This window comes from Ambystoma mexicanum, chromosome 7q, assembly GCF_040938575.1.
Source record: "Ambystoma mexicanum isolate Mex_15411 chromosome 7q, UKY_AmexF1_1, whole genome shotgun sequence".
Classification (NCBI taxonomy): domain Eukaryota; kingdom Metazoa; phylum Chordata; class Amphibia; order Caudata; family Ambystomatidae; genus Ambystoma; species Ambystoma mexicanum.
Window position 1 is genome coordinate 1,006,135,575 of NC_090941.1, and position 1,153,433 is coordinate 1,007,289,007.

General features: G+C 45.3%; 1 protein-coding gene and 1 long non-coding RNA gene across 2 annotated transcripts; one reads left to right on the forward strand and one right to left on the reverse strand.

Moving 5' to 3' along the window:
- The first annotated feature begins 25,155 nt into the window (after positions 1–25,155).
- SLCO2B1 (solute carrier organic anion transporter family member 2B1) lies at positions 25,156–795,687 on the forward strand. Its single transcript, XM_069640200.1, has 16 exons — positions 25,156–25,454; positions 90,850–90,932; positions 242,700–242,803; positions 317,839–317,976; positions 400,098–400,260; positions 464,940–465,161; positions 495,003–495,101; positions 503,729–503,859; positions 565,327–565,432; positions 609,812–609,976; positions 611,909–612,107; positions 685,536–685,695; positions 717,593–717,762; positions 727,310–727,374; positions 752,498–752,618; positions 792,662–795,687. The coding sequence occupies exons 3-16, from the start codon at positions 242,726–242,728 to the stop codon at positions 792,822–792,824; spliced, it is 1,980 nt and encodes a 659-aa protein (XP_069496301.1). The 5' UTR covers positions 25,156–25,454; positions 90,850–90,932; positions 242,700–242,725; the 3' UTR covers positions 792,825–795,687.
- LOC138528505 (uncharacterized) lies at positions 650,529–757,698 on the reverse strand. The gene is made up of 3 exons (XR_011284160.1): positions 757,588–757,698; positions 749,332–749,442; positions 650,529–650,617 (listed from the first exon to the last, which is right to left on the reverse strand). It is a non-coding gene; the product is annotated as an uncharacterized lncRNA (long non-coding RNA).
- Positions 795,688–1,153,433: the final 357,746 nt, after the last annotated feature.

A 1,153,433-nucleotide genomic window follows, 5' to 3' on the forward strand; every position in this document is an offset into this window, starting at 1 on the left:
AAATTACCCCCAGGCCACTTATAAGGACATTACACCCCCAGGAGACAAATACCTAATGCCTCCAGGTGCAGTGCTGACAGAGGAATGGATGGCTGGTGTGACAACATCTGCAATGTAATAACTGATGTTCACATCGGTATATATATGCTGCTCACCTTTGTGCATTGGCACGCATAGTAGGAATCACATTCACATAAGAAGGGATGTACAAGCATAGCCCTAAGCCAACTATAATTTATTGCTCAAGTGTAAAACATCCCCAACGTGATACCCTTCTCCACCATCACCCGCAACATGATACCCTTCCCTACCCTCATCCCCAAAATGATACCCTTGCAGTCTGTGTGACACGTGTCAATGACCGCCTCCTCTTGACATCCTTTTCTTTGCGGGACTACCATCATGTGAGGTGCGGTGCTCAGACCGTTTTGCTGGTGTGTTCACCACAGATCCCTCTGTAGGGGTATTTGAAATTGAACTGCCTGGTTCACTGCCTCAGACATGCTGCAGGGTGAGGGTTAGGGTGATGGCCCTGGAGATGTTACCATTGGTGGCTGACATTTGTGCATATATCTCACGTATCCTTCGGCTCTTGAGGGTGGTGCTTGCAGTTCCTGCAGAAGCACAATGACACAGTCAGTCCAGGACACTGGGCATCCTCCTGGAGGCATTGAGCACCACGCCATGCAGTACCCGTGCGTCAGACTGTTGCTGCAACACCATTCGCTCAATTACATTCTGACGCAGCTCCATCTGGTTGAGACCCTCCATGGTCTGTTGGTGCACTGGCTTTGGTGATGCATGGTGGTGCCTTGCCTGGCGGCCAGATGCCTGCTCACCAGGCATGTCTTTGTCCTCTGCCTGTGGATCTGTGTCCTCAGTGTTGGGCCTATGGAGGGCATGGCAAGAAGACAAGGGGTAAAGGACTTCATGGGCGAAAGACGGGACGGGTGTGATCTCTGGGACATCTCTCTCATTGGGGCGGCTGGGGAGGAGGAGCCAGTGTCAGGTGCCGCTGTGACCGCTGGTGTGGTGCCGGTGTCAATAGAGGATTATTGCTGTTCCACTGCCACAACTGTGGCTTGTGTGCCTGTGTCCCCAGAGGTGCCAGCAGCATTACCATTGGACTGGTGCATCCTGGAGGTCTCCTTCTGGGGAATGTCCTCGATGGGTGTGGTATGCCTTGCTATATTTCCTGCACTTGATTGTCCACGTGTGCCGGTCCCACTAGTGTCCTCCATGTCATCCTGGGTGTCTTGCGTGCCTGTTGGAAGACAGTAAACAGTGCGACAATTTAACACGTTAGTTGGTTGTAGGGTGTGCGCACAGGCTGTGTACAAATTTTGCATTGGGGTCACAGTGACACACCACCCCAGGGTAGCCTGCTCCATGTGCCAGACAGTTTGATGCAATCAGTGACATCATGTTTCTTTTGGGTATGTGTGCCTTGCATGTGCTTGGTGACTGTGCAAGGGAATGTGTGCCAATGTAGGGCTGGTACATTGTTTCATCCTTATCCTGTTCTTCTGTCACATAAGGGGTGCCCTGCTAGCCATGTTAGTGTTTGTGTAACTTTCATTGGGAGGCACTCTTAACTGAGGCCTTCTCGCTAGTGCTTTGTAGTGTTTCGTGGGTGTTTCAGGTCTTTGATGGATGTTATGTTACAAGGGTTTTGGCCATGTTTCCACAAGATGACTGCTGTGTACCTTGTACATTTGTGAATGGCCATGGTGCTTACAGTGCCATGGTTATGATATGATGTGACATTTGTAATGCGCCTATACACAAGTGTTTCAAGGCGTGATGAGGCAAGAAAGGAGGAACAGAGGGAGGACAGAGACAAAGATCTTTCTAGGTCAAGTGACATTGAGATCGTGCAAGTGCAGGGTAGCGGGGAGGTGAAAATGCCAGGGGAAAGGGGAGGGGGCAGTGCTGTACATGGGATCAAAACAATAACATGAAGTGCAGCCAGCAGGTGGTAGGTGCATGGGTAAGTGCAGACAGCAGGTGTCCAAAAGTGCAGGTAGGGGGAAGGTAGGGTTATAGATACAGACCCAAGTTCAATGTTTGCCTGGAGGCAGTGCAGGTGTGCAACTGGGCAGGTAGGGACCTGGGCAGGAAATCAGAGGGTAGCCAGGTGACCAGTGCAGTATCAGGCAGGAAATTAGCAGGGGAGAGGAAGAGAGAAGGCAGAAGCATAGAGGAAAGTCTTGAGGTGTTTTCCGGAACCTGCTCAAGTTACAGAGAGGCAGGGAGGCTGTTCCAGAGGGAGGCCCCAGCCGAAGAAAGAGATCTACCACCAACTCGGTGCTTGGAGAAGCGACTGACCCTGAGGGAGTTGGAGGTGGAGGAGCAAAGAGCTTGAGTAGGAAGGTATTTACGAAGAGAAAGTTGGAGGTATTGAGGACTCCCAGAAGGCCTTGTGGACAATGCACATGGTATTGAGCTTAATCCATGCAGCCACTGGGAGCCAATGGAGAGATTTCAGTGCTGGAGAGATATGATCCTTGTGCTTGAGGCCAAGGACAAGTCTCGCAGTCCTGTTCTGGATGAGTGGTAGAGGGCGGAGAGTAGAAGCAGGCAGATTTAGAAAGAGGCTGTTGCAGTAGTCCAGCCTAGCGAGAACCAGAGCTCTAGAGACAGTGAACCCCTGTGGTAAGGAGAGGAAAGGAAGAATACCTCAGAGGAGGTGCAGTTGGTAGTTTGACTTCTTAGAGATGTCAGAGATGTGAGGAGAAAGGAAGAGTGTGGAGTCGAAGATGACCCAGAGGTTTGTAGCCTGACAGGTGAGAGCAGGAAGAGGGCCAAGGGAGGCTGGTCAGAGAGTGACAGGAAAGGAGGGTGAAGGTGTGCCGATGAGGAGAATCTCCGTCTTACTGGCATTAAGGCAGAGATCGTTGGTGCACACTAATCATGGATAGCAGAGTCAGAAAGTCAGAGATGAGAGAAGGAGAAAAGGTGGCAGAGGGGAGCCTGAAAATGAGCTGAGTGTCATCTGCATATCACTGAAAGTTGGAGCAGAGAGTGGCAATGCGGGTGGCGAGAGGTGCCAGGAATTGGTTGAACAGCTAGGGAGAGAGGTTAGACCCCTTGGAACACCACGTGTAGAGAGTGAGATAGAGGAAAGGAAGGACCCAAGTTGGACCTGGGAGGTTTGATCAGGGGGGGAACGAGGTCAGCCAGGCCAGGGCCTGATTGGTGATATCAAGGTTATCACATAGACGATTGAGCAGGATGCCATGGTTGACCGTGTGAAAGGCAAAAGAGAGGTTGAGTAAGATGAGGACAGAGGGGAGATTAGAAGCAAGGTTAGAGAGCAGGTCTACACAGATTTTTAGGAGATCAGTTTCCTTGCTTCTGGCTGCTTTGAAGCCAAACTGTTGGTCATGGAGACAGCCAACAGATTCAGTGTGAAGATTAACCTGGGAGATGGCCATCTTTTCCAGGGGTTTGCCCAGGAAAGGAGTGATGGAGATCAGGAGATAGTTAAGGGGTCGGCTGAGAATTTCTTGAGAAGCGGGTGCACAAGAGAGTGCTTCAGGGGGGAAGGAAAGGCTCCAGTGGCAAAGGAGTTGTTGCAGAAGTTAGCCAGGGCCGGAGCAGGGGTGTCAGTGTGGTCCTTGATGGTTTTAGAAGAACAAGGAAGAACCTGTTTTGACAAGACTTTCTTAGATCTGACTTGTCTAGAAACCTTGTCAGGGGAGAACAGAGGAAAGGAAGAGAAAGAGGGAGGAGGGATGGCCACAGGGGGGGCGGAGGTAGAGGAGAGAGTAGAGGGAAGGAGGAGGAGAGGACGAGAGGGTGGACAGGATGTCCTGGATTTTAGAGATGAAATGAAAAGCCCTCTGGGACAGGAAAGGTAAAGACTGCAGCAGATTCTAAAGAGTTCAGCTGAGTTGTTCTATGTCTCAGAGACATGGGCTTGGATGTGGGCTCTCTTCTTAGTGCGGACAAAGAGCCGGTATTGCCTTTGGAGCAATCAGTAGCCCAGTTTGTCAGAGGATGTGCAAGAAGCTAGCCATTTCCTCTCAGCCACCCTGCCTTTGCGTTTAAGGGTGACGAGGTCAGAGTCGTACCAGGAGTTGCACTTGGCTTTGGGCTTAAAGCAGATCCTCATAGTAGGGGAAAGAACATCAAGAGTATCAGAGAAAGAAGAGTGGAACCTGGAAAGGGCTTTGTCAGGATGTGAGTCAGCCAGAGGGGGAGGGGGGGGAGAAAGTGGCGGCGAAAGCCTCAACTGACACCCGATTCATGGGTCGGATGACCAAGAAGGTAGCTGGCAGTGCTGGAGTTTGCTTGGCCTGAGGGGTAGAGAAGGGGGGGATATGGGAGGAAAGGAGAAAGTGATCACTCCAGGAGAGAGGAGTGGTGAGGGGAATAGAGAAGGGAGGTCTGAGGAGATCAGAACATCCAGAGTGTGCCCTGCAGAGTGAGTCGGGCCAGAGGGGAGAATAGAAAGAGAGGGAGAGTCGCAGAGGTCACAAAAGAGTCCAAAGGAGGGACAGGAAGCATTCAGGTGGATTTTAAAGTCTCCAAGAAGGAGGAGTTGAGTGGTTGAGGCCAAGAGTGAGGAAGAGAGGTTGGCCCACTCAAAGAGGAAGGAGGTGCTCTGACTAGGTGGCCGATAGATAATAGCCACGGTAAGAGAGTGGCCAGGAGAGAGAGAGATCCTGCAGAAAAGGCATTCGAAAGAGGAGAAGGCCTGAATAGGAATGACAGAGGCAGAAATCCACTCCGGGAAGTTCAAGTCTGCACCCCCTCTGGAACGGTTGTATCTGAGCATGGAGAGGATCTTGTAGCCATCAGGGAGGAGAGTGTCAAAGCTCATGACAAAGCTGACCATGAACCATGTCTCGATGAGATAAAGTTCTTCCAGGATGTGGCATATGTCGGAGGAGTGTTTGAGAGCTGTGCGAGAGTTGAGAGTGGCAGAGTGGCAATATGGAAAAGGTTGCCAACCTTGAAAGATTTCCGGTGAGGGGTACAAATCAGAGGTATGCCACGTGGAGGTGTAGAAGGAGCCTGAGGGGGTGCAGAAGAGGAAGGAGGAGGGGGCAAGGTAGCCAAGGAGGAGGCAGAGGGGGGAGGCAAGGAAGCCAAAGAAGGGAGAGAAGGAACATCAGGAGAAGAAAGGAAATTGATGAAGCACAGGAAGAGTCTATTAAAGAGGAGAAGGTTGGTCTGAGGGCATTGAACTAAGATGGTGCCATTCAGGTAAACATTAATGATGACCTTAGAGGAGTGGAAGGGGCCAGAAGGGCTTCCCGTCGGGTGCCAGCATTAATGGTAGAAGAAGAGAAAGGAGAAAGCACAAAGACCATATGAAGAGTCCATAGGACTGGCGAGGAAACAAAAATGAGGATGTCAGTAAGGGTCTGTCTGGAGGAAGCACTGGTATAGGTGTCAGCAGGAGGGAGGCCTGGTTGGAGACCAGGATATCCTTTTTGAACTTCATCCTACCAGACTTAGTAAAATGATCAGGATAGTCGATAGAGAAGCAGTTTGAAAAGATAGGAGAAACAGAGAGCACCATAGAGCAGATGGGGGAAGAGGAGAGAGGAAGAGCGGTGGAGGGGAAAGGTGGGGGGAGACACTAGGGGAGGATAAACGTAGGGGTGCAAGCAGACGAGACAGAAAGGGACAAGACAATAGTGGAAGATTGACTAAGTAGACAAGAGCTCAGATAGAAGAGCAGGCAGAAAACAAGGCAAATCAGGTTACCAGGGCATCAGGAACAGAGCACTCATTAAAAAGAGAACCTAGAGGAGGTTGGAGCACAGCGGAACACAGAACAATATACAAAAGAACAAAGCAGTCAACAAATGTAAACCTAGAAGAAGGAAGAATGCAGCAGAACACAAGGAAATACAATGCAAAACAGGGCAGCAGTGAGGAAAAAACACAAAACAATATACAAAGAGCAGAGCAGTCAACAAATGATAACCCAGAGGAGGGAAGAATACAACAGAACACAGAGAAATACAATTCAAAGCAAGGCAGTCAATGAGGAAGAGCAAAGGGGTGCATGGGTGCAAGAGGCTGGAGAAGGGGGGTGCAAGGCACACGTGATAGGGAGTTGCGAGGAACATGCGGTCAGGGAGTTGCGATGGACCACGCCGTCAGGGAGGCACTGATACGAGCGAACACAGGGTGCAAGGGCGAGGAAACACGAGATCAGGGATTGCGAGGGACCACACAGGTCGGGGGACGAGCAGCACACGTGGAGGCAACGCAATAGAAGATTGCGAGGGGCCAAGTAGTTAAGGGAGGGTGAAGCACGAGCGATGCGAGGAGGGATTTGGCAAGGGTGCGCTTGTAGCAAGAAGTGATAGAGGGGCGCAGATGAGCATGTGATCAAAGAATGCGAGGGTCAATGCAGGGAAGGGCAAAGCCTCTGGTCCTTGACCAAGGGGCTGTCACAGCTGGATGTGACTTGGTTGGCAATTTAAAGGGCCTGCCAACCAATGGGAGCGTGGTGGGATGGAGGGAGGGTGGAGAGGGCACGTACACGCTGGAGCGCGAGAATAAAACTTTAACACATGCACAACTTACTGTGCCACGGATAACCTGTCCTCAACCCAGCACCAGAGAAGTTGATGTTGGCGTTGTCTGATGATCGGTGGGGATGGCCTGTGGGGACAGAGGGAGTAAACTCATGTTGGTGCATGCTTACCTGCTGTCTGAGCAGGGGTTAGGGCCCCAGGTCCTTCTGGTCCAAATAGGAGTTGCCCTTTTCTTCGTCTGCCATTTGCTTTAGACGCCCAGACAAGAGACGGCCTTGAAGTAAGAGTTATGAGCAGAAAGGAAGAGGCAGGGCTAAGAAGGTGGGCGGGGCTTAGGCAAGGTGACCTAGAGCCACTTGCACCTGCTTCCCATCTGCAAAGGAAAAGAGGCCGGAGCGCTCCTTAAGTAGGGAAAAAGAGCAGCAACCAGGAAGGCACCAGGTCGGCGGGGCTTAGGCCAGGTGGCCTAGATCCACTTGCACCTGCTCCCTGTCCGCAAAAAAAAAAAAGAGACTGGAAGGCTCCTTAAGTAGGGAAAAAGAACGGTAGCCAGGAAGTCACCAGGTGGGCGGGTCTTAGGCCAGGTGGCCCAGATCCACTTGCACCTGCTCCCCATCTACCCCCCATCGGTTGTTGTGTATGTCCTACATGTGGGAAATGTCCTTGCTAATGGTGTGTCTTAGATGCGGTTCACACCTGACATGCCCATTATTGTACGGTAACAAGGTGTTTCATTTATTGTTCTTGCATTGGTTGGGTGACTGCAAGTGTGTCTATTGCCATTTCATTGAAGCTGTTGTGTATGTGGGACATGATCCACTTACTCATGTACTCACCAGGATCTTCGTGGCAGTTGGCTTCCTGATCTGCTGTACCCACACCCTCATGGCCCTCCACGTGATGGATGCTTTTAACCCTCTCCTCCCATCGTGTGAGCTGTAGTGGGGTCACCTTGCCCCTGACTGTGGCCGCTGGGTCCCTGCAGTGGGTGTTGACAAGCATCCGCACGCTGCTTCTCAGGTCGTTTTACTGCTTCCTTATTTCCTCCATGTCCTGTGGGTGGTTTCACAGGGCGGCCATCTTGTCCCTTATTCTGGACCATAAGATAGTCTGCTTGGGGGGACATCTTTCTGTGGCGTGGCCCAGATCGCACATCTGCATTAGCCACCACCTCCTCGGCCAGCACAAAGAGCACACGCTCACTGAATTTTGGATTTCTTTGCTGCATTTCTGTCACCTTCCCTTTGCCTTTGCCTGAGGACATGTTTGGGGTGTGTTGTAGGCTTAATGGCAATACCTTAATGGTTATTTTCAGTGGATTACATTTTTCAAAATGGCCGCCGCTGTGCTTTCTTTTCCTGCATGAACTGATTTCCGGCAGCAGTACTTCCATCAGCAGTAATTCCACTGGCAGAATTTCCACTACATGACTGGGCAGTAACAGTAATTCTGCTGATTATTGGTGGATTTCCCCATTTTCAGTGGTAATTCCACCAGGCGGGATTACCGCTACCGCTAGTGGGGTGTGTGCGTGCCCTCCAGGTTGGAATATGACGGTAATTCCGCTGTTCCACACAACAGTAATGATAATTCCGCTGCAGCAGATTTACTGCCGATTTTGCCCTGGATTAAAACCACGCACCCACATATCATGAAGCCTGAAACCCCTCAAATCACTACCCATTAGTCATCAAAGTCAAATCAGATCCCTCATCATCACACACTCCCTACTGCTTATCAATGAATCAGACTGTCTAAAAAACCTCATTCATAAAACTGCCACTCTCGCACTCTCCGCTCCTCCTTCCAGCACAAACTACGAACCCACTAATTCCACAGAAAACGTCACTTTCTGTTGTATTTGTGGTTCATACTTTGAGTTTGAAGGAGGACCGAACAGTGCGAGAGTGGTAGTTTTGTGAATTTATTTCGGCAGTGTGACTCATTGATATGCAGTAGGGAGCTATGTTCCCTGTAAGGTGTCGTTTCCAGAGCTATTAGACAAAGTACACATTAAATGATTCGGAGGTTGCACAGCACTTCGTAGTGACATTCATGTACAATGACAAGACTCAGCTGGGCCCAGGCTTGACCAGAGGACTGGGGGTTGTGTATTTACGTATGTCGGTTTATCTAAGGCAGCAATACACATGAACTGCAAAGCTGACTCCCTTCACACCCGTTTCATTGCATGAGTAACGTGTGCTGATGGACAGACACTTCTACCTTTTGACAGCCATAGCGTCACTTCTCTATTATTTCCCATGTCTTAGTCAATCTTGGACCGGCATTCGGCATTGGGAGGCACAGAACAGGTACAGAACGTGTGGCTTGAGCTTTCCGTGTGCAATGTTCCCGGATTACAAAGGGTTTGGCATTAGTGAAATGCCTCCTGCATTTCTTTTATGCACACACCTTTTTTCAAATCAAATTCTTTAATGTGATATAGTATGAAAATAAATTCAAACTTTACACATATATTAAACAAGAAAATCATACATATATATAAAATCATACACATAAAAATCACATCTAAAAATCACTATTAATAACATCTGAGGCAAAATGCAAAGGAAATAAGAGAAAATGTGCGTCTTTGCCGGGTTTGCAGACACCCTCAAGTTACTACGTAGAGATCAATGTTAGAGTTCACTCAATTGTCCACTTCATGTTCTATCTGTTGCCAGACGTTGTATAGGGCTATGAATAAATGCATGTTCGATGTGTTGGTGCAGTACTGCCAGAATCTGAATTTGGGTATATAAAGCAGATCATGCACAAATTCACCCAAAAATCGAACAATAGTCTTCTTGAGTGCTCTGCATTGTGTTAGTACATGTCTAGCGGTCTCTATGCACACAGGAGATTTATATATTCGGCAAGTTCGCTCTGCTGCAGGTATATTTTCCCTTGCTCCTATTTTAGTCAAAGTAGGCAGTTGTTCCAGTCTAAATAGAATAATGAAACGGCAGAGTCTTCTAGTTGGGCAGAGAAAAAGATAGTCCTGTGGTTTCATGAACTTATATACTCTGTAGTTCACAAAATGATAAGATTTAAGGGAGTCTAGATGGGCAAAGTTCTCTAGCCAGTCCCAATGGTCCACCTTTTTCCCCAGTGCATTTAGCATTTCTTTAGTCACACTTGTCCTTCTCTGCGTCCAGCCAATTTCGTTTAGGAATTTTCCCATATCTTTATACGGGGATGAGGTGGTGAGTTTTTTGCTTAGTTCCTGGTGTAGGGCCGTTAGTAGGGGATTTGGGAAGCCACTTGTCATTTTCAGGTAGAACCCAGTTCTTTTTTTCAACACCATAGCCTTAAGTGATGGAAGGCCCAGCTCCAATTTTATCAGGGCCATTGGCACTCCTGGGGGAAGCCCCAACATACGCCGCCAGAACTTTCCCTCTAGCACTTGTAGCCACGTCAGATTTACCGTCAGCAGTGATTCCAGACCATAAATAACCATGGGGGCAAAAACTTGCATGTAGAGGTGGCGAGTTCCCCATAGAGTAAAGCCCCCTTGTTTATTGGTGAAAGATGCAATGAGTGCAATCACTTGAAGGGCCCTGATGTTACGGCCCTGTTTACAGAGCACATAATCTCCTAGGGGCTCTATTTCTACTCCCAGATAGCGATAGGAAGGGGCGTACAGGATTATCTGTTTATGTATTATTAGATTCACACGGGTAACTCTTTTCTTAGTGAATCTTAATACGTTGGTCTTCTGCAGATTGATGGTCAGGCCATTGGTCTTAGCATATTCCCAAAGGACATGTGCAGAACGCCTGAGGCCACCAATGGTGTTATCAAGGACCACCAAATCATCTGCATACGCCAAGACTGCACACGTCACCTCGCCTAGTTTTGGTGGACAATTATTAGCCTTCGCAAGTGTTGCCGGGATGTCGTGTACATACAGGTTATAGACGAGAGGGGCTGTGACACAACCCTGTTTCACCCCTCTATTTTGGATCACATTTTGGGTTGCCTGCCCCTCCTGATTGAGTCGGAGGCTTACCGATGTGTCTCGGTGAAGCAGTCTAAGATAATATAACAGACCTGTGGGACAGCCCAGTGCTTCCAGTTTATTCCAAAGCCTCTCTCTAGGGATTGAATCAAAAGCGGCCTTGAAGTCTATGAACAAGGCGTACATTGGGGGCTGATTCTTACTAAGTGCTCTCGTACGCAGTACGTCCATTACAAAAAGGTTATGTGAAGTCGAAAATTCCTTCCTGAAGCCGCATTGAAATCTGCTGAGTATTTGTTTATCTTCCACCCACTTTTGCATTTCGCTAAGTAGGAGGGAGGCAAACAATTTCCCAGACACATCCAGCATGGATAGTAGTCTATAATTACTAGGATCTGTACGGTTGCCTTTTTTATACACCGGGATCAAAATAGCCTTTTGCCAAGATCGTGGAATTTCCCCCTGTGCAAATACCTTATTAAAAAGTACAGAGAATAACTCTGCCCAAAAAGACGAGTTACTTTTTACTACCACATTCGCTAGCCCGTTGGGTCCGGGGGCTCTGGAAGATTTAAGGGTAACAATTTTGTTAAGTATTACCCCAGGTGAGACATCAAAGGGTTGAATGATCGGCGGTTTCCCCATAGGCCGGCTAACCGACCCCTCTACTTCCATATTACGGTTTTAAAGAAATTGCTCCCATACTTTCTTACTTATTGGGTTAGCAACTGAGCCTTTGGCCTTAGTTCTATTTTCATTTAAGAGTGCCCAGATGCTTTGGGAGTTTCTAGAGCAGATTGTTTCAATGAGTCGCCGATAGCAGCCGTTCCTCTCCGCTGATTTGATGCTCTTCACCTCCGACCTGTATCGATTTTTAATTGATCTTAGTTTCTGTTGGTATAGGGTTTCAGAGAGATTCTGACCTATCGTTCTTCTCAGTCCTCTCTTGGCATCTCTAATTTTCCCGTTATATGGGAGAGGATCATTTCCTTCTTTCATAACATATCTCTTTTTGGTTGCTGCATGATGGCCTGAAAAACCTGATATCCACTCTTCTATTTCATTAGCAGACATATCCAGGAAATCCCATCCGCTCTCTTCTGTATCCCACTTTAGCGCTTCTGATGCCTCTTTAACATTCTTCTCAGACCAAATAATTCTGTTTCCTGCACCATTGGTTGCGATACTTCCGATGTTGAGCTTGGGAGTGTCGGTATCGAAGTCCTAAATGAGCATAATATTGCCGCATGGTCACTCCAGCTGTTGGGCTTTACCCACATGTCAGCCACTCTAGTTTGCATCCGGGGGCACATAAATATATAGTCCAATGTACTCCATGATGATCCATTGGACCAAGTGTGCTTCCCCGGCCTATCTCCCATGGTGCGACCGTTGATCATAGCCAGGTCCCAAGCATCAAATAATTGCAACCACCCTAGGCCTTCCTTTTCTCTCTTTCCATGGGTCATCCTACATCTAGCGCTGAGATCTGGATTAGTGGAAATAGTAGTTACATCTTCCATGTGACAATTAAAATCCCCCGCTATCATGACTGCAGCATTATTTGGTCCCATTGCCCAGGTGGACAGTAAGTCCGCTATAGCCTCTTGAAGATCGTCTCTTACACCTGCGCCGGGGGGATTGTAGAGGTTGATAAGCAGAAGCTTACCACTTCCCTTGTCTTGAGGGTAAGCTACCTCTACAGCCAACAATTGGTCCTCAGCTCGGCATTGCATTTTACGTGACAGCATGTAGTTTGCAATCCCCGTAAGTAAGCCGCCAAACCGCCGTCCTTTGCTTCCCCGGTGTGCCGGTGGTTGGTGTATAACATAACCATCAAAGAAGAGGGGTTCCCGGGCCCAGGTCTCTTGTAGGCATATAAAGCTATGCTGGAATAGAAGATCTGCCGATCCCTCTGCCCTGAGTAGATGGGAGAAGCCTCTACAATTCCAAGATATTAATGATAGGCTTCAATGCTTGTGCACCAGCTGCGGCAGTGTCTCCAATAGGGACTTGATTGCTTGTTGTACTTCAGCCAGGAGAGGGTTTTCCCCTACCAACCGGCAGGAGTCTTTTTCCAGGTTCGGAGTTATATCTGGGACTTCAGGCATTGCTGTGCGATCTTTCTCCTGCAGGTCCACATCAATAGCGATGTCCACAGCTTTCAGCTCTTCCTCATGTTCTCTGAGTAGTTGAGCGGTGTTCAGGAACACGCAGTGTAGAGCAGAGACATTAGGATTAGGGCCCGATAGTGGCTCAACAAATAGGAAATCCTCTGATTTTAATACTCGGAATTGAGGGATATGATATATCCTGGTCAGTAGCTCCGATCGTGCCAGCCAGGAGTGATTATCCCTTGGGTATAGGTTCTTTATAAGGCAGATGCGATTCGTGTGGTTAATCTGAGTATCCTTCGTTTTCTCTGGCAATATAGGTTCCGATGATTCTCTTAATGACCGTCTCTCGTATGAGGTATCATGTTGAGTTATTATACTTGCTTCACACTCTATTTCAGAGATCTCCCCGGTAGTGAGATCGAGGTTCTCCTCATTTTGCTTCACTTTGGGTTTCAACCAATCCGCGAGAGGGCCTTTTTTCTCTGCCATTCGAACCGCCGCTCTCCTCATCCTTTTCCGGGCTTTTTTAGAGCGAGTATCCCTCGCCGGGCCACTTCTCCCCGAAAGCGGCAGAGAACCTGTTGTAGGGGGGCAATTTTTATGAGCCTTTTTTGCCAGTCTCCGTTGTTTCCGTGTGAGGGGGCCCCGAGGACTATGGTTCTGCTCCCGCTCTGCTTCCTCGATGAGTACCTCTTCGATCGAGATATTAGTCTCCAGTTCCTCCAGTGCCACACTTTCCTCTCTCTCATCTGCCTTGTCTTCCATCTCCTTGGCAATTTGAAGGGCTTCTGCTAACTTTTCTTCCGTATCCTCTTTTGGTAAGTTCTTCAATTCCAATGCTAATGAGATGGCGTTGGAATTCTCCAGGATGCGACCCGTCATCTGAAGCAGGATTTTTAGAGCAAATTGGAGGGCACCCACGGACGTTTGCAGCTCAGCTAATTGAACAGAGCCAGATATGGCTCCCATATCCCCCATCGTCTCATTATCTGGCTCATCTTCCATTGAAGCCATTGCAAGATTCGGGGAGATGGATAGACGCTCGCGGTGACCTGTCGCGTTATATTCCCCCACTGCAGGATTCCCGCTATTATCTTTCAGGGTCGGTGAGCCACTTGGAATAGTCTGTGTGGTATAAGATTGCATTTCTCTTTGTATTGTCAAACACAAGTCCAAGAGGGAGTTATTGTCAATATCGTCAATCTTAGAAGAATTGATAGAATGACTGACCCTAGGCACTTGCGCCAGCCCCTCACTCTGCACAGGCTCTTCATCAATTGTAGTGGAGTTTATCTCAGGTGGTGGATTCACCGGAAAAAACTTAGTGATGGCACCTTGTGCTACCGGGAGTTCATATTTGGCGTTCTTCCTTCGTTTGCCCCCTTTTTTATTGAGCTCCTTGGACTCTTTCTGAGTTTGTGTCTTATTATTCCTCAGATTATATATAGAGTGTGGCGCTCTTTTCCCCCGCTGCATCATGATTATTCTGGTGCCTTAATGTGCTTGGGGAATTCGTGGGGTCTGCCAGTTACAGATAGCTGCACAATTTATTGCAAATAGACAACTCACTCGTGGCCTTTCCCCTTGCAGAATATAGGCTCACATCAATGCCCAGCAAGCCAAATAGCATTAGTGAGGTCTCCACAATCTTGAGGCTGCTCCGTTTTTATCCCACAGGCAGCTCAGTCAATGGGCTGCCCTAGCAAAAAGGCACTTAGATCTATGCCCAGCAAGCCATGTTCAAAGACCCCTTCTTACACCAGGCCCAGTGACCCCTTCACTTACGTGTACCCTCGTAAGCCGCTGGACTTGATGTTGTCCAACGCTGTCCTTCTATTACACTGCCTCCGCAAATGGGGGCTGCCTCCACACACTCGGGATTCCGCTCCCAATGCAGAGTGCCGTGTGCTGTGTGCTTGAGTCTTCCTTCCGCTTTATTCCCGCGGGCCCCTCGTCAAGATACAGCGGGTGCCGCGGGTACCGCAGGGAAAAGTCCCCACAGTCCACACAGTCCGCACAGTCCGCACAGTTACCAAAGGTAACCTGCCGTACTCACGGACCACTCCCGTCTCTCTCTTCGTGCTCACGCTCGCGCTCGCCTCGCCTCGTTAGTTTGAGGAAAGGACCCGCACGTTCTGCTCACGCTCGTGTCAAGCCGCACCTCCTCCTCTGCGTCTACGTCTCTGAGGCCGCTTCCGACACACACCTTTTCATTTGATTAAAAGTGAGGCAACACCTTTCACACCTGCTACTAATGCAACCCTTAACTTCATCTTGGGGGAGGAATAATGCACAGAGAGAAGGAGACTAATATTGATCCCACATTGTACAATTGGAAGTGGTGTATTATTAATTAGTAATAGCATCTTTTATTACAGTGCTTATAAATATTGATCCCACATTGTACAATTGGAACTGGTGTATTATTAATTAGTACTAGCATCTTTCATTACAGTGCTTATAAGATTTATAGTGAGGTGTTTATTAGAGGACCTGTGGCATGAGTAATGTGCTGGTAAAATAGCGCAGCGGGTTGAGCGCTCGCTGCTGCAATCTGAGCGTGATCTGCAGGTCGCAGGTTCGAAACCTGGCAAGGCCAACTCATCCTTCCGTGGTCGATAAACACGCACCAATTTTGGTTGGGTGATATTGTATGTAAATATGTGCTCTGTAAAGCGCTTTGGATTAATGCACTATATAAATAGCACACCATTATGAGTAATATGCTGTGGCTTTCCCTAACATGTACTTTGTAGCAGGGGCGATGAATCCAGGTATTTGATTTTTAGTTCTGCCTGAAATGTGATCTTCATGGCTACTTTTTACAGGGATACTGTAGATGGGAGGGTGATTCTTTCAGCTTTACTCTGTGCATGGATGTTGATTGATATCAACTCTTTTGTATGGATGGAGGTCATGCAGCCCCCAAGGACAGATCGCCGACTGTGTGGCTGGTTCTTCATCTGTTATCTAAAGTGCCCCTGCAGGGCTGGGCAGGGCAATTGATTGTGCACATGTTTACATCATATAGTTGCATTTCCCATGATGCATTTGTTTTTTTTACCCGCCTTGGGTATTTTCTAATTCATAGTTCCATAAAAGCGAGGCGAGCGTCATAATGTAGCCGCAAAATGTGTGATAAAGCATCTGTTTTTTTTTTCCATTATTAATTTTTATTGAAGTTTACAGAAAACATACAAACATCAAACTTATCAGCATGGTAATTGTGCAAAGAATCCATACCCCCATAACCATCCCCAACCCTCACAGAATACAAAATGCAAAACAGACCAACTTATTATCACATGCCTTCCAAAAACCCACCCCACATTTCATCAAACAATTTCATTTTTATATTTCTCCGAAGGATAACCTTCTCAATCCTGGCAACCTGCCTCAAGTCCTCCACCCATTCTGAACAGGTTGGCCTCTCTTCACATTTCCATTTTCTCAAAACGATTTTTTTTGCTGAATTGGCAGCCCTAAAAAAATAGCATTTCTGTGGATAAGTGAGTTCTTCCACTTTATCATCCTCACCCAAGATGATAGTGTTATAATCAAAATCCTCTTGCAGCAATAGAACCTCATTAATCTTCTCAGTGACACTCCTCCAAAATGTCCTCAGTTCATAACAGTCCCAGATCAAGTGTTCAAAGGAGCCGACATCATGCTTACATCTCCAACAAGCCTCTGAGTCAATCATCCCTCTCGCATAAAGTCTTTGGGGAGTCCAAAACACTCTATTAAGAATTTTGATTTGGCGGCATTGTTCTCCAAGATTAATGGAAGTCAGAGTCACGTTTTTACAAAGAAACCTCCACCTCTCCACAGTCATATCAGAGCCAAGGATCTCAGACCACTTAGTTAACAATCCCTCTGCTGGCGTGTACTGTTGGCCCAGATTTCTATATACCTTGGACACCAAACCACCTAATGCCTTATATTCAGGTAGCCATAACTGCCAACCACCACCACTAACAGTTCCTTGGTTCCGCAGCAAACCTCTCAATTTTCTGTATTCACCCATTGTACAGTCTCCGAGATCTTTAATTTGTGCAAGTCTTCTATAGCTAATCCATTTGCCATCTTCAATCAGATCACTCAACCATAGTACACCACTCAGGAGCCAGTTCAACACAATAGCGGCCTCCCATTCAGCAAAATACCTGGATTCAGCCAGATAGGGATGTAATCATTATCACATACCTTGCGCTTACTTTTCTTCCATAGTTCCCTCCAACAAGTTCTCAGGAATTTTGTCGGCGGAAATGAGCGATAACCAGATCCATCCACCGTGGACAGTATGGCGCTAGGCGGCAACGGAGAAGAACTACTTGATTCCGCCAGCGTCCAAACATCCTCCGAATCTTCAATAAATGGAACCAGATGCCTGGCTCCAAAGGCCAAATGATAATTCTCAAAGTCAGGAACCCCCAGACCCTGACAGTCTTGGGGCAGCTGCAATTTCCACAAACTGAGGTGTGGCTGTTTGTTCTCCCAGAGAAAAGACTGGATTAAACTCTCAATTTTCCTCCAATGGCCCTTTTTAACGTCCAGGGGAAGCACACTGAGCACATAGTTGATTCGCGGTGTTGATGTCATTTTGATGGCATTCACTCTCCCCCAGAGACTGAAGTTAAGTGCATTCCATCTCTTCAGGTCCAGCTCCAAAGATTGAATCACATGTGTAATATTGACATCCATTATTTTCAAGACATCATTCGTTAGCCAAATCCCAAGGTATCTCATTTTATTCGGACACCACTTAAAGGGAAAACCCTGCATCTTCAAAACAGTGCAAGTGGTTGATGCCGGCAGCGCTTCCGACTTGGTCCAATTGATCTTGTATCCAGAAACCTTGTTGAACACATCAATCAGCTCCATCAGCGCAGGAATCGAGCTCTCCACATTCTGAACCACCACCAACATGTCATCCGCATACAACCAAACTTTCTGGGAGGCTGCACCAAAGCGTACGCCCTCAATTCTGTCCTCTTCTCTTATCCTCACAGCCAGCAATTCTATGGCGATCACAAACAAAATTGGCGACAGTGGACAGCCTTGCCTTGTGCCTCTCTCAAGTTCAAAAACGTCCGAGTTCATGCCATTAGTCCAAAACCCTAGCCTTTCAATGAACTTAAAAGATATGTCCATTCAATACGGTCGAAAGCTTTCTCAGCATCCAAGGATAACGTCACCACATCATTATGGTGTTCTTTGCTTTCAAATAGTGTCAGCATCAATTGTCTCGTATTTTCTGAAACATGTCTGCTTTTCACAAATCCAGATGATGACTTACATCTATGATAGCCATCAGAGTATTCTCAATCCACAAAGCTAACGCCTTGGCGAAAATCTTGTTGTCCGTGTTCAATAACCTGATCAGCCTATAAGTGTCAGTTTTCACCGGTGTTCGTCCCTCCTTCAGAAAAACAGATATTGAAGCATGCCTTGTTGAACATGGAAAGCACCCATTCCACAAAGAGGCACGCAGCATCTCTAGCATCAATGCAAAAACCTCTTCTGGGAAAGTTTTTAAAAGTTCAGCTGGTAGTCCATCCGGACCTGGACACTTCCCAGAATTCAACGCATAAGCAGCCAACCTGAGATCCTCCACGCTCAAATCTCTTTCCATACACTCCAAGGATTCCGAATTCACTTTCTTCAGATGGCAGTCCTCAATGAATCGACAAATTGTATGCTCAGATAAGTTGGTTTCTGAAGAGTACAGGGTTTTGTAATATGACAGAAATGCCTTTAATCTCCGCAGGATCAAAAGTCACCACCCCATCCGGTCTTTCCACTGCATTGACGGATCTGCCATTCTCCATAACCCTTAATCGATGTGCCAGAAGCCGATCACATTTTTCACCTTTTTCATAGTAGTTGCTTTTGGTTCTAAAAAGCAACCACTCAACCTTTGAAGAATATAAATCTTCCAATCTTCTCCTTTTCTGCTTCAATGCTCTTAAAGTCTCACCTGAAAAGTTTTACATATTATTTCTCTCAAGATCCTGAATGTCATCAGTAAGCTTTTTCACTTCTGCATCTCTCATTTTTTTCTTCTTGCTTGACAAACCAATCAACAATCCTTGTATATATGATTTAAAGGCTTCCCACACAAACTCCACCCTCATTTCACCAGTCCAATTCACAGATATAAAGAACCTCGCCTCTTGAACAATTTTGTCCACAATTTCATCATCGTCCAAGGGGGAGACATTCATCCGCCAGGTGTTAGACTTAGGAATCGGGAAGGTCAATTGCAAGTCTATGGAGATTGGAGCATGATCCGAAATAAGTAATGATCCGACGTCTCCCCTTTGGAATGATTGTGTACAGAGGCCAGAGGTCAGAAGGAGGTCAATTCTCGAGTGAGCATTATGCCTTGCAGAGAAGAAAGTATATTGTCTCATAGAAGGGTTTTGCAATCTCCAAACATCTGTAAGGTTCCATTCAGCAATTAGTCTCTTTAATGCTGTTCTTTTCAGATCGTTGGCACTGCCTGCACCCCCCACACTTTTATCAAGTTCAGGTTCCAAAACAACAGAAGTCCCCTCCCAAAATTACATTAATCGCATTTGCATTCTGCAACATTTGTGCTAAAGTTACAAAAAAACTACCATCACCCCCATTCGGAGCATATATATTGCAGAAACAATACTGAGTATCCTGAATATGTGCAGTGACACACACTATCCTTCCATCCCCATCCTTCACACACTTCACCCCAGTGATCTGGAGATTCTTCCTAAAAAGAATACACACACCCCTAGAACCAGTAGTGAAAGACGAACCATAAACATCACCAACCCACTCCTTTATCCACTTATCTATATCCGCATCTAACAAATGAGTCTCCTGAAGCATCGCGACATCCACTCCCATCTCCCCTAGTTTACTCAAAATCACCTTTCTCTTGACAGCACAATGTGCACCATTCACATTCCAAGATACCACCTTGAAATTCCTCTGATAAGTGTAAGACATGGGTAGATCTCGTGTCCCAATCCTTGCAATGAATTCACAAGACACAATACTACTTAAAGCTATAGTCAATGTAAGAAAAATAAAAAATAAAAATAAAACAACACATAAAAAAACACTCCTGGGCTTGAACCACCCAACCATCCAGAACATCCCTTCCAGCTATACGCAGAAAGGGACTACCCTCCACCCCCCTCCCTTAGGTCAACCTATAGAAAGCCCAAAAAGGGGCCACAGACCACATATGGTCAAAACCAAAATGAAGTTAAAAATATTATTTGGTCTAAATGAATTCCCACAAGTCTCCAGCAAACGAAAGCACGAATAAAAGCATTCCTGAATAGATGCAACATTCCATACTCAAAAATGCTAAATACCATACCACAAATGAGCCCGGGTCGGTATTAAAAGAACCAGCTGTTCTGCACATTAATGTCGTTGTCCAAGCACAGCATATCTGGAAGAAAACACAACAGCTGTAGGCCCATCAATCCTGTCCTTCTTTTGTGAGATTGTATAAGCCCACGTGAAAGAGGAATTATTAAGTACCAGGATAGGAATAGAAAGAACAAAATGCCATCATGGAAGTGAGGCAGCTCAAATTTCGTTATTAAAAAAGCCTCAGTCAGGGTTTCATTGCTGGCAGTTTACGGCTTAGCAACTATTTCCATTCCCAAAGGCCGTGTTCTCCTGTTGTGACGTCATAGCAGAGGATTAAGAAAGTCTCACTCGACGGCTATGACGTCAAAGCAGGAAGATGCACCATTTTCTCTGCCATTTATTTCCCCTTTTTGGCATGGCTCGGGGAAGGGGGCTAAGGGCGGACGGCGCTTGGTGCCTCTCTATAAGTGTGATGGTATTACCTGTGGAAATATTGCCTAACCTGTTTGCAGTTTCCACCACTCGCAATCACAGTAAATCTCCTGTTTACAGTTTCCACCACTCGCAATCACAGTAAATCCCCCTGATTACAGTTTCCACCACCCACTCGCAATCACAGTAAATCCCCCTGATTACAGTTTCCACTGCACGCAATCACAGTAAATCCCTTGTTTACAGTTTCCACCACTCCCAATAACAGTAAATCCCCTGTTTACAGTTTCCACCACTCGCAATCACATTAAATCCCCCTGATTACAGTTTCCACCACTCACAATCACAGTAAATCCCCTGTTTACAGTGTCCACCACTCGCAATTGTAAACCCCTGTTTACAGTTTGCACCACTCGCAATCACAGTAAACCCCTGTTTACAGTTTCCACCACTCGCAATCACAGTAAATCCCTGTTTACATTTTCCACCACTAGCAATCACAGTAAAACCCCTGTTTGCAGTTTCCACCACTTGCAATCACAGTAAATCCCCCTGATTACAGTTTCCACCACTCACAATCACAGTAAATCCCCTGTTTACAGTTTCCACCACTCACAATCACAGTAAATACCCTGTTTACAGTTTCTACCACTCGCAATCACAGTAAATCCCCCTGATTACAGTTTCCACCACTTGCGATCACAGTAAATCCTCCTGATTACAATGGGCAGAATGGCAGTGTTGAGGACCATTCCTGGAGTGCATTGGACTCCATTGTGGATTTGGAGCATTCACCTCCCAGGGTAATGTCGCTGGTGGTAAATTCCTCTCCAATTTTGGAGGCAAAGTGAAGAAAATATCTCCAGCAACTGCTGGAGGGAAATTCCTTTAATTTACTACCCAAATCAGAATTTGGCAGTGTGGGAAATTAGTGGTGAAGTGGCAGTAATGGAATTACTGCAGTGGCAGCATTGGAATCACGGCCACTTTACCTCCATATTTTCCCATACCATCACAATGGTAAGGAGGTCTTCATATCATTTATCTTGAATATTGTACTGCATGCTTCCACTGTACATGCCCTGCAAAACTTGTCCGTGAGGGTCAGCATAGGGGTTGGACAACAGACGCAAGTGGGCTCCACACCATATACAATTAACGATGCCTAACCCTCAAGTACGGGTGCATTTCACTGTGGGGTTCAGAGCGATACTGTAGACAACTTATGCTTCGCTCTCAATATCTATCAGATGCCACTCAGTATAATAGAACCCTGTAGTAAAAAGCTACCCATCTATAATTCATTATATAGTGTGTAAAAACAAAGAAATATCGAGGCTGAGTACCATGAAAGGAAATACACCAAACACAGGCTATAAAGATTCACAGCTCTTTATTCTACTGTACAGTTTACAAAAAAACATGGAAACAGATAGCTATCTGGCTCTCACCACGCCGCAATGAGTACCAGCCCATCAGAGAGAGGAGAGAGAGTGCTGGACATCTAGACATTCCTGTTTTTATACACTTTTGGCAATATTGTCCAGCCCCTCTACATGTTAATAATCTGCGGTCTAGAGTTTGTGCCGAGTTCACATACAACTTATTCAATAATATGCAAAAGGATTACATGAGTTTGCATTTCCATCAAGTTACAATGGCAATGTATATTCTCGGATCCCACAGTAAGCCTTAGTCTATATCCCTTCACAATGTAGTTCAGCCTGTGTCCACGCTTGGCGTGTGCACATCATTGTCGCCGATGTGTATTTGTGGATGAGGCTTGTTAGCGTAGACAATACTCGGACAACAGTTCATACACAGTACAAGGTCTCTTTACCTAGTCTAAACAGTCGGCCCTCGGACAGTCTAACCATTAACAGAACTCAAAGGTCAGGAGGCTTGGTTGCAAGTTAGAAACATGGCGGTGAAGTCTATCCAAAATCTGAGCTTTGAAACACGGTTTTCTTCGCAGAGCGACTAGGCTTAGGCCAATATAAATCAAAAGGAGGCACAATATGATTTCCTGTTTAACAAGTGTTGCACCGTATTCACTAATAGGCAACTTCTTGTTATGTAAACTAATCTCTATGATGCCTTGAGCAACAAAGGCTGGCAATGTCCCTGTGGCTTTGTTATCGGTCTTTGCAACCCTTCATTTAAAATAATCTTGCAGATTCGTATGACTGCTAACTATACGTAAGTGATGGTGCTCCTGTTTTTGTGTTTGATAATGAATATGGTTATTTTATTTACAAGTACTTTTACTTATGGTTGGTATCCTATTGTATAGAACATAAAAGACAACTATCTAAAACCTTTGCTTCTTGCTGAACCCCTGTTTTAGTTGTAAACGCAGTGTCACATAATACGATCCCGAAGTGTTCTTATTTAGCACCCTTCTGTGTGCTATGTTTGGTGGCCATGCTGCAAATGGCTTTGTGAGAAATGGAGGAGTGAGGTTGTTAGCAGGAGAGGCTGGGGTGTGAAACCTATAACACTGAGGCTTGCAAGTTGCAACTAGCTGCAAGATGAGTGCCATTCTGATTCCATAGGTTTGGGGGAGATATTTGGGAGGATGTTTTCCAAAAGGCAGAGACCAGGATCTGATAGACTACAGCACTTTGGTTACATCATCTGTATTAAACAGGCTATTTTATTTGGTCTTCAAACCCAAACATGAACACATATTTGTTCAAACATGAGAGAAGTAGATATCTGGTCAAGTACCTACAGTTCAGACTAGCCTCCAATTCCGGTTTCACTACTTGACCAAAGTGTCAAAATGTGTGATCCTTGGCAAATCATTAAATCTCAGTGTGCCTTACCTGCAAAAATAGGTACACCTAGAAGTGTTTCAGTTTGCAGTGTACACTTTTCCAAAATAAAGCCTCACTCGAGTTTTTTCTCCATATATAATAAGAGTAAATCCTCATAATAACCATAGAAAGTAGCAGATTTTGTTTCCAAAGGTATATGTCAACCTGAGGATATTGGTTACATTTCCAATTGCTTTTGCATCCTTGCTTTCTCATGCATAGTAGCACTCCTTCACACCCTCAAATCAATTCATAAATGTGCTGCAAAAATACTATGTTGTGCTGCAAAATGACTTTTATTAAGCCACAAGATTCCCCATTCCAGGCTACAAACCTGAAGGCCTTCTTCTGCGGCCTGCTTGGAGTACCAACAGTGTCCAGGAGCACATTATAGAAATCCACAGAAGCAGAGATAGAATAAGGGCTCCCCAGCTAGGCCGTGGTGGGAATGTGTTGGGGTGGTGGTAAATGGGAATGGTGGTAAGGTCGGAGTGAATTGAAGGGTGTGAAATTTGAAGGCGTTTGGATAAAATAAAAAGGAGAGAGCAAATGGGGAAATTGGTAGACTAGTTTCCAGACTACTTGTATTGCTCCTCTTTTGCTCTGGGTCTGTGTAGTTTCTTTCCAGCTTAGTTAATGCATCTATGTTGAATAAAAGGTACACAACTTTTATTCTCAGGGGATGATTAATTGGAATTCACCTCTCAGGCACTTGTTGGGGGTCTACAGTGACTAGTGTTTATTTTTCATGCTGAAGGCAAGTTTTCCTTGTGGTGAAGGCGAGAGCGGATTGAAGGTGAGAAGGATGGAGGACAGATAGAAGATGTAGAGGATGGAAGGTTAAAGGAGTAGGTGGTCTTATGGAAGGAGATGAGGAAGCGGATGGAAGAGGCGACCAAAATATTTTGGAAGGGGTAAAGGAGCGCTTGTGATTTAGGAAGGGATGAGCAGATGGAACGGGAGAGCAGATTTTCCACTTGAACACATTGAATGATCCCGGGCAGCAAGACCCGGTGATGTAACCAGGAAAACCTGAATAGTAGAAAAGGCAACTTACAATACATGAAACATGTGTCCATAAAGTTCATCAGTGTCGCACTTGTGAAGGCTGTTAACTCCTCCCGACTTACATTTCGCCTACACAGGGCCCAGAGGCATTGCTAGGGGGGCTGAAGGGCCTATAGCCCCAGGTCTTTTGGTTGGAACCCTGGTTAGAAGTGCAGGGGCTAAAGCCAAAACATACATGCCAACCCTCCTGATTTAGGCAGGAGACGCCCGGTTTTTTTTCGTGTAAAATATTGGTCTTTTTCACGTTCTCCAGTCTTAAATAAATTTTTGCCCAATACTTTCCTATGGGACAATATTTGTTGCCCGATTTTTCGGACGTTATCTCCCGCACAGATGGGTTGAAATGTTGGCATGTATGCCAAAAGGCTAGCTAGCCCCGAGTCCCGAGAGTCCCGACATTAGCGTAACCCCTGATCTTTTCCAGACCTATAGCAACACCCTCGCCAGGGCCGTCGGCCAATTTCGGGCTATGGGTCCCTTTTCCTTAAATCTATCACTGCCCTCACATTAGCCTAGAAAACTGTGTGCTCGTCTCTGAAAACATGGCAAGCCCTTCTCCTTCCAATCAGGGGAGGCGCACAGAAAGCCTTTGCCTCTGGAGTTTTGGAATGCAAAAGTGCCCCCCCCCCCCCAAGTGTGATGGAGTAAAATATTTGGAGCCTGTAGCCGCTGGCTCCTGAAATATGACGGAATCCGCCCAGTCACAATGTAGGGGAGGGTGGGTGAACTCGCTTTCAAAGCGGGCTGCGTTTAAGATCCAGCCAAGGTAGCTGTAATGTAGCGTTGCCATAGGCTGGGTCCCCGCCAGCGGTGGAAGCACTCTCCGGCCATCTGGATTGCATAGAACAGGAAGCCCCGCCCCTTCCCCCCTGGCTTGAAAGGCTTTTTTTGCTTTGAATAGTGTCAGTTTCTCGTGTCCGATGCGCTCCTCAATTCTGGGCTTTAAAACGCCACAGGACGTTGGAAGTTCAGCACTCTTAAAGCACTCGTGGAGACGGAAAGTTGTAACTACCCTTAAAGCGCCCACTGAGACTGGAAGCTGCGCGTGACTACCCTAAAGCACCCGGGGAGAATGGAAGTTGCCCGTCACTACCCTTGAGCCACTGACTCGCGGAGTTTGACTGATGCAAGTGGGTCCCTCGAAGCACCGGCTGGTCTGGAAACTGAGTGCACTGGAGCCATTGTGAGTACACTTAACACCACTAACTGAGAGCGGAGCCCTGGTTACCGGGCACCCCGTCATTGCAGCCCGACCCCTCTGTGCTGCCTTCTCTTGTTTGTTCGTTTAGCATGCACGCAAACTTTCTGCACGTCCCCGTGTATGTGCGCGGGTCTTGCAGCGTCGCGTTGCAGCACTCTGAAATGTGAGCCCCTTTATTCTGAAGGAAACAGGAGAGGCTCCCCTGTTGCCGTGCGGTGGGTGTTCCTGCCAGAGTCGCGTGAGCTGGTTCCCATCGTGTTCTTGCAGGGACGGGGGGAGAGAACAAGGCGCGCCATGGACTGTAGCAGCTCAGCAGGGGTTAATGTATCAGCTTACGCTACCATTAATTTCTGCAAGGCCAGCACTTTTTACTTTTTACTCAGATGGCCACATACATACACAGGGTCGTGCATTCCTTGTACTGCTAAATTATTCAAAGGAGTTTACACTTTTTAAAATGACATTTCTAGTTTAAAATTTAACATTAATGTTTTTGCTGTGCCGCATTTCTAAATTTCATTTGGAAAGTTTAGCATCTGCTCCTGATTGGCAGGAACGCCTTGCTCATTAGCACATCCATGCGTCTGTCCGTCTGGCCATGTACCAGCGATACATGCAAAGATGCACAGTACCAATCGATCCATCCAACTGTCTATTCAATGTGACTTTCCGTCCGTCCGTCCAGCTGTCTGGCCATCCATCTGCCCATAACCTTGTTCCTCTTCATATATGTATGTGTGGGATTTATAAAGGGCAAAGCGGTGTGCCCATGTAACACACCCATTGGGTTACAAGCTAGGGGCACGGTGTGGGGTTTTCAGAGGGGGGGAAATAGTGTTAAGTGTATGCTCAGTGATCGAAGAGTTGTTCTTTGAAGAGTAGGCTCTTCAGTGCTGGTCATTGGGCCGGCTCTCGGCGGATCCGAGATCCGGCACCAGATATGGAGCCGGATCTCGGGATCCGGCCAAAGTCAACTGCCCAAGACCATGAACCGTGCTGGGATAGTTAAAAAAAAAAAAAGAGATGCGCAGCATTGCCTTTTACCGCCGGCTTTGGCACTGGTGTGTAATGCACAATGCTCGCTGCATGTAACTGCCAGTTGTACAGGTAGCGAGCATTACACACCAGTGCCAAAGCTGGCGGAAAAGGCAATGCTGCGCTTCTCTTTTTTTTTTAACTATCCCAGCACGGTTCATGGTCTTGGGCAGCTGACTTTGGCCGGATCCCGCGGAAAAGGCAATGCTGTCGTCACTGGCGTTTTAATTATTTTTTTTTTACCGTATTCCAGCATTGCTGGATGTCCACTACAAGCCCCGCCCCCTCTAGACCATGCCCCCTCGGGCACCGCCCCTAACACCTCCCCGACCCACCCCTTGTGTTGTGGGATCCCACACCATAGTTTTTCAATTTCCCCCACTGAGGCTCTTCAAGTTCTTCCTGAAGTGATGGATAGGGGGTACGGCTAATTTATGTTGGCACTTGGCTCTGGAGCCAGGGTGCATAGCCCAAAAAGGCCTGTTTCCTGTTTTTTTCCCCTCTTGTAGTTCTTTGTTTCCAGTCAGGCAATGGTATAGCTTCTGATGATGTACTTTCCTCTGGAGATGAGTTTCTCAACCAAGCAGAGTGGTGTTTTGGTTGGGTCTGCTTTATAGGTGATGCAGGCAGTTTTTAACATGATGAGTGCTTGAATGGGGTATCCAGTGGAGGAAACAGTGGAGGAACCAGTGGTGATCAGATCACCCAGACTTAGATATGGTGGGGAGTGTATGGTGTATAGACCTCGGTGTTAGGGAGGAGCCATTCGTTGAAGAGGGTCATTCGCTCCTTTCTGTAGAAGTGACAGGGCGAGTGGGAAATTAATGGGGAGGAGATTCCAGAGTCTTGGGGTGTAGACAGAGAATGCATGTCTTCTGTTTTGTTTCCTACCTGCACGGGTGGTGTTCAGGCCTATACATATCCTTACTTCTGTTGGATCGTAGGCCTCCGAAGTTGCTGAATTTTTCAGTGAGGAAGCTAGGGGACTTCAGGGTGACAGCCTTGTAGATGATGCAGCAAGATTTGAAGATGATACAGGCTTCCAGCGGGACCCACTGCAGTTCCATGAGGAAAGGGGTGATGTGGTCCTATTTGTAGAGTCCTCTGATGAACCGTGCTGCAGCATGCAGGACACATCTCAGGGATGCCAGGGTAGTCGCCGGAAGCCCTTCCAAGAGGGCATTGCCACCATGGGTGGGAGACGACCAAGGCTTGGACAGCAGATCCGCAGTTGTTTTCTGAGCTCAAGGGCTTGATTTTCTGCAGGAGAGAAAGTTGGTACCATGACGTTTTATGTCTTCCTTGCAATGTGCTGTTTGAAGGAGAGGTGCCTGTCGATGTCAAACCAAAGGGGCTTTGTGCAGGGGGCCAGCTGGAGTGTGAAGCCCTCCAAGCACATAGCAGAGAGCCATGTCTAGAGTCTGGGTGTTCAGTGTTGTTGATCAGAAGTAGGACTTTAGTCTTGGAGGGATTGAGCTTCAGGTAATCACTGGACAGCAACAACTGGATTGATGAGAGGCAGGCCTTGATCCTGTGGATGTCTTCAATGGAGGATATCTTGAGGTAGAGCTGTGTGTCATCTGCGTATTGCTGGATGTGGAGGTACTGTGGGGCGAGGAAGGTTCCAAGTGGTTCCATGTAAAGCTTGAAGCTAACTGGGGAGAGGATGGATCCTTGCAGGAGACCACAAGAGATAGGCAGAGCTGGTGGTCCAGAGGAATCCATGAGAACCAACTGGTGTCGATAAGCAAGTTCCGAATTGAACCACCTGAGGACGATCTTGCTGATCCCCATGCAGCAATGTAGATTGTCGTTGAGTGTTTGGTGGTCTACTGTGTAAAATGCTGCTAAGGGGTCAAGGAGAACCAATAGGCTAGGATGGCCTTCATCAATGATTTTAAGGGTATGGTCGATCACATTGATGATAGCCGTTTCTGTGCTGCATCTAGGTCAGGAGCCAGATTTGTAGGACTCAATGAGGTTGTTGGTTTTGATATGTTTTGACAGAGTTACGTTGCTTCAGCTTTCTCAAAGATATTATTTAGGAAGGGAAGATGGTTGATGGGTTGGTAGTTGTTGAGATTGTTAGAGTTTTGTGTTGGTGTCTTGAGAAACTTGAGGGTCGAGCGGGAGGTGCCTAGAGTTAGGGAGCTGTTGATGATTGTCAGGTAAGGGAGGCATACTTCAGCCAGAAGTGTCTTGAGTACGGAGGCAGCGAGCATATGGTCTGCATGGAATGTGACCTTGAGGGATGTTAGAAAAACCGTCTGTAGTGAGTGTCTTAAAAATTGTCCAAGTAGTTGTGGTTTTGCGAGATGGGATGTGTAGTGTGCTATCACTTATAGTGTTGATGTCAATGTGTTGGCGGATCATGCTGATCTCATTGATGAAGAAAGAGTTGATGATGGCGGATTTCTCAATGGAGTGCAGCGTGTTGATGCAGTGATTGATGGCTTTAAAGAGGGCTATGCTTTCATTGTTTGCCATGGTTGCAATTGATCTTCAGGTGAAACTGTATGTTATCTGCACATTGGTGTATCTTGATGTCAATATTGGCAAGTAGCTTCCCGAGAGGTTCCATGCAGAGGTTGAAGATGACAGGGGACAGGATGGAGCCTCGTGGAACTCTGCAGGTTACTATATGATGCTGGGATCTGGTGGGGCCATTTGGATGAGTTGGTCTCTATTGGAGAGTATTAGGTGACCCAGTGCAGAACTGTTCCATTGATGTTTATGCATGTGTCAAGGATGTTGAGGAGGGCTTCATGGTCAGACGTATCAAAGTCAGCAGAGAGGCTGAGAAGAGTGAATAGGCAGGGGTCCCGTTGGTCCTGAATACCTGGATGGTGGATGTCTCTGTGCTGCAACCTGGGAGGACATAGGATTGGTATTCCCCTAGGAGATTTTGCTGTGTGATCCTTTTGTGCATCTTGATGGTGACAGTCTTGTCAATCATTTTGTCTGATGAAGTGTAGATGCTTGATTGGGTGTTATTTGGCCAGGTCATCTGGGATGAGTCTGTGTTTCTTCAGTAAGGAGAGGATCGGTCTTGGTTTCAATACCCTGCATACAAATGTGTGTGTCTGCCATCCCTCCAGCCATTCACCCATCCATCCAATCAATAATTAATTCTCCATTCACAGAGGAATGTGTTTGGAACCATAAGAACAATATCTTTGTCCCTCAACAACTGTAGAATTGTTTACATTTCATTATTTGAATGTTTTGGTTGTACAACACAAGCCATTACTGCAATCTCATCGTTACTTTGGTCAAGTTCCATGATTGTCCCCTGCTTAAAACATCTTGTTTCGAGAAAACCTTTTTTCTGTGTTATCCAATTCTACACAAGACTCAAAAAACAGTGTGAATGCTTCTTCAATTTCACAGATCTATGAAATATACATGAACAATATATATAAAAGCACATTGCACTTTTTTGATAAAACATTGCACCTTACGTGGAAATGAAAAAGAAACCTGCACTTTGTAAGGCTACACAGATAGGGGGCTTAAATAACACCCCTATAAGCACCTTATTGACACCTTACCACCACCTTACACCATCAAGCACCTTACAAGTACATGGCACTTTATTGCGAGAAGAACAGTATGCACTTTATTCAAGTGCTGTAGAAGACAAAGTGCAATATTAAACAACCACTACACACTTTAAGTGGCAACTGGTAAGATAAGAGGCAATATGGTACAAACATCTCAAGTAGATGCAAATTAGGTGAAAGCACTAGGCACTTGTATAGTACTGCAGAGAGGAAGATGCAATATAAAGCCTGCTCTATGCACTTTAGGCATGGCCGCAAATGGGGATGCGACAACAAAGTCTACATACTACATGGCCAAATAGAAACAGAGCCAAGGGTATAAAACCCGGAATATCCGCAAAAAGCCATTGATACTATACTGCTAACTATGAAGCACCTTATCAAGCACGTTTTTTTATTTATTTTTTTGGAGCACACACAACCCGTAAGTATCCAGGCTCTAGTTTCATTGTGGAAGGGAAGGTTATTTACAACACACTCGTTTTTTTTTTCCTTTTTTTTTCTTCTTCATGCGTGGGTCTGGGATTCAAACCTGTGTTTACTCAGCATAGTCTTGCTTAAAATACCCGCGCTTTGCCACAGAGCTATCCTGCCGTCCATTGCACTTTAATGTAATAATGCACAATAATGAAGTATTGAAAAGGCAATATTGCAATATAAATCAATTACCATGTAAGGAAAGTGATACTTGTTAAATAAATAACATGGCAAAACACATTACATGTAAATAACACAGGCCACTTAAAGGAAATACATGTCCTCAAATGTGCATGTGATTAAAGCAATAGGAACTCCATACCAACATTGCAAAAATAAAAATGCATTATGAAATTAGCATTATGAATTTTAAAGCATGAACTCCAATTGGCAGAACTAATATGATACTATGCACTGCAGGCAAAATATATATTATGTACATTAAAAACATGACAGAAAATAGAGCACTGTTCGCATATAAACGTGTAAGTGGTAACCTTTAGCATAATTGTGCATTAAGTACTCGTGGAGGAATGTTTCAATGTACTAAACCTGAATCCAAAATGAATATCAAAATACATAGGGGCCGATTCATAGAATTCAGCGCACAAGTGGCGCACGCGGCTGGCGCACAGTGTGCGCGTGCGAATCCCTGCGCCAGCCGCGTGCGCTAAAATCCATTTCCGCGCACAGCGTATTCATGGATTCCAGCCACCAAAACCAGCCGTGGCGCACAGTTGCGCAGCGACCCTGCAGCAGCGCCAGTTACGCCTCCAAGAACGCCTCTCGCGCAGGGAAAAGCCATCAAAATCCCCAACCCAGCGCAAAGGGCAGCAGCAAACGCAGAGCTGGGAGCGTGTATTCCAGGGGTGTGCGGGTGTTTCCATACGCGGCTGGGCTGGGTACGTGTATTTCAGGGGTGCGCAAGAAAGACTACACGCGATTGGCCTGGGTACGTGGATTTCAGGGGTGCGCGAGAAAGTCTACACACGATTGGCCTGGGTACGTGGATTTCAGGGGTGCGCGAGAAAGTCTACACGCGATTGGCCTGGGTACGTGGATTTCAGGGGTGCGCGAGAAAGTCTACACGCGATTGGCCTGGGTACGTGGATTTCAGGGGTGCGCGGGTGGTGGGTGTGCGGGAAGTTCAAGACGTGAATTGGCAGTGTGGGTCCTCCCAGGTCTCCCCTCTACCCCCTCCACGGCCTCTGCAGGCATCCCACACCACAGGGGACTACCCTGCACCCCATGTCATGTCCCACAGGCAGCCCATCCACCATGGCCATGCCCCCCAGCCAAGCCACATGTCCCCTTGCACCCCCACCCCCCAGCACTGTGGGGCACCTGCCAGCAGGCCCCCACCCATGTCTCCCAGCGCCCCCACCCCCCAGCCACCAGGGGCACCCTCCACCAGGCCCCCACCCATGTCTCCCAGCACCCCCACCCACCAGCCACCAGGGGCAGCCTCCACCAGGCCCCCACCCATGTCTCCCAGCACCCCCACCCCCCAGCCACCAGGGGCAGCCTCCACCAGGCCCCCACCCATGTCCGACTCATGTCTCCCAGCACCCCCACCCCCCCAGCCACCAGGGGCAGCCTCCACCAGGCCCCCACCCATGTCTCCCAGCACCCCCACCCCCCAGCCACCAGGGGCACCCTCCACCAGGCCCCCACCCATGTCTCCCAGCACCCCCACCCCCCAGCCACCAGGGGCACCCTCCACCAGGCCCCCACCCATGTCTCCCAGCACCCCCACCCACCAGCCACCAGGGGCAGCCTCCACCAGGCCCCCACCCATGTCTCCCAGCACCCCCACCCCCCAGCCACCAGGGGCACCCTCCACCAGGCCCCCACCCATGTCTCCCAGCACCCCCACCCACCAGCCACCAGGGGCAGCCTCCACCAGGCCCCCACCCATGTCTCCCAGCACCCCCACCCCCCAGCCACCAGGGGCAGCCTCCACCAGGCCCCCACCCATGTCTCCCACCACCCCCACCCCCAGCCACCAGGGGCAGCCTCCACCAGGCCCCCACCCATGTCTCCCAGCACCCCCACCCCCCAGCCACCAGGGGCAGCCTCCACCAGGCCCCCACCCATGTCCGACTCATGTCTCCCAGCACCCCCACCCCCCCAGCCACCAGGGGCAGCCTCCACCAGGCCCCCACCCATGTCTCCCAGCACCCCCACCCCCCAGCCACCAGGGGCACCCTCCACCAGGCCCCCACCCATGTCTCCCAGCACCCCCACCCCCCAGCCACCAGGGGCACCCTCCACCAGGCCCCCACCCATGTCTCCCAGCACCCCCACCCACCAGCCACCAGGGGCAGCCTCCACCAGGCCCCCACCCATGTCTCCCAGCACCCCCACCCCCCAGCCACCAGGGGCAGCCTCCACCAGGCCCCCACCCATGTCTCCCACCACCCCCACCCCCCAGCCACCAGGGGCACCCTCCACCAGGCCCCCACCCATGTCTCCCACCACCCCCACCCCCCAGCCACCAGGGGCACCCTCCACCAGGCCCCCACCCATGTCCGACTCATGTCTCCCAGCACCCCCACCCCCCCAGCCACCAGGGGCAGCCTCCACCAGGCCCCCACCCATGTCTCCCAGCACCCCCACCCCCCCAGCCACCAGGGGCACCCTCCACCAGGCCCCCACCCATGTCCGACTCATGTCTCCCAGCACCCCCACCCCCCCCAGCCACCAGGGGCAGCCTCCACCAGGCCCCCACCCATGTCTCCCACCACCCCCACCCCCCAGCCACCAGGGGCAGCCTCCACCAGGCCCCCACCCATGTCTCCCACCACCCCACCCCCCAGCAGTGCAGGGGCAGTCTCCACCAGGCCCCCACCCATGTCTCCCAGCACCCCCACCCCCCAGCCACCAGGGGCAGCCTCCACCAGGCCCCCACCCATGTCTCCCAGCACCCCCACCCCCCAGCCACCAGGGGCACCCTCCACCAGGCCCCCACCCATGTCTCCCAGCACCCCCACCCCCCAGCCACCAGGGGCAGCCTCCACCAGGCCCCCACCCATGTCCGACTCATGTCTCCCAGCACCCCCACCCCCCCAGCCACCAGGGGCAGCCTCCACCAGGCCCCCACCCATGTCTCCCAGCACCCCCACCCCCCCAGCCACCAGGGGCACCCTCCACCAGGCCCCCACCCATGTCCGACTCATGTCTCCCAGCACTCCCACCCCCCCAGCCACCAGGGGCAGCCTCCACCAGGCCCCCACCCATGTCCGACTCATGTCTCCCAGCACCCCCACCCCCCCAGCCACCAGGGGCTGCCTCCACCAGGCCCCCACCCATGTCTCCCAGCACCCCCACCCCCCAGCCACCAGGGGCACCCTCCACCAGGCCCCCACCCATGTCTCCCAGCACCCCCACCCACCAGCCACCAGGGGCAGCCTCCACCAGGCCCCCACCCATGTCTCCCAGCACCCCCACCCCCCAGCCACCAGGGGCAGCCTCCACCAGGCCCCCACCCATGTCCGACTCATGTCTCCCAGCACCCCCACCCCCCCAGCCACCAGGGGCAGCCTCCACCAGGCCCCCACCCATGTCTCCCAGCACCCCCACCCCCCAGCCACCAGGGGCACCCTCCACCAGGCCCCCACCCATGTCTCCCAGCACCCCCACCCCCCAGCCACCAATGGCACCCTCCACCAGGCCCCCACCGATGTCTCCCAGCACCCCCACCCACCAGCCACCAGGGGCAGCCTCCACCAGGCCCCCACCCATGTCTCCCAGCACCCCCACCCCCCAGCCACCAGGGGCAGCCTCCACCAGGCCCCCACCCATGTCTCCCAGCACCCCCACCCACCAGCCACCAGGGGCAGCCTCCACCAGGCCCCCACCCATGTCTCCCAGCACCCCCACCCCCCAGCAGTGCAGGGGCAGCCTCCACCAGGCCCCCACCCATGTCTCCCAGCACCCCCACCCCCCAGCCACCAGGGGCACCCTCCACCAGGCCCCCACCCATGTCCGACTCATGTCTCCCAGCACCCCCACCCCCCCAGCCACCAGGGGCAGCCTCCACCAGGCCCCCACCCATGTCTCCCAGCACCCCCACCCCCAGCCACCAGGGGCACCCTCCACCAGGCCCCCACCCATGTCCAGGAACAGAGACTTCCATGCTGTCATGTGTGCAATCTGCACAGGGCTCCCCATGTCACATTCAAACACATGCAACAACCATGCGGTACACACATTACAGGTCGCACATGCATTACCATGATGTCCCTGCACACATACATGCGTACATGGCCTATGTCACACATGCAGGCAAGTATCAGACAACCAGCACACTGCAACATGCCCTGTCTCACACAGCAATGCTTGGCCACTTACCGCTCAACTCCAGACGGGTCTCCCTCTCAAGGACCTGGCTGTGGAGCGCTGGGTGTGCGCGTTCCAGGACCCTCAACTGGATGGAACTCATGCGGCCCCGGCCCCCCTCCACAAGGCGCCGGGCCTTCATGAGGGTCCTGGACCTCAAGTCCTCCCAGCGCTTCTTGACCTTCTGGATGGTGCGGGTTGCCACCCCCTCCGCGTCCTCTCCCGTCCTTCCCTGTTGGCGCGGGACGATCCGAAGAAGGCATCATACTGCCCCAGGACATGCTCCACCAGGACACCAACTTCGGTGGCAGTGAAGCTGGTGCCCCTCTGCCCCTCTGGCCGGGGGTTGCCACTGGTGTCAGATGTGGATGTGCTCGACATGGCAACCCCAGGGGCAGGAGTGGGTGACCAACTGGGTCCTGGGGCTGGGCTGTGGAGCGATGTCATTTGAGTCGGGACTCTTCTGTACCAGCAGGGGTGGACACAGCAACTGGACCCCTGCAGATGGCTGATGTGCAGGCACCAAATGGCAGGGCACGGTGGCAGCAGGCAGGCAGGCAGGCAGGCAGGCAGGCAGCAGCAGATGGCATGTGGGAGGCTGCTTGGGGCACTGGGGGCCAGTGAATTGGCCTTCTGGGCAGGAGCGTGGTCTTCCGTGTGTTTTCGCGTGGCCAGCTTCATACGGAGTGATTAGGCACGTGAAAAATCTGCACGCTGCGTGTAATGCGCGTAAGCGCGCGTGAAAAACTGCACGTCCGCGTGTAATAGGAGGAAAGGGCCCATGCATAAGCGTGCGCGCGTGAAAAACTGCACGTCCGCGTGTAATGCGCGTAATCAAACGTGAAAAAGTGCACGTCCGCATGTGACGTGACGCGCGCGTGCGTTTCCCTCAGCACGGGTTAAAGGTGAGCGGGCCCAGCAGTTCGCTGTACGTGCCTTTCGTGGAGACCGACGTGTGTTGCTGCTTCCAGTTGTTTCGCGCGCCATCTACTTCACAGCTCTCAAGGACGTATCTCTTCTTTTGGCGGGGGTATTGGCTACGCGTGTTTTTCTGCATCGCGCTAGTCAGACGGTGAGTCGCAAACGCTCCTTTTCCCACTGCGGGTGCCCCTGTGTATCGCACCCATTTTCGATGTCATCGTAGCCTGCGTGTCCCACGCGTACGCGTTATACGTGTTACTGGGTGCCACCGCGTACTGCGGGAGGTTTAATCCACGCACGTAGGCTGCAGGGTTGCGTGCACGGTTTTACTGCAGTTTTGGGGTGCCTGAGCGTTGCGTGACCCGTCAACACATCACCGGGGTCACATACAGCCTTGCAGGTGCAGGGGGGCTGTTAACATCTTGCTTCCCACCCCCTTCACCCCAATTGCCCAGGTCAATTGTGCTGTACACCTCCCATTGGCACCACTCCATCTGTGCCAGCACAAATACATCTGTGCCATGGTAGGGAGGCTACCAAAGGTGAGGGGCGCCTCAGCTGGGCGTCCTCCTCGTGGCGGGCGTGTTCGGGGACGTGGCCGTGGTGACCAGGGAGTAGGGGGACTCCAGGGTGTCCAGGGCAGCCACAGAGGGGGAAGAGGCAGGGGTGCGCCACTTGAGCACAATGTTGTGCCATGTGTTGGTGCAGCCATGCCACCACCCCCTGTGGTTCAGGGGGATGCAGCTCCTGCATCTGGCACTGGCACCCGTATGACCCGGCAGTCCGTTTCATCGACTGCCACGGGCCCAAGGGTAGCGGTAGCTGCAGGTGCAGCTGTGGACACCGCCACCCAGGCTCAGGGTCTGCCAGCGCAGGCTGCGTTGGCACTTGAAGAGCCCTTGGTAGATCTCCAACAGGCCAGGGGGGAAACCATTGGGGCAGGCCGGGCTGCTCAGACCAAGACACGTGTCCCTGGGGCAGTCATGTCATCTGCTGCCCCGAACAGCCGGGTGTTGGCAAGTGCAGGGGCAGATGCACCCAACAGCACCCCGGTTGTGAGTCTGCCAACCAGGACCGTTGCGGTCAATGACCCTGCCACAGCTGATGTTGCTGCGCAGGGTCCATTAGTGGGCACCCAGCTGCCACTGACACAAGTCAGGCCTTTGGTCATCCCTCCACCTGCCACTCCCTCGGCTCAATCCACCCAACCCACTGGCCATACTGGTCAGGGCGGCATTAGCCAGCCAGGGTCTGCGCCACAGTCCAAGAGGAGGAAGGTTGCATCTGCAGCACAGGCTGGGACCCCACACACAGCCACGACCTCCTGCACGTCGAGGAAGAAGCCTTTCTGTAAGCAGGAAGTGGACTTCCTCGTGGACTACGTGCGGGGACACAGCCGTGACATGCTAGTGGGTGCCAATAGTCAGACTACGGCTGCCCAACGTGACACCCACTGGAAGCATGTGGCGGAACATGTCAGTTCATTCGGCCATGAGGTGCGCACGGCGCAGGAGTGCAAAAAGCGCTGGAATGACATCAAGCGCAGCACTAAGGCCAAGCGTGCCTCAAATTACAACTTGACTCTGGTGACTGGCGGTGGGCCTGCACCAGAGGAGGAAGAACTCACTCCGCATGAGGCTCTCGTTGCGGAGTTCATACCACCAGAATTGGTCGAAGGTGTGGGAGAGATGCTGGACTTTGATGCCCAGTCCAGTGAGTGTTGATGCGTAGTTGTTGAGGACGTGTGTGTTTCACTTGTGGGATGTGTTGTGCATGATTGCTGCTACATGTGACGTGTACATGGTTCTGATGTGTAAGTAATGCAATCCCACCGTCATGCATGTCTCCTCTGCCTGCATGCGGGACTCCATGTGGCCATGCTCCCTTGCCCCTCCTCCGCCACTCTGCACCCCAGTTCCACCTATGCACTGGTCTGCTACATTCTTGCCAATGTGTAGTTTCATGTTCATTTGTCCTGTGTAGATGCTAACTTCCAGCTTAGAAAGTGCCAGACATATGCCGTGTGGTACAGCCTTAGTACTCGATGCAGGGCATCCCACTTGTACTGTGCATGGGTCAGATGTCCCGCAGGGACATGAGTGCCCATTCATGCTCCATGTGCATTGCACGCATGCCCCTATGTGTCCTTGACTGGATGATCACTGTAATATGAGTCCTTGGTTACATACATTGCCTGCCATATTATCGGCCTCCCCATGTCAACTGTGGCTCAGTCCTGCGTTGCACACATGTTTAGGCTCTGACAATCTGTGTGGCTCACAGGCCTCAGCCTGTTCAATGGCCAATGACTCTGTCCAACTCTTGTTGTGTCTTCTTCACACGTGGCCGGCCTCCGGATCTTCCATCATGTGTCCTGCCCACTGTCCCAGCATCATTTGCAGTGTTGTAATTTCAATCACATTAAGCTGTTGATGCCAGTCAACACTGCTTGTCAATACACAGGTGTATGGTCAGCCTTTTGATACCATGCTAGGCATCCCTGCTTTGGTACTGGGGTGGAGGGGTGCTTGCCTTCTAGACATGGTACACATTGAATACACAATGCACGTGATGTCTGATTTTGACATTGCACTGCCTTCACATTTCCTGGCACACACCATGGAGTGCTTGTACATGTAGGTAGTGAGTGGCGTACACATTTTCTGCACTGCATAGACCCACTTCCATGCAAACTGCCACCTTTCGACAGGTCTGATCACAGAAGCTATTCTAAGTAGACCCAGCATGCATGCAAGGTCATATGTTGTGTGTCACATGTCTGCCGGATGCCTTTGCTGTCGGTGTGTGTGTGTGTGTGTTGTGTGCTTCTGACATGTGTACTGACCTTTTCCTCTCTATTTTTCAGGTGATGACGCAATGGATGCAGAGGATGGTGTTGTCATGCCAGACACAGGGTTGGTAAGACCACATCAACCCGGCACTAGTGGGGGTCGTGGGGTGGTAGGCCACGAAAACCCCCAAGTGCTGCAGTCCATCCTGTCTCTGGCTGCCTATGAGTCCAGCCTTGATGACGACTCTGACGTCCATGTTGAGTTGGATGAGCATCAAGTCCATGTGTCAGGGGTGAGTGATTCTGATGTGGACACTCCTCTGTCTGCGACCCCTGCACTGAGGGATCAGACAGTCTTGGTTCCTCCGCCCGTGGTGGATCGGGACGCAGGGTCACCCTCCACACCAGTCACTGATGTGCCTGGGACATCACGTCGACGGGGGCATGTAGTCGTGCAGCCGCAGGCGGTGCCAACACAGCGAGGACCCCCAGTCCTTGGGTCCCGCAGGGGTCAAGCCCGGCAACGCGGTCGCTGCGCGCAACCGCTGTATACTGAGTGGGAGCAAGACATGACTGCCAATTCAGAACGGTAGGGGGCAGCAATGGAGAACATCGCTGACAGCATGGAGCGTGTGGCCCGATCTGTGCTCCCCCCTGCTAGGCAGGTGCTTCTCCAGCAGCAGGCGGCACGGTCCACGGCCCGCTCACTCAGGCTGGGCATGGCGGCCTCAGACAGGGCACGCCAGGCTGAAATGTCGTCTCTGCGTCAAGCAATTGCTGCTCACGCAGAGGCGCACATGGATGCCCTGAGGGAGGAGTATGCCTCAATCAGATCCACTCTGGGTGTCCTTATGATGTCCCAGAGGCAGCGGGCAGAGGAGAGGTTTGCACAGCTTGAGCGCACCATCTCGGCTGAGCTACAGGCTTGCCGGGAGGTGCAGCGGTTGTCCAGCCAGGCCTTGCAGGAGGAACTCCGTGTTACACGTGCTACCTTGCAAGAGGAAGCACGTGTATCACGTGAGGTCCTGCATGCAGACCTATGTAACATCGCCACACAGAACCAGTCTCACCTGTCCGGCAGACTTGCTGCCGACGAGGGGCAAGCTGCGGCTAGGCGTGGCCAGGCTACTGTGCCACGTCCTCCTTACCAGGATGAGCCAGACTCGGACGACCATCTATCTCCCACATAGGTCGTGCTGTTAAGGCGTTGAGCCCATGGAGGTATTTTTTTTTGGCTCAGCATCATCGCATGTGGATGTTGAGCAGCACCCTGTACCTCCCCCCTCCTGGGTGCCTCCCCTCCCCCCCGGGTCGTATGTGGCCATTTTTGATTTTTCTTTTAGTTTAGTTAGTTAAGTTTCTGTTTGATAGTTAGTTTAAATAGGTAATGTAGGTTTTCCATAGTTAGTGTAATTAGTTAATAGTTGAGTTAGTTTAAAATTTGTAGTCTATTGTGCTTACATGTGACAGTGCGGTGCCTTGTGGTTTTTGAAGGCATCCACTGTCTGTTCCAGCTGGGCCCTTCATGGTTGTCTTGTGTATGTGTTTGCTGCTTGGGTTCCTTGACTCACATATGCCACTCCTGCCTCCCTTATCCATGGGCTCGCAAGGATGGTTCGGTGTAACAGAATTTTACACAAGGGCTTTGGACTGTCATATCTGTGGCATGTCTGGTGCTTTTTGACTTGTGTTGACACCCCTAGTGGGGATGATTTAGGTGTAATTGTCCACTGTTCAGCTTTTGCTAGATGGGGCGTGTCATGATTAATGTGGACATTGATTGCTATGCATTGTGTATTATGTTTCATATCTTTCCTGTACACGTGCTTGTTGCAAATCATGCTGTAGATAGTGTTCCACACTTTGGAGGTGAAAGACGGACTGATGGTGTGATTTGTGATGTGACTCTCTGACATGGTCAAGTAATGAGATGCCTGATGAGACACACACAGATCACTTTGATGCATTAATCATGTGTTTCATGCACTTTCTGCAGGGGGATGAGGCACCAGAGCACCTTTGCCAGCAGACATGGCCCATTGGACGACGTAATTCCTGACCCGTTTGTTGGTGCCCACATGCACATGTGTGCACAAGCAGAGCCACAGTGATTGCAGACCCACATCCTAGAACTGCTGACATGTTCCAAGGAACTCCAGGCAAGGTGAGCATCACAGGGGGGCCACGAGACAGCAAAGCTTGCACCAGGCGAGTTGCACGTGCGGGCTTAGTCACAGCACTGAGGGTGAGCTTAGACAAATATTGGTGTTGAAGCACACAATGCAGCTCAGATGTGTTTGTGGACTGATGGCTGTTGATAGTAGGGTTGTCTGGGACACATGCGGGGGCAGTGGCACATACCCTGCGGTACACCAAGGTTCATTGAGGCACTTGTATCAACCATGTAGCCTTCCAAGACATGGAAAGGGGCAGCTCACAGGGACATACAGCAAGGGACATACTCGGGTGCAGTGCATGTCTATTCCACGTACTTCATGATAAATGCACTGGCAACTTTGTTTTGGTCATGGTGGTACGCAACTTGCTCTGTAGTCATGGCTTGCCATATGGGTCTGTCTGCTTACCCAGGGAACATTGCATGTTGTGTGAATTGTGACACATTGGTGTTCCATTTGCCACGCACCCACCAGCGGCTGACTTACTGCATTGACTGTGAATGACCCGTCACAGGGGTGATGTTATATATGGGTACGAAGCATGGAGCACAGATTGTCTGTTTGTAGAGTTGTATGTTGTTATGGGGCATGTTTTGTGTTGTGTTTTTGTGTAATTGGCACGTACAGGTTGCTGACTGTGTCTCTCTTTGCAGCATTGCAGTGCTCCTGTAACCGGACCTGAGAGTGCGCAGGCAGGAGGCCAGCACTCAAAACCAGAGCTAAGTGTCTTGTTGTATTTTCTTACAAACTGCCCTGCATAGGCTATTTGGTATGTTTTTTACCCTAATCACCCGTGATCCTATGCAATTTTGAAACCTGTACCCTCTACCCGGTGTTCCTGCTTCCCATGCCTATCCAAGCAATGTTCCCTGACCCTCTTTCCCCACTGGGGTTGCGGATGCCTGTGTAAGCCCCGAACTTGCAGGCGCCAAAACCCTAGAGGGGGTGGTTGGTTCGTACCACTCCTGAGCCTGGACTTCAGAAGGCCATGACAATGATGTCCAAGTTTGTTTGGATTGTGCATGTGTTCATGCAGGTTGTACATTTTCGTGCATTCCCTGGTTTCATGTTTCATTCCTACTCCCCTCACCTGCCACGCATTCCAGTCATCCAGTGTGTCTACACCTGTCCCGACTGCATATCCCTGAACCTCATTCCCCACCAGGATCTCAGGGGCCTGTGTGAGTTTGACCTTGCAGGCCCCCGGGACATGGTGTGGGTGGTTGTTTCATGAGACTCCGGCGCCTGTACAGGGGACCCGTGACAGTACACATCCATTCATGGTGCATCATCCTATGTCATGTACCACACATGTCTCACATCCTGTCGTGACATTGTTTTGCTGTGCTACCTTGGTTGTTGCATCATTGTGGTAGTACTTGGCCTTTGAGACGTACTGCTACGTCAAGTCATCTACTGGAGGGTGTTTGGGTTCCTTTTCATGCCTTGGATTATGTGATTTAGGAAATGAGTGTGGATTCTGAGGGTTCAGGCATCTCTTTACACACATGGTGGGAGATGGACACGAAGGGTAAAGGTGATCCTGTGGCCAGGTGGGAATGAGGGTTGGAGGCTCCATGACCCAGGTGCAGTTGTTCAGTGGGCATGGTCATTTGCGAGGGGGGGGGGTTGTTTTTGATAGTTGCGTTGCCCTGCAGTGTGATGGGAACTCTGACATTGTAATGTTGTTGTCCTATGTACATGTTGTGTTCTGCTGATCAATGCCTGTTCATGTGTTGTGTTTTCCTTTCAGGTGCGAGGGGATAGTAGTGGTTTGACATGCTGGGGTGTGCACATGGTGGATGTTCACATGTGATGTGTAGGGAACACTGATGGTTACTTGAGTGCACATGCATATGTGGAGTGCATGTCCTTGCAGAACCACACACTTGCACTCGGATGCACTCCATGTACTCCCCCCCCTTGCATATCCACGTGTACACTGTTTGCCTTCTGGTGCCCACTGTGTCCCGGCAGCACATGTTCTGTGACCGGTTATGGTTCCAGTACATGCCTAATTTGATGTTTGATGTAGTCTGTCACTTAGATGTGATGCTCAGGGTGTGCATCACACGCAATGGCTGTTCACTGTGCTGTGCGCTGAGCAGTGTGATGCAGGAGTAGGACACTGCACACATGAGCTGCAGTGTTGATTTTGCAATGCATAATGTGCATATTGACAGGCATTCATTGTGATGTTACGTCTACGACTGTTGTAATGCATTTGGAATCGACGTATTTTGGGTGGGACTTTTTGTTGGTCTGTCATTTCATCGGATTCCGGGTCAGGCATCATTGTCCGATGCCACTGTACATTTAGGACATGGCAATGTGTACCTTATCGTTACTGGGTCGGTGTATGGGTATTGCTTGCCATGTCATGTTGATGTTTGGGAGGGTTTGACTGACATGACAGTGATGGCCATGGCCTGTTTTGCAGGTGTGTGTGATGCACACCTTGCATGTCCAGGTCATCCGCTTCTCAGAGCAACTAGCTGGGGGTAGGTTTCTCTCCGCAGCAGGGCCCTCCCCCTCGAACAGACTTCCTGCCTGACTTGAACTTGAGGGGAACCATCTCCAGTTCTGGAAGCACCTCAAGACCTTCCTCTTTGCTTCTGCTTACTCTCTGCCTCTCCCTTGCAGAATTCTTCACTGGAACTGCACAGGAGCTGCAACTGGGACACTCTCCCCAACCTCGGTCCCTGGGCCAGCCACTGTCCACTTGCACTGCCACCCTGGCAACCCCTGCACTGCGGGACTGTCTCTCTATCCCTACAGCCCTCCCTTCACAGCACTTGTCTGCACTTACCTTTGCAGTTGCCACCAGGCGACCTATGTATTATTTTTTTGGCCTACTTCCCCTGTACTGGACTCCCCCCCACCCTTCCCCTTGCACTTTTCCCTTCCCCCTACCCCTGCACTTGCACAATCTCAATGACACCTGGCCTAGTAGTACCGTTCTCTGTGTTCCCTTGTTCCCCCCCCACTGCCTCATTGTGCCTTTGAATACTTGTGTATGGCTCATGTCATGTCACATGTCATATGTGTGCATTTTGGTTGCACAGGATAGCTTGTGTTTAAGTAGCTAGGGATGCAGACGATGTGGCACTTCCATGGCAACTATCTCAGGGTGGTAGGGTTGTGACAGTTGACTGTCACTTTGTCATCATCGATTGTCACCTGGTATGTGCCAGCCCTGTGTGCACTCCGCAGGGGTGGGAGTTTAGGTGAAAAATGTGGCCACAAGCTGGGTCCGGGCTACCTCGCCACGTGCCCTGTCCCCTCCCATGGGCAGCGCCTGTGCCTGTGGTTGGGGATGTGGGGGCACCACCATGTCCACCGGGACACCCTGCCGTGTTGCAACATTGTGCAGGACACATGCTGCCACAATAATCCTGCACACAACTGGTGGTGCATAGAGTAGTTGCCCACCAGAGCGGTCAAGGGAGCGGAAACGTGACTTGAGCACTCCGAATGTGCGCTCCACTATGGCCCTGGTTGCAATATGGGCAGCGTTGTATCTTACCTGGGGTGGTGTGGTGGGGTTCCGGATTGGCGTCATCATGTGGTTGCTCAGAGGGTAGGCACTGTCCCCTGGGGAGGTGATAATTGTTGAGATTATTAGGGTTGGTATATTTGTCTGTGTGTGACTTGCATGCATGTGCAAGGGCATTTGTACTCACCTAGGAGCCATGTGTCGCCATGCTGCCCAGCTTCCAGGGCCCGGCTCAGGGCGGACATTCTGTATATGAAACTGTCATGGGTGGAGCCAGGGTAGTTTGCATAGACAGAGGTGATGATTCCCTTTGCATCGCATACCACCTGTACATTGATGGAATGCCAGTGCTTGCGGTTTCGGTAGATGTGCTCAGTGGCCCTAGGTGGACGTAGGGCCACATGGGTGCAATCTATGGCACCGAGCACTTTGGGGAAGTGTGCCACCCTGGAAAAATCCAGGACAACGGCCTGCCTTTCTGCGGGTGTTCTGGGCATGTATATGTGCCTGCGGACTGAGGGGCGCGCTCTCATGATTGCCAGTACCTGGTGTAGGCAGCGTGACTGCGTGGCCTGTGAGACCCCCCCCACTATGGCAGTGGTCCGCTGAAACGACCCAGTGGCCAAAAAATGCAAGACATTGAGCAGCTTCTCCAAGGGGCTCAATGCTTGGGAGCAAAGGGTGGGGGATGTGAGGTCATCTTCCCACTCCCTGACCAGGTCTAGGATGATATGGGGTGGAAACCTATACCTGCCGTAGACCTGGTCGTCAGGCATCCCAAAAAGGCTTGTCCGTGGTGCAAAAATGCGTGCCCTGGCTATTCTCCTCCTCCTGCGGTGTCCCACAATCAGTGCAGCAACAAATGGGGCATTCATCGTCGCTGTATATACGCGTTTGTTGTTTGCGCGCACTTTTATGCTGTGCGCGGGCGCGGGACGCCTCCGTGTGGGCGGACTCGTTGGTTTCCCGTATTCGGGTGTCATCGCGTGTGATCGGAGGGGCCTGGCCTGGGTACGTGTGTTTCGAGGTGCGCGGGTAGTTCCACACGCCATTGGCCTGGGTACGTGTGTTTCGGGGTGCGCGGGTAGTTCCACACGCGATTGGCCTGGGTACATGTGTTTCGGGGTGCGCGGGTAGTTCCACACGCCATTGGCCTGGGTACGTGTGTTTCGGGGTGCGCGGGTACTTCCACAAGCCATTGGCCTGGGTACGTGTGTTCCGGGGTCCCGTGAACTTTCACACGCGATTGGTTGGAATCCACGTGTGTACTGTCATCACGTGCAATGAGGGATACTCCCTCGCACGTCACGTCACAGACGCGCTCACGCGCTGAGGGCCTTTGGTCCAATGAAAATGCGTATGCGTGCAGACGCGCTTACGCGCTAAGGGCCTTTCCTCGAATTACACGCTGACGTGCAGAATTTTCACGTGCCAAATCACTCCGTATCAAGCTGGCCACGCGTAAGCACACGGAAGACCACGCTCCTGCCCAGAAGGCCGAACTACTGCCCCCCAGACCCCCGAGCACGCTCCCACCTGCCATCTGCTGCTGCCTGACTGCCTGCTGCCCACGTGCCCTGCCATTTGCTGCCTGCACATCAGCCAGGGGTGCTGTTGGTGTGACCACCCCTGCTGGAACCAAAGACTCCCGACTGGGATTCCATCGCTCCACAGCCCAGCCCCAGGACCCAGTTGCCCACCCACTCCTGCCTCTGGGGTTGTCATGTCGGGGCAAACTCCATCTGTGACCACTGACAACCCCCGGCCAGAGAGGCAGAGGGGCACCAGCTTCAGTGCCACCGAAGTTGGTGTCCTGGTGGAGCAAGTCCTGGGGCAGTATGATGCCCTCTTCGGAAGTTCCCGCGCCGACAAGGAAGGACAGACTCGGATCTGGACTGACATCGTGACTGCCATCAACGCGGAGGGGGTGGCAGTCCGCGACTTCCAACATGTCAAGAAGCGCTGGGAGGACTTCAGGTCCAGGACCCTGAACAAGGCCCGGCGCCTCTTGAAGGCAGCGGATGCCAAGGGGCGCCGGGGCCACTTGTCGGAAGAACAGATGAGGGTCCTGGAACGCATATCCCCAGCGCTCCACGTCCAGGTCCTTGAGAGGCAGACCCGTCTGGAGTCGAGCGGTGAGTGTACATGCATCCTGATTGTGAGCAGTGCGTGTGGTGATTGTTCAGTAGTGTGCAGGTTGCACATCTGTTTGTATGGGGTCGAGTATGGGTGCAGGTGTACAGGGCCGTGGGGCTGACACATGCGAGGGCTGTAATGTGTGAGACATGGATGGTGCCTGTGTGTGTGGGCTTGCATGCCATATTCAGTTGTGTGGGCACACAAGTTTGTATGAATGTGTATGTGAGTAGACATGTCCGTGATGTCACGCATGTATGTTGTTTTCAGCTGCATGTATCAGCGCTGTGTACATGTGCATGTGTGTGTATTTGACAAGGGTGCAACAGTGATGCAACATGGATGCATGTGACAGCTTTAAGTGGAAGCCTGATGGGCAGATGTGACATGGATGCCCGTCTGAACACTGCGACACTTGGCAGATGTGTACACATGCATGCAAGTGTGGTGGTGTGTGTACATGTGTGGTGCACTTCATGTGTTGCATGTGATGTCTGGCTCACCTTTGTCTGCTCATGCTGTTGTATGTGTATGGATGGTGTTGGCAGTTGCGAAATGGCTGTGGTATGGCTCGTGTGTGCGAGTTGTAATGACATGTGTGTTGGTGATCGTGATGACATGTCTGAGGTTTGCCAATGCCACTCATGTGCAACTGTCATGTGTGTATGTGTCCATTGTACAGTGCCCTGATGCGTGTGTTTTGTTTCTCCCTGTCTGCAGCGTCAACTGATGAAGAGGGCGGGGAAGGTGCTGTGGAGCACAGCGGCGGGGATCCCACCGCCAGCCGGAGACGCAAGGCCCGGCTCCCCTCCCATGTTGTCATCTCGTCGGGGAGTGAGGAGTCCGGTGCCGCGTCCCAGGCCGCAGCTGCCGGGGGGAGGTCCAAGAGGCGGAGGTTGCAGTTGGACTCCTCGGCAGCAGAAGGGGCAGCTGGGACCCCACAGGGCCCAACGGGGGAAGATGGCACAGAGTCATCCAGGTTGGTGGGGGGTTTGGTGGAGGAGGAGGCCGTGCAAGCACCGGAGACGGGGTCTGGGGGTGGGGATCCCACTGGTGCTAGTGGTGCAGTGCAGGACCAGGGACAGGAGGCAGCAGAGGCCGCCGCGGAGGTGCCTGTGTGTAATCCTGTCCCTGATCCTGTCCCTGCATCATCTTGCACCAGCAGGGATGCCTATGTCCAGACCAGTTTTCAGGCAGGGGATGAGCTGACGTCAACTGGCCTTCCTCTGCCTGCGGACGTGGCTATCCAGGCCCGGGTTGAGCCTGTCCTGGCTGGTGTGGCGTTGCGTCAACGGGCCATGCGAGGTGACCTGCAGTCTTTTCATGAAGAGACTGCACGTCATCTCGAATGGCTCGTTGACCACGTCAGCCTGCTGGGACAGGTCACCCAGGCCGGATTCCTCCGTCTGATGGGGCTTGCCACGACCCCCTCCTCAGTCGTACTCTGTGCCATCTTCCCACCCATCAGTCACCTGGGTGCCCTGTGGAGCTGCCTCTGACGGTGCGGCCAGGCTGGTGGAGGAGGCATCCCTGCCACAGTCGGGAGTCGGACGTCCAGCAGGGGTGGCCACGTCAACGACTGCACCCCAGCCGGCGGAGGATGTGCAGGCAGCAGGAGGCAGTGCAGGGGCAGAGGCACAGCAGCAGCAGCACCATGGTGGGAGCCATGAAGGCTCGGGGCCTTCGACATCGGAGGGGCAGGCATCGGCCGGAGGGCAGGAGGACCCAGGACTAAAAGTGTCTTCCGTGTGGCAGCGGTTGGGCCACGCCATAGATGCGGAGCGGCAGCGGGCGGAAGAGGCACGGCTCTCTATGGTCAGGGCGGAGAACTCCATGCAGAGGGCCCTGAGGCGGGTCGAGTGCCTCGAGGCAATCCGCAGGGCTTTGGAGGTGGACACGTCGACGGCCCTGCGGACCCTCGGGGCCATGGAGGAGGACCGCCTCCGGGACATTGAGGAGGAGTTCGATGATGCCCTGGCCCGGCACATCCAGAAGTGAGCCGTGGAACTAGCCCGCTGCCCTTGTACATAGTTATGTAGATAGTGTTAAGTTTCATTTTTGTTTTTATTTCATTTGGACCTTTTGGACATTGGCCACATTTTTGTATATAGTTTTTTTTATTAGTTAGTGTAGTTAGTTAGGTTTCCTTTATTTTGTTGGGATAATGGACCCTGGCTTCTTGCATTGTACATAGTTGTGGACTTGTACATACTTTCTTTTTTAACATTCTCCATGGATCAATGGCTTATTATTTTTATTTCACATTGGATTTTGTTTGGTGGACATTGACTTTATACGACATTACTTTGGATTTCTATATTCTTTATTTTTTTAAGTTTTGAACGGACATGCTTCTTTTGATTTTTTTCCATTCACATTTCTGTTTCTTCATTTTTGTTTCTATTCATCTTTCCTTTAATACATTATTTTTTTGTTGAACTTCAATGTGTGGTATCTCATTGTTTTCAGTCATTTCATGTTATGTGTTTTGAGAATCACTGACACCCATTGGTTGTATGTGAGGGACATGTGTTTGTTTTGGAACTTACAATTGGTGTTCTGTGATGTAATTGCAAAATATGAGTGGGTGGATGCAAAACTCGGGTGGGTGTTTTGCATTTGGGGGCTGACCATAGAGACCAGGGATCTGGACTGTGATGACATGTTGGGTGGGGAAAATGAGTTGGACATGGGTGGGGGCCTGCTGGCAGGTGCCCCACAGTGCTGGGGGGTGGGAGACATGAGTTGGACATGGGTGGGGGCCTGCTGGCAGGTGCCCCACAGTGCTGGGGGGTGGGAGACATGAGTTGGACATGGGTGGGGGCCTGCTGGCAGGTGCCCCATAGTGCTGGGGGGTGGGGGTGGTGGGAGACATGAGTTGGACATGGGTGGGGGCCTGCTGGCAGGTGTCCCACAGTGCTGGGGGGTGGGAGACATGAGTTGGACATGGGTGGGGGCCTGCTGGCAGGTGCCCCACAGTGCTGGGGGGTGGGGGTGGTGGGGAACATGAGTTGGACATGGGTGGGGGCCTGCTGGCAGGTGCCCCACAGTGCTGGGGGGTGGGGGTGGTGGGAGACATGAGTTGGACATGGGTGGGGGCCTGCTGGCAGGTGCCCCACAGTGCTGGGGGGTGGGAGACATGAGTTGGACATGGGTGGGGGCCTGCTGGCAGGTGCCCCACAGTGCTGGGGGGTGGGGGTGGTGGGGAACATGAGTTGGACATGGGTGGGGGCCTGGTGGAGGGTGCCCCTGGTGGCTGGTGGGTGGGGGTGGTGGGAGACATGAGTCGGACATGGGTGGGGGCCTGGTGGAGGCTGCCCCTGGTGGCTGGTGGGTGGGGGTGGTGGGAGACATGGGTGGGGGCCTGGTGGAGGCTGCCCCTGCACTGCTGGGGGGTGGGGGTGCTGGGAGACATGGGTGGGGGCCTGCTGGAGGCTGCCCCTGCACTGCTGGCGTGTGGGGGTGGTGGGAGACATGAGTCGGACATGGTTGGGGGCCTGGTGGAGGCTGCCCCTGGTGGCTGGTGGGTGGGGGTGGTGGGAGACATGGGTGGGGGCCTGGTGGAGGCTGCCCCTGGTGGCTGGGGGGTGGGGGTGCTGGGAGACATGGGTGGGGGCCTGGTGGAGGGTGCCCCTGGTGGCTGGTGGGTGGGGGTGGTGGGAGACATGGGTGGGGGCCTGGTGGAGGCTGCCCCTGGTGGCTGGTGGGTGGGGGTGGTGGGAGACATGGGTGGGGGCCTGGTGGAGGCTGCCCCTGGTGGCTGGTGGGTGGGGGTGGTGGGAGACATGGGTGGGGGCCTGGTGGAGGCTGCCCCTGGTGGCTGGGGGGTGGGGGTGGTGGGAGACATGGGTGGGGGCCTGGTGGAGGCTGCCCCTGGTGGCTGGGGGGTGGGGGTGCTGGGAGACATGGGTGGGGGCCTGGTGGAGGGTGCCCCTGGTGGCTGGTGGGTGGGGGTGCTGGGAGACATGGGTGGGGGCCTGGTGGAGGCTGCCCCTGGTGGCTGGGGGGTGGGGGTGCTGGGAGACATGGGTGGGGGCCTGGTGGAGGCTGCCCCTGGTGGCTGGTGGGTGGGGGTGGTGGGAGACATGGGTGGGGGCCTGGTGGAGGCTGCCCCTGGTGGCTGGGGGGTGGGGGTGGTGGGAGACATGGGTGGGGGCCTGGTGGAGGCTGCCCCTGGTGGCTGGGGGGTGGGGGTGCTGGGAGACATGGGTGGGGGCCTGGTGGAGGCTGCCCCTGGTGGCTGGGGGGTGGGGGTGGTGGGAGACATGGGTGGGGGCCTGGTGGAGGCTGCCCCTGGTGGCTGGGGGGTGGGGGTGGTGGGAGACATGGGTGGGGGCCTGGTGGAGGCTGCCCCTGGTGGCTGGGGGGTGGGGGTGCTGGGAGACATGGGTGGGGGCCTGGTGGAGGCTGCCCCTGCACTGCTGGGGGGTGGGGGTGCTGGGAGACATGGGTGGGGGCCTGCTGGAGGCTGCCCCTGCACTGCTGGCGTGTGGGGGTGGTGGGAGACATGAGTCGGACATGGGTGGGGGCCTGGTGGAGGCTGCCCCTGGTGGCTGGTGGGTGGGGGTGGTGGGAGACATGGGTGGGGGCCTGGTGGAGGCTGCCCCTGGTGGCTGGGGGGTGGGGGTGCTGGGAGACATGGGTGGGGGCCTGGTGGAGGGTGCCCCTGGTGGCTGGTGGGTGGGGGTGGTGGGAGACATGGGTGGGGGCCTGGTGGAGGCTGCCCCTGGTGGCTGGTGGGTGGGGGTGGTGGGAGACATGGGTGGGGGCCTGGTGGAGGCTGCCCCTGGTGGCTGGGGGGTGGGGGTGGTGGGAGACATGGGTGGGGGCCTGGTGGAGGCTGCCCCTGGTGGCTGGGGGGTGGGGGTGCTGGGAGACATGGGTGGGGGCCTGGTGGAGGGTGCCCCTGGTGGCTGGTGGGTGGGGGTGCTGGGAGACATGGGTGGGGGCCTGGTGGAGGCTGCCCCTGGTGGCTGGAGGGTGGGGGTGCTGGGAGACATGGGTGGGGGCCTGGTGGAGGGTGCCCCTGGTGGCTGGTGGGTGGGGGTGCTGGGAGACATGGGTGGGGGCCTGGTGGAGGCTGCCCCTGGTGGCTGGGGGGTGGGGGTGGTGGGAGACATGGGTGGGGGCCTGGTGGAGGCTGCCCCTGGTGGCTGGGGGGTGGGGGTGGTGGGAGACATGGGTGGGGGCCTGGTGGAGGCTGCCCCTGGTGGCTGGGGGGTGGGGGTGCTGGGAGACATGGGTGGGGGCCTGGTGGAGGCTGCCCCTGGTGGCTGGGGGGTGGGGGTGCTGGGAGACATGGGTGGGGGCCTGGTGGAGGCTGCCCCTGGTGGCTGGGGGGTGGGGGTGGTGGGAGACATGGGTGGGGGCCTGGTGGAGGCTGCCCCTGGTGGCTGGGGGGTGGGGGTGGTGGGAGACATGAGTCGGACATGGGTGGGGGCCTGGTGGAGGCTGCCCCTGGTGGCTGGTGGGTGGGGGTGGTGGGAGACATGGGTGGGGGCCTGGTGGAGGGTGCCCCTGGTGGCTGGGGGTGCAGGGGGACATGCGTTGGTGGGCAGTAGTGCTAGTTGATATGTGGGTTGGCTGGTGGGCATGGGCATGGTGGATGGGGTGCCTGCAGGACATGTGCTGGGTAGGCCCCTGTGGTGTGAGCCACCTGCAGGGGCCGTGGAGGGTGTAGAGGGTACACCTGGGAGGACCCACACGTGCAATTCACGTGTGCTGCTCCCCGCGCACCCCTGTAATACACATACCCCGCTCAAGCGCGTGTGGAACTTCCCGCGCACCCCCGGAATACACGTACCCCACTCAATCGCGTGTGGAACTTCCCGCGCACCCCTGAAATCCACGTACCCGGCCATATCGCGTGTGGAACTTCCCGCGCACCCCTGAAATCCACGTACCGGCCAAATCGCGTGTGGAACTTCCCGCGCACCCCTGAAATCCACGTACCCGTGTGGAACTTCCTGCGCACCCCCGAAATACACGTACCCCGCTCATTCGCGTGTGTAACTTCCCGCGCACCCCCGGAATACACGTACCTCGCTCAATCGCATATTTGACTTCCCGCGCACCCCCGAAATACACGTACCCCGCTCAATCCCGTGTGTAACTTCCCGCGCACCCCTGGAATACACGTACCTCGCTCAATCGCGTGTGGAACTTCCCGCGCACCCCTGAAATCCACGTACCCGGCCAAATCGCGTGTGGAACTTCCCGCGCACCCCTGAAATCCACGTACCCGGCCGAATCGCGTGTGGAACTTCCCGCGCACCCCCGTAATACATGTACCCGCTCATTCGCGTGTGTAACTTCCCGCGCACCCCCGGAATACACGTACCTCGCTCAATCGCATATTTGACTTCCCGCGCACCCCCGAAATACATGTACCCCGCTCAATCCCGTGTGTAACTTCCCGCGCACCCCCGGAATACACGTACCTCGCTCAATCGCGTGTGGAACTTCCCGCGCACCCCTGAAATCCACGTACCCGGCCAAATCGCGTGTGGAACTTCCCGCGCACCCCTGAAATCCACGTACCCGGCCGAATCGCGTGTGTAACTTCCCGCGCACCCCCGGAATACACGTACCTCACTCAATCGCATATTTGACTTCCCGCACACCCCCGAAATACACGTACCCCGCTCAATCCCGTGTGTAACTTCCCGCGCACCCCCGGAATACACGTACCTCGCTCAATCGCGTGTGGAACTTCCCGCGCATCCCTGAAATCCACGTACCCGGCCAAATCGCGTGTGGAACTTCCCGCGCACCCCTGAAATCCACGTACCCGGCCGAATCGCGTGTGTAACTTCCCGCGCACCCCCGGAATACACGTACCTCGCTCAATCGCATATTTGACTTCCCGCGCACCCCCGAAATACACGTACCCCGCTCAATCCTGTGTGTAACTTCCCGCGCACCCCCGGAATACACGTACCTCGCTCAATCGCGTGTGGAACTTCCCGCGCACCCCTGAAATCCACGTACCCGGCCAAATCGCGTGTGGAACTTCCCGCGCACCCCTGAAATCCACGTACCCGGCCGAATCGCGTGTGGAACTTCCCGCGCACCCCCGGAATACACGTACCCCGCTCAATCGCGTATTTTACTTCCCGCGGCGCAACTTTTTTGATGCGCTGGGACTCTACCGCCTGCTTTCTTGTGGCGGCCGTGTTTCAGCTTGTGCGTGGCTTTGGCTGTGCGTGGATTTGCCCTATTCCATTCCATGAATACGTGTGGTTCGAGTGCGTGTGGGCATTCCCTCTGCTTCCGTGCAGTACATCCCCAGTTACGACCTTATTTTCACGTGTTGTTCCCCATTCCGCGCGTTACGCCCCATGTCCCGCCCACTTTCTGGTGTGTGCGCTGAGGTTGTGCGCTTTCACTGTGCGCGTCGCGCACGCCTTTCGCGATGTTGCAGTGACTTGTGCGCCATGCACGGGTTTGGCGCACATCCCGCGGTGAACACGCGCAGGGACTTCCATGAATCGCACGCGTGCGTGTGCGCCTGTTTTTTTCCGCTTGCGCATGCTTGCGCCTAGATTTTCGGCGCACGTTTGTTCCATGAATCGGCCCCATAGACTCATATGTACCTGATAGGAGTGTCCACTGCAAAATGGCGACCAGGTGTTAATAAGCGGCACAAAGTTTTGAGTGAAGGTAAACACTGAGGTGGGACTTGATGTACAGACATGTATTTATTGTGCGAACACACACAGCTCTGATAATTCTGAAGAAGCCCGTGTGGGTGAAACGTGTAAATTAATTCTGCCATAAATCCTTTTTAAATTAAGTAAATAAAGATTTGGTTACATGGCTACACACAATGTGAAGTCCTTAATTACCTAAGTTGTGGATACTTTCTTCCCTACAGTGCGAGTGCGGTAAAAAGTAGGGAGTCCTTCCCTACATCCGTGTGAAAAATATATATATATATATCTCAATGAAAAGACTTTGTTAAAGGGACGTTATTGTTACAAGTAAAACCGAAAAACCTCAGAAATGTACCAGTTATGGTAAGCTAAGCAACTATAACTCACACCACCACTTCTCACTGCTAAGACTGACACCCAGGACATCAAAGATGACATCACAAATGTCCTTGATGACATCACATATCTGGGCCTCTTGTTTTTGTTCACTGACATATCTAGGCCGGGTGGTTTTGTTCACTGACAGGTAGAATTTTAAATTTCAAAAGGTTCTATATATCTAGACGTTAATCTTGTCATATGTTCTTGAAGTACTTTCTTTAGGGTTTGGTCTCAGCTCATGGTGCACATACATGGGACAATAAGCAGGCCTCAAACACACAATTCATTTGTATACATGAAGATAAACTTTAATGTTATTAACATTTTCTGATGATGCTGTTTCTTTCTTCTTTACTTTAGTTTCCCTGTATGTGCCTCTGATTTGTATGCATTGTGGGTCTTCCTATGTATTGTTTGTACTAGCACAAGTGTGTAGTAAGTCTTGAATTGTTAGCTTGTTATTACTTGTTTAACATTACTCAAAACTCTGATGAAGTAGCATTCATTATTTTACTATCCAAAATTACAAGATTATAAATATTGTTCTTCCATGGTGCATGCTGCAGCCACTGCCTATGCTTAGGTATGATTAGGTTCCTGTATTAACAACAACACTCCAATACAATGTTGTTTAGATGAGTACATTCTTTAATAGATTAAGTAGTTCATGATAAGTCTCCCGATCACCCCTGACATCTTGTTACCAACATTATAAACGCAACCCCTTTTAGGGACTTTTCATCAAAATTCATTTCACATGTGATGTCATCAGTGATGTCATCAATGACATGTGTGATGTCATCTTTGATGTCCTGGGTGTTAGTCTTAGCAGTGCACGGCGGTGGCGCGAGTTATGGTTCCTTAGCTTATGATAACTGGCAAATTTCTGAGGTCTTTCGCTTTTACTTGTAACAATAACACCCCATTAACAAAGATTTTCATTGAATTTCATAGGTTTTTATTAGTGCAACTTAACCATAACGTCCCTTTAACAAAGTAAAGTAAAAGTAAGTTAGCAAGGATTAAGTATAAAATAAGCAGGGGTGGTTCAAAGAGGAAAGGAAAGCAATTTATGAATGTGAAGGTAACATGATGAATGATATGACTACTTAGAAATGCTGTATATGAAAATGTTAACTACGCAAATATGTGCACAACTCATATGGTAATGGGAATTGGGGGAGTATGGTTAACGCACTATAAAATTGTAATAAGAGAGACCATGCTTTTTGAGAAATTTAAGCAAGACGGGCTTGGGGCTCTGGAGGATATGGTTTGGAATACATTATACACTAGTGAGATGGGTGCTCAGTTGGGATCTGGAAATCTGTTCCAGACTATGCGATTGTGGAAGAAATTGTTGGACTTTGTGTTCTTGTTTTTTGTCTGTTCATTGTTTTGTTTGCATGTGCTGTCTATTGTCGGGAAATCCAAATAATTGCTACTATTGTAGAACTTTCTGTTGCCTGTGTTATGATGTCCAGCTCCATTACCTGCTCAAGTTGAAGTCATCCGGTGAGTAGTATTAATAACATGGATATAATAACAGAATACGATGGCTGAAAGGAATTGTGTTATGGATTGTGTGAAAAATGGGTGCGCTAACAATAGCAACATGGAACGTTAAAGGCCTGAATTGCTCTTGAAAGCAGAGAAAGGTGATGGCAAGGTTACGGAGGGCAGAGGCACACATAGGGCCCCATTATGGGTCTGGCGATAACCGTGCTGGTAAAACCCGCAGGTTGCCGACGGACCCGTAATGAATTACTGGCACCTGACTTCCCGGTAACACCAGGGTATTTTGACCCCGGCAGCCAGGAAGTCAGGTGCCGGTAATTTTGTAATGCCCCATTCCCATGGAGTCCTATTGGAATCCATGGGAATGGGGACCACGGAAGAACCGGCACTGTTAACAACGGTGCCAGTGCTTCTGTGAAACTCTGCAGGCAGGTGCCGTTCTGCCCACCAGGTCTGACTCTGGCAGGTGGAATAGCACCCGCCCGCAGAGTCGTAGTGTGTCGGTCCAGAAACAATGGTACCGGTAGGCCTACCGGGCCCGTTGTTGCGCCTGTGTTACTTCTAATGTAGGGGAAGTGTTTCTCATGCCCCTTGATTACAGCTTCAAAAGCACTTCGAAATTGCTTCCACCTGCAGAATGGTGTGTTGCAGTATATACACAGAGCACTGTTGTCTTCAAAAGATATGAATCAACAGCCTCCTTTATTGTTTGTAAGGTATATAGTGGGATTTTGTGTCCCACATAAGTAGGCTGTGTGGTTACAGCATTGGTTGAGGAAGATCTCCCAGCTTAATCTCCATGCTGAATGTGCTGGTAGTCTTCATGACCATCAGTCTGGCTTCAGAGCTGCCAGAAGCACGGAAACTGCTCTCCTGAACATCCGTTAGGACCTGCTCTCAAACCTTGACTCTAACATTCCATGTGTTCTCATTTTGCTTGATCTCTCTTCTGCCTTTGATACTGTCAACCATACCATCCTGCTCAACCGTCTCCGTGATAACCTCGGTATCACTGGTCAGGCTCTGATGTGGCTGACCTCTTTCCTCTCAAATCGACCCTCCCAGGTCCAACTGGGGTCTTTCCTCTCTGACATCTTCTTCTCTACCTGTGGTGTCCCCCAGGGATCTAACCTCTCTCCCTGGCTGTTCAACCAGTATCTGGCACTTCTCGCCCACCACATCGCCGCTCTCTGCCCCTACTTTCAGTGCTATGCGGATGATACCCAACTCATTTTCAGGCTACCCTCGGCCTCCTCTTCTCCTTCCCTCATCTCTGACTGTCTTTCTGCTATCCAGGAATGGTGTGCCGCCAACGACCTCTGCCTTAATGCCAGTAAGACTGAGATTCTACTCATCGGCACTCCCACTCCCTCCTTCCCTGGTGCTCTCTGGCCGGCCTCTCTGGGCCCTCTTCCTGCTCCTACATGCAAGGCAAAAAACCTTGGGGTTATCTCCGACTCCACACTCTCCTTCTCTCCTCAGATATCCGAAGTATCTAAGAAGTCACACTACCAGCTACACCTCCTCAGAGGTATCCTTCCTTTCCTCTCCTTCCCCCAGAATCTCACTGTCTCTAGAGCCCTGGTTCTCTCTAAGCTGGACTACTGTAACAGCCTCTATCTTAATCTGCCCGCCTCTACTCTCCGCCCTTTGCAACTCATCCAGAACAGGACTGCAAGACTTGTCCTTGGCCTCAAGCCCAGGGACCGTATCTCTCCAGGACTGAAATCACTACACTGGCTCCCAGTGACTGCGAGGATCAAGTTCAAAACCCTCTGCATTGTCCACAACGCCGTCTGGGGCCTTGGGCCAAAATACCTTCAACTCTCTCTTCCTAAATATCTTCCTTCTCGAGCTCTTCGCTCATCCGCCTCCAACTCCCTCAGGGTCAGCCGCTTCTCCAAACAACGAGTTGGGGGCAGATCTCTTTCCACTGCAGGGGCCTCCCTCTGGAACAGCCTTCCTACCTCCCTGAAACTTGAGGAGAACCACCTCCGGTTCCGGAAGCACCTCAAAACCTTCCTCTTTGCCTCCGCTTTCTCTCCCCCTCTCCCCTGCTAATATTACTGAAACTGCACTGAATCTGCAAATGGGCCATTCACCGTTCTCGGCCCAGCCACTCTCTCCTGCACTGCCTCCAAGGCAACCCCTGCACTACGGGACTGTGTCTCTATCCATACAGCCCCCCTTCCCAGCACTTGTCTGCACTTACCTCGCACTTGCCACCAGCTGGCCCTTGTTATTTATCCTGTATGCTGTATGCTAATAACCCTGTACTGCACTTTCCCCTCTCCCTTTCCCCCATGCACTTTTCCCTTCCCCTCTACCCTTGCACTTGCGTGATCTGAATGACACCTGGCCTAGTAAGATCGTTGTCTGTCTTCCCTTGTTCCCCCCCCTGCCTCGTCGCGCCTTGAAAAACTTGTGTATAGGTGCGTTACAAATGCCTTATCATATCATATCATATCATATCAAGATGAGGTGGAGGAAGACAGATTTACGTGTCACCAGATTGTCTAGATTCTACATTCATTTGCATTTAGATCAGTGGTGCAGACATTTGAAATGTCAAATCTGCTTACAAGCACTTTGTGTCCCAACAGCTGTCGTGGATGCACAGGTGACCTTTGAACCTGCTCTGTGCCACTGAAGAACTGGCACGATAGATGTTGGCAAATGTGTTACAGCAAGATACCTGTGCGCAGTATACATTTGGAATGGAGCATTTTGAAAGGGGGTCTGATTAGCAGACCTCCATTATACAAAGTTAATTACTTGCATCATTTTATGTGAATGAAAATCATAAATGCTCAGGCTGTTCTATTCTCACCATTCTGGCTGACTTCTGCAACCATTCCTTTGCCACAGGAGCCATCCCTTACCCTCTGAAGCACTCTCTTGCGTACCCTCTTCTCTAGAAACACACTGCCGTCCACTCCTGTCCGGCTAATTATCACCCGATCTCTATCATTGATTTCCGGGACAAACTCCTGGAAAAGCTGGCCACCTCCCAGTTTAATCTTCACACTGATTCTGTTGGTTGTCTCCATGACTTTAGAGCAGCCAGAAGCATGGAAACTGCTCTCCTGAACATCTGTGAAGACCTGCTCTCCAACCTTGATTCTAATCTCCCCTCTGTCCTCATCCTACTCAATCTCTCTTCTGCCTTTGACACAGTCAACCATGCCATCCTGCTCAACCGCATCTGTGATAACCTGGGTGTCACTGATCAGGGCATGGCCTGGCTGACCTCATTCCTCTCCAACTGACCCTCCCAGGTCCAAATTGGGTCCTTCCTGTCCTCTATCTCACTCTCCACTTGTGGTGTTCCCCAGGGGTCTAACCTCTCTCCTTGGCTTTTCAACCAATATGTGGCACCCCTCGCCCACCACATCGCTGCTCTCTGCTCCAACTCTCAGTGCTATGCCGATGACACTCAGCTCGTTTTCAGGCTCCCCTCTGCCTCCTCTTCTCGCTCTCTCATCTCTGACTGTCTGTCTGCAATCCAGGAGTGGTGTGCCGCCAACAACCTCTGCCTTAATGCCAGTGAGACAGAGATCCTCCTCATAAGCACTCCTGCACCTTCCTTTCCTGTCACTCTGGCTGGCCTCCCTTGGCCCTCTCTCTGCTCCCCCCTGTGAGGCTAAAAACCTTGGGGTCATTTTGAACTCCACGCTTTCCTTTTCTCCACACATCTCTGACATATATAAGAAGTCAAACTACCAACTGCACCTCCTCAGAGGTATTCTTCCTTTCCTCACCTTCCCCCAGAAGCTCTCTGTCTCTAGAGCTCTGGTTCTCTCTAGGCCAGACTACTGCAACAGCCTCTTCCTAAATCTGCCTGCTACTTCTCTCCGCCCTTTGCAACTCATCCAGAACAGGACTGCGAGACTTGTCTTTGGCCTCAAACCCTTGGATCGTATCTCTCCAGCCCTAAAATCTCTTAATTGGCTCCAATTGGCTGCAAGGAACAAGCTCAAGACACTTTGCATTGTCCACAATGCCTTCTGGGGCCTGGGTCCGCAATACCTTCAACCCTCCCTTTGGAAATTCTTTCCTACTCAAGCACTTCACCCCTCAACCTCCAACTCCCACAGGGTCAGTCGCTTTTCCAAGGTAGATATCTTTCTTCGGCTGGAGCCTCCCTCTGGAACAGCCTCCTCGCCTCCCTGAAACTTGAGGAAAACCACCTCAAGACCTTCCTCTTTGCTTCTGCCTTCTCTCTTCTTTTACCCTGCTGATCTCTGTCTGTTTCTGCACTGAGCACCTGGCTACCCTCTGATTTCGGGCCCAGATCCCTGCCCACCCAGCATAGCCGCACTGCCTCCTGGCAACCCTTGCACTAGGGTCTGTATCTGCAACGCTACAGCCCCCCTACCTGCACTTATTGACACCCATTGTCTGCACTTAATTCGTTCACTTGCCACCTGCTGGTCACACTATCTGTTGTCTTTGATCACGTGTTCAGCACTTTTCACTCCTCCTATGCCCCCTGCACACCCCCCCCCCAAACCCCTTGCATTTGCACGTTCTTAACGTCACTGGGACTAGTAAGATCATTGTTTTGTCCTCTTATATATCCCTCTCTTGCCTCGTCGCACCTTGAAACACTTGTGTATGGGCGCGATATTAATAAAAAATCATATATCAGATGGCATTCTGTCATAACAGGGTGTAGAACCTGGTGTATCACTCTCAATCACTAACACAGCTGCACTATTGACAGGGGTAATTGTGTGAAATGTTGGAGGGATGCTGCATGTCTGATGGTAGGGGGAGGGGTGCACCTCAGATTTTTGACTTCTTCCCTTGTCTACGAATGGCGCTACCACATATGGAATCACATAGATGTTGTACCCAAGTTGGTCCCAGCCTTCCCCCTGCACACCGCTTTCCGACAGAGTGTACCCAATACAGTTTCAGTTTATTTTGCATGAAGTACTGTCACATTTTTGATTTTTGTTGTGATCTAGCACAAAGCCTGGACTCATGTGGGCACGATGATGCTGTAGGTGGCGGTTCTGAAGGATTTTTCGAAGCTACATATTATATGATGTGTTTTCTGATTTGTGACAGAACCTTTTCTTTTTTTCTCAAAGATTCTCTACACAGGTTGGGATGAGCTTTTAATACTACTTCAGCCATAACCTCTGCCATTTCATAATCGTCCTCCTCCAAGCCTGATTTGCATATAGTCTTTCCCCTTTCTGTAATGGCTTGACTGGGGAAGAACGATGAACTTGAAGGTGGGTTGGCGTTAGAGGTTAAGATTGTTACTAAACCTTCCAGACATCACCTCTTTTGTCTTGCCAGAGGCACTCGAGTGGGACAGGGATGTGCAGACGTGGGTCCCGTGCCTGCTGGGCCTAGATTCTCAATCTGCTCCTCACTGATGAGCCCCAACAAGCCAGATACATGTCTGAGGATGCTTGTGGTTTTTTGCAGAAGGGGTGGGTCTAAGTAGTTTGGGCTGGACTGCCCCTTTTGGAGTGGGATTGAGCCTGACTTGCATATGATTTTTTCCCCTTCTGTAATGGCTTTGCAGGCAAGGAATGACAGTCTTGAGGGTTGCCCAGAATGATGCCAGAGGTTAGGAAGAATTCTAAACCTTGCCACCATCACCTCTTTGTTTTGCTATAATCCTCTTTCTTTTCATTATTGCTGCTTTACTACAGCAAAGCTTGTTCCTGCTATGACTGAATGGATCATAATGTTTGTCTTAATCACCATCCATCTTTTCATCATCATTAGTATCTGATTAATAGATGGATGGTGCGGCAGAAATAGAGACCCAAGGTTTTTAAACTCCTCCCACTGTTCAATTACTCATTTTGATGTCCTTTCCTGATCTTCGGTAGATAGGATCTGCACACCTCCCAATTCTTCCCCTGAGATTGTGGGCAGAATTGAATATACAACCTCTTCTGAGGGTCTCAGTGGACGTTCATCATTGGGGGGCAGCACCCGTGCATTTACTTGAACTGGTAAATGCACCCCAGAATTACTTGTGATGGGGGTATGGAACATTAGTTGGATGGTGCCTTTAATTGATCATTTGCAGTTCTGGTCTCTCCAGTGTGCACAGTGAGTGATGCTGCAGGAGCATAAAGAACACAAAGAGCATATCTACCTCTGCCTCTGGCCCATTTGTGTGATGACATGTTGTTCCAAGTGTATCATGCACTGACCGGTGTGTCAACCACCTCCTGAATCTTTACTTCTCCCTCCAACAAAATCAGGTGAGCATGCCCCTCCCACAAGCTGCCCTCAGGGATCACCAACTCTTCTTGCTCCTCCTCCAAAGTTCCCCCAATGGTGCATGTCTCTTACACTTTCTTCATAAGACGGATATCTCTGCTGCTCTGTCCCAACAAAATTCTGTATGTCCCTCTCACAAGCTGTCCTCAAAATGTTCTCCCATTCCTGCTCCCAGGTGTCACCCAATGGCAGGTGACTCATACATCTTAAGGGACAGGCACTGACTGGTATTTTACTCACCTCCCCGAATATCAGGTGATAGCACTTGTGTTGTTCACCCACTTCTAATCACTGAATATGTCACGCAGCACTTCATATGCAAAACTAACCCTGCATATGGTCCAAGGCCTGGGTCCCAACCATTCACAAGTTCTCCCTACCCTTCTTCCCGCTCAACTGCGTTTACTAAATTTCAGTTTATTAACACTTCCCTAATTATCTTAAGCCTATTTCCAGCAACAATGTCTTGCCTCTCTGAAAGCTGCCTGGGACTAATAGGGAGCTCCAGCCACCTGTCCAATTTTCGGTATGTGGTTGAACTTCCCCCCAAAAATTCAAAAAGTTAATACATTTTTCGATCAGGTTGAATCAGCTAAAATTTGGCGGATTAGAGGATCTTGCGGGAAAGTTTATTTTGGCTTAGTAAAGATACACAACAGTGTCAAAAACAAAACTGCGTTGAGAGGTTGTTTGCTTCTTGTCCTTTTTTGACAAAGGCATGATGTGTACTGTAATGCATAATGTGAAGAAAATGTGACGTTGCACAAAAAAGCAAGGCCTTTTTTGTGCCTGTGAAACCAGCAGGCATCATGGAAATAAACTTGACATTTTAAAACTAGGATGTTCTTTTTTTACACAGTTCATCTACACGTATGTGGTCGTTTACAGGACATTTGGCAGTCTTCAGGTACAAATGCACCCATTCATTTCTTACCTGTCAACTTCTCATTTGGAGGACTCTTCACAGACAATTATCCGCCCCGCCTCATTGCTATATCTGTCTTGTACCTGAAGAGATAAGTCGAGGGTCACCGCTTCGGCCCACTTAGGCCACAGCTGACGACATCAGAGGTGGGCAAAGGCTGGGAAGAATGACAGTCTCCCATGAACACGGTTCTGATTCTGTGTGATAATTCTACATTTCACATAGACACAGCCATCCGTTGTGTGAGTACTCTACTTTTTTCAACAAGGTTATGCATCAACACTGTCGAAATAAGTATTTCTCGTTCATCAAAGGAAGCAACTGACTCGTCAAAGCAGAACAGAGCAAAGCCACATGCGGTAACGGTGAGTTACTGGAACAGACTGACACACTTCAAGAATGCCTAGAAACCCAAACCACATCAAAGCCTTCTTAGGTCTAGATGTGAGTCAACTCATTTTTTAAAACTGTATTCAGAAACATATGAAAAATGCAGACGCATCCTATCCTGACACTGTTAAATAGAAGTGTGTTGGGGTAGATGGTGAAGGGGACGTTTTTGGGACTATTGTTCCGAGTCCTTTAGTGCTGTGACAAAGAAATATTTACCTGCAGTTTCAATTTTGCAATTTGAAAATAACACACGGCCTGCGGTAGCAGCCATGTAGTTATGGTTAAGTTGCTAAACCCATAGGAAGAGCATTTATTGGGTGGATTATAAATTCACCCCCTGCCCCCGGAAGAATCCTCACAGAGAGTTGCAAGGAGGGAAGTACCTGTGACCTCTAAAGACTATTTTCATGAGCCTTGGAAAGTAAGAAACCGAAGACCAGGAACTAAGGCTGATCAGACCTAACTTTGCAAAACAAGTATATGGCCCAGTCAGATTGATTCTGCTACGTTTGGAGAGGTTTCGTCCAGGGGGGCAAAGTTATAGGGGCGTCCCAAAATGTGTGTTTTTCCCATAAATGCAATGGAAGATTTTCTTTTCTTTTAAACGGCCAAAAAGTAGGTAAAAACAATTAGTGATATCTGGGTCTGGTCTGCGGATTCACTTCCCTGTTCGGTCCGTGGACGGGCCTCCGAATGGCCCAGAGGGCAGCATGAGAACTGTGAACATCCGACACGCCCGCTGATTGGATGTTGAAAAGCGTGAGATGTATCATTTTTTAGAAACAACCGCCATGTTGGATTCGCGGACAGCGCCCGTTGTCCGCGAACATCGCAGTAAAAACATATAAAAAACACAACATTGCACTTGTCAAACTAATGAAACAATCTCTGGGGAGATGAGGGGTGATGAGGTTGGGATGGGATATGGCCATAAGAAGCCAGAAAACAGGGTTCTTTCATCTCCAAAGTCCTCCAACAGTCCGGATGTTCGGGTACAGTGCTGTGATGTTTGCGAACATCTGAGATGTTTGGGGACATCCATGCCTATTTCTGAATTACAGGGTTGGTGAAAATCAGTTTTTGGATGGCTTATAACTTTGGAGTCACTCAATGAAACAGCATGACACTTTGCAATACCATTCTAGACGTGGCCCTGAATGGTTCTGCAAGGTCCGGTGCTGTTTAGCCAAGAAAGAGCAAAATTAGCGTGGGGGTCCCAAAAGATTTGAAAGGCTTATACATTTGGTGCCATTTGACGAATCTGCACAAAAGTTTCCAAAAAGATTTTAGACCCAGAATTGAAGGGATTTGCGAAGATTGGTGAGATTTTGTCAAGCAGGATAAAAATTAGAGGGGGATTTCAAACTTTTTAGATGGCTTATAACTTTGTTGCCATTTGACGAATGTGCACACAAGTTTACAGAAGAATTATAGACCGAACCTTAAATGTATGTGCAACGTCTGAATGGATTTTGTCAAGTGAGAGAAATGACTATTTTATGTACATATATTTTGACACTTTTCAAAAAATAAAACACGGATGGATTTGCAGCAAACTTGTGCAGTGAGTATTGGCAACGACCTGAAAGCATGGTTTTACAAATGTGTCCGTGTTTTATTTTTTGAAAAGTGTCATAATGTAACAATGTACGTATAAAAAATAGCGATATACCTTTGGTGACTGAGGTAGTCTGTGGCCACGGGCAGTGGCCAGATTGTCTGGGTCATGGCCAAAGGCCCTTTTAACCGGACAATCTGGCTACTGGCTAAGGCCACAAGGGACCGGCAATGGGGATAAAGTGGAAATGGTCACCAGGGACTGGCTATGTGGTAACGTTTTTCTAAATCGGTATAGGTTTGAATCGGAAAAATAATTCTGCTCATGGCTACAGCCCAAAGTGCTGAACAGGATTGCAGCAAACATTCACGAGGAGCATCAGCAAGGACCTCAAAGCATGGTTTTGCAAATCTGTCCTGTGTTTTATTTTTTCTAAAGGGTCAAAATGTTAGTACAAATAATTGTGATATAACCTTGGTGCCTACGCAATGGGCATGGCCGTGAGCAAGGAGAAATATGTACCCTGAGTTGTTTATGGGGGAATGCGGCATGGCTGAAGCCAATGCCCCATGGATTGTAGAAACTGGCCATAGCTGCAAGCCATGAGCAATGACCATTGGTCACATTATTAGGGTATAGTGAACAATGAACTAGGATGCAGGGTAGGTGGAACGGATAACAGGGGTGGTTTAATGGGGCTGGAGTCATGGTTGAGCCTTGTGCGCAAGACAATGCAAGCATGACTTGCAGCCCCAGCATGGACTGCTAATAATGACACACATCAGTATGCGTTGCAAAAAATATGTTTGTTAAAGGAGGTTTATGGTTCTTTAATATATGTTAAAAGAGGAATTACTAATGACCTATATACAGTGATGTAACAACATGAAAATGTTTACTCATAAAAACCTATGAAATTCTGTTAAAAAAACTTTGTAAAAGGAATGCTATGGTTAAGTTGCACTAATTAAAACCTATTAAATTCACTGAGTAAACGTTGTTAAAAGGGTTGTTTTGGTTGAGTTGCACTAACAAAAACTTGCAGCCCCAGCATGCACTGCTAATAATGACACACATCAGTATGCGTTGCAAAAAATATGTTTGTTAAAGGAGGTTTATGGTTCTTTAATATATGTTAAAAGAGGAATTACTAATGACCTATATACAGTGATGTAACAACATGAAAATGTTTACTCATAAAAACCTATGAAATTCTGTTAAAAAAACTTTGTAAAAGGAATGCTATGGTTAAGTTGCACTAATTAAAACCTATTAAATTCACTGAGTAAACGTTGTTAAAAGGGTTGTTTTGGTTGAGTTGCACTAACAAAAACCCATGAGATTCAATCAAAAAGCTTTGTTAAAGAAACGTTATGGTTACAAGTAAAACCGAAAAAGCCCTTGAAATTAGCAAGTTGTGGTAAGCTCTCTCAACCATGTGTTTATTTATTTATTTATTTATTTATTTAATTTGTAAAGTGCCCAGAGGCATTGAGGTGTTGTTGCAGGTACAAGTCAAGGAGACATGCTTATTCATACAGTTAAGTATTTGTCAAGTAGACACAAAGGAGCAAAGGTAATATTACAGTTACATTGAGACATAGCATTCTCATACATGTTGGTCATACTGTGTGGTGGTATGGTATGGTTCATTTGCTGACATGATGGGGGGGTGCAGGGGGTGGGTTAGGAGAAGAGCTGAGTTTTGAGAGCTTTATGAAATATCCGGTAGGATTTTTTTGCCCTCAGGGAAGGGTCAGAGGCCATTCCAGGGTTTGGCAGCACGATAGGGGAAGCGGGAGCCTCCAACTTTACATCTCCTCACTTTGGGCACAAGAAGTCTGTCCGTGCATGGGGTCATGGTGTGCCTTTTTGAATGGGCTTTGGTGATTCTTTGTGTGAGGTAAGGGGGTGCTGTATTGGAAAGGCACTCGTGGGCAATGGGAAGTGTTTTAAAGGTGACCTGCTCCTGGATGGGGAGCCAATGAGCTTCTCTTCTAGCTTTGGAGATGTGTTCTCGTTTCGGGATATTGTGGGCTGCTCTCAAGGCGTTATATATTGCATAACTTGCAGTTTTTTAATATTTCCAGCTGATGTGCCTGTAAAGTGGATGTTGCAATAGACAAATTTGGAGCCAATGAAAGCCTGGGTAATGGTAAGGCAGTTATATTTAGTGAGGAAGGGTCTGGCTGCCTCGAGGACCTTGGTGGCGAATGCTGCAGAAGAGGCAATGGCACTTACTTGTCTGGACATGGTGAGTGTGGCGTCAAGGTAGACTCCTAGTGTCTTTACTGTAGTTGAGGCATGAATCACACACTGGTCGATCTGGAAGGACTAGTATTGATTGTGAAGAGACTTACAGGCATTGGGTGTGCTGACATCACATCACATATGAAAATAATTTTGATAAAAAGGCTCTAAAAGAGGTTGTGTTTATAATGTTAGTAACAAGATGTCATGGGTGATCGGGAGACCTATCATAAACTACTTAATGTATTAAAAAATCTACTTATCTGAACAAAATATGATATTGGAGTATTGTTGTCAATACAGAAACCTAATTATACATCCACATCGGTAATGGCTCCAGCATGCACCATAGAAGTATAATATTTTTATTCTGGCATTTTGGATAATAAAATAATGAATGGTACCTTATGAGAGCTTTGAGTAATGATGAACATGGAATAAATAGCTAATAGCTTATAATTCTAGACTTATTAAATACTTGCGATAGTATAAACAATACATATGAAGACCCACAATGCATACACATCTTTTGCACATACAGAGTAACTTCAGTAAGGAGGAAAGAAACAACACTACCCAAAAAGTACTGTGATGTTAGACTTTATAATGAAGTACACAAATTGTGTGTTTGAGGCTTGGTTATTTTCTCATGTATGTGCACCATGAACTGAGGCCAAATGCTAAGGAAAGTGCCTTAATGACATACAACATGATGTCTACATATGTAACACCTTTTGATTTTTAAAATTGTCTCTATCATTGAACAACAACCATGTGGCCTAGATATGTCAGTGAACAAAAAGAAGTTACCCTGATATGTGATTTTATCAATGATATTTGTGATGTAATCTTTGATGTCCTGGGTGTTAGTCTGAGCAGTGCATGGAGGTGACTTGAGTTATAGTTGCTTAGCTTACCATAACTGAGTTTGTCGGCTTTACTTGTAACCTTAACGTCCCTTTAACAATGTTTTTTCAGTGAATATATATATAGATATATACACATATATACAACACCAAGAAAGTTATGGTGGGTTTAAAAAGGTTTGAAAACAAACCTTTCACCTGAAATGTGAAAATAGGAAAGTCCATTGGAGCCAAGTCACACATTCTACAATGCCACCTAGTAGCTATTGCTGGAGGTTCACCTCCAGTTCTGAGCCACAACAAGAAGGCATTGTGGGTATGCAAATTAGCTCAAATGCAAAACTTTTTCTCCAGGAAATTGTCTTTATCTAAGAGTGCAGTGCTACTTTATACATAGCTTAATCAACCTGAGACAGACATTTGCAAGGCTGCCAGGACAACTACATACCTGGTTTCACCCTAATTAGGGATCTACAGTACAGTACAGTCCTGACACCTTTGGGGTTGGAGCATTTGGACATGTTGCCACAATGCCAAGAAAGATATGGTGGTTTTAAAAAGGTTTGAAAAAAACCTGTTCACCTGAAATGTGAAAATAGGAAAGTCAATTTGAGCCAAGTCACACATTACACAATGCCACCTAGGAGCCATTGCTGGAGGTTCACCTTCAGTTCTGAGCCCCAACAGCAAGGCAATGTGGGTATGCAGATTAGCTGAAATGCACACCGTCTCCAGGAAATTGTCTTTATCTGAGAGGGCAGTGCTACTTTATACATAGCTTAATCAAACAAAGAAAGACATTTGCAAGGCTGTCAGGACAGCTGCATACCTGGTTTCACCCTCATTAGGGATCATCAGTGCAGTACTGTCTTGACAGCCTTGTGGTTGGAACATTTGGCCATGTTTTCAAAACACCAAGAAATTTATGGTGGATGTAAGATTCAGAATTGCACATTAACGGCTTCGTAGTTTAGAAAATATTTACTTTGATTGAGTTTTGAACAGGTTTTAACATGGGGTTTCCCACAGATATCTCAAAATTGGCCACTTTGATGTTTGCGTTTTTTGCAATGGGCCTAGATTTAATCAGGAATTGGTGAAATAAAAAAATTTGAAAATAGACTTGGCTAATATTCAGTTATTAATGTTGTAAATGTATCTATATATTGTGCATGCTCAGTTGCCTCTTTGTACAGTTTGTGCACATTATTTCAAGTACGAACTGTGCAATTTATATATGCCTCTTGGATGGATTGAAAATGCACATCAAAGATAGATTTTAATGTAATGTGAGCTTTCATACATGTAAGAGGCATCAAATTCATGAGCAGAATAATTTTCCATTTTATAATTAAAGCCTAGGTAGGCGTGTGAGATAAACATTTAGCATATCTACACAAATAACACACTTTTACTATGCCCGCTCCTACAACGTGCACTCTTGTCAATCGTACTCCTACATGTCATGTGCTGCCCCACATGCCATATATCAGCATGTAGGCTGTATCCCTGTTGATTGTGGTCGGCAGGGTGGACATAGAGGACTGTGTGAGTGGAGCACAGCAGTCCATGAGCAGGGAGGTTCCCATCAGGCAGCCCCTGAGGTGAGTGGCCTCCAGGATTTTGGGTCCCATGGCGCAGGCAACTGCAGTGGGCACAGCCATCTTGTCAGTTCCGCGCATGTGCAGAAGGAAACATTTCCCTGTAAATGACATGGGAAGCTCCAGCCTTGTTCTGATGCCTGTGGGGTATTTAAAACCCTGGCACAAAAGCTCAGAGCGTCTTATCACTCCTAGGGATAAGTTTGCTTTCCCTGGCTTGTTCCTATGCCCATACTGTGCCTTGTCCTTTCCTTGTTCCTATGCCCATACTTGTGCCTCGCCAGTTCTGACCTGCCTGCCTCCTGGTTCTTACCTTGTTCATCTTCTACCTTGCCAGTCCTGACCTGCTTGCCTCCTCCCTGTTTTTTTCCTTTGTCTATCCTGTGCCTCACTAGCCATGACCTGCCTGCCTCCTGGTTTTCCCCATGTCCATCGTATGTCTCTCTAGCCCTGACCGGCCTGCCTCCTGATTCCTGGTTTTTCCCTTGTCCATCTAGTGTCCCGCAAGCCCGCAGCTGCATGCCGGTTCGCTGACTGTCCCTGCCCACCTGTGTATTGCTTATGCCTACATGCCCTTGTCTGTCTGCTTCCTGTCTGCCTGCCTTGTCTGAACTGAATTCCTAAGTACCTACCTGTGTTCTTGGATACCAGCATTACCATCTCTGATCTTCCTGGAAACTCCCAGCTTCCCTGTCAGTGTCTCACACCACGTAAATCAGGGAAGTCCCAGTCGTGGTGTAGAGAGACGAGTACCTCGTGGTTTTTGCAATTACTGTGAGGATGCTTGGGGGTTATATTCTTGCATTCCCCTTTTTCTATGGGAACCTTCCAGCTCGCAGTAGCTTTGTTGGACATCAACCCCAAACCAGCTCATCCATTATCAGGTATGAAACAAAGACAAAACATTGGATTTGACACTATGCCACAAACTCCCATGAAACATGTTACTATGACACATGCTCCTACAACACACACTTCTGCCACACACGCTCCTACAATGTGCTCCTACAGCACATGCTCATATGACACCCACTTACCACACACTTCTACAGCATGTGCTCCTATGACACGTGGTCCTACAACAAGCGCTGCTACGACACACACTTCTATGTTCCTATGACAAGTGCGCCTATGACAAGTGCTTCTGCGATAAGTGCTCCTACAATAAGCACACCACAACACACCCTTTTTTTTTAAATTTTATTTTACATTTATAAAGCGCTCACACAGCCCACAGGCATCGAGGCGCTGTTACAGGAATTGTTTGTTTTTCTTAGTTGGGTAATTGTGTTTTTTTTTTTGTTGTCTTAGTTACGTATTTATAACGCGCTTAAACACCCAGAGGTTTCTAATCACGGACCCGGGGATCAAACCTGTTGTTGCTTCGTGTCGTCTTGCTTCCAAGACGCGCACGCTGCCGCTGAGCTATCCACCCTCTTACGACAAGCACTTAGTACACAAGGTCCTATGACCCACGCTCCTACAACATATGCTACAACATGTGCTCTTATGGCACGATCACCTACAGCACTCTCTTATCATACACTTCTACCACATGTCCTCCTATGACACATCATCCTACAAAACACTGTTACAACACACAGTCTTACAGCGCATGCTCGTATAATACACACTCTTAGGAGACATCCTCTATATATATATACTTGGTACATGCCCATAATGAATGCACATCTTTTATACAAAAAGTGCCCAGCATGTAGCCCAGCATGTATACAACATTTGTGCCTACGAAATACACTCTTACCAGACACTCCTCAGACACGTGTTACTATAACACACACTCTTATGACAAGCTCTTAGTACACAAGCTCCTGCGACCCAGACCCCTATGACATATGCGATGACATGTGCTCCTACAACACGTGCTCCTACGACACACTATTACCACACACTCCTACGACATGCACTCCTACGACACATGGTCCTACAACACACTGTTACAACACACACACATCTAAACAAGTGCCCCTCAGAAATGTGCTGCTATGACATGTGATTTTACGAAAGACACTCCTATGACACACGCTCTTAGGAGACATACTCTATCTATATTTGGTGCATGCCCAGAATGAATGCTCATTTTTCAAACCAACTGTTCTAAAAATGTATGAGATTCACAATTCATACATTAAGCTATTACATCTTCTGAAAACTCACATGAAAGTGAGGGCTGGCTTTGATGTCAGTTTTTAGACTGAAATTGCAAAATGTACAGACTGCAAAACTCATAATCCTCTTTTTACAGTTTGTGTCCATTAATTCAAGTATGAACTGTACAAATTATATACACTTCTTGTATGTATTGAAAATACACATCAACATTAGAATGAATGTACAAATTATATCTAGAATGTACACAGATCTCTATGTACATTACGCATCCTCAGAATAAATGTACAGCCTGTATACAAAGTGTATGGAGACATGTAGCATATGTACATTATGCATGCTCACAATGAATGCAAACATTTTATTTAAAATGCACGTTGATATATAGAGCATGTATGTTACGCACGCACAGAATGAATGGACTGCTTCTATACACAATGTACACGGATATGTCGAGTATGCATACTGCACATGTTCAGAATTAATTTACAGTTTCTATATAAAATGTACATGGACGTGCAGAGGATGTTCATTACATGTGCTCAGAATAAATGTACAGCTTCTATACAAAATGTACACTGACATGCAATGTATGTACTTTGCACATGCTCAAACTAAATCTACAGCTTTTATAAATATGTACATGAACATGTAACGTATGTGCATTACACACACTCAAAGTGAATGTACAGTGTTAATACAATAACATGTATATGGATAAGGGGAGTATGTACATTACAAATCAAAAACAAACATGTAACCTAAAGGAAATGTTGTCTTTGAACATTTTAATTTTACAAAATAGTTAAGGCTAAATCAGAAAAAACTTAAAGTCTACAAACATTAAAAATGATAACGTTAAGTTAAAGACATAATAACCATAATCAATTAATTAAAACATATATTATTTAAAAATCAAATATCATGGTAACTTTTACTTACCCTGTTGTTGGTTTGCAATGTTTGCTTTTGCTATGAAATGTTTATAGTGAAAACAATGTAAGTCTAGAAACAAAAAAAATCATAACATTAAGGTAACAACATAAAATATATTAACAATATATTTAAAAAAATACTTTTAAATCAAATACCATGGCAACCTTAAATCCCTTGTTTTTGTTTTGTTATATTTAGCTTGGCTTGTCACATTTTTTTACATTGAAGGTGATGTAGTTTGTTTTATAAGTAGTTGTATGTGTTTCCTAAAAATGTGGAATGATTTGTATTGATTTATGTTTTAAATGTAAATTATATTTGGGCCATTCCTTGCCACCAATGCTTTGAAAAAGTAAAATTTTTAAATGTGAAAGATTCCAATTAGATTTTATATATGTATAATTATTAAATATGTATTGTGCATATGGTTTAAATTAAACCTTACACGCACATCATAATAATGACACAAACGTTATTGATCATGTTAATAATAAACTAGCAACAGTAAAATACATTGCATATCATACTTCAGATCATAATCATCTTTTTAGTTACTGCTACGACTTAAAGTGCATACATTCATGCATTATTTGTGCGTAAATTAAAACAACGACTGCAGCTTTCATGGTAACCTTGATTTTTTCGTTTAAAAGTATGGTCATTTTTTTGGGGGGGGTTAATGTTAAGGGAACAATGAATCCTTTCCTTTCTAGTTTTTATATTTCCTTTTTAAACATTTTTAAAAAAAATCTCTTCTTTGCATCTAATAGCAGCCAATGTTAGTGATATGTGAGCCCCTGCAAGGATTTCACTCCAGAAGTGGGCTTGTGCGTGCAGCCTTATTTCCTGAAGAAAGCCCCCAAAGTGCTTAGATTTTATAGACAATGTTTTAGTACATCCTGCAAGGATCACCTCCTCCATCAGGCAATACCTACATATCCGTTTCTCTCTAGCGATTCCCGATCTAGCCCCCACCACCTCTAGAGTAGGGAAAAGGTTCAATCGTAGTCTTAAAAAAGACATCCTCCATTTAGGGCAGGGACATTTTTTAATATACGGCTCAACCTTGTAATATAGTTTCTCTTGTAGAGACATGTTATGATATAGAGAATGTTATGATCAGGATGTGAGCCCCACTCCACCTTTACTAGCTTTAGGTCTCCAAGCTATAACCACAGGGACCCTACCAGGTCCAGTACTGAGACCAGAATGTGTCTCTCTTGAAAAAATGAGACTTGAGTTAGAGTTCAAAAGAATTCAAATGCAAACTGACAGTAAACATCAAGAACTCAGGCTCAGAGAAATGGAATTGAATCATAAACTTGAAATCAAGAAATTGCCTCTTGAAAATGGTTCTCTCCCAGAGTCTCCTAGGTCTTCCAGTCCTAAGAGGCCTTGCATGCCCAAAGAAGCTGTGAGTATGTATGAGGTGAGACTTGATATTTTAGATTGGCTGGCTGCTTTTGAATATAACTCTGGGATTCAGGGTTTCACAGGGAATCAGTTGATTCCTTGGCTTTTGTCCAGGCTCCCCCAGGTTGAAACTGATGCTGTAATGGAGGTGGGGGAACCTGAAAGATTGGAGTTTGAAAATGTGAAGCTAGCTTTGATAGCTAGATTTGGGAAAACTCCGTCCCAGTAACTTTAGAGGTTTAGGATATCAAAAAGCATGATGGTACCCCTTGGGCTACCTGGGTGTGTGAATGTTTGAAAAACATAGAAGTTTGGGTAAAGGGTTACAGAGTTAACACTTTTGAAGGAATGAGAAATCTATTTTTGTTAGAATCTATTTTTGATGCCTGCTCTCCTAAGCTGAGACAACACTTGGCTGACTCTAAGGAAATTGATCCAAAGAAGTTAGCAAACGCTGCTGGCTTGTGGGTTGCCAGCAGGGCCACTCACAAGTATTCTGGGGCAACTCAGAAAAAGGATGATGGGAAGCAGCAAAAGAAAGATGGCAAAGAGAATTCTAATACCTCCAATCCAAAAGAAGGCCCCAAACATAAGAAGGGTAAACCACATGGGAAACCGAATCAGGCTAGTGAAACCTCTGGTGCCAAAAGAGAGGGAGCTCAGCAGAGACCCCCATTTGTCAAAACATTTGGAAAAGCTTATGCTTGTGGGTCTACTGACCATGTGAAAGGGGATCTCAGATGCAAGGGTAAACCTTCAGGGGTTCACACTGTCTCCTTAGCCTTCGCCCCAGAGGAAGTAGTACATGTGCCAAGTGGTAACTTTCAAGTACTGGCTGAAGACCCCATTGGAGTCTCTGCCAGTGTTTCTTTAGTGTTCCTGGGTCTGTGGGAACAGCAGAATTTAGATCTCTATAATTTCGATTCCAGATAACACCAAAGAATATTACAAGGACAGTGTAATAGTAAATGGTCAGGAGACCCCTGCCATTAGAGACACTGGGGCCAGCATTACTGTAGTGGATGAATCTTTTTTCAAGGCTGAGGATGTTGCTAAGGCACCCAAAAGCCTCACTAAGCTTGCTGCACGCCCTGTCCAAATGCTTCCTAGACTATGAGCTCTCATCCAGTGCAACAACATGACTGTCAAAAAAAATACCTGTTAGTGTGCAAAGTGAGGTGCCTGGGAGAGTCCTGTCGGGGAATGACTTAAACACTCTGGGAATTGTATCAAGCACCCCCAGGCCTCCCAGCAAAAGGAAATAGGAGCAAACAAGGAGGACCAGGGAGAGTACCTTATATGGCTCTCCAGAGAATGTTACAGAAGAATCTGTAACACCTAGCCCACAGGAATTACTAACTGCTATTTCCAGGAAGAATGAGACAAAGGGGAAACCCAAAGCCTCAAGGAAGCACTCCTCTGCTACCAAGAAGGACATCCCTGAGAGGACTGTCCAAAGTCACACCTGTGACTGCTCCACCAGCTGAGGCTGAGTGTGACGAACAACCAGGAAAGGTTGAATCAGCTGCTGAAGATTCAGAGCTGGAAGAAGACCTTACCCCTGTTGGAGATCTGGATCCTAAAGACCATCCTGAGCTGCAGTCTTTAGTGGCAGAAGGTGGCCCCTATAGGGCAGACTTCAGCAGAGGCCAGAGAGAAAGTCCTATTTTTGAAGGTCTTCGCCAACAGGCAGCTTCCCAGCTGGCAAGTCAAGAGCCAGGGAAGCATAGGTTGTACTGGTAAAATGGCCTCTTCTACAGTAACCAACTGAGTCTATCCCAGGGGACTACAGAAGACGTGTAGTGCATCTGGAGACAAGACACCAGTTCCCTACAGTTTGCCCATGAGATTCCTTTGGCTGGTCACTTGAGCTTCAAGAAGACCAAGGAACGGCGTTCTCTATATTTCTACTGGCCTAAGTTGGGGTCTGATGTAGATACATTCTGTAGGAGCTGTCACACTTGTGAGACATCTGGCAAGAGTGGAGCCAAGAATGTGACACCTTTGGTGCCCCTCCCAGTGGTGGGAGTCCCTTTTGAGAGGGTAGGAATCGACATTGTTGGTCCCTTAGACCCTCCAACCTCTTCAGGCAATTGATTTATATTGGTTGTAGTAGACCATGCTATCCTGAAGCCATACATATGAGGACTCTTACAGCTCAGGCTGTTGCTAAGGCCTTACTTGGTATTTTTACCATTGTAGGTTTTCCTAAGGATGTCATCTCTGACAGGGGATCACATTTTATGTCCCACTACATGCAGGCCATGTGGAACAACTGTGGAGTAACTTTCAAGTTCTGAACTGCCTACCATCCACAGACAAATGGATTGGTATAGAGGTTTAACCGTACAATGAAGAGCATGATAGGTGATTTAGAGGAACCCTTATAAGAAAGTGGGTCCTTCTACTGCCATGCCTTCTATTTGCTTATAGAGAAGTCCCTCAGGAGGGAGTTGGAATTAGTCCCTTTGAGCTTCTCTATGGTCATCCAGTTAGAGGTACATTGGCCCTAATTAAGGAGGGGTTGGAGAGTGCTCCTTCTCCCAAGCCAGTGAGAGTCACTGACTATGTGATAGGTCTCTGGAGGAGAATGACACACATGATGACAGAAGCATCTGATAACTTAAAAGCAGGTCAGGCTCTGGTGAAGCATTGGCATAACCAGCAGGCCAACATGGTTGAGTTTACTCAAGACCAGCAAGCTTTAGTTATGGTACCTACAAGTCAGAGGGCCTTACTGGACAAATGGATAGGAGCCTTCAAGGTTGTGGGAAAACTTGGAGAGGTAAACTGTCTGCTGGACTTAGGCAATCCTAAAGTGGCCCCCAGGGTCTTTCACACCAACCGTCTAAAAGCTTATGTCACCAGCCAGAAGTGGGAGCTTTGATTCTAGCTTCCGCTCAAGAGGAGGAAGAGAGTGAACCTCTACCTGATCTCCTCAGGGGACAACTTTAGATGAGAAAATAGAAGGAATTAATCTCTCTTCTAATCTGACACTGCAACAACAGAAGGAGTGCAAGTTTCTGTTAAATCAGTTTGCCTCCCTGTTTTCACTATCACCAGGCTTGACGCACTGGCGTAACAGGGGCCCCCGCAGTGCGGGGGGCCCCGCTAGCACATGCCTGGGAGGGTGCCCCACTTGAAGAAAAAAAATGGGAAAAAATTATTTTTTCAAAATATTTTTTTTTAAATTTCTTTTTTTAAAATGTCTTTTTTAAATCACTTTGCCTTCATAAATAAATTATTTCTGTAGCAGAAATAATGTGTTTATGAAGACAGAGTGACTACAAAAAGAAACCTTCTTTTTGAAGTCTGAGGGCTCCCCCTGCCCCATGACATGGAAGACCCCAGCCTTGTGTACGGCACCATGCCTCATACACAAGCACTGGGATGAGGTAGAGGTACATGGAGGTAATGCCTGACTTAGCTACCTGTATATTCATTACTCCTAATCTCACTCTTCCTCATGCCAGTAATTACCTATGAGGCAAGGATCCTCAAACATAAGCTCTGGGACAAGGAAGAGGGACGTGAAGGTAATTCTGGGCCAAGGAGCTGATTTTGGAGATTGGGGTAGGGCATGGGAGGGAGAGGGTATGTGTGGGCGGTGGGATTGTGCAATGAATCATAATGGTTGTCCATGTCCAGGCTAAGCAGGCATGATATGTGGTATTAGTGGCTAGAGAGGTATTTTGGTGCACCCATTCTAGTTATTCCTCAGTTTATTATGACCTTTTTTTAACTGCACATTTCTGATAAAGCAGTCCTGCTGTCATGATGTCTACCCCCGGAGCATCAGGCCAGGCCCAGCACCCCCGGAAGCAGGCATCATGCCCTCGGGTAAAAGCCCAGCGGCCCCTTATAGGGACTCTTTGGACTCAGGCCTGGCGCCTTTGGCGCCAGGCTCATGTTGGACATCAGTCCTGGCGCCATAGGCGCCAGGCTCATAAAGGGAGGTGTTTTGTGCACTTACCTGATGCAGACCATGCTGCACGCTTCAGGCCTCCCTGAGACCTGAAAGGGACTATTTTTTCATAGGGACTATTTTTTCACTCGGGCGTGGCCAAGGAAGGATACATACCTAGTTGGGGAAGGATACATACCTGGGACTTCTTTGGAGGCTATTTAAGCCATGCACAGACAGCAGCTCATGCTTCGCGTTGTTCTGCTTCCTGCAGCTTAACGCTCACCGTGCCTGCTCCTGCTCCTGGACTACAGCCACGCCAGTCTTGAACCTGGAAGACCTGCAAGGAAGGAAGAGAAGAGAAAGGTGAAAACCAAGGATTATTTCAAGCTTCTTACCTGCATCCGTAATCTTCTCACCAGCATCCCTGAAGGAAGACTTCAATTTAAAAGCATCGTGTTGCTCGCTGCAGCGCCACGCTTCACTCACCTGTCCTGTCCTCGAGACATCTCCCGGCTCCATCGCGGCTGTCAGCATCTGACGCCACATCTCTGCACCTAGGGGAGAGAGGAAGAAACAAAAGGTGAGCAGAAGGACACACAGAAGGAAAGCCTGATTAACAGCCATAATACTTACCGGCTTTTCTTCCACATTTCGGGTCGGCGCCGCCCCGTTGGCAGGTACCGTACCCCGGCCCCTATGGGGAAAGGACTAGAGACATTTCAGAGGAATGATAAGGACATCTAGAGGGATCGCCCTCATTACTACTCACCTCGGCAGGTTAACCCCTCGACGCATCGCCTTCATTCTGCACCTGAAATAAAGGACAGATCACAGGTGTGAAAGACAGCATAAAGGGGGCCTCACTTGAACTTTGAACTTTCATACTTACGGCGCATCGCTCAGGAAAGTCAAGTGGATTTTGCCAGCGCCATTCTGAAAACCAGTGAAGTAACTGGACGAACGCACGCCCCTGCACCAGAAGCAGGATGGAGAGTTCAACCTTCCAAACCATAAGGTGAGCTTAAACCGGGTTTGGAGGAATAGAGAGGAACGGAGGGGGGAAGGGGTGAGCTAGCACACCATACTGCAGACTGTTAATCCCCTTTCTCATCTGCAGAAGGATATTCCTACGGGCCAAGGAAGCACGATTTGGAGGTCCTGTCCAATCGGTGTTCCGGGTCCTGCGCATAACGCTAGAAGAGGCCGCAGTAATCCAGACTAGATCAGCGCCCCCGTGGGAACCAGGTGAGCGTTACACCTGCTAAGTGTAATTACCTGGCTAGATTGTCATTTGGGTGCTGCCAGTCTAGCCATTTCTTACTGCAGCATTGTATATTTTTTTGAGCATCTGTGATAAAATGATATGATATAAGTCTATTATAACATGCCTATACACAAGTGTTTCTTGGTGCGACAAGCAATGGTGTGAAGATAGAGGGTGGACAAGACAAATGATCTTACTAGGCCTTGTGTCATTCAAATCGTGCAAGTGCGAGAATGAGAAATGCAAGGGGAAAGGGAGAGGGAAGTGCAAGGAAGAAGGGAGGGAAAAACAGGGCTGTAATGCTCTGAGTAAGTGCAGCCAGGACAGTGAGGCTCTAGGTAGTGCAAGGAGGACAACGGACTGTAGGGTTACAGTTACAGTCCCTAAGTGTGTGGTAGGCCGGAGGCAGTGCAAGGGTGACTGATCAAGAAAGAGCCTGGACTGATTGAGACTCTGAGGGTAGCCAAGCAACCAGTCGGTACAGCAGACAGGTAGGTCAGGTAGGTCAGCAGGGGAGGTCAGGTAGGTCAGCAGGGGAGGGAGAGAGCGAAAGCAGAGGAGAAGAGGAATGTTTTGAGCTGCTTCCGGAACATCAGGTGGTCCGCTAAAGTTTGGGAGGTGCAGGTATGCATCTGCAGAGGAAAGAGATCTATCCCCCACTCTCTGCCTGAAGAAGTGTCTAGCCCTTAGGGAGTTGGAGGTAGCCGGGGGAAGGGCTCGAGAAAAAAGGTATTTTGGAAGAGAGCATTGGATGTAGTGCGAGCCCGACCCCAGAAAGCCTTGTGGACAATGCAAAGGGTCTTGAACTTGATTATTGCAACCACCGGAAGCCAGTGGAGAGATTTCAGGGCTGTAGAGATATGATCCCTGGGCTTGTGGCCAAGGATAAATCTTGCTGTCCTGTTCTGGATTAGTTGCAGAGGGCGGAGAGAGAAAGGCAACTTGAGAAAGAGGCTGTTGCAGTAGTCCAGCCTAGAGAGAAACAGGGCTCTGGAGACAGTGAGCTTCTGGGGGAAAGTGAGAAAGGGAAGAGTCCCTTTGAGGAGGAGCAGCTGGTAGGTAGTGGGACTTCTTGGCAACGTCCGAGATGTGAGGAGAGAAAGAGAGAGTGGAGTCAAAGATGACACAAAAGGTTTTTTGCCTCGCAGGAAGGTGAAGGAAGAGGGCCCTAGGTGGGCGGCCAGGGTGATAGAGGGAAAGCAGGGGCAGGGGTCCCAATGAGAAGGATCTACATCTTAATGGCACTAAGGTAGATATCATTGGCGGTGCACCAATCCTGAATCACAGATAGACAGTCAGGAATGAGTAAGAGATGAGAGGAGCCTGAAGGAAAGCTGAGAGCCATCCCCATAACACTGAAAGTTAGAGGAGAAGGTAGGCCAAAGAGGCCAAGTAGAGGTTGAAAAACAAGGGTGAGAGGATAGAGCCCTGGGGAATGCCACAGGTAGAGAGGCGGCAGAGATAAAGGGACCAAGTTGGACCTGGGAGGGGCAGTCCAAAAGGAAGGAGGTCAGCCACTCCAGGGCCTGATCCGTGATGCCCAGGTTCTCACGTAGTCGATTTATCAGGATGGCATGGTTGACTGTCGAAAGTAGAGGAAAGATCAAGGAGGATTAGGACAGAAGGAATGCTGGAATCAAGATTAGAGAGCAGATCTTCACAGGTGTTCAGGAGAGAGGTGTTGGTGCCTCTGGCAGCTCTGAAGCCAGACTGATGGTCATGGAGACAACCAACAGATTCAATGTGGAGATTAAGCTGGGAGATGGCCAGCTTTTTTCCAAGAGTTTGCCCAGGAATGGGGTAATGGGGTGATGGAGATTGGGTGATAGTTTTCCTGACAGGTAGGATCGACAGACGGTGTGTTGAGGAGTGGGTGCACAAGGGAGTGCTTAAGGGGAGAGGGAACGTTCCAGTGGTGAAAGAGTGATTACAGAAATCGGCCAAGGTGAGCGAGGGTGTCAATATGGTCCTTGATGGTTCTGGAGGAGCATGGGAGGACCATTTGGATAGCACTTTCATGGATCAGACTTGTCTAGAAACCTTGTCAGGTGTTGTCAGAGAGAAAGAGGAGAAAGGATGAGGAGAGGTAGAGATGGCCACAGGGGGGCCAAGAGAGGGAGAGGAAGAGGAGATAGTGGACAGGATGTCCTGAGTTTTAGCAGAGAAGTGAGAGGCTAGAGCCATACAGAGGGTCTGGGAGGGAACAGGAGAGGTGGAGACTGCAACAGGATTGACCAGTTTCATGCAGATTTTAAAAAGAGTTTGGCCGTGTTGTTAGAGGCAGCAGAGACTTAGGCTTCAATGTGTGCTCTCTTCTTGATGAATGTTATTGCTTTGATGGGCATTTTTGCGCAACCAGTCTAGGTATGTCTAAATGTGGCCTGGCATGCTTTACTGTAATGTTATAATGTGTCTACACTGGTCTACATTGTGCAGCCAGTGGGCCATGTTTTCAATGTGGCATGGCATTTTTAATAGCAACGCGTGATTTGCATGTATTGGATTGGTTTTACCCTACAAAACAATGGCAAACACTCTGGCTTTTTAGCCAATTTTTCTCAGAAAGTGTGCTGTATATTGCATTAAAATACATATTTATATCTTTCTCCTAGTACAGTGTGCGGTATACCTCTTCAGCAGCACGTTCATGCGTAATGTGCAAGCGTGATAATCTAGGCCGGCCCAAAGTGTGGCACGACCCATGATTTTTTGCCGAGCTGGGGGGGCCCCCTCAGCATGGCTCGCAGAGGGGCCCCCACATTTTGTGTTACGCCACTGGCTTGACCCCTTGGAGCCAGCATGATATTCTCACTGGTGACTGTTTACCTGTTAAAATCAAAGGTTACAGGATCTAAGATAATGTCAGAACCCACATAAAGGAAGAGGTCAACAAGAGGCTTGATCTCAGGGTAATAGAACCCTCTACCAATCCATGGTCTAGTCCAGTTGTACTAGTGCCAAAGGCAGGATCCAAGTAGTTGAGATTCTGTGTGGACTATAGAGCTCTAAATGCAGTCACTAAGACTGATGCCCATCCTTTACCTAGGACAGATGATCTGGTGGACAGACTTGGTTCAGCCAAGTACCTCAGTACATTTGACCTAACGTCAGGCTATTGGCAAATAGCCCTGACAGACCATGCCAAGGAGAAAACTGCATTTTCAACCCCAGCAGGCCTCTACCAGTTTAAGGTAATGCCTTTTGGACTACATAATGCACCTGCAACATTCCAAAGGATGGTTAATCAAGTTCTGAATGGGATGGAGGACTTCTGCATGGCATACTTGGATGACATAGCAGTGTTCAGCCCTCCTTGGAAAGAACATGTTGACCACTTAGGATATGTTTTGCAAGCTCTTGAGCAGGCCCATCTGACCATAAAGGCAAGTAAATGTCAAATTGGTCAGAGCAAAGTGGTCTACCTTGGACATGTGGTGGGAGGAGGTGAAATAAGGCCATTGTCTAGCAAAGTACAAGCTGTACAAGACTGGGCCACCCCTACTACTCAAACCCAAGTGAGAGCCTTCTTAGGTCTCACTGGTTACTATAGTAACTTCATTGAGAACTATGGGTCCATAGCTTCTCCCTTGAACGTGGTCCCCTCACCCACATTTCCTAAAAAGGTCAGATGGAATGAGGAGTGTAACAAGGCATTTGAAGGACTCAAGAAAGCCCTTTGTCAGGCTCCAGTCTTAAGCGCTCCTGGCTACAGACAAACCTTCATTGTGCAAACAGTTGCTTCCAAAACAGGTATAGGTGCAGTTTTTGAGTCAGCTGGATGAGAAAGGTAGGGAGCACCCCATCTGCTTCATCAGCAGAAATCCGAAGGAACCAGAAACAAGGTGGGCAACCATTGAAAGAGAATGTTTTGCTATTGTGTGGTCACTGAAGAAGTTTATACCATACTTGTATGGATCTACTTTTGTGATTCAGACTGACCACCAACCCTTGAGATAGTTAATGCAGATGAAGGTGGAGAATCCTAAATTGTTAAGATGGTCAATTAGTCTACAGGGGTTTGATTTTACCATTGAACACAGGTCAGGGTGTAATCACCAAAATGCTGATGGTCTCTCCAGAATGTTTGACTGACTGGAGTAAGGAGATTCATCCAGGGGTGGATTAAATCCTCCTGTCCTTTAGTCTGGGGGGGACGAGTGTTAGGGAGAATTTTCAAAAATGTGCTAATTCCCTACACCTTATAGACTCCAAGCAACTTTGCTGGATTTTGAGGACTTGATTTTGTACCTGGAAAGAGTGTGAGCCTTTTTTTCCAACTACCTCATGTATTTTGATGTGTTTTTTTCACTTGTGTTCTTTGATTATGGAGTTTTAGATAACTCCATAGGCATCATCTTTTCATGTCTGTTACACAGCACCCTCAGTGCAGTGACACAGGGATGTCTTTAAGATTTCCCAAAGGTTTAGATACCTTCTCTGGGATAAACTACTGTTTCTCAGAGAATGTAAAGTGAAATTGACTTTACTAGTCTTTCCAAATTCTAGACCCAGCACACACTATCTTACAATGGCATGCTGGATGCATTACATAGTATTCCCTGTGTCTAAATACTCATGTAGCAGTCACATGCTACCCTTTCCTATTGAAAAGGCTCATGGCTGTGGTTTTACAACAAACTACCATGATTTTTGCCGACCGCGAACACCAGTAGCTAAAAATCACGGGAGCCATGTTTTCTTCTTTTTTCGCTGTTTTTTTTGGAAAGGTCCTTATAGTGTTGGTCTCTGCGCGCCAAACCAGGTTTGGTCCCTTTGTTCATATGCCTTTGGTGGGCTTCAGCACTGAAGACCGCCTTTGGCGCCTGAGTGTCTGGGGTGGGCAGGAAGTGAGGGAGGTGCCCAAAACTCCCTATGCTTAATCTCCTAGGAGACCCAAATGCACACTAGTGTGATTGGCTGGCTGACTGTCTGGCAAGGACAGCCACCCTGCTGGGTGAGTGACAGCTAGGCTGGAATGAAAGAGAGAGAACTGTTGAAAAAAAGGCGAGTCTCTTGGACTGAAAAGCAGAGTCGACCACTGGAACGAAAGAACCGAAGCCGAGCTGGAAGAGGACGGCTGCTGCAACTCCTGGACCGTTGGTTTGTCCGGTAAAGCCCTGCTACAGGTTTGAATTGCTAAACTCCATTCGACAGAGAAGCTCCTTCAAGGACGGCTTCTTCCTTTGAGTTGGTGGGACCAATCAACTCATAAGGCACCTGGATACCATTCTCAAGGCTAATTAGGATTAACCAGGGAGAGGGACACCAGTTTGTGTTCTTGAATCTACAGCTACTGGAACTGAAGTGACTCCATTTGTTTGCTTTGTTCGACAATCCCGTGCAGTGCAGCAGTCCCCCGATGTCCTCCCTCTTGTCCCCACGACTGAGGCTCAGGAACAGCGAGATCTTCAGGAACTGCCAGGAACCAACGACTTCAGCAGCATTTGTTTCTTCATACAAAGGTACTGTGCCAACCCGATTGAGAGAACGCCACTCTCGCAGTGAAAGTTTGTGAAACTTTCCCAACTTGCAGGCCTAATCAGCTTGTGACCCCACAAATTATTCATTTTCGCCTAACTACTTCTGAGAACTTTTGCAAAGACTTTACCGTTTGATACCAGAACTGCTCTTTCCTACCCAGAACACTAGCCTATTGACTTGAATTGAACTCTTCTGGTGAACTGAAACTATGTTCACTGCCTAGAAAGTATATGTGATCTATTCTACTCACTTTTGTACTTTTTGCTCACTGCTAAGTAACTGAATTGGCATTTCAGGGGAGCTCAAACTGTCTCAAAAGCTTAGAGTTTTGTATTAAAGTGTATTGGTATATAATAATAAGTTGTCTTCTTCTAGTGAAATGTTTTATAAATGATTGTGTAATAAATTAATACGTGTTTTTACCAATAAACCTTGAGTATAAGTGTCTACTTGAACCACTGTGATTGAAAGTCCTCAGTATAACCACTTGTACTGCTCACATTCACTCTTGAGATAAGCCTGGCTGCTCAGCTCGCTACCAAAAACTGTGTGGTACAGACTTATACCAAAGGTTGGTTTGGCTAACACCTGTCGTCCTAATTGTGTGTAGTGGTCCCAGAGGGTACTGCATGCAATTCTGCCTAACAGCAAGCAGCCTGAGGGCATTGAGGTGCTGTTACAGTTACAGGTTAAGTAAACATGCTTTCGTTTTATAATACCATGGGTCATGCATATGAAAATAATTCAAGTGACATTGATATACAGTATAGAGATGAGGTGGGGTTAGTTCTCAGACAGGAAGGAGTGTGGGCCAGGGGGAGTGTTGGAGAAGAGTTGAGTTTTGAGTCCTTTGCGGTAGACCCAGTAGGATTTTTCAGCTCTCTGGGAGGGTGGAAGGTCATTCCAGAATTTAGCAGAGAGGTAAGGGAAGCTTGAGCAGCCGGCTATGCATCTCTTTACTTTGGGCAGTTAGTCGATCAGTGTAAGGGGTCCTGGTGGGTCTTGAGGAGAAGGCTTTGGAGATTCCTTGGGTGAGGTATGGGTGCTGTATTTGAAAGGCACCTATGGGTAATGGCAAGAGATTTGAAGGTGATACGCTCCTGGATGGGGAGCCAGTGTTCTTCTCTTCTAGCTCTGGTAATATGTTCTCTTTTTGGGATGTTAAGGCCTGTTCTGAGGGCGTTGTTTTGAATGACTTGTAGTTTGTGGATGTTAGCCGAAGATGTGCCAGTGAATAAAACATTGCAGTAGTCGTTCCTGGAACCAATAATTGCAAAGGCAATGGTTAGGCAGTTGCGTTTAGATGCATTCAGGACATTGGTGGCGTAGGATGCTGAAGAGGCAATGGCGCCTACTTGCCTGGAAATGTTAAGAGAGGCGTTGAGGTAAACTCCTAGGGTCATAACTGTGGTTGAGACAGGAATTGAGCAGCCGTTAATCAGGAAGGCACTGTATTGGTTGTTGAGCTTTTTTAAGACATTAGGTTGACTGACAATTAAGATTTCAGTTTTGTCGCTGTTGAGGTTGAAGTGATTGGCTACCATCCAACCCTGTATTGTAGAATAGATGTTGTTGAGGGTGACTGAGTCGTTAGTGTAGTTGCCTGAGAGTGGGACCAAGATTAGAGACCCAACCTTGAATGTTTGTGCAACGTCTGAATGGATTTTGTGAAGTGGGGGCTAAGTTATATGACTATTGTATGTACATACATTTTGACATTTTAAAAAAAATAAAACATTGGCGGACTTCCAGCAAACTCATGTAAGGCACATTGACAAGGACCCAAAAGCATGGTTTTGCAAATGTGGCTGTTTTATTTTTTGACAAGTGAAATAATGTAGGTACAACAAATAGTGATATACCTTTGGTGACTGAGGTACAGTCTGTGGCCATGGGCAGTGGCCAGATTGTCTGGGTCATGGTATAAGGTCATGTCCCAGACAATATGGCTATTGACCATGACCACAAGGGATGACCAATGGGGATAAAGTGGCCATGTCCACCAGGGACCGGCTTTGTGGCAATTTTTTCAAAACTGGCATAAGTTTGAAAGGGAAAAAGAATTTTGCTTGGGTAGTACGGTCATAGGGTTCTCTCTTTGCCTTCTGCAGGCCGCCATGGAAAGGGAAGAGGGGCTCTGTACGGATCCCCACCTTCCCTTTCCATGGTGGCAAGCTTGGTAAAGGATTTTTCTTCCTACAGCGGGACGCTGTGCGCTTTGGCAACCCTCTGTGAAGTATCCTCGAAAGACTGACGGTCTCCTAAGAGAACCACCTGAAGAAGTGTGAAGATGTGAAAAGGAGAAGCTGGTGACGTCACAAAAAGATAAGGGTGACGCATTGGGAAGGATGACCAGAAAAGAGAATGTATAGGTGACATAGAATCCGATGGCGAAGTAAAGAATTGAGAAGACTTTCATGTGCGGAATGAAGATTGCATGTGTGAAGAACACTGCAGAAAACAGAAGTCGTTTTACAATTGTAGACGCTGAAACGCAAGTAGACTAAGTATCCATAAGTATGTCTATACGTAGTATATAGATTGCATGCGGTGCCACCAACATACATGTATGTAAACGTTCTGGACATTCGATGATACATTTTAGTAAGCGAGTCTACTTGAAGGAAGACACATCGGAAGCTTTGTGTGTTACAGCAAAGAATAGGCTTAAATTCGAAGCAAGACCAAAAAGGCTGTCTGGCTTGATGTCAAAGACTGGAAGCAGCCAAGACCAGTTATCAGCTGTGAAGAACAGTAAAACGTGAGAAGCCAGAGCATCCCTTGATAAATTGCAAACAGAGAACACCATGAGTGCCAAGTTTTTTCATTAAAGACTATTTAATGCTATAATATGATCAAATTCACGGTCTCTGATCATGTGAACTGAGGATGAAAATAGATGAGGACATTGCGCACCAGATTGAAGATAGCGTGTGCTCACACTCCCTTATATTCCCAAAGGCAAGAAGCTACTACAAGGCTCAGTTCAAAGACAATGGGCCTCATTACGAGTTTGGAGGTAGCCATGCCATTTTAAGCGGCATGGCTACCCCCAAACTCGGGTCCGGGTCCCGCAAAATGGGAATTACCAGGCCATTCCTACCTTTGCCGGCCCGGTAATTCCCATTCACGGGACCCGGACCTGGTACGTCCCCTTTCCCATTTGAGCCCCATAGGGCTCAATTGGAATGGGGAGGATGTTAAAAACAGACCCATTAATGATGGGTCTGTTTTTAGCATCCTGTTCTGCTAGCAGGTGCCGCTCTGCACGTCTGGTCTGACCAGGCGTACAGAGTGGGACCCGCTGCAGAACTCTAATTTGGCGGCCTGGTATGAACGGTGCCAGTCCCTTACCGGCACCGTTTATAACGTGGCCGCCACAGTTGTAATGAGGCCCAATGTGAATGGCAGACGGCATGAGTGATGAGAGATGTCAGGCTAATTGGGTGAGGAGATACGATCAAGTTCACCCACCAGCACCTGGGGTACTAGCTTACGTACTGCTAGAGCATTGCATGTTCCAGAAGGGTACAAGCGTGCCAACCAATTGTAGAAGGCCATATAACGAAGAGCCTTATAGTTTAAGAGCCAATGAAGTGTTGTGTTTCTAATTACTGTTGAGAATGACTTGCACTATGACTTGCACTAAGGGAGTGCATGAGTGCCCACCTGACTGTATGGAGTGCATGAGTGCTCACCTGACTGTATAGACCCAATGACGATCCTATCCCATGTAGAAAGTATACTTAGATGTTACCCTTGAGCCAACCACAATCTACCGTAGGTTTTCTTAGTTTGCCACCTAGTATAACATCACGTATGATGAACTTTTAGTATAAATGTGTTGTTTTTCATGAAATGCTTCGAGATCATGCTGTGCGACATCCGTTGATGTCCGAATTATTTGCCAACTTCCTGAGTCAGTCTTATTGTTTAGTTTGAGAAGTTATTCTCCGTCCCATCCATTGTACGACATGTTACCTTGAGTAAAAGGGCCTGTAGGGTTCAGTTTAGTTCACTGGCAGTCAGAATATAAAAATTCAAAAGGTGCTATATATCTAGACGTTAACCTTGTCATATTTGACAAGTGCATTGAGAAATCTGTTAAACATTGCACAGCATCACATACAGGCAAGCAGGTATGTTTCTATACGTACTGATTGAACTTACCAAGTAGAGGTACTATAATCCTCACTAATTAAAACATTTACAATAGACGCAAGGTTAAGAAAGGGCCGATTCACAGCATTTCTTAATTTTGTATACATAATTTGTGAAAATTAAAAAATGCCATCACAAAGGTCACCTGTGAGTGTTTATTTTGTCCATGAACACAGGCGATTTCACCTTGTTCAGTTAATGTGCCTCTCTGTTTATTTGAGTGGGCCCTTGGGTCTGACCATAAACAGTGGCCATTTCGGGTTGCTGATTTTAGATCTGTCTAGGGAAGGTGATAGCTCTCTGCCAGGGCTCTTTCTGTAGAATGTAAATGGGCCCTGGTATCAATCCAGTGCTTCATGATTCTGGCAGGATTGTGCATGAAATACAAGAAATATGCTCCATTCACAGATGAGTGAAATATAAAGCCTTTATTCAGCATCTTATTAGTTGTGTAACCCAGTAATACACCCTTTCACAATGAGTGCTCTTATGAAGTTATTCCTAGAATCATTCACTTAACATTGCACATGACCATGCATGGCTGCATTAGCAATATTTCACCCTCGCACTCAACCATTTGGACACAGATCCCCACAGCGTGGGTCACGGTAGCCGCGCTGTCATTTTCTAGGCGCAGATGCACCTGTTTAAGTTGGGGAGATAGTTGTTGAATGGTGCTTTTACGAGATGCTTATATTTCCTTGCTAAGGTCTCACACACTATAACGTTCAGCTTCACTGTGGTGCAGAGTGCCTTTTACTGGGCTGCTGAATCTTAACGAAGCAGAGTTTTCCTGGTCGCCATCTTGAAAAGCTATGACATTCCTAGCAATGTCATTGTTTATATGTGTGTGCGCGTGCCAGAATATTAATGCCACTCAGTGTGCACTTTACTTGTGTGTGTCCGTTTTGAGGAAGGGGATTGAAAGGTGTTGTACATATACTGAGTATTCTCAGAGGCGCACAGCAACCACTTGCAAGGGGCCCTGGAAAGCCTTACCTGACTCGTACCCGTGCTTCCAAGGGGCGAGTGAAGTGAGGTCTCCTGGTCAGGTTTTGCTGACCTTTCTGATACCATGTCCCTTGAAAGTCTACCACCAGAACTCTACAGAATAGAATGTGGTATTATGTCTTTCAATGGATGGGGGTTAGGGGTGCCTTTTTCCATGGTGTGAAACTTGAATGTTGCCTCCGTTTTGTAGGAATTGATTTTCCCCCTGAAATAAAACTGCATCATGTTTGAGAGTCTCAGGTCCAACTCTAGCCACACCCCCCAACACCCCATTGCTTCCCTCAAGTAGCTGTGTATTCACAATTCCCTTCTCAGAATTCTGCAAGTCCTACACTGTGGCTTGTCGACAGTGGAACACAGGTGCCAAATTATTTCCTTTGCAATGGCTTTAGGCCTTTTTCTAAATAAGGAGCCAGCTGCAGGCGATGGGAAGATTTAGAGGTCTTCCTTCAGCGCAGTTGTCCAACTTGCCCGTGTGTGCCTTAATGAATTAGTAGTCTTTCATTGGTTGTGAGTGTCGGTTCACTCGCTAGATCCAATACTGATGTAAACTTAATTCAGCAAGCATCTTCCAAATATTGAAAGTATAGATGCAATCAAGTTCCTGGCTCAGATAATATTCATGTACCCAATAATGTTGTGTAGAACATTAAGCCTCTTATGGTGCTTCCCCCTCTATCTTCAGAGCTGTCCCACAAAGCATTCTTACTTGCTTGTCTTTTGTACTTGCAGATCACCAGAGTTTGCCTAGGAGGATCCCAAGCAGTGGAGGACCTGAGTGGGGGGAAGCAAAGGATTCGAGGAGCTTTCTCCAGGTAAGAGATTCTCCTGCCACTGAATTGGAGCTGCAATCACTGGCATTTGCAGGCGAGGCCTCTTATAGGCTTCACCCGTCAAGATGGCCACCAAGATTCATTTGTTTTTCTTGAGACTTCGTAATCTCACTGGATTTCATTAATTGAATTGCTTATTTTGTTTTTCCATGAACTCACGCAATTGCACGATGTTGAGGTAATGTGTCTCTCTTTGTATTTGGGTATACCCTTGGGTCTGACCAGGTACAAAGGAAAACAACATTTAAACAGTTTCTGATTGCTGATTTTAGATCAGTCCAGGAAAGGTGTTAGCTCTCTGCCAGGGCTCTTGTTGTATAATGTGCTACTGGTGCGTTACAAGTAAATAAATAAAACATGTATCAATTTGGTATCAATTTGGTGCTTCATGATTCTGAACGTGTTGTGAATGAAATACAAGAAATATACTCCATTCACAGGTGAGTGAAATATAAAGGGGAAACAAAAGTTGGCCATGGAAGCCTGCTTTCTTTCCCCAATTCTGCATTAACATTGAACACTGTTGTTCCAATGCCTTGAATTCCTTGTGCGAGTAGTTTTCCCCTATGCCCCTCTTGAGACATGACTTGTGTTGTCCTTGAGCTAGGCTTGTCATCACCACAACAACCCAGGAGTCCTCAAAGATTTGCTGTCAGGGCCCAAAGACTGCCAAAGCAGCAGATCCAGAGCCAATCCTCTTCCCCGTCACCCACCTTTTACTACTAAATAATTGTCTGCTTTAGGGCTGACAGGAACTTAAGTGCTGATCTTTGGGTGTACTAGTGTATATGTTAAATTCTTCTTCTAACATTTTGTAGCAAAATATTGTTGATTATATCATCATTGTTTAATTTTACACAGGTCTTCGTTATTATTCAATTCGCTCTGCTTTGCACTCTGCTGTTAAGATTCTACTTTTGGCACAATTGTCTTGGCTCTTGATTGATGCCACAAATGAGTATTACTTTCTTTGTTTTGTGCTTACAGGGTCAACTCATCGGACCCTGGTCCTGAGTTGATTTCATTTTACCCTCCACCCAGGGCTCTTCATTCTGCTTCTCACTTCTTTTTTTCCGGTACTTCAAACCTCTTTTTATGCATCCTCCATCATTCGCTTATTCCAACCTTCGGCCCCTAAATTATGGAATGCTATTCCCTTTGATATCTCTTTTTATTCAAGTGTATATCATTTTAAGAAATGTCTTCGAGCTCATTTTTTGCAGATTTCTCCAATGCATATGTATTCTGAAGTTGCTTCCTAGACATGTTAGGGAGATTGTAAATGTCTGTGCTAATTATGATCAACCTTAGAGACCCCCAGCTCTTTTGTTGGTCCTATGGCTTGTGATGTTTACTCCTGAGTAAGTGGCACCCTTTTGTCACTCCCTCATGTTTTATTCCTGACTAGGATTTTTGTGTTTTCCTGTTTGATAGAGTCTGACAAACTCCATAGGCATCTGCTTTGTGTATAGTGACACACAGCACCAGAGGTGCAATTCCACTCAGAGTCCTTTGGACTTCTTTTAATATTTAAGTACATTTTCTTGGGTGAACTACTGTTCCCAATAGTAAGATGATCCCTGGTGTAAAGGGGGACCCTCTGCACTTCATCAGCTTTTGACATCTGTAGACTCTGGCACTGGGACAAGAATGAAGGAATGGATGCCCTGATGCAAGTTCACAGCCATCTTTAATAAAAGTTCTCAAAGATCCACTGTAAGGCATACTGAGCTGCTACAATCAGCATGCTTTTATAGGCTTATTTCAATGACGCAATGTTTTCATGCAAATTAAGGCTACATTTCTAATTGATTCTCTTAACTAGAATATAAGCCCTCCTTGTCCTTGATTGGTTGGCTTATATATCACTCACAAAGCCCACATTAGCTCATCTTGGCAAGCATTGGTTGACTGACACATAGACTGATGAACTGACTTCAAACCCAGCTGAACACAATTACACATCCTTTTAACAGCTGCCAAGAACCAGCTCTTATCTGCTTCTCGAGGCCCTGCCACATTTACTTGGCAGCTTATACTGTGAAAAACTTCATGAGCTCATCTTATTTGTTGCTAAATTAGCAGATGTGCTGTCTAATTGATAGCTTTCCCACACACTTATCTGATTTGCTATCAATCATGTCTGCTTTTCTTGCCACATTTTCTAAATATATCATCCCAGACATACTTCTCTACAGTGAACTGCTGCCAAATAATTATTTACCATCAGCATGATACAAGCCCTTTGCCACCCGCTCCCAAGATTCCATTTTGTATTTTGGCATCCATATTAGAGTCTATCTCAGTCTGTTCAGCCTAGATGTTCAGCTTCCAACAGTGAGTTGTTATTTACTTTTGAGCACAACTTCTTTTCTTTTCAGTTTTCAGATGATGTTTTTACATAATCATGGTATGTGAGTAATACTGGAGGCACACTTTACTTCCTGAGTCATTCGGACCCCAAATATATATGTCACCCTATATGCACTCTTTATTTTCAAAAAGCATATACTTCTGATTTTCGCAATACTGGAACTATTGATCAGCCTATTATGTTATCTGTATTCAGTTTGAGACAGGGAGGGGTATAGTACCTCTTATACACTATTGTACTTACCTTTCTCTTGTGGGACCAGCACACACCACCCTATGTGAAGTGCTGGGGAGTTACTTAGTAAATCCCTATCCCACTTCAAATTTTTGTCACACTTACATACATTTAAATTGCTGGTGGCAGTGGTTTACTTTTACTACTAGTGTGCATTTTTACCACAGGCAGAACCCTCAACTGCAGTACAGCACACATGGGTGACCATTTTCCCAAAATGGCCCCTGTGTTCTTTTTTTGCCATTTTCTGTTTGTTAGTTCCTTCTTGTATTTTACTCTGCTAGTTGAAACAGCTTCAAGCCCTTTGTGTGTTTGCCTTTGGTGTGCTTCAGCCATGAAGCCCACCCAGGCTCTGGTTTGTCTGGAAAGGCAGGAAGTAAGGGAGGGTCCTGAAACATCCCTGTACTTTGTCCCTAGGTATGCCTGAGTGAAACCAGTCCTAATTGGCCGGCTGGCTGTCCTGGAGAGACAGCCACCCTGCTGTGTGATTGAGAGCCTAGGCTGTGAATGAATGGGAAATCGCATAATAAGCAAGTTTATTTGGGACTAGAGGCAGAGTCGATCACTGGAGAGGAACACCCAAAGAAGAAGATATGACGAGCTGCCAGCAGTACCCTCCTGGATCAAGAAGTGCCCAATGAAGCCTTGCAGCTGCACTGACCCCGTATTCATAATGACTGGGAAGACCCATATGGAATGACTTCCTCCCTTGGGCTAGTGGGACCAACTAGCCTCAACACAAGCTTCCATTTGGCGCAACCCCCAACTTGCTGTGCCTCACCAGAGCTGCATAAGCCCCATGCCAGGGGTCTTGTGACCATTGACGAGCGTATCATGTGGTGTAGTCCGAATCCAGTAACATCTTTGTGCACTTCCAGAGGACCCTACAGAGACAGGAAATCTTGATTCAGAGTTCCCTCACCAGAGACCAGGACCGAAGGAGCAAGCTTCTTCCAACCGGAGATATTCGTTCTTCATTACCACTGAAGAAAAGGCGTCAAAACACTGAGTGCCGCTGAAACAAAGGAAATCTGTTGCTGAGGAGTCCCTCTTCCAAGTACTGCCAGAGAAGCCCATCAGACATCCTCCCTTTTGTCACCACAACCAAGGTCCAGGAACAAGGGCCTGCCAAGCTGTAGCAAGGAGGAAACCAGCTTCAAAAGTTTTCTTCAAATTACAGATACTGTGGGGCTTGGGTTGTTCACATTTTAGCCAAAGTTGTGCTTCCTGTATTGCAAAGTATGTTTTGGAGTTGATCTCAACTCACCTGCACTGGCCTACCAGTTTGTCCTCTCTACAAAGTAGCTCACTGGAGTTACTGTGATTTCTTCAGAACTTACTAACTTTGTCAGGAATTTATCTAAGAAGAAGTGCATCAGAACTATTGACTTTGTCCATTGACTTTGGCTGTTCTAGCTCCCTAAAGGCACTCCTCTGAACTTACTTGCTTAGGCAATATGTGTTCCCTCATAGGTTATAATTGTGGTTACTATTATTGCTGGGATAAAGGTTTACTTGCCTCCCTTAAGGAGATTGTAATTGTTTCACAAACTGTTGAAAGTATGCTCTCTTTCTTATTCCAACATTTCCTTCCTTAAACAACTCAATAACTGAATTGGTAACTGGAAATAAGTGCAATACTGACCTTTACTGAAGTCACTCCGTGTGCTGGAATATATGTTAGCATAAGAAAAGTATTTACCAACTTTTATTGTCTTTTAACAACTGAATCCAAACTTTGATTGAATGTTACTAGCAGATAACGTTTTTTAAAGAATGCTTATTTACAACTTGTGTATATTATAAATCAATATTTATATATGATGTTAAATGTGTAATTGTCACTTGGCTACTTGTGCTTACTGGTTTCAATTGTACAGCTCTACATCTCACATTAACCATCTTACGAAAAGCCTGGCTGCTAATGTCACACTACCAACTTGTGTAGTTCAGGCCTATATCAAAAGGTGGGTTACCTAATATCAAGAAGATAAGTCGGATGTAGTCCTCACCAGTTGGACTGCACCAATTCTTACCTAAAATGTTATTACAGTTACCTTGCGGCTCATGCTGCTGTCATTTTTATCTGAGTTTGTCCCACTTTATTGTTATAGTATCTTAGTATAAGTAGTACTCATAGTACTAGAATAAGTAATAATCACTGGCTTGCATCCTGCAAAGAAACCCTTCACCCTTCTCAGTGCATATGGTATAAGGTGGTGGTGCCTGGGTGGGTGGAGTTTTTTTTTAAAGGCTTCAAATAGCGCTTTGTGGTTTTGGTAAACTATATTTTGTGAGCACTTGAATTCCTGAGGTACAAAGCAAACAGCATGGGTACATGGAGGGATTTACTGCACTGTGCAGGCTTGTGAACGTGGGCAAACAACATATTCAACCTTTGTGTTCCGGACAACCAATCAAAAAAGCTTTGGGAGGTGGAGGGATTCATTGCAGTGTGGCCTTGTGATTTTGGGTAAGCAATATAATCCAAAGACGTGTGTTCCATGGTGAAGCAAGTAAAGCTCTCACAGTACTGGGTGGTGGAAGAATACATTGCATTGTGTCTTTATGACGCTGTGGACATGTTATAGATTCAGAGCTCTTAGATGCAAACACATTGCTTGGGCATATTAAACACATCATTAATCAATAGTTATTAATTCTGTAAAATCTGTTATCTTGTCTTAGAATTAACTAATTACAAACAGATGTATGCTTTACCTACTTCAAATGCCTTTCTATATCTCACTGTTATATAGTACGTAGTGAACCTGGCGCACTAACAGAATCAATGTATAAGCTGAATGTAACACGAACGACACACGGCTATTTAATTTATTTGTTTATTTGCATTTTTAAAGCGCTCACACAGCCCAGGGGCATTGAGGCGCTCTTACAGGAATATGTCTTAGTTGCGTATTTATAACGCGCTTAATACCCAGAGGTTTCTATGTGCTGACCTGGGGATCGAACCTGTGTTGCTTCATGTCATCTTGTTTCCAAGGCGAGCATGTTGCCTATCCTCCCGGGACGAGTATAGTTCACTAACATAGAAATCAGAGTGTCATGAGGCAGCCATCTTCTTTAAAATGGATGCTGCAGCATGCTTTTAAATATCGAAGGCATTAACACTTTCAGAGAACTCAAAAAATCTGAATCCACATATATACAGACCTGAGCAGAGCTCAGACGTAGCTGGCACTAGTTAGTGCCACAGTTAGAATGATAAAGGGAGGATGGAAACAGTAGAACAAAGGCACCAGATAGAAATTCCCAGGTCGCAAGCATGACAGTCCAGAATTAATTAAAAGGTTATAAGAATACAACCAGTGTTTGTTTACCAGGTGCAATAGAAAAGCAAGCCAATAAGCTCCATAGTATATAACTCTAGAGTGTCCCTGGTGGAAACAGAAAACACGACACACACGTTGCACCTTATATTTGCCCCTATCACCGAGACATTTATTTATTTTATTTAGTGGTCATTTATAACATGCTTAATATCAGCAATAGTTTCTAAGCACAGGATCATGAATCGAACCTTTGTTGCACCACATTGTCTTGCTTTCAAGACAAACGCGATGCCCCTGAGATATCGCCCTCAGTGTATCCTGCCTTCCCTGTAACTTTGTCTGACCATTTCATCATCACATTCCCCTGGGAGCTTGCATCTGTCCAGCCTCCACCTCAAGCTCAGCCGGCCTCCGTTTGCCGCTGGTGGGCGGTGTCTAAAGATGAGATTATAACACAGATCACGGCATGCCATGTTGATCTGGCGGCCCTTGAACTTGAAGCTCTATCCTCCAGCTTTGTGTCCATGCCGACAGGTTAGCGCCCCTTAAAAACTCGAGGCCACAAGCTCACCCCGCGCAATCTTGGTACTCAGACCATCTTCGCGGCTTGTGCCTTTCGCGCAGAAAAAGTGATTGCAAATGGCATTGCAATTATGATCTGGCTGATAAATTGGTGTATCAGCATGCTTCTGCTGTCTACCACAAAGCCATCTTTGCTGCTAAACAGACCTACTTCTCTTCACACATTGAGGCTTCTATCAACCATTCCAAAGAACTGTTCAAGGTGGTGAGTTCTCTCTCCTCTGCCCCACCAAACCTATTCCCTCCTCTCAGGACCTCTCTGACTCTCTGTCTCACTTTTGTGTTAAAGAAATGGAAAATATTCACGCTGGCATCCTCTACTTGGGTCTCAGGTGGCATCTTTATCAACCTTAGCTTCAATTCCACCTGCTACCTGGTCCTGGTCAGTGTTTCCTGTCTTTGCTGTTGAAGACATCACAATAGCTGTCTCTAAGTTGAGTTCAGCTTCTCTTAAAGACCCCATCCGCTGGGGCATTTTTAAAGACATTCTACAACACATCGCCCCTCTGCTACTCGCATCTATTAAGACCTCCCTTCTAGCAGGACGGATTCCTGCCCCCCTCAAACATACAATAGTCATACCACTATTGGAAAAGCCTACTTTGGACCCTCTTTCTCCCGCTAACCTCTGGCCTATATCTCTTCTACCATTTCTTATAAAGCTTCTGGAATCTTTGGTCTGTCCACTGCTCAGTTCTTTTCTTGATTAATCTCTCTTTTGTTCACCCCTCACAATCTGGGTTTCATCCGGGTCGGGGTAATGAGAGTGGGCTGGTCTCCATGATGGATGATCTGGCACAGATGCATGATCAAGGCAGAGTTGATGCTTTGCTGGTGCTTGATCTCTCTGCTGCGTTTGACACCATAGGTCATGCTATCCTGATGGAACACCTATCCGGGGCCGGCCTCTCTGGGATTGTCCTACCCTGCTTCTCTTCTTTCCTCTGTGATAGTTATCAAACTCTCTTCCTCCTTTCTGCTCTCAGGCCATGGCTATCACCTGTGGTGTTCCACAAGGATTCGACATCTCACCTGTATTGTTCAACGTATACGTTCAACTTCTGACCAAACTCATTTCCTCCCATGACTTCCTTTGTTATTTCTATGCTGATGACACCCAGATCCTGGTTTGACTTGATCTTACTCAGCCTGAGTTGGCAGCCAGGTTAAGGACGTGACTGGAGGCCATTGGTGAATGGATGTGTAACTACTGGCTCAAGTTGAACAGTGATAAAACTAAGGTTCTGGTGGTGTGCTCTCCCTCTACTTCTTTTCTCTGGACTTCTGACTTCAGGCCACTCTCATTAAGTCCCCTTCCTGTTCCCACCCCTGTAGTGAAAGAGCTAGGTGTCAAAATATCCTGAAGTTAGCACAGTTTGCCAACATGGTTATTTTCAGCTTACATTGCTCAGGAAGGTCCTTCCTTTTATACCGGCTTAGCTCAGGGCTCTGGTTTTGTCACCCGTGGTGACATCTTCCATAGTCTACTGTAATTCCCTATTCCTGGCGCAGAAGGTTCACCTTTTGCGGCACCTCCAGTTTCTTCAGAACTCGACAGTGTGCCTAGCCAGTTCCATGCCACGCTGTGCCACATTTTACCTGTGTTACGCCAACTCCATTGGCTTCCTGTCAAGCAACGTACTCAATTTAAAGCTGCCTGCTTAGTTCACCGTGCCTTTTATGGTCACGGGGTGGATTACATGCAGGCTAAATTACACCCGAAAGTGCCAGGGTGAGCACTCCGATCTGCAGACGCCTGCCTCCTCTCTGTACCTAGGGTCAAGCTCAGACAGATTGGGAGCCACGCTTTTTCTGTCACAGCTGCCTCCTTTTTGAATTCCCTCCACCGTTCTCTCCATTCTATGCCCATCCACTTCGTCTTCCTCTGGGCCTTGAAGACTTATTTGTTCTAAATTGGGTTCTTTCCCCCCCTGTTCTGTTAAGCAGCGCCGAGGTGCCCTTGCAGTGAACGTTGCGCTATACAAATAAACTTAACATAACATAACAAAATTAGCTTTAACCCTATTAAATAAGAGCTAATTCCATTTTATTCACAGTACTCTAACATGTGACCATAATTGAAAAAACACTAGCCATTCATTAGCGGCCAGCAGAAGATAGGACACCTACAAGACTCCCTAAAAGAACACACAAACGTAAGCCGCACTGCAAGGTTAAGTACAAAGTAATTGCAGGGTCTCATGGCCTGAGGATGAGGGATGGTATCTTCTTTAATGAACAAAGAACAATCCATGGGCTTCTCTCTCTCCCTACAAACCATCTAGCTCATATATTGACGACCTGTCAAATGTCCAAAGTTGGTTAGCAAGAAGCCAACCAATCAAATCACATAGGGTCATGCCGCCCACCACTTAGTATGCCAGCCAATTGCTTTTCTTAGAGATTATATATTTCTGTCTTTATCAATATTGGGATGGTTTCAGGAGGAGCCATCAGGTGTAGTTACCCCAATCAAATGTCTAACCTATATGTGATCTATATGTAGTCAACCCCAGTAACCTATCCCCATCCCCCATAGGTTTTTGTAGCTGTGATTACATTAGTAGGAGTAGTATAAAAGCTCTATTCAGATAGCAAAATCCATGAAAGTAAAACATTTAGCAACCTCCTTATGGTTGAAGAAGAACATAAAAGCACTGAAACTCTTCCCACCTAATTCGAAGGTGGGTGTACTTTAGTTTGTTAATTAAAAGTCCTCTTTATCTTGTATAAACTTCTGGTGCATTTACAAAGCCCTATTTAAAAAGATTGACAGTACCTAGGCTGTCAACGGTGCTTCTGCTTTCAACAGGAAAAGGAGCACATGGCTATGCTGAGTAAAACATTTCCCTTTAAAAAGCAGGGACCATCAACCACCTTCTTAGCTCGGCATATTTGGGGCAGAAAAACAGGAAGTGTGCCAAATCCTCCAAACCCGCTCCACAGACAGGGCAAACATTAAGACGGTACGACGTCCTTTCATCGGCTGCTTTTTCATCCCCAGGCTTTTAAACGTGCACATTCCATCGGATGTGCTCATCAGTGGTCGGAATGGGAGCGGCTGGGAGAGGTGCTCCTTTACTTCTTTTAATTATGTTTTACCATTCCTATACTAATATTTTAAAAAGAAACCGTTCCGGAACGGTTTCATTTTAAAATAAAAGTGTAGGAAGAGGTTGGATCTTGCAATTTCAGTGCACTGCACAGGACGTTTCCTTGTAGAGCATGCACGTGTGTTTTGGGGGTTTTATTGTGCATGGGAGGGGGCGCGGCGATGGGGTCTGTGGGGAGAGGTGCAGGCCAGTAGGGAACATAGTTCCACTACTTCTTTTCGTACACTTCAACCACTGGTGCTCATCGAATTTCTTAATAAGTGTGGGTGGGGTTTTTAGGGGGTCCCCCCACCCCAAAAAAAAAACAAACACATGAGCACATTCTATGGAATGTGTACGTTTAAAAGCCTGGGGATGAAAAAGCAGGCGATGAAATGACCTGGAACCATTAAGACATCATTGATGACGCGTTTCAAGTATTTAACCAATTGTGTTGTATTCAAAGAGCTGAGAGCTCCAAGATTTGTTTGCTTGCATGCTATCCCTGCTTTATTTGGGTGATAATAAAGTTGAGTTTTGCCTTGCACTTTGCCTAATCCATCACTGAGTCCTGTTTGGATTGACTGCAGTTCCTCTGGAATATGTAAGGCTTTTTTGACTGAGTCTTAACAAGAACTTCGAGCTGCCGCAAATCATAAGCTTTGGAGAAGGGCAATATGGGCCTATTGATGGTGTGCAGGGATTTGAATGCACACCCTCTCTATTATTTCTTGGAAGTGCATTGTACTGAATAAGCTTTTCAAAAGTTGACCATATTAGTATATAGAGCACTATGTCTGAAAACCTACAAATTTAGGATGACTGTGTTCATTTTCACACCATTGCCCACTCAAACCTGTTCACACAACACTTGGTAAGCAATACAGCATATGGCCATAGTATGAATTAGGAGCAGAATCAGCCATGGAAAAATCCAAAATCATGTCTTCCTGGGTAGGCAAATGAGAGCAAGCTGATTTCTGGGCAAGATGGGTGCTGGTCAGACAAATTAAGACATTCATAAGGCCGCTGAGCACAAGTACAAAGTCAGGCCTAATTCTTCTTTTACTTTGTTTTTGCTCTCTGCTCTGAGGCACATGAATGAACATTGGTGTACATATTTTCATATCTATCTCTGTTTAGCTCACCTGCCTTACTTGACATTTTTGCAGGACATTTAGGTTATCAGTACCCAACCCTTCAGCCAGGTGGCTCAAGAGTATTTGTGCTTTTTCAAGAATCCCGTGCCACCCAGTACTATACCTTAAAATGCAGGGAACGCCTAACAACACAGCCAAATTGGTCGTTAATGCACATGTTATTTTTCTGAATATGCGAAAGCCACCATTTTTTTAAATTTTTTAATTTTTTTATTGTTACAGTTGATAAATCAACTTTTCAATATAAATGCAATGACAAATACAAGGTTAAAACATTACAGATCAATGCAATTCAATTCCGCCTTGACAACAAGACAACATATATTAAAACTATAAAACTAAAAAGAAGAAAAACCTTAATCAAAAAACTCTAACCATTGCCCCAACTGATAACTAAAAATGACCCCTGAATCCTGAAGAATCACAAACAATTACTTAATACAACTGACTGACAAAAATTTAGCTCTCTAAATCCATAAAATACATAAAATGCACTAAAGGAAAACGAGAAATATAAAAGAAAAAAGCAAGAAGGAAATAAAGAACTCGATTAATAATTCAATCCCCCTTTCCTTTCCCTTATAGTACAATTTATTCTTCATTACTTCATCAGTCGACATCCTTATCTGGCAGCCAGGTTAAATACATTTAATGAGGTCAAGGCATTGATTTACCACAATATTACTTGCCAACTCTAATCAGCTATCAACATCATACATTACATCAATTGTTGTCATTAGTTAAATTCAAGGCCAATAAATAGTTAACTATAGCAATTCTGACTTTGGTCAATCTGGTATTATATAGATACCACCACAATGATTCCTTCGGCAATAATGTATAATCTTCGAAGTGGGGTTAAAGAACACTGTTCTTTTCTCAATTAGTGAGGGGCAGATGACTATTAAATGATATAATGTTTCCCTCATTCCAGTGATTTTACAAAATCTACAAAAACTCAGTTTTTCAGGGATTAGTTTCCATTTGGCTAGTACATCCCTTGTGTGCCAGATATTAAGTCTATATCTCAGAAACATATCTCTATGTTTTGCACCAGGGAATTTCATTACATATGATTCAGCTGTTCTTAGCTTTTTTATCTCCACCTTATACACACTTCCATGTTTGCTATTTATGCATTGATCATAGGTGTTACACCAATCCCATAGCAGAATTTTTGTCTTTGTCTTCACTGGATTACTAATCAACATATACTCAGACACTTCGGTTTTGATCATAAATTCACGGACCATTCGCCTCCACAATACCATCGCATGATGTTCTGTCGTTAAAACATATGTTGACAAGATGTACATGATTGAATTCTCGGTGAGTGAGATAAGGCACTTGCGATATATGCAACAAAGTTTCCAGATATACCTTGTGTAAAGTGAGGTCAACCCAAGCTCATATCGAATTAAATATATTGACACCGATTTTGGAAGCTTCAACAACGATTTCCAATAGATCCCCTCTATCGCTGACCAAAACCTATCGTCTCTCCAAGATCTAGTTTCGGCACCACAGATCCCTCTGGGTACCGCTTTCTGGCAGTAGAATGTAATTATAGGATTCCATGAAAACATTCCATATTTAAAATTCAGCAAAGTAGCCTGGGCAACAGCTGTTTTAATTTTCATTCTGATTTCTTTATAATAAGGTGTGTCAGCCTCAGTTGTATTCACATTAAGGCCCAGGTATGTATATTCCTTGACATCGTCTAACCACTGGGCCTGCAAAAGCCAGGAAAAATGAGAGATCTTTCTCTTGTACCTATTTTCGATCCTCATAGTCTTAGACTTTGCTAGATTTATACTCAATTCATTTTGCTTGACAAATGTTCCTACTACATCCAACAGCCTCTGTAACCCCCTGGCTGTTTTTGACAGCAGAACCAAATCATCCGCATAAAACAGCCAAGGGATCACACTTGCCGCCAGCCGTGGGGAGTCTGACACCACGGTTCTCAATTCATCCGCCATATCTGCTATCTAGAAATTAAACCGGGAGGAGGCCATTCGGCACCCCTGCTTCAAACCTCTAAAGGTAAGAATGCAGCGAGTTAAAGTGCCATCAAGTGAAATTCTCACTTGAATTGAGGTATTCGTGTGAAACTCTTGAATCCAATGTTTCACATGTTCTGGACACCTCGTAAATTCTAACTTCTTAAATAACAGAGGCCTAGACAAAGGCGGTTTCAAAATCTATGAATGCCATGTATAAGTTTTGATTCATCTGCAATTCATGTTTTTTGATGGCATGAATGACTTGTAGATTTACTGCCACAATATTTTCCAAAAAGTGCTTTTCGTTTTTGAAAAATCCTCCATCAGTTTTTTTCTACCTAAGTGTGTGGGAATCGACCAGTGCTTTTTTTTTATTCTCACTGTCATGGTATGCTGCACTGTTTGTTTCTTGGTTTTGTCGCATATGTTGTCACTATTCACGATCGTATAGACAAAAGCAATCCTACCAACGAGAGAGAGAAGAGAACGGTTGGTGGGGTTCAGATTATCTGGTTGCTTTGAGAAGGTTGCTTCTGGCATGAATCGGCTTAAGTACAGTTTGTTATGTTGCGTTTTCCGCTAAATTAAACAATGAGAAGTTGTTATAATAGTCAGCAGCCAGTTCGAAGTTAGGCTAAATGAAGTTGGCTGTGCAGTTGCTGGATGGGCCTCTCAGGGATGTGGCCCGCAAACTGCACTTCTTGCACTGAGGCTCCTAGTGGGGGCCAAATAGGGTTGTTTGTTCCGGTGTAATTAAATAGATAGTGCCGTTTCATAACCTTGAATGGCCGGCCTGTTGTATTTCAAGAGCTTCGCTCTGCATTCTTTCTGTTTCCCAATATGGGGGGTAGGCTGGAATTGCTAAAGAGGCAGGTCAGTACTTCTCAAAGGCCAGTATGGCTGGGGAAGCGTTAATCACAGGTTGCAGAGACTAGTGCTGTCTAAAGTATTTTTCCCATATAATATTTTTGCAGATAAGGACTGATCTGTGAGCAACACATCAAGGTGCACATGCCACAGGCAGAGAGTGGCCAGATACAAATGTGCTTCCCTGAAAGTAGGGACAATGTGCCTTTTAATAACGTTGAGTGGCAGGCAAGCCTCATTCCAATGGCCTAGCTCAGCATCTTCTCTGCCCTTTGGGTGGGTGAGTCTTGTAGGGCTTGAGAGCTTGCTCTGTGCCTCTCAAATACCAGTAGGGCTGGTGAAAAGTGGGTCATAATCCAGAGTAGCTTGGACATTCTGCCTCACTCAACCACCCTAGCCCAACAATGACTACCCCTTCCAACCTCTGTCTGCCATAGTTACCCTTCAACCATTTCTACCCTCACCTCCCTTCCCTGCCTCCCTGCTCATGACACCCGTCCTACCTCACACATGTTTACCCCACCATCCTAACTTCACACCTGTTTAACCCCCTTCCTACCTTACCTCTCTACTGTTTAACACTGCCCACCATTCATCCCATCTTTCGCCCACCAACAGTACCACAGCTGTATCTACAACTACCAAGCATACCTAAGCCATGTCTAAACCCACCACTCTACCTATATCCACTCAACTTAATCTGTCTCCTGGCAACAACACTCCTTTCCTCACTCCTTTATACACCTCCCTGCCTAGCTCACCCTAGACTAATGCTACCCACCACCCTATCGACCCCTGTCTTCTGCCTCCCGCTGACCCTATCCCTATTATGTTTAGTGCCACACTCACCCACTGTACCTCAAACCCGGTCTCCACCCATTCTTCTACACTCTGGTCTTCCCCCACTGACCACCCTTACCAGACATGTGTCTACCCTACCCACATGACCTCACGCCTGCATACCTCTACTGATCCCACTGCTAACACCCACTTTTCGATACTGAGCAACACAGGTTCAATCCTGGGGTCCGTGCTTTGAAACCTCTGGGTATTAAGCATGTTATAAAACAAAAATGTAACCTTCAGGCCTCCACACTGCATTAAATAGTCAACAATGCAAATTAATTCTAAAAAAATATATGACTGCTTGCCAAATTTAAATTGAAGTAAAATAAACCTTTCTCAGGAAGGCAGCCTATAACCTGAACTTCTTTTTAGCTGTGGAGTCCACACATTACGTGTCTGGGGCCATCATAGGATACGAGGAAGAGCACCTACGTGAATTATTTTAAATCTTTAGTACATGAGGAAAAAAAGGCAACCTTTAAAAGAAGATAGTGGGTGGTATTTGGCTTTGGAATTCAAGTGCACAAAAACACAGCACATATAACATCTTTATTAAATCAATAGCAGTGGTCAGCAATAAAGGAGAGGGCCAGTGAGGGATGTTGTGTCCCAAACCCTCAGTCCTACTCACTCTGAATTCGCCCACAAACCAAGAGAGCACATCAGGCAACCAAGTGCCAGAACTGCATATGTTTTCCTTGCCAACAGCATTCCAAGGAAATTCACACATATGTGCAAAATATGACTCAACTTGCTAGTCCTGCTAAAACCATAACATTCTGTTTATCATGGAACCTAACCAGTAATAAAGTCACCCAGGAGGCTGTTCCCAGAGTGGAACAGCTTGCTGCAGGTGGCGGTGGAAACTAAATCAGCTGATTTGGGCCACTATTTGGTGGGTCATTTTTCCACAGCTTCTTTGCTCCCCTTTATACCTGCCTTCAGCAGGGGGTTGCATGTCGCTCCTCCCGCCTATTGCACGGGGCATATCCTCGTGACACATGTTTCTATTTTTTTTTTTTTATTGGGATGTAAAATCCCAGACCGTGCAATGATTTCTGCTGTGAAGTGACCCAGTCCCCATATACAAGTTTTTCTAGACGCGACAAGACAAGGAGGGGAAAACAGAGGGAGGACAAAACAACGATCTTACTAGGCCTTGTATCATTCAGATCGTGCAAGTGCACGGAAGTGGAAGGGGAGAAGTGCCAATGGTGGTGGAGGAGGAAGAAGTGCAAGTAGTCAGAAAGTGCAGCCAGCGGGCTTATAGGTGCATAGAAAAGGGACTCTAGGGTTACAGATAAAGAGCACAAGTTCTGGGAGAGCCAAGAGGCAGAGTGAGGTGCAACTGGACCTGGGCCCAAGTTCAGAGGGTGGCCAGGTGACCAGTGAGTGGAGTAAACAGGTCATCAGCAGGGGAGAGGAAGAGAGAAACCGGAAGCATAGAGGAAGGTCTTGAGTTGCTACCGGAACTGGAGGTGGTTCTGCTCAAGTTTCAGAGAGGCAGGGAGGCTGTTCCAGAGGGAGGCCCCAGCCGAAGGTAGAGATTATCCCCCAACTCTCTACTTGGAAAAGTGACTGAACCTCAGTGAGTTGCAGTTGTATGAGCGGAGAGCTCGAGAAGGGAGTTGTTTAGGATGAGAGTGTTGGAGGTAGTGCAGTCCCGGGCCCCAGAAATCCTTGTGGATGATGCAGAGAATCTAGAACTTGATCCTTGCTTCCACTGGGAGCCAATAAAGAGATTTCAGAGCTCTAGAGATACGATTCCTGGGGTTGAGGCCAAGGACAAGTCTTGCAGTCCTGTTCTGGATAAATTGTAGAGAATGGAGAGGAGAGGCAGGAAGATTTAGAAAGAGTCTGTTGCAACAGTCCAGCCTAGAGAGGACCAGAGCTCTGGAGACAGTGAGCTTCTGGGGGAAAATGAGGAAAGGAAGAATGCCTCTGGGGAGGTGCAGTTGGTAGTCTGACTTCTTAGAGATGTCGGAAATGTGAGAAGAGAAAGAGAGGGTGGAGTCAAAGAGGACCCCAAGGTTCTTAGCCTCACAGGTAGGAGCAGGAAGAGGGCCAGAGTCGGCGGCCGTAGAGAGAGAGGAAATGAGAGAGCTGGTGTTCCAATGAGGAGGATCTCTGTCTTACTGTCATTAGAGCAGAGATCATTGGCGGCACACCACTCCTGAATTGCGGACAGGCAGTCTGGAATGAGAGAGGAGTAGAGGCGGCTGAGGGGAGCCTGAAAGAGAGCTGGGTGTCATCCACACAACACTGAAAGGTGGAGCAGAGAGCAGCGATGCAGTGGGCAAGTGGTGCCAGGTGTAAGTGATTTCAGTCCGGCACACACCCAAGTCAACACCTAGCATGTAGTGCACAACTGAAATCCTTATTTATTTTGGTCTAAAAGTTCTTTTTCTGAACAATATACCACTCATATCACGCCCTTCTCCTGGAACTCCCCCCCACCCCCTGGTCACACTGAACCAGGAATCAGGCTGGTTTGCAAAGGTAAATAATTATTTAGGTTTTCAAAACCTAATCACAATATGTTTTAATAGGTACACAACAATCACCAATGGGGTGAGGTAACACTGAATAATCTCTTAAATACACAAGGAGTAAGTAGTGCAACAATTCAGCACATAAAATAATACTTTTGTGTACGTTCAGGTCTGATAGCACTGTGGTTAGAGGTTCCCCCTGCACACCCCTCAACCCCCAATGGGCAATGTAAAGAGATAGGAGGAGAGAGCAGGTATTCAGGAATGGCAAAATTCAAACAAAATATCAATCCCACTTTTCCCCAGCAAACACAAGAGAACAATGGAATTGACTGTCAAGATGTCAGAATGGCTTTTAAAGTTATCCTTTAGAATGGACTGGGCAAAAACACCAAATATGGTCAGAATTGCAGAAATTTGTATACTTTCTTATGGGAGCCACTTTAGATAGATGCACACAAACACAAGCAATGATTTAAGGTGAACAAAGAAGTGGAAATCTCAAAATTCAAGTCGGAAGCAATTAAAAGCTGTTTTACACGTGTGGAAATTTCCTAAAACGAAAATGTGTGGCAAACTTTTCACTGCGCGATATTCACTATAACGGGAGAATCGCATTGATTTGGAATGCGATTTTAGGTGCGATTGATAGATATGGATGTTGGCTACACGCAGAAGTTGAAATTTCGAGATAGGTGCGAGAAAGGAAAACCGGATTGCGTTTTTAAAAATGACAAATGGGTTTTCTTAAGCTAGAGGATGACTATGAACGAAACAAATACCACACAGGAACGCAGTCACTTGATCAGGGTGACTGCCTGCTAAGGAAACTCACCTTCTTCAGATGAGAAAAGATCAGCGCAAAGGTAATTTAACAATACTGGTTTTGGAGGAAAGAGAGGATGGTTTGGAAAAGAGGGTTCAGACAATACAAAGATACTCCTAACAACACAGGTTTGAAATGCAAAATAGGATGGGTCTAACATAGGGCTAAGACTATGCAAAGTACATATGATAGGGATACAATTCTTCTTATTGATACTCACTGGATACATTTTAAAATGGGACCGTCAGTTCTGGTCAGGGGATGGGATCCGGTTTAGGAAAGGCAGCTTGGCACATCAGACTGGTCAGGATCTGCAAGGCGCTCTGGTCACAGCACGGCACAGGACTGGACAGGGTCAGCAAAGCGCTCTAGTCACAGCACGGCACAGGACTGGACTGGATCTACCCTTCTTGGTTCTGAAGTTATTTCTTTTCAGCAGGCAAGCAGTAACAGCACAGCCCGGCTGTATTATGTTGCTTCCCCTTAGACTTGTGGGGTTCTGCTCTAGAATTTGAGGCCTAGCTGAGAATGGTTCAGCTATGCAGTGGGTACTTTTTCTTTGCCAAGTTTCTGGAGTCTGGAGCAAGGAAGATGTAAAGTTCAGCAGAAGGGTGCTCCGCCAGCATCAGGATAGTGAATGAATCTGTCCGTCTTAATGTGTGGTGAGCTGTCACTATTTATGCTATGGAATAACATCATAAAAGCGGTGTGTGGGCCGGTTTAGCCTAAGCTTGCCCCTTTGACAGGTGATTGGGTCAGAGTCTACTCTCTGCCTTGATAGGAGGAGAGAATCAGAGAGTCATCTTTATGGTGTGATTTTATGAGACTGAGAATCCACCCCTAGCCCGTGGAACACAAAATCAACTTTTGGCAAAATACTTATTTCCACATGTGCAACCTCTCTAAGAATCACATATACAGATTACATATTTTACATAGCAACCATTACTCAAAATCTCGTAGCTGTGGGATCTTGTCTCCACTTTTCACAGAATTGTTGTTACGCTCACCTGGCTCCCACAGAGGCGTCGATCTGAACTGGACAGCTGTGTTCTCCACCAATGCGACGCGTAGGGCCGAGATGATGGACTGGACTGGCCCACCTAGCTTCGTTTGCTTGGCCCGTAGGAATATTCTTCTGTAAATGGAGAAAGGGAATTAACCACCCGTGGGGTTGAGCGTAAATCCCCCCGCCCCCGCTGTTAACTCCACCGATCACCTTTGATGTCCCCTCTTATAGTCTCATCTGATGGTCCATCCTGAATTGAGTGCAGGGGCGCGTTGATAACCAGTTGCTTCACTGGCTCGAAGGAATTGGTGAGTTCCAGAACAATATTGACTCCGAAAAGTATGTAGTTCATAAGAGTTCACATGTCTGACTTTCACTCTTGTCCGATTCCTTGCAGTTTGCAGCTTGACCCCAGCGAAGAGTTCCTCGTGGTAGCTGACGAAGTTCAGGTAAGGAGCTGGCTTATCCTACACAGTTCAATAAAATAAGGCCAGAATTTAACCTGTGGCTTGCTCCCTTATTCAGGTGTGGAGAGAAAAAAAGTTCGGGGAATAATGCCTCCGGCGGTAAAATTAGGTAAGTCTATTGTGGTGAAAAGAGTTCCCCTTGTTTGTTCCTTCGTCTCACCTTGTTGTCCTTTTGTTCCCCTTAGGGGCCGGGGAATGGCGAGGATGCAATGGAGACTGCGCCGACCCGTGAAGAGGAATAGTACCCCCGGCGGTAATCAGGTAAGTCTATGGGGGTAGTTACTATTGCCTCTGTTTATTCCCTTGGCTCACCTTTGCTGTTCTTGTGTTCCCCTTAGGTGCCAGAGTGCAGCGGGAACGTGTAGAAGGATGCGGTGGATCGTGAGGATGCTGCGAAGGCCAGTGAGTTCAGCGCGGCGCTGCAGCAGTTGAGGTGGCGTGCGTAAAATGCTTCTTTCTTCGAGCTTGAAGGCGCGGTGTATCCAGAACTCAGGTAAGGATCGAAGGTTTTGCTCTTATTCTAACCTCTTCTCCTTCTGTTCCTCCCTTTTTCTAGGAGCTGCAGACTCGAGGCGGGCGTGGCAGAAGACTGGATGCAGGCTTGCAGACACGGTGAGCATTACGCTGCTGGATGCAGAATAACGCGAAGCGTGTGCTGCTCTTGGGGCGTGGTTTAAATAGCCTCCAAAGTAGTCCCAGGTAAGTATTCCTCCCCAGCCCCACCCGAGTACAAAATAGACCCTAGGTAAAATAGTCCCTTCCAAGCCTCATTTGGCTTGGAGCTCTGCAGCATGGTCTGCATCAGGTAAGCTTGCAGCATGGTCTGCATCAGGTTAGTTCTACTCTATGAACCTGGCACCTACGGTGCCAGGACTGACTCTCCATATGAGCCTGGCGCCATAGGCGCCAGGATTGCACCCAAACAGCCCCTAGCAGGGGTTTTTGGGCTTGCTCAAAATAACTTGATGACTGCTTCTGGGGTTGCTGGACCTGGTCTGGTTCCCCGGGGGTAGGCATCATGACAATTTTGCCCTTTTCACTAGGAACACAATGTCCAATTTTTAAGCAAATATCTACAAGTGTGTGTGCTTAACATGGGAATAAGTGTATAAAGTTTCCCACTTCTAGTGGAAATATATTTTGTGTAAAATCACATTTCTTGCCATTTCTGTCCAGAACCTGTCACACAGTTCTGGCGCCTCTTCACCTGTGCAGCCGGAAAATTCATTAACAGTTCTGTTATTTTTATATTTTTCACAATTTTACATAGTAAGTCATCAGTCTTTTAAAAATGTGTTCTTTGTCCTTCTTAAGCAAAAAATGGTTGTTTGGCTCCACCCCTTGGTCTCTCCCTGGAAGCCCAGGAGCCATCCCCCATGTTTGTTCCTTGCAGATGCCATTTACGACTGTCTTCGCACTTCGAATTTCCTGCTCTGCAGCTGGTCATTGTTCCTTTTGCCTCTGTAGACCAGGTTCTTTCCTACCCTGTAATTAACACTTCCCTGTGATTTCCTGCTGGGAGGAAAGACCTTCCTCCTGTGAGAAAAACCTGTTATTCAAGTTCTGCAGCTTCAGCCAGGTTTAAATTAATTGTTAAATTCTGTGGCCTTTTCCTTGGCACAAAACAAACGTGTTGTATCAAATCACAGCTAGAATTCTCATTCAAGATTTTAACCATGGGAACAAAACAATTACAATATGGGTTACTAGCAGTAACAGGCCTCTTAGATTACAAACATTTGATTTTCAGTTTATCCATGTTAAAGTTTAATCAGGCCGGCCCCTGACAGCTGTCATTACAGCAGCCCTCTGCTGCACAGAGATTTTTGACAGATCCAGAGACAAGCCGCTTTTTGCTGTGGAAATCTCTTTATGCTTTCAGCCTTTCACGACCTTGTAGGTTCACAATGATTTCTTAAACTAAGTGAATTGTAGCACCCAGCAAGAATGTTGAATATTTGAAAGGTGTTCTGTACCAGCATTCTGAAGTTTCAGCAGCACAGAAAAAGTGATTTAAAGCCATATATGGAGTTTCATGTAGCAGAGCACTGCTTTTTCCTTCTGCCCCCCATTTTCAATTGTTGTGGGGCACAGTGACACATTTCAGGAGTGATAGCTTTGTTCCACCACTGACAACATGCGTGGCAGACTGGGCAGCCATCTTTTTGTGCATTGAGAAGCGCAATTTTCAGGGGTTTTGGTGTGCACAAGGGTTTTGCAGCCATTTTGCTGTTTCTGATCCCATCATAACAAAGTGATGCAGCATAGCAGAGCAAAAGTGGGTCAATGCATCCCACACAGGTATTGGTTGAACAGCCAGGGAGAAAGGTCATACCCCTGGGGAACACCACAGATAGAGAGAGAGATAGAAGAGAGGAAGGACCCCAGCTGGACCTGAGAGGGTCAATCTGCGAGAAAGGAGGTCAGCCAGGCCAGGGCCTGATCAGTTATACCCAGGCTATCATAGAGGCGATTGAGCAGGATGGCATGGTTGACCATATAAAAAGCAGAAAGATTTAGGATAATGAGGACAGAAAAGGTTAGAGTCAAGGTTAGAGAGCAGGTCTTCACAGATGTTCAGAAGTGCAGTTTCCGTGCTTCTGGCCACTCTGAAGCCAGACCGATGGTCATGGGGACAACCAATAGATTCAGTGTGAAGATTAAGCTGGGTGATGGCCAGCTTTGCCAAGAGTTTGCCCAGGAAATGAGTGATGGAGATCGGGTTAGAGTTAGCCAGAGAGGAAGGATCTGCAAAAGGCTGGATCAAGTGTATCGATGTGGTCGTTAATGTTTCTGGATGAACAAGGAAGAACCTGTTTTGATTAGGATCCAGCATACATATGGGCATCAGACACTCAACCAACCGCTGGAGTCAGTGTCCAGGGTATGGAAGGGGGAAGAGAGGCCAAGTGATAGCACTAGGTCTGTAGAATAAGTGGGCCATTGGGGATGATGAGAAGCTGTGCAGCATCTGGAAGGGACAGAAGACACTCCACAGAAAGTATCCAAAGGAACAAGTCCATGAGGGTGCAAAAGCCTGGGCTCGGCTCTGGAGCATGCAGCAGTGTGGAATGATCTTGTACTGGCCCACCCACTCGCTCTGAAGAGGAAGCAAGTAGGCACATGCATGCCTTGCTAGCACTGGCACTAGTGGCACATGAGCAGTAACATTCCAACCCCACTGAAAACAGGAGGATGACGTTAAATGCATGAAGGCCATATGCTCAAGCAGGAAAATGGTGACACCAGGTGACAACCCGCTTCCAACACACATCCAACCGGCTTACACAGCTCCCACCAACATGCCTTACAAGCAACCCCTGAATACCCTTTAACAGCAACCATTTGCATAATCAGACAAATCACACCAGCAGAGTGGTGGCACTGGGAAAGCAGCAAGTGCTTGGAAATAAAAGGAAGCAGACAACCCCTCCCCCTCACACACAATCGGATAGTGTTAACATTGAGTAAAGTCACTTCCTCATCCCCCAGAAGACAGACTTAGAATAAAAAATAGATGGGAAGGATGCAGGGGTTTAGACAATGACCAATTCCGCTAGAAGAGAAAAGAATTAAGTGAACAAAGAGAGGAAACTAACCATCAGGAGAGTCTGGGGGAGGTGCATAGCCAGGACCAGATGAGAGTGCAAGGGGTGACAAGGAACCGTGCAGAGTGGGATTGAGAAGAAACTCGAGGAGGGCCCCAGAGGAGAATGAAAGGGAATGGTTAGGATAAGAGTGAGCAGAGAGGAAAACAGGAGGTGAGAGAAATGAGGGAAGCCAAGAGCTTGAAATGAAGCTGGGGGAGGGAAGACAGGAGTTGAGAGAAATGAGGGAAGCCAAGAGATCGAAATGAAGCTGGGGTAGGAGAGCTATGTTTGTAGGGAGAAGCCAATCAATTGGAAGAGAAGACAATGATAGTATATACAACCGAATTCAGTTAATGAGTGGGGGCATGAGATAGGAGTACAGCCATGAGAATGCATAGTTGCATATCCTAATGGGGGCAGAAGAGGCTGCTCTTACATAGAGCACCACTTGAGGTGCCCTGTGCAGCCTGCCCAACGGTGTTTCCTTCTGGGCTGCAGTACACTGACTGGTAGGAGGCAGGGGGTTGGTTGGAGTACAGGAGCCTGAGCCCCAGGGATCAGTCGAGCATGGCAGCATGGAGTGTGCTTGTCAGGGCGAAGCAGGCCACGCCAGAGCGCTTTCAGAATCTTTTTGACGGTGCAGAGTAGCACACGCTGCAGAAATGCTGAGAGGAGGGGAGGGTGCCAGTCCACACGCTGAGGAAAATCCAAAAACAGGGCATACAAACGGATAGGCCTAAGTGCCAAGCATAGGTCTCGGGAGGATAGTTCAGGGGCAACGCACTCTCCTTGGAAGCAAGACAATGTAGAGCAGCACAGGTTCGATCCCCGGGTCCGCGCTTAGAAACCTACGGGTATTAATCACGTTATAAATAACCAATCATAATCATAGGAAGGATCTGTGTGTGCAGGCTCTGGTCATGAGAGCACATGTTTTCCAATGGCACATCTAATTGGCACATTCATTTTAAAACATGCACCCATTTGCTACATGTTCGTACCTACTGGAAAGCCAACGAATGTTCCAAAAGTGGAACAATCGACTATGTGACAGAGGGTAATCAGGGGCGTGGATGCATGGCAAGAAAAACAGAGACTGTCCTCGAACAGCTGGAACTTTAGGCCACTCTGGAATCTTTCATACACATGTTTGAATAAGTCCATTCATTGGAAAAGAAGGAATTCACACAAGCCTCGACCCCATTCATAAGCTATTTAGGGCTATGTAAATCATGACTATTCTCGTGGCACAGGGTGGCCGGAGGGATTCACGTCTCTTCAAAGCATGATTAAGCAATCACAAGTTGCAAGGGGGCAGGACATGTCTACACTCTTAGCTGGGCGCATGGCAAACTATTGAGCAATTAAAAGAAGAAATGCAGTGATTGCACTTTAATCAGCTTTGCTCACATATTTTAGCATGACATGCAGAAAAGATAACACACATTACCTTGGTAGGAACACTTGTTTTATTTGATGGCAACAATAGTACAAACTGCAGAACTGTCACAATTCTAATGAAATTGCCCTTGGACATTATTGGTAGATTGAAAACAGTCTATGATTAATTGGATAGGTATTTGTTGTTGAATAGAAATGTAGCAACAAATTACTTAATTTCTGATGTATTACCGTGTCTAATGAAATGGAACATTTTATTGCAATTGCTTTTGTTTAGATTAAACAGATGTTCATGTATTCACATGCAGCACTTTGAACATGTACACCATTTTTTCATCAAATCACACGTGCAGATTTCATTTGTTGCCAGATGTTTCTCTCAATTTTCGTATTTTATTCATTAAATATGCACTTCCAAACGTATGTCCAAATCTATGGCTTGCAGGGCTAAAAGATGTTTTTTATGTCCAATTTGTTTTCTAAAGCACCTTTAAGTTTACCAGTTAAAATTATATTTGGCTAGTATTTGATTCTACTTGAGCTCTAAATCGGCTTCAGTTTCTGATAATCATGGGCCCGCTCGTGATCCCAAAGAGACTCCACCACAACCAAGTCCCCTGCATTCAGAGTCCTGCAAGTCCTTCTTGACCCTATGCAGGGTTACTGCTGCCTCGGAGTCTATGCAGTGTCCTGGCTCCATAGCCGCATTGTGAAGACATGGCTACTGGAGTACCTGGATGATTAGTGGTAATTGCCTACACAGCCCCACACTACTACTAAACCATCAGTGATCCTAATCATTAAGTTATAACACACACAGCCTGATGACTATACCTTCTCTGCCTTCTGTGGTAATGTTGACTGACGGTAGGCTATACTCTGTATAAATATATATAAATTAAACAATCAAAAAAGCAAATAAATAACTAGAAAAGACAAGAAAAAAACACCAAAAAAGAAGAACTGGTTTAGAGTAGCACGTACGCTGGGTATTTGAACAGGGGTGATCAGGCAAGAAATTGCAGCAATGTCAATGTTCAATAAGTATATGTCTTTCAAGAAGAGGATTGAAAAGAGGACGTATATATCACTAAGGTCCCAAAGGTGGACCAGGGGGACAGCCTCTTGGCAGTAACTTATTCTTGGTCTTAGATGGCTTGACAGTGTCAAACTCAGCTTCTCAGTGCTTTCCTGGTGGTTGAACTGGGTCACATTGATAAAAGTGCTGAGTTGGCATTGGGAAGGGGCTCTGTGCAGTTCATTATGGTGTGGTTCAAGGTTCCATAAGGTTCAGATTGGAGGCCGAGTTGGTTTGAGACAAGGTTACAGCTGGGTCATGTCAATGACTGACACAATGGCTTCCAGCAGTTTGAGTCGATGTTTGAGCCAGGTCGAGGCAAGGTCCTGTTGGTTCGGGGAGGCCTGAAGTTGCGTCACACCAAAGCCGTCCACAGATGTGAGCCAGTGTTTGAGCCAAGGTGGTGAAGAGTTCTACTGGTGTGAAGCAGCGTCATGTCAGTTTGAAGATGCAGGCAAGCAGTTCAAAGGTGCAAGAATGCCAAAAGTATAATACTGGGTCCTGTTGGGTGCTGTCAGCTCAGAGATGTCAAGCATAGTTTGAAGGCAGTTAAAAGCTGTGTGAACAGGATTCCAGCTGCTCTTGGGGTTCTGGGATGTTGTTTGTTTCTGCACTCGCACTCCACGGAGCTTGGCTGAGACCTAAAGTGGATCCTTCACCTCCAGTGAGGAGCCTGGTTCCAGTTCAGCTGTCTGAGGGGCAGGTATTGGTCCAAACAGCAGTCACCTCAACAGTTCCTTGAGATGGTTAGGGGACAGACCTCTCCTCTGCCTTGCATGCCTTCATTCTTCACCTCACTACTGGAGGACCTTGGAATTGACTACACTCCCAGTAGAGGCCCAATTAATTATTTCTGCCTTTTTGAAGTCCAAAGCGAATCAAGGAAGGAGTTGAATAATCTTTTCTTATAATGGCAAATTGTTGCGGGTGATTGGCTTTCTGTTGTTCTAAAAAGACAACATAGACTTTTTTCATCACACCCAGAGTGCCATGACCTGCAGGAAATGGAGGGGACAGGAATTCAAAGAGCTCCAAAGGAAAAGCAAGATGGTGGACCTCTTTTTCAGGTCCACCATTCCCTCTCTGGCTACTCCATCTCCACCCTTTTCCCTTGCATGCTAATTTCAAAGGCTCTTTGAAGTGCACATGCTGCTGTGAGTGTAGTGTTGTTATCGGAGTGCCCTATTTGAATCAGGGTTCCCAAGAGATGTCCTGTCAAGAGCTCCTGTGTTTGTGGGGAGGTGCTACCCTTCCTCCCGGGGAATCAAAGTAAAATCGCATCTGCCTACCTGTTGTCTCACTTGCTGAAATGTAAACCCGCAGGCTGCAATAAATACACATAGCCCTCACATAGCTGGTCTGGGCTCAGAAAGCTGACACTTGTATATTATCATATATATATATATATATTTCATTGAGCATTGTAGCTTGAAAATCGAACCTTTAACTGCTATTAACAGAAACAAAGAAGAAAAAAAAAAAGAAACAAAAACAGAAAACGTAGATACATCACATAACATTTAAGAATAGCTAATCACATTTGTAAAATAGTGGAATATATATAAACACCATAAGAAAGTTGGCAATGAATCAGAGTTTGAAAAAATATCTATTAAAAATCTACTCACTGCGGCTACAGTTAAAGATACTTGGACAACAAGCCACATTCCCATTCCAGAGGCCAGATGCACTAATAAAACATATTTTGTAAAAGAACTTAAGGAAGTGTGATTGTACCATAGGTGCCAAAGGTTTACACTTTACAATCAAATGTCTCAATATCTCAAACTACATCTGCATCTTTACAATTTCTCCAAAGTCCCTGGAATCTAGCAATGTTGTGAAGTGCCCCCAAAATGTCATTTGTGGAAACAGGTTGAACTTTAGGCATTAGAGCCATCCTCTATATTTTGCATCGGAACCTTTTAAATTATGTGGCTATAAACAAATGTGGTTTCAAAATTTCTGTTATATCCAAGTATAATTTATGTGTTTTTGCACCGTCCTTCGTAGAGATCCAGCCATTTATCCAAAGTTTTTTCTTTACTTCCATGGGGAGAAGAATAAGTGCTTCTGCAGTTATGCTTAGAGATTCCAACAGGGATCATCATATTTAATCCATTCGATCAATCTCTGTTGGTTAAGTTATGCATAACCACATTAAGTACATTAATACTATAGGGCCAAGTATTTTCCGGTTCAGTGAAAGATATTTCTAGATTACAAGGACCTTAAGTGATTACAAACTCATATCTCATACTAACAGTTGGGACACATTTGGGTAGATTAAGTTCATGCCTCCAGAAATGGCCCTCAGGTCTATCCCAAAACACACCATCTGTTGGTCCAACCACTTCTGCTCCATATGTGAGGATAGGTACAACTTTTAGTTTAAAAACGTTATATTAGGGATTAATGGGAAGCTGCCATAGCACATCTTGATTCTATTTGCTTGACTGGCAAGTGCTAGACATTTATTACAAAGCCTCATATAATGAGTGGTGCGTTTATTCCTAGCATAGATTGGAAATCCAAGATAGAAGAATGAGTGTGCTTCTTCAAGTTAGATGTGATTAAGCCTCCACGTGGACTTGTTCTTTTTACTTCCATGAGTGTTTCAGAAAGTTAGTATCGTTGTCTTAGATGGATTGATACTTAAGCCGTTGTTATTCACATATTCATTAAGTGCCATTCATTTGCATTGGAGCCCTACTGGGGTGTAATCTAAAAGGACCATATTGTCAGCATAACTGGCAAATTCCCAAATTTAGGAGGGAAATATCTTACTCATCCCAATGCCTCACCAATGTATGCTATAAACTTCGTAAATACGAATGGGCAAGGACACCCCCTTTGGCGTAGGCCCTTATTTGTGCAGATTGTTTTTGATAAGCTGCCCTGTGCAGTAAGCCTAATTTGGATCTTAGTGACATTGTGTCGCAAGAAGTTTGATAGGTTTCTGGAGTTTCGTTCCAAGCAGCGATCAGTTAGACAATCAAATGCCTTGGTTACGTCCACAAAGTTCATATACATTGGTTGTTATTTTAGAATTGGTCAAAATTAACCCATTGAGCAAAGTTCCCAGGTGTTTATTCATCCCTGATTGATACGGATCATGGGCTTTCCTATCAGCTGCCCAGTTTTTCAAGATGTCATAATAATATCAGTGATTATTTTTTACTGGAGGCATCCAGCAAGGCTATACGGTGATCAATCTTCTGTGAAGCCTTATCACCCTGTTAGAAAATTGGAAGAATGTAGGAAAGCTTCCACAAACCTGGAGTAATTTGGGAGCGTATTGTGTGGTCAAAAAGGGATTTCAGAATCCTAGACCACAATTCAGGATGACTGTTCAGTGTAACATTAGAAAGTGCATTGAGATGGTTTTTAATTGTTGTACGTATATCGTCAGCATCAAAATCCAAGGTCCACTCTGAATCGTTCTGCCATGGCTTGCCATATATTTTATTTTACTATTTTATCCATCATCCTCTGAGATATGATTTATTAAGGTAAAAGCTTGAAACGAGTTAAATTTGACAATCAGTTTCCAAAAAGTTGAGGAATTATTGTTAGGCAAACAATGTAACATGAACTCTGAGTCCCTCTGTGGTAAATGGTTTTATAGCTTTGCACACAATTTCTGTATCTTAATTTTAGTTTGGAATTTAACTCCTTAGATCTAACAAAAGAAGTATTTTTGCTGATTTTAATTTCAAAGGTATGTCTGTATTTGGGAAAATCTTGCAAATTAGACTTAAATGAGGTTCTAACGCTAATAAAAAAAGCCTTCAAAGTTCCCCAGAGAAACTACTTTGTATAACTCTTCTGAGTACCAGTCACTGACTGTGGAGTGCAGATACGTGTTGAGCGTACTTGCAGAACAGGGATTCCACCTTAATCAATTAGTAGCTGCATTGGGTGCAATCAAATGAGCCCTAGGGATATAGATGGTTGAATCAGGGTCAACGTTTACATTCCATTCGGCCCTGGTAGACCTTGAGGACTTTAAACGTCTTACATTTATCAATAATGCTTTCAGTGGCAAACATATAATCTTTGATCGGATAGGCCTCGACTCCATGTACAATGATGGGGACTAAAATGATTGGGAACATCTCCTTGAACATGGCCATTAAGCTTTTGTAGTTCCCAGATATTCATCAATTCAAGCCCTGCAGCTCCACGACATAGAGATTATTTTAGCTAGACCAGGAAGATTGACGTAAATACCCTTTTATATCATTGCAAAAGCAGTTCAGATCACCTGCAATATGTATATTGTTAGCGCCACTATTCGATAACGACCTATATAAAAGTAAAGATACATTCAAAGGGTTTGACTAGACATTGAACGTGAGTATATGAATATTCCTATGCAACGCGGAGTCCAGTTTAATTTCTGCCACTTATAAATAAGGAGTGTCATCTGGCGACTAACATTTTCAGGATATACCGGTGCCATTCTTGGAAGCAATTAATAGACCTCCATACGGCTGCCCCCTGGGTACCTTCAGGGTAGGCTTTAGCATAGCGGTATAGCTGCATAATATGGGATTTTCCTTCAACCATGTCTCCTGCAACAAAACAATGTCATATTTATTAAGTCTTAATGACTTTTTCTTAAACCAATGAGCATGTCCGCAAGTGTTCTAAGACAGGGTGTAGATTGTTTTTGTCCTTAAGATGCTGCACTGCAATGTGTTTAGTTTTTTAGTGAAATCAGCCAGGCCCAATCATTTCTGTCTGCAGCCCTAGCAGTAGTGGTAGCATTCAAACAAAATTCCTGTCTTTCTCTTGAATGAGCAGGATCACAGCAAATCTTTAAAGGCAATTTGTTGTTTTTATCTAACACAGAATTACTGCGTAGGGTAAACTTGTTAACAGGCCTCTCAGCAGAGCTTTGACCTTGCATTACTCATAAATCATAGCCCAAACTCAGAAGGAATGGTACTGCTGCTTTCAGCGTTTCCATAACTATCCTGGATCGAATATGCAGCAACCAAAATCACAGACATGATCTTCTAAAAATTCAATGTGTACTACATCACTAGAAGTTAACGATCCAAGACTAGGAACCACCTCAAACAGGGAGAGTACATTGGATGGATTGAGTAACACCTCTTCATCTGGGGCAACTACCCTTTCAAGCATAAAACAGAAATGTGTAGGGCCCATTGACGAGTAACATGTGTGTGGGTCAAAAGGTAGTGTATTCTTTGTGGACTGCCCTCCAGGTATAGAGTTGCATAACCTTGCATGCTTATCTTCCAGTCTACTGATGACTGTCCTTGAAGCCAGTTAGGAATGACTGTTGTCTGTGACATCTACTTTAGTTGTTTACTCAGCGCCCAAGTTATCCAAGTTGGGCTGAAAATCATTAGTATATGTCTACATCTTCAAGTGGCACAGCGAGTAGAGCGCTCTCTTTGACATCTGTGCAGAGCCTGCTAACACAGGTTCGAATCCTGGGGGCGAGGTCGATAAATGAGCACCACACACTGTGGGTAATAATAAGCAGCACTCAGATACCTGAGGGTTCGTAGCACTATATAAATGCCAAATTATTATTATTAAGGCCATTTCTTCTGTGGATTTCAAATTGTTATTATCGATCAAGCTGGTTGCTTTAATTATCTCTGTGCCTGACCCATGCTCTTTTAACATTAAATTATCCTGGATCCTTCCAGGTGATTTTGTTATTGTATTTTGTTTTTTCTTGGATTTCTTTACGACCTTCCTCCCTTGTGCATCGACCTCATCAGCAGGATGAATTACAGAGTCTGTTTCAAAGGAATTTACAAGACCCACAAGAATTGGTGTTGTTGTTACCTTTTTGATTCTTAGATTTTTTTTCTTGAGGGTTTGACTTAACTTTAAAGGGGGGCTTGCCTCATTTTCCTTTGATAAAATGTAGAGTAGTTTTCAGAATCAGCGTTCATGCACGGTGAACTCAGGCACTAATTGGGGCTGCTTCATTGCGGGCTGACATCATCCATGGTTACTGGAGCTGAGAGTCCTTGCTGTTCATCGTCTATAACAATAGGTTCAGAGATAGGGCCCACTGATTGCCACTGACTGGCAACAACTTGTCTGGGATCTTGCATGCGTATTTGAGAAAAGCATGGTTGATGCTCCTCTGGAATCATAGTTATTTCCAAGGAAGGTCTCATGTGGTCAGCTTGAATATGGGAGTTGGTGAACTTATTGGGTCTTAACCCTGTGTTCTCGCTCAAAATAAAGCCTTTCATGAATGAAAGCTTAGTATCCATTGACTAACAGAACATTTTGTTTCAGTCTAACAGTCCTTTATATTCGCATACAGCTTCACTAGAGAGTTAAGGACAACATTTAGGGCCACCAATGAAGACGGGATCGGTCAGGCTTCATGGGATGAGACAGCAATTAGGTGAGGCGTGTATAGGAGAGTTGATAGTGGTTGAGAAAAAGTTCCCTCGTGGTGTGGATCAAGTGAGTCTGTGCTCATCCCTAACTAAGTTTTTGGAGTTCGATAATTAGTGGTTGTGCAGGTTAAATCCTTGGATAGTTAATTCTGGGTACTATGAAGTACTTCAATTTTGGCATTGTGGAATGGCATATGGAATTTCTGCAGCAATCGTCTCCTCAGTATTAGTTGGCAAAAGAAGTGCCATACTGGTTGGATTATCCCCTCTGAATAACTCATTATTTCCACCCATTCTTTTGAGCACAGGTTGATCTAAGGGACCTTCAGCCACCCGAGGGCTCAAAGAAAGAAATGGTTCATGTTATTTCGGCAGTAAATCCTCAGAAATACCACCAAACGGAATTACTGTTGCTGCCACTTGATCCAGCGGAATTACCACCAGATTACAATTGGCAGTTAGGTCACGGAATTAACGCCAGCATTTTTCTTACCTACCCCAACTCCACAACCAAAGTTGGGTGGTTCGTTAATGCGGCGCTAAGTCTGTTACCACTGCATTACAACCAATGTTACCCACGGCACCCAACTTGGAATGAGGCCCTATGTTTTTTTTTTGGAAAACAATGTAGTAATTCTTGTTTCACCTCTGGGCATTATCAATCCCTTACAAGCAAACTCACGGGAGACAGGGCTGGAGCACTCGAAGCCAGGGCCCTACAGGTGGTTGGTGAACTGGAGGTTCACGTCAAAAGGATTTCTATAGCTTAGACTTTAGGTCGAACGCAGGAGTCAGGGGCATCAACTCCACCAATAGCATCTGAGGCCCTGCAAGTTGAGGAGGGATTCAATCTCTGACTTCTCAATTCATTCATTCTGCAAGCCAAATTAGTAAGGTAAGACACCTGGCCAAAAGGCAACCCGATGATGGGGGTCAACGAGGGTAAATCAATTGATATGCGACAAAGGGTCCTTATCAGCTCAAGAACCGCATTGTCCGTCAGCGTCGCTGTAGACAGTGGAAGGGGGAGTTGATGCCCACTACATCTTATGGGGAGTAGTCTCACCTTAGAAGGAGAGGGTCAGCAACATATCATCATCCTCCGAGACGCAGAGACTCCCCGCGGACTGCGATACACTGCACTTTCACATCCGCGGCGGCGCTCCAAACTGGTTGGAAGTTTTTGAAGGAACAGTCCTCCGCCCCCTCTCACTTTTATGTTATCAAATTGTTGTGCCTTTAATAATTGTGTCCTCTTATCAGTCACTACATGTGACCTTTGAACCTGCCCTGTGCCACAGAAGAGCAGGCGTGACATGTGGATACTGGTGGACATGGAGACACTATGACTTTGCCATGTAGCATTAAGAAAGTGGTGTCTGAACAGCAAACTCACATTTCAGAAACAGAATTACCTGCTTAATGTGTATTAGTAAAAATAAAACAAATCAAGGCTTTTGCACCCTTGCAGATGGCATCCCAATACATTCATTTGGACGTTTGATATGATAAGGGCTGAATCACTACCTGTATAGCCAACACTAAATATAGGGGCATTCCATACCTCAGATTGCCAGTGTTAAAAGCCAGCACACTGTAAACGGACTCATGAAAACTACATCGAATTTAGTACCAGGTGTGTGCCAGGGTTCCTGCACTCCCCAGCCTCACCCTACTCTGTGGTTCTGCTGTGAAAGTTAGCAGCACTAGGGATTCGGGAGGCGAGTTCTGCATTCGTGCTCCCTCCCCAAACCCTACACTGAGGAAGCAGCAAGGGTTTCATTGTAAAAGGCTCGTGTGTTGGCTTTCCCAATGGTTATTAGGAAGTGAACTACGGAATATAGCTCCTGTTACAAACAGTTTCAATTTTGTTTAACTCACTACAGATATGAAGAGCACTTTCCGGTTGTAAAGCCAGAAACTGTGCTTCTATGGCTGCACCCCTACTCTGCAAGGGAACGTGTTCTTGTGCTGCTGCACGTGTGTGTGTGCGCACGCGTGTGTGTGCATACTAACATTCTACAACGGGTGGAGACATCTACATGACTATAAATGCTTTGAGTTCAGTTACAGGAAATGCAAATTATGTTTGGCTTTAAACCCAATGTTTTTTGTAAGGGAGCAAAGCACAGCATGTTATATTCAAGACAGATGTTTTACCGCTGAGTAATACAAACAAAACGGTGCAAAAATGGTTGGCATGAGAAAAAGCACAGCTCGCCCTGTTCCACTCCTGAATTCAGTCTATATAAATATGAACAGCAACACAAACTGCTAACGGAGTGGCCCCAATCCTAATGGGGAAAAACATACATTAAAAACACATTGCCACCAGTGTTTTCTGCATTTGCTCCGACATAGCGCGGATTGAGTGCTCTAAGTACTCTGTGCACAGTACCTTAGTGAATGGAGCACGTCATGCGTGCCAGTACTCCCAAAAACATGCCCTGGAGGTCGCCTGAGCATCTCAGATTTGCTTCTGCTTCCTTGCAGCCTATGCACACAGCCTTCAGATGCTGAGGGGATTCACATAGATTTGGCAATGGGCATCTCAGGGATGCCTCTGACAGCGCCAGATGTGCGCTAGTGTTAGTCTTAGTAAATAAGGTACAAGGCATCTGGAGTGAATATGAGATGCTCAAGGCGGTATCCGTCATATTTTCGAAAACCTATTTTCAAAACGCAATTTCGTCGAAAACATTTTGGCGACATTTTTTTTCGAATGTTTTTTTTTTTTATTTATATACTTTTTTTTGGAGTTTCGTTAGTAAAATAAAGTGTTAAAAAAACGGGGGTTTAGGGGGGACCCCCGCATTTAAAAAAAAAACAAAAACATTTTACATTTTTTTTCTTCGCCAAAATGTTTTCGAGAAAATGGCATTCGAAAATAAGCCATTCGACATAGTCACTATAAACCGCTCAGGGCATCTCCTGATTTGCTCCAGCGCAATTCTTTGTGAATCAGGCCTAGAGTGGCTCGGATGGAGAGTGGTTAGTACTCCAATATCGTGTCCAGGCTATAAAAAGACAGGATATGAGAATAAAATGAAAACAATTGTGCATAATTGTTACATTGACAGAGCCTAGTAAATGTTATATCAACCGAGCAGCTAAATGTTTGTTTGTAAATGCTCAATTAGGAGAGCAAAATGCAGGGTATTAATCAATTTTTTGGGCGGGGTTTCAATCGTTTATTTATTTATTTTTGTATCTTATTTGTGTTTATGGTATACATTATACCTTACACAAATACAGAAAAATCAATATAAATAGGTTAAAATCCTAATGCAAAACATAGAACAATTTATGTTTAATTTCAAAAGAATTAGTAAAACCACATAAATATACATTAAATATATGAAATCATATCTAACATTTAATTAGCTTGTCTTTCTCTAAGCTGTAATTCCTTAAAAATAATAATCAAAAATCTAGGAAGGGCAATTGATAATGACACTTGCGATCCAGCCATCAATCTATTTCAAAGATTTACTGTAATCAAAGCCAAGACTGAATGGATGAATGGACACAATAATTTTACCCTAACATTCATCAACGACGGACATTCCATAATTAAATGAAATAACGTCTCAGTTACAAGTTCTAAATTCTTTTGGAATTTTCAATCTGAGGCCAATAACCTCTAATGTCGGTAGACAATTTAATCGAAATCGCATATACCACGACCTTCAGACTTGTGAAGGACATTTGTTCAGATATGATTTAATTTCTGAGGAGTTTGTATACCAAACAGACCTACCTTCAAGGTCATCATTATCATTCACTTTATCCAACCTTATAATCTTCTTTTTGCTGACCCAAGCTGACTGAAAATCATTGAGATCTACTTTCTTCATAAATTCTTCACAGCACTTCTTAAGCTTTCGCAAGTAAGTATTAGAGTTCATACTCATTGTGTCTCCCATAATACAACATACACTTAAACTTTCTCTAGTCATGATGTTATCATACAGCCCTAGACATTTCATGACATACATTGACCACCAAGATTGAATTCCCAATTACAATCGTGTGACAATGATTGATAAAGTTCTATATAAGCCCATGACCTGTCTCCAGATACAACCTTTGAGCGTGTCCAGAAACTTTCTATTTGAAAAACATACTAATTCAATGCCATACAATTACTGACTCTCTAACTCGATAGAATTCTTTTAAAGGGAATAAAGAGGATGTTATCTTCTTATGAGGTGGGTCTGAGAAAGCTGTGGATGGTTTTTGGTAGTAATGATTGTGCACTTGATCAGTTTCTATTTGTTGTGGGGTGGGATGAGAGGAATGTCGATTGGTTTGGATGATGCTATTGATGTCTTCAGAAACCTTGTTGAACTTGTTGGTGAAAAACATGCTGATGGCAATGCATTTTTCTGTAGAATGAGATATGGTTGGTCTAGGTGTTGATGGTTGCAATTACTGATGCCTTTGAAGAGTATTTTTCATTCTGTTCAGTACTTTAGTTATGCTAGCATGTGGATTTAGTGGTGGTTTTGGGAAGGAAATGGTCCTACCCCACTCCCTTAATGCTCTCCCCACAGTCACTAGATGATGTATAGGCTAAGGGGGGTGAGAACTCCATGGCACAAGTGTCTTATGACATAACATAGAAATCCATGTTAATAATGTTGTTCTCTGTCTCATCATAGACTCCATTTTGTACTACCATGAACGCCATCTTGTCCATAGGCCCAAAAATCATCCCTTTGCAAAATCAGCTCTCCCTTTTCCCCAGTGCCTCGCACAGACAGCCCAAAGCCCCGCCACCCTCTGTCAGCTCTGCGCAAGCCTTGTTCACATGGAAGTCCAGCCGCTCAATTGTTGCAATTGTTTAGTATCATTCGCAATGACTATGCCGTTCCGCCGACCGTGAGACCAGGCCAGCCCTGGCTTCCCATCCATCTCCACTAACCTGCCCATGCCCCCATGATCCCCACCCTGTCAGGCCATGGTACACTAGACCCAGCTCTCAATCCTCTTTCATGCAGATAACCATCTAACATCTGACCCCCTTCCAGTGACCATTCCAAAAACCCCACGGTAGAGCTAATCCTATGCTGCGGTATATGCTCCCTAAGACTAACACATGTCCGCGTAAATCATGAGCTATCAGGTAGATCAAAACCCACTGGGGGAGTCACCGGGAGTGGGACCACAGGATCAATAGAACCTTAGATGCAGAGGTTGGAATGCCAGTATATTAATCTGTTTTCTTTGAAGTACCCCCATTCTTGTAATGATTTCTATGTTTGCCATTACTCTTCCATTATCAGTTCCTGTTGTTTAGCTTAGATAGCATTGCAGCGCCTCTCTGCCCTGACCTTCTCTGCGACGATGAGCCCAGCTGACCACGTACACCATGACTGACGAAGAAACAACAACCAATGGAACTCAGGCATCCCATATGGAGCTGGGTTCAGTATACCTATCCAGCCAATCCATTATGCTGATGTGTTACCTATGTATGATGTCACGCATGACGCTTGGTACATTTTTAATGGTCTGCCCATGTACATTTTGGCAGATCACTCTCGGAGCAGCAATGTTCTTTGGTTGCATACTTTATTTTATATAAAGTGTGTTGATTCTTGCAACTCATCTCCTAGCCTTATTCCCTTTAGGGTTGTCTATTTTATTTCCTTATTGCATGAGGACACATGTGTATGGGGGAGTGTGCCTGCAGTGGTAAGTCAGTACTTGCTGTTTGGATCTGCACTCGAGTTCTACTTGGTGGTGGATGGCATGCTTGCTGGCAGTTAATTCTTCATCTGGCTAGGTCTGACATACCACACTTCAAGGAGAGCATTCTGTTGGGATGCAGGTCCAAAGACCCAGCCAGGCACAAAGATTTAGATTGTGGAAAAATATATCAGAAGGCATCCTCGTGCTAGCAGTTCTTGTTGGGCACGGTAAAATGCGTATGCATCCATTTGTAGGTAGCTTTGACACATATTAGAAACACCATATAGCCATACAGAAAGAGCAACAATGTATTTAAGTTGCGGCTGCAGAAGTTAAAGATAGGGCAATGTAGTTTGTATTTAGCAGTAGTGTACAGTGTTACGTTTTAAGGGATGTGCAAGTAGGTTGCTGACATGGTTAGGAGTATGAGATGGAGCCAGGAAAGTGTTGTTGTAAAGGCGAGGTACCGGGCTGAGGTAGCAGGAGATCCACCATGTTAGATTTTAGGACACGTTACAGGAGGCATTTGTGAAACAAGGAGAAACAGGTCTAACAGTTTTAGTTGATCCTAACACAAGTCCCCCTTCCTTCCCCAAGATAGAAGTTAGCTGGCGAAGGTCACAGGCAGCCATGCTGTGTCGATAACAGTTAACTGAGTCCAGCTGCAGAGCTCGGAGGAGCGGGGAAGGGAATGCTGGGTCCAGGGAGGAAGGGTAGGAGCGTGCCCTTTGAAGGTTGCCTTCCAGAGGTCTGGCAAAGATTTAGATCACTACTACCCTCACCCGAAGAGCAGTTATTTGATTTGAACTGCACCCTGTCGATCAATAAATAAGCAAAATTCAAACATAAGAGTGGGGCCCGATCATGTCTTCCATGGGCACATTGGTTCCCAGAGAGATAAGGGGGGAGATGTGCTAGGGCTCTACCATGATTTTGAATGGGAGGAACACAGGTTATGCCAATACATGTATCAACAAGGGCAGGAATCTAGTTGTGCGTGCCACATTGTCTGGTATAAAGAGGAGGCCCATTGTATTATCAAAGCAGAGTTGACCTCGCTATTCACCCTCTGATCAGGATCTGACGGAAGGGTGCACATCACATGGTGGTCAAGAATATTTACTTGTTGAAGAAATGTATTATGGTAAGAACAAGCAGTAGCAGAGGATCTAAGATAATTGCACCTCAAATCATCTAAACCCGCCAATATACACTACAATCTAACAACTAAGGAAAGAGAATCCCTTATTGAAATACAAAAGGACGGAACAGTGGTCATAAAACAAGCAGATAAAGGAGGAAAAATTGTATTGCAAAACACAACGGATTATATCAAGATGGCTGCCAAACATTTAAGTGACAAACAAACTTATGAGAAACTCACCAATAATCCTCTTCCTAGCCTTATCATGGAATGGCATCAACTCAATAGACATGATTTGGAAATTTGGAAGAACAACTCCTAACGGAAGAAGAATATAACTACATGAACAATCAACATCCGATACTAGCAAGCATCTACTTCTTACCTAAAATTCATAAAGAATATCATCAACTCCCATCTAGCAGGCCAATAATTAACAGCATTGGCTCTCTAACGGAACCGATCTCATCATATATTGACAAACACTTACAATCTTTGGCAGCAAACCTCGCCTCCTTTATCAAAGACACAACAGACGTCATTAACCAATTGGAATTAATAGAATGTGAAGAAAATTTCAGAGTAGTAACTTTTGACGTGACCAGCTTGTACACCAGCATTCTCCACCAAAAAGGAATGGAAACAACAAAAGAGTTTCTAGATACAAGATCTATCTCATATAAAAACCAAAATGAAATGATTCTAGAAATGTTAAATTTTACGCTTACCAACAACATCTTTTTATTCAATGGAGATATTTACAAGCAAAAAAGAGGAACAGCAATGGGGGCAAAATTAGCACCACCCTAAGCAAACTTATATATGGGTGCGTTTGAATTACACCATGCATGGCAGCATCAATCTTTCTGCAAACTTAATCAGATTGTCTATTGGAGCAGATTCATAGACGGTATTTTAGTTATATGGAAAGGAGACAAACAATCATTGTGTGAATACCACCATTTCTTAAACAACAACCAGTATAATTTACAACTAGCGATGGAAGAAAGTGTCACCAAAATCCACTTCCTGGATTTAGAACTATACATCTGCAACAACAAGATCAAAAACAACATCTCCTATGGGGAGTTCCTAAGAATTAAACGAAACTGTACAGAAAACCAAGAAATGCTAAAACATCTGAAAGCAGCCAAAGACAAATTCCTGGCAAGAGGCTACAAAAGGGATCTTTTAACCAAGGCCACAAATAAAAGTCAAGAATGCAATAGAATGGATCTTTTGAGCTACAAATCTCGCAAACAAAATAAGATAGGCAAATGTGAGCACACAAACCTTAAGATTTATCACAACCTACACTACAGAGGCAACTTCTCTGAGGAAAATTCTTAACAAACATTGGAACATATTGACCACGGATCAGGACTTGAGACCATATTTACCCATATCTCCATGCCTCACCTACAGAAAGGTACCGAATCTGAAAAATATTTTGTGTCCATCTCATTTTGTAGAGCATAAGAAAACTAAAGGGCAACACCAACTATGGGCAATAGAAAACCTGCAAGGCTTCTACAAATGCGGAACATGTAATATGTGTAATTATGCCACAAATGGACTCAAAGAATGTTTAAAAGCAGATGGCTCAACTTACAAAATAAAAGATTTCCTCAATTGTAACTCCAAATTCACAGTGTATGCCATCAAGTGCACATGTGTAAAAACTTACATTGGAAGCACCATCAGACCTCTCAAGACAAGAATCTATGAACACATTCGGACTAAAAAATTACGTGATGTACGGTATCCTTTGAGCAAACATTTCCTTGAGAAACATAGATCTGGAGATATCTCTATGATAAGATTTTTCTGTATTGAACAAGTAACCCTCTCCAATAGAGGGGGGAATAGAGAAAAACAATTAGCAAAATGGAAGCATACTGGATTTTCTGTATGGATAGCACCAATACTGGTCTGAACGCAGACCATGAACTTTGCCATTTTTTATAATAATGCATTTTCTCTTTCAGATATCTATTAACATCTAATTATGTATGTTCTGTTTGTACAGTGAATGTTTAACCAGAATGTATGACACTTCATAATGTGTTCTGTTATTTCAGTATCTGCAAGTCACTAATGTATGACACCCCTCAAATAATTCGCAGCAGTTAGCATTTACCTTCTGTATGTTACTCATAATAGTAGGCTGATTTAAATAGGTTAATACAACCTAGACACTTAAAAGGATATCCACTCATTTTATGTTCACTAAGAATAGTCTCATGCCACTCTTGATTTTGAAATTATACTGGTATACTTCACAAAACCAACTAATATTCAGAGTAAGGTACTAACTTTCAATTCGGACATAGTGGCCGTCACAAGATCTAGTGAATCACATGTTCAGGCAGACAGTGCAGTGAAGTGGTATGCTGCATAAATATGTCGCCAGCTGACTATAATATCGGCGAATTACAAAAACAAATAACAAAACTTGCTTCGTTTTTTCGTTTACCTGTGTCACTATAATTTGACATTCTTATTATTCGAAGATTTCACATAAAAGGATTTGCGCTCGTATGAAATATCAATTAGGGCTCCTAAAACCATTTCAATATGGAGTCCAAAACGTGATCACGTATACCACGTGATCACGTGATCTTACGGATGACGTCACAACGTCATTTACCGCATTTAAATAGCGGCCATCTTTGATTAGCAAAACGAGCAGTTCCCGTTTTTGATCAGAATCCACTGAAAGCATATCCAAGGAGAAATCCAGGTAGGACAGTTAAGGCACGGATTGTTTTTAGAAGCGTTAACTTAAATCTCAATAGGAATATTTTTAGTACGTATTGGCGGTTAATCCCCAATCATCCACAAACATAGTCTTTTTTCTTTCAAACACCAAAGGGACTGCCCATGACCATTCAAGAAGCAACACTTCTGCCTAATAAAGACCTACTTACCAAGCCACACAGGAAACCAATCACCTAAGTTGTAATTAAGGTTCATTCATCATTAAGGTACTTAAATCATTGCTGAAAAAGTAAGAACTTTTCTTTTGACACTTCACTGTTTAAATATTCAGAGTCTGCATTTTTGAACGAATTATTGGTTGTTGAGTAATTATGAACAGAACCTTAAGAATAGTATACAGCTTTGATAAACATGATACATGGAATTTTAAGGCACTTTGCCATTCAAACAGTTTAAATGCCCATTTGGTTATCTTACTCATGGAACCAGTATCCTAAAGTGCTTTTCTTCCTGTAATGGCATCAATTGAAAACATTTAGAACTTTTTCTTTTTCCAAAAATATTGAATCCTCTCTATTTTTTATTTCTTTTCTTTTTCTTGTTCACAACAGCCAGACATTTATACTTACCTCCTGAAGAACCACTGAATGAAAGTGGGGAAACAAGTGTAGAGGGCAACAACTTTTGTTTTTTTCTCTTTGAATAAGCACAAGAGCAAAGTCTATTCTCAAAAATACAACAAATAAAAGACTTATTGTGGAGCGCCTGTCAAACAGTGTTTGCAGTTTTTCTTTGTGGTTATGTTTTAAGCTTTCTACAGCCTTGGGAGCTACCAAACACACGTGTAGGCAGCACCAACAGGATAAAGAATCTTACTAATTTCAAGAATTTCCTATTATTCTCCTGGTCCAATCCATATCAAGGCTGGTTTCGCATTGTTACGGTTATGGTAAGAATGTACCAGGCAGTTAATCAAACTCCTAGTGCCGATGTAGTAGGTCACGTGCCTTAGCAGAATGTGTTTAGATAAAGTGTGACCAATGAGGTAATGAACTGTGGGGATAACTAGAATTGTATGTAGGTGTGAGCCAATGGGGAGGTCGGGGGTCATGTTGTAATCTTTATTATGCATAGTTTTGTTAATTTGCAGTTTTCCTCTAAAAAAGATGTTACTCCTTAGGGTAGGATGAGCTATGTGTCAGTTCGGGTCTACTGCACCGTCTGATACATTTGCATGTAATAAAACATTGTTTTCCTTGCAAACGGTCCATGGATTATTTGGCCTATTTGGGATTGTTTTTATCGTTCAGGTTTTGGGTCATTCACCCTACAAGGCATATTAAAGGAAAACAACTTCCGGAATAAAGGACATCATTTTGGAATGGGGATTCCAGCCATAACTTTGTACAGCGCATGGCAAATTATTTATTGAAATCTTTCATTCATTTTACGACAATATGTACATGTATTACAGTGTTGACACTATGTTTAAGTAGTGTTGGAATTTCTTTTTTGTAAATGCAAATTCCATTATATAAACATTTTTAGAAAAGTGCTAAGGTAAAAATCTTGTTAGTTAATGTGACTGCACTCTCTTCTCCTTCGCAAACTTCTTTCCATTTGTGAATGACCAAAGAAATGCTGGATTGTGATTCAGAAATAATGGGAGCCATTTTTGTTTTGTATTATTTAATGTTTGGATTTGAAACAATGCCATCTTAAGGAGAGATATTGCATTTCTGCGTTTGAATGTACTGTGGGGGATGTAATTATTCCCATGAGTTTATCTCGCTGGCTTTGTTTCCTAGACAAAGATTGTCATCAAGAAAAAGGGACGGTATGCACAAATGTTGCTCTCAAGTACAGTGAATGGAGCAAAGCTCCTCTTGTGACATAAGGTCCTGTTGAGGTATCTGTATTGAGGGATGCCATCTGGTTAATGGACCCCACTCTTATGGAGGCATTTTTACTAAGCAAGTAATGTGAGTGGCGACAACATTAAGGAGTGAGACAGCAAAAGATAGTCCTGTTCCGAAATCACTACTGTGTGACAGTGAGTGCATTCTTGCAAATTAAATCCTCCAAGCCTATGCATCGTGTTTGTCAGGAATGAGTTCCTGTTGGGCATTTGTACAGAATGAGGCAGAGTGCCTCGTAAAACGTAATTGAACTTTTGCACTGAATTAGCAAAGGACAGTGAGAGAAGTAGTAGGATAGTGAGAGAAGTGGTGTGCTGTTGGCAGCTTCAGTTCGGTATAAACTGTGCGCTGACCTTTGGTGTCAGTATTGGAACAGATCGAGACCTCCTGTGCTGTTGGTGCTGTTTATGTGTTTGCTTGGTGTTGATGATGCAGTGTGGTAAAGTGCGTGTGGTTGCTGGGCGAGAGATGGTTGTGTGAATTTTCGGGTGAGTTAGGTAAGCAGATATTTGAAAGTTGGGTTAGTTGGGTGTGAATCCTGGTTATAGCACATCTTGTTCGATTTAATTTGTATTCCTATGGGTGGGGTTAGTTGCTGCTTTTCTTTCTTGACCGTCTAACTGTAGGTGGGTGATGTCGCGGCGCGCGCATGTGATAGCAGTCCACGTGCATGGAGGCTTTCAATGGATGTATGACGGTACCTGGCCATATGAGACTGCAAGTGGCATTAAATAAAGCTGGGCTATGTGCTTAGTCAATGGTTGCCCCATGTTGCCATTCATAACCCTTCATAGCAAAGTAGAGATTTAACCATTTACAATTTTCTGCGCATGCCACTGTGTACGTGTCTCACCGAATGAACACAGGTTTAGCTTCACCATGTAATGTTCACCTGCCATGCCTTATGTGCTGCCAATATACTGCCCTCTGACATACGTGGGCCTAGATCACAATTGAAAGAACTGTAATATATTAAAAGACACATTAAAAGCAACATTCGATCATTGAATGTATTAGTACACAAAGAGCTATGATATGTTAAAAATATTTTATTAAATGCAGACTTATGTACCACACTGTTTATATACACCAGGTTTACTTTTATGAAATGCACTTTTTGATGATTTTTCATGTCCGACGTTTGTATTTATTTCAAGTTTTTGACTGACTGTTTGTAGTTCAGAGCAATTTAGGAGCAAGAGACGCCTAAAGTAACGGCAAGCAGAACGAGAAAAGAAAGTCCAATTGTAAAACGTGTGCAGCCTGCCCAGCTTGTTTCTTGAGATGAAGATTTATATTTTGCCAGCGTCTCCACCTACTTGACAGGAGTTCACAGAGTCATTATAATGAGGGTTTCGGGTGTGTGCAGCATTGCCTATGATTGTTTAAGTAAATTGGTTGGCAATGTGGTTGGTAATACCTATATGTTAATGCTAATGTTAATGTTAATGTTAAAGGTATTTGCACCGCGCACTGTCAGGCGGATCTGAAAACAAGAAGGTGGGGTGAGTTAGTCGGGTGAAGAGGGAGAGGAGAGTGAGAGTCGTGGTGTGCTGTTGGCACCTTCAGTTCTGTTTTCACTGCGCACTGAGCTTTGGTGTGAATATCAGACCGATGTGAGAGCTTGTGTGCTGTTGATGCAGTTTATGTGTTGTTTGTTAGTTGTTGCTGTGTGGTGAAGTATGTGCGGTCTGCTGAGCGAAAAGATGGCTGTGTGGATTTTCGTGTGAGTTAGGTATGCAGAGATTTGAGCATATGGTTAGTGGGTTATATATCTTAGCCCTTATTAATCTTGTTCTATGTATCCAGTTGTACTATAGGTCGGCATATTTCCCCTTTTCTTTACTGTTCGTCTAGTTGTTATGAGTGATGACGTGGCAAGTTACCAGTGGTATTGTTTGAACTTAGTGTGATAGGGAGGAGTGTGTCTTGTCCCCCTCTCTGGTATTGGTATTGTAAATTAGCAGTTAACCACTCCCTTGCTATCGATTTCTTCGCAGTGGTCCATTGTTGCCTGTGTGTAGTTTGTAGGCCAAGGTGTTATTGATATATCGTCCTTGCTCATCCATCCCGGTCTGTGTTAATTCTTTGGTATCATCCTATCATATCTATCTCTGAGTTGGTAAGTTGATATGCTGTAGATTGTTCTTCCTTAACTTCTGTTTATGGATGATAGTTTATGGGGATTAAGAGGAACAGTTTCTTCACCCGACATTGTTTCAGCTGTGTATATGTCAGCCTTGGCGTTCTTCTAGTCATGAGGTGAAGAGCCAGGATTTGAGGAGTTTTCAGAATAGTAGGCGATTTCTTGTGTTATGTTTGTTCTTTGGTAGCTCGTTCCAAATTTTCTTTTATTGTAGGGTTTTGGATCCAAACAGATGTTGCTCGATCTGAGCGTTACTGTTGAGAGATGTAGGCTTAATTTGTCTCTTAGGAAGTCTGTGCCTTGGCCGTGGATTGCTCTGTGCGTCATACACATTGTTTTGAACTTGATTCGCTGTTTTATTGGTAGCCAGTGTAATGTGTACATACTACTCAATGCTTCCCCCATACAATTATAAAAGACACATGTGAGAATACAGACAACAAAAATATAGTTTGGAACATATATACGACTTATTTATTTTTAAAACATTACAACAGTGAATGTTTAATTGGTTGTTCAAATAATGAAGGTACAGAACCTTGCATCTTTTTTCAATGACGCATTACTCCCAATGCTTAGCTCAAAGACCTACAAGCAATTAGAATGTATATGGACCCAAACACATTTTGGCCACTCTTTCAACTCCCCAATCAAGCATCAACCTCCAATCAAAAGTTCAACACACTTTTTATTTTCAGTCTTCAGTTTTGTAGGTCAGCACATTTATCTATCTATACAATATGTGTGCACTTTATTTCAGCAGTCAATATTTTATTTACATTTACAGAAGGTTATTTGTTAGGTCTGGCTAAAGAGAGCCATAGGTTTCTCTCAATGCTTTTAAAGGAGCATGTGGAAGAGCTCTGATTTCCATCAGTTACTATATGTGATGCAGAAAGTGGTTGTGATTGGTCCATTTCATCACAGATACAGTATGGACCCTGCACTGTCATCGCATCCTCCATATTGTGTACATCATGGCTACATGAATAGGAGGGAGTACTGTAGTTGCTTCTAGGTACTCCATCTCGCTGCCCTGCCCCAAAAACATGAACTTCTCCTCTTTGATGTTGTATTCATTATTATGCTTAGCTCTTCACCGTATATTTGTGCACTGCTTGGAGAGCCCATGCCATCATGGCTGCCACAGTTATTGCAATTAGGTGGGCCCCTAATTACAGCAAAAGAACATGAAGAGCAACTTGCATGTATTCTGGCAAAGGTTTTAGTAATCCTCTTTTATAATTATTATTATTATTATTATTATTATTATTATTATTATTATTATTATTATTATTATTATTATTATTAGGGTATTTATTGAGCATGGACCTAGCTTTGTGAAGCAACAGAGTGCTTTACAATCATAGGGGGAGGAAAACAGTGAGGGAGGCAGAGAAAAAAGGAGCAGGGAGCAAACAGGGGAGGGTGGGCAATTTGCAGCGTGGGCGGAAGATAGTGCAGAGCAGATCACCAAGTCTCAGGTAGGGTGGGGAATGCAGGGTGTCTAGACCTAGGTGGTAACGAGGAGCCATTCATTGAAGAGGAAGGTCTTGAGCTCTTTCCTGAACTGTAGATGTGATGGGGCAAATCTGATATTGACGGAGAGGAGGTCCAGAGTCTTGGTGTGTAGACAGAGAAGGCGTATCTTCTGGTTCTGTTTTTCCTGTCCTGTCGAAATTCAAGTCTGCATATTTACTTACTTCTGTCGGATCGCGGGCTTCCGGGAAGATGCTGAGTTTCTCAGTGAGGTAGCTTGGGGACATCAGAATGACAGCCTTGTATATGATGCAACATGATTTGCAGATGGTACAGACTTGCACCGTAGAGCATATGACTACAGAATGTTGAGCAGCAGAGTACAGAAGGATAATGCTATCAGCATAAGAAAGTAAATCCACCGGGGCCCAGCTTGGGTGGGAAATATTACTGTGAAATCCAATGCTCTCTTCCAAAATACCTTCCTTCTAGAGCCCTTCGCTCAGCTACCTCCAACTCTGTAAGGGTTAGATGCTTCTCCAGGCAGAAAGTGGGGAGTAGATCTCTCTCCTGTGCAGGTGCCTCTTTCTGGAATGGCCTCCCTACCCCTCTCAAACTTGAGCCGGACCACATGAAGTTCTGGAAGCAGCTCAAAACTTTCCTCTTCTCCTCTGCTTTCTCTCTCTCCCTTCCCTGCTGACCTACCTGACCTACCTGTCTGCTGTACTGATTGGTTGCTTGGCTACCCTTAGACTATCACTGGGTACCAGGCTCTTTCTTGATCAGTCACTCGTGCACTGCCTCCGGGCCTACCACACACTTACGGGCTGTAACCCTACAGTCCCTTGTTCTCCTTGCACTACCCAGAGCCGCACTGCCCTGGCTGCACTTACTCAGAGCATTGCTGCCCTGTTTTACTGCAGTCAGTCCAAATGCACAATGGGGCATGTGTAAGACATGGAGAGAGGGGTAAGTGTACCCCCTTCTTTGATGTAACTCTGGTAGTGCACCAAAGCTGTGTCCTGGCCCAGTCCTGTTTACTCTATACATTAATGCCCTCAAGAAGGAGCTTGTAGATACTGAAACAGATTATCCAAGATTGGGCCCTCAGGGCTTTTACTGTTTTGACTAACGCAGACAACACTGTGCTAACTGCCCATAAAACTAAAGCCTTGCAAAAGCAGATGTCAATTTACACTCAGTTCATGCCCGACCTGGACCTAAAAGTCAACATACAAAAATCTGCAGTTATGTTATCTGCCAGTGGTAATAGAAACACAAGGGTGTGTAAGATGTTACGTAAAGGAGAAGTCATCCCAACAGTGCAGGCCTTTGATTATTTAGGAATACGATTTTCATCTTTAATGACTTGGAAGGCCCATGTGGAGAAATTATGTGTGTGAATGCCAGTCCTTAGGGGGGTGTTTCTCGATTTATGTCTATGTGTTAAGGTCCTCGTTTGAAGATGATCTTCCAAATTTACTTGGCACAAACAAAGGCGGCTGTTACTTACAGCGCTACACTTTGGGGTTATGTAAACATCCCAGAACTCCAAGTGGCAGAGAACATGTTTCTTATGAAAACACTGGGTCCAACTTTTCAGTTCATGTAGTACTGGGGATTTTGTTTTCTGGAAGATGACTGGCATTTGGTCCCTTTATCTCACTGAGTACGAATCTGGGCTAACCCAAAAACATTGATTACACCCTTCATGATAAGAGAAATAGCAAAGAAAGAAAATCACATGAGGATTCCTTGTCTGAGCTATGTTACATCTAATTTGATTAAGTGGAACCCATCTGCTCATATTGCACCTTGCTGACCATAGCAAAACTTTCAGAATTAGATATTTAAATCCTATGTGTGGGAACACAATGTGAGCAAGTAACTAACTATCAATGCAAACAGGAAACATGTCATTTATCCTCAGGTTGATTCTTTGCAATCTTATTTAACCTTGAGTCATAGATCCTCAGATCGTTGGTTAATTACCAGAGCCCGTTTTGATTGTTTGGGTTTGAGGGTGAACATAGCTAAATGGCAAGCCCCTGTGGGGGCTACTTGGTGCCCTATATGTAATGTTGGACCTGACAATCTTCTGCAGTTTCTTCGTTTTTGTCCAGCGTATTTGAATATGAGGTCCAGGCCGATTTTACCGGGTTCGAGGCAGTTCGCTTTTGTTCAAAGTCGTCCAGCTATGTATGTTTATTGTGGCTTGTGCATTATTGCTGTACCTTAAGGGTGCCTCATGATTGAGGAAAGGGATCTTAAACTCCTAATAGCATGCATTTTAATCATGATTTTATTGTATTGATGCACTGTACGCGTTTCGTCTGCAAACAGATTTTATTGATGATTTGTAATATGTTTTGTATTGTATTATATTATACTTTGTGTATAATGATTGAATACCTTCTTATTCTTTCTCATTCATTTTGCTTCATTTTACTTTATGTTGTTGTGCATATTTACTCTTTTATTATTCTATGTGTTTCCTTTTTCCTGTATTTGCATTTTTATTGTATGTATAACTTGGTTTTAACTGTAGTCTCTTGTTTATCATGTTTATATATTTGAAAACATGTTAATGCATTCATTTTATCTATACATTTTGAAAGGTTGATTTAATTCAGCTAATTCAAATAATTTTTTAAAAATATTATATGTATGTTAATGGATTTCTTAATCTGTATAAAAAATGATGACAGTGATGATGATGTTGATTATGATGATGTCCAATGAAGCCGACCCATGTCTTGGGGGGATGCTTGAGGTCTCGTGCAGAATCAGAATCCAGCCATCACCTCTTTGTTTTGCTTTGTCACCACAAGTGCGACGGGTATGCTCAGACGTGGGTCCCGTGCGTGCCTGCTGGGCCTAGAGAAGCTACTCCTCACTGATGACGGCCAATTATAATTATAATTGGTTATTTATTATGTATACACAGAGGTTTCCAAGCACGTATCTGGGAATCAAACCTGTGTTGCTCTGCGTTGTCTTGCTTCCAAGGCGAGCGCGTTGCCCCTGAGCTATGAGACAATGAGGCAAATAAAATGTCTTGGTATGCTTGCAGTCTTGTGCAGAAGGGATGTAACCTAACAGTTCCGCCTGGACTGCCACTTTGGGGGTGGGGGTGGGACCAAGCCTGATTTGCATATGGCCTTCCCCTTTCTTTAATGGCCTGGCAGGCGGAGAACCATGGTCTGGAGGGTTGCCCAGAGAGTTTGCCAGAGGTGTAAGATTGATTCTAAACCTTCCAGCCATCATCTCTTTGTTTTACAGGTATTTCTGACTCAGGTCAAAGAGCAGCCCAATTTCATTACTGATCCAACTTGAAGACTTTTGCTTTTTTTCCATGTGTTTGATCAGTCAAAATGCAATGCTGTGAGCAGGCTTTTGAGGCTTTTGAGGCCTCATTGATCAACCTAATATAGAAACTCCATGCTTGACATGAACATTTTGGAAATGTAAAAACTAGCTTATCACTGGAAAAGTATTCACTAATCTCCAATGGGTGAATATCTGACCCTATTCATCAACTCACATGCAGTCAGTGAATTAATATGTAAAGAATGATCATTATTTCACACCTCCCCAGTCTTTGTGCCTCCAAGTCAAAAATATTGTTGTTAATGCTGCCACATAGGCCCTTTAAAGTCGGCTTTTCCCGCCTGATTCCGTTATCTCACCAACATTATGTTCTGCAGTCTGCATTCCATCAATATAGGTCCCTCTGTAATCTATTTTAGACCGCCACCAAAACGCCACCTGAAACGCCCCCAAACACCAAATTTGGCCAAAGCACATTCAGAGTGCATCTCTAATGCCCCAGTGTTCAGCCACTACCCAGGCCCTGTCCCCGCCGCACATTTGCACCATACTCCCGTTGTATCCCTGCCGTCATTATGGAAAGTGCCACAATGCACCGACCACCTCAACCGTGGCAACCCTCGTCTTTCCGTCTCCGCCCTCCCTACTCACTCACACTACGCCCTTCCCATCCCGGACTGCTCTCATTCCACACACCACTTATCACAGTCCCCACTTGCCCCTATTATGCAATCTTCCGCATTACCTGCTGCAAATGTAGTGGCACCCACGCCTGACCTCGCACTTTTGCAACCTCTTCACCTCTCTGTAATCCCACAGTGCCAAAAGGCGGGCAATCCTGTCACTCTTGCCCTGCCCAACATGCACCCTGCTACGCCGAACCGCAAGGCCCACACTTCAATCAGAAACCCATGGGCCTCAACACCCAATACCTCTCCCCACGTGTCTACCTTGCCTGCTTGTACTGTACCTTCAAAAGTAATTCTGCCATGTATTACCATGTCTGCTCCCCCTCACAATGCTTATTCACACTTGACTGCCTTGCCTGCTTGCACAGCTTTGCCGTAGTGCTGCTGGAGCAGCTTGACAACGCTGATGCCCCTCGCTGCCTTGATGCCACGCAGCTGCTTCAGTGGTCTCACTACAATAGCACCACTTCTAGAGCCCCTCATGCCACAATAACCACGGCACCCATCGATCCTGCCTAAGACGACTTTCGCCACAAGTAGAAAGTGAAGCCACAACCCAGCTGATCTTAAAATGGCCGCCGCTGCACATAAGCGCTATTTGTTTATATTGGTTGCCTAGCAACCATCTCACGCGAGCCGCCATAGGACCTGAGGAAAGCCGGAGGCGGAAGCCGGCCCACCTCGCATAAGGCCCACACATGAGAAGGCCCCTTCCTGCCTGCCCCTTTCTGCACCGGCAGCACGGCGCGGGACACTGCTCCACAGGAACTCTGACATAAACACTTCACCCCGTGCGGAGCCCGAATCCTCTAGCCCAGCAGAATTATTAATGCAGTCGACACCAACAGCCATACACTACATCGTACTGCACCTGCCGAACACTTTGCAAATCTCCAGACTCCTGGTAAGAGACTGACTGTGTTTTGATTACCCTGCTGCAACCCTGCACACCTCGACCCCGAACCACTGAGCCCATACTGTGCATTTACGCCCTGCAGCATCACAGGCCTGCGCTGCACCAATCCTTGACTCTCTGCTAGCCAATAATATTAGCTATCGCCTGTAGCTTGTCTACCGTATGAGGCAGCTCGCATAGTGCTACTGTCTTGCTATGCACGTTTATTGTTATACGCCTCGTATCGCATTGCTCGTGTTTATCCTACTACTACGCGGCATCTAGCGTGTGTGCTCTATAACTAAATACTAATTGCTGTTCAGATGCTGCATTGCCGTGACATATTCTTGCTATTGGAACCGCTGTTTTCTACTTCATTAGCCCACAATAGTGCTTGCTTTTATGCTTTACAACCACAGCCATCTCACCTCCATCTCGCGCTTACTTATAATTATGCTTGCATTTGATAGCATGTATTCTGACCTGTATCTCATTACTGTGCATAACTGCTAATAGGGTCAGCGATACAGACCATGCACCACTGCCACACTGTCTTCAATCTGCCTATATCTAGCTAGCCCACAGCGCCTCTGTCTCTCACTATGTTGCTGCACCTCCTCGCCTGCCTCCTCTCTGCACACCTAGGCTCGGCTACCCCTCCAGCTTGTACACGCAGAGCATTGTGTATCACTACATCCAAGACCCATCATCCTATTACACTGTACTCGACCATGAACCTTGTCCTCAAACCCTTGGTTCACCATACTGCCATGACCACCTACAGCAACACCAAAAACTCAAACCTTGCCCACATAACCAACCCTTATCTCAACTCGCCTGCCCTGTGATTACAACACTTTGCAACCAAACCCACCCCTAATCAGCCTTGCTCACTTCACTTATGAAATCATAGATTGAGATCCAGATTCCTTCATATACCTTGCGCCCATCATAATACTCACCGACATCGTACCACCAGCCTGCCTCCAAATGTGCAGGCACAGCCCGACCACCCTATGACCCTTCCTATAACAGAGGTAAAGGGAGCTCTTATCAATGCTAATCCCTCCCAGTCCATGCTCTTGACATCGCTGATCGTATTACTTCACAAAACCTTGACTTCGTCGCCATCACAGAAACTTGGCTACATGTAGCCTCAGGTCCTCTATTGGCTTTAGCTATCCCAGACGGATACTCCATCATCAGAAGCAACCACCACTCTAAGCTCTCTAAAGGAGGCGGCATTGCCTTTATACACAAAGACGACATCAACATGAGACTAATCCCTAACACACAACATAGCTCTGCCGAGTCCCTGTCAGTCAAACTCTCTCTATCCCATACCAGCACAGCTTCACTACACCTCATCTACAGACCTCCAGGCTCTCTCACCTCATTCTCGGACGACATCATGCCCATCCTTACCGATAACTCCAAACCCAATTTACTACTTGGCGACCTGAATCTTGGGATATCGGACCCTAAGGACCACCATGCGGACGAGATTTCCAGTAATATCTCCAACCTAGGATTCTCTCATCGCATTCTCGAACCTACACATAACAAGGGAAGAACGCTCGATTGGATTGCCGATCTAAACTGTAACACGTCTATAAGCTCCAATTCCACGTGTGCATGGTGGGACCACCACATCATTATCTTTAACATACCTGCCAATGACCCACATCCCAAACTGAATACTGCACCCTCCATACCCACAAGAAACAAAAAGGACATCACCAGGGACAAACTGCTCCCTCTCATCTTGCCGATACTTAATAATTGTGCCTCGCTTCATGATGACCCAACAGTCTTAGTGGACACCTTTAACCAAACACTACTCAAAGCTATCAATACCATAGCCCCTCTCAAATTAAGGAGATCCAAACAGCGTGCCCAACTGAACACATGGTTCACCCCACAGCTGAGAGTATTACGCAAAGAAAAACGTAACGTAGAAGGTCTCTGGAAAAGTCTCCCATGCGAAACCAATAAATACAACCTCTTCATAGCATCTCTTAATTACAAGGAAGCGATAGTACAAGCAAAAAACGAGATGTACAACCAACGTATCTCTCAAGCAGAATCCAACACGAAGGAATTATTCAAAATTCTCAAAGAACTAGAATCTCCCTCGTCCATCCCCAATACTTGCAGCAATGACAGCACATGGTGCAATAATATTCAAAAAGCCCTCCTCACTAAAATAACTACCCTACAGTCTAAAATAAATGCAAAGCAAAGTTGCTTACAAACTAACTCCCAATCGAAACTCTCGTCCATTAAGACTACTACCCCCACATTCACTCATACACCATTCAGCTTTGCTCCTCTTACCATTCTAGAGGTCGAAAGCATCATTAGCGAACTGAAACCTTCCAACTGCCAGGGCAACTCCTGTCCTGCTCCTATCATCAAGGAATCCGCATTCAGGCATTGTCCTGGACAATCTCAAGGACGCTTGGGTCATCCCCTTGCTGAAAAAACCTACCCTTTACCCTTGCATACCAACTAATTACAGACTCATCACGACGGTCCTGTTCCTTCTAAAAATATTGGACAGAGCAGCATATCTTCAGATCCAGAAGTACTTAGAAACTAATAATCTACTCGGCACCAGACAATACGGATTTAGACCTAAGCACGGGACAGAAACAGCCCTATTAGATCTCAAAACTCAAATTGAGGACCTAAAAGATAATGGCAAATTGGCCCTACTATTACTCCTTGACCTGTCGGCAGCCTTTGACTTGGTCCATTACCAAATCCTCTGTCGCCACCTGAAATCAGGTGCCCACTTCTCTGAAAAAGCCACCAAATGGATCAGTTACTTCCTTGACAACAGACATATGAGAGTATTCTCACCCACTTCATCTGCGGATCCGACACCAGTGCTGTGTGGGGTACCGCAAGGCTCCTGTGTCTCACCAATGCTCTACAACGTATTCACCAAACCTTTGTTTGATGTCCTTGATTATCTGGGTGTCACCTACACCAACTACGCCGACGACACCTAGATACTCATTCCCATCACTGGTGATTACGAGGTTGACTCTAAAGCATTGAACAATATCTACCAAGTCATTCAAGCCTGGATGGCCCAACATGAGCTCTGTCTTAATGATGAAAAGATGGAGCTTCTCATCCTGGGATCCCAACAGCGACTGAATAGGCTTAACCCATCGTTCAAAACCTTCAATATTGATGGCAATTCCATCAAAGTGTCCTCTTACACCAAAACATTAGGAATCTATCTTGATTCTATGTTATCACTCAATAGACAAACTAATGCTGTTGTCTCTGCCTCTGCGTACACATGTAAGCTCATCACAGCATGCTGCCCCTCCCTTTCCACACAGAATTGCATTACTCTGGCTAGGACACTGGGTATGTCTAAACTTGATTATTGCAACACATTATATCAACGGACTAACCAACGTAACCTACACAAACTCCAGGTTACTCAAAATAATGCCATTAGAGCAGCCCTCAACATCCCCAGATCCGCATACATCTCTGAAACTAGGAGGAGTCTACACTGGCTTTCAGTAACACAAAGAATCTCTCTGAAATCTCTAGCCCTTACTCACAAATGCGTGAACAACCAGGCCCCTATCTACCTAGCCTCTGGCTTCTCTCAGTATGCGCCCACCCGACCACTTAGATCTGCTCAAGCACATTGCTTGACCATCCCCAGATACAAACTTCAGAAAGCTGGTGGTGTTAGCTTCCCAGTTCTTGCCTCCAAACTCTGGAACTCGCTCCCACTAACCATCAGATCTGAACCCTCTCCAACCCTATTCAAACAAAAAGCTAAACATTGGCTATCCTCCACACAAGACTAACCCTTACTTGCTCCTGCATCAAATATCCATCTCTCAACTCTAAGACACTGTTGTATCGTTATACATTGACCTTGATGTAATAGTTTATTGGTGCTCACCCTCACTAACACCAATACTACCTGTATATTGTGCTTACTATTTACTGTATTTATTTTGGCGATTCTGCTCTCACACATCTTGATCGTCTCTGTAACCCATGTTTTATTTATGAATAATCTTTTGAAACCCTCTGTAACTGTAAATGTCTAACCTGCACCTATGTTGTACAAGATATGCACCCGGATGCCTTTGGGCCTGGTGCGCTATACAAATAAAACAAATACAAATACAAAATACAAATACTGTACCATCAGAAGTATTTTTGCTGTGTGACAATGCCCCCTTGGATCCTGACATCACTCCACGATCTACCCCCCAAGCCAGCAATGGCCAAACCTCCTCCCCAAGGTACTCCCTCCAACCACGGGTCCCACTAAATTGCGCTCTCATCAATGCCCGCTCCCTCCACGCCCTTGAAATCAACAACCTGATTACTGTTCACAAGCTGGACTTGCTAGCAATATAAGCAACCTGGCTTCACACAGCCTCCGGCCCAGCCATTTCACTAGCCCTCCCCCCAGGGTATATCATCTACCGTAAAGACCGACAACACGGAAAAGTAGCCATCATAGACAAAGAATCACTGGCCCTGAGACAATCCAATACCACCATTGAAGGTAATTATGACTCCCTATCCCTCAAACTCGTCACAATCCACATGTTCTACCTTCCACCAGGCCCCATGGCGGACTTCCATGACAACCTCCTCCACCTTATCTCTGACAACATTAATCTCTCAATTAAGTCCATTCTGCTGGGGGACCTGAACCTATGGTTCAACGACCCAGAAGATCTTCAAGCCAAATCCCTCGCCCATGCTCTTGACACCTTAGGCTTTAGAAAGTCTATCACTAGTGCCACACACGCTAAAGGCTGCATCCTGGACTGTATAGCGGACCACAACTGCTCGCCTTCCAACAGGTCTAACTCCCCCAGCCCCTAGACAGATCACCATGTCATTCACTTCTACATCTCTCCTTACTCCAAGCAGGAACCTCCCCCAGCCACTCCCCTACCACCCGCCATAGTAGGAAGCACCCGCAAGATAACCAAAGAGAGCCTAACACCATATCTAGAAACACCTGCATTCAGACCTCCATTCTCCAAAGACCCCAGAGTTCTTGCCAACACCTACACCTCTATGCTCAAACAAGCAATTGGCGCCATAGTGCCACTAGTGGGTCGAAAAGAAACGTACTGTCCTTTCCACTTTGCAATCGAATCCTTCAGTGTCTGCAAAATCCAAATTCAATAAGATCTCTGTGGAATACAAACAAGCAATTGTCCTAGCCAAAGCCGCCGCCTTTAGCACCAGGATTGCCAATGTGAAATCAGGATCTAAAGAGATATTCACCATTTTCAGGGAACTTGAATCCCCAGCCCCTACCACCCAGCCCCTACCACTAAACCCATCCTCAAGGATGAGGCATGGTGCTCAAATATCCAAAATGCCATGTTGAACAAATTAGACCTAGTGCACACCAAAATCAGAAACAACCAAAAGGCCCAAATCACACAACAACACGCCACCCCATCCGTAGCCTCAGCTAACCTCTCCGACCAGTTCTCCCCTCACTTCTCCTTCAAGGAGGTCATTGAACTAGAAGTCCTTTCCATCCTAAAACCTCAAAACCATCAATCTGTAAAGGCGATATCTGCCCTGCCACCATCATAAAAGACTGTGCCGCCTTACTGGCGCCATTCCTCACTGCCTTTATAACGCCTCCTTCACCTTAGCTTCGGTCCCCTCATGCCACAAGGAAGCATGGGTTCACCCGTTACTAGAAAACCTTCACTCGACCCTACACTTCCCAACAACTACCGCGCCATAACAACAGTCCCCTTCCTTCTAAAGATCTTCGATAAGGCAACCTACCTACAAGTCCAACACTTCTTAGAGACCCATCACATCCTCGGCCTACAACATTCCGGCTTTTGGCCTGGCCATGGTACTGAATCAGCCCCGCTTGACCTAAAGAAACAGCTGGATGAGATCAAGGACGCAGGCAAATCAGCGCTACTCTTCCTCCGCGACCTATCGGCCACCTTTGACCTAGTAGATCACAAAACTCTTTGTCATCACCTCGCCACATCAGCTGATTTCTCAGCCAACGCCATAGTATGGATCACTTACTTCATTGAAAGAAGATCCATGACAGTAGCCTCAGATCAGTCCCACAGGGCTCCTGCATCTCCCCTACTCTTTATAACATCTTCACCAGGCCCCTCTTTGACATCCTGGATTCCATCGGCATAGCCTACACTAACTATGCCGGTGACACTCAAATTCTCCTCCCCCTCTGAGGGAACTATGAAACAGACGCCAATGCTCTTAACAGTCTACGCCACCATACAAGCTAGGATGGCAATTAACTGGCTCTGCCTCAATGGAGACAGAAACCAGATCCTTTTGGTAGGGTCCCAGGAAACCTTGAATAAACTCAATATCCAATACAAAAACTCCCTTATTGACAACATACAGATCCCAGTATCAGAGTTGGTAAAAACTCTGGTAGCCTACCTAGACGCTACTCTCTCTATGTCAAGACAAGTCAGCGCCATCTCTTCTTCTGCAGCTTACCCCACCAAGCTACTCAACGCAGCAAAATCTTTTCTATCCACTGAGAACTGCCTCTCCATTGCAAGAGCGCTAGTTGGAGCTAGACTAGATTACTGCAACACCATCTTCACCTTCACCTCGGCAAAAAACGTACGTAAGCTTCAAATAAATCAGAACAACGCCCTCCGAGCTGAGATTAGCATACCCAAGAGAGAACACATTTCTACAGCAAGACGGGAAGCCCACTGGCTCCCCATCAAGGAACGGATCCTGTTCAAAACCTTCACTATCACCCACAAGTGTCTCAGCCACACAGCCCCCCATCTCTCACACATAATCATCAAGGCAGACTCCTCAAGACCTACCAGAATACCATACTCAAGCAGACTTGTAGACCCCAGAATCAAGCGCAAAAAGCAGGTGGCTCCAGCTTCCCATTCATTGCCTGTAGGCAATGGAGCTCCTTGCCACACACGCTAAGGGCTGAACCCTTCCACCTCACCTTCGGCAAAGCTCTAAAATCTTGGCTATATGTCTAACATTTTCTGTTTTTCCATACCACTGTCTTCTGTCACTATACTGTACTCATCTGAAACCAGGCAAACTGTATATCTTCTGTAACAGCACCGCAATGCCTAAGGGCTGTTTTGCACTTTATAAATAAAAAAGTAATAAAATAAAAAAATATCTCTGCAGTTGCTCTTCTGTGACTGATCTTCAGTTATAGATCACTATTTTCCACTCTTGAAATTACAAAAGGGACTTTGCATATAATGTAACTCACCCGCTCTATTTCCCAAAGATTTGGACCTCAGCAAATGTTGAAATGGCCATGAACATCCCAGATTAGAACCTCCTACCTTTTACCTGACCAAAGCCAGACACTTTGACAAATCTGGAGAGTATGGATCTCTTTGACTGCCCAACGACACCTGACAGATGTACCAACCACAATGCCACTCAGCTTTAAAAGGTGTAGTGACGTATTGAGGCCAGACACATGACTTGAGCTAGCTACTGACATAGGTCAATCTGTATAGTTCATTCGAGGTTTGCACACATTTCTGATTTTTGATTCTACATTTTTGATGCTCCTCCACCCCGTGCATTTAAAGGTGACATCCCCACTTACAACCTCCTGGACACCCCTGCCCGCACCTTCCTGACCACTGTGTTTTTTTGACACTTTCGAAGTTGGATGTTGTTATCCATTTTCCATGCAAGGGAATTTTTGCTCTTTTTAAAATTGTAATCACTTTTTTTTGAGTGAAAAGACAAAGGGCCTCATTACGAGGCTGGCGGCAGCCACCAGTATTTTTTTTTTCCCGCGCCCAGGAATGGGCAATTACTGGGTCATTACGGCCTTGCTGATACGGTAATTGCCCATTCCTGGGCGCCGGAAAATATTCTTCACCATTCCCATTTGAGCCGCATATCACCGTTATCAATGGTGCCAGTGCATCACAATGGTACCCACAAGCAGAACTCGTAGTTTGCCGGTCTTGGAACTACGGTACCGGCATGCTTACTGGTACCGTAGTTCCCAGACCAGAAAACTTATAATGCGGCCCATATACAGGCAACCACGGGTAACCACACACTACACTGTATAGCTGAGGCGGGGGCTCTCTAGCAGTCACCCTACTTATCAATAGAGAACACCTGGGCCCATCAAAGACTCCCCGCCACAAGAAAGTTACTGTCTTCTATTAGCAAAAGAAAATGACTGGGATCACACCAGATGTAAAGGTATCTTCCGGAGCTCTCGTCTACCAAGCGCGTGTCACCCGGTTTTATCCTGGTATGACATCACAAATTTAGGTTCTATCCCAGAAACCTATCAGACATTTGCATTGGTCATTTTGAGTGAACTACATATAGAATATATAGGGGTTATTTCTACTATTGGATAGCCATATCTAGTGGCTCCTCCTAGGGCCACCTCTACTAGTATCAATCTACAATGTTGCAGAGTTGCAGAGAGACATTAGCCCTCACTACAAATTATATCCCCATGTGAAAGGTGAATCTGGACAGGGTAGAATGTGTGCTCCCATCCCTGGGATGGCTTCCAGACTGATTGTACCTTTTCAAGGCAATGGGAATGAACATGAGGTGCAAAGTGTTCCCTAATGTTGCCATCGCTGATCACCTAAGCCTGTGAGAGTGCATTCAGTTAGCTGTTTGTGGGCAACACTTGTAACTTTTCTCCTCTGATTCGATGAAAACAGCCCTCCCTGCCTACCTTGGTTGAATGGGCATTGTCTCATTCGGCTGGGTCACGTGTATCAAGACCACAAAATGCAGATGTCCTGCTTGTAATTATGAGGATTTTAGGCTGATTTTCTGCAGGTGGCTCATCGCCTTGGTAACTGGGATTCCCCCGTCTCCACTCGTCCTTGGCTGGGTGCATTTGTTCTGCTTGCCACTGGTTGCAGCAATCACGACAGCCTTCCCATGTATCCTAAGCCCATCTCTCCATCTTCTTTCACGTTGGAGGCCTATAACTTTCATATTATTCTTATGACTTCCCCCTGTTAGTGGCAGTCAAGCATGTGCAAGGTAAATATATGAACACTTTGCATCTTGCGGTTTCAGCTTTGGCGAAGGATATAAACATAGAGATATGAATGTGTGTCCTTACTCTACCTATATGAGTCATAACATGTACTTCGTGTCTATGTGATATGATATGATATGGCATTTATAACGCGCCTGCACACACGTGTTTCTAGGCGTGACAAGACAAGGAGGGGGAAACAGAGGGAGGACAAAAATAAAATCTTACTAGGCCTTGTGTAATTCAGATCGCACAAGTGCAGTGAAGGGGGAGCGTAGAACTGCAGAGGGGAGGGGGAAGGGTGGAAAAGTGCGGGTTTAAGAGTGTAGCCAACGGGTGGAACAGTGGGGGCACTCAGAAGTGCAGCCAAAGGGTGGCTCATGAGTGCAAGAAAGGGGACTGTAGGGTTACAGATAAAAACTACAAGTGCTGGGGTAGCCAAGAGGCAGTGTGGGTTGCAACTGGACAGACAGGTACCTGGGCCCAAATTCAGAGGGTGGCCAGGGAACCAGTGCGTGGACCAGACAGGTAATCAGCAGCGGAGAGGAAGAGAGAAGGGATAGGCAAAGAGGAAGGTCTTGAGTTGCTTCCGGAAAGCCTTGCTCAGAATGCCTTGTGGACAGTGCAGAGGGTATTGCACTTGATCCTTGCTGCCTTTGTGGCCAATGAAGAGATTACAGAGCTGGAGAGATACGATCCCTGGGCTTGAGGCCAAGGACAAGTCTCACAGTCCTGTTCTGGATAGGTTGCCGAGGACGGAGAGTAGAGCAGGAAGATTTAGAAAAAGGCTGTTTCAGTAGTCCAGCCTAGAAAGGACCAGAGCTCTGCAGACACTAAGCTTCTCGGGGAAACTGCGCATAGGAAGAAAACCTCTCAGGAGGTGCAGTTGGTAGTTTGACTTCTTAGAGATGTAAGAGATTTGAGGAGAGAAGGAGAGGGTGGAGTTGAAGATGACCCTGAGTTTCCTAGCCTCACAGGTAAGAGCAGGAAGAGGGCCCAGGGCGGGTGGCCAGAGAGAGAGAGAGAGAGAGGAAAGGAGGGAGCTGGTGTTCCGTTGAGGAGGATCTCAGTCTTACTGGCATTAAGGAAGAGATTATTGGTGGCATACCATTCCTGAATTGCAGACAGACAGTCAGGAAGGAGAGAAGGAGTAGAGGTGGCTGAGGGGAGTCTGAAAGAGTGCTGAGTGTCATCTGCATAACACTGAAAGTCGGAGCAGAGAGCAGCTATGCGGTGGGCAAGAGGTGCCAGGCATTGGTTGAACAGCCAGGACGAAAGATTAGACCCCTGGGGAACACCACAGGTAGAGAGAGAGAGATAGAAGAGAGGAAGGACCCAAGTTGGACCTGGGAGGGTTGATCAGTGAGGAAGGAGGTCAGCCAGGCCAGGGCCTGATCAGTGGTTCCCAGGATATCACCTAGGAGGTTGAGCAGGATGCAAAAAACAAGTGCATGTCCGTGTATCTTCATGAAATGGTGAATATGTACTTCATGTATAAGTGCAGCTATGTCGTGATGTCAGCAATGAGGTCAATGATTTCTGGCTTTGCAGTCAGTCGACTTGCTCGATCGATGTCATTTCAATATTGTCCAAATCATCGATTGGGTATGGTCTGAATGGTTGTCTGAGAGAATAGCGCTTCTCACGCCTGCGATACATCAATGACTGTGGTGATGGGCCATAAGTGAGGCACATCTGTCTTTCCTCTGCCCAGGGGAGTTGCTAGGTCTGGAAAAGACCCGGGGCTAAGCTGATGTCGGAACTGTTGGGACTGAGGGCTAGCTAGTCTTTTGGCTGTAGCTCCTGAGATTCTATCCGGGGCTACAACCAAAAGATCAGGGGCTATAGCCCCCTTTTCCCCCCCCTAGCAACGCCCCTGCCTCTGCCTTCATGTTGAGAGTTGTTTGTGGTCCATGCGGGTCATATTTGGCCCCCATCTACAACACTGCAGCAGATGCATTACTATCCTTGCAGGTGCCAGTAAGGCTGAGCCTAGCATATCACATTTGTTATGGTTGTGACACTACTATTAAGGTCACATTATACTTTCCATAGGAAAATGGAAACAAATGTTTCCTTTTTTACTTTTGTTCTCATCCATGAAAGTTCACCAAACTCAGCGTGCAAAGGATTTGGCTAAATCCAATCCTCAATGTGTGCACTTATGTGCTGCCAGCAGCCAAAACTATAAAGGAGCGGTACAAGAGAGGATTCTCTTTCTACTGTCCCACTTTTATTTCTAGGAAACAAGCCGCAGGAGGTAACGGTCATGTGGACACCTGGTTTGTTCCTTGACATGGCTGGTTGCATGGGGTGGGGAATGTTGCATTGTTAGCTGGCCACTTCCAAATCCAGTACAGCAGAAACAGGCAGGCAGGCCTCAAGTAGAAAATACATATCCTTATTCATACACATTGTTTAAGGTTCAGTCACATTTTAAGCTACTTGTAGACAGGAGCACACAACCTGCCCATCCTCAGACACACCATCTCAAGCCACAAATAGCATGCTCTGAACACCAAGGCATCCTCGCCCAGCCAACATGAACTGAGCTGTCATTCACTCACAGTCATCAAAGTTCTAACATCATGCAGGGATGACCAGCAGGCAGACTTCTAATGTATATTTTAAAACTCTGTGATAGCAGGACACCTCCACAAGAAGACAGGAAGCATACAGCTCACTCACAGAAACAACACAACAGGGCGCTAACAGCAATGAGGCTAGTTGGTATGGGAACCAGGTCCACACAATTATTAGTGAGGCAAAGGTACAGTTGGTATAGCACTGAAACAGAGCAAATGGCAGGGAGCAGACAGGAAAGAGATATTCACAACCCAGTTTTGTTTTCTCGTTGAAAACATTGAGTTGACTTAATGAGAGAAACGTGTACACCGTAGTGAAAGCCCTCCATGTGCCAATGCCACATAAAACACTGCTCAACTGCACAACTCTGTAAAACAAAACAGCTGCAGATGTAAAGACTATCAATGTTCCTAATGATATGATGGCTGAACATGACACTCTCCCTCTAGGGCAACAAGGGGGCGGAGAGAGAGAAAGAGGAGGAGGGAGAGAGGAGACTGCAAGGAAAAACATTCACAGGCTTCCCGCAGATCATGTCTAAGCCTCCCTCCTTTCCCTTTAAGAGTTCCAAAAAAAAGCCTCTGCAAAAAAAACGAAAAAACAGAATAAAGCCTCTGGTGAGATGAAGCCCTCCCGTCCACACTACTCTTTGTTTTTCATTTTATGGTTAATCAAATAACCTTGAACAAACAAGGGAAGTAAAATTAAGACATTCAATTTCATAAGTTACATAAAATGCATTAAAAGAGACTTTCATTACATTTCATCATAACATTTCATAATTCATAAAAATAACAATCATCAACAAAATGGAATGCAAAGTGGTCATATATTTATTTATTTTAATTCTTAGAAACACTACACACCCATACGCCTCAGAGGCCACAAGAGGGCAGGATGAGCAGTAGGGGCAGGAAAGGTTTGAAAGAGGAAGGCTGACGTCTGCAATTCGTCAGCAAGGTTAAACAACAAAGCAGACAAAATGAAAAAGAGATGCAAGTGACCCATGCAAACAGACACGTGAGATTCAGCTACAACAGTGAATACCCATGTGCAAGATGTGTCTTTCCCAATGCAGTACTCTATTCACACTGACCAATTGATGGGCCAGTTTCCAGATTTAAGCTTTTAACAAATCCGACAATTGCAATCACGAAAGAAGTGGTTTCCAGAACGTATCCATCATACCTATGTATTCATTGTTTACATATTTACAAAAATAACAATGGCCCTCATTACGAGTCTGGCGGTAACTGTGCCGGTAAAACCAGCATGTTGCCCGACCCGTAGGGATTTACCGGCTCCAGACTTGCCGGAATTACCTGGGCATTACAGCCCCGGTGATCCAGTAATTCCGGAGCCGGCATTCTGTAAATCCCCATTCCCGTGGAGTCCAGTAGGACTCCACGGGAATGGGGAAGTGGAAACACGGCACCATGTGTTAATGGTGCCGGTGTTTCCGCATCCGTCTGCGGCCAGTGGTGTTAAGCCCGCCAGGTCAGACCTGGTGGATGTAACACCACACGGCCACAGAACTCGTAGTTAGCCGGTTCCGAAAACGGTGCTGGTACGGTTTTACCGGCACCATTGAATACAGACCAGCTAACCTTTTTCGCCTAGCACAGGGCAGGCCATCAATAAATGATTCAGAGTTTCTGCAGAGTCTCCCAGATTACAGAATCTACATTTTAGGTGCTCAATTTGAAAAAGGCCATATCTCAGTCTAATCTCATTGGTCTGCAAAAGATTCCAGCAAAATCTCAAAAACTACCTTCTCACTACTGCTGGGTCAGATTGTGAGAAAGGGGGCAACTATACCTCGTTTTTTATGTTCATCTCTGAGATGACTCAAATATTAATAACCATGGAATTGTTCTAGGATCTCGATAAAGTCGTGTTCGTACGACTTTTGTTTAATTCCCATTGGGTTAGAAATGATATCCTCCTCCCATTCCCCTGAGGAATAAAGTATGGTACTGCAAAAATTAGAAAGGTCCCTCAGTAGTTCCACCTTTGAAGTGTCTTTTCGATACACAAGTTCTTATATAAAGAGTTTTCCAAGGAAAAATAATGTTAAGAAACAAAGAAAGGATTTTCCATCTTTCTCTTGCCGCCAAAAAGTTAAGGCCCAGTTCGTATTGTACGGCCACCAAAGGAAGAGAAGTTTGAATACCCAGTACCTTACACCAGATCTGGCCTTCCATTGAAGGAAGCAAATCCAAAGCCCAAGTAGTTCGAAGCATAAAGCAACGTTGAAACCAATTTCCCCTCAAAGAACTTGATAGTATGTAGAAATGAAAATTGTCCATAGTGAGCATCCATCCTATACAGCTGGGCTGAGAGGGAAGCGACCCTACCTTTCGACCATTCCCGCAACTGCAACTTATGTGGCTTGGCCGAATAGGAAAGCCAAGATATACAACATGCTCTACTCTCCCAAAGGTTCAGACAGGACATGCCATCTATAACTAGACTATTTCCTTTGCTTAGTACATTGCAATACCTTCGATTTGTTCGGATTTATTTCCAACGAATTAACAGTAACAAATTTCACAAAAGCCGTAATAAGAAGCTGCAGGCCGGTTTCAGGGCAGCCGGTAAAATAGCTCAGAGTGTTGAGCGCTCACTGCTGCGATCTGTGCGTATCCACCAAGGTTGCAGGTTCGAATCCCAGTAAGGCCGACTCACCCTTCCAGCCTTCAAGGTCAATAAATGAGTAAAAATTTCGATTGGATGATATTGTATGTAAATATGTGTTCTGTAAAGCGCTTTTGATTAATATATAAATAAATACATCAGTCAAAAAGGAGAAAATCATCGGCATAACTTAACCATGTGACAGCAAGTTTATCAAATTTAGGGGATACAAATGCAAAAGGATCTAAATATTATCCTAGGTCCGACATGTATAAGTTGAATAGACAAGGGGCCAAAATGCACCCCTGTCTAACTCCTGTACATGTGGGGATACATTTAGAAGAGGCTTTCTTTTGATTCAACCGCACTCGGACCATTGACTGGTCAAGCAACCCAATAATTAGTTTTAAGAGACCATATGGAATTCCACAGCATTGCACTTTCACCCACAAAAGCGTTCTATGTGCTGCATCCAAGGCAGCGCTGAGGTCTATGGTTGCAAAAATACTGATAATTTTTTTAGACCCTACTAATGATTGAACACTTTTCAAGACCAAGTCATTTAGAGATGATGACATGTGCCTCCTGAATCCCGTCAGACACTTCTTTTAAATAACCCATTCAATCGCCCATGTTTCTAGGTGCTGAAGCAGAAATTATGCAAACACTTTGCTATCAGCATCTACAATAGCAATAGGCCTATAGTTTTGTGGCATAGATCTTACACATGATTCAGCAGAACAGTTAATACGTGTGACCAAGTCCCCGGATCACTATTAAAGAGGGCGTTTGATAATCTATTAGGTCCTGGGGCCCTGGACATATTAAGGCACTTTAGAATGTCCTCAATCAGCTCTTGATTGATACACAGGCTATGATTAGAGGCAGCCATGCCTTATTTCAGACACCAATCTAACCCCTCGTTTGCTCTTTCCGCAAATATCTCTTCATAGTAGATCACCCTTTCCCCCGAGAAACAGCATTAATCTGCTCATCACACAGCAGATTAACTTTATTTTGACCAGTTGCCAACAACAATAGGAGCACTTACTTTTAAATGCTCCCAACCTGGCTTCTGCGTCCCTTTGATGCATTTCTAGTTTATTGCTCCTCACCCAGTTTTTATAGTGTGTTTTATCTTTCTGATGTCATGGAATCATGCATCCCAAGAAAGACCAGCCTTAAATTTTAGTTCTCTAATCTGGGCTCTCATCAATTGCTTTTTTCTGCCAGATTCTGATCGTATTCATGCGTATGCTTTTTATGCGGTCTGGGGCAAATTAATCCTCAAACGGTTCAAAGAAGTTCACAGAAAAAGTATCCCTTTGGCATTTGTCATTGTTTTTTTCCAGGCAGTTGGTTAAGGTCTTATTGGCAGATGTAATGTTGCAGGCATTCCAGATAACTATGTTCCCTGCCTGAATTACCTGCATGTCCTTTGGCCCATCTAGGTTGCCCAAACTACTTTTCAATTTAAAGGTGGCGATCAACATGCTATGGGCGTTGAGGTCAGTATAATTTACCTACATAGATTTACATAGATTAAAAAGGGCCATCCCCGCTCCGCACCTCCACACGGATGGATGGAGGCTTCCCTCGTCCCCCGCCGGGGAAGCAGGTACTTTTATTTATTAATTTTTTTCCCGTCCCACTCCCGCCCTCCCAACCCCACTTACCTTCTTTTTATCCTTTTTCGGGAGCGGTGCGCTGGGAACACCTGTGCACACCTGTGGCCATTTTCTTTTTTTTTTTTTTTCAAACGCCGCAGCGCCAAAACGCAGCAGCGTTTCGGGACAAAAAAAAAAGCTTTTAGTGCCCCGGTCATGCACTTTTTGCAGGCCGGGGTACTAATAGCAATAGAACCCTCGCGTCGGGGGCATTACCGTCCCAGGTAATGCCCCGGGGCCTTCAGTAAGGCCCTCGCTTCGCTCAGGTCCTTACCTATGGGCCCCGGGGCATTACCTAGAACGGTAATGCCCCTGACGCTCGGGTTCTATTGCTTAATTAGTAGACTCTCCAACAGGACCTTATACGATGTATTTTGACTGGACAGCAAATCTTGTTTCATGTTTTTACATTCATTCCATGGACCGGTTAAGTCATTTCTCACTTCCACCGAGCCTTTACTAACGAGTTCAAAGCCTTTAGAGATCTTCAGTAGACCTTATGTTGATTGATGTGGGCACAAGGATCATGTAACCGTTGACCTCTTGGGTCACCTGACGTTGAGCCATTCTAATTCACAGGAAGCTCCCAGGGCCCAGTAATTCCAGTGAACAGGAACAACCCTTCTTCTTGGCCACATAGACTCTCAGGTTCGATAGTCCTAAAGAGTACACTGTGAGGGCCGGCTCCATCAGCCGTCACAGCACTCCTGCTTGCATTCTTTATCTCTGGGTCATATGTGATATTCACACTCACTTCTGGATGAGCTTGAAGGGGGTCAGTTCTTTTGTCCAGTGATTGACTAGGCGGGATACCCTCTGATGCCCCGATGCTGGTTACTTCATTTAAACTATCTCTCACTGCCTTCCTTTGAATGTTCACTTTTGTAATGGGGCAATCTTTAAGATTGAAACTATGGGGGATTGCTTCATTAAGGTCCTTAGGAACTTGTAAGAGGAGTTAAGAGGCTGCTTACTTCTTGACTTATTTTTCTCTTCCTTCTCTATGCACCACCTCGTCCTTGCTTTTGCCTTTCCCAGCGGTTTCTCCTTGATCTCTTCAGTTTGGTGCGATGTTGCCTCTTCGTCAGATGGTGCATTAGAGATAGCCGTGTCCCGGTGGGCTTGCCCCTCTATCAGGTATTGCATCAATGTGTCCATACTCTCTCCAGAAGCTGACTTCCCCAATAATGAGATCGCAAAGTCCAGGCTCCTTTGTCTGATGCCCACCTCAGAGGACTTAGTGATGTTGTTATGTTGAGCCTGGCTTTCCTCATGGATCATTATTTTCTCCTTGTTGGATTTGGCGTTCTCGATGTTTCATGTGTTGCGAGACATACTGTCACTGAGGAAGACTTTTACTCTGTTGTGGACTCTTACATGATTAAACTGGAACATTATTGATTCTAATATCCCTGTATGGTTCTTGGTTTCAAGCTTCAGTCCTTCATACAAGTTTACAAGTCCACTTAGAACCAAGTTAATTTCCTTCAGTGACACTTCCTATGCAATTTCAAGTCCTTCGGTCAGCCTGTTGTCCACTTGCTTCAGCATTGTCGATAACCTTCGAGACGGCATTGGCTCCTGGGTGGACGTATATGATGACAGCGCGGTCTCAGAATCATGGACCGAAACGCGCGTTAGATCTGATGATACTCCACACGATTGTCTCTCATGATCTAACTGTACTTCTGCATGATCCACAACGCTCATTAAGGCGTCATCCAATTCAGCTGTATCATTCTGTCTATTCAACTGTTGTTCCGTGGGAATTATTAAGCTTGCTTCGTAGGACCCGCCCTTGATGGGGACAAAAGGGGAGATAGATTTCATAGGTTCAAAAAAGGAAGAGATTTTATTACTCTGTTTGCGTCCTTTTCCTTTAGCTTGTCCTTTCTTGTTCTGTTAAGCACACAGGTAGACATGCAAAATCGCCCCTTCACCTGCTATATCCTCTGTGTGTATGAACAGGCCACTCGTTGTGAGTCTAGGGAGGGGAAGGTTAATGGCCAGTTGGATAGTTGAGCGGGTTATTTGTGAGCCACACCCGGGTTCCGCAATCTTTTGAAATCTCAGTGAGCTTCTCAAATCATACAGAAAGGTGTGCCTTATGCCGGCACTCAGAGTCTCTCTACCTCATTCCCCTCCTCTCTCTACAGCCACCAGATGACTTCTAATTCCCCAACAACTGTATATTGTTAGTGCTATCAAGGAGCAAGCCTTACCGCTGTCACCGTCGCTGCATTGGCTGAACTGCAAAACTGTCAGGCACTCTCCGCTCTCTGCGTGCTCCACATGTGCTGGGCATTTTATGGTGAAACACCTCCTCAGTTCTTGCCGGTGACACAGAAAACAGACTTTTCCAAGTAACAAGGCAACAAGGCAGAGTCCCCAGAATCACCTGCCAAACTGACAGGCACTCGCCGCACCCTGCACGTGACCACGTGTGTTATGGGCGTTTTATGGTGAAACACCTCCTCAGTTCTTGCCAGTGACAGAGAAAACAGACTTTCACAAGTAACACAGTAGCAAGGCAGCATCTCCAGAATCCTCTGCCAAACTGTCAGGCACTCTCCTCGCACACTATTCATCAACACTTAAAAGATCAACGTACTGCCATAGATAGAAACACACTCATTCTACATCCAATCCAGGACATTTTAAAATAAGTCAAAATACTTTGCAATATCATTATAGGCCAGGTAATTGCATATTATAGAAGAACGCAAAACCCAGAGTTGATTTTCCAGTTTGTGGTGTTTGCACAAGATCACAAGGCTGCACTGCACCACCCTGTGATGGGTGAGTTCCTTCTCAATGGCAGCCTCTTCGATATTCTGTGCCAAACTCTGGAAAGCAACACAAAGGGGGATCATAGTAAGCACTGCCCACATGCGTTCCATCACACTGACAGCACCCACCTTAATCCCGGCTCATCGCAGGTCATTGGTTACCACAGATGGAAATAGCAATGGATTCAAGGCCCATAGAATGTGTATCTAGTAAGATTTTAACACTTCTCAGGACTAGTAATACCGACATGTACTTGCCACACATTCCCAATTACTGGCGGTAGCAAAAGGAGAGACTGTAGTTCTGATGCTTAAAGGGAAGTGCATTGTTTTAAGAAGTTTAAGCAGCATTAGAAATGCATTCGGCCGAGTGACAAGCAGCAAAGAGACATTGCTTGTGAGCCCTGCCTGAATTTTTCTTTCCAGCCAGATATTGATATTCTTGAAGAGAAGCCAGGAGGGTGAAGTCGACCGCTGCAATCCCTGTGGTGCTGGGGTGGAACCGCCAGTCTAACTATGCCACCGCTCCACCCATGGCCTTTGCATGTTTCAGGTGGTGGCAATCTCAGGGGCCCATAGGCACATTTTTCAAAAGACCCTGTCATTTTGTGTTAAGCCACAGAGCCCAGCCCTTCGGTGGTTTTAGTAAATACTACCTTTCACCCCGCCCGTTTTTTCTGCAGTACACCTAAATTAGAAACAATTTAAACACAATATTGTGACACGAAATGATGTTGTATTCAACTTTCTAAAAAAGTGAAGTGAAGAAAATCACTCAATGCCTTGTCCGAATTTGGAAACTGGTACACCACAAAACTGTTCTAAGTCATTCCATCATGCTGGGCTGATTCTGTGCGCTCATCGGGGCTGTTTGACTATCACTGTATGTGTGCCTGCGAGTTTAATACGCTTAGCTGAAGTCTGCGGTGAATGTACACAGTGGCGACGTGCCCACTTTCATTTTTTCCCCCTCCGTGACACGTTTTCTGCTGACTTCCAGGGAAAGGATGATTTCACAAGCTTGTTATTTTTGCCAGCAGGCGGTGGGGCACACGCTCTCCTTCATGTGCTGCGTCTGCAGGAGGGAGGCCATGATGGTGGCACGAGCTGATCGCCACGACTTCCTTCCTCAGTGCTCGCAGCTGCCAGGCGCAGGAACAGGAAGGGCGCTCTTAACTCGAGCGAAGTACATGCGCCCCTCTTCCTGTCACCGACGGGCGCGAGCCGTTGTTTTTAGAACGAATTGATAGCACTAGTTTGGAAATATTCTTAGCGTGTTATTTAGGAACCTAAATGGTTTGGAACATATCAGCTTGAGGCCATTCCACAGTAGTCTCTTGGGACGGGCCAAAGGTTATAGCTCCCTGGAATAAGAACTTGCTGGGCCTTGTGATCAGTAGTTGGGGCGCAGAGCAGTCAGAATGGCAGAATGAGAGTTAAAGCTCGCCATGAAAATCTTGGTGCTCATGGATTTCTTGTATGGCAATCGTTTTGTAAAGGCTCTCAATCGAAAAGGTACAAGGTATTTAAAAGTTTGGGGACCTTTTCCACAATACGTTTCCACCATGATTCTTGTGTTTCAGGTTGGCACTCGGTAATAACATTGTTATGGCTGTGGATCCTATATTTAAATCTATGGTTGTGGATCCTACATGTGTGAGTGTCACTCTAGATGAGTGGCAACTATCCAGAACCGGCTAAAGATGTGTGGGGTCCCATTTCAGCATGATGGCTGGAGCCTCCCCCTTCCTTAGAACGTAAAGCAGTCTGAGGGACCCATGGGGGCCATACATTGAAATGGAGATAAATATAAGGTTAATAGCCGCCAATTATCAAGAGGCGGCTAGCCAGCAGGGAGCTGAAACACTGAATTCCGCTGAATAACAATGACTCCTTCTTTCTCAGCAAGTGGCTCACATGGTGGAACAAAGGTAATGAGGTGATAACACTTCTTTTTTCCCTAATGGAAGTGACGGCCAGTCGGGCTCCAGCAAATGCAGCTTGTAAGGCAAGCACTGCAAAGCGCACTCTGTAAGCCCCAACACATAAGTAATATATAAATAAATATATTGCTGTGTTATTAGACATTTGCTGCGCCCCCCCCGATGCTCGAGGCCCCATTAATTTAAAAAAGTTGAAAGGCCCCGACACCGTCCCTGCAACTATCGAAAGACTTGTAATTAATGATTGAGATGAGGTTGAGGATTCTGACAGCATCTGTCGATGTGTAACAGTAACTTAGGCGGCTTCCCACACAAGAACCTTCTCCCAGTCTGCTCAAGGTTTTGCCACACAAGTACACAGCTTCCATACAGGGAAACCTTAGGAGAATGAGCATTCCTTAGTCTCACACATTAGTAGCATTATGGAAGGTTCTTTCAAGCTTTGGTGTTTGTCATGTTCAGTTTGCATCCTCCTTTTCTGGACTTTGTGAGATGTTAGTACAGCTTTTGGAACCAATTTGAGAAGACAAAAAACAATGAGCTTTGTGTAACCAGGAATTTTTTTTTCAAAGGGACTTCATATCACGACATGCAAGCAAGCCCAATTCCTCAAAGTGGGGCTTGAAAGCTTCTCCCACAAGAACATTTGGAAAAAAGGCACAACTAGCGAATTTTTAAGCACAGTGGTCCTTCTGTAAAGATTGTCCGATATCGGGTCCAGACCCCTGCACACCCAGCCGCATACCCGCACTGATACTTCCAAATGCTTTACTGCAAAGTGATGTGGGGGATGGGGAAAGAATATAATTAAGGGGTACAGCACATGGGTGGGAAGGTAAGAGGAGCAGGAAAACAGGGTACCCCCACAAAAGAAGCACATTAGGCAGAGTCTCACAGGGACTCCAGAGTTCTCTGTAGGCCAGTATACCACTAGAGAAGCATATGGGGCTGAGTCTCACAGGGACTGCAGTGTTCTCTGTAGGCCAGTACACCACTAGAGAAGCATATGGGGTAGAGTCTCACAGGGAGTCCAGAGTTCTCTGTAGGCCAGTCCACCACTAGAGAAGCATATGGGGCATAGTCTCACAGGCACTGCAGAGTTCTCTGTAGGCCAGTACACCACTAGAGAAGCATATGGGGGCAGAGTCTCACAGGGACACCAGAGTTCTCTGTAGGCCAGTCCACCAGGAGAGAAGCACATGGTGTATTAGGTATGGCAGGGAGGGCCGAGGTTCACACCATGCATTCACCGTTCAGAGCGGCCAGGGCTCAACAAACCCTCACCCGGCATACAAACGGAGGACTCAGCCAAGGGCAAGTTAGAACTGTCCTTTATTTTACATAACAGATAGGGATCATGCAGGAAAAACAGAATTCTCCTGCAATCACAGCTCCTACGCCTGTGTCCAGACCTTTTGTTGAGGTCTGACGTCACACATCTGGGCTCTTCCCCAAAAACCTAAGAGCATGCAAGATTGGGTGGTTGGGGTGGTATTACCTATAGACGGCTCATATAGAGGTTACCTGACTGGCACTTGCATGTCAGGTGGGTTAGCATTAACCTTCCCCAGAACCTATCTATTACGTTGTTGCAGGGTCACAGGATTACCATTGGCCCTTGCCCTTTGCCATCCAACCCTGGATTTGTGTTACTTGATTGGCTGCAGCTGATCTGCCCAGGCTTGGGACCCAGCTCTGTTCTCAGCGCTCCGTGCACCTTCTGAAGGCGATGAGAAAGACTATGTTTCCCCATTGTTGCCATCAGTATTACCACTTTGCCTTAGAGAATGCCTGCAGGGTTGCAGCATTGTAAAACAACACATGTATCACTTCGTGTCTGCTTCGCTGGGAACTGCTCCTCTTCCCACCACAAGTAAATGGCCATTGTTCGGCTCGGCTGCACCACATGGTTGAAGGACGCAAAATTTAGCTTTCTGGTCTGCAATTAGTGAGGATTTATTCTGCAATTCTGCAGGTGGCTCCTTGTCTCTGAGGTTTAGGAATGTACTGCTCGTCTCTGACCTTGGCTGCATGCCCTGGTCTTGTGTTTCATGCAGCCTAATTCTGCTTTGCTTCATCTCTCATTCTCATTCCTGTGGCCACATGCCATTCTACTATAATTATGCTATAATTGCTATAGGTTTATACTGTGTTATTTCTCTTATAGGTTAGTAATATCTTGGCCCATCTAGGTCCCTTGTACGATTCTGTAGTTCCATATGGTTAGTTGCAATAGGCGTCTGCAAGCTTGCTCTGCATCTCTTGTTTCCTTGCCTTACTGCGTTTTGCTTATGAGATAAAATAATAAAGGCTTACGACAGTATGTATATGTTTCTTTCTTCTATCTGCAGAACTGTGTAAGCATGTTCTTCGCGTGTGCATGTGTGTGTCCATGTTACTTTGTGCAGGGATGCGAGTTTCCTTAATGGCTAACGTTCCTATGTCATGGTGTCTCTAATGATGTCAGCACCGGTAGATATTTGTCATTAGTTGATTGGTCCAGTGAGGCACCTCCATCCATAATCAATGAGGCGCCTGTATCCAGGAAGACATCAGTTGGATAAGGTTTGAATGGTTGTTTGAGAGAATATCTGTTCGCATATGTGGATGTCAATGGCCCTCCGGGGGGTTGGCCAAATGGTGACTGGTATCTTGCATTTCTGGCTCTTCGGGCTGTCATGCTTATGGGGGTCAAGAGGGGCATTCCAGGGACCCTCTCTGCAGTGGGGCAGGGTCTCACCGAGACTCCAGAGTTCTCTGTAGGCCAGTATACCACTAGAAAAGCACATGGGGCGGAGTTTCACCGGGACTTCAGAGTTCTCTGTACGCCAGTCCACCACCAGAAAAGCATATGGAAAGGCACAGTTTCACTGGGACTGTAGGCAAGTCCACCACTTGGGAGGCACATGGGGCAGAGTCTCACCGGGACTCCAGAGTTCTCTATAGGCCAGTGCAACACTAGAAAAGCCCATGGAAATGCAGGGACATCATTTGAGGGTCGCCAACGTCTCCCTTGCTACCCCTGTGGTCGCCCTTGCTACCACACAAAAAAACAAATATATATTCTCTTTTTTTTAAATGGAAGCTCCTGGGCTGTGGCAGCACCACGTGGCTCTTTGTTTCTGGAGTGGCTGGCTTTCTTGTTCAGGCCTCTGAGCAGTGACCCTAAATAAGAAAGAAAAGGAACAACAAATAATTTGTCTTTCTGGAATTCTATACAATAATTGCTAGACTCATTAAAGGTTTATTTCAGGCACACTTTAGGGGGTGAGTCACTGATTTAGTCTGTTCTTAAACACCTCAAATTCACAATGCAGACAGAAACTTCCAAAAAGCATTTATAGAATAAGCATCCATTTCGGACCATGTATTTTGCTTTTCGCAAGTTGCAGTTATAGCATGTTCTTTTCTGCCTTTGTGACATTCCATCTTGGTGCCCGTGGTCACTTGATAAAATCCTTGTGCCTAACAGCCTATGTACAGTGTAGAAATGTTTGACCATAGTACACAAAGTGGCCCTTGATTTCATTGTGCCACAATTAATGCTTTGTTGTAATGTGTCTATCTTTCCTATCTCCCTGGCATGGTGTTCAGGATGTTTGTTTGTATGTATGAGGTAACAAGTGCCCAGAGTATGGGATGACGTGTGAGTGTGCTGCTTTCCCTTCGCTATTCTAAATGCTTTAATACACAGTTATGAACCCGCCCAATGGTATGTATTTTACCAATCTCTGAAGCCTGAAAAGTAGAGCCACGCAGGCTTCGCATGTGACCAAATTTGCACCAGACCTGCCTATAAACTAGCCTGCTGTTAAATCTCAGTTACCAGTTTAATGGTATCCACTACAGAATGCAATTTGCTTTCTGACTTTGAGAACATTCAGACATGTAATTGCTCATTTTACTATAGCCAGTGAGATAGCTCAGTGGGTTGAGCGCTCACTGCTGCAATTTGTGTGTGATAAATGTGTACCAACACAGGTTGGGTGATATTGAATGTATATTTGTTCTATATAAAGTTCTTCAGTGCAAGTGCTATATAATAACTTATCATTTGGCCTTGGACGTATGCATGCATACACAGTAATTTGGTAATATGGGCCGATACACACTGATATTAACGATACATATGATGATCCATTCTTGTATGAAATGTATGTAACATTACAGTGATATCTGGAACAATGTTAAGTGATGCCACTTCCTGTTTTGTCAAGGGGTTGAAAGGTTGGGTTCCATCTCTTCCTGTGATGTCATTGTTATGCACGAATTGATGTAGTAACCCTGTCAGAGACTACTCCAGCCTTGTTCTCTTGGTATTAGCTAACCCACCTATTTGTATAGGTTTGTACTACATAACATAACAGGTGTATTTGTAAAGCGCAGGTTCACTACAAAGCGGAATCTTGGCACTAATAACAAATGTTTATTGTTACCCAATTTAATGGTACTCATTTTATCAACCTCAGTAGGATGAAGGGCTGAGTGGACCTGCTGGGATTCGAACCTGTGACCATGAGGTCAAACACTGGTCCCTGTAGAGGATGCATTAATCCACTGAGCCACAAACCCAAGCATACACAAGTTGGTAGTGTGACTGAGCAGCCAGAGCTATCTCAAGAGGGGTAAATGTGAGCTGTAGAGCCATAGAAATGAAATCCACCAATACAAGTAACCGAATAACACTTACACTCAAGTTTTTCCAGTAAAATATTTATTTATTTAACGGTCAGTTTTAAATAAGCATTCATTAAAAAGGGCAATGTGCAACAATCAACATACACTTCAAATTACTTTTCCAGAATCAATACCAAGCAAGTAGATACTCTTTAGAGATGCTTCATACACACACTTGTCCCGGGAGGATAGCTCAGCAGCAACGTGCTCGCCTTGGAAACAAGGCGACATGAAGCAACACAGGTTCGATCCCCGGGTCCGCACTTAGAATCCTCTGAGTGCGTTATAAATACGCAACTAAGAGACATATTGCTGTAAAAGCACCTGGATGCCACCGGGCCGTGTGAGCGCTTTAAAAATGCAAATAAATAAATAAACACTTCCTACACCCTGAGGTGACTTAACTTACTATACTTTATTAGAAGATTCTGAGGTTGGCAGAAAAGAAAGGTTAAAGGAAGGAAAAACGTTAAACAGGTTCTCAGAGCAAGTGAGCACTTTAAATCTTCCAGTGAAGTCTAGATAAAAACCTTTCCCAGCAATATTAGTTTAAAACCAATTTATCACCTATGAGGGACAGTAAGAATCAAAGTCAATGGAATAGAAATTGAATAGAAGTGTCTGCAGGGAGCAAGGACAGGCAAAGTCTATGGAGCTGAGGCACTTCTTAGCGAGTAAAGGTCTTGCACAAAGTTAGAGAGTTTGTTGAAGAAAAATCACTGTAAGGTCACAAGCTGTTACACTTGTGAAAGTTAGAGCTGAGATCAACTCTAGGAAAGCAGCTACTGCAAGTCTCAACTGAGAAGAGCAAGCTACAGACAATGAGGTAAGTACCCCAAAGTCAGAACAGTACCTTTGGTTAGAAGAAGAGGGTCCAGCTGGCTTCTGTCTGGTTCCAGCAATGCAGATCCTGTGTTCCTGGGCCTCCATCATCGGGACAAGAGGGAGGACTTCTGGGGACTCCTGTGGCAGCAATTCGATGGTTGATAGCAGCTAAGGGCTCTTTTCAGATCAGCAACACTTTGCGGTTTCATCGCTAGGTAAATAGCACCACTGTGAATCTTGGACACCGGTTGTGCTTCCTTCACTCCTTGAGTCCAGCACTCTGGTGAGATGACTTGAGCTCTGGTCATCCTGCTTCTGGAGGTTCCTCCAGAGCTTCCTGGAGCGTTTGGCCGGTTCCAGTAATCTATGGATTTCTCGACCCCTGACACTCGGTTCCTGCAGCAGCAAAGAAGTACAGCCAGTTTGGAAAGGTTTTCCAGCAAAGTTCATCTCAGAGTTAGTTGGTCCCACTAACCCAAGGGAAGAAGTTGTCCCTTCCTGGAGCTTCTCTTGTCAATTAGACAAAGGAGTTTCAGCACAGCAGCAGTTCAACGGTCCAGGAAGCTGCAACAGGCTTCCTTCACAGTTTCTTCGTTGGGTTGTTCTTCCCAGTGGTCGACTCTGTCTTCAATCCCAAAACCCTCGCCTTTTAAGCAGGCTTCTCCCATTCATGCACAGCCTAGCTGTCACTCAAATAGCAGGGTGGCTGTCCTGCCAGCCAATCAGGACTGGGTGCATTCAGGTTTCCCTGGAGACTAAGGACAGTGGAGATTCGGGCACCTCCCTCACTTCCTGCTCTTGCAGACACACTGGAGCCAGAGGCGGGTTTCAGTACTGAAGCCCGCCAAAGGCAAAATGAACAAAGGGCTCAACCCTGGTTTGGTGCACAGAGTAAAACCCAAGAAAGACCTCACAAAAAAGAAATGGCAAAAAAAGAAGACGGGCCATTTTGACACAATGGTCACCCATGGGTGCTATACTGCAGCTGAGGATTCAGCCTGTGGTAGAAAAGCACAATGGTAGGAAAATTAAACCACTGCCACCAACCATTTAAACAGTGAGGGTAACATAACACATTTTACATGAGTAAGTAGGAAAAGAGGCTACTAAGTAAACCCCCAGCATTCCACATAAAATGGTGTGTGCGGGACCTACAAAGAGGAAAGGTAAGTAAAGTCCATTTTACTATTCTTGGGAACAGAAGTTCTCACAAGAAAAGGTATTTAAACCTTATGAGAAATCTAAAGGATTTCTCTGTGACACTGCACTGAAGGTGCTGTGTGTCACCATACAAAAAGTAGATGCCTATGGAGTTTGTCAGACTCCAAAAACAAAGGAAACATATGATCCAAATCAGATCAAAATACATGAGAGACTGAGAAAAAGAGCTCACTCTCTCCAGGGTGGAAATTACAAAGTCCTAAAGTCCAGCAAAAGAGCTGGGGATCTCTGTTGGGAATTAGCACATAAATGAGAATTCTCCCTAACTGTCATCAGAGGTTAAGGCTTGTGTGATGTCACTTCGGCTACCGCTTGCATTTTGGTGAAATGACGTCCCTGTGGAAAGGCACAGTTTCACCTGGACTATAGGCCAGTCCACTACTAGAGATCCATCGGTGGCAGAGTCTCACCCAGACTCCAGAGTTCTCTGTAGTTCAGTCCACCACTGGAGAGGCCTATGGAAAGGGGGCACAGTTTCAATCAAGTCTGTTTCTAGTTCTGTGGAGATTTTAGCCCTGTGACTTTTGGATTCTTGCATAGAACCCCAAGCAGTGAAAACCCTTTTTTTCTTTTTTTTCTATTTCCAATGCAGGCGTACAGCAATGAAAGACCAAAATGGTATGCTCCATTGCACTGCACACTGGTACATGTCCACAGTAGGGCTGTTGGGGAATGCTACAGAAGGCTGTGGCGGATCACAGCAGAATGCCTTCCCTCAGAGTCCCCTAAATGATGATCCCTGGATGAATCTTTGGAAAATTTCAAGGGACTAGGGGTGTACATACTGTGTGGAATTTGGATGGTTCGAGTTATTCCAGAACTTGTTCACCCAGCACTACTACCATAATTTCCTGAAACCTGATAAAGCTGAATACTGAGCTTCTATGGCCCATCCCAGGGGTCATAATAATATCAACTCCTACTGCAACGCTTAGATACCTGAAGTTTTGTAGCGCTATATAAAACTAGATATTATTATTATTATTATTATCTTAAGATGCATGTCACTTCACTGTGGTGCCCTAAGTCTGGTCCCGTGCATTAAGCATTCTGGTTCTGGAAGTGCCAAACTGAACATGGTGGTACAAATCAATGAACTAAAGAAATACATGGTCGAAATGACTAGTGCAGTGATGATAGCTATCTGCTAATACTGCTATATGGACATGTACCCTTATGGCGATGTTCAGGCTAGAGACTATATTTTACAAGGCTGACTGATCTGTTAACTCAACCAAGCATTATAATGATGTGGATACACTGATTACCATTAATCTGCTAAATGTACTGTTTAATATCTTAGAAGCTTGTTCTATTCGACTTATACTGCTATAACCTATATCCAACTCATTACGATAGAAACATGTAATTACTTAGTATAGGGTGCATGTGACGTCACTGTGCCTCTAGCAACCACATCTAAAGAGTTGACATAACACTTTAATGCATCTGCCCAATAACAATAACTTCTGCTACGTAAACACATTTAACGTCCTACAAGTCTTTCCGAATAAGAATTCTCGGTTCACCATTAGTCGCTGACAAGGACACTTCGAATGATCTATTTGCTATGCGCTTTTTAGCATTTTGGACAGAAATGCATTTCCCCCTCCCCTAAACATTTTCCTAATGAAAAAAAACATCTTTTAGATGGGCTTTACATTAAACGTGCGACCTACTAATCGTACACACTGAACTGCTTCTAGACTCTGAATTAATGTGTGCTATACTTAGTCAGGAGAGCCATTAAGGCCAGAATGGTGCACGCTGGTTGGTTGCTGCTCAGTATTGACCAGGAAGGGTGTGGCTTCCTGTATATGACCGAATCAGATGTCTATGATGCAGTGGGTAGGCTCCTCCTCTTTCCTGCATATCAATGTGCCCATTGGTCAAAGTGCACGAAAAGAAGTAGCAAAACTATGTTCCCTGCTGGCCTGCCCTACAAACCCCATTGCCACGCCCCCTCCCATGTGCAATCCAAACCCCGAAACAAACGCACCTGCTGTTTAAGGGACCATTCAGTGCAGTGGAGTGAAGTGCACGTTTCAACTTCTTCCTACTCTTTTATTTTGAAATGAAACCATTCTGATACAATTTCTTTTTAAGATAAAAGTGTAGGAACAGTGAAATGTATTTTAAAAAAGTAGAGGAACAGCAGCGCTCCCAACTGCTCCCGCCCACTTCAACCACTGGGTATGCCCACAGAAGCTCCATGGAAGTAACCTGCTGCCTGAGGGCTCCTTTTTGTCAATGACTGGCTGCATATTGTGCCAATTCTAGAGCAGAGTGGGGGGATTAAAGGTTGTGCCGGCATCAGATGGGGAGCAGGTGAAAGTGGGTTTAGGTCACCTGGCCTAAGCCCTGCCCACCTGGTACCTTCTTGGTTGCGCTCTTTTTCCCTAATTAAGGAGCCCTCCAGCCTCTTTTCCTTTGCAGATGGGGAGCAGGTGCAAGTGGGTCTAGGTCACCTGGCCTAAGCCCCGCCCACCTGGTGCCTTCCTGGTTGCTGCTCTTTTTCCCCACTTAGCAAGCCCCACCCACATGGTGCCTTCCTAGTTGCTGCTCTTTTTCCCCACTTAACATGCCCCGCCCACCTGGTGCCTTCCTGGTTGCCGCTGTTTTACCCCACTAAGCAAGCCCCACCCACCTTGTGCCTTCCTGGTTGCTGCTCTTTTTTCCCACTTAGCAAGCCCCACCTACCTTGTGCCTTCCTGGTTGCAAGTGGGTCTAGGTCACATGGTCTAAGCCCCGCCCACCCAGATGGGAAGCAGGTGCAAGTGGGTCTAGGTTACCTGCCTAAGCCCCGCCCACCGTGTGCCTTCCTGGTTGCCGCTCTTTTTACCCACTTAGCAAGCCCTGCCCACATGGTGCCTTCCTAGTTGCTGCTCTTTTTCCCCACTTAGCAAGCCCTGCCAACCTGGTGCCTTCCTGGTTGCTGCTCTTTTTCCCTACTTAAGGAGCTATCCAGCCTCTTTTCCTTTGCAGATGGGGAGAAGGTGCAAGTGGGTCTAGGTCACATGGTCTAAGCCCCACCCACCTGGTGCCTTACTGGTTGCCACTCTTTTACCCCACTTAGCAAGCTCCTGCGCCTTCCTGGTTGCTGCTCTTTTCTCCCCACTTAACAAGCCCCGCCCACCTGGTGCCTTCCTGGTTGCTGCTCTTTTTCCCTACTTAAGGAGCCCTCCAGCCTCTTTTCCATTGCAGATGGGGAGCAGGTGCAAGTGGGTCTAAGCCACCTGGTGCCTTCCTGGTTGCTGCTCTTTTTCCCTACTTAAGGAGCCCTCCACCCTATTTTCTTTTGAAGATTGGGAGCAGGTGCAAGTGGGTCTAGGTCACCTGGCCTAAGCCCCGTCCACCTTCTTAGCCCTGCGCCTTCCTTTCTGCTCTTAACTCTTAGATCAAGGGTGTCTCTCGCCCGGGCATCCAAAGCGAAGGGCAGATGAAGAAAAGGGCAATTCCTGTTTGGACCTGTTCGGACCAGGAGGACGCAGGGCCTGAACCCCTGCTCAGACAGCAGGTAAGCATGCACCAACATATGTTTACTCTCTCTGTCCCCGCAGGCCATCCCCACCCCACCTGCTACCTCCATGATTTTCCCTTGTGCCCCCCGTTCTCGCACACAGGTGTTGCCTGTTTTGCTGCTCCCCCTCCCCCACCTCCAGCCTACTTCTGCAGGAGTCTGTCCTGATACATTCTGGTTTCACCATCACCGTCTTGTGGCCAATGCTGGATTTGACTTTTATGGACTTCATTGATTCATGGTGCGTCACCTTTCTCAACTCTCATGCTGGACTTCCTTTGCACCTTGTACTCGTGGTGGTCCTGAATCATGCTGTTCCCATCTTCATCTTGTATCCTGGCTTGCAACATTATGTGTTACTACTGACTTCTGCAATTGTATTCACTCTCCCCTCTTGCTTCTCCACTCTTTTTTACTTCTTACCCTCTGTTCTCTCCTCTTCTCCCTTTCTCCCTTTTCCTATTCCTCTCCCCTCCTCCCATTACTTTCTTCTATGCACTTACTTTATCGGAATTGTCCCAGGACCTAGTATGATAGCAACCTCGCCTGTCTCCTCACCCTCCCCTTACTTGTCCCCCACCCTCCAGCACTATCTGAAATGTCGTCAGGCCTAGTACGATAGTCACTTGTTTTGTTCCTCCCCTCCCTTTCTGCACCCCTCTTCCTCACCTTTTGTTTTTCTCTGGCTCTACCCAAAATGTCATCAGGCCTAGTATGGTAGTCGCCGATCTGTTTCCATTTCCCCTTGCCTTGAAGCGCTTTGAAACACATTGTGTATAAGCGCTATATAAATAAACTATCACATCATATCATATCAATGGAGGAGCACCTCTTCCCACCCCATAAAATCTTCCCCTTTATTAAGAATTCATGGTGCCCAACGACACACCTCTTCCCTTCTCCTACCCGGAATCATCACTGCCACCTATGGCTTTCCTTACTCTGTGGTACCATTTCCAGTCATTATTAGGCAGCATTTCTTTCTGTAATGGGGATTAGTCACAGTAACGAATGTCTACCTGCGGTAATGACCACTTTAAGTCATTTTCCCACAAGCGGTAAAATTACCTCTGGAGGTAATGGGTTATTTACTTCTGCAGTATTTTTCCTCTGGCTGATGCTGTCTGATGGGGCACCCCGTAACAAATCTTTATATTGCACACATTTCACCCCAGTGAAATGCAGGGGCGTTTGGATGAGCCAATATGGAATGGGCAGAGGGTGGGTGTGAGGTTGAGGGCATTTTGCGTTAAAGCAATAATATAAACAATGCAGTAACAAATACTGAATTGATGTTTCTGCAGTAATAACACATGAAGCCAACACAATCATTTTTTAAGACAATTTAAATTCTGTTGTGTAGTTTGTCAATGAAAGCTTGAGCCAAATCAACAATAAAAAAGGTGAGTGCACAGCATGCTTCCAGGGCTGGTAAGTGGTGCAGCATGCTTCCAGGGCTGGTAAGTGGTGCAGCATGCTTCCAGGGCTGGGAAGTGGTGCAGCATGCTTCCAGGGCTGGGAAGTGGTGCAGCATGCTTCCAGGGCTGGTAAGTGGTGCAGCATGCTTCCAGGGCTGGGAAGTGGTGCAGCATGCTTCCAGGGCTCGGATGTGGTGCAGCATGCTTCCAGGGCTAGGAAGTGGTGCAGCATGCTTCCAGGGCAGCATGCCTCCAGGGTTGGGATGTGGTGCAGTATGCTTCCAGGGCTCCGAAGTGGTGCAGCATGCTTCCACGGCTAGGGCGTGGTGCAGCATGCTTCCAGGACTGGGAAGTGGTGCAGCATTCTTACAGGGCTAGGACGTGGTGCAGCATGCTTCCAGGGCAGCATGCTTTCAGGGCTTGGAAGTGGTGCAGCAATCTTCCAGGGCTAAGAAGTGGTGCAGCATGATTCCAGGGCAGCATGCTACCAGCAGTAGGAAGTGATGCAGCATGCATCCAGGGCAGCATGCTTCCAGGGCTAGGAAGTGGTGCAGCATGATTCTAGTGCTGTCGATATGTTGACCTCTGAAGCTGTCAGCGCAGCTCCTGCAAAATTAGTGCCGCACACACAGTAATTACAGAGGAGGCCTTTTGGCCAATATATGCCCCCTGTCGGGAATGCAACACAATAGTCCTCATTACAAGTGTGGTGATACAGAAAAAACGTGCCGGTAATTCCGATTACTAGCACACTTTCTGGCCCGTCGCACTACGAGACAGGATGCTGGTAACACCATTGCCGGCAACACTGTACACTGTACGACCGTTAGCGGCTGCACCGGTAACTGAAACTGCACGAACCATGTGCCACGGAAACAAGCATGAATTCCAAATGCGGACCACATGGAAACACTGGGACCAAAATGCCGGTGCAACCATGAAAATCACGCCAGAACCATTTGCAGCAAGGAGCAGGCGGTAACCAGGCCCAGGTGTGCAGAAACAGCCCACAGGTACAGTCAATTGACCCAGCAGCACACAATGAGCACAGGAACTGCAGAACAGGACCACACCCACACACCACACACCTTCCAACACAATCATGCTGCCACTCGTAGCAGCAGTAATGTACCTTGAGGCGCTCCATGCAAGAATGCAGCTTCATGAGAAGGAGGGGCAACAGTGGCAACAGTGGCAACAGGGCGACAGGCAGAGGAGGGGGAGAAGGAGGAGGAGCAGGAGGAGGATGACTATGGTGCAGATGAACAATGAACAGCAAGTATCATCCCGGAGGCGAGCCCCCATTCCCCACAAGTGCCACACCCTGGTCCCTGACTGACAGGCAGATACACACACTGTACAAGGTGACCATCCTTGCAATAGGTGACCTCATTCAGGACGACATCCAGGGTGTCATTGGCATCCGGACTGCCATATCCGCCCTGCTGAAAGTAGTGTCTGTGCTGCATTTCCCCACCACTGACACCTTCCAGCACACAGTCAGGGAGCTGCATGGCATCTCCCAGCCAATATTCTCCAAATTCCTCGTGCAGCTCCTGGATGCCCTATGCATCATGTGTGCCAGCACATTACCCTACCAACGACACAGGCCCGGGTAAACGCCACCAAAGTACGCTTTCATGTCCTTGCTGGCATGCCAAATGTAGTTGGACTATTGGACTCCATACACATTGAGCTGGTGCCGCCCATGCCACAGAGGAGATTTATTGTAACAGAAAGTTGTACCACTCAATGAATATGCAGTTTGTCTGTGATGCAGACCTGCTGATCACGCACTGCTGCGCATGTTACCCAGGATCAACACATGACTCCATTGTCCTGCGCAATAGCATGCTGCTTAGGTACATGGAGCATTAATATGGGCAGCGAACATGGCTATTGGGCGAGTCAAGGGATCAACACACACCCCACATTGCATGTGTACTGCGGCATGGGGGGGTTGTTCACTGTCACCGGTGAATGGCCCACATGTAAATGGAGGGACACAATCTACATGCCAGAATGGTTTTCCACGGGTTGCATGCACCACATAAGTGAACGGAAGGACACAACAGCACAATCTGGGCACAGATGGACTGGCACATGTAATGGACCACAGGAACCAGAATGCATCACTCCCATGTTGCAAAGTACAGAATATTCTCACCATCACCCACCCACAACCACCTAGACATCCTTGTGAGTCTGATCCCAAGACCAGCAGCGCACTGCACAGTGACCTCAATGACAGTGCCCTCCTTGTGTCTATTCCCATGCAGGGGATTCCAGATACTTCTCACTACCATGGCTCATGACCCCTGTGAGACATCCACAGAGCCACTGCAAACTGTGTACAACCATGCACACATCAGCACCAGGGTCACAATTGAGTAGACCGTTGTCTTGTTGAAGGCACGTTTCCGTTGCCTCCACCGCTTGGGGGGCCCTGATGTACAGGTCTGTGAAAGTGGGCAACCTGTGCCAAGTTGCACAACATGTGCATCAGACTGAACATTTCCCTGTCCCTGGACATGGACATGCTTCTGGCAGACGATGACGACGACAGTGAAGAGGATACAGATGCAGACATGCAAATCCACCGTCACAGGGATGACAGGGATTGGCGTGCTGCCCGGCAGGAACTAATCCAGAATTACTTCTGAGCACACAACACAGCACCAGCACATCATCTGGACATCAAATTGAATGCAGAACCATGTGTATTAATGGGTAACATGCAATTATAACTAATTCAATAATAACTAACAAAAAATAGTATAGTATTAGTTGTTTTTTAATTTGTTATTTTTTCATTAGTTGTTTTGTATTCAATATAATCACTGCATACCGTATTAATGTATGTACAAAGATCAAGGAATGTGTGGCCCACCACCCCCTCCCCAAATATCCCTCCCCACCATCCCTTCCCCAACTATCGCCCCCACCACCTCCTTCCCAACTACCCTCCCTGCCACCCCTTTCCCAACTATCCCTCCCCAACACACCAAACCACTCAACACTCGATAGTTAGCTACAGTGTCACTGCACGTGTGTGCCTGGATCACTTTTTAGGCCTCTTAGCACATGAGCTGACTTTCCGTGGCGAGGGTGACAGGTGCAGGGATCTGCACCTCAAGCTGCTGTTTTGAAAGCCGGGAGGTGTGGTGCTTTTGGATGGTGTGTTGGATCCGGCCAACGCCCTGCCCTCCAGTGCTGCATGCAGGAAAAGGTCAAGGCTCTCGACCATTGCCGAGACAGCCTCATTTCCCTCCCGGACACTTTGTGCCAGCAGGACAACAGCGCAGGTTGACTGGCCGAGGGCATGTGCACATCGTCGTCCAGTGGCCTGCACGCTTTTGCGTATCAACTGAGTCTCCTCCCGCATCAGATGGGCCTCCTCAATGTGCTGGTGCACGAGTCCTGCCATTTGCTCGTGCCTCTCCTCCATGCGCCTTAGGCGGGCTTCCATGTCCCTGATGCTGGGCATGGGTTGTGATGGTGGGCTGTGAAGGCCATGGGGGCTGAATGTTTGTTGGTGGTAGGGGGTGTGCTCTGGGGTGCCGTCAGTTGTGTCCCCAGCGTATGGACCAGCATCATCGTCTGTGAATGCACCCATGTACTTGGGTGAATGGTGGGGAGGGGTGGATAGGCGTCCTGTTGCCGCACCTCTTCGGTCATCTGGAGTGGTGGCAAGGGCTGCTGATGGTGCCTCTGTGGGAGCAGCTGGAGTAGTGGCAGGGGCTGCTGACGATGGTACTGTGGGAGCATCTGAAGTTATGGCAGGGGCTGCTGACAGTGCCCCTGTGGGAGCAGCTGGAGTGGTGGCAGGGGCTGCTGACGGTGGCTCTACAGCAGTGTGGCATGGCGTTACTCTCCTCCTCCGTGGTGCTGCCCTTGAAGTGCTAGGGCCATCTTGTTCACTGGCAGCATCAGGGGCAGATGCAAGGGGTGAAATGGGGGAGGGCAGTAGAGTGAGAAGGGTGGGGTGGTCCACATACAGGCTATTACAGGGAAGGGTGTCCATGGGCAGGTGCCTGTGAGGGGTTCTTGTGGTGACTGGCCGTGGATGTGTTTGTACCAGTGTGCCTCATGGGGGACCAGCCCACAGGCATCCTGGTGTATGAGTCCCAGAATTCCCAGAATTGGACTGTGCCATCATAGAGAGCCAGTGCAGGGATCCCAGACCAGATCACAAGCGGTCCTGGTGCTTAGGGGTTCGGTTGAGTCATGCAGTGCTATTCAGGATGGTTATTGAGGGCGCAAAGTGAGGTGAGAGGTACAATGGGGGGGGGGTGTGTTGCTGTCATCAAGGCCAGTGGAAAACAGTGCCCAGGGCACATTGGGCTTCTGGGGGTCGGTGGGGTAGGGGAGGGTGCCACTGAGGTTATGGTGTTCTTTGTCAGTACTCTTGCCATGGTTTCTCATGTTTGGATGTGGGACATAGGATGAGTCAGGTGTGGCAGCAGGGTCTGTGTGTGTGAGTTGGGATCACCTAGAATTTGGCCAGGGAGTGGGTGGGTGACAGGGCACAGTCGTCATAATGAGTGCCTTCTCTGTCTAGCAGGGATTGAGGCAGGGATCGTTTGCATGTGCAGTCAGGCACAAATAAAATTCTATGCCCCACAAGATCCTTTGGGACATGACCCTGGTCACTCTACTCGAGATTAAACTCTTCGTATTTTTAATGCTAAGTAAACAGTGTTTATCTTTTCAATCAAAAGATTAATTCTTCCAAAAACATACACAATATATTTTTTTGGTGAAAATAAATTAATTGTATTAATAATTCATACAATTCACTTCATGAAGACATTTTTTATCTCTTTCTTCATGTAGAATTTGAAGTACAACATTCATTTAAAGAGACACATATGTCGTATTTGACAGACACATCGGTCCCAGTACACATATAATAATTCATACAAATGTATAATTATTGCATACAAATTTCTGTCATTTATAAAACACAATCACATATTCTTAACTCACTACGCGTTTTGGGGTTATCCTGACCCCTTCTTCAGGTGATGATCTGAATTGTGTTCTTATTTTAATTTCCTACAACAAAGAATTCAAACAATGTATTAACTAAAAATCAATTCTGTTTGTCTCTACGTAAAGGTGAACACTAATGTGTCAAAATCAAAAAATAGAAAAATATCTCTAATATAAATTAACTGACCTTGGAAATATCCAGGGTCATTGGAGTCTCCAAAACCCTCTTTTGCAGGTCCTAGTCATTGCCCATGGTTAAAGTCCTCTTGTGTTGGTGTTTCAAATGTTAACTGATGTCATCAGTAGGACCACTAGAGCTATACCAGTGGCTAAGCAGATTGCTATAGCCTCTCTGCAAAAAACAAGCAGAGAAACAAATTCAAAAAATAAGTCAATTCAATATTATTTATCCCGTGCCTCACCAAAATATTTCACCCTAATGAATTAAACAAATCCCATTGAACCACACTCTTACCTCTAGTTAAACTTCTCCTTAACGCGATGCGGGAACGGAAACAAGGCTGCATACACAGCCTCCCGTCCCTCAGCGCGTTTAAATTCATAATCTCCTTAGTCACGTGATCGCGATCGGATCACGTGACTCTGTTATTATAATGTGAAAATGATTCATATTTTCACACTGTCAGCTAACGCCTCACGGGCTCATACCTAAAGTGATGCGGACACAGCGGAACGGTTATAAAAACAGCCCCCCGTTCCGCGATCTATTCATTTGATATGCAGCACGTATCACGTGATCACGATCCGATCACATGACACACTAAGAGTATTCTCCGGGACTTCGTGCTCCTTACAATTACAGAGACACACGTTCGTGCATTCTATTCAATTCACTCTGCCGTGTTTATCCGAACTGTATCGCTCCTATTATTCTCCCACCGCCTCCAATCCCAACGTGATTGTGTACTTGGGCTTCACTTCGGGCACCTCTCCAAGTAATATCGTGCGTCTCCATATACCCTCACGAGGCCACACCTCCCCCTCAATATAACTGTAAGTATACCTTCTGCCATCATGCTACGTGGATCCACTTATCAATAAAGATTTCGATGTGCTAAATCAACACATCTAGATCCTGCTTATTTAACCAATTTCTAAACTATACTCAGTTACATAAAGCACTCTAGGTGATATATCTCTATAATTGATTTGTGTGTTATTGTGATTATGAACCAATATAGGTAATATATCTCTGTGTTTACTTCCAATGTTATTGTAATAACGATACTTATACTAATAAAAGTAAAATACAAGATCCTAATGTACCCTCTTTGTCAAAAAAACTCAAATGATACTGAAAAAAATATAAAATAAGTAAATAAAGAAACTTCAATCCTGTGCCATACTAATAAATATACAAAATACCTACTCCCAATGGTCACTACGCCTCCTTCCAACTCAAAACTCAGCCTACTCGTAATCCTAATGTCATGAGACAACTTGAGTGTTCACCCCAACGTAAGAGACAATATCAAAATTATAGTCATCATTGTATTTGGTAACATCATAAAAAAAAAATAGCCAAACAATCCTCTATTTCCAATGTCCTCGTCTGAACAAGAAAATAGTTCTCAGTCATTCCAGTTCTCTCCATCATGCAGGTAAATCAAAGCAACCTTCTTTTAAACAGATATTTCACTAAAACAATCTAATTTAAATAAAACAAGACAAATCAAAATCATTATTCATCCCTTTTGGTTCTAGGGCATCCAGACGTTCAATCCACTCTACTTCTTTCTGCCTTAATAATTTCTGCATATCTCCCCCTCTTCTTGGACATTTCACCTGCTCAAGTATAGCAAATTTCATTTGAGCCACAGTGTGATTCATTGTTTTGAAATGTTGTGCCACTGGTGAGTGGACTGAGCACAATCGGATGTTAGATTTGTGCTCAGTCCGCCTCAATTTAAAGGGATGGTCTAGTAAAACATTTTATTTAAAAAATAGATAGGCAACATAAAAAAAAATACTAGCATTCTCTGTTTTAAAACTTCCTATGTAAAATTTTGAGCTATTCAAGCTCAAAATTCGCAAAAGCAAGCGCATGGGCGCATCCATTTTTTGAAATGGAGGCCCTCCTGTGCTGGCTTTTGCTTTTGCGGCACTAATGAAGGAAAAGCCAGCCAGCTGTAGTAAACAAAAGCTACCGCTGGGTGGCTTTCCCTTCATTAGTGCTGTAGGCGGAGGACGGGGCTAGTGCTTATTTAAAAAAAAAAAAAAAATAGCACTTACTGAGATTCAGCTGCAGCTTTCCTGCTCTGGTCTCCGGTCCCCGTCCTCCGCCTACAGCACTAATGAAGGGAAAGCCACCCAGCGGTAGCTTTTGTTTACTACAGCTGGCTGGCTTTTCCTTCATTAGTGCCGCAAAAGCAAAAGCCAGCACAGGAGGGCATCCATTTCACAAAATGGATGCGCCCATGTGCTTGCTTTTGCGAATTTTGAGCTTGAATAGCTCAAAATTTTACATAGGAAGTTTTAAAACAGAGAATGCTAGTATTTTTCTTTTTATGTTGCCTATCTATTTTTTAAATAAAATTTTTTACTAGACCATCCCTTTAACCTTTCTTGTAGTCAAGCCTACATAGAATAACCCACATGGTCACTTTATTCCATAAATCACATTACTGGTGTCACATGTACTCGTATGTTTCAAATAGATTTTTTTACCCGTATAAGGGTGACTGATGTAGGGATCTTTCATGATGTTATGGCAATGCTGACAATTGTTGCAGGGCAAAGTGCCCCTATAGGTACTTACTTTAACACCAGGTATTTGATAGTCAGCTCTGACTACAAAATCTCTAATGGATTTACTTTTCCTGTAAGCAAACAAAGGTTCCCTTTCAAATAAATGTGTCAATAAAGGATCCATTTTTAACATTTGCCAATTTCTTTTGATAATTTTCTTTATTTTGTAGCTCTGCTGAGAGTATGTTGTGACATATACCATAGCATCTGATTCAGTTTTGGGTAATCTCTCCAGTGTGTTAGCTCTCGTAACCGTTGAGGCCTTGGTTAGGGCAGTCTCTAATATGTCGGCCGAATAGCCTGTTTTAGTAAACTTGTGTTTCAATTTATTGGATTGAATCTCAAATTCTGGTGGTTCCGAAATAGTTCTGTGATACTTTAAAAATTGGCTGTAAGGTATGCTTTGTGCAGTCAAGCACTCATGTTTGGGAGGGGAGTAGTGGAAGAACAGGATGTGGGTCGGAGGGTGGACAGTGTGTCATCAGCAGGACACTGCTAGTGGGGTGCTACGGGGGTGATCATGTTGGCCAGAGGGGCAGAGGTAGGGTTGTGAGGCCATGGGGATTGGGAACACCACAGGTGGGTACTTAGGTGCAGGGGTGTGAAGGGCACTATGACACTTGTTCTTGGCGGTCTGACAAGTAGATAATGAACCATGCCAGTGCCAGGTGCGTTAATGGTTAGTGGGCCACTGTGTGGGTTGCATGTGGTCTGTTGTTGTGTAGTTGGAAATATCTCTGTGTGGTATTTGCTACATTGGCATGCCTGCAGTCATTTCTTTGTGTTGCATTTTGTGCTCACCGTCCTCTGCATGTGTCCCTGCACCAGCCTCCGCTGCACCAACACCCTCAATGCCTTCCATGTGCAGCACAGTGCTGCATCTCTCCTCCTAGGACATCAGCTTGATTGGGGAGTTAGTTTCACCTCTGGTCGTCATACGCTCCCTCCTGTGTGCCAAGAGGAGGTTGCAGTCTCTCATTCAGAAGTCGTCCCACCACTTGTGGCAATCCTTGCGGGTGGCTTCTGTGCCACCTCCTCTCATATTGCTGTCTTCCGTATTTGATGGGTGCTGTGCCTGTGGTCGGTTGCAAACAGCTTTCCAGCATTGTCCACTATAGTGTCTATCAGCACTGTTAATTATGGTTCAGTGAAACGTGGTTTCCTCTGGTGGACTTCAGAACGTGAGACTTAGGTAGTGTTGACATGATGCTGGTGTTACTGAGGCTGGATGGCAACAGGAAGTGGCTGATTTTATGATGTTGTTTTTCCAAGATGGCTGCTGGCGAGCTTCCAGTTCATCCAGTGTTTCCGGTCACAGTGTTGACGTGTGATGGATGCTGTAAACTGTGTCACCGGCTTTTGGGATGGCGGAAATAGCATGTGTCGTAGTTACTCACTCTGTTTCCGGGATGCCGGTGGCACCAATTCTGGCATGCTGGGATGCTAGTGCCTATGGTGTTGTGATGCACCAGTGAATCCGTGGCTGGGGCTCCCGGAAATGGTGCCACTGGATCCACAGAATCACCGGGACATTAATGCAAAACTTGGAATGAGGACAAATGTGTAGTTAGGAGATACTGGATATTGACCCATGTTATTCAGGAGTGGGCTTGAAGCAGGGGTAAACTGGGATTACATAACTCATGCAGGCATACATTATTAGCCCGCTTTATGTGACCGCCCCAGGATACCTTTACCATTGTCCCCCAATAGCTGAATCTTTTATTGCCAGGTCATTAGATGCAGGGAACCATCACAGCAGGTTGAAGAAAAGGCATGTACTTAAAATAGTAGCCATTTAAATCCACTTCTCACAGCCTGAATCATCACACTATCATGTCTGGACCCTTGAAGATTATCCAGGATTATCAACAAAACAGTCCCAAAGTTGTATCTCTGGAATATGCTCCAAGAGTCAATAATATACATTAGCAATTGGACATGAATACAGGGTATGGCACTGTCAAGTGGTAAAGCTATCCTGATGCCACATCTTTCAGTCTTGGCTATATCAAGCTTGATGATTTGGGAACCGTTTACTTAGGTAAGTATAACACATGTCATTATAGTGCTTAGAAACCCGAGAAAGCCCCTATCAAGTGTTTAATAGAAACACAAACCCATCGTCATGTCTTGAGAAGTCATGTTATAAGGCTGCCTTATGTTTTAATGTTTTCGTTATTTACATAGTTTCTCACAGTGGTTAGTGGTTCTACTTGGAAGGCAACTTGTCTACCAACTCTTTCCTTCCTATGTGCCCATATCGTTTTCTCCAACTTCTTGATTATAACTGACTCTTGGAGTTGGGGTCCAGTATTTGTGGGGGGGGGGAGTTTATTTCTGATGCACCACAAACCAATTTCTGGTCTTTCCGGGGGGATGTTTCTGTTGGGACTCAAGGAATGGGCATCTGATGTCTGCAGTATGGAGTCTCCTTTTGGACTCGCTTCACTGTGGCTTCTAGCTATCGCCTCAGGGGCATTACCCTACCGGTAATGGCACCCTCCTCAGATTATTTTGCTTCAGTAGAACCATCTCCTTGCTTCTGTAATCTGGTTTAAAAAGGATCCAACACAGCATGTGTTTTTCTATGGGCTGCCCCTCATCATTCAGAGGCCATTCCTAAAATACAATATGCTCTGATATGCTTTTTGCTGCTTATTGTACCTTTATTTGGGGAAAGTCAACTACTAAAATCAAAAGAAGTGATAGGCGGGTACTGACTAAGAAATAAGACAAAAGACTGTGCAAGAAATATATGGTCGGATGAAATTCCCCTAAAAGTCACCCATGCTTATATACACAGGTTACTGAGCCAAAAGTTCAGAGATCCACAAATATTTGCAGTTCAATTTTCCCCAAAACATACCTTGTACCTCCCTGTCCTCCTCACTCTTCTGAATAGTTCTCCCAGCCGCCCCTGAACCCCCCGAAAATAAATATTAAATATTGTTTTTATTTCCAGTCCTAATAGCATGTCCCAGTACTCTGCAGAGGGGGCTGCCAAACTCCAGTAGGGTAGGGGGGTTAGTGAAGTGGGTCCTTTGGGGGATGGCTGTAGAGTGACCTTCCTTGCAGGGTCCTTTTACCAGTGGGTGACCTCAAACTTTCCCAGACGAATTGCCAGAAAAATGTTTTCATTACCTAAAACCACAATTCGGGCGGTTCAGCAAATTCCCAAACTTGTGCCCCGTAATTCATAATGAAACCACCAGAGAAATGGTCTGCAGGCATCCCCGTTCTCCAGCAGGGGTAACACTAGGAGGATGGTCACCTAAGAAGGGACCCCTTAGCAGCAGTCCCTCCTCGCCTTCCATCACACCCCCAAAGCCCTTCCCTTTCTGGTCAGGTCACAGGAAGAGGCGTGCAAAGGAGGCCCCCTTTTAGGGGTGTGGGAAAGTGCAACCAGCCTCTTTAGCAGGCCAGAGACAGCCACTGCATCAAAATAAGACAGGTTTCACCAACATACCTTGGCGCGGAGCCGTGACGGCTGTCCTCAGGATGAATGCGACTGCACCCGATCACCAGAAGCGAGGGTAGTCTAAGCACTGACTGAAAATGCAGAAGACCAGGTCAAAGGAAATGTAATTACCCCGGAAGTAATCTATTCGGAAGTGACCTGTTCTCCCAGAACTAATTTGCCCGGAAGTGAACCTTTCACCCGTAAGTGTCAATGCTAATATTCAGCAATAATTTAATCCGAATCAATATTGTTGATTGTGTATTGATCGCCTGCAAACTAACTTTGAGTAATGTAATAAAACCTGCAGCCTTTTTGTCCCATCACCTGGTGTCATGTCTCTCTGTTATTGCCATGATGCGGTTGGGGATGAATACTCTGGGTTGTCAGTGCTATGTCAGTTTCAGAAAGCATACATTACAAGTTATTCTTCTGGATGCCTGCCTTACCTCCCCTATTTCCTTCATTTGGCTTGGCTAGGTTTTGAGTACAGCTTATAAGAACGCCATTTATCTGTGGCCTGTGTAGGCCATTATGAGGTAAGTTCTGGAAGTCCCCTGCATATTGCAGTTTAGTGTTTTATAGGAGTTCATTTCAACTTTACTACGATTGGCAATTAACTGTAACACTGAATTTCCTGCAATTCCAGTTGTAGACTTACGAGCAAGAGGATTGTGAACTGCACCTGTGTTTGTCAGGCCATGTCTTTTGAAGGTATTTCCGAATTCAAATTTATTTGAACAGTGACTTGTGATTTAACAAGCCACATATCATGCTGGGTCTCCTGTAAGGCAGGATTATATACAGAGAGAATTATAGCCTTGACATTGGAACTGCTCAGTATGCCGAGCAGGCAAGACACTCAACTATTAAGTATGGGGTTATGTTTGTAAGTGAGAATGCCAAGGGCGTTCAAAAGCGCGTGCAGCGAGTATAGCTGGGCAGACCTGCATTGATGAAAGGGACTCTGCATATGCTTCTGTCTTCCAGGTACGACCTACAATACATTTTTTGGTTTAGTGTTTTTTGTGGTGCTTGCCAAAACCCTTGTTACAGTAGAGAGAAAGAGATCGAGGGAATGGAGTTTCTGAACTGAGAATATCCGGTTGGCATAGCAACATGAAACTGCCAAATCACTAAAATCTCTTTTTCCAAACTCTTTTGCCATTCTACCCAATAGAAAGTGCCTTAACAAAATTAGCCACAATCAGCTGCTTTGTAAGAAGCAGGTTGGGTGCTGGACTTCCCATTTCCCAGCTACACAGTGATTTCACATGGGGCTATTTTGGGCTTTTTTTGCAGACATGTGGGCTATTTTAGGGCTACTTTTGACAGCAGATGTTTTTGTCCTCCTGAGGCTGCCTTACTACAACCACCCACCCCACGACCACTCTCTCTAACAAACCCTCACTCTCTCTAGCCCCACCCACCCCACCTCCAATCACTCTACTCTCATTGAAGCTCCACCACTCTCTCTATCCCCACCCACCCACTGCTCCATACCCCCACCATCTCTTCCCCAACCCACCCAACTGTCTCAACAAAGCCCACACTCTCTACCCCCTCTCATCCTCCCTCTCACACTGTTCCTTTATTTCTTACCCTCTCACTTTCAACCTTTCTCGCTCATATTTCCTCTTGCTCATCTTTGATGTCACCCTCTCGCAATCGTTTCCTCCCTTGCTCTATTCTCCTTCCTTCTCATTCTCTTTCACTCCCACGTCCCTATTTGTGTCGTCCTTTGAAACGTTGCACTCTCCTCCTTGCACCCTGGTGCCTAAAAATGCAAAATGCAAAGAACTGGAGTAAAAGCCAAAACTATTATGAAAAATAAACAGACCAGTGAGTTTGGAGGAAAAACATACCATAGCGTGACTGTATGCAGGCAAAGAATTGCACCCACTACTACAATTTGCTACTGTTATGAGCAAGTTAAACGTGGGCAGGTGCAGAGTTGCAAAATGTGTCGAATAAGATAATCTCACACAATCTAAAGGGATGTAAACTGTGATACAATATTGCTAAATATCAAGGGAATGCAAGGGGAAGACTGCATCCATAGGCAATCAATGACAGGAACAAACAAGCATTGACAAAGTCCATAGTTCTTGCCGTCCTGTAGACACACACACACCTACACACACACACACACACACAAACACACACATACACAGAGGTAGGTTGAGGATATTTCTAGTGAAAATAGAGAGAGTGGAGACAATGTGTAGAAGAGTTGAAGGAATATTAATGAGCAAGCTGCTGGAGGAATTAATGAATTAGGAGATGAATGCATGAAAGTTAAAGAATATTTGAAGGGTTGATGAATGCATACGTGTGATATGGATACATTGATTCTTATTTATGTCTGTAGGGATGGATACATGAGTGGGAGGATGGGTGAATGAGTGTCTTTGAAGGTCAATGGTGGATGGCGGTTTTAGTGTAAAGTACATTTTCATGATGCCGGTTTCTACAATATATGCCAACATTGTCTCTGAAAACATTGTTTATGCTCAATGTGCCCATGTATATGTGCCAGTTTGCAACTGTAAAACACTTCCATGGTGATGCATACAATATTAGCTAGTATTCTCCTTTCAAACACATGCCCATGAGATTTCTAGTCACAATATATGACTTCATGACCCTATAAAAACACTGTTATGATGACTCCCAGAATAGATGGCAGCATAACACTGTAAAGGACGTGCTCATGAGGCCTCTGTCCACAATATATGCTAGTATGTCCCTTTAAAACAAATGTTCATGCTGGCCATGCCAACTATATGCCGGTTTGTCACTGTACACCGATTTTATCATGGTGCCACTATATGTGCCAGTGTTTCACTCTAAAAAAACACACACAGGCTCATTAGACCTAGATCTACATTAAATGTCAGCACGCCAATGAAAATATACCTTCATACTTCAATGTCCTTCCTGCAAGGTGGTATTGCATCTTTCTTCTCTCTCCAAACCAGGGTTCCAAGCTGCATTCAGGAAAGAACAAGAAGTGCAGTAAACCAGAGAGCTATGTTGTAGCTATTGGCCACTTCAGGCCACTCACATCAAAACCTCAAATGCAGCATCAGCTTCACCCGCCGGGCACCACAAGCCGAGGGTTCATGCAGGTGCCAGCTCCCCAACTTCCCTATGTGGAGCAGCTACTGCAAAGAGCATGCTTCAGTGATTGCAAAGTTACACTTAATTGACCTCAGGAGGAGGGACCAAACAAGCAGCCCCATTCCATGGAATTTGAAAGGGACCATGTAGCCTCCTGGCCCATGACTCAAGCATTCATTAAGAAAAAAAACGGTCAATTTTCTGTTCACCTTTACCCACTTCATAAATGCACTGCGGCATTGGCACATCCCTTTGTTGTGGCGTCTTTTCATGTCAGGGAAGGCATACAAGACTCACACTGCCTCATCATGATTTGGGCGGTAGCCCTTAAATGCAGCGGTAACGCTATTACTGCCGCATTTAAGGGTCCGCCCAATCTTGGGTTGGCAGCATTTACCTCCAGCTCTAAGATGGAGGTAAATGCGCCGGGAAAATTCCCATTTTCAGGTGCAATTTGCTCCGCGCTGTTAGCACATGCTAATTGCGCCAACAATTCCGCATTAGGTCCATCGGGGAATTACCGTTACCGTCCAACCCGTGAACCAGCGGTAATATCGCCAGAGGGTTGGGCGGTAACGCTAATACAGTCGGGATTCCGCCCTAACTCGTGATGAGGCCCACAGACTGCACCTCACAGTCCTCTGCAGAGGGTGACTTTGATAATGTCTGACCATAGATGTCAACTAAATTGCTGATTGTGTGCCCTAAGTGGAGTAAATATAAAAAGTAGCATAACAGAAAGAAAATCCAAAATAATGCACATTGTACATGCAGCTGAGAGGGGTAGGAGGGACCAGAGCTAGTGTTATGAATACAATGACAGGATTTTTCCTCCAATCAGGGTGTGCCTTATTGACTTGATGAATTTTCTTTTAATGATGGGCATTGTAGGGGGATGAGGGATTAGAGGAAGTATTATGAATGGAGCGACAAGAGTTTGCATCCAGTTGGGATGTGCCTGATTCTGTCATGCAGCGGTGAGGCAAAAACAGGTTGGATGAATTATCTACAAAAAAGGAAACATCAAGCTCCTCCTTACCCAAATCTGAAAACTCACAAAGACTCCAGGAATATTTTGGCCAAGATGGCTTTGCCAACTTCCAGCTAAAACTGAAAAAGGAAAAAATCACTAACATAAATACATAATTAGTACATTTGATGATTTCTGTAGTTCACAAATAGTTCCATACCTCATAAAGTGTCCAGATAGGACAACAGAGAAGTCCAGATTTCATCATAAATATCACCATCACATTTCTTGGCACAGATCAGATTTTAATTACCACTAGAACATCAGAGATCTTGAATCCAGTCATCTAGCCTGAGCTTGCCTCACATTTTCCAGACTTTGAGGATCAGCTTGTTTGCAACGAAGGCCTTTATAAGCTTTACGTCTCATTTCATAGATCAAGGCAAAAGATTTGGGATAACATACAATAGCCGCTTTTCTCTCTGCTGCAACCCCCGAAACCAAGTCCATTCACTTACTTAATCCCAAAAGGAGGCCCCCATTGAGTGCTTCCAAAACATATGATAATAGGGTCCCATGTGATGATGGCAACCTCGCACTTAATGTCCTGAAAAAATAGACATAGTGCAACATATTTTGAAAAATTCATAACTTGTAATTTATCAATTTCAATACCTAAAAGGTAGACCCTTACACAATACACAGTGGCTATGTCTAGTGCATAAAACTCAATTCATTGTTCATAAAAAAAACAACATTAAATCAGTGGAAGACACTGATGACAAAACATAACAACATTGCACATTCTAAACGTGTCATAAAAACATATTCCCAACATGTTTCTGTTTTTCATGCCCTAGATTGGCTGAACATTTTTCCGGGGAGATTCTAAAACCAAAGATTTCATCAACACCGTGTAGTAGGGGTCGTAATGCATCACCAATGAGATGCCTTAAAACCTATAAAGGTACAAGAAAAAAGTCCTTATAGTCTGTCATATGGAATACCTAATTTACAACAAGGATCCAGTATATTGTGCACACAATGCTTTACTGGGTGTAGTGTGTACTGAGATCCATTTTACTGTAAAAGAAACTATGCTGAACTTCAGCCAATCACTCACTTCTAAGGCAGCAGGAATGCAAATCTTAGGAAAACTGTGCCACCCTCTTTGCATTTGCAGAAACCTTGTATTTGGGGCAGCTCATGGCTCAACATATACAGTGTACCTACTAGCAATATTTCAGCTTTGCATTCCCAGGCACTATTGTTTCAAATTTTATTTCATTTTTAAAAAAAAGAGCTTATCATACCACCAACCCGCAAATCTGATTTATGTAAGATGTGGGCTGAAATCCAGGCTATCTACAACATGTTATTATATCAGTTGTCACAGCTAAACTAGTTATTAATAGTTTAGCAGTGGCCTAGTTGGCCTAGTTGTCAATTGTCGAAGATGTATTAATCCTCAGAGAGGCTCTCAACAATGGGACATGGTGTACACCTCTTGGCCCTAAATAGTACCTTGAGTTTTCTTAATATTAGTAACAGAGGCAGTATCATTTATTATTTCCCCCTTTGATGTTAATTGAGTCACAGGGAATAGGATCCACTCCTCCATTGTTTAAACTACAAACCCTTGGCAAAACCTAATTTTTACATAATTTACCTTAACCCCTAAAGTATCCACCTCTCTTCTTCCAGAACATTGCCTGAACCATGACAGGGCTTCACTTCAATGCCTGAAGGCATGGTAACGCTGAAGAGTGATAGATGGAACAGTTTGACTCACTTATAAAATAATCAGGGTGGCTTGTGGTCCATCTCAGTGATGATGCACAATGAGGCAGGACAATGTCTGGGGTTGCTTGTGGTCTCGTGCAGAAGGGATGTTACCTTGTAGGTTGGATTGGACTGACCCTTTTTGCAGAGAGACCAAGCCTGATTTGCATATTCAAATGGTTATGCATGATTCTAAATGTCCCAGCCCTAACCTTTCAGTGTTCAGTTTTCCCCCTAAGTGACATGGGATTTGACAACTCATGGGTCCCGCACTTCCAGCCATCACTCCCAAGCTATGCCTCACTGATGGGGCCCAATGAGCCCGAAACATGTCTGGGGATGCTTGTAGTCTCGTGCAGAAGGGATCCGATTGAGCAGGTCAAGCTGGACTGCCCCTTTAGAGATGGGACCAAACCTGATTTGTATATGGTATGTTCCCTTTCTGTAATGGCTTGGCAGGTGAAGACCAATGGTCTGGAGGGTTGCCCAGAGCAATTGCTAGAGGTGTTAGAGTAATTCTAAACCTTCCAGACATCACCTCTTTGTTTTGCTTTATCACTCTTCTATGTGCCATTGCAACATAAAAGACGCCAATTCAGAACATTAACCCTAACTGATCACCTCACAAAAGTGCTACTAAGTCCTGCCTCCACCATTCTGATTGAAGACATTTTTTAAATGTTTTACTTTTATGAGTAGTTTATTTCAGAACATATCCTCATCATGCAATGTTCATTTTGGATTAAACTGCAAGACAAAAAACACCATAGTGTAAACAATATATAAGATATAAAAACCAGTAGAAAAGCTCATTGTTATCATTACATACAAATCGTGCAGTGCAATACGTATTTCCATAATAAAGTGTGCATGAGTGTATCCTTTAAGATCAGTCCTAACTTCATGAATGCATGTGCAATTGCATAGTCAGTCACAGAAATATACTGTTCGTCTGAGGTTGATTTCGACAAAACAAATGCATCAAGTAGATATCTGAAGTTACATTTCAACAAGACAGGTGTTAGGTAGCGTCTCCTGTAATAATCGTAGTAAGGACATATAAAAAGGAAATGTACAACATGCTCATTCTCTGCGGTGCAGGCTGGGAAATGCTCCGATTGTGACATGTACCAATTATGTAAAAATGAGTGAAGGTAATATACCTAATCCGTGTCTTATACAAAGAGAGCGTGCAAATGGAGGATTGATATTGTTATGGCCCGAGTACAGGTTTACAACATTGGTACTATCGAGCTAACGCCGATGATCTAAAATAACTTTCAACTTTGGTCTTCATTCTTATCAAGGATCCTTCCTGGACTAATTTCTTGGTGTGTGTATTCATGGAAGTAGTATCATTGCATAGATGTATCAAACCCATGGAATTAATTTCTGCGTGATATCTTTCCATCCATTCTGTGACGTAAGCTTCTCTATATTTTGACAATTCTGGTGAAGCCCAAATTTGTACCCAGTACATATTTGGCCGCACCATAATAAGCTTTCTGCTATTGCATCCACTATATTGTTTTGAGCTAGCTCTATGTGTAGGCCCACATTGGGGGCACTGCTAGGTAGGAGAGTAACCTTTTTTAAAAAGGTATTCTCCACTATCCACAATTTGTTAGATTTAGTGTAGTCCCATAAATCATAAATCATCTCCATAGATAGCGGCAGCCCTTTCCTGCATGTTGCTCAAATCTTGAGTGATGGAGATAAGGCACAATTTCCATGCATGCAGTCCAGTTTCAAAATAGCATTGCTTGTTCTATCCAAACTCAATGTTGCTTTTTCTATTTGAGCATTCCATGTGCTGTTACTTGAGAATCCTGTCCGCGGGTAATCAAACATGTCGACTTGCTCAATTGGTTGCCCTTCTATGGCCAGGTGTCATTTGGGTTGTTTTTGTAATGTGGGTGAAAAACCATCATGTTGGTTTTATTGATATTAATCGTAAGTCCGCTTTCTCTGCATCACTCTCGAAAAGTTGCTACTTGTTTCACTAGACCCGCTGCGGTTTTAGAAATCAGAATTGCATCATCTGTTTGAGTTTTATAATCAGCTTGTTTATGTGGGTTGAAAACAGGTTAGGGGCCAAAACACAGCCTTGTCTTACAGCAAGGTTATTGATAATTGGTATCGCCTGCTAAGTTCCAACAGATGTGTCCTGTGTTGTTGGAATAGAGACCAATGACAGATCAAACGCAGCCTTGAGATTGATGAAAGCGGTGCGAAGATTCATCTTTCTCAAGGCTATGTATTTTTGTAATATTAAAAAAACCTAAAGGACTAATCAATTGTACTTAATCCTGGCTCAAAGCCGGCCTGTAGATGACTCACCACTCCCATATCCGGCCCCAACTTGCTAGATGTGTTAAAAGGACGCACCATCTCTTCTACCTTTCTTATAAAGAGGGGCTATGACTACCTCTGTCCATGAGCTTGGAACTCTACCCTGTTTAACAGCTGCACTAAAATTGACGACGAGAACCAGGGCTCAAAGATCTATCTCATTCTTGAAGAGATCTACGAGTACCATATCGGGTTCCGGTGACTTCCCCCATTTTTCCAACTTTATGGTGTCCTTGACCTCCTTCAGAGTGAATTCTAACTCTTAGGTCCCCCTCTCGATGTTATCATCTATGGCCAAGGTTACCTGTGGAGGAAAATCATGTCCAGTAGAGGCATTGAGTTGATTAAAGTTTGATTTCCAAGCTTCCTCCCAGATATTCCTGAGGATTGTAGTCCTTTCTCCAGCCGATACTCCCTCTAACTCACTCCAAAACAGAGCAATCTTTGTTGTTGACTGGTGTTAAAAGTTCCTGCCATTCCATTTCCACATGAGCATTTTATTTTGTTTCCATTAGATTTCTACAGGATGCTCCCAAGGCTCTCAAAGTTGAGTTACCAGAGCTAGAGGGATCTTTTATCTCCATTATAATTACAGTTTTAGCTTTCTGGGATTCTTTATCATACCACTTGTTGTACTGTATGGCTTTATTGTGTACACTTTTTTTGATTTCGTAACATGAGGCGTTATATGGGAAATCATGGTGTTATATATTTTTACAGTCTTGTTACCACATAGACTATTTGTCATTAGTAGTTTGAGTGATGGTAATACAGAATGGTAAATCTGGGGTTTAAATATAACATCATCCCATTGTATTCCTTTAGTACCATTGCCTTGTATCTTGATGTTAGTGCTACTTACCATGTTTGATGCCCGGTTCTTATTCTTCAACACAGCGACCGATGAACACTATCTGCTCAATCATCCATGTGCATCTCCTCTAGAAAAGGCTAGTCTCTAGCGTTAATGAGAATGTAATCAATATGGGAACATATTTAACCATGTACATATGTTGGACTACATATGTTGGACTGGCTGGTCGGTTGCCAAGAAACCGACCATGCATGCTCTTAGCAAAAGATTAGCCGGAATACATGCAATCTCCAGAGAAGATTTATGAGCTATTGCTGGATATTTTGCTTTTAGATCAGGTATATCAAAGGCTATATCCTCCTCCTCAAAAGCACTGATTCACCTGTTCAGTTGCTCAAATTGTGTGTTGAAATCGACAACCAACAAAATGGCTGATTCCCTACGCAAGTTATCTGGGAGTGACTTCAATCTTGTCTGAACTACCCTCAATCCATTCTCTGAGTTCAATAATGTTTTTAGATCTCCCTCTCCCAATATGGCCTTCTGGAACCTCATTGGTATTTACAAAGCTTCCAACAAATGCTCACTCAGAGCCCAGGGAAATGCAAAATGTGTGACTCAGGAGACTTCACCAAATTGTAGGATACTGATTATTGAGTTCAAAGCTGCTTACTACTCCACCACCATTGTGGCAGCCTCTAAAAGGAGCAAAGCCCTCTTTAAAGAATTAAAGCATTGAATCAAATCCTCACCTGAACTCGAGGTACCAGCAACTCAGGAAAAATGTAACGGAATCAACAAATTTTTTACTGAAAAAATCAGCAAAATCCAAGAGATCATCAAATCAAGCTCTCACAGCATTAGCATGCCATGCACCCCGGCACACACACTGCCCCTTTGGACCTTATTCTCTCCTCTCTTTCCCCTGGAACTCCTAAAAATGATTGCCTCCCTCAAACCTACTTCTTACTCTGATGATATAATTCCTGCCTCCATCATTAAACAATTGACTGGCCCAGCGCTCTATGCGCTCCTCCTCATCATCAATGGCTCCCTCATAGAAGGATCATTCCTGGACACACTCAAGACCAGTCTCATACTACCTCTTTTGAAAAAAAACAACCCTAGATCCAGACAAGCTTGCCAACTACTGCCCCATTACGAAACTCCTGTTTATTGGCAAAATCTTGGAAAATGTAGTTGCTACACAACTACTTTCCAGAATCGAACAACTCTACCTCCTAAATGACTATCAGTCAGGGTTCCGCCCCAAGTGTCTCATCTAGACAGCCACCATCCAGGTGGTGGATGATGCCCTCCAAATCATGCATATGATTGAACCCTGCCTCCTGGTGGTCTTTCAGCTTTCAGCTGCATTTGACACTGTCAACGGCTGCACCCTTCTCTCCCTCCTTGCTGACAGGATGGGATTCTTAGGCCCTGTCCCAAATTGGTTTACCTAAAACCTCTCAGGCAGACACCAGGCTGCCCAGATGAAGTTGTTGCATTCTAAATGACTCCAGGACCCTACGCAGTCCTCCAAGGCTCCTTCCTCCCACCATTCATTTTCAACCTTTACATGGAGCCTCTGGGCACTCTCCTCAAAGATTGCAATATAGCCTTCCACCAATACGCGGACGATACTCAGTTATACATGAGAGTAAATAGCGCACAGGATATCATTTATCTCTGTGATTACCTAGCCATCATCCAGTCCTGGATGTCAACTGCCTACCCATCCAAGACTGAATTCATCCTTATTGGTCTGCCCGCTACAATACTACTTGTCCAAAAATGGATGAATGATATGCGCCTAGAAGGATTTGATCCACAAAACTCAGACTCAGCAAAATCCTAAGGTTTCACCATTAACAGCAGCCTGTCCTTCCAGAAACACGTAGCCAAGAAGGCCAAAATTGCCTGGCTCAGAATCAGGAGCATGGAAATTTGACCGAATGACCCCCATCCTACGCGAACTACATTGGCTTCCACTCCAAGTCAGGATACTGTTCAAGAATACACGTATCATCTATAAAGCAATCATGAGTACGTGGTGGGTAATCTCCACATATCTGGTGCACACGCTCCTCATGCAACAAATTGACCAACCGGCTTGAATCACAATGTGTCTGCAAAGAGAGAACCCACAAACAATTCTTCTCTTGTTATGCACCCACCCTTTGGAACTCGATCCCAGTGTCAGCTCGGAATGCCCCCAGATTTCTCTAATTTTGCAAATCTCTCAAAACATGGCTCTTTCAACAACACCTGACCAAGGACTACTTGCAATTGATGCACATACCAACACACAGACCTCATAGTGCTACGCTACTGTCAAAAGATGCCAGCCCAAATGCTGGCTACCAATACTCTCTACAGTGCTCTGCTGCTCTCAATCTAGGTCGGTGCTTCAAATAATAAAAATAAAAATAATAATAAAGGATGATCTCACCTCACTATTAAGCACTGGATCAATTCAGGTAATTAGACCACCCAATGGTCTTCCTTTGGGGCCCTTTTGAGCTTGGCTGCTATATATAGTAAACCCTTGCAAGTGCTTACCGGTACATGCCCGGGTTTTTCAGAGATGCACGATATGGTGAGAGCTAATATAGTCACACCAGTCCCAATTCACCAGATTTTTCTCAACTCCTGCAATATTCCACAAGATTACTCCTTATTACTAGGGATGTCCTAGGCCTCTACTTCTAGACAATAGTTTGTGTCTAAGCTGAGGACAAAGACTGAAGCTTCAATTAGGCTCAATACAAGTTCAGTTTGGATGTGTGCCCCTGCTCTAATGCCCTGTTCTACTAGCTGTGGACCATCCTGCTGTGAAACCAGGACTTGGCTAGGGTCTAGTTCCTCAGTGGTTGTGCTTGAGTTCTGAGCTCCAGGGACAGTAGTCCTTTGGTTAGTAAGGGATCTGCCAATTTAATTACAATATAATCTGTGACAGTGCACTGATTATCTAGGGTTCTGGCACAAAGTAACAGGTCATCTGTAATCACAGAGATGCACACCCTTATGTGAAGTATCCAATGGATGCAATTATTCCTAAAGTCCTGTGGAGTGTCATGCTGTCTAGTCTGCAGCTTGGCCACCTTATGCATGTATTTTGTTCAAGTCTGTTTCATTGCAGTAGGAGGTAACTTAGTTGGGGGCCTAGATTGTGGGATGTTTTTACCCATGCATACAAGCCCTGCCATAAAACTGTGCAGTACTGGCATGGAAAACATCATGATGGCCAGAACTCCCCAGAGAGTGCACAGGGAAAACATGAAGAATAGGCTGCCACCCATTTTTGCCTATGTTGTGAGCAAAGGAGGGCACTGCCTAAAACCACCATTGGGCTACACACACAGTAACCTGAAACCATTGGGAATGGCAATGCTGATTGCCAAAAAAGCAACTCAGAACTGTGGGGAATTCATTTTCTTAATCCCAAAAATGGTTGCATTACCAGTACTCACCACTAACAGAAAGCCAGCGTTTTAAAACCACCAGACTTTTGTGTAAAACTGAACAAATGAAACAAAACCAGACCAAGGAAAGACTTGCTAAGAGGTGGATACAATGTAAAACTATATTCTGAAATGACTTGAAGGAAGTAATTATTTAATGTATATGTAAAAACTGTAAGTGATTTAAACTGGGAACAAAAAGTGACATTTAGCTGAAACCTGGCTTAAGTAAACTGGATTCTGCCTGACAACTACCCCCGACAGGAGTTGAAACCTGCTCAGCCACTCTTCCCCTTGCCAAAAGGAGTTGTCACCTCTCTGATTAGATTAGGGGTGGAGCAGCTGGGGACTACAGGGAGTTGAACAAAGGCCTGTAGTGACTCAGGCAAATGTTATATTGGGGGCGTCGAAAAATAGCCTCCTCTTGGGAGAAACTGGGGGGCAGCTGTGCCTCTGTGAACAAGCTGGCTTGGGGGAAGTGGATAAACCAGTTATTCCACCCTGTGATGGGGGAAGCCACACCCCTTTTTGACCAGGGCATAATTTTAAAAAGATAGATAACTCATAGTGCGTACTTGTCAGAATGATATAAGTAATATCATTATTTTTGTGATTTTTCTGTGAACATTTTAAGAGGCGTTAGGACCCTGTGGTGTATTCTGGGGGGTTGCTAGCGGAAAATAGGGTCTCACTCCAAATGTATGCATGTTAAAAATCTGACACTTTATCATCTGTAACCCATATCCCTGGTGCACATTTGTGTAAAATCTGGAAAGGTTTAGAGGTCGTCATCTGATTGAAAAGGGGAGAATTCTGTCATCAGTGGACACAACATCGTACAAAGACAGGGATCGGATGGTTTGGTGCTACAGAAAATATGTTAACTGGACCTATAATATTATAAAAAATGGTACATAGATAAATATGTATTTGGGTCAGAAATAGATTTGTGTGTAATCTGACAAGGGGAGGTTCCTCTGACCATAAAACCTACAGCATCACTCTGACTCACATTTCCTTCCCCCAATCATGGGAGAGGGGAGAATTGGGCCAATGACAAGTAGAGAGGGGCAGGCTTAGCTAGGCCCAGGCACACACCCATTTTCAAAACACATAAAAAGAGACTGCTGGGACAGGTAGAGACATTCAATTCCATTTGCTGCGGAGCATGCTGACCGACGACTTCACATCCAGAGGTCCAGACTTCAAATCCATCAATCTCCAGAACCTGTAGCAGAAATGAACTCCAGAATTTGTAGCAGAGGCCTGAATCCACCAGCTGAATCCTCTTCAGCAGGCCTCAAAACTAACCAAACTATTCAACAGCCGGGCGAGCTGTTTGAAGTTTTGCCGAGAATCTTTGCAAGAACCTGTAGCAGTACCCGGAAAGCAGTGTTACATCCAGAATCCAGAGAGGCTAGACCAGCAGAGCAGAGCTGACCCAGATCGCTGTGAGCAGAACCGGTGCCTGATTAACCCACCGAGCAGACAAAACCGCAGCCGGACGTGTTGACCAGATCCGTGACAAGGCCTAGTTCAAATTTATATTGTGAGTACCTAGCAGAACTGTGCAGAACCAATCTCTTAGTTAAAATAATCTAATCCAAACTATTTTAACCTAAGTAGAACTGCCTCCTAGAAATCGTGTCATCTGTCATTTTTAAAGCTGCACAACTGTCACCTGTCAATTCTGCAGCTGCAAGCTGTCACCTGTCATTTTGAGTTTACTTTAAATCCGAAAAACAACCTTTATTTAATCGTCCGTATCTCTGGAACCATTTGGGCTAGGAACGAGATGTAACTTTCCTCTGAAAGCTTAGAATCTAAGCTTTCCAACAAGCCTAGACTTCCTACTCCTTATACTTTTTCCGCAAATATCAAAATAGCAGCTCCATTCTTTCTTTTGTTAAAATCCATTTGCAACCTGGGAATAACTCGGAGCATTGCTAAAGTGAGCCTGAACTAATACCAACACGCACCTCCCACTCACCCTGAATCTCTAGAGGGAATTAAAATCAGTTGGCACATTTTCCCATCCATTGCCATCACATTTAAAAAGCATTTTGGGCCTGTGTTTCAAACTCCTACCTGTTTCCTCTAAGCTTGCTGGGGGGGAACTGAATTTCGAATTGTATTTGATTGCATTCCTGAGAACTGTGTGCTCCTCTTTCCATCTCCTTCCATTTCTTACATTGCATAGGCGAGGGGGGTGAATTGCCAGAGAAAAAGTTATTATCTTATCTTTTGCTAAAATCATATCAAGTATTTCTGTACTGCATTTTATTCCTCATTGCTTTTCCCTTGAAATCATAAAAGTATTTTTGCTACTTTATCCATCCTATACTAATTCCTCATTGATTGTAAAGAAGTGTGCTAGTGCCAGATTACCCATTGTTGATCAACATCATATGTCTAAGTGTACTATCAGATATTAATTTATTATAAAGTGTGATATATATATATATATTGTTTAAATTCTCAAATAAACCTTTTAATTTGCAAAACAAACCTACTTCTTGACTCAGTGGTGTCAGGGGGATTCTAAGACGGGGGTGTTATGCAAGGGTGGTCATCCAGAGTACTGAACTAGACATAAAAATACATTAATAAGGGTTTTCCTCAGCATCTAGGCATTGACTTGGCTGTAGTGTTGATTGACTATCGCTTACAGAAGTGGGGGCTCGGAGCCGGGATATTCTGGGTTAGATTTACCACTTGTGCAGATTAATACAGTGTGCCAACTGACCAGATACACATATCCGGTTAGATCACCATGCTGTGTTACACTGTGAAAGCATCCCTCAAAGGAACGCTCTAAGGAAACGGTCTGTTTTGCAAAATAAAATACAAACTTCTGTAAGTCAGGAAGGAACTCAAATTCCAGAATGACGACCTTGGTAGATATGAAAATAGCCAGAGAGCACTTCTTACATAAGCTATTTGTGAGAGCTGAGTGGACTCATCAGGACCAAACGGTCTGGTTGCAGGCAATCGCGCAACAGGTCACTGAAACAGGGTCAGACACATGGAGGGATCAGGGTCCATTACACGTGGCCCTGAGTGAATTATACATGGCTCCTAAAGTTAAAGATGAACACGACAAGATGTTTAGGATAGCGGCATATGTGTATCTATATATGGGAGACATGCAGGACAAATGTGCTGAAGGCCAAGATCTGGCAAATAGGCAACAGATGGCGTTAGAGAAGGCCCGAATCTGATGCTCAGGAGCCAGGAGTCAGAAAAGGACAGCAGACAGTACATCACTAAAATAAAGGAGGATATGGATGTGCTGCAACAGGAAAAGGCTGACCAGGATACCAGATTTCTTGCCTTCCAGAAGGAGTACCAAGAAGGTTTGGACTCCCTACTGCAGAGCCAGAAAAAGCTGGAGCAACAGTTAGACTTCAATAGGGCATGTGCTGAGCAGGTAGTCACCCTGCAAAGCCACCTAGATAGGGAGAAGGCAGAGAGCAATAAACTGATTTTGAAAGACCTGGATACTCAGCCAGAGTTTGATGAAGAACGCCGGAAAGCTGGTGCCTTTCAAAGGCAGAGGGGCGACCTGGCGTCACAAATGCAGGCTCTTGGTCAGGAAAGGGATACCTTAGGCCAGGAAGTCTGCCACTTGAAAAGAAAAATTGAAGAAAATCACTTGGCCCTCCAGGGGCTGGGTGACCTCCAAAAAGAGCATCAGGGCTTGCTAGATCACACCAGGAGGGTGGAGGAGGCTCTGGCAAGAAAGGAGCAGGCCAGTAGGGATGGGTCAGAGGAGGTAACCCTCCTGCAGCAGAGACTGGCCCAGTATTCCAGGACCAATCAGGAGGCACAGAGAGAATATGAGGCTCTGTGTCAGCACAATGATAGGCTCCAGCAACAGGTAGCGATGCAGGAGAGACTGATAGAGTCTAGTAAGGCCTTAACTGAGGAACTGAAAGCGCAGGCTCTTGCATTGCAACAGGGAACAGGGGCGGATAGAGATGAGGTTCACTGGGAAAGAGAAACTCCTGAGCATAACCTCAGGAGCCCTAGTGCCAGAGGCCTTCACCTCTACCAGTCCCTGGACTCTGCCACCCCCATGTCCCCTCGCGCACATGAGCTCAGGGCCACAGAGATGGCAGATGACTATCCAGCTAGAAGTATGGGGCTCATAGGCCAGTACCTCCCAAGAATGGATGGGCGGGCATCCGGGTATGGGCACCCAAGCACAGTGCAATTTAGTGGGGAACCCCAGGAGAGTAGGCCCATTAAGGGCATCCTGAAAACCTCTGCCCAGTTAGGTCAGTGGGGGGGTACCCATCAAATCCTGGCAGCAAGGAGGGGTCTGAAGACTCCTCTGAGCATTACAGGACACAGGAGACCAGGTCCCCACATTCTGCCAGCCATTCCCAGGCTCGCAGAATCCGGGAAAACCTGGAAGATCAGACGGGCACCTCTGGCAGCAGCGCTTCTGAGTCGGAGGATGAATGGACCAGGGTTACCCGAACCAAAAAGGCCAATAAGGCAAAAAGGGCCTTGCTTAAGGACCCATTGAAACAAATAAAGGCAATAAGGAGTGTCATCACGCCTTATCATAAGAACGCCAAGTATTCTGTTTGGGAACACTTGGAGTTCTATGAGCAAATGATGGAGACTTTCCAGTTGAAGGACAGCCAAAGCTGTATTCAATATGTAAAGTGGACCTTCTCACCAGAATACTCCAGTTTCTTTGCGGGGCTGGAGGATCAAAACCATTCAAGGTGGTCCACATACAGGGCGGCCATCTTGAAACATTTTTCTGTGCACAGAAATCCTCAAGAGGCTCACAAGGTAGCCTACAATTTGCAATGTGGGGAGGATCAGGCCCCACAAGAGTTTGTGCAAGAATTAAAGCGTGCTTTTGCGCAGACCACCAGAAGGGTGCGCACGGATAGCAGAGAATTTATCAATACGTTTTTCCATGCCTTACCCAAATACATAATGACCCAGCTCGTGAGAGATTTTCATGAGAAAAGATCTTTAGACTGGGTCATTGAACAGGCTACCCGGATCTATGAGGTGCAGAAGCCTATCGAAAATAAAAATAACGCGCTGAAAAACGCCAAAACCAACAGCACCCCTGCTGCTGCCAAGGTGGCAGAGGTAAAGGTTGCCCCTGTTTTAGATTTGGAGATGCGGGGGCCTAAAAACCTGCCTGCACCAAATAATTCACAGCCCAGAAGGCCCTCGGGCCAGTCACAGACAGGGAGTCGAGGAGGTAGTCCCACAAATGGGGTCCCCCGCCCCCCTGACTATGTAAGTCCCCGCTACAAGGGAAAACGACCAATCCTGGGTTATGTGTGGACTCCTCCAGCCCAAGGGGGGGGATCCAGCCAAGCACCTGACCCGGGGAACTTCCCTCCTAACGTCCCCCAGGAGGGCAGAAATTCACCAAATCCTGGGCAGAACTTTTTCCCCAGGTATCCACCCAATTTCCAGCCCCAAAATCATCCATCCTTCTTTCCCCAATTCCCTGAGCCCAGACAACCTAATCCGGGAGAGGGGAGGCCAAGGGTGGAGGGGTACCAAAATCTTCCCAACCAGGGGTACTACCAGAGAAGGGATAGCTACCCTTCCCGGGATCAGCCCAGGGGAGAAAATAGAGCCCCGTATCAGCCTGAGCGGGTTTCACAACTTGAGCGCCAGGTCCAAAATATGGCACGGGATCTGGGTCACATACTGAGGGCTCAACAGAACCCTCAGATGAGCATGCCACCACAGAATGCCCCAAACTCTGGACCTGGTGCTCCAGAACAATGACGGGGGCAGCACCCCGATAACCCACCGGTTCCCAGGGAGGAGGCACAAGGGGAAGGGGGGTGTAAAGCCTTGGAGGAAGCTTCCTTCCCAACTTGTAAACAGCCCCTGGAAAACCAGGAACTGGAAACAAAATCTCCTACCCCTGAAAGTCTGCCACCCAAGGAGCAGAGAGGAGGTAGGAGAAACAAAGGACCCAAACAGACCCACTTAGTGGAGGAGGTACAGGTCTTCCAATTTGAGGGAGAGAGATCCTCAGAAGATTCTGGGAAAAGGATCTTCTCCTTCAGAGATGGGGAAGTCCTCCCAAGGAAAAATGGGTCCCAAGGGATGCCAATTCAGACTGGGGAGATGTGGAGACTGAGCTACCGCCGCCCATCATCTCATCCCAGAACCGACAATACCAAACTCCCGTGGGTCAAACCCACCCTGAGGACTGCATCCAAAAAGGGGGGGGCCCAGAACCCGAAACCATTTCCAGTTGCCAACTTTTTCTTTCAGATTCCCAAGGCTCTCCACAGAATTCTGCCCAAATCTCTTCGCTAGCAATGTCCAAAACCAGAAAGTTAGCCCACCAGTGGTCCAAAAATGTGCATTATCTGTGCCCCCTTGAGGAGAAGGAGGGAAGATACTATGCCCCGGTACAAGTACAGGGGCAGGGTACAATTTTGGCACTGGTGGACACTGGATCCCAAGCTACCCTTCTGTCCAAAAGGGCCTTTGATGAACTAAATGCAGGAAGGGGGGAGAATTACCGTATTCCTCTCACCTCTCTTCCTGGACAACTGCAGAACTTTGACGGGAAGGAAATTCCTGTTGAGGGGACTGCAGACTTGGACATTAAAATTGGACGACACAAGGTGAAACACCCGGTCATAGTAGTGACTCCAGAGGGCACCCCTTGTTTACTAGGGAATGACCTCCTGAGAAGGTTGTCACCCCTAATAGATTGTGTAAACAAGGTCCTCTGGACCCAGACTAGCCGACCAATAAAATTAAAACAGAGTGTCAACCATGTTAGTTTAAACGGCACCTGCCACATGGGTGAACAACAATCTGGCCAAGTAGAATTTCACTTCCAGAACAACCAAACTCCAGACATGACAGTAATAGCAGTAGGACAACAGACTGGTGATGGGGGGTCCTCTCTATTTCTGAAAATCAACCTTCCTTCCAGTTTAAGGTGGTATTCCACACTGGAAGGAAACACCCTGAAATTCTTTACTAATCCACAATCAGAAACTCCCACTCCTATAGTCCAGAAAGATGTGAAATCAGCTCAGAGCCTGGCTGATATTCAGCAAATTGGAGAGCAGTTGTTCATCACTGTTCAGTTAAAGGATGGGAAGGACTCTGTTCTCGCTCGAGTCTGTGTGAACAACGGTAAGAGCTTCATCAGCGAAGCCATGTTCCGCCAACTCCCAAAAGATCCAGCCATTCCCACATTCAAACTGATAGACAAATGGGAAATGGACCTGGAAGCACCTAACTCCAAACATCTCCTGCCAAGCAGGTGTATGCTCAAAATCTCCATTGGCAACAAGAGCATAGTCCATAATTGTTGGGTTATGCGAGACGTCACTGCCGCCTTTTACTTAGGCAGTGACATTCTCAATCGCTTTGCCATTAGTTTGGACCTAATAAACTTCAAAGCTTGGTCCCGATTAGCGGATAATCCCATGGGCTTTGATGATCCAGAAAAAGCATTTAGGTCAGCTCAATTGCTACCTTATGCAGTTGAAATTCAGATCAAATAGGAAGTCACCATCCCAGAAAGGACCCGACAATTCTCCCTGGAAGTGAAAGTCAAAAGAGGACAAAACTTGAAAAACCCTGATGCTTATATCCATCTAAATGCTTCTCTCCAACAGCAAGGGTTAGGGGTAAACCCAACACCATTAGTCAACATAGAACATGACACCATTCCAATAGAGGTGGATAACAGCGACTTAAAGAGTATTACTCTAGCCGCAGGCACCATTATTGGAATGGCGATTTATGACCGACATTTCTCCATTGATTTAGGAAATGAACTGTTAGGACCAATCCCCAAGGACTGTTTTGACAGTGACAGTGAGGACAATACAACACCAGACAGGATTTTCACCCGGCATGGGAGGAACTTCCTGGTGTACACTTCTTGCCCTTATGGTAAGGAAGATGTGACTTGTGACTTCAGGAGGGATGAGGTGATTTTCCAGGTCCATGAGGGCTGCCTTTCCCACCTGAAGCCTCCAGTCCAAATCAGCACTCTGACCAGGGACTTCTCCACCCAGCTGGAGGAGGCCACTGAGATAGCCAAACCAGAAGTCTTTCCAGGCTTCAGGCAGATGGTGGAAGAAAGGGTCAACCTAGCTGATGCCTGCATGACTCTGGAACAGAAGCAAGAGTTGAAACAAGTTTTCTTGAATTTCCAAGATCTCTTTGCGGTAGACTCATATGACTGTGGCCACACCGACATCCACACAACAACAATTCCCACGGACCGTGGCATGACTCCCGTGTTTGTGAAGCAATATCGCTTGCCTCTCGCATCCATGGAGTCCCTTACTGAAATAATTAAGAACCTTGAGCCCTGGGGAATAATCCGTCCAGTCCACAGCACTTTCAATAATCCGGTGCTGGGAATATTGAAGCCAAACGGCCAGTGGAGACTCTGCGCCGACCTTAGGGAGCTCAACAAATGGGTCCATACTTCCCGATGGCCTCTGCCCTACATTGACCAAGGGCTGGCCCAGATTCAGGGGTCACAGGTATTCACAGCAATAGACCTGACCAATGGATACTGGACCGTGCCTGTCAGTAGGGAGGACCAATACAAACTGGCTTTTACCTTTGGGGGCCAGCAGTACACATGGACCCGGACTCCCTTCGGATACCTCAACTCCGGCAATGAATTCAACATTTTCCTACATAAGGCCATGCCCGACCTGGGTGCGAGGGGTCACCTGGCTTATGTAGATGATGTCTTCATCAAAAGTTCATCTGTGGAAGAACACATAGCGGAGATCCGGTATGTTCTGACGCAGTTGAGGGCCGCCAGAGCAAAACTTTCCTTTCAGAAAGCACAGTGGTGTAGAACACGTGTTAATTTCTTGGGGCATGAGATTACTCCTCAGGGTCTCTGTCCCCAAGAAAAGAAAGTGGAAGCACTTCAGAAACTGAAGGATCCCACAACTCTGCGGGAACTAAGGAGCCTCCTTGGACTGACTAATTACAGCAGAAAGTTCATTGAAGGCTACGCAGAGATCACTAGACCCCTGAATCATCTCTTGAAGGGGGGGGGTCAAGTTTGAATGGGGTCCAGAACAATCCGAGGCGGTAAGACAACTCAAAAGAAGCCTCTCACAAGCGCCTTGCCTAGCTTACCCTGTCAGAAACAAGGAGTTCTTCCTGGAGACGGGGTTCTCTAATACGTGCTTGACGGCAGTATTATACCAAAAGCATGACAAGGTCAATAAATTAATCTCCTATGCAAGCAAAACTTTATCCTCTGTGGAGGAAAAATTCAACGATTGTGAGAAGGCACTCCTGGCAACGGTGTGGGCATTGAAGAATTACCACCCGTTTATCCAGGGGGAACACATCATAGTGGAGACTCCACACCAGCCTCTGCAATATCTCCAAAGTGACAGAATCCGGGCCGGAAATGTGAGTAATTCCTTAATTACTTCCTGGATTCTGTCAATGCAAGGCTTTCCTGTGGAGGTCAGATATGGCCAAAACAAGAAGAGTCCCCTAGCGCAAGGTCTGGCTGACTTGCATGATTGTGCCAGAGAAAACTGTCTCGAGGACGAAAGTCTAAAAATCAAGGACAACATGGAGGCATACCTTAATTCCCCACACAAAGTCTTTGAAGAAGACAAGTGTGAGGGAATGCCCACTGTCTATGTGGATGGATGCTCGTACCATTTTGATGACAACGGGGAGAAAGAACTGGTGGCCGGCGTAGGGAATGCATGGGTGAATTAGTCACCAGAACCCTCTGCTGGATACAAAATTGGTCCCCGAAGTAGTCAGGTGGCAGAATTGATGGCTGTGCATCAGGCCATCCTCACTGCTGTCCAACATCAACTCCACGAACTGGTCATAATCACAGACTCGGATTATGTACGGAGCGGGTTCGTGGAGCACCTGGATAATTGGAAAACCAGAGGCATGTTATGTGCTAATAACAAACCCTTGAAACATGGGAAGTTAATCCAAAACATTGATGATCTGGTCACATCGAATGGGATGACCATCTACTGGAAAAAGATCAAGGGTCATTCCGAAGTAGAGGGACCAGACAAAACTGGAAATGACTTAGCTGATCAGCTGGCCAAAACCGGGGCCATCCAAGGGGATCTAATAGAAATGGAGTCCCTGTTGGGGGAAATCCAGATCACTGCTATCACTAGGTCCCAGGCAAATGCTCACAATGATCTTTCAACTACACAATGGAGTAAGGAGACCCCTGATGCTGATTTAATTACAGCCCAGAAGGGGGATCTAATTATTGGTAAGTTTTACCAACACCTCGAGGACCCTGAGAACTTTCCCCTCACGGATACCGAGTACATTGGGAAAGAGGACCTAAGAGTGTTGATGAAATGTCCAAAAATGTTCCGAATCCAAGACGGTTTGCTGGTAAGGAAATCCAAAGCTGGCCATGATCAGTGGGTGGTTCCTACCTCATTCCGAAGCCTCATGTTAAGTCACGCCCATGATGCGGCCACCGCCGGTCATAGGGGGTTTCACACAACACTGGAAATCTTAAGAGAGGTTGCATACTGGCCACACATGGGGCAGGACCTCGACCAATACTTGAAGGGGTGTCTTGTGTGTGCACAATTTCACCCATCATCCCTCACACACCGTGCGCCTCTCCAAAAGAGGGGGATGACACTGCCATGGTCAGATTTGCAAATCGACTTTGTAGGCCCTGTGATTCGCTCGTCTAGAGGAAACAAGTACATGTTGACTGTTACATGCTTGTTTACCAAGTGGGTGGAATGTCTCCTGGCCCCAAATTGCAAGGCAGAAACAGCAGCTGCCCTGATGATTAACCACATCTTTTCCCGTTTTGGTCTACCTCAAAGTATTGAATCAGACAGAGGTAGTCACTTCACCAGTGAAGTAATGACAAAGATGTGGGAGATACTGGGGGTTAAAAGGAAGCTACACATTGCTTACAGGCCAGCTTCTTCTGGAGCAGTGGAGAGATATAACCGAACCATTGTGAGCATCTTAAAAAAGTTTGTGGCAGATTCTGGGCCAAGTTGGGATATCCGATTACCTCTGGTCCTAATGGCCATCAGATCTACCCCTTCATCTGCAACCAAAATGTCACCATTTGAGTTGATGACTGGACGCAAGATGGTGCTTCCCCAGCATTTGCTCTACAGAACCCAAGAGCAAACGTTGATAAATGCCTCCACAACTCATGAGTATGTGGAGAATTTAAGGAAACACCTTCAGCATGCTTTTGCCTATGCTCAGCGGAATCCAGAAAGATCAGCCGAGAGCATGAAGACCCACTATGATTTAAAAACTACCCGAAAGGAATATAAGGTGGGTGATCGGGTCTATCTATACAATTTCCAAAGGAACCAGGCCAAACAGCGAAAATTCTTGCCTACATGGAAGGGACCGTTTGAAATTATAGACAAGATCTCCCCTGTTGCCTATAAGATATGCATCCCCAAAGGCAGTCTGGCGGAAGGGGAAGACAAGTGGGTACATATAAATCAGCTAAAGTGTTGCCATCCCAGGCACAACTGGAGGAATCCACTGGAATCCCAGAGGGGGCCGCTCCAGAGTAATTCAGTTCCAACCCTAAAATATTCCACATATAGCATATAAAATTCTGTGATCCTTGTTTTATATATGTTCTTGTCTCCTAATTTAAAAAAGAAAATGTATATGTTCATATCTTCTGATTCATAAAATGTATATGTTCGCCACACCATTAATAGTGGTGAAGAAATGTCTACGAATAGGTATTGCCGCTTTGCTTTATCATCCTAGGAGAGATGAAACCATGGAGACTGACCAAGGAGGATGACCGGGGACCGGGAGCAGAGACCCGAGGCGCCCGGGGTACCGCCCAATCCTCCCATCAGGACCAGCAAGGAGAACTGATTGATCGACTGGAGGGAGGAAAAGATGCTCAATTGTGCCATCCATGGAATTGGAAGAAGAGGAGGTGAACATCCCACATCTTGCGAGTTCCATCAGCAAAAGGACAGAATGGCCATCGCACGAGGGGGGGCTTGTGGGATGTTTTTACCCATGCATACAAGCCCTACCATAAAACTGTGCAGTACTGGCATGGAAAACATCATGATGGCCAGAACTCCCCAGAGAGTGCACAGGGAAAACATGAAGAATAGGCTGCCACCCATTTTTGCCTATGTTGTGAGCACAGGAGGGCACTGCCTAAAACCACCATTGGGCTACACACACAGTAGCCTGAAACCATTGGGAATGGCAATTCTGATAGCCAAAAAAGCAACTCAGAACTGTGGGGAATTCATTTTCTTAATCCCAAAAATGGTTGCATTACCAGTACTCACCACTATCAGAAAGCCAGCGTTTTAAAACCACCAGACTTTTGTGTAAAACTGAACAAATGAAACAAAACCAGACCAAGGAAAGACTTGCTAAGAGGTGGATACAATGTAAAACTATATTCTGAAATGACTTGAAGGAAGTAATTATTTAATGTATATGTAAAAATTGTAAGTGATTTAAACTGGGAACAAAAAGTGACATTTAGCTGAAACCTGGCTTAATGAAACTGGATTCTGCCTGACAACTACCCCCGACAGGAGTTGAAACCTGGTCGGCCACTCTTCCCCTTGCCAAAAGGAGTTGTCACCTCGCTGATTAGATTAGGGGTGGAGCAGTTGGGGACTACAGGGAGTTGAACAAAGGCCTGTTCTGGACTCAGGCAAATGTTATATTGGGGGCGTTGTAAAATAGCTTCCTCTTGGGAGAAACTGGGGGGCAGCTGTGCCTCTGTGAACAAGCTGGCTTGGGGGAAGTGGATAAACCAGTTATTCCACCCTGTGATGGGGGAAGCCACACCCCTTTTTGACCAGGGCATAATTTTAAAAAGATAGATAACTCATAGTGCGGACTTGTCAGAATTATATAAGTAATATCATTATTTTTGTGATTTTTCTGTGAACATTTTAAGAGGCGTTAGGACCCTGTGGTATATTCTGGGGGGTTGCTAACGGAAAATAGGGTCTCACTCCAAATGTATGCATGTTAAAAATCTGACACTTTATCATCTGTAACCCATATCCCTGGTGCACATTTGTGTAAAATCTGGAAAGGTTTAGAGGTCGTTATCTGGACGAAAAGGGGAGAATTCTGTCATCAGTGGACACAACATTGTACAAAGACAGGGATCGGATGGTTTGGTGCTACAGAAAATATGTTAACTGGACCTATAATATTATAAAAATGGTACATAGATAAATATGTATTTGGGTCAGAAATAGCTTTGTGTGCAATCTGACAAGGGGAGGTTCCTCTGACCATAAAACCTACAGCATCACTCTGACTCACATTTCCTTCGCCCAATCATGGGAGAGGAGAGAATTGGCCCAATGACAAGTAGAGAGGGGCAGGCTTAGCTAGGCCCAGGCACACACCCATTTTCAAAACACATAAAAAGAGACTGCTGGAACAGGTAGAGACATTCAATTCCATTTGCTGCAGAGCAGGCTGACCGACGACTTCACATCCAGAGATCCAGACTTCAAATCCATCAATCTCCAGAACCTGTAGCAGAAATTAACTCCAGAATTTGTAGCAGAGGCCTGAATCCACCAGCTGAATCCTCTTCAGCAGGCCTCAAAACTAACCAAAATATTCAACAGCCGGGCGAGCTGTTTAAAGTTTTGCCGAGAATCTTTGCAAGAACCTGTAGCAGTACCCAGAAAGCAGTGTTACATCCAGAATCCAGAGAGGCTAGACCAGCAGAGCAGAGCTGACCCAGATCGCTGTGAGCAGAACCGGTGCCTGATTTCCCCGCCGAGCAGACAGAACCGCAGCCAGACGTGTTGACCAGATCCGTGACGAGGCCTAGTTCAAATTTATATTGTGAGTACCCAGCAGAACTGTGCAGAACCAATCTCTTAGTTAAAATAATCTAATCCAAACTATTTTAACCTAAGTAGAACTGCCTCTTAGAAATCGTGTCATCTGTCATTTTTAAAGCTGCACAACTGTCACCTGTCAATTCTGCAGCTGCAAACTGTCACCTGTCATTTTGAGTTTACTTTAAATCCGAAAAACTACCTTTATTTAATCGTCCGTATCTCTGGAACCGTTCGGGCTAGGAACGAGATTTAACTTTCCTCTGAAAGCTTAGAATCTAAGCCTAGAACCGACTTCCTACTCCTTATACTTTTTCCGCAATCACGATTTACGCACTCGCGAAATTTACCGCGATTTGCGATTTTGGCTCAATTTCTCCACTTGTCAAAATAGCAGCTCCATTCTTTCTTTTGTTAAAATCCGTTTGCAACCTGGTAATAACTCAGAGCATTGCTAAAGTGAGCCTGAATTAATACCAACACGCATCTCCCACTCACCCTGAATCTCTAGAGGGAATTAAAATCAGTTGGCTCATTTTCCCATCCATTGCCATCACATTTAAAAAGCATTTTGGGCCTGTGTTTCAAACTCCTACCTGTTTCCTCTAAGCTTGCTGGGGGGGAACTGAATTTCGTATTGTATTTGATTGCATTCCTGAGAACTGTGTGCTCCTCTTTCCATCTCCTTCCATTTCTTACATTGCATAGGGGAGGGGGGTGAATTGCCAGAGAAAAAGTGATTATCTTATCTTTTGCTAAAATCATATCAAGTATTTCTGTACTGCATTTTATTCCTCATTGCTTTTCCCTTGAAATCATAAAAGTATTTTTGCTACTTTATCCATCCTATACGAATTCGTCATTGATTGTAAAGAAGTGTGCTAGTGCCAGATTACCCATTGTTGATCAACATCATATGTCTAAGTGTACTATCAGATATTAATTTATTATAAAGTGTGATATATATATATTGTTTAAATTCTCAAATAAACCTTTTAATTTGCAAAACAAACCTACTTCTTGGCTCAGTGGGGTCAGGGGGATTCTAAGAGGGGGGTGTTATACAAGGGTGGTCATCCAGAGTACTGAACTAGACATAAACATACATTAATGAGGGTTTTCCTCAGCATCCCAGACTAGGCATTGACTTGGCTGTAGTGTTGATTGAATATCGCTTACAAGATCTTAATGTGTGTGGGCGACATTCAAATTATCGATAGCTCCAGTCCAACTCATTTCTTTTCCATGCATATGGGGTGGAAGAGTGGGTGCCCTTTTGTGCATTGTTTGGCCAGTAGGGGTAATGGATCTGTTTTGCAAGTTCAGATCCATTGATCTTGGTAGATGTTGATGTTTTATTATTTCTAAAGTTTTCTTGCTTTCCTGGCCTTGGGATGGATGCAGGCTATCTCGGACCATTGTGGTGACCTCATTACATATCATAGTATGCTCTGGTAAGCTAGTGATACAACTGGACATACTACAGTTAATTTGGTTGTGAGAATGATTGGCAGAAACAGGCAACTTGGGTTTGCCAGATAGTAGATAGTCATTGTTGTTTTTAGATTACTTGGCTCCTTCTTTGGATGTAACATCGGTTCTTTTAAGATATCACATTGGGACTGCAATTCTGCATGGTTGCACCCATGGCCACTTTTCTTACATGGGGGATTTGATACTCTATTACATGGCATGTTACTTATGCTAATACTAAAGGCTATTTGACCTGGGCTACTACTAACCCCACCATCATCAATCAATTTTGTCTTGGTTGCAGCCATTTTAGGTGGAGAGGAAACATCTGTAGAATCTTCGGTCCCAAGGCTCTTAGTGGTGGACATTTTCCCCAGAAAGGGTCAATCAATTACTTGTGGACACATCCTAGTCAGTTATTATATCAGGCTCGCCTTCTTCTCTTCTTGAATTGCCCTCAGCTTCATGTTCAATTAATGGGAGTCTATCATTTAATACTTTCACATCATGGATTCACAGCTACAGTGATTATATCATTCCTGCTCCCTTCCTGGGTACTTCAAATTTCGCAAGCTGGTCTTTCCTTTCTAAATATTTTTTGGACAGCAGGGGGTACATTTGTTATGGGTTGGGTTTGATTACGTGGGGCATCCACAATCTTTGGTTCAACAGGAGAGTCAATACAAATGCTTGTGGCGGTTGCACTAATGCAACTATTTTTCAGAGAGGGTCTAGAAGACTTATTGATAACAGGTACCGGTTCCCCTGGTAAAGGGTGGTCTTGGAGATCGGCCAGCAGGTCTTTAATTTCGCCAATGAGCTTATTAGCCTCATTGACAGGTTTAGAATGATTGATTTGTAATGAGGTGAGAGGCCATCATTAAAATATAAATAAAATATCAGCTAACACTTGTCTAGAGCCTGGCAAGGAAATGTAACAAGATAAAATGACAGAGATGCTAGGTATTAATTGAAAATAAGACTATACTACTGTGGGACTAAATACACATCACTTTAAGAGCTCACACATGTAACAATAATACATAAATATTCTAAGATACTTTAAAAAAAGGTTTCCACTTTTCTGGAACAGAGAGACGTAAAGAGTCCAAATTGTTGTTTTAAAACATTTCTGCTTTTCTGGGGCAGAGAGGAGACATCTCGACAGCTTAAGGGACTGCCAGAACCTGACACCCCCCTCCTTCACTAGTTAACCAATGTGTAATTGCTACAAAAACGTGTAGAGGGAGTCTGTAGGAGAAGGTCAATACAGGCCCAACATAAGCCCAAGGATGAGTGGTGAGGGAATGTCCCGAAAACGTATGGGGCTGTCTCCCCCACCCACCTTTTTATGATTCCTACAGTTAGCACTCTACACTCTATATATTACACTGCCAAGTGCTTGTTGTAGTCAATGAGACATCCAGAAATTACAAAAGTGACCCTCAAAACTATCTGGGTCTCCAAATGACAACTATATCGTAGCTGCTTCTCCCGCAGTGCAAAGTGAGCCAGGGGGTCAAATAGCATTGAAGAAACCCGTAGCTAACTTTAATGATCTGTACTTCAGATGGAATCTCTTTGCCTTTAATCCTTGATTCCCCCTCAGTTCGAAAATCCTCACAGTTCATGAAACACCGTAACCAAAGGACGACCTTATGCACAGGTGGTGAACTCAATAGTCTCAATAAAGCATTAACGCAAGAGAGATGTTAAATCGGTACCTTGTGACCTCCAAGTATAACTGCTTGTTGCCCATTTAATGTAAAGAGGATCGCAGTACTCCTTGGGGCACCACATATCGCCTGGGTAAATTGCAGCTTGGAAGTCCCAAGGTGATGCTGGATGAAGCAGGTCCCCCACCTGCCCCATCTATCCCAACGAATGGCGCCTTTAACTGCAAAGTTTAGGTCTACTTGGTCGAAAATATTTGACCTTTTCCAATTTGACCTATTTTGTTTGGTCGTTTGCTTGGAGACCCCCCGCAACCCATCACTTCCCCTCACCTTAACCTATTCCCTTACTACACCCCATATATTTATTTAACTCAATTCAGTCAAATCGAAAAGGTCAAATGTGTTTCGATCAAGTATGCTAATACCTTGCTGCAAGGACACCAACGGGGGAAGGTAGTGGCGGTGGGGGCATGGCCCAGTACTGTGCACGGCCGCGCTCCTTCCTTGTTCCGCAAGCCCCAACTACCAGCGCCCTTAGCCGGACGGGCCTCGCCACAGGGTCACCAGTGGGGGACGGTGGTGGCAGTGGGTGCGTGGCCCAGTTGCATGCACGCTCCTTCCTTGTTCTCCAAGCCCCAATATTCTTTTTCTTATTTTGGCGTATCGTACAGGGTTTAGAACCTGACTATTTTAAATTGATTTGTTTTTTTTGTTTGATCATTTAAATTTTCATACACTTTCTTGACTGTTGATTAATTATATTAAATTGAAAATGTCTTTTTTATAGATTATTGTCCATTTCATGGGAGATATATTTTATAATAGATCAAGAACTGAACCACATCTGCTATACTGCCCCTATGGTTGAAAAGGCTACACCTCATTAAAAGTTCCTTAGTTTGTTATGAGTCTAGAACACACATCTCTGGGACTGGCCATGAATATTGTTTCTAGCCTAATCTTTCTATAGTATCCTAAAACATTTTATAACTTTGGTTTCATCTCTTACGTTTTCAAACTTTGAACTTTGCAAGGTGCTTCAATACCCTCTGGGTAGGGCCAGAGACGAACAAAACGTATAATACATAAATAAACAAATATATGACTCATTGAGGCCCTCCCTTGATTTGTTGACCCACTGAGGCCACAGTGCTCACAATAAACATGGGCCCATCGGTTTATGGTTATTCCATCGAATTTTTACCTTCGAGGAACCATTCCACCGAAAAGAAAAGGAATAATTACCATTGAATGCATGTTTTTTCCTTTTTTTAAATGGGATGTTCCCCCAAACCCCTGTTGTTTATCCTTTAAACCCATTATAAATAAAACTAAACCCTTTACCTTGAAAAAACATGCATTCTATGCATATTTTTTCGATGCCATTTTATCGATGGAATGGCATTCAATGGTAATGCTTTAGATGAAATGACCAGATACCGGGCCCATCAAAATCTGCAGTTAGCTGATGTATCTTACCTACCATGCTTGCAGCTTCCCTGCACATCTTGGGAGGCCCCATTGATGCCTCTAGTGGTGAAGCTTTTGAATCTTTTGAATGGCTTGTCTTTGGTCCCTTATAATCTCAATGTGATACTAACTTCCCCTCTGCTAATTTAAACAAGTATGATAGTACCTGACACCAGTGTGTTCCGCAGGGGGTGAAGTATAAGATTGCATTATCTGCTGCATAGTGTAGGGAGAGGAGAGATGCCATGAACCATTGAATTTTTTTCTGGTAACCCATTTCCGGAACTGGTGCCTCCCATAAATGTCTGATATTGAAGGAGTAAAGCAGCACAAGGAATAATGTGTATCCTTGTTTTTTTGATATTGAAGGGTCCTTGTACTAAGGTCTCCCCCCTGTTCAGTGCAAGGCAGTCCATGACTGGCTTAGAACCAGCCCTCTACACTGGATTAGAATCAACTTCCCCTCCATTTAGCACTGAACCGACCCTCTCTCGTTGGCACAACCTGTCCTGTCTGCAAGTCCGTCAATGATAAGGGATGGGCCAAAAACTCAGGTAAAGCCATAGGGCCCGATTCATGGAATTATTTGCGCATAGAATACTGGATTTGCGTGACAAAATGCAAGCGGAATCCTGTCTGTTGATTCATGGAATCGAATGGGCGACTTGCCGACTTGTGTGGATTACCAGCATGCTCCTTGCGCGAGAGACCATGCAGAGCGTGGGCTAGGCCTAGGCAGAGGGCAGATGTGTGGGTGGAACATGGAAAATGGGGAACAACTTGCCAAAAAGTGGGCGTTACGAGGCACAGTATGCAGGCAGTCTATGGTACGCCAAAAACAAGTATGCCCAACAAACCATATTCATGGATGTGACTGTGCAACCTCTCGCCTGCACCCACAAAGACAATAAGTAGAATTCAGAAAAACCTCTACGTTTTTATCTAGTGACTCCTGGAACTTGTCTTTGATGTTATTTTTATGTCATATGCTGTTCACCACACAGTAACTCCCACGAGGGAAATCTGTTTTTGGTTACTCAGGTCCTTTCACATTGTAAGTTGCTTTGCAGTTGCCAAAGAATGGCAACCATTTCTAACCATGACTGAACGACCTAAACAATGGCTGATCAATGCCAGCCAAAGTGTACCATGGCCGACCATTGCTAAGCAAGCCATCACTCTGGTTTCTCTAGCTGGGAACTCAGTAGGTCTATATGACTGAACCACCTGTTTGCTTTACCAAAAGGCAAAACTATTGCCTTTGCCAGTGCTTGTCTTGGCATTGGCAGCAGCAGATATGGAAAAACCTAGCGACTTAGAGCAGCTCAAATGAGGCCAGTTTTGTGGTTGTGATGTGAAAAGAATCAGAACATGTTATCTTCCTTTTCCACAATCAGAAAGTGAGGCATCCAGGCTCTAATCACAGTAGAAGCCTGCTTTCTGTGCTTCAGCTTTGTTCTTCAAACAGCTTCCAGCTCTACAGCCAATCAACAATATGAGTTATTTGTATGACACCACACACCAGGCTATAGGGTTGGTATTCACCTCCCGGTAGGTATGAAAGCCATACACTGTGTCTATCACAAGTTGTGGTGTACTTGTAACTGGAGAGAACCTGGCTCACACCCTTCATTTTATCGCTTTCACACGCCATTAAAACTTATGTGATCTCTAAAAATGATGCACTGATCAGCATGCTTCTCTTTTGTACCACAACATTTGCATACCTATTCACCCCGTCAAAGTTAAAGCTGTTTGGAGTTTCCTTCTTTCTCCCCACATTGAACCAACATGTTTGGTTCACACTCGAGTTCTGGGCAATGCCGCCAGGCCGCCCAAGGCAGGGCCAGGTAACTGTTGTTACATGGCAGCAGGGTTAGGAAAGGGGCAGCAGCCCTCCTACAGGGTCAGCGCCCCTCTCCTCCCCACAGATAAGGGAGACAGCAGTGTTCTGGCGCATCAAAGTGCAGGAAGAGTGAGGTAATAAAAATACCTTATCACAAACTGTTTGTGGACCCTGCACGGGGATCCAAACAGGATAGGGAAGTTCGCTGTGCTACTCAGCGTCTTCCTGCTTTTTTTCTTTGTGTGCTGTGCACTCAGCATCTGTGGTATTCTGCAAGGGGTGTTCGCTGTGTACGCGGCGTCACGGCTAACAACTTTAATTGAAGAACCAGACTTTCCCGAGACCTTCACTCTGCAGGGGAATAAAGAATTGACTTGACAATTTTCCCCTCCTGCTTTGCCTGAGGAGACATGGCACATCCCTGGAGGGAAGGCGAACATTTTGGCAGGTCTGGGAAGGTGTGAAGTGTACATGGAACCCCCGGGGAGTAAAGTTACTTTGCTACAATTCCAAGTAAGTTTCAGCTGCAGTGCTGGGCATGCGAGCTCAAGGCTCAGACCCAGGGAAGGGACCGCGTTTGTTAGATAAACAAGTTAATTAAGCAGGGCGACTGCTCACGCTTCAGTGAACAACAGATGCCAAGGCCAGTCTCTGTGGCACAGTGAGCAAGCGTTCAGACTTGAGCTTCAAAGGTTGGGGGTTCGCGCCAATCCTCCAGTTTCAACATTCGAGCTCAAGGCTCAGAACAAGTGGGAAGCATGCAGACTCATCCCCTTAAAGTCATTGTAAGCGAACTTTATAAAAGAACTGGAAAGCAAACATATATCCCTCAGGTGGTAAGGCTGCATAGAAAGCACTGTGGATAGAGCCATGCATTTTGACATCTGTGCAGAGCCTGCTGACGCAGGTTTGGATCCCTTGCCAAGAGAAAACTCGGGATTTGATATTCACGTTGCGGGCATGTTGGCCAAATAAAAGTTGACAAGCCATGGAATGGCAGGACTGGTAGCACAGAAGCAGAGTACTCGCGTTTGACAGATGTGCGGAGACTGCCAATCCAGTTTTGAATCCCAGCAGGGCCAAACCAAGCTTTTCATCCTTAAACAGATTGCATTTAGAAATATGTTTAGCCCAATTTTGGCATATCAGGCAGAGTTAGAATGCCCCCCCTTTTGTAAATGAACAAAAACAGTTGTTAAAGCACGTATTTTGCAGGTTTTACAAACACAGGGTTTTTTTTCTGTTGAAACACACCATTGTGCTAACCGTTTTTAAACATGTTTGTCCTTTTATGACAAAAATAGAAGAAGACACAAAGCCAACAACCGAAGGCTGGTGCCTGAAAACTACAAGTAGCACTGAATCCAAAAACGGGTTCTACAAAAATAAGAAGCAGTGAACAAAACACAGAACAACACAACAGGCCGACGCCCGAGGGCGGAGGCCAGAGTGCTGCAAATAGCACGGAACATGAAAACGGGTGCAACGAAAAGAGCTGCAGTGGGGAACGAACACCACACAGCACAACAGGCCGACACCAGAAGGCCGGGGCCAGGATGCTTTACATAAGCACCAAACCTAAAAAACGGTTCCAACATAGGTAAAAAGCAGTGCGGAATAAAACACCACACAGCGCAACAGGCCAACGCAGAAGGCCGGGGTGCTTTAAATATGCCCTGAACCGGAAAAACGGTCCCAACATAAGTAAAAAGCAGTGCAGATAAACACCACACAGCACAACAGGTCAACACCTGAGAGCGGGGGTCAGAGTGCTACAAGTAGCACGGAACCGGGAAACCGGTTCAACAAAATTGGTAAGCAGTGTGGGGAAAAGCTCCACACAGCACAATGCAACAGGCCAACAAACGGCCGAGGGCCAGGGCCAGGGAGCTACAACATAGCTTGGAACCAAAAAGGCAGGTACAATACAATAATTGGTTAACAAAAAGGAGCTAACAGGGGTGGACCGTCCCTTAGAAGATCCGGTACATTCCGCAAGGGTCACCGATTCTCAGGGTACAGGGGGGAGTTACCCACCCATATAAGATAAAGGTGCCCGGGTCGTTGGATTCATTTTCCAGGGTCCGATTTGAGCAACTATACATGAGGCTACCCCACCCCTGTTCGCAAATTCACTCCAGGTGAGTTAAACAACACACAGCACAGACAAACAGAAACAAGGATAGATAATCAGGCCAATCCCACAGAGGACTGGAGCCACGCTTCTAGAAGCCTCAAACCTATACAAAATTTTAAATAGATAAACAGGCCAATGCCACAAAGGCCGGGGCCAGAAAGCAGTGGGCAAATCTATGGCCAGCACAAGGTGCCGGCTCACACATAAGTACACACCAAACCCCTACAGGGGCTAACGCCGGGCACGATCAAGGGAATAGCCAAACTAAGGGGAACAGACTATGCAGCTAGGAAAGAACAAGCAACCACTTTTGGGGGAGACCTGGACAGCCGGTAACCCATCCAGGTCGTGGCGGCACGGGCCAGAGGGGGTAACCTCTGGACCTGGTGCCCAAAAGTATGATATTGTTATGATATGCGATTATTGTTTATGTTCCCATAACCATATCTGTAACAATAAAATACTACGGCCTTTTATTGCCAACACTTGACCATATTGTTGTGGTGTAATATTTCATGGGGAGGGCAAGGGCCGTAAGACATGACGCACACACCCCACAACAACTGATGTAAGTCTGCTGCATATGGGTTCAACAGTTATCTATTGACAGCGCTTTCTCCTTCCGACACCATACAGTCAAAAAGGGCTAAACCATCTGGCATCAGCTAGCTAATCCTCCTCAGGAAGATAAACCATTCCTTCCACCCAAGGTCACCAGAACCACCAGCCAAAACATGGTAATCTCCTGATGGGGGACACACCCTCATCACTGCTGTTCCAGCAATGCCCCTTGCCCCCCTTGGTGCCACCCAATATGTCAAAGTGGGACTCGCAACAAGTGGTATAGGCGCAGCTTTGTAAGGCAGGGCAGTGGGATTTGTGCGGATGTGGGCAGGGCTCATGGATGACTCATGGGCATGTCCAGGTAAGAGGAGGCTAGCAGGCAGGCTTGTCTCTTAATGGGCAGATGCTAATAGCTCCTCAGAGGTAGAGAGGGATGGAAGTTTGTTACGGTGGGGGATTGGCAGAATTTCTACGTTGTCAGAACTCGTGTGTGTGTGGTGGGAGGTAAGGACGGTTGCGTGCGCAGACTTGGATGTGCCTGGTGTTATGAGTGGGCAATCGTTGGTGAAACTATGTGAATTATGGTGATAGATTTTGGAAGAATCAGGAGTAACAGCGGGATGGAGAAAAGGGGTTGGGCATGGCAGGGGAGTATGGCGTGAAAATGCGGCAGGCTGGAAAACATAGTGAGACAATAGGTCTGTGCCGGTGGTACTTGGGAGTGTAAGAGGATTCAATTCAACACTACAGCTAAGTCAACGCCTAGTCTATAATACTGAATGAAAACCCTTATTGATATAACTTTATGTCCAGTTCATGCGTTCTGGATGACTACCCCTATATAACACCCCTCTCTCGGAATCCCCCTGACCCCACTGAGCCAAGAAGTAGTTCTGTTTTGAAAATTAAAAGGTTTATTTGAGAAGTAAAGCAATATATATCTATCACACTTTATAATAAATTAATAATTGAATATCACACTTAATCTGATATGATAAAGATTAACAACGGAGAATCTGGCACTAGCACACTTCTTGATAATCACTAAGGAGTTGACATGAAATGGATAAGATAGCAACAATACTTTTATGGTTTCCAATGGATGCAATGTGGAATGAAATGCAGTACAAAAAATAACTTGATAGGATTTCAGCAAAAACAATGTAATCACTTTCTTGTACAATTCACCCCCCCCTTTTATGCAATGCAAGGAAATGGAAGGAAGGCACACAGTTCTCAGAAATGCAATTAAATATGATTCAGTTCACCCAGCAACTTAGACTACAGACGTTGAAAACACAGGCAAAATGCCTTTAAATGTGCTGGCAATGTAAAAAAAAAATATGGTAAAATGCTTTTAATTCCCTCTAGGAGGTTCAGGGTGAGTGAAATCAAGTTATTATTAGTCCAGGCTCACTTTAGCAAGTATCTAGGAGTAGCTAGCAGGTTAAACGAATTTCTAGCAAATGGAAGGCAAGCAGCAGCAGATTTTTACACGTGAAGAAATTTGCAAATCGCGGCAAAATTCGCGAATGTGTGTTCCGCGATTGAGGTAAAACTATAAGGGGTAGGGAGGTGGTTCTTGGTGCGATTAAAAGCTAAGATTCTAAGCTTTCAGATGAAAGTTACTGCAAGTCTCTAAGACAAACGGTCGCGGAGATATGAGCGATTTAGTGAAGGTCGTTTTTGGTTTTGCAAATTTTAAACGCAACACTTTTTCAGCTTTAAAAATGATGGCAGAATAACACAATTGCTAAGCTGCAGTTCTACTTACATTAAAAATGGATTGAATTATATGATTTTAACTAAGAGATGTGTTCTGAGTTTTGCTGAGTACTCACAAGAGATTTTGAACCGGAAAGCGACTTGGTCACGGACTTCAGTCTGGTCAGGTCTTCCCGAGTTCCGCTCACAGCGCCTGGCCTCTGGAACTGCTCACAGCATCGGGGTCAGCACTCTGGATACAATGGCCTGGTCTCTGCTAGGCACCGGTTCTCTGGGTCGGGTCCTGCCTTCTCTTTGGATATTTCTGTCACCGGGTTCTTGCAAAAGTTCTTGGCAAAATTCAGACGGCGTCAGCCGGCTGTCTGAAGAGTTCAGTTGCAAAAATATTTTCAGGCCTGTTGACAAATACTCTTGCTGGCAGTGGCCTTTTTGGTTAAGGTTCTGTAGTCTCTGTTTATCTTGGAGTCTAAGTGTTGGCTCCTTGAAGGTTGATGGAGGTAAGTATGGATTTTTCCGGCAGAGCGTCCCGCTGCAGATGGAAATGAATGTCTCTACCTAAGTTTCAGTGGTCCATTTATATCTTCTGCAAGTGGGTGTGTGTGTTGGTCATAACTAAACTTGCCCCTCTCACTTGTCATTGGTCCAGCTTTCATTTCTCCCCTGATTGGGGGAGCTAAGTTGTGTCAGAGTGATGTCAGCCATTTATGATCTCTTGAAAAAACTCCCCTGTCATCTGTGCACCCAAATCTATATATGATCAAAATACATATTTCACATTTACACAGTTGTTTGAAATTACATACCCATGTCACATATCACATGAGGTATACTCTGTCCCAAATCTGCTGTTTCTAAGAGCTTGCATTAAAAAATGGCAACTTTTAGCACTTTTTAATGTGCTAAACAACATTGGATCTTCATTAAATTTTATACAACTGTTCCTCACATATCTACCCACATACCAATGCATTTTCGTTTGTCTAGCTGAAACAGGGAGTCTGTAATATTAATAAACAGCAGGGTTTTGTCCCAGAATATCCCACAATTTGGAGTTTGGGCTTGAATTAAAGGTACATTTTTTAAATTAAGTCTCTCAAAGTTATACATTTCTGTCATTTGATTACAAAGAGTTATCAGTGTTTTTGTAAAATATATATTTTACTTTCAATTCAGTCCTCAGAGTGTTGGAGTCCGCCTCCAAGACTTGGGTGGGTCAGTCACGTGTCCTCTGGCAGGCAGGCCTTTGTTGACATTAAACAGTCAAAATCAACATATTCCTTTCAGAGGAAAGGGGCCATTGTGTGGTCTCTGGGAAGCTGAGATCAGGAGGCCAGGGAGCCACTTTGCATTTAATTAACAGAACCCTGTGATTTCCTGGTTCTTGTGTTGAGTTCTGAAGTGTCAAGAGTTCTCAGGACAGGCAACCCCTTTGAACTTTTGATGAAATGAGACCCCTTTCTTTGCACTAGACAGTTTTGCAAGACAGCTCTCCTGTCAAAGTTTAGACCGCCAGCGCCACCCTCAGGATTTTGTGGTTACTGCATCCATCCTTGGGATTTTTTTAGATTGATTCATTTCAGCAAGTGATATTGCATGGAGTATATTGTCCATGTTCAGGACATGGCATTGGTGTGTTTCTGAAGTAAAGTAATTCTGTGCCCATGATTTTGCCATATTTGACATTCAAGAAAAATGAATTCCCAACAGTTATGGGTTTGCTTTTGGCAACCAGCATTGCCCCTCTGAACAATATAGGCAAAATGGGATTTTCCTGTGCATTTTCTGGGGAGCTCTGGCCATTATGATGTTTTCAATGCCAGTACTGCACCGTTTTGAGGTAGGGCTCGGATGCATGGGTAAATACATCCCACAAGCCCCCCTTCTTGCGGTGGCCATCTGATCCTTCACTGGTGGGACCTGCAAGATCTGGGATGTTTCCTCATCTTCTTCCAATAGATGGCACAGTTCAGCATCTTTTTCTCCATCCGGTCGGATCGATCGGTTCTCCTCGCCGGTCCTGATGGGAATATTGGGCGGTACCCCGGGCCCGTTGCGTCTCTGCTCCCGGTCTCCGGATCGTCGTCCTTGGCCCGTCTCCCGGTTTTCTTTCTCCTAGGACGACAAAGGAAGAGCGGCAATACCTACTCATAGACGTTTTTCCACCACTGTTGAGATAGTGGGGCAGCATATGCATTTCATCATAACGAAACATTACATTCTTATTTTAATAAAAAACAGTATAACTAAGAGACAGTTTAATGCAAATCACAATATTTTAGAGACTAGATGTGGTATGTTTTATGGTTGGACTGAATTAGTCTGAGACAGTACTCGCTAGGATTCCAGAGGATTCCTCCAGTTGTTGCAGAGCGTGCCTGGGATGGCAACACTTCAACTGGTTTATGTGGACCCACTTGTCTTCCCCCGCTGCCAAAGGACCTTTGGGGATGTGGATTTTGTAGGCCACAGGGGAGATCTTGTCGATGATCTCAAAGGGTCCCTTCCATGTAGGCAAAAATTTGCGCTGCTTGGCCTGGTTCCTTTGGAAGTTGTATATATAGACCCGGTCTAACACCTGATATTCCTTCCTGGAAGTTTTCAGGTCATAATGGGCCTTCATGCTATCAGCTGATCTTTCTAGATTCCGCTGAGCATAAGCAAAAGCATGTTGAAGGTGTTTCCTTAAATTCTCCACATACTCATGAGTTGTGGAGGCATTTATCAGTGTCTGCTCTTGATCCTGTAGAGCAAATGCTGCGGAAGCACCATCTTGCGCCCAGTCATCAACTCAAATGGTGACATTTTGGTGGCAGATGAAGGGGTAGATCTGATGGCCATTAGGAAAAGAGGTAATCGGATATTCCAACTTGGCCCAGAATCTGCCACAAACTTCTTTAATATGCTCACAATTGTCCGGTTATATCTCTCTACTGCCCCAGAAGAAGCTGGCCGGTAAGCAATATGCAACTCCCTTTTGACCCCCAGTATCTCCCACATCTTTGTCATTACTTCACTGGTGAAGTGGCTACCCCTGTCTGACTCAATCCTTTGAGGTAGACCAAAACGAGAAAAGATGTGGTTAATCATCAAGGCAGCTGCGGTTTCTGCCTTGCAATTTGGGGCTGGGAGACATTCCACCCACTTGGTAAACAAGCATGTCACAGTCAACATGTACTTATTCCCCCTAGCAGAGCGAATCACGGGGCCTACAAAGTCAATTTGTAAATCTGACCATGGCAGTGTCATCCCCCGCTTTTGGAGAGGCGCACGGTGCGTGAGGGATGATGGCTGAAATTGTGCACACACAAGACACCCCTTCAAGTATTGGTCGAGGTCCTGCCCCATATGTGGCCAGTATGCAACCTCTCTTAAGATTTCCAATGTGGTGTGAAACCCCCTATGACCGGCGGTGGCCGCATCATGGGCGTGACTTAACATCAGGCTTCGGAATGAGGTAGGAACCACCCACTGATCGTGGCCAGCTTTGGATTTCCTTACCAGCAAACCGTCTTGGATTCGAAACATTTTTGGACATTTCATCAACACTCTTAGGTCCTCTTTCCCAGTGTAATCGGTATCCGTCAGGGGAAAGTTCTCAGGGTCCTCAAGGTGTTGGTAAAACTTACCAATAATTGGATCCCCCTTCTGAGCTGTAATCAAATCAGCATCAGGGGTCTCCTTACTCCATTGTGCAATTGAAAGGTCGTTGTGAGCATTTGTCTGGGACCTAGTGATAGCAGTGACCTGGATTTCCCCCAACAGGGACTCAATCTCAATTAGATCCCCTTGGATGGCCCCGGTTTTGGCCAGCTGATCAGCTAAGTTGTTTCCAGTTTTGTCTGGTCCCTCTACTTTGGAATGACCCTTGATCCTTTTCCAATAGATGGTCATCTCATTCGAGGTGACCAGATCATCAATGTTTTGGATCAACTTCCCATGTTTCAAGGGTTTGTTGTTAGCACATAACATGCCTCTGGTTTTCCAATTAACCAGGTGCTCCACAAACCCATTCCGTACATAATCCGAATCTGTGATTATGACCAGTTCGTGGAGTTGATGCTGGACAGCAGTGAGGATGGCTTGATGCACAGCCATCAATTCTGCCACCTGACTACTTCGGGGACCAATTTTGTATCCAGCAGAGGGTTCTGGGGACTCATTCACCCATGCATTCCCTACACCGGCCACCAGTTCTTTCTCCCCGTTGTTGTCAACATGGTAAGAGCATCCATCCACATAGACAGTGGGCATTCCCTCACACTTGTCCTCTTCAAAGACTTTGTGTGGGGAATTAAGGTATGCCTCCATGTTGTCCTTGATTTTTAGACTTTCGTCCTCGAGACAGTTTTCCCTGGCACAATCATGCAAGTCAGCCAGACCTTGCGCGAGGGGACTCTTCTTGTTTTGGCCATATCTGACCTCCACAGGAAAGCCTTGCATTGACAGAATCCAGGAAGTAATTCGGGAATTACTCACATTTCCGGCCCGGATTCTATCACTTTGGAGATATTGCAGAGGCTGGTGTGGAGTCTCCACTATGATGTGTTCCCCCTGGATAAACGGGCGGTGATTCTTCAATGCCCACACCGTTGCCAGGAGTGCCTTCTCACAATCGTTGAATTTTTCCTCCACAGAGGATAAAGTTTTGCTCGCATAGGAGATTACTTTATTGACCTTGTCATGCTTTTGGTATAATACTGCCGTCAAGCACGTATTAGAGAACCCCGTCTCCAGGAAGAACTCCTTGTTTCTGACAGGGTAAGCTAGGCAAGGCGCTTGTGAGAGGCTTCTTTTGAGTTGTTTTACTGCCTCTGATTGTTCTGGACCCCATTCCCACTTGACCCCCCCCTTCAAGAGATGAATCAGGGGTCTGGTGATCTCTGCGTAGCCCTCAATGAACTTTCTGCTGTAATTAGTCAGTCCAAGGAGGCTTCTTAATTCCCGCAGAGTTGTGGGGTCTTTCAGTTTCTGAAGTGCTTCCACTTTCTTTTCCTGGGGACAGAGACCCTGAGGAGTAATCTCATGCCCCAAGAAATTAACACGGGTTCTACACCACTGTGCTTTCTGAAAGGAAAGTTTTGCTCCGGCGGCCCTCAACTGTGTCAGAACATAACCGATCTCCGCTATGTGTTCCTCCACAGATGAACTTTTGATGAGGACATCATCTACATAAGCCAGGTTACCCCTCGCACCCAGGTCGGGCATGGCCTTATGTAGGAAAATGTTGAATTCATTGCCGGAGTTGAGGTATCCGAAGGGAGTCCGGGTCCATGTGTACTGCTGGCCCCCAAAGGTAAAAGCCAGTTTGTATTGGTCCTCCCTGCTGACAGGCACGGTCCAGTATCCATTGGTCAGGTCTATTGCAGTGAATACCTGTGACCCCTGAATCTGGGCCAGCCCTTGGTCAATGTAGGGAAGAGGCCATCGGGAAGTATGGACCCGTTTGTTGAGCTCCCTGAGGTCGGCGCAGAGTCTCCACTGGCCGTTTGGCTTCAATATTCCCAGCACCGGGTTATTGAAGGTGCTGTGGACTGGACGGATTATTCCCCTGGACTCAAGGTTCTTAATTATTTCAGTAAGGGACTCCATTGATGCGAGAGGCAAGCGATATTGCTTCACAAACACAGGAGTCATGCCAGGGTCCGTGGGGATTGTGGTTGTGTGGATGTCGGTGCGACCACAGTCATATGAGTCTACCGCAAAGAGATCTTGGAAATCCAAGAAAACTTGTTTCAACTTTTGCTTTTGTTCCAGAGTCACACAGGCATCAGCTAGGTTGACTCTCTCTTCCACCATCTGCCTGAAGCCTGGAAAGACTTCTGGTTTGGCTATTTCAGCGGCCTCCTCCAGCTGGGTGGAGAAGTCCCTGGTCAGAGTGCTGATTTGGACTGGAGGCTTCAGGTGGGAACGGCAGCCCTCATGGACCTGGAAAATCACCTCATCCCTCCTGAAGTCACAAGTCACATCTTCCTTACCATAGGGGCAGGAAGTGTACACCAGGAAGTTCCCCCCATGCCGTGTAAAAATCCTGTTTGGTGTTGTATTGTCATCACTGTCACTGTCAACGCAGTCCTTGGGGATTGGCCCTAACAGTTCATTTCCAAGATCAATGGAGAAATGTCGGTCATCAACCACCATTCCAATAATGGTGCCTGCGGCTAGAGTAATACTCTTTAAGTCGCTGTTATCCACCTCTATTGGAATGGTGTCATGTTCTATGTTGACTAATGGAGTTGGGTTTACCCCTAACCCTTGCTGTTGGAGAGAAGCATTTAGATGTATGTAAGCATCAGGGTTTTTCAAATGTTGTCCTCTTTTAGCTTTCAATTCCAGGGAGAATTGTCGGGTCCTTTCTGGGATGGTGACTTCCTCTTTGATCTGAATTTCAACTGCATAAGGTAGCAATTGAGCTGACCTAAATGCTTTTTCTGGATCATCAAAGCCCATGGGATTATCCGCTAATCGGGACCAAGCTTTGAAGTTTATTAGGTCCAAACTAATGGCAAAGCGATTGAGAATGTCACTGCCTAAGTAAAAGGCGGCAGTAACGTCTCGCACGACCCAACAATTATGGACTATGCTCTTGTTGCCAATGGAGATTTTGAGCATACACCTGCTTGGCAGGAGATGTTTGGAATTAGGTGCTTCCAGGTCCATTTCCCATGTGTCTATCAGTTTGAATGTGGGAATGGCTGGATCTTTTGGGAGTTGGCGGAACATGGCTTCGCTGATGAAGCTCTTACCGTTGTTCACACACACTCGAGCGAGAACAGAGTCCTTCCCATCATTTAATTGGACAGGGATGAACAACTGCTCTCCAATTTGCTGAATATCAGCCAGGCTCTGAGCTGATTTCACATCTTTTTGGACTATAGGAGTGGGAGTTTCTGATTGTGGATTAGTATAGAATCTCAGAGTGTTTCCTTCCAGCGTGGAGTACCACTTTAGACTGGAAGGAAGGTTGATTTTCAGAAATAGAGAGGACCCCCCATCACCAGTCTCTTGTCCTACTGCTATTACTGTCACGTTTGGAATCTGGTTATTCTGGAAGTGGAATTCTACTTGGTCAGATTTTTGTTCAACCATGTGGCAGGTGCCGTTTAAACTAACATGGTTGACACTCTGTTTTAATTTTATTGGTCGGCTAGTCTGGGTCCAGAGGACCTTGTTTACGCAATCTATTAGGGGTGACAACCTTCTCAGGAGGTCATTCCCTAGTAAACAAGGGGTGCCCTCTGGGGTCACAACTATGACCGGGTGTTTCAACTTATGTCGCCCAATTTTTATGTCCAAATCTGCCGTCCCCTCAACGGGAATTTCCTTCCCGTCGAAGTTCTGGAGTTGTCCAGGAAGAGAGGTGAAAGGAATTTGGTAATTCTCTCCCCTTCCTGCATTCAGTTCGTCAAAGGCCCTTCTGGACAGAAGGGTAGCTTGAGATCCAGTGTCCACCAGTGCCAAAATTGTACCCTGCCCCTGTACTTGTACCGGGGCATAGTATCTTCCCTCCTTCTCCTCAAGGGGGCACAGATAATGCACATTTTTGGACAACTGGTGGGCTAACTTTCTGGTTTTGGACGTCGCTAGCGAAGAGATTTGGGCAGAATTCTGTGGAGAGCCTTGGGAATCTGAAAGAAAAATTTGGCAACTGGAGATCAGAGCCATTGTAGGTTCCCCTGGTTCCGGTTCTGGGCCGCCCCCCCCTTTTTGGAGGCAGTCACCAGGATGGGTTTGAACCAGGGGATTTTCTTGCGGTTGGTTCTGGGATGAGATGGTGGGCGGCGGTAGCTCAGTCTCCACATCTCCCCAGTCTGGATTTGCATCCCTAGGGACCCATTTTTCTTTGGGAGGAGTTCCCCCCTCTCTGAAGGAGAAGATTTTTTTCCCAGGATGCTCTGAGGATCCCTCTCCCTCAAATTGGAAGATCTGTACCTCCTCCTCAAACTGAGTCTGTTTGGGTCTTTTGTTTCTGCTACCACCCCTCTGCTCCTTAGGAGGCAGACTTTCAGGGGCAAGAGACTTTGTTTCCGGTTCCTGGGTTTCCAGGGGCTGTTTACAAGTGAGGAAGGAAGCTTCCTCCAAGGCTTTACACCCCCCTTCCCCTTGTGCCTCCTCCCTGGGAACCAGTGAGTTATCGGGGTGCTGCCCCCGTCATTGTTCTGGAGCACCAGGTCCAGAGTTGGGTGCGTTCTGCGCCGGCATGCCGTTCTGAGGGTTCTGCTGTGCCCTCAGTATTTGACCCAGATCCCGTGCCATATTTTGGACCTGGCGCTCTAATTGGGAAACCCGCTCAGGCTGATACGGGGCCCTGTTTTCTCCCCTGGGCTGATCCCGGAAAGGGTAGCTATCCCTTCTTTGGTAGTACCCCTGGTAAGGAAGATTTGGGTACCCCTCCACCCTTGGCCTCCCCTCTCCCGGATTAGGTTGTCTGGGCTCAGGGAATTGGGGAAAGAAGGATGGATGATTTTGGGGTTGGAAATTGGGTGGATACCTGGGGAAAAAGTTCTGCCCAGGATTTGGGGAATTTCTGCCCTCCTGTGGGAAGTTGGGAGGGAAGTTCCCTGGGTTAGGTGCTTGGCTGGATCCCCCCCCTTGGGCTGGAGGAGTCCACACATAACCCAGGATGGGTCGATTTCCCTTGTAACGGGGACTTACATAATCAGGAGAGCGAGGGACCCCATTTGTGGGGCTGCCTCCCTGGCTCCCGTTCTGTGACTGGCCCGAGGACCTTCTGGGCCTAGCATTATTAGGTGCAGGTAGGTTTTTAGGCCCCCCCATCTCCAACTCTAAAACGGGGGTGACCTTTACCTCTGCCACCTTGGCAGCAGCAGGGGTGCTGTTGGCTTTGGGGTTTTTCTGAGCATTATTTTTGCTATCTACCGGTTTCTGCACCTCATAGATCCGGGTAGCCTGTTCAAGGACCCAGTCTAAAGATCTTTTCTCGTGAAAATCCCTCACGAGCTGGGTCATTATGTATTTGGGCAAGGTATGAAAAAATGTATTTATGAATTCTCTACTGTCTGTGCGCACCCTTCTGGTAGTCTGCGCAAAAGCATGTTTCAGTTCTTGCACAAATTCTTGTGGGGCCTGATCCTCCCCACATTGCAAATTGTAGGCTGCCTTGCGAGCCTCTTGAGGATTTCTGTGAACAGAAAAGTGTTTCAAGATGGCCGCCTTATAGGTGGGCCATCTTAAATGATTTTGGTCCTCCAGCCCCGCAAAGAAACTGGAGTATTCCGGGGAGAAGGTCCACTTTACATATTGAATACAGCTTTGGCTGTCCTTCGAATGGAAAGTCTCCATCATTTGCTCAAACAACTCTAAGTGCTCCCAAACAGAATACTTAGCGTTCTTATGGTAAGGCGTGATGACGCTCCTGATCGCCTTAATCTGCTTTAAGGGGTCCTTAAGCAAGGCCCTTTTTGCCTTATTGGCCTTTTTGGTTCGGGTAACCCTTGTCCATTCATCCTCTGACTCAGAGGCACTGCTCCCAGAGGTTCCTGTCTGTTCTTCCAGGTTTTCCCGGATTCTGCGAGCCTGGGAATGGCTGGCAGAATGTGGGGACCTGGTCTCCTGTGTCCTGTACCGCTCAGAGGAGTCTTCAGATCCCTCCTTGCTGCCAGGATTTGCTGGGTACCCCCCCCACTGACCTAACTGGGCAGAGGTTTTCAGGATGCCCTTAAGGGGCCTACTCTCCTGGGGTTCCCCACTGAACTGTACTGTACTTGGGTGCCCATACCCGGATGCCCACCCCTCCATTCCTGAGTGGTACTGGCCTATGAGCCCCATACTTTTAGCTGGATAGTAATCTGCCATCCCTGTGGCCCTGTGCTCATGTGCGCCCGGGGACATGGGGGTGGCAGAGTCCAGGGACTGAGAGAAATAAAGGCCTCTGGTACTAGGGCTCCTGGGGTTATGCTCAGGAGTTTCTCTTTCCCAGCGAACCTCATCTCTATCCGCCCCTGCTCCCTGTTGCAATGCAAGAGCCTGCGCCTTCAGTTCCTCAGTTAAGGCCTTACTAGACTCTATCAGTCTCTCCTGCATCGCTACCTGTTGTTGGAGCCTATCATTGTGCTGGCAGAGAGCCTCATTCTCTCTCTGCGTTTCCTGATTGGTCCTGGAGCACTGGGCCAGTCTTTGCTGCAGGAGGTTTACCTCCTGAGTCCCATCCCTACTGGCCTGCTCCTTTCTTGCCAGAGCATCTTCCACCCTTCTGGTGTGGTCTACCAAGTTCTGGTTTTCTTTTTGGAGGTCACCCAGCCCCTGGAGGGCCAGGTGATTTTCTTCAATTTCCTTTTTTAGGTGGCAGACTTCCTGGCCTAAAGTGTCTCTTTCCTGACTGAGAGCCTGCATCTGTGCTGCCAGGTCATCCCTCTGCCTTTGAAGGGCACCAGCTTTCCGGCGCTCTTCATCAAACTCTGCCTGGGTATCCAGGTCTTTCAGAATCAATTTATTGCTTTCTGCCTTTTCCCTATCTAGGTGGCCTTGCAGGGTGACTACCTGCATAGCACATACCCTGTTGAAGTCCAGTTGTTGCTCCAGTTTTTTCTGGCTTTGCAGTAGGGAGTCCAAACCTTCTTGGTGTTCCTTCTGCAAGGCCAGAAATCTGGTATCCTGTTCTGACTTTTCCTTTTGCAGCACATCCATATCCTCCTTTATTTTAGTGATGTACTGTCAGGTCTTATTTTCTGACTCCTGGCTTCTGTGCAGCCTTTGCTCAGAAGAGTCCAGATCAGATTGGGCCTTCTCTACTGCCATCTGTTGCCTATTTGCCAGATCTTGGCTTTCAGTGCATTTATCCTGCATGTCTCCCATATATAGGTACAGGTATGCTGCTATCCTGGCAATCTTATTGTGTTCATCTTTGGCTTTAGGAGCCATATATAGTTCACTCAGGGCCACATGTAATGGACCCTGATCTCTCCATAGGTCTGACCCTGTTTCAGTGGCCTGTCGCGTGATGGCCTGCAACCAGGCCTCCTGGCCCTGCTCAGCCCATTCACCTCTCACAAATAGTTTATGTAAGAAGTGCTCTCTGGCTATTTTCATATCTACCAAGGTCGTCATTCTAGAGATTGGTCTCTGTCCTGACTTACAGAAGTTAGTATTTTATTTTTGCAGAACAGAACTTTTCTTGGAGTGTCCCTTTTGAGGAATGCTTCACAGCGTAATGCAGCGTGGTGATCCGACTGGATGTATGTATCCCGTCAGTTAGCACACTGTATTAAGCTGCACAAGTGGTATTCTAACCCAGTATCCCGGCTACGAGCCCCCAATTTGTAAGAGGATTCAATTCAACACTACAGCTAAGTCAACGCCTAGTCTATAATACTGAATGAAAACCCTTATTGATATAACTTTATGTCCAGTTCATGCGTTCTGGATGACTACCCCTATATAACACCCCTCTCTCGGAATCCCCCTGACCCCACTGAGCCAAGAAGTAGTTCTGTTTTGCAAATTAAAAGGTTTATTTGAGAAGTAAAGCAATATATATCTATCACACTTTATAATAAATTAATAATTGAATATCACACTTAATCTGATATGATAAAGATTAACAACGGAGAATCTGGCACTAGCACACTTCTTGATAATCACTAAGGAGTTGACATGAAATGGATAAGATAGCAACAATACTTTTATGGTTTCCAATGGATGCAATGTGGAATGAAATGCAGTACAGAAAATAACTTGATAGGATTTCAGCAAAAACAATGTAATCACTTTCTTGTACAATTCACCCCCCCCTTTTATGCAATGCAAGGAAATGGAAGAAAGGCACACAGTTCTCAGAAATGCAATTAAATATGATTCAGTTCACCCAGCAACTTAGACTACAGACGTTGAAAACACAGGCAAAATGCTTTTAAATGTGCTGGCAATGTAAAAAAAAAATATGGTAAAATGCTTTTAATTCCCTGTAGGAGTTTCAGGGTGAGTGAAATCAAGTTATTATTAGTCCAGGCTCACTTTAGCAAGTATCTAGGAGTAACTAGCAGGTTAAACGAATTTCTAGCAAATGGAAGGCAAGCAGCAGCAGATTTTTACACGTGAAGAAATTTGCAAATCGCGGCAAAATTCGCGAATGCGTGTTCCGCGATTGCGGTAAAACTATAAGGGGTAAGAAGGTGGTTCTTGGTGCAATTAAAAGCTAAGATTCTAAGCTTTCAGATGAAAGTTACTGCAAGTCTCTAAGACAAACGGTCGCGGAGATATGAGCGATTTAGTGACGGTCGTTTTTGGTTTTGCAAATTTTAAACGCAACACTTTTTCAGCTTTAAAAATGATGGCAGAATAACACAATTGCTAAGCTGCAGTTCTACTTAGATTAAAAATGGATTGAATTATATGATTCTAACTAAGAGATCTGTTCTGAGTTTTGCTGAGTACTCACAAGAGATTTTGAACCGGAAAGCGACTTGGTCACGGACTTCAGTCTGGTCAGGTCTTCCCGAGTTCCGCTCACAGCGCCTGGCCTCTGGAACTGCTCACAGCATCGGGGTCAGCACTCTGGATACAATGGCCTGGTCTCTGCTAGGCACCGGTTCTCTGGGTCGGGTCCTGCCTTCTCTTTGGATATTTCTGTCACCGGGTTCTTGCAAAAGTTCTTGGCAAAATTCAGACGGCGTCAGCCGGCTGTCTGAAGAGTTCAGTTGCAAAAAGATTTTCAGGCCTGTTGACAAATACTCTTGCTGGCAGTGGCCTTTTTGGTTAAGGTTCTGTAGTCTCTGTTTATCTTGGAGTCTAAGTGTTGGCTCCTTGAAGGTTGATGGAGGTAAGTATGGATTTTTCCGGCAGAGCGTCCCGCTGCAGATGGAAATGAATGTCTCTACCTAAGTTTCAGTGGTCCATTTTTATGTTCTGCAAGTGGGTGTGTGTGTTGGTCATAACTAAACTTGCCCCTCTCACTTGTCATTGGTCCAGCTTTCATTTCTCCCCTGATTGGGGGTGCTAAGTTGTGTCAGAGTGATGTCAGCCATTTATGATCTCTTGAAAAAACTCCCCTGTCATCTGTGCACCCAAATCTATATATGATCAAAATACATATTTCACAGTTACACAGTTGTTTGAAATTACATACCCATGTCACATATCACATGAGGTATACTCTGTCCCAAATCTGCTGTTTCTAAGAGCTTGCATTCAAAAATGGCAACTTTTAGCACTTTTTAATGTGCTAAACAACATTGGATCTTCATTAAAATTTATACAACTGTTCCTCACATATCTACCCACATACCAATGCATTTTCGTTTGTCTAGCTGAAACAGGGAGTCTGTAATATTAATAAACAGCAGGGTTTTGTCCCAGAATATCCCACAATTTGGAGTTTGGGCTTGAATTAAAGGTACATTTTTTAAATTAAGTCTCTCAAAGTTATACATTTCTGTCATTTGATTACAAAGAGTTATCAGTGTTTTTGTAAAATATATATTTTACTTTCAATTCAGTCCTCAGAGTGTTGGAGTCCGCCTCCAAGACTTGGGTGGGTCAGTCATGTGTCCTCTGGCAGGCAGGCCTTTGTTGACATTAAACAGTCAAAATCAACATATTCCTTTCAGAGGAAAGGGGCCATTGTGTGGTCTCTGGGAAGCTGAGATCAGGAGGCCAGGGAGCCACTTTGCATTTAATTAACAGAACCCTGTGATTTCCTGGTTCTTGTGTTGAGTTCTGAAGTGTCAAGAGTTCTCAGGACAGGCAACCCCTTTGAACTTTTGATGAAATGAGACCCCTTTCTTTGCACTAGACAGTTTTGCAAGACAGCTCTCCTATCAAAGTTTAGACCGCCAGCGCCACCCTCAGGATTTTGTGGTTACTGCATCCATCCTTGGGATTTTTTTAGATTGATTCATTTCAGCAAGTGATATTGCATGGAGTATATTGTCCATGTTCAGGACATGGCATTGGTGTGTTTCTGAAGTAAAGTAATTCTGTGCCCATGATTTTGCCATATTTGACATTCAAGAAAAATGAATTCCCAACAGTTATGGGTTTGCTTTTGGCAACCAGCATTGCCCCTCTGAACAATATAGGCAAAATGGGATTTTCCTGTGCATTTTCTGGGGAGCTCTGGCCATTATGATGTTTTCAATGCCAGTACTGCACAGTTTTGAGGTAGGGCTCGGATGCATGGGTAAATACATCCCACAGGAGTACGTTGGGCTTACCTTTGTTTTCTATGATGAGGTATGAGGTGTAGTGTGCGATGGCACGGGGCAATTGCGGCAAGCAGCGGACAGCTCCAGGCAGCTCCTGCTGCCTTAGAAGCATACCTTGGAATGATGCCGGCTCCACCATCCAGCAGACCAAGGGCTGGGGCACAGCAACCAGATTCAACCAATCAGGGCCATCGATGGAGGTGTGTGCCTCCTCCTGGAGGATGTTTCTCGTTGTTTCTGCGGCAGACATCTTGGGAACAGGTGATTCATACCCAAACCTCGGGGGCTGCAAGCTCTCTTGTGCTGCAAGGGGGCACAACGCAGCTAGCTGCAGACAGCTCCTGCTGCCTTAGAAGCATGCCTTGGAATGATGCCGGCTCCACCATCCGGCGGACCAAGGGCTGGGGCACAGGATATATATTGACTTATACATTTCTCCAAATAGAATCCTTTTAGCTCAGCCACAGACACACATCTCAAAAGGAAATGTCTCAGATATTTCCGTTCTGATTGATCATGACAAAATCTACAGAACTATAGACACATTCTTCATATCTCAGATTCAATGGGCCTCATTAGGAGCCAGGTGGTCCCGTAATGAATGGTGCCGGTACGGGACCAGCACCGTTCATTACGGGCTGCCCTATTACGAGGACTGCTGCGGGTCCCGCTAGCAGTCCAGGATGCTAGCAACGGGCCCGTCATTAACGGGCCCATTGTGAGCATCCTCCCCATTCCCATTGAGCCCTATGTGGCTCAAATGCGAATGGGGATTAATTTTTACCAGGTCCCAGAAAAGGGGCACCGTTAATTATGGGCTGGCCTATTACGAGGACTGCTGCGGGTCCCGCTAGCAGTCCAGGATGCTAGCAACGGGCCCGTCATTAACGGGCCCGTTGTGAGCATTCTCCCCATTCCCATTAAGCCCTATGTAGCTCAAATGGGAATGGGGATTAATTTTTACCAGGTCCAAGAAAAGGGCAATTACCGGGTCCGCCAAGGTCGGAATGACCCGGTTATTGCCCTTTTCTGGGCTCCAGAAAAAAATAATTACCGGCAGCAGCCGTGCCCTTAACAAGGGCACGGCTACCGTCTGGGTCGTAATGAGGCCCAATCTCTTTCCCAGAACATGCCCAGAACATGCCGCGTATGAAGCAAATTTAAACGGAATCTTTCAAATGTGCTCCTAAAGTCTGCATTCAAATTTTTTAAATATAATATGTCAGATGATTCAGTGCCTTGATTTCTCCTTTCAAATTTCCAACATCGGGTATGAGGCACACAGTGATAGTGTAGATATCCAATCTGCAGCCCAACACCTTGCTTTCACTTATCCCGCATCACGCATCAACATGTTTACATCAATATCCATCTCCTGCATAATGTCCAGACATTCCCTTCCCCAAGTTGTTAAAAAGTCATCCTTCCTAGAGAACAATGAATCTTTCAATAAAACAAACAGAGACCTATCCTGGCCAACAGTAATCTTCTCTATAACACCAGCTCCTGAAGTGACACTAGGCCCAATTCACACAGCAAAATATGTACAGGGAAGTCTCTCAGTACACCCAACACTTTTTCCCAAAATATCCCCTCAAGTAAAGGCCACAACTTGACCGGAGTGCAAATCATCACCTCCGCACCATATATCAGTATAGGACCCACTTTCACTTTATAATACTTTTTAGCACAGGTATTATTGAAAACCGAACAAATTTGCGTTGTAAAAGCATCGCCTGGGTGCCAATCTACCAGCTTTAAGTTTAAAAGCATTTACATTTAATGAGTCCTTTCCATAGACATTTACCATAAAGCCCAAATAACGATAAATGTCCACTTTCACTAAGGTTATATTTCGTATCTTCCGTGTAAAGGTAACCTTTTTCTTTGGTATTAGGTCAAAAGAACTTTTTTTTACGAAATGAAAAAAATCGATTGCGAAAGACTGATCCGTGCCCGCACACGAGCAGTTTTTCTAAATCTAACTGTCACGCCCCTGCCGCACATGAGAGGGCGCAGGAGCTGACAGTGCCGGGTAAATGTTTGTATGTCGGTGTGTGTTTCTGCGTGTCTGTGTGTGTGTGTATAACTGTGTGCGAATACGTGTGTGTATGCGGGGCGAGGAGGCAGGGGAGGGCGGCGATGAGCAAAGGGGGCATAAGGGGGTGAAACCCCCCAAATTATTTTTCAAAAAGCTCTCAGTCAAGGCCTTTTTTTACTGCTTTTTGGGGGCCAAACACAATCGATCAAAATAAACCAATCTTTTTTATGTTTGACCTTCAGAAAGCATAAAAACTGCATATAACCTTTTCTTTGCTTTTGGGGGATTTAAAAACCATGATATTAAACTTGGATGCGTTTATTAGTAAATGATTTACATCAGTGTACTTGTGGAAAGCATCTAATTGCCTCTGCAAACCTATTGGAGTTCTATCAAGTAATACCAAGTCATCTCCATAAAGAAGCCACTGTATCACCTTCCCATAACTCGAGGGGAAAGGCATGAACTTTTCCCAGTGGTTCAGCCAAGTCTAAAATAAATACATTAAAAAGTGCTGGCGCTAAAAGACATCCCTGTTTAAGTCCTTGCTTGGCATTTATTGTTTTTGAGAGTTTCCGCTGTTGATTGAGTCTAACTCTCAACGTAGTTTGCCTATATAGTGCCAACAATAATGTCCAGCAAATATCCTGGGAATTTCCAAGCATTCAGGTTTTTCCACAGCAATAGACGATCTATACTGTCAAAGGCCCGTGTAAAATTGATGAAGGCGTGTAGATAAGGGTTCCCTTTTCACAAGCTTTTTTATTAAATACATTTAAAAGAAATCAATTTATACAGGTGCCTACTCCTTGCACAAAGCCTGTCTGCTGTATCATATCTGCAGAATTCCTTCATCCACACTTTCAATTTATGCAAATCCAGGGCTGCAAGAGTCCTCCAGGGCACATCCAGCAAAGCAATTGGGCAATAATTACTTACCTTAGTGCGAAACCCCATTTTAAAAAAGAGGTATTATAATGGAGGACTGCCAGGAAGGAGGAATATGTTTCCTTTCGATTACTGAAACAAAAATCCTACACAAAACCCTGCCCATTGTTGCGGATGTCGTTTCAATATCATGTTTGAAAGACCATCTGGGCCCGTGCCCTCGATCTACTTGCCTTGGTTATCAAATACATTATATATTCCATTATATATTCCAGCCTCCATTTTTCATTTGATGTAATATAAGGGCTGTCCTTTCTACATCAGAGAAAACATCCTCAAAATGGAAAACCCAAACCTTTTCCGATACAGGATTTGATTGTAATACCTACTAAGATACTTCCAATTCTTTAAATAATCTCCATATTCCCCCTTTCTGCTTTCTTGTATTTTCTGATACTATTGCCTCTGCATCATGATGGATTAGAGTTGCTTTATAGCCCCTACACCCATTTTTAAACATGAGTTCTGCTCTCTAAACTGACTCAAAATCATGCAAACCTTTCTGCAATTTCAGTTGATTAATAGTTCTTCTCAAAATTCGTTGCTCCCGCTGCACTATCATGTCAAACCTATGTTTGTGTTTAGAAAACATCTTAAAGGGGGGGCTTGACGGGGTCACATAAAAGCTCATCAAGTTAACATACGAATCTGCAACCGGAAGTCCTTCTTTCAGTCTATATTTATACTCAATCTCAAAATCATCATTCATTCCCTCTATCAACTTTCCATTCCATCTCACCTTATTTCTTCCCCCATTCACTTCCAAATTGGCGGGGTAAGTTTGTTCTACTTGTTTTGTTGTACTAAGCAACCATTTAATCTTTAAAATATTATGGCCTCTCTGAGTGGTTTCTATTGCTTCAAGCTCCGAAGTGACAGCGAATATATTGCCAGAGACCAGGATGTAACCAATTATTGACTGCTGTTCATCCCTTTTCCAAGTTGCCGTAGGCAGCATATCACCTTTTACATTTCCATTTAAAAACACACACATCTCTGTCTTCAATAAATTGCAGACATTGATCTCTTGTACTCTCACCTAAACCATAAGCAAAGACTCATAGGTCCTGATGACAAATGTTATAGTATTTCTTCCAGAAATACCATCAAATTCCAATACCAATAGTGCATGCCGTAACCTGAAGGGTCTGCATAATTTAGAGTCACACAGATCTTTCAGTTATTCCCCATTTTCGACTACCAGCAGACTCTGTGGGGATTTCAAATGACCTTATATGGGGCCTCATTCTGACCCTGCTGGTATCCTGGCAGTAGAGCGCTAGAGCCGCCAGGATCCTGGCAAATGTGGATACCGTTTCCAGCACCTGGTCCGGTGGCGTTGTTGGATTATGGGTGCTGACGGAGCGGTGTTGATCCCCATTCATGGAGTCCCATCGGACTCCCTGAAGGGTTTGCCGTCGTAACCCGAGGTAATGAGGGCCCTTTTTGGTGAGTAGGGCATCTGGCTTACCTCCAGCATTTAGCTCGAGGTAACCCAGGTGCCCCACCAGCACTCCCGTAGTCGGGCGATCCGGTAAAGTGCATGTACCAGTACTTTTTTGCCTGACCAGCCGACTCAGAATCAGACAAACAGTAATTACTGAATGTCGTAATCACTGCATGCAATCATGCTTTTGTGTGGAGGTAATAATATGCACTCAAAAGCTGACGAAACTTGCAATCAGGGCCATGGTTAAATGTTGAAATGGAACAAAGAAGAGTCATGTTTTGAATTACAGTAGAGAGACTCCAGCGCATGTTTTAACGTTGCTCCCTTTGGCCTAACTTAAAATACCAGTACGTAAGGCCATGCATGTTTCTGGACTGATAAGGCGCACATTTATTCTGTAATTAGTGTAAGTTATCTGCCTTATGCTTCCTGTAAAACGTGACATCTGTTGTCTAGCCAGTATTTATCCTGGCACATGTCCTCCTATTGGATAGCATTAAAAAATAAGGGCTGTGTATCACATTAGCATCGGAAGAGGACTTTCCGAGGTATTGACAAGTTCTTTTTATTTTCAGAGGTAAAATATTGGACAGCCGGCAGAATGATAGCCACAGCATTGAAGAACTGTAATGAACAAACCGGAAGAGCTTGTTTCAAGAATCCTTTTTTGAGTATAAAGGTAAGAGTTCATCAGTACAATGAACAATGTTGCTATTTTCACTAACATGGTTCAGAGGTCGGGAAGGACAAGGCGGATGCATATGGTCCTTCACTCCCAGCCTCCGTCATCCCATATGCAATGTTTTGCTGCACTCTAGAATGCTGGACTGTATTTGGGGTTTTGTATTCTGTCATGCTGTGTTTGCAACTTTATCCAATGTTTATAAATTGTGGTATTTATTTATTTTATGTATTTATGGTGCATTTGTATGACGATTATACATCAAGTAAATGGTGTTTCAAAGCGCCCACAGGGCAGCGGGGGAGGGAAGATGGGAGGAAAGGCAAATAGAATAACGATGAAGAGAAATGAACTAGACGGTCCTAGTAGGCCTTGTGAGCATTCAGAATGTGCAACTGCAGATTGAGAGAGAAGGGCGAGGGAGGGGGGTAAGTGCTAGGAGTTCCACAGAGGGATGTGCTAGGGGGTAAATTGCAAGCAGCTGTTAAGTGCCTGGCAGAGATCACTCGGTAAGAGCGGTCGACTGCCAATACAACAAGTGCAGGCCTGTGAGACAACACAGGCAAGTGCTGGGATTGGGCGGTGGGGGGCTGAAGGGGATTGTGGCAGGCGGGAAGTCCAGCACACATAAGGGCTCAGGTCTCCAATCTCAGTGACTGTGGGGTTTAGCAAGAGAGGGAGAAGGGGAAGGAGGAGATGAAAAGGAATGTCATGAGGAGCTTCCGAAATGTTGTCTCCGGAGGATAGCTCAGGGGCAACATGTTCGCCTTTGAAGCAAGACGACACAGAGCAACACAGGTTCGAAACCCTATGTCTGCGCTTAGAAAACTCTGGGTATTAAGTGCGTTATAAATAACCTATCATATCATATCCGGTTCAACACGGAGAGGAAGATGGAGGCTGTTCCAGAGGTATGATGCTTGAGACTTTGTGCAACATTTTTGACCTTTTGCTATATTTGCGACTTTATTCTGTGATTAACATATAACTCTCCTTCTATCCTAACTGACACCCATGTGCCCTTACCGAGGAGAAGGTTTGGGAGGAAACTCATTCTGTTTTCAAGTGTTTTAACTCCATTAACTTTCCAAGTGGCGATGTTTATTACTTTGTTGGTGTCCAGGGAGCATACTTTCCCTGCAGTCTATATCTGAAAGGCCTCTGATGACACCTTGATGACATCTTGACTTTGTTACTGGGCCCCCTCTTATTTCCCCTCCGAATCCTCCCCTAAATGGGTGCACCTTCATAAGCCCTCTGCCTCGCTGCCTGCAATATCTCTTAACTGCTCCCTCTTCCATGACGCTGCTCTCATTGGCCTGCTCACCACTATTAGAATTGCTGTTCATCTCATCCTCTACTTATATTTGGTCGCAATTACTATGTTTGCCCTCTTCACGCATTTGCTTCTAAACGCTCTAACTGTATAGTTTACTGAGTTCTTATGTCTCACTCTGCATTTGTATTCAGACTGCTGCCCCTGAATCTGTCCCCCATTTCTGGGATAGTCAAATTGACTTGCTCTTGAAAATACTGCTTCTCTTAAAGTTGGTTGTTCTCCCTCACTCTGTATTAGCCTCCCACTTTCGTACATTTGATGCAGGAACCCATCAATGAGGCCAGCAATCTCTAATCTGTTTGCTTCCTGACAATTACCTGCTCTGCAAAATTGTTAGGCCTTCTTCCTCCTTCTGAAAGTCTAATGTATGTGCTTGAAACCTCTGGCTGTTCTTCAAAGTTAAGCCGTTTTCACCTTTATCTTAAAGGACACATCGATGTACCTTGTGTAATGGCTTCTATGCTTAATAGCTAAACTTGTTTCCCCTCTATTGAAAGTCAATTCATTGTTGTTCTTGTATCTATTAGATGTGCCTTCTCTCTGCCTCCTACCTCTCTTGTAGAATCATATTTGCCTATACCCAATATTGTAGCTGTAGTTTGATGCTTTCTCTCCCGTACTCTTATCTGGCCGCCTTGTGTGATGCTCTCCGCTGTTTGCTGTAATCGATGTCTTTCCCAGCTGAACACGTGATTCATTGTTCTTTTGACTTGACTACATCTGCCTGCTGTTAGACCACCTGGTGACTTCGTCGTGCATTTTGTAGTCCCGCTCCCTATGTCAGTCTCCCCCACCATGGTGCTATCCATCTCCTCATCTGCTCTGACTGCTACTCTATCACCTATATACCCTCTCTCTGTAAGCCTGAAAAGAAACAATTTAGGAAAGCACTGCTGGTCTCCAACCCAGGCCTACCCTTAGCAGACACCTACGTTAATGCTTCCTCCAGGCAGACTATCACTGACATCCACTTTGCCATCCCCTCTTCAGATCTATGCACTGCCTATATATGGTCTCAACCCTCCCTCCTTTCTCCTCTTAACACAATAATGGTGGAACCAGATGTGAAATACTCTTGGCACACTTTTCATCTTCTAGTTGCATCATTAATGTCTATCTGAATGGCACTGTCATGGGCCAGGGCTCCCAGCCTAATCCCCTCCTTCTAGATAGGCGTCTTCCATCTCTCATTAACTTTCTTCCTTCTCCTGCCATTCCTCCCTCTGTCACCCCCCTGACCCCTTTGCCTCCACTGACGGCTGTTCCTCCTCCCTGCACTCATCCTCAAAAAGCTTTCTAAGGGGGTAGCCAGCTTCACCTAGCCACTCTCAGTGCTCATTTTGCCATTAAACACTCCTCTGACATCTGACTGCTTCTCTAAGGCATTGACCTCCTAGACATTCACACCCTCACTGTTCAAAGCCAGCTCTGTCACTGCTCCTAACACTCTTCTTCCCGAGGGCTACAAGATCCTCTCCAAGCCCAGGCCCAACTGCTCTGGAGGAGGAGTGACATTGATCTTTCCTGAATGGGTCCCGTCTTCTATCATACCCACTCAATTCTGATCTTCCTTCGAATGCCTTGTCTGCAGGCTGGGTGTTTCTCCTCCCCTCTCACTCACTCTCGCCACCATGTACAGGCCCCATTGCCCAGTCTCCCTCTTCCTTTCTGAATGGGCCGAACTCACCTCTTCTCTCCTGACCTCTACCTCCAAGCTTATCCTCCTCAGAAACTTTAACTTTCATCTTGACTCCTCTGATGCGACCGCTGATTATCACCTACCTCCTTTGCACTTCTTTTTACTGCACTTGCACAATTCGAATGTCAAAAGGCATATAGGACCGTTATTGTTGTTCATCTTCCCTGCCCCCACCCCCTTTATCTGTCTTGTGGCACCTGGAAACACAATTTTTCTGTATAGTGCACCTTATAAATAATCAATAAATAAATAAGTAGCTCTCTAGTGGGGTACTTGAAAGTCTCTATGTTTGATGACCACGCTGCGCATCGTGCTGCTGCTGAGTTCTGTTACTTGCCTTTCAGTCGAGTCCTCTCCTCTTTTTAACCATTGTAGCCGCTGCCGGTATTGAGGGCTTTTTTGCCGGTAGGGCACCAAGCTTCCCTCCAGCTTTTAGCTGGAGATAACCCAGGTGCTCCACCGGCAAACCCGTAGTGGGCCGGTGCAGTAAAGTGCCGGTATCCACAAATACCAACACTTTTGTACCGCACAGGCCGACTTGGAATGAGGTCCACTGTTCTCTTCATACACAGCTATGCCGAGCTGCTGATATGATATTTTATCTGTATCGCGCTCGTACACAAGTGTTTCAGAGCGCGATATATGGTTTTGTATGTTTCGGGAAAACCCATCACAGATCAAACTCATATACTGACAATTTTCTGAACCAAAGTTACTACAATATTATCAGTAGAAAATAAACCAGTAACCGATAATTGAGCCTGCAAATGTTTGACTAATCATTTCAAAAAGTCACAAAGTGCTAGGTCAATGCTGAGTACCAGTTATGGCAGGGCGGATGACTAAGCATGCTGGAATTGTGTACACTTTAAATGCCTTGTCCGTGTTTATGTACGTTTAAGTGTAATTGTATGTTTTTATTGTTCTCAGTATGATAGAATTCTCTAATTATTTCGTATTTGTGAATATATTTTATGGAAAGTGTGTCCAAAATAAACATTAATCTATCAAAAACATATATAATAGCATGGTCTCACATTAATGGTTATGCTTGAATACGATTAGCATTGACATTTGGACATCTTTTGTTTATTTGTATTGGTTTTGTTAGGCATACACTACTATACCTTTAACATTGGTTACATTTCCTACTAGCAAAGGCTTCAGACGGAGTCAGCAGTCAATTGTGTTGCTCTCATTGCCGACTGAATCCTGCACTCAATCTCTCAGCTCTTAGCAATATGTTGGCTGCACTGCCTCACTCCACCCGCTTCTCGTGCTCTCAGCCTCCCCCTGCCGCCTACGCCCTCTAATTCCCTTCCCCAGTTCCTTGGCAGCCTTCATGGCTGCATTTTGTAAAAGAAAAACATCAGCTCCATCATGAACTGCAGGTCCCCTGTTTAAGGTGGAAGTTGGGCTAATACCACCAAGAAGGGAGTTATTGTCTAATGAGAAGATAGTCAACTTCACAAATCACATACAAATTTAATGACCCCTTTGCTCTTCTACTTGCCAGGCACCCTCACCTTTAACTCTCTGCTTGCCTCGCCTCTCCAAGTAGCTCCATAACTGCCCAGCTAGGTCTGTGCTTCATAAATACCATCCATACATATATGTATACTAATCCATACATAGCACGCAAATGCTGAGCTAAAGTTATGTGCATCGCTTTTCCTGTCGCATTGATGCCCTTATATGATTATGAATGGTTATTTATAACACACTTAATACCCAGTGGTTTCTAAGCACAGATCCAGGGATCGAACTGGTGTTGCTCTGCGTCATCTTCCTTCCAAGGCGAGCGCGTTGCCCATGAGCTATCCTCCCAAGACTATAGAGCAAACACTGGAAAAAGGAAAGGTTATGGGTGGGGAAGAAGGCAGCAGAGGAGGGGACTTTAGGGGAGAAAGGAGAGGAATGGATGACACTGGAATCACGTTATTTGAGTAGCTCAATAAATAGCATAGTCCCTAAATGTATACATTGATGTCCCATGCAGTCCCACGAATGCTATCCATGTACATTCATATTTACCAATCGCACTCGGGGAGGACAGTTTATCCATTGATAAACTGTCTTTTCCGGGTGCAAATTAATAATCTCTGCCCACTCCCGCGGCAACACATTCCATGCTTGAATGTGGGGAGGCAACAGGAAGCCTCTCCCTGTTTCCTCCCCACCCCCCCAAAACAGACCATACCCCTTCCCCACCGTTTCCCTCCCCACTTACCTTCTGTACCGGAGCTTTGTGTTCCTGTCCCAGCACTCCTTATGTCTCCCGGATGCCATAGAAATAGAAAAGGGACTTAGTCCCTTTTCCATGGCGGTGACCATCTTTTTTCTTTTTTTACCCTCCGGAGATTGGCATTGCTTGTGCAGCCAATCTGCCACGGAGAAAAAAAAAACATTTGCACCCCGGATAAACCCCCGCAGTGGGGGGCGGAATGGCCTTTAACAGACCACAGCCCTCGCCATTGAGCGAAGTACTCGGGCTGCTGGGCCGTTAATGGCCATGTCTGCTCCCAACTGCAGGGGTGAAAGCAATAATATTGCCAGCTGCTATTAGCAATGTATATCTTTTACCTTATTGTCCTTAGAAGTCCAAAACTAATTTGCTGGGGACTTTGGGTGAAGTTAAGAAGCTCCTCACGAATGCATCCCTTCAGTGGAAAGAAGACAAAATCTAAAACAACACAACATATACCTGTGAATGCAGACTGTGGCCCAATGAGTGCACAATAATATTTGCAAGAAATAGAAATGGTGCCTGTGCCAGGTGCGTTCATTTTGATAGGAAAAACAGTTCCCGCTTGCAGGGCTAGATGAAGGCTTTTAGGGGAACCTTATCACAAGGGATTTTTATGTTCAATCGGAATACGATTTTGGGGTGTGAATTATGGAGAAATGGGATACATTTTAAACAAATGATGCAACTTGGTGCATTTGACAAAATTAGCGTATTGGGTTTTCCTTTGATGATATTACTAAAATACTCTATTTTGATCAAAGACTAGTGAAAATGCGGAATCGTACCAAAATGTCTCCCTCACAATTACGACGGCCGAAAATGCCGACTTTTTTTTTTACCCCCCTTACACCACATGTGTGGGGGGGTATAGAATATAATATTAATATGGGTGGGTTACGGGGGTCTTCCCCGCATATATATGTGGTGTAAAGTTTTTTTTTTAAAAAGTCGGCATTTTCGGCCATCACAATAATCACATAGATCCGTGAAATGCATGTGCAAGTCACCTTTTTTGTGTCCATGCAAGGTCTTTGTAGTATTATTCTCACATCCTTGTTTAAAGTTTACAGACATAAAAAAGAACTTTGTAAGCCTCATATATTGCTAGGGATCAGAGAGTTGAGAACCTTGGAATACCCGTAAGTGATATTGGATGGCTCCATAACGGTGCCGTTCCCAGGGACATCAGTGCACCTGAGGCTGAAGCCAAACAACATTCTGAATGGTTTTCTGGCAAAGATGTCCGATTATTTGTGTGGTTTTGCATAATTCTTGCATTTTTGTTTTATATTATATTAGAATGCAGCGTTTCACTTTCCAATTGCTTATGCTTTCCATCAAAGTTTACTATGAGATGAAATGCAGCACCTCGCAGTTGCCTGGGATCACTCTAGATGACCCTATGATTATTGAACAAAGCATTACTACTAGGTTTTGTGGCCATGCACCAATAATGAGTTTTCGGCAGCAAGATGTATTATGCTGATTTGGAAAGCTTTATAGAATGTTGAGTGCGTACAATATAAGGAGAGAAGGCACTGATTGCAAATTCATAGCTTCGCCATAAAAAGATGTTTGTAATATCGCCCAATTAGTAATGAAAAAAATAGAAAAATACAGCTTAGACACGTGTATTCATTGATGACCATGCTCAGCTGGTTGGCTTTAGTAACCACTCTCAGCCCTTAATGACACATTTAAAGTCATATGAAACTGTGCTGCTCTTGATTTAGGTAGGGGTCACAAAACCAGGAACATAAGAAGAGGAGCATTGTTAGATCACTAGTATTGATTGTTCAATGGACACAGTGACTTAACCTCTCACAGCCATACATATGCACTGCTGCATGTAACATCAATATGTAACTACGCTTCTGCCCTCTCCCAGGGCCCAATGTAACTGGTTCAGCGCCCTGCTGCCTGAGGGCTTGTGTGAGCTTTACAAATGGAAAAATAAACAAATAAATAAATAAGTTATGACTAAGTCTCATCCCAGTGCATCCCTCCCACCTTTTGAATTTCGACTGCTCTCCTTCTGGTTCACTGCTATCCAACTCATCCCACCCACCCCTCACGCTATCCCCCGGGCCCTCTCAACCTCTTCTTCTCTGATCAAAACCTCCTACATGATTTTTCTTCGACTGAAGCCCTGTTGTTTTCACCTCCCTAGAATCTCTCCCACCCACCACTAAAACCTGACTCCCCCCTTGCTGACAACTGTTTAACCTCACTGCACAATTTCCCCACTCACTTCCAAGGTAGCTCTCCTAACCTTGTCTTCCTCTTCTCTGCCCTCTCCACATATAATCTCAAAACATACCCCTCCACTTCTGACCCCTCTTTCATCCACTTTAGCATGAATGTTCTTCCACCACTCTTTCCCCCTCCTTGTCTCTTCCATCTCAAAATGAAAATCCAATCTCAACTCCTCGGGGCTGTATCAAGCAGCTTTATCCCTTTATCCCTTGTTCCAAACCATGGACCACCCTACACATCCGACTCCTCAAGATCAACATGTAACACCATTCACCCCTCTTCTCATTGCCTACCAGAACACCCTCCCTTCCTTAGCTGGGGCCCTGGACTATGCCCTAGCATCCTACTCCAAAATCTCATCACAATTCTTCGTTCTCACCCTTCAAACTCTATTCCACACTAAAAGCTATGCTGGCTCTTTCACGCCCTCCTAAAATCTGCCTTTTCCTATCCAGTGATGACTTTTCCAGCCCCCCTGTCTCCCTTCCTCCTCTGCTTCTTTCTCCCTCCCACCTACATGCATTTCTTGATACCTCCCACCTATGTCCCTTCCTCCCAATTCCTCACACTGAATCGGTTCCCAGCCCTGAGGACTGTTAACCTTCTGGCTCCAAAGTAGACCTGTTTGCACCACAGGCATTGAAGAAAAATGCACCTCTCAGCTTCTCCCACTTGCCCTCCCTGTCAACCCCTATCTTTCTCTTGGCCATTGGTAGCTTGATTCAAAGTAAGTAATGTCCGACCAACCTTAAAGAGGTCTTCTGCTGACACCATATTTAATCTAACAGCCAGCGTCCACCATATTGGAAAATCCTTGAACTGTGATAGTGTCTCCACTTACCAGGAATGTAATGACCTCTGTGACCCTCACTCTAACCGGCTACCTTTGGCTTCAAGGAAGAAAACTGTCAAGACATTGAAAAGATCTGCAATATTTTATTGGTGCAACCCAGGGAATGGCAATGCTGGCGCAATCGGGTCTGTTCATGGCTCACACTAAATTATGTCCGCCCATTAAACAGTGGCTATAGTAGTAACACATGGCCATGGTTTATGAAACTACCAGAAGTTCGAATTATTTTTTCATTGGTGCATCCATTATTCCACTAGTTTGTCAATAATAACTGATTGACAACAGGGTATATTATGTGGATGTTAAAATGCTCTTTGACCACTGCATCTTACAAAGATGTGCCAACAGGGCCTGGGATATTAGAAGCACCTTTATGCAATGCTGGCTTTTAAACCATGCCACTCTGCCCACGGGAACATGGTGGCCCATGCCTATACCAGTACAATAGACAACCAAGTCCTCTCCAAGACTGAATACAGGTGATCTCATTGATAAGGAGTAGTGACCCAAATCACAGTTAGGAAATCACGTCTATAAAACTTATATTTGGTCCAAAGGGACTAGGTTGGGAATGCGGTATTTGGAGAGTTTCCAGACTGCATGCTTTAATAACCAGTTTAATTGGGTGCTGGGGCAGATTCAGTGAAAAGAAAGGTTATTCACCGCGCTTTCCCATGCCATTGCTCTACTTGGCCTCACTGGCTCAGGTGGCTGAGATGAAGACAAATGGGCAGCAGAAACCTGGCATGGAGTTTTTAACACAACTTCACATATCATGAGTATTTGTAGAGCACAACGTTCACCCCCTCAGGGGTATCATGGTACTGTAGATAGATAACAGATGTTGTTGTCTAACTCAATGATACTTTTAAGTTAGTCCAAAGCATGCGTGAGCAGCCCATTGAGACCTGTTTATATTTTTTGCAATCTCGTCCTTGTACTTTGACTGGCTGGTAGATATAGGACCAATGAAATATGTTTTTTCCCCTGGCACATTTCTTGAAACTGGATTGATTGTGTTCGTGGGCAAATAATTCAGCTGGTATACGTCTCAATGATCTTTGATATATGATTGGCACTTCTCATAGTGTGGCAGCGGCACAGTGTGTGAAATGCTGCTTCATTAGTACATAGCTCTCAACCATTTGTGTTGCAAAGGCGGGTGAAACCACCCGATTTCGTTTTTGGCGGGTGAGACGCCCATTGGAATGCATGAGCGTGCTGGAGGCTTGGCGGGTGAGTCAGCCCTTTAAAAGGCGGGTGACACCCGCCAAAAGCGTGTGAGTTGAGAGCTATGTTAGTATGGCACGCATCTCTATGTGCCTATTGAGCAGCCAGTGAAGAGCACACAATTTTCAGACGGGTGCCTAAATGATTTACTTCCTATAAATGTTCTTGCATACTGTCATACTTGGCATTTGAAGCATTGTAGTTTCTGATATACTACACAGAGCGGCATCTTTTCAACCAATTACTTTGTTAGGTACTTCGATGCCTTCATCGTGCTGTTGGGCTTCGCAAATTCAGGGTTTATTGAAAATAGACGATACTTGTAAGGGAGGAAGCATGGGTTGATGCATGTCAGAAACGCAAGTCGTTAGACTCAATAATAAATGGCGTACAGCGAAGGTCACAATGCGTCGTGTTCTCCTCTCCTATGATGGCGCAAATGACGGAAGAAGGGAGGCAGGACCAGTGTGCCTCCAGGAAAGTATTCCAGATTCTTGTTGTGCTGAATAGAGGGGACGTAGATATTTGCAGACCATGCAATGCTGCAAAAGAATGGGGGACGTATGATCTAAGCGACGAACATTCGACAGCTGATGACCCAAAGCCTTCTGATTGGTCTGCATCTCTCTGAGAAGATACGCTGGGCATCCTTGATAGAGCGGAAGGTCCTAGTCAAGCCGTGAGAGAATAGTCACCATGACCACAGACGTTTGGTCCAATTGTCCCCAACATCTCGAGGAAGTATTGGTAGTGTTCCTGGATATACGGCTAGAGCGCAGTCAAGTTGAAATCCCAGTTTTTTCACCAAGTGAGCAGGTGAGTGCTTATAACTGGCAGGAACAACTATTATAGTCCAAGAGAGCATCACTTCGAGCTATCAGCAACAGCTGTGTTTTCTTTTAAAGGCTTTACCTACTGATGGTCACTCACGCAACAATGGCGGTGAAACAGCCATCTTGGTGTTAATGTTTTGAAAGAACATGGCCAATGACTGATTGGGGAATCAGAGACACTGATTCATATATCGCTGTTTAAGGAATTGTAATTGTCTTCTGAGATAACAAATCATCATGATTGCTAAACAGTATTTTAATGTTGTATTTTGGTTTCCTGCAGAAGGAATAAGAAATGATATCACAGTGTGTATGCAGCCAAGCAGGGCACATGCTGGTGTGGCTCCCCGCGTCTCATAGCTTTACTTTTTTATTTATTTATTTATTTATTTGACTTTTTAGGTAAAACCTGTAATTTTATCAAAAGGTGCATTAAATTCTCTGTTCAGAAAATTCAAGACTTTCATCTCAGGTTTCTCCGGAAAAAAGGCTTCCCACAGATCAAACTGGTTGTCCGCAGTGTAACAGAGAGGCCCAGAAGACACCTGTCTGTTTGGGCTACATAACTCACTGCGTTGAAGTGGCATCCGTGCGTGAGGCCTCGTTGATCTGTTTGAAAGCCAATTCGATTAGGTTAGCCATAGCCACCGTCCACCTTGTGGTTTCTCCAGAGATCAGTCTATTCCACAAGTCTTCTTCGTGGGTCATCCATGGGTTCGTGATCAGTGGCAACAGGTAAATAGTTCTGTTTTTTTCAGTGATGGGACAATTGAGAACCAAATGTCTGAGGGTTTCCACCCTCTCCGTATTTTTGCATAATCAACAGGTCTGATTTTCCACCACACCTCGAATTGTGAGGATTTCTTTAGTCAGAAGCACATTTAATCTCGCTTTCATAAACAAGAATCTTTTTTTTTTCTCTGGAAATTTGCTGACATAATTCATTGGGACTTTTGGTTTGTTAAACGTGGGAGGAAGGTGGCGTAAAAGTTTGTTATCTGCTGCTGTCTGTATTGTTTTAATCCAGTTCATTTCTTCGAGTTTATGTTTGATTTTATCAGGGTTTCTTTTAAATCTGTTTCCGTGCACAGTATATCTGACAACCTTTCTTTTCTGATTTTGGCCCACTTTTTAAATGCAATGCAGTTACAGTTTTCCATTTCTTCTTTGATTAATGAATAGTTGGGAAGGGAATCAGCCAAAATATTTTTTTCTGAATAGTCTCATTGCGCAGTCGAGGCTAGCGAGACTAGTGCAAGTTCCCTTCGGATAGCCGCCATTGAGGTCGATTTTGGGAGCCCCAGGATGGCTTTCCAGACCAGACCTTCTATTTTAACCCATATCGTCTGGCGAATGCAGAGTGAGGCTTCCATTTCAAAAGCCAGCGTCGGCACAAATTTCATTTTGTAGAAGTTAATAGCCGGGCTTAGTGAAAATGTGCCGAACTTCCTATCAAGGGTTCTCATTTGCGCTGGCAATCTTTTCGCTTTTTTCCAGAGTACTGCTTGCATTGCCTGGTCCGTTGATGAGTTGTCTAATTCAAACCCCAAGTATCTGATGTTTATGACTTTTTCAATTTTGATGTCGTCTAAGTGCCACGACTCCATGTTTGCAGATTTTTTCAGGTTTTTCTCAAATGTCATAATTTTCTTTTTTTTTTTGTTTATCTTCAGGTGATTTTTTTCTATGTATTTTGCCAGATTTGTTAACTTACGCTGAAGCCCCACTTTGGTTTGGTTGATCAGGATTACATCCTCCGCATATAAGAGACGAGGAATGATGGATTTTCCTATTTTTGGTGGGAACGTCCTGATCTTTTCTTCCGAGTGCTGAAAGTCTCCCAGGAATGCGATAAAGAGAGCGGGCGCAAGGGGGCAACCCTGTTTAACTCCCCTTTTCACCTGGATCTTGTCCGATAGATTTCCCTGTTGATTTAGCTTCTCTCGTACGGTTGTGTGTGAGTGAAGGGCTCTGAGAGGGTCAAGCACAGGTGGGGGACACTCCCAGGATTCAAGTTTTTTCCATAGCAAATTCCTGTCTATTTTGTCAAACGCTTTTGACAAATCTACAAAAGCCAGATAGATCTTCGGTGCCCCTTCTTTTACTTTTGCTTCAAAGATGTTAATTATCAGGATGTTAATTGCTGTGGTGCCATTTTTTTGAAAGCCAGTTTGTAGGATGTCTTTGCACTTGGCCGTTTTTTCCCATGTTCTCAGATGGTCCAGCATGAGAGAGGAAAACATCTTTCCTATAATGTCCAACAATGCGATTGGACTGTAATTCACAGGGTCTTCCCGACTGCCCTTCTTGTAAATTGGGACAGTGACAGCTTTCTGCCAAGTCTCTGGAATTAAATGAGTTATTTTGCATTCCTCAAAGATTATTCCAATCAATTCTGACCATTCTTTCGGGAATTGATTAAGAATGATGTTAGTTAAGCCGTCCGGTCCCGGGGCTCTAGATGTTTTCAGATTTCTGATTTTTACTTCAATATCTTCAGGGTTCGATATTGTCACCCAAACCGGGTTGGTGGTTCTTTCAGACACACCTACAGATTTCTTAGGTTCTTCAAACTCCCTCGAAAAGTACTCGATCCATTTCGCTTCTGAGACTGCGTTTGTTGGAGCTAAGTTTGATGCGAGATTGCTGTTTTTAATTAGTGACCAAAAGTCACTAGATTTGTTAGTTACCAATCTTCTCATCATTTCTTCCGCGTCCAGTTGGTATTGCCATGCTCTTCTTCGCTTCCGCCAACCAGCGTATCTTTTCGCTTCACATTGCCATGCCAACCAGTCTTGTTCCAAATTAGATTTCTTTGCCCTTCTTTTTAGTTGTCGCCCTAGTTTCCTTTGTTCTACCAGCTCTTTGTTAGATGCATGGATGGGGTGCGGTTGAACAGTCTGTCTGCCTCCTGTTGGTTTCTGGTAGGGCAAAAGAAGCTGGAGGTAGTTTGGTCTCTCGTTAGCCTTACTTAGGTGATTAGCAGTTGTTTTTTCCTCCCAAGATGATTTAATTTTCAGGAGGTTTGCTTCAGTTAGGCGTAACCGAGTTTGTTGGCCATTTGTTTCAACTGTGGCTATGTAGACTGCTTTTCTTGTTCTCCATCCTTGCCAGGTACATGTGAGTAAGTTGTGGTCGCTGTTATCTGTTTTTAGCACTTTAAAACTCACTATCTTTGCTGCAAGGACGGATGAGATGAAAATATAGTCTAAGGTCGCTTTTGAGGCCCCCCGTTCCCAGGTTGGGATATTCAGTTGGTTGGGGAAAAGGGAAGGTATATATTTTGTAGATTTCTTGAACTGGTTACTTTCATCCATGCTCTTCTGCGTTCCAGATTAGAATCCGTCCACGATCCCTGGTTTTCTTTATTACAATTGGCATTAAAGTCTCTGCATACCATGATCTCAATTTCATCAAACTCTTCATAGAGCTGATCAATGGTTGCACTCATTGTTGAACAAAAAGCTTTGGAGGTCGTTTGTTGAGGGTTCCAATAGCAGTTTATAATTGCCAAAAAGTTCCGTTGAGCACCCTTGCTCTTCTGGATTGGTGGGGACCATGTAGTCAGGATCACCAACATTTTGTATGATTCCTTCCATTTCCTCGGAGCTTCGAGTCCCAGGCCATTTTTAATGGCTGTTAACAGTCCCGACGATGGTCTTACTAAGGTTCCCCTGGTTGCTGCTGAGATTTCCAAACAGAATCCATCCAACATGGGTTTCTCCAACAGCCACGTCTCTTGAAGACATAGTATGTCAAAAGCACCTAGGTTCACATCTCCCAGCGTTGTTAAATGGTTATGCCCTCTGGTGTTCCAGGATCCTATGATATAATGATCCTTGTCGGGCCGTTCCTCGGTGGTCGATGCCGTTCCAACATTCTCGAGGCCCAGCCCTGTTCGCTGCTATTTAGTACTTTTCTTCGCCCAGGTGGAGGTGAAAAAGTCCCACGGGCCTCTCAAATGTCTGGCGTCCGCTGTCTTTGCTAAAGTCTTCAAATCGGAAGCTTTTGAGATGGAAATGCTCCCTGATAGTAGCTTGTCATCATCTTTTCCTCATGATCTTATCGATCTAATTTCATGGGGATGATAGTTGTAATCCGAGTCACGTGTTAGACGTAATTTTTTGCTTGCGTGGTTCCTGGCCTCAACCCGGTCGCGTATTCCGTCTCTACAGCAATGCTGGATCACTTCTCGAGCCACTTCTTCATCCTCCGGCCTGTTCCATAAGTTGTGCGAATACAGTTCTTCTGTTTTTGAGTTGTAATGTGATTCGTGGTTTCTAGATTTTGTTGTTTTTGAGTCTTGCTCCTCTGAGTGTGGCTTTTTTATTTCGGTCAGGCAGAATCCCATTGATGCCAATTCCTCAAAAGCTGATTTATCCATGTGGGTAATACCCGCTGCTTTTACGTGTATATACGCTTTGGCTATTTTGTCTTTGTGGTATGGTTCAACCAACTCGAGATCCTCTGTCTTTACACACCTAAGTGCTTTGGATCTTTTCATAATCTGAAGGATGGTCGGCCAGTTTAGAATTATATGTTCTTTTTTGAGGTCCTGTTGCTCGAGCTTAAAGAGGCGGGTACGGCCATTTCTATTCATTTCCGTTTTCCTCTTTCCACTTGAGGGGGACTGGACACCCGGGCTACTTCTGCCTCTTTGGCTCGCTCTTGGGAATGATGGTTTGTTTTCTTTCTGAGGTCCCCTGTTGGTCCCGTCGACATCCCCTTTTTTTAAGGGATTCGCCCTTCGTTTCACGGTTTACCATTTGTCACTATCCTCGCTTGAGAGCCTCGTTTCTCCTGTGTTGTTTTCTACTTCTGTGATTGTTTTGGCGGTGGTAGCGGACATTGGGTCATATTCACTATTGTCCGGTTGGTTTGTGTCCAAGTGTTGTGATAAATTCATAAGTGGCGAGTCTGTCAGGAAATCCTCAAACGTTCTTGGAGATCTTTGGGCGATAATCTTTGGGGAATGTGGTCGTCAAGAATTTGGATCTCATCCATCTCCCCTTTTGATTTCTTTAGCGTTAACACCGGTTGCTCTGTTGTTATTGTGGTGTCCAAATGAAAGTTTGCGAGATGCAGTCGCTGCTGAAACTTTTTTATTATTTTGAGGCGGATTAGCCTGACTCTTCTCCGCAGAGCCCTCTGGGGCTTTGGTCACACTAGTCCGCTTTTGTGATTGCACTTCTAGGGGCTTGACCACTTTCGTGGCATGTGATGGTAAAGTGTTTCTAGTTTGTTGCTCCATACATTCGGTTTTTCTTTCAAGGGCCTCGATTTTGCTTTCCCAGTTTTTTTTGCTGAATACGTTTCTGATCTTCTACAGCCGTTATATAACTTTCTACGTGGGACATTTTTTGCGATCATATTTGAGAGGATTGCTATTGTCATGGATTTCTTCTTTTATTGCTTCATACAATTTACAGAAGGGCGCTAAAGCCGTAGACATTGCTGACATGATTGCTATCATGTCTGACTTCTTGTTAGAGGAGTCTTTATGGATGGCAGTTGCTATGTCACTTAGCCGGTGATTTTTTGGGGAGGATTGGATTTTCTCAGCTCTTTTAGGGGTATCCGAGATTAATTAGGTCGGGCAATCCATTGAGGACCTTAGGTCCTGTTCCATTTGTGGTCGGCCTACCGAAACTCTTCGGGGTGTGCGTTGGAATTCCCCTTTTCTTACGGATGGTAGGGGCATAGATTGCATCCCCGTGATCAAGTGAGGCTTCGTCCATGCGAGCCGCTGTTCTTTGTCGTCTCTTGCTTCGAACAACCTTTGAGTTTCCTCCAACGGCTGACCTGGAGTACGCTGGTCTCTACTAGCCTCTGTCCCACCATCCTTTTTGGTTTCTGGAGTTATTTGCACCCTGCTGTTGGGCACCGGGCTCGCGTCATCTGGTGCTGAAAGGATCAGGGTACAGGAGCATTTTGTTTGTCGGCACGGTGGCTGGTCATCGCCCCTTTCCTTAGTCTGGGTTCCATTTTCACTCCCGTCAGTTTTTTTTGCAATTCCTGGATCATCGGACTCTTTCTCTGCTAGTATGGCTTTTAGGGTTGGGGTTTCGTCCGTTTTCCTTAATTTCAACCCTGGCAGAATTTCTTGTGCAACTTCGAGCATCTCTGCATCTGACACCTCGGAGTCCACTGTTAACTTCCGTTTGTATTGTTGGGTAAAAAAAGCTTTTAAGGGACAGGATAGTAAGGGTGAAGGTAACTGGATGGCCGTGGGTCTTTTTCTTTTAATCACCTTTACTTCCTCTCTGCTCTGTTTCGACTCTTTTATGCACCTTTTGGGTGGTTGAATTGGAGTAGCCTTCCGGGGGTTTTGTCCCTTCTTCGTTTTGACTTTTTTCTTTCTTTGTTGATTTGGTACCGGCTTTAATAACTCACCCTCTGTTTCCTTGTTTGAGTCCTCCTGGTTGCTCACTATGTTCACTTCCCCTACTATTGGACCCTCTGTGAAGACATCATCAGGCTCTCTTACTGAGTCACTAGAGCTAATCTCGACGGACACCATGTTGTCCTTTACCAGGTTTTTATCAGCGATTGTAGTTTTTAACCTGTTGGTCTTGTTTTTCAAATCTGGGACTTGACTTTTATATTAGGAATGTATCATCGCCTTAATGTTCAGGGTTTTCTGGATGAGGTCTGTGTTATTTACTGTTCCCAAAGGCAAAGATGGTGCATTTTCTTTCATTTCTTCAGATCCTGCCCTCGGGGGATCAGTGTCCACAAACAAAGGATCTGGCTGAGGCGTCGAGTTGAGGGGACTATCCTCAGCCCTCTGGTCTTTCCGGCCAACTTCCACAGTGTTCCGACTCCCCCCGCTTACCCCACAGCCAAGGCCGCGCAAAGGTCCCTCCGACAGCCCCAGCATCGCTACGACTCGTCTTCAGGACGGTATGCGGAGCCCCCGCTGCGGCGGTGCAGGACGAGACGGGAACGCAGACGTCCGTGATGATGGGCTCCTTTGGAACGGTCGTGTCCGAAAAACCCTCGGGCCGGCGAGTCCCTGCCTCCTCCTCCTCCTCCGCCACTCTGTGTATTCGCACTCCATTCACCGGAGTCGGAGTTGGGCAACAACGTTCCAGGAACACTCGCCGACGCCGAAGCCCATAATGCCGGTAAGCCAGTTAATGTCGATCTTGGTTGGGTCTTTACTATTGTTTTCTCTCGGGCTCTCGGTTTCTCGATTCGGGTGTCCACACTTCCCGGAGATCTTCAGCCAACATGAGGTCGGCACCCTCTTTATTAAGTGGTGCTTTCAATTTCGGCTTTGACTTCGGCAGTGCCACGCCATGTTCATCTGTCAGTTCAGGCTTCAAGCTAGAACTCCTGGCGTTTCCTGTTAGTGCTAATGGAGGTCGTACTTCTGGCTTCATCGCGCTCTTACTTCGCGTCTGCAGCGGACTGAAGCAGACTGGCTCTCACCTCGGCTCTCAGCTCGGCTCACCGCTCCGTGGTGTTCTCGGGTCAGATAACAAACTTCCTGCCAAAATGATGTGGATAGGCTACAGGACTGCAGCAGACTGGCTCTCACCTCGGCACTCAGCTCCGCTCACCGCTCCGCGGTGTTCTCGGGTCAGATAACGAACTTCCTGCCAAAATGATGTGGATAGGCTACAGGACTGCAGCAGACTGGCTCTCACCTCGGCTCTCAGCTCCGCTTTGCATCTTCGTGCCCGACCCTTTGTGCCTTTAGCATGACTGACACTACCTGGAATAGTGAAGTCGCTAGATCACACAATTCTCTTTACAAAGCTTTAGTACTGTAAACCTCCTTGAAGCACCAGATGAATGGGTATGTAAAATGGGTCCTTTGACATATTTCATTAACTCTTTCATCTGGCCTATCCAAGCATGGGTGGTTTTAGATTGTCACCTGAAAATAAAATGACTGTGATTAACCATGAATTTGTCTATAGGTCTCTCATGATATGGATTCTATCTGTTATACACACCTGCATTATCTGTGCTGCCTTTCTAACAGTCCATTTCCTGTTAAGTGGCCACAGATAGAGTGTTGGAAATGGTGTCACTGTCTCTAACATGCTTGATCTTGTTCTGATTCAAAATTCAAGAGTGCATTTGATGATGGAGGCCTATAATATGGGGAGGTACAGCTTTACAGCTCCTTGAAAGCCTTATTTAGCAATACATCAAATCTCAAGGCATTATGTTCTTTGTTCAAAGGGAATTATGAATGTTGGCACTGGTGGCTTTTGACTTACTGAGACTTGCCATGCGGAGTATGGTACATCTTTAGAAAAAAAGGAAGTGGTGTTTGAAAGGGCAGTGTGTATTGTATGAGGGGGGCCATAAACCTTGCCACATTAAAGAATGATGCACGTACAGAATCGCATTAATCAAAACGACTTCAAAATTGCTCTGGGCAACCCTTCAAAATATAATTTTTCAGCCATGATTTGCAATTACAGTAGGGGGAAATGTGCAAATCAGGCTTAGCCCTGCCTCAATAGGTTCAGTCCAGCCTGAACTGCTAGGACAGATTTCTTCTGCATGAGACCATAAGAAACCTAGAAAATGTTTTGGCCTCAGAGGGTGTCAGCCGCTTGGGACTCTAGCCGCAGCAAGCTCTAGACTCATGCCTGGGCACACCCGTCTCACTTAGTGTCACATTGACAGACTGGATACAGATTGATGGAGAAGATTTAGATTAATCATAACTACCAGCAATTTCTTCCAAACGATCCTCATTTAGCTGTTGCAGAAGTGGACACCTAGTTGATGACGTGATTCCCATTAATAGTCATGCATGATTTTAAATCCCTGCTCGTGTTCTATACCGGTTCGATTGGTGTTATTCTAAACTGTAATTCTTAAAATTTGAAATGGGAAATTGAAGAATATTTTTAAGTGTAGATTGAACCATTGCATGTGCCACTCCTCTTACATGTTTCCCGAAGGCTATGGAAAATACACATTGTGATCATCCTTACTAGCTTGGAACTCCATTCTGGATTTATTTCCCCCAGACTCTATATTTGGTTATAATAATGCAAATATTTGTGAATGAGGGTCTAATGAAATTCTATTGGCATAACTATTGTATGGAGATAACCAGTTATTTAATGCCCAATATGTATTTAATACCAAGACGATATCAGTTAGCATCTAATGTTTATGAGGTGCCTGAGACCCACCTTTAAGAGGTTAGAAAGTTCATGTATTGTTTTCATACTCCTGAATGTGGGGCATTTGAATTATGCAAATCCTGTAGAAGGAACTGTGTGCTTGAGAGTGATCATCTTTCCGGTTGGCTATGTTGGATGGTGTTATGGCCATGCCCAGTGCCCTTAGATCCATGTCATTCCCTTTGTGCTAAATCACAAAAGAAAAGTATTGCATGAAGATGTTAAGCACAGCCTGTCAATGGTGCTTGGCCCTCCACTTTGTTTAATGAAGGGACATTCGCTAACAAATGCATGCAGTCTGAGGTCGTTGTGCATGTTGGTGCACTTCTCTGATTTGCTATTGGAAAAATAAATAAAGAGCCCTGGGTAAATCGCATAACTTAGGATTCTGGTTTGACAGTGAGAGCAAACAACGTAAATACAAAATGACTACACAAATCATTGACATCCAGACTTCAGGTTGGCAATGATAACACCTGTGTTGCTCCACCTAAGGGTGAACCTATAAGAGCATTGGATTGAATGCCAGAGACAAAAGAATCAGAAGGATCCATAGAATTTAGGGCGTTATCATGAAATTGCCTGCCTGTAGTTTGTGTAGAATCCACATACAAAGCAAATCTTTTGGGAGTTGGACACACAAGTATTTCCTGCTTCATACGTGTCATGTGTGTGATGATCAGGTTGTTACAGCTTTGCTGCTTCAATTATGAATGTTGCGAGCTGCACCTGATGAGCTCTGTCTTTTTCTTTTCTGTTAGGTCAGATTACCACTTGCATTCCTCTCTATCTCGCCCTCTCTCTCTCTCTCTCTCTCTCTCTCTCTCTCTTTCACTGACTCTCTCGGTCCAGGCATTGTTTTTTCAAGTGTTTAGCTTTTTAGCTATCCAACTAAGGGTGCTTGAGTCACTGGGTGTTCTGCTAACCCACGCTTGAGGGTGGGATAGATGGGACAGGAGAGGGGGGTGTGGCCCTTGCAAATGATGTGGCACCTTTAGTTTCTTTGGTACTTTTCTATTTTTCATTACTTTGGGAAGTCTGATACTTCTCCCCTTGGTACCGGTGAATTGTGGCTTGAAATTAAATTCTGCTTTGGTCTGCCATGGAATGTCAACCTCATTCCCCCACAGAGCTCACTCAGCCCATTTAGATTCAAGACCCTGCAGTGGTTGTTGTGTTCCAGTTGTCTAACTGTGGTTTCAGTATTCCAGGGAAGGATCTTCAAGTAAGAAGGGCTGCTGTGGAGCTGGAGGTGATGTTGGTGTGTCAAAGAGAACAAAAACGACTCAAGTGGGGGTACATTACAGTATTCGAGTTCAATAAAAGATACACAGGGGATTCTGGTGAGACAATTTCCAATGGAAGCCGCTCAGGCAGGAGATGGACTCATCTCAGTTCCAATGCGACATTTGGTTTTCTTTGAGTTGCAACTTCATTCTTTCTCTTTATCTTGGGGAGTAGCCTCTGACCCTGGGCTCTGTTCTTTTGGTATAGGGCCATCCTGCTTCTCCAGGGTTTGTGTGCACAGGCAGCAAGACTTTCCTGGGAACAGAGGATCCACAAGCGCTTAAGACTCGACTGCGTCTCCCAGGTCCAGAAAGGGGTATCCAGTTCCTCAGTTTCATCTCGCGAGTAGTAGTCAATTGCATGTACATAATACGCAAAACCTCACCATCAGCACAGTTCTAAGAAGATCCCAGGAATCAGCACAGTTTCCGCATGGTTTCCTTTTAGGTTGGATATTTCTTGGCTATTTTGGGGACTCGTCCTCAAGTTCAACATTGTAAGTATGCAGGATGTCAGGTAATATAGGAGAAGCAGGTTCAGGAGGTTTCTCAGCTCCATTTACAGTATTGCATTGACTACAACTGGGAGGGCTCTCCCCATTCAACTTTGGTGGGTTTCTTCCTCGCCTTTCCACCACGAACAGAACATGGATTTGGATCTAGAATGCAGGCATCATTTACAAAGAAGTCATATCAGTAGCCCTCACTCACAAGGGTAGGGAATAGCCATGACCATACATGTCCGCACTTATATTCATTTGGCCCTTTTGCAGGAATAATGTCTCTCCATTGCATTATGTAATGGATTTGCACAGGATTTCCTGATATGGACTTCATTGTCCACCGGGCAACAATCAGGATTCACTTCTCTGATGAGGCTTCAGATGAGGACCAATCAGCGAAATATTGAGCAAACAAGAGCAGGGAATGTCAAAAATACTCAGGGCCTCATGGCAGTAGTGTAGGATGCAAGATTCAGTTTCACACTTTAAATCAGGGATTGGGAAATACCAATAGTACAATCATTAAACAAGTGATATGTGTGATTTTTGGTGTTGGCGCATTCGGTGGTGCTTGCACCTCCATCAGGTGAAAACTATTAATACAGATAAAAAATAATCCCATCTCCCTCAACGACCCGACGTGCGCATTTGACCACTCCAAAATGGCCGCCCCACTCGCCTGAACTGGCTGGAGCTTGCCGCACCTGTAAGCCATTGATTGGCTAAACAGCAATATTTACACTTTTGCCCCTGACCGGAGGCGGAAGCCGGCCGCTCATTCAAAGGGCCGCGGTCAAAAGGGCCTGTCTGTGTCCGATTCTTCACTTCCCTTCGCTGACCCAGGAAGGGCTGGTGCCCTATCCTGCACCGGACCCCGTCCTGTACCGGTCCCACCCCCTTTCTTCGGCGGATTGAACGGCGGATCAACATTATCCAAAAGTAAGCACAAGCTAGCAACTAATGCTGGAGACGGCACTGCTTGTGCATTAAAAATACCTGCCATCCCCATCTCCCTCAATGACCCGATGTGCGCATTCGACCACTCCAAAATGGCCGCCCTACTCGCCTGAACTGGCTGGAGCGTGCCGCACCTGCAAGCCATTGATTGGCTAAACAGCAATATTTACACTTTTGCCCCTGACCGGAGGCGGAAGCCGGCCGATCATTCAAAGGGCCGTGGTCAAAAGGGCCTATCTGGGTCTGTCTATGCCTGACTATGCCTCCTGCCAGGAACTCTGTACACCAAAGTCTTGCTACCTCTAGACAACATCAGCATAAGGTATTGTGTCCTCTGATCCCTGACTGATCGCCGCCTACCTACAAGAAACTTCCACTTTGCCATGTCTGCCACACACCATTTACGTTAGCATTAAGGCACCTCATATCTGCAGCTTACTACGGCCTACATGTGTCCCTTCTGGCTGCCGCGACACTGCCAATGAGATTCTGCCTCGAGCTGCCACTAGCACCTGCTCTATAAACATACTCTGATTACTGTGGGATACTGTCTTCAACTGCGATATTACTTATTCATGACCTGCCTACCAGCACGTGTACTGTTTGCTCCTACCCATGCTGTAACTTCTAAAACCTAGCCCATTGCCATTATTGATTTTAGCTCCCAGCCCACCTGCATCCTGTTTGCTGCTTTCAGCCTTATCTACCATGACAACTGAATACTGCATCTAGCCCTCGCAAGCCCTTGCACACACATGCCTTGCCACTTTAATGCTGCATCAGCCCCTCCCTGCCTTATCACTTGAATGTCGTATCTAGTATATGCTTGCCTGTTACATTGATGCTGGCTAGCCCTGATTTGCCTTATCACTTGAATTTCGTATTTAGTATATGCATGCCTGCTACATTGATGCTGGACTAGCCCTGATTTGCCTTATCACTTGAATGTCGCATCTAGTATATATCTGACTATCCATTTGATGTTACATTAGCCTCTTATCTGCCCATTACTTGAACACTGCATCTAGCCTATACCTGCCTAACAGTTGAGTGATGCACTAGATCATGCCTAACCAGTTATTTTACTATGATACAACTGTAAACGCTATACTTATGACCTCTTAACACTGCACTCGCTCAGCACTATCGCATGCTCAATGTGCCAAATACTAGCCATAATCACACTAGCACTGCACTGTACTATGATGCCCCTGTGGAATTGCTATGTCTCTACTGTCTCTACCAAATGTAACTTGTGACAACCACTCATTAGTCACTTGAAACTGCCTGCCATCCTTGGCCATTGTGAAAACTCACTCTGCTCAGTACCCTGAAACGCCCACTGCCAGCCACCAAGTGGCCTCTCTCGGAATCTATCCTCCACCTTCAGCCCACTTCAAAACTGTACAATGTGCCTCAGCAAGAGTCAGAGGGCCACCCTACTGTACTTCCTCATACCTTTATTATACCTCACCATTTCTATTGCTGCATTAACCATGTACCCAGCAGAAAATGCACCCTGTCCGACCACAGAAAGAAACTTCAAGCTTCGAGCCAGGTTACCCCGTCTCAATGAGCCCATCTGCCACAACAGGATCCCTAATCCTCTCCTGAGATCCACCTCACGACACCCTAAAGTATGCCCCAATCTAACTACACACTGTAATAACTCCACCCAACCTAAACTCATCTCTATAACAATCCAGGACACACCCAACACAACTATTCTATCCGGAGCCTTGATCAACGCTAGATCACTAGTGGCCCACGCCACAGAAATAGCAGATACCCTATCCACCAACAATCTCGACCTTTTAGCAATCACCGAAACATGGCTGCACGAAGCAGCAGGCCCAGCACTTTCAATACTTTCCATCCCCGAAAACTATCAAATAAACAGAATGGACAGACCTAACAACAGAGGAGGCGGTCTGGCCATCATAGCAAAGACCAACCTCGAGCTAAGACCATTCACTCAATCACCTCTCAAATCTTGCGAGCTCCTCACAGCCAAATTGCCTATCTCCAACTGCCGTACCTTAACCATCTACCTAATTTATAGGCCACCTGGCCCCATTGGTTCATTCGAGGCAGACTTATCCAGCCTCCTAGCCAACAATACAAAAGAAACCTCTCAAATACTATTACTAGGCGACCTGAATCTTGGTTTGACCGGCCCTGATGACAAACCAGCACAAGCTATAGCCAACATGCTAGCTGAACACGGCCTAATCCAAAAAGTGCTTACCCCTATCCATAACAAAGGTAGGACCTTCGACTGGATCACCACCCTGAACTGCGATACCACCATCACCAAAACCACTCCTCAAATTGGGACAGACCACTACCTCATTGACTTCACATTATCACTCTATAAAGAAGTCAGTGAAAAAAAAATCATGGCACCACCACTGCCCACTAGAGCAAAACAAAATATAACCCCTGACAAATCCCTACCACTATTGCTGCCAACCCTTAATGCTCTCCCTGGCAACGTACTTCCAGAGTGCCTAGTAGAAAGTTATAACAATGCTATGAAGAAAGGACTAGACACCATTGCCCCCCTAAAATTGCAAAAAAGCAAACAAGCTCACCTGAAAGCCTGGTTCACCCCCCATCTGAAAGAACTAAGAATGCAAAAAAGGAAACTAGAAACTCAATGGCACAATACCCCCACAGAAGAGAAGAAACTACAACTCAAACTCTTCGCAAATAACTACAAAAAAGAAATCCTGCTTACAAAAAAGAACCTATTCAATGAAAGAATTGAAAAATCCAGCTCCAATACCAGGGAACTATTTGCTATCCTGAGGGAACTGGAATCCCCCATACCCCCACCAGATAATATAACCAAAGACAAACAATGGTGCATCAGCGTCCAAAACGCCCTAACTAACAAAATCAAAACTCTCCAAACTAAAATCGCTCTAAAAAAAGACTCCCTAACCACCAACGAATCACCTCCTAGCAATCATGCCAAAATAACTAACCCATCAGGCCTGAATCTCTTCAGATTCCCTAAAATCTCCATTCTAGAAACAGAAAGGGTTATCGCTTCACTCAAACCATCCAATTGCGAAGGCGACAACTGCCCCCCCCAGATAATAAAGGATGCTGCTAGGGACTTAGCTCCCTTTATAACCAAACTGATCAACGCATCCTTCTCCTCCAACACCATACCAAGCAATCTCAAAGAATCCTGGGTTCTGCCTCTCTTCAAGAAGCAAACCCTAGACCCCGCTATTCCCACTAATTACAGGCCCATCACCACGGTGCCGTTCCTGTTAAAGATAATAGACAGAGTAGCATACCTACAAATCCAGCAATATCTTGAAACCCACAAATGCCTAGGTGCCCGCCAATCTGGATTCAGACCACTGCACGGTACTGAGACAGCCTTAATTGATCTTAAAACCCAGATCAATGAGATTAACGACAAAGGAAACACTGCCATGCTACTCCTCCTCAATCTATCGGCGGCCTTCGACCTGGTAGATCACACAGTCCTGTGCGAACACCTGGCCTCGGCTGCCCACTTTTCGAAAGAGGCCATAGCCTGGATCCAATCATTTTTGGACAATCGAACTATGAGAGTCTTCTCCTCACTAGCCTCAACAGACCCCATCAAAATAACCTGCGGTGTACCCCAGGGCTCCTGCGTCTCCCCAACCCTCTACAACATCTTTACCAAGCCCCTATTTGACAAGTTGGACAGACTGGGTGTCACATACACTAATTACGCAGATGACACCCAGATCCTCATACCCCTTTCGTGAAACTACGACTCAGATACGGCCTTGGTAAACAAAATATACCACATCATTCAGGCATGGATGGCTATACACGGCCTATTCCTGAATGATGATAAAACCGAAATCCTGCTCCTCGACTCCAACGCCAACCTAAAAAAACTCAGTCCCAACCACAAGGCATTCAACATTGATGGCAACACCATCACAGTTGCCAAAACAGTGAAAACTCTAGGCTTTCACCTTGATTCAGCCTTGTCACTAAAAAAAACAAGTAAACTCACTAGCATCCTCCACCGCCTACACGTGCAAGCTAATCAGGGCAAGTAGAGCCTTCCTCTCCCCTAGCTGCATCATCATCGCCAATGCCCTAATACTCTCCAGACTTGACTATTGTAATGCCATGTACCTAGGAGCCAACAAATATATAACCGACAAACCTCAAACACTGCAAAACAACGCCCTCAGAACATCCCTTAACTTACCCTCCAACGAACACATCTCTAACAAAAGAAGAGAACACAAATGGCTCAAAATCTGTGACCGCATCTCACTCAAAACAACATCACTCACCTACAAACGCTTAAATAACGCAGCACCCCCTATCTCGCAACCAGAATAGTAAAAAGAACTTCAACCCGCCCCACCAGAATGATTAACTCTTACTGTCTACATGTACCCAAATTCAGACAAAAGAAAACAGGTGGCAGTAGTTTCCCTGTCATGGCAGCCCAACATTTTAATGCTCTCCCACTCAACATCAGAACAGACCAATCTTACTACAGCCTCAGGCGAAACATTCTCACCTGGTTACGATCCAATGATCCCCATGACTGAACTGTGCCCTCTTCACTAACAGACCATAGCCAACCTGACTGTATATATGTACATTCCCCAACTGACCTGCCAAAATGTAATTTACTGTATGTATATATGTAGATATGCCCTCTCACTAGATTCTATGAAATGTAATGCTCTGCTTTATACTCAATTGTGCCTTTCCTTGCAATTAAGCTTTTATGTAATCTTATCTTCCTGTTCTCTGTTGTGCCCTGTTACCTCTGGGTGTTGCACCCCATACTAAATAAACAAACAAACAAACATACGGGTAGGGGGCTCTCAACAGAGAATATGGTTGTCGTTGCAACTGGCAATGCTCTGGAATGAATCTGCCGAAATACTGTGTGTTCATTTCAGTTACCCTGAGCCATATTGACCAATGATGGGTTGGTTCACAGTACGTCTGCCAATTATCAGTGCTGTAACATGTGACGTGTCTGTAATGTTCGCTGGGGCAGTCTAGTGATCTCTATACATGCCGGCCAATGAAAAAATGCTTTTGTAAATTAGCTCCACGGTGTTGCCATGCCAACGTCTTATAAGGGACTTGTTTTTGTTTTAAAGCTTCTAAAATGGATGACAGGTAGGTTGCTTCGAGCACTTGCTCCAAGGTAAGCTAATCCATCTTATTCTAAGTTAGCATTTGACATCCAGCGAAATGCTAATACATATCGGGAAGGTGAAGTAGCAGTGAGTGATATGCTATGATATGTTATGATGAGTCCTTTATAACATGCCTGTACAGAAGTGTTTCTAGGCACGACAAGACAAGGTAGGGTGACATAGGGAGGACGAAACAAATGATCTTACTAGGCCCTGTGTCATTCAGATCGTGCAGGGGGGGAGGGAGAGGAGAAGTGCCAGGGGAGGGAAAGAGGGAAGTCAGATCAGGGCAGCATTTCTCTGAGTAAGTGCAGCCAAGGAATCCGGCTCTGGGTAGTGCAAGGAGGCAGGGGACTGCAGGGTTACAGATACAGCCCCTAAGTGCATGGGGGCCTGGAGGCAATGCAGGTCCTTACAGGTCATGGAGGAGCCTAATGCTCAGTGCAGCAGACAGGTGGGTCAGCAAGGGCGAGGAAGAGGAAAAGCAGAAGTGAAAAGGATGGTCTTGAGCTGCTTCTGGGACCTTAGGTGGTCCTGCTCAAGTTTAAGAGGGGAGGGAGGCCATTCCAGAGGGAGGCCACTGCAGAGGTGAGAGATCTAGCTCCCACTCTCTGCCTGGAGAAGCGTCTGACCCTCAGACAGTTGGAGGCAGCTGAGTGAAGGGCTCAAGAAGGAAGATGTTTAGGAAGAGAGAGTTGGATGTAGTGCGGGCCTTGGCCCCAGAAAGCCTTGTGGACAATGCAGAGGGTCTTGAACTTGTTCCATGCAGTCACTGGGAGCCAGTGGAGCAATTTCGGGGCTGGAGAGGAAGGCAGCTTGAGAAAGAAGCTTTTACAGTAGTCCAGCCTAGAGAGAGCCAGGGCTCTGTAGACAGTGAGCTTCTGGGAGAAAGTGAGAAAAGGAAGAATACCTCGGAGGAGGTGCCGCTGCAAATGGGACTTCTTAGAGAGGTCTGTGATGTGAGGAGAGAAGGAGAGAGTGGAGTCAAAGATGGGACCCAGGTTTTTTGCCTCACAAGGTGGTGCAGGGAGAGGCCCCTAGGAGGGCGGCCAGAGGGAGAGAGGGAAAGCGGGAGCAGAGGTCCCAATGAGCAGGATCTTGGTCTTGCTGGCATGGAGGCAGAGATCGTTGTGGGCGCGCCATTTCTGAATCACAGATAGACAGTCAGGAATGAGCGGGAGAGGAGAGGAGAGGAGACAGAGGGGATCATGAAGGAGAGCTGAGTGTTATCCACATAACACTAAAAGCTAAGGGAGAGGGTACAGATGAGGTCGACCAAAGGGGCCACGTAGACGTTGAACAGCCAGGGTGAGAGGATGGAACCCTGGGGAACACCACATGTGGAAAGAGAGGTGGTGGAGAGAAAGGACCCCAGTTGGACCTGAGAGGGAAGGTCCAGGAGGAAGGAGGTCAACCATGCGAGGGCCTGATCCTTGATGCCCAGGTTCTCACGTGTATATAAATGAGTGTGTATAAATATATATGAAACATGTACAGGGTACCCATTTCACCATGATGGTTGGGACGCCCCCCCTTGTTTAGAGCAGAAAACAGTCTGGGGCACCCGTGGGGTGTATACATGATACAGATTCAAATACAGCAAGGGTTAACATTTGCCAATTATCATGAGACAGCCAACCAGCAGAGTGCTGAAACACTAAAAGCACACTGAATATCACCTTGTTTTTGAACCACCATTTCCTCCATATCAGCCCCTTGCTTACAAAGAAGAATGTATAGCTTTTCAGTGGGCATTTAATGTTTCAGCTCGCTGGCTGTCTCGTGATAATCGGCGGCTATTAATGGCTGGGTGTTTTTCTTTAAATGTGTGCTTAGCAGCGCTTGTGTTTCAAACTTCATTTGCTGGAGCCCTTCGGGTCGTCACTTATAAGCGCACATTTAAATCCCCAGAATGTAAATAAAATAGCAATGAAACTATTGCCGTATTATAGAACTGCTGACTGGCAACATGGGGGCAGTTGCTGGGGGCCCCCCTGAGCCTCCAGGCCCTTTTCATTTTAAATGGTTGAAAGGCCCTGACGCCGTCCCTGAACGTGTGCATATGTTAAGCATGGCTGAATGGTGCAGTGGAAGGCCCGTTTTTGCGACATGCCCATTAGCTTTGCTTGTAGCTTGGTTTAATCAGGTCGCTTTGCCCGCCAGACAGGCTTAATTTTTGTTTCACTATTCACTGTGTGTGCTCTCCTTAGGAGGTTTTGGAATTTCATTAGTGCCTCACTGTGTGTGCTCTCCTTTGGAGGTTTGGAATTGCATTAGTGCCTCACAGTGCATTGCTGTGGACTTGTAGGGCCTGGCTCTTCACTCTCTCGTTACGCTGTCACAGGTGTCATGTGTCTTCAAACTGAGACGCTCATTTGTATGTATAGTTATTGCGATGGATTTCAAGAAACTCTTTCTGATTGCTCATTTGGTGTCATGCTACTCGCCAATCCTTTATTTCATGTTAAAAAACATGGCGTTTTACACTATTGTAATAGAGTGGCAGGGGAACTATTATCAGTCTCCATGTCTACATGCAGGAGGAACTTGGCCCTGGAAATCCCCTGCCCCAAGAACGGAAGACCCAGCCATAGGATAGAGTTCACTGTCTTTATTAGCAATTCAGTGATTGGGGTTGCAGCATGAACAATGCAACATTCTCCACACTTGCTCGCTCTCCGGGAGCCTGTTGTCCAGTTTCCTTAACCCATGATGTCACAAAATGAGGGCACATCCCAAAAATCCTAACAGGGGAAGGGATCGGTTAGTAAGGTGAACTATATACACATTCGATAAGGGATTAGCATGATTATTCAGTAAGCCATATCTGGTGGCTCCTCCTGAGACTACCTCTATGTGTTTGCAAATACAAAGTTACAGGTTCTTTTAAGGTGATTGGTCAGTGCAACAAAGTGTAAGCATAACGTGAAAGGTGGTTAGGGATTGGACAGAAAGGGTCTTCTCAGCCTTGGACCTTTGGACAGTTGCCAGGCGTGCAACTATTCAAGGTAGTGGGAACGACCCCAAAGGTGCTGCATGTTGCCAATAAGTTACAATCTCTGATCTCCCAGTCCCTGAGACAGAACATTCGGCTTTGAAGCTGTATTGCTGTTGTATCCTCCTGCCTTCACGGCAATGGGAATAGCCACTGCAGTCTGGCTGGAATTAATAGGCTTTGTCTTGCAAGTTCAGATCACATGTGAAGGGACGACGAAATGGACCTCTCTTGCTTGCAATTATGAAGATTTTTGGCTTGTTCCCTGCAGGTGTCCTATCTCTTCTGTTAACTTGAAACCTTCCTTCTCTGGGTGTCCTTAGCAGGCTGTGCACGTGACTGCACTGGAAGTCTGGTCTGCATGCTTCAGCTTGATCAGCCTGTCAGCTTCTCTATGTGTTCTCAAGTTCGTTCTGATTCTCCCTTTCACTCCAATGTACCTGTGGTTTCCATCTTTATTTGCATGGCTGCCCATGTTAGTCACGTTTAAGTTCAGGGACAGATGATGCTGGTGGGGGGGATGAGGAGAGTGACTGGGGGACACAAATTTTATAGAAAGGGTTTATTCAGCCATCTTTTCGGGTTTCTTTTAAATGCTAAATGGGGTCAGTTTCAAGCCAGGGTCTTTGTGCGAGTTATTTAAGGTTAAATGGTGGATATGTCACTTTCATACCCATTATTTTTTGCATCTGTAGCCCATTTGCTTTCCCATTGGTAGATCTAAGGGATCTGCCTGTGAGGTAATGTTTCAGGTAGCTAGATCCATCCCTATATCGGTTCCTAGGAACTGTGCACTTAGATTTGAGGGCGATTTTGGATTGCACTGGAATCTATTTCAGTGTTCAAAGGGCAGGGGAGACAATATTGTGGGTTTTGATGCCTAGGATTATTCGTATGTTCTTTTAATGATCTTAAGTCGTCTGATGGTGGTTTTCCTAAGGTTGGAGAGGACAAGGGCTCTGCTCGGCTTGATTCTATAGCCCATCACAAAGAGGGGCCTGATATTTCTATGGACGTTCTGTTGAAAATTGTGTTTTCTGGTCACTTTGTTTATTTGTGATGTGGAGAAGAGTTCTGGGCTTTTCCGTTTAGGTTTTTACCGTCGTGGATGGCATGGGCAATGGAGCACAGGAGGCTGGCCATTTGAAAGTCAAGTTAGTGGAAATTGGCTTAGCGTAGAACATGAGCTATTTGTCCTGTGTGTTAAGGAATAGAGTGTGATCGAACATCCTATCCTGAACTGCTCCAATGCAATTTGTGATTCATTGGTCATCTGAAGGATCAGGCAAAGATTGAAAGTGAAGCCAGAATATGTGTGTGAAGGATTCTATCAGATTGACTGGGGGGTTCATGCAGGCATTGAATAGACAGAGTATGAAGGGGGATACCTGGGGGGCACATCTGTCCAAGGAGCACAGGGGGGATTTGAAGGCTACTTGTCTGGCCTGTTGAGGCTGCCAGTTAAGGGAATATTTGTGCCAACGCAGTGATGTATCCTTAATACCGAGCATTGTGCAACATTGGTTATGAAGTATTCTGTGGTCTAATGTATCATAGGCAGAAAACCAGACAAATCAGCGGTATTGGTTTGTTATTGTCAGGGGACTTGTGAATAGGTTCCTGCATACAAAGAAGGGTGGTTTCTATTCTCCTATGCGTTCTAAGCTCTGCCTGATTGTCATGAACAAAGGAGACGAATCCCACTGTAATCAAGCAGTGGGTTTGTGACAATGTGCCTTCCTTTATTTTGCCACAGAGTGGATATTTGTGATGGGGCGGTGGTGCAGTGTCTGCTGTATCAAGTTCACGATTTCTAAGAGGGAGAATGATGATCACATGTTTTAAAGAGAATGGCAGAGCCCTGAGATGAAGGAGGCATTGCAGAAGATGGTAGTACAGGGGGGAAAGGTACACGTTGCTCTTTTTTAATGAGATTTTCATGGCAAGAGAGGCAGAACTCATGCGAGGCTTTGATTTGTATTTATATTTGCATTTCCATTTGTATTTGAGGTGTATGTAGCACAAGTGTAGCTAGGAATAAACAGAGCACTCTACATGTCATTGAGGGTTACATTGGAATTAAGGGTGTGTGTGTGTGTGCTACAATCACGTGACATGGAATTTTCCAGAAATGGGGTGGGATGTGAGACAGGAATGCTAGAAGTCTAGTTGGTACCTAGTTACTGACCTATGGGTAAAGTCCTGCATTTTTTTCATAAATGGCAACAGCGTTGGTGTGATCCACTTTGCCATTGGGTTGGTGTTCCAGTAGGCATAGATGTAACAAGAGAAGGCCTGTTTTCTCCTTGCACAGCAGTTTAATCTCAAGTCTAGTGATGGCTTGGCTTCTTGAGGAGCATGACCCACCTGAGCTACCCTGTTTTGAAGGTAGGTAGGCCGGTGTGCACAGGGTTGTTGCTGTATTGGTAATGCAGGCAGTCTTAAAGAGTATTCTGACTGGGATGGGACACCAGTGCAGTTCTCTTATGGTGGGAGAAGTTTGACTGAATTTCCTTTTTCCCATTATGAGTCATGCTGCAGTGTATACGGTGGCCCTCAATGGGGCCAGCTGTATCACTGGAATGCTGTTGAGAAAGGTATTTCCCCCATCTATGTGGGGGACTAAAGGGCCTGGACTCTGAAAGCCTTGGGTGGAAGGAAGGGGTTTATCTTCTGGGGGAGGTTTGGCCTGTAACATGCAGTCTGGGATTTTTTGGTAATATGTTGTCAGAAGGAGAGAGTACTGCCCATAATGAACCCGAGTGATATGGCAGTCGGGTTAGGTGAGGTATGATGTGTCAAGGTCCATGTCATTGAGCCACCCTTAAATGGCATCCTGCGTAGATTGGTGATTGAGTAGGACACATTTTATCTTTGTGGTATTGGGCTTCAGCTATGTGCTTGTCATCCAGCTTCAGATGAAGACTATGCAATTTCTGAGGCATGAGATGTCCTTAGCATCACTGTGATTTAGTTATAATTGGGTGTTGTCTGCGTTTTAGTGGAGTGGGAGGTCACAGTCATTGAGAAGTGATTGCCAGGGAGAATATTGAGCCGTGTAGGTCTCTGTAGGTAACTGGGCATCTGTCAGAGGTAAGATGCAAACCAGTTGAGAACTGTGCCAGAGTAGCCCGTTCTGTTTGTGTTCAGGCTAGTCAGTGTGAGGTTGTCATCGAATTGTAATGCAGCTGAGAGTTTGATCACTAGGAGCTATGATTTGTCTTTCATGATTTAAAGAACATAAGCTATCACCTGGATGGTGACTATTTCAGTGGTACATTGCGGTCTAAACCAACATGGATACGCATGGAGCAGTGTTGGTACATCTGATCATGGAGTTGGTTGGTTAATGATCGGTGAGTAGTTTGTGATTTTGTCTGGGCCCAAAGTGGGTGGAGGTGCTTGAGAAGTGTGTCTGCGGTTCAGCAAATCGGTAAGAGGCACCTCAGTGAGCTCCGGGGAGGTATGCCGAAACGCTGCTTGAAACATTTCCTTGCCCTTTCAAGAACCTGTCTGGAGGGGAAAGTGGTGCAGGGCGGTGAATCATTAGACGTTTCATTGTATATTGGCACTGAAAGGAAAATGGTTAACAAAGCCAAAACTAGGAAAATGGTTTATTTTATTTTTTTATTTTTTATGGTTTGTTCAACCCTTTAAAATATTTCCACAATACTTATATATATAAAAATTAAAAAATACATTTCAAAAATACATTTCAAATCAGTTTTCCATTACTCATACGTTTTTATGACCTAATTTAAAGTTTCTAAATGACAATCGATATTTTACTAAACCTTTTAATTACATCTTCCAGGAGGAATATGGTTTATAATCTTCAGGTCAATAAAAAACAGAATAACCAAATGACTTGCAATGCAAGTGTGGAAGTCCAAGTTGAGGGGACATCAGGTACCCAGGGGTCGTCTGATGTGACCACTAATATTAGTGGAGCAGGAGCAGGAAAAATAACTTCATATTTTGCTGCTACCAAAACAAATTTGAATAATTCCATTCGAGAGAAGTCGAGTTCTGCTGAAGGTACAAGCACACCGAACTCCGGCCAGTTATCAGAGATTGCCAATAATTAATTAGTCAAAATGTGCTATTGCTTACAGTTGGAGTTAGTGGTACACATAATACCACCGCCTCTGTTCTGATTAATCTGATCACACCGATTCTCAGTGAAGAATTAAATGGGAGCCAAGCAGTAATGGCTACAGTAGTACCAGTGACTAGGCTGAGTACCACACCAATATTGTATCCGGTCTCAGCGGATGGAGACAAAATCAATCAAAGTAGAGACCCCTCATTGGACATGCTGTCTGCAATCTCTACAATGCAATTTGCTCTCAAAATTCTTCTGCAATTAGGAGGCAGATTGAACAAGGAAATGACCCAACTAGGGGTAGTACTTGTGAAATTTGAAACTATGATAACGCAAGCAGGAGGCGGTACACAGCTGGAGCCCAATTGTGGAGAATGTGAAAGAGACACAACACTGGGGAATACATCAACTGATGACTTACAGGCAGGCATGGGCGAGACGGTAAGTGCTGATGCCCTCCTAACCCATGAACAGTGCTGCCAGATTAGAACTCAACAGAGACAAAAAGAGAAAAGGGAAAGAATAGGGCAAAAAGCTATTGTGGAGGAAATGCCTAACCAGATACATTCACTCACTGGAGCAGGCCATAAAGCAAGGAAACTAATAAACCATAAACGGTAGAGAGAGGAAGGGGGAATAATTGAAATGCTGACAAGATGGCTTCTGCAGGAGCAGAAATGGAAACCAGGCAAACAAAAACCCAAGGGATGACGGTGCAGCAGGTTTCTCTAACTCCGATATTAGTATGAAATCTGTGATTGAAAGATGCTCTAAACCTAACCCTAAACTGAAATCTCAAATAAAGCTGAGCAACAAGTAAACCTACTGTAGTGCTCAATAATGGGGCAGACAAAGCGTTGGTGCCAGTTGAACCTGCTATTTTGGCAATATCCAGCATATACTTGACCAAAAGTGATTAACAGATCAGTGCTCCTGAATTTATTGCAGAACATCCCTCATCTTCGTGTTTGTGAGCTCAGTGGATCTAGAGTTTGTTGAAACAATGGAAGTTGTTCTAACCAATACAACCCGCATCCATTGTGCCTCACAGGAAGTGGCGGACTTGATAAGAGCCCATGAGGCCCAATTCTTGAAATTGGGCTTTAGTTTGAAGGATGTAAAATATAAATTGCTGGGTACAGAGGAATCCAGCAAAAGAGACCATGAACAAACAGACAAGGGCTAAAAGATAAGGGACAGCACACTGTGTGGTGAGCAAATGGACGATATGCAAGGATGGAAATGGTTAGAGAAATTCCTGCCAAAAGCAATATTGAACAATGAGTGAATTGATGTCATGTCCTGAAACAACCGAGGATGCAAACACTGGCTTGACTGGACAGGTTCTTTGGAACTGTTGCACTCATTTAAAATATTAATGTTACAGGATAACTGGGTGACCAGTGATTTAATTATTGAAGGATATGTGGTCTTCCAGAATACAGCAAAAAAAGGCCTTTTGGGTAGACCCTTTGGGGGATTAGAAGTCGTCTCTCTGGTAAGGAAATAATGATTCCTGCGATAGAAAATATATTCTTGCTCTGGATTTAGGTTTAGGTAAACTAACCAGTGTACAAACAATTCGACTGTTAAAATGTTATGCCCCCGGGTGGTAAATGCACCGAATATATTGTTGCCAGTGTAACGGAAGTGATTGTAACATGGTGGAGGTATGACACTTACAGTATTATAATATTGCTGGGGATATGAATGCGTACTGCAAAGATCCAACCGAAGAGGAAGCAAATTAATGGGTTAAGTGCGTGTGATCTATTTATGCTCACTGGTAAAGCTAGGGGAGCTATCCCGGTGGATTACACTTGGCATGTGGGTACTAAGTGGGTGATTATTGATTATTTATATTGTTCTCAGGAATGAATTCCATATGTGAGTGGCAATAACATCATGGCAAATGAGAACAGTGATCAATGCCCAGTAAGGTTACAACTCGATCTGTCCCATAGTAATACTAATGCAAAATTCTAAGCCGGGGCAATGGTCAACAATGGATCTAATCACATCAGTTGAACTGAAGCTAATTTGTCCAGAATTAGTTGATTCATGGATGAAATGGGTGAATTTGAGTTGGGTTTACTCATGAATACATCTCCTGATGAGATTGAATTATGGATAAACAAATTGACCTTTAAGTTTCATAATAAGAATGAATACCCAGCAAAACAAATTGAAAAAGTTATTAAGAATGCCAAACGGACATTGAGATTAAAAATCAGGTGCATACGCCATGATGCAGCAGATCTAAAAGAAGGTCATATCTTTATTAGAGGTGCAAAAAACAACTATTCTAACTGGCTAAGCCGTCATAACTTTTCTCTCAGGAATCTACAATGGCAACATATGTTGAAAACTTTGGTGGAATATCTAACGGATTTGGGAAATACTAGGAACATATAAAGGTCATAATAAAAAAGTGTTATAAACCCGATTCCTGCATCTGAGTGGGTTGTATACATTGGGGAAATATTTAGAGGTAGTGAAGACCAGGTACAGTCCGTGAACACAATGATTCCTTTTGAGCTAATATATGGTAAAGATGACCTGATGATCAATATATTAAAACTAAAATGGTCTACGGCACCCGGGCCTAATGGCCTGGCTAACATTGTCCTAAAAGAAAAAGCTAATCAATGGGCATCTATATTGATGCTCCTGGTTGATACGCTATGCTCATCTGCGTCATTCCTGGTTCTTGGCGAGGATCTCTATTAATCCTGGTGTTTAAGAAGGGGTGCATGGGAATTCCTGCAAACTATCGTCTATTATCTATGCTGGATGCCAATGGGGAAATGTTTGCACTTTTATTGTTGAAAGCTTTGCAGGATTGGGTTGAAGTACTAATTATTCTGGGAATGTTTCACACAGGTTTTAGGACTGGATCATCCACTCTACACAATGTATTGTTATTTGATACTCTTGCTAGGAGAGGCGGTATTGGTGATGCCCCCCACCTCATATGTGTTATTCGTAGACATTCAGGCCGTGTTTGATGGGGTAGATCGAGCTAGACTATGGGCTAAGCTCAGTTTATTGGGTTTTCCCCTATGGCTATTGACTACTATTAAATAGCTGCATGAAGATGGATGGATGGATGGAAGCGGGATGAGTACTTGCCGGATTACCATGGCGTGTGGAGTTAAGCAGGGGTGCGTGCTTGCACCGCCCTTATTCAACCTGTACATTTTGGACCTACCAGGTTCTCTGGTGGGAATTAATCACTGCCCTCCAAAGCTGGGGGGTATTCATGTGCATTCGGAAGTGTGGCTGTTGGGCTGTGACTAATGCTGGGCCTCTTGCTTGGTCCTGTGTTTTGCTCCGTTTTGCTCCGTTTCCTGATACTGCCATCTGCAAGAGGAAGCACGGTGGCTGTGGAAACGTGTGGAGGACTTTCCCCATTGAACTAAAACTCCGCCTTCTGGCCCACCCTCCTGCCCACCCTCCAGCCATAGCCACTTCCTAATAAGCACTGGTGCACGTGCATCTCGCGCGCGCATCCGAAGTACATTCGGAAGTGTGGCTGTTGGGCTGTGACTCATGCTGGTCCTCTTGCTTGGTCCTGTGTTTTGCTCCGTTTTGCTCCGTTTCCTAATACTGCCGTCTGCAAGAGGAAGCACGGTGGCTGTGGAAACGTGTGGAGTACTTTCCCCATTGAACTAAAAGTAACTTTGGCTTTGGGACTTTTGTCGTTCTTGGGACTTTGGTGTTTATTATAAATGAAGACCGCGGGTCTCCCGCCGGTTCTGCTGTTACTGTGAAAGCGCATTTTCCAGCTAGCGCTAAAGTTCTCTCTTTCTATTCTTCTGCAGCTCCGCCTTCTGGCCTGCCCTCCTGCCCACCCTCCAACCACAGCCACTTCCTATTAAGCACTGGTGCACGCGCATCTCGCGCGCGCATCCGAAGTGCCTTCGGAAGTGTGGCTGTTGGGCTGTTTGGCTGGCGGCGGCGGTGTCGGATTTAGAACTGGTGATTATTTACTTTAATTAGCTAATTTCTGTTTGTGCTGTCCTGATATTGACTAAATATGAGAAAAAATAAACTTCCACTGATCCGTAAGGAGGCGGGTGCAGATTTGTTTGCAGCGGTGAGTACACGACGAGCTAGTGTTGCTTGCGCTGCAGCATTACCGCTGCCTGAGGTAAATAAAGAGGAGGCGGCGCTCCTGCAGTGTGCGCAAGAGTGCTCATTGCTGGACAAACCGAGGGATGAATTCATCGACCCCTCACAATTATTTTTTGGGGAAGATGATCTGGCTAATGATATGATGGTGAAACCAAAGGTTTCTGGCTCGAGCAAAGATGCTGAGCCACAACCCCCTGAAAACGAAAATCGTATACCTATTGACTTCAATTATGATAATTTGCTGGATTTCTCTCATAATCTTCCCACTTACGGTATGAATCAGGTTGGGAAATCCTTATCAAGTCAGTCTGATTCACCCGCTTCTGAACTTTCTGTAATGATGAGCCTTTTCAACCGGTTAATGCTTACAGAGTTACGTAAGCAAACCGATGTTATTATGGATCTGGCTTCAGAAATCTCTCTATTACCATGAAAACTATCTGAATCATTGAGTAAAATACTGATGGAACTGGTTGGGGAAAGCCTTAAGACAGAACCGGTTAGTTCCGGCTCCTCAAAATATTCCTCGGCCCTGCTAATTGACGAGATTATCGTTATTTCCGCAACCCAGGAATCCACAGCCGAGATAGGCTTGGATAAAACTAACAACGATTCGGCGGAAATAGTACAACCTCCTCAATTATGAAGGGAAGGGGTATAACTGAACCAAAAATATCTAAAAGACAAGGAAAAAAATTAGCTAAATTGAGGAAAAAAACAATAACAACCATAAAAATGGGGCATTGAAGAAATCCTCAAGAAAGTTCCTGAGGGATTGTAACTCTGAGGAGGACGTAGATGAGCTGATAGTTGTTTCTGAAAACATACATCCACAATGCAAGGATCCCGTAACTTGTAAGGACCCTCTCTTAAAGGCAAATAGAGGTATAGATCAATCTACACAGAATACTTATATCGAGGGGGAACACGCACTTTGTGAAATTATGAAAAAAAAGAGCCAGCGGGATGATATGTACGAGATCTTTAATGCTAATCCGGCACAGGTCATCACTGCTGATTCTTACAAGCCACTAGACGGGGATGATCCTACTCACCCAACTAGACATGGGGTAGTCATGTCAGAAAGAAAGAACAGATCTGTGGGTGAAAGGGGGCTTGGTTCCGACCCAGTGAGGAACATTGTAGGCATTTCTTACAAGCCACTAGATGGGGATAATCCTATTCACCCAACTAGACACCCGGTAGTCATGTCAGAAAGTAAGAACAGATCTGTGGGTGAAAGGGGGCTCGGTTCCGACCCAGTGAGGAACCATGTATGCATTTCAGTTAATACTGGCCTAGGCAGCACTGATTGGAAAATCGTATCTGGAAGGGTATCAAAGGACACCCATCCAGGCACCAATTTTAAGGCTAAGACCATAAATCTAGAAAAACTGGATATAGACTCTATGAGCACGACCAAAGAACATGTCATAAAACAGAATTTGAATGATGATGAGCTATACCAATCTATAATAAGAGTTCTTAAAGATAAGCACTCACAAGAAGATTTACAATTTTTGGCTGGGCAACCTAGGGACAAGAATTTGGTGGGGACATATGAGGAGTACTGTGCCGATTCTGGCATCGATAAGCAGTTAAATAAGCCCCAGAAAGAGTTCTCAAGGGGGGGTCAATGAACAACTCCAAGGCCACCAGTTCCTTGACCTCAGGGATCCTGTTCGCCGTGAGTTACCTGGGCTTATCCTCACTAATTTATTTAACGATGGTCCTAACATATCTTTAAATAGGCCATTCATACGATCCTTATTGGGTCAAATCACAGACCTAAGTCTGATTACTTCTGCAGATATCGAGCTAGTTGATTACATACATAGGCAACAACTAGATTTTGTCCGACTAGTTATTCCTTCGCCATTGGTTAGAAATCTGCTTTTGAAAGAGGCTGAGCAGTTACAGTGTAGAGGCTATGATATTTTCGAATTTGTGAATACTCAACCTCAGGTGAAACATAATGTGCCGAATACTCAACTTCAGCTGAAATATAATGTGTCGACTAATAATAGATATGTGAAAGAAAGCCTTGCTAATAATACGGCTAGAGTAACTGAGGATGCGTTTGATAACTTGGAAAAACAGAACTGGAGGTGGCTTACCTTGTCGCTTTGTGAGTCCATTGACACCCTCAAACAACTGGGGAAGCCTCTTTAGCTCCTCAAAAAAATGTGAAACTACTGAGTTGGAATTCGAGAGGATCGGCAAATTTGCATAATCCGATCCCCATGAGTAAACTGGTACATTTTGACTTTGTCTGTATTCAAGAATCTTGGTCGAGGGTCCATCTATGATGGGAGGGCTTTACTGTTTCTTCCTTATGCGCACGAGGGGGCAGGCTAGGCCGCCCGAAAGGCGGTCTTATTACTGCTGTGAAGAATGATACTAACCCAAGAATTACTGGTGAATGGGTATTCTCACACCAATTTTTAGTGGTGGGTTATATATTGAAGTTCAATGCAGTTGATACTGCTTTCTTGTTTGTGAACACATATTGGAATCCTGCCGAATATCCGGATCACCAACTACGGTTAGAATTGTGTAACTTGGGCTCATTAATGGATACTTGGTTGGCAGTAAATGCAGGGGGGCCTATTGTGATTGCTGGAGATCTTAATGCCGATATTCTTGAGGATCCTTTAATTGGTGACCTATACATCTGTAACCTTGATGCGCTACCAACTTCAGGTGGCAACTCCAAGTTTCGGGGTAGAATTTGGTCACATTTTTCTGAGGTTTGGGGGCTGGAAATACTTACCAACTACCTGCCTACTTGGAAAGCCAGAGGCCTGAAATCTACTATCGATTATATCATCTGTTCTGTGGGCTTGTTTAATTGTATGGGAACATTTGACAGTATTGAGACTAACCTCAGTGATCATTGTATGCTTACCTTAGAAATTAACAGTCTGGCACAACAACCTGCAAAAATGAGTTACAAATATGGTCTGGTAACCAATTGTGCAGGCAATAGAATAAAGTGGACTGAGAAATAAAATACCAGTTTTACTGCCACGATGATAAAAGATCATGAGAGTTTTTCCTATTTCCAGCGGGAGGACCAATACTCGGCCTCTAAGTTCACTGAATATATAAGTAGTTCCCTTACTAAAATGGAGGAATCTTTTAGTTACAGGAAGACTCCCAATAACCCCAAGCCACACATTTTTGATTTGGACGTGAGGGACCGTAAACGTCTGATGAGGAAAGATATTCGAAAGATTACTAAAGCAGGGTATTCCACTATGTGTACTGCAGCTATGCGAAAGAAAATAAAGCAAAGTTATAGAAACTGGTCTATCCAACACTGCATTATTAGAAATCAGACAGATGGGGAAGCTATGTTAAACTCTTTACGAGGAACTAACTCAGCCAACTTCTGGAATTTAATAAATGATTTGGATAAACTGCAAAAAGAGGTACTCCTTAACCCTATTAACGAATCCACCTGGCTGGGGCATTTTGCCAACCTGTATCGTACTAATAAGGGTGAGGTACCGGTAACCTTGAAAAGTAAACTCCAATGGTTTATGAACTATAACACGAGGGACATTGCAGATTTAATTATTAAATCTAAAAATTCAGGGGCGCCTGGGCCTAATAATTTATCTAACAACATTCTCAAGTTGGACCCTGTGATTTGGGCAAAAATATTGTTTGTTCTGTTCAATAACATACTAATGACTAAAGTTATTCCTTGGAGGGTTTTGATTATTATCCCTATTTTTAAGAAGGGTTCACGACAATGTCCTTCCAGTTATAGACCTATAGCCATCGTAGACCCGGAGTCAAAATTGTTCTCATCCTTGGTTCTTAGAGACATACAGATGTGGATGCAAGAGAAACGAATCCTGGACTTGAGACAAGTAGGATTCAGAAAAAATATGGGTACCAACTGTGGTGGGTTGATAATTAACAGCCTAAGAGCTTAAGCCATGAAGAAGGGTGCCAGTTCAACCTTTGTTGCATCCATGGATCTAAGCTCTGCTTTTGACCTTGTGGATAGAACAATTCTGTGGGAGAGATTGAGAGAACTGAACATGCCCCCTATCCTTCTGGATATTGTAATGGCCATCGATTCAGATACAAGATTGAAGGTCAGATTGGATTCTGAGGGCCCTCTTTCGAAAGAACTCAATATCCATAATGGTCTCCGTCAGGGCTGCAGGTCGGCACCCACGATTTTCAATCTGTATGTTAGTGGTTCGGATATCGCCCTGTCCAACAAAGGCTTAGTATCCCCCAGAATACTGAACACTTGCCTTTCCTGGTTAGCCTATGCAGATGATTTCTTGCTTATGGACAACACTAAGGTGGGTCGTCAAAGACTGCTTAAAGCCTTTTAAGAATTCATAAGCTCTCTATCCTTGAAAATTAATACATCAAAAACGGTTATAGTCCGTCTTGGAAGAATAAATAAGAAGGAAAATGCCTACACTTGGATATGTGGTAACAACAGACTAAAAGTACAGCCAGTGTTCAAATATTTGGGTTTTGGTATATCTGGTACGAATTCTAGACCCTTATTTAAGACACAACTTAAACTTAAAGCAGATATTGCCATTCGACAGATGCGTGCTCTGGAATCTAAATTTGGCAAATTTACAATGGTTCCGCTGAGGGAGTTCTATCTGAAAACAATCATTCCACGTCTCATCTATGGGGTGGAATTGCAATCAAGTATCTGTGAGGGGGACTGGTCTTCCACTGAGAGTTTTTTTTTTTGTAGGGTAAGACAGAAAAAGTACATTAGATGCCAAGTCATCAACAATGCACAGGAGCATTTTCAAACACATTTCCATAATGCCTTTGCCCACTATTTGCGAGTACTTTGCAAGTGTAAAAAGCTTTTTCATATTGATTGTGCCCACGCATGATTATTCTGGTGCACCTATATATGACACTATTCCCACATAGAAAAATACTCATGTTTGCTTTGTTCATAATACCAGTAACAATACTAGAACTAAACATGTTGATGCTGGCTCTGCCAATACATGCGTATATCCCCATGTAAAAACATACTCATAATTGGCTTTGCCTCAATGGCAGTAAAAAAAAGTCATGCCACAATAAGAAAACAAATCCTTGCTGGCTGCACAAATCTCCCACTCCCCATATAAGAATTCTCATCCCGTTGTATTTGCTCCCTAACTGTATGCACCCATCCCAATGTAAGAACACTTAAGTTGCCTTTGGCCTTACCACCAGTAATAAACTGCAATGCCACAGTAGTAAGAAAACATGCTCTTGCCGGCTAGACGGTGAGATAGCTCAGCGGGCTGAGCGCTCGATGTTGGAATCTCAGTGAGATTTGCAGGTTCAAATCCCGGCAATGCCAACTTAGTGTTTCATACTTAAAGGCTCGATAAATGAGTTGAACTTCGGTTGGTTGATACATTTTATGTAAATATGCTCTGTACAGTGCTTTGGCGAAAGCGCTATATAAGTAGCATATTATCATTACACAAATCCCCCATATAAGAACGCTTATGTTACACTCATGTTATATTGCCCCCATGTAAGAATATTTATGCTGCCTTTGACCTTAAACCAGTAAAAAAAAAAGTGAAGTCAAAATTAGGCAGCATGCCCTCCACCATGCACACTCCTCATGTTGGCTTTGTCCTTAATGTGAGTACAACATTCCATGCCACAGGAATACCCAGCCACGGCAGCCCTACTGTAGTATCCCTCCTCCCTCCCACCCCCTCACTCCAACCCCACTATCACATAACAACACTCCGGTTGGCTTCGTTTTGCCCAAAAACTGCAGAAAATATGCCATGTTCTTGTCAAAAAATATTCATGCTTCAATGACCCAGCTTTCCTACACACATACATATATACACACACACACACACACACACAGACATGCAAAGATATGGACACATTCATACACATTCACCCACCAGTCCTGCACCCACACAGCTGATCTGTCATTGACAGGAGCCTCAGAACATTTACACTGCGCTCTCATTTACACGCAGTCACACCCATGTACATCATTCACACTGCATTAATTCATATGTGTGCACTTGCAGACACATCCTAGCATACATACACCCACTTACACACTCCCTTGCATGCATGCACGCATACATTCATACATGCATGCATGCATACAATCCCTGCATGCACACAAATGCACTTTTTTCTTTAAGTTGACACTAATTATTGAAGCATGGGCCACGTAAAAGATGAGCCGTCAGATTTAGCTACAACATTAGGGGTTTGTGGGCGGGGTTTGTTGGTGATCTTCCGATATCCTCTGGGCAGGCTTTTGTCCTCTGCCTCTAGGTTCACTTCAATTACTGTTTTCTCACCTTTGAGACCGGTGTAGTTGCTTAAATAAATACACACTGTGGAATCCATCCGATGAGCAGGAGCTCATATCACGAGGCCCCGACACTGCAGGAGCAGCGGGCCTGGCCACGAAGCCATCCGGGATCAGCTGCTGCGACCCGGTAAGCGCTGCCTCATTGCGCTCATCTTTTCTGGCCATCATAGTTCTAATTTGCTAAATTGCTGGTTAAATGCACACAAGTGCTCCGAGTTGCCCCATTAAGGTCCCAGGCAACCTGCACCTGCCCCGCACCCGCAAGAGCACGCTTTGCCCCGTATCCTGCACTGAGGTACACGAGGTACCCCCTTCCAAGATGGCCGCCGCATTTAGGCTTGGTTCTCTCTGTTCCCTACCAGGCACACAAAAGTAGTCTTGCCTTGCCTGATTGGCTACAGCGACCATAACCCCTGCCATTGGGCGCCGGCGGGCAAAGCCGGCCCTCTCCTCCAAGGCCCACGGGAACAAGGCTGGAGCCTGTTCTCTGCCTGTTTACTGCCAACTCTGCCGTCTGCCAGACCCCCTAGACCACCTCATCCACCTGTTAAGGTAACACTGCGCCTGCAATATCAACGCTCCGCTGAGCCCATAACCCATCTGCCCCTCACATATCACATTGGTACATTATCTCCTTCTGACATTTGTCGTGCATCATCATCTTGCCCCTAACCTAACCCATTGGCAGCGTCTACACATGACCTCGGCCCGGCGCCCTGATGCACCCCACTAAATGTATTAACTCAATACATGTCGGACCTGTACTGTAACTTCAGGGGTAATCTCGAACCTAGGCGCCCTAATGCACCCTTTCTCAGTACTTGTGTGCCCCCATTGTGATCTCATACCTAGGTGCTTTGATGTTCTACAGTCAATGTGTGATCTTATCGCATGTGAGGTGGGTTGTGTCCTATGGTCGCCTCCAGACCACATTTGATTTTGTGTTGCGCCCTATGGTCACCTCCAGACCACACTTGCATTGTGTGTGCCCTATGGTCGCCTCCAGACCACATTTGATTTTGTGTTGCGCCCTATGGTCGACTCCAGACCACATTTGATTCTGTGTTGTGCCCTATGGTCGCCTCCAGACCACATTTGCATTGTGCTGTGCCCTATGGTCGCCTCCAGACCACATTTGCATGTGTTGTGCCCTATGGTCGCTTCCAGACCACATTTGCATTGTGTTGTGCCCTATGGTCGCCTCCAGACCACATTTGCATTGTGTTGTGCCCTATGGTTGCCTCCAGACCACATTTGCATTCTGTTATGCCCTATGGTAAACTCCCGACCACACTTGCATTGTGTTGTGCCCTTTGGTAAACTCCCGACCACATTTGCATTGTGCTGTGCCCTATGGTAAACTCCCGGCCACATTTGCACTGTGCTGTGCCCTATGGTCGCTTCCAGACCACATCTGATTTTGTGTTGTGCCCCGTGATCGCTTCCTGTCCACATTTGAACTGTATTGTGCCCACCTTATGTCACCAATGCCCCCTACGTGCCATTGCCCTGCACGTCACCCTAGCCTTAGCATGCTACTCTGCCTTACCGCGATTATGTTCCCCTTCTGTGTCATGCAAAATTACATACCCTGCACTGGCAATAGTTACATAGCCTACAAGAATGGTCTCGTCAGACCTGCCTGCCCAAGACACTACCCTATCACCTGCCCCACACCATTCCTGCCTGCCACACCGGCCTTCCTCCCGGTATCACAATCCGCCTCTCCCACCCTTAGCCATGCACATTCTTCTGATGCCCCAACTATTATGCACTCAGCTACCTCCAAGTGGAACCCCACTGACTCAAGAGTATCATGCCCCACCCTCGACCACAGCACCTCCACAACTGCCAACCCAACTATCTCTCGAACCATTACCCTCATCCCTACCGATCGGAACATTAGACTTGGTGCCAGAACCCACCATAGATCCAGCAATTGCCCAGCTAAAACACCTAATAAGACTAACACTCATACTGTAACACCCATCAACTCCACCCCCTATATTTCTAAAGGAGCTCTTCTAAATGTTAGATCATTAGTCGCCCACTCCATAGAAGTCGCAGACATTATTCTAACCAACAACCTGGACTTCCTTGCTGTAACCGAAACTTGGTTGCATGATGCTGCAGAACCATCTCTCACCCTAGCCATACCTGATAACTACACCATCCTCAGAGCAGATAGACCTAACGCTCGAGGAGGTGGTGTAGCTATTATTTTTAAGTCCTTGCTTGATATCAGACCAGCCTCCTCTCCGCCACTTAAATCATGTGAGTATCTCACAGTCAAACTACAAACATCCCCTAAAAGCACTATCACGCTGCATTTAATTTACAGACCCCCAGGCCCACCGGGCTCGTTTGAGGAAGACATCACCTCACTGATTGCCGAAAGCTCCAAACCATCAGCACAAATGATTATACTTGGAGACTTCAACCTTGGGTTTAATGACCCTCTCGACACCCCAGCCACTGCCCTGGCCATGGCATTAGAGGAGTATGGCCTCCAACAACTGTGCTCCAAACCTACCCACTCGAAAGGTTGAATCCTTGACTGGATCACCGCCCTTAACTGCAACATTACCTTGAAAGATCCCACACAGCTCATCTGGACCGACCACTACTTCCTCCCATTTGACATTAATACCAGCAATTTAGCACATAAAAGACCTATTATTGCACCTGCCTGCGCAACTAGGAAAAAGAGCAACATCATAGCGGAAGCCTTAATACCCTTGGTGATCCCTACTCTGAACGCGTTACCAGCCACAACTGACTTGAACCAATGGGTCAACGTCTACAACGATTCCATGGCATTAAGCCATCGACATCATTGCCCCACTGAAATTGCGCAAAGGGAAACCTAAAGCGCACCTGAATACATGGTACACCCCGGAGCTTAAAACTCTCCGTCAACAAAAAAGTAAACTCGAAGCACTATGGAAATCAGTGCCGTCAGTAAATAACAGAACTAATCTCACAAACATCTCCACTCTCTACAAAAATGAGATCACACAAGCTAAAAAAGAATCTCTCAACTCCAGGATCTCCCAGGCAAGCTCCAGCACTAAGGAGCTCTTTAACATACTAAAGGAACTAGAAAACCCCACTCCTCCCACTGACACTTGCACTAAGGATAAACCCTGGTGCACAGGGATCCAGAATGCCCTTGCTAACAAAATTTCAGGGCTCCAAACTAAAATTGACAACAAACGACAACAACTTACTCCCGGTCCTACCTCCAGTCACACCCCTCTTCCACCTACCGCCACTAGCTCAGGCTTTACCTTCAAAAAGGTATCCATACCGGAGGTACAGAAAATTATAGCATCCCTGAAACCCTCAAACTGCAAGGGGGATAGCTGCCCCGCTCAGATCATAAAAGATGCAGCTAGGGATCTCTCCCCCTTCATCACTAAATTAATAAACATGTCTTTCTCCAATAACTTGGTCCCTAGTAATCTGAAACAATCCTGGGTCCTATCACTACTAAAAAAAAACACTCTCGCCCTGACATACCCACGAACTATAGACCCATTACCACCGTCCCATTCTTACTAAAAATTCTTGATAGAGTGGCCTATTTACAAATCCAGGATTACCTCGAGACAAATCATTTACTAGGAACTCGCCAATCTGGCTTTCGACCACAACACGGTACAGAAACGGCCCTTGTTGACCTCAAATGCCAGATAGACGAACTCAAAGATAAAGGTAAGGCTGCCATCATTCTTCTCCTCGACCTCTCCGCTACCTTTGACACAAAATCCTGTGCAACCATCTGTCATCGGCAGCACACTTCTCCCACTCTGCGGTCACATGGATCCAATCCTTCCTGGACAATAGGACTATGCGGGTCTTCTCACCCCTAGCAGCGGCTGACCCTATCCCTATTACCTGCGGTGTCCCACAAGGATCTTGTGTCTCACCTACTTTGTACAATATATTTACAAAGCCCCTATTCGACAAGCTGGACAATCTGGGTGTCACCTACACGAACTACACAGATGACACCCAGATACTCCTCACTCTATCCGGTAACTACAACGTGGACGCCAAATGGATCAATGAAGTCTTCTCCATCATTCAGGCATGGATGGCCACACATGGCCACACATGGGCTCTGCCTAAATGATGATAAGACCAAACTGCTTCTTGTCGGCTCACCTAACACCATCCGTAAACTCTGTCCCGGTTACACCAGCTTTACCATTGACGGTAACACCATACCCATCGCCAAACGTGTAAAAACCCTCGGTTTCCATTTAGCCATGAATACCAACCCAGCCAAACAAGTTAATATGACTGCCTCAGCCACTGCCTATACTGGTAAATTAATTAGGGCCTGCAGACCATTGATCTCCCCCAACAACTGCCTTACTTTAGCCAGAGCACTCATTCAATCCAAACTGGACTACTGTAATAGCCTCTATGTAGGTGCCAATAAAACAGTAATCAATAAATTGCAAGTTTTACAAAATAACGCACTCCGTGCAGCCCTAAATCTTCCCAGAAGAGAACATATCTCCACCACAAGAATTGCTTGTAAATGGCTCTCCATCCAACAAAAAATAGACTTAAAAACCACATGCCTTACATACAAAGCTCTTAACCACTTAGCCCCGCCCTACCTCACTAACAAAGTCACATTAAGACAGAACACTAGAACCACTAGATCGTCTAACACACTACAACTGATGGTGCCCAAATACTCCCTCAAAAGAGCTGGTGGATCTAGCTTCCCAGCTCTGGCCTCACAACTTTGGAACACCATTCCACTGGATATCAAATCCACACCTACCTTCCAACCCTTCAGAACTAAGGTCATTACCTGGTTACTCAACAAATAACCAACCATGTATGTATGCATACCCAATGCTCAAATGTTTCTTATTGTGTTTGCCTATCACTATCTATGCACTAACTGCCTTCTTGTCAACCTTTATATGCCACATTATTGTTGTACTATTGCTCCCTACTGTTGCCTGTAACCTGATGCTCAAAGCGCACAAATACCCCTGGGTCAAGAGCGCTATACAAATAAACAAACAAACAAACAAACTGCTCTCCGAGGTGAGAAATGTCACAGGTTCTTGCTGTCTGAGTCCAGACTGGGTGTCACAGCTGAGTGATGCCTGCTGCATCAAAGTGGGTGGGTGAGGTTTAGCCCTTCCAAGCCCATGCCTGGCTCCGCCCTTGGTGATGACGTTTCCAGGTTTGTTTAAGCAGACTGGTTGGTTTCATATTGTTTTTGGGTAGACACACACATCTTGTGGGGTGTTGCCAGTGCTTTAATTGGGCCTGGGCCCGGTCCCGGCAGTCTCCAAAAAGTAGGACTGAGCCAGGGCCCTGCCGGAGCCCTCCAGTCCCACCTCAACATTGGCGGGACACATTATCCCGCCGTGGCCACAGCCGCGTTAGGAGATGCGCTAGCCATTAAGTCAGGCAAGCTGACACAAGTGCCAGCCAGCCACAGCATCTCTGGCTGTGGCTGCCTGGCACTTCTGCCAGTCACTGTACATTCCCATACCCACACCAACGGTCTGACAATCAGCGGGCGTTGGTCTCCATCAGAGTCCAAGCTACACATCAACCTATTGGAGCTGAGGCCAACCAGACTAGCGCTGAAGGCCTTCCTGCCCTCTGTATAGGGAAAGAATGTCCTGATAATGACGGACAACACGGTGGCCATGTACTACCTCAACACGAGAGGAGGCGTAGGGTCACTACCACTGTGCAGAGAGGCAATGCAGCTCTGGTTCTGGGCAGTACGAGAAGGAATCTCTCTATCGGCAGTTCACCTAGCCGGAGAGCAGAACACAGCGGCAGACGCTCTGAGCAGGCAGAGCACAGTCTCCCACGAGTGTGAGCTAGCTCAGGAAGTCCTTCTGGAGATCTTCTCTCTTTGGGGAACCCCTCAAGGGGATCTGTTCGCGACCACGGTAAACCGTAAGTGTGAACAGTACTGCTCAAGGGATTTTGCTCCGAGAGGAGCTCTAGGAGACTGGTGCGTGGTGGACTGGAAGTTTCCACTTCTGTACGCGTTTCCTCCAGTCCCTGTGATTCCTCAAGTAATCAGGAGGCTGAGAAAGTTCAGGAAAACCATGATCCTAATTGCCCCGGATTGGGCCAGGAGGACGTGGTACCCGGACCTTCTGGGCATGTCCATCTGCCCTCCAATACGTCTTCCACAAAGAGAGGATCTTCTCTCGTAAGAGGAAGGTCGGGTTCTCCATCCAGAGGTGAAGACACTCAACCTTCACGCATGGTTTCTGAGAGGTTGAGATACAAGGATTGGGATCTTCGGGATGACATAATGGAGATTTTGCTTTCGGCCAGAAGGCCAGCAACAAAATCCGTGTACCGGTGTTGTTGGAACAAATTCAGTAACTGGTGCAAAGATAAGGATGTGGACCCTTTTCAATGTGGCACCCCAATGGTGCTCTCTTTCCTATTGCAGGTAGCCACTCTGGGGCTCCAGATCGGAACAATTAAAGGATATCTAGCTGCGCTGTCCATTTTCAAGCGCTCCTCGGAAGAGGTTTCTTTCCATTGATAATTCAATTCCTGAAAGGGCTTACTAATGTATACCCTCCAGTCCCCTTTCATGTCCCAAATTGGGATTTAAATCTAGTACTTAAGTTTCTAACTTTTTTTTTTAATATATTTTTATTTGATTTTTAAGGTCAAACAAACACACTACAACTATTTCAAAACATAGAAAGCATCATATTTCAACACATTTTCAAACTCCCCAACCCCCCCCCCCCCCTTTAAACGAGAGCCAGTTCTCACATATTATTTACGGGAACATCACTGGGTGGCACACTACCTAGACTGCCATCAACCGGGTCCTCTGTCTCGTTGTCACCCTGGTGAGGGTTTGCCAACGAGGCCACCAATTGCCGCCAGGCCAACAAGGGCCCTACTTCTTCTTCGCCCCCCCTGGTGACCGCTTCAAACCAGACTACGTATTCAGCTTCCGCCCATCTCAAGAGGTCTGTCCACCACAACTCCACCCTGGGTCTATGGGCCGCCTTCCAGCACATGACGATTCTACGTTTGGCCAAGACATAGGTCAGGTCCTTCATCTTGCTTATGTGTTTCAAATGCCGGGGTCTAGGGAATAGTCCAAGCAAGCATGACCAGGCCGATTCCACATCCAGCACTACCCCCCCGCCAGCCAGTTTCGTCTTGACCTCATTCCAAAATCTATGCACCTCCAGGCAAGCCCAAAACATGTGTAGCAGTCCCGCGTTCACCTCCCCACACCTGGGGCATTGCTGTATAGCTGATCCCCCAAACTTTGCAATCTTCCCGGGGGTTAAATAAGCCCTGTGGGTAACATACAACTGAAGCTGTTGGAATCTCGCATTGCGGGACACCTTTTTATGGTACCTCTGGGTCCATTCACACTGCCCATCCGTCATGGGTCCTCCCACCTCCTCCTCCCAATCTTGTCTCAATTGGAGCAACTCCTTCCCTGCCCTTGCCCGCAGGAGCTCATATATCCTCGATATTTCGTGCCCGCCCTCCGATACATCGTACATGGTTTCCAGGGAGGCATCTGGATCCTCCGCGAGCACTGTCTCCGGCCATCTTTCTCTAGTCTTTTTCACCAGCCTAGTGTAGGTTATATATTGGCCACCATGTACTCCCGTCTCTTCCTGCAGCTGCTGAAAGTCCACCGCCTCCCCTTCCTGCCATATGTCCCCGAGGGTGGCTAGGCCTACCTGTTCCCAATATCTGCGGACCGATTCAAGTAGTTGGAAGTCGCTCCCACACAGAGCCGCCAAAGGGGCTTGCTGGGAGTATGTGTCATGATCTCTGCTTCCAAAAGGTCAGGGTTTTCCCAACTCCCTTGGAAGCAGATCCATAACCCAGGTTCCGAGTGCCAACCAGTCCCAATTGGGACCTTTTGGACCCAGTCCTGGCGCCAGTGGCACCAGGCTCATAAATATGCCCAGTCCCAGCGCTGGAAGCGCCGGGCTCATAATGCTTGGGTGGACTTACCTGCAGCAGACCATGCTGCTTACTTGCCTGCCAGTTGAGCCTCTGATCCTCTTCTGTTTGGAACTACTTTTCCTGTTGGGTGGGGCAGGAGCCACTCCCTAGATTCAGAACACTGGAACTCTTCTGGAAAGCAGGAACTCTTTTCTTACCTAGGCGTGGCTGTGGAAGGAGACACCTAAGCACTACAGGAGGCTATTTAAACCACACCCGATGGATGAATCTTGCTTTGCGTTATTCTGCATCCTCTGCAGCAGAACGCTCATCGTGTCTTCTGCATCTGATCCTGGGCCTAAGGAAAAAGGCTTACCATCCTGAATCCAGTCTTCAGCAACACCTATAAAGACAAGAAAGAACAGGTTAGCATTACGGTCTTCAGTGACAGCTCTTCACTTACCTGGTCCATCGGCTGTCACCAACGCCTCGCGCTGCATTCCGGCATCTGAAAGACAAAGGCTTACCTACTCTTCGTGCGCTCCGGAGGTCTTCACACTGCATTCCGGCATCTGAAAGACAAAAGCTTACCAACTCTTCGCACGCTCCGGAGGCCTTCGGCGCTGCATCCCGCATCTGAAAGACAAAACAAGGTGCGTTTAAAGACATTGGGGAACTTTAATACTCACGTGCCATTACTCCTTTCCACATCTAACCCAGTGGGTATTCCGGCACCCTGCAGCCGCTCCGAACTTGTACCTGCAAAATAAAAAGACAGTTAGAGCGCATCGTGAAGCAGGCAACAAGCGCTTACTTACGTGCTTCCAGGCGCTTCTATTCATCACACGGGCTCCATCTTCAACTCACTTCAGCCCGTCATCCGCCATCGCCGGAACCCTGCAAAACAAGAAACATCATTACTAAAGACTTTAAAGACATTAGAATTACTCGAAACTTACCGTTCGTGCAGTAAACGACGGACAGCAGTCCTCTGAAGTCAAGAGGCCTGCTCCCCTTATCCAGTGAAGAAACTGGTTACAGCACCCTGCCCCGAGGCAGATGGAGAGCACGGCGTTCACTTACCTAAGGTGAGAGCGTTAACCTTTGGGGTTCTACAGGAGAAGAGAAAGGGAAGAAGAGAGAGACATTCAATAACCCAGTTCCTTAATCCCATATTTTCTATCAGCAGACATCTTACCCTTCGAGTCAGACATACAGTAGCACAGAGGTCCAGCCCAAAGAGCCAGCCGTGTGTTACACATCACCTTTGAAGATACGGTATACGCCCAGTCAAGACGGGCGCCTCTACGGGAATCAGGTGAGCGTTACAGAACGCAAAGCCTACCACAAAACTCCCGTCCAGGCGCTATGGAAACCTCGGATACCGACCAGCTAGCCCAGTTACTTGGGGAACTAAGGGCAGAAGTGCATGCAGCCCGTCAGGAAACGAACGCTCTAAGAAGGGAACTGATTATTTCCAAGGAGCGAACAGATGATCTCGCTAGACAATTGCTACAGTCACAAGCCGGACAGACCCCGTTACCCGCATCTGGGGGAAATCTTCCTTCTACATCCTCTATGAATCCAGTGCAGATCAACCTACCTGGGAATGTACCTCTGGCTCCGCCCGAACGATATTCTGGTGACCCAAAGAGGTTTGCAGTATTTATCAATCAGTGCCGGTTGCATTTCTTATGCCGGCCAGCAGCCTTTCCAACTGATCAAGCTAAAGTAGCTTTCGTGCTTTCGTACCTTAGTGGCAATGCGGCAGACTGGTCGATCCCTCTAGTAAATCAAGATGATCCGGTCCTCCATGATTTTCAAGCTTTTCAGCTCAGTATGGAAAAACTGTTCGCAAGACATTCACAGGGGCAGGCCTTGGACAATGAGCTTCTTTCGTTGCGACAAGGTAATCAAGACCTTTTGGCTTATATTGCGTCTTTCAACAGACTGATAGTGGAAACTCAATGGCCTGAGGACAAAAGGATTACGCTGTTTTATAGAGGTCTACGTGGAAGGCTCAAAGATGTGTTAGCCCAAGTAGTGAATCCCCCACAAGATTGTTCGGACTATATAGACTTAGTTGTTCAAATAGATCACAGACTGCAGAACAGGAAGGCCGATCGTTCCAAGTTTGATGCTCGAGTATTTTCCAAACCGCCAACTCCTTCCAAAGGAGTAGACTCCGGGGAACCCATGCAAATAGGGGGTCTGAAAGGTCCTCTAACACAAAAGGAGCGGGAAAGGAGAAAACAGTTGCAATTATGCCTCTATTGCGGAAACTCAGGGCACTTTCTTCGAGACTGTCCGGTGAAACCTGCCAAGAAGGCAGTAGGAGCTGCAGTTACCAAAGTTACAAACTCTGAGCAGGGAAACGACCTCGCCCGACAAGAATAGAGGTCCTCTTGCCGAGCGTGAAAACCAGTTCCGTGACCTCGCATTTCGTGATACCTATGGTCCTCATTAGCCCTGATAAACCGGATCGATTACATGCAATTGAAGCTTACGTCGACAGCGGTGCCATCGGCAATTATGTGGATCATGAAATGGTTTTGAGGATGAATCTAACTCTTTGTCCCAAGGCTGTAAAGGACGTCATTACTACGGTGGATGGTACGGAGATAGCCTCCGGGCCAGTAACGCATACCACTCAAGAGGTGACGCTGGTAAGTCAAGATGGACACCATGAGAAGATCGTGTTCGATGTGATCAAGGCCCCTCAGTTTCAGATTATTCTAGGAATACCTTGGTTAGAGAAACACAATCCTCTGATCGATTGGCGAGCAAGAACGGTCCAGTTTCCAGAATGTGTCTCTACTTGTCACCCTCCACCTGGTGTTGCACTGGCAGCAATTTCTTCAGAGACTCCCCAGTTACCTCCCGAATACCTAGAATACCAAGATGTTTTCCGGAAGGATCAGGCTAACTCTCTACCTCCTCATAGGTCTTATGACTGCCAGATAGACCCGATACCTGGATCTACTCCTCCTTGTAGTAGAATTTGTGCCCTCACCGAGCCTGAGAACCTTCACCTTCGACAATACCTGGATCAATACCTGGCAAATGGGTTTATTCGTCCTTCCAAGTCTCCTGCTTCTTCAGCTTTGTTCTTCGTTCCAAAAAAGGAAGGAGACCTTAGAACTTGTATAGATTATCGCTCCCTGAACCAGATCACCGTTAAGAATAGATATCCGTTACCTTTGATCCCTGAACTCCTGGACCAAGTCAGAAAAGCATGCATATATACAAAGCTGGATCTTAGAGGAGCTTACCACTTGGTACGAGTAAAAGAGGGCGATGAATGGAAGACGGCCTTCCGCACCAAGTATGGGCTATTTGAATATCAGGTCATGCCCTTCGGACTTTGCAATGCCCCGGCCGCCTTTCAATATTTTATGAACGATGTCCTCAGAGAGCTCATAGATGTGTGTGTTGTTGTTTACATTGACGACATCCTCGTTTATTCTTCATCGGAATCTGAACATCGGAAACACGTGAAAATGGTCCTCGAAAGATTGCGTCAACACAAACTTTTCGCTAAGTTGGAAAAATGTGTTTTCAACGTGACTGAAGTTGAATTCTTGGGATTCATATTATCACCTGGCGGAGTGCGTATGGATTCAAAGAAGGTCGATGCAGTTCTCAAATGGCCATCACCATCCTCCGTAAAAGGTGTGCAAAGCATGTTAGGCTTCGCTAACTTTTACCGCAGGTTTATCCCCGAATTCTCTTGAATAGTCCAGCCCATTACTGCCTTGTTAAAGAAAAACAAACGTTTTGAATGGTCTACCGAGGCGGAACAAGCTTTCCAGGATTTGAAGACTAAATTTATCTCTGCACCAATCTTAAAACACCCTCGCCCCGAACTCCCCTACATCGTGGAAACTGATGCTTCAAGCCTTGCCATGGGGGAAGTTCTATCACAAAAGGACCCGGTAACCAATCAGTTGCATCCCGTGGCATTTTGGTCCCGCAAATTCTCGCCTCCTGAAATCAATTACACGATTACTGACAAGGAACTTCTGGCTATCAAGTCTGCCTTTAAGGCTTGGCGGCATTATCTGCTGGGGGCCCGACACACCGTTACTGTGATTACGGATCACCGAAACCTGCAATATTTGAAAACCGCAAAAGCCCAATCCTCTAGACAACTCCGTTGGGCATTATTCTTTGCCGAGTTTGACTTCATAATTACCTATCGACCTGGTACAAAGAACGGTAAAGCTGATGCCCTTTCTCGGATGGGAGTGGAAGAACACTTGATCAACCCTAAACCTGTACCAATCATTCCCGAACAAAGAATTCTGGGTGTAATCGCCACAGAATCCATAGAGGAAATTAAGGATGAAGCGAGGCAACTTGTAACTCCAGCAGACATACAGAATTGGCATCTGCAGGGAAAGGACTTTGCAGTAAAGGACAACTTATTGTATTTCCAAGAACGATTATACCTACCCAGCACAGATTTACAGAAAAAAGTAATCTCTTGTTATCACGATTCTTTAATGGAAGGACATCCCGGTATGGCCAAGACCTCAGAAAAGATCAAGCGCTACTTCTGGTGGCCATCTTGGAAAAAAGATATCAGAGACTTTATAATGTCCGGTGGAGTATGCGCCCAAAACAAGAGTCAAAAGGAAAGACCAGCAGGCCTCTTACTCCCTATTGACATCCCACCTCGCCCTTGGCATACGCTTTCTATGGACTTCATCACCGATCTACCTCCATGCTCCGGATACAATACGATTCTAGTAATCGTGGACTTATTCTCCAAGATGGCGCATTTCATTCCGCTCAAAGGCTTGCCAACAGCAGCAACTCTGGCCCGAGAATTTCTCGAAAACATCGTCCGACTGCACGGTTTTCCTTCGGTTCTAATTTCGGATCGAGGTAGTCAATTTATTTCTCATTTTTGGCGAAGTTGCTGTCGGTCGGCTCAAATTGATGTGAGACTATCGACCAGTCACCACCCTCAGACCGACGGACAAACCGAGAGGACCAATCAAACTCTGGAACAGTATTTACGCTGCATGCTGCAACAAACTGAAAAAACTTGGAAAGACATCCTTTGGATAGCCGAATATGCCTACAATAACTCTGTCCATTCGGGAACTGGGAAAACCCTGTTTTTTCTTTTGTACGGCAGTCACCCTCGAACCTCGGAGTTGGATCCCCTCCAAGATCTTGAAACACCAGCAGTAGACTACCTGCATTCTACAATCACCCAAGCCTTTAAGGAAGCTGTTTCTCACCTTCAAAGGGCTAAAGAACAATACAAGAAAGGAGCAGATCAACATCGGAAGGAAGCCCCTCAATATCAAGTAGGGGATCAAGTCTGGTTATCCACCAAATATCTACCTCTAAAAGGGCCACGCACATTCAACCCAAGATACCTTGGTCCCTATCCATCACTACCATAGTAAACCCAGTAGCGGTCAAGTTGGACTTGCCCCCGCACATGAAGATACATCCGGTCTTCCACGTCTCTCTATTAAAACCCGTGCAACCTCAAACCCGACTAACTAAATCTCCAAAACCTATCCTAGTTGATGGAGAACTCGAGTTTGAAGTCAAAAGCATTCTGGACTCCAAGATCTCCAAATCTAAACTATTTTTCCTAATTGACTGGAAAGGCTACGGCCCCCAAGAGAGATCCTGGGAACCTGCTGAATATGTCCACGCTCCTCGCCTAATCAAAAGATTTCACCGAACATTTCCTGACAAGCCAAAACCCCCGGAGAAGCCCGGTTTGGGAGGGGCCTTGAGGGGGGGGTACTGTCATGATCTCTGCTTCCAAAAGGTCAGGGTTTTCCCAACTCCCTTGGAAGCAGATCCATAACCCAGGTTCCGAGTGCCAACCAGTCCCAATTGGGACCTTTTGGACCCAGTCCTGGCGCCAGTGGCACCAGGCTCATAAATATGCCCAGTCCCAGCGCTGGAAGCGCCGGGCTCATAATGCTTGGGTGGACTTACCTGCAGCAGACCATGCTGCTTACTTGCCTGCCAGTTGAGCCTCTGATCCTCTTCTGTTTGGAACTACTTTTCCTGTTGGGTGGGGCAGGAGCCACTCCCTAGATTCAGAACACTGGAACTCTTCTGGAAAGCAGGAACTCTTTTCTTACCTAGGCGTGGCTGTGGAAGGAGGCACCTAAGCACTACAGGAGGCTATTTAAACCACACCCGATGGATGAATCTTGCTTTGCGTTATTCTGCATCCTCTGCAGCAGAACGCTCATCGTGTCTTCTGCATCTGATCCTGGGCCTAAGGAAAAAGGCTTACCATCCTGAATCCAGTCTTCAGCAACACCTATAAAGACAAGAAAGAACAGGTTAGCATTACGGTCTTCAGTGACAGCTCTTCACTTACCTGGTCCATCGGCTGTCACCAACGCCTCGCGCTGCATTCCGGCATCTGAAAGACAAAGGCTTACCTACTCTTCGTGCGCTCCGGAGGTCTTCACACTGCATTCCGGCATCTGAAAGACAAAAGCTTACCAACTCTTCGCACGCTCCGGAGGCCTTCGGCGCTGCATCCCGCATCTGAAAGACAAAACAAGGTGCGTTTAAAGACATTGGGGAACTTTAATACTCACGTGCCATTACTCCTTTCCACATCTAACCCAGTGGGTATTCCGGCACCCTGCAGCCGCTCCGAACTTGTACCTGCAAAATAAAAAGACAGTTAGAGCGCATCGTGAAGCAGGCAACAAGCGCTTACTTACGTGCTTCCAGGCGCTTCTATTCATCACACGGGCTCCATCTTCAACTCACTTCAGCCCGTCATCCGCCATCGCCGGAACCCTGCAAAACAAGAAACATCATTACTAAAGACTTTAAAGACATTAGAATTACTCGAAACTTACCGTTCGTGCAGTAAACGACGGACAGCAGTCCTCTGAAGTCAAGAGGCCTGCTCCCCTTATCCAGTGAAGAAACTGGTTACAGCACCCTGCCCCGAGGCAGATGGAGAGCACGGCGTTCACTTACCTAAGGTGAGAGCGTTAACCTTTGGGGTTCTACAGGAGAAGAGAAAGGGAAGAAGAGAGAGACATTCAATAACCCAGTTCCTTAATCCCATATTTTCTATCTGCAGACATCTTACCCTTCGAGTCAGACATACAGTGCACAGAGGTCCAGCCCAAAGAGCCAGCCGTGTGTTACACATCACCTTTGAAGATACGGTATACGCCCAGTCAAGACTGGCGCCTCTACGGGAATCAGGTGAGCGTTACAGTATGGTTCTGAATCCCCCCCATCTTCCATGTCCTGTGCCAGATCTCCCAGCCCAACCTCAGTAACCGCCCCTTGCCCACCAGTTTATCTCTACTCAACCACACCACTTCCATCAGAAAGTATGGGGCTGTATCTTCACGCAGGGGCCTGGCTTCCGCCGAATCTTCAGTCGAGAGCCACCTGGCCACGTACTGCAGCTGCCCGCCAGGTAATAGAGTTCTAATTTAGGCAGGCCTATCCCCCCCCTGTCGCACGGGTTCTGGAGCTTCCACAGAGCCACCCTATTCCTAGAGCTGCCCCACACAAAACCCCTACACATGCTGTGAAGTTTCGCAAATAGGCTTCCGGGTATCAGAAACGGGACGTTTGTAAAAAAAGAGTCTAGGCAGGACCACCATCTTGAGCAAGGCCGCCCTCCCCATCATGGTCAGGGGCAGTCTGGACCAAAATACCATACTGTTCCTAATCCCCTCTATTGCCTTTTCCGTGTTGTGCTTGTGTTCTGTCTCGATCTTGTGGTAAATGTTTATTCCCAGATACCTAAATGTTACGGGCTGCCATGGTATTGGCAGAATACGCAGCCTCTGCACCGGGACGTTCCTATATCTACCCATAGGGAACAGGCTGGACTTTCCAGGGTTCACCGATATACCGGCGAGGATGGCGTACCGTTCTATCACCTCTAGGACATACTGTAGGTTTTCTTCTGGATAGCGTAAATAAAGGAGCATATCATCCGCATATAATGATATCAAATGCTCTCCACTGGCTGTGTTTATGCCCACCTCCCCATATTGTTGGCACAGGCATATTGCCAGCGGCTCTAACGCCAGTATATATAGCATTGGTGACCAGGGACATCCCTGTCTGGTCCCCCTGCCCAGTTGCCAAGAATCTGAGACCGTGGACCCTGTCTTGACCCTCACCATCGGGGTGCTGTAAAACAACTGTACCCATCTGAGGTATCCGGGTCCCACTCCATACCCCTTCAGGACCGCTTTCAGCCAGGGCCATCCTACCGAGTCGAAGGCCTTGACCGCGTCTAACGACACTATGGCCAGCTCGCCCGTGTCCTCCTCAGTTTGGTCCATGACATGGTGTAGCCTCCGGTGGTTGTCGGTGATGTTCCTGCCCGGAACATATCCCGTCTGATCTGGGTGTATCAGTTTCTTAATCACCCTTTTCAGTCTATTAGCCAGCACCGCCGTGAGTATTTTGCTGTCCTGGTTGAGCATGGATAACGGTCTGTAAGACCCGCACTCCACGGCCGGCTTGCCTGGTTTCAAGAGTGGGATGATTACGGCCTCACAGAGAGACAACGGGAGTTCTCCCTTCTCATAGGCCTCGTTGAAAGTGGCAAGTAGTGGCTGGAGCAACTCTGGTATGTTTTGTAGAACTCGCTGGGCAGCCCATCCGAACCCGGCGCCTTGCAAGTGGGCAAGTTCCGAATCACTACCTCCAGCTCATCCAAGGTGACGGGTGCGTCCAACTCAGAGCGTTCTAGATCATCTAAGGTGGGCAGCTCAATGTCCCCCAATGTGTCTAGTATGTCTTGACCCATATCCTCCCCCGTGTCCTCATACAAGTGTCTGTAGAACTTAAGGAATTCCTCATTTACCTCTTTCTGGGTGTTGCATATGCTACCTCCTTCGCCCTGAATCTCACTAATCACCGAGCGGGGGGTCTCACTCTTGTACAACCAAGCCAGCAATCTGCCCGGCTTATCGCCCCCTGCGTGTATCCGCTCCGTATATTTCCTGTAGCTGAGTCTGCACAGTCTATCCCAAAGTGCACCACAGGACGACTGTAGCTCCTCTACTTTAGTTCTGTTATCATGAGCGGCGCTCACGCAACGCGTGAGCTCCTCTAGCTCTCTTTCTGCCTCCCGGAGCTCCCTTTCAACCCCCCCCTGTAGCCCTTTGACTTGGGAAATAGCTACCCCACGCACCACCACCTTAAACGCTTCCCACAGTGTGCCCATCGAGCTTACGCTTCCCGTGTTTTTATCAAAATATTCTTCAATGGCGTCTCTCAGGCCCTCCCGAAACCCCTCATCCTGCAGAGCCTCGGTCCTAAGTCTCTACGTAGGGATCTGCGGGCGTGGGGGCTGGTGTCTCCAGTCTACCACCAAGGGCGAGTGGTCCGACAGCACTCGGGCCTTGTATTCTGCTCCTTCTATTTCTCTCACTATCCCGGCTGTTACAAACATGTAGTCTAGTCTGTACAAATCATGTGGCGCTGTGTAGTGTGAGTACTGTCTATCCGTGGGATGCAGCCTCCTCCATGCATCCTCCAGGCCTAGGTCTTTCAGTAGGGTATTCAGCGCTTTAGCCGCCGGTGCCATTTTCCCTGCCCTATCCTTGGACCTATCCATACTGGGGTCTACGGTACAGTTAAAGTCCCCCCCACACTACCGTACCCCCCGCCAGGGGGCCAAGTTTACCATAGAGGGTCCTAAAGTAAGCCGCTGTATCGTAATTGGGGGCGTACAAATTTATGATGTGTATTTCTCTGTTTTCCAAGAGACCCGTTACCACCACCATTCTACCCTCTGGGTCCACCGAAGAAGCAAGCACTCGAAACGGCAAGTGGGGCGCCACCCAAGTGATGACCCCTCTGGCATACGCTGAGTACGCCGCCCCCACAACGGTGCCCTTCCATTTCCTCCCGACCACCTCCAGCCTGTCCCTAGTGAGGTGGGTCTCTTGCAGCAGGGCTATGTCTACACGCATCCTCTTTAAATACATCATCACTTTGTTGCGTTTAAGGTAGCTGTTGAGGCTCCGTACATTCCAGGTCACAATTCTGAGATTACCCGATGCCATCTAGTCGGTCTATCTCCGTCCCATCCCTCCCCATAATGTTCCCCATGTAGGGTCGTTTCCTGGCTCCTTCCCTACTATTAACAAACCGTGCCCCCCTCCCCCCTTCTCCAACCTCACACCACTGCACACAACTCCCCCCCCTTCCCCACCAACCCCCAACAATAGCCCAGCTCCATCCCTGGATCTCAGGCCTACCCACGTCTGGACCCGTCTCGTAACCAAGAACAAGGACCCCGCGGGGTGTCACCAATCTAACAGTGACCTAACTAAGTATACTACTATCGGGTACAGAGGTTGCTCCCCAGGAGCTCCCAGTCATCTGTTTAGGAGAAGTGAATTCAACGGGACCCGCCGGCAGATGCCGTGACTTCCACCTCACAAGCACAATATCAAACTATATTCTAGTCCCAATGTCATAGCTATGGCCTCACGGGTGCCTCTGCAACGTGCTACTTATCTCCATCCGCTTCTGTCTGGGCATCCGATTCCTGTGGTCGACCTTGCATATTGAGCCATTCCATCGCGTCGCTCGGCGTCTCAAAGAAGAGGGATCTGTTCTTATGGATCACCTTTAACCTGGCGGGGTAAAGCAACATGTAGTGGTGGCCTGCCTCTCTGAGCCTCCTCTTCACCGTTCCAAAGTTCATTCGACTCCGTTGTACAAGCAGCGTGTAATCCGGGTACGCTGTTATATTCGCTGACCCCCTTTCTATCGTGCCCCCTTTCCGTAAAAATTCGAGAATCTTCTTGCGGTCATGATAGTTCAAGATCTTAGCAATCAACGGCCGCGGGGGGGCTCCTGGGGCCGGTCTCCTGGTCAGGGCCCTGTGCGCCCTTTCGACCGCGAACCCCTGGGTCAGCTCTCCACCTGTGATCTCCTGCAAAAGCATGGTTTCAACGAAATCCGTGGGGTTCGATCCTTCCATTCCCTCTGGTACCCCCACTATGCGAATGTTGTTGCACCTGGCGCGCCCCTCCGCCTGCTCTGCTCTGTCCTCCAAATTGCCCACTCGCTGCACAAGGGCATGAAGTTCCTTGGCGTGTGTATTGCACGCCTCCACAGTTGGGGCCAACTCCTGCTCCAGTTCCCCAGTACGCTCCGCGATCGTTCGCACATCCTGGCGCAACAGGTTCACTTCTTCTTGGACCGCTCCTATCTTGAGGTTTAGGACCTCTTGCAACTCTTTCATGGCCAGGCCCAGCTTCGTCTCCCAGGCCACCTTCAGGTCAGCAATTGCTGCCAGCACCTCCTGCATGGTACCCGGTGGGTCCGTCGCCGCCACTGGGGTTTCTTTTCTCTTGCCCCCTTCCGCGCCCGAGGGCGACCTAGCATAGGTCTCCATCGTAGGCTGCTTGATCTGGGGTTGCACCACCTTGGAAGACATCCTGTTGCGTCGATTGGACCCACACGCCCAGCTGTATCCTAGCGGGTTCAATCTGCTAGTCCGCCACAACCCATGGCCGCTGCAGTAGGGGCTCGCCCCTATGTGCTTGCTTTCGGCCCGAGGCGCATGCGACCCGTCTATCTGGTTGGGCTCGCCCACGTTCCGACCAACCTTGTCTTCCTCAGCTCGTCGGACCTTTTATGGCCCTTTGTCCACAGGCGGCCATCTTGGGTGCTCCCCTTCCTTTGCGCGACCGCCAACTTCTTCGGGGTCTAGTTCCGTGAATATGCAGTCCCGCCATTGGGGAGGGCACGGACCGTATGCCCCCCACTTTCATACGCCTTTAGATGAACTGTGGGCTCGAAAGTCCGCCAAAAACCATCACTTTTTTCCCAGGATCAGGATCTGATCATCGGGAGCTCCTCCAGGGAACGTCCTCTCACGTAGCCATCAAGCCACGCCTCCCCCACTGAGAGTTACATTTGGAAATCAGTTCTGTACTTTTTAAGTACAAATTTGGTTTAAACTCACTTAAGGCTTGGGCAACGTGGAAAAGACTTGTGTTGTGGAGGAATTGTAAGTCAACTGATGATAGGACTCTTTATTTCTGTGTAGGTCAGGATACAGAAAATCCTTTCATTCAAGATTTGAATACTGAGTCACTAAATACCTTGAAACTTTTAGGTATGACGGCAATCACACTATTGAATAAACCATCAAGGGTTAAAGAGAGTGTCATGGGATTTGATTGGTTACACACCAAAAACAAAATTGTGTAATCGAACCTGTACCATCAAGTGTGCTCACTGAATAAATGGTTTCCAGCAACCTTTGAGGCAGGTGGCAGATCAGATGGAATATGGCCGCCTGTTTATGTGATAGCAAGAGGTGGCATGAGAGAAGCTCTATGGACTTCATGGCTGTTCGACTGAGTATCCTACAGGTCCAGTCAGATTTTTGCATACTTGCCATGCTTCTCCGTACCTCCACCATGTGGTCCATATGTTGGATGCTGTATGTTGGTGCGATGTGGACATCAAAGACGTGAGTCGAGGAGTGAGAGACCCCAGTTTCCGTTATCAAAATGGCACTGAGTATGAGTGTAGTGGTGAGGTCTGTGATGTCAGCAGCATTAGGAAAGGCCAGTTGTGCATTATTGAGCATTAGGGTGTGAGCGAGCTGGTGTGGTGTAGGCGGCATGTTAAGATGGGGGATGTGGATGAGACTGAGGGGATTTGCAGTGCAGCGCATTGATGCAGCATGCATTTGTGAGATTGTGTCCTCACGAGTGTGGGAATTGCCTGTGGCTGTAAGAGACACATTGTGATGTCTGCTTGACATTGGAAAGGCATGGGTTCCAGTCCTTCACACTGTGCATGCCCTAACAGGCACTAACAGGTGATGTCCTGGGTATTATCCTTCCATGAGGACTCCTAGAGAAGGCTTTATATAAGCAAGAATATGTGGCACCTAATTGCCTGATGGGCTGGAGAAGGCGGGGCTTGTCAAATGACCAGGGACACTCCATTAAGCATGGTTGAAGAGATCTGCAAGGGGATGGAAAATGAAAAAATAAGCTTTAATAAACGGTTACCGTTTGGTAGGAAAAGCTGCAGGAGGCAGGGCTAGACACATGATCATTGGCACTCCTCTGAGCCTGGTGGAAGAGAACTGCAAGGAAAGGAAAAAAGCAAGCACTTATATAGTCACTGTTTGTGATAAGGTGGATGAGGTAGAACTGGTCACATGACCAGGGCCACTCTTCTGTGTCAGGTGGAAGAGCACTTAAAGGGAGGAGACAAAAAACAACGTTGGGAAAAAAAATCCCTTAAATTTCTCTTAAACATTTTAATTTTATCCTTTGGAAGGATGGGATTTGTTTTGTCCAGAGAGACATTCTAATGGATTTTCTTTCCTAGGTCGATTAGGTTATCTGACCGTATTGTGGATGTTGCATTGGATGTCACTGATTTTAATCTGGAAGGTGGTGGCACTTATGGTGACCATCTTTTGGGTTGCATTGGGTCTATGGTCCATTTACGACGGAATGTTCAACTCTTTAAAGATTTTGAAAGTCTCATGGGCTTGTGTTTTATGAGGCTTATTCCATTTTGGTAATTGGGGATTTTCTGCTGTGCAGTGGTAAAATGCTCTGCTCTTGCAGTGAATTTTAAAGTGAATTTATTCCGCTGGGCTTGCGACAACAGCGCCTTGGTGTAAAGTGCTCTATAAATAAATAAATCAATCAATCAATCAATCAATATTTGCCATGTATGTATTTGATTCCGCACATTTTTTATGATAGTGTTTAATTTTTCATTAAACAGTTTGTCTGGTGTTTTGGTTGAAATTATATATGTTTCTCTTTTTTACAATTATGGGAGCCAGAATATCAAAGTTACTACTGATTCCATGCGTGTGGCTTTGGATGAGGAGGGTGGGTTGCCTTAGGACAGATATTTGGGATTTAAATGTTTACTGAAGTTGTCAGCATTAACAATTTCTATGGACTAAATCCGTCTATTGTTTTTCTGGGTAGTTAAAGTACATACATATGGGTTTGGTGGAGTTTAATCAGGTGTTTGTTGTCTGGGTGTATGCAGGTTTTTTTTTTCCACTCGTGTAATTTTGCAAAGTTCTCGAGCTCACACCTAAGTGAAGTAAAAACGTTACGTTTTTTACAGCTAAATCCACACTTAATGTCTTTATCCGCATCATTCATTCAATTGATACAACTCCCAATGTGAAGGATCACCACCTGGCTTGTTGGTGCAAAATCACAATATTTTGTGATAATATCGAAATATTTCCTTAAAGGACCTTGATATTATCATGAAATAATGTGATTTTGATGTCACTGTCACTAATCTCACAGTCACTCTAACAACTCACACTACTCCTGGACTTACATTCCGTACTGTTGATTGAGGCATCTTGTTGTCTAATAATAGCTGTACCTTATCTCACACACCATCCTAACAGCAAAGTCAATCAACCAACCAATCGATATGTTTAATTCAGATGTTTTCCATAAAACAGCACAATAGACATACACTCTCAGTACAGATTTAGTAAAATACATTACAGAACTAATTCAAATGCCAAATAGCAGCTCTTAACAGAAGGGATCTTCATGAACACATATAGCTTCAACTCGAGTCGTGTTTCCAATTTTCCCTTAAGTGCTTAGTTCTTGAACACATACCTTTAGCCTAAATCTCAATTCCATTTTTTTGCTAAAGTGCACAGTGCCAGAAGCCGACATTTCACTTTCAATCTAGATTTGCATAACATAAATTCACTAGCAAAACATAGTACAAAATAGCAGCTTTTAACAAAGAAGTATCTTCATAAGAACATATAGCTTTAAACTAAGTCTCATTTCCAATTCATTCTGAAGTGCTTACTGCTTGAACATATACCTTTGGCATAAGTTTGATTTCCAGGTTTCCAGCTAAAGTGCATGGTTCAAAAGGCCAGAATGTAACTTCAATCTAGTTTAAAGTGCATTGTGCAAAACAAGCAGGTCTCACAGAAAATAGAACAAAATAAAATACATAGTGATAGTCATTAGTTACTTAATGGCTTTAGCCTTTAATCTAAGAAGCATTCTTTATTTAATCAATCCAACAGGGCCACATTTAAAAAGAACTGCGATGCGCAAAATGTAATAAAAACAGAAATTAAATAAAACACACCCCTTTAAAATAGGAACATATTGCAGCTTTAAAATAAATTCAACATCAATATATAAAAAGAATTCCTACAAAATGATCAACACTTACTTCTTCTACGCTAGACATTTTCAATAGAATAGGAGGCATTATTGCAAAGTACAAATGCTTATTTTACCAATCTTAGTGAAAACATTTTTTAATTCTCTTCAAACACATTTTCCTGATATCTTGATATGTACAGCAAGTAAGCAAAACATGTATGTCAGATTCAATTGTTGAAGGACAGAAAAGGCAGCATTTCCCATTGCCAGGAAACCAGGCTCAAGTCAGTTCTGCTATTGGTAATACATTTAGTCTGAACTACAAATATCTTTTCTGTACTGGAAACATCCTTCCGATATGGTTCCACAGAAATAGAATCTTTGAAGGTCAGGTAGCTGGAGAATCTTGGCTAAGTCGTTAGAGAGAGCGGGCTCAGCGTCAACATACCTTACTTCTAGTCTGGTTTAAATATTGTCCATCATTGGTTTGGTAATGACAGATGTCTCACTTTGCAGATTTTGGAGTCCAGTCTTTTTAGAAGGCATTTCACATGTCTGTACTAACTCCAAGAGTTGCCTCCTGCAGTCTGGATGACATCCCACATTACATATATATAAATCTTCAATTCTTTAGATTTATGAAGGCAAAACCAGTAAAATAAAGGTGTAAAGCACAATAGGTTTTAATTCTGATTCGAGGAAATAAGGAAAAATGTACTCTATGGAAGTCCAAAATTACATTTCACAACTGCCGTTTCAATTCTTTTCAAGGTGTCTATGTTTTAGGTCCCTATCATTTCACTGCCATATGTTGTGGCTGAGACCGGTTCTGCTTTATAAAGGTCAAAGGTAGACATAGGTAATCTTTCCCCCAATTTGCAGCTTAAAGAGCATAACACTACCATTCATTTTTTAAAGTTACTTCATCTGATTGTTTTTCGACAATTTTGCATGTTTGGTCATCAGATAGTCAAAGTAAAAGGCTTCTCTCAGTGACACCTCTTCAAGAGCAGTAGTACCTCTCTTATGGTAATGGCAGCTGCAAATCATTCACACATTTTTATTAACATTTATAGACAGTTCCCTATCCTTGCAAATATCAGTGGCCATTTGCCAACTGTTAGTTGAGGCCTGATGAAGTTTGGAAAATACTTACAACAACATCTGCATGAATCAGGATCCCTAACTTCTTCCCAGCCATTTTTGGGGCATTAGCTTCTAGATTGAATATCCTAATATATCCTAATAGCAAGATTGTGTATGTATAAAAGAAAAAGTATAGGAGACAAAACAGAGTCTTGGCTGAGTACAACAGCAAAGTCACTTCAGCACAGAGACTGCATTGACAATCTTCACCTCTGTTCCAGAACCACATTATTATGATGCACAACCACCCTGTTACTAGTTAAATCCTTAAACACAAGCCATTCCTGATTTTGCAGTTGGTGACTGATAATTCACATATTATTGAAGACACATCATATCTGTATCATTCATATGTCAACCATGTGAGCCCATGCCAGCCTTGCACAGGCTGTGTATATTCTCCCTAGACTCACTATCTCTGTGGCACCGAGCAGGACAATATCCAGTGGAGTTGCCTCATTTTGTTGATCGTTTGTGAGGTTGGGTACCACCTTCCCCTAGCAGGAAAACCCTCAGCAAGAGCTGTCTTGGGAAATAGGATTCGAACTGCACACCATAAACCAATGGACTAGCCTCACACCAGGGTATTGCATATGAAAATACCAAGATGCTCTGGGTCTGAGATGGAGGTTGGCTTAGTGTATCGAGAGGTAGCTCAGCACATTTTGGGAAAGATTCTGTACCTCTCTTTCCTTCCGGCACTCTACACTTCCTTTAGCCCGAAGAAATGTGGGTGATGTAACCATGTTGCAGTGGTTAGGGTGATGGTAGTATTACTGCACTCAGTCTGTGAAGGAGAGTGCATTTCTCCAGTTCTGTTTCTGAAAAGTTGCAAGTTAGATCGCCCTCTTCCCTGTGCTGTATTTCGGTCCATGGTGCACATTTGTATTTTTCTATATAGCTCTTCAAATGAGTAAAAAACAGAAAATGAAAATCTGTAGCATGGGTTTAACATTGTTACACAGATGAGCTCCTTGCAATCAACTGTGTGTTTGCTGACCCTGTCACTCGTATCAATGTGTTGAAGTAGCCATTTGCTAGACCAAAACTTCAAATTCCTCGTCCTCTCTCATTTTCCATCCCATTATCATAACCTGGTCTTTTATCACATGAACGAATATGATAATATCACTGTTGATTCTGATATCTTTGTTTGCATTGTGTATAGTGTATTAACAAGAACCCACTATCTAGGGGTCAAAGACATGGATACTCTGCTTCATCTTTTTGTGGCTTTGCATATTTATTGATAGGCTTGTGCTGTTCAAAGATGTTTTGAAGCATATGTCTGGTTGAATCCCCTTTGGTGGAAGCCTCCTGCATTAGGCCAACCTAAGGAAGGCATTTCAAGTTTTCAATCTTCTCAGCATCTTCAAACTTTAAAGGAATGGGCATAATGGCCTCACATGTTGTGAAATTTCACTGTGATGTTGGCTTCCCCTGCATCCTTTTTTGGAATAGATTTACTATAAGGTTCAAGCAGTTTGAAGAAAAGGGCATACAGTAGTTATTGCCATCTGCCGCTGGAAGCACAATGTTGCTGTAAATGTTGTTCTCAACAAATCCAACAGTTATTTTGGTCTAAGCCATTACAAAAAAGAGATTCGAATAAAGCTAGGTTATCTTCTTGTGTCTGCAGGATCTTCACAAACCAAAGAGATGCTTTCTGGCAATTATTTTAGTATGACAGTTCAGGTAGTAGTAGTGATTGCCCGGCCAGTGTGCAGTTGCTTGTAAGTAGCCCAATGTACAATGAATCATATAAGTGGTGTTGTATAGAGTGTGATAATTGCAATGTTGTCATTGCTCTTTTCAATAGTCTACAAGCGGCCCAGTGATGTGTCTTTTCACAGAGGCAGGTTCTGACAGATTCAGTGGACATAGAAAAACCCTGAGCTTTTGTCAGTTTTAGACAGTAACTGACATTGGGCCTCATTACGAGTCCGGCGGCAACCAGCCGGTTTTTCCGGATCGGTTACCGCCGGACTCGTGTTACCATTCCACCTCCGTGACTCCCGGAATTACCAGGGCAATACGACCCTGGTGTCCCGGGAATTCCGGAGGCGGAATTCGGTAAATCCCCATTCCCATTGAGTCCAATAGGACTCAATGGGAATGGGGAAGTGGAATCACCGGCACCAACTCGTGATGGTGCCGGTGTTTCCACGTCCGCCTGCAGGCGGGCGGTGTTAAACCCGCCAGGTCAACCTGGCGGGAACGGCACCTCCCGCCTGCAGGACTCGGGATCGGGCGGTCTGGAATTAACAGTGGCGGCGGGTTTACCGCCACTGTTATTTCCGGACCGCCAGACCCGTAATGAGGCCCATTGTGTTTTCCAATGTACTTGTATTTCGTGCCCTACATTCATTTCTTTTTCTTTGGCAAGAAATTGCCTTGTTACTCCTCCTGGGACTGTATCTCACCAGATAAGATTGCCTTCAGCAAGACAGCACCAATTAGAATCACCACCTCTCTTCCCCTATGCTTCATATCAGTTGCTGTTGGGACTCAGCAGCAGTTTAACACATTCCCTTCCAGAGGGGGTGAAAGAGGCTACTCCAGTTACAACACATGCCACCTGTTGCCATGGGCTGCTTCTAGAGAATTGTGATAGTTATGGCCCAGTGTGAGCTTCACCTTTTCTATGAGGAGCTTTACACTTGGTGAAGCTAGTGGTTTAGGTGCCATTTTTAGTTAGTCTTCTTGGAAGTTCAATCTTGATTGATTGGTCCACCTGAGTAGAAGAACAAAACAATATAATTGCACATGCACTATGCAAAGTAGAAAAGTTCACCAAAAATAACTAGTTAGGGATACTAAATGCAATGGTGTAATTGTAACAAAATGCACATATCACCCATCATACCAAAGGGTGCATTCAGATTCCTTCAGACACAAGGGTGATGTTAATAATCACACTCAGGAAAAACGCTGTAAAGAGGGAAACTTCCTATTCTGATATGCTCACCCCTATCACCATTTTGTTGCTTTGGAAGTCATTCGTTTATGAAATATAATGCCTCTAGAAGTGTTTTGTGGAAATATGTCTCTGCTCCAATTTCCTTGATTCGATGAGTATGTGTATGTGTTTGCAAAATGTTATTATGTATCATGCTATTATATGACATATATACTGAACTATTCACACACACAATTTGTGGATGTTTAAAGGCTCCTGGAAAAGCTTTGATGTCTGAGTGTGATGGGGCTTCTAGGTTATGTGGGTTGGCCCCCCTGACCAAATTGGGTGGTGTTGAGCTATTTGATGGAGGAAACTGGACTGGAGGGGGGGAGGCCAAAGGGGATGGCAAACTGAGTGTAGATTAAACTGTGCTCCTTCTGTGAAGCCTCAAATTAGGTTATTATGACTGTGCTATGGGTGCAAAAGCTGCTGCAGCCCATACCTGGCTCATACCTGGCAGTATGCTTTGGCCAATCTTGTTTGGTCTTTTAGGTCCCATACTGATGGTCTACTATTGCCTCATTCTTATTCTTTGATCTGACAGGTGTGGTAGACCAGAGCCAGGAGACAGACTAGGTGGCATTGTTTACAAACTTTTCTTTATTGCTAAGTCACCAGGAAGCCTAAGATGTCCCCGTCTCTAAGGTGCTTGGACCTATTCTAAAAAGAAAAACATAAACATGCTTGTCAGATCGTCTGTTACAAATAAGAAAGTCCACCATCAGGAGCCCTATGGTACCTGCGTTCTGTCCCTACCATTTAGATAAGAATGACAAAACTCAACAAAAATACAGTTGGGCTTATGCCCTAAGCAAGTAACTGAGGTCTGACCACCAGCGCTGTGTGTCTTTTTCAATAGAGGCTCCTTTCCCCTGTGCAAAGGCTGAGCCAGAAGTGTGCATAAATGCAGTCCTGCAACTTTACACAGCCCTCGTTATAAGCTAGCAATCTGACTGTGGGACAGAGTATAACACAATGGGGCAATCTAGGGGCCACATAATGCATGGCGTCACAAGTGCCCACCTCTGTGTGTTGGTTCTTTGATCTACTAGGAGTAAACCACAGCGCTTTTGAATTCAGCTCATTCCACCATGAAGGAGTTTTCCAGGCCAGGAGAACATTAGTCTTAGACTCCCACCCACACGACAATTGTATTGGGGTTCAGCTGGAATCTCTAGGTCAGATGTTCAAAAATGGAGATAATGCTTTTGCTGCTGGATTGACCTCTTTCAATGAAGATAGTGTATGGGAACTTGACAATATTGTTATAATAGTCAGATGACTAATGGTCATCTGATGCTTAGCACATTAACTTTTTTTCACAAGGCCTGCCTGCGGTCTTTACTCTTTTTACATTTATATGAAATGAATGAACAACGGATGAACAAAATGTAGTGTCACTCATTTTAAGTAAGATGGTGATCATATTGCATGATCTTGCCATGACAGCATATGTTATGTTATGTTAAGAGAACTTGTAAAGTGCTCAGTCACCCATAGGGATCATGACGCTGGGAAGGCGGAAGCCAGACTGACCAATCCATTCTAGAGCAAGTAGGTCTTCAAAGAGCTTCTGAACTGAAGATGATTAGACTGATGTTTTAGTGGCCGTGGCAGATCATTCCACAATAAAGCTGCTGCCACCGAGAACGCCTGGCCTCCAATCTGCGTGCGATGAAAAGACACTCAGAGCAAGCCGGCGGACACGGACGAAGCATAGGTTTATGAACTGTGAACGATGTGTGTAGCTTGAAATCATTCACATTTATATACGTTTAGTTGTTGTAGTTGTGTGAATTGTTAATAATGTTATGATAGAATAAAAAGGAAAATACAAGCTAGTTAAAGTTACTGAGAGTGACATATGGCTCCTAACTCAGAACTCTATAGCTCAAATGCAATAGGAAAGACATGGCTGGGTGAAAGCTGCATAAAAGCAGACATTAATGAGTTTATGTAGAAATTGTTTTCAGAAATCATGTAGATGTTTAAATAATGTTCAAGTGTCTGAACATGTAAGGATGGGGAGATGGAACTCCAGCTTTAGTGTGAATTTTCAGCGTGCATTGGAAAATCAAAAGAGCAATTCTGAAGAAACTACTCAACTCATCATTTCTTTCTGACCTTTTTGAGGGCGCTCTTTGGTTATATTGTCCATGAATTCTAATTCCTTCCCATAATTTCACATAATTTCACCTGTATGTTATATAAACATTATCAGTAGGTTGCTCTGATGGACTTTTGCCATTTTAATATTACTACTCTATAGTCATTTTGATGAGAATTCTATACCATTCCACGAGTACGCTTAATCTCATTGTAGCCTTTTAACGTGTGTATATGTGCAAGGTCATACATCTAGATATATGCACTCGTACACATGTTTTAATGATAGGAGCATGTCAAAGTGCTACACTCTTTTTGAGCGGGCCACATTTATTTGAGCGCGTTTGCAACTGAAAGCTACATGGGCCCAATGTGTAGGGAAAGGTAAGATGCCCTCTTGCTTAAGGTTGCAGCATGCATTGCACAGCCCTGGGTCCTGGGATCTATGACCTAGAGTTGGTGGCTACTAGGAGTAAACATGACCCTTTCATCAGCCGCTCGCTTCGCCTTGTCAGCTTGCCAATGTGAAGCCATTGTGTAACATTCGCCTTTCTTCTCTTGCAGTTTTTCGTTTGCTGCCATGCACTTCTCCAGCTGTCCCAGCTGCTGGTCTCGGGATATCTCAAAAGCTCCATTTCCACTATCGAGAAGCGGTTTGGCTTGTCAAGTCAGATGTCTGGACTGGTGGCTTCCTTTAATGAGGTGCAGATGCATGTGTGTCGAGAAGTATGCCTTTCTTAAGTAATGTTGCATCACTTAACCAGATGAGCGTAGATCTGCTGACGAGCAGCGTTGTCATAGATAAATGGTGACCAACTCTGCACCAGAGTGGTACTTTTGAAGCATTGTGATCATTAAGCAGAGGGTTTGTTTGTGCCTCACTAAAAGTGCCTTGTGAATGAACAACACTTGCTGCACAACTGACCATAGGCATCCCGTAAATATATCTAAAACATCACAGAGTGGTACATTTCAGAGTGGACCATAGTACCGAAAAACACTGCAAACATTAATTAAATAAATAAAGGGTAGTGGGGTAAAGAGGTTCAAATTATTCGGGATGGGGTTGGGTGACGTTAAAAAGGGTACCAAAACATGGTGCTTGGTGGGGGAACCCCCCCAAATTAAAAATAAAACAAGAAATGTGGTATTATTTCCGCGATTAAATGTATCACTCTGTAATTGTGGTGGGTAAAATCACATATAACCCTGACTATAGACACAAAATGTAAGTTAAAAGTTGGAAAAGTGCTTATAATGTAACAATAGTTTCCCAGTGTGCTGCAGCGCTGACTACATCTTGTTAAGTGTCGACACCTAACAGAATAAGAGGGCAGCTTCTTTATGTTTCAGCCCTTAGTTTGCCTATAGAATGTGCCTTTGTGAGGGCACAACACTGAACATAAACTAATACAGAAATTAAAGGACAACATTTGCCACTAATGCCAAGAATTTGCCACTTTACACTACATTTCATGTGTTATTATCTGCTGTTAGGGCCACAGTTACATAAGCAAAGGGATGACTCCATGTGATTGGTAAAACCAAAAGGTGATGGCTATAAGTTTTAGAATGAATCTTAATATTATTATCAGTGTGAGCATACAGGTACGCGATGTTCTGCGCTAGGTTACAGCTTTCTTTCTTTCTTTCTTTCTTTCTTTCTTTCTTTCTTTCTTTCTTTCTTTCTTTCTTTCTTTCTTTCTTTCTTTCTTTCTTTCTTTCTTTCATTATAGTGACGGCAGCATTCGCACAAGCTATGTGCCTATGCCCAAGGTTGCACTCAAAATTGCATTCGGTTTAAATGTTGTGCATAGGTGGTGCACATGTCCCAACTGGTACTAGAACAGCCTCAGGGCTGTTTGTGGCCTCAAACGCTCAGAGCACATCTCCCAAATCCGACTCGAAGCCCACTGGCTTCCTGTTAAAGCATGCATTGAATTTAAAATACTTTCCACCACTCACCGCTGCCTCTATAACACAGCTCCTCGCTATCTCACATAGCACATCTAAAAAAAAACCAATCTGCGAACCCTATGCTCAACCTCCTCCATCTCACTTACTACACCTAGATACACCAGAAAACGATCACGGGGCTCCTGCTTCACTGTCATCACTGCCACACTATGGAACTCGCTCCCAACCAGAAACGATCACCCCTTAACCACTGTACTATGTATGTAATTTAGTGCTGTGATACCTCTGGGCCCTGGGCACGTATAACATTTTAAATAAATAAATAAATACATTGATTACTTTCACAAAGTAGCAGTCCAATTATATGTTCAAATGAATTTTTATCTTATTCTCAATAACTTTCTGAAGCAAAGGCCAACATGTGTTTCGACATGTGCAGTATTCTTCAAGGCTATGAAACATGTAGTGTTGAGATTCTTGGTTGCCATGGATTCTCAATGCTTTCTTAAACGTTTTGGCAGATGTCTGCAGATATATGCAGTCTTGGGCTTGTTGCACACAGAACGCCACTGCTGAACACAGCAATCAACAAACTTCAGACCTTCATAAGATATATGGAGGAACTTTATACTAATTAGGAAGACTCTGCATGGCACAAGGAAATAAACGTATAAAGCCCAAGATTGGATATATAAGCAGACATCCGCCAAAACATTTAAGAACGCATTAAGAATCCATGCACAACATGGAAACCAAATGCATTAGAATTCATCGTAACCACGTGCACCGTTCTGGGCAAAACTCCAGACCACAATCCTCAGTCTGCCAAACCATTACAGAAGGGGAAAGGCCATAGGCAAATCAGGCTTGGACCCCCACCAAAAGGGGCAAAGAAATGGAGGTGTGGAAAGTTGCCCAGAGCAGTGCCAGTGGTTCAGATTTATTCAACATCTTCCACCCATCACTTTTGTGGTTCTACTCTGTGATTTGTGCCAGATCAAGGTAGACATGCTAAATGTATGCTGATTCTTCTTGAGTTAGATACCTATTTAATGGATAAGCAAACAATGTGTTTTTCATCTAAGTATTATAATTGTTTGCATAAAAACTTGAATGCCACAACACACAATAATATAACGGTACAATTTTAGTAGTGTGTCAAAACCGGATGTAGATGCAGCCCCCCCCCCCCCTGCTACCCCCCTTTATTAATATCCCTTACCCCACGCCCACATATATTTAATTTACAAAGGTTTAATTTTCGGTAAAAGAATTAAAAAACTATTTGGTCACTTCTTCCTCGAAATCATTGGATTCGGTCACTTCTAGCGTATCGGTCAAAACCATCCCTGTTAAATAAAACGTTGAACATATTTCCAGAAATTAAGACCACAATGATTTAAACACCCTCTTCCCCTTTTAGAATTTGATATCATATATGTTCAGGGTACAGGTGATTTTCTCTATCATTGAATCTGCCAAAACTATGATTGTCTGAATGTTTTTGTTCCTATGGAAACCTCCTCGTCTAAGTGCAAAAACTCACCATGTTCGATAAGTCTCTTCAATTTATATGGCAGTAGCTCATTGCCTGTCCTATCAAGTACAGAAGTCTAGAAGTGTCATGAGGAGAGTTAACGGACACCGACTTGAGGCAAGACAGAGGAAGAACCCAGGTCTGTGGTGCTGCAGTCGGGCAATTCTACACAGCTGCACAGGGGGCCACACCATGTCTTGCCCCATTGCCTGGCACCAAAGTGAACCTTTGCTCTGGGAACCATAAACATTTACGGCCACCTCAAAGGTGTGATGTCATGAGTCTGGGAATAATAGTATGGTTTGTTGCGCTAGACCAGCTCCTGCGCAATGTATGACCATGGGAGAAAGGTATAGAAGGGTGGAATTGACATGAACTACTGGGAAATGAGCAAATAACTTCTTTACAAATGGCCCATTTCAGGGCTGAGAGAGTGACTAAGCAGAAGGTGTGAACACATGCGGAAACCATCTCTACGAGACATCAGCAAACCCCAAACCATTAAAACAGAGGAAGTGCGTGTGGTCAACAATTTGTTCTATGCTCGACCACAGCCTAGACGACGTACTTCCGTAATGATAAATTTATGTATAGCACGCACTTGTGCCTTTAATGCATTCAGTTGCAGCATTGTAATTTAGTCTAATTTATTTTTATTTAAAAGCATTGACGCATATGAACGTTTTTTATTAGTCATGATTCAGAAATAAGTGAAATTAAATTATTATATATATTATGCCTTTGCACCAGCACAAGGCATAGTTAAGGTTAAGAAGAACTCTGTATGGATTTTCAGAAAATATCTTTTCTGAATAACTTTTGAATAACATTTGAACCTTTGAACGAAAAGATCTCAAAACATTTGGCAATAATATTTCGAGAGAGCTACCTTTACATGCATAATTGCAGGATTGCACATTACGAGCTTCATAGTTCAGAAAATGTTTACTTTGGTTGTGATTTGCACAGCTTTTAACATGGGGTTTTCTCATAGAAAAAAACAAACAAATTCAGACCAAATATCTTAAAATGTTGACTTTTCTATTTTTGCAAATTTTGCCATGCGTCTAGATTTCATCAGGAATTGGTACATTGAAAAAAAATGAAATTGACTTGGCCAATTTTGAGTTATTAACGCTTTAAATGTATCTATATATTGCTTATGCCCAGAAAGAACTTGCATTTTTCATACAAAGTGTGCCAGGAACGTATGAGTTTCACAATTCATAGATCACGTCATCACGTCATTGTATTTTCACATAAAAGCCAGGGATGACTTTGATTTCAATTTTCAAATGTAATTTATGTGCACAAACTGTACAAAGAGGCCTATGAGTTTTACAGTTGTTACATTAAGCAATTGTAATCTCCTGAAGACTCACATAAAAGTGTGAGCCTACCCAGATGTGAGTTTTCAGGAGATTTAAATTGCTTAATGTACAAACTGTAAAACTCATATGCCTATTTGTACAGTTTGTGCAGATTAATTCAAGTACAAACTGTGAAAGCTATATATGCCTCCTGTACTTATTGAAAACACACATCAAAGTTAGATTTGACTTTAATGTGAGTTTTCATATATTTAGGAGGAATATAATTGAGGGCCAGATTAAAGTTACATTTTATATTAAAAGCCTACGTACATGTGTGAGATAAAGATTTTGTATAATTACACAAACAACATACTCTTACTAGGCACGCGCCTATCACACACGCTACTACCACGCATGCTCTTATGGTTCATGCACCAACCTGCATGCCACTTACCAGCATGGCAATGGTTGGTAAGGCAGATGCAGAGGACTGGGTCGCTGGCTTTTGGCAGCGCAGCAGCATGGTCCATGGACATAGAGGTTCCTGAAAGCCGGACGGGCCGGTCCCTGATAGGAGTGGCACCGGTCTCCAGGAACTTTGGGACCACGATTGACGCAGCCATCTTGTCACCACTGCACATGTGTGGAGGACAGGCTCAGTGCATGCACAGAAGGAAGAGCATTCCCGATAGCCTTGGAAACTGGTACAGATTTGTTCCAGCCTCATTTCGATGACGGAAGCTTGGAGGGTCTTATCGCTCCTAGGGATACGTTTGCTTTCCCTGGCATGTTCCTGTGGCCATACTGTTTCCTGTTCTTTCCTTGTACATCTTGTGCCTCGCCATTCTTGACCTGCCTGCCTTTTGGTTTTTCCCATGTCCATCTTATCTCTCTCTAGCCCTGACCTGTCTGTCTCCTGATTTTCTCTTGTCTGTCTTGTGCCTTGCTAGTCCTGACTTGCCTACCCCCTGCTTCATGGTTTTTCCCTTGACCATCTTTTGTTTCAACAGCCTGGAACGGCATGCCGTTTCCCTTTCTGTCCCTGCCAACCTGTGCCTTTCTCATGCCTGTTTGCTCTTGTCTTTCTACTTCCTGTTTGCCTGCTTCGTCTGAACCAGATTCCGAGATGACAATGTTGATATCCTAGAACAAAGGTAGGCACTTAGCCTTGAATGTCTGCTTTCTGTTTGCCTGCCTCATCTGAACCGGATTTCTAAGTACCTACCTGTATTTTGGATGCCAGCATTGTCAGCTCGGATCTTGCTGAAAACTGTGTTTTCCTGTCACTGTTCCCCATGTCTGTACTCCATGTAAATCTGGAAAGTCGCAGTTATGGTGTATGGGGATGACTCCCTCGTGGTTTTTGTCATTTACTGTGAGAACGCTCGGGTTGTCTTCTTGTATTCACCGTTTTCTACAGGCACCTTCCAGCTCAGAGTAGCTTTGTGGGGCATCAAACTGGAACCGACTTATCCATTATGAGGTACAAAGCAAAGGCCAAATGACAGATTTCACACTATGCCCGAGCTCATACAAAACGCGTTACTCTGACACACGCTCCCGAGTTTTCCGTGAGGTGAGAATATCCTAAGTTGGGCATAGTTGTCTTGTGTATTTCATTGAATTTAGTTCGTGAAGATAACAATCACGGCACGCTGAAAAACACATCCTACAACCTAATAGGGTAGAAGAGCACTTTAGAAGACAGAACACAGTAATTAATTTACATATATAACTGAGTGGCAGGAAGAGTATCCTAATTCATAGAACTCAATTCAATGAAATACACAAGGCAACTACGCCCAACGAAGTATATTCTCACCTAATGGAAAACTAGGGATAGGACAATCATTTGAAATGTAATCAACAGCCTTTAATAGTGAGATAGCCTTGATAAAGACTGATGGGTCGAAACACTTGTTGACTATATTTTTCAAGGACAGAAGAGCAGGATTCGAATAGAATAACTGCTCTGTTACATGATGTTATATATTTGTGAGAAATTGTGAATACATATCTAAGAGAAAAAGTATTTGCACTTGTTACTGGAGATTAATGACAACCAAGCTACATCACATATGATCAAGCCCAATCATTTATGTTAAGGATATTAAGTCTCTTGTTTACATTATAGGGCTGGGGCATCCCCTATCTTAACTAGATTGCTGCTGACCATTTACACTCTAGACTAGGGCATCCTGAGCGCACAAGCACCCTGATTTGTTCCCCAACTGTGATTTTTGGATTCATATTTTAAATGGTTTCTCAAATTATAATATGTTTTTTTCTGACAGTGTTGCATGCAATAGATTTCTTTTACAGGGGTTATTATAACCTAATTCTGTGTCACTTATTTTTGTCAACCTCAACAGAATGAATGGAAGGCTTGGACATCCCTATCAGGTTGCAAACATGTGACTCACTGGTTACTCATGGATCGGGGATATGTTTCTGTGGGTCTTTTTTCTGTGGTATAGGACCCTGTCACTAATCTTCCCAATTCCACCCACTCTGCTTACCTGCTTTTCATGGTGCCCACTGCCAAGGGTGGTTTTTGGCTTTATACTCATCCACCTACCATCCCTGGCCCTTACTACACCCTTATTAATTGTATCAGCCATTCAGTGTCTGCAATACTCTTCCTTTTTTACTGTCCTGGCCTGATCCATTCTCCGGTTGGGGGTGCCTACCATTCTGCACTTTTGTAGGGTGCCGTTATATGAGGGACGCACCATAAAACCTTTTTCTTTATTAATCTTCACATAGGGGACACCTCATGAACCTCATACCTTTTTGCAAGCCATAACCCCTTCCCTGCTTGGTTTGGTCTTCTGCCTCCTCCAGTGCCCTGACAGATTGTGCCACCGATTTCCATTTGATAATAATGATTCTGAATAAGAATTGGCCATATAGGACCGACTGCACAAACATCACCGGCTTCGATCACAATTCTCATTCATAATCGCTGTACTCACTGAGCTAGCTTGCTGTTGCCAACCCAAATGAAGATGAAGAAGGTTTAGTTAGTTTGTTCCAAGGAAGACATCACACCTTCCGGGACCATTGGTAAACTGCAACTAGTCATAGAATGTGACAGCAGAGAGAACACCAGATATCGAACTTTCAAAAGATACAGATAAATGAGATAGCGATATAATATCTCCCCAATTCGAGGTTTACAGCTAAATCATACAGATACAATAGAACTGATGAGGACTAATTGTTCATAGGGTATGTCTGGAGAGAGAGAACTAGATATCCTAAGATCCAAAATCTTTCAACGACTGGTAAATTTGCTCTGTCTGTGCAGCATTTGTTAAACACTTTATAACCCTGCCTAACACCCTATTTGCTGTCATCAGCTTGTGGTCTTTTTTCCTTGTGTTTCAACTTGTACAGTGTTCCAATTGTTTAGTTTTATTGCATCAGGTTTATTTCCTTGCTTACCAGCTTCTGAATTATTGCCCCTTGTGTACACACCCGCCACCTTAAATGGAGACATGCACCCTGGCAAACACTCAGTAAAATATTGGGTCCTTTACTCGCATCACAGCTCCCACACAATATTCTATGAGCTTGGTGCCAAGAAGTTGGCCAAACCTCAGCTTGTACTTACTTTGACTCTCATTTACTTTGACTCTCACTTCCATCATATTGACACTTATGCCCCTGGCTAACTTCGTCCACATATGGTTCAGCCTAATATCTGGATCCCCACTTCTCATTAGGACCTATATATTTTCTCCACTTACTGAGTGCTTCACTCAAGGGCCGATGCCAGTCTAAGTTACTGGAAATCGCCAATTGTATGAAACCTTCATAAAATGGTTGGCTCTTTTCATCAACCCATTGACACATGGGTGATAAAGAGGAGGGTGAGAATGTCTGACACACCAGGCATGTAGTGTATGTTGTATCTCCTCAGTGCAAAGCTGCACCCCATTTTTCGTGACATTCTGCCTATCAACTCAGCCTTGAAATATCGAGCCCAAAACTGATCAGGTAACTCTCAGTCCACTACATAAGGTTTTCAAGAATTGTCTGATCAATGGCAAGTTGTGTAATATTTGTTCTAGCAGAGCAACTGGTTTGAGATGGTGGTTGACATTTTGCCTGGACTTGTCACTAATCCTCCACAGTATGATGCATGGCTGGCCACCAAAAGTATGCCCCAGCCTTCCTTTGCTGAGAGTATGGCGTAAACGACCCTCATGGGTTAAATCAACAATTTTACTTTTTGACAATATTGGTGGAATGATGTGACAGCCCTTATAATTCCCAACTTTGTATCAGCCAGTTTCATCACCACATTCTGAAAACTAGGGTGGTGTTTAATTATCTGCTTCCATCTTTCTTTCAAGCCTTTGTGAATCAAGGTTGTGCCTCTGTCATTCTCCATGGACGCTTTCCATTCACTCGTTTTGATTACAGGGTTGTCCAGTGGTAGACACAACCCTTAGCTCTGGTGTCATTCATGAGAGGAAATGTGCCACCACATTGTATTCTTCTGGTACACCATCCATCCTGATGTTCTACTCCATCAACTTAATCAACCACCATCTTACCCTGGGGGATTTGGTGCTGATGTTTTTGAATTAAGTCATGCAGTACTGATGTGTCTGTATAATTCTAAAGCAATACCAAACATTATCTTGAAAGAATTCACAGCCACATTAACTGACTACCCATTACCTGTGATGATAGTGTAGTACCTCAATTAACTTCTCAAAGCCATGAAACTACATTATATAGAAGCTTGGTCTTTCTCATGAACCTTGATTAAGCTTACCCCCCAGCCCTTGGTCACTCTCCTCCATAGTAATCATATGTTTTACCTTGGCATCAGACATGTTTAAGGTACTCTGATCAGGATGTCTACTAACTCCTTATTGGGCTAAATTCCCTTTTCACACAGCATGTTCAGTAAGTATGGTACACTTTTGGCCTTTATGTGTAATTTATTTGAGGCGTAGAGTCAACATCTTACTCTTGATGTCCTTTATCATACCACGGATCATAGCATCTTGTTCTTCTTCTTTAGTCCATGTGGCAAGGATGTCATCTTTGAAGTGGTAAACGTCTGGGATGCCCCTGGACAGTCCTTGCATAAGTCTCTGAAAAGTTGGGTTTGAAGATGCCCTATCAGATGGGCTCGATACTGCAAGGCTGAGTTTACACTCAGGCGGAATTAAACCAATCAAATGCTATATGATGATACATACATGTTGCGAAACGTGTGACGAGGGAACTTAGGTGCCTAGAAGACACATGCAACGCGAGTTTGAAGTATGCAGAGGACAAGTCCAACACAATCAAATACCTGCACAGCTTCAGAGTAGTTACCGTCTCTGATATGTTTGCGATGGATGTTCATCTATCCACATTCTGGCACTGAAGTCAATGAGAGCAACACATGTGCGCCCCCATGGCCACGGGCTAACGGCACAGTAAAAATAAATAAATAAAATATGCACATTTCACATGTATCCATTGTACGTGGACAATATGGCCAGTGACCAATCTGTCTGAGGGCTCATTAGCTAAACTGTAGACTTGTTGAGTTCCTTGCTCAGCACCCGTTTCACATAGAAAGAGTTTATCCTTGTGCACCTTGGGGTTGCTTCTCAATACTATGCAGTGATTTAATGTTTTCCATTTTCCTATACGTAAAAAAAGGCAGGTGCTGTAAATTTAGACAAGACATTGTAAAGGTTGAATTTGAACAGACTTAAGTCTCTGTAAGCCTTCAACCGTAATGTAGAAAAAATGGGTTATTTCGGGAGGCAAATTATACAGCATGTTTAGAAAGGAGCTAATAGTTACAAAAGAACAGGGGCAGGCATGTCTTTGCAACATCACTTACGTCTGTGCTGTCTGCTGTCAGAATAAGGGGGTGCAAAGTAAGCAGATCATTGTTGGGGGAAGGGTGGTGGGCCTTTTCTCCCAAAGTAATTGAATGTAAGTTTAGAGGGAGCTTTTGGGTCTGTTAAGGGGTTGCAGTACAACTGTAGGCCCGCTGTAGGAGCAGCCCGCGCTGCCCCCGAGATGCAGAGAGGAAGAGGTGAGCTGCAGGCATAATATCAGTTGCCTCAGAGCCCTCGTTATCCTCACAGCACATCTTCGCCTCATCCGCTCTAAAATCACTTTTATTGAAGAGCACCTGTCTGCTATACTCTACAAAGGATGCTCACCTTACTTACCTGCAGCCTCCAAGCACATATTGCCCATGTGTTTGCATTCCACTCAAAATTCGTTTGTCAGGCAATTTAAAGATGGCCGCCGTGCTTTGGTCCCCCCACACCTGAACTTGTCCTGAATGCCTGCCTGACCTGCACCCTGCACCTGCCTACGGATTGGTGCTGACTGGCAACACATCGAGCCTCCAATCACGGGCAGGCGAGAGCCGGCCAATGAGGTAAGGCCCAGAGAAAAGGCCATCCCCCTGACTGAGCTGACCGAGCGCAGCCACGCAGCCAGGCGACGTCCTTATGCCCAAAAACCTCTGCAATTCATCTTGCCTCTAGTGCCCCTCCGGCTAACTCAACCAGCAGTGCTTGACCACCTGCAATGGAAGGTAATCCACGCTACCTGCACCACCTTTAATGTACTTTACTGACTCTGAGATACAGCGCTCTCCTTACCGTCTATAGTGCTCGCCCCAGTTTGCTACCAACGTGCTCACCTGCATCACCCCTGTTTAACACCTGCCATACTGCCTATGCTTTACCTGCTATGCTCCCTTATTGCGCCTGCCTCAGACTAATGTGCGCGATTCTTGAGTTAGTCTGCCTACCTCCTGCATTATCCAAACCTGCAGCGCACACATTCTGATCTGCTCCACATGTATGCTACATCGCTCTTCTGCCTGATAATGCTCGAGGTGCAATGCCTGTTTGACGTGCCACACTTTTGAATGGTGCCTTGTGTACTCTGCACTGCTCCTTACTTGATGTAAGTGTAGTGTACTTGCATAACCTAACCTGCTGTGCCTCACTACTGATTGGTGCCCCATGTATGTTGCATTGCTCTTTGCCTGATATGCCCACATTTGCTGCAAGCCTGGTATCTGCTTTGCCTTTTGTTCCTCTGCTATGAATGTGCCCATTCATTCACCCAGTACTGCCTAGACTGCCGCATTGCTACAACTGTACCCTGCGACCTTTTTGAGACCCTTTTGGTCACCTACCATGGCACCCTGTGACCTATCCAAGACCCTTTTGGTCGCCTACCATTGCACCCTGTGACCTATCCGAGACCCTTTTGGTCGCCTACCATTGCACCCTGTGACCTATCCGAGACCCCTTGGTAGCTTGCCACTGCATCCTGTTACCTATTTAAGACCCTTGGGTTGCATGCCTTGCACGTTGCTAACTACTCTAAGTCATGCATTTTAGTTCATATTGTGATTCTTGAATATCATGATCCATATCACTAGATGAACCCCTGGCTATAACTAGCCACCAGCAATCTATATTGCGACACCCTAGCCAGACATCCTAGCGAAGTAAGGTAAGTAACTTGAACCATTTAACTACTCTAACTACCATGTGTAGAAACCTGACCTCCCTGACCCTCCTAACTACAATCATGGCCTTTGCTACCTACAGCACTAGCCCCCCCACAGACAGAAACCTGAAACTTAGGGCAAGACTACCTTGCATTTATGAACCCAAAAGAAATAGCGCAAACAATACTGTTAGATCCCCAACTATACAGACGCACTAGGCTAAGCAAACTCAAGCCACGAAACGCTCAACTCGGACCCCGAATCCCACTCACTTTCATAAAAGGAAACACCCGAGTCGAAACAAGTACACAGATAAATCTGCAAGCTATCCTATTCCTAAGAATACTTTATCACTTACTGGATCCCTTATCAACGCCAGATCCATGGTAGCCCATGCAACTGAAATTGCTGACATACTAAACAACAGCAGCATCGACCTCCTTGCCGAAACAGAAACCTGGCTCCACGAGGCAGCAGGACCCTCCTTGATGCTAGCCATACCTGACAATTACCAGATCCACAGAGTAGATAGACCCAATGCTAAAGGCGGTGGCCTAGCCATCATCGCTAAAACTACTTTTCCTATCAGACTCACCACCTCACCTCCTTGTGCTTCCTGCGAAGTACTCTCAGCAAAATTGCAACTCTCTAAGAACCGCACGCTAACTATTCACTTGATCTATAGGCCCCCAGGTCCCTTGGGAACCTTTGAAGATGACCTTACCACCCTCATAGCCAACAATACCCAAAATCACTCGCAAACGCTGTTGCTGGGCGACTTTAACATTGGCTTCAATGAGCCAGATAATAAAAATGCCCTCTCTATAACAGCTATCCTAAACGACCACGGCCTTATGCAAAAAGTCCTCACCCCCACACATGTTAAAGGTAGAACCCTTGACTGGGTATCTGAACTTAACTGCAACATAGTCATTACTGACATCATCCCTCAACCATGGACCGACCACTATCTAATAAATTTCACTGCCACACTTGACCTCCTCAGCCCTAAAATGATCAAAATGATACCACCACTCCCCACCAGAAGTAAAAAAAGACATTACTACAGAAAAACTCATCCCCCTCCTCCTGCCTACTATAAATGGCCTGGAGAACAATACTGACCCAGACACCCTAGTAGACACCTTTAATAAAGCTATGTCTCATGCACTAGATACTATTGCACCACCCAAATTACGCAAAGCTAAACAAGAAGCCCACCTTAATGCTTCGTTCACACCCCAACTTAAGGACCTTAGAAAGCAGAAACGAAAACTCCAAACTATCTGGCGCAATTCGCCTACTGACGAAAACAAAGTTAACTTAACCCAATTCACCAAATATTGCAAGACAGAAATTATCAATACAAAAAAAAAATGTATTCAATGACAGAATTACTAATGCCAAATCTAATACCAAGGAACTTTTTGCCATCCTCCTGGAAATGGAATCCCCCATCCAACCAACTGACACGGTCCCCAAGGACAAGATATGGTGCACTAACATACAGAACGCCCTATCGAATACAATTTCCACCCTCCAGCTTAAAATAACTAATAAAAAGGACGCCCTCTCTCCTACTGATCAACAAGCACCTCTAGTGACTGAACCTAATACTATCCCCCCTTTTAGCTTCAAACCTATCTCCATCATCGACACTGAAAAGGTTATCCTCTCACTGAAGCCTTCCAACTGTAAGGGCGACAGTTGCCCAGCTCAAATAATAAAGGACGCAGCCAGAGATTTAGCCCCGTTTATCTCGAAGCTCATTAACTCCTCTTTCAAATCCAACACAGTGCCAGCTAACCTAAAAGAATCCTGGGTCGCCCCCCTTCTTAAGAAACAAACCCTTGATCCATCCATCCCAACTAATTATAGGCCTATCACCACTGTACCTTTCCTACTAAAAATCATCGATAGAGTAGCCTATCTCCAAATTCAAGATTACTTAGAAGCTAACCATCTACTAGGCTCGCGCCAATCGGGCTTCCGCCCTCTCCATGGCACTGAAACAGCCTTGATAGATCTTAAAACTAAAATTGAGGAATTCAAGGATAGTGGGAAAACAGCGCTGCTACTCCTACTGGCCTTGTCAGCAGCTTTTGATTTGGTGGATCATGCAGTTTTATGCAACGACCTCAAGCTCGCTGCCAATTTCACAGGGGAAGCTATAGCATGGGTCCAATCCTTTCTAGCCAACCGGACCATGAGAGTCTTTTCCACCTCTACCTGTGCCGATCCCATCCAAATTACATGTGGAGTCCCACTGGGCTCCTGTGTCTCACCCACTATGTACAACATTTTCACCAAGCCATTGTTCGACAAGTTGGACAGACTGGGTGTCACCTATACAAATTATGCAGATGACACCCAGATCCTCATACCCCTTTCGGGCAACTATGAAGTTGACCTGGCTTTGGTGAATAAAATATACATCCTCTTTCAGGCATGGATGGCCACCCATGGCCTCTGCCTGAACGACGATAAAACTGAAATCCTGCTCCTCGGATCAGACCATAACCTAACTAAATTCACCCCGAACTTTGCCTCATTTAACATCGACAATAATACTATTAAGGTTATGCGAGAGGTTAAAATTCTAGGTTTTTACCTCGACTCAGCTCTCACCCTTAAAAAGCAAGTGAACTCCCACGCCTCTACAACCACTTACATGTGTAAACTCATCCGTGCTGCCAGACCATTCCTGTCCAGTGCCAGCTGCCTCACCTTGGCCAATGCCCTTGTCATGTCCAGACTGGACTATTGCAACGCCCTATACTCAGGTGCTAATAAGTTGGTCATTGACAAACTCCAGAGATTACAAAATAATGCCCTAAGAGCAGCTTTGCATATCCCACGTAGAGAGCATATCTCCAAACACCGGACTGAGGCCCACTGGTTAAAGATAAAGGACAGAATCCTCCTTAAAACTATTTCTCTCACATCCAAATGCCTCAACAATCAAGCACCCCCCTACCTAGCTGAAAGAATCAACTGGAGACCCTGAAACCGACTGACGAGATCTGCCAACACCTTCTTACTTGAAGTCCCGAGATTAAAACTTACCACAGCGGGTGGGTCTAGCTTCCCTCTTAGAGCTGCAAAATCATGGAACATACTCCCACCTGACCTCAGACGCCCATTACCCTACACTAGATTTAGATGTAACGCTCTCAAATGGCTGCACAACAATGATATGTAACAATATTCACCCTTATCTAGCTGATCATGCTATACATATGTTAAGACGGTATTCTTCTACGCTTACACATCTTGATCCTATATGTACTGTATCACTTGTATCATTTGTTGTAAGTTACCTCTGTTTTGTAATAGCCTGTGTCAGGCACTGTAACTAAGTTTCGAGTCTACTTGTATTGTTGCGCCCAGCTGCCCAAGGGCTTGGAGCGCATTATCAAATAAACAAACAAACAAACAAACAAACAAAACAAACAAACATGCTGAGCATTACATTCTCCCAGGTTGTGCATTAAGTTACAAACACAGCATGTGACATCTCATTAAAGTAGACAATTCGGGTATGGGCTTTTATCTAAAAGTACAAGTTTAGAACGTATATGGTGCCCATTTTCAAGAGCGCCTGTTCTAACACTGTGGGTTTTCATGGTGTTTCACTGGCTTGAGAATGTAAAGGAACACATGGGACAGGCATCGATGCCTCCAAGGCTTCCTTAAAAGCAGATTCTTTGGTTTCACAAGTCTCACGGTGCTTTCTATCTTTCCTATCTGTACATTGTTGCTGTTACATCGAGTACATCCTCAGCAACCAAGTTAGTCTCACATGCATTAACATTCATGACATAATCTTGTAATAACTTGATAGCGCTTTCATTGTCCATGGCCTCCTGCATAGTGAGTCCTTTGCTTCCAACACACTTTCCTGCATCTTAGTGTTGGAGCTTTACATCAGAAGTTGGGCCTACAAGTACTCCTCTTAACCCTGTAAATGTGTACACGGCAGTGAGGCCTCACAAAGCAGCAATGTCATTGTCAGCTATCTTTGTGTTGTTCGAGAAAATAATTGGAACCTTTCAAGATAATATAGGTCTTAATCAAAAATGTGCTTGTCATTTTCATAAGGCTTTCCCATAATGGAGCACGTCAAAATCCTCATCATTAGTTCCACTTTTAGTAGTAACATTGGGTAGGTGCCTGTGTATTGTGTCAAAGCCGGGGATCAACAAATGTCTCACAACCTTGTACAAGTTAACATAACATAATAGGTGTATTTGTAGAGTGCATATCCACCCTAAAAGTGATATCTTGGCGCTATTGTAAGAGAACGGATATTTATCAGTACCCAACTCAATGGTAATCATTCTATTGCCTTCTAAAGCATGAAGTGCTAAGTGGCCCTGTTGCGATTTGAACTTGTGACCGTGAGGTCAAACGGTCAAACCCAGGGTCCTGTATGGATATCAGGAAGCCTACGCCCATTCCCTGGCATCTTTACAGGTGCTGGAGTTGGAACTGTTTGTTCCTTGATTCCCATTGTATCCACTGCGGCCCATTGAAAGATGGCCACCACACAAGACGCTCACGTTGCTCTACGTTAGGGACGTGATGACGCTGATAGTTCAGAAGAAAAACAAACACCTAATTTTCCCTGGTGCATCATAATGCTCAGCTTCCGAGCAGACGCTCAGTCGTTCTGGTACCCTTCTCTCCAGCTTCCTCCTGGCTGCAACGTGTTCCTTGATCCTTTTCTCCTCTGCTCCCAATATCTGATTCTTTCCTCTTCTGTCCTGGGTGCCTCTTGCCTTGTCTGCATCTCTTAAACTTTGGCCCCATTTAAGTACCAGGTTGCTCTCCTAATATCAATCCTCATCCGCTCCTGGCATCCTCTGAGTCATCACGTAGAGATTGTTACCTACTCTATGAAAGAGTCCTCGTGGAGGTTTTTTCCCGATCATCTGCTTTTCCTCCATCTTATTTCTGCCCAGAAGATCACCCTGCCTTGAGTGTTCCATTACACTCTCTCTGCGGTGGCTTCTGAGGCAGACAGGCCTTACCTACATCAGCCTCGGTGGGAAAAGACCACAGAGGTGTGATCTTGTGGTGACAATGAATGCATTAGTCCACTGAGCCATAGACTTGGCTATGACTATGAAAGACTATGACTCAATATGCCTTTTATTGTTCACAAACAAAGCAGTGCTCAGGTTTTTGCTGAGTTCATCAGATGGAGTTAGAGTTGTCACAAATATCGGTCTGGCTCTCTTTAGAATAGTGGTCCTCATTCCTTCCCTCTCAACCCTAGATCAGGTCCATCTTCTTGGTGGCAGTAATTGGGCCTCAATACAAGTCCGGCGGTAGCCGTGCCGGAAAAACCATCAGGCTGCTGCCGGACCCAGAATCAATTACCGCCTCTGTGATTTCTGGAATCACCGGGGAATTACAATCCCAGTGACCCGGTAATTCCAGAGGTGTAATTCCATTAATCCCCATTCCCATGGAGTCGGGATGGGAACAATGGAAACACTGGCACAGTAAATAACAGTGCCAGTGTTTCCATTTCCGTCTGCAGGCGGGTGACGTTACTCCCGCCAGGTGAGACCTGGCGGGAGTGACACCACCTGCATGCAGAACTTGTAGTCTGCCGGTCCGGAGACAACGGTGGCGGTGGGTTTACCGCCACCGTTGTTTCCGGACCGGCAGGCTTGTAATGAGGCCCATTGACTGCTTCTGGGATTTATAGTGTCTTGAATTTTGTTGGCCTTTGGTGGATCTTTCTTGGTCATTGCCATAGTCACCAGAGTCACTCTTTGGCCCACTCGGACTCTCCCACCAGGTAGCCTCACCTGGTACCCTTATGTGTTCTGACCAGGGTCTGCATCTGGACATGTTCAGATAGTTTGAGTCCAGGGATTTTTAACATTTCCATCATAGTGACAATGAGCAACTTCACCTTATAGTCTCCAAGATGTTTTTTTAGAATATTCAGACTCTACCACTGTAAGATCTTCCTTAGGGCAGATGTTCTAAAGTTTGTCACTCGTTGTTACCCCTTTCTTCCACCCGCTTCTCATGGACGTCATTTGGGAGTCTCCAAATGCAGCAGATGCTACCTCTTTCGACTTCCATGCGACCTCTGGCACTGCCTGTGTGACCCATGGCCCCTGTTTTCAGAATTGCAGAGGCTGTGCAAAACACTCGCCACAGAGGGGAGCAATGTCTCAGTCCCCAGAGACCTGTGTGCTGAGCAATGCACACAATCAAAGCACCAGGAGAGGGGAGCCATTTCTTTGTCGCCTAAAAGCTACATGAGGCGTCTACTTTGGCCTGGGCTACCTTTAAGACCCAAGGCTGGCAGAGGAGATTTGGATGCATGTGACATTAGCACAAGCCCTGGGAGATACCATGCTCCCAGGAGGGGTGACACACCACAGCCGCATACCAAAGTGCACCCTGTAAGTCAGTATATATTGGTAAAGTGGGAGGAAGCAACTTGCTAAATAGAGGTCTTTGCTTGCTGTATTTCTGGGCAGGGTTTCACATGCCACTTTTCAGGTGCCCATCAGAGCTCCTAAGCACCCAACTTCATTGTGCAACTTTATTCATTACTGTTTTCCACTCTGGCCTACTCCCACTTGCCGTCTTCAAGCCAGTAAAGGCAGTTTGTGTAATTAATAACCCAACCCCTCTGCTTTCCCTGTAGAAACACGTACTGTGTTGGTGCCAGGACTGGATCTCGGATTTCCAGTTCCTGGGCAGCAAAAGACATGTTGGGCTGCCTAATTTGCATGTCGAAGTAACATCACAGAAAGTGACAGCCAAAAGACAACTAACGTTGTGATGTGCATTATTTGAATAGCTCCTGTATTATACCTGGGTCCACACTACAGTCTGTTTATGCCACCACACTTGATTATTTTCAATAGTGCACAATGTGGGGACCCGGTACAGACAAGAGAACTACATCACGCAGTAGCTGGACCGTAGGGACCACCGTGCAGCGTCCGGATCACCGGAACTGAACTCAGGAGTTGGGAGCACCCAGCCAACAGCAGCGTCGCCTCTGGGGGTACCCAGCCGGGCCTGCGACACAGGCCGTGGTCACACGACATTACAAAGACAATAAACACGCGGAGACAGAGTTGCAACTTCCTGGGGCTCTGATGCAGTGCTCGTCACTTGCCAGCGGAGCCCCTTTTATTAAGAAGCACTTCCTTAAAGTGTCAATGCGCCCACGGTTAAATGGGCAATACACAACACACAATGTGAAAATAACTAACTTTTAGGGGCTCCCTATTTAGGCCTCTCAGATAAGGCAACGTGACATTTAATATTTTCCCCAAGATCACATCCTTTAATCAGTGAAGCCATGATGTGAACCCTGACTGCGATTTTGACACGTCTTTGCAGCTCTGTTTGGTACAAATATTGTATTATTGTTTCTCTTTCAGGAACTAAAACCTTACTGTTTTATAGAGATTAATTGTGCCTAAAAAGAAAAGAATAATTTGCATTTATTATACAGCACTACGAACCCTCAGTTACCTGAGCGCTGCTCATTATTCCCCACAGCGTGTGGAGCTCATTTATCGAGCTGGGAATGATGAGTTTGGCCCTGCCGAGATTCGAACCCGCCTTGGCCGGCACTAGCACTGATGTCAGAGCGAGCATTCTAATCGCTGTGCTATCAGACCGGATGGTGTTGCTGCTGATTGGCAGAGAGATGTAGATTGTCCCCATGCACCTTTGAAGTTCTACGGAAAAACACACCTGTGTGCGTGTCAACAAGAATGTGGTGGCTCAAAAAGAGGTGTATATATATATATATATATATATATATATATATATATATATATTGTGACTCGGTTTAGCAGTCTTGACAGAAACACATACTTGAGTAGATAACAGGAGCTGTGTCAAGGTTTACACAGGCCAATTAAACCATTACAATCCTTATCACCAGGCATTTAGACTTGGAAGATCAACTAACTCCCCCTGAAAAGCCCCGCAGAGTGACTCTTCTTTCTTTTTAGAAGTGCATTAAAATGTACCCTGAGAGATTTCAAGGAGGGGGGCACCGTAGGGCAAGTCGACTGGGCCTTGCAGAGAATCAGGGGGGAGGAAGATGAGCATTGTTGTGGTATGTCGTTGAAGCGATGAAGTCTGGAGAAGGGGTGGGTCATAGATGGGTGGTGCAGGCACTTTATTGGGCTAGGTCTGCAGAAATCCTAAAAACGCCACTTGGGAAACCAAAAGTAAAGAAGGATTTGAGAGTCCTCTTTACTTTTCGCAGCTGCATTGGGGCTGTGGGCTGGGCAATGGGCTCAGAACTCACGTTCCGACTGCACCGTGTCCTGATGTACGTGACTGTTTCTTGTACTCGTGTGTGTTTCCCTCACACACCGCTGCTCTCGCCCACTCCCTCCTTCTAACCTGGCACCCCATATTGCCTGCTGTCTCCAGAACTTGTCCTGCGCGTGCGGTGCGTGTCAGCTCTCTTCTTGCTCGCCTCTCTCTTCAACATTCATCTGGGCCACAGACAGTAAGAACGCACACCTGCAGAAAGACTGCCAGTTCCCATTGCTTGGTGGCCATTTTTGAAAGGCCTTTATTTTTGTTTGCTTATTTTTCACAAAATCCTGAGCTGTCACTCTTCCCCGGCAGAGTTCTAAGAGCATTATTGCCTGGATCCCTGTCCAATGCCGCTTGATATGAGTCCTAAGGCCTCCTTATGCGCCCTTGCTTCACTCAGGCATAAGTTTGTATTTCTATTTGCATTTGTTTATTATTTGTATCGTGCACCTAACCCTGAGGTAACTGGGTGCTGGAAAACATGATACAGGCAGAGATCAATGGTACATACATATTTACATAACGGATAGGTACAGTAATGGCGGAAGGATCGACATAGGTTCCTATTTACATATTGGTCAGACCTTCAAAATAAGTATAGATATATACAATAAGAGCGGCAGGTCGACTAGGTTACATAATAGTCTGACCATTTAAGGCAGGTACGGGTGAGGTGGGGAGCCGCGGGATGCTTAGGCCAAGCAAAGGGATGTGATGCAGGATCATAGTGGTGCAGGATTGTTTTGGCTCAGTAGTTGGAGGGCGTATCAGTCAGCCTGAGTTTGACGTTAGTTTTGAAGGCTTTGAAGGATGGTTCTAGTCTGATGAAAGGGGGAAGCGAGTTCCAGAGGTTTGACGCTTGAACAGGGAAGCTTGCTCCTCATGCAGTTTTGGGGTTGAATTTGGGGAATGTGAGGCGGCGAGGGTGGGATGATCTGATAGTGCGGTTGGCGTGATGTAGGGAGAACTTGTCTGAGAGGTATTTAGGAGCGGTGTGTGAGATACATTTGTGGGTGATTGCCAAGGTGCGGAGTGAGATTCTGTCACCCACCGGGAGCCAGTTAGCATTTTGTCTGTGGCTGGAGATGTGGCTGGATCTAGGAATGTTTATAGCAGATCTTAAGGAGTTATTTTGTAAGACCTGGAGTCTATTGAGATTCATTTCACAGGTGCCTGAGAAGAGTGTGCTACAGTAGTCTAGTTTGGATAGAGCTAGAGCTCTAGCTAATGTCAAGCAGCTGGTAGGGGATAGGTAGGACTTACAGGCATTGATTAGCTTGTTAGTAGCATTTGATGAGGCGATGGCACTCACTTGTTTTTTTAGAGATACGGTGGAGTCGAGGTAGACACCAAGCATCTTTATTTCTTTTGCAACTTTGACTGTATTACCATCAATGATGATGGACGAATACTGAGGGTCAAGTTTGTTCAGATGAGCTTGAGTACCTACGATCAGGAGCTTGTTTTTTTCATCATTAATGCACAGGCTATGTGTTGCCACCCAGGCCTGGATTTCCAAATAGAGGTTGTTAATTAATTTGGTGTCGTTGGCGCAGTGTCCTGAAAGAGTGATGAAGACCTGGGTGTCATCCACATAGTTTGTGTAGATGACAGCCAGGTCATCAAGGCGGACGAATAGGAGCTTCGTAAAGATGTTATATAGAGTAGGGGATGTACAGGATCCCTGTAGCACCCCACAGAGGATGGGGATAGGATCTGCAGAGGCAGAGGGAGAGAAGACTCTGGTGGTACGGTTGTAAAGGAAAGATCTGATCCAGGGGGAGGCATTGCTGGAAAAGGCTGCAGCAGAGGTTAAGTGATCAGTGAGGATTTGGTGGTCAACCAGATCAAATGCAGCGAGAGGTCTAGCAAGAGGAGCATGGCAAGCTTGCCTTTGTCTTTCATCTTGTCCATCTGTATTTTCAGATCCAGAAGTGCGGTCTCGGTGCCATGCCTAGGCCGAAAGCCTGATTGGCGTAAACTGAGTAGGTTGTTGTCCTCCAGATGTTTCTGGATTTGTAAGTAGGCATCTCGGTCCAGAATTTTTAAGAGGAAGGGGACGGTGGTGATTGGTCTCTAGTATGTTGGTGTGTTTGGGTCTAGATTGGGCTTTTTTAGGAGACACATTATCCATGCCTCTTTGAGGTTTTTTGGGATGAGATCAGTCTTAAATGAGGCGTTTATCATAGAGGCAATGAAAGGAGATAATTCCTTGGCACAGTCCTTGATAACGGGGGCTGGACAAGTGTCGCCTTGGCATCTTGATGGCTTAAGGCCTTTGATGATGATTTCCACTTTGCTGGGTGTGACCATAGCGAATGAGAATGGTGGGCACTGATGGCGTTGAGGTTTAGTAGGGGCATTGTCTGATGAGCTGCTTGCAAGGCTGTTCTTTTTCGCTTCTGTTTTAGTTTGGGGGAGTCTATTTTGTCTGCTACGGCTTTTTGAATTTTGGAGCACAAGGCGGCATCTTAAGTGCAGTCTGAGGAGGGTGGTGCTGGGGATTCTAGTTGCCTTAGTATATTGAAGAGCTCCTTAGTCTTGATTTGGCATTGAGAATTCTAGTGTTATAGATTTCCTTTTTGGTAGAGATAATGGCTCATTTGTAGGTAGCAGCTGCGTTGGAAAAGAGAGCCTTGTTATGAATGGAGGGATCTTTGCGCCAGTTCGTTTCTGCTGTTCTTTTTAGGTTTCTCCATGATTTAAGTTCTGGGGTGAACCAATTGTTGAGGTGGGCGGCAGCTTTGGCTTTTTTTTAGTTTAACAGGGGCGATAATGTCCAATGCGGAATTCAGTGTTGTATTATAGAGATCAACCAATTCAGTAGGGTCTAAATTCTTGTATTTGGTATCGTCCAGTATATTGTTGATTAGTGGCGTTAGATTGGGTAGTTTTATATTGCAAGTGTTCCTGGGAAATGTGGGGGGGGGCGATAGCAGGGGTGGGAGGTGCTGATCCCTCAATAGTAAAGGATATGAAGTTGGGCCCAGCGGAGCCCTGGGCAATAATGCTTAAAAAGTACTGAAGAAGAAAAGTTGTACTGAAGTTTTCTTCTAAGTCTGAATAATAGGTTATTGTCTAAGCGAAGGGTGCTCATTTCATTACCCTTAGAAGACTGAATGGCTGGAGCAACTCTCCTGGGGCAAGCAAGTTTGACTTGCATGTTACAGACGGCTTTCTAAAGCAACTTCAACACTCAAAGCTAACTTGCCAGCTACCCACAATCAAATAAAAACATCTCTCAAAATAGGCTGGGGTATTTTATTTACATAATAACCTATACCATCCTATCTCAATCAAATGGCTTGATCAAATCCAGTGTTAACCAATTGGAGCTAATGTAACATAGTACAGGAACTGGTTCCAACCACCTATTAGCTGATGTGGGAATTGTAAGACTATGTTAGAATCCCATCCAGGTGAGAGCCTCCCAAGTTAGTGTTGCCCGGTCGAAGGCAAGGGCCTCTAACAAGGATGAAAGTCATAGCCCACCCATGATGCTATTAAGCTAATGTGGGGCCTGCCACGATGGAGGTTGTCTATGTCTCCTTGGCCATGTCCAGTGTTTACACATTAGAAAGGGGCGCTTGGCAAGAAGCTGTTGCATGCAGTTAGAGCCTCCATTCCAAGCTTGCTGATGGGCTAATGAACTGGAAACATTGAGAAGAAAAAAGAGAAGCAATTGAAGGCAGGCATCTGTTGTTGGTTGGAGCCTGTTTTCTACCTTTTCTAATTGTCCAAAGGAAAGAATAATTGCTCTAACTAAGCCTTAAAGACAGAGAGAGGGGGCACCATTGCAGGATAATGATCCCCCTCGACTTAATCCTGGATGTAAAGCAGAGGGCTATACGTTAGTATGGGCCATTATAGTATGGGCCATTATCGCAAAAGATAATGACCCCTTCCAAGTTCTATAAGGCTATTAGCACATGGAGTTGTGAAACTAAAAAGGAAAGTGTTTTCTCTGGGGAACGAGTATACACAGGTAACTTGAAATGCTAATTTAATGAGCATGGTGCTAGTGACAAACATTACATATTATGTTTTTCATTGCGATTTGTTAGTTTGAGGAACTGAACTTCACATGCTCTGTCCCATTACACCGCTGAAGATAATTGGACTGCTTGTCAAGTTACTACTCAATTCAGAAGGTTTGGAATGAAGTCTATGCAGAAATTCTAGACCACATTATGAGCGTCCTGATTGGCTCAGAAGAGGTCTATAATATAATGGAATGATTCAAAAGGAACCAAAACAGTATTGCAATCACTCAAACTCTATCTCAAGAAAGGTAATTTGAGCTTGGCCTGGAAATATGTTGTTTGTCTGTTTATTTTACTTCTAGAGCACCTTCGCCAAGGCGCTTTACAAAATTAATGAGTTGGTACATAAAATGAAATGATAGCAATTAATACCAGACAAGAACAAGAAAATAAGGTATAAGATACCAACAAGAAAGAAATGACAATGATAGTCCGTAATACAGCCAGAGTCAGGGTCCAGCAACGTAATGAAAAAGAAATTGCTGGGCAAACACAAGCCTCCCCGAAACAAATTAACAGGGGGAGGAAGCACATCTTTAAAAAACTAAAAACGAACCATCTAGAGCCAAGGACCTAGGATGGTCAATACCGATGTCAAAACCACGCAGCAGGTAGAGCATGGGTGCAGGAAAAGGGAATGGCCTCTAGCGGTAACGAGCACGCAGGAAACTCCAATGAGACGGATATATGTTGTTTGACCGAAAAAAATTACCTATGGCCGTATTGCCCTATTTTATTTGGGTCAAATCTATTTTGACCTACTGCGGGGGGGACCCACAGCCACCCACCATAATGCGGGGGGAGTCTCCCCACCGACTTCACCGAATTTTAACATATTCCCTTACCCCCTCCCCACATCTTTTTTTTTAATTAAAATGTACCAATTGGCCAACCGAAATTCGGCCCAAAAATATCGGTCTTTTTAGAATAGGTCAATTCGATATTAGGTCAAATTGGGCCATACCAATGAAGGCAGCATGAGCCAGCCAGAGAGGAACCCGGGCCATCGATAGCTGTGGAAGCAAACTGTCAGAAAGTCACAGCCACCCACCCTGCAAAATGTTGTCCTCCTCCACAGCAAGGCAGGTGTCCTATGGACAACAACACCAACAAAATACTGTGGTTGTTGTACTTTCCAAGTCACATAGGAGCCACAGCTCCCGCATGATTGCAACGTTGTGCTTTTTCTTTTAGAAAATAGAATGGCTTCTATGCTCATGTGGGCTTTGCACAATACATTTCTGTCTGACATTTTAAGTTAAGCACACTTCAGTAGTCTGCTGGCGTTTGAAAAACGAATTCTCTTCATTGGCAGAAAGCAGAGCAATTGATGTCCCGTCGGCAGCACTGAATTCTGAACTGAACTGTAAAATGTCATTATAGCCTACTTTTGTGTGAAATCAATCTTTAAAGCTCAAAACTCATTACCACAGAACTTTTCATCAAGTGCACTTGAAAGACAATGATGGTGCAGAAAGGGATTTGTATAATTATGTGGCAGCTGTCAAGCTGTTTTCTATCAAGCCCTATCATTTTACCATCCGTGTTCTATTCTTTTTTTTAGGGAAATAAAACATCATTGTGATGTTGAGAAGGAAACAAGCACAATACTTTGTTAAGTAAACAACTCTTACTAGGGACCTTGCCTAGCTAAATGCACAATACATCTTAGCAAGTATTAATGCATGCAGAGCAAATAATATTTGATTTGATTTTATTTTATTTATAAAGCGCAAAAAACCAGGCCCAGTGGCGACCGGGCGCATACTCTTAAACATGTTACAAAAAGCAGTAGTTACAGAAGTTACAAAATATGCAGCATATATACATGTACATACTCTTAAACATGTTTCAAAAAGCAGTAGTTATAGTGAGTTACAAAAATATACAGCATATATACATGTACCGAAGGGTACCATTAACAGTGTATAGTACAGGGACAGAGCAGAGAGAAAATGTATATTCAGTCCTGAATATCTTGCTTTAGAGCAACAATGTACAACACTGTAGAAAAAAGCTGGCTTAGTTGCTTTTTATTTTAATTGTCACCTTGGATTTGTGGGATAATATAACACCAGGTAAATTGATTGTGCCTTTCAGTATCTTTTATGTTTATTTGAATATTTCTTAACCATTCAATCTGGAATCGTCAATTATCCATTTCCTTTGAAGGTCAAAAATATGTAATGTTTCTTCCGGACCCATGATTCACTCAGAACATTTTGTAAAGCTAGTCTTGGGCAGCTAAATGTGAAAGTGGTTAACATTCTAACTACAACATATATTAAATCACAAGACAAGTCACAGCCTGAAAAGTGGAGAAAGTTATAATGGTGGACTGCATTAGCAACTAGGGAGTGCACACCAGCAAGACATTGGATGGAAGTCGCCCCACAAAATCCTAAGAATGAAAAGAAGAAATGAGGGTATCTGGGAAAGTGTGAGGCTGTGAGTGCAAAGCCTCCCGTGTGAAGCTATTGATCACAAGCTCTTGTTATCATTTCAGGCCACTTTGCCAGCGTTAAATGCCACTGACAACAGCGCAGCCAATGGAATCCACTCTCCCTTTCTTTCCATGGGAGGTGGCTGGGGGTGTAAAGGAGCACAGGGGTGTTGTGTAGAGCTCTGTCCTATGGGGCAGAGCTGTGTAGTGGAATGTTGTCCTGGGATGCTCTTGACTGTTCTGTAGAGGAATGTTTGGTTTGGAATTGAAGCAGTTGAAGGAGGGGGCTGTGACAGGAGGTTAGGGGTCTTTTATCTGTATATCATACATGGAATACATTCACAGTGTCCTACTAAATGGAGTCGTAGTGGCATCCTTTCAAGGTGCAGCCCTTAAAAACCATCCTTAAAAACAGGAAGGCTGGCAGCATCAGCAGCAATTTTACAAAGATCCGTTTTTATGTCGTCTATATTTGCAACAACGTGTTATATTCCAGAGCTCTCCATTGTAATAAGCAGAGGATCAGAACTAGAATCGAGTCACATGCCATATTCCCTGAAGGGAGTGGGCTCTTAAAGTCCATTGTCAATCTGGAGTATAAGAATCAAATAGTATTGGCTCTTAGCACCCAACCAGTTTGCTCAGAACCCGGCAGTATTCTCTAGTACTGCTTAGTCTTCTGAGCCATCCCAAATGCTCAGAGCATCAGCTGTTACAGTTTGTTTCTTTATACATACGTTTTCTCTGCTGGCAGAGCTCCTGCTGTGTCCCTTCCCCCTCCTCATGGCTCCACAGCCTCTCCGTAATTCATGTGATGCACAATAGACATAGAAAGGGGGCTGGTTCATTTCTGTTCAAGCTCCCTTTCTGGTCATGTAGTCTTGGGTTTTTTAATGTGTTAAACATTGCTTAAGCTCAAAACTGCATTGTGTTTGGAGCGCACACAACTTTACCACTTTGAAAAAAAGAATCCAGCAAACAACCTGCGCGCTAACTTCATTAATTGTTTGTTGACTGGACTATACTTGCCATCCATTGCACCTGATGAATTGTTATAGGGGCCTACAATTGCCAGCAAAGCCCACCTGCCAGCCATTAAGGCTACAATAGTGTATATAACATTTGTATATGAAGAACTAAATGTACTTGCAATGGCTTTATGTATTGTGTTTGTATTCATAATTTGGAAACAAACCAAACAAGTTGTATCCCCCCGAAAGTTCAAGCCTTTTATCCCTACTTCGTTTCAGAACAATTGTCCATGGCCTGGTCATCTCCCACCAGAACAGTCATAATTGCTTGCTTGTATGGAAAACCAGATGCCACCCTGACCCCTCTTAAAGCCATCCAGCAGACCTAATCACAGGGCTAAGAAAACCCAACAACATCCCTCCCATCTTCAACGAACTGCAATGGGCGCCCCTTCAAGATCATGTTCAAGAGTGCCTACATCCCGTACAAAGAAGCCACACTCAAATAAACACTCCAGCAGAAGTCCCACACCTCACCATGCTGGAAACAAAGACATGTAAGAGGGAGACAACAGGAAACAAATATCCTGCTATGCATCCTGTCTCTGGAGCATGTTTCCATTGCAGATAACTCTGACCTCCCCATCCCATGCGTTAGCAAGGACCAGAAGTCCCTACTTGTCGAAAGATCATCTTGGCAATCGCTGATCACTCCACTCACGACTATATCTTCCTCTTTTGGATTTCCTTCCTCTCCTGCTTCCTCTACCCATCCCGGCTTCTCTGCTACCCATGCATCTAGCTTGTAACTGCCGAGGCATGTCGTTGGCACAGCTCTCTGTTGCTTGCCAGCTGGTTTTGAGCTCCATAAATCACACACACAAACATTCCTACAAAAAAGATCCACACTTTTTGCCTCAATTAGTCACTGTTTTAAACACTTAAAAATGCTTTTGCAAATTATAAACAAGGCACAGGAAGTAAAAGCAGAGTTCTCTGAACTTGCAAGCTCTAGCATGCACCAGGACACAGCAAGCGAAGCTCCACAGGGAACCACCTTGAGACACCAAAAGCAAACTAACCAAAGGTTCTTCAAAATCCCCTTCCATATGGAGTGGAGATCCTATCAACAAATGGAAAGGTAGCACCTACTTCATAAAGAGCTGGATATTGTAGCATAGCCTGTAGCTCTGGTGGATAAGACATTTAAATCGACAAACCTGGCACGGTTTACAGCCATTCTTACTGCTTTAGGATAGGGCAATGTTTTGGTCAGCACTTGCAGCATATGGTTGACAATTGTGGGAGTGGGAACACTTAAGGTTTCCATGGCAACCTCTATCATTTGATTTCAATAGGGGATTGATAACGTGCAGCTTCATGGAAGACAAACGATATTACCCCTAGGCGCAGGAACACCTAAGCAAACCACCAGCCAGAAGGAATTTGCAAAAAATCAACACGTTTATTTTTTTATTTTTTTTCTGTTTAGCATTTGGATCGGAAGAGTCTCAATCACCAGAGGGTAGGTGTGCCGCAGCCTTGGGACATGCACCAAAACCTCTTGTTGGTCCTAGTTATGAACTTAGGCTGAAATATTACTAATAAATAAAGGTATGGAAAGAGCGCAAAGGTTTCATGAGACATTAGGGTTGCTTTTTTATCTACCGACTAAAGAGGAGTACTCTGTGCTTGCTTTTAAAGGACATGCAACACACCTTAAAGACAATACCACCATGAACCGAGAGCCAGTGAAGCAGTGAGTAAATCGGATCATTCTTCTTAAGTACGAAATCCAGGTGGACCATCACATTCTGGACAGACTGCAGGTGCTAAATCAGGCAGGTAGAGTGTGGGATGTAGGTAGATTTCACATAGCAAAACCCAAGAGGTGATGCTGGAAGGTTAGAACTAATGTTAACCGCTGGCATTGCTCCGGGCAACCATCCAGACCATCGTTCTTCACCTGCTAAGCCATTACAGAAGGGGAAAGACCATTTGCAAAGCAGGCTTGGTCCCACCCCACAAGGGGCAGTCCAGCCTGAGCTGCTTCGTTACATCTCTTCTGCACAAGACCACAAGCAGCCCCAGATATGTTTTGACCTTGTTGGGCCTCATCAGTGAGGAGTAGTTTGAGTCTATAGGCCTAGCAGGCACGGGACCCAAGTCTGGGCTTACCCATCCCACTTTAATTCTATTCCTTGCACTCATGGTTACTATAGCAAAACACAAGAGGTGATGGTTGGAAGGTTTAGAATACATCTCAATCTGGGCAGCTCTCCAGACCATCGCTCTTTGACTGCCATGATTTCACATAGTCAAGCATGGAGTTAATGAAGGATCCCCCCAAAAATTGATGAAGCTCACCCAGAATGAATGTGAAAAGGGCTCTTAACCACCGCAACAGTCGGGCCTCCCTTGATACACTTGATACACTTTTAAATTCCTTTTGCACTTTTGGGATGAGATTTAAAGAAGAGCGAAAATAGTCTACCTTTGCTGACGTTCTTAGCTCTTTCCCTGGCATTTTATATAGCGATCACCCCCAAATCGAGGGGTGTAAATGGCAGGTAACGGCCCGCCAGCCCGAGTCTGCAGGCCATTACCGGCCATGCACGCACCCCCAGTGAGGGGCTGATAGCTATTCGTGCCTGTAGGGAAATGTATCTAGGACACTTTGACCATGTGCAGGAATCTGCGTTTCTATGAAAACACTTGTATAAGCGCATTACTAGGCAATTAGTTCAATTATTTACTGTTATACATTTTACTTGGGATGCTGGGCTAGTGACATGCCAGACTGAAATGACATTGTTTATAGTGATCATCAAATAAACAAATCACACAATAATAAATCACACAGTTTCTACGATTCTGCCCTGAGGGACGTCATAATCCTTCTGCAGACTAGGACAAAAACCCATTGAGATAAACATCAGCATTGCATGTTGTTTGAACACATGTTAAACACAGGAAGAAAAGCATGACCCAGTTTAGCAGAAAATACAGTTTACATAATATGCCAGTGCGTTTATATTTTCAGTTATTTTGGCATCAGCTCCCTTGGCACTTCCCACCCCATACTATGATTTTCCCTTTCACCTTCAGTGAAATTAGCTACCGCCTAGAGAACTTGGCAGAATATGTGCACACTTTTTATACGTAACCTTGGAAGTGCGAATGATAAACTTTAGCGGTGCTGCAAATCAACCCTCCTTCCCAGTGAATCTCCCTTTTCATACGGGCGAACACAGTTTTCTAAGAGCAAATGCGTTTGCTCCATGTTGCCTCCCCACAATCAAGATGGTGCCTCCCAGGGAAGGGCTTTGGGTGGCTTTAAAGAGCGGGCGGTATACAGTGTATTCTCACCTGCTCTTCCAGCCACCTGATTGGCTGAGCGCCCTTCTTCAGTTGTGAGTATATCATTTTGTACAGGGGGGTGGTCCTGTCCTCGAGTATTTGTACTACAATGAATACTTGTAGTAACAGTTTCAACATGTCTTCATCTAAAAGTTTTAAATACATCTATATAAGTCTGTATAGTTGGAGAGAAGTACAAATCCAATGCCTGGAGAAAAAACACAATATCAATGACCTTTATTATTTAGGTCACAGGTTTTCAACATTGGTAACTCAATGTACCTAGGTAGATCAAAAATTTTGAACATAAAAAAGTAAAATCAATCCTGTCACCCGTTTGGTGTGTTAACTGGAACAAAAGTGCATGTATTTCAAATACTAAGTACAATTTTGAATAACAAGCCATATCCAGTGGTGACAGGTGATCACTCCATTGAGCCTGTTTTGTCCATACAATGCAACAAACTGAAGTGATCTAGAGGTGTACCAATAATTCATATAAGCAGTACATTTACAGAAAGGCTACAGTGTGTTATCTGCACACAACTGTATTGGTGCTATGTTATATAATTAAATTGCCAAATATTACATCATATTGGACAACCTATTAAGATATTCTTCTGGTCATATATAACATTCACGCAACAGTGTGCTAAAAAAGAACCTAAAAATAGGGTCTGCTGTGTGAGTATATCATACCAGCAGTGCCTCTCAAATGCATATGACAGGTATGTAATGTATGATCCAAAGCTATGAAAAGGTTTCACTGTATCCACGGTCAATCCAAAACGATATAGATTCATATGACAGAAGATAGGCTCAAAATATGAACTTTTCAAAGCAAATCATATCTTTCTTCATTTTAAGACATAACTCTTTGAACACTGGCACAGAACACAATAACACAGAGTAGACGATTCGGTTGAATACATGAGCACTTGAGATGTGCCTTATTCCATACATAACTTGAACAATATGGGAGAATAAGTGGGAAATGAGGAAAAAGGTTGCCATGTATACCTGTCCTAAAGAGATGAGGAAGGGGACAGGTGTGAATGGATATGGAATGGGAGATTTGGGGGCAAAACCCCCATTTCAAAAACAGTGCAATCTGAATGGAAGGGGATCATTGAATATATATGTGTATTTCTGCGTTTTCAGTTTATCCATGGTTGTATGGGAAAAGGTGTCCAAGAGGGATTTAAGGGGGAATAGAGGAGTGAAACCCCCAATTTTTCATCATGTTGATCTTTGAACCTGACAGTGTTTCACTGTCGAAATGTGATGCATTTTCTTTTTAAAATAGAAATGTGAATCTTTACAGCAAGTCATGTGTGGTATATGGCCTGTATCTGTCTGTATGTTTGTATAAATAGATGTTTGATGCCAAAGAGTGTGATGTTACTGAGTGCATGCGTGATGTCCCTGTTCCTGTTGCTCCACTCGTGACTGTTGAGCAGAAATACCTCAGTGGTTGGCACCGGTGGGTCGTTCAGGTACTATGAAACTGCATGAAGATGTAACAAAATAAAACGACTTACGTACACACTTACCTGTTGCTCCAGGAAGGATCAATTGCTACAAATTGGTGACGAGTGGTCCTGAAGGGGGCCTTGAGACAAATACATAAATGCAGTGGTGGGGTCCCACCACCCAAGGGTACAAGGAGGTAAAGAGCTGTGCGCGGTAGTCCTGAGTCCCGCCAGTGAGGTATGAACTCATATCCTTTTACACCCTCTCTCGCCGTCTTCGGTCTTCCTCTCAGTTCAGACTTCTGGCACCTCGTCTTCCTGGTGCTCAGTCTCGTTTCGATCTTTTGAACTTCTTGCCCCCCTTCATTGGAATGCTCTCCGACTCTTTTAACGTTCTATCACTGTCTACTCTCTCTTTCGTGGTTTGTTAGAATCTCATCTACTTCAACATTCACGAGTTATCGTTTCCTGGACCTGTTTATTCACTGCTATTATGCCGTGTCTCATTTTTATGTTCAGCGCTTTGGCTTAAGGCGCTCAGTGAAAGACAAATAAAATAAAAAATAAAAATACAGAAATATTTGCTGCATAATTTAGTAGTGGAAAGATGTATCAAACCAGAGACAAATGGGTGCAGAGAGATCCAAATGCTTCAGTTTGTTAACTGCTAAGGTAATAAAGGGCCTCATTACGAGTCAGGCGTTAAGGGGTTGACGGCGCCGTAAATGGCGCTGACCCTTTACGCCTGATTCCGAGGTCCCTTTGCCCCATGGTGATTTTAACGCCTGCTTTTTGCAGGCGTTAAAATCCATGGCGCTAAGGGACCATGGTGCTAATTACGCCACTGTAATTTACAGTGGCGTAATTAGCGCCTTCCCCACTCCCATTATGCCCTATGGGGCAAAAATGGGAAAGGGGAAAGGTAAATGGGAAATGGGGATTTACCGCCCCACTCACCTTGGAATGGGGCGGTAAATCCGCCATCCACCATGGTGTAAACATAGTTTACACCATGGTGGTAAGGGTACGACCCAGGTGGTAACTTACTGCCTGGGTCGTAATGAGGCCCAAAGTGAAGAATAGATTGTGCACTGAGCCTGGTGTACGAAAGCCGCTATAGGTCGACGAAAGCCGCTATAGGTCGACAAAAGCCGCTATAGCTCCACGGCGATTACTGACAGCAGGATGGTTTCTAATGTTATTCAATCCGGTTCACTGTGTTAGGGCAGGGAGCACCGGCATTAGTATACTTGGGAAAGTGATGAGATGTGTGAGTATTGCCCCATTGGTAAAAGAGGTTGGAAGAAACTAAGGTGGTTGCTTACAACGCACAGAGCCAAGGCGATTAATGATGATGCAGGAGAAATGGACGGAGAGGAGGCGTTCGCTGTTACACAACAAACAGAAACCATGAAGTTGTCCATTCAATGGTGCGTTAGAGGAACGGACCTAAAGTTATATGCACACAAATGCATATACAATGAGAACGAAGGTCCTTTGAGTCAGGAGGCAATGCGGGGAGAAAAGATTCTACAATCTGATTGAAGAAGGTAAGTGTAAAAGTAAGGGACAATGCGCACTCCTAAAGGTTTTTTTATTAAACTCACACACTTAGAATAGAATCCACTTTAGCTGCAGGGTCTGGTGAATGGGACACTTAACCCAGACTATCCAAGACTGTTATAAAGAGAGACCAGAAACCCAAGCGCTCAGGATTGGTTTGGGATAGGTGTTTATTTAGCCTCTATTGGCAATGAACATAACACATGTTCAATTATCCCTAAAAAAAAGAACATCTGATTTCAGTTTACAGAAAGCAAAACCACATATTCGTAATTTCACTAAGTAAAAACCAGCAAAAACACATATTAGTCAGAACCTACAATAACTATTGGACAGCACGTGCCAATGTTTCGCCCTACTCGGCTTTTACATGGTTATCCAACATTTGCATAGTATTTCCAAGCCTTGTATAGGTACAGCCTTGTACAGGGTCTAAATGTAATGTGGAGAGAGAAACAGATATTGAGAAAGAAAGTTACCTATTTTGTCCCAAAAATTATTATACAATAAACAATTGATGCACATGCACTTAAGAGCCATTTCCATTGGCCCCACACTACATTGAGAACTGGTTACTGAAACTAGCAGTCCCTTGTTATCTGAATAGCACAAATTACAAATTTACTGAACTCCTACATTACTCCCGTCTTGGGAGGATAGCTCAGGGGCAACGTGCTCGCCTTGGAAGCAAGGCGACACGGAGCACCACAGGTTCCATCCCTGGGTCCGTGCTTAGAAACCTCTGGGTATTAAGCGCATTATAAATAACCTATCATATCAATCATATCGTACAAAGTGCTCCCACTACAAATGGACAGGATCCATGGCCAATCATACCCACGTACAAGCAGTTGGTTGGAACCTTATACCATATATAAATGGACATGGATTTAACCATATAAAGCCAATGGCATTCTAATCATAACCTGGATAGCACAATTCTATATGCTACATATAGCAATATCACTACCTCACATTTCAGATTATCCTAATATGTACCTCTAAATTGGGCGTCTCTCCTGGTCCAAGCAAACGCTTCAGATATTGTAGCTTCAGAACGTTATGCCCCCATTGGGTCTAATACTTGCACTCCTGAGAAGAATTATCCCCATATAGTTTGCTTTGTATTCTCCAATCTGGTTTAAGAAAAGCCTGTAAAACTAAAATGAAGAATGCATGTGAGACGCATCTCGTCGCCCCTTGCTAGGCCATTGCGTTACCCCTCGCGCCACTTGACTCGCTAGACGCCACCCACCACTTTCCTCCCCAACCACCCGGTACAACTATACCCCTTCTCTATCCTCCTCTGTATCCTACCCCCTGCTGTATATCTGTTCTGTTGTTACCTCTGAAAAGCGCTCAGTTACGTCTCTGTATTGTTTTATACCTCTGTAAAGCGGTCTGTTGCTTCTCAAAGCTAGGTCTGCGCTCAATAAATCCAATAATAATAATAATAATAATAATAATAATAATCTCAGTAAGGAAATGGGTCATATGGTGAGACGTCCTCGAGTTATGATCTCGATTATAGCAGGGCAGAGCTGTCTTTAGGAAGAGCTGTCCCACAAAACGAGTGGATGGCAGAGGAAGAGATGTGCCACAAAAGGAGTGGATGGCAGAGGAAGAGATGTGCCACAAAATGAGTGGATGGCACAGGAAGAGCTGTGCCACAAAATGAGTGGATGGCACAGGAAGAGCTGTGCCACAAAATGAGCATGTTGCCACGACAGAAGGGGTTTCTATCATCAACACAGGAGAAGAGATTTCTGGAACACAAGTGACGCAAAATGGGAAGCGACTGTGTGCTGGATGCAGCGAATGTGTGTGTTGTTGCGTCCTGAATAATTTGTTATTGGAACTGTGGCCGTATTTCATGGGCTTCGTATTTGAAATTAAATGTTCAGAAGGGCGCCAAAGAGCAATGAAATGCATAAGGGAAGTATTGCAACTATTAATTTCATATGCAAGTTAAGTGTAGGCAAGAGAACATTTCACGCATGTGGAGCTACTAATTTCACAGAGTGAGTGTTTTTCACAGATGGACTTTTCAATCCAGCGATATGTGTGTTCATTGAAATAGGATGCTTTAAGTTAGGCATGTGACAGAAGAAGTTACGAGATGCGGTTATATTAATGTTTCATAGCATGTTTTATTATTATTCCCGCTATATTATGGGTGTTGAGTTGATATATTGCAGCATGGTATTGAATAGTAATGGTGTAAAGCAACAAAGAGCTGCATACTAAGGTGAAACTATAACATGGGGAAAAAAGCAAAAAGATGAGAAAGGGAATTGTCTTCCTGCAAAAATGAGTGTTGCAGGTTATGGTTGCGGATGATTATAAAAGTTAATTCTTACAATAAGGAGTGTTGTGTGTGTTGGTGTAATGAGTGTACATGCAAGTTTGATTTGAATAAGTGAATTTTTACAATAAGGAGCGTGTGTGTGTTGGTGTACTAAGTGTACATGCAAGTATGATTTGAATAAGTGCAACCTTACAATAAGGAGTGTGTGTGTGTGTGTGTGTGTGTTGGTGTACTAAGTGTACATGCAAGTCTGATTTGAATAAGTGAATTATTACAATAAGGAGTGTGTGTGTGTGTTGGTGTACTAAGTGTACATGCAAGTATGATTTGAATAAGTGCATTCTTACAATAAGAAGCGTGTGTGTGTGTGTGTTGGTGTACTAAGTGTACATGCAAGTATGATTTGAATAAGTGCATTCTTACAATAAGGAGCGTGTGTGTGTGTGTGTTGGTGTACTAAGTGTACATGCAAGTCTGATTTGAATAAGTGAATTATTACAATAAGGAGTCTGTGTTTGTTGGTGTACTAAGGGTACATGCAAGTATGATTTGAATAAGTGAATTATTACAATAAGGAGTGTGTGTGTGTGTTGGTGTACTAGGTGTACATGCAAGTATGATTTGAATAAGTGCATTCTTACAATAAGGAGCGTGTGTGTGTTGGTGTACTAAATGTACATGCAAGTATGATTTGAATACGTGAATTCTTACAATAAGGAGTGTTGTGTGTGTTGGTGTACTAAGTGTACATGCAAGTATGATTTGAATAAGTGCATTCTTACAATAAGGAGCGTGTGTGTGTGTGTTGGTGTACTAAGTGTACATGCAAGTATGATTTGAATAAGTGCAACCTTACAATAAGGAGCGTGTGTGTGTTGGTGTACTAAGTGTACATGCAAGTATGATTTGAATAAGTGCATTCTTACAATAAGGAGGGTGTGTGTGTTGGTGTACTAAGTGTACATGCAAGTACGATTTGAATAAGTGCATTCTTACAATACGGAGCGTGTGTGTGTTGGTGTACTAAGTGTACATGCACGTATGATTTGCATAAGTGCATTCTTACAATAAGTTCTGTGTGTGTGTTGGTGTACTAAGTGTACATGCAAGTATGATTTGAATAAGTGCATTCTTACAATAAGGAGCGTGTGTGTGTGTTGGTGTACTAAGTGTACATGCAAGTTTGATTTGAATAAGTGAATTTTTACAATAAGGAGCGTGTGTGTGTTGGTGTACTAAGTGTACATGCAAGTATGATTTGAATAAGTGCAACCTTACAATAAGGAGTGTGTGTGTGTGTGTGTGTGTGTGTTGGTGTACTAAGTGTACATGCAAGTCTGATTTGAATAAGTGAATTATTACAATAAGGAGTGTGTGTGTGTGTTGGTGTACTAAGTGTACATGCAAGTATGATTTGAATAAGTGCATTCTTACAATAAGAAGCGTGTGTGTGTGTGTGTTGGTGTACTAAGTGTACATGCAAGTATGATTTGAATAAGTGCATTCTTACAATAAGGAGCGTGTGTGTGTGTGTGTTGGTGTACTAAGTGTACATGCAAGTCTGATTTGAATAAGTGAATTATTACAATAAGGAGTCTGTATTTGTTGGTGTACTAAGGGTACATGCAAGTATGATTTGAATAAGTGAATTATTACAATAAGGAGTGTGTGTGTGTGTTGGTGTACTAGGTGTACATGCAAGTATGATTTGAATAAGTGCATTCTTACAATAAGGAGCGTGTGTGTGTTGGTGTACTAAATGTACATGCAAGTATGATTTGAATACGTGAATTCTTACAATAAGGAGTGTTGTGTGTGTTGGTGTACTAAGTGTACATGCAAGTATGATTTGAATAAGTGCATTCTTACAATAAGGAGCGTGTGTGTGTGTGTTGGTGTACTAAGTGTACATGCAAGTATGATTTGAATGAGTGCAACCTTACAATAAGGAGCGTGTGTGTGTTGGTGTACTAAGTGTACATGCAAGTATGATTTGAATAAGTGCATTCTTACAATAAGGAGGGTGTGTGTGTTGGTGTACTAAGTGTACATGCAAGTATGATTTGAATAAGTGCATTCTTACAATACGGAGCGTGTGTGTGTTGGTGTACTAAGTGTACATGCACGTATGATTTGCATAATTGCATTCTTACAATAAGTTCTGTGTGTGTGTTGGTGTACTAAGTGTACATGCAAGTATGATTTGAATAAGTGCATTCTTACAATAAGGAGCGTGTGTGTGTTGGTGTACTAAGTGTACATGCAAGTATGAATTGAATAAGTGCATTCTTACAATAAGGAGCGCGTGTGTGTGTGTGTTGGTGTACTAAGTGTACATGCAAGTATGATTTGAATAAGTGAATTATTACAATAAGGAGTGTGTGTGTGTGTTGGTGTACTAAATGTACATGCAAATATGATTTGAATACGTGAATTCTTACAATAAGGAGTGTTGTGTGTGTTGGTGTACTAAGTGTACATGCAAATATGATTTGAATACGTGAATTCTTACAATAAGGAGTGTTGTGTGTGTTGGTGTACTAAGTGTACATGCAAGTATGATTTGAATAAGTGCATTCTTACAATAAGGAGCGTGTGTGTGTGTGTTGGTGTACTAAATGTACATGCAAATATGATTTGAATACGTGAATTCTTACAATAAGGAGTGTTGTGTGTGTTGGTGTACTAAGTGTACATGCAAGTATGATTTGAATAAGTGCATTCTTACAATAAGGAGCGTGTGTGTGTGTGTTGGTGTACTAAGTGTACATGCAAGTATGATTTGAATAAGTGCAACATTACAATAAGGAGCGTGTGTGTGTTGGTGTACTAAGTGTACATGCAAGTATTATTTGAATAAGTGCATTCTTAAAATAAGGAGCGTGTGTGTGTTGGTGTACTAAGTGTACATGCAAGTATGATTTGAATAAGTGCATTCTTACAATAAGGAGCGTGTGTGTTGGTGTACTAAATGTACATGCAAGTATGATTTGAATACGTGAATTCTTACAATAAGGAGTGTTGTGTGTGTTGGTGTACTAAGTGTACATGCAAGTATGATTTGAATAAGTGAATTATTACAATAAGGAGTGTGTGTGTGTGTTGGTGTACTAGGTGTACATGCAAGTATGATTTGAATAAGTGCATTCTTACAATAAGGAGCATGTGTGTGTGTGTTGGTGTACTAAATGTACATGCAAATATGATTTGAATACGTGAATTCTTACAATAAGGAGTGTTGTGTGTGTTGGTGTACTAAGTGTACATGCAAGTATGATTTGAATAAGTGCATTCTTACAATAAGGAGCGTGTGTGTGTGTGTGTTGGTGTACTAAGTGTACATGCACGTATGATTTGAATAAGTGCAACATTACAATAAGGAGCGTGTGTGTGTTGGTGTACTAAGTGTACATGCAAGTATTATTTGAATAAGTGCATTCTTAAAATAAGGAGCGTGTGTGTGTTGGTGTACTAAGTGTACATGCAAGTATGATTTGAATAAGTGCATTCTTACAATAAGGAGCGTGTGTGTGTGTTGGTGTACTAAATGTACATGCAGGTATGATTTGAATACGTGAATTCTTACAATAAGGAGTGTTGTGTGTGTTGGTGTACTAAGTGTACATGCAAGTATGATTTGAATAAGTGCATTCTTACAATAAGGAGCATGTGTGTGTGTGTGTTGGTGTACTAAGTGTACATGCAAGTATGATTTGAATAAGTGCATTCTTACAATAAGGAGCGTGTGTGTGTTGGTGTACTAAGTGTACATGCACGTATGATTTGCATAAGTGCATTCTTGCAATAAGTTGTGTGTGTGTGTGTGTGTGTTGGTGTACTAAGTGTACATGCAAGTATAATTTGAATAAGTGCATTCTTACAATAAGGAGCATGTGTGTGTTGGTGTACTAAGTGTACATGCAAGTATGATTTGAAAAAGTGCATTCTTACAATAAGGAGCGTGTGTGTGTGTTGGTGTACTAAGTGTACACGCTAGTCTGATTTGAATAAGTGCATTCCTATAGTAAGGAGTGCTGTGTGTGTTGGTGTTCTAAGTGTTCATGCTAGTCTACCCCCCTTCCCCGGTCGGTGTCTCCATGTCCCCCCTGCCCCGGCCAGTGTCTCCATGTCCCCCTTACCTCCACCAGTGTATCCATGTCCTCCCTGCCCACCGCCAGTGTCTCCATGTCCACCCTGCCCCGCCAGTGTCTCCATATCCCCCCTGCCCCCGCCAGTGTCTCCATGCCCCCATTGCCCCGCACCAGTGTCTCCATGTCCCCCTTGCCCCTGCCTGTGTCTCCATGTCCCCCCTGTCCCCTGCCAGTGTCTTCATGACCCCCTGCCCCCTACCAGTGTCTCCATGTCCCCTCTGACCCCGCCAGTACCAAATTCCCACTGACCATTCGCTGCCCCCTGTATGTCCCTTTGCCCCTTTGTATGGTCTCTTGCCCCCCACTCTCCCCTCCTTGCCTTTACGCCTTTGCCCCCCTCTTTTTTCTCCTCCTTCTCCCTCACTCTTTCCACCCCTCCTTCCCTTTCTTTCCCTCCCTCTGTCAATTTCCGGTACTACCCCAATTGCCGTCAGGCATAGTAATTCGTAGCTGCCTGTCTTTGCAGCCGTTCTTATCCACCCTCCACCTTTAACTATATCTAAGCACTTACTTTTATCATCAATCCCTTGACCGCTGATAACTGCCTGCCTGTCCCCCCTTTACCCTTCTTGTTTTCTCCTACCACTTCCCTTCCTAGCACTATCTTGAACAGTCATTGACCTTTTATGGATAGTCAGTTGTTTTGTTCCTCTCCCTACCCCTTCCCTCCTCTCGCCCCCCTCCCCTCACACCCATCCTCTTGTCACTCTTGCACTGCAACAATTGTCAGGCATATTAAAGTTACTGCTAGTTTTGTCTCCTGCCTTCCTCCCTCTCCTCTCCCTTAATTGTTCCATGCACTTGTACTATCTGTTATGATTTGATCGTTATTTTTCACATTCTGAACTGTTTCAAGGACTTGTAAGAATGTAACTGTATTTTCCCATGTTCCCTTCCTCCTTGAAGTGCTTTCAACACATTGTGTATATGCGCTATACAAAAAAAAAACAATCAATCAATCAATCAATCATTCAAAAAGTCTGAATTGAATATGTGAATTATTACAATTAGGAGGATTGTATGTGATAGTGTACTAAGTATACATGTCAGTCTGATTTGAAGTTAGGGGCAACAGGAAAGTTGCACTAAATTGAGATGAGTACTAAATGGAGAAAAAAAATGGATTGTGTTAAGGCAACAATGGTGGTTGTGTACACAATATGACATGAGAGAGTAAATTATAAAAAGTAATGACATGTGATACATGAAATGAGAGGTCCTAGCGATCTTTCAGCCGCCGGGATGGTTGCAAGACATTTTATGGTTATGTGTATGAGGGCGTGTAAGTAGGTTGTAGTCTGTTAATTTGTGGTTGGATGTGCAAGATTGTTTTGATATCTTTTGTGGTCTCACCATGCCTGTTGCTGGGTGGACGAGTTTGTGCTTTCAACAACTTTGTATTTGCTTCTAGTCATCTCTGTGGTGGTGGTTTGACTGCTTTGCTCCTATTCGCAGAATGTATTTTCTTTCCACCGAGTAGTGCTCACATTGTAGGCCAAAACATGTCTGGGTATGCTTGTGGTCTTGTGCAGGAGGGATGTGACCTAGCAGTTTGGGCTGGACTGCCCCTTTTTGTGGTGAAACCAAAGCTGATTTCCATATGGTCTTTCCCCTTCTCTAATGGCTTGGAAGGCTGAAAAATGATGGTCTGGAGGGTTGCCCATGATTATGATGTATTCAAAACCTTCCAACCATCAACATTTGGTTTAACATTTTATTGTGTGCATGTTTGTTTTGGTAAACAAAAAGGCAGGTGTTTGGTATCTGACTCCCTCTTTATCTGTCTGTAAGTGTGGATGAATGGATGTGTGATGTCAGAGTGTATACAGAATGTCTCTACCCCTGATGTTCCACCAGTGACCATTATTTCGCCCCACAATACACAGCGACCCACTAAGGGTCACAGGATCTCCCTCAGGGTGCAACTAACACTTAAGGTTCTCAGTTTTCCTTTCAAGGGTTTCAGCCACCCACTAGGAATCTCAGTGTCTCCCGCAGGGTGCATGCACACCTTAAGGTCCTCAGGTCTTTCCATGGGGAACAGCCACTCACTAACTTTCACAGGTCCTCCCACAGGGTAGAGCCACCCATTAAGGTGTTAAGGTTTCTTCACAAGGAGCAGCCACAAATGAAGATGATCTGTTTTGATCACAGGGATCTGTTTTGTTCACAAAGAGCAGCCAGCTACTCAGGCTCTCTGCTTATTTCACAACCTTCCCTTGATGTCATCAATTTGTTTCACAGGATGCAGCCATCCACTACTATTCTCAGGGTCTCAAATAGTGTGCTGGCACCCCATTTAGGTTCTCAGGTTTGTGTACAGTGTGTAGTCACCCACAATGATCCTTAGGCTTTTTCAAAGGGCTCAGGCACCCACTTATGTTCCTTGGTATTTTCACCGGGCTCAGCTATCCACACAGGTTCTCAGGTTCTTTGACAGGACACAGACACCCACTAAAGGTATCCTGTCTTTTCACAGGGTACAGCAATTCACTAAGGCTTTCAGGTTTTTGCACAGGGAACGTCCCAAAGTAATCCATTTCTCCTGCAGTCTGTTGAACTATCACTGATGGGAACTCTTTCTGTGAGGGCAGACTCTCCGCCATGGCTGCCACATGCTGTCCCTGCTGCACAACTCCCTACAGGAGGGAAGACTGTTGAAGCTCCATATGCCTCCTCAGTTTGCCCACAACCATTACATAGTCCACGTCTACAGGTTGGTTTTCACCCTTATTCTCATCATGATGGCACTCTCCAGTATACTTAGCAACACTCTTTCCCTGCTGAACCCTCCGGGGTCCTTGCTGGGACTGCTCCGTCTTTCCACATGAGGGACATTACCTGTTGTTCCTTCACTGGCCCTTCTGTGGGGGGTGCACTAGAGGCCCTGCCTCCATGCGCACATCTACTAGAGGCCCTAGCAGGCTAGTCTCCGTGCCAATACCCAGGGCCTCCTCCAATGGCCTTGCCTTCTCCCTATTTCTTTTCAAAGCTTCAGGGTCCTGCTCCTCATCCATCATGGAGGTATCCTCTTCGTCCTACTCGTAGAAATAGAGATTCTTCATCTCCGCCTCCCCTGCAACCTTCTTCCCCCTTCCCCTCTCAGCATTGCCATGAGAATTGCAAATGGGATTTGGCAAACATGTTCGAAAACGGTGTACCCCATGCTCCCAAATGTCCAAAACACCAAATCAACCCCAGGCACCTAAGTACAACCCAAATGTATTCATAATTAAATCAATCCTAAACTGTACCAATGCGTATAACCACGCAGGACAAACCAGCAACTGCGGAGATGATGCAAAAACAACAACCATGCAAAGGGAAACTGGAAAGATGTAAGTCTTTTAAATGTTTTCTGTGTTTTTTTGCAGAATGGGAATAGGGGCAGGATCATTTTTGGCTATTTGTAAAATTTAAAAGGGGAACACAAAAAGGAAAAGGCGGTACAGAAAAAGGCAAAGTTGTTTTTTTCTTTTTTTGCGGGGGATAAAACAACGCTATCAGTACACTATCAACACACCAAGCAAACAATAAAACAAGGGGGCACAGAAATGTCCTATAAAAACTGACTAAACACCAGTGGTCAAAGTGTCTGGCAACGGTCGAGAGCGGTGGTACACTACAATCATTATTTGCTGTTAACATTTCCACTACTTTCTGCAACCATTTTCACCATTCCTGGACTGTTCTTTTTGAAGTTAAAGCAGAAGTCTCCATTCTACCCCCTGATAGGAGTTACAGCTAAACTGAAATCTCTTTGACTGTACATTCAGGTACAAGGCTGGAGGACATCTCATCCTGGATGGACTGTGGCAGAGGACATCTCATCCTGGATGGACCGTGGTTGGAGCACATCTCATCCTGGATGGGCTGTGGCTGGAGGACATCTCATCCTGGATAGACTGTGGCAGAGGACATCTCATCCTGGATGGACCGTGGCTGGAGCACATCTCATCCTGGATGGGCTGTGGCTGGAGGACATCTCATCCTGGATGGACTGTGGCAGAGGACATCTCATCCTGGATGGACCGTGGCTGGAGCACACCTCATCCTGGATGGACTGTGGCTGGAGGACATCTCATCCTGGATAGACTGTGGCAGAGGACATCTCATCATGGGTGGACCGTTGCTGGATACATCTAACCAGGGGATGATGGAGGAAGTCCTCATAACAATTCTTTCCTCACACCCCAACTGCCTGTGATTTTTGGATAACTTGTCAAATTGTTATCTAAACTTGAAAGCTTAGACAGTGCAGTTGGTTCAGGTCCAGGCTATTCACAAGGGATACTATGTTACTAGCAAGTGGCATTTGTCGCTTCATGCCTCTGGACAAGTGCACAGTTATAATGGGAGCCATAGTGTCTATTCACTTTGATTGTTGCAATGCACTCCTGGGTTTAATTCAACGACACGCATTAGCTGACTCCAGATGTTTAAAAACTGACATAGAAAAAGTGATCATGTCTAAGCTTTTCACGGAAGTTGAAGTGGCTTTCAACATAGTAGTGAACTGAGCCTACCATTGTCTGCATCATCTTCAAATGCATCCATGGGACTGCTCCTACATCCCTCGAGGATGACAGCACACAGTATATTTCAACATGGAACCTTGGTCAATGAAGGATCACAGACCATTTATCCCTAGGACTATTCTCAGACAAGAGGGGATAAAAAGGGAGATCCAGGCTTTAGAATAAATCAGCATATTCTATTTGTTTTTGCACAGGTTTGTCTACTGATAGGCCCCTATTAAAAAATCTGTTCAAGTAGACGCCAAGTTTGGGTTTGAGCGGAGTTAAGATCTGTGCATAAAGGTGGCGACTCATTTCCCAAAGCACAATATATACATTTTCCAAGTGACTGCCAGACTGAGAGAAAGAACAAGAAAAATACAGGGACATTCAACGTAATTGGCTGTCAACTGGCATGGCTCCAACCCCTTGAAACATGTGTTCCACGTTGCTCCCCCCCTGCCTACCCTGTCCGCCTCTGGGGCCACAGTTCCACTACTTTTTTTTAAACACCAAGAAACAAGAGGCAAAGGACCAACACCAAAAAGCTGAAATCCCTCAAAACCTTGCACTAAAGCTACAACAAAGAAAAAAAAAAAGACTTGCCAAGAGTGTGCCTGCCCTGTGCAACACTTTTCTTCAGAACCCAGCAAAACCCAAAACGGAACAGGAAGCGAGCTTAGCCTTGTATGGATGCAATGAGTCGCCTTTAGGTGATGCTACCACTGAGATTGGCTGAACACACTCAAATACCCTCAAAGAATCAGCACAAGAAGTTTCTGGCTAGCTGGATGAACTCAACCGATAAACCTTTGACTCAACATGAGACCAGTAGCTCATGATCAGATGACGAATAATTGCGCAAGACCCAGATACGGCCTCAAATGTATCTTGGCTTAGTAAGCACTTCCCAGCAGTATTCACAATTTCTGTCATTGTGGCCTCCTGTCTTACATGAACTGTTATTTAGTCGTGTGTGTCCTGTTTATGCTCTATTCAAAACTGTACATTGCATCTCATTCAACTTGTTTACTTCAATTTGCTCTGGAACCAGATGCTGGAGTTTGAAATAGTGCCTACCCCGATTACAAGTTTCCCACCATTCTGCCACAATTCTATGGTTTTATCCTAATAAGAGGTTTCATCTCTTTCTTTCACTTAAAGGGATTTTCAAGTCTACGTCTTCTCTCTGCATTAACGTCTTAGCTACTGAAAGTTCAACTGCACTGCCAACATGCAAGAATGGTTTGCGATCAAGGTTATTTAAATGAGTATTCCTTATTGCATGCCCCTTTAAAACCAGACAATTATATATATGTAAATTATATAGCCTAAGGGCGGCAGGGAGTCATAGGTTCCGATGAGTACCTACACACATTACCATTCAATTCTTCCCAGTTATGCTCGTTACTGGCTCTCACCAGGTTGATATCAGTGAAATATGTTTTGCACATTATCGATAAAGAGACTGATCTTATGAGATTACTGGTAATAGCGTTTTTTAGTGGGAAAGTTATAATTGGAAAGGATTAATTCCTAATCGATCTATGAAATGATAATTTTAAAACATGGACATGGAAAGTAAATGGAAAATTAGATGTCGTATACATGATATTGCACTGTATTGTACTGATTAAGGACATCTCCAATGTTGCCATTTTTGTATTAAGTGTTGTGCCCAACCCCCACCACCACCTCATACACCTCTTCCCCACACTTTTGTCTGCTATGTCCAATCACCACTCCATGGAAAATTGAAATTAGAATTAAAAAAGAAAAGAAAACGTGTTTTGGGTGTAAAATAAGTGAGTTCATACCATTGGTCCGGTAACACATATATGTAGATCTCCAGCGATCTGTGTGCAAGTCCAAAGGAAGATCTTGTGGAATAAACTAGTGCAGTGGAAGAATCCCCCGGGTTTGTTACCCATGCCCCTAGCCCTATACTCTGAGACTACAATATAGGTGCGTTTGGATGGAACTGGGAAACTCTCCAGATCATACCCCACACATCAAGGTGTTAAGCAGCGATGCATGATAGCAGTCACTTTCTTCAATCTTCATTTAGCAGATCTCCAAGATGGTATGGCTAACTCACAATCTTGCCCAGTAAAAATTCGAACAATGTCGCTAAATTGGTTAGCATCTGCTGATGACCTTACTTGATCACACTCCGCACGGCCTCCAGAACACCTTAAACGCTCTGAGTACATTTGGAAAAGCAAATAACCTCCAAGTAAATATAGGTAAAAGTAAAATAATGTTTTTTGCTAAAAATAAAGGCTACCGGAAAAAATATTCTTGTACACTTGACAGTGAACGATTAGAGCAAGTTGATTCATACAAACACCTAGGTGTACACATTGTCTCTAGATTGAATAGGAAGTCACATTGGGACGAAGTGAAACGTAAATCTACAACAACTGTAGACATAATAAGCTGTTTTATTGGCAAGAACATGGGCTTTTCAGTAAAGACTATCCTACTGATATGTTCGGCAAAAGTCAAATCCATACTGTTATACGGTGTGGAGATATGGGGCCATAACCTAGTGAAGGAAATGCAAAGATTCGTGACAAAATTGCTACGAAAACTTTTACGATTGCCAAACAGAGGGACAACAGAATATATCCTATTGGAGTTTGATCTAAACAGTACTATTACTGATATTACGGTGAAGAGTATGATGTGTTTCAAAAAACTCTTAATATTGGAGAATTATACTAATGCACTACAGTTCATAACGGCTTTCAAAAAAATTGATAATTGCTTAACAATGGGCTTCTTGGGTAAAATGATGACCAAACACAATAAATGCGGTGGACTTTATGAGGCTTCCATCTCAGCGTTAAGAAATATGAGTTTTAAATCATGGCTGAAAAAGACATGTAATGATAGCAGCATGAAACAAACATGCACTCAGCCAGGCTAAATAACTGTGGAAAATATGTAAAATAACGCACAAGGCGTAAAGGCACTCCAGCATATGTGACGGCATATCCGGCATATCCGGCATATCCAGCATATGTGACGGCATATCCGGCATATCCGGCATATGTGACGGCATATCCGGCATATTCAGCATATGTGACGGCATATCCGGCATATCCGGCATATCCATGTCCCATGATAATATGCCAATAGATGCCTATGAAATTCAACTGCTGCGACACATTAGAGATAAAAGGGGTCATATTAGGCATTCCGCGACCAGATCGTTGGTGCCGCCTATGTGGTGAAAATAAGTTGGAAACGTTAAAACATCTACTTGTTAACTGCACCAGCCTACATACTATTAGAAACAGCTACTTGAAAGCCTGTGATAATCTATTTCAGGAACCACCAATTTTCATAGATGGAAACGACATGAATTCTATGTTTTTTATAACTAAATTTTATTGGAAATGTATGCAAATTTAAAACCATTTGTCTAAATTTGTATTTTAATGCCATGTCTGAGACTCTGAAATGGTAACATGAGTCACTATGAAGTTGTAGGTAACTCTAACTGGAGTAGGCATTAAAGACACTTTTTAAATAGGTGATTTTATTGTAAATTGTTAAATGTTTTACTGTTGACTATTTGTGTAATTTTGAATATGACATTGTTGAATGTGAAAGCATATATACAAAACCATGTGGTTAAATGTATATTAATTAATGAAATATAAAAAAATTAAATGGTTTATCCTGCCCCTCAATGAGAGAGCCAGAGATTCCCACTTCGCTCAGTCCTGTTGAATACAAGTAAGAAACTGAGGATAGTTTAAATCTCGGAGCTCGCCCAGGGAGGCACTAATATTTACCCCAGACACTTTATATGATGTAATTGGAGCCAAAAGGGGGTGACCCCACCCAGGTCCCAAGGGATGTCTACCCTCAAAGCCAAGATCTCAGATTTACCCCAATTGATTCTGTAGCCCGCCATGGGGCCCTAGTCCTTTAGGATGGACAGTATGTGCGTCAGAGTGGTAGTGCAGTTTCTAACATAGAGAAGTAGATCATCAAAATATAGGAAGACACAATGTTCTTTATCCACCTGCCTTATGCCCATCCACCTTTGGTCAGTGTGCAATTTGATCGCCAATTGTTCTATAGATATGGCGTATAAACAAGGGCGGACAACCCTGACGTGTGCCGGTGTGGAGAGGGAACGGAGGAGAGGTATTGCCGCTGGTGACCACTGATGCCACCGAACTGGTATATAGCTGATTTATACATTTTATAAGCAGCGGTGGAAAGCTGAACTCTGCCAAGACCAGGAACATGAAATCCCATTGATCTGATCGAAAGCCTTTTCGGCATCAAGAGTCAGGATTTCAACCTCCAGGTCCAGGTGCCATGCAAGAATATGCATTAGCCTGCGCATGTTGTCACATGAGTGTCTGTTGCGAATAAAGCCTGTCTGAACTTTATGGACCAGAAATGGAAGGATTCCCTCTATTCGTCATCCCTTCTTATAGAACACCACTATGGAGGTAGACTTGTTTAAATACATAGGAGTGAATATTAGATATACACCGGAGCAGATGCACGAACATAACACGGTGAAAGTGGTGCAGGGCTTGAGGAGGTCCATGAAATTTTGGTATAAGCTACCACTGTCACTGTTAGGCAGGGTATTTATTACCAAAATGATTATATTGCCGAGATTCCTTTACTTCTTCAACAATGTTCACTGCTATGTTAAGGAGTCCTTTTTTCGATCACTGGAAGTGTTACTCCGAGAATTCTTATGGGGCGGTACCCGCCATAGATGTTCACTAACAACACTATACTTACCATACGACAAAGGAGGGGTGAAATTGCCAAACCTAGAGAGGTACTACCTGGCGGCCCAACTCAGCCATGTAATTAAATGGCTGGCAGATGAGTCCACCTCTGAAACTGACCTACTTCAACACCTGGTGGCCCCATCAAACTAAAGGAAATACTGTGGGTAACAGGGAGGCCGGAACATAACCCAATGATGTTGACATTGGAGAAGAAGGTATGGAGGAGAACACAAGTCTTACTGAAACTAACAAACCCCTACTCAACAGAAGTACCGATAGCGGCAGACACAGAGATAGCACGGACATGGCGGTGGTGAGAATGTGGGAAGCTAAAGGGGTATACACGTGGGGAGATGTATACGAGGATGGGTCTTTAGGGAGTTTGCCTCATTACAAGAAATAGAGGAGGTGCTGAGCGGGCAATTTCTCTGGTGCCAAAGAGTCCGGGGGGTGGCCAAGGAGAAATGGGAAGGCTGGCCAGAGGAACTGCAGACGGACCCGCTACTGACCCTGATATATAACCTGAACGATGGCTCGTGACCGATCTCTCTGATGTACAACATGCTAATAGACACACCTAACCCTAAGGACACAGTACTGAAAGAACAATGGGAGAAAGACCTGGGCACAGACATAACGGAGAAAGAATGGGAAAGGGCACTAGGCTTCCCCAAAGCAGTATCAAGGAATCACAGCTTCAAACTAATACAATTGAGTGTGCTATATTGCACATACATGACCCCACTCAGGATAGCCTCTTTAACAAGGACGCAAGTCCACAATGACCATGGTGTAGAGGCAAGGGAGCTGACCTTATACACATGTTCTGGGGGTGCGGGCCTGTGAGAGGTTTCTGGGCACACATAGAAAGAGCCTGCATGGAGGCTGGGGTAGCAAGGTATGAGTGGTCTCCAAAAGAATGCTTGCTTGACGCCTACCCCAGAATTGGTAAATACATGTAGTTACGTTTATGGACATGGCCTGCATATTGGCGAAGAGAACTATCGCCATGTCTTGGAAAACGGCTGGGGGGCCACAATACGAAAAATGGCGCAGGGAATTTGAAAGATGGGCAGAAGCGGAGACCAAGGTGTGGATGGAAGGGGCAAATGGATTGGAGCCTGAAGGCAATGATAAGTGGGTAGCATGGAAAGCGCTGGTATGGGACATGTTCCACCCATCTGATGATAAACCTCCCTGAGCGTGCCAGTCAGGGAAAGAGACACGCACTACTTGCCCGGGAAACTGCCCTGTTGTGCCCAATTTACAATGGCCGACCGCAGAACCTGAAGAGCCCAAAGGAGAGCTGAGCCCCAGACACTGAGGCATTAGCCCCGACCGATGTTATGAATGACACATGGCAAATGTAGGAAGTTGTTTGTTGTTGTTATTGGTTGTTATAAAATTAAATTACATGTTAGGCATGGTGAAATGAGATATGTTGAAATACATGACTGTAACCCTATAAATGGCAATAAAAACATGTTCAAATTAAACTTATAGAACACCACTATATTGGTGGTGAGCATTGTGCGTGGTAGATGGGTGCGTTCAACCCATTCCACAAACACTGCCTCTAATTTGGGTACCAATGTATCGGCCCTTGCCTTATAGAATCGATGGGAAGGCCGTGTGATCCAGGAGGCCTACCCAGAAGAGAATGATTGAATTACGCAGACTATCTTGGAAGCCATGATAGGGGCGTCGAGGCTGTCTGCCTGGGGGGCGGTGATCTTGGGTAGAGCGATGGAAGTAAGGAATTTGCGTAACCACCGTCTGTGTTGGGCTCAGCAGCCTCATACAGCTCTTGATAATATTATGCAGTTAATGCAGTCATCTCCCATCAGAATGGACCCATGGGCATCCCGAATTGAGGTGATTATCTTCCCAGTTTGTCATTGTTTCAGGGCAAGCACCATCATATGCAGTGGCCTGCCTCCCTCCAAATAGTATGTTTGGGTCCAGCTTGTGATGGATTTATGAACCCAAGCGGATGACACTTGCTTGATTTCTGCCCACAGCTTGAATAAGTGGGCTTGGGTCAAGGGTTCACGCATATGTTTGTGTTGTCTTTCGGCAGTGAGGATAGCCTTGCTCAGCTGTTCCTCCTGTTTGTCCCAAGCCCTGAGTTTGTGCGACCACCGTGAGAAGCACTGACCACGTGCTAACGCTTTAAAGGTGTCCCAGCAGGCGTGTGCAGTGTATTGTGGAGTTTGGTTGAATTGACAGAATGTGTCTATGTCATCCTCCAGATGTGTAAGAAAGTCTGGGTAACCCAGCGCCCTCCAGTTGAGACATCACATCGTACTGGGGCATGGTCCGACAAGGTTCTGGGGAGTATCACGCTTTCTTCTGTCATATATATGGCGTTGGACGGGAGCATTCAGTAATCTATCTGAGAAGAACTGTGGTGCCTGGTGAGAGAAGAAAGTGTAATCCCATCATCCCCGTGCCTCCTTCTCCACACATCTTTCATACCTAAATCTACACGCAGAGCATTAAGGACAGCCTGATTTCTTGGGCCGTTGGGTGCGCTATTGGCCATTCTCTGTTGATCAAGTGGGGTTTAGGGCCACATTGAAATCTACCCACACAATTGGCAGGCTCCCCATGTGCCGTGCACAGGTCATAAATGTGTGCGCAAAAAATGATATTGTGTCTGCCGTGGGCACGTATACATTCAGCAAGTTGATGGGGTGCTTTTGAATCTGTCCTGCAGAACGACGTATCTGCTTTATGGGAGGCATGGTATCAACTGAAAGACAGGCACAAGTGACCACAGTTCAAGGTTGTTTATTGAACTTCAAAAAGGTTTTGAACAACGCCTATCTAATCCTAAATCTACAGATGGGTGCAAGCTATGACTATCAACTCATAATATCACAGTTCTAATAGTGTCCTGTCAAAATAAAAGGGCCTATACTGATACACCTATTGCATATCCTTACCTCTAAATAAAAATAGTGTTTACAAAAAAGAAAGAAGTGTTCACAAAATGATATGTCAGGATGTTCAGGCCATTGGCCTCCCTTCCCCACGTTTTCAGACGGTACACTCGAATTAGCACAGTCTACGGCTTCTCTGGCATGAGGATACAGTTCAATCATTAGCATCAGGGACTTCCGTGCCTAAGTCTTTTTGCCTTTCAAAGTCTTTTCTTTCAGAGGACCTGATGTGACAAACAAACTATATGTTATTTTCCTCTTTGGATTTCACAAGTACAGAGCTTCTCAGGCGAATCACAATTCACCTCGGATCCCCCTCAGCCGGGCTCAGACCATCTTAACACAATTCTAGTAGGAATTTCATGTATCCAATTTCTCAGGGGATTCACGGTTCACCCCAGATCCCCCTCAGCCAGGTGCAGATCCTTTTTAACACAATGTTCAATTAGTCTCCCTCTGCCGGGCTTGGACCAATTTCAATTTAACTTTAACACAAACTTGCTTTAACCAAAAGCTTTCAGCTGATCTCCCTCCACCGGACTCAGACCAACCTCATAATTTAACTGTCTTTACGCTATTAATATCAAACACTTTCGATTGTGCATGAGATTTTGCTTCACCCTTTTCAGGACCACTTCGATTTACAATTCTTTGTCACTCTTTCGCTTTTGGCACTTTCAGTTGGATACCTTACAGAGACTTTCGAATAAGCATGCACGCATTGCCGGACCACTCTGTCTAAGGTATCGTATCTTTGCTTCAAAGTTCCCATCACACATCTGTTGTTCAATTTTTCTCACGTTGATTATCACATATGCTTCCTACACTGTTTGCTTCATTGTTCACTATACAATGATGCCACTTGCAACCTTGGCTTCAACACAGACCGCTCTGATATCAGTCTCCCCCAACTCACCGGCTGTACTAACTTCACTGACGCTGCTTTGTTGTAGGAGCCAAGGACAGGACAACAATGGCAAGCTTTAGTCGTGAGAAAGTGTTTGTGTTGGTGAAAAGGGGGGGGTTGAGTTCCTAAGTATCCTATTTGATAGGATTGGGATAAAGGTCATACAGGGAAGGGGATATCACATCTCACCATCCAGTATACCACTCCCTGAGGACCCTCACCCAGGTGATCCTGCCACACTGGTCCACCGCCAGGAACTGGATCCAAAAGCGATGGCCAGGTCCAGGCCACCTGGATGACAGATCCCCAGGGACTAGCGGGTGAGACACCTGCTGGTTTCTCACACTGCCCTCTTTTTCCATTACGGTATTCTGAATATGTATGGCGAGCCATTTATGAATTAAAATGGAAACCCCTGCCTGCCTTGACAGGGGGAGTTCACTGCCGCACCCACCAATCTGCGTTCTAACTTTGCTGATTCAGACTCATTTAGATGGGTTTCTTGCAGAAATATGATGCCTCTCTGTAGGTCTGCATATGGTTTAGCACCCGTCTTCTTTTAATAGGTTGTCCCAGCCCCTGGATATTCGGCATTATCCGTGTAAGTGTGGCCATGTCATCCTATCTAGGGAGTCCGTCCCCCGAATTCTCTACTTTGGCGCCAAAGGTATAATTTCCACATGGGCCAGAGCTTTTGCGGATATACATAAAGTTAACCCCAACCAAAACAACATCTGCAACCAAAAACATTGGGATTGAACAGCTATCTCCCAATACAGGGCTTACAAAGCCCATACATGGAGCTGGTTGGGAGAGGTCCACGGACTAACTCCCTTCCCCACGTATTCCACCTTCGCCCTGTAGGGGATCATGGAGAGTTTGCCATAATGGTACATTGCAGAAATTGTGAGGGGGCTATAGTAGGTCGCAGAGGACGAGCTATGCCTCAGTGTTCCTCCCCTCTGAAGCTTACAGATAAGGCCCAGCCTTTTTGAACAGTGTCAAAGCTTAGAATGGGGCTAAGGCCCCTCTCTATGTCGTCAATGTCCACCGCCTACGCTCTGAGGTATAAGTAGGGATATCCCTGCTGCCTGGATGACCATAATGTTGTGCTTGGGAATCGGGGCACAGTGCACTCTCTTGATTATATAATTTTGAGGGTTGTCCATGTGCAGTCTGTCCTCTAAGAAGTTGTAGACATATGTCTCTAAGTCAGCACACTCTGTCTATATGCGGAGGCCCAGCATACAGAGGTTGTTTCGTCGAGACTTGTTCCCTTGATCTTTGATTTTAGCCCCCAGGCGTTGTACCTCTCTGATGACACCATCCAGGTCTGACGCCCCTCCTGTCAGGTTTGTCCTCTAATATGCTGATGCGCTTTTCATTTTTTGTAGTTCTCTCTGCCTCTGCATTTAGCCTGGTTGTGACGGCCTGCAGATCTTGCTTAATCTTCTGGATGGTGGTATTCGTTTCCTGGGTCTGTTGCCTGATGACCTTGATCTCAGCCAAGATGGCTTGGAGTTGCGCCTGTATTTCCATCTTGGGTCGTTGTCTGGTAGACCGGCGCAAGGAGGTGTTTAGAGGTCCTGCGTCTATAGTGTGGTCCAAATCAGGGTCTGGTTCCAACTGTCCATGTGACATGCCACCGAAGCCCCAGTGTCAAGATGGGAGAGACGAGATGTCGTTGCACCGGACAGACGTACTACAGCCTCTATAGTCGGTGGGTCTCGATGGTTCTCGCGCTGCAATGATGGTGCGCTATATCCATTGAGGGTGAGCTAAAAGTCCCTGTGATCTGACTGTCCGCTCTCCTTTCAGCACCCCATCAATGAGAGAGTGCAACTGTGCGGCTCCCAACTCCACCCCCCTTCCTTCTTTTAAGCAGGGCCTCTGTGCATTTTCCAGCAGGCGTCAGGTTCATTTAGGGAAGTTGACATCAGCGCGGCAAGGCATTTCCCGGGCCACTCCCTGTGCCGTGACTCACAAAATATGTAGCCTGCGATATCAGGAACCTAATAGTTTGCTGAGTTATGCATCATTGTAGATCTCCCCGGTTATAGCAGGTTGTGAATGCCCCGTCCCAGCACCAGGAGGCCTAGGGCCATCCTGTGGTAAGCACCCGTGTTGCAGAGCAGTGTATGTCCCTGGGACTGTTTCTCCCGGTCTTATTGCAGGCTTTCGTAGGCAAATATTGTTGGAGTATGCCGCCTCTCCATATTGCTGACTCTCTTCCCTTGAGGCCCCCGTCAGTCCTTTGCACCCCTCATGGGGCAGTTGCTGGGAGCTGTGGGCTTCTGAGGCCCGGGGACTGGTCTTGGGTCTGCAGGGGGCACTGGACATTGCAATTGGGTTCCTGTGTGCCCCTTGCATCGTCCGCGCCTCTCCGTCCCACTGCTGCGGTCTTAGCAGGACATTGGCATCCCCCGGTGGTCTGGGGCTTAGCAAGGAGTGACGGCAAGCAGCTGCATCTGCACGCTGGCTCATACGGCATCCACCAGAGGATTGTCTGAGTAGTGCAGGCTGTTGATCATACCAGCAGCAAGGTGGCTAGGCCAGGCGAGTGACACACGGCCGCACCAGGCCAACAGTGACTCAGGGCATGCATCTCCGGAACTAGAGTGATTCGGCTGGTCATCTGCAAGCTGGTTGTTCTCTGCAGCATTAGACAGCTGTGCGTCATCCAGAGAGGAGCAATTTCGGCACCATAACTTGTAATCTTCAGAGCCTCATCAGCCCACCTACATCTTGCTCGGGCTCTCGTGCGCCCCCCATCAGATCATATGGTTGAACAGAATATCTACAACCATTATATACTGGTCTTACTTCAGCAGTGCCAGCCTGTTGTAATGATTCAATTGCAATGAATACAACAGGGAAGGAAGGCTTGGCATGATATTGTTTAGGAAAACCAAATACTAATGTTTCTATATCTTCAAGTGTGTAGCTGACGTTTGCTTGCCAACATCAAAGCAAAGGAGTGCAAATTACAAATCCAAATGCCAGGCGATGACTAGTTCCTATTGAAATATAAGAGAACATGATGATGCCGACACATGCCACGTGACAAAAACATCATAATAATTAAATGGAAATGAGTCCCCAACTGTGAATCTAAAATGGGAAAAGGAAAGCCATTAAACTAATGACTACCTGCCCAATGCATCTCCTGTCTTGTTACTGACCTAAAAATTGAACACCAACCTCTTTGTTTGCGTGAACATGGAAAGTGATGATGAAGCATTTTATCTCTCAGCCAAGAATAGCATAGCAAATGCTTGCTACAACACTCCATATGATGTGCTATTTATAAAGACTTAATGATAAAAGTTAGCCCTCATTTTATTTGACTTTATAGGTTGGCTGACCACAGAAGCTCAAGACAAAACATTATGTTAAAGAGACAACATTGTGTTTGTATTCACAACTCGTAAAAGCAATAACAAACACAGAGAGAGGTCTAGAGAGCTGTGATGAATAAGGGCATTTGGGGGAGGAGTTCACAGTAATATTAAAGGAGTATACAGTCATTTGCTTTAAAGCCAGGAGCAGTCGAACAGATTTTCCTCTCCAGTGGCTAGATTTGGGACGGCTTGTTGGTTAAAACAAGATAACATTTTTCAAGTGTTCATTGCCTGGCCGAGAAGACTTAAATTCAAGATTTAGTGAGTATATTATGAGAGATCTTCTAATCCACAATTTTGACTACGTGAAACATGGTTTTCAGACACTGAGATTTTAAATTGATGGCTTAAACTAATGACATTGTGGGAACTGTAAATGAATTACACAAGCAAATAGAAGTATTATGATTGTGATTTGACTCAATGAATGAATGAATTAATTAATAAATATGTCATTTATTTTGGAGTCAAGCAAAATCCATATAAAATCAGGTTACGTAAAATATGTTCAAAACGTACAGATAAATAAAACGAAAAATACATTTTTCATGTCTACAATTTCTTAAAATAGAAAAGTATATATTAATATTGCACATGGACTCTCACATTCATTTAACCACTTTAATAACTCATAGTAGCATATATGTTCCCTTTGTAACTTAACATCTTAAAATCATGCCTCTTTTTCGTATAGAAATAAAAAAAGTAGTGAGTGTAAAACAAGTCAAATTATCTTCTAGCCTTAAGAAATGATTTAGCAATAGTCTATAATAAAATACATAAAATGAAATAGCCATTTCTGAACCAGATTGTGTGTTTTATGTCACTGCATGAAGAACAAACATCTACAAAGTGCAATCATGTTTCAGAGACACAGCATCTCTGCTTTTCCATTATTCGTTTTAAGGTCAAACGTTCCTGTTGTGTATAAATGGTTACCAAATCTAAGTATTACAAAGATTAATCAGTGTGATAACTTCAATGCTCGCTATGGATAATCTGCCAGGTTGCTGATTGGTGCCCCATAAAGGTAAGCCTTAATGGGGGATGTATTCTTGAGTGTCTCCTGATGTCTAAGCCTCAACCTTTTGTCACAGATGGGCTAACGACTCCCAATACCCCAGAATAGGGTTCCATAGTTTTTATTTTCCAAATCTGATGTGAGGCCCCTCTCTCGTCTCCCATCGGCCTCCCACCACCCTATCCCAGGCTGCCCTATCCCCTGTGTTGGCAATTAGAGATATTTATTACTACTATTGTCTTAAGTACTGACTCAAGTGATTCCTCCAGGGTGTTTCGAGGTCATCCCTATCCGTATATCCCCTAGGTGTGTCTAGATCACACAATGGGATGTGGAGCATTTTGAACTGTGCAGTTTCACTTACTTGCCCCATTTCATGCCCTTACATTTCTGCTCCTGATGGTCTTTCCTTTTCCTACTTCTACTCCTTTTCTCCCTCTTCCACTCTGTCTCTCTCTATCCCTCTCACTGTTTCCTTCCTCTTTTGTTGAGACAATTGCGCAACTCTAGTCACTCTTCTCTCCTCCCCTCTTCACTTTTCTCTCCTCCTCTCTTCACTCTTCCCTCTCCTCCCCTCTTCACTCTTCCCTCTCCTCCCCTCTTCCCTGTACTCTACAATCAACATGACTCTCCATACCCTGTGTCGTGCATCAAGATCTACCTTAAAGATTTACTCCCCATGCAGGGAGCAATCCCATACCCAAGAGTATTCTCACTCCACTCACCACCAATGAACTCACATAACCCATCAACTACCCTACACACACAGCTGGGAACATTTTGAATCTTTGGAATTCAAGCAATATCATGTCTCTGTGGATAATCGAATCCAGGTGCTGTGGTCAGACCACTTTGCTATCCCCTTCACGCTCACATTACTGCACAAGGTCCCCCCACCTGCCACAAAGCCCTCTCTCCCACCAGCCAGACCAAAACAAAACACATTACAGACACAGCATTACCACAACTCAAACCATTCCCTCGTGCCCACACACATATCCCTCCACTCTTCTCAACAATTCCAACAACATCATCAAATTGGCACTTAAAAGAATTGACCCCCTCTCCCAATTCACGAAAACCCTGTAGCTACCATCATAAACCATAGTTCAACTATCAAGCAGGAAGCCAGACACCTATGGCAAACAAACCTATCGCCCCCCACCAGAACCCTATTCAAATTCTGCCGCAACAAATAAAAAAATGTTGATGCTATGCCAAAGCCACCCATTACCTCGAAGAACTTCAGTCTACCACCAGTCATACACAGACACAATTCAACATTGTCAACTCCTTCTCCAAACCGTCATCCACACCTTCCACAACACATCCACTGCAGTATGCAACTCCTTCATCAGCAAGGCAAGCCCTCCCCTCTGCTCTCCCACTCTCACACCCTGCTCCGAAACAAATCAACACAAGGGACTCCATTCATCCATTGACTCAGACACCCTCAACCTTCTTAATGTCAAAACAAAACCGGCACACTTCATAGATTATGCATGCCCACCTCAAGCCTCATCCTTTTGCATCACCACCCTTGCATCCCACTTGCTCAATAACACCAAGTCCTGTCTCTCACATGGTGCTATCCCCTCTTTTCTCAAAACTGGATAAATCACACTCCTATTTAAAAAAACACCCCCCCACCCCACACTCCCCAAAGATGACCACCCCATCACTATCCTTCAATACACTGCCAGAATCATGAAACACTGTGTCACTACCCAACGGCAACAAAACATCACCACAAAAAACCTACTCAACCCCTTCTAATCAGGCTTTCGTGATGGACACACCACTGAGTCCACTACACTTCAGATCATCAAAGTCCTCCACAACATCTTTGATAAAGGACACACAGCACTATTAATGTCGGGACTGGCGGGACTTTGTAAGAGGATTCAATTCAGCACTACAGCTAAGTTAACGCCTAGTCTAGAATACTGAATGAAAACCCTTATTGATATATCTTTATGTCCAGTTCATGCGTTCTGGATGACTACCCCTATATAACACCCCTCTCTTGGAATCCCCCTGACCCCACTGAGCCAAGAAGTAGTTCTGTTTTGCAAGTTTAAAAGGTTTATTTGATAATTTAAAATATATATATATATCACACTTTATAATAAATTAATAATTGAATAGCACACTTAATCTGATATGATAAAGATCAACAACGGAGAATCTGGCACTAGCACACTTCTTTATAATCAATAATGAGTGGTTATAGGATGGATAAGATAGCAACAATACTTTTATGGTTTCCAATGGATGCAAGGTGGAATGAAATGCAGTACAGAAAATACTCAATATGATTTCAACCAAACAATGTAATCACTTTTCTCTGGCAATCCCCTCCCCCCCTTGATGCAAGGCAAGGAAATGGAAGGAAAACACACAGTTCTCAGAAATGCAATCAATGTAAATCAGTTCACCCCAGCAAGCTTACACTACAGAAAACAGATAGGAGTTTTGAAAACACAGGCAAAATGCTTTGATATGTGCTAGCAATGGATGAGAAATATGCTGGAAATGCTTTTAATTCCCTTTCAGAGGTTCAGGGTGAGTGGTATCTAGTTAATATCAGTCCAGGCTCACACTAGCAATGATGCAGGGATAGTTAGCAGGTTAAACGAATTTCTGGCAAATGGAAGGCAAGCAGCAGCAGTTTTTACATGTGAAGAAATTTGCAAATCGCGGTAAAATTCGCGAATGCGTGTTCCGCGATTGCGGTAAAACTATATTTTTACTATATTTCAGATTTGAAATTTTAAAGTTCAAAAAGACAAGTGCAGCTTGCAACTAGGAAATGACAAGTGACAGCTTTGCAAATGGCAGGTGACAGTTAGGAGACAGTTCTACTTAGATTAAAATAGGATTGAATTATATTATTTTAACTAGGAGATTGGTTCTGCACAGTTTTCTAGGTACTCACACTATATTCTTGAGTGAAATGGGCCTCGCCATGGATCTGGTCAGGTTTTAAACTCGCCTCTGGTCTCTGCACTTCACAGTGATCTGGGTCAGCTCTCTCTGGTTCTCTGGTCTGGGTCTCTAGTTCTGGATAGATTGAAGTCTCTAGTCTGGCTCTCTGGAGGTTTGATGGATGTAAAGTATGGATTTTTCCGGCAGAGCGTCCCGCTGCAGATGGAATTGAAGGTCCCTATCTGTCCTGTCTGTCTGCTTTTATGTGTTTAGAATGTGGGTGTGTTCTAGCATCACTGACCCTACCTCTCTCTCAGCTTCTAATTGGTCAAACTTCCATTTATCATTTGATTGGGGAATGAACTGTGAGTCAGAGGGATGTCATTTTATGGCTTGCAGATAGGACACTCCTCTGTCAGATTGCACACATTCTATATTTGATAATAAAAGACATATTTCACAGTTACACAGTTGCTTGAAATTACATATACATGGTGTTGCTGAATTTAGCCATGTCTCTGTCCAAATCTGCTGTTTCTAAGAGCTTGCATTCAGAAATGGCACATAATTGACTTTTTAACTGATTTTTCAATTTCTGACATTGACCCAACTTTACATACATGTGCGCAGGGAGTATGGACATTAACTGATGAAGTTTCAGATTTTTAACATGCATACATTTAGAGTAATATCCACTTTTCCGCTAAAACCCCCCTGAACATACCACCGGTTCTAAAAACCTCTTAAACTGTGGGCAGAAAAATCACAAGAATTATGGTATCATTTATAAAATTTTCACATGTCTGCTCTATGAATGAGCCATCTTTTTCTAAACAATATTCTGGCTACAAAGGGGTGTGGTTTCCTCTCAGCACAAGGTAGAAATACTGGTTTATCCAGTTCTGCCAAGCCAGCTTGCTCTCACAGGCAGTGCCCCTCCCCTTTCCTCAGGAGGAAGCCACTTTTTACGACCATTTACGACTCCTGCCAATAAAACCTTTGCCTGAGTCAGGAGAGGCTCATTGTTCAAGAGGAAGCCATTTATGATCCTCTCAATAAACCCTCTGCCTGGGTGAAGGGAGTTGCATTGTTCACTCTCCTGCAGAGCACAGGTAATTCAATTATCAGATAGATGGCATATCCTTAGTGTGAGCAGCAAAAGGGCAGCTAGGCCTGGGAACACAGCTGTGACTCAAGTTTCACTCCTGATGGGGGTAGTTGCCAGGCAAATTGGAATCTCTTTAAGCTGTCATTTCTGTTCCCCAGTTTCTGCATTCAAATAAAACTAAACATTTTCACATATGCAGCTAGAAGGCTGATTCTAAGTTTAAAACTATGACATTTAAACAGTTACAAAGGCATGTGACACCAAACATAGGTCACTCATTTAATCTAAACATTTTCGATTTTAGTGTCTTTAAATCCAGTGCAACTTAAACTGCTGACTCCATAGCTCAGCCAGTTTTGTTATAAGCATTGTTCTGGGCTCTTCATTTCCCAGATTTTGTAGGCACACAAAACTCCATTCTACCAAATGTCTGCTGGTGTTCAGTGAATATTTTGCACATATTGCAATGTTTGAAATAGGCACTTTGGCTTGCCTTCAGAGAAACACAGGGTGGTTTTAAACTGCCGGCTTTTGGATAGTGGTGAGTACTGGTACTGCACCCATTTTTGGGATTTAAGAAAATGAATTCCCCACAATTCTAGGTTGCATTTGGCAATCAGCATTGCCATTCCCAATGGTTTCAGACTACTGTGCGGGTAGTCCAATGGTGGTTTTAAAGCGCTTTGAAGCTAACCGGCGCTACTGTTTTTCCTTTGGCAACCCATTTCCCTCATGGCAACCCGGCCTTTCATTCTCGCACTGGTGGGTGGCAAGTGAGGCAACCATTTTGGTGCGCGCACAAACTGCGCAGCTTTCCTGGATTTCGGCGCACATGTGGGTTTTCCGCCATCTTGAATTTTCTAAGCCCACAGCACCAAATGTTGTGGCATGATAGCTTAAACGTGGGTCAGGACACCCAACAAGCCCCCCCACGCGACTGCACTTTGAATTTGAGTCGATGGGGAGTCGCGTGCCCAAGGGTTTTGACCCACGCACCGGTCTGTCCGCATAATCTTCTTCCTACTCTGTAGATGGCACAGTTCAGCATCTTCTTCTCCATCCGGTACTGATCGATCGGTTCTCCTCGCCTGTCCTGATGGGAATATTGGGCGGTACACTGGGCCCATTGGATCTTCGTTCCCGGTCTCTGGATCGTCCTCCTTGGCCAGTCTCAAGGTCTTCTTTCTCCTAGGACGACAAAGGAAGAGCGGCAATACCTACTCATAGACGTTTTTCCACCACTGTAGAGATGGTGGGACAGCATATGCATTTCATCATGACGAAACATTACATTCTTATTTTGATAAAAAAACAGTATAACTAAGAGACAGTTTCATGCAAATCACAATATTTTAGAGACTAGATGTGGTATGTTTTATGATTGGAACTGAATTAGTCTGAGACAGTACCCGCTAGGATTCCAGAGGATTCCTCCCGTTGTTGCAGAGTGTGCCTGGGATGGCAACATTTCAACTGGTTTATCTGGACCCACTTGTCTTCCCCCTCTGCCGAACCGCCTTTGGGGATGTGGATTTTGTAGGCCACAGGGGAGATCTTGTCGATGATCTCAAAGGGTCCCTTCCATGTAGGCAAAAATTTGCGCTGCTTGGCCTGGTTTCTTTGGAAGTTGTATAGATAGACCCGGTCTCCCACCTGATATTCCTTCCTGGAAGTTTTCAGGTCATAATGGGTCTTCATGCTATCAGCTGATCTTTCTAGATTCCGCTGAGCATAAGCAAAAGCATGTTGGAGGTGTTTCCTTAAATTCTCCACATACTCATGAGTAGTGGAGGCATTTATCAGTGTCTGCTCTTGGGTCCTGTAGAGCAAATGCTGAGGAAGCACCATCTTGCGCCCAGTCATCAACTCAAATGGTGACATTTTGGTTGCAGATGAAGGGGTAGATCTGATGGCCATTAGGACCAGAGGTAATCGGATATCCCAACTTGGCCCAGAATCTGCCACAAACTTCTTTAATATGCTCACAATTGTCCGGTTATATCTCTCTACTGCCCCAGAAGAAGCTGGCCGATAAGCAATATGCAACTTCCTTTTGACCCCCAGTATCTCCCACATCTTTGTCATTACTTCACTGGTGAAGTGGCTACCTCTGTCTGACTCAATCCTTTGAGGTAGACCAAAACGGGAAAAGATGTGGTTAATCATCAAGGCAGCTGCAGTTTCTGCCTTGCAATTTGGGGCTGGGAGACATTCCACCCACTTGGTAAACAAGCATGTCACAGTCAATATGTACTTATTCCCCCTAGCCGAGCGAATCACAGGGCCTACAAAGTCGATTTGTAAATCTGACCATGGCAGTGTCATCCCCCGCTTTTGTAAAGGTGCCCGGTGTGTGAGGGATGTCGGCTGAAATTGTGCACACACAAGACAACCCTTCAAATATTGGTTGAGGTCCTGGCCCATGTGTGGCCAGTATGCAACCTCTCTTAAGATTTCCAGTGTTGTGTGAAACCCCCTATGACCGGCGGTGGCCGCATCATGGGCGTGACTTAACATCAGGCTTCGGAATGAGGTAGGAACCACCCACTGATCGTGGCCAGCTTTGGATTTCCTTACCAGCAAACCGTCTTGGATCCGGAACATTTTTGGACATTTCATCAACACTCTTAGGTCCTCTTTCCCAATGTAATCGGTATCCATCAGGGGAAAGTTCTCAGGGTCCTCAAGGTGCTGGTAAAATTTACCAATTATTGGATCCCCCTTCTGAGCAGTAATCAAATCAGCATCAGGGGTCTCCTTACTCCATTGTGCAATTGAAAGGTCGTTGTGAGCATTTGTCTGGGACCTAGTGATGGCAGTGACCTGGATTTCCCCCAACAGGGACTCAATCTCAATTAGATCCCCTTGGATGGCCCCGGTTTTGGCCAGCTGATCAGCTAAGTCATTTCCAGTTTTGTCTGGTCCCTCTACTTTGGAATGACCCTTGATCTTTTTCCAGTAGATGGTCATTCCATTCGATGTGACCAGATCATCAATGTTTTGGATCAACTTCCCATGTTTCAAGGGTTTGTTGTTAGCACATAACATGCCTCTGGTTTTCCAATTAACCAGGTGCTCCACGAACCCGTTCCGTACATAATCCGAATCTGTGATTATGACCAGTTCGTGGAGTTGATGCTGGACAGCAGTGAGGATGGCCTGATGCACAGCCATCAATTCTGCCACCTGACTACTTCGGGGACCAATTTTGTATCCAGCGGAGGGTTCTGGGGACTCATTCACCCATGCATTCCCTACGCCGGCCACCAGTTCTTTCTCCCCGTTGTTGTCAACATGGTAAGAGCATCCATCCACATAGACAGTCGGCATTCCCTCACACTTGTCCTCTTCAAAGACTTTGTGTGGGGAATTAAGGTATGCCTCCGTGTTGTCCTTTATTTTTAGACTTTCGTCCCCGAGACAGTTTTCTCTGGCACAATCATGCAAGTCAGCCAGACCTTGCGCGAGTGGACTCTTCTTGTTTTGGCCATATCTGACCTCCACAGGAAAGCCTTGCATTGACAGAATCCAGGAAGTAATTCGGGAATTACTCACATTTCCGCACCCGGATTCTGTCACTTTGGAGATATTGCAGAGGCTGGTGTGGAGTCTCCACTATGATGTGTTCCCCCTGGATAAACGGGCGGTAATTCTTCAATGCCCACACCGTTGCCAGGAGTGCCTTCTCACAATCGTTGAATTTTTCCTCCACAGAGGATAAAGTTTTACTCGCATAGGAGATTACTTTATTGACCTTGTCATGCTTTTGGTATAATACGGCCGTCAAGCACGTATTAGAGAACCCCGTCTCCAGGAAGAACTCCTTGTTTCTGACAGGGTAAGCTAGGCAAGGCGCTTGTGAGAGGCTTCTTTTGAGTTGTTTTACCGCCTCGGCTTGTTCTGGACCCCATTCCCACTTGACCCCCCCCTTCAGGAGATGAATCAGGGGTCTGGTGATCTCTGCGTAGCCCTCAATGAACTTTCTGCTGTAATTAGTCAGTCCAAGGAGGCTCCTTAGTTCCCGCAGAGTTGTGGGGTCTTTCAGTTTCTGAAGTGCTTCCACTTTCTTTTCCTGGGGACAGAGACCCTGAGGAGTAATCTCATGCCCCAAGAAATTAACACGGGTTCTACACCACTGTGCTTTCTGAAAGGAAAATTTTGCTCCGGCAGCCCTCAACTGTGTCAGAACATAACGGATCTCCGCTATGTGTTCCTCCACAGATGAACTTTTGATGAGGACATCATCTACATAAGCCAGGTTACCCCTTGCACCCAAGTCAGGCATGGCCTTGTGTAGAAAAATGTTGAATTCATTGCCGGAGTTGAGGTATCCGAAGGGAGTCCGGGTCCAGGTGTACTGCTGGCCCCCAAAGGTAAAAGCCAGCTTGTATTGGTCCTCCCTACTGACAGGCACAGTCCAGTATCCATTGGTCAGGTCTATTGCAGTGAATACCTGTGACCCCTGGATCTGGGCCAGCCCTTGGTCAATGTAGGGCAGAGGCCATCGGGAAGTATGGACCCGTTTGTTGAGCTCCCTGAGGTCGGCACAGAGTCTCCACTGGCCGTTTGGCTTCAATATTCCCAGCACCGGATTATTGAAGGTGCTGTGGACTGGACGGATTATTCCCCGGGACTCAAGGTTCTTAATTATTTCTGTAAGGGACTCCATTGATGCGAGAGGCAAGCGATATTGCTTCACAAACACAGGAGTCATGCCAGGGTCCGTGGGGATTGTTGTTGTGTGGATGTCAGTGCGACCACAGTCATATGAGTCTACCGCAAAGAGATCTTGGAAATCCAAGAAAACTTGTTTCAACTTTTGCTTTTGTTCCAGAGTCACACAGGCATCAGCTAGGTTGACTCTCTCTTCCACCATCTGCCTGAAGCCTGGAAAAACATCTGGTTTGGCTATCTCCGCGGCCTCCTCCAGCTGGGTGGAGAAGTCCCTGGTCAGAGTGCTGATTTGGACCGGAGGCTTCAGGTGGGAAAGGCAGCCCTCATGCACCTGGAAAATCACCTCATCCCTCCTGAAGTCACACGTCACATCTTCCTTACCATACGGGCAGGAAGTGTACACCAGGAAGTTCCCCCCATGCCGGGTAAAAATCCTGTCTGGTGTTGCGTTGTCCTCACTGTCACTGTCAAAACAGTCCTTGGGGATTGGTCCTAACAGTTCATTTCTAAGATCAATGGAGAAATGTCGGTCATCAACCGCCATTCCAATAATGGTGCCTGCGGCTAGAGTAATACTCTTTAAGTCGCTGTTATCCACCTCTATTGGAATGGTGTCATGTTCTATGTTGACTAATGGAGTTGGGTTTACCCCCAACCCTTGCTGTTGGAGAGACGCATTTAGATGTATGTAAGCATCAGGGTTTTTCAACTCTTGTCCCCTTTTAACTTTCACTTCCAGGGAGAATTGTCGGGTCCTTTCTGGGATGGTGACTTCCTCTTTAGTCTGAATTTCAACTGCATAAGGTAGCAATTGAGCTGACCTAAATGCTTTTTCTGGATCATCAAAGCCCATGGGATTATCCGCGAATCGGGACCAAGCTTTGAAGTTTATTAGGTCCAAACTAATGGCAAAGCGATTGAGAATGTCACTGCCTAAGTAAAAGGCGGCAGGGACGTCTCGCACGACCCAACAATTATGGACTATGCTCTTGTTGCCAATGGAGATTTTGAGCATACACCTGCTTGGCAGGAGATGTTTGGAATTAGGTGCTTCCAGGTCCATTTCCCATTTGTCTATCAGTTTGAAGGTGGGAATGGCTGGATCTTTTGGGAGTTGGCGGAACATGGCTTCGCTGATGAAGCTCTTACCGTTGTTCACACACACTCGAGCGAGAACAGAGTCCTTCCCATCATTTAACTGAACAGGGATGAACAACTGCTCTCCAATTTGCTGAATATCAGCCAGGCTCTGAGCTGATTTCACATCTTTCTGGACTATAGGAGTGGGAGTTTCTGATTGTGGATTAGTATAGAATCTCAGAGTGTTTCCTTCCAGCGTGGAGTACCACTTTAGACTGGAAGGAAGGTTGATTTTCAGAAATAGAGAGGACCCCCCATCACCAGTCTGTTGTCCTACTGCTATTACTGTCACGTCTGGAATTTGGCTATTCTGGAAGTGAAATTCTACTTGGTCAGATTTTTGTTCAACCATTTGGCAGGTGCCGTTTAAACTAACCTGGTTGACACTCTGTTTTAATTTTATCGGTCGGCTAGTCTGGGTCCAGAGGACCTTGTTTACGCAATCTATTAGGGGTGACAACCTTCTCAGGAGGTCATTCCCTAGTAAACAAGGGGTGCCCTCCGGGGTCACAACTATGACCGGGTGTTTCAACTTATGTCGCCCAATTTTAATGTCCAAGTCTGCAGTCCCCTCAACGGGAATTTCCTTCCCGTCAAAGTTCTGTAGTTGTCCCGGAAGAGAGGTGAGGGGTATTTGGTAATTCTCTCCCCTTCCTGCATTCAGTTCATCAAAGGCCCTTCTAGACAGAAGGGTAGCTTGAGATCCAGTGTCCACCAGTGCCAAAATTGTACCCTGCCCCTGTACTTGTACCGGGGCACAGTATCTTCCCTTCTTCTCCTCAAGGGGGCACAGATAATGTACATTTTTGGACAACTGGTGGGCTAATTTTCTGGTTTTGGACATCGCTAGCGAAGCGATTTGGACAGAATTCTGTGGAGAGTCTTGGGAATCTGAAAGAAAAATTTGGCAACTGGAGATCAGAGCCATTGTGGGTTCCCCTGGTTCCAGTTCTGGGCCGCCCCCCCCTTTTTGGAGGCAGTCACCAGGATGGGTTTGAACCAGGGGATTTTCTTGCTGTTGGTTCTGGGATGAGATGGTGGGCGGCGGTAGCTCAGTCTCCACATCTCCCCAGTCTGGATTTGCATCCCTAGGGACCCATTTTTCTTTGGGAGGAGTTCCCCCCTCTCTGAAGGAGAAGATCCTTTTCCCAGGATCCTCTGAGGATCCCTCTCCCTCAAATTGGAAGATCTGTACCTCCTCCTCAAACTGAGTCTGTTTGGGTCTTTTGTTTCTCCTACCCCCCCTCTGCTCCTTAGGAGGCAGACTTTCAGGGGCAAGAGATTTTGTTTCCGGTTCCTGGGTTTCCAGGGGCTGTTTACAAGTGAGGAAGGAAGCTTCCTCCAAGGCTTTACACCCCCCTTCCCTTTGTGCCTCCTCCCTGGGAACCGGTGAGTTATCGGGGTGCTGCCCCCGTCATTGTTCTGGAGCACCAGGTCCAGAGTTGGGTGCGTTCTGCGCCGGCACGCCCATCTGAGGGTTCTGCTGAGCCCTCAGTATGTGACCCATATCCCGCGCCATGTTTTGAACCTGGCGCTCTAACTGGGAAACCCGCTCAGGCTGATACGGGACCCTGTTTTCTCCCCTGGGCTGATCCCGGGAAGGGTAGCTGTCCCTTCTTTGGTAGTACCCCTGGTTGGGAAGATTTGGGTACCCCTCCACCCTTGGCCTCCCCTCTCCCGGATTCAGTGGTCTGGGCTCAGGGAATTGGGGAAAGAAGGATGGATGATTTTGGGGTTGGAAGTCGGGTGGATATCTGGGGAAAAAGTTCTGCCCAGGGTTTGGTAAATTTCTGCCCTCCTGTGGGAAGTTTGGAGGGAAGTTCCCTGGGTTAGGTGCTTGGCTGGGTCCCCCCCCTTGGGCTGGAGGAGTCCACACATAACCCAGGATGGGTCGATTTCCCTTGTAACGGGGACTTACATAGTCAGGAGAGCGAGGGACCCCATTTGTGGGGCTGCCTCCCTGGCTCCCTGTCTGTGACTGACCCGAGGACCTCCTGGGCCTAGCATTATTAGGTGCAGGTAGGTTTTTAGGCCCCCCCATCTCCAAATCCAAAACGGGGGTGACCTTTACCTCTGCCACCTTGGCAGCAGCAGGGGTGCTGTTGGCTTTGGGGTTTTTCTGGGCATTACTTTTGCTATCTATCGGTTTCTGCACCTCATAGATCCGGGTAGCCTGTTCAATGACCCAATCTAAGGATCTTTTCTCGTGAAAATCCCTCACGAGCTGGGTCATGATGTATTTGGGCAAGGCATGGAAAAACGTATTTATGAACTCTCTACTATCTGTGCGCACCCTTCTTGTGGTCTGTGCAAAAGCACGCTTTAACTCCTGCACAAATTCTTGTGGGGCCTGATCCTCCCCACATTGCAAATTGTAGGCTGCCTTGCGAGCCTCTTGAGGATTTCTGTGAACAGAAAAATGTTTCAGGATGGCCGCCTTATAGGTGGACCATCTTAAATGATTTTGGTCCTCCAGCCCCGCAAAGAAACTGGAGTATTCCGGGGAGAAGGTCCACTTTACATATTGAATACAGCTTTGGCTGTCCTTCAAATGGAAAGTCTCCATCATTTGTTCAAACAACTCTAAGTGCTCCCAAACAGAATACTTAGCGTTCTTATGGTAAGGCGTGATGACGCTCCTGATCGCCTTAATCTGCTTTAAGGGGTCCTTAAGCAAGGCCCTTTTTGCCTTATTGGCCTTTTTGGTTCGGGTAACCCTTGTCCATTCTTCCTCGGACTCATAGGCACTGCTCCCAGAGGTTCCCGTCTGTTCTTCCAGGTTTTCCCGGATTCTGCGAGCCTGGGAATGGCTGGCAGAATGCGGGGACCTGGTCTCCTGTGTCCTGCGCAGTTCAGAGGAGTCTTCAGATTCCTCCTTGCTGCCAGGATTTGATGGGTACCCCCTCCACTGACCTAACTGGGCAGAGGTTTTCAGGATGCCCTTAATAGGCCTACTCTCCTGGGGTTCCCCATCGAACTGTACTGTACTTGGGTGCCCATACCCGGATGCCCACCCCTCCATTCCTGAGTGGTACTGGCCTATGAGCCCCATACTCTTAGCTGGATAGTAATCTGCCATCCCTGCAGCCCTGTGCTCATGTGCGCCAGGGGACATGGGGGTGGCAGAGTCCAGGGACTGAGAGGTATGAGGGCCTCTGGTACTAGGGCTCCTGAGGTTATGCTCCGGAGTTTCCCTTTCCCAGCGAACCTCATCTCTATCCGTCCCTGCTCCCTGTTGCAATGCAAGAGCCTGCATTTGTGCTTTCAGTTCCTCTGTTAAGGCCTTACTCGACTCTATCAGTCTCTCCTGCATCGCTACCTGTTGTTGGAGCCTATCATTGTGTTGACAGAGGGCCTCATTTTCCCTCTGTGCTTCCTGGTTGGTCCTGGAGAACTGGGCCAGTCTTTGCTGCAGGAGGGTTACCTCCTGAGCTGTGTCCCTATTGGCCTGCTCCTTTCTTGCTAGAGCATCCTCCACCCTCCTGGTGTGCTCTAGCAAGTTCTGGTGTTCTTTTTGGAGGTCACCCAGTCCCTGGTGGGTCAGGTGATTTTCTTCCATTTTTCTTTTTAAATGGCAGACTTCCTGGCCTAAGGTATCCCTTTCCTGACTGAGAGCCTGCATCTGTGCTGCCAGGTCGTCCCTTTGCCTTTGGAAGGCACCAGCATTCTGGCGCTCCTGATCAAACTCTGCCTGGGTATCCAGGTCTTTCAGAATTAGTTTGTTGCTCTCTGCCTTCACTCTATCTAGGTGGCCTTGCAGGGTGACTACCTGGCCAGCACATACCCTGTTGAAGTCCAGTTGTTGCTCCAGCTTTTTCTGGCTTTGCAGTAGGGAGTCCAAACCTTCTTGGTGTTCCTTCTGCAAGGCCAGAAATCTGGTATCCTGTTCTGACTTTTCCTTTTGCGGCACATCCATATCCTCCTTTATTTTAGTGATGTACAGTCTGCTGTCATTTTCTGACTCCTGGCTCCTCTGCAGCCTCTGCTCAGAAGAGACCAGGTCAGATTGGACCTTCTCTAACACCATCTGTTGCCTATTTGCCAGATTTTGGCTTTCAGCACATCTATCCTGCATGTCTCCCATATATAGGTACAGGTATGCTGCTATCCTGGCAATCTTATTGTGTTCCTCTTTGGCTTTAGGAGCCATATATAGTTCACTCAGGGCCACATGTAATGGACCCTGATCTCTCCATAAGTTTGACCCTGTTTCAGTGACCTGTCGCGTGATGGCCTGCAACCAGGCATCCTGGCCCTGCTCAGCCCATTCACCTCTCACAAATAGTTTATGTAAGAAGTGCTCTCTGGCTATTTTCATATTTACCAAGGTCGTCATTCTAGAGATTGGTCTCTGTCCTGACTTACAGGAGTTAGTATTTTATTTTTGCAGAACAGAACTTTTCTTGGAGTGTCCCTTTTGAGGAATGCTTCACAGCGTAATGCAGCGTGGTGATCCGACCGGATGTATGTATCCCGTCAGTTAGCACACTGTATTAAGCTGCACAAGTGGTAAATCTAACCCAACGTCTCGGCTCGAGCCCCCAATTTGTAAGAGGATTCAATTCAGCACTACAGCTAAGTTAACGCCTAGTCTTGAATACTGAATGAAAACCCTTATTGATATATCTTTATGTCCAGTTCATGCGTTCTGGATGACTACCCCTATATAACACCCCTCTCTTGGAATCCCCCTGACCCCACTGAGCCAAGAAGTAGTTCTGTTTTGCAAGTTTAAAAGGTTAATTTGATAATTTAAAATATATATATATATATCACACTTTATAATAAATTAATAATTGAATAGCACACTTAATCTGATATGATAAAGATCAACAACGGAGAATCTGGCACTAGCACACTTCTTTATAATCAATAATGAGTGGTTATAGGATGGATAAGATAGCAACAATACTTTTATGGTTTCCAATGGATGCAAGGTGGAATGAAATGCAGTACAGAAAATACTCAATATGATTTCAACCAAACAATGTAATCACTTTTCTCTGGCAATCCCCTCCCCCCCTTGATGCAAGGCAAGGAAATGGAAGGAAAACACACAGTTCTCAGAAATGCAATCAATGTAAATCAGTTCACCCCAGCAAGCTTACACTACAGAAAACAGATAGGAGTTTTGAAAACACAGGCAAAATGCTTTGATATGTGCTAGCAATGGATGAGAAATATGCTGGAAATGCTTTTAATTCCCTTTCAGAGGTTCAGGGTGAGTGGTATCTAGTTAATATCAGTCCAGGCTCACACTAGCAATGATGCAGGGATAGTTAGCAGGTTAAACGAATTTCTGGCAAATGGAAGGCAAGCAGCAGCAGTTTTTACATGTGAAGAAATTTGCAAATCGCGGTAAAATTCGCGAATGCGTGTTCCGCGATTGCGGTAAAACTATAAGGGGATGCGGTTCTAGGTTCATAGGAAAGCCACGATTCTAACCTTTCAGATGAAAGTTATTGCAAGTCTCTAGCACAAACGGTTGCGGAGATATGAGCGATTTTGTGAAGGTCGTTTTTCAGATTTGAAATTTTAAAGTTCAAAAAGACAAGTGCAGCTTGCAACTAGGAAATGACAAGTGACAGCTTTGCAAATGGCAGGTGACAGTTAGGAGACAGTTCTACTTAGATTAAAATAGGATTGAATTATATTATTTTAACTAGGAGATTGGTTCTGCACAGTTTTCTAGGTACTCACACTATATTCTTGAGTGAAATGGGCCTCGCCATGGATCTGGTCAGGTTTTAAACTCGCCTCTGGTCTCTGCACTTCACAGTGATCTGGGTCAGCTCTCTCTGGTTCTCTGGTCTTGGGTCTCTAGTTCTGGATAGATTGAAGTCTCTAGTCTGGCTCTCTGGAGGTTTGATGGATGTAAAGTATGGATTTTTCCGGCAGAGCGTCCCGCTGCAGATGGAATTGAAGGTCCCTATCTGTCCTGTCTGTCTGCTTTTATGTGTTTAGAATGTGGGTGTGTTCTAGCATCACTGACCCTACCTCTCTCTCAGCTTCTAATTGGTCAAACTTCCATTTATCATTTGATTGGGGAATGAACTGTGAGTCAGAGGGATGTCATTTTATGGCTTGCAGATAGGACACTCCTCTGTCAGATTGCACACATTCTATATTTGATAATAAAAGACATATTCCACAGTTACACAGTTGCTTGAAATTACATATACATGGTGTGGCTGAATTTAGCCATGTCTCTGTCCAAATCTGCTGTTTCTAAGAGCTTGCATTCAGAAATGGCACATAATTGACTTTTTAACTGATTTTTCAATTTCTGACATTGACCCAACTTTACATACATGTGCGCAGGGAGTATGGACATTAACTGATGAAGTTTCAGATTTTTAACATGCATACATTTAGAGTAATATCCACTTTTCCACTAAAACCCCCCTGAACATACCACCGGTTCTAAAAACCTCTTAAACTGTGGGCAGAAAAATCACAAGAATTATGGTATCATTTATAAAATTTTCACATGTCCGCTCTATGAATGATCCATCTTTTTCTAAACAATATTCTGGCTACAAAGGGGTGTGGTTTCCTCTCAGCACAAGGTAGAAATACTGGTTTATCCAGTTCTGCCAAGCCAGCTTGCTCTCACAGGCAGTGCCCCTCCCCTTTCCTCAGGAGGAAGCCACTTTTTACGACCATTTACGACTCCTGCCAATAAAACCTTTGCCTGAGTCAGGAGAGGCTCATTGTTCAAGAGGAAGCCATTTATGATCCTCTCAATAAACCCTCTGCCTGGGTGAAGGGAGTTGCATTGTTCACTCTCCTGCAGAGCACAGGTAATTCAATTATCAGATAGATGGCATATCCTTAGTGTGAGCAGCAAAAGGGCAGCTAGGCCTGGGAACACAGCTGTGACTCAAGTTTCACTCCTGATGGGGGTAGTTGCCAGGCAAATTGGAATCTCTTTAAGCTGTCATTTCTGTTCCCCAGTTTCTGCATTCAAATAAAACTAAACATTTTCACATATGCAGCTAGAAGGCTGATTCTAAGTTTAAAACTATGACATTTAAACAGTTACAAAGGCATGTGACACCAAACATAGGTCACTCATTTAATCTAAACATTTTCGATTTTAGTGTCTTTAAATCCAGTGCAACTTAAACTGCTGACTCCATAGCTCAGCCAGTTTTGTTATAAGCATTGTTCTGGGCTCTTCATTTCCCAGATTTTGTAGGCACACAAAACTCCATTCTACCAAATGTCTGCTGGTGTTCAGTGAATATTTTGCACATATTGCAATGTTTGAAATAGGCACTTTGGCTTGCCTTCAGAGAAACACAGGGTGGTTTTAAACTGCCGGCTTTTGGATAGTGGTGAGTACTGGTACTGCACCAATTTTTGGGATTTAAGAAAATGAATTCCCCACAATTCTAGGTTGCATTTGGCAATCAGCATTGCCATTCCCAATGGTTTCAGACTACTGTGCGGGTAGTCCAATGGTGGTTTTAAAGCGCTTTGAAGCTAACCGGCGCTACTGTTTTTCCTTTGGCAACCCATTTCCCTCATGGCAACCCGGCCTTTCATTCTCGCACTGGTGGGTGGCAAGTGAGGCAACCATTTTGGTGCGCGCACAAACTGCGCAGCTTTCCTGGATTTCGGCGCACATGTGGGTTTTCCGCCATCTTGAATTTTCTAAGCCCACAGCACCAAATGTTGTGGCATGATAGCTTAAACGTGGGTCAGGACACCCAACAACTTGGGGCTAGCTAGCATTTTGATTGTAGCACCTGAGCTTTTATCTGGGGCTACTACCAAAAGACCTGGGGCATAGCCCCCTTATCCTCCCCCGTAGCAATGCCACTGGCCTTGGGGCATGATGACAGCACACCGGGCTGCATCTTGAATTACTGAACTCAAACAATTTTAATTATGCTCTTCAATGCAGACAGCAACATAAGGAATTCGTTATTGAGCTAAAAAAGCAGCAAGAATCCTTCGCTTGCTTTGGGGGAATGGGGCAGTGATAAGTACAGAGGTGTTATCCGGGGGTGCAATCTCATTCCAAAGAAACACAGCTGCCCTGTTTAGAAGATGCCTATAAACAAGTAACAAACTCGCTTTTGCATGTGTTGCTAACCTGAGCTTTGCAAGTTCGAATCCCGGGAGGACCAACTCAGCAAGTAATCATTACGAGTGGTCAAGGTCCGGACGGCTTGGCTGCCTGCTAATGAAATTTAGCACCCTCGATCACCACTTTCAGAAAGAGCCTAAAATATACCCACACATAACCCTGCCCTCCACCTCCAAAGCTAACACATGTCTATCCTAATCTTTCTATCCTATCCTGAAAATTATTTGTCACATCTTTTTCACCTCCCACCTTATTTAACTTTGAACCTTGTAAGGCTCTCACAGATACTCTAGGTAGGGCCGGAGCTGAACAAAAATTTGAATAAAATAAAATAAATACTCTCCACTACCCTCTACTCTCCTAACTCCTCTCCACCCACTAACATTTACCACGTTTTCACCCTCCCATCTATGCTTCTCGCCCTCACTCATTTATTCTCCTACACTTTCACTTACCCTCACTTACGCTGCACAGTAATCAGCCAAAAGAATAGGTAATAATAACAGACAAGCATTGTTCAAACCAAAAGTGAGAGAGAGGGAGAAGCTTCAGAAGACAAAATAGTTTGCGCTCTGACTTATACTTCATTGTCATAAAAATTCAAATGACGTATAAGGAGAAATTGGAAGATTTTGAACATAGTCATATGGGATCTATGTGAAATGGTTTAACTAAAACATCTTTAACAAAACAAAAATATTGAAAAAATACAGTTTTTGAAAAAAGTAAGAGGGGGTCCTACCCTAAATCCCCCGTTTTGCTTTGATTATAAGCCGACACAAACCCTTACCCCACCCATATATATTTTTAATACAAAATGTGGTGTTTTTTCTGCATTTTCTGTTCATTATAAATGTTATTTGTTGACATTTATACATTATTATCACTAGATACCGGTCAAATGTTATTAAGCAATTTGTGTTTAAAAAAAAAAAAACACTAACATCTGCGGTAGGGTCCGTAGGAATAAACTAACTACTCCAAATCCAACAGTAGGGCCTATGACAATTACAACAGCAGGGGGCCTCCTAAAATAACGGGACATTATTATCCATGTGGCACTTGTACCATGGGTGGACAATCGCTGAAAATAAATTAGGTAGATTTGGGTTTATGGAAGCTATGCATAATTAATGATTTTTCCAATTGTCTTTCCAAAATGTTGATCTATCTAATAGCCTGCCTTTGTAGGTTGAGGTAGGTAGGTAGGTAGGTACGACTAAAAGACCAGTTAAAATGATAGGGCATAAGAGTTGTATTGACAACAAGAATTCAGACAGACCCGATAGTTAAACATTTTCTAGAAGCAGGAGACAAATCAGAATGTTTTAAACAAGTGAAGGGAACCAGTGCAGGAAAGAGTAAACTCGCACTTGAAACATTAGAATAACACATGATATTTGGATTACAGTGTGACAGGATGGTGTTAAATGAAAAAGTCCAATGGCAAAGACTTAAAACATGAGGCGATACCACAGGTCTTATAGATGATATATTTATAAATGTGAATGTTTGTGATCTGGAAAACGTTGTGTGATGGGCAGCAATAACACATTAACGCCTTTATAGGAAGTCATGAATAATATACAACAATAACATAACATTGTAATGCTGGAGAGGCGGCAGTTCCCTGGTCAGTGAAAAATAAATATGATATCCCACGCTGCCCGGTCAATGCTGGTGCCTGGTGGGGGGCAGCACATTTTTGTTTAACAACCCACTCCCGTGGTGGCGAGGGGAGGTAATCACTGATTGATATGACAGACCACGGGACTATCTCCTCTCTCTCTCTCTCTCTCTCTCTCTCTCTCTCTCTCTCTCTCTCTCTCTCTCTCTCTCTCTCTCTCACACACACACACACACACACACACACACACACACACACACACACACACACACACACACACACACACACACACACACACACACACACACACACACACACACACACACACACACACACACACACACACACACACACACACACACACACACACACACACACACACACACACACACACACACACACACACACACACACACACACACGTGACATCAGTGCCTCCTGTAGACCCTGTTGGCAGAGGTGGCCTGGAGTGGGTACAGGAATCGGTCAATGTGATTCCCTTGATCTCAACTCTGTCCCTTAAAATGCCAAGTGCCCCAGGACCAGAGGTTCCATAGTGCCACTTCATCCAACCCTAGGTTACACGTAACCAATACCTGTTTGTTTGTTTATGGTTAGGCTTGGAACTTGTACTGTGTGCCAATATGGTGAAATCAGTCTGGCAGGTGAAACAGCATTTCCACAACACTGCCTAGCTGCCTTCTATTGTGCGACCCCACAACTTTGTACCACTCCTATTACTGCTGCTCCAGGCAGATGTCTGGGTCTTCCTAGTGACATGGCACGCTTTGGTGATGACCTGTGTGCTCAGTGCATAAAGACAATGGGCCTCATTACGAGCATGGCGGTAGACGTGCCTGTATGGCAGGTACGGCTACCACCATGTTCGCTACTGGCACCACCTCCCGTGATTGGGCAATAACCGGCCCATTACGAGATGAAGTGGCCAGTAATTACCCATTCGTGGGTGGCGGTATAGCCGGGCTCCCGATCCCCATTCTGCCCCATAGGGCACAATAGGGGTCAGGAGCATGGATGCACCGGCACCATTGAGAACGGTGCCGGTGCAATCACGAGTTTCCTTCGCGGGTGCCGCACAGCCCGCCAGGTCAGACCTAGCGGGCTGTCAGCGACCTGCGAGGGAAACTTGGAATAAGGCGCTACGATATGGACGGTGCTGGTGCCATACCGGCACCATCCATACTGTACCGCCAGGCTCGTAATGCGGCCCAATGGGTTTCGTTATTAGTTCAGCAGTGCGGGAGACAAGTGGCAGCAATTGCGGTAAAAGGTTGACAGTAAATTGTCCACTTTCCAATTAATGGAATTTCTTGCCCGGTGCAAAGTGGGTTTTCACTGGTGCAAAGTGACTTTGCACTGCCAACACACATGCTGATTCATGGAACAGTGCAAAGTGTCTTTTTACAGTGCAAAGTGACTTTGAACGGCAAAAACACATTTTGCACGGTTCCAAGTGACTTTGCGCCGCTAAAAACTGACTTTGCATTGCCAACACAAACCCTGATTCATGGAACTGTGCACAGTGTATTTATGCAGTGCAAAGTCAGTGCAAAGTCATTTTTGCAGTACTGCAAAAATGACTTTTGGGCCCGATTCATGGACTTTTTGCACAGCTCAAAGTGACTTTGCACTGCAGAAAAGTGACTTTTCACAGCCGACACAAACCCTGATTCATGGAACTGTGCACAGTGTATTTATGCAGTGCAAAGTCAGTGCATAGTCATTTTTGCAGTACTGCAAAAATGACTTTGGGCCCGATTCGTGGACTTTTTGCATGGCTCAAAGTGACTTTGCACTGCAGAAAAGTGACTTTGCATTGCCAACACAAAGTCTGATTCACGGAACTGTGCAAAGTGTATTTTTGCAGGGCAAAGTCAGTGCAAAGTCAGTGGATGCAGCTTTTCTTCTTAACAGTCCTGAAACGGAGTGAGACGCCAATATATCTTGATAGCATTGTTTCTTCACATATAAAATTTGCATTTTATTTTTCATTTGCAAAAGCACTGGTTATGCATTGACTCAGTGTGAAAACCTGTCTTTCTTGTGCAACGTATTCAAATCTGGATGCACATTAGAAGAATACGGACTACTGAGCGCCCAGCATTGCATTTGTTTCGGACTACGGTCTGAGACTGCTTGAGTTTATTTGAATGAAACGCAAATGTAATGTATATAACTGCAAAACAGAAACTACTGGGCAGTTAAATAGAAGTTCTTAAATCCAAATGTTAATTCATATCTCCCATTAGCTTTTTATAAAGGCTGGTGCCATTCATGATGAGGTTAGACCGATAGAACTCTCTACAAGGAGAAACAACATTACTGCACATTTGCTGACAAATATTTTTATCTACTGAGAAATCACTAATGACATATTGCAATTATTTTATTTTTTTGTAAGCGGAGTGGGCCTGATGTTCATGTAAAGTAACAGATACTGAAGGATTAAAAATGCAACAACATAGTTGCTATGATTTAACCTTCATCCCTCTACTGAAATGAATCAATAATACACTATATGCGTGCCTGTCGCAGAAGTTTAATATAACCTTATGCACTAAATATGATTTCATCCCAACATTGGTTACATTACAGTAAGCTGACTCCTCTGACCCCAGTGTTGTATTTTTCCCAAAAATTGAGTTGGTCTACAAGATACAAACAAAATCCAATAGGTTGCGCAAATCAATCAGTCAGGTTTTTTGTACTGGGATATGATATGATGGGTTATTTATAACGCGCTTCAGAGGTTTCTATGCGCGGACCCGGGGATCGAACCTGTGTTGCTCGTGTCACTGAGCACGTTGCCTCTGACCTATCCTCCCCAGACCCGGATGTCTCTAAATAGTAACGATGAAGTGCACATAATGCACGATCATGACAAGTGTTACTTTAAAACTCCGTCCCAAGTGGGTTTGTCAACATACATTGACATTCGGGTGAGTACTTTTGTCATCTAAAGCAAAATAAAACACTAAGAGTCGCTCCCACACTTCAACATCATCCTCCACCCACGTCATGCATTATACTGTCATGGGGCCCCACCTTACCTGTGGACTCTCTGGTTCCAGGAACTCCTGTTTCCCCCTGCCCCTTCCCCCTTGCCCTCCCAGCATTGCAATACCCACCATGGAAAGGGAGATGGGACTACATGTAGTTCCCTTCTCCCTAGCTCCTTGTCAGACATTTTGTTTAGTCATGTTTGTAAATTGAGGTACGCAAACCTTGCCATTTGTCCACTTAAATGAAGCTATTAGCACCCCAGAAAGCATGCCAGGGTGCTAATAGCTATAAACCCCTCGGTTTTGTGACATTACTGGGCAACTAATGGTGCCGGACTCACATTAAGGCCATCACTTCGCTCGGACCTTGAACTCGTCTCAAGCCATTTCCTGCCCATCCTTGTCCGGGTTTATTGTTTAATAAAAATATAAGTTGTTCAAGTTAAAAGAAATTGAATGCACTAACCACAATGCAAAATTTTGATTTAAATTTCATGAACATTAGTTATATTTTGGAATGTTTTATCAGTTGCAAAAGTGCACAATTTTGGTGCATACATTACCTTATTAGCAGAATAGTTAAGGTTACATCCATTTTCATTGTTGATCTCAAATGTTAATATCTTGCCAACCTTGTCGTGCCTCAACTAATCTTTACTAAATCCAGCCATCTACGCGAAATGAAACTTTGTCTGGACAATTGCTTGAGCCATTCTGATGTCCACTTGTGATCAAGTGATTGTTATTGCCTCCCTTTTATATTTTGATTGCTTCCCAGTAACAGAAAAATGGCTGGACCAATCAACTCCAAACTTGGCAGGCAATGGAATACCTGAGGGGAACTGCGAGCTTTTTGCTGTTTGGTGGAAATCAAAGATGTCCTCGCCAATGAGCTTATGAGTTTTAAATACATCACAAACAGTATCATGTTTTTGTGGTGGTTATTCTCAAGGATATGAGCCTCCAGACATTGTAATAATGGTACTACAGTTTGACTATTGCAGAAGTGCCAAATACCAGTACCCAGTGTCTGCAACCTTTGATTCTCAAGATGTTTTGAACTACAAAGTGCTACCAGTAGCCGCAGCCAGCACAAACTATAGTGAGGGCTCGTAGGTGTCCTAACCCAAAAAGTCTGGGGGAGCCGCAGGCTGCGTACCCAGACTGAAAAATAGGCTGTGCCGGTTTTCAGCTGATTTCCTACGGTTGGGCGAATCAGTGCAATGTGTAAATGCAATAACACAATACATTCCCACCAAAGATCGGTATGACATCTTAAATCTTAAAACGGTGGAATAACCACAAACACTGGCAGTAGTTTAGAGCTCTGCAATTCCATCCCACTGGCAGTAGTACAGGATAAGGGTACCTACACCATTAATACCCAGTTTAGTGGTAATGGGGGTGAACTGATCATTTTCTAGAGGTGGTATTTCTTCCGAAATAAGGGCTTATGTGTGTGCCCCTTCTCAGGAGCATCAAACAAAGTATCACACATTGTGCCTGTGCATCATTTGCACGTGGAATACACGAGAGGGGTGGAGTGGTGGATAAACACCAGGGCACATGTGTCCACCCTGTGAAGGGTTCACTCTAAAGGGCTGCAATATGGGTGCCGACTATTCTCAGCATATGCTTATGCTACGGTTCCAAAACCAGCTCACGGGGAGGTTTGTTAAGGAACATGTCTAGACATTTAGATGCATGCTTATCTGCTTGTATAACCATGTGCAATTTCCCTTACAGATCGGAAATGTGGCGCTCATAGTCTTCGTCAGCTATTTTGGGAGCCGTGTCCATCGGCCTCGCGTGATTGGCTGTGGAGCTCTGCTTGTTTGCATTGCTGGATTTGTCATGTCTCTGCCTCACTTTATGGTGGGACCCTATGAATATGACCAGTCCATCGCCAGTAAGTAGTTTCTCTCCACATTTAGTTGTTGAAATCGTCACAGCTCTGGCTTTTGTCACAAAGTATGTTTGTCCCCGTAAATGTATTTGCAGCCTGGAAAATGCCCCAATAGGTTGGCCTCAAATTGCACCTTATTCAGAAGGAGAAAAAAAATGTGTGACCATTGTCAATGGAAAACCTGTAATTGCTGATTAAAGGTAAAGGAGAGCGTGAACTCTTAGTAACATCCACTTTGCACGTGTGATGTAATGTAAAGTGGTCTTATATAGAGCCCTTCTGCCAATAATGTTGGCCACGGTGCATATGATATGATATGGCATTTATAACGTGCCTATGTTTCGAGGCGCGGCGAGGCAAGGGAGGGGGAACAGAGGGAAGACAGACAGCGATCTTACTAGGCCAGGTGTCATTCCGATTGCGCAAGTGCATGGGCAGGGGACAGAGGAGAAGGGCAAGGGGATAGGGGGAGGGTAAAGTGCAGTGCATGGGAGAAGGGAAAGTGCAGTACATGGGATAGCAGAATAAATAAGATAAATAAACGGCAGGATGGTGGCAAGTGCAGGGTAAGAGCAGACATAAGTGCTGGTTGGGGACTGTAGGGATACAGAATATAGTCCCCATGTGCGGGGTTGCCAGGGAGGCAGTGCAGGTGTGCAAATGGTGGGGCCTGGGCCCAAGGTCACAAAGGGTGGCCATGTAGCCAGTGCAGTTTTAGCCAGGAATTCAGCAGGGGAGAGGGGGGGAGAAAGCAGAAGCAAAGAGGAAGGTTTTGAGGTGCTTACGGAACCAGAGATAGTTCTCCTCAAGTTTCAGGGAGGCAGGAAGGCTGTTCCAGAGGGAGGCCCCAGCCGAGGCGAGAGGGAGTTGGAGGCAGATGAGCGAAGAGCTCGAGAAGGAAGATATTTGGGAAGAGAGAGTTGAAGGTATTGCAGCCCCAGAAGGCCTTGTGGGCAATGCAGAGGGTTTTGAACTTAATCCTTGCAGCCACTGGGAGCCAGGGTGGAGATTTCAGTCCTGGAGAGATACGATCCCTGGGCTTGAGGCCAAGGACAAGTCTTGCAGTCCTGTTCTGGATAAGTTGCAGCGGGCGGAGAGTAGAGGGAGGCAGATTTAGATAGTGGCTCTGTAAGAAAGGAGGGCAGGGTGTGTTGCTCAGATAGCAGGAAGGCAGATGCAGAAACCTATGGTGTTGATTGATGCAGGTCGTAAGTACCAGTTACCTGTGTGTCGATATGAAAATCTGTGTTGTTTGTGATTGGTACCGACCACGCAGGTTAACCCCCCCAAATTGTGTATTGCAAAAATTAACAACACGGTTGTTGATAAAAGAGGGATAGGGTTTGAATCTGTTCAGTGCACAAGATCTAGGAGGTCGTCCAAGAAGTGTGGGTGGTGTAAAGATGCAGGATTTTAGTAGTGAAGAGTTAGTAGGGGGATGCGAAGGATGGAGGAGGGGGGTGAAGGTATTGTCACTTCCTGGCTCTTGGTGCACGGTATGCACAATGGATGTGTCTGGAGTACTGCTAAAGGCAGGCAAAATTCAAAAGAGTAACATGTTCACATACACATGCAATAAACAAAAGCAAAGGCACTTTCCTTATAGCAATGTGTAAAATAAATCCCTGGAGAAAAGAAAAAAAAACAGATTCACATCACTTTTTATTTTTCAGTTTCCTCTGTTAAGTTGAACTTCCAAGGATTTGTTCCTCCTTATTTGCTTTCAGTTTGGAAATCTTATTAATTTTAGTGAACAAAAGGCAGTGGCTGCAAATTCATCAATGTGCATATCAGATTATTTGTGACTGACACACTGATTCATGTGTGGGTGGTCGCAGCTGCAATTTGCTGCTGCTCCAGTTTGCGCAAGCAAATCGTTTTCTTTGTCAATTGGTCCTAAAGTGTCCCAAAGTTTGCAATTTGTTTTCCTTTCAAATGAAAACTGTCGTGTCCTGCAGCCTAATTTAATTATTTTGGGCTTCATAGACATGTTGGGTCTGATTTACAAAGGGTTTTGTTCAATGGGAAAACCCCATTGAAAAACGTCTTGTAAATCAGGCCCGTGGACTTTTAGACACTGCAGAGGTACTCTAGATGCCAGTGGCATAGGAGTAAACGGGCTAAAAACATGATCACCAGAAATTCTCATTCTGTGCATCCAAGTGCCATTATTGTGCTCTATGTGGCTGGTTTGTACTCTGGGCTTCACTGAGGAAATTGCAGAAAAGTGTAGATTTCTAAATCTAGGCCTATTGTTGGCCAAACGTCTCATTTCGAAGGGCTGAACACACCACCGACCCCCGCTGGTAGAAAAATGGCTACAGGATGTAATGTGGGCTAAGCACATCGAGGGGATTTGTGGGACCCTTGTCCACACAAGGAGCAGGCCCAAAGACATTTGGTTGGACCTTCGCCAATCCCTTAAAGATAATGAGGAGGCCACACAAACACCTAGTGGCGACAGTGGGAGTGATCAGTCACTGTTTAGCAGATAACCTGACCTGAAACTTTATTGTTTAGTGTATGCGAAATGTGCCATTTTCCAACACATTTGTTCTTGTGTTGTCACCAAGGAAACTTAAATAACAATTTTAAAATATATTCAGTGAAAAAACTTTGTTAAAGGGACATTAGGGTTAAGGTGAACTAATAAAAACCAATGGAATTCAGTGAAATAACTTTGTTAAAGGGATGTTATGGTTAAGTTGCACTAATAAAAACCTATGAAATTTAATGAAAAAACGTAATGTCACCTTTCATGTCCTGGGTGTTAGTCTTAGCAGTGCACGGTGGTGGCACGAGTTATGGTTGCTTAGCTTACCCTAAGTGGCATATTTCTGTGGTTTTTCGGTTTTACCTATAACCATAACGTGCCTTTAACAACGGTTTTTAATTGAATTCATAGGTTTTTATTAGTGCAACTTAACCATAACATCCCTTTAAAAGGTTTTTCACTGAATTTCCTAGGTTTTTATTTTTGCAACTTAACCATGACGTCCCTCTAACAACATTTTTTTCAGTGAATGTCATGGATTTTTACCAGTGCACCCTAATTTGCTGCAACATCCTAATATCATACTTTTCCGACAGTCTCACGTGACCATGCGGGTGCTTGTAGCATTATGACGTGTTTATGAATGCGTCCACAGTTTGTGAATGGGTCCGTGCTTTGCAAACAGTTCGAAACTGCATTTTATGCTAATCTAGGAAGCTTGAAGATGAACATTTACCCTTGCAAAGCTCCTACACTTTTTCTTACTCATTATCCATTAACAATCTAGGAAACAGAACATACTTGGAACAATATTAGCAAAACTTCTATTTATCTTCAAAATTGGCATCAGTTATTGCCATCCCTCCTACCTAGGAGCCACCACCACCAGTTGGAGGGCAAAGACAACAGAAGAAGCGCAATAATTCAGAAAACAATGAAGAGGAGTGGGAAGATGAGGTTGAGGAAATGCCTACCTCTAGTACCCAGAGAGAATCATGGGTGTAGCAGTTCTTTACCACTGTGTGGCATGTACCAAAGGCTAAGGTTACTAAAGTGAAATGTACTTAGTGGAACTACTCAGTCATGGACGACCTGGGCAGTACTCCAACAGGCCCACCTCCACGCGCCACCACACCAAATCCGACCACCGGGATGCTCTCAGAAAGGCTTGTAAGTGATTTCAATCCGGCACACACCCAAGTCAATGCCTAGCGTGTAATGCACAACGGAAATCCTTATTTATTTTTGTCTAAAAATTATTTTATTCTGAACGATGTACCACACATATCACGCCCCTCTCCTGGAATCCCCCGGCCCCCGATCACACTGAACCAGGAATCAGGCGGGTTTGCAAAGTTAAAATATTTATTTATGTATTCACAATGTAATCATACTATGTTTTCCTGGGTACACAATAATCACCAATGGGGTGATGTAACGATGAATAATCTCTTTAATACACAAGGAGTAATAATGAGCAAAACAATTTAGCACAGAAATAATACTTTTGTGTGTGGGGGTAGATCAAATAGCACTGTGGTTAAAGGTTCTCCCTGCACACCCCTCATCCCCCCAATAGGCAATGTAGAGAGATAGGAGGAGAGAGCAAGGCGTTCAGGAATGGCAGCATTCAAACAAAATCACAATCCCACTTTCCCCCAGCAAACACAAGAGAAAACAGAATGGACTGTGAAGATGTTTGAATGGCTTTTAAAGATATGTTGAGAATGGATTTGGCAAAAACACAAAATATGGTTTAAATCGCTGAAATTGTAAAATTCTTATGGGAGCCGCTTTGGATAGTTGCACACAAACACTAGCAATGTTTTAATACCAAGAAACAATTTGGAATCTTAAAATGAAGGTCGGGAGCAATTATAAACTGTTTTACACGAGTAAAAATTTCCCAAAAATGAAATTCGCGGCAAACTTTTCACTGAACGATAATCCCTATAATGGGATAATTGCAAGGATTTAGGATGCGTTATTAGATGTGATTTAAAGCTGTCAATCGTATCTACAAGCAGAAGTTGACATTTCATTTCTAGCACAAGAACTGAGGAAGATATGGACTTTTTAGTGGAGGTCGTTTTTTCGAGATAGGTGCAAGAATGGGAAAATGGGGATGTGCTTTTAAAAGGACAAAAAGGATTTCTTACACTAGAGGATGACTATGAATAAACAGATACCACACAAGAACACACTCACTTTATCAGGGAGACTGCCTGCAGTGATCTCGCCTTCTTTAGGTGAAAAATATCAGCACAAAGATAGTTCTAGCAATAAAAGCACAGGAGGAAGATAGGAGGGATAGGATAGAGAGTTCAGGCAGTTCAGAAGTACTCCTAACAATGCAGGTTTTGAATACAAGATAGGATGGATTTAAGATAGGGATTGGACTAAGCAAGGGACATATGCTAGTGACAGTTCTATCTATAGATACTCACTAGATATGTTTCAAATGGAACTGTCAGGATTCTAGTCAGGGATTCTGGTCAGGAATTCTGGTCAAGGATTCTGATCAGGACAGACTGCTGGGCGCATTGGATTTTGGCAGTGTCAAGGCACTCTGGACACCACACGGCACAGGACTGGATCTGATCTGCAATGCACTCTGGTCACAGCACTGCCCAGGACTGGGTTGGGTCTGCCCTTTTTGGTTCTGATGATAATTATTCCAGCAGGCAAGCAGTACAATACAGCCCGGCTGTAGTTTAGTTCCTCTTAGGTTTGTAGGGTTGGTTTGGTTCTGGAAATTTAAGGCCTAGCTGAAAATGGTTCAGCTATGTAATAGGCCTTTCTGCGTGCCAAGTTTCTGGAGTCTGGAGCAAGGAATATGGAGAGTTATGCAGCAGGGTGCTCCGCCAGCATTCGGATAGTGGGTGAAACTGTCTGTTTTTCTGAGTGCTGAGCTGTCTCTATTAATGCTTATGATACAGGGGGTGTGTGTGCTGGTTTAGCCTAAGCTCGTTCCTTTGACAGGGATTGGTCAGGATCTCCTCTCAGCCTTGATAGGAGGAGAAAACCATGTGTCATCTTTATGGTGTGGATTTATGAGGCTTGGAGTCCACCCCTAGCATCTTGAACACAAAATCTACTTTTGATACAATACATATTTCCACATGTACAACCTCTATAACAACCACATATACAGATTCCATATTTTGTACGGCAGCTACTCCTCCAAACCCCGTAGCAGTAAGATCTTGTGTCTGCTTTTTCCAGAAGTTAGCCCTTTTCATAAAGAACACAATGTTCCATTTATCAGCAAAGATTTTTGGATTTCCTTTAGCAGAGCACTGCTTTTCCTTCTGCACTCCATCTTCACATGTTGTGGAGCCCAGTGACATATTTCAGGAGTGAGATTTCTAATCCACCACTGACAAAATGCATGGTAGATTGGGCAGCCATCTTTTTGTGCTTTTCAGAGCACGATTTTCAGAGGTTTGGCACGCACAAGGGTGTTGCGGCCATTTTGATGTTTCTAACACCATCAGAACACAGTGATGCCGCATGGCAGAGCAAAAGTGGGTCAAGACATCGCACAGAGCTCCCCCTGCCCACTTGAGTTTGACCGCTCATCAAGGGAAGTCGGGAGTTTGGGATGTTCTTTCTTTCTTTGGTCAAGGTGGAGAAAGTTGTCTGCTTCTCCCATCAGTGCTGGATAGACATGTTCTCCTTGACTGTTCTGGGTGGGAGTATGGAGCAATACTCCGGGCCCCTTGGGTCTTTCCTCCCCGTCCCCGAGTGGTCCTCCCTGGTGCTTAGAATCCTTGGTTTCAGTACTATGAGACAGAACAGATCATGGTTATGGAATTTTCCCTAGTGGGGCAGATGCATACATTTGACATACAATTTACGATATTCCCCGCCTGTATTTCCTAATGATTTTAGCAGGTGGAATGGTTTTAACAGTTGGATCTAGTGATCTGGAATGTTCCGGTTGGCTCCTCTATTTGCCGCAAAGTATGCCTGGTATGGCAAGACTTCAGCTGGTTGATGTGGACCCACTTGTCTTCCCCTTCTGCCAAACTGCCCTTGGGGATGCAGATTTTGTAGGCAACTGGTGAGATTCTGTCTACAAGTTCAAAAGGACCCCGCCAACTAGGGAGAAATTTGCACTGCTTGGCTTGGTTCCTTTGGAAATTGTACAAGTAGACCCAGTCTCCTACTTGGTATTCTTTTTTAGTTGTTTTAAGGTCATAGTAGGTCTTCATACTGTCTGCAGATCTTTCTAGATTCCGCTGAGCATAGGCAAAAGCATTTTGAAGGTATTTTCTCAGATTCTCAACATACTCATGAGTTGTGGAGGCATTTATTAAGGTCTGCTCTTGGGTTCTGTAGAGCAGATGCTTGGGTAGCACCATCCTTCATCCAGTCATCAGCTCAAACGGGGACATTTTTGTTGCAGAAGAAGGGGTAGATCTGATGGCCATCAGGACAAGAGGTAATCAAATGTCCCAACTTGGCCCAGAATCTGCCACAATTGTCTTGTTGTACCTCTCACCTCCACCAGTAGAGGCTTGTGTAGTTTCCTTTTTACCCCAAGTATCTCCCACATCTTTGTCATCACTTTGCTAGTGAAATGGCTACCTCAGTCTGACGCAATCCTTTGAGGTAGTCCAAAATGTGAGAACATGTGGTTGATCATCAGGGCAGCTGCTGTTTCTGCCTTGCAATTTGGGGCCGGGAGACTTTCCACCCATTTAGTGAACAAGCATTTTACGGTCAACATGTACTTGTTCCTCCTAGAGGGGCGAATCACGGGCCTAATGAAATTGACTTGTAAATCTGACCAAAGCAATATCATCCCCCTCTTTTGGAGGGGAGCACGGTGTGTGAGTGATGTTGGCTGAAATTCTGCACACACAAGACACCCCTTCAAGTATTGGTCGAGGTCGTGCCCCATATGTGGCCAGTATGCAACCTCTCGCAAGATTTCTAATGTCGTATGAAACCCCTGATGACCACCTGTGTCCGCCTCATGGGCGTGACTTAGCATCAGGCTTTGGAATAAGGTCGGGACCACCCACTGGGCATGGCCAGCTATGGATCTCCTCACCAACAAACAGTCTTGGATTCGGAACATTTTTGGACATTTCATCAACACTCTGAGGTCCTCTTTCCCTATGTAATCGGTATCCGTCAGGGGAAAGTTCTCAGGGTCCTCAATGTGTTGATAAAACTTACCAATTATTGGATCCCCTTTTTGAGCCGTAATCAAATCAGCATCTGGGGTCTCCTTACTCCATTGTGCAGTTGAGAGTTCATTGTGAGCATTTGTCTGGGACCTAATGATAGCAGAGACCTGGATTTCCTACAACAGGGACTCGATCTCAAGTAGATCCCCTTGGATGGCTCTGGTTTTGGCCAGCTGATCAGCTAGATCATTTCCAGTTTTCTCTGGTCCCTCTACTTTAGAATGACCCTTGATCTTTTTTCCAGTAGATGGCCATCCCATTCAAGGTGACCAGATCATCAATATTTTGTATTCATTTTTACATGTTTCAATGGTTTGTTATTAGCACATAGCATGCCTCTGGTTTTCCAATTAACCCGGTGCTCCACGAACCCGTTCCATACATAATCTGAATCAGTGATTATGACCAGTTTGTGGAGTTGGCCTGCAGTGAGGATGGCTTGATGCACAGCCATCAACTCTGCCACTTGACTACTTCGGGGACCGATCTTGTTCCCAGCGGAGGGTTCTGGGGCATCATTCACCCATGCATTCCCTACGCCGGCAACAAGTTCCTTTTCCCCGTTGTTGTCAACATGGTAGGAGCACCCATCCATATAGGCAGTGGGCATTCCCTAACACTGGTCGTCTTCATAGACTTTGTGTGGGGAATTAAGGTAGGCCTCCATGTTGTCCTTGATTTTAAGACTTTCGTCCTCGAGACAGTTCTCTGGCACAATCATGCAAGTCAGCCAGACCTTGCGCGAGGGGACTCTTCTTGTTTTGGCCATATCTGACCTCCACAGGAAAGCCTTGCAGTGACAGAATCCAGGAAGTAATTCGGGAATTACTCACATTTCCAGGCCGGATTGAAGATATTGCAAAGGTTGATGTGGAGTCTCCACTATGATGTGTTCTCCCCGGAAAAACGGGCGGTAATTCTTCAATGCCCACAACGTTGCCAGAAGTGCCTTCTCACAATCGTTGAATTTTTCCTTCACAGAGGATAAAGGGCCTCATTACATGGTATGCGGTAACCATGGCGCTATTAGTCAGGTCAATTGCAGTGAATACCTGCGACCCCTGGATATGGGCCAGCCCTTGGTCAATGTTGGGAAGAGGCCATCGGGAAGTATGGACCCGTTTGTTGAGCTCCCTTAGGTCAGCACAGAGTCCCCACTGGCCGTTTGGTTTCAAAATCCCCAGCACCGGAATATTGAAGGTGCTGCGGACTGGACCAATTATCCCATGGGACTCAAGGTTCTTAATTATTTCAGTAAGGGACTCCATTGATGCGAGAAGCAAGCGATATTGCCTCACAAACACTGGAGTCATGCCAGGGTCCGTGGGAATTGTTGTTGTGTGGACGTTGGTGCGACCACAGTCATATTAGTCCACTGCAAAGAGATCTTGAAAATCTAAGAACATTTGTTTCAATTTTTGCTTTTGCTCCAGCGTCTCACAGGCATCAGCTAGGTTGACTCTCTCTTCAACCATCTGCCTGAAGCCTGGAAAGACTTCCGGTTTGGCTATCTCAGTGGCCTCCTCCAGCTGGGTGGAGAAATCCCTGGTCAAAGTGCTGGTTTGGACTGATGGGTTCAGGTGGGGAAGGCAGTCCTCGTGGACTTGAAAGATCACCTCATCCCTTGTGAAGTCACAGGTCACATCTTCCTTACCATACGGGCAGGGTGAGTACACCAGGAAATTCTCCCCATGCCGAGTGAAGATCCTGTCTGGTGTTGTGTCACTGTCGCTATCACTGTCAAAACAGTCCTTGGGGATTGGTCCTAACAGTTCATTATCTAAATCTATGGAAAAATGTTGCTCTTCAACCACCCTTCCAATAATGGTACCTGCACCCATGGTGATACTCTTTAGGTCGCTGTTATCCACCTCTATTGGAATGGTGTTGTGTTCTATGTTGACTAGTGGTGTTGGGTTTACCCCCAACCCTTGCTGTTGGAAATGAGCATTGAGATGGACATAGGCGTCAGAGTGTTTCAGTTTCTGTCCTCTTTCAATTTTCACTTTCAGTGAGAATTGTCTGGTCCGTTCTGGGATCGTGACTTCATCTCCAATCTGAATTTCAACTGCATATGGCAGCAGTTGAGCTGACCAAAATGCTTTCTCTGGGTCATCAAAGTCCATGGGATTACCCGCTAATCGGGACCAAGCTTTGAAGTTTATTAGGTCCAAACTAATGGCAAAGCGATTGAGAATGTCACTGCCTAAATAAAAGGCAGCAGAGACATCTCGCACGACCCAACAATTATGGACTATGCTCTTGTTGCCAATGGAGATTTTGAGCATACACCTGCTAGGCAGGAGATGTTTGGAATTGGATGTTTCCAGGCCCATTTCCCATTTGTCTATCAGTTTAAATGTGGGAATAGCTGGATCTTTTGGGAGTTTGCAGAACATGGCCTCGCTGATGAAGCTCTTACCGTTGTTCAAGCACACTCGGGCGAGAACACAGTCCTTCCCCTCATTTAACTAAATAGGGATGAACAACTGCTCTCCAATTTTCTGAATATCAGCCAGGCTTTGAGCTGATTTTTCATCTTTCTGGACTATAGCAGCGGGATTTTCTGATTGTGAATTTGTATAGAATTTCAAAGTGTTTCCTTCAGTGTGGAATGCCACCTTAGAATGGAAGGACGGTTGATTTTCAGAAATAGAGAGGACTCGCCATCACCAGTTTGTTGTCCTACTGCAATTACTGTCACGTCTGGGATTTGATTATTCTGGAAGTGGAACTCAATTTGGTCAGGTTTTTGTTCATCCATTTGGCATGTGCCATTTGAACTAACATGGTTGACACTCTGTTTCAATTTTATTGGTCGGTTAGTCTGGGTCCAGAGGACCTTGTTAACCCAATCTATGAGGGGTGACAATCTACGCAGGATGTCATTCCCTAGTAAACAAGGTGTGCCCTCTGGAGTCACAACTATGACCGTGTGCTTCACCTTGTGTTGCCCAGTTTTAATGTCTAAATCTGCAGTCCCCTCGACAGGAATTTCATTCCCGTCAAAGTTCTGAAGTTATCCAGGAAGAGGGGTGAGAAGAATTTGGTATTTCTCCCCCCTTCCCGAATTCAGTTGATCAAAGGCCCTTTTTGACAGAAGGGTAGCTTGGGATCCAGTGTCCACCAGTGCCAAAATTTTACATTGCCCTTGTATTTGGACTGGGGCATGAAATCTTCCCTCCTTTTCCTCAAGGGGGCAAAGATAATGTACATTTTTGGCCAACTGTTGGGTTAATTTCCTTGCTTTGGATACTGACAGAGAGGTGATTTGGGCAGGATTCTGTTTGGGATCTTGGGAACCTGGAAGAAAAAGGTGACAGCTAGATATGGGGGAAGGTTTGGGTTCCCCTGGTTCTGATTCTGGGATGCCCCACCCACCCCCTTTTTGTAGGCAGTCACCATAATGGGTTTGAACAAGGGGATTTTCGTGCTGGTCCTTCTGGGTACTGATGATGGGCAGTTCTAACTTGGTCCCCACATCTACCGAGTCTGGATTTCGATCCTTTGGGACCCATTTTACTTTGGGAGGAGTTCCCTCATCCCTGAAGGAGAAGATCATTTTACCAGGATCCTCTGAGGACCCCTCTCCTTCAAACTGGAAGATTTCCACCTCCTTCACAAAATGGGACTTTTTAGACTCTTTATTTCTCCTACCCACCCTCTGCTCCTTGGGTTGCAGGCTTTCGGGGGCAGGAGATTTTGTTTCCGGTTCCTGGGTTTCCAGGGGCTTTTCACAAGTGGGGAAGGAAGCATCCTCTAAGGCTTTACACCCCCCTTCCCGTTGTGCCTCCTCCCTGGGAACCGGTGGGTGGTCGGGGTTCTTCCCCAGTCATTGTTCTGGAGCACCAGACCCTGGATTTGAGGAATTCTGAGCCGCCATGCTCATTTGAGGCGCGTTTCAATTCCTGAACAAATTCTTGTGGGGCTTAGTCTTCCCCACATTGTAAGTTGTAGGCTGCCTTGCAAGCCACTTGAGAGTTCCTATGAATGGAAACATTTTTCAAGATGGACGCCCTATAGGTGGACCATCTGGAATGGTTCTGATCCTGCAGCCCCGCAAAGAAGCTGGAGTACTCAGGAGAAAATGTCCACTTTACATACTGAATACAGCTTTGGCTGTCCTTCAGATGGAAAGTTTCCATCATCTGCTCAAATAATTTGAGGTGCTCCCAAACCGAATATTTAGCTTTTATTTGTTTCAGGGGAAACTTTAGTAAAGCCCTCTTTACTTTGTTAGCCTTTTTAGTTCTTGTCACCCTGGTCCACTCATCCTCTGACTCAGAGGCACTGCTACCAGAGGTGGCTGTCTGGTCTTCTAGACTCTCCCGGATTCTGCAAGCTTGTGAATGGCTGGCAGAATGTCGGGGCCTAGTTCCTTGGGTCCTGTGGCGCTGACCCATTAGCCCCATATTTCCCATTGGGTTGAAGTCTACCATCCCCATGGCCCTTGGTTCATGTGAGCCAGTGGACATGGGGGTGGCAGAGTCCATGGAATTGAATAGATTAAAGTATCTGGTGCCAGGGTTCCTGAGGTTATGCTCAGGGATTTCACTCTCCCATCTGACCTCAACTCTCTCAGCCCCTACTCCCTGATGGCATGCAAGAATCTGACCCTTTTGTTCTTCTATTAAGGCCTTACTGGTCTCTATTAGTTGTTCCTGCATGGCTATTTGTCTATGGAGCCTGTCATTTTTTGACAGAGAGCCTGATTGTCTCTCTGTGCTTCCTGCCTGCTTTGGGAGTATTGGGCTAATGGTAATGCTGCAGGAGACTCACCTCCTGAGTTCTGTCCTTAGTGGCCTGGTCATTGTTTTCCAGAGCATCTTCCATCCTCCTCGTGTGCCCTAACAGCTTTTCATAGTCCATTTTGAGTTCATGAAGGGCCAGGTGATTTTCTTCCACCTTGGTTTTTAAATGTCTGACTTCCTGACCTAAGGCGTCCCTTTCCTGAATTAGAGTACCCCTCTATGCAGCCTGGTCGTCCCTTTGTTTTCTAATGGAAAATAATTGGCGCTCTTCATCAAACTCTGTTTGGGATTCAAGGTCTTTGATAATTAATGTATTATTTTCCTTCTTTAATTTGTCTATGCGGTCTTGTAGGATGACTAGCTGTTCTGCACACTCTATTAAAATTCAGTTGCTGCTCCAGCTTTTGTTGGCTCTGTTTTAAAGAGTTCAACCTTTCTTGACCCTCTTTTTGCAGTGTCAGTAATTTGGTGTCTTGCTCTACCCTCTCTTGCTGCAAGAGATCCAGTGTCACGATCCTCGCCCAAAACCCCCTCTGGCAAGCCCATTGGCCAGGTGGGGTCAGGACTCGGGTCTCTAGGGCCTGGCATCCTCTTCAAAAGCCCTCCTGGGGCCAGTCCTGGCGCTTATGGTGCCAAGCCATACACCATGAAAAACATGTGTTCTGGAACTACTTTATTGAGACTGTCAGCCAACATGGAGGCATCCAAATAGTTTGGTTCCTAGGAACCAAGTTATTCGGTCTAGTGTTTTGGGTGTGGTGGCCTAGGGACTACTTTACCTGGACTATTTTGTTGGGGCTATTTAAACCACACCCGAGCAAGACAACACGCTTTGCGTTAATTTGCAGTTTGCAACGTGACGCTCACCATATAGAAGCTGATCCTGCAGGGAGACAAAAGGAAAACCATTAGCAGCAGCATCTTACCTGCAATCTTCATCTTTATCTTCTCGCAGCTCCTGTGAACAGCCTCCTTGAATCCGCAGGCCTCCCGGAACAAACAACCTGAATTGAGGAAGGTAGAGACAACTTTAAGGAAGGCACTAAAGACATTGCAAATTACGAACTGCTCAAAAGGCTTACCTGGCTGGTCGCTTCTCGGCTGGCATCACTCCAGAAATTCCACACACGCTGGAAGAATACCGCAACCTATGATAAAGCAAGACAACAGGTTAGCAAAGGCAAGACATCACAGCGCTGCGCATAGCGCTTACGTACCGCATTTTAGCGCTTATTACGTGCCATCAGATACCAGCGAGGCTCAACCAGGCCAGTTTGCCATGCTGAAACTCAGCATATCTAAGGGAGAAAAAGACATTATTAAATACAGAAAGGCATGCAGGAATAACAACAATACGAAAGAATAGCAATAAGACCTACCTGAAAGACATCACGGGCCGGTGTCAGTGAAGTAACTAGACCGCATATGCCCACGGAAGACAACACGCCTATGCCAAGAAGGCATGACGTAGAGCACGCCTAATTCTACCACAAGGTGAGGGGAGTACCCAGAGGGGCTGAAAATACAGGGTGGAGGGAAGATATTTACCTCGATCAACCAGTCTTGAAAACAGTCCTCCTGTTTTTCCAGGCAGAACCTTCCCCACAGACCACATCTGGGAATCACTGAGGAGTATACCAGCGAGCAGTCCAGATGAGTGGCATCCCCATGGATACCAGGTGAGCGTAACATCCAGATCTTCTTTTACTTTTGTCAGGTACTGTCTGGTTTCACTCTCTGATTCTTGGCTCTTTTGTAGCCTTTGCTCTGCAGAGTCCAGATCAGTTTGGATCTTCTCTAGGGATTGTACTTGCCTTTTTGCCAGGTCTATGTTTTCAGCATATTTTTCCTGTGTTACTCCAATATGGAGGTACAGATACGCCACTATTTTGGCAATTTTACATTGCTCTTCTTTTACCCTTGGGGCCATATACAGTTCAATAAGTACCTGGTGTAATGGACCCTGGTCGTGCCATAAATCTAATTCTATGGCAGTGATTAGTTGTTTGATTTCCTGCAGCCAAACATTTTCATCCTGCTCAACCCATTCACCCCTGACAAACAATGTGTGCAGTGGGTGTTCTTTTGCCATATTAATTTCCACTGGGGTCGCCATTCCGGAACTATACATTTCATTCTGACTTATCTCAGGGTTGTTTTTACCTTTGCAACACAGGCCCAACTCCTTTGAGTATTTCTATTGAAGGGTGTTTTTACAGTGTAGCACAGTATGGTAGCCCAACAAGGTGTATGTACCCAGTCAGTTAGCACACTGTGTTAGAATGTCACAAGTGGTATGTCTAATTCAGGATCCCGGACGAGTCCCAAAGCTGTAAGTGATTTCAATCCGGCATACACCCAAGTCAATGCCTAGCGTGTAATGCACAACTGAAATCCTTATTTATTTTTGTCTAAAAGTTATTTTATTCTGAACGATGTACCACTCATATCACGCCCCTCTCCTGGAACCCCCCCAGTCACACTGAACCAGGAATCAGGCAGGTTTGCAAAGTTAAAATATTTATTTGCGTATTCACAATTTAATCACACTATGTTTTAATGGGTACACAATAATCACCAATGGGGTGATGTAACAATGAATAATCTCTTTAATATACAAGGAGTAATAATGAGCAAAACAATTCAGCACAGAAATAATACTTTTGTGTGTGTGGGTAGATCAAATAGCACTGTGGTTAAAGGTTCCCCCTGCACGCCCCTCACCCCCCCAATAGGCAATGTAGAGAGATAGGAGGAGAGAACAGGTATTCAGGAATGGCAGAATTCAAACAAAATCACAATCCCATTTTCCCCCAGCAAACACAAGAGAAAACAGAATGGACTGTCAAGCTGTTTGAATGGCTTTTAAAGATATCTTGAGAATGGATTGGGCAAAAACACTAAATATGGTTCAAATGGCTGAAATTGTTACAATTCTTATGGGAGCCGCTTTGGATAGTTGCACACAAACACTAGCAATGATTTAATACCAAGAAACAATTTGGAATCTTTAAATGGGTGAATCTGTCTGTTTTTCTGAGTGCTGAGCTGTCTCTATTTATGCTTATGATACAGGGGGTGTGTGTGCTGGTTTAGCCTATGCTCGCCCCTTTGACAGGGATTGGTCAGGATCTCTTCTCAGCCTTGATAGTAGGAGAAAACCGTGTGTCATCTTTATGGTGTGGGTTTATGAGGCTTAGAGTCCACCCCTAGCATCTTGAACACAAAATCTACTTTTGATACTTTTGATACAATACATATTTCCACATGTACAACCTCTATGACAACCACATATACAGATTCCATATTTTGTACGGCAGCTACTCCTCCAAACCCCATAGCTGTAAGATCTTGTGTCTGCTTTTCCCAGAATTTCGCCCTTTTCATCAGGAACACAATGTCCGATTTATCAGCAAATTTCTACAAATGTGCGCGTATAACGTGGGCATAAGTGTATAAAGTTTCATACTTCTAGCAGAAATACATTTTGTGTAATATCACATTTGCCGCCGTTTCTTCCCAGAACATGTCACAGAGTTCTGGCACCGTTTCACCCGTGCATCCAGAACTTACATTAACAATTCTGTTATTTCTATATTTTGCACAATTTTACATAGTAAGTTATCAGTCTTTTTAAAATGTGTCTTTAGTCCTTGTTAAGCAACAAATAGTTGTTTAGCTCCACCCCTTTGGCCTCTCCCTGGGACCCAAGGGCATCTCCTCCCTGTTTCTCCTGGGCAGAGGCCATTCATGACCCTTCACGCCTCGCATTTCCTTTGGCTCGAGGATGTCTATTGAGTTTCAGCTGGGGGGAAGTGTCCTCCTTTGGTGAGGAAAGCTGTTATTCCAGTTTTGGTGGTTTTAGCCAGGCTTAAATTTAAATGTTATTTCTGTTGCATTTTTCCTGAGTTTAAAATAAACTTGTGATTACAAAATATCTGCTAGAATACTTACTCAAGATTTTAAACCATTTGATAAAAACAGTTACAATATAGGTTACTCTCAACAACAGGCCACTTAGATTGCAACATTTACTTTCAGTTTATACATGTTTTAAAGTTTAATCCTGGGCTTCTGACAGCTGTCTTTCTGGCGGCCGAGGGTACTGCGCCCAGATTTTGACAGATTCCACAGGCAGGCAACTTTTGCTGTGGATGTTTCTTTGATACTTTCAGCTTTTCAGGACATTGTGAGTTCACAATGATTTCTTATACTAAGTGAATTGTAGCACCCAGCAAGAATTCTGGATGTTTGATGGTGTTTTGTACCGACATTCTGCAGTTTCAGCAGCCAAGAAAAAAAATTTAAAGCAAGATTTATGGATTTCCTTTAGCAGAGCACTGCTTTTCCTTCTGTACTCCATGTTCACATGTTGTGGAGCCCAGTGACATATTACAGGAGTGAGATCTCTGTACCACCACTGACAACATGCGTGGTAGATCATGCAGTCATCTTTTTGTGCTTTGCAGAGAGTGATTTTCAGAGGTTTGGTGCGCACAAGGGTTTTGCAGCCTTTTTAATGTTTCTGGCACCATCAGAACACAGTGATGCCGCATGGCAGAGCAAAAGTGGGTCAAGACATCCCACAGACCTTTCCTTTCTCAGGAAGTAGTAGGCTGTCTTCCTCTACGTCGTCTTCCTAAACCAATACTGCGACCGCACAGGCTACTCCTGTGGTGCACAAAATGCCACCAGCTACTTTGCAAGCCATAAAAGAGGCTGTTGATCCATATCTTTCGAAAACAGTACTCTGTATATACTGCAACAAACCACTCCGCAGGGGGGAGCAATTTCAAAGTGTTTTCGAGGCTGTAATCAAGGAGAATGAGAAACACTGCCCCTACCTTATATGTAATGCACCCCAACATCTTCCCCTGTTCACCTGCCCCTCCATAGCTGTACTTCCCTCTCCCTTACATCCCTCTCCACCTTACTTCCTGGTCTCTCCTGCAATAAATAAATAAACACTTAATTTAAATAAAAAACACCAAGAAAAGGTTCCTTTATGAACCAACTTGCACAGTTAAAAAAATAGCAGTAAATAAAAATAAGCCCATTGACTCCTTCTACTTTAAATTTTTCTGTAATGTAGTTAGACTCAATAAGATTCTCCAACATTCCCATCAGCATTGTCTACTATGCTTATGGAAATAATTTATTTTATTTTGTTTTAATGTGATACGGTTTTATATAAAACTTTACACACAAGCAAAATACAATCAGTCAGAATGTACTTAATTTAACTTTCCGTATATGATATGCTAGGCATGAACATAAAACCGTATTCAAATTAAAAGAATATCAATGAACAAATGAGCAATAGACAATTCAATGTTAAAATTATAAGAATAGTAGACATAATAAAACCATAAGGCAACATGAAGACAACATGAAGAATCAACAGTACATTAACTTGAGAAATACATTCATAATCAACCTAATAACTGTCATTTCATTTCATGTCATACATACATTGACCTTCACTTAATTACATTGTTTATCATTCGTTCGACCAAGTGTTAATTCCGAGTTCATGATTTTATCAGCGTCATTGCAGACTCTGAAGAGTGCCATTTGTAGCTTAGGGTTGAGCGTGTTAACACACTGATGCCAAAAGTCCTTTTCCATGATACGATTAATATTATGCACATATATCCCATAATTACTTGTGTAACCAGTGTTCATAATAGTGCAGCCCGTGAGTATATGCCTCGCTGTTTCTGGTTCGGTTTGATGTTTACACAACCTGCAATATCTATTCACCTTAGGTATTGATCTTTCAGGTCCTAAGGCCGTCAGAGTAGGTAGGCGATTAATTTGCAATAATAAAGTAAATCGCCTAAGATGTTCTGATGGGCAAAGATTCAGGTACTTTTGTGCTTTTGTATGGGTAAACAAGACATGTGACACAAACTAATAGCTTTTTAAACTTGCTAAATATGAGTAATTCTTCTGCCAATCCCATAGTTTCAATCGTTTATGCATATGATATTTTATATACTCGAAATCCTCACCCCAAGGTGGTGTCCAGCTTATTGACTCAAACAGACTATCCATTTCTGTTGCTAGCCTGGATTGTGTACCATCGCCCAAAGCCTCCTTTAGGGATTTTAGTAATGCAGTATTCGGGCAGGTCTGGATTTTAAGATATCATTCTGCCCTTTTCCCCAGAACAATCGCTTTCAACAAGGAGATTCCCAATTCTAGTCAAAGGATAGCCATGGGGATACATTGTGGGAGACCCAACAGCTTCCTCCAGAATTTCCCTTCTATGATCTGTAGCCACTCAAGGTTCATAGTGATCAGTGATTCCAGGCCATATGTTATCATGGGTACGAGACATTGTACATATAGATGACGTGCTCCCCAAATGGATTAGCCACTCTGATTTTGCGTAAACTTATACATCATAGCAGTTAGTTGTGCGGCTTTCACCTTGCGGTGTTGAATACATTGCTCGTAGCTACCTTTGCTTTCGAATTCCACTCCCAAATATTTGTAAAAGTGCGAGTACCTGATTTCTACTGTTATCAAAAGCATACGTGGACGAGCAACCTTACCAGCGGTGAACAGTATGAGTTCGGTTTTGCTGTGATTTATGACCAATTCATTTACTTCAGCATATTGCCAGAGTTGCGTGGCCGATCTTGATAAGCCGCTAAATGTATGGTCAAAAAGCACAATATTGTCCGCATAAGCCATGATTACACACTTTGAAGTGCCAACTCTAAGTGGGCAGTTGTGAGTACCCAATATAAATTCTGGGATATCTGAAACAAAGAGGTTGTATAGCAGGGGTGCAGTTGTGCATCCCTGCTTTACACCTCTATTTTGTTTAATCAGTTTAGTCCTTTAGTCCTTGGTCCATTATTATCAAGTTGTGAGATGTGGAGTACCGAGTTCTGAAGCCGCTCTGGAAGCGGTCAAGAATCCCAGCACAATCTGCCCATGCTTGAAGTTCTTTTAGTAATAAGGAGGCAAACATTTTGTCAGTACAATCAAGCATGGACAGCAGACGATAGCTTCCCGGGTCTGTTTTATTCCCGTTTTATAAACGAGAACTAATATGGCAGTTTGCCATGTTGCTGGGATCCTACCGTCTCTTAGCACTTCTTGAATTAGGATCTCCATTAAACTTGCCCAGGATTTTGGGTTGCCCTTCATGACCATGTCCGATAGCCCATTAGGTCCCAGCGCTCTAGAGGATTTCAATTTACTGATATTAATTATAAGTTCCTCACTAGAGACTACAAACGGCCGAATGGGCTGGACTCCTCTAATGCTTTCCCCTTTCTGGACGGTTTTCAGACCGTTCCGGTCTTCCAGAAACTTGGTCCACTCTGTTGCCCCAATTGGGTTGATCAGGGGTTTCTTCCGATTTCCCAGACTTCCCCCAAGAGTGCCCATATTTTACGGTATGTACCGTATTCTGCCATTGTTCCAGTTTTTTCTTCCTCTTCCATGTTTAATCCATTGTCTATATGTATTTTTAAGGGCCCTGATGTTACCATGGAATTAAATCATGGGATGACATTTCACTCTCATTTCACAAATTCCCCTTCTCAGTTTGTGCTTAGCATCTCTAATTTCCTTGTGATACATACCATCATTAGTCTGATGCCTCAGAACTAAAGGGCCACGGGTGATAGCATGTTTACCCACAAATGTAATAATCCATCCTTCAATTTCTTCGAGGGTCATAGAGTTAAACATCTCTGCATTTCTCTCATCCCAGGCACTAATTGCATTCAGAGCCTTGCTGATGCTCCTATCAGACCATTGTACCCGATTAACTGCCTGATCCATCAGTAGCTCGCCTGTGTTTATGATCCTAGGAGGTTGATTGATTATACCTAAATTCATAATCAGTGGTTCATGGTCACTGTGGGGGTTATTCGATATTCTCATGTCCCTAACCCTTGAGGCGACCTTACCACTAATGAATATATAATCATGTGTGCTCCAAGGGGATCCCTTATTCCAGGTGCTCTTGCCAAGCCTATCCCCTAAGGTCCGGCCATTAATAATTCCAAGCTCCCAGCAGTCAAAAAAACTCTGCCAACAATCACCCTCCATTTCATCAATGTTATGTTCCATAATGCAATGAGGGTAAAGTAGGGGGCTATTTGCCGTACCTCTTCCCCCTTTAATATGACAATAAAAATCACCCGCCACAATAACAGAATGATTGTTTGTATCCTGCAGCAATTCTCCTAGGAGGTCATGTAGGGCTTCCTGTATCAGTTCTCTGTACTTTTCCCCAGGGGGGTTATAAATATTTACCAATAGCAGGTTACCTCCCTCCTGGTTTACGGGGAGCTTAACCTCCACAGCACTCACAAAATCTTCGGAGGTAGTTATAAGCTTCCTACTGACCAATGAATTAACTACACCAGTTATTAAACCACCAAATGGGCGGCTGCGCAACTCCTTATTTGCAGGCGAGATATGACCATCAATTGCAATGGGTGAAGTTAGCCAAGTCTCCTGAAGTAGAATGAAGATATGATTAACAATGAAAGGCAGTGATCCTTTGCTGGTTAGTAGGTGCTTTAAACCCTAAGTGTTCCACGACACCAACAAACAATCTCAGGGCTTCTGTAATACCAGCAAAAGAGAGTCTGCTAGGCATTTTAGAGTCTCTTAAATGTCACTGATTTGAACCTTCTTGCCTCCAAGTCATATAGGTTTACTGTTGTTTTTAGGTTGAGATTGATTAGTGACTCTCATAGGTAAGCTGGTGTCTTCTTCTTCTTGGTCCGCGTCCACTTCTAATTCTACTTGCAGCAGGCTGTTTTTATAGTCCCGTATCGATTGCGCTGTGGCCAGGACTCTGCAATGTAATGCTGTTACATTAGGATTAGAGGTTCTAAGCGGCTCAACAAATGTAAAATCTTCAGACAGGATCACTCGCAATTGTGGTATAAAATGTAACTTTGCTATGACCTCTGATCTTGTTAGCCATTTGTCCCTTTTCTTTTGGTTCATATTTTTTATAATGCATATTGCACTTTCCTGGACCCTGGTTTTCCTCAATAGTTCAGCCCTATCTATCTCCGATGACAGGGCCACCTGGAACTGTGTTATGTTTCTTCTCTGGGGGTGGAATATTTATCTCCTTCAGTATCTTCATATGTAGTGTTAAGTGTTGAGTCAGTATCATTACTGAGGTCTTGTTCGGCTTTTCAGATAGAATCCATCTAGTCAGGGTCCCGGGACCATTTGCCTGCCGTTTCTTGGTTTTACGGGCTCTTTTCCTTGCTTTTTTAAATTTAATCTGTGGAAGTGCAGCTGTGACCTGGGGAATTATTTCAACATTCCCTGTCTTGATTGCTGCTCTTTTTGCCTTGCGTCTCTGTTTTTATGAGAGGAGTATTACTGAATTCATTTCAGGATCCAGATTGATTTCTTTGTGTGGGATGATCCCCTCTTGCTCTTTTGCAGGTACTGTTTTTGAATGATCTCCAGGAATATAGGTGGTCCTGGGATCCGGAAGTCCTAGCTGTAAAACTGTATTTACATTAATTCTTCCACTTAGTTTCAGTAGTATTTTCAGGGCAAACTGCATGGAAGACATGGAGGACTGTAGCTCAGCGATTTCCCCTGAGCTGGAACATGGTATCTCCTTCGATCTAAATTCATCAATGGGTCCTGAGTCTTTGTTGTCAATGAAGAGATTAGGGGACTCTGGTAGGCACCCAGTTGTTGGTACCAATGGTCTGTTGTTGGTGGAAGTTGAAGGATAAACTCCTGAATGAGTCATGAATGAACTGTTGATGGGATTAGATGGCAGTGCGTCTCTTGGAATAGTCTTTGAATGGTTTACCGCTTTCAATACCTGTGCTTCCACCACGATCAGGTCCTTGTTACCATTTGACTCCTCTCTCACAGTTGCTGCCATTGTTCTTTGGATGGAAAGACATAAGTCCAATAGAGAGTTATTGTCAATGCCATCGTAGGTTGTAGTTTCCAATGGAGTATTGCTATTTTGATTAGGCATTGTAGTGTCAATTGGATGGATGCTCCCTTCAATCACGGGCATGATATTTTGAAAAAGGGCAGGTATTGTCCCTTCTCCACCTGTCATTCTTTTTGATTAGTTACCTCCTTGTTCACTTTTGGTGTTGGGTTGTCCCTTGCTTTTTTGCTCTTCCTTAAGTTGTAGTTTGACTTGTTGGCTTTGCCTTTCGGTGGCATATCCACCCACGTTTTAGGGGTTCTGCAAATATATCAGCTGCCTAATATAGTAACTGTTGATTCGTAACGTTTTACAGTATGGTAATATCCTTGTTCTTCCAGGAACAACCTGTAATGTTGTTTGCTGAGATTGTAGGCAATGCGCTATGGGATCAAAGAGGTCTAGCCTCTGCAGTCTCCCTCGCGATTACCACAGCAGTCCGACCGTTGTCACTGTTTATATACTGGTCGATGCACACCAGCGCAAACGCTCTTTCAAGTAGCTTTCTCTCGCTACCGCCGCGTGTCTTGTTTGTTGTGCAGCTCTTAAATGCTGCCCAAGCTCAGAACGCTTGATGTACACCCCACGGGACCCAGGTACTCGCCACTTTAGCATTTCCCAAGCTCCATACAGTAATGAAAGACAAGTCTAAGCGTATGTCAGGGCAGTGAATTCACTTCTATAGAGTACCTGAAATGTCACTGTGTCCGCGACTAATGTGGAGATGTGTTCCCGGCGCCACAGCAGGTCCCGCTCCCAGTCCCACCAGACCACGGGAACACGGAAACACACTCTCTCGCAGGGTTTACCGGTACCGGTGCCCTTACCGGTACCGGTAAACCCTTACCACCTACTGTGTAATGAGGCCCTAAATCTACAGTTACAAAAGCTTCCACACACCAACTGCCACTTAAAAATGTTCTTCAAATATTTTGCAAATACATTTCACTTGCTTATCCAAAAAATGTTTACACACTGCTGATATAAATGCACATATACATTGTGCAGTAAAACAAGTGCATGAATTGCAAGTGCAGAAGGAATGTGGCAAGACATGCAACACTGGGAGGCCACTAGCTACCTGATGGGGCAGAGGTGTCCCAAGGATGTGGTACACATCAGCCAGACGGTAGACCCACAAGGGCAGTACTGAAGGGGGGGTGTACTGGTGTCGACTAGATATAGGGCCTGGAACCTGTGAGATTCAAGAGGGACCAGGCCACCAGTCTCAGTGAGTGGCATTGATATGAGTAAGCAGGAAGGTATTAGGTAAAACAGGAACACAAAAGTACAATTTTCAGAGATTATTGGAACTTAAGGAAGTCTAGCTCTAGTATAAGAGGAGCAGGAAGCTGTTCCAAAGACAAGCACCGGCTGAAGACAAAGACATGCTTCCCACTCTCTGTTTCAAAAAAGCATTTGACAAGCAGAGTTTTGGAGTTACAGCAGTGGAGGGCTCTAGCAGGGCAGTAGTTAAGGAAACAAAGTTGACATATTGTAGTCCTTGCAATAAACAGGAGCCAATGTACCCATTTTAAGTCTGCAGCGATACAGTCCCTGGGCTTGAGGTCAAGGATAAGTCTTGCAGCTCTATTCTAGATTATCCGAAGGGGGAGGTTAAGGAAGAGGCTGTTGCAGTAGGCCTCCTCCTACGCCCTCCTCCATGCTGCCATAGGAATGCACGACTCAGGCCGCGCACCCGTGCCACCATTCCTATCACTTATTATCCAAGCCCGGCAGACCGCACTGCGAGGGTCGGTCTCAGATGTCCATCACTCTCATGCAGCCGCCACATTATTAGTCACCATCGATCCATGGCTCTGGCCCGGAATCCTGGGAACTCAAATATTCAGCTGCAGCTACAAGATGCCCATAACAATACCCGCTCATGGTCCCCCATGCATGCTCCCCTATAGCATGCACGCCCGCCCATGCAGCTGAAGCAGGCCCCCTGCCTACACTTTCGTCGCTCTATGAGCCACAGCATGCGAAACTAAGAACTGTTTGCCCCTTGCTGTCCATATCAGCTGTGCAACTTATTGCACCCTTACAATCATTGGGCAACCTTGCTGGCATTACTGTGCTCCCCATGCCTGCTTCCCCCAAGGCACCTTTGCCTAATGATGTCAATCCTACTCACTCTGACAATAACACTACCATTGACCCTGTGCTTACACCCTGGGATACCGAGATGCCTAAGATCAATATTGATTCTGCATTGCATTCCATGCCCGTGCCCCCTGAGGCCCCTATGACGAATGTTGATTCTGCATTGCATTCCATGCCCATGCCCCCTAAGGCCCCTATGACGAATGTTGATTCTGCATTGCATTCCATAGCTCTGCCCCCTGAGGCCCCTATGACGAATGTTGATTCTCCATTGCATTCCATGCCCGTGCCTCGTGAGGCCCCTATGACGAATGTTGATTCTGCATTGCATTCCTTACCTGTGCCCCCTGAGGCCCCTATGACGAATGTTGAGTCTGCATTGCCTTCCATGCCTGTGCCCCCTGAGGCCCCTATGATGAAAGTTGATTCTGCATTGCATTCCATGCCTGTGCCCATAACTGCACTGTCCAATTGTAGTAATACCTCCATGCTGGGGCCACCTACCACGCCCACTTTGCTACCTGCCTCTACACCTCTAGTGGTCCACACGCTTAGCTGTGCCCTGGTCAACACCCGTTCAGTACCTGCCCACGCCCTTGACGACTTTATCATTAAGCACAACCTTGACCTCTTAATTCTTACAGAACCCTGGCTTAACGAAAGCTCAGGCCCGGCACTATATCTTGCCATTCCCTCAGGGTACTCTATCTTCAGCAAAGACCGCACCTCCCAGAGAGGTGGCGGTGTGGCCCTCATTGCCAGAGAAACCTTTGCCATCAGAGAAGCGGCAGGGCAACTTGACCACAACAGTGTCTACCTCCCATTAAAAATTAATGTCTCCCATAACTGCACCATAACCATGCATATTGTCTACAGACCTCCTGGGCCCATCACAGACTTCCAGGATACCCTCATCCTCTCATTGTCTGACAACAACAAAAAGACGTCCCAAGTCATACTCATGGGTGATGTAAACCTAGGGATCAATGATCCCAAGGACTCCCATGCCAAATCACTCAAGAAAGCCCTATCAACCCTGGGCTTCTCCCAATCTATATCGGACCCTACCCACCTCAAAGGGCGCACACTCGACTGGATCAGCCACCATAATTGCTCCATCCAAATAACCGTCAACACTCCCATCCCATGGTCTGACCATCACTACATTCAATTCAATCTCAATACTAAAAAAGGGCCCCATAGGCCTATCTCCCCCTGCCCAGCAGCCCTCGCAAGGAGTTCACGCCAATTGACAGCTGAGAACATAGCACCTTATTTTCTCAACCCTGCCCTGCAGGCCCCATTCGCTAACAACCCAGAAACCCTAGCTAACACCTTTAAAGATATCGTCACCCAAGCAGTTGACGCCATTGCGCCACTCACCCTCAAAAAAGCCAAAAAAGCCAAACATTCGAACACATGGTTCTCAAAAGAACTCCTTGACCAACGGTCTCAGAAGAGGATTGCCGTTTCTGCATTGAAAGCTAACCCATCGGAAGCCATCAGAAATGGCTTCAAAGCCATTTACAAATCATACAAAGTAAATATCACCCTAGCCAAAGCTGCTTCCTTCAATTCAAGGATCTATGACACCAAATCTGGGTCCAAAGAAATCTTCACCATCTTTAGGGAATTGGAAAAACCATCCTCTCCTCCTCCCTCTCTCATCAAAGACGAAAACTGGTGCCACAGTATCCAATCTGCCATGCTAGACAAGCTCGACTCTCTTCAAACCAAAATGCACGGCCATCAAAGAGCCCTCTCACACCTCATAGCCAATTTGCACAGTAAATCCCCCACGTCCACTAAGACCAAGTCCTCACCACTGTTTGACTTCAAAGATATGACTAAGTTGGCGGTCATCGCCCTGTTCAAATCCATTAAACCTTCTAACTGCAAGGGATATGCCTGTTCAGCCAAACTCATCAAAGACTCAGCACATATCCTAGCTCCCTCCCTAACCGCATTTATCAACTCATCCTTTCAGGCTGGCCACATCCCAACTGGACTTAAGGAGACGTGGGTACGCCCACTCCTCAAAAAAAACCATCCATGGACCCAACGGTCCCTGGGAACTATAGGCCCATTACCACTGTGCCATTCTTACTTAAAATGTTGGACAAAGCAGCCTACCTGCAAGTCCAAAAGTTCCTGCGGCAATCTGGCTTACGCCCATGACATGGCACCGAAACGGCTCCCCTGGATTTAAAGAACCAAATGGACGATCTGAGAGACACAGGTAAACCTGCTCTCCTTCCGCTCCTGGACCTATCCGCAGCCTTTGACTTGATGGATCACAACACTCTATACCAACATCTAGCAACCCAGGCTAACTTCTCCCCCAAAGCATGTGAATGGATTACCTCCTTTCTCCAAGAGAGGGCCATGAAAGTCTTCTCTGACTCAGCCTGTGCTACCCCTAGCCACATCAAATGTGGTGTTCCACAGGGTTCGTGTATCGTGCCCACGTTCTACCACCTCTTCACAAGGCCCCTGTTCAGCATCCTTGACTCCCTGTGCATATTGTATACCAACTATGCGGATGACACACAGGTTCTCATCCCGCTCACAGAGGACTACCTAGCGGATACAAATACACTCACCATCATCTACTCCACTATCCAATCTTGGATGGCAGATAATTGGCTCTGCCTCAATAGTGAAAAAACTGAACTTCTGCTCATAGGGTCACCCTCTACCCTGGGTAAACTCGGTGAACAGTGCACATCCTGAACTATTGACAATATCCCATCAAGGTCTTCAACAACGTTAAGACACTTGGAGTCTACCTGGACTCCGATCTAGCCATGGATTGACAGGTTAATGCCATGGCATCCTTGTCAGCCTACTACTCTAAAGTTCTCAACGCTGCCAGAACTTTCCTATATGCCAGAACTGCCTCACCATTGCCAGGGCAATAATTGGATCGAGACTGGACTACTGCAATGCCCTACTCATTGGGACCACCAACAAAAACTTGGCCAAATTCCAGTTAGTCCAAAATAATGCACTAAGGGCAGCCACAGGGATCTCAAGAAAAGACCACATTTCCGAAGTGAGAAGACAGGCCCACTGGCTCCCGGTCAAAGAGAGAATTGTCTTCAAAACCCTTGCCCTCACTCACAAATGTCTCCATGAACTTGCTCCCCCATACCTGACCCAAAGAATCACCAAGCACACTGCCACAAGACCCCTAAGGAAGTGCTATTCCAACATGATTGTCATGCCAATTGTGGCCGCCACCCACTGGAACGCACTACCCACTCACTTAAGAATGATCAAGTCCCACCAAGCATTCCGCAAAGCTATTAAAACTGAGCTTTTTGTTTGAAATGTAAATGCTATCAATCTGTAACAGTAAGCTTCCTTTCATGCATCTGTATGTAACTATAGTTGTGTTTGTGTAACCAAGAGACCTTTGGTCACCTGTCTAACCTACGAATCAAAATTCCTACAAATTCCTGTAACAGCGCCTCGATGTCCCCGGGCTGCAAGTACGCTATACAAATGCAAATAAATAAAATAAATAAATAAAATAGTAGACCAGCCTACACAGGATTAGCGCTCTACAGATGTTGAGCTTCTGGAGGAAGGTGAGGAACGGTACTACGTCTCTAAGGAGGTCAAGCTGAAAATGTAAGAAGTAAAGGAGAGAGAGGACTAAAAAGTAACCCCAAGGTTTTTGGCCTCACAGGATGGCTAAAGTAGAGGGCTCAAGGAAAGCAGCCAGAGGGTAGGAGAACAACAAGGCACAGGTATCACAGTAAAAGATTTCTCCATCTTACTGGCATTCAGAGACAGATTGTTAGCCGCACACAATGCCTTGATGGCGCTCAGACAATTAGAGATAAAAAACTAGGACAACAAATTAATTCAGGGAAGTTTAAAGAAACCTGTGAGTCATTAACATAACACTGGAAATGAGAGACGAAGAAGGACATCGGGTGAGCAAGAGGGATGAAATAGATATGGAAGACCCACAACTATAGTGTACAATCCTGGGGTACTCTGCAGTTACACAGTGAGGTGGTGGAGTGCAAACAGCCCAGTTGCAGCTGGTAAGGGCGGTTAGTGAGGAAAACTAATCAGCCAGTCCAGTGCCCACTCCATGATGCTAATGGTATCACGTAACCATTTAATGAGGATACAATTGTTGACCATGTGAAAGGTGGAGGAGACATCAAGAAGCACTTTCCTCAATTGTACTATAATCAGAAATACCATATATACTTTAATTATATCATTCCACCATATTACAAATACTGTATACTCCCACTAAATGACCGATAATTACTATACACATGTTACTATAGTGTGTGTTGCCAGTGGCCACAACCAGCACATTAGAATTAAACCATATAACAAATACGTACAATACACCTTCAAATAACAAAACTCACCCAGAATCCCCTGCCATCCATATGATGTCGGCGGACAGTAAAAGGTGACCGTGGACTTGGCAGCACCTGCAAACCCCTTTTTCACCTATAAAAACATCTCCATGTCAACTTTATTCCACTCCCCACCCTTTCCAGCCCCTCTTTCATCCACTAAGTAACCCCAAATATGTTTTCCATACTTTTTCCCCAGCGCGCTGTCCTCAGACAGCAGCGGCTGTCCGTGGATCCAACATGGCGACCAGTTCCAAAAATCGACGCAACTTACGTTTTTCACCATCCAATCAGTCGGCACGTTCCATGTTTGCGGACATCACACCGGACCCTGATTTGTCCAGGGGGGTATCCATGGACAAAATAGGGATGTGAGTCCGCGGACTGGACCCCGATATCACACATATTTATTTCCTACTTTTTTGCCATTTCTAAAAAAACTACTGGATGGATTTTCACGAAAATAGTGGTAGGAGCAGTGGCTTTGTCCTGAAAGCGTGTTTTTGTAAATTTGGTGTAAATCTGTCTAGTGGTTTGGGCTGTAGGAATGAGCAAAATTATTTTTCCATTGCATCTATGAGGATTTCCACAAATTTGGGGACCACCCCCATAACTTTGCCCCCTAAACTAAAACGCACCAAACGTTACCGAGGGAGGCATATACTATTTCTGCAAATTTTGGTGAGGATTTGTGTGGGGGGGGGGTGAAGTTATAAGCCACCCAAAAAGTGCTCTTTCTATGAGTTGAGCAACTTAACCATAACTACACGGCCGCTACCACAAGCCGTGTAAAAAAAATAAAATAAAAAAAAAAAAATATATATATATATATATATATATATATATATATATATATATACACTAACAAAAAAAATTGTTAAAGGGACGTTATGGTTAAGTTGCACTACTGCAAAACTATCCCCTTTACTGAAAAAACTATGCTAAAGCAAGGGTCTGGTTACAGTGGCCTACTAAAATCCTATCAACTTCAGTGCAAACACATTGGTGAAGGGACGTTATGCTTCAGTTGCCCAAAGAACAACTTAGCAACTTCAGTTCACAAACCTTTGTTACAGGAACGTTACAGCTACTTTGCACTAACAACAACCTATCCATACTATGCTTACAAGTAAAACCAAAAAACCCCACAAATTCGCCAGTTATGGTAAGATAAGCAACCATAACTCGTGCCACCACTGTGCACTGCGAAGACTAACACCCATGACATCAACGATGACATCACAAATGTCATTGATGACATCACTGATAACATCACATATCTGGCTCCCTCTTATTTTGTTTACAGACATATGTAGGGCAGGTGGTTTTCTTCACTGACAGGCAGGAAGTGAACATAGTGTCCCTTCCTTTTCCTAATAGTGTTGGTGTATTTTAGCAATTACAGATGTACATGGTAACTGTTGGTGAGTGTTTGAGCGGTTTCTCTTTTTGTGTTAACATTGCATATTGAATCTGTGCCGCACAGTACTTGCCGAGATGACTGCAGGTGAGTAATATGGATGTTTCCTATGGAGACTGGACCTGGCAGGCGTATGTGCGTGCAATCACAACGCAAGTATCCGTAGGACATCATTAGTGGCTATATGTCCGCATTTTTTAATGCACTTTTTAATAGTTGTGGGAGCGCACATGTATCCATTGCACAGCTATACCCATGCGTAGGGCCTCCTCTGTGTGCTGGTAACACTGCCCCTGTCACCAGCCCTACGGATTCCTAAAGTAGGCTACTGCATTTCAAGTACTTCTGCCGACTACATGGGTGGCTCTGTAAACCTACCAATTTATGGCTACAGCACGCCTGGCTGTATGAGGTCTCCTGGTAAACAAGGAATAGCAATCTGCAGTGTAACGTGGGCGTGTTAAATGTTGGATTAATTTGATTGATGTGCTGCCTGCCTTTCCATGAATTGTGAAACAGACACACCATATCTGCACTGAGCACTGTGACGGAAAGTGTCAAGAGGTCCCCTGGGGGTCGTACAGTTGAAGAAAACATGTAACTGTAGGTGGGACAGTTTGTAGTGAGTCTGCAAAATGGCAAAGCTGGTGCGGCTTGGTCACGCACATACTAGTGCATGTAAAGGCAAGTAAGCAAACAGCAGAATGTTCAGAGCACAAACAATGTCAGTGGTGGTTAGAAAAGTATTGTAGCTGCATGGGTCACAATGAATAATTGTCTTCCGGCTCCACGTAATGAAGCTTTGCTTCGCGTTGTTGTAAACATTCTTGAGTTCCAGAATGTATGCATCTCCGTGAATGCTACTCCTACGGCTAATGGCGTAGCATGAAGTGTTTGAACTGCATGTGACGACAACTGAAATGGAAGCACAAGGGACCAGTGGCCAGTGTACCACCCTTCCAACAATGCAGTAGGGTACTTTCATGTACAGCATTTTACACATCTGCTGTGGCCAAAAACAGGGGCACTCCTGTAGGGCAGCGGAGCTCTAAAACATCCTTGCAGACCATATGCCACGCTATAGACCCTTGCCCGGCAAAATGCATTGTATTGTTGTATTGTGCTTGAACTGCCATGAGCTATTCTACAGAGGGAAGGTACTTGGAAGTGCGTGGGAAGGGAGCATGACAATGACTTGTGCCTATGAAGGTGAGGACCAATCAATAATTCTCTCTCAGCACGTCCCCTATGGTGTCCATGCAGGTGGTACCCCTTCCATACCGGGCCTTTCCTGCCGTTCCTTCTGTGACGTGTGTTCGAAGACCAAAATAAATGGAAATGAACTGGGAAAGGAAAAAAGGGAAATAAAGAAAGTACCTTTCTGGGATGTACAATGGAATTGGCAATGAACGGATGCAGGGCGGGAGGCGTGGCACTGTGCAAAACACTGTACTTGAATCAGTTGGAAGATGGTTCGCAGTAGAAAGAGGTTTCTTTACGTGTTGCAGAGCGTTTTGAAGAGTTTCCGTGCGCAACACTTACTACAAAAATTATTCCACTACTTTCGACAAGGGCACCAAGGCTATTTGGTTGGGGTGTGCAGAAATCGGGAAGGCAGGCATAGTAAGATGAACGTTATGGCTGGGGAAAACTGCTTGTGCTGTGAAAGATCATATTGCTACGTGTGAAGCACGCCATTGGCACATGGCGTAGAAAGGCACAAACACACTTCTTTGCAATGTACTGTGCTTTCTCCATTTGCGGACCAAATGAAAAACAACACAGCCACATCAGTGTCTGCATAATGCGATAGAAAGTTATGCAGGCGATCGGAAACTGACGCATGACCTGGGCAAGTGCCTCCTTCATCGGAAACGGCACAGAAACTCGTGTAACATGCTGTGCAATTTTCCCTCCACAATGTACAACAATAATTTTGGCATCATTGCGCGTCACCAAAGTGTCACACAGACAAACCAAAATCAGGCACTTCATTGTATGTACTCCATAGCACTACACAGCCACTGCACAGTGTTTTCCATTCACTTTTAATCAATGTATTTCGAACTCCCCCAAAGCCTGCACGCTGTGGCTTGTGAAACACACAGCAAAAACAAAGAGGTGATGGCAGGAAGGTTTAGAATGAATCCTAACCACTGGCATTGCTCTGGGCAACCCTCCAGACCACCGTTCTTCGCCTGCCAAGCCATTACAGAAGGGGAAAGACCATATGCAAATCAGGCTTGGCCCCACCCCAAAAGGGGCAGTCCAGTCAGAACTGCTAGGTCACATCCCTTCTGCACGAGACCACAAGCATCCCCAAACATGTTTCACCCTTGTTGGGGCTCATCAGTGAGGAGTAGCTGGGGTCTCTAGGCCCAGCAGGCATGGGACCCACGTCTGGGCATACCCGTCCCACTCGGGGTGACAAAGCAAAAACAAAGAGGTGATGGCAGGAAGGTTTAGAATGAATCCTAACCACTGGCATTGCTCTGGGCAACCCTCCAGACCACCGTTCTTCGCCTGCCAAGCCATTACAGAAGGGGAAAGACCATATGCAAATCAGGCTTGGCCCCACCCCAAAAGGGGCAGTCCAGTCAGAACTGCTAGGTCACATCCCTTCTGCACGAGACCACAAGCATCCCCAAACATGTTTCACCCTTGTTGGGGCTCATCAGTGAGGAGTAGCTGGGGTCTCTAGGCCCAGCAGGCACGGGACCCACGTCTGGGCATACCCGTCCCACTCGGGGTGACAAAGCAAAAACAAAGAGGTGATGGCAGGAAGGTTTAGAATGAATCCTAACCACTGGCATTGCTCTGGGCAACCCTCCAGACCACCGTTCTTCGCCTGCCAAGCCATTACAGAAGGGGAAAGACCATATGCAAATCAGGCTTGGCCCCACCCCAAAAGGGGCAGTCCAGTCAGAACTGCTAGGTCACATCCCTTCTGCACGAGACCACAAGCATCCCCAAACATGTTTCACCCTTGTTGGGGCTCATCAGTGAGGAGTAGCTGGGGTCTCTAGGCCCAGCAGGCACGGGACCCACGTCTGGGCATACCCGTCCCACTCGGGGTGACAAAGCAAAAACAAAGAGGTGATGGCAGGAAGGTTTAGAATGAATCCTAACCACTGGCATTGCTCTGGGCAACCCTCCAGACCACCGTTCTTCGCCTGCCAAGCCATTACAGAAGGGGAAAGACCATATGCAAATCAGGCTTGGCCCCACCCCAAAAGGGGCAGCCCAGTCAGAACTGCTAGGTCACATCCCTTCTGCACGAGACCACAAGCATCCCCAAACATGTTTCACCCTTGTTGGGGCTCATCAGTGAGGAGTAGCTGGGGTCTCTAGGCCCAGCAGGCACGGGACCCACGTCTGGGCATACCCGTCCCACTCGGGGTGACAAAGCAAAAACAAAGAGGTGATGGCAGGAAGGTTTAGAATGAATCCTAACCACTGGCATTGCTCTGGGCAACCCTCCAGACCACCGTTCTTCGCCTGCCAAGCCATTACAGAAGGGGAAAGACCATATGCAAATCAGGCTTGGCCCCACCCCAAAAGGGGCAGTCCAGTCAGAACTGCTAGGTCACATCCCTTCTGCACGAGACCACAAGCATCCCCAAACATGTTTCACCCTTGTTGGGGCTCATCAGTGAGGAGTAGCTGGGGTCTCTAGGCCCAGCAGGCAAGGCTGAAACATGTCTGGGGATGCTTGTGGTCTCGTGCAGAAGGGATGTGACCTAGCAGTTCGGGCTGGACTGCCCCTTTTGGGGTAGGACCAAGCCTGATTTGCATATGGTTTTTCCCCTTCTGTAATGGCTTGGCAGGCTGAAAAACGATGGTCTGGAGGGTTGCCCAGAGCTTTGCCCGTGGTTATGATTTATTCAAAACCTTCCAGCCATCACCTTTCTGTTTTGCTAAAGTCACCCCGAGTGGGACGGGTATACCCAGACGTGGGTCCCGAGTCTGCCGGGCCTAGAGACCCAAGCTACTCCTCACTGATGACGCCCAACAAGGCTGAAACATGTCTGGGGATGCTTGTGGTCTCGTGCAGAAGGGATGTGACCTAGCAGTTCGGGCTGGACTGCCCCTTTTGGGGTAGGACCAAGCCTGATTTGCATATGGTTTTTCCCCTTCTGTAATGGCTTGGCAGGCTGAAAAACGATGGTCTGGAGGGTTGCCCAGAGCTTTGCCCGTGGTTATGATTAATTCAAAACCTTCCAGCCATCACCTTTCTGTTTTGCTAAAGTCACCCCGAGTGGGACGGGTATACCCAGACGTGGGTCCCGAGTCTGCCGGGCCTAGAGACCCAAGCTACTCCTCACTGATGACGCCCAACAAGGCTGAAACATGTCTGGGGATGCTTGTGGTCTCGTGCAGAAGGGATGTGACCTAGCAGTTCGGGCTGGACTGCCCCTTTTGGGGTAGGACCAAGCCTGATTTGCATATGGTTTTTCCCCGTCTGTAATGGCTTGGCAGGCTGAAAAACGATGGTCTGGAGGGTTGCCCAGAGCTTTGCCCGTGGTTATGATTAATTCAAAACCTTCCAGCCATCACCTTTCTGTTTTGCTAAAGTCACCCCGAGTGGGACGGGTATACCCAGACGTGGGTCCCGAGTCTGCCGGGCCTAGAGACCCAAGCTACTCCTCACTGATGACGCCCAACAAGGCTGAAACATGTCTGGGGATGCTTGTGGTCTCGTGCAGAAGGGATGTGACCTAGCAGTTCGGGCTGGACTGCCCCTTTTGGGGTAGGACCAAGCCTGATTTGCATATGGTTTTTCCCCTTCTGTAATGGCTTGGCAGGCTGAAAAACGATGGTCTGGAGGGTTGCCCAGAGCTTTGCCCGTGGTTATGATTAATTCAAAACCTTCCAGCCATCACCTTTCTGTTTTGCTTGTGAAACACACAGCCATAAGCGCACCCTCTGCATTTCTGTCGACAACACACCAAAACCAGAAACCTTATTGCCGAATCACGGAGCCTCTACAGCCCCATTTCTATGGCCGTCTTCTGCAAAAGTGGCATATCTAACACACACCACCCTGCATCTATTGCAATATTAGTGGACTTTTCGCACTGTGCGCGGGCAGGAGTGGAGGAATAACTTTCGACCAGGGTAAGCCCCGTCGTTAATTGGGGCGGCTCTTAAAAGAGCCTTTTTTTTGTTTTAAGGTGCTTTCATAGAAACACCATTTTTTGCTGTTTTTATAATTTTTTGTGTGTTTTGTACGTCAGCTCACATTCTTACAATAGGGTCTTCAGTGCAGCCTGTAGATTGGGAAACAAAATGCCACACAGGTCGACAAAGACAGGCCATGTCCTTCGAAAAGGTGTATATATCGAGAACAAATGTTCTAATTCTCACAGGAGAACAACCCAGCAGCACTCAAGAAGTCACACATGCTTCTGTTGATGAGACCCCTTCCGACCTTTGGCTGGTGAAAGGAATCATTGGAATAGTCCCATACTGTTCTTGGTGGTATACATGAGAAAAGCACCTTGGCAGTGGGAAAAATGCACTGCACTGCTCTCACCATCCTCTTCAGTTGAGGGTACACACAGGAACAAGGCATGGAATCCAAAAAGAAGGCTCCTAAGTGCACAACCACAACATGTACAGTTGCAGAAGTGGCCATGCATCGACATTTTACAAGCACTCTGCCGAAACAGAACACTTCGACACTGCACCACAAAGCCTCCACTCCCTCCAAACCGAAATTGTCACAAAAGCCTTCTTGGAGGGCATAAATGAACATATCTTCCACAAAGGCATCACCCACGACGAAAACTGTGTGTCTTGCCATGTTTGCCAGCCGCACTACACAAAGTAATGGAAAAAATGATTGCTGCCCTGCCCTCCCTTTCCTGTGACGCACACCCTGAGCACCTTATTGGACAATCCCCTCAATCCCCTTTGCATTGGCCAGCAAGGTGAGGAGCGGCGCAGAAGGTGGCACATATTCTTCCCCAAGTACCGCGAGGGCCGCTCCCCAGTGAAGCAGGAGGAGTCCCTCTTCCTATTGGTGCCCTTGCCTGTGACACACACCCTGACACACACCCTGAGCACCTGATTAGACAATGCCCACAGTCCCATTTCCATTGGCCAGCATGGTGAGAAGCACAGAATGTGGCACATACGCTTCCCCAAGTACCACGAGGACCGCACCCCAGTAAAGCAGGAGGACTCCTTTTTTCCCTCTGCACTATTTCTTGTCCATCACTATATTATTGGGGACTGTTAAATAGTCACACACGCATCCACCAATGGCATACAAGATGTTAGCATCGTACACCCTCACTTCTGTACCACACTTCATATGTACCATTGCACATTAAGCCTCTAAGTGGCGCGTCATTGTAAACCACATCCAGTAGAAAGTTCAGTACAATAATGCGCAATTTGTGCATCAAAATTCATCCACATGAGCACCCATCACCACAAATTGTTGGTATGAATATTATTTCGGTGAAATGTGTACAACTCCGTTATAAGTACCTGTGCGCATGGTACTGTTTTTTTCTCCCATCCACTGCCATAAAGTGACACTTCAATTGCATGTGCTTGCAACGTTTCCATTTACTCATACCACTCATTGTTATATCGCAACAGGAACTCTCTTCTTTCCTTCCGACAATAGTACACATTTTTTTCACCAGTAAGCCATTTCTTACAGAAATTGTAAAAATGTGGCTTCAAAACCAGCACTGAATGTATATTAGCAACGTAAAGCAAGGTCAGCAAACATCACTGTCGCCATAGCTGTGGTTCTCTGTGGGCTGCACTATTGCAACAGCCTGGGTCAAAATATGCCTCCTTTCACTCTATACCCTCTGCACCTCATCCAGGAGAGGACTGTGCAGCTTGCCCTTGGCCTCAAGCCCAGGGATGGTATATCTCCGGGACTGAAATGTCTGCACTGGCTCCCAGTACCTGTGAGCAATAAGGTGAAAACCCTCTTCACAATGCAAAAGGCCTTCTGGACCCTGGGGCTTCAATACCTGCAACAGTCACTTAGTAAATATGTGCATGCTCAAGCTCTTCCCTCATCCGCCTCCAAATCCCTCAGGGTCACTCGCTTCTATATGTCTTTCTTTGGCTGGGGCCTTCCTCTGCAATGGGCTCCCTGCCTCCCTGAACCTTGAGGGGAACCATCGCCAGTTCCGGAAGCAACTGGAAATCTTTCTATTTTGCCTCTGCTTTTGCGCCTCCTCTCCCCTGCTGACATACTGCCTGAAACGGATTCTGCACTGGTTACCTAGCCACCCTCTGATGTGGGGCCAGGCCCCCCCCCCACCTCCCTGCTAGTTGCACCCCTGCAGTGCCTTTCTGGCAAAGCCCTCACTTGGGCACTGTTTTCTATATCCCTAACAGTTCCACCACCTCCAGATGTCTGCACATATCCTTCCACTTGCCACCATTGGGCCATATTTTCACTTCTTGTCATTTTTTCTTCTTCCCATTTACTGCACCTTCGCCTTCCCCTCCCCATGCACTTTAGCGATCTGAGTGCCAAATGGCCTAGTAGGTTTGTTGTCTCTGTCTCCCTTCTGTTCCCCCTCCCTTGCCTCATTGCACCTTGCACAGCTAGTGTATAGGTGCACTGTAAACGGCATATCATACAATTTTACATCATATCATATCAAACCCACATTGCATTCATGACAACAGGTTTCCTGCCCCTTACCTTGCACACTTTCACCATAGGCTTCTGCACTTATTTGTACAAAGGGACCTTCTGTCACACTTTTTTTAACAATGCCTTAGTCTCCACAGTCCTATTTCCATGGTTCCCATCCTGCAACTAGCTGGATGTGGCACGTTTAATTCTGAAACCTCTGCAGAATCCGCAGAGATTTTGTGCTGGGGGTGGCGGGGTTTGGGTGTTTAGTACTGTGCCTGAAAAGATGTGTTTATTTTTGTTTTCTTTTTATGTCCTGTTTTTGGTATGTACGTGCTTGCATACAATTTCTTCTTTTTAATCTCTTTGAATGCGTTTCTGCTTGCTTCTCTTCCTGACATTTTTACCCGCTGAAGGTGAACGCTTCTCTTACATTTCTACAGGATTCTCTGCAACGCTTTGTGCATAGTGGCAAACAAAACAGCATTGCCAATGGAGGTAAAAATATGCCATTTACTTGAAACCACTACAAATCTTGCGTGTTAATGCTGTCATAGTTGGTGCAGAACATCCCAGCACTGCACATGAAGTCACACATGCTTCTGTTAATGAAACACCTCCCGACCTCTGGCTGTGGACAAATTACACCGGCATGGTCCCATGCTCCTCTTGGTGGTATGGCTGAGAAAATCACCTTGGCAGTGGGAAAAATCTGCATCACTGCTTTCATCAACTTTTTGAGGTGGCAGAGCAAACGTGAGCATGACATGTACCCCAAATGTACGCCTGCGTAATGCACGACGACTACATTAACAGTAACCACAAAGGCCACACATATACAAAGGAGAACCATGGAACCAAAACCCCACTCAAACACTGGGCCCCAAAAATCCTCCAGTCCTTCCAACTGAAAGTTAGCAGCAAAGCCTCTTTCCACAGCATACCTGTGCAGATCTTGCATAAAGGTATCACTCATGATGAGCACTCTGCGTCTCTCCATCTCTACCAACCTCACTGCATCGACTTTTGGGGAATGATATCACTGCCCCTTCCTGTCAACCACACCCTCGGCACCTGATTGGGTAAATCGCACAGTTCCATTTCCATGCCCACCATCCTTAAAAGGGCAGGATGTGACATGTGCGCGTTTCCACCTACATTGAGTGCCGCGCCCCAGTGAAGCAGGGACACTCCGTTATCCCTTTACACTCCAGCCATGCATGAAAGCGCAAGGCCCTCACCACAGAAAACACACCGTAGTACAAGCTATGGTTAAATGCTCATGTCATGTGCACTGCACGCCCCATCTGCAATTGAGCCTGGCAGATTTCACCCTGGGCACATATTTGCATGCATGGCCACATAGCGTTCTGTTCGGTGTGCTGAATGGTATGTTGGAGGCTGTGTAAGTTAGCCATAGTTTACATGTGTGCTGCTGAGCACGTCCTTTCATGCTGAAATATCTTAAAGCACTCCCTAAAGCAAGGAGCTTATAAGGGGCAAACCATATGAAATGCACATGGTGGCATCTGGCTCCCTATTATGCAACAGGGGCAATGATATACACCAAATGCTAATTTACGCATAGCAGCTCACTTCTGCTGCTCTACAAAGTCTACAATGTCCTCCACAACCATTGTGTAAAAGTCACCAACTTCAAATGCATGCAAAGTGACAACTACATGGCTGCATTATGTTGGGGTGGCTGTGATGAAGGCCTAGGCTGTTGGGTGCAGGTGTGGTGAACGGTATGTAGGAGGCTTTGTACATTGGCCATATTTTACATGTGTGCTGCTGAGCCCGTCCTTTCATGCTGCAATATCTTACAGCACTTCCTAAAGAACGGATCTTAAAGGGCCTAACCATAGCAAACACAAATGGTGACATCTGGCTCCCTATTGTGCAACAGGGCCAATGATGTGCACTGTATGCTAATGTACGCATAGCTGCTCACTTCTGCTGCTCTACCAAGTCTACAATGTCCTCCACAACCATTGCGTAAAAGTCACCAACCTGCCATGCATGCAGACTGACAAGTGCATGGCTGCATTATATTGTGGTGGCTGTGATGAAGGTCTAGGCTGTTGGGTGCATGGCCTATGGCCTACAGCCTTCGGCCATGCACCCAACAGTCTAGGCCTTGCCCACACCTACCACAACATAACAAAGCCATGCAGGCGAACATGTAGCCATTTGCCACAATTCAGAAAGGCAACATAGGCACCAGCACTTCTACCCAACCTCCGCACCCTGAAGCAGGAATGCAAGCACACATGTTCCACTTACTGTAATGCACAAACATACCACAGTGTTTGGCACTGCTACCCACTTCCATTCAGAAACCATTGTAATAATGCCAACCAAACAACACAATCTTCACAACATTGGTCCTGCTCTCCACACTCTACCATGTGTATACAAGCAATACTGCATAGTGCACTGCAACACTTACTAATCTGCTCAATGCACACTACGCAAGCACATATAGGGACCAGTTGCACCGTAACCTCTTCCATGTGTACACTACTCCATAAGTGCACCCAGTGGACACACTACATGACTGGTCATACAACATCTCCACCCATACACTGCCAACTGTAGGATCCTCTACCAATCACCACATGCATGCAACCAACAATGTGTGCAATGCAGCCAAACCACACACACAAACTGACAATGTGGCACCGACTTTCAACCAGTGGGCAAACCTTTTCAACCAATGGACGTATGTTTATGTGCAAGGGCTGCAGCCATGCATTAAAGGGGCTAGGGACTTACTACACACAGCACACCATAGTACACCCTATCTGTACATTTTCATGTCTTGTGGAATGCACTCCCCTTCTGCAAATATGCCTGCCACCACTCATCACAGAAAGACATCACCACTGCAACTGGCATGCCATAACAAAGGCTGCCTGCAATGACCACACAAGATTGTTGGCTGTGGAGGTAACCGCAAAGTGGCATGGTATGCACAGATACTGCAGGAACACCTCTGTCCTATTCTAATGAGGTATATCACTTGAAGCACTTCTCACTCCCCCACCCTTTCCATCCCTTCTTCCCACCATCAGATGCCGTAAACTATGTTTTCGAGGGCTTTTCGCTGCTGCATTTTCCTCCGATACAACATGGCGCCATTATGGAAAACATGTGACACACATCGCACCACCACACACTGCGTTGCAATCAAAATTTTGACCGTGCAGCGAACAGGGAAATGGGTCCGCGCAGCGGACCCTGATATCACTAATTTTTTTAGATGTACATTTCAGTTCATTGCAACAAAAGTACTGGTCCGATTTCCACCAAACACACAAAAGCACACTTTCTGACCCAAGCCCCTGCTCCTGCCACACATTTGGTGAACATCTGTCCAGCCGTTCGGCCTGTAGCCATGTACAGAGTTTTTCCCCATTCAGTCTATGGAAAAAATATATATTTGGGCCCCCACCCTATAACTTTGCCCCTCCCCCACACGAAACCTCACTCAACTTACCATATATTTTTTTGGCAAAGTTTGGTGACGATTCCTCTAGGGAGAGCGAAGTTATAAGCCGCCGAAAAAGTGGTCTTCCTATGGGTTTAACAACTTAACCATAACTACACGGCTGCTACCATGGGCCGCGTAATATATATATATACATATATATATATTCAGTAAAAAAACTTTGTTAAAGGGACGTTATGGTTACGTTGCGCTACTAAAAACCTATGAAATTCAGTAAAAAAACATTGTTAAAGGGACGTTATGGTTCAAAGTCAGGAAGTAAAAATTGAAAAGGTACTATATTTGTAGACTTAGGGTCAAGTCAAATCATATGAAACATATACATAGCGGAAGACACAGGCTTGAAAGAGAACAATCCTTTCTGTGCATGAAGATAATCATTAGGGTTATCAGCACTTTCTCATAGTTTTATTTGTATTACTCTACCTTCCCTGTATATGCTCATATTTGTATACATTATACTCACTCTCCTTTCCTTTGGGTGCAGTCACATCATGTGATACACATACATATGGTAAGTAGCAGCTTTGAAACAGAGCAATAGTTTCTCTGCATAAAGACAATCAGTTAGGTTATGAACTCTTTCTGCTACTACTTCTGCTTTTTTGTTTACTTCACTGTCCCTGTATATACTCATATTTGTATGTGTTGTTGTCTCTTTGTGTTTTGTCTGTAATAATTATGTATTAAGTGGGTTTTATTATCTACTTATTACATGTTTCACAGTACGCAAAACTCTAATAAGAAAGCAGTTATCATTTCACTATTCAACATGGCAAGATTATGAATATGGCACCTTCATCATATATGCTGCACACACTGCCTATGTTTCTGCATGAGTAGCTTAGTATACTGGATAGAACTTCATAATAGAATGCTATTTATATCAATGCATTGCTTAATGCACTAATTAGCTCATGATATTTATCCCAATGATCCTTGACAGTTTTTGGTCAGCATTATAAGAATCCCTTGTACAGAGTTTTTATGAAAAGTAAATGCACATGTGATGTCATCAGTGATGTCATCAATGACATTTGTGATGTCATCTTTGATGTCCTGGGTGTTAGTGTCAGCAGTGCACGGTGGTGCGAGTTATGGTTGCTTATCTTACCATAACTGCCGAATTTCAGGGGTTTTTCGTTTTTACTTTGAACCATAACGTCCCTTTAACAAAGTTTTTTTTCTGAATTTCATAGGTTTTTAGTAGCGCAACTTAACCATAACGTCCCTTTAACAAAGTTTTTTTACTGAATTTCATAGGTTTTTAGTAGCGCAACTTATCCATAACGTCCCTTTAACAAAGTTTTTTTACTGAATTTCATAGGTTTTTGTTAGTGCAACTTAACCATAAAGTCACTTTAACACATTTTTTTTTACTGAATTTCATAGTTTTTTATTAGTGCATCATAACCATAACGTCCTTTTCAATGGAGGAAGACCACTAGCATCCTAGGTTCTCAAAGTGGGAACCCGGGGTGGTAAAAAAAAGATTTTTCTTCCCAAACCGGGACGCCGCAGGCAGGCGTCCCGGTGCAGGAAGGAAAATCTTTTACCAAGATGGACACCAGGGAAAGGGTAGGCAGGGTGTATAAAGAGAACACAACAGACCATTGGCGGGGGGTCGGGAAGACCAGGAGAGAGACACGGGGCATGAGCAGGGGATGGAAAGAAGGGAGACACGGGCCATGAGCGGGGGGAAAAGGAGGGAGACAGACACGGAGCATGAGTGGGGGTGGGGGTGAACAGGAGAGACACGGGGCATGAGCGGGGGTAGGGCAAGGTGGGGCCCCCACCTCCGCTCATGCCCCGTGTCTGCCCTGTTCCAACAGTGCAGACACGGGGCATGAGCGGGGGTGGGGGGAGAAAGAAGGGAGACATGGGGCATAAGCAGGGAGTGGGGGGGGAAGGAAGACACGGGGCATGAGCGGGGGGTGGGGGGAAGAAGGGAGACACGGGGCATGAGCAGGGGGTGGGTGGAAAAAGAGGTCAACAAGTGGCATCTTAGGAGGGGGTACAAGAGGAAGACACAGGGCATGAGCGGGGTGTGGGGGGCAACAAGAGAGAGACACAGGGCATGAGCGGTGGGGGGAACAGGAGACAGACACGGGATATGAGCAGGGGGTGGGGGTGAACAGGGGAGACACAAGCCATGAGCAGGGGGAAAAGGAGGGAGACAGACACGGAGCATGAGCGGGGTGAACAGGAGAGACACGGGGCATGAGCGGGGGTAGGGCAAGGTAGGGCTCCCACCCCCGCTCATGCCCGTGTCTGCCCTGTTCCAACAGTGCAGACACGGGGCATGAGCGGGGGGTGCGGGGGGAAAGAGGGAAAGAAGGGAGACACGGGGCACGAGCGGGGAAGGAAGACACGGGGCATGAGCGGGGGGTGGGGGGGATGAAGGGAGACACGGGGCATGAGCAGGGGGTGGGTGGAACAAGAGGTCAACAAGGGGCATCATAGGAGGGGGGGACAAGAGGAAGACACGGGGCATGAGCAGGGGGTGGGAGGGAACAGGAGGAAGACACAGGGCATCAGCGAGGAGAGGGGGGACGGGAGGAAGACACAGGGCATGAGAGGGGGGTTGGGGGAACAAGAGGTCAACAAGGGGCATCATAGGAGGGGGGGACAAGAGGAAGACACGGGGCATGAGCGGTGGTGGGAGGCAACAGGAGAGAGAGACACGAGGCATGAGCGGGGGGTGGGGGGTACAGGAGACAGACACGGGGCATGAGCGGGGGGTGGGGGGCAACAGGAGAGATACACGGGGCATGAGCGGGGGGCAACAGGAGACAGACACGGGGCATGAGCGGGGGGGTGGGGCCAACAGGAGAGAGACACAGGGCATGAGCGGGGGGTGGGGAGAACAGGAGACAGACACGGGGCATGAGCGGGGGGGTGGGGAGAACAGGAGACAGACACGGGGCATGAGTGGGGGGTGGGGGGAACAGGAGACAGATACGGGGCATGAGCGGGGGTGGGGGGAACAGGAGACAGATACGGGGCATGAGCGGGGGGTGGGGAGAACAGGAGACAGACACGGGGCATGAGCGGGGGGGTGGGGGCAACAGGAGACAGACACGGGGCATGAGCGGGGAGTGGGAGGGAACAGGAGACAGACACAGGGCATGGGTGGGGGCAACAGGAGACAGACATGGGGCATTAGCGGGGGGTGGGGGGTACAGGAGAGAGACACGGGGCATGAGCGGGTGGGGGAACAGGAGAGAGACACTGGGCATGAGCGGGTGGGGGGAACAGGAGAGAGACACGGGGCATGAGCAGAGGGTGGGGGGGTACAGGAGACAGACACGGGGCATGAGCAGGGGGTGGGGGGCAACAGGAGAGAGACACTGGGCATGAGCGGGTGGGGGAACAGGAGACAGACACGGGGCATGAGCGGGGGGGCAACAGGAGAGAGACACGGGGCATGAGCGGGTGGGGGAACAGGAGACAGACACGGGGCATGAGCAGGGGGTGGGGGGTACAGGAGACAGACACGGGGCATGAGCGGGGGGTGGGGGGCAACAGGAGAGAGACGCGGGGGTGGGGGCAACAGGAGACAGCACAGGGCATGAGCTGGGGGTGGGGAGCAACAGGAGACAGACACGGGGCATGAGCGGGGGGCAACAGGAGACAGACAGGGGGCATGAGCGGGGGTGGGGGGCAACAGGAGACAGACATGGGGCATGAGCGGGGGGTGGGGGGAACAGGAGACGGACACAGAGCATGAGCAGGGGGTGGTGAGAACAGGAGACAGACACGGGGCATGAGCGGGGGGTGGGGGGCAACAGGAGACAGACACGGGGCATGAGCGGAGGTGGGGGGCAACAGGAGAGACATGGGGCATGAGCGGGGGGTGGGGGGAACAGGAGACAGACACGGGGCATGAGCGAGGGGTGGGGGAACAGGAGACAGACACGGGGCATGAGCGGGGGTGCGGGGAACAACAGACACGGGGCATGAGCGGGGGGTGTGGAGAACAGACACGGGGCATGAGCGGGGGGTGGGGGGGCAACAGGAGACAGACACGGGGGGGTGGGGGGCAACAGGAGACAGACACGGGGCATGAGCGGGGGGTGGGAGGAACAGGAGACAGACACGGGGCATGAGCGGGGGTGGGGAGAACAGGAGACAGACACGGGGCATGAGCAGGGGGGTGGGGGGCAACAAGAGACAGACACGGGGCATAAGCAGGTGGGGGGAACAGGAGACAGACACGGGGCATGAGCGGGTGGGGGAACAGGAGACAGACACGGGGCATGAGCGGGGGGTGGGGTGCAACAGGAGATAGACACAGGGCATGAGCGGGGGTGGTGGGAACAGGACACAGACACGGGGCATGAGCGGGGGGGTGGGGAGAACAGGAGACAGACACGGGGCATGAGCGGGGGGCATGGGGGCAACAGGAGACAGACACGGCACATGAGGGGAACAGGAGACAGACACGGGGCATGAGCGGGGGGTGGGGGAAGGGTAAAGAGACACACGGGGCATGAGTGGGGGTGGGGGGAGGGAGAGAGACACACGGGGCATGAGCGGGGGGTGGGGGAGGGAGAGAGACACACGGGGCATGAGCGGGGGGTGGGCGGGAGGGAGATACACACACGGGGCATGAGCGGGGGGTGGGCGGGAGGGAGAGAGACACACGGGCATGAGCGGGGGTGGGCGGGAGGGGGAAAGAGACACGCGCAAGAGCGGGGGTCGGCGGGAGGGGGAAAGAGACACGGGGCAAGAGCGGGGGTGGGTGGGAGGGGGAGAGACACACGGGGAATGAGCGGGGGGTGGGCGGGAGGGAGAGAGACACACGGGGCATGAGCGGGGGCGGGGGGGGTCGAGAGACACACGGGACATGAGCGGGGGGTGGGCGGCGGGTGGGGAGAGACACACGGACATGAGCGGGGGGTGGGCGGCGGGTGGGGAGAGACACACGGGACATGAGCGGGGGGTGGGTGGCTGGTGGGGAGAGACACACGGACATGAGCGGGGGGTGGGGAGAGACACACGGACATGAGCGGGGGGTGGGCGGCGGGTGGGGAGAGACACACGGACATGAGCGGGGGGGTGGGCGGCGGGTGGGGAGAGACACACGGACATGAGTGGGGGGTGGGAGAGACACACAGGGGGTGGGAGAGACACACGGGGCATGAGCAGGGGGTGGGCGGGTGGGAGAGACGAGGGGGGCATGAGCAGGGGGTGGACGGGAGGGGGAAAGAGACATGGACATGAGCGGGGGGTGGGCGGGAGGGTCAAAGACTCACGGACATGAGTGGGGGTTGGGCGGCGGGTGGGGAGAGACACACGGACATGAGTGGGGGGTGGGAGAGACACACAGGGGGTGGGAGAGACACACGGGGCATGAGCGGGGGTGGGCGGGAGGGGGAAAGAGACACGCGGCAAGAGCGGGGGTGGGCGGGAGGGGGAAAGAGACACGGGGCAAGAGCGGGGGTCGGTGGGAGGGGGAGAGACACACGGGGAATGAGCGGGGGGTGGGCGGGAGGGAGAGAGACACATGGGGCATGAGCGGGGGTGGCGGGGGTCGAGAGACACACGGGACATGAGCGGGGGGTGGGCGGCGGGTGGGGAGAGACACACGGACATGAGCGGGGGGTGGGCGGCGGGTGGGGAGAGACACATGGGACATGAGCGGGGGGTGGGTGGCTGGTGGGGAGAGACACACGGACATGAGCGGGGGGTGGGGAGAGACACACGGACATGAGCGGGGGGTGGGCGGCGGGTGGGGAGAGACACACGGACATGAGCGGGGGGGTGGGCGGCGGGTGGGGAGAGACACACGGACATGAGTGGGGGGGTGGGAGAGACACACGGACATGAGCGGGGGGTGGGGAGAGACACACGGACATGAGCGGGGGGTGGGCGGCGGGTGGGGAGAGACACACGGACATGAGCGGGGGGGTGGGCGGCGGGTGGGGAGAGACACACGGACATGAGCGGGGGGTGGGCGGCGGGTGGGGAGAGACACACGGACATGAGCGGGGGGGTGGGCGGCAGGTGGGGAGAGACACACGGACATGAGTGGGGGGGTGGGAGAGACACACGGACATGAGCGGGGGGTGGGGAGAGACACACGGACATGAGCGGGGGGTGGGCGGCGGGTGGGGAGAGACACACGGGGCATGAGCGGGGGGTGGGCGGGTAGGAGAGACGAGCGGGGCATGAGCAGGGGGTGGGCGGGAGGGGGAAAGAGACACGGACATGAGCGGGGGGTGGGCGGGAGGGTCAAAGACACACGGACATGAGTGGGGGTTGGGCGGCGGGTGGGGAGAGACACATGGACATGAGTGGGGCTGGGCGGCGGGTGGGGAGAGACACACGGACATGAGCGGGGGGTGGGCAGCGGGTGGGGAGAGATAAACGGACATGAGCGGGCGGTGGGCGGTGGGCGGCGGGTGGGGAGAGACACACGGACATGAGCGGGGGTGGGAGAGACACACGGGGGGTGGGAGAGACACACGGGGCATGAGCGGGGGGTGGGCGGCTGGGAGAGACGAGCGGGCATGAGCAGGGGGTGGGCGGGTGGGAGGGACGAGCGGGGCATGAGCGGGAGGTGGGCGGGTGGGAGAGATGAGCGGGGCATGAGCAGGGGGTGGACGGGAGGGAGAAAGACACATGGACATGAGCGGGGGGTGGGCGGGAGGGAGGGACAAAGACACACGGACATGAGCGGGGGGTGGGCGGGAGGGAGAAAGACACACGGACATGAGCGGGGGGTGGGCGGGAGGGAGAAAGACACACGGACATGAGCGGGGGTGGGCGGGAGGGAGAAAGACACACAGACATGAGCGGGGGGTGGGCGGGCGGGAGAAAGACACACGGACATGAGCGGGGGTGGGAGGAACAGGAGACAGACACGGGCATGAGCGGGGGTGGGGGACTTACTGTGCAGGCGGGATACAAAGCCTCTCATGCGAGGAACAAAGATGGCGGGCGTCTCTGAAGCCAGACGCACTGCACGCTTTCACGCATCCAATGAGAGAGCACGTCAGATGTCCGCGGACATCACGCAAGCTGCTTGCCCAATCACCGTCCTGTCCGCGGAGCGAACAGGGAAGTGTGTCCGCGAAGCGAACACAGATATCACTATTTTTTTCACTTACATTTTTGTCATTTTTTAAAAAACTACTGGACGGATTTACACCAAATAAAGCAAAGCACGCTTTCGGGACCAAGCCGCCGCTCCTGCCGCAAATTTGGTGTAAATCCTTCCAGCGGTTTGGGCTGTAGGCGTGAGCAAAGTTTTTTCCCATTATGTCTATGGGAAAAAAAAAGTTTTGGGACCCCCCCTTATAGCTTTGCCCCCCCTGGACGAATCCTCACCAAACTTTGCACTTTGCAAAAAAATTCAGAGTGACCCAAATACTTTTTTTGCAAAGTTTGGTGAGGATTCGTCCAGGGAGAGCGAAGTTATAAACCGCCCAAAAAGTGCTCTTCCTATGGAAACAGCAACTTAACCATAACTACATATATATATAGCACTATAGGTACATTAAGCACATTCATAATTATCCATTGACATTGGTTTTAATTTGATCAATCTCAGAAAGATCAAAGGCTGACTAGATGGCATATTAGGATCAAGCTCTGCTAATGGTCATCCTGTTCCTTCTTAATTTTTTTTGTTCTTTTTTTTAATTAAAGTTGGTTTCATCAAGAAATCTCTTGATTTTACAACAGAAAAACAAAGAAAATTAAAAATGAACTCAACATTCTCTTGAATCAATAATACATGTCTATATATAATTTCATATGAATTCCACTAAAACAAATAAATGACAACAAAATATAAAATGATAATAAAATGACAAATGTGTCAGGAGGAAAAATACATAATAAAACCACATGAATATAACTCAAATTAAGCTAGCCGCATTTATGACTTAGGTTAAGTACCATCTTGATAAATCTAGTATCTCTTAATAAAACTAACAGCTGACTTTATGATCATGCCTATTCGACAAGCCTAGGCAATAAAGGAAGTTAAGTATTGCATATCTAAACGCTTTCCTTTCAGCATGAAACAAGAACTCCCATGCTCTCTGCTGGGATAAATCATAATAGCCTTCAAAAAGAGGTTTAAGATGGATAGATTGTAGAGGACATAGCATAGGACATTCAGTGCATAGATGTTTAAGGGTCTCCATCACCATATTGCAAAACCGACATTGGGCATGTGTTTTTGGAAGTAATTTACATATGTAGGATAATTCGTATGTAGGCCATAAATTAAAACGGAAATGTAGGTACTCGTTCTTCTGATGTGAATTAGGAAATTTAACGAGGTAGCCTTCTGTGTACCCATAACGTTTCAAGGCAAATGGATTGTTCTTAAACTTCTGATACATAAGACACGCTGTTCGTGTCTTGATCCAATCAAATTCCCATAGTCGAGTCTTTGCTTTATCAGGACTTTCACATAATGCCTTTAGCGGAGATCCTGTATCCTCAACTATCTTTCGTACTTGAAAACGCCATCTAGTGGGAAAAGTATCTGGTGAATTTAATAAATATTCAGCAAGAATCCCTAGAAGACCCAAGGTCGAAATAGCCATAATACGTTTGCGATAAAGACTACACATCTTCCATTTGTATAGGGCCTATAGGGATGTCAAGCCTAACTCATGCCTTATAAGACAGATGGATTCAGAAGTGGGTAAGTGAAGAGCTTCTTTCCAGTATTTGCTTTCGAATTTGGTCCAAAATTGATAAGATTTTCCTACAAGTGCTTCGGAACCATAAAGGACTACAGGGACAATTTTTTGCCTATAATAGATTAGTAAAGGCATAATTGAAAATTTGCAGCATCTAATCTTTATAATACGGGCTTGAGATAGTGCTGTGTCTAATTTACTTTTGATGTGAGTTCCATATTTAGCAATGCCTATTTGATTTCTTATCAGTGTGCCTATATATATATATATGGAGACAGAGGTCAAGGACACATTCTGCAAAGGCCAGTGAAGCTTAGCTGTACATTTTTCTTGCAATGCCACATTGAATGATTTTGCTCTTCGTTACATTTTTCGTAATACAGTTCTTACATGGTGTATTCATTAAAAGCTTTCAAAAGTTCTCAAAGGCCTTTGGGGTCTTTGAAAATAAGACCATGTCATCTGCATAAAGGAGAACTTTTACTTGATTACCATTAATTATTGGAGGATCAGCTTTGATGTTCGAAAATTGTTTGCCAACGTCGGAAATGAATAAATTGAACATGGCTGAAGCTAACAAACAGCCCTGTTTCAGGCCACGGGCCGTTAGTATCGTATTTGATAACAGGCCATCATTTGATAATTTGATTTGAATAGAGGTTGCAGAATGAAAATGAATTATCCATTTTAGGATGTTCCATGGACAACCTTTGTCCAATAGTTTCTTAAATAATAATTCCCACGGCACTGCATCAAATGCCATACAGAAATCTATAAACGCAAGATAAAGTGGTTGATTGCGTTATGTGGCTTGAGATTGAGTACTGCACACAGTTATAATATTTATGGCTGTGCCAATGCCTGACAGAAAACCTGTTTGAAAGGGATCATGTAATTTGTTTGTATGAAGCCATTTATTAAATTCCTTCAGAACCAGACGTGCAAAAATGTTTCCAGGGCAATCCAAAAGGGCGATAGGTCGATATGATTTAGGTTCACTTCTGTTGCCCTTTTTAAAAATCGGTAGAATGATGGACTTCTTCCATGACTATGGGATAAATCCCACTAGGAAAACATGCTTGAAAATTAGATGGAGGATTGCCATCGTTTGCCAACCCCAGTGTCTAGTAAACCCTTGTATGACTCACGATCCTTGAAAATACTCCTCTCCTTTCCTATCATCATCTGGGTGATATCATATATTCAGCCAGTGGCAGCAGGTGATTTTTTTTCCACTGAAGAAACTTAAATATTTGCATGGAATAAGTATAAGCAGCTGAACATAGCGCGGAAATCTGAACCATTCAAGAGGGGCTTATAGGAGTTCTCCAGTCGAGTAGTTATTCTTTAAAATTGTGCATTTTCCAGAACACTGTATCTTACAAAGTGGGAAAAGCCATATAGTTTACTATCTGATTTTTTAAATGTATTTATTTATTTATTTATTTATAATGTGCCAGGGACCTGCAAGCATATGAACACGGATAGACAAACTTAAAGAAAACAGGTCTCATGAATACATTCCTGGTAAACAGCCGGTTTACCCGTACAGTTAGGAAAAATATTTATTTGAAGAGTAGAGTTTTCAAAGATGAATCCAGGCGTACGCTACTTGGCAGGGAGTTGCATACCCGTGCTGCCAGTGTGGAGAAGGCCCTTCCTAAACCCTAAACAAGAGGTATTGATCACATCTATTTGTGAAATTCCATTTCTGATGGGGACGGATTGCCTGAAAAGATTGTCTCCTCTCATAGATGGGGTGAATGGAGTGCTGTGGTCCTTAACCAAAAAAACATTGAGGCCTAAGAAACTAAAATCACAAAACAGCAACATAAATGAATGTCACACCGTTGCCAAAACAAATGATGCTGTGGAGGTATATCCCCAGAATAGTTGCATACCTAGTGTCACTGTTATATTAATGTGTCAAGACAAAATGCAGGGCGACAATGAAAAACTACCTGTACAAATATATTTGGACCCAAGGAAAAATTGGCAGCCTGCCATAGATGAGCACACATTACGTTTTTATTTAAAAGAGAAAACATGCAAACAGAATATTGCTCCTAAAACAGATTCAGAAAAACACATTACCACTCTGGAAGAAATACACATGGAAGATGAACAACCATGGGTTCATGTTGGTATAAATGACTATTTTAAAACAATAAAAGCCACTTTAGCGCTTGGACATGAAAGGAGTTTCATTAATGAGAAATTGTTGCAAAAAATAATGGAGAGGGAAGAAATCCCGAAATTTAGGATTAAAAACCAGTATGTTTCTGGGTTGGACAGTCCAGACTTTGAAAACCGAATTGCAGGCAGATGCATGCTTAAAATTAGCATTGGGCAGAAAACAATTTACCATAATGTATGGATAGTGAGTGGAGCACAAAATGAATTTTACATGGGCAATGACATCATGCACAGAATGTGTATGGTGTTAGATTTCCTTAATCAAAAAATATGGTCACGCCTAGGTGGTCCGGCACCTGAATTTGAAGACAAAAGAAGGGCTTATCATTGTGCACAACTGGTTCCTTATGCAATCGAATTACAAATGAGGAAAGATACTATTATTCCTGCATTTACAAAACAGTTTGCAATAACACTGAAATGCAAAAATGGACACAGATGAAAGACTCTGATGCATTTGTATGCCTGAATGAATCCATAAAATAGCAAGGCCTGGATTATGAATACATTCCATTGGTAGATATTGGTGAAGGATCTGTAAAAATTATGGTAAATAATAAAGGTTGTCAGGATATTCATTTAGAGGAAAACTCCCCATTAGGAATGGCCATGCTAAAATCACATTATACGGCAGATTTAAATAACATGGTGATTGGAAATATCCCTGAAATGTATGTAGATGTCACGGGTCAGTTGCCAGAACACCTGGACTCTCAGCCCAAAGGAATATTTAAAATCCATTCTGTGTATCCTTATGATTCAAATGAGACAGTGTGCTGCCATCAAGAGGATTGCATAATATTTAATTTAAATGAAAATGAAACAGAAAATCAGCCCATTGAAGTGGAAGCTGATATGCCAAAATATTTAAAAGTGGCAGCTTTACAAAAAGACACAGCCACACAGTTAGAGGAAAGCGCCGAGATTCCCTTACCAGAAGTTTTTCCAGAATTTTCCAAAATGGTAGAAGTGCAGATCTCCTTAGCAGATGCGTGTGACAGCAATGAGGATAGGAACAATCTGAGGGAGATATTTATGGAGTTTAAGGATGTATTTGCAAAAGATGCTTATGATTGTGGTTTAACTGATTTACATGTGGCCACACTACCAGAAGGGTGTAGCAGAAGTCCAGTGTTTGTACGCCACTATAGACTACCTCTGGCATGTTTAGAAACATTGGCAGAGATTATTAAAAATTTGGAATCGCGGGGAATCATCAGGCCCATTCATAGCACATCTAATACACCTATTTTAGGTGTGTTAAAGCCAAATGGTCAATGGCGGCTATGTGCAGACTTGAGAGAGTTAAATAAAAGAGTACCAGTATCTAGATGGCCACTGCCATTCATTGATCAGGGCCTAGCTCAGGTACATGGTTCAAAAGTATTTACAACATTAGATCTCACCTCTGGATATTGGTGCGTGCCATTGGCAGAGGAGATACAGAATGTATTTTCCTTTACATTTGACAGGACTCAATACGCCTGGCTTAGAGCTCCGTTCGGGTGCATCAATAGTGGGAGTGAATTTGGCATATTTTTGAAAAAGGCCATGCCGGATGCAGCGGAAAGAGGAACAATAGTTTACGTGGACGATGTCCTGATAAAAAATGAAGGCCTGAAAAGCCATTTTGATGAAATAAGACATGTGCTAGGCCAATTGCAGAAAGCAGGCGCCAAAGTATCTTTACAAAAAGCACACTGGTGCAAGAAAAAAGATCTAGGGCATGAAGTGACTGAACATGGGCTAAATCCACAAAAGAAGAGTAAAAGATCCTAAAAATGTGAAAGGAGTAAAAAGTTTATTAGGGATGACAGGCTATAACAGAAAGTTCATTGAAAATTATGCAGAAATAACTAAACCATTGACTAAACTGCTTAAACTGAATACTCCCTGGAAATGGGAAAAGGAACAGTCTGATGCAGTGGCTAAATTAAAGGAATATCTTGTAAAGGCACCATGTTTAGCATATCCCATAAAGGACAGGGATTTCTTTATAGAAATAGGTTTTTCTGAACATTGTATGTCAGCAGTGTTATCACAAAAACACGATTTGAATCACAAAACCATTGCCTATGCAAGTAAGGCATTTTCCCAAGTTGAAATGAAATTTAATGAATGTGAAAAGACCCTATTAACCACTGTGTGGGCGCTACAACATTTCCGCCCCATTGTTCAGGGAGAAAAGGTGATTATTGAAACAAATCATCAAACTTTGCAATTTTTAGAGAGTAAAAGAATTAGATCAGGTAATCTAGCGCAGTCCAGAATCACTTCATGGACGCTGGCATTACAAGGTTTTCCTGTAGAAGTGAGATATTGACAAAATAAAAAGAACCCAATTGCTCAAGGATTAGCTGACTTACATGACTGCGCAGCTGAACAAATACCAAATGAAATGGAAGTGGAAACTAGTTTGCAGGAATTTGAACAATCACCACACAAAGCTTTTGATGAAAAAACATGCAAGGATTTGCCAACTGTATATGTGGATGGTTGTGCTTTTCACATTGAAAATGACAGTAATAAACAATTAGTGGCAGGAATAGTAAATGTCTGGTTGAAATGTGAAGGCGTCCCCAGTATAGGGATGAGGATTGGAGCTAGGAGCAGTCAGGTGGCGGAATTGGCAGCCATTTATAAAGCAATTGCTACTGCAGTTGATAAAAAGTTCAGTGAAATTGTCCTGGTGACTGATTCTGACTATGCACGGAATAGCTTTGTGGAGTATTTGCCTGGTTGGAAAGCAAGAGGCATGGTTACATACAACAAAAAGCCACTTAAACATGGAAAAATGATACAAGCCATAGACAAATTGGTGTCAGAGAATAATTTACCAATATACTGGAGAAAAATTTGTGGGCATTTAAAAACACCAGGAGAGGATAAGGAGGGAAATGATAAGGCAGACCACCTGGCTAAGATTGGGGCTGTGATGGGAGAATTGCTACCTATTGATTATTTAATGGGCGAAATACAAATTGATGCAGTAACACGTTTTAAAGCACCAAAGGAGGTAGATCAACCAGTGGTACAGTGGAGTCATGACACGCCAGACCAAGATTTGATTGAGGCACAAAAGAATGATCGAATTTTGGGAATCTATTATAATCATTTGATAGATCCTGAACAAAATCCTTTAACAGAAAATGATTGTATGGGAAAAGAAGAGTTGAGGGTGCTATTAAAGAACAAAACACAAATTAGATTACAGGATGGACTCATGATTGTTCACAAAAAACATTGGAAATACTAAAAGATTATGCTTACTGGCAACATATGTCCCAAGATGTGGAATTATATACTAGAGGATGTCTAGTATGCGCCCAATTTAAACCTGCTTCACCAATGCATAGAGCCCCATTAATGAAAAGAGGCTTAACTCTTCCATGGTCAGATTTGCAAATAGACTATGTAGCGCCTTTAAAAAGGTTGAGCAGAGGAAACCGTTATATTTTAAGTGTGGTATGTTTGATGTCAAAGTGGATTGAATGCATTCCTGCACCAGATTGTAGTGCGCAAACAGCAGCCACATTTCTGGTGAACCATGTGTTCTCAAGGTTTGGGTTGCCACAAAGAATTGAGTCAGACAGAGGAAGTCATTTCACAAGTACTCTAATGAGTAAGGTATGGCAAATACTGGGTGTGAAAAGAAAACTACATATTGCATATCGGGCGGCTTCTTCAGGTGGAGTTGAACGGTGCAATAGGTCTGTTGTGGACATTTTAAAGAAATTTGTGGCAGAAGCAGGTTCCAGCTGGGATTTACGATTACCTTTGGTTTTAATGGCAATCAGATCAACTCCTGCCAAAGCAACAGGTGTTAGCCCCCATGAGGTCTTGACAGGTAGGAAAATGGTGTTACCACAACTCCTGCTATACAGAACACATGAGCAAACACTTGTGAGTGCATCCACAGTTCATGAATATATTGATGAACTGAGGAGGCATTTGCAACATGCATTTGCTTTTGTGCAGAGAAATCTGGAAAGAGCTGCTGACAGTGCAAAGTCTTACTATGATAAAAGAACATCAGTGAGAGAATACAGTGTTGGGGATCAGGTGTACAAGTTTCATTTTGGAAAAAGTAAACAGAATAATTCTACATTTCTAGCAGCCTGGCAGGGGCCATTTCGAATCATAGATAAGGTCTCTCCTGTAGTTTATAAAATTTTGAAAAATGAAGTCGAAACGGCAATAGAGCAGTTCGTCCATGTAAATCAAATCAAACCATGCCATCCCAGACATGAGATCAGGCGGCTTGAGCATGTAGAAACAGATAAAGTCCCTTGAACACAAAAAGAGAAAATAAATGGGTACAATCAGGACGCAGTGACAGAGAAGTTAAAAAGTTGATTGTTATAATGGCACATAAACACTGTAATATATGTAAATATATATAATATAAAATAAGTAAATAAATAAATAAATAAAAATATATATAATGGAAGCTCACGGTTGGTGTGCAGAGAGAAAATGTATTAAATATTGAATGCTGTTTTATATATGCTTGTTTTCTTTTTAACTTGTGTTTAATTTCAGAAGAAAAAAAAAACGAAATGTTTTTACCAAGCATGTTTAAAAACATTTCGTTTTTTTTTTTTCTTCTGAAATTAAACACAAGTCAAAAAGAAAACAAGCATATATAAGGTATGTTCGGGTTTGTATAGTGTGATGTGAGTCTTCAGGTAGGCATGAGCCTTGCCTTAGAGGCATTTATGTACCATTGAAGCTGTCTTGAAATGAATACGCTCAGAGATTGAGACCCAATGTAGAGATTGCCTTCTAGCTGAAATGTGCTCCCATCTAGGGATGCTCTTAATAATGCAGACAGCATCCTTTTGAAGGATCTGGAAGTTTTTGAGGCATTTCTTGCTGGCCCCCAACAGTAGTGCATCGCAGTAACTTAGATGTGAAAGAATGATGGTACGAGCAACTGAGGCACAATTGCCCTTGGAGATGAAAGGCTTGACATTCTTAAGGAGTCTTAGCTAGTGATAACAATTCCTTGAGATATAACTAGTCTAAGGGAAGCATCAAGAAAAACATCCAGGGTCTTACCTTTTTTGCAGGGACTTGTATGAGACAGTCCTTAATCCTGCAGCAAGCGTATTCCTTCCCTAAATTAGCTCTGGCCATGGAGCTTCTCAATAGCAGTAATTCACAGCGCCAATTATCTGTCATCCAATGTTCTATGATGCCACAGATGGAATTCAGATTTAAGTTGTCTATTTCATGGTCCCCACTGATTTACAGAATCAGTTGGGTATCATCTGCGTAATTTGTAAAAGAGATCCCTCGGGTCTCTAAAAGACCACAGAGGGGTCTAAAGTACAAGTTGAAGAGTGTAGGCCAGATGCATGCCCCCTGAGGGACTCCCCAGAGAATGGTAGCTGGTTTTGAAGAAGCACTCTCCCAGCATACCAATGATTTTTGGTGAGATAGAAAGTATTTAATCCAGGATGTACATTGAGGGGCACCATTACCTAGGAAGGGCCAACTGTTCACCTCCTGGCAGGGACAGGGCCCGGGATCCCTGTGCGATGCATTCCAGATTTGGTGGGACGGAATGACAGCATACCACCTCCCGCCCACACCGCTGATACACAGAGTGATATGCAAGATCAAGGAGTCTCGCCACCTCAGCATCATTCTAATAGCACTGTGGTGGCCGGCCAGGCCATGGTTCTCAGAGCTGTTCAGCCTCTCGAAGAGGCCTCCCATTCACCTTCCCATGGTCCCAGCACATCTTCTGGCACAGCAGGGGAGCAGGGTTATCCACCCCGCTTTACAGAAACTAGCCCTCACTGCGTGGTTCCTGAACAGGTCACGCTAGGTCACCTCAGCCTTTCCCAGGCTAATCTAGAGATCATTCATGTTATCTGTTATCTGAATAGCGATTAGCTCAGTTAGAGATATAAAGAAGAACGCACTAACCTGCACATCCAGCTGTAACCAGGAAGGGAAAAGGTAATGACGACTGGGAAGGCTTCCCTATAAGCCCAATCACTCCCCACCCGGATTGAACAACCAGGAGAAGGGAGGACTGTGCCCCCAGGGAAACCCTCTATGGGGAAAAAAAACCTGCGCGGCACTGAATACACTGGTTCTGGGCTGGATTCAATGTCCTGCTTGCGGGAACTGTGATGATGAAGTACGAGTTTGGTTGGGAAGAGTTCTGTAGAAATTAGAAAGAGCTGATGAGAGAGGTAAAGGTCAGAAGAGGAGAGTCCCACAGAAACCCTGCGCCTACCTATATCTGCCTCGGATGTTCTAATGCAGACAAATTGCACTCCGTATATCAAGGAACTCGGAAGGCTGAAGGGATGGAAGGAACACTCCTGGAAGGTACGGAAGAGGAGGATGGTTAGTAGAATAGTATCAGAATGGCGGGGCTAGGAAAAGAGAAGAGGAAAGGACCTTAAAGTAAGTACCATAATATGAAAGCGCTTGTACTAGTTTTGGATAGAGGTCCGGAGATACACTGCAAGGGGTCTCGGCGGGTGGAATCAAAGAATCACTGAATTCTGGAAGATTCAATGCTAAAGCACACAAGAGGGTTAGCAATCGAACACAAGTCAGAGAGTAAAGATCCCTAGAAGGCGATCACTTTCGAAGTGTCTGTGCTAAAGGAGTAGCGACGCGCGGAGGCAAAGCAATCGGCTCCTTATATCCGGTCACAAGACCCGCTGGCGACCTCTGAGAAGTACGTGAAACAACTAGGCTGGCACTCAAAGAATAGCAAGAAAGATACGCCACCATGCTGGGGGGATTCATAAATGCAGAATGGCTCGTCCTGCCGCGATGCCACAAGGACCAACGTTTATAGCAGGTTGTAACAATTTAGGGCACCAGGAGCAAGGCCACCATGGCCCAGTATAAGAGCAAGTGGACTAGGTTCTGCCACTGGGCAGACTCGAACTGTATCAACCCCCTGGCTTGTACCCTGGATGACGTGCTCTCTTTCTTGGCGCACCACGCCCATTCATGCATGCAGGTAGACACTTGCCGCACCTACCTGGCAGCCATTGGGGCTTACAGAAACTCGGAGGAGGAGATATTTTCCTCTTCCAACCCGATTGAAAAGAAACATTTGACAGGACTCGCCAGGCTCTACCCGCCCATCAAAAGGCTGCACACCATGTGGGACCTCAACATAGTTTTGGGTGCCCTGGCGCACAAACCATTCAAAGCAATGGCATCCGCGGAAGTCAGGCTGGTCACCATTAAGATGGCCTTGTTAGTCGGCCTTACCTCGGCTCGCATAATCAGCGAAATCTAGGCACTGGTCGCCTTAGAGCCATATACTACTTTTCACGAGGTAAAGGTAGTCCTGCGGATACACCCAGCATTCCTACCTAAGGTGCCTTCCGCATTCCATCGGAATGAAGAAATAGTGCTGCCTATGTTTTTTGCTGAGCCCAAAGACGAGGCACAGAGAGTTCTACACTGCCTTGATGTCAGGCGTGCCCTGAAATTCTACTTAGACAGGACCAAGGGCTTCTGCAAGTCTGATACACTTTTTTTCACTTTCGGTCGATCAAGACAGGGGTATTAGGCCTCCAAGGCCTCAATAGCCCTTTGGATGGTCTCGGCCATCAAAGAAGGTCACGAGGGACAGCATAAGCCACTGCCAGCCAACATGCATGCCCACGCTTTCAAAGCCAAGGCAACGGCCATCGCTTTCCAGCGGCATGTCCCCTGGCAGGTCATAAGCAGGGCGGCCATGGACCACCCCTGCGGCTTTCTCCAAACACTACTGTTTGGATGCCAGTTCTAGATCAGATGGGGCCTTCGGACAGGCGGTTCTTAGAAACCTGTTTCCTTTAGGAAGGTCTCCTCTCCACCCTGGGTCTACACTCAGTTGTAAACTCCCATGCAGTACTAAGGAAAGGGGACGGGACGTAAGAGTAATTATAGTGACTAACGTACTCTTAGTCATTAGTCCCCTTTCCTCCGTATACGTCCCACCATCCTCCCCCCTAATAAAACTGGTGTCATTAGGCAATGTTAATCTGTTGTCGACGCGTCTATGGGGACTGAGGTGTGGCGATGGAGGGCGGTGTCAGGGCAGCGCATGCTCCCAGGACCGTACCCTGCATGCCTCTAAATTTAAAGGGAAAGAAGGTTTTTTCTGGTGAAAAAGGTTACGTCTTCCGTCCCTAGGAAGGGACACCCATGCAGTATGTAGGAAAGGAGACTAAAGACTAAGGCCCTCATTACGACCCTGGCGGAGATCCATGGTGCAATTTGCACCATGGACCATGGCGCAGAGCTGCCAACTCCGCCATGGGGGTTGGCGGACTTACCGCCCCATTCCGACCTTGGCGGGGCGGTAAGTCCCCAATCCCCATTTACCCTTCCCCATTCCCATTTTTGCCCCATAGGGTATAATGGGAGTGGGGAAGGCGTTAATTACGCCACCGTAGAATACGGTGGCGTAATTAACGAGGGGTCCCATAGCGCCATGGATTTTTCCGCCCGGAAAATCCGGGCGTAAAAATCGCCATGGCGCTACGGAAAGTCCTAATCTGGCGGAGAGGTACGCCATGCATTACGCTGGCGTAAACCCCTCTCCGCCAGGGTCGTAATGAGGGCCTAAGAGTACGTTAGTCACTACGGAGAGAAATCTATAATTTCATTTGGGAGGACTTTTTTCTTAAATGATAATTGCCTTGTCATGCCCACAAAGCAGTGGTCGAAGTGGGCGGGAGCGTTTGGCAGCAGTGCTCATCTACTTTTTTAAAATTAATTTTACTGTTCCTATACTTTTTCTTTAAAACTGTTCCGGAATGGTTTCTTTTTAAAATAAAAGTGTAGGAAGAAGTTGAAACTTGCACTTGACTGCACGGCACTGAACGTTCCTTTAAACAGCAGGTTTGTTTGTTTTGGAGTTTGGATAGTGCGTGGGGGGATGGGGTTTGTGGGCAGATACAGTAGGGAACATAGTTCCACTTCTTTTTTTTATGCACTTCGACAACCGCTGCCACAAAGGCGGTGGGACAGGGTGTTTTTTCCAAAATATTCCTGGCGTTCGCTTAACATTGTATTTTTTCTATGTATAGTGAACAAGGAACGAAACAAGGAAAACATATTTGTCATGAATCTTACACAGGGTTTAGACCCAGTGGGACCGAGGTAATTGAAGTGGATCATGGGGCATGCAAGGGAGTGCATAGTAAGAATGATTCAAAATGACAGATCATTGCTATGCATGAAGGATAACCAAAGAAGCATTGTCAAAGACATTAGTTTTCCCTTGTTATAGTGAAAAGTAATGATCAAATGTACACATGCACAGCACGCACATTAAATAACACCCTGTTTTTTAAAATCCACATCATGCCAGATTCTTCAGGCTAAGTGTTATTATTACCCAGTTTAATGTGACTCCTTTTACTAATCTTATTAGGATGAAGGGCTGTGTCAGCCATTTCAGGATTTGACCTTATGAATAGCATGCTGTCCAAATGTGTGAGGCGAGTACTTACCTACTGAGGTATATAACCAGATATTAATAAACACAGGTAGAGGCACACATACACGTTAAGAAAACATATGTATGCATTCTTAGATTTTTCTAACATATGCCAGATATTATCAATTATTATTTTATTTCTTTATTAACTTTTTCATAATGCGTGAACACCGCCCAATGGGCATCGGAGTGCTGGACAACAAACAGATCAGCAGGATAAAAAAAAGAGTCGAGAATCAACACAATGTAAAAAAACGAATATAAGGGAACATAAAAAGTTTCCATTTTTTTTTACAAAAAATAACTAAAGTGGAGTTTCTAATCAAATCTCTAAATCTAGGGAATTCCAAAAATGATAAAAGGCTTGATTTGCAGTCTTAACTTTAAATGATCACTTTGTCAGCCAAGTAGGAAGATTTGTGGAGCACCACTGCCCAGCTGTTAGGATATCCTTTCTTACCAGCAAGAGCAATTAGAGATCAACCAGGACAAGGAGAATATTATTGAATATTTGTGTACAAGGGACAAAGCATACTCTAAAATAAAAAGATCTTAAAGTAGCTGATCACATTTAGCGACTACAGCCAAGATAAGTTTCCCTCCAATTATCCAAGAGCCTGAGTTACGGACGAAGCAAGAAGGTGGGAATATAAGATTTAACTGGAGTTTTCACAGAATGTTTGTGATCTAAACAGAAGCTAGGAAATTTGGCAAATGGTACCAAAGAGAGAGAGAGAATCCGGCAGATTTCAAAAGAAGTCGCCACAGCAGGATATCTGAAGTTTTATCAGCGGGAGCTAACAAAATAAATTCCATTTTTCGAAGGATTTAATTTAAGACTAATGGAAGATATCCAGTTAGTGATCTCAAAAAGGTAGTACATCATCAGCTGAGGAGATTTTGAGATACCAGTGAGTATGATTAGCATACTAATGGATGAATAGGACTAACCTTCCAAAATGTTCACCTGATGACTCATTAAACAAATGAAACAAAAAAAGAGAACAGAATTGATCCCTAAGGAACCCACAAGTAAAAGAAAGACAGGTTGACCGAAAAGGAGCTAGTTGCACGGATTGAGATTGTTCTGAAAGAAAAGAGTGGAGCCATTTTAACACTAGACCGCTCAAGCGCATTCAGATACCCAAAATGGGCAATAGAGCATCATCGTACAAAGCGCTGAATGCTACAAAGAGGTGTAATAATACTCAAAATTCACAACAATATTAAGCGCAGCTGTTCCTCTACTACCAAGATCACAAAATCCTGATTGGTAAACTTGGAAAAGATGATGGCGGTCAAGACGGACATCTAGTTGTGTGGCCACTGTTTTTTCCATCGAATGTTTTTCAAATCACCAGGGTCAAGTGAAGGCTTCTTCAATAAAGGTGGCATCAGTCCCAATGTTAAAAAAGGAGGAACGCCTCCCTGTACGAACAAGGTATTAATACATGTACTGCGTGATCCAACAGCACATTTCCCTCAAAAGCAGTCAGTAATAGACTCATCAGCATACCAAGTCAGATCACAACATAATCTGTAAAGTTTTGGATAGAAATGATTGGTTGCTTGCATAATGTTGATCACCTTGCCGTGATATGCTAAGTATAGACATCGGGCCCCATTCCGACCCTGGCGTTAACCAAGGCGCTATTAGCGCCTTGGTTGACGCCGTTATCTCTCCGACTCCGCCATGGTGAATGGCGGAATTACCGCCCCATTCCAAGGTTGGCGGGGTCGGTAATTCCCCATTCACCATGGGCCCTTCCCCATTCCCATTTTTGCCCCATAGGGCTCAATGGGAATGGGGAAGGTGCTAATTAAGGCACCGTAAATTACGGTGCCGTAATTAGCTCCAAGGTCCCTTTGCGGGTTGGTTTTTTAACGCCTGCAAAAAGCAGGTGTTAAGTTCCAACCCGCAAAGGGAACTCGGAATAGGGCGGTAAGGGTTTAACCTACCGGTCTCGTTACCGGTGACCGTTAACCCTTACCGCCCGACTCGGAATGAGGCCCATCATATGCTAAAACTCTTTCATTGAGAATTGTGCCTACACAGTGTGACCGTTTGTTGGGTACTGACAAAATATTATCTAATTGTGTCCATCATTTGCCATTGTTTCCCAACGATACGCTAAGGTGTACACTTAAGATGTGTGCTGTTGTCATGAAATGGCTCTCATTTCCCTGATTTGCCAGATATAGCCATCCCACGCACAGGTTCTCACGCTATTTGCCAAGTCTTATGATGCTATGCCCAGGTGTTTCCATAATATGCCAGGAAGGGACATGCTCATGCATTGGCATAACATTTGCATCCACTTCCAATGTGTATCATCCATAGCCATTACATGCACTTGCGCTCATATCAAGGTTACGAATTGATACTATCAACATTTTCTAGATACAGTCATCTTAAGCAAATCTCAAATCAAGGAAAAACTTGGTGGATAGAGTTTTGCCAAACAGGTCGGACCACAATGTCAAAACTTTAACTACTCAGTAAATATCAGTTAACATTAACCCAATAGGCATAGTGACCATGTTTCTGTTATTGGACGTCCGCGGGCCACTCAGGGGCTTTTTGGCATTTCTTAGGAAGACCCAATAAGCCTTCATTCTGGCGAAGAAAATGTACTCTTTGGTTTATACAATGGAATTAAAGTGTGCAACTTACTCTACATTCAGAGTTACCATCAGATTTGGAGCAAAGCTTTTCTAGAGCAACTGCGGTCCTTACATTTTTGTAAGCATTAGTTGTTATTGAGTGAATACACTTATAGAGAATGCTAATGCCCTGAGTCAATTAAATGTTAAGTAATAACATATACACCAGAAATGTATGCCTGATGATGGGTACACATTTGTTTTGTATCCAATCTGCAGGTGTTTACAGCAACTTGACGGACATTTGCCAGCCGGACAGTGGTAGCAAGACCCTGAGTAATTCCACATGTGCCGCGCAGTCCATGCGCGGGGATACGCACGTCTTGTCCTTCCTTTTCATTGGACAGTTTCTTCTGGGGGTTGGAGGCGTGCCTATTCAGCCATTTGGTATTTCTTACATTGACGATTTTGCCAGCAAAAGCAACTCTCCCCTCTACATTGGTAAGTTGATTATTTTGGGGTGGCATGTCATGTATCTTTAACTTCCACATCCCCATCTCCCCCAAATGTATTTTATGATATGTTACTGGGTCTTGCAAGAGGACAGCACTGGCCATTTGCATGGACTCTTGGCGCTTAGTCGGAGCAGAGAAGAGGTTGTTATTCAGGTGGCTGTGCCTGCATGAAGGTGTCCATGTTCTCTGTGTGCGGTGTGAGTCAGAGATTTGGCTGAGTGTGGGCATGTAGGAGGATTATCTGAACAATCAATCCATTATTTCATACACATGCTTGTGACTAGTATTGGATTCTTCTCTTGTGCTGGTGATGCTTATGTTATGCTAAGTAGATATTCAAGCATTACTGTAATTCGACCTGTTTTGAAAAGAAAATATTCAGGAGTAAATATGATTTTTTTGGGATGATTTCAAAATGACAATGTTGGCTAAACGTTTGTGTCGGTCTTCTGGTTTCAGTCTTCAGAGTATGGGACATAGTGCAATTGGAGAAGCACAGTGTCCTGTCTGCTTGTGGGCCTTTGTAATAACGCAAGACAAGTTGCGATATGGGTACCACACAGTCCAGGTTCTGGAACATTCAGCGCTACATATTGTTTGAACTATTCATATTTTATATTTTATTGAGCTCTACATACAGATTTAACTATATGCCTGCACCAAAAGACAACAATGGACCTCATTACGAGTTTGGATGTAGCCATGCCATTGTTAGCGGCATGGCTACCCCCAAACTCGGGTCCGGGACCCGAAAAATGGGAATTACCGGGCCATTCCGACCTTTGCGAGCCCGGTAATTCCCATTCGCGGGACCCGGAACCGGTACATCCCCATTCCCATTTGAGCCCCCACATGGCTTAATGGGAATGGGGAGGATGCTAACAATGGACCTGTTAATGACGGGTCCGTTGTTAGCATCCTGTTCTGCTAGCGGGTGCCGCTCTGCATGTCTGGTCTGACCAGCCGTACAGAGCGTGACCCGCTGCAGAACTCATAATGTGGCGACCCGGTATGAACGTTGCTGGTCCCTTACCAGCACCATTCATACCATGGCGCTACAGTCGTAATGAGGCCCAATGTCTCAATACTTTATTTATTTATTTATTTGAATTTATATAGCGCACAGCAGCCCTGGGGCATTGTGGCACTGTTACAGAAGGGTGCTTGGTACAGACTTAAATAGGAGGAACACACAATGCAGACAATATAGACAGCAGAAGAGAGATGTGCGTGTTCTTTGGTTACAGAGGAACAGCATAGCAGGCGAGTGAGAATGTTGCAGGTTACAAAGAAATGACATGATTAGTTGAACATAATCTCGAACGATAATTAAGAATACAACTTTTCTAAAGAAGGACACAAAATCAAATAAGATTTAAGATGAGAACAGAAAATTGCACGGTGCGGTGAGGCACGAATAGGAAGTGGTAGAACCGTCCGATATTTAGGAATCCGAAGAGAAAAGGAGAGAAAGTGAAATAGAGCACTGAGACGTTTTGGGTCAGTGACACGAAATTGTGATTGAGATTGAAAAAGGCTTAAGTGCAGATGAAAGGAAACTAGGGATACGAGTTAAGGTGGGACAAGTCTATGCATGCATTTATAGATAATGGTAATCTGAAGTGTGGGGAGAAAGTTATAAAAGTATCCTAATGGCAGAGTCATAGACCGAATGAAGGGGAACGAGTTGATCAGCGGGTTGTCCTACTTAGAGAGAAGAACAGTAATCTAGGAAGGAGAAAACCAAGGAAGAAAAATGAAACGAAAGAGCCTTTGTTTTGTTTAAATGTATTTTTTCTGTGTGTTACAGTTTATAATAAAGCTTTCACACAAGCTTTCACACAAGGAAGCAAATATAAAATGCAGTATAAAAATACATCACCACCATGCAAAGCTGAACCTAGTACAACAAATAAGTCTTACCACTTAAAATCTGAGAGATAAAAGCTATAACAGCAATACATTTCAGCATTTCCTGCGCATTAGGAATCCTATGCCACAATTGATCTAATGATAACATGTGTTCATGATAAATACATCTTTGGAACCAATACATTTGCAATGACGTAAGGGAGTCATAGGTAATTAACAAATGTAATAATGTTGTAACCTCTGTGTGACAGAAACGACATAGACGCTCAGACCTAAGTATATCAGATCTGGCCCACAACACTTCCATACTTAAAAATAAATTAATTTTATACTTTAGAAACTGAAGTCTAAAACTGTGCTACGGATGTTTAAGAAGGTAGCAAGGATCTTCATTAATAGCTTTGATTTCATATTGAGCAGGATCAAACAAGTGATAATTAAAATTTGATCTCGATTAGCCATCAAATCATGCTCAAATAATGTCTTTTTAACATTGTCGGGCGCAATGCAATCTCCTGTGAGCCAGACTTTGAGAATATTATAGGGATAGAAGTCATAGGTACAGGCAGTATTGGAGATGGGAGAAGAGAATGAAAGAGGGCACCAAGATTCCAAGTGGACGATTAAATAGAGAGGGAGGAGAGACGGAACGATTGCGATGGGGGAACAGGATTAGGAAGTATAGCAGGAACATGGATTACTTCTGTTTTATTGGGATTCAGATGAGGAAACTGAGAATTCATCCAAGCCTTACATGGCTGAAGGCAGCTGGAAATGGTTCTCATCAGAAAAGTAGAAGAACGATCGAAAGATCTGCAAACCATCTGCATTGAAAGGAAGAGATAACAGAAGAAAGAGGGATCGTCTAGAGAGAGGAAAGAATAGGACTAAGAACAGAGCCTTGAGGAGCACAGAATTATAAGGGAAAAGTTATGGAACAGCTTCCTGGTCAAGAGGCCTGAGTCGCTCCAATCACTTAAATATGGCCACAATCACTGGAGAACTGGGCCAGAAAGGGAAACGGAAGAAAGAGAAAATAAAAGAGTGAGATGATCCACAGAATCAAAAGCAGCAGAAAGGTCCAATGCGGCTACAGGGAAAGAAACTTTGTTATGACGAGCTTAAAGAAGAGAATTGGCGACATACAGATGAGCTGTTTCAGTGGAATGTAGAGGCACCCGATTGACGAAGTGGAAACATAGACTGCTGGTCCAGATAGGAAGAATTGTGGGTATAAAATAACCTTACTTTACATATGAAAAGAGGTAGAGCAACATTAGCAGGAAGAGAAAGTTTTTTTTTATAAATAAGAATAAAAGCATGTTTTGACTGCAAAGGGAAAACAGAAGTAGCCATGGAATCTTTAAAGAGATCAGTCAAGAAGGGAAGGAGGCAGGGATAGACTTTAGTTATCAAAGGGAAGTAAGACGGACCTTGTAGAAGCTGAGGGGTAAGCATGAGATAGAAAAGAAGCAACATCATACTCAGAAAGATGATAGAAAGAGGAGAAAGGAGAAGAGAGAAAGGAGAAAGGAGAGGAGAGAGCGTCAGAGGTAGATGATGGGGGGCACAGTGGGAAATCGGTCAGAAAGATGTATGTGAAGGCATAACTTTACTGGAGAAGCTGTGGGCAAAGTCCAAAGAAGAAAGAGAAGAAGATGGCTGAGTAGGTTTCCAGAGAGATATGAAGGGCGGTTAAGGAAATTGTGAATCAAGAATGGAGGTGAGAAGTGGTTTACACAGAAGTTGCAGAATCGGGTTGCAAACTCCAGAATATCCGGAGAGCCACAGCTTGCAGACCCCGGCTTCCATAAACTTTTTTAAAAATGCAGCTTAGCAAATGTTCTTTACAATAGGTGTTTCCTAAGCGATGTTTGAAGTGCAATGGGCCATATATGAATGGACTGCAGGTTACGAAGCTTGCATGTCATGTTATATTTAGGCCATAAGATGAGCCATTTAATTGTTCCTTGAGGTAATTCCTTCTAACTGGGTGGTGGTTGATCTCAGGAGCTACTTTCAGCTCTGCCGATCGGTGCTTTATTTCGGTAACTGAATTGCACAAAATGTTAAGAATGGGTAAGGCCCCCAGACCCAGGGTTGTAATGTCTGCTCTCTTATAGACGAGCACAAATCTTATTGGGACGATGGCTACGAGGGGATGTTGGTGTGAGATGAGTTAAGGATCATCAGGCAGTAGAAATGCCATGTGGGCAATTCCATTTTGCACAGTGGGATTTCCAAGGGGTCTATTTTCCAGGGGAAGAGGGTTGGTAAAAGTGGTGGAAAACACAGTTTATGTCATTTTTACTGATCTGCCGTATTTTTGTGCATTTGTAAGTCAGAGTAAGGGAGCCGGCGGACATTGCAAGTCTGCTTTGCATTCCCACTAGGCTTACAGATGCGGGTGCATTTACTTAAATGCTGGATTTAATGCAATGAATTCCTATGGAATCTGCTTGAAATGACCACCTGGTAAAAGCAGGCAGATTCTATAGGAATCCATTGTAAATGATTCATGCAAAGCCTGCTTTGCAGGTGACACTTTAACGTCACCACTAACGTGGTAGAAAAGTGAAGGGTAAAGGCAATCTCGCCTATGATTCCCCCTCACTTTTTGTAGTAAAAAGTAGCACAAATTGCCCGGTGGAGACTTTTAGCACAGAACGACACACTGAGGCATTCTCCGCCTTGAAATTAATGTGGGGGGTGGAACATAACCCCAAGATCTTTATTAATGGGGTAAAATGTGGTATAGATTGTATTTCAGAAAGCAGAGTTTGTTAATAAATATAATTTAAAACAGAACAATGCATAGAATTGTACTTTGAATCTTTCATGAATACCATCCTGTCAGAGAACTCTTGACGAAAATGTACATTTTGTCACCTTTAATGAAGGTTGGCAAAGCCTGTCTGGCCTACTTTTTGAAATGTTCAGTTCCTATGAATTTTATTTATTTATTTATATATTGTTTGCTTATTAGGCAATTATACAGGAAGTCAATACTGTTTCAAAGCACCCACAGGGCATCAGGGAGAGGACATGGGAATGAGACACATTAAAAACATAGAGATATTAAATACAGTGGAGGGGAAAAAAGGATTAACCTACTACGCCTTGTGAGTATTCAGAACATACAAGTGCGGAAGGAATGGGCAGTGGGGGTAAGTGCTGGGGAGCCGGTGCTCGTGGGTGAGCAACAGATGAAGGGCAAGCTATGGTAAGTGCGAGCCTCCAGGATGGCGGGTGTGCTGAGTCAAGTGCTGAGGATAGACAGAAACTGGGGGTGATTTGGTGTGGGAGGTCAGGTCCCCAAGAATGCATAAGGGCCCTGGACACCAATCAAACCAACTGCAAAATTGGCAGAGGAGTGGAGGCGAGAAAGAGGAGCTAAAGATGAAAGTCTTGAGGAGCTTACGGAATTTAAGAAAATCCTGCTAAAGACACAGCGGTAGAGGGAGCCTGTTCCATAGAAGGGAACCAGCTGAGGAAAGCGATCAACCTCCTGCCCTGTGTTTAGCGAAATGCTTTACACACAAAGAGTTGGCGCCAGAGGAACATAGAGGTCTAGAGGGAGAACATTTAGTAAGAGAGAGTTGCACATAGTGTGGTCCCCAGCCCCAGACAGCCTTGTGGATGACACAAAGCGATTTTAATTTAATCCGTGAAGCAACAGGGAGCAAGTGAAGACGTTTTAGGGCAGGAGAAAAGCAGTCCCTGGGCTTGAGGCCACAAATAATTCTCACTCCCCTATTGTGGATTAGCTGGATGGGTTGCAGAGTGGAAAAGGGTAGATTCAGGGGGAAGGTGAGAAAAGGTAGAATTCCTTTGAGAAGGAAGAGCTGAAAGTGGGACTTCTTGCAATGTCCTGAGTGTGCCGGAGGAACTAGGGAGAGGAGTCGAAGATGACTCCAAGGTTCCAGGCTTCAGAAGAAGGTGAAGGGTGTGAGCCCATGGAGGAAGGCCAGTACGAAGGGAAGAAGGTGGGGGCAGTGGTACCAATGGGAAGGCTTTCTGTTTTGCCGCCATTGAGGCAGAGATCATTGGAAGTGCACCATGCCTGGATGGCAGATAGTCAGTTAGGGAGGAAGAAAGGTGCAAGAGGGTTAGCAGGAAGTTTTAAAAAGAGTTGTGTGTCATCTGCATAATGCTGGAGGTTGGGGGAGAAGGAGGAGATGAGTAGTGCAAGCTGAGTAAGGTTGATGTTAAAGAGCCATGGGGAGAGGATGGAGCCCTGGGGCACACCACATGAGGAGAAGGAAGTAGGAGAGGAGAAGGTGCCCAGCATGACTTGGGAGAAGCGATCAGTTAGGAAGGAGGTCAGTCAGTCTAGTGCCTATTCCGAGATACGAAGGGTGTCAAGGAGCCTTTGTATGAGGATGGAGTGGTTGACCGTGTCAAAGACAGAGGAGAGATCAAATAGGAGGAGGACAGCTGAGGAGTTGGAATCAAGGGATGCAAGCAGTTCTGTTTAGAAGAGCAGTTTCTGTGCCTCTGGATGCTCTGAATGGATTGGTCTTGAAGACCACCAACTTTCAGTGTGAAAGTTGAGTTGGGGCAAGGCCAGCTTCTCCAGCTGTTTCCCCAGGACAGGGGTGATGGAGATAGGGTAGTAGTTGAATGGACAGGTAGGGTCTGCTGAGTTTTCTTTTTTTTTAGGAGGGGGTACTCAAGGGTGTGCTTGAAGGAGGTTGGGAAAGAACCAGAGGCAAAAGAGTGGTTGCAGAGGTCAGCAAGTGCGGGGGCAAGAGAGACAATGTTGTCTTTGATGGTTCTGGATGTGCAAGGGGAAACCTGTTTGGAAGAGAACTTCATGGTCTCTTCCTCTCCCCTGCTGATCGGTCTGCTTCAGTACCCTGCTCCTGGCTACCCTCTGACTTTGGGCCCAGGTCCCTGCCGACCCATCCACTAACCCACACTTTCTCCTGGCAACCCCTGCACTTGGGTCTGCATCTGTAACCCTACAGTCCCCTTACCTGCACTTATCAGACACCCCTTGTCTGCACGTTAAACCTTGCACTTGCCACCCTGCTGCACTGCCAGTTGTTTTTATCCCTTGCTTAGACCTTTCCTCTTCTCTCATCCCCCCTGCTCTTTCCCACTTCCCTCTATCCTGCACCTGCACGTTCTCAATGTCACAGGGCCTAGTAAGATTGTTTTTTTATCCTCCATTGTCCCCCCCTCGCTTGCCCCGTCGCTCTCTGAAGCACTTGTGTATGAGCACGATACAAATAAAATATCATATCATATCATGGAGCGGACAACTCTGGTGGCTTCTTCAGGTGTTACAGAGGTGAAGGAGGCGTAGGAGGAAGGAAGAGGCAAGGGAATCAGGAACCCTTTTAATACAATCATTTTTCAAAAGCCGTGCCCACCTCGCTTGGGGGGTGTACACTTTATCTCCTATTTCCATGATCCTCTTGTTGTGTAACCAAAACAGAAGGGACAGCTCCCGTCAATCACTGGGCCGGGGGTAGAAGTGGGTGTACGTTTTGTGACAAGGACGGGTAGAACTAAGACTAGTGAAGAATACTGTTTAGTAATCCAGTCAATACCCCCATATCTCTATTCCTCATCCCAGTCCTTGCTTGTGAAACAAACCAAATCCAATTGGATGAAGTTCCAATATCAGGAAATTCAGTAGTGAGGAACTGCTAATCATACAAAGTATCCAGCTGTAACCTCACTCAAAAGTGATTGAGTTATGTAGTGAAAAGAACCAGGACTGGCACATACACGTCATTGAAATGGTGGAATGAGAACCATATTGATTCCCCGCTGCTACTCATAGCTCTTAAAACCAGGACCACTAACCAGGATGTTGATATTTGTTACAGAAGGCCATGCAGTCCCGTAAATGTGGCCAGAAGCATGAGGAAATCCAGTTGAAGGCCTGGTGTACCTAAATCCCAGTCCCAGAGAAATCAGCAGACTTAAAGATGAACGGAGGGAAGTGGTAATGACAGCAGGGAAAGTTCCCCCACTGCCCCAGCATCTACAATCCTGAGTCTGGGGAAGACAATTCCCTGATAGCAAAAATAGTTGACAAGTGTAGAAGGCCCTTAGCAACTAGTGGTACCACGTAACAATTCAGGGATAAAAGAGAAAAGAAGTGTCTGTAATAGTTCAATTAACAGTGAGCACCACATACTAAGAAGAAGGATCTCTTGTAGAGACTCAATTACCTTTCATCCCACCTGATTCCATAAATCGCTTAAGTGATAAGGATATACATTTTCATCCACTATACATTGTGAGACCCACCAACTCCCAGATCAGTAGAGCATAGGTATTAACAAGCAATATTCCATGGCCATTGGAGGAACAATAGGTAGCCACGTAGATAAAAGAGATATAACCTCTAAAGACTGCATAGGATGGTAGAAGAAGATTGTATTGAGCAGGTTTTCTATTGTTTTGCCAAATAAATTACTTAATGTGATAACCTTCCTTAGATTAATGAATTGTTTACAACAGATCAAATGGTTTTCATCACAAACTCCCGGCTTCTTTCCCCACAATGTTTCTTTTTGGGTGATTTTAATGTTCCCATGGGTAATACATCATGTAACTATTTTAACTCCCTTCTTTCCTTTTTTGTGTTAGCCGAATTTTGTCTGAATTATTGTTCCCCCAAATCATATCAAAGGGAACATTTTGGATAGGATTATTTGTCCCCAAGATTCGAATCAGGGTGTTCAGCCTATTAAAGTTGACTGATCTAACCATCTATTGATATATATTTTGTTAATTACACATCAGGTTTCCTCTCATGGTCAAGAGAAAAAATTTACTATTTTAAAATGAGAGTTCAAGCTAATTAATCCAAGTTCTTTGGCAAAAGTTCTTGAGAAAATGTCTATTTTAAATAATGAGCTTTTATCAGTGGATGATGTGTTTTTGAAATTCAATGACAATATAAAAAAGGGTATAGATACTATTTGACCTGTTCAGCCGAACCCACTAAGAACTAAACCATCACCTCCATGGTTTACCCATTGATTAAATGACCAATGACATTTGGTTCATCGTATCGATCTTCCCTCAGTCGTGTTCTCTTCCCTCAGCAGATAACTTACGGTCTTTAAAACTGGCATGTCATGAGTGTGCAGCTATGATTTCTGAGGCAAAACAATCATATTGCAATTCAGCGATTTTCTTTTTTTAAAAGTAATTAAGAACCCTTTTCTACACAATCAGCTCCCTACCTCGAATGAGAGATGTCAAAAATGTGCTGCATTTTTCTCTAATAAAATTGTTGCAATCCGTGAAGATATCCCCCGGTCCTCAGTGAACTTAAGCCAGGTAGGCTGTAAAACAAGTACTTATTGGGAATCTTTTACAGTTGCAGATGATGACAAACTTGCTGCATTAATGGCAAATATGAAAGCCACCTTCCACCATGATGTTCTTCGTCGCTCAGCCAGGATTAAAGAAAATGTTTCTATTTTTCTTCCTTTTTACCCACAATGAATACATCTTTCTCTTAAATCTGGGTGTATTCCTGCCTCTTTAATAATTGGGCATGTTTCGCCGCTTGTTAAAAAAAGCCAATCTGGACATAGAAGAACTGTTTAATTATAGACCGGTATCCTCCTTAAATTTCTTGGGTACATTTTTTGAATGAATTGTCTCAGACCAATTGAATGGGTGGATAATGGACAGCAATCCATAGCCTCCTTTTCAGTCCGGGTACCGGGATAGATGTATCACCAAATCGGTTACTCTGCACATTCTTGGCAATCTATACAGGATTATGGATGATGGGGGATCCTGCCTTTAACATTGGTTGGATTTGTCTGCAGCATTCAATACCATCGGACATTTTATCACATCAAATATGTTTTAGAGAATAAATGTTTGAGTGGTTTTGTTCATTTCTGAATGCCAGAAGTCAGTCAGTCGTGAAGGGTCAGAATGGCTTTGATCCAATCCTGGCACCATTTGGAATTGCCCAGGGTTCAATTCTTTCACCATTACTTTTTAACCTGTACATGGAACCTCTTGGTCAATTGTTCGCAAAATATGATATTTAGATGCACCAATATCCTGGTGACACTCAACTCTATCTAAGAATTTTGTCCAAAAAGGATATGTTTCTTTCATGAGATTGTCCTACTGAGATTGAGAGTTGGATGTCTAGTCATTTTTTAAAAATGTAATGAGTCCCCGTCTGAATTTCTTTTATTTTATTTTTTCCTTTTAGCAAATCTGTTTTTAAAATTGGTCTTTAGATTCAAATATTCCTGTTTCACAGACAGAATGTTCCCTACCAGCTAAATCGTTGTACTTTGTATTGCACACCAGATTGTCCCCGGTCCCCCACATTAATGCCTTAGTGAAATCTGCAAATTATCATCTATTTTCTTGGAGATCAGTGAAAACCATTGTGACTCTAGGCCACTTTCGTACTCTAGTGCAGTCACTAGTTTCATCTCAAATTATAATGGAAATGCTGTTTTAGCAAGTATTGCTCATTCTTCACTAGCCCCTTTAAGGCCTGTTTTCCAATACTTGCTAAACCCGATTTAAAAAAAAAACAATAACAAAATTAGAGGAAAATCAAAGTCATTTTGTTGAAGTGATTTGTTGCGTTGTAATTTACTTTGGCAGAACAAAATAGAACGATTTTGAGTAGCAATGACCTGCTACCAAATGTAATTCTCTGATCTCTGATGTCCAAGAATCAAACAAAATAAATAAATAGACATGGAAGGTTTGAAAACATGTGTTCTTCACACTTAGCTTCTTGTCTCTCGTTGGAAATTCTTTTTTTACTGACTGTGTGCCATGCTTTAGATACATACAGGAAGACGCTTTGTCGCATTGGGATTTCTATTGCACAGACCTAGCTATCAAGCAATGGAGTGCAGTACAAATGGCCGGCGGGACAGGGGTGCAAAAAGTGGTTGTAAACAAGGAAGAGAAGTCAGAGACAGAAGGCAGAGTTCACCTGTAATTTAGCAATCAGAGGTAGGTGAGGTGTTCCTTGATGAGTAAGATACTTAGTTCCTTCCTCAGTTGTGGGGGGCGGGGAGGGGCACATAGTCTGATAGGTTTTGGGCGGCATTTATAGAATCTAGGAGCGTAGCAGATCAGGGCATGATTTCCGGTTTCTTCTTTCCTGACCTTCTTGGTTTCCAACATAGTGTTGGCTAGGCCGTTGGTGTGGGGCTGCACTGGCATCCATAGATAGAGAGTATCCACCGGTTTCAGTAGAAAGGTGATTTGATTGTGATTGCATTGTAATTGATACAAGCTGTAAAGAAAAGGGAGTGGTCCTGAATGGGTTCCCAGTCCAGTGACTTGTAAATTTGAGAGGTGTGTGATCAAACGTCCCCAGGGCCATGATGAAGTGGTTGAAGATATGTTGGGCATCTTTTAGTGGTGAAAGAGAGCAGGCCGTAATACTGGAGTGGAAGTCCTTGCTGAACATATTGTGAGTTTGTTTTGGCAAACTTAATGTAGACAAGCCATAGCGCCCTACATCGTGCATACTAAAAATTGTTATTTCATAAACACTGCAAGGTATTGATCAGTTCTATTACGAATTTATAAAAATGTAAAAAAAAACAGTGACGTATGGGACGGCCATATGGCCATGGCTAATTTCCAGCAACCATCTTTTTGAAAAAGGCGCCCAATGTGGCGCTTACCAGAGGGTATTTTGAGGGATACGGTATGTTTAGAGGAACTCAAACAGTTAGAGATTACATGTCGTTCAATCTTCCAGGAGACACATCTGTAGGCGCCCACTGGGATTCCCTAAAAGCGGTGGCTAGGGGGAATATAATAGCCAGTGCTCAGCTATGAAGCAGATGAGACGGCTCACTGCGCAGCTACATTTAGAAGGTATGAGGGTACATGATTGAGCTTACCGGCAATGCCCTTCTAGAACTATGTTCAGACAACGAGCTGCCTCCAAAAATCAGCTCTGCCTTTTTAGTTCCAAGAGGGCAGAGGGTGCATTGCTTCGACTGAGACAGGGATATTATGAATATGGCAGCAAACCAGGGAAGCTCCTTGCCAATCTTCTAAGAGCCAGGACAGGGAAATCCTTCATTCATACAGTCTTGGATGGGAAAGCAGAAGAGTATGGTGGTGAACATAAGAAAAAGGAGGTATTTCATGAGTTCCACTCAAACCTATATGCAACAATTTCACCCGACCCCACAATGCAGCTCCCTAAATTGTCCACAGCTTGTAGCATTCCTTTGGACTCACCAATAGATCCACAGGAAGTGCTGGCTGCTATAAAAATGTAAAAGGTAAATAAGTCACCTGGCCCACATGGCCTGAAGGCCCCATTATACAGATCAATGAGCCAGTTACTAGTGGCACCATTTGCTAAAGTTTTCAATTCTGTTAGATGTGAGGCGATCTTCCGGACTGAGTGAAGCACAGGTAACACTTATTCTGAAGCCAGGTAACCATAGGCTTTGCTAATCGTATAGACCTATTGCCCTACTTAATCTGGACACAAAAACATTCACTAAAATACTGATGGCCAGGATAGATAAGTACTTGCCCACCCTAGTGGACCCGTATCAATCTGGTTTTAAATTGGGAATAGGAACCGCAGATAATATACAAGTGTTGCACCAAGGAGATAAAGCAGGGAGGAACCCTGTTCACTTGCTGCTCTTGGCGCTAAACAATGAGAAAGCATTCACAGAGTGAACTGGGGATTCCTGAAGGCCACACGATAAACCGCCAACCTCACGACTCATCGTTAATGAGAAGCTCACCGCACAAATTAGCTTAGCCAGCGGTACTAGGCAGGTATGCCCCCTGTCTCTGATTCTATTTCTTTATTTATTTATTTGTTTATTTATTTATTTGTATTGCGCCGGTAGCTCTCGATCTTCGGGGCGCAGAGACAAGAACACAAAGACAAAAAAGTAAGACAATAAAACACGTAACACGAGACATTGGGGCTGCATAGGTAGGTGAGCAGGTTGTAGTATATGTATTACTTGAAGATGTGGGTTTTCAGTTGTTTGCGAAAGCGTTGGTAATTGGCTTCCATCCTTAACTGGCCAGGGAGGTTGTTCCAAAGGCCTGCTGCGGTTATAGGGAAGGATTTAACTGCCCCGTTTTTAAGTCTGAAAGGAGCTACCACTATCAGACCTTGTTCTGCTGATCTTAGCTCTCTCGTAGGTTTGTATGGAATGATTTTAGTTTTTAGGTATGTAGGGGCTTTGCCAACAATACATCTATGCGTGAGCGTGAGGGATATAAATTGGACTCTCTCTTCAATTTTTAGCCAGTGAAGTTCCTTCCTGGCTTCGCTGATGTGCTGATTCCTGTTTTTTTGCTTAATGATTCTCACTGCATTGTTTTGCAGAACTTGGTAGCTGTGGTAGCAGTTTTTATTAGCTCCTAGAATTAGGGCATTGCTATAGTCTAGGCGAGATAAGATTGTAGCTCTTGAGACCGTGGTGCTATTCTCCTCAGATAAGTAGGGTCTTATGGCTTTTAGTAGGCGCAGGTGGTATGAGCACGTTTTTTTAACGTAAAGGGTTTGGGCATCTGATCCCAGGGATGCTTCTAGCATCATCCCCAAGGTTTTATCCTTGTTTAGGACCTTAATTTGGGTGTTTTTGATGGTGAAGGTGTTGTATGCAGGATGGAGCTTAGATCTGACAAGATTGGAGCCAAAGACCATAAGCTCTGCTTTGTTGCCGTTTAGGCACATTCAATTTTGGTCCATCCATTGCTCTACCGTGTTGTAAACTAGGCTTAGCTTTTTGTTGTCCTTTTGATGGTCTCCACTTAGTTCAATTACCAGCTGAGTGTCGTCAGCGTAATTGGTAAAGAACGTGTTGATGTTGTTGAGGACTATGCATAGAAAGCTAAGGTAGAGGTTAAACAGGAGTGGGGATATGCTGGCACCTTGTGGGACTCCGCAGGTGATTTCTTTTTTATTGAGAATAGATTTCCCCAATGAACTCTAGATGTTCTGTTTTGTAGGAAAGACATGATCCAGTTTATTGCTTCATCTGAGCAGTTTGCAGTTTTTTTTAGCGCTGTCTTGAGTAGGTTGTAATCTAATAGGTCGAAAGCAGCGCTCAAGTCCAAGAGAACGAGTAAGCCGGCTTTCCCCTGATCAATGATGTTGAGCATCTTAGTCTGCAGATCCAGCATAGCTTTTTCTGTGCTATGCGCTGGTCGAAAGCCAGACTGTTGGTGGTGGAGGAGGTCTGAGCTTTCTACGTGTTCTTGGAGCTCTGTGGTGGCAATCTTGTCCATTATTTTAAGTATAAAGTTGCAATTGGTTATGGGCCTTAGGTTGTTTGGGTCCCTTTGGTCTAAATTTGGTTTTTTAACAAGGGGGGTGACTGTCACCCTTTTTATACTTTTAGGCACAATTTGATCGCGGAAAGATGAGTTTATCACTAAGGCTGGTGCAAAGATGTGAGGGTGGTCTAAGATGATGCTGGCCGGGAGTATGTTTTCGGTGCCAGTACGGGTTTTATGGATGGCAGGGCTTTTATCATGTCTTTGGCAGTAATGGGCTTGAACCTAAATTGGGTCGTCTGGTGAGTAAGTTCCTCTGGTAAGTCTTGAGTGGGTGAGTTGGTAGCTGCTTGGGATTTGGCTATAATATTCCTGGCCTTATCAATTTTGTTAAAAAATGCTATCAGAGTTGCGTCACATTCTTCTTGGGTGGGCGAGAATGTGGGGGTGATGCCTTTTGGTTTATCAATAGACTTCAATATATTGAAGAGTTTGCTGGTGGAGTTGGCTGCCACTGAGATCTGTTTGTCATAGTAGTTCTTTTTTGCCTCATTTATCATTTCTTTATAGGTTTTCTCACTGATTTTCCAAAGTGTTTTCTTGTCCGATGTGGGTTCTTTTTTCCACTCATTTTCCCTTTTTCTTTTGAGGTTTTTCTGTTCGAAGAGTCCCGCTGTGAACCACTCATGTTTTTTGTCCTTGGGCCTAGAGGTTTTGGTTAGGAGTGGAGCTTCTAGGTCCACTAGGGCCTGTAGGTGGCTAAGTAAGTTGGATAGGGTGGCCTCGCATGTGTCTTCATTATTTCCCTGTGTTTCAAATGTGTCTAGAAATTGCATCAGGTGCTCCTTGCTGATGTTTTTATAATTCTGCAGTGATATTTTAACAGGGAGGTTGGGAAGTTTGGGTTTTTGAGTGGGGGGGGGAGATATGGAAGGTCACACTGTATTGGTCCGACCATATACATGGGTCAGTTTTATATTCTTGGGATAAGAGGTTGTTGGTAACAACCCAATCTAGTAGATGACCATTGTCCATGGTGGGATCGGTGTTCATCACTTGATAGTCTATGTTATTCAAGAGTTTCTCCAGTTTAATGGCCTCTTTGTCTTTGGGGTCTCATCGCCACCGATTGAGATCTCCTAGGAGTAGAGTGGCGGTGTTGGGTCCTTTGATCATGTTGAGTTGGTGTGTTAATTCTTCATTAAAGTTGGGCATGGAGGTAGGTGGTCTGTAAACAACAATTAAGTTGAGACTACTATTATTGGTTTGGAGGTGTTTAAGGTGGAGGATTTCAGGATCGGGAACAGTTGAATGGTGTCTTTTGCAATAACTGCCACACCACCCCCTTGTCCTGATTCTCTGTTGGTGTAGTATATGGTGTAGCCCTTGGGGACCGCTAGGTCGCAGGTGGGGCCGACGGGCTCTTTTAGCCAGGTCTCGGTGATACACATGATATCAATATTTTCCACAGATATCTTATCATGAACGCTGATGGCATGTTTGTTGAAGGGGCGTGTATTGAGAAGACAGATCTTTCGATCTGGGGGAGGATGGGATGGCACTTTCCTATTGATGAAGGTCTGTGATGTTCTTTTTTCACGTCTCTTAATTGCTGCGTGTAGACAATTTAATGAGGAAATCTCTTGCATAATGTTTGGGGGCGCACAGCATAAAATCAGCCTATTTGAAGATGCTATTATACCATTGATAACAAACGCCTAGCACTCACTCACGGCTATTAGTAAAAGAACTTCAGCATTTTGGACTGGTTTCTGGCTTCCAGATAAACCAATCGGAATCCAAAATTCTCTTCCTCATTTTTCCCTCGTATCTTAGAACTAGGATGAGTTGAAGATTCCCCTACGCTTGGGCATTTAGATCATTACAATATTTAAGTATTAAGGAACCTCCTGATCTTAGAGACTTGTATAGGGCTAATTGCCCTCCCCTAATAACGACGATCTGGAAAGATTTGAATGGCTGGAACACTCTGCAGCTTTCCCGGTTTGGGGGGGGTGGTAATAATTTAAATGAACACTCTCGCCAGACTGCTATTCATTTTTCAATGTGTCCCTATTCCTAACTCTAGCAAAACCATTAAGGAATGGGGAACCCTGTTGATCAAATGTATATTCGTGGGAGGGGCACCAAGAGTGAATGAACACATTTTATGTGCATCTAAAGATAGGGGTGGCGGATCTTGCCTTCCCTAAACTATTGAATTGTTATCGGGCAGCGCAAATACGCCCCATGGTAGAATGGGTCCAGAAATACTTGGGCGAGATATGGCTGTGTATGGAGCAGATAATTGCAGATTGTTACTTATGGACACATGGGATAGGGTTGATCACGAAACCTAACCATGGACACATGGGATAGGGTTGATCACGAAACCTAACCATGGACACATGGGATAGGGTTGATCACGAAACCTAACCCTGGACACATGGGATAGGGTTACAAAATTCAAGGATTCTACCACATTCCCCCTTACCTTTACCCCCTTTATATACAATGTCTATTTCACTCAATGAAATCCAGTCCCTGGCTGCACTAAATCGGTTTCTAGAGGCCTCAGGAAGGCCAGAGACATGTTTTGGAAAGGAGAGACTTGCTTTTTTGAACGGTGCAGGGCAGACCTGGGGTTGGAAGAAGGGTATAGATGTCGGTATCTGCAGGCAGGCAAGTCACCAGGTTCTTAACCCAACCAATAAAAATGCCATGGCTATGCTACCCACACCAATGGAATCGATTGTTCAACTTTCAGTGGATTTTTTAAAAACTGTTTTTATTGTTTTGTAGAACAAAAACAGACAGCAGTACTATTACAGACGCCCGGTACATGCTAATAGCAATAACATCATAGCAAATAATATCAGGCACATGCGTCCTCGGACATGACCTCCGAAACACTCTGGCCCTGTTATGCATGGAAGAAAAGGTGCACCACATATGGACCCCATACATGTTTTGGGCTACCCGAAGGGTGCAGGGAGGCGCAGTATTCTGATTCTTAAGCACAACTGTAGAATAGATCTGGTTTCCACAGATCATTGAGGATGACCCGACCGTACACCGTAGCAATCGTCCTTCTTACCAGCATCAATAGGATGCGCCTAACATATCCCGCTACCTCCTTTGTGTAACCCAAGAGAGCCACCATGGGAGAAAGGGCAATACTCATTCCAAGCATTCTTTTTTTATAACGCGCTTAATATCGTACCTGAGTTCGGCTTCTAAGCGTGGATCTGGGATTCGAACCTCTGTTGCTCTGCGTGGTCTTGTTCCCAAGACCAGTGCATTGCCCCGGTGCTATCCTCCGTTCACAACCATCTTGGTTATAGTGTCAAAAATCGGAGTCTAAAAGTCGTAAATATAGAGGCAATGCCACGCAAGATGTATAAACGTGGCCGTCGAAAAAACGCATCTTAAGCATGCCTCGGGTGTCTCAGGAAAAAATATGTGCAGGTCAACTGGTGTAAAGTAAAACTGGTGTATACATTTGAAGTGGATCAGTTTAAACCTACCACTGAGTGCCACCCTTTTGGTATGGATGCACCAGTAGTGCCATACCTCATCTGGAATGGAGACGCCTACGGAGTACTCCCATTTCTCACGAGAGTCTTCCGCCCAATCCAGTGCGTTATCTATCATTTTTTATTACTGTCCAGAGACCAGTTTCCCACTTCTCTCAGCAGTAACCAGCCCATGAAGAGTGGGAGCTGTAGGAGGTGCCTTTGGAAAGGAGGGAAACCATTCCTTCAACACATTCTGCAGCCTGGAGGATATGAACATGTCAAGTGCTGAGGTGCCACCCAAACTTTTGAACTCATCGATCATGAAAGAGTGTCCCCTGGGGAAGATATCGTGCCAAACTGGATCATGGGGACATGCGTGACCGGAAGGAGGGGAGTGTATAACACATCATGATCAGATTTGTGTTGAATGCATTTCCAAGCCTTACACGAGATCTCGACCAAGCTCTTAGCCTTGCCTATGCACCGTGGAGATGTTAATATCACTACCTGGAGGAGTGCAGGTGATGGGAGTGCCCTTTCCATCTGAGCATGTGCCCTATCAGGGGCTGGGTCATACCAATAGGACAAGAACCACGCCTACACCATGATACAATAGGACTCGAAATCCGGAAGCGCTATCCCGCCTCTCTCCAGTGGGGTAATCAGTTTATTCCAGCGTATACGTGCCTGCTTACCCTGCTAAATAAAACCCCAAACCATGGACCTCACCTGCTTGAAAAAGGACTTGGGAACCACGATAGGCAAATTCAGGAACGTGTACAAAAATCTCGGGAGAATAATCATTTTGATATGATATGATAGTTTATTTATATTGTGCCTATACACAATGTGTTTCAAAGCGCTTCAAGGCAAGGGAGGGAACAAGCAGAAACTACAATGACATTCTTACAGGCCATGAACAGTAAGGATGTGAAATTAACTATCGTACTCTGCCTGACAACATTTTAAATAGTGCAAGAGCTAAGACATAGATAAGGAAGGGAGGGGGAGAGTGCAAAGGAAATGGAAACAGACAGGCGACTACCGTACTACGCCTGACGACTTTTCTGGTAGAGCCGGAGAAAAACAAAAGGTGAGCGAGAGGTGTGCATAAAGGGAGGGTAGGAACAAAAGAAGCGACTATTGTACTAGGCCTGACGACATTTCAGTGCTGGAGGGGAGGGAGACGAAATAAAAAAAGTAAGGGGTTGGTGGAGGAGACAGACGAGGTTGCTATCATACTAGGTCCAGGGACAATTCTGATAGAGAAAGTGCATAGAAGAAAGTAAGGGGAGGAGGGGAGGAGATAGGAAAAGGGAGAAAGGTAGAGGAGAGGAGAGAACAGAGAGTAAGGAGTCAAAAAAGAGTGGAGAAGCAAGAGGGGAAGCGAATACCATTTTAGAAGTCAGTAGTAACACATAATGTTGCAAGCCAGGATGCAAGATGAAGATGGGAACAGCATGATTCAGGGCCACCATGAGTACAAGATGCAAAGGAAGTCCTGCATGAGAGTTGAGAAAGGGTGTCTCACTGTGAATCAATGAAGTCCATAAAAGTCAAATCCAGCACTGGCCACAAGACAGTGAGGGATAACCAGAATGTATCTGGACAGACTCCTGCAGAATTAGGCTGGAGGGGGTGGGAAAGGGTGGGGGGCACAAGGGAACATCGCAGGGGGACCAGAGGGGCTGGGGATGGCCTGTGGGGACAGAGGGAGTAAACACATGTTGGTTCATGCTTACCTGGTCCAAACAGGAATTGCCCTTTTCTGCATCTGCCCTTCCTCTGCAAAGGAAAAGAGGCTGGAGGGCTCCTTAAGAAGGGAAAAACCGGGCAACCGTTAAGAGCGGCAACCGGGAAGGTGCCAGGTGGGTGGGGCTTAAGCCAGGTGACCTAGACCCACTTGCACCTGCTCCCCATCTGCAGAGGAAAAGAGGCTGGAGGGCTCCTTATAAGAGATATTTTTTTAATCAGAGATATCTGACCGTACAATGATAGTGGGAGATGCTCCTACCTATCCAGTGTAGATTGAGCCTGAGCCAATTTCGGTATGTAATTTTTTTGGTAGAGAATCTCTGGGGATCGCACAATCTCCACTCCCAAATAACATATGCTCTCTTTGTGCCACAAAAAGCCTGGGCCATCGGAGTACCTTACCAAGCTATCAGTCAAGGGAAACAGAACTGACTTTGCGGGGTTAATGTTAAACCCTGAATAGTCGCCTGTTAATTCAAAGCCATGCCACTGGAGACGTAAATGACAAAGCAACTTTGTGCAATAACTGTCTCGCCAAACCCCATACGCCTAAGTACCATAAACAAGACGGGCCGTTCCACTGATCTGAATGCCTTCTCGGCATCAAGAAGGGGTGCAACCACCGAAGGCTGATGACCGACTGCTGACAATAAGCCAAACACCCTATATGATGTGGACCTGCCTGGGATAAAGCCCGCCTGATCCTCCTTCACACTTGTAGACATTAGCGCAACAACCCTGGCTGTGAGAATTTTTGCTAATATTTTGTTATCCAAATTTATAAATGTATGAGAGAAATCGGTCTATAAAACAAACATTCCTCTGTGTCCTTCCCGGGTTTCAAAAGTAGAGTAAATACCACTGCCCGCATCAACTCAGGGAGACCGCCATCGGTCAATGCCTGCTGATACACAGTCAACAGGTGCAGAACCAAAATCATCGCAAATGCCTTATACAAATCCACAGAGTACCCATCCGGGCCCGACTCCTTCACAGCGGCATAGCTTCATGGATCTCCTGAGTAGAGAGGGGGCAACCCAGATGTTCTCTCTCCCCCTGAGTAAGCCAAAATAACCCATCCTGGTCCAGGAATGCTTCTACCGCCGGCTGTCTCACCACGGTTTCAGAAGAGTACAGAGCACTATAAAATTCCTCCAGAGCCCTGCCTATATCATCCTCCGTATGGAGCAGGATCCCAACCAGGATCTTGATAGCGGCTAAATGGTCTCAACTCACACTGTTCGAGCCAACAACTTCCCAGGCCGCTTCCCCTCACCATACTGGTAAACCGACGTCTATCTGTGTAGGAATTTCACCTCCCTCCCAGCTATTTCTCGGAACCTCCCGAGCTGCTTACGAAACTGTGCTTGCAACACAGGTGAAGTGAGAAACTCTGCATTCGTCTCAATACCCTAAAGTAGAGACTCACAACCAGCCAGACCAACCGCCATGGTCTTTAGAATTCCTGCTTCCTTAGCGGTGCAAACTAGTGGATTACATACTTAAAGGCCTCACAAATAACGAGCAGGAGTCAACCGTTCCCACATTATCCTGAAAGAAATTAGCAATACTGTCCCTGACAGTTTTTTCCCAAAACACTACGTCAGTAAGGCTCTCATTCTTAAAAAAAGTTATTACCACCGCGCATCCTGCCTGAGAATACCACGATTACCACCACAGGAGCAGGATCCAACAGGATGTGTGCCAAAATATCGCATTCAGATACCCACCCCACACCCCCCTTGGTGGTTAACATATAATCCATACAGCACTGAAATCCCCAGTCCAAATAACAATGCTGGCCGGTTACTTCTGAAAGTGTGCTTCAATGAACTCCAATGAGTTTTGGGACCACAAAAGTTGACAAATGTGACCCTGTTACCCCGCACCACCCCTGAGAAAATCGACACCCTCCCTTCCGAATCCTTTACCAGGTCAGAAAAGTGAAACTCTAGCGTTCAACGCTGTGCTATTCAAACCCCTGTGAGTAATACGAATAAGAAGAGATGTTTCTATGGCAACACCAGGACCTGGCAAACTTAGCTTCATCCAAGGGGGAGAGGTGTGTCTCCTGAAGAAAAGCTGCATCCACCTGATGCCGTTGCACATACAACATCACTTTCCTTGCTTTGGAGGGGAATTAAGACCACAGACATTCCAAGTCATGCACTTAACCCCACAATAAGGCATGCGAAGCTCCCAAAACCAGTTTTAAAGCAAAGCTACCAGATTTGTGAGCCTGTTCCAGAGGCTATGACATGTCATAAAGAACAGGTGTATGGCCACCACATTACGCTTTTTATCAGTGGGCTGAGCACCACTTTTGCCTGAGCACCATGATACTCAGCGAGCCGGGTCCAAACAATCAAAACAAAATAAACCTCCTCCCCCACCCCCTCACCTCTCCTCCCCCATCCCCACTAACAACCCCACAGTGCCCAATGAACACAGTGCCTTGTATACAATCACAAAATAGAAATTGGCAACTTGCTGTCTGACATTGCAAAGAACCAAAGAACCAACAAACCAAAAAATCTTCATACAACACCCAAGAGCCACCCCACCCAGACATGCAACCCCAAGCTGCCAGTTATGACCCCCTCCCCACAAACATATTTTGCACATTTGCATGAGAACGATTCGGGGCCCAGCCACCCCTGCTAGACCGGCTGGTCAATGTGCATCTCGGCTTGGAGTTCCAGCAGAAACCTACACATTGAATAATGCATACGGATCAACCAAGGTCCCTTTCCTCAAAATTGCCAGGGTTGGTTTTAGCTTTGCCATCTTAGAGCCGCTAGTCGACGCATCCAGAAATTCACACACCACTCCGGGGTTTCAAAGAACAACACTCTCCCGTTATGCTCAACTCAGAGCCGGGCAGGGAACAACATTGCATAGTTGAGCCCTTTCACTCTGAGTCTGTTCTTCACATCCACAAAGGTTATTCTGGATGCCTGAACCTTATTAGAGAAGTTCCTGTCTCTGTAATTGAGTAATCTAGCAATGAGCGTCCTAGGCGGCGTGCCTGGGGCTGATGGCTTCCCTCCTGTGTTACGGTGAGCCCATTCCACTGCAAACGCTGATGACAATCCAGCTTGACTCAGGGCTTCCTGTAGAATAGCCTCCACCAGTAGCTCCATGCACCCCGACCCCGCCGACTACGGGGCCCCCACAATCCGAAGGCTGTTCCGACAGGATCTCGATTCCAGGTCCTCCTGTTTCTCTGTCAACTCTTTAACCACATTTTCCAACTGGGCCACCTTCTGGCGGTCGATAGGGACTCATCCTCGACAGTAGAGTGGCGAATTTCAGCCTCATCCAACATATCGCTGTGCTTATTTAGACAGACCTGCATGTTGTCAACTTGCTATGTAGCAAATGAATGCCTGCTTGAAGTTGTGAGAATATGCCCTTAATATCCTGCAACGCATCAGAGTGAGCCACGGCCTGCGAATTCGCAGGTGTATCGGCTTCAAGAGTCTTTACCCTGAGAGGGTGTTGTATAAGGGAGTTTCATCTAGCTTTTATCTGTTTCCCCCTTGTGGCACAGAGCTTGTAGAGTAGAGCTAAAAACTGTGAAACAACTCCAACCTCAGTGCCACTAAGCTGCCTCTCAAATTGTAATACCATGCAGTATTGTGGTGCCCAGATGATGCTATCAAGCATCACTATAAGTGACTCTCCATCTATCAATGCTCTCTCTCTCTCTCTCTCTCTCTCTCTCTCTCTCTTTCTCTCTCTCTCTCTCTCTCTCTCTCTCTTTCTCTCTCTCTCTCTCTCTCTCTCTCTCTCTCTCTCCAATAAGGGTATGTCAGAGTCAGTTTGGCTCTTTAAACCAATCCAAGTGGAAGTGGCCATGTTTAATGTGGACACTTCCTCAGCGCCTCCCAGGTCACTATTAGACAACACTGATATCATGGTGTAACGTGTGAGTCAACTCCCCCACTGTCAGCAGCTCACCATAAGGCCCGGAGCTGAATGCAGCACCACACAGGCATTGATATTTGTCACCTGTTAGCTGTAATTTCAGTGCAATGCGGACCCCGCCACACCTTATTTCAGCCTCCTTCCCCTGTTGCAAATTAACAAGGGGGATCCTGGGAGTCCCTCTGCCAGACATTAGTCCTGGTTACGAGAGATTTACCCAGAGTCTTTAGCTCACTATCTTTCACAGAGAAGAAATATCCCAAACATATCAGTCTTTGTCCTGCCCTGGGGCAGTCTAGCACCGAAATGCTAGGCAATTCTCCTCTGAACAAGAGTACCAACAGAATCCCCAGACACGTGTTTCGGTCTGGTTGGACCTCATCAGTAGGGTGGATCTGTGCCTCTCTAAGAATAGTGAGCAAGGGGTCCACGTCTGGATTCCCCTAGTAACTTAGGGTGAGACCCAAAGTTACTTAAATATGCAAATTAACAAGGGGGGTCCTGGGAGTCCCTCTGCCAGACATTAGTCCTGGTTACGAGAGACTTACCCAGAGTCTTTAGCTCACTATCTTTCACAGAGAAGAAATATCCCAAACATATCAGTCTTTGTCCTGCCCTGGGGCAGTCCAGCACCGAAATGCTAGGCAATTCTCCTCTGAACAAGAGTACCAACAGAAATTCCCCTAGTAACTTAGGGTGAGACCCAAAGCTACTTAAATATGCAAATTAACAAGGGGGGTCCTGGGAGTCCCTCTGCCAGACATTAGTCCTGGTTACAAGAGACTTACCCAGAGTCTTTAGCTCACTATCTTTCACAGAGAAGAAATATCCCAAACATATCAGTCTTTGTCCTGCCCTGGGGCAGTCCAGCACCGAAATGCTAGGCAATTCTCCTCTGAACAAGAGTACCAACACAAACCCCAGACACGTGTTTCGGTCTGGTTGGACCTCATCAGTAGGGTGGATCTGTGCCTCTCTAAGAATAGTGAGCAAGGGGTCCACGTCTGGATTCCCCTAGTAATTTAGGGTGAGACCCAAAGTTACTTAAATATGCAAATTAACAAGGGGGGTCCTGGGAGTCCCTCTGCCAGAAATTAGTCCTGGTTACGAGAGACTTACCCAGAGTCTTTAGCTCACTATCTTTCACAGAGAAGAAATATCCCAAGCATATCAGTCTTTGTCCTGCCCTGGGGCAGTCCAGCACCGAAATGCTAGGCAATTCTCCTCTGAACAAGAGTACCAACAGAAACCCCAGACACGTGTTTCGGTCTGGTTGGACCTCATCAGTAGGGTGGATCTGTGCCTCTCTAAGAATAGTGAGCAAGGGGTCCACGTCTGGATTCCCCTAGTAACTTAGGGTGAGATCCAAAGTTACTTAAATATGCAAATTAACAAGAGGGGTCCTGGGAGTCCCTCTGCCAGACATTAGTCCTGGTTACGAGAGACTTACCCAGAGTCTTTAGCTAACTATCTTTCACAGAGAAGAAATATCCCAAACATATCAGTCTTTGTCCTGCCCTGGGGCAGTCCAGCACCAAAATGCTAGGCAATTCTCCTCTGAACAAGAGTACCAACAGAAACCCCAGACACGTGTTTCGGTCTGGTTGGACCTCATCAGTAGGGTGGATCTGTGCCTCTCTAAGAATAGTGAGCAAGGGGTTCACGTCTGGATTCCCCTAGTAACTTAGGGTGAGACCCAAAGTTACTTAAATATGCAAATTAACAAGGGGGGTCCTGGGAGTCCCTCTGCCAGACATTAGTCCTGGTTACGAGAGACTTACTTTGGGTCTCACCCTAAGTTACTAGGGGAATCCAGACGTGGACCCCTTGCTCACTATTCTTAGAGAGGCACAGATCCACCCTACTGATGAGGTCCAACCAGACCGAAACATGTGTCTGGGGTTTCTGTTGGTACTCTTGTTCAGAGGAGAATTGCCTAGCATTTCGGTGCTGGACTGCCCCAGGGCAGGACAAAGACTGATATGTTTGGGATATTTCTTCTCTGTGAAAGATAGTGAGCTAAAGACTCTGGGTAAGTCTCTCGTAACCAGGACTAATGTCTGGCAGAGGGACTCCCAGGACCCCCCCTTGTTAATTTGCTCCTTCCCCTGTTCTACAGGGAGTGGGCGAGACCCTGAGTTCTCCCCAGATTGATTGATTGTTTATTTATAATGCGAATATACACAAGTGTTTCAAATTACAACCATGCATGGGCGGCGGAAGACATAGGGAAGACCAGACAAACCATCTCACTAGGCACAGTACATTCAGATCATGCAGGTGAACAGGACAAGAAGTGCATGGTGGGGGGGCAGTAGGGCCAAGTGTGCCCAGTTCGTCTGAACATGGGTTAAGTGCCGAGAGACACCACTCTCAGGGTCGTAACCGAAGTGCAGTAGTGCTGCTGCACGTGCAAGGCCGGGGGGCAAGTGCAGGAGACTAGCAAGGAAAGCTTAGGACCCCTCAGGCTCTAAAGGTACACCAGCCAGTCAGCGAGACATCAGGAGTAGAGGAGAGAGAGTGAGAGAGCAGAAAGTTTTGGTTAGCAGGGGAGAGGGAGGGAGAAGGAGGAGGCGAAGAGGAAAGTCTTGAGGAGTTTCCGGAACTTCATGAGATCCGGCTCAAGACAGAGAGAGACAGGGAGGCTTTTCCAGAGGGAGGCACCTGCAGTGGATAAAGATCTCCCCCCAAGTCTCTGCTTAATGGCTCACCCACAGAGAGTTGGAAGAAGACGAGCAGAGGACTCGGGAAGGAGAGTATTTAGGAAGAAAGCATTGCAGAAAGAGTGGGCCCAGGCCTCAGAAAGCCCTGTGGACAATGCAAAGGGTCTTGAACGTAATCCTTGCAGCCACGGGGCGCCCGTGAAGAGATTTCAGGGCTGCAGAGATTCAGTTCCTGGGCTTGAGGACAAGCATAAGTCTTGCGGTCCTGTTGTGAATGAGTTGAAGATGATGGATGGTTGAAGAGGGCAGGTTGAGAAAGAGGCTGTTGCAGTAGTCCAGCCTAGAGAGGACCAGGGCTCTGGAGACAGTGAGCCTCTAGGGGAAAGTGAGAAAAGGTAGAATACCTCTGAGAAGGTGCAGTTAGAAGTGTTTTTTTAGACATACCGACGAAGTGAGACGAGCAGGAGAGAGTGGAGTCGAAGATGACCCTCAGATTTTTTGCCTCATTGGTAGGTGGAAGCGCAGGGCCAAGGGAGGCCGGCCAGAGAGAAAGAAGGATGGCGGGAGCAGGGCTCTCGATGAGGACAATCTCTGTTTTATTGGCATTGAGGCAGAGGTCGTTTGCAGCACACCACGACTGAATTGCAGACAGACAGTCAGGTATGAGTGAGGAAGAGGAAGAGGCCGAGGGTAGCCTGAAGAAGAGCTGTATGTCATCCGCGTAACACTGAACGTTGGAGGTGAAGGTGGCTATCATACGGGCCAGGGGGACATGTAGCCATTGAAAAACCAGGGGGATACGCTAGATCCCTGGGGGACACCACATGTAGAGTGAGTGATAAGGGAGAGGAAGGACCCCAATTCCACCTGGGATGGGTGGCAAGAGAGAAAGGAGGTTAGCCACACCAGGGCCTGATCAGTGATGCCCAGGGTATCAGAGAGCCATGTGATCAGGCTGTTGTGGTGCACTGCTTCGAAGGCAGAGGGGAGGTCAAGTAGAATGAGGACAGAGGGAGTTAGAATCAAGACTTGAGAGCAGAGCTTCACAAGTGTTCAGAAGAGCAGTTTCTGTGCCTCTGGATGCTCTGCAGCCAGACTGGTGATCATGGAAGCAACCATCAGATTCAGTGCAGAGGGTGAGTTGAGTGATAGCCAGCTTCTCCAGGAGTTTGCCCAGGAAAGGAGTTATAGAGATCAGGCGATAAATTGCCGGAATGGAAGGGGCAGCAGAAGGTTTTTTGAGGGGGCGCGCACAAGGGAGTGCTTAAGAGCAGTGGGGAAAACTCCAGTGGTGAAGGAGAGGTTGCAGAGGTCGGCCAAGGCTGTGGCGAGAGAGTCAATGTTGTCCTTGATGGTTTTGGAGGGACAGGGGCCACCTGTTTGGAGGAGGCGTTCATGGACTAGACTTGTCTAGTGACCTCCTCAGGTGTGACAGGGGAGAGAGAAGAGAGAACAAGGGAGGTACAAGAGCTGTTGGTGCATGAGGTGGTGAGGAAGAGAGAGAGGATAGGATATCCTGTATTTTTAAGGTGAAGTGTGCAGCCAGGAAGAGCAAAGAGCCTATGTTGGTGCAGTGGTGGAGGAGGCTGCAGTAGGATTGGCTAGTTCCTTGCAGACTTGAATAAATACTCTTTTCACTGCCACCACACACCACACTGCCAGGGGTTCCGTCCTTCGGCAGCCCTTTCCTTGCAGCACCCTGCAGGCCAATCACCATGCATTTCCCAGCAAGCACCGACCTGACACCATGCTCTCACATGGAGACCACCCCGATCCACTGAGTGTGATGCAGTGCCGAAACTGACCGTGCTCCCAAACAGCTAGACCGCTCCACCAAGGTCGTAGGCGGGAAGCACTTTGTCAGCAATGTCGATGCTCTGATCCCGTTCCGTGGGATGCTGGGGACCTTGACAGTGTAGGGAGGCGAAGAGTGACACCTCTCCACAGCCAAATGCTAAGGATATTGTCCGTAATTACACAGATGAGCAGGCAGCTCACTCAGATGCGGCCATCTTGGCGGGACTCACGAGTGCCCTCTAACATTCCACTGATTTAAGGGGCCTCATCTCCAAACGCTACTGAACACATATGGTACACCGGATCGTAGATCCTATTATGAGGAATGGGACAGGGAGACAGGAACACCTATTGAAGAGAAGATTTGGGACTGGATACACAATAAAACCCATTCACCGTATTCACCCATTGCTTAATTGCCTATTTGTTCACCGTGGTGATTACTTCATGAATACAATAAAAAAAGTTTCTTAAAAAACACCAATAAAACTGTGAAGTGAAAATCCAAAAGTAAACGAGGCCGTGCTTAAAATTGGGGGCTTCCAAATCACCATATCTAACAACCTATAAGTCTCCCGTTTTTTGACTTACGCCTTTGCTGGATCGAGATGATGGGAGTTTTAGTCCAAAACACCTAAGGAGCCAAACGTTGCTGACCCCTCATATAAAAGGTAGTAATGTTACAACATTCATTGGAAAATAATCAAGTTAATACTGCAGTGTTCTTTCTAACCTTCTATACGTCTAATTAAGTGTCTGTTGTTGGTTTACTTGATAGAAAGGTAACACGTTTCCTACTATTACAGCTTCCAAATGTGAATGGTGCGCCAGCTCTAATCTCGCATCCTATTTTGTAGTAGGACTACTGATGTATGGTGCCAAACATGCCACCAGAAAGGCCTGAGCTCATCCACTGCTGGAGAACATAAACATGAATTCAACCCTCGAATCATGGTGTAAATACAGAACTAAGACTGCCACCTGCTAATGCAGCTGTTTGTTCTTGGGTTCAAGGATCTTTCATCTTCTGACCTTCGGAAATGTACGTTGGCAGTGGCATGGTGCAACTGTCATCAATCAGCTGATAAGATAGCTCAGCGGGTTGAGCGCTTGCTGCTGTGATCTGTATCTGATCTGGAGATTTGCAGGTCTCAGGTACAAATCCCGGCAAGGCAAACACAGCCATACATCCTTCTGAGGTCGATAAATGAGTACCAACTTCAGTTGGTGGATATTGTATGTAAATACGTTCTATGTAAAGCACTTGGGCATAAGCTCTATATAAATAACACATCATTATCTATCAGTCTCAGACATTTTGTGACTATGGTTGACTGAGAGATAAAGTAAAGGGATGTTTGTACGTTCTCGGAAATATGTTTTTTCCTAGTTTACCTATACTTCTGAGATGAACAGATAGAATCTGTGTAACACCAACACCTAACTCACTAGGCATGGATACGTTTCTAATAAAAAGCTCTAAAACATAAGAAAACATACATTGAGGAATAGGCTAAACCTCATTTGATTTCCATTACCACGTTGCTCTATGTTAGAGTTGATTCAGTTTGCTGTGCTGCTCGCGTTGGCATGAGCGACCACTCACTCACTCTTACTTACTCTACTGAGTTATTCATTCACTCATTCTTTCACTTACACGCTCACTGATATTTGTACTCACTCGTTGGCTCCCTTAACCTCAACCACGCTAGAGAGAAAGAAAAGCAGTGCTTCACTCGTCATAGGCAAATACTGTCCCATGTTGAAACTATTTGGAAATAAAAAAACATGGCAGCCAATTGAAAAAGAAGTTACCTGAAGTAACTCCGACTCACTCCTGACTTACTCTTCTCTTTCCAGGAGTAAGTCAAGATTTAGTTAGAGTGGCTGCTGATAACATCTTAGTGAATTAGCCCCATATTGTTGTGTCCTTGTTGAAAAGTGTGTATTCTTTCCTTGCACATGTCTACCATATGCTTTGTCTACTGAAAGTCTGAGCTGCTGTTAACGTGGCTGTAGACACTAAAGCACTGTGCTCTGTCTCTGCAGGTATCCTCTTTGCTGTGACATTTATGGGGAGCGGAGTCGCCTTCCTACTGGGATCAGCCATGTTGCGCTATTATGTAGACATAGACAAAATGGCTGCTGGTACGTTAGCAATCTGTCGTGTTTATGTTGATGTATTTTTCCATTCTCATGAATCTACGTTTGGTGTATTTTCTTCTTCAGCAAACCAGTATCTCGTGTCTTTGGTGCTTAGGAGCAGCATGTGGGGGCGTATGAAATCCCAATGGACCGCCAACAACGCCAGGAAGCCAAAAGAAATTTAAAAAAAATGGGCTTTCCCTATTATTGTGAATCAAATGAAGCAAACACTGTGCTTGCTCCTGAGTCCCAGGAGTGATTACAGCCTCTGTAACTTGTATTAGTTATTGCCTAGTTATGTGGTTCAAAACATGCTATCCTCGTTACTGCACACGTCACTGTAACTCTGTCTTATATTACTGCTGTGAAAGTGCAAACAATGTTTTTTGGATGAACACCACAGTGGCAGATGGTTACGCAAGTCTGGGGATGAAAGTGTGACACAGATCTCCCATTAAGCACAAGCCAACAGTGACACATGGTCAATTTTAGGAAAATCCAGCCGGTGTGGCACACAGCTCTTGATTGGACTGATCCAAGGACTTTTGTTCCACTACTTTTTTTAAATTTTATTTACATGTATTTGTTGCGCACATACCCCGTGGGTATCGAGGCGCTAGTTCCATTGAATTGTGGAAGTGCAGGTCATTTATAACGTGCTCGTTTTTTTTCTAGCGCGGATCCGGGATTCTAACCTGTGTTTGCTCAGTGTGGTCTTGTTTCCAAGACCCGTGCGTTGCCACAGAGCTATCCTCCTGTCACATCAAGCCGCTGAGACATCACTGTCAGTGCAGAGCTGTTCCCACTAATCCCGGGGAACCATCCAGGAGTGTTCAAGGCAGCACGCTTCAGGTCTAACATGAGAATGTGTATACATGTATGATGAAGGAGTTCTGCATGGCACACTGCGAATGAATCATTCACACGAAGCCCAGCACAACACTTACTCACGTAGATGCACCTATTCATATACACATACGCACAAGCAGAGACACACACATGCAGCTTCTCTCAATAATTCAGCGATTGAGAGAAGCTGTATGGGGCCATGACTGTGTGCATGCATATATAATGAAGGTGTATATCCGTGCGAGTGAAGTGTTCTGGTGGGCATCATAATTGAGAGACACTGTATGAGTGGGTGACCAGTTGTGTTCATGTGTCCATATGAAAGTGTGTGCATGCATGAGTGAATTGTTCTGCTGGGCGATGTGTGAATTAATTATTCACACTGCACTCATCAGAACCCTTACTCAAGCAGATGCACATATTAATGTTTATATGCACACAAGCATTCACACCCCCATACAGCTTCTCTCAGTCATTCAGTGATTGGGAGAAGCTGCATGGCTGAGGCGTGACTGCTTGTGTAAATGTATATATAAATGTGTATATCTGTGTGAGTGAAGTGTTCTGGTGGGTGTCATGTGCATGCTTGATAGAGGAGGTATCGGTGCATGACTGCTTGTGTGTATGAATGTGTGTGTGTGTGGGTTCGGGTTTGAAGGGGTCATTGGACCAGGGCAATACAATGGTGAGGAAACATGTTCTTACTGACTGCCTGCACTGCATGTAGCCAGCAAGAACATGCTTTCTTACCTCGGTATAGCCCTGCACCAATGCCCTCTCTGAGCCCACACAAACACGCACATTCATATTACATAAGACGTTACACACCCATGCAGCTTTCTCAACCCTTCACACAACACCAACTAGAACACTTCACTCGCTCAGATAAACACTATCATATACCTGTGTAAGTCAAATGTTCTGGTGGGTGTCATGTGAATGACTGGGAGAGGCTGTGTGGGTGCGTGACTGCTTGTGTTCATGTGTTTATGAATGTAGCCAGACACACCCATACCACTTTCTCAATCCTTCACACAACACCCACTAGAACACTTCACACACTCAGATATACACAATCATATATCTGTGTGAGTTAAATGTTCTGATGGCTATCCAGTGAATGATTGAGAGTGGCCGTGTGGGTCTGCTAGGGTGCATGTGTATATGAATGTGTGTGTGTCTGGGTGTGTGGGCTCGGCCTTAGAGGAGGTACTGATGCAGCAGTGCCTGCTCCTCTGTAATAGTTGGGTGTGGCGGGGGGTGCGACACCATTGGCACGCATGCATGCACGCCCATTATAGAGGAGCAAGGAGCCAGCCCTGGACTAGGCTGGCTTGAACTGTCAAAGGGAAATGTGATTTCCCTTTGACAGTGCTGTTCCCCAGCCGTGCATGCTCAATGACCCATGCAAGGCCAGGGAGTTTTGCTTTCCCAGCCTTGCACAGCCCATTGAGAATGCTGGCTGGGGAACTGCATGTTTGTATGTGTGAGGGGGTGCTCCTACGCCTCCCGACATATGCAAATCAAGAGGGGCACTTCGTCATCGGTGCCCTGGCTCCTGCGCGCTTTTGCTGGAGTGCTGGGAGGAAACTTCAGGACCTGGGCAGAAGGTAAGTTAATGTTAATTTAAATATGTGTATGGATGCATGTGTGCTTGTGTTATGAGTGAGTGTATGATGATGGGTGCATGTGTGAGTGTTCAAGTGCATGCTGAGAGTGAATGTTGTGTACATGTGTGTGTGTGTTGTGCTGGGCCGGGGAGCTGCTTTTCGAGAGTGGGGAGAGGGGTTTGTACAACAACAACATTCTAAAAATTGTTGCATAACCGTCCTCTCCACTGGCCAAAATCAGTTCCCCTTCCGAGGCGTTTGGATGCCCAGGGGACAGGCATGGTATTTTCTTTACTGGCCATCTATAATAGATGACTAGTAAAGAAATACAATGCCTGACCCCTGGACCCAAGTCCCTCGAATACACACATAAACACATTGATTGTGTGAGGTGCTGGGGGCTAAGGGGTCAGGCATGGCATTTTCGAATGGACATCTATGATAAAGCAAGCATGATAACTGTTATTACGTCGCTAGACTGGCATTTTGTTGAAGATAGTCTAACCATTTCTTACTGTGGTGGGTCATTTTGTAATGAGCATCTTTGATAAAGCAAATATGATGAGTGTTGTTATGTAGCTATACCAATATTTTATTGCAGCCAGTCTAGCCATTCCTTACTGTTGCATGACATTTTGGATTGTGAATCTTTGACAAAGCAAGCTTGATAAGTTGTATTATGTAGCTAGACCAGCATTTTAATAGAGCCAGTCTAGCCATTTCTTATTGTTGTATGACATTTTGCATTGAACATCTGTGATAAAGCAAGCATGAAAAGTGTTATTATGTAGATTGACTGGCATTTTGGTGCAGCCAGTTTGGACATGTTTTTATACTATGCCATGCATTTTAATAGCAAAGTCAACTGGAGTTTGTCCTTATGTGGGGATACTGCCATACATTGGCAGAAGAAGCATGGATATGTTTTCTTATCGTATCATTACGGGCATTATGCACAAATCAAACATGAGCATGTTCTAATATGGGAAGTCTGGCATATATTGGTGCAGCCAGCATGGAAATGTATGGGCACAGCCAGCATCTAAATGTTTTTATACTGGCACATATTGTGGGAAAAGGCACCATGGAAACGTGTTGGAGAAATGCACACTGTTGGTGACTTGCATTCATTTGGATGTTTTCATGATTTATCCTACAAAACCAATTGCAAACTGTTTGGCTTTTTACCAAATTTGCCAAACAAGTGTGCTATAAAATACACCATTTTAACCCATTATTTTAAAATATTTCTCTGGGGAGAACACCCCACCTTATCTCTGTGTCATAGGTTCAGTCTCCCTCTCTATGCTTGGTCGCTAGGGCATATTTGGGGGGATTTGTTACACCCCTCAACTTAAAATATTCACCAGCTGCAACTGCTTGTTGTACAGTTGTACTGCCCAGAATGAATATGAAAAATGCTGTCATTCTTTGTCCTGTAATGTGAGGAACTTACACACTTTGGACTTGCCCTTCTGCACTCTTCAAGCTGCAAAGGTGGCAGAGTTGGTGTTTTGGCTGCCACAAAGTGTGTGCACTTTTGAGATCTGACTGGATATTTTTGAAAGACTGCAAATCTTGAACAGTAGATTTGTAAGTGCTTCCCATCTCTGAAAATGTGGTATTATCCTCCTCCTTCTCTTCATCTGTGCCACTGGTTTACAATATCATGCAGTGTGGGAATTTGGAATTAGATGGTCATCACCTTTGATTTGGTCTTCCTCGTCATCATCATCATTGGTAACCTCAAACTCCTCAATAGTGGAACCGAGTGGTGGTGGTGGAGACCAGGAATACCCCACAAACCATGTCAATGCACTTGTTCTGCCTGACTCATCAGAAGACAGAATCTGTGACTCCCCTCCATCTTCAGCCCCAAATACAGTGAGCTCAACCTCCCCACTAGCTTCCCAGCCGCCCTTTCAATTTTAGGTTACCCAGAAATGTTGACTCTTAACATGGTCACTTCTTGGTAGCAACTAGGAAAAGGCACATTGCAGATTCAGTTACAGGCACTGCATAGTATTTACTCCAGCCTACTAGTAAATCTAAGACTTTTTCTCTACAACTTGTATGGCCACAAAAAGAAAAGCCATTCAGATACATGTTCTGAAGATAATATCGACCTGCCTATCGCCATATCTAAGAGATTGTCTTTGCAAATTGTATCTGGCATGGCAACGAAAAGAAAATTCACTCAGTTTCAGGCACTGAATATAGTCTCCATCTACCGTCGAAGAATTATAAGACATTTTATCTGCAAATACTTATGACTTGTATTCGCTCTGGGTAATAAAAGTGGGCCCAGGCACCTACAGCCAATGAATGTAATTGAAGCCCCTCATGGCCTCGATTTCATCCTATGGTATTATTTGCCTCAGGCTGATCACTGATCAGTGGCATGTAATAAAACAAGCAGTGAAGTGACAAAAATGTGCCCTGTCCTACTTCAACTTCATACCCGTCCCTCAACTACTATTTCTCAATGTAATATCGTCCCCTCAGCAAAATACAAATTAATTTTTCTATACTAATTCAGTTTTCCATCCCTCCATCAAACATAGCATATGTTTTCCCTCTCCATCAGCTCAATTCTGTTCCTGCCTCTCCCACCTCTGAAACCTATTCCCTTAACTCCTCTATCAGCCCCCCGCCTCATTCCCTGCCTAAAAGGACTGATTCCAAAATTGAATCACACCTTCTCTTTTCATATGAATCTAGCCTGAAATACGCAAATCATTTTAGCTGTACCACTGATAATTTTCGGAAAAGAGTGATTATGCAAAAAAGTGCAATATTTGGCTTTTTTGGCATATGTCTGAACTGTTTCACCCAGCTTAATGCCTCTCGCTATAGCACACTGAGGGCCTGATTCTCAAGTTGGTGTTAAGTACTGAAAAGGACGTTAAAAGGCTTAACAACCTTTTCGGTACTTTCAAAGTTGGAAGGAATGCGCCAATTTCGGAATACATGTGGCGGTTGCTGGGATGGGATGGAAACCAACCTATCAACCGCCACATTCGGAAACTGGCTTTTTGGAAGCCTATTCTTGTGGCACTCCTCCAGTTTAATATGTGCGCTAAACTAGCGCTCATTTACGGTACCCTTTTGGTGCTGTTAAACTGAAGGAGTACCACAAGTAGCCTTGTTTGGTGTAAATGGAAGTGTCCATTCACCTGTGTTGTATATGGACACTTTCATGTACACCAAAGCGAGCAGCTTCAACGTTGCTGCAACGTTGAAGCTGCTGGCTTTGGTGTACATGAAAGTGTTCATATACAACACACGGGTGTATATGAACACTTTCATTTACACCAAAGCGAGCAGCTTCAACGTTGCAGGATGCAACGTTGAAGCTGCTCGCTTTAAATGAAAGTGTTCATATACACCATAAAGGTGTATATGAACACTTTCCTATACACCAAAGTAAGCAGCTTCAACATCCTGCAATGTTGAAGCTGCTCACTTTGGTGTATAGGAACTGTGTTCTCGGCAGCATTTTTGTAAAATAATGATTCTCTCGTTATTTAACGAAAATGCTGCCGAGATTCTGCAATCCGCCTGTTTCCATTAGAAACAGGCAGATTACAGCAAAAGCACTGTCATGCTTTGCGATGACGCCCAGGCCCACATGAGAATAGCAGTGGTGCCTGGGCGTAGAGAAATGGCGCAGTGAGTCGTGCTATTTAGCACGCTCACTGCGCCAAGATGAGAATCGGGCCCCGAGTGGTAGGATGAAAATAGTTGTTGTTGCCATTATACTAACATTACACTCCTGAACAGTCTAATGGCAGTTCTCTTTATGGTGAATATGCAATTCAAATGTCTATCTATACATATACTGTATCCAGAGTGATTATGCAGCGTTCTACTTGGCTTTGGAGAATTCAGAAATGTTAAAAAACATTCTTCAGCACATGGAGTGGGCTACTGGGTAGGTTCTAACTCAGGGGTCGGCAACCTGTGGCTCTCCAGATATTTTGGATTACAACTCCCATGTTTCCCCAGCATTGGCCATGCTGACTAGGCTGATGTGCTCTGTCGTGCAGAGCATCACATCTGGAGAGCCACAGGCTGCAGACCCCTGGACCTATGTGCATGATTCCCATGCACACTTGTGAATGTATATGCCTATGTGCTAGCAATGACTGGTGTGTATATCTCTAAATATTTAGTTCTCTATAGTTCTGTGGTACACAAGGGAGGCTCTCTGCATCTAATGTTTCCATGAAGGCACATTTCCAAAACGTTACGCAGAGAATGCTATGTTTCAGTATTGGTCAGGTGGTCCCAAAGTCACAAATCGACTCAGTGGAATCAGAGTCAATCCAAACCAGACTCAAAGACGGAGTAGACAAAGAACACATCAAAACCCAGCTTTATTGTCATGAAACCAAAATCAGCACAGCATACAAGCATTCAAATTGTGTTACTCTAGATATGTTAATACAAAACAATGGTTTGAATACTACAAATCTGTCATCACTGATGTCATAACATAGTCACAGATTACAAAACCTTAGGGGAGCGTGGATAGGTTAATGGGTCTGGCTACACATAGGTTCCATTAGGGTTAAACATTTCATTGGGTTACAGCTATCTGATGGCTCCGCCTAGAAACACACCTACATCGATAAGGTGTAAAATGCCTCATTTATATGACAAGTGGTTGCTTGCCATACTACTTGATGGGTAGCCTGACAATAGGATGTTGATAGGTTGGCTCCTTGCTAACCAGCCTTGGATACCTGACAGGTCATCAAGATATAAGCCCGGCGTGGAGTAGGGGGAGAGAAACCCATTGACTGTCCTTTGTTCAATTAAAAGTTACCATCCCTCATTTCTAGGCCACTAGACCAGGCAATCTCTTTGTACTTGACCTGGTGTAGCAGCTTGCATCTATGTGTGTGACTAGGGAGTACTGCAGGTGTCCTATCTATGTTGCCTTCTATTGAATAGTGAGTGTTCTCCAGTTCTGGATCACATGCTTGGAGACCATGTATGAAACCAAATCTCCTTCTATTTATTGGGTTTTTAGCTAATATTAACGTGTGCCATATTTTCTGTTGCCACCAGGGACACTCTTGATTTACTCTTCAAGTGTTTTGGCTTACAGTGCTACTGCACCTGGCTAACAAAGGCTGGTTGTATTCTTATAAATCTTTAAATAATCCGTGAGTACACTGCATGCGTCTTGGGAACTGCTATCTCGTGCCTTTGTTTCACTGTTCCCATGCTCTGTTATTTCACTGTAACCTTGGTGCTAATTGCCAGCTCCTGTCTGAGGTCTGCACAGATATATATTTCTGTGGATTAAGCTCTTTGAGTTTTCCTGAGGACATGAAGCCTTTGCTCATTCAAAAGCATACTGTGGCTTCCATTTATAAGAAGATGGCTACCCAATTACACTTTTGTTTCTGTGTTAGTGAGCTATATTCGCTTGTCCTTCATGTTGCATTCACCTTCTGTGTTCTTCAAGTCTGTGAATGCTATGTCAATATTCTTCATGTATAAATGCATATATTACCTAGTGTATGTGTTCTTCAAGTGGAATGCATGTTTGCTTTGTGTCTAGTGGATGTGCTTGTTACTGTTACAATGGTAGTTTTGATGCTTTTGCCATCTTCAGCTTAAATTGTCTCCACGTCTTGCTGTACCTGTCTGGGATAAGGGCAGTACGTTTGTCTCAGTGAGTAACGTTTCTCACCTGTGTGGTATTGGACCAGGGGAGGGGCCGAAGCTAAGGATGACGTATTATTCTGCCTCCCAACAGTATTTTCCCAAAAACTATTGAAAACATGCCTTTTCTAAATAAGTTGTCAAGATGTCATTGTAAATGGTACCATGGCCCGGCTGTTGTGTTTCAGTTGTAGAAGCACCTAGAAGTACCTACAAGCATTTCTGTTTTTGCCAAGTACACCATAAGAATCCTGAAATTATAAATTATATATTTACAGTGAAAGTACTTAGAAAATGTTGGTGCTTTCATAAACTGAAGAAAACTATTAAAAACAGAGATTTTTGGAATGCATATTTATACTGTGGATGTAAATAATAACGCCATCCCCCATCTCTTGTGTGTCATTTGTGCAAGCATCTGGTAGCAATTTAGTTTGCCATTCACTCCATAAAGAACAAAAGAACCTCAATTTTACTTTTGTTTTGTTTTAGTTGACATTGTTCTCACCCCAAAGGACCCTCGGTGGGTGGGTGCCTGGTGGATGGGTTTTCTCGTGACAGGCAGCGTTGTTGGCCTGTCTGCCCTCCCCTATTTCTTCTTTCCAAGAACAATGCAGAAAGAGGTAAGACGCCTTACACTCACTCCAATCATCTATGTTGCAGAGCCCCCATGAGATGTGGGGGCAAAATACTAACAAAAGACGATTTGCATATTATCCATGTATATCCTGTAGAAAATGTTTTATTCCCAAGTAGTCTTTTTCTAATTAGTACCCAAGGCGGGGGCGGGCGGGGTCAACAAATCAGGTTGCTCAGATCGCAGTCTGAATCCCACGTCTCTCCCGACCCCCACTTACCTGATGCCTTCAGCAGTGGCGACAACACCCCCACTGTCACCGCTGCTACTGCTCCAGCTTCCTGCTGGTCACCATGGAAATGGAAGAGGGACTAGGCTTGGATCCCTGTCTGGCATGCTCTATGGTGGCCATCTTGCATCCTTTTGTTGGTATGAATGAACAGGTTGCCATGGCTATCAGCACCCTGGGTTACCGAATTGGCAACTCGGGGTGCTAATAACAATATTCACCCATTACACAGACTAGACCTGATGTTAACTGCACCAGTGACCTTCGATAAAAGCCCTCACTATGCTCATGCCTATGCAATCAGGCCCCGGGCCATTACCACCCTTTAGAGTTAATGAAATGGGTGATCATTGCTTGATTAAAAAAGCAGTTGTAATTTGATGATTACAATTGGAAAACCTATTCTGATTTTTGAATGGGCAACAATGAATAGGCTACATCATCTGGTTACTGTTGCTTGTTACTGTTGCTTGCTTGCTCTGATATGATTGTTTATCATTGATGGATTTAATAGGTCACAATACCGTTGTGTATGTTGTTCACGTTTTTTTCACTCCCATGTTGACAACTATATGGTAATGTCAGGAATTTTGACATTTAATACTGTGTATGTGTAATGAAAAGTGAGGGCCTGTGAACTCTGAGGCACAAAAACAGAATGAAAAAATAAACTATTTTTCTCTAATAAAATACTAGTTTATAAACCGCACAACCATCAAACTTGTTTAAGTCTACTGTACTAACAGGTTGTAGTATGAGGCCGGTTCAAAAATGGACACCGTTTGAAATCATGATAAACCTTATTTTAATGGTTGTAATCTATTGGAAACCATTTCTAAAGATAGGTTTTGATTTATTAAAGAATACACAATTTGGCTCAGGTAAACAGGCATCTTAAATGTACTGACTAGTTTTTTTTTCGAAGCCATGATTTGTCTTAACTAAGATAGACCTGAATTTCGCTCAGCAGAGTACTGGGGAATGGGCCAATATTGTCGAATATTGGAAGGTGTATCTTATAAGACAGCGACCCACGACTGACTTTTTTTTATGACGTGTATCTTGGTTTACACAAACCTTACGATTGACTATAACAAACGCCAAATGAGTCTCTCTTTCTCTCTAGGCTTGCATTTGGGCTAATTTGCAAAACCACAATGCCTCGCTGATGTAGCTCTGAACTAAAGGTGAACTTCGAGCGATGGCTTGTAGGTGGCATGTGTGACTTGGCTCAAACGAATTATCTCACTTTCGCATTTCAGGAGACGTTTTTTCCCAAGCCTTTTTAAACCCGCCATACTATATTGGTGTTTTGCAAACATGGCCCTATGCTCCAAGCAGAAGGCTGTCAACGCTATAATGCACTGACTATCTCTAATAGGGGTGAAACCAGGAATGCAGCTGTCTGCCAGCCTTGTCTATCTTGGGTTGATCAAGCTATGTGTAAAGTAGCATTGCCTTCCAAGACAAAGACACTTTTCTGCCTGGAGCTAAAAGCTTGCATTTGTGTTAATCTGCATGCCCCAATGCCTTGCTGATGTAGCTTGGGCACGAAGCGTTGACCTAATTTCCAGGACAGCTTTGGGGATATTTCGTCCAGGAGTTTAAAAAATATTTGACAGGGAAGGTGGTGCCCTCTTCTCCCAAAAATATACTATATCTCGCATGGTGCTTTGTAGTAGAGAGACTTTTCAGAAATGAAAACTGCCATTTATTTATTTTTGCTCGATTCGAGCCATAACCGTGGTAATATCAAGGGATGCAAAAATGAAACGTGAAAAAAAAGCTATTTGGAGGAGGAAAAGGGTTGAAATCGCATCAGGCTAGTGGTGGGGAGGGGGAAAGAGGACATCATATGAAGTTGGAGGTGGTCTGGGGAGCCAGTTACAGTTCTGACGGTTTATAGTGACATTTTCAAATAACATTTGGTCGAAAGTCAAAATGTCTAAAAAATAAAGTCTAAAAAAACATTTCAAATGTCTTCTTTTGTTTGTTTTTTGTTCGAAATGGGGGGGTTCCTCCCCAACCCCCCTTTTTTAACAAACATTTTCTGTTTTAACCCTTTTTTATACTCGTGAAAGCAAAAAAAACATGTAAATAAAAAAATAAAGCATTCGGAAAAAAATGTTTAGACATATTTTTTTCAACATTTTTGTAATTCAACCAAATGTTTTCGACATTTTCACTGGATACCAGTTCTGACATATTCGCATTATATGGGGAATACCCGGGGAATGTTGTGAGATTGATGCAGTAATAACCCACGATATGCTCGGGAATAAAAATGCATCACTCAAAGCAAAGAGAGAAAGGGTGTAATGGAAGAGGGGCAGGGAGGTCAAATCAAATGAGGTGGATGGGGGACCTATGGAAAAGGAAGGAGGCAAATGGGGAGAGCCTGTGACTTTTGAATATTTTAACGTTATTGCAGTAATTAGCATGAGATTACCACAGTAATTATCAGGGAAATGAAAACTGAGAGAAATAAATAAATGGGGGGACATCTGTTGTGATCACATCTACTAGGCAGTAGGAAATGGGTCTTTATGCCAGGGGCTCTGGTGAGTGGGTCCCAAAGCCATCATGAGTGGGCTTGAGAGAAACCTAATGTATTAAAATATACAGTGGGCATGGCCAAAGGCAGTGCTCAGTGCCCATGGCCCAATGCCATGGATAGTTGGCCTCAAGGAAACCTATAGGTGCAACATGTATAGTGGCCATGGCTGATGGGCCCTAAAGAAACCTGTTGGTGCAACGTGCACAGTGTCCCTTGAATAAAGTATGGTATAACAAAACCCTTGAAATAAATTGAAAAACCTTTAGTAAAGGGACAGTTAATTTTTTCAGATTTAACGAAACAAAACCCTTGAAACTGAGCGAATGTGGGACGTGATGATCATCTTAACTCAGCATCCCCCGATTGCAAAGTCCATGAGCACATACATAACAGACGGGATTCACAATGACAAACCAAATTGGAGTCCGGCGAGATAGCGCAGTAGGTTGAGCGCTCGCTGCTGTGATCTGTATTTGATCTGCAGGTCGCAGGTTCGAATTCCGGCAAGGCCAACTCAGCCTTTCATCATTCCAGATCCATAAATGAGTACGAATTCTGTTTGGGTGGTATTGTATGCATGTGTGTTCGATGTAAAGCGCTTGGGCAGAAGCACAATATAAATTACACATCATTAGATCATAGGGGTCATCAACAAGGGTACACCGATTTACGATGATCATCAGTTCCCACATCCGCTGAATTTCAAGGGTTTTGTTGAGTTAAATCTGATCCCCTTTTTTGTCCCTTATCTAAAGCTTTTCCAATTTATATATATGTATGTGTTGTGTTTTCTGCCATTTTCCCATTTATATTTTTTCATCACTCCAACCTAATATAGTGTGACCCGCAATATGTTTTCGAAGTGGCAAAGCCCCATATATCTTTAACTACAATACAAGCATAACCTTTGGTTCATTACCGTATCATGGCGTGTCAGGTAGAAATTGAAGTGGCACACAGAGAGCAGGTGTAGTCACTCATCTGTGACACATAGCCAACAGGAAAAATAAGCAGGAAACATCCAGCACAAAAAAAAGCTATGCAGACAGGGATACAATCTCACTTTTAAGGGAGCTGGACAAATGTCAGAAGAAAGTAATAAACAAATGGTGGGAAGAACATTCTCTTCATAATGATTTTGATGTTGGCAGAATTTAATGCTGCGAGAATGCGATGATGCTAACAACAGATGTTTGGTGGCATTCCTCAATATTCTAATCAAGTATGCACAAATAGATTGCAACAAAATGTTGTAAAAAATTCAAAATATATAGAAGAGAGGTTCTCTAATATACCTCAGAGAGAAGAGGGAAAAAAGCTTTGGGCAAGTATGGAGGCCAGCATCAAGTCTTATGAATCCGAAAATTAAAGAGAGGAAACAAAAGAAAGTTTCTGATGAAGAAGATTATGAAACAGGACAAGTTTACACATTTGGATGTCATTTCAACTCTCTCAGGAAAACTACAGCAGACAATATTTCTACAGGAGCTGAAGAATCTTATCCTCAGTCAGGTGAAACTGCTGCAACCTCAGAATCAGAAGCCACTACCAGTGAAAACGAGGAGTAAGTTGTGAAACTTAATTGTTTTGACAAAATTAGGTTGTTGTGTGTAGATGGGAGAGACACCAAAAAAGACAGAGGAAGAAACCTAGGCAGAGGTCAAGTTACCACAGAAAGAAGAAAACCCAGATGGGGCAGAGGGGCCCGAAGCACAGCAACCAATATGCCAGAGAGATCAATGCGCACTGGGAAGCTGACGGGGAAGTAGTGAATGAAAGAGATCAAATTAATATTGCTAATATATCTTTCCATATTGTAACCCCAGAGCAACAAAAGGTCCTTGGTTTGGGTCTTAACTTCTGCCCAACTGCACAATATGATTCTGCCCAGACACTAATTGATTTAAATGATTATATGCGTAAACATGTGTCCATAGTAATACCCCCAAACCACATTGAGCAACATATTTGGGTATAAAAGCACATATAGCGATCAAGGACATGGATTCTTTGGTGGATTTAATACAACTTGAGTCATACTCTATTAATAAAGCTAGTGATCATTCTATAAACTGGATCTTAATAATGATGTAAATTGGCACCTTAAAATGTCAATCTAGATTAGATCCCATAGTTCAGCAGGGAATCCATATTACAGCATTGCAAAATGTGGTCATCAATGATCTAAAGACAATTAGAACATTCAACACAAGCAATACAAAGGAAAACCTCGCCAAAAAGGAATTGCATATTTTGAAGGAACTTCAAAAAACATATCAGATTGTATCATCAAACCATCTGACAATGGTACAAATATTGTGATCATAAATAAAACCAATTATATAGCAGAAGTCAATCGACAGTTCATGGATCGGACTTGTTATCAAAAATGACCATCAGATCCCTCCATAGATATGGACTTAAAGCTAACTGAGTTCCTTTTCAAATGGGAACGAAGAAGTGGGCATTTTGGATAATGAAGAATGAAAATATCTGCAACCCAGAAATCCAGTATTGCCCACAATATATTTCCTCCTGATGGTCCATAAAAATTTGAAAAGGTCTTCAGGGAAACAAATTGTGTGCATTTAAAAAACATGTTGAAATATGTGGACAACGTCCTGTCACCTTTTGTGTCAACTCTTTGTTCATATTTGAGAGATTTTCTATATAAAATGTACCTAGACTTTGTCGACTTGGAATATGCTTTTCATAGTATAAATCAAGAGACTCGAAAATAGAGGGTGCCTGATTGATTTGCTTGCAGCAATAAAAGATCCACACACTGACACCTCTATCCAAGTCAGACTTGACCAAGCTGGATCTTTGACAAAAACGATACCCACCTTCAAAGGTTTGAAACAGGGCTGCCCGTTGGTGCCAGCATTATTTAAATTCTATATAGAAGATATGAAGGAGACTTTAAGTCAGGGCAGGGCCTTTTCACTGAAGTTAAATGATACAGAGGTGGGCTGGCTACTATACGCTGATGATATAGTTTTACTAGATCTCACACCAATTGGTCTCCAGCAAAAGCTTGATCTCTTACAACAGTATGTTCATGTGAATGATCTAAAGATAAATGCAAAAAAATCAGAGATCATGATTTTGGAAAATCTAAAAGGGATGAAAAGAAAAACACAGAGTTGAATGTTAAACAAAATCCGGAGGAGACCCACGCAGAGCATAACATATCTTGGAGTGACAATATGTACCAGTACCAGTGATGACCTGTGGGCTAATTGCCTAAGGATAAAAGTAAAGAATCTAACTGCGTAGACAAAGTTGATGGGGCACAAGTACTGTAAGCTCTCACTTGTCCCAATCATAAGATTTTACAACCAAAAGATAGCCCCAGCGCGCACGTTTGCAGCCGAGGCCTGTCTGGGACTGGGACTTCTGTGGGAAATTTGGGAAGTCCTAGAGGGCCTCTTTTGGATAAAGGTCTTGAGATTCCCCGTGTGTGTGCCTATGGCCATAATTAGACAGAAAGTGGGTCTCCTATCACTCTATGCAAAAGTGGTTTGAAACTCGCTCATATTATTCCGAAAACCGAATTTACCAACCTACCGTTCCCAATTTGGTGTACTGGTAGCAAAGAAACCGGGAAGACAAGATCCTGTTCTGACCATATGGGAGAATCAATGCCAAATGATTCTAGAAAACCTGGGAACGTACACAGAAGTGCTGTGTAAAAACGTTCTGCTGTAAAAAAAGATTATAGACGGAGATGACTGGAGCGAAACAGAGTTAAAAAGATCAAAGTCGCAAGAGCACACGCTTTCACAAAACTGAATTCATTAACCCTCTCCTCAAATTACCCATGATGGATTCCCACAACCCAGGATTCTAGTTACCAATTTCAACCTTGAGAAACGTGTTTACCAACAGCTACAAGAACACATTAGAAGCAGCAACCACCTTCATGAATCACAACACAGATTCAGAACATCGAGAGTAAGGCATTCCACATTATGCTCTATACTGAATAACTGGACATGTCTTCCGTCTTTTGTACAATCAACCACAAGATTCTGAACAATAGATTAGGAGAGATCAATTTGAGAGGGAGGCATTTAGACTGTATCACATAATTTCTCCTCTATGGGACTGAAAAAAACACACATGCTACTGGCTGGTTACCACCGAACTCATAACACTGTTTCCGTCGCCAGATATCCGGGTGCAACCAGGATATTACAAGTCCCGGTAGCCCCGGATGTCAGGCGGCGGAAAGTGTAGGTCCGCATTCCTGTGAGAATGGCGACACAGAAGCACCGGCTCATAATGAGGACTATGGTCTCCATCAGGCCCTATCCCTGTAGCCTCACATGTGTAGGATCCTACTGAGGAAAAGTATCATTAACTAAGGCCCTATATGTTTCAACTATGTAGACTATCTAGACTATACACACATCATTTATATGCCTTCCAAGTATTCTAAATCAAATGCAACCTCAGCAAATGCCTCATGCCCGCATACCTCTGGATGATGACTAACAGATTGAAACCTAACCCGCCTAAGACTGAGCTCATGATTGGTGGCAACAACCCGACACCAGTCAACTACCCAATGAAATGGGAAATTGCTGTGTGCCTATAACAGTGTTCACAAACCTTAGACTCTGGATGGACACCAGCTTCACATTAGAACTACAGGTTAAAGCCATGAAAAGGAGGCATTTCTTGCAGCCCCTAGTAATCTGGCACTTAATTCCTTACTTTACCTGAAATAAGTGGTTCCCCAGACTGTACCAGCTGGCAAGGAACTGGGACACGAATTAATAGGCCCCAGCATTGCAAGAGTGTTTAACAGGAGTACCCAGGATGTTACTACCCGGTACAGCCCCAGGGAGCTGGTTATCATAGCTATTCTGTATTAATTTGACACAGTGGGTCGGGACGAGCACATCATCTGTTGTTTCAAAGAAATACTCAACTAACATTGCTTCTGAGAGGAGCACCCTGGTGGGCATGGACATCTCGTAATCCCAACAGTCTAGTAGTAGATACGAAGGGTGGGTAGAAAGCAGCAAGGATGTTCAGGAGAGTGAAGCAAGATGGCTGGGTAGGTGTGAGTATCTGTCAACTTACCTGGAATGCAAAACTAATACTGTGAGAAAAATCCTGTTCTCTGAGCAACCAGATTGGCTGCTGTGCCTGGCCCAGCTTCTAATTGACCTTTACACACATGTTTAAAGCAGTACCCGCATTAGTCCTCTCAAGATTAGACAGCAACTATTTGGGGATTTTTGACAACCTACTGAACAGACTAGGAATAGTCCAAAGCATGACAGCTAGACTTCTTCTAAAACTACAGTGGCATGAACATAACACCCCAGCCCTCTGAACACTCTACTGAATCTCTGTATTACAAAGCCCTATGCAAAGTCGATGGTGACTTCGACAGCAGGATCCAGGATTCCACCACAAAGATATTAATTTACTACAAACCATTGAGAATTTGTTGATCCAGAAATGCAGTCTTAGTAATGGTCCCAAGTTTCAGTCGCAAACACAACAGAGTATCCGCCTTTACCTTTCTTCCAACCAGAATGTGCAGGTCTATACACAGGCACCTGGACACAGAGGAAAACCAGGTGACGTTTACAAAATCCCTGAAAAACTGTCTAATCAAATGACACCTGCAGATGATCAGAAAACTTAACAACTGGCTCCCATCCAGTAACATTGATGAGACCAACTCTCCTTTGCCTAGAGTAAAAGGGTTAGGTAGCTAATCTTTCTGGGGTGGCTGGCCTACCAAGGGTTTTACCAGATCCGGTCCTGTCTCAGAGGTGAGGTGGGGTAGTTGGGAGGGCTCCAGTCCCTGTACCTTCTATTTGTGCCTGCTTTCCTTATGCACGCACCGCATGATGCTGGTCACTTTCTTTCTCGTCATGTAGGACTTCAAGATCCAACAAACCTTGTGTTGGAATAACAAGCAAGCAGTCGGATCCAGACAGATACATCAGGGAGCTGCAGTGACTCAGAACATCACACAACACAAACCAACAGATCAAACATGCTCCCAGAAACATTGCCATCCAAGAGACCTAGAGCTTCATTACAAGTAGAGCGGTCCGAAATAAGGGTGCCTGTAGCAACTGTTAAGGATTTCAATCAGACAATACAACCGGGTCTCACCTAGCATGTAAAGCACAGTTGAATTACTTATTTATTATATCTATAGGTTCAATATTCTGAGTGATATACCACTCATAGCACACCATTCTCAAAATACCCCCCAGGTCACAGTGGACCAGGAATCAGGCTGGGGGGTAAAAGTAAATATTTATTTATTTATTTAAAATTCAAATCAACACAAATTTTAAAATATATATATGGGGCAGCAATCACCAATGTGGTGACAATACAAATCAGAAAATAAGTAAGGCAATTGAATTCCCTTTTGAGCAGCGCAGAAGATAAAACACAGGGAAAAGGCAGTTTTGGTTTGTGAAGAGATAGCGCTTAGGTTAAGATTTCCCCCTGCAAAGTTCTTAATTCACACATGAGCAATTCTACACAGATGTAGGTGAGCAGCAGGAATTCAGAAATAAACAACAGAATACAGTGTTAGAATATTATCTTCCCTCCCCAAACAAGAGAGAAAACATTTTTGGAATTTGGACACTTTTAAACTGACAGTTGAAAATGGCTTTGTGAAACAATGAAAAGTGTTGAAAAATGCTTACATTGATATAAATTGCTATGGGAGCAATACTAAACAGGTTCTAACAAACATTAGCTACAAGATAAGCAATAGAACACTATTTAAATCAGAATGGAAGTTAAGAAAAACTTTGAATGGGAAAATACATGTGTAAAACCTTTGCAAAATACAAATTTGCGCCTAATTTCCGCTACGCGATTTGTAATAGAAATGGGTCAAATACACTGTTTCATAATTAGTTGTGGATGTAGCTAAGGGTTTAAGTGAGAGTTGAAATTTCGTTTCTATCTATAAAATTGAAGAAGCTGTGCAAGTTTGACAAAGAGGCGTTTTTGAAAAGAAAGATGCGAAAATGAAAACAGGAATCAGTTTCTACAATGACAATTATGCTCTAAACTAGGGTATTCAGGCTGGTTACCAGTTTGAAACACAGTAAGCCCCAGAGTGGTCAACAGAAATCAAACCTAGCACCTCCGTGTCCGCCTTGGAGGACTCAGTTGGATTACCTGTGGAATGATTTATAAGGGTTTGGGATTTTGACAAGACAAAAGGATTTTCCAGAAATTATTACTAGCACAAGAAATCAAAGCAAGGTTTCAGACTGGTGTGACACTATTATAAATTCTTAAGTTAATAAGAGGATGGGTTGAGATTGGGATAGGACAAGGCAAATATACTATGGGTTACTATGATTCCCGTTGATACTTACAACTACCAATTTTGAGATTTGTCGTCTTTCTTGTTGCAAAGTTAACGAGTTTCAAAACGTAATCACAAATAGGAATTTAAATGCCAAATGTTCTTGTCAGTTTTTTTTTCTCCTTTCAACAGACAACAGCTGTCACATCCCTTTGATCAGGGTGGGGTTTAGAGGGAAGTTTCCTACCCCTCCCCAAAAGGGATCAGTGTTCAGCCTGCCATTGTCCTTGGCTGGGCCCCAGACAAATGTCTAATCAGTTCATTGTTGTCAATATGCGAGAACCTCCAGCATCAATTAAGCCTTCCTGTAACAGGGAGTGTCAACCTGAAGTGTCATCTTTCCCAGGCTGGGCACTGTCAAGTCAGAATTAATCAGTTGTTATGTCTAATGAACCATTTGTCCCAAGTATATACAGGGAAGAACCATAATACCACTTACCTGGGCTTGAGGCACGGAAAAGACTGGTGACAGGAATCTGCCTGATGCTGGCTGTGGGAACTCTGTACTGTCTCTTGATGAAATAAGAATTGCCCTGAGAACCCCCCGATGGACCGGCACAGGGGCTTGACTGCCGGGAAGCTCCCAGGGAAACCCTTGTGGGGAATAAAACCCTTGGAAGAGCTGCTAGGGTGCGTTGTCTTCCTGAGTTGACCAGGCATGGAGGGCTGGTCTGTCTAGGTTTCTGGCAGGTTTAGAGAATCGGGTTCAGGGCTGCACTATTCATATGTGGATAAAGGAATACACAAAAGTTAATCACAGTAGTCTGCCCGGGGAGAAAGGAATCCTAAGCTAGGACTTGGGGCTCTTACCATCCGTGAACATAAAGAATGCGGCTTGGTAAGTAATGTCCTTTAGGATGAGCGGAATGTAGAAAGACACTGAGAAAACAGAAAACGACAGAGTGAACCAGTTGTAGAATTGTTGGGGTCCTAATCAATGGTGGGTGTAGTATATTACCGAGAGATAACCTACCCGTCTGCTCCTGAGCCTTTTTTGAGCCAGCCTTTGAGGAAAAAGTTGTTTGCCTGAATTGTACCGTTCCAGGGACCTGGCTGTGAGAAAAGCATCTTTGAGAATGCAAGTTTCTATTTAGCACGAAACCACTGTGTGAGAATTAAGCAGTCAGATATGTTTACCTAAAGGTTCCCTACCAGAAGGCGCGAACCACGCCTTAAGTGGGCAGGGCTTAGGTGTACACTGGCACCGTCTGCCAGCGAGAGGACCCTGCACTCTAATGGTAAGAGACCCAGCTGATTACTAGGTTTTAAGCAAGAGAGGAGACAAGAGGTTTATAAGCATAGCACAAGTAAGGCACATGTAGGGTATAGGAAACAGAACGAAGTCCTAACGAATGTACATACATAGCGTCTGCTGGATCCTACAAGACTAGCAATCCATCTTCACTCTAGCGTTGCCTGGTAATAAGCGAGTGAACAGGAAGTGACCAGAGAAGCTTGCAGTGCATCCTGGGGGTGATCAGCTAGACTGCGAATTGAGTTATCGTTAGGTCTTGAGGCGGCGGCCATATTGGGATCAGGTCGGTTAGAGCTAGGTATCAAAGCAGTGGCCATGTTGGGATGAAGCCGGGATGGGAAATCCATATTGATATCCATCACAGTATGCCCCCTTTTAGGTTTGTTCCCTCCCGGTTCGGCAGGGTGCTTCAGATGAAAATCTTTCACCAAGGGAGGAGCATGAATTGCAGTTTCAGGTTCCCAGGTGCGATCAGCAGGGGAATACCCTTTCCAAACAACCAAATACTGTAGACAACCCCAGCGATTCCGGGAGTCACAGATCCCCTTGACTTCGTATTCTGGTCATACATCTCCGGTGGAGGACGAACTGAGGACGAACTGAGACCACCGGATGAAATGTGCTTCGATTATCGGGACTTAGTTGAGATATGTGAAACACAGGATGGATACGTGACCAGGAGTTAGGCAGACGAAGTCTGAAGGCAGCTGTTCCTACAGCCAAGATTACCTGGAAAGGGCCAAAGAACCGGGGGGAGAGTTTGGATGGCACTAAATGTCGAGGAAGGAACCGAGAGGACAACCATACCCAGTCCCCTGTTTTGATCACCCGGGCTGGAGTTCGATGATGATCTGCAAAATGTTTTCTCTTTGCTTGTGAGCATTGTAGTGCGGTTAGTGCTGAGCGGTGACCCTGATGTATCTGGTCCATTAAATAGTCCACATCAGCAAATTTGGTTTCTGATCTTTTCATTGTGGGGAAGGATGTAGGATTAAACCCATAAGTACAATGGAAAGGAGTTGTGTGAATGGCCGAGTGATAAGAGTTATTGTACGCAAATTCGGCCATGGGTAACAATTCCTTCCAGTCATCCTGGGCTGCTGATACGTAACTCTGGAGGTAGCTTTCCAATGTTTGATTAAGCCTTTCTGTCTGGCCATTGGATTGGGGGTGATAACCCGAACTGAGAGCCCGAGATATACCAAGAAATGTGCAGACAAGCTTCCAATATAGTGAAGTATATTGTGACCCCCTGTCAGATATAATCGTTTCGGGTAGACCATGTAGGGTAAAAATGTTATTGATAAAGATGCGAGCCATTTGTGCAGCAGATGGTATTCCAACCAGAGGGATGAAGTGAGCCATCTTGGTCAAAGTGTCTATAGTGACCATTATGGTGGAACAACCCCCTGGCGGCGGTAGATCCACTATAAAGTCGGTTGATATTATCTGCCAGGGGCGAGAAGGTAATGGCATCTTGACCAATTCCCCAAGGGGTGATTGTTGAGGTACTTTGGTCTGCAGGCAGATAGGGCAACATCTGACGTATTCATTTATGTCCTTCCGTACTGTAGGCCACCAAAAGAAGCGTAAGACCAATTCTAGAGTAGAAAGGAACTCACAGTATCCAGCTGTCTTTGAGGTGTGACACATGTCCAGAACTTCTTTTTGGAGGGACCGAGTGGGGATGAATGCTCTACTTCCATGAAAGTAGCAATCATCTTCCCTGGTTAATGCCATTTTATCTGGCAGTGAGAGTTGATTCTTTATGATGTGTTTGGATTGCGATTTAAGTCTTGTCAGGAAATCTGGTGCTGCAAATAGTCACATAGCCATCTTAGGAAAGATGGGTTCTGACTTGGAGAGTTCATTAGGAAGGTGTTCCTTGCGAGAAAGAGCATCTGCTTTTGAATTATCCCTTCCAGGGAAAAGAAATGTGCCCAATGAGCTTGGCGGCTGTTACAGTTCTGTGCATATTGTAAAATTCTGAGATTGTGGTGATACGTCCGGACTTCTACTGGATGTTTAGCTCCTAGGAGTAAATGATGCCATTCTTCAGAGGCTCGCTTGATGGCTAGACGCTCCTTCTCTAAGACGGTATAGTTGAGTTCAGCTGGTCCAAGTGTCTTGGATAGATAGGCTACTGAGCGTTCCTGGTTTGAGTTGTCCAGTTGGAGTAGAACTGCCCCTAGAGCATATTGTGAGGCATTGGTTTCAACAATGAATCTGCGGGTTTGATCTGGATTTAACAGAATGGGAGCTGAAGTAAATAATTATTTGAGTCTGTTAAATGCGTGATCTGTGATCGGAGACCATGTAAACTTAATTCCCTTCTTAAGTAGATTTGTCAAAGGCTGTGTAAGTCTAGAGAAATCGTGAATAAATCTCCGATAGAAGTTGGCGAATCGAACAAAACTTTGGATATCTTTGCCTGAAGTGGGAGTGGGACAATTCTGGACTGCGATACTTTTTCGGTATCCATTGCTATTCCCTTGGCAGAGAGTACATACCCTAAATAGGTAACCTGGGTTTGGTGAAAGGAACATTTTTCTAGCTTGCAATACAAATGATTTTGTTGAAGCCGTCGCAATACCTCTTCAACATGTTTTAGGTGTTCCTCGATAGTGAAAGAAAAGATGAGGATGTCGTCTAAATAAACAACCATATTGTGAATAAACCACCATATTAGCAGATTAGCAAACATGTGGTTCATAAACCTTTGGAAAATTGCAGGGGCGTTTGACAATCCAAGAGGCATCAATCTATATTGGAAATGACCAAACGGTGTTCTAAATGCCGTTTTCCACTCATCCCCAGGCTTTATTCGGATCAGATGGTACGCTCCTTTCAGGTCCAACTTGGTATATATATTGGCCCCTTTGACTGCTTCCAGAATGTTGGGTATTAATGGCATTGGGTATTTGTCCAGGACTGTGATCTTGTTCAAGCAACGGAAGTCAATGCAGGGACGAAGTTCAGCCATGTTTTTCTTAGAGACAAAGAATAGAGAAGCAGCTGCAGCTGAGGTGTATTCAGTGATAAAGCTGTGCTTTAAGTTGGTTCTAAGGTATTCATGGAGGACCTCTTTTCATTTCAGACAAAATATATATTCGCCCAAACGGCAAAGGTTGATCCGGAACTAACTCAATTGCACAATCATCCCTCCGATGGGGGGGCAATTGGGTGTATTCAGAGATTGAAAACACTTCTTTGTATTTATGATAGGTTTCAGGGAGACCGGAAATCTGATTAAGAGAAGTTATCCCCCAATCCTCCATCGGAGATGGGGCCGAGTCTACCATCACCTTCTGTTAATCTTTAACACAATGTGTCATGCAGTATTCAGATCCCAGAAAGAAGGATCCCGCTGATCAATTAATGTAAGGAGTGTGTTTCTTTAGCCAAGATAAGCCTAAGATAACCAGATGATGGGTTGCCCGAATTATATCCAAGGTTAGAATCTCTTGATGAGAAGAGATGGCCATTAGTATTGGACTGGTTTGGTCTTTGATGAGTCCGGAAACCAAAGGGCTCCCGTCTACGCTTTCCACTGGAATGGATTCCAATTTAGCGGATTGAGGGATACCATGTGAGGCGGCCCAGTGGTCATCAATGAAATTACCGGCAGCTCCGCTATCCACTAGTGCTGATACATTCTGCAGTAGCCGGTTTCCAATGGAGAAGGAAACTAGGAGTACTAACATGTGGGTGTTAGTCTGACTAGTGCAGAAAGATGAATTTGATGTTTGTGAGGAACCCTGTTCAGGCATTGGTTCCCGTACCGTGGTTCCCCTTACGGCCGGGCGCTGGCATTTTTCGAACGCCGAAGTGGTGCAATTGGGTAGTCCTGAACGGTATGCGTATTGGCACCACAATAGATACACAAACCCAAGGTTCTCCTACGGTTCCGTTCCTCAGGGGTTAAGGGACCTCGAGATGTAGTACCTTATTGCAGTGGCTCGTCTGTTGTCTGTGGACGGGATGAAGAAGGTGCGAATGATGTTCTTGGTGTCCTTCCTCTTCTCTCTATTGACATCTCTTTCATTCAGTAATCTATTTGCATCACCAATGCAATGAATTCAGTCAGTGTTGTGGGTCGTGGTACCCGCGATACCTCGTCTTTGAGGTCTTCAGACAGTCCCCTTCTGAATAAGGTGACTTGAGCATCGTCAGACCAAGTGGTCTTGCTTGCCATCTGTTTAAATTTTGTAATGTAGGCTAATATGTCTAGATTCCCTTGTCTGAGATCTAAGAGATGTTCTTGTGAGGCCACTCAGATCTCCTGCCGGCCAAACATGGTGCGGATACTATTGCAAAAGGCTGTGTGAGAATCTAAAATAGGGTTATTGTTGGTGATTAATGGTGTGGTCCAAGCCAGTGCTGGCCCAGTCATTTGTGACACCATATATCCCACACGATCTCTATCGTTATGGAAATATGCTGCTTTAAACATAAATTGCACTGCACAGGAATCTAAAAATGCCTTCACCTTATGTGGTTTACTATCGAATTGACCGCCTGGTGAGGGACCAGGAGGGACACCAGAGCAGTGTGGAATACGAGGGGCTGCGGCCTGCAGCGCAGTGTGTTGTTGGAGCTGTTTTAAGGAGGCGTTCTGCTGTTTCAGCTGTTGTACCTCGGTGGTAAGGGACTGAACTGCAGCAATCAGCTGCTGGATTTGTTGTTGTTGCCGCTCCTTGATTAGTGGTTATTTATGCCTCCGCCCCAGAACACTTGGGACAAGGTAAAGAGACGGGTGTTGCTATCTGTTATGTCTAAAGAACAATTTGTCCCAAGTATACACAGGGAAGAATCATAAGACCACTTACCTGAGCTTGAGGCACGGAAAAGACTGGTGACAGGAATCTGCCTGATGCTGGCTGTGGGAACTCTGTACCGTCTCTTGATGAAATAAGAATCCCCCTGAGAAGCCCCCCGATGGACCGGCACAGAGGCTTGACCGCCGGGAAGCTCCCAGGGACACCCTTGTGGGGAATAAAACCCTTGGAAGAGCTGCTAGGGTGCGTTGTCTTCCTGAGTTGAGCAGGCGTGGAGGGCTGGTCTGTCTAGGTTTCTGGCAGGTTTAGAGAATCGGGTTCGGGACTGGACTATTCATATGTGGAAAAGAGAATACACAAAAGTTAATCCCAGTAGTCTGCCCGGGGAGAAAGGAATCCTAAGCTAGGACTCGGGGCTCTTACCATCCGTGAACATAAAGAATGCGGCTTGGTAAGTAATGTCCTTTAGGATGAGCGGAATGTAGAAAGACAATGAGAAAACAGAAAAGGACAGAGTGAACCAGTTGTAGAATCGTTGGGGTCCTAATCAATGGTGGGTGTAGTATATTACCGAGAGATAACCTACCCGTCTGCTTCTGAGCCGTTTTGAGCCAGCCTTTGAGGAAAATGTTTTTTGCCTGAATTGTACCGGTCCAGGGACCTGGCTGTGAGAAAAGCATCTTTGAGAATGCAAGTTTCTATTTAGCACGAAACTGCTGTGTGAGAATTAAGCAGTCAGATATGTTTACCTAAAGGTTCCCTGCCAGAAGGCGCGAACCACGCCTTCAGTGGGCGGGGCTTAGGTGTACACTGGCGCTGTTTGCCAGCGAGAGGACCCTGCACTCCAATGGTAAGAGACCAAGCTGATTCCTAGGTTTTAAGCAAGAGAGGAGACAAGAGGTTTAGAAGCATAGCACAAATAAGGCACAAGTAGGGTATGGGAAACAGAACAAAGTCCTAACGAACAAACTTATGTAGAGTCTGCTGGTTCCTACGAGAGTAGCAACGCGTCTTCTCCCTAGCATTGCCTGGTAATAAGCGAGTGAACAGGAAGTGACCAGAGAAGCTTGCAGTGCATCCTAGGGGTGATCAGCAAGACTGCGAATTGAGTTATCGTTAGGTGTTGAGGCGGCGGCCATATTGGGATCAGGTCATTTAGAGATAGGTATCAAAGCAGCGGCCATGTTGGAATCAGGCCGGGATGGGAAATCCATATTGATAACCATCACATCAGTTAGCTCCAACTGGGTTACTTTAAGATTCACCTAAAATCTTTCATTTAAAATATATAAAATGAACATAGTTTATAGGGGATTTTGACATTTAAAAGAAATAGACCTTTCACCAAAACATGGTTTTAAACGGGCGATTTTTGCACTTCCTCTTGGAAAAAGCACATTTAAATTGATTCTTTTAAATCCACTTTTCTTAGGCAGTACATACTCTTTTAATTCAGCATTATTTCTGTCCTTGAGTGCTGGGCTGGTTTTTCATGACATTCATTTCTTAGCTGCTGTCAGTCAGTGAGGCCCAGTTTCTCTGAGCCACCTGGAGGATCTGTGATTTCTGTTCACTTTTAATTTCAATGTTTCACTGAAAAATGAATGGATCTAGCATCAAAACAGCACTTTGAAGGTTGCAATTGGTTGGGGAAGCTGCATTTTAAAAGGCATTTTCGATTTTTAGCCCAATTCTGTGGCCTTGCTTCATGTTAAATGTAACAGCACCCACTTGCATTCTCCTGCAGTGAGTTCTGTTTTTACCCCAACTTTGACTGTGTGTGGCAGGGGTGTGCAGCCTTTTGTGATTGTGTCCCATGCACAGTTTTTTGTAGATTTTTTCACACATAGAGGTTAGCACATCCATTTTTGGATGTTTCTTTCCCCATTTGTAAATTGAGGCAGTGGGGCCTATCGCCATGGGTAAAAATATCCCACAAAACGTACCGGCACCCTTTCCAAACCGCCAAACTAAGAGTCTTCCATTAGGGGCATGGAACTCCCGTCAGGCCTGACCTGCCCGGAGTTCAGGCCCCTACCGGCACGCTTTTCACTGAATCACTGGCACCATTACTAATGGTACCGGTGCTTCAGTTTTCAAACTCCATAGGAATGGGAAATAACTGTACCGCTGCCGCTTATGATATCCCGGTGGCATAGGGATGTCAAGAGCCGCAAAGAGTATTACACGGTCGGCAGTAACCTTCCACCTACCGGTGGGTTTTACCACCAATCCCATAATGAGGCCCATGACGCCAGCCTCAGTGAGTATGCAGAGCAGGACCCTCATCATTACAACAATCTCTGCATACCCGACAAATAAGACAAATACATTCACCTTACCTGCAAAAGGGCAGAGGAGTTGTCCCCCTAGCAAACTGATATAGACAAACAGCCAGAGAACGCAAATTCGAACTGGGACATTGGCCCTCATTACGGGGTGGCCGGTAAAATCGTGCGGTCGGCGGTGGGTTACCGACAACCCTGTAACACCGCTTCTGCAGCCTGACATTCCGGTGCAACCGGGATATTGTGGCATGCGACAGAACGGTAAATCCCCATTCCCGTGGAGTCCCATAGGACTCCACCGGAATGGGGTCACTGAAGCACCAGCACCATTGCTAATATTGTTGGGGCTTCAGTGAAAACACTGCCTGTAGGGGCATGGACTCCCGTCAGGATAGTCCTGCTGGGAGTACTGCGTCCGTACCGGCAGACTCGTACTTAGGCGGTCCACAAAGGGTGCCAGTACGTTGCTACCGGCACCCTTGTTTCCGGACTGCCAAACTTGTAATGAGGCCCACTGTGTGTGATTACAATGGGATGCCTTTACCTAGAGCCGGCAGACCCATATTCCTGAATGGGGCAGGGCTTAATACCACTTTTATGTGCTGGCTCACCTGTAACACCTCCCAAGGTGAACACAAAGGTAGTGGTTGACCCAGGGATCAATGTGAGGGGGAGAGCTAATTGAGATGAAGATGCAAGATTATAAAGGGGCACAGGAAACAGGATAGTGTGGGTTATTTTGGATGAGGTCAATAGAGATGAAGGAGGATCAAGAAATCAAGCCGAGGAAGGACGGTGTAAAAGAGCGTGGAGGAGAAATTCTGTAGGAATGTGGATGGTGAAGTATTGGTTGGTGAGAAAAAGTGGTACTTCCGCTTGATTTGCCTGAATGGTGTGCGAGTGGGGGATGATAGAGAATAGGGAGTGAAGGAGAAGGTGACTGGATAAGTAAAATAGGAATGAATATGGGAGACGGTGTGGATGGATTGTAGTGTTGTGGAGTGTGGAGAGTAGTAGTATTGTGGAGAGTAATAGTGTGGAGATGGTAGATTAGTAGTAGTGTGGACAGGGAAGAGTAGTAGTAATGTGAAGAGGGAAGAGTAGTGCTAGAGATTGGAAGGTGGAGGTAGCCAGTAAAGAAAAAGTAGAACATCAGATGAATAGAAGAGGAAGTCTGAGACTAAGAGGGCAGAGATGGTGGGTAGCTGGAAGAAGAGTACTAGAAAGGGAAACAAAGGATAGAACATCAGGCCTAGGAGTGCATGGGCATGAAAAAGGAATACCAAGTGGGGCCCGAATGTCTGGAAGGCACCTATCTTTATGTTACACTGCATTGGGGACCTACATTAGGCACCACCTAGATTGTGGAGATGGTTAGAAAGGGTGTTTTCCCTCACAGCATCACACCAAAACTTAAACTGCAGGGATAGACAATCTCTAGAGACCATCCTAGAGTTGAGGGATGCCTGGGCTAGCGAGGGAATAGCCTGCACTAGATGAGTGTGAAAGGGACAGTCCTTAGCAAGCCCCTTTACGATTCTTCAAATAAATAACTTTTGGATTATCTTCGAGAATTGGTGTGTTTTTGGAGTCATCTGTGACACTAGTTACACATGCTTAGTATGAACCTATGCACCCTTCTCAGCAAAGGACTATGGGAAATTGGTCTCATTAGGGTCAGTCTCTCCAAACCATTGGAACTAAAGCAGAACAGCAACAACCCTCATAGTATCAATTCAATTAAGTACAAAAAAGAAGGTGGGTGAGGCGCGCACTCTCGGTCCTGGTCATTTAAACCTGTTGCAAAAAGTAAGTAGCTGGGTCACATCCCAAAATGGACAAATATTCACAGGGTTAGATCCCTTCTGCTGCAAATCAAGTACTCAGTATTAACAGGGTTAGATCCCTCAGCTGCAGTTCTGTGGTCTGTAGTTGTTCTCCTCCTAGCGCTTTCGTATCTCAAATAATCATCAGGGAGGCTGTTAAGCAGGTGTGTCTAATTAGACTCAAAGGATTCTGGTAGCTGTAGTGAAAAACTTTTTTTCTGTTCAGGTAACCAGCAACCAACACCCCTCCAAAGCACAAGTCCTTCCCAATTTTGGGGGAGGGGAGAGATCCATCTATATGATTCTCCAAAGTGGGGCACAGTCACCCCGTGGCGCTGCTTCTGGAGCCCGGGACTCCCATAGCATTCAGTACAAAAAAGAAGGTGGGTGAGGCGTGCACTCCCGGTCCTGGTCAATTAAACCTGTTACAAAAAGTAAGTAGCTGGGTCACATCCCAAAACGGACAAATATTCACAGGGTTAGATCCATTCAATTAAAACAATGTTTATTTCAACATGAGTCATTACATCGCAATACAACAATCGATCATCATTTCCACATTATCAATGTATCAATCTTAATATGCCTACACCTTTTTTCTTGGATTCATGTAATCACACAAAAATCAATAAAATAAAAAGGAAATGAAAAAGGAAGGAAATGAAAAAAAAGCCTGAATCAGTACTCTCAAACCCTCATCAACAAATCGACAATGAAATAATGTTGCAATACTGTACCAACACTATTAATTCCTTATCTTCAACTCTCTTGACTCTATTTTGCTCACACAAGTAGCCCTCGCACAGAGCAGTAAACAGTTTACAGACACAACACACAATAGGATCAACACCATTGCACTCTTCCCTGGTCCTGTATCCTCTGCCCCCACACTCCAGCTGCTATCCAGTTCATTTTAGCACAGACTCAAACTGCATAAAACACACAGCTAAAATGTCTCAACCACTACCCACCTAGAATTACAATGACACCTAGGGCTCAGTTGCTTCCAGCTTGCACAGGATTTGCATCTCCCTTTCTCTCTATCCAACTGAAAACCCCCTCTCTCTCGTCTCTTGCCATGACCCGTTCCGTACGCCCCCCAAAATATCAGAAGTGTGCAGTACAAGACCACCTTCCATTGTAAGACTTTACTTTTTGCAGAGATCTGTGCTCGTTTGTTAGATCACAGTTCCAAATCCCATCAAGGCAGATTCAACATGTCCTCCCTCTGAGGTTGATACACTGAAGTATATGAACGTTTATGATTGTTACACTTGCTTCAAAACGACATGCCTGCCCCAGAAAACCTGAGTTATATCAACCAGCACATGACTAGACTGTGCCTCATTTGCAGCTCGGGGCCTCTAAACGAGAGTTGTAAAAATGAGGTAGCCAAATTTGGGACAGTGGATCCAATCTTTCGACGCTCATGTCCCAGCTTTGTCATTGAACAATATGGGAATCCTGGGCACACCATCCTATCTCATAGTATTGAAGGCCATGCTTTCTTCTGTTAAAGGTTTACCTTCTCACATCCTGGTGGCATTGTTTAGCCCATTTCCTGATTTTTCTTTTAATGTAGGTCATTAAAGTATAAGGGTCCCTTGGAAGATAGCACTTACCAAATGTCACCAGCCTCCTGTGAGTTTATTCTCGTGTCTTCTTATTTGACACAAGAAACATCTTTAGTTTTTTTTCCTACCATTTCAAATGTTCTTCACATCATGAATAACAAACTGCAAGTCTGTGTCACACACTTAATATAATAAATTGAACTTATCACACAGATGATTTTGTTGGGTGCAATTAAATGAAACATATAAAATCTTTAAAACACAGTGATGAAACTAAGGTGTGATATTTTAGGCTCATGCATATCAGTTTAATGGCACTTTTAGACTTCCATTTATAAGGGAGAAAATAAAGCTACGCTCATTCTTTTGCATAACATATTTCTATAGGTTATATATATATATATGTATATATATATATACGTATATATATATATACATATATATATATATAATTTTTGGCAGAATGTGATTTGTGTTCTTTCCAAGTTTGGTAAGCAAAGAGGCTAGTATTTTAATTAATTAAAATCAAACATTCACAACAAATATTTGCTCAATGTAAGACAAGAACTGGAATCTATGTGTATGAAAATTGAAATCTCGGCTCGAAGCCCAGCTACACCACCTAACCAAAGTGTTTGATCCTGGGAAACTGCTTTAATCTAATAAAGGCTAACCTATCAAAATATGCCAGTTGTGTGAGCTCCTAAGAGTGATTTCGAACCCAGCATACTCTCTTAAGAAATGCCTCACTCGTGGTTTAACTGGCGGTAGTGGTGCCTCATATATAATTATTATGACCATTGGTATATTGCACACCACAAAGTAATTTGTTTCTTTACTCACTCATAACAACACTACATGAAACACCAATCGGTGGTCTGTTATGTGCAGCTTACAGATTACCTCTCAACTGATCTGCAACCTGAAAATGTACCTCATTCAGGACTGCTGAAGTTGCCCTTGAAATGACACTTGTTTACAATTGTGATTCCAGCACTAATGGAATTGATAAGGGAACGTCAAGGAAGTTGCCATTCTTTTTTTGATCACTACCAGGGCAGAATAGGAAAATAAAAGCTATGATGGTGAAGAAGGCGGGGATGGCCCCGAAATACTTGGATCACTTCATTTATTGGGTTTTGAGGGGACCCAAATTTGTTTGTGCCCCGGGCCACAAAATCACTTAAAATGGCTTTGGTTGCTAGTAGCAACCGTGGTAAACGCTTTACAGCCAGGGTCACATGATCTCTTTCAGCCAGTGTCAGAAGCAGGCAGACTGCTGCATTCGAGCTACGATGAACAAGTGGAGGACTTGGGTTGGCCCAGATAGAACAAGCTGCAGTAATCGAACATTGCCGAATCAAAGGCATTCACTTGGGACACGTGGTCAGGGTACAGTTAGAGGTCAAATATCTGGGGTCAACACCCTGAACTGAAAGAAGATGTTTCACTTCCCTCTAAAATGACAGTCTTCAAAAATAGCGCTCTGGTTACAAACTTCAGATAAAGTAGTGGATGGGTTAGTCTATGGAAGAAAGAAAGAAGTAAACGTACTTTCATTTTAGCCTAGTATGGCCCAGCTACATGCACGCCTACATTCCTTGAAATGAAGCCATTGGCAATTTGGGTTTTTGGTCAAATGCACTCCAAAGTCTGTGTCCTTTGCATGTCATACAGAGTAAGAGCAGGAACAGCAACATTTTCTCCTCCAAACTGTAGGTGATCGATTGCATTGAATACACCAGTGCCGTTCGCATTCTGGTCTTCACTGGTGTAGGGCCATGCACACGTTTTACGTTTTTGAGTGGGCGTCTCACAGTGATAATCGCCTTTATGCAGATACGCATGAAATGGGGTGCATCTGTGCTGTTTGTTGTTGGAAGTAGAGGCATCACCCCATGATTTCGCGGCCCAAATTACAGAATCCGAAAAAGGATGAAAATATTGCTGGTCATTTCAGTGCAATATTTATGTGTGGGATGGGTTTGGGTAATACATAATTTGAGGGGAGTATTGGGGGATGCGGTGGGGTCTATTCCTGCATATATGTGCTGAAAGGTGCCAAAAGAAAAAGAATGTTGACCTTTTCGGAACAGATCCGAAAAGGTCACAATTACACGCTACTATGACATTAGAGGACAATGAGTGAGCTTTATGAATATAATTAATCATCGACCACCCTTGGGGACCCGTGACAAGTTTGGGTGGTACTGTTAAACTCTATTGCCATTACCACAAAAGTTAACAGGAGCCTGTCCTTGCCAATTTGAGTTATTCCCTTTATGAAGTTTGGTGTTATGCATACACCATTGACACCATTGCACGTGGTGATTACGCCTCCAATCACAAGCCGGCAGTTTTCTGGCTGTAATACTTTCCATTAAATAATGTGAAAAAAAAATGGTTTTACATAGAAACATCATAACATGTATGCTAAACATAGCAAGACCAATTGCTTTAGTGAAAACAAAATTAACTAATGCAAATGAACTTCTGTATTTATGATGCTATGAACTGTACAATGTGTATTAGTATTCTATAAGGTAATGGCAGACTGAACGTGTATTGCAGATTACACAATAGTTATATCTATTGACAGACGCACATATTGTCAACATGTCATTAAGAGTACAAATTATGTTAATAGCACATGCATGTACATGAAAAGAAAAAGGATATCTCGTGTAGCTTAAACATCCTGTGAACCCTAAACTGTGAAGTGTCAGCTTTCTTACGACCAGGACTGCACCGACCCCCATTAAATTCACATTGAGAAATGCATGAACGACTGAAAGGAAAATATGTGTTTGCTTGATGTTCCAAATAACTAATAAAATTACTAATATAATACACGAAAACAAGTTGTATATTACATACAGCTCAATTGAATGGAGTTGTATTTTTAAGATGATAGGGAGATCAGTAGCTTGAGTGTCTGATTATTCACTAAAGTGCATGTTTAATAGCAGAGGCCTTGAACAGGCCCTGATCTCTGTCTCTGGTAGATCCCAAGAAGAATGTATGTCTGTTCCATTAAGCAGCCAATTAAAAATATCTTTTGCTTTAAATACATCATATGGCTCTGTTGAGACCATAGGCAAACCACACATGGAATTCAAACTTGAGTGTTACAGTAAAATGTGCTGCACAGAAAAAAACTGTTTATTTGAAAATGACAATTTGGAAAAACAATTTTGGATATAACTTTGGAACCCTCGATCCACATATACAATCCGAGGAAGATGGGAATTCAGCAGAACAGCACAAACCAATTTCCTACTGCTGTCAACACAGTTACATTCTCTTATTACACTTCATCAACTCACACCCTTGGAGACTATCCAAGACCCTCCATGGCATGCTTTCCTCTCTAAGAAATCTAACCATTTCTCATCTCTCTCTCCTATGCTTCTCCACTAAAATCAGCAAAATACAGAACACTTGGTCCAATCTTCTACCTTTGCCACCCCTTTGCTCTTTCTCCCCTCCTTCCATCTTCCCCAGGCTCTCCTCTCTATCTCCCTTTTCTTTCCCCTACCACACTGAGCTTCCACCCATTCTTCGCTCTACCAACCCACCCTGTCATCCAGTTTACCACTTTGCACCACAAAATGTTAAGGAACTTGCACCTGTCACCTCTGCTCACCTCTCTCCTTATGAAAACTATCTCTCTCAGCTGGTATCTTCCCAGTCTGTTACAAAACAGCCATGGTCATACCTCTCCCAAAGAAAGCAAGTGCTGACCCAACAACCCCTCATTCTAATGACCTGTCTCTCTCCTTCCCTACTACTCTGAAAACCTTGAGAGTGTTGACTGCAGCCACATAGTCAACTCTCTTGCGGTACACACACTTGCTGATCCCCTCCAATCTGGATTCCAGTCCAAATACCCCAATGAAACTGCACTCATCCACATCGCCGATTCTGCCCACCACTCCTACCTTTCCTCCATTCTGATTCTTGAAGACCTTTGACATTGAGGGTCATTCCTCCCTCCTTCAAAGTGTTATCCTCCTTGGATAAAAAAGGACATAGTAATTGACTGGTGTCCTCCCATATCTCTGACCATTTCCTCTCCATCTCATGGCACTCCAGAACTTCCTCCCCAACACCCTTTGCTGTGGCTGTCCCACAAGGGTCAGTCCTGGGCCACTTCACTTCACACCACATACCGCCTTACTTGGCAAACTCCTTTCCTCCTTTGGCTTTGACTATCAACACTTCTTTGACAATTCTCAGATATGCTTCTCCTTCCCTCCGCCACCCTTCAAATCTTAAAATTCACAACTAACAGCCTACCTGCCATCCACCACTGGATGGCTTTACGTTGCCTTGTGCTAAACCCTTCCAACATAAACGTCTTCTTTCACCCCCAGCCCTCCTCACCCACTTGCCCATGGCTCAAAACCATGGGGTTCTCTTAGACAGTGACCTGCAACTCTACAAGTTCCTCATGATCACTGCTACTGCAGCTATACTCCATCTGATAAGTGTAATAAACATCCACCCACCTCTCACACACCACTAAACCCCTAAAATGATATGATTAGTCATTTATAGCACACCTGTACACAAGTGTTTCTAGGCGCGACAAGACAAGGGAGGGAAGACAGAGGGAGGACAAGACAAACAATCTTACTAGGCCTTGTGTCATTCAGATTGTGCAAGTGTGAGAACAAGATGTGCAAGGGGAAAGTGAGGGGGGACGTCCAAGAGAGAGAGGAGGGGAAAACATGGCAGCAATGCTCTGAGTAAGTGCAGTCAGGGCAGCATGGCTCTGGGTAGTGCAAGGAGAACAATGGACTATAGGGTTGCAGTTACAACCACTAAGTGTGTGGTAGGCCTGCAGGCAGTGCAAGGGTGAGAAAGAGCCTGTTACCCAGTGAGACTCTGAGTGTAGCCACGCAACCAGTTGGTGCAGCAGAAAGGTAGGTCAGCGGGAGAGGGAGAGGTAGAAAGCAGAGGAGAAGAGGAACGTTTTAAGCTGCTTACGGAACTTCAGGTGGTCCGTCTCAAGTTTGAGAGGGGCAGGGAAGCCATTCCAGATGGAGGCATCTGCAGAGGAGAGAGATTTACCCCTCCCCCACTCTCTGCCTGGAGATGTGTCTAACCCTTAGAGAGTTGGAGGTAGCTGAGCGAAGTGCTCAGAAGGAATGTATTTTGGAAGAGAGCGTTAGATGTAGTGCGGGCCCCGGCCCCAGACAGCCTTGTGGACAATACAAAGGGCCTTGAACTTGATTCTTGGAGCCACTGGGAGCGAGTGGGAAGATTTCAGGGCTGGAGAGATACAGTCCCTGGGCTTGAGGCCAAGGATAAGTATCCCAGTCCTGTTCTGGATTAGATGCAGAGGGTGGAGAGTGGAGGAAGGCAGATTGAGAAAGAGGCTGTTGCAGTAGTTCAGCCTAGAGAGAACCAGGGCTCTAGAGACAGTGAACTTCTGAGAGAAAGTGACAAAGGGAAGAGTCACTTTGAGGAGGTGCAACTGCTAGTGGGACTTCTTGGAGACGTCCATGATGTGAGGAGAAAAAGAGAGAGTGGAGTCAAAGATGACACCAAGGATTTTTACCTCGCAGGAAGGCAAAGGAAGAGGGCCAAAGGCGAGCGCCGAGAGTGAAAGAGGGAAAGCAGGGACAGGGGTCCCAATGAGAAGGATCTCCATTTTACTGGCATTAAGGCAGAGATCGTTGGAGGCGCACCAATCCTGATTCGCGGATAGACAGCCAGGAATGAGCGAGATAGGAGAGGAAGCTGAAGGTAGCCTGAAGGAAAGCAGAATGTCATCCGCATAACACTGAAAGTTAGAGGAGAAGGTAGAGATCAGGTGGGCAAAAGGGGCCAAGTAGAGATTCAAACATCTCTAATGTAATCTCTACTCTTGTGCTCAGCAAGCTGGTGGTGCAATCCTTCTTCTTGGCTTACCCCTCGACTCTTTCGCTTCACTAAACAAATTCCTCAGCTTTTTAAAATTTTAAAATTGTGTATTATTTATTTAATTCTTGATTATGCGCCAAATCACCCGTAGGCCTCAGGGCGTACAAATAAGACAGACAGGGACAAGAGCAAGGACAGTGAAACAGCATCAGAAACATTGATGACTAAATCAGTGAAGCCCAAAGAAAAAGGTTTTCAAGTTATTTTTTAAAACAACAAGGGACGTGGATGTTTTCAAATCCAGTGGAATGGGATTCCAGGTGCCAGGGGCCAAAACATCAAAGATTGTTTTTCCAAATGTGGTCAGGCGAAATCTGTTTGGCCTGGTCGAGAGACCTAAGCGCTCAAGAAGGCACATAGCGTTTGATGCATTCTGACAGGTAGACAGGTGCAGCGAGGGCATTTGAAGGTAAGTGTCAGAATCTTAAAGGCAATACGATGTTTAACTGGGAGCCAATGCAGACTTCTTCTGGCTTCGGTGATAGAGTGCCATCTGAGGATGCCCAATAGTGCTCTCACTGCACTGTTTTGTGTAACCTGAAGAGCTGCAAGACTGGACTGAGCAGTGCCCGCGAGAAGACTGTTACAATAGTCCAGCCTCGAGTTGACCAAGGCAGAGGCTAGGATGGACATATTGTCAACAGAAAGAAAGGTGCAAAGATAACCTAGCTGTTTGTTGATCAGACCACAAAAGGCGCGGGTCTTGGCTACATGTTGGCTCATAGAGAGCTCGGAATCAAGTGTGAGGCCAAGTGTTTTATCGGTCTTAGTCACAGAGATGATGGTGTTGGCAATGGAAAAGTTATCATATTCCGGGGATACATTTTTCAACATATGATTGGTGGCCGTAATTGGAATTTCCGTGTTATCTGCATTGAGAGCCATGGAGTTTGCCTTCATCCAAGAGTGAATGGCAGAATAGATGGAATGAATGGCCTCGGCATCCTGAGCATAAGTGCCTGATAATTCAAGGATGACCTGGGTGTCATCAGCGTAATTAGTGTACCGAACACCCAGGTCATCAAGCATCAGGAGAAGCAGAAGAATGTAAATGTTGAAGAGCGTGGGTGAAAGTGATGAGCCCTGAGAAACACCCCGCATGAGAAGAGTAGGGGAGGAACAGGCATCGTGGATAGCAACTCTGGAATTATGAGGACCCAAGAAGGAAACAAGCCATTGTGTAGTGACGCTAGAGCAGCCCACCAGTATTTGCAACCTGGCCTCCAACAGCTCGTGGTCGACCAGGTCAAAAGCAGCCGACAGATCGAGTAGCATAAGAAGTGCTGGGTGACCTCGATCGATGTTGGCCGACAGGTTTGACTTCTGGTCAATCAGGGCAGTCTCAGTGCCATGTCTAGCACGGAAACCATATTGACGTGGCCCTAAGATGGAGTTGTCCTCGATGAATCTCTGCACATGGAGATATGCTACCCGATCCATAACCTTGAGGAGAAAGGGAACGTTAGTAATAGGTCGGTAATGCTTGGGCTGAAGGGGGTCAAGATTGTCCTTTTTAAGAAGGGGAGTAATCCATGCCTCTTTAAGGTTCATTGGAACCTGACCTCCGAGAAGGGCTGGTTGATCGGTTTAGTGACCCATGGGCCGATGGTATCAAGGCAGCCGACCAGCAGCCTGGACGGGCAGGCATCACCCTTACATGTGGTGGGTTTCATAGACAAAATTATCTTAGTAACATCCTCCAATGTGCAGGACGTGAAGGAGAAGGTGAGCTTGGAGGTAGTTTGGTGACTAGTGGGGGCTGTGCTTGGTGAGGATGTAGTGTGTGAGGACAGACACTCTTCTAAACCTAACCCGATCCTCCCTACCGCTACCTATCATCACCATGCTGGATGGCTATCCATGCAAAATCACTCTGTCTTTAAATGTCTGCTATTTATATTACTGCTACTCATCTATAAATCCATTCATGGTCTTGCCTCTACTACCTCACTGAATGCATCTCAATGTACTCTCCCTCACAAACTCTTCGCTCATCGACTCTTCACAAGCTATCAGTCCCCCAGACCCTGTGACTCCTCCAGCTTTGGTCCTTTTATCTAATTGCTCTAGGAATCAAAGTCATCTCTTCATTGGAACTGTTTAAAGCAGGTCTCACATTTCATCTTGAAGCAACAGAAGGAGCACACCAAACCCCTCCAACCTCCTTTTCAAACTAATCACCTAGCCCACATCACCTGGAATCTGCTCTCAAACTACTCTATGTAATTGGACAACATGTATATACTGGCACCAGGTTCCACATTTAAAAAATGTTTTAATGTCCTGATGTCCCTGATTTATGTTCAAATTATTACAGCTTCACCAACCGGCACACATCGTTCAATACAACAATGCTCATATGTAAAAGCTTCTTATCCTCGGACTCTCTATGGTCTCTGTTATTGTCTACTTTGTAAGTAATTTCTGTTAAAAATGATATCCTGTGTTTAATACATAAAAATGCAAATATAAATCTATCAAAATGTGTGGATTATTAGCGCACATATTTTAAAAACTCAGTAATGAGTGACATGTTCTGTTATGTTATGCAATGTTATGTTATTTTTTGGCTCTATACCCCAGAACACTGCCATTTTCATGATCTCTAGCCACTCAGACGTTTGTGAAATATGAGAGGGGTAGGTTTGTTAGTTGGAGGAAACAGAGAGAATACAAGTGCATTTGTTCTGGTGTTGGTAGTTTCAGTTCAGAAAAAAATAGTCACTGTGTGTGAGTTTGCTTCTAGATCATCTGTGTTGGTGGGCATGCAGGTGCTTGAGTCTACATGAGAACATGTGTGCCCATGGCATAAGGATGCATTGGCTTTGTTGAGATTGTGTACGTTATTGTAGGAGGTGTGAAGTTCTGCTTTTTGGTGTCACTGTGGGGGTTTTTATTAGATGTGTGTGCATGGCATAGTGTTAGATGCATGTGCATTCCATAGTTGGTTTGCATGTGGTATGTTTGCAGGAGTATGGAGGGGTTTAGTATGAGTTAGAGGGGGAAAGAGAGTGCATCCCTCATGGCATCAGGTTATGTTGCAGTAGTGCTGGTAGCCTGCTGGGTAACTGAAACCCTGGTTAGCTATGTTTGGCCTCTTTTAGACAATGGCCTATGGCTTGGGAGTTAACTCGCCATATTGAACAGCCATGTTTTTACTGATTTCCTCAAGGTCAGGTGTTCCGCTATTGGGTGTATTCTCTTGGGGAGGGAGTTCTAGAGTGTTGCTGAGATGTTTGAAAATGCTGATCATCCTTATTTCATTTTTTAATAATGTTTGGCTCGACGCGTATGTGATTGCTAGACCTCAGGTTTCCGTTTGGTCTTTAGATGGAGATTTGTTCTTGTAGGAATTCTGCTTGTTGGCTGTAAATTGCTCTGTAGACAAATCAGAGTGTTTTGAAATAGATTCTTTCTTGACTTGCAGCCAGAGTAGTGATCTTAGTGCTGGTGTGATATGTTCTGTGCTTGTTGAGTATAAGAAGTAGTCTTGTTGCTGGGTTCTGGATTCTTTGTAGTTTTTGGGAGGTAGAAAATGGAGAAAAGGGAAATATCCCTCTGATAGATAGTAGGTGGCAGAGTTATTGAGGCTTCAGTGTTATCTTATTGTCCATCAGAATTCTGATATTTTAATCACTTTAAGCACTCTGAAGGATTTTGGTCTCGTTCCCATTTCAGTTTCACCCAGGTTGAGTTTAAAGTTGCTGTTTCTCATCCATGCATTGATTTGTGAGGGGGAATTGATGAGGGTTTGGTCGTTGTCTCTAGATGATTTGAATGCCATCTACATAAGCAAAGCCTCTGTCATATGATGAGTTGCACCATGTATATTTTGATGAGTAGTGGTGGGAGGAATGAGTCTTGATGCACAGCACATGGTATTATGCATGAGGTGAGCTGAAAGAGGGTAGCCATGTAGGTTTAATTCTTAGGAAGGATGTCATTCATTGTAGTGTGATGTTTATCCCTGCTTTGTCTATTCTTTAGATGAGGGTTGTGTGGTTGACTGTATCAGAAACCTCTTATAGTATCAATGTGGAGGCGGTGTTGGAGTTTGAGTTCATTTTTAGGTCATCCCAGATGGAGATTAGTGCTGATTCAGTCTCTCTGATGGGTCTGAAACCTATTTTTGCATGGTCCACAAGATGATTCTTTCCCCACGTGTCTTAGGATTTGTCTGTTTATGTAAGTTCCTAGAAGTTTGGCAGGCTAAGGGATATTTGATTTGTCTGCTTCCAGTGGTACCTTTTGAGAATGTAGTCTAATTTGAAGCTTCTTGGGACATCTCTTGTTTCTTGTGATTGATGAGCTTGTGGAAGTATTAAGTGTCTGGTGGTAAGCACAGATGTATTTACAACAAGGCTACCCAGATTGCTTGCTAGAGGAGCAGCATTTTTTAAATATAAAGATAGTTTTGGATGTCTGAGTCTAGCTGATGCACAGCACTGCAGGTGATTATGAGCTGTTAACAGTCATTCCACTCTAGCAAAAGATGTTGATGGCCAAACTTATATATATGCTTGAAATTTGCAAAAACTTTATTGCTAGCGTGACTTTTGTTTTAAAAAAAAAAAAAAAGGAAACGCGTACCAAACGCAGCGTGCTTTAGGTATTTAGTGATTCGGTCATACAACTCTCACAGACATATATGACCGATATAAAGCTCTTTGGTCATTCTTATCTTCCCAAGATGCTCTTTAATATGCAAAACAGCCAAAACCTCATTGGTTGAATTGGGGCCACTTCACATTATCTTTGGAGTGCTTTCTAATCAATACACTCATACACTGTGTTAACCAATCATTTTTGTATTCAAATAAATGACATGCATTTTTTTAACGGTTGCTAAAATGAAGGGTTTCCCTTTACAAGGTAAAGGTTAAAAATACACCATTTTACAATATTAAACACATGTATATGCTTAAATCAAGCACAGAGTTCCCACAGATGACACTAAAATGATATAAAGGAGCAACCACTAATTTCCCTCCCTGGCCCCACATTTCAGAGGTATGTGGCAACACAAAAGATGAAAGCTTGAAATAGATCATAGAGAAGTTAAAATGGCAAAGAGTAAATCTGAATGCGCAAGTGCATCAAGAAACCTGTGAAAGAATACCCAAAGCCATAGAAGGATGAGAACAAAAAAAACTCTGTGCCAAAGGTACACACTGTTTCATAGTTGTAAATATCCCTTCAGCCATCTATAAAGAAGCTGCTCAGTGCTAAGCAGGCAAATGGCATTTGTGCTGGGTTGATCATGTGTCTTTGATGACATTCTGCTGCACACTCAATACTGCCATGAGAACCAACCGCAATGTATGTCTCACAGTGCATAAAATAAGTAATCTTTACATTCATTATATTTTAAATACAAGGTAGGACCTTTACTGTCAAACAGTACTTGAAACGACAGCAGGACCTCTATATCTATACCCACAAACCTCAAAATGTTTCCATGTTTTGTACAGTCCAACTCTACGGAGTTAACACTAATTTTAAATTACCTTAAACGTAAGCTGCCAAGACCCAGAGCGTAAGCCACAATGGCAAAGGTAATATTGTGCTGACATGCCCAATCCATTGCTCAATCCTACTCTTGGAGTGTTGGGTATTTTGAACAATTGCACAAACAACAATGATGTAAACAGTATGTAACACTTCATTTGTTATAAAAGGTGCCTGCACTGTGAAGCTGCGAGGAATGACGTTGCTTCCACACGTGAATGTTCAGTGTCACCCTTATCCATTAATTCACCTTGAGAATTCACAGCCAAAGATTCCAACAACCTTCTCCAATTATCTTTACTCTACTGAGGTGTTTAGACGCAGGCAGAATTTACAAACTTCACTCCATATTATAAGGGTGTTGCAGCCCAAGGGATTGGAGGTACATCATCTGAAGCAGGTAACTTGCCTTATTTACATTTTGCCCCCTGCTAACACCAGAGCTGTATACATGAGAAGGGTGCTGTGCTCTTTTTATTCAACATTTTCTATAAGATGTGCCTGTTCCACTTGCATATATTTAATATGTAAACTTTACCATTTGACGAGACCGGATGTGGACATTTAGGTATGTTGCATTCATATTACAGACCAGTCTAGGTACTACTCATAGAGTGACAGCAGGCAATTTGTGAGAGAAACCAGATATTAGCATTGAAACCAAAATTCATCATTCCAATATTCTCTCCCTTGTATCCAGTTGGCAGACAGCTTATGTTCTGATCACTTCCTCTAAAAGTATGTGTTCAGACCTAACCAAAAGTAGACAATTAGCCATAACAATTACCTTTAGTGCACTCAACTGTAGAACACTCTGCCTTCTCCAAATCTTGGGCAGCAGAGATCTGAAAACACCCTTTCAACTAACATAACATAGAAGATGACAGGCTTGAATGAATAGTGAGGAAGCAATACGTTCCTAACCTCTGCAACCTTAAAAACATCCTTATAATATTATGAGGCCAAAATGGGGGACGAAACGGGGGTGGAGGGGCGTAGTTTGGACAATGCAGACATAGATTGTTGAAAGGGTGGAATCTGGTGAAGGTGCAGAGTCTGGCAGAGGTGGAGTAAAGATGGTAGGGGGGTGTATGTACTCATTCGGGCCTAGGGCAGCAGAACGCCTAAATATGCCACTGGTGGCAGGGGGTGTCTGAAGAATGATTAGAGGGTTATGTAGAGGTTGCGGTAAAGCAGTTCAGCATTGTGGCTGTTCTGGGGATTTATTGGTTGTGATATCATTGCTAATGTCTTTGGGCGTGTTAGGTAGAACACGTTATTTATCAGATCTGGTAGCCTCTTGTACTTTTCACTGACTTCTTTGGTTTGACACCCTTTTTCCTCCCAGGATTACTCTAAAGCCTCTATGGGAGAGTGGTTCTGAACTTTTCTGTTTTACGTTGACAGTCCTTACAACTCCGAAGGAAAAAGTGCCCCATAGCATCGTCCCTGAGGAGTGGGGGCTGGTTTCTGTCCATGCCTGTGCCGTTTTTGAAAAAAAAGAAAATGTGAAAAAAAGAAAATGTGAACAAAATTAGTTTTTGCAAGGAAAATCCACCTGCATTGGCATAATTCATCAAAACAAGGCAACACATGATGCAGGCATCATTCACATGCTGCTGCATCATGCAAAGTTGAGGGGCCTGGGCCGCTGCCGGGCCGGCGGCTGTCACCGTGCCGCCACTCCAGGGGGCACGGTGCCCCCTAGAGTGGCTGTGCTGTTGTATTAGTGATAAATATGTATTAGTGATGTTAGTGATAAACAACCAATTTTAGAGTAAAATACGCATCAATTTCAGACTATGTATTTTCCCTATCGCAAGTTGTAGTAATAGCATGTTTTTTTTCTGCCGTTGTCTCTGTTACGATTATCACAAGACATTCCATCTCGGTGTCATCGGTCACTTGATAAAATCCTTGTGCCTAAAAGCTTTGGTACAGTTTAGAAAAATTTTACCTTAGCACATCAAGTGGCCAATGACTTCATTGTGCCACAATTAATGCTTTGTTGTAATGTGTCAATCTTGCCCATCTCCCTGGCATGCTGTTCAGGATGTTTGTTTGCATGTATGAGGTAACGAGTGCTCAGTGGGTTGACTGCTCACTGCTGCGATGTGTGTGTGATCTGCAGGTTCGAATCCCAGCAAGGCCATCTCAGCCTTTCATCCTTCTTAGGTCGATAAGGTGATATTGTATGCATATTTGTTCTATAAAAAAGAGCTTAAGCGTAAGTGCTATACAATACCATATTATTCTTTTGGCCTTGGACGTCTGCTTGCATTCACAGTAATTTGACAATATGGATCTATACATACAGATATTAATGATACATATGGTGATCCGTTCTTATATGAATGGTATATCACATTAGTGAAATCATGACCATATTTTTCTTAGTGTACTTAGGAACAATACTATTTGATGCCACTTCCTGCTTTGTCAAGGGGTGAAAGGTCGTGTTTCATCGCTTCCCGGTACGTCATTCGGTGTGGGGTCAAATGACATCACTTTTTTGAGGCCAGGGGTGGGCCACTTTTTCTGGGGGTTCCGGGCATATTTCTTGTCCCAGTCCGACCCTGCCCCATAGTGTTCAAGGAGGGATTGATACACCCTGTTAGGCATGTGGATGAAGCTAATGGTAGCTTTCCTTTGAGCAAACTGCCATCCAATATCAGGAAACATTTAATCTAGCCATGGACCCTTTAGACCACTTTTCAGGTACCAGAAATACATGTTTGTCTTACCGTAGGGGAGTCACACAACTACCAATTGCCCCAGTATGTGGGTGATTGTGTGGGGGTGGGATGGGATGGAGATGTGACCACCTATAGGCACAGGGTGCCGCCTGCCTGCCTCACCTATCTGGGGGAGGTAGTGTCCTAAACCAGTTCTGACTGGTATATGCATAAACCAGTAGGGGAGAAATATAGATTTGGCCTCTTTTGTGTGAGTACTTGGCGATTCCTGAGTAGTGACCAGCCACCGGCTAGCCACCAAATGTTTGAACGTGTCTAAATGATTGGATACTGGGGTCCCACCCAAGCAGACACTCACCATGTCTTCCTGTTGATCCAAATCTGCACACTTGGAAGGTTTGCTGCTTGAGGAAGAGGAATGAAGCTTTGCACCAGTATCACAATTGCTCCAAGAAATCAGATGGCAAAGCTAAATCTATCCCATAACCAAGAGGCAACCAACTGCTGTGCATTTACAGCAGAATTCACTGCATTTTTGGGGGTTGTGTTATCCCTTTTTATGGCACTCGCAAGCAGTTTTGTCTTTTGGCATTGGTTTTCCTAGATGTGGCCTTATTTTGCAGTGAGAGGCCCTTCTACTGAAGTCCCCTTGCCACTGCATGTTGTCAATGGTATGATAATACTATCCTTTCCATGCGTTGTGGAGTAGGCTGGTGGCAGCTGTAATGTAGTGTTAGCTTCACCAGAGGTGGAGACGATGTTACTGCATTAGTAGCACAATATATCAGTATGGTAGCCATTGGGGTACTCATGCATTTTTATAAGTCCTGCTCTCGGCCATGTTGTTTTTAACCCATCCCTTTGTCAGTGGGAACCACGAGGCAGGAATAAAATGGTTGTTGTACAAACATGGGTTCACTCTGAGGCCTACCCTGCAGCCTCCATAGTAGTTTGGACCGGTTTAGAATAGTCCTTTGCCCCAGACAGGCCAACGCACAAACTGTGTGGGTGGGCATGAGTGTTTGGTGGTTTGTGGGGCTATTCCTAGTGGCTGCCCACCAAAACATTTGCTATTTCTGTGAGTGGAGTGTCAGCCCACAAGTGAATGTGTAGATCTAGAGGAGACCCTGTGCATTTCTCAGCATTGATGGATTTGTACATACTTGAATCACTTGGATTCAGATCTAACACTCTCTCACCACATGAACGCTGTATCCAAATAATGCAATTTTCACCTCTGCATCCTCAGACAAATCTTCCCTTATCTCTCCTACCCCTACAGAGTCTCAGCAATCCTGGATATCATGTTCTTCCACTTAGACTACGCCAACCAATGTCCTCCATCTGGGTGCCCCTGCCAATCTGCTCAGAAAGATCCAATGGATCCAAAACTCTGCAGCTAGGCTCCTTCTTGCCCTTTCACCCAGAGAACACACAACTCCTGCCATCACGGTGCTCCACTTGTTCCTATCAGCAGACAGGCAACTTTCAAGGCCATGTGCATTACACACTGCAACCTCCAAAAGACAGGCCCTGAATTACTTCAACACAAGCTTACATGGTACCAACCAATCAGAAACCTAACATATGGCTCTGCGCTCCTCTGCATTCTCTGTCCAATCTCCCACACTCTAGAACTCCCTTCCATCCATCATCCATCGCAAAGAGTATCACCTCTCCTTTAGGAAGGCCCTCAAAACCTGGCTGTTCTCTCTAGCAACCTGACAAACCTTTCCCACTACATGGTTGCTTTCATGACACCTAGACCATTAATCTGTTTTATGGTTTGTGACTGCCAGTACACCCTCGTACACCATCGTACACAAGGTAAATTATAATCTAAGAGCAGAATGGACAAACCGATTGAACCAGCACTTCTAAGCAGAATGGCAACTGATGCTCAAGGTAAAAGGTACGTTTAATCACCACTTCGGTTGAAACTATCCGTAGGCATGGCCACCCACCCGCACGCATTAACATCCCTATACCAGACTAAAATACTATGTACAACATCTCTGCCAGCAGAAAGCAGTCCCACGTCAAAACATCACTCTAGCTGGACACATAACAAGCCTCTTGCACTCACACACTCTCCTGCCCACCTCTCAGCACCCATCCACATACCTGACCACCTTGGGAAGCTTACTGGGGCTCAGCGATCCCACCCATTTTTCTATTTGGCCAAATGTACACACGCATTCTAACCTGTCTGACAATTTTCCTTGGACTTCGGTCCCCCCAAGGGCATTCCCCCCACATGCACATTGAGGCCATACTAATGGGATAAAGGCACCCTATGAATGACAAACTATTACTACTACTACTACGACATGAAGATTATAATCAAGCTTTGCTGCTGAGCCCAGGGTTCTTTGTCTCTTCATCTTTGGGCTGCATGGCATCCATACTGGTGTGAGGGAGGCATGGTATCACAAGTAGACACTGACACAAGAGCTGCAAGTTTCAAAACCTTTATTGATGGTTTAAATAGGGTTTGGAAAACGCCTAGCTTGCCCTATAACTAAGATGGGAGTATTCTTGACCATCAAACAATAGAAAATACAGTCCTAGTCAGTCGCTTGTCAAAATAAAATGGCCTATACTAAAAACCCTAATGCCTGCCTTCGTCCTACAATAAATGTGTAAGGGGAATGTGTAATGCAAAAAATGAAAATCAATGTTCATAAGAAATGTCAGTATGTCTGAGTAAACTCCCTTCCCCACATTTTGTAGCATGGGTTAAGGTGGTACACTTGGTCCTTGCAACACACTCCGGCTTCGGACACAAGGATGCAGTTTGTTTCATGGACCAGGGGCCACTTGGCCTTCCACAAAAAGTCACTTGTTTATCTGCTGGACCTGGTCACTTTTTAGAGTGTAGTACAGTTCAACCAAAGCGTGCTTCCTTCTGGTTACCACAACTCAGCAAAGGTTTCCCTCTGCCGCGCTCAAACCTTTCAATCACCATTTGTGGGGGTTCCCTTCCCCAAGCTTCAATCACACCTTCATAGGCTTCCCTCAGTCGGACTCAAGTCTCCTTTCACTTTCCTTCTGCTGTCGAAGATCTTCAAACTGCAAGGCTTTTGCTCTTACCTTGGCATGACAATTTCTACCTCAAACATCACTTGTTCTTACCTACTACAAGGCCTCTTGGTAAATGTAGTTTTGAGTACATTACTTATTTCAAAGTTCAAAAATATCTCTCACATCCGGGTTTCCTCTGCCGGGATCAAACCATGTTTTTCAGTACCTTTTCACTTTAGCCTCCCTGGGCTTTTTACAATTATTCACAATCTGCTACTTCGTTCATGTTTCCCTTTTCATGTTGCCTTTCCCTTTAAATCGTACTTTCATTCACAGCACAGAGACTTTTGACAATGCGAGAGCACCTCACAGGACCACTCCCATATACAGTATATTCAACTTCAAGAACAGTCTTTAGTAAAGGTTTGTTTCATTACTTTAGACTTCTAAGCAATCCCATAACCTTCAACATCTGCTGTGCACCGCCTGGATTCTTTCATCACTCACGGCCGTGTGGTTGAACTCTTCCCCGTAGTGACGCCTCCTCCTCTCCTGCGAAGGCCACCACCTGTAGACTCCAGGATCCTCCCTCACTTGGTTCTCGCCTTGGAAGGGGAGCGTGCTGCTTCCAGCGGCACCTGGCAGGCGCCACCCTCTTCTCTCCTTCGCAGACCTCTCGAAAAACTCAACAGTCACAGGTCAAAGCGGGCATCCAGCTGATCTCCTTGCAACTCGGGATCCCTGATGATCAGCTTTCTCAATCTCCTGCGTGTCACTGTTCCGCTTTAGTTGCTCCAGACAAAGTGCTCTACCTGGTCTCCAGCCGCACTATGGAAGAACTGCTCCTTCTCGTGCATCGCCTTTCTCAGAGTGTGTCTCTGTGTTCCACCTTTTAACCATGTGGAGAGAGCTAATAAGTACCAGGTGTTTATAATTAAGATCAAGTGCCTTACCCTGCCTGATCTTATTAGTGGGACATGTCCAATATATTGCCTGAGTGGTACTCCTTTCAGTATCAGAGGCAATGTGGGTTCTTGCTTTTTGTAGGCTGAGCAAAATCGGCCCAAAAAGATCTGTCATTTTGTTGGGCGACCTGCAAAAAGACAGATTATGACATAGAATAGGATGTTCAGGGAAAATATACCTTTCAGTTCAATTTGATTATTAATTCCCAAAGACCGGGCTAACTCAAAGCTAATACATCCCCTTACGACATGGATAACTCAATGGACCAATGAAAGCAAGGAGGACTCTAGTGGGAGTGTGTAATTGAAAGAAACCTATCATAGGATCTGTCAAATCCGAACATATATCATCAAATGATACTGCATGGGTGGCATTTGTTGGCAATTTAAACGCAAACACATGGGCCTCATCATGAGTTGGGAGGTATCCGGCGGTATTCTCGCCGGGATACCGCCAGCGCTAATAGCGTTACCGCCAACGGATCTGGTGCTATTAGCGCTGGATCACAGGTTTGGCGGAATGGGAATTCCCCATTCCGCATTGGGCCCATTCAGGAATTCCCCATTGGGTCCAATAGGGAATCTTTGGCATGACTACCATCAGCGGTATTACCGCACGGTAATTGCACCAAAAATCAGCAAATTTGCAGTGGTTTTTTACCCACAGGACAGAGCTAGGGGTAATAGCATTATCGCTGCATTTAAGGGTTACCACCAAACTCGTGATGACCCGGATAGCAAGAAGAGAGAGTTTTGGGAAAGCATAAAAACAGTTGACCCGGTCCGAGAGGAGAAAGTGAATTGGGACTCCAGATGATCTAAATTGCCATTAAAAGAGCCATTTCCAGACGGGACCGAATGCAGAGGTCTTTCCCAAGCAGAAAAAGATTACCCAACCGGGGTGTTGGGAGCAGGTGGACAGACTGAACGGAATACCTTATTTAGGTGTGATGCCATGTTAATTACTCCCACTGTCTGAGGCCTTTGAAAGACAAACAAAAAGTAAGTGCAATAATCCAAAGCATTTAGACAAATGTCCACAAAATAAATTCAATCCCAGATGGCATTTAAAAGTATTTTGATGTAACCCTTTTGGCAAGCTATGTCATGGAAAAGGTGGAAATAGTACAATTTGTATGTGCTTTGGGCTGGATAACTAAAATTGAAGCTCTGGTAGTAGTGACAAATCAGTGAGTTAAAGAATGATCAACCTCTGACATTCAGTGCTGAAATTAAGTCTGTTGCCTCACCTTGCTATTTTCAGATTTGCTTTCTTTGGTAAATGTTTTTCACCTATTATTTTCAAGGAATTCTGGTTATGGCTACAGTTCAATTATGCCTGGATTACTGAAATTCAGAAGTTTTTTTTCTGTTTTCCTGCTTATACTCTTGCATAAATGCAGATTATACAGTTCTTTGCCTTGTTCATCGTCATCTGTATGATGAAAGTCTGCCCTCCCTAAATGTGTCTCTTTCAGCTTACACAAATGCTTAGGTCTCTTTGTTGCTTGTCTTCTTTGTAAAGGACTGTTGCTCAATTCTCTGAAGCACATTTTAGAGGCCGGCGGTTTCCTGTTCTGACTCAGTCTCACTGGAATTCTCTGAATGCATTTCTAAATGTCTTATACTTTCACTGACAGATGATTACCTGGCTTTTCTCTATCCCCCAATTAAACAACAGGTCTTCCAATATGCTGTGCTTCTTTAGCACCAAGCAGCTCATCTTGGGATGTTTGTGTGCTCTGCAAATGTAACATAAAACAAAGCATAACATAACATTTGACAAATATGTCTGTCAAAAAAGGGCAGTATGCTTGAATGATATGATATGATATGTTATTTATAACACGCTTAATACCCAGAGGTTTCTAAGCGCAGTCCCGGGGATCGAGCCTGTGCTGCTCTGTGTCGTCTTGCTTCGCAAAGGCGGGCACGTTGCCCCTGAGCTATCCTCCCGAGACAATCCCTAAAATTGTTACCGACACACACACCCAAACAGTAACATGTTTATAACACTGACCATATACACTGATTCGGATAGCCTTGGACTTTGATATGAATGAAGAATGCCCATGATATCAATCACTCCATTTTGTCAAATGGCCATCTGGCACTGATTCCTTTCCATGTGCAGATTCATAGCTGGTTCTCAGGGTGTGGGTGGCAGTGCAAGGGATCAGTTTGCAATTTACAGACATCCAACGATAAAATATAAAGGATCGCACAACGTGGCTTTATCTGACCCAGGAGGATGGAAGGATGAAGAAGCATGTGGCCTACAGATTTCATAATTATTTGAGTAGTACATGCCGCATTCCATGAGTTAAGCGCAGAAAGGATGTCCTTGAAATTCATGGCCAGATGTGTTTGATGCAAGGTCAGAGAACAAAACATTTCACATTTCCGGGTCCAGAAGGCATCCCACTTACTGAAGAAGGATAGATACAGGGAAGTGAAAAAGTTCCAGGCAGATGGAAGCACCACTTATGATGTAGTGGACAGAGGGGGGAGGTGTTTAGCTGAGAAGCAATAGGTGCGATTTGAATAGGGAGCAAGAAGAGGGATGCTATGGGTTGGGTAGAAGAGATTATTTTGGGGTAGGAGAGGTGGTTTAAAGGACAGATTAGAACATTTTGAGCTCCCAATAGCCAGGTTCTCCTTGAAAAACACAAATCTAAGCACATAGTAAACTTTCCTGCCTGACAACTATACTATTCATCTCCATTGTCCCCAGTCCATACTGAAGGATACAGTCTGTGACAACACTCCTTCAGTAGGCACTTCCCTGCCTTTCTGTCCTTCCATCTCCAGGCCAGACCCTTTCCCATTGCTCCAGCTCTGCTCTCTATAGTGCCTGTCTCCAGGGAGTCTTAGGTCATGGGTGATCTGCCTGTCTCCACTCATAGCATCCATGGGGGTGAAGATGGAGGGAAGGTGTCCCATGCCTTTCAGACTCCCAGCAGGGCACTCTCACCACCAAGCCTCTCCCTATCAGTAGACTCATAGGTTTGGTGGGCATATTGTTAAGAGGACTGAAGAGAGTAACTTGTGGGAGCCTATCTCCCTCATTGTCCTTGTTAGGTACATTTTTCTAAAGTACAAATGGTGTGGCACTTCTTAGAACGTATCTCTTGGTATTGGGGACCCAACTCGTAATATAGGCCTGTACTACATAGGTCGGCAGAGTGGCTGAGCAGCCAGGCTTCTCTTAGGAGGGAGTAAAGTGAGCTTTAGAGCAGTACAAAGAAATCAGTACATACATAGACCCAAGAAAACACTTACTGACTTAAAGCTACATTAAAATAAATGTATGTATATATTCACAAGACATACAAACAAATTTAAAATGCCGCAACTAACAATAACATTCGATTGGAAATGGGATCATTTTATTAAAGGAACAATAATGTAGGTGAGTACCTCATTCTATGCTTTACATATCCAGCACACAGAGTGACGTCAGTTAAGGTCAGTATTAGCACTTATATGTATCGCCTTTGCAAAGTTGAGTTGGAGGGAAAGTTTAAAGTTAAACATAACACAGCTAGCAACTGTTAATAACAAGTACACTCTCCCAGAGGGGTGTAGGCAGTCTGTTTCCTAGCAATAAAAGTGTGCACAGTTAAAACCTACGGAGGACCCAGCATTGCCAAAGCCAATAGGATCAAGAAGATGGACCTTTGGGAAACCAGTGCAGCCAAAGTCAAATGGACAGTTCCAGTTCTGGTGAAGATCTTCAGAGGAAAAGTTAGTTAACCAGACAGTTGTTCATGTAGAAAACACAGGAGTTCAAGGGAGCCTTGCTGATCATACGCAAGCTGTTAGACCTGCACAGCAGAGTTGAGATCAACTCTTACTTTAAGAAAAAAGCACTTCCCAAACCAGGAAGCACTGAAAATGGCACAAGGTAATTACAACCCAAGCCCCACACTACCTTGAAAATGAAGAAGAAATTGTAGCTGGCTTTCTTCTAGGTACAACATTGCAGACCCGAATTCCTGCTCCTTGGTTGTGGTGACGAAAGGGGGGACGTTCTGCAGCAACACACAGGAGAAGGGTTTGGCAGCAATGGATTAAGCTCATTTCAGCAGCTCTTTGTGGTTTTGGCACCTTTTTCTCAGTGCCAAGAAGAAAAGCGAATACCTCCAGTTGGATTATCTTTAATTAGTCCTGAACTCGGATAAGGGGATTTTTGCTGCATAATTCCTGCCTCTGGAGATCCACACAGTTGTCTGCAAAGTTTCAGCTGGATTTCATCTTCAGAAGACAATGCACTTGATAATGGTCCCGGTACCTCAGATATTGGTGTTCTGCAGCCCCGAAAAGTCTCAGGATGTCGAGGGATGGCTTAAAATGAAGAAGGTCTTGAGTCTAGTTGGTACCACCAGCCTATGGGATGAAGTCAACCTTGGCGGGTCTTCCCTGTCAATTTGAAAACAGGGTCAGCTTAGCCGCAGGGCTTCACTGGTGCCTCTGAGGTTCTGGGTGGTACTGCTGGCATTTCTGCTCATCTTCTGCACATCTTCTGCTTCGATTCCTTGTTCCAGTGTTCGTCTATGCCTGTAGTCCCAAAATCCTTGCCTTATATTCTGGAACCCATTAATTCACTCCAATGGAGCTGTCAGTCAGTTAGAACTGGTTTCACCCAGGCATACCCACAGACAAAGGACACTGAAGTCTTGGGGCTTCTCTCTCATTTCCTGCCTTCCCAGACACACTGGAGCCTGGGCAGGCTTCAGGCTGACAAACTCACAAAGGACTCAAATCTACTCTAAAGGATAGAAGAAAAGCACAGAAGGAACTGGCAAATGGAAAATGGTGAAAAAAGAAGATAGGGGCCATTTTGAGAAAAGGGTCACCCATGGGTGCTGTACTGCTGCTGAGAAATCAACCTGCTAGTAACCTGCAGAAAAGGTAGCACGAAGAAACCACTGCCCCCTGCCATTTAAGTTAGCCAGTGTAATAAAATATTATATGATGAGTGGGAGAATAAGTTACAATGTAACCCCCAGCAGCCTACATAAGTTGGTGTTTGCTGGACCCACAAAAGAAAAGGTAAGTAAGATACATGTTATCTTACTATTCTTGGGGACTTTAGTTCTCACAAGAAAATGTATTTAAACCTAAAGAGAATTTGAAGGGACTCCTCAATGACACTGTACAGAGGGTGCTGGGTGTCACCAAGCAAAACACAAATGCCTGTATTAAACATATGGAGTGTGACAGACTCGATAAAGAAATAGAAATTCCACTCAGAGCAAAAGAATGAGTGAGTGATAAAAAGTTCGACTCACTCAGGAGATTAAAATCCAAAAAGGACAGAGTCCATCACAAGTCCTGGGGGTCTCTCAGGTTAAAGGGAATTAGCACAAAAACTGAATATGTTCCCTAACAGTTCTTAGCATGTAATTGTATTTCTTACTGCATGGATAGCTACAGGCATGTCTTCATTCTAAGGACAAAGGGGGTCATGACAGTTTTTATCGGTCTGAAGCTGGTAAAAATGCTGGTAATTCCTGCACCAGCAATTTAACTAGACCGGCAAAACAAATATTTGCCAGTGGAGCCACTGATTTACCTCCACCCCTGAGTTGCCAGTAAATCAGGCCCCCACCGGCAAAGAAATGCTGCAATTACCTCCATGGAGAAATACTGAGATATCAGGCACTGGTAACGGTAGGGTCAGTTGGCCAGTATCATTCCGGAATTACCAGCAGGATACCGGCAAACTTGGAATATGGGCCATAGAAGCATGCATAGTCAAATTGTTTTTTAAAATTCTTGCGAGCCACCTCACAAATGTAACTTTTGACATGTTTTATCAGGGAGTGTGTGCCCTCCTGCAGACTGCACACAATCATTCCGTGCGCTAAGGCATGCGGACAGAATAAAGTATAGTGCACACACACAGACACACCAAAGCTCATCACATCTTCCTAGATCCTAACTCCTGATTGCCCCATCTGTAGAATAAAATCCTGATTGGCGTATATGACAGAAAACTAAAAATATAGCAAAAGATGCACCAGCAAATACATGCTTCAGACATTGCCAGTGTCCATGCAACTCACATATTCCTATTCTCAACACCCCTCTCTTTCCCTGTAGCATTGTTTTGGCCACAGAGTGGCACAAAGCACCACCACATCCTCTAAAACCAAAAGTATGTCTGGCATTGTGCTACGCTATCAGCTAGTTAAATACCAGCCGTTTGATCTGAAAAAGACAGAACCCAAATTCTCTTTCCATAACAAAGATTACAAAATGTGTTGGCTGATATTAATGCGATCTTATTTTTAGCAAATTGGTTTTTGACAGTTACTCTGAAATATGCTCATGCGCTCATAACATCGGAAGAGAAAACAAATAGCCTCCTCATTAGTGATCAGTTTTCTTTATATGTGTCAAAAAGCGTGCCCTTTCGTGTTTTGATGGTACTTCCGTCTTGTTCAAATCAGGGCTATGTTCATGAATCACAAAAAGATATATAAAAATAACAATAACATATAAAAAAAAAAACATATAAAAAAATATAACATAACACCCATACCCATGGTGAATAAGTCATTTTTGTTCGAGTTCAAAGGTAAGTAAAGAACAAAGAATAATTTAGGATATTGGTAATTAAACAATTGTGTGCAATTTAAATAGTCATTACATGAAACCATTCACAAATATAAACATTGTGTATAACAAAAGAAACAATACAAACAATGCATGAAAGAAATATTGAAAAAATTGCCATTTTCGGGAGGGCTACAGGGTAGGAGGTTTGTGGGCATTCAAAGGAAAAGAAAAAGTAAAGGAGGGAAAAAAGAGAAAAATTGTAAATTGTTGAATTCATTACTGCTCTTGTTGATAAGAGTTTTTGCTGTATTGGGTTAAAACATTCACCATATCATGGATAAGTATGGTACTGCTTACCCAGTCCTGTGTGGTGCACTTTATATTCTTACAGTTTATTGATTCTATCATGGGGTAATCCCAGCTAGTCCTGAGAAGAGATTTGCAAAAGTTTTAACATGCCTGTCTGCTTTCCATGTTGAAACACAAGCTAATCTATTACTATATCTTTGTGCATGTGTGTTCAGATCCTTGGTTCCATTAGAGTTGCACTAAATGTGTTTCTGATTGAAAAAAAGTGTGTCCTGAATCTTAAGTCTTGTTAGCGACATGGTATTCCATCCATGCGTATAAAACTATTTTATTTTTGCTTTTTACCGAGTTGAATTCCGGGATTACAAAATTGCTGTGTCCCTTATTAACATAGACATAGAAAACCAAATTGCACGTGGGTCCGCGTGTACCTAATGGTCTTAGTGACTCATTTTGGGTCTGAACAAGGGGGAGGCTCGGTGAAAACTTCTTACCTGTGTTCGTGCGTTTCTGTCCTCATTGCAGTCTGTCCTTGGAACGGGCGCCATGTTGTTTATTTGTATAGTTACTAGGCAACTTAGTCCTACGTTAGTATCTATTGCGGCGGCCATGTTTTGGGCTATTGTATAGGTTTGTGTATTGTCCTTATGTATTTTTCCCAAAGTATTGCTCTGTATAGCAACGTTATGGATTTTGCACAGTCCTTAATGTCAGTGACTTATAAATTAATTTTCGATTTGGGGTCGCAGCTCATTCCATGTGTTGGCTGGCCCTATTTCCTATAATGTGGGTTTCTGATTAGTGGATTACTCATTAATTATATTTAAATTCCCATTTCCCCGTCTGCTAACTAGATTGGAACCGAGCTTCCCGATCATGTTTTGTACATTGGAAGGGTCGTGATATTACACTTTGTGTGCATGTATACATGTTCTACATGGTTATATGGAATATTGGGAGATCTACAAAATGGCCATAGGGTAATTATTGTTGTGTATACTGTCAGGTGTAATCATGATTAGAGACTAATTTTAATTGTACCACAGGTCTTCAGACATTGTACATATTTTTCATATTAACTTTCCATGCATCATTGCATTGTCGATAGATAATTCAGAGTAAGTTCGTACAATAAGAAACAAGCACATAGATTGTGATTATAGAAAGGAAGACATCTCATTGTCTGAGTTCAAGCCTCTTTCTACTGAGCGGAATCTGAAAATTATTCTGGCTTCTTCTTGTCTTAATTTGGTTTCCTGGTTCCCTCCTTTTGGTCCAATGTTCACTTTTTTTAAACCCACAAATTTCAGGATTCTTTTGTCACTCCACTGATGATTCTTTTGCCAATGTTGGGCTAATGGTAGGTTGATGCCCTGATTTCCTATAAATGAAAAATGTTCTCGTATTCGGGTTCTCAGTTCCCTGATGGTGCTGCCTATGTAAATCTGCTGACATTGCCATATGATGGCATATACAACAAATTTTGTTCTGCAATTGATATGGTCCACAATGGTGTGTTTGGTGCCATGATTGTCTTCAAAAGTAGATGTGTTGTCGAGAGCATGTTTGCACTTTGAACAAGAACTGCACTTTCTGAAACCTTTGGGTAATTGTGGTAACCAAGTTATTGGATTGGGTGTTTTCAATTCTGGAAGTAGTGATGGGCTGAGTATGTTATTGATAGTTCTGGCTCATTTATAGATGATGGATGGACTGTCATTGATGAAGTTCTTCACATATGGGTCCAATTGTAACAGATGCCAGTTTCTTTTTAAGATCTTTCTTAGTATCTCATTGTTTGCACAATATGTTGTAATAAAACTTATCTTCTCTATTTCATTACTTGTTTTTGTTTTGGAGGTCAAGGTCACTGCTCTGTTAAGATTCTTCGCTTTCTCTTGTGCTTTGGTAATGGTTTTCTTTCCATACCCTCTTGCTGTATATCTTCTTGTAAGTAGCTGACATTCTTTTTCAAAAGTCCCTTGTTCTGTGCAATTTCTGCAAGCTCTGATGTATTCACCACTAGGGATGTTCCTAATGACTGGATTGTGATGACAGTTTATGGCGAATAAGGTTGAATTGGAATCTGTTTCCTTTCTGAAGGTTTTTGTCTTCAGTTGGTTATCTGTTACATAGATGTTTAGATCCAGAAAGTTAATTTTGTTGGTACTTGAGGTTCCAGTAAATTCTATTCCCATTGAGTTGCAATTAGCTCGGTTTCTGAAATCTTCCAATGCCTCTTTATCTCCTTTCGAAATCAACAAGACATCGTCTATCTATCGAGTCCATAAAATTACATGTTGTTTGTATGATTCATCTTGGTAAATGTGTTTGTCCTCATACATGGACATCACTAATTTTGCAAGAGCAGGGGCATATTTAACCCCCAAAATGTGTTGGCTGATATTAATGCAATCTTATTTTTAGCAAAGCATGTGTTGTAACGTCAGCAACCAGCCACAGGGCTTGTGCTGAGTCACATGAATGGGGTCACATGCAGGAGCATGTGACTCACCCTAATAAAGGTGCCGGGCGGGCTTCCGCTCGGCAGTGTATGCAGAGACTGGTGTCTGCCTGGTATGTGCAGTCACAATCAGTGTCCTAACAATGAGCCTATGCTGCCGCCCTGGCAAACAGGGCACCCTCACATGGTGGGGGCCAGAGACCTGCATGGAAATCACTGATGCTACAGAGCTAGTGTGATCAATTTATGAAAGAGCAATGGTGGTTGTAGATTGACAGAGTTGAAACCTGCCATGGCAGATCACATACAGATTTCTGTATCATGTGTGTTAACCTCCAGAACTATATCACTAACATACTTTTGGAAACAAAGTGAAAATGGAGTCTGTCATAAAAAAAAACAAATGCACATTCAGGGATGTCATTTAGTGGTTATCAGGCATCACAACTGCGACCCCCTGTGGTCTACCTTGCTATCCCTAAAAAAAGAAAATCTTTATTTTTTTATTTTTTTTATTTCTTGGTTTAATCAAAAAGTGGTTTCTACAAGATGAATCGACAGGTTTTGCTTAGGTCTCTGTTTCATTTTGGTTTTCTTTGTCTGTCGTCATAGTTGTTAAAATCAGGTCCATGATTTTAGCTGTGGCTGTCACCCATGTTGTCTTTTCAACTCCAATCAGCCTTGTCCACCAAATGTCTTCTTTGTAGATGTGGACTGAGGCTAGGATGTTTCCCAGGTAGGGTTTCCAGATGTTTTCGACCCCTGGGCATGATAGTAAGAGATGTCTCGTTGTTTCGACCTCATTCTGGTTTTTGCAGAATCTGCATTTGTTGGATGGAGACAAGCTTCTGATTGCTAGGATTTCATTTGTGTGGAGGAGATTGAGACAGGCTCTCAAAAAATGTGTTTCTGAGCTTTCTATTTGGATATTTTACCACAAAAGATTGTAGTTGGTGGAGTTTCTGTGCTTGTGGCGGCAGATGAGCGACCAGTTTGTATGTTGCGGCCGAGTCGCACGTTCAGATCTCACAAAGTTTTGTCTCCTGTTCTTTTTCCCACTGGTTTAGAAGATTGCAGTGTCTGCTCGTTAGCTCTGTGTTTATAGCCTCAAGTAACTTTGAGCGGTTTTCCGGCAGAACATTCCTATATAACATCATGGCATTTTGTTCCATGACAGCCTCCAGTGACAGCTGGCTCAGTTTGCATCTGATCAAAACCATTGGTGTTGAATTTGGCAGGTTGAGAACCTTTCTCCAGAAGTAGCTTTCGAGTAATACCCAGATCTTTTTGGGCAAGGTTGGCATGGCTTCAGCACCGTAGCAGATCGATGGGACAACTTTCTCTTTGTAGAAGTTTATGACAGGCAGTAATGAGAACCGGCCATACTTTTTGTCAACTGCTTGTACCTGAGAAGTTAAGCTTCTCATTTTTTCTTGTAAGGTGTTTTGCATAGCCATCTCTTGCTGTGAGCTGTCTAGCATGACTCCGAAGTATTTGAATACTGTTACCTTTCCAATTGTTGCACCGTCAAGCTGCCAGTTGAATTTTTCTGATCTTAGTATCCCCTTTCCTAGAGACAAGATTTTTGTATTGCTCTTATTGATTTCCAAGTGGTTAGTGGCAATATATTGAGCAAAGTTGGTCAGCTGTCTCTGGAGACCAATAGCCGTCTGATCGAGAAGTGTGACATCATCCGCGTATAGTAGTCTAGATATTTTTTCTTGCCTAAGTTGAGGAGGGAACGCTCTGACTCTTTCCTCTACATCCTTGTAGTCTCTCATGTAAGACAGGAAAAGTGCTGGGGCCAGCGGGCAGCCCTGTTTTACTCCTCGGTTTGTTGGTATTTCTTCCGATAATGTGCCTTGATGATTTAAACGGACCTGCATTCTAGTATTGTTGTGTAGGGCTACAATCGGTTGTAGGAGTTCCACTGGGCATTTCCATGCTTCTCCAGCATGGGGTCTGGCATGGATTCACATGCTCATGAATATTCCCCGTCGTCAGGCTGGGAATCCTCGGTAAAGAAAAAACCAGTATCAGTTTCGTTTCTGATCTGTCTTTCGTAGTAGTAACCAATCACTGGTCTCTGCGTCATACTGACCACAGCCAATGACTGCCCTCTACCTAAGCCCCGCCTCTGGCAGCCATCTTCAGATTTTTACCACACGTTCATGTGTTGGGATCCTCGTGCTATTGCTCTCGAGCGTTAGTGCTATTTTTTCACGTTTTTTCTCAAAAACTTCGTTTTTTTTTTCGCTCAACAGAGCCTCAAGCTCCACCGACTCTCCATCCGATCAACGGGGACCCGTGTCGGATTGTTCTACGCCCCTCAAGGGTGAAGATTCGTCGAGCTACGCTTTTGGAGGACTCCAGAAGTTTCTCAGGCCCATCTCGGTCATGGCCCAGGAGAAGGGAAGCTCGACGCCCGGAAAGCTGTTCAGGGTCTCCATGGATGCCAGCTGCAGAATGTCTTTAAGGAAGACAAACACTCCTTTTGTCTTTACTGCCTACATGAAGACAAGACGCACGTGGAGAAGGACTGTGCGTTTTGCGGCAACATGTCGGAGCGGACCATGAAGGACCGCCATCAACGTCTCGCCAACTGGCTGGAAGGGAAGAGCCCGTCCGGCGAGAAGAAGAAGAAGAAATCCGAGCAGTCTTCTAAGACCTTTGAGGACGCCCCGGCGACGGGGGTCCAACATAAGGCCAAGCACCGGGAGGGCCGAACGGTCAGGCTCTACGGGCACCAGGCAGGGCGCACCCTCCCCGGCACCTTCAACCACGAGCCAACGCTCTGGGTCGGGTAAGAGGAAGGCCGAGCACCCGGCGAAGCTCCTGGAGAGACCCCGGTCGAGCTCGAAGGTGGAGGGGGAGCGAGGCAGTGTCCCCCCCCTCAAGGAGAAGGCGGTGAGCACACCAAGGGTGGTGAAAGCCTTAATCCATCTGGCCAAGGCCTCTATCGAGACAGTCGCGGCGGCCCTGGCTCAGCCTGTGGAGGCTACGCCGGTGGTGGCGACCTCGGGGCTCAGAGTCTCCCTGCCACCGCGGAGGGAGTCCTCTTTTATGCCCATCGACAGGACCCCCGTGAAACCTCCGACGGAGAAGAAAAAGGGGGGGCAGGAGGTCGCCGTGGATTCGGCCTCAACCTCTGAGGAAGAACTGATCGAGGTCTTAAGCCACGGCGTTGGCGTGGAAGAAGACCAGCCCGTCGGGAGGGATCCCGACGCAGGAGACGACGACATCGTCGAGGGTACCGACGGGGCCCCTGACCGCCCGTCGGATTCCCCTCTGCCAGTGCCGCTAGACAACTCGGCGGCCATTTTGTTGGCTATACAGTCCTTATGCTCAGAGATAAGGACGAGACTGCCGTTACCAGTGGAGGAACCACTCCCGTCGGGGGACCCGGAACCAGGCCCTTCGGGCAGCCCCCCTCCTAAGAAAAGAAGGATTCACCCTCCACCTCCTTTTCAGCCGTCGCGCCCCGTTCAGCCCTCCTCCCCGTCCACGACTCGAGGGGATGATACGGGGACTGACACCGCCGCAACGGGTACGGACGACGAGGTGTACGACGAGGATCTGCCGTCGTCTCCTCCCACCCGGGCTTCCCCGCCCGACGAGATTGGATCTTTTCACTCCATGATCGCCAGGGCATCCGAGCTCTTCCAGCTCTGCCCTGAGGAGAAGAAGAAGGAAGGTTTCCTTTATCAGCGGCGCGAGGCCAAGAGGAAGACGGTCCTTGCGGTACCTCTACTGGACGATATTTGGGATGAGGGCCTCGCCCTCCTCAAGAACCCATCCACGACGCAGGCTAGAAGAGACCGGTACGAGAAGAAGTACCGGGTCCCGGACGCGGCCCCCTTGTGCCTCCGGGCGCAGCCTACCCCGGACTCCGTCGTCTCTGCGGCGGCCAGGAAGAAAGCGGGGGGGGGTCGCGGCCTCCACGTCGACTTCCCCGCCGGACGGCGAGGGAAAGAAATTGGACACGATGGGGCGCAGGGTCATCTCGTCTGCAGCGACGACGATTAAGGCGGCTAACGCCTTGGCTATCGTAGCCCGGTACGACAGGGAGCTGTGGTACAAGCTGGCTCCCCTGCTGGACTTCCTACCGGACGACAAGAGGGCGGATGCCCTGGAGATCTTGCATGAAGGTGAGGTGGCGTCGGACCACGCCATCACTATTGCGACGGACATCGCCGACACTGGATTTCACCAGTTGGGCAACGGCGTGTGCCTTAGGCGGCGTGGATGGCTCAAGGCTACTGACTTCCGTCAAGACGTACAGACCAGAGTCCTGGACATGCCGTTCGATGGGAACAAACTGTTTGGGAAAACAGTGGACGATTCCCTTCAAGCCATTAAAGCGGACACGGAGACAGCCCGGGCTCTCGGGGTTCTCCAGCAACGGCGGCCGCCCTTTCGGAGCGGCGGAGGCAAGGGCGCCTCCAAAGGTTCCGGCGGCGGATTTTCCACCTACCGTCAAGCGGCCCGTTCGTCGTCTCAAGAAGCTTACAGGGGACGAGGCAAGTCAGGCGGACCCCGCCGTCGTCGCCAAGGAGGTCAAGGCGGCAAAGCCTCGTCTAAGCAGGATTGAACCGGCCGTGGGGTCGGGCCCCCACCGAAGCACCTCGGTGGGAGGCCGGCTGGCGAGCTTCGTCAGCGTGTGGGAGTCCATCTCCACCGACCGTTGGGTGCTGGACGCCCTAGCCCAGGGCCACGCGCTTGAGTTTCAAAGAAGGTGCCCGCGCGTCCCCCCTGTGGCCAGGAAAGAGCTTCACGTCCCTCAGCTTCTCCGGGAGGTAAGGGCGATGCTAAGGAAGGGCGCCATCGAACTCGTCCCAAGGAGGCTTCGGGGCTCCGGAGTTTACTCAAGATACTTCCTCGTGAAGAAGAAGACGGGAGGATGGCGCCCCATCCTAGACCTACGACGGCTGAACAAGTTCATCAAGGCTCAGAAGTTCCGGATGGTCACCCTCCAGCACGTCCTGGGTCAGCTGGAGGAGAGCGACTTCCTGCCGTCGTTGGATTTGGAGGATGCCTACTTCCATATTCCCATCCTAAAGGGGCACCGAAAATTCCTCAGGTTCGTGGTCCAAGGGCGTCACTACCAGTTCAGAGCCCTTCCCTTCGGTCTACGGTCGGCACCCAGGGTATTCACCAAGTGCCTTGCACCAGTGGCGGCGCAGCTGCGCCGAGAGGGGATCCACGTCTACCCCTACCTGCACGACTGGCTCATCCGAGCCAAGACGAGGGAGCTCGCTGTGGAGCACACGGCAAGGACCGTCCAACTTCTCACGGACCTGGGATTCTCCGTGAACTACGCCAAGTCCCACCTGGTACCCGCGCAAAACGCACTGTTTCTGGGAGCGAAGCTCGACACAGTGTCCCTTCTGGCCTCCCCGTCGGAGGAAAGGACCAGGTCCATCCTGGGCAAGGTACAGCGGATGTTGGTTTCCGACGCGGCCAAGGTGAGGTCCATCAAGTCCCTCCTCGGAATGATGTCTTCCTGCATCTACCTCATTCCCATGTGCAGGCTCCGGATGCGCCCGTAGCAGGAGTTCCTGGACGCGCGCTGGATCCAAACGACGGGCGGCTTCGAGGAGAGGATCACACTCGACGAGAGTTTCCACCGAGCGATCCGGTGGTGGGGCACCCGCGCGCATCTGACGGCGGGCATGGACTTCCAGACCCCAGACCACCAGGAGACAGTGACCACGGATGCCTCCCTGGAAGGGTGGGGAGCGCACACCGAAAATCTGCACGCGAGAGGCCTTTGGCTCCCGACGGAGAAGTCCCTCCATATCAACGTCCTGGAGCTCCGTGCAGTGTTCTGGGCCCTCAGGTCCTTCCTTCCGTCCCTCAAGGGCAAGGTGGTGAGGATCTTCACCGACAACACCACCACCATGTTTTACATCAGGAAACAGGGCGGAACCAGGTCCCCAGCACTGTCCAAGGAGGTGCAGGACCTGTGGCATTGGGCCGTCGCCCAAAGGATGTTTCTGGTGCCGTTTCATCTGGCAGGGATAAAAAACACCATCACCGACTCACTCAGCAGGGAGCTGCGCTCGTGCCACGAGTGGGAACTACGGCAGGATCTAGTGGATCGCCTCTTCCGACGGTGAGGCACACCCCAGATCGACCTGTTTGCGACGGCGACGAACTCCAAGTGCCGGAGGTTCGCCAGCAGGTTTCCCCAGCCGAGGAGCATGGGCGATGCTTTCTCGTTCCCCTGGGCGGGCCTGTTCCTATACGCGTTCCCTCCATTGCCACTACTGATCCGGCTCATCAACCAGCTCAAGAGGTCACGGTGCAGGATGATCCTCGTCGCACCTGCGTGGCCGAGGCAGATATGGTTCCCGGACCTTCTGGACTTGTCAGCGTCCCCGTCAATCAAGCTGCCAGTGGACGCGGATCTGCTCTCCAGGGAAGGAGGCGCCAACCTCCACCACGACCCGAAGTCGCTGAACTTGCAGGCCTGGCTCCTGCAGCGCTAGAGTTTGGAGGATACGACATACCGGCCGACTGCAGAGAGGTTCTTGCAAAGGCCAGGGCGTCCTCGACTCTTAAATGCTACGGACACAAATGGAAGAGGTTCTCTGTCTGGTGCCACGCACAGAAGATTAACCCTCTAAGGATTACGGCTCCCCAAGTACTGCCGTACCTGTTGACGCTGGCCACCGCTGGACTGGCACACGCGTCCATCAAGATTCATCTTGCTGCGATCTCCCGGTACACTAGAACCACGGGGCGGACGTCCTTGTGGTCTCATCGTCTGGTGAAAGAGTTCATGAAGGGACTGTTCAGATCGTTCCCGCCGGTGAAGGCTCCGGCCCCGGCGTGGGAGCTCAACGTGGTGCTGACCAAGCTCATGGGACCTCCGTTCGAGCCTCTGCACTCGGCCCCGTTGAAGTTCCTGTCGTGGAAAACAGCGTTTCTTGTGGCCATCACCTCCGTACGACGGGTGGGAGAGATCCAGGCCCTTTCCTGCAAGGCCCCGTACTTGACTTTTCACGACACGAGGGTGGTGCTCAGGACGCACCCCTCCTTCATGCCCAAGGTGCCGTCGGACTTACATCTCAACAAACCCTTGGTGTTGCCTGTGTTTTTCCCGTCGCCTTCGTCGCCGGCTGAGAGGACTTTGCACTCGCTGGATGTGGCTAGAGCGCTGAAGTTCTACGTGGATCGCACAAAGTGTTTTCGGAAGACGTCACAACTCTTTGTGAACTTTGGACCTGTCAATCAGGGGAAGGCTCTCTCGAAGGCTTCCATTTCCAGATGGCTCTCCGGCTGTATCATGTACTGTCACCGGTTGGCAAACCGACCGCTGCCTGGCCGTCCAAGAGCACATTCAACCAGAGCGATCGCAGCTACCACGGCGTTCCTATCTGGTGTGCCCCTGTTGGACATTTGCAGGGCTGCTACGTGGAGGTCGACGCACACCTTCACGAAATTCTACTGCGTCGATCGGGATTCCAGGGAGGAGTCCAGGGTCGGCCAAGCAGTGCTGCGCAACCTGTTCGCCTGAGGTGAGCCTGGTGAGGAGGTAAGATTGCTTAATGTTGAGTTTGATGTGATGCTTAATGTTGAGCCTTTGCCACCTCCCGTGGTTGTGCATGTGGGTACTGCTATGTATTCTTTATTCATGAGCATGTGAATCCATGCCAGACCCCATGCTGGAGAAGGAACAAGTTACTTACCTGTAACTGTTGTTCTCCAGCATGGGTCTGGCATGGATTCACATGCGAACCCTCCCGCCTACCCCTCTGCGGCTCTTCACTTGGTCATACTGCCACTTCACGTGCTTCCAAATCTGAAGATGGCTGCCAGAGGCGGGGCTTAGGTAGAGGGCAGTCATTGGCTGTGGTCAGTATGACGCAGAGACCAGTGATTGGTTACTACTACGAAAGACAGATCAGAAACGAAACTGATACTGGTTTTTTCTTTACCGAGGATTCCCAGCCTGACGACGGGGAATATTCATGAGCATGTGAATCCATGCCAGACCCATGCTGGAGAACAACAGTTACAGGTAAGTAACTTGTTCCTTGTAGTTTCTCTCACAGTCTTGGTCTATCGACTTGGTCAAATGCTTGGCTTAAGTCAATGGAGGCCAGGAATATTCGGGCTCCTCCTGCCAGCGATTTGCTTTTGAGGATGCTCAGGGTCAAGATGTTAATGCTGGTGCCGACGTTCTTCTTGAAACCCGACTGGAAAGGGTCGTCACATGCTGCTTCTCTTGACCAGGTTTGAAAGCGACATAGTAGGAGTGACCCGTAGACCTTTCCGATCACGTCCAGTAAGGCAATAGGACGAAGGTTTCTTGTGTCGTCTCTGCTGCCTTTCTTGAAAATGTGGACTACTAATGAAGAGGTCCAAGATTCTGGTAGTTCCTTAGCTTTGGTGCACCTTTCAAACACTAGGCTAATGAAGGTCGCACATTTCTCTGGTTTTCTTTTCAGATCAATGTTTGTTAGCCCAACTGGACCCGGCACTCTTGAATTTTTGAGCTTTCGAAGGACTTCTAAGATGTCAGCTCTATCATGCAACTCCACCCAGAGTGTTTCATCTGTTTCATTTATGGCATGTTTTGCCAAAGATGGTGCGTAGAATAGGTTTTTGTAATGCGTCACCCAAACGTCCTCACCTATGCCGTTTGTTAGTGCATCGCTCGTCTGTCGGTCTGTAGATCTGATCAAGGACCAACATTTGCGTGAATTTTTCCCACGGACCTGCCTCAGCATTTCCTCAGAGTTGTTTTGGTATAGGCTGAGATGATACTTCTTCAGCCATGCCTTGTAGTCCTTGGATGCCGCAAGTAGGGCTTTTTTGTTTGACTCAGTGTTGTTTCGGGTTGCCACTCTTTTTAATCTCCTTAGCTATCTTCTTTTTAGGACCAGGGTTTTGTCGAACTTATGGTTGGTTTGCTCTGTTTCCACTCTGAGGTTTGATTTAGGTTTCTTGTAGGGAATGAGTAGGGGGTGGTTGTCCAGTTGTATCTTTGTCGAGCCGGAGGCTTCAAGCTGGATATAGTTGTTGGTTAGCTTGGTCATGTTTCTTGCACTTAGCATAAGGCGGTTGCCTTTGATGTTAGCGTCAATCTTTTTTTTAATTGTTTTTATGCAAGCACCTGGGCTGTGGTCAGAGCCATGAGGCTCTTCGCTTCTGGGGTGACTGTCTTTCTTGAGCATGCTTCTTTAAAAAAATAATAATACCGGGGTTCCACAAGTCTAACACTTTCAGCAGTGACCCTAAATAAGACCGAATAGGAATACCAAGTAATTTGTCTTTCTAGAATTCTGTACAATACTTGCTAGACTCATTAAATGTTTATTTCAAGCACACTTTAGGGGGTGAGTCACTGATTTAGTCTTTTCTTAAACACTTAATCTCAGCCTTTCATCCTTCTGAGGTCGATAAATGAGTACCAACACAGGTTGGGTGATATTGTATATATATTTGTTCTATATAAAGTGTTTAAGCGTAAGTGCTATATAATAACACATCATTATCATTTGGCCATGGACGTCTGCTTGCATTCACAGTGATTTGGTAATAAGGGCCTATACACACTGATCTTAACGATACATATGGCTATCCATTCTTGTATGAAATGTACATCACATTATAGTGATATCGTAACCATATTTTTCGTAGTGTACAATGATATGTGATGCCACTTCCTGTTTTATCAAGGGGTGAAATGTTGTGTTCCATCGCTTCCCGTGATATCACTTTGGGGTGGGGTCAAATGACACCACTTCCTGTGATGTCAGCATAGGTCAAGAGCCGTCTGATGTAACTTCCACTACCACTGTCATTTTGGAGAAATGACGTCCCTGTGCACATTGTGCTTCTATTGTGTGCACCAGTGATCTGAAACATCAAAGCGCTCACGCTTGAGGTTTCCGGTGGCAAAGAATGTGCTGGTAAGCGTTGCTCAGCTGAAAACGTTTGGCAACACACTTCCATTGTCAGCTCCCTGTTTTCATCAAGCCTTTATAAAGCCAAAGAGAAACCAGGACGTCGTCCAGCTGACATTTGATGTCTATTTAAAGCCACGGCCATGCTGACGCTTACTGTTAGGCATCCATCCAGGTTCTGACATACAAGGAAAGCAACTATTGTTCCCCAAGAGATACACTACAGATTTCCCTTGGCTTGCATATTCCACCGGCCTTGTAACAGAAGGAAGTTGTTAGAGGTCAATTATTAACAAGTAAGATGATAATAACAAACTGTGCTTCATATGTGTATTCTCACTTAAAGGTGCCTTTTTGCTGGACAGCTACTTCAAAGCCCAGCGCCTTGAGATCATACCAATGGTGCATAAGGCGCTATATAAATGCAAAGTAACATAACATAACATAACTACACCTACGACCTTCCTACTAAATATCAATATGTTCCTAGTTATATAGCTTGGTCAAACATAATCTAAAGAGGCTAAATGAATAATTTAACATTGACAACAATGTTCACTGTTACAATAAAGAAATCTTAAACAGCTACAATTCTACACTTGTTTGTATCTAAAATTCCTATCCTAATATGTGTATTCCATTATAAAAATGTGCTTTTGATTTAATACTATGGCAACAGCGTGTATCCCTCCTCTCCACAAGTTCAACTCAGCATTCCAGCCTTTGCTTCTGCCTATTTGCATCAATGAAGGTATACTTCCAGAAGGGGTGGGATACGCCAAACCCGCAAGCACAGTTCCAATCCTTCTCTGCCCTACTCACTTGCTGCATCATGATCAATAATAACCTTTTTTAAAAGGGAAAAATTACCAATCCTGGGGCCTCGCCCTTGCATATTTTCTGTGCGAGGTAGTCGTAGTGGTGGGATATCTTAGATTTGCTGTCTTGGGGTATAGCACGTTCTGGATCCATACTCAACTGATGGACTAGGCGATTGATAGTTCACATATTCTATAAAGTACGTTGGGCAATCACATTTTAATACTATCACACAACCTTGCTAGATTGTGTTGGTACGGTCTACAGCAAATGAATGATATCCATTCCCTAAAGCTTCAACATTCTACAAAAAGACCATCAAAACACGACGGGTGGAGGCCTTGCCATCATCCACAAGGCATCATGACCATGCACTGAACTGGATATTGCTTGCACCAGCTCTTTCAAAAACCTATCCTGACTTTTGCCTCTCCCCCACCCCCCACACTGGATACAGTCACCTTACACCTGATCTACAGACCACCCACCCCAATAATTTCTTAATCAGAGACTTCAAGAACTTGTTCACCACAACGTCTCTCATGCACGCCAAATACATATTCCTCTGTGACTTCAACATCCCTGGCAACCGACCAACCAAGTCAATAAAGGAAGTTCTCCACTGTCTTCCCAGCACTCTGGAACTCACACCGTATACAGAAGACCCAAAGCTCAGTAAAGGGAATATACTCGACCTCATCCTCACTGCCCACCCTGGTTCTATGTGAAAATACCAGACGGTACATCGAGTAACAGGAAATATTACAGCATTTTAGAAGTGCAAGCAACGCAACATGAAGCGCTCTTTGAAAATCTGACAGCAATCTTTATGTAGTGTTTCTCGCCAGATTGCTTCCACTAAATGCTGTATTAATTCCTGTTTCTTTACACCATTTAACATTCTGAATGTATCTGATGGGCTGACCTTCAGCCAGCATTCAAATCAAAGTTCTAATTTTGTTATGTTCAGTGTCAGTTTAAAAGGATTGTTATTCTGAAGAAAATTCCAATGATAGCTTGATTGTCCTCTTGCCGGTGTTCACAGGTTTTCTGGAAAATGGTTTGTATTCAGTATACTTAATCATGCATCTGTGTGCAATATTGTTCACAGCAAATCCTGTGGTGTGTTGGGTTCCTAGTGGAATAAAAAAAATAGCACACAATAGGTTATGTAGAAAAATGTGGCCAACAATTTGCAGTCACAAGACCATATCATGAATTCAGAATCTCTGGGCACAACGTTGTCCTCCTTTGTGTTCATGTATTTTGTATCACACACCAGCAGTGGCCAAACACATGCTCTGTCCTACACAGCAAGAGCTCACCATTGCATCTGTATCACCAACCACTCATGCATTTATGTTTTTCCAGGGAACAGAGAAGGAAACTGACAGCCAGCCAAGAAATGACATCATTAGCGAAAGCAAACCTAATCCTGAGATATTTGGAAATCTTTCGCTGATTGATTTTATCAAACGTAAGTTGGATTTAACAAAGTTTTTTTAATCGTAGTTGCATTGTCCTCATTAAACATGTTGAAAAATGCTATGTAATTTCGCATATGTTTTAAGTAGCTGTTAGGCCTCTCTCTCTGAAGATTTGCATATGCCAATTGTATTCAGATATGTTTTTGGAACACTTCATTGTCAAGTTACTGTTAGTAACTCAGACCTACTCCAGATTTACTCTTCCCTTTCCAGGAGTAAGGCAGAAGTATTCCTGGTAACTTTGTTGTGAATCTCTCTCTCTCTCTCTCTCTCTCTCTCTCTCTCTCTCTCTCTCTCTCTCTGGGAAATCCCAGGTGGCAATCTTACAAAAGTCCCTTCAAAGCATCCATTGAGCTTCCACCCAAGAGCACCTTCCCAGCCACCCACACCATTCGAATGAAATTCCCTTGCACCAAGGGAGGCAAAATAAGCTTCAGTTTCAGTGACAGGCCTGCACACCCTTCTCCTTGAAGTGGCAGGGGAGGGTGTAAGACCCTGCTTGCTTATGACAACAGTTCAGTCTGTCACACTTACTGATAGCCACAAGTCTAGCATGAAAAAGTCTTCCAGAGCATTTGCACATCTAGGAAGTGAAGGAATTCCTTGGTAGACATAGACAGGAAATAGGTGGAAGGCTGATGGCCCCATTCACATGGAAGGAAGTTTAAATCACTCAGAACAAAGGCGGGATAAAAGACTAACACATTGCAAGCAGACTCAAGATAAGGTTCATGATGAAAGAGGGACCCCATCTCACATAGCCTCAAAGCAAGCATAATCAACACTGAAATGTTACATTAGGAGACAGAAAGTCCACCAAGACTTCCTTACCATTTGTTCAAAGAAAGTAAACTGGAGTACCAGAAGGACTGATGAAAGATTTCAAGGAGATAACAGAGACTTAGAGAGAGGATAAGCTAAAACACGGAAAAAGGAAAGAAGCAAACAATCCTCACCACAATTCTTCAAATGGTTTATTTCCCTCGAACTATACTGAGAACTGGACAAAGAGATCCCGAGCTGCAATCTTCTGGAAAAATGGAAGAAGAGAAAGAAGCTCACACTGACTAGGCATACTTGGTTCCAAATGCACAACGCTTATAATAATGTGCAGTGCCAAACATGGGCAGTAGAAATGTGTAACTACCATCATGTTCTCTTTTCGAATACCTAACAGAAACACTTCTATGTCTGCCTCGCTATTACAGACACAGAAAATCACAGACTAAGGAGAAGGACCCCGCAGATGTGACAGAATGCCATCTGTGAGGCCGTGCTAGCCTGAGCTTTTTAGATTTTTAATACAAAATGATGCTGATGACTCATTTTGGAAAGTGAGAGCTGCTAATCAGACCTCACTTTGATATTGCTCCAGGTTGAAAAGTATAGTAAAAACCTGTTGCTGAGACTGTCTACTAACACTCCCAGTAACTGCCCTGTAGTTTGGCAACATGGCAGTAACAAGTAACATTTGCATTCCTACAACAGCCTGCTGGAACCCAAAATTCCAACAGCCTCGGACTGCCCTTAACCATGGTCTATGTTAAAAATCTAATCTAACAATATAATAGAAGTGCAGATGTATGTTTGTCTGATGCAGCAGCTTCGCCTGTTGTCTCCGCTAGAGGGAGCTGTAGCCTTAGGATATATAGAGACAGTACCAATTTTCATAGCTTGACCTGTTGTCACAGCTACAGGAAGTTGTAGGCTTATAATTATAATTGGTTATTTATAACATACACAATTCCCAGCGTTTTCTAAACGCAGACCAGGGGATCAAACCTGTGTTGCTCTGCATCATCTTGCTTCCAAGGCGAGCATGTTGCCCCTGAGCTATCCTCCCGGCCCTTAGGACATGTAGTGGTCCTTTTAATGAAAACCTGTACTTTGGCCTGTGTACATGGGCCTGTTCACTAGTTATATATAATGATGTCCTCCCAATGTCAGGTTTAAATGATGGTCAATGGGAATATACAATTATACTGGTCAAAACTCCTTTGATGTCATTTCATTGTCAACTTGGTTTCTACCGACTCATTCAACTGTCATAGTATCCTTGCTTGGGGATGATTTTTACCTTAAATAATCCATTTTGGACTCGCCTGACGAAACTTCTCTTTGTTCTCTCTGGGAAGTCTTATCATCTACCCAGGAGGACAGGCTACATGCGAGAGGGTTACCAGGGAAGCAGTGCTCCAATGGCAAGCTGGTGTGATCTCTCCATTGTCCTCACCAGGACAATGGAGAGATCACACCAGCGTAGTAATTACTTGAGTCTCTTTGATGCAGGGTACACAGGGGAGAGGGAGGAGTTAGTGTAGTTCTGGAGAGTAGTTGCATCGAACAGAGGAGTTCCACCATCTTGGGATTTCTAAGGCCACTCACACTTCATGTGCCTCTTCCCCACTTCCTTCAGACAAAGCCTATCAGGAAAAACTCTTGTCACAGCAGCCAAGATTGGACTCTTACAGAAGGCTTGAAATTGAACAACCTGCTGTGGCAAATTGGTATACAAGAGAGTGTGTTCCCTGCAACCCCCTTAAGCTGAATCATCTTTGGACTCCAGAAGAAGACGCTTTCACGTGGGTGGAGCTTTATTGAGGCACACTCTTCCCAAAGTCCTCTGCCATAGAGTTGAAGGTAAAGGCTCCAAGGATAGAGCAAGACTCTCGCCTCACATATCCTAGATGGACAACTGTGGTCAATTGTTGTTTGGACAAGTCCTTCCTGCTGCCTGAATGCTGATAACTAGGATCCTGCTCACAGAAGGTGGCAGCCCCTGCAAGTGTCCTATGGTAAACCCCTGGATGGAAAACATTGATGAAGGACCCACTTTGACCCTGGAGATGCTGAGCAAACAAGAAGCTAAGGAACAGCTTTGGGCTATTTTTCCTGTCTCAAACGGCTTTCGAGTTGACTCAGCAAGTGTTGACTATTGTTTGATCTACTGCAGGACCTCAGGACATATATTTGACTCTCACTGCTTATTCAAACTGCTTTTAGCCATTGAGTTGCTGACTCAATCATTGCCTGCCTGCACTCCAGCCATCCCCAAGCTGATCGCCACTGCAAAAATGGAATCCATTGCCTGGATTTCGTCGAGCCGGCTTGATTGCTTTGAGAGGCTAACTTGCCCATTACCTACCTGTTCTTTTTTTTGACAAATTTATTTTCATTTTGTATTAGAAAAAAGGTGAATAAACGGTAATTCCAAAAGGAAGTAAAAAATAAAATAACATAAAACAAGTACAAGGTATCATCGAATCATACAAGCATCTTTGCTTAACTCATAGGGTCGTCTTCTATATCAAGTTTCTTTTCACAGTATATCTACACGTTCTTCAGCTGATTTCAGCTGATCACGACTACAGACACTAGTAAAGTTCCACACTGCATTGCTCAACCGTGTCGAACTATCTCGACCATCTCACCAGTAACTTGATGCATGGGGTGCATCTGAATTGACCAACTCTATTCTGTTTTCAACGCATTGGAAAGCATAAGGATGACTCCTTCGATTCTGCTGATCCACCCAAGAAGAATAGAAAGGTAGTCCCAGTGGTCCTGTCCCCTGGCCTGCTTCTAGAAACCTTAGGGGCAATGAATGACCCCACTAAATACCTTTTCAAAGAATATCTTTTAACTTGAACATTGCTGCAAAAGGTATTGCCTTTCTACACCTGTCATCAGACTCGAAGTGCCCCATATATTCAAACGTTTGCTTATTCTGTGTCTTCCTTTGCAGAGCCAGGATTTAAGAGTTTTTATTAGAGCTTTTGCATTTAATTTGATTAAAGACTCCTTTTTTTTTTTTTTTAACTTGTTTATTTTCGGTTGGCATACAGGAGAACAGTTTAACATGTCTAATCAACACTTTATCACAGCATAAATATCACATCGTCTATCCCCCGGCACCCAAACCCACTTCCTAGACTCAACAGTTCACAGTGGATTGTCTCTTTCCCCCCCCCCCCCTCAGGTCCGATTCAGGGCTCATCCGCTCCTGTCTCCTCCTACCTCGGTTCGACATCTCCACTCTTCTCCAGGCTTACGTCTCCAAGTCCTGTAACTGGCTATCCTCCGGGGCCTGCTCCTCGCTCGTCTGAGACTGGTCTCTATCCGCAGCTCGTTGGGCCTGTTGCACTAGGCGCGGCTTGTATGTAAGCGCCGGGAAGCGAAGGTCATAGTCTATCACCGGCGACCAAATGTTCGTGAAACGATGTAGGTGGCCTCTGTTTGCTGCCATAACTTTCTCAGCAATGAAGATGTCCCAAATTTTTAGCCACCACAACACTGTTAGGGGACCCTCTGGGGCCTTCCATGCCCGGGCTATTGTGATTTTAGTGGCTAGGAGTAATTGAGTGATGAGAGCTGCAGATGTCCCCGACCTCGGGTAGGTGTCCGGTATCGGGGTCCCCAGCAGCAGCGATTCTGGTTCCAGTGGTAGCGGGATCTGGGTTATGTCTGTGATGGCCGCTATACATTGGGTCCAAAAGGCCTTCACCACCGGGCATGACCACCACATATGTAGATAGGAGCCTGGCAGGCCACATCGACGCCAACACTGTGGGTCTAGCGACTGATTGAAGTGGTGTAGCTGCAGGGGCGGGTAGTACCATCTCATGAGTAGTTTATGTGCGCATTCTCGGTTGGTGATGCAGAAGGAGGATGAGTGCGTGCGGGACCAGATATCAGTCCAGTCTTGATCCTGGATTGGATGCCCCAGGTCCTTTTCCCACCGGGCCATGTAAGTCGCTCTATTTGTCAGGAGGTCCTCCTGGAATAATCGATATAGTGTCGAGATCCTCCCTCGGGCTGGAGGGTCCGTCACCGTCAATTCCAAGGCGTCCTGGGCCCGAGTGGCCGCCTCCCGTGTTTGGGGTTGTGTGCACCAGTGTCTGATTTGGCAGTATGAGAACCTGTCCGACTCCGCTAGATTAAACGCTCTTTTGCATTGGGCGAATGTCAGCGGCTGTGTTCCCTCAAATAGTTGGCTTAGGGAGCTGAGGCCTCCCGCGATCCAATTTTTAAAGTTCGAGGGGTGAGCTCCCGGCGAGAACGCTGGATTGTGGAAGACTGGGGCCGAGGGGCCCAGGGTTCTCGGAATACCTCTGAGTTTGCGGGCCCAATCCCATGCCTTCAGCGTGTGCCTGGTTGAAGATAGGATGGCTGGCCATGTCCGGCGCAGCGCAGATGGGAGGTGTAACAGGAAGCGCAGTGGGAGGGGTAGTCTAGATTGCTCTATGTCCATCCATTTGGGGCGTCCCGACGTCATAGTCCACGCCCGGGTGTGGGCTATCTGCGCCGCCATTTGATATTTTTGAAGGTCCGGGACCCCTAGGCCCCCCCGGCCCGGAGCGCAGAGCATGGTCCTCCGTGGAATGCGGGCCTTTTTCCTCCTCCATATGAATTCCAGTATCTTTCTCTGCAGTCTCTGTAGTTGTGGGCGGGGGACAATGACGGGGAGGGCTGAGCATGCGTATAGGAATCGTGGCAACAGATTCATCTTACAGGCCGTGATGCGGCCTATTAGGGATATTTCCTGCTTGTGCCAGGTGTCTAGGTCTTTTTCCAACGTTTTCATCAGAGGCGGAAGTTTGTCCGGTAGATGTCTCCCGGGTCAGCGGGGATCTGCACCCCGAGGTAGGGGATGGAGGTGTCATTTAGTGGGATTGCGCATTGGGCGCTGAAGGATGCCTTGTCCCTTTGGTCTAAGCCTATCCCCATTGCTGCCGATTTCATCAGGTTAATGGCGAATCCGGACACCCTTCCGAATCGATGGATTTCCGCTAGGGCGGCTCTTAAGGAATGTGAGGTGTCTGTGATGGATAGCATCACGTCATCAGCGTAGAGCGCGATCTTGTGCTGGGTGGTGCCAACTTGGGGGCCTTTGATTCTGGAGTTGAGGCGGATCCGCTGGGCCAATGATTCCATAACCATAGCGAATAGCAAGGGAGAGAGGGGGCACCCCTGTCTGGTGCCGCAGGTTAGGGAGATCGGGTTAGACAGGAGGCCGTTCATTCGGAGGAGGGTGGTCGGGGATTGGTAATTCGCTAAGGTGAGCTTTAAGAAGGTGGGCCCAAGACCAAACGCTTCCAGGGTGAAGCGGAGGAACGACCAATCCACTTTGTCGAAAGCCTTGGTCGCGTCCAAGGCTAGGAGGGTGAGTTTCTTCGAGCTCTGTTTGGCTATCTCGATTAAGTTGAGGACTCTGCGTGTATTATCTGTGGTGGCTCTGTTTAGGATAAATCCAGTCTGGTCTGGGTCTATGATGTCTGGAAGCAACTTCGCTAATCGGTTCGCCAAGACCTTCGAATAGATATTCGCATCCAGGTTTAACAAGGAGATGGGTCGGTAAGCTGCAACGTCGCTGGGGTCTTTTCCTGGTTTCAACGCTAATACCGTTATTGACTCTTTCATTGATGGAGTTGTTGATCCAGATGCGGCGAAGGAGTTGAAGAGTGTCATCATCGGAGCTAGTAGCTGGGGCCGGAAGAGTTTGTAGAATCGGGATGAGAAACCATCTGGGCCCGGGGCTCTAGTTCGTAAGCTTTTAATGGCCTCATCGATCTCTTCACTGGTGATCGAGGCCTCCAACTCTTCTCTACTCGTGTCCGAGAGCTTCGGTAAGGCGGCTTCCCGTAGGTAGGATTGCTGTTCTTCGCGGGGTCTTTGGGTAGCTGACATAGTTTCTGTTATGTGGGCTTCTGCGATTCTTAGCTTCTCCTGGTCAGCGACTTGGACTATACCCTGAGGGTCCCGGAGGCTTAATACAGTGTTCCTTCTCTTGGTTCTTGCCAGTTTTTCCACCAGGAATTTATTTGCTTTGTTTCCTCTGGCGTAGTAGCCCTGCTTCGTTTTGGTTAGCAGCTGGGCTGTATCCTCTGCGTAGTGGGCCTCTAGCTTCTTCCTGGCCATCTGTAAGGCTCGGTAAGTTCTTGGGGACCAATTTTTAGCCTTGCACGCCGTCTCTGCCTCCAGGACCTTGTCCTCTAGCGTGCGTCGGGCCTGTTGTTTTTGCTTATGGTAGGCTGCTCCCCGGGAAATCAGAACTCCTCGCACCACGGCCTTCATTGCGTCCCATGTGGTCGCTGGGGAGGTGTCTTCGTTTTTGTTGTCCTCGAAGAACTGTTTGATTGTTTTGGCTATCACGTCTCTCGTGGCCATGTCATTTAGGATCGGGTCGTAAAGGGACCATCTGCGTCTTGGGGGTGGGTCCGGGTTGTAGGCTCTTAGCGTTAGCGTTACGGGTGCATGGTCTGAGTGAAATCTGGGGCCTATGAGGACGTCGTCTGTGTATGCTAGGATCTGTGGGGATGCTAGCAGGAGGTCAATGCGTGAATAAGTTCTATGCACGTAAGAGAAGCATGAGTAGTCTCGCTCTTCTGGGTGGAGGATCCTCCAGGTGTCCACCACTTCAAAGGTTCGGAACAATCTCAGCAGAGCGATCGCCAAGCCGAAGTCTCCGCGTGCGGGGGGGTGTGATCTGTCTACTAGTGGGTTGGGGACTCCGTTGAAGTCTCCCCCGATGATGGTCTGACCCTCAGCAAATGGTAGGAGGGAGCTTTCCAGAGCTGAGTAGAATGCTGCCTGTTCTTGATTCGGAGCATATATTGAGATCAGCGTATATAGTTGGCCGAGCATCCGGCATTTCACCGCCACGAAGCGGCCCTCGGGGTCCTGCTTAGAGTCTAGTATTTGCGGCCTCAAACCTTTGGCGATTAGGATAGCCGTGCCACCCTTCTTCGTTCCATTCGATGCTAGGAACTGTGTTGGGAATTGCCGATCTCTGAGTCTTGTGAAGTCCGCTGGGATCAGGTGTGTCTCCTGTAAGAAGACAACGGAGGCCTTGTCATTCTGGAGGCGTTGTAGGATCGCTTTTAGGCCTCTTACATTCAACGTTAGGAACTTTAGTTTCTGGATCGGTAGGGGGGCCTCCTGGGTGTCTTCCGGGGTGGGGTACTGATCCTCGTGGGAGGGCTGGGGGTATTCAGTCTTCATTTTGTGATTCCGGGTTAGCCAGGTCCTCCTGCAGCCAAATTTTTTGCATCCTCCAACGGGAGGGTAGCTTTTTATCTGAGTGGGCCAACCAACGGGCAGGCGAATTTAAACGGGTGGGAGAACTCCCAACTGTGTGGGGGGCCGAAGTTTTCAGCGCAGCCTCCACCACGGCCAACAGGGCCCAAACAGTTTTCCTCGCCAACGGGGCGGGGGTCGAACCATCGAGATCGGTTCGGCTCCAAGGGTGGGGAGATGACATACTCCTTGGAGAGGGGACTGGGCCGTTCGGGGCCCGCGGCACTGCCTTGCTTCATTTTGGCTCCAGGGTCGGTCCCTGCGCTATGGGAATCATTTTGCCTTACGGCGTCTCTGTGCCGTCGACCAGGGTTGCTGCCGTCTCTTGGGTGATTGATCCGGTTCCTCTGGCGGGAGGTGTGGACTGGGGGTGGGTGAGGTCCCCGGGGAGCTCGGGGGTACGATTGACTTTGCGTCCTCCGGGTGGCTAATTTTACGTAGAGTACCTTGGTACGAGAATTGCAGTGTGGCTGGGAAGAGCCAACGGTAGCGGATCTGCTGACTCTGGAGGAACTGGGTCAAAGGCTTGAGAGCTCTCCTTTTCTGTATGGTGATCGGGGAGAGATCTTGGAATATTTGCAGGGGGGTGCCCATGAATGACAGTTCATCTTTGGTGCGGCTTATCGCCGAGATGGCCTCCTTGGTAGCGTAGAAGTGTACTCTGGTAATGACGTCCGGGGGGCCGTCTGAGTCTGCTCCCCGTCTCGGGCGTAATCTATGAGTTCTGTCCAGAACGAGTTGGGGTTTGTCCATGAGCGGGAGGAGAGCTTGGAAAAAGTTGCCTATATATTCCGGGAGCTCTTTATCTTGGACCGTTGTCGGGACTCCACGGATGCGCAGGTTATTCCGTCGGGCTCTGTTTTCTAAGTCCTCTTGCTTATATGTGAGGATCTCATTGCTGGATTGAAGAGCTCGGATCTCGCGTTGCATTCCTATTATTGTTGCATCATGGTTCTGGGTTAAATCTTCAACCTCACCTATTCTCTGTTCCGCTTCTGTGAGTCGTTGATCTGCCTGCTCTAGTCGAGTGGTGAGCTCCGTCATGCAGGACCGGATCTCGGTTTTAATGTCCCGCATGAAGGCCATCAAGTCATCTCTGGTAGCGAGATTACCCTGTTCTTCTGGGGGCTTTTGCGGGGTGAGTTTGGGCGTGGAGTCCGGTTTCCGTGTCTTGTCTGTTGTCATGAGCATGGTGGAGATGTCTGCAGTTTTGGCAGGTCTGGTGAGTCTCGACATTTTGCTCAAGCTGAGAGCCCTTGGAAGGGCGCTTCGGGGGGGATGGTTAGGCTCCAAGGTAGCTGCGTGGCCCCCCTCCTCCGCCGGCTAGGTCTTTGGTGGGCAGGGGCGCCCCAGGAAGTCGGAAGGGGGTCTGTATCCGGAGCGGGGGACCTCCACTCCCGGGGCCCAAGGTGGAGTGTTGGGAGGCCGGTAGAAGACTCCGGTCGTCGTCTCGCCGGTTCCCCCCAGCTGATCGTTGCCAGTGATGGAGGTGGGGGGGGGGTCTAGGAGTTGGAGGGCTCCGGGGGCTCGGTAGTCTCTCCAGGGAGCCGGCGGCCCTCCGAAGAAAAAAGCAAGCTGGGAGCGACCCCGGCCTCCGCCCCAGCGAGCTCCGGCGGGGGAGGGGCGGGCCAATGGGGGGGCCCGGAGTCGAGCCCGGGGGGGTAGAATGGAGCCGTCGACTCCTCAGCAGTCCCCGGACACGGGGCTCAGGATCGGGGGCGGCGGGAGAGAGCCGGAGGTGTTATGGGCGTCTCATCGCTGGATGCCGGGGACGATGATGCGGGATCCGGGTCGCGGCCGCCATCTTGGCCCGTTGTCGTGAAGATCCGCGCCAAGTTCCTCGACCTCGTTCTCGGCGCTCCTGGTACGATTCTCTTCAAACTTGGAGCGGAGGGTGCGGGAGAGATTCCGCCAGCTTCTCCTGTCAGGGGGACGGCAGCAGCGTTGCTGGAGCCGGCTCAATCTTAGTTGAGGCCGCGGGTCCCTACGGAGGCCATCAGCGGAGCAGCCTCATCCGTGGCGCTCCAGGCCACGCCCCCTAAAGACTCCTTTTTATAGAACCTTGTTTGGACATTTTGTGTATTTTGATTCCACAGTACTATAGTTCTTTGAGTTGCTTCTGTGCTTGATCACACCCCTCCTTAAGAGCATAGCCTGCTTTTGGCCCACGTTCTCATAAGAAGCAAAGGAGTAAAACCTGTTGGGAGGCACCAGTTTCATGTTTGTGATTGGAATCACTGCTTGGTTTAGTATTAGTGTGAGGCTGAGTAGGAGTTTAGAAACCACTTTTCACCCCTGTACTCCTGCAGAGTATCAGTCATTTTGTCACAGGAAAGAACAAGGAAGGACATGTCCTACACCTTTCAATTGTTCACAGGTGTGGAAGGGCATTCTAGAGATCCCTGGATCACTTCCAACAGAGAGCATCCAGCCACCAAGCTACCTAATTAGGGCAACTTGCAGAACACAATAGAGCATCATCAGAGAAGGCAAACATTTCTATTCTGTATTCCCCAAAAATGTTCTGCACTGCCTGTGAAAATAATCTGAGGATGGGCGATAACCCAATCAGGATAGAAAAGATGAATTATGTGGTGTATTAACGCATTGCCAATTCCAAGATTTGTAAAGCTGGGAGAGGGGGAGCAAACCAAGGTTGTTCTCTGTAAAGACACAGAGATAGCACTCCACCCTCATGAAGTAGTCAACTAGTTCTCCTATTGGCTGTTGACATAGCACTTTTTATCCACCAAATATGTTTGAACCATATTTGGAAACCTCTTTATCTTGGAGGAGCTAGACCGAGGGACCTTGAACAGAGCTGGGAACTCTTAGGTGATGGGAAAGACACTCACTCTGACCTACTCTGCTGAGTAGCAAATTGAAACAAAGTATCCTTCCATTACAAACTTCCAGAATCAATAGTTAGAATTAGGGTAACTGGAAGGGCAAACAAATTGCTCAGGCAGAGCTTCTAGGGATAACTTCATAATGGTGTCCGATCAAAGGGTCGAATACAAATTATCGAATGGTCAAAGGACCGACGCAATAGGGCCGAAAACAAAAGGATCGATTTTTATTAATTATATATTTTTGGGGGATTTTCGTTTAGGGAAAAAAAGTGGGTTTTACCACAAAAACGAGGGTGGGGGGATGCCCCCCCCCCCAAAAAAAAATGTAAAAAAAAAAAAAAATGACGATCCTTTTTTTCCGGTCCTTTTGCGTCGATCCTTTGACCATTCGATCCTTTGTAGTCTCGATCCTTTGACCTATAACCCTTCATAATCATACTGAAATCATGGAAAATGGATTTTCAGAACTGCAGTAAATAGAAAAGTGTGGTTAGATGAAGCCTGACAAGGGGGACCACAAACACAAAGGCCATACCCTTGGCATCACAGATATTCCTTTATCCCTGAGGCATGATGAGGCTCCCATAAGGGTCTTAGGATTGACACAACTACTGCCTCTATCTTGGGAGGCAAATATCTCACTGCACGCTCGTTGCATATTGAATAGTGCCTGGTTTATTTTCTGTTACACCAGTAGCCAGCATTTCACTGACCATCTTCTAGCAGGGTCTCTATGGAGCTCGATCAAAATCAACATTCTCACCTTCAGTTTAACTTATAGAGCCTTCTAAGTAAAGCCCTGACCGGAATTCCACATGACAGTCATGATGATTACACATCTCTGCTATGGGATCAGATGAACGTTGTAGGGAATCTGAGGGTTAATGGCTTAAAACAAACTGACAGCAGAATTTGTTTTCAAAAGAGCAAGAGAGGCGCGATTCACAAAAGTATGGTTCCTATGGGATTTCACATTTTGCTCGCTGCCATGATGAAAAGCATGTCCCCAGAAAAATGCCAGGTTTAAATAAATGTGCATGCCCAAGACCATTTTTAACAGACATCAAGTGAATTTCAAAAGACTGCAGCCATTTCCAAGGCATTCAAGTTGAATATAACGACTGGCTTGTTGATGCTAAGACATGACGTGAGAATTATTTTGACCACGTGTGGAAGCATACTAAGGTCCAAGCATATAGTTATCAGCAAATTAAATTGACCCAGAACACTTCCTTTTGAATCCTTGAAGCTTAAAAAGAACTTGATTTCTCAGCATAGTCCTATATTTGTGTGCCATGTGTATTTAAAATATATTGTTTAACCAAAATGATGTGAAATGTGAGGTAGAAAAAGCATAATTTAATGTCCAATTGTATTCTTCCATGCATGCTTTCAATCAGAGTTACACTGTATTATTTAATAGGCCACGAGATAGACCATGCCAGAAAAAGTAACTGTATTCGGCCAAGAGTAGTGTACCACCACCCAAAGAATGCAGCCATATGACCAAAATCACAAGTTAAGGGTTTTATTTACTTCAAGTAAGAATAACATGTCCAGTAAGGCTTGATTAACCAGTTTCTTCTAAGCCTAACGTCACATGACAAACCATGAGTGCATTGCATTGAAAATCACAGGAATTTGAGCGTCTCCATAAACTGGAAAAGAGCCCATTTCATTTGCATCGCAAGGGCAATCTGTAGGCCAAAATTGACATTTATTTGTATTATAATTCTTGTCCAATTTAGTAAAGCCCTTTGTGTGCCTAGGAAAACAAAAATGTATTCTTCTGAAAATCATATCTTTAGAAAAAAGTTCTAATCAACTAAAAACAAATTGCAGTTTATATCTAACAATTATAGCCTCCATCTCGTATAACATTTGGTTGTGGTGTAATGGACACATTTGGAGAGCATTGGGAAAATATATATGTCTGAAAGCCATTTTAAAAAGTAATTAGAACTCTGATATAACTGCAACTTGTCGAAATACTATCCATGGTAAAATTTAGGAAACCCTAATATGGCAAAGATACAGGTGCACAGTTATATATAATGCTCTGTGTCTCCCATTTACATTTAATATGGAGTGAGATGTAATTTCCTTAAAACCTAATGTTTTTCGTATTGAGAGGCGCAATTTAAAACAGACAGAATGTTGGAGCAACTTAAATGCACAACGCTTTTGTAAAATTAAGCACCATTTTAAACAGAATCTGTGAGTGACTTAAGCATGTGTAGAATTATCTGGACCATAGTGTATTCATGGCACAATATTGTCTACGAGAAATCAAGCATTGAAGCAGCTGGGCGAGGCCTAGCCATAAATTTGACATTGGCAAAATAGAAATGAGTAAAGGAAATGAGTTCTATGTACTGAAAATCATGCAAGGTATTAAACCCTTGAAGTCCCTTATCTTGAAATGCACAAGCAAACCTATGTGTAATGTGAAAGGGCTAGAGTGTTTTAACATGATACCGGTTAATGGAGAATAGTGCATACCCAGCCCAATTTGCATGCAGGTTGAAAGCTGCATGCACACATGTAGACTGAGCCCTATACACAAGTAAACTGAGAAATGGGCACAGATATATAGATTTAAAGCTGGACACACATATTCTGGGAAGACTGCACACATACGTGTTCAGAGCAGAGCGCAACATCCCTGAATGTATACACATTGATAAATATTAGTGATTCATGTACATTTTATATGATACCATACTTGTCTTGATATTGGTGAAAAACAAATATTCAGAAGAGTTTGAAAATGTTATATGCTATAAAATGTATACGCTGGCTGAAAAACAACTGAATGTGCATATGTTACTGGATGGGATTAGACCAGAATAATTCTGAGTCAAGAAGATACCAAGTTACTGTTTTATTAAAACGTATCTAAAACAGGGAGGTTACAATGAACATCAACGGACATACACTCAGTCTCTCAATGATCTCCACAAAAAATACAATGTACATACTTCATTATGCATCAGAGTGATGTTATACTATGTGGCAATAGTGAAAAACCTATCAAGGGCTGGGATTGGTTAAGGGAGACATCTAGATATACAATCATATAGGAGCTAGGATTTTTATTGGCTGTCCTTTATTAGGTGGATAACTCATTACTACCTCTTCATATGTGTCATTTTAAGACAAATCAGTTACACCATATTTCATTGGTTTCTCAAGCTATAAGGTCATTCGTTATACTGACTAATACAATTAGTTTGGCATGCTTGTGCCGCGTCTGGAACATTCCGTTCATTTAGCAACACATAAGCCAGAACCCAGGTGCGGGGAGATAGGACATGAAGCTACCTCACCACACAATTAGTCCAGCATCTCTCATCACCCATGCCGTCTGTCAAGACATTACCTTTCTACTTGGCCTTGCAGTGTATTCTCATCCTGGGAATGCACGGGAGTGAGTGCACTCGCTATCGTATTTGGAACTCCAAGTTCAAACTCTATTTCCATCCTTGACTCACGTGACAAGAGGTCATTATTTAGTTCATTATGCAAATTTTTAAATGATTTAAATGAATAAAAACTTGTCATCCTTTGTGTTCTTTCTTGCACCTTAACACGAGAGGAGTTATCCTCTGCACACTTGTTCTTCTTCAGAGTAGATAACCTATCTCAGCTTCTTAGTTCTTGACTTCAGGCCAGACAGCATCTTCATGCAGCTACACTAGCCTGCTATTCTACTGTGACACAGCTTTTCATTTGTTCATTCTCAATGATTCTCTGGCTTACTATTTCATGATACCAATTTCCAGGTTCTATACAAAGGCAGCTTTGCCTGCATTCTATTTACTACTTACAGCTAGCCTATACAATGAATTGATCTATCATGTGTTTCAGCTTGTAAACATCCTTCATGCTTCTTTTACACTATCAAAGTTCACTTAATTGTTTACTTCGTTATTTCTCCTCTGGGATCCATACATCAACCTCATTCAGTATCTCATGATGTCGTGCACACTTTCTTGTGACATCATCAGTCCGTCTTCTTAGTTCGTTCTCATTTTTCTTCAGGGATCTCTTTCTACAGGCCGTCAGTACCTCATGGGTGCATTTGATACCGTTGTCTCAATGGATATCTCCTTCCAAATACTCGCTGAGATATTGGTACGAAAGCTGGTGTCAGACGAGGCACGGTCTTATGTCTCCAATACAAAGGAGGTGGGGGGGGGCGGGATCTCCTGCAGATGTATACATCTGCCCCTCTACACAAAAATATTATCATTGAAGTTACCTGTGCTGCCTAGATAGAAGCAATCATAGAAGGAGTGTGTTTAAAATATCTAGTATTTTTAGAGTATAATATAAATATACAATTGGTTCTGAAAGTGAATGCTTGTGTGAGAACCAGTAGTGAGTTTTAATTAGGCAGGGAGTATTTTGTTTGGTTGACTAAGTATTTATGAATGCATAACATTGTAGTGATTTCCTTAGTGTAAAGATGGAGACCACCTTTGTTTAAATTGGAGTTATAGTTTAAATAAAAGAAAACAGTGTTTGTTTATTGCCCAGAGTTGTGGGGTCAGACTTTATACAGCGGACATGAAATTAGCCAAGCCACCATCCAGAATGTAAACATTGCAAATAAATATATTTCTACAACGTCCATCAACAAAGTACATAGGCGGTTTGATCAGATATTGATGCTGACAGAAAAGCATATTGATGTCTATGGAATATGACAGTGTTTGATGACATCTACAGAATTGAATAAACAGTCATGTCAAAAGTAAATGAAAAAATAAAATAACATAAAACCAGTACAAGGTGATGAAAGGAAAAGGGAATGAGTCGATGATTCATGTAAGGTGTAAACATGATCCCCAAAATGCCAATGGGCCTAGCCTGGTGATGAATAGTAAGACAGTCAGCTGGAAACAATGGAACTGCTGTTTGGTTTGAGTCGAAGTATGAAGAAATGCATTCATTGATTATGAATATGTCAAATATCCCAGTGGTTCTGTGTAGGGATTCCTTTTGAAAAACAACTGTTATGAACATGTCAATATTCTTCAAATCCTCTGGGGACTAGACATCCTCTGACACTAGGATGATTATGGATCAGCGCCATTCACCCATCCCTTTCGGATGTACTTGAAACGTGTCCAGCTTCTGGTAGAATGTCTGGATACTTCCCTGAAGAGCAATTGCAGTGAAAGAGGGTTTTAGCTAAGGGAGGAAAGATCATCAGACTCTGGTGGAGGACTTGGCAGCAGAATCAAATATCTTGCATTGCCCCGCGCATACTTCATTGATCAGAAAGTGATCTTTCTCAAATGTGTGAAGCAGATATAGATTTGGCCTCCAGTCCGCAATACTTGCCCAAATTCTACCTCGTCATTATCAGGTTCAGAGATTTAGAGGAGTGGATGATAGATGAACAAAGCTGTAAAAGTAAGGACAATTAGCTTGAGGATGTCTTCTTCCTTCATCCATGTGGGTATATGCGCTGCAATCAAAGCTAAAGGCAGTAAACATTTACCCATCAAAAACAAGATCTAATGAGTGCAATCCCTGCACCATCAAATGCGTAAGGTCACCTTGAATTAAATTGGCTCTGAAAGTCCTTAATCAATGCCTGTGTAGCGTTGGCCTAGATAAGCCCTAGACTCTTTTGTCCATTAGATACCTTTTCCCATGCAGTTCAGGGCAGACCCATCGAACCGGCATTCTTTATTTTAGCAGGATGGGGAAAAGGTGCTCTGGCCTCTGGATTGTTCATGGTCGTAACTAGTATCTGCCCAGTACCTATTCTCGAATTCTTCAACTATCAGGGCAATGTCTTAGTGTGGAAGAGGGAAAAAGGAATTTTGCAGAGTCAGATGCCTTCATTGTAGACTAACCTGTGCTGCTTTGTCTTGCAGGTTGGGAGGGTATATAGTGATTTTAACCAATAGATAATGACGAATAAAATGTTTATCTAAAAATGTTCAACAAAAAAAATACAGAATCTTTTTTAAACTATGTATGGGGTGGGTTAAGGGATCAAAACTGGTGGGAAGGGAGTCGGGTGGGTTTGTAAATGAAGGGAAACGGGGGGGCTTGGGAGCAGGATCCCCTAAAAAAAAATCTGATATTTTTTTGTTAAAACTGTTTAGATCAAAATGTTATTAGTTATTATCTATTCGTTAAAATCACATGTAACCAATCGGGAGAGAGAGCCTCCGGGTATTTATCCACCTTTCCTCCTTTCCACCACATCCCTCCCCACCATCTATTATTGACCTGCTTGTGGGGTGGTGTCAGGAGGACAGTCTGGCACTCCCCAGGGATGTTCACTGGCGTCAAACAATGAAGACAACTGGGATAGTTAACATACTAAAGTTTTGCTCACAGTTACAACAGACGCCATTTTAAGACAAAGAGTGTTGTGGTAAAAATAATTGAGACAGGTATGTGGGCGTGCTGAGGTGGGGTAGGTGATGTGACTGAGCTTAGGCTGGACAGAGCTCGCAGTGGTCTTGTGTGAAAATGATTAATTTTGAAAGGAAATGTGCCCTTTATTTGTTTTGTAAGCCTCTCTTTTTATATTTGAAATTGAGTGGCTTCAGCCATGACCCCTTAAACAACTCTTTTCTGGTTAGGGTGAATGTATGTCGAGCTTGATCCACGAAAATACTGAAACCATTGTTACAGAATATTGAGGGAAGCGAGTTCTGAACTTAGAATATCTCGTTGGCATGGCAATCGGTAAAGTCATGGAATGAAATTGACAAATTACTAAAATTTATTTTTCCAAATACTAGGTCGCACTGTCTAGTGACGCGTTCCCTAACAGTAGTGTCCCCAATCAGGAGATTTGTGAGAAGCAAGTTGGTTGCCAGTCTGTACATTTCCCAGCCACACATTGATTTGCAGGGTTGCCATGTGGGGCTACATTGGGCTATTTTCCCCCTCCCCCCACACCATTGGCCCAAGGAACCCCGATTTGTGTGGGAAATTACAGGTCTGTGCAGGTTTACTCAGCTATTGTAGGCTACCTTTGACTGCAGATTTGTTTTCTAGTCCTCCTGATGCTGCTTATTTCTTCATGTTTTCTCCCACTACCTTCCTCAACCCACGCTAGCTACCCCATCTAGCCTCGCACCCCACTCCCACTCCTTCTACAGCCAACCATTCTCCCTACCCCATTATGGGTGTGTGTGTAGGTTGGGGATGTTATGGGCTATTTTGGGCTACTTTCGATGGCAGCTCTCTTTTTCTAGTCCTCCCGAAGCTGCTTTGTCCCTCATGTTTTGTGCTGTGAAGCCTTCATTTCTCTATACCCGCCCACCCCACCACTACTCGCTCTACTCACACCACCCATCCCCACTCTCTCAGCCCCCACCCCCATTCTCATTACCTCCACCCACATTCTCCACTCTTTCTACCCCCACCCAGCCAATCCCCACTTTTTCTACACTCACCCAACCTAGCCCCACTCTTTTTGCTCCCACCCACTGAACACCCACTCTTTATAGCCCCACCCACCCAACCACTCTTTCTACCCCCACCCACCTACCCCAGCCATACCCTTTCTACGTCCCCCAACCCAATACCACTAACTGTACCCCCACCACCCCATTCTACCCCCACCCACATCACTTCACTGTCTCTACACAGACCGACACACCACACCACACTCTCTCTAGAATTCCCCACTCTCTCTAGAATCCCCTGCACACCCCACCCTGCTCTACCACCACACACCCACCCTACTGCCACTCTCACTACCCCACCTACTCACCCTCCCCCCACTCTCTCTACAAACCCCCACTCTCTCTCTAACCCCATTCGCCACCTCTGCGCTCTCTCTACCCCACCCGCCTGCGCCTGCCGTACCTCCTCTCTTTCTCTATGCTCACCCACCCATCCTATCCCCCTCTCTCTTTCACAACCCACCCACCCTACCCCCCTCTATTAGCCCCACCCAACGCCTGTGCCCACTCTATCTGCCCCATGCACCCGCTCTACCCACTCTCTCTCTTTCCCCCAGCCCCTCACCCTACACTCTCTCTCTCTTCTCTACCCACCCTACACCCTTTCTCTACTCCACCCTCCCTACCCCTGCTATCTCTGCCACACCCACCCTACCCCTTCTCTATTCTAGTCCACCCACCCTACCCCATGTCTCTCTACTCCACCCACCCACACTACCCTCTGCCTCTTCGTTCCTCTCACACTAGTTCTTACTCTCTGATTCTCACCCTTGCTCACTCTTTTTCCTCTTGATCATCATCAATGGTACCATGCCTCTAAGGCTTCCTCCCTTGCTCTATTAGCCATTTCATAATCTTGCAAACCTGCATCCCTTCACACATTCTCCTTTGAAACGTTTCTCTCTCCTCCTTGCACCCTGGTGCCTATTAATGAAAAATGCTAACATCAAACTCTACTCTACGGACCGACTGACCGGTTCGTACCAAACCAACACCCTTATCATACCTAGGTTTAAGCTCCTAAAGGCAGGGGGCAGCAGTTTCCCAGTACTGGGTGCCAAAACATGGAATGCCCTACCTACCTACCAGCATTAGATTGAACCCTCTTACCATAAATTCCTAAAGACTGTCAAACACTGGCTTATCATGCATGAAGTCTAACTGCCCAATTCGTTATTTGTGCTCTGCTTACCGCCTATTGTGTCAGCGGGCCGCCACTATTACTAACCTTCTTTTTGTATATATATGTCATCATGTGGAGGACTCACCCTCGTATCTGTAATATATATCTTGTAACTTTAATTATGTAAACAATGCCATTTAACTATGTAACTGTGTCATCTTGTAATCATGCTGTAGATGACTCACCTTCGTATCTGTAAATCTTATCACGCAACCTCAATTTTGTAAATAATGTCTATATAACTATGTAACTTTGTAACCAGGTAATCATAAGAAATGTGCCCAGATGCCTAAGGGTTTGGCGCGCTATATAAATAAATACAATACAATACAATAGCAGTAAACGCCAAAACTATTAGCTTTGCCAATTCTTGTTTACAAGTGAAAGGCAGGGAAAGCCACATTGTTGTTGCATTGTTGAAATTGCGATATGCAGTGGGGTCTGGACCACGCAGTGCATGTGTTACCTGCCGGACCTTGACAACATGCAGATCCCCTTTCAGGCCCAGGGGGTCGTGAATAGGGCCTGCTGGATGGTGGAGCTGATGAGCACCCCACTCGTCATCTTCTGCTTCCAGCACCGTTAATGCATTGAGGCCAGTCACTTCACCAAGAGTTTGAAGACTGGTAACCTCTTTTCCCTCCACCAAAGGTTCATAATTTCTGTCTCATGGATTAAAACATGTTTTCTGTATGTCACTTGTTTCCTTTGCGAAATTCAATTAGTACCAGGCGAGGGTGCAATCAGAATGAAAGAGCCATTCTGACTGGCCGTCTGTCGGGATTTCACGGCCTTTGTCCCCGGCTGGAGGGCATGGCAGCCCCTCAGCCAATGAGGATGCTCGAAGCGGGCCATCCCCGCTCCGAGCCTCCCCACGGCTCAGAGGCTTCCTTCGCCCCCCGCCGGGGACAGAGGTAAGGCTTTTTTTTTCCCTCTCCTTTCCTCCCTCCTCCAACCTCCCTGCCCTCCCCACCCCACTTACCTTCTATGCCTTGCTCCCCGCGGAGGGACGATGGCAGCCTCCAGCCGTGTGGAGACTGCCATCGTCCCCCGCCGGTGACCAAGGTACATTATTATTATTTTTTTTTCCTTCGGCTCCCTTCCGCCCTCCCAACCGCACTTACCTTCTTTTTTCCAGGAGCAGACACGCTGGAAACGCTTCTGTTTCCAGCGCGTCTGCTCCAGATGGCCGCCATGGAAAGGGAAAACGGCCTCTGTTTTCCCTTTCCCGGCGGCCATTTTCTTTGTCGTTTTTTAGTGGGCCGGGGTACTAATAGCTATATGCCCGTTGCGGTGGTGGTATTACTGGCTCTGGTAGTGCCACGAGACCATGGGCCCCGGGGCATTACCTGAGTCAGTAATGCCCCCCACACACCTGCTCGGGGCATATTGCTTTATTATGTCAAGTGACGTGCACTGTTGCAGGAAACATATTTTTCATAGTTTAAACGTTCGAAAAATGCCCCTGTCTACTGTCAAATTTTTAACAGGACATTGTAGTGATGCTCCCAAAAAACAATAACATTTTATGTGATGTAATCAGACGTAAAAACAGCAATCTCTAGGGGAGCATACCTAATGCATCTGATAGGCGACCTATGTGAGGACTATGCAAAGTTCTAAAACTAGCTGACTCCGACCATTACAAAATGTGCACTCTGACCGCCTAGATGAGTAACTAAATGACAACCATTGGCACAGCCAATAGTTTTGTAGTTTGCAGTTTATTACATTGAACATTCATAGGCGTGAAAGTAGTAAATACGTGAGCTATGCATACCCAGCAATTACTTTCAAATTTCAACAAATGACCCAAGTCAGAGATTGAAGGCACTTGATATTATCAAGAAAAACAGATTTCTGTTCATGGGGGTTTGTAAAGTATTTTTACTATAGCCATTGGCTTTGCCAGTGCTTGTTTTTAATGACTGCCCTCACATTTATTCTATGTTTTGCATCTATGCGTTTCAGAGTTAACGGTGCAGAACGACTATACGCGGACTAAGCATGTCAAGTAAAAAGAAATGGTAATGAGTAGGGCTGTTACTTTTTCCTGAATGCTAAGTAAGATGACCCTACACAGTGTCCTTTGAGTTTTGCAAATGCGCATTCACTAGTTGAGGAGAAAACAAAAACGTTGTGAAATGCCCACATGTTGGTGCCCGAGGGGCTTAGTAGGAATGGACCTAAGTCAGCCATATGTTTAAGATTGAGAGCTAGGGTGGGTGTGAGAGTGAGAGCTAAGGTGCAAAAGACAGGTGTCTTTGTAATGGTGCAAAAGTGAAGAGGGTGAGAGAAAGAGGCAGGGTGCATACAGGAATGTAGGAGGCAGGGAGAAAGTTGCTGATAAGGGGTGTGGAGGAAAGCCAGAGAATGTGTGTGTGTGAGAACAAAGGTGCTGTGGGAAGAGGATGCATGCATGTGGATTGTTGGGAGGGTTGAAATAAGTTCAGGGGGTGCTGCGCAATGCTTATAAGGACATGTGTGAGGTAGGGAGGGTGCAGGAGAGAGGGGGACTGTGAGGTGTGAAGGATTGGTATAGCCGGAGAGAGTGATATACAATGGTTGAGCGAGTGTTCGGTGAAGAAAATGAGAGACCTCATTACGACCCTGGTGGACAGCCGTGCCTGTAATACAGGCACGGCTGCTGCCGGAGTCGGTTTTTTCCCCGACGCCCTGCAATGGGCAATTACTGGGGTATTACAACCCCGGTGGACCCAGTAATTTACCGTTCCAGGGCGCCGGAAAAAATTCTTCCCCATTCCCATTTGAGCCCCATAAGGCTCAATGGGAATGGGGAAGCCGCTTGCACCGGCACCATTCGTGAATGGTGCCGGTGCATGCAGCATGCTGTGCTCGCGGGAGCGCTCTGCCCACCAGGTCAGACCTGGTGGGCGGAAGGCACCCACGAGCACAACTCGTAGTTTGCCGTAGTTCCCAGACCGGCCAACTTGTAATGAGGCCAATGTGGTGAAGAGAGACGTATACAGATAAAGGGGTGAGATAAAGTGTAGTAGAGACAGAGGGTGTGTCTTCAAGGGAGAGAGGGGGTATAGCAAAGAGAGAGGGAGAGCAGTGGAGAGATAGGGCAGATTGGTAGAGAGTAGGAGTGTAGTAGAAAGTTAGGAGTATATTAGACCGATATGAGTGTGGTTGAAAGAGATGGAGTGTGGTAGACAGAGAGAATGGATGTGATAGGGAGAAAAGGAATGTTGTAGAGAGAGGGAGCGTGGTAGACTGATTGGGCATATGGTACAGTGACAGAGGAGTGTGATAGAGGGAGTGTTGTAGTGAGATGAAGTTTGGTAGAAAAAGTGAGTATATAAAGGACAGGGTGTCTGGTAGAGACCACACACTGGCCCTCATTACGAGCATGGCGGTCTGGGAAGTACGGTACCGGTAAGCATGCTGGTACCGTACTTCCCGGACCGCCATACTACGGGCTCTGCTCGCGGGAACCATTTCACCCGCCAGGTTTTTCCTTGCAGGTGTAATGGCACCAGCGAGCAGAGCACGTCGGATGCACCAGCACATGCAGAGTTGTGCCGGTGCATCAGACCTCCCCATGGGGATGAGGAGGCCCTTGATTCCAGCACCCGAAAATGGGCAAGTACCGGGTCCGCCTAACTCGGCATTACCCGTTTCTTGCCCATTCACGGGTGCCGGAAAAAATGCAACTCCGGCGGCAGCCATGCCGTTTTTAATGGCACAGCTACCACCAGAGTTGTAATGAGGCCCAGTGTGTGGTAGAAAGGGAGTGTAGTAGAGAAGCAGTGTGGTACAAAAAGAGAGCTAGAGATAGAGTGGGATAGCAAGGAAGGATGGAGTAGAGGGAGGGTGGAGAAGAGATGGCGTGGTAGTAAAAGAGAGGGAGTGTTTGTTAGAGAGATAGTAAAGTGGAAATAGAGAGGAGTTGTGGTAGAAAGATAGGCTTTGAGTGTAGAGGGAGTATGGAAGAGAGCGAGTGTGGTAGAAAGATTGGCAGAGACGGGGAGTATGGCAGAGAGTGGGAATGTGTAAGAGAGAGGGTGTGTGGTAGTGAAAAGAGTGGTAGAGGGTGATGTTTTAAAGAGAGGGTGAGTGCAGTAGAGAGAGGGTGAATGTGTTCATGACAGAGGGTGTGTGTGCTACAGAGCGGGTGTGTTAGAAAGAGGGGAGTGGGCCTCATTACGACCCAGGCGGTAAGGGGTTAGCGGTGCCGTAAAAGGTGGCTGCGCCATTAACCCCTTACCGCCTAATTACGAGGTCCCTTTGCGGGTCCCTACCTCAATGGCTGGTTTTTACCAGCCGTTAAGGATTGGACCCGCAAAGGGACCTTGGAGGTATTTACGGTACCGCAATTTGCGGTACCGTAACTACCGGCCTCCCCATTTCCATTGAGCCCTATGGGGGCAAAAATGGGAATGGGGAAGGGCCAATGGTGAATGGGGAATTACCGCCCTGCCAACCTTGGAATGGGGCGTTAATTCCGCCATTCACCATGGTGGAATTGGTAAAATACCGGCGGCAACCATGGCGCTACTAGCGTCATGGTTACCGCCTGGGTTGTAATGACCCCCAGTGTGATAGAGAAAGGGAGACAAAGGGCCTCATTATGAGGTGGGCAGTAAGGGATTACCGGTACCGGTAAGGGCACCAGTACCGGTAACCCTTTACCGCTCTACTACGAGTTCCCTTTGCGGGTCCTCCCTTAACGCCTAGCTTTAACAGGCATTAAGGACGGGACCCTCAAAGGGACTTTGGTGCTAATAACGGTACCGCAATTTGCGGTAGCGTTATTAGCACCTTCCCCATTCCCATTGAGCCCTATGCGGGCTCAAATGGGAATGGGAAGGGCCCTGGTGAATGGGGAATTACCGCCCCCGCCAACCTTGGAATGGGGCGGTAATAGCTCCATTCACCAGGGCGGAGTCGGTAAGGATTTGGAGGCAGCCATGGCACTAATAGCGCCATGATTACCTCCAAACTCCTAATGAGGCCCATAGAGTTTAGTAAGAGAGAGTAGTGGGGATAGAGGAAGACGGGGCATGGTAGAGGGTGAAAAAGATTGTGTTAGCGAGAGGGAGTGTGGTATAGAGAGACAGTGTGGTAGAGAGAGGGGGGGTGCAATGAGAGAAGAGTGTGGCAGAGTGGGAGAGTGGTAGAGAGAATGGGTGCAGCAGAGAAAGGGGTGTGGTAGAAAGGGCAAGGGAGAGAGGGTAAATGGATACAGTAAAGAGAACATGGGTGGAGTACAGAAAGGGTGTCTAGTGGAGAGGAAGCATTATAGAGACAGTGTGCGAGAGAGGAAGGGGGAGGGAATATTGAAGAAAGGATTGTGGAAGAGAGTTCAAGTTTTGTAGAAAGAGAGAGATGGGGTGCAGTAGTGTGGTAGTAGAAAAAAAGGTGTGTGTTAGTGAGAGAGTAGAAGAAAAAGATAAGGAGTTCGAGAGAGAGAGAGGGGAATGTGTTAGAAATAGTGGTCTAGAGATGGGGATCGTGGTAGTGAAAGTACATGTGGTAGAGGAGTGTAATGAAGAGAAAGTAGTAGAGAGACGGTGAATGCCATAGAGGGAGTGTAACAGAGAAGGTGGTGCCTGGATGAGAAAGGGTGATAGCGATGGAATGCAGCAAGATAGGGAGTATGGTAGAGAGGTTGTCGTAGAAAGAGGTGGGGTGTCGAGAGAGGGGTGGTGGTGGAGAGTTGTGAGGAGTAGTACATGGCGAGTATATTAAAGAGAGAGGCAGAAAGAGTTTGGTAGAGGGAGAGGGATGGGGTAGTGGGAGAAAGGGAGAATGGTACACAGATAGGGGGTATGGTTGAGCAACAGGGAGTATGGTGGGACAAGAGGCAGCATGGTAGAGTTAGAGGGTGCATGGTACAGTGAGAGAGAAGGAGTGTGATAGTGGGTGGAGTAGAGGGCGAGATGTGGTATGGTAGAGAGTGGGTTTGGACATGGTAGAGAGAGAGGTGGTGTGCTAGAGAGAGGAGGTGTGGTCGAGCAAGGGAGGTGGGGTGTGGTAGACGGAGAAACAAAGTGCCGTAGAGAGTGAGGAAGTGTGGTAGAGAGGGGTATTGTGATAGAGACAGGGAGTGTGACTGAGAAAGGGAGTCTGGTAGAGCTGGAGGACATAGTACAGCGAGAGAAGAGGGTGGTAGGGAGAGAGAGAGAGGAATGAAGATAATGGGTGCAGTATATAAATGGGTGTGGTAAAGAGGAACAGTGTGGCATTGAAATGTAGTTTGGTAGTGAGAGGGAGTATGGTAGAGAGGGGATTAAGAAGAGACAGGGTGTGTCGTAGAGAGAGTGGAAATGTGGTAAAGACATAGAGAAAGAGAGAGAGAGAGAGAGAGAGAGGGAAGAGAGAGAGAGGTAGGGAGGCGGAATACGGAAGAGAGGGATTGTGGAAGAGAGTGGGAGTGTGGTAGAGAGAGATGTGTTGCAGTAGTGTGATAGGGAGAGGGAGAGAGGGAGTGTGTTAGTGAAAGAGGGGGCATGTAGTTGAAATTGAGAGGTGGTGTAGAGTGATGGAGTATGATAGAAAGATTGGTAGAGAGGGGGCAAGGTAGAAAAGGGGAATGTTGTAAAGTGATAGGGTGTCTGGGAGAGAGGAATAGAAGTAGAGAGTGGGTTGTGTGGTAGAGAGAGGGGACGTGTAATAGAGAGACGGGGAGCATGGTAGAGAAAGGGGTTGGTAGAGAAAGAATTGTAGGGAGAGGGGGAGTGCATTAGAGAGGGACTGTAGCAAGAGAGCGAGTGTGGTAGAGAGAAAGTGGTCGGGAGAGGAGTGTGGTGTAGAGGGAAAGGGTGTAATGGAGAGTGGTGGGAGTTGTAGAGGGGGGAGGCTAAGAGGGAGGGAGGGAGGGAGGGAGGGAGGGAGATAGAGTGTGGGAGAGAGAGAGTGGGTGTGCTAGAGGGAGAAAGGGAGTGTGTTAGAGAGAGAGAGGGAGAGTGAGAGAGAGAGCATGTTAATGCTAGGGGCAATTGGTACAGTGAGAGAGGAGTTTGGTAGCAACAGGGAAGGAGTGTGGTAGTCAGAGAGTGGGTGAGGTAGAATGGGAGAGTGGGTACAGGAGAGGGAGAGAAGAGCTGTGGTAGATAGATAAGGAGCGTGGCAGTGAGAGGGAGTGTGCTAGAGAGATCGAGTGTAGTAGTGAGAGGGGGTGTGGTAGAGTCGAGAGAGGGAGTGGGTGTGAGAGGGAGTGGTAGAGAGAGGGAGTGTGGACGAGAGGAAATATAGTGGGGACAGAATGGCAGATGGGGAGTGTGGTAGAGAGAATTGGGGTGGAGCAGTGTGGTAGCAAGAGCGAGGGAGTGTGTTCGTGAGAGAGAGTGGGTGTGGTCAATAGAAAGGGGTGTGGTAGAGACAGCTAGTGTGTTAGAAAGAGCGGTAGAAAGGAGAGTATTGTACAGAGAAAAGGAACATGGTGCAGAGAAGAGAGAGAGAAAGGGAGCGTGGTGTGTTTGCTTTTTTTAATTGTATTATTTAAAACCAGTTTTAAAAAAAACAGTAGAATGGGCTCACTCCTTCATTCGGAGTGTACTGCATTTGTCAAGACTGAAAACAGACACTCCGACACATTTCTAGAACTTTTCAACTGGACAGTAAAATATAGTGTCACGAAACACACAATGCTAAAAACATTTTAGGAGCTAAATTACCCAGCTTCATCGGGCGTGTGGGAAAAGAGAAAACAAATGCGACTTCGCAGCTGATTGCCTGGAGAGGGTGTCTGGAGCCGGTCCGGGTCCTCGCTGGCGGAAGCGTTGCATCTGTTGGCGATTGTTTCTTTGCGACCTTATAACTTCCATTTAAATCTAATGATAACATATGTATGTAATGGTGTACAGATGCATTTGCAATGAAATAGGGGAAAAAAGAACGAACTACATTTTAAAAAGCTTTTGAAAAAATACTTTTTGCTCTGCAGTGTGGGAAAGGGTCTGTTATCAACATGCAATTTACGAACATTCAAGGAAATGACGGTAGCTGGTTTTCACCACTTTCATCTGTACGCGTTATTATTGTTTTTAGTGAAGGGTGTTAACGCGCCTTATCAATTTCAATCAGAGCACATCCTTCCTCTTAAATGTTAACTTTCTATTTTCGAACACCCTATTTCCACTTCTTCATGCAGTTTGTTATCTGTAAGATAAGTAACAGAACAAGAAGTTAAAACCCCAGCTCTGCCCATCATCTCACATTTCCCGGACTCAAAACCATTTCCCCTGTTCTGTACCACATAGTCCTGGGCTATTTCCCTACGAGACTGAAGTGCACCCTTTAATGTCAGTAAGATACTAAAGCTGTCTCAACATGCTGTCCTTGGTGTGCTGACTTCGAAGTGCTTGAGCGTCCCATTAATCTGTATTTGATTGTGTTCATATTTGACAAGAGGCAGTAAACTTGTATTTTTTTCTCTCGAAGTACAAGTATGTTTTGACTGTGCTCCAGCATTGTCAGGCTGAGGGCTGCCGTTTAAATCGGCAGGGTCCCCAGAAAGTGTATCTGAAACATTTTCCTATAAGTCTAACCTTCCATTTGAAACTCACCATCTTGTGCTAATCTTATCTGTTGATCCATCACACTAAGTTCAAGTGCCCCTAAAGCTCATCATTGGAAACATACTCCCCTTGTCACAACACCAGTGCAAATCCCATGTCTCTCATCCACAAACCAACCAAAGCTGGTCCTGCTTAGCTTCAAGGGCCAGCAGGGGAGAGAGCCCATCCCATCCAGGCTGTAAAGTTGAATACAATTGAATACAATTGAATACAACTCATCCTAGCAGTCTGAATTTTACTAATCATTTGCCAACCCCGCCCGTGTAGCTATTCTTTGTGACAAACCTCCAGATCAATGTTATTCAAGATGTTGAAAACAGGTGATTAGTGACATAAATCAACTTTTATTTTTTGTCATGTCAAGCTCATTAAATTGGTGCTTTGTGTTGCTCACTTTAACTATCATGATTTTATAAGGTAACTGGTGCTTTGCGAGCGTTTTTAGTTTGAAATGTTCCATCATGCATTTGATAGGCTCAAAAAGAAATGTGTTTGCAGATCGTTAAGGGCCTCAGGCTGCATAGCCACAGACGCTGTGTGCGTATCCGTGGCCGTACCTGGATGTGACGGTGGGGAAACTGGCGTGCTTGAATGTCCACCCTGAGCCGATTCTACATTTGGCTCATGAGAAAGAAAGAGTCCAGGAGGAGGACCAGGATGCGTTTCTTGAGCCTTTGAGAAGGTGCGCGGCTGCACCATTAAAAGCAAACGAACTGGTGGTACGGGCATACCAAATGATTTGTACTTTCTGTTAAGTAATCCGTGCGAGTGCTCTACCCTGGGACATTGGCAGTGAAAGGCATACTGGAGAATGTGAGGCTGCAAATGGCATCATCAACTGGGACGTGATGTCCCACAGTGCATATGGTGAATTACTAACTATAGGATGCATTCTGAGGCATTGCAAGGCATTGCAGGGGCATTTGAGGCTGAGCTCGGTATGTGGCACAACAATTGGAAATGCCAGGTGGTTCAATGCATGTGGAGGATTATACCATTGCCGTCCGTTACTCAGAAACATCCTCATTCATGGAAGTGTTTTATAATGGCGCAATCCCATAGGAAAACGTTCTGTGACTCAGGCTGAATGTCATCATAGGTGCAGAGTACTTCTGGTCGAATGGGCGACACTCTTTAAGAATGGGAGCCGTGCCCTCATAGAAAAGTCTCCCTCCGTTTTTCCCACAGGGAAAATAGAAGAAACTAGGCACAAAGCACCACACTGCAATAATGCGTAGAAGAGGCACATCTGAATTTTGGAGGACTGAAAGCAATAGAGGGTAAATGAATAATGAAACGAAAAAATCACATATCTAAGCATTTCTGCAAATGGTGAAGAGAATGATATCAAGGACCAGAAGTGAATTTCCAGGGTCTGTAAACGATTCTATTTTGAAAACGCACAAACAGAGCTGGTTCTGCAGCTTGGCGTAGATTTGCCGTACAAGTGCAACTTTGCCGATCATGGTGCCAACGCACCATTACGTTTTAAGGTTGCGCCTCATTGGTTTTACTGAAAACTATGGCTCTAAATAGTGGAAGATAGAATGCGGATGGATACCCATTCGCCGTAGTGATGCTCCCTTATTACCTCATTTTGGATTTGCCGAAAGGTAACCGTTAAAGTTCACCTGCTGGCATACGGTAGCCCGAAAATGGAAACAATGTAATAGGTTTGCTATGTTCTGAGCCAAAGTACAAAATAAAAAATTAAATCTGGCCTGTGCATTGGTAAAATTTCAGCCGCATTCTCCCTCCCCAATAATATAACTCAAGCTACGCACCTACTGATGACTGACATCAAGACCCACTAATAATCGTTCCCCGTGCAAATTGCCTTTACAGACCATAATTAACACGACAATCAACACAAACGCAGAATCGTCCTCCTGGCACACCCAAATGCATGAATCCCTACCACACCCCCAAAGTGCACGTATCCCCATCCTGCTATGATTCGGACTCCACAAATTTCAGCACCTGGGCGCAGTATCGGCATTGAAAAGCACCACTGGGGTCCTCACTCTATGCAAATGTAATACACATGGTGATTAAACACTACAATTCCCGTCAGGGGTGTTGCTAGGTCTGGAAAAGATCAGGGGGTAAGCTAATGTCGGGACTGGTGGGATTCGGGGCTAGCTAGCCTTTTGGTTGTAGTCCCTGAACTTCTATCCGGGGTTCATCCAAAAGACCCATGCCTATATCCCCCTTACCCCCCCGCCCCCTCTCCCTCGCAATGCCTCTAATTCCTATTCTAAATGTGGTCACAAAATAAGACAGTTTTACACCTGGCCAAACCAGCTACAACCATGGCTCAAATAATATCACTAACGTTAACCCATTCAGGGGCGTAGGAGACCCATAAAATCTGGGGGGGACCAGAGACACCTTGCTTTTTTAATGTATTTATTGTGTTTTAGTCAAAGAATTTGACTTTTCACAAAATTAAAATAGCAGTATGTATTAAATTGCATATGACATCACTGTATAAAACAAGAGAAAAGAAGAAAAGAAAATTGAAGAAAATTAAGAAAAGGAAAAGCAGTTCAGAGTATAAAACCAACCTCCTAGCGATGGACATTTAGAGAGATCTTTTATAATACTCTCACCTGCGCTTTCAGTGCAGGAGCTTGATGGATTTTCACCAGCCCATCCTATCCTATTCCACTTGAGCCCCTTTACAGTAGTGTATGGGCTGCAATCATACCTTGGCACCAGAGTATTCATTGGGTTTACATGGATAGTGGAACAAGTGCTGTTTTGAATCTCGAGGCTCTGCTTTATTTTTTTCTGGGTCACCAAGGTGGCTTATGGTGGCCGCAATTAGAACTTGTCTACAATACATTAGTCAGCTGGTAGTGGGTACCACAAATGCAGTCTCAAAACAAGCATTGGCAACACCAACCATTTGGGCTTTGATGTAGGCATGGAAAAGGCACTTGCCAAGCACTGCCATAGTGATATTAGGTACCCAATGATGGCAGCAGCTGCAAAATGGTGCAAGTACCTGGACATTTAATAGCAATGCCTGGCAAATGCCCAATATGTTTACACAAGCAAACACTTGCCATTGCTGGTTTTTAGCAGGACTTCACTGAAGCTAATCCATAGTGCTAATAGAGTGGATGAAGGCATCCCTGGCTAAGACATTTGTATTACACTAGTAGTATGTTCACAGCTCCAATTAAGTTATTAATTACACAGGGCTTTGTAGTAAACATCGCTACGTCAGTGGCTTTATCTAAACCAGAACTGGCACTTTGCGTGTCCTTTATAGAACATTCTAGTGTTTTTATAAAGGAATAGGTTATGGCGTAAAAGGAGTCTGCGGCCCGTGTGGCATCCATCCACCAAAAACCCATGAAAGTTGCCAAGATAGACCAAATAACATGATGCTGTGTCGCAAGGCAAGATTCAAAGCACCCTGCCCCAGCTCCCACTACAGGACAGGTCAGAGGTAAATATATACCTCATTTAAGGTTAGTCCTGACTTCAGACCTAGGCTGCAGGTAGGATTGAGTGAAAAGGGAGTTAATGCAGGAACAGCCTCCTGCTGTGACTGTCTCTTCCTGGAGAGGAACACGACAGGAGCGCAGATGACACTGGGGCAGTGGGAGAGCGTCAAGCCCGAGCTCCCACGTTCCCTCTAATAAATCCTCCCCATGCCGGCCTACACCTGGGAGAGGGGGGGGGCACTCTGTGTATTACCAGGCCCAATCAATGTGTAGACAGGTATGGTGTAGTGTATATATCTGCAATTATTTCAACAAACGACTTCTAATCATCCTCGTGCAGGCCTCGTGAACATGGATTAAGCGTTAGAAGAAGACGCATTCGTGACTGCACCATTTATCTGGGAATATGAGGCGAGACACCATTCTTCCTTGTACACATCTCCCCTCTGTACCCTTCTCTACTCCACATTCTCGTCTGCTGTACACCCTTTTCTCCCAAGTCCCTTCCCTGCACCCCACACCAAGTCGCTCCTCTGACACACTGCCCTCTGCACTTTCTCCTCACTTGTCTGTACTTCCCTCTCATTTGCAAAACCTGAAGCACCTCCTATGCCATTTCTGCCCTACACCACTCTCCCTGTGTTCTGTTCTTTCCTGCACCCCTCTCTCCCCTGCACCCACTGGTCACCCCATGCTACAAACCATCTCTATCTTTCATCTGCACTCCGTTCTTAGTTCCATCTCTCCCCTCCCTTGCTCCTCTCTTTTTCTGTCCTCTGCACCCTTTCTACCCTTTTTCATTTTGCAGTCCCACACTCTACTGCACCCCAGTCCCTCCCTTCCCATTCCACCATGGCCAGCACCCCACAACTATCATCTATACACTTACTCAGCACTTTTTCCTCCGTCTTCAGAGCACCCACAATATCCTTGCTTACATTTCACAGGTTTTCTCTTGCATGCCTTGCATGACCAACCACTCCATATAGCTTCTGAGAATGAACTGGAACACGAATGCCAGATCCATGACCTTTAAAGGGCCCATTGATACCTGCAAGCATTAACTCATAATAGTCAGGAGCATGGATATTTGGAAGGGGAGGACAGACAGAGAAGTCACTAATTCCATGTACTGCTGAGGCTCTACCCCCAAAATCTGATTGCACTGCAACCACTCAAGTACGCTGACAGAAACAGCCAGGCTGAATAAAACAGGGTGAAGCTTAGCCATGACCTACAGAAGGTTTGCGCTTGATTTCTTTTGAGAGATGCCAGGATGGGCACCAACAAATGGTTTATTTTGGGAAGGGACAGAGTTCAGGTCTGTGCTGGTAGTATTTTGTTTTATGGAATATAATAACACTTTGGTCATAGTGCTTCATGCTAGATGCTTTCAGCATCTAGGCAATCCAATAGCAGGTATTATTACCCTCATTTGAATATTACTGAATTTATGAAAGATTAAGTGGACCCGGCTGCTGCTGGGTTTAAACTAGAGAAATGCATTTAGCCCTCATGTCAGAGATCAAGCTGTAGGTGTGGTACCATCTTAACTTCAAACAGGTGTGAGTTGGTGGGAAGAGGTGGAGGGGTGTGCCTTAAGTGAGTCCTACTGATATTAGAGTTATCGACAAGTGTTTTCCCTTATCTACCTTAGACATTACTATGGAAAAGAGCACACATCCCATGTAGCGGCCCTTCTTGAGATTGGCTCATCCTCATTTTACTTTATATGGTTTCATGAGGATTTTGTATGCTATGTCAGGCTGATATTTCTGGCAGTGTCTGCACTTTGCAAGCCAAGCCTGGGGTACAGGGACATCTTGGAGAAAAAACAGTCTTTGCCAGATTGTGTGATCCTGGGCGAATCGTGTGACCTCCCAACTGTGCATTTCGTTTCTCTATATGTTCACTTAGGATCACCTAAAAGTGACTCAGTTGGCAATGTACACTATAACGGAATGCTTCGATTGTAAATGTTCGAGTTTCTTGTTGCTCCATGTATGCTAAGCATGTTGAATCAGTGCAAAGAGGGACAAAGTGTCACAGCAATAGATGTCACCTCCAGCTGGGGGACCGGGTCTCATTATGGGAAGCAGTTATAGATCCATTCATAGAATTTGTAAATTTATTTGCAGAGTAACGTGTCGGGTACGGTCAGCTTGATCCAACTCTAAGGGAAAAAAACTAGAAACATAGTAACCTGACGGTTTAGGGGCACTAGTGTAAGCAGCAAAAATAATCATCATGCCCTTCTCCTTAAAAAAGGCAATACATAATATATTAAACAGTGTTGTGCCTGGCATTTGTATAGAAACTGCATGTACATGTCAATAGCGGCTCCCATTGTGCACCCTTGATCCTCTGCTGTATCGGTGAATGGCCTCCGTATTTTGTTTGTCCAGCCTTGCAAGCCTTTGTTGGCCAATGCTTGGAGCTTAAATGTGAGCCCTGTCTGCCCATCAGTAAGGAAGAGCTATTCCAGTGTGATGTTCCTCTTTGGCAGGGGCACACTTTCATGAATTGAAAATTGAAAAACCTGAGGGCGGCAGGGCCTCAGATTTTTCAATTCATGAAAGTATTCCAATGTCAGATGTACAGTTTCTAAACACGCGCAGGTCATTGCAAACTGATCAGGGTTCCTGGCCTCTTAATGTTTCATCATGAAAGAGGCCAGGATTCCTGATCAGTTTTGCAACGTGCCACGCATGTTTAGAAACTATACCTGACATTGGAAATGGCACATTCCCTTCTAATAAATCCTCCCCATGGCGCCCTGCACCTGGGAGAGGGGGGTTGCGCCACTTGACTTACCTTGCAGTAGCTGAGGACTCAGGTGGAGGTCAAGTCACAGTCGAACTAGGAGTCTGCCTCTCTCTGTCTCCCCCAATAACACACGCTGTCATAGAAGTCACTGGAGCATGTATCGCTGCCTGGCTTCTCATTCATTCAAGAAAAACAAAGGCTGAGGCTACGCAGCAGTGCACTGCGCAGGCAGAGCATGTGCAGTTTGTCCCCCAGCCTGGGCATGTTCATTATGCGCAGGTGCAGGCACCGCAAAAGAAGCTGCAGACAGTCTACTTTAACCTTTGCAAGCTGACATCATATTTTACACGCTGCAGATACTTGCCTGGTGTTCCTGGGACATCTATCCACCTGACCTTTCAAGATGCGCGAATTCAGATGTTGGTAGTGGTGATCCCATTAAAAGTAAATTAGATCACATATATTCTGGCGGTAATGAGGGATTACTAGTCCGCCCACCCTATTCTAGATTATGAAAAACCTTTGGTTTTTCGTGAGGGTGAAGCTGATCCCAAAGAGGGCGGCACCCCTCAAACGAGGTTGATGTGTGTGGGAGGTTTTTACCCATGCATCCAAGCCCTACCATAAAACTGTCCAGTACTGGCATGGAAAACATCATGATGGCAGGAACTCCCCAGAGAGTGCACAGGGAAAACATGAAGAATAGGCTGCCACCCATTTTTGCCTATGTTGTGAGCACAGGAGGGCACTGCCTAAAACCACCAGTGGGCTACACACACAGTAGCCTGAAACCATTGGGAATGGCAATGCTGATTGCCAAAAAAAGCAACTCAGAACAGTGGGGAATTCATTTTCTTAAATCCCAAAAATGGTTGCATTACCAGTACTCACCACTATCAGAAAGCCGGCGTTTTAAAACCACCAGACTTTTGTGTAAAACTGAACAAATGAAACAAAACCAGACCAAGGAAAGACTTGCTAAGAGGTGGATACAATGTAAAACTATATTCTGAAATGACTTGAAGGAAGTAATTATTTAATGTATATGTAAAAATTGTCAGTTTGATTTAAATGTAGAAAACTGGGAACAAAAAGTGACATTTAGCTGAAACCTGGCTTAATGAAACTGAATTCTGCCTGACAACTACTCCCGACAGGAGTTGAAACTGGATCAACAGCTGTGTCCCCAGGCCTGGCTGCCATGCCTGGCTGCATCCTGAGGTCACATGGCCCTGTTGATTGAAAGGGGAGTGGCAGCTGGGGACTACAGGGAGTTGAACAAAGGCCTGTCCTGGACTCAGGCAAATGTTATATTGGGGGCGTCGTAAAAGTGGCTTCCTCTTAAAGGAAACTGGGAGGGGCAGTGCCTCTGCTAGCAGCTGAGCTTGGGGGAAGTGGATAAACCAGTTATTCCACCCTGTGATGTAGGAAGCCACACCCCTTTTTGACCAGGGCATAATTTTAAAAAGATAGATAACTCATAGTGCGGACTTGTCAGAATTATATAAGTAATATCATTATTTTTCTGTGAACATTTTGAGAGGCGTTAGGACCCTGTGGTGTATTCTGGGGGGTTGCTAGCGGAAAATAGGGTCTCACTCCAAATGTCTGCATGTTAAAAATCTGACACTTCATCAATTAATGTCCATACTCCTTGCGCACATGTGTGTAATTTTGGGTAAATGTCCGATATTGCAAAACCAGTTAAAAAGCGCAAAATGGTGTCATTTTTGAATGCAAGCCCCCAGGAAGATCAGAGGCTGACAAGCATGGACCATAAGGAATATATAATGTGCACATGTAATTTCAACAAATTGTATATCTGGGAAGGATGTATTTGAATCAAATATAGATTTGTGGGCAAACTGACCAGGGGAGGTTCCTCTGACCATAAAACCTACAGCATCACTCTGACTCACATTTCCTTCCCCCAATCAAGGGAGAGAGGAGGAATTGGCCAATGATAAGTGAGAGGGGCAGGTTTAGTTAAGACCAACGCATACACCCACTTTCCAAAACACATAAAAGAGACTGCTGGGACAGGTAGAGACATTCAATTCCATTTGCTGCAGAGCATGCTGACCGACGACTTCACATCCAGAGATCCAGACTTCAAATCCATCAATCTCCAAAGACCAGAAATTTACTTCAGAACTTAAAGCAAGGGCCTAAACCCACAAACTGAGAACTCTTCTCAGCAGGCCTCAGCAACCTTAAAATCATTTGCGAACTATTCCACAGCCGGACGAGCTGTTTGAATTCTTTTGCCAAGAACAATTGCCAGGACCAGTGCAGAGATCCAGGAGCCGTGCAGAGACCGCTGTATCCGGACAGACCAGACCAGAGATCCAGAGTGACCCAGACCGCTGTGAGCAGAACCTGAGAGCTGACCCAGATCACTGTGAAGTGCCGAGACCAGAACCGGAGTCCATTCCAAAACCTGACCAGATCCGTGGCGAGGCCTATTTCAAATTTATATTGTGAGTACGTAGCAGAACTGTGCAGAACGAATCTCTTGGTTAAAATAATCTAATCCAAACTATTTTAACCTAAGTAGAACAGCCTCCTAGAAATCGTGTCATCTGCCATTTGTAAAGCTGCACAACTGTCACCTGTCAATTCTGAAGCTGCAAGCTGTCACCTGTCATTTTGAGTTTACTTTAAATCCGAAAAACTACCTTTATTTAATCGTCTGTATCTCTGGAACCGTTTGGGCTAGGAATGAAATTCAAATTCCAATGAAAGCTTAGAATCTCTGCTTTCCAACGAACCTAGGACCGACTTGCTATTCCTTATACTTTTGCCGTAATCGCGATTCACGCACTCGCGAATTTTACCGCGATTTGCGATTTTGGCTCAATTTCTCCACTTGCCAAAATAGCAGCTCCATTCTTTCTTTTGTTAAAATCCGTTTGCAACTTGGTAATAACTCATAGAGCATTGCTAAAGTGAGCCTGAACTAATACCAACACGCATCTCCCACTCACCCTGAACCTCCTAAAGGGAATTAAAAGCATTTTCAGCATTTTTCTCACTTCACTGCCACCACATTCAAAGCACTTGGGCCTGTGTTTTAAAACTCATACCTGTTTTCTCTAAGCTTGCTGGGGTGGGAATTGAATTTCGTATTGTATTTGATTGCATTCCTGAGAACTGTGTGCTCCTCTTTCCATCTCCTTCCATTTCTTACATTGCATAGGGGAGGGGGGTGAATTGCCAGAGAAAAAGTGATTATCTTATCTTTTGCTAAAATCATATCAAGTATTTCTGTACTGCATTTTATTCCTCATTGCTTTTCCCTTGAAATCATAAAAGTATTTTTGCTACTTTATCCATCCTATACTAGCTCCACATTGATTGTAAAGAAGTGTGCTAGTGTCAGATTACCCACTGTTGATTTACATTATAATACAATAAACCTTTTAAACTTGCAAAACAGAACTACTTATTGGCTCAGTGGGGTCAGGGGGATTCTAAGAGAGGGGTGTTATATAGGGGTAGTCATCCAGAACTCATGAACTGGACATAAAGATATTTCAATAAGGGTTTCCATTCAGTATCCCAGACTAGGCATTGACTTAGCTGTAGAGTTGAATTGAATCCTCTTACATGTGAGAGGTGTGGGGCTTACTTTTGGCACTTTCCGTAAACACATTTTGGAGAAATATTTATTATATTTTGACCAGTTTGTCAGGGGCGCAATGCAGCCATTCTATTCGGCACCACTTGAGAATGCCCTTAAGTACTACCTTGGGCATGTGACATGTGATTGACTTCTCTTCTCTACTGGTCTTTAAGAGGGACCGGTGCTTAATAATGGCCGCCTGGGTGCATCGCCTATGTAAAGAGGCTGCTTTCCACATAGGTTAACGCTTTATAATACCCATGCATTCATACATTACACAATTCCGTGGCAGACATTTGATGGCCGTCAGAGGAACAGAAGGTTATGTAGGCACAACCAACATGTAACTGCCCCAGCCCTAGCACAGTCTCTGAAGTGCCTGCATCTATAATACTTCTGGAATATTATCAATCTGTTTTTCTTTTACTGCCCGCAGAAAGATACATGGACGCACCCGACCCACCTGACACATGACTGCCTTTACTCCCCCAGCTCTTCCTTTCAACGACAGCATAAGAAATGCACACATTTCAATTTTATGCAACACCCCTCCACCTACCAGCGCTGTGCTGTAGTTCCATTATCCTCTTCCCCCTTCTCTATCCCGGCCATGTATCGCCCCAGTTTGTACGAATCAGCATATGCTGGTTCTCCAAATATTGGACAGAGTATTCTAGAGTGCCAGGAATATACAAAAGCGCTAAAATATCGCCTTTGGACTAGGCTCATCTTTCAAGGTGAATAATTTGTTATAAAAATGCTTCTTGCGTTCACTAGTTTTCTTTGAAACACTTTTCTTTGCCAGACACCACACATACTCTGTTATTTTGTGTGCCCCACTGTGTTTTAGCACATGTTATATTTATAAAGATGTTACATGCTTGTCAAACTGGTTCATCACAAATAAATGATTCTGTTGTGCTGACAGCAGTTTTTAGGAAATTAAACAGTGGGTTCATGGGTGCCAACCTTTAATTTTCACTACAGGGGCAGAAATATCACCACCTCCGCCCTGAATATAAGCAAGCAAGCAGCCCATCCCATACCCTGGCCAAACACATTTTATAACACATATTTTTTATAAGGCATTGCAAAAAGTCATACGATTAACAACCTGTAGGTCTGTCAACCTGCTGAGCTACCCTGGTAGTCTTCTACTGTAAAGTGTGTCTATGGATCACTTAATGTACTAAAAGTGGGTGTACCTCTGTCATGGAAGTGATTTAAAGTGGAAATGTACAGTGTGGAGTTTGGAAAGAAGCCACATGAAAGAAATTGCACAATTTTTGTTAATATTATTTTGAACATTTCCATGCAAGCGGCAGTGCTACTGTGATATTTTTATTGCGTGGTCACAATGATCCTGCCCCAGCCCCTCCAACATCTCTGGCAAACAAGAGCAGCTTGCTTAAGCAAGACTGTGTCATGGGGGCGCACAAGGCCAACTGTGGTACTACAGGCGGCCTGCAGAAGCAGAACGTGATACTGCCATCTGTCAGCATGTTTACAAGTAGCTCCACATGGCACAGCAGCCAAGCTCCCCACCCTCAATTGGGACAACCAGGGTTCGGATGCTGAACACGGAAAATAGCCACAAAACACACTATTAAATAATTTAACTTCAAAAAGTGTATATTTTTCGCTGCACTAGAGAATCAAATTCTGGGGGGGATAAAAGCTATTATATCCCCCCCACTTAAAATTGTGGCGGGATTTGTCCCCCTCATCCCCCTCATGTCCCACGCCCATGACCCCATTATATTCCATGAACATGTTGCAAATCGGGACTAGAAACACTATACATGCAACGTTGTCAACGAAGATGGACAAACCTGGGCGCAGAAGAATACCACTGAGGAAAGCGAGGTGTCAGACTTCGGAGGAGAGGCACAAGGAAGGGGGAAACAGCGAGTACCTCCTCCGTCGATCAGCCCAGCGCTGCACAAGCAGAAGACACCCGCAGGAGAGCGAGCCTAAGGCCGGGGAACACAGGCAACATGGTCCGGGGCACTACATTATCAGCAGACCCTGGTAAACGAGCCATGTCACATCATCCCAGAGTCAATCTCAGCCTACCTTTTCACTTTTGAAGAACCAGGACAGGCAGGGCTCGCTCTGGTTGCTGGCTGCTCACACACGTCCGCATAAATAAAATGGAGCCCAAAGCAAAGTGGCCCGTACAGTAGTGCCTCGCTTTAAAATATAGCCACGCACCCCTGATTGCCAGGAGTCGCAGGGATTGGACAGGGGTCGCAAACTAACAGGTTGTGACCTCTAACAACCCCTAAATGACGTTCCTATAGAACTATGAACATTGGATCCAAGACGCAACAAAAGAACCAAACAATGTCAAGGTTGCCTCATTACTACGTTCTTGACACCAAATCAGCTTTGAAATGATAGAAGGACTTCACTGCCCCAAGTGTATATGGTTACACTTTATCTTTCAGACTTACTTTTGCACTGAGTACTCCAAACATGGCAGATAAGGTATTGTTTCTATATGTATTCTATACTTTCGAGTGTTGTCCATTTTTTACATTCAGTTCTCACTTGTGTGTTGTATTGTACTGTAAATATGTGTACACACAACACTGTCCTTGAATAGCGAAAACAAGTACTACTTTTACTGTTCCATTTGTAGGTATAATCTGGTGGTGACATAGGTGCCTCAACAGACAGGTATGATCAGCTATCATGCTAACAAACATGGTTAAACATGATAGCTCTTATAGAGCAACATTATAAAATATATATGTATGTAATCATTCATGGAGCTAGCCCTGATGATGGACGTGAAGTCCGAAACGCATCGGCTTCTGACTCTCACACTTCAGTTGTAAAGAAGGCAGGGTTTGCACCATTAAAGGATGTCACCAAGAAGATGAAAGAATCTCTCTTCTTTTTTTAACACTTTTTTTCAATGTTCTTGTACCTCATCAGTTCAGTTCTATGATTCTATTTCCTGGTACAGTACATGCCAGACCTCTGAAATTTACCTTACCACATATTGATCTGGTTGTTTATAATATTGGTTTGGAGTCACAGTGGTGGCCGCTCACACAGCCAACATGCTTCAACTGCCGCCATTTGTAGAGTGCTGCTCAGATCTAGCAGTGGTCTAGGCTGGTTTCTGTCAATTTCGTAAAGATTCATCTGTCATATCATCAATACAGGATGATGTTGACCTACATATGAACCACTGACGCTAGGGGTACAGGTGCATTGATACTATTAGACCTGTCGGTGGCATTCATTAACTTTAATCATCAATGCTCGTTCAGCCTTCTTCATGAGCTGGGTGAGAGAGACAAAGGGCCTCATTACATGTTTGCCAGTCTGGTAACAACGGAACCGGTAAGCTTCCCAGTACCGTTATTACCAGACCGGCAAACTACAAGTAATGCGTACCGGCACCCGCCTGCATACACTGACGGTAGCACCAGCACCATTTTAAATGGTGCTGGTGCTACCGTCCTCCCCATTCCCATTGAGTCCAATGGGACTCAAAAGGGAATGGGGAGTAATGATTTCCGGCGCCTGGCAATGGGGAAATACAGGGTCCGCCATCGCTGTATGCCCCTGTATTTCCCCATTGCCAAGCACTGGAATAATTTGCAAGTTCGGCGGCAGTCTGCCGGTTTTACCGTCAAACTTGTAATGACGCCCTAAAGTCCTGGAATGGATTGAGTACTTCCTAACAAATGAAGGTAGTACTGGTCCCTGTCTCTTCTCCAGCATGGAGCTTAAATGTGTGGGATTTAATGTCCACAGAGCCCCCTGAGCCTCCTCTTTCCAGTATATAACTACACCGAGTCACTTATTACTACACAGAATGTTTTGACCCCTGTCCACAGCTTCTTTGAATGCCTTAGCTTGATAGAGGCTTGCACGAGCAGCAATCATCTGAAAATACATTTTTCAAAAGCAGACATTTTGGCTGTAGAGACTCAAAGGTCCATTTGGGCCAAGCAGATCTGGCCTCAACAGCTGGGCGTTTTTTCATCAATTTCAGCAACAGTAAAAAGAAATGATGTACATTGATTGACACTGAACTGACTATGGTGGCCTAACTATTAGTGGTGACTTGGACATGTTTAAATACATTGCAAGCCCCATGCATATGGTTCTGATGTTGTAATACCCGTGTAGAACCCAGGTGATGGTTCTTTTGGCGATATGACTCCTGTATTATGCAAATAGTGCATACTTTGCCATTTCCTAAACACTGAAAAACAGACTGCAAAAGACACAGAATATGTCTTCATGTATGTTATTAAGGTTGAAACTATTGACCATATTATGCCTGTACTTTTCTCATTACCAGTGGCAACCAATGAAACATTTAAGTCAACGTATATGGTGCACTGAGCCATGCATAAAACTGACCTCACATATATACCAGTCAAATTCCAAAGGTATCTCACGCAACAAACCTTCATTACATCAACAAATACATGTTGGTGTTGACTGGTTGAGCAGAGCAAAACAAGATGGATGAACATTTCCTTTCACTGCAGCAAAGCTTTGGAAAATGCTGCCATTGGCCCCACAGTCAATCACTGAACATAGGGGGTTAGGAAAGACTGCATAATGAACTCAAAGCCCTCCTCCTCAAGGATTGTCTCATCACCTAGGCCCACACACCCTCCACTCCCCACCTGACCTGAGACTGGGTGATCTGCTAATCCTGTTTTCTCACATGGTTCCTTGTAGATCCCTTGCTGCCATGTTGCCAACCCTCCTTTACCCAGATTGTAATGTCCCCACTCCCTTGTATCCCCGCTTGCATCACTGTGCCCTTTCCCATATGACTTGAAAAGTTATCTGTTGGTTCCAGAAGCTAGGTCCATGCTCTCAATAAATAACATCATACTACTACTACTATTACTCCTACTACTACTTATAATAATAATAATAATACATTACATAAGAAAACAATTTCAAAGACAGATTGCTAGAAATAATCTAAGACACACATGGTGTGGATGGTACACTAGAAAGGAATCATATTTTGTTTCAGTAACCTTTATACACTGATCAAAAAGTTTAGAATAATCCTTCATTGTTTGCCACTTTTTGTATACAATAAAATACTCTGGTAAAACAAAAGAGTGTCTGAATCTGGTGTTTCACTTCGTATAAATAATGTAAGTTCCTTTCCATGTTTTCACATTAAATGTACTCTGTGTAGTTAGGAGTAAATCCTTAATACATTTTGCACACACATATTTAAAGGCAATATGACCTATTTTGCATATTGGGCAATAAAGCAGTTAAGTTTGCAACATTGATTAGTGGGTTGGAAAGCTCAGTGGGCTGTGCACCTGCCTACAAATATGCAAGCACAGATCTCTGCAAGGCGAGCTTAGCATTTCATCTACCTTAGGTCTATAAAATGAAGATTTGAGTGATAGAGAAATGTGATTTTATCAGGAAGGGAAATGATGTGCTAGGTAAATAGGGTTTATTTCCAACAAGATTGCAGAACATTTACTTTAAACATCATCAAATCTTTCTTAGATGCAGTTTTGTGCCTATAGAAGGAATGTGCCTACATTACTCTGTAAAATTGAAAATGCAAATGGCGAGGCAGAAAAAAATCCCCTGTGACAGTCTCATGTTCGCCTGTCAATGTCATGAAGCACCAAAAGTATTTTTCTTCTTCTTTGGTGATTCCTCTATGAGGTTTAGTTAGTATAGTATAACATGCCATCTTCTTTTTACATTAATTGATAAGATAAAGAACCTTTAAATAATCCTCTTCTAGATATATTACTAGCAACAATGAAAATTTAAGGATTAATTTTCCCAAAGAATAGATGGCACTTACCAAAATATTACATTTACTGAAGTATATTGTATGCATATATTCCACATTATAAAGAAAGGGACCTTGCACTGGTCAGCTGGCTACCTTCTGATCTCAGACCCAGGCCCCCTCTCCCGCCAGATGCACACCTGCACTGCCTCCCAGGCAACCCCTGCACTTGGGGGCTGTTTCTGTATCCATGCAGTCCCCACCAGCTCTTGACACTTGATGTCTGAACTTACTCCTGCACTTGCCACTAGCTGGCCGCACTTGTACCTATTGTTTTATTTATTTTATGTATTCTTTACTGCTGATCCTATGTAGTGCACTGCACCCCCTTACCCCCGCGCTTACCCTTTTCCCCCTGCCCTGCACTTGCATGATCTCAATGTTACCTGGCCTAGTAAGATTGTTGTCTTTGTCTTCCCTCTGTTCCCCCTCCCTTGCCTCATTGCACCTTGAAACACTTGTGTATAGGTGCATTATAAATGACATATCATTTAATATCATATCATGACATCAGAATGACTCTCCTCTGCTTGTATTTGAAATTGCTATTGCATCGGTCAATGTTCTCATTCTTGGTCTGCTGGTTTGCTTCAGTCTTCCCTAAAGTGCTCCTGAAGAACCTAAGAAATCCTGTGTGCCTCCTGGTGATTTTGGCTCAGGTCAATCTGTCAGCAATGGTGACGGGCATAGCCATATTCATGGCCAAGTTCCTGGAGCAGCAATTCTCAATCACGGCATCAATGGCTAATCTGATATTAGGTAAGTTCAGCCCCAGGGTAAATAATGTCAAGCCACTGAATTACTGTGCTCTTAAATTCTTGTGTCTATGGCTGAGATCTGCCAGAGAGTGTTCAGCCCTTATGTGATTCGCACAAAAGAGCGACAAAGGACCGCTAGCTGTGTTGTGCCTTTTCAGTTTTAGGCAAACCTATTGTCAACGGATGTGTAGGAATGTGAGAGATGAGATGTGTGTAGGGACATGCAGCCTGTGGGTGCTGTTTGGCTATGTATCCACCCATTGACCATCCATAACCATGCAACTCCCTGTGGCATTTCCCGCCCCTTAGCTGTCCCTCGCCAACCCTTTGGGATGTCCTTGAGTCTAGTTCTGTACTCTCTGAGCAGCCTTCTGAAAGATAAATGTTTCCGTGCATCTATAAACCAGGCGAACCCTCTTCTGGTGTAATGAAACAGTCTCAACCGATTGTGCCGTCAGCCACTTCATTCATAAGCAGTTTGTCATTGCATCTTTTCCCTGGACTGAATCCCCCTTAAAACAAACTATTTATTTGCCATGGATTGCCATGATATTCCCTGGTACTAGCACCATTTGCCAGCTGTTGCCATTTTACGGCCAGGTAGTAACATTTTTGCAGTTCCTGGAACATGCAAATCCAATGCCTGCGCGTATAATCAAACTGTTGGCTTTGGCAATGCTTTGTTGATCTTTCACTCCTTATTACATTCTGTGTAACAATACTTACCACTCAACTCCTGTTTTCCAGGACCAGGTCAACCTCACAGTGTGATTATACTGACAGTGAGTCACTTTGTGCCTGTGGGCTGGTTAAACAAAATGGATGGTGGAATGTATATTGCAATTCACGAAAGAAAAACATACATTTCTATTTATAATATTTGCAAATGGGAAATGTGGAGGTTACAGAGGAAATCAGAAAATTGACACCACCCAATGCACTTCTACCAAAATGTGCAAATTGGTGCAAATAAGAACATGGTGGTGACGGTGTCACACATACCACTTGAGCAGCCCTGATTCCAGATCAATGTTTGTTCATTTTGCACCCTTGCATATGCATACTATGGAGGCATGCAGCTGTAAGTTATTTGCAGGAAATTTCTGTTTTCAGGTGTATGGGTAACTTGCAACGGGTTTGAGTATGAGTGCAGCTGAGAAATTTACATTTTTCATTAATACAAAATGATGAAAATTAGATCCCCAACTTTCAGATTTTCAAAGGAAAGTCTTTTAAATAACAGAATACTGCAAATTAGTGTTAAGGATACATTTTCTATGTATGTAAACTGTTCCTAAAATAAAATACATGAGCAGTTACAAATGGTATTAGTATGTGGATTTAAAGTAAAAAACAAACATTTGTGTTAAAGAGTGCATTGCTGATTTGTACCATAACTGTAGCCAGAGCAGTGGCAATAGCCAGACACATTCAAAATATAGAGATGGCGATACAACTTAAAGAAAGAGGAAGTTAGTCTATCGTTAAAAGGTCAGCAATGTATCCAGTGATCAGGTTTATTCCCCTAGAACAGGGTTGTCCAACTCCAGGCCTCAAGGGCCGGAATCCCGACAGGTTTTCAGGATATCCTTCATTGATATTCATGAGAAGAAATGTGCATACATTTAGAATCGATGGATGCAAATCTATCTCATGAATATTAATGGGTGGTATCCGGCAAATCCAACATGTTTCTGTCCCTCGAGACCTGGAGTTGGACCACCCTGTTCTAGAAGGTGGCAGGCTGACAGGCACTGTGACATTCTAGCAAAAGCAGCTCATCACCTGTTGGACACAACTCCTAATTTCAATCGCAATTCCTGCATATACAACGCAAGACCCGCTGACTTTGTTAGTGATTGTCTGTTGATCTGTTTTTCCATCACATGTGTTTATACTGATGCTATTTCACCTTTTGGTTGGTGTTCTGCAGGGGCTGTAAATATTCCCGGAGCCATGGCGGGCATCATTGTTGGAGGGGCGATCATGAAGAAATTCCAGATGTCCTTGAAGCAATGTGGAGCAATGTGTGTGATTGGAATGGTTCTGTGTCTCATCATAGCTTTGCCAATTATTTTCTTGGGATGCCCGACAAAGACCTTTTTTGCTCCTGGCCATGTACCAGGAGGAAGGTAAGATATGCCTAAAGGACAAATATTGCTCAATAGGGACTCTGGTACTGTAGGCTGGACTAGCCTACAGGGAACTCTGGAGCTTTCTTGGTGGGCCTCTGCACCATAGGTCTCTTTTGTGTGGGTACCCTTGTTTTCTGCCCCCTTCCTTCTATCTCTCATCCCTCACACCCTTTTGTAGGAAGGAATTTGTTAGCAAGCTTCCAATGTGCTTTTCCTCTTAAGGAATATTGTATGTCAGCTTTCATTTTTGTATCCCTATATATAGGGCCAAATGTGGTATAAAATATACTATTTCACAGTGGTAGGAGCGTACCGAAAAAAGTAGTGGAACTGTGGTCTCGGCAGGGGAGAGGGTAGGTGGAAGCATAGTGCGACATGTAACAAGGTGTTGCGGGCATGGCATTGCAATAGTCTATGGGCCCCATTCATGGAACATTTTGCACGGTTCAAAGTGACTTTGCACTGCTGAAAAGTGACTTTGCCCTACCGACACAAACCCTGTTTCATGGAACCGTGCAAAGAATTCCATGAATCTGGACCTAAGTGACTACTTACTAAGGCTCCTATTACAACTTTACACTTGCACAGGGACATGAACGGACAAATCCTCTATATAGAATGGTGAATATGGTCATAAATAGAAGAGGAATGGTAAACAGGAAAACATCAAATTTGTAGAACACCGCTCCCGACCATTCCCGCTCACTTCGATCACTGCTATTTGGATCCATTTTTCCAAATTTTCTCCTGCAGAGAATCTGCATAACTCCACTTAGATGATCTGGACTTGTAATTTAGTGCCACTTTGAAAAACATGTCCAGGGCCACTTTTAGTTCACTGTCTATGGTGGTACTTCCCTTTCAAATGACAGGATAAGTGTGATTACCTGTTATGAATAGAAACGATGTCCCCACCTCACAGAAATATAAGGAATGGACGTGCTGGTTGTTGCTTGCGTTCAGGGTTGGATTGGCCCTTCGGCCTTTCGGCCTGTGGCTAGGCCGAAATCTTCCCTGGGCAGTGGGGGCCGGTTTCTGGGCATCCCTGGCCGTTTTGGACAAAAGAAAATATTTTGAAAAAAAAATAAATTTGGAAAAAAAATATATATTTTTGAGAAAACAAAAATACCTGCAACGGCATAATTCATTAAAGCAAGGTAACTTATGTTACCTTGCTTTGATGATTTATTTGCATGCATGATGTGTGCATCATAAATTATGATGCATGCATCATTCACATGCTGCTTCAGCATGCAAAGTTGAGGGGCCAACGGCTGTCACCGTGCCACCACTCCACGGGGCACTGTGCCCCCTGGAGTTGCTGTGCAGTTCTATTAGTGATAAATATGTATTTGTGATATTAGTAATAAACAACCAATCTTAGAGTAGAATAAGCATCTATTTCGGACTATGTATTTGGCCTTTCGCAAGTTATAGTGATAGCATGTTTCTTTTCTGCTGTTGTCTCTGTTACGATCATCACAAGCCAATCCACCTCGGTGTCCTCGGTCACTTGACAAAATCCTTGTGCCTAAAAGCTTCTGTACAGTGTGCAAATATTTGACCATAGCACATCAACTGGCCATTGACTTCATTGTGCCACAATGAATACTTTGTTGTAATGTGTTTATCTTTCCCATCTCACTGGCTTGCTGCTCAGGATGTTTGTTTGCATGTATCAGGTAACGAGTGCTCAGAGCATGGGATGTCCTGTGAGTGCGCTGCTTTCCCTATTTTGCCAACCTCTGAAGCCTGAAAGTACATGCATGCTTGCTTGACATGTGGCCAACTTTGCACCAGACCTGCAGATGAACTTGACTGGTCTGCTGTTAAATCTCAGTTACCTGTTTAATGGTATTCACTAAAGAATAATTAGGGTTTCCTGTTTTAGGGGTTTATCTTTATTTTCTACCGGGGTGTTTTTCCAGTGTTTTCAAAAATGGTAAGGATCTGTGTTCATCAGTGTTTTCCCATTGGTCCCCTTCAAAAAATCATGGATAACTGTTGTGTAAACACACACATGTTCTTTTATTGTGTCAACGCGTGCATAAGCAGGATGAGGTCTCTCAGAGCAAGATGTTTTGAACACCTTCTGGAGAATAAAGGTGAATGTGTTAATCCAGTAATATCTAACATTCCTACAAGTCAGAATTATTGTAAATAATGCAGTACTTTTTCCGGACTCTTTGCCCATCCTTGCGTCTGGTCTTCACATGAAGACTTTGATTTCTGAAAACGACCTGTCCACATTCTAGAGACTTCGATGTTTAGCAGATAAGGCACAGGGTTTGCCCAAGAACACTCACTTTGGTGGAGGTAAGGATTATTTTGGGTGCTCTACAACAGGAGTGACACCAACACCATGGCCTAACGCAAGCTTCGTGCATGGAAGCCTCACACAGCTTTTCTTTTAAAGCCAACAGGCAGCTGACAATCTGCAGCTCTCCTCAAGACAGATACACATGCGGAGGGTCTGTGGCCACAGACACTTAACATTCCATGTTGAACCATTTGTTGAAAATACAAATATTTGTCAGTGGTCAAGGGCTATTTTGAGGAATTCTAGCCAATTTGATGACATGACTTGGCAACCACCCAAATGTCTTAAATGTGTCTACACTGCCTCAAAAGGTCTCTGACAACATACAACTACAAATATTTTGTTTATATACAAACCAATGTAACATTGAATGTGCAGTGCTTTGAATAAAGTAAGGCGACAGGAGGGGAAGTGATGGGAGGAAGCAAACAAGCAACCATGGGGTGGAGTAGGGCCCTTTTCCTATTGTCTGCCAGGCCCCCTCTCCAGCCACCCCTTCACCCCAAACTTCCTCTCATCCATGCTCAGTCTGAGGCACCACCGGGTTGAGGGGAAATAGCGTTTTTCAGTTTAACCCTAGGAGTCACTTTTTCTTCCAGGGGTGTTTTTTTCCAGTGTTTATCTGATTTCACTGAAAACAGGAAAGCCTAAGAATAATTACGCGTTTTACTATAGCCGATACGATAGCTCAGTGGGTTGAGCGCTCTCTGCTGTGATGTGTGTGTGATGTGCAGGTTTGAATCCCAGCAAGGCCATCTCAGCCTTTCATCCTTCTTAGATCGATAAATGAGTACCAACATAGGTTGGGTTATATTGTATGCATATTTATTCTATAAAAAAGAGCTTAGGCGTAAGTGCTGTACAATAACATATTATCATTTGGCCTTGGACGTCTGCTTGCATTCACAGTAATTTGACAATATGGATCTATACACACAGATATTAAGGATACATATGGTGATCCATTCTTGTATGAAATGTATATCACATTAGTGAAATCATAACCATATTTTTCGCAGTGTACTTAGGATCAATGCTATTTGGTGCCACTTCCTGTTTTGTCACGGTGTGAAAGGTCGTGTTTCATCACTTCCCGGGATGTCACTTTGGGGTGGGTTCAAATGACATCACTTCTGGTGATGTCATCATAGGTCAAGGGTCGTGCGACGAGGGGTAGGCCACGTTTTTGAGGCAAGGGTTGGGTTACTTTTTTTGGGTGTCTGGGCCTTTTTCTTGTCCCAGTCTGACCCTGCTTGCGTTCTGCTGTGTGCAAGTCTCCTGATGATTCGTGTAGGTGACCTACATACAGTATAAGGAGGTGTGTGTGAGTGTAAGGGACTGGCAGAAACCCTTCCATGCATACGTAAATGTCAGGAACATGTGCACATCCAATGCTAGCACTGACCCCAGCTGTCATGCTAGTGGAAGCTGGGGCCAGACATCCTTCCTCGTTGGTACTCTGTAAGCATTGTCAGTTTAGGCAAAAACACATACCTATCAATGGTATTTTCTTCATTTACACTGCTGCATCAGGGACACACTCATGCACACCATTGCAGGAATGTTTCTTTTTCATCTCACTAATGCACTCCTGGGTATTAAATGTGCATGCTTGCACTACTCTGCGCTGGGTAAACTGCTATCCACATGTGCTTCTGAGTGCACTTCTCCTACTCCAGGCTCGCCCTAATGTGCTCATGTTGCATGTGCACTAAAGATACATATGCTAAGGGACTGTCACATGCAGATTTTTGGTGGATTACCACATGTGCAACATTTCTGTTTTTTCCCACTTATGTGCAAACTTGACACACACTATTGACAAACACATTTTGCAAGTCACGGCCTGCATGTGCCTTTTTACAGAAACTTTGCACCGGTGCAAAAAACATTTTGTCCATGTTAGAAAACATATGCACCAGGACAACTGCAATTTTGCATGGTATAACCACTAGTGCAAAATTACCCTAGTGCAAAAAACATGCACTTTCAATGCGTTTTTGCACCAGCGAAACCTTTTCCCTCGTGCTTATACGGTGCAACTTTGGTCTTGCACCTGTGCAAAGTTTCTGTACTCTGGCCCCAGAAAGTACACATTGTAAAGTAACTAATGAAGATTACTAATGCTGTTATATTGTTCTGTGTTGAAATGGCTTACAGTTGGATGTCTAGAATTTCATTCCACGTCTAGGGCTATATTTGGTGTGTTGTTTTTCAATGACCCACCAAAGAACAGTCTCTAAAGTACCTGCAGTATCTTCAGTGTTTCGCTGCGTAGTTAACTGTAGATTATATTTAAAATTTGTGCATTTCATTATATTTTTATTTATTGTATATGTATGGTTTAAAACAAACCTGTACAATCTTTTAAAAACAGCAGAAAACTGGATCTCATCACAGCTATCAAATTATCAGTAAAATCCATGAATAAAAACACATTGTTAATAACACAGCAATACATTTATAAAAGGAAAAGACAATCGCTTAGTAAAATCCAAATTATAATTGGTTATTTATAACGCACTTAATACCCAGAGGTTTCTTAGCGCGGACCTGGGGATCGAACCTGTGTTGCTCTGCGTCATCGTCTTACTTCCAAGGTGAGCACATTGCCCCTGAGCTATCCTCCCAAGACAGCACATTCAGAATCCCCCACAAATACTCCAAGCAAAGAGACATCAAACCAAGGACAATAGAATCAAATGAATACTTGGCCTCCTTCAAAACTACCGCTACCTGTTACGCTCACCTGGTCTCTGCCGAGGTGTTGGGGTACGGATGCAGCCCTCCCAGAGGTGAGGTCGCTCGGTTCCGACTTCGCCCTCTGCGTTTATGTGTTGACTGCTGGTAATAGGTGATGCTCCTCGGGACTGCGCCTGCGTGGATAATAGGGGGCGTGAGTATGCCAGCTTGTACCCCTGATCCCCTTCCAGACCCCTTCCCCCAAACCGTGGTACCCGTGGGATGTGCTGTCCCTGGAAAGCTCACCTGTTGATTAGTTTTGGCGAGCAGTCTGTCCTGCTGCTTCTGGCAGGGGCACTTTTATGATCTGGACCAAGTTCCTTCACTGGTCACTTGCATGTGGTAGTCCAGTCCTGCTGCGACTAAGCCAATATGCTTCAGGTAAGTGTTCCTGTTTGCCTTTGTCTTTCCTCATCTGTTTTTGTTGTATTGTAAAGATCGTTGTCTTGTATTGCTGTCTGTTCCACTTTTGATGTCTGCTCTTTTGCTTTCTTCCCTTCCAGGTGATGTTGCCGGCCCGGCAGAATCTGTGGAACTCGAGGCGGCAGCCGGAGGGAATGAGGAGCGAAGCTGCAGCTGTTCAGTAGCTGGTAAGTTGTTAACTAAGGGGCGCGCCGGGTTCAAATGCAGCGCGGCCCTAGGACGGATGTTCTAACCTTGTCTTTCTTCTTCTTCAAAGGGTCCGAGTTCGTGGATACAGAGTACAATTCTGCGGCGTCGGGATCAAGATCACTTGATGTCTGGAGATGAAGCACCGGTTTCCTGGAGGTGAGTATGCAGGAGAACACCTTGTTTCAAAGGTAAGTAAACTGGTCCAGGCGGCGGTGAGCATCATGTAGCATGTGAGTGCACAGTAATGCGAAGCACCGGCCTCATGGAGGGAGCAGATTATATAGCTGAGCTTCTGAAGCCACACCCACTAGGATCAGCTTGCCTGCCATACCCGATGAGTCAGCACATGAAGACCAGGCCTACGGAGCCACACCCGATGAGTCAGCACATGAGGATGTTCTCTGGAATAAAGGCTTTCAGCTCCTGGAAAGTTCTTGTAAAATAAAAGCACTCCTGCACTGAAATAAAGTAAAAGCACTCATGCACTGAAATAAAGTGTTCCTGCTCACATCTCTATATGAGCCTGGTGCCAAAGGCGCCCGGACTGAGTCCAGCCAGGGCCCCTGTGTTTATGGGTTCCAAAGGGACATAAGTGAATCAAGTGACCCATTGCCCCATCACTAGATGGTGTGGATTTTGTGTTCTGGAGCCTGTGGCCATGACAGTACCATATTGGTGGCCAACCAATTCCAGTAATGCTAGATTCCAAGTCAAGTACTGCGGCTAAATTAAAATAACTCCCATAGGATACATACAAATCTAAAACAGGATTCAACACTGACATAAATCACAAGCCTTTATAAATCTCACAATTGCAAGTGATAAGGCAACTGATACCCCCACCCCCCAACATGCTCAACCCCAAATTCTCTGTGTCCACATGTACTAAATTGTATACAGATTTGCCATAATATGTTGGGATTGCATGTCAGGACACAGAAAGAGTAGGTGTTGCAAATTCTCCTTTACATGTCAGTTGTTACAAAATCTGTACTAAGCCAAATCCTTTGGAAACCGCTGCAAATACACACTATTTTGATGGTTAGTTGGCATCATAACAGAACCGCATACAATTATTTCTATACAACCTATTTGTGAATTACCGTATCACTTTAGCTCTAAACTGGTGTGAGTCCATCTCCTTTGGTGCCATCCCCAATTAGGACTTTTCCAAATGAGCCCTCACAAAACTAAGGTGGGGAAAGCAAAAGGTTAGTGCTCCAAGGTTCCTGGACACAATGCTGCAAAATAATTGCAGAAGTCTTTATGTTTGTCCTTTGGGAATTCTATATGAAGACAATGAATTAGGTGTTTTCTCTTTCATGTTGATGGTGTATGCTCCAGATATAGAGTGCACTCTAGACCTGTCCGTGCCATCCTGGAATTTCCTCTGCACTGTTGAGTTACTTGTTGCAGGACTGTATTTCTATTGCCTTCAATCCTTTTTTGATTTTTATACTACTTTGTCTCTTCTGCAGTGATCTGGAGCTTTTCCAAATGACCACTCATAGAACTATCATGGACTTTCAAGGACCCCAATATGTCATCTCTTTGCATATCCCTCAAAATGCTTTCCCCCCATGAATCAATTGCTTAGTGCTTTGAAGAGTTTGGAAAGCAACAAACCCGGTTTTAATAAAGTAAATTAGTAACGCAGCCGACATAATATAACCTTAATACAAAAGTTCCATGTGGCCTAGGGCCCATGTTGCTGACTTGGAAGCTGGAAATCATGCTTTTGCCCTACTTGAGTAAACATATGTATTTCAAAAGGAAGGCGTGAACTGGGAGGGTGATCCTTAAAGTGCACAACTTAAATTGCAGCGGCATGACATGGAGGTATTGTAGTGTTTATTTATATAGCACCTGCACGCAGGCAAGTGTTTCAAAGCCCTCAAGATGGGTGGGAAAAAGGGGAAAAAACAACAGTCGCTCAGAGCCCTTAACATTCTGAGACGATAATAGTCTGCACAGGCAGCGTAAGTGCGTAAAAAATACATTTAACAGTTTGGGAGACAGCAAATAGGCCTGATGGCGATTCTGCAGTTTTAACAGTGCAAATTAGGGGTGAAGTGAAGGGAAAATAGAGAGATGATCTTCTGGCGCAGTGCGTACGGATTGTGCAAGTGCACAGGGGGGGTGGAGGATGAAGTCCTCCCGGTCGGTTGAGACTGGGGTAAGTGCAGAGAGAGCCACTCTCTTGGGTTAATTTCTCAAGTGCATTGAGGGTGGGTGGGGTGTAGGGCATAGGGGCAAGTGCGTGAGAGGACTGGTGGGAGTTCCGGGGACCAGTGAGATTCTCTTGGATGGACATAGCATGGACTCCTACATCCCGTCAGTGGTTAAGATGCTCACACTTGTATACACAGAAAGCGCCGTACGCCCTGTTGGGAATGAATGCTAGGGTTCGAGAGGAAAACCGGGTAGAAGGTTAAGAAATGGTTACTGAATTGGTCAAGGCATTTGGGGTAAATGCTCTAGACAGTTGGTAAATTCTCCCGTCATTCACGCCTGTGCCCTCGCTCCTACCTCGCTCTGACTTCTTAACTCATGAGGATTGCAAGACTACTAGTGGAGTAATAGACAGTGGAGCATAGGACCTATGACACGGAACTCTCAAGGACACAAAGGCATTACTTTGTGCACAGGAAATGACGTAATGTGTCATTGGGACACATGCATACCATCATGCACTTTTGATTAGTCTTGCAATGTTTTTAGTAGAGTGCATTCATTGCTTCGCTCTAGGTCCATATAAACGAAGAGAAAGTAACCAGCCCTTAGTTTCCCCCCAACACGGTGCGCTGCTCATTGTGTTGCAGTTCACGGGGGTTGCAGTAGCCGAGCCTGCAAAACAAGGTCCCATCAGATCGCTATTCCTTCATAGGCCCTTTCAATATACATGCACAGGCATAACAAAGCAAACAGGTGAGGCCCAACACCCCTTTGACAACCTCTAGGTGACCTTTGCAATGTGTGATATAAGGGTGGTGTCAGACCTTCTGGAGGGCTATTCCTCATTTTAACTTGCATTTCCATTTCTGAAAGAAGGTCTACCGCGCTTCCCAATCATCTGCTGGATGTATCTCTGGGAACGCGGGGACGGGAACAGTGTTCTAGCGGGGCGCGGTCATTCTCTATGGAGCATTTGGATCCTGCGACCGCTGCAGTGAACGACCTGAGTGCAAGCAGCGCTTCGGTGCATTCGTGGACCTGTGTCTGCTTCGGGCATGGCCCGCCAAGATGCCCGCCACTCCTGTATTCCTGGCGCTAGGCATTACTGGGAAAGGTACTTCCTTTGATGTCTTTTGCTGCAGAAGCCTGCTCTTCCAAAGCTGTGGTTGTGTCTATACACTGAGCATATGTGGCACCTAGTGTGTCCATTTAAGGCCATGTTTGCCCTTCCGCGGCCTCCATCACTCACCAGGGTATTACCCAATTTGCTCTTTTTTTTTTTAATCGTATTGTCTTTTTGACCTACATTTCGCTGTACATTTGTACCTTCTTCTTTTTTGACCTACATATACATAAACTTACCTGAAATCATTGCTTCGAACCTTACCCTTTTTGTTCTCTTGCCGTCTTTGTCCCTTTTCCGTTCTGTAATCCATTTCAGTTTGCCGTGGTATCACTATCCAACATGGAGAGCTGGGGTTGTGGGGGTGTCCCCCACTTCCCATGTTCAGTATTGATGGCCTGGTGTTCCCTGGTTCATGAGGATTGGGGACGGGGGATGAAAACAAAACAAAAAAGAGAAAAGCGGGCCCTGCGGCGTCAGATCCGACCAACGTAAAAGGGACGGAACTGACGCCACAGGGTCAGAAATAAAGGGGATGTGCAAAAGGCAAATGGAGGGAGGGTGTTGATGTATGGGGGTGTATGGGGGTGCATAGATTTGTGGATTTTGGCCGCGGCAAAATTGGTTTCACTGCAAAATTAGCAACGGTCAATTCCACCGCAAACAATTATGCCACAGCCAAATCGCACAGATCCCCACCAGGGTGGCACTGTGCAGTCCTCTTGGCCCTTGGCACCTGACAGTTGGTTAGAATCATTGAAGAAAAGATTCAGGGGCCGATTCATGGAACAAACGTGCGCCAAAAATCTATGCGCAAGCAGGCGCAAGCGCGAAAAAACAGGCGCACGCGCACACGTGCGATTCATGGAAGTCCCTGCGCGTGTTTTCCTCGGGATGTGCGCCAAACCCGTGCATGGCGCACACGTCACTGAAACATCCCGAACGGCGTGCGCGACGCGCACAGTAAAAGCGCACAACCTCGGCGCACACACCAAAAAGGGGGCGGAACACGGGGCGTAACGCGCGGAATGGGGAACAACGCGCGAAAATAAGGGCGTAACTGGGATGTACTGCTGGGAAGCAGACGGAACGCCCACACGCACGCGAACCACACGTATTCATGGATTCGTATACGGGAAACCCGCACACGGCAAAAGACGCACACAGGCGTCAACGCGTCAGCCACACGAAGGCAGGCGGAAGCGTCCCCGCGCACAGTATAAAAGTGCGCGCAAACAACAAACACCTATATACAGCTACGATGAATGCCCCATTTGTCGTAGCACTGATCGTGGGACACCGCAGAAGGAGGAGGAGAATAGCCAGGGCACGCATTTTCTCACCACGGACAAGCCTTTTTGGGATGCCTGACGACCAGGTCTATGGCAGGTATAGGTTTCCACCCCACATCATCCTAGACCTGGTCAGGGAGTGGGAAGATGACCTTACATCCCCCACCCTTTGCTCCCAAGCATTGAGCCCCTTGGAGAAGCTGCTCAATGTCCTGCATTTTTTGGCCACTGGGTCATTTCAGCGGACTACTGCCATAGTGGGGGGGGTCTCACAGGCCACGCAGTCACGCTGCCTACACCAGGTACTGGCAATCATGACAGCGCGGCCCTCACTCCGCAGGCACATATACATGCCCAGAACACCCGCAGAAAGGCAGGCCGTTGTCCTGGATTTTTTCAGGGTGGCACACTTCCCCCAAGTGCTCGGTGCCATAGATTGCACCCATTTGGCCCTACGTCCACCTAGGGCCACTGAGCACATCTACCGAAACCGCAAGCACTGGCATTCCATCAATGTACAGGTGGTATGCAATGCAAAGGGAATCATCACCTCTGTCTATGCAAACTACCCTGGCTCCACCCATGACAGTTTCATATACAGAATGTCCGCCCTGAGCCGGGCCCTGGAAGCTGGGCAGCATGGCGACACATGGCTCCTAGGTGAGTACAAATGCCCTTGCCTATGCATGCATGTCACACACACACACAAATAAACAAACCCCAATAATCACAACCATTTACTCCTCCCCAGGGGACAGTGCCTACCCTCTGAGCAACCACATGATGACGCCAATCCGGAACCCCACCACACCACCCCAGGTAAGATACAACGCCGCCCATATTGAAACCACGGCCATAGTGGAGCGCACATTCGGAGTGCTCAAGTCACGTTTCCGCTCCCTTGACCGCTCTGGCGGGCATTTACTCTATGCACCACCAGTAGTGTGCAGGATCATTGTGGCAGCATGTGTCCTGCACAATGTTGCAACACGGCAGGGCATCCCGGTGGACATGGTGGTGCCCCCACATCCCCAACCACAGGCACAGGCGCTGCCCATGGGAGGGGACAGGGCACGTGGCGAGGAAGCCCGGACCCAGCTTGTGGCCACATTTTTCACCTAAACTCCCACCCCTGCGGAGTGCACACAGGCCTGGCACATACCAGGTGACAATCGATGATGACAAAGAGACAGTCAACTGTCACAACCCTACCACCCTGAGATAGTTGCCATGGAAGTGCCACATTGTCTGCATCCCTAGCTACTTAAACACAAGCTATCCTGTGTGACCAAAAGGCACACATATGACATGACACGATATGGCCTATACACAAGTATTTCAAGGTGCGTTGAGGCAGGGAGGGGGGAACAAGGGAAGACAGACAACGGTACTACTAGGCCAGGTGTCATTTAGATTGTGCAAGTGCAGGGGTAGGGGGAAGGGAAAAGTGCAAGGGGAAGGGGAGGGGGGGAGTGCAGTACAGGGTAAGTAGACCAAAAAACAAATACATAGGCCAGCTGGTGGCAACTGCAAAGGTAAGTGCAGACAAGTGCTGGGAAGGGGGGGCTGTAGGGATAGAGAGACAGTACCGCTGTGCAGGGGTTGCCAGGGAGGCAGTGCAAGTGGAGAGTGGCTGGGCCAGGGACCGAGGTCGGTGAGAGTGGCCCAGTTGCAGATCCAGTGCAGTTCCAGTAAAGAATTTTGCAAGGGAGAGGCAGAGAGAAAGCAGAAGCAAAGAGGAAGGTCTTGAGGTGCTTCCCGAACCGGAGATGGTTCTCCTCAAGTTCCAGTGAGGCAGGAAGGCTGTTCCAGAGGGAGGCCCCTGCCGCGGAGAGAGATCTACCCCCAGCTAGTTGCTTTGAGAAGCGGATGACCCTGACATGCAAGGTGTGAATCACACACACCTGCAAAACAGGCCATGGCCATCACTGTTATGTCACTCAAACCCTCCCAAACCACAACATGACATGGCAAGCAATACCCATACACCAACACAGTAACAATAAGGTACACATTGCCATGTCCAAAATGTACAGTGGCATCAGACAATGATGCCTGACCTGGAATCAGATGAAATGACTGACCAACAACCTCCCACCCAAAATAAGTCATTTCCAAATGCATTACAAGAGTTGTAGACGTAACATAACAATGAATGCCTGTCTACATGCACATTGTGCATTGCAAAATCAACACTGCAGCTTCTGTGTGCTGTGTCCTACTCCTGCAACACACTGCTCAGCGCACAGCACAGTGAACAGCCATTGTGTGTGATGCACACCCTGAGCATCACATCTAAGCGACAGACCACATCAAAAAGCAAATTAGGCATGTACAGGATCCATAATTGGTCACAGAACATGTGCTGCAGGGACACAGTGGGCACCAGAAGGCAAACAGTGTACACGTGGATATGCAAGGGTGGAAGTACATGTAGTGCATCAGAGTGCAAGTGTGTGGGTCAGCAAGGACATGCACTCAACATATGCATGTGCAATCAAGTGACCATCAGTGTTCTCTACACATCACATGTGAACATTCACCATGTGTACACCACAGCATGTCAAACCACAACTATCCCCTCGCACCTGAAAGGTAAACACAACACATGAACAGGCATTGATCAGCAGAACACAACATGTACATAGGATACCACCATTACAATGTCAGGGTTCCCATCACACTGCAGGGCAAGGCAACTATCAACAACAACCCCCCCACCCCTCACAAATGACCATGACCCACTGAACAACTGCACCTGGGTCATGGAGCCTTCAACCCTCAATTCCACCTGGCCTCGTCACCATCTCCCACCTTGTGTGTAAAAAGGTGCCTGCACCCTCAGAACCCACACTCATTTCCAAAATCACAAAATCCAAGGCATAAAAACGAACCAGAACACCCTCCAGTAGATGACTTGACGTAGCAGTACCTCACAAAGGCCAACTACTACCACAATGATGCAACAACCAAGGTAGCACAGTAAAACAATGTCACAACAGGATGTAAACCATGTGTGGTACATAACATAGAATGATGCACCATGAACGGATGTGTACTGTCACAGGTCCCGTGTACAGGCGTGGGAGTGTCACGAAACAACCACCCCCACCGTGTCCCGGGTGCCTGCAAGGTCAAACTCACACAGGCCCCTGAGACCCTGGTGGGGAAGGAGGTTCAGGGATATGCAGTCGGGACAGGTGTTGGCACACTGGATAACTGGAATGAGTGGCAGGAGAGGGGGGGAGGAATGACACATGAAAGTAGGGAATGCACGAAAATGTACTACCTGCATGAACACATACACAATCCAAACAAACTTGGACATCATTGTCATGGCCTTCTGCAGTCCAGGCTTAGGAGTGGCACAAACCAACCACCCCCTCTAGGGTTTTGGCGCCTGCAAGTTTGGGGCTTACACAGGCATCCGCAACCCCAGCGGGGAAAGAGGGTTAGGGAACGTTGCTTAGATAGGTACGGGAAGCAGGAACACCGGGTAGAGGGTACAGGGTTCAAAATTGCATAGGATTACGGGTGATTAGGAGGAAAAAAACATAGCAAATTGAATTACACATACATCCATGCATTAGTGCACCCCCCAGCAAGCCTATGCAGAGCAGTTTGAAAGAAAAACAACAAGACACTTAGCTCTGGTTTTGAGTGCTGGCCTCCTGCCTGCGCACTCTCAGGTCCGGTTACAGGAGCACTTCAATGCTGCAAAGAGAGCCACAGTCAACAACCTGTACGTGCCAATTACACAAAAACACACCACCAAACATGCCCCATAGCAACAAACTACTCTACAAACAGACAATCTGGTGTAGATGCTTCGTACCCATATATAACATTACCCCTGTGATGGGACATACACAGTCAATGCAGTAAGTCAGCCGCCGGTGGGTGCGTGGCAACTGGAACACCAATGTGTCACAATTCACACAACATGCAATGTTCCCTGGGTAAGCAGACATACCCATATAGCAAGCCATGACTTCAGAGCAAGTTGTGTACCACCATGACCGAAACAAAGTTGGCAGTGCATTTATCATAATGTACATGGAAATGAAATGCACTGTACCCGAGTATGTCCCTTGCTGTATGTCCCTGTGAGCTGCCCCTTTCCATGTCTCGGAAGGCTACATGGTTGATACACGTGCCTTGATGGACCTTGGTGTACCGGAGGGTATGTGCCACTGCCCCTGCAGGTGTCCCAGACAACCTTACAATCAACAGCCATCAGTCCACCAAGACATCTGAGCTGCATTGTGTGCTTCAACACCAATATTCGTCCAAGCTCACCCTCAGTGCTGTGACTAAGCCTGCATGTGCAACTCGTCTGGTGCAAGCTTTGCTGTGTTGTGGCCCCCCTGTGCTGCTCACCTTGCCTGGAGTTCCTTGGAACACGTCAGCAGTTATAGGATGTAGATCTGCAATCCCTGTGCCTCTGCATGGGCACACATGTGCATGTGGGCACCAACAAACGTGTCCAGAATTCCGTCGTCCAATGGGCCATGTCTGCTGGCAAAGGTGCTCTGGAGGCTCATCCCCCTGCAGAAAGGGCATGAAACACATGATTAATGCTTGAAAGTCATCTGTGTGTGTCTCTTCAGGCATCTCATTACTTGACCATGTCAGAGAGTCACATCATAAATCACACCATCAGTCCGTCTTTCACATCCAAAGTGTGTAACACTATCTACAGCATGAATTGCAACAAGCACATGTACAGTAAAGATAAGAAACATACTACACAATGCATAGCAATGAATGTACACATTAATCATGAAACACCCCATCTAGCAAAAGCTGAACAGTGGACAATAACACCAAAATCATCCCCACTAGGGGTGTAAACACAAGTCACACAGCACCAGACATGCCACAGATATGACAGTCCAAAGCCCTTGTGTAAAAGGTTGTGACACCGAACCATCCTTGCGAGCCCATGGATAAGGGAGGCAGGAGTGGCATATGTGAGTCAAGGCCCCCAAGCAGCAAACACATACACAAGACAACCCTGAAGGGCCCAGCTGGAACAGACAGTGGATGCCTTCAAAAGCCACAAAGCACCGCACCGTCACATGAAAGCACAATAGACAAGCAATTTTAAACTATATTAACTAATTACACTAACTATGGAAAACCTACATTACCTAATTAAACTAACTATCAAACAGAAACTTAACTAACTAAACTAAAAGAAAAATCAAAAATGGCCACATACGACCAGGGGGGAGGGGAGGCACCCAGGAGGGGGAAGGTACAGGGTGCTGCTCAACATCCACATGCGATGATGCTGAGCCAAAAAAAAAACCTCCATGGGCTCAACGCCTGCACAGCCCGACCTATGTGGGAGATAGATGGTCGTCCGAGTCTGGCTCATCCTGTAAAGGAGGACGTGGCACAGTAGCCTGGCCACGCCTAGCCGCAGCTTGCCCCTCGTCGGCAGCAAGTCTGCCGGACGGGTGAGCCTGGTTCTGTGTGGCGATGTGACGTAGGTCTGCATGCAGAACCTCACGTGATACACGTGATTCCTCTTGCAAGGTAGCACGTGTAACACGGAGTTCCTCCTGCAAGGCCTGGCTGGACAACCGCTGCACCTCCTGGCAAGCCTGTAGCTCAGCTGAGATGGTACGCTCAAGCTGTGCAAACCTCTCCTCTACCTGCTGCCTCTGGTACATCATAAGGACACCCAGAGTGGATCTGAGGGAAGCATACTCCTCCCTCAGGGCATGCATGTGCGCCTCTGCGTGAGCAGCAATTGCTTGACGCAGAGACGACATTTCAGCCTGGCGCGCCCTGTCTGAGGCCGCCATGCCCAGCCTGAGCGAGCGGACCGTGGACCGTGCTGCCTGCTGCTGGAGAAGCACCTGCCTAGCAGGGGGGAGCAGAGATCGGGCCACATGCTCCATGCTCTCAGCGATGTTCTCCATTGCTGCCCCCTGCCGTTCTGAATTGGCAGTCATGTCTTGCTCCCACTCAGTATACTGCGGTTGCGCGCGGCGACCGCGTTGCCGGGCTTGACCCCTGCGGGACCCAAGGACTGGGGGTCCTCGCTGTGTTGGCACCGCCCACGGCTGCACGACTACATGCCCCCGTCGACGTGATGTCCCAGGCACATCAGTGACTGGTGTGGAGGGTGACCCTGCGTCCCGATCCACCACGGGCGGAGGAACCAAGACTGTCTGATCCCTCAGTGCAGGTGTCGCAGACAGAGGAGTGTCCACATCAGAATCACTCACCCCTGACACATGGACTTGATGCTCATCCAACTCAACATGGACGTCAGAGTCGTCACCAAGGCTGGACTCATAGGCAGCCAGAGACAAGATGGACTGTAGCACTTGGGGGTTTTCATGGCCTACCACCCCACGACCCCCACTAGTGCCGGGTTGATGTAGTGGTAACAACCCTGTGTCTGGCATGACAACACCATCCTCCGCCTCCATTGCGTCATCACCTGAAAAATAGAGAGAAAAAAGGTCACTACACATGTCAGAAGCACACAACACACACACACACCGACAGCAAATGCATCAGGCAGACATGTGACACACAACATATAACCTGGCATGCATGCTGGGTCAACTTTGAATTGCTTCTGTGATCAGACCTGTTGAAAGGTGGCAGTTTCCATGGAAGTGGGTCTATGCAGTGCAGAAAATCTGTACGCCACTCACTACCTACATGTACAAGGACTCCATGGTGTGTGCCAGGAAATGTGAAGGCAGTGCAATGTCAAATTCAGACATCACGTGCATTGTGCATTCAATGTGTACCATATCTAGAAGCCAAGCACCCCTCCACCCCAGGACCAAAGCAGGGATGCCTAGCATGCTATCAAAAGGCTGACCATACACCTGTGTATTGACAGGCAGTGTTGACTGGCATCAACAGCTTAATGTGATTCAAGTGACAACACTGCAAATGATGCTGGGACAGTAAGCAGGACACATGATGAAAACTCTGGATTCCACCCATGTGTGAAGAAGACACAACAACAGTTGGACAGAGTCATTGGCCATTGAACAGGCTGAGGCCTGTGAGCCACACAGATTGTCAGACCCTAAACATGTGTGCAACGCAGGACTGAGCCACAGTTGACATGGGAAGGCTGATGAGATGGCAGGCAATGTATGTAACCAAGGACTTGTATTACAGTGATCATCCAGTCAAGGACACATAGGGGCATGCGTGCAATGCACATGGAGCATGAATGGGCACTCATGTCCCTGCGGGACATCTGACCTATGCACAGTACAAGTGAGATACCATGCATCAAGTACTAAGGCTGTACCACACGGCATATGTCTGGCAGATTCTACGCTGGAAGTTAGCATCTACACATGACGCATGAACAAGAAAGTACACATTGGCAAGATTGAAGAACACCAGTGCAAAGGTGGAACTGGGGTGCAGAGTGGCGTAGGAGGGGCAAGGGAGCATGCCTACATGGAGTCCCCGCATGCAGGGAGAGGAGACATGCATGACGGAAGCATTGCATTACTTACACATCAGAACCATGTACACGTCACATGTAGTGGCAATCATGCACAACACATCCCACAAGTGAAACACACACGTCCTCAACAAACACGCATCAACACTCACTGGACTGGGCATCAAAGTCCAGCATCTCTCCCACTCCTTTGACCAATTCAGGTGGTATGAACTCCGCAACGAGTGCCTCATGCGGAGTGAGCTCTTCCTCCTCTGGTGCAGGCCCACCGCCAGTCACCAGAGTCAAGTTGTAATTAGAGGCACGCTTAGCCTTAGTGCTGCGTTTGATGTCATTCCAACGCTTTTTGCACTCTTGCGCCGTGCGCACCTCATGGCCGAATGAACTGACATGTTCCGCAACATGCTTCCAGTGGGTGTCACGTTGGGCAGCCGTAGTCTGACTATTGGCACCCACTAGCATGTCACGGCTGTGGCCCCGCACGTAGTCCACGAGGAAGTCCAGTTCCTGCCTGCAGAAAGGCTTCTTCCTCGACGTGCAGGAGGTCGTGGCTGTGTGTTGGGTCCCAGCCTGTGCTGCAGGTGCAACCTTCCTCCTCTTGGACTGTGGCGCAGACCCTGGCTGGCTAATGCCGCCCTGACCAGTATGGCCAGTGGGTTTGGTGGATTGAGCCAAGGGAGTGGCAGGTGGAGGGACAACCAAAAGCCTGACTTGTGTCAGTGGCAGCTGGGTGCCCACTAATGGACCCTGCGCAGCAACATCAGCTGTGGCAGGGTCATTGACCGCAACGGTCCTGGTTGGCAGACTCACAACCGGGGTGTTGTTGGGTGCATCTGCCCCTGCACTTGCCAACACCCGGCTGTTCGGGGCAGCAGATGTTATGACTGCCCCAGGGACACGTGTCTTGGTCTGAGCAGCCCGGCCTGCCCCTATGGTTTCCCTCCTGGCCTGTTGGAGATCTACCAAGGGCTCCTCAAGTGCCAACGCAGCCTGCGCTGGCAGACCCTGAGCCTTGGTGGCGGTGTCCACAGCTGCACCTGCAGCTACCACTACCCTTGGGCCCGTGGCAGTCGATGGAACGGACTGCCGGGTCACACAGGCGCCAGTGCCAGATGCAGAAGCTGCATCCCCCGGAACCACAGGGGGTGGTGGCATGACTGCACCGACACATGGCACAACATTGTGCTCAAGTGGCGCACCCCTGCCTCTACCCCCTCTGTGGCCGCCCTGGACACCCTGGAGTCCCCCTACTCCCTGATCACCACGGCCACGTCCCCGACCACGCCCGCCACGAGGAGGACGCCTAGCTGAGGCGCCCCTCACCTTTGGTGGCCTCCCAACCATGGCACAGATGTAGTAGTGCCGGCACAGATGGAGTGGTGCCAATGGGAGGTGTACACCACAATTGACCTGGGCAATTGGGGTGAAGGGGGTGGGAAGCAAGATGTTAACAGCCCCCCTGCACCTGCAAGGCTGTATGTGACCCCGGTGATGTAGTGACGGGTCACGCAATGCTCAGGCACCCCAAAACTGCAGTAAAACCGTACACGCAACCCTGTAGCCTACGTGCGTGGATTCAACCTCCGCAGTACGCGGTGGCACCCAGTAACACGAATAACGCGTACGCGTGGGACACGCAAGCTACTATGGCATCGAAAATGGGTGCGATACACAGGGGCACCTGCAGTGGGAAAAAGAGCATGTGCGACTCACCGCCTGACTAGCGCGATGCAGAAAAACACGCGTAGCCAATAACCCTGCCAAAAGAAGAGATACGTCCTTGATAGCTGTGAAGTTGTGATGGCGCGCGAAACAACAGGAAGCAGCAACACACGTCGGTCTCCACAAAAGGCACGTACAGCGAACTGCTGGGCCCGCTCACCTTTAACCCGTGCTGAGGGAAACGCCCGCGCGCGTCACGTCACTTACGCGCATGGGCCCTTTCCTCGGATTACACGCGGACGTGCAGTTTTTCACGCGTGCTGAAATGCCCATGCACGCCTGTGCGCGTCACGTCACAGGGGCGCTTGCGCTTGAGGGGCCTTCTGTCCAATGAAATTGTGTATGCGTGCAGACGCGCTTACGCGCTAAGGGCCTTTCCTCGAATTACACGCTGACGTGCAGAATTTTCACGTGCCAAATCACTCCGTATCAAGCTGGCCATGCGTAAGCACACGGAAGACCAACCTCCTGCCCAGAAGGCCGAATTACTGCCCCCCAGAGCCCCGAGCATGCTCCCACCTGCCATCTGCTGCTGCCTGACTGCCTGCTGCCCACGTGCCCTGCCATTTGCTGCCTGCACATCAGCCAGGGGTGCTGTTGCTGTGACCACCCCTGCTGGAACCGAAGACTCCCGACTGGGATTCCATCGCTCCACAGCCCAGCCCCAGGACCCAGTTGCCCACCCACTCCTGCCTCTGGGGTTGTCATGTCGGGCACTGCAACATCTGGCACCACTGACAACCCCCGGCCAGAGAGGCAGAGGGGCACCAGCTTCAGTGCCAGGGAAGTTGGTGTCCTGTTGGAGCAAGTCCTGGGGCAGTATGATGCCCTCTTCGGAAGTTCCCACGCCGACAAGGAAGGACGGACTCGGATTTGGACTGACATCGTGACTGCCATCAACGCGGAGGGGGTGGCAGTCCGCGACTTACAACATGTCAAGAAGCGCTGGGAGGACTTCATGTCCAGGACCCTGAACAAGGCCCGGTGCCTCTTGAAGGCAGCGGATGCTAAGGGGCGCCGGGGCCACTTGTCGGAAGATCAGATGAGGGTCCTGGAACGCATATTCCCAGCGTTCCACGTCCAGGTCCTTGAGAGGCAGACCCGTCTGGAGTCGAGCGGTAAGTGTACATGCATCATGATTGTGAGCTGTGCGTGTGGTGATGTTTCAGTAGTGTGCAGGTTGCACATCTGTTTGTATGGGGTCGAGTATGGGTGGGGGTGTACAGGGCCGTGAGGCTAACACATGCGAGGGATGTAATGTGTGAGACATGGATGGTGCTTGTGTGTGTAGGCTTGCATGCCAAATGCAGTTGTGTGGGCACACATGACACATGTTTGGATGAATGTGTATGTAAGTAGACATGTTCGTGATCTCACGCATGTATGTTGTTTTCAGCTGCATGTATCAGCAATGTGTACATGTGCATTTGTGTGTATTTGACAAGGGTGCAACAGTGATGCAACATGGATGCATGTGACAGCGGGATGTGGAAGCCTGATTGGCAGATGTGACATGGATGCCCATCTGAACACTGCGACACTTGGCAGAGGTGTACACATGCATGCAAGTGTGGTGGTGTGTGTACATGTGTAGTGCACTTCCTGTGTTGCATGTGATGTCTGGCTCAGCTTTGCCTGCTCATGCTGTTGTATGTGTATGGATGGTGCTGGCAGTTGCGATATGGCTGTGGTATGGGTCATGTGTGCGAGTTGAAATGACATGTGTGTTGGGGATTGTGATGGCATGTCTGAGGTTTGCCAATGCCACTTATGTACAACTGTCATGTGTGTATGTGTCCATTGTACAGTGCCCTGATGCCTGTGTTTTATTTCTCCCTGTCTGCAGCGTCAACTGATGAAGAGGGCGGAGAAGGTGCTGTGGAGCACGGCGGCGGGGATCCCACCGCCAGCCGGACACGCAAGGCCCGGCTCCCCTCCCATGTTGTGATCTCGTCGGGGAGTGAGGAGTCCGGTGCCGCGTCCCAGGCCGCAGCTGCCGGGGGGAGGTCCAAGAGGCGGAGGTTGGAGTTGGACTCCTCGGCAGCAGAAGGGGCAGCTGGGACCCCACAGGGCCCAACGGGGGAAGATGGCACGGAGTCATCCAGGTTGGTGGGGGGTTTGGTGGAGGAGGCCGTGCAAGCAACAGAGACGGGGTCTGGAGGTGGGGATTCCACTGGTGCTACTGGTGCAGTGCAGGACCAGGGACAGGAGGCAGCACAGGCTGCCGCGGAGGTGCCTGTGTGCAATCCTGTCCCTGATCCTGTCCCTGCATCATCTTGCACCAGCAGGGATGCCTACGTCCAGACCCGTTTTCAGGCAGGGGATGAGCTCACGACAACTGGCCTTCCTCTGCCTGCGGACGTGGCTATCTGGGTCCAGGTTGAGCCTGTCCTGACTGGTGTGGCGTTGCGTCAACGGGCCATGCGAGGTGACCTGCAGTCTTTTCATGAGGAGACTGCACGTCATCTCGAAAGGCTCGTTGACCGCGTCGGCCTACTGGGACAGGTCACCCAGGCTGGATTCCTCCGTTTGATGGGGCTTGCTGCGACCCCCTCCTCAACTGAACCCCCTATGCGCCAGTCGTCCTCCATGCCATCTTCCCACCCATCAGTCACCTGGGTGCCCTGTGGAGCTGCCTCCGACGGTGCGGCCAGGCTGGTGGAGGAGGCATCCCTGCCACAGTCGGGAGTCGGACGTCCAGCAGGGGTGGCCACATCAACGACTGCACCCCAGCCAGCGGAGGATGTGCAGGCAGCAGGAGGCAGTGCACGGGCAGAGGCACAGCAGCAGCAGCAACGTGGTGGGAGCCATGAAGGCTCGGGGCCTTTGACATCGGAGGGGCAGGCATCGGCCGGAGGGCAGGAGGACCCAGGACAGAAAGTGTCTTCCGTGTGGCAGCGGTTGGGCCACGCCATAGATGCGGAGCGGCAGCGGGCGGAAGAGGCACGGCTCACGATGGTCAGGGCGGAGAACTCCATGCGGAGGGCCCTGAGGCGGGCCGAGTGCCTCAAGGCAATCCGCAGGGGGTTGGAGGTGGACACGTCGACGGCCCTGCGGACCCTCGGGGCCATGGAGGAGGACCGCCTCCGGGACATTGAGCAGGAGTTCGATGATGCCCTGGCCCGGGACATCCAAAAGTGAGCCGTCGGACTAGCCCGCTGCCCTTGTACATAGTTCTGTAGTTAGTGTTAGGTTTCCTTTGTTTTTGAATTTTTTTTGGACCTTTTGGACAATGGGCCACATTTTTGTATATAGTTTTTTTTTATTAGTTAGTGTTGTTAGATAGGTTTCATTTCTTTTGTTGGGATAATGGACCCTGGCTTGTTCATCTGTACATAGTTCACTGATTTTCTTTTTATTTTACAATTTACCCATGGAGCAATGGCTTTCAATTATAATTTTCCATTGGATTTTCTTTTGTGGACTGTTACTTTGGACACCATTCCTTTGGATTATGATTTTTGGTTTTGCTTTTTTTCACGGACATGCTTCTTTTCATTTATTTACATTCCCATTTCTGTTTGTTTATTTTTGATTCAATTTATGTTTCCTTTAATACATATTTTTTGATCAAACTTCAATGTGTAGTATCATCTCATTGGTTTCATGCATATCATGATATGGGTTTTGAGATTCACTGACACCCATTGGGTGTATGTGAGGGACTTGTGTTCGTTTCCAAACTTGCAATTGGTGTTCTATCATGTTATTGCCATTTCTAAGTGGGTGGATGCAATACTCGGGTGGGAGTTTTGCATTTGGAGGCTGACCATAGGGACCAGGGATCTAGATTGTGATGACATGTTGGCTGGGGAACATGAGTTGGGGCCTGGTGGAGGGTGCACCACAGTGCTGGGGGGTGGGGGTGCAGGCGAACATGAGTTGGACATGAGTTGGGGCCTGCTGGCAGGTGCCCCACAGTGCTGGGGGGTGGGGGTGGTGGTAGACATGGGTGGGGGCCTGGTGGAGGCTGCCCCTGCACTGCTGGGGGTGGGGGTGATAGGGGACATGAGTGGGGGCCTGGTGGAGGCTGCCCCTGGTGGCTGGGGGGTGGGGTGATGGGAGACATGAGTGGGGGCCTGGTGGAGGCTGCCCCTGCACTGCTGGGGGGTGGGGGTGGTGGTAGACATGGGTGGGGGCCTGGTGGAGGCTGCCCCTGCACTGCTGGGGGGTGGGGGTGATGGGAGACATGAGTGGGGGCCTGGTGGAGGCTGCCGCTGCACTGCTGGGGGGTGGGGGTGGTGGTAGGCATGGGTGGGGGCCTGGTGGAGGCTGCCCCTGCACTGCTGGGGGGTGGGGATGGTGGTAGACATGGGTGGGGGCCTGGTGGAGGCTGCCCCTGCACTGCTGGGGGGTGGGGGTGATGGGAGACATGGGTGGGGGCCTGGTGGAGGCTGCCCCTGCACTTCTGGGGGGTGGGGGTGATGGGAGACATGAGTGGGGGCCTGGTGGAGGCTGCCCCTGCACTGCTGGGGGGTGGGGGTGATGGGAGACATGGGTGGGGGCCTGGTGGAGGCTGCCCCTGCACTGCTGGGGGGTGGGGGTGATGGGAGACATGGGTGGGGGCCTGGTGGAGGCTGCCCCTGCACTTCTGGGGGGTGGGGGTGATGGGAGACATGAGTGGGGGCCTGGTGGAGGCTGCCCCTGCACTGCTGGGGGGTGGGGGTGATGGGAGACATGGGTGGGGGCCTGGTGGAGGCTGCCCCTGCATTGCTGGGCGGTGGGGGTGATGGGAGACATGAGTGGGGGCCTGGTGGAGGCTGCCCCTGCACTGCGGGGGGGTGGGGGTGATGGGAGACATGAGTGGGGGCCTGGTGGAGGCTGCCCCTGCACTGCTGGGGGGTGGGGTTGGTGGTAGACATGGGTGGGGCCTGGTGGAGGCTGCCCCTGCACTGCTGGAGGGTGGGGGTGATGGGAGACATGGGTGGGGCCTGGTAGAGGGTGCACCACAATGCTGGGGGGTGGGGGTGCAGGGAAACATGAGTTGGACATGAGTGGGGGCCTGCTGGCAGGTGCCCCACAGTGCTGGGGGGTGGGGGTGGTGGTAGACATGGGTGGGGGCCTGGTGGAGGGTGCACCACAGTCCTGGGGGTGGGGGCGCAGGGGAACATGAGTTGGACATGAGTGGGGGCCTGCTGGCAGGTGCCCCACAGTGCTGGGGAGTGGGGGTGGTGGTAGACATGGGTGGGGGCCTGGTGGAGGCTGCCCCTGCACTGCTGGGCGTGATAGGGGACATGAGTGGGGGCCTGGTGGAGGCTGCCCCTGGTGGCTGGGGGGTGGGGGTGATGGGAGACATGAGTGGAGGCCTGGTGGAGGCTGCCCCTGCACTGCTGGGGGGTGGGGGTGGTGGTAGACAAGGGTGGGGGCCTGGTGGAGGCTGCCCCTGCACTGCTGGTGGGTGGGGGTGATGGGAGACATGAGTGGGGGCCTGGTGGAGGCTGCCCCTGCACTGCTGGGGGGTGGGGGTGGTGGTAGACATGGGTGGGGGCCTGGTGGAGGCTGCCCCTGCACTACTAGGGGGTGGGGGTGATGGGAGACATGGGTGGGGGCCTGGTGGAGTGTGCACCACAGTGCTGGGGGGTGGGGTTGCAGGGTAACATGAGTTGGACATGAGTGGGGGCCTGCTGGCAGGTGCCCCACAGTGCTGGGGGGTGGGGGTGGTGGTAGACATGGGTGGGGGCCTGGTGGAGGGTGCACCACAGTGCTGGGGGGTGGGGGTGCAGGGGAACATTAGTTGGACATGAGTTGGGGCCTGCTGGCAGGTCCCCCACAGTGTTGGGGGGTGGGGGTGCAGGGGAACATGAGTTGGACACGAGTGGGGGCCTGCTGGCAGGTGCCCCACAGTGCTGGGGGGTGGGGGTGGTGGTAGACATGAGTGGGGGCCTGGTGGAGGCTGCCCCTGCACTGCTGGGGGATGGGGGTGATAGGGGACATGAGTGGGGGCCTGGTGGAGGCTGCCCCTGGTGGCTGGGGGGTGGGGGTGATGGGAGACATGAGTGGGGGCCTGGTGGAGGCTGCCCCTGCACTGCTGGAGGGTGGGGGTGGTGGTAGACATGGGTGGGGGCCTGGTGGAGGCTGCCCCTGCACTGCTGGGGGGTGGGGGTGATGGGAGACATGAGTGGGGGCCTGGTGGAGGCTGCCCCTGCACTGCTGGGGGGTGGGGTGGTGGTAGACATGGGTGGGGGCCTGGTGGAGGCTGCCCCTGCACTGCTGGGGGGTGGCGGTGATGGGAGACATGGGTGGGGGCCTGGTGGAGGCTGCCCCTGCACTGCTGGGGGGTGGGGGTGGTGGGAGACATGAATGGGGGCCTGGTGGAGGCTGCCCCTGCACTTCTGGGGGGTGGGGGTGATGGGAGACATGGGTGGGGGCCTGGTGGAGGCTGCCCCTGCACTGCTGGGGGGTGGGGGTGATGGGAGACATGAGTGGGGGCCTGGTGGAGGCCGCCCCTGCACTGCTGGGGGGTGGGGGTGATTGGAGACATGAGTGGGGGCCTGGTGGAGGCTGCCCCTGCAATGCTGGGGGGTGGGGATGGTGGTAGACATGAGTGGGGGCCTGGTGGAGGCTGCCCCTGCACTGCTGGGAGGTGGGGGTGATAGGGGACATGAGTGGGGGCCTGGTGGAGGCTGCCCCTGGTGGCTGGGGGTGGGGGTGATGGGAGACATGGGTGGGGGCCTGGTGGAGGCTGCCCGTGCACTGCTGGGGGGTGGGGATGATGGGAGACATGAGTGGGGGCCTGGTGGAGGCTGCCCCTGCACTGCTGGGGGGTGGGGGTGGTGGGAGACATGGGTGGGGGCCTGGTGGAGGCTGCCCCTGGTGGCTGGGGGTGCAGGGGGACATGCGTTGGTGGGCAGTAGTGCAAGGTGACATGTGGGTTGGCTGGTTGGCATGGCCATGGTGGATGGGGTGCCTGCAGGACATGTGCAGGGTAGGCCCCTGTGGTGTGGGCCATCTGCAGGGGCCGTGGAGGGTGTAGAGGGAACACCTGGGGGGACCCACACGTGCGATTCACGTGTGGTGCTCCCCGTGCACCCCTGTAATACACGTACCCTGCTGATTTTGCGTGTGATACTCCCCGTGCACCCCCAGATTACACGTACCCTGCTGATATCGCGTGTGAAACTTCCTGCGCACCCCGAAATACACGTAGCCAGGACATTCGCGTGTGGAACTTCCCGCACACCCCTGATATACATGTACCCTGCTGATATCGCGTGTGAAACTTCCCGCGCACCCCGAAATACACGTAGCCAGGACATTCGCGTGTGGAACCTCCCGCGCACCCCTGATATACACGTACCCTGCTGAATTCAGGTGTGAAACTTCCCGCGCACCCCAAGATACACGTAGCCAGGACATTCGCATGTGGAACTTCCAGAGCACCCCTGGAATACACGTACCCTGCTGATATCGCGTGTGAAACTTCCCACGCACCCCGAAATACACGTAGCCAGGACATTCGCGTGTGGAACTTCCCGCGCACCCCTGATATACATGTACCCTGCTGATATCGCGTGTGAAACTTCCCGCGCACCCCAAGATACACCTAGCCAAGACATTCGTGTGTGGAACTTCCAGCGCACCCCTGGAATACACGTACCCTGCTGATATCGCGTGTGAAACTTCCCACGCACCCCGAAATACACGTAGCCAGGACATTCGCGTGTGGAACTTCCCGCGCACCCCTGATATACACATACCCTGCTGAATTCACGTGTGAAACTTCCCGCGCACCCCTGATGTACACGTACCCTGATGGAATCGCGTGTGGGACTTCCAGCGCACCCCTGAAATACACGTACTCAGCTGAAATGACGTGAGGTACTTCCCACGCACCCCAGTGATACACGTAGCCCGCTTGCCGTGCTGGTACAGGCTTAGCGCAGCCCTTTGCGCTAGATTGGGGATTTTAATGGCTTTTCCCTGCGCGAGAGGGGGCCTAACTGGCGCTGCTGCAGGGTCGCTGCGCCACTGTGCACCAGGGCTAGTTTTGGTAGCTGGAATCCATGAATACGCTGTGCGCGGAAATGGATTTTAGCGCACGCGGCTGGCGCAGGGATTCGCACGCGCACACTGTGCGCCAGCCGCGTGCGCCACTTGTGCGCTGAATTCTATGAATTACCCCCTCAGTTGGCTACAGCTATTCAAGCCTCTACAGAGCTAGCGTGCAAGTGAAATTGAGCTGAGTGACAAAATGTCACATTCAGATCCAATCGGCCTGGCCCAGTTTGATCCATAGGTCACTCTGTCATGCATTGGATTAAACAGATTTTTTTAAATCAATGCGGATTTTAGGAAAGGAAGTGGCAGATCCTCAAAATGTTTTCTGGTGCAAGTGATGGGATGCATTTACACATCCCATCATTTGCACCAAAAAACATTACGTCCTAGTCTCGAAGGACCTCGGAATGTACGCATCAGAGATGGACACATTCAGAATGCTCTTTGGAGCACGATGAAAATAGTCACAGTCCCCTGTGCCTAGTAGAGATCGGCGCCAGGGAATGCGCAATGCATGATATCATCATTGCTGACACTGCCATGCATTTCCTTCTAAATGGAACAGTAGAACCATAAGTCACTCACTACTGTCCCACTTGACTTTTTATCCCTCAAACAGGGATATCATTTTTTATACATTTCACAATGGCTGACCCTTTTAATGTGCTCCCAGAACCTTTGTGGGTGCTTTGCCCGTGCCATACATTAGTGTCGGGAGCCCGCACCTGACACCATTGTATGCAATTGGCCTGGCCAGCACATCATTTGCACTGCCACACAGCCCCCTGAAAATGTCCAGGTCACATTTGTGGGTAAGGTGATCTGTGCATTTTTAAAATGAACACAAATGTAAAAAAGTGCATCCTCTATGCTTATTTTATTGTGTCACTATTTCATCAATGTCTTAGCCACCAGTAATTATGAATGATAGGATACTGGGCAAGTGTCCTAGAATATAGTTTTACCAAATAGCTGCCATCAAATGAAAAAACACTTGTGTACAGGCGTGTTATTTATGACTTATCATATCATATCATTTTCTCAGAGATGTCCAGAAAGATATACAGTGTCACAGTAAGAACAAAAAATGCTAGACTGGCAGAACCCAAATGCCAGTCTAGCCAGGTACTTACACCTAGCAGGACTGCTTTATCAGGAATGCCCAGTTAAAAATGACTAGACTGGCTGCACCAAAATGCCTTCCAGGCACTAATACCACATATCATGTCTGCTTAGCATGGACATGACCAACCATTATGATTTATTGCACAATCCCACCCACCCCACCATACATTCCCGCTCCCTCCCATGCCCTACCCCAACCTCCATAATCCGCTCATTGGCCCATAATTACCTCCACATCCCTCTTCCTTGTCTCAGTGCTTACGTATGAGGCTCCTTGCCTCATATGTAAGTACTTGGATGAGGAAGAGTGGGACTAGGAGTAATGAAGATTACAGGTAGCTAAATCAAGCATTACCTTCATATATCTATACCTTATCCCAATACTTGTGTATGAAGCATAGTGGATCATACACAGTACTGCCTCATACACAAGTACTGGGATGAGGAAGAATAGGGCTAGGGGTAATGAAGATTACCAATAAGTAATCAAGGCATTAAACACAAGAAGTGGTGCAACACCATTAAGCTGACTGGTCTTCAGCACTCCCCTCCTGAAAATGCTGAAAATGTGGGCTATGTTGACTTGACCTGGCTGACCTACAGAGCAGTTGCTGGACAGAAAAGGACACAGATGTTAAACGGCACCTGGGCTTCGCTGTTAACATGGGCCCAGCCCAGCAATTACTAATGTACACCATTTCACTGTTAGTAGCTGCATTCAAATGCCAAATTATTTAAGCAATTGAAATTGTGATGTGGGTTTAGTACTTGCATGCCAGGGGAGTGATTGGAAGGGTAGAGAGGGAACAGGAGTCCATAAGTGGGTGCTTTCAGACTTAAAGGAGAGTTAACTGTGTGTAACATTGAAGCTGCACTAGCATAGTCTCATTAAAATGCGTAAAGACGTTAGATGTCCCCACACAAATAAGTTTGCTCCTCCCCCACACGTGAAGTAAGCGCCTCTCCCAACATTTGAAGGGTTAGCCCCCCTGAATTGTAGGTTTTGTTACGGCCCTGAACACAAGCACACACACCATTCACCAAATATACACACGCACACCCAGCCATCCATACATTTAAGTGTGCACTCTTTCACCACACAGGCACACCTAGGCAGCCACCGAACATTTAAGTGTGCAACCTTTCACCATATAGGCACACACACCCAGGTACTCACCCATACATTTAAGTGTGCATCCTTTCACCATACATGCACACCCAGCCACCTATACATTTGTGTGGATCCTTTCACCATACACTCACACAGACAGTCACCTATACATTTAGGTGTGCACCCTTTCACCATATGGGCACACCCAGGCAGCCACTCATACATATAAGTGTGCATCCTTTCACCGTACACGCACACACGCACAAGTAATGGGGTTTAGGGGAGCCATAATACTTCAAAAATAAATTGTTTCTTTTTGAAGTCACTCTGACTTCATAAAGAAATTATTTCCGTTAAGGACTGAACCATAATGGAAATAATTTATTTATGAAGGCAGAGTGACTTCAAAAATAAACTATTTATTTTTGGAGTCATGAGGCCTCCAGCCTAGGGTCTTTATGTCATGGGGTGGGGGTAGCCCCCGGACTTCAAAAAGAAAGTTTCTTTTCGTATTCACTCTGCCTTCATAAAGAAATTATTTCTGTTACAGAAATAATATCTTTATAAATGCAGAGTAAAAAGAAAATTTGAAAAAGATTTTTTCTTTTTTTACTCCAAGTGGGCCCCACTCCCAGGGCATGCGGTCGCGGGGCCCCCTGCACAGCAGGGGCTGCGGGGGGCCCCTGTTACGCCAGTGCACACAGGCGTACATGCCTTCTTCTGCCTCAACACCTCAAACGGCATCAGGCCTGAGGTAGCATGTGCAGCAAACCTGTTAGCAAACACCCTTTTTTCACATACTCTTCCCAGTCTCTGCCTTCGCTCACCACCATGCGAACACCCTGCATAAGCATGTGGTTAAAAGGCCCCACTGTCCCGTTTGTTTCGGGATGGAAGATTGCCATCCTATGATGCAGTACCTCAACGCCAGACAAACACTGCTGATTCTGGATGCAAATTGTACTCCATTGTCCATGAGTAACTTCCTACGAAAACCTTCTGTGATCTAGAAACATGACTACAGCCCGAGAGTCTGCCTCTTGCACTATTCTCACTTCTACCCAATTTGAATACAGATCATCCAATACAATTACATATTTGTGCACACCTCCCCTACCTACAATGGGAACCACAGTATCCATAGCCACAAACTCCCAAGGCATTTCTGGCAACTCCAATGGCTCCAAAGGTTGTACACAAACCTTCACTGCTTTGTCTGCCTCACAACATTCAGTACATTTTCCTGCTACCTCTTCAACTACTTCATCCGGCCCTGGCCCCAGAAGTCCACCCTAAGATGCCCCTTAGTCATTGTCATGCCTAGATGTCCTTCATGCCCTAATTGCAACATCGAGCCTCTCACTCCTTGTGGTGGTATCATACGCCCTGACCTCAGTACATGGTTGCCCTCCACACTCAATTAATCTCTCATCCTATGATACACAACGAGACCATCTACAACGGACCAATTCTCCCAATTGTTTTGCACAATAATGTTCACCTAATCCAGTACTTTATCCAATTTCTCAGCATCTATCTGATCTTGTTCCAAGACAGCACCACTTCAAAGGGTAAAAACCTTATTTTCCCCAACCTCATCTTCTTCATCTTCAGTTAGTTCTGCCACACCACTACTCAAAGCCCTCCCTTTCCGGGACATACTCCACCACATACCTGTGCCAATGGAGTGTGTAGTAAAGGGGCATACACGGGAGGTAAGTGGTAACCAGCCTGAGCCCAGCAGGGTCCAGCCTACACAACACTTCAACACCTCTCAACCGTTTTCGAATCCGGCACTCTCAAGGAATGTAAACATGGCTCAGAGAAGGAGTGGAATTCTACAAGGTAGAATTCCACTCCAGCACAAGACAGACATTACAACACTTCTCCCCCCTTTCCCCAGAAACACATAAAAGGAAGAATTTCATCTAGATTCCACACGGGCGCCCACACATACACACATGCAAACCCACACATGCACACCACACACACACACACACACACACACACACACACACCCTGCACGAGGAAGGGAAAGGATAGAACAAAGGCCATTGAACCATGGCCCCCTGGACAAATCTAAAAAAGAGACCTATTGAACTATGGCTCCCAGGACAAAGTCCTTGTACTTAGAGGGAACCGTCCTCTCCCTGACAGGAAGGACAAACCCCCCGACCTGCTCAGCCGCCCCAGAGACGGCAATCCAACCATCGTCACCCCCAGAGCCGGTAACCCCTTCACTACAGTCAACAACCACGTCGTTGGCAGTGGGGTCAAGTGGGGAATTCAACATGGAAGGCTTCTCCCCCCGCAGAGCATCCATGATCACGGCATCATTCATGTCACCACCATACATCCCCAATTCACCACCAGCAGGGACAAACTTGTCCTTATCAACCACCACCCGCCTGAGACTCCACCTGGACCCGTCATCGAGTTTAACATACCCACGACCACATTTGGTGATCACACGGGGTTGCATAAACTTGCTCAATCCCTTAGCTACAAACCTGGGATTCTTGACCTGCACCCAATCACCAACCTTAACAGGCAAGGGTTTCCTACGGGCCAATTGCTCATTCAGCAAACGCTGTTGTCCAGCCCGTACACGATTCAAAACTTCTCGCATGCGAGTGGACACCACCATCTAGCACAGGTACTCTCAACTTTGATCCAAGTTTCCTCCCTCGCATCAACTCGAAAGGAGAGTGGCCAGTGAAAACCAAAGGGGTTAGCCTGTAAGCTTTGAGCGACTCCGACAAAACCCTCACCCAGGGAAGACCGTTGGCAAGAGCCAGTTGAATAGCCCCGCTCGACAAGACCGTTGGCCTGTGGGTTGTACAATGCAGCCTTGTGGTGACGCACACCAAGCCCATCCAAGAATTTTTGCATGTGTCCTGACACGAACTGAGACCCATTGTCAGTCACTAATCCAGCAGGCACACCTTCCTTGTCGAACACCGCAGAGAGGAAATCTACAATTTTCTCAGCTGTAACAGTTGACATAACAGTGGCCTCGACCCACCTCGACGTATAGTCCACCAAGACCACAGCAAACTTCAGATCTCCTCCCAATGAGTCCATGGGCCCCATAATGTCAAGCGCCACCTTGGACCATACTTCACCGGGCACCTCCACCGGACAAACAGGCTGCGGGGAAAGAATTTTACTTTTATCACTTGCGGAACAAGCTGCACAATCCTTCACTACTGCCTCCACGTCAGCATCCATGCGGGGCCACCAATAATCTTCCCTCAGCCTCCTTTTGGTCATGGATCTGCCCAGATGCCCTTCGTGTACCAAACCAACAAGCTTGCCCCTAAGGGAACAAGGGGGAATTAGCCTCATACCTCTCGCCATACCCCATGGGCCAACAGACAACTCTTTCCAAACATGACCGTAAGACTTGGACACAGCTGCATCAAGAACACCACTAGTGAGGGCCGCCCTCACTCCAATCAACTCGGGATCCACCGCACACTCCGTACTCCACTCACATTCCATCACTGCAGGCGCCAGATTGGCAACCAAGGTGCAATCGTCCCCCACCTCTCCATGGTCCTCCTCGATGCCACTTGGGCTTGGAAACCGAGACAGACAATCCGCCACTGCGTTCCTCACACCCGGTACATACTCCACTTTGAAATTATACTCGGCCATGTCTGCCATCCATCTCATGATCCTTGAGGATGCATGAGACAACGCTTTCGTCGTCTTGACATGTACTAAGGGTTTGTGGTCGGTACGCATTCCACTCCAGCACAAGACAGACATTACAACAGAGTGCTGTGACCCATGTTACTGTCCGGCGAGATACTCCATTAAGCCCTTTCGAGGTACATGTAATGACATGGGGCTTATGGTCAATATGAAACCTAAGCACTCTGCCCCACAAAAATGCCTTGAATTCTGTTACTGCCCGCATGACACACAATGCCTCTTTCTCTATGACAGAGTATCGCACCTTTGAGTACTCGAGAGGCAAAAACAATGACTTTCTCTACCCCATGCTTCCTCTGCATTAATACAGCCAAAAGGCCCAAACTGCTTGCACCTGTCATGATATGAGTGTCACATTGCGTATCAAAATTCCTCAATGTAGGAGCATTCAATATCATGCCCTTAACACAGGCGCTTGTCCATACCTTGCTCCCTCCCAGCCTCACTTCGCAATCTCCTGCACTTCTCTTCAGTGCACTTGCACATCCGGATGTCAGGAGGCCTAGTCGGACCACAATTGTATATTGACTGTTTTGCCACTGTTATTTACTCCCCTTATTCATGCCCCACTTTTTCTTGTGGCACCTGGAAACTCGCGGTTGTATAGGCACCTAACAAATGCTCAATAAATAAAAATAAATGAATAAATACATAATGTCCTCAAATTCTTTGTCACAATCAGATGACCAGTTGAAAACCGCATAATTTTTACACAGAGCCCTTATGGTTTACAGTGGTCGGAAGAATTCCTGACAAACTTAGCATAGTATTCCACTAAGCCCCAAAAAGCCCCAAAAAGATGTGACTTTGTGTTTGTTTTTGGGTGGCACCAAACCTGCAATGGCAGAAACCAAACTTTCCTTGGGAGAAAAACCCCAGGCACTCAACCTGTGGCCCAAATAATCAATTTCCTTAACCCTGAAATGGCATTGATATGATATGATATGATAGTTTATTTATGTAGCGCCTATACACAATGTGTTTCAAAGCGCTTCAAGGCAAGGGAGGGAACAAGGGAAAAAACAATGACATTCTTACAGGCCATGAACAGTAAGGATGCGAAATTAACTATCATACTCGGCCTGACAACATTTCAGATAGTGCAAGAGCTAAGACATAGATAAGGAAGGGAGGGGGAGAGTGGGAAGGAAATGGAAATAGACAGGCGACTACTGTACTAGGCCTGACGACATTTCTGGTAGAGCTGGAAAAATAACAAGAGGTGAGGGAGAGAGGTGCAGAAAGGTAGGGGAGGAACAAAACAAGCGACTGTCATAATAGGCCTGACGACATTTCAGATAGTGCTGGAGGGGGCTTGGGGAGGAAAAAAACAGTAAGGGGAGGAAGGAGGAGACAGACGAGGTTGCTATCATACTAGGTCCAGGGACAATTCTGATAGAGTAAGTGCATAGAAGAAAGTAAGGGGAGGAGATAGGAAAAGGTAGAAGGGAAAGGAGGAGAGAACAGAGAGTTAGCAGTCAAAAGAGTGGAGAAGCAAGAGGGGAGAGAATACAATTTCAAAAGTCAGTAGTAACACATTAACCTTTCACCAGAGTCAGACCTGCTCTGCTCAATTTCCTGATTGCATCTGACCATCTATTGTCATGCTCTTCCATAGACCTTCTAGTAACCTGATTGCAATCCTCCAAATTTCCCTCCAATTCATGATTGGGCGGTGCGGTAATGCGGTGGCAACGCTATTGCTGCTGCATTTTTATCGCACCGCCCAACTCGTAATGAGGCCCTTTGGGTTTAATAATTTGCACTTTAGAGTACAGATTTTCTCTTAATTTTACTTTATTCGGAAATCGGAAAAATGGGAAAACTCAGAGACAAAACTGTTTGCATACACAACATCATACTATTCTCTGGAGGCTGGAGATTATATTTAGTGGCTGTAACTCAGTGAGGCATCATTTTTGACAAAAGAAATGTTGCTTGTGAAGAAATGAATGTTAACATTGTTTGGAGGCGGAAGAGCGCAATGAAAGGCTGTAACCTAATGTTCCAGGAGATTATATGCAGTGACTGTATTTTAGTGCACAATAAAGAAACCATCATGCTGTGGCTATGGAGAAGTGGCCATTTCAAAAGCCTACTTGTCTGGAGCATGTAAAGTGCAAAGGGAAGAGGAAGGCATGCAGCTTGAAGTGTTTTGCCTAAGCCATGGTGCTTACTGCATGCATCAAGAATGCCAAAAGTGTTCAGTGGAAAGCAAAGTCATGAATTGTCCATTCAGTGGCAGCCCCTTCAGTCATGCATCACTCTGGTGAGCAAGATAAATCACTAAATGCTCAGGTATTGCAGGAAAAGGGGGATGCAGATGTGCAGTCTACTGCCTCTGGGGCAGAAGGGGGAGAGGACTTGCAGATGTGCTTACAAGTTGGAGGAAATACCACACAGTAGGGATGAGGGATATGGGATGTTCCTGGTTGCCTCTCAACCACCTACGGCCCTTAATCCACTGGTGATGAGTCTAGGAATTATGATGATGAAAAGTAAGATGAAGGTGGCCCATTTAAGTCCAGGATCTCAACATATGATTTTGTAAACCAGTGATTCAGATGCATAGAAGGAGGAAAACGTCTCTGTTACAAAGACAGGAGGGGAAGTCAAAGCTACTCTTCCTCTCTTATTCAAGAGTGTTTAAATAGAACCTTGCAGGTCTGAAAGTGGTAAATAACAGCACACACAAAACCAACTCCACCACCAGCTACTTTGCAGCCTGAGTAGCATAGAAGGACATGTTTTCCAAGTCCACCGAGCAAAGTGAAAGTGTGAATGTTCTTCATAATACAGAGCAAAGAATGAGAGTATCCTATTCATGGCCCTCTGTAAGAAAAAATGTGGACCACGAAAAGGATGGGCCCAAGTTGGCTATTACATCTTTGCAGTGCCATATGGTGCAACACCATGCACAGGACAGTAGGGGATACCATTAGCAATTGTGATACTGCTATGCTGCTCTGTCTCCTTCTCCTGCTATTTACAACCACAATAATGCATAGGGAGCCACCTTCCAACAGGAAGACTTGTTTGAGATACCTCATTCACTGCTACATGGGCAAGGAACCTAGAAACGTGCAATCTTGAGTGCCCTCTAAAGTTCACTCAGCACTGAGGCATTCATGATTTTTAGATGCAGCATTTATCAAGCTTGTTAACATAGCATGAGCCAGGCATAGTTTCTCAGGCAACATCATCTATTTTTATGTTCCAGTGAGTTGCAACTGCAATGATTTGCTGCATTGTATTACCCCATTCTATTTCCTTTGTGGGGTACATATAAGGCCCTTGCAGAAATCCCCTTCAAACAAAAACTGCATGGAAATAATGTGGAAAAACGGCAGTGCTTGTCTTTCCATGGCGCATATATGGGGCGAGCACTAAACACAAGTGTAAACAAGGACCTAGTGACCTCTGATGGGCCCATGGGATCAGAGCTTGCCCTCAAATACCTTAAGACAAAGTAGCTGCACCCCGAGGAGGTTGGGGTGCAGGATTCACATACTCCAACACAATTCAATAAGGACCACTCAAATGGATCAGCACAGAGACTGTTAAGTTCATAAAGATGTATTCCATTTCCCTGATGACATAGCGCAGCACTATCTGCTATGGACAAGTTCCCTGCCTCGAAAGAGAACACACTTCCCAGCATTACACAGACACATTTATAGCAAAATGGGAGGGAGCAAAATGCCCCCACCTCTCTCTGCACAGTGTTAAGCAACTACATCGTTACATTAGCTTATTGGGCAATAATTTTTAATTGGACTAAAACCTTCAAAAATGAAATACGCTCTAACATGCATTCCTAACTCTGCTTCGGTGCTCGGTTCAACTTATAATTGGTGCAGCTGGACTTTTCAGATAAGAGTTTCGACCAGGCCTGTCTGGTTTCTGCCCCTTAATCAAGTTTCTGAAGGCATGATGTCCCTGAACATCTCAACTTTTAAAATGATCTCATCATTACACACTTTGAGCTCCTCAGTTCTTCTTGTTCAAGCCACATTTTGGTTACATGCACTTTCATTATAGGAATTTTTAGCCTGAATGATTTTCTGCCCGTGTATAGAATATCTCATTGTCCATTCTGTGCTTTACCACTATATTATATCATGGTAGTGCCATTTTCGACATTATAAACACAATGCCTTTGAATACTAGTATATTGCAACATTATAAAAAACCCATTTTCGCATAGTTGCACGCCACATAAGTCCCTTTGAATTTCTCTGGTTGGGTTTAAGTGGGGGGGTCTCTACTTCATTCAGCTGTTGATTCAATATGTATATATATAGGGTGGGACCTCCATTACACTCCCCCGTATTTAAAGTTCAGTTGTTTGTAAACCAACATCTTTAAACCATATTCTATTTCCATTCACCTTAACATTTATCTATACATTTCTTAACACGATCTTATAATGTGGCATAAACTAACATATTGTCATACTAAAAACAAACATGTGTCTCATCTCTGTCCATGTAAGCCCTACTTCCTGTAACTGTGTGCCTTTAATCTAACTGTATGCCTTGGACTATTCACAGCCATTGTGAGACTCAAGAGGTTTGGTGAAGCTTTGAGGTAACCCATTAGCCCATTGTCTAGACGTATGTCACACCTTGTCTGCAACTCCCACCCCAACAAAGTACAATCTCTCCTTGAGCATCTTCTCCTGCCCATGAATATCACTTCACTTCGTCCTTTCCTCTTGTCCGCACTCTTTCCTTTTCTGTATCTTCCGTTGTAGTTGTCATGAGTTTGGCGTTAGTGGACCGTCTGTGTCCTGTCGCCTTTTCCTTTCCATTGTGCTGTTTTCACAGTCGGTCTCCCAGGTTCTTTTGAAGCTTAGACCAGAAGTCCATGGTTTTTCCTTTTCACATGAAGTTCACTTTTTCCCAGAGTGTTTCTCTTTCAACTGGGTTCATTGTTCGATAGGTTCACAAGAGGGGACGGTTCAGCATGGGGATGCAGGGTTGGGGGAGCCTCTTTTGCAGACATAATTCAGCGTCTGGCTTTCGCTGGGATCCTCTACGGCCTTCCTCTCTCCTTATGCGGTTCAACCTCAATTTTCCAAGGCATACAGGTCCCTCGACGTATACCTGTAATATAAAACGGAATGAGTTTCTTTTGTAAAATAACCGGGTCTCTACTTATCTAACACATTTCCTACCAACCCATTTCCTTAAAACCTCTTTTCGCATTGGCTATTATTACTTATTCCCTAAAATTGAGACATTCTTTCTTATTTGACACCCCTGCATCCTAGACAATCTACACAACAATACCTTTTAAACATTCCACTTTGTGGGTCATTTTTACACCATAACTAAAATACCCCTAGCACTGTGTCAGCTGGCCTAGACAATGATTTTTGTTTTCAATACCACTTAATACATCGTGTTCATCATGGGACGCATTTACCCTTCCGGGTGCCACATGCAACCCTAAGGAGACTAAACAATTAAAGAAAGATGTCGTCCTCTTTCCTGGTCTTCTAGGCACGTCCGTAGTAGATGACAGAAACGTCCTTGGGGATCCCCGTCGTCTGTAGAAAGTCAAAATAAAGGCGAAAGTCATTCGGGCATTTGCAAGGGGTCAGGTTTTCTTCCTGATTTTAATCCCCTCCCTCCCTTTTTGCTATCAAAAAATACTCTCTGGGTCATTCTCCCCGATTCGTTGGTGCACATAAACAACTAATTCCCAAACCACCCCGCATGGATACTTAGTTTTGGCTGAGTTCTTTGCTCAGTTTAGCTGTATTCTTCCAGGTTAGCAGTAAATTCTTCATCATCTTAGCAGCCATTCTTCCTGGTTAGCTGCACATACTTCCTCAGCTTAGCAGCCATTCTTCCTAGTCTTTTTTTCGTTAGTTGGACCATGGTCTAAGCTTGTGCTTTGTGATCATCCTAGGGAGATAAAACAACTTGATCTGGCTTACCCCTGTCTTCTAAGACTATGGCACCAATTCTAACTATGTGCCGCCACCTTTATTGTTCCCATTAATGTTTGCCTACTCTAATGCTTGCATACCTCTATCATAACACTCCTTTTGACATTACGAACGTAAAAATAATTACTCACCTTCAATTTTACTTAGGTTTTCTGTGGTTGTCCGGTATGGCCATGCTGTTTATCTATTTCTCTACTCTTTCCGCACCTAATTATACCTATCTTGGGAAAAACAGCTAGCTTGTGAAGACCTTGCGTCTCTTGCTACCTTTTCCTGTTACTCACCTGAATCCTCTTACCTTCAGTGTTGATCAATTGCTGGCTTGAACTAGTACTTAGCTTTTCCTCTTTTTTTCCTAATTTAAGGCCATGCAGACGATTTCTTGTGTTTCCACGCAAGAGATCCATAGCTTGTCTGTAAAATAAATCAACATTGTTACTGACATTCACAAGTTGTTTTGATTCCTTCACCATATTTACTTTAACATGGTTTGTGCGAGTTTCCTTTGTTTAATTCAACCATATTCTTTTTTCTGTTTGCCAGGAACCCTCATAAGTGCTGTTTGTTTTCCATTTTTTGCCTTTTTTTTCTTTCATGCTTCTGAGTGTATCCCTTATCCTTTTATACATTTATTACTCAAGATGACAGCTCATTTTCAGTGTTTCCTGATTTATTTATTTATTTGTTTATTTATTTCTGTGACCAATCCTTTTGCGCTTCCTCGCCTCTTCTCTGACTCTATCTTCTCCCTTTCTTCTTATCTCTATATTCCTTTTTCCCTTGAATTTCCTCATCCCTTCTTTCCTCTAACCTTTGCTATTTCTGTCTGTCACGTTCATAGGCTGCCCTCTGGTTTGCGATCGAGCTGCTTTCCTTGCTCTTTGCGATAAAGCTGTTCTCGCCTTAGCCTAACTTTCCTTATTATCCTTCCGTGCCTTAACTCCTTCTCTTCCGTCTTATCTGTGCCTCATCTAACTCCTCCTTAGGCCTCCAATCATCACTTCCTATCCCATCGAGTTTCAATGAGAATTGTCCTCCCATCCATTCGTCCTTTGTAAATGCTATCTCATCAGTTCTGTCTTAACTTTCTTTCCTCTTTCTTCCATCTCTCCCTTGTTGAGAGATGCCCTTGTCTGTGCTTGATCCCCCCCTTCATTAACGCATCATCGTGTCTCCCCTTGTCCCTTGGCTAGGGATGTGAGATTCTTGTTCTTAACCTTCTCTTGCTTTTTGCTACTACTGAATGAAGGTGGTTCATAAGCGGGGTTACTATAAGCTATGGTTGCTTTTAGCTCTCTATAATGGGCAAAGTCCCCTAGGCTTACTTCCCTCGGCTCCTGTTTCAGGCGGGGCAGGCGTTGTTGCCGGTGTCTCACCCCCCTCAGTGCATATTTCAAGCAAGCTGCTGGAGGCTCTTCCTCCTTTCCTTGCTCTTATATTTTTTCAATTCGAGAACAGCATAGCGTTTTTCTAACTTTTTGTTTGTATATGCGGCATGCAAGTAAGTTGCCATGCATGGTAAAATGGCTTTAGATTACGGCTTAATTAGAGGCCGCGGCATAACATCTTGTGGGCGGTACCTTTAACCCACTTCTCCAATTGGAGCAATGTTTTCCGGGCTTAACTCTGTTTCTATTGATATCCTTATGTGAGTCCAAAAATTCCCATTACTATGAGCGTGCATCAGATGCAGCAAGCTCCAATCCAGTCCAATCCCGCACATTATTTTACCACCAATTTACTCAAGATCATCAATCTATGTGCAATTACTTCTCAACTGTAGAACCGCATTCAACTTTTTACTAGATTTCGACCAACAAGAAGACAAAATTCCTTACATTTGACATACAACAGGACATTTATAACAGACACTTGACAGACTAGACAAATACCAGCTGGACACACATATACCTGCCTTCAAATGAATACCCCGACATGGGGTTTAAACAAACCCATTTGTTTCGTCTTTAATCGTCACCGTAGTCTATCGTCCTCTATTATGTGGGCTCTGGGTTCACGTTTCTTCTGACCACTCTTTAAAGTGCAGGAACAAGGCAAATCCTTACGTTTTTGTCTCAGGTGCCCCCCCTGGTAATCCTTACTTTTTCTCTCGGGTGGCCCCCCGGTATCCTTACTTTTTCTCTCGGGTGTCCTCCCGGTATTCTTACGTTTTTACTTCAGGTGCCCCCCTGATTTACGTTTTACCTCAGGTGCCCCCCTGATTTACGTTTTTACTTCAGGTGCCCCCCTGATATTCTACTTGTAGACTACTGTCCTTCATGTTTCTTATTTCATTCTGCTTACTCTTTTATTTATTTGCCATAATCCCCTATTTTATGGCTGCCTTCATTTTCCTGGAGGCCAACTGTTTCTACCTCATGTCTGTGAATTTTCATAACTCGCAACCTGCGCCTGAATTTCTAAAATATGTCATTATTTCTTTGCCAGGTCATACCGCTGGCTATGTTCAATATGTTGCAAAAATACTATAAATCTTTTACTTCTCACTCACCCAATCTCATTGGCCTACTGCCGCGTTCATGCCTTCACAATTGCTTGTGTTTAACTAAGGCATGCCCTAAATAATCATGCTTTCCTTGGTAACCTCAACACTGTCATCATGCTTTCAAGCTTTGTCATTCAAGTCTTTCTTCATTCATCTAATTTCTATGGTTCCAGAATCTCAACCGCCCGTCTCAAACCGAACGTTTTTTTTTTTCAATTTAATAAAGAATGTTCTCCGCTCTGGCTGACAAGGCCTCAAAATTGTAACCTACCCCTCCTGGTATGACTCCATGCAGACTGTCCTACCAGTCACGGTGGAGCTCCTAGAAAAGCCTTTAGGAGCACCCAAAAATCCCCTGTACTACATGTGTGCTATCCCCAAGATTCCCCAAAAGCAGGTCACAGACGATCCAGTAAACTCCTTTAATTTCAGGGGGCATTCTTAGTCAGAAATGATACAATGCACGAATGGCAATGGACCATTCAGCCACAGGGCAGGGCCTGCTCCTGTCTGCACGTTGATTTAAACCCAATGTAAAATCACTCGCTCCTCTTCTCGTGAAGTTTATCACTACCTCTTTTCATTCTGACACAGTTTTTGTAGCTGTAAAATAACCCTTACTCATGCCGTGCCAGGTTGCATGCTACACTCTTTTTGTTGCACTTTATTGTTAGAATGCCAATGTAGGGACATCATTTGGGGGTCGCCAGGGGTCGTGGCTGCACCCCCTGAGGTAACCCTTGTTGCCCCGTGGTCCCCTTTGCTACCCTAAGAGTTAAAAAATGTTTAAAACTTTTCCTATAGTGAAATCATCAGAGGTCAAGGGTCATTGAGATGTTGCTTCCGCTACCTCTATCATTGTGTTGGAGTGACGTCCTTGTGTCATTACTTCCCTTTCACTATCCCATTTGCTAATACCTCCGGCCCTTTCCGTCCTTGCCATACTTACCCCACCTGCTCATGCAATTCTCATCATTATCAGTGTTAAATTGTATTACTCCACCGCCATCCTTGCGGGTATCTCACAAAATCCTCACAGGCTTTAAAAGTGCAGAGTGCCGCAGTATGCAACTCTCAGCGTTCTTTGAAAGAATACACATGACTTTGTGCCAGATGAGCTGCTCACTGGCCAGCCATGGAGGAAAGGCTACTCTTTTAAAGTCACCAATGTAAGTCTTACACAGCGTTGGTTCATTTAATTGATGCTGTGGCTAGGGTCAGTTCAGCCCAGTGGCGGCTGGTGACTTGGAAGTTGGTGGGGTGTACATATCTTGGCGGGAATTTGGGAGTGAGCTAGGCTACCTCATACCACTCAGTGTGCCAGTGGCTTCTCCCTCTGCAAGGCATTTTGGAAAAAATGGCTTCCAAGATATGCCATTTACAGTCCAAGCCCACAGACATATGACATCACAAATCCTGGTCTAATTATGAGTCTAAACAGCCTGGAATCCACTGAAATGTCTGCAATGGTTTTTCCCAGCTCACGGACACCTGGTCTGGACTAATGTGAGAGCATTAACAAATAATCATACGAATATAATTTTCTAAAATAAAGCACCTATCAACAACCCCAAAGGCAGTTCACAAAAACTCTGCCACATAACACACACACACAATAAACTTAACTTAAAGTCCACATATCAGAAATACAGCAATATCTGAGCCAAGGTGTCTGCAGCCAAAGGGTATGAAAGCCACGTGTTCAAACAGTGTCGAACGGGAAATTATATCGTGCCTCCTATTTGATGAATATACGTGTATTGGCCTACGCCAAGCTGCTTATAAGCCACTTGCAAGGAAATCCGCGTCGCAAGTTCTTGACCTCAGAGTTAATGTAAACCGCCATTTTAGGTCTATCCGCCATTTTAGGTTCTCTCTGTAAAGTTACCCTGTGTCTAAAATGGTGGACAGTGTCATTCCGAATGTAACATGGCCATCTTGACCTCTGTGTACACACTAATGTGTGATTTACCCGCAGGCCACATGTTAGGGTCCTAAACTGAGACCTTGTCCTTCGCTGACCTGTGTGTAGAGGATTACCTGTGCCAATGAAGCTAATCCGCGAGCATATGTCAAACACAATGTATCCAAATGCTGAACTGTGGACACTTGTTTGACTACATTGTATAAACCTGTTTGAGAAGACTCTGCTAAAAAATACACTGTCGCCATTGAGGCTTGTTGGCGAATGTATTAAAGGCAAACCCTAAATGTACAGATGCGTGAACTCGGCGCGAACCCTAGATCTGTAATGCATTAACCAATATTAACTTGGAGGAGGGTTGAACATCCTGTTTTCAAAGGTATATAAAGCGAGACTATTCTAATGTACAGTCCCACTCACTGAACACACCGAACCATGCTGGAGTTCGCTGTGTTGTACTGAGGGCCTGATAGCTTATCGGTTACATTGTCCTTTGAAACTGTTCAGTATAAAATAAAGATCTGTGTATATTTCTTTGTAACCTGCGTTCGGTGTATTTCCTTTTGGGGTATTCAGCCTCGATATCTTTTCCTTGTTTTTACAACAGCACCTCATTGAGAGACATGCATGAGGCTGGTGGCATTCACAGATATACACACAGACTCTGCCCTTTACAGGATATCTGCTAGCCCAGAAGGGGGTTGAGAGCGAGGAGACAGCTGAATTAGGCTATGACCTCCATTCTCTGGCTCCTTCAGAGCCACGCATGCTATAGAAAGCGACATTCATACACTGACTGCCATATTCCATTTGCCTAAGTTGCTGGCAGTCCTGCATGCATGTGCCACTGTGACCGTTGGCGCAATGACCCAGCCAATATTTTCTGCGATGATCGGCCAGGGCCAGATTGGATACCTGCACTAGGCTGCTTGCCACCCCACAATATAAAGGAGTAGAAATGGAGCTAAGACCCATTTCCTTGTCATCGCTGGTTCCCCCGTTGGGTGCGCAGGATGGTCATACACAGCTTTTAATCTCCCCTTCTCATGCGAGGATAAAAATCCTCATTTAACAATTCAGTTATGCGTGCTCACCCTGCAACATTAGTGTTAAAAATCACCACTACTGCTAGCATTCTGTTTCCATACAGCACTTAGCAATACGTAAAAACACATACACATGCGTCACTGCAGGGCCTACCTAGGTGAGAAGCTTTTCCGACATGCAATGCAAGAAGCAAGCATTTCTTAAATCCTGTGCTACTCCCGAATGCTCTTGCTTATGGACTCCTGTTACCCACTGATGTCCCCATTCACCAGAAGGGGCTGATGCCACAGGGCTAAACTCCCCCGTCTTGTCACCAAATCATGGAATGCTTTTCTAGTGGATTTGGTGTGGAACCATCCCTTCTTATTTCTCACAAAATTGTCAACCCTGCTTTGGTTACCTACCTCTACCAGTTCTCCCAGCAGTGTCTGTAATTATTCTCCTTTTGCTAAATTACCCCCTATGCTGTGTTATTACTTAATATACTCTATCTAGTGTGAGATTAACATGCAGCTCATTCATAGTAACTACAATATCTCTATTTGTCCTATAACCACAGACGATGCTTCATCACGCAGCCCCTAGTTTATGCCCTTTTCTGTAATCTGCAAGCTCCTTCATTTAGATAGCACCACAATGCCTTCGGGCTTCTGCATGCTCATTGCTACTAGGAATCGCTCATACCTTGCCACACGACAGTAGCCCCCAGAGACGTCTTTATTTGAGGGCTCGTGGGGTGGCTGCCCAGGGCCCCCATGATGCTGCCTGGTCTTAAAATAAGATTCCAGTTTACATTAGGCTAAAATAGCACATGCCAGGAAAATTTGATTGCATACTGCTGAGGTTTCAAAACCCATTTCCTGTTGGTTTTGGCAAGTACATTCCACCTTGATCAATTAAAACGTGCACTGCCTTTCGTTTTCATTGTGGAACACATAGTTTGGGTCAAGCAATCTTTGTAGCGATACTTTCCCCCTGTGGGAATGTTGCTGATCGCGTGTAATAGCCAAAGTTGAAATCCATATTGATTCACGGGGGCTTAGAAGTTGTTTCTGTGTGTTAAGCACTTATTGTAGGGATATGTGTTCATGTGAAAGATCAGAAGGGCACATCCCAGTGAGACTGGCTGTACCGGTTTTAAATCTGAAGTTCAGAAATATACCTGCACAGTTACTGGGGTTTGCAGCACAAGCAGCGCAATTGGCAGCACTGTACCTGCACCAGATAGGGGTTAAAATTAGCTTGCTCAGCTGGGCGTTTCTTAAAACCTAAGCAATCCCTTGGAAGATGTGCATAGAATATCTGTCCAAGCAGCAAACAAGTATGCAAATTCGAAACTGTGCAGCAAATGTGTTCATGCTTGTATCTTGGTTATGCCAGCAGACGGTACTGTGATCCTGGTCAACACATATAGGATCTCTTGCATTACTCTGCTGTTTTCTGCGAGGTTTTACCTACTTGTATGCGGGAAATCCCTTGATAATGGAGAACTGATGCTAACATCATTTCGACGTTGTGTAACCCCCATCTGTAATATTTTGGTTTTAAAAATTGTCAGGTTTGGAAATGCGGGTTACGTACATTGCAAGTCATTTTCTAATATTAGGTTGTTTTAGTTTGTGTTAAGATCTGGTAGAGAAAGTGCTCAGCTGCTTGGAATTGCACTATTGGTACAAATCCCAGCTTCACCCCTTAAACGCTGTGTGATCCTGTGCATCTCATTTAATCCTTTATACATTTTAAATGCTTGCCTTAAGTGCTGAACAGCCGCATAGTGTGTCTCACTGAGAGTACGACCTCTAGGCAATAATGAATGTTCCCACACAGATGCCTCTCATAAACCGAATGAGGCGTGCACAGGCTATCTGTATTAATGCATTTCTTGTTAACCTTATTGGCAGCACGCAAAAGATGTCTTTTTGTCCGTACTCATTCATCCTTATCGGAATGAATCATTCTTGTTAATTCCTCAGACGCTCCAGGTCACCCCAATAATGTATGCCTTTCCGTGAAACTCCACAATGGGGCCTAGCTTTTAGCCATCCGCTCCTAAGAACTGGGATCTCCGCTTACCAGTACTAAAATGAAAGAATCTTGCAGTGCTTTCCCCAACAGGCCGGATGCATTAACATGCAATCAGGCCCTTTCCCTACAATTGCTGGGCTGCTCTGTTGTGAGACACATTCATTCTGCATGCAATGCACTCTGTCTTTGAAATTAAAAGCAATATCCAACACACATGCATTCAAACATTCTATAGATCACTAAATAACGTTTTATAGTCAAAAAGTCGAAATACAAAAAGTCAAAAGTCATAATGTCGAAAACAAAAAGTAAAAAAAAAATGTGAATGTCTATTTTTGTATGTTTTTTGTTTGAAATGGGGGGGTTCCCGCCACCCCCCTCTTTTGTATTTTTTTTTGTTTTACCCCTTTTTTTTTATTAACGAAACCCAAAAAAACATAGAAATAAAAAATAAAACATTCAACTTTTTTTTTCGACATTTTGTTTTCTACATTTTTGTTATTCGACTTTATTTTATCTACTTTTTGACTGCCCACCCTAAATAACCTCACAATTACATCGGCTGTTAGCACGCCCACCACAAATCAAGAATAACAAAAATGTGATGACCCAGCCAGATCTGAGCCCTGCATTTCCCAGCCATCCCACGGAAATATTTAGCTGTTGTTTTCATTAATAAATATCCCCTTAGCGTGTGGTTAACACATGTAACTGCACTAGTGTATTTCCCCTATCTTTAAATGTGGGCCTTTTTATTCCATAATTCACAGCAATGCTCAGAATGATTCTTTGCATTTTGCGATCTACTTTTCATGCCTTGTTTCCACGAGACCTACAGCCTGTCTTTTTATAATATTCTGTGTGATTAAGGCAATCTTACAAGGCGCGCCTGGAGAGCATCCTCCGTGCTTATCTCAAGGGCTCCTTGATTTGCACATTCCTTTCTTTGTTTGATCACTGCGCTCTCGTGGACTCTTAGTGAGGGGCCTGATTTATTTCTCTTGTTAACCCCCCTTTACATATTCGTTCTCAACTGTGTTTTTCCAAATTGCTGCTCTGCTATTAAAACAGCAAAAAGAACACTATGTTTAATCCCCACTTGTAACTTCATGCAGACATTTTAACAAAACCAGAGCTCTCTTTTTGCTTTAAGAATTTTTCAATCATTTCTTATATGTGTACACATTCCAGGCTCGCAGTTCCTGCTTCTTAGCCGGACCTCCCCTACACCTCACAGTTAAAACATTGCCACATGTTGCATTCCTTTTTCCGCGCAGTGCGCTTAATGCACGAGAACATAAATCAAATATAACTCAGCCATTTCAATGCGAAAATATATCGTTCTCAGCATGATCTATCAGTTATCTTGTCTGCTACAAGGAAATACAACTTTAACTCCATAGCTGCTGCTTTGAAACACAATTTTTTAGCTTAAAGTGTACCAGCATTTTTCACTTTTGACAGGTTGTCTAACTCTTTTTGGGCTGCAATCACCACGAATTTGTGTGCTTTAAACTAAAACATCTGTCCACTTCTTTTGATGCAATTATTTGCAATTTCAAAACCTTGGCTTGACGCCAACTTTTTATTCAGCTTAAAATATTTTTATACTAGTTCCACTGTTTTAACTGCACATGCAAATAGTTATGCCACGAAGCGAGCCACATGCCGCAACATACAAATTTAGACACATATGTCGGGGGGAAATTCTGCCGGGGTCGGCCGGGCCGTCCGCGGACCTCCAGGCAGGGAGGCCCCAACTCCTCCCGTGTATATCCCAGATGAGATGAGATAGAGTATGAGACGCACACAAGGAGCAAGGTGACTCTGCTGTTTATTAGACAAAACGGCAGGGATGGGTCAAGGAGCGTACGCGTTCGTCCTGACACACACACAATCGTGGGGCTCGCAGGCCCTTTTTACGGTATTATGACGCGCTACTTGCGTCACTTCAGAAAGTTAACAAAAAACCTATCGCCACTCTTAATTGGGTGTTCGAGTGGTAGGGTTAGTATAGCACACATATAGAAAATGATATTAGTGGACAAGGTGTAGTCAGGTGGTATATCTGGGTTGTCCCTACAATTAGATACATGAGAATTGTTACATGAAGACTCCTGAGGATTGGCTAAATTTGCTGGCGTCAGTGATAAGAGCCCCATGTTCTGATTGGTGCGCCCGTGAGCTTCCCAGCCTGGGACCACCGTCGTTCCCAGCTCTCGGTGTACCTGTAAGTTGTAACAATGTTTCACTATGGGTACATGCAGACAATGTGAGGACTTATTCATAGCTGGACGGGGGACCGCTCCCACTGTTGCAGATGTCCATTGAGCCTTTCAAGTGTATCTGCCAGTGTCTCGTAGCGAGGGATCCAGACGCCTCTGTTCTCCTGGGTTTGGCATCTCGTCAAGTTCGGCTTGGTCACGTGGGGAGGGACCGTGAAAGAGGCAGAATTCTGCACAATTAATATTGTTTTTCTACTGCGCGTCTGGTTTAATTTGTCGGGGTGACTTTAACGTTGGTGCGCGGAGTACGAGGTTGCAACATCGTGCCTTTGATGATTTGCTCTTGGAACGTAGGTTTGTAACATTGCGACCTTGGCTGGTTGCTTCGCCAAGCTCATTCTGCAGGATCAGCAACTGACTCTTGCCTTGTTAATGTCCACGGGAGCTCTTGTTTGAGGCCTCCTTGGGCCTGGTGCATAAGTTGTCCGTTTGGTGTACAGGTGCTTTAGGTTATAGGAGCATATAATTTCATGACCAGTATTGTCTTCATTATACTTCTTATGGCGATAACTGGTTTCAAGAGAAGCGTGAGCAAGCTAGTAGAAGAGTTCATGACGCGTCTTGCGTTTCTGCATTCTGAAAGCCTATGTAAAAATAATAAAGATGCACGTCCGTGAATATGCCTGTCGCCTACGTCATAGCACTGAGTATATTCTTCGTGTAGGTTGGTGTGGGAATGTCCAGTGTGTACATTTGTACAGATGTGCTTCCCGTTGTCTAGGTCGTCATGGCATCTCTAACGACGTGTAGATTTTAGTCTAGTTGATCCGTGCCGCAGGTGTCGGCATGGCCAGTGCGGGCTGCTGGGCAGGCAGATGGACACATCCGTATGTTCCTGTACCAGGGTATCTGGTCGTCTGGCAAATGGACAAACTCTTCTCGTGGCGGGTGTTTGGGTCGTGACCCTCTAGGCCAAGCGCGAGAGGCGAAGGACGGGAGCCTGGTCTTCCATTCTCCCACTTCAGTCCCCCCTCTGGTCGACTTGTCGACCACAAACATATCCTTCTCGTTATCTCCTCTTACTCGCCATATCTTAGTTATTCCTCCGAGATGTCCATAGTGGTTTACATGATCTTCAAAGGACCAATACATATATTCACAGGTACCTCCAGGAGTACAGTATACCCATCTTCCTATGTAGCTCCTGGGGTTTCTTGGGTTCTCGATCTTCACGGATGGTGGGTCTAGATGGTTGGTGATTATTTGGGTGCGCAGCTTCTCCCTCTCCTGTATTATTACACCTGTATGCTGGCCGTCATCTGTTGGCATCAAGGGGTGCATTCCCACCATTTCCAGCAACTCGTCAGTAGTGCGTGCCTTCCGTGCCTTCCAAAATCTAATTATGATCAGGGTAGCTCCAGCCAATATAGTACAGCCCACTATTATTTTCAGTCCATCTGACAGCCAAGATGGCATCCATGACCATAACAGTGAAAACCAGCTCTTATCCTTGTTCACACCGTTGCTTTCATCCATCATTTTGGAGTGCATCTGGGCCAATTGCGAAACTGCTTCTGTCAGTGTACCATTGTCAGCATCATTGGCAGGTATGAACGTGCAGCATGATTGTCCTATCTTTGCACAAACTCCTCCTTCCATTGCTGTGAGAAGGTCCAATACATATCTGTTCTGGAGTGCTACCATCCTTACAGCTCGCAGCTCCTCTTTTATTGCGTTGAACCCATTTACTGTAGAATTGATGGTCATCATTAGTTCCCATCTAGTTATTTGGAGCCATTTTGCGTTTGCGTAAGCCTGTAGTCCCGGGTGTATTATTGAGGAGAAGAACATTGCTGCTCTGCTAAATAGTCTGTGTTCTGGCGGTATTGATGTTAGTGCCGTTTCCGACCTTCCCCACAGGTAATTTCCTGTCAGCGGCTCTCCTTGTCTTTTTCTTCTATTTAGGACAGTGTCATTGCTGTTGGTCCTGTTCCCTTGCTCCTCCCGAAGTGGTGCAGATCTCTTTCTTCTCTTATCCCCTTCATTCATTCTAGGAAATTTCGCCACATTGACATGCTTCTTAGGTACCACTAGTGATGGCACATTGACGTGTACCATTGTGCACACACCATTCCACAGGGGAGGCAGCGTATGGTATGCCTTTTCTCCACAGGCCCAATAATGGTCCATTATTACTGCTGTTCCCGCTCCCCCCTCAGGTAACTCCGTCACACTTGCACAATTGGTGTTATATCCTACGTCCACCTCTCCTTTATGCTGGTAGCATACCTTGGGCGCAGTCAACGGTAGTATCGTTATTGGGTCTTCATCTTCTTCTACCCACGTGAGCATTGGTACATACTTGATCCACGTCGTCCAACATCGGTGATTGTGTGCCTCGATGGTTGAGATAGTTTCTTTTGTTACCATGTTGCTGCCAATCACTCCTATCTCCCAGCTGTTGTCCAGATACACCTTTCCTGTTATCGTCAGTAGCGGCCTCTCCCAGCATCCTTGTTTACCCGGAACTTCAGTGGCGTACCAATCACATGGTAAATACTGCAGTGTTACTTTCTGTGTTTCTCCTTTTGCAGGGCCACTTGTTATATATTTGAATGCTTCAGCATGTAAACTGGTCTTGTGATAACTCAAGTAGGTCTTGAGGAAGTTGTTTTCATATGGGTATGAGTCTCGTGTTTTCCATGTCATGTGCACTACAGTTCCTTGGAATCTTCCTTTCGTCTGGAACAGTGCCAAGTATATTATGCACTGCGCTATCTTCTCATTTATTTCTGTGGCAACAAATGTTCGTGAAGCACTCATGGCGTATGGTATTAATGAGCAGACGTAGCAGCTATCCTCAGTTGTCTGCTTACCAATGCGGGTCATGTGTTGGTACAATATGTTGTTTGTGACGTGTGCTGAATCTTGTACATAATTATCAATACCTTTATTGTCTGAGTATGTGCTGCGTTTAACTCTATTTTGCTTGGGTGCAATGTTACTACTACCACCTGACGTAACACCTGTTGCAGCAAGGAACGGGGGTATATTAGGTTTGGGTGCAGCAATAAAATTGATAGCACAGCTGTACTGCCAGACAGAGGCAGCCAAAAATCCGGTGATCATCAAAATCCCTATTATTTTTATTACAACTGCTAATTTCACCGGCATTTTGCTCTTACCTTGCTGCAGTCCTGGCAGCGTATTCTTGCGACGTTAAAGTTGCCCGCCTAAAAATCTCAGAAATGCTCGTTTTTAGATGTTAGTTTTGTTTTATTTAAGCTCTCCCTATCAAATAGTCATTCAGTGCCCAGGCGAAGAGCTGCTCCCACGCTACTCTAAGTGATCGGTCTCTTAGGACCGGCAAGTATGGGCGGAGGTGGGGCATGTAATATTCTATGGCCAGGAGAAAGGCTGTGTAGTAGACACGTACCCTTCTTCTTTTTAGGTATGTAAACATATTTTATTTCGTATACAAATTGGTGTGACAATTCTTCTGGGTAATTATCGTCTGGGAGTACCATCTACGCCTGGACAGTGGACTTGTTAATTAGCTCTCTACTTAACAATACAATAATACGCAGTTCCTGTATGTGCGAGAGAAAAAAGAGAACATTCACGTGTTTACATGTGTATTTGTGCGGTCAGTGGCTTTCAGTTTAAGTTACAACTGTCCTTGGGAGTCAATGGGCGGGGGGGGGTTTTTTGCGCTCAGATGGCGGAAGTATTTTTACTCTTTGAACGTGTGACCATGGGGTGGGCAGTGTAGGGATCACCCCTTTCTTCGTCAGTTGTTGTCTCTGGGGTGGCTGGGTAGTGAATTGGGTCGTTGTCTGTGGTAGAACTTCCTTCCGCCGTCGGGGATGTTGTTGCTGTTCTTCCAATGGACCTGTCGTTGGCGCTGGGGCGGGTCTGCAGTTTATATATCTTTACATCATGTAGGTGGTTCCAGGCACGCTTGTCCTTTAGTTTTACTGCTCTTGGTGATACGTCTTCTACCAGATGTGGGCCGGTGAACCTTTTGTCGTTCCACTTCCTATTGAAATTGCGAAGTAGCACGTGGTCACCTTTGGCAAGTTTGCACAAGTTCTCTTTTTCTAATTCTGTACTGGCGCCTTCTTCTTGATTTCTGGTGGACCCGCCCCGCGTGCGCTCGAGCTGTTGAGACACAAACACAACACTAGTAATCAAAGACGACACATATTGATACATTTCATCACCTAGTACACTCGCTGAACTTTCGTGGTCAGTGAATGCCCTTGACGTTGGCGTTAGGGGAAGGCGCATTTGACGTCCAGTAACCACCTCGTGTGGGGTGAGGTGGTGGTCGGACCCTGGCCTGTTCCTTAATTCGAATAAGGCTAACGGAAGGCAATACAACCAACTTTTCTTTGTTGTTTGTTGTATCTTTGCAACTGCCTCCTTCAATAAGCCATTCAGGCGTTCACATACACCGTTAGCCTGTGGGTGATATGCACATGCAAATTTGTGCTTTATGCTCAGCAGGGCTGTGATATGTTGGAACATTTCGTTTGCGAAATGCGGGCCGTTGTCTGATCTTAACACCTCGCACACTCCCCACCTGGGGAAGACCTCCCTTACTAGGAATTTGGCTGCTCTAAATGCATCTGGGTGTGAACAGGGCCCTGCTTCAATCCACCTAGAAAATGGGCATACTACTACAATCATATACCTATTACCTTGACATATGTTGATCATATCAATATAGTCAATGTGAAGGTGCCGAAAAGGTCCTTCTGGCCGGGGTATGGTACCTCTTATCACTTTTAGGGTATGACCGGCCGTAAACTGTTGACATGTGAGACAATTGCTGATAAAATTTGACACATGAGAATTCAACTCGGGACAGAACCAATCTTCTCTAATTCGTGCTGCAATTATTTCCTTGCCTGTATGGGCTGGGTGATGTAATTGGCTCAGGGCGGTATTTAAAAGTGCCAATGGTATTACAACTTTCCCAGTACCACCCTGGCGCCATAGTGCGTCGGTTGGTGACATTGTACATCCTCTTTTTACCCATATTTCCTTTTCGGTCATTGGTGCAGCCGCTTGTAATTCCATAATCTGTGTGGCTGGGAGATGGGTGTACCCTTCTCTTATTAACATCTCCCTAGCCATTCCCCTCCCTCTCCCTCTCTGTGAGTCTGTGGGGTTCCATAGCTCACCAAAGTATGCAGCATATTTCGCATGTGCGTCTGCTGCTGCATTCCCTTTTGAGACGTGGTCTTCACCATTTGTGTGTGCGGTGCATTTTACTAGGGCTAGCTCTTGGGGGTCGTTTATTACTTCAATTAATTCAGCCAACAAGAGGGCATGTTGCACTGGAGTGCCATCAGCTCTCCTAAACCCTCTTCTTCTCCATTTTGATAGCCCTGAGTGGACAGTTGATGTAACATATGCACTGTCGGAATATATGGTTACACGTTTGTTAAAACTTTCCTTTAATGCTAATATTAGTGCAACTAGTTCTGCGGCTTGAGCAGAGTAATGCTGTGGTAACTGTACACACTTCATAGCCACACACACCGGCGCCTCCATCATTTTTTACCACTGCTGCCCCAGTCCTCCGTATCCCATCTCCTTGATCAATAGTTGATGACCCATCAATAAACAAAAGCTCACCTCCCTCTAGTGCATTTTCTTCAACTTTTCTAGTACATGAATATATTTCATTTAGTTCGGTGCAGTCGTGGGCGTAATCTCCCTCCTCAATTATTTCTGCTAGGAACCTTGCAGGGTTAACAGTGCTACATCTAACAATCGCTAGTTCAGCCCTAGACAAAATGATCTCATAACCTGATGCCCTTTGTGTAGTTAGTGTGGACTTGGGTTTATTCAATATTGCAAATAGTGCATGTTCCACAAACAGTGTAGTTGGACACCCCATGGTTATCGCTGATGCTTTTTCTACTGCAAAAGCAGCTGCAGCGAGACCTTGTTCGCAAGGGAAGTGGCCTAACATCACGGGGTCTAAGTGACCGCTGTAAAAGGCTACTGGTTTATAGCCCATGCTTGTTTTTTGGGCCAATACTGCTTTCATTACTGCTGAGTCGCAATGTGAAAATATAAAAAAGCGTCGCTCATAGTCTGGGGATGCCAGTACTGGAGCTGTTGATATCGCGTCCTTCAATTCGTCAAATGCCTCCCTCATTTCCATAGTCCACCCCAACTTTTTCTCCCCTTTATTTGCTTCCTTCAAACCCTCAAGCAGGGGTCCTATGTATGAACTGTAATCAAATACCCATGCTCTACAGTAGTTGCACAGCCCCTGAAATTGCTGCAGTTCTCTCACAGTCTGTGGCATGGGAGTGCTTGAGATGGCCTGTGCTCTTTGTGGTGCAATCTTTCTTCCATGTTGGGATATCAGTTGGCCAATGTAAAGTACCTGTTCCTGACAGTATTGTATTTTTTCCATGTCTACCTTGTACCCCTTTTCAGCCAATATAGTCAACATTTTTAAGGAGTCCTCTCTACATTTACTTTCATTTATACTGCACATTATTATGTCATCCACATACTGTAACACTGTGCTTTCCACCTCAACGTTACCTAAATCCATCTGTATTACTCTATTGAAAATTGAGGGTGATTCACAATACCCCTGTGGTAACCTGGTATGTTTCCATTTTGTATTTCGGTAAGTGAAACTTGTCAAATCTTGTGAGTCGGGGTGTAATGGTATTGAGAAAAATGCATTTTAAGGTCTATTACTGTAAATCGTGATGCTTCTGCTGGGATGCCACACAATATTGTGGCCGGGTTTGCTGTTACTGGATATTCTGCTTCTACTATGTTGTTCAAGGGCCTGAGGTCCTGTATGAAGCGCCAAGACCCTCCTTTAGCCTTGCGCACTGGGTACACAGCCGTGTTACATGGTGATTCTGAGGGGACCAATATGCCATTGTTTATAAGGGCCGTTATAGTTTCATATATGCCCTCATCTGCCTCTTTTGACAGTGGGTACTGCTTTACTCTTGATAGTATGGCACCTTTTTTCAATTTTATCCGTACACCCCCTATGCTTTTTATGCATCCTACGTCATAAGGGCTAATGGTCCATAATGATTTGGGCACCTTTGACATATCCTCCTTAAAGAAAGGGACTGGGGTGCATGCAGGTGCCTCAAGTGCCATCGCAATTTTCTGTGCTATTTGTTTGTGAGCCACTCTTAGCCATATTTCTACATTCATCATGAACACCATTTCCCCCTCCTCCTTTTCTTCTGAGAACAGCTCCTCATCTGACACCTGGGTCAACCTACATCCTTCTGCTAGTGCTATCACTGCCCTCCATGCTCTTCCTTCTTTGTCTTGGGCGTGCACAGCAATATACTCAGCTGTTGCAATAATGCTCTCAATGTCCATTACAAACACCTTTCCTTCTTGTTCATTAACAGGTGTTTCTGGTCGGAACAGATAAGCTGCTGGCCTCCTCCATATTTTCCCTTCTATCCCTGGCATCCATGCAAATGCCATGTCTGTTCCATACTGGAATAGCTCGCCATCTACTGGTTCCGCCCTAATCGCTGTCTGTCCGCAGTATGCTTGCATAATCTGTCGTGCTGCTAGCATGTTAATCCCTGGAGTAGAGCAAATTATACCATCCTCTGTAAAGGAGATTGTCATATTTAACCTATTCATTATGTCCCTCCCCAGTATATTTACTGGTGAGGCACTATAATACAAAAGTGGAACTGACAGATCATAATCTCCGATAGATAAAGGAACGTTATCAGTAAAAGGAACCAACCCTTTAGCCCCAGAAAATCCTTGGGTGTTCATGGCTTCGCCTGACATCTTAAATTTACCTTCCCTTATGCAAGACCGGGTTGCCCCGGTGTCAACAAGAAATGATAACTTTTTGTCACCTATCGTTACCTCTATGCGTGGCTCCTCCGCACTATTAGGTGTTACTGACAGGATGGGACACACCAAGGCCGTCTGTGGGCTGTCCTATTGGGGGTACAATGATTGGCCATTCCCTGTGTAAGGGTTGTGTCCCAAGACCGTCACCCTACCCAATTGCGTTTGTTCAGTTTGGGGTTGCTGTGTTAGCGCTACTTGTTGTTGTGGCAGTGAAGAAGGATATGTTTGTGGCTGTTGTTGCGTTATTTGTTGTTGTTGTATGCCCTGCTGTTCTTGTGATGGCCTAGGTTGTGCCTGTTCATTCCATGCTGGTGTTCCTGGCCTGACCCTACACGTACGTGACATGTGTCCTAATAATCCACAACTCCAACACACGGGTGGTTCCCTACTCTGCCATGGGAAGCTCCCTGTGTTGTCCTGGTATACCGGTTGCCCTGTGGGGTAGGGATTTAGTCCCCCCACCTGCTGTTGGGTATTATATCCGTATCCTCTCCCTCTCATAAATCCTCCTCTCCCTCTGTTATAACTATAATACCCAGCTCCTTGCATTGGGTACCCTCCTCCCACGTTTGGTGCGTGTAATTGCAGTGGCGGCACTTGCTGTGTTATACTTTGTGGGGGTGCTATTTGAGCTGGATCTTGTGCAGCCACTACTTGTGTGGGGCTTTGGGCCATTGGTGTGGGCGTAGTTATTAGTGCCCCTTCCATAGTGTATTTAGTAAGTTTTTTCTGTACTAGTTTGGCCTCTTCTGTTTTCCTGTCCTCTTCCTTTTGTTTCATTTTTCCTTGCCATATCCTGCAGTGATGTACTATAGTCAGCTGTATTTCTGGCCACGGTTTTGCTTCCATTCCCACTACTTTCTTTAGTTGCTTCTGAACTCCTTCTGGGAGCCCTTGTACTAGTATATGATAAAATATGGCTGGTGTTTTATCCCATTGTTCTCTAGTTTCCATGCGCCACTTCTCTTGAATATCCTGGATATAATCAACAGGATCCTCATTCTCACGCATCTTACGGGAAGTAATTGCTCCTATGTCTGATGTGTCTGGGTACTGTACTCTCAGTGCCTGCCATAGCGCATGCCTGCAGTTTGCAAATGGCGCCCCATCATGCGATGTGTTCGTTATTGTTACCCCATGGAATCCTGCTCTTTTCCAGATGTCGTCCGCTCTATCCCCTAATATTGATATTAACAGGCCCTTCACATCTCCTACTGCTAGTTTCTGTCCTGCGGTGTGTTTTTCCATTTCATATATCCACTTACCCGCACCTCCACTTAGTGATGGGAGCCTACATTTTATATTTTCTTTATCCGTATGCTTCCAAGGTACATACTGCGGTCTAACCCCTCCTCTCTCCAACAGTGGCATTAAGTTGTGTCTTGTGTCACCCTTTACGCTCCATAATATTGAGTCCTCACACCCCTCCTCTTCCCCCGTTTCCTTTACCACTTCAAATTCTTCCTTACTACCCCTGCTCCTACCTCCCTCTTCTTCCTTTCCCCTTTTTTCGTCATTTCCTGTGTTTAATATGGGTATGTTTATTTGTCTGTCTTGCCTGCGGCTAGGGAGGTCTCTAAGCCGACATGCATAGGGAGTCAATTCGTCCATGAAGGGCGCAAGCTTTATTGTGCGCAGCGAGCGTGTGGCGGTTGAGCATGTAGGGTGCGATGGGGGAGGGCGTGATGGAGATGGTGATAGTGTGGCTTCATGGGTTTGTTTTTCCACTAGTTGGTGCACCCTCTCCTCACTTCGTTCTAGCTCCTCCCTTCTCTTACTGATCCATGGCGAGTCTATGTTTGTTCTAGTGAGGTACAGCTTATCTAAGCTTTCCCTTTCACTCTTTCTTCCTCCCCTCTCTACTCCTTCTTCCTCCTCACTGCAAAAATCAGTCATAAATGGTATCCCCCACTCTGCCTTTTTCCCTTTTACTGTTACTGTTTCTAAGTCTATTAGCTCCATTTCTCCTCTTCCTTTGTTACCAACTGCTCCCCCTGGTGTCGATGTTGTTGCTACTTCTCTACTTCTATATACATCCCCCCATTTTTCACTATCCCTATTACTCCCTTCTCTTTCCCCTTCACTCCTCTCCTCCATCTCCCTACTATTTTCCTCTCTTTTCCTTTTTAGTTCCTCCATTACTTCGTTGCTCATCTGTTCCAATATTCTTTCATCCTCTTTCTTCCTTTCCCATTTCACCCTTTCTCTTTCTAGTTCTTTCCCCTCTTCATATTTCTTAGCTGCCTCTGATACTACCCTCCTCCTCCATATTTCCATTTCCCTTTCTTTATCTTCTTCTTCCTTCTTTTTTTCTCTCAACACTACTCTTGACACCCTGTCTGCTGCTGCTTTTACCCTTTCAGCTTCTATCCTTTGCTCCTCATTTCGTTCCCTTAATTTGTCCAATTCGTCTTTACCCTCTTTCTTTCTCCTCACTCTCTCCTTTTCCTCCTTCTCAAGCTGTTTTATTAATTCGTTCTACTCATCCCTTAGCTTTGCCAATTTTTCCTCCAAAATCTCTTCTCTTTGTCGTAATAGCTCCTCCCCCTTCATCTCACTCTCCCTTGTACTATCCTCGTCTGTTCTCTTTACTGCCTCCCTCTCTTCTCCCGTTAGTGAGCCCCGTAATTTTAATAATATCTGTGCAGCTACCCACTCATCATGTCCTATCTCTACAATCTGCTCTTCTCCAATCCTCCCCTCCCCCACTGTCATCTTCCTATGAACCACATATGGTGGAGGGCTGTATGCCGGGTTCGAGTATCCTTCAGCCGCCCTTAACTGTCCTTCTATTTCTCCTAATTCTCTTAAAGGGTACAACCCTTCTCCCCCTGTTTTCACTCCCGGTGTTATGGGTATCTCGTTGCTCGGTTCCTTTTTTATGTTGTCTAATTTATCAATCTTTTCTCCTCCCTCTCCTTTATTCCCCGTATTCTTTGTCCTTTCACACCCCTTTTCCCCATCCGTTCCTTCTTTCTTAATCTCCTTTTCTTCCGGTGTTTCCCCCACAGTGAACATTCCATTTTGTCCTGGTCGGGACCCCTGGAACATCCTCCATAAGTTAAACACCTCCACATGGTTTGCCAACTTCTTCCCCTTGTATGTATTGTGCAGATGGTTTAGCAGTGAATGTTGGGCATATGGATCGAAACTACCATTAGGCGGCCATGGTGTTAACATTTTGTTGTCCGTCCCCTGGGTCCACTCTATGCTGTACTTAATTAATTTCTCCCTATGTGGTGGCAGTGTGGTGCATATGTGTTGTAGTGGGGTAGTGAGGGTGTTCCCCCACCCTCCCGATCCTCTCCCGTATGACATAGTGGCACTCCCCTTGTTACCCTTCCCTTTACTAGCAGTTACAATATACAACCTTGTATTGCTTACCTTGCCCCGCAATCCTTTGACAAATTATGCAATAATAATATTAAAAAAAATAATAATAATAAAAACAAATATATATGTATATATTTATGATGTTATATTATATTCCTTCCCCTACGGCCCCCTGCGGCCGAAGCGCACGCAGCCCCCCGCGGCTGCGTACCCCTTACGACGATCTTATACAGTCGTCCTGTTTCCCCGTTCTCCTCCCCCTTTTACACTTGCCGTGGCCGGCGTTCTCCGTGCGCAGCCACGCCCCTTTCCCCTTCTCCTCTTTCGATCCACTCGTTTATCGTTTATCTCCGTATCCGCTCCTTTATCATGTTTCTCTTCCCCATCACTCTCAAACCCAAAGTTCCTTGTGCTCGCGATATCCTATTAAATTCCTACTGGTGACGTCACCGATTTCTTCAAGCTACTGGTACATTCTTATTATGTTCTTTAAGTTCAATAATACACTTGCAATCTACCCCGCTAACCCTACAGCTGTCTTCCTGTCTCTCCTGGAACAAGGTAATCTCATCAATAATATAACCGGACTGCGCACGCTGCGTCGCCTCGCGTGTGATACGCCCCTCAACAGGAGGGCTTAACCAGCCAATTATCTTCCGTATTGGGCAACTATGTAACTAGCTACCGCCTACAGGGAAACGTCATCTACCTATCGAGTTTCTTGCTCGAACAATAGGGAACCTCGTCATCTACCTATCGAGTTTCTTGCTCGAACAATAGGGAACCTCATCTACTCATTGATCAATAAATGTCAAATCGTAGGAAACCACACACACCCACCCCTACACGTTAGTCGCGATTTAGGCCAATCAGTGTCTACGAGCGGCCACACGTGATGTTTTCGTGCTCCGCCCCCCTCTTTTTGCGTGACGTAGCCGACTGCTCTCGCACTCGTCTCGTCACCTATTCATTCCATTAGCAACACTCAGTTGTTAAACCTTCACCGCGCATCTGTACGATACCTCCCTCCTCCCTTATTTACTCCCTCCCCCTCACAATTTCGCATTGCTCGTTGTGCGTGTCATGCTCACCAAGTTCTCTCGATGCAGGGCCGCTCGACTGCGTGCACCCCTCCAAGCGGCTCGCCACCTCCCCTCGTCTGGACCACGTCTGGACACTCGCCAACCGCGGGCGGGATACTTCTCAACCGGCTCCCGAGGGCCAATATCCGGATTGCGCTGTCCGGTCTTCTCGCAGCTCCGCGATGGTCCTGTAGTCCTCAGAAGGGGGCAACGGCAGAGGGGGCCGCGCCGCCGGGCCTCCTCGCAACGGGAGTGCCTGGAAAAAGTAAAAATAAAAAGTCGATCTTAAACAGATCTCAGCAGTGCCTCCAACTTGTCGGGGGGGAAATTCTGCCGGGGTCGGCCGGGCCGTCCGCGGACCTCCAGGCAGGGAGGCCCCAACTCCTCCCGTGTATATCCCAGATGAGATGAGATAGAGTATGAGACGCACACAAGGAGCAAGGTGACTCTGCTGTTTATTAGACAAAACGGCAGGGATGGGTCAAGGAGCGTACGTGTTCGTCCTGACACACACACAATCGTGGGGCTCGCAGGCCCTTTTTACGGTATTATGACGCGCTACTTGCGTCACTTCAGAAAGTTAACAAAAAACCTATCGCCACTCTTAATTGGGTGTTCGAGTGGTAGGGTTAGTATAGCACACATATAGAAAATGATATTAGTGGACAAGGTGTAGTCAGGTGGTATATCTGGGTTGTCCCTACAATTAGATACATGAGAATTGTTACATGAAGACTCCTGAGGATTGGCTAAATTTGCTGGCGTCAGTGATAAGAGCCCCATGTTCTGATTGGTGCGCCCGTGAGCTTCCCAGCCTGGGACCACCGTCGTTCCCAGCTCTCGGTGTACCTGTAAGTTGTAACAATGTTTCACTATGGGTACATGCAGACAATGTGAGGACTTATTCATAGCTGGACGGGGGACCGCTCCCACTGTTGCAGATGTCCATTGAGCCTTTCAAGTGTATCTGCCAGTGTCTCGTAGCGAGGGATCCAGACGCCTCTGTTCTCCTGGGTTTGGCATCTCGTCAAGTTCGGCTTGGTCACGTGGGGAGGGACCGTGAAAGAGGCAGAATTCTGCACAATTAATATTGTTTTTCTACTGCGCGTCTGGTTTAATTTGTCGGGGTGACTTTAACGTTGGTGCGCGGAGTACGAGGTTGCAACATCGTGCCTTTGATGATTTGCTCTTGGAACGTAGGTTTGTAACATTGCGACCTTGGCTGGTTGCTTCGCCAAGCTCATTCTGCAGGATCAGCAACTGACTCTTGCCTTGTTAATGTCCACGGGAGCTCTTGTTTGAGGCCTCCTTGGGCCTGGTGCATAAGTTGTCCGTTTGGTGTACAGGTGCTTTAGGTTATAGGAGCATATAATTTCATGACCAGTATTGTCTTCATTATACTTCTCATGGCGATAACTGGTTTCAAGAGAAGCGTGAGCAAGCTAGTAGAAGAGTTCATGACGCGTCTTGCGTTTCTGCATTCTGAAAGCCTATGTAAAAATAATAAAGATGCACGTCCGTGAATATGCCTGTCGCCTACGTCATAGCACTGAGTATATTCTTCGTGTAGGTTGGTGTGGGAATGTCCAGTGTGTACATTTGTACAGATGTGCTTCCCGTTGTCTAGGTCGTCATGGCATCTCTAACGACGTGTAGATTTTAGTCTAGTTGATCCGTGCCGCAGGTGTCGGCATGGCCAGTGCGGGCTGCTGGGCAGGCAGATGGACACATCCGTATGTTCCTGTACCAGGGTATCTGGTCGTCTGGCAAATGGACAAACTCTTCTCGTGGCGGGTGTTTGGGTCGTGACCCTCTAGGCCAAGCGCGAGAGGCGAAGGACGGGAGCCTGGTCTTCCATTCTCCCACTTCACATACATAGCTTGACATGTAACAAAGTCAGACACAAACCCTGAACACCTGCATGCATGTCCCTCATTAATATTTTACTCTTGTTATTCATTTTTAAATGCAGTTAACGTATTTGTTTTGTTCCCATATCTTGACTGCCATTATTTTTTTTTCCGTGTTCCTGTCTCTATTGGCTATGGCAGCTTTTCACTCACCTTCTGTTCTCCCGACCCTCTCGATCACTGCCTTCTTCAGGTTATCGTCTGGTCCGCTGGGATGTGCCGGGTCCCTTCAGTCCTCGGCTGCAGTCATTGTCTATGGGGAGCTTCACAGTCCACTCAGCCCGAAATGGCGAAGGACTCGTGATATTGCCGAAGACCTAGAGTTACTTTGTCAACGGCCATTAGGTGACGTTTTTAATCAATAATTGATGGTCAGATACCGTCCTCTTGCTACCAAATGTAAACGAGGACCTAGTGACCTCTGACAGGCCCATGGGATCAGAGCTTGCCCTCGAATACCTTAAGACAAAGTAGCTGCACCTCGAGGAGGTTGGGGTGCAGGATTCACATACTCCAACACAATTCAATAAGGACCACTCAAATGGATCAGCACAGATACTGTTAAGTTCATAAAGATGTATTCCATTTCCCTGCTGACACAGCGCAGCACTATCTGCTATGGACAAGTTCCCTGTCTCGAAAGAGAACACCCTTCCCAGCATTACACAAACACATTTATAGCAAAATGGGAGGGAGCAAAATGCCCCCACCTCTCCCTGCACAGTCTTAAGCAACTACATTGTTACATTAGCTCATTGGGCAATTATTTTTTAATTGGACTGAAACCTTCAAAAATGAAATACGCTTTAACATGCATTCCTCACTCTGCTTCGGTGCTCGGTTCAACTTATAATTGGTGCAGCTGGACTTTTCAGATAAGGGTTTCGACCAGGCCTGTCTGGTTTCTGCCCCTTAATCAAGTTTCTGAAGGCCTGATGTCCCTGAACGTCTCAACTTGTAAAATTATCCCATCATTACACACTTTGAGCTCCTCAGTTCATCTTGTTCAAACCACATTTTGGTTACATTCCCTTTCTGTCCGTGTATAGAATATCGCATTGTCCATTCTGTGCTTTACCACTATATTATACCATGGTAGTGCCATTTTCGACATTATAAACACAATGCCTTTGAATACTAGTATATTGTATTGCAACATTATAAAAAAACATTTTCGCATAGTTGCACACCACATAAATCCCTTTGAATTTCTCTGGTTGGGTTTAAGTGGGGGGTCTCCACTTCATTCAGCTGTTGATACAATTCATATATATATATATATATATAGGTTGGGACCTCAATTACACAAGAATGCCACCAAAAGAAGTGCTCTGCATTGTTTTACCTCCATTTAAATCATCTGAAAATGACCTACATGCAGAACGGTACCACACTTGCTGTTCTGTTTTATGAATACTAAAGCTGCACACATGTCATCCGAGATGGCTTTGCAATTTGCTCTTAATATTCTTTTCAAATATCACAAAGTTGTGCCCTTCATGGAAACCCACCTTGGCATGCTTTACTTTTACTTCTGCTGAGTACCAAGATGTGAGGCAATATATTTCCAGAACAGCTGTTGTACTGGCCAATCACTTGAAAAGCAAAGAATTTGGTTTTCCATGTAAACACGGCTTGTTTTTTCCTTTTCTATAAACCATCGCGCACAAAATGCAGTAAATGAAAGATATAACGCTGTGTTTCTTTTTCTCATTTCAATTTACCAGACGCCCTTAGCGGGTCCTGCGAGGGGCCCAGCATGCTAACAACGGGCCCGTCATTAAGGGGCCCATTTTTAGCATGCTCCCCATTCCCTTTAAGCCCTATGGGAGCTCAAATACGAATGGGGATGGACTGGGTTTTGGATTCCCTGGATGGTGAAATACCAGGCCCTCCAAGGTCGGAAAGGCCTGGTATTTCCCCATTCAGGGACCCGGACCCGGGTTTGGAGGCAGCCATGCCCTTGTTAAGGGCATGGCTGCCTCCAAACTCGGAATGAGGCCCTTGGTTTCTGTTGAAAGAAAGGAAAAACAAAAACTTTGCAACCAGCAGATTTTGGCACAAGCACTTACTTCAAAGGTGCACTGCCTTCCGTAGGAAAATAATTACCTCCATAAGTGAACCAACCCCCATGAGCACATGAAAGAGCCAAAGTGTGGGAGTGTGCAGCCTCCCTGACATCCCTACCAAAATTTCTGATTTTGACAGCAAAGCCCCTTTTCGTAGCTGCTTGTCATTTTAAGGCCTGTGTAAAATAAGAGGTTGAAATTCTGCATTGTGTGTTTTTATTCTGCATTGTTTTCCTCCCAAAACCGATTTTCTTACCTGTGTCATGTTGCTTGGGTGCCCTGTTCAGTAGTCTATAAGCTTCCTTGTCTCTTAAGTACAGCCACACACATTTCTGTGCTAGCTTTCCCACTGCAATTGTAAACTGATATACCAGTAACCAGTAAAATCTGAGTATGCCATTTTGCGCCTTTTGAAGGTTTTCAATTCGTTTTGGCCTCCCATCCTTGGGCGGTGGGTTGAATTTAAGCATTGATTTTCCCCTCTTTTTACTGACACTTAGCTACTACTTTCCATTCAAAAATAATTTTGTTAGTAGGTGTTTGGGGGAAGTGTTGCAGGGGGATTGCATAACCTATGTGCCATCTGTCACTTTGAAGAAAAGTAGTTTTGCTCCTGCTTTCTATTACAGGTTTATGTAAATGATGTTAGGAATTTGAATTAATTGTGTTGTAATATTTTTGCATTGTATAGCCACAGTAGTGATGACTGCAGGCCTAAATTTTGATTTGCTTGATTTTCTTTTAATTATAAAAAAATAAAAATGTCATTGTTACACACCGGCCTGGGTCATAGTCCATTGCAACACAGGGTATTTGTTAAGGTGGGTGTGAGAAGGGTTGGGTGCCTTCTCAAAGTAGAATCCGGCGATAAATAAAGATAAAAAGCGTTTTTATTGTGCGCCGCATTCATTGTCAGTGGAAAGAGTCCCTGGCTGGAGGGTGACGTGTTCTAAATCTGTTACACCTTAAATGCTTTCCTGTGCTTTTCCAAAATTGCAAACAGATAAATAGTTGCCTCCAAAAATGCACCATTAGTCCCAAGCTATCAATGACACAATGGAATATTCACAGAATGAAATATAGCAATAATGATGATGATGATGATAATAATAATAATAATAATAATAATAATAATAATAATAATAATAATAATAATAATAATAATAATAATAATACTAATATGATAATAATATATTCTTTTTTGTTCATATACAACACTTCATGTCAGATTGGTCCTGCTTCTAAGTGCTCTAATAACAGGTGTTATATTACCCCATTTTATTATACTCTATTTACCTGCTTCAAAAGTTTGAAGGGCTAAGTCAGACCTGCTGCAGAGCCTGAACTGCAGGCTACCTTCCTGTCAGACACCTGAGCTTTACTTGTAAATGCTGGTATGGTCCTGGCTGTGATGTCCATGATGAAGCTGCAGTATAACAAGAACACCACAGGGAACAAAATGAAACTAGTGCGACTTAGGTTTGTATGGACACCTTCCAAGCAACGAGATGGGTAGACTTTACTGGCATGCATACTAAAACTAATGCTTTTACCCAAGCACAGAGATACAGCAACGAGAAAGACACTCCATACTCACGGACACTGCAACAAAGCAAACTCACTGGCCACAGATGAACACAATAATAACACAAATGGTGTGCAAAGCTCTGGTACTCATAAACGCATATCAGAACCAATACTTACGCACACAGACGCACACAGACACACACAAACACACACACACGCACACATTATCCATCAGGATTTACTCTGTAGAATCAAAGGAGTGCTTTACTGCCAGGCTCAGAGGAATTTCACAAGGCAGCTAGTCCTCATCTGTGCTTCATATGGTGCTGTTTGATCTGTTTAAGAAGTGGGACCAAATTATCTGATTAATGTCCTCTGTAAAGGCAAGGAGAGGAAACTTGCTGCATGTTATGACATTTTTAAGCAGGTTCCTGAACGCTACACTATGTGCACATAAGCCTGTGTTTTGTGCATGGCTGCAACAACATCATTGTTTTCATTGGTGATGAGTTTCAGGCTCTAGTATTTGTCTGCAACCCTTGGCAATCGCTATCTCCTTCCCCACAAAACAAACCTTCACTTTTATGACTGTTCCATTCTTGGACTAGGTCTCTGAATTAAGATTGGCTTGTCAGTACCAGCAGTACCATCTGGGAAATATCTGCAGTAATGTAAATGGATGCATCAGATATGTTAAGCTGGCAACTCTACCAGGGTTGCCCAAGAATGCTCTCCTACACCTCAGCGTGTGAGACAATTGGTTGCCCTAAAAATTGTCTAAACCTATAAAAGCAAATGGGACTAGAAGCACAGAAGGTCAATCAGCCTTTTTCCTTACTACATTAGAGTTTTTGGGTTGTATCAAAGGGTTAAAGAAACACAGGCCAAGGCAGAGAACACTGGCATTTTTACAGTAGTTACCAAAATCAAACAAAATGGATACCCTGACAAAACCTCTCATCAAACTACTACATAAACATTCCTTTAAAACACAACAGATATGCCTGTAGCCTAACAAAAAAACACAAAGGGAAAATTAAAGTGAGCTTGTCCTTTTATAGGGGCACCAATTCTCCCAGACCCACCAAATCATAATGACAGATTCATTGACTCTGATTGGCCTGCCATAGTGTAAAGTAGCACACACAATCTGTGTGGGGGTGTAGGCACTTTTTTGAGCTCACAGGTCTGTCAGATCTTGTGGATTTCCTGAATCCAGCCTTGGTTTGACCTGATGGCAGCTCATGCCTTGGTTTGACCTCATGGCAGCTCATGCCTTGATTTGACCTGATGGCAGCTCATGCCTTGGTTTGACCTCATGGCAGCTCATGCCTTGATTTGACCTGATGGCAGCTCATGCCTTGGTTTGACCTCATGGCAGCTCATGCCTTGATTTGACCTCATGGCAGATCATGCCTTGGTTTGACTGGATGGCAGCTCATGCCTTGGTTTGACCTCATGGCAGCTCATGCCTTGGTTTGACCTGATGGCGGCTCATGCCTTGGTTTGACCTCATGGCAGCTCATGCCTTGGTTTGACCTGATGGCAGCTCATGCCTTGGTTTGACCTCATGGCAGCTCATGCCTTGATTTGACCTCATGGCAGATCATGCCTTGGTTTGACTGGATGGCAGGTCCTGCCACTTATTATACCTCATACTTGGTCCCTGTTGACTGCCTGACCAGACTTTGTATCACTGGTTTGTGAGTGTTCTGTATTATCTTCTGAACCTGTGGTCTGATTTCTCTAAAACATACTGAGTCATCGCACTGCTAACTGTCGCCTTACTGTTGATGCATATTTGATATGACCCCGACACGTAGAGGTGGCTTTCCACATGGCCCCCTGATGTTGCTGTTGTCTACCAGCTTTATGCATGTTAGCCTCTATCATCTGTGATGATGCTGTCACTACCCCTTTATCTCCTCTCTAACTTTCTTCTTCTGGTTGTCGTACCTTTCCACTTCACTATCCCCACCCCTTCCTTAGTCTCTCTTTTCCTCATCCACTATCCCCTGCCCATTCCACTCTTCTATGTTACTGCATTTGCATGATCCAAATTGTCTTTTGGCCTAGTAGGTTTGCTTTGTCTCTTGTTTTGTTTACTCTTCACCCCTTCTCCCTCTCACCTGCACTTCCCTTCCTCCTCCTCTCCCCCTTTTTTATGTTCAGCACTGGCACAATCCGAATCACCTTGCGGCCTAGTAAGAATGCTTTTTTGTTGTTGTTCATCCCTTCCTCTCCCTCCTGCACTTCTCCTCCCCCTCTCCCATACTCTCATGTCATAGCACTTGCACATTCCGAATGTCCAAGTTGTTGCTTTTGTTTTTTCCTTTCCTCTTTCCTGTTCGCCGCCCCTTGTCTTGATCTACCATGAAACCCAATGTTTTCTGTATAGTTTGCATTGCAAATAACCAATAAATACATAAATAGTCTTACAAACATACCGGTCAGGGAATGGTCTGATGGGTTTTACTCCTGAGTATGTCTGACTCTCAATGTATACACTGCTAGAATGAAACCCAGAAAGGGTAATGCCCACTGAGGATATATTTTGATGCCATTAGAGACTGGTTTCCGTCTTCGGGAACCAAACATATACGTTAGAAACATAGGGCCTCTTTTGTGAGTGTTGGGTTGGAAAGAAGAAAAATTCCAAAACTCTCTTTGCAGATGGCTGGTCATATGTTTAGGTTGTCAGACATATAATTCTGCACCACTCCAATGTGATTTATAGTGCTCTTGTATAATGCTATAGGGCAGCTATACAGTGGAGGCAATGGAGGCCATAGCATACAACCCTATGCTAAGTTAGAATATGAAAAACTGTGTAGGTTTCAGTGCAAGGGCCCCAAAGATATTAACCAGTCTAAACATGGTTATGTTTGTAATCATATTGTTGCTTTAATTGTGAGAAAGATAAACCTTGTTACCTCACAAAGTATGTGACATAAGCGTATGTTTATAGAACACCGTTTATACAATATTTCAGAAAAAAAACAAGTGCTTATTGTTACCTTAAAATGTATCCAACATAAGCATGTGGTAGTAGAAACCCCATCATACAAAATTTCAGAATCAAGTGGTCACTGTTTTTTCACAATATGTCTATCATATATAAGCAGTTCTAGAAAGCTGTTCATGTGTAATTACAGAAAGGCCGACTGCATGGCCATGAGTTTCTGCTGTGCTTTTTCAAGGCTAATACATTGAATTGCTAAATCAATCATTATTGCAATGGTTCAATTATTAACTCGCTGGTTGCTGTTGTTGAAATTCCTTTATATCAACTCATATCCCAATGCAACTAATATGTTAAATACATTGCAAATAAAAAAAGTTATTTAACGAAATTAAGTTGTATTTATGAAATGTAGAGGGAAAGAAGGAGTGAGAAACAACAGGAAAATGAAACATAAAAGAGAGATTACTCATATATTTATACATGGCCATGATAGGACTCTCTGGAAGGTGGTGTAGTATATATATGCAGAGAATTGCTCACCTTTACAGAAAGTTACTTACCAAAGATAAATATTCGTCTCCAAGTAAACATAAATGAGATTCTCAAGTAAATTCTCATTTCATCAAGCATATAAATGAGATATCTGTACAGGAAATATTGGATGTGCATTTCTAATAATTGATTCCTAGTAGATAAAGTACAGAATGATATAATTGCAATGTATAAGGTTAATTGTATGCTAATGATACTTACAATTATGTTAGGATGTAAATCCATCCCACCGATTATAGCTTGCATGGTTAAAGTAATATAGGGGTTATGCTTTCATGTTCCTGTATAAGAAACAACATATTTTAATTGTAGTATTAAATTGTTATTCATGATGATGTTGCAATTATTCAATTTATTTGATATCAGGCTTAACTTATATCAGATGTGATGGCTGTGCATCCCGTCGTGTTCGGTATAATCTTGCGTCCTGTGTGTTGCTTGCTGTGCCATTTTGGAAATGACATTTAAGTACGGTTTATGACATCATCACGCTAAGAATATGGTTGTGAAAAAACAAATTCTTGGATGTTAGGAATTAAATGTCAATGAAACTTTGGTTTATCTAATCCTTGAAATTGCATGATTGTAAAACAATTGTGTTAGCTCTTATACTAATTGTATGTATAATGTCCAAAATAAGTAGTGTTTCACTATGCAAGTTATATATGTATTTCTCAAATGCTTACCAACCGAGAGGATAGCTATGGGGCAACGTGCTTGCCATGGAAACATGTGACACAGAGCAACACAGGTTCGGTCCCCGGGTCCGCCTTTAGAAACATCTGGGTATTAAGCACATTATAAATAACCTCTCATATCTAGATTAGGATATTGTAAATATCTCTATTTGTGACGACCATTATTTGAAATTGTAAATATATCTACAAGTAGAAGTGTAAGCATTGTAACATTTCCCCATCATTGCCATTGATTGAAGTCCAAGCCACATTAGTTCTATTAAAATTAAAGATGACATACTAGGGTATTTAATTGCATTCATACTGTGTTAGTACCTTACAATACCCATCAATGTACATGATCCTGCTTGAATTGGATGTAAATCAATATAAAGCTGTTCATCTTGTTAATATAAGTTTCTAGAATTCTTTGACATATCTTGCTTTTAGACAATTCAAAGGAAAACATCTAGTTTATCGTCTGTATTGAGTCCCCTGAGACATGCTATGCAATTTACAGATGTATCTGGTCTCCAGTTTCCTTAGCAGAAGTTCTCAATTTTGACCCCACTTGTTGATTGTTTAACATTCATTGCCAGGAATTGAATGTGCTTCTTATTATCCATTTGGTGCATTTGGTGAATTTGGTGGTTGTTGTACCACCAAATAACTAGGGCACAATTTGGTTTGTTTTGTAGTAGCTCTACGATAAATTCTGTGGGCTTGGTTCTGATGTATGTGTTGAGTGTAAATGAGTGTAAATAGTTAGTAAATGACAGTGTTTCATACATAGTAAATGCCAGTGTTTCATACATAGTAAATGCCAGTGTTTGTTGATAATTTTGTATAGCTGATGCCTCTGATGTAGGTCCACATTTATTTAAAACCCTGGCCAGGGAAATATTCTGTTTTTCTTTCGGTCTCTGCTGTCTGTCCCTCTGGCCTTTGGATGGTACAGCCCTACTGCAGAGAGATTCAGGCTGTTGGAAGGTTTGCACACGTCAGGAGGGCTCTGTTTCAATATTGTGGTTTGTTATTAGGAAGAATATAAAGGGAGCGTCCCTCAGAGGGGCCCCTCATTAAAAGGACCCTTGCCTGCTGTTGTGCTGAGTCACTCATTACATGAATCCCAAGACTGCATTAGGAGATCTCACAGCAGTGTGGAGTAGAAAGCAAGAACCCCACCCATATATCTTGCCTTTCTTAAATACACTCCTAACTACTTGTGTATCCTATCTCAAGCCAACCAGCCCCTTCCAAGGTGTACAGCCCTGCTACTTGCACAAACCCTTACTGCAGTTCTGCATAGAGAGGATATGGTGCAGAGTCCTCCTTCAGACAGTAGGTGCTACTTCGGCCTGGGGAGTTAACACTTATGGACCCATCAACCCCCATCCCCCTCAAGTTAGTTCTGCACACTGTTTTTCACAGAGCAAGGGGCAGAGAAATTACTAAGTAACATCATGTGGGATACACATAAATAGGTTCAATACTACATATTGGCGCAATACCTTTTATTTATGATACAAGTATAATAAATGTACAATATGAAATACAACAAAACTAAAAGCATATAAACTTCCTGGTAACCACATTAGCAATATGTCTCTGCCCTGCCTAATCTGTAGCTCTTAGAAAATGGCTGCGCTTTAACCTCTAAAGTGTGATATTTAAACAGCAATGTTCTATGGATAGAGATTAATCTTTAAGCTATCACATCCGGCGTTTGGAGGTGGATGGGGGCTGGCAACGGCCCACCAGACTAAGGTTAGTGTAGGCTTCAGAGTAGCCTAGGCGCAGGGCATTAGCACCACGGGGCATATCCCTTCAGTTCTCATTTTTCTGTTTTAGGGCAATTGCAGTTTCACTGGCGGACATGCCCAATTTCCCTGAAAAACAAAACTAGAAACAAAGAAGGCTGTCATGGCGGCCACAATGGAGAGGGATGGTAGAGGGGCAGGCCAGGAGCAGAAGCCATGTAGGTGAGGTTGGCATGGGTGCATTGGCGTGAACAATGAAGTCGGGGCTTGCAGGACAGAGGTGAGGGAACAAGTGGGAACTGAAAGAAAGAGGGGGATAACAGAATGGCACACCTGAGGCGAGGTGTTGTATGGCAGGGAGAATGACGGTGGTTATCTTTGGATGGCATTCGCTTTCCAGGCCACCTGATTGGCCTGCGCACTCCCTAGGTGCTAACTCTAAAGAAAACTGTCTGGTCATGTGATCAAATATCAAGTCCGAGAGAAAGGCGCGCAACGTGTATGATTGAACTGTTTGGAATGTACAGGGTGTAACTTAAAAACGTAATTTTAAATATTGTTCTTTCCTTTTTTAGTGAGGAAATTGGACATAATATTTCCAAATGCAACGGCAAATGCAACTGCCCAGATACAGCATACAACCCCATCTGTGGTCATGATGGCATTGAATATATCTCACCATGTTACGCGGGCTGTGAGGCTGTCATTCTCGACTTCAGTGAGAATAAAGTCGTGGTGAGTTAACCCGTATATGGAGATTGGAGACAATCTATTTAGTATTTTTCAATAAAAAAAAAGAAAAACAAATAAAAGTAAGACTTGCAAATGTCAAGAGTATAATTGTATTTATTTATTTAATATGGTGCTTTCAAAACCTGGAGGTTTACGAGGGAGCTTTTCAATGGTTAAAAGAAGAAAAAAAAACATGCAGCTATGCAAAATAAAATATCTTTCAAACAAAGAATAAAGAAGAAGGGAAAGGAACTGAAGAAGACGAGATTCTAGAAAACAAGTTCTGACGGGCATAATCTATAGAGATCAAAAGGGTATTTTGCAATTCCCTGGATCGAGACAAGCTTTGAGGTTAAACACATCATGGCGGGGAGAGAGTTCTAAAGCTGTGGGGCGACTACTTAAAAAGTCCTCTGTGATGCTGCAAATGTGGACTGTCTAGTATCAGATGAGGGGAAATGAGATTGGATGTAAGGCTACCGGCCACACCAAGTTTACCAGCAAGATATATGTGGTGTCCCAGAATATGAGCCTGGGAGGTGAGGAACCACATGTTAAAAGGGAAGGTGCTTGAATGGGAAACTAGCCGATGGAAGTGACATTAGGAGTGAGGTGATCAAATGTGCAGCTGTCAGTAGCCCATCCAGCAGCAAGCAGTGTGTGGTTTCCCCTTGGAGGGGCTAGTGTAGGAGATGGAGCCTCTTGAGGAATGACATTAACACTGTTCAGGTGAGAGATAACAAGTGCCTGAACAGGGGAACTAAAAGTGTGGGGAGAGATGTACACATCACAACATGACGACACAAAACTGAAAAATAATCCTTGCCAGGTTAAACTATCTCAGACATGTGCCACTTAAAACCAAGAGTGTTATCAAGTCCGAAGAATGCGCTAAAGGCGAAAGAGTGGGTGAAGTCCTGTCTCATTATGGACTGAATGGGAATTGAGGACTGGGGAGGTGGCACACTTTGTAGGAGTTTCAGTTTGAGGAAGGGCAGGGATTTCCAAGCTTTGATGTCATCAATATACTAGGAGGTGGCTATCACCCAGCAAAGACATCTTTAAATAAACAAAGCATATGGTGACGCAACGTCCTTCAAGCAGGTCTCCCAGATGGAAGAACATTGCAACAAAAGGGATGAGGCTAAGAAAAGGAGTTGCCCATCTGAAACACCTTAGAGTACCCCAAGAGGAATGAGGATATCCAATCCAGGTTTTAGCGGCTATGCACCACGTGAGCAATGAGATGAGGTAAAGTCCCCTGCCTGACTGTTGGGTTGAGAGCCTCAACAGTCAACTACTGTGGCATGGACTGTCACCTGCAACCTAACAATGTGACTGCCTCTTTAGCAAGGAATGGTTATATGCGATTTTACCAAAGTAAAATTCAGAGTGGTATGTTTTACTGAGGTAAAAAAGACTGAAAAAATACCATAATATGTATTTTTTATTTTATTTGGAATTTCCCCTTTTTCCTGCCCTTTGAACGCCATCCCCACACATTTTAACCCTTACACCACTGCCATATATATATATTGATTTAAAATGTTCTGAAATGACTGGATACCCAAGGAACCCCCAACTATCAGAAATCAAATAAGTCCTGAGATTGAAAGCAGGGGCAGATCCACAATGCTAATGGTAGTCTAAGAACATCAACCCCAGGAAAGCTAGTTGCAGAATCTGCAGTGTCTTATCAGGAGCAAAGCAGCAAGAGAGTCTAAGAGACTGAGTTTCGTTATGTCACTGCTGTGAGGGCAGCAGTATCAAAATCCTAGGGGAAACAATTTCCCCCAGAGGCCTTACAGGTATGCAATGCCACTGTCCCGAGAGGATAGCTCAGGGGCAACGTGCTCGCCTTGGAAGCAAGACGTCACAAAGCAACACAGGTTGGATCCCCGGGTCCACGCTTAGAAACCTCTGGGTGCGTTATAAATATGCAACTAAGACAACAACAACAAATTCTGTAATAGCGCCTCGATGCACCCGGGCTGTGTGAGCACTTTAAAAATGCAAATAATTAAATTGTCAAACTTCCCAAATAGTCAATGGCATATGTCGTAAGAGGTTCCCCAATAGTTTTGCTCATTGTGGGGAATTCCCAACTCTGTTTGGACTTTTAATATTTAAGCAACTGATGGTAAGCTCAAAGGAAACTCAAATGCACTGACCCTTCCAGAGATGCTGCCAGAACCACTTCTAGAAGGGCTTGTTGATATGATATGATAGTTTATTTATATAGTGCCTATACATAAAGTGTTTCAAAGCGCTTCAAAGCAAGGGAGGGAATAACGGAAAATACAATTACATTCTTACCGTCCATGAAGAGTAAGGATGTGAAATAAACTATCGTACTCAGCCTGACGACTTTTCAGATAGTGCAAGAGCTAAGACATGGATAAGGAAGGGAGGGGGAGTGTGGGACAGGAAATGGAAACAGACATGAAACAACCGTACTATGCCTGACAACATTTCTGGTAGAGTCGGAGAAAAACAAAAGTTGGTGGGCAAGAGGTGCAGAAAGGGAGGGGAGGAACAAAACAAATGACTATAGTACTAGGCCCGATGACATTTCAGATAATGCTGGAGGGGGTAAAGTGAGAAAAAAAAAACAAGTAAGGGGTGGTGGGAGGAGACAGACGAGGTTGCTATTATACAAGGTCCAGGGACAATTCTGACACAGTAAGTGCATAGAAGAAAGTAAAGGGAGGAGGGGAGGAGATAGGAAAAAGGAGACAGAGAGAGGAGGAGAGAACAGAGAGTAAGCAGTCAAAAAGAGTGGAGAAGCAAGAGGGGAGGTCGAATAAAATTGCAGAAGTCAGTAGTAACACATAATGTTGCAAGCCAGGATACAAGATGAAGATGGGAACAGCATGATTCAGGGCCACCATGAGTACAAGATGCAAAGGAAGTCCGGCATGAGAGTTGAGAAAGGGTGACGCACCGTGAATGAATGAAGTCCATAAAAGTCAAATCCAGCATTTGCCACAAGACGGATATGGTGAAACCAGAATGTATCAGGACAGTCTCCTGCAGAAGTAGGCTGGGGGGGGGGGGCAAAGGGGAGCAGGGTAGAAGAATCAAGGAAAACAGGCAACACCTTTGTGCGAGAAGGGGGGGCACAAGGGAACATCACATCGGGACAGAGGGAGTAAACACATGTTGGTGCATGCTTACCTGCTGTCTGAGCAGGGAGTCGGGCCCTGGGTCCTCCTGGTCCAAACAGGTCCGAACAGGAACTGCCCTTTTCTTTTTCTGCCCTTCGCTTTGGACGCCCGGGCGAGAGACGCCCTTGATCTAAGAGTTAAGAGCAGGAAGGAAGTGCCAGGTTTAAGAAGGTGGGTGGTGCTTAGGCCAGGTGACCTAGATCCACTTGCACCTGCAACCCATCTGCAAAGTAAAAGAGGCTGGAGGGCTCCTTAAGTAGGGAAAAAGACTTAACCAGGAAGGCACCAGGTGGGTGGGGCTTGCTAAGTGGGGTAAAAGAGCAGCAGCCAAGAAGGCGCCAGGTGGGCGGGGCTTAGGCCAGGTGACCCAGATGCATTTGCACCTGCTCCCATCTGCAAAGGAAAAGTGGCTGGAGGGCTGCTTAAATAAGGAAAAAAGAGCGTCAACCAGGAAGGCACCAGGTGGGCAGGGCTTGATAGCCTTAGAAAAAGAACAGCAAACTACTGAAATCGAATCAGATTATGAAGAGGATGCTCACCCAGCCAACTGGCAACCACCACCCGGGACCACCCATCATGTAATCAGTGGACCTGGGAGAGGAACGTAAACAGGTCAGAGGAGAATCCACATTGAAGAACATTCTTGATAAGTTGGGAAAGAGAAGGCCAGCCATGCCATGTCACTTCTAATCTTCAGGAACCCAACCCACCTGAAATGCAATTCCTCCTGTGGCTCTTCTAGAGAGGTATATGCCCAGTGATGATCCTGAAACTTGATTTGGGGAGTTTGAAGGGATAGCCAAATGAGGGAAGAGGGAGAAATAAATATGGACTAAATAAATAACACCCATTGTCATGGGCAACCTTCAAGAAGCCTGCAAGCTGCTAAACATGGATGATGAGACATCCCATGAAACACTGTGTGATGCAGAAGAAGGATACAAAAGAGAGCAGCAAAGCCAGCAGCTGTGAGAAGGATGTTTTCTTCCAGAGAAACATCACATAGTTATGTGCTGCCATCTTCAGTATATCAGGATGCGTGGCATGGAATGATGCTGTTGGCGTAGATTAAAAAAACAACTCAATATGAGACAGTTTGTGACATCACTAGTTTAGAAGCACCAGCATGCCGTTCAGTAAATTTATCAAACTATCTTAAAAAAAGTGATGCAAACCATCACCAGTCATCATCAATTCCAGCCTTGGAAACCATCAAAAACAGAGAATGTGGCCAGAAAACCATCCCTCTCCCATGGTGTGTTCCAGTCTGGATGACATCACTTCATAGAACAATTACTTTATTTAATCTACATCGGATTCCCTTGTGTTGACCGCATAAACCACCAGAACCTAAGAAGCCAACACCCCAGTTCCAGAGTACACTTCTGTGATAGGTTAGTTAGGAACCTGGTGCATTTTGATAGTAAATCCCACAATATATTATATGCTACCACTGATATAAAGCAAAGATGAAGATGATTTTCCAGAAAAAGATATGTTGGCCCATGGGAAAAGTGACAGCACGTATTAGTTGCTTACAGAGCGTGGAGGGCAGTGAATCATGGGCCTGCTGGATTCAGGAAGTAACAGTGCAGTCAGGCTTTTTACATCCAAATCCACTGGTTCCTAAGAAACACAGCAGAATAATTAGCATCCATGGAGTGCAGGAGGCAACCCCAGAGGCATGGCTTAATTTTCAGATACCTGCAGGACAGATCAAGGCAGAAGTGGCAGTTGATGTGGGAATCTCATATTGGTAACGCACTTGCCACTGTTTTATGAATGGTTTGCACACACAGTTAACAGAGGGATCTGATCTCTGGAGGAAGATAAACTCCATTACAAGAGAGAAAAGTGAATTGCTAGACTGGGGGACCTGTGGGAGCCATGGGACTTTCTGGCAGTAACAGTCCTGCCTCAAGACCTGATCCAGAGCAGGCACCCTTTAACCAACTCAGGAAGGAACAGTGGAGGAAAGGGGGAACAGGTGACACAATCCCCTTCCTGACACTTTTGATGATACGTGACGAAAGCATAGGAGGCACAGCAGACATTGTGGGGAGCCCTTCCCGGACAGTCTGCCTGCCTGTTCCTTTGACAGGGAAAACCAACCAGTTGAAAATATAATGTCAGTTATAAGTTGTGAGATTGAAATCAGGGGCATACCTCCATGCTAACAGTAGTGTAAGACCTTAATCTCCAGGGAGGGCTTCTGAACCTAGGGAGGGGGACTCTGCAGTAAAAGAATGAAAGAAAGGCAGCCGTAGAACACTCGAGATTGAGTTTTTTCTTACGTCAATGACTACAGGAGCTTCAGAGTCCTTTGGGAAACAGTGTCCCTCAGAGTCTGTATAAAATACTGTGCATGTGAGAACATTTGACCCTTTCACACTAGTGCACCACACACAACTTTCGGAGAAGCAGACTGTGTGGTTCCGCTGTGATGGCAGCAGCTGCTCCGCTCCGTTCCAGGGCATCTTGAGAATCAAGATGACTGCTCACCGTAAAGATGGCTCATTTCAGCTTGGGGAATAAAGGAAGACACATTGGCAAAATTGGCAGGGAAACCTCATACCTATTCAAATTCAACAGTTCTTAATGATTAGGTCCTATGCTTCACTTCTACTTCAATGTGTCAGGTAGATTGGGGACAATTTATTTACCTACTATTTAACTTTGCCAAAGATAACTGAGAGGATGTTATCAAAAGCTTCCTTGATAGAACTGGCAAAGGGAATATTAAGATACTTAATGTGGGAAGTACATCACGTGATATTGTTAGATTGGTCTTTTAGCAGTGAATGCTTTCAGTGGAAAAACTCTGTTTTGCTGGAATTCATATTATGATGGTATGTTATATTATGTCATGTTAATATGCATTTATACTGCACCACATACAAATTGCAATAGTTTCAGAGCACAGTGGCTTGTCCATGGAGTGTGTCCCTGTCAGGACTAGCCTGTTCTTAGCCTGCTTGAGGGAACACAATCATCAAGGGAAAGAAAAGAGGGTGTGAAAGCTTGGCATAGATGCTACAACACAGTGAGGGAGGAATCCGGTGGCGGAAGAATGTCTTCTCATAGCATGTGCGCAGGTCAGTCCTCTTAGATATGTCCTAAAGGGCTGTGACAACTGGGGGGATGTCTTTTCAAGGAAGAGTTGGAGAATTGTAAATAAGCACACAATCTAATGTTTGATGCATGAGGGGCATAAGACTGTGCTGGGCAATCCTGGACGTTTGGTGATTTATTTGTCCCGGGCATCTTTATGCATTGCTAGTCAGGTCAAACTCAGGAATGTTATTTCTGTGACGGCAATGCCTGATCCATGATTGGTATAGCAAAGAATAGTCTATAATAGACTTTGTATAAAGATGAATGTTATGAATGTTTCTGGTAACGGAAGGAAAATGGAAGGAGTGGTCAAAGAGGTTATTAAGATTTTGATTTTCTTCCATAACATATTATGCTAGACCTTTTTTTAGTTCCTGGTCAGACAGGGTGGTGCCTTACATGGGGTAAGAATTCAAAGTTTAGCATAGTAGAGTAATACATAGCCATCTACAGTGAGAAAATGCATATGGGTCTGGGGGTTGCCTTCTGAGGTGGGCAAATCGGAGGGTGTTTTGGAAGGGCTCTCGCAACAGGAACTCCACACAAGCTCGCTCTCTGCTTCTCCATCTGCTCTGTACCTCTTTCCAGCACCCGCTCCCCACACAAAACCTAAATTTCACCCACCTGTCAGGCCCCCTACCTACACTCCTCATCCACTATCTTCCCCTGCTGGCACCACTTACCTTTTATCTCCATTAATGGTCTGGGTGCCAGTACGGAGATGCACAACACGCTCTAGAGAAACGGTCGACGCACAGTGCTCTTTGCCGCGTGCCAGCATGGAGGAGCACAATGCGCTCTTGAGCCTCGGTCGACGCACAGTACTCTTTGCTGGAGCCAACATGGAGAAGCACAATGTGCCCTTGAGCATCGGTCGACGCACAGTGCTCTTTGCTGCGTGGAAGCATGGAGGAGCACAACACGCTCTTGAGCCTCGATCGACGCACAGTGCTCTTTGCTACGTGCCAGCATGGCGAAGCACAACGTGCTCTTGAGCATCGGTCAACACACAGTGCTCTTTGCTGTGCCGGCCTTCTCCCTCGCAGCATCTATACAGCTCATACAGAAAATATATCATGTGCTTGCTATGCGTTGATTAGAGTTTGCGAAAGGTGGAAGTGGATGTGCGGCAACAGGCTAAGCAGGCAGAGAAGGGCCAAATTCTGTATGCAGTGACAATGTGACACACTGTTGTTCTGCTATTATGTTCTGTTATGCAGACTGTGCAGCTTATAACAATGCAATTCTCACAACTAAAATGTGCAACATTTGTCAGCTCTACATATGACACAAAAGTTGTCAAATGCTGATTTTACCCATTTGTCAATTCTTCAAAATAGTTTGATCAAGAAATCCATGTAAATTTCGTACAACCTTAGTGGCCCCAAGCCCCACACATCACTTCTATAAACTTCACGTATATGAAGTATTTTCACTTGTGAGGGATTGTTTTCAATCCAGAGGCACAGGAATTACAGTACATATGGAATTCCATAAATGTAGTATGCAGTAAGAAATACTTTAACTAAGCATTGTCTACGGCCTTGAGAACTGGCTGTCTTGGTTGATAAGCTATGTATAAAATAGTAAAAAAGCAAAGGTCAGGCGCGCACTCTAGTTCCCAGTCTTTTTAATCCTCAAACTAGTAATAACAGGGTTTGATCCCAGCAATGTTCAAAAATAACAGGGTTAAATCCCAACTGCCACAAAATGTTCAAAAAGAAATATACCAGGGTTAAAGCCCAACTGCCAGTTCAAATGCACAATAGTTTGGCTCCTCCAAGTACTTTCGAGTCTCCAACTCTCTTCAGGGAGGCTGTGTTTATATTCAGCTGTTGCCAATTGCTTGTTTAATTACAGTCTCAAGGAATTCTGGTCTTTGTAGTGATGCCACAATCTTTTGTTAAGGAGACCAGCAACTAACTCCCCTCCAAACACACACATCTTACCCACAAATTGGGGGCTGGGGGGAAACCATGATTATGACTCTTCAAAGTGAGGGCATGATAACCCCCGGTGCTGCTGCCTCCAGGACCCGGGCTTCCTGCAACATTAATTAAAAAAGAAAAGGCCAGGTGTGCACTCTAATTCCCAGTCTTTTTAATCCTCAAACTAGTAATAACAGGGTTTGATCCCAGCAATGTTAAAAAATAACAGGGTTAAATCCCAACTGCCACAAAATGTTCAAAAAGAAATATACCAGGGTTAAAGCCCAACTGCCAGTTCAAATGCACAATAGTTCTGCTCCTCCAAGTACTTTCGAGTCTCCAACTCTCTTCAGGGAGGCTGTGTTTATATTCAGCTGTTGCCTATTGCTTGTTTAATTACAGTCTCAAGGAATTCTGGTCTTTGTAGTGATGCCACAATCTTTTGTTCAGGAGACCAGGAATTAACTCCCCTCCAAACACACACATCTTACCCAAAATTGGGGAGTGGGGGGAAACCATGATTATGGCTCTTCAAAGTGAGGGCATGATAACCCCTGGTGCTGCTGCCTCCAGGACATTAATTAAAAAAGAAAAGGCCAGGCGCGCACTCTAGTTCCCAGTCTTTTTAATCCTCAAACTAGTAATAACAGGGTTTGATCCCAGCAATGTTCAAAAATAACAGGGTTAAATCCCAACTGCCACAAAAAGTTCATTTTGGGATTTAACCCAGGTATATATTTTTTGCAACAGGTTTAATTGACCAGGACCTGGAGTGCGCGCCTCGCCCTCCTTCATTTGTTCACTTAATGCTATGGGAGTCCCGGGCTACAGAGGCAGCGGCACTGGGGTTATTGTGCCCCACTTTGGAGAATCATAAAGATGGTTCTCTCCCCTCCCCCAAACCTGGGAAGGACTTGTGCTTTTGGAGGGGTGTCGGTCCGTGGTCACCTGAACTGAAAAAACGTTTTCACTACAGCTACCAGAATCCTTTGAGCCTAATCAGTAACACCTGTTAATGAAACACAGCCTCTCTGATGATTATTTGAGATATAAAGCGCTTGGAGGAGAACAACTACAGAAAACAGAACTGCAGCTGATGGGATCTAACCCTGTTAATACTGAGCAACTGAATTGCAGCCGAAGGGATCTAACCCTGTTAATACTTGTTCATCTTTGGGTTTTGCAGCAGATGGCATTTAACCCTGGTGAATGCTTGTCCATTTTGGGATTTAACCCAGATATATATGTTTTGCAACAGGTTTAATTGACCAGGACCTGGTGTGCGCGCCTCGCCCTCCTTCATTTGTTCACTTAATGCTATGGAAGTCCCGGGCTCCAGATGATGCGGCACCGCGGTTATTGTGCCCCACTTTAGAGAATCATTAAGATGGTTCTCTCCCCTCCCCCAAACTTGGGAAGGACTTGTGCTTTTGGAGGGGTGTCGGTGCCTGGTCTCCTGAACTGAAAAGCCTTTTTCACTACAGCAACCAGAATACTTTGAGTCTTATCAGTAACACCTGTTAATGAAACACAGCCTCCCTGATGATTATTTGAGATAAGAAAGCGCTTGGAGGAGAACACCAGCTACACCGAAAGGAGCAGGGCCGGAGCCCTCTCCCTGCCGCCCGCATGATGACTCCATGAAAGAAGAGTCATTCAGCCCGTGACGGTGAGCAATCAGATCAGCATAGAAAATCATTCACAATTGATCTGAACCTCTGCTTTGCAGTGCGGTTCATCTTTAATCTGCATTTCTGCCACCAGAACCCACATTCCCTGTGAATCCCCACCCCCGCCATTACCTACAACGAGGTCAATGGGCGCCGCATTTTTCGCCAGTACCGGATGCACACAGCAGGTTGGGCCAGCCTCCAGACTTCGGATTGGCTGCCTACCTGTACTTCTGTGCCTGCCCCCACCGACAGGCGGAAGCCAGAGGGCGGAAGAAGTGCGCAACGCAGAAGGGCCCAGCAAAAGGGCCTCTCTGCGCCTGTCTGTTGCCGTTTGGGCCGTTGGCCAGGAACCCTGCCCAAATCACCTACTGCATACTACTCCGTAAGTTCAATTGTTCCCCTGACTTTTTGTTAAGCAACTCTCGCTGCTGTAACGCCCTGCCGCACTCATACTAACTTTCACAAGCAGCTAACCAAAGACTATGCCGGGTTATTCCTCCATAACCAAGGTGCACTGATTGTGTTCCACTGCCAGCCTCTAGTGGCCCTGCCACTGTGTTGCCAATGCTATTGTGATGCCATTGCCATTGTATTCCTCTGCCAGCCTTTAGAGGCATTGCCACTGTGTTGCCTATGCTATTGTGCTGCCATTGCCATTGTGTTCCTCTGCCAGCCTCTAGCGGCCTTGCCACTGTGTTGCTAATGCCATTGTGTTCCCCTGCCAGCCTCTAGTGGCCTTGCCACTGTGTTGCCAATGCTATTGTGATGCCATTGCCATTGTATTCCCCTGCCAGCCTCTAGCGGCCTCACCACTGTGTTGCTAATGCCACTGAGTTCCTCTGCCAGCCTCTAGTGGCCTTGCCACTGTGTTGCCAATGCTATTGTGCTGCCATTGCCATTGTGTTCCTCTGCCAGCCTTTATCAGCCTTGCTATTGTGCTGCCAATGCCATTGTGTTCCTCTGCCAGCCTCTAGCGGCCTTGCCACTGTGTTGCTAATGCCATTGTGTTCCTCTGCCAGCCTCTAGCGGCCTTGCCACTGTGTTGCTAATGCCATTGTGTTCCACTGCCAGCCTTTAGCGGCCTTGCCACTGTGCTGCCAATGCCATTGTGCTGTCTCTCCAACCCTGAGCGGCCCTACCACAGTGTTCCCTTGCCAGCCTTTATCGGCCCTGCCACTGCGCGCGTCACCAGCCCCTAGCTACCCTGTCAGCCCTACCACTGCCACGACCTGCCCCTAGCACTGTACCGCATAGCACCACCCGAGTCAGTGCTCTAATGCATCCCCCTGCCACCCACCTCACAGTGCCCATACCCCCCCCTCTCCTTCTCCTCTATCTCGCTCATTTCTCTCTCTCTTTGGGCCATCTGCAGCTTGCTCCCTGCATACCCAGACCTCTCACCACCGCCCTCCATCATGCCTCACTCCTCCCTAACCACATCACCACACACCACTCTCAACCACTGCATCACCACTCCTCCTGAACACCCTCTTAGGCGTTACAGACTAAGAACCCCACCAAACCCTAATTTTTGCTCCGCAGCTCCCCACCGTCTACCCATTGTAGGAACCAAAAGCTCAGCTATCGCACCCACACAACATATTTACGCTGACACCCTCCAGCACACGCACATACCCACCTCCACACGCTCATTCATGCACCCATCCCTCCATCACTCACAAGTGCTCCCACCACCTCGGTCTCACCGAACACCAGCGCTCATGACCCACCACCTACCAACCGCACCCCAAAATGCACACTCATCAATGCACGCTCCATCCATGCCCATGCCATAGAGATCAATGACCTCATCACCACACACAAACTAGCCATGTTAGCAGTATCTGAAACTTGGCTCCATGAGGCATCCAACCCATTCATACACCTTGCCCTCCCCCAGGATTACACCATCCTTAGGCAGGACCGCAACACCTCTAAAGGAGGGGGCGTCGCCCTCATCTATAGAAACTCACTTGCCATTAGGCAGTGTAACCAACATTGGGACAACATCGCTGACATTCTCTATGCCAAACTAGCTCTCTCCCCTAATTGCACCATCAACCTCTTAGTCACATACAGAACACCAGGCTCTCCTCCGGACGTCCAAAAGCATCTCCTCCAAATCATTAGCAACAACCTGAAAAGCTCCAACAAAACCATTCTACTTGGTGACCTTAACCTTGGCTTAGATGACCCTAAGGACAAATCTGCCACCCACCTGGCCAACGATCTTTCCAACATGGGGTTCATCCAAAAAATCACCAAAACTACTCACTGCAAAGGCCGGTCAATCGACTGGGTAGCAGATCATAACTGTTCATCATCCATCACCTCCATCTCAGCCCTCCACTGGACAGATCACCATCTCTTCCAATTCTCCATCCCCACCACGCCCACCCGTAAAACCCTTACTTATGCACCCCCCGCCAAAGTCAGAAGCTCCAAAAAGCTCACAGCGACCAATCTCGCTCCTCTTCCCGATATCCCTGAACTCAAGCATTCCTTTATCCAAGAACCCACCTCTCTTGCTAACATCTACAAACACGCCCTCACCCAAGCCATTGACTCTATTGCCCCGTTGGAAGACAAAAAAGGAAAAAAATCCATGCACTCCAACTTTTGGTTCTCAGAAGAACTATCTGTCTTGCGCACCTTGAAGCGCAAAGCCCTATCCCACTGGCAGTCTACGCCCAACCAATCCTCTCTCAACGAGTTCAGAGAAATCTCACGGACCTACAAAAATGCCATCTTCGAAGCTAAATCTGAATCATAAAATCAAAGAATAACCAAATCCAACTCCAAAACCAGAGAAATATTCTCTATCTTCAAAGAACTCACCACTCCCAAATGCAGCCCAGACGAAATCATCAAGGATGAAGCTTGGTGAACAGGCATCCAGACAGCCCTCCTAAATAAAGTCAAAACGCTTCAAGACAAAATTGCATCCCAACGTAAAGCACTCAATACCTCTGCCAGGCCCTCCTCTCTCCCCCCTCACAACCCTCACCCGCAAATACCTCTATTTGCCTTCAGAGAAGTCACAGAACTAGAAACTGCTGCCCTACTCAAAAACATCAAACCTTCCACTTGCAAGGGGGACATATGCCCTCCCACTATCATCAAAGAGTGCTCACAAGCCCTCACCCCCATCATCACAGCTTTCATCAATGTCTCCTTCTTCTCAGGAACCGTACCTCATTGCCTAAAAGAAGCCTGGGTTCGCCCACTCTTAAAAAAAAAAACACCTTAGATCCCACCTCCCCCAGCAACTATCACCCCATCACCACCGTCCCCTTCCTCCTCAAAATCCTTGATAAAGCAGGCCACAACCAAATTCAGCAATACATAGAGACCCATGCTATCCTAGGCAGAAGACAATCAGGCTTTCGCAAAGGCCATGGGACCGAAACTGCCCTACTAGATTTAAAAAATCAAATCACCAAAATAATGGATACAGGCAAACCTGCTCTCCTCCTGCTACTCGACCTCTCCGCAGCATTTGACCTAGTGGACCATGACATCCTCACATCTCACCTCTTCGATGCAGCCCACCTCTCCCTTAAAGCAACCTCCTTGATCACATCCTTTCTAGAAGGTCGAGCCATGAAGGTGTATTCTGACCAGGCCAATGCTCCTCCGACCACCATAAGCTGTGGAGTCCCACAAGGGTCATGCACTGCACCGACTCTATACAACCTCTTCACTAAACCCCTCTTCAACCTACTGGACTCCCTCGGCATAGCTTACACAAACTATGCCGATGACACTCAAGTCCTCCTCCCCCTCACTGGAGACTATGCCCGAGACACAGAAGCCCTCCTCAACATTTACTCCACGATCCAAGCATGGATGGCAATCAATGGCCTCTCCCTTAACAGAGACAAAACAGAGATCATCATCCTGGCCCCCAGCGAAATCCTATTCAAGCTCAGCCAAAACTACTCACACATAAACATCGACAACACCAACATACCTGTATACACTGCTGTGAAGACCCTAGGAGTATTCTCAGACGCTACTCTCTCCATGACAAGACAAGTCAACGCCATCTCCTCCTCCTCCGCACTGACCACCAAACTCATCTTCGCCATAAAACCCTATCTCACCACTCCCAACTGCCGCTCCATTGCCAGAGCCACCATAGGGCCCAGGCTAGACTATTGCAACGCCCTCTTAGCCGGCACCTCGACTAAAAATCTTAACAAGCTCCAAACAATGCAAAACAATGCGCTCTGCGCTGCCCTGCACATCCCCAAATTCAACCATGTGTCGCAGGCCAGAAGAAACGCTCACTGGCTCCCAGTTAAAGAAAGAATTAACTTCAAAGTACTCTCCCTTACACACAAATGCATCAATCATACCACTCCCTCCTACCTAGCAGAAACCATCATCAGGAAATCCTCCCTTCGTCCTATAAGAACCCCCCATGACAACCAACTCCGAGTTCCCACCATAAGAAGAGCTACAGCTGGAGGCATTGGCTTCCCACACATAGCACCTAAGCTCTGGAACAACCTCCCTAACTCTCTCAGAGCGGAACCCTCGCTGCTTTCCTTTCGGAAATCCCTCAAAACCATGCTCTTCACATAAGCACCTCCCTTCCGACATGAATGACACATATTTTAAACACCCTGTTGTCTGCGCTGCTTATGTATGTAACTAAAACTTGATACTGTAATTCAAAATGCCTGTAAACTTAACAACCTTCCTTCTGTAACCAGCCAAATGCTTATATGTAACAGCGCCACGATGCCCACGGGCTGAGCGTGCGCTTCAAAAATACGAATAAATAAATAAATAAATAAATGAATAAATAAACAACTACAGAACTGCAGCTGATGGGATCTAACCCTGTTAATACTGAGCAACTGAATTGCAGCAGAAGGGATCTAACACTGTTAATACTTGTTCATCTTTGGGATTTGCAGCAGATGGGATTTAACACTGGTGAATACTTGTCGATTTTGGGATTTAACCCATATATATATATATTTTTTGCAACTGGTTTAATTGACCAGAACCTGGAGTGTGCGCCTCGCCCTCCTTCATTTTTTCACTTAATGCTATGCATAAAATAGTGCTGCACTGTAAAACAAAAACAAAAAAAACCTACATTTGGGCTAATTTGTATACCCACAATGCATTCCTCATAAATCTCTGAAACACCTTGCTCCTGTTTCAATACTTCAGGTTCTACAACAATTTCCTTTTCCTGTTAACCGACCGTTAGTATTGCTCTGCCTTTGAGTTGCTGAGTTGTGACAGTGTTGAAGTTAATGTCACCGTAGAGTTGTTCTACAGGGTCTTGTTATTTAATTTAAAAACAGGTTGGATGCAACTTTATAGTTGCACCACTTCTTCCATCGGCTACTTCTAATAGTCAGTCTGAAAATTCGTTCTCACTTTATATTGTTCACATATGGAATTGGGTCCATAGCCTATGTTTCTTTATACGACTGGCAACAGTTAGAGATCTTGACGCTCATAGCATCCCCGGTAGGACTTGCTTGAAGTCTCCGCCTAGTAGCATAACTTTGCCTCCAAAAGACTTGTCTAATCCTGTCAGATTGCGCAGTAGTCTGTCTACTGCTCTGTCTACTGCTTGAAAAACATGAACGTGCGTCATTGGTACTTCGTCCCACACTATCAGTTTTGATGGAGAAGAGCCTCAGCTTCTTTTGTGTTCAGCTTTAAATTGCATGTTGAAGTTGCATTCAGAAGCAAAGGTATCTTGAACATAGTGTAAGCAGGTCTGCCTCCTGCTAACAGAGTTGCTGCAATACCTGTAGATGCAACAGGAGTAACACTATCTGCATTGTCTCATATGGCGTGTACTAGAGTTGAGTATAGAAATGTCTTTCAGTGTTGAGTAGTGGTCGGGTTATTGTAAATGGCCTAAATAATAGGGTTGTCAAGGGTTTTGACCCATGTTGAATCCTTAGACTGGGTAGATGTGGGGATGAGCTGTCGCCGCCCATTATTCTATCCCAGAACAAACTAAATCAATAGACTGGGTGGATGTGGGGATGAGCTGTCGCCGCCCACATACACGCCAGAATCCAGGAGAACTGCGCAGTTGGCACAAGACCACTCCAAAGATACAACCTTCTTGTGGGGGGTTTCCACATCAACAGTCTACTGTAAGGATGCCATCAAAACAATGTTAAGCAAGGGTCCTATACTATCAAGCAAAAGACCACTCTATTGAAATGCAGTAATTCAAGACAGATCCCAAAAATGGGTGCAGTACCAGCTTTGTCCACAAACTGGCGCTAGCGGTCTAAACTCTGACAGGGAAACTGTATTTAGGAGTTGCAAGAGGGGCAGGGACTTCAATGCTTGTTGGTTAATTGAACATTTTAGCCACCTGCTGTTCCCAGAGGCCAAGAGGCTGAGAACCCTTAACACCCCAGAGACTCACAACAGGAGGCAGGATATCACATGGCCCTTCTGAGTGAGAGGGAGGGGGTTTCCCTTTCAGCCTGGAGGAGAGAGACAATAGCCCCTTTCAGTTGAATGGGTTATGTTAATTTTGAGTGTTTCCCGTCAACAGCCCTCTGCCAGCAAGGAGAGACATGTGATCACTGACCCACCCAGACTTCTGGAGGCGGACCCAAACACTTTGGGGAGTTGAATTGCAACAAATATATATTTTATAGAAACAGTGATAAATTATTGTAACCAAATGACAGGAATGTACAACTTTGAGAGTCTTAGTATGGAAAATGCCCTCACGATTTGAGTCCAAACTCCGATTTGTACCATGTTCTGGGCAAAACCCCGCTAATTATGAATATTGTAGACACTGTATTTAAGCTAGAGACATGGAAAGTTACTGGGATATATGTGGAAGGGAAATGTACCTTTGTATAATTTTTGATGAAAAACCAATGTTGCAAAACCCACTAAAATCGAAAATAAGTTGCCATTTTTGAATGCAAGCTGCTAGAAACGCCAGAGTCGGGACAGGGACTATCTTTAGTAATATATGATGTGTGTATGTGATGTCAAACAACTGTGTACCTGGGAAATATGTATTTGGATCAGGAATAGATTTGTGTGCACATTGACCAGGGGAGTGTCATTTCTGCAAGTCATAAAAATGACATCACTCTGACACACTATCCCTTCCCGAATTAGGGACCAAAGAATCTATTGGCCTATCAAATCAAGAGAGGGGCAGGCTTAGTGATGCTAGCCTCTCAACCCACTTTTTAAAACACATAAAAAGAGACTGCTGGGACAGGTAGAGACATTCAATTCCATTTGCTGCGGAGCATGCTGACCGACGACTTCCCCTCCAGAGATCCAACACTTAGACTTCCAAGCTAAACAGAGACTACAGAACTTTGAACCAAGAGGGCCCACTGCAAGCAAAAGTATTTCTCAGCAGGCCTCAGCATCCTTAAAATCATTTGCAAACTATTCCACAGCCGGGCGAGCTGTCTGAATTCTTTTCCAAGAACTTTTGCCAGTACCCAGGGAGCAGTGTTACATCCAGAATCCACTTGATCTGGACCGGAAAGCAGTGCAGTATCCAGAACCAGAGGCCGCTGTATCCAGAGAGGCTAGACCAGCCGAGCAGAGCTGACCCAGACGCTGTGAGCAGAACCGCCCGAAGTCCATTCCAGTTGATCAGATCCGTGACGAAGCCCATTCATTTCAAAATTAGGAGTGAGTATCCGCCAGAACTGTGCAGAACCCAATCTCTTAGTTAAATAATCTAATCCAAACTATTTTAACCTAATTAGAACAGCCTCCTAGAAATCGTGTCATCTGTCATTTTTAAAGCTGCACAACTGTCACCTGTCAATTCTGCAGCTACAAGCTGTCACCTGTCATTTTGAGTTTACTTTAAATCCGAAAATTTACCTTTATTAAATCGTCCGTATCTCTGGAACCGTTTGTCCTAGGAACGAGATTTAACATTCTTCTGAAAGCATAGAATCTAAGCTTATACTTTTACCGCAATCGTGATTTACGCACTCGCAAAATGTACCGCAATTTGCGATTTGGCCTGATTTCGTCATCTGTAAAAAGATAGCCGCTTTTGCCTGAACTGCTAAAATCGGTTTGCAACCTAATAACCATCCCTGAACCATTGTTAGGGCTGAACTGAACTGAAAGTGTCTACCACTCACCCTGAACCTCCTATAGGGAATTAAAAGCAATTTTAGCATTTTTCACTTCCTTGCCACCACATTACAAAGCACATTACAAAGCACTCTTGCCTGTGTTTTAAAAAGCATACCTGTTGTCTAAGCTTGCTGGGGGGGGGGCTGAATTCCGTATTGTATTTGATTGTATTCCTGAAGACTGTGTGTGTTACTTCCATCTCCTTGCATTGCATATGGGGGGGGGGTGAATTGCCACCAGGGGAAAAGTGAACATATTATCTCTTGTGAAACCATATCAGTTTATTTTCTGTACTGCATTTATTCCACCTTGCATTTCCTTGAAATCATAAAGCATTTCAGCTACCTCATCCTCTATACTACTTCTAAGTAACCAAATCAGTCTACCAGTAGAACATTATCCATTGTTGATCACGGTCATATTTTAAGTGTGATATCCAATATTAATTTATTATAAAAGTGTGATAGATATATATTGTTATTTTTCTCAAATAAACCTTTTAAATTTGCAAAACAGACCTACTTCTTGGCTCAGTGGGGTCAGGGGGATTCTAAGAGAGGGGTGTTATATAAGGGTTGTCATCCAGAGTACATGAACTGGACCTAAAAATATATCAATAAGGGTTTCCCTCAGCATCCCAGACTAGGCATTGACTTAGCTGTGGTGTTGAAGTGAAGCCGCTTAACAAAGTGGGGGCTCGTAGCCGGAGATTCTGGGTTAGATCTATCACTTGTGCAGATTAATACAGTGTGCTAACTGACAGAAGACATACATCCGGTCGGATCACCACGCTGTGTTACGCTGTAAAGAACTCCTCAAAGGAACGCTCTAAGGAAACGGTCTGTTTTGCAAAAATAAAATACAAACTTCTGTAAGTCAGGAAGGAACTCAAATTCCAGAATGAAGACACTGGTAGACATCAAAATAGCCAGAGAGCACTTCTTACATGAGCTATTTGTGAGAGGTGAGTGGACTCATCAGGACCAAACGGTCTGGTTGCAGGCAATCGCGCAACAGGTCACTGAAACAGGGTCAGATATATGGAGAGATCAGGGTCCCCTACATGTGGCCCTGAGTGAACTGTATATGGCCCCTAAAGCCAGAGATGAACATAATAAGATTGCCAGGATAGCGGCATATTTGTACCTATATATGGGAGCCATGCAGGACAAATGTGCTGAAGGCCAAGATCTGGCAAATAGGCAACAGATGCCGTTAGAGAAGGCCCAACTGATCTGGACTCTTCTGAGCAGAGGCTGCTCAGGAGCCAGGAGTCAGAAAATGACAGCAGACAGTACATCACTAAAATAAAGGAGGATATGGATGTGCTGCAACAGGAAAAGGGTGACCAGGATACCAGATTTCTGGCCTTACAGAGGGAGTACCAAGAAGGTTTGGACTCCCTACTGCAGAGCCAGAAAAAGCTGGAGCAACAATTAGATTTCAATATTGCATGTGCTGAGCAGGTAGTCACCCTACAAAGCCACCTAGATAGAGAAAAAGAGGAAAGCAATAAACTGATTTTGAAAGACCTGGATACCCAGGCAGAGTTTGACCAGGAGCGCCAGAAAGCTGGTGCCTTCCAAAGGCAAAGGGACGACCTGGCGGCACAGATGCAGGCTCTTAGTCAGGAAAGGGATACCTTAGGACAGGAAGTCTGCCACTTAAAAAGGAAAATGGAAGAAAATCACCAGGCCCTCCAGGGACTGGGTGACCTCCAAAAAGAACACCAGAACTTGTTAGAGCACACCAGGAGGGTGGAGGAGGCTCTGGCAAGAAAGGAGCAGGCCAGTAGGGATGGGACTCAGGAGGTAACCCTTCTGCAGCAGAGACTGGCCCAGTACTCCAGGACCAATCAGGAGGCACAGAGAGAGAATGAGGCTCTCTGCCAGCACAATGATAGGCTCCAGCAACAGGTAGCGATGCAGGAGAGACTGATAGAGTCTAGTAAGGCCTTAACTGAGGAACTGAAAGCGCAGGCTCTTGCATTGCAACAGGGAGCAGGGGCGGATAGAGTTGAGGTTCGCTGGGAAAGAGAAACTCCGGAGCATAACCTCAGAAGCCCTAGTACCAGAGGCCTTCATCTCTCCCAGTCCCTGGACTCTGCCACCCCCATGTCCCTCGCGCACATGAGCCCAGGGCCATGGGGATGGCAGATTACTATCCAGCTAGAAGTATGGGGCTCATAGGCCAGTACCTCCCAGGAATGGATGGGCGGGCATCCGGGTATGGGCACCCAAGCACAGTGCAATTTAGTGGGGAACCCCAGGAGAGTAGGCCCATTAAGGGCATCCTGAAAACCTCTGCCCAGTTAGGTCAGTGGGGGGGCATCCATCAAATCCTGGCAGCAAGGAGGGATCTGAAGACTCCTCTGAGCATTACAGGACACAGGAGACCAGGTCCCCACATTCTGCCAGCCATTCCCAGGCTCGCAGAATCCGGGAAAACCTGGAAGATCAGACGGGCACCTCTGGGAGAAGTGCTTCTGAGTCAGAGGATGAATGGACCAGGGTTACCCGAACCAAAAAGGCCAATAAGGCAAAAAGGGCCTTGCTTAAGGACCCATTGAAACAAATAAAGGCAATAAGGAGTGTCATCACGCCTTATCATAAGAACGCCAAGTATTCTGTTTGGGAACACTTGGAGCTCTATGAGCAAATGATGGAGACTTTCCATTTGAAGGACAGCAGTAGCTGCATCCAGTACGTCAAATGGACCTTCTCACCATAATACTCCAGTTTCTTTGCAGGACTGAAGGATCAAAACCATTCAAGGTGGTCCACATACAGGGCGGCATTCTTGAAACATTTTTCTGTGCACAGAAATCCTCAAGAGGCTCGCAAGGCAGCCTACAATTTGCAATGTGGGGAGGATCAGGCCCCACAAGAGTTTGTGCAAGAATTAAAGCGTACTTTTGTGCAGACCACCAGAAGGGTGCGCACGGATAGCAGAGAATTTATCAATACGTCTTTCCATGCCTTACCCAAATACATAATGACCCAGCTCGTGAGAGATTTTCATGAGAAAAGATCTTTAGACTGGGTCATTGAACAGGCTACCCGGATCTATGAGGTGCAGAAGCCCATCGAAAATAAAAATAATGCGCAGAAAAACCCCAAAACCAACAGCACCCCTGCTGCTGCAAAGGTGGCAGAGGTAAAGGTCACCCCCATTTTGGATTTGGAGATGGGGGGGCCTAAAAACCTACCTGCACCTAATAATGCCAAGTCCAGAAGGCCCTCGGGCCAGTCACAGACAGGGAGTCGAGGAGGTAGTCCCACAAATGGGGTCCCTCGCTCACCTGATTATGTAAGTCCCCGCTACAAGGGAAACCGACCCATCCTGGGTTATGTGTGGACTCCTCCAGCCCAAGGGGGGGATCCAGCCAAGCACCTGACCCAGGGAACTTCCTTCCTAACGTCCCCCAGGAGGGCAGAAATTCACCAAATCCTGGGCAGAACTTTTTCCCCAGGTATCCACCCAATTTCCAGCCCCAAAATCATCCATCCTTCTTTCCCCAATTCCCTGAGCCCAGAAAACCTAATCCGGGAGAGGGGAGGCCAAGGGTGGAGGGGTACCCAAATCTTCCCAATCCGGGGTATTACCAGAGAAGTGATAGCTACCCTTCCCGGGATCAGCCCAGGGGAGAAAATAGAGCCCCGTATCAGCCTGAGCGGGTTTCACAACTTGAGCGCCAGGTCCAAAATATGGCACGAGATCTGGGTCACATACTGAGGGCTCAACAGAACCCTCAGATGAGCATGCCACAGCAGAATGCCCCAAACTCTGGCCCTGGTGCTCCAGAACAATGACAGTGGCAGCACCCCGATAACCCACCGGTTCCCAGGGAGGAGGCACAAGGGGAAGGGGGGGTGTAAAGCCTTGGAGGAAGCTTCCTTCCCAACTTGTAAACAGCCCCTGGAAAACCAGGAACCGGAAACAAAATCTCCTGCCCCTGAAAGTCTGCCACCGAAGGAGCAGGGGGGGTAGGAGAAACAAAGGACCCAAACAGACCCACTTTGTGGAGGAGGTACAGGTCTTCCAATTTGAGGGAGAGGGATCCCAAGAGGATCCTGGGGAAAGGATCTTCTCCTTCAGAGATGGGCGAACTCCTCCCAAGGAAAAATGGATCCCAAGGGATGCCAATTCAGACTGGGGAGATGTGGAGACTGAGCTACCGGCGCCCATCATCTCATCCCAGAACCGACAATACCAAAATCCCATGGGTCAAACCCATCCTGATGACTGCCTCCAAAAAGGGGCGGGCGGCCCAGAACCCGAAACCATTTCCAGTTGCCAACTTTTTCTTTCAGATTCCCCAGGCTCTTCACAGAATTCTGCCCAAATCTCTTCTCTCGCCATGTCCGAAACCAGAAAATTAGCCCACCAGTTGTTCAAAAATGTGCATTATCTGTGCCCCCTTGAGGAGAAGGAGGGAAGATATTATGCCCCGGTACAAGTACAGGGGCAGGGTACAATTTCAGCGCTGGTGGACACTGGATCTCCAGCTACCCTTCTGTCCAGAAGGGCCTTTGATGAACTGAATTTAGGAAGGGGAGAGAATTATCGTATTCCTCTCACCTCTCTTCCTGGACAACTCCAGAACTTTGACGGGAAGGAAATTCCCGTCGAGGGGATGGCAGATTTGGACATTAAAATTGGGCGACACAAGGTGAAACACCCGGTCATAGTAGTGACTCCAGAGGGCACCCCTTGTTTACTAGGGAATGACCTCCTGAGAAGGTTGTCACCCCTAATAGATTGCGTAAACAAGGTCCTCTGGACCCAGACTAGCCGACCAATAAAATTAAAACAGAGTGTCAACCATGTTAGTTTAAACGGCACCTGCCACATGGTTGAACAAAAATCTGACCAAGTAGAATTTCACTTCCAGAACAACCAAATTCCAGATGTGACAGTAATAGCAGTAGGACAACAAACTGGGGATGGGGAGTCCTCTCTATTTCTGAAAATCAACCTTCCTTCCAGTCTAAGGTGGCATTCCACACTGGGAGGGAATATTCTGAAATTCTATACAAATTCATAATCAGAAAATCTTACTCTTATAGTCCAAAATGATGAGAAATCAGCTCAAAGCTTGGCTGATATTCAGAAAATTGGAGAGCAGTTGTTCATCCCTGTTCAGTTAAATGATGGGAAGGACTCTGTTCTCGCCCGAGTGTGTGTGAACAACGGTAAGAGCTTCATCAGCGAAGCCATGTTTCACCAACTCCCAAAAGATCCAGCCATTCCCACATTCAAACTGATAGACAAATGGGAAATGGACCTGGAAGCACCCAATTCAAAACATCTCATGCCAAGCAGGTGTATGCTCAAAATCTCCATTGGCAACAAGAGCATAGTCCATAATTGTTGGGTCGTGCGAGACGTCATTGCCGCCTTTTACTTACGCAGTGACATTCTCAATCGCTTTGCCATTAGTTTGGACCTAATAAACTTCAAAGCTTGGTCCCGATTAGCTGATAATCCCATTGGCTTTGATGATCCAGAAAAAGCATTTAGGTCAGCTCAATTGCTACCTTATGCAGTTGAAATTCAGATCAAAGAGGAAGTCACCATCCCAGAAAGGACCCAACAATTCTCCCTGGAAGTAAAAGTTAAAGAGGACAAAAATTGAAAAACCCTGATGCTTATATACATCTAAATGCTTCTCTCCAACAGCAAGGGTTGGGGGTAAACCCAACATCATTAGTCAACATAGAACATGACACCATTCCAATAGAGGTGGATAACAGCGACTTACAGAGTATTACTCTAGCCGCAGGCACCATCATTGGAATAGCGGTTGATGACCGACATTTCTCCATTGATTTAGGAAATGAACTGTTAGGACAAATCCCCAAGGACTGTTTTGACAGTGACAGGGATGACAATGCAACACCAGACAGGATTTTCACCCGGCATGGGGGGAACTTCCTGGTGTACCCTTCTTGCCCTTATGGTAAGGAAGATGTGACTTATGACTTAAGAGGGGACGAGGTGATTTTCCAGGTCCATGAGGGGTGCCTTTCCCACCTGAAGCCTTCAGTCCAAATCAGCACTCTGACCAGGGACTTCTCCACCCAGCTGGAGGAGGCCGCTGAGATAGCCAAACCAGAAGTCTTTCCAGGCTTCAGGCAGATGGTGGAAGAGAGGGTCAACCTAGCTGATGCCTGCGTGACTCTGGAACAGAAGCAAAAGTTGAAACAAGTTTTCTTGGATTTCCAAGATCTCTTTGCGGTAGACTCATATGACTGTGGTCGCACGGACATCCACACCACAACAATTCCCACCGACCCTGGAATGACTCCAGTGTTTGTGAAGCAATATCGTTTGCCTCTCGCATCCATGGAGTCCCTTACTGAAATAATTAAGAACCTTGAGTCCCGGGGAATAATCTGTCCAGTACACAGCACCTTCAATAATCCGGTGCTGGGAATATTGAAGCCAAACGGCCAGTGGAGACTCTGCGCCGACCTTAGAGAGCTCAACAAATGGGTCCATACTTCCCGATGGCCTCTGCCCTACATTGACCAAGGGCTGGCTCAGATTCAAGGGTCACAAGTATTCACTGCAATAGACCTGACCAATGGATACTGGACCGTGCCTGTCAGTAGGGAGGACCAATACAAACTGGCTTTTACCTTTGGGGGCCAGCAGTACACCTGGACCCGGACTCCCTTCGGATACCTCAACTTCGGCAATTAATTCAACATTTTCTTACATAAGGCCATGCCCGACCTGGGTGCGAGGGGTAACCTGACTTATGTAGATGATGTCCTCATCAAAAGTTCATCTGTGGGGGAACACATAGCGGAGATCCGTTATGTTCTGACGCAGTTGAGGGCCGCCGGAGCAAACTTTCCTTTCATAAAGCACAGTGGTGTAGAACCCGTGTTAATTTCTTGGGGCATGAGATTACTCCTCAGGATCTCTGTCCCCAGGAAAAGAAAGTGGAAGCACTCCAGAAACTGAAGCATCCCACAACTCTGCAGGAACTAAGGAGCCTCCTTGGACTGACTAATTACAGCAGAAAGTTCATTGAGGGCTACGCAGAAATCACCAGACCCCTGATTCATCTCTTGAAGGGGAGGGGGTCAAGTGGGAATGGGGTCCAGAACAATCCGAGGCAGTAAGACAACTCAAGAGAAGCTTCTCACAAGCGCCTTGCCTAGTTTACCCTGTCAGAAACAAGGAGTTCTTCCTGGAGACAGGGTTCTCTAATACGTGCTTGACGGCAGTATTATACCAAAAGCATGACAAGGTCAATAAAGTAATCTCCTATGCAAGCAAAACTTTATCCTCTGTGGAGGAAAAATTCAACGATTGTGAGAAGGCACTCCTGGCAACGGTGTGGGCATTGAAGAATTACCGCCCGTTTATCCAGGGGGAACACATCATAGTGGAGACTCCACACCAGCCTCTGCAATATCTCCAAAGTGACAGAATCCGGGCCGGAAATGTGAGTAATTCCCGAATTACTTCCTGGATTCTGTCAATGCAAGGCTTTCCTGTGGAGGTCAGATATGGCCAAAACAAGAAGAGTCCCCTCGCGCAAGGTCTGGCTGACTTGCATGTGCACGAGGACGAAAGTCTAAAAATCAAAGACAACATGGAGGCATACCTTAATTCCCCACACAAAGTCTTTGAAGAACACAAGTGTGAGGGAATGCCCACTGTCTATGTGGATGGATGCTCTTACCATGTTGACAACAACAGGGAGAAAGAACTGGTGGCCGGCGTAGGGAATGCATGGGTGAAGGAGTTTCCAGAACCCTCCGCTGGATACAAAATTGGTCCCCGAAGTAGTCAGGTGGCGGAATTGATGGCTGTGCATCAGGCAATCCTCACTGCTGTCCAACATCAACTCCACGAACTGGTCATAATCACAGATTCAGATTATGTACGGAACGGGTTCGTGGAGCACCTGGTTAATTGGAAAACCAGAGGCATGTTATGTGCTAAAAACAAACCCCTGAAACATGGGAAGTTAATCCAAAATATTGATGATCTGGTCACATCGAATGGGATGACCATCTACTGGAAAAAGATCAAGGGTCATTCCAAAGTAGAGGGACCAGACAAAACTGGAAATGACTAAGCTGATCAGCTGGCCAAAACCGGGGCCATCCAAGGGGATCTAATCTAATCGAAATAGAGTCCCTGTTGGGGGAAATCCAGGTCACTGCTATCACTAGGTCCCAGACAAATGCTCACAATGATCTTTCAACTGCACAATGGAGTAAGGAGACCCCTGATGCTGATTTGATTACAGCTCAGAAGGGGGATCCAATAATTGGTAAGTTTTACCAACACATTGAGGACCCTGAGAACTTTCCCCTGACGGATACCGATTACATTGGGAAGGAGGACCTAAGAGTGTTGATGAAATGTCCAAAAATGTTCCGAATCCAAGACGGTTTGTTGGCAAAGAAATCCCAAGCTGGCCATGATCAGTGGGTGGTCCCTACCTCATTCCGAAGCCTGATGTTAAGTCACGCCCATGATGCGGCCGCCGCCGGTCATAGGGGGTTCCACACAACACTTGAAATCTTAAGAGAGATTGCATACTGGCCACACATGGGGCAGGACCTCGATCAATATTTGAAGGGGTGTCTTGTGTGTGCACAGTTTCAGCCATCATCCCTCACACACCGTGCGCCTCTCCAAAAGAGGGGGATGACACTGCCATGGTCAGATTTGCAAATCGACTTTATAGGCCCTGTAATTCGCTCGTCTAGAGGAAACAAGTACATGTTGACCGTTACATGCTTGTTTACCAAGTGGGTGGAATGTCTCCCAGCCCCAAATTGCAAGGCAGAAACAGCAGCTGCCTTGATGATTAACCACATCTTTTCCCATTTTGGTCTACCTCAAAGGATTGAGTCAGACAGGGGTAGCCACTTCACCAGTGAAGTAATGACAAAGAAGTGGGAGATACTGGGGGTTAAAAGGAAGCTACACATTGCTTACAGGCCAGCTTCTTCTGGAGCAGTGGAGAGATACAACCGAACCATTTTGAGCATATTAAAAATGTTTGTGACAGATTCTCAGCCAAGTTGGGATATCCGATTACCTCTGGTCCTAATGGCCATCAGATCTACCCCTTCATCTGCAACTGAAATGTCAACATTTGAGTTGCTGACCGGATGCAAGATGGTGCTTCCCCAGCATCTGCTTTACAGGACCCAAGAGCAGACACTGATAAATGCCTCCACAACTCATGAGTATGTGGAGAATTTAAGGAAACACCTTCAGCATGCTTTTTCCTATGCTCAGCGGAATCTAGAAAGATCAGCTGATAGCATGAAAACCCACTACGACCTGAAGACCACCAGGAAGGAATATACTGTGGGGAACCGGGTCTATCTATACAATTTCCTAAGGAACCAGGCCAAACAGCGAACATTTTCGCCTACATGGAAGGGACCGTTTCAAATTATAGACAAGATCTCCCCTGTAGCGTACAAGATCTGCATCCCCAAAGGCAGTTCGGCAGTGGGGGAAGACAAGTGGGTACATATAAATCAGTTAAAGTGTTGCCATCCCAGGCACACCCTGCAGCAACTGCAGGGGTCCTCTGCAATACCAGAGGGGGCCGCTCCAGAGTAAGTCAGTTCAAACTATATTCCACATATCAAAAATATAGTAACGTAATGCAAATGTTCCCTGTTATATATTGTTTTTAAAATCAGACTGCAAAATGCATTCGGATGTATAAAATGTACATGTTCGCCACACCATTAATAGTGGTTGAAAAATGTCTAGGAATGTGTATTGCCGCTTTTGCTTTATCATCCTAGGAGAGAGGAAACCATGGAGACTGACCAAGGAGGACGACCTAGGACCGGGAGCAGAGACCCGAGGGGCCCGGGGGAACCGCCCAATATTCCCATCAAGACTGGCGAGGAGAACCGATCGATCCAACTGGGTGGAGGAAAAGATGCTGAACTGTGCCATCTACAGAATTGGAAGACGATAATGCGGACATACCAGCACAGGGCTCAAAACATCCTTGGCACCCGACTTCCCCTCGACTCGAATCAAAGCGCAGTCGGGCGGGGGGTTTTGTCAAGGGTTTTGACCCATGTTGAATCCTTAGACTGGGTAGATGTGGGAATGAGCTGTCGCCACCCATTATTCTATCCCAGAACAAACTAAATCAATAGACTGGGTGGATGTGGGGATGAGCTGTCGCCACTCACATTCACGCCAGAATCCAGGAGAACTGCACAGTTGGCACAAGACCACTCCAAACATACAACCTTCTTGTGGGGGGTTCCACATCACCACTCTACTGTAAGGATGCCATCATAACAATGTTAAGCAAGGGTCCTATACTATCAAGCAAAAGACCACTCTATTGAAATGCAGTAATTCAAGACAGATCCCAAAAATGGGTGCAGTACCAGCTTTGTCCACAAACCGGCACTAGCGGTCTAAACTCTGACAGGGAAACTGTATTTAGTAGTTGCAAGACGGGCAGGGACTTCAAAGCTTGTTGGTTAATTGACAATCTTAGCCACCTGCTGTTCCCAGAGGCCAAGAGGCTGAGAACTCTTAACACCCCAGAGACTCACAACAGGAGGCAGGATATCACATGGCCCTTCTGAGTGAGAGGGAGGGGGTTTCCCCTTCAGCCTGGAGTAGAGAGACAATAGCCCCTTTCAGTTGAATGGGGTATGTTAATTTTGAGTGTTTCCTGTCAACAGCCCTCTGCCAGCAAAGAGAGACATGTGATCACTGACCCACCCAGACTTCTGGAGGCGGACCCAAACACTTTGGGGAGTTGAATTGCAACAAATATATATTTTATAGAAACAGTGATAACTTATTCTAACCAAATGACAGGAATGTACAACTTTGAGAGTCTTAGTATGGAAAATGCCCTCACGATTTGAGTCCAAACTCCAATTTGTACCATGTTCTGGGGCAAAGCCCAGCTAATTATGAATATTGTAGACACTGTATTTAAGCTAGAGACGTGGAAAGTTACTGGGATATATGTGGAAGGGAAATGTACCTTTGTATAATTTTTGATGAAAAACCAATGTTGCAAAACCCACTAAAATCGAAAATAAGTTGCCATTTTTGAATGCAAGCTCCTAGAAACGCCAGAGTCGGGACAGGGACTATCTTTAGTAATATATTATGTGTGTATGTGATGTCAAACAATTATGTACCTGGCAAATATGTATTTGGATCAGGAATAGATTTGTGTGCACATTGACCAGGGGAGTGTCATTTCTGCAGGTCATAAAAATGACATCACTCTGACACACTATCCCTTCCCAAATCAGGGACCAAAGAATCTATTGACCTATCAAATCAAGAGAGGGGCAGGCTTAGTGATGCTAGCTTCTCCACCCACTTTTTAAAACACATAAAAAGAGACTGCTGAGACAGGTAGAGACATTCAATTCATTTGCTGCGGAGAATGCTGACCGACAACTTCACATCCAGAGATCCAACACTTAGACTTCCAAGCTAAACAGAGACTACAGAACTTTGAACCAAGAGGGCCCACTGCAAGCAAAAGTATTTCTCAGCAGGCCTCAGCATCCTTAAAATCATTTGCAAACTATTCCACAGCCGGGCGAGCTGTCTGAATTCTTTGCCAAGAACTTTCGCCAGTACCCAGAGAGCAGTGTTACATCCAGAATCCACTTGATCCGGACCGGAAAGCAGAGCAGTATCCAGAACCAGAGGCTGCTGTATCCAGAGAGGCTAGACCAGCAGAGCAGAGCTGACCCAGACGCTGTGAGCAGAACCGCCCGAAGTCCATTCCAGTTGACCAGATCCGTGACGAGGCCCATTCATTTCAAAATTAGGAGTGAGTATCCGCCAGAAGTGTGCAGAACCCAATCTCTTAGTTAAAATAATCTAATCCAAACTATTTTAACCTAATTAGAAAAGCCTCCTAGAAATAGTGTCATTTGTCATTTTTAAAGCTGCACAACTGTCACCTGGCAATTCTGCAGCTACAAGCTGTCACCTGTCATTTTGAGTTTACTTTAAATCCGAAAATCTACCTTTATTAAATCATCTGTATCTCTGGAACCGTTTGTCCTAGGAACGAAATTCCTCTGAAAGCTTGGAATCTAAGCTTTCCAACAAGCCTAGAACCGACTTCCTACTCATTATACTTTTACCGCAATCGCGATTTACGCACTCACAAAATTTACCGCGATTTGCGATTTGGCCTGATTTCGTCATCTGTAAAAAGATATCCGATTTTGCCTGAACTGCTAAAATTTGTTTGCAACCTAATAACCATTCCTGAACCATTGTTAGGGCTGACCTGAACTGATTTAAAGTGTCTACCACTCACCCTGAACCTCCTATAGTGAATTAAAAGCAATTTTAGCATTTTTCACTTCCTTGCCACCACATTACAAAGCACTCTTGCCCGTGTTTTAAAAAGCATACCTGTTGTCTAAGCTTGCTGGGGGGGGGGCTGAATTCCGTATTGTATTTGATTGTATTCCTGAAGACTGTGTGTGGTATTTCCATCTCCTTGCATTGCATATAGGTGGGGTGAATTGCCACCAGGGGAAAAGTGAACATATTATCTCTTGTGAAACCATATCAGTTTATTTTCTGTACTGCATTTATTCCACCTTGCATTTCCTTGAAACCATAAAGCATTTCAGCTACCTCATCCTCTATACTACTTCTAAGTAACCAAATCAGTTTACCAGTAGAACATTATCCATTGTTGATCACGGTCATATTTTAAGTGTGATATCCAATATTAATTTATTATAAAAGTGTGATAGATATATATTGTTATTTTTCTCAAATAAACCTTTTAAATTTGCAAAACAGATCTACTTCTTGGCTCAGTGGGGTCAGGGGGATTCTAAGAGAGGGGTGTTATATAAGGGTTGTCATCCAGAGTACATGAACTGGACCTAAAAATATATCAATAAGGGTTTCCCTCAGCATCCCAGACTAGGCATTGACTTAGCTGTAGTGTTGAAGTGAAGCCGCTTAACAGTGTCAAATACCAGTTTTTGTTTGTTGTTCAATTATTCTTTGTTTGAGATCGGTTTCGATTGTTCTTAAAGAACATCACATTATTGCAAATGCAGAGCTGCTGTCAGCTGGTAGATGCATTTTTTGGATGCTCATATCATATGTTTTCAACTTTACATTGATTTCAACAAGAGAATAGAGAAGGCCAGTTGCTTCAGAATAACGTCTTATGAAATCTTTCCTGCTTATGTCTTTCCCATAGTTCAGGTGCATCTTCTGGTTCCCCAAATCCACATATCATTCAAATAGTAACCATATATCACTCGCGGCATGTGACTTGGTTGCCTCGGAAAGTGTGTCATGCCATATCCTGTCTCCATGCAAAAGTCTGCTTTCTCTGCAAGCTTGCTGAAATGTTTCACAGAGTTGTCCATCAACTGTCCGCAATTGCTCAAAACCTTTAGCTCCTGTAACTCTTGTAAGAAGCATGCAGAGATAGTAGCACTCGCTGTCTTGAACACTTACAATAGGCAAACATCCAATAATACCATATCCACCTCATTGCCTACATTTCCTTTTGTGTATTTTTTTCTCAAATACGTAGGACTTTGGTATGTCGGCATAATGAAATTGCCTTGCTTGCACATCTGTTCTGTTTAATTCAAATCATGCCTCAAGCCTTGTCTTTGTAGACATATCCTGGTGCAAAGCTTACAGTTTGTCATTTGGACAACAGAGGGCACCCTAACACTGATAAATTGCATTAGTTGAGTATGGAAACACACCTAAGCATTTTATATATATAGATACTTTTTGGCCAAAAAATGTTTCCTTACGTGTGATGACTCGTTCTCAGCAACGAACATATCATAATAACACACACCTGTATTTTGTCTTGTTTCAGAATTATACAAAATGCAGCTGCATCCCTCATTCTGGAGGTGAAGGATCTGCCACAGCGGGATCCTGTAGCACTGGTTGCTTCCACCTGCTGCTGCCCTTCATTGTATTTTCCTGCCTCGCTGGATTCATTGCGAGCACCACACATACACCATCTTTTATCATCATCCTAAGGTAATACCTTATACAAATGCTACCAGTGTGGTCTCCTTTGGTATGTCAGTAGACAGTCACATGTCTAGGTGAGATGAGAACTATACGCTGTGGTCTGCACTGAAGCTGTAGTTTGGAGGTTCAAGTCCCAGTAGGGCTTACTCTGACTTTTATCCTTCTAGGGTGGGCACATTATGTATAATGAAATTTGATAATAAAAACATTGATTATTTACAGTGTTATGAAAAAGCATACACTGTGACACCAAGCACTATAAAGAAAAGAAAATACTTTATTGTGAATAGCACATGCCTACTAGTAAAGGTGGACTATTGTTTAACCAAGAGAAAGTTGCTATGTTATTAATTGCTTAATGTGTATTTGTTTTGGTTTCTCTTTGGTCGCTTGTCATAGATGTAATGCCCCCAAAAACGAGGAGCTTATTGCTATTAGTAACCCGGCCCGTTAGACCCGGGTACTAATAGAGTCTTTTATCAGTTGCGCATTTCGCAACTGAAAAAAAGATAAAGAATAAAAGATGGCTGCCATAGAATGGGTGAGAAGGGACTATATAGTGCCTTCTCTCTTTCCATGGCGGCATGTCGAGGGTCAGGAGGGGGACGCGTTGGACACATTGTTGCTCCCGGTTCAGGACAAGAAAGGAGCAAGTAAGTGTGAGAAGTGTGAGAGAAATATGTGGGAAAGGGGGTGGTGGAGGCAGGCGAGCCCTTAGCTGGGGTACCGAGTGGGGAGCTGGCGGCCTCTAGCCCTGAGGAGGCTCAGAGCAGCAGTATTACCTTATGGTAATGCTCCAGCTCCAAGCCTCCCTATTGGCTGGGAAGACAAAGCCACACACCCTACGGATAAATAAATGTTAGTTTGAAACATGCCTACTTCCTGATGTCCATTATACACTTTTTCACTCTTTATATTTGGGAAATTGAATGATGTACTGAGTACGCTACTCTCAGACAAGAACCAGATTATTGGAGGGAAGAATTGGGCAGTCTGTCATTTAATATTGCCATGCTCAATGCTCCTGAACAAGTTGTTGAATGTTTTACTGTTATGAAATAGGCTTTTTACATCTCTCTTTAATTGGGCATAGTCAATGTTGAATATGCACATTTTATGTACAAAGTGTTTTACTTATGGTACCTATAAAACATTGTGTCAGATCAGGGTGTGCCAATAGACATCAGTTTGTAGTTTGTCAGATGTGTATGTAGTGACTGCACAACTTGGTGTGACATTTTTAAATGAGCGTGTGCCACACTACATTCACTCTGGCAAAGTGCATTGCCTCAATGGAAAGGATGTCACCTTAGTTATTGCCATTACTGTTGCAGTCTTTTTACTATGTCAGTCGACTGTTCGATCCGGTTCGCATTAGAGTAAACATATACGTGCTAAAGCAATCCCCTACCGTAGGTTATGGGGATATTCCAAGTCACCAAAGGGTTTTTTGCTTACACAGCATAGAGGCATGAGGCTGTGCTGTCATAAAACCACACAACTTCATGGAGACTTTTAAAATACTTGTATGTTCAGTTTGAGGAATTCTAAATCTTTTAATACATAGTTATACCATCACACCTGTAATATGTCGATACCTGTTCCCCATAATGGTGGCACCAGTTTCCCCACTATGGCTGCCACCCACTGGAATGCCCTCTCACCTCATATCAGGCAAATAGATTCTCATGCAGCCTTTCGCAAGGCCATCAAAATAAGAATAAGTCTCTTCGTATAGGCTGTTTTGTAACCCTTAAATAAGCTTTCTTACACTCCGTTTACAGCGCCTCGATGCTCGTGGGCTGCAGTGCGCTCTACAAATGTAAAAAATAAAAAATAAATAAATAATGTTTATGGATATTAAGTATACATGTATTGCTCAAATCAAGTAGCATTTTTCTCTCATAGTGACAAATGAGCTCACAGAAAAGTATAGTTTGCACGTGTGTAAACTGCTACTGATCCAAAAAGTGAATCTGCGCGGGTGGATGCTTGCACTGCTTGTCCGCGCAGTTCACCAACCTAATAATGGGCTTGGTCTGTGCCAAGACTAACAGTGGCGATTCCATATGGGGGACACGCCTACAATCCAGACGAAGAATACCAATGTACAGAAAAAAGTGGCTTCTGATTTCCTTCTGCTACACTTTACCCCTATCCCAACTTGCTGTTAGCACGATTTGGGAACTGGAAGAAATGGAACGTTTCAAAACGTTTTTCCAGAAAACGTTGCCCTACAATTTGGCATCGCTTTCAATGAAAAATATGCAATTTGCTTTCCACTTTCCACCTGCCTGTGTTAAAGTTTTCTCTGCCAAGTACATGCACTTGGGGATTTGCAATTCTTTTTGTGAATCAGGGCGCTTGTGTGCACTGAGCGTGCGCTAGGTTGCAATTTGCAGATTGCATGCCCGGGAGTCTTTGTGAATTACCACGAAGAAGCACTTTCCGTGCAAATAAAAGGGTAACATCGGCTGTAGGCTACAAATAAACACATCCATATGCAGCTTGAAAAGTGTTGCAAAATCCACTTACTGGCCTTTCTCTGGGAATCATGCCCATAGAAGTTGCATGGGGCAATCTGCAAGTTGTGGCAAAGCCCACTGGTGACCTTGGGGGCTGGGTGACAGCAGCTGCTTCATTATAGAGGACCTGGAGAAGGTATAGGGGGATCCCCAGTCTCCCCATTCCATCACCCGCCTAAGCCTGCTTCTACCTGCCGAGACTCTAGCAACTTCCAGACAATTGGATCAGAGTTTAGGAAGAGAATCCCCTAGTAAGAATTGTCCAATTCCCAGAGCTGGTTTACTCCTTGTCAGATCCTTCTATTGCGTACAATCGAGTTAGTGGTGGGGGTTAAGCATGGGACAGGGTGAAACAGGAATGACCCCCCGCCCTCAATTGCCTTTAAAGAACATCTTTCTGGTTAGGGAGGCTGGCAATTAGAAGAATCAATGAAGGTCTAATGCTCTCTTCCATGTAGAATTGCCTTGGGAATGCACACCTGTGAATATTAAGGACTGGTCAGCAAATGGACGTGAGAAAAGCAGCCTGGGAAATTTCCCAAAAGAGAGAGTGCTCCAACATGATCAAACCACTGACTTTTGTTCATGGACACCCATGGAATTTAGAAATCAAATACAAAGACCTGTTTGTTAAAACATCTGGAATCCTGAAGCAGCAGTTGTGCACTGACTCGCGAGCCCACCCATGTGGTCCTCGCAGAGCTCTGTGCAGTGGGAAGACTCCCTTACGGGCCTGCTTGGAGGCAAACATCTGCTTGCTTAACCTCAGAGAATGCTGTACGCAGCCTGGACAGTCTGAATCAAAGATGGCAGCCAGGGTTTATAGAGCATCAGCGGGTGGACTTGCATAGGACCCCACTTGCCTGTAAAATTCATCAGGGTGTAGAATTGCAGTCATTTCTGGTGAACACCCATTGCAATGCTTGCCTTCCATTCCCAATCAACTGGCACTTTTCTTTCTTTTTAACAATTGGGCAACTTGCAGGGCTCTAGGTGGGTGCATATAGGGGGCCGGGAGTACAGAGGAGTGTGGGAGTCAGGAATTGGAAGTGAGAGGAGTTGGGCAGAACATGGCAGAGTGGCAAGGAGGAAAGTTATAGGAGAAATTAGAAGGCGTAGCGAGGATGTGAGGGAATAAGGAGAATGCAATCATGGGAGAAGGGTGTACAGGATAAGGCACGGGAAGAGGGGAGGAACTTATTGCAGAAGAGAAGAAGACCACTACATGAGATGGGAGGTTGAGTGAAGCAGAAAGGGATACATGAAGACATCTAGACTTCCTCAGTTTTCCAGATGTCCACAAAATGAGGAAAGTTGTTAGCTCAACTGAGTACAAATCATGGTGACAAAGGCTACCTAAGCTACTATAACCAGACATGTCAGAGGCACCCACAGATTAACCCCTTGACCACTCAGAAAAAGCCATGAAGGGTGTGGGGAGAAAAGGATCAAAGGCAGGAGATTGCAGAGTGTAACAAGGAAATAGATTTCAGGGTAAAGTCCCACAGTGGCACCAGGGAGAAACGTACAGGAATCAGTGCCTGGATAACTGATTGACATTGATAAATTGAAGGAGTGTGTGGCTCAGCCATGACAGTCACTTCGCCCCCACCAGCAGCCCTGCAAAGGCACTGTACAGAATAAGTTCTGGGAGTGTTCTTCAGAATGTTTGTTTTGGTCACTGGAACCAACAAGCAGGAAAGATAACGTTGAAAAAAAAATCATCCATCCCCTTTTCCCCATTGAGACCTACAGCCTGCTTGCCAGATCCTGAACTCAGATGGACACACCACCTATCAAGGGTTGAGGAAGGAAATCCTCATATGGTTGGGACATGACCAAGAATACCACTATTACTAACTCTGCCACCTTAGATTGCTACTTTATGAGAGCCCGGATAACTGTCCAACAGGATACAACAGATGCACAGCAAGTGGAATGAACTGATGACTTTGGAAGAAATAAAGATATCTACATCTTAGATCAGTTCTGTTATTTGCTGCCTCCATCACTCCAGGTGCCGACCCAACGGATGATTGAATCCATTTTGGTGCTGGCAATACAGATAATGGTGGGACAGTATGGCAGTGTGTTTACCAGTTCCAACCTTCCTGCCTGGGGTTCTTCCTTAGAGATGAGTATTTGCGACCCCAAATAGATGTTGGGCCCACAGCTTTCCCAAAGTGGATGCTGCTGGAGACCCTTCTTAAAAAATATGTCCAGCTTTGCCTGTTATCACATCCAATCAGAGGGACAGGAAAGAAATATTATATTTGCCTGGTGACATGGACAGACCAATCATAAAGTGCTATGCCTGTGGGAAAGAAGGACACATTTCCTGCAGTAACCTGGAGAAAAACTTGAAGAAGAGCGATTGGATATGAGTTGTTAAGTACCAGCCAAATCCTTGGCAGAAGAGTAGGAGTGGTATCTGGAACCTGAAGACTTCAACAAACCCGTACCAGAGCAGCTAGCGATGCTATCACAAGGCAGGGAAAATAAGGACTATTCTCTAAATATCGAAATGGATGAATAACCAGTCAAAGGTCTTCTTTCTCTAGGCAGCACGCTGATTGTAACCCCAGCAGAGCTTCCTGTATAACTCCCAAGCATGAAGCTTATGCCCATTACATGTGACGTGGCAATGAAGGATCCAATCTCAAAGAATAGATTGAGTTGTGCCTCGAGAATGCGCACCTCCCTGTTGAGGATTTTGCAATGCCTGCGTTGCTGGAAGAGGTCATCATAAGAGCAATTCTCACACATTCCCACATGGATGGACCAAGACTCGGGGCAGGCTCAAGCATCCCTTCTGAAGAGTCCAGTGACTGCTTTTGCTGACCGGCCATTAGAGCTGTAAACACCTGGGAAAGGCCCCATGACTTTGTAGCGTAGGCAGCTATTTTGTTAGACAAAACCCCATCTGGGGGCTCAGTGGAAGGGATGGTGTTTGTAATGAGGTCCCAGCTATTAGGCTGGGTGATGGGACTAGGGTGACCTTATAAGCAGGGTGCCTGCACCTGCTGCATGAGGTGGGACCCAGAGAAGGTATACCAGGGATCTCCAAGGCTCCCCAGTCCCCCACCAGCTGAGGAGGAGAAAGCTGTAGGAAGTATGAGAGGCGGGGAGGAGGAAAAGAGTTGACAGTTGCAGAATATTGACGAGGAAAGAGAGAAAGACAGTGGAGGATGGCATGAACGTACAACGTCAGTATCCTAAAATGGAAAGTGACCTGTGGGAAGGATAATACAAAGATGGCTGATACTGAACTAGATCAATAGAAGAGTTCAGGCCCAAGTACACCTCTAACAATATGTCAGGTGTTAATTCTTACAACTCCAGTCTCCACCAAGATCCCGCAAATAATCTCACTGAGTTGGACACCTGGCCATCTTATCAAGGTACCGGGGCTGGTTGTGTTGGGTGCTTCTAAAGAAAATGTGTGCCATCCTGACACATATGAAAGTCCATGAATAATCACACCAGAAAGAATACAAGCCGCTAGGGAAGAAAAGCCCAATTCGATCTTGTAAGGATAACAAGTTTAATCTCACATGCAGATGAGAGCAACAGCAGAGAACTCTGCCTCTAAGAACGTTCTGCCGAAAAGTAGTACAAGCAGAATTTTATACAGAAAAACATTGTCATACATGACGTAATACATAAGGTAAAATCCTGTTTGGTTGGTTGGTGTGCGCCTATACAGGATCCGCCTGCCCCATAAGGGATGCCAGGCCATCGGTTCCAGCCCAATCCGTCTGTCTTCCGTCACACGGGTGCTGAGTTGATCATCTTCCCACGACGAAGGTCAGAAGAACAAATTCAATATACTCCTTCCGTGCAGCTAGTTTATCACTCATGCCGTGCACTTGAGAGACCGTAAGAGGGGCACACAGGAGGTTCTGGGGTACTCTAACCTTCACACACACATTTCACTCACTCCCTTTCGCGCCATCTGACTCTAAGGTTTCCACCCTCGTTTTGAATTATAATGTATCCCTCTCAGCACCTTGCAATACAAATCACACGATTGTCGCTCCATGATGTGCCCTGTCCGTCCTCTTCGAACATATCAGGATTTGTTACCTTGAGGTTGGTGGTCAAAGGGCACCTGGTGCCATGGAATACAGGTATCGTACGGTTTAGTCAGTTATATAGACTATGACTCGTGGTCGCCTAGGGATGGGCCGGGTCATTCTTTGGCCAGTGTGAGATAACATGCACACCAGGCGTTGGTCTGTGGTCGCGGACTTGCCGGGCACATTCCTCTCGAACATATTTACAACACTGTTAGGACAATGAATATGTGTTGTGGCGATTGGGGGTGTGGGCTGTCTTTGTGGGAGCTTGGGCATTGCTGGGGATTTTTCTTGTCTCCTGATGTGGGCCTAGTGCATGCAATGTCACATTTACCACACAGGTCTTCTCTTCTACCTCTGGTTACTAACATCTACGCAAAAATAGCGACACTGCTCGCACCCTACGCTACACTATGCGGGTTAATTATGTTTGATTATATTGAAGTGGGGTCCTTTTATTTTGGGAGGTGGTCCTCTCACTGACCCCCCTCCCCTCTCGCCCATCACAGTGCTTTGGATGCATCACGCCTCACACTAAAGTACCTATGAGTGTAGGGCAGGGCTGCCCCCTTCCCAACACTACCAAAAGGGAAGAAGGGCACTTAAAACCACAATGTTTGTGAGTATTTAGGGACAAGAGGAAAGGACGACGGCCCCACAGAGAAGCTAGATTTACACTATATTTTTGAACTTTCATATAATGACCTGAGCTAACCCCAATACTTTAGTTTTCTTTTGGAAAATGAAAAACATTATGCCTGACATATTGGCTTTTGGTCATCTGCTGAGCCCATGGCTGTGGCAATGCAAATCTCCATTCATCATGCCTTGTGTTGCAATTATCTTGAGAAGGTTAGTAAATGTAACAGGCTGATGTTGTGTTTTAAATGACAACAGACCACTTCTTAAAAAACTCATCATGTCAGAAAATAAGCATACAACTATATTTTTTCCTTATCATTTAATAGTTATGAAGTTACAGATAAAATAACTAACATATTCTGAAAAACTAATCATTGTACTGATTAAAGGACATAGAAGTGTGGAGGTATTGTTAGAACACCTAACACCTGTTTTAACTCACCACCTGATTGTGGTTTTGTGGGAAGTATAGCCTTCACTCTCAAGGGCCATTATGGTTTAGGCAGTAGTACCACATTTAAATATTTCTATGGGACTTCATAATGGGAATCAAACAAAACCTATAATTAGGTGGTGAATTACTGTTACTGGTGGTATAACGGTACTCTGTGCCCGATTCTGAGGTGCATGCAAAAATAGGAAAGTGTTCATCTCTGAAGGATGAATACTTTCCTTAAATGAACTAGATTTTGATAAAGTGGTAATGCGGCCGTCTGGCATCAAAGCCATGACTTTTGCATGTGCCTGGTTTACAGCTTGACAGCAGCCTTAGCAACTATGACAAATGCAGGACAGGCACTGCAAGGGGATTCTCGTTTTAAAAGCACTGCTTTAGCACGTCGAATGAGGAGTTAAAACATGGCACCAAATTCTGCTGCACACTTTTTCCCTTCATAAGAATAAGCATTTCCTAGACTGCAGCACCACTTTTCTACTTCAATTAAAGCTTAAGAAAACGTTCTAAAAATAGAAAAGTGGCAGTCTTTTAGGAAATGCTGGCAGTGCCACTAATGCACGTGTTTATATATAAACAATAGTTTTAAGCAGCTTTTGCTTCCGGAGAAAACATTTCTCCTCCGATATTTCCACCCACCTCAGAATGGTGGTGCTGAAACAGAAGGGGAGAATGTTGGCTTTCCACACTATATTTAGCACAAGCTCAGTAGCAGGCCCTCAGTCGGCATTAACACTAATACCACCTAAATCTTAAGAAAGCCCTCATTGTTTATTAGGCAGGTGATAATCTGTTGAGGGTGCCACCTTTCCCAAAGGGGCATGCTTCCACATTAGGCAACGTAACACCATAAACCGGCAGGCATTCCAACATGGGGCAGTGGGGTACTTTTCTTCTTACATTTGACTAGTGATGCCAACAATAGGTTGTAGTAAGACCTTTTCAGAGACACGTACGTAGAAATTGGAGGTGTGCATATTTAAGTGTAGAGCCCATCTCAGGGACGTCATTTGGGGGTGGCCAGAGGTCGCAACTGCGACCTCTGAGGTCTCCCTTGCGACCGCTGTGGTTTCCCTTGCGACCTCTTGTAATGCAGCCCCCTGGGCTTTGGCCAGCACCATGTGGCTCTTTACTTCTGGAGTTTCTTTTTCAGGCCCCTCGAACAGGAGTGCCACAAGTCTAACACTTTCAGCACTGGCCCTAAATAAGAAAGAATAGGAATACCAAATAATGTGTCTTTCTGGAATTCTATACAATAATTGCTAGACTAATTAAAGATTTTTTTCAGGCACACTTCAGGCACAGGGGGTGAGTCACTGATTTAGTCTTTTGTTAAACGCCTGAACTCAGCCTTTCATCCTTCTGAGGTCGATAAATGAGTACCAACACAGGTTGGGTGAAATTGGGTGTATATTTTTTTTATATAAAGCGCTTAATCGTAAGTGCTATATAATAACACATCATTATCATTTGGTCATGGGCGTCTGCTTGCATTTACAGTGATATGGGCCTATACACACTGATCTTAATGATACATATGGCGACCCATTCTTGTATGAAATGTACATCACATTATAGTGATATTGTAACCATATTTTTCGTAGTGTACAATGCTATGTGATGCCACTCCCTGTTTTGTCAACGGGTGAAAGGTCGTGTTCCATAGCTTGCCGCGATATCACTTCGGGGTGGGTCAAATGACATCACTTCCTGTGATGTCCTCAGGCGTCAAGGGCCGTGTGATGTCACTTCCGCTACCCCAGGCATTTTGGTGAAATGACGTCCCTGGCCCATCTGTAAAAATGAGACCCATTTCACATTCTGAATTTGAATAATGTTAATTTCCCTTGCAGGAGTGTTCAGCAACAAGATAAATCATTGGTCGTTGGGATACAGTTCATGCTGATGAGAGTGTTGGGTAAGTTTAACAAGAAGGGAAAATACGATATAAAAAGTGTAGTGGAAGAACGTTGCATTCTGAGCGACTGAATCTAATGTAAAACAAATAATGTGCATTATTAATGTGTCCAGATTATACATCATTTTGTAAGTAATTATACTTGTTGTACGTTGTATCATTTTTTTCATTCTTCTTGTTTTTAAAGGTTTGTAATAAACCAATAAAAAATAAAAAAATAATTATAATTGTTCTTATATAACGCGCTATCCTTCCTCCCCAAGCAAGTAGTTAATTTTACAATAAACCGTTGCAGTTAAGATAGGAGGTTTAAAAGTGGAAAAAGCCTCACAACATTAATGCCTTTAAATGGCTAAGGGTTATCCTGGCGTCAGCCATGTGTGTCCAAAAAAAGGACTAATTGGTCTGCATGCTCGACTTTTAGTTTTGGCTTTAGCGCAACCTAGAAGCAAAAACTACTGAATTGGAGTACAGCTAGGGAGAGATGTCATATGAGGAGGGACACCATGTGTGTAGGTGTTGTTTGGTTATTTACCCACCCATTGACTTCCAATGGCCATGCAAATCCTTATGGCCATTCCCACCCATGTCCTGACCCCACCTCGCCCAAAACACACCAACCCGGGATCTCTTTGCGCTACCTTTATCAAGACTTAAGATCGAACTTTGCACTCAAAGTGACTGCTAGGGTTTTTTCAAAGGAGTCTTCTGAGAGTCAATGTTTTAATTGCAGCTGTAAACCAGCTACTGGTGTAATAGAAATGTTTTAACCAGGTCTGCATTCAGCTCCTTGATGTATAAGCAATATATGTATAAGCAATATGCATGTCCTTCACTGAAGTTCTTTTAAAAACAAGCACTGGCAAAGTTGTGGCTGCTGTACAGGTATTAGCTAGGTAGTTGCTAGACACTGCTATCATATGCCCTGGCACATGCACCTTTTTCCAGCTGCTACCATTGATGACCAGTTAGTACGGTTATGGCAATGCCTGGCAAATACCTTTCCCATGTCTACACAAAAGCCAACACTGTTGCCATTAAAGTGCAGAATCTAAGAGTGTGCAAATAGCAGATAGAAAGCACGGATTTAGCAAATAGTGCAAAAGTGGGTCTGAACTTCCTTTTATGCTGGCACAGACCGCGTTGTTACTCACGTGCCAGTGCGCATGCGCCAGTAGGCAAACAAATGGGCCCGCAAACTAGAATACTACTGGGTATTGTAGTTCAAACGTGTCCGAAACGATTTGAGGCAGCTATAAATTTAAAAGTATTTTTGCATGCAAAATCGATATTTTACAACAATGACACAGCGCTTTGGCAAATATTTCTAAAATCTTCTAAAATTACAAACAAATTCATCTAAAATCACACATGCAATTTTAATAAAGTGTGGGATCTAAAATTGTTCAAATAGCAGATAGAAAGCACGGATTTAGCACATGTTATTACTTTAACTACAAGTGACATAATAAACACCTATAGAATCAGAGCAAAATGTAAATGATGATGTTTAAAGACACACTTAAACATGTGTACTTTATTTTATGTCTGCCGTAGTGAGTATATACGAATAAGCCGGTGTGTGTTGCAGCTTTAACCCTATATATGTTGACATCATGGGGAGCAGCCGTGGGTGGTGGCAACAGTGGGCGGGGAGCTGTGCATCCTGAGAAAATATTTGAGCCCCAGCACTTATTTTTTTACAAATTAAGCACTGGCACTGGCGCTGATGTGCTGGTTGGAGTAGAGGAATGTCTGGAGCATGTCCGGTGCACTTCGTCAGGGGACTCATACGGCGTTACCATTTCTCTGCACTACTTAGAGCTCTTGTGCCTTTTAGGCACCTATTCCTTTCTTCCATCTTTACCTTTACACTGGATGCTTTGTAAAGTAGGATGGAACTGGAGGAGAGTGTGTGGGAGAAGGGGTATGAACTAATTTCAGTGACTGAGAGAGGAAGAAAGTAGACTCTCTATATAAATATACCTGTAAAGGGAATTTGACCTATTTTATTGATTCTTCTCTTTCTCAGGCAATAGATAAGGCTCTGGGTGCTAGTATGCTTTAACTCTCCAAAAAAATGCAATGATTAGGTGTTAGTTCTGGTGATGTGGGTGTTACAAACTATTAAAGGAAAAGCCCCTTCTAAGAGGAAACAATTGGTGTGGGAGGGGGGGGGGTAGAGACCTGCAGTGCGTTTCCAGTGCCTGGGAAGCCCATTCCATGGAAGGGTCTGCCAATGGCATAGGTGATTGAGATACTCAAGGAGGGACAGAAGGAAACAAAGATATCTGTGACTCTAGACTCATCACTTGGGGGTGCTGATGGTGATTTTACTTACCAACTGCAGGGGAATGATATTGAGACGGGGTGGCCTCCTCTGTTGCAGCCCAGTTGGGCTGTTGAAATCCACTGGGGCAGTAATCTCCAAGATGGCCAACACCATCTGTGTTTGATGCAATGCCTAACCAGCCAGCCTCTCCTTGATCCTCATTGGCCAGCTGGTGACACTAAAGGCCAATCAGGGAGCCGGCAGACGTAGGCCGGCACCCTCACCAATGCCCACCACTAGGGCCCCTGTCTGAACCTGTCTGGGCTGTAGGAGAGCTCAGAAGGCCCCTGCCCACAACAACACCTGCTGCCTTCCCTCTCTCTACCATCATGGAACTGGTCATCAGCTTGTTGCCATCTACACCACAAACTTGTGCCTCATGTGCAGCCTTTATCTTTCCTGACTACCTGTGAGTTATGCTCTGAACTACTCGATGCCTATCCACTTATTCACACATGCTGTACCTAGCTGTGCCTTAACTCAACCTCTGTTGCTTCTGTCTATGCCTCGCTCCCCAACTTCCCCTTTTATTGCATTGTGTGACTTCATATTTCAAACGTAGGTGTGCTTTCCATTTCCACACCCCCCATTTTACATTGCATTGTGTGCCTTCCTTCATATTTTGAATCTAGATGTGTTTTCCATCCCCACAGCCCCCATTGTGCATTGCATTGAGTGCATTTCTTAATATTTCAAATCTAGGTGTGTTTTCCATCTCAATCACCCCCATTTTGCATTGCATTGTGCGCCTCCTGTACTCAAGTTTTCCCAATGCATCTGTTTGCTCTCTCTTGGCTACTAGGCTGCCTGGTTGAGTTTCTGTCTGTGCAGTGCAGCCTCTTGTTCTATCTTGTTGTGTCCTCCATCCTGTATCTCTCCGCCACCCTCATGGCACTCACCATCTCCCCTGTCTATTCTAACTGCTATAGTATCACCTATCCCTCCTCTCTTACAAAGTCTGGAAGAAAACAATGTAAACATTATTTCTTGATCACTGACCCTGGTCTACCCATCTCAGACACCTACGTCAGCACAACATCCAGTCAAATTGTCACTGATATCCTCTTCTCTGTCCCCTCTCCAGATCTCTGGACCTCTTATCATATCTCTACTCTCTCTCCTGTCTTAGCCTCACCCATTAATGTTGGCACTAGCTGGAAAGTATTCTTGACGGGCTTCTCATCATCCAGATGCATCATTAATATATATCGCAATGGCACTACCATGGCTTAGGGTCCTCAACTATACCTCCTCCTCTTTGACCGGTGCTTGCCATCGCTCATCAACTTCCTCCCCCCTCTTCCTCCATTTGGGGTACCACGCCGCTGTACCCCTCACCGGAAAACCTTTAAAGGCAGAGACCTGCTTCACCTGGCTCTGCAATCAAACACACTGCTGACATCTTCCTCCTCCTTGAAGACCTTGACCTCGACATCCTTGCTCTTACCGAGAAATTGTTCAAGGCCAGCTCAATCACTGCTTTTGACTCCCTTCTCCCTGATGGCTACAAGATCATCTATATGCCGCACTCGAACCGTGATGGCAGTGGGGTTGCCCTTCTTCCCTTATATACACTCAGCCATAATCCTCCTTCGAGAGCCTGGTCTGCAAACTGGTCATCTCTGCTCCCTCTTCCTTCACCATTGCCACTATCTATTGACCACCTGGCCCCATCACACTGTTCCTCTCAGAATGGGCGGATGTCTCCTCCTCTCTCCAGTCATCTAGCTCCAAACTCTCCTTCTACTAGGTGATTTCAACATCCACCTTGATTCCTCTATCACAGCTACCACTCTCTTCCAGGACATTTGCACCTTGCTCTCCTTCTCCATTCTCTCCAATGGTCTTACCCATTTTGCTGGGCACACTCTCGGTGCCTTCATTCACCCTGATCTTCTGCTCTCTCCCCCTCTCATAACCTCACTTATTGTATTGGCAGATGACCACTCTTTACTATGTGACCTCTGCCAAGCACTTACCAGTTCCCGGCAACTTACTCCCTGGCACTTCCCCCTCTGGGGAATTTCCTGGCACCCTTCCCCTGTCCCTTCTCTCTCTTTACACTTGAATGATCCGAATGCTCACAAAGCCTAGTAGGGCCACCTCTATCCTTATTGTATTCAATTGCCTTTATCCAATGTTCCCTCCCCTGCCCTGTGGGCACTTTTAAAAACAATTTCTTGCTGTATAAGCGCCTTACAAATGCACTATAAAATACAATAAATAAATAAAGGTGTGTAATTCTGCGCAAACAATCCTATGAAAGTAATAGCAATTAGTATTAGGGTTACAAGCACCCACAGCAAGGGGTGCAGTACTATGTTTAACAGCGTTTTGTGGGATTGGGAGACCAGCCGGTAAATATGTCCCACTAGTGATGAACAGTGGCTGATTTCAAATGGTCAGCTGTCTTAATTATTTGGTCTTTATCTATTGTCATTTTATATTCATCAGTAATAACTGAGGAATCTAAGGCTCTAAAAGCGTACCAAAAAGTTTGGGCAAACTGTCTTATAGCTTGAAGTCGTGAAGTCATTATTCTGTAAGGAAGAGTACAATTAAGCATATTAGTAAGCTCGGCGTGCAAGGTGGTATGAGGCCACCGGGTTAAAGAGTGTAACGTGTGGGTAGTGATATCTGAGATAGTCACACACGACCTGATCTACACAAAATACCTGAGGGTTACCTTCTAACGTATAATTGTTAATAAGCAGTGTGTGGTTCATAACAATGCAAGCCTAGTGTTGGTCAATCTGAACAATGTCAGTTCCATTAATGTAATATTGAATCCATGTGCATTCACCCACTATAGAACGCATACATGGGTCCTGGATACTTCCAGTCTGAGGGCATACCCACCCCTGATCCCAAGGCACACAAGTGTGACTATGGGGTGTGTAATTCTGGCTGTACAGCCACTCCCCTCGTATTTGTGGAACCCAGCAGTTCCCATTCAGTCTCATGGACATGATTATAAATGGGCACCATATCTCTAAAGCATCGCAGTTCTGCTGACTTGCATTAGAGATTGGCAATTGTTATTTATTTTGACAATCAATAGCAAGTGGCTTGATCCATATGTCTGCAGGTAAATGCAATGCTTTGTGCCAGTGTGCTGAGGAAAGCATACCCCATTCAGAACGGAAAACCGAAACTTGTTGATTTAGCAGAGTTTGCCATCTCGTGTCAGTGGCGGTTTTATTTATCTGCACTAAGGCTGAAAAAAACGCTTCATAGCATTCTTTCATCTCCAATTATTGCCTATACTCTTGGCAGCATTTTTCAAAGCAGGAATCAATATACGGCCCCATTGCGCCAGAAGATTTACGCTGCACTAGCCTCAGAACCCATAGCAGATAATTTATTGCGGACTATCTCTATATCAAAAGCATTCATGCTTCCACTCCGGCCCACGCTGCCCCAGCAATTATTGAATGACGTCCCCCGGCTACACGCAATTTAGTAATTGCCACATGAAAATTAATCCATTTGAAGCAGCTAGGTTGAAAAAGTGAAACATTTCCTTTTGCTAAATCGATAACTAATTGCACCTCGCTGATAATTGAAGCATGCATCACATGTCTACAATTTAAGTGCTATCTCACTATGGGAAAGTCTAACATGCACACTGTTTCTGTTTTCAGTGTTTTAAAAAAAACCATCCGTCAAGTGGAGTGTCTGCTATATACAATATTGGTTTTCAAAACAAATACCATACTGCCATCTGGTAGTCCTTTTTTGTCTGTACAATCATAGTTTTCACATTTTGTTATGTTGTAGTCAACAAAATATTTACGGTTGCATTCTCCACACTGCTCTGGACAAAAAAGACATGAAACATCAAACAGATTATTGGAGCCATTAACGGAAAATGTGGGCCCAAAATCTCGTACACCCCTGGAAAATTGGTCAGCAACATTAAATGTCCGACGATATGCCAATTTAGCACCCTGGCAATTCTTTATGGATATTGTTCTTTTGCACTCTTTTCACAAGCTGTGGTGCGATTTTCATCATCATGTAAGACTATGGCATTGGGTGTGGGGCACGCAATTCTCAGGGTCCATGAAGTCTCCTGCATCAACCTGTTCTTTACTGAGGCGTGTCTGCTTGGATGGTCAGGAGCACCCATAGCCAGATTACATGTATCCCCATCATGGAATGTTACCTTCTGGGTGTTGGCCTAGTAGCAGGAATATAAACAGGAATGTCAAAAGAACAACATAAGTTAAGTACTTCCCATCCCTTTGCATAACACCTCCACGGCTTCAGGTTTCTTATTGGGATGAGAAACTCACACCATCTTTCTGGTGCTACCAAAACCACCCTCACCTCCCTGCATGGCATCAGGGGCTTGTTTGTTTTGAATCACTTGGGGAATAACTGACTGCTCACAAATCAATTGTGCAATGCAGTCATATTTGGTTAATTGTACCTCAGATGCACATTGTGCAGAGGTAATCGGGTTCCATCATACCTCCCTGTACATCAATGCCTTTCTTTGCCAGACTGGATCATGGGGCAGTGCGTCCATAGGTGCCAGCTGGCAACTTAAATCCAATGACTAGCAATATAGATTTGGGTTCTCCTGCTGGGATTACATCATCTTCAAAGGTAAAGAGGTCTAGTCCAATACTACCTGCTGCGGCTTGTACAGGCAGTTTGGCCTCTTAATCAGTCTTCCAATCAACAAGTATTTTTGTAGTACAATTATTCAGCTCAAACAAGGCCTGTGCTTGCTGCTTCGACCACTCCTTGAGAGTCTGAGCCTGAGTCAGTTTCTTTATGTGCTTTTTCAGTAAACCATTTATTCTTTCAGTATGTCCTGAGGCTTCAGGGTAATCCCCTGCTAAATTCCTGACTGAAATTGCAGTGAATCTGCAACTGGGCCACTCTCACCGATCTCGGTCCTTGGCCCAGCCACTCTCCCCTTGCCCTGCCTCCCTGGCAACCCCTGCACTGTGGGACTGTCTCTGTATCCCTACAGCCCCCCCTTCCCAACACTTGTCTGCACTTACCTTGCACTTGCCACCAGCTGGCCCTTATTATTTTTATTGTTATTCTACTACCCCTGTACTGCACTTTCCCCTCTCCCTTTCCCCTTGCACTTTTCCCTTCACCTCTACCCATGCAATTGCGCGATCTCAATGACACCTGGCCTAGTAGGATCGTTGTCTATCTTCCCTTTGTTCCCCCTCCCTGCCTCGTCGTACCTTGAAACACGTGTGTATAGGCGCGTTACAAATACCATATCATATCATATCATATCATAATGTCTAATGTGCAGTGTCCACTTTATGTCTTGCTCCAAAATCCCACATTTGCACATTGCATCATGCTAAATGGCTACCTTGGTCGGATTGGATTTCATCTGGAACACCATAATATCTTAAGAGACACTCCATCCCTTTCAATGTATCCCTTCAGCTGCATTAGTAGCTGGATGGGCAAACAGCCTTCCTAAATATGTGTCTACCATCATCAACACATACAACCTTTCAGGTCTGGACCCCAGTGATTCCGTGATGGCGGTAACAAAGTTTCCACGTCTGCAAGGTTGCAGAAAGACCGTCCGATTACGTGCTGTCGGTCGCGCGCACCACATGGACGCGGAACATTGTTACCGCCATCACGGAAAAAGCCACGGAAATGGACATAGCGCTGCCACAAGTAGCACAAAACCCATGTCTGCCACCGTCGCCACGGACACGGAACCGGAAATACCATGATCGCCAAAACAGGAAACAGAGAGGTGGCCATCACATAAAGCACAATCCATTGCCATCCAGAGTCAGCACAAGCAGAATCCACACTGTGAGAAGCTAAAAGGGACCACCAGCATGTCTTCCAGGATTCCAGCCCAGAGGCAGCGCAAACAGCGCTTTAGTGAGGCGGAGCTAACCGTTCTGGTGGAGCACATAGTGGAGCATGCAGAGATGCTGTTCAGTGCTGATCAACGGCGTGCCACACAGCAGCAGAGGAAGGAAGTGTGGGCGGAAGCAGCACATGACTGTGAGGAGTGTAAAGGACTGCCACAAGCAGTGGGACGACCTCAGGCTGAGGGTTCGGAAACTGATCTCCACACACCGCCAACGCAGCAGTGGGACAGGTGGAGGACCCCCTTCCCCACTGAGGCTGCAAGCATGGGAGGAGCGTTGCAGCAGTGTCCTCCAGCTTGAGGGCATCCATGGGGAAGGCAGTGCATGACTGGGCCAAAAGACCCATTAACAACCCCCCCCCCCCAGGCAGTGCATGACTGGGCCAAAGGACCCATTAATAACCCCCCCCAGGCAGTGCATGACTGGGCCAAAGAACCCATTAACAACCCCCCCCCAGGCAGTGCATGACTGGGCCAAAGGACCCATCATGATCCATATGGCAACCAATATCACTACAATGCATACCCCCAACAAGCAGATGCATGTAACTGCCACTATTAAATGATCAACCTGTATGATGCATGTGATGCACCCATCAGGCACAACCACATAACTAATTGCATGTTCTCTGTGTCCCCACAGCCGTATCAAGTGACAGTTATGCTGCACAACAGCCCAGGCAATCAGTACCGGCACGTGCCCAAGCCAGTTCGGCATCTCTGCCCCCAGTAGTAACTGCAACACATGTGCCGGGCACCATCACCGACATCCCCACCGTCTCCATGCTGCCTGATGCAACACAGGAGCCAGGGGCACCCATCATGCCCACCCAACCCACCACAGAAAGCAGCTGCACTGCAGAGGAGGCGGCACGTAGTGACAACAGTGCCCCGGCAGTGCAGTCTGATACTGGGCCACAGGGGTAGATGCCCACATTGGATGACTTTGAATCCTTCCATCAGCTGGAGTTCAGCCCCACATCACTCCGAAGTCCCATGAGGTCACCCACCCCATCAATGGCAGAGCTAAATTCCTGCATGCAGTGGATGCAGGAGCAGCAGGCTACCCTCACCCAGCTGGTGGAGAGGCAGCTCGAGGAATCTAGGCTGCAGAGGGAGTGCTACAGCACGTCAGTATGTCGCCTCTCAAGGTCCATTGGACGCTTTGCCAGCACTATAGTCACCCTGGCACGCCATGTGCGGGAGGGCAATGATAACACCTCCAGGCTCATAAAGTCCATGTTGATTGGCCAAAAAGCAAATATTGCACATATGCCATCTATTCCTGATTCTGTGCCATCCAATACAACCACCCCATCCAGCTCCACCACTGCCAGTCCAAGGAGGCGCTCGAGTCTGCTAACAGGGCTCTCAGGCAAGGATGTACAAGCACAGAAGCGCACACGGAAGTGATGGCATGTGTGTCGGCCACTGCAAGACACATGTGGACTTGAAGGGTGTGAGGGGTGGGTACGTTTGGATGGTGGGGAGGTCGTTTGGGGGGTTTGAACATTGGGGCCTGGTTGGGGTGGGTATGTTTGGGTGGTGGGGGAGGTCGTTTGGGGGGTATGAACATTGGGGCCTGGTTGAGGGTGGGTACGTTTGGGCGGTGGGTGGGCACGGGTGTACAGCTACCCTAACCATTGCACCTCCTTCCCTGTTGTTAATTCATCAATATATCATCATTTAAAAAAAACATACATGAGTGGACATCTATCATTTCATTTGCAGTACAACAATTCATTTATTGTCATCACCATATCCATGCATTGCTGTGAATGTGTTGTGACTCAAAAGTAAATGTGAACCAGTTTATCCCGTGCTCTTTGTCCATCTAGTGGACCCCCAGGAGGAGGTGGGCCATCCCATCCCCAATCCTATCCCCATCTCCATCCCCATCTCCATCCCCATCTTCTTCATCTGCGTCTGGGGGCATTGGGATGTTCCTGTGCAGGCAGAGATTTTGCAGCATGGCACATACGAGCGTAATTTTACCCGTCTTCACTGGGCTGTACAGCAGTGATCCACCAGATCTGCCCAAACAGCGGAACCGGGTCTTCAGCAGTCCGAATGTCCTCTCAATTATTGCACATGTGCAGACATGTGCCCTATTGTACGCATCTTCATGCATGTTCCTTGGCCTCCGTACAGGTGTCATCATCCATGGCGTGAGTGCATATCCAGCATCACCTACATGGATGTAGCTGGGGGGGGGGATGTCAGTGTTTGTGGTATGATGTCTTCATCTGATGCTGTGCTATCTTGTGTCATTGTCCATTCATGCATATGTGCCATGCAGTGGTTGGTTGTGTTCTTTGGCCATCACAGAGGACGTTGGCAACTGGGCATTGACCAACGCATTGGTGTGCATGTGTACTCTGCCCTGCCGGTGACATTTGATTGGGACAGTGATAGTATCGGCTGTGTGTGTCATGTGGCAGGGTGTGTACGGGCAAACTGTGGTGACCTGTCATGTGTTGCTTTGGGATGTTTAGGATCCACTGTCTATTCAGTTGATGGCTGGGGGGGTGATGCATGTGCAGTCACAGAAGCACACTCACATTGCTCATTGGCATGGACACACACACACCACTTCAACATGGTCGGTGCATTGGCAGCTGTACTCACCCAATAGCCATCTGCTTTGTTTGGCATAGCGTTCCATGTACCGTGGCAACGTGGAATTCCGCAGTACCATTGAGTCATGGGTTGAGCCTGGGAGTGAGCGCAGCAGTGTGTTATCAGCTGCGTGGCATCACATACCATCTGTATATTCAGCAAGTGATACTGTTTCCTATTGCGGAACACCATCTCAATTGCACGTGGTACTGTCAGCTCAATGTGGGTGCAGTTGACTGCACCTATGCAATTTGGCATGACTACTATGGCATTGAAGGCCAACTTGGTGACAATGACCTCGGGGAGGGTACGGGGTAGGGCTATCTGTTCCGACACATGGCGCAACAGGGCATCCAGTATCTGTACCAGGAGTTTTGAGAAACAGGGTTGTGATATGCCGTGCAGCTCACCAACTGTGTGTTGATAGGTGCCAGTGCCAAGGAAATGCAGTACAGACACAACCTTCAGGAGGGGGGTGGCAGTGGGGGTGTCTATGTGGCTGCTGATGTCGTCCTCAATCATGGTGGTGATGTGCAGGATTGTTGGACAGTCCAGCCGGTATAGTGTGTGGATCTGTCCTGGGGTAAGGTTCCAGGGTGAGGCCCTGATGCGTGTTATTGCAGGCTGCCTGCGGGTTGTGCCGGCTGGACAATGGGATTTGCCATAGGTGCAGGGTTGGCTGGTTGCCGCCTGCGCCTCCTACGCCCCGCCTCCTCCTCTGCACCATTACTGCCATCATGTGCAGTGCTGCCTGTTGGTTGAGTAGGCCCAGTCCCAATGCTACTAGAGCTGCTGCCTGCATGGTTCTGTATTGTGTTGGGCTGGGTGTGGCCCTTTTGTAGGCTCCCAGTGTGCAGCTGAGTTCAGCTGGGCTGATTTGGTGCACCTGTGCCCTAATTCAGTTCAGCAGGCACTGTTTAACGTAATGTTCATGGTGGCGGCGGTACAGCCAACGTGATCACGGTTTTAATGCCATTTTTCAGGCGGTGTTTCCATGTCCGCGCTAGTTGTGATGCCAGCATCTCTGTCCTTTTTCATACTTAGCAGTGTGGAGGAGTGTGGTCGACCACGCCTGGCTGCCAGTAAAATGAGGCAATGAAAATCACATTGTACAATGATATGGATGAAATAGACTGCGGCAAACAGTATCTTGTGATCTACATGTTTAAATAGGCTTCAATCTTTTGAGTATGCTCACGGCCAATATCTTTCAAGTATGCTCCTGGACAATATGCAGATTCGTATATTTGACAATTGGGCTGTTGGGAAGGGTGTGGGGAAAGGGGAGCGCAGTAAGGCACTTTTTCAGCCTCAGCAAGAAACCTTTATTTGTATGTGCTTGAATTGCTTCTTCGCTGCTGCTCATGGTTTAATTTACTGCTCTCCCTGTTTTTATGTTTTAATGTCCATGCTATTGTTCTGTAATGTTACTAAGACTTAAATAAAAATAATGTAATCCACAAAACATATTCATGTGTTTTGGTAACAATTATGGCACTGGTTCCTGCTTAGAATCTATTATAAATGTGTGAGATGTAAGGGGTAACATCTATTTATAGTGATTTATGTATAGTTCCATGTGCCTATATGTCCGGTTAGTGTGTTATACTAAGATGGTTTAATATATTATCATATCAGATATATGGTATTTATTGAAATGTATAACACGTTTTCACCAAAGCGATGAATGTACAATGGAAATAATTGTACAATAGCAATGCAATGAGTTGGATAACAATAAATCCATAGAAAAATTCAAGCAGTTAGAAATACACAAAAGAAGATGTGTTTGTAACCAAGTCTGGAAAATGTAAAGGGAAAGAGAGGAACAAATTGATAATGGAAGAGAGTTCCAGTACTTGGGAGTGCGAAGTGAGAAAGGGCGAAAGCAAGAAGAAACACAAAGTGGTTTAGTAAGAGATGGATGCAGAGATTGCAAGCTGATAGATGTAGAGGCCGAATGTAGAACAACCGAAGTGGAGAGATAAGAAGGGGCAAGGTGGTAAATACATTGGTATAAACTGCAGATGAAATAAAAGAGAAGCCGAGAGTTGAAAGGCAGGAGGGAATAAGGTAGAAGAGAGGAAGCGATAGAAGGCGTGAAGTCAGAGGAAACAGAAGACAAGTAGTTGAGTTATGTCTTGAATCAGGAGGAGTAATAATATGTGACGCAGAGAGACCAACTAGAAGGTTGGAGCAGTGGTCAAGATGGGAAAAGATTAGAGAGGCAATCAGTACTTTTGTAGTGTGAAAAGTAAGAAATAGTCATAGATGATGAATGTTGTAGATATGGAAACAGCAAATATGGGCAGTCCTGGAGATGTGGACAGAGAAGGAAAGAGCAGGATTGAAAATGATGCAAACATTGTGAACCGTTGGAAAGGATATACTAGGAGGGGGTACAGAAGAAGGAACAATAAATGTGAGGAAAAAAATAATTTCAGTTTTGGTGCGGTGGAGGTGGAGGAAACATGAACGCATCAGAGGTAAGATATGCAGAGACATTAGTGTGAAGGGGACCAGACAATTAGGAAGAAGAGAAGAGTACCTGCAAGTCGTCTGCATTGAAATGGGACAAGAGGTTGAAGGAGGATATGAGAGCAGAAAGTGGAATAATATAGAAAGAGAAGTGAAGGGGGGTAAGAACAGGTCCTTGGGGAACACCATATTGAAGGTGAAAAGGACAAGAAATGTGGGCAGCTCAGGAGACCAAGTCAGTGTAGTTGGAAAGCTAAGAATGAAACCATTGTACACAGCTAGAGAAGCCAAGTGAAAGAAGAGAGGAAAGACAAGTGGGAGGATCTACATTGACAAAAGCTGCAGATAAGTCATGAAGAATGAGAATAGAAGAGTGATTATCATTACAAGTCAAGAGTAAAGAGTTGGAAACATGGAGAAGACCTCTCTCAGTGCACTGAGATGAACGAAAACCACATTCCAGAGGAGGATGAAGATAATCAAGATGAGGGTAGGTGAGGAGAGGAATGCGAACGTTTAAAAAGGCAAGTATAGTTAAGCAATATGTTTGGGGTAAATGGAAGGAATGAGTGAATAAGGAATAAGATCAAGAGGAGAAGCAGTAAGGAGGGCTCTCGGTAGAAATGAAGCCATGTCAGAGTCAAAAAAGGAGAGAAGAGAAGAGAGTGAAAAGCTCAGAAGAATAATACAGAGCCGATTAGGTTGAGGAAGGGGAAAGGGAGGTGTAAAGGAATAAGTGGCGGAGACAGGAGACTTTACAAGTAAAATAATTGGCAAAATCTGTTGAGGGAAAAGGGGAAATAAAGACAGATCCAGAGGATGAGGCAATAGACTATAATTGAGAAGTTGGAAAAGGCAGCAAGGATGTTAAGAGTGGGTAAGAAGGAGGGCAGAATAGTTGTATTTTAAACGTCAAGCAGTAGGGAATCTTAGGAGGAGTGAAGAGAAGAAAGTGCTTCCAGATAAGAGGTGGGGATGAGATTTCTTCCAACTATGTTCAGCTTTGTGAAGGGAAATTATAAGGGGGGAATAAGAAAGCCGAGGATATGAAGGTTTGGGAGAAGGTGAAAAAGCTGTGCGCAGAAATACAGAATCAAGAGTGGAAAGAAGAGTGGAGTGGAAAATAGAATCAGCTTGGTAAGTGGAGAGACACTCTGGGTGGATAAGAGGAGGAGAAAGTCCAGGAGGAGTGATAGAGGATACCGACACTGCTGCTTTGCCACAAAGGCAAGGTGTATTGGAAACTGTATAAAAAGAAGAACAGAGAGAAGCATGGGTTGATGTATTAGAGGAAGTGATCCAAGTCTACATAAAACAGAGGTAATGTATGTTGAATCGGAGGATGAGATTAAGAGTGGAGTTAGATTTATTACATATAGAATGAGCATTCCAGGGGCCAATTAGGAGACAGGATAAGAAGAGATAGTCGGATAGACCAGATTAGCTACATTGCAGTGATGTATAGGGGCCACGTGGGAGATCGACTCACCTCGGCCTAAATGACCCCAGTGACCACAACGCCACTGCCTTACACAAGGCCCTCTCCCAGGCAATCACCGCCCTCACCCACACCAAAGGCCGCACGTTGGACTGGGTCTACCACCACAACTGCTTACTAAATATCAAAGAGATCGCTACCATTCAGTGGTCCGACCACCAGAGCATTATATTCGACATTAACACCTCTAAAGGACCCCCCAACTCGGATGTTCCTCTACCTGCCGCACTCTCTAGAAGCTCTAAATTGCTCACCAGGGAAAACATCACTCCATACCTTCTGGTGCCTGCACTGCTCCCCCCCTTTAGCAATGACCCCACCGTTCTCGCTAATGACTTCAAAAAGAACATCACTCTAGCCGTAGACACGGTAGCCCCACTAACCCTCAAAAAAGCAAGGAAAGTCAAACGTGCGAACGCCTGGTTTACCCAGGAGCTCCTACAGTTGCGTTCAAAGAAGAGAGCTGCAAATACTTCTTGGAAGAATAACCCCAAAGACTCCACTAAAGCTGCTTTCAAGGCATTGTCTAATGAATATAAGACAGCCATTATCAAGGCCAAAGCCCTATCCTTTAACACAAGGATAGCCAACACCAAATCCGCCACTAAAGACATTTCTGCCATCTTCAGAGAGCTTGAAACCCCCACCTCCCCTCCTCCCACTATTGTTAAAGACGAGGCTTGGTGCAACAAAATTCAATTGGCCATGCTCGAGAAACTGGACACCCTGCACTCCAAAATCCTGGCCCACCAAAGGGCTCTTATCGATATCATAGCCAACAGCCACAGCCCACCCTCACCAGCCACCGACACCAACCAACCTCCTCTTTTTGAATTTAAGGACATGACTGAGTGTGAAGTCATTGCCCTCCTCACGTCTATCAAACCATCTAGCTGCAAAGGGGACGCCTGCCCTGCGCAGGTCATTAAGGACTGTGCAATCCCCCTTGCGCCTTTTATCACCGTCTTCATCAACGCATCCTTCCAGTCTGGCCACGTCCCAGTTGGACTCAAAGAAGCGTGGGTCTGACCACTCCTCAAAAAACCCGCCCTGGACCCATCGGTCCCAGGGAATTACAGACCTATCACCACTGTCCTATTCCTACTGAAAATTTTGGACAAAGCAGCTTACCTGCAAGTGCAAAAGTTCCTGGAGGACAACCACCTCATAGCGCTTTGGCAATCCGGCTTCCGGCCACGACATGACACCGAAACGGCCCTCCTTGACCTTAAGAATCAGAGGGATGATCTTAGAGATGCAGGAAAACCTGCACTACTTCTCCTTCTGGACCTACCTGCTGCCTTTGACCTTGTTGATCACAAGAGCCTATGCCACCATCTCGTCACCGCAGCTAATTTCTCCCCCAGGGCCTGTAAATGGATAACCTCCTTTCTGCAAGAAAGAATAATGAAGGTTTTTTCCGACACAGCCTCTGCCAATCCCAGCCTCATTCAATGCGGCGTCCCACAGGGGTCCTCCATTGCCCCCACCCTCTACAATCTCTTCATGAGGCCCCTCTTCAAAATTCTGGACGCCCTGGGTATCTCATACACCAACAATGCTGATGACACTCAGGTGCTCATCCCCCTCTCGGATGATTACACGTCCGACCTTAACACCCTCAACTCCATTTACGCCACTATCCAATCTTGGATGGCAGAAAACTGGCTATGCCTCAATACTGAGAAAACCGAACTTCTGCTTATTGGATCCCCGTCCACCCTGGGCAGGCTGGACAAGCAATGCAGCTCCTTCACTGTTGACAACATCCCTATCCCAGTCTCTCAAACAGTCAAAACCCTTGGTGTTTACCTAGATCCGAACCTGACTATGGACAGGCAGGTCAATGCCATAGCTTCCGCCGCAGCCTACCACTATAAACTGCTCAATGCCGTGAGGCCATATCTCTCCCAACAGAACTGCCTTACTATCACCAGGGCAATAATCGGCTCAAGGCTTAACTATTGCAATGCCCTACTCATAGGAACATCAGCGAAAAACCTTGCTAAACTACAACTCGTTCAGAACAATGCCCTTAGGGCTGCCACTGGCACTTCACGCAGGGACCATATCTCAGGTCTCAGAAAACAAGTCCACTGGCTGTTTTATTTGTCTTATTTATCTTATTTATTCCACTTTCACATGTACTGCACTTTGCCCTCTCCCTTCCCCCTCGCACTTTTCCATTCCCCCCTTCCCATTCACTTGCGCGATCTGAATGACACCTGGCCTAGTAGGATCGCTGTCTGTCCTCCCTTTGTTCCTCCCCCTTGCCTCGTCACACCTTGAAACACTTGTGTATAGGCCCGTTATGAATGCTATATCATATCATATCATAACTATTCTTGTCTGCTGGAGTTTCCATTCATTAACTTTGCCTGCAGAGTATAAAAACACACGCACGGTGCATCAGCGGGCAAGTGTTTCTGCCAAGTGTCTGCAGTCAAGCAGTCAGTCGTTCGGCGTTGAGAAGGTTTGACGATTAACACCATTAATCCTTGAAGTCTCAGTTTTTGTTTTTCTAAGCAAATACCCACCTTCATAGACACAGGGTGCCGGGAAAGTCCAAAACATGTAATTACAATTTACGAAAGCAAAGAGCTGAAGAAAATGCTCTAAACTCCACTTTTATATCGGGGGGGTGGGGCAAGATAATGTTGGAAACATAGAGGGTCATGGAAGCCCAGCTAATATAACTTCACAATCCGCATAAGGCTGTAATAGTCATAATAAACAAGACAGGAATCTCAGGAGAGACAACAAACGGCGGGCATAACTGCTCCAGGAACTCTAATTTAGATAACAACTGTCTATTAGAATTGAGCTATTCGCTACAGAAGAACATACTGGGAAGATCTGTGTTTGAAGATGTGGATATGCAAGATCCGAACATTTGGGCAAATGAAAATGACCTGCTTGCTGTGGGAAACGACTCCACCCAAGGTCAAACTCAGTGACTCTCAGTCTCCCCTAACTTACATATTGAGCACAACGTTTCAGCTAGTACAAGTGCTGATAATTCTGTAATTTCGGAAATTCAATCTTTCATGACAACAATGCAATTTGCCTTGAAAATATTGCTCAAATTATGCTGGAAAATCAAAGAACATGTAAAGTGCTCTGGTGATATTGTGAGAAGAGCTGACTGCACTGTTGAAGGAGTTTTAAATGAGCTTGACGCGGATATTGAAAAAAGATAAGGAAACTAATCCTGTATTAATTGCAAAAGAATCTAGGGAAATGCTGCAAGTGATAAAAAGAGACATTTGATCATAGAGAAATAAATGATTCTATTCCATCAAATGATGGAAATTATGTTTACCTGACATGGATGCAAAGAAGGATGATTAAAAAACAGAGCATCCGTCATGCAAATAAAAAGCCATCAGCTAGTTGCAGTGTTACTGATAGTGACACTATTACTGAGGAATTTCCTGTGAAAACGAAATCATCCAAAAAAGGGAGGGAAGATCAATTGCTTGGAGAGCATGAAGAGCAAATGAAAGAAAGTAGCCTTACGGCAATTGAACTAAACAGTAGTAGTGATATTTTAGAGGATAAATGTTGCATTTCTGGCTCCTAACAAAAATAGTAAAAAAAACATGAAGCAGAGCGAGGGGTTCAGATCGATCTACCTTAAAGGTGAAGCATAAGAAGCGTTTCTCCATAAAATGGTTAAATCCAAAAGATAGAAATAAAAGAGTAAATCGATCAGATTTGTTGAGCACATTACAGCTAATTCGTCCTTTGCGAGTTCTTGACACTCTAGATTTTGCGTTTGAAGAGGCCACACAAATGCGACTCGCATTCAATGCTATCAGGCTGAAACTTCAACCATGAATCATTCATGTCATGCAAAATTGTTGACCTTAAAATATTAACTAAATGTTGGAGAAGGGCAGAGGGTTAAAGAGGGTATTGTTAATTAAATGAATCCATTTGAAAGTTTGAAAATAATGACAAATGTTGGAGGAAAAATTGGACCCCGCAATGTGTCGCAAGATGATGCACAATGTTTATTAAAGTTGCTACTAGACTCCGTGAATGATGAAAAAGTGTTGCATCCATGAGACGGACCGTTGCTACTTGGAACACGTGTGGTTATAAACATTTAATAAATACGACAGATTCTTTACAGCACTTATTATTTAATTACTTTTTTTCTACAAGAGTGTTGGCTGGTGACAAGTTTGTATATATACGGCTACCAAATATTTCAGATTCAGGCTAAAAAAGGTGTGTTGGGCAGGCCTTATGGCGGCCTGATCATCAGAGTTAAAAATACTTGGAATACCGTGAGGTTGAAAACAACTGAAAATGAAAATGTGCTAGCTGCTGAGGTTAGTATAGTGAATCAGATAACCTTACGATTGTTCATATCCCCCAGGTGGTGAATGTACTGAGAGCTTGTTTGAGAGTATTCCTACCCTCTTGGTTGAGTGGATAAAGGATGAAGGAAAACATTTGATTCTGCTGGAAGGTGATCTAAAGGCCCGCTGCTTAAGTCTTGTAGACTGTAATGAAACTAGGAATGTAAACAGGAAACGTGTTATGTTACTGAAACAGGCAAATCGGCAAGGAAGGGATTGGACGACTTATTTAAATGAGTGTGAGTTTTTCATGCTTAATGGGCATGCTAGGGGAGATTTCCCTGATCACTTTACTTGGTTCAGTGGCAATAGGAAGGCAACATTTGACTACATCTTTGTGAATCAAAATTGTATATCCCTTGTAAAATGTTTAAGAAGTAATAGTAATGATTTTAGTGACCATACAATGCTAACCATTCATCTTCACCAAATACAGGAAAGTGAAAGCTTACACGATTAGTTAGGGTAGCTTAATATAAATCCTGGAAAAAAAGGTATTAGATGGAACCGAATCTGGCGAAAGTAACTACATTTGTGAGTAATAAAGTGGCTGATGCTCAGTTCAAACTGATATCATTGTCTGCAAATGCATTTGAGGAATGGTTAACAAGTCGTAATGCTGGTTTTTCATCATGCAAAGGTATTACCTTGTATTAGAAGGACAGAACATTAATAAAATCTATGATAGGGAGATACAAAATGACAAGCATCCAATGCGCAGAAATATTCGATACGCTTGGAAAAATAATAGAGACACTTCTAACAGAGATGGAATTATCAGAAAGATAAAAAATATAGGAATTGGGTCAAATGGTGGTGATATTCAAATAGAAATGTGCAGTGGCAGAGGATGACTGCTGTTTTAAAATGCACAGAAACAAAAGGTATGTGGTGACTGCAAGGAAGTGCAAAATGCACAAAAGAGAATATTATGACCAACCCCACTGATGAAACAACAAGGTGTAAATATATTTGTGATACATTTTTTAAAGATATGTCTCACTCCCTGTAAAAAGAGTGTATTAAGGTAACTAAGTCCAGGTTTTGTATTGATAGAGAAGGCATTATAGGAGAAATTAAAAGGTTCATGGGATCAAGAGCCCCTGGGCCCAATGGCCTGACCATTGTGGTCTTAAAAAGTGATCCTGAGTCTATTTCCAAAAGCTTTGTAGTGAGGGTGAAATTCTGACATCATGGAAGAGATTGGTATTGGTCCCTATCCACAAAATAGGTATAAGAACTATGTCCTTGAGTTACAGATTGTTATCAATGTTAGATGTCACAGGAAAAATTGTTGCTGGCTTTGTACTTGAGGAATTACAGAAATGGGCAGAAGCGACCCACTTGCTTGATAAATCTCAAACAGGTTTTAGGGTAGACTCATTGATTGTACATAATCTCAAAATTATTGAAATGTTAATTGAAAAGGCAAAAAAGACAGGTAATTTGTCTCCATATGCCATTTGTGTAGGTTTTCGTGCAGCGTTTTATTCTGTTGATAAGGAAAGATTGTGGCTAAAATGAGGAGAATAAGGTTGTCCTCGGATTTGTTGAATTGTTTAAATAGTTTCACAATGGGACATCGGTCCAGGGAGACTGGATAGCAGGTAGGCCATCACATCATCGATACACACAAGTAAAGGAAGAGTGTGTGCTGGCTCCCCTGCTCTTCAATCTGTATTTGGCTGACTTGCGTGCTGAATTGAAATTATTTCGAAATTGCCAATCAGAATTGCTTTGATGCCTGTCGTTTGCCTGTCTTATGGTGAAGATTTGGTACTTTTTCACAAATCTTTCTTTGGCATAGAAAGAACATGTAAAGTGCTTTTGAAGTATGCCAAGGAAAATATATTGGCCATAAATGTGGCTAAGACCAAAATAATGCAGTTCACCAGGAAAGAAACAAGACGTCCTCGCTTGATAGTGGACGAAGGCCAAATTGACTATGTTGAAACATATAAATATTTGAGGATATGACGATCTTATAGCTGCGAAGAGAAGAAAGTCAAATCAGCAAACTCTTTTGATTGCAAAGTTTGAAGAGCAGATGGCTGGGTACAGTTTGGAGGGAATTATTAGACTGTACAAACAATGCTTCTGCACAGCAATATTCTGTGGGTTAGAGGCCCAGACTTCGAAGGATTAGAATTGTCTTCAGTTCATAGAAGGCTTCTTTTGGCAAAAAATATTAGGATCACCTATGTCTGCATCCTTTGAAATTCTGCGACTTGAGATGGTGCTGATATCTTTATATGGTAGCGTGGGGGTGTTAGATTGCTTGCTCCTAGCCTTTTTATTTTAAAACAATAATTCTTATAACTGAGGTGTTTGTAAAATATTATATTGTATTAGTTCTGTACCAAAATTGATTCAAACTGTTAAGAAAATGTTATTTCAAGAGCGTGTCAATATATTCCCTTTGGAGGCACATGCAACTGTTTCACCCTTACCCAGGCTTTATCAAGGCACAGTTATACTAACAATGTGAGCAATACAGTGTTGTGCATGTAATTCATATAGTGCATTCAAGTACAATTTTTACACATAATAGATATATTCAATGCTTTGAGATCTTAGTCTCACAATTATCATACAAAACATTCCATACATCAATGTACATCCTATTCTGAGCAACTGAGATTCAATAGTTAATCTTAGAAGAATTGCTTGGAAAAGAAGGGGGAAAAGGAAGGGAAAAGAAAGGTGGAGTAGTGTTAGTTAGATTAAGATATCATGTGTTATGTCAATCAATGTCAGTTGCCACCAGTTGGGTCTTACTCACATAGGTTAAGTCGGAATCTGTGTTTCCTCCATTGTCCAATAGTTTTTAATTCTTACATCACATGGTGCTGCTTAGCGAAGCTTTCACAGTGGTCCCAAAATTGTATCATTGCTGCAATTTTCAAAAAAATATGAAAGTTATATGCTTTGCTAGTGATAAGACAAGTTATTATGTTTATTAACACTATGGCCCTCCTTACACGGTATCCCACCGGTAAATCCGGTGGGATACCGGAAAACTGACCTATCATTTCCACCACCTGATAACCCAGTATTACTGGGATACAACAGGTGGCAGAAAGGGCAGTAAAATCCCATAGGACTCCATGGAGGGGATTGCTGGTACTACCGGCACCTGTAATACCGGTAATACCAACATTCATTTGCTGGTGGGGGGCCTGATTTACCACCAGCTCTTGCCTGGAGGTAAATCCGGTAACCCCCCACCAGCAAACCTGTAGTTTGGCAGTGCGGTAAAAGTGCTGGTAATGGATTTACCGGCAATTTTACTGCACTACCAAACTTGTAATGACTCCTCTATGAGCAATCCCAGATGGCAATTGCTAAGTTTGATTGGAACGCTCTGTAGAAAATATAAATATGGAATATTATTATTTTATAAATAAAATTATTCATATGGTTGATTGGAAGTCTGACTGGGATAGTGATTTCACTTCTTCTAAGCGGATTTTTATAATGAAATTAGAGAAATGGGATTGGTCCTGTAATTATGATCAACTGGCGGCATTGAAAAGCTATAGTGAAGTGAAATACTATAGGTATAAATTCAAAACGCTGCAGACATATCTTTTACTTTGTCACCTCAAATGCAAAGATTTAGTTCATTATTTTACGAATAAATCGCTTACCTTTGATGTCAGTTTGAGTGCCGATATTGAAGATTTTGTCGTATGTGTATGATCGAAACTATGCTGAGACCGCTATACATGTACTAATCGAATGTAAGATGCTAGGATCAAAATATATGTGTTTGTGAATAATTATGATTGCATAAAAAGTGATGAGTTTTGGCATTGTTGTCTGAATTCTGAAAACAAAGGGTTTGGCAGAAAGTAGTTGAAAACATGGTTATTAATGAATAATATAGATATTTTAAAATTGGTTTTAAATATTAAAAATGTCTAAATGTTGTATTTTTAATGTATAATTAACAAATTGTTTTCTGGAGATTGTTGAATTATTTATGGAAAGTTTATATCATATGAGAAAAGTTCAAATTAACTAACCACATTAAATTAATAAAAAAAGAAAGAATTAATAAAAAAGTGAATGTAAGAAAAAAATGAGGCAAGTGGTATAGACAAAGATAAACAGGAGAGTGAACTAGCTGGATCAAGTGCATGCAGGTGCATACAGGTGCAAATAGGGATGGAAAAAGACACTCGACAAGCCACCCTTTGATAGACAACCAGGGTGAGGACCCTCTAGAATAAGGCTAATAATAGCAAATAAAGATATCTGATCAGTTACGTAACCACACCAAGATGGAGAGTGGCAGCAGGGACTCCAAGATGGACGGTAGGGAGAAGTGTTAGGTCGCAGGTGGCAGAAGCCATAGTGTCTACGGGGGACATGAGGCTGCCACCCCCAGGCTGCACTGAAGAGCACGAGGCAACATGAGCGAATCCTTGGCTGGGCCAGCAGACATTTAGTACAGTCAGCAGTCATGTGATCCGTCACATGACCTCAGCATGACGGAAACCGGCAGCAGGGGTTCTGAGATGGAAGGGAGGGAGCAGGAGAGATCCCAGGTGGCTTAGTCCTGGTGCAAGTTCATTCCTCTGGATTCCAAGTGGTCATTGACAGGACCGGGGAGACAGGATGGTTGTGGTGTGGTGGAGTTGGTGAGGATTATACATTATACTGTAGGCCCAGGTGGCTCATGCCATACCGCCTTGCCATACTGCCTTGCAGGAGCCTACCAGAACCCAGTAGGGTGAAGGGGGCTATTGTAAGGAACTGTTGGGGCGAGTTGGGGGGTGGTAGCAATCTGCTCTGCCTCTGGGTGACCTTGTTGTTTTCATTCTACCCCTGGAAGACCACAAACCTTTCTGGACGAACTTCTGACAGCGTGTAAAAAGTAGTGGGTGGTCCAGATTATCCCGGAAGGAATTTGCACAACATTACCAATAAACAATGGTCCCTTAGGGCTGTGTGGTCTATTCTTTATTTAAGACTTACCTAAATGCATCAGTTTTCAGTTTACCCCTGCAGAATTACTTGCAATAAATGGCTGTAGAACTTTTCATGTAATAGTGCCTGACCGCCTGCGATTTTGTCATTTGTACTTTGCTTGATCAGTGTGTGTGATTTTGCTCACCTGAGAACATGAGTGAGAACATAAGCAACTGATAGGTATTGGTTCTGATGCAGTGGTGGGCCTCTTAGACTTTTCACGGGTTTTTATACCTTTATAAAGTATATTTTCTCTTATGGTATGATGTGATGTGGCATTTGTAACGCCCCCGCACACAAGTGTTTCTAGGCACCTGTACACAAGTTCAGTTCGAGCCTCACCTGTAATCACCTTCCTCCCAAAGATTAAGCTAAATTTACAAGCGTTTAGCCCTTCAGAGAAATAGGAGCTGCGCTTGTCCTTTCACTTTTGAAATGACGTCCTGTTCCCAGGTGTTTGCTTCCACTGCAGACGTGTTTTCTCCCAAAGCAGCTGCGATTGTTCTTTCACTTTTGAAATGACATCTTGTTCCCAGGAGTTTGCTCCCACTGCAGAAGACCGCCTATCATGTTGCAGAAATGTTTTCTCCTGAAGCCTTGAGGTTTGCAACAATAATGTGTGAGCTGCCAATATACACAGGAGCAATGGAGATGGACATTAACTCGTTACTTGGTGTATCAGACACAATTGCACTCTGAAGGAGATGTTTCCCCAGCCTGCATGCATTGATTGTGTGTGTGGGCTGGAAACGGAACAACACAGCGTTCATTGTTCAAGGCCACACGCAAGATAAAAGCATGTGACCGAGGACCAGCAGATGGGTTGTGTTCTCATTGCCAACAAATGCAAGATGGACGCGAAGACAGTGACCCATTGTGCAACATTTACTGTCAAAGAGCATGCATTTATTTATCAAAAGATGGAGCAGATGATCCCTTCCTGTTCTAAGCCAGTGTCCTTTTCTTGCCAGCCTGGATGCCCTGCCCTGTGCTTTATGGCCGGATTATCGACAGTACCTGCCTCTTATGGGAAAGAAAATGTGGAAAGAACGCATCTTGTCGCTACTATGACAACACACTCTTCAGGCAAAGGTACAGAATTCTCCTTTCAAATGTTGTCCAAATGTTCCTTTTTTTGCAGAAGCAGCGGAATTCTGGTAACCATGTTTACAGTGCGCCTGGGCCGGTAAATATAGAGGGGTTGCTAAACTCATAGAGCATAGAAAACATTTGTCCCGAAACCATTGTTTTACTCTTAACCCTGATTTTAATGTCATGTATTCTTATAGTGTGGACAGGTGTTTTATGAACTATTCCACACTAAATAAATTAAATAAATAAATACGTCGGTTTTTGGGAGGGAAACCGTTGACACATTTTCATTGGGCAGAAATGATCGGGTAGCTACGAAAAAAGGCGGTTAGATCATGCACAATTATTATTATTATTATTAATATTATTTTTTTATTAGCGTTCGGTTTCCAAGTGAATCCTTTCAGCTTCAGCTCAATACATATACTAAAAGTGTTCCAAAGCAAAAGAAAGAGAAAACCATTTAAGGAGAGAAGAAGAAATAAGAAAAACAAGCTGTATCGGACCTTTCCATATGGTTCATTCCTACTAATGCATCTGAGCAAGTCCAAATGTTCATTTAGGTGCTAAGTCAGTTCTCTTAAATATAATCGATACAAATTCCAGTAAAGCAAATATCACAGAGATTAGTCCCTTGCATCAACTTTGTCCAAATGTCTCTTTCAGATAAAGTTTGGTTGTCCAGGAAGAATTTTCCCAGCAAGTTGGATCTAACATCCCCCGCTCCCGGACAACTCATTATCAAGAGGTGCAGGGATTCAGAAGAATGACTGTAGAACCTGTGATCCTTGAGCTTCCTGGCATCAAGCACTTCCCTAGTCGGGAACAGGTTCAGTCGTAGTCTCTGGAATTGAGAGCGTGCTTTGACCAATGGAAATTTCATCAAGTATGGCAGGGTTATTCATTTATAGCAGATCATCGGGCAGAGTGCATGGCCCGAGGTTCACCCCAGAGAGTAAAATGAAAGTGCAAAGGCATCAGACAATCTACACTGAGAGAGGTCTGATCATATTTCAGAGCTGGTGCAATCCTTAATCATAAGACCAGATTTAATGTGAGGTGGAGGGAGGGGGGTGGAGCTAGGATGGGACCCCCGCCTCCACTGCATCGTTGATACTGGAGATAACCCACACTCCAAGACCTAGGGGAACCCTATGCATTTTACTAGCCTGGCTTCACTTCCAAGCGACTGGAGGTCCCCCTTAGGCTTGAGGCAGAGGATGATTGGAATCAGGGCTAGGCAGCACGGGGGGGGGGGCAGCCTGAGCCTCCATTGTAGCGCATGCTGGATGCGCTTCTGCGAGTCAAAACCCTGCATCTGGGCAGGCATACACTGGCCTATAGGGCAACAGGGAAATGCCTGAAATGCCAACCCACAATTACAGTATGGGACAGAGTGAGGAATTGCCATCTGGTAAGGGGGTAGAAGCCCGGACATGTTTGATTTTTCTTAACTAATAAAATGATGTGGGTAATCCATCTCAGAAAGGGCGGTCTACTAACTAGACATATCTCTTAACAGTGCCTGTTTTACCTTTATGATTTGGTTCACTCTTGGTTTGTAGAAGTGTGCGGGTTGAGTAGGCACATCCTCTACTTATGTTTGTACTCCTGCACGACAGACATATTTTTGGGCCAAAGTGAGCCAGATTGTTCAGTTGCTGCAGTGTGCATCTGGCAGCTTGTGGCAATATTACTAACCGAATACACTGTTTGATGCAAAAACCGCTGGTCCTGATGCTCCGGCTTGCAGAAATACGTGTGGGCAATGTTTGTGACAAGAGGAGGGCACACAGAGTCTGCCACAAGCACAGCCACTGGCATGCAACACAGATCATGAAGACACATAGAGACAACCAAAGGACCTTTAACAGAAGCTCTTGAACATGAAAACAGAATCCTGACTGTATGGGAGAACGACTTAACATGTAACATACAAGATTTTGCTTTAACATATTATTCGTGTTTGGGTAAGTAAAGAATACAGATGTAAAGCTACTAGGGATTTTTCCACAACTTAAAAAGGAGTTCCACACTATTAAGGGAAAGATGCAGGAAAAGGCGTAGGAAGGCACAAAACTAGAACACATTTGGGGTTGTTTATCTCATCAGGGTATTAGTCTTCTTCTGTATCACCATTCTAAGTACTTTCTCGTGGATGGAGCTCCCTAAAGCTTCATGATGAAGTTTCGGGGATACAGTACCAAGAATTGCTCCTTGGTTCTCAAAAAGCATTCTCAGGGATATAGCGCCTATTTCGCTTGTTTCAGAAGCCAGTGATATCTATTTATTCGCATTTGAAAAGCCCGCAGCAGCCCAGGGGCATCGTTATGCTGGTTACAGACAGTTTACTTAGTTACAGAAGTGATTAACAATTGCAATCATATATACAAGCATGTAGCAAAGCATATAGGGGGTCGGATGAAGAGAAAGGTCTTGAGTTGTTTGCGGAAGGTGAGAAGAGAGTTTTCTGTTCTGATATATTGCCCACCTCACCTGACTCATGGATATATTGTCCAGTTCCGTTCTTTCAGCTTTAAGGTGTAAAGTGCCAAGCTCACGTGTTTCAGGGATATAATGCCCAGCTCACTTCTCACAGGGTACATTGTTCCCAACACATCTATTTGAGCTCCCAATGATACAGTTCACAGCTCACTTGGTTCAGGGTTGTAGAGATCAAATCGTTTCCTTCAGTTCCTAGGAATATAGATCCCAGCTCACTTGGTGCAGGGGTATAGTCCCAAGCTCACACCTTTCAGCTGCAAAGAATACAATGGCCAGCTCACTTGGTTCAGGGACATAGTCCGCATCTCACTTGGTTCAGTGATGCAATACCGAGGTAACATCTTTCAGCTCCCAGGGATAAAATGCCCAGATCACTTGGTTCAGGAATATAGTGCCAAGCTCACCTATTTAAGCTGGCAGGAATAAAATGCTGAACTCACTCGATTCAAGGAAGTAGTACCCATCTCTCTTCATTTAGCTGCCATGAATAATATGCCCAGGTCACTTTGTTCAGGGATATATAGCCCAGCTCACTTCTTTCAGGGAAGTAGGTCATATAAAGATCTCCTGCAGTCTTAATGGTTCTGGCCTTTCAGGTGGAGAACATGTGCAAATAACGGCACATGCATTGTGTTCCCAAACCTTAGTGCAGCAATGGCATTGGAGCTACTGTCTGCTAGCCACAGAGTCCAATGCTAGTAGCATCTGAGTAAGCCACTCTGCAGCCACCTGCCCCACCTTATCCAAGATGTCTGCTCCTGTGTGGCACCTACCATCAAAACCTTGAACATACAAAGCGCCTCCACATATCCACAGTGAAGTGGACATTTCCACCTTCTGACCTATCCACTGCATTTCTCACTGCATCATACAAAGCAGGTAAAGACTTACATGATAAGTAAGTCTGGCTGGGAATTTGCCAGAGGGCATCAGAACTTGCCACCAGCTCCCTGACACCTTTTTATTCCACAAATTCATATGACAGAAGGTCTCGTGACAGCATTATTGCCAATTTATCATTGAACATATGCACTCATAGATGGTTACAATGATATATCTGACTGCACTCAAATGGGCTGGTGCTTACATATTGTTCCCCGACCACTACATTGTGTTTGTGTGCTGCTGATGGAACTGGCAGAGACACTACTTTGCTGCAGGACTGATACAACCCCCGAGTTCTGGGTGAAACATGCAGGGAAGGGCCAACATGCTGCTAAGTGTTTTTGCCTCCTGGGGGTATGCTGTATAATATGTTGTTCATTCTCATTTGCATGATGTCTCTTCATATGTCAGATCAATGATGACCTGTCCATATGTGTCCCTACATTCCCACAGGGTACAATCTCTCTGCACAGAGTGCAGGTGATAAGATTCTGCTCCTGGCCCTGTTCATAGAAATTCCACATCGTAGATAAATGCTGTGCACTCACAATAGGTGTCATTGGCTGTTGTGCAGAGGCAGTATAAGATGGAACTTGCCTTTCCATAAGGCACGCAGGTGGGAGTGCTGCTACTGGTTGCTGTCTTGACATGCTAAGGGCACTGTGTTGTACGCCGCAGGTCTGTAGGTTACGCTGCCTGAAGGACATCCGCAATGACTACCCCACACACCCATGCTTCTCTCCACTCTTGCCTTAAAACCTGCCCGCCGAGCCCTCTGCGGCAAACCCCGCACAGCCTAAGGGCACTGTGTTATGCGCTGCAGGTTATGCGCTGCAGAGAACACTAGGGAAGGACTCAGGGAGGAGCGCAAGCAGACGAGACAAGGAGAGACGAGACAATATTGGACAATTGAACAAAACAAGAGCTAGGACAATAGAAGAACAGTTCCTTGGATGAATGTTTTGCTAAGAAGGCAAAACCAAAGACAGCACTACTTTCACAATGTAGTTTAAACACTGGAGTGTTTGCAGAGTGTGCAGCACTAAAGTACATGGAGTTTTGCTGCTTGAAGAGTCTGTCTTCAGAGACCAGGCGAGTCTCTCTACTCTGTTCATTACTTCAAACTGTTCATAACACCCACTCCGGACGCGGAGCATCGCAGAGTGTTAGCAGAGTGTTCGCGTGTGTGTGAAGCTACCATAGTTTTACACTTCCTGCGAACCATGAAACACAGAGAAGCACATTCAGCTGTTGCTGCAATCGAAGACGTGGACTCGGGTCCACAACAAAGAACAAGGAGCAAGGTACGTGCAAGTGCGATACCTAAAACTGTGCTTGCTAATTGAAAAGTATCGATGGAATGGGAGGTGGAAACGGGAGCGCGTGGTAAGTTTGCAAAAAATTGCAAAGCGCCCGGCATTCCTGCAAGAGATATGTGAACATTGTTAAAATCAGCAACATCAGTAAGCGCTGTCCCGCCACCCTCCCGCCTCCCTCCCGCAATAGATACTCCCGAGATCCAAGATTTGGAGACCATAGAACTGCGAGGTGCCGACACCAGGAAACAGTTCCCTCTTACCTCGCCATTCACCATTACCAGCGTCGACATCGATGGATGAGCCCGACGAATGTAATGGGCATAATGACGTGGAACAGGCTGAAGCATGCGGCGCAGTGGACTCGATAAAGCCACCCAAAAACTCCTTGATGCCAACATCGAGTCTGCTGAAAGAACCACTGGTCGAGATCCTAGGAAACGTGACAATTGGTAATCCGGGTGCTTCAACACTACTGCACCTAATTGGCACTGATTTTGAAAATGAAAGTGAAAGCGAAAGTGAAGTACGCACCAGAAATGGAGTAGATACACTACAAAAGCAAAAGGGGCCAGAGGAACGGATCAACCTAAAGGACTGCGAGTACACACCTCAGGCTACCCCCAAGTCCCTGATTGTAAAGGACGTCATACATCTCAGCAGTCCGAGGGTGAACGTGTTACCTCCGCAGATTGACAATATGTAAAGAAATGATTATTCAAAAGAAAAATGCATTGAATGTTACCCGAAAAAAAGAAATTATTCTAATTCCGATCTGTGCACATTAAAATGGCATTTTAAACCCTGAGAAGTGGAAAAAGACGTTCGATGTGAAGTCGGTTTGAGACACACTAGAATTGAATTCGCACCAGAGAAACCGCATGGACCCGTAGAAATCACAGATGAAGATCTTTTAACGAGTATTGTTAATACCTCTGCGGATTTGCCCATGCACTTCCTGCCAGCATTTCCTGAAAGATGTGACTCAGTAAACAATTGCCCCAAAGCAACCCTGACACCTCTGCCGAGTTTAATTACATCCGAAATGACAACCAGTGCAGAGCTCTTGAAAATCTGCTATGCTATTGGTAGTGTGACTGAAGACCCTTCAGTACATCATGAAATAGTGATAGAAAAGTCTACTATTATTGGTCAACAGGCGGACGCTCCTATAGGATCTAAAGTTGCTTTTTTAGAAATGGAAACAGAGCCCTACCCACAACTTTACAGATGAGTGAAAAGGGCGTCTACAAAGAGAATGTTGAGTTTGGAAAAGTCAGAAACTTAAAGAAATTGATAAAGGCATGAGCACCGCAAGAAACAGACCTAGGAGGGAAGAGCCTGGGGAAACCACTACCAATAGTGCCATTAGAATGAGAATCAAAAATAGGCTGAGTCTCTCAGATTCCCTGAGAATTAATCTAACAGAAAATGCGAGAAGGAACAAAGTGCCTATGACCAAGGTAATGTCGCAAGGAGAAAGAGACCAGGAACAGATTGAGGATGATTTGATGGAGAATTCCTTTTCTAATCATAAGCAAAAGGACGGAAATGTGGAAGCCACTCAAAGATCCAAAACAACTGAAATTGAAAAAACATCAGAGTCCCCTAAGAAAACAGATAAAACATCGGTTACAAACCTGTTATTCCCAGCTTTGAGCGAGATGCCCGATAAGACAACCATGCCCGATAAGACAACCGTCAGCATGCTGACACCACATCCTGCATCGTCACAAGTGGTAGTTAGTGCCATTATTCATAACAGTGTCACAAGAGCTGGACCCGATGAAATCGCATCGAAAGAAGCAGAAGGTTGCCAAGAAGAGACAAAAGAGGGTCAAACCAATGCAAACCCTTTTTCGATATTCAAACAAAATACCAGTTCCAATAATTGCCGTAACACAAAAGGAAAAACAACACAAATGCAAAAATATAAAAAATATAAAAAAATGGGCGAGCTCAAAAACCTGCAACTCAAGGAAATTCCTAAGGATAATAAAAGGAATAGAAGAGAAGGGCCCGACCAAAGATGGACCCTTCTCAGTTGAAGGTGATGAGATTCCACCCCCCAGAGTGGTTAGCAAGGTCAACAAAAAGATAAGTTCTTTAAAAAATGGGCCAGCTGAGCCGATATCTCATGACAGTTTAGACCTGAGTGTTACAGATTTATTCGAGCTTTCAACCTATAAAGACAACGCTGACTCTTTTAATCAGTCCCAGGGCAGAGTCATCCTAATGAGTCCAGTAAAGGAAACCGAGGGTGAAGACACAAATTCAGATGGTGCTCAGCAAAGATCACCTAGATTTTGCACGTTAAGTGAAAGAAGGAATTTCATGAGAAACAATGGTGTGAAAGAACATGACATAGAGTCTCCTGAAAGACCGAGAAAGCTAGTCACAGATGCTCTAAACCCAATAAAATTTTAAATGACCAATGATTTAAAAGTCACACCAAAATTCTCAGAGAAATGGAAAGAATCTAAAAATGAGAAAAAGGGTTCAAACTGGAATCAAAAAAGAAGCACTGATGAACACAACTGCTTAACACTTGATAGGATACAAAAGGATGCTGAGGGACTGATCTTAAATCGATCAAACCTGATGATCCTATTGCACCACATTCCAAAACTTCGAGTGGTTACATCAAAGGATATAAAAGTAGTACGTTTTCCAGATGAGAACTCAAATGACAAAGTCAAACTCTCTATGAATTTGTCCATACATTTCGGTGGCCACTGTGTTGGATGCAAGAGATGACTTCACACATTGGGATTTGACGTTGAAGCAAACAAAGCTTGGGAAAAGCAGGACATAGAACCAATGATAATCTCACCTCTAAGTGAGTCTACCAGGTTGAAAATGAGATGACAAGAGCCCCTGTGGCATGATGAACCTCAAAGGAGACTGGCCCAGTGCAAAGATACCCCCAAAACATCTGAGGAAAATACCCTCCGGAAAGATGAGAACAAAGACCAAGCAAAAAGGAGTACAGCGATGGAACAAATAAAGATTGAAAAAATACCATTGCAACGGATAAAAGTAACTTTCCATTGCAAAAAATATAAGAGTAATCAAACAGAGGTGAGCTTGAATAAAACGAAAAATACATCAATTTGTCCTGGGACTGGCTAGCAGGATCACTTGCAACAAACTCCCAGAAATAGTGCTAGAGGGAAAACCAACATGAAAACTGGAAAGTCGGATGTTGGGACACACGGGGCTTTGGCCATCTGTTTAAGATATGCCCTCCATCCTTGAATTAGATCTGATCTGTTTCCAAGAAACTTGGTTAAAGGATCCCCTGCTTGTAGATGGCTACATCGCGCACCTGAATCCAGCGAGAGGAGGACCAAAAGGTAGACCATCATCAGGCTTCCTAACTTTAGTCAAAAACAATTGAAATCTCTGAGTCGTTCAATTTTCAAATCCGAATCCTTATGTTCAAGTGATTAAGATCCAAAATAATGGCACCAAAAAGGCAATAGAGAACATATTAATAGTGAATCTTTATTGGAACCCAGACAGAAAAGAAGATGGCACTTTCATCTAAACTGTAACAGACGAGTTAGATAAAAATCTAGCAGATCAACCAAACCTCAAAGTATTCATTTGTGGTGATTTGAACATAAATTGTTTAAATGACAAGAGAGCAAAGTCACCCAAAAGAAATTTCAATTCCGACAAGAAAATTCGTAGAGGTGACGAATGGATAGAATAAATTATATTGAGAGATCTGTACTTAGTGAATGAAAATACTAATGGACATATGCTGCTAGCTACCACTTGGACCAATGGAAACAGCAAAGCTACTCTCGACTACTGTTTCATATCCGGAAACCTGTTACCAGAGTTATTACGAATGGAAGTAATAAAGACTCCTTATAGCGACCATGATCCTTTGATCATGACTTTCAAAAGAGCATACACTCGACCAGAAAAACAATGGAATCATCAAATTGAAGTCGAGAGAGGCTTAAACAGACTATGAATAAAACCCACTGAAGTTTGTAAAATAACAAAAGATCTAACTGGGCTATTGAAAAAAGAACCAGACTCGGTCGAATACAGCAGTACTTTAATGGGCTACAAGGAGATAAAAAGGGCGAAACGAGAGAGTGGGGAGATAAAATGTGAAAGAGATGAGATCCTGAGTCTGATAAAGAAAAGTAGCAAGTCACGGGCACCGGACCCAGACAGGATCTCGAATGCATTAAAGAAAGAAGCCCCAGAACAATTGGCAGAGTTCTGCGAAATGTTGTTTAACAGAATATTCATAAAGCGTAAATTACCAAAATCATGGAAGTTAGCCATAATTATACCAATCTTTAAACACAGAGACAGAAGATCGCTAGGGAATTATAGACCAATCACCCTACTCGACGTGGTGGGAACGATATTTATGACCGTCATCCTAAAGAGATTGAAAGAATGGATAAAAACATCAAATTCGTTTGACAAAAGAGAAACAGGATTCGTAAATGAAGTCGGATGTAATTTAAACCTGTGATCTTAAACCTGCTAAAACAACGGGCAGAGCATATGAAAATGAAAATATACACGGCTAGTGTGGACCTAAGCCAGGCCTTCGATGGTATTGATTGCGCTTTGCTATGGAAAAAACTGGAAAAGAAAAGATGCCCAAGGGATTTACTTTAAATCATTAAAGAACTTTATTCGAACACAAATATGCAAGTAAAGCTTGACCGGCAAGGTAATCTATTCAGAAAGATCAGCACATCTATAGGGCTGAAACAAGGGTGCCCCTTAGCAACCACCCTGTTTAACTTTATCAGCGAAGACGTACGGGAAGATCTATGGAACAACAGACAATGGACCTTGGCGAAATGAAATCAGAACATCTGTTACAGATGATAACATAAACTCTTGTCAAAAAATATATATTTATATGTAACCTTCAAATCTTTTTTTGTTATTCTTAACATCCACATTTATAAACCACCATTCAGTCCATCATTCATTCACACACTCACTGTATACATAAGTTTTCCACAATTAGGGTACTGTGTCCACCTAGAAACATATATATTTACAAAAATCACAACACTTCTTTGTAGTTTCAGTAAGTGTTAATTAACAAAATCAAATAGCATACTGCTTGTTTGATATAACGCGACATATGTTTTGGTCGTCCAAGGATGGGCTCCTAATTTGGGCCAGTCGATATAGGCAACCTTCTTCAGGAGACGGACGGTTCAATTGCAACCACACAAAATAATGGAGTTGTGTGTCTACGATGGAGTTTATCCTACAGTGGTGATAGATTACTCTGCACCTGAAGTGATGAAAAATTTAGGTATGGGGTGTCTTGCACATGGATCACCCTTCCAAATTTGTAGATCTCAAGAAAGAATGTCCTTGATCGTCCCTCATATATTTCAATCCGGGGATGGTCTACTCTGATTCCTCGGATACTTTTTACATTCTTCACTGGCTCCTATCCATGTTCTGTTGTTTTTTTCTTTAACTCGCTCAATGTGCTGTTCTGTCTTTGCTCGCCCTAACATACACCATGGGAAAATCTGACAAATGGTAACACCTTTCCACCGAAATTAAATGTAAAAGTGATAGGGTGGTTGCTATATGCAGACAATTTGGTCCGTTTAGAACAGACCAAAATCGGTCTACAAAGGAAACTTGTCACTCTACAAAAATACGTGGAGAAGAACCATTTAAAGATCAACACTTCTAAATCTGTGATCATGATGTTTGGTAAAAAAAAAAACAATTCAAAAGACTTTTGGATTCTAGACAAAGAAAGACTATACAATTCGCGAACAGAAATACTGAATGTGTTTAAAAACGAAAGACCTCGGATAGAGAATGTGAAGAAAAACGAAGTCAGCTGACAGCACAGGGTAAAGCCTTAAATAAACAATTTGGAAAATGTTTATTAATTCCGATAATTCATCATTTATGGAGCAGAATCAAATAAAGGCCTGGCTGAAGAGATATAGGAACGATATGAAGGTTTCTTTTGGAAAAGAATCCTAAACTTACCAGAATCAACCCCCGTTGCTGTAATCTGACATGAGTTAGGCCTGAATTTGTTATATTCGAAGATCAGATGGAATGAAATCTCATTGTTCTGGAAAATAGTCCTGGAAAACCGTCCCCCCAATTTGAGATACTCAAAAAAAGAGAAAACCTGGATGATGAGTGGGTGCTTGCGAACTGGAAATCAGAATGCATACATTTACTTTTCTATCTCGGAACATCAAAAGATACCCTGAGCAAAAATCCTGTGGCTGTTAAAAGATTATTATGGGCAGACGATTGACGCATGACAGAAGAGAAGAGAGCTGCGTCTAGAACCCATACTATGGGCCTCATTACGACTCTGGCGGAAGACCATGGTGCTCTTAGCACCATGGTCCATGCCGGTAAGTTACCGACTCTGCCATGGTGAAAGGCAGAATTACCACCCCATTACAAGGTTGGCGGGCGGTAATCCCCCTTCCTCCATGGCCCTTCCCCATTCCCATTATTGCCCCATAGGGCTCAATGGGAAAGGGGAAGGCGCTAAGTATGGTGCTGCAAATTGCGGCACCGTAATTAGCACCAAGGTCCCTTTGCGGGTCCCTACTTTAACGGCTGTTCTACACCAGCCGTTAAGGTCTGGTCCCGCAAAGGGACTTCTTAATTAGGCGCTAATAGGTTAACGGCGCCGCAGCCTTTTACGGCGCCGTTAACCCATTAGCGCCTGAGTCGTAATGAGGCCCTATATCCAAAAACATCAGTGGATCATTAAATGTGACAAGAAGATACCTGTCGAAATTTCCAAATAATGTCGCCTGGAATACACTTATGAGGCTTAGATTGAAAATGTTACCTAACAAAAGCACAAAAGCACATTAAAAAGGTACAACAAATAATCATCGGATGATTGTCGGTTGTGCAGACAGAAGAAGGAATCATTGAGACATTTATGTTTATTTTGGGCAAAATTAAAAGAGCTAAAATCGATACATCTTCTCCCTGAACTGGAACATACTAACGGTCTAGATGCTGAAAGTTGGTGGGAGAATATCTATCAAGCGGAGTACCGTAGAATCAATTACGCCACAGTTAACTTCTTGAGAGCATCTCTAGAGAAACTAAAAGAAAACACAGAGAAAGAATGAAATCCAGTTAAATGAACATAAAGAAGTTAAATAAAAGCTGATAGACAACTAAGGTCTAAGTAATTATTAAAGAGAAAAGGTGAGAATGATAGGCTATTTTTCAACTTTTAAAGTTTTTGATTGTAGTTTGTGTTTGAGATGTTAAGCAAAGCACAAAGATATGTAATAAACTAAATGCTAAAAAAAAAAAAAAAAAAAATAAACACTCGAGACAACACACCTAAGTCTGAGAGTCCTGTGTAGTAGGAGAAAGGCCTAGGTTTCACAATGCAATTTAAACACTTTCACAATGCAGTTTAAATACAGGAGAAAAACACACCTAGGTCTTAGAGTCCTCTATAGTGCGAGAAAGTATGGTTTGAGAATGTATCCATGAGTCTTTGAAAGGTTGCTGGAGCTCCATGGTGTCCAAATGGTAGAACTTTAAGTTGGAACAATTCAATGGGGGTGGAGAAAACGTTTTTTTCTTTATCAGGTCCATACAATGGCACCTGCTAGTAACCTTTTGTTAAATCCAGTGTAGATAGGAAGACAGCACTACCCAGCCTGTCGATCAGATTGTTGATTCGTGGCATGGGATAGGCGTTAAAAGCTGAGACTGTGTTAGCTTAGAGGAAGTCAATACAAAACTGCCAGGATTGGTCCAGGTTGGTTACTAGAATGATTGGGGAAGACCATAGCCTAGAGGAGGGTTCTATGATATTGGTCTTTAACATAGCTTCCACCTCTTCAATTACTATTTTTCTCTGGGACTCAGGGAGTCGATAGGGCTTAAGGTGGACCATTTTTCCTCTAGGGGTTCGGATATAATGGTTTGTGCCTCGGACTCTACCTGGTTTTTCACTAAATACATCCGGGAATGAGACAATAAGATCCATTAAGTCTCAATGGGCCTTATTACAAGGTTGGAGGTAGACTTGTCGGTAAAACTGGCAAGGCTACCTCCCAACCGGCAAGAAATTCTGGCACCCACAAATGGGCAATTACTGGGGTATTCCGGCCCTGCCTGACCCGTTAATTGCCCTTTCGCGGGTGCCGGAGCCGGTAGATCCCCATTGAGCCCAGAAGGGCTCAATGGGAATGGGGATGCCTGTAGCACCGGCATGGTTCATTACCGTGCCGGTGCTACAGGCTTGTTATGCTCGCGGGTTCCTTTCATTCCGCCAGGTCAGACCACGGTACCAGTAAGTTTACCAGTACCGTTGTATCCGGACCGGCAGACTCGTAATGAGGCCCAATGTCTTTCTTTAGATATATCTTGTTGAATAAGATAAGTATTAACTCTTTCCTCTGGGGCTAGATAAACTAGAATGGAGGAGGTGGTAGTTGTTGGGTTCTCCTTCCATGGTTCTTCTTCTTTTTATCTGGTTGTGCCACTTTGTATGTGCCGGTGCTTGTACGTTCTAAGACTTCATACGAACCATGCCACTTCGTGATGAGCTTATTCTCTGAAGTGGGTAAAATAACTAATACTTCTGCCCTACAGAGAAGGAACGGAGAGCAACTGTCTTATCATATGCTTGTTTTTGATGGGCCTGGGCCTTCTCCATATGGGATTGCACCAGGGTTCTGGATAAGGTAATATGTTCCTTTAAACAAGTGGCTGTTTGGGATAGAGGTATAGTGGCTTCTTCCCTTTCTTCCCAGGTCTCGCTAAGCGTATCCAAGACATCTCAAGGTTCTCTACCATAAAATAATTCAAAGGGAGATAATCCCATAGATGCTTGACCAATAGAATCTTCCTCCGACATGGGCTTGGGTTTTAGCCTGCCCTAGATGTCTGCCTCTCAAATGGGAGTGGATCACCAACTGGGTTTGGACAAGACCATTCACAGTGGTGTCTCCTCTGTATAACAACCCCTGCTTTAGGAAGAAGAAATGTCTGCCTTTCATCCATCCTTCTTCTTTTGGTAGGGCCTGTAGGAAAGCTTCAGCGAGCATGGGATTGTTTTGCTGGGCAAATGCTAAATCCGGGAGGAGGGTGGTCTCATCCTCTCTGAGATTCTAGATGTCTAAGGTTTTATCCACTTCGCCAAAGCCCTGATTCCCTCTTTCTGTCTAATCAACCTGGTTTACTTCTTCACACAGTGGGAACACTGCTTTTTCAAGAATCCCCTGGGCTATCTTATCTCCTGGTTTTATTTCAATCGGGTTTTCCCCATGGTGCTGGATCAACCACCTTATGTCCCCTCTAAAATCTGGGTTAATGACTCTGGCCAATATGTCAATACCAAACTTCCAGGCTAGGCCAGATTTCAGAGCCAACCTGATGTAACAACCAGGGGGTGGAGGGTATCAGGGCCAAGTTGGTGGGAACCAGTCCTCTCTTTCCTGGAGGGATTGTGGCCACCCTACTGCTGCAAATGTCAAATCTGATTGACTCCCCTGTGGAAACTGAGGGATCGGAGGCTCAACTACAAAGTTTCTGAAATATTAGGGTCCCCCAATTTTTCTCAATTGAGTCATATCCCTTCCTGACACCATATCTAAGGAAGTCATGGTTATCAGAAGTACGACAGACACAAGGAGTACAATCCAAGGGTGTTTGTTGAAAAGTATATAGGTGAGAAAAACGCCTAATCTAAACCTAAATCAAAGATGGGAGCAAGCTACGACAATCAAAGTAAAGAAAATGCTGTCCTAGTCTTGTCATGTCAAAAGAAAATGGCTTATACTAATAAACCTATTGCCAAATCCTTACTATATAACAAAAGGGTGTGGTACAATGATATGTATAACAAAAGAGTGTAGTACAAACTGAAATGTCCAAAAGGGTTTTCGGTAGTTCAGGACTGCTGAACTAATGCACTCCCTTCCCCACGTTACATCACGGGACAAGGTCGAACAGTGACATTACTCTGAGCACCCCTTGAGTCTATAGGCATCAAGAAGAAGTTTCTTCAGAAAAGCAGGATCCCTTGAATCAATGTCTTTCGCTTGGCCACACAAGACTTTTCCCAAGCTCTCACGATGCAGGATAACCCTCTTCCCCCACTTTCTTGTGATACCTCTTCGTTGGGCTCACCTTCGTCCTTATACCACTGCTCAGCCACTTTATCAAAATTTGGGCTTCACTTTCCCTTGCTTTCACTTGGCATCCCTCCGTCGGGTTTACTGTAGCCATTAAATCACAGCTCAGTTAACTTTACCAGTTTTATGAGCTTATAACACTCAGGAGCTCTTAATGTCTTTTTAAACAAATATTTGGTTCATTTTCACTGATTCACTCAGGTCCCCCTCCTTCGGGCTCAGCCCTTCCTCTGTAGGCAGTTCTGGCATCCCTCGATTGGGCGCGAGCCTTCAAACCGCTAGCATCACACTTGTTACTTTGCAATCTTTCATGCGTTTACTTCAAAGTACTTGCCAGTTCAATACAGAGATGCATCGAGTCTCGCTGGGTCACTCAGTTATATTGTGGTATTGGGTTTACTTTCAACAATCAGGCTTCTCTTTCTCACGTCTGCCATCCTACACGCAACCTAAAATACTGGATACAGTTCAACAGTTTGTACCGGCCTCCTCTCCTGAGGGCTTCTGATATCTGCAGCTCTTAGTTAGCATCACAGGGCTAATAATTCTTTAGATTACCTTTATACTTCATTTCACCTTTTTGTGAAAGACTTTCGACTGTACGAGGTGGTGGCTTGTACCCTTGACTTTACCCTCGTATGACAGCTTTGACTATTCAACTCCTTTCTCAGGTATTTCTTTTGTGGCTTCTCTCAAACGCACAATCTCGGAATTCTTCATTCTTGCTATAATGTGCTTTCGCTCACGGCTTCACGACAACCAAACAAGCACTTAAAATGTGAATGTCCTTTTCATTTATCAAGACAAGCCGGTATCCCATTTCATTCACCGGAGGGGCTGATACAGTTTATCGAGACCTCTGAAGTCAAGGCTTTTGGCCAAGCACTGCTAGCCTCCTTTCAGGTCCTCACACCACACATTAAGGAGGTACCACTGTGACCTTCTGCACTAGTAGAGAGATGCCCCTTTGGGTCTCTGCAGGGACCTTCACCCTACAGCTGGTAGGACCACAGCCTTTAATTTGCCTCCTGGTCTCATCTGCTCTGCTTCCATTGTCACGTAGACTGTGCAGAAGCCTGCCAAAGGACGGTGAACAAAGGAACCAAACCTGGTTTGGTGAGCAGAGTATAACACGAGAAAGACCTTTACAAAAAGAAATGGCAAATAAACCCAGCCGGAACCAAATAAAAGTAAATGGGGTCCAGCAGATTTAAGTTTGAGGGTTCTAACTTAGCCTAAAACAGTACCAAGGCTATTTAAATAGACCGCGGTAGGAAAAATAAGATAGATACCACTGCCACCAGCCAACATAATGTTCCACGAGAAACAGACAAAAAGGGTTAACTATTAACCCTTTCCAGAACTCTACGTAAGATAGTTTGTACCGGGTCTGTGAATTTAAAAAGACTAATAAAGTCAATGGCAACTTTACATGTTCTGGGAGACATTAGTCAGTTCCAGAAAATGGATTTTAAAGATGTTCAACCCCCACAGCAAAAGACACGTAAGAGTGGGAAAAAAAGGCTCACACTCTTACCAGGTGAAAAAAATAAATCCTAGAAATCCAGCAAAGCTGCTGAGGGACTCAGTGGGTAAGAGAAATTAGCCATTCTGGAGAATTTCTCCCTAACACTATGCATCTAGGATGCTTAGGGGAGCAGAAATGAACTATTCTGTTCTTGAAAAGGAGGAATTGGCCTGCCAGTGGGGAGTTGAGAACTGATCATAGACCGCGTAAGTCTATTCTTTGGAACAAAGGATTGGAAAGAGTATCAAGGCAAGTCACCTGTCGGGTAGCTAGGTTACAGGGCCATACGTTTGATGTGGAGGTTATTTCAGGCAGGGAAAATGAAAGGGCTTGTCATCTGTCGAGATTGTGTGAGGTTATGAATGGGATGTTTCAAGGTGAAATGGAGGAAAATATTACTGATATGGTTTTGTGTCACATCATGGGGTTATTACCCGAGGAGAATGGGTGGAAGCCCTGAGAACGGATGAGAGTTTGGTGCATGTCATGCATTTTGTTCAAGATGGGTGGCCTGAAAAGAGGCTTTTGAATGGGGAAGAGAGGGCATTGCGGGGAGTGAGGTCTGAGTTGAGTGTGAAAGATAATATTTTGTATTGGTGGGACCGAGTGGTGGTTCCCAATGTTTTACGGAGAAGGTTGGTAGATGTTAGACATGAAGGGCATATTGGAGTTTATAAGACCAAGGGAGTTTCGCGAGAGGATTACTGGTGGCCAGGTTTTGATTGTGATGTAGAAATGATGGTAGGAAAATGTATCGAGTGTGAGACAGCTGCCAAGAATGTGGTGGTATAGCAACAACCCATGATTAATGTTGATACACCTTCAGGAGTGTGGCGTGATTTTGCAATGGACGTTGTGGATCCAATGGATATGGGAAGTGGCCGTGGTAGGTTTATAGTTGTTTTGATTTACATGTTTTCTAGGTGGATGGCGTTTCGGATAGTGCAGGAGATTACAGTTCTCAGCATGGTTGAGTTTTTACGAAATGTTTTTGAGAGGGAAGGTTTTCCTGTGTCAATTTTGACTGACAATGGCAAACAGTTTATAGGAGTGTATTTTCAAGAGTATTTGAGATTATGTGTCGTGAAACATAAAAGGATGGCATTGTACCAACCCCATACCAATGGGATGGTAGAAAGGGTCAATCGTTGTATTATGGAAGCAGTACGGATGGCTGGAGCATGTGCTAAAGATTGGAAGATGGCGGTGAGAAATAGACTTTATGCTTTGCGGTTGGCTCCCCATGTGGGCACCGGTGTGAGTGCCTTTGAGTATATAAGGGGAAGGAAGCCCAACACCAGAGTGACATGGTTGGGTAGGGCACGAGAGTCTGATTGTGTTGTGGAAGAGACAAGGGGAAGGATGGTCAGAAGAAAGAGTGAGTGGGTGAGGCAAAACAATTAGAAATTGGGAAGGAAGAAATTGAATGTTGAAGTGGGAGATTGGGTTCACATTAGAAAGGAGGTGATTAAGAGGAAGGGGGGCATGTTATATTCCGAGCCAGTACGAGTGACACAAGTATCAGAAGGTGCAGTGACAGTTCAGGGTGGCCAAGTATGGAATATGTCCAGAGTTGCTAAAGTGATACCCAGAACTTCACATGATAATGATGGAGGAGGGGCACAGGCAACCAATGTTTTAATGTAACTTCTATTCTGTGAAATGAAATGAAATTATCTCCTGATACGCTTTTGATTTGTAAATGTTTCAAATGACAATTTTTGTTGCCATGTACATAGTTGTGTGTATGTATGTGTGTATGTTTGTGTGTTTAGTAAGAGGGGAGCTGTGTTGTGATGTTTGTACTTAGGAAAGATGGAACATTAGGGTAGAATATCGAATGTTATTAGAATGCATCATCATTAGAATGTTATGCTTCAAGTGAGAGCAGTTTGCTTGAAGATTTCATGGGCACCGGCTGGGGGTCTTTTACTGTCTGTATAACTTGTACATAAAGACATCTTATCTAATCAAGAGATGTGTGGAGGCCGTCCTTACAGGTATTCATGTCTGAAGCCAGAAACCTTGGAGTCATCTTCAACTCCTCTCTCTCCTTCCTTCCTCACATTCTGGACATTGCCAAGCAGTCGCACTTTTAGCTCTTCCTTCTCAAAGAATTCTCCTTTTTCTCACATTCCCCCAGAGGCTCAATGTTACCCAAGAACTGGCTCTATCTAGCCTTGACTATTGCAACATTCTCCCTCTGAATCTACCTTCTTCCACCCTGTGACCCCTTCAGCTAATCCAGAATAGGGCAGCAAGACTTATCCTTGGCCTTAAGCTCAGGGACCACATCTCTCATGCTCTAAAAAGTCTTCAATGGCTCCTGGTTGCTGCACGGATGATTTAAATTCAAATTCACTGATTTAAATTCGAATTCAAATCCCTATGCATCATCCACAAGACTTTCTGAGCGCAGGGACCACACCATATTCAATTTTATCTTACTAAATGCTCTCCCTCTAGACCACTATGTTCCTCTGGCACCAATTCTATGTGTGTAAATCATTTTGCTAAACAGAGGGCAGATGGTTGATTGCTTTCCTCAGCTGGCTTCCCTCTATGGAACAGCCTCTTCCCGCCTCTGAGCCTTGAGCAGGACTTTCCTAAATTCCAAAGCTCCTCAAGACTACCCTCTTCAATTCCTCCTTCCCTTCCACTCTCCTAATCCAACAGTTAATGTGATTGGGGTCTGGGGCCTTATGCATCTTCGTGGCCCCTGACCTCCCGCACCCAATTGACCCAGCTCCTGTCTACCCTCAGCACTTGCCTTGGCATACCCTCCACCCTGGAGGTTCGCACTTACTTCCAACGTGGCCCCAGGCCATGTAGCATTCAACAACCCAAGCACTTCATCTTGGCTCACCTATGAGCTTGGACTCACACCCTCTGTCCTCTTCCTTGCTGCACTTGCACATTGGGAATGCTCACAAGGCACAGTAGGTTTGTCCTTTCTTCCTTTTTCTACCACGGCTCCTATTAAATATTGTGTTGTAATGAATTTCACTCCCTTGTTCCCACACCTCGTCTAGTGGCTGTTTTGAAACAGTATTTTACTTGCTGAATAAGTGCCTAATAAGCAAACAATAAATACAAATAAATAAAGGCAGATAGGGCTAGAGGAAGGTAATTTAACCAACTCTTTTCATTTTTAGTTTAGCAATTTGTTTAAGAGGACATTGAGAAATTCTCAAATGCCATTTTCTTGTGGGTGATAGGCAGATGAGAATATGTGCCTTATCGCCAAGAGGATAGTGACATGCTCAAACACACAATTTACAAAGTGTGTGCCATTGTAGGAATGTAGCACATCGCACGCTCCCCACCTTGGAAATGTATGAGAAACTTGCTGCATATCTGAAGTCTGGATGTGTGCATGGACCAACTTCGATCCATTGGGAAAAGGGGCATATGACTACTATCATATACTTTTAGGAGCTACAAATCTGGAGCATATTCACATAATCGATCTGCAAATGCTGAAATGGTCCCGTAGGATGGGGTATTGCTCCTTGCACCACACTCAGTGTATGGCCAGCAGTACATTTTTGACAGATCACGAAGTTACATATAGAACTAGCACTCCCCTGAAATCAGTACTGCAAGACATTCTCTTGTTATGTGTGCTGGTAGTGTAGCTGTTCTAATGCCACTGTAAATAGCCCTAGGGGGATAACAGGTTTCCCGGTACTGTCCTGCCGCCACATTGCATCTGTGGGGGACAATGAGCACCTCCGTCTTTTTAATAACTCCTGTTTTTCTTGTGGTGCCCTTCTATGCAACACCATGTTGCATGCACATGTATACTTGTTTGGTGTAGTTTCAATATCAATTACTTCTGTGAAATATGCTGCTGTTTTGATGCTAAATCAGCTTTTCATTGCTGCGAGAAATCAAATCTGCACCTCTTCTGTACACTGCACAGTTCACCACAGTGTTAGCCGATGGGAGTTCAAGGACATCTATGAGCCTGTCCAGTAATGGTGCATGCTGTACTGGTGTGTGATATATGTGCGCAAGTAGCGCCACCTCTTCCAGCATGACAGTCCTGTGTGTACTGTAGAGGTCACATAGACGGCATCAGAATACAGCATTACAATTCATCCCCATACACTTCAAGCGCCAAGATCACCGCTACGAACTCTGCCACTTGTGCTGAAAAATTCACTGGCACTCTCTCTCTTTTCATTATCTCAAAGCTGTGATTCTCTCTTGCCTTCAACACTATGCCTTTCACCCGTGTTCTGGTCTATCAATGATGATCCATCTAAGAAGAGGATTACACCCCCACCAAGGTCATTTTCCTTTACATGGGATACCTCATCATGGTATTCAGTATAGATGGTGCAATTGTGAACATACTCTTCCTCTTTCACTGTTTCTGCTATGAATCTAGCTAGGTTTAGCACTCAGCACATGACAATTTTGTATAGATGTATTCGAACTAATCACTCCATAGCCTGTTGCTCTCTGTGTAGTCAGTGTACTTTTGGGCTTCTCATGGTTGGCGAATAGACTATGCTCAGCATATAATGTAACTGAACAGCCCATCGTTATGCATGTTAGACTTCTCAATTGCAAAAGCTGATGCAGCAAATGCCTGCTCATATGGGCAATGGCCTCTGTGAGAAACCAAAAGGTGTCTAACCCACTGGTCCCTGGAAACCTGTTTTACAGGTGGCCAGGACACGACCATCGCTTTTGGATCCAGTTTCTGGGAGTGGACAATTGCAGGAGGATTACCTGTGGGAGAGGTCTTCGGGGAGTGAGGGTGAGACACTGGATGGTGAGATGCGGTAGCCCCCACCCTGTAACAACTTTACCCCATCCTACCAGGTAGGATATTTAGGAACTCACCCCCCTCTTTTACAACGCAAACACTTTCTCACAGACAGCCCACTTTGAGAGAAAACAGAATAACAACCGAGCCGTATACTTGAGGTGTCTCAATACAATGGTCAGGCAAGGTCCGGCAATTACTGACCATCACACATACCTGACTTCCATTACACTCCCCCACATGGATAAAAGGCGGAGCATGAGAGCACACTTTGAGCGAGGCAAAGCACACAAGGAAACAGCAGTTCCAAGACAGCAGTTTAACAAGTGGAGAAAGACGGTGAAACAGAAGGGATTGCAAGGAGGCAAGTTCCCTTGACCTTTTCGACAAAGAACTGTTACTTTCACAAAGCCTCAAGAATAGAAAGTGTAAGACCAGGAAACCAGGCTAAGGAATCCTGCATTATGTGTCAGAGGTACCAGGAGCCCTCCTGCTTCGATAATCAAGTCAAAGGGAATCGGCAGCTGCCGTGGTACTGTCCTTGGCTCCAACAATGAAGCAGCGTCAGTGAATTCAACATAGCCAGTGAGTTGGGGAGACCGGTACAAGACCAATCTGTGTTGAAGCCAAAGTTGCAAGTGGCAGCATTGTATGGTGAGAGCTGGAACAAACATTGTATGAAACGTGTGTGATAACCAACACAAGTAAAGTATAACTGCAGATGAGTGATTGAACCTTGAAGCCAAGATACAATACCTTTGACAGAGTGGTCTGGCACTGTATGTGTGCTCAATTGAAGGTCTCTGTGAGGTACCCAGCTGAGAGTTGACAAAAGTGAAAGAATGGAAAAGGTTTAATGGAATAAGAAACCTATTGCCAAACCTTACAACTAATACATAAAAGGTTATGGGATAGTTCTCAAAAGCTGAAGGAAGTGTTCTCAAATACTATATCAGGATGCGGTAGGCTGGGTCTCCCATGACCAAGTTTTGAGTCCGGGGTAATGTGGAATATTGGCGCACAGTACAGTCTTGGGCTTCTCAGCACGAGATGACAGTTCAGCTTCCAGCTATCAGGGCCGTCGATGGTCAAGTATCGTTTCACTTGAAAGTCTTTTGCCTTCGAGGAACTGACGTTTTCAAATAACAAAGTAAAATTTCTTTTAACCAAATAAAAGTTCTTTAGGGTGATAATGGTTCACCCCAGGGTCCCCCTCTTCTGGGCGCTGACCCTTCTCAGTTGTTACAAATAACAAAAGCAAAGGTTCCCTTAACAACCAAATGATGTTCAGTTTCCAATGTTTACTGGGTGATGGGTTCACCCTTGGGTCTCCCTTTTCTGGGCTCTGACCCTTCACGTATCATATTCCTTATTTTTATGTATCAGCTCCTTTCTTGTTGACCTTTGGATGATAGTTTCACCCTCTGGATCTCCCTCGGTTGGGCTCAGACCCCTTTTGACTGTCAGTACTTGGGTTGTGGCTTCACCCCTGGATCCCCCTCTTCTGGACGTAGATCCATCTTTCACTAATCTTAAGGTCTTTGTAAACAGTTTCCATGGACATCCCTCCGCCGGGTTCACACTTGTCAACACACTGTTTCTTGGAGCTTTAGACTTGCCCCCTTCTCATCAGCATCCCTTGGTCAGGTTCACTCTTACCAACTTTACAATCACAATTGGTTATGGGATTCACTTTGTTGCTTTCTCATCTAGCGGGATTCACTCTCCCTTGCTTACTTTATAGTTTGTAGATCAAAGACCTTCGATCAACCTCCTGTATGACCTCTTTGACCTAACTGGGTGGCACTCCTATGGCCTTCTGGTTTCTGAAGTTTCTTCACACAGGGATCGACCAGAGTCTCTAGAGTCAGCACCTACGTGTTGCTGATTTCCCTAGGCAGCTGGTCTCCCCTTTAACACTAGTTACAGTTCTTTCACAGTTCATTGAACTTTGTTCAAATTTGCCACTTTGCGATTCTCAATCACCACATCCAGGTTTGTATCGGTTCTCCCTTCGACTCACTGACTGTGTTGAATCCCTTGGCTTTCCTCTTCAATGGAGTCAAGGCTGGTACCATGGTTGCAGGAATTTCCCTTGCTACTGCTTATCGACATAGGCTTGACCTGCGGCCCATTGACATCTGCTGCAAGACACCCTCTCGATTTCTGCCACCTTTCTCCTTGTCTTGAACTGCCAAGTCTGATTAGCGTCTTTTTGTGCTGTCTGCTGTGCTCAACTTTATTGCCTTGCTTGTACTGTGCTCTCTGGTTCCACCTTTTATCCCTGTGGGGAAGGGAAAGGGCCGTCAAGTGTGTGTGATTCTGACCAATTGCCTGACTATGCCTGACCCTTGTATTGGGACATGTCAGCAGAACTGCTCTGGTGTTAGTCCGTTGTCCTTTGCATCTTGTGAAAGTGTCCCTGTCAGAAAATGGTTCAGTGGTTTTGGATGTCCTATGTGGTAGGATGGGGAAAAGGTGTTGAAGGTAGGGGGATAACGCGTCTCACCCACTGGTGTCCCACTCCCACTCCCTGAAAAGGCCCCATCCAGGTGATCCTCCCTCACTGGTCCACCCCGAGGAACTGGATTCAATAGCGATGGCCGTGTCCTGGCCACCTGGATGACAGATCCCCAGGGACTACTGGGTGAGTCACCTTCTGGATGACAGATCCCGAAGGGCTAGCTATGGAAACACCTTTAGGTTTCTCACAGTATCCACTCTTAAAGAGGTTTTGGTCTCCCAGCTGCACGTCCCAACTGGTCAACAAGATTTGTTTTTTAAAACCCAGTTGTTATTAGATACCCTTCCAAAGTCCCACTATAACATCCAACAGTGGGATTGAATAATATTAAAAACACGACCAGCCCCCACCTTCATTAGACCAAGTGCTGTGCTTGTTGCGAGCTGCAACTCATCAAAGGCATCTATCATCTCACCTATCCATGCTGTGCCGCTTTTGTCTCTGTGCTCCTTTCAATCCTTTTAAAAACGGTCTGACATATTTGTATTTGTATTGATTTCTTATATAAGCGCAACGTGCGCATAGGCCTCAGTGTGCTGACAAAACATACATTAAGACATGCATAATATATAATGAATGAAAAGCACAATCAACCAGTAATTAGAAGCCAGAACAAACGTCCATGGTTCCTACAAATTAAACAAAGAGGTCAATCCAGAATAATTCTCATCTTGGTATGGGATAACATGTTATGCAGGTTTTTACATTGGCTCTGAAGTTAATTTGACCGCATCCTATAACAATGTAATCTGTATCTCCCATAGAACACGAATTGTTAATGTTCTCCCTGCAAAGCACTCTCAGGTCCTGTGTTCTAATACAACTTTGACCCACTCTTTGATGTAGCCAGGCCAGGACTTTGTATAATGTTCCTCAGGACAATAGTCAAACCCCTTACGGTCGGGTCAGCCATCTTTGACATTTGGGACTTTCTAATACAAATAACGTTTGAAAGTGAAAAATAAGATGTAATGTCAGAAATGGCCACAGACCCAGCAGTCTTTAAAGAGGATGATGTAACATCATAGGCAGATGCTGTAGTCAAATACCCATGCCCTGCACCAATTGCAAAGGCCTAGTAATTGCTGTAATTCTTTCACACTCCCTGACCTGAATGTTTTCATGAATGCTTCTGCTCTTTCAGGTGTCACCTTCTTCCCTTCTTTTGATATTAGCTGACCTATCTATAGAACCTACTCCTGGTAATATTGTAATTTATCTTTGTCCACTTTGTTGCTTTTGTCTGCCAATACTGCCATCAGCTTCACTGACTCTCCTGCACTCTTTCACCATGGTGCTACATACCAATATGTCATCCACATATTGGATGACTGCACTGTCAAGTTGCACATTTCCTACATCCATATGCAATACTTGGGTGATTAACAGTACCCCTGGAGTAAACAGGTGTGTTGCAGTCGAATCCCATGGTAAGTGAACACAGTCACGTAATAAGAATCAGTATGCCAGGGAATTGAGTAGAAGGCTTTCTCTAAATCAATCTCTGTAAAATATTTAGTTTTGGATGGGATGTTGCATAATATCATGCTTCAACAATATTATTCAGGACCGTAGATCCTGTATGAACCTCCATGACCCTCCTGCCGCCTTTTCAATCAGGTACACAGCTGTGTTGCATGTGGATTCTGAAGGCACTAATATCCCCAGTCGTACCTAGATGGCAATAGTTTCATAGATACCTTCATCAGCTTCCTTTGACATGGGATACTGTTTTACTCGTGAGAAAATAGCCCTCTTATTTAGTTTAATTTTGACTGCCCCAACTCCTTTTAATAGTCCCACATCATATGGACTGCTGGTCCATAGAGAGCTTGGTACGTGTACCAAATCTTCTTGAAGACAATATGGTACTTTCCGGACTAATGACATTCTCTGGGAAATCTCCCAGTCCTCAATTTGTGACTAATATTTAAGACTCATGCTAAACATCACTTCTTCATCTGAGTTCTGGTCTGTAAACAATTCTTTATATGTCAATTCAGTCAGTGTACCTCGTCAAGCACTATTACTGTGCGCCGATTTACTCCTTAGTTGTCTATCCCATGCAACATTACTCTCTCCTCTCTTACTATTGCTGCTTCCAGCTCATTTGCATTTATCTGCCCTTCTGCCACGCCCGTGGGTACTTCTGGGAGAAACAAAAACTCTGCGGGTAACCTCAATATTTTGTCCTGTATTCTTGGAAGTCATGCTAATAATATGTGTACTCCTTAAAAGAACACTTCCAGGTTTAGTGGCACCCCTCTTAGTGCTTTCTGACCATTGAATGGATTTATGAATTATTGTGCATTCACATAGTGAGTCCCTGGGGTAGAACGTATAATCCCCTTACCAGCACCATTGTTACCGGACCGGCAGAGTAAAAGTGTGCGGCCCGGATTCCTTCCCACCAACCAGGTCTGACCTGGCGGGCGGAATGGCACCCGCCCACAGTCAGTGATGGTGGCACCGGCACATTATCAAATGGGAATGGGGAATACCAAGTTTCCAGCGCCTGACTTCCCAAACGCTGGGGTCAGAATACCCCGGTAATTCCGTGAAGCCAGGTGCCGGAAAAAATCACAAGTCCAGCGGCAGCCCACCTCTTAAGTGAACTGGTTGCCAATTCTGTTGTATTTCTCTGTTGTATCCCTCACCTACATTTTGCCACATGTACAACACTGTTGTGGTGGTCCTCCAAATTGTGGTTGCCCTCCCTTAAGCCCTCCATCAAACCTTCCTCCTTGCAGAGTTTGGAATTTGAACCCTCTGCCTCTGAGTGCAAACCATTTTCCTTGGGGGTAATAATTATGTTCCCCTCGTCCTGCAAGATTTATATTTGGCCCTGGAAGCGCCTGTTGTACCTCCAGCATTGTTTTCCCCCACATTCGTTAATATAGCTCCTTCCATTATCAATGTCGATGATTTCTTTTACAATAATGTGTGCTCTTGCACCTTGAAGCATCTCCTGTGCTATGTGGAATTACCAATAATGATCTCAGACACAAATAACCAGACAGACTCAAACAATATGCCAAAGTACTATTTTGTTAACAGCATAGAAATAAAAAAAGGGCAATCTGGCGAATATCAAGCAATAATTCACACACAAATGAGAATATACAAAGGTTTTATACCTCGAAATATGTCATCTGTAATGTCATCCTATGTGGCAAACTAAAACCTATTGAAGGGAGGGATTGGTTAAGGGAACATATGTACTATAATATATATAAGTGTTAATCATTTCATTGGCTGCCCCTTATCTGGTGGGCACGCCTCAAACTTCCTCTAAATATGTATAATACTAATTATAAGGGAAGAATGGCAGCAGGTTGGTCTTTGCAACATTGTATAGCATGTTGCTACATAGACCCTCTGATTGGTTGGCATGCTTTACCAACCTTGGACTTTCGACTCGATAGCAGAACGTAAACAAAACAAAACTCACGTGCTGCAAGCAACGTCAGACTACTCCCCACTTTCCCAGTTAGTCCATAGTCTCTCATCAGTCAGGCCCCAACCCAAGGCTTCTCCTTTGTAGTTGACCTCAAAGCCTGATCTATGCTCTGGGACATTCAAGAGAGTATAGGCACACTATTATCTTCATTTGGGGTTAATGAATAGCCCTTGTTTTCAACTTCTGAATCACTTGTGAGGAGACCACAAATGGTTCCATATCAACCTTCTATTTACTGCTATTTAATTAAATTAAATTGGCAGTGATTACGCTTCCTGGCCTCTAGAGACTTGCTCACGCCATCTTACATGGGTTTTCTGCATCTTTAATTGTCTTATACTTGGCTCCTGCAGATGTTTTCTCCTTTGCTTAATCTAAGAGAAATATGTCTTACATACATTGCTTATCCTTTTGATTCCCCATGTGCCTTGCAATTATTCCTTGAAGTAGCAACCTTGATCCCAGGCCAATAGACTCCTCCTTATTCATCAAATGAAGATGTTTTTTTTAGCATCTACTGATTCTGCAGCCCTTGTCTGTCTCTGAGGTAGCTTGAATGGTTTTAATACGAGTCCGACGTCCATCTTTCCATATTGGCTGCTTTAGCCACGTTATGATTTCCTATGCAACAACCTTCTATATGTCTCATCCACCTGGTGTTTCAGCATGTATATATTTAATAATCATCAGGTTACTTTATCTTCTTTGAATATATGATTTCTTCATACTAAATTACATGTTTCTCTTGTTACTTAATTTCAATCCTTATTCTTTGAGTATTTTCATATTGTTTGAGTAAGTCTCAGTTTCTTTTGTCTATGACATCACTCTAGTCTTGTCAGATTTCACTTATAGCTATATGATGTCCAATGGTGTGTGCAGACATCCTTCCACCCTCTCAGTGCGAGGGTAGATACAATATGGTTGTCTGAGTGCATATCGTCTCTCATACACTCGATGCAGTATTCGGATGACCTGGTATCCCACATAAGGCTCTTCCCCTACTGTTCCAATATGATGGAGATGAGGGGATGGGAGCTCAGGATAACATGTCCACATGCTCCCCTACAGTTGCTTCCTCAATCTTTCTTTCCTCAAATTTCTTTCTGTCCTACTCTTGTTTCAATCTACAATGATGAACAATATTCAATTGTATCTCGGAGCATGGTTTTGCCTTGATCCCCACAATTGTCTTTAATTGTATATGTACCTCTTCGTGAGTCCCTGACTCAAAACGTGAATATGAATTGTGAGTTTTTTGTCCCCTTGTTCCCTAGTTCATCGTCCCCATTTCTCCTGAATGTCCTGTGTATATGCAGCAGCGTCTTTGCCTGGCTCCATTTTCCATGTCATGATTTCACACATATCTAATGTGTCTGGGTATTGTATTCTAAGGGCCCTCCAAACCTCTGCCTTACAATTATTGAAAAGATGCTGCGTCATGTTTTGTGTTTTGGGCTGTCAACCCACAATACCCTGCCCATTTCCAAATGTCCTCTGATTGTTCGCCCAATATGGCGACAAACAGACTTTTTATGTCACCCACAGCCAGCTTCATACCAGCTGTCATTCTCTCAAACTCATTAATCCACTTCCCTGCCCCTACTGTAAGCAATGGTCGTTTATTGATCAAGTTATTTTTAAAAAATGTTATTAAGTGTCTTTGGTCACATTGACCTTTACGCTAAAACATAATGACACATTAAAGAGTATAAAAAAGAGACACATAGAAAAATCTCACATAAAATGTTCATAGTAGAAGATGTGTTCATATCAAGTTTAAATACACTAAAAACTGCAATAAATCACTAATACAGTACAGTAATATAAAATACATTTGCTAAGATTTCAGTCATGTTCCTCGGATAACATTGGGTATAGGTCTATACTTCTGCAGTTCCTGCTATTAACAGCAGGTTGCCCACTTATATTATCCAATTGTTTTTTTTACCAGCAACCATACATGGTACGCAGCTGCTGAAACTACCATTGAGTTTGCTCCATACAGGGTGCTCCAAAACTGATCAGATGTATAGTTACGTGTTTCGTGGCAGCCTTTTTCATATGCTCTGACAAATGTTTTGCATTGTGTCAGCTGATGCCAAGATGTTTCTACTGCTTTTTTTTAAACCTTTTATTTAACTTGCAAAGAGCAACACTGCTTGTTCACAAAAGCAACATAAACACTTATCCCTGGCTATGCCTTGCCATGCCCCTGTATTTGCATATACCAGCAGTATTTCTAGTTGTAGGATCAATATAAAGCGTACAAGTGGAGGTATGTGTAATTTAACTAGGTATTCCTGTGTTGTATTTATGTTCATTCCTTGGGTCGAGTACTGCGCATATTTGTGCGTGTTTGCTAGATGTTTAATAGATTGTATGCAGTAAAAATTCTTTGATTTCCTTTCGAAATCGGGAGCAAATTGTCCCCGGCAGTCCTTTCATGCCAATGTTCTTTCAGTGTTTCAGCAATAGTCTTTGCATATCTCTGAATCTTGTGCTGCGCATGAAGCTCAGGCTGTGTTGGTTCATTAGACCCAATAAACTACGTTTGGCAGTTGAAATGTGTGGCTGGCCCATAGTTTACATACAGCCAACTTCCACATTGTTTGGAGGGATGTTAAACCTAGCTCTAATGGAATAGCTTCCACAGGAACAGCTGTAGGTAGCCGCAGCATAGATCTAAGTAATTTCCCCTCCAGCCTGTTCAGCCATTGCACCGCATCTTCCGGTAAGGTCTCCAAGGCATACAATATACCTGGGGCCACTGACACTCTATAGGCCATGAGCTTGGCTTCCATAGACCTTCCCCCTTGCCTGTCAATAAAATGTTTTAGTGATAGCCACTTTGTCCATGCAAACGTGATGGTCGCATTGGCATGCTGGTGCTGCTAACGTTTACGTTTGAAGTTATGTTCATGCCAAGTTATTTATAAACCTGAACTTGTTACAAACGCGGCCTTCCCAGTCATCATGTGTGGACATCCCCCCGTTGTGTCCCTTTTCCAATTACCATGATCTTGGTCTTGCCAATATTTATGCGCAGGCCGTTTAGGTCATCATATTCCTGTAAGGTGTCAAGTGAGCATTGCAGTCACTTTGGGATCTGGTAAAAAATGACTGTGTCATCGGCATATGTGATACAGTGTAGCTTTCTATCGCCGTATTTGGGAGTAAGTTATGTACATCTTTAGAGGCCGAAACATATATGTTATACAATAGTGGCGCAAGTACACAGCCCTGCTTCAGACCTCTGTTAGTGAGGAATGCTTCCGTAAGTGTCCCCTCCTGTGAGATTCTTACCCTAACTAGTGTCTCACCATGCAGCTACTCAATAAAGTACTGCACTGATGGATCCAGGCCCCTGTCCCTCAATTTAGTCCATAGTCACCCCCTATCAACAGAGTCAAAAGCAGAGCTACAGTCCACCAAACAGATATAGAGTCTGGATTAATGATTTCGAAGCATATCAAAAATAAGAGTAAAAAGTACCCATATGGAGTAATTTGTGCAGTAGCCCTTTCTGAAGACTGTTTGTGTGATGTCTAGTATGGCATTAGTATCATTCCACCTGGTGAGCAGTTCCAATAATAGGCGTGAGAATATCTTGGAGATGCTGTCTAATATTGCCAAGAGTCTATAATTATTAGGCTCAATACGTGCCCCTTTCTTATATACTGGTATAAGTATAGACTCCAGCCATGTATAAGGAAAATGCCCCGTCTCGCACACATATAAGAACAGGCCCCTCAGGAGTACAGCCCAGTTTTGTGGATCGTTCTGGAGCATTTTATTGCTCAGCCCATCCGGCCCAATGGCCCTGGAAGATTTTAACTTAATGATTATTAAGGCTTTATAAGCCTGGCTTACGTGGAACCACACCAGGGAGCCTATCTTGGGTACATCGAGCAGGCAAGCCTGGGAAGTGGTTTGGACCCAGTACATGTTCTTAATATGGGCTGCCCAATTACTCTCAGTGATACCACACACCTCAGACTCAATTTTGCAGCTCTAAATGTGAGCAAAAGAAACCAGAACATCTTAGAGTCCTTAGTCCTGAGCGAGTTTACTATATATTGCCAGTTGCTTGAATGTTCACTACATTTATGCTATCGAAAGCAACTCTTATATTTAGTTCTTGCCAATACTTAAGGTTTCTTTTTCCCTTCAAATGATATTTGATTGCTTCTACTGATTTCCCGTATCTCGCAGTACAGTTGTGTCTTTCTTTTAACTATCTCTGTGTCAAACAGGACTCCAGTTCTTCCCATTTGTGTTCCTCTGCTGATTATGTTTTTGAACAGTTATGGCATGTCTATTTAAAACATCTTTAAGTTCCCAAGCTTGATGCTTGAGTAGGACGGGGTTGGTTGTGATATCAAATCTAAGGCTACAATTGAATTTGTCAATATTATATATGAACCACCAAAGTTATTTGTATCTATCTGTGGCCATATTATATATTGTGCTAGTCCTTCCACTTTGTCTAATAAGGGGAATTGTGCTACCCCAGTACCCCAACCAACCACTGCCAGGTCTCTTGTCATTGTCACTGCATCTGTCATCCTACCCTTCTTCCACCCTGGTAAATTTCTCAGTCTATTAACATATGGCGTCCTCCCTTCCAGGCTGTTTGCATATACTTTCGGGCATCTTGGATATTCAGTGGTTTCTGGCCTCACTGCCAGTTCCTCTAAGTCGACCAAGCTACCTCTCTACACACATACCAGTAGACTGTGCTTGTGTAGCCTCTTCTACCCCACTCTCTTCATCATCTTCCTCCTCTGACAACATGTCATCTTCCTCATCCTCTAAATGATCTGTCCTGTATGTTCAACTTATCACTTCTTCCATTATATTCCTTTCTTCCTCTTGCCGGTCGATTTTCCAACTTCCTCTTCTATTAATGACATCCCTTCTTCTCCTGTCTGGTAAACAACTTTTCTATTGCACAACACCTTCTTTCATGTTATTTTACATTACATGGCTGTTCATAATGTCATCAACTTCCTTGCAGTGCCTTTCTAAGCTCTTCTCTCGTTCCTTTTCCTCACCTCGCCGTTTCTCTCTCTCGTCCTCTATTTTCCTTGGCCTGTCTTTCTCTTTTAGTTTCTTTTATCTCTCTCTGTCTTCCTCTCATCTGTCTTCCCTTTCCTTCTCTTCCTGTTTCCTTTGTCTTTCTCTTTCTACCGCATGTCTGTCCACTTTTGCCTTCTTGTTCTTTTGTCTCTCCAGCTCTCTTTTTCTTTCTTCACTCTCTTTCTCTCTCTTCATCTCTCTTCCTACACTCTTGTCTCTTCTTCCTTCACCGTTCTTCCTGCAACTTCCTTTGCCTTCTCTTTAGACTCATCAATGCCCTTTCCATCAAATGTGAGCATTATCTGCCCTCCTGTCCATTCAGTTGGTAGAATGGTTGTCTTGCCCTTGTCTTCTTGCTTGCCCTTCTCTCTCTACACCGCTTCCTCAGCTTCCATTAACCTCGCTTGCAAGTCGCAGTGTTTGTCATATTCTGCGCATGTGGACAGTGGTCTCTGTCTACTTATTTTCTCCCCACTGATAATGGGCCTCATTATAAGTTTGCCGGTCCGGTAACAATGGTACCAGTAAGCTTGCCGGTACCGTTGTTACTGGACCGGCAAACTACAAGTTCTGCTTGCGGGTGCCTTCCTGATTGCCTGGTCTGACCTGGCAGGCGTACCGGCACCCGCAAGCAGAGCATGTCAGATGCAACAGCACCATTCTGAAAGGTGCCGGTGCATCCGACCTCCCCATTCCCATTTGAGCCCTATGCGGCTCAAATGGGAATGGGGAGCATTTCATTCCGGCGCCCACGAATGGGCAATTACCGGGTCCGGCAGGGCTGTAATGACCCGGTAATTGCCCATTCGCGGGTGCCGGAAAATTCACAAGTTTGGCGGCACCCTGCTGGTTTTACCTCCAAGGCTACCGCCAAACTTTTAATGAGGCCCAGTGTCTTCACTGCTATAGGTAGGATTTGCATATATGGGGTTAATACATGTAATCAGTATAATCCCTGTGCAATAGATGAATGGTCCTCACTGTGGGTAATAGGAGGAGGAGCTGCGTGTGTCATACAACCTTCATCATGCTGATTATGCATCAATTTCTTCGCATCTGGCTCCACTATCTCTTCTCCGAACATGTTCCATAGTTCCTGTATACCTAATCTGTTCCGTAAATGTTTTCCCTCACATGCTGTATGTAGATATGTGCACATGTGTTGCAGTACTGTCTTTGAATGAGTGTCTTCTTGTGGCCAGGGCATACACAACTTGTCTGCCGTATCTTTAACCCACTCTGTGTGGTGCTTAATAATTGTGTCCTTAAATCAGGGCGATGACTTACATAAATTAATGATTGGAGTGTCCCCCATTGTAACAATTTACAACACAACTTACACCAAACTCTATTTGACTTCTTGCCCCCTTTTTCCTTCCTTGTGACACCCCTCCCCAACAATACTACTCCACAACTTAATGCTTCTGTGTCTCTTTCTGAGACCACACCTCCTGTGTCACCCCAATCCTTCTGAGTGGCACCACAACCATGCCACTCACGCTCCGAGTAGACCCACCTCACTGCTCCCCTCGATCCTTCTGAGTGCCACCACAAAATGCCACTCACACTCAGAGCAGCCCCGCCTCACTGCTCCGACACTGGACCACACTCTTCGGTCCACACCACCAATGTACGTCCTTCACAAATACACCAAAATCCACTTCTACAAGGCCTAAGTTATCTCCCAATATGAGGCAGGCACCAGCAATCTCGGCCTCTGCAAAGTATCCATATCTTTTATTACTGCCCCTTGACAAGGCTTACCACGTGATCTTTTCCAACTCTTTTTGGAAGATATATATTTTTCTTTCCTTACTCTCTTTATTACATCCACAGATCTGCTAAAGGTCTTCAGTGTCAAGTCTCCTGTCTCAGCCTATGACTTTCCACACCCTACGGGGTGGCCTGGAGGGACCGGACAGGACTTTTATCCAAAGGGGGCTTCTGTTGACCCTTAGCTGTTGCACGTGCTCCCACTCTCCACAGGTCACCTCTGCAGTCCTCAGGGATACGGCAAGGACTCCATGACAATCCGACAACATTTAGCCAGCCATCCTCTGCTACCATATCTTAAGGCAGTCCTAAAAGTCCAGCTCAGACCCAGATGAACTGGAGTCAGTCTCAATGATGGAGTAGACAAAGTGCAAGGCAACACACAGCTTTATTATTATTTAAATAAAACGGGACAGGATATAAACATTCAAATCTTGTGACTCTGGATGTGTTTATAGAAAACAACTGTTTATATACTCAAAATGAGTCAATAACATAATCTCAGTTTACAAATCCTAGGGGGGTCAGGGATTGGTTAGTGAGTATGGCTACATATAAATTATATAGGGGTTAAACATTTCATTGAGTTATGCAAAACTGATGGCTCCACCTGGAACCACCCCTATATTGATAAAGGTAAGAGTATATCATTTCTACAACAAATAGTTGGCCTAACACTGAATGGGCAGTATGGCACTATGGAAGTTTTTGCATGGAAAATCTGGGATTTGCGTCCCAATCTGCACGCATATCCCCATTCGTTGATTCATGGAACCGGACTTGGGCGTCAGCGAGGCCTGCGCACAGGGTGGAGTAGGGGACGGACCTTGAAAAATGAGGAAGAACAAGTGAAAAAGTGAGCGTTACGTGGGATGGGCCGCTGGCAGTCTAAGGAGGAAAGCTCAGGGGCAACGTGCTCGCCTTGGAAGCAAGACGACACAGAGCAGCACAGGTTAGACCCCCAGGTCCGCACTTACAAACCTCTGGGTATTAAGCACATTATAAATAACCTATCTTATCATAGCACACCTACAAATGTGCAGGACAAAGCATATTAATGGATTTGACCACGCAACCTCTCACCTGCAAAATGCCCATGCAAATCTCTCTATTTCTCCATCTCCCAAAGGCAGGCGTACAGACACTTGTGCATAGGAATCGCAGTGCAGAGTTGAGTTTGCATGTTGGATTGAAGGGTGCATGCTCACATCTGGGGATCCGATCGTACTTAGGGGTGGGCGTATGCAGTGAAGTATGGTGCAGGAACGGTTTACAGGGGCTCGCATACATATTTTCCAAGTTTTACCTGAGTTATGAAAAATCATACGCATGTTGTTGGGTGACTCCATGCAGGGTCCACGAGATGCAGGCCTGCTTGTGAGGGACCTCATTCACTGTTTGAAGGGTGCATGCATTTGTGCCCGGGGGAACATGCACAGATAGCTGTTCTGGATGTTTTTGCTTTGCGCGGGGGTGCGTCGGGGCGTTCCGGCTGCAACTTGCCTATACGGTTACTTAGCACAGGAAATTCCATGAATACGTAGTGCGTGCATTTTTGATTCTGCACGCAAGCTCATCCACTGTTGTTCTCGGCACATGGCTTTTGCAGAATTAATGCAAAATTTTCCATGAATCAGGCATTAATGGTTTTGATAGGTTGGCTTTGTGCTAACTAAACTTTGTCACTTGACAGGTCAGCAAGATATGATCCAGCCAGAGAGTAGGGAGAGAGAGAGGTCCATGGACTGTCTTTTATTCTATTAAAGAAATTACCATACCACATTCTCAGGCCATGAGACTGGGCCATCCCTCTGCATTTGAATGTGTAGGGCAGCGTGTGTCTGTGCATGTTTTTAGGGTGTATTTCAGGTGTTCTATCTATGTTGGCATCTAATGAATAATCAGTGTTCTCTAATGATAGTTCATGTGCAAGACGTCTATGGGGGTCATTATGAGTTGGCCGGTAAGGGACTACCGGTACCGGTAAGGAGACCGGTGCCGGTAATCCCTTACCACCCAATTCCGAGGTCCCTTTGCGGGAACCGTAAGGAACATGTGGTCTGACCACATGTCCCTTACGGGTCCCGCTAAGGGACCAGAACGCTAATAACGGGCTTGCTAGTCGCGAGCCCGTTATTAGCGTCCTCCCCATTCCCATTGAGCCCTATCGGGGCTCAAGTGGGAATGGGGAATGGTTTGTTCAATGGGGATTTAGCGGTCCCTCCAGGGTCGGAATGCACCGGTAAGTCCCCATTGAACAAGACCGGTGCCGGACCCGGTATTGGAGGCAGCCATGGTGCAAATAGTGCCATGGCTACCACCAATCTCGGAATGAGGCCCTATGTATGAAAAGGAATGACTTTCTATTTATTGAGATTTTACCTAATATTAGCGTGTGTCTTGTTTTCTGTTTCCTCGAGGGACACTCTTGAGTTATTCTACATGGAGTATTTTGGCTTACTGTGTTACTGCACCTGGCTAACAAAGGCTGCTGGCATTCTTATACAACTGGTTGTATTCTTATAAAATCTGGGAGTGTCCTGCTTGCGTCCAGGGAATTGCTATCTTGTGCCTTTGTTCCGCCATTCCCATCCTCCCTTATTTCACTTTAAACTTGGCACTAATTGTCAGCTACCATCTAAATTGTGCACAGAGCTGTATTTCTGTGAATTCAGCTCTTTGTGTTTTCCTAAGGTCCTGAGGCCCTTGCTCCTTTAAAAGCATGCTGCTGTTTCAATTTATAGGAAGATGGCTTCCCAATTGTTCTCTTGTTTCTATGTTAATGTGCTATATTTGCATGTCGTTCATGTTGCATTCAATTTATCCATTGATCATGTTAGTGGTCTTCATGTTTTATGGATGCCTTGTTAATATATTTCATGTATAAATGCATATATTACCTAGTGCATGTGTTCTTCATTTTTTCGTATCTAGTGCATGCGCTTGTTACTGTTGCAACGGTAGCGTGAATGCTTTTGTCATCTTCAGCTTAAAATGTCTCGACGTCTTGCTGTACCTGCCTGGGATAAGGGTGGTATGGTTGTCTCAGTGAGTAACGCGTCTCCCCTGTACGGTACTGGGCCAGGTGAGGGCAGAAGCTATGGATGATGCATCCATCTATCTCTCAACAAACTACACACCAGTCATACACAATTGTCCACCCATATTTCAGAAATGATCCAATCATATTCCCCAATAAAGACAAAACACCTGGCATTCTGCCTGCTGGAAATGCAAACTTAGATATGAGAAAACCAGCTGTCTTGCAACAAGTATAAAACAGAAGTTCAATGCCACTCTTTCAGGTGGTGTTCTACAGTTTATAGTCATAAAATTGAAGGCAAAAATGTCGAAAGTCAAAAAATCTAAAAAATAATGTCAAAAAAAAATTCGAATTTCTTTTTGAATACGTTTTTTATTTGAAATGGGGGGGTTCCCTCCAACCCCCCTTTTTTATTTTATTTTTTTTACCTTTTTTTAACATGCAGAACCTCAAAAAAATGTTTAAATAAAAAAATAAAGAATTCGATTATTTTTTTTCAACATTAAGTTTTCAAATTTATTGTAATTCGACATTTTTTTTCGATATTATGACTGACCACCGTGTTCTACTTTCCTATTCACTTCATCTTGGCATTGAACATCCCCTAGTGAAATTGCTCAGGAACTTGCTGTTCAAATTTGACAATAGGTTATCCTTAAACCTCAAACGAGAAAACATCTAACTTTGTTCCTGTCATTGCAACATTAATATACTTTGGTAAAATTGTGTATTTCCTATTGGAACTCACAAGACCCCAAGTGCCTGATTTACAAAAACATTTCATAATGGCGCAATCTCATTGAAAAATGCTTTGTAAATCAAGCCCATGCCATTGAAAAACACTTTGTAAATCAGGACCCAAGAATCCTATTCACGAGTGGTAGAGGAGCTTAGACTGCAGACTCGAGCCCTGACATAGCGTCTTTGATTTGATTGGTTATTTATATATCGATTTTGCCAAAGTGCTGTACAGTTACCACCCAACCAAAGTCAGTCATCATTTATCGACCTCAGAAGGATAAAAGGCTGAGTTGGCCTTTCCGGAATTAAAACGTGCGACCTGCAGATCACACGCAGATTTCAGCAGCAAGTGCTCAACCCACTGTGCTATCTTACTGGACCTTTGGCAGCCTTCCCCCCACCTTTTCAATCTATCTTTCTCTTCCCTTCTTTCACTCTTGAGGAAAGAAAGTAAAAAACAAAGCAAGGAGTGAGAAAGAAAGAAAGAAGGAAAGAAAGAAAGAAAGAAAGAAAGAAAGAAAGAAAGAAAGAAAGAAAGAAAGAAAGAAAGAAAGAAAGAAAGAAAGAAAGAAAGAAAGAAAGGAAGGAGAGGAGATGCAGACTAAGGGAGATCAAAAAAAGGAGAACAAATAGAACATGATTCAAACAAGGGAAAGGAGCAGAGATATAAAGAAAGCAAAGGCTGACACTCTGTAGGGGTGCTAGGTCTGTGGTGCAGGCACTGTGTTCAAATAAAAAAAATGATTACACTGGATGAATGATAAAGCATATTGATCACTGCCATACTTTAACATTTGGGCGAACATGAACATAGAGGAAGCACTGCTTAAAATGCAGTATGGTCAAAAACTTTATGTAATCCAGAATGGTGCTAAACCATAGAAAAGGTATGTTCTAAATTGCACTGGCACCTATGCAGTTTATGTGTTCCACCCCAAAGTTTCCGAGGTGCAAATCCCTGGCAGGGAACCTGCTCATGGAAATGCTGTGTGAGTGGAACATGCTTTGCTGAAAGGGCGGTAGTAACACAGCTGAAAGAAATACAACATATTATTGGTATTATAGACATTTTGGAATGGTGCATATTGAATTGGCACTAAACAAAACTTGAACGTGTGCGAGCAAGATTCTCTCAATTCATTTTCCCCAATCCTAGTGTTTTGCTATTGTGCAAAGGCATCAAAAGCATATTTGTTGCTCTTCAGTCAATGTCTGCCCTTACGTGTACCAGTGCAATATTTCTGTGATATAGAAGCAGCACTTGCACATTTCCTGCAGACCCGCATAGGATTTTTCTTGCAGGTAATCGTGTTCTGTGTGAGCTTGGCTATACCAGGAGGCATAACCTTTACTTGCATTGCCTGCTCTCGATCACTTGGTTTATCTATTCCACTTTCACTTTGCATATTAAGGCAATCAGGGTCCGAACCCGTTTTACCTACTCTGTCACTTAAATGCATGTACACGCAACCTGAGCACGTGCAGAGCCAGCATTTGTTAAGACATGTGGTACTAAATCCAAATAGAGAATTATGTGGAACATTTGTGGATACCTAATTCTTTTGCACCCCCAAAACATCTTTGCGAAATTCACCCTCGTACTTGTGTCTCATTCTGTATTTGGTGAAAAAGTGGTGATAACAGAATTACCACCACTTTTACCGATCTGGCTAATTACTGAGTCTGGTGTTGAAGTGGAGGATTTACCTCCTGCATCATTTTGGAGGGAAATCCTCCACATTACCGCCGAAAGATTGGCAAAATCAGCAGAATTACTGCCGGAGGAATTACCGCTGGTGGTAATTACATCGAAATCACCAAGTAGCATATGGACTCCAAAGAATTGGGACTTACACCTCCTACTGGTGCACCTCCCAATAGTAAATCCGCAGGACCAAGAGGCGGTAAAAGTACATCCATTTGGTGTTAGTTCTGGGAGATTACCACCAAACTACTGCAAAAATCATGAGGGCCATAAAGTTTACCAAGAACTCAGCACATTAGCCAGCGTATGCACACAAAGATCTACATAACTTTAACTGTGTGCCATCATGTTACAGGTGATCTCAAATGTTACAATGCATAACTCAATGTGCTCCATGATTGATAGTATCCCTAGAAGAGGACATAGCTCAGATGTAGTTTGCACATTGCATTGTATTCGTTTTGTTTTGTTATCATATTTCCTCACCATGTCTACTGTACCTTGACAATCTTGTTTTTTGTTTTCGCAGGTACCTCGGACTGCAGCTTGCCTTTGAAGTGGGGGCTTTTGTATCTTTTCTAATAGTTTTCCTGGTTCTTCGTAGACAAGAAAGAGAAGCAGCAAAGAAGTGCAACCCAGAAGACCAAGCACTTACCCTGAAAATGGGCGGAGACCAGGAAAAGAAAGTTTGACCAGAAAACCCTGAACAAGAACATAATGTGTTCTGGCATTCTCCAGGCAGACATCTGTGTTGCTCTGTCCTGCTTTAATGATAAAGCGAGGAGCTCCCTGATACTGAACTTTAATCTCTGGTTTTGGTTATTTACCAAAGACTGATATGTGCTGCCGTGCACCTTTAAGCTGATAACACAGCACAGTGGACTGAGAGCTAGATTATAATGTGAACCCATACAGGCCTGACCCAGCCTTTCATCCTTCCGAGGTCGGCGAAGTGAGTACCAATGAGTTGGCTAATAACAACACTCATGGATTGAAGGACCCAGGGGAAAATCAGTCATGCCACTGACCAAATACTTTGTTGTGGGAGCCATCCGAAATATTTGATAGATGAGTCGTGTGCTGCTCTGTTAATGTTCAGACTTATATGTGCATTACCATTTATTCAGATATGCACCTTGATATCGGATAAGGCGATTTGATCGTGCCTGGACTTTGCTGAATGTTCTTCTTGGTAATATAAGTTATCATTCCAAGCCTTTCACAAACCATATCCAAATAAATAAAGCTATATGACGCTTCAGGGACTGTGCTACATGTTCTTTGCCCTCTAGTATGGATAGCTGGCCCTTCATAGACTATGATAATTCTCCTCTAGTAAGAGTATTGTGCTATTGACGTTTCCAATTGTTGATAATTCATCATTCATGGTGTTTCCACATGTTCCTTTAGTAATTCACCATTCTTGGATTTTGCTACATATTCTTCTACTGAAGGTCATTGAACATTCCTTCACAGTGATGAATGCTCCTCTGGTAAGGGTAGTTAACCTTTCCTGGACTATGCAACATGTTTTCCTACATCTATTTAGGATTGTTGAGAATTCCCAGTGAGTGGTACATGCTCCTCGAGTTGGTGTAATTGGCCAATTCTGGATTTTGCCACATATTCTTCTACTGAAGGTAATTGAACATTCCTTCAGAGTGATGAATGCACCTCTAGAAAGGGTAGTTAACATTTCCTGGACTATGCAACATATTCTCCCACATCTAGTAAGGTATCGTTGAGCATTCCCAGGGAGTTGTACATGCTCCTCGAGTTGGTGTAATTGGCCGATTCTGGATTTTGCCACATATTCTTCTACTGAAGGTAATTGAACATTCCTTCACAGTGATGAATGCTCCTCTGGTAAGGGTAGTTAACCTTTCCTGGACTATGCAACATGTTTTCCTACATCTATTTAGGATTGTTGAGAATTCCCAGTGAGTGGTACATGCTCCTCGAGTTGGTGTAATTGGCCAATTCTGGATTTTGCCACATATTCTTCTACTGAAGGTAATTGAACATTCCTTCAGAGTGATGAATGCACCTCTAGAAAGGGTAGTTAACATTTCCTGGACTATGCAACATGTTTTCCTACATCTATTTAGGATTGTTGAGAATTCCCAGTGAGTGGTACATGCTCCTCGAGTTGGTGTAATTGGCCAATTCTGGATTTTGCCACATATTCTTCTACTAAGGTAATTGAACATTCCTTCAGAGTGATGAATGCACCTCTAGAAAGGGTAGTTAACATTTCCTGGACTATGCAACATATTCTCCCACATCTAGTAAGGATCGTTGAGCATTCCCAGTGAGTGGTACATGCTCCTCGAGTTGGTGTAATTGGCCGATTCTGGATTTTGCCACATATTCTTCTACTGAAGGTAATTGAACATTCCTTCACAGTGATGAATGCTCCTCTGGTAAGGGTAGTTTACCTTTCCTGGACTATGCAACATGTTTTCCTACATCTATTTAGGATTGTTGAGAATTCCCAGTGAGTGGTACATGCTCCTCGAGTTGGTGTAATTGGCCAATTCTGGATTTTGCCACATATTCTTCTACTGAAGGTAATTGAACATTCCTTCAGAGTGATGAATGCACCTCTAGAAAGGGTAGTTAACATTTCCTGGACTATGCAACATATTCTCCCACATCTAGTAAGGATCGTTGAGCATTCCCAGTGAGTGGTACATGCTCCTCGAGTTGGTGTAATTGGCCGATTCTGGATTTTGCCACATATTCTTCTACTGAAGGTAATTGAACATTCCTTCACAGTGATGAATGCTCCTCTGGTAAGGGTAGTTAACCTTTCCTGGACTATGCAACATGTTTTCCTACATCTATTTAGGATTGTTGAGAATTCCCAGTGAGTGGTACATGCTCCTTGAGTTGGTGTAATTGGCCAATTCTGGATTTTGCCACATATTCTTCTACTAAGGTAATTGAACATTCCTTCAGAGTGATGAATGCACCTCTAGAAAGGGTAGTTAACATTTCCTGGACTATGCAACATATTCTCCCACATCTAGTAAGGATCGTTGAGCATTCCCAGTGAGTGGTACATGCTCCTCGAGTTGGTGTAATTGGCCGATTCTGGATTTTGCCACATATTCTTCTACTGAAGGTAAATGAACATTCCTTCACAGTGATGAATGCTCCTCTGGTAAGGGTAGTTAACCTTTCCTGGACTATGCAACATGTTTTCCTACATCTATTTAGGATTGTTGAGCATTCCCAGAGAGTGGTACATGCTCCTTCAGTTGGAGTAATTGGGCAATTCTGGATGTTGCTACATGCTTGGCTCGTAAGAATAAAGGATCATTCCTTATTCATTGGCTTTACTGTATGATATGACATGATATGGTCTTTATAACGCGCCTATACACAAGTGTTTCACGGCGCGAGTATATGTTTTTCCGTGTCAATTTAATTGGCTTTTCCTGGACTTTTCCAAAGGCTCTTACCAAATTGTAATTTCTAAGACTGGAAGTGATACCTAAAAGCTCTAGGTGAATGTCAGATGTTTTAATAAAGTTGAATTATTTTATTACAGCTTGCCTCTGTAAAGTGTCAGCAATTAAATCAGTGTTTTGTTAAAAAAAGACCTGGAAAAAGAGGTACAACAATCAACATAACCTTGCATCAGAAACCTCTAAAGTAGCTGTGAACCTCAGTATTTCACTCCTTTTACACTGTTATTTTGTTGTCCTTTAAGCAGTTGACATATCAGTGCAAAAACAGTATGGTACTCAACCTGTATACACTCATTTTATAATGTATGTGTTGCCTGCAAGAGCCTGGTTTATTGATTCCAACAATAAACGTTGTCGGTGCCGGCCTTTGGCTATTCTCAGGCTCTCCCCCTGGGTTGGTTTGCTTTATTGTACGTTTTCAACACCATTTTTACAGATCATAATGCAGTGGGCTGTTAAGGACATTAATGATCCACAACTGAGTTATACGACTCTGTGAACTTCCCTGTATGCTATATTGCTCATCCTTTCTGATGTGTTGCCTCTGTACCCCACTGGAGTGTCTTGATTGTGTGGAAGGGATTCACTTCCCAAGACCTAGGAAGGAATAATAGCGCTGGGGCAATGCATTTGTCTTGGAAGCGAGGCAATGCAGAGTAACACAGGTTTGAATACTGATCCTGGGGTTAGAAAACACTCGCTGGTATAAAGCATTTGATAAAAGTAGAACTATAATAATATTAATAAGATACAATCACCCCCACTGTAGCAGTGGAGCTGAATGTATCTTGGGAGATTTTCCTGAACATATTCACAAAGCTAATTTTCGTCTTCACAAAGTTAATGGTCACTAACGCAGTTGTAAATTGGGGTGTTCCTCAGGACTCCCCATTGCTTTTTAATCTTTACATTTGCACACTGCTTTCCAACTATGGATTACTGTAAACATTGTACGCAGATGACACTGAGTGCTATTTTAAAGAATTCAGTCCTAACTCTGATTTAAATAGTGTTACCTGCTGGTTGGAAGAAGTGTAGCAATGGGTGCTGGAGAATGGCTCCAGCTTAATCCCAGCAACGCAGAAGTCATTCTACTTGGTCCCAAAAATCAGCTTCAGTATTTAACACAAGCCTGCCCGTCACTACTACGACTTCGTCTCCCATCAATATGTGCCAACAAGATTAAAAACGTTGCTTTTTTGGCAAGCTTACTTGGACATGAATTGTCAAATTTGCAAAGCAAGCACATAGATTTCCTACAAACCTTTGCTTCTTTGACACATTCTCCCTTTCCTTGAGAAAGATTTCCATGCTAGGCTGCTTTTCTCCCTTATCAATTCTAAATTGGTTTCTGCTAATGCTTTGTATATTGGGCTTCCGGAATGCCAGCTCCTGCACCCACAGAGAATGCAGAATTCAGTTGTCCATCTGGAGTTTGTGTTGTCAAGACATTAATCCATTTCTCCCTTCTGACAATTGAATTTCTGCATTGGCTCCGGGTCACATGCAGGATTGCTTTTAAGGTCCTCTGCTTGGTGTTTAAGTGTTTGCATTGTTTGTCCTTCAGGTATCTCCAATGTAAGATTCAACATTATAGAACATACTCATCCCAACGTTCTGAGAAGACTAAATCAAGTCCTAAATTCAGGGCTGGTGGCAGATTTGTGGTGCCTGCCACTCGTTTATGCAACAAGCTTCTCATTGTCTTTTGTATAATGGATCAATGAAAACCCTTCAGCAAGCCCCTTATGATGCTGCTGTCCTCCTCATGTTCTCTGTCTGCAATATTGGCATATCTTTTCTTGGCTGATTTTGATACCGCCATACAGTTTAGGCTGTCTGGTGACACGTTATAACTCAAATCAGGAATCGCAAATCCAATGTTACTAGCCCCCGGTCATGATGGGGAACGACATGCAAAGTCTAACATTTTAAGAGTGGAATGGCAAAGTTCCAATTTCTTAATACATTTTGGATACTTTGTAAAGTATAGGGACAGTTCTGGAATGCTTTAGGAAGTAGGAAAAAGAACACACGGAAATTCTCTGTTTAGAAAATGTAAACAGAAACACTTATGACACCACTTAGAACCTAGGCAGGACAAAGGAAATCACGACAGGAAGTGACCAATCAGTAAACAATCACCACGCCAAAGCATAGCCAGGCTCAAGGGGCCTTCTACACTTGTAGTATGGGATAAGCAACCTACTGTAACCTCTAACCCCCCAGTCAAATGACCTGTGTTAACCCCAAATTACTTGTGCAAAGTTCCTTTGTTATGTTGCTAGGCTTGCACTGTATAAACATAAATACACGTACAATACAAAACAAATAGGGTCATATATGCGGGATGGTGTGGCACATTTTTAACCATCTGCCGCTCATTGGACATAGTTCCCATTTTTGAAATCCTAATCAGAATGTCCACTGCAATTTCAACGTGGTTCACTTAGTTAAGAAGATTTGTGTAATGGGGGGCACATATCAAAAATGTGACTTAGTGTATAGTAAAACATAAAACTAAACTCTAGGCATTGAACTGAAGCTAGAAAAAGTCATATTTTGAGGTTGTCACAGATCGTGTGGTCATCGTAGAGGTCCACATTGGGAAAGCAATGGGAATTCCCCAGTTGGCAATGAGCAATGAAACTGCTCTAACAGCTCTGGCCACTTGCAGATGTAGGGAACCTCACAAAGGTTGACATTTGGCATAAAAAAGAGCACAAGGAGGATAAGAGAAAAGATGTGGGTGGGCGAATAGATGGCACCACCTCCACGTCTCGGTGAAGATTTCAATTTGCTTTTTAGTTACCATATGTGTGTTATTCCTTTCGCTGGTAGGGTGTTCTATTCACCTCTACTACATGCTCTGTATGAAACAAATCTTTTCAAAGCCATTAAGATCTGAGGGCTATGATGTATGGCTCTGACCACCCACTGAAGGGAAAGCAGAAGCACACAATGCCAGACAAGTCTGTATAATTGAAACAATAATCTTGCTTTTCTTCCAGACAATTTAAAACCTTTATAATAATAATCTCTCTCTATACTTCAAACCAGGTTTTTTTTGTCTGTAGCAATGCATTACATCATGTTTACAACCTGTTGTACAGCATTTACAGTGCTTCTGCACACAGTGTACACAGTTTCTTGAGCAGGGATGTCAGTTCTGCGGTTGAAATGTACTCGATGAATCTACTCTACCTCCATAGACATGTAACTGAGCCAAGATGCACTAGCCCAGATATTCGGAATATTTGTGAATATTTGTGTTAAGTATATCTTCCCGACAATCTTTTGACCACACACCAAAAACCAAAATCACAATTCACTAATTGCTTGTGTCCAATGGCATGCAGTCTTTGTCATGTAAACATGCTTAATTTTTTAAAATTTTTATTTTATACGGTTTATACAAACCTTTAAAATCTTTACATACATCAACAATCCACAAGTAACATACATTCAAGATCATCAACTCCCCTCTTCCCATTGCGTCTAGCTTCTCATTGCCCAATGTGCCTTCATTCGCAACTCGCTTCCTAAACACCAGAAACTATGCTTAGCTGATGTTCAATTATCGCTAGAAATTGCATCAATGGAATTAACAATTCCAAGTCAGTTCCATTAAACATGTATCCCCACCATTCCTCTGCACACAAGGAAGGGTGGATTACACTCCATGGGCCCAAATGCAGAGTTCTTTCGTTTTGAAAACTGTTACAAAATAAAACTAAGTGTTTCAATGACTCGGGTGCTTTTGTGCAGAATCTGCACCAGAGATTTATGTCTTTGTTACGTTTCCATGTTTGTAAGCGCTCTTTTGTTTTGAACAGATTCATGCAAAATAACATAACACGTCTCCGTGCATTGGGTTCTGGGAATAAGCCGATATAGCGCTGAGTCGTGTTGAAAGCACGTACTTCTGGTGGGACACTTATCATCAATTTTGCCATGGCTCTTTCAGAGCAAGTTCTCTCCCAATCTAAACGCCAGATTTTCGTTTTTGCAGCGAATGGGTTTTCATGAAGCAAATTGATCTTGATGTCAAATTCTTCCAATAAACTTTCACATCTATGCATCCACAAGGCCACCAAATTCTGACCTTCGGCCGTTGCACTGTGAAGAAGTTCAAATTGCAAGATGTTTTCTCGTGCTCGAGTCTTTCGAAATAGAGATAAGTTCCATGTAATCCTTGCCTGTGATGAAATGAGAGATAACTCATATCTAATACATGAAGTCATCTTCCCTATCGGTAGACCCAACACTTTTGACCAGAATTGGTTCTCCAGTGAGAACATCCCAGGGCATTTTCTGCTCCGTAGATCAATACCGGCACGACATTTTGTTAATAAAATAGCCGTACCGGCTCCAATGAGAATTTCCCAAATTTCGTTTTCATGAGCAGCGCTTGATTTGCTAGCTGGGTGCATTTTCTTTTAGTGTCTGCTACCCAAGGGGCATCATTAATACAGGAACTTAAGACCATTCCTAAATATTTGACATTTTGAGATATCGACATTGGTGACCCACTCAAAACCATTTGAATTTTTTTGCTTTTCTCGAAGTGGCCCCTCTCAGGTTTTTAAATATTAAGACTTCACTTTTGTTTGCGTTGATCAATAGGCGATTCTCTCTTACATAGGTCTGGATTGCATCTAATTTTCGTTGCAAGCCGACAGGTGTTAAATCCATAACCACCAGATCGTCAGCATATAAAAGCCAACTTACGTGTGTTTTATTTATTTTCGGCGGGTATGAGATCATTGCATCTATTGAATTGCCCAAATCCGATATATACAAGCTAAATATTGCTGCAGCAAGTGGGCAACCTTGTTTTACCCCCCTGTGTGTTTTGATTGTCGATGACAAGGACCCCAGTTGGTCAAGTCGAATCTTGATAGAGGTATCCATATGAAGCTCCTGGATTGCGGCTACTAGCTCTTCTGGACACCCCCACTGGCGCAATTTCGACCATAATAATTCCCGATCAACGGTGTCAAATGCACTGGAAAAGTCAATAAAGGCCAAGTAAATGGTAGTATTGGATTCCAAGGCCTCCATTTTTATCAAATTGAGTAGCAATATGTTCAAGGAACAACCCACATATTTGACAAACCCAGCCTGATGGGCGTCAACATGCGCCGTTTTGACAGCCCACGCTACCAGTTTTTGCTGCAAGACGGTGGCATAGATCTTACCCAAGACGGTAATTTCTGGGATTTGATCTATCTCCTTTTTTGAATATCGGTACTATAAGCGCTGATTTCCATGATTTGGGAGATTGACCCGAGTTATTTATTCTTTCAAATAAGGCTACACATAACTCAGCCCAAATCTCAGGGTGTTGTTTGATGGTATAGTTAGTTAGTCCATCCGGCCAGGAGCTCTCGAGTTACTGGCCTTCAAGATTATAGACATGATATCATTCTTGCAGAAATTGATTGCTCGTGGGGGGAACATCAGTTCTTTCCCGCTGTCGACAATCTTATGCCCCTTATATAGGTCCTCAAAATGAGAAATCCAGTCCTTCTCCATCACCAGACATGTTTGCAAAGCCTTTTGCGGGGCCTGCATATTATTAACAATCCTCCAGAATTATCTTGAGTCTTTATTCTTTAATACAGATAACATGGATTCCGCATCACTTTGGATGGTCAAATGTTCGTGGGCTTTCAGCCAGTTTTTATACCTTTGTTTAGCTGCTCTAATGGCCTTATTTCGATTCGGTTGATCCTTTAATTGAGCCTGGCGAATAGCTTGTCTCATCTGCCTTTTGTGAATCTGTATTTCTGGATCAAACCAATGCTTACGCACCATATTTGGGTTTTTAAGCCGTACATTCTAGATCTTGAATTGGAGCAATAATTGGGCGTATTCCATTTGGGTGCTATGATGACAATAAGCTGTTGCCAACTGGGTGACCTCATGCGTTTCCAAACGTAGTCTAACCCTGTTTGCTGTGGCTAAGACTGTATGTTGCCACGTTGAAAAAACCTATTTTGATGTTGTTATAAAACTTGTTATCAGCATATTATGATCACTACTGAGTTGGTTCCTGATCTTAAAGGACTTTATTCGGACATGCAAATCCATGGACACAAACATATAGTAAATTATGGATGTAGTGTCAGCTCGTTGCCATGTTGCTGCCGGTAATAGATCTCCAATCGTGTTCCCATTTAGCATTTGCAATTGTCTTACTTCCATTTCTTCCAACCAGTTGTGAGCAAGCACCTTTTTATCATTTGTAGTAGGTTTAAAAAGGTCAATGTTCAGATCCCCACAGGTCATAATATTTGCATTCTCCCTAAGCAAAAACAGGGAATCAAGGATTTCCGCAAGTTATTCTACAAATTCCATTCTTCCAGCCCTCTGATGGTTCCAGTACACATTTAAGATTATTATTTCATTAGTATATTTAGAACACAGCTTCTCCTTTGTGATCGTAGTTTCTTGAATAAAAGGAGAATGATTGATCGACTTTGAGATCCTGAAACTAGAGGCCTTGTTAACTAGTGTTAACTGTTCCGCCATCGGGCGTCCTTTCTCCAACTTTATTGCAGGATTCAGTGCCACTTCATAGTCACATGAGAGTGGACTTTCTTGTAACCACGTTTCCCGTAAACAGGCAATCGTTATACCTTCCAACCAATTCGTATTAAAAATGTGAATAAAGCTTTGCGTGTTCCACGAGGCCATTAGACACTCCCTTGAGGATGGCGATTCCTGACATTATTGGTGGGCATTTGTGTTAAGCGTGGCTGCTACCCAGTCACAATTATTGTCCTTAGTACTCAGTCTGTTGAAGTCCTTATCTAAGGTCATTTTTGAATTTGGGCCGCCACATATCGTGATTCCTATGTCTGTTTTTGTTGCCTCATGAGGACTCGAGTTTTCATTGCGTTTTGACCTGAGTTCTTTTTTCTCATCAAGTCTTACATTTTCACACGGCACTCTGACGGCGAGGCTATTGTCCTTTTCTCTATCATGGGTATCCTCCAAGCGGAAGTTTGTAACGTTATTGTGGCAACGTAATACTCTGCTTTGTTGTAAACATCTCAACGTGTCCCCGTTGCCTTGTACAATTCTTTCAGGAGAATTCACACTCGTAGCTGCCAACTCATAGACTTCAAACGCCAAAGAAAAGAGCGCAACGTTCGCCTCCATGATTGTGTTAGCTATTGACGATGAAGACACATGGAGAATTACTTTATCGTTCCGTTTTTCATTTGGAAATTCAATGATCTTTAGATCATTTGACTTAATGGCACGTAGGCTTGGAACCAGATCAAATAAGTGGATAATGTTAGCACGATTTAAAATCAACTTATCCACAGAGTAGAGCCTCTCAATCAGCAACTTGAATACCGGCGCACCTCCTTTGACCCTTTTAGGATTCTCTCTGTTCTTTGCACGGACAGTCACTCGTGAGTCAAATTTTGCACGTGGTAAATTTCTCATGGATATTAGAAGTATCGCCAACTGCCTTTGTGCTTCCTAGAGCACACCTGACGTCCAGTTCTCCATTTCTCAACTTCCCCGAACGGGACTCCTCTCGTCCTGTAGGATGTGCACTTTCTTGTTTAGTACATAGTTTCAACCTTCTTTCATGCATGGTCAAAAATGGAGGACTTAATGGAACACTTAGGTCTGTTGTTGAATTTGCTGGTTCAGTAACAAGGCAACAGGTTCTAGTATTCTTGACTCTTGTGATCAGTAGAGAAGCCACTTGTTCTACATCCCTTGAACTCTGAACCTCAGATGCAGAATTCTCCCTCACCTTGTGTTCTTGACCTACACTAGACGCGGTCATTGGAGCAGGACCGTGAGATATTTGAATACCCATGTTCTCACTTTGTGGCCTCTGCAGGGCTGATGATGTGGCCTCAATTTCTTCCACCTCATCATATGTGGACATGTTTAAGAGCTCTACCGAAATATCATTTGATGACACTTCCTTCTCTTTCAATGCTTGTTGAGCGAGACCTTTTTCTGGCTCCTCCAATTTCTGTGCATTTTCTTTCAAATCAGGTTTATTACAATTTTTCGTCACTATTTGCACCAATTTTATGTTCCTCAGGAATTTTCTAGCTCCTGTATTTTTGTGACTTTTCTTTGCTGGCAAGTTTTTAGGTTTTTTGCAGGCTTTGCAACTTTGGTTTTGGATTCCACCAATTTGAAACAAGTACTTGGAGTACCTCCAAAGATGGCAAATACGTTACGTTTCTCCATACTTTGAGTACCGAGTAACAAACTTTTCTCCGTGCTTGCTTGAGTTTCCATATTAGATGTTGTTGGAGTTTGGTCATCAATACACAGCCGTTTTTTACAGGCTCTTGTTTGTTTGAAGGCTGTATTGAAAGAAATATCAACAATTTGATCGCACTCATGGGTAGTGTTGTCAACTTGGGCCTGAGAATTGAGCACTATATTGACCCTGCCCAAGTGAGAACAAGATTCCAGATCTACACTCTTAGAACCAGCGCGATCAATTGCGCCATCTTGTGGAGTTAGTAAAGTCTCGATCGGCACTTGAAGAACCTTCGTTGTTCCAAAAAAGTCACCCTCAGTAGCGACTTTAGCCAATTGCGGCAGTTATTCTGAGGACACAGCCAAAGACTGTTTAGGAGGTCTTCCTGGTGCATCAGTGTTAGTAAAATCACTTTCTCATTGGAGGCCTGCTGTACCCCAACCTTCATGTTTAAATACAGCCAAAGCTTCACGGGCAACTCCTGCCAATAATTTTTTGTCAGTTGTGTCGTTCCTCTTTTGCTCACATGATGCTTTAAGTGAAATATCCAGATTTTTCAGTACATCATTTACATTTCCTGAAGACTGGCTACATATTTGTTCCAAATATACCACCTTAGTGTTCAAGAAGGCGGTCAGTGTTGTAAGGTCCTTCAGTGAATCGTTTAGATTCTCGTAGAATTTCATAAAGGGGGCCATAGAAATCGCTATTGATGAAATTATTGCAGATTGTAGCTCAGTTGTTATCATAGATTCCTTGGCCTCCAAGATCTTGGCCTCCGATGTGCGCTTCGTCGTCTTCTGTGTCCTAAGAACTCTTCTCCTCCTTACTTTTGGAAAGGGGCATTCTATGAACGAAGAATCAGACAGGTCACATGATCCCGATGTAATTGAACTAGAATGCTGGACCGATCGTACACTTTGGTGCGTTGAATTCAGCTGCACCTGTTTAGAGTTAATAGCTCTCTTTTGTGAATTTATCTGGTTAAAAAAAACAGATCATTTGAAGAGGCCGTACTTATGTTCTCCTTTGGGTCACTGCCCGGCGACTTCCTAAGCTTGTAGGACACGTTCGTCCATATGTCCTTATTGGAATCAATAAGTTGCACATTCTGCCATTTCAGAGCTAATTTTTGATTTTGCTCAAAGTGTGAGGACGTGTCCTTCCCTAAAATTCTCTGTACTTTATTCATAGAAATCAGGTTAAGCAAGATATTATTTGCGACATCCTTTGAGTCGCTACACTCCTCACACCTTTGATCAATTTGCCCCTTCACCATTGCTTCGCACAACTCCGTACCTGGAGTATGAGGATCCTTTACCCTCCCGTGCGAAGAGCCAAACACTTCATCATCCGGATCTTCAATCGCACTTTGGATAATACTCTGCCCTGTGCTCACCGCTCGAGCGGCCGGGAAACCTTCACTTCTGCTCTCACCTGAATCACAGGCGTCCCTCGCTGACTCGGGAGGAGCGGCTCCAGACGACCCGCCCACTCCCCAGCGACCATGGGCAAGGCAGGAGGGGCCAGAGCAGCCCCGCATGTTCGCTCATCATCCGGAATGTAGCCGCAGCCTTCGCTATCCGCAAGCAAACCAACTCCGCCCACACTTTCCACGCCGTCGCAGGTCAGCGACGCTGCCTCTGCGCCGTCCTCATCAGCACCTACCAGCTCCAAGCGTGTCGGCAGACTCGCACCGCACCCACACAAAATCTCCTCCCTCCAACCAGCAACATCGGATCCATTCGTCAGGCACGGGTCCACAACCAATACACTGCGTGGGCTCCTGAGGGCCGGCAGAGCGCCAGGTAAATATTCATTATGTGTCTTATGTTGTAATGAAGGCTCAATGGGACCAGCCTTAAGAGAGTTTAAGCGAGCATGTTCCTGAGTTACATCTTGTACCTCATGGTTATTGTGGGTTGAGTTCAACGGTCGGCCACCATTAGCCGTGTCAGTGCACTGAGTCAAGACTCGAGCCTCAAGCACTTGACCATTGTCCAAAGTGTTAGTGTTAGAGTTAGAGATGGCAATATTCAGGTCCTCGCACGTAGAGACACATGAGTAAAAACGACTTACTTTCCTTGCTGAAGGTCGGTGGTTTACATTGTCCTCGATCCCCCCAGGTCGGTCACGTTTTCTCTGGACATGGGAGAACCTTGTGCCGCCATTAGCTTATTGCCACTACCCTGTCGCCACACGCCAAACAGCCTAACAGCTGATATGTCCAGCCCTTTCTCCACAGGGCTTATGCCACAAGGGCAGAAGAGGCGGCCTTTTAAGGTCAGCTGGTCTTGACTCCTTAAAGGCACACGCACCTCAGCAGTTCACTATGGTCCACAGGATACACAGGATACACTTGCCACAGCCTAACAGCTGATATGTCCAGCCCTTTCTCCACAGGGCTTACACATGCTTAATAAAGACATCAGATAGCATTGCCGCGCAGGTGATTTTCGATCTTTATAAGTGTTGTGTCCTCATGCACTGACTTGAATGACGGCAATATTGCGTCTCTGCGGTTTCATTTACTTGGATTTAGGCATTGTAGCATGAGGAACAGAGATAACTCACTCCTACCATCATTGCAGCATGCTGGAGTGTCCTTTATTGTATTCTGAGAACAGAGATAACTCACTCCTACCATCATTGTAGCATGCTGGATTGTCCTTTATTGTATTCTGAGAACAGAGATAACTCACTCCTACCATCATGTAATTTGGAAAATATGTATTTCTTATTTTGAAGGACCAATTAGAAAAAGGTTCAATTTTAATACCCATCTTCACCATGACCTTCAAACATCTCACATTCATCCATCTCCCTCCCATCACAATTACTATACCTGACATTTCCCAATCAATATTCTGCCACTTTGTTATCTAGAACACACTCTCTGCCTCATTGCTAGGTGCACACTTCACAAATCCTAGTAATACAAATATAAAGAAACAGGGAGACATTTCTATTGTGTTAATGCCTATGGTGTACTTGGTTAATGTCCTGTTGTCAGGTATGCCATATTGTTTGTATGTACACCATTTGACTATATATTATTTTCAATACACTCACAAGAAGCCAGATGAACTCTTAAAGAGCCAAGCTTAACGGTTATTGGAATTTTCTCTGGGGGTTTTCAGAATAGGTTGGAGTGTGCATTCTGGAACATGATTAGAGGACTGTAGTGAAGCAGGAACACAGTAGTTCCACTAAGTATCCTTAATAATGTATGACTGGATATATAAAAATAAAATTAAATAAGTGTGTCATGATAACTATTTATCCATGCCCCATCATGGACTGAAGGTCCCAGAAATATATATCAAACGTGCAAGAAAATGATAAATCTTGTTCATTAAAGCATACATGTTACGGTCATCAGTTTACCCTATTCATTATGTATGTGGTCTTCTCATCCAGTTATACATGTCTATCATTCTCGGCACTTGCTGCATAGTTTCTAATTATTGTGCACATTTGTACTTTTATTGTATATCAATTGCAAATCGGTTAATGTATCTACCATATTTGTTTAAAGTGGCATTATTAAAGACAATGTTGAGCTGTCTCTCCTTTGTTATCTCATGATCAGTAGAGTTAAGTATAATCTTTGGATTTCTATGAGGGCTGCTCTCCTCAGTAACATTTCATCACAAAGCCAATGTGTACATCAGTGTTAAATGAGAAGATGAAGAAGGCTTAATTGCCTTGTGCGTTAATGACTGGTCACTGCCTTAGGATGTTCATTGAAGTTGCAAAACTCTCAACAGTTCAATACAACACCTATTCACATTACCGCCTTGCATGTACAATGGGAACAGACATACGTTAAACTTCTTTCCACCAGACGTGGCCCTTTATGTTTCCATGCAATTATGTGGCATTGGGGTTTCAAGCATCTATGTGTATGCTTTGTGAATTTTAATTGAGAGGTAGTGTTTACTGAATTTACATGTTATCATGTTTAATGCATTTTGTCAATATTCCTCATAGGTGTAATAAAGTGGACCATTTAATGTAATTGAGATAATATATCTTCTTTTGTGTTTTATTGAATGCACCATTTTAAAATAGCATAACAGTTTTAACACAATCATTACAAACAGCATTTTGTCATGTATATGTGCCAAATGGTCATGAATGTGAAAGAGCCCTCTTCATATTATGGGGATTTTATTGCTTTTTGATTTTCTATTCTTCATTGATGCATGTAAACAGTTTTTCTCGTGGCTGCTGCATTTAATGTACTTCCCTCTCTCCAGCTCCAAACTATAGAGAGCTTGATGGAAATAGTTTCAGGGGGGAAGTGCAGAGAATCTTCATTTCTAATGGATGTTGTTTCTTCTTCAGATTATTTTGTTCTTGAAATATTCCATCTACCAGATTTGCGCAGACACAATCAAGTATACATCAGAACCAGCATATCCTAAGAAAAGTAACCTTTTATTCTTCCTCTACACTGAAAAACACAGTACTTTCCCTTCCTCGGTTAAAAGGGGACACTGAGTGCCAGGCACTTCTGCACGGTATTCAATCATTATTTGAAAAAATACAAATTGCTGCAGTTCACCTAGATGGGATGGAATAGGGATGGAATAGGCTTTGCTTTAGATCCCACAGAAATGATGTTTTTCTTCTGCTTATGAAATTTGAGGCCAAGTTGAATTTTTATCTGAGGGAGACCTGTTCTTCTGCCTCCTTAAAAAAAGTCTCCATTTTGGTTTTACCTGAATCACTGCTGTTCCCAATGACATAGATTGCTTAACTGATGTTATTGTTTCACCCTTTGTTCTGGGGACAATGAGCAAATAAAATAATTGGTTCTCAATGTCTAGCCCAACGCTTCTTCCTGCAAGCCAATGTTATGAATGAATCCCTCGTTCCTTATATGATTGCACATTTGATCTTCCTTGTTTTTTCAAGACAAGCTTCCTGGTGTTTTAGTCATGAGGCTTAAGGTTTACTCTACTTTTATCACTGCTCATTGTTTTATGTCAGGTTCTAAAGATACTTTCTCCACTTCTGGTGAAGAACAGAATTGTTGATCTCCTATTTCTCTTTTGATGATTAATTAAAGGAACCTGGAGATGATACATCTTGTAGATCTTGGCAGGCTGTTTACTTTTTTTCTCAGAAAGAAAATTAAGGATCTGCAATCCCTGGAAAAAGGTTCAGGTAGTCAACTTTTTTACCAGTACATTCCATTAGATAGTTAGTTGTTAGTTGAATTTATCTTAATCAGATTTTTCTACATTTTCCATCTCACAAATTGTTGTCTTTTGTATTTAGTAATGCCTACTAGTGACAAGGCAGAATGGCCGTATACTTTCCTGCTAGATTCGAACAGAATATATTTGTGTTTAGCAGGTATCCTCTCCTAATTGCATAATATGTTCCAGCATAGTCTGGGAAAAGTGTCAAGAGCATGGGATGTGAATGTGTACACCCACAGATCAGTGTGAATGGTGTTTCATCATTTTAATGGCTATCTTCTATATGACTATACCTCAACAGCTCCCTTTTTCTAATTGTTTGATATACTATGACCACCTATCAATACATGACTTTGTATCCAACATCTGCAAGGGTGATATTAAACAAAATAAAACATGTTCTTCTGTTGTTAAAAGCAGATCCAACCACCAAACTCCTAAACCTGATTTGATCCCATCCTAACCTAGTTTAAAATATAATCCATAAAGGATTTATTTTTGCAGATTTTAATACCGGTTTGGTAGAGGTGGAAGAAAGTCCAGTCAAATATGTATGGAGACCAACTTTGGCATTTCCAAAACCAAATCCTAGTGCAGCAGGCTTATCCCGTTAAGTAACTAAGTCATGGAATATTAAGATGGAATGCAATTAACATTTTAAACAGTAGCGCCAGCACTAATTGGCAAGAGAAGATTACTCGCACAGCGTTTCTCAAGTTGTGTGATTTTTAACATACAGCTATATGTACCATTCACTGGTCAATGCTGTTGTGTTTTATCATGGGTAGTCTCTCTGAGTGTGATTATTCTATTTAGAAATCACTAAGGGCAGGTTCCTTAGGCAATCAGCATGCTTCATATGGTGACTCTATCTGCCAATTAATGTCTGGGTTCTGAGCATGCCGTTAGCCTCCCTGTCCTGGTCTCTACCCAATCCCCTGATTGTAGCAAAAGAAAAATTAAATAAACGTGCCTGATTCCTCAACTGTGCCCGAAGCTTTGCTCCCCATTAGCGTCTACCTGGTTTCCTGGTGTGATTGAAACAGAAAGGTGTTTTTCTCTGTTAAGAACATTCTCTCTATGTTGTTCACCTGGTGACTATCTTGCTATATATATTTTTTAAAAAAAATCTTTTGGGTTAAAGAGTTTGCTCGCCATTCATTAAACATCAATGTGGTTATCCGGGTGCTGTAGGGTTATATGGAAGTCATTTTAAGAGCACCCAAAAAGAATGGGTGTAAATGCTGATGACAGTGTTTTCAATAGAAGCAGCTAACAAAATGTGTGCAGATAACATGCACATGGGTGCAAGTGTGGGCAGCAGATTAGGGATACAAGTCAGCATTCTTAGTGGGATTGGTCTACATGCAGAGAAGGGATAGGAAATTATATGTAACAGGTGAAATGCCACATTGGTTCATTATAACAGTCAATGAAGCTCTCCATGACAAACAGAATGCAAGAAAAAGACAGTGAATTCAAAGTGCATTATGAGAATTCCCATCTATGTAAATTGCATTGTGAAAATGGCCTATGCTAACTAACTATTTCCCTACTAACAACAACCCAGTAACTAATTAATTCCCCTGATTAACATGCAATGTCAGTGAACACGGATGGAAATTCTGTTTAGTGTTTTTCCATGGAAGAGAAATATGCACGGTAGTAAAAAAAATGAACTGTCTTTTGTGCATTCTGAAATCTCTTCAGTGTACAGGAAATAAGTTGATACATGCTCTCGTGGATGATTGGTCAGTGAAGTCAGGAGTTGTGCAGACACGTCAAGACACGTACTGGCATTGAAGCTGCTGGGGTCTTAAAGATATCTCCGGGGACACGGGCAGCCTGTGTGGGGGCTGTAACAGTTCAGCACAGATAAATCGCGGCAGAAAGAGATTGTCCCAGAGAAGGTGCAGAAGTCTCAAAACTAATTGTAAGTGAAGTCAGCACATGAGGAGTGTGGACGGGTGAATGTGATTCTTTATCAGTTAGCACAGGAATCTATTTTTAAAACAAAGTGTTCAGTGTTTTCTGTTTGCATGTGCTAAATGACAAAAGGACAAAATTCCACGTTTATAAATGTTCTCCATGAATTGGAATGCATGTTTTAACACCTCTCAGGTAACTGCAGCAGTATTGATGTCAGAAAAATTTGGGAATGCATTGCTGTTAATTGGATTATGCTTTTATTTTAAATCACATGGTGTTTAACAGATATATAAAAGGTATGAAGACTGGTTTAGTGTAAGGATTTTTTTTATGTCTCCAAATCTTTGGATTTCAGCAGGGGAAAGTAAATAGGAGGCGCTGTGGTGTCCATACCACAGTGGTAAACAAAACAAAAAAAAACGGCGGGAAGGTAAAATCATTGAAAGGGGGAAAAAGTATATACAAGTTAGAAAGCTGGTGTGTTGTATGAATGTGTTCCACCATGCATGCTAATGGGGAACAAAGCCCTCCAAGGGCATAGGTCATTGACGTAAATAAGTCATTGGCACAATCTATATGCAATACTTGAAATTATTTATGATCCACTGGGTTCCCTATGAATGTGCTAAGCCTGGGTGGATGTTTACAGTCAGCCCTAAGTACATCATAACTATAAACGGGGAAGGTTTGTCTTATCATATAGAACAATATTATAAAAAGTATGCTCACCACTATACCAGAAAAATGAGGTAATACCAATTTACTGTCAAAACACCACGATACTAAAATACTGCCAAGTTAGGTAATTTCCCCAACGACAAAACCTCTTACATATTTTGGTGTGTTGGCCTTGTGGGAACAGACTGTAAAGCAGCTACTCGGCGTGGCAAGTGTGTTTCACACAGCCATCCGTGCATTAAAGGGAATTAATTTTGTGAGATTAGAACAGTGCTGCCCATTATATCAATATGTCTCAAATTGAGGCCACATTTCCAGAACTGGTGAAATACCTAGAGGCAAAATGATATGTGCATGGGGTGTGGTCATCAGACAATGCCATACAGTGGAATGACCGCATTTATGGAGAAGTGCAGAAAGAACCACTGAACAGTATCTTTGAAGAGGGTAGTATAATTCAGGTGTGTCTTCTGAGATTATTTAGAGCTACTGACTAAAATTCCGAGAGAGACTACTTGATAAGGCTCTGTGCCAAGATCTGGTTCATTTTGAATAGATCTCTACGAATGCAGGAACATGATGCTGAGTTAATTAGACTAAAAATCGAATTAGATGGAGTAATGAGCAGGAGAAAAAGTTAAAATCAGAACTAGAGTTATGTCAAAAAGAAATGCAATCAAAATGCAATGAATTTGACACCCAACTGTCTCAGAGAAGGAAGCATTTTGAAGACAGTGAGCAAGAACTAAAACAACTAAAAGGGTTGGTAAGCGACATCAGACAAGCCAAAGAGTAGGTTATCTTAGAGATGCAAACTCTCCAGAGAGAGAATATGGAGAAAGAAGGTGAGCCCCAAGCTATTGAACAAGAAATTACTAAAATGTTCCAGGAAAGGGACAAAAGGGACAAAGAGTTTAATCAATGTCAAAGGCAGATGAGTGAGATGCAGAATGTAATAAATAAGATGGGTGACAAGAATACTTATTTGTGTCTGGAGACCGACTCCATAAAAAGTGCAAAGATATGTCATTTTAAATCTCAGGAAAAAAACAACCAGGCACCACATTCAATGGAAATGAGGTTAGCCCCACATCTATACGAGGGAATTATATCCCAATGGCTGTACCGGTGGATGGGCCTGGTTGTAACGCAGTTGGGGGGTTTGACTCACCCACAGGTGGTTGGCACCAGACCCATCCACTCGAGAGGAGGAATGAACAACAGAATAATGCAACTCCAAATATAGCGCCAAGTAGCACTATCAAAATAATGAAATCAATCAAGGCTTTGATTAAGCCATTCAAAAAGGCAGGTGAGTGTTGTATAGAGGATCACCTGGAAACAGTGCATGATATATGTAAAGCACTAAAAATACCCAAGGAACAATATAGACAATACTTTCACTTAACTCTTGATGCGGCCACTGCGAGCATCATCAGAGGCCTGAATGAACAAGACAATATGTCATGGACAGAATTCGAAAAGGAGGTTAGACACAATTGTTCACCATATCAGTCACTGCAGGATGCAAAGAAAGCCGCATATACAATGACAGCAAAGCCAAATGTGTCACCTCGGCAGTTCCTCCAAGAATTAAAAAGGGCCTTCTCCGGCTTTGATGTATCTTTTAGTCCTAATTCAACTGAGTTTAAGACTGCCTACTTTTATGGCTTACAAAGAGATATTATATGACAGTTAATTTGCGTGTTTGATCGTGACAAGTCCCTTGAATGGATTGTAGATCAAGGTCACTAAACTATATGAAGTCATATATTGTCAAAGTGTAGAGGGAGAGAGAATTAAAGAAACAAACTCAAGATCCAAAGACTCCTCACCAATGGTAATGGAGATGAGATCTGCTAAAATGTCACTTGAATCAGCCCAAACTCTGGTCAGAAATAATATGACATCGGACCAGAGAGGTGCACCACAGAGATTACCAACCCAAATGCCGATGTTTCAGTGACATGATCCAAGCAATAGAGAGAGGTACATTAGTCCTAGGTACATGGGAGACAGACCCAGGGTGGGATACCGGCCTGATATGTCAGGCATGAATAACAATCAGAGACAAAATCAAGATCAAAGAAACCATAGTCCATACCAGGTACTGGGGGCACAGAGCAGATTTGACCCCAATACCATGGTATATGGTGATCAGGACAGACCACGATATGTGGATCGGTTCATTGAAACTGGAAATCAGCATAGGGGACAGTTCCCGCAAAATGAAAGACAAAACATGAACTATGACCGCGCCACTATAACCAATCACCACCACCAATGGATCACAACCAAAGAATGATCACACCACGTTCCCCACCTTCCATGAATCAAGAGTTCAGAAACAACTCAAATAGAAATCAATCTCCTGAGAGCTACCAGAAAAGATTTAACCGGGGTGAAAGTACCCAGTACCGGTCTAGGCCGCAAAGAGAAGATTCTAGAGAGATGGACAGATTTCAATGCCTTGAGGCCCAACTCAAACTGTTGTCTGAACAGATAGGGGAACTCTGTGCAGTTCAAAAACAGCCATCGAATGAGGGGGCAGAAGGTCACAGAAGCGATCTGGTGTCTTCTGATAAGTGACTAAATGCTAATGGCACCTGCAATGATAAAGATACAGAATCTCATAAACCAGTTTTGTGTAATGTTCCTGAATTGCTTGTTGATTTAAACATGAAGATGCCTACTAATGAAAATGAAGCAGGGGATGCAACTGCACCAAAAAAGGAAATTTGGTTTAATTTAGCATTAAATCGAAAAGTGTGTGTAAATGAAAAGAAGAACAGAGAAAATAAACAAGAACTTCCAAAAGAGCAGAGAGACAGATTCACAAAAGACATCACATGCCATGATAAAACAACTGATGAAGAAGTAGGTTTGACTGTTAAAACCTTCTCCTCAGATATTCAAAATGCCTATAATATGCAAACAGGAAAAATGTGTACTAAAAAGGAGGGTACAGTCCAGTCACCTGAAGAGTACTTTGAGCCACATATATTTCAAGAGGCTAAAAAGACTGACACCATGCCAGATGCAAATAGGTGCTCAGAGTCAGAAAATGACAAGTTACTATGTGATGTTGATGAGCATGTTCAGTTTAAGAACTGCAGTGTAAACGCTGATGGTCCCCAAACAGAGGAGCAAACAGTGGCTACACTGCAGATGACTTCTGAACGTGACAAAACAGACAAAGATTCCCAAAATGAACTTGCCTCTGTGCTTGGAAAAAGTGAGAAGGGCTTGAGGAAAGTGAGTCCTGAAATGAGCAGAAATTCACACTTTCTGTGCGTATTGGCAGAAGTTGTGGACAGGTATTATGCTCCCATTACTGTGGAAGAGAAGTGCAATACATTTGCAATGATTGACACAGGTGCACAGGACACAATCATGTCCAAAGAATTGGTAAAAAAGTATCAATGAAGGGAGATCCCCACAAAATCAGATCAGAGTGAAACAAAATGAAGGCTCAGTACATAATTTTAATGGTGAGGAGGTTCCCATCGAAGGTGTCACCGAGGTTGACATCAAGATAGGAAAACACAGAATGAGACAGGAAGTATTAATTACATCTGTCATTGAAATTCCATTCTTGATGGGAACAGATTGCCTGTAAAGGTTGTCGCCCCTTATTGATGGAGTAAATGGTGTTCTGTAGTCTCAAAAAAAAAACCCATTAAGGTCTAAAAAGGTAAAGTCACAAAACAGCAGTGTAAACGAATGCCATACTGTTGCTAAATTCAATGATGCAGTGGAGGTGTATCTGAAAACAGCTGTGTGCCTAGTGTCACTGTTATCCTGATGTGTACGGATGAAATGCAAAGTAAAAAAGAAAAACAATCCAGGCAGATCTATTTGGATCCCAGGAAGAAATGGCAGACTGAAATAGATGAATTTACATTGTGCTTGTACCTAAAAGAGGAGAAGTGCAAGCAGAATACAAACCCTGAGGCAACCACAGAAAAACATATCACAACCCTTTCTGAAATACACATGGGAGATAAGCAGCCATGGATCGATATTGGAATAAATGGTCTTTCTTCATCGGTAAAAGCCACGTTAGCACTTGAACAGGAAAAGAGTTTTATTAAGGAGAAACTACTTCAGAGAACAATGGAAAGGGAGGACATCCCAAAATTCAGAATTAAAAATCAACACATTTCTGGGTTGGACAATCCAGACTTTGATAATAGAATTGCAGGAAGGCGCATGCTGAAAATTACCATTGGCGAAAAAACCATATACCACAATGTGTGGATAGTGAGTGGGACAAAGAATTATTTTTATTTGGGAAATGACATTATGCACAGAATGTGTATGGTTTTGGATTTACTTAACCAAAAAGTGTGGTCCCGACTAGGAGGACCTGCACTTGAATTTGAAGACAAAAGACAGGCGTATCATTGTGCGCAATTAGTGCCATTTGCAATTGAGTTACAGGTGAAAAAGGAAGTTATCATTCCTGCATTCACCAGACAAGTCACTATAACACTAAAGCATAGAAATGGACAGCAGATTAAGGATTCTGATGCATTGGTCTGCTTAAATGAATCCATGAAGCAGCAAGGGCTGGAAAGTGAATATACACCATTGGTGGAGATTGGGAATGGACCTGTCAAAATCATGGTAGATAATAAAGGATGTCAAGACATATTTGGAGGAAAATTCTGTGTTAGGAATGGCAATACAAAAATCACATTACACTGCAGATTTAAACAATACAGTGATTGGGAACATCCCTGAGAAGTATGTAGATGCGCAGGGCGTGTTGCCAAAGTCACTGGACTCTCAACCTAATGGGATATTCAAAGATTAGTCTGTGTATCCTTATGATTCCAAAGAGACAGTGTGCTGTCACCAGGAGAATAGTATTTTATTTGATTTAAATGAAGGTGAAACAGAAAATCAGCCTATTGAAGTGGTGGCTGATATTCCAAAATATTTAATAGTGGCAACTCTGCAAAGAGATACGGCCACACAGTTAGAAGAAAGCACAGAGGTTCCTCCATTGGAGGATTTTCCAGAATTTTCAAAAATGGTAGAGGAGCAGATTCTGTCAGCAGATGCATGTGGCAGTGAAGAGGATAGGAGTGAATTGAGAAAAATATTTATGGAATTTAAGGAGGTTTTTGCCAAGGATGCATATGATTGCGGCCTAACTGATTTGCATGTTGCCACATTACCAGAGGAATATGGTAGAAATACGGTATTTGTGCACCAATATCGGTTGCCACTCTCATGCTTGGAGTCACTGGCAGAGATAATTAAGAATTTAGAATCCAGAGTAATTATCAGACCCATTCATAGTTCCTCAAACACTCCCATTTTGGGCATATTAAAACCAAATGGTTAATGGCGTTTGTGTGCAGACTTGAAAGAATTAAATAAAAGGGTACCAGTGTCTAGATGGCCAGTCCCATTTATTGATCAAGGCCTCGCTCAGGTGCATGGTTCAAAGGTGTTTACCACATTCGGTCTTTCATCTGGGCACTGGTGTGTGCCATTGGCTGAAGACATTCAATATTTTCATTTGATAAAACGCAATACGCTTTTTCCAGAACACCATTTGGGTATGTTAATAGTGGGAGTGAATTTGGCATATTTTTGAGAAAAGCACTTCCAGATGCGGCAGAAAGGGGAACCATAGTATATGTAGATTATGTTCTAATTAAAAATTAAAGCCTAAAAAGTCATTTTGATGAGATTAGACACGTGCTTGGCCAATTGCAGAAGGCTGGTGCCAAAGTACCCTTGCAGAAGGCCCAATGGTGCAAAAAGAAAGTGAATTTCTTAGGCCATGAAGTGACTGAGCATGGGTTAAATCCACAAAAGAAAAAGGTGGAAGCAATACAGAAATTGAAAAATCCTATTAATATGAACGTTCTAAAAAGTCTGCTAGGGATGACAGGATGAAGTTTATTGAGAATTACGCTGAAATCACTCAACCTTTGACTAAATTATTGAAGCAGAATGTACCCTGGCGATGGGAAAAAGAGCAATCTGAGGCAGTAGCTAAATTGAAAGAATGTCTCATAAAGGTGCCATGTTTAGATTATCCCATAAAGAATAAAGATTTCTTTGTAGAAATAGGATTCACTGAACAGTGTATGTCAGCTGTTTTATCTCAAAAGCATGATATCGCCTATGCGAGTAAGGCTTTATCTCAGGTTGAAACTAAGTTCAGTTTATGTAAAAAGGCACTCCTGATCACTGTCTGGGTGTTACAACATTTTCGTCCCATTATTCAGCTAGAGAAAGTAATTATTGAAACAAGTCAACAACCGTTGCAAATTTAGCAAAGTCAAAGGATTAGATCAGGCAACCTAGCACAGTCCAGAATCACTTCCTGGACATTGGCATTGCAGGTATTCCCTGTGGAGGTAAGATATGGACAGAAGAAAAAGAGTTCAATTGCTCAAGGGATAGCAGATCTGTTTTATTGTGCAGCTGAATGTACTTTTGGTGAAATAGAAATAGAAAATGGAAATGGAAATTCTGTTGTAGTGTTTTTCCATGGGAGAGAAATATGCATGGTATAAAAAAATGAACTGTCTTTTGTGCATTCTGAAATCTCTTCAGTGTGCAGGAAATAAGTTGATACATGCTCTCGTGGGTGATTGGTCAGTGGAGTCAGGAGTTTAGGAGGTGTGCAGACACGTCAACGGGGTGGCCACTGTGCTCTTGGTTGACAGGCAAATTAAATAAATCGGATAGTTCAAAAAAGGAGCAGATTTTTTCTTTCTGGTGCTGCAGTCTGCAGAAGGGAGTTCGAGCAGAGGTGATTGTCCTGGCATTGAAGCTGCTGGGACCTGAAAGATGACTCCGGGGACGCGGACAGACTGTGTGGGGACTGTAGCAGTTCAGCACAGATAAACTGCAGCGGAAAGAGAAGTCTCATAACTAATTGTAAGTGAAGTCCGAACATGAAGAGCGTGGATGGGTGAATGCGTTTCTTTATCAGTTAGCACAGGAATCTATTTTTAAAACAAAATGTTTTTTTTGCATGTGCTAAATGACAAAAGGACAAAATGCCACGTTTATAAATGGTCTCCATGTATTGCAATGCCTGTTTTATTTCCTCTCTTAGGTAACTGCAGCAGTATTGATGTGGGTAAGATTTGGGGAATGCATTGTTGTTAATTGGATTATGCTTTTATTGTAAATCACATCGTGTTTAACAGATTTATAAAAGGTATGAAGACTGGTTTGGTGTAAGGATTTTTTTTAATGTCTCCAAAGCTTTGGATTTCAGCAGGGGAAAGTAAATAGGAGGCACTGTGGTGTCCACACCACAGTGGTAAAAAAAAAAATATGCTGGTGCCAAAAACAGAGAAAGGGGGAAACAGTATATACAAGTTAGAAAGCTGGTGTGTTGTATGAATGTGTTCCACCATGCATGCTAATGGGGAACAGAGTCCTCCAAGGGCATAGGTCATTGACGTGAATAAGTCATTGGCACAATCTATATGCAATACGTGACATTATTTATGATCCACTTGGTTCCCTATGAATGTGCTAAGCCTGGGTGGATGTTTACAGTCAGCCCTAAGTATATCATAATTATAAACTGGGAAGGTTTGTCTCATCATATAGAACAATATTATATAAAGTATGCTCACCACTATACCACAAAAATGACGTAATGCCAATTTACCGCCAAAATACCATGATACTAAAATACCACCAAGTTAGGTAAAAGCCCAAAGAAAAAACCTCTTACAGTGCTAATGAGGATAATGGATTATTCCTTGGGTCACTACAAGTCAGAACAGCCATTTGCAATTGATATTACTGAGTACATGTTAATTTAAAGAGGAAGGACAGTCACTGAAAGTGCATAGCTGGTTTGGGAAGGGGTTAGGCAGGGAGACTGTTCCTCGCGCTTTCCACCTGAGGTGCTTTGAAGTGTACATTATCACAATGTAGTATCAAAAAGGCAAAGTGGAGCTGCACCCAGCAGATGCTGCAGTTCTTTAGAAACAACTGGCAATTCATTGTTCACAACATATTTTTCCAAGACAAGCTATTGTAGTGAAAATATAGAAGGTAATGGTAAATGCAGGCTGGTAGTACCAATGAAACCATGAAAAAACAATACAAACCAACAGACAGGTGAGTCCCAAGACAGGTTAGTGTGTCAAAGGGGTAAGTGCAGCAAAGAAGGACAATAGACAACATCAACACGAAAATGAAAGTACTCCAGAAAGTAAACCTTGCAGTGAAAAAAAATGAATTAAAAGGGTCAAAACCCTTACAGCAAAAATAATGGAATAGAGCACAGACGGTTGAATGTGATCAATGTAATGTAGCTAAAAAATAAACATAAATTAATGAAGAAAGAGTCATGGCCAAAATGGAGTACATATTACGTGTCACAAGCAGTATTGTATCCAAAGAATTTAAGGAGAAAACATCACTTGAGAGTTGAAGACACGCACCTGATTGATCATCCCAGACAAAATACATTCTTATAGGGAAAAAGGCCCAAGAAACTCTTACAAGTTTGTATTCCCATACAACACATGTATCAGCAAAGGACTGTTATGGAATGTTCTGGGTTGTCAGACACCTGACAGCACATTATAACATCGAATAGCGTCACTCGTGACGTAATAGCAAGCGATACACTTCACCATCCCTATTGGATGGGCACTACACTCCAATTGGGATGCCAGACCTTTGGTCCATCTTTATCTGTTTGGCTTTGTCCATGTGGGTTCTACTGGTCTCATCATCTCCAGGGAACCGAGGTCAAGCCAATTCATTCTAAATTATGCAACATTGTTATTTCGGTCGTTACTCTGTGCACCTGGGAAGCTTGGCATAAGAACATTATTAGATCATACTAACACACACATACTGTATTCATTCATTATTGCATTGTCTGCACCCAAGATTTCCACCCTCATTTTGAACTATATTGTATTCCTCCCTGTACAACGCATTACAAATCGTGTTGTTATGAACTTACAATGGCACAGCCATATTCTTTAGATCTCTTGATGTCCATTTAGTTTATGGGTGCTGGGCCGGGGTCAACCACTATCGTGGAATTCAGGGGGTTTTGAATATAACACAGTTAGGAAGGCAGTAACTCGTATATAGCTGGGTGGGGGTCTGAGGCCTGCTTTAGCCAGGCCACGATAAGCATGCATGTTGAGGTGCCTTGCACTGTCTCATGGCCTTGCAGGGCACATTCCTTCTAAATAAACACATTGGCAACATCCTACACAACAAAGTAGGGTTTCTTGGGGGTTGGAAGCGCAGCCCATCTCACTGTGATTTTGGGAATCAGGCTCCTCTATGCAGTCTAACGCAATGCATATCATGTGGCTTCGCAGGCCTTCTGTTCCAACTATGGTTAACAAAATGGTGCATGTTCATGATAAAATGGCGTGCTTGTTCGCATGCATTATGTCACAATCACACTTAGCAAGGGTAGAGAGTTCGAAACTCCCTCCCGAACCACAGAAGCTGAATGCATCAACCCCTCCCACCGTGGTTGGCACAGGTACCTGATTTGAGTATACAGGACACCACGTGGCAGCCAATGGGGGAAGAGGGATTAGGGAGAGGTTGTGGATGGGGTGGGGGAAGAAGGAACACCGGAAAGAGGGTAAGGAAAATACCTAAGTTAGATGGGACCGGGAAAGCACAGGGTAAAACCTACACTACCTGCACCTATCATGTATTCCTAAAAACTCCAGACCTATAGAACTCTACACTTAGCATCCGCATGCCTGAATAAGAACAGAACTCTACATGCACCCAACTCCTGCCTTTTTTCGTAGTTAGAACCACTTGATACTGGTCACCCTTTGACAAGAACACATGAATCACATATTAGCATAAGCAGCATGAAACAAACAAAATGGGATGTGTTCCCAACATGAATAAACGTACACATGGCCTTAAAGGCCAGCATAAGCAAGACATAACAAACACAAAAAACATGTACTGTAGTGACATCTAGTTAACGGCACTAGATTAGGCTCTTCCTAACACAGGGCTTCCTGATACGAGAATTCCAGTCATCCTCGCAAAAGCCCCCCCTTGAACCTTGTAAATAGCTTTCTTAGTTCATAGCATTTTTGCCAAAGTCCCCAACATAAATTTGTATACAAAAGGAATCACATAGACTTTTCCCCCTAGCCACTGCACACAAGTGGTCTGGCATCAGAAATCAAACCGGAGCACATGAGATCTTATATTCAGCCCTTCCCGTACTTATCTTTAGTCCGGGAGCCCCACGGGACTACCCGGATGAAGAATATGCTGCCCAATGGAGGATGCGGTAGAGTTTCGTGCCTTCTGCTCGTAAATCCGCTAAATCCTCAGTTTGTCAGTGATCCCGTGCATGAGACAAACCAGACGCTGCTTCTCCCACCAACCGTAGCACGCTGCATCTCACAAAATAAGCTGCACCTGTGTGAAACCGTTGCCGGCCAATAAACTGTCTTTGATTGCAGGAAGCTGTCAATGCGCACGTAGTAGGACTACCAATTCGCGCTCAGGCTGCTGGGAAGTGTAGTCTAACCTCCCGCAGCTCACCATAACATGTTTATCGGGCAAAACGCAACACCCCACGTCTGCCCCAACCTCCATTCCTGACACATATACTACGTCTAATAAGCTTAATATGGTGATCGCGTGAAGATACTAGGATGCCCACCTTCACCCTTAGTCCATTACAGTTCTCCTAAAGAGACTTGTCTCACTCTGAACTGCCTAGGAGGGTGGGTTTGGGTCTACCTCCTTCCCAACAGAGTCCAGAGCCATACAGGACAGTTCACATGTCACACATTAAACCTCTATTTGAGGGGGAATGGGAAAATTAGGTATCAGAAGGCACATGTATTGTTCCCCTGGTTGGTTCCTCACACCCTCAAACAAGCTGTTGAGGATCTGAATTGTACATTTGACAAGAATTTAAATTCTAGAGGAGTGTAATGCTATAGTGGACTGCAGTATGATATGACTAAAACAATAGGTGTAGAAACAAAGAGACAGTACATTGTTAGGTGTCAAGAAAACAGTTAACTTTGCAGGAACTCCTGTATTTCACCACCTTTGTTAAGGCCCAGTTCAACAGACCATAGATAAATAATCCATTTGAAACCTACTTTGCATAGTATCTAGTAACAGCATGCACTTTCGAGAAGGAAGTTCTTACAGTAGAAAGCATCTTTTTCTTAATAATGAGGAGACATTTCAATATGTGTACCCACGGGGATCTCACATCACTTTACATGTAGATTATTTTTCATGAAGATATGGCAATTAGCTCATGAGACAGTTGATAACGCAATTGATGTGATGTGTTCCAATCATACCTTTGAAAGTCAATTGCTTACTGTTGTGTTTACTGTTGCCATGTTGGCCGGCTTTACGTTTTGTACACACATAGAATCCATTGGGAATATGCCACAACCACGTAAAGTTTTCTGGGGTTGTATGACTACATTTGATTTGACAACAAATGTATTCACATTTGCAGTCTGTAATACCTTGTTGTAGGCCAAATATTAAAATAAGCATCTCCAGTGTCCTGTATGCTGGATGTGGCTCCTCTGCTCCTTTTGACATTAACATAAGGCGTGCGGGATGTGGTGTAAACACAATTGCAAATCCAGCAGTATTTTGAATTTCCTACAGATAAAAGCCCTAGGCTTGCTTCTCCAAATATGGAGATGCCTTGAACATCTTTCTGCTGTTGGCAAGTATTTGGCACTACATCGGTGACTTGTCTTGTGTTATTTATTAGCACAGATGAATACTAGGTAGATGTAGACACAACTATCTAGTTTGACAGGAGTGGCAAAGGTTGAATTAACATTTTGGTGAGAATTTCCTTCAGATCATGTATAAAATTGTTTAATTTTTCCAAAATCAAAACACTACTGTGCTTAAAATGTTTGCCCATAAATGACTTTCTTTACAAAACAAGGAAAGTAAAAAAATGTGCTAAGGAGCTTGGAAAACTCCTCGAGATTTGTTTTCTCAAGTCTGCAATTAAACATGAAGAGGAACAGCCAACATGATAGCCAAAAGGACACTCTTTAGTTCCATTCATGAAATAAATAGTACAGAGTAGAAGAAGACTGAGGAAGATTTTCATTGAACAAATTCTCCATTAGAATGTTTAAGAACACACATACTGCCTCATCAGGGGTTGGGCGGTATCCCGGTTTATTTTCTGTCGAGCGCTATTTGCGCTAACGCTGTGATGTTTGGCATTAAGAACGCCAGATCATGAGTCTGGGTGCATGCGCACAGGGACATGGCGTTAACGCAAATAGCGCCTGGTGGACAAAATGCACAGGAGCCCATAACTACAGTGCGCATTGCACTACCGCCGTGCCGCAGCACTATTAGAGCGCGCTAGTAAAGTGCAGGAAATGCATCATCGCTGGAACGGGAAATAAAGCGGCGGCCATTTTGGAAATCACAATCCGCCGAAAATGACAGCCCCTGCAAGCCATCCACTCCTGTTAATCATAATGAAAATAATGTGTTTTATATAGCACCTTAATCCAAAGCACTTTACAGAGCACATATTTACATACAATATCACCCAACTGAAATTGGTACTCATTTATCGACCTCGGAAGGATGAAGGCTGAGTTGGCCTTGCCAGGATTCGAACCTGCGAGCTGCAGATCACGCTCAGATCGCAGCAGCAAGCGCTCAACCTGCTGAGCTATGTTAAGCTAGGAAAATGTTTCAGGAACGCACCAGGGGGAAGTCAGCCCTGGATAGGGTGAGCAAATCGAAGTTTACAGACCACGAGCTTGCCATACTTGTAGAGGAGGTTCTGGTCCATCAGCAAGAGCTGTATAGCCCTCAGCAGCACAAGACAAGTGCTCATCGTCGAGCCAGAAGGTGTCTGCGGTGGGCCGTGTGCCCAGGGATGGAAAGGACTGCTGCAAGCACCTGAATGACTTGCAGGTCAGTGTCTGTGGTCTCCTGGCCCAGCACAGGAGTGAGAGCATGGGGACTGGAGGAGGGCCAGCACCACCGCCAACAGAGCTCACCCCTTGGGAGGAGCAGATGACGACCCTGATCGACATGGGCTCCATGGAGGGAGTTGGAGAAGCGGAGGCTGGCACCGGTACCCAGGAGTCGGCAGGTGAGAACCCCTCCCCCCTGAAAATGCATGAATCAGTTTGTCCCATGCCTCCAGACCCTGACTGAATGTATGTGCATGCAATGTGTGTGAGGCACCGCAGCCACCCATTACTGCCCCTTTGTACCACTGTACACTAGCGCCCCATGTACCAAAAGCACGTACAATGTATCAACCTAAGGCCCAGGGGAAAGCCAACCATGGCCATGGCACAGCAACATGATGTGTGTGTGCGTACGAAGCCCCCCCGCATAGCAATATGGGAGCGTTGCATCCTCAACAGACATCAGAAGATGTCACACCAACATGTCCAAGCAGTGTCCCTCCCCTGTACCACATTCCACCAATCACAACATGAGGACTCACTGAAATGCTATGGCCAAGCATGATGATGGGGAGGAAACAACAACATCCAGCCGTATGTCCCGACGCGCTACTACCACCACCACCACCCCGCAAAGGGACTGGCTAGAAAAAACAAGACGCAGGACACATCCAAGTTCACCCCAACATAACCCACTCAGACAGGTGCAGCATCCACAAGGCCGCAGGGCGCAGCACCTCAAACACCGGATGCCACCACGGACCCCCAGGACGTGGAGGGAGCCACCAGTGGGTCTGACTCTGATGAGACCCACACATCGACAACTGCACGACGCACTTCACTGGTGTCCTCAACCAGCCTCAGTGTCACACATGAGATGGGCACACCCCAGGGAAGCCTGGAGAAGGCGCCAGTGGATGCACACACTCCACATGTACGTGTGCATCATCCCCGCACACCCAAGTCTGATGTGGACACGCCAATCTATGGTTCCGCTGAGGATAGGCACTCCAGCCGCAGCAACCCCATCAGAGGTGGCACCATGTCCCCCAAAAGCCCCCCTTCCATCCTGCACAGAACACCTGAAAGACCCCTCGTCACGGGAGCTGCTGTGATGGGGCATCTGGATGTGAAAGAGGCCCGACAGCTGCGAATTGATGCCATGTCGACAGAGCAGAACTGCCACATCAAGGCTATCAGCCGTGCCATATGGAATGCAGCCAAGAGCATGGCACATGACAATTTGCAGACCCGTAAAGTGGTGGCTGGCTGTAAAGCGGCCCTGACAGGTTTTGGGCAAAGGATACGGGAGTTGTGCGAGGGCCTATCTACATATGCCGAGCAGATGCGGGAGTCAAACAATCTGCTCCGCCAGCAGCTGCAGATTTCCAGAGCCATACCATCTACATCTACTACACCCACAGAGGGATCCCTGGAGCCTTCGCCTAGGTGCCGTTCCCTGCGCAATCTCACATGCTGCTCACCAGAGGGACCAGGACATGGCAAGCGCCCACGACCATCCTGGATGGACATGGCACAGTAGTGACGGGCCCTGGGAACTGGGACCCACTTGCACTGTTTTGGGGAGTTATCAGGGGGAGGTGGATTTTTTGCTGGCGGGGGGGGACTGTGTGCTAGGGAGTTCACAGGGGGACGGGGATTATATGCTGGGGAGATCTCAGGGGCAAAGGGGGATTGTGTGCTGGGGGGTTCTCAGGAGGGAGGGGGGATTGTGTGCTGGGGAGTTCCCAGGGGGAGGGGGGAATGTGCACTGGGGAGCTCTCAGGGGGAGGGGGGATTGTGTGCTGGAGAGCTCTCAGGGGAGAGGGGGCATTGCCCAACATATAATAAATCCTGTTCAGAATTCATACAAAGCATGGACATTGAGGATTGTGATAAAGTGCTCTTTAATTGACAAGTGATATGTGCTACATCTACCCATCCACTGCATACAAAATAATTGTCAATCAAGGCCTGTCTGGCCAACCTCCGTTCCCTCACCATATTCCCTGTATACATGTGCACCGGCTTCTGGCACATTTTCATCTTCACTCCCATCCCCAGGTAGCTGCACATCAGCATCGGGGGGCAGTGGCACATTCCTGCAACAGCAAATGTTGTAAAGCATGGCACAAGTAAGTACGATTTTCTAAACTTTCTCTGATGCATATGTACAGAGGTACGAGGTTTCACTGACGGGCCCATAGATCAGTGTGCATCCCCTAGTACTTGTAAGACAAGATAGCTGCACCATGTGAGGACTGGGGATGCAGAATTCACTTACTCCAACACGACTCAATAATGAGGACTCAGTACTCAGTAGTTTGGCAAAGCAAAGTCTGTTTAATGACAAGTACATCAAACAGAGAAATGGAAATCAGCTGCATTGCGATCACCTGTCTCGCTCCAACTTCCTCGAACTTCAGTTGAACAGCAATTCTTATAGGCAATATTCGTCATCATTGACGTCTAATTCTACAAAACTTGACATGCAATATAATTGGTTAGGAAAGGTAACTTAAGTATAGGTGCTATATCTGTATATGATAATAGAGCATGCGGATTGGATAATTCTTATCGGGTGGGCGTCTAAGCCCTTCCCACTACATCACACGTGATTGACGTCACCACAAGTACGAAGTCCTATTGGTTCTACTATCTATAGGACTCCAGATAACTCGGTCCATTGTGATTGGGCAGGTTACACCCCTAGACATAAATCCCCATTTTACTTAGCAGCATGCAGCATGGACACCCATGTGCCTGGTGTCCCAAGTTTCACCCTGCCTCCCTTCCATCAATCAGTATCTTAGGATTATGTGTCAGTTAGTTGGCTGGGTATGGCCTCGAAACTGTAGACTCTTATCAGGACATGTTATGGCATTCTCGGGTCCTGGATGACATCTGGTGGTGGTACCTCTTTGCGCCTGGCTGGTCACATGTCTGTTCACCATGAATCTGCTTCATTTTCCAGCTTTTCATGTATTTAATTCTGTTTCGGCCTCGCCACCTGCATGGGCCCCCCTTATCTTGACCTTCATGGGGCAGGCTGGTATGCTCTGAAGTTTGAGTCGTGTTAGCTGACGCTCTCCTCCCTTTCTCTGGTTGACCTTGATTTCCATGGCATGATCCGCTCTTTGTTGAGTTTCGATTCCGCTCCTTCTCTTGACTCTGGCTGTGTTCTGAAACTCGGCCTGTCAGGCACCTGGCAACCTGGGTACACTTCTGCTTTTACAAAATAGAGTCGCACTTGTATATTGTGCCTTATTGAGGTAGATATATGGTTGGCGCTTGCCACGCTAATCTTCTACTAAGCATTGAAAGCAGTATCGATGTCTTTAGCTTCTTGCATTCCAAGCCTATTTACACATGTTTAACTGGTTGGTTGCTTCCATTTTGTTTTGTAGCAATGTTTCCTCACGTTTTAACAGCGTCTCTTTCCTGCGTCCATTACATATATTTTCACAACTGCTCGCACTGGCGTGCTATCTTTGATAGCCATTTTTGTTCATTTGCGACCCTGTTCAGGCCCTTATGTCATTTCCACTGGCCTTCCATTAAGGCTCTTTGGGTCTCTTTATGGACCGTCTGTAGGTACTCTTCATTTCGTCTCAGTGGCTGGTACGGCAGTCTGATAGGGTACCGTGCTGCCCAGGGTTGTCTGGTTATGGGCGCTTCAATAGGTATGGATCTTCTGATGTATACTGGACAGAGTCCCAGTGCAGCTCTTTCTTGGTTCATTTGCTCCTCATACGTCACATACCTTGGCGAGTACGCTCCTGGTACCTCGGAATGAGGGGATGGGGTGCAGGCCATGTCTGGGACCTCCTCTACACTCCCCCCTCTGGTCGGTTCATCAACCACTTCTGCAACCTCTTTTGCATTTATTTCTTTTGATCCTTCGGTGTCGTGTTCATCGTCTTCAGGTTTTGTACATGATGGTGTGAATATGTGAGCCTTTGGAGTCCATGTTTTTATCACTCCTTTCAAACTCCCTTCTGTTTTCACATGTTCATCTTTGTTCCATGTCATTAGCTGGCATTGTCCATTTGGGCTGCAGTAGATCCATTTTCCTTCATACCTTCTTCATTTCTTAGGATATGTGAACTTTGTTCCTTCTGGCGCAAATTTGCTGGCCTTCACAAAGTCTCTTATTTCTTCATCAGTCAGGTCTCTGGGCTTCCACCCTTGCTCAAAATCAACCATTATTTTCATCCCTATGGCTTTGTTTGCAGTTTTCTGGCACTGTGCGATGATTATCTTGATAACACAGACTCCTAGCAGTACCATTGCTAATAGGGCTCCCAGAAACTTGAATATATCTGCCATCCATTGCGGGACCCACGAGAATAGGTCTCCAAACCAGCTGTCATCGTCCATTTCATCACTTTCATCGATCATCTGGTTTTTCAGGTTTGTCAACATACTTATGGCCTCTGTTAGGGTTCTGTTTTCTTCATCGTGTGATGGTATAAATGTGCAACATGATTCTCCGATTTTTGCACAAACACCTCCATCCATTGCTGTGATCATGTCAAGCACATATCTGTTTTGGAGGGTCATCAGTCTGATTGCTCTCAGCTCTTCTTTGATCGTGTTGAATCCTTTTATAGTGGTATTGATGGTCTGCAATAACTGCCATCTGCTTATCTGCAACCATTTAGCATTCACTCCAATTTGGATGTGTGGCAAGAGCATCGTGGTCAACACTGTTGAGGTGAGGCTGAACAGCCTGTGTTTGTATGGGATTGCCTGGAATGCCTCTTTTGATTTGGTAGAAAAGTAAATTTCTCTCTTCATTCTGGACATCAGTTCCACAGACCTTCTTCTCCTTAGATGAGCATCTGCTTTTGGGAAACTGTCCAACTTCAGGTCATTCTGAGGGATCACCAGCACAGGAACGTGGACGTTCACTATTGTGCATATACCTCCCCAGTTTTTCGGCAGTCTTATGTATGCCTTGGATCCACATGCCCAGTAATGGTCCATTATGACTGCGGTTCCTTGTGTCATTCCTGGGGCTTCAAAGATTCGTCCGCAGTTTACATTCTCTCCCATCTTCCTCGTGCCATTACTTCTGAAGCATAGTTTTGGGCTTTCCAGTGGTACTATCAGCAGGGGTCCTCCTCTGTCTTCGAGCCATGTAAGCAGCTTTACTAGTTTTGGCAATAGAGGTTTGCATAACCTCTGCGAATTCTCTACTGCTTCTTTGTAGGCTCCAAGGACCATCCAAGCTCGGCAGATTACTACTCCTTCTTCCCATCCATCTGGGGAAACCACTGTTCCCCAAATCTGCATTTGGCCTCTGTTTTTCCAGATTTGAGCCTCTTCTGCAGTTTTTCCTCGAATGTTCAATCTTGGGTTTATTTCCCATCTTATCCCTGATCCTTTGACGCCAGGGTTCTCGTACCTGATCACGTGATTCCTTGTGTGTGCCCTGTTTCTTGTTTTAATGTCCTGGACGTAGCCATCTTCATCCGGGTAATCTTTTTCATTGGCCCATATCAGCGAGGCATCTCCCCATAAATTGTCGTCTGGTTTTGCACATTGCTCCGTGTGACAAACAGTGTGCTGTAGGGACATCAATTTCTACAGCTACAAAGATCTTAGATTTTCCCATGCTGTATGGTTGAAGCGCACAGACGCAGCATTCTCCTTCTGACTGCCTTCGTCCTACTTCTTTCATGTGCTGGTACCATATGTTGTTTCCGAGATGGGCTGTGCTGTCCAGGTAATCGTTAAGTTCATTGTTATCTTCATATGGGCTTCTCTTTATTCTTAGTGTTTTTCTGTAGTTTGCTATGACTATGTCTGTGCTACTTTTCCACTCTGGGCGTCTTGGTGGAGCAGGGTCCTTTGGCTGCATCGCTGTGGTAGGAAAAGGTTTTCCGTTTCTCTTCCTCTCCTCTTGTAATTTTTCATCAAGGTTCTCTGGCCGCCATTGGCTCACCAACTCCTCAACGTGTGGCTGTGTCGTAGATCTCATGCTTTTTAGCAGTGTTCGAGCTGGCGTGCTTGTCGTTATAGTCTCTGCAGTTCTATTTTTTAGCTCCTCGTGAAGTTTCTTTGCTCTGACTATAAATGGGAACAAATAATCTATCAGCATTTGTGTTTTCTCTGTGAGTTCCTTTCTCTGTGAGTTCCTTTGTGGCTACTTCTGTTCTTTCAAAGGATTTTGCTAAGCCCTCTCTCTTGGGTTTCTCACTTGACTTTTCTTGGTTACTTCCACTATTTTCTGGAACTGTTTGTTCGGCAGTCTGTCTCTCATTCTCTTCTGCATTCGTTGGAGGCCCTATAGCCATTGACATTTGCCCTTGTCTGTGTGCATTCTGTGTGTGGGTGCGTGCAGTGGTCAGTGCTGCATTTTGATTCATTCCGTGCTGATCCTGTCTCCAGCTTTTCTCTTCATTTGTTACCTCAAATGTGTCCAAATCACTGCTAATTACATTTAATTTTAGTTTGTTAATTTTACCATCAGGTTTTCTTGGGACTGGAATGACTATATAGGGTCTGGGTGCTTTCGTAGGCCCCAGACGTTCATCATCTTGTGGGTGCACTGAGATTGGGACTCTTTGTGCACCAATAAAGAAAGCAGTTCTGATTGTTAATGACAGAAAAACAACAATAATAACTATACATATACACATAATCGTTCGGAACGATAATTTGCAACATTTTCTTCCAGGGAAGTGGGGGCGCCCTTCTGTTGGGGGTAAAACTAAGTTACTGTTCTGGGCCCCCATTTCTAATGAGTTCATAGTCTGTTATTTATTCCTTCTCTTGCTCTGATCTCGTAGTTCGGGAATTCATTACTATTAAAGTGACGAGTGCTTTCCAAATGTCCCCCCTCTTGCGGGTGATGATGGTAGTCTCTGGGTATGCAGTTCAGTTCCTCTGCTAGACTATGGAAAATGGTTAGGCTAGCACTTTGGTACATCACTTTCATTATGCATATCTATAGTAGGTTAGGTCCCAGTGCACTCCTCGAATTTGTTTTCGTCCTGAGGACATGCTGGAACCTGTTCAATGCGAAGGAATGATAAAATGGAACTGCTAAAAATCACACACAAATAAAATGTTGTAAAAATAAAAGTAAATATAAAAACAAAAGTGAACATGAAAAATAAAAATAAAAATAAAAATAAAAATAAAAATAAAAATAAGGAAAAGCAGAGGATAAGTACAAAGAAAAATAGGACGGTGTAGTTCTTGTCTTTGCTCTCCTCGATCTGTCCTGCGGCTGAAAATTGAAGAACTGTGTCTCTGTCCTTGGTTTGTTCAACAGCGGAAAGTCTTACTGGAATCTCCTAAGGTATTCTCGTTGGAAATTAGATATCTCCACCTGGAGCATTATGGTGTGGAGGAGCGTGCCCATGTGTGGTGTGTTGGCCAGATCTCTAAGAAAGGTGATGACGTCAACATCTGCAGGCCTCCCCACCATTTCCGGATTGTCTGTGACTATTCTAGGTAGGTCATTGTGAGCCAGCCGGGTGTCCTCGGGAGATAGGGACATTTGTCCTGTTTGGCTGAGTCCTGGTCATTAGCTTTTCTTTTGATTGGCACAGTTTCTGCACCTTCGGGTTTCGTGGACTACCACGAGGTGATTTAGTTTAGCCCACAGCTGGTTCAGTTTAGCTAGATTTCTTGGGTCTCTGTTGAAAGTGCGTGTGTCAGTTGTTCTCCCGACAAGTCCTGGACATTTCTCGATTACTTGAAAGAACAAATTAAATGTGAGTTCATCAATGTCTACTGGCGGTGGAAGCATTTGTGTCCTCCTCGATGTGCTCAGGTAGCTCGGCGAAGGCTTCCGTGATGACAGTCAGCAGTCGTCTGATTACTTTTTTGTTAGCTGGATCTTGAATAAAGTCTGTGACACTGGCTTCTCTCCCTATGAGTGACGGATAAGATAACACCACGAGTTGAAAATAGGTGAGTACATCCAACTTAAGACTTCTGCTGGAATGTACCATAAATTCTGCGAACAAAGTCTCGATACTGGTTGCTTCAGGATACTGTGTTACACTCTCAAAAATATTTTGTTTGCAGTCTATCAGAGTCTTGATTCTTTGTATTACTTGGGCATGACATGCTTTCAAAAGTTCGTTTTATCAATGTTGTTGTGGCTTTGGATGCGCTTCTCTTTACCCTGCAACTGGGATGCACAGAGTGTTCGTTTTATGACCTTTATTACATTTCACTGGTTTGAGAAAATGTCTTGTTTATAAGCCACAATTTAAATCAGTGTTCCTTTTGCCTTTATTATGCTGCTCATGCATCCTTCTTCCTCGCCATGGATCTTGTCTGCACGTGCTGAGGTTCTTCCCCGTTGTCTGTGGATTCTTCGCAGTTGGATGCAGCAGGAGGGTTCTCCCCTATATACAGTTTAATGTCATTTATGAAGATCCATGCCCTTCTGCCCTGGAGCTTGACGGCGGAAGGGGTGCAGTCCTCTACGATGAAAGGGCCATTGAATCGTGGCTCATCCCACCTCTTCCTGGTAAAGTTCCTCATGAGCACGTTGTCACCAGGGAAGACGAGGGGAGTGCATGTAGACCTTGCGTGGAATCTGCTTCAGCACCTCCTGATGTGTTTGGTGATTCACTGTCCCCTTTTCGCCGTCGCTGCAGCTGGCCTGAAATGACAGAGGCGCTGGATGTCATACAGTTAAGATACACCTGCATCTCTGTTCCCAGAACCTCTCCAGTTGGCTGGGCATCACATCTAGCTCAGGGGGTGAGAGGGGTCCTCATCCTTCTGCCTATAACTATCTTGTGCGGCGTAAGATGATGGTCGGAGCCGGGTTGATTCCGAAGTGCATACAATGCCAGTGGTAGACAGTGCAACCATCTCTTTCTTAATGTGAGCTTCAACTTGGCCATCCTCTCCTTTAACAGGCCGTTGAGCTGCTCACATATCCCATTCCCCTCCGGGTGATACGCCGACGAGAACTTGTGCTTTATACCAAGTAATAAGCTGATCTGTTCGAAAACTGCATTAACAAAGTGAGCCCCGTTGTCTGATCTCATTACCTCGCACACCCCCCATCTAGGGAACACTTCCCTCACTAGAAATTTGGCAGCACAGGTAGCATATGGGTGTGTACAGGGACCTGATTCTATCCATCTAGAAAATAGACATATCACCACAATTAAATACCTGCACCCGTTGCACACTTGAATCATGTTGACATAGTCGATATGTAAGTGCTGGAGTGGGCCATTTGGCCGGGGGATAACTCCTCTCATTACTTTTACTGTGTGCCCAGCGGTGAATTGATGGCAGATTACGCAGTTCACGATGAAGAACGCAACATGCTCTGCTAAATTCGGTGTAAACCAGTCTTCTGCCAGCGTTGCAGCGATATTTTCTTTAGACATGTGTATAGGGTAGTGTAGTTGTTCTAATGCTACTTTTAGCAGGGAGACAGGCATTACTTGTTTACCAGTGCTGTCTTGCCTCCACAACCCGTCAGAGGGGTTTAAGTAATACCCTCAACGCTTCCACACATTTTTCTCCTCCTGAGGTGCCTCCCCTTGGAGTTCCATTAGCTGAGCCTGCCCCATGTAACTATAGGCCTCAGGTGTGGCTTGCGCTACCATCATCCTCTCATGGGTACGTGCCACCTCCACGTCCATGATTGTTTCATTTTTGGACGCCATGCGCTTGGCTTCCGTGTCCGCTTCATGGTTTCCACGTGACACGAAATCTGTCCCCTTGGTGTGGGCGGCACATTTCATGACCGCTATGCCCACTTGGAGCTGTAATGCTTTTATCAACCTGTCCAATAAGGCTGTGTGTTGCACTGGCATGCCGTCCGCTCGGAGGTAGCCTCTCCTTTTCCAGCATGCTAAGCCTTCGTGCACGGTAGATGTCACATAGGCAGAGTCACTGTACACCGTTACTTCCTGGTCTGCATGATTCTCAATGGCGAGTATTAGCGCCACTAGTTCTGCAGCTTGAGCTGAATAGTGAGATGCTATTTGCGCACTGACGAGTACCTGAAACTCCCCATTCACCAGGTGTTTCACTACGGCCATGAACATGATTTTACCACCCGCCAGGGCGTTTTCCTTTACCCTGGGGATTTCATCATAGAATTCCTCATAATTCGCACAGTCGTGTATAGGTTCTCCTTCTGTGACTGGCTTAGCTATAAACGCAGCAGGGTTTACAGTTTTACATCAAACTATTTTGATCGATGGGTTGGAGATAATCACCTCATAGGCAGATGCTCTCTTTGATGTCAGCGTGCCCTTTGGCTTCTCTAGTTTGGCGAATAACAAGTGCTCGACGTACAATGTCATGGAGCACCCCATCACAATAGATGACGATTTTTCAATGGCGAACGCGGCAGCAGCTAGATTTTGTTTGCATGGGAAGCGGCCCTTCATGACCGGGTCCAGACTCCCGCTGTAATATGCTAGGGGCATGTACCCCAGCGAGGTTCGCTGCGCGAGCACTGCTGTCATAAAATTACCATCAGAGTGTGAGAACAGGTAGAATTCCTCTGCACAATTAGGAATCCCGAGAACTGAGGCCTTGCAAATTGCCCCCTTAATTTCTGCAAACCCCTTTTCCATTGCCTCAGTCCATTCAATGTTTTCCCTTATCACCCGGGCCTCCCTTATGGCCTGAAGCAAGGGCTTGGTATATGAGATGTAGTCGAAGACCCATGCTCTGACATAGTTGCAAAGGCCTAAGAAGCTTTGGATTTGTTTTATCGTGAGTGGTTTAGCCGTGTTCATGATAGCTTCAGCCCTTTCTGGGGTTACCTTTTTCCCTTCGTGTGAGATTAACTGGCCTACGTACAGCACCTCTCGCTAACAGTATTGTAACTTTTCTTTATCAACTTTATATCCTTTCTCAGTCAGGATTGTCAGATGCTGGACAGAGTCGCGCTTGCATTGTTCCTCAGTGATGCTGCAGATCAGAATGTCATCCACATACTGCAAAACAACACTGTCTACTGCAATATTGTTTAGGTCCATCTGCAGGACTATGTTGAAAATGGATGGAGACTCACAGTCCCCCTGTGGCAACCTCGTACTTTTCAGGTACACTTTTCTGAAAGTAAATGACGTCAAGTCTTGAGAGTCATGGTGCAACGGGATTGATAAGTCAATTACTGTGAAATATTTTGCTTCGGTGGGTATGTTGCATAGAATGATGGATGGATTAGAGACTAGAGGGAACTCGGCTTCGACTATATATCGTTTAATGCTCTTAAATCTTGAATTAAACGCCAAGACCCTCCCTTTGATTTCTTCACAGGGTAAATCACTGTGTTGCAAGGTGATTCTGATGTCACTAGAATTCCATGCTCCATCATGGCGGAAATTGTCTTCGCGATTCTTTCATCTGCCTCTCTGGACATAGGATATTGTTATGCTCTTGGTAAAATTGCTCTTGGTTTCAGTTTAATTTTCACTTCACCTGCCCCTTTCAGAAGGCCTACGTCATAGGGCCCTGTAGTCCATACCGCGGCAGGCACTTGGGCCATGTCATCATCAAAGTATTCTGGATGTATCAGCGTCAATATCGCTCTCTGGGGCACCTTCCGTTTGATCATTTTGACCCAAAATATGAGACTTACTTCCGACCTCATCTCTTCCAGGTCAGGGTGTTCTTCGAACAGATTGTCATCGGTGATGTCAGTCACTCGATACCCTTCTTCGATGGCGATAATCGCACACCATTGTCTGCCTTCATCATCATGTCCTTCGACCAATACCACTTTCCCTCGCACTGCGGCAGATTGTATCATTAAGGGAAATACTTGTCCCTCCTCTTCATGCGTAGATATTCTGGGTCTGAATAGAATCTCATCGGGTGCCCTCATAGTTCGATCTGCGAGGCCTGGCAATCCCGCCATGAGCACCCGCACCCCATATGCGAAGACTTCTGGCTCTAACAGTGTAGCTTTCATGGCTGTGCGTCCTGAGTATGCTCTGATCATTTCGCACATGTTCGAATAATGCATTCCTGGAGTGGAGAACACTATACCGTTCTCGGTAAACGAGATTGTCATATTCAACTTAGTCATTAAGTCCCGACCCAGGATGTTTACTGGGGTCTGACGTGAATATAATAAGGGTACATTCATTGTGCGCTCTCCCACAGAAACGGGGAGTGTGTCTATAAAGGGAATTCTACTGTGAGCTCCCGTGAAGCTCTGAGTATCTATGGCCTCACCGGACAAGGAAAACTTGTCTTCTCGTATGCATGAGCGCGTCGCACCCGTGTCAACTAAGAAGGAATTTTCCTTACCCCCTATGATGACATCCACCCTAGGTTCCCTATTAGGGTCTGGTGTCACTGATAGGATAGATCACATCAGAGTCTCCCGTGAACTGTCCTATTTCATATATAAGTTCGGGCCACTGTATACTTGTTGATTTCCCCCAGCCCCAGGGTTGAATCCTCCTCCGGCGCTAGTGCCCTGTGACATTTGCAAGTGGTGCCTGCTGGGATTGTCCCTGTGGTACATTCCCCATGTGCGGGGGTTGAACCACTTGCTGTGCACCTTGCTGCAAGCCTGGTCCCTGCTGCTTTTTGTGCACTGCCCTGCTGCGTGATGGCAGGCTGATTCACCATGCCTGCCCCCATCCCTTGGCTATTTTGCCATGTGCCTTGGCTTCTGCACACGCGGGCCACATGTCCTGTCATTCCACACAGCCAACACACTGGCGGTGGTCGGGCCATCTGTCCATCTGGCGTAGCTGGACTGCCCATCTGTGCGTTCTGAAAGCCACTTTGATTATTTTGAAAACCTCCCTGGTTACCTCGAAACCCACCCTGATTACTCTGCCATCCTCTTCCTCTAAAACCCCTTCCCCTCGGGTAAAATCCTGGGCTACCTTGGCTATCCTGCACTGGGTTAGTCGCCTGCTGTGCGCGTGGTTCAGCTGGGCTTGTCAGCATGGCTCCCTCGAGAGCATACTTTGAGAGTTTCTTTTGCACCAGCTTCACCTCCTCACCCTTACGGGTTGCTTCCTTTTTCTGATTCTTTTCTTGCAGCAATCTACAGTAATGTGCAATTGTCAACTGTATTTCAGCCCATGGTTTAGCTTCTATTCCTACCAATTTCTTGAGCTGTCTTTGCACTGGCTAAGGCAACCCTTGGCATAATATATGGTAGAATACAGGGATAGATTTCGTCCAAGACTCATACGTTTTGAGCACCCACGCATCTTGAAAATTCTGGATATAAATCAATGGATCCTCTGACTCTTTCATTTTCCGAGTCATTATAGCATCCATATCAGACGTGTCTGGATATAACATTCGCGGCGCTTTCCAGACTGCTGCTCTACAGTTATTAAATGGCACTCCATCATGGGAGGTGTTAGTTAGGGTTACCCTATGGTAGCCTGCCCGTTTCCATACATCATCTGCCCTTTCACCAAGTATGGCAATTAAGAGGCCCTTAATGTCCCCTATAGCTAAGGTGACACCCCCCGTCATTTTCTCTAAGTCATGTATCCACTTCCCGGCTCCCGATGTCAGCATTGTAAGCTTATTTTTTAAGTTCTCTTGGTCCCAATGTGGCCATGGAATATATTGTGGTCTTGCTCCCCCCTTTTCTAGTAGCGGCAATTGGAATACGCAGTCTTCCTTTTCTTTCCCCATAGCTCTCCGGTCTGTCACTGGGTTGGCATTTCCGCCTTGCCGTCTCCCTGGCAATGCCCTTAATCTATCTGCATAGGCAGGTGCTGATGCCCCTCTCTGACCGTGGGGTGTTCCTGCATGTCGGTCGGACTGCATGGCAGACTTCGGTGTCCTACTTGTGGACCCGCTAGCATCTGACCATCGTACCCCTCGGTCCCCTGGGAACCGTTTTTCGCACCGTCTCCCTTCCTCTTGTGCCATATCCTCCATTTCCCCACCGGAGTCAGACTCTGAATACTCCCAGTTCACACAACTCCTTGCATCTTCTTCATTCTGCCCAATCTCCAGCCTGTCTAGGGACAATCCCCTGCTCCCACTACTTTGGGTGACATCCTCATATAGCTGAGTGCTCTCCAAGCACTCATCATCCCTTCACACATCGGATATCTGTTCTAGCCCCATCTCATCGTATATTTTATCAATCGTTTCCACAATGCTTCTGGTGTCGAAATCATCTTCAATATTTGTCCTACTTATACCTTGCACCGAGTCGCTCGCAGGAAAGAATTCTTCTACGTCTTCCCATTCTACAACAGGATTGGGTTTTTTAACTTCCCGCTCCAGATATTCAAGATCCTGTGCCCTCTGTCTGCGCTTCTGTTCTGTTTCCTCATCTAGTTCCTTGCGCTTCCTCGCTTCTTCTCTAACTTTTTCTACTTCCCTCATCCTTTCGTTTCTACATTCCTTTGCCCTTCTAATTTTCTCCTCTTCTCGTCTCTTCGCTCTCTTCTCACGTACCCTTTGCTCTTTTTCCATCCTTTGCTTAGTCTGTCTGTACTGGTTGTAGGCTAGCTCTTGTTTGCTATCGAGCTGTTCCTCTTGCTCTTCGCGATATAGTTGTTCTCGCTTTAGCCTATCCTTCCTTCTTTCCCTTTCATCCTTTACTTCCATCTCCCCTTTGCGTCTCAACCGACCTCTCTCTTGGCCTTATATCATCACTTTGTTTTCCATCTAACTTCAGTAATATCTGACCTCCCATCCATTCGTCTTTCACAAATGCTATCTTATCAGCTCTACTTTAATTTCCCTTTCGTTTATTTCCCTCTTTCTCCTTATCAGGAGGTGCACAACTCCGTGCCCAATCATTTCCTTCATCTTCACGTCTCTCCTTGTCCCTTGAGACCGCGGAGGCGATATTGTTTTCCTGTTCCTTTCCCTTATTGTCGTCACTACTGTACGTAGGCGAGTCATATGCGGGGTTGCTATACCTCGCGGCTGCCTTAAGTTCTCTTAGCGGGTAAAGCCCCTTTGTTTTACTCCCTTCAATGACTGGCTCAGGCGGGGCTGGTGGCGCGGTAGGCGTCTCACCCCCCTCTGTACATACATTTAGTATCCAGTCTGTGGGCAGTTCTTCCACCTTCGTTTCTTCAAACATCTTCCACAATTCTAGAACAGCAAGACTTTTCTCTAGCTTCTTGCCTGTATATGTGGCGTGTAGGAAGGTCATCATATGTTGTAAAACAGCCTTAGAAAGGGACCCATTCTGTGGCCAAGGCATAAACATTTTTGGGCGGTACCCTTAACCCACTCTGTGGTATATTTCTTGAGTTTTGGTGCATGCTTGGGTAGCTGCTTGCACAAATGTGCAAGTGGAGTAGCTTCCTCCATTCTTCTTTTCGTCACCAACAATGTTTATACAGTATTTTATCCTTCCAATAGTATGAGAAAGCACCAAATACGCAAGCTCAAATCCAATCTTTTCCCGCCAAAATTTTATAATATCAATTTGCTCAGAAAACTATCAATTCGTTGGCGATTCCTTCTTAGTTACAGAATCACATAAAGCCAAATTACATTTCACACAATCAATAATACAATTATTGTACATTCGACGTACAACAGAACACATATGACAGACACTTGACAGACTAGACGGACACCAGCTGGTCATACATATACCTGCCTTCTAATCAATACCCCGTCATGGTGTTTAAACGAACTCCTTTGATGCGTCCTTAATCGTCACCGTAGTCTATTTGTCCATATTTTATGGGCTTTGAGTTCACGTTTCTTCTGACCGCTGTATTAAAGCGAACAAGGTGAATCCTTACGTTTTTATCTCAGGTGCCCCCCTGGTAATCCCTCATTTTTATCTCAGGTGTCCCCCTGGTAATCCTTCATTTTTATCTCAGGTGTCCCCCTGGTACCCCTTGTTTTTCTCTCGGGTGTCCCCCCGGTATCCACTCGTTATCTCTTATGATCGAGTCATTAGCCCCTATGTATATACAGTCTTCTCTACCTCTGACTATTTTAATTTTTTTCTCCACCATCCACCATTACCTTTCCCTTACTTGCTCTAATGCCTACAAGACATTTGCCAAATTAACGAGTTTGTTGTTTCACTCACCGATCGCATCTTTTCCTCTCTGGAACTTCGGGATCACTGCCCCTTCCTCTTCCAGCCTTTTATGGGTTTTTGTCCAATTGGCTGCCCGTGGGAATGAGAAGGGTTACTCTTGGAAGGCAGGTTCCTTCAGACCCACTGCAGTTTTTGAAGTTTTACTCTATCATTGTCCACGGGAAGCTTCTCAGTCTACTCAGCCAGAATGGAGAAAGGTCTTGTGATATTGCCGAAGGCCCCAGAGTTACTTCGTTCCGTCAGTCTAAAGGTGTCTTAGTATTATATAATCAATAATTGATGGCCGAAACCATCCTCTGCTACCAAGTGTACAGAGGAGCGGGTTTTCACTGACGGGCCCATAGATCAGTGCGCACCCTCTAGTATTTGTAAGACAAGATAGCTGCACCATGTGAGGACTGGGGGTGCAGGATTCACTTACTCCAACACGACTCAATAATGAGGACTCAGTACTCAGTAGTTTGGCAAAGGGAAGTCCGTTTAATGAAAAGTACATCAAACAGAGAAACAAATGGAAATCAGCTGCATTGCGATCACCTGTCTCGCTACGACTTCCTCGAACTTCATTTGAACAGCAATTCTTATAGGCAATATTCGTCATCATTGACGTTTAATTCTACAAAACTCGACATGTAATATAATTGGTTAGGAAAGGTAACTTAAGTATATGTGCTATATCTGTATATGATAATAGAGCATGCGGATTGTATAATTCTTACCGGGTGGGCGTCTACGCCATTCCCACTACATCACACGTGATTGATGTCACTACAAGTACGACGTCCTATTGGTTCTTCTAACTATAGGACTCCAGATAACTCGGTCCATTGTGATTGGGCAGGTTACACCCCTAGACATATATCCCCATTTTAGTTAGCAGCATGCAGCATGGACACCCGTGTGCCTGGTGTCCCAAGTTTCACCCTGCCTCCCTTCCATCAATGATTATCTTAGGGCTATGTGTCAATTAGTTGACTGGGCATGGCCTCGGAACTGTAGCCTCTTATCAGGAAAAGTTATGGCATCCTCGGGTCCTGGATGACATCAGGTGGTGGTACCTCTTCGCGCCTGGCTGGTCACATGTCTGTTCACCATGAATCTGCTTCAGTTTCCAGCTTTTCGTGTATTTAATTCTGTTTCGGCCTCGCCACCTGCATGGGCCCCCCTTATCTTGACCTTCATGGGGCAGGCTGGTATGCTCTGAAGTTTGAGTCTTGTTAGCTGACGCTCTCCTCCCTTTCTCTGGTTAACCTCGATTTCCCCGGCATGAGCCGCTCTTTGTTGAGTTTCGATTCCGCTCCTTCTCTTGACTCTGGCTGGGTTCTGAATCTCGGCCTGTCAGGCCCCTGGCAACCTGGGTACATTTCTGCTTTTACAAAATGGAGTCGCACTTGTATAATGTGCCTTATTGAAGTAGATATATGGTTGGCGCTTGCCGCTCTAATCTTCTACTAAGCATTGCAAGCAGTATCGATATCTTTAGCTTCTTGCGTTCCAAGCCTATTTACACACGTTTAACTGGTTGGTTCCTTCCATTTTATCTCGTAGCAACGTTTCCTCACATTTTAACATCGTCTCTTTCCTGCGTCCATTACATATATTTTCACAACTGCTCGCACTGGCGTGCGATCTTCGATTATTTGTTCATTCGCGAGCCTGTTCAGGCTCTTATGTAATTTCCACTGGCCTTCGATTAAGGCTCTTTGGGTCTCTTCATGGACCGTCTGTAGGTACTCTTCATTTCGTCTCAGCGGCTGGTACGGCTGTCTGATAGGGTACCGTGCTGCCCATGGTTGTCTGGTTATGGGCGCTTCAACGGGTATGGATCTTCTGATGTATACTGGGCAAAGTCCCAGTGCAGCTCTTTATTGGTTCATTCGCTCCTCATACGCCACATACCTTGACGAGTACCTTGGTACCACGGAATGAGGGGATGGGGTGCAGGCCATGTCTGGGACCTCCTCTACACATACATCAATGCCCCTCCAGTACGGTCTAGGCACCGGAAGCGTGCCTTCAGCAGTCCAAATGCCATTTCCACACAGATGAGTGTACATCCATGGGCGATGTTGTATGCCCGCTCAGCTAAAGTGTGTGGATGACGCACAGGCGTCATGAGCCATGTGTACAGAGGATATGCAGAACCACCTGCAGGGGATAGGCTGCGGATATTATGTCAGGGTTGTTTCAGTGGGTGTACAAGGCTCAGACGTCAGTGACAATGGCAGAAGAATCAAGTATTTGTTGAAAAGGTTCATGCTATCTCTGTGCTATGTTGGCATACATCCTTCACCTTCCGGGACATGCATGGGCTGAGGTTTACATGCAGCAGTGCATCATTTCATAGGTGAATGCTTATGTGTATCACACTCATGTGGTTCATGTACATTGTTCATCATATGGTTACTTACATTGTGGTGTGTGCAGTGCAAGGAAAATCATTCAATCAATGGACAACCTACTGCATACACCACCCATGTGTCTAAATGCCACAGTACTCTGTCACTTGATATTGTATCTGTATGTTCAGATGACATGTTGTTAGGCCATGTGTCATTGGCATTCCCTATGGCTGGTGTTGTATTTGCTACTTGGCACAATCATGTACATTTGGCCAGGCATGTGATTGGCCAATCAGGGGTTGGTATCTCAGTGATGGTCATTGTCGTGACTCCAACTACTTGTGTGTAGTGCTATTGTGGATGTGCCTACATTAGGACTCCTTATCTGATGGCCAGGGTGGGATCTCAACTGTGTCTGGGTGAGGTGCAGGGTGTCCGCTCATTTGGTCGAAAAAAAAAGATCGATTGACCATTTGGTCGAAACCAAATGGTCGGAAAAAAAATGGTCGAAATTTTTTAAATTTATTTATATATTTTTTCCATTTTTTTGGGTTAAAAAAAATTAATATATAGAAAGGGGGATTGGGGGGGAACCCCCCGCAAATAAAAAAGAAATGTAAAAAAAAAAAACATTAAAATAAAAAAAAATTAGACCATTTGGATTTCGACCATTTGGTGTCGACCAAATGGTCATTCGACCATTTGGTTGTCGACCAAATGACTGGTAACCGAGGTGCAGCACTGTGACACACACAAGATGCTTTGTGGTAGTTGGGCTTCCATATGTGACTGTGCTTTCGCAAGTGTGTGCCATTCAGATTGGTGTTCTGCTGTGTCGCACATGTGCAAGGGTTCTCGTGCGAGGCACATGCATGGGTGTGTTGCAGTGCTAGTGCTGCCTGTGTCTCCTGCTTCCATGCGGGGATTCCTCTGTGTATGCCCCCCCCAAAGATGTGATATGGCATGCATTTCAGACTAGATTTGTACTCAACCAACATCCATGTGTTTTGTACTCAGTGCCTTTCCATGTAGGCTGAGAGCGTACTGCTGCGCAGGACCATGGAGTCGTGGGTGGATCCTGGTTAGCAGGCGAAGCAGTGGGTGAAGGTTAGGTCAGGGCTACATGTCATCTGCACGTTCATGGAATGCTGATTCTTGCGGTTTCTGTAGATTGCCTCATGTTCCTGAGGTGGTATTAGTGCTACATGTGTGCAGTCCAGGGCTACTCTGACGTTTGGGACATGGGCAATGGCATGGAACTGGGCCTTGAGTTGGTTCACCTGTGCCTGTGTGGCTGACAATGCAATGTGCTCATTGACATGGAGCAGCAGTGCATCCAGCAACTGTCCCAGCACGGCACTGAAGGTGGACTGGGCCATGCCATGCATCATGGCAACGGTGTGTTGGTAGCGGCCAGTCCCAGGGTATTGTAGAACGGACACGAGCTTCACATGCGGGAGCACTGAAGTGCTGATAGCTATACGGCTGCCTATGTCAGCCTAGATTGTGTCCAGCAACTGGCTGATGGTTGCTCTGTCCAACCTGTGCTCAGTCACCAGCTGCCCATCAGTCAGGGCCCAGGGTGTTGGCCTGACCCTGCGGATGGCTGGCCGCCTTGCTGGTGCTGGTCTACTCCTCCTCCTCCTCATTCCCACCGCACCCTGTGCTCCCAGGGCCTGGGCTGGTTTGCAGGCCTATGTAGGTCCAGGCGCAGCAGGTACATGTCCACATCAAGGTTCCCGGATCCAAATGGCAACATGGTGTTTGGAAGGGTGTGATGTGCATGGGTGGGTCTTTTGTAGGCCTCTGGTTTGCATTGGTTTCACCTGGGACATTATTGCTGTCTCATGTGTTCTTTTACCTCCAGCATTTGGCCAGGGGTATTTTTAGCTGATTTTCCGCCGCTAAGAGCACCAACGCCAGACTTGTGATGGATCTGTAATTGTGCATTTGGTTGCCGATGCCATTATAGCCGGCGCTGTTTACGCCAGCTGTATTAATGCCGGCTGTAATAGCATGGGCGGAATTGACACTCTTGATCCGGCACAGCGGTACTGGCGGAGCTAATACCGTTTCCTCCGGATTTAAGGGTTACCGCCCAACTCGTGATAAGGCGTTTCATGACTGTAAATTATACTTAAACACACTGCAGCCCTATTGTATTTTGAGATTTCCTTATGTGTTTATGGATTTAAAATGTCCATGTCCAAAAATGGTTACCCCATTGGCCATGACAATCTGCCATAGCTGAGCCATAGATGAGCAGGTTGTATATGCTCTTCATATTAATAACTGTGTTTTGTTGCATATGCATTGTATGAGCAATGTCCTGTGGAGTTATTCAGCCAAACTCACAAGTACCCATTATTTCTGGGTATTCAGATGTTCATATTTTCCAGAACGTTTCAGAAGTCTGAGTGTTCTGCTTAGATTATGGCCATGACAATCACAGCCGTATGAAGGGTATGAATTTATGTGACAAACAGTGGCCAAAAGAAGCACACCGCTGTTTTCAGGACTAAACGGTAGCAGCGGTGTGGTGCAGAAACGTATCTCAAATAGACTGGACAAATAACTAATCTCTCAATTTGTATGACTCTCCCACATTGAAGGGCAATTCCCTCAATATTTCAGACTCTCACACAGAGTGGAGCAATTCCCTCAATTGTTTTGTCTTAGAGCAGAGGCACTCTCCCAATGTATTATTCTCTCCCACATAGGGCAATTAAACCCTGAAGGCTTCCTTTTTCTTGCACTCTCTCCTTAACCATTGCCCACCTAGCTTCAAGAGAAAGATGATTCCGGAACATGTTCTCTTTCACAGGCTTCTTTGTGGAAATATGCTCCAGTGCCCCTTCAGTTATCACCAGAAGACAATAAGGGGAAAAGCTCAGGGGCAACGCGTTTGTCTTGGACGCAAGACAACACAGCCCAACACAGGTTTGAAACCAGATCCCATGCTCGGAAACCAATCCACAGGATGCACCAAGTTCCACAGGACGCTAGGTTCAAGGCCATAACTGTTGTCTTTGACTGGCCGTGCATGGGCAGGCTCACAGGGTGGGGTACCGAGAGCTCTTTGATGCAATATTCCTGATGCTGTGGGGTGTGTTCAGCATCCTGCAATGTGACAAAAAAGGCCTTATCACCACTGCTGAAGGGTGATGTGGAGGCAAGGGCAGTGCTTTTGTCAGCGTAGGAGCCATGACACATGACCATCATAGGTGTTACTGTACAACCCTCCATCACCACACAGGGCACTGCCACTATTAGCACCTGCATGTCCTCTTCCCATGGAATCGATGGCTTATAGGGCTCCGCCTCCTTATTCTCTTGTTGATGTTCCTCATCCTCCTGACTCTTCTCCTATTAAATATCTTGCTCCTGTTCAGCCTTATCCTTCTGCTCCTGATTGCCCACCATCTGTTCAGTCATGGACCCTGCACAGTCATTCATTTCTCACTCACTCCAAGAATCTAGTAATAACACACCCAAACATGTCTCACATGCTCTCAACCTGTTGCTGTCCAACTCAGGCTCTGACACCCACTGTTGTTGGCCAGGCATTGCCCTTCAGCCACATGAACCTAACACCAGAACATGTTTGCCACCCTCAACAGGTACCTCAACATCCACCTAGTCCTTGATGTTTGCCTTGCCTTACTCTGATGTCGTGGCAACCTCAATGCTACTGCAAAGACACTCCGTGTTTTCTCCTGTGGTGACCACAATGTACAAAAATAGTCAACTAGAATACATACACACACGCACAGATACAAAGTGCAAACAACAATTATAACAACAACAACAAACAGCAACAAAGGGATTGAACAGACAAAAGATAAACATTAAATAAAATGTGAGATTGTAATAGTGTAAAAAGAACAGGATAAGGGAGAACATTTTAATGAATTTTGTTAAGAGAAAGAAAATAGTTTTCCCAACAAAATCTTTAATCACTCACACATAAACAGACATGGATACAAAAACACTCCTGCACACACTACTCTGACACACTTCATTTCTGAGCATGCCCTGTTTTAGCAATCTCCAACAGCCTAACAAAATCCAAAAAGGAACCGGAAGTGAACGAGACCAATCCAGCAGACTCTTATTTCTCTTTGGAAATTTAAGGATTGTGATTGTTTCCTTCCACACAGTTTGAATCGTATGAGACGCGAATGCTGCTTCCAGATATTAGTGAGAGTTTGCGCTACATTTTCTACGCATCATTGCACTCCTCACATATCTGACCAATAGTTTGATTTCTGTAACAAACACTGGAGTCCTGTTGTTCTGCTCAAATTTTCAGAGATTCAAGAAACCTGTAGGCCTCGTTTCAAGAGTTTCGAGCATGCCTTGCCAAAATTCAAAAGTTATTGCTTCACTACATATGTCACAGAGTGCCACATAAAAACCCAAGCTGTTTTGATTTTGATTTTTAAAAAAAATGGGTGCAGGTAATTCTGCTTCTGGAAGGGGAAGGCCAAAAGCATACAGAGTACATGATCTCTTGCTGCCTTGCTGAACTGTCTCCTGACAACTGCAGCATTTGGTTTTCAGTGGCATCGGGCAGGTTCAAAGGTTACATATGCACTGCAACCAGTGGTGCCGTTTTAGCCTCTGCGCTTCGGAATCACAATGTAATAAGTGTTGCCTTACCCATATGTTGGCAGGATAAACTGTAACAAAAAAAAAAATCTTTATTATTGGTGATCGTATGGTGGCTGTCAAGACCACGCAATTATTAAAGCCACACACATTTGATATCATAGAACGATTAGGCAGAGTGTATTTATGGCAATCTGTCAAACAATAGGTGGGTTGCCGCCTTACTTTCATTCCCCAGAGGAAGTGTAACACCTCTCCTCAGTCCACAGGAGCTGTCACCAGGAGATCTATTGGGATTCCTGCTTCAAAGAGGAACTCACATTGTATAGGAGCATGTGGACATGTTATCCCTAGCTCCCACACCCTCACCTCCATCAAACTGGAACAGTAGGAGAGGAGCCCCATCTAGGACACAGGTATCATCCCAATAGCACATTGAGTATATGACAGATGATATGCACTCAGAGAACCATATCGAATGTAGCCTTGCACTGAGAGAGTGGAAGGATGTCTGCACACAACATTGGACTTTTTAGAGCTACAAGGGAAATCTGACAAGAGCAGAGTGACGTTATCGAGGAACAATATTGAGATTCACTGAAACGATATGCAAATACTCAATGAATAATGATTTAACTGAAGTAATAAGAGAAACATGTAATCGAATATGAAGAAATTGTATATGCAAAGAAGTTAAAGTAACCTGCTGATTAATACATCTATCTATGTAGAAACGCAAGGTAGATGAGACATATTAAAGCATTCTGCACAGGAAAACATAACATGCTAGAGCGGCCATGATGGATAGATGGACGTCAGACTGGTATTAAAACCTATCAAGCTACCTCAGAGACAGACTAGGGCTACAGAGTTTGGGGATGCTAGAAAAACAGCTTTGTAGGAGTCTATTGGCCTGGGAACAAGGATGCCTCTTTAAGGAATAATTGCAAGGCACAAGGGGAGTCAAATGGATAAGCCATGTAAGTAAGACATATTTCTCTTAGATTAAGCAGAGGAGAAAACATCTGTAAAATACAAGTATTGGACAATCAAAGATGCAAACAGCCTATGCAAGGTGGAGAGAGAATGTCTCTATAGGCCAAGAAGGGTAATGACAGCCAATTCGATTGAATCAGATAGCAGCAAATAGGTTTAGATGGACAGATTTGTGGTCTCCTCACATGTGATTCAGAAGTTGAAAACATGGGCTATTCATTAAGCCCAAACGAAGATAATAGTGTGCCGACACTCCCTTGAATGTCCCAGAACAGAGAGCAGGCTTCAAGGTCAACTACAAAGGAGAAGCCTTGGCTCGGGGCCTGACTGATGAGAGACGATGGACTAATTGGGAAAGTGGGGAGTAGTCTGACATTGCTTGCAGCACCTGAGTTTCATTTTGCTTACGTGCTGCTACCGAGCGAAAGTACAAGTATCGGAAAGCTTGCCAACCAATCAGAGGGTCTATGTAGCAACACGCTATACAAAGTTGCAAAGACCAACCCGTTGCAATTTTTCTGCTATAATCAGTATTATACGTATTTAGAAGTGGTTCGAGGCGTGCCCGCCAGATAAGGGGCAGGCAATGAAATTATTAACACTTAAATATGCTATAGGTAAATATGTTCCCTTAACCAAACCCTTCATTCAATAAGTTGTAGGTGGCTCATAGGATGACATCATAGATGACGCACATCACGGTATAAAACCTTTGTATAATCACATTTGGGTGTGAGTGCTCGAATTGCTGCCTGCTATTCGTTAGGTTGCCCTACTTTATGTTTATGCTGACAATAAAGTAGTACTTTGCCATTTTCTTTGAGTCTGTCTGGTTATTTGGGTCTGAGTTTATTATTGCTAATTCCCTCTAGCACATGAGATGCTTCAAGGTGCTAGAGCACATTTTGGTAGCAGAGGATGTTTCGATTCATCGACCTAGGCCCAGATCTAGACTATCTGACTCTTGATTGATTCTGCCACTAGCCAGAAGACTGTGGAGCTTCTTGTGGAAATCAGTGCACAAATACACATGTGTGAGAAGAATCGGTCGGCAGTTGCCGTTTGATGAAATTCATGTCGGCTCCTCACTGGTGCCCCATGGACTGAAGTTGAACTGGTCGATTAAGGAAGAGTCGATGCTGAGGGACTCCAGCTGAGCCATGGATGTAAGTAGAACATCGGGCGGAGGGTGTGGTCTGGGCCCATGTAGTCCAGACGTGTCTTGCTCCAGCTCCTACAGGGATCCTGTAAGCAGATCCTGATATTGTAGACCGAGATGTTTGTGTGCAGTCCTGAAAGATGGGACAGGTGCAGGATACCCGAGACAACAAACTGGTGAAGTTGGGAAGAGAAATGTTGCCTTGAGAGCCCGCACTGCTGACCGAGTTCGGAGGAGAAAGACACAGCAAAATGGCGGGTAGTGCGCAACTCAGCGAGGCCCAGCTGATGTGGCAGAGTTGCTGTGAGGTTGAAAGCGGGCTCAACCGGAAGCAGGTGGAGAGGCCACGATATTTTGGAGTCGCCTGGAGGAAAGAAATCGCAGAGCCAACAGCTGAGCAGTGCTGATCGAGATTGGGAGTCAGAGAACAAACTTCCAATCGCCAAGGAGCTGGCTTCTCTGGACCACGGGTGAGTGGCGCTGCAGAGTGGTGCCTGAGAGTGGGGAGAAGCGAGGCGTGCCAGTCAGGGACAACAGGAGAGGACGGAGAAGGGAGGCATAAGACAACTAATGGATGGCGAGTATGAGAATGGATCCCTGAGGAGATAGCCGACACACACGGCACTGCTTGCAGAATTGATGGCAGTGGAGAGAGGAGAGCACAACCAGCGCTAATGCTGCTCTCGGCATAGCAGTGAAAGTGGATATGGCCGTAGGGATGCTGGCACAAAATCAAGCACGTTTTGGTGTCTTAGCCCATCCGTTCGCTTCGGCATTCCAATTCTAATGGAATATGCAGGTGGGATTAACCCAGGACTGATGACCAAGCAAAGGCAAAAGACAAAAGAACACAACATTTATGTAAACACGACACAAGAGAGTTTTGGTCAGTGTTACATCAATTGGAGGGAAAATCAGAAACCAGCCAGTGCAATCTGGTCTTGGAAAAAAACTGGATTAAGCATTTAACAGCGGTATTTGGGAAACCACACAAAACCACTATACAGAACAACAAGTCAGTGGTCTGGAGTTTGTCCTCTAATGAAGAATACATTTTTGATTTAATTTGGAAAAGCTCAGCCTCTATAGCAGTAGGCCAAAATGGCCTGATGTATCAGGTTTTGAAAAATAATCCTTCTTTATGGACCAAACTGCTGAACTGGCTGTTTAGGGAGATTCAGACAAGACAGGAACTTCTCTCATCTTGCAAATCCGCAATTGATATACCTTTGTTCAAGGGGGCGATTGGGCGGCTGCCACTAACTACCATCCTATCACTCTCCTGGACATAGAAACTAAAATCTTTATGAGGATTCTCTCGTGAGTTGGAATGTTGGGAAAGGGAAATGAGGATTCTGTCGAAATGTCAAACAGGCTTTAGGAGGGGTGTGTCCACACCTCTAAATGGTGTGGTGCTGAACCCAATGAGTTAAAATATAGGAAGTAAAGGGTGACAGCAGCTATTTGGGGCGTGGGGGGATTTCTCCAAAGCATTTGACCAGGTGGATAAAGGGAGGCTCTGGTTAAAATTTAGGGCAAGGGGTATCCCAGAATGATGGTTGGGGATGCTAATAGAATTCCAGAATAATAACACAGTCAGAGTGCGTCTAGATGAAGAGGGCCACTTATCAGAGCCAGTTGGTGTGGAATGGGGAGTCTGTCAGGGTTGTGCGTAGGCAACGCTCTTTTTTAACCTATACCTGCTGGATATGGTGGAGTACTTGGCACCATCGGCATTGGCGGTGAAGATCCAATGGCTTGACTATGCTGATGATGTTGTCCTACTAGATAGGACAGCCATTGGGTTACAATGTCTTTTGAATGGATTGCACTCCTATGCAGAGGAAAATGGATTAGCCCTGAACACCAATAAATCAAAGATAGTGGCCTTCAGACAAACGAGCAAAAAAGTGGTCTATCATCAATGGACAATGGGAGGCCAGCAGATTCCAAGGGTAGAATAATTACTTTACCTGGGATATAAAATCTATGCCTCCCCGGCTCAATGTAAAGTAGAGCAAGACATCTTAAAATGAAACAACTGTCTGCCCGGATGAAAAAAAAAATATTGATGAGGTATGGCAGATTCTCTATCTTACCATTAATTAAAGTCTATCAGGCTAAGGCAATCCAGTCATACTGTACGGGGTGGAAGCAAAGCCACAGGTATGGAATGGAACATGGCAAAAATGGGAGGGATTCCTTTGGTAAAATGTTCTTGGTTTGCAAACATGTCTCCTGATCTCTAATATAAGGCTTGAATTGGACATAAGATTATTAAAAGCGCAAGCAGGTTGGAAATTAGCTTCTCTTTTTCGTCTCATAATAACAGCCCAAGAGGGTGTTAGGCAGAAACCTGTGCAGTTCCCTTTGGGAACACTGCAAAAGATTTAGGACTACAGGTGTTAGCAGTAAACCCACTTGGTAGCAGTCTGTATCACCCAGATTTACCTGGTAGCTGTGGCTGAGCAGTCAGACTTCCCTCAAGAAGAGTTAGGCAGTATGCAAAGTATACACAATAGGCACTCAGACACAATAATACAAGCAAACACTGACCAGAGCTTTGGTATCAAAGTATATAATTATTTATTTAAAAACACACTGTTTGAAACACTCCAGCACTCTTATTGTAAAACACTCTAAACACAGTTACTATTATAATATATACAACCCTTATTCCTTATCAGATAAGTCTTAGTTAACACCACTTATTTCCATACAGAGGTGAGCGCTTAACTATAGATGCCACTCCAATAAGTTTATGAAAAAGGGAGGGAAAAAGACAGAATATGGAAAGGTACACCACTCTAAGATTTAGGAACACTATTAGCAATGCAGAAGAGCAAGAGTCACTTGTGAGCCAAAGTCCATAGGCTGGGACCACTCTTAGAGAGAGCAGAGCACAAATGCGCCCAAGATCACACAGTTACACTAGGCTTAGAAAGTCTTGCAGAGAGTTCGAAAACAGTTTAGAGAGGCTCAGAAAAGTTTAGCCAGGGTGTCCCAGGCTAACCCAGGTTCGAAAGCCGGGGACTAAATCTACCCCGTACAGTCAGTGGCAAGGGAAGCCAGGCGGGACACGGTACCTTAGGTGGGAAGGATCCTCCAGCGGTGGCAGTTGTTCCTGGCAGCGGGTGCAAGTCTCGTCGTCGTCCAGGGGAAGAGAAGATCTCGACTTGGAGGAAAGATGAAGGTCGTTGCACTGCCAGGGAAGAAACCAACCACAGAGTTTTCCGGTTAAAGGTATTACCCTTTATTTCACGTTGTGGTAAAACGTGGTATTCCGGTTGCCGGGGTGCTTGGCACATGCAAGGCGGCCATGAGATGCGTCCGGAAGGCGAAAAGATGGTGAAACTGGTTATCCCCACCAGTCAAAGGAAGAAGACTCTCCGGCGGGAGATCTCCTCTGTCGTTAGGAAAAGTGGTGAGACGGTCCAGCAGGGCTACACCGGTGGTGTAGTTGTGGCAGGTCGGCTCAGCTTCTCCCTCGTCGGATTCTTAGGTCCTGTGGCGACTTCTGAAGTTCCAGTCCCCAAAGCCCTGCTTTTATGCAGAAAACCCCCATTCACTCAGTCTAGCTGTCACTCAAACATGCTAAGTGGTGAGCTAGCCATGGGCCATTCAAGACGGAGTGTGACTTGAGTTGCCTAGCCAACTCAGTCCAGGGTGCCTAAATCCCCCTCCACCCCTCCTAAGTACCCCAGACAGAGTGGCACCACTTTGGAGGGCTTCTGTGGAGAAGCCCGCCAAAAAGTGGAACAAAGGGCTCGACTTGGGTTGGAGTCACAGAAGAGAACACAATCGCCATTATTAGAACTGAGTTTTGGCAAAAAATACCAACCGGAGAATTAATAATAATTAAATAAACCGGCGGTAGCCTCGAACAATGGGAAAATCCCATAGAGAAATATTCGCGGTTGAATATAAAAAGTAGTATCCACTGCCACCAGCCAAAACTCGGTCAGGGGGGACGGAGACGTGCCCCCTCGACTAACAGACCCCGGGGCAATCAAATTGCCCCAGCCAGTACGTCCACAATATGATGGTTTGTACTGGTTCTGTTCAGAATTCAAGGCTACTAAAGTCAATGGTGACTGTGTTACTGCACTGATGGTGCTGTGTAACACACATCACAAAAACACATGAAGCCCTATGGAGTAAAAGACCCCAGAGCCCATTAAACACATCTAGAGTCAAAGAAACACACTCAAATCATGTCCAAGAGTGAGGGTAAAAGAGTCTCACTCTTGGCAGGAGAAAAAAATAAACCCCAAAAATCCAGCAAAGCTGCTGGGAGTCTCACTAGGTTAGGAAATTCAGCCTAAACAGAGAATTCTCCCTAACAGAGGGAACGCTATATGCAGATATAAAGGCCCATTTGGAAAAACCACAAAACCAAAATCCTATCAAAGCTACGCACCCAAGTAGAATATTGGCTGTTTGAGGCCAATATTGATATTCAAACCCTAATGGAGTACCCGGTGAAAGCAAAAAAAAAGATGGGATGAGATGGATTGGATTAAGACAATCGAGGAAGTGCGTTCCGTTGCTAACCCATACCTTTTGCAGAAAGTGGACAAAAAACTGCAATACCTAAATAAATACTTGGTGAAATTTACTGACTGGAGAATCAGGAAGACATTTTTGAGACTGCGGTTGAATGTCATACATACAGGGGAGGTTCTTGCGAAAAGAGGTCTTGGAAAGACTGATATTCAACTGTGCCAGGTCTGTAAAAAATCCAGAAGCCCAATCTATTAGACATTTCCTAATGGAGTGTGAAGGCACTTGGCAAGCAAGATCTCTCTATTTTGGAAAATTCGGTTTTGAATCATCACACTATATCCCAGAAGTGTTTTGGGAGAGGCTGATTTCTGGACACTCACAGGGCATGACAATAGTAGTAATCCAGATGTTAGAAAGATGTAATATTGTATTCTGAATTGTTAAGGGAATGAGCCTCTAGAGGGAAATGGCAGTAAGTTGTTGACTGTTTAATATCTAAGTATGAAGTATGTGAGAATGAAAGAGGTATAGAAGGTTTCGAGGGTCTGTATTCTATATTTTAGTTAGAATTGATTAGCGGGTGCCGATGAGGCATGAGAGAAAGCCTGCATTGTTAAAGTGAGACGCAAGAGATACAGAGTAACAGAGTGGTCCGGCAGAGAACGATTGCCCAGTCAAAAGTCTCTGCAAAGTGTCTTGATCTCATAAAAGCAGCAAAGGAGTGAAAGAAATATGAGATATGTGAAAAAAAATTTGTAACATTTAATTGAAGAAGTGATCCCGACGGAGGGAAACCGAAAGAGTAAAGATTGATTGGAACTTTTTGTGCTTGATACTACATGTACCAAGAGGCATTGTAGAACAACAAACATTAAATTGGAAGGCTTATAATAAGTAAGCCTTGGTCCACATTGTGAATTGCATTTTTGCAACCAGAGCCAGAGTGTTTCACCCAGACAGAGTGTACCACCTTACCCCGTGCTATACACTATACAAACGTAGGGAAGATAATTTGCTCAGCTGTTTTGACCGTTAATTTGAACACTTGTTTTCCTTTTTACATATACATATGCCTTTTCACAGATTCTGTACAAGAGTAAGGGCAGGTTTTTTAGTATAGGCCATTTTTATTTTGACTAAAAGGCTGACTAGGACTGTGTTTTCTTTATTTTGATGGTAGAGACTACTCCCATATTAGTGTTAGGGCATATTAGGAGTTTTCCCACCCCACAAATATTAAATAAATGTTTTAAAAACGTATTTCTCTTTTGTCATTCTCTGCTTGTTATACCATGCCTCACTTACAGCACACATACATTAATGCATTTCTGTTGGGCGCTCACCCGAGCGCTCAGCCCTATCACTCCAAGGTACTCCCACGTGGGAGCAAGTCTGCACCAAGGGTGTTAAATAAATGTCTGCCTGTGGCGGCCACGCGTGTACTTCTGAATATAAGGAACCAGGGGTAGGCGCAAGAATTTTGTGAAATAGGAGGAACATCTGCCATTGAACATGGTCTTTTAGCAAAACAAGGCCCAATTCAAATGTTATGGCCGCTGTTGGTATGCCTTGGGAACTCCTAAAATCTGTGTCCACAGTTTCCGTTCAAAGGTGCCTAGCCTGAGTAACGATCTGTTAGGCCAAATTTCCATGCCGTAGATCAACTTTGGAATGATCTTCTCTGTATAGTCTTTTATGGTTGCCTTGACAGAATAGGTTCCATAATTTCTGTCAATAAAGGACAATTGGTTAGGGATATTTTTGGCCCTACAATTTACTGAGACCTGAATTGTCGAAAAGTAGAAACCTAGATATGTCATGCTCGCTACCACTTCCAGTTCCTTTGATTGGAACAACCATTTTCCATAATTGTGTTTTCTAGACCTTGACAACACCATCACTTTCGTCTATAGTGGGGTAATCACTAATGCATTCTCCTTTGCATAGTTGGTAAATGTTAGGAGTAGCCTATGCATCCCTATCTTAACCTGGTCAATGAGTAAAAAATCATCAGTGTAGACAATCCATTATTTCTTTAAGGTGCCAAACTTGGGGGGAATTAATGCGGCAGACTTCAGAAAGCCGCCCACATCGAAAACATACAGAATGAAAAGATAAGCGGCTAACACGCATCCTTGTCGAAGGCCTTGATTAGTTTGAATACTGCGTGAGAGATGTCCATCTTGACTTAGTCTAATGCAGATCAATGTGATAGAGTATAGACAGATGATTCATCGCTAAAGGCCTTCTGGGAACCCCCATTTGGATAATTTGGGCCACAACCGTTTATGGTCCCCCTTGTCAAATGCTGCTGACAGGTCTATTGAAGTGACAAAGATGGATATATTTTGAATGCCCCAGGCTGATTCTTGTAATTCTCGCAGCACAGCTCCACTTATATTAGTGGTGTGGCAGCGTCGAAAGCCTGTCTGAAGCAATCCAATCTGCACGTCTTCTTTACCAAATGTCCAAGGTGACTCAAAAGAACTCCTGCAAAGATCTTGCTTTCGACATTCAGTAGAGCGAAAGGCTTGTAATGTAGGGGATCAGATCTGCCGCCCCTCTTGTAAATGGAACAATGTGCGATAGGCCGCAGGACTCAGGAGTCACTGCTGTGCCAATAATGCCATGAAGAGAATTGTTAGAATAGTAGACCAAACAACTGGGTCTTTTTTTCAAATATTTATAGAAAGTCCATTAGGGCCATACGCATTAGAAGACTTCTTTATCAATATCAAAATCTCTGCAAAATCCGGTTTTGGGATCAGAGGAGCCGAGGCAAGGTTGCTCACTGTCTCATAAGTGTCTTTCGTCACTGGAATATTACTTGTATAAAACAACATAAAATGGGAAAACCAAGCAGGTTCAGAGACAGCATTAGCCTAATAGCGAGATTGAGGGTTAGTTGCTAAGTTCACAGTTTGCCAAATTGAGACGAGAGTCTTTGCCGTTTAAGATAGATAACATTGTCTCTGCATGCTTCTGCAGTAACATGACTTTAATTTGCTTGCAGCAGTTCCTATATTTCTGCTTTATGAATCATATTTTACAAGTCTTGATGTCCTGTTTGCTCTGGGACATCATGACAGACCTAATCGCTCCTCTAGATTCGCGTTTTTGTCTCACAAGTTATTTGTTATACTGATGTAAATGGTCACCCGGATTGATGTCAAACTTTCTGGGCGTGTCTGACAAATAGTTAGACAAAGATCGCCATATGGTCTTTGCATAATTATCGACACCGAAGCAAGTTAGTTCCGACTCGTTTATGGTTGTTGCATCAGGACATTGAGGTCCTTATTTAGTTTATTTGAAGTATTGTAAGACCAGCGCAGCCTATTGCCTCTATTATTGACACTGAGATTAGTCGGACCATTCGTTAGGACCATGGCATAGATCACATCAATCTTAATTTTTACCATGTTATGGTCGTTCCAAATATTTTCACAAACAGTGTAATCAGAACATACATTCAATAGAAAGCGATCTACAAATATGTAGTCGAGGGTGGTATAGCTAGTCCCTCTGTGCCATGTGGGTGCTTTTAAGCCAGTCTTTGGGTCAAGTCCATTGACCATAAACAAGTGTAAACTGCGCATTGTAAGTGCCCAGTCCAGGCCTGTAGCATCCTTTGAACCGCTGGGAAGCTGTCTGGCAGAGACTCTATTCAGTTCTTCAATGGGCAGTGAACATGGACAATCCACGTTCAGGTCCCCGGCCACCAAGATGGACCCACCCCTATTTGATAGCTTCCAAAATATAGTGCAAGTGTTTAACGTCTTTAAGAAGTCTTCCAAATCTCCTACCTCTTTGTGCCAGTATATATTTACAAGGAGAAGAGGAGCACACAATCTGTCAGCGTGCAGCTCAACAGCCAGTACCCCAAACAAAGTTTTTATGATCTTCGTGTTTGCCAAGACATGCCCAGTTTCAATTGCGATAATCAGCCCATCAGAGGGGCCTCCTGTTCCCCCAGAAATTGCTGACTGATAGAAGAGATCATAACCGTCCAGGCAGGGACATTTGGTTAGCCATGTTTCCTGGAAGAACAGTATAGTGTTGAACTTCAAGTGAGACCAGGCCTCGGCGTTGTCATGTAAATGCACAAATCCTTGGGTATTCCAGCTGACAAATTTGAGGGAAAGGCTGACAATGTTAGATTCTTCAGGGCTCACATCAACTATCATTTCTATCCCACCGGGCAGCAGGCGTGTTGTACTGGACGTAGGATTGTGCACCAGTGGGATCTTTATCCCTTAACTTCCTGTCCTTGGCCCCCGCTTTTGAGCAGCATGAATTTGGATATGGCATGGCGTTGCCGATTTCTTGAAAAGACAGTTTTGGATTGTTGCACCTGTCCATGTTGAAGCCAAGGTTTTCAAATTTGGGTTTTTCAGCCAAAACTAAGCCCATCACCAGTAGTGAAGCAAAGTGAATTACACACTTGTTGGCTTTCAAATGATCAGGAAAGTGAATTCTTTCAATGTCAAAAGAGAAGATTGATTGTAATGTAGGGATTTCATCGAAGATCATTAAAACATTTCAATTCTTCAAACAAACCGCCATGGCTCCAGGATGTTTATAGGTCATAGATAGCTTTTTAGAGTCCTTCCTCTATTGATGGACAGAGGACTGACCAGCTTGCAGCATTAGCCGCAAGACAAATTCCTTTTCAAGGGTTGGTTCATCAGGGTGGCTATTGCCATTTGAGTCAGCTCCCTTAGCACCATGCAAGACGCTGCTGACCACAGATACACATCTGCATGCTACATTTCCATCTTAATTCCCCTCATGTGGTGGGTTCACCACCCATATTTTTAGTCTAGCAGGATTTCTAATCTCTGGACCATGATTCAGAGTGGACTCCTCCTTCATTGGAGGCAATGGATATCGAAGGTGGTCCGAGCGTGGCCAGTACAGTTTGCCCAGGAGGGACCTTATCTCTACGTTGGTGTTAGTACAACAAGAAGCACTAGCTTCTTTATAGTTAGCATGTGTGGAAGGGTCACAAGCATCCAAAATTCGATCTTCTTTGCCTCCTTCATCCTTAACAGAGTGTAAAGCCCTGTTTACTGAGGTTGAGGAAATGATCCTCCCAGGTTCAGTAACTATGAAATTTGCCTTTTCGTGAGCTGGCATGTGGGGCGAGGATTTCTCCACTGAGATCTAGAATTCGTTGCCTGATTGTAGACACGATTGATTGACAATTGGCCTAAGGTTCTGCCCGGGACAGTTCTCTGGCTGCGTGCCAATTACAGCAGCGATTGCCAAGGTGCTGTGATCTCTCTCGTTAGCATCCATTATTTGTGGAGTGACCATCCGAGGCAGAGAGATTATTAGAGGCAAACAAGATTGTCGCAAAGTTGCTTCATTGGCAAAACCAAAGGAGGATTCACTTCAAGATTGGTCGGTGTATTTTCAACAATTGCCCCTTGTTCAAGTTGCCAATCTTTTGCTCTCCTTTTTTCAAAGGAGGAACTAATGGTAGACAAAAAATGTGTTGACTTTCTGAATAGTATTTTTTTCCTCAGCAAACATTTTTTTTAGGGTTTAGGCTCTTTTTCAGAGCTCGTGGTTTGCAGGCCCTTCAATGGTGGTTTCCACTTTGCAGGTGAGTGGTTGTCAAGTTTACCGGGGGGGGCTCTTTTAGTCGAGGCTCTGCAACAGTATAGGTATATTTAGAGGCAGTGCGCTCTCAGCACTCGCAGATTGACTCATTGGTTTAGCCAAGGCAACTGAGTCATCAAGAATTATTCAATCGGGGCCTTCCTCTTGTTTTTCTAGAAATCGTACAGGCGAGAGCTGCGGGAGAGGGCATGGCATCTCTCCCATGATGTCTAGCTTCCTTGCAATCGAGTTACGATAAATGGTATGATCTTTTACTTCATCGTAAATGTTATCATAGAGGGCAACAAAGGAATTTAGCACGATATTCAGAGCCGAGATCGTAGGTGACGTTAAACGAATACTATCGGCAAGTTCCACTAGCATGTGATGTAAGCCAGCTCTATCTTTGCATGTACTGCTAGAATCAAAAGTTGCTGCAGTCGAATTTGTTCATTTGCCTCGGGTTAGCCAGAGCAGTAGGTGAATCCAGAGCAGAGACATCACATAACTGTTGCTTTGAGAGGTTGGCCATGGGTGGAAAAGGCACAGAGATTAGTGGGGCACCAAGTGGTTCAAAAACCATTGATTCAGCAAGATTAATCATGCTGATGTCATTCACATGGGAGTGTTCAGTAGCCTCAGAAGTACTTAATCTTTCAAAAGGTTTTAAGTTCTGTACTTGACACTGATTTAAAAAAAAAGAAGTAATTGGATTTTGTGTCAAGAAGGAAGATTTTAAATCTTGTATGGAGTGAACTATTGGCGCCAAAGGACTCTGTGGTTTTGTTTGAGTGGAGTGTTGTAATGGCAGTGAAGCGACTTCATGGCCTAGATTGGTTAATAGTTTAGCGACAATCGCGTCTTCTTGAAAACAGACACAGTTAGAGGGAGTTTCAGGGTATGTTTTAAGCATAGTTTGGCCTCTATCTATGTGAACATGTTTGGCCAGAGCCACTTTTATGGTTTTACTTGTGGTGTTTTTGGCCCCCCTCTGACTTCTCAGTCCTGCTTGATCCATGGCAACAAGCGACTAGTTGATGTGAGAGATGGTCGAACAAAAGCTCCTTACCTTGAGGTATTGTCTTCAGAATCAGCTTCAGTCACTGACCCACTGACCCACGGACCGCACCACCTTTCGTTCACTTTGCAATCTGAGTACTGAGTTTTTTCCGCAGGGATGACTTTTTTGTACAATTTATCTATTTCGTGTTTTGCAGACGTTGTGCTTAATTAATGTATGTATATTTGTATAGGATATTCCCTTTTTTATAGCTGTGATTCTGTTTTGCTGTTTGGGTTACTACTGAATCACATTTACAAATAAGATTATAATCTTCCATCTGCCTGTCTTACCACAAAGGTGAAGGAGGTATATTTCTTGACTGTGCCTATTTTACCTTTATGATTTGGATCACTTTTCATTTGTAGAATTGTGAGAGCTGAGTAGGTGATTTATTGATACTCCTGCAGAACAGAATCTTTTACGGCACCTTTGTGGCAGTGGTGGGATTTGAAACAGACTGTGCCTTTAGGCCAAAATAAAAGTGTACAGTTAACGTTAGATTCACTGTCATGTACTTTTTGATTACTACCAAGAAACTTGACATGAGTTCCACATCCACCTTGTCAGTAGGTGAGCTGCATGAGTTATGCCAAGCAAGGGGACTCATGTGTGGCAGTAAGGTTAGGAAATCTGAACTGTTTAATAGACTCTGAGCTTTTGAGGCAGCAAGGAGGATGGAGAGTATCCAGGATGCCAGTAGTGATAATGAGCCCCATCTCAGTTATCTCTCCCTCTGGGGGTCATGGAGGAGAATGTTGAAGGCAGCAGTCATGATGCCTCCCAACATTCTGCCCAGAGAGAGGGAGTGTGATTTCCCAGAAGGTCTCAATCCTCAGCAAAATCCCAGGCCTCTCATGGATACAAGCAAGTTAAATGGGAGGGGGACTAAGTAAAAGAGAATTGCTTCTAGAAGGTAGAAGGTTGGCCTTGGAGGAACAGAAGCAGAAGGATGAGATGCCGAAACAAATGGCAGAGGCTGCTCTACCAGAGCAGAAACTGAGGGATAAAAGGGAAAGAAATAAGGCTGCAGCACCTTTACTGAGCAGAAACAGAGGAATCTGGCTAGGCATGAGCTGTGCAGACTTAAGCTGAAGAATCAGCAGGAAGGCAGAACTTCAAGCATGGAGGAGATTACCTTCAGTGGTGGCTCCCAAGTAAAACCTAGGTGCCACCTCCCCAAGGATTTGGTCCAACCTTATGATGTGATGGTGAGATAGATATTGTGGATCGGTACGAAACACTGGAGTTTGCATTCTGCCTTCTGGAGGTGGAGGAGAAGTTGCTGGGTGCAGCCCTCATGAGCCATCTACTGATGGTTGGAACTGATGTTATCACCCAGTTGGATTTTGAGGAAAGGTCCATCCATACCAAGATGAAGGACGCTCTGGCCAGGAAGCTCTGCAAGACCCCAGAACAATACCTCAAGAGCTTTAGAGAGCTCACCAAAAAGGGGAGCCAAACCGTTGAGGCATTTACACCTCTCTCTAAAATCTGAGTACATGAGTCACAGGTAGCACAGTTGACACCTTTGAGGGCATTTTTCATCTGATTGCAGTTCAGAACATCCTTAAACAATGTGAGATAGCGCTACACCATCATTTAGTGGACAAGACTGTCTCAGACCCTATGTCGTTTGCAAAGGCAGCCGTCAGGTATGTGAGCACTTGCATCAGAAAAAGGCTCTAACTCCAGCATCCAAGCCAGGTGACAAGAGAGGTGATAAAAGTAAACCAGAGGAGGCTAAGTACAAAGGTCCTCCCTTCCTGCTAAAACAGTGCCCCAAAAATGTGAGGGGAGGGAGATCCCCTCCATCCACCTCTTCCACTACCTTTGAAAGGATGAGTGAGTGCTCCCCTAGCACTGGGGTACCCACAGTCACAGCCCAGAGGGCTATGAATGTGAAGACAGGAGGCCAGAGACATGGGAAGGGAGATCTTACCTGCAAGAGTAGACCCAAGACGACTCTGATTAGTATCACACTCATTGAGAAGTAAAAAGAAGAAAGAGACGAGTTTGTAAGTGCGGGATCTGTAGACAATTAATTCCCACTAGGACAGGCTCTGGATGAATGTACCCTGGTGTCTCTGAGCAGAACACCCCAGCCGCAACCCCAGTCTCTGCTAACACAGAGATCTTTTCAGACCTTGCATTCATAAATGGGAACAAACATAAATGGGAACAAAGCCCCAGTACTTTGTGATACTGCTGGTGTATCACCAGCGGTCGACAGTATGTGCGAGAAGACCAGATCCTTTATGGACCTCCCAAGTTACATAGGGGGTTTGATAGCCTTACCTGATGCCCACTGACTATTGTGTAGTTCAGCTGGAGAGGGGAAACCTCTCAACTCCTCATTGCTTTCAAAGACACAATTCCAGTGGACTGTCTCTTAGGGAACAACAAGCCTGGCACTGAAATCATTGCTGCAATCACGAGATACAGAGGCAAGGAATCAGCACGAGCAGCCATTCTGACGACAATGGATCAGGGAGTGCTTCTGGCTGAGAAAGACTGGCACTGCCAGTACTGCCTAATCCAGATCCAGAGCCTACTGACGCACCTGCTCTTGCAGGAGAGGGTCTAGTAGTCACTCTGGTGCCTGCTACAAAAGCACCAGATGCAATAATCCCAGGATTGCCTGCAGGCAGAGAACCACAAACGAGGATGGAGGACATGGTAGTTTCAGACCTCAAGTGCCTGCTAGAACTTAGCTGGAGTTCCCAGCCAGGCTGACGTTTGCCAATCCCCGGGCGACTGCCCCATACTGGCAGATCTGCATGAACAGGCAGAGAAGCAGAGGCAGAGGGAAGCCCCAGAATGTTCAGAGTGAACTGGGAGAGCAATCTCCTGTACAGTGAGCACAAGAATTCTGAGGCAGGAGCAAGCCAGCGTTTGGTGGTCCCCCAATGCCACTGGAAGTTTCTACTGGACTTGGCTCACGACATTCCATTGGCAGGTCATTTAGGAATGACAAAGACAGATGACTGGTTGTTAGCCCATTTTTGCTGGCACCAGAGAGGAGTAAAAATCAGAGAATTTGTCCAGTCCTGCCACACTACCAAAGCATCTGGCAAAGCAGCAAGAGCCACAATGGCCCCCTTAATTGCACTACCACTGGTTGGGAGGCCTTGCAAGAGGATAGGTATGGACATTGTGTGTCCTTTGGATCCTCAAACCTCATCAGGAAACTGTGTTGATCATGTGACCTGGTATCGAGAGGTTGTGCCCTTGGTAAGCATCAAAATCCCTGTGGTTCGGCGAAGGCACTCATAGGCATGTTCTCTTGTGTGGGATTCTTCAAATAAATCATTTTTGATAGGGGATCCAACTTCATATCCACCCAGCCTCTGAAGAGAAAGTGGGATATTCTCTTTCCATGGCTACTATTCTCCTACAGGGAGGTCCCCAGGAACGGTGTTGGGTTCAGTCCCTTCAAGCTCCTCTTTGGCAACCATGTTAAATGTTAAGTTCTCCTGAGTGGGTGCGCGGAGGATGGGAGGGAAATCCCAAATCTCTATCCCACTATGTTCTTGGTCTCCGATCTCAGATGGTCAACTACAGAAAACGGAGCACCCAGAACCTGAAAGCTAGCTAGGAGCTCATGAAGCACTGGCATGATCAGAATACGTCTATGACTGAGTTTACTCTGGTCCAGGTGGTCTAGATCATGGAAACAGATGAGCCCAGTGCCATTCACGACACGTAGACTGGGCCCTATGTGGTACTAGAGAAAATCATTGAGATCTACTACCTCATTGGTACCGAGGCACACGCATTAGGCCTTCCATTTGAATCAGCTGAAGCCTCACTAGTGAAGCGACTTCATGGCCTAGATTGGTTAATAGTTTAGCGACAATCGCGTCTTCTTGAAAACAGACACAGTTAGAGGGAGTTTCAGGGTATGTTTTAAGCATAGTTTGGCCTCTATCTATGTGAACATGTTTGGCCAGAGCCACTTTTATGGTTTTACTTGTGGTGTTTTTGGCCCCCCTCTGACTTCTCAGTCCTGCTTGATCCATGGCAACAAGCGACTAGTTGATGTGAGAGATGGTCGAACAAAAGCTCCTTACCTTGAGGTATTGTCTTCAGAATCAGCTTCAGTCACTGACCCACTGACCCACGGACCGCACCACCTTTCGTTCACTTTGCAATCTGAGTACTGAGTTTTTTCCGCAGGGATGACTTTTTTGTACAATTTATCTATTTCGTGTTTTGCAGACGTTGTGCTTAATTAATGTATGTATATTTGTATAGGATATTCCCTTTTTTATAGCTGTGATTCTGTTTTGCTGTTTGGGTTACTACTGAATCACATTTACAAATAAGATTATAATCTTCCATCTGCCTGTCTTACCACAAAGGTGAAGGAGGTATATTTCTTGACTGTGCCTATTTTACCTTTATGATTTGGATCACTTTTCATTTGTAGAATTGTGAGAGCTGAGTAGGTGATTTATTGATACTCCTGCAGAACAGAATCTTTTACGGCACCTTTGTGGCAGTGGTGGGATTTGAAACAGACTGTGCCTTTAGGCCAAAATAAAAGTGTACAGTTAACGTTAGATTCACTGTCATGTACTTTTTGATTACTACCAAGAAACTTGACATGAGTTCCACATCCACCTTGTCAGTAGGTGAGCTGCATGAGTTATGCCAAGCAAGGGGACTCATGTGTGGCAGTAAGGTTAGGAAATCTGAACTGTTTAATAGACTCTGAGCTTTTGAGGCAGCAAGGAGGATGGAGAGTATCCAGGATGCCAGTAGTGATAATGAGCCCCATCTCAGTTATCTCTCCCTCTGGGGGTCATGGAGGAGAATGTTGAAGGCAGCAGTCATGATGCCTCCCAACATTCTGCCCAGAGAGAGGGAGTGTGATTTCCCAGAAGGTCTCAATCCTCAGCAAAATCCCAGGCCTCTCATGGATACAAGCAAGTTAAATGGGAGGGGGACTAAGCAAAAGAGAATTGCTTCTAGAAGGTAGAAGGTTGGCCTTGGAGGAACAGAAGCAGAAGGATGAGATGCCGAAACAAATGGCAGAGGCTGCTCTACCAGAGCAGAAACTGAGGGATAAAAGGGAAAGAAATAAGGCTGCAGCACCTTTACTGAGCAGAAACAGAGGAATCTGGCTAGGCATGAGCTGTGCAGACTTAAGCTGAAGAATCAGCAGGAAGGCAGAACTTCAAGCATGGAGGAGATTACCTTCAGTGGTGGCTCCCAAGTAAAACCTAGGTGCCACCTCCCCAAGGATTTGGTCCAACCTTATGATGTGATGGTGAGATAGATATTGTGGATCGGTACGAAACACTGGAGTTTGCATTCTGCCTTCTGGAGGTGGAGGAGAAGTTGCTGGGTGCAGCCCTCATGAGCCATCTACTGATGGTTGGAACTGATGTTATCACCCAGTTGGATTTTGAGGAAAGGTCCATCCATACCAAGATGAAGGACGCTCTGGCCAGGAAGCTCTGCAAGACCCCAGAACAATACCTCAAGAGCTTTAGAGAGCTCACCAAAAAGGGGAGCCAAACCGTTGAGGCATTTACACCTCTCTCTAAAATCTGAGTACATGAGTCACAGGTAGCACAGTTGACACCTTTGAGGGCATTTTTCATCTGATTGCAGTTCAGAACATCCTTAAACAATGTGAGATAGCGCTACACCATCATTTAGTGGACAAGACTGTCTCAGACCCTATGTCGTTTGCAAAGGCAGCCGTCAGGTATGTGAGCACTTGCATCAGAAAAAGGCTCTAACTCCAGCATCCAAGCCAGGTGACAAGAGAGGTGATAAAAGTAAACCAGAGGAGGCTAAGTACAAAGGTCCTCCCTTCCTGCTAAAACAGTGCCCCAAAAATGTGAGGGGAGGGAGATCCCCTCCATCCACCTCTTCCACTACCTTTGAAAGGATGAGTGAGTGCTCCCCTAGCACTGGGGTACCCACAGTCACAGCCCAGAGGGCTATGAATGTGAAGACAGGAGGCCAGAGACATGGGAAGGGAGATCTTACCTGCAAGAGTAGACCCAAGACGACTCTGATTAGTATCACACTCATTGAGAAGTAAAAAGAAGAAAGAGACGAGTTTGTAAGTGCGGGATCTGTAGACAATTAATTCCCACTAGGACAGGCTCTGGATGAATGTACCCTGGTGTCTCTGAGCAGAACACCCCAGCCGCAACCCCAGTCTCTGCTAACACAGAGATCTTTTCAGACCTTGCATTCATAAATGGGAACAAACATAAATGGGACCAAAGCCCCAGTACTTTGTGATACTGCTGGTGTATCACCAGCGGTCGACAGTATGTGCGAGAAGACCAGATCCTTTATGGACCTCCCAAGTTACATAGGGGGTTTGATAGCCTTACCTGATGCCCACTGACTATTGTGTAGTTCAGCTGGAGAGGGGAAACCTCTCAACTCCTCATTGCTTTCAAAGACACAATTCCAGTGGACTGTCTCTTAGGGAACAACAAGCCTGGCACTGAAATCATTGCTGCAATCACGAGATACAGAGGCAAGGAATCAGCACGAGCAGCCATTCTGACGACAATGGATCAGGGAGTGCTTCTGGCTGAGAAAGACTGGCACTGCCAGTACTGCCTAATCCAGATCCAGAGCCTACTGACGCACCTGCTCTTGCAGGAGAGGGTCTAGTAGTCACTCTGGTGCCTGCTACAAAAGCACCAGATGCAATAATCCCAGGATTGCCTGCAGGCAGAGAACCACAAACGAGGATGGAGGACATGGTAGTTTCAGACCTCAAGTGCCTGCTAGAACTTAGCTGGAGTTCCCAGCCAGGCTGACGTTTGCCAATCCCCGGGCGACTGCCCCATACTGGCAGATCTGCATGAACAGGCAGAGAAGCAGAGGCAGAGGGAAGCCCCAGAATGTTCAGAGTGAACTGGGAGAGCAATCTCCTGTACAGTGAGCACAAGAATTCTGAGGCAGGAGCAAGCCAGCGTTTGGTGGTCCCCCAATGCCACTGGAAGTTTCTACTGGACTTGGCTCACGACATTCCATTGGCAGGTCATTTAGGAATGACAAAGACAGATGACTGGTTGTTAGCCCATTTTTGCTGGCACCAGAGAGGAGTAAAAATCAGAGAATTTGTCCAGTCCTGCCACACTACCAAAGCATCTGGCAAAGCAGCAAGAGCCACAATGGCCCCCTTAATTGCACTACCACTGGTTGGGAGGCCTTGCAAGAGGATAGGTATGGACATTGTGTGTCCTTTGGATCCTCAAACCTCATCAGGAAACTGTGTTGATCATGTGACCTGGTATCGAGAGGTTGTGCCCTTGGTAAGCATCAAAATCCCTGTGGTTCGGCGAAGGCACTCATAGGCATGTTCTCTTGTGTGGGATTCTTCAAATAAATCATTTTTGATAGGGGATCCAACTTCATATCCACCCAGCCTCTGAAGAGAAAGTGGGATATTCTCTTTCCATGGCTACTATTCTCCTACAGGGAGGTCCCCAGGAACGGTGTTGGGTTCAGTCCCTTCAAGCTCCTCTTTGGCAACCATGTTAAATGTTAAGTTCTCCTGAGTGGGTGCGCGGAGGATGGGAGGGAAATCCCAAATCTCTATCCCACTATGTTCTTGGTCTCCGATCTCAGATGGTCAACTACAGAAAACGGAGCACCCAGAACCTGAAAGCTAGCTAGGAGCTCATGAAGCACTGGCATGATCAGAATACGTCTATGACTGAGTTTACTCTGGTCCAGGTGGTCTAGATCATGGAAACAGATGAGCCCAGTGCCATTCACGACACGTAGACTGGGCCCTATGTGGTACTAGAGAAAATCATTGAGATCTACTACCTCATTGGTACCGAGGCACACGCATTAGGCCTTCCATTTGAATCAGCTGAAGCCTCACTACAGCCAGGATAATTGCTCTCATCACCGATGATGAGATTGAGAAGTCTCTAGAGGGAGTCCAACTCTCCCCGGACCATACTGCGAAGCAATTGTGAGATTGCTAGCAGCTTCTGAACCAGTTTGCAGTTCTATTCTCCCTGACTCAAGGAAAGAAAGATTAGTGCATCCATGAGATAGATACTGGAGATAGTAGGCTGGTGAAGACTAGGATTCACTGGATGTCTGAAACGTTAAAGGAAACCATCAAGGAGGAAGTTTCTAAGATGCTGGACTTGGGGGTTATTGAACCCTTGCACAGCCGGGCCCTACCCTAAAAGTCCAGTAACAGGAGAACTGAAGTCCGCTCTGGCATGTACTATATTGGACTCAATCCATCACCAAGATGGTCGTACACCCCATCCCTAGTGCAGACTAGCTCATTGAACTACAATTTGCAGCCAAGTTCATGAGTACCTTTCACCTCATGGCCGGGTACTGGCAGGTCGGCCAACTGATCCTGCAAGGAGAGGACATCATTCTCCACCCCAGAAGGGCATTACCAATTCACTGTCATGCCCTTTGGATTAAAGAATGCTCCTGCCACCTTTCAGAGGATGATAAACCAGGTATTATCAGAACTTGAGGATTTCAGTATTGCCTACCTGGATGAAATTGCAATATTCAGTCAGACATTGGAAGACCACTTTATCTCATCTGTGCCAGATAGCACAGGGGCCTGTGACTTACCTGGGACACAATTGAGTGACAGTAAGAAATAACCTCTTCAGGCAAAAACCCACACAGCTGAACTCTGAGTGGGTTAGAACAACCTTGTGTATACCCGAGTAGGCGCTTGTTCAAGCGAGAGGGCAACAGGGCAAAGATTGAAAATGTGGCAGTTGAATAGTTTGGGTCGCGTTCAAGCTGGAACCTTGTATCTTTTGGGTCTCACTTCCATGCCCAGTCGGACCACAGACTCATCTCCTGAAACGGCTTCCTTCCCAACACCTCTTCCTGATGAATCCCGACTTCTGATGTTAGAAGTCACTTTACTAACACCATCACCTTCATCTACTGATACCTCCTGAGGTTCCCACCTCCTTTAATACAACCAGTACCTCTGTGCACACGCCCATCCTGAGTTTGCCATCACTACTCAGTTTCCTCCAGTACTACCTCCTCCGTCTGTTTACTCTCTCCTCCAGATGTTACCATGTCCTCTTTATTCTCTTTTTCCTCTGTCTACCCCCACCTTGATCCGTGGTATCCTGCAGCACCACTTCCTGTTTTCCCGTCCAGATGTTAACACCTCATCTATATTCTCTGTTACTAAAGCAATCATCACCTTTGTCTCCTTCAGTATCCCCTCGCCTTTTGTTGGGCTTTCTCTCCAGATCTTACCACCATCTCTGAAGAAATGTCTGACACCGTGTAGAGGTTCAGTCCTTTATTTCAGCGGAGCTCCCCAGAGCCCAACATCGCACTCCTCAGCGATCTCCCAACCGTCACTCTCGCTGGTCACGCGGCTGCTTTCTCTACATCAGTCCGCGAGACCAGCTGTCAGCAACGTTCCAACCCAAGCTCTACACATCTTTCCCCTTATACAAAATATAATATAATATAATAATAATAATAATAAAACCATAACCAATTATACTAAACCTAAAGTATTCTATTACATTTCACTTAACCAAAACAGTCTTCATATAGAGATATGCCAAACATACTATTTTCTAAACCAAAATCGGAACATTTAAATATTGAATTTACTCTCTGTAAAATCCTCAAGTTTCTGTTTCATAATCTCTCATCCACACAGGCTTTGACTTATGTCTATGTGAACTATCTTCTTTCACTCTTACATCTGTATCCTTCATTTCCACTTCCACATCCACCATTCCCTCTTTCACTTCCTCTTCAACTACTTTTTTTTTTCATTCTCTCTACTTTCTTTCACTGTATCTTCGCTCTCCGTCCTTGCTCTTGCCAACCTTCCTTTTGACCAAACTTCACCCCCCTCCAAGACCACCACATTGCTTTTAACCGCACATATCTTTCTTGGACCTAAAAACTTACTTTCTACACACTTATTCACCAACCTAGGATTTTTAACATACACCATCTCCCCAACCTTCCACTCTTGTTCTTTCACTCTCATCCTGTCATCAAACAGTTCTTTGTTCTTTTCCTGATTCAATTTAATTAATCTCATTATTTGATCACGATCCACACTGACCACCTTGGCCATTCCCAGCCATCCTGGACACAGTCTCGTACCAGGTTCCCTACCTTTCATTGACACAAATGGGGATACACCAGTTACCGAGTGGGGCGTAGTGACATAACTCCATGTTAACATCTTCAACACCTCCCTCCATGGTTGTTTAGACTTCATTGCCAATTGTAGGCCCCCTTTTATGTACCTGTTGATTCTCTCCACTAGACCATTAGCCTTGGGATTATACAGTGCAGTCCTAGTGTGTTTTATGCTGTAACTCGCCAGAAAGCTCCTCATTGCCACTGACACAAACTGTACCCCATTATCAGACACTATTTCTTCTGGCACCCCTTCCTTAAGAAATACTTTTTCCAAGAAACCAATTAACTCCTTAGTCGTCACTTCTTTCACTACTTCCCATTCGAACCATTTAGAATGGAAGTCTACTACTACCAATATAAATTTATATCCTTCTTCCAAGCCATTCACTGGGCCCATTATGTCTACTGCCAATTTGTTCCAAGGTTGATCTGGTATCAGATTAGGTATTAGTGGGGCCTCTCTCACCACTCTGCACTTGTCGCTAGTTTGACAACTCCAACAATCCTTAACATAACTTTCTGCATTTTTGTCAATTCCCGGCCACCAATAGTTTTGCCTCAACTTCCTTTTCATGGCAGCTTCCCCTGGATGACCTTGATGTGCCAATTTCACCAATACCAATCTAATGGTTTGAGGGGGAACCAAACACCTACCCCTCCTCAATCTGCCTTCACACAAATTCAATTCCTCTCTTATCTCCCACCATGTATTGAATTTATTCTCCAGCACTTTTTTATCCAGCCACCCTTTCACCGTCCATTCTTTTATACGTTTTAGGTCCTCATCTGACTCTTCTTCTCGTGTCCACTCTTCTCTACTGACTGCACCTTGTATTTCCGCCACCACTGACTCCTCTTCTACCTCTTTCTCTTCTGTCCTGTCACTTTCCCTTGGTAGCCTAGACAAGCAGTCCGCCACCACATTTCGCTTCCCCGGCAAGTAACTCACATCAAAGTTAAAATTCTGAAGTCCTAAACCCCACCTGCTTATTCTCGGAGAACCCAACGCCCACCTCCCACTTTCAAAGAGCTGCACCATGGGTTTGTGGTCCGACCTGACCACGAATCTTCTTCCCCACAAGAAGTACTTAAAATGATTTACCGCCCAGAACATAGCCAAGGTTTCCCTTTCAATGACGGAATATTTACACTCCGCCCCTCTTAGCGTCCTAGACGCAAATGCAATAACTCTTTCAGTATTATCTTTGTCATACTGCACCAACGTTGCCCCCACCCCCAACATACTCGCATCAACCACCAACACACTTTTATCCTTGGTGTCAAATCTTCCTATAGACGGTGCTTCACTCACTGCATTCTTAATACACTCAAAAGCTTCCTCACATTCTTTTGACCATTCAAATCTCACACCCTTCTTAAGTAACACTCTAAGAGGAGTTGATACTTTGGCAAAATCCTTCACAAATCTGTGATAATACTCTGCCAGCCCTAAAAATGATTTGACCTGTTCTTTATCCCTTGGCACCGGTGCATCCCTCAATGCTTCCACTAGATTCTTCTTCGGTCTCACTCCCTGTTCATCAATTTCATGTCCTAGATACTCCACACTTCTCACTGAAATCTTACATTTACTCCTTTTCACCGTCAGCCCTGCCTCACCCAATCTGTTCAACACCTGTTTCAACACTTCATCATGTTCCTTAGAGGAACTAGCATATATCAAAACATCATCTTGGAACACAATAATGTTTTTCACTCCATCCAGTACTGTCTCCATCACCCTTTGAAATACCGCCGCTGCCGAAGCAAGTCCAAATGGCATCCTACAGTACTTATATGTTCCAAATATCGTTATAAACGCTGTTAAATGTTGACACTCTTCCGTCAATGGAATTTGATGATACGCTTGAGAAAGGTCAATCACTGAAAATACTTTGGCATTGTTCAACACAGATAATTTATCACCAATTATAGGTAATGGATGCCTATCCACCAGGATGCTCCTGTTAAGATCTCTCAAGTCTACACAAAGTCTGATGTCACCACTCGCCTTTGCAGCTACCACCACCGGCGACAACCATTCCGAGCTTTCACATCTTTCTATTATTCCTCTTTGAAGCAACGACTCCACCTCCACCTTCAGCTTCTCACTTATTTCATGGGGTACTGGCCTCACCTTATGCACCCTTGGGCTTGCGCCCGCCTTCAACCGAATTTGGTGCTCAAACCCTTTCAACATACCCAACTCATCCTTAAATACCATGGGATACTCCTTCTCCCACTTGTCCTTTACTTCTACCACATCAATCGGTCTCTCTGCATTCGCTTGGATTCTGATCCCTAATTTCCATTGTTCACTCCAACCTAGGAGTGTTGATCCTTCTTGTGTCACATATACTTCTGCTTCACAGCTTCTACCCTTATACTTAATGGAGGCCTGGAACATTCCTACCATCTCAATCTTCACGTTTCCATATGCATAAGGTTCAATGTTATGTTCTTTCAACAATTTCACGTCTCCCTGCATGCAACTTAGAAAAGTTGCCTCTGACATTAATGTCCACGGTGAACAACTGTCCACCTTCATGGTCACCACTTTTCCATTGACCATGAATACATCTGTGGGTGCACCTCCTTGACTTGACACTTCAGAAATCTCCAGCACATGCTTTGTCCGGTTGCATAGTTCCGATTCTTGTTCCTCTATTTCTTCTTGCACCTTCCCTCCCATTTCAATGTTCTGCACCACTCCTGATTCCCGACACACCCTCGCAAAATGGCCCTTCTTCTTGCACTTCAAACACGATATATTCTTGGCGGGACAGAACATACTTGTGGAAATGTGGCGGTTACTTCCACACTTGTAACATCTTATTTCCTTGTTTGTAACAATCTTACGGAAACTCTTTACAGCAGCCACTTCTCCCTCTCGCTTGTCTCCCTTCATGGTTGACATATATTTATGAGTTTGTTCCATACTCCTCGCTGTTTCAATGGCTGATTCCAGTGATGCATCCTTTGACAATAGTCTTTCCTGTATTTTTACATTATTGGTGCATCTAACCAATTGGTCTCTTATAAGGGAGTCTGTGAGCAAACCAAATTCACATGTGTGGCTCAACGACCTTAGTGCCGCAATAAAGTTCTCTACTGGTTCCTGTGGATCTTGTACCCTCTGAAAGAACCTATGTCTTTCGAACGTTATGTTCTTCTTGGCTTCAAAATGGAGTTCCAATTTTTTCTCAGCCATTGAGTATTGGTCCATTTCACCTTGGCCTTGCTGCACGAGATTAGGCAATCCATCATACACACTTCTGCCCTCTGTTCCTAAGTTATGGAGCAGGATAGCTTCTTTCCTCGCCGCTGCAAACTTATCACCCCCTATTGCAATCAGGTAAGTGTCGAACAATTTCTTCCACCTGTCCCATCTTATTGGCAGAGTTCCGGGTTCTGACAGAAATGGAGGGGGCGGTGACATACTAGCCGCAGCCATAATTGTGTATTATATTTCAATATATATATTCCACCTGGTTCTATGTACTAAGTTGCACACTGGCTGTATCCTTGTTGCCCCAATAATTTTTTTTTTTTTTTTTTTCTCTGCCACTTGGGTATGCACTTTCCAAAAGTTCCACTAGGTGGCACTGTATTTATGTGTGCCTCCTCTTCTTTCTGTTGTCCCCAGCCCCCTCTCCCCCTCCATTCTCCTCCTCACCTTTTTATCTTCAGGGGACTGGGAACCTCAATACCTCACAGTTTCTTCTGGTGAGTTGGGAAGGATGAAGAACTCCACTTCACCCCCGCCTCAGCGACCGTCTCCAATGCAGCTCAGATGTCACTGCCGAGACAGCCCCTCTGCAGCCGCCGCGGAGACCGTCTCCCCGCAGCGTCACCCTCTGCCGCTGAGGACGCTTCCTGCAGCCTCCCCCACTTTTCTCCCTGCTACGCGAACACTCGTAGCCGAAGGGATTATCCGAAAGAGGTCCCGACACTGACGTTCGTGTCAAGGAACCACTCCGGCGGCTCCGTGGCGAGCTCCGCTCCTCGTCGCCAATGAAGAAATGTCTGACAGCGTGTAAAGGTTCAGTCCTTTATTTCAGCGGAGCTCCCCAGAGCCCAACATCGCACTCCTCAGCGATCTCCCAACCGTCACTCTCGCTACCACCACCTCCAGGCAGATTCTCTCCATTCCAGTTGTTACCATTTCCTCTTTTTTCCGCCTTAACCCTCCCCACCTCCTTCTGTTCGCCTTTGTGGCCTTCCCTCCAGTCTCCTCCATCCCTGCAGCCAGTGCCCCTCCCACCGCTCTCCATTCTCCAGCTTTCTCCATGCACAAGCCTCCTGGACCCTGTAACCCACATTGTCAGATTGGCCTGCTTGGCCTATATAAGCAGATCATCTCGCCCCCTGGGTCATCTACAGCCTGAGGGTCTGCACCTGTGATTCCAAATTGCTGGAGGCCTGGGATTGGCTGTTAATTTAGCCCCACCTGTCTGCTATTGAGGCTGAGGGCCAATCCTAAATTTATACATGTAGACCGGTTGACAGATTGCATTTAATTATCTGTGTATGAAGTGGCTGGAAGAGCTGCCTGTAGATCATGTAACTGTTGGAATGTTCGTAATGTCTGGGTATAGAGAGAGATCATGCATGGATAGCCACTGCTTGTGAAGGTGGCACACAGAGCCATGGATGAGGATTGTGGATGTCTGTAGAGGGTATGGATAGCTGTGGCCCATGCCTCGTTGAGAGGTGCAAAGGAGGCAATGGGGTGACTCAAGAAGAGGCTGGAACAGTAATCCATTGCCTAGGCAATGCTGAGTGTTTTGGTAGAGTGAAAGGTGGGATAGGAACAGATTTTTTTTTTACAGGTGTTCATGAGTGAAAGACTAGATGAAAATGCAGTGCAGGGGATGAAGTGCTGACATTTCAGGTCACTGTCAAGGAGAACCCGCAGGTTGCGAGCCTTGAGCAATAGGAAAGAGAGGTCAGGAGGGAAGAATATTGGAAGGGGGTTCGGAGCTTGACGTTGGAGGCTGGGAGAAATATAACTTTAGAATGAGCAGTTATCGGATAGGCAGTGATGGCGGGGGAAAACTCAGGGGTAAATGGGGAAAGCAGAACATGATTTGATTACCCTTCATGAACAGATGATATGAAAGTGGAAATGGGGAGATGTGCAAAGATGGAGAATGTGAAGTAGAGGAGACATGTGTTAGTTTGACTTTCGCATCATTTCTTTTAATCACGCAATAGTAAAGCTCCTCTCTATCACTCTAGATTTTTTAATGCTATATCCCTCCTCTCTGTCGAATTTGAGTAATGGGTAAATTAAACAAACGTGTTGATTATAATATGAAGCAAACAGTGGGTTATAGGATATTATAGGTTATTTATGACGTGCTTAATACCCAGAGATTTCTAAGCGCGGCCCAGGGGATCGAACCAGTGTTGCTCCGTATGCTATTTTTTCCAAGGCAAGCACGTTGCCCCTGAGCTATCCTCCCGGGACTTTAATAATCACAAATAATGATGTGTGTTAATGTTTACAAAGACAGACCATTGATAATAAACATAGTAAAAATACATCTGTACAAAGTGCTGAATGAAAGTCTACTACCTAGGTATGTTAGTAATGGTAAGTGTCTACGAACAATAACGCACATACATTCAAAGTATTTTCTGGGTATGAAGCGCCGGGTGTTTTCTTCGCAGAAGGTTCACAAATGACCCCTGTGAAAACATTGCCATTTCGTAAAAAGCATTGGCAAAACGAATATTTGTGTTGTTTGAGTAGTTTTGGGGATTTTACAGGTACAAGCATGAATGAAGTAAACAGGATGAGTAGGATGAGTGTGTGACATGCTGGAGAGAGAGAGCCATTGTATTGGGAGACATAGGTTAATGGAGATAGGAGGAGTGTGTGGGGTGCTGAGGTAAGCTAGGGTGGTTAAGACACTGGTATGTGCTGGAGAATGTGTAGGGTGCAAGGGTGCACTTGATGAGGGGTGTGCCTGGTGAATCAATAGTTCTGGGATGTGATATAATAAGCTGGGGGAGCGGGAGTGGGAGAGCTTCTGCTGTGGTAAATTATTTACGGTGTGGTGCTTGGGTGAGAAATGGTGGGTGGAGTGAACTTCTGTTGAGATTTGGCGGGTGTAGCAATGGGGTAGGTACTGCTGAGGTGAGGTATTTGGACTGCTGGGCTACAGTGGTTATGTTGGGTCTATGGTCTACTGCTAGTCTACTGCTAGAGTGAGTGAGGGGTTGTTCATGCATGTGCCTCTGTAGGGAACTATCTGGGGTGAGATACGGTTGGTGGGCACTTCTGGTGCAGTGAACTAGGATTCTGGGCGTGCTGCTGGGATGAACCAGTGTGGGATGCTAGAGTATGTGCTGTGGTGACTTGGCTTGGTGAGCTAGGGTCTTTGGTATACTGGTGCTGAGTTGATGTTAAGGTGGGCTTGGTTGGATGAGCTTGTGCTGGGGTGAGCCAGAGAGGGTGGACGTTGTGCTGGGTTGAGCCAGTGAGGGTGGCTTGATGTCTTGCTGGGGAGAGGGGGATTTGATTGGATGTATGTTGTGGTGGGGAGAGCTAGGTTGGCTGAGTGGGGAGCTGGGTGACCTAGATTGGCTGGGTGGGGTCCCGGGTGAAGGAAGGGGGGTGGGGTGCTAGGATGAGTTATGGTGGTTGGGTGGGGTGCAGGTATGAGCTGGAGGTGGGCCTCTGAAAGGCCATGCTGCTCACTCCTCTTTTTGTTCTGCTGATGGGTCTGTGTGATGATGAAGTCCCTGTGCTTACAGCTTCTGTCTTGCTCAGCTCTCTGTTTGGTGTCTGCACATAGTTTGTCATTTTGAGGCAGTCGTTTCTTTGCCGTAAAATGGAGCAAAAAAAACTGCTGCAAAATTGGATTCAGTGAAATTGGCCTTCGAGTAAAAAGGGAATTTCCAAGAAATATTCATGCTTACATTCCTGGAGGCTAAGTGGCACCTCACCCCATTTGTTAGGCCGTTCCCTAGAGACTTGCAGCTGTTTGTACTTGCTTTGTACTTGCTCACACTGTGTAATTATTATACAGTTTTGATCAAACCCCACATGACTTAAGAATTCCTAAGTACTTGAAATGGCCTTGAAAAGAGGAAGGCAAACATGTCAGTTTAATGATTCACCATAATAAAGGGTAGTGGCAAGTAAGATAAGTAACAAGAAAGGACCCCGAGGGTGGGATGCGTATGCACACAAGTGTCCGCCTGACAGGGTTCGGCTCCCCAAACTAATTAAAGGTGAGTCACAACTTTGCGGACATGCGGACGTGTTATGTGTTCTACGGACACCTCCATTTTGATTGTGGACAATACCAACAGGGAGTGTGTCCTTAGGACACCCCATTCTGGTTAATTACGGACAGGCAGACAGGTTATGTGTCCTATGGACACCCCCATTTTGATTGCGGACAGTCCAAACAGGCATAGTGTCCTTAGGACACCCCCATTTTGGTTAATTGCGGACATCCGGACAGTCGTACCGTCCGCAGACACCCGAACAGACTTTAAAAAAAAAAACAGAGACATATAGGAACAGTATACATAATACTTTATTAATGAACAAAAATATAGAAATTATGAGATCGGGAAGCAGAAATGTAGACATGTACAGGGGAATTAGGTTTTTTTACATGTTGGATGGTAGGGGAGGAAGGTATTGAGGTCTCAACATAATGTTTTTGGTGATGGGATTTTTTGGGGATGGCTGAATGGGACATGGAGAAGGGGTACAGGTGCACGTGGGACAGTGCGATTGAATTTTATCCATGATATGGTTTTCTACAAAGATATTCAAAATAATTAAATTAGTCATTCATTGATCAATTTTTTGTTCTAAATGCTGTAAATGATTGTCACAGTGTGTGTTTGCTGGTGCATTAGTACATGATGTACTGTTTGAGTATTTTTCTTTTTTTCTGTATGTACTGTTAAAGAAAAGAAAAATGTGTTAGGTACATATAAAATAATATGTATTACTTGGCTTACTTTGAAAACTGCAGTGTTTACCACTAGTATCACTGTCTTCACTCATTTCATCCTGGGGAAAATGTTCTTCAAGCCACTCCAGAGTGCTAGCCATTTCTGTGTAAAAACAAGATAAATTATTTTTTAGTGTATCCTACTAAAGACAGTTTATAACTATAGGAATTAATGTAGTTTACTTGCCAGTTTGTTTTTTAGTTTTGCGGTTACTGCTTTGTAGGTGTGCTGTTGATAGTTGGTTTGCAGTTTCTGTATAAAGCATCAGTGAAGTAATTCTACTGGAGGCATATGTTTTATTTTTCTGGTATGTTCCATTATGTTTCATATGCTATGTAATTGGACTGTTGATGTCTTACATATACATTTTGTACTTCTTATTTATTTTTTATTGTCATTTATTTATATGCTGCTCTTTGAACCTGTTCAGTGTGTTTGTTGTATGATACAACAATGTAAGATACCCCCTGAGCTTTTGGACAGTGTTGATGTTGAGCGAAACTGTCCATGGACATCGCATGGTCCGCGGACATTGCGGCCACTTGCATGGGAAAGGGGGTTCACTATGCTGTATGGTACATCTATATGAACTAAGGGTATCTAGTAAAAACCTATCAAATTCATGATATCTATATCTATATTCAGTGAAAAAAATGTGTTTAAGGGATGTTATGGTTAAGTTGCACTACTAAAAACCTATGAAATTCAGTAGAAAGCGTTGTGGTTACAAGTAAAACCGAAACCCCCTGAAATTTGCCATTTATGGTAAGCTAAGCAACCATAACTCGCGCCACCAACGTGCACTGCTAAGAATAATACCCATGACATATAGTTGATGACATCACTGAAGACATCACATGTGCATTTACTTTTCATAGGAAGTCCCTACAAGGGGTTGTGAATGTAATGTTGGCAAAAAAGTGTCAGGGGTAATCGGAAGATGTGTGATGAACTACACACTTCATTACGCAATGTACTGCTCCAAAGAATATTCCATTGCAGTGTTCTTTCTAGTACAGGAACCTACTCATACAGAAACGTAGACATTGGCCCTCATTACAACCCCGGCGCTAAACCATGGCGCTATTAGCACCATGGTTGGTGCCAGTGTTGTAACGAGTCCGCCATGGTGGAATGGGGAAATACCGCCCCGTTCCAAGGTTGGCGGGGTGGTATTTCCCCATTCCACCATGGCCCTTCCCCATTCCCATTTTCGCCCCATAGGGCTCACTGGGACTGGGGAAGGCGCTAAGTACGCTAACGCAAATTGTGGTCCGGTAATTAGCACGGAGGTCCCTTTGCGGCACCCTACTTTAACGGATGGTAAAACCAGCCGTTAAGGTCGGGTCCCGCAAAGGGACCTCGTAATCAGGTGTTAAGGGTTTAACGGCACCGACACCTTTTACAGCGCCGTTAAACCCTTAACGCCAGGGTCGTAATGACCCCCATTGGCTGCAGCATACACCATAGAGGTATAATATTTGTAATTTTCCAATGTTGGAGAGTAAAACGGTGAATGCTTCTGTATCAGACTTTTCCATACTCTGAAACATATACTAAGTAGGTAATAATGCTACATATTTGTACTACTACACACAAAACATTAAGAGACCCCAATGCATACACATATGAGGCTTATACAGGGAGAGTAAAGTAAGTAAACAAGAAGCACTGTCATTAGCAACTGTGTATAACCAACATGATTATCTTTCACATAGAAATGATTGCTGTGTGTCAGGCCTGCTTCTTCCCCTATGTATGTGCATCATAAGATGTGATTGAACTCTAAGGAAAGTACTGTAAGAACATATGAGAATGGAAACATCTACCAATGTAATACCTTTTGAAATTTAAGTTTCTGACTGTCCGTGAATAAACCTACCTGGCCAAGATATGTCAGTGAACAAAAAAAGAAAGGGCTAGACATGTGATGTCATCAGTGATGTCATCAATCATATTTGTGATGTCATCTTTAATGTCATGGGTGTTATTCTTAGCAGTGCATGGTGATGGCACATGTTATGGTTGCTTAGCTTATCTTCAAAGAGAATACTCAATGGATGTACAGAATGTGGATTATTAGATGTTAAAAACAAGCCTGAGTGAATTTATTTAGATGTCCCAGGAATCACCCAGATTTTGGGGTAATGCATGTTTTGACAGATCCCCCAAACCTTTCCTAATTTTAGGGAAGGCAATTTGAGTTTCTTTAAATATAAATATTTAAAAAAACACCTACTCCTGTTCAGGTTTACTTGTCCTCCATGCTTCTCAGCAGCAATAATCGTGGTCCAGCACAATCAGTGAAGTCACCCCTCTTTTATGTTTACCCCCTTAATCATAACAGAGCTTTCTTGACATTGCTAAAACGCCTGGTAGGGGTTTGTGTGTATGTTTTCAAATGATTCACTGCATTGTGAAGGCTCTAGACTCCAGCCGATAGAATAAACATGCTCCAGTTATGGGGGTCTCCTGAATAATTTGGGAGTGCCAGCCACCTGCAAGTAGATGTGGGCTGCCCAAGCTCGAAGGCTAGACCCACAAGTATTTGAAAATGCCTTTTCAGAACATTCACCCAGCACTAGCCCAAAATATTTTATTTGAACGAAATAGCACTATTTGTATTTGTATTTTATTTATTTATATAGCACACCTGACCCAAGGGCATCAAGGCACATGATTTAGGATAGAGACGTAGTACAGATTTGCAAATAGTATATAGCATAGGGAATAACTTACAAGAGTCATATACATCTAAGATACAATTTCAAATTATAAGGATAATGTGATTAAAGTAATGTACAACATATGGAATCATTTACAAGAGTCATTTACAAGTAAGATACAATTTTGAATTATAAGGACTTCAAATTACATATGTACAACAGAAAACAATGGGCCTGGACATAAGGGAGGTTAGCGAGCAGACTGACTCAAGGGGTGGTCTTTGCCAGACAGCCACGCTTTAGCCTGTGCTTTGAACGCTGGGAAGGATGGTTCCGCTGTGAGGGGGTGAGGTAGTGAGGTCCAGAGTTTCGCTACTAGGACTGGGAAGCTGCCACTCCCTGATCTCTGAAGGTTAAAGAGGGGTATAGAGAGGCAGTTAGACTGGGCAGTTCTGAGAGGTCTGTCAGAGGTGTGTATAGTAAATCTATTGGCCAGGTAGCTGGGTGCTTGGTCGGAGAGGCATTTATGAGTTAGTGCAAGGGTTTTTAGTGATACTCTTTGTGTTACTGATAGCCAGCCGAGTCTCCGTCTGGTGTTGGAGATGTGTTGGTTCCTAGGGATGTTTAAAGCAGCTCTAATAGCATTGTTTTGAAATTTGTTGAAGTTGCATTGGTTAGTACCAAGATAGAGGGCGTTGAAATAGTCAATTTTAGGCATTACCAGGGTCATGGCTAATATGGTGCAGTTGTCTGGTAATATGAAAGGGCGGCAGGCTGTAATGAGCTTGCAGGTTTACGCTGCAGCGGAGGATACTGCGTTGGTTTGCCTAGCGAGGGAAAGGGTTGAGCCGATGTAAATGCCTAGGGTTTTGGTGTCCTTTGTAACATTGATGATGTTGCCATCAATGACAAAGGATTTGAACACAGGGTCAAGTTTGATGAGTGCTTAAAATGAGAAGCTCGGTCATCATTGAGACAGAGTTTGTGTTGCGCCATCCATGCTTGGATGACTTGGTAGATGGAGTAAACAGCAAGTGTGTCGGCTGAATGGTCAGCAATAATGGGAATGAGTATTTGGGTGTCATCCGCATAGTTGGTGTATGTGACACCCAGATAATCCAGGATATTGAAAAGTGGCCTAGTAAACACATTATAGAGTGTGGGGGAAATGCACAATCCTTGTGGTACCCTACAAGTGACAGGTGAGGTTCCGCGGCTGCTGATGGGGAGAAGATCCTCATAGACCTGTTGTCGAGGAATGAGCTAATCCAAGCTGCAGCTTTGTCAGAGAAGTGGCCATTAGTTTGAGGTGTCGACAAAGGATTTGGTGATTTACAAGGTCGAACGCTGCAGATAAATCAAGTAGGAGTAAGAGGGCAAGTTTACCCTTATCTTTAATGTCATCAATCTGTGTTTTAAGATCAATCAGGGCAGTTTCCGTTGCGTGACACGGACGGAACCCTGATTGTCTAAATCCCAGGAGTTTGTTGGTTTCCAAGTAATCTTGGATCTGCAGGTATGCAGCTCGATCAAGAATTTTTTGCAAGAATGGCACTGTAGTGATGGGTCTGTAATTGGTGGGAATTTTAGCATTCAAAGAGGGTTTTTTGAGAAGCGGGATGACCCAGGCGTCCTTTAGATTGTCGGGGACAATCCCAGAGCTGAATAAAGAGTTTATGAATGTGGTAATGAAGGGCACTAGATTATGGGCGGCCTCCTTGATAATAGGGGCAGGACATACGTCACCTTGGCAATTAGTAGGTTTAAGGCTGTTAATGATATTTTCTACTTCAGTGATAGTGAAGGGCGAGAAGCTAAATGGTTCCTGAGGGTAGAGGTTGGTATTAGTTCTGAGCTGGTGGGATTTGTTTTGTGAGTCGATCTGCATGCTAGTTTTTTTGTTGTTAATTTTGATTTGGAGAGTAGCTATTTTACCAAGGAGCGCCTTCTGAATATTGGCGCACCAGATGCTATCTTTAGTACAAGTGTTGGGAGAGGGGACCGGGGATTCCAGTTCTTTTAGTATTTTGAATAACTCCTTAGTATTTGATTTGGCTTGCTCGGTGCGCTTGTTATAGGTGTCTTTTTTTGCCTGAAGTATAGCCTCTTTGCAGTTCAGCGTGGCTAGAGCTAAGCTCGCTTTGTTGATTGCGGTAGGGTTACCTTTCCAGCATGCCTCAAGGTTCCATTTTTCTTTGCAAAGGACTCTCAGCTGAGGTACTGAGGTGAGCCCGTGGTTTAGGTTTTCTTGATTTGATATGAGCAATGTGGTCTAGAGCATTTGACAAAGTCTGATTAAACATGTCGACCAGGGCAGTTGGGTCAGTGCAAATGGAGGCGTGTTCACTGAGGGCTAGAAGGATTAGCAGGAGTAGTTTTTCACAGATTATGTCTCTCTTGTTTCTGGTGGAGATAGCAGGTGCTATGTCAGGAGTGGTATGGCTAATTTTGGTAGCGATGCTAAAGGTGATTAGGTGGTGGTTTGTACAGGTGCAGGGTTGATTGGAATCAACATTAATTTCTCAGTTAAGGCCAGAAATCCAATCGAGGATTTTGCCCTTGGAATGGGTTTGCTCATCGATATGTTGCAATTGGCCTAGGTTGGATAGCAAGTTATTGATATTGTGGGCTGGGGCATCATTAGGGTCTTGAAGACCAAGATTGAAGTCGCCTAGCACAATGATTTGTGATTTAGTTTTGGTATTCGTGGTAAGGATATGAGATAGGTCTTCAGAAAATGTAGAGATAGAACCCGGTGGCCTATAGATTAGATGGAGTGTGATAGTCTGACTAGGGGCTACAGCTAATTTGACTGTAAGTATTCCCGCTCACGTGATTTGTTGTGCAGTGGAGATACAGAGATTGATAGAATTTTTATGAATGAAGGCAATGCCACCTCCTTTGGTCTGACTGGTATTGCAATCACTTCTAATGATGGTATAACCTGTGGGGATAGCTAGAGACAGGAGTGGTCCAGAAGCAGAGAGAAGCCAGGTTTCAGTAATGTCAATGAAATCAAGATCATGTGTAAGGATGAGGTCGGCCATATCAAGTGCGTGATCAGTCAGTGACCTGGCATTTATCAGAGCCCCCTTGACCAGGGTCATAGGAGCGGGTACCGTGCTTGTGTCAAGATTGATGATTGTAATTAGTGAAGGTGGTGGTGTACTGTAGGCTGTTACGGTAGGAGGAGGTGGGTTAGAGTGCCTGATATTATTTATGTGGTGGTAGGAGGCATGCAGGAGTCTGGAGCCAAATCTGAGGTTCCTCACAGGTGCAGTGCATGGTTGTTTAGGTTTAGGTTTGGTGGAAAAGTGTTCAAGCCACAGGGCTGGTGAATTGAGCTATAGGTTGGTAGAGTGTGTAGAAGGAGTCAGAGCAGAAATGAGGCGAGGCTGCATGTTTTTGTACAAGGTGCTCCTCGAGCTTTGTCTAAATGTGGTGGGAAGCGCGCTGAGCCTTAGTTGGGAGACGCTGGTGGGCAAGGTTTGTAAGAGGGAACTGATGTGTGGTGAAGTTGCTAGTGTGGCGTAACTGTGGAATGAAAGTACCACTGTCAGTACAGTTAAGTCGAGGAGGAGGCGCAGTGCCAGATGATTGGCGGTGTGGGGTGTGTGTGTACAAAGCATAATGGCAGTGCCAACAGAGGCTGAACAAAGTTGAGGGCGGTCACAGGGGCAGTGTGCCAATTACAGCTGGTAATAGTTTAACAAGGGCACAACGACTGACCCGGGCATCCTGCAAGTCAGACCGAATGGGAGAGTACACGGTACAATAGGGAGGTAAGTGAAGCGACATCAATGTCAGTAGGCGAGGAGCATCAGAAGTATGACGCAATTAACTAGGCAGTAAAGCTACTAATTGAAAAACCTGCTAAAAGTGCACTTCCAGAGTGCGTACTCGCTGCACTTCAGTTCAATAAGGGATAAGTGCGGCAGTTCAGCAGTGTCTGGGGTGGGCAATATGCTAGTAGTGCCTATTAGTGTTGGGGTGAAACATGGGGAGTGAGGGCGGAGCAATAGGATATTAGGGACAGATCACGGGCATATAACAATGCAGACTAGACAGAATGAGTTCATAATGATTGACATTGGACACGATATCACAGCCCTTATATCTGTCAAATTCTAATGCTGTTAAAACTTTAAGAATAAACCTGTGTGGGTATTTGTAACATCCCCGCGTTGTGTGAAGGTCGTCCTCTGTGATTGGTGGGTCATCTCTGTTGATCACCACTAGAGTGAACATCTAAAGGTGGTAACAATGCCCAGGGATCATATTCTATTAGAAAATGTGTACTTCTGAGTCATACGCGCGTGTGGTGCTCTATAAAAATTTAAAATACATAACAAATAAATAAATAAATAAATAACAATAATCCAGATTTTCTGTATGGCTGTGATCCCTAGATTTCAGTGGAGATGTCTCTTTTCCATCGCCGGCGCATTGCAAAAAAAGTAGAGGAGGCCTGTGAGCAGCAGCGTCAATGAATAACATTACCCCCCCACTCCCCTGGCAAGAAACCCAATATAATGGCTAGGAGCCTCGATTAGGAAAATGTAACAAAGCAGCAGAAGAACAGGATTACCACCACAGTAGCTTGCTTGCAGCTATCCACAAACCAAGCAATGCCCCATAAAACAACTAAACATACATACTAAAAACACATATAAGCAGTAATTGCTTTTCATTTTGGAAAAGAACAGCAGTATTCTGTACGACAACATCCATTACCAGTAGATTATTCATTTCTCCTCCTCCCCTTGCAAGCTGTTATAAATACCTCCCGAGGCTGGAATTGGTTCCCGCTGTGTGGGAAGTGGGCCATAGCAGAAACAGCTTGCACTGACACTATTGTAATTGCTACTGTTCACTGCTACCCATTAAAATGTTATCAGTCTACGTGAACTGTGCATGCAATCATTAGCTACAGGGGAGATCAATAAACTTGACTAGAATGCATAAATAATCCACCAGCCAATCCCCTACCGGTTTACAGGACATTTGTTTATTGAGTTAAAAAAAATGTTTTATTAACGGACATTTTATTTACAATTACGCATAAAGAAAGTTTTCAAACCTTAAGTGGGCATTATTTTAGTGTTGCGGTTATTAACACATATGGTTGTGTCCTTTAACACGTGAATGAGGAGGCATGTATAGAGCATCAATGCACAGTGAATTGTTTCTGGGCGAGCAGGGTCGCAAATACCCATGGGATGCCTGGGTTTCTGGAATGTACACTATAGACTGTTTTTGGCCATTTCTGAATGAGCGCTGCTACCATTGAATGGACAACTCTGGATTTTAACACCAATAGTAACCATACGTGATCTTGGTGCCAGACTAACCCTGAATCCAGAAGGGCCTAATATCCCTAGATCAGAACAGCCATGCTTTTGAGAAAGCTCAAGAGGTTCTGAAGAAGACCAAGGGAACAGTGAGACGAAGGTTATACAGTTTTTATACCGAAATATTTTTATAAGAATAAACATATATCACATTTTTTTAACTAAAAATGTAGAGAAGGCATTTAGCGGTGGGGTAAAGGGTTAAATATTTTCGGGAAACGGTTGAGGTGGGTTTTTAAGGGTCAGAAACAGGGGCTCGGGCCCGCCGCTGAATAAAAAAAAAATATATATATATATTCTCTATAAAATGTTTTGTTATAAAATATTCAATATATGTTCATTTTTTATAAAATATTTCAGTATAAAGACAAGTAACCAAGACAAAGTTGTGATCAAAGAGTGCTTTAGTTGAAACCATGGGCGTAATTTTAGGGGGGCCTAGGGTTGTTTGTCCCCCCCAACTTTCAAGACACACCATTTTGTCCCCATTAATTTGGCTGGGGCACCTTTTCTTCAGATGTCATGCCCCTCCCCCCCAACTTTTTCAGCAAAGTTACTCCACTGGTTGAAACACATGTTAAATCAAAATAATAAAAAAATCATGCTGGACTCCATCCTCTAAGTGCAGGACTGAGTATCCAACCCAGGTTGCTCGGCATTGACTTGTCCCGAAGGTAAGCGCATTGTCCCTGACCTATCCTTGCAGTTGACCAATCATTTATGTTATCGATCATTCACTACATGTTGAAACATTTAGGAACTCTAAATGAAGCAGCGACGACAGTCATTCATTCATGAGTGTTGATTAATTAATGAAGCACCACTGATGCACTTAGCAAGCATAAGGAAACTCATTGTGATGAAATCAGCACATATCAAAATGTTTTCAAATATTTGTTATAAAAGACAAAAAACACAAAGAGGATATGAGTTTGCTGGTATCGTGCCTGCAATTTCGGCAGGATACTGGCAAACTGCCCCTACCATTTCTGCCACCTGATATCTGGAAAGGGCTGTAAATTCCCATAGGACTCCATGAATGGGATTGCAAGAATCACTCGCCCCAGTAGTACCAGTACCCGTCATTCTGGCATTCATTTGCCAGTAGGGGCCTGATTTGCTGGCAAGTCAGGCCTGTCGGTAGGTCAGTGTCCCCACCAGCAAGCTTGTTTTCTCTGGTCCAGAAAAATACTAGTGCTGGAATTTCGGGCAATTTTACTGGCATTTTACTCAGACAGGGGGAATTGAAATGAGCCAAATAGTCTTAGATGTAAAGATTTGACTTCTTTGAATGCTGAAAATGTCTTGATTAACTTATGTTGTATTATTCAATAATAAAAGAAGCAAAATGTGTAGTCCAATTTCCTTCGATTTACTGATGTAGTCTTATTGCACTTTTTGGTCAAAAGTAGATAATGGTTCTGCCTGATGTTGACATGTGTAGACAAGAACAGTAGATCGAGCAACCTGGCTCTTCAGAGGAATACAAAAGAAATTGTCCATGGATAAGTTGCCAGGAGCTGTTGTCTTGGAAGGACACAAAGCGAATGAGGGAGGAGACAAAACCCCAGCCACGTGACCAGCATTGAACTGTGACATTGTCATCTTTTGCATTAAGTTTACATATTTGCTCACGCATAACAAGAAATCAAGAACCTGCCACATCTACTATCTCAATGGCCTCTTTTCACATGTTCATATAACATCTTCAGTGTCATGGGCTGTGGGATGTATTGACCCACTCCGCTATGCTATGTGGCATCACCCTGCCAGTTATGGGCATAGAAACAGCAACAACGGCGGCAAAACCCTTGTGTGTGCCAAAAACCTACCAAAACCTACACAAAATGTGTACGTTAGCACAGAAAAAGAGGGATGCGCAACCTGCCGCCCATGGTGCATGTGCGGGAGAATAGAGCACACCTGCAGAAAAGGTGCCAGTGGGCTCCATGACCAGCAAACAGACTGCAGAGAGAAAAGCAGCACTTTGCAAATGAAACCTAAAAATGTGCCTACCATTGACATTTGCTTTGTTCCCAAAAACTCCAAACTGCCTATAACACAACACTTTTCAACATTCACAATCTTGCCTGGTGCTAAAATGCATGTATCAAATGAAACATTGTGTAACATACTAAGTTTGAAAACTGACAGCCTCTATGCCAAAATCTGGGTGCAGTACCCAGGGCTGCCTGAATGACAGCTGTCAGAGTTACTAAGGCAGTTTTAAAATGACCTAAAACTCAAAAGTCTGCTGAATTAGCAACATAAACAGGATTGTTGCCAAAAAGGAATGCAGATTTTAGTTGTGTTTTGATTATACAGATTTTAAGGACAAGAAAGAAATGTATCTGTATGTTATGCAACGGATGTGGTTTTTTCTAAAGTTTAAAAGTTAATTAGTCTGGCTGAAGTTGCAAAAAAACTTGAAAAGCAGGGTTTTCTCCTAGAAGGAAGGCTTTCTCTCAGCAGACTCTCATGGGGAGGTGTTAATTGCGGGATTTGAACAGAATCTGGTCTACAGAGAGCAAAGGAACAATGACCATCCTCCAACCCAGGACATTGAAGGTGTGAAAGGTCGTAAAACTGCTGCAACACAGGAAACTCCTGGCTGACAGAAGCAAATTCCAAAGGAGTGACAAATACTGACCATTTGGTGTTAACAGGATATGTAATGGACATTTTTACAAGGTGTATAACTTATTATCAAAAGGGGTGCAAAATCTGAAAATGGCAGATTAATTAACCAAATTTGTATCACTACCTTTGAAAACTTAGTACAGACGTGTAGCTTATTCTAAACAGGAATGGTAATTAATGTGGGTTTATGAGGTCTGTATTTCCGCTAGAATTGTGAAACTTTATACACTCATTACCATGTTAAACACGCACATTGTGGAAACTTGCATAAAAATTGAAAAGTGTGTTCATTGCGAAAAGGGCAAAAGTCTGTATAATGGGGAGACATAATCCCACAGCTACAGGGTTTTGAGGAATAGCTGCTATGTAAACTATGCAATCTGTGTATGTGATTTTATAGAGGTTGAACATGTTTACATATGTATTTTTCCAAAATTAGACTTTGGGCCTCATTCCGAGGCTGGCGCTATCCATGGAGTAAATAGCACCATGGTAAGCAACCATGGAGCTATTTACTCCATGGAAATCCGGCATGGTGAATGGAGTAATTACCGGTCCATTCCAAGGTTGGAGGGACCGGTAATTCCCCATTCACCATACCGGTTCCCCATCCCCATTCCTGCCCCCATAGGGCTCAATGGGAATGGGGAAGGAGTAAATTACGGCACCGTAAATTACGGTGCCGTAATTTACTCCAAGGTCCCTTTGCGGGTTGGATTTTTAACGCCTGCTAAAAGCAGGCGTTAAATGCCAACCCGCAAAAGGGAACTCGGAATATGGTGGTAAGTGTTAACGGTCACCGTTGCCATTAACGGTGACCGTTAACCCTTACCTCCAGCCTCGGAATGAGGCCCTTTGTGTTCCAGTGGCTAGGGGTGGATTCTCAGCATCATAAAATTATACCATAAAGATGACACTCTGTTTCTCTCCTCCTATCAAGGCAAAGAGTAGACTCTGACCCAATCACCTTTCAAATGGGCAAGCTTAGCTAAGCCGGCCCATACACCCCTTTGTGATGTCATTTTTAGGCATAAAATAGTGACAGCTTACAGCACACAAGGACTCACTGATCCAGCCACCTTCCTGATTCTGGTGAAGCACTCTGATCCAGCACTCTGATCCAGTTTTCTACTTCCAGCTTTAAATATTCTTCCAGATCCAGATGCCAAATCTCTTGCCAGTAATAGAGACTATAGATTTCCAGCAAGGCCCCAATCCTAAAATGTATCCTTTCCACTCAGTAACACCCCATGTGGGTGAGAAGGCCTTTTGAACCAGTATCCAGAAATTCTCTGGCTTGCCACCACTAGGCTTGCCTGAGGAACTCGACATCCAGGTGATCCAAATACCCACAGACTAGGAGAGCAGATCCTGTGCCAATCCAGCGACCGGCCCAGATGATCCAGTCCCGTGCCTGAGGTGCTGCCTGTCTTAGACCAGACCCACTCCATGACCAGAGCTGATGGTCCCATTTAAAAACTTATCCAGTGAGTATAAATAGGAAGAACTGTGTCCCATGGTATAATTGCATAGTCTTGTCCCTATCCAACCATCCTATCTTTCAGTCAGAACCAGTATTGTTAGGAGTATCTTAGCCTTGTCTTATCCCAAACCCATCCTATCTTCCCTTCAGAACCAGTATTGTTAGAACTATCTTTGCGCTGCCCATTTTCTCATCTGAAGAAGTCGGGTTTCCTTATCAGTTGGTCACTCTGATCAAGTGACTGTAATCCCTGTGTGGTATTCGCTTCTTCATAGTCATCCCCTCGTGTAAGCAAACTCATTTCTCATTTTTAAAAGTGCATTTCTATTTTTCATTCTCGGGCCTATTTTACAAAAACGACCTTTACTAAAAACTCCCTAAATCCCTCCGTTTTTGTGATAGAACCAAAATGTAAACTCCTACTTGTAGCCAATATCGATATCTATCCATAGCACCCACAACCGCATTCAATCGATTCTCCCGTTATCGCGAATATTGCATAATGAAAATGTTGCCGCGATTTTAAAATCCTGAGAAATTTTACATGTGAAAAATAGCTTTTAACTGGTTCCGACTTGGACCTTAAGATTTCCATTGTTTTCTGTTGACCAAATCATTGCTTGTGCTTTTGTGCAACTATCCAAAGCGGCTCCCATAAGAATTTATAACAATTTCAGCAATTTTGACCATATTTGGTGTTTTACCCCAGGCCATTCTAAAGTCAATCTTGAAAGCCAGTCTGAGAGCTGAAAGTCAATTCTGTTTTTCTCTTGTTTTTGCTAGGGGAAAGTAGGACTAATATTCTGCTTGATTTGTGCCATTCCTGAATACCTGCTCCCTCCTCCTATCTCTTTACATTGCCTATTGGGGGGTTGAGGGGTTTTGCAGGGGGAACCGCTAACCACAGTGTTATCTGATCTGAACCAACACAAAAGTATTACTTTCTGTGCTGCATTTGTTTTGCTGATTACCTACTCCTAGTGTACTAAAGATAATATTCAATGTTCTGTCACCCCATTGGTGATTGTTGTTTATCTATTAAAACATATTGGGATTAAATCTTAAATACATAAATAACTATTTAACTTTGCAAACCAGCCTGATTCCTGATTCAGTATGACCGGGGGGGGGGGGGGGTTCCAGGATAAGGGTGTGATATGAGTGGTATATCGTTCAGAATATTGAACTTTTAGACACAAATAAATAAGGATTTCAGTTGTGCACTAAATGCTGAGCTTTGACTTGGGTGTGTGCCGGATAGAAATCACTTAAAGGGAAGAGAGAAAGACAGGCTCAACGTTGCTAAGGTATTATTGTGATCAAGATGTATATGTTATTTTATTTCAATATTATTTTCCAGGATACATTCATCAAGGGTACATTGGGCCTCCGGTGCTTTGGAATATGAGATCCAGAGTATTCTGTTTGATGAGCATTTGACAGTGACTTTTTCAGGGGGATTGAGTAGCCTCTGTTGAATGAATAGTGGTTGATTGTTGTGCTCACTCTTTGTATAGGCAAATGAGGATAATGTTATCGAGTAATGACTAGACTCCTCCCTTAAGGCCCTTATCCTACCAACTGTTAATTTCTCACAGAAAGCCTCATCTCCTGTTTTTAGCTGCCATTGTTGGTTGCTTGTGTTGGAATCTTAAATGAGCCGACACGTGGCATTTCCTCATTGGAACCTCTCCCGGCCCATGGCACCATTCATCTAAGCATATGTTCTTGACAGTGAGAATTTGGGACAGTATGACACCAGATAATGGCTCTCAGCCGTCTGACTGGCTCCCAAAGAGTCAATTAACCACATCACTTGAATTTACTTTTAAACTATCGTTTGCCACACCCTGCCATTTCAGAAGCCTGTATGAATATCTGAGTCCCCTATATAAAAAAAAGCAAAATGGACAGTAAGTCCAAATAGCTATGAACTTGTCAGGCGCTGTTACTGCACCCTACTTGCAGTATAGTTCCTGTCCTGGGCTCCCCCACCAGCTCCCATCACAGTCTCTTGGCTCCTTCATCCCACTCCTACCCAGTCCCTGAGCTCTCCCCACCCCACCGCAGTCTCTGGGCTCTCCTCAACCTGCTTCCACCACTATCCCAAGATTCCCACCCATCCTGCTCCCACCACAGTCCTTGGGCTCCCTCACTCTGCTCCCACCACAGTCCCAGGGCCAGTGGCGGCTGGTGAATTATTTAAGTGATGGGGCATAAATATTCAACCCAGATATACCATAGCGACCGAGCGTAGTGAAGGCGCCCAAACCAATCAAGGGGGGATTTATGGTCTTTTCCCCCGGCAATTGTTTTAAAATAATGGGTTCAAATGTTGTATTTTAGAGCATACTTTAAAAATAAATGGGTAACAAGCCAAACAGTTTGCAATTGGCTCTGTGGGGGCCCAGAGGGCAGGCATGACTACTTTTTATCTCCAGTAAAAAGATACCATACTTGTCCCCTGGCCCCCACAGTGCCTTACACAATCAACATGAGTGTGTGTATGGAAGGCACTGGGAGGCCCGGGGGGGCAGGCATGACTATATAGATGTCCATTAAAAAGATACCATCCCTGTCCTCTGGGCCCCACAGTGCCTAACACAATCAACATGATTATGTGTGTATGCAAGGAGCTGGGGGACGGAGGGGGAACGCATGGTATTTTTGACTGGACATATATGATAGATGTCCTGTAACAAAATGCCGCCATCCCTGTCCCCTGGGCTCCACAGAGCCTCAGAAGAAGGAGAGCTGATGTTGGCAGGTGGGTAGGGGGATTGTGCAACAAAGGCATTAAAATGCCTTTTTGCACAACCCTCCTCCCCCCACTCGCCAAAACCAGCTCCACAAACCAACACAAACACACATACATTCACACAGCATATACACAGCAAGCGCGTTATCAATCACACGACCACCCATCATCATGCACTCACTCATAACACCAGCATACATGCATCCATATGCATATTTAAATATATAGTAAATGAACATAAACGTACCTCTGCCCCGGTCCTGAAGTTTCCTCCCCAGCGCTTTAGCTTCTGCATCATGAACAGGAATCGGGAAGCAAGAGTTTCCTGATTTCCTGCACATGCGTGCAGGATCCTGCGTGTGTGGGTCCTGGAATGCCTCACTCCAGGTTGCTCTGTCCGTATATGTGCAAGGAGGCACATGAGCTCCACCTTGCGACTACAGATATGCAGTTCCCCAGCCAGCATTTCCAATTAGCTATGCAAGGCTTGCGAAGCAAAACGCCCCCAGCCTTGCATGGTTCAGTGGGCATCTGCAGCTGGGGAACTGAACTGTCAAAGGGAAACACTGTTTCTCTTTGACAGTTCAGCCAGCCCAGGAGCACTCCCTCAGCTGGAAAAAGCAGCTGAGGGAGTGCTCAGTGTTTCACTGGGCTGGCTTCCCGGCTCCTCCCTTATGGAAGAGCCGCCAATAGGGCAATGTCCGAACCAAAAATGCTAGTGCGCGCCATTTTTATGTTTGTCTAAATGGGCCACTTTTTTGCCCAATACGGGCCAGTTTGATTATTTACTTCACTATGCAGCTAGTAGTGTTGACCATTGTTGCTGAATAAATATTCCTTAAATATCACAATGTGCTTACATTTAAACAAGAAACACCCCCTTGGGTACTATTCAAACAGTCTGTCACTAAAGGAATGAACTGCCATCTACAACTGTGGGCCACTTTTTCCTTGGAGTCCGAGACAGTTGTATGCTCAAGTCCGACCCTGTGAGCTGACCCTGCCCTTTTCCTCCATTTAAAAAAAAAAAACAAAGAAAACAAAATATATATATATATTTTTTTTAATGTCATGCTGGGGACTTGCCCACCCCACAGTTGGAAGACCTCTACTCTAGACAAAGTCCTCATCTTTGCTACTTACACTTTTTACAGTCTACCCAGATCCTTCCCAACTTCGACCTACCACCACCATGCTGATTGGCTCAGCATGCACAACCTCTCTCTGTACACCACATCTTAGTGCCTCTGCTCTTCCTCTGCACTCAACCTCACTCTGTGATGCTGTCCCGTGCTTCTGCATACGTTTACCCTATTTGCATAATTGCAGTGCTTTGTTGGAACCAGCTGCCCATCCAATCAACCAATCAGAAGCAGCCTGACTGTGTCATCTTCAAAGCTCAGCCTAAACTTCACCTACTTCCCCCATCCTCTGAACCTGATCAGACCACTCCCCCCAGTGCTGCATGGTAATCTAATGTTGTATATGTGTACAGTACTCCTCTTTACAGCACATTTCCCCATGGGTTTCTTTTTTTGTTTTGTTGTGTCCTTTGTTTGTGTCTCACTTTGTTCACACCCTCATACTCTGGCTCACAGCTTGTTCTTATCTTTGTGCTATTGTACAGACACCTTTCCCGGGAATGTTCACCATCTGTAAACGTGTTATTGAAAGTCATTTCTGATCAAGATCGACTACTGTGTGCCTCAAATAAATTCGGAAAGCACATACAAATGCAAGAAAATCAACCTTGAACATGTTATATCTGATTTGCATGCAGAATGTTTCTCGTAATGTCCTGTAAATGTGTTTAGCGTGCACAATAGGATGCCTCCCGTCTTGGAATTCAATGTGTAAATCTCCTTCACTATTTTGAGGCTAGGTTTTATGTTTGTTAAAGACCCAGTCTAGTGTTATCTCTGACATCCACCCCGAGAGCCTGATCCACAGAGGGTTTTCCAATGGGCTTGTGCCATTGTAAAGCTCTTCTGTGAATCAGGCCCTCAATGATTTGTTTTGTGGTTACCCTCTCTTGATTGGAGACAGGAAGGAGGGCTGGAGGCTACTTCCCTTTCCTGGTTTTCAAAATCATGATGGATTGCTTTTGCCATTTGCATCCTGTTTCTTTGCATTGCAGGCATGCAAGCCCTCAGTAGAGCATGAGTGTCTCGGAGCAAGCTATTTATGGCATCATGTCGTGCTGATCAGTGAGGAAGGGTCATGAGACTAGCTTTGTTTTAATACTGGTTATGCGCGTAAATACTTATGGTTCCACGTTTTCTTCAATGCTGTTGAAAAGGTAAATATGATATAGATGGGAGAATCACTGTTGTGTGTTTAATCAAATTGAAACCGCAGATGTTAGTGAGCAACATTACACTTTGGGCCTAATTACAAATCAGGCAGTGATTCCGCTGGAATTACCCCCCCCCCTGCTGATTTACCATTATCACCCTTTAGTCCTGTTGTATTTACCGCTGGATTACGAGTATGGTAACGGCAGAGTTAGTTCACCTTTTTGGGTTCCAGAGAACTCTGTCAGGATTTTGGAGGATTTACTGTGAGCGGTAATTCTGCTGGAGCAAATCCTCCAATATTTGGAGGTAAACTCCAGTTACCGCCAGCAGTATGCTACTTTTAACTTCTTTGCCCACAAAGAATTCGGCAGCGTGATAAAACTGATGGTAACAGAAACTTGACGTCTGATTTGTGGTAGCACGGGGCCCTGTTGGCAACATTGGGCCTCATTATAATGTTGGCGGGTACGATATGAACGGTGCCAGTAAGTCACCGGCACCGTTGAAACCGTACCGCCGAATTACGAGTTCTGCTCGCGGGTTCCTGACAGCTCGTCAGGTCTTACCTGGCGGGCTGTGCGGCACCCGCAAGCAGAACTCATGCTTGCACCGACACCATTATCAACGGTGCCGGTGCAACCATGCTCCCCACCCACATTCTGCCCCATTGGGCAGAATGGAAATCGGGAGTCCGGCTTTACCGCCACCCCCGAATGGGCAATTACTGGCCCATTCAACTCGTAATGGGCCGGTTATTGCCCAATCGCGGGTGGCGGTGCCGGTAGCGAGTTTGGCGGTAGCTGTTCATGTAAAACAGGCAAGGCTACCGCCAAACTCGTAATCAGGCCCATTGCCTCAAATGGAGTTGTTTATCATAGTAACTTTATAATTGCTTGTCTTAAAAATGAACAGTTGCGAGTGCCACTGACAATAGCTACACTGACCAAGCTGTACTTAGGGAGTAAATGCACTTTGATCTTTGTGGGATGCTGGGCTCCTTCGGGGCATTTCCTGTCTCCTCTCTGGTCCGCTTGGAGATGAATGGCAGCACTGTTCATGTGATGGAAATTATCTCGGCATGTGTTCCGTTTAAAGCAAACAAGCCAGCACTGTGTTTATATGAAATGCAGATAGTCTTCAGACTGCTTCATATCATCTCCCACCGCTGAGAGCTGGCAGTGGGCCTTTCTGTTTCCCTACTTAGGATCCCACAAAGTATACGTCTAGTTTTCGGTGCCGCGGCTGGACGTTTGGCAAAGAGAGGACTGACATGGTTCTCTAAAGCCTTTAATATGTTCACACCCACCTTCGTCTTGGAGCCCCATTTAAAGCATGAGACAAAAGGGATGCTTGGCTGGTCAGAATTCGGCGTCCTTGCTAACGTAAAATACTAGACTTTGATCGCACTGGAAACACGCGCGCGCACGGCAATTATGAGCCATTCGGCGGGTGCCCACGTTTTGAGACCAGGCCAGCTACTAAAACATTATTCTTGGGCAGTCTAATTACATAGCACGTTTAAAGGAGTAGTTAATCAAATGCTCGAGCCCTCCAAAAATGTGCACACACCTTTTCAAAATGCTTAATTTATCTTACAAATCTACTACTTTTGATGCTATGTCTCGGTTCCCCAATTGTCTGTAAAACCTCTACTGTCAATGCTAGCTCTAGGAACAGTTGCAAATTCTACCCTGGAGACCATCTACTGCACCGTCCTCGAAGAAAGAAACAGGCATCCTCTCTGATGGTACTGCGTTTGCAAAAATATAACTATGGTATTTTCAAGTCATATCCGAATGCCTGTTTCACCAATTGGGCGCTGGTGAGAAGGAGGTGGCACACACCCAAACTGCCAATGATGTCCTCTGATCAGTCACTTCCATACAGACGATCAGATGACACAGAGACACCAAAGATAAGCTCCATCTGAGCTTAAGGTATGCATCGCGCACCACTTCTGTGGACATCTGCCGCAGACATGGCTATCCATCCACAAACTTTAGAATGCAGCTACGACTATGACAAACGCGGTCTAGCTACTCACATAACCGCTTCGTACAGAAATACCAGATTGCCACTACACCTCTGCCATTAGAATACAGCGACAACCTATGACAATTTCCGGTCTAGCTGGGTACATATCGACTCTCCAGCCCTAACGCTCTGTCGAGACCTCCCTCAGTAGCCATCCAAATGCCTGAGCTCTTGGGTTGCTTACTGCAGCCTAGTCAGCTCCAATAATTCCTAATCTTGGCCAAATGCACACACACATTTTAAGCTTCCTCTAAGAACGTTCCCAAACCTGGACTCGGTCCCTAAGGGAGTTCCTACCACAAAGCGCTTTGAGGCCATACAAATAACTACTACAATACATTACAATTGGTCTTTGGGCAAATCTTCCAGTTGCCATTGCATGCTTTTTAATCCCCAATATTTTAATAAATAATAATTTGCATTTATATAGCGCTACAAACCCTCAGGCATCTGAGCGCTGCTTAATATTACACACGCGTGTGGTGCTCATTTATAGAGGATTCGAACCTGTGTCTGCAGGCTCTGCACGGATGTCAACGCAAGGGAGGTACTCGCTGTGCTGTCTGACTGGCTAAATGCATTATAAAACATACCATCTACATACACCCTTATGCAACACTCGAAACTTTGGCGGCTTACCACTTCTGCAGGAATAAAAATGTTAAATGTTCTTCAGATGGTATTTCACATGCAAATGACACAATGACTTCGGTAGGAAAATAAGGCCCTTCGAGAAGCTGCATCCCTCTGCGTATTGAAGAATACGCTGCTTAGCCAGAATTCTGACTATAAAGTGCCTCTCCAGGAGGTCATAAAACAATGATATGCCTGGGAAGCTCCACAGTCCAAAATGCAAACTGGCCTACACTGTCCACCTGCTTCTCTAAACAGAGGCCTCCCCAATATTTCTGACACACCAGCAGGCTTAGTCTGACACGATAGGACCATTGCATCTTTAAGCAGGCAAGGTCAGAAACAACTGGCTGCAGCTAGATTCGATAACGGAAAACACATGGCTCACACTGCTCCTTTCCCCTTTGACTTGCCAGAATATGGCCATGAAACCCTCTGCGCATCTATAAGTAGAGAGATAAACCAACCGGGACCTTCGCCACGCTTCTTTAGAAGCGGCAGATCAAAGGTCGTGCTTTCTGTCCCAAAATGTCACCATTTTTTTTAAATGTTGTGCATAAACTACCCTCCCACCATTTCATCCCAAATGGACATTAAAACAAGCGCCTGAAAACTCAGCAGCTGAAGTTAGCCTGTCAAAACACATAACTGCACTGAACAAACCATGTACCAAGAAAGTGACCCGCCTTTCACCCTTGCAGCCATAGCAGAATGAAAGCCCTTTCTCTGAGCCACTTATTTATTTATTTGTCATTTTTATAAAGCGCTACTCACCCATAGGCCTCAAAGTGCACATGTCTGCTGCACTGGTTCCCTGATAGCTCCTGCTATGTCCCATTCTCACCATGCACCCATGCAGGATTATCAACTCCCACATTGCACCTTTCCCACAAGGAACGCCGACTAAAGCAATGATCGTAGATTAACATTAGATGTTGATGGTGATTCGGATACCATGGCAAAGTTCTCAGACAAGCTGATGTTGTAAACTGAGTCTGGGGTAACACAAATCCCCTCTTCTCCCTGGTTATCTGTTAGGCAAAATCATGTGCAGTACCCTTTGGGAACACTACACACAATTAAGACTACAAGTGTAAGTACAATTTCACCTTTGGTACAAGCCTGTACTACACAGTAAAGTGGTAGCGATGGCTGGGCAGCCAGACTTATCTCAAGAGTAAAGTGAGCAGTACAAGAGATTACACAAAGGACAACAATCACTATGGTTCAAACAAACACTGATTCAAGGTTTTTGAGTAGAAGAATATACATTTATTTACACCATCATTTGTAAAAAAGTTCACTATGATATAGCAGCAGAAAATCACAGTCTTAATATACTACAATAACAACCAATCAATTCTGGACAGGTTAAGCTCAAAATGAAGTGTGAGCAAAATGACACTCCAGCAATTTAAAAGGGAAAAAAGACAAGGTTATCTAAAATCAATAGCACCAACAAGTTATAGGCAGGGCAATCTAGAAAAGGCTACTACAACTAGGATTCAAGTCAATAGGTCTGGGCCAATGTTAATGGTTCAGAGTCTTTGCAGAGGATCACCCAGTTCAAAGTAGTTTGCGGTTCAGTCTTTGCTAAAAGTTCAAAACGAAGTTGGTCGGAGGAAAAGTTACTTAAAGGAGAAGAGAAGGACTAGCCTTCGGAGAGTCGAAAGATTTCCCGTACTTTCACTGTGGTCAGATGGAACGAACAACCGAATTTTCACAGTATCTTTAAATAAGAAGAATGCTGTAGCTGAGGCAGTTGTTCCTGGCAGTTCCTGCAGGCTCGTGGTTCCTGAAGCTTCTGTCATGGTGACAAGAAGTAGGGCGGCCGGAGTGTCCTGTGCTGGCCAGGAAAGAAGCCAGCAGCGGAGCAAACCAATGAATAAAATGTGTGCTCCTTAAAACCCAAACTGGTTCCCTTGCCCCTGGCTATCCGATCTACTGCAGCGATGCACAGTAAATTCGACCAGGATGAGGACTGGTGTCTGGTGTTTGGCGAGCTGGTTGTTCCCACCAAGCTCAAGGGAAGAAGATTCCTTGCAGATCTTCTCTGTTGTCGAAGTTTCACGCGATTTGGACATGCAGCAGGGCTTCACCGGGTGTCCAGTAGTTGCAGCAGTCGTCTTCCTTCAGCTTCTCTTTGGTTCTCTCATTCCATTGGCGACTCTGCCTTCCAGTCCCAGAGACAGGCTTTTTATGCACCAAATCCCCATTCACACAGCTTGGCTATCAATCACTGTAAGTGGTTTCAACCCAGCACTCCACCTAAGTCAATGCTTAGCGTGTGATGCCCAGCTGGAACCCTTAATTATATATTTTTATGTCTAAAGTTCTTTTATTTATGAATGATGTACCCTCATATCACGCCTCTCTCTTTGTATCCCCCCCCGTCTCACTGAACCAAGAAGTAGGTTGTTTTGCAAAGTTAAAAGATTTATTTTATGGATTTGAACAAGATATACATATCACACTTTTCTGAATTTGAACAATATCTATATATCAAACTATTAATATTTATACAATGATCAGCGTTGGATGATATTACAATCAACAATCTCTTTAATCAATAGGAGTACGGATGAGAAGAATAATGTAGCATAGAATAAAACTTTGTGTGGGTTCAATGAAATGCAATGATAGGAAATTAATGCAGCACAGAAATAAAACTTGACATGAATTCACTCAAATGCAATGTAATCACTCTTTCCCCCTGATACTACTCAATCCCCCCTAATATGCAAAATAGAGATGGAAGAAGAGAAAACAGGTTTCAGGAATAAACACTCTACAAATGCAGTTTTCAATCCCAATTCCCCCAGCAAGCTTAGAGAGAGACAGGAATGATTTTAAAACAGGACAAATGCTTTTGAATGTGATTTTAAATGAATGGGAAAAAATGCTAAAAATTGATTTAATTCTCTAAATGGGATTTAAAACTAGTGGGAGTCGCTTTGCATAGTTTCAGGTACACACTAGCAATGATGGTTGGATGACTGGCAGATAGGGAACTGAATTCAGAGGTTAAATGCAAGAAAGAGCTATTTTACATTTGTTGAAATTGAGCCGAATGCAGAATCGCGGCAAACTTTTCAGCGCATGAGAAACGCGATTACAGAAAAACTATAAGGAATGGGGATTTAGTTTTGTTTGAAAACTGTGGATGTTAGCTTCAATTTGACACTTAAATCTAGTTTATATCATGTACGGTTCAGAAGTTCCAGAGGTTCTAGTAGAGGTTGATTTTTCTCAAAAAGAGTCCAGATTTTCAATGAAAGATGCGCTTTTCAATATTACAAACAATAATTTTCTTGGCACTAAGAAGGCTATCAAGATGTAATATACCCAACGGTACAGCCACCAGAACAGGGTGCCTCCGCTCTGACTTTTGCCCGCCGAGACACTTGACTTTCTTCAGCAAAAATATTAGCGCAAAGATGATATTATCACTTCAATTAACAAAGGACTGTATGGATGAGGGAAAGATTCAGAACAGACAAAAAAAAGATTCTACCATGCATTTCTGGATATGGCAGAATGGGTTGGATAGGATTAATTAAGGATAAGAGATTGGCTATGGACAATTCTATGCGAAATGCTCACAACTATGGTTTTGGAATAGGCCCGTCAGGATCTGGTCAAAGGTTTTGGACTGGAATTCTGCTAGCCCACCAGACAGGATTCAGGCACCCGGTTCTGCATTCAGAACGGCACTCTGGTCTCTGCACGGCACTCTGGACTGGATCTGACAGGTTGGTTCTGGAGTTTATAGCTATCTGGTTTTAGCTCTGCTCTACTGGTTTGGATCTCTGGGTTCTGGCAAGAGTTCTTGGCAAGAAGCAGAAAACAGCAGAGCCAGGCTGTTCAATTTTTGATGTGGCCCTCGGAAGTCTGGGGGTAAAATCAGGTTGCAAGATTTTAAAGGCCAGCTGAGAAGGGTTCAGCTTTGGAATTGGGCCTTCTGCTTTCAGAGTTCTGGAGTCGTGGATCTGGGTTCTCCTGCAGAGCGCTTCACCAGTAAATCAGTTGATGGGTGAATGTGTGTGTGTCTTTTAGGTCCTAAAACAGTCCCTATTTATGCATTTCGCAAAGGGGTAGGTAGGCTGATTATACTAAGCCCGCCCTCTAGGAATCCAATTGGTCAGAGTATTCCCCCTCTCCTGATTTGAGAAGGAAACCTAGTGTCATAGTGATGCTGCAATTTACAATCCAGGGAAAAACCTCCCCTTTGTTTCTACACAGAAAACCTATTTTTCATAGAAAGTATATCTACAATATCACCAACTTGCTAATACTACATTTTCACATCACATATTTAATAAAGCATGTATCCGTCCGAGTCCCATCTTCTTGAGAGTTTCAGTTCAAAACGGACAGTTTTTTGCGCTTTTGGTTGGTTATTCAGTGTCAGATCTGTACACATTTTTCCACATACCTGATCATGACATCTGGGCATAATCCTGTAAACTTTCATATTCCTAGCATGATCACAATTGCTACAATATCAACATTTTAGTAGTCCGGTCTCTGAATATCAAACAGGGTTCAGAGTAGTTTTGAATTGTGAGCAGCATTTTCATATTAACAACCTATAAAATACAGATTTTTCCAAATTGTTCACAGATTTCTATGAGTCTTTTTCCAAAAAGATATTTCCTTGGAATTTCAGATACACATATCAGTCAAGCTCCACCTCCAAGGTTTGGCTGGGACACGAGCAACCTGAGCCTCTCTTCCTTAGCAGTTTGTTTCTGTTGACGCCCAAATTTGCATTTCCTTTCAGTCAAGGGAGCCTTTTGTCCCTACTCAGAGCAACAGGCCAAAATCTCCTCCCACTTCCTTTAAGAACTCAATGCCAGTTCCTGAGCAGAGAGCAGGAGGAAGATTCCTTTGTTTGGGGAGAAGCTGTGGAATGCCTTTGAAGTCCAGTGTAGCTGACATTAGTCCACTTTTAAAACACAGTTTAAAATGGTCCTTTCTAAAATACAATTTACATTTTCTACAAATATCCACACAAATCACTTCATTCCAGTCTTTTTAAAACATAGAAATTGAATTGTAGCAGCCCATATTGCTATTGATGGCAAGTCTCTTCTTTTCTACAATTTGATTTTAAGACACAAGTTTTAAACTGACAGTATAAGTAATGAGAGCTTCTGACACAGGCGAGCGGCGGTACTGCACCCATATCTGACATATTTTTCCAAGCAAACACCTTTTAAATGTGGATTTTTTTATGATGAAAGGTGTTTCTCCTGACAATGTGCTTATGGGGATTCCTTAAATAAGGTTATGGTGAACACCCCGCAAGGATGTTGGATATTCTTTGCTGTTTGGGAATCATTATTTTGCCAATTTAACAGCCAACGAAAAACAGATTTTAGGCACTTCTGGGTTTTGCTTGGGATGTAGCACTGCCCTTTCAAGCAGTTCTATTTTACTCTGTGTGCAGCCCAATGATAGGTTTTGGCAGTGCGGTCTCCTGTTTTACCACTGACATTGGCAGAAATAGATTTGGCAGCCTATTTTTCAGGTTTCCCTGCACACTTCTCACGGATCTTTAGCACACATAAGCCTTTCTGGCAGCCATACTGTTGTTTTTGATGAAAGCAACACACAGTGATGTTGCAGGGCAGAGCCAGTGGGTCAGAACATCCCACATCACACAGCAGGGTGGCTGTCCTGGCAGGGCAGCCACCTAGCCAATCAAACAAGAGTGCAAGTTGGGTCTCCAAGGAGATCATGTGCAGGGGGCCTCAAACCCCTCCCTCACATCCTGACCACCCAGACACTCTGGCGCCTAAGGAGGGCTTCTGTGCAGAAGCCTGCCAAAGGACGGCGAACAAAGGAACCAAACCTGGGTTGGCGCGCAGAGTAAAACACTAGAAAGACCTTTACCAAAAGATATGGCAAACAAACTCGACCGGAACCAAGTTAAAATAAAAGTGGATTACCAGGTTGGAGTTCGAGGTTACCACCATAGCCTCAAATGGTACCAAAGGCTATTTTCATAGCCTGTGGTAGAATAAAAATGGTAGATACCACTGCCACCTGCCAAATCTTAGAGAAAGGGGAACATACCAATGTTCCATGAGAATCAGACAAAAGGGGATAACTATTAACCCCTCCAGTACTTTATGTTGGCCTTCTGGTCATGCCAATGTTTGACCAGAGCCTGACCTGCTTTGAAGTTATCACTAGCTTCTGCCATCATGTGTGACATTCTCCCTCGGAGACCTATCACATAGTCAGTCACTCTGACTGGCTTGGGGGAAGGAGCACTCTCCAACCCCTCCTTAATCAAGGCCAAAGGACCTCTGACAGGATGGCCATGAAGAAGTTCAAAGGGACTATATCCAACTCCCTCTGTAAGCAAAGAGAAGGCATGGCAGTAGAAGGTCCCACTTTCTTTTAAGGGGTTCTTTTAAAGCACCTATCATGCTCTACATAGTATGATTAAACTTTTCAACCAGTCCATTTGTTTGTGGATGGTAGGCTGTAGAGAACTTGTAAGTGACACCACAGTTTTTTCACATGTCTTGCATGTAGTGGGGACATAAAATTGGACCCCCTGTCAGATATCACTTCCTTAGGAAACCCTACTCTGGTAAAAATACCAAGTAAAGCCTTAGCCACAGCCTAACCCGTAACAGTTCTCATAGGTATCACCTCAGGATATCTAGTAGCATGGTCTACTACAACCAGGATAAACCTGTTTCCTGAAGATGTGGGAGGGTCAAGGGGACCAACAAAGTCGATTCCCACCCTCTCAAAAGGAACTCCCACCACTGGGAGAGGCACCAATCGTGCCACATTCTTGGCTCCACTCTTGGCATAGGTTTGGCAAGTGTGACAGCTCCTACAGAATTTGTCAACTTCAGAACCCATCTTAGACCAGGAGAAGTATAAAGAGAGCCTTTCCTTGGTCTTTTTGAATCTCAAGTGACCAGCCAAAGGTATCTCATGGGCCAACTGTAGGAACCGGTGTCTGTTTTCTAGGGGCACGACAAGTCTCTTGCAGTCCCCAGGGATAGACTCAGTCGGTTCACTGTAGAAGAGGCCATCTTCCCAAAGTAAACTGTGCTTCCCAGGCTCTTGCCCATCAAGCTGAGGAGCCGCCTGTAGGTGAAGACCTTCAAGAGTAGGACACTCTCTTTGTCCTCTGCTGAAGTCTTCCCTGTTGGGTCCACCTTCTGCCAGTAAAGACTGCAGCTTAGGATGGTCAGCAGGATCCAGATCTCCAACTAGAGTAAGGTCCTCTTCCAGTTCTGATTCTTCAGTAGCTGTATCAACCACACAGGGCTGTACCTCACACTCAGGCTCAGCTGGCGGAGGAGTCACAGGTGTGACTTTGGACAATCTTGGAGATGTCCTGGTTTGTAGCACAGGGGTGCTATCTGCCTTCTTGTGGGAGGTCTTAGGTTTCCCCTTTGCCTCTTTCTTTTTTGAAATAGCAGTTAGTAGGTCCTGTTGACTGGGGGTGATAGTTTCCTCTATCAAGTCCCCTGGAGAGGCCCTCGAGGTCCTCTCCCTGGCAGGTCTAGTGAGTTCCTGTTTCTATTTACTGGGAGGCCTGGCGATACTAGTCACAACTCCAAGAGTTTTCAGGTCATACCCAACAGGACTCTCCCAGGCACTTCACTCTGCACACTAACAGGTATTTTGATAGTCATGTCATTGCACTGGATGAGAGCTGGTAACTGGGGAAGCATTTGCACAGGCCCTCTAGTTAACTTTGTTAGGTATTTGGGTGCCTTAGCAACACCCTCTACTTTGAAAAATGATTAATCAACCACAGTTTTGCTGGCTCCAGTGTCTCTGATGGCAGGACTCTCCTGGCCATTTACAAGGACACTATCTTTAAATTATCTTTATATTTATTTTTATTTATAATTTATTTATAATAATTTATAATATATTTATTATATAATACTCTTTAGTATTATCGGGGATGGAAGTATAGGCATCTAAATTCTGTTGTTCCCACAAACACAGGGACACTAAAGAAACACTAGCTGAGACTCTCATGGGTTCATCAGCCAGTAGGTGAAAGTTTCCACTTGTCATAGGTACTTCCTCTCGGGAGAAGGCTAAGGAGTCAGTGTGGACCCCTGAAGGTTTACCCTTGCATTTTGGATCCCCTTTCACATGGTCAGTTGACCTACAAACATAACATTTGCCAAATGTTTTGATGAATGGGGGTTTGTTCTGACTCACCTCTGGTTTTACACCAGGAGATACACTAGCCTGATTCGGTTTTCCTTGGGGCTTACCCTTGTTATTTTTGGGGCCCTATTTTGGATTGAAGGTATTAGAATTCTCCTTGTTATTTTCCTTGGCTGCTTTCCCTCATCCTTCTTCTCAGTTGCCCCAGAATCCTTGTGAGTAGCCCTGTTGGTAACCCACCAGTCAGCAGCCTTAGCTAACTTCTTTGGATCTATCTCCTTAGAATCGCCAAGTGCTGTCTGAGCTCAGGAGAGCAGGCATCATAGATGGACTCCAACATTACAAGATTTCTCATTCCTTCATAAGTGTTCACTCTGTAACCCTTAGCCGAACCCTCTAAATTCTTCAAACATTCACACACCCAGGCAGCCCAAGGGGTACCATCATGCTTTTTGAGGGTCCTAAACCTCTTAAGGTACTGGGAAGGGATATTCCCAAATCTAGCAATTAAAGCTAGCTTCACACACTCATAATCCATCCAATCCACCTCCCCCAACTCCATCACAACATCAGATGCAACAGTGGGTAGCCTAGAGAAGAGCCAAGGAAGCAACTGATTCCCTGTAATATCTTGAATCCCATGGTTATACTCAAACATTGTCAACCAATCCAAAATATCAAGCTTAGCCTCATATATACCCACAATTTCTTTAGGCAGACAGGGACTCTTCGGACTGGAAGACCTAGAAGACTCTGGTAGTGAAGCATTCTCAAAAGACAACTTTTTCATTTCCAGTGCATGATTCAACTCCATTTCTCTGAGCTTAAGTTATTGATGCTTTTGTTCAGATTGAGCATTAATACGTTTGAATTCCAATGCAAGCCTCATCTTTTCTAGAGCAATGAATTCAGGACTGAGTGTAGGACCTGATGGGATCCCAGTGGACAAAGGTTGAGGTTTCTGAGTAGGTAGAAGAGCAATAGGGCCTACATTGCAAGACTCATCTGCCTCATCTAACTCATCCATAACATTTGAAACATTATCTTCCTCATCACTTTCCACATTTGCTGGAGGGGTGGGCATTCCAGACCCACTCCCCAGACTTTGTGGTTCTCCAACAACTTTTCAATTAATTCTGACTTTTTGCCTTTTACAGAGATATTCTTATCTCTACACCAATTTTTCAAATGATCAACAGTGTAAGTAAGGAGGGTCTCCTGACTATAGCTTTCCATATCAGACATGAATAAAATTGCTTTTAGTGGTGTTTAGCCTTGTGGTTAGTTGAACCAAGGTAATAGCAGCACTCTAACTGTAATCACTATACTTTATCCTCACCACTGTACACCAGTGTTGGGCAGAATCATGTGCAGTACCCTTTGGGAACACTACACACAATTAAGACTACAAGTGTAAGTACAATTTCACTTTTGGTACAAGCCTGTACTACACAGTAAAGTGGTAGCGATGGCTGAGCAGCCAGACGTATCTCAAGAGTAAAGTGAGCAGTACAAGAGATTACACAAAGGACAACAATCACTATGGTTCAAACAAACACTGATTCAAGGTTTCTGAGTAAAATAATTTACATTTATTTACACCATCATTTACAAAACAGTTCACTATTATAAAGCAGCAGAAAATCACAGTCTTAATATACTACAATAAGACCCAATCAATTCTGGACAAGTTAAGTTCAAAATGAAGTGTGAGCAAAATGGCACTCCAGCAATTTAAAAGCGAGAAAAGACAACCTTATCTAAAATCAGTAGCACCAACAAGTTATAGGCAGGGCAATCTAGAAAAGGCTACTACAACTAGGATTCAAGTCAATAGGTCTGGGCCAATGTTAATGGTTCAGAGTCTTTGCAGAGGATCACACAGGACAAGCCTTCGAAGAGGCGAAAGATTTCCCGCGCTTTCACCGCGGTCGGATAGAACGAACGACCGAATTTTCACAGTGCCTTCAAAGAAGAAGAATGCTGTAGCTGAGGCAGTTGTTCCTGGCAGTTCCTGCAGGCTCGCGGTTCCTGAAGCTTCTGTCGTGGAGACAAGAAGGAGGATGATTGGAAGGTCCTGCGCTGCCCAGGGAAGAAGCCAGCAGCGGAGGAAACCGATGAATAAAAGGCGCTCCTTAAAACCCTAACTGGTTCTCTTCCCCCTGGCTATTCGATCTACTGCAGCGATGCACATTAAATTCGACCAGGATGAGGACTGTTGTCTGGTGTTTGGCGAGATGGTTGTTCCCACCAAGCACAGGGGAAGAAGATTCCTTGCAGATCTCCTCTGTCATCGAAGTTTCAGGCGATTCGGACCTGTAGCAGGGCTTCACCGGGTGTCCAGTAGTTGCAGCAGTCGTCTTCCTTCAGCTTCTCTTTGGTTCTCTCGTTCCAGTGGGGACTCTGCCTTCTAGTCCCAGAGATGGGCTTTTTATGCACCAAATCCCACATTCACAAAACCTGGCTGTCAATCACACAGCAGGGTGGCTATCCTGGCAGGGCAGCCACCTAGCCAATCAAGCAAGAGTGCGACTTGGGTCTACAAGGATATCGTGTGCAGGGGGCCTCAAACCCCTCCCTAACATCTTGTCCACCCAGACACTCAGGCGCCTAAGGAGGGCTTCTGTGCAGAAGCCCGCCGAAGGACGGTGAACAAAGGAACCAAACCTGGTTTGGCACGCAGAGTAAAACACTAGAAAGACCTTTACAAAAAGATATGGCAAACAAACTCAACCAGAACCAAGTTAAAATAAAAGTGGATTACCAGGTTTGAGTTTGCGGCTAACACCATAGCCTCAAACGGTACCAAAGGCGATTTTCATAGTTTGCGGTAGAATAAAAATGGTAGATACCACTGCAACCAGCCAAATCTCAGAGAAAGGGTAACATACTAATGTTCCATGAGAATCAGACAAAAGGGGATAACTATTAACCCCTCCAGTACTCTATTGGAAGATAGGGTGTACTGGGTCTGCACATTTAAAAAGACTAGTAAAGTCAATGGTAACTTTACATGTTCTGGGAGACAGTAGTCAGTCTCAGAAAATGGAGTTTAAAGTGGGAAGTCTGAAAAGACAACCCTGTGTCACTGCACTAAAGGTGCTGAGTGACACACAGTAAAATGATGATGCCTCTGGGGTGGGTGAGAATCCATAGTCCATGAGCATAAAAATGTACAACACACAGCAAAACACATGTAAGAGTGGAAAAAAGGCTCACACTCTTACCAGGTGAAAAAAAGTAAACCCTAGAAATCCAGCAAAGCTGCTGAGGGACTGAAAAAGTAAGTGAAATGAGCCATTCAGAATTCTCCCTAACATTATCTACCACAGGTCATGGGCAAGTGTCGGGGCAGCATGAGCTTATCTGGACTGGAAAACCTCCAGGTAGGTATGATCTAAATACATACAGGATCTGACCTCACAACTCCACTGCTATGCTAAAATTGTGAAGAGTTTCTCATGGGCAGCCAAGTGAAATGTCACTGAGTGTCTACTAAGACCAAGACAAAGGCAATTAACTCACTAATAGAAAGCTCAGACAAGAAGATATTGATTACTGTTATACGTCCATGGGTGACACCATGGTGTCAATGCATGCCAGCTGCTTTATGCACACATTCGTATCAGACCATAATATCAATTATACGGTATAGCACAAATATCTTAGGTTCTGGGGCAGATATATTGGCAATATATCATCCATTTGGCATGGCCCTATACAGTCACTATTAGATGCCCCATAATAACTTCAATGCTAATGAGGGCCGATTCAATTTACAACTGACATTGGAGATCAAGGGGACCAATTTATCGATGTACGGAGAACACCTGTGCTATGCAATCTAACTACTAGTCTGTTCCAGAAACCTACTGACACAAACAATTTACTTGATTGCATGAGTTTCCATCCACCCAACATGATTAAGAGTTTGCCCCACAGCCATTTGATAATGCTAAAGGGGATCATGTGGCAGGAATGCCACAACGAATTTGTCAAAAATACTTGAAAGGTTTTCTGATAGAGAATACTCTGATGATGAACTCAAAGATGCATGAGTCAATGAGTCGACACGTTTTATGAATCCCTTTTACATAACAAGAGCAATCGAACTCAACTCCCCATGGTATTGTATCTAAATATGACAGTTTACATTACTTTTTGCAACTGTTTTATGGTTGCAGTTTTGTGAGTATTCCATGTTGATATTATGATGATGGAGATTGATTGTATGTTATGAGCAGTATGATTCAGAAATGATTTCTTTTTTTTCTCGGTTTATTGGTTAAAATACAAACCATATACACAATGTTAAACAGATAAGATCATAGTTTACCCTAGTGCTAATACAGAATGTTATTAGCACTAGGGCCAACTTTTCCCCGGTGCAAAAAACCATTGAAAATGTCTGTCCTGTAAGAGCTAGTGTGTACAAATTGTCTTTGTTTCTAACTCTAGAGCAAGCCACATATAGCTGACCATGAGAAAAGCATGAATCCCGTAAATCGGTTCCAGCTACTTTGAGTTGGAGCGTTGAAACTGTGCAGCAACATTATTGGTGTCCCGATCTGCAGCTGAGGCAGCAGCAACCTCAACATAAGTGCCGTACATGTAGGGCTGAATCGTGTAAGCTTGAGGTGCCATACATGTAAGCTTCATACTGTTGAGATGGAATACATTCATCAACTTTAGTGGGAAATTACGTTTCTGCAATTATCATGCAGGATTTGCCACAATGTGACAGACAACGTCATTGTAGACACTATTGAAGAGACATGCACAATTTCCTGTCACCAGCATTACTACAAAAGCACCATTTTGTGTCACCCGCATGACTTAAATAAGTGAGTGCTGCTAATGTCAGCTAGAATGCTGATAGTGTGGAAAGGCATTGGAGACCGCTTTAAAAAAACTAAAAATGTAAGTTTTATACTTTTTCCATTGTCCACACCATGGAACCAACCCGCATCCAAAATTTCAGGTTTTTAGAATGTTGGGAAGTATGCTGAATATTTCGAAAAGACACACACACACATATCCACACATTTCCCTTTTATATATAGAGAGAGCTTACAATTTGATTTGCGTGAATAAATATACACTCATGGAAAAGTAACTGTAGTATTTACTACTTAGATGCAACTATCTTCATGTTTAACTCACTCTGTTATTTTGGTCTACCATTATGCTTTCCATTATTAATTGTGAAATCAATTGTGGCCCTTAAATATATTTAAACATTCCAGTTCGTATTTAAAAATTCCAATAGTAAGAATGGAATTCGTTGAATTGTGTATCCATAGTACAACCGTACCTGTACTTTACATTCCACAGTGCACAACATGTTTTAACATGACATCATCATCAGCTGGCAGTAGGAAAGCCATTCTACAGCCTCTACTGGGAACTGGTGGTAAGGGGCACAGTGCACATACAGGCATGGTGCAATCTGAACTATAAATTATGTTATTGTTATAATGTACCACCATTGATTTAACTATTTGATCATTCCTAAGAATGAGTACTAAGGAGCAGCTTAAAATATGTTATTTGGTATGAGTGTGGCTTGTGGGTCTCGACTAGTAAAACTAGCAAAACAGGTGATACCACCTTAGCTTACTAGAAGGAGGGCATTCTTCACCTGGCGCATGCACCTTTTAGTATTATGTTGAGCAGAAAATCCAGACTGATATGGACACAGAAGTGGTCATGATATGATATATGATTGTTTATTTATATAGCGCCTATACACAATGTGTTTCAAAGCGCTTCAAGGCAAGGGAGGGAACAAGGGAAAATACAACCACATTCTTACAGGCCATGAACAGTAAGGATGTGAAATTAACTATCGTACTCGGCCTGACGACATTTCAGATAGTGAAAGAGCTAAGACATGGATAAGGAAGGGAGGGAGAGAGTGGGAAGGAAATGGAAGGCGACTACCGTACTAGGCCTGACGACATTTCTGGTAGAGCTGGAGAAAAACAAAAGGTGAGGGAGAGGGTGCAGAAAGGGAGTGGAGGAACAAAACAGGCGACTATCATACTAGGCCTGACAACATTTCAGATAGTGCTGGAGGGGTGGTGGAGAGGAAAAAAACAGTAATGGGAGGGTGGAGGAAACAGACGAGGTTGCTATCATATTAGGTCCAGGGACAATTCTGACAGAGTAAGTGCATAGAAGAAAGTAAGGGGAGGAGATATCATATCATATCATACCAGGTGAATATCAGAATGGCTAAACAAAGGAGCTGAAATATTTAAAGCTTTACTTCTGAATCATGATCATTCTCTCTTTAAAGCAGTAATGTTATAACAGATCATGTATCCATAGCCTCAATTACCAAAGGAAATAATACAGTATTGTCACAATATTTAATTATCTGTAAAGAGTTTTAGATTGAGCCGTGGCCTGCTAGATCTAGGAGCCTGAAAGGATGATCAGGCTCCACAATCATTTGTTGATGTTTACAATTTAACAAGATTGGTATTCCCAGGTGCACTCAGACTCAATGATTTTAAAGATGTATACCTGTGCTGAGAAAAGATCCCCTAGAGCCTGGAGGTGTGTAAAATTAGCACCAGCTAATGGCTACATGATATCAGGGCACGTTTCTCTTTACTCATATAATTGAGAAAAAAAAAGAAAAATGTTTCCTGGCTGGACTCTACTGTGTGTGTGTTCTCTGTCTTACCTGTGGGGCTAGTGCAGGCTCCACCTCCAATTTCGTAGGACTTCAAAAGCTACTGCAATGCGTCTTAGCGCATAGGCCTGTAGCAAATGCCTTGCCAAGTGTGAGGCAATTTGACGGGTGACTACGCTGGCTGGACACTACTGTGTTTGTTCTCTGTCTTATCTGTGGGGCTAGTGCAGGCTCCACATCCAAATTCAGAGGACTTCAAAAGCTACTGTAATACACCTTAGCATGTGCGCTTGTAGCAAATGCCTTGCCAAGTGCGAGGCGGTTTGACGGGTGACTACGTTGGTTGGACCCTACTGTGTTTGTTCTCTGTCTTACCTGTGGGGCTAGTGCAGACTCCACCTCCAATTTAAGAGGACTTCAAAGGCTACTGAAACCGTCTTTGTGTGTGCCCGGTTATAGCACGTGCTTTGTCAAGTGTGAGGCAGTTTGCCAGTTCGGCGGTGAGAGGCGAGCCTGGACTGGACAAGTCATTGCAGTACATGTTTATCTCTGTCTGCCGCAATACGTTATATCCTATTTGGTGTCAAGCTCTGATAATAGTAGTTAGTATGCCGGCAGGACAAAAAAACATAGGTGACGGGGGATATCTTAAGGAGTGGACTTCAACATGGGTGCTGACTGAAGAGGAGAGAACCGAAATTGCTGTTGAGTTAGTATGTCCAAATGAAGGGCGTAATCAGCATGATCTTCCACAGAGAGATCTGGCTATCTCGAGAGAGTGGTGGCAGTGTTTACCCGGGCATAATCAGCATGATCTTCCACAGAGAGATCTGGCTATCTCGAGAGAGTGGTGGCAGTGTTTACCCGGGCATAATCAGCATGATCTTCCACAGAGAGATCTGGCTATCTCGAGAGTGTTTACCCGGGCATAATCAGCATGATCTTCCACAGAGAGATCTGGCTATCTCGAGAGAGTGGTGGCAGTGTTTACCCAGGCGTAATCAGCATGATCTTCCACAGAGAGAGCTGGCTATCTCGAGAGAGTGGTGGCAGTGTTTACCCGGGCGTAATCAGCATGATCTTCCACAGAGAGATCTGGCTATCTCGAGAGAGTGGTGGCAGTGTTTACCCGGGCGTAATCAGCATGATCTTCCACAGAGAGAGCTGGCTATCTCGAGAGAGTGGTGGCAGTGTTTGCCGTGGCATAATCAGCATGATCTTCCACAGAGAGAGCTGGCTATCTCGAGAGAGTGGTGGCAGTGTTTACCCGGGCGTAATCAGCATGATCTTCCACACAGAGAGCTGGCTATCTCGAGGAGTGGTGGCAGCGTTTACCGGGGCATAATCAGCATGATCTTCCACAGAGAGAGCTGGCTACCTCGAGAGAGTGGTGGCAGTGTTTACCCGGGCATAATCAGCATGATCTTCCACAGAAGGCGCTGGCTATCTCGAGAGAGTGGTGGCAGTGTTTATCTGACACAGAAGGAGAGGTGGAGATTGAGGCGATTGGCTGTTGTAAAATCTACACATGGGCAAAGTGTGCAAACCGTCATGGTTAAAAAAGAATCCCGCTGAAGCAAGGGGCCCAGTGAATGTAAAACAGGCTAGAAAACATGCCATTCGGTGGCAGAAAAGATTGGCAAAGAAGGAGCGTCCGAGGCCTCTAGCGATGTTGAAAACACAAGCGATGTATCCTTCTTGGTAGAAGCAGACTCGACTCCTGCACAACCGAAAGAGAGGGGTTCCAGATTTAAGGCGGGTGAGCTAATAAAACAAATACCCCCGTGGATTGACGGTGCAAAGGTGGTTGGGAGTAAAAAGATTGTGATAAGCAGCATCTTTTCAAGCAACACCGAGAAATGGTTGAACAGGCAAGCCGTTCTGAAGATCCTAAATGCAATCCCACAATTGGGAGTCTTGCTGTCTAAAGACTTTGAATATGTGGAATTGATTGAGAAGTCAAATGTTCCAAAGTCAATTATACACTGCTATGCGCAGGACACAGTAGAAATGATAGAGCTGTTCACAACACGCATGCTGAAAACGGGATATGATGTCGAAATCCTTAAGCCTGTGGTACATAACTATAGCAATTTTGACTTGTAAAACTCGGGGCCAGGTTCACGTCTTGGACTGGAACCAGAGCCATAAACTGTTATGAGTACGAAGTGTTCCTTTTGTGGGAGACTTGGCTTATGCAGGAGATGGTTTTACCTTGTAACAGTCACTGGCTATTAAGGGCAATAGAGGGCGACCAAAGGGGGGGGGGTTAATAATAAGGATGAACAAGGAGATCCCAACAAGAAAAATTGAGAACACATGCAGTGAACAAAATATATTGATTTGAGAGGTTGTGTTAAGCGAACAGGGGGAAAATTGAAAGATGCTACCACTTAATGTATACATACCCCTATATGGGGAATATATACCCCAGCAATTCAAATGGCTCATTCCAAGCATGCCGGTCTGGAAACAACGGTGCCGGTAAGCTTACCGCACCGTTGTTTCCGGACCGGCATACTACGAGTCAGCCTGCTGGAGCCGCTGTACCCGACAGGTCAGACCCTGCCGGACACAGCAGGCAAAGTAAGCAGACTGTCACGGAAGCACCGGCACCAGCGGCAACCAGCTTGTAGTACCGGCACGGTTACCGCCGGACTCGTAATGAGCCCACATATAGGTATAATTACGGCAGAATGGCTTGTCAAACCTGCACATTCTTTGATATTTATTGGTTGTGATCTTGATGCTCATTGCCTAGAAATTCAAATTGATGGGAGTGGAGACGTGCCGCTGGAAACTAAGCCCACAAACACAAAGGACAACCCGTGGTTACAATTTGCTGATGAATGGGGCTTAACACTGTTGAATGGAAAGATTAAAGGAGTTGTGCCAGCGAAGATCATATGGAAAGGTAATGGTGCCACAGCTGTTCTTGATTACTTTTTAAATAAGTGATGGTAAATTTGAATCTGCATTGTCACTAAGATTTAACTTTAACCATAACAGTGATCACGCCACGGTCTCTGACACTGAGCATTAAGAACCCTGTTAAGATTAAAAGGAATATCGGTGATGTGGAACTAAAGGCCATTGCTAATCGTGTAACCTGTTTGGATAAGAATATTAAGGCCATGACTACTTACATGGCTACCTATATGGAAAAGTTTAATCTGTAAAGCGAGGATAATTCGGCAGCGAACATAACTTAATGGTATAAGAGCATGGTAAAAGATGCAATTCCAGTTGGTAGGAGATGCACATTTAGAGAAGGTTCGGAAAAAACAAAATGTTATGATGCTGTGATTCGAGAGGTCAAATGTCATCTCAGAACACCAGGAAAATACTGAGACAAAAGACAGTGGGTGGGCTATAGCTTGAATACAATCTGAAGAAAATGCATACAAGAACTGGGTCAAAAGATGACGGATGAAAATCAACAGCACCCAATGGCAAAGAATGCTAAAAAGGATAACTAAAGCAGATACAAAAAAGATGTGGAGAATATTTAATTAAATTCAATGTAATAATGTCCAGGTAGGGTAGCTCAGGGGCAACATGCTCGCCTTGGAAACAAAACAACACGGAGCAGCACAGGGTTGATCCCTGGGTCCGCACATAGAAACCTCTGGGCATTAAGAGCGTTATAAATAACCTATCATATCATATCAATTTGGGGGAAAAGTATCAACCCTATTGATGAGTTACTATGGATTAGAAAAATACAGAAAGTGTATGGCATTAGTGACATCACCATTCAGACCAGGAGCCGGGAACCATTTAACATCATTTTTGATTGCTTAAATATAATGCTAAAGATCAAAAAAGTCAAGGTATCCCAGGCCACAGGCCCTCATGGGTTACAAAACCTGGTAATGAAAAGCAATTCAGAGACTTCGGGTTAAGTGTTTTTGTCCTTGTTTAATAAAGTCTACAAAGAAGGGAAATTGCCAGAAAAAAAACAATTATTAGCCCAATCATTAAAAAAACATATGCGTAATGACCCATCTAATTATAGACTGTTTTCTATGTTAGATTCAGCGGGAAACTATTTGGAACCCTGATCCTGGATAAACTAAAAAAATTGGGTTGAGGTAACCAAGAATCTTGGCCCCTATGAAATAGGCTTCAGAGCTGCTTCTAGTACTCTCCATGGTTTATTGTTAACCATGAGAAACTGTGGGAATTTGAAGCTCTGGGGAATCCCAGTAGATCTGCTGCATATTAGAGAGTTTCATTCTAATACGTTTGTCCAGGCCAGGTTGGATAGCATGGATGCCAAAGACATATGCAAGAAATAAAAGGCTTAAAGAAGGGTGTGTGCTGGCACTCATGCTGTTTAACTTGTATATGGTGGATTTTCCTGTGTATTTGTCTATGATAAACAATTTTGCACCAAAGTTTGGGACTAATAGAGTAAACTGGACCTACTATGCTGACGATGTGGTACTTCTTGATCACACAATGGTGGGACTAAATCGCTCAGCGCAGGAACTGGATGAATATGCCTCTAGGAATGAGCTTATACTGAATTGCGACAAGACCAAATGTATGATATGATATGCTAAGTCATTTATAACGCACCTGTACACAAGTGTTTCTAGGAGCGACAAGACGAGTAAGGGAAGACAAAAGAGGAAAAAACAACAATCTTACTAGGGCTTGTGTCATTCAGATCGCGCAAGTGTGGGAGGAGGTAGGGGGAGAAGTGCCAGGGGGGTAGGAGGAGCAGAGAGTGCATAGGAATTCATAAGTGCTGCCAGGGAGGTGGCTCATAAGTGCAGATAGTCAGGGGACTGTGGGGTGGCAGATACAGTCCCTAAGTGCTTGGGTGGCCTGGAGGCAGTGCAAGGGCAACTGGTCGTACAGGAGCTTAGTCCCATAGGTTCAGACAGTGGCCAGGTAACCAGAATGCGCAGCAGACAGGCACATCAGCAAGGGAGAGGGAGAGAGAAAGCGGAAGCAAAAAAGAAGGTCTTGAGTTGCTTCCTGAACCTTAGGTGGTCCTTCTCAAGTTTGAGTGAGGCAGGGAGGCTGTTCGAGAGGCTGGCCCCAGCCGAGGACAGAGATCTACCCCGCACTCTCTGCCTCAATAAGCGTCTGACCATCAGAGAGTTGGAGGTGGATGAGTGGAGGGCTCGAGAAGGAAGATGCTTAGGAAGAGAACGTTGGATATAGTGTGGTCCCCGGCCCCAGAAAGCCTTGTGGACGAAGCAGAGGGTCTTGAACTTGATCATTGCAGCCACAGGGAGTCAGTGGAGAGATTTCAGGGCTGGAGAGATACGATCCCTGGGCTTTAGACCAAGTACAAGGAGGACAAGTATGACATTAGGTGGTATAAAAAAAGATCGGAAGAGAATTGCTATATTAATGGGAGGTGTATTGAGAGAGTTACTGAGTACAAATATCTGGGAGTGACTTTGAGTGAAGAAGTGAGAAATATGGCAATGAAGCATAACCACTGTGATGCTGGAAATGTATTGGAGGGACAGGGCTTCCCTGTCCTTGTTCTGTATTCCCTTATTTTATTTGTGTTCTGTATTGTTATGGCACCCATGGGTGGGGGCACAACTCTGTGCCCCTAGTGTATGTTTTTGGCCACATTTGTGTGGCCCACAGAGCAGGGTATGGGCTGGAGGCATCTCCATGCTGAAATTGACAAGTGCTCTGAGTATCCTCCATTTTGGGGATACCTAGGCCCTGCCACTGGAATCAGTTGATTCCTGATAGGAAATAAGATGGCCCCTGTGGCCTCTTGCTTTCTATTGCCTGTTAACTTGTTTTCCCAAAGTCCTGGGAAGCCCTGACTCTGTCCATTCACCCTGACTGGCTGTTGGGTGGAAGTTCCATATATGGTATTGTGGTGAGGTCCAGGCCAGACTGGCTGGAGCCTGCCCAGTGACTGTATGTTGTGGGTACACCCTGTGGGTGGGACCTGGGTGAATGGAGTGTGTGACCAATATGCGCTTCTTGTTGTGGATGTCTGGTTTCTGGAATGAAAAACAATGACTGAGACAGCCCTGCCTGAAACTGGTATGAATGCAGTGTGTAGTGTTGAATGGCTGGGTACTTGTCCCAATGCACATTCTTTGTTGTGAGTGTCTGAGAGGGAGGAGAATGGCCTGAATGCACCATATGCTTGATTGGCTGATTGACTGCTGAATGCCCTTCTGAGTGATTGGTTGCCTGAGCGTGACCCAGCAGAATGAATGAGAGACAGAACAGTATATCTGGCGGCCTCTCACTGCTGGAATTTGTTCAGAAGCTGAAGTCCAAACTGATGCTTGATCTCGAAGCCAAGCCCAAAGAAGAAGGTTGACTGCTGATACCTTCACTGCAATCTGAAAGCCGCTGTGACGTCGAGACTGATCCAAGAGAGGACCTGGTTAGGCGCCCTCTTCCCGAGCTCCGAGGGACCATCGAGCACCGCTAACCTTCGCCGAAGCACCCTGGAACTCAGACCCTCGACAGGGTGCTGACAGGAGACTGGGACCACCAAGAAGAATGAAGAGAAGCACCGGACATTCCGTCCACTGTCGTCAACTAGGGTTCGTCGATTTGATATAACCGCTGGAGGCCCATCGAAGCTGTGTTGCCCAGAAGCGGGGACCGCTTGACGCATGCCGTTGACGACCGGAGCCGCAATGCTCCATTGATTAAGAATTTTTAATCAAAGGAAACTCTCGACCGGACCGCCAACCGCTTTGTCACACCGGAGAAAGTCGAGGCCATTGACGCGCTGAGGAGCAACTGCCGGTGGGTTTCCTGCAACCCATAAACCGTAGAGACACCAGAAGACTTGACGCCCTTGCTGGGCCAAAGTTCTTCACAAACTCTGTCCGGTCTTGAACTATCAACATTGAGGTCCCCTGCACGCCTTATCCTTGCAGGACGTCTTCCACTCGTCATTGCCGAGCACTGCCAGGACCGAAACTGCTGCCTCGATTACACTGAACTTTCCATCGACGATCATCAACGCCAAGTTCACTTTCTTAGAGGCCCATCGACAATCCGTAGCTCCTGCTTTAAAGGGAGTCACTCAAGAAGGATCCATTGACGCCTCCTCGAGGAACTCTGCTATTCCAGATACAGTGGGCTGGTAGAAACATTTTAGAAGGAAATAAGACTAATTTAACAATTTATGAACTGGGCTTGTGATATATCTTTATTTTAGAGGTTGCCCAGAGCTGTGTCTAGGTAACGGGGCCAGTATTCTGCCAATTGTTCTAACCAACTGCTTTTCCTCCTATGTCTATTGTTGGTTATCTTTATTAATTGATTTGTGTGACATTTGACCAGAGTACAGTTAATGCACTTTAATGAAATCTGATAATAATTATGGTACCACTTAGAACTGTATATATTTGCCATTGTAGATTAACTGAGCACAAAGTGAGTTATTATGATTGTGTATATAACTTGCACCTTAATTATATAAAGACTGTGTTTTCACTAATACAGTGTGTGACATTCCTGTGTGGGTGCTTGGGGACTACACTGTACTTAAGAACCAGCCTGCATCACCTCCTGAGAAACTTTGCCTTGATTTATCGTCCATTGCTACCAACAACAGAGAATCTAGGCTGGGGTCCTCTGTGCCTCTCCTCTACCATATAGAGAGCAGGAGTACAGACACCCCCTCCAGTCTTTATCATATGGCCTGGATACATTGTACCAGGAGAATATGGATTGGCTGAACAACTTGGAGGGTAGAACAACTTGGAGGGTAGAATAACTTGGAGGGTAGTATATGGAGAGATATATTTGGGCTGACACAGTGTGTTCCATCACAGGCATTACGCCTAGAACTGTGAATCACCAGTATTATTGCTTTGGTGGTTATACAGCGTGGTGCATTGTACATTTAGGTTATAAAAGAACCCATTTGCCCCTCGTTAGCCTTAATGGGAAAGGTCATAAATCAGGAGGGCTTTGTGGATTTGCAGTTATACAGACAATCGTGCGAGGAGTTGTTTGCACAAGTTGGGTGGTTTGGAAGCTGGAAAAGTATCAGCTAATTAAAGAATTTACGGTAAACGTGAAAATGTTGGATTGAGGTCAGAACCATGCCCACACGGGTACATGGAAATCGTATAAATCCTTTCTTGGGATAAAAACTATCTACCTGCCCCCGAAAAAATACTTGAAGAAATCTCTTGGCCTGTCATGAGACAAGTTATTATGTTACTACTACTAAATCATGTACTGATATCAGAAGTATGGAAAGCGAGAATGGGGATGTTAACTGAAGAGAGGTGTGTAGGTTATGTTGATTGGCACACATTATGGTGTCTACCCGACACGTTCTAATGAGTTGTAGCAAGATGGGCAATTTATATATACTTGGGTGACTATGTTCACTTGCTGGATGAAATCAAAAGTAAAGCCTTTTGGAGGAGATCCCTAATAGCCAAGGACAATAAACTGAATGGGACTAAGAGGAAAGAACAACGTTTTGTTTTAGGGATTTTTAGATAGCACCAGCACTTTGACAGTGGTGGAATGGTGGGTGGTTTTATTAAGTGGTGAAAGAACCTCTTTGGTGTTAGCTGCAGTAAAGTTCTTAAAAGTTGTATTAGCAGAAGGATTTAGGGATTCGGTTAGTGTTTTTAGAAGTTTTTTTTTTAATAGCAGTAACCATTGGGAAGGATTTTTTAGAGGTTCTGAAAGCAGTAATGACTGGGATTTGAGAAATGTTCAATGGCGGAATGAGGGAGGTGTTTTTCATAATGTGATGATTATGTCTTGACTTGTATTTTAGTTTTCTGTTCTATGGATGTGTTTTGGATTTTGCTAAAGGTTCATAATGAGCCATAATGCACACATACAAAAGAATAGGTCTCTTTTAAACTATGGCAGAGAACTAATTTACTGCGGGGTGCCACAAACATGAGTTTTGAGTAATATTTGTTGACAAATTTAGAATTATTTTAGGAAACTGATTTAAATAGAGTTGTCCGATAATGTTGATGGGGATGTTACATGTATGGTCCATCAGAATTTTTAAGATTTGATTTTGTATAAAAACTATATAACACATAAAAAAGTCTTCTCAACTTTGTAAAAAGAACAATGCATTAGAGGTTAATTAGAGTTCATTATATGGACATTAAAAGCTGAATAAACCACAGCCTGTGCTGTACTAATGGTCATAACCAACGTGTATGTTATCTGAAAAGAAGGTATCAAAATGTGAACACAGCGTTTCATTCCATGGCACAGTGTGCACACAAAATGGCAAACTAAACTCTTCAAAATAAGCAAGCATATATTTCCCAAAGGATGTTCTAGTCGACATGCTCTTTCATGATCCTGTCCTCTAAACAAATGTGGCTAAAAAGAATAGGTTCGTAAAAACAAAGATAAGCCTTTTGGATCTGGTATCTACAGTGTAAGTTCCCAGAAGGCTTGAATGAACAAATTGACTGTACCATTGTTCATAAAGGCTTGATGCTATGCATGTTAACCTATTTCTGTCACTCGGATGAGACGTTAGCAGGCGTAGGACTGAACAGGCTTCCGTCTAGCTTTAGTGAACACCGTCTCCAGTAAGCATTGTAATTGTAATTGTAATTGGTTATTTATAACACACTTAATACCCAGAGGTTTCTAAGCGCGGACCCGGGGATCAAACCTGTGTTGCCATTGCACAACATCTGTATTTTCTGATTCCATATTTTCAGCATACATTGCATGGAATGTTGTAATGGAACACTCTTCCTTTTGTCAGGTAACTTACATATTTTGTATGCCCATTAGTCCCAGAATGCCGTTTAGCCAGATACTTTCATATAACATACAGGGCGTTAAGACAAATGGGGTCATTTGCTGAGCTGATGAGGAGCCAAACTCAGTTCATTATGATAACTTTCTGTTTGCTGTCATTGCCACAGTGCCTCTCCTCTCGATGCAGGTTTTTATTTTCATGTAGGTTCTGGTTAGAAGAGGGCGCTAGAGTGCCGACCAAAATGGCAGCCCCCCTGTGAGCTCCCAGGAGGCTCCAGATTAATCCTGTGTAATCGACATCTCCCTTATGAGTGAACAACTCGTTTTGTAACCTGAATGGGCTAAGAGGATTGGGGGCACACCTTGTAGCTGAAAATCACTGCAGTGAGCCCCTCCAGAGCGGGACCCCTCGTGAGCGCCTGACCACACTCAGGACCTGCAAACCTACGCTCTGGATGCGATCAGCCAGAGGACAAAAGCAGCGGGTCGTGGCACCTCCATAAGGAAAGGCGACGTTGCCACCGAGCAGCCCACGCACCTCAATAAACCGCCGGCGGGCACGGTTGGCAGCCCCGTCGTGGCGGCGAAGCTCTCGGAGGCGATGCGGCTGCGGCCGACCAGCGGAGGCCCTGGGAGGAGGAGAGGGCCAGGCGGCTACGCCCACATCGACGTGTCCCAAGAACAGTGGGACCATCTGACACTGGCCCGTGAATCCAGAGACCTGTAATCCAAGGTGCGCCAAAGTCCACGCCGCCTGGTTGAAGCGCAACTACCAGACACTGGGTGAGAGCCGTCTCGAATGCGGGCAGCGCTTGGCCTCACCTGCGCCTCCGCTCCTCTATTTGCCTCTGGCTGCTGGTGGTGGCATTGGGGCAGGCCTTTCCCCCCCCTGCCTGGCCCGCAGAGAACCTGAACGGGCCCCGGGAGGAGGAGGAGGTGGGCGGCCGGGGAGTGCTCCCACTGTGGCCCGGTTCTGCTGCGGGCCGACCGTTGCCTTCCCGACACGAGCCCTGATAGGTAGAGGCGGAGGCGAACACCCAGGGAATTCATGCTAGCCCATGGAACCACGTCCGATGAATGAATCCCCAGCAGTAAGCAGTAGGGGAACATAAGCACTGAGACATCGGGAGAGGCGGCGAGGGTTCGCAGTAAAGAGGATCACCCACTGCTGCAAACCATCAACAGCGACAACATATATCATATTGAAAAACGTGCTCCTCCGCACAAACGTCATGGCCTACTGTGAAGCACAGCGCCTACAACTCCGAAAACCTGCGGCTCGGCGTGCTGGCTGCAGATCCCCGCGGTGGGTGAGCCCCAAACCTCCTGGACAGTATCCTCGGCCACCCACACTGAATTGAAAGATTACTGGCAACCGATGGGAGCTGAGTCCTCGACAGCTGCCCGCACCCTCAGCCACAAAGGAAACTCTAAACTGTAGTCCTGGTGTCCTGTAAATAATTGCCGCCCCCCAAAAAGGTGGGAACAGCCATTGTTAAACAGATTCACCTCACAAAGCAGCGCCAAGTTGACCAAATCTGCTGAAGATCCTATAAGCGCCTGTCCGCTTGCCCACTCTGAGCCGCCAGCCGTCCTCGGTTACCGTCGGACACACGAGAACTGGGCCTTGTATCGGACGCACAGCGCGGGACCATACTGCAAGCTTAACTCAACTCACAATATGGGAAAAGCAGATAAATCCCAGCGCGAGCTTACCTTCGAACCAGGAAGGTCCTGGTTAAAACAGAGAGCCATTGAACCAATCTGCTATGTGGTCACCGCGCGCAGAGGAAAGGAAATACACCCCAGAGGCTGAGCTATACTTCAATTCAGAGTTTTTAGTGTGTGGGTTATCTTCACTTTTTATTGAAAAATATGACTGATTCACTGTCCCTTACTGTACGTGTCATTTCAGAAATAATATTTTTCACAGTATTCTCTTGCCAGTTCAACAAGGAAAAAATTAACAACCTTGCCAATCTAGTGATCTCATTAAATTATTCACTTAATTATGTAAATGTATGACTCTTTTTTGTCCCACTTTGTGGGTGGCTGAGCCTTGAAGGTCTGGGACAGATAACCCACCATAAATCAGGCAGATCCCTCAGTCACGATGACTGATGGCCTCCAGAGGAACAGGAAAGAGATGCCATGAGTTAATGGGCTGTACTTATAATGATGTTCACCTACTGCTCAGAAGCACCTACAACAAGAGCAAAACACCACCGTGCTCTGTTTTACTGCAAGATGGGTAATGAATGACCCACAGTGATTGATCACCTTCATTAAATAGGCTGGTACAGTAAGGGAACAGTAATGGATGTCCTGGGATCTGCATGGCACGTTCTGCAAATGCATAAAGATGCTTTAAGGTAAATGTAAACCAGGACAAAAGTGCTGCTTTGGGCATTTAGTTCAGTGTTTTAGGATTATGCAGAGAGAATTCACTTTGTACACCACTGCACATTGATTACGATATTCAATTATTTACCGTTTTAATTTAGCATTCTATGCTTTCATTTTCTAACTTTTCCAATGCACCACACAAACAATTAACTTCGTGCAATGTGCGTTCTAAACTAAGACGTCAGTCTGGGTCTGCGTTTGCTAACTCACCAGTTGGCCTTTGTTTCCTAAACGTGATTACGTTGTCTAAGTGTGGGGGAGGTCGAGTGCCTCAAGTTTCTTACATATAGTTTAACGGTCACCTGGCTCAGTGCCATAATATTGGCAATCAAAGTAGGGCCGTTGTTTTATCAGCAACCATTGCATTTATTTTCAGTGATGTTTATATTGTTCACAGTTTTTTTTGCATTACAGGCCAATCCCTAATTTCTGCCTTTCTTTTTTTCTTTTCACCCCCTTTCGCTGTTTTTATTTTGCACACAAAAAAGGCACTTTGATAAAAAAACATAACTTTTTCGCTGTTAAATGTTTTGTGACGACCATTGCAGTGAGATAATGGCATGTCAATATGTCAATATGCCACATAACTATTCCACCATCCATGAGAGTTGACATCCACTTCGGAATAATTATGACCACAAGGTTTAAAGTGATCAATTAATATAACTGGCACAGGTGTCCTTGTATCAATAGATGCTCCTTTACTGTAAGTAGCTACCAGTCTACAAGTGTAACTGGGAACAATCCACTGACTCACTCTAGAACTGTAAGGCTAGGTACCGTGCATCCAGATGCCACCAGTGTCTCTATAACGCTGCCATTAACATCAGTTTATGGAGTAAAACTTCACACAACTGATGACCTCAGCCAATCAACAGTCGCAGCCTACACGGTTCTCCCAGCCTCCCCAAAGGACCACAGTTCAAACTCTATGGTCACAATTCATGCGCTTCATTGTCTAGCGATAGTGTGGGTATGCCATCCCAATCACCTGCCGACACGTCTTTGTGTAAAGGTTTGTGAACACATGTCAGGCTGTTCATGGCATGGATTAAATAACTGTACACCTGTACTTTGTGGCAGAAATCTTTTGTGCGTGGCGCAGTTCGATTGTTAAACTTGGTCTAATCTGCTTACACTGTGGATGCTGGGCAAGGCATTCACACACTAACAATTGACCGCAGCCGCACAGCCGTCTTAGAATTACGTTGCAAGCACTGGGATCTCTTTGCCTTTTTGCCCAATTTCCCTTTACTTTTTTCATTAGTAGTGAGAAGTCAGAAGACATAAGTCAAGGACTCCATCATAGTCAAACCATTGAATCATCCATGTTTCCCATCTTCACCAACTGACACTCTTAGAACCCTCTCACCCATACAGCTGACATCACACATACACACACCAACATTCCACATTCATTCTGCAGGCAGAAGAAGCTGGGCCACAACACAGCTCCCTTATTTTAATAATGAACAAACAAGGTAAGGGATAGCTCCCCACATGTGATTTTATGTTATGTTGATTTATACCGCACACTGCTACCATCCAAGGGCAGTCCCCTCGCGTTCACTTGACTCTGCAAGAGAAGAGGGTGGGGTGTGTTAGTGAGGATAGGATGATAGGATAGGTTCAAAACCAGGAGAAACTGGCGTCGGTGTGCATTTATTTTGCGTGTGGGAGTTGGTTGAGAGCCCCGCTTGTAACCGTAAGTTTAGGACTCAGCACCTTGGATGTGTGCTAGTGTCTGTGCTCGGTGTGTGAGTCGTATGAGGTTACAGTGACTTTGCGGTTGTGCGCACTGGTTAGTTGTATCCACAAGGGGTTCCAGAGTCGTGGATGACTGTTATGTGTTTGGTTGAATTGTGTTCTGGTGCTTTCTGTAATGTCGACGGATTTGTGGACTATGGGCTTGGGTATGTTCCCTCTAAGGTTATTTCCAGAGTCTCAGAGGGTTGGTTGAGTGCTAGAATTAGATTATTTCTAGGTGTGTCTATGTGTAGTGTGTCTAGCTGTCACATCACGGAATACCTGGCGTTTGTGGAACCGATGGCGACACGAACGCTAGTTTTGTTTTCATTACCTCCGTTTTGGCCACGCCCCCTTTCCTACGTTTTTCTTCCCTCTGCCCTGATTTCATTGGTTGTGACGCTCCCCGACTCGGACTCTTTACCAGCTCCTTCCGGGTCGGGGATGCGTCGCAACGCTTCCGGGTTTTCGTATCCCTGAGCCTTGCTGCTAGTTTCCCGTTTCGCCTCCCCCTTGCCAGCTACTACTTCCATTCCTTTTTATTTTTGTTTTGTAGTACTGCGCCTTTCTAGGCGCCACTTTTTTCCACCTATATTTCCTATTTATCTAGCCTTTTGCTGTTTTCCCTTTTCCCGTAACTTTTCTTACACCTACCTTCTTCGCCTCCTTCCAGTCTGTTACCCCCCTTCCTTCCTTCTACGTTCTACCCTTTTCCCATCTTCCCTTTCTTGTTTTCCTTATCTTTATTATATCTTTTTTACCAGGTCTTTCCTTCCTTTCTCACTCCTTGTTCCTTTGAGTATCGCTACCATTGCCCTGCCGTGTACCAGACCCTTGCCTGTACTCCGGATTGCCTATTCTTGCCGCCTAAAGATACATGCCTATTACTCACCGTGTACCAGACTCCTGCCTGCATTTGGACTGCCTTTGTTTATCGATTTGAATTCAGACGCCTGTGTTTGTTCCTGGTTGTCTGTGGACTACCGCCCTTCCAAGGTATCACTCCACGGAATACTTCCGGTCTACAGTTCTACCCACCTTTCCGGAGACCAATCTACGAACAATCAAGATTTAGGGGTTTTTTGTGCCTTCTAGGCTTTTTCCCCTCCTAGGCGATTCCGGGAGAGGAGCCCCCTGGTCTTCCTTATTGGAGACACGGTGGCTTCCTTTCGGGGCCGTCCTTACCTCCATAAAAAAAAAGAACCTTCCAGGAGAAGAGAAAAGAAGGGTACCTGGAAGGAAGAAGAAGGTGAGGAGTTAGGGGAGGGGGTAATTTCAGAATCTGATTCATCTGACAAAGAGAGCACTGATTCAACTAACAGACCTGACACTAGCCTCTAGTCGTGTATAGTGGCAATGGTTATGTTGCAGCAACAGGAAAGGGGGTTTGGTTAGTACATTGGTTTATTTGACAGTGCCTCTGTGTTTCTTTGGTTGCTGCTCAGCAGTACCTTCCAACGTTCTTGGTTGTGGGCCGTCAGTCAGTCGAGCCTCCTCTCCAATCATGGGAGCTAACTTCCCCCACAGTGTTCGAGGGCAGAGGGTTGGTTGTACCTAGTGTATTCCTAGTTACTCAGGGAGGATTAGTCGGAGCAGTTGCGCTTTGACCTGTTGTGGGGTTGGCTGCTAAATGGATGCACACTGGTATGGCAATAAATCAGCACCAGATCACACGACAGAAGCAAACACATTCAAATCCAACCACTGTGCATGCCATGCAAACACCCCAAAGACCTCCTACATCTATTTAACATCCTCACACAAGGAACAGCACTCATAGACAACTAAGTAAGTAGACACATTAATCGATCACTTCCATCAATCGGCAACAAGCAATCACATTGGTCACGTCAATCACATCCCCTACCACACAGAAACATAAAAACAAAGAAATGACAGGAAAGAGACCTACACAAAAAAAGATCAAATTTAGCCTTCAGGGAGCAGTCACATTGTAAGGCAGGTGAACATGCGGTGAATTTCTCTGATGACTACATGCAGGGAATATGGAAGGCAATGAAATGTATGACAAACAATGAAAGCCAAGGTATTGCAAGAATATGCAGCCTTTGCACCCAAAGGAGAATACATATACACTATAAAGGAGGCAATAACAGAAGGTGGATATAATGGTGAAATTCAACAACAAGATGAAGCCTTAGGTTGCAGAATCCAGTGGCCCATACACATGAATATGGGATATGCTCTCATTTGCTCAAACAAGGATTTGCTCCCTTGCATGACAATGTGAACTACCAGCACACACAGTGGAACACACAACAAACATGGGATTTGCACGCATTCGCTGAGCACTCAACCTCCGCATGAATATGGTATTAGTGGCCATTCACTGAGTACTTCCAGGACTCACACATGTTTGCTTAACGCATGGAATTCCCACCGATTCAGTGAACACGCCAGGCATTCAGGCCCATTTGCAAACATGTGATACCCCATTAGAGAACATGGTTGGATAACCACATGGTGCAAAAAAAGCACCAGTCATCCTAATAACATCATGTAAAACTTGAAGGTGGTCATTCCGCAATGCGAATACCAAACTCAGAATAAATGGACACACCCCAGTAGGGAATGAGACCGGGCGAAAGATTGCAAGTCAAACAAAGGTTGTATCAGGTAAATGGTGCACACAGAGGACTCTGCTGCTCTGAGAGCGCTCTGCCAATAATACAGAAACAACACATTTTTATACACAATTCTCATCATCAGTGACAAATAGTATAGGGGATGAATAGCACACAATTATTGTAAAGGGATCATAAGCACAACCTGGGGATTGTAACTCTTCAAGCATGTAACATGAGAATAACATAAGGGAAGCCAAACTTCACCTGAGAACCAGCTCTAAATCCACAAAACTTTGTAAAAATCACAATACTGTAGAAGACTAAAAAAGTAGTACATTAGGTAGCATGTAACTAACTTTGGTAAACATTGCGCTGATAGGGCATAAAATGGTGATACATGAAATTAGATAACATAAAACAAGAAATCAGAACACAAATACACCAATTAGCAACAACCACAGAAATAGCAAAACACGCGAGAATTGGCAAAATGAACAATGGTGGTTTTGTATAGATATTGGATAATCATTTCCAAGGCATTTACAAGGCACTGGATCATATCATTATTTATTTATTATTATTTTTTTTTCATATGCCCAGGTACTCACACCATTTGCCACGTGTTGCCTTTATATGACCTGGCTGTACTGAATGACGCAAGGCCTACTAAGATCGTTATTTTGTCCTCCCTTGTCATGTCGCGCCTAGAAACACTTGTATACAGGCGCGATATAAATGCCACATATCATATCATGTAAGGACAAACAGTCTTTCCCCTTCCCTATTGATACTAGGGTTAAAGCAGGGATGTCATTTAGCCCTGAGGTCTCCCTTGCTACCCTGTGGTCTCCCTTGCTACCCCAATTTTTTTATTGAGTCTCCTGGCCTTTGATAGTAAGCTGGCAAGCTGGTAAGATAGCTCAGTGGGTTGAGCGCTCGCTGCTGCACTGTGTGTGTGTGAGATGCAGGTTGCAGGTTCAACTCCCTGCAACGTCAACTCAGCTTTTCATCCTGCTGAGATTGATAAATGAGTACCAACAGAGGTTCGGTTAAATTGTACGTATATTTGTTCTATATAAAGCGCTGAAGTGTAAGTGCTATATTATACCACATCATTATCATTTGGCCTTTGACGTCTGCTTGCATTCACAGTCATTTGGTAATATGGGCCTATATGCGCTCATATTAACGACACATATGGTGATCCATTCTTGTATGAAATGTATATCATTTTACAGTGATACCGTAACCATATGTTTCGTATTGTACTCAGAAACAAAGCTATGTGATGCCACTTCCTGTTTTGTCAAGGGGTGAAAGGTTGTGTTCCATCACTTCCCGTTATGTCACTTCGGGGTGAGGTCAAATTACATCACTTCCTGTGATGTCATCAGAGTTCAAAGGTCATGCAATGTCACTTCTGCTATCCCTGGCGTTTTGGTGAAATGACCTGCCTGTGTTCAAGTGCATCAAGCGATAAAACTATAATATATCTTGAACATGAACGACAAAGAACACTATTCCATTCCTCTGCTCTCTGTTATGAAAAATATTCACCTTTATATGTCTCTTTTTCTGGGACTAGGTGACTCTTGACTCTGGCTTGGTAGTCCCAATACTGTTATTATAATGGAATTTGATCCTGCAGTGCAATGCATGAACATGCCCCAGCAAAGTGGCCTCCATATAGACCATAATTGCTCGAGCACATTCTAGAGTCCTTAGAAACACAAATCAAAATGATCACAGCAGCCATAAATCATCCAATCATCTCTGTCTTCAGAATTAAGACCACACATGTTTTGCTACACACGCATCCATACTAACTCTAAACACCCCGAGCTGCATCCCCCTGCCTTTGGCTCTGTAACTTCTATTCCAGCATTCTCTAGGCAAGGCTGCGCATGGTACGAAGTAATAGTGACACGACATAACATAGCATCTGATCAAATACTAACATTATTAGCAGCAACAGCCATTGAAGGTCAGGTACTCACATCATTGTGATCCGAATGGCTCAGCGAGTGTTAACGTCCATGGTGCTAAACAATAACCATATCAACATTGTGTATAATGTTGGCCCTGGATTCCTCTATGAAAGTTTCAGTCGCGATTCCTCCACGAGATATTTGAAATCTGCAGAAGGGTGCAAAACAGTTGTTTATACTGTTATAATGTGAGGAACGGCTTTCTCTGTTACAGCAGTAAAGTTCTCTGGAGCAACCGTCTTGTATTTTGAAGAGAGTGTAAGACAGGGGTGTTTTCTCAATAAACAACTCCCTTAATAACTTAAAGATTATCTTTCACAGGGATAGGGTGACTGTAGTGTTATCTGTTCACCTCAGTCAAGACATGTATCTGCCTGTGTTCTTTCAAGTTCCCTTTTTGCACTACGTCACAGAGGCGGCTGTGTGTTTGTGTGTGTCTGAGGAAACACAGTGTGGGTTGACGTTTGAGGCGATAAGTGCTTTCCTCTAACCGTCGGATTCAGGGGATGGAGGACGAGATGAGATGGGACGAGCGCAGTGGCCCCAAAACAAAATTGGGAAGCCTGAACCCAGTAGTCCCTGCTTCCCCTGCCCCCCATGTGCCAAGCAGAGCCAAGTGGAGCCAGGTTTACATCCTCCCCCGGAAGCGCTGGGGAGCAGGGGGCTGAGAGCATTCCTGTGCTCGACTGCGACAGCAAGCGGCAGGCAGTAAGTGGACAAAGTAAGCAACACAGGCACTGTGTGGATGTCTGCAGCCAGGGACCATTTACTGTGGAGTGTATATTGGGTAACTCTATGCCATAAGGTGTAAGGGTCCCCTAGACAGAGCTGGTAGCAGGGACTGCAGGTTTGTAACCTTTTGACCTGCTAAAACTAAGGGTGGTTAATAGTAAGATAGCTGTGATATGAAAGGAAAGAGAAAAACGACCACCAAACGATACCATCCAAGGAGTTCCGATCAACACACTGAATGCTCCCAGGTATTGCCCACTGAATTCGCCTCACCGGGGGAAGGTTTAAAACGTGTCAACGTTGCCCAATGGAAAATAACAACGTTTTTCCCACAGAAGGGGAATAAAACATACAGTCAAGTCCTGAGTGTCAATCCCGTTCCCAAAAACCTGAGTAGTTTGAGGGATCTAGAGTGCTCAAGGATTGACTTGGATATTTCAGGGGCGGTCCTGTCCCAGGTGGAACTAGAGGCGAGTTTGCCCTGATGGAAGTGTGCAACAGCCTTGAAAAGGAAATAAGAATGGCGGAAAGTGCACATGAGCACTTGAGTATGTCAGCTGGGATATTTAAAACTCAAGAGGTGGAAGTGATTGTCACACTGAGCACTGCCGGGACACCATCTGCTCAGGATGATCTCTCCTTTGGTACTAAGGATCAAGCATCCCGAGTCCGTGGGATGAATGGGACAGGGTACCCAGACCCCACAGAGGTGGATCAGAGCTCACCGGCAGCTCTGAACATTCTACTCCAAGCTTTCATTAGACTTTATGATACGATAGCTCTGGAAGTCAAAGTTAACACTATTGCCCTGACCCATATTAATAAACAACTCGGGGAGGGGGCATATTGCCATTCATGCAACCAGGAGAAGGGGTTGAATCAGGTGGGATATTCAGACTCCCGTGATCAAGTACCAATAATGGTAAATGCCTCGAACACAGAGGGGTTGATTGTGGGACTACAGCAGTGTAGGAAAAGCACTCTACAATACCACAGGCTAAGACCACAGGCTAAGACCACGATGAATATGAAAAAATGAAAGAATATGAAGAATGGGACACAAGACAATCGGAGGGGGCCTCAAATGCCATTTGCCATTTTTACCAACAGAAAGGGAGAAAGGGAGTGGAGAACACAGAAATCCACAGGTCAGAAGAGATGGCTACACAGTTGAAGGGAAAGTGCAGAAGCAATTGTATCTCCCCGAGGTGAGTATTGGCACAGGCTAAAGTACTTAACGGCACTGTCCTCTCTCTGTCCTATCTCTCTTCCTCTCCTCCTCCTCCCTCTACTCCCCTCTCCTCATCTGGCCCTTCTGTGGCCACCTCTCCTCCCTTCCCTCCTTCTCAGCCTTTCCCCTGTTCTCCCCAGACAAGGTTTCTAGACAAGTCCGATCTATGACAGTCTCGTCAAAACAGGTTCTACCCTGTTCCTCTAAAACCATCAAGGACCACATTGACTCCCTGGCTCCTGCCCTGGCTGATTTCTGTAATCACTCCTTCGCCATCTCCCAGCTTAATCTTCACACTGAATTGGTTGGTTGTCTCCATGACCATCAGTCTGGCTACAGAGCTGCCAGAAGCACGGAAACTGCTTTTCTGAACATCCGTGAAGACCTGCTCTCCAACCTTGACTCCAATACCCCCTTTGTCCTCATCTTACTTGATCTCTCTTCCGCCTTTGACACGGTCAACCATGCCATCCTGCTCTTAGTCTCCGTGATAACCTGGGTATCACCGATCAAGCCCTGGCTTGGCTGACCGCTTTCCTCTCTGATCGATCCTTCCAGGTCCAACTTGGGTCCTTCCTCTCCTCTATTTCTATCTCTACCTGTGATGCTCCCCACGGGTCTAACCTCTCTCCCTGGCTGTTCAACCAATACCTGGCACTTCTCGCCCACTGCATTGCCGCTCTCTGCCCCAACTTTCAGTGCTATGCGGATGACACTTTTCAGGCTCCCTTCCACCACCACTTCTCCTTCTCTCATCTAGGACTGCCTGTCCTTTATCCAGGAGTTGTGTGCCGCCAACGATCTCTGCCTTAATGCCATTAAGACTGAGATTCTCCTCATCGGCACACCTGCTCCCTCCTTTACTGTTGCTCTCTGGCCGGCCTCTCTTGGCCTTCTTCCTTCTCCCACCTCTGAGGCTAAAAACCTTGGGGTTATATTCGACTCCACTCTCTTCTTCTCTCCTCACATCTGTGATGTCTCTAAGAAGTCACACTACCAGCTGCACCTCCTCAGAGGTAGTCTTCCTTTCCTCTCCTTCCCACAGAAGCTCACTGTCTCCAGAGTTCTGGTTCTCTCTAGGCTGGAATACCGCAATAGCCTCTTTCTAAACCTTCCTGCTTCTACTCTCTGCCCTCTGTCACTCATCCAGAACAGGACTGCAAAACTTGTCCTTGGACTAAAGCCCAGGGATTGCATCTCGTCAGGACTGGAATCTCTGCACTGGCTCCCAGTGGCTGCGAGGATTAAGTTCAAAACTCTCTGCATTGTCCACAAGGCCTTCTGGGGCCTGGGGCCTCAATACCTCCAACTCTCTCTTCCTAAATATCTTCCTTCTCAAGCTCTTCGCTCATCCGCCTCCAACTCCTTCAGGGTCAGTCGATTCTCCAAGCAACAAGTTGGTGGTAGATCTCTTTCTTCGGCTGGGCATCCCGCTGGAACAGCCTCCCTGCCACCCTGAAACTTGAGGAGAACCATCTCTAGTTCCGGAAGCACTGCAAGACCTTCCTCTTTGCTTCTGCTTTCTCTCCTCCTCTCCCCTGCTGAACTCCTAACTGAAACTGCACTGGCCACCTGGCTACCCTCTGATCCCGGGCCCAGATGCCCTCTCCCACCAGCTGCACACCTGCACTACCCCCCGGGTAATCCCTGCACTTGGGGGCTGTTTCTGTATCCCTATAGTCCTCCCCAGCTCTTGACTCTTGATGTCTGCACTTACCCCTGCACTTGCCACTAACTGGCCGCACTTTCACCTATTGTTTTTATTTATTTTGTTTATTCTTTACTGTTGATCCTATGCACTGCACTTTCCCTTTCACCCCTCCCCTGCACTTGCATGATCTCAATGTCACCTGGCCTAGTAAGATCACTGTCTTTGTCTTCCCTCTGTTCCCCCTCCCTTGCCTCTTTGCACCTTAAAGGACTTGTGTATAGGTGCGTTATAAATTCCATATCATATCATATCACCAGTAATGTGGGGTGAAATATAGCCCCTGGATGCGAGAAATACAGAGCCCAGAGTCAGTAATGAGGGCTCACCAAAATGAAAGGCCTGCGCAGAAATAGTGTCTGACATAAGGCCTTGTGAACCTGAATCATAAAGAAAGAAAGTAGGCCCCGGTTTCAAGATGCTAAAATATGCAAACTGCCTTTCATGAAGGAAGCAAAAGATACAATTATATTTTGACAATCTATGGAGAGTTGCACCCACACCTATGGAAACCGTAGAGCACAGTATATTCAAGGCAAATGAATGTACATAGGGTCTGTCTTTGTATCCCTAACCTGAATCCTCTGTCTGTAGTGCTTTGAGTCTCCTCTCTCTTCACTAAGCCCATCCAAGTGTATCCTTAACAATCTATCATTTGTAATGCATCCATATGATTGTACCCTCTTGCAATAACCCATTGCACTGAACTCCATTGCATCACAGCTAGGCTTACGTGATATACAAAAACAACAAATACAGCACATGCATACAAACATGAGGGAATGCTAACAGATTTTGCTGCTCATAATAAGTTCACAAACATAAACAGTGGATGATTTGATTATTTTTCAGCCAGAGATCCTTCACAGCTGGAAGCACATCATCTAAAAGTTGCTATATTTTTGTGACTTGCTTGTGGCCACACAAAGCTACAGAGAAGTGAGAGAAGGGGAAGGGTGTTGGAAGAAGAATTTTTGGCTGTCATGTCACAGAGCAGGCATGAGTAAACAAAACAAATTCAGAGTCCTGTAATGTATGGAGTTCATATCTAAGTAACAGAATGTTTGCTTAGTTCTAGTACTTCATCCTAGTCCAAGGCCCTCATCCATTTCTCTCATTCTAGTCTGACTCCTAGTCGTTCATCCTAATCCTTGTCCTAGACCCTCATGCTAGTATCCATCTCCTGTCCTAGTCGCTTAGCACAGAGTCTTGACCATGTGTCTCTTCTTAGTACCTCATTCTAGTCTCTCATCCTAAACCCACATCTCAGCCCCACTCTCTCATCCGAGTACTAGTGTCCAATCCTAGTGCTAGTCTCTCCTAGCCTCTTGTCCTACTCATTCAAATGCATTGTCCCAGACACTCTGCCTAGTCCCTCATCATAGTGCAAGTCTCTCTTCCTTAGTCCTGTGTCACAGTCCCTGATTGTAGTCACCCATCCTAGTTTTAGTCTCTCATTCACAATTCTAGTACATCACTCTAGTCTCCAGTTCTGGACTCTCATGCTAGTCCCATTCTCGTGTCCCCATTCTACTACATCACTATAGTCTCTTGTCCAAGTCCTGTGTTTTAGTCACTTATTGTAGTCACTCATGCTTTGTCCTAATCAGTCATCCAAGTTGCATGCCCAAGTCCTTCATCTAGTACTTGTCCCTTACCCTTGTCCATCATCCTACCCCTTCTCCAAGTTGCTTACTCTGCCCCCTCTTTCAGTCCAGATCTCTCGTCATATTCCTAGACCTATATCCTATTCCATCGTCCTAGCCCCTCAGCCTAGAGCCTTGTCCTAGATCTTCAACCCAGTCCCTCTTTCATAGCCTCTTCTGCCTCATCTCCGTTTCCTAGTCTCTCATTAGAATCTCTCATCCTAGTAGCTCACCCAAATCATAAGGGCTCTTCCGATTCCTTAGTCCCTCTTCATAGTCCCTCATCCTAGTCCAGATGTCTATATTCTGCACCAGCCCAGATGTTTTGAACGACAACTAGCATGTTCTATCACAATTGACTATGTTGCCTAGAGATAGTAAGAGGTGTATTATAAGACATCTAGAGACCCAAAGGTTGTGTACATCTGCCCTAGTCCATCTTCCAATCCTCTAATTCGAGTCTCTTTCCATAGCCCATTGTCCCAATTCATCATCCTAGTCTGCTGAGGCATTGCTGTGAGGGTTGTGGGGGGGGGGGCTGAGGGGGCTCTAGCCCCAGGTCTTTTGGTTGTAGCCCTGGATAGAAACTCTTGGGCTACAACCAAAAGGCTAGCTAGCCCTGAGTCCCTGCAGTCCCGACATTAGTGTATCCCCAGATCTTTTCCAGACCCAGCAACACCCCTGCTAGTCTACCTTGTTAGTCCTCATCTGTATGCCTGTTGCTGGGTATGTACCATATTCTTCCGACTCGCACACTCTAATCTATGAATCTAGCCCATCGTCCTATGGGGTGTTTCCTTCAGAGGACACAAAATGCATTAACAGCTATGAAATAAAGAATGAAAATTAAGTGTACAAAGGTGTATGTATGATGAAAGTTAATGCAACTTCAAGTACATGATTTGTAATTATAATCTATCTGCTTGATAGTTTAACTTCAAAATGAATGGCTGACTATGGGGGTCATTACGACCCTGGCGGTAGGGGTTTAACGGCACTGGTAAGGATGCCGGTGCCGTTAACGCCCTGCTGCCCTATTACGAGGTCCCTTAGCGGGTCCCACCAGGACCGGCTGGTTTTACCAGCCTGTCTTAGCAGGACCCGTTAAGGGACCATGGAGCTAATAACGGGCCCGCAATTTGCCCTATGAGGGCTCAATGGGAATGGGGAATGGTTTTCGAAATGGAGACTTACCGGGTCTGCATAGGTCGGAATGTCCCGGTAAGTCCCCATTCCGACACCAGGTACCCGGACCTGAGTTTGGAGGCAGCCATGGCAGCCTCCAAACTCGGAATGAGGCCCTATGTCTGATAAAGCTAGCTAAACAAAATCTATTATTTTCAGTTAACCGCCAGTCACTAAGTATAGCAGGCCTGAAAGGTAGAACGCATTCCATTTGTGAATGGCTTTTCAAAACTAGCCCTAATGGAACAGGCATCCCTTTATCTCATGTCACTTGAGAGGCAGGCACTAGAAAAAGGACTGAGAGGAGAAATGAACTGAATCTTAGCATGTTCGGATGTCAAGTTATAAGTGAAGTGGTGATGATAATATTTAAAGTAAATTTAAATATGCTTATCATGTAGAATCACATATAATATCTTGACCTCCCTATTTTCTACTACAAGAACTAGCATATGCGTTCAAGATGAATTGATGGGAACAATTGCTACTAATAAGGGGAATATTGAAGCTAATAAAAAAAGCTGCCATATAATAGATAATATATTGATAGATAGTCCCATCCAGCAATCAGAGAACTATGAACACCAATTTGATTTAAAACCTGTTACAGAAACCCAACTGGCTGGAATGATCACCAATCTGAAGCCACAAAACTGTGAGGGAGACCCATGCCCAGCCATGGTAATTAAGGAATGTGCCCCACAGCTGATATGTGCACTCTGTACATTTGTATATACATCATTAAAGGTTAACCATTTTCTAGGTGATCTGAAGAATGCTTGGATTCCTCCATTGCTCAAAAAGCCTGGTCTCTGTCCAGCGGTAGCGTTAAATCATCGACCAATTACAAATACACCCTTTTTGTTGAAAATGTTGGACCGTGTGGCCTACATGCAACTTTCTGTGTTCTTGAATGAGCCTGATAAACTGAATAAGTGGCAATCAGGCTTCAGACAGGGACACAGTGCAGAGACGGCTTTATTGAACTTAAAGTCACGGTTGTTACAGCATATGGATAAAGGTCAGATGGTGACATTGATGCTGTTGAACTTGTCTGCCACCTTTGACCTGGTAGATCATGGTAAATTGGTCACCGGGTTAAAGGAGGTAGCGAGATTTTCAGACACTACAGCCTGTTGGATTGCTTCATTTTTAAGCAAACAAAGTTGTAGAGTGTGGAGTGGGGAGGCTGAGGCTACTCCTGTAATCTTGAAATGTGTTGTGCTGCAGGGAGAGTGTTTGGCACTGTCAATACATAACATATTTACAGTTCCTTTCTTCAACTTGCCCGAAAAAATAACATAGGGTTCACTAACTTTGCAGATGACTGACACCCAGTGTGTCATTCCCATGTCAGGCCAACACAAGGAGTATGAAAAAAGGATAAATGAGACTTAGGAGATAATCCAATTATGAATGATGGAAAATGGCCTGCCGCTCGAAAAAGAATACATTGAGCTGATGATAATAGGCACAAGCAATAAAATAAAGAAATTGGATGAAGACTATAAACATTTTTCAATAGCTGGGTGTTATATAGAAACCAAAAAGAAAGTAAAAACTGTAGGTGTTGTTCTTGATCAGAACATAAACATAAAAGCACATATAGGCAGCTTAACGTCTTCTACATCACATCATATTAAATTGCTGGTCAAAATTAGACCTGCAAGACTATTAGCAGGGGTATTGTTGGGTCCAAGATCAACTATTGCAGTCGTCTTTTAGTGGGAATAGCTAACATGTATATCTCTTGACTTCAAACACTACAACATACCATGGTTAGAACTATTGTTGGCGTCAAAGAGAGACACCATGTGTCGGAGGCCAGGCGGGTTTGCATTGGCTGCCCGTTGCTGGTAGCATTCAGTTTCGGTTGATTACTATTATTTAGAAATGCCTAAAGGCATTGGGCAAGCGCTATTTCACTGAAGCATTGATGAAAAAACCCAGTGCTAGAACGTTGACGTCAAATAACTTAAACCAGTTGCACATTTCCAAATGCAATCTTACCCTAGTCAGTAAATGTGCATTCTTTATGGCAGCTCCCAAAGTATGGAATGAGATCCCTCCCAGCCTCAAAGATATTGACTCAATAGCAATATTTAGGAAAAAGATCAAGACATTGCTTTTTAATTAAGGTTGTATTCTGCATGGTGTTTCTTTCCTGCGCATGACGTTTGTTTGTTTGTTGCGCCCTCGCGCCTCTGGGTTTTATGGTGTGCTATACAAGTGAATAAAGTAAAGTAAATATGTGCATTATCGTGACATTACATTGCACCCAGACATATTTTGAGGACATTGACATTAATTGAAGTTTTGCAATTGAAATATGAGAATCACAACTTTGGCAGTGTACATTCTCGAGACATCTTAAGAATTGGGATGTATGATGCACAGTGAGAGACCAATGAAAATGTGATTTAATAAGCTGTCAGATACACAGAAGCTTTATTCATAAAATTGTAGAATTGGTCTGCTTAAATCTGTAATTCAGTAATGCCAGATATTTGGAGGGCTTATAATGACATGAAATTAGCATTTAAGACAGACACTCCTTTATCCAGCCCCTGTATGGGAAATGTCCAGACTTTGGGAATGAGTGGATGTGGGATGTGTCATTTTGCCATTGGTCTAGAGCCCATTCAAATACACCGACCAATGGGATTCAGTTGTTCATGCCTTCCACTTCTGGGTGGAGTTTGGTGATTGTTTAAGCTCAAACACATAAAAAGAAAGGAGAGTTTTGGGAAAACAGTGCAACAAGACGGCCCATTCGACAGCAGAGAATCCAGATTAGATCAAGCTGGAAATAGGGTTAAGAATCCTGTACCAGATTGGATTTCATGCATATTCCTTTGCCAAAGCAGGACTAGGATATCTGAGAGGGTGTTTGATCTTGGTGCACAGACTCAAGACATTGCTTACCTAACGGAACTGCATGAGACCAGTTGGTCCTCATACCTGTCCTGGGTCTTTGAAACACAGACAAATATTGAGTACCTAAACCTCAGGATTATTAAAATATTTTTCTTGAGAATGAATTAACTCACAGTATTTGGGCAGCCGTTTAAAAAAATGATAACACTCACAAAGGGAGTATAGCACACGATGTATGTGCTTTGTGATGTTTAATAACAACCGAACCCTCGGATTGCATCATAGTTGTCTGACATTCTTTTGTAATGTGGAATCCCTGGAAGTTTTAGACATTTCAAATTGAACATGAATAACAACTACTATGACTAATTGGCTACAATAGTCAATAAAGTGATTGAAATCTATTCCTTAATGCACACATTGAACTTGGGTGTTGTGAGGGTGCACCCAATTTGTTGAAAATAGTGAGTGAATTAGGCACCACTGTCTCAACATTCCAACAGCAACACACATCACGAGAAACCCACACCTTCTATAATTATTTGCAACAAATTCAACATCATAGAAGATCCAGTCAAGTAGTGTCTATGCCCAGCCTAGGAACCAGCAGCTTGTCATAGCATCCCACATTTTAGCTTTAAATTGGTCAGAGTTATGAGAATTATTTTTGAGGTGAAAATGCACTAAATTGTTTTGGTTTAAACTTGATTGTGATCACTGCTTTACGGTTTGATTTCCATGTGAATAGAGGTTTAAAGTAAACATAATTACCTGCCTTAGATTGTTTGATTTAATTTTCTGTGAAACCATCAATGGCAAGCTGCATTCCTGCATATAAAGAACAAATGATTCAGACTGAGGTGCAGGTGCAGTCCTTCTGTAATGTCTCTAAGTTTGAAGGTGATGATATTGTCACATGCTAAACTATTCAACTGAGTGTTGTCCAAGACCAGACATAGAAACAGAAATTATATATGTTGATTGTGCTAATCTTTTTCAGGTCTGGATTGTTAATCTTGCTTAAATTGGGATTTGCAAAAGTGTGTGAGCTGCTCTAGTGTGGAAGAGCATGATTCAAATAACCTATTCTATGGGATGTATCCGACCCCAGATGGTCTACAGCCACAGTTTAGTGGCACTGAGAGATGAGAAATACCCATTTGCATATCAGTGTGGCACCACCCACAAAGCAGTCCAGCACCAAAGTGTAAGGCAAATCTCCTATGAACAGGAGTGCCATCAGCAACCCCAGACATGTGCTTTGGCCTTGTTGGTACTTTTGTTCAGAAGAGCATTCGTTGGCTGAATCCTTTATAGGAAAACCTCCATGATGCTGTTATCTGCTTACAGGTAGTTGGGGGGTAAATAGTGGCCAGTCCATTCTTCACTCTCTAACAATGCTGGCTGTTTTTATTTTTATTTTCTTCTTGGAGCTTGAACAAAGATTTTGTTTGTTCTTCATGATAATATCCCATACATTCAATGTCCTAATCTCAGAAAGGTGCGCCTGTGTTTTGAACTCATCATACAATTTTATATAAAGAGCATGGTGCTAACCAACATATTTTTTAATGCGCCAATTGGATTGGAAGTATGGTAACTCACGCACTGCCAGAATTAGATATCACTGCGAGAATTATAGAACAAACATTATATTAACAGATGCATTTATGTTGATTTCCATGTCGAATGAGCCTTACTAGTGGGACGTATCTCTACTGACAATATGCCCAGGGAATACGCCATTAGAGGCACGACCCCTAGATCCACCTATTCTATGAGCTGACTTCATTATCCAAGGAACTTCGGTTCTTTCAGAGAACTTTTCTCTCTATTGTACACCATTAGATGTGTTATTCTATTTGATGAACTGTTGAACTGTGACACCATTTGAAAAATACTATTACGTGCTGCTCTACTTGCGTGACGGCACATATCCATGATTATCATACTACCTTATCACGATTTCAGGCCTTGAGGATGACCGGTTTGGTCGAAACACGTGTCGTCTGTTCAGAACCCGATTAAATATATTTGTGAAATCAACATAGGTGTATCTGTTACTATAATATTTTTTCTATAATTCTCGCAGTGATATTTTTTCTGGCAGTGCACGAGTTACCATACTTCCAACCCAATTGGAACATTTTACTAAATCTGAGGCTTGTTTGAGTGGGCTCTGTGGAAGTGTAAACGCAGCAGGCCATTAGCTTAGACACTTCACAGGTGGATAATATAGCGCACAGGTACATTTGTGGAACCCTTTACCCTCAATCAGTTTTATCTTTTTTAATGCTCTCACTAAAAACTGCCTTGGTTGCATTGTTCAAAATTTCAGGTTCATCATATGAAAATGAATTTCCAATCCATTTATCATAAATAAGCAATTTGTTCATTGCAATATCCTCTGAGTTTTCATCATGTTTAAAGTTGCAATGATTTTTGTGTGATGCTAATTTTCTCCGGTATCCCTGCCAAGCACAATGTCTGCTTGCCTATATGGCCCTGTGATATTGTGCTATGCATATATACGCTTCATGTAACCTTTAAAGCTCTTTTGTTATGTTCAGTTGCTCCATTGGCTCAGCGTGTCCAGAAAAAAAATCCCCCCCAAGCTAGTTTCGTTTGTAACTCTTCCCATACTGGGTGACAGAACTATTATATTACATGATTGTCTGCAAGATAGTATGCCATCATACCATAGTAATTATGAAAGTTTAATGCTGATGAAATGTGTGCAATCAAGTCACCACATCTAACAGATCTAATTACTTACACCAATTATTTTCTAGGTTTTTAAGGTGAAATGTTGTTTCATTCAAATTTTGTAATGTATTTTAGGATATATTAGCCTTATCATTTGTATGTTTTATGAGATGTAATTGTATTAAACTGTTGTGCAAAGGTTTGTATTAACCAAAAGCACCCAATAAAAAAGAAATATATATGTATTACTTGCAACAAAGATTCTACCATTGCCATGTAATTTCAAATCATTTTAAATATTGGGCAGATGAATTGAACATTGTCAAATTCCGTCATTTTGTGCAGACATATGCATTCCTCCATGGCTGCTAGCAGGTCTTGAATATTGAAGCTTGTGATACATTGTATTTGTAATTCTTCCCCTTTATTGTGAATTTCTGTAGATGGATGCTCCTTTTAATTTATTTTTTATGTGGATACCTTTTATGAAGGACACGCCCGGGTAGCAGACTCACAGAGTATTTGTGTGCTGCTTTGACAAGTATGTGCCCTTGATAATTTGTTATACAGCACATAGATTGCGGTAAATACTAATTTTTCCCTTCAAAAAGTAGCAGATTTATAGCAGTCCTGTTACCACTCATGATCAATTCACCAAAAGTCTGAGGCGTCCATATGACTCCAGAAATGGAGATTAACATTGCCTTACCACTGCTCAAAAACTGGCAGTAAGTCCGCCAGACGGAGTGGCTGTAATGGTAATCAAGTTTGGTGGTACAGCCAAGAAAAATTGTACAATTACCATAAAACCTGTAACGAGGCCCATAGTGTTCTGCCAACTCTCCAGACATACTATCACAACAAAATCAATTTATATTAGAGCAATGGATTTCCAGCTGATCCAATCCACTCTTACCTTAAACTGTTTAGAAGTGGTTTACTCACTCAAGTATACAGAGAAACAGGATGAACTGACAGTGTCTTCCGCACTACCTTGAAATATATCCCAGCTGAACCTACCCTGTATCTAAGTGCCCCACAAGTAACAGTGCCCCTCATGTTTCTGCTGCTGCACTACCCTTGGCCATTGTGATGCCCGCGCCCAGCCATGTTGTTGCTGCACTACCCATGCCCATTGTGATGCCTGCGCCCAACCATGTTGTTGCTGCACTACCCATGCCTGTTGTGATGCCTGCACCCAACCATGTTGTTGCTGCTTGTCTGCCCTCTCCTGCCACTGCATCCCTAATGCCTGGCAATCCATACACCTCCAACCTCCCTCATAGTAACAACCATGTCCCTCCTGAGACACTCCATACTGCTCTGCCACCCTGCACCACACCACAACCACCTTCTCAAATCACCTTGCAGCACCCTGAACGTACCCTAAAATGTGCACTAATTAATGCACGTTCTATTCCTGCGCATCCTCTCGACATTCATGATCTCATAACTAAAGACAATCTTGACATACTCGTAATTACTGAAACTTGGCTGAATGATAGCTCAGGACCTGCACTCTCTTTAGCTATCCCCACAGACTAATCTATCTACAGGAAAGACCGCACCAACCAAAGAGGTGGTGGTGTTGCCCTCATAGCCAAGAATTCTCTTTGCATCAGGGAATCACCCAGACAACAGGGACAACTAGGACTCAATTGTGACTACCTCCCACTTAAAATTAACCTGTCTCACAATTGCACCATCAGTATGCACATTGTATACCGACCTCACAGCCCCTGCATTGACTTCCAAGACTCCCTCGTCCATGCCCTATCAGACAATATCAAAAAAACCTCCCAAATCGTCCTCCTGGGCGATCTCAACTTGGGCCTAAATGACCCTAAAGATCCTCATGCCAAAGCCCTTAACAAAGCCCTTACTACCCTTGGCTTTGCACCCACCATCTCTGAACCTACACACATAAAAGGACGTACCCTGGAGTGGATCAACCAGCACAATTGCTCCATCCTGGTTACTGACAATACCCCCATCCCATGGTCCGACCACCACTATATCCAGTTCAACCTCACCGCTAAGCATAAGCACACTGTCCCCAACACCCCCTGCCCAGCGGCACTCGCCAGGAACCACCATTCCCTTTTGACATACATTTGTATTATCTCATATTTACAGCATACCCCTTTTCTTCATCTCACGTAAACTTACAGTGGAAAACTTGGTGCCATTTCTAATGTCCCCCGAGCTTCAGACGCCCTCTTCCAGCAATCCTCGCTAGCACTTTCAAAAACATTATCACCAATGCTATAGACACCATTGCTCCCCTGACCCTCCAGAAAGCTAAGAAAATCAAGCACTCCAACACTTGGTTCTCCAATGAGCTGCTCATACAACGCTCAGAAAAGCGCTCTGCCCTCTCTACCTGGAAAGCTAACCCCTCAGATTCTAACAGGGAGGCCTTCAAAACCATCTCCAAGTCATACAAAAACAATGTCATCAAAGCCAAGGCACTCTCATTTAACTCTAGGATTAATGACGCCAAATCCAACTCCAAAGAAATATTCTGTATCTTCAGAGAATTGGAAAAACCATCCACCCCCCCTCCCACACTCATTAAGGATGCAGACTGGTGCAACAGCATTCAGTCAGCAATGCTAGACAAGCTCAACACACTTCAATCCAAAATCATTGGCCACCAAATAGTGCTTGAAAAGCTAATAGCTAGCCAACACAGCGAATCGCCCACACCACCTGCGCAGAGCCCCTCCCCCCTTCGAATTAAAGACATCACTGATTCGGAAGTCATCACCCTTCTCAAATCCATTAAACCCTCCAACTGCAAAGGTGATGCCTGTCCAGCCCAACTCATCAAAGACTCTGCACCCACATTGGCTCCTTTTCTCACTGCCTTTATTAACGCCTCCTTCAGGACAGGTCTTGTTCCCAAAGATCTCAAAGAAGCCTGAGTACGCCCATTAATAAAAAAGCCATCTCTCGATCCCACAATCCCCGGGAATTACAGGCCCATCACCACGGTCCCATTCCTGTTAATAATTCTCAACAAAGCTGCATATGTGCAAGTACAAAAGTACCTGGAAGAAAACCAACTCTTAGGCCTACGGCAATCAGGCTTCCGCCCACGACATTGCACTGAATCAGCCCTCCTCGATTTAAAGAACCAAATGGATGACATGAGAGATGCAGGCAAACCTGCACTCCTCCTGCTCCTCGACCTATCAGCAGCTTTCGACCTGGTCGACCACAACACCCTGTGCCGTCACCTTGCCTCTGCAGCTAACTTCTCCCCTAAAGCATGCGACTGGATTACCTCCTTTCTCCAAGACAGGGCTATGAAGGTCTTTTCTGAATTAGCCTCCGCCACCCCCAACATCCTCAAATGTGGAGTCCCACAAGGATCCTGCATTGCACCAACACTTTATATCCTCTTCACCAGGCCACTGTTTAGCATCCTGGATTCCTTGGGTATTTCATACACCAATTATGCAGATGATACGCAGGTGTGAATCCCACTCACAGGTGACTACAAAACGGACATGTCTAATCTCACTGCCATTTACTCAACCATCCAATCCTGGATGACTGACAACTGGCTGTGCTTAAACAGTGAAAAAACGGAACTCCTACTTATCGGTTCACCTACTACTCTGCGTAACCTCAGTCAGGAATACTCCTCTTTCACTATCGACAACACACCCATGAAGGTATCTGACTATGTCAAAACACTTGGCGTATACCTTGATTCTAACCTCACCATGGACACATAAGTGAATGCTATCTCCACCTCTTCAGCCTACTACGCAAAAATCATTAATGCATCTAGACCATTCCTCTCCCAACAGAACTGTCTCACCATAGCCAGAGCCATTATAGGCTCCAGACTAGACTATTGCAATGCGCTACTATGCGGGACGTCATGCAAGAACCTCTCAAAACTACAAATAGCGCAAAATAATGCCATGAGGGCAGCCACGGGGACCTCTAGGAAAGAGCACATCTCCGATATCAGGAGACAGGTCCACTGGCTCCCGGTTAAACAGAGAATCATTTTTAAAACTCTCTCCCTGGCACACAAATGCCTCCATGATGGTGCCCCTCCGTACCTTGTACAGAGGGTTGTCAAACACACTGCCACAAGACCTCTTAGGGAAGGCTACTCTAACCTTATCCTTGTGCCCAAAACCAAAAAGGCTTGCGCAGGAGGATCCAGCTTCCCCACGATTGCTGCCACACAATGGAATGCCCTCCCACCAAACCTAAGAATGATTCAGTCCCATACAGCCTCCGTAAAGCACTCAAAACACAACTATTCATCTAACCAATCAGCTGTTTCTCCTGTTGATACATAAACTGTATTAGTAATGTCAATTTTGTAATGAGTAATGTATGAAGACTGTAACTGTAACCAAGAGACCTCGCTGTCAGGTGTAACCTGGCCTATTGAAACGGCTTGTAAAATTCTTGTAACAAGCGCCACGATGCCTCTGGGCTGTAGGTGCGCTATACAAATGAAATAAATAAATAAATAACAGTGCTTCGATGCCTAAAAGCTGTTTGTGTGCTATACAAATGTAATAAATAAATAAATAAATATAAATGACACCTATCCATCACCCTACACAGGAATAACAACAACAGAGATATTTTTCACTCACCAATAAACTGGGGCACAATCATCAAAAAAGTTTTACACAAAACCCTACCATCTAACATTCAAGGTGTGGAGTAAATAAATAAAATGTACACAAATAAACTTTTCTTATTCTAGAGATGTCGCTATACCATATGACATATTGCACCACAGTATACTACTCAACAGTCTCAGGATCAGTCAGAACATAAGTGTTGAGGGATTACACTGGTATAATGTCTTCCTCTATGATAGAATCACACTTCCACAGATTAATTCAAGGTGGAAACAAAATCCCTGCTATATATGGTCTATGGGGGGGGCTCCTATCTCCTTATGTCTCTTAAGAAGCAAGTGCAAGTTTGTCTGTAAAGCAAGGTTATTGCACAAATGGCAGGCAGGGGGCTAGACAACTTGATTAGAGACCAAACTAACCAGATCCTCCTCGAACCACACAAATGTTTCACATTAATACATTTTGAAAAGGTTTGCACACTCCCACAAATTTCATTACACAGGCATCCCCCAAACATGATTGGTCAACCCTGTACAAATATATCTAAACCCCCTCAATTCCCATGCTCTCATTGGATACATTCATTTAATCACCATTCCCTTTTGACATACATTTGCATTATCTCATATTTACAGCATACCCTTTTTCGGGATCTTTCCGTAGTAGGTCATGCCATCATCGCATGTGTACATATTCACACAAAAGTCCTAATTTATTATGGGTTGCATCTGGTCAAGGACCTCTAACTCTGGTCATGCTGCACAAGTATTTTACAAGGATACCTCAACAATATGAGGAGGTAGAGAAACAAACAAGTTCCCCTGGAACTGTCGATAAGCATCTTACCCGCCCAGACTTGCTGGTATCCTCATTTCATGCTAATCTCTAATGACCACATGGCCACATCCTGGTCATTCCTGAGAACAGGATCGAAACTAGTAAACCATTCATCCACTTTGCCCTTAAGAACCCCTTGCACCGGATTTATTAGCTAGCCCCCAGACTGACCCTATCATGTGGCAAGACTTTCCTGGTCATTGAATAAAAACTCCCATGTACTTAAAAAGATTACATCTCCTCTCCACAATTGCACCAAATGTAAAACCCTTTTCTGGCTGCAGCCGACCATTTGAATTAGTTTCAGCTGCCCGTATGCCGTTAGCTGCCTTCCCCCAGCCTTCACCCTCGATCAACCAGCTTCCCAGGTCACACATAGTTTACCTCGACACCCCAGGTTTCGGCTGCCTACACAATCCCCAGCTAAGAAGGCAGTCGCATTAAACAGATTTGTGTATTCGCCATGTACACCTTGTTCCACAGCTGTCCCATATACATTTACCTGAAGACCCCATATATGTATGTCTGTGCATGTATGTTCAAGACTACCGCGTGCCCTCACAGTGGGTTCTCCATCCACAAATCTACTTTTTCGCGTATGCATATAAAACTTCTTGCGTCTCAACTGTAGGCACCATGTAGCACACCATGTGACTACATCATATTTATATTGTATCAGCAGATTGGTCACTATGTTGCTACGCACGTGCACATCTGGAACATATCCACTATACACAAAGTAACACTAATAGTAACACTTATCCCATTCTCATTAACTACACTGGATACAAATTAAATCGCAACATTGCCCCAACATCGCCATTACCCCAGTCACCAATATGGCGAACGCAACACAAACCCTTTTTTCTCATTGAGATCTTTATCGACTACCCCAAAAAGTCCAACTAGGATGGTTCATAGCAACCTGCATATTCAATGTGTACATGCACTCAGTGCTAGCCTTATCAATTTCTTGACTAGTTTGTGCTATATGTAAGTCAATGACACTGAAACAATGTTTGTCACTGAGGGAAGCCATCCGGAAAGAGACACCATTTTGCATTGTCTGATGTCTGTCCAAAAGTAGGTGGTGTCAAATAAATTAAGTCATAACTCAGGGAAGTTGGTTAAACCGAAACCGTAGCAGCAACATCCAATTTCCTGGATGTCCTGGGAGACAAGCCTCATACATCAACCACCACAAAAAGCCTGGGAACCATATTTGGCTAAAAACTCGCTTTGCATGACAAAAAATGCACACGAACAACATTGCATAATTTAAAAAAAATATATTGTTCTTTGTAGGGGAGAACTATGGCATTGTGCTCATAGATCGTGATATATACATTGAAAAAGAAATTGCAGCACTTTGTGTGTTCACATTGTACTTGTATTTTTCAAAATGGCATCAAAAATAGTCATAAACTTTGGTGTTTCGTTGACAGTTGTGCAAAACATTAAGACATAAAGGTGTTTTGTACCCCTGGTTATGCTGTGTTGAGGTCCTTCCTCTATGCTACATATACATGAATAAGTCTCTCATACTGAAATAAGTTCATTTTTTACTTTAATGTATTATTTAGTTTAGTTCATAAGCAAAGAAATACTTGGCTTTTCCCACTGGTGATGACAGAGGCAATTCCCAATCTCTTTTTAAAGTTTTACAAAAAAGATAGAGAGAACCAGATTGGTTCATAGACTGTAGAAAACATTTTACAATCTCCCCATTGCAATATATAATATTTGGAAGACAATCACCACTGAGTAGTTTTTTTCATACAGTTTTAAACTTGCATTTCAGGGAATTGATCTCAAGGGACTCTGGCAGAGTTTTGAATAATCTCCTAAAAAGGGGGAGGGGACGACTGTCCATATTGTTCTCATTTAGTAGAATATACTTTGAGTTTCGTAAGCGTTTTTCTTCATGGTTTTGGGCGGCCAGCTAAGGGCTACAGCCAAGGGCAGCTCTTGTTTGGGCTGCTTTTGGACCCTGTTAGGCCCTGTTTGTCCAAGGATGCCTCGAAAGACCATCCAGGAGCGACAGACAAGGTAAGTGTGGTGTGGGCAGGTGGGGTACATCCATTACTGTACTTCAGGAAACCCTCACCAAACCTTTTGCACACTATCAGATATCTACTCCGTCGTTGTTTAATATTGCATTTCACCTGATTGTACTAGTTAGCATTTCTTGCATGTCACCTGATGAAGTAAGTTTGCCTAATATGAAATGTAAATAGAATTTTGAAGATTAGCCTTGTGTCATATTTAGACATAATTGTGAAGATTAGCCTTGTGTCACATTTAGATAGACTTGTGAAGATTAACCTTGCGTCACATTTAGATAGAACTGTCAAGATTAGCCTTGCGTCACATTTAGATAGAACTGTCAAGATTAGCCTTGCGTCACATTTAGGTAGAATTGTGAAGATTAGCAACCTAGAAGAACCTTGAGTACCCAATGTACTAGCCAACCCACTCCTGCTTTCCTCGAACACACCTCCCAAGTACTATACATGCCAATTGGGCCAGCCAACTACACACAAATACATCTCAAACATATCTAACACTCACATACAACCCAGGAATTGGACCTTGCCCTTACGGATATAACAAGCCAATGTCCACTACCTTAAACACCAGCCTATCTGCACATAAAACACACTAACACACCCAATATAACAAACATTCATCATGCAACATATAACCCAGGCACTGGGCCTCGCCCTTAGGGATACAACAAGCCAGTGCATACATTCAATCCATCTGCAAGCCAACACACAAAGACACCAGTTTCTCCTGGTTCTGGACTTATCCTATCACTGCACCCTTTAACCCACCTGGCCTCTTTTTTATAGAGCCACGCGAGCATCTTGAGACTGCCTCTGTGGTGGTAGCAGTGCGTCGAATTAATCAACATTACATATGTTGTTGCCCATTAAGCGACTATGCAATTCATATTGTTTGCTTGTATATTGCACTTGAAATTTAAATAATGACAGTGGCATTCTATTTCTAAATATCAGGAATTTCACGATGCAAAAAAGTATAAAATATACCTGAAATGCTGTTTCACCTTCACAGTTCATAACCCAGCCACTCATGTCCAACGGGACATGCAAGGCTGGGGCATTTTGCTTTACCAGTCTTGCATGGCCCATTGGAAATGCAGACTGTGGTACTGCATGCTTGTATGTGCAAGGGTTAACTCCTGCTCCTTCCTGCACACAAACGGAACTGAGCGGCTTGTCATCAGTGCTCTGGTTCCAACTCATTCGTGAGCAAGATCTGGGAGAGGAGGCAGCAGCGTAGCTGAGTCTGACTGGAGCTGAGTGCAGGCAAGATTTGAATTTTTTATGTGAAATGTGTGTGGATGAGTGAGTGTGTGATTTATGGGTGACCACGGGGGTCGGGGTGTGGCAACAACACATTTTTTGCTGGGCATCTACAATAGATGCCCGTGAGAAAATGGTCATCCTTTCTTTTATCAAACAATGTTTTATTATGTGGTTATACTGGAGTTTCTATGATGCCAGTCCAGCCATTTCTTAATGTGGCATGACATTTTTTACAGGCAATCAATGATAGAGAAAACATGTTAGGTGTTATTATTTGGCTAGACCAGCATTTTGTGACAGCCATTATAGTAATTTCTTACTCTGGCATGACTGACTAGTTTTATTTTCTGGGCATATATGATAAATCAAGCATGGTATTACTTGGCTAGACTGGCATTTTAGGAGCAGCCAGTCTATCGTTTTCTAACTGGCATGGTATTTTATTTTGGCATCTGTGATAAAGCAAGCCGTTAATTGTTATTATCTGCATAATGCAAACACGATGTGTGTCATTATGTGTCTAGACTGTTTAGACATGAGTTTGTATTGTGAGATGGCATTTTTAAAGGTAAATCCACTGCCATATATTGGAAGAGCCAGTATGGACATGATTTCTTACAGTATGATTAATGGCAGTTTATGTACAAAGCAAGTTTGAGTATGTTCTTACATAGAAATTCTGGCATATATTGGTGCAACTAGAATGAAAGGTTCCAGTCAGTGTGAACATGTTTTTATACTGCCATATATTGTGGGTGAAGACATCATGAAAATGCATTGGAAAATGTTCCTGTGCACTGTTGGTGACATTTATTGCATTTTTGGATTGGAGTTACCCTACAAAACCAATTACAAATTGTGTGGCTTTTTACCCAACCTTTCACAGAAAATGTGCTGTATACATTTTAAACCAATATTAAACATTTCTTACAATGTTCTTGGTGGGGTTGACCACACAAACGCCACTTGGTTGCTTCGGGATTCCTTGCTACTCTGCCATATTGTGGGAAATATGTTTGGCCCTCCAACAAAACCATTCACCAGACGCCAATGGAGCCGGAGTACATGCATTGCACTGCTTAAGGTTGTCTTATTTACACTCCCAGTACGATCTCAGTGCAATCAACGGGCCCCAGGCTTTGACCCTGGCAGTGCTGAGTCATCATTATATATACATGCAACACCAGCACTTTGCATCAGGGAAAAACACTTTCACGTTATTATGTTACGTTATTATGGTATTTATTGAGCACTGACCTAGCTTCGAGAAGGAACAGAGCACTTTACAGTGGTATACGACCCCCCCATTTGCCTCCTCCCTGGCACTTCTACCCTTCCCTCTTCCCCGCACTTGCACAATCTGAATGACACAAGGCCTAGTAAGATCGTTATTTTGTCCTCCCTTGTTTCCCCTTCCATGTCTTATCGCGCCCAGAAAAACGTGTGTACAGGCGCGTCATAAATGCCACATCATATCAAATCATATCATATCATATACACCAATACAGATACTCAACGGAGTGCTTTACAGAGGTATACAACAATACAGATACACAATGGAAAACTTTACAGAGGTATACAACAGTACAGATGCATTACAGAATGCTTTTCAGAGGTAACATCAGAACAGATATACAGCAGGCGTAGGATACAGATGGGCTCAGAGGAGAGGTACATATGGACAGGGTGGCGGGGACGAGAGGGGCGGACACGTCTAGCGAGTCCGGTGGCGCAGGGGACAATATGATGGCCTAGGCGTTGAGGAGAGACCAGCACTAAATTAAAAATATGTTATTATAACACATGATTTCACACTTGAATATTGTTTTTTTTTTAGCATGGGCAACAGCGCAGGCTCTTTTGACATTAGGTCCTATGCTGAGTCTATAATGTGACCCCTTTACTTGAAAAACAGGCGTGTTTTTCAAGAAACGAGTTTAACTTTACAAGAGCAGCATAGAGTTAAAAGATTAAAGGTTTGAGAACATTTAGGGAATTTCCTGCTTGAAGTCATTGGTTGAATGTTTGTTGATGTCAAACTAGATTTATGCTTTAATGAGCTTTTGAGTGGAGCGTAGTTTTTTAAGCATTTCAGTTTCTGGGAAAGCGTCCAAATTTCATGATTGCATTTCAATAAATAACACTGACTTCGGGGAGGCTTGTGCTGATGCAGCGCGCACTTGTTTTGCTATGGGAGTAAAGTTCATTTTTTAGGAATCACTTGGAGTGTTGCAATTGAATACTGAAGAAAGCTGTGCCATTGCCTCCTACATCATTGATTCCGAAAAGCGCTGAGACACTCTTTTCTAATGATTGGGGGAACCTGTTTTATGCATTTGTTGTCTTTTGAATTTTGTATCCTACTCGCAAAATGCATAAAGAACAATGGGCCTTGTTGCATGTCACCCCTGTAAGGGGACATGGTATTGTCCAGTGTGTTTGTCTGGGTCACATGGGGAACCACGTGACCAAGCTAATAAAGAGAATGAGCCATTTCCGGGCTCGTCAGTCAGACCAACGAGACTCCGTGGTGTGTGTGTGTTTGTGTTAGCACGATGCGGGTGCCTCACCACGTGTGCTGGGCCCAAGGACGGGGCCCAACTCCAGGACGGTGCCCGTCCCGGGCAACGCCATCCGGACGGTGCCCCTGCCGGGCAACGCTGCCTCTGTGTGTTCCCCTGGCCCTGTGAGTCAGGGCCAGGGTGGCGACCCCAGCTTGGGTGGCATACATCGCCAAAATGCTGGCAGCCAGAGCCGCAAGGAAATACCCGGCGGCCACCCCCATCGGCCGCCACACAAAGAGGGCGGGCCCCACAATTACGGGGCCGCAGTAAGAAGGAAAATGCGAGCGGCGAGGTGCGCTGCAAGAAAAAAAAAAGGGAGTGGTGACCGCCGCCGGGAAGGCAAGATGTTGGGTGAGCAGCTGCTGCCCCACTGAACGTGTGGAGCTGTGGTGGCCATCACCACCCCTCCCCCACCCCACCACTAGTACAGAGCAGCGACGTTGGCTGCAGTGGGGAAGAAAGAAAATAAGCTGAAACCACGTTGCCTTGTGGCGGCCCTCCTAACAAAGGAAGGGGGCGTGGCATGAACAGCCCTGAGCACACCGAGAAGGAAAGAGGAGTGCCGGGGGTGGGCTTCAGTTTTGGTGGTATTCTGGTGCCCCTCCAACGTAGGCATTTTGCCATTGGGTTTTGTTCATGCCACCTGCCCGTGAGGGAGAGGAAGCATCATAGGTGGCCGAACGTCCGGGTGCCAGGACTCCATCATAGGTGCCCCCCCTCAGACTGTGGACTTGACCGAGGTGGCCCCTGGGCCTCCCCAGGTGCGGCTTTGCCGGTTTTTGTGTGACTGTGTTGTGACTGTCCTAAATGAACTCTGGTGAGGATGCAAGCTGGTTTCCGGCGACTCCACGAGTGTGAAAGATGGACATCATAAGTGACATTCCCCTGAAGACTGTGAGCCTGCAGACACGGACTTGCTCAAAATGGCCCAGCTGGTGGGCAATGTAGTGTGGTGCACACCTGTAGACGTGGAGTGCTTTATGTTGTGCCAGTATCTCTCAGTGGTGCCTTTTAGTGACATGAGAGCCACTCACCCAGGTTAATAAAGGGTATGCAACGTAGTAGAGTGGCTCCAGTAGTAGTAGTGGTGGTTATGTTGGGACTTTGGGGTTTTTGGTTTTGTTGTTATGAAAAAGGAGGAGTGTTGCATGTCACCCCTGTAAGCGGACATGGTAATGTCCAGTGTGTTTGTCTTGGTCACGTGGGGAACCACGTGACCAAGCTAATAAAGAGAACGAGCCGTTTCCGGGCTCGTCAGTTAGACCAACGAGACTCTGTGGTGTGAGTGTGTTTGTGTTAGCACCATGTTGGTGCCTCACCATGTGTGCTGGGCCCAAGGACGGGGCCCAGCTCCAGGATGGTGCCCCTACCGGGCAACGCCGTCCAGACGGTGCCCCTGCCGGGCAACGCCGTCCCTGTGTGTTCCCCTGGCCCTGTGAGTCAGGGCCCCGGTTGCCACCCGGCCATGTGCAGCGATCCGGTGATCCGGATCGGGTGAGGTGATCCCCCCCACCCTTTTGCGTCGGCAGCGTGGGCGCTGCCTTTGTGTGCATTGTCGAGTGCCACCCGACCTGAGTATGGGGCTGCCCAGTGGACCGGAGCAGCCCCCAACAGGCCTCATTACGGGTTTGGCAGTCATTCCTATGAAATTCCAGAGGTGGAATTACCCTCAATATCATTTAACGTTAATGCCACTCGGTTTGGTGGATTTACTGATTTACTGTGGGATTACTAGCGGAGGTAATGCAGAGTTTATTTATTTATTGGATTTGTTGGTAGCGCCCTGTCCCAGAGGTATCACGGCGCTAAAGGTCAATAGAAGTCGGTTGCCATTTGTGGAAGTGATGAGACTCCATAGGAATTTGCCAGAATTACTGCAAATACTAATTCTGTCTCAGTAACTACATTTTTCTCCATGAAGTGGACGATTAGCCCCAATCATCCGGGCGAAACTAAATCCTCCACTTCAACATCAAACATATAATTCAACGATTCTCTAAAAGTGGTGGTAATTCCGTTACTGGCAAAAAAGGGGTTAGTGGAATTCCTACTACTTTTTACTACACTGCCAATCGCGTAATTGGGTCGAATGTTCTTATAATGAATATATATCCATTCTTTGTAAAAGGAGAATTAAATTAATCTTGGATTGTCTGCCACCTATCACTTGCACAAGTAACTATTGTAACCAACCATCCTAAGTAAAAGTGCCTAGATGCCTCTGGGCTATGTGCACTATACAAATGGCAAATAAATAAAATATGAGAAGACAAACATTTGAAAATAATAAAAACCTAAAATGTTTTCCCATTTGAAATACTCTTTCTCTCTCTCTCTCTTATACGTTCTCTTCTATCACCATCTCTGCCCTTGCATCTGTCTCTTTTTTCTTCCTCTATGTACCTATGTGTCCCATGCCGGCCCCCACCCACTCTCTGGCTGGTTTCACCTCTCCCTATTTCCTTCTCCCATCTTCCTCTCTCCCTTTTTCTCTGTGTGGCTCTGTTCCTCTCTCATAATTTGATGGACAGTTGTTACCGACCACAAGCTTTCAGCGTATCTGCGCAGACGTGGCTGGGTGCACACCAGGGTGCCGTATTACGTTAACTCTGTGTCAGTTCAATTGCAATTTTAAATGGAATTATCACTAAAGAAACAATTGCTACGGTGCGAAAAAAATATTGAAAGAATGTGGTTTGTTTTATAGCAGTGTTTCCCTTGGTGGTAATAGTGAAGGATAGGCCAAGGGTGTACTAGTCCTTGCTTTTTATTGCATTAATTATAATTGGTTATTTATAACGTGCTTAAGCACGGACCCGAGGATAGAACCTGTGCTGTTCTGTTTCATCTTGCTTCCAAGGTGAGCGCATTGCACCCGAGCTATCCTCCAGAGCTAACAATACGGTGGTGCGGGTAATCCATCTCAAAAGGGTGATCTGCTAAATAGCTCACCTTTCATCAAACTCCATGCTAAAAGCATAGTGTATACCTCAGCCCTGCTGCCTCAGTATTCTCATCTGCAGTGCCAGCTCTCCCGTGGCACAGAGCATGTTCAGATGCTGCACGTGCCCTGTGTGATTGCTGTGGTGACAGTAAAGTCAACGCAGTGCTGAGGATCCATTTAAAATCTGCAACTCTGTTCCTATCCCACATATTTGCGAAGAACTGATTACTGGTTTCAGTTTAATCTTGGAACATAACGTTTAAAGCCACATCTGAGCTGTATCATAGACACGTCCACACAGTGAGCCCAGGCCAGCCACTGGCTGGCTGCTTGTATTCTCCATATATTGGTTGTCTCTGCAGCAACCAACAGGACCATAGCCTTCCCTTTGATCATTTTCAAAGTTGGGCAACACCTCTCTCCAGACATGGAAGCTCTCAGCAGGAGCATTTTGGGAAGCAGGTTTCAATGGGCACACCATAAACAAAAGGACGAGCCTCACATCATGGCGTTGTATAATGAAGGAAATTTGGGGTTATGGACTTAAGAAGGAGATGCAGTCAGTGTACGCAGAGGGAGCTCATCATAGTTCCACCATCTTGCTTTTCTGTGCACCTCTCCTTCCTTACTGCCTCCTACACTTCCTTTAGCACAAAACACTATGATGCAACAAGGCAAAGATCACTTATCAAAAGGAGAGGGATAGGACCATATCATTTATCTTGATTCCTTTTGGTTCACTCCAAGAAAGGGGTTCCCGGTCTAGGCGCAGTTGGCGGACCACGCGGTCCACCCACCGCAGGTCCTGCAACCGATAACCCGCGACACTTTAGAACAATTTATACTTTCTCATTTACTTCTATGACAACTCACGTTTCCTTTCTGCTTCTGTGTTATAAATCCACTTATTCTGCACTTTATTGGCCTCTTGCCTTTATCAACATGTTCCTCTCTCACACTGTCCTTCATGGTATTTCTTCTGGTTCTTACCTTGCTGCCACATTATCTAGTGTTTTGCTTTGTGCACTTTTCCACTTGGTTTGCAAAGGGTGTTTCATGTCCGGTCCGATAGCACAGCAAGGAGAGTGCTTGCTTTGACATCTGTGCGCAGCAGGTTCTAATTCCATAAGGGCCAAACTCAGCCTTTCATCCTTCTGAGGTCAATAAATGAGCAGCACACACCGTGGCTAATAATAATCACTGCCTGAGGGTTCGTAGCGCTATATAAATGCTACATTTTTATTTTATTTTTATCTAACTTTGTCTCGTTCACAATTGCTCTTCACGTTCTGTTTCATTCATACAATATTCTAAATTTTTTTCTATAATTCAGCATTTACACTTATTCTTGCTTGGCACCTGATTTGGAATTCAATAATTAATCTTTGGTCTTCTGACCCATTCATTATTATTTTAACATTTGTCTCGTGCTTGGCAAATTGTTTGGTATTCAATAGTTTACTTTTCCGGTCTCCAAACCCATTTGTCTTGCATTTCAGTTTGTTTGGCCTCTGCCGCCACCCACACCATGCCTCAGGAGTGCCCCTGCCTGAGTGAACGTTCCCCATCACTCACCTGTTTGTGGCCGCTCCTCTGGGTGCACTGGTATCAGTCGCGGGCTCACCTTTGCTGCTCTTTCACTCTCGAGGGGCTCCGGTGAGCAGCGCTCGCTCTCCAGTCTTTACTGCAGCAGTTGCAGGCTTCTCAGTGTTCCCCACTTTGAACGGGGAATACATGGCAATGTGCTATGCTCAGTTTCAGACACTCTAGCGGCCCACAGTGACCTTGGCATCTTCCCAGCTTTTCTTCTCTTGGTGGTCTTTTCACCGACCCTTATGTTACCTGGTCCACCGTGGATGAACGCGCTCTCCAGCCCAGCTGCCATCTTCCTATGCTGTCTCAGCCTCTGTTTATACACCTGCAAACAATTAACAGGTTGCAGGTAAGAACACTCAGTGTCACTTGCCTGACCATAATTATTGGGACATGCCTGGCCCTCACACTACTTATAAGGCCTCTTCCTCATCTCAGTATTAGAGTGGTGAAGTGGGCTGTTAGTGTTCACTACTCACAGTCTCCTCTTCTTCATCCCACTCCATTGAAGGTACGAATGTGGAAACATTTGTGGAGATGACTCACAACAGCCTATAAAGGCCAGGGGAGTGAAAAGGTGGATCTTATTAGAAAAGGGGAGATACCATGTCTCAGCTACGTATATCCTCTCCCCAATCCCAATGGACCCTCCACCCAGGTGATCCTCCCTCGCATCTCCACCCCCAGGATCAGGATCCAAATGCGATAGCCTTTCGCTGGCCACTTGAGCAGAAGAGCCAAGGGGAGTAGGTGTGAGGATACCCTCAATTATTTTCCCTGATATATTTATTTTAGGAGAGGAACATTTGTTTTCTGATGTCTTGATTTAAAAGTGAAAAACGCACATGCAAGACCATTTTAGTTTCAGTTTTTAAAAACCCTGCTTTTCATGTAGAAGGGCCCTTTGCTTTTCTCTTGCAAATGCAATTTAAAGACTGCTTTTTCAGCTCAACCTTTCCCTTTGCAATGAAAGATAGGCCTTTTGATTTCCAGTACTTGGCCATTCACATGGCATTTCCATTATATCACAACTCTTCCTTGTGCTACTTGCAGAAACACACAGGGCCTCATTGCGAGTTTGGAGGCAGCCATGCCCTTATCAAGGGCATGGCTGCCTCCAAACTCGGGTCAGGGTCCAGGTTAACTGAATGGGGAAATACCTGGCCATACCGATCTTGGAGGGCCCGGCATTTCCCCATTCTGGGTACCCGGACCATCCCCATTCCCATTTGAGCCACTATAGGGCTTAATGGGAATGGGGAGCATGCTAACAACAGGCCAGTTAATGACGGGCCCGTTGTTAGCATGCTGGGCCGCTCATGGGACCCGCTAAGGACGTCTGATAAAACCAGGCGTCCAGAGCGGGTCCCGCAAGCGGGCCTCGTAATAGGGCGGTAAGGGATTAACGGCTCTGGCACCTTTACCGGCACCGTTAACCCCTTACTGCCCACCTCGTAATGAGGCCCACAGTCTGCATTAATAGGCCCATTTTCTCTGTGCACGTTTTTGAAGGCTGGAAGGTCATTTTTCCAGTGGGCCTTTCAGTTATATTTGTTTGGGCTGTGATTAAATCCCACAGGTCAAACCGGCCCACCCTCACCCCCTCGTTCTTTCATGATTTTTCATGGGAAAGAGCAGGGGAGAGTGGGGTTCTCTTCGGAAGTCCTTTTTTAAAAATAATCTTTGTTGACCCTTGTCCGGCTCATTTTCCTTCCTTAGGGAGTGGGCTCTCCAGCCTCCACTTCCATCTTTTTGGTCATCGTGGTATGGGATGGAACCCCCTACTTTCTCCTTCCCATGGTCCCTGGGGTCCTCCCCAGACACCCCTATTGCCCCAGGCTGGAAGTGAAGGTAGTTAGTTATTTAGAAATTGGAAGAAAAGAGAGGTTCAGTACTTTTTACACAACATATTTCCTCGCAAGATCGGACATAGCATTCGAGAACAAAAATATTACATTGACATAGATATAACATTTCAGAACAGAAAAATGACACATTTTCAAAGAAAATTAATTAAACTACTCACATGTTATAAGTCTCCATCAGGGGGTTTCCATCCTTTCCTTTGACTCCTCGGATGATACCTCTACTCGACTTTCGTTTGGCTCCTCAATCAGTCATAAAGAAATCAGAAAGAACTCAGGCTTGGCAATTTCAGTGGTATCTTCCAGTTGAGCGCAGAGATTGCTTTCAATGGTGTTGACCTAGACAGGAGGTTTCAGGGATTCGAGGCAGTGGTCCTTGACTCTGAATACTACCTTCTACCTCCCGATGTCACAAGTCAACTCTTCCACCCCAGAGGGGCAGGAAGAGTACACCAAGAAATTCCCCCCATGCCTAGTAATAATCTTTTCTGGTGGAATACTGTTGCTGATGTCGAAACAGTCACTTGGGATTGTTCCCATGTTTCATTATCTAAATCAATAGAATAATGTTGGGGATCAACCACCATTTCAATAAAGGTGTCTGCATCCAAAGTGATACTCCGAGGGTCGATGTTATCCACCAATATTTGAATGGTGCTGTTTTCAAGGTCTACTAGAGGTGTCAGATTTCAATACAAACATTGTTGTTGGATGTGGGAATTAAAATGTTAATAGGCGTCCTGATGTTTGAGTTTCTGGCCTCGCTTAGTTTTGAGGGGAATTGGAACTGTCGCACCTGACCTGGGATGGTAACCGCTTCTCACACTTGGGCTTCAACTGCATAAAGCAGCAATTGAGCTGACTGGAATGCTTATTTAGTGTTGTCAAAGACCATGGGGTTACCCCAGTCAGGAACAGGCTTTATTCTTAACTACGTCCAAATATATTGCAAAGTCATTTGAGAATGTCACTGCCTAAATAAAAGGCAGAAAGCTACATCTGTCGTGACCCAACAATTATGCTCTATGCTTTTGTTGCCAAAGGCTATTTTTAGCATGCACCTGCTAGGAAGGAGATGTTTAGAATTTGCAGTTTCAAGACCAACTTCTCATTTGTCAAACAATTTAAATGAGGACATGGCCTGATCTTTTGGCAGTTTCCTGAAAAATCCTTTGCTGACAAAGCTCCTTCCATTATTCAGGTACACTCTGGTGAACACAGGCTCCTCCCCTCATTTATCTGGATGGGGAAAGACAACTGTTTGCCCTTTCTTCAGAATGTCTATTAGACTTTGAGCTGGTTCTTCATTGTCTTGTTTAACGTGACTCAATGTTTCGTCTGACTTTGGACTGGTGTAAAATTAGTATTCCCTTCCAGTGTCAGTTGCCACTTAAAACAAGGAGGGAGGTTGATTTTCAAGAATGGAGACTGGTTCCCATCACCAGTTTGCTCTCCTACAGAGATGATGGTGATATCTGGGACTTGGTTATTCTTGAAATGGAATTGTACTTTCTCTGAGCGCTGATCAACTAAATGGCAGGTACCTTTAATGCTTACATAATTGGTGCTCTTTCTCAATTTCATAGGCTGGTTTTTCTGGTCCAGAGGACCTTGTTTACACAGTTGATCAGACAGGGTAACCTCTTCAGGAAATCCTTCCCCAATAAAAAAGGTGCGCTCTCCGGAGTTATGACTATTACCGGATGTTTTAATCAATGTCGCCCAATTTTAATTTCCAGATCCACAGTCCCTTTGACGGAAATATTACAGTCAAAAGTTTTGAGTTGTCCGGGAAGTGGTGTGATGGGAATTTGGTGACCCCCTCATTATCAGTTTAGTTGGTTAAAGGCCTTTTTAGACAGGAGAGTGGTTTGGGATATAGTGTCTGCCAGAGCTGACAATTCCCACTGACGCTGCACCTTGACCAGTGCATACAATCTGCCTTTTTTCTCCTCCAGGGGGCATGGAAAGTGTGAGTTATTTGCCAATCCCATGGTCATTTTCTTGAGATTGAACTCCAATAGTGAGTGATCTTGGGTGATTTTCTGTGCGGGACACTGGGACTCTGTAAGGAAAATGTCACAGCTGACAATTGGCTGATTTGCGGAATCTTCTTTCTCTCCTGATTCTTTGCTGTCCTCCATTATCTGGAGGTAGTTCTCAGAACCTGTTTGGGGGAAGGACACCTCTGTTTCTACCTTGTCTGGCTCATGTTTTTGGGACGGAATAGTTTCCTGATCAGGGTCGATCCCCATGATTACCCTGTCCCACTCAGGGTCTTTTGGGGCCCATTTATCTTTGGCAGGGATCCCCCCATTTCGAAAAGAGAAGGTTTGCTTGCCTGAATCCTCTGGGGACTTTTCTCTCTCTCAAAGTAAATGATCCTGTGCTCATCCACAAAGTGGGTTATTTTTTGGCCTCTCATACTTACTGGTTGCTCTTCGAGTTCTAACTTTCTGGGGGTAGAAGAGTCACTTTCAGGCTGAGAGCTTTCTAGGGGTTCTGTCTGGGTAAGAAAGGAAGCTTTCTCTAGCGCTTGACATCTCCCCTTCAGCCGAGCCTCCTCCTCAGGAACCTGTGGTTTGTCAGACATTTCCTTGTGTCATTTCCCCTCCCCCCCGGGCATCAGACATGGGTGTTGGGGAATTCTGGGAAGCAGGCTTAGGTTGAGGGTTGGACTGAACCCTCGGCATGAGCCCCAGATCATCCGCCTGCTGTAAGACATTTTCTGGGTTGTAGGGAAGTCTCGAGTCATACCTCTGCTGCCGCTGAAAAGGGTAACTATCCCTCCTCCCAGATTAGCTCAGTTACTGGAAATTTCCCCCATCATTTTCCATCCTGAATCTCCCCTCTCCTGGGTTGAGCGATCTATTGTCCTGGAAGCGGGATATCTGGGGGAAAAGTTCAGGATGGCAGGTGGAGTGATACTTCTCTCTTGAGGGAAGTTTCCCAGTGCAGTACTTACCTGGTTGGATTCCCCCTGGGCTGGGGGAGTGTATAAATACCCCAGGATTGGCTTGGTACCCTTGTACCTCAGGCTTACATAGGTGGCATGGTCCGAGGAATCTTGTTTCTGGGCCCCTGCCTGACTAACATTGAATTTGGCCAGGGTGGGGGTCCCTTCTGCCTTCCATTTTGCTTGTTGGTAGGAAGGTTACTTTTAGGCCCCCGTCTCCAAGTCCAAGGAAGGGGTAGTTCTCACTTCCGCCAGCTTCGCAGCAGCAGGTGTGTTAGAGGGCTTAGGTGCTTTGGGGGTGTTTTTACTCTCAGTGGCCTTCTGAACCTCATTGATGGCTTGTTCAATTACCCAATCCAGGGTCCTGTGCTCATGAAAATCCTACAAAAGCTGATTTATTATGTATTTGGGGAGTGCATGGACACAACTCCCTACTATGTGTGGTCACCCGCTGGGAAGTCTGCGCAAATGCACGCTTTAATTCCTGTACAAACTCCCTAGCGACCTGATCCTCCCCACATTGCAAATTATATGCAGCTTTACAGGCCTCCTGTGGGTTTTTATGTATAGAATTATTTTTTTAAATGGCCACCTTATAAGTGAAGAATTTATAATGATCCTGGTCCTCCAGTCCAACAAAGAAACTGGAGTATCCAGGTGAGAATGTCCATTTCTCAATGGGATGCAACTTGCATCATTTCTGATCTGGAATGATGCCATCATCTGCTTCTAAAGTTCCTGGTGCTCCCATATAGAATACTTGACATTCGTGTGATATGGGGTGAGAAAGTTTTTGATTGCCTTGATTTTTCATACTGGGTTGTTAAGCGGCTTCATTTCAACACTACAGCTAATTCAATGCCTAGCCTGGGATGCTGAGGGAAACCCTTATTGATATATCTTTAGGTCCAGTTCATGGACTCTGGATGACAACCCTTATATAACACCCCTCTCTTAGAATCCCCCTGACCCCACTGAGCCAAGAAGTAGGTCTGTTTTGCAAATTTAAAAGGTTTATTTGGAAAATTAGTATAGGATGGATAAGGTAGCAAAATACTTTTATGGTTTCAAGGGAAAAGCAATGAGGAATAAAATGCAGTACAGAAATACTTGATACCCGGCACCCTCTTCCTGATTCCCGCTCCCCTCCCGCCTCCCAACCCACCCATCCCCGCTCTGATTGGGCCGTGAGCCCAGGTTGAAAGGGTCTAGCGACCCTCCTCGCACCGACCCCTGCATTCACTGCAGGCAGCCGACGCGAGGTGAGGAAGCCCATCCGGGCACGCCGCATATTTGTTTGGGAGCCAACTAGGCCCCCAGGCCCTCCGAGCGTCCCTCTCCCACCCCGCACCCTCTTCCTGATTCCCGCTCCCCTCCCGCCTCCCAACCCGCCCATCCCCGCTCTGATTGGGCCGTGAGCCCAGGTTGAAAGGGTCTAGCGACCCTCCTTGCACCGACCCCTGCATTCACTGCAGGCAGCCGACGCGAGGTGAGGAAGCCCATCCGGGCACGCCGCATATTTGTCTGGGAGCCAACTAGGCCCCCAGGCCCTCCGAGCGTCCCTCTCCCACCCCGCACCCTCTTCCTGATTCCCGCTCCCCTCCCGCCCCCAACCCGCCCATCCCCGCTCTGATTGGGCCGTGAGCCCAGGTTGAAAGGGTCTAGCGACCCTCCTCGCACCGACCCCTGCATTCACTGCAGGCAGCCGACGCGAGGTGAGGAACCCCATCCGGGCACGCCGCATATTTGTTTGGGAGCCAACTAGGCCCCCAGGCCCTCCGAGCGTCCCTCTCCCACCCCGCACCCTCTTCCTGATTCCCGCTCCCCTCCCGCCTCCCAACCCGCCCATCCCCGCTCTGATTGGGCCGTGAGCCCAGGTTGAAAGGGTCTAGCGACCCTCCTCGCACCGACCCCTGCATTCACTGCAGGCAGCCAACGCGAGGTGAGGAAGCCCATCCGGGCACGCCGCATATTTGTTTGGGAGCCAACTAGGCCCCCAGGCCCTCCGAGCGTCCCTCTCCCACCCCGCACCCTCTTCCTGATTCCCGCTCCCCTCCCGCCTCCCAACCCGCCCATCCCCGCTCTGATTGGGCCGTGAGCCCAGGTTGAAAGGGTCTAGCGACCCTCCTCGCACCGACCCCTGCATTCACTGCAGGCAGCCGACGCGAGGTGAGGAAGCCCATCCGGGCACGCCGCATATTTGTTTGGGAGCCAACTAGGCCCCCAGGCCCTCCGAGCGTCCCTCTCCCACCCCGCACCCTCTTCCTGATTCCCGCTCCCCTCCCGCCTCCCAACCCGCCCATCCCCGCTCTGATTGGGCCATGAGCCCAGGTTGAAAGGGTCTAGTGACCCTCCTCGCACCGACCCCTGCATTCACTGCAGGCAGCCGACGCGAGGTGAGGAAGCCCATCTGGGCACGCCGCATATTTGTTTGGGAGCCAACTAGGCCCCCAGGCCCTCCGAGCGTCCCTCTCCCACCCCGCACCCTCTTCCTGATTCCCGCTCCCCTCCCGCCTCCCAACCCGCCCATCCCCGCTCTGATTGGGCCGTGAGCCCAGGTTGAAAGGGTCTAGTGACCCTCCTCGCACCGACCCCTGCATTCACTGCAGGCAGCCGACGCGAGGTGAGGAAGCCCATCCGGGCACGCCGCATATTTGTTTGGGAGCCAACTAGGCCCCCAGGCCCTCCGAGCGTCCCTCTCCCACCCCGCACCCTCTTCCTGATTCCCGCTCCCCTCCCACCTCCCAACCCGCCCATCCCCGCTCTGATTGGGCCGTGAGCCCAGGTTGAAAGGGTCTAGCGACCCTCCTCGCACCGACCCCTGCATTCACTGCAGGCAGCCGACGCGAGGTGAGGAACCCCATCCGGGCACGCCGCATATTTGTTTGGGAGCCAACTAGGCCCCCAGGCCCTCCGAGCGTCCCTCTCCCACCCCGCACCCTCTTCCTGATTCCCGCTCCTCTCCCGCCTCCCAACCCACCCATCCCCGCTCTGATTGGGCCGTGAGCCCTTCATCACTGGTCCTCCCAGGGCAGCCCTCTGCCCGGGAGCCCTAGCGGCTAAGGGCCCCAAGGCCAAGGGCGGCTCCAGGAAGTGTCAGCAGGTGTCCGCAGGGGAAGCCAAAGAAGCCACCAGACACCGACAAAACTGTAAGTGCTGGCTTGGGTGGGGGGCAGAGCAATTACTCTACTCCAGAACGCTCCTGCCACTCTCACTTACCTTTCAATGGCCTGCATTCTAATGTTAACCAGCACCATAGCCCGAGAGAACCACACAGATTAGCCTGCGCCACATCTAGGCGAATTTAGAAGTACATTTAGAAAGTTGCATTTAGAAGTGTACCCAATAGCCTCTCTGTGAAAAGTTGCATTTAGAAGTGTGCCCAATAGCCTCTCTGTGAAAAGTTGAATTTAGAAGTGTGCCCAATAGCCTCTCTGTGAAAAGTTGAATTTAGAAGCACATTTAGAAAGTTGCATTAGAAGTGTACCCAATAGCCTCTCTGTGAAAAGTTGAATTTAGAAGTGTGCCCAATAGCCTCTCTGTAAAAAGTTGAGTTTAGAAGTGTGCCCAAAGCCTCTCTGTGAAAAGTTGAATTTAGAAGTGTGCCCAATAGCCTCTCTGTGAAAAGTTGAATTTAGAAGTACATTTAGAAAGTTGCATTAGAAGTGTACCCAATAGCCTCTCTGTGAAAAGTTGAATTTAGAAGTGTGCCCAATAGCCTCTCCGTGAAAAGTAGAATTTAGAAGCGTGCCCAATAGCCTCTCTGTGAAAAGTAGAATTTAGAAGCGTGCCCAATAGCCTCTCTGTGAAAAGTTGAATTTAGAAGTGTGCCCAATAGCCTCTCCGTGAAAAGTAGAATTTAGAAGCGTGCCCAATAGCCTCTCTGTGAAAAGTAGAATTTAGAAGTACATTTAGAAAGTTGCATTTAGAAGTGTAGCCAATAGCTTCTCTGTGAATGTTGAATTTAGAAGTGTGCCCAATAGCCTCTGTGTGAAAAGTTGAATTTAGAAGTACATTTAGAAAGTTGCTTTTAGAAGTGTACCCAATAGCTTCTCTGTGAAAAGTTGAATTTAGAAGTGTGCCCAATAGCCTCTCTGTGAAAGTTGAATTTAGAAGTGCGCCCACTAGCCTCTCTGTGAAAAGTTGAATTTAGAAGTGTGCCCAATAGCCTCTCTGTGAAAGTTGAATTTAGAAGTGTGCCCAATAGCCTCTCTGTGAAAGTTGAATTTAGAAGTGCGCCCAATAGCCTCTCTGTGAAAAGTTGAATTTAGAAGTGCGCCCAATAGCCTCTCTGTGAAAGTTGAATTTAGAAGTGCGCCCAATAGCCTCTCTGTGAAAAGTTGAATTTAGAAGTGTGCCCAATAGCCTCTCCGTGAAATAGAAGTCTCTGAAAGGGCATGTAACCCATCATATCTCACCAACACGCTTACTCTCTCCTTACATCACCACTCAACTAGAACACAGAGATACTATGACACCATTCGGTATAACTGTTCTCATATCAACATTCGCCGCTCACTCCACATCATTCTAAATAATCACTGCTGGTTACACACCCCCCAGCGAGGCGTTCTCCTCAGGCCTAACGCAGCCATATCCGATCTGGATAAATCCTGCCAGAACGAACACATACTCCTGACCTCTCAACCACCACACCTACCGCTAGAAAGCAGCTATTACACTGATACCGCACAAGCTGTACACATACCCGGTGCTCACACGCACCTTTTGACTCTCTCTACTCTCTCTACTGATATGAACTTCGGTTCCCAAGGGCGTTCAACCTACCAGCGCCTTCAGACCATACCAATGGTATATAAGGCGCTATATAAATGCAAAATAACAATAACAATAACAATATGATTATAGCACAAGATAAGATAATCACTTTTTCTCTGGGAATTCACCCCCCCGCTATGCAATGAAAGAAATGGAAGGAGATGTAAAGAGGAGCACACAGTTCTCAGGAATGCAATCAAATACAATACGAAATTCAGTTCCCCCCCAGCAAGCTTAGAGGAAACAGGTAGTAGTTTGAAACACAGGCCCAAAATGCTTTTAAATGTGATGGCAATGGATGGGAAAATGTGCTAACTGATTTTAATTCCCTCTAGAGATTCAGGGTGAGTGAGATATGCTTGTTGGTATTAGTTCAGGCTGACTTTAGCAATGCTCTATGAATTATTACCAAGTTGCAAACGGATTTTAACAAAGGAAAGAATGGAGCTGCTATTTTGACAAGGGGAGAAATTGAGCCAAATCGCAAATCGCGGTAAATTTCGCGAGTGCGTAAATCGCGATTGCGGAAAAAGTATAGGGAGTAGGAAGTCAGTTCTAGGTTCGTTGGAAAGCATAGAATCACAGCTTTAAAATGAAATTTCATTCCAAACGGTTCAAGAGAACGGACAATTTAATAAAGGTAGATTTTCGGATTTAAAGTAAAACTCAAAATGACAGGTGACAGTTTGCAGCGGTAGGATGACAGATGACAGCTCGCAGCTTTAGAATGACAGATGGCAGGATTACTAGGAGGCAGTTCTACTTAGGTTAAAATAGTTTGGATTAGACTATTTTAAACTAAGAGATTGGTTCTGCACAGTTCTGGCGGATACTCACTCCTAATTTTGAAATGAATGGGCCTCGTCACGGATCTGGTCAACTGGGCTGGACTTCGGGCGGTTCTGCTCACAGCGTCTGGGTTAGCTCTGCTCTGCTGGTCTAGCCTCTCTGGATACAGCGGCCTCTGGTTCTGGATACTGCTCTGCTTTCTGGTCCGGATCAAGTGGATTCTGGATGTAACGCTGCTTTCTGGGTACTGGCAAATGTTCTTGGCAAAGAATTCAGACAGCTCGCCCGGCTGTGGAATAGTTTGCAAACGATTTTGAGGCCTGCGGACAAATACTCTTGCTTGCAGTGGGCCTTCTTGGTTCAAAGTTCTGTAGTCTCTGTTTAGCTTGGAAGTCTAAGTATTGGATCTCTGGATGTGAAGTCGTCGGTCAGCACGCTCCGCAGCAAATGGAATTGAATGTCTCTACCTGTCCCAGCAGTCTCTTTTTATGTATTTTGAAAATGGGTGTGTGCCTGGGCCTAGCTAAGCTTGCCCCTCTCTACTTGTCATTGGCCCAATTCTCCCCTCTCCCATGATTGGGGGAAGGAAATGGATTGTCATCATGATGAGGTCTGTTTATGGGTCAGAGGATCCTCCCCTGGTCAATTTGCCCACAAATCTATATTTGATTCAAATACATATTTCCCAGATACACAATTTGTTGAAATTACATATACACATTATATATTCATTATGGTGCATGCTTGTCCGCCTCTGATCTTCCTGGGGGCTTGCATTAAAAAATGACAACATTTTGCGCTTTTATCAGACATTTACCAAAAATTACAGACATGTGCGCAAGGAGTATGGACATTAATTGATGAAGTGTCAGATTTTTAACATGCAGACATTTGGAGTAAGACCCTCTTTTCCGCTATCAACCCCCCAGCATACACCACAGGGTCCTAACACCTCTTAAAATGTCCACAGAAAAATCACAAGAATAATGATATTACTTATATAATACTGACAAGTCCGTACTATGAATTATCCATCTTTTTTAAAATTATGCTCTGGCCCAGATGGGTGTGGTTTAGGTTCCAAAGCACATGGGGGAAGCTTCTGTCTGCCCCCGCCTCCAGCTCGGGTGGCTCCCAGAGGCACTTCTCCTCCCACTTCTCCCAAGAGGAAGCCACTTTACGGCCCCCCCAATATAACATTTGCCTGAGTCCAGGACAAGGCTTTGTTCAACCTCCTGTGGTGCCCCGCCCCTAATCTAATCAGAGAGGTGTCAACTCCTTTTGGTGGGGAAGCAGGATGCAGCTAGGCCTGGGAAGAGTGGCTGAGCAGATTTCTCCTGTCGGGGGTAGTTGTCAGGCAGAATTCAGCTAAATGTCACTTTAGTTCCCAGTTCAAATCAAACTTACACTTTTTACATATACATTAAATAATTACTTCCTTCAAGTCATTTCAGAATATAGTTTTACATTGTAACCACCTCTTAGCAAGTCTTTCCTTGGCCTGGTTTGGGTTCCTCTGTTCAGTTTTACACAAAAGTCTGGTGGTTTTAAAACGTCGGCTTTCTGATAGTGGTGAGTACCGGTATTGCATCCATTTTTGGGATCTGTTTTGAATTACTGCATTTCAATAGAGTGGTCTTTTGCTTGATAGTATAGGACCCTTGCTTAACATTGTTTTGATGGCATCCTTACAGTAGAGTGGTGATGTGGAACCCCCCACAAGAAGGTTGTATCTTTGGAGTGGTCTTGTGCCAACTGCGCAGTTCTCCTGGATTCTGGCGTGAATGTGGGCGGTGATAGCTCATCCCCACATCCACCCAGCCTATTGATTTAGTTTGTTCTGGGATAGAATAATGGGCGGCGACAGCTCATCCCCACATCTACCCAGTCTAAGGATTCAACATGGGTAAAAACCCTTGACAAAACCCCCCGCCCGACTGCGCTTTGATTCAAGTCGAGGGGAAGTCGGTGCCAAGGATGTTTTGAGCCCTGTGCGGGTATGTCCGCATTATCTTCTTCCATTTCTGTAGATGGCACAGTTCAGCATCTTTTCCTCCACCCAGTTGGATCGATCTGTCCTCCTCGCCGGTCCTGATGGGAATATTGGGCGGTACCCCGGGCCCCTCGGATCTTTGCTCCCGGTCCCTGGGCGTCCTCCTTGGCCGGTCTCCAGGTTTTCTTTCTCCTAGGACGACAAAGGAAAGTGGAAATACCTATTCATAGACATTTCTCCCCCACTATTGATATAGTGGGGCGAACATGTACATTTTATACATCCGAATGCATTTTGCAGTCTGATTTTAAAAACAATATATCCCAAACATGCAGACATTTGGAGTAAGACCCTATTTTCCGCTATCAACCCCCCAGCATACACCACAGGGTCCTAACACCTCTTAAAATGTCCACAGAAAAATCACAAGAATAATGATATTACTTATATAATTCTGACAAGTCCGTACTATGAATTATCCATCTTTTTTAAAATTATGCTCTGGCCCAGATGGGTGTGGTTTAGGTTCCAAAGCACATGGGGGAAGCTTCTGTCTGCCCCCGCCTCCAGCTCGGGTGGCTCCCAGAGGCACTTCTCCTCCCACTTCTCCCAAGAGGAAGCCACTTTACGGCCCCCCCCAATATAACATTTGCCTGAGTCCAGGAATATGTAAATATATAACAGGGAACATTTGCATTACGTTACTATATTTTTGATATGTGGAATATTTTAGAGTTTGAACTGACTTACTCTGAAGCGGCCCCCTCTGGTATTGCAGAGGACTCCTCCAGTTGCTGCAGGGTGTGCCTGGGATGGCAACACTTTAACTGATTTATATGTACCCACTTGTCCTCCCCTTCCGCCAAACCGCCTTTGGGGATGCGGATCTTGTAGGCCACAGGGGAGATTTTGTCTATAATTTCAAACGGTCCCTTCCATGTAGGCAAAAATTTTCGCTTTTTGGCCTGGTTCCTTTGGAAATTGTATAGATAGACCCGGTCCCCCACAGTATATTCCTTCCTGGTGCTCTTCAGGTCGTAGTGGGTTTTCATGCTATCAGCTGATCTTTCTAGATTCCGCTGAGCACAGGCAAAAGCATGTTGGAGGTGTTTCCTTAAATTCTCCACATACTCATGAGTTGTGGAGGCATTTCTCAGTGTCTGCTCTTGGGTCCTGAAGAGCAGATGCTGGGGAAGCACCATCTTGCGTCCGGTCATCAACTCAAATGGTGACATTTTAGTTGCAGATGAAGGGGTAGATCTTATGGCCATTAGGACCAGAGGTGATCGGTTATCCCAACTTGGCCCAGATCTGCCACAAACTTTTTTAATATGCTCACAATGGTTCGGTTGTATCTCTTCACTGCTCCAGAAGAAGCTGGCCTGTAACCAATGTGTAGCTTCCTTTTGACCCCCAGTATCTCCCACATCTTTGTCATTACCTCGCTGGTGAAATAGCTACCTCTGTCTGACTCAATCCTTTGAGGTAGACCAAAACGGGAAAAGATCTGGTTAATCATCAGGGCAGCTGCTGTTTCTGCCTTGCAGTTTGAGGCCGGGAGACATTCCACCCACTTGGTAAACAAGCATGTAACGGTCAACATGTACTTGTTTCCTCTAGACGAGCGAATTACAGGGCCTACAAAGTCGATTTGCAAATCTGACCATGGCAGTGTCATCCCCCTCTTTTGGAGAGGCGCACGGTGTGTGAGGGATGCTGGCTGAAATTGTGCACACACAAGACACCCCTTCAAGTATTGGTTGTGGTCCTGCCCCATGTGTGGCCAGTATGCAACCTCTCTTAAGATTTCAAGTGTTGTATGAAACCCCCTATGACCGGCGCTGGCCGCATCCTGGGCGTGACTTAACATCAGGCTTCGGAATGAGGTAGGAACCACCCACTGATCATGGCCAGCTTGGGATTTCCTTACCAACAAACGGTCTTGGATTCGGAACATCTTTGGACATTTCATCAACACTCTAAGGTCCTCCTTCCCAATGTAATCGGTATCCGTCAGGGGAAAGTTCTCAGGGTCCTCAATGTGTTGGTAAAACTTACCAATTATTGGATCCCCCTTCTGAGCTGTAATCAAATCAGCATCAGTGGTCTCCTTACTCCATTGGGCAGTTGAAAGATCATTGTGAGCATTTGTCTGGGACCTAGTGATAGCAGTGACCTGTATTTCCTCCAACAGGGACTCTATTTCTATTAGTTCCCCTTGGATGGCCCCGGTTTTGGCCAGCTGATCAGCTAAGTCATTTCCAGTTTTGTCTGGTCCCTCTACTTTGGAATGACCCTTGATCTTTTTCCAGTAGATGGTCATCCCATTCGATGTGACCAGATCATCAATATTTTGGATTAGCTTCCCATGTTTCAGGGGTTTGTTATTAGCACATAACATGCCTCTGGTTTTCCAGTTAACCAGGTGCTCCACGAACCCGTTCCGTACATAATCCGAATCTGTGATTGTGACCAGTTGACCAGTCCGTGGAGTTGATGTTGGACAGCAGTGAGGATGGCCTGATGCACAGCCATCAATTCTGCCACCTGACTACTTCGGGGACCAATTTTGTATCCAGCAGAGGGTTATGGGGACTCTTTCACCCATGCATTCCCTACGCCGGCCACCAGTTCTTTCTCCCCGTTGTTGTCAACATGGTAAGAGCATCCATCCACATAGACAGTGGGCATTCCCTCACACTTGTCTTCTTCAAAGACTTTGTGTGGGGAATTAAGGTATGCCTCCATGTTGTCCTTGATTTTTAGACTTTCGTCCTCGAGACAGTTTTCTCTGGCACAATCATGCAAGACAGCCAGAACTTGTGCGAGGGGACTCTTCTTGTTTTGGCCATATCTGACCTCTAGAGGAAAGCCTTGCATTGACAGAATCCAGGACGTAATTCGGGAATTACTCACATTTCCGGCCCGGATTCTGTCACTTTAGAGGTATTGCAGAGGCTGGTGTGGAGTCTCCACTATGATGTGTTCCCCCTGGATGAACGGGTGGTAATTCTTCAATGCCCACACCGTTGCCAGGAGTGCCTTCTCGCAATCGTTGAATTTTTCCTCCACAGAGGATAAAGTTTTGCTCGCATAGGAGATTACTTTATTGACCTTGTCATGCTTTTGGTATAATACTGCCGTCAAGCACGTATTAGAGAACCCTGTCTCCAGGAAGAACTCCTTGTTTCTGACAGGGTAAGCTAGGCAAGGCGCTTGTGAGAGGCTTCTTTTGAGTTGTCTTACTGCCTCGGATTGTTCTGGACCACATTCCCACTTGACCCCTCCACTTCAAGAGATGAGAATCAGGGGTCTAGTGATCTCTGCGTAGCCTTCAATGAACTTTCTGCTGTAATTAATCAGTCCAAGGAGACTCCTTAGTTCCCGCAGAGTTGTGGGATCCTTCAGTTTCTGAAGTGCTTCCACTTTCTTTTCTTGGGGACAGAGACCCTGAGGAGTAATCTCATGCCCCAAGAAATTAACACTCGTTCTACACCACTGTGCTTTCTGAAAGGAAAGTTTTGTTCCGACGGCCCTCAACTGCGTCAGAACATAACGGATCTCCGCTATGTGTTCTTCCACAGATGAACTTTTGATGAGGACATCATCTACATAAGCCAGGTTACCCCTCGCACCCAGGTCGTGCATGGCCTTATGTAGGAAAATGTTGAATTCATTGCCGGAGTTGAGGTATCCGAAGGGAGTCCGGGTCCATGTGTACTGCTGGCCCCCAAGGGCAAAAGCCAATTTGTATTGGTCCTCCCTACTGACAGGCACGGTCCAGTATCCATTGGTCAGGTCTATTGCTGTGAATACCTGTGACCCCTGAATCTGGGCCAGCCCTTGGTCAATGTAGGGCAGAGGCCATCGGGAAGTATGGACCCGTTTGTTGAGCTCCCTAAGGTCGGCGCAGAGTCTCCACTGGCCGTTTGGCTTCAATATTCCCAGCACCGGATTATTGAAAGTGCTGTGGACTGGACAGATTATTCCCCGGGGACTCGAGAGGCAAGCGATATTGCTTCACAAACACTGGAGTCATGCCAGGGTCCGTGGGAATTGTTGTTGTGTGGATGTCGGTGCGGCCACAGTCATATGAGTCTACCGCAAAGAGATCTTGGAAATCCAAGAAAACTTGATTCAACTCTTGCTTCTGTTCCAGAGTCACGCAGGCATCAGCTAAGTTGACCCTCTCTTCCACCATCTGCCTGAAGCCTGGAAAGACTTCTGGTTTGGCTATCTCAGCAGCCTCCTCCAGCTGGGTGGAGAAGTCCCTGGTCAGAGTGCTGATTTGAACTGGAGGCTTCAGGTGGGCAAGGCAGCCCTCATGGACCTGGAAAATCACCTCATCCCTCCTGAAGTCACAAGTCACATCTTCCTTACCATAAGGGCAAGAAGTGTACACCAGGAAGTTCCCCCCATGCCGGGTGAAAATCCTGTCTGGTGTTGTGTTGTCATCACTGTCACTGTCAAAACAGTCCTTGGGGATTGGTCCTAACAGTTCATTTCCTAGATCAATGGAAAAATATCGGTCATCAACCGCCATTCCAATAATGGTGCCTGCGGCTAGAGTAATACTCTATAAGTCGCTGTTATCCACCTCTATTGGAATGGTGTTATGTTCTATGTTGACTAATGGTGTTGGGTTTACCCCTAACCCTTGCTGTTGGAGAGAAGCATTTAAATGAATATAAGCATCAGAGTTTTTCAATTGTTGTCCTCTTTTAACTTTCACTTCCAGGGAGAATTGTCGGGTCCTTTCTGGGATGGTGACTTCCTCTTTAAACTGAATTTCAACTGCATAAGGTAGCAATTGAGCTGACCTAAATGCTTTTTCTGGATCATCAAAGCCCATGGGATTATCCGCTAATCGGGACCAAGCTTTGAAGTTTATTACGTCCAAACTAATGGCAAAGCGATTGAGAATGTCACTGCCTAAGTAAAAGGCGGCAGTGATGTCTTGCACGACCCAACAATTATGGACTATGCTCTTGTTGCCAATGGAGATTTTGAGCATACACCTGCTTGGCAGGAGATGTTTGGAATTAGGTGCTTCCAGGTCCATTTCCCATTTGTCTATCAGTTTGAATGTGGGAATGGCTGGATCTTTTGGGAGTTGGCGGAACATGGCTTTCGCTGATGAAGCTCTTACCGTTGTTCACATACACTCGAGCGAGAACAGAGTCCTTCCCATCATTTAACTGAACAGGGATGAACAACTGCTCTCCAATTTGCTGAATATCAGCCAGGCTCTGAGCTGATTTCACATCTTTCTGGACTATAGGAGTGGGAGTGTCTGATTGTGGATTGGTAAAGAATTTCAGAGTGTTTTCTTCCAGTGTGGAATACCACCTTAAACTGGAAGGAAGGTTGATTTTCAGAAATAGAGAGGACCCCCCATCACCAGTCTGTTGTCCTACTGCTATTACTGTCACGTCTGGAATTTGGTTGTTCTGGAAGTGAAATTCTACTTGGTCAGATTTGTGTTCAACCATGTGGCCGGTGCCATTTAAACTAACATGGTTGACACTCTGTTTTAATTTTATTGGTCGGCTAGTCTGGGTCCAGAGGACCCTGTTTACACAATCTATTAGGGGTGACAACCTTCTCAGGAGGTCATTCCCTAGTAAACAAGGGGTGCCCTCTGGAGTCACTACTATGACCGGGTGTTTCACCTTGTGTCGCCCAATTTTGATGTCCAAATCTGAGGTCCCCTCGACAGGAATTTCCTTCCCGTCAAAGTTCTGCAGTTGTCCAGGAAGAGAGGTGAGAGGAATACAGTAATTCTCCCCCCTTCCTGCATTTAGTTCATCAAAGGCCCTTTTGGACAGAAGGGTAGCTTGGGATCCAGTGTCCACCAGTGCCGAAATTGTACCCTGCCCCTGTACTTGTACCGGGGCATAATATCTTCCCTCCGTCTCCTCAAGGGGGCACAGATAATGCACATTTTTGGACAACTGGTGGGCTAACTTTCTGGTTTTGGACATTGCTAGCGAAGAGGTTTGGGCAGAATTGTGTGGAGAGTCTTGGGAATGTGAAAGTAAAAGTTGGCAACTGGAGATCAGAGCCATTGTGGGTTCCCCTGGTTCCGGTTCTGGGCCGCCCCCCCCTTTTTGGAGGCAGTCACCAGGATGTGTTTGAACCAGGGGATTTCGGTATTGTGGGTTCTGGGATGAGATGATGGGCGGCGGTAGCTCAGTCTCCATATCTCCCCGGTCTGGATTGGAATCCCTTGGGACCCATTTTTCCTTGGGAGGAGTTCCCCCATCTCTGAAGGAGAAGATCCTTTTCCCAGGATCTTCTGAGGATCCCTCTCCCTCAAATTGGAAGACCTGTACCTCCTCCACAAAGTAGGTCTGTTTGGGTCCTTTGTTTCTCCTACGCCCCCTCAGCTCCTTGGGAGGCAGGCTTTCAGGGGCAGGAGATTTTGCTTCCGGTTCCTGGTTTTCCAGGGCTGTTTACAAGTTGGGAAGGAAGCTTCCTCCAAGGCTTTACACCCCCCTTCCCCTTGTGCCTCCTCCCTGGGAACCGGTGGGTTATCGGGGTGCTGCCCCCGTCATTGTTCTGGAGCACCAGGTCCAGAGTTTGGGGCATTCTGCGGTGGCATGCTCATCTGAGGGTTCTGTTGAGCCCTCAGTATGTGACCCAGATCTCGTGCCATATTTTGGACCTGGCGCTCAAGTTGTGAAACCCGCTCAGGCTGATACGGGGCTCTATTTTCTCCCCTGGGCTGATCCCGGGAAGGGTAGCTATCCCTTCTCTGGTAATACCCCGGATTGGGAAGATTTGGGTACTCCTCCACCCTTGGCCTCCCCTCTCCCGGATTAGGTTGTCTGGGCTCAGGGAATTGGGGAAAGAAGGATGGATGATTTTGGGGCTGGAAATTGGGTGGATACCTGGGGAAGTTAGGAGGGAAGTTCCCCGGGTCAGGTGCTTGGCTGGATCCCCCCCCTTGGGCTGGAGGAGTCCACACATAACCCAGGATTGGTCAGTTTCCCTTGTAGCGGGGACTTAATCAGGGGAGCGAGGGACCCCATTTGTGGGACTACCTCCTTGGCTCCCTGTCTGTGACTGGCCCAAGGGCCTTCTGGGCTTGGCATTATTAGGTGCAGGTAGGTTTTTAGGCTCCCCCATCTCCAAATCCAAAACGGGGGTGACCTTTACCTCTGCCACCTTGGTAGCAGCAGGGGTGCTGTTGGTTTTGGGGTTTTTCTGCACATTATTTTTATTTTCGATGGACTTCTGCACCTCATAGATCCGGGTAGCCTGTTCAATGACCCAGTCTAAAGATCTTTTCTCATGAAAATCTCTCACGAGCAGGGTCATTATGTATTTGGGTAAGGCATGGAAAAACGTATTGATAAATTGTCTGCTATCCGTGAGCACCCTTCTGGTGGTCTGCGCAAAAGCACGCTTTAATTCTTGCACAAACTCTTGTGGGGCCTGATCCTCCCCACATTGCAAATTGTAGGCTGCCTTGTGAGCCTCTTGAGGATTTCTGTGCACAGAAAAATGTTTCAAGATGGCCGCCCTGTATGTGGACCACCTTGAATGGTTTTGATCCTCCAGCCCTGCAAAGAAACTGGAGTATTCTGGTGAGAAGGTCCATTTGACGTACTGGATGCAGCTACTGCTGTCCTTCAAATGGAAAGTCTCCATCATTTGCTCATAGAGCTCCAAGTGTTCCCAAACAGAATACTTGGCGTTCTTATGATAAGGCGTGATGACACTCCTTATTGCCTTTATTTGTTTCAATGGGTCCTTAAGCAAGGCCCTTTTTGCCTTATTGGCCTTTTTGGTTCGGGTAACCCTGGTCCATTCATCCTCTGACTCAGAAGCACTGCTCCCAGAGGTGCCCGTCTGATCTTCCAGGTTTTCCCGGATTCTGCAAGCCTGGGAACGGCTGGCAGAATGTGGGGCCCTGGTCTCCTGTGTCCTGTAATGCTCAGAGGAGTCTTCAGATCCCTCCTTGCTGCCAGGATTTGATGGGTACCCCCCTAACTGACCTAACTGGCCAGAGGTTTTCAGGATGCCCTTAATGGGCCTACTCTCCTGGGGTTCCCCACTAATTTGCACTGTGCTTGGGTGCCCAGACCCGGATGCCCGCCCATCCATTCCTGGGAGGTACTGGCCTATGAGCCCCATACTTTTAGCTGGATAGTAATCTGCCATCCCTGTGGCCCTGGGCTCATGTGCGCAAGGGGCCATGGGGGTGGCAGAGTCCAGGGACTGGGAGAGATGAAGGCCTCTGGTACTAGGGCTCCTGAGGTTATGCTCAGGAGTTTCAATTTCCCAGCGAACCTCATCCCTATCCGCCCCTGCTCCCTGTTGCAATGCAAGAGCCTGCGCTTTCAGTTCCTCAGTTAAGGCCTTACTAGACTCTATCAGTCTCTCCTGCATCGCTACCTGTTGCTGGAGCCTATCATTGTGCTGGCAGAGAGCCTAATTCTCTCGCTGTGCCTCCTGATTGGTCCTGGAGTACTGGGCCAGTCTTTGCTGCAGGAGGGTTACCTCCTGAGCTGTGTCCTTATTGGCCTGCTCCTTTCTTGCCAGAGCATCCTCCACCCTCCTGGTGTGCTCTAACAAGTTCTGGTGTTCTTTTTGGAGGTCACCCAGTCCCTGGAGGGCTAGGTGATTTTCTTCCATTTTCCTTTTTAAGTGGCCGACTTCCTGGCCTAAGGTATCCCTTTCCTGACTAAGAGCCTGCATCTGTGCCGCCAGGTCGTCCCTTTGCCTTTGGAAGGCACCAGCTTTCTGGCGCTCCTGGTCAAACTCTGCCTGGGTATCCAGGTCTTTCAAAATCAGTTTATTGCTCTCTGCCTTCTCCCTATCTAGGTGGCTTTGCAGGGTGACTACCTGCTCAGCACATGCCCTATTGAAATCTAATTGTTGCTCCAGCTTTTTCTGGCTCTGCAGTAGGGAGTCCAAACCTTCTTGGTACTCCCTCTGTAAGGCCAGAAATCTGGTATCCTTGTCAGCCTTTTCCTGTTGCAGCACATCCATATCCTCCTTTATTTTAGTGATGTACTGTCTGCTGTCATTTTCTGACTCATGGCTCCTGAGCAGCCTCTGCTCAGAAGAGTCCAGATCAGATTGGGCCTTCTCTAACGCCATCTGTTGCCTATTTGCCAGATCTTGACCTTCAGCACATTTGTCCTGCGTGGCTCCCATATATAGGTACAAATATGCCGCTATCCTGGCAATTTTATTATGTTCATCTTTGGCTTTAGGGGCCATATATAGTTCACTCAGGGCCACATGTAGGGGACCCTGATCTCTCCATGTATCTGACCCTGTTTCAGTTACCTGTTGCACGATTGCCTGCAACCAGACCGTTTGGTCCTGATGAGTCCACTCACCTCTCACAAATAGCTTATGTAAGAAGTGCTCTCTGGCTATTTTGATGTCTACCAGTGTCGTCATTCTGGAATTTGAGTTCCTTCCTGACTTACAGAAGTTTTGTATTGTATTTTTGCAAAACAGACCGTTCCCTTAGAGCGTTCCTTTGAGGAGTGCTTTACAGCGTAACACAGCGTGGTGATCCGACCGGATGTATGTCTCCTGTCAGTTAGCACACTGTATTAATCTGCACAAGTGATAGATCTAACCCAGAATCTCCAGCTACGAGCCCCCACTTTGTTAAGCGGCTTCACTTCAACACTACAGCTAAGTAAATGCCTAGTCTGGGATGCTGAGGGAAACCCTTATTGATATATCTTTAGGTCCAGTTCATGGACTCTGGTTGGCAACCCTTATATAACACCCCTCTCTTAGAATCCCCCTGACCCCACTGAGCCAAGAAGTAGGTCTGTTTTGCAAATTTAAAAGGTTTATTTGGAAAATTAAACAAAATATATATATCACACTTCTATAAATAAATTGATGATGGATAGTACACTTGTGAATATGAGCAGTAATCAGCAATAGGTAATCCTACAGTAGCACAGTTCTTTACAATCAATGAGGAGTTCGTATAGGATGGATAAGGTAGCAAAATACTTTTATGGTTTCAAGGGAAAAGGAATGAGGAATAAAATGCAGTACAGAAATACTTGATATGATTTTAGCACAAGATAAGATAATCACTTTTTCTCTGTCAATTCACTCCCCCCCCCCTATGCAATGAAAGAAATGGAAGGAGATGGAAAGAGGAGCACACAGTTCTCAGGAATGCAATCAAATACAATACGAAATTCAGTTCCCCCCCAGCAAGCTTAGAGGAAACAGGTAGAAGTTTGAAACACAGGCCCAAAATGCTTTTAAATGTGATGGCAATGGATGGGAAAATGTGCTAACTGATTTTAATTCCCTCTAGAGATTCAGGGTGAGTGAGATATGCTTGTTGGTATTAGTTCAAGCTCACTTTAGCAATGCTCTATGAGTTATTACCAGGTTGCAAACGGATTTTAACAAAGGAAAGAATGGAGCTGCTATTTTGACAAGTGGAGAAATTGAGCCAAATCGCAAATCGCGGTAAATTTCGCGAGTGCGTAAATCGCGATTGCGGAAAAAGTATAGGAAGTAGGAAAATGACAGGTGACAGTTTGCAGCGTTAGGATGACAGATGACAGCTCGCAGCTTTAGAATGACGGATGACAGGATTACTAGGAGGCAGTTCTACTTAGGTTAAAATAGTTTGGATTAGAATATTTTAAACTAAGAGATTGGTTTTGCACAGTTCTGGCGGATACTCACTCCTAATTTGGAAATGAATGGGCCTCGTCACAGATCTGGTCAACTGGGCTGGACTTTGGGCGGTTCTGCTCACAGCGTCTGGGTTAGCTCTGCTCTGCTGGTCTAGCTTCTCTGGATACAGCGGCCTCTGGTTCTGGATACTGCTCTGCTTTCCGGTCGCGATCAAGTGGATTCTGGATGTAACACTGCTTTCTGGGTACTGGCAAATGTTCTTGGCAAAGTATTCAGACAGCTCGCCCGGCTGTGGAATAGTTTGCAAAAGATTTTGAGGCCTGCTGACAAATACTCTTGCTTGCAGTGGGCCGCCTTGGTTCAAAGTTCTGCAGTCTCTGTTTAGCTTGGAAGTCTAAGTATTGGATCTCTGGATGTGAAGTCGTCGGTCAGCATGCTCCGCAGAAAATGGAATTGAATGTCTCTACCTCTCCCAGCAGTCTCTTTTTATGTGTTTTGAAAATGGGTGTGTGCCTGGGCCTAGCTAAGCCTGCCCCTCTCTACTTGTCATTGGCCCAATTCTCCCCTCTCCCATGATTGGGGGAAGGAAATGGATTGTCATCATGATGAGGTCTGTTTATGGGTCAGAGGATCCTCCCCTGGTCAATTTGCCCACAAATCTATATTTGATTCAAATGCGTATATCCCAGATACACAATTTGTTGAAATTACATGCGCACATTATATATTCCTTATGGTCCATGCTTGTCCGCCTCTGCTCTTCCTGGGGGCTTGCATTAAAAAATGACAACATTTTGCGCTTTTTGACTGGTTTACCAATATCGGACATTTACCAAAAATTACACACATGTGCGCAAGGAGTATGGACATTAATTGATGAATTGTCCGATTTTTAACATGCAGACATTTGGAGTAAGACCCTATTTTCCGCTAGCAACCCCCCAGAATACACCACAGGGTCCTAACACCTCTTAAAACGTGCACAGAAAAATCACCAGAATAATGATATTACTTATATAATTCTGACAAGTCCGTACTATGATTATCCATCTTTTTTAAAATTATGCTCTGGCACAGATGGGTGTGGTTTAGGTTCCAAAGCACATGGGGGAAGCTTCTGTCTGCCCCCGCCTCCAGCTCGAGTGGCTCTCAGAGGCACTTCTCCTCCCACTTCTCCCAAGAGGAAGCCACTTTACAGCCCCCCCAATATAACATTTGCCTGAGTCCAGGACAAGGCTTTGTTCAACCTCCTGCGGTGCCCCTCCCCTAATCTAATCAGAGAGGTGTCAACTCCTTTTGGTGGGGAAGCAGGATGCAGCTAGGCCTGGGAAGAGTGGCTGAGCAGGTTTCTCCTGTCGGGGGTAGTTGTCAGGCAGAATTCAGCTAAATGTCACTTTAGTTCCCAGTTTAAATCAAACTTACACTTTTTACATATACATTAAATAATTACTTCCTTCAAGTCATTTCAGAATATAGTTTTACATTGTATCCACCTCTTAGCAAGTCTTTCCTTGGCCTGGTTTGGGTTCCTCTGTTCAGTTTTACCAAAAGTCTGGTGGTTTTAAAATGCCGGCTTTCTGATAGTGGTGAGTACCGGTATTGCATCCATTTTTGGGATCTGTCCTGAATTACTGCATTTTAATAGAGTGGTCATTTGCTTAATAGTATAGGACCCTTGCTTAACATTGTTTTGATGGCATCCTTACAGTAGAGTGGTGATGTGGAACCCCCCACAAGAAGGTTGTATCTTTGGAGTGGTCTTGTGCCAACTGCGCAGTTCTCCTGGATTCTGGCGTGAATGTGGGCGGCGATAGCTCATCCCAACATCCACCCAGCCTATTGATTTAGTTTGTTCTGGGATAGAATAATGGGCGGCGACAGCTCATCCCCACATCTACCCAGTCTAAGGATTCAACATGGGTCAAAACCCTTGACAGGGTCCTTAACAAAACCCTTGCTCTGTTTCACTGTTTTTCTCTTCCTCTGCACCTGAGTCCATTCATTTTCTGACTCACATCTGCTATTTGTTCTCCATTCACTGCCCTCTAGGTGCTCCCTATCTCAGTGAGATTGGGAATATCTCCCAGAATCATGGGATCTGGACTCCAGTCGCCAAGAACGCAGTGAACTCCCATGGTCACTTTGCCTTTAGTTACTTTTAGGCCCAGGATAGAACACAGTTTCTTCATCCCTCCTTCCAGGGAGTCTGGGGAAATCTTCCCCTTCCTCTGAATGTATGGAGGTTTTAAGAATACCCTGCCTAGGCTGAAGGTCTGGCTTTTCTCCTTCAGCGAAGCAGGTGAGGTGGTTTATTTGTAATCTCATTTTTAGCCAATCTAACTCCCTGACTTTCTCATCATAGGTGTTTTCATGGTCTGGGGTACTCACAATATTCTTTTTAGTCTCCCAAGACACACTGGTCTGGCCCATTCCCTTCTGTATGTTTGAGATGAATATTCTTCACGATCAGACAAGGGCTGGTCTTCTGGATCAGTTTGGCTAAACCTGGGTAAATCCAACTGCCTCATGTTCCCCGGTTCCCCTGCTCTTTATCGGTGGCATGCATGAAGTCAGTTCCCATTTGTACCTGGGAGGTTGTAGATGACTGGCCTGAGGACCGTGATTGGAGGGGTGTCTTACCTTGATCAGTGGTCCTTGTCCCGTATCCTGATTGGTCAGGGTGCCTCAGAGGCTGATTATATTTTTCAATTCTGTTTGTCAAACTCTCTAAACTGTGTCTCTCTTTCCTAATTTCCTGTTGGTACTGAATTTTTAATTTATCCACCAATGCTTGCTTGGGCTCTAGCTGCCTGCTCTGAGCTACCAATCAATCTTATATTTACATTACCTCATGCTGAAGTGAATAATGTTTCCTCTGTGAGCTGTGTATGCTGTTTGCATATTCATGGCAATTTTCTTTCAGGAGACTAATCTCTTTTTCTTGTGCATCCTTTCAATGCACAACCTCTGATAGTTCAGAATCTATTTGTCTCACATGCTGTACCAGCTCAGTCTTTTCTTCTCTAATTCTGGTCAGTTCATGAGAACCTGACTGTTCCTTTTCTGCACCCATTTTCAACCTGAATGCACCTTGGTTTTTGACCAGTTGTAAAATCCGTTATTACAGAATATTTGCATTCTGCCACATTTCATCAAGCTCCTTTTGTGACTCCATCTCTTTGATGATGAACTGACAATTTTCCCTTTCCAATTTCTTGATTTGTTGCTTGAGGGCCATAATGTCATCTAAGAACTCTCTATTATGACCAGTCTAGTCATTCAATTGGGAATGCAGGTGTTTTACAGAGTCTGAACCCTTGGTACATGCATCATGCCATGGAGCAAACTCTATCTCTCTCTCTGCACTGGCTTGCTGTTGCATTTGTAGCTCATCTTGTAATTGCTCGATGAGCCTTTCTTGTTCAATTCAAAATGTTCACCCTGCTGCGCTTAATCTCCAAGCTGTGTTTGTTCTTTTTGAGCCTGTTGCCAGACCTCAGTCTGCTTCATCACATCAGCCTCTTTATTCTGCAATCTTCCTTCAAGTAATTGCACATGAAAATATAAGTGAGCTATGAGTTGAGACATTCGAATATTCTCATCACGAATATTTTGGTTTATGTAAAATTAATTGAATGTTTGATGCAAAATGCTGTGATCCTGTCAAATATATTTCCTATCTATGTAAGTTATTGTACCATTTTAGTCTGCCAGCTACCGTCTTTTCCCTCACTCCATTCTCTTTGAATGAAAAGCTTAGCTAGGAAATGTTTCCTGGCCTCTCACACTTCTACGGTAGTCATTTTAAAATGGCTTTTTGCAACTTTGGAGCGCTTTCTTTGAGCAGGGGCAAACCTACCCTGTTCCTGCTTGATTTCCACACACAATTCCCAATCAAGATCTTTTCTAATCAATCTATACACCTCCCTGGCACTCAGGGGTCAAGTCTTTGTGGCACTTTTCCAAAGCAAAACAACTTTCTATCCACCTCAATGCAATTACACCAGAATGAATAGTTTGTCACAATGCACTTGTCATGAGTCAAAAATAGCAGGCCAAATCCTGGACAAGCCCCCAATATGAAATGATATTTAGAGAGAACACCCTCACCATGGGGAGTTCCTTCCCTCCCCAATCAAGGTATCACACACCAAACCGTTTAATGGATTATTTTCTTTAGCCTTGCTTCAGACTCATATCGAGTCACTCAGATCCCTCCCCCTGCGCCACTAAGAACCAGGCTGGTGTACAGAAAAATCGATACATTTGTTTAAATGATAAGCCTAATGAAAATCACACTAAGATTACACACGCCACTTTCTTTTGGCAGAAAACACAACTTGTCAGGGCTTGGGTTTAAGGATTGCATGTGGTGAGCGTTGTAGGGAGAACATGAGGCTCAAGGGGCCAATCACAACCAAAAAGAAAACAAAAGCAAAAACACATGCACTACAAGGCAATCAAGTCTTATCATAGGCTTCTCTGCCATTTCTCTAGGGCAAGTGCCTATGAGACTGCAACTCCCAGCAGCACCTGGGCGGGGAACTACAAGAAGCAAGCCACTTTGGCATGCTTGCACGCAAAGCAGGACATAGGGCTTGTGCTCGAGACGGTCACCCAGCAAGACACATGACAAGCAGTTCTGGTTCGGGCACACACATGAGGGGCCATGCCTCACAGGATCACGATCCCGCCCCTCGCAAGGCTAAGATCAGTCCTGCAGTGCTCATTGATACCGTAGAAAGCAAGGGAACCATGCAGGGGGCCCTGTCCCACCTGGATCCAGGTCGATGCCCCCACCGACCGTAGTGCTGTGCTGTTTACCGCTGCAGGCCTATAGCAAATCAAATGCCCTACATGAAGCGGTCTACCGCACTAACCCCTCACCTAACCATGCCCATATTGACTATGCGCAACCCGAGGACGATATACATGCTGTCCCAACACCCATGAACAAATCCTTGCTTGGCATGCTATAAGTCATTTGCATCATGAACCTTGGGGCTGTATGCATATTAGCCATGTGTGGTCCCTAACGAATGCTGCATGTAGAGAACCACATGGAGTCCCTGCAAACCCCTGCATGTTATTAGCAGTCAGGTGCGACTACTAACACATAACCCATTTCCCCAGAAGTTAGTAACCCACACGCAGCAAGCCACATGCAGCAGTATAACGTGTGAACTAATACTAGTTCTTTTTGCAGCATTTGAACTGCTACTGCAAGACAGCCCTGTTCAGGAAACACGCAGGAGACAACAAGGGATGCTCCAACAGCCATACCCAGTTATGTTATGTAATGGTCCATGTTGTGACTGCATTACCTGTTTCATGGGGGCATGTGTGAGGGTGTATGTGTGAAAGTGTGCGCAGCTGCATATAAAGCATTGTACGATCAACCTACCCTTTGTCCCCCTGCCTATCCATAACCTCTCCCTAAACTTCTTCCCGGTTTCCCTCATACCCCATTCTTATCCATACATCATGTCCCTAATCCTCCTTCCCTGCTGGGGTTGAAGAGCCCTGTGTTAGCCCAAGACTTGCAGGTCCCAAAACCACAATGGGGTGGTTGGTTTGTGACACTCATGCGCCTTGGAGCTGCGGACCCGGCCACAGCTTCAAATGCAAAACACACTTTTCCGTAGGATGTTAATCTTAAATGCACTTTTCCTGCATTTTACTTTTGTCTCACAAACATGGAACACAAGCTACATAAACTGGCCCAAATACCTTTCCCATGACCTCACTGTATGTTGAAATTCAATAATAATATATGGCACAATACTCAAACATAATCTTCAATGTTTCTGGCTGAGAGTTTAGTGTTAAAACACAGGCACAATTTTCGTTTTATGTAACTAGTTCACCTTCAAGGCACGATACATGGAGTTCCCCACGCATGTACAGAGTGCTTCAGATGCATGATCTTTTGCAAGACCATGATCTCTACTTAGATGCGTAAGATTGAATGATCATTAAAAGAACATAGAATGCGTCAGTCCCAATTTGGAGTATTGAATCGTAGATTTTCTGGGAATCCTTTCTATGAATTGATCCCGTAACACTAAGGAATGCTTTGAAAATTTTGATTCATGTCTGAATAAGACGAGGCCATTGGATACAGACCTTCCAGGATTTTGCGGCATGAAATGGCAAATTTCGCGGCATGAAATGGCACATTTCGTGGCATGAAATGGCACATTTTGCGGCACAAACCTTTATTTATTGTGGCATTTTTGTGGGACATTTTGTATTAACTGGAGGGTGTAAGATTGCCACATTGCAGGAAATAGGCAGAGTGCAAGGCTACAAGAGAGCCAGGGTATCATTATTATGTATCTTTTGTATTAATTTAATAGTAAGAGTCCCAGATGTCTCTGGCTTGGCAGAACAGTGTTTGATTTGGCAACATTTCTGGTTTAATGTTCATGCCTATTTAATAGTATTAACTAAATTGATCATTATCAATTGTAATGCTGAAAATATTCCCCCTCTATGTTCTCCAATCCCCCAAACACCCACACACCTCTCTGACCAACACACATCTCACCAACTCTCCATCACAACTTGCATTCCTTAACCTCTCACTGTCATACAAATACTCATGTGCTATGTCACACTGTCAAGTCACAATTTGTACTGCCCAGCCCCTGCCATACTCCAAATCATACTCCCAACTCACACCTTAAACTCTACAATTCCTCCCGCAATATGCAGTCCTTCATTCTTTTGTGCTGCGTCTGCATCTTGCATCCTTTCTCCCATACTATCGCACTCTTCCCTCATCATTTTTCCCCAAATTGCAGCTCACTGCCTCTTTCTAGCCAACTGCTTCCTCTCTGCTTTCTGGCTCACTGAACACATGCTCCCTCTTCTTTCTGTACCTCTACTCGCTCTCAGATTTCTGGCCCACCGCATCACTGCTTCCTCTGCTCTCTTGTGCAGCGCTTCCTCCTCTGACACACTGCTCTCCCTCTGCTTTCTTGCCTATCACTTCACATCTCACCCATCACTCTCCCTCTCTCTCATAGTGTAACCATTTTTTTATTTTTTTTAAATGTAGATTTTGACCCAGTTCCTCAAATAATGGGGCATTTAAAAAAAGAACGGAGGATATGTTATTTTTAGACAACCCATTTTTGGAAATGAGCAGGTCACCTTATTTTCAAAGGTGACTGGCGCATTTCCACAGGCTTGAGCTGTAGCGCAAATTGTGCGCTGGCCAGCTGCCTTGAATGGTGTTCTGGGTTGTTTGACCGAAGTGTAATTATTTGCGGCGGAATTGACCGTAGTCAATTTCGCTGCGAATTGATTTGCACTTCAGCCAAACAACCCAAAATGTACCTTTCACCACCACCCCACCCCCTCCCCTACTTAACTGCTTGGTCGCTGCCGCTTCCCCTGCAACCCTGCAGTGCCAGATCCGTCCCTCTAACGCAGGTCGGATCTGACTCCGCAGGGTCCCTTTTTCGTTATTTTCTTTTTTTTCTGTCCCCACCTCCAATTTTGAGGAAAAAGGGGAAAACACTTCTGGAACCCCCCTAGACCAAAAATACTGAACATGGGGCGCGGGTGACACCCCCGCAACACATGTTCAGTATTTATAAAAATCGATTGAATAGTACTGGACGAAATAGGTCAAATTGTAACATTCGATAGATTTTTGTCATCAAAATGGGCAGTACTCTGAATAGAATCGCTCTCCCGACAGTGTTCTGCAAGCTCCCAGCGCCTTTAACAGGGACAGGCCCTCCAGGTGCCTGCCGCTGTAAAATGCGACCCAAAAAATGCATTTTTATCCTGTTTGAGGAACAGAAATGCAAGCGACACAGCAGCGGTTCATACTTTAAAAGAAATGCATGACAGGGTCAGGAAAGACCCTGTCATGCAGTGGCAGCCCCACATCCCGTGCGCGTAGGGTTGCCTACAATTTCTGCACATTTAAAAGTGCATTTTCCTTGGAAATTAGGGATGCACTTTTAAATTGACAGAAACACCACTTTATTTGATCAAGGAGGTGAAAAAGGCCATCTGAATGGGCGCGCATATAAAATGTGCCCATTCATGTGTCCCTTGTGGATTGGGCTGCATTTTTTTGGGGCGCAAGTGATGAGATGTGTTAGCGCATTTCATTTCTTGTTTAAAAAAAAAGTTGAGAACCTGGCACCCTGAGTATTATTTTAAATAAACAGTAATTTTTGCAGATTACTTTAAAAAAAAAAGTAAAAAAAATCTTTTTTTTTTGTACAAAACGGTCATTTTTGCGGCATTTTGCGCAAAACGGCCGTTTTTGCGGCATTTTGCAGGATCGCAAAATCTCTATAAGCTGGAGGGTCTAAACTAGCTGTCACCCATAATGAATGGTTGGAAGGTCTAGGTGCATAATGAAAATGAAAAATGTGCATTTAATATATGTTAGTAGGAACTTTGCCATTTTGGCACTCTAGCACTTTGGTATCTTTCTTATCGATTTGATGCACTTTGGTACTTAGGCATTTTTCTTGATTCATGCTATGTTTAATTGACAAATTAGTAGCCAGATGAGTTCAGAGGAAATACAATATTCGGCCACAAAAAATGTTCATAGAACATGTTGTGGTAAGCAGTGTATACTTGTCAACTGGGTTTGTGTGTATATAGTAATACTGAACTGCAGTGCTAATGTGTAGGTTTAAAAAACATTTTTACTTGCTTTTTCTGTTTGATTGAATGTCATTAGTCTGTGATAGTGTGATATTTGTTGGTTAGTACATATTCTATTATATGTTAATGTTAATGGGTCTTGTACTGCGCACTGTTGCCACTTGTGTGGTCTCTTGGTGCTCTGACGGGTCTGCAATGGAAGGAATGTTGAGGGTATTTGTTGGTGGGGTTCAGAGGGAATGGAGCAAGAGAGCTGTGATGTGCTGTTGTCAGCATCAGTTTAGAGAAACCGGTCACTGAGGGTTGGTGCATTTTCAGTTGGTAGTTGTCATGTGATGTTGAGGTATGATTGTGTCTAGTTTGGTTACATGTTGGGTGTTGTGAAGTGCGTGCGGTTTGTGGTGTGCTAGAGGTATGGTTGTGTTTAGTTCAGAGTCTGAGGGTGAGTATGCAGACTGGTGAGATTTTAGTACGGTTAGTTAGTAGCAATACATTTCCTACCCCCAACAATCCATCTAAGTGTTATACATTTGCCATACCCAACAATTCCTCTACATGTGATACGTTTCCTACCCCCAACAATCCATCTAGGTGCAAACCATTTCCTGCCCCCAGCAGTCCACCTCAGGGAGCAGAACTGAACACAATACAGATATTACACAGTGCCTAACTTAAGGCACAGCAGGGAGCATAAGGCTTAGCTATACAATTAGACCAAATACAGAATACAGCAAACCTACAGTAACAGGCCAAGTTCCAATATGGCTAAATACACAGGCTATGGCAAAGATAAGACTGACCTATACAAGTATGTACATGATATTGGACAATTAGAGTGGTTGGGTTTTACTGGAGTACAATAATGCCTGTACTCTCCACCCACACCAAACTAACCTTATCAGTAGCTGTAGGTTGTCTGTGGCTAACAGGGACAAACAGGTAGATGAGCTGCCCAGCAGGAGCTGCACTTTGCCTTGTGACCCTTTACTGACTGGTTGCCTTTGAACACGCTGCCCTGGGGAGGCCCCTTAAGTGAGGTGTTCAGGCATCTTGGGCCAGTGCGAACCTATCCACAGTGTCCTGGGTGGGTGGAATGGGTGGAGGGAGGGGGGTCAGGGGAAGGCCATGGGCATTTGTGAGGTGGAAAGAAAAAACAAAACCCATGCTGGAAAGGGGCATGTGCCGAAGATGGATAAAGGAACTAAAGTAAATGGGTGGATGCTCAAAAGAGAGCAGGTTGGAAACCATAACTCAATAAATAAATATAACCCATAAACAGAGGTTAGGATGCACATGGGGACAAATAAATAAATAAATGAATAAAGGGAAGCTGAGAACAAGCATGGCAAACAAGGGAAACCCCAGATGAAGAGTGGCAGGGAAGGCTGCATCTCACCAGCAGGTGTTTCTCACTGCCTCTGCGCCAGGGAATACATGTATTCTTATGTGTTTGAGGTAAATTAAAGATTCAATAACGTTTTTTTTTTTTCACTGAGCGCAATTTAGTTCATTAGATCACAAATTCATGTGAATGATAAATTGCAGCTGCGTTTCTGAAGAGGATACGTATAACGTAGTTAGAATAATGGATTGATGATACCACCCCAAGAGAGTAAGTTCTGTTTAAATCTTGTAAAGAATGAGTGAATAATTCATTAAACAAAAAAAGTTTTCAATAAAGGAATGTGTGTATGTTGAAAAAATATATTTTTGAATGCGCATGCCAAGCTTTATGAGTTTACCGGTACAAAGGGTTAGAATGGTGTCTACAAGCTAAAGTGAATTTGAGCTGGGAGCAATACGTTACCTGAACAGGAATCCATAGATTCAGCAAGGGTCTGCTACATCTACGTTTCTGCTTGCTAATCAGCTGACATCATAAAAAGGTTCCCCGACTGACGCAGCAACAGAACCAGGTGGTACTAACAGAATGATGTCCTCTTAGTCCTCCTGGCAAACAAACAACTGCTAACTGGTAACATGGGTGGGAAGTGGCAGAATCGTGTGTGTCGGTAACAAGGGGAGTTAGGGATCTGGCCAAGTGGATGCGAGTAAGGGCGGCATGGTTGTTTGCCAAAGGCGAGACTCCATAGGGGGTAGCTTTGTCCCTCCTAGTTATGTTCTACCCTCAGAATCTCTTTGCAGTTTGCTGGTTTAGAGGAATCCTACCATGTTATGATACGAGCTGAAGTATTTGACTTAGCAACAGAGCAGGTCACAAGTCTAGCCCTGATGTAGAAAAAGCAAGGGTCCCTTTAAGTCCCAGGGGTGCCATTCCTTGTCATTATAAAATCTCTTGAAGATTAAAATCCACTTTTATAGGGCCCCAGAAAATGGACAGCTCAGTGAGCCAAGGTGGGCTTAGTGCCCTTGGCTCTCTAAAGTCAAAGAGTGTCAAGTTTGTTTAACATAAATGTAACACACTTTTTAAAAATAAGGTGCATTGCATATAGCTTTTTCTTCCTTGTAATAATAATCGCATGCTCACTGTACCACACAAGATCCACCCACCTGCCAGACATCACTCCTGCCCTCCAGTCCAACAAACCAAACAGATTAGAGATTCAGCCTTAGCACTGTAGGGACAATGATCATGTCTGTGCTAATTCCTTTCAACTTTAGAGACCTCCAGCTGTTTTGTTGGACTTTAGGAATTTTTCATTTTAACCCTGGAGTGTATGATCCCTCTTTCGCACTCCCTCATGTGTTTTGATCTGATTTGGATTGTATGTTTCCTTTGTTTTTGGAGTCTGACAAACTCCATAGGCATCTACTTTTTGTATGGTGACACACAGCAGCCTCAGTGCAGTGTCACAGAGAAATCCTTTAGATTTCTCATAAGGTTTACATACCTTTTCTTGGGTGAACTACCCTTCCCAAGAATAGTAAAGTGACATTGACTTTACTTACCTTTTCTCTTTGTAGGTCCAGCACACCCCATCTTATGTGGAGTACTGGGGGGTTACTTAGTAGCCCCTTTTCCTACTTACTCATGTAACATGTTTTATGTTACCCTCACTACTTTAAATGGCTGGTGGCAGTGGTTACATTTCCCTACCATTGTGCTTTTCTACCGCAAGCTGAGTTCTCACCTGCAGTATAGCACCCATGGGTGACCATTGTGTCAAAATGGCCCGGACTTCTTTTTTTGCAATTTTCTGTTTGTGAGGTCTTTCTTGGGTTTTACTCTGCCGCCAGGTTAAAGCCTTTTGTGTGGGGGGCTTCAGTACTGAGACCTGACTCCGGCTCCAGTGTGTCTGCAAGGGCAGGAAGTGAAAGAGGTGCCCGAAACTCCCCTTTCACCGGTCTCCATGGAAACCTGAATGCACCCAGTCCTGATTGGCTGGCGGGCTGTCCTTGCAAGACAGCCACCCTGCTGTGTGAGTGACAGCTAGGCTGTGCATGAATGGGAGAAACCTTCTTAAAAGGCGAGGCTTCTTGGACTGAAGACAGAGTCGATCACTGGGAAGGACATGCCGACCAAGAAACCGTGAACGAAGCTTGCTGCATCCTCCTGGACTGTTGAACTACCCAGTGAAGCTCTGCTGCTGTGCTTAGTCTTCTTTTTCTGTTCGACAAGAGAAGCTCTGGAAGGGACAACTTCTTCCCTTGGGTTAGTGAGACCAACTAACCCTGAGACTAACTTGCTGGAAGACCTTCCCCAACTGGCTGTACTTCTTTTCTGCTGCAGGAAACCATGTGCTAGGGGTCGAGAAATCCATAATTGAGTGCAACATCTGTAAGCCAGCCACAAGATACAGGAGTCTCCGCAGGACCCTCCAGAATCAGGATGACCAGAGCTTGAGTCACCTCACCAGTGTTCAGGACTCAAGGAGTGAAGGAAGCCCAACCGGTATCCAAGATCTGCTGTTGTGCTGTTTACCGAGCGCTGAAACCGCAAAGTGCCGCTGATCCGAAAAGAGCCTTTAGCTGCCACCGAACATCGAATTGCTGCCGCAGGAGTCCCCAGACGTCCTCCATCTTGTCCCCACGACTGATGCCCAGGAAACCAGGATCTGCATCGCTGCAACCAGACAGAGGCCAGCTGGACCCTCTTCTTCTGACCAATGGTACAGTTGTGACTTTGCTGTATTTAACTCTTTGGGGGTCATTCCGAGTAGGGCGGTAAGGGTTAATGGTCACCGGTAACGAGACCGGTGCTGTTAAACCCTTACCGCCCTATTCCGAGTTCCCTTTGCGGGATGGTACTTAACGCCTGCTTTTTGCAGGCGTTAAAAAACTAACCCGCAAAGGGACCTAGGAGCTAATTACGGCACCGTAATTTACGGTGCCGTAATTAGCGCCTTCCCCATTCCCATTGAGCCTTATGGGGCAAAAATGGTAATGGGGAAGGGCCCATGGTGAATGGGGAATTACCGCCCCCGCCAACCTTGGAATGGGGCGGTAATTATGCCATTCACCATGGCGGAGTCGGAAACATACCGGCATCAACCAAGGCGCTAATAGCGCCTTGGTTAACGCCAGGGTCGGAATGAGGCCCTTTGTCTGTAGCTTGCTCTTCTCAGTTGAGACTTGCAGCAGCTGCTTTTCAAGAGTTGATCTCTGCTCTAACTTTCACAAGTGTAAAAGCTTGTGACCCTACAGTGATTTATCGTCCAACAAACCCTCTAACTTTGCGTAAGACCTTTGCTATCTAAGAAGTGCTTCAGCTCCATTGAATTTTCTCCAATTGTCTTTGGCTGTCCTGGATCCCAGCAGACTCTTCTATTCCATTGACTTTGATTCTTACTGTCCCTCATAGGTGATGCATTGGTTTTAAACTAATATTGCTGGGAAAAGTTTTTATCTAGACTTCATTGGAAGATATAAAGTGCCCACATGCTCTGAGAACCTGTTTAACCTTTTTCATTCCTCTAACCTCTCCTTTCTGCCAACCGCAGAATTTACAAAGTATACAAGTGATATATAAATGCCATTACTGCCCTAGTTAGTGAAGTCACCTCAGGGTGTAGGAAGTGTGTATGAAGCATCTCTAAAGAGTATCTACTTGCTTTGTATTGATTCTGAGAAAGTATTTTGAAGTGTATTATGATTGTTGCGCATTGCCCTTTTTAAAGAAGGCTTTTTAAAAAAAATAACTGTTAAATGAATAAACAATAATTTTTACTAAAATCATTGAGTGTAAGTGTTATTTGGATACTTGTATTGGTGGATTTCATTGCTACAGCTCACATTTCCCCCTCTTGAGATAAGTCTGGCTGCTCAGTCACACTACCAACTTGCAGTACAGACCTATACCAATAGGTGGGTTACCTAATACCAAGAGGACACGACTTGTGTAGTCTACCCCAGGGTCACTACATCAATTCTTGCCTAACAAGCACCACTCAGAAAATCCCTACCCTCCACTCACACATCCTTATATTCTCCTCAACAAATACAACACCTTCAAAACGCAAGCACTCAACACAATGGCCTCCTCTAAATCATACATCCGTGCAAACTACCACCATACAAAATGGCTCAATAGTTCTCTCCTCTCTATCAAGTGGGAGGCCAGATATCTACAAAAGTCTGGCTAATGAACCCAAGCCCTGTCACCAGGACACCCCTCAAACACTGCCACCACAAATACAAAACATCCTTAAGAAGGCAAAAGCTGCCCACCACCCTCACCAAACGACCATCAACACCTTTGACGCCCAATTCACTTCAATATGCAACTCCTTCAATACTTCAACTCTAAAATATACAGCATCAGACGGGCCCTTCCGGCTGGTTTCCCACTCCCCCACCCCACTGCATTACCAACAAGCAGTTCACAAATATGACTTCTAAGTCAACAGTGTTTCCTCACCAGCCAGTTTGCAGCCCAGTGTAAACACTGAGCGCCCCCTTTGCTGCTTTTTGTAGCTGAGGGAGCTCTCTTGGGCTGGCTTGAGCTGTCAAAGGGAAACGCGGTTTCCTTTTGACAGTTCTGTTCCCCAGCCACGCATGTCCAATGGGCCATGCAGAGCTCAGGGCGTTTTGCTTCCGCAGCCTTGCATGGCACATTGGGGATGCTGGCTGGGGAACTTCATGTTTGCATTTGTAAGGGGGTTCTCCAGCGCCTGCGGGCACATGAAAGCGGAGCAGGGTGCTTCATCATTAGCCTTCAGGCTCTTGCCCGCCTGCGCTCTTTTCTTCCTGGTTCCTGCTTGTACTACGTGGGAGCTGGAGCACTGGGAAGAGACTTCAGGACGAGGCCAGAAGGCAAGTTAATGTAAATGTGAAATGTGTTTGTATGCTTGTGTGTGTGTAATGAGTGAGTGTATGATAATGGGTGCACGTGTGATTGAGCAAGTGCATGCTGCGTGTAAACCTTTTGAGAATCTGTGTATGCCTGTGTTTGTGCTTGGCCATGGAGCTGAATTTTTAAGGGAGGTTGTGCAACAATGGCATTTTAAAAACACTGCTTTTGCCAACCCCCCCTGCCCACTGGCCAAAATCAGTTCCCAGTGTTTGGCGCTGGGGTGGGGCGAGGGCTCAGGGTGCAGGGATGGTATTTCTTTACTGGTCATCTATGGTAGATGCCTAATAAGAAATACCATGCCTGACCCCTTGACGCCCCAACTTCTTGCATGCCTACATAATCATATTGTGTGCATCTGATGCGCTGGTGGCCCAGGGTCCAGGCACAGCATTTTCTACCAGACTTCTATGATAGATTCCTTTAAAAAAGGACCATGACTCACACTGATTGTGTGTATGGGATGTGCTAGAGGGTTATGGGGTAGGCATGTAATTTTTTACTTGCCATCTACGATCAAGCAAACATGATAATTGTTATTGGCATTTTTTAAGCAACCACTCAATCTATTTCTTACTGTGGCATGACATTTTGTATTGGGTACCTTTGATAAAGGAAACATAAGTAGTGTTATTATGTGGCTAGAATGGCATTTTTTGTGCAGACAGTCTAGCCATTTCTTATTGTTGTATGCCATTTTCTATTGGGAATCTTTGATAAAACAAGCATGATAAGTGTTACTATGTCGCTAGAATGGCATTTTGGTGTAGGAAGGCTAGCCGTTTCTTATTGTGGCATGACATTTTCAATTGGGAATCTTTGATAAAGCAAGCATGATAAGTGTTATTATGGGACTAGATTGGCTTTTTGATATAGCCAGTTTGGACAGGTTTTCATACTGTGCCATGACATTTTTAAACCACCTGGAGTATGTTCTTGTGTGGGGTGCTGCCATATCTTGGCAGAACAAGCCAGGACATGTTTTCTCATAGTATCATTAATGGCATTATGTTCAAATCACACAAAGACTCCTTGAAACTCAAGTAGGGACCTGGGTACTCTTGTAGGAAAACATTTTTGTACTACTTCAATTACTTTTCAATAATATTCTCACTAAACAATATGATATAGAGTATAAATTGTATCTTTAATTTGTGTCATACGAGAACATTATATTATGTTAAAAAATTTTCATTCAAAATTGCCTAAACCATAAACAGTAAATTTCTGTATAAATGTTGTTTAGAACTTTACATATATATTGAACAAACCTATTTTGCTCCCTAGAGCTTCAATTCTAAAATGATTGACAGATTCCATGATTCCCGGGAAGATTAATAGACATCCACCTAGTAGGTCTTCAAACAAGTTCTCTTGACTTTACTACACACTTTGCAGAGAGACTCCTTCCTCAGGTGATCATGTACTGTCTTCCTGCACCAGCAAAAAGAGTAGTGTAACTATGTTTCTGTATTTAAACCAGTCAGTCACTGCCGAGGCATACAAAAGTGATCACTAACCTTAATTTACTGGTGTAGCTCTCTTCTGGCAAAATCCTGTCTTGTGTTGTCTATAAAAGCAATCCAATAACAAATGCTTGAAACAAGTTTCCTGCTAAATCATATCCAACTTTGTGTGAATAAGAAGCCCATAAACTACATGGCTTACCAGATCAATCCTGTGGGTCAGGTAATCATCTGATAAAGTCCAAGACCAAAAACTAAAAAGCCTGTAAGAAAAAATCAAGAACAATCCTTAAATCACAAAATAGTTGTGTCAAGTTAGGACTCTTGGCATGATCTTACCTAATCTCTGTTCTTTTCACAAGCCGCGGGGCAGGAACAGATGGGGAGGCCAGCATCCTGCCCCGTGTTTGTGAAATACTATTTCTCTTAATCATGTGATTTAGGACCATGCACGTCACGTAGTGTAATGTGCATAGTTACATGGCGGATGTCTTAAATGGATTAAAGTCTCTATGATATGAAAGTGTTTCATATATTTCCTCTCATCTTGATGTTGCAAAAACGTCTGTCATAATCTTAAAACTGTTAAACACGAATACACTCGTAGAAAACATTCTCTCCCTAATATGAGAAATGTTGTTAGTCACGTAACCCGAGCATATTCTTGTGAAGTGTATACCAATATGGATGAACAAATCCCTCCCACTGCCCGTCCTGACCCTGATTGGGTACTAGGCCCTATATACTTGTGGCATCAAGGCCGCCCCTGTGCCCTGTGCCTGTGGCTAAGGGCCCCAAGGCAAAAGGCAGCTCTCACAGAAGCAGGTCCAGATGGAGTCTGTTGGAGTCAGAAAGGGTAGCATGAAGCCTGCAGCCATCAACCTGCTGTTACCGACAAGGTAGGCATGGTGCGGACAGGGGGCATCAATCACTGCACCCCTACAAACTGACTCACCCCTATTACTCTCTTATTTCACCACCTACTAGTATCTCAGTGAATTGCATTGATTAGCCTTCAACTGCGAGCTCAGTGGATGACCTTCTGACTAATCCTGGAAAGGTGAAGAAAACATTCTGGACCACTGATTGGATCATCACTATAGATGAAGCAAATAAGTACAAACTACATCTAAGCCAATCACACAAGCTATGAAAGCAAGGAGAGATTCAACAATACCTCAGAAAGTGCCCAGATCTGGATCCCAATTCATGAGAATCGGATTCAATTTATGCAGAACAAGGGAAGTGACATCTCCCAGAGTCAGACCGGAAACTGGAAACAAAGCATGCAGATTCTATAGGGTGGAGGACTCAGTGGAAACCCTTTTTCATCTTTACACTGCCTGCATGGCCCTAACCCAGGAGAAGACTCTGTATTTTGGGCACTACTTGGAAAGTTACAGATCTCTGTCACCAGAATACTGGTGGCTATTGCTGCTGAGAGGGGTAAGAACGTCCTTGCTCATAGAAATGGTTAAATACTTTGGGAACTGCCTAGATGTACGAATTCAAGAGGAAGCATCTTAACCATTTTAACCATTTTAGTCATGAAGACTCAGACACAGGAAAGGGAATGACCAGGGAGAAGTGAAATTAAGTTGATGTTTTCTATGCTTTGCTAAAAGTGTATCTGTTAAACTAAAATTGCTAATTAAATAAATCTAATAATAATAATTGCTTAGCCTTCTCCCCATCTCCAGGAAAGTCGCATTTCTTGCATTTCTCTGAGTTAAGACTACGGGCCTCATTACGACCCTGGCACTAAGTGGTTAACGGCGCCGTAAAAGGCTGCGGCGCCGTTAACCACTTGGCGCCTTACTACGAGGTCCTTTTGCGGGACCCGACCTGAACGGCTGGTCTGGACCAGCCGTTAAAGTAGGGACCCGCAAAGGGACCTCGCAGGCAATTACGGTACCGCAATTTGCCGCCTTCCCCATTCCCATTGAGCTTTATGGGGCAAAAATGGGAATGGGGAAGGGCCATGGGGAAATACCGCCCCGCCAACCTTGGAATGGGGCAGTATTTCCCCATTTCCCCATGGCGGACTCGTTACAACACCAACACCAACCATGGTGCTAATAGCGCCATGGTTTAGCGCTGGTGTTGTAATGAGGGCCTATGGGCCTCATTAGAAGGTTGGAGGTAGCCATGGTGCTATTAGCTATTATGGTGCCCCTTACCGCATTCCGGGTCCGGGTTCTCGGAATAGGGACTTACCGGGTCATTCCAACCTTGGAGGACCCGGTAAGTCCCCATTCTGAGAACCATTCCTCATTCCCATTCGAGGCCCCATAGGGCTCAATGGGGGGCCTGTTATTAGCTCCCTGGCCCCTTAGCGGCTCCCGCTAAGGGCTCTCGTAATGCAGCAATAAGGGGTTAACGGCAACAGCACCCTTACCGTTGCCGTTAACCCCTTACTGCCGACCTCGTAATGAGGACCTATGCCTTTTTTTCCTCCTTTAGGAAAGTCAAATATGGGTGTTTTTGCATTGATGTGTGTTGAGACTAGGAATTGTTTCCCTCCTTTAGGGAAGTCGAATCTGGGTGTTTTTGCATTGATGTGTGTTAAGACTAGGCCGTTTTCGAATTGTGGGTACTTGCATTGTGCTGCCCCCCCCTGTCTACGGTCCACACTACTCCTTCGTTTCCACTTGGTGTGTTGCCTGCTTGCTGCCTCCTGTGGGCCACCTTATGTGTGAGCCCTCACCCTCTGGTGCTTCCTGTGGTGCGCGTCTGTGGGCTGTTTCTTCCCTCCTTCACTTGCCCCTCTTGGCTTCGCACCCTCTATGGTGCTCTCAATCTCTCCCATCTTCTCAAACTGCTACTCTATCTCCTATGCTATCCACTCACTAAGTCTGGAAGGAAAAGGTTCAAGAGGGATATCCTGGTCTCCAACATAGGCCTCCCTATCGCTGATACCACATCAGCACTTTCTCCAGACAGACTCTCACTGACATACTCTTTGTCGTTCCCTCTCCAGAACTATCGACCCCTCATATGGTCTCTTTTCTCTCTCCTCTTTCCTACTCTCCCATTAATGGTGGCACCTGGTGGGAGGTCCTCTTGGCCTCCTTCCATTTCTCCAAAACCATCATCAATGTCTATCTATATGGTACTCTGCTTGCGTGCCTTTGCTTCGGCTATCGCAGGAGACGATCGGGGAGGCTGTGCGAGGGTTTTCAACCCTAGGTTTGCACCCTTTTGGACTTTTCTCGCGGCACGACATAACATCGTCCAAGACGCTTATGTTTGGAATGTCGTCTATTCCATCTACATTTTAGTCCACTGGCGAGATGACCAGATTGTGAAAAATTGAATACTTAAAAGATGTAAATTCAATTTCATCTTCAGTCCTGCTTGGGTGGCGGATTCGAAACAATTATACAATTTTCTGCACCATACGTGGACTTATTTAGGGCTAAGGCTTCTAACAGACTTCAAGATCTACAATCAAGTCTTTTGAATTGTTTAAAGCCTTACCTGTGAAAACTACTGTGTCATTGTTAAAAGTTTAGCACCAATATTTTCAGCATATCGTGCGCCCTGAAGAAGGCGACTACTGGCTCACTTAATTGAGCCAGATAGGTTGAATTCGCCGATACTGTAATGACATTTGAATATCATGTATGTACAGTAGGCACTTAGCACTTTTTTTGTACTTAGCACTTTATTCCATTGGCAGCAATTTCCTTTCCAACAGCATCTTTATCATTCAAATGAAATTTAAAAAACATGAGACAACGATGCTTTATCTGGATTAGGCACTCATTACCCTTTTGCACCTAGCACTTTATTCCATTGGCAGTAATTTCCTGTTTTACAGCATCCTTATCATTCGAATGAAATTCAAAAATGTGAAGATAGTGATGCTTTATCCTGATTAACACTGGGTCATGAATTGTGGTAATTAAATTGCGATTGAATGGTTTAATGTATTAGATTTGACAAGTATTTTATACTAACATTAATTCATCTATTTTATTGTTGTTATACTGTTTATGTATTATGTAATTTTATAATGTTTTTTGATGATTATTAAAATATGAAAATATGAATCTGTTATGATTGGGCCACTATTCCTTTCCACCTCTATTCCTATAAATTGGGTACTTAAATTAATATAGTACTCCTCCATGTGAACTTCCCCCTTTGGGGTTTTTGTTGTCCTATCTATATGGTACCGACTTGGTCCAGGGCTCTCAGCCCAATCTCCTCCTTTTCAATAGGCGTTTCCCGTGACTTATCAACTTTCGCCTTCTCCTGCTACTCCCTCTAACACTTCCCTGGCTCCTCTTCTTCCTCCTTCCTCCGCTGCCTCTCTGGCATCTGCCTCTTCCTCCTCAGTGGCACTCATGCCTTCCCCGAATAATGCCTCTAGCCACTCTCAGGCCCTTCACATGCATCTGCTCGGTGTACCGCACTCCTGTACCCCACCCTGGAAGTCTTTCAAATGTGGCAACCTGTTTCACGTTGCTACTCAAAACTCTCGCTCTGCTGTCAAACAATCCTCTGACACCTGCCACCCCCTAGAAGACCTTGACCTGAATGTCCTCACTCTCACCGAGATATGGTTCACAGCCTTATCTGTCACGGCTTCTGACACTCTCCTCACTGGGGACTACAAGATCCTCTCTGAGCACAGGACCAACCGGCCGGAGGAGAAATAGCCCTGATCTTTCCGGTCCCAGCTTCTGTCATTCCTACGTAGGCCTACTCCTCCTTTGAATGCCTGGTCTGTAATCTCTCTACCTCTCCTGGTCTCTCTTTGCCAGTGGCCACCATCTGCAGGCCACCTAGCCAGGCCACCCTCTTGCTCTCAGAATGGGATGACCTATCCTCTTCTCTCCTTGCCTCTACCACTCAACTTCTCCCCCTCGGAGTCCTCATCATCCACCTGGATGTCTATAATCCCTCCTCTGGGCTCTTCGACAACCTTTGCAACTCTCTTTCCATCCTTCCCTCTGGTCCGACACATTAAGCCGGACACACATTGGATGTTCTCATCTACTCAGACATCCCTCTCTCTAACCCTCTCACCACTCCTCTGTCTTGGACTGATCACTTTCTTCTCTCCTCCCACCTGAAACTTCTTGATCCATAGTCAAAGCCTACCCCAGCACTGCCAACATCCTTCTCGGTCATTTGGCCGATGAAGCGAATGTCAGTGGAAGCCTTTTCCCCTACTTTATCTGCCCCTCCTACTCCTGCGGCTGACTCACACTCTCACACAGCCCTCTCTAACCTGCATCTTTCTATTTCCCACACACTGGACATCCTTGCCCCTGTCATGAGAATCCACCTGAAGCCTACCTCCAAGTGCAACTCTTGGTTTAACTTCGACCTCGCCACCCTGAAACGCAAGTGCATGGTAGCTGAGAGGAATTGGAGGGCTTTTGGTGCATCATCTGACAAACTGGCCTACCACCTGCTCCAAAGGCAATATAGACTCTCTATCCTCTCCAAGAAGAGGGTCCATATCTAAGCCCAGTTATCTGCGGCATCTCACAACACAGCCAAACTCTTTAAAATCTGCAATGAGCGGGTCAGTCCAACTGCTGTCTCCACCTCTCCTGTTCCCTCCCAGGCCCTCTGCAAGGTGTTGGCTTCTCATTTCACCACAAAAGCCCTGGGAATCCTGTTCTCACTTCCCTCTTCCTCTTCCTCTACCTCTCTCAGGCCCCACCTGTTCGCCTCTCCCTCTCCTCTTCCTTTTCCCTTCCTTCTCTCTGACAACACCTGAAAATGTTTCTATACAAGTCTGATCTATGAAAGTGTTGTCCAAACAGGTGCTTCCTTGCTCTTAAAGAACTATCAAGGACCACATTTCCACCCTTGCTCCAGCCTTGGCCGATTTCTGCAATCACTCTTTCGCCACTGGATCTTTCCCCTCTATCCTCAAGCACTCCCTTCTGCACCCCTCCTTAAAAAGCCTTCTGCCGATCCTACCTGCCCAGCAAACTATCACCCGATTTCTACCACTCCTTTCCTGGGAAAACTCATGGAAATGCTGGCTATCTCCCAGCCTACTCCCCACACTGAATCTGTTTGTTGTCTCCATGACCATCAGCCTGGCCTCAGAGCAGTCAGAGGCACGGGAACTGCTCTCCTGAACACCTATGAAGATCTACTCTCTAATCTTGATTCCTGCTCTCCCTATGCCCTCATCCTCCTTGACCTTTCTTCTGCTTTCGACATGGTCAATCACGCCACCTGATCAATTGACTCTGTGAGAACCATAGCATCACGGATCAGGCCCTGGTGTAGCTGACTTCCTTCCTCCTGGACCAACCCTCCCAGGTCCAACTTGGGTCCTTTTTTCTGCAACCTCTCTCCACATGTGGTGTCCCCCAGGGCCCTATCCTCTCACTCTGGCACTTCAATGTCTATAGGGCCCTTTGGCCCACTTGATCTCCACCTTCTCTTCTACCTTTTAGTGTTATTTGCATGACACTCAGCTCTCTTTCAGGCTTCCCTCAGCTGCCTCATTTCCCTCTCTCATTCATGACTGTCTATCTTCGATCCTGGATTGGTGTGCCTCCAATGATCTCTGCCTTAATGCCAGTAAGACAGAGATCCTTCTCATTGGCACTCCTTCTCCCGCTTTCCCTCTCTCACTCTGCCTGCCCTCCTTTGGCCCTCTGCCTCCCCTTCCTTCATCTTTGATTCCACTCTTCTTCTCCCCTTACATCATGGACTTTGCCAAAAAGGCCCTCTTCCAGCTGCACCTCCTCAGAGGTACTCTACCTTTTCTCATTTTCCCCCAGAAGCTCACTGTCTACAGAACCCTGGTTCTCTCCAGGCTGGACTACTGCAATCTACCTGCCTCTACTTTCCACCCTCTGCAACTAATCCAGAACAGGACTGCAAGACTTATCCTTGGCCTTAAGCCCGGGTACCATATCTCTCCAACCCTAACATCTCTCCACTGGCTCCCGGTTGCTGCAAGGATCAAGTTCAAGACCACAAGGCTTTCTGGGGCCTGGGCCCACACTACATCCAACTCTCTCTGCTGAAATACCTTCCTTCTAGAGCCCTTCACTCTTCTACCTCCAACTACTACCTCCAACTTTGAAAGACAATTTACTTGATGTATAAGCGCCTTACAAATGCGCAATAAAATAAAATAAATTAAATAAACTCTCTGAGTGTCAGATGTTTCTCTATACAGAGAGTGGGGGGGTAGATTTCTCTCCTCTGCAGGTGCCTCCCTTTGGAACGGCCTCACAACCCCTCTCAGCCTTGAGCCGGATCACCTGCCATTCCGGAAGCAGGTCAAGACCTTCCTTTTTGCCTCTGCCTTCTCTCTCTCGCTTCCCTCCTAACATACCCATCTGCTATGCCGACTGTCTGCCTGGTACCCTCAGAGTCTCACAGGTGTTGGGTGGGACTCCCAGGTATGCCAGAACGATGCTGGGGGACCGCGGACTCGGAGGGTCCAACACCCTCCCCAGAAAAAAAGGAGGACTCAATCAACGGCAGGTACAATCTGCAGTTTATTGCAAATGAAACCAACAGGGCTCAATACAAGAACATTGGAATATTCTAGTACATCTCTAAATTTGCAATGTGTCTTCCCCAGTTTTGTTGTGATATTATGTCACCTCCTGGGCCCTTCCTCCAAAAACCTATTCATGTGAGGGATTGGGTATTGAGCATTCTATAACCTATACTGTCTCCTATACGTGTTATTCTACTGGCACTTACATGTCAGGTGGCTGGCCTGTCCCATCCCAAAAGAACTATCTATTACATTGTTGCAGAGTAGTGGTCTTACCATTGGTTCTTGCCCCTTGCCATCCACCCTGAAATACTAAACCATGATTGTTTAGAGCTGATTCCCCCTGGCCTGGGACTCGATTGAGTTCTCAGCTCGCTCTGCACCTCTTCAAGGCGATGTGAATGATTATATGTCTGTATTGTAACTTGTGTACACCACCTTTACCTATAAGAATATTCTCCTCCTGTTGCAACACTTGTTGCAGTCTGCATCTGTCTTGCTTGGATCGGCTCCCTTTTCTCACCGTGGTTGACTGTCTATTGTCTTGTCTGGCTGCATCATATGTTTAGAGACCACAAAATTGAGCCCTGCAGTGCACAATTATGAGGATTTATTCAGTTTCTCTACAGCTGGTCCATTTGTCATCTGGGGATTGGAATGTGTCTTCATATCTCTAACCTTGGCTGTGGGCCTGTCTCACGCATCTTGCTCTCCATGCAGCCTGAGTCAGCTCGGTCTGTCTCATATTCAGTGGCTTGAGGCCTGCTGTAATTTTCCAAAACCTTATAATGCGGTTTCTACATTGTCCATGTTATGTTACATTCCCTATGGGTTAGCTATATGTGGTTCGATCAGGTTCCATTTGCACTTCTGTATGTCCACACGACTATTGGCTTTAAGCTTCAGCATGCTACTCAGGATCTTTTGTGCCTTGCGGTTCTGCAGTACTGCATTTGGCTAATTTCAAAAATAATTAAAGCAATGAGAGTGTGCATGTATCTGTCCTCTTGCTATATAACTCAATTCTCATGTTCTTCATATATTTGAGTGTGTGTTTGTGTGGTGCAGTGCGGACTGCACATGTGCTTCATGTCTAAGGCTGCTATTAGGTGGTGTCACTAATGACATCAGCATCTTAGCTTCTTGGTGCTTAGTCAAGGCTTTCCATATAGGCATCTCTGTCCACGATCGCAGGCTCTTCTCCCACACATGGAAAGATTTGCATTGTATTCGGTCTGTATGGCTGGCTGAGAGGATGACTTTCAGTATATTTGTCAATCATGGGTGAGCTTGGGATTCATCCAAAATAAGACGGGTGGCTGCGAGCATTTCTGGCCTTTAGTCTCATCATGAACTTCGGAGGGAAGAGGGATGTCTCAGGACCCCTGGGACCCACTATTCACTGGGGAACAGGCTTCTCCTAGACCAGTCTTCCTTGCACTGCCTCCTAGCCTACTGCACACTTAGTGGCTGTAAACTGTTACCCCCACAGCCCCCCTGCCTCCTAGCACTTACCTAGAGCCGCACTGGCTGCACTTACTCAGAGCAATGCCGCTTTTTTTGCATTTCTGCTTCCCCTTTCCCTTGCACTTTCCTTTCTTCCCTTCCCTCACCTTGCACTTCTTGTTGTCGTACTTGCACGATCTGAATGACACAAGGCCTAGTACGATCATTTGTATTGTCGTCCCTCTGTCTTCCCTCCCTTGGCTTGTGGCGCCTAGAAACACTTATGAACAGTCACAATATAAATACCATATCATATTATATCATATCCTATCCGCCCTCTTTAAACGATCTAAAATGGTATTGGGTTGTCAGTGACTGATAATGCACTTAGTGTTATGTGAAGAGACATTAATCGTAGTGAATTCCTATTTGAAGTAAATATGGGCTAGTCAAAATATCAAAAAGATGTATCATCAACTCGAAAGATTTCATTCACATCATTTGGTTCAGTGAACATACTGGCAAAATAGGCCACAAGGTGGCACTATAGTCAAAACAGTATAATAGCTTTAAGATAGTGAGGGTCATTACAACTTTGCTGGTATCCTGGCGTTAAACGCACAAGGATACTGGCAAATGGTAATACCTTTAACGGCACTCAGTCTGTCGGAATTACTGATGGATTATGAGTACCGGTAAGGGTGGTAAATCCACATGGGATTTGGCGATATTACCAGCACCGGTAATACCGGCTATTTTCTTAAGGTAGAGTGTCGGAATTACCTCCAGCTGTCAGCTGGAGGTAATTCCTACACACCACCAGCTAACTGGCACTTTGCTGGTGTGAAAAAGTGCCTGTATATGGTAATACCGACACATAATTCTGCACCGTCAAAGTTGTAATATCTCTTGTCCAATGGTAACATGAAAACAAATTTTGAATGATCAAGAAAGATGTTAATGCTGATATTGTCATTGAATATTCGTGCTAAGTATTATTCAATATGTTATGCTTCACTTAAATGATAAATAAATAATGCTTAGAGTATTAGCAGCATTTGCAAACACTCAACATGAGCTACTCTCACTTATACTGTATCAAAGAAAGATTAACAAATATGTAATTCAATTATGAATGTACAATGTAATGACTCAGTTTGTTCTAGATATGATTCAGAGTACACAATTATTTATAAATGTAAACCATAAAAATTGGGAGATAGTTGAGCAAGTATTGACAGTTTATTACATCTTTGTTCCAAATGGACAGGCTTCCCACTCCATGAAGATACTACTCTGTATCCCAAAGCACTATCGTATATTACAAAAATTTGAGTTTGTATTAAGATGAAATGCTTTATGTCTAGTCTGATAACATGTATCTTTTATAACAAAAGTCCCAAATTGTGATACAATGGCACGCATGTACTAGTACCTGTAATACTGTTCACACATGTAACAAGATAAGCATGTAACAAACAAGAAGCAGCCAATTCAGTATGTATAAGTCACAGGAAACATGACAGATCACATTCAATAATCATCCACCATGGCACTTTTCTAACTTCTCCATCCAGAAGATGTCTTTCTGCAAAACTAGCATATTCAAATCATCACCTCTTGTGAAGGTGATGTAAGTGACTTCAATTCAGCAATCCAACTAAGTCAATGCCTAGTCTGGGATGCCCAATGGAAGCCCTTATTTATATATTTTTATGTCAAGTTCTTAAATATGGATGATGAACCCATATATAACGCCCCTCTCTTTGAATCCCCCTGACCTCACTGAGCCAAGAAGTAGGTTGTTTTGCAAATTAAAAGGTTTATTGGAAAAATTAAACAAAATATATATCACACTTTTATGAATAAATTAATACTTGATAGCACACTTATGAGTATGAACAGTGATTAACAATGGATAATATTACAGTAGCACAATTCCTTAATTACTTAGGAGTTGGTATAGAAAAGATACGGTAGCAGAGAATACTTTGTATGGTTTCAAGGAAAAGCAATGATGGAAAGAATGCAGCACAGAAATAAACGGGATATTGTTTCAACAAGAGATAATCTGATCACTTTTTGCCTTGTGACAACTCACTCCCCCCTATGCAATATGAAAAGATGGAAATGAGGGCACACAGGTTTTTAGGAATACAATCAGAAGCAGTTCAGTTCCCGTTCCCCCCAGAAAGCTTAGAGAAACACGGATGATTTTAAAACACAGGCCAAATACTTTTAAATGTGGTTGCAATGAAGTGAAAAATATGCTAAAAATTATTTTAATTCCCTATAGGAGATTCAGGGTAGGTGATAGCTACTTTGAACTAGTTCAGGTCAATACTAGCAATGATTCAGGAATGATTATCAGAGCGAAAACGAATTTCAGCAGTGGAAAGCAAGAAGCTGCTATTTTTCCAAGTGGTGAAATTGAGTTAGTTTGCAATTCGCTGCACTCTTTCCGAGTGCGTCGATCGCGATTACGGAAAAACTATGACGAGTTGGAATGTCACAGTTCTTGGCTGGATACTCACTCCTAGTTTTGGACTGGAATGGGCTTGGGACTGCACTCCCGCCACAGGACTGTCTCTGGCACAGGTTCTGCTCACAGCACGGCCTCTGGTCTGCTATCGGCACAGCACAGTGGTCGGTCTAGGTCTGACGGGTTCTGGATATGGTTCTAATTTCTGGGTCTGGATACAGCTCTGCTTTCTGGGTCTGGATATGGTTCTAGCCAGAATCAAACAGCTCGCCCGGCTGTTGAATAGTTTAGTTAGGTTGCTGGATTCTGAGGCCTGCTGAGAAGGATTCAGCTTTTGGTTCAGGCCTCTCTGCTTCAAGTTCTGGAGTCTATCTGGAGTCTAAGTTCTGGATATGGTCCTTCTGGATATTGTCTGGTCCGGCAAAGTGCTGCGCAAGAAAGTGGAAAGAGCAGTCCCTATCTGGGTTTCAGTGGTTCTTTTTATGTCTTTTGAAAGTGGGTGGGAAGGCTGACTTTCTATGCCCAACCCACTAAGGATTTGATAGGTTAAAGGATTTTCTGTGCCCTGACTGGAGAAAGGGTAGTGAGTCAGAGTGATGCTACTATTTTACAATCTAATGAAGAAACGCCCATTTGCTTTTACTTAGAACTCAAATTTTCATAACCAAACATGTTTCCAAGGTCCACAAGTTGTTGAGAATATATGTACACATCCCAGATTAATTTAAGACACTTCTCTGTTCAACCCTGATCTTTCTAACAGCTCGGGTTCAGAAATGACAACTTTTGCGCTTTTAGTGGGTTTCGCCATATTGGTTTTTCATCAAATCTTCCACGGAGGTACACCCCCTCTCTGTGCATATTACAGTAAGTTTTCATTTTTCTGATATAACCACAGTGTCTGCAATATTAATAAATTGCGGGGTTCGGTCTCAGAACATCACACAACGTCCAGCTCAGTCTCAAATTGTGAGTGAAATTGTCATTTTAAGAATCTCCAAATTGTACATTTTTGTCCGCTTGGTATAATTAGTTATCAGTATTCTAACAAAACATATATTTGCTGGACTCTCTGAATCCACAGTCGTTTGTCTCCGCCCCTAGAAACTTTTCTTGACTAAGAGATCAGATGTCTAGCCTTCCCCCAGAGCAGTGTTGACAGTTCACACCCAAAATCAGCATACCCTATTCAGCTGAAGGCATCCTTTGTCTGGTTTTTCCTGCTAGCAGGGCATCAGTCCAGGGTGCCACTCTCCATTTGAATAACAGAAACTTGTGATTTCCTGCCTTCTTGTGTGGAGTTCTGAGGTGTGAAGGCTTCCCATGGACCGCAAACCTTTAGAAGTCTGAGCTGCATCAGGATACTGTTTAGCTTCTGAAATCCATGTCTCCTTTCAGAGTTCGATCACCAGTGCCGGTCAGTGGCGTGCTCTGGTACTGCACCCATTTTTGGCAGCTGTCTTGAATTAATAAATTTCAAAAAGGGGATTTTACTTGATAGCATATGATCCTTGCTAACATTGTATTGATGTGGATTCTGAAGTAGAGTAATGTAGAACACCCAACCAGAAGTTGGATTTTTTGTTTGGTGGTTTCGGGCCCATGATTTTAGCAATTTTTGACATCAATTCAAACGGATTTTGAACAGCACCATATTCCTTTGCACTGGTTTTGCTCTGTGCGCAGCCAAAGGATAGGTTCTGGCAATGGTCTCCTGTATTAACACTGACAGAGGCAAAAGAAGATGGTGGCCTATCTGTCAGGTTTTCACTGTGCATTTTTGGATGATTTCTGGCAAGCAGCATGCTTTCCGCCGGCCATTATGATGTTTCCACTGCCAGTAATGCACAATGATGTTGTAGCGCTTGGATGCGTGGGTTGAAACATCCCACAAGCCCCCTTCTTGCGATGGCGTTGATTTTCCATCAATGGACCTCGCAAGACTGGGATGTTCGCCTCATCTTCTTCTGATTCCGCAGATGGCAAAGTTCAGCATCTTTTCCTCCATCAGGGTGGATCGATCGGTTCTCCTCGCCGGTCCTGATGAAAGTATTGGGCGGTACTCCGGGTCCCTCGGATCTTTGCTCCTGGTCCCTGGGTCGTCCTCCTTGGGCAGTCTCCATGGTTTATCTCTCTCTCTTCTCATCTAGGATGACAAAGCAAAAGCGGCAGAAACATATTGGTAGACATTTCCCCATCACTATTAATGTAGTGGGGTGAACATATACATTTTATAAATCATGAGACATTTACAATCTTATTGTATTTTAGAGACTATATGTGGGATATTTTAGGGTTGGAAATTCATTAATCTGGAGCGGCCCCCTCTGGGATTGCAGAGGACTCCTCCAGTTGCTGCAGAGTGTGCCTGGGATGGCACAGCTGATTAATATGGACCCACTTGTCTTCCCCTTCCGCCAAACTGCCTTTGGGGATGCAGATCTTGTAGGCGACTGGTGAGATCTTGTCTATAATTTCAAAAGGTCCCTTCCATGTTGGCAGAAATTTCTGTCTTTTTGCCTGGTTCCTTTGGAAATTTTATAGATAAACCCGGTCTCCTACATTGTATTCTTTTCTGGTAGTCTTCAAGTCATAGTGGGTCTTCATGCTATCGGCTGATCTTTCTAGGTTTCTCTGAGCATAGGCAAAATCATGTTGAAGGTGTTTTCTTAAATTTTCAACATACTCATGAGTTGTGGAGGCATTGATCAATGTCTGCTCTTGGGTCCTGTAGAGCAAATGCTGGGGAAGCACCATCCTGCGTCCAGTTATCAGCTCAAATGGTGACATTTTATTTGCAGATGAAGGGGTAGATCTGATGGCCATTAGGACAAGAGGTAAGCGGATATCCCAACTTGGCCCAGAATCTGCCACAAACGTTTTTAAGATGCTCACAATGGTTTTGTTGTAACGTTCTACTGCACCCGAAGAGGCTGTCCCGTAAGCAATGTGTAGCTTCCTTTTAACCCCCAGTTTCTCCCACATCTTTGTCATTACTTTGCTGGTGAAATGGCTACCACTGTCTGACTCAATCCTTTCGGGTAGTCCAAAACGCGAAAAGATGTGGTTGATCATCAGGGCAGCTGATGTTTCTGCCTTGCAGTTTGGGGCCGGGAGACATTCCACCCATTTGGTAAATAAGCATGTCACAGTGAACATGTACTTATTTCCCCTAGAGAAGCGAATCACGGGGCCTATGAAGTCAACTTGCAAATCTGACCATGGCAGTGTAATCCCCCTCTTTTGAAGAGGCGCACGGTGTGTGAGGGATGTTGGCTGAAATTGTGCACACACAAGACACCCCTTCAAGTATTGGTCGAAGTCCTGCCCCATGTGTGGCCAGTATGCAACCTTTCTTAAGATCTCAAGTGTTGTATGAAACCCCCTATGACCGGCTGTGGCCGCATCATGGGCGTGACTTAACATCAGGCTTCGGAATGAGGTAGGAACCCCCCACTGATCATGGCCAGCTTGGGATTTCCTTACCAACAAACCGTCTTGGATTCGGAACATTTTTGGACATTTCATCAACACTCTAAGGTCCTCTTTCCCAATGTAATCGGTATCCGTCAGGGGAAAGTTCTCAGGGTCCTCAATGTGTTGGTAAAAATTACCAATTATTGGATCCCCCTTCTGAGCCGTAATCAAATTAGCATCTGGGATCTACTTACTCCATTGTGCAGTTGAAAGATCCTTGTGAGCATTTGTCTGGGACCTAGTGATCGCAGTGACCTGGATTTCCCCCAACAGGGACTCAATCTCTATTAGATCCCCTTGGATGGCCCCGGTTTTGGCCAGCTGATCAGCTAAGTAATTTCCAGTTATGTCTGGTCCCTCTACTTTGGAATGACCCTTGATCTTTTTCCAGTAGATGGTCATCCCATTCGAGGTGACCAGATCATCAATATTTTGGATTAAATTCCCATGTTTCAAGGGTTTGTTATTAGCACATAACATGCCTCTGGTTTTCCAATTAACCAGGTGCTCCACAAACCCTTTCGTTACATAATCCGAATCTGTGATTATGACCAGTTCGTGGAGTTGATGTTGGACAGCAGTGAGGATGGCTTGATGCACAGCCATCAACTCTGCCACCTAACTACTTCAGGGACCAATCTTGTACCCAGCAGAGGGTTCTGGGGACTCATTCACCCATTCATTCCCTACACCGCCCACAAGTTCTTTTTCCCCGTTGTTGTCAACATGGTAGGAGCATCCATCCACATAGACAGTGGGCATTCCCTCACACTTGTCATCTTCCAATACTTTGTGTGGGGAATTAAGGTATGCCTCCATGTTGTTTTTGATTTTTAGACTTTCGTCCTCGAGGCAGTTTTCTCTGGCACAATCATGCAAGTCAGCCAGACCTTTCGCGAGGGGACTCTTCTTGTTTTGGCCATATCTGACCTCCACAGGAAAGCCTTGCGTTGACAGAATCCAGGAAGTAATTTTGGAATTACTCACATTTCGGCCCGGATTCTGTCACTTTGGAGATATCGCAGAGGCTGGTGTGGAGTCTCCACTATGATGTGTTCCCCTGGATAAATGGGCGGTAATTCTTCAATGCCCACACCATTGCCAGGAGTGCCTTCTCACAATCGTTGAATTTTTCCTCCACAGAGGATAAAGTTTTACTCGCATAGGAGATTACTTTATTGACCTTTTCATGCTTTTGATATAGTACTGCAGTCAAGCATGTATTAGAGAACCCTGTCTCCAAGAAAAACTCCTTGTTTCTGACAGGGTAAGCTAGGCAAGGCGCTTGTGAGAGGCTTCTTTTGAGCTGTTTTACTGCCTCGGATTGTTCTGGACCCCATTCCCACTTGACCCCCCCCTTCGAGAGGGTCTGGTGATCTCTGCGTAGCCCTCAATGAACTTTCTGCTGTAATTAGTCAGTCCAAGGAGGCTCCTAAGTTCCTGCAGAGTTGTGGGGTCTTTCAGTTTCTGAAGTGCTTCCACTTTCTTTTCCTGGGGACAGAGACCCTGAGGAGTAATCTCATGCCCCAAGAAATTGACACTGGTTCTACACCACTGTGCGTTCTGAAAGGAAAGTTTTGCTCCGGCAGCCCTCAACTGTGTCAGAACATAACCGATCTCCGCTATGTGTTCCTCCACAGTTGAGATTTTGATGAGGACATCATCTACATAAGCCAGTTTACCCCTTGGACCCAGGTCGGGCATGGCCTTATGTAGGAAAATGTTGAATTAATTGCCGGAGTTGAGATATCCGAAGGGAGTCTGGGTCCATGTGTACTGCTGCCCCCCAAAGGTAAAAGCCAGCTTGTATTGGTCCTCCCTACTGACAGTCACAGGCCAGTATCCATTGGTCAGGTCTATTGCAGTGAATACCTGTGACCCTTGGATCTGGGCAAGCCCTTGGTCAATGTAGGGAAGAGGCCTTCGGGAAGTATGGACCCGTTTGTTGAGCTCCATGAGGTCGGCGCAGAGTCTCCACTGGCCGTTTGGCTTCAATATTCCCAGCACCGGATTATTGAAGGTGCTGTGTACTGGACGGATTATCCCTCGGATTATCCCTCGGGACGCAAGGTACTTAATTATTTCAGTAAGGGACTCCATGGATGCGACAGGCAAACAACATTGCTTCACAAACACTGGAGTCATGCCAGGGTCCGTGGGAATTGTTGTTGTGTGGAGGTCAGTGCGACCACAGTCATATGAGTCCACCGCAAAGAAATCTTGAAGATACAAGAAACCTTATTTCAACTTTTGCTTCTGCTCCAGAGTAACACAGGCATCAGCTAGGTTGACTCTCTCTTCAACCATCTGCCTGAAGCATGGAAAGAATTCTGGTTTCGCTTTCTCAGCGGCCTCCTCCAGTTGGGTGGAGAAGTCCCTGGTCAGAGTGCTGATTTGGACTGGAGGCTTCAGGTGGGAAAGGCAGCCCTCATGGACCTGGGAAATCACCTCATCCCACCTGAAGTCACAAGTCACATCTTCCTTACCATAAGGGCAGGAAGTGTACACCAGGAAGTTCCCCCCATGCCGGGTAAAGATCCTTTCTGGTGTTGTATTGTCATCACTGTCATTGTCAAAAAAGTCCTTGGGGATTGGTCCTAACAGTTAATTTCCTAAATCAATGGAGAAATATCGGTCATCAACCACCATTACAATAATGGTGCCTCCGGCTAGATTAATACTCTTTAAGTCGCTGTTATCCACCTCTATTGGAATGGTGTCATGTTCTAGATTGACTAACGGTGTTGGGTTTACCCCTAACCCTTGCTGTTGGAGAGAAGCATTTAGATGAACATAAGCATCAGGGTTTTTCAATTGTTGTCCTCTTTTAACTTTCACTTCCAGGGAGAATTGTCGGGTCCTTTCAGGGATGGTGACTTCCTCTTTAATATGAATTTCAACTGCATAAGGTAGCAATTGAGCTGACCTAAATGCTTTTTCTAGATCATCAAAGCCCACGGGATTATCCGCTAATCGGGACCAAGCTTTGAAGTTTATTAGGTCCAAACTAATGGCAAAGCGATTGAGAACATCACTGTCTAAGTAAAAGGCGGCAGTGACATCTCGCACGACCCAACAATTATGGACTATGCTCTTGTTGCCAATGGAGATTTTGAGCATACACCTGCTTGGCAGGAGATTTTTGGAATTGGGTGTTTCAAGATCCATTTCCCATTTGTCTATCAGTTTGAATGTGGGAATGGCTGGATCTTTTGGGAGTTGGCTGAACATGGTTTCGCTGATGAAGCTCTTACCGTTGTTCACACACACTCTGGTGAAAACAGAGTCCTTCCCATCATTTAACTGAACAGGGATGAACAACTGCTCTCCAATTTGCTGAATATCAGACAGGCTTTGAGCTGATTTCACATATTTCTGGATTATTGGAGTGGGAATGTCTGATTGTGGTTTAGTAAAGAATTTCAGAGTGTTTCCTTCCAGTGTGGAATACCACCTTAAACTGGAAGGAATGTTGATTTTCAGAAATAGAAAGGACCCCCCATCACCAGTCTGTTGTCCTACTGCTATTACTGTCACGTCTGGAATTTGGTTGTTCTGGAAGTGAAATTCTACTTGGTCAGATTTTTGTTCAACCATGTGGCATGTGCCGTTTAAACTAACATGGTTGACACTCTGTTTTAATTTTATTGGTTGGCTAGTCTGGGTCCAGAGGACCTTGTTTACGCAATCTATTAGGGGTGACAACCTTCTCAGGAGGTCATTCCCTAGTAAACAAGGGGTGCCCTCTGGAGTCACTACTATTACCGGGTGTCTCACCTTGTGTTGCCCAATATTAATGTCCAAATCCGCCGTCCCCTCGACGGGAATTTCCTTCCCGTCAAAGTGCTGAAATTGTCCAGGAAGAGAGATGAGAGGAATACGGTAATTCTCCCCCCTTCCTGCATTTAGTTCGTCAAAGGCCCTTCTGGACAGAAGGGTAGCTTTGGATCCAGTGTCCACCAGTGCCAAAATTGTACCCTGCCCCTGTACTTGTACCGGGGCATAGTATCTTCCCTCCTTCTCCTCAAGGGGGCACAGATATTGCACATTTTTGGATAACTGGTGGGTTAATTTTCTGGTTTTGGACAAGGAAAGAGAAGAGATTTGGGCAGAATTCTGTGAAGAGTCTTGGAAATCTGAAATAAAAAGTTGGCAACTGGAGATAGGAGACATTTTGAGTTCCCCTTTTCTGCCCCCCCCCCTTTTTTGGAGGCAGTCACCAGGATGGGTTTGAACCAGGGGATTTTGATGCTGTTGGTTCTGGGATGAGATGATGGCCGGCGCTAACTCAGTCCCCACATCTAGCCAGTCTGTCTGTGAATCCCTTGGGACCCATTTTTCTTTGGGAGGTGTTCCCCCATCTCTGAAGGAGAAGATCATTGTCCCAGGATCCTCTGGGAAGATTTTGATACCCCTCCACCCTTGGCCCCCCTCTCCCGGATTAGGTTGTCTGGGCTCAGGGAAGTGGGGAAAGAAGGATGGATGATTTTGGGGCTTTAAGTTGGGTGGATACCTGGGGAAAAGGTTCTGCCCAGGATTTGGGGAATTTCTGCCCTCATGTGGGAAGTTAGGAGGGAAGTTCCCTGGGTTAGGTGCTTGGCTGGATCCCCCCCTTGGGCTGGAGGAGTCCACACATAACCCAGGATGGGTCGGTTTCCCTTGTAGTGGGGACTTACATAGTCAGGGGAGTGAGGGACCCCATTTGTGGCACTACCTCCTTGGCTCCCTGTCTGTGACTGGCCCGAGGGCCTTCTGGGCTTGGAATTATTCTGTGCAGGCAAGTTTTTAGGCCCCCCATCTCCAAATCCAAAATGGGGACAACCTTTACGTCTGCCACCTTGGCAGCAGCAGGGGTGCTGGTCAGTTTGGGGCTTTTCTGTGCATTACTTTTATTTTCTATTGGCTTCTGCACCTCATAGATTCGGGTGGCCTGTTCAATGAACCAGTCTAGTGACCTTTTCTCATGAAAATCTCTCACTAGATGGGTCATGATATATTTGGGCAAGGCATGGAAAAAAGTGTTAACCAATTCTTTGCTGTCCGTGCGCACCCTTTTGGTAGTCTGCGCAAAGGCACCCTTCAATGCCTGCACGAATTCTTGTGCGGCCTGATCCTCCCCACATTGCAAATTGTAGGCTGCCTTGCGAGCCTCTTGGGGATTCCGGTGAACAGAAAAATGTTTCAAGATGGCCGCCCTATATGTGGACCATCTTGAATGGTTTTGGTCCTCCAGCCCCGCAAAGAAACTGGAGTATTCTGGGGAGAATGTCCATTTGTCGTACTGCATGCAGCTACTGCTGTCTTTCAAATGGAAAGTCTCCATCATTTGCTCAAAGAGCTCCAAGTGTTCCCACACAGAATACTTGGCGTTCTTGTGATAAGGCGTGATGACACTCCTGATTGCCTTAATCTGTTTTAAGGGGTCCTTAAGCAAGGCCCTTTTTTGCCTTATTGGTTTGGGTAACCCTGGTCCATTCATCCTCTGACTCAGAAGCACTGCTCCCAGAGGTGCTCGTCTGATCTTCCAGGTTTTCCCAGATTCTGCGAGCCTGGGAATGGCTGGCAGAATGTGGGGACCTGATCTCCTGTGTCCTGTGACGTTCAGAGGAGTCTTCAGATTCCTCCTTGCTGCCAGGATTTGATGGGTACCCCCCCACTGACCTACATGGGCAGAGGTTTTCAGAATGCCCTTAGAGGGCCTACTCTCCTGGGGTTTCCCACTAAATTACACTGTACTTGGGTGCCCATACCCGGATGCCCCCCATCCATTCCAGGAGGTACTGGGCTATGAGCCCCATACTTTTGGCTGGATAGTAATCAGCCATCCCCGTGGCCCTGGGCTCATGTGCGCCATGGGACATGGGGGTGGCAGAGTCCAAGGACTGGGAAATATGAAGGCCTCTGGTACTGGGTCTCCTGAGGTTATGCTCAGGTGTTTCCCTTTCCCAGCGGACCTCATCTCTGTCAGCCCCTGCTCCCTGTTGCCATGCCACAGCCTGTGCTTTCAGTTCCTCAATCAAGGCCTTACTAGCCTCTATCAGTCTCTCCTGCGTGGCTACTTTTTGCTGGAGCCTATCATTGTGCTGACAGAGAGCCTCATTTTCCCTCTCTGTGCTTCCTGGTTGGTCTTGGAGTACTGGGCCAGTCTTTGCTGCAGGAGGGTTACCCTCTGCGTCCCATCCCTACTGGCCTGCTCCTTTCTTGCCAGAGCATCTTCCACCCTCCTAGTGTGCTCTAACAAGTTCTGATGCTCTTTTTGGAGGTCACCCAGTCCCTGGAGGGCCAGGTGATTTCCTTCCATTTTCTTTTTTAAGTGGCAGACTTCCTGGCCTAAGGTATCCCTTTCCTGAGTAAGAGCCTGACTCTGTGCCGCCAGGTCGTCCCTCTGCCTTTGAAGGGCACCAGCTTGCAGCAACAGTGATCAACAATGGATAATATTACAGTAGCACAATTCCTTAATTACTTAGGAGGTGGTATAGAAAGGATAAGGTAGCAGAGAATACTTTGTATGGTTTCAAGGAAAAGCAATGATGGAAAGAATGCAGCACAGAAATAAACAGGATATTGTTTCAACAAGAGATAATCTGATCACTTTTTGCCTTGTGACAACTCACTCCCCCCCTATGCAATATGAAGAGATGGAAATGAGGGCACACGTGTTTTCAGGAATACAATCAGAAGCAGTTCTGTTCCCCCCAGCAAGCTTAGAGAAACAGGGATGATTTTAAAACACAGGCCAAATACTTTTAAATGTGGTTGCAATGAAGTGAAAAATATGCTAAAAATGATTTTTATTCCCTATAGGAGATGCAGGGTAGGTGATAGCTACTTTGAATTAGTTCAGGTCAACACTAGCAATGATTCAGGAATGATTATCAGAGCGACAACGAATTTCAGCAGTGGAAAGCAAGAAGCTGCTATTTTTCCAAGTGGTGAAATTGAGTTAGTTTGCAATTCGCTGCACTTTTTCCGAGTGTGTCGATCGCGATTATGTAAAAACTAGATGGAATTTCGTATTTGGTTTGTTGGAAAGCTTAGGTTCATAGCTTTAAAATGACAGTTAAATCACGCTTCTAGGACATACGGTTCTAAAGATACGGACGTTTATATGGTGGTAGATTTTCAGAAATGAAGTCAAGATTTCAGAATGACAGATGACACTTTTGCAGCTTTGAAATCACTGAATGGACACACGATTTCTATGCAGTTCTAAATAGGTTGAAATGGATGGGATGAGATTACTTTAGACTAAGAGATGACTGTGCACAGTTCTTGGCTGGATACTCACTCCTAGTTTTGGACTGGAATGGGCCTGGGACTGCACTCCTGCCACCGTACGGTCTCTGGCACTTTTTCTGCTCACAGCGTAGCCTCTGGTCTGCTATTGGCACGGCACAGCTGTCTGTCTGGGTCTGACGGGTTCTGGATACAGCTCTGCTTTCTTGGTCTGGATATGGTTCTAGCCAGAATCAAACAGCTCGCCCGGCTGTTGAATAGTTTAGTTAGGTTGCTGGATTCTGAGGTCTGCTGGATATGGTCCTTCTGGATATTGTCTGGTCCGGCAAAGTGCTGCGCAAGAAAGTGGAAAGAGCAGTCCCTATCTGGGTTTCAGTGGTTCTTTTTATGTCTTTTGAAAGTGGGTGGGAAGGCTGACTTTCTATGCCCAACCCACTCAGGATTTCATAGGTTAAATGATTTTCTGTGCCCTGACTGGAGAAAGGGTAGTGAGTCAGAGTGATGCTACTATTTTACAATCTAATGAAGAAATGCCCCTTTGCTTTTACTTAGAACCCAAAGTTTCATAACCAAACATGTTTCCAAGGTACACAAGTTATTGAGAATACATGTACACATCCCAGATTAATTTAAGACAGTTCACTGTTCAACCCTGATCTTTATAATAGCTTGGGTTCATAAATGACAACATTTTGCGCTTTTAGTGGGTTTTGCCATATTGGTTTTTCATCAAAACGTACACGGAGGTACACCCCCTCTCTGCGCATATTACAGTAAGTTTTCATTTTTCTGATATAACCACAGTGTCTGCAATATTAATAAATTGCGGGGTTCGGTCTCAGAACATCACACAACGTCCATCTTAGTCTCAAATTGTGAGTGAAATTGTCATTTTAAGAATCTCAATTGTACACTTTTGTCCGCTTGGTATAATTAGTTATTAGTATTCTCACAAAACATATATTTGCTGGACTCTCTGAATGCACAGTCATTTGTCTCCGCCCCTAGAAACTTGGCTTGACTCAGAGATCAGATGTCTTGCATTCCCCTAGAGTAGTGTTGACAGTTCACACCCAAAATCAAGATATGCTGATTTTGGGTGTCTTTTGTCTGGTTTTTCCTGCTAGCAGGAAAATCCTTTGTCTGGTTTTTCCTGCTAGCAGGGCATCAGTCTATGGTGCCACTCTCCATTTGATTAACAGAAACTTGTGATTTCCTGCCTTCTTGTGTGGATTTCTGAGGTGTGAAGGCTTCCCATGTAACGCAAACCTTTAGAAGTCTGAGCTGCATCAGGATACATGTTTAGCTTCTGAAAGCCGTGTCTCCTGTCAGAGTTTAGATCACCAGCACCGGTCACTGGCGGGCTCCAGTACTGCACCCATTTTTGGCAGCTGTCTTGAATTAATACATTTCAAAAAGAGGATTTTACTTGATAGCATATGATCCTTGCTAACATTGTATTGATGTGGATTCTGCAGTAGAGTAATGTAGAACACCCAACCAGAAGGTCAAGCCGGTCAAGTGGCACAGCGAGTAGAGCGCTCGCTTTGACATTCGTGCAGATCCTGCTAACGCAGGTTCGAATCCCGGCGGGGCCAAACTCAGCCTTGCATCCTTCCGAGGTCGACAAATGAGCACCACACACCGTGGGTAATAATAAGCAGCGCTCACATACCTGAGGGTTCGTAGCGCTATATAAATGCCAAATTATTATTATTATTAGAAGTTGGATTTTTTGTTTGGTGGTTTCGTGCCCATGATTTTAGCAATTTTTTACATCAATTAAAATGGATTTTGAACAGCACCATATTCCTTTGCACTGGTTTTGCTCTGTGTGCCGCCAAAGGATAGGGTCTGGCAATGGTCTCCTGTATTAACACTGACAGAGGCAAAAGAAGATGGTGGCAAATCTGTCAGGTTTTCACTGTGCATTTTTGGATGATTTCTGGCAAGCAGCATGCTTTCCGGCGGCCATTATGATGTTTTCGCTGACAGTAATGCACAATGATGTTGTAGGGCTTGGATGCATGGGTTAAAACATCCCACAGTGACCACTTGCTCCAGTGTAAACAACTGCTTCTGTGCACCTGAATGTTTTGCTGTAACAAAAATCTGTGCAACGGGTGACCTCGCAGATTTAGTTCTAACATTCGACTTGTGTTCCTTCCAATGTGTCCTAGCTTTTCTCGTTGTCATGCCTGTGTAAAGGATGCCTCAGGGGCTCCTTAAAACGTAGCCTATGTTGGGCGAATTACAAGTTGTATATTGTTTCAACTGAATTTTCTTGCTGTTATATGGGTGACTCAAGGTGTTACCTTGTATACCACTGTGGCAGTTCTGGCAGCTGTGACAATGTGTAACACTAGGTGAAGTTACAGAATCTTACAGCAAAACCATCGAAAAGTGTTGTCTGAAGTATATTAGTTATAACAGTTCTCTTACAACAGGTGAGCTGTACAAGAAAACAAAGTAAAAGAAATGTAAAGAAGACATGACAAAATTGCAGGCATGAGCAAAGCGGCCAACAGGAAAGAATAAAAGGTTAGTGAGATGCATTGCTTTAAAAATGTAATGATTAAATGAAACACACCACGAAAACTAAAATAAATGCATTATTATTGCAGGTACCACAGTCTGAACAGACGTGGACTTAGACAAAAGTTTGAGATAATCAGAAAATCAATAAATACAGAAAAAAGAAAAATCTATTTTCTCTATGTGCACAACAAATTTTATAAAATGTTGCTTCCATGAAATAAAAGTGTATGTCCTGATGAAGGCCCAACTTTACAATAAATAAGAAGATTTATACAGATGGGTGAATCTTCACCTAAGGCCGAAACACGCTGTGTCGACAGATCTATAATTTCTGAAACATCCCGAAAAACACAAAAAGCGGAAACTAAGAATATTAGTGATTATCGGCTGGGACATTTTTAAACACATCAACCTTTATTAGAAAGAGACAGAATACAATATGTCCTTTACTTTGTTTTACCCTATATGATAAGGGTGGTAATTATTTTATTTATTTATTTATTTGAATTTATAAAGTGCTTAACGGGCCTTGGGCATCGTGGCGCTGTTACAGGTTACTTGTTAGACAAACAACAGTTAACGTACATTTTACATGTTACATGTTGCGATTTGAATACAGTTCATCACAATTTACAGGGGCGATTTCTACTCATAGACAGGTGAGATGCTTTGCACACAAGAGTCACAATAGGATAGTGCGTATTGAGCAGAGTGTGACTGTGGTACAGTGTCTCGTGGAAGAGTTGAGCTGCGATGGTGGTATTGTCGATGATGAATGACGAGTATTTGCTGTCCAGTTTGTTGAGGATTTGTTTGGGACCGAGCAGGAGTATTTCAGTCTTGTCTCCAATGAGACAAATGCCATTTGCTGCAATCCAGCCCTGGATGATTGCATAGGTCTTACGGAGCGTGGCAGTGTCTTGTTCATAAGAGCCAGTGAGAGGGAGTAACACTTGCGTATCATCGGCGTAGTTGGTGTACGTTATGCAATGATCGTCAAGGTCATTGAAGGCTGGGAGAGTAAAAATGTTATAGAGGGTTGAGGAGTTAAGGACCCCTGTGGGTTTCCACAGTGAATGGGTGTGGGGGTGGTGCATGCTTGATCAGAGAATACTCTCATTAGCATGTCTTCTAGAAAGGAGGTGATCCATGAAGTGGCTTGCTGTGAGAAATGGGCTGCCTCGTTGAGGTGTATGCATAGGGTCTTGTGATCTACAAGATCGAAGGCTGCAGACAGATCAAGGATCAGTAGTAGAGCTGGTTTCCCTTTGTCTGTGGTTTGCTCAATTTGCATTTCAAGGTCGAGTAGTGACGGTCTCCATCCCATGCAGTGGTCGGAAGCCAGATTGCCTCTTGCCCAGGATGTTGTTTTCTTCCAGGAATTGTTAGATTTGGAGGTATGTGGCCTTGTACAGTATTTTAAGCAGACATGGCTCAGTGGTTATCGGTTGGTAGTTGTTAGCCATGTCCCGATTGAGTGAGTTTTATTTTAGAAGCGGGCGAACCTAGGCCTCTTTGAGGAAGTTGGGGACGATGCCCGTGGAGAGTGATGCATTGATGATGGCTGTGGTCAGCGGAGCTAGAGGTTCTGCACAGTCTTTCATGAGTGCCGCTTGGCCAATGTCGCCCTTGCATGCGGAAGGTTTGATGTGCTTTATGATGTCTATAACTACTGTTTCAGAGACTGGTCTGAAGGAGAAAGAGTTGGTGTTTTTGATGACAGGGTTGTGTGCCTGGACATGAGGAGGGTTAGCTTTGGGCAGGGTGCTGTGGTGGTTTTTTATTTTCTCTTTGAGGGTGTTTATTTTGTGCAGCATAGCTGATGGTATATTGTTGCACCATGTTTTGTCTTTTATTGTTTCTTGGGTGTTGGTGGGGTGCAAGGTAAACTCTTTGTAGATATCAAATAGTTCCTTAGCCTCGGAGTTTGCATTAGAGATTCTAGTGTTGTATGATGTGGCTTTGGTGCGGGTGATTTCTTTTTTGTAGCAGGAGGCTGTGCCTTTGTATGCTTCTAGGGTGGGTTGGGATGGGCATGTTTTCCATGTGGTAAGAGCTGTTCACTTTAGGGTTCTTAGGGCTAGTAGCTCTTTGGTAAACCAGGAGTTGGCATGTTTCCTAGTTTTAGCTCTTTTCTTTGTTAGAGGCGCAATGGCTTCTAGTTTAGTTTAGTTTAGTTTAGTTTATTTATTTTTATTCGCACCTGGCCCAAAGGCATCTGGGCGCATTTCTTATATGTACATGGTTACAGATAACATACAATGCAAGATATACAGAGAAGATATTTACAGGTATAACAATGTTACACACGAATACAGGAATAAATTACAAAGTGGGTGTGCAGACTAAACACAAATTCACAATAGAATACAGATCTTATGCAGTCAATTTCCAAGGTGATACATGTACAGGGTAAAGGTCCTTTTACAGATGTCAGAGTTGGGCTGATAACCAGCACACAGTGTAGGGTGTTAGGTGCATGTAAGAGCACAGTTTCTGTGCAGAGAGCCAGAGTTTGGCTTTACTCTTGAATGAGTGTTAAGACGGTTCAGCACTAAGTGGGTTAGGAAATGTATTCCATAATTTAGTAGCGAGGACTGGGAAGTTAAACCGGCTGCTTTTTGCAGCTTAAATCTATGTGTCGATAAGGTGTGGGCTTGGGCAGATCTCAGAGGGTAGGATGAGGAATGTAGGATGAAGCGGTTATCTATGTAAGCAGGGGCCAAGTTGGACAGCACTTATGGGTGAGAGCAGGGGTTTTGAGGGATATTCTGTGAACAACAGGGAGCCAGTGTAAGCTGCGCCTGGTGTCAGAGATGTGGAATTTCCTGGGGATGTTAAGAGCAGCCCTGCTGGCATTGTTCTGTGTTACCTGTAGCTTGTTAATGTTCCTTTGGCCAGCTTTAGCCATAATGAGAGTTCTGGCCAGAATGATACAGTTGGCAGCAGTGAAGAAGGGTCCACATGCAGTGATAAGTTTGAATGTATCGTCTGAAGCCGAGACCACATCGTTAGTTTGTCTCGTAAGGGATAAGATAGAATCGAGATAGATAACTAAGGTTTTTGTATCATTGCATAGCTTGATAGTATTGCCATCAGTGTCAAATGATTTGAAGGCGAGGTCCAATTTATTGAGTCTACGGTGGGAACCTAGGATAAGTAACTCAGTTTTATCATCATTTAAACAAAACCCATGATGCGCCATCCAAGTCTGGATGACTAGGTATACATCATTGAGGGCTTTTGAGTCAGTTGCGTAGTCACCAGAGATAGGAATGAGTATCTGGGTGTCATCGGCGTGATTGGTTAAGTGACACCCAGACAGTCAAGAATATCAAAGAGTGGCTTTGTGAAGACATTATACGGTTTGGGTGAGACACAGGACCCTTGCGGGACCCCACACCGGACTGGCGAAGGTTTGGCGGATGCCGATGGGGGAAGACCCGCGTAGTTCTGTTTGCCAGAAAGCATCTGATCAAGGAGGTAGCTTCATCAGAGAAATGGGCAGCAGTTTTGAGGTGGTGGCAGAGGAATTGGTGGTTTACCAAATCAAATACTGCCGATAGGTCTAGCAGAAGTAGAACGGCCATCTTACCATTGTCATTTAGGTCTTCGATTTGTGATTTTAAATCAATGAGGGCAGTTTCTGTTCTGTGCCTCGGCCGGAATCCAGATTGTCGCAGGCCAAGGAGTTTATTGGATTCTAGATATTGCTGAATTTGTAAATAGGCAGCGCGGTGCAGGATTTTCAGTAAAAAGGGTACCATGGTAATAGGTCTGTAGTTGGATGGGTTGCTTGGATCTGCTTTTTAATAATGGGATGACCCATGCGTCCTTGATGTTATCAGGGAATGAGCCAGATTTGAAAGAGGCATTAATATAGGTGGTGATGAAGGGGGCAAGGTCATGGGCAGCCTCCTTGATGACAGGGGTAGGGAAGGAATCACCTTGACAGTTTGAGGGTTTACGTTTTTTGATAATGTTTTCCACTTCAAAGATGGAGAGAGGTGAGAAGCAGAAGGGTTTGAAGGAGTGTGTAGCTGGTGGAATATATTAAGAGGGAATTAGGTAGCGAATCCGAGAGAAGGCTGCATTTTTTGGCGTTGATTTTATTTTGGAGTGTGGACATTTTATCAAGGAGTGCTTTTTGGATATTAGTACACCAAGCGGTGTCAGAGTTGCAGTTGTCGAGAGGGGCTATGGGAAATTCAAGTTCTTTTAGAATCTTAAAGAGCTCTTTAGTGTTAGATTCAGCCTGAAGCATGCATTTATTGAAAGTGTCTTTTTTTTTACAAGGAATATCGCTGCTTTGTAATTAGAAGAGGCTAAGATCAAGGAGCTTTTATTGGTGTCCTTAGGAAAACGTTTTCAACGTGCCTCAGCATTTCTTTTTGCTTCGCGTAGATCTCTCAAGTGTGGTGTGAACCACGAGTTAAGATGAGCAGAGGGTTTGGGTTTCCGCAGTTTCACTGGGGCTATGATGTTTAGCGCTTTTAGGATAGTTTGGTTGTAGGTATCTACTAATGCTCTGGGGTCTGAGCAGGATAACGATACTTTGTTGAGGAGGGGAAGGATAAAAGGGAGTTGTTTCTCTTTTGTAATATCCTTCTTATTTCTGGTACTGATGGATGGGGCGATATTTTGTTTGGGATTTTGGTCGCTAGATTTAATGGAGAAGGTAATCTTGTGATGATCTGACCACATGCAAGGTATGATAGACACCGTATTGATGCTACAATTCAGATCAGAGAGCCAATCAAGAGTACTACCTTTGAAATGCGTGGGTACATGGATTTGATGGGTAAATCCTAAGTCTGTTAAGGTACTGGCAAGATCAAGGGCTTTGGAGTCATTTGGGTCTTGGAATCCAAGATTAAGGTCCCCCAGTAGTATAATTTGGGACTTGGGTTTGGTGTTAGCTGCGAAGAGAGATGTGATATCATCAGTAAAGGTAGTAATAGGTCCTGGCGGCCGGTAAATGAGATGCATTGTGGCAGTTTGATTAGGTGATATCAGCTGTTTAACTGACAGTAGATCAGCCGAAGGGATCTGCTAGTTAGGAATGGGCCTGAGTTCAAGGGATCTTTTGACGATGAAGACAATGCCACCACCTTTGGAATGGTTAGAGTTCCTGTTGCATCTAATGATGGCCAATTATCAGGGATGGCCATGGTCAAGGAAGGTCCAGCTGCAGCATGTAGCCAGGTTTAAGTAATGGCCAGGAAGTCAAGGTCTTGGGTGACAATAAAGTCTGAAATGTCAAGCGCATGAGCTAGGAGGGATCTGGCATTGACGAGGGCCCCTTGACCATAATGTCTTTTGCAGTGTTGGGACTATCATGGAGGAGAATTGGGACGTCTTTAGAGTTAGGCATTGTGATATCTCTAGGATCAAATATAGCTGTGGAGTTACCCTGGGCAGTGAGAAGTTTAGTATTAGTAGGGTGTTGTAAGTGTTGAGTTTTGTGGAAAAATCGTGAACCTAATCTGAGGTTCCTCAGGTGAAGAGCGCACGGTTGATTGGGCGGAGGCTTGGAAGCAAAGTGTTCCAACCATAAGGCTGGTGAGTTCAGATACGGGTTGGAGCAGGGCATGGTGCAAAGAGGGCCAGTGTTATGTGAGTACAAAGTAGGAGTGGGTAATGTTAAGGAATAGTAGATCAGGTGGGGGGTAGAGTTATGTGTGTATGAAAGGCATGCACCAGAATGCTGTATTTTAGGTGTAAGTATCGTGTAAGGGTTGATAGCGGAGGGCTCAATGCTGGAGGTTGTAGTGAATGGTAGAAACAGAATACAGAATGTCAGAAGGATCCAATACATAGTGAGATGCGAGCCAGACGCGAAGAGCTGGGTCACGTGCAGTATTTCACTGGTGATCGGATTGGAGGGAGCGGGGGCACAGTAAGCTAAAAATGCAATAGGTAAATAGGCATGGCAGCGTATGCTAGAAGCAACAATCACTGGACTAGGCAAAATAGGATAAATGCACAGTAGGCTAAGAATGCAGTAGGTAAATAGGCAGGGCATCGTATGCTAGATGCAACAATCAGTGGACTAGTCAAAATAGGCTAAATGCACAGTAGGCTAAGAATGCAGTAAGTAAATAGGCAGGGCATCGTATGCTAGATGCAACAATCAGTGGACTATGCAAAATAGGCTAAATGCACAGTAGGCTAAGAATGCGGTAGGTAAATAGGCAAGGCAGCGTATGCTAGATGCAACAATCAGTGGACTAGGCAAAAATAGGCTAAATGCACAGTAGACTAAGAATGCAGTAGGTAAATAGGCAAGACAGCGTATGCTAGATGTGACAATCAGTGGACTAGGCAAAATAGGCTAAAAATACATTGGCTAACAGCCCGGGCACAGTAGACTAAAGTGAACAATGAACTACAAAGCAGTAGATAAAAAGAATGACGGCGTGGGTTATATGCGATAATCAGTGGTCTAGGCTCGCTGGGTCAGCAATGCAGTTCTTGTAACACAGGGCTGTATGCACCGTTGTGCATGGACTGATGTGGTACAGTGACCTGTAAATTGGTGGCTATAATATTTCACATTCGGGTCAAAGTTTGGAGCTTGTGGTCCCTCGAGGGTGGTTGCGTAGTGCTGCATTGTTGTTGGGACTAGAAGGTAGAGAATGTAGCAGGTTCCGACCTGCGAGCCCAAATTCAACGGTTCGTAAAGGATGAGATCTTGAGCCTTGGGAGAGGTGGCTGGTCGGGCACAGGTGGGGTATAATGGTATTAGGGGTAATGTACTCACAGTTAGAGCAAGGCATGGTCCACGGCTCGACCGGCCTAGACAGGCACAGACAGGCCTGTGCTTTATGAGTAGGTTCTTAGGGGAGGGCCGTCTTATGCCTTCCGGCGATGCCCGGATCTGGAAATAGGGCCGCTGACCAATGGACGGAAAGTGCTTGTCAAGCACGGTTGCCTAGCATCCTGAAAACAATATATACAGCTGCCATTTTCTGCTGATCCACGTGCAATGGCAGGGTGCTGCAAACAAAGGAATAGGGCCAATGCATAGGGTGTCGTCCGCGGCATCCGAGGGGCCTTCCCACAAGGTAATGGCCGGTTGATTGTGCAGGCAGCACGCTCTAGTCACCTTACCCTTAGTTGTGCGGTCTGGCTGGAGCTGGTGGGGGATGCGCTTCTCTCCTGAAGCAAAGGTGCGTGGAGCAAGGTGATTGTTTGGGCTCCTGCCCACCGGAAGATTGCTACTGCGGTGAAAGTTGCAGGGCACAGACAGGCCTGTGCCTTATGAGGAGTGCCTTAGGGGAGGGCCAGCTTACGCCTTCCGGCGATGCCCAGATCTGGAAATAGGGCCGCTGGACCAATGGACCGCAAGTGCTTGTCAATCACGGTTGCCTAGCAACCTGAAAACAAAATATACGGCGGACATTTTCTGCTGATCCACGTGCAACAGCACGGTACTGCAAAAAGGAATGGGGCCAATGCATAGGGTGTCGTCCGCGGCAACCGAGGGGCCTTCCCACGAGGTAATGGCCGGGTGATTGTGCAGGCAGCACGCTCTAGTCACCTTATCCTTAGTAGTGCGGTCTGGCTGGAGCTGGTGTGCCTCTCTCCTGAAGTGAAGGTCCGTGGAGCGAGGTGATGGGCTGGTCTCCTGCCCACCCGAAGATCGCTACTGCTTTGGCTGCCTTGATGGTTGAGTTGTATGTGTCAACTAGAGCAACCGGGTCTGTTGTGAAGGGTGGCCTCAGGGCTGGTGCATCCTCAAGGATGGGGCATAGTATTTCTTTGATGAGGAGTTTAGCTGATCTGGTTATGGTTGGGGGGCTGATGCATTATGATTGGGTATGGTTTTGGTGGGGATAAAGAAGTGAATGATGAGGTGGTCAGTCCGGGGGACGGGTGTGATGGAACTGATGTCTATTGCACAGCTGTGGTCTGTAATCCAATCTATTACACAACCTTTGGCGTGGATAGGGTCATTAAATCTAAGTCAAGGAGAGCTTTCTCTAGGGCTTTACATTGTTTGTCCTTGGGGTCTCTGAGTCCGAGATTGAAGTTGCCTAGGAGGATGGCTTTGGTGTTGTTTTTGAGGTTATTGCCTATCTGGTGGAGAAGGTTCGAGATGCCATGTATGGTAATGGTCTCGTTCGGGGAGAGGGCAAGTTTGATTGACAGTGAGTCTGTGTGCTCCTCTAGTGATGAGTTGATCTGCCTGATGGTGAGGGAGTCCTTGACGATGATCGCCACTCCACCTCCTTTGTGAGTGGTTCTATCTTTATGGAAAATGGTGTATCCTGGTGGTAGTGCACGGCCAATGGAGGGGCCAGATGCTTCATGTAGCCATGTTTCAGTGAGGTCGAGGTCAGTGAGCAGGTCATGAATTTCTGTGGCGTGGGCTAGGAGTGACCTGACGTTGATAAGGGCGCATTTCAGCGGTGGGTGTGGCGATGTTGCTGTGGGTGTGCAGTTGTTTGTCCTGGGTCCTGTGGATATGATCGGTGTGGTGGTTGAGGGTGCCTTATTAGTCTTGGCTGATGAGGGCGCCTTGATATTGAGTGTGGCAGGTGTGAGGGTGGGAGGTTTAGGCCTGGACGTGGATGGTCTGGGGTATGAGCAAACTCCTGAAAGTTGGTTTCTCATGGAGGTCGTTCTGGGGCGAGAGCGGGATGTAGAGGAAGAGGCGCAACTGTGGGTTTTGCTTGGTAATCTGTTTGGTGGGCTGACGGGCGGCGTAGGGGGTGTGGGAATCTGTTTGTGAGTGGTGAGGAGGGCAGATTATGGGGGGGTAGGAAGGGAGTGGGGGTATATTCTCTGCGTGTAGCAGAGACTGCGACGCCATGTGGGCACTAAGAGCAGTATCTGAGCAGGTTGTGAGTGCAGGAGGGAGGACAGCACTGACCGTGGCGTCAGCGTGGAAGGGGCGTGCAGGGGGCGTATTCACAGTGGGGTATGCATGGTCACAGTTCTGCAGCGTGGGATGCAGGGGTTTGCATGGGGGTGGCGGCGCACTAGTTGTCGATGTCTGTGCAAAACTGACTGTTATGGTACAGCCACCGTTAAACAACGGAACCGGAAATATCATCATTGCACAGGAGCGGGAAGGAGCACGGCGGCCATCTTTAAAAACACAATCCATTGCCATCCTCAACAGGCAGCACCCTTGGGAAAATTTTGAACCCTGGAAAAGGCCATCAGCATCTGCAGGAATGCCAAAAGCGCCCAAGAAGACAGCAGACCGGCTCCGCAAGCAGCGATTCAGCCCGGGTGAATTGCACATCATGGTTGACACCCTTGAGGAGCACGCTGACATCGTGTTCAGCGGGGACATGCGCAGAGAGCCGGTGCTCCGGAAGAAGAACATCTGGGCAGTAGTGGCCCATAGGGTGAGCGCAGTCGGCACCACCCCCCGCACCCACAAGGACTGCCGCAAGTGGTGGGACGACCTGCGGCTGAGGGTGCGGCGCATCCTCTCTGCCAACCGCAGCCAGGCCCAGGAGACCAGAGGGGGCCCAAGTTCCCCCATGAAACTGATGCCATGGGAGGAGACGTGTGCCGGCCTGATCGGACAGGAATCAATATGAGGCGTTGGGAACATGGAGTGTGGGGCACCGTCGTCCGCTGATGGAGGCGAGTGTCCAAAGTCAACACTGCCAATGCCAATTCCATGATATACACTCCCAAGGCCCGGCCAAGGAATCACGGCATGGTGCCCTCCCACCCATTAAAATCATGCCGAACCAACTGCGACCCAAGCAAGTTCCAAGTGCAAGGGCATAACGCACATCACACATAGTGCACGAACTGGCACATCCCATGATGCCCACTGTGCAGCTGGTGTGGCCAGTGTGCGAGTACCCGGCCAGGATGAGTGACACCGACACCTGCATACATATCACACCCATAAATAGAATGTAGTGCTGTTGCATACCCAAATGCCCATAAACCCCAAATGACTAAATATGTGAAGATAGCCATGAATGTTAGTTGCGTCTCAAATCATCACTCATGCCATCCCTCTCTTCTACCGCCACAGGCAGTGAGCATGACAGCGAGGACCCCGAGACCAGCTGTCCCACCACCTCCAGAGGCAAAGGCAGGGTCCACCGCATCCCAGCCAGGAAGGACACACCTACACCGGCTCCTGCAAGGCCGATGGAGGATGCACCACCCCCACCCCTCCCTGCATTGGCGGCAGGTACATTGTCCACCCCAAGGTCCGAGGAGTCCAGCCTCGCTGGGGAGCTGGCAGGCACCGCCCCCTGGAAACCATGGACAGCCCCTTTTCCACCTGTGGAGCGGCAGAGGAGGACTCATACCCAATCATCCACACCCCAGAGGCCAGCAACTACCCACAGGTGTCATGCAGTGACTCAGGGGAGCCAGACACTCCTGGCGGATGTGCCCGTGGAGAAGCACAGGAACAGGCCAATCCTGTGCCCAGTCCCCCAGCCGAAGCCCTGTTAGGGCATGGAAGCCCAATACCCTGCAGGGACGACACCCCATCAGCTGATGCACAGCCTGCAGCGCAGCTCACCGCCCTCATCACCGAGGTGATGCAAGACAATCACCAAGGCAGGGAGGAGTGGCAGGAGGAACTAAGGGCAATGTGGCAGGTGGTGACGGACAGCACAAACCTCATATGTGCAGTCCTCGGGCGCATTGCTGATGCCCTTGATGCTGCGTGTCCCTCTCAGTCGGCTCAGCATGAGGACACCCCCTCGACCAGTCACTCAACCTGCACGAGCCCACTGCATCATTCACTACGTTCCCAGCGTCGCCAGGACATGGCTTCCCCGGGCCCCGGGAGCGCGGAGTAACTTGCATACCTGCCACATGTGGCCTAGATGGACACCATGGGACTACTGTTGGGGAGTTGGGGGGGAGGGGAGGGGGATGAGGGTGTGTTGGGGAGTTGGGCGAGGGGGGTGAGGGTGTGTTGGGGATTTGGGGGGGTGAGGGTGCGTTGGGGAGTTGGGGGGGAGGTGGAAGGGGGTGGTGTGGTGGAGGGTTTGTTATACACTTATGCACGTACAATTTCAATACACCGTTTGTGTTGCAAAGGTAAACCTGTGTGGACATTCATCATTGAGCATGTGTATTCTGATATCTGACAGTGCATGGTGTACATGTATCCCCACACCCAGTGCCCTATGTCCCCATGTCATGACACCCTCTGCTGACTTGTGCTTGGGTTTTAATGGCCAATCAATGTTTGCCACACGGCATGTCCCTCCTGTGCATCGGCACCATGATGCTGTCCTGCCCCTTCCTCCTCCTCCTACCCTTCATCATCATCTGGTGGTAGCAGTCCCATGTCAGGGGACAGGGGCACGTTCCAAGGGATGCACATATTGTGCAGCATTACACATGACATGGGGGGCTTGGACACCTTCTCATTGCAGTAGATGGGTGCCCCACCCGACCGGCTGAGGCAACTTATTCGTGCCTTCAACAGGCCAAGTGCCTGCTTAATCACCACACGTGCACGGTTATGGGCAATATTGTAGGCCTCCTCGGGCCTGTTCTGTCGGTTTCTGACAGGGGTCCTGAGCCACAGCGTGAAGGGACAGCCACCATCACCTGCATGTGTAGGGAATGAAGGTAGGTGTTTGGACTTTCATGGTGGACAACTGAACTAGTCATTTCTGCCCATACGCACATGTCCATGGATGCATTGACCCCATTCCTGGCCGGCTATGTGTCCTGTGCAATGGAATGTTGTGGGGGTAGCATCTTCGAGATGGTCTATGGACTATGGCACGAATATCTTGTAGAACAAGCATCGTTTATGCATGCAGCAGTCTTGGGGTAAGATCCTTGAAGTGCTGTGTTCTGTGAGATTTGGTAGTAGGGAGTGTTGGCTGTAGTCAGTAGCATATTCATCATACTGCACTGATCTGTACTATGGTGACTTCCAGCACTCCTATGGGTGTGCCGAACCGGTGATGCGGTGTGGTATCCCTGCTGGCCTCAGTTCAATCCACTCCCAGGGATGACTCTCCGGTGTGGTGATATGCTGGAGGCAGCCACATAGTGCATATGCAGTGTGTTTTCCTACATGCCCTTACGGTGTGTGAGGGCTGCGATGAGTGGTGCATGTGTTGTGGGATGTGGCCTTGTCACCTGTTGGTCATGTAGTGTTAGGTGTGGGCCTTACTTCATCAATATGGGATTCTGTAGTCATGTGCCGTTACACTGGCTCTGTGGCACAGTGTTTGGTGGGCTGCACATCGTGCACTGGCATCAACATTTCCACCCGGTTTGAGTATGCAGGCACCCACCTCATGACACCGATGCACTGCCATGGCACAGTCAGGCAACTCACCAAGCAGCCAGGCACGTCGTCCTGCATGTCGCTCCATGTAGCGAGGTAGCGTGGAGTTCAGCGGGACCATTGACTCATGAGTTGATCCTGGATGTCGGCCCCACCCATGGGTGATGATCTTGCTTGTGTTGCATACCGTCTGCACGCCGGTGGAGTGGTATTGCTTGCGGTTGTGATACGCCACCTCCATGCCATGCGGGGCGGCCAACACCACGTGGGTGCAGCCAAGGGCACCTATGCAATTTGGCATGCCTGCCGGTGCATGGGAGGCAACTTTTGTATCGTAATTCTCCTGGGTAGTCCATGGTAGGGATTTGTAGTCCCTTGTGTGCTTGAGGAGATGATCCAGCACTTGGTTCAGTGTCCGTGAAATGAACGGTTGTGATATGCCATGCATGTGCTCCACTGTGTGCTGGTAGGTGCCCGTGGCATGGAAGTGGAGCACAGACACCACCTTCAGTTGAGGGGGGATGGCGGTGTGTATTTCTATCTTGCTCACTATGTCGTCATGTCTCAGGTCGACTATGGTGGTGATGGTGTCACAGTCAAGCTGGTACAGGCTGTGGATCTGCTCAGGGACCTGATGCGTGGGATTGAGGGCTGCCAGGGTGGTAACGGTGGCTGCACTGGTGGTGCATGCTGGGCCTGTCTCACCCTCCTTCTCCTCCTGTGTCTTTTCTGTGGTGGGGCCTGGTGTTGTTGGTGTTGATATTGTAGTTGAGGCCTTGCAAGCAGGGCCTCCAGCTTCAGTAATGCTACCACTATTGGTATCATCTTGGTGTGGGAGGGGGTGTGGTGTGTGGGTGTGATCCTTTTCTGCTGTGGCAGACTCCATTGCCTACACATGTGCTGTTTGTGTGCACCTGTGGCTCTGGGAACCACTGCTCAGGGTTCCTAACACCTTCTCTGAGATGCCTGTATGTACTCCAGGCCGGTAAGGTACTTTACGGGCTTAAGGAGGCCGTTATTTACATGTGTGCATTACTTGTGATCAGCTCCGGTTTACGCCATGCCGCTAATATCGGCATGGCGTGTCGCGCGCGACCCAAGACCGCTATTTAATACATCATACTTTACGGTACTGTAAATAGCGGTCTGGTTGGTCAGAATCGCCCATAGCGGTAAACGATGCCGGTAATCCATTACCGGCATCGTTTTTCACTTACCTCCAACCTCGGAATGACCCCCATTGTGTAATTTGTCCTTTCTGTATATCGTGTAGTTTACGGTTGTTACTGTGGTATTCTATATACATATTGTTTTGATTTTTCTGTTGTGTTTTTGCTAGATATTACATTAATAAAAAAACATTTTATGAATAAGATAAAAAATGCAGGTTCAGTGCAATATTACTTATATCTGCTTCTTTCTCCACAGGCAGCTTATAACTTTCACACAAGAGGGAGGGGTAGCTGAAACTGGATTATTTATATTGTTACTGTAGCACCGGCCCTGAGTGGAAGGGGGGGGAGGAGGGTTTAGGAGTTGTCTAGAAAGAGCTGATGTGAGGTGGGCTACCTAATAACAGTCAACGCGACTCTGGGGCACTATCTTCGACATAGAAACTGCAGCCAGAGAATTTTTCAGACCGAGACAATAGATTTCTTGCAAACTGAAGCAAAAATATTTTACAGAAGCAGCGCCTTTATGAGCCGTATCGAACGGAAACAAAACAGCGGCAGCCCAAGTTATACAGGCGCATGCCTTCTGCAGGAGAATGTACGTGTGCCCCGTAAGCATATAGCGCGACATATTGAGCGCAGGCGCACTAGTACCATTCTTACGAAAACCTGTACTACAGTACACAACCCTGTATTCAAAGCACAGAAGTGTTTCACTATACACTATAACCCCTCAAGCACTGCTGTTGTAGGAGCGTTCAATAAAATCTGCGCTCCTTTATTAAACGCACAATAATCAAACAGATTTCAATAATTTGTAGGAATACTCTTATGGCCTCTGACACAGACTAGGTAGATTGAACGGGCTTGAAGTAAAGAGTAGACCTGTAGTTGTTCTGTTTCATTTTAGCGAGTGAGCCACTAGAGGGCGATAAAAGTTCACAGTGAAAAAAGATCATTAATTCCAAACATGTCACTATGACTTTATTATAAGACAAAATAACCTAACGTTTAATGAGGAAATCTATAAGAACATTTTTCATGTCTATGTTTGTGCTTGTTATTCCCCGGACGTTGAATATTGAAAACACTTTTGTGGCCTTCCATTAGCACACACGTGCCCCTCACCTTATGTACAACTTTACCATTAGCTCATTATTAAATCCTAGACATTAGAAGGCACGTGCCCACCTGGTCTTGGGTCACCGGGTATTCAATAGTTAATTATTAATTTTCATGTATTGAGCGATGCAAGCAGCTCCACCACTTCAGAACGCGGGAGCCCAATAACGTGCACAGAGACTTTCTAAATCACTCTCACGTCCGTGCCAACTTTCACACGCGCCGTTGCACGCACTGTCACGTGCACGCACTCGCCCTCAGACACTTGCACTCATTGGCATGCACGCACACTCTCGGCTGAAGATTTGGCACCTTCCATGACCTGAGGGGGCAGAACTTGTTGTAGGAAGTCCCGGAACTGATTTATTTGTAGATTTGTAAAATGCTACAAAGCGGAGGTCTGCAACCTGCGGCCCTCCAGACCTACAGGACTGCGACTCCCTTGAGTCCTCAAAATGGACTGTCCTGCAAAGGGTTTATGGATGTTATAGTCTGAGCTGCAGAGCAATGGGCTGCAGAGCCCTTTGCTATATGCACTCTCGGGATTACTACTTGGCAGAGGGGTCGGCCCACTTCTCCAAAATGAAGGCTGGGCTGTATTCCACTTCCGTCATTATGAAGCATTGTAGCAGTCACACCCATTTAGGGGGGCATTGCAAGGCCAGTAGCAGAGTGCCACCCCAAGCCTAGGCAAGCCTGGGCGAAGCGAGGGCCTCAGAAAGGGCCAGGGCTATTACCAGCCTGTGCACCCCACTAAGCACAGGTGATTGCTATTCGCACCCCGGGGTTTGTCCAGGGTGTGAATAGTTTTATTAACTTTTTTGCCGGAGAAGGGCTCTGCACACATTGAGGAAGCCCATCTCCAGTTAAAAACAAAATGGCTGCCACGATAGTAAATAGAAAATAGAAAATGGACTAAGTTTCTTTTCTTTTCGTATGGTGGCCCGGGAAGGAGCGGCGGTGCAGAGATTGCAGAATTTAAGTGGGGTCAGAGTATGGGTGAGGGAGAGTGAGGTAGGTTGGGGGATGACTTGGGGAGGAGGGTGTGGTGGGGGTGGGCGGTGTGGGTTTTGTTGGCAGAGGAGCCGGGGTGAAAAAATGGTGTGCACCCGAGGTAGGGCCTCGGGTGGCTGGAGAAACATTGATGGTACACTGTGTGTTTTCACCCATGTATCTAACCACCTGATTTCAGATGTACTATAATTTTTAAAACACCATTTCCATTTTTTTGGCATTGTTTATTATGCCACCATTCGGTATATTGTGCCCAAACAAGCATGCATACATACATAAAACAATACAGACCTTGAGGGCCTAATTTACAAAATATTTAGCATGGCGCAAAGTCACTTTGCATGTAAAAGTACACTTTGCGCCAATCTAAAAACTAATTTCCAATTCATAGATCAGATTTTGCACTGGTCCTTCCCACTTTGCGCTGTGCTGTTGCGCTTTGCATGCCTGAAAACTTGGGAAGGGCCAGCGGAAATAAATAAATAGGGGGAGCAACATGCAAAATCCTCATTCAACGTGGAAAAAGAGGAAGGACATGGGCATGGGGAGGTACGCAGTGTGCAAACAACAAACACAACCTATCAAGTGCAAAGGAAACCCTATTCACAGAAGCTATTGTGCAATTGCCTGGAGTCCAAAGTCAAACACACATCTCACGATCTTAACGCTACCTGACACACTTTGTAAAGAACAAAACGCAATAAAAGCACAAGTATAAAAGCACAATGCAGTCCTATTGAACATAGGACCTCCACAATGCTGCATCCTGCTTTACTAGCACTGATTCAACTACATGAAAGAAGGAGTGGAGGATGAGGAAGAGGGCTAGCATCTTCCATCTACGAACCACATTATTTGGGATGCCAGAAGCGGAGGTATATGGAAGATACCGATTCCCACCCCCTGTCATAGTAGAGCAGAGCAGGGAGTGGGAGAACGACCTGGCATGACCCAACATGTGCTTGCACACACTGACACCCCTGCTGAAAGTACTATTAGCCCTACACTTCCTGGGAACTGGATAATTCTAGCACACCACAGCCATTGTCTGGGGCCTCTCACAGCCCACACAATCCAGGTGCCTCCACCAGGTATTGCGCTGCATCCTAGCATTTGTGCATAGGCACATATACATGCCACACACACTGCAGGCAAGGCATAGTGTGTGCCAATAATTCTATGTAATTGCAAACATTCCACGGGTCCTGGGATCCATTGACTGCACACATGTAGCACTCCAGCACCCCAGGAGACTGAGCAGATGTATTGCAACATGAAACATTGGCATTACATCAATGTGCAGGTCATCTGTGATGCCAAGGTACACATCATGCGTGCCAATTAAAATGTACCCAGGATGCATGCATAATAGCTACATCTTTCGCCATTTCCCATATACTAGGTATTTGCATCAGGAACCTTTGGAAACACCTGGCTTCTGGGTGAGTATCCACTATCATGCACATCCACGCGGTCATATGACACACAGAAAAAACAAGCAATGACAATTAATGCTAATAACAACCATTTCCCCATTTGCAGGGGACAGTGCCTACCCGCTCTCACCATTGCTGTTGACACCAATCCGGAATCCAACCACCTCAGGAGAGGCAAGCTACAACATAGCAAACATAGCCACTAGAGGCATAGTGGATACCACATTCGGGGCACTCAAGTCACGCTTCCGCTCCTTTGACCACTCGGTCGGTGTGCTGCTACATGCACCCCCTGTAGTATGCAAGATCATCATGCAGGCATGTTGTGTCCTGTACTATATCGCCACACATCGTGGCATAGCCATAGAGCTTCATCCACAAGCACCACCCATTCCCTCAGTAGGCTAAAGGGCACTGGGACAGGACACACACAATCAGGTTGTACAAACATCTTCACCTGAACTGCAAACCCTGTGGAGCACACACAGTGAAGTCACATCCCTTATGCCTTTCAATGATGCAATCGGGCCAATGCAGCTTGCCCATAACAACACCCAGAGAATGTGCGACTGTCAGAGGAAAACAGTGTCTACCCCATAAAACAAGAACTACAACAACACCCCACCCACATCCATCACATCAATTGCACAAATCAACCACAAAGTTATAGAAAGTGGAAATAACAGTATCCTTGTCACAGCCACAAAAACATAAACAGAGTTAGGACATCCCTAGGTACAATATCACCATACCATGTGCTCTCCTGAGTGGCATGCATCAAAGGCCTACCTGACTGCCATCTTCATAATGTCTCCCTCTGCACCAGTGCTGCTGGACATGCCCACCTTTACTCAACACAGGTCAAATATTACAAAAAAAGTGATGAGATCCCCAAGCACAATGTCACCACACCATTTGCTCCCTTCAGTGGCATGCACCAACTGCACCAAAGGCCTCACCTGACTGCCATTTGCATGTCTCCTCCCACACCATTGCTACTGCTGCTGGACCCGCTCACCTCCACTAAACACAGGTTAAACATCACAAAAGAGAGAAGACATCCCCAGACACAATGTCACCATACCATGTGCTCCCCTGAGTGGCATGCACCAATTGCAACAAAGGTCTCACCTGACTGCCATATTCATGATGTCTCCCTCCACACCATTGCTGCGGACCTGCTCAACTCCACATACAACTTCCACGTATGTGTTCCTGCAATGGGAAAAATAAATCAACAGCTGCCCACCCACCCTCTCCACATGCATGCCACTGATAACCATCAACATGTCCCTAGTCCAATCAAGAAGACGCTCTCCAGGGATACCAGATAGCGAACTAGCCAACAAACAAATTCACAAACAGAAATAAAAAGGTACAGTAACACACCTTTCTCGCTCAACAGACTTGAGCATATTAATGGGTACACATCAGCAACATGAAACATAACACAGGCGAAGGACATACTGGCACCTGACACCTGCACCTCACCAGCAATGCACCGCACCCTACACACATCACCCACACGCATAGATGTCAACTGGATCAACCACGTATGTGGAATGAGAAAGGAGTTTTGCATGCCTATGCAACATGGACAGGGGTGGGCTGGGAACCAAAAGAGACCCTGGAAATGATACCCAAAGTGACCCCATTATAAAACATCAACTACAAGGCCAACCCGATTGCCATGTGAAAATGTAGAAACAAACCACAAATGAAGCCCAGTGTGCAGCGACCTACTGTGAAATTACCAGAGTACCCAATAGGCCAGTCCACCCCAGATCATAAATTTGTGCACTAGGACCCGAACCGGCTCATAAATCTGGGGGTTGCCCAATAGCACTTTAAGATGAAGTATCAGCACCCATGAGATGGATGGGGATACAGATTAATACTCTAGCATCAAATCAATAATGACATCTCAATGGTTTGGCAAAGGGAGTCTGTTTAATGACAAGTACAAAAACAGGGAGTTTCATGAATTACAGCGGTTGCTTGATCTTCTTTCTCGCTTCACAACTCCAACGAACTTCATAAAACACATCATTTACACTAAAAACTCATCATCACTGACGTGTAAGGCTTAAAATGTTGCATGCAATTCTATTGGTTCTAGGAAGGTAACTTTAATATAGGTACTATATCAGTATATGGTAACGGAGTGAGGGGATTGGGTAAACACTGTCAGGTATGGCATCTAAGCCCTACCTTAAAAATGGCTACTATAGACATCACTAAAAGTACGACGTCCCATTTATTCTACTAACCATAGGACCCTAGATTACTTGGTCCACTGTGAATGGGTTGGCACCAACCCCACTCATACTTTTCCACTTTGCCTAGCAGAATGCAGAATAGTCGGCAGGGTGCTTGTCAGCTCCCCCGGCCTTTCTCCAATTATTGCTACAATCAATCATCACTTCAGTGGTCATGTGTCAATTATTTCAAAGTGGTTGGCCTTGAGACTGCATCTTTGTCTGGAAAGGATCTGATATCTTTACATGGCACGCAGACATGCGTAGGTGGGAAATTCCCCTTTCCTCTTGCTCGGCTGGTTACATGCTTCAGACACCGTAAAATCACTGCATTCTCCAGTTCCTGACTTCATTAATTGTAGCTATTGTTGGTCTGTTTTAGCTGATACAACCTTGGCTTTTTGTCTCTGTCTCAGTTTCGCTTCTGTCTTTTATTCTTGATTTGTTAACTATGAAGCTATCCTCATGCGACCTCTAGTAACCTTTGGTTGATTCTGCCTTTGTGCGTAGTGGAATTATACTTCTATAACGTGCTTCTATTGAGGTAGGCATGTATAGGTGGTGCTTGCTGCAATCTATCTTACTTCTAAGCACAGCAAGCTGCACGATTTTCTTAGCTTTCTTGCGGTTCCAAGCATATGTACACATGTAAACTAACTGAATATCTTCGTCGTGCTCATGGCATAAGCTTTTTACATTTGACATTGTCATTTCACTTTAGGTTCACGATGTCCCTTATCCATGGCGTTTCGTCTCCTTTTGTCATTCTCAAGTCATCACACCTTCTATATGTGAGTCAGTCCAGGTTCTTGTGATATCGCCATTCGTCTTCCTTTAAGATCTTTTTAGCTTCTTCAGGAACTGTACTCTGACAATCTTCATTCCATTTTGTTTGTTGATATGGTTTCTCAATGGATACTTTACTGCCCAGGTTTTCTTAGGTGTCGGTACCTCAATGGGTGCAGATCTTCTGATAGGTACTGGACAAAGCCCTACTGCGGCTCTCTACTGGTTTATTTGCTCCTCGCACGTCACATACTTCGTCGTGCACGTTCCTGGTACTTCAAAATGGATGGTTAGAGTGCGGGCCGTACTTGGGACCTCCTCTACACTCCCCCCTCTGGGTGATTCATCGACCACTTTCATTTCTTCCTTTGTATCCATCTTCTTTGGATTCTCTGTATTCACTTTCACTTCATCCTCTGGGTCCATTTTTACTTCATCTTCTGGGTCTATACATGACGGTCTGAAGAAATGTCTCCTTGGGGTCCATATTTTTATGACTCCTTTTAGACTTCCTGCTGTTCTTACGTGTTCATCTTTGTTCCACATCATTAGTTGACACTGTCCATTTGGGCTGCAACAGCTCCATCTTTCCACATAATTTCTGTGTTTCCTGGGATATCAAAACTTTGTGCCTTCTGGTGCATAAATGCTTGCTTTCTCAAAGTCCCTTATTTCTTCATCAGTCAGGTCTTTGTGCTTCCACCCTGGTTCGACATCAATCATGATCTTCATCCCTATGGCCTTTTTCGCAATTTTTTGACACTGAGAGATTAATATCTTGATAACACAGAATCCGAGCAATATCATCACTAGCAGGGCTCCTAGGAATTTGAATGCGTCTGCCATCCATTGCGGAACTCATGAGAATAGTGATCCAAACCAACTTTCGTTGTCCACTTGGTCAGTTTCCTCAATCGTTTGGTTTTGTAGTTTCGTCAGCATACCTATGGCCTCTGTTAGAGTTCAATTTTCTTCATTGTGAGAAGGTGTAAATGTGCAACATGATTCTCTGATTGTTGCACAAACACCTCCATCCATGGCTGTGAGCATGTCAAGGACATATCTGTTCTGGAGAGTCATTCGTCGAATCGCTCTTAACTCTTCCCTGATTACGTTGAATCCCTTTATGGTCGTGTTGATGGTCTGCAATAACTCCCATCTGGTTATCTGCAACCATTTAGTATTTGCTCCAACCTGAATTCTTGGCATGAAGATCAATGTGAACACTGAAGAAGTCTGACTGAACAGCCTATGTTCGTAAGGGATAGCATCAAAAGCTTCTATGGATTTGACAGACAAGTAATTCTTGTGCTTCGTTCGGTTCATCCATTGCACAGATCTCTTCTTCCTCAGGTGAGCATCTCCTTTCGGGAAACTGTCAATATTCAGGTCACTTTTCGGAATCACCAATGCTGGAACATGGACATTCACTATTGTGCATATACCTCTGCAGTTTCTCGGCAGTCTGATATATGCTTTGGATCCACATGCCCAGTAATGATCCATGATCACTGCAGTACCGTGTATCATTCCTGGAGCATCAAAAACTCATCCTCAGTTCTGATTCTCTCCCATCTTCCTTGTGCCATTATTCCTGAAGCAGAATTTTGGACTTTCCAATGGCGCTATCTGCAAGGGTCCTCCTCTGTCCTCAACCCATGTCAATAGTTAAGCAACTTTTGGCCATAATGGCTTGCATCCATTTCGCACTATGTTGATGGTGGGTTTGTAATGACCGAAGACCATCCATGCTCTGCAGATCACCAGTCCTTTCACCCATCCGTCTGGTGAAAACACTGTTCCCCATATTTGCATTTGGCCTCTGTTCTTCCACTTCAGAGCTTCTTCTGGAGTTTTTCCTTGGACGTTCAGTTTTTATTTTGCTTCTGTTCTGATTTCTGCTCCTTTAACTCCAGGCTTCTCATATCTGATCACAATATTCTTTGTTTTTCCGTTGTTTCTTGTCTTTATGTCTTGTACATAATCATCTTCATTTGGATCAGTTGCTTCAGTTGCCCATTTCAGTGAGGCATCACTTCCCATGAACTGGCCTCTGGTCTTGCACATTGCTAAATGTGATATACAGTGTGCTGTGTGGACATTGATTTCTACAGCTACAAAGATTTTTGACTTCCCAATTCTGTAAGGTAGGAGTGCACAAAGGATTCCCCCTCTGAATATCATCTTCCAACTTCTTTCATATGCTGGTACCATATTTTATTTCCCCAATGTGCAGTGCTGTCCAAGTAGTCGTTTAGCTCACTGTCATCTCCTTGTATGCTTCTCTTGATTCTCAAGGTTCTCATGTAGATTGTTATAACTACATCCTTGAACGCATTCGTATGGCTTCTTCTTGCTGGAGGATTCTCAGGTACCTCAATCCATGAGGCGGGCCTCTTCATCTGCACCAATTGAGTAGGCAAAAGTCTGGCAATTCTTTCTTTTTTCTCTTGCCCTTTCCTGGCTCTGGCTATGACCGGCCATAATGATTCTGCTATCATTTTTGCATGTGAGATTTTCTCTGGGCTTACACTTGCCCTTCTCGATGTTGGATCGGGGGTGTTGATTAATGCTGTTTCAGTTGGCTTCCTCTCCAACTCCTTTTGTCTCTTCACTAGTTCAGCTTTCTTCATTTGGCTTTTAACTTCACTTATAGTAGATCTTCTCATTGTTGATTGCCCAACCTTCCTGTCTTCTTTGGCCTGTGGTTCTGTAATTATTGACACTAGACCTGGTGTGTGTGTATTCATAATTTGCGTGTGTGTGTCTTTCATTAATGTTTTCTCATGCTTACTCGGCCAACCCTGTCACTTGCTTGCTACCAGATGTGTGTGTTTGTCATTGCTAATGACATCCATTTCAAGTTCACTCACTCCTCTGTCAGACCTTCTAGGGACTGGAATTACTATATTAAATCTGGGTGCCTTCGTCGGTTTCATGCATACATCATTAGGTGGGTGCACTGGAACTGGAACACTTTCTGCAACAATATAAAATGCATTTCAAATGGTCAGTGACAGTAAAACAATGATGAATACAATGCATAGGTACATGATTCCTCTATAGGTTAACCTGCAACACTTAGTTCTGGGACAATACGAGCATCTCTCCTCCTGAGGGATGACAAGATTACTACTTTGGTTGCCCATCTCTATCATTTAAGGAAAGAAAACGAAATCTTTTATACATTCTAGGTTATTTTATTATATTCGGATTCTATTGTTTCTACTTGTAGGTTGCAGATACTAGACAATTGTCCTTCTTTGCTTCAATAATATATTGGCCCTCATTACGACCCTGGCGTTGGACCATGGTGCTAATAGCACCATGGTCCATGCCGGTAACTTACCGACTCCGCCCTGGCGGAATTCCCCATGCCGCCATAGCCCTTCCCCATTCCCATTTTTGCCCCATAGGGCTCAATGGGAATGGGGAAGGCACTAAGTACGGTGCTGCAAATTGCGGCACCGTACTTAGCACCAAGGTCCCTTTGCGGGTTGGTTTTTAACACCTGCAAAAAGCAGGCGTTAAAGTCTCCAACCCGCAAAGGGACCTCGTAATCAGGCGTTAAGGGTTTAACGGCGCCACCACCTTTTACGGCGCCGTTAACCCCTTAACGCCTGGGTTGTAATGAGGGCCATTGTCTCTTGTCTCTGGAAACAGTTCTCTTTGCCGTATACAAAGATGTCAAAATCAGGTACTAAGTTCAGCAATTCTCTTAGTTTGCATGTTCAAAATAAACAAGCTCCCAATCGATTCCTCTTATCTGTTTCACTCCAGAAGACATGTCATGTCCTTGTCAGCATAAACAAGAGTGAAGCTTCTAGCAACACTTTCTCGATCTGTCCCTCAGCGGAAAGTTTAAAATCTTCTCAGATAACTCTGCTGATGGTTAGAAAGTTTGACTTGAATCTCAATACTATGCAAGAGCATGCTCATCTGTGTTGAATTAGTTGGGTCTCTGATGAATGTGAGGACGTCAACGCCAGCAGGCCTCCCCACAAGTTCTGGAAAATGCTCAATTAGGCAAAAGAAGACATTGCTTGCCAATCTGCTATCTTCTGGTGACAGGGACATTTGTCCTGCCCTTGTTAAAGTTTGGAACTGTTTGGCCCTCACTCACTGTGAGCAGTTTCTGCAATCTCGATGTGAGTGGAGAGCAACTTGGATGATAATTCCGTTCAGGATTATACTTAAACGTTCTGTGTTTGCTGTATCTCGAAGAAATGTCAAAACGTCCGTGTTTCTCCCAACAAGATCTGGACAGTCTTCAATTAAGCGAAAGAATAGCACACTGATAAGCCTATTTGCTTCTTCTTCTGCTTGGGACATTTGTTTTTTCCTCTCTGTACTCCGGAAGTAGGAGGAACTGTTCTGCAATCACAGTGAGCAGCCTCCTTATTGTCTTTTTGTTTTCAGGATCTTGAAGAAATTCAGTGATGCTGGTGAGCCTTCCCACCAATTACGGGTACGATCTTAATACTAGCTCAAAATAACCCAGGACGTCTTTACTGTGGGACACCATAAGTGAGTCCAGATAATGCTCCTGTTTGAAACTAGTCTGGATACTGGATTTTCCTTCCAATTTGTGTGTCCTCGATCAAAATTTGGCATATCCTTTTCTTATCAAGTCTTCAGTGTGCCTCAGTCCAAAGTTCAAAGTCAATAACCTCTGTTGTGACTTTATGCATGTAATTTTCTTCTTCACCCTGCAACTAGAATGCACAGGGTGTCCGTTGTTATGTCCTTATCACCTTTTCTGCTCAGAAGAAATGTCCAAAATTAAACCACAACTTTGCACAAAGGTTCTTTGCCTTTGCTTTGCTGGTCATGCATCCTTCTTCCTCGTCATAGATCTCGCCTGCACGTGCTGCGGTTCATCCCCATCGTCTGTAGTCTCTATGTGTTGAGTGCGGGCAGGGGTCTTCTCCAATGTATGGCTTGATGTCACCCAGAAAGATCCAAGCTCTTCTTTCTTGTAGCTTGACTGCAGAGGGAGTGACGTCTTCCACTATAAAGGGTCAGTTCAATCTTAGCTCATCCCACTTTTTTCTCGTGTGGTTTTTCACCAGGACCGTGTCTCCTGAGAAGATTGATGGTACACATAAACTCTGAACTGGGTTTGCAGTAGTATCTCCTTCTGTGTTCTATGCTGCCCTGCACCCTTTTCGTCGTTGCTGCAGCTGGCCTGAAATTACAGTAAGACAAGATGTCATGCAAGTAATTTTGCATTTCAGACCCTAAGATTTCTCCTGTTGGCTGGGCATCACATCTAACTCTGTCTCGGGGTGTCAGGGGAGTGTGCATCCTTCTGCCGGTTGCTATTTCGTGCAGCGTAAAAAGATGCTCAGAACCAGGCTGGTTTCTGAGTGCATGCAGTGCCAAAGGAAGGCCGTGTAACCATTCCTTCCTTAGAGTAAGCTTCAACTTGGCTATCCTTTCCTTTAATACCCCGTTGAGCTCCTCACATAACCCATTACCTTGCCGGTGATACGCTGACGAGAACCTTTGCTTTTTAACAAGTAGCAAGCTAATCTGTTCAAAGACCTCGCTAACAAAATGAGCCCCATTATCTGATCTCATAACCTCACATACACCCCACTGGGGAAATACTTCTCTCACCAGAAATTTGGCCACACAGGTAGAGTCTGGGTGTGTGCATGGAGCTATTTCTATCCATCTAGAGAATGGACACACCACAACAATTAGGTACCTTTACCTGTTACATACTTGAATCATATCCACATAATCGACATGCAAGTGCTGAAAAGGTCCATTGGGCCTTGGGATGACTCCTATAATTACTCGTAGTGTATGCCCAGTCGTCAACTGCAGGCAGATAATACAGTTCACCATAAAAAATGTAACGTGCTCTGCTAAGTTCGATATGAACCAGTCTTCAGCGAGCGTTGCCACGAGATTCTCTTTTGTCATGTGTGCTGGATAATGCAACTGTTCCAATGCTAATTTTAACAGGGCTATAGTCATTACTGGTTTACCAATGCTGTCTTGTCGCCACAAGCTTTCAGAGGGGTTTAAAGAACACCCTCGCCACTTCCAGAGGTTCTTCTCCTCCTGTGGTGCCTCCCCTTGGAGTTCCATTAACTGGGTTTGCCCCATGTTATTATAGCTCTCAGGTTCACTTCGTGCGACAATCATTTTTTCATTTACATCAGTTATTTCCACATTCATTATGGTTTCGTCTTTGGATGCAATACGCTTGGCCTCCGTGTCTGCTGCTCGATTTCTTTGTGTGATAAAATCTGTCCCCTTTGTGTGGGCGGTGCATTTCACGACCGCTATGCCCACTGGGAGCTGTAGTGCCTTTATGAGCCTATCCAATAGGGCTGTCTGCTCTCCGCTCGGAGGTAGCCCCTCCTTTTCCAGCGCGCTAGGCTTGTGTGCACTGTCTATGTCACTTAGGCGGAGTCATTGTACACAGTTTCTTCCTGTATATATGTATGTTTGTATGTATTTATGCTTGTAAAGCGCCTGTAGCCCGCAGGCATCGGGGTGCTTGGACAATACCACACAAATAGGCCAGGCATAAGACCTGACCTCTTCCTAGACCGGAATGATCCTAGGAATCTAAGTTCCTTATCCTGGTCTGCGTGATTCTCAATTGCGAGTATCAATGCCAATAATTCTGCAGCTTGTGCTGAAAAGTGAGATGGTGCACTAATGAGTACTCAGAATTCTCTGTTTGATTTGTGCTTCACCACAGCAGTACCTGTATATCTTTGCCCATCATTTTGATCGATTCTCGAGGAACAGTCAACAAAGACAATTTCTCCTTCTGTCAATGCATTTTCTTTCACTCTGGGAATCTCATCATAAAATTCTTCATAGTTCACGCAGTCATGTATTGGCTCTCCTTCAGTGACTAGTTCCGCTATGAACATAGCTGGGTTTACTATCTTACATCGAATTATTTTAATCGATGTATTCAATAAGATCACTTCATAAGCAGAAGCTCTCTGAGATGTCAATGTGCCCTTTGGTTTCTCTAGAATAGCAAATAGTGCTTGCTCGACGTACAACGTCATGGAGCATCCCATCACAATGGTTGTAGCCTTCTCTAAGGCGAACGCTGCAGCAGCTAAACTTTGTTCGCAAGGGTAGTAGCCTCTCATCACTGGGTCATAAACAGTAAAATAAACAAGAAAATAAATAAAAAATGTGGTCAGCTGGTGGCAAGTGCAAGGGTAAGTACAGACACCAGGTGTCAAGCGCCAGTATGGGGCTCTGGGGATACAGAAACAGTCCCCGTCTGCAATGGGTGCCAGGGGGGCAGTGCAGGTATGCAACTGCCTGGGTGGGGGCCTGGGCCCGAGAACAGAGGATAGCCAGGTAACCTGTGCAGTTTCAGATTCAGCCAGGAGATCAGCATGGGAGAGGAGGAGAGAAAGCAGAAGCAAAGAGGAAGGTCTTCAGGTGCTTTCAGTATCGGAGATGGTTCTCCTCAAGTTTCAGGGAGGCTGTCCAGAGAGAGGCCCCAGCCGAAGAAAGAGATCTACCACCAACTCATTGCTTGGAGAAGCGACTGACCCTGGGGGAGTTGGAGGCGGATGAGTGAAGAGCTTGAGAAGGAAGATATTTAGGAAGAGAGAGTTGAAGGTATTGAGGCCCCAGGCCCCAGAAGGCCTTGTGGACAATGCAGAGGGTTTTGAACTTAATCCTCGCTGCCACTGGGAGCCAGTGCAGAAATTTCAGTCCTGGAGAGATACAATCCCTGGGCTTGAGCCAAGGACAAGTCTCACAGTCCTGTTTTGGATCAGTTTCAGAGGGCGGAGAGCAGAGGCAGGTAGATTAAGAAAGAGGCTTTTGCAGTAGTCCAGCCTAGAGAGAACCAGAGTTCTGGAGACAGTGAGCTTCTGGGGCAAGGAGAGGAAAGAAAGAATACCTCTGAGGAGGTACAGCTGGTAGTGTGACTTCTTAGAGATGTCAGAGAAGGAGAGTGTGGAGTCAAAGATGACCCTGAGGTTTTTAGGCTCACAGGTGTGAGCAGGAAGTGGGCCGAGAGAGGCCGTCAGAGAGTGACAGGAAAGGAGGGAGCAGGTGTGCCGATGAGGAGAATCTCGGTTTTACTGGCATTAAGGCAGAGATCATTGGTGGCACATCACTCCTTGATAGCAGACAGACAGTCAGAGATGAGAGAAGGAGAAGAGGTGGCAGAAGGGAGCCTGAAAATGAGTGAGTGTCATCCGCATAGCACTGAAAGGTGGGGCAGAGAGCGGCAATGCAGTGGGCAAGAAGTGCCAGGTATTGGTTGAAAAGCCAGGGAGAGAGGTTAGACCCCTGGGGGACACCACAGGTATAGATATAGATACAGGAGAGGAAGGACCCAAGTTGGACCTGGGAGGGTCGATCGGAGAGGAACGAAGTAAGCCAAGCCAGGGCCTGATCGGTGATACCCAGGTTATCATGGAGACGGTTGAGCAGGATGGCGTGGTTAACCATTTCAAAGGCAGAAGAGAGATCAAGTAAGATGAGGACACAGGCTGTGTTGTAATCAAGGTTGGAGAGCAGGTCTTCACAGATGTTCAGGAGAGCAGTTTCAGTGCTTCTGGCAGCTCTGAAGCCAGACTGATGGTCATGTAGACAACCAACATATTTAGTGTTAAGATTAAGCTGTGAGATGGGCAGCTTTTCCAGGAGTTTGCCCAGGAAAGGAGAGATGGAGATAAGGCAATCGCTAGCCGGGTAGGAAGGGTCGGCAGAGTGTTTCTTAAGAAGAGGGTGCACAAGGGAGTGCTTCAGTGGGGAAGGGAACACTCCAGTGCCGAAGGAGTGGTTGCACAAGTCAGCCAGAGCAGGAGCCAGGGTGTCAATGTGGTCCTTGATGGTTTCGGAGGAGCAGGGGTGAACCTGTTTTGACGAGACTTTCATATATCGGACTTGTCTAGAAAGTTTGTCTGGGGAGAACAAGGGAAAGGCAGAGAAGGAGGGAGGAGAGGATGCCGAAGAAGGGCCAGAGGAAGAGCAGGGAGTAGAGGGAAGAGGGGGAGAGGAAGAGAGAGAGGACAGGATGTCCTGAGTTTTAGAGATGAAATGAGAAGCCAGGGCCGTGCAGAGGGCCTGTGAGGGGACAGGAGATGTAGAGACTGAACCAGGATTGGCCAGCTCCTTGCAGATTTTAAAGAGTTCGACCGAGTTCTTAGATGCCGCAGAGATGCGGGCTTGGATGTGGACTCTTTTCTTGGTTTGGAAAGAGAGCCGGTATTGCCTTTGGAGAGGCAGCAGGTCCGTTTGTCAGAGGGTGTACAGGAAGCCCGCCATTTCCTCTCAGCCACCCTGCACTAGCGTTTAAGGGTGACAAGGTCTGAGTCCTACCATGAGTTGCACTTGGCTTTGGGCTTCAAGCGGATCCTCATGACAGGGGCAAGAACAACAAGAGTATTAGATATAGCAGAGTGGAGCATGGAGAGGGTTTTGTCAGGGTGTGAGTCAGCCAAAGGTGGATGGAGGGGTAAGAAGGTGGCAGTGAAAGCCTCAACTGGCACAGCTTCATGGGTCAGACAACCCGAGAAGGTAGGCAGAGGTGCTGGAGTTGGCTTGGCATGAGGGGTCAAGAGGGTGAGCTGGGAAGAAAGGAAAAAGTGATCCCTTCAGGATTGACCATCCTGGAGCAGGGGGCACAAATGTAAAAGAATCAAAACTCAAAATCTGGGCTCATGAACACCAGGGCAGATGGATGAAAAAGAAGTGGGTGACAAGAGGATAGAGGTGTGTGTGGACATGGCCATGGGACACACCTGCAGGGATCAACTGAGACCTTCATCCTGTGGTTGATCCTCAGATGGTGCCCTGTGACCCTGCAGTGCCAAAGTCTGGTACTCATTGACAACGGCCACTTGTGAGAGGGATACATGCATGAGGGTCCAATCGCTACTAGGTCCTGGTGATGTCAGTTGCGATTGGCCACACAATAATTTTGCATGCCCACTCTTGACGTCTCCAACTACATGTCGACAGACTGTCTTAAGGAAGCCAGCTCTTGGCGGTGGAGGTCCCTTGTGGCAAACATTTAATTGTCCAGAGACTACCTCAAAGTATCTGTTTGTTGATGATGGGATTCCCTGGATGCCAACATCTCGGCCTGCAGGCTTTTTCTCTGGGCTTCAGCGTATTGACATAAGGATTCCCTTTAATGCCACCATTTCATCCTGCATATATTTGCGCAGGGCTTCCAAATCTTGACGTTGATAGCTGACAACACCACATGCAGTGTTTCCCTCAAGGTGTCCATCACCGGCGCTGGTGGTCCCAGGAGGCCAAAGACTCATCATGCAGGAATTTCTGGAGAGCCAAACCATCCTCGCTAATGACCTACCGCAGTTGTTGCAAGTCTTCTCTCCCCTCCCTATGCAATAGGCGTTGTTCAGTAGTATGTGCAGTAGTTGAGAAGATGACATGTTCAATCAGGCAATTGATGTTCCTGGCCATCTCCTGAAGGACCTCACCCTGTTGGGCATCTGCACGCAGAAAATCTTCCACCCACTCGAAGTGTCTGGAATGCACACATCCAGCACGTGGGTGGGACCTACCAAGCTGAGATGCCGAAGCCCAGGCCTGTTGCAGGGAGTGCACTTTCATTTGCTGGCACTCTGCAAACCTCGGTTCTACACCAGCCTCCACTGCTAGGCCCATCATGGGCAAAGGTAATCTTGCAGACACGGATTCCACCATTGACACAGGGATTCCAACTGCTGGGCCCAGTGTCTCCCGGCTCTCCTCCTCAGACTCAGCAGCCTCAAGCAACTCAAGGTGATCCATGGCATCAGGTAAATCCATTGGTGGATCCTTCACCATGTCCCTCAGTATGTCCTCCACGTCAGATTCAGCAGAATCTTCTGATGATGCTCTACAGCACATGGGGATTCTCACTGGACACAGCACACTGGAATGCACTGGGGGGGGGCAGTGCCTCATCCTCCTCATCCTCCACCCCTCCTCTACTGCTGTGTCATCACTTGTACAAAGATAGACAATCATACACAGAGGCATGAGTTCATAGCAGAAGATGCATGTGTGAATTACAATGCATACAGACATAATATGGTCAGCCACAAATACATCACACATTGCAACTGAGAACACTGTTACCTGTAAGGCACAGATGACTGACATTCAATGACCTGTGCAATCATGTGAGTTCATATTAGGCCCTGCAACATGCCATGGTTTGGAGGATTAGGGGAACATACAAACATACAGACATGAATGAGAGAGGAATTCCCACCAGTGTACAGAAGACGTTCCACACATCATTACTGAGCCCTTACTCTACTCCCACCTTGTCTTCTTGCAAAATGTGGAAGTCTGACTTCTACCTCTGCTGGCCAAACCTTTATGCAGGCATACGTGTTGTGTAAGGGTGCACAAGTACAAGTCTGACACAGTGGTGGTCATGTTTGTTGGCAAAGACGTTTATGTATCGAAGTGAAAGAAAAAGAAAAGCTTATCTTGCCATATTACTGTGAGGGGTTGCCCTACCTTAACCAAAATACTAAGGACTTGTTGAGGAGATCTGTAAAGTAAAATGTCTACTGTCGTGTGTGAAAAACCTTCTTCCGCCCCTTACACTTTATACTAACTAAAGAAAACTGGCTGTCTTCTTAATCCAGAAGGAGGCCTCTCTCATTCTGGATATGGACTCCGAGGATCAATCCTTGATAAGAAAATCTTGTGACAGAATCTTTAATTTCAAAGTGAAATTTTCGAATGTTCCTTCCAACATATACACAACACAGTTCCCAGATCTCTGGGGATTACCTCTTCCTTTGTCCGTGCTTCAGTTCATACATTTTCTATCAGGTCTGGTTCACTAGCCTGCTAGACCTCACTGTAGATTTTATTCTTTTCCATGAATTCAATGTCCAAAATATCTCCAGGTGACCAATGTGGTATCAAGTCTGGTTCACTATCCACCAAGACTTGTTTCTTTATTTTAGAGTTCCAAAAGGTGCTCCCTTCTTTGACAAAGGGCCCCCTACTGCTTGTTCTGGTTTCTTGTCCCTCTTTTCCTTCTCGGTCTTGACCCCAGATCACTCTGGACTGTTTCTGGGTCTCGCTGATTCATTTTGGCACTTTGTTCCAGATAACTCTATACTATATATTTAATTTATTTGCATAAGACAAACCATTTTTTAGCAAAATCAAAAATCAGAAACACATGACACAAACAACCAAAAAACAAACAAACAAACTAACTATAGCAAAAAATAAAAACAATCAAAAAACCACACAAGAGGATACTAACCATACGCAGAATGATAACAAACACAACACAGCATGAGGTAGTCCAATTCACATTTCACATTTGCCTAGCAGAATGCAGAATAGTCGGCAGGGTGCTTGTCAGCTCCCCCGGCCTTTCTCCAATTATTGCTACAATCAATCATCACTTCAGTGGTCATGTGTCAATTATTTCAAAGTGGTTGGCCTTGAGACTGCATCTTTGTCTGGAAAGGATCTGATATCTTTACATGGCACGCAGACATGCGTAGGTGGGAAATTCCCCTTTCCTCTTGCTCGGCTGGTCACATGCTTCAGACACCGTAAAATCACTGCATTCTCCAGTTCCTGACTTCATTAATTGTAGCTATTGTTGGTCTGTTTTAGCTGATACAACCTTGGCTTTTTGTGTCTGTCTCAGTTTCGCTTCTGTCTTTTATTCTTGATTTGTTAACTATGAAGCTATCCTCATGCGACCTCTAGTAACCTTTGGTTGATTCTGCCTTTGTGCGTAGTGGAATTATACTTATATAACATGCTTCTATTGAGGTAGGCATGTATAGGTGGTGCTTGCTGCAATCTATCTTACTTCTAAGCACAGCAAGCTGCACGATTTTCTTAGCTTTCTGGCGGTTCCAAGCATATGTACACATGTAAACTAACTGAATATCTTCGTCGTGCTCATGGCATAAGCTTCTTACATTTGACATTGTCATTTCACTTTAGGTTCACGATGTCCCTTATCCATGGCGTTTCGTCTCCTTTTGTCATTCTCAAGTCATCACACCTTCTATATGTGAGTCAGTCCAGGTTCTTGTGACATCGCCATTCGTCTTCCTTTAAGATCTTTTTAGCTTCTTCAGGAACTGTACTCTGACAATCTTCATTCCATTTTGTTTGTTGATATGGTTTCTCAATGGATACTTTACTGCCCAGGTTTTCTTAGGTGTCAGTACCTCAATGGGTGCAGATCTTCTGATAGGTACTGGACAAAGCCCTACTGCGGCTCTCTACTGGTTTATTTGCTCCTCGCACGTCACATACTTCGTTGTGCATGTTCCTGGTACTTCAAAATGGATGGTTAGAATGCGGGCCGTACTTGGGACCTCCTCTACACTCCCCCCTCTGGGTGACTCATCGACCACTTTCATTTCTTCCTTTGTATCCATCTTCTTTGGATTCTCTGTATTCACTTTCACTTCATCCTCTGGGTCCATTTTTACTTCATCTTCTGGGTCTATACATGACGGTCTGAAGAAATGTCTCCTTGGGGTCCATATTTTTATGACTCCTTTTAGACTTCCTGCTGTTCTTACGTGTTCATCTTTGTTCCACATCATTAGTTGACACTGTCCATTTGGGCTGCAACAGCTCCATCTTTCCACATAATTTCTGTGTTTCCTGGGATATCAAAACTTTGTGCCTTCTGGTGCATAAATGCTTGCTTTCACAAAGTCCCTTATTTCTTCATCAGTCAGGTCTTTGTGCTTCCACCCTGGTTCGACATCAATCATGATCTTCATCCCTATGGCCTTTTTCGCAATTTTTTGACACTGAGAGATTAATATCTTGATAACACAGAATCCGAGCAATATCATCACTAGCAGGGCTCCTAGGAATTTGAATGCGTCTGCCATCCATTGCGGAACTCATGAGAATAGTGATCCAAACCAACTTTCGTTGTCCACTTGGTCAGTTTCCTCAATCGTTTGGTTTTGTAGTTTCGTCAGCATACCTATGGCCTCTGTTAGAGTTCAATTTTCTTCATTGTGAGAAGGTGTAAATGTGCAACATGATTCTCTGATTGTTGCACAAACACCTCCATCCATGGCTGTGAGCATGTCAAGGACATATCTGTTCTGGAGAGTCATTCGTCGAATCGCTCTTAACTCTTCCCTGATTACGTTGAATCCCTTTATGGTCGTGTTGATGGTCTGCAATAACTCCCATCTGGTTATCTGCAACCATTTAGTATTTGCTGCAACCTGAATTCTTGGCATGAAGATCAATGTGAACACTGAAGAAGTCTGACTGAACAGCCTATGTTCGTAAGGGATAGCATCAAAAGCTTCTATGGATTTGACAGACAAGTAATTCTTTTGCTTCGTTCGGTTCATCCATTGCACAGATCTCTTCTTCCTCAGGTGAGCATCTCCTTTCGGGAAACTGTCAATATTCAGGTCACTTTTCGGAATCACCAATGCTGGAACATGGACATTCACTATTGTGCATATACCTCTGCAGTTTCTCGGCAGTCTGATATATGCTTTGGATCCACATGCCCAGTAATGATCCATGATCACTGCAGTACCGTGTATCATTCCTGGAGCATCAAAAACTCGTCCTCAGTTCTGATTCTCTCCCATCTTCCTTGTGCCATTATTCCTGAAGCAGAATTTTGGACTTTCCAATGGCGCTATCTGCAAGGGTCCTCCTCTGTCCTCAACCCATGTCAATAGTTTAGCAACTTTTGGCCATAATGGCTTGCATCCATTTCGCACTATGTTGATGGTGGGTTTGTAATGACCGAAGACCATCCATGCTCTGCAGATCACCAGTCCTTTCACCCATCCGTCTGGTGAAAACACTGTTCCCCATATTTGCATTTGGCCTCTGTTCTTCCACTTCAGAGCTTCTTCTGGAGTTTTTCCTTGGACGTTCAGTTTTTATTTTGCTTCTGTTCTGATTTCTGCTCCTTTAACTCCAGGCTTCTCATATCTGATCACAATATGCTTTGTTTTTCCGTTGTTTCTTGTCTTTATGTCTTGGACATAATCATCTTCATTTGGATCAGTTGCTTCAGTTGCCCATTTCAGTGAGGCATCACTTCCCATGAACTGGCCTCTGGTCTTGCACATTGCTACATGTGATATACAGTGTGCTGTGTGGACATTGATTTCTACAGCTACAAAGATTTTTGACTTCCCAATTCTGTAAGGTAGGAGTGCACAAAGGATTCCCCCTCTGAATATCATCTTCCAACTTCTTTCATATGCTGGTACCATATTTTATTTCCCAAATGTGCAGTGCTGTCCAAGTAGTCGTTTAGCTCACTGTCATCTCCTTGTATGCTTCTCTTGATTCTCAAGGTTCTCATGTAGATTGTTATAACTACGTCCTTGAACGCATTCGTATGGCTTCTTCTTGCTGGAGGATTCTCAGGTACCTCAATCCATGAGGCGGGCCTCTTCATCTGCACCAATTGAGTAGGCAAAAGTCTGGCAATTCTTTCTTTTTTCTCTTGCCCTTTCCTGGCTCTGGCTATGACCGGCCATAATGATTCTGCTATCATTTTTGCATGTGAGATTTTCTCTGGGCTTACACTTGCCCTTCTCGATGTTGGATCGGGGGTGTTGATTAATGCTGTTTCAGTTGGCTTCCTCTCCAACTCCTTTTGTCTCTTCACTAGTTCAGCTTTCTTCATTTGGCTTTTAACTTCACTTATAGTAGATCTTCTCATTGTTGATTGCCCAACCTTCCTGTCTTCTTTGGCCTGTGGTTCTGTAATTATTGACACTAGACCTGGTGTGTGTGTATTCATCATTTGCGTGTGTGTGTCTTTCATTAATGTTTTCTCATGCTTACTCGGCCAACCCTGTCACTTGCTTGCTACCAAATGTTTGTGTTTGTCATTGCTAATGACATCCACTTCAAGTTCACTCACTCCTCTGTCAGACCTTCTAGGGACTGGAATTACTATATTAAATCTGGGTGCCTTCGTCGGTTTCATGCATACATCATTAGGTGGGTGCACTGGAATTGGAACACTTTCTGCAACAATATAAAATGCATTTCAAATGGTCAATGACAGTAAAACAATGATGAATACAATGCATAGGTACATGATTCCTCTATAGGTTAACCTGCAACACTTAGTTCTGGGACAATACGAGCATCTCTCCTCCTGAGGGAAGACAAGATTACTACTTTGGTTGCCCATCTCTATCATTTAAGGAAAGAAAACGAAATCTTTTATACATTCTAGGTTATTTTATTATATTCGGATTCTATTGTTTCTACTTGTAGGTTGCAGATACTAGACAATTGTCCTTCTTTGCTTCAATAATATATTGGCCCTCATTACGACCCTGGCGTTGGACCATGGTGCTAATAGCACCATGGTCCATGCCGGTAACTTACCGACTCCGCCCTGGCGGAATGGGGAATTACCGCCCCATTCCGAGGTTGGGGGGGCGGTAATTCCCCATGCCGCCATAGCCCTTCCCCATTCCCATTTTTGCCCCATAGGGCTCAATGGGAATGGGGAAGGCACTAAGTACGGTGCTGCAAATTGCGGCACCGTACTTAGCACCAAGGTCCCTTTGCGGGTTGGTTTTTAACACCTGCAAAAAGCAGGCGTTAAAGTCTCCAACCCGCAAATGGACCTCGTAATCAGGCGTTAAGGGTTTAACGGCGCCACCACCTTTTACGGCGCCATTAACCCCTTAACGCCTGGGTTGTAATGAGGGCCATTGTCTCTTGTCTCTGGAAACAGTTCTCTTTGCCGTATACAAAGATGTCAAAATCAGGTACTAAGTTCAGCAATTCTCTTAGTTTGCATGTTCAAAATAAACAAGCTCCCAATCGATTCCTCTTATCTGTTTCACTCCAGAAGACATGTCATGTCCTTGTCAGCATAAACAAGAGTGAAGCTTCTAGCAACACTTTCTCGATCTGTCCCTCGGCGGAAAGTTTAAAATCTTCTCAGATAACTCTGCTGATGGTTAGAAAGTTTGACTTGAATCTCAATACTATGCAAGAGCACGCTCATCTGTGTTGAATTAGTTGGGTCTCTGATGAATGTGAGGACGTCAACGCCAGCAGGCCTCCCAACAAGTTCTGGAAAATGCTCAATTAGGCAAAAGAAGACATTGCTTGCCAATCTGCTATCTTCTGGTGACAGGGACATTTGTCCTGCCCTTGTTAAAGTTTGGAACTGTTTGGCCCTCACTCACTGTGAGCAGTTTCTGCAATCTCGATGTGAGTGGAGAGCAACTTGGATGATAATTCCGTTCAGGATTATACTTAAACGTTCTGTGTTTGCTGTATCTCGAAGAAATGTCAAAACGTCCGTGTTTCTCCCAACAAGATCTGGACAGTCTTCAATTAAGCGAAAGAATAGCACACTGATAAGCCTATTTGCTTCTTCTTCTGCTTGGGACATTTGTTTTTTCCTCTCTGTACTCCGGAAGTAGGAGGAACTGTTCTGCAATCACAGTGAGCAGCCTCCTTATTGTCTTTTTGTTTTCAGGATCTTGAAGAAATTCAGTGATGCTGGTGAGCCTTCCCACCAATTACGGGTACGATCTTAATACTAGCTCAAAATAACCCAGGACGTCTTTACTGTGGGACACCATAAGTGAGTCCAGATAATGCTCCTGTTTGAAACGAGTCTGGATACTGGATTTTCCTTCCAATTTGTGTGTCCTCGATCAAAATTTGGCATATCCTTTTCTTATCAAGTCTTCAGTGTGCCTCAGTCCAAAGTTCAAAGTCAATAACCTCTGTTGTGACTTTATGCATGTAATTTTCTTCTTCACCCTGCAACTAGAATGCACAGGGTGTCCGTTTTTATGTCCTTATCACCTTTTCTGCTCAGAGGAAATGTCCAAAATTAAACCACAACTTTGCACAAAGGTTCTTTGCCTTTGCTTTGCTGGTCATGCATCCTTCTTCCTCGTCATAGATCTCGCCTGCACGTGCTGCGGTTCATCCCCATCGTCTGTAGTCTCTATGTGTTGAGTGCGGGCAGGGGTCTTCTCCAATGTATGGCTTGATGTCACCCAGAAAGATCCAAGCTCTTCTTTCTTGTAGCTTGATTGCAGAGGGAGTGACGTCTTCCACTATAAAGGGTCAGTTGAATCTTAGCTCTTCCCACTTTTTTCTCGTGTGGTTTTTCACCAGGACCGTGTCTCCTGAGAAGATTGATGGTACACATAAACTCTGAACTGGGTTTGCAGTAGTATCTCCTTCTGTGTTCTATGCTGCCCTGCACCCTTTTCGTCGTTGCTGCAGCTGGCCTGAAATTACAGTAAGACAAGATGTCATGCAAGTAATTTTGCATTTCAGACCCTAAGATTTCTCCTGTTGGCTGGGCATCACATCTAACTCTGTCTCGGGGTGTCAGGGGAGTGTGCATCCTTCTGCCGGTTGCTATTTCGTGCAGCGTAAAATGATACTCAGAACCAGGCTGGTTTCTGAGTGCATGCAGTGCCAAAGGAAGGCCGTGTAACCATTCCTTCCTTAGAGTAAGCTTCAACTTGGCTATCCTTTCCTTTAATACCCCGTTGAGCTCCTCACATATCCCATTACCTTGCCGGTGATACGCCGACGAGAACCTTTGCTTTTTAACAAGTAGCAAGCTAATCTGTTCAAAGACCTCGCTAACAAAAGGAGCCCCATTATCTGATCTCATAACCTCACATACACCCCACTGGGGAAATACTTCTCTCACCAGAAATTTGGCCACACAGGTAGAGTCTGGGTGTGTGCATGGAGCTATTTCTATCCATCTAGAGAATGGACACACCACAACAATTAGGTACCTTTACCTGTTACATACTTGAATCATATCCACATAATCGACATGCAAGTGCTGAAAAGGTCCATTGGGCCTTGGGATGACTCCTATAATTACTCGTAGTGTATGCCCAGTCGTCAACTGCAGGCAGATAATACAGTTCACCATAAAAAATGTAACGTGCTCTGCTAAGTTCGATATGAACCAGTCTTCAGCGAGCGTTGCCACGAGATTCTCTTTTGTCATGTGTGCTGGATAATGCAACTGTTCCAATGCTAATTTTAACAGGGCTATAGTCATTACTGGTTTACCAATGCTGTCTTGTCGCCACAAGCTTTCGGAGGGGTTTAAAGAACACCCTCGCCACTTCCAGAGGTGGTTCTCCCCCTGTGGTGCCTCCCCTTGGAGTTCCATTAACTGGGTTTGCCCCATGTTATTATAGCTCTCAGGTTCACTTCGTGCGACAATCATTTTTTCATTTACATCAGTTATTTCCACATTCATTATGGTTTCGTCTTTGGATGCAATACGCTTGGCCTCCGTGTCTGCTGCTCGATTTCTTTGTGTGATAAAATCTGTCCCCTTTGTGTGGGCGGTGCATTTCACGACCGCTATGCCCACTGGGAGCTGTAGTGCCTTTATGAGCCTATCCAATAGGGCTGTCTGCTCTCCGCTCGGAGGTATCCCCTCCTTTTCCAGCGCGCTAGGCTTGTGTGCACTGTCTATGTCACTTAGGCGGAGTCATTGTACACAGTTTCTTCCTGTATATATGTATGTTTGTATGTATTTATGCTTGTAAAGCGCCGGTAGCCCGCAGGCATCGGGGCGCTTGGACAATACCACACAAATAGGCCAGGCATAAGACCTGACCTCTTCCTAGACCGGAATGATCCTAGGAATCTAAGTTCCTTATCCTGGTCTGCGTGATTCTCAATTGCGAGTATCAATGCCAATAATTCTGCAGCTTGTGCTGAAAAGTGAGATGGTGCACTAATGAGTACTCAGAATTCTCTGTTTGATGTGTGCTTCACCACAGCAGTATCTGTATATCTTTGCCCATCATTTTGATCGATTCTCGAGGAACAGTCAACAAAGACAATTTCTCCTTCTGTCAATGCATTTTCTTTCACTCTGGGAATCTCATCATAAAATTATTCATAGTTCACGCAGTCATGTATTGGCTCTCCTTCAGTGACTAGTTCCGCTATGAACATAGCTGGGTTTACTATCTTACATCGAATTATTTTAATCGATGTATTCAATAAGATCACTTCATAAGCAGAAGCTCTCTGAGATGTCAATGTGCCCTTTGGTTTCTCTAGAATAGCAAATAGTGCTTGCTCGACGTACAACGTCATGGAGCATCCCATCACAATGGTTGTAGCCTTCTCTAAGGCGAACGCTGCAGCAGCTAAACTTTGTTCGCAAGGGTAGTGGCCTCTCATCACTGGGTCATAAACAGTAAAATAAACAAGAAAATAAATAAAAAATGTGGTCAGCTGGTGGCAAGTGCAAGGGTAAGTACAGACACCAGGTGCAAGCGCCAGTATGGGGCTCTGGGGATACAGAAACAGTCCCCGTCTGCAATGGGTGCCAGGGGGGCAGTGCAGTTATGCAACTGCCTGGGTGGGGGCCTGGGCCCGAGAACAGAGGGTAGCCAGGTAACCTGTGCAGTTTCAGATTCAGCCAGGAGATCAGCATGGGAGAGGAGGAGAGAAAGCAGAAGCAAAGAGGAAGGTCTTCAGGTGCTTTCAGTACCGGAGATGGTTCTCCTCAAGTTTCAGGGAGGCTGTCCAGAGAGAGGCCCCAGCCGAAGAAAGAGATCTACCACCAACTCATTGCTTGGAGAAGCGACTGACCCTGGGGGAGTTGGAGGCAGATGAGTGAAGAGCTTGAGAAGGAAGATATTTAGGAAGAGAGAGTTGAAGGTATTGAGGCCCCAGGCCCCAGAAGGCCTTGTGGACAATGCAGAGGGTTTTGAACTTAATCCTCGCCGCCACTGGGAGCCAGTGCAGAAATTTCAGTCCTGGAGAGATACAATCCCTGGGCTTGAGCCAAGGACAAGTCTCACAGTCCTGTTTTGGATCAGTTTCAGAGGGCGGAGAGCAGAGGCAGGTAGATTAAGAAAGAGGCTTTTGCAGTAGTCCAGCCTAGAGAGAACCAGAGTTCTGGAGACAGTGAGCTTCTGGGGCAAGGAGAGGAAAGAAAGAATACCTCTGAGGAGGTACAGCTGGTAGTGTGACTTCTTAGAGATGTCAGAGAAGGAGAGTGTGGAGTCAAAGATGACCCTGAGGTTTTTAGGCTCACAGGTGTGAGCAGGAAGTGGGCCGAGAGAGGCCGTCAGAGAGTGACAGGAAAGGAGGGAGCAGGTGTGCCGATGAGGAGAATCTCGGTTTTACTGGCATTAAGGCAGAGATCATTGGTGGCACATCACTCCTTGATAGCAGACAGACAGTCAGAGATGAGAGAAGGAGAAGAGGTGGCAGAAGGGAGCCTGAAAATGAGTGAGTGTCATCCGCATAGCACTGAAAGGTGGGGCAGAGAGCGGCAATGCAGTGGGCAAGAAGTGCCAGGTATTGGTTGAAAAGCCAGGGAGAGAGGTTAGACCCCTGGGGGACACCACAGGTATAGATATAGATACAGGAGAGGAAGGACCCAAGTTGGACCTGGGAGGGTCGATCGGAGAGGAACGAAGTAAGCCAAGCCAGGGCCTGATCGGTGATACCCAGGTTATCATGGAGACGGTTGAGCAGGATGGCGTGGTTAACCATTTCAAAGGCAGAAGAGAGATCAAGTAAGATGAGGACACAGGCTGTGTTGTCATCAAGGTTGGAGAGCAGGTCTTCACAGATGTTCAGGAGAGCAGTTTCAGTGCTTCTGGCAGCTCTGAAGCCAGACTGATGGTCATGTAGACAACCAACATATTTAGTGTTAAGATTAAGCTGTGAGATGGGCAGCTTTTCCAGGAGTTTGCCCAGGAAAGGAGAGATGGAGATAAGGCAATCGCTAGCCGGGTAGGAAGGGTCGGCAGAGTGTTTCTTAAGAAGAGGGTGCACAAGGGAGTGCTTCAGTGGGGAAGGGAACACTCCAGTGCCGAAGGAGTGGTTGCACAAGTCAGCCAGAGCAGGAGCCAGGGTGTCAATGTGGTCCTTGATGGTTTCGGAGGAGCAGGGGTGAACCTGTTTTGATGAGACTTTCATATATCGGACTTGTCTAGAAAGTTTGTCTGGGGAGAACAAGGGAAAGGCAGAGAAAGAGGGAGGAGAGGATGCCGAAGAAGGGCCAGAGGAAGAGCAGGGAGTAGAGGGAAGAGGGGGAGAGGAAGAGAGAGAGGACAGAATGTCCTGAGTTTTAGAGATGAAATGAGAAGCCAGGGCCGTGCAGAGGGCCTGTGAGGGGACAGGAGATGTAGAGACTGAACCAGGATTGGCCAGCTCCTTGCAGATTTTAAAGAGTTCGACCGAGTTCTTAGATGCCGCAGAGATGCGGGCTTGGATGTGGACTCTTTTCTTGGTTTGGAAAGAGAGCCGGTATTGCCTTTGGAGCAGGCAGCAGGTCCGTTTGTCAGAGGGTGTACAGGAAGCCCGCCATTTCCTCTCAGCCACCCTGCACTAGCGTTTAAGGGTGACAAGGTCTGAGTCCTACCATGAGTTGCACTTGGTTTTGGGCTTCAAGCGGATCCTCATGACAGGGGCAAGAACAACAAGAGTATTAGATATAGCAGAGTGGAGCATGGAGAGGGTTTTGTCAGGGTGTGAGTCAGCCAAAGGTGGATGGAGGGGTAAGAAGGTGGCAGTGAAAGCCTCAACTGGCACAGCTTCATTGGTCAGACAACCCGAGAAGGTAGGCAGAAGTGCTGGAGTTGGCTTGGCATGAGGGGTCAAGAGGGTGAGCTGGGAAGAAAGGAAAAAGTGATCCCTTCAGGATTGACCATCCTGGAGCAGGGGGCACAAATGTAAAAGAATCAAAACTCAAAATCTGGGCTCATGAACACCAGGGCAGATGGATGAAAAAGAAGTGGGTGACAAGAGGATAGAGGTGTGTGTGGACATGGCCATGGGACACACCTGCAGGGATTAACTGAGACCTTCATCCTGTGGTTGATCCTCAGATGGTGCCCTGTGACCCTGCAGTGCCAAAGTCTGGTACTCATTGACAACGGCCACTTGTGAGAGGGATGCATGCATGAGGGTCCAATCGCTACTAGGTCCTGGTTATGTCAGTTGCGATTGGCCACACAATAATTTTGCATGCCCACTCTTGACGTCTCCAACTACATGTCGACAGACTGTCTTAAGTAAGCCATCTCTTGGCGGTGGAGGTCCCTTGTGGCAAACATTTAATTGTCCAGAGACTGCCTCAAAGTATCTGTTTGTTGATGATGGGATTCCCTGGATGCCAACATCTCGGCCTGCAGGCTTTTTCTCTGGGCTTCAGCGTATTGACATAAGGATTCCCTTTAATGCCACCATTTCATCCTGCAGATATTTGCGCAGGGCTTCCAAATCTTGACGTTGATAGCTGACAACACCACATGCAGTGTTTCCCTCAAGGTGTCCATCACCGGCGCTGGTGGTCCCAGGAGGCCAAAGACTCATCATGCAGGAATTTCTGGAGAGCCAAACCATCCTCGCTAATGACCTACCGCAGTTGTTGCAAGTCTTCTCTCCCCTCCCTATGCAATAGGCGTTGTTCAGTAGTATGTGCAGTAGTTGAGAAGATGACATGTTCAATCAGGCAATTGATGTTCCTGGCCATCTCCTGAAGGACCTCACCCTGTTGGGCATCTGCACGCAGAAAATCTTCCACCCACTCGAAGTGTCTGGAATGCACACATCCAGCACGTGGGTGGGACCTACCAAGCCGAGATGCCGAAGCCCAGGCCTGTTGCAGGGAGTGCACTTTCATTTGCTGGCACTCTGCAAACCTCGGTTCTACACCAGCCTCCACTGCTAGGCCCATCATGGGCAAAGGTAATCTTGCAGACACGGATTCCACCATTGACACAGGGATTCCAACTGCTGGGCCCAGTGTCTCCCGGCTCTCCTCCTCAGACTCAGCAGCCTCAAGCAACTCAAGGTGATCCATGGCATCAGGTAAATCCATTGGTGGATCCTTCACCATGTCCCTCAGTATGTCCTCCACGTCAGATTCAGCAGAATCTTCTGATGATGCTCTACAGCACATGGGGATTCTCACTGGACACAGCACACTGGAATGCACTGGGGGGGGGCAGTGCCTCATCCTCCTCATCCTCCACCCCTCCTCTACTGCTGTGTCATCACTTGTACAAAGATAGACAATCATACACAGAGGCATGAGTTCATAGCAGAAGATGCATGTGTGAATTACAATGCATACAGACATAATATGGTCAGCCACAAATACATCACACATTGCAACTGAGAACACTGTTACCTGTAAGGCACAGATGACTGACATTCAATGACCTGTGCAATCATGTGAGTTCATATTAGGCCCTGCAACATGCCATGGTTTGGAGGATTAGGGGAACATACAAACATACAGACATGAATGAGAGAGGAATTCCCACCAGTGTACAGAAGACGTTCCACACATCATTACTGAGCCCTTACTCTACTCCCACCTTGTCTTCTTGCAAAATGTGGAAGTCTGACTTCTACCTCTGCTGGCCAAACCTTTATGCAGGCATACGTGTTGTGTAAGGGTGCACAAGTACAAGTCTGACACAGTGGTGGTCATGTTTGTTGGCAAAGACGTTTATGTATCGAAGTGAAAGAAAAAGAAAAGCTTATCTTGCCATATTACTGTGAGGGGTTGCCCTACCTTAACCAAAATACTAAGGACTTGTTGAGGAGATCTGTAAAGTAAAATGTCTACTGTCGTGTGTGAAAAACCTTTTTCCGCCCCTTACACTTTATACTAACTAAAGAAAACTGGCTGTCTTCTTAATCCAGAAGGAGGCCTCTCTCATTCTGGATATGGACTCCGAGGATCAATCCTTGATAAGAAAATCTTGTGACAGAATCTTTAATTTCAAAGTGAAATTCTCGAATGTTCCTTCCAACATATACACAACACAGTTCCCAGATCTCTGGGGAGTACCTCTTCCTTTGTCCGTGCTTCAGTTCATACATTTTCTATCAGGTCTGGTTCACTAGCCTGCTAGACCTCACTGTAGATTTTATTCTTTTCCATGAATTCAATGTCCAAAATATCTCCAGGTGACCAATGTGGTATCAAGTCTGGTTCACTATCCACCAAGACTTGTTTCTTTATTTTAGAGTTCCAAAAGGTGCTCCCTTCTTTGACAAAGGGTCCCCTACTGCTTGTTCTGGTTTTTTGTCCCTCTTTTCCTTCTCGGTCTTGACCCCAGATCACTCTGGACTGTTTCTGGGTCTCGCTGATTCATTTTGGCACTTTGTTCCAGATAACTCTATACTATATATTTAATTTATTTGCATAAGATAAACCATGTTTTAGCAAAATCAAAAATCAGAAACACATGACACAAACAACCAAAAAACAAACAAACAAACTAACTATAGCAAAAAATAAAAACAATCAAAAAACCACACAAGAGGACACTAACCATACGCAGAATGATAACAAACACAACACAGCATGAGGTAGTCCAATTCACATTTCACGCCAGTGGTCAATTATCGTGAGACGGAGTTCCTGTTGTTAACATTTCATTAGAAACTCAGAACCTTTTTAGATCCAGTGAGACATTTTAATAGTGATGACAATGGCTTGTAGAGCCATAACATCAGCCAAAGAAGGGTTCCAAGAATTTTGTCATCGCGATCACGTGGCTCGTTTTGTTCCCAGCACTCAGCATTGACCAGCATGCTTCTATGTCCTGTTTTTGAAAGTCAGTGAATAGATTATTAAAAAGATGGTGCGTCTCTCTATGAGAGTTGGTCAAGCAATAACCCAGTGCTTCAGGGTCTGTATCTCAGCCTCATTCTCACAGAAACGACAGATGTTGTTTGCACACAGCCCAAGAATAGCTCGTACTTCATTCGTTGGATGGAGATTAAGTCGGATACGCAGGAATTGTTCTCTTAGTTTTTTATCTAGGGATTGTTTCCAATAGCCGCAGATAGTATCTATTCTTCGTGACTCTCCACTGATATGTGGAACTGATTGATATCTTTCTGCAGACTCGATGGTGGTTATCCAGTCGAATTGTCTTAATTTGTTAGGGTTGGTGATCAGTACCTTAACAGAACTCCCAATTTCTTTCAATGCAGAACACATTTTTCCTCGCCACTTTTGGAGCATTGTGATCGAGGATGCCATGATTTATTTACGCGGCATTTCTAGAATCTCCGGTCTAGATGAAACAAAGCATTTTCTGAAAAGACTGAGGCTTTTACAGAGGACAATTGATTTTAATGCTGGTAAACCCAGTTCTCGCTGTATGATTTGGATGGGGACTGATTGGGGCAAGCCAAGTACTTTCTTCCAACATAGCCCCTCCAAGTGGCACCGCGTCTTTTCTGGGATGATTGGTATTGCTTCTGTTTCATAGGTTGAATTTGGTATGACTTTGGCACGATAAAACCTGAGAACAGGTAAGATGGAGAACCGTCCGTCGATTTGGTACACGACGCGTGCCTGAATGGGCAAGGCGTTGGTTGTTGTTTTCAGTCGACATACCATGGGATCCTCGGATATGGTGTCACTCAGCCAGACCCCTAGATATTTGAACATGGTGACGAAAGCTTGCAAGATGTTCAATTGCCTTTGGAGCCCCACTGGCATTTGATCTACTATGATGATGCTGTCAGCATAAAGTAAGCGCGGTAGGGGCGCTCCACCCAGATTTGGTTTGAAAATTCTTGCATCAGGGTCTTGGTGGTTTATATCCGCTAAGAAAAATTTGAATAGGGCTGAAGCCATTGGGCACTCCTGCTTTATTCCCCTGCTGGTGGATATTTCTTCAGACAAGAGGCCAGACTTGTTCGGGCGTACACCTAAAAGTGTCCTGGTGCATGACTGTTATTGGTTCCATAATAGATCTCGGGCATTTCTTCATTTTCAATTTAGTCCACAGCTTTTGGCGATCGAACTGGTCAAAAGCTTGGACCAGGTCGATGAAGGCTATGGAGATTTTAACTTTCTTACTTTGGGTGCAGCTCTTTAATATATTAATAAAGAAGAAGTTTGCTGTGGTTCCAACACCCCGCACAAATCCAATTTTGAATGGGTCACTTACCCCAGTTGTAGCACACCATATGCAAAAATGATCTAAAATAATTGCACTATACAATTTACTGATGACATCTAAGAGTGCAATGGGACGATAGTTTTTCGGGTTGTCCGTGTCTCCCTTTTTGAAGATGGGGATGATAATTGCTTTCTTCCAGGAAGATGGAATTTTATGCGTGGTGGCGGTCCGCGTTAGCAGCATGTATATAACTGCAGCCCACCCTGCCGGATGTTCTTTCAGTGTGAGATTTCTTAGCCCATCCGGTCCTGGTGCTCTGGATTTGTTTAATCGAGTAATGCGCTGTGTCATGTCATCAGGACTTGACGCAGACACCCACGGCTCTACACCTGCTATCGGAAGATTTATCGTGCTCAGTGGTTGTGGTGCTGTGAATTATTTTGCAATTTGTTGCATCCAAATGGCTTCGCCAATACGATTTGATTGTTCATCTGTAGGTTGCACTTTAACTGATTTGATTAATTCCCAGAATTCCTTGGTTTTCTTAAATGCTAGGGCCTTCAACATAGCTTCCAAATCAGATTGATATAATGAAAACCTCATGGAGTTCAGCCAATTTCGATAGTTTCTCTTCTCTAAACAGGAGATTTCATGATCGGTTGAGAGTTTTGATTTCTTTGCAGCCCGTGCCAGTTTTCTCAATAATTTTCTCCAATTTACTAACTCTTGGTTATGAGTATGGAGATGGTGGCTCAACGGCCATCATTTATTGTATGCACAGCGACAATAAGGTTCCCAGAGTGGTGTATAATCCACCATAGAGAGCTCAGCTTCAAGGTCTGTTGGCAATTTGATGATGTTTTCGTATGTCAGTTTTATTATATGCTCACAATTATATTAGTCGCCCTTTTTTTACGGATGTTAGTCGTAGTTCCGAGCCACTCCATGCATAGCAAGTGATGGTTGCTTTCTTCTGTTTTAATTACCTTGAATGATGTCACAAGTGTTAGAAAGAGCTGCGAAACAAAAACATAATCTGTGATGGACGAGGAACCCATTCCTTCCCATGTCATCTGGGGTGGCATGTCCTGTTTTATGTTCCCATTTAACATGTGCATGTCTTTGTTAGCCATCAACTCGTTCCACATTCTGGCTCTCGATTGTCTCGCGAATTAGAGGCTGTACTTTGAGAGTCGGCTGTTTTGACGATGCATGAGGTGTTTAGATCTCCACAGTCTACTACTTAGCCAGTCTTCTGATTTATATATGCGTCGTCAATTAGGTCAGCTATATGATCAATTAACTCTTCGTTCTTTGTCAAGGCTGGATTCCAATATGCATTAATTACTACCACTTTTGCTGACGCTTCTGAGTCTTGTGTGGTCATGTTTACATCCCACTTGATTAAGATTTTTTGGGATAGAGCACACTCCGATATGCATTTCACTAATGTTAAAGGGGCTTCCAGATTTTATTGCCGTCATCAACCGTGAGCACGGAATCCCTTTCTTGTCCTTTGTCACCGTGCTCAATGAAATGTCAAAGCCATCCCGCGTCGGCTTGGTACAAAGCCATGTCTCTTGAAGACAAAGGATATCAAAAAGGCCTAAGTTATTGTCACTGACTTTAGTGAGATGAGTCTGACCATGAGTGTTCCATGAGGCCAGTTTTAATTGATAACACTTTATTTATTGTACAGAGCAGTTGATTTTCAAAAACTATTGGTTTACTGGATTGCTAAAGTATGTTCTGGGCTGTTAGTTCTCTTGATAACCAGGACCAATCTTGGTCTTCACAATACATGCTGTGGCAGGCGAATGAGTGTTGGTAATCTTAATGTCACGGGACGAGGAATTTGTTTGCAACGTGACATTTACTATTTGTCTCTGGCCAGTAGGAACTAGTCCAACCTGAAGCGGTTCTGAGAACCTGGTTTCTGTTTTCACAGTCTATTCGTCTCCAGTGGAAACTTCTCTTATGGAGTCCTTGCATTCAGGTTTGGTTCATACTGTACTTTAGTGAGACATAAGTTTATCTCTCTCTGCGGTTACATTCATCAGTATGTTCTTGATTACAGGAGACGTGAGGTGTAAATAGATCTGGTCTGTTCTTTGATAATCCACAAACTCTATGTTTTTAAGGTCACTTTAGGTCAACTGACGTAAATTGGGGATATGTTGAAAGAGATACAGTACCGCTCTTCTGTTCAAAATTAAAGAGTCGTCGGTATCCAGGATTCGTTCGAGTTTGAATGTGTGCTCATCAGATTTGCGTGAAGGAAGTTTACGATCCCTGCTTTGCAGACTCTCCAAGAACCAGATGCTAGGCTCTTTGCCATTCAATGAATTAATGCCAATGTTGGTTTGTATTTCAAGTCGAGTAGAGACACGGCCTGAAGTCAGATTGCCATTCGTTGTTCCATTACCACCAGATGAAGTATACTGCTCACTTCTAGGTGGTCTTTTTATTTCTGGTGTACAACTCATCTTGGCATTCCGTATTTAAATGTTTGGTCTTTGATCTCTAGGACACTTACGTCTTGATAATTTTGACTTTGTCTTTGTGGCGACTCGCGGTCTTCAGTGCTTTCTAGCATTTGAGCATTGGACTGGTTTGTTGAAGGTTGGACCCGCAATACATGGCATTCTTTAGGGGGATTAGAAGTTGAACGAGAGATACCTGGACTGCTGCCCCGCAATTGGGCCTTCTTGTGTGGTCTGGAGTGTCCACCCCGTTTGAACAAGTCGTTTGTGCTTCGGTTTGAACTGAAGCACACGAAGTGTTTCAGGAGGACAATGAGTTTTGGGTGGTCTTTGAACACTGAATCAGATGGCGCAGACGCCCTCTGCATCTGTGTATGTTTGGTTAGTGTCTGATTCATGAGTGTTCATGGCAGTGTTCCTGTCCATTGCAACTAATGCAGCATTGTACAAGTTAGTCTGAAGTATCACGACAGGGGGGGTTCAGATGATTTTTTTTCACGGCTTGAAGTGCATCATGACTTTGACCACTTGTTCTTACATGCATTCCAGTCTGACAATTACATTCACTGTTGGCATAGTAGGTTGTGCTTGTGAGGCACATCCCTGAACGCCATGCTCCACCGCATCCTTCTCACTCGTCTCTGTCAAAGGGCCCTGGTACTCTTGGAATGCAGGTGCAGTTATAGACCTCGCACTATCCGAAGCTGAGTGGGTAACTAAGGGGGACGGCGTCGCGCAGCTCACTGTATCGCAAGTCAGGGTGCCTAACCTGTCTTCTGAGCCTGCGACAGGTTCGTCCACTGCTTCCATAGCTTCTAAAGTGGGGAGGAGGAGTGTCTGAGAGTTTAAACTGGGCAAGCTAGGTAACATGTGCTGTCGTGTACTTGGAAAAAGCCACAAGCACGATATTTATCGACACTGATTTGCACACAGGCTTACCGGGTGCAGGTGGGGCAACAGTTTGATCCTCCATAATCATTTGCATTGCTGGAGCAGCTGTTAATACGTTGCTCATAGATGAAGCGGTAGGCTCTCCCTCTTTTTTGCTCTTCAAGCTCCGTAACTTTCTTCCTTACTCCATGTGTCTGTAGTCCACCGGGCCACTGGACACCAGACACTCTCCAAACTCAACTACGCTCCGCTTAGCAGAATGTTTTTGATGCAGGCATTAGCAGGAGGCAGGGTCTGACTCCATGGGAAAGATGAAGAAAAGACTGGATAGAAGGGATACAGTTGAACTTCACAAGGTTCACAAAGTTCACATTTTCATGCAATGGCACATAAAAGTTGCACAGCTTGGCAGCACCTCACCAAGGCACCAGACACTCTCCACACTCCGCTGTGCTTCGATTAGCCAAATGTTTTTGATGCGGGCGTTAGCAGGAGGCGGGGTCTGACTCTGTGGTAAAGATGAAGAAAAGACTGGATAGACTGGATACAGTTGAACTTCACAAGGTTTGCAAAGTTTACCTTTTCACGCGATGGCACATAAAAGTTGCACAGCTTTGCAGCATCTCGCCAAGACACCAGACACTCTCCATCACTCTATACTTTCTCGCAGTCTCCCCAACTTACTTTGGGTTCCAGCACACTGATTAAATGTGTCTTTGTGCTGGTGTGGATCCTTAACCCTTGTTTAATTCTCTGGCAGGCTTCACCCTATTCCATATGGGTCCCAGACCATATTGTGCACTGACGGGGCTTCCTTGCTGTCATATGGGTCCCAAACCCTGATATCTTGTTTCTGTCGGATCCCCATCCCTGTTTCACCTAGGTACTGTTCTGCATAGACTTATTCACAAAGTGTGTATCAAATTGTATAATTCCTCTGTTATCCCCTTTTACTTCTCGGGATGTATTCATGTACACATCTATTCATGTGCCGTTTTGATCCATTGAGCTCCATTTGTGCCCCAATAGCCATTCTGACTTTTTACCGAGCTTTTGGGACAGAGCCAGGCTGTTGACGCCACGCTCAGCGTTCTGTCTTTCGCAGCTCAGCAGCGTTAGGCTCTCCCTCACGTCCTTGGCTGCACATGTTCTCCTTCTCAGTTCACTCTTGCCGGTTGGGTTTCCCTTCTCTTCACCACCGGACAGGTCCTTGTTGCTTGGACCTTTTGGAGAGTCATGTCTCTCCTTGACAGTGTCTCGGCTTCAAGCCATTTGGTCCCTTGCCATGAAATTGGCATCTGGTTTGAACTGGGGGAGTCACCCCAGCCCTTTAAGACAAGGTAGCAATATTATGAGATGAATGGGGATGCAGAGGTTACTCAAACATCAATGATCGAAATAACTCAGGTAGTTGGCAAAAAGGTTGACTTTTTTAATATCAATTATCTAAAACACCGGACATCAATGGACGTCTCAGCATGGTCTCTCAACGATTCTCATAAAAAACATCAAACTTATAGTAAAAACTTGTCATAGATGACGTTTACCTACGTATTGAATAACGTCATCCTACGTGGCAACATACAAAAACCTAGTAGCAATTGTGATTGGGTCTAAGGGAACATCGAAGTATATGTTCCATACTAATCTAAAAGAGTGATAGGCTCCTTAACATCAGGTGGGGCAGCAACTAAGCCCTCCCCTCAAACAGGTCACTATGAATGTCACTAAATACACAACGTCCCATTGGTTACACAAACTATAGGGCCCTTAATTACACAGCCCCCTACAATTGTTTGGCATTCTTACATCCGTCAGTACTCTTCCACCTATGTTGGCAGCATGCAGGCTAGACTTCCAGGTGCTGGTGAGCTGTTGGTCATAACCATTGATTCCCACAAATTAGCATATCATCTATCATCACCTCAGTGGTCTGCTGTCAATTAAGGCTTTGAACTTGTCCTTGGAAATGTTCTTTGCTCTGGAGAATTCAGGGGAGTGAAGGCATGCACTGCCTCCATGTGTAGGTGTGGTTCATCATGTTTGTCCAACTTCATCCTTACAATTGACTAAAGACCACACAATTGAGCTCGGGTGCATTTAAAATACTATTTTCTAATATATCACGCCTCAGTTGCCATTGTCAAAGATGAGAAGCATGATACCTTGCAGCCTAAAAATGTCCATGTTTCTATACCTAGCAAACACAGTATCTCCCTTACTATGGCCACTACACTACCTCATTCTGATACCATAGCACCTACAAAATTCCTGCCACCTTGGCTATTACAGTCCACCGAACAACATTCCATTGTTACAGCACTAGCAAACAACACCAACACTCTCACGCCTATCCAATGGATACTGAGTTATGCCTCCCAACCTTTTCCCAAAGAACCATGTGCTTCAAAAATCCAAACCCTCAGACTAGGATCTAGACTCAGGCAGGCCCGCCTACGATCGTCTAACTACAGAAGTATAATCAACACCAAGTCCGCACCCATCAGGATCAAGGCACCTAAACTGAACAACAACATGTGCAAAATTATTCTACCCTTCTAACCAAGATCACAGTGCCATCAAACAATCCTAATAACATAGTTACACCCATCAAGGTAGCAATTTTTAATGCAATGTCCTTGACAGCTCATGCCCTTGACAAATGAGCTTGACCTCCTAGCCATAACTGAGACATGGCTACACACTGCTGCAGGACTAACTCTCTCTCTATCCATCCCAGATAACTATACTATCATCAGATCAGATAGAGAATCTTCTAGAGGTGGCGGAGTCGCCGTTATTCCCAAGACCCAACTTGGCTTAAGTGCTCTACCCAATCGTCCTTTCCTATCAGCTGAACTCATATCCATGAAGCTCCCACTTTCAGTTGAACGTACACTAAATATCCACCTTGTGTATAGACCCCATGGCCCAATATCCACCTTCGAGGAAGATATTTCACAACTTATCTCTGCCAACACCAAGCCAGGATCACAGATCCTGTTGCTTGGTGACTTTAACTTAGGCCTCTTAGACACAACTGATGACAATGCCACTGCTATAGTCAATTTGATTACAGAATTAGGATTCTCTCATTGCATCACCAAGCCTACGCACAACAATGGGAGAATTCTAGATTGGATTGCAGACCTCAATTGTGATACAACATACTCTCTAATATACAATGCGCATGGTCGGAGCACCACATCGTCTCTTTTACCTTACAGACCAGTACTCAACCGAACTTGCCCAATGCTCTGGCAATGCCGGCTCTCACAAGAAATAACAAGAATATTACAGTAGAAAACCTTCTGCCTCTATTACAACTCATCCTCAATCATTCAACCACTAATACAGACCCCCCAACTCTAGTAGAATTATACAACCTAACAATCCGCCAAGCTATCGATACTGTAGCGCCACTGAAAATGCGCAAGGCCAAGCCTTGCGCTCACCTAAACTCATGGTTCACCTCCAGCCTCAAAACCTTACGTAACAACAAAAGAAGAGCCGAAGCCACATGGAAAAACCATCCTTCAGTACTTAAAGAAATATTCTTAAAAGCTTCTAGCTGCTATAAATCGGCTATCCTCTAAACTAAAAGTGACACTTATAACAATAGCATCATCAATGCTAAATCAGGCAACAGAGAACTATTCACTATCCTCAGACAGCTGGAGACCCTCATACCCCCTCTCGAAACGTGCAACAAAGACAGGATACGGTGCACTAATATACAAAAGGCTCTGCTTGACACAATATCGCTCCGTCAAGCAAAATTGAACAAAAAAACTCAGCTTCTCCACCGAATCACTACCACATGAGACCCAGCCTTCTACTGCTAAACCTTGCAGCCAATTCAAATTCACCCCTCTTTCCATTAAGTAAGTAAAAAACATAATAACTAGCCTCAAACCATCAAGATGCCAGGGTGACATCTGCCCTGCTAACATTATCAAAGAGGGAACGAGAGATCTCACACCATTCATCACCACATTTATAAACACGTCATTTGAAACTAGTACGGTCCCATCTAATCTGAAGGCTGCCTGGGTCCTTAAACTATTAAAAACTTAACCTTGACCTGGATATTCCCACGAACTACAGACCAATCACCAAAGTACCTTTCTTGTTGAACATTTTAGTCAGAGCAGGCTATTCATAGATAAAGGCACATCTAGAAACCAATAATCTTCTTGACCTGCGTCAATCTCGGTTTATTTATTTATATATTTATTGCATTTGGTTACACGCCCAAACCCTTAGGTATCACGGTGTAGGTTACATACATCTTGGTGAGCTTGTACGGTTACATTTATCTTGAGTATCTTGAGCAAACATTCGTCTTAGGTATCTTGGCCAGTTACATCTTAGGCATATCCATACCTCTTGGGCAGATACATACATCTTTGACATTTTGTACAGTTACATAGGTTGAAAAGGGCGGGTGGGTTCCACAAGAAATGCGAGGTAAAGAGCAGGTTAGGGGGTCATACATGTTGTATTGGGCTTGTGCTGTTAGTATTTGTTAAACATCCTGCTTTGTAATAGTTTATTAAACTTTGGGGTTCATTGCTGAGGTGGGCGGGAAGTGAGTGCCAGATACATGGAGCTGCTATGGGGAAGCTGGCGTTACCTGCTCTAGAGGTTGTGAAACGTGGGATGTGGAGGTGTGTATTGGTGCTGGATCTGAGTGTTCTGGCCGTGGTTTTGCGAGACATGCTTTTCCTGAGATAGATGGGGGCGTTGTCTAGGATGCATTTTATTTTGGTTAAGACCAAGACATGGCACTGAAACTGCCTTAATAGATTTGAAAATACAGATAAACGACCAAAAAGACAAAGGAAATATAGCCCTCCTCCTTTTGCTTGATCTATCTGCCGCCTTTAATCTAGTCAATCACAAAGTCTTGTGCAATCACCTAACCTCATCAGCTCATTTCCCAGATAAAGCAACTGCCTGGATGCAATCCTTCCTTGACATTAGAACGATGTCCTTGACAATAGAACAATGAGAGTTTTCACACCCACTGCATCGGCTGACCCAGCACCGGTCACTTGCCGAGTTCTTGGTGGAACAAATATGTAAGTTGGAGGCACTTTATTGCCCGAGTTCGCCAGTTTCCTTACAATGAATGCTTTTCTAGAAAGAATGAAACTGGATACCAGATAAATGCATGAAACACGCCTCAAACAGTTCCACTAGTTTACTCACACTCTGCCTGGCTCAGAACATTAGCTTGTATGCATAGACTGTACATCTAGTGTTTCAACTCATAAACAAACAGCATCCAGTGTACCTGAGCCCTTTTTGTTATATAGCTTAAATGTCTGAAGTACACAAAAAGACACATTCATATCATTTTTATTTTTTTGCAGTGTCGCTATGCTCTGGATATCTTGGAGTTTTCTTGGCCAATAATCTACCAGAAAATATTTACTGAGAATCAAACAGCTGTTGATATCACAAAATAGAAATATTATAATTGTAAACAATTTAGGAAAACTAAGTAATTCGTTCTAGGAAAGTTTCATCTGTGTGTTCTTCAGTTGCAGCAGTGTTTTTCATTAGGCTTTTCCCTCCTTCTAGGAAAGCCGAAACTGTGTGTTCTTGCATTTGCTGCTGGGTTTAAACATTAGGCGTTTCCCTCTTTTCTAGGGAAGTCGAATCTGTGTTTTCTTGCATTTTACTGCTGTGTTTAAGAATTAAGCTTTTCCCTCATCCAGTGAAAGTCGAATCTTAGTGTTCTTGCATTTACTGCTGTGTTTAAGAATTAAGCTTTTCCCTCATCCAGTGAAAGTCGAATCTGTGTGTTCTTGCATTTTACTGCTGTGTTTAAGAATTAAGCTTTTCTCTCATCCAGTCAAAGTCGAATCTGTGTGTTCTTGCATTTTACTGCTGTGTTTAAGAATTAAGCTTTTCCTTCATCCAGTCAAAGTCTAATCTGTGTGTTCTTGCATTTACTGCTGTGTTTAAGAATTAAGCTTTTCCCTCATCCAGTGAAAGTCGAATCTGTGTGTTCTTGCATTTTACTGCTGTGTTTAAGAATTAAGCTTTTCCCTCATCCAGTGAAAGTTGAATCTGTGTGTTCTTGCATTTTACTGCTGTGTTTAAGAATTAAGCTTTTCCCTCATCCAGTGAAAGCCGAAACTGTGTGTTCTTGCATTTGCTGCTGGGTTTAAACATTAGGCGTTTCCCTCTTTTCTAGGGAAGTCGAATCTGTGTTTTCTTGCATTTTACTGCTGTGTTTAAGAATTAAGCTTTTCCCTCATCCAGTGAAAGTCGAATCTGTGTGTTCTTGCATTTACTGCTGTGTTTAAGAATTAAGCTTTTCCCTCATCCAGTGAAAGTCGAATCTGTGTGTTCTTGCATTTTACTGCTGTGTTTAAGAATTAAGCTTTTCTCTCATCCAGTGAAAGTCGAATCTGTGTGTTCTTGCATTTTACTGCTGTGTTTAAGAATTAAGCTTTTCCTTCATCCAGTCAAAGTCTAATCTGTGTGTTCTTGCATTTACTGCTGTGTTTAAGAATTAAGCTTTTCCCTCATCCAGTGAAAGTCGAATCTGTGTGTTCTTGCATTTTACTGCTGTGTTTAAGAATTAAGCTTTTCCCTCATCCAGTGAAAGTCGAATCTGTGTGTTCTTGCATTTTACTGCTGTGTTTAAGAATTAAGCTTTTCCCTCATCCAGTGAAAGCCGAAACTGTGTGTTCTTGCATTTGCTGCTGGGTTTAAACATTAGGCGTTTCCCTCTTTTCTAGGGAAGTCAAATCTGTGTGTTCTTGCATTTTACTGCTGTGTTTAAGAATTAAGCTTTTCCCTCATCCAGTGAAAGTCGAATCTGTGTGTTCTTGCATTTACTGCTGTGTTTAAGAATTAAGCTTTTCCCTCATCCAGTGAAAGTCGAATCTGTGTGTTCTTGCATTTTACTGCTGTCTTTAAGAATGAAGCTTTTCCCTCATCCAGTGAAAGTCGAATCTGTGTGTTCTTGCATTTTACTGCTGTGTTTAGAAATCAGCGTTTCCCTCTATCCCTCTATCTAGGTACTTCCCCCGGTCCATATAACCCACTTCTACGTGTCATGCTTTCTGCTGTATGATGTAACATAGGCCTTTTTCCCCTTCCTGGACACTTGACTATAGATTGGTGTATTGCTGTGCGGTTGTATTTGGTAGCATGCTCTGCAGTTCCTCCCTATCTCCCTCTCTCCCCCCTTCCGTCTTTCCGCACTATCCCTCTACGGTTCTCTGAATCTCCCCTATCTTCTCTCATTTCTCCATCTCATATCCTATCCCCCTGTCTAAGTCTGGAAGTAAAAGGTTCAGGAACGATCTCCTGGTTTCCAATCTAGGTCTTCACATTGATGACACCTATGTCAATGCCTCTTCCAGGTAGACATTCACAGACATCCTCTTTGTCTTTCCTTCTCCAGTCATTTGGATTCCACTTAAGGTCTCTGTGCTCTACCCTTTCTCTTCCTCTCCCATTAATGGTGGCACCCATTGGGAGGTACTCTTGACATCATTTCTGTCCTCCAGGGTCATCATTAATGTCTACCGAAATGGCACTGTCATGGTCCAGGGCTCTCAGTCCAACCTTCTCCTACCAGATAGGCGTCTTCTATCCCCTCTCCTGCCAGCTCGCTTTCTGCCTCCCCTCTGGCCCCTTTGTCACCTCTGATGGGTGTACCACATTGCTGTACTCCTCCTCGGAAGACCTTCAAAAGTGGCAACCTGCTCCACTTAGCTACCCTCAACTCTGGCTCTGCCGTCAAACACTCCTCTGACATTTGCCACCTCCTGGAAGACCTTGACATAGACATCTTAGCTCTCACTGAGATGTGGTTCACTGCCAGCTCTGTCACACGTTTTGATACTCTCCCCCCTGAGGATTACAAGATTTGCTCTAAGCTAAGGCCTAACCAGCCTGGGGCGGAGTGGCCCTGATCTTCCCTGCTAATATCATGCCCACTCAGGTCTACTAATCTCACAAATGCCTTGTTTGTAGGCTTGGTGTCCCTTCTGGCCTCTCTCTGACTTTGGCCACCATCTACAGGCCCCTTGGCCAGGTCTCCCAGTTCCTCTCAGAATGGGCTGACCTCACCTCTTCTCACCCGTCCTCCTCCTCCCAGCTTCTCCTTCTCAGAGACTTCAATATTCACCTTGACTCCTCTGACTCAGCCTCAGGACTCTTCCACAAACTCTGTGACTTTCTTTCCCTCTCCATTCTTCTCTCTGGTCCGACGCAGACAGCCGGGCACACATTGAATGCTCTCATCTCTTCAGACATCGCCATCTCCAACCCTCTCATTACTCCTGTCTCCTGGTCTAAACATGCTCTCCTGTACTCTTACCTAGACCTCCTGAGTCCCCCAGCTAAGCCCCTGCCTGAACTGCCAGTCTCCTTCACTGTCATTCGACCCATGAAGCAAGTGTCAGTTGACGGTTTTGCCACCACCTTCACTATCCCCTACTCTTGACACCAACTCTTACTCTGACACAGCACTTACTAACCTTCAACTCTCCATCTCCAACACTCTGGACATCCTTGCCCCTGTCATGAGGATCCGCATGAAACCTGCCACCAAGTGAAACTCCTGGTATGACTCCGACATTGCTGCTCTGAAACGCAAGTGCAGAGCAGCTGAGCGGAAGTGGCAGGCTTCAGGCACATCCTCTGACATACTGGCCTGCTGCCTGCTCCAAAGGCCATACAGATCTCTGCAGCCACTAACAACATGGCTGAACTTTTCAAAATCTGCAAGGAACTTGTCAACTCTACTGCAGTCTCCACTTCTCCTCTGCCTTCCCTGGCCCTCTGCACTTCTCTGGCCTCTCACTTCAATTCTTAAACTCAGGACATCTCATCCTCACTCTCATCTACTCCACATGCTTCTCCATCACCTGCTCCCTGGTCTCCCTTGGCCCCCCTCTGATCTCCTCTCCTACTCTCCTCCTTTTCTCCCATAACACCTGATGAGGTTTCTAGACAAGTCGGATCTATGAAAGTCTCATCCAAACAGGTGCTCCCCTGCTCCTAGAGAACTATCAAGGACAACATTGTCTCCCTTGCTCCAGCCTTGGCCGATTTCTGTAATCACTCCTTTGCCTCTGGATACTTCCCCTCACTTCTTAAGAACTCCCTTGTGTACCCTCTCCTCAAAAAGCTGTATGCCGACCCTTCCTGTCCAGCAAACTACCACCCTAAATCCATTACCCCCTTCCTGGGCAAGCTCTCAGAGAAGCTTGCCATCTCCCAGTGTATCTACCACACTGAATCTGTTGTCTGTCTCCAAACCCCCCAGTCTGGCTTCAGAGCTGCCAGAGGCATGGAAACTGCTCTACTGACCACCTGTGATGACTTGCTATCAAATCTCGATTCCAGCTCTCCTTCCGTTCTTACCCTTCTTGACCTGTCCTCTGCCTTTGATACGGTCAATGCCATCATTATAAATCACCTCTGTGATACCCTTGTCAACACAGACCTGGCTCTGGACTAGTTGACCTCCTTCCTCTCGGACCAACCTTCCCAGGTTCATCTGGGCCCTTTTCTCTCCACTATCTCACCCTCCACCTGCAGTGTCCCTCTTGCCTTGGCTTTTCAACATCTACCGGCCCCTCTAGCCCCTCTAGCCCATTTGAGCTCCACCTTCTCTGCTAACTTATTTTGTTATGTGGATGACACACAGCTCTCCTTCAAGCTTCCCTCCTCTGCCTCCTCCTCTCTCATTCCTGACTGCCTGTCTGCTATTCAGGCATGGTGCACTGCTAACGATCTCTACCTTAATGCCAGTAAAACAGAGATTCTTCTCATTGAAACCCCCTGCTCCCTCTTTCCCCCACCACTCTGGCAGCACACTTACTGCTTCATGTCCTCAGAGGAGTTCTCCCTTTCCTCACCTTCCCTGAGGAACTCAATGTCTCCAGAGCTCTGGTCCTCTCCAGGCTGGACTACTGCAAAAGCCTCTTCCTCAATCTGCATAACTCCTCCCTTCACCCCCTTCAACTAATCCAGAACAGAACTGCAAGACTTATCCTTGTACTCAAGACCAGGGATCGCAACTCTCCAGCCCTAAAATCTCTCCACTGGCTCTCGGTTGCTGCAAAGATCAAGTTCAAGACACTCTGCATCATCCTCCAGGCTACATCCCACTCTCTCTCCCTAAATACCTTCCTGCTAGAGCCCTTCAGTCATCTAGCTCCAACTCTCTGCCGGTCAGATGTTTTTCCAAGAAGAGAGTCAGGGGTAGATCTCTCTCCTCCGCAGGTGCCTCCCTCTGGAATGGCCTCTCTGCCCTTCTCAGACATGCACTGGATCTTCTTAAATTCTGGAAGCTTCTCAAGACCTTCCTTTTCTCTTTTTCCTTCCCTCTCCCCCTTCCCTGCTAATGTTTCCATCTGCCTCTTGACTGACTGCCTGGTTCTTTCAGAGTCTTACAGGGCTCCAGGCCCCCTTAGTCCAATCTACCCCTGCACTTAGTCACTGGGACCCCCTTCAACCTGCACTTGGGGCCCCCCCTGCATTAACCTGGCTGGGCCTGCACCCTTGCAGCCCGTTAGCTCCTTGATGCACTTAGCTCGTGGACCTTCCTTCCCCTGCACTCGCTGCTTTCCCCTGCTTCCCCTGCTATGTCCACCAGGTCTCCCCGGGAACTTGCTTTTTCTCACAGGCTCTTCCGCCCTCACCGGCACCCTCCCCACTCCTCTGCACTTCTCTTACTGCACTTGCACAATCCGAATCTCACAAGGCCTAGTAGGATCATTTTTGTTTTGTCCTCCCTTTTCCCCCACCCTCTTGTCTTGTTGCGCCTCGAAGCACATTGGCCCTGATTCATGGAATTATTCGTGTATAAAACAGGGATTTGCGTGCCATCCTCCCTGCAAATTCCCATTCGTCAAACAGGGATTTTTGGGCAGATTGGCACACAAATCCCTGCTTTACACGCAAATAATTCCTTGAATCAGTGCCATTGTGTATAAATGCATTATAAATGCCCAATCGATCAATCAATCGATTGGCGAGGAAAATTCGAATTCATTGATCCACAAGCGGCTCATACTCTAACCTCTGATACCCGAGTGGGACGGGTATGCTCAGACGTGGGTCCCGTGCCTGCTGGTCCTAGGGACCCAAGTTAATGAGGCAGAAACATGTCTGGGGATGCTTGTGGTATTGTGCAGAAGGTATGTGACCAAGCAGTTTGGGCTGTACTGCCACTTTAGGTGTGTGTCCCAGCCTGATTTACATGTGGTCTTTCCCTTTTCTGTAATCGCTTGGCAGGCGAAGAACGATGTTTTGGAAGGTTGCTGAGAGCAATCAGCAGAGGTTTCAAATTAATTCTAAACCTTCCAGCCATCATCTCTTTGTTTTCGCTAACCTCTGCTCCATCAATGCATCTGCAATGACACTAGAGTGAGTGGATCTGAACCAGCTTTAAGCTCAAGACTCCTGTGCCTATGCACGGATGGCACAGTATGCATAGTAAGGCCCTTGCAAAGACAAAGATTGATACAATGTTAGCATCTGCAAGGCTATTCCGGGCGTGTATTTGTGCTATTTTTGTGAGCGGAATATGGAAGATCTGTGCCAAGGAAATGTCCATTTCTGGCAGTAATAATAGGCAAGATGTCGGCATACTCTGAAGTATAGTTTCACTCAGCCCCTGCCTGTCATTTGTGTGAATTGTTGCAGCTGATGTTTGCACAATTATTTGCAAACTCTAAACCTCAAAGAGCTGCCGATATAGTGAGCATAGCAACACTGGATGTATACACACAAAAGTCCCTCCTTTTCCATTGAATGTCTGTGAACATCAAACTATCCCCCCAACATAATGGACTGCGCTGTTATTGACAACTGTGGTGGTCTCCACGAATTAACCTTGCAAGAAAGTCCAATTCAAAGACTGTCTAGAGGTGAGTGAGGACTGTGGCAAAACTCCAAGTGGGGGAGCAAGGCTCTGTAAAGTACATTAGTCACATTTGGTTCATTGATGGGGATATACTACAGCATTTGTCACCCCCAGAAAATGATGAGATTGGTTCTAAATGAAGCATGGACCTGGAGAAGCGACTGCTACTGTTTTCCAGTGTGTGTTTACATTCTGTCCTATGGAAGTAGAAGGCATGCTCGCGTGGAAAGAATTTCAATGTGTTCTCACGTGACTCCAACAACAGCCCCAGTGTAATTAAATACACATTAATTAGTGACACGCTTTATTGATCCTCCATGAAATGCATTACCATTTCATAATTTGTTGAATGCTGTGGGTCAATTAGTCCCATCAGGCACATAAATTAAAGTGATAGGTCTGTCAGATTCTGATTCCAACTCGCTTGTCCCTTTTATATAACTGTTATTTGGAGAAGAGACACAACTGTTCTGCAGGATTTTCTATTTCAAATCATTCTGTTTGAAAACCTGTTTTTGCCTTGAAATATTTTTTTGTATGTATTTGTTTATTTATTTATGTGTTGGGAACTTTTCACATGTATACACAAAACTTCACATACAATAACATATTGCAGAGGTTAAAATAAAAACGACTATTTAATTTGCTTTCAAAAGTAGTACAGCAAAAAAACGATTATAGTTTATTTAAAAAATGTTTATGAATCTTATCAGAAGATAGCACCTACGCGCGGTATCCATACGCTGTTATAAATTGCCAAATACTGTATGTTTTTAATTGAGGACTGAACTACTTCTAAAAAAAGAATTGGCATGCACTACATTGCCTCTGAAGAAAGGAACAAGGTGGCTGATACTGCGAGCTAACAAGTTCTCCAGCCTTCGATGGATGGCAACGGCACTGCAAACTGCACCGAAAATCTATCTTTTATTGCATTATTTGACTATTCACGTACCCTCAAAAGCAGTACCCACAAATCTAACATCAATAATAAAATGAATAAATGTTATCGCCCCTTGAAACACTTGTTCGCTCCTTGAAACACTTGTCGCGCCTTGAAACACTTGTTTATAGGCGCGTTATAAATGCCATATCATATCATATCAATAAATTAGAAAAAAATGCATAAAAGAGAAATGAGTAGATGGTGGCTATTATTACGTTATTATTATTATTATTATTATTATTATTAATAATATTATTAGGATATACATTGCGCACAAACATACCTTCGGGAAGCAGCAGAGCACTTTACGATCATAGGGTGAAGAACACAGTGAAGGTAAAGGAATCAGGGAAACAGGAATCTGGGAGCTAACAACACGGGAGTGGCGGGGGCGGGCAATTTGGCAGCAAGGAATCTATAAGCAACCAGTGGAGGAAACAGTGGGGAGCAGATCACCCAGTCTCAGGTTGGGGAGTTGAGGGTGTGTGGATCTAGGAGTTAAAGAGAAGCCATTCTTTGAAGAGGTGGGTCTTGAGCTCTTTCCTGAACTGTAAAAACAAAGGGTGAGTCTGATGTTGACAGGGTGCGGGGGGAGTTCCCGAATCTTGGGGCATTCACAGAGAAGGCCTGTCTTCTGGTTCATTCCTTCCTGCACCAGCAGAGTTCAAGTCTTCACATGTCCGTTCTTCTGCTGGATCACAGACCTCTGGATATGATGAGTTTCTAAGTGAGGTAACTTGGGGACTTCATGGACACAGCCTTGTAGATGATGCAATAGAATGTGAAGATGGTACAGGCTTGCAGCAGGTGCCAGTGCTGTTCGATGATGGTCGGGTGATGTGGTAGAATTTTTAAAGTCCTTTGATAAGTCATGTTAGAGCATGCAGGACAGACCTTAGGGGTGCCATGGTAATCGCTCTTCCAAAAGGGCATGGCACCATCCAGGTGGGAGAGGACCAAGACTTGGACAGCATTTCTGAATTTTCTATCTGGGATGAAGGGCTTTATTTTCAAAGTTGGTACCAAACTGTGTCTTCCTTGCTATGCACTGTTTGAAGGAGAGGTGACTGTTGATGTCGGAGCCAAGGGGCTTGGAACAGGTGGCCAGCTAATGTGCAAAGCCCTCAATGTTCATTGCAGAGAGCCTGGATGTCAGGATGTTTGATGTTGTTGGTCAGCAATAGGAATTCAGTCTTGGAGGGATTGAACTTCAAGTAAGCACTTTACATCAATGGACAGATCAAAGAGAGGCAGTTTTTGAGCCTGTGGACATCCTCAATGCAGGATATTTTGAGGTAGATCTACGTGCCATCTGCATATTGGTGGATGTGGATGATGTGTTCAGATTCAGAAAGGTTGCAAGTGGTTACCGTAAAGACCGAAGATCATGGGGAGAGGATGGCTACCTGTTGGACTCCACAGGTGATGAGTAGAGTTGGTAATCTGGAAGAATCCATTTGTACAAACTGGTGGCGATTAGAACCATCTGAGGACGATCTCACTGATCCCTGTGCAGCGATGTAGACTGACAGTGAGCATCTGGTGGTCTACTGTGTCGAATACTGCAGAGAATTCAAGGAGAGCAAGAAGGAAAGCATGGCCTTGATCGATGATTTTAAGGGCATGGTCAATCACCTTGATGGTAGCCACTTCTGTGCTGCATCTCTGTCTGATCACATCATTACAGTATTACCTCAACGGGGGAAAAATCACAAGGGGGTTACGTTTCTTCACTATACCATAATTTGAAGATCCCCATCCAGAGAAGCTCAGTGAATGGGGTGATGCCTCTAACAAGTGCTCGAGAAACGCTGCTGAGCGTACGAGAAACAACCCCCATAGCAATTAATATTTAACCAGCCATGCACCTTTTGACATGAAACAATTAGGTCAGAGAAGAGGTGGAAGTCAACATTCCAGACACATTGCAAGAGGACGAGGCATGAGGTAGGGCCAGAGAGGGAGGCAAGAAGAAAACATGTGATCAAACTCCATAAATGCGACAACCTCGCTCTGGGAAACAAGCCACTGTATAGAAGACTTCTCAGATGAGTTACAGATCCGTTACCTGTCAAAACACTTTCTTACAAGATCAGGGGCCAGATTAGCTAAGATTTCCACGGGCGCTAATGAGGTACCAAATGCTTTAAAAACAAAGCAAAGTGGAGCAAATATGTTTTGTCACAACCCATATTATCTACAAATGTTTAAATTATTTAAAACATTAGTCAGACTGTTTATTGCACTACATTTTCTGCATATCATAAAACAAAAGTAGGTTACTACATTTCTTTTGATGTTACACAACAGACATATGGGGTCATTACGACCCAGGCGGTAAGTACACCAACTGTGGGGCGGTAAATCCCCATTTCCCATTTACCCTTCCCCATTTTTGCCCCATAGGGCATAATGGGAGTGGGGAAGGCGCTAATTACGGCACCGTAAATTACGGTGCCGTAATTAGCACCAAGGCCGTGTAGCGCCATGGATTTTAACGCCTGCTAAAAGCAGCCGTTTAAATTGGAATCAGGCGTTAAGGGTTAACGACGGCGTTAACCCTTAACGCCTGAGTTGTAATGAGGCCCATAGTAAATAAAACAGACTGCTCCAACTTTGCTCAGAAGAAAACATGTTTAGATAATACCTATTCAGGCTAAACCTGTCTGTTCCATTCCGTATTATCTAAGCAGCAGAATTGATGCTAATGCCATTTGCCCGGATATTTTACACAAGAGCAAGGCTTTGATAATGTGGCCCCTGAAGAGGAGGTTTCCAGCAAACGATTCTCTTATTGGCTGAAGAATATATTTAATTAGACACAGGCATTCTTTTTATTCTTTTTTTAATTATGTTTATGGTCAAAAAAGCAGTCCTTACACAATCAATATAAATCAATCCACCCATAAAAACAAAGTGCATATAAATGTCAATCTAGTTGAATGCCTAAAACATCTTAAAAACACAGTACAGACAAATCATGACATCACAAGTTGGAAACATCAATTATCCCCTCGATTCATAGTGGGCAAATCCACCTTTGCAAAGTTTCTCTTAAAAGTACAAGTCTAAATAAAAATCTCACAAAAAACACTGGGGAAATAAATCATTCAACACTGGGTGCAAACATCAATCACTTCCTACACGTCTGCTGGACAACTCCGCCTTTGCAAATATTTCTCTTAAAAAAGCAACAATGGCAACAATTACTGTAACCCATTTACCTTCTGTCAGAAGGGATCACAGATTAGTTGAAATGACTGCAGCTTTGCTATGCACAAATTGACCAAAATAAAAAATCCTTCTAGAAAGGAGTACAGGACATTCCATTATCAAATGGTAAAGTGTCTCCGTGCTTGATTGTATACGCCATGTACAATGACGTTCACCCCTTGGTATACCCAATCTGGGTCTCATAATTTCCAGAGTGTGAAGGTAGTTTAGGTGGAATTTATGATACCATATTGTGATGCTGGGAATGTATTGGAGGAACAGGACCTGCATACCCTTATCATGTACTCCCTTATCATGTGTGTTATGTGTTATTTTCTACACAGGAGTCCAGTTGGGACGCCTGGCAGTTCAGCTCTTCATCTTTTTGTTCATGGGAAACAGAGACCCTTGGGATAACTTTATGGCACCCATGGGTGGTGGTACAACCCTTTACCCCTAGTGTATGTTTTTGGGCACATGTGTGCTGCCCACAGAGCAGGGTATGGGCTGGTGGCAGCTCCATGCTGAATGTGACAGGTGCTCTGAGTAACCTCCATTTTGGGATACCCAGGCCTTGCCATAGGAATCCGTGGATCACTGGGGCCTCTTGTATCTATTGCCTGTTACCTTGTTTTCACAAAGCAAAGAAAGGGGGGTTCTGGGAGTCCCTCTACTGGCACAAACATGGGCCATTGACCTGTTCTTTGGTGGACTTGGTTGAGACTCTACCGGGGGCCATCCACCCAAGAACAGGTCAATAGGCCGTGTTTGTGCCAGTAGAGGGAGTACCAGAACCCCCTTTGTTTTGTTTTTACAAAGTCCTGGGAAACCCTGACTCTGTCCCTTCCCCTGACTGGCAGTTGGGTGGAAGAACCATATATGGTATTGTAGTTCAGGCCACACTGGCTGGAGCCTTCCGGGTGACTGTATGTTGTGAGTAGACCCTTGGGGTGGGACCTAGGTGAATAGAGTGTGGGACCAATATGCATTCTATGTTATGGGTGTCTGGTTTCTGTGTGTGTGACACAATGAATGAGACAGCCCTGCCTGAAACTGACATGAATGCAGTGTGGTGTCCTGAAAGGCTGGGTGCTTGCCCCAATCCACATTCCTTGTTGTCGGTGTCTGGGTGAAAGTGGATAGCCTGAAAATCTGTGAGCCTGATTGGCTACCGGCCTGCATGAATGCCCTTCTGATTGATTGGCTTAATGAGCCTGGCTCAGCCAGAGTGAATGAGGGACAGATGTGTATATCTGGGGACCTCTCACTTACCAATTGGTTCAGAAGCTGATGTTGAAACTTGAAGCTCATTCTTGAAGCAAAGCTGGAAGAAGATGATTGCTGCTGCTTTCTTTCGAGGAAATCTACACGCTGTTGATTCTGTCGAGGACTGATCCGAGAGAGGACCTGGCTAGGAGACCTCCCCCCGAGCTACGATGGACCATAGTGCAAAACTGCTGTTCTTCATTGAGGCACCGTGGAAGCCAGTCCTAAAAGGCTGTCGACCGGAGAAGGGGTCCGGTGAGAATCTTGTACTAAAGTGCCGGGACATCAAGGCCATTGAAGTCCATTGCCGTTGACCAGGTTCAGAGGTTTTCTGTAACCACTGGAAGCCAGTCGAGTCGTGTCACCAAGAAGCAGGGATACCTTTGATGCCTTGCTGCTCGACAACTGGAGCTGCAAAAGCTCCACCTTTGCCTAAGAACATTTGAATGAGGGCACTCTTGCCATCCCCATCGACCACTTTGTCCCGTCGGAGAAAGTCCAGGTCACCGGCTACCTTAGAAAGTCCGCCAGTGGGTTTACCGCCACCTGAAGCTGACAAAGATGTCCCGAGGACACTGACGGAGTGAAGATCCGAGGTCCAGCCCGTGGTCGAGTCCCGATCGCCAAACCTATCCCGAAGTATGTGCTGCGGCTGCAGCACGGACTGTCCAGAGGACCGCTGAAGAGACTCTCGACAACTGATGCCCAAAACTGAAGCTGGACCCACATCCATCACTGAGTCTTCTTTGCGGTACCAAACACTTTGCATTGTGAATGTCAAAGCTGTAACATCTGAGCCATGTTCCACTTTTTGTCGAGGATCCAAATGCCCTGTGGCTCCTGCTTTAAAGGGAGCCCACCCTCGAGGGTTCCGTTGATGAACCGTCAAAGAAACGCTTCTATCTCAGGTACATTGGGGTGGTTGAACTTTCTGACCAGGAAATAAGACTGATTAAACCTTAATAGACTGGGCTTGTTAATCCTTTTATTACATGTCGCCCAGGTATGGGGATCCTGACTCAGAATTGTGTCTCAGTAGCAAAAGAATAATTCTACCATTGGTTAACCTAACCTGCCTTCTTTTCTTATGATATGCTGTTAGACCTTGCTGCATGTTTTGTATGCCATTATAACTGTCAGCAGTTGATGAATTCTAAAACTAAGTGTGGTACCACATAGACATTATATATAATTGCCAGAGTACAAAGTGGGTTATTAATTGTGAATATATCTTGAAACTTATTTTTATATAAAGAACTGTTTTAGCAAATAGCATAGTGTGTGGGCATTCCTTTTTGGGGGCTTGGGGACTCACTGTACTTAAGAACCAGCCTGCATCACTTTCTAAGAGCTAAAGCCTTGATTGCTCATCCATTGCTACCACGATAGAAAACCTTGGCTAGGGTGCTCTGTGCCTCTGTTCTGCCACATAGAGGGCAGAAGTAGAGATACCACCCTCCAGGCTTTACACTGGTGGCAGTGGTGGGATGCTAATGGTTTTAAGAATCAGTGTGTAACCTTGCCACCTACAAAATATCCACACTTTGTTGATTTAAGGTTTAGTGGTGAATACTAGGATAACTACATTACAAGCAATGGAATCTATTACAAATGGCTAATTGACCCAGATGAGCTTAGAGGCTCTCCAGAGTGCTTATGAAGCCAGGGAGTTAGACTTTGAGGATAAGTCTAGGGCTGAGCTTATAGTTGCCCTGGTGGACTACTAGACTGATTGTGATGCTCTTGATGAAGGGGGGGATGAAACCACTGAGGACCCTACCCCTTGGGTTATTAATGAATATGTTTCTGGGATTGCCACCTCTCCTGTCACTTCTATTCTGAAGCCCAGCAGTGTTTCCTCAGGGAATGCCTTCGAACTTGAGTTATTAAGGATGAAATTGGCCTTTGAATATACTAAGTTGGAAACTGAAGCTGAATTGAAGAAAGAGGAGTTGGCACAGCAAGTGATACTCACAGATAGGGATCCTGAACTCATAAACAAAGACACTGAATCTCAGAGAATCCAGCTAGAGAAATCTAGAGTGGAGACTTCAGCCAAACCAGTTGAGAGTGTCAGGTCCCCTGACACCAAGTTTATGAAAGATTTGGCTGGTGTGTATGTGGAGGGTTCTGATGTCCTCCAATGGATAGAAGCATTTGAGATGGCTTGTGGTATCCATGATTTTGATGAAAGAGATTGGGCTAAGTGTTTGTTAAGTACAGTACCTCAGACTGGTCATGACTTTATTCTGAAACTGAGTGCGGAAGAAAGGGGGCAGTATGAGGGCATGGCAAGACACCTACCCAATACCTTAAAAGGTTCAGGGAATATAAGAAAAGAATGTGTCTTTGGTTGACTGGGTGAGTGCTGCCAAATGAACATGATGGGATGGATTGATGGATACAAGGTGAAATCTTTTGTTGAATTGTCCCACCTGTTGTTTTTTTGAGCATTTTTCTGAAGCCTGTTCACCAGAGCTGCGTCAGTACATTGCTGACCAGAACATTTTGGACCCCTTTAAGCTGGCCAGGCTGGCAGACAAGTGGGTCTCTCATCAGGTGTCCCCTGAGAAACCCAGTGGGAAGGACAAGAAGAAAGAGAAAGGTACCTCTCAGAAGGCTGAGGAGTCCCATAAGTAATCACAGTCGAGTAAACCTACACACCCCTCTCCTAAGACCCACAGATCTAGTGGGGATAAGTCTCATGGGGGTGGGCGCAAGAATAGCAGTTCTCCTGCTGCAAAGAAGGCTCCCAGTGGATCCACTACAGCTGCAGTACCTCACATTCCTGCACTTTTCTGGACTGTGGGGCTCTGAACTACATGAAGGGTGACCCCAAGTGTTAAGGTAAGGCACTTGGAGTACAGGCTGTCAACCTGACTTGCCCTTGCTTCATGCCTGAGGCCACTGTCCTCCCTTCCTCTTCAGGAATCACCTTTGGTGCTTTTGCAGAGATTTCACTAGTGTCCTTTGGGGCCTGGCACCAGTATGCAGAAGTACAGTGTAATATCCACAAAAAAACAGCAGATTTTTGCAAAGAGTTTGCTTGAACGGCCAGCCTTCCACTGGTTTAAGAGACACTGGGGCAAGTATGACAGTGGTGGATAGGATCCTGCTCATGCCAGAGGACTATGTAGGTGCTCCTCTGAGAAGTACCAGGTTATCTGGTGGGCCTCCAAAATGATGTGCTGTAGCCTTAGTACCATCCCAATTGCAGAAAAGACATCAAAGCTTCCTGTCCTGGTTCAGGACAAAGTGCCTGCCCACATATTGCTGGGTAATGACTTGAGTAGAGTTGGTGGACTTACCCTGACTGCTTCTGCAGTCACGAGGTCTCAGGCAAACCGGGTCTGATTGATAGTCAGTTACCCACGCCAAAGCGGAAACCCAAGGCAAAACAGAAGAGGGGGCTCTTTCTCTTCCTGCTGTTTTAGCAGCACCTACTGGGATACGAGCTCCGGACGGACCCTCCTCAGGGAGAGGTACTCAACTTGAAGTATCACCCTGACCTTCAATGCTTGCTGGCTGAAGGTGGGCCTTTTAGGGGAGACTTAATTAAGGGTCAGAGAGACTGCCAGTCTCTCGAGGGTCTAAGAAACACAAGGTGAAAGGCCTCAGTCAATCAAGATTTATTGAGAGGATGAGCTCCTTTGTAGTGAGCCCACTAACCCTAAACCAGGAGCGCTCAATAGGTTGGTGGTACCCAAAGTTTGCAGGTCCTTCCTACTGCAGTTGGCGCATGAGGTGCCCTTAGCTGGACATCTTGGTACTAAGAAGACCAAGCAAAGGCTCTCTGCACATTTCAACTGGCCCCAGATCGGAGTAGAAGTGGAGTCCCACTGCCCAACCTGTCCCACTTGCCAGGTGCCTGGCAAGACTGGAGGCAGTGTCATTGCCCCACTGCAGCCTTTGCCAGTGGTTGACACACCATTTGAGAGGGTAGGCATCGACATTTGCAGTCCCTTGGACCCTCCCACGTCAGGTTGACACCAATTAATTCTGGAATTGGTTGATCATGCCACCAGGTACCCTGAGGCTATACCCCGTTGGACCATTACTGCCAACGTAGTTGCCAGGGCTCTCCTGGGCATTTTCACTGGAGTTGGATTCCCTAAAGAGGTGGTCTCTGACAGAGGATCCAACTCCATGTCTAGTTACATGTAAGCAATGTCGAAGGAATGTGGGGTAACCTATAAGTTCTCCACCTCCTACCATCACCAGACCAGTGGTCTGGTTGAGAGGTTTCATTAGACTCTCAAGGGAATGCTGGGTGCTTTAGAAGAGCCCCTAAGAAGGAAATGGGATATCCTCCTACCATGCCTGTTGTTTGCCTATAGAGAAGTTCATGCATTGTCAACACCTGAGGGGCTCTACCAGTACCCACCACCCGAAGCTGACAAAGAAGTCCTGAGGACACTGATGGAGTGAAGATCCAGGGTCCAGTCCGTGGTCGAGTACCGATCCCCAAAGCTATCACGAAGTACATGCTACGGCTGCAGCACCAACAGGCCAGAGGACCGCCAAAGTGACTCTTGACACCCGACGCCTGCTCCTGGACACACATCCATCACTGAGTCTTCATTGCGGCACCGAACACTAGGTAGGACAAGTAATTGAGAGTACAACACCCCTTTCAGTGTGAATACACAGACAGAATCTAGGAGATCAACAATTTTATTTTCCCCTTCCTGTGGTAACACAATTATTAGCATGGGTTTCAATTTTTATCAGTTGTATCATATCCCATTACTGACGCCATATGTAAGGAACTCATGGCGAGAACAGTAAAGACAGACACAAGTGATCACAGTTCAAGGGTGTTTATTAAACTCTATGTGCAGGTTTGAAAAACACCTAATCTAAAACTAAATCTAAGATGGAAGCAAGCTAAAATCATCAAATAATAATACAGAAGTCCTAGTGGCGTCTTGTCAAATGAAAGGGCCTATACTAAAGAAAAAAAACCTACTGCCAATCCTTACAACTAAATACAAAAAGAGTATGGGATAGGGCTCACAGGAAAGAAAGAAGAGTTCATAACTGATAAGTCAGGATGTGGTAGCCTGGGGTCTGCCTTCACACATTTTAAGCACGGGACAAGGTGGGACTCCTGAGCATAGCACACTCTCGGGCTTTCCCAGCACGCAACAACAGTTCTGTTTTCAGCTATGAAGACCTTTGGTGGTTAAGTCTCTCTTCTACAAAAAGTCTCTTGCCTCCGAGTACCTGATGCATTCAAAATAACAAAGAAAATGTTCCTTTTCAAAAGGTACGTTGGGCCATGACTTTTCACCCGTGCATCCCCCTCCTCTGGGCTCTGATTCACAAAAGGTTCCTAGCGATATCATGACCTTCGATGGTTAAGTATCTTGCTTCCGGGGCTTGATATATTCAAAATAACAAACAAGGATTCTTCACCCCTGGATCCCCCTCTTCCAGGCTCAGAATCCTCTTGAATATCAGCCTCTCTCTGTCGGGTTTACTCTGGCATGTATTCAAAAAGATTTCTCTGTTGCATTCGCTTGTCGATGGGATGCTGGTTTTTTATCCACTGCAGCCCCTCTTCCGGGCTCAGATCCATTTTCGAATGTGATCCTCCCTCTGTCGATTTCAATACGGTTCTCATTTATGCGTTTTCTCGTTTTGCATTTACAAATCTTTGGGAGACGGCTTTTCACCTTTGGATCCCCCTTTTCCAGGCTCAGACCCTTCTTGAATGTTAGCCTCCCTCTGTCGGGTTCACTATGGCTTGGTATTCAAAGCAATTTCACCTCTCTTAATGTCTTTTTAAACAGTTAATTGTGGACATCCCTCTGTCGGGTTCACTCTTGTTAACACACTGTTCATTGGGACTTCAGACTTCACCCTTTCCATCAGCATTGCTCCATCAGGTTCCCACTTGCCAATCACACAATTCTTTCTATTTTCTCACTATGCAGGATTTACCTCTCTTAGCTTTTCAATTGCATGTAGGTCAAAGATTTTCGGCTGTACAGGGGGTTTTGCTAGACCCCTGTATGACCACTTAGACCTTCTCCTTCCAGCTATCCTAGGGCCTTCTGGTATCGGTAACTTCAACAAACATGGGGATCAACCAGGGTCTCCCAAATGAGCACGCACGTGGTGCAGGACCTCTCTGCAGCTGGTTTTCCCTTAATGTTAACAGTTCTTTGAAATGTGCTTATTTTGCCCTTTTCAACTTTTGTTCAACACAGTTTGGATTTTTATCGGCTCTCCCCTCGACTCACCGGCTGTGATGAACCGCTTGGCTTTCCTTGTCTCTGGAGTCAAGGCCGGTACCCCGCTAGCAAGCGTCTCTCCGTGTTCTGATTATCAGTGTAGGTGTGCTCCGAGTACTGTTGACAACTGCTGCAACACACGCTGGCTATTGTTTACGGTCTTACAATTTCTTTCAGGGAGGCTTCCCAGGTCTGGGTCGGAAAGGTCAAGGTTGCTTCTCTCCTTGTCACCCTTTTAGTTCTTGCCACCTTTCTCCTCCTGCTGTGCTTGCATAGTTGTTTCGTCGTGCCATCTGCCTTGCTAATCATGTGCTCTTGTGCTCCAACTTTTATCCCTATAGGGAAGGAAAAGGGCCGTCGGGTGTGTGTGATTCTGGTCAATTGCCTGACCTTGCCTGACCCTTGTGCTGTGACATGTCAGGTAAATGACTCAGGTGTTAGCGCATGACTCGTGGTGTGCGAACTGATTCATGTCAGAAAAGAGGGGGGCAGATTGTCTGAGTATCCTATGTGGTAGGCTGGGGAAAAGGTGTTATAAGAAGGGGGATATCGCATCTCACTTGTCGGTATCCAATTTACACTCCCTGACAACCCCTCAACCAGGTGATCCTCCCACATTAGTCCACCCCCAGGATGTGGATCCAATAGCGATGGGCGTGTCCTGCCACCTGGATGACAGATCCCCGGGGACTAGCTAGGGAGACACCTTCAGGTTTCTCACAGTACCCTCCACTCTTTTGACTATAATGAAGTCTGTTAAAGAAGCTACCATTGTTCTCAATTCCATCAGTGCACCTGTATGCATTTTTACTTCAAGACCAATATTGTAATAAAGACAAATAGGGCTTGAAGTACAACATTTAACGCAGACAGAGAGCTGCTATTATACGAACCATCAGGATGGAGGGTGTTATCAACATGAAAAGGTAGCAAGGAAGAAGTACCAGCTCAGAGACTCTCAGTTTTACAATGCAGATCTGCTGAGTCTTTTCCTTCTTCTGAGAACAATACACTGGGTGAGGCAGTCAGCCGGATGCGTGTTAAATCCATGTCTCTGATCTCATCCCCCAGGCTTAAACACGTGTTTAACAGGGAATAATTATTCATATCTGAGGTGAAATTTGGATGATTAGAAATAACCTCCAGTACAGGGCTTGTTGGTAAATCCCCTTGGGATCTCATCTCAGTGCTTCAGTCTTAATATTAACCATAAGGCTTGTAGGAATTGGGTGGATTGTACCACATCACTATACAGTTCGTGTGGGGCATGCTTGAAGAAATGTGTAATTTTTGTAGTGCAAGTAGTAGAGTATTCCCCTTCCCCTCCATTGATGATGTTTGACATTTTCTCGTCAAGAGGGGTATCCTCTCGACTCCTCAAATGATATCTTTTGCCACCCACCTCTAATTGTGCAGTTTAAACTGCAAGGATAATCTATGAGTCAGGAATGGGATCAGGATTAAAAGTTCTCACTCATTAGGAGTTAATCAAGGGCAACCATTCCAACAACAGTGTCTCTAGGCCCGAGCAGCAGGTACCAGTAATCGGGCTATGGGAGGGTATTGGGACTAAGAAGCCAAATTGTTGAACTCCACAACGAGAAGAAATAAAACATCCTCACCTCCACCCAACAACTCCCACCTGCACCAACAGCACTCAGGCGCTGCAGCACTCTGCTCCAACCAAAATTGAATGCAAATTAATTTGCCTTCAGATACATACATTTCTGTTTGTGCCTGGTATTTCAAAGCCCTCAGATGTAGCCATAAACTAACATGGAGTGCTATATGAGCCACAAGGTATTCACAAGTTATTCATGAACTCTCAACTGGTCTCCACTAGTCTCATGCGGCTCTGCTGCTGCTGCACCACCAAGAAGCCACCCCAGCCGAGAGGGGCCAAATGACCTCTAGACATGGTCCCAATCTCCAGCGATCTCCATTGGTCCCCGGTGCTCTCCTGTGCTCTAGCACTACAGAGGAAAGCCCCGAGAGGTTAGAAAACGTTCATCGACCTGCGTACATTCATAAGAAAGTTTAAATTGGTGACATTTTACAAATATCTAGCTGACCATCTAGAGTACTAATACACTAGATGCCACAAGTGTTTCAATTGTTGAAACAATTTTTTCAACAATGGGTGTCATAGCAATGCTATTGAAATTGGAAGAATTTGCTAGGGAGACCTATGCAGGAGGAGAATATCAAAGATCTGATTTGGGATGTTGTTACATTTGGCATTGAAACAATACTTAGGGAATGTAGTGGAATACAATGTAAGTCAAGAGGGACACATCAGGTGCATATCTTGATACTGGAAAACGAAATATATTTGTGGGACGATGGGGACAGTTATTATAGATTGAAAAATATTAAATACATGACAATTAAACAGGAATACAATTGCAAGTTACAGCATTGGTGTGCAGTTGGACATATAACCAAAGAAGAAAAGCAATTCCTGACAGTAATGAATTAAATGACAGCAACAAGATACTTTCTTCTGACAGTGCGCAAGTCCAGCACCTATCTGCGTAGATGTCCGCTGGTTGCCTCATATGGGTAGCTTTAAGAAAACACTTCAATCTTCATTGATAGATTTCTGTTCTAGTATGTCACCAGTCTATCCTCATGACCTAGGGATACAAGTGACTTCTCAACGAAAATAAAGTACATCCCTCGGCAACCAAATTATATCATGGCTGGTCTTGATGCATATTCCTTGTACACATTTGAATGTTTTCTATCTGTATGTTATAGTTGTATCAGTGACCAGTACTGAAAAGCAGAGGGAAGTCACAGTCACCACTGGAGCACATCTCAAAAGTTCACTCTGAGATACCATCAACATCAGCATCTGCAGTGATCCCAGTTGACATCTCCAAGCAGACACAAGAAGCCTTACAACAGATGACTCAAGTAACAGAGGATGCTGCAAAACCACGTGTTGACCTACCAGACAATGGGCCCTCCATCAGCCTACCATGTATTCAAGGGCCCCTTCTTTAAGATGACAGTTACATGCAATTTGCCATACTACACATGGGGCGGGGAATTTAAATAATAGTACTAGTTCTGAGGGTGGACAGGGACATGATGATGTGGGTGAAACATGTGTACGGTATTGTGAATTACTGGATGCATCAATACAATAATCAACTGCAATATGATATGATAGGTTATTTATAAGGCGCTTAATACCCAGCTGTTTCTAAGCCCGGGGATCGAACCTGTGGTGCTCCGTGTCGTCTTGCTTCCAAGGCAAGCATGTTGCCCCTGAGCTATCTTCCCGAGACACAATTAAATACTTGGAAGGAAAGTGTTGACCGCTTTGGCATTGCCAGCTTAAGAAGGTGACACTAACATACCTGACATATAATGATACCTGAAGTCGATCACTCTTTTCAGCCTTTCTTCTGTTCCTTTACATGTCGTGGGGACATTCTCCAATGTTTCCTTTTAAAGTCCTGCCCTTCTCTTTGCCCAAACCTGCTGAGTCTCTTAGGCAGATAATCCCCTTGAAGTAAAAGCAGGTAAGCAGCATATTTGAAGGCTGATGAACGTTTGCCGGATGGGTCATTCCATAGGAGTCTATAGGAGGAATATTTTGATTGATTTATTTTTCATTTGGAAAGCGCATCCAAGCACACAGACATCTGGCCGCTGGTTACATGAGAGAACAGTATCGACAAAGCAGCACATGACAGTAGGAGGTATACCAAGAGAGTGTGTTCGAGGTAGATGAGGCAACTTAGTTCAATAGCATGGTCTTAAGGTTCTTTCTGAAGGACTTGTAGGGTGGTTCTGATTTGAGGGCAGGTGTGGTAGGGAGTTCCAAAGCTGGCCGGCTTTGACCGGGAAGGCGGAGCCACCTACTCTTGCATGTTTGAATCTAGGCACGGAGAGCTTGAGGCTTTTCCAGGAGCTTGTAGGCCTTGAGTGAGTGGGTCGGGAGGAATGAGGCTGGCTAGAACATCTGGTCCCAGGTAGGGCCATCTCCCTTATGGATATTTGATAGAAACACAATTACTGAACAACATCCCTGAACTTCACTAGTGTCACTAGGGATGGGTAAGACGTTCATTTGTCGCCCATTTTTTTGCTGCTTTTTTTGCTGAAAATGTTTGCTGAAAAAAACATCGAAAAATAGGGGGGCATATAAGGGGTCGGGTGGGGTGGTGTATAGGGAATACTAATAGCGGAGGGGGGTTGGGAATGGGGAGGAGGGACCCTCCCCCCAAATAAAAATAAAAAATTAAATGATTATTTTTGTGGAAAATATTTTCGTCTCACCGGCACTCAGGGAGCAGTCCACTTTCAAATTTACATGGATGGTCGCCTCTTCCACACTGTCTGAAAACCACCATAATACAATTAAAAAAATCCTCTTGTTTGAAAACAGGCTGCGTATATATCCTGTGGGTCAGTTAATACTTCAGTACAAAAGATAACATTAACAAGCCACAATGTGGGTCATGAATGGGATGGGTCATGAAGCGCCTAGTTGCCTCAGGGCTTGGTAAGCTTTACAAATGCACACATAAATGAATAAAGAAACACTCCCTCTCTCCCATCCTGCTAGACTTCCACAGAGGGCAGAAGGACATTTTTAATAGTTTCGGTTTTCCCTCACTTTTTGTTTATATCAGTGTGACCAAGTCCGTCTGTGCTCAGCTTACTTAAAAGAATAATTAACATTAGCACTCTTTGGTTCACCTTTGGGGATTTGATTGCACACAAAACAAAGCAAAACACCTACTTCGTAGCCCAGACAAGTCACGTGATAGGCTGCTGTCGCCTTAACACCACTCGATAGTCTGCCTTTGAAATGCAACCAATTTGAAACAGTTTTCAAAACTCCTCCTTTTTTAGAATCCTGGGGGGCAAAACTGCAAAGAGCATAAACGTGTGTGGTTGCTAGGTCCTTGGCCAAGCGTTGCCTAGGTAAAAATATGTGTAGCATTAATCACGAAAAGGAGGAGCAAAAACATTGCAGGGCTAATTTGCAAGCTCATGAGAAATTTGCCGCTGCAAACATTTCAGCAAATTAGGCGTAAAATGACGCTGTCTGGCGTAGAGAATCGCAGCCTTTTCATCTACTGCTGCTGTCATGAAGTGTTGCATTACCTCCCTAAAGTCCACATGAATGTGCCACATTCGGTTTCACAGAATCTCGTGTGTTTTTCATGTACACGTGATGACTATACACTTCCCAAATCGCGTGTTGTATAGCATTACACATGCACCCATTCCTAATCGCCAAATGTCCGAGGCCTTCGGGACACTGCTTTGCTTCGAGTCGACTAGGATTTTGTTCAAATATTCGCTTTAACTTTGTCTGAACGTTCACTTTAAATGTTTGCAATCTTTCGTTTTAAGATCAGTCAAACATTGTTGTACAGTATTTCCACAGAAAAAATTAAACTGGATTTAAATTGCTCCAACCCATCTGTGTCTTGCATTGGATTGAAGGCATCACCCGGTTAAAGGGCGCATCTTAAAAAGGGGGTCATTCAGAGTTTGTCGGTAAATCCACTGGAATACCGGCAAACAGTATTACGATTCCTGCAGCCCGATATCCTGGAATTACCGTGATATTACAGCGGCGGGAAAGACGGTAAATCCCCACTCCATGTGGTCCCATAGGACCCCAATGAGGCGATTGCCAGTATTACCGGCATCGGTAATACTGGTTCCAGAAATACTGGCACCTTTTTTCCAGAGGGGGCCAGATTTATCTCCAGCTCTTGGCTAGAGGTAAATCAGGCAAACCCTGCTGGCAAATCTGTAATTTGGCGGTGCGTGAAAAGTCGCGTTAACGGAAATACAGCCACTTTTATTGCCACTTCTCCTGCATCGCAAAACCTGTAAAGACCCCCAATTCTTGCCCAGAAAATGGCTGCAGAGGCGCGAGATCTCATGGGTTCAAAAATCTCCATTTCCAAAGGGGCCTATGGACAGGAGTTAAGGAGGGACTTGGTTCAAATAAATAATACTTGTTTGATAGATCTACTTTATGTGTGGCTCTGAGTATGAGGGTTCTGAGTATGGATGCCTGTAGATGAGTAAGCATGCATGCACAGGTGTGCAAGCACCTCTCCGCTCAACCAAATGTGACCATTTACTGATCTTTCTTCCTAAGGCAGATAAATAAATAATATTTGTTTTGACAGACCTACTTTATGTGTGGCTCTTAATATGAGGGTCCTGAGTATGGATGACTGTAGATGAGTAAGCATGCATGCGTGCAAGCACCTCTCCACTCAACCAAATGTTCCATTTACTGATCTTTCTGCCTAAGGCGTATTTTCAGGAGGTAGTAACTACTTTTTGTGACCCTGTAGTTTATCCACAATGGAACATTCTTCTGGGGAATCCGGGTAAGATAGTTTTTTTTTTGATGCACCAAGACCCCTTACTCATTTCACTCATTGACCATTTGTGTCTTCCACCGGAAGTGAGGTTTGCAAGCTTAGCATTATTACTAGTGAAACGATGCACTGTGAGTGTTGGATGACGCCCCCCCTGATCAGCCAAAGTGGATTGGTGATACACTTTATTGCAATGATGCAGAGGAGACTTGTAGAGTATCAGCTCATTCGAAACCACAACTGGACGACATATGAGGAGATCTCCATGTTCACCTTTTAGAAGAACTAGGACCGCTCCCGATTCAAAAGAGGCGGGTCAGTGACCACACATTGCAAATCCAGGAGAGATAGGGAGGGGCTTAAGCCCAATCAGATTCCCTTTCTACAGAAATAGGGTGATGGTGGATCGGGCTTAGCCCAAAAACACTACTGACTGAGCTGTCCATTGACAATAATAATGCTCTAAATGTTTGCCTCTCTGAAACCCACAAGGTGCTAGGGAATTAGCTGTCCGGCACAGATTATTAAAGATGCGGCCAGAGACCTGGCCCCATTCATAACCAAATGAATTAATGCCTCATTTTCAAGTGGTACTGTACCCAGGAACTTGAAGGAATCTTGGGTACTTCCACTACTCAAAAAACTATCGCTAGACCCTACTATCGCTACTAATTACAGACCTATTAAAACGGTCCCATTTCAGCTAAAAATCTTGGACAGGGTTGCATACTTGCAAATCCAAGATCATTTAGAGGCCAATAAGCTCCTAGGGTCTCGGCAATCTGGCTTTAGACCTCGACATGGGACCGAAACGGCCCTCATTGACCTAAAAAGCCAGATTGACGAATTCAAAGACAAAGGAAGACTTTCAATCGTGCTCCTCTTGGACCTCTCAACAGCATTTGATTTGGTTGACCACAGGGTACTCTGTGATCACCTAGACACAGCTGCCCATTTCTCCCAGACAGCTATCACATGGATTCAGAGGAGCAGAGCCCCTCCCGCACAGCGCCATTCCTCACAGCTGATCCCAGCTCAGCTGATCTGCCTGCCGCGCCCGCCAGCCCCTCCTCTCCTGCTTTAAAGGGAGAGGAGGCAGACCGGCAGGCGAAGCCGCAGTCGGGCGAAGGCCAGTGGAAAAGGCCGACGCCACTCTCTGCAGCTCTCCGCTGCTCGACGGCGCACAAGGCACCATTATGCCGTCCCACACAAGGTAAGGCCACTTGCCTCAATATCTGCATATCCCACCCATCATGGGGGAAGGCCCTCCCTACTACACTGCGCACAGTGCCGTGCACCTTCAGAAACGCACGACTCCGGTCGCGCACCCGCCCTACTACCACCTACACCCCCAATATAGTAGACCGTAACCTCAAGGTAGGTCTCAGATGCCTGCCGCCGTCACGTAGGCACAACTCTAACTCGACCTACCCAGATGTCACTTCTGTGCCCCACAGGCCAGCCTGCGCCATGGCACCACTGTACACTGAAACCATTGCACCTCACCGTCGCCCTAAGTCATCAGACGCCCAAATCAAAATGACCACCACTAACACTGCCGCGGACCTACCATCCACGCCCAGGCCAAGTGATGCTTACAAGCCCAATGCTGCTACTACTGTCTATGCTGCACTTATACCCCATCTGGATTATGCACCGCCTGTTATGCCTTGTGATGCCCCCATGCCAAATGCTCATATTGCTGACATTGTTGATACTACTGCCCTTATGCCCAAGGTTGTTTCTGCACTGCCTGTTATGCCTAGTGATGCCCCTATGCCAAATGCTCATATTGCTGACATTGTTGATACTGCTGCCCTTATGCCCAATGTTGTCCCTGCATTGCATGTTATACCTAATGTTGACACCACGACCAAGTCCAAAAACATACCACCCCCTATCCCTTACCCACCCACTACCCCCACTAGACCACCCACTTCCATCACACCTCCATCAGTCCACACCCTTAGGTGCGCCTTGATCAACGCTCGCTCCGTACCTGCCCACGCCCTCGACATCAACGACTTGATCATCAAGGACAATCTTGACCTCCTATTCCTCACAGAAACCTGGCTCAATGAAAGTTCAGGACCGGCACTATCGCTGGCTATCCCATCTGGGTACTCCATATTCAGGAAGGACCGCACCTCTCAGAGAGGTGGTGGCGTGGCCCTCATCGCCAGAGAAACCTTTGCTATTAGGGAAATGGCAGGGCAACTTGACCACAATAGTGACTACCTCCCACTTAAAATTAATGTTTCTCCCAACTGCACCTTAACTGTGCACATTGTCTACAGACCACCGGGTCCTTGCACTGACTTCCATGACACCCTCATCTGCGCACTGTCCAACAACATCAAAAAGACTTCACAGGTCATACTCTTGGGCGACCTCAACCTGGGGCTCAATGACCCGAAGGACCCCCATGCCAAAACCCTCAAGAACGCCCTATCCACCCTAGGCTTTGCGCAATCTGTCTCTGACTCCACCCACATCAAAGGCCGCACCCTCGACTGGATCAGTCAACATAACTGTTCACTACTTGTCACAGAAAACACGCCCACCCCATGGTCTGACCACCATTACATCCAATTCAACCTCTGCACCAAAAAAGTGACCAACTCACCTCCCGCCCCTTGCCCAGCCACCCTCGCTAGAAGCTCCCGCCAACTCACAATCGAGAATCTAGCACCCTACCTCCGCAACCCGGCCTTACAGGCCCCATTCTCCAACAACCCAGAAACCCTAGCCAACACATTCAAAGAAGTCATCACCCAAGCAGTTGACGCCATTGCGCCACTGACCCTCAAAAAAGCCAAGAAAACCAAACACGCTAACTCATGGTTCTCCAAAGAACTCCTTGAACAACGTGCGCAAAAGAGGACTGCCCTCTCCACCTGGAAAGCTAACCCATCAGAAACCACCAAAAATGCGTTCAAAGCCATCTCTAAATCCTACAAAACTAACATCTCCTTAGCTAAAGCTGCCTCCTTCAACGCTAGGATATATGACGCCAAATCGGGGTCAAAGGAAATCTTTACCATATTCAGGGAACTGGAAAAACCATCCTCTCCTCCTCCCGCTCTCATCAAAGATGACAAATGGTGCAATAGCATTCAATCCGCAATGCTAGACAAGCTTAACACTCTTCAAACTAAAATTCGTGGCCACCAAAAAGCCCTTTCCCGCCTCATAGCTAACCTGCAGAGTCAACCCACCACACCCTCCACCACTAATCCCTCTCCATCTTTTGACTTCAAAGATATTACTGAGCACGAGGTCATCACCCTGCTCAAGTCCATCAAACCTTCCAACTGTAAGGGAGATGCCTGTCCAGCCAGTCTCATTAGAGACTCAGCACAGATCCTAGCTCCATTCCTCACAGCATTCATTAACTCATCCTTCCAGTCTGGCCACGTCCCAACTGGACTTAAGGAGGCTTGGGTACGCCCACTCCTCAAAAAACCCGCGCTGGACCCAACGATCCCGGGGAACTATCGACCTATCACCACTGTACCCTTCCTGCTAAAAATTCTGGACAAAGCAGCTTACCTGCAAGTCCAAAAGTTCCTTGAAGAAAACCGTCTCCTCGGCCTGCGGCAATCTGGCTTCCGCCCACGACACGGTACCGAAACGGCTCTCTTGGACCTAAAGAACCAAATGGACGATCTAAGAGACGCAGGGAAACCTGCTCTCCTTCTGCTCCTGGATCTATCCGCCGCCTTTGACCTGGTGGACCACAACACCTTGTGTCATCATCTAGCCACCCAAGCTAACTTTTCCCCCAAAGCTTGCAAATGGATTACCTCATTCCTCCAAGAAAGGGTCATGAAAGTCTTCTCTGACTCAGCCTGCGCCACCCCTAGCCACATCACCTGCGGTGTGCCTCAAGGCTCATGTATCGCACCCACGCTTTACAACCTCTTCACGAGGCCACTGTTCAGCATCCTTGACTCCCTGGGCATCTCGTATACAAACTATGCGGATGACACCCAGGTCCTCATCCCACTCACAGGCGACTACCTGGCGGATACTAAAGCTCTTACCACCATCTACTCCACTATCCAATCATGGATGGCAGATAACTGGCTATGCCTCAATAGTGAAAAAACCGAACTCCTCCTCATAGGAGCACCTTCCACGCTGGGGAACCTCGGTGAACAGTACACTTCCTTCACTATCGACAGCATTCCCATCAAGGTCTCCAATCATGTCAAGACACTCGGAGTCTACCTAGACTCCGACTTGTCAATGGATAGACAGGTCAATGCCATTGCCTCCTCCTCAGCCTATTACTCAAAAGTCCTCAACGCTGCCAGACCTTTCCTGTCACGCCAGAACTGCCTCACCATTGCTAGGGCAATAATTGGATCTAGGCTGGACTACTGCAATGCCCTACTCGTTGGGACCTCCAATAAGAACCTGGCCAAACTTCAGCTAGTTCAAAACAATGCACTCAGGGCGGCCACAGGTACCGCGAGAAAAGACCACATCTCAGAAGTCAGAAGACAGGCACATTGGCTTCCGGTGAAAGAGAGGATTGTCTTTAAAACACTCGCCCTCACCCACAAATGCCTCCATGAACTTGCTCCACCCTACCTGACCCAAAGAATCACCAAGCACTCTGCCACCAGACCATTAAGAATGTGCTATACCAACACGATTGTCACGCCCAAATCACGCAAGGTGCGCGCCGGTGGTGCCAGCTTTCCCACGCGGGCCGCCACCCACTGGAACGCACTGCCACCACACATCAGAATGATTGAATCCCACCAAGCCTTTCGCAAAGCTGTTAAAACTAAGCTCTTTGTATGAAACCTACTTGACTGCAATCTGCTACCGCATTACGAAATTCATGCATCACCTGAAACTATGCCTGTAATTCTGTATTCATGGGACCCCCGGTCTCATGCATATCTGCTGAATTAAGAATCCAACACCTACGTGTAACAGCGCCTCGATGTCCATGGGCTGCAAGTGCGCTATACAAATGTGAATAAATAAATAAATAAATTCAATATTTCTTAAACAACAGGACCATGCAAGTCTTCTCGCCATCTGCAGCAGCCGACCCCATACCCATCACCTGTGGTGTGCCCCAAGGATCGTGTGTATCCCCCACTTTGTATAATATTTTTACAAAGCCTATGTTTGATGAACTGGACCGCCTGGGTGTCACCTACACGAATTAGGCTGATGACACTCAGATTATCCTACCTCTAACAGGCATCTACGACACAGATGTACGACTTGTGAATGAAATCTACACAATCATTCAGGCATGGACGGCCTCCCCTTGCCTCTGCTCGAATGACAACAGAACGGAACTCGTCCTGGTGGGCTCTCCAGCCCTCATAAATAGGATGAGTCTGAATTATGCCACCTTCAATATAGATGGGAATCACATCCCAGTAGCCAAAGAAGTAAAAACATTATGCTTCTAACTGGTCGCTACATCTAACCTAAATGAACAAGTGAACATGACCGCATCAGCTACTGCCTACACAGGCAAGATAATAAGGGCCTGAAGACCATTGCTATCCGCAGAAAGCTGTCTTACATTATCAAGAGAACTCATAATGTCCAAATTGGACTATTGTAACGGTCTTTATTTGGGTGCCAATAAATCTGTGCTTAACAAATTACAAATAATGCAGAATAATGCACTTAGAGCTGCACTAAGTATACCTACATGATAACACATTTCAGCAACAAGAAGACACTACAAATGGCTCGCTATAAAGGAAATGATTGAACTTAAAACCTTGTGTCTCACCTTTAAAGCACTGAACCATACAGCCCCACCTTACCTCACTGAGAAATTCACTATGAGATCATCCTCACAGATCACTAGATCATCCAGCACGTCTTGCCTGGTGATCCCAAGATACAATCTAAAAAGATCTGGAGGGTGCAGCTTCCCGGTCATGGCTGCCCAACTGTGGAATATACTCCCACCTGCCATAAAATCTATTCAGCTGTTCTCCAACTTCAGTAGAAATGTCATCTCCTGGTTACTTAGCAAGAACTAGCCAACAGTAACTTGTAGCTCTGAACCAAAGCTCATTAATTTATGAACCTTTCTCCTTTGACTTCCCCATATTTTCTTCAGCTGCTTCTTTATATCTGGTTTGCCTGTATTCTGCCACTTAGCAATATACTCATGTAACTGTAACTTCAGTACACTGCCTATTCCTGTAACTTTCACCTCTGAGCAATTTGTATTTGACTATAATGCCTATGTCTGACCAATGTGTATTTGACCATAATGCCTATGTCTGTAACAATTGACCAGCTTTTAAGAGCACCCGGATACCTCAGGGTCAGGTGCGCTATAGAAATATAATTAACGAACAAACAAACAAACAGCCCGGTCTGCAGATTGCTTATGGGAAGAATATCTTCTCAGTGTTTCCTTTTACTACAGTGCAGTTCTATCAGACATACAAGTACATCCTAGGTGAGAAAACTGGTACTTAGTGAGCCAGAAGGTCAAGCAGCAGATCAGGCCATGATGTTAGTGCGTGTCTGACTGGCATTGAAATGCAGTGGGGGTTAGGGTGTTCCCGATCTGGTGTGTGGTTAGTGTCGATGACAGGTGACCACACCTCAATGTCCCTTGCAGGAGCTTGCCTTGCCAGATTTCTCGTCTGCTTCAGAGCGTATTCCCTTGAGGTTGAATAGAGTCAGACCGTTTCTGAAGCTTGGTTATCAGGCCTAGTGGGTACATTTTGCGGGTCGCAGGTAATTGTTTATTGCAGGTGGATGGGTATTCCTGTCATAGTTTATGGTTTAAATTGTTGGAATTATGTTGCATCATGTCCCTTTACGAGAGCTAAGCGTGCTAGAGAGCTCATCTGAATTGGAAGACGTAGCGCATCTCGGCAAGAGACAGAGAGCAAGTCCAACGAAGCCAAGTTGATACTGCGTCCCGGGAGCAGGAGTTCATGGCATAAATTAGTAAGCAGATTAGGGTAACCTGCCCGGTCAGTGGCCGGCCCTGGAGTCGGTTGTGGCCAGTGTTTCTTCGAGGGGTTTGGGGCAGGGGTCCCAGGGGAGCCTCCAAATGTTTTGTTACACGGCTGGTTGATACTTCAAGACTGGAAGAGCTAACCGTGTAACTATCCACACTCTTGGTGTTCGTTAGCCCGGAAATACATGCCTCACATTTTCTGCAGGCGTTTCCTCCCCCATCAGTAGGTACGTTGTCATTTGTAAGAGTTTCGGTTTACACATCGCCCTTCGTAAGTTTCCATTTGTTTTCCATCGTCGGAAGGACTCTTCCCCCTCGCCCATGAATGGCACACTTTGCTGTCTGTAATATCTTAAGGCTTTAGTAAGCACGTGTGCTGCATATGAATTTTGGAAGTCAACCTCTTTTTATTTTTGGCAATATCTTCCCTGCAGCTAAATGATATCTTACTGAGTTTTTCCGGTTCCATGTCTTAAAACTGTGGCAAAAATGGCAGTGAATACAAAATATTGCAGCAAAAATGCAGTGGTTTTGCCGCCACAATCATGTAAAGGATGTGGGGGACACCCCTGAAACCCCTACTCCCCTTAAATGGTATAATCAGGTACACCTTTACCAGGTCAAACCACAGCATTTTTGGTGCAATTTTTTTTACCTGCGATATTTTTGCAGCAATTTTATTACCTGAAAACGTTTTTCCTAGTGTTGTTTGATGGTGATTAAGGATGTTTTTTTGTTTTGTCACGTCAATCATAGTTCTGACCTCCTTTCGTACTTTTTGTGGTTGTGTTTAAGCTAAACACATTATGCGATATCCTTGGCTTCAAAATTAAATTGGAGAGAACCACACGTCCTTATGATTCACAGAGTTTTTTTATTTTTATTTCTGCTCTAGTGAACCTGGGTCCCAAAGGACCAGCCTTGCTACATTTCAAGTTGAACGACCTTGAGTGGTGGAAACCCAAGGCATGCCGCCTCATCAGTGAAGTGTAAGACACGCACAGGTCTGACTGTGCGTCAGAACCTGCCTTGCATTCAATCTGATCTCTGTATTGATTTCTAAATGGTATTTCCCGGGATTAATGCACTTTGTAGTGTATTTTCCTGCGTCCATTGCCTCTACACTAAGCAATTCCCCAATGCCAACAACATTTCCAATCAGAAACGTGACCTATTTTTAGCGACGTTGCCCAAATGAGATGCCTTTTTTGCGCGCTTTCTCCCGCGCCGATGTGACCTTTGGAGCACACTGCTGAAACGTATTAGACAGCTTGACACCTCCTTGCATCTTAAGTGTAAATGGATGACTTCTGCTATCCGGACTTGCTTGGTGTGAATAGGTTTTTGCTACAAAGTGTGTTCTGGGTCTTTGGGTAAAAGTCACTCTCAAAAGCAGAAGCCTTGTTCACTGTTGCTGAAATATGAAATCGCGAGTTTCATAAAAATCGCTTTGTTCGATATTCAGGCGAGAAGCACAACGGTCGCCTCGAATTGATTTCACATTACGGATATCTATAGAAAAGCAACTTCCTTTAAAAACGGATGCATTTTTCCTTGGAATATTGGGTGCTATGAATGCTACTTTGAATTTTAATATCCCCTTCACTATTGCTTTGCAAGCTGGCAACAATGGCCAGAACAGTAGACGTCAGCACTTCTCACCAAGCGAACAACAGGTGGAATGTGAAAGATTAAAGAACTCTTTTGTGTTTTCACACTGTCTATTTACTGGTTCCTTTCCGCCACTGGTTTATTACATTGCAATTTCGGCTTCAATATTATAAGACAACAGTGGTCCTTAAGCCTCAGGGTTGGACTGAAGCATACAATTCTCTCGGGAACCAATGAGGAAGAGGCCCACAGTTGCAAATGGCTATTCATTCTTTTTGTGGCAGACTGTTGGAGTAGTACCCAAGGCGGGGGTTTTTGATAAAATGTGATGCAAATTGTGCATTTTAAAGAATATGTATTCAATAACACTGGTTGCAACTACTAGCCGCATTGTGAAGTAACTTATGATACTGGCCCAATTTTGCCCTAAAAAACTGCCCTACACTAGCATTTTGCGTTTTAGGTTCGGGCATTGCCCTTTTGCCCTAGAGGCCATTCTGCGTGAGCTCGCCCGCCAAACATCAGGCTGAGTTGTTTATCAGCCCCAATAGAAATAATGTCATTATACATTTCAGATATTTATTTCTATATAAAGATTGGCCACACACCAGCATGACGCTCCCTATAAAAGCCAGTAAAATAGCTCAGTGGGTTGAGCGCTCGCTGCTGCTTGCAGGTTTGCAGGCCAAATCATTCTTTCATCCTTCCAAGGTCGATAAATGAGTAGCAATTTCGGTTGGGTGATATTGTATGTAAATATGTGCTCTGTGAAGTGCTTTGGATTAAGGTGCTATATAAGTAACACCTCATTATCATTATAATAAACTGCATTATTGTTGCAGGTCAGCTTCATAATAATATTAAAACAAACTGGTACTATCCTTCTGCTTTTTCAATGTCAGTTCTGTCCATAGCACCTCACGCCTGTTTCCTCCGCCCACTAAGCGCTTTGGAGCATAGTTGTTATTGTTAAGGTACTGGCACTTCATTTATGAACCTCAGACGGTTGAAGGACTGAGTCGACCCAGCCAGGATTTGAACTTGAGAGCACAGGCTTGCCCCAGGTCAGAGGCAAGTGCTTAACATCTTAGCTATTCACCAAGAAACATCCACTCTAATACATCAGGACTTTTTCACCTGTTTGTAAGGTGCATTGTCCTCTAATGTCATATTTAGTCCCTAACTTTGCACATTTACCTGAAGCTTACCCAGACTTCTGGTGCTTTTTAGGGTTCTGTCATCTTATCGACACCCGTTTTTACAACGTGTGTTTTTACGACGAGTTTTTGCCAAAAATTAATTTAAAATTAATTTTAAAAAAATATATTTTGGGAGGTAGTTCGCCTCCCTAATGGCCCGTCCTCTACGGATATATTGTTATTCCCAATCCCCCCAACCCATTATATGCACATTCCCTTTCCCACCCCCAAAAAATTGCGAAACTTTTTTTTGCAAAAACTCATCTTAAAAACACCTGTCGTAAAAACGGGTGTCGATGAAAGGACGTCGTGCCCTTTTTATTGCAGTTCGGGGGCAGGCAGGAGAGCTGTTGGGGACATTGCTCTGTGTAGACAAAACACTGCCCGGCTGGGCTATAGTCACTGCACTGCCACATAAGGCTGGATGCTGATGTGCACAATGTGCCTAATTCCTGCCTGCTTGATGTCCTTCCGGGCACGTCATTTGGGGGTCGCCACAGGTCTCCCTTGCTACCCCTGAAGCTCCTGGGCTGTGGCCAGTGCCATGGGGCTCTTTGATTCTAGAGTGGCTGGCTTTCTTGTTCAGGCTTCTTTATATATATATATAAAAAAAGGGGCGGTTCCACAAGTGTAACACTTTGTGCAGTGACTCTAAATAAGAAAGAATAGGAATAACAAACAATTTGTCTTTTTTGGAATTCTATACAATAATTGCTATCCTCATTAAAGGTTCATTTCAGGCACACTTCAGCGGGTAAGTCACTGATTTAGTCTGTTCTTAAACACCTCAAATTCACAATGCAGACAAAAACCTCCAAAAAGCATTTAGAGTAGAATAAGCATCCATTTCGGACAGTGTATTTTGCTTTTTCGCAAGTTGCTTTTATAGTATGTTTTTTTCTGCCCTTGTCTCTGTTATGATCATCACAAGACATTTCATTTCGGTGTCCTCGGTCACTTGACACCATCCTTGTGCCTAACATCCTATTGCCGGCACCCATAATATCCTGGTAATACCGAGATATCGGGCACCGGTAACGGCAAGGCGGGTTTGCCGGTAACCTGCCAGAATTAGCAGCGGCTTACCAGCAAGCCCGTAATGAGTCCCATGGTGTCCATATGGGGGCTGATCCATGGAATTATTTGTGCTGAAAAATGGGGATTTGTGCGCCATTCTGCCAGCAAATCCCTGTTTAACAAATGGGGATTTGCAGGCAGAATGGCGCATAACTCTGCGTTTTTCGGTGCAAATAATTCCATGAATCTATGTAGGAAAGAAGATCTACGTTACATGGATGTAATCTGATACTGTCCAGAAGAAGCACAAGGGTTGGGGATGCTTCGAAGCGCTATGCCTGAACTTTTTACCACACCTTGGCTAAGTTGTGTTTCTGTAATGAAGGAAAAAGAAGTAGACATTGGCCCTCATCAGGAGGTTGGAGGTAACCATGCTGCTTTTAGCGGCATTGTTGCCTCCTTACCGCAATCCGGGCCCGGGTGCCTCGAATGAGGATTTACTGGGCCATCGCAACCTTGGCGGACCCGGTAATTCCCCGTCCGAGGAACCCGGACCCGGTCCATCCCTATTCCCATTCGAGCCCCCATAGGGCTCAATGGGAATGGGGATGGAGCTAACAACGGGCCCGTTAATGACGGGCCCGTTGTTAGCTCCCTGGTGTCCTCACGGGACCCGGTATGGACGCCTGGTTTTTCCAGGCGCCCATTGCGGGTCCCGCGAGGAGACCTTGTGGTAGGGTGGAATGGGTTTACTAGCACCGGCACCTTTACCGGTGCCGGTAAACCCATTCTGCCAACCTTATGATGAGGGCCATTGAACATTATACCACCTGTGCCTCTAGGCTGGCGTCACAGGCTTTGGGCAGGTCAAGCTCTTCGAGAATATGAGTCAGAAGCAGAGGTCATAAAACATGCACTGTAAATCCCAGATTAAAAGGACTGTCGAAACACTTTTCTTTTTAAAAAGACACAGGGCCTCATTATGACCCAGGCGCTAAGTGTTTAACGGCGCCGTAAAAGGCTGCGGCGCCGTTAAACACCTAGCGCCTAATTACGAGGTCCCTTTGCGGGACCCGACCGTAATGGCTGGTTTTACCAGCCGATAAAGTAGGGACCCGCAAAGGGACCTTGGTGCTAATTACGGTACAGCAATTTGCGGTACCATAATTAGCGCCTTCCCCATTCCCATTGAGCCCTATGGGGCAAAAATGGGAATGGGGAAGGGCCATGGTGGCATGGGGAATTACCACCCGACTAACCTGGGAATGGGGTGGTAATTCCCCATTCTGCCATGGCGGACTCCGGCATGGACCATGGTGCTAATAGCACCATGATTTAGCGCCGGAGTCCTAATAAGGCCCACAGACTAGACACATTGAGATCAACTTTTCTGGTATTTATACTGCAGAAGGGAAGGTATAGGCACCATATTTAAAAAGGAACATAACACAAATATCCACACAAGACATTTTGGAGACAATTCTTTAAAGGGTTCGATGGGTTATTTCAAAAACATAAAAGGCTGTTTCAGCCTACTCCCCTTTGTCTTCCTAAAGTGAAAAAGATGCTTCCTTTGAACAACCGCAGCGAAAAACAATGCTGACAAGCTTCACAAATGGTCAAAAAGGTACACATTTTAAAATTCACACGTTCTCTATTTTCAGTGCCTGTGAAATCTTTCAACATCAGCTGCAGGTTGCTATGTAAGGCACAAAAGAGAGGGAACACATGGCAGAGGGTTCCTGCCTAATTTCTGGCTTCCTCTGAAGAATATTTCCATGGCACAAGAACGTGGATGCGTGAGTGAATTAATTCCTATTGGTGAAGAGACATATATCTAGCTGGGCATCTGGTAGTTGGGCCAAAGAACCTGGACACATTGTCTAAAACCTCCTCATTCCACAAATGAATATTGAGGAAATCCAGTACCAAAATGTGGGATAGTTTTCCATTGTACACCAGTGTTGTAGGATAGTTCTGGCAGCGTTTGATATCAAATGTGAACAGCTCTTGTATATTGACTTGTTTAGTTTCCTTCCACTCTAGATGAAGGTGAACTGCTTAGAGAAGGAGAAGGACAGGACAACACCCCCAGTGATGTTCTTGGCATGTGAAGAATAGGGCTCCCCCACTCCCCTGCCTTTGAATTGATTGATGGCCTTTTGCTGCTCCGCCGAATTCAAATGTACGTTGTTTGTATTTAAACCATTGTATTAGTCTTCTTGTTATTGTACCATCCTACTTGCATGGCATTTATTGCTTTTCTTGCCAAATTTGAAACAACTAGAGTCAAAGAGCAAGAAGCCGGCAAATGATATAACATTCCAGCCTTAGTGCACATTCTTAAGATAGTGGCAACACATGCCCTCAGATACCGGCGTCTGCAGGTGAGATCCTCATGAGCAGGGGCAGCACCTGCCATTCTATAATCGTACCACACATGGATAAGGTAACACCGCCTGTTTGTCCTATAGAGGCACTATTAAATATCTCAAAACTTCATCAGAGAAGTCCTCATCTGCCACCTGTGCCATCTGCGTTGGGTGAGTCTGTTGAGTATGCTGTTCCAATCTCAGATAGATTCTCCCCACTTGCTGATCTGCAGGGGGCAAGCACCCTGATGGCAACACACCCCAGGACCACCCATCATCAAAAAAGAAAGGGCAACCCTCGTTGGAAACGTTTGGCTTCACACATTCAATAATTACTCCATCCCTTGCTATAGCTCACAAAGCAAACAATGGTTGTAAAGGTTATATTGTCCTGGAAGACTTGGGGGCCATAAAGAAATGAATTCCACCCTTGACCATTGTAATCCATCGGATGAATAACCGGTGCTCACGTGGAGGTGGCATCCCTAAAATTGGGGCAGATGCTAGTGCAAATACACCAGGCATGGGCCAATGCCCTGTTAATATATTAAACAAGCTGTAGTGGAATACACCCACACTAGCCTTGCAGCACCCACACTGAGTAGCATCTTCAACCCATAACATGAATGCACAACAGTGCTCAATTCCACCCTTAAACTCTCTGGAGCCACTGCCGCAAGGAGAACATGACCCAGCCTATACCCCACCACAACCTGGTATTACAGGTACTGTTAGGCAGAATCATGTGCAGTTCCCTAGGGGACCACTGCGAAAAGATTAAGACTTCAGGAGTAAGCAGTAAACCCAATTGGTAGCAGTCTGCACCACCCAGATTTACCTGGTAGCTGTGGCTGAGCAGTCAGACTTCTCTCAAGAAGAGTTAGGCAGTATACAGAGGATACACAATAGGGCCAAAAACACAGTAGAACAAGCAAACACTGACCAGAGCTTTGTATCAAAAGTATATAATACTTTATTTAACACACACTTTAGAAAATACACTAGCACTATTAATCAAATTAAGTTCAAAACACAATCCGAAAAGTATTCACACCTCCCTTAGCAATTACTAGACAACTCTAAGCCAAAACACCACTTTTTGTCAAAACAGAGGTGAGCGCGCAACTTAGATGGCACTCCAATAATTAGGTTAAAGGGAGAGAAAAAGGCAGGTCATACAAATAAAACAGTTCCCAACACTTTTAAGAGACAAAATCAAGTTACTGAAGGCAGGGTATACTGTAGAGCCAAAGTTCATAGGCCAGGCCCACTTTGAATGGAGCAAGGCGAAATGTGCCCAAGATCACACGGTTTAACATTGCATTCAAGTCTTTGTAGAAATGTTCAAAAAAGTTTGGGGTGGTTCAAAAGATAAAGTTAGAAGGTCTGGGGGCCAACCCAGTTGGAAAGCCAAAGATTTAAGGGTCACCTCGGGCAAACCAAAGAAAGGGAGGCCAGGTGGAGCATGGTACCTTTAAAGTTGAGGAAGCTCCAGCGGTGGCAGTTGTTCCTGGCAGCGGGTGCAGTTCGTGGTTTCGACCAGGGGAAGAGAGGATCTCGTCGAGGAGGAAACTTGGAGTCGTTGCACTGCCCAGGGAAGAAACCAGTCGCGGAGTTCGTCGGTTAAAAGGTGCGTTCCTGGTATTCGCGATCACACTGGTGCAGCTTGGCTATCCGGCCGCCGGGGTGGTTGGCACGGGCGATTCGACCAAGAGATGTCCTGGAAGGCAAAATGGCGAACTGGTTGATCCCACCAGCTCAGAGTGTGAAGACTCTCCCAGCAGAAGATCTCCTCTTATCGTCGGGAAAGTGGTGAGGTCGTTGCAGTAGGGCTCCACCGGTGGTGTCGTCATTGCAGATGGCTCAGCTTCTTCCCTCTTTGGATTTATTAGGTTCTGTGGTGACTTCTGAAGTTCCAGTCCCAAAAGCCCTGCTTTTATGCAGAAAAAACCCCATTCAACAGCCTAGCTGTCACTCATACATGCTTAGTGGTGAGCCGTGCGGCTCACCACTGGGCCAATCAGAACAGAGTGTGATTTGAGCTGCTAAGGCAATGCAGTCCAGGGTGCCAATTCCCCTACCCACACATTCTGTGGAACCCAGACAGAGTGGCACCAGTTGGAGGGCTTCTGTGGAGAAGCCCGCCAAAAAGTGGAACAAAGGGCCCGACCTTGGTTGGAGTTACAGAGACGGACACAAACACCATTTTAGAAAAGAGTTCTGGCAAAAAGACCCAACCGGTGATTTTATAATAAATAAATAATCCGGCGGTATCTTTAACATTGCACCAAAAAGTGGTGTGTTTAAAATCAATGGAAAAATCCCATAGGAAATATTCTGGGGGAATATTTTGCGTGGTAACCACTGCCACCAGCCAGAAATTCGACAAGGGGGGACTGGACAGTGCCCCCTTGAAAACAGACCCAGGGGCAATCAAAATTAACCCCTTCCAGCACTTCCACAATATGATGGTATGTACTGGTTCTGTTCACAATTTTGGACTAGTAAACTCAATGATGACTTTACATGCCTTGGGAAACAGTAGTCAGTCCCAGGGTATGGAGTCTATGTTTGGGGGTCACTATGACACCCCTGTGTTACTGCACTGAGGGTGCTGTGTAACACATACACAAAACAGATGATACCCTATGGAGTAGAACACCCCATAGCCCATAAGCACACAAAGAATCAAAGACATACCTCAAATCATGTCTAAGAGTGGGAGGAAAAGAGTCTCACTCTTAGCAGGAGAAAAAAACAAACCCCAAAAATCCAGCAAAGCTGCTGGGGGACTCACTAGGTTTGGGAAATTAGCCTCATAAGAGAATACTCCCTAACAGGTACCAATAGGTTAGATCATGTCAGTAGCACAATGCATGGTGCCACATCCCGATGCATCAGTGCCACGTACAATAATCTCGATCATCCTTATGAACATATAGTTTATCCAAGAAAAGTCACAAATCATATATTAAGGTCTAGGTGCCACATTTTCCCAAGTAATTACATTTTCTTGCACAAAGTGCCTAAACTGACCACAAATCAGATTGAGACTAAGGAGGGTCTAATTAAGAAATACATACATTGGATACGCTTTGTGTGGGGTTGTACATCAGTGATATGGGATAACATTGAAAGTTGTTCCAGTTGCTACTCGCGAGGAGCCTGTGCCTTGATTTTATCCAAATGAAATTTAAGGAAACATCTGTGACCCAGGGGTTATTGGCTATTGATTTGAGATCACTACCCCCGCAGATGGTCCCAATCACAAGATAGCTCAACTAGATTTGATAGGCATCAAAACTCCTTGCAGAGCCAACCCATCATAGTCCCTACATGGAGGAATAACTTGGAACTGATAACTAACACCCACACTGTTGAAGTTGGAGGTGAGGGACTGAACTCAGTCGAGTGACTAGGCACCCCTTGCCAACCACCTCACTCACCTCCTCTGAGTAGAATCGCAGACCACCCAGGCAAATAGGGACATGGGCTTAGATAATTTGGATTCTTGAAACATTGTGGTTCTGGGAAAGAATTTACTCGACTGAGAATGAGTAGAGTATATAAGAAGGTTCCTGCAGGTGTACAAATCTTTTCATATCCTGGGAAATAATGGAGCCAAAGGTAGACCTTAGGGAGACCTTACTACATAGGTAAACTCTAAATTTAATTGTGAAATTTCTTCTTTGGTCACAGGTTCCGACGATCTTCAGGAAATTCACTTTACTAAAGCCCCTACCAGGGGGCGCACCAAACCTTTATTCTGTTTAATATTTAGAACCAACCAACTAACTGAAAAGATGAACGGACATTTAATTTTTTTTTTTATTCGAGTCAGGTTGATTAGCGCGAGATGCCAGAGGAAACCCTATATAATTGTGGTCGTAGATCTTAATTTGCAAATAGAGCCTCTAAGGCCATTGGAGTACATGATGGAAGAGGAAGATGCCATATCGGATATTCCCAATTTGCATGCTGACTATCCACGCTTCCCAAGTAAGTTGGCTCTTCACACCAGTCGAGTGCATATAAACCTGGAAATGAGAGCAAGTAGCGTCAGGATGCCAGAGTGGTTCTCAATCCATCATATAGATTGCACCTTCTTGAGCAGGAGAGATTGGCCCATACTAAATGACATGCTGGTCAATGACAGATCATAGGCTGCTCTGACTCACCTTGGCTTTAAAACAGAAAATCGCTAGTTCCCTGTCAAGTCATCACCACCATTCTGCTATTTCTGTATCTGGTACTGACAGGCAGAAGATTCGAATTTAGAATCAGCTAAATATGGCAAGGTACTTCCTGGTTTGGAACTTCTCCTCAATTCCAGTGCTCTGACTGAAGGCGTTATTTCTGTATTTGAAGATGTGATGTTGAAGATATGCCCTGTGGTAACAAAATCATGCAAGCCATCAAAGGCATTAACCAAGTGCATGGTACGATAATGAATGCCGTATGCTGGAAAAGGTGATCATTGGACTAGTCAAGAACAAGGCAGTGCGTAATACTCTCACGCTCCAACATTCCAAGATACATGATTATAAGGATCTTATTAAATCCAAAAAAGGGACTATGATAACCAACTTTGGCAGTGGCTGCTGGAAGTGGCCACCAAGAAAAAAAGTTCAGAATTCTAGAGACAGGTATCTCAGGCAAAGTGTGAAGATAAAAACCAGTTGGCGGGATGCATCACCGATAATTAGTGGGTCCAACATTTCACTAGGATGTACCCCCTTATTGAAGATTCCAGACAGTTGGGCAGTGTGCACTATCAGCACCCAAAGGGGGTGGGGGGACCTTTCAGTCCTGAGATTCACAGTGGAGGAGATTAGGAAATCAGTAGAGCAGCAGAAAAAGGGTAAAGCCCTTGGCCCAGATCTGACACTGGCCAACCTATTTAGGAGTGCCCCATATATATGGGTCCCGGTCTTGTATCACTTATTCAATGCTGTCTCAAAATCAGATAAAACACTGAATTTATGGACACAGGCGACAAGCATCTGTCTTCATGAAAAAGGTGGCGGGGAAAACCCAGGGAATTATCTCGTTGCTTGACGCCTCAGAGAAAGTTTATGCTAGGGTCCTCCTATCACATATGTAAGACTGGGTCCGTGGACACAACATAATTATCCATCTTCAGGCCGGTTTCCAACCACGCCTTAGAACGGTTAATCAGGTCTTTATGTGCTAACCCAGAAGTCTGTGAATCTAAGGAAGATGCGATTGAATTTTATGTCACCTTCATCAACCTAAAATGTGGCTTTGATGCAGTCCCTACGATGAAGTTATTGAAGGCTTTGAATGATGGTAATATTCCCCTGCAACTCCTTCATGGGACTCATGGCCTATATGAAAGCAACACAGCTAATGTGTGATGGAACCTGGTAGGTGATATAACGGTCCGATTAACGTTGATCAAGGGGTGAAACAAGGGTGTGTTTTAGCAACAACCTCGTTTTGGTGTTTATTAACAAGATCATATTCAAAATTAAACATCTACAAACAGATTGTCACGACTCCTGTTGACCGGCGCAGAGGCAGCACAAACACTTGCCTCCCCGTTGGGTCTTGGCACCTGGGAGAGTAAACCACAGGCCAACGCGGCCCGCCGGGGAAAGAGGGTTAGGGTCCGTTGGTTTGGATGGGTTGAGGGAGTTCAGATAAACTGGAAAGTGGGTTAGGTAGATGTTATGGATGGGTAGGGGGTATTAGGGGAACATGCTCCTCGGCTCCTGTTTTCTGCTCCAGTGGGTATACTCCGCCCTTGCATTCGTGCATTCCTCACTGAGGGGAGCCTTTGTACTGGAGCTCCAGAACCAGGACACTAATGAATACTAGGATACTGTTATGTGTTGCTGTTCTTTCACAGCTACAAACAATTGGTAATACCACTCTGCATTACCTGCATTAACTCATGGAGATTATATATCAGATTGCATGCATGGTCTCCAACCCCACCCCCGGCCCCCTTGCATTACATCATACAAGGTTCAAACAAGTAAACAGCACTTAGCTTCGATTTCTGACTGGTGCCTCAGTTTCTCCTGGCCTGTTTGTGTTGCTTGGTCAAAGGACGCTCAATATTCCACTGAAAAACAACAAAGCATATTGTCAGTGCGGGCGGTAGCAAATCCAGGTGCCTAGCACATCATTCAAGAAATGTTTGTGGTTACTTTGACCCACAGCATAGGTTAATTCCCCAGCGTAACATATGTGGGCTGATTAGTCATGAAGGATTCATGCGCAACGTTTCCTAGTCATGCTGGGTTCATGCGTGCTGCTTTTCGTGCCTACGTCCCTATCTGTAGTTCTAAACAATGACTGTAGTCCCAGCTGAGCGTTCAGCTGAGGATCTCCTTGTGCCTCCCAAAAACATTCCCAGCTAAAATTAACAATAGAGGTTAACTTATCTTTTGTTGTACGCGGGGCCTGGGGTGTTCAGGCAGGAGCTTGTGCCCCATGTAGTCATACCTGCCGGTGTAAGGGTGAAACACGTCTTCTCCCCATGAAGTCCGGAATTGCGAGCGTCACTCTAGTGGCGCGGCTACCGCATGCATGATAGCACGGGCGTGGCTCTGCTGGCAGGCTCACGCAAGGCACGGCCTGCTGGGAAATGTAGTTCCAAGGCAGTTCTCCATCCCAGAGTCTTCTTCCTGCAAAAGGGATGGAGAACACACCTTGACTACTGAGTTGGGTACTTCAGGAGTGCCTTTCTCCCTTCAGCAGCCCCCTTAATGGCTGCTACCTGACTCCTTTTCCCAGCACTGGGACCAGCCCTGACAGTATACCCCTCCCTCTCACAGGCCCTGGTTTAGTGGGATACCTGAGATGGAATTGGCGAAGGAGCCGAAGAGCATGAATGTTTTGTGCTGGTTCCCAGGACTGGTCTTCAGGGCCGTACCCTTCCCAGTCTATTAGGTACCATAGTTTTTGTTGCCTGCGGTGTGAATCCAAGATGGCCTTTACTTCGTATTCTGGACACCCGTCCACCAAAATGGGTGGAGGCTTCTTTGTCCTTACAGAAGCTGGGGCAGGTTTCAACAAAGCCACATGAAATACTGGGTGTACTTTCATGTGTCGCGGTAGTGATAGCTGGACTGCCACTGGATTGATGATTGATTTGATTGGGAACGAACCAATGAAATGGGGATGGAACTTGCAAGGTCCCTGCGGATGGAGGTTCCGTGTTGAAAGCCATACCTTGTCCCCAATCTTGTAGGGCTGGCTTATTCTTCTTTTCTTGTCCACGTAGTGTTTATATGATTGTTTTGCTGAGGTTAGGTTAAGCTGTATGGACTGCCAAATGATTTCTAACTGCTTTTTATGTTCCTGCGCTGCCGGAACTTCTGGTATTCCAGTTTGTGGCAGTTTGTGGCACTGGTTGGAAGCGTGGGTGGTATCCGTATGAGCCAAAGCATGGCGTTACCTTGGTTGATGAATGGATTGCGTTATTATAGATGACCTCTGCCCAGGTGTTATCCTCGCCTTGAATGAGACAGTGTAGGTATTGCTGAAAAGTCTGGTTTAATCATTCCATCTGTCCTACTGTTTTCTGGGTGGTAGCTGGTGGATAAGCGTATTTCAATCCCCACTGATTCGCAGAATGCCTGCCAAAAACGTGAGGTGAATTGTGGACCTCTATCTGAGACAATGCTGTAGGGGATTCCATGCTGTCAGACTATGGGCCCCATTACGACCCGGGTGGTAAGCATGGTGCTATTTGCGCCATGGTTGCCACCGGTAAACTACCGATTCCGCCATGGTGAATGGCGGAATTACCTCCCCATTCCAAGGTTTGCAGGGGTGGTAATTCCCCATTCACCATGGCCCTTCCCCATTCCCATTTGAGCCCCAATATGGCTCAATGGGAATGGAGAAGGCGGTAATTACGGTACCGCAAACTGCGGTACCGTAATTACCTCCAAGGTCCCTTTGCGCATCCTGTCCTTAACGGCTGGTAAAACCAGCCGTTAAGGGAGGACCCACAAAGGGACCTCGGAATAGGGCAGCAAGGGATTACCGGTACCGGTGCCCTTACCGGTACCAGTAATCCCTTACCGCCTGGGTCGTAATGAGGCCCTATGTTTTGCAGAAACAGAATGTCTAATACACTGGCCATAGGCGTGCCTTGACAGGGCACAAAATGAGCCATCTTGGTGAGGTAGTCTACAACAACCAAAATAGACGTAAATCTGTGACTTGAGGGTAACTCCATGATCAGATCTAACGAAACGGTGTGCCAAGGAGTTGGGGGTGTTGGGAGTGGTTGCAAATGACCCGCTGGTTTCTTATGCTTGGTTTTGTTTCTCAAGCAAGTACCACAGTTGGATATGAAATGCTGCACATCTTTTTTCATACATGGCCACCAAAAATGTCTGTTGAGCAGTTCCATAGTTTTAGTTGTACCAGGATGACCTACAAACAGCGAATCATGGCACCACTTCATTGCCTGTTGTTGGGCAGCTTTAAAAAATGGCAATCCGTCTTTTATTGTTCGATCTGAATCTTGTGTCATCCAATGTGTTAAATCCTGGGCTGACATTGCTTTTCTGATGTTTTCGAACATGGTGTCTATTACGATGCTTCCTACTATCTGATTTGGATCTACTATTGGTTTGGTATTTCATTTTGGATCTGAGTGTTCAGTGTTTGGTTCTGGGTATTGTGATAGAATATCTGCCTCCCTGTTTTCTATCCCTGGACGATATATTACAACAAAGTCAAACTCCGAGAAGTACCTGGCCCATCGTAGTTGCCTGAACTAAGGTCCTTGGTTGACTTTAAGAATTGTATGTTACGATGGTCGGTGTATATGGTAATGGTATGCCGGGCCCCAATGAGGTAATGGCACCACTCAAAGTCTGCCTTGATGGCTAACAGCTCCTTGTCGACTATTACGTAGTTCCGCTCAGCGGGTACAAAGTCCTGGAGTAGTAGGCAACAGGATGCAATTGTCCGTTGTCGTCGCAGTGGGATAGGGTGGCGCTGATGGCATAACTGGACGTGTCGGTCTCTACCAAGTAGGGTTTGGCTGGATCTGGATGCATGAGGACAGGAGCTGTGGTAAACGTGTTTTTCAGGGCCTGGAAACCTGCTTCTGCCTCTGCATCCCATTGGAATGGTACTCCTTTGCATAAGAGCCGATTAATAGGTTGAACCTTGTTAGGGAAACCCTCTATGAAGCGGCGATAGAAATTCGCAAAACATAATACCGCCTGGACATCCTTCACAGATGTTGGTGATGGCCAGTTGGCGATGGCTTGTACCTTTTTCTTGTCCATATTCACTCCTTGAGGTGACAAGATGAATCCCAGAAATTCTACTGTGGATTGATGAAACTCACACTTTTCTAATGTGGCGTAGAGCTGGTGTTCCCTCAACCTTTGCAACACTGCCCTCACATGGCCCCAGTGTTCTTCCATGCTTTGTGAATAGATCAGGATATCATTCATGTATCCCACCACAAATACATCTAAATACCCTCGTAGGACCTCATCTAAGAAGTGTTGGAACACAGCAGGAGCGTTGCAGAGTCCAAAGGGCATAACATGGTACTCGTACAGGCCAAAATGTGTCCGAAATGCTGTTTTCCATTCATCACCTTGTCTCACTTACACCAGGTGGTATGCCCCTCACAAGTCAAGCTTTGTGTAAACCATCGAACCGCGCACCTGGTCCAACAACACGGGGATCAATGGGGGTGGGTAGCGGTTTTTGATGGTGATGCGGTTTACCGCTCTGTAATCTATGCAAGTCCTGAGGTCTCCTGTTTTCTTAGGCACAAAAACAGAGGCGAGGAGCCTGGGACGTGGAATGCCTGATAAATCCATTCGCTAAATTGGTGTCGATGTATTCTTTTAGATGCTCGTTTTCTGCCTCCGTGAGGGCATAAATCCTACTGCAGGGGAGCACCGCACCAGCCTCTAGATCAATCCTGCAGTTGAACGATCAGTGTGGTGGTAGGGTGTCAGCCGCCACTTTACTAAAAACATCCCGGTACTCTTCATATTCCTCTGGCAATACTACCTCCATGCCACCAATGAAATGAGAGAACTCTCCTGGTATTCCACAGATCCTATGACTATGCACTGATTGAAATTGCAGCATACCCATACTCCAATCAACGGTGGGGTTGTGGAGCCTCAACCTTGTCAGTCCCAAGATGAAGCCGAACTGCGGGGCGGCATTAACATCAAATTGGATTGTCTCTTGATGGAACTTCCCGCAATCCAATCGTAAGGGCTGGGTTTGCAGTGTAATGGGTGCTGAGGTCAGAGGTGAGCCGTCTACCGACTTGACTTCTTCCTTTTGTGCTTTGTTGCTCAGCGGGAGACCCAGTCTTAGTGCTACCTGTTCATCTACAAAGTTGCCTGTGGCCCCTGAATCCCCCATTAGCGAAACAGGGATACGCTTTCCTTGCCAGTTCAAGTAGCCTGCGAGCATGACATGAGCTGCCTAGTTGTGGTGAGTGTTGGCTAACAGTCTCAGGGTGTCTTTAGTTTCACTCACCCTAGCCACCCTCATGGGCGACCTGCAGCATTTCCCGAAGCCCCTTCTTTTTGTGGTTTGGCAGAACATTCACATTCACGTACAAAATGGCCGCCCTTCCCGCAGTATAGGCACAGTTTCTCTCTCCTTCTCTTATCTTTTTCTTCTTTGGGTTTTGGCCCACGGACCGTCCGGATCTGCATGGGCTCCTCTGTGTTCCTTTCCGTTGCCCTGAATGTCTTTTGCTGATCCAGTTGTGCTAAGGGTTTCGTATCCCACTTACATCAATCCTGCTGTCGCTCGCTCTGCCGCTGGTCCAGACGAAGTGCCAGGTCTATCATCATAGAACAGGTGTCAGGCCGTGGGTCGACTTGAGCGATAAGATCCTTTAAATCCTCCCTGAGGCCCTGATAAAACAGAGCCATCCTCTTGTGGCAAATCAGTTTCCATAGCCAGTCAGTTAAAGGATGTCACGTAGGACACCAGGTCTCTGCTCCCTTGCTTGAGTGTTAATAGTTCCCTGTCCTTAATCAGAGACGCTGAGCATCGGTAGAATATCTTACCGAATTCCTCCAGGAACATATCCCAGATGTACAGTAGGGCATCATCTTTGCGGACCAAGGATGTGGCCCAGGAAGCTGCATCCCCGTAAGATAGGAGATTACAACCGCTGTACGGGCTTGGGCTGTCCTGAACACAGCTGGCTTAGTTAGGGAGTGCAACTGGCACTGCATGACAAACTGGTTAAAATGCTGTGGATCTCCATGGTATCTCTCCGGGCCGCTAGGGGTAAGGGTGGCTCTGTGGACACCTGCACCTGCACTCCTGCACTGATGTTGGCGGGGGCGGCCTGGATAAGGGGGTTGCTTGGGCCTGATTTTGGATCATCAAGTTATGTACCTGTCTGGTTGTTGCCAGTTTTACCTTCAGTTACTGAAGCAGGGTAACTACCTCTGCCATGGTTGCGATGCCCGGGCACCTAATATACGTGGGCTCGCAATTCTGTCACGACTCCTGTTGGCAGGCGCAGAGGCAGCACAAACACCTCCCTCCCCGTTGGTTTTTGGCACCTCGGAGAGTAAACCACAGGCCAATGCGACCCGCCGGGGAAAGAGGGTTAGGGTCCGTTGGTTTGAATGGGTTGAGGGAGTTCAGGAAAACCAATAAGAGGGTTAGGTAGATGTTATGGATGGGTAGGGGGCATTAGGGGAACATTCTCCTCGGCTCCTGTTTTCTGCTCCAGTAGGTATACTTCTCCCTTGCATTCATGCACTCCTCACTCACACTGTTTGCCCCACTGAGGGGAGCATCTATACTGGAGCTCCAGAACCAGGAAACTAATGAATCCTAGGATACTGTTATGTGTTGCTGTTCTTTCACAGCTACAAATAATTGGTAATGCTGCTCTGCATTACCTGCATTAACTCATGCAAATTATATCTCAGATCGCATGCATGGTCCCCAATCCCTCCCCCCCTTGCATTACATTATACAAGATTCAAACAAGTAAGCAACACTTAGCTTCGATTTCTGACTGTTGCCTCAGGTTCTACTGGCCTGTTCGTGTTGCTTGGCCAAAGGACGCTCAATATTCCACTGAAAAACACCAAAGCATATTGTCAGTGCGGGCGGTAGTAAATCCAGGTGGCTAGCACATGGTTCAAGAAATGTTTGTGGTTACTTTCACTCAGAGCATAGGTTAATTCCCCAGCGTAACATGCGTGGACTGATTAGTCATGGAGGATTCATGCGCAACGTTTCCTAGTCATGCTGGGTTCATGCGCAATGTTTTCCTAGTCAAGCAGGGTTCATGCTCGATGCTTTTCGTGCCTCCATCCCTATCTGTAGTTCTGAACAATGACCGTGGTCCCAGCTGAGCGTTCAGCAAGAAGTAACAATAGAGGCTCACTTATCTTTTGTTGTACGCAGGGCCTGGGGTGTTCAGGCGGGAGCTTGTGCCCCGCGTAGGCATGCCTTCCTGAGCTCGGGTGAAACACGTCTTATTCCTACGAAGTCCAGAATTGTGACCGTCGCTACAGGGGCGCGGCTCGCGCATGCGTGATAGCGCGGGCGTGGCATTTCCCTGCTGGCACGCTCGTGCAAGGCACGGCCTGCTGGGAAATGTAGTTCCAAGGCGGTTCTCCATCCAGAGTCTTCTTCCTGCAAAAGGGATGGAGAACACACCTTGAATACTGGGTTGCGTAGTTCATGAGTGCCTTTCTCCCTTCAGCAGCCCCCTTAATGGCTGCTACCTGACTCATTGTCCCGGCACTCTGTCCAGCCCTGACAGCACGGGGTCCAGCCCTGACACAGATGTTCCTAAATTTGGTGTGGAAACTGTTCCACTTTTATTGTTTGCTGACGGTGCTGTCTTACTTTCTACGACACCTGGTGGGTTACGTAAGCAGACAGAATCATTTTACGCTGCATGTAAGAGCTGCAGGTTGATTATCAACTATGAGAAGACCAAGTCCATGGCCTTTCACCTTCCATGACAGAGGGGGAGTCCAAGGCTTAGGGTGGAGATTGATGGGTATTCTATCAAGCAAGTGGATACCTTTGTGTATCAGAGTATTAGCTTCTCCGGTAATGGTGGCTGGGTAAGCCATGTGGATAGGGTTTTGCTTACGTTAAAGAAGCAGGGCAATGTAATTTTGAAGTTCAGCCAAAATCACAGGAATTAAGTCTTTTCGCCAACACTTCAGCTTTTTTAATTCACAGGCCAGGGCTTCTGCTTCCCTTGGAGCAGAGATATGGGGTCACGCTTCAATTACTACTAGTCTGGATACACTCAATAACAAGTTCCTCAAAACAGCGTTGTGCCCCCCTCTCTAATTCATATATCACTTTATTGCTAGAGCTTCACCAGATATTTAACTCTGATATGATTATCATTACACTTGTTTGATATTAGCTTTGTTTGTGGTCCTTGCCCACTTCGGCAAATATAGGGAGACAATGGTAGATTTGTTGTCCCAAAAATGTGGATCATAGTTTAAATGGAGCACCCACGTCCGATCAACAATGCATCAGGTATTTTGGTTTAAGCCTAACTGTATCGACCCTGGTGCCAAATGTACTTGAGCTCATTGGTTTGAATCTGTCCTTAAAGACAGGGAAAATCTTGCATGTTAAGAGTCCAAACTAGCCACCCAATACCGGGCTAGTAATTCAGATTTTGGCCATGAAATGATCTAGATATTATGATGCTGAGCTATTTATGCTCAATATATATTGAATTCCATTTAGCAATTCTTCCGCTAAACGATCAAATTCTATTCTATACCTTGCTGGAATTCTATGAGAATGCTACTTAGTTGAAACTGCATTTTGTGCTATTTAGTGAAACTGCATTTTAGCCTAACCTTGCTGGAATTGTATTAAGTTGCTACGTAACTGAAATTGCATTTTGTGCTATTTAGTGAAACTGCATTTTAGCCCAACCTTGCTGGAATTCTATTAGAATGCTACTTAGTTGAAATTGTAATTTGTGCCATTTAGTTGAAACTGCATTTCAGCTCCTCCTGACTTAGTACTTGCTACTTTGGCTTAACCCACTTGCGGGCTCACTCAAGCACATAGTCATTATGTACTGGCAAAACCTCTCCTCAGCAGCTAATCATTCCATTCTGCCATCCTTCTTTAAGCTATTCGTATTAGCGGTGGCATCCACTCTTTACCTCACACTCCCCACCTCACTTGCGTATAACCACAGAACTGCACCGCCGACCAACCTACTCTATCACACTACGACAATTATGGCAACTACCCTCCCCTCACAAACCCATACCTCAACAATCCTACCCTCTAGCTACAACACTTCGCCACTAGACCTACACTGAACCAACCATGCACAATCTCAGTGAAGACCTCCAGACTAGACGCTAGACTCTCTCATGCTTCTCACCACCATATGATCCCACTCGACATATTAACAACTTACAGTCAATTGCCAGGACCAACACAACACTACCCACACCTACCTCAGTGAAGAACCTCGACATGAACTCCAGTTCGGCTCCTAAACTCCTAATCAAAGGGGCATTAATTAATGCCAGATCCCTTATGGCTCATGCACTAGATGTGGCTGATCTCATCTTAACACACGACCTTGACTTCATCGCCATCACTGAAACCTGGCTCCACGCTGCCTCTGGGCCTCTACTCTCATTAGCTATCCCCACAGGATATAATATCATCAGACACAACCGTAATACAAACCAATCTAAAGGAGGTGGCATTGCCATCATCCACAAAAACTCCACAAACTTCTGTATCTCCTCCGTGCATGAAATCTCATCTTCAGAAGTGCTCACAGCTAAATTAGCTTTTACTCCTAACCACACCATCACATTACACCTAATATACAGGCCCCCTGGACCTCCATCCACCTTTGCTGAAGATGTTGCCAACATTCTTGCAGACAACCCTAAAATCAAATCTCAAATCATTGCACTAGGTGATTTCAACCTGGGTCTCTCAGACACCAATGACACCGCTGCCCATGTTATCAACAATCTGTTCACTAACTCAGGCTTTACTCAGCATATCAATAATCCTATGCATTCCAAGGGTAGAATCCGCGATTGGATAGCTGACTTAAAATGTGAAATTAACGTGGAATCAACCAACCCTGTGCTTGGACTGACCACCATCTAATCACCTTTAACTTCCCAGCCCAAACTATTAGTACAACTTCTGACATCGCACCAGCAATTTCCACTAGAAATAAGCGTGACATAACCTGTCAAAAACTCCTCCCTCTTATCCTCCCAGTGCTCAACAAACAGGCACTCTCATGCACTGATTCAACTGTCCTGGTCGACACCTTCAATCAAACTATGTTAAAAGCCCTTGACCACATTGCACCATTTAAATTGAGAAACCCTAAACCTCGAGCTCACCTTAACTCCTGGTTTACACCTCAGCTGAGAACTCTACATAAAGAAAAATGAAACTCTGAAGCGTGCTGGAAAAGTAACCCTACTGAAAAAAATAAAGCTACCATTATTCTTGAAACTCTAAATTAAAAAGAAGCCATACTCCAGGTGCAAAAGAAAAACACCTATAACAAATGTATTGAACAAGCTAAATCCAATACTAAAGAGCTGTTCAGAATACTAAAAGAGTTGGAATCCCCTGATGCCCCACCAGACACATGCACCAAAGATAGCATCTGGTGCACTAATATTCATAACACACTCCTTGGGAAGATATCCAAGCCAAAATCAATGATAAAAATACTAACTTGCAATTCAACCCACAACCCAATATCCATTTGACCAAAAACAAACCTAGGTTTGACTCGCTGAAAGCATTCAGCTTTTCACCCCTCTCCGTTATTGAAGTTGAAAATATTATCAACAGTCTTAAACCCTCCAACTGTCAGGGGGACTTATGCCCCGTGCCTATCATTAAGGAGGCCTCCCATGACCTAGCTCCTTTTATTACTACTTTCATCAACTCCTCTTTCAGCACCGGGATTGTACCCGACAATTTGAAGGACGCCTGGGTTATCCCGCTCTTGAAAAAAACATCATTGGACGCTAACATACCAACCAACTACAGGCCCATCACTACGGTGCCTTTTTTTACTAAAAATCCTCGATCGAGTTGCCTATTTACAGATCAAAGAGTACCTTGAATCTAACAAACTCCTGGGACTGAGGCAATCTGGATTTCATCTGCGGCACGTTCCGAAACTGCCCTCATTGATCTTAAAACCCAGATCGAAGACCTAAAAGAAAAGGCTAAACTTGCCCTACTACTTCTACTTGACCTTTCAGCGGCGTTCGATCTTGTAAATCACCAAATACTGTGTCGACACCTCAAACTAGCTGCCCACTTCTCAGATAAAGCAACGGCTTGGATCAGTTCATTTCTGGATAACAGATCCATGAGGGTTTTTCCCCCTCTGCGGCAGAAAAACCTTCACCAGTCACCTGTGGGGTACCACAAGGATCGTGTGTCTCCCCACTTTGTACAACGTGTTTACAAAGCCACTTTTCGATATTCTGGACTATCTGGGTGTCACCTACACTAATTATGCTGACAACACCCAGATACTCATCCCCATCTCAGGAGATTATACTACTGACTCTCTGGCTGTTAACTCCATTTACCAAGTCATCCAAGCCTGGATGGCACAACATGGACTCTGTCTGAACAACGAAAAGACAGAGCTCCTCATCCTCGGTTCTCACCAAAGACTCACCAGACTTGACCCCCTGTTCAACTCCTTCATCATCGATTGTAATACCATCAAGGTCTCCAAGGACACTAAAACATTAGGTATCTACATTGATTCCACTCTATTCTTGGCTAGACAAACTAATGCAGTCTCTTCCGCAGCTGCTTACACCTGCAAGCTTATCACAGCTAGTCGCCCTTTTTTATCTCCAGCCAACTGCACCACACTAGCCAGAAATCTGGTGTTGTCAGAAATCGATTACTGTAACGCCCTCTATCTTGGCACTAACCATTGTAATTTAAACAAGTTACAAATCATCCAAAACAATGCCATCCGAGCTGCACTAATTCACATTCACATCTCTAAAAGACCCCGCAGAATTGCGCAGACTAACTGCCTAACCATACCCCGCTTCAACCTTCAGAGATCTGGCAGGACCAGCTTCCCAGTTTTGGCTGCCAAACTTTGGAACTCGCTCCCCAACCCTTTAAGAGCGAAACCATCTTTCCATAGATTCAAAAACATGGCCAAAACCTGGCTAATTGGCCAAGACTCGCACCCGACCACCCACCAGCCTCCACTCATGCGATAGCCTCCTGCCTCACCTTGTGTAAATATGTAACTGTTTATCCTTCATTTATGTTTATATGTATGTACATACTTGTAATTATTTGTAATGCTTTATCTGCCCATACCATGTTGTAACATGAGAGATGCTCCCGGATGCCCTTGGGTCTGGTGCGCTTTATAAATAAAATAAATACAAATACAAATAGATCGGCAGCTGGTCTGGTGTAGGAGCAGCACTGACTTGTGTTCGATGTGTCAGCAATACGCACTTTCTTTCTATATTTGCCCCCTTTACAAAGAAGTTAGGGTATGTCATCTCAAGTCCTTATTATGGATGCATGCTGTTCATCATTTTAAGGACGCTCTGGCATTATGTAAATCTACATCTCGCTTGCCGGTAATTTTTGCTGCGTCAACCTAGCTACACTGGGCATGAAACAAAACGAAAGATCTAGGGTTACTTTGACTTACGTTTCCGTTGCAGAAGGTTATCCTCACTTGTAATCCTACGTAGATGGAGGTCACTGATTGAATCCGCCATTTACACTAGGCCCTGCAATCACGGTCAATGCTACCCATTGGGTCTAGTCACTAATTACACAAGCTTTACATGTTTTTAGAGTCCTTTCAAACATGCAATTATTCTAGGTATATAGTATGTATTTTACATGTGCAGCTCGGAGTATCATGAATACAATTACTCTTGTATGGAAATGTTTGAGAGACTGAGAGATTGTTAATGTTTGTCATTTAGCTGAGGCAGATTTGAGCTTTTAAGTCGTCGTTGGTATAGGTTTGAATGCAAGTTTTCTTCCTTTTAAGCATAAAAGGATTTGGAGCATTATTTTAATCTGGTATTTACTCTGGGTGTCTACCAATTTCAGTATGTTTCATTTTTTTTAAATGTGAGCCATTTCATTGAGTAGATTTGTTTGAATAGCTGGTTTGGCTTATGTTGGGCCTCATCACGAGTTGGGCGGTATCCCGACTGGGATACCGGGCAACTGTATTTGCGTTACCAGCCACCCATCTGGCGGTATTACCACCGGATCACGGGTTGAGCAGGAATTTCTGGTACAATCACCACCAGCGGTATTACCACGTGGCAATTGCGCCGAAAATCAGCATTTCTCTGGTGTGTTTACCCCCAGCTGTAAGCTGGGGGTAAACACAACATACTCATGTTTGGGCAGACCCTTAAATGCTGTGGTAATAGTGTTGCCGCTGCATTTTAAGGGCTACCACCCAACTCGTGATGAGGCCCATTGTGACTGGTTATTATAGTTTATGAGGTTGATTTGAACTATGCAATATATTGATACAGGATGTCGTTGCTATATTTGAAATGCATATCTCCTGCAAATTAATTGTTTATATATTGTGTGCTTTGCTTTATGTACTTTCATGGCCACTTAGCTGAAATACAATTTTACTGTAATTATTTATTTGGCTCCTGAAGAGAGGTCAATCTCTTCCAAGATGAAGCCAAAACCACATACAATGCCTAAGGAACTTTAACGAGCTTAAAAGCTAAGGATATTAAACCTTTGAGGCGTTTGACATCAATCCTTGAAATATCTGAAAGTTTTGGTCATAGGTTACAAAGTTGACACGTTTGAGGGCATGTTCAATTTGATTGCATGTGAGAGTAGCCTTGAATATTCTGAGATGGAGTTACACCAGCATTTAGTGGCCACAAGAATAACAGAACATAGAGAGCTTGAGAAGGCTTCTGACAGGCATGTGAGTACTTGAGTCCACAAAAAGGCTCAGGCACCTACATCTAAGCCAGATGAAAAAAGGAGAATAATGACAAAGGTTCACAACCACCAGCTAAGTAAGCGCTGGAACAATGTGAGGGTACATTCCAGCCATCTATAATTTCCGCTCCATAGAAAGGAAGAGTGAAGACACCTCTAGCACTGGGGCACCCACATTCATATCCCCACAGGGATGGCTCACACGTGGAGACTGGAGATATGGGAAGGGAGATCCTGCCCTCAAGGGTAGACCCACGCTACTGCAGTTTGTGCTCAGGTAGAAGGAGGAGGAGTTTGTAAGTGTGGACATCTTCGAAGATTTTTTTCAATTACGCTAGGGGCTGGCCGATTGCACAGAGTGTATCTGAGCGGCAAAAGTACTGGGTTTCCAGCAGAGGCCCTGGTTCCTGCTAATATAGAGATCCTCTTGGACTATGTGTTCATGAATGGAAACAGAGCCTCAGCACTGCTGCAAGTATTAATGCTGTCCAGAAACGATGGGTGCGAGAGGACCAGATCATCCATGGCCCCCCCAAGCTAGTTATGCAGTTTGGTGGTCTTACCTGATGTCCACTGGTTATTGTGGAGTTCAGTTGGAGGGGTAAAACCTCTCAGCTCCATACCATTGTCAAAGAAGTAGTCCTGGTGACCATCGGTTGATGGGCACATCCGGCTGCAGATGGCGAAAGAACTGCACCGCTAGCACTACTCAGTCCACATCCAGAGTCCACAGCGACATCTGCTCCTGCCTGCGAGAGCCTAGTGGTCAATGAGGTGCCTAATGTGGAGATACCAGGCTCACTGATCACAGGGTTGCCTAAGGGCACAGAACCAGAACCTGAGATGGAGGATACAGTAGTTTCAGACCTCCCCAGAATACATGAAGTGAGCGACTTGTCCTCAGCTGGAGGTACCAATCAGGCTCACGTTTGTCAAGCACAGCACGACTGCCCCGCTCTGACAAGTCTGCGTTAACAGGCAGAGAAACAGTCCAGGGGGAAGTTCTAAGGATGTTCAAGGTGTCCTGGGAGAATGGTCTTCTGTACAGTGAGCCCAAGAAATGCCGGGGCTGTCATTTCTTATTGGAATTCATAACCACCTGACCTACACAAAATGCCTTAATGTTTGAAGTTAAGGAAAGCTTTGAAAGCATGGCTTTTGAAGTTCACTGTGAAATATTATGCTTTATCTGTATTTGGTATACCGTTTTAATCTGGTTGTGATTTGAATGCGTTTTGAATTTTTGTATACTGAATGTTATTTGGTGTCAATTGTTTTAAAGCGCTCAGGTGCATTTGAGCCTTGTTTGCACCATATACAAATCTTAAATAAAATAAACAAAAAGAAATAAAGAATTCTTAGACAGCAACCAGCCTTCTCTTGGTGGTATCCCAATGCCACAGAAGGTTCCTACTAGACCTGGTTCACAACATTCCTTGGACAGATCATTTAGGAATAACCAAGATAGTTGACAGGATATCTTCCGATTTTTACTTGTCCCAGATGGGAGTAAATAGAAGAGTTTATCTGGTCCTGCCACACTTGCCAAGCATCAGGCAAGGCTGGGGGAGCCACAAAGGCCCCCTTAATTGCATTAACAGTGGTCGGGAGGCATTTTAAGAGAATAGGTGTGGACATGGTGGGTCCTTTGCTTCCCCAAATCTCCTGAAGGAACCGGTACATCCTAGCAGTGGTAGACCACGCCACCAGGTACCCAGATGCTTTACCTTTCAGGAGCATCAATAGCCTCTGTAGTGGTGGAAGGCCTCGTAGGGATATTCTCCTGTTTAACGCTCCATCAAGAAGGTATTTTTGAAAGGGGATCCAAATTCATATCTGCGTATATGAAGGCCTGTTGGCATTTGTGTGGAGTTCTCTGCAGCCCTTCACTCACAGACAAATGGGCTTGCTGAGCATTTCAGCAAGACCCTGAGGCCATTCTAGGTGGCTTGGATGAAACAGTGAGGAGAACGTAGGATATTCTGCTGCCTTGCCTGCTGTTCTGCTCCTGGAAGGTGCCACAGAATGGTGTTGGGTTAATTCCCTTCGATTCTCATGTATGGCCACCCTGTTTGGGGCCCTTTAATTCTGGTGTGGGAAGGTTCCCTGATGACCTCTGTGTTTTGCTTTTTGTCCTGTATTGCATCTGCATTCTTTACTTCCCGTTTCCCTGTTGTGCTTTGTGCTTTGCCTGCTTTCTCTACTACATCTGTATTCGCTACATCTAGGTTCCCTGTTGTGCTCTGTTCTTTGCTGATGGTTCTGTACTGCATCTGATTTGTAGGTCTGTTGTTCTTGTTATTTGTTGTGCCCCCCTCCCTTTCATGTCCCCCCTACACCCCTCTCCTGTCTGCCCCCCACTTCACCTCCCCTCACCCCTACGCTGCCTGGGCTCCCCTTTCTCCACCCCCCCTCATTCCTCCCTGCACCCCCTGTGATGCTCTCTGGCTCACCTATCTTTTGTAACTGCTTTTCTATCAACTATCCTATCCCTCTCACTAATTCTGGTAGGAAGATGCTCAAAAGGGACATCCTGGTCTCCAACCCAGACCTCCCTATTGCTGATACCTATACCAGTGCTCCTCCAGACAGACCCTTACCGACAAACCCTTTGTTGTTCCCTCTCTAGGCCTACGGACCCCCCCATAAGGTCTCTGTTCTCTCTCCTTTTTCCTCATCTCCCACTAGTGGAGGCACCCGGTAGGAGGCCCTCCTGGCCCCCTTCCACTCCTTTAAGACCATCATTAATGTCTACTTAAATGGCACTGTCTTGGTCCAGGGCCCTCAGGCCAATCTCCTCCTCTTTGATAGATGCTTACCGCGCCTTATGAACTTCCATTCCTCTCCTGCTATCCCTTCTTACCTCTCTCTGGCTCCTCTGCTGCCTCCTTCCTCTGCAACCTCTTCGGCACCACATGCTGCTTCTCTGGCAACCATGTTGCCTCCCCCCTCCGCCACCCCTCTGACACTCTCTACTCCCTCTCTGACTACCCTGCCTTCTCTTTCTTCCTCTTCTGCCCATCCTCGGGCACCTCCAACAGGCAGAGTCCTTCAAATGTGACAACCTGCTCCACATCGCTACTCTCAACTCTTGTTCAGCTGACAAACACTCCTCTGACAGCTGCCGTCTCCTGGAAGAGCTTGATTTGAATGTATTCGGTCTCACCAAGACTTGGTTCAAGGCCAGATCTGTCACAAGTTTCAACACTCTCCTTCTCGATGGCTACAAGATCCTCTCTGAACTCAGAACCAACCGTCCCAGTGGGGTTGTAGCCTTGATTTTCCTGGAGTGAATCCCTGCTTCTATTGTTCTAATGCAGGACTCCACCTCCTTTGAATGCCTGGTCTGCAGGCTCTCTATCTCTCCTGGCCTCTCTCTCACTGTGGTTGCCTGACCAGGTCACCCTCTTTCACTCTAAGTGGGCTGACCGCTGCTGCTTGCTCCTTGCCTCTTCCTCTCAACAACTTCCTCTTTGGAGACTTGAACATCCACCTGGATACTACCAGCCCTTCTTCAGGACTCTTTCACAACCTCTGCGATTCTCTATCACTATTCTTCCCTCTGGCCCGATTCACTCTGCAGGGAATAACCTGGATGTTTTGATCTCCTCAGGCCTCCCCTTCTCTAACCCTCTCCCCACTCCTCTCTCTTGGAGTGATCACTTTCTCCTTTCTTCCCACCTCTCTCTTTCTTCCCCGTAGGTCAAGCACTGCCACCTACCTTCTCAGTCATCTGAAGCATGAAGCGTGGGTCAGTGGAGGCAATCATCGCTACTTTCTCTCTTCCACCTGCACCTTTGGATGACTCACACCCTGGCACAACCCTCTCTAATCTTTATCTGTCTACCTCTAACACTCTGGATGTCCTTGCACCTGTCATGAGATTGAAGCCCAAATCAAGTGCAACTCTTGGTATGATTCCGACCTCACTGCACTTAAACGGAAGTGTAGGGTGGCGGAGAGGAAGTGGTGGGCTTCGGGCGCACCCCCTGAAAAAAACTGGCCTTCCACCGCTCCAAAGGCAGTACAGACTATCTGTCCTCCCTAAGAAGAGAGCCTACATCCAAGCCCACATCTCTGCGCCATCTAACAACTCATCAAACTTTTCAAAATCTGCAAGGAGCTGGCCAATCCTGCTGCAGTTTCTACCTCTCCTGATCCCTCCCAGGACCACTGCCTGGACTTGGCCTCTCATTTCACCACTAAAACATAGGACTTCCTGTCCACCCTCTCTTCCTCTACCGCCTCTTCCTACTCCTCTACCACTCTTGGCTCATCTGAGGCTGTCTCTCGTCCTCTTGTCTCCTCCTTTCTCTGTTCACCCCTGGCAGTGTTTCTAGACAAGTCTGATCTATGAAAGTCTTGTCAAAGAAGGTTCTCCCCTGCTCATCCAGAGCCATAAAGGACCACATCGACACCCTTGCTGCAGCCTTGCCGATTTTTGCAATCACTTCTTTGCCACTGGAGCTTTCCACTCCCCCCTTAAGAACTCCCTTGTGCACCCGCTTCTAAAGAAGCCCTGAGACGATCCTTCCTTTGCGGCTAACTATTGCCCAATCTCTATTACTCCTTTCCTGGGCAAACTCTTGGATTAGCTGGCCATCTCCCAGTTTAATATACATATTGAATCTGTTGGTTGCCTCCATGACCACCAGTATGGATTCAGAGCAGCCAGAAGCACAGAAACTGCTCTCCTGAACACCCGTGGAGACTTGTTCTTTAATCTGACTCTAATCTCCCTTCTTTCCTCATTATCCTCAATTTATCCTCTGCTTTTGACATGGTCAACCCTGCCATCCTGCTCAATTGCCTCCGCAACAACATTGGTATTTCTGATCAGTCCCTCGCCTGGTTGACCTCCTTTCTAACCGACTGAACCTCTCAGGTCCAACTTTGTACTTTCCTTTCTTCTATCACTCTCTACTTGTGGTGTACCCCAGGGGTCTAACATCTCTCCCTAGCTCTTCAACCACTACCTCTTGCCCACCGCATCACTACTTTCTGCTCGAATTTTCAATGTTTTACGGGTGACACTCAGCTCTCTTTTAGGCTCTTCTCAGCTGCCTCTGCTTCTTCTCTCATACCAGACTGTCTGGCCACAATTCAGGAATGATGTGCTGCCAATTACCTTTGCCTTAATGCCAGTAAGACTGAGATCCTCCTCATTGGGTCAACCTCTCCCTCTTTTCCTCTCCCTCTCTGGCCGCCCAATCTGGGCCCACTTCCTAGTTCTTCCACTGAGGCTAAGAACCTTATTGTCATCTTCTACTCCACCCTCTCCTTCTCTCCTCACATCTCTGACATCTGTAAGAAGTCAAACATTCAGCTGCACCTCCTCAGAGGTATTCTTCCTTTTCTCACTTTCCCCCAGAAGCTCACAGGCTCCAGAGCTCTGATCCTATTGCAACAGCCTCTTTCTAAATCTTCCTGCCTACTTTTTGACGTTTACAACTTATCCAGAACATGACTGCGAGACTTGTCCTTGGACTCAAACCCAGGGATCATATCTCTCCATCTCTGAAATCTCTTCATTGGCTCCCCGTGGTTGCAAGGATCAAGTTCAATACCCTCTGCATCGTCCTCAAGGCTTTCTGGGGCCTGGGGCCACTCTATTTCCAACATTTTCTTCCAAAACATCTTCCATCTCAAGCTCTCCACTCATCCACCTACAACTCTCTGAGGGTCGAACGATTCTCCAAGAAGAGAGTTAGGGGTAGATATATCTCCTTGGATGGGGCCTCCTGCTGGAACAGACTCCCTGCCTCTCTCAAACTTGAGCAGACCCACCTCTGGTTCCGGAAGCAACTCAAGACCTTCCTTTTTGCTTCCGCTTTCCCTCTTCCTCTCCGCTGCAGATGCACGTGACTACTCCGCCCACTGGTCACCTGGTCACCATCTGAACTCAGGCCCAAGCTCTGGCATGTCATGTTGCCCTTGCACTGCCTCCGGGCAACCCAGCACTTAAGGGTCTGTATCTGCAACCCTACAGTCCCTTCCCCTCTGCACTTCCGAGCCACCTGCTTTCTGCACTTGTGAGTTAATTGCACTTCCTCCTTCCCCTCCCCCGGCACTTCTCCCCCTTCCTCTTTCCCACACTTGCACGATCTGAATGACACAAGGCCTAGTAAGATCGTTATTTTGTCCTCCCTTTGTTTCCCCCTCCGTGTCTTGTCGCACCTAGAAACACTTGTGTGCAGGCGCATTATAAATGCCACATCATATCATATCATATCACCATAATTAAAGCGAAGAAAGCAGAGATTTAGAAGGCAAAACACGGTCACCCCGAAGATACATTGCAATCCTTCGAAACCTTAGCACAAAAGCAGAAAAAAGCATATAGACAAGTGAAACAGCTCCCCAAGACTAAAGGAAGAAGGGTCGAAACATTGGCGAATCATTTCAGTAGCGGGAATCATAAGGAGGAACCAAGACACTCCCAGAGTGGCATCAACATTAGCCTGGAAAGATTGCTCCAGGGGAATGAAAACTTGATTCTTAATAGAAGAAACATGTTAAAATTGATTCATCATTTGCCTAAACTAAGGTGTCATGCAATTCGTAAATGAAGATCGTATGGATTGGGTCATCCTTCACTTAAGGACAGATTTGATAAAAACGTCCCTGATGGAAGCTGCAAGTTAGTTTCTGCTGCTGGGATTTGATCCGACATGGCCTAGAGCAGGGTTAAATTTGATCAATGCAACAGAAGCCCATTGAAAATTCACAATGGAATGGATCACAAATGGAGCCTGAATCTGACTTATCAAGTTGAAACCTCTCAAATATGTGTCCCTTGAGAGGGGTAGTTGACACCTTAAAAGTGTCAAAGAGTGCGAATATTGGAAGGGGGGGAAGTCCAAGAGACACTGGAATGGTCGTGGCTGGAGGGTACCTTGGCTCCTACACAAAAAACCGAATGCCACAATGTGTTAAAAGGGAACCATATATGGATGGCAGCCTGGAATACCTGGGGATTGTGGCACCAATTTAATGATATAAATGTGGGACTAGGGAAGTATGACATCCTTTGCCTTCAAGAGACTTGGATAAAGTCTAAGCCCCTGTGTGAGGGGTATACATGTTATTTGAATCCAGCTAATAAAAGTACTACAAGCAGACCTTATTCGGGTCACGGGACATTGAAGTGCATAATCCTCTCTCCTCATATAAAAATGCTCACGATAGAAACTGAGGGTAAAGAAATGCTGATATATTTTTTTTTTTTTTTATTATTATTTGTATATGGTTAATTAAACCTTTACAAAAAAGCAATGAAACACAGGATAAAAAACACAGTTAAGTACATAATTACAAATTTTGACATATTAAAAAGGCTATAAAAGTGAATAATAACGAAGCAATCCCAAAATCATCATACAAATACAACAGTAAACATAGTAACACCTAATAGCCCTACATCTTAACCCGTATCCTGAAACAGCATGGTGACAGACAAGCATATCTATTCCAAGTGGAGGTTGCGGATGAAACTAGAAATAGCCAGACCCTCCCTACTTGTTCTAATAGACAGGCAGCGTTGCCATACTAGATCAGTCGAGAGACCTTGAAATTGTAATTTCAAGTCATTCAAACAGGAGTCTCTTAAGACATTGAGATGAGTACAAAACAAAACGAGATGTTTAGCCGTTTCAGGAACTAAACAACAAAATCTACAGAGACTGTTAACCGGTGTAATCTGTTTCCACCTCAACTTAGTATCCCGAGTGGGTAGAATATTCCACCGTAGTCTGAGTAGAGTTTGTCTATGATCCCGATTTGGGAAAATCTTAAGAATTGGAGAGAGAGTTCCTCGTTTTTTATGCTCATGCACCAAGTGAGACATAGAGGCATATGCATGAAAAGCATCCACAGTCCGACACCAATCAAAATCCCACAACTTCATTTTAGTTTTAATCGGATTGGTGATTAATTGCTGTAAATCTGAGCTAATGTTAGCTAGGATATCTTCACAAAGCATAGCAAATTTATATAGAAATCCAGTTCGATAAATGTTATTACCAACCAGTTCGTATAGCGTGTTGGCGGAAGGGGCCTTTAATTTAGCATAAAGCAGAAGCTTCCTCCACTCGACTCGTGCTGACAGAGAAATATAGCCTAGCTCAAAGCGAATAGCAGCCAAGGGTACTGCATTAGGGATATGTAAGACCCGTCTCCATATATCCCCTTCGATACCCTCTAATTTGGCAATGCTTAACTGCGTACTGAACTCTAGGCCATAGATCAGTTTCGGGGCGATTTTCCCCTCAAAAAAAAATAATGCAGGTCTAATGGAGAATCGACCATATTTACGGTCAATTTTAAGGACTTGACTGGCCAATACCTTAGCTTTATTTAGGAGAAGAAGGATCTGCCCTTTTGATCCTCTACTTGCTCCCAAATAATAGCCCAGATAAGTAAGGCAAGTGGAGCAAGATACAGACACACCACCTAACTTCCAGAGATTTGTTTTCTTCCTAACAACCCCTTTAGCAAAGGCAAGGATTTTGGTTTTTGCCGGATTAATATTCAGACCATTAAGTTGAGCATAATTGGCGAATACATCCAGCAAACGCTGTAACCCCACCTTAGTTAGGTCAAATAGAACAAAATCATCAGCGTAAGCCAGCCAAATAAGTTTCAAAGTACCAATACTTGGTGCTACTAGCCCCTCTTTCATAAGGTGCTCTGCTGCATCTGAAACGTATTGATTAAACACCCAAGGGGCTAACACACAGCCCTGTCTAACCCCGCGATAAGTACGAACAGCATCTGACAAGTCCCCCTTTTTATTTAACCGAATTCGAATAGAAGAATGGTTATATACCCCCTCCATAAGGCTAATTAAGCCCCTTGGCAGGCCCCAGGCATGAAGTTTTTGCCATAGCCTATTACGGTCGACACAGTCAAAGGCTGCCGAGAGGTCAACTGAGGCCATAAAAATAGGTCCTCTAGTTGAGCTCCAGGCAGTCTCCTGAATACACTTAACTACCAGACCATTAATGTTAGTGGAGTGGTTTTTACGAAAACCCGTTTGAAAGGGGCTCAGAGGATGGCTAGTTTGTTCCCATTCCCTTAAGTGTGAGAGAAGGAAAGCAGAAAAAAGTTTGCAATCCGCATCAATCAAAGCGATAGGCCGATAGTTTTTAGGCTCGGACCTACTACCACATTTGAAGATCGGAATAACATGAGCAATGGACCATGAAGTAGGACAAATCCCCGTTTGTAGGATATCTCGGAACTCAATACATAAAAGATTGGCCCAAAGATTTGGATCTGCTTTGAAGGTGTTGTTCGTTAACCCATTTGGGCCCGGAGCTCTTGAGCTCTTACACTTAGAAATTAGTTCCAGGATTGTATCAATATCCAACGGGGGATCCCAAATAGAGTAAGGGGCTAATGGATCATAGTCAGAAAGGCTGGCCGTTGCCACTAAGGGGCTATAGAGAAATCTGTTAGAATAAAACTCCAGCCAGGTTTGTTCCGCAATCGGATTAAGTTCAGCAATGGCCTGAGAACCATCCTGTCCATTAACAATCTGCCAGAAGGCTCCCACATTTGCCTTCAAAATAACCTGTAACATTAATTCCGCATCCTGCTGTAACAATTGATGTTTAATTGATTTGCAGTAGTTCTTATAGGCTAATTTAACCTTATTAGTAAGAATTAAGCGAATAGACAGGTCACTTATTGTAGTATATAATTTCCTAATATTTTTATTCTTAAGGGTTTTTGCTGCAGCCACCTCAGAGTTATATTGATGTAAATGCCTAACAGCTGGAGTTCGAGTTACAAGCGAAATACCAGTATCGTCTACTGCCCCTTGTATCAAGGTAGTAACCATTGCTGCATTAAATGTTGTCAGTTTCCAATCAAGAGTAGTCTTGTTAAGCATATTCCACAATTTACCATTTAGAGTAGCGATATTTTTAGGGGACCAGTGAATAGCTGAACCAGATGAATTTAAAGAAACCGCTATCGGCTGGCACAGGCGCCCCTTTGTCAGGCAGATGTTAAAAGTTGCTGTTAATATACCATGATCACTCCAAGAGTTCAAAAAAATGTCAAACTTCGAGCATCTTGTAAGCAAGTAATCATCTATAAAGATGTAATCAAGAGTGGAAGTAGAAGACCCCCGCCTCCAGGTATAACTAATGAGATTTGAGGAGGAAAGTGATGAATCACGCAGGGGTTGTAAACCTAGATTGCCCAGTTCAGTATACCAAATTTGGCTAGCCAGATTTTTCTTTTTGTCACATCGGTCATAGGGATACAGATCACATAGTGTCCATGTTGAGTAGTCAAATAAACAATCACAATTCAGATCCCCAGCAAGTATTACATGACCTGAGTCATTATCCAACATCCACTCCAAGATAATCTGTGAAATAAGAGATACAAACAACTGAATTTCACAGACCCCTGTATGCCAATAGATGTTAATAATTAGTAATTTTAGTTGGCCAAAACTTGAGGTCAGGACTACCCCCAGTGCCCCAAACGGAAGACCCAAAAGAACCTTGCCAGAGAACCCACAACAGTTATCCACAGCCACCAGCAAACCGCCCGAAGGTCTACCCCTCAGGTTATGCCGGGCCGGCTGATCGAAAATTTGAAAACCATCTAAACAGGGAGTTGTGGTCAGCCAAGACTCTTGAATGCAGATAACATTTGCATCTCTCAACTGCTGCAGACACTCCAAGTTCGAGAATAGATGTTGATTACCTCTGGAGTTCCAAGATTTTATACGAAAGATCAACTGGGCATCTGCAGTCAAAGTAGGAAAAGAATGACTAGGGCACAAGTTTTTGCCACAGGGTGGAGATGATGGTAGCCCAATCCACGTCATTGGTTTGCTGGTGCACTGAAGTGGTTGGGAAGGGCAGCAAATCCTGACCACCTGTATGATCCCTAGTTGGATTAGCTGCTGATTGTAAAGGAGAAGGCCGATTCGTCGGTAGTTCCCAAGATTCAGCCGCTTCAACTCTGAAGCCCAAATCCTTCAAAGCGTCTTTTTGAGTAAGGATCAATTCTTTAACAAATGGTGACGCAAGAAGGATCAAGCTCATATCCACAGAATTACAATCCAAAAAGGCCACTCTATCAATATCCTTAGAAGAGATAAGAGCGAGTGCAGGGATTTCCGAAAAAATGGATAAGACATTGCAGCGATTCAAACAGACAGGCTCTTCCATTTTTAACAAGCTTTGAATCTTAATCAAATGTAATGAATTAGCTTTCTTATTATTCATAAAATCTTGACGTGTTAAATTACCCGCAGATAGATTTTGAAAACCCTTCATAATAGTATCCAAATGTTTAGTAGCAGCAGGTGGCAGAGGTCTAATCGGAGGTTTATATAAACGGTCCACCAGATTGCGAATCCCAGCAGAGATTGTGGGATGGGTGGGGACAGACAGATTGATATTGTCTTGAGAGGCACCCCTCACCAATCCCAGATCCAAGGGTAAAGCAGGGGTCAGGGTCTGGATAGGTAATGAATCCGATGAAAATTGCAGTGACGTGGAACCCCAATTGGCCGAAGTTTGATGAGGCCCTAAGGCCAACACGCTTGGAGAACAATTTAGTTCGGGAACTAGGGACACAGCACGAGTCAGGGGAATTACTCCAACAGTTGTAAATTTACCAAACCCACACCCCTGATGTAAATTAATATGGTTTGCACCTTGTGGGAACGCAGGGACTACAATATGCTTATCACTCAGCTTGGAATTGCTAGTACCACAAGCTTGTGACCCACCAGGAGCCACCCCGGCTGCTTCATAGCTTTTAGGTTTACTGATGGCAACATCAGGTTGTAGGTTGCTGGAGTTTGTAGCATGTATAACCATCGGAACCATAGAAATTTGCTCATTGGCCCTAAATTTGCCTGTACCACAGCCATGTTGAAATGGTACCAAAGGGCATAGGTTCGAGCAAGAGGAAGCAAGTAAACTTTCACTTGTGGATTGTTTAGAAGAGGCCAAGCAGAACTTTGGGGGGTTGTCTAACCGCTTGTCAGAGACATGTGTAGCTGGAGGGTTACAATTAACAGTATGAGCGAAGGGCTCAACCAATTCAGTCATTGGGGGCTTAAAAACATTCGTTAAATTACCCATCGAGGTAGAAACATTATTCGAAAAGGAAAAAACCTTAGCAGTAGATTTAGTGAAGAGTGTATTAATTTGCTTAGTGGCCAGTTTCCGCTTGATAAGCCGCAGTTTACGCGGGGCCCTTGTTTTCTTAGGAACTAGGGGCTTACTAGCACTAGCATGTGGACATTTATGACCCTGAGTAAGAGTCAGATTTATATCAGAACTGGGCTCTATCGGCCGAGTAGAATTAATACTCTTCAGTAAATCCTCAGCTGGATAGCAAGGAATTGCCAGTGAGATAGGATTAAGTTGTACAGAAGGAATTGCTTTATTGGAAGCCTTTACTGTAATAACTGGGAACCCAATAGAGGTAGATTGACCCTGAATAGGAAACAAGTCAGGCAAGATTTGAATAGGGTCGGCCGCTAAGCCTGTAGCTATGGCAGAAGTATCGGAACCGATAAGAATTGCTGGTAAAACAAGCTCGTGGTCAACGGCAATATTAGAAGATTCCACTGATAAGATGTTATCAGAAATCTCTATAATTTGAGAATTGCCCTGGACAGGATGACTAGAAGAGGAAGGAGAACTATCGCCCTGTGGTACTTGCGTTGGCCATCTCTGGGAAAGCTCGGTACCAATCCAATCCACTTTGTTATTAAGATCCGCTAAAATATCTGTACCGATCCAGTCAATTTTTAAGTTGAGTTCTGTGATTGCAGTTTTGACAGATTTAAGCTCCGACCAAACATTGTCATAGAGCTCAACAAAGGAGCTCAAAACAACGTTAAGGGCTGAGACTGTTGGATGCGTCAGACGAATTCGTTCATCCACCTCTTTCAAAGTATGATGTAAAGGTGGGGAATTAACTTGATTCACATTGGTGGACACAGAGACTAAGTCGGAATCATCTTCCACTGTGTTACTTTCAATGACTTCAATAATGTTAGTTAGGGCAGTAGGTGTATTATCAAGCACTAGATCTTGAGAAGAAGATCTAGAAATTTCAGGAAATCCCGTAGTACAAGGCAGAGTCATCACTTTATCCGCACACTCGATAATACTCAGATCAGTAATATTATTATTTCCCCCGAGAAAAACTTGTGTAGACATTGCCGAATGATCTAGCATAGCATTCCCTCTAAAGACTTTAGGCAGTTTTATTTCTGTGCTAGTCGAGGTAGCTTTTAGGATATATTTGTCCATGAATGTCTGCCCAGGTGCTTGCTGGTAAACTTTGGCTTTCCTAGGAGTTTTATGTGTTACATTGTCCCCTGTTGCAGATACACTCGAAGTTGCATCTATGATATCAGCGTTATGAATCATAACTTTATGGGTAGATAGTGGAGTAGTATGTTCCAGGGTATTTGCAATACTAGGCTTCATCGCAGAAAGGCTACATGACAAGGCATTATTTAAAAAAGGGGTAGGATTCACCGGCAGTGGGGCACAACACAGGGACTTCGAAGTAGTAATGGACACAGTATTGGACAGCCTACATTTGGCCAGGATGTTGGTAGAATCAGATTGTAAGGCCGGGACAACTGAGTTAGCATCTAATAAGAGTTGAGGGCCTTTGTGGCTGCGCAAACCAGATCTCATCGTGAAATAAGATAGAATCAGTGAGTAGATGATAAAATATCGTTATAATAGTAAATCTTAGGCACCAACTTCCCCCAGACCAAGATGATGTGTATCCCCTGAATCTGGTTAACCTAATTAAGGAATATGGCCTAATAGATAAAATTACAGGCAATAAAAAAGATAGTAGTCTATAACCCCGCCGTCACAACAAAACAGGGAATTTTCATGTTATAAATAGCAATGATAGACATTGGTCATAGCTTGTTAGGTGTAATAATGTCAATACCAGGCAAACAGCCCCGCTCCTTAGTCGCTCACGTCGAAGATGGCTTACTAATTATTAATCGCCGTCCACGCCGAACAGCCAAACAGCACCAGCCCTTCTACCACCAGGGCTTACGCCGCTCGGGTGGCTTCACGGCAGATTAGTAGCACAGCTGGCAGTCACGTGTGCCAGTCACGTGATCCTCGACGGCCCCGCCTCCTTCTGGACAGCAAGAGCCCTGTGCTCGCAGTGCTGTTCGGAGGGGGAGCGGCAGCAAGTTCAAAGGAAAAACAATAAAGGAGCGTATCTCAGCGCTCTTCAGCTCCCACAAGTAGGCAATTAAATGCCTGCAGTCAACGCCGCTCGGGCGGCTTCACGGCAGATTAGTAGCACAGCTGGCAGTCACGTGTGCCAGTCACGTGATCCTCGACGGCCCCGCCTCCTTCTGGACAGCAAGAGCCCTGTGCTCGCAGTGCTGTTCGGAGGGGGAGCGGCAGCAAGTTCAAAGGAAAAACAATAAAGGAGCGTATCTCAGCGCTCTTCAGCTCCCACAAGTAGGCAATTAAATGCCTGCAGTCAACGCCGCTCGGGCGGCTTCACGGCAGATTAGTAGCACAGCTGGCAGTCACGTGTGCCAGTCACGTGATCCTCGACGGCCCCGCCTCCTTCTGGACAGCAAGAGCCCTGTGCTCGCAGTGCTGTTCGGAGGGGGAGCGGCAGCAAGTTCAAAGGAAAAACAATAAAGGAGCGTATCTCAGCGCTCTTCAGCTCCCACAAGTAGGCAATTAAATGCCTGCAGTCAACGCCGCTCGGGCGGCTTCACGGCAGATTAGTAGCACAGCTGGCAGTCACGTGTGCCAGTCACGTGATCCTCGACGGCCCCGCCTCCTTCTGGACAGCAAGAGCCCTGTGCTCGCAGTGCTGTTCGGAGGGGGAGCGGCAGCAAGTTCAAAGGAAAAACAATAAAGGAGCGTATCTCAGCGCTCTTCAGCTCCCACAAGTAGGCAATTAAATGCCTGCAGTCAACCTGTATCAAATGCTGATATTGTTTAACCTGTATTGGAATGTTGTGATGCGTGGTGATCGATCATTTCTTGACAAGGGAACAAGTCTACTGGACGAGACTTATGTCTTCTGGAATAACTCACACACTGTCATCTGTGGTGACTTAAACATTAGATGCGTGGATGACCTAGGGGTTCCCATATGTGATCTGGCCCTTTCACAGCCGGCGTGACGGTGGACGAGCAATCTGGGTGACAGAGGTTTTCTGATGATGAATGGCCAAATTAATGGAACCTGTGGGGGAGATCCCCACAACCCTCATATTTATTTAAAGGGCGCGTGGGACACCCCCACAACCCATGCACCCATTTACCCCATAAATTATCCCCATAAATAATATTGCCTATGCCGTTTCCTGGCGACTATATTAATGGCGATATTATTTATGGGGATAACATTACCTGATACCCATTATTGTATTAAATCTCCAGTGCATTTCACTAGAAGAAGAACTTAAAAGTCCGACCATGGTCAATTATATATATCTATATTACACGGCCACGGTAGTCGCCGTGTACTTATGGTTAAGTTGCTGTTTCCATAGGAAGAGCACTTTTTGGGCAGCTTATAACTCCACTCCCCCTAGACGAATCCTCACCAAAATTTGCAAAGAAAGTATATGGCCCACTCTGAATTATTTGTGCAAAGTTTGGTGAGGTTTGGTCCAGGGGGGGCAAAGTTATAGGGGGGTCCCAAAACTTATTTTTTTCCATAGACTGAATGGGGGAAAAACTTTGCACACGGCTACAGATCAAACCGCTGGATGGATTTTCACCAAATTTGCGGCAGGAGCAGCGGTTTGGTCCCAAAAGCGTGCTTTTGTAAATTTGGGGAAAATCCGTCCAGTAGTATTTTTTTAAACGCTCAAAAAGTAGGTCTAAAAAAATTAGTGATATCTATGTCCGCTCTGCAGGCAGGACACCGATTGGATAATCGGACACGTCATGTCCGCGGACATGTGACGCATTCGCTCATTGGATGGTGAGGAGAGTGAAGTGCGTCAGATTGTTCCGATACGCCCGCCATCTTTGATCCGTGTTTTGATGTGAGTGGACATCACTGCAAAAACATATAAAAAAACACAACATTGCACTTGTTCAACTTATCAAAAACTGTCTGGGGAGGTGAGGGTTGATGAGGATGGGACGGGATGTGGCAGCAAAAAGCAAAAAAGAGGTGTTTTTTTCTGTCACGAAAGTCAAACGGTATATTTGGAGGTAGGGTGGGCAACTGTCCCGTAAAGTGGAGGATTGTCCCGCAATTGGCGCCTGTGTTCCGCAGTTTGCCGAGTGACTCTGCGGGATGCGGTTGTCCTGACTTGCTCTGTTCAAGCACAATTTGTGATCTAACAGAGTAAGTTAGGAGTCACAATTAGTCACAATTAGTCATGCTGGGGGAGAGGGTCATATACATACATTTCCCGTGAATGGGAATAACAGTGGCTGGCAAGTGGCAGCTAATCTGTAAATAAGAGTCCTATTGCATCGCATTGCAACCGCAGCTACTGACGTAAACTAAACGTAGCAGGCCGATCATGTCAGTAGCTTCGGGTGCAATGCATTGATTCTGCCAGGTGAATGACGCCGTCACGTCATCACCACCTTTTGTCCCACAAAGAATTGTGACAAAGTTGACCACCCTATTTGAAGGTATTCCTCAATATATTGTGCGTAAAATACCGGAGAAGGAG

What these genes read in the sequence shown, in the direction of transcription:
- SLCO2B1 (XM_069640200.1), top strand. Translation starts at nt 242,726, where the DNA reads ATGATAGCCACAGCATTGAAGAACTGTAATGAACAAACCGGAAGAGCT. An exon ending in TCAGTGAGAATAAAGTCGTG is followed by an intron (nt 685,696 to 717,592) that starts GTGAGTTAACCC and finishes GTCTTGTTTCAG; the next exon opens with AATTATACAAAATGCAGCTG. An exon ending in TCTTTTATCATCATCCTAAG is followed by an intron (nt 717,763 to 727,309) that starts GTAATACCTTAT and finishes TTTCCCTTGCAG; the next exon opens with GAGTGTTCAGCAACAAGATA.